The sequence below is a fragment of the Lepidochelys olivacea genome, assembly GCF_965140295.1.
Source record: "Lepidochelys olivacea isolate rLepOli2 genome assembly, chromosome: 12".
Lineage (NCBI taxonomy): Eukaryota > Metazoa > Chordata > Testudines > Cheloniidae > Lepidochelys > Lepidochelys olivacea.
Window position 1 is genome coordinate 35940888 of NC_140422.1, and position 1107960 is coordinate 37048847.

A 1107960-nucleotide genomic window follows, 5' to 3' on the forward strand; every position below is an offset into this window, starting at 1 on the left:
TTGATATAAATTATCACATGCCAAGGGCTGGGGGGGGGGGACGATCTATATTAGCAAACGCCTTTCGCTCCCAGGGGCTGTTTGATTGTCCACATCCAGCGTGTGCCAACAAAAAAAAAAGTGGCCCTTGGTTGAGTTTAGACATCAATTCTCCTAAGCATCCTTCGTTAAACATTATTTCACATAAACCTTCCTTGTAAAGGGGGCTCTGCGCATCCGTGTCGGAGCCCAGATGCCTTCACTCGGCTGACACCTTATCGACATCCGCCGTGGAGATTTTAAACGGGAGATCAACGTTTAACGTCGCCTCCCCCCCTCCTGTCCCCCCGTCCCCCGGGCTTTATTTAAATTCTCACCGACTCTAGTGCGTCTCCTTGAGAAATCCAAGCAAGAAATATTAAAATAATAAATACTCCCCTGCGATGGCAGCGGGCCCGGGATACAGACACAGGCTCACACGGCCCCACAGAGGTTTCTTGCCTCACTTTTCTGTACATCGCTGCGCGCAATTCCCTGGGGAGGCGAAGAAGAGACGTTCGTCTCGGGTTGAAAACCACCAGTCGGAGCTTCCCTAACAGCTCATTCGCTCCCTGGGTGCGTTACCCTCTTCGGATGCCCTGACCTGACAGGGTCCGCTTGGGAGCAGCCATCGACGTGTCTGTAATCCGAGCCGCTCTCGCTGCCACCGTCCGGGGCTGGAGGCGAGTGGCCGAGAAGCTCCGCGGGGAACTTTCTTTCTGCCTGCTGGGCACAAGAACCGAGCCGTGGGCCTCCTCCAGGCTCTTTAGAGACTCCGGGGTGTGCTTTCGCTTCCCCACACCCGGGCCTCGCGTCCCTTCAAGGCAGCAGGACGGAGGGAGGCTGTCCTAGCAGAGAGACACACTTGGCAGCCTAGAGGGCATTAGCAGCTTCTGTGGTCCCAAGAAGGGAGCAGAGCCTGGGGTGTAACATCTGTAGCGTTCCCCCCCCCCCCGCCCCACATGTGAGTTATTCAAAACGGCCCATAGCCAAAATGTTCACACTTGGGGCCCTAAAGTAAATCACCTAAATCCATATTTGGGCACCCCAATAAAACGATCTGATTTTTCAAGGTGTTTCGCTTTAGGCACCCCGGCTTGCCCATTTTAACCTATATGGTCCCATGTTATTATTCCCCAGATCGCCAGGCCTTGACATCATTACACCTCGTGCTTTGCATCTGAGTCCACGGTGCACGGGAGCTGCAGTCAAGTTTGTGCTCAGTGTCAAATGAGAACTAAAAACAGTTTGCCCTTTGCATGATGCAAAACGGGTGCTGGCGGCAGCTTTTTACAGCTGCGAATCCCTCTCACAGAGGCACTTTCTACCTGACGCCTTTTCATTTCTTTTTCCACGACCTGCTCAGGGCTTTCAAGTTCTCCAGAGTCCACGCCAGGAAGGAAAAATAAAACACGAAGGAGGCTTGCAACGAGATGCTAAAGGGGAAGCGATGCTAAACGGGGGGTTAATATATTTGTGCAAACCTGGCAGGTGACTAGAATGTGACCTTAATTGACTGTCTGGGTATGTTATATTTTTGGGAGTTCCTAAACGGACTGCATTTGAGTCCTGTAGCACAAAGGAAATTCGCTGTTTGTTGCTTGGATTGGCAGAGCTGGAACAGAAATACACAATATAAAGAGCTGTTGGATTTGAACACACACTTTTCTGATCGCAACTCATAGCCAACCTTTGGTACTCTTTGCCAGGGGATGGTGTGAGGCCAAAAGCATAACTGGGCTCCAAAAAAGAATTAGATAAATTTAGGGAGGATAGGTCCATCAAGGGCTATTAGCCAAGGGAGTCAACCCCATGCTCTGGCTGTCCCTAACCCGCTGACTGACAGAATCTGGGGATGGATCAGGCGATAAATTGTCTTGTTCTGTTCATTCCCTTTGAAGCGCCTGGCACTGGCCACTCTGGGCAGACAGGATGCTGAGCTAGATGGACCATTGGGCTGACCCGGCATGGCCGTTCTTATGAATTAAAGGTCATGGGAAGTGGGGAGGGATCAGTAAACTAGGCAGCAGATTTGAAGTCCCAAGCCATTTTGGCGTTACAACGTCTTGACAGTGCTAGGTGTCCACCCACCATCCTCATTAGCCAAAATAAACCCCAAACAAGGCTGGGCCCAGCAGAGGTGAACTCTGCAACACAGCGACTTCCCTGATAGAAGCTGATCTTGGCCCCCGGCTAGTTTGTACTTGAGCACAATTGAAATATTGGGCGTGGTGCCTGAGCGGAGGCTACAATAGGGTCGGCTCCTTAATGGTGCGCTGGGATTTATGTTGGTCCCTCACCTGTCAGCAAGTACGCTGTAGGGCCCGATCCTGCCAGGTGCTGAATCTGTCCCTGAATGAGGCTTACAGGTGAAGGTGGCGTCACACCATAACATGATTGAGGATGGGGGAGTATTTTGGCTGGCAGAATTATGAGATCGTCAGCAACGGTTGCAAGGGACGTGACTACTTTAAATGCTCTAAACACAAACGCAAAACACACAAGCAAACACACCCCGATTCTGCTCCCATCGAAACCAATGACAAAACTTTCATTGACTTCAGTCGGGTAGGATCCAGCCCCCCCTCCCCCCAAATAAAGCCACGTGAGTCAATCGTGTTGGAAAGAACTACAGTGTCCCACGCTATTCTGTGAGGACTCTAGGGTGGGCTACTTGGGGCGTTTGCTGTTGCTTTATGACTCTTGCAAAGCAAGAGTCCAGGCAATGTGACTGGACAGTTTAAAGATTTAAACTGTCTTATTTTTAGCACGGCTCTAATTCCCCTGGCTGGTTTAAACCACCTGGGAGACAATCATCCAGATCGGGTGAAAGCCCTTTTTTGCAAAAAAAGAGAAAGAAAGAAAGAAAGAAAGAAAGAAAGAAAGAAAGAAAGAAAGAAAGAAAGAAAGAAAGAAAGAAAGAAAGAAAGAAAGAAAGAAAGAAAGAAAGAAAACGACCTTAAAAAAACCCCAAAAACGCTCACCAAAATCTGAACAAACTGGTGATTAGATTCGCTTTTCCAGCAAGCATCTCAGACCAGAGTCGGGAGAACACGCCGATTGCTTTTATAAACTATCAGGGACCTATTTCACATGGAAAGAAACCGAGAAAAACAAAAGTTCTTGTTCTCTTTGACAAAAGTCTGTCTACAGATGTAAATAACAGTGACTGTGATGCAGAGCTCTCCTTGACCGGGGGGTGGGGGGAGGGAGGATCTGCAAGAAGATGCTGGAGTCTGTTTTCTGCTTGAAGATTTTTCGAATACAATGCAGAGGGGAAGGCAGGGGTAAAAACGCTACAGCTGTTTCCAAAGGGGGATAAGGGTGAAAGCTGATCGTTAGAGGGGGAAATATACGTATTGAAACACAAAATGTTACGTGTTTCGCACCAAAAGATTCCCAGGGATAGATTGAACTCAGTGTTTTCCACCAGAGCTTAGAGTTAATAGTAACACCTACTTGGAATGTCTCCGTCTGGTAAATGGGAAAAAACCATGCTTCGATTGTAAGTGTTTGCTGGGTGTTATTATTCTGTTAGGTTTTCCTTTTTTGAAAGAAAAAAAAAAAGACTCAAAATGAGCATGCCCGTATTATGCCCGAAAAACTAAGGTTTAAAAAGAGAGTCCAAGGCTGCAAATGAACACCCCCTGCGCCAAGGCGTGCAATCGCTTGTGAGATCGACGGCCGAATCTCACAGACTTTATCCTGGACCCAAAATGCTGCCACCCACAAAGAGGAAATTAGCTAGCTGCTGAAACTCTGCCATTTTCCAGGGCCAGACCGTTGCAGCTTGGCGACAAGGAGCAGGGAGCCCTGTGAGAGAGACATTTAAGTGCTTTCTTTTCCTGAGGATTTTTATTGTATTGTTTAATGTGACAGGGTCCTGCAGGAAGTCAGCCACCCGGAGAAGGGGGGACTTCAAGAGACAGAGACAAGGATGCATTTGACCTACCTGAGATCATTCCCTTCGAGTGGAAATCGAATAAAAATCATTACAACGCCTTTTTTAAAAAATGGTTATTACTAATTCTTCTTTGGGGACTTTGGTTTTCTACCATAGCCGAGATCAGGCGGGTAGGGCTCGATATTGAGTCGGGAAAACAGCTCGAGCCTGAGCGATCATGAAAATTTGGAAACGCAAACAAGAGGATGCTGCCCACAGTCACTGTTTAACGCGGGCTCCGCACTTCCCAGGGTCCAGTGTCACTCTGGAACTGTCCAGCAAAAAAGCAATTTTCCGGAGGGCCGCAGCTGGCATGCCAAATGCCCCCAGAGGGAAAGGACTGGTAGCAGCAGCGAGTGGCTGCCCTTTCGGGGGAAAGCACCCGCCCCCGGCTCTGGCAGTAGCTTCGGGAGGTCGATACTTGCCACGGGGCAGTCCTTTATCCCGTCAGCTATTTGCAAAATGCGACTGCAATAAGATACTATCGTGCGGCCAGCCTGGACCGCATGTTGGCACATCGGCACTGAGGCGTCTGTCTACACTCTGCCAGCCTGAGAATCCCCGGAGTGGTCCTGGGTTATTCAGCCCCCACCCGCTGCTAACCCCCATCAAGGGCCTAGTGCCCTTTAGACAAACAAGGGAAAGGCTCAAGCAGCAGATCACCTGTGCCTGCAACCCCACTCTGCGCCCCGGAGGCCCTATGCTGGAGAGAGAATCTGCCACTGGGAACTCTGGCTCAAGCAAGGAACCTGTTAGGGAGGAGAAGTGGCAAGTTTAATGTTAGTGGCCCTCGATATTCCTCTGTCTCCCTATCTCCCCCCCCCTCACACACACACACACGCGCGTGCAGGGGATTCTCACACCCAGCCCACCCTCTCCCCACCCAAAAAAAGAAGCCCCTGATTTCCAGCTTACAGGTACAGAACAACGCGATGAGGCGACTGTGAGCTGGGGGGGTTGGGGGGAGCTATTCAGCGAAAAATCTCCCCGATTTAATTTGAAGAAGGGGCGAGGATTTGGGGATGTCGGCGGGGAAGGAGAGTGTATTCGCTCCTCTTTTTCCCCTCCTTTCTCCCCGCCTTGCTCTTTTATGAATAGACAAAAAAACTGGAGAATTTGGCACGAGCAGCTCGGGTTTTTGTAGGAAGGCTGTTGACACGGAGCACAAATGACTCCGATGGGCCATGCTGCGTTTCAACCAAGCGTTTCAACGCACGCTGCCAGAATTCGGCCGCGTATGGTATTTGCCAGATCAAAACCAGCCCGGGGAATATTGTCTGCCACGAACTACAGCGTATCTTCTCCGTCCAGCTATTCACCTTTTCGTCCTAATAGGTGTTTAGTGGTTTTTTGATTTGCTTTTTTTATGGGAGGAGATTTGCCTCCTCAGCCGTTTTTATTGTGCTGCATTTATAGTCTGTGATTCCATAGGTTAGCATGGGTATTTACTGACAATCTTTGCAGCTGGCATCTACATTCGTTGGGGGACGTATGTTATTACCATTAAAATTAACTTGGTGGAAACCAGCTGTGTTTGAAAAGGGCTCCTAAGGCCATTTTTATCTAAAGGCTGCTTTCTTCGTTACCAACGTGCTAGACGATCCTGTGATGGTATTTTTTTTATTATTAATTATTATTATTACTAAGCAACAACGAGCCACTACACCTCTGAAGCATGTTAAAGTTGTTTACAAGGGATCTGAAGGGAGAGAAGGCTGGTAGCTTTCCCATATCCGCTGTCAGCCCCGGGCATTTATAATGAGAGCTCAGATTGGGTATGGGAAGCAGAAGATGAAGTCAAATGAAGCCAGATCTTTTGTACAAGAAACGAATAAAAAAGAGAATGCGTTCAGACAGTGCTGCAAAATCACCCTAATATGAACTTGCTGGGATAGTTCCTAGGACTTCCTAACGAGATCCAGATCAAATGTTATTCCTTATTATCCCCACAGGATGTTAAAAATTTATTTTTCCTGTACACTGTTGTTTTATCGGGGCAACTGCCTGTAGCATACTGCTGCTGAACTGAGAGGTAACTGACTACATTCAAAGCACCTCATAAGGCCGACATCTCAGTCGGTAAATAAAACTGTCAAGAAAAAGATTAAAATAAGAGTGATTAATCAGAACCTATCCTGATGAGGATTCTTTCACTCACATGATTTGCGGATTGGAGAATCTCACTCCAGGTTCAAGCCGGCCAATTGTCCTGGGTTTGCAAAGTGTTCTGCAAATCTTCCGATCCTGGGAAGCCCCTTTAAACTAAGCCAGGAATGCCTACATGTTCTCATTTCAACTATGCTATTTCGTCACGTGAACTGAGCCTTTGTTAAATAAATAATCATAAAAAAGAGTAATAAACCTTTAGTCTCCAGGAAATCTACTCGGTTTTAACATCAACGTGTTCCACGTTTTCTGCCCGAAAAATGGGATCAGGAAAACCTGCAAACACACACACACACACATTCACACATTCACACACACACACACACATGCGCCAGACTTTGAGCAGAAGAAAACAACATGGATTTATTTTAAGGTAAGTACAACGATTAAGACCACATAAGACAAACAAGCGTGAAGTAGAATAAAAACAAATAGTTCTCAGGAATGGTCAGGGTGGAGACTATTATACAAAACATCACACTGTCGTAAATAAAAAAACGAATCAGAGACTTTGTCTTTTTTTCCCAAAAATCCACCAACAAAAATAAATTATTTCCTCGTCTTGTAAAAAGAACAGCTCTAAAGAGGAAGAAATTCTCTTGCATAATTGTACAAAAAAAAAAAGGAAGAAGAAATCACTTGTAATTAATTGGGCTGCCAGGAATTGTTGGGCAACATAAAAAAAAATAATCCAGTGAACTCAACTTTAAATATTATATTAATGGCTCTGAAAATTAGCCTGATTAGAAATCCACACATTTTACAGCACAATAAGAGAACTTAAAATACCCAGGACATATATTTATATATATAATATATATAATTTTCTTTTTAATCGCATAATGGTCGCTGTGATATTGGTCCATAACTTATTTTCGGAGACCTCCTATACTTTAGCATATAACTTTGCCACTTTGTTTAGATAGCTCTCTATATATTTTAAAGATATCCCTTTTCAAGTAGAATTTACTTGTTTGGAATTTACAGACGATGGAAGAGGATTAAGGGTCTATAAACTCTTTGGTTCCCAGGTCCGCTTAGAGGTTGTAAAAGTATTTCCTTGTGCAGTCTTAAGTGTTTGCTTAATTGGCCTACCCAGGAGAGTCAATGCTAATCAATACTTAGTGCAGTCATAGGAATAGGGGGTGGCGTGGCGGTATATGGAGGGCGTGGATCTATAGGGGATCTGACAGCTTGTGTTGCCGCTCACCTGATGCTCGTTGAGGGTCGAGCTCTCAATCCCCAGCCGGTGAGAGTTGAACATGTCCCGGACGCTCGGGAAAGTCTGCTGCTGGGAGCCAAACGTGTGCCCGGAGAGGTGGTTGAGCTCGGTGCTGTGGTTGAGGTACCAGGAGGCTGCCGGCTGCCCGGGCCCGCCGCTGGGATGCGGGTGGCTGGGGGTCAGCGCGTTCTCCTGGCTGGAGGCCAGGTTCATGGTGGCCAGGGGCGAAGCGGTGCCGTTGGGGTGCTCCGAGATGGCTTCTTCCAGCGCGGTGGGGACGCACATGTGGCCCGGCCTGTCCCCGGTGTAGAGGCTCATGGCCCGCATGCTGCACTGGTAGCTGCCGCTCGTGTCCACGCTCTGGCTGCACGCCTGGCTGTAGATGGAGGGTTGCGCCTGGGGGTAGCCCAGCGGCAGCGAAGCCACCAGCCCTGCCCCTGTCCGGCCGGAGGCGGCGCTCCCGGGGCTCAGCTCCCCCGGGGGAGAAGTCCGCAGGGTCATGATGTTCTCCACGCTGAAGCCCGACAGCCCGTTGCCGGCCGGGTGGTGCTCCGGCAGGGAGCTCTCGGTGGACACCGACGGGGTGGAGGCCACGCTCCTGGGGCTGCCGCTGCCCGGGCTCAGCGTCTCCACCTTGGTGATGACCGGCAGGTCTGGCGAGGAGGCCTCGCTCTTGATGACCACCTTCTTCTCCGAGGCCTCCTTGGAGATGTCCGGGCTGGAGATGCCCGGCGCCTTGGGCTGCTCCTTGGCCTGCCTCTCCTCCTTCTCCTTGGGCACGTCTTTCTTCTTGAAGCGCCGGCGGCGGCGCAGGAAGCTGCCGTTCTCGAACATGTTGTAGGAGTCCGGGTCCAGGGTCCAGTAGCTGCCCTTGCCGGGCTTCTTGTCGTCCCGGGGCACCTTGACGAAGCACTCGTTGAGGGAGAGGTTGTGGCGGATGGAATTCTGCCAGCCCTGCTTGTTCTCCCTGTAGAAGGGGAACCGGTCCATGATGAACTGGTAAATCCCATTCAGGGTGATCTTCTTGTCCGGGGCGTTCTGGATGGCCATGGTGATGAGAGCAATGTAGCTGTAGGGAGGCTTCACCAGGTCCTTGGGGGCCGCCGGCTGGTGGTGATGGTAAGGCCCATAGGAGCGGCCCATGCCGGCGGCGTACTGGTCAGGGTGGCCCGAATAGACGCTCATGGGGCTGGCCATGTTGCTGTAAGTCCCCGCGGTCCGGTAGTAGTTCTGCTCGCTCAAGTAAGGCACCACTCCCAAGGCGTTGGGGTCGGAGACGGAGTAGCGAGCCTGCATCATGGATGGGGCTCCCCCAAATCGCAAGGCGACGCGACGAAATCACCGGGGTCCGGGGGAGGGGGGACGAAGAGGGTAGGGGTTTTGGGGGAGAGGAGCTCACCCCAACGGGATTCCTCTGCAGAGGAGGAGGGCGAGGGAGGAAGGGGTGAGAGAGAGGGAGAGTCTCAAACACAAGCTGCCCAAATCCAACAGGGTCCTTAGCAGCAGTAAATCAGCAGCATCCTTCGGAGTCGCCAGGCGGAGCGTGCAGTGCGGATATCTAGTGATCTCTCTGGGTTGTTGTTTTTTTTTTTTTTTTCAGAGGTGGTAAAAGCTGCTGCTAAAAGGGAGGCAGAAGCAGGGAATAATTCTCGCAGGCAAAGAAAAGTCTTGAGGGGGGAAAAAAGATAATTCTTGCAACAACAACAAATTCTTCTGGGAGGGAAACCACCACCACTTCTTGCGAACTCGGAACCAAAATAAACTCTAGGGCTGTGGAGGAGCCTGTGAGAGTCCGGTGTGTGTGTGTGTGTGTGTCTGTCTGTCTGTCTGTCTGCGTGCGTGCGCGAAGAGCCACCGGCGAGCCCCGCAAATGCTAACTCCCCTTATAGGGTTTGGGAAAGTTTCAAAACTTTTCTTGCTGAAGGCGAGTTTTTACTCCTCGCCGGCCACGCCTCTGCCCCCGACTTTGAGCCAATCGCCGCGCCCTTTGCGGTGGCTTTGTCCAATCAATGGGCAGGGAGAGCGAGAGCGAGAGGCTGCGGCAGAGCAGCGGGGCTGGGACCAAGGTAAACGCACCGGGGCTGTATCTTTCGAAGGCGTTGGAAGGTAACGAGCATCCAGCGCGGCTCATTCGTGACTTTTGGTTGCTCGCGGTAGGATTTTAAAGGACATGAAATGTAACGTATGAGCGGAATGGGTTTTACGCCGTAAGCCAGGCCAGGTTCATGACGAGCTGATCGCAATGATCAGCGATCACTGAAAACACTTCCCCGAGCGCTGTATTTATTATTCCTCCAGGTTTTTAACGGAGGAAACCTGCAATGCTGTATAAACACAGAGCTTCCCAATTTAAATACATTTTAGTTTAAAATCAAATCACCCTCCTGTCCGTGGGCGGCTATTCAGAAGGGGCTGATCATTTTCTTGGGTTCTTTCTCACACGCTTCTTGTAGCGTAGCTACCTATAAAAGCATTAGCACTGAAAGCTAGGGGATGGCACACATCACATTTCATAGCGTACGCTATCAGATCAAACAGCCGGCACTGGGATATTTGGAAGGTAGCAAGTTTGCAGCTTCCTCGAACACTTTCAAAAGATTTGAGCAAATAAAAAGAAAGAAAGAAAGAAAGAAAGAAAGAAAGACCCAGGAGAAAAAGACCCACATCGAGATGAGTTTTCTTGGGTTTGTGAAACCCGCCCCTCCTGCTTTCCCTAATGATTTCATTACAGGCAATCAGATTCGGTTAATTAGGGACGCATGCTCGGGGAGTGCAAAGTTCCTGTATTTGCAAAGCTTCTGCGAAGTGCGCTGCATTGATCGTGGATAACGTTTCTCTCCAACGCAGCCAGATGAAGAAAGAAATGACCTCTCCTCCCGCCCCCAAGTAAAATAGAAAGCAAAGAACAAAACCACCTCCCTTTGGATCCAAATTTCTGAAAGGTGAATTTAAATTAAAACGGAATAAAATAGCTACAGACCCAGTCTGTGTCCGCTGCCTACTGAAATAAGGCCCTCCGTCTACAATTTACTTCATGCGACTTTTGAAAAGACCATCTAACAATTTGTGCGGAGCAAAACTCAGTCTTCGGGAATCGGTAAAGCTTCAGACAGGGACACATTTAACAAAAAGAGAATTTCGTGTGTGTGTGTGAGAGAGAGAGAGAGAGAGAGAGAGTGAGATATGTCTCCTTATTTATCTTAACAAATATACTCAGTACATAACTATCAGGGATCCAAGTGGGGTAGGTATTGCAGGGCTAATGGTCCTACCTGAGAATCACAAAAGCTCTCTGTGAATGTCTTAATACAAAAGGGAAAGTTTTTTACCCAACACTTGTAAATCCACCAAAAACCTGTAATGGAAATTGATTGTAAAATGCAGTTGATGTCTTGGAAACTTTCGCCTTCGTTTCATAGCAATAAATTCAAATGACACCCTTCGATTTCTTTAGGTAGAATAAATGCCAGGGTGATTTTCACAAGAGCATAAAAAAGCAAATTAGGTTAGCATTGCTGGTGTCTCATTTAAATGTATTAACGGAGAAACGGGGTTTATTTAACAGGTTTTTAAACGACTTCCCATTTTTAAACTTCAGCTTTCAGTACAACCACACTTCTGATCAGCCCTAATTGTTTTAAAGCACACAATAAGCATAGGGGGACTTTTTTTAAAAAAATCATACACAATTTTAAAAAGTTGTAAACGTCCAACTCTGCCCAAAGAAACACTGGTGGGTTATAGCTCTTTAACCTATTATTTCCTAAAAGTTTAAGTTTTGTCTCAACAAATAGCCTGGTTACTAAACCTTACGTCCCATCAGTTCACCACTCTCAAAACTTTACGGAGCGTAAGTTTCTAAAGAAATCGAAAAGACGCCCTGTGCCCTCGCATCACCCATTTGGAAAATCTGTGGAGCCTAAGTCCAAAGGATCTGAAAAGCTACAAGACAAAATAGTTTCAGCCCCAAACGAGAGACAGCTAGAGAGATCCTTTCAACCAAGAGCGCAAAGGTGGACAAGAGATATTCTCTTTTCCTTGGAATGCTCCGGCTCTTTTTGGTTTCCCCATTAGGACTCCCGGGAGCAATGTTTGTTTGAGTTATTTGAACAACAGCTTCTACGTGCCTAGAGGTTTTGTCTTTAAATTTTTTATTTACCCTTGGTGGACACTATAAAACAATACTCTGAACCTTTCCACTACCAGATCCCCCCCCCCCCCCCTTTGAAATGTCCTTGCAATCTTGGAGAATGTTTTTATGAGAAACAAGAACATTGCAAAGACCCGGTTGCAAAGACTGGGATAATCAGGCAGGAGATTTGTCCCATTGTTTTTCTACAAAGGCAACAACAGAACCAGTTGCTTTCTGGTAGCCAAGTGAAGCTCTCCTCAAACATCACCTGAACTCTCCCCCTGAGAGTCTAGTTTGCTCACTTTGTGGGTTTTGGTGCCCTCTAGGGGATACGCAGGAGACTGTAAATATTTTTCTCTGCAAACGTTCAGTGCATTGAATGGTAAAAATGTCGGTGCTGACACCTTGTGGACTTATCCTGGCAGAGCAGTTGTAGTATCGAAAATTTATCAAATGTCAAACACGAACGTGGTCTATTAGTTTTCGGGGGGGACTGTCCTGCGGCCGTGTGTCAGTAGGTGCCAGAAATGGGAGGCAAGAGTTTATTACAAAGAAGAAACGAGTTTGCACAGGCAATGAAAAACGAAGCTTAGCTGTTCCAGTGACTATGTTTTTCCTGCAAAAATATATGCACATACTTGCCTTAACTCTAAGCATACGCGTAAGGCTTTGCAGGACCAGAAACGAACACAGCAGAGGTAGCGACATCTGAAAATGGGTATGGGGAAATGACCCAAATACACACACAGAGAGAGAATCAGTTCAGAGCAGCAGCAAATGAAGATCCAAACGTGTCTGACTCAAAGCCAGTTCGTTAGTTTCAACCTTGACTACCTTGAGGAGCCTCCGTTGTTTCATTGTTTCCTGTGCAAAACGTTAGACAACCGTAGAAAGTTTACTAGCAAATAGAAACTTGTTTCATAACGAGCCAGATCTAACATACAATTTCAGCAAAATGAAGTAGGTTTTTTGTTTGTTTGCTTTTTGGAATTTAGTTTTTCTCTAACCCAATGCTATAGAGATTCTAGAGTTGTCTTGACTTGTATTCTGTACAGTATTGCCTATGATAATAATTTGATTAATAATTCTTCAAACCAAAGCATTACAAGCAATTACCTTACTGTATTGGTTTCATCTCCAGGGCAGAAAATAAAGCACAGAAATGCATCTGCCCCTATTTTTCAGCTTTCATTTTCAAGGAATTTGCAAGCTTTCTTTTATTGCTGTCCTTAATGTGTCAATTTCTGAGGCTGGAGAAAGGATTTGCAATAAAAGGCACTTGCAAGAATTGTGGAGAGGAGGGGAAAAATACAAAGGGGATTTGGAATCCAGGCTTTTAGAAGCATTCCTTGGTTTTCTTCTTCTTCTAAAACTGTAAAACACTTCAAGAAAGATTTTCACATTTTCCCTTCTAAATCAAATGCTTGAATTTTAATAGTTCTTATAAGACAATGGTTTATCTTTCACTATTTTTGTAAGCAGTGTTGTAGACTCCTGGATAGCAGGAGATTAGAGAGAGGAGGTGGCTGAGGATATCTTTTATTGGACCAACTTCTGTTCATGAGAGAGACAAGTTTTGGAGCTTGAACAGCTTGAAAGCTTATATCTCTCATCAACAGAAGCTGGCCCAGGAAAATATACTACCTCACCCACTTTGTCTATCTTTCTCTATACTATATTCCAATTTTTAAGCAAAATTATTAGGTACTCAGATACCACAGTGAAATGTGCAATACGGGAATTATAGTAGTATAGACTAGAACACTCCCTTTTATTAGGGATTTTTAGGGCCTGATCCAAGTTCTATTGAAACCAAAGAGAGACTTTCCACTGACTTTAGTGGGAGGTGGGCCATTAGTGCTAAAGCTCAAGTTGGCAATATATGTATGACAGTGAGAAAAGAGATCTTGGAAAAGTGATTTTGAGCAAATGGGATTTTAGTCTTATGGGATCAAACAATAGCTGATGCATGAAACCAGTAGAAGAGGCCTCAATTGTTAGGCAAGTTGCTAATTTAAGAGCCCATCCCCAAATATTCCTAAATGTATCACGTCCAGTTCTGCTTCACCTTTGTTAGAAGACCAACTCTTTTAAGCAACTATTTTTGATGGCTTCTTAGATAGATTTCATTATCTATCTATTTATCTTAGATAATTATATGGCCTCCCTTCTGAGTGTCCCATAATCTTTAATGTATTTATCTTCACAACACCACTGTGAGATAGGAAAGTACTATCAGCCCCATTTTATAGGTGGTAAACTGAGGCATTAAGCTGCTAACTAACTTGCCCAAGGTCACACAGGAAGTCTGTGGTGGTCCTGGGACACAGGCCTCCAAAATCCTAGGCTGGCCCATGGGACCATCCTTCTTCTCTGATATACAGTAAATTATTTCTAAAGGGGAAGGGGATAATTGTAGGCACTTCAGTCCACACAGAGGAATTACCCTTCCAAAGGTTCTGCTTCACCAGATTTAGAGTATCATAATTACTCTGAATTAAAGAGAGGTTGTAAATAGCTCATCAAGGGCCCAATCCTGAACTCCCTACAAAGACAAATAAATGAGCCATCAATGTTATTGGGAGTTTTGCATGAATCGAAAGTGGAGAGTTGGCCTCCAAATCATCAAACATCTGATTCACGTGGATGGTCTGTTATGTCTGGATGGGGAACCATCGACTTCAACAGCACGCAGTTTTGGTGTACCAGTCTTCCTGGATGGATCCCACTGCCCACGGCCCTAATTGCTTGTATTGAAATCAGGGTGAGTTTCACCATGGACTTCAAGAGAAACAGCATCAGGCTCCAGGGTTATTGGGACTGTTCTGCATTTAGCCAAACATGTTCATATTAATCCATGTCCAAAAATGCCCAGTGAACTTTGAGCAGAAAAGGTTTCTAAAGACCTGACTTTTTTTACACTTATTTATACAGATTTGACAGAGAAAACATATATGCAATCAACTGCCATAGCAAAGAGAGAATGCATTTGTATCTGCCCAGCAATACAGGGGAGAGATCATGATCACCAAGGTGGTTTTCCCGGGGTGAGGATCATCCATTGCACAGTGGGTGTGCTGACCCCTGTGATTTCCCCAAATACGGGAAACTCAACTGCATAATTTGTGGCAGTGGGGGACTGTGTCGGTGCTTTCCCCTGGAAAAAAATACATCTGTGACTATTCAGAAAGGAGTATCCAAATTTCTTCTGCTTTCTGGTTGGCACAGTAACAGTCAGTTCTGACTGTGGATGTATATCAGCAGCATCCAACCCAAGCAGATTAGAACCTAAATTCATAAACCTTCTCCCACCACCACCCTTTAAAATAAACCTAGGTTTCATTGTTCCCATGACCCCGTATTCCACTTGATACAGGAATGTTCAGATTCTTGAAACTCTGTCTTCCCTGAGTCGTTTTTTGAATATTTTAATTCTATAAATAATAATAAATACTGTAATTTAATATCCCATTAAATTCAAAATTGGAGAGAAAAAAATGCTACTTTGAATAGATTTTACATTGTTCTGTTCATAAACGACTGGATTTCAATGAAAATGTAATTGGTTGTGGGGCTTTTTTATTAATGTGCTTTTCCAGATATAGCACACAATCAAAAGAAAGACCAAGATATTTCTATAACTTTTTGGACTACACTGTGTTCTCGGTTTTTAAGCACAATTCCCCACTGGCTTCCACTTTAAAATTTATGGCACAGCATGTCCCTTTGTACATTTAATTTCAGGAAGAATATCACCATTGTTCATGAATTTGGGCCATGCAACCATTTATATTGTTCTTATTAAAACTGAGCTAAAAGACACCTTGTAATCCCCAGCTGCAGACTGCTGGATTATAACATAACAGTTGCCCACCAATGAGGACATTTCAAAAAAAGAAAGCGGAGCCAAGAATATCATACCCAGAAACTCACAAGAGGATACTTAATTTAAATCAAACATTCCACTAAGGCTCCTTATTTGGAATAGGGCAGAATTCTATAACAACACTCCACTGCCCCAGAGCTTGAAGGCTCAGTAATCCTGCTGGTTTTGAGAACTGCATATACAGTAGAATTTGGCTGATGGATAGATCCATGACAGGGAAGTATCCCAATTAACAAAATGTCCTTTATAGCATAGGATCCCATCCTGTAATCCTTAATTCAGACTAAATGCCATTGACTGGAAGAACATACATGCTGACTCAGACCAATGATCCATCTAGCCCAGTACCCTGTCTTCTAACAGTGGCCAATACCAGGAGCTTCCGAGGGAAGGAGCAGAACAGGCAACCATCGAGTGATCCATCCCCTGTTGTCCAGTCCCAGCTTCTGGCCATCAGAGGCTAGGGACACCCAAAGCAAGGGGTGGCATCCCTTACCATCTTGGCAAATAACCATCCTCCATGAACGTATCTAGTTCTATTTTGGCCTTCACAACATTCCCTGATAACAAGTGCCACAGGTTGACTGTGCGTTGTGTGAAGAAGTGAACCTGAGTAAAAACATCAAGATCAGGCTCAGAAATTAGTATTTTTATCAGATGCATAAATAAGTACAATGCTGTGTAAAGCAATCATGCAGCTAGATACATTGTATCCCCTGTGCACTTTATTTGCACTGGGGTAATTGCAATTTAATTTTATGGCATGTAAGAGCATGCCTACCCTTCTCCCACCAAGGATTCGAGACCAGACCCTTTCCCTACCTTCTATCATTTGCTGCTGTGAAGGTAGTTTTGCAGCTGAGTGCCGAATGTGAAATCACTGTTACTTCACAGGGGCCAGAAATAAGTGAGAGGAAGGCAGGCCTTGTGCTCGAGGAGCTGGGCTGGGAAGCAGGAGAGCTGGATTTGATTCCAGGCTTTGCCACAGATTTCCTGGGTGACTTTGGGTAAACCACTTCCCACTCTTACAAGCATGCACTTAATATTCAGAGGACAACTGCAGTGTCGGGGTTTGAATCTCTGCATTGTTCACTTCCCCATCTGTGAAATGGGGATAATAAGGCTTCCTTCCTCAGAGAGCTCATTGCTGGAAGCCGGTTTAGAGTCCTAGGCGAACCAAGAGTGAAAGAACTTTTAAAATCTAATTATTTGCTCTCATGTTGGACAATGGCAATGAGTGATGCCAGCTTCTTTTGTCGTTTCACTTTCCCCACTTGGTATTGCTGACTCCCGGGCTTCATCCGCTGCAGGGGATGTTCAGGGAGTGTCTCTGTTTGTCTTTACCACAACTGCTTGGGAGTGGATTCCTTGCCCGGGGTTTAGTGTTTCTAAGAGCTCCCTGTGACGCTCTTTCCATTGGGCATCTCGCAAATCCCCAGCTTTAGGCAGGGACATTTTGGACCCCGTTGGAGACACGCAGAGGTGCAGAAACTAGAGTGCCACGGTGCCGCACCCCCTGGCTTGAAGTGGTTTCCATTATATCCAGGGTTTACAGTTTGGTTCAGTGGCGCTCAGCCCCCCGCACATTGTCCCAGCCTCCCTGGAGACACCCCAGGGCCAGGGGCTTGAGCAGGGGGGTAGCGTCACAAAAAGAAACCCTCCTCTTTTGCTGCCTGCCCTTGTGCAAGTGCCTTCAGCGCGGGTTCGCCTCCCACCCAGGCTGTGAGCTCTGCGGGGCGGGGGCTGGCTCTCCGGGATGGGGGTGTTGTACAGCGCCGCGCACTGGCAGGGGGCGGGTTCCTAGCGCCGCTGCAACCATCAAACGCGTCGGTTACTGCTTCGGGGGAGGGGCGGGGCGCTTCGCTGGAGAGCCAAGCCAGCCCCACCGTCGGCGTGTCGGCCTGTCTGCTTGAGGGTTTCTTGTCCTCTCCCGGCCGCCGTAGTCCCAGCAGACACGTGGGGCCGCCAGCTGATGGGCACAGGAGGGGGGCAGGCACACGCGGCGCCGCCCGCTGGCGGGGGCATGGAGGCGGGGGTGCGGCTGAGCACTGGTGGGAACTGCCGGGAGTCCCCGGGCGGGGGGCTCACACCGGGGTGCTTGGAGGGGGCGATACCCCAGGGTGTGGGGGAGAGAGGGGTGACCAGATGTCCCATTTTGGGGGACTTTTTCTTACATAGGTGCCTATTGCCCCCACCCGCTGTCCCGTTTTTTTCACAGTTGCTATCTGGTCACCCTGGGTGGGGTGGGGGGCGATATCCCAGGGCCCTGGAGGCTAGACAAGGAGGAAATGGGTGCCCCCATATTGAAAAGGAGAAATTGTGCTGGGGGGCCCACATTCCCACATTGATGGTGGAGGTCAGACCAGGGGGTGCAAAGCTTCCCAGCACCCTAATGCATAGAGCACTTTGTGCATTTCAACAATCTTCCTTCCCCGTGGAAATAACTGACGTAGCTGAGATGTGCACGGGTACTTTCACGGTGGCTGTCGGGTGTGTCCTCAACACTCTGTTACAGTGAAACTCTAACTTTATCTCACTGGCCCGGCACAATGCTGTATTTTCTATTAATTCAGCCTTGCCTTGCTTTGATTCTGCTCCTTTTTGCCTTTTGTAAGGTGTCTCCAAATGGGATATCCGGGAGAAGATCTGGGACTACATGGAAGCAAATAACCTGGCTGATTTCCCAAGACCAGTGCATCACCGGATCCCCAATTTCAAGGTATTGTGGTTTCTCAGAAACGAACAATATACATTCCTGTCTTATGCCAAACTAAACGTTCTCTTGGCTGGAATCCACTTCTTTTTTAAGAGTATGTTGCATTTATGAAATGCAAATGGGTTATTCTGGTGCATATCAGAAAATGTTTGTTAATCATGCATCCCAACAGTCTGCACAATTAGTGAATAACCATAGCAGATGGGATGGACTGGGGAAAAAACCATCAGAATAATAATTGGCAAATATAACTGAAAAACTTGAGCGGTTTTGTACAGTTCATATTCCTGTATACTGAATGGGATAATAATATCTCGCTCTTATATAATGGTTTTTATCAATAGATTTCAAAATGCTTTACAAAGGAGGTCAGTATCATGACCCCATTTTACAGAAGGGGAAACTGAGGCATCAAGTTGCCCTGCCCCAGGTCCTCCAGCAAGCCAGTGGTGGGGACAAGAATAGAATCCAGGTCCCCTGAGTCCCAGTCCAGTGCTCTCTCCCCTAGGCCACACTGTCTATAATGTGCTGCTGAAATAGGCTTGTGTAAATGATGGCAGCCAGAGGAATGTAGCGGTAACTGGGCAGCGGTGGCTGAGCCATATTTTCGGCATAGGGAAGCTGCAGCCGTAATGCTCCCTGGTCACCAGGCAGGGAGAAACGAGAGTGTGGTCAGAAGTGGCACTTCACTGTAAAATATAGGATATCCAGCACTAGCGTCAAAATGCACAAGGGTACGGGGCTATGGCCGTTCTATCAGCCTGCCCAGTGACTTGCTGTTTTGATGTGCGGTCATTCTCACGGAGCGAGGGCTGTAGCATTTTGTCTGCTTCCAGTGTGGGTGTACTGAGTGGGAGAAAGCTCTTTCCATCCCCTAGTGCATCTGCACGGTGGATTTGGCCACTAAACATTCAGAGCTGTATTACAACTCTGGCTACAGTTCTACTCGGGGAATAAGTAGGTGTAGTGAGCCCCCCGGGCTGCCTCGCATGGGCTATCACTATCATGGGTAGCAGCACAAGGGGGAGAACGGCTGCCACCAAGCCACTACTTCCTCTCCCAGGCAGGTGGATGGAGAATGAGTGGGCAGGGGATGAACCCAAAGCACCAGCCTGTGCAGGTGAGTTCGTGCAGAGGGGGAAGCAACTTCCCCAGGAAGAGGGCTGGTGTGGCTTTACTTCCCCCTGAAACAAGGGGACTGAGGCACAATTCAGTCCCTGCTCTGCTTCTGGGGCAGCATCACTGGCACTAGTAGTCCGTTGAGTTGTGGGTACCCAACGAGTCCCATGAGGCACTGGGATTTTAGTCTGGGTGCTTATGAGTATTTGAGACGTCACCGATTTCGCATGAAGTTCTTGGTCCAGCAGGTCAGTGTTAAAAGTAGGGAATTAAATTGCCTTGCTTGATGGAAGGTGGGAGTTGCCTGTCTCAGATTTGGAAGGTTGTGAACAGTCTGATGACATGCCGCTGTCTTATGAAAACAGGGCGCTTCGCATGCTGCCAGTAGGCTCCCAGGTTTACAGGAATTCAAAACTGCCAAGACCATTAAAGTAAATCCCGATGCTCCCCAGAAGACTGCTCGCTTTCTAACACTGGAAGTAAGTGACTGTATTCCTTTTCCTTTTTAATTACTGTTCCATTGATGCAGGGGTCTCACCAGGCTTGCCATGCTGTCCGAGAGCTTGACATGTTCAACAGAACAAGTGAGGTTAAAGTGGACCCTGACAAACCACTAGAAGGAGTTCGGCTAGTGACCTTACAGGTAATTGAACCTTCCCTGAGTGAAGGTGATGCAACCCCAAGTGCTTGAGCAGACCACTTTGTCCAAGGGTTCTTGGCATTTATGTGGCACCAGCCACATGACAGCTTTACAAATAAGTCTTATTGCCACTTGTACAAATGGAGAAACTGAGGCACCCGGCAAGTCTGTGGGAGAGCTTGGAATAGAACTCAGGAAAACCCAGCCCTAGATACTTTCCCTCCTGCATACACTACCTGGTACATGACACTTTTCACAGCAGAATGAAAGTATTTTCTGTATAGCCGTAAGTCTTCAGGGTACAGCTACTATAATAGCTGTGGGATAAAAATGCCTCTCAAAAAGCCCCCGTGGCTTTCTGTCATGTCATGATACAGATTTGCAAACGCCTAAATAAATAAATAAATCCAGGTTGAATTGCATCCATAATATTAATGTAACATCTCTCAATGTGCCCTATTTCACATTGACTGTCTGGGATCAGCCCATGACAGAAACTAGACTCTTCCACTGTCATCATTGAGAATGATCTTACATTTAGATTAGTTTGTCCAATGTCTTGTTCATCTTCAAAATAAATAATCTTCTCTATTGTCATTGTCTTGCTTATTAGACAGGATTCATTTGCAAGTATTAAGAATTATTTAGTTATACAAATGGTAATTCTGTATTTTTGCCCAGAGGAGCATTGGTCTTTGTGCTCAAACACATGACAGTAAAGGATTTTTTTAATATATATTTAAAGAAAAATAAGCCTGTCCCCTAATTCTGGAGTGTAACTGTTCATGGTTTCTGTTATCACAGGCAAGGAAGACCTTGTTGGTTCCAACACCGCGACTGAGAACTGGGCTGTTTAATAAGATTGTCCCACCACCAGGAGCAACTAAAGAGATACTGAGAATATGTGCAACCTCTCAAGTAGGTATCAGAAGCGTGGGGAACTATTTCAGAAGAGCGGAGCAGTGGCCTTTATAGTTAAGATTCTGGACTGAGGCTAGGGAGATCTTCACTGTGTAGCCTTGGACAAACCGTTTCATCTTTGCGTGCCTCTGCTCCTGCTCTGCAAGAACAGGGATGATAATATTTCATTTCTATCTTGTGTCTTTAGATTGTATATTGCTCAGCGGTGGGCTAGCTCTTGCTAGATGAATGTGTAATGAGTGCAGTGGGGCCCCAATCCCCAGATGCAACCATAGCACAAATGACAAGAGAAAAGGCGAACCAAACTTTGTTGTTGAGATTCGGAAAAGGAGGGTGAACATTTTTACTCTTGTTATTTTTCACTTTTATGCATTCCTCCACTCCCTGTTTGGGCCTGGGACTAGAAATATTGAAATAACACACACAAGACTATACTTATGATAACACCAGCCTCACCAGAAGCAGGGCGTTTCAGGCCTGTTACCAGATAGCTGGCGCTCACAGGATTTTGGCCTTTGCTTTGCCTCCCCAAAAAGCGTGGGTAAGCTTGAAATAAGCATCAACTTTTTGCGTATTCCTCTGAACCATACAACTATTTAGAGCTGCACCATCGCTTTGCTCTTTGTTGTTTTGGATTTCAATTTTTTTTTTTTTAAACTAAAATTGAAGTGGTGCAGAAATATTCATTCTCAGTGGCTTTATTTACCTGGATCACTGCAAGAAAGTTTCAGAGGCTGTATTTACACACTTTAAAACCTCAGAGTCTGACGCATATTGTTTCTGCCTTCTCTTGTGCAGGTGAACTTTCGTGCTTAAAAACCTAGAGGGGGAGAGTATTTAATGTGTTTAACTTGTTGCTTAATCTGGGTAATAAAACGTTTATGGTGGTTCGTACTTTTTTGGAGGGGGAAGGAAGGGGCAGATCTTTTACCCTTTTTGACTCCTAAAGAAATGAACGAAAAGCATCCACATTAACTAATTTCTGTCACTCAGCTGATGTGCGGAAAAAGGCAATTGGAGTGAATCATTTTTTTGTTGTAAACTGTAAAGTGGTGCTTTGCTGCCCCCTACTGTAAAAATGTCATATTCCATAGCTGAGTGAGTATGCCAGAGAATCCTGTATTATTTTATCTATTTCTAGTATTTAAAACAAAAACAGCATTTTTTCAATTAATCGGCCAACCACAGCTAGAGCTGAGGAAAGGAATAAAATTGAAAGATATTAATCCAAACATAGACTCCTACATATAATTTGGGGACTGAAAATGTGTGAAACTCTAAAGTGAGCTTCCCGGTTAACAGTTCTCTTAAGACTGTTATTTTATTCAAACTGTTAAGAGTTGGAATTTGTACCCTGTGTCATTCAAAAGATAGCTTTCTCTTGACCTGCTGCTTGATCTCATATCTGACCTATGCCCTTTCAATCACGTCAGTGCTATTTTTCAGGCAGATCTGTGCTAGTCGTAATGTATCTCATGCACCTTGCATCCACAAAGTACAGTACAAAAAATCCTCACCATGCCTCTGGGAGATAGGCAAGTAAATATTATTGTCTCCCATTTTATGGATGAAGAATCTCGGCCACCAAGAGCTGGTCTTCACTGGCCTTATTTTATTCTAGGCTGTAAACGTTTGTTTTTTATTGTGGGTGTCAACCTAACATAAAGAAGAAAGGTTTGTCCCCTGGATCAGACGAGTGAGGAGTGTTCGCCTTATCCTTTACAAACATGTGAATTACCTTGAGTTCATCTTGAAGTAAAAACATCTAACAAAGACAAAACTGAAGAAGTGAAACCCCCACATTGTGAGTGCCTTCCATTTTTGGGTGTCCAGGTGGAGACACATTGGCTCTGATTTTCAGAGAGGCTGAGTATCTACAGCTCCAGAAATCTGTCTTGAACAAATGCTGTAGAGGGGGAAGGGGGAAAAAACGCAGTTCATTACGTTTGGCAGTAACATGTACCTCCATACCCTAGGCTCTGAAGTAGAAGGGCTTTCTTCAGGTAGCTCAGCTTGACATCATTACATCGGAGATGATGCAGACATCAAAATGTGACAAGGAAGGAAAGTTCAGGAGAAAGTGTGAGTCATACTGGAGCATGCATTGAGGGATAACTGGTGTGTAGAGACAGTCTGTCTAGTGGCTCATGCATAAGACAGGTAGCCAGGTGTTCCAGATTCTATCCTTGGCTCTGCTACAGACAGGCTTCTTGTATGACCTGGGAAAAATAATTTAGAGTTTGTCTACACATGAAAGTTAATCCAGAATAAGGTAATGTGTGAATTGAAAGCAAATTATCTATTCCTGATTAACTCTGGCCTACTCTACACTTAAAAATTAGATTGACCTGGCTTTGTCATTCAGGGCTGTGAACAGCTTCACTCCTGAGAGCTGTAGTTACGTGGACCTAATCCCCGATGGCGGAATAATTGTTCTGTTGACCTGGCTGCTGATGGATTAACTACGTTGACTGAAAACTTCCTTCTGCCGACAGAGGAAGTATCCACGCTATGGTGCCAAAGCATAGATGCAGCACCATAGTTGTGCCATTGTAGCATAGACATGCCCTATGTGTGTGGACATTCTTATTCCACATTAGTTAAAGCCATTTCTACATCTGCACACATAGTTAATCAGGAATAAATCCCCATGTAGACAAGCCTGTAATGTCTCTAAACTTCAGCCGTCCCATTTGTAAACCAAAGTTAACACTTCCCTATTTCACAGATGTATTGTGAGGATTAATTTGTTCACAATTTTTAACGCGCTTTGCGATCCTTCTGTGACTGGAGCGATGCATTACTTTTACGTGCCATCTGCCAAGATTTTCAAAAATAGGAGCCTGACGTTAGGCTTCAAATACAAATTTAGGCTGCTCAGTAAACTAGCTGGGTTTTCCGAAGCTGAAAAGCCACAGCTTCTACTGAAGTATGCCAAAGGCATCAACTTTTTAGTAGAAATGTATTGCAGAATTCTAACTCGTTGGATCCTTGGAGAATAACTTCCCAGACTTCTGATATTTGGCTGTGTATAAGAAGGGACATTTCAGAGCTTGGTTATTTATTTGGTTTGAGCAAAAGAGGCTTGATTATTTTTGATGATGGTGATGCTATCTTACTGAATTGGAAGTGAAACACCCTTAAAATCATGTTTTTCTTCTTAGGGGGTAAAGGATTACAGTGTGCCTATAGGTCTGGATGCAAAAGTCCAAGTGGACCTGGTTGTTGTAGGATCGGTGGCTGTTTCTGAAAAAGGTAGGGGTAAAGGTTGTTAGACACGTTAGAGTTGGGGAGGTTTGGGGGATAGGAGGATATCGATTTCTCTGTCTTATATTTAAGGGTAATCCCTTTGCACGTGAGGCGTTAGGGGTCTCACTCCAACTTCTGAAGGCTGGTGTCTACATTACAACGATGCCATCACTATTCGTTCCCTCTGCTGGCAGTCTGACAGTGGAGTTACGCCAGCCAATGTGTTGTCTGTGCACAGTGAGCCTTCAACAGGGTTCTTCTGGGTGCGTTGCGTTTTCAGTTGAACAGTCATGAGAGCAGATCTTCTCTGCCTGTAGAGATGGTTCCTCCAAGACAAAGCAGAGGCCTGTTGGGTGAGGGGGGGCAGCATAAAGGTCTTAGACTGCAGCTGCCCATTCTCCACTATTCGGGGGGTGACCTCGGTGTGGCAGTTGTCAGCGCAAGACCTTTCATCAGCATTACGTCTGCTTGCAAAAAAAAAAAGACAATCCTCTCTTTGTGAAGCCTAAGCTGTCTTCTTCATACTTGGGTTAACTGGTACCGACTCCTGAATCCAGCCTGGTGCAGATGGGCTCTCAGAATATCACTGTGTGCTTGGTTCATGTGCCAGACATCTGTTGCCTTTTTACAAGCATTCCACTTAATTATTGTCCTCTCTTGCACTCTGCTGCCCTCCAGTGTTAACTAGCTCACTTTTGATTTGTACATTTTAGGTTGGAGAATTGGGAAAGGGGAAGGTTTTGCAGATATGGAATATGCAATGATGGTGTCAATGGGGGCCATCAGAGAGGACACCCCGGTTGTTACTGTCGTGCATGACTGCCAGGTGAGCTGAAGAACCCACTCTGAAGGCACGTCTGCAACCATTCAATACCTTGCATTATAGGCGTGTATTAGGCAGCCACGATTAGAACTGGATGGAATTTTTTGGACAAATTATTTGCCCAAAAATGCAGTTTCAGGATGAGCGAAACTATTTGCAAATTCAGGACAAATTCGGCTGAATAAAAAATGAAGTGTGGGGCGGAGGGGGAGTCAAAGTCAAAACGGTTCGTTTCAACCTTTTCAGAAGGAGACATTTCAGCTTTTCATTTCAAACCAACATTTTGTTTCGGAAATCTAGCTTGATGCCTTTAGAAAATTAAAATAAGGTAAAAAGGACTCCCAAACAAAGCAAAAAACAAAACAAAAATACTGTTTTGGTTCTAATGAAACACTGTTTTTTCAGTTTCTTATTTTGTCGAGGAAAACCCCCCAAAATTTCAGCTTTGGATCAACCTCAAATGAAATTTTCAGTTCAGTCCCTGAACTGAAAAAATCAAGTAGTCATTCCAGTTCCAGTTGTAACAGTTAAGTAGATGCAGAGCAGGACTGACTTGTGTCTAGATCTGGGGTTGTTTCAGTGTAATCTACTTATCTTGTCATCTTAAGTGAAAGATTTTTGGTATCTGGGAAGCTGTCTGGAGTGAGACTTTCCATGCAAAGTCACAGTTCTGGTGGGGTTGTTTTAAATACTTACCAAATTTCTCTTCCCTCTGGTTGTAGGTGGTTGACATTGCAGAAGAGCTGCTTGATGACCATGATTTAACTGTGGATTACATCCTCACTCCAACAAGAACCATTAAAACAGGCTGCAAACGACCAAAACCACAAGGAATAATATGGCATAAGGTAGGTTACTTCTGCTAAAGATGACTTATTGATACCAAATCCTTGCTTCTGAAGCTAATGTTGTACCTTCTCCTTCTGTACATCATTAATCCTTCTGGAATGTGTATCCTCTGAATATCTATGAGAACTGCATCTCCAACTAACAAACACTGTATATAGCCAGTGTGAACATTCCCGTGGCCTCTTGATGGTGGTGATGATATAAAAACAAATAAACAAAGTGGAATCAGGTTGCCGTCTGTTGCATTAGCAACACTAGGAAGGGACGTGTTTGGAAAATGGAAATAGGCAAAGACATGTTGTTTTCAGCTGTCTCTGTGGTTGTTGTAAATGATAGTGGCAAAAACGAGACATGCATTTGAAAGTGAGGTGTCCTATCCTGTGGATTTCAGGTTGCACCATACAGGAACAGATTCTCAGATGACTTAAATTGTCCTAGGTCTGCTGAAGTCAGTAAAGCTGTGACAACTGACAGCAGCTCAGGATCTGCCCCACAAAGTTTGTCTTGCCTCTTGAATACTCATTGAAGTTGATTCTGTTCCTTTTCATGAGACAATACAGCAGGGAGAGCTTAATGCTGTAAATTCAGAGTGGAATGTCTGCCAGTCCATCTTTGCAGGAAAAGTAAGTGTATGTTTTATGAATTAGTGGTAGGGATGTTGGTTTTTGCATTGCTGCACGGTGGTTAGGTGTGGGATTTATTTTAAAATAATATATAGATCAAGCTTGTTGAATGGTGCAGAAAGGGATTTCTAAATACTTCCATGCACCAGCATGATGAATCCATGCTGCTGGAGTTATGTTGGTTGGTTGCTCGCTCATCTGGATGATCACCACTTCTTTTCACAGAGATGGTCACAAATCCAAACAGGTTCACAAATGTTCACATGAATGATTTTGTCTAAAAGTTCAGATTGGAAAGGGCTTTATTTATAATCTGATTTTTATTGTTTTCTTCTTTAAGTCATCTGACCTGGAGAAGAGCTCTGTGTTGCCTTGAAAGCTTGCATCTCTCACCAACAGAAGTTGGTCCAATAAAAGATATTACCTCACCCAGCTTGTCTTTCTCAAGTCATCCAGTCAGGCAGCAGAAATAACACCATATGACTTAAGTGACAATTTGCACACTACAGCTAATGAATAGCAAATTGTTGTTTGCATAAACTATCCAGGAAATACTTGTAAGAAATTAGTACTTTTGTAGAAGCCAGGATCATTTGGCAAACACCGCAAACAGAAGACAGGGCTAAACTTGTAAAGTAACTTAGCTGCAACAAATAACTCCAACAATTCTATTTATTTTTCTATCCCGGGGGAGTATTCTAACCTGGTTGTGGGTGCGTTAAGGAGAGCTCCTTCTGTGTTAGTGCATTTCATAATTGAAATATTTCACATGGAGATTTTATTATACTCAAGCTCATTTAAAGGAATTGTTTGAAGTCCCAGATCTTGTGCCCCATCCATCTTGCTAGCATGGCTTTGATCACGTTCTCCCTTCGTGTCGGAATTCAGCCTCAATAAATTACCTTGCTAGCATTTCTCTCCACTTCCCTTCACAAGCTAAATCCGCAAAGGTCTGGAGAAGACAAAATCTCTTGAAAAGTCCTTTAATCTTTGTGCTGCTTTTGACACTCTCACAGATGAGGTTGGTCTCTAGCTAACCTGTGTATCAAAATGGATGTAGTCTTTGCATTTTTTCTCTTTTCTTCACTTATCAGAGAGAGATTAAAGACCAGTCGTATAACAGCGCTTGGGACAAAGGGTTACCAGCACTTAAGGCACTTCCATCTGTTCACATTTGTAACTTGATCAGACATATTTGACCAAAGCATACTTCTCCTATGCTGTGTCAGAAACCATTTTATTTTCAGTGGTGGTGTTCACACTTGGGTGTGATTACCTGTTTTTCCCATCACTGCTTGATTTGACTTTATTCATTACTGTTTGTGTCTCTTCTCTCATGCATTCAGCATGGACTGTATAGTTTTCACCACAAAATAACATACATCTATTAGGAATGTTTTCAGTAGAATGGCAATTAGTGCCTGATGCAAAGCCCCGGGGAAGTCAGCAGAAAGACTCTCATTGACGTCAGTGGGCTTTGGATCAGGGCCTAATTCCACCAAGACGAGGGCCGAAATTTTCAAAGCTGGTGCTTGACTTTAGGCTTCTTGTCCATATTTGGGCACCTAAATGAAAGTGACCTGATTTTCAAAGGTGTTGAGCTCCCACAGCTCTCAGAGAGATTTTGGAGTGCTCATTTTCTCTGAAAATCAGGCCATTTTTAAGGCTCACTTTCTCAGAGGACTGAACACCCTTCTCCCATTGACTCCCCACCTCCCAGGAGCTCTCAGCATCTTGCAGGAAACAGCCAGTATTTAGGAACCTAAATTTTAATAAGGACCCAACCTTGATAGTTTTAACCAGAGTCCTTGTCCTGAAACACTAACAACTGAGGTCAGATGGACTTGAAATGACACAGGAAAATATTGCATTAGACATGGGGATGGTGGGACAAGAAGAGACTTCGGAATGAAAAGGAAGATATTGAAGATGTACTGTACCGAAGTTCTACTGCTTGTGTAGTTGTACCACCTACGATTCAGTGGCAGGAATATTACCCTTCCCTAACACATCATCAGTACTTGCACTATTAAGACATGAATGAGGACCAAGATCAGGGTGGGGAGAGGACTCTTCAGATTTCTGTTCCTCAGTATGGTAACAACCATCCATGTTTCTGGTACGGCTAAAGAATTAAAAGGACAACAGATTTCCGGGCTGTTAATTCATTGGGAACAAAGTAGCATGCGTACTTGTTTTTGTTACCTTGTCATTATGGGCGTTTCCCTGTGAATAACTGCTACACACAATGTCTCAGAGCTGGGAGGTCCAGTTAATCTGCAGGTCTTAAAACTACAGGATTTTGTTGTGGCTATTTAAGAGTTTGTCCATAGGCTCATGACTCCCAGTCCTACATCCTTTTCTCCTCCTTCAAATCCTGGCTTTGCCATTGCATTCCTGTATCTCTGAGCAAAAATAAATTAGCCAAGAGGTAGTGGATAAAAGACTCAACTTCTAAACAGGATGTTTTGTCAATGGAATGTAGTTTAAGTGTATTTAGTAAGGGATGTCTGTTAGATGTGTAAATTGCCTTGTAACAAAAGTTACCCTTCAGAAACATGGCTTGCTCAAGCAAAGACAACAATGGCTTAAGGGTTTATATAAAGTAGGGTATTCCTGCTTGCAAACACTAGGCTGCTGCTGAGCATTGCCCTGGGAGATGTGCTTAATTTGGTGAAAAAAAAAGGAGTACTTGTGGCACCTTAGAGACTAACCAATTTATTTGAGCATAAGCTTTTGTGAGCTACAGTGAGCTGTAGCTCACGAAAGCTTATGCTCAAATAAATTGGTTAGTCTCTAAGGTGCCACAAGTACTCCTTTTTTTTTTGCTGTTACAGACTAACACGGCTGCTACTCTGAAACCTTAATTTGGTGAGAAGCTATTAGGCTAGTAGCCATTAGCAAACACACTCCGTTTTCAGCATTCATACACTGTGCATGCCCTTAAAATTGAGAGGCAGGATGAGAAGTGTACGTGTCAAACAAGGCACACCACAAAAATAAAAGCTAAATGCAGTCCTCAAACAGATTTCAGGTTTGCTTACCACTTTGATTATAGGCAAATGGAGGAAAAAGTAATGATTCAGATCCTCATCTGGTGTAAATTGGCATTGCTCCATGAACCAATTGCTCCAATTTATACCAGCTGAATACCTGGCCCGACAGAATTTTCACCACAAGCTGCGTTCTACAACACGATTTGTGGTTGTGGCCAAGATATTTGTTGTAATGAAGAGAAATGTGTTCCATGCACATTTTCAACAAGGAAAACGTAACAAAATGCTGGGAATGGTATCAGAGAAATGATCTTTCAATGTCTTTGAAAGACTTTTGGATCCTTTAGTCCAGTGGTTCTCAAAGCCGGTCCGTCGCTTGTTCAGGGAAAGCCCCTGGCGGGCCGGACTGGTTTGTTTACCTGCCGCATCCGCAGGTTCGGCCAATCACAGCTCCCACTGGCTGCAGTTCGCCACTGCAGGCCAATGGGGACTGCGGGAAGCGGCGTGGGCCAAGGGACATGCTGGCCGCTCTTCCCACAGCCCCCATTGGCCTGGAGCGGCGAACCGCGGCCAGTGGGGGCCATGATCGACTGAACCTGCGGATGCGGCAGGTAAACAAACCGTCCCGGCCCGCTAGGGGCTTTCCCTGAACAAGTGGCGGACCGGCTTTGAGAACCACTGCTTTAGTCGTGCCTGACAGCATACAATAGGTACAATATAGCTCAATTCTCCTCCACTTACACCAGTTTAACACTAATATAGCATTATTTACTTCAAAGAAGCCACTTCTGACTTGTACCAGTGTAAGTGTAAACAGAACCAGCTCTACACTGTGGTGTGTATAGTGTTAAGTGCAGCAGTAACTTCTTATCTGTCTCTGACAGACGCCGGTGCTAACTGTGTCCACCTATCTATTCAGGGGACACCATCATAGGGCCTAATCACATCAGCCATGCCATCAGAGGCTTGTTCATCTGCACATCTCCCACTGTGATCTATGCCATCATATGCCAGCAATGCCCCTCTGCCACGTACTTTGGCCAAACCGGACAGTCTCTACACAGTAGAATAAATGGACACAAATCAGATGTCAAGAATTTATAACATTCAAAAACCAGTCGGAGAACACTTCAGTCTCTCTGGTCGCTCGATTACAGACCTAAAAGTGACAATTCTTCAACAAAAAGACTTCAAAAACAGACTCCAATGAGAGACTGCCGAATTGGAATTAATTTGCAAACTGGACACAATTAACTTAGGCTTGAATAGAGACTGGGAGTGGATGGGTCATTACACAAAGTAAAACTATTTCCCCATGTTTAATTCCCCCCTCCCCCCCACTGTTCCTCACACGTTCTTGTCAACTGCTAGAAATGGCCCACCTTGATTATCACTACAAAAGGGTTTCCCCTCTAGCCCCCTCCTGCTGGTAATAGCGCCCCTTACCTGATCACTCTCGTTACAGTGTGTATGGTAACACCCATTGTTTCATGTTCTCTGTGTATATAAATCTCCCCACTGTATTTTCCACTGAATGCATCTGATGAAGTGAGCTGTAGCTCATGAAAGCTTATGCGCAAATAAATTGGTTAGTCTCTAAGGTGCCACAAGTACTCCTTTTCTTTTTGTGGATACAGACTAACAGGGCTGCTACTCTGATTCAGGTGCTTACATGGGAGCTGAGCCCTCTTGAAAACTTGGCAACTCAGTTAGATGCCACAATGGGAGCTGTTGGCTCTTTTGCAGAGCTAGCCCGGTGCCTCTGAGGAGAACCCTAAATGCATGCGGTAACGCACTCTGCCCAGTAGCAGCTGTGATCTGAGACTAGGTATTTGTCAGTCTTTGTCACAGTTCTTTGCATTTTACTTTAAAAAAAAAACAGCACAAAATAACCAGAGGAATTAATATAATTATATATATTTGGGGTGGTGGAAGGAGAGATGAGAATAGTTAGTGTAAAATAACAGCAATTTCATTCTTTTTTTTAAAAAATAGAAAAGATTTGGAACGTCTTTGTGCTTGTGTTGAGAGTTTGAGTTTGAGAGGGAACCTTTGTCTACACTACGCACCTTTTAGCTGCTGCAGCTATGCTGCTAAAAGGCGTGCAGTGTAACTGCTGTTTGTCAGCGGGAAAGTTGGAGCTCTCCTGCTGACAAAACCGTCCACCCCCAACGAGCAGCGGCAGCTTTGTCAGCAGGAAAGCGCTCCAGTTCACACCAGTGCTTTTCATCGGTAAAACTTTTGTCGTTCGGGGAGGTTGTGTTTTTTTAACACTCCTGAACGACAAAAGTTTTGCCGATGAAGTTCCAGTGTAGACAAAGCCGAACAGAAACAGCAAAAGAGTTCCTGCCAAAGAAACAAATTGTGGGGGTGAAGAGGAGAACCTTGGTATAAGGTTGGGGGCAAGAGGGAATGTAACTGAGGGCAGAAATAGCCATACGATATGTGACAGCCTGTTTCTGAACCAGAAATAGACAGTAATGTCAAATAGGCACATTGTACAAAGTCTTTCCTGCACCAACCGCCTATCACTGGGAAGCTATGCTATAAAGGATGGGCCAGATTCTGATCCCAGTGGCACTGGTGTAACTCCATCAGCACCAATATAAAGGTCCAATCCTGCACCATTAAAGTCGATGAGCATTTTGCCATTTGCTACAGTGGTGAAGGATGGAACCTAAATGAGATTAAAAAAAAACAGGTACTTGTAGCACCTTAGAGACTAACAAATTTATTTGAGCGTAAGCTTTATGAGATCAGACTCTAGTTGAAGAACTTAACGTGTAAGGCTTTGGACAACACTTGGGTACCTTGCTGAGCCAATGAAATGGCTAGAAATTGCTACTTGCCCTGCTACAATTGCTGTGTGGTTCACTAATGTCCTTTGCTGAGTGCGTTTTGGAATAGCATCCACAGCTATCAGTTGTGTGGGTTTCTTTGTATCAGTCACCTTTGCTTCCTTTTCTCCTCTGCTAGATGCTAGCAGGTTTTGCGACCTCCAAAAGGGGAAGGGGTGGGGTATTGCTTGGTGCTAACATTCTTTCTATTTTCTAGTACCTTCAGAGGAATCTGCTTGGGCAGTTAGGGCCGGATCTACAAAGGTATTTAGGTGCCTAAAATTCCATATAGGAATCTAATCATATTAGGTGCTTTTGAAAATTCCACTAAACCCTTAACTCCCATTGGAGTTCAGTGGGAGTTTGGGCACCAATTCATTTAATAGGCTTAGCTGCATCTTTAGGCACCTAATTCCTTTGTAAATCTGGCTCTCTGTAAAATTTACTGCTGGGGGAATTCTGTGCCAAAAAAATAAAAATTCTGCACACAATATTTTAAAATTCTGCATATTTTATTTGTCAAAATAACACCATATAATCATGCCAGTTTCACTTATTTTGGTAATTTATTTCAAAATATCTGTCAACAAATATGTCTGTAACAATACAGACAACAAAAAAGATTCAGAAAATGTTTTTTGACAAATAGATTCTTTACTAGGCATATTTATACAGAACTTTGAGTAATAAATCATTTAAACTACAATATAAAAATCTATTTCTTGCACCCCTCCAAAGCAGTGCAAGGGTAACGGAGGAGCTGAGGGAGAGGGAAGTAATTGCTGGGAAGTGAACGTGGAGGGTTGTTGGCTGTGGGTGGGAGAAGTATGGAACAGGTTTTTGGGGGCAAAGGATTGTTAAAGAGTTGGGGAGCCTCCCCCTGCAGACCCTGGGAGAGGCTAGGGGTCAGTCAATCAGTCAGGCACATCTGCTCCTGTCCCCATCTAGCCCTGCACCCCCACTCAGCCACCCCCACCATGCCCCTTGCATCCCGTCTCCTCATTCTCATGTGTCCCTGCACCCCCACTCAGCCACCCCCATCCCCATGGGGCCTTGCTTCCCCATATGGCCCTGCACTCACTGCCTCCCATCCACATGTCTCTGCATGCTCACTCCCTTTCAGCCCCCGCTCCTGTCTGTGACCTCCCTCCCAGGAGCCATGTGTATCCTGCTCTGTCTTCCCTCCCTCCCCTCCCCCTGCACGTTCTGTGCCTCCTCACCTGGCACCACAGACAGGGTGTTGTGAGAAATGCAGTCTCTGCTCTCTCCTTATCGGCTGCTGACTGCTCTGAGCAGTGGGCTGGCAGCCTCTGTTCTGGTGCCATAGCAGAACAGGTGGGCGAAAGGCATAACTGCAGAGCCTCTCAGGCAGCATGTATTTTCTGCAGGAGGAAAAAAAAAATCTGCTAGACACATGCATTCTGCGTGTGCGCAGTGGCAGGGAATTCCCCCAGGAGTAAAAAGTGCATCTATAGACTAAAGTAATGATGAGTCCCAAATGTGAGCTGCGGAAGTACATTCTCTGTAGAGACACTAGCAGGCTGCCCTCCCCCCTAACTGTGCCCTCACGTTGTGTGCAAGTGTTTGGACATTTTGTGGATGCACGTGAATGATACAATGTGTGTCTGCAGCAAGGCTGTGTCTGTGCCATTGCTTTAAACCCATGTAAACTTTAATGCACGCTGAACACAGGCAGTTCACTAATGCCAACCAACTGGGCTCTTACCTGGGTTGTAGCCTTAACACCCCTACTATTCACACAGAAAAACCTCTGACCCAGGTTGGGAGGTGCTTTAGGTCCAAGCTAGCTTGCCCAGGTGGGGTGGTGAGGTAGAACCAGGCTCTGCTTTTACTTAGACTGGGCCCCTCTCCCTTTGCAGTGTAGACACAGGCGGGCCTCCAGTGCCCTTCCCACAGTTCCCCGAAGGACAGACGTGTTCTCCCCTGAGTGACAGGGAAAGAAACCTAGAGCATCTCAGCCCGAAGAACCATGGGTTATGCAGATGCATGGGTCAGTGCGGAAACAGGGCGCAGTAGGGCTCTGTAGTGACATTCTCCAGGGATGCGCACAGTGACGTGCCACTCAGGTTGGCTGCGAAGTGGAGACACAACCTAAGACTATGCCCCTGCTTCCCCCCTCCCCCATGCAGAAAGATCTCAGAGCCCTTTGCATAGGTGAATAAATTATCACCATTTTACAGAGGGGGGAATCCTAGCCAGAAGGAGATTAAATGATTTACCCAGACCATCTACCGAGCCAGTGGCTATCCGAGTAGAGGTTACACCCACAGACGCACAGCACAAGAAGCAGGGTATTTCCTTGCAGAACCCGGGGGCGGGGGGGGGCATCCTCAGGCACACGCAGTGGTGCGGCTGCAGAGCTGCTCCTTGTAGATTACTTCAGCCCGATGGCCCAAGGCGCCGCCATCTTGAAGAAAGGACTGGCCAGCCTGTACTGTGAGGGATTGCAGGATCTTATTCCTACCCCTCTCCTGGGCAGCTCTTCCTGTCCAAACCAGCCCCATGTGCGGTGTGGCAGGCAGGGCCAGATTAAAGCATTTGGGGGCCCCCCGCAGTATGGAACTTGGGAGTCCCCCATCTTCCTTAAGCTAGCCAGATCCCGTCAGCTTGACCCCTTCCCCCACCAGGCATCCTCCACACACACCAATCTAACCCCTCTGGCCTCTGAACCCCTACACCGGCCCCCCTCCCAGGAGCCACAGTCCGCTAGCCACAGTCTCCTTCCAGGTTCCAAGGAGCCTCTGCCTTCCCCACCCCAGTCCCCGCTCCTTACTCCTCCCTGCTGGTGAACCTGGGTCCGTCCTGCTTTCTGGCACCAGGGGGGGCAGGAGCCACCGTGTCAGCATGTTGAGGCCCTGGCATGTGGAGTGGGACCCGGATGTCGTGCCAGCAGCGGTCCCAGTGGCTGTGTGACCTGGGCTCCGTAACAGAAGCAGCCACTGGCAGCCCCATGTGTTCACACAGCAACAGTTGGCAGTTGCATGATGCTGGGGCTGGGGGTTCGGTTCACGTGTAACTTGAACATTACAAGAGCGCGGGGGAGGGAAGGCACCTTACAGCCAGCCAGGCAGGAGTAAAATTGGCCAGGCCCGTTAAAATCTGGCCAGGTGGCAACCCTAGGCCCAAACCTGGTCAGAGGGCCGCTTGAGCTTGGGGACTCTGTGCAAGTACACTGAGTGCACCTTGGTTAATCCGGTCCTGATGACAGGTGGATCTTTGCGAAGCTGAATTTACACTACTACTGAAGTACCTCCCTCCCCCTGTATACAGCTCCCTTCCTCCTCCACCCACACGTCAGAACCGCACTGGCCCTGCTTCCGGGGGACCATTGTGGCTTTGAACGTGGCGCCTGGATTTGCCACAGAATGTCACTGTGCTCTGTACTGCCTGTTTAAATGCACACCTTTAAATGGCTACATTTACTGGGGTGCTGGCTGGCATGCCAGAGACCCCACTAGAATGAGCTGGTTCTGTTCAATGGGAAACTCCCAGCAGCCCATCTGTCAAGTCACAGACACCGGACTGAAGCAGGTGTCTCTAAGTGCGTGGTGGACTGTCAGGATTATGTTGAAGGAGATTTGTCTGAGCAATCATCATGTCAGCAACTTCCTGCCTTCCTCAGGCTTCTAAAGGGGAAGGGAAATTTCCCCTTCTGAGCTGCTTTTCCATAAATCAGTGCTTGTAGTAAAGAGGCCACCCATGAGCAGAATATAACCATCAAATTTGTGTTCTCTGGCAGAAAATCTGATTTAGCTGGATATTGGCACATCTGCCCTGTTAGCCTTACTGCAGTGGAGGGTTCGTACTTGCTGGAAGATCAGGATTATCAGTTAGTTTTCAAGGAAGCTTTGGATAATAGCTGAATTTTTTGGCAGGGTCTTGGATAGTGCTGCCGCGGCCCACGGAAGCAAAATTCAGGATAGTTTCATCACGCTCTGACTCCAGCCATGCCCGCACGTGGCATTAATCTGGCATGGTTAAGGCTCACGATGGGGGATGGGGTTGCAGTGAACGTGTCCGGTAACTGCCACTATGCAGTTTGCCTGCACTTAAAAGGTGTCAGAATCCCAGAGCATACAAGCCATTATGCAGAGCAGGGGTATGCACAGGAATAAAAATGTGGTTGCTTTTGGAGGGGCACTTTCTGTGCCCCCCACCTATGGCCGGAGCAGCTCACTCTCCCCTGGCAGCTGGAGGAGCTGGTTCCAGGAGCTGGCTGTCTTCCTGTCCCACACACACACATTCCTGGAGGAGCTGGTTCTCCCGGCCGCAGCCCCGGGGCTGGAGGAGCTGGTTCTCCCGCTTCCCCTTCCCCATGGCACTGGTGGAGCTCACTTTCCCTCCCGGCAGCCGGAGGAGCTGAATCTTCCCCCGCAGGCCCAGAGCCAGAGGAGCTGGCATCTCCCGCCCCTGCCCAACGCTGGAGAAGTTCACTCTCCCTGCCCCGGAGCAGTTCTGTGCTCCCCCGCCCCTTGCGGGGGGGTGACTATGCCCCTGCTTCCTCCCTCCCCCACGCAGAGAGATCTCAGAGCCCTTTGCATAGGTGAATAAATTATCACCATTTTACAGAGGGGGAATCCTAGTCAGAAGGAGATTACATGATTTACCTAGACCACCTACCAAGCCAGTGGCCATCCGAGTAGAACCCAAGTCTCAGTTCTGTGCTTTAACCACTAGATGAGGCTGGGAAATTAGTGTCCATGTCCAACCAGGAAATGGATAGTTTGGAGGAGGAGACTGTCCTCGGATTCCCTCCACTTCCAGACAAATGCTCAGATAAATTGGTTAGTCTCTAAGGTGCCACATTTCTTTTTAGACAAATCACTGCAGCCCTTGAGACAAAAGTAGCTTTTGCATGATTCTAATTAGCAACACATTGTCCTACCGCAGAAGAGTTCTTTGGTATTTTACAACCGAGCAAGCAGCTTATGTCCCTTCTCCTCCCTAGCTGCCCAGCCGCTCCACAAATGGGTTTGTTGGATGCATACACTGAAACCCCAAACTGCCTCTTCTTTTTTCTTTTTCTTTTTTTTTTTTTTTTTTGGTAGGGGAGTTAGGAAATGTTGGTTGTACTCCCTTGGAAGTGACCAGCAAGACTCCCGTAGGATTAGGACTACATCCTTTGGGCAGATTGGGTTGCCCTGCTCCCATTGTGGGCATGAAACGGGCAGCGGAAGGAGGGTGGTTCTTTGGGATCGGCAGGGGTGGGGGAGTAGTAGGACGTGAGGAGCCATTGTTGGGTCTGGATCTCCAGGAGGAAGGCTGGTTTGGGGGGCAGGACAGGGTGGATTTTCAGCTATGAGCACTTGTCTCATCTATCCTAGATGAGTTTGTCACCGGTGTATCTCAGTGTGAGATCTACTGGTGCAAGAGGGAAGCTGTAGGCAGTACTCTATAGTGTCCATTGTACAAAGTTATAGGTACTGCAGCCCCCAGCCCCTGCAGTCACATGGTGAATTCAGAATCCCTGGAAACAAAGAGAAGCTTGAAAACCTGACCCGAGTGTAACTGGTGCCTCCTGGACTCTGCAGTCAGCCTGAAGCAATAACTCCAAGAGATATGAACTGCCCCATTTAATGTTAACTCTGAAATCTGCTCCCCCCCCCCCCCCGCCACACACACACAAGGAGAGCTCAGGCCACGTCAGAGCTGGGGGTTGGTCCTGGCGGCTGGCAGGGAAGTCTCCCTTGGCTCTGGATTGTTTTAATTCGGTCTTGTCCGTAGAGTGTCTTGAAGGGCCTGGGAATTCTTTGCCCACCCCAGCGCCCATCCCATGTACGCAGGCCGTGTGAAGAGGTGAGGGTTTGCCCTTGGTACTGTTGATCTTTCTAAAGATTGGGGATGTATGTTTTGAGCGAAGTTTGACTTTCGGGTGAAAGAAACTGTACAGTTGCTTCGTAATAGGCTGGGCTTGTTTCTGGGTACAGGAGTGATTAGTTCCAGGAGTGTAGAAAAATGTTTTCCCCTGTTTGGTTTAATTAGCATAGAGCTTGCATTTCCCATGGAAACTTGACAGAGGACAACAAATGTTCCTAATTGTTGGCCAGGAAAAACAAAGGAAGATGGCTTCAGCCATTGGTCGAATGTCATATGGCCCGGCCCAGGGGAAGATGCTGTCAGTTTCAGCAGTCTGAAAGTACTTGGCAGAGAAAAACGCCTCTCTCCAAGAATCAGCAGAGTTATAATTCATCAAAATATGAAAATGGTATCTACCTTTCAGAGTGCTGCGGCTCCCATGGCTGCTATGGAAACATGTACATCTCTGAACTGCCAGCTTGGGTTTGCTTTTAGACGAATTACGGTGCAGTAAAAAAAGTTTGCTTGTTAAGGGCCCAATTCCAGCACCTTTTACTCTCGACCGATGTGGGGCCAGAATGGAGGCAGCCTCTGTTTTAAACTAATTGTTCTCATTCTATCACTGGGTTGTATATGAACTATTAGGCCAAAATAAGAGGAAACCAGGCCTAACTTTTGTTCTGAGCCTGAAAGTAAAACTCTTTAAGGTTCACAAACCTGAAATCCTGCAGAGGCATGCGCAAACCCTGGAGAGACCTCTGCTGAATTGCCACCCCTATACCCTAGATGGGCCCTGATGCCCCACCTGATCTCATCTACCACCAGCAACTTCTTGGCAGCTGGCTGGCCCCTTTTCCCTTGTAGATCACTGAGGTGAAGTCGACAAGGTGAAGTCGCCCTGGCACCCCACTAATTTCAGCAGGCAAGGTAAACATCTTGCTTGTGTCTGCAAGCTCATCAACAGCCAAGCAAACAATGCTCCTTCTCCTTCCAGCTACTGCAATGGCTTTGCTACATTTCAGAGGCTGAGAGCCCCACCATGTTATACAGTAATTAGGGAGTTCTTGAGTTTCCTGTAAGTCATGGGCTGTAGCCTGGGCCCTTTCATGGCCCAGACTGGTAGCATTCAGCCGTGAGAATAGGAGTCTTTCCTGGACCACTGCTGATGAGGCTTATGATAACTGGGGTGTGATGGAGAGAGAGCAGGCCTCTTTCTAAAGACCAGCTGCCCCTAAAGATCCTGGCAAGATAGGAGAAGACCAACCCCACCCCATTGACTTTGAGTGGCCTCGTGTGTTTTCCTCTCCCTATCCCTCTCAGAGTGTAACAGAAAGGGGGATGTGCCTGTGATGGTGAGAAATGATGTAAGGGAGATTTTGGGTACAGGGACAGGCGACTTGTCAGAGAAAAACATTAATACACTTTTGGCCAATTTCCACCAGGGAAGCATGGTAGATTTTAACACACATAATATACGTCATATGCAGAATCTTGTATTGATGCAACATTAAAGTTGCAAATCCAAACATGCACAAGTCAGCAAATTCAGAAGTCCAGTAGCTCTGGGTTGGTTGGTTATTTTCTGCTGGATCCGCAATGTGCAGCCTGCATAGTGACTAGTGTTTTTTGTTGCCCTGCCACGTATATTTATGGAGTACTGTCAAAAGTCAGCCCCACAGTTAGTAAAGTTTGTTGAATGCACTGGGCACTTTGAAGGATGATGACAAAATAAGATCAGAGTCTGATCTGACCGTATATGTTGGGTTAATTAAAAAAAAAAACAAAACACCACCCTCAAACTTGTTTCTGTTTTAATTTTTTTAGATTAGCTACGAGATGCTGGAAAGAATCCCAATCCTAAAGAATCTTCGCTACAGAGAGAAGCAGGCAGGCAAAGATGTTATCCTGAAAGACGAACATCCAGACTTTCCAAATGCCAGGAAACCAGAAGACTCCGATGAAAATGCCAAGACTGGAAATACAAAACTCCAAACTGAGTCTACCTTGGCCCAAGTTGGACACTGTCATGTTGGAAATGATTCTTTAAATACCAAATCAGAGACACATCGTGCACTCACCACTGTCTATGTAGGTAATATACCTCCAGGCACAAGAGTGAGTGAGTTAAAAAGTGCTTTAAGAGAATTCCATGCATCCCCGGTGCGGCTCAGTTGGCAGGGAGCACAGTGCAGGGCTTTTCTTGATTACACGGATAAAACGACTGCTGAGCGTGTTGTATCCTCTTTGAAAGGCTTAATCCTCAGGGGTCAGACATTGCGAGTTGAGATGGCCAAGAACCAGAGAAACAAAGGGCAAGTAGAAATCAATGGACAGAGAAACAAATAAGAATAGAAAAAATAGCTATCTCTTCATTGCTCAGCAAGAATCCAGCCTTGTTTTTCAAGGATCTCAGCACAGTCTCTAACTCTGTGGACTAAGCATTGTCAAACAATAGAATTTAAAAGCCAGTTTTTCCAGCACATTAGGCAGGCAGTTGCACAGCTGATTTGCTGACTGTTTCTACAAATGTTCATGCAAATCAAGTATTTGCCTATGCAGATGACAAATTGGCCCTTTCTGCATACAGTTACTCAGTTTATGTCTTCAGGTCCCAGCAGTTGTGGTGCACTAGACAGGTGTGTCGTGCACACATACACATTTCTTTGCACACATGCCCTGTTTGAAAAACTGCTCCGAGGAATCGATGTGCCCACAATTCTAGCCAGGTGCCTATATGCTGTCATCGGTGCTGGCAGTGAATTGTACCTGCACAGCTGTGCACACACGTTTAGAGGTGAGCTTTTGAAAAATCTAGTCTGTGGGATGCAGCGCTTCCCAGACAGGACCCAATCCTGTGAGGTGCTAAGGACAGCTGGCTAGGAAAAATCCCCCTCCCCCCCACCCACCACCACACACGCGAAAAAAGGCGTTTTGAGATTTGCAACAAAATGTTGTGACAAATAGAAAAAAAATGCACAGAAATGTTTTGTTGAAAAGCAATTTTTCAATGCCGTTTGATGGATTGTGATTTGTGAGGGAGGGGAGGTGTTTGTTTTGGTTTGCATTGTTCTTGGTGTTTTTTTACCATCTCTCCCCCTGAGCATCCTCAGTACCTGTTGACTTCATCTGAAACTGACAGCAGTGAGCACCCCACAGGGTCCCTCTCTTAACTCACTCTCAAGTTTGTACATTTTATTCTGGTCTGGGAAATAAGATGAATATCAGTTTTCTTTCCGGCTATTTTGGGTGCCTTTTTCATGGTTAGATTGGTATGTGGTATGTAATTATTTTCAAGACAATGGGCCTGATTCTTCTCTCACTGCTGCTGATGTAAAGTACGCATAACTCTGACGTGAATAGAGTTATATTAGCATAAAACAGATGTAAGGGAGAGACGATTCAGGGCCTCTACTGCAAAGACTGGTGGAAACTGATTAGGCATAAAGTTATTTGAAAAGTTACCAAGGTATCAACACAGCGTATTCATTCTGTGCCTTCTCATTACCATTACAGCATTGCAGTCTTCCTTTGTAACCAGGATGCCAGATATTGATATGGGTTTGAGTACAGAGTGCTACAGGAAAGTTTTCCTGACAGGGAGGTGCTAGCTTGTATATGCATACACACACATGCTTTTACGGAATAAAGCAGAATTATGATTTATTTAGTATGGCTTTTATTTTTTAAAGTTCCTTATTCTTGAAAAACAAGTTGAATTTTGGCTGAACTATCCTTTCTAAACAGAAGCACTTTGCAATTGATCCTGGGCAAAAAGTCAAAATAAGCTTCTAAATGGATATTTTCTTTTTTTAAGTATAGGAGTTGGAAACATTTTTCTTAGCCAGAGGGTATTACTAAGTATATTTTAAGCAGATTATTATGCTTCAAGTGGGGAAGACCTTTCATGCAGTATTAAAGAAAAAGTTCTCAAAGCTGTCTGTGTGAGAGCTCAAAGAAAGCATTGCTTTAACTTTTTGCAGGGAAAACAAAGGAGAGACTTCTGAAGAAATAAAATTATTCTCTCAAGTGATGACTGTTCCTCAAACTCCAAATTATTGTCAATGCTGCTCAGGGTGAATTAAAGCTAAAATATGCAAAGCACTTCTCTTTGCTTTTTTGCATGGGCAGTTGTGCATTTAAAATATAAGGGGAAGGGGGGCTGTGTAACAATTTGCAAACATTTTCGTTGCATAATCAGTTTAAAGAAGATCTGAAAAGCAAACTAAAAATAATCCAGTATCACTTCTTTCCAAAATCACTGGCAATTATGTGATGGTCTATACCTGTACATCTTCACTGATGCCAGTGGGGTTATATGAGTCTAAAAACAGCATAATTAGATAAACAAAGGTAATGGCATGACCTGGGTAATTACAGGCCCGTCAGCTTGATATTGTTCCTATGCAAGATAATGGAGTGGCTGATATGAGACTCGATTAATAAAGCATTAAAGGAGGATAATGTAATTAAAGCAAATCAACGAGCATTTATGAAAAATAGACCCAGTCAAATTAACTCAATGCCTTTTTTTAAAATGTCTTACACAGTTAGTTGATAAAGATGATAGTGTTTATGTAATATACTTAGACTTCTGTAAGTATTTGACTTGATACCGCACAACATTTTGATTAAAAAAACCTAGAACAATATAAAATTAACATGGCCCACATTAAATGGATGAAAAATTGGCTAACTGATAAGTCTCAAAATGTGACTGTACATGGGGAATCGTCAGCGAGAGAGTGTTTCCAGAGGGGTCCCACAGGGATTGGTTCTTTGATAAAAATGTTAAATAGCGTAGAGCAATGACCTAGAAGTAAACATAAAATCATCATCGATAAAAGTTTGCAGATGACACAAAAACTGGGAGAGAGGTAAATAATAAAGTGGACAAGTCACTAATTCAAAGCGAGTTGGATTGCTTGTTAAACTGGGTGCAAGCAAATAATATGTTTTAATATGGCTAACTGTAAACATATACATCTAGGAACAAAGAATGTAGAGGGACTGTATCCTGGGAACCAGTTACCATGAAAAAGATTTTGGGGTTGTGGTGGATAATCAGATGAACATGAGCTCCCAGTGTCACGCTGGCCAGAACAGCTAATTTGACCCTGGGATGCAAAAACAGGGGACTCTCAAGGAGGAGTAGAGAGATTATTTAACCTCTATATTTGGCACTGGTGCAACCGCTGATGGAATACTCTGTCCAGTTTTGATGCCCACAGTTTAAGAAGGATATTGATAAATTGGAGAGATTTCAGAGAAGAGCCACGAGAATGATTAAAGGATTAGAAAAAATGCCTTATACAAATTCATGGCCATGAAAAATGTGTCACAGGCCATGAAATCTGGTCTTTGGTCTTTTATGTGCTTTTACCCTATTCTATACAGATTTCACAGGGGAGACCAGCGTTTCTCAAAGTCGGGGTCCTCACCCAAAAGGAAATTGCGGGGGGGGGGGTTGCAAGGTTATTTTAGGGGGTCCCAGTATTGCCACACTTACTGCCTTCAGAGCTGGGCGGCCAGTATTACCACCCTTACTTCTGTGCTGCTGCCAAAGCAGCCAGACAAAGAGCTGGGTGTCCGGAAAGTGGCGGCTGCTGACTGAGGGCCCAGCTCTGCAGGCAGCCGCGCAGCAGGAAGGGTGGCAATACCACACCATGTCCTCCTTACTTCTGCGCAGCTGCTGGCGGCGGCCCTGCCTTCGGAGCTGGGCTCCCGGCCAGCAGCCGCCGCTCTCCAGCTGCCCGGCTCTGAAGGCAGCGCCGCCGCCAGCAGCCACGCAGAAGAAAGGGTAGCAATGCTGCAACGCCCCCTACAACAACCTTGTGACTCCGCCCCCAACTCCTTTTTGAGTCAGGACCCCGACAATGACAACACTGACATTTCAGATTTAAATAGCTGAACTCATGAAACTTATGGTTTTTTAAATCCTACCACTGTGAAATGGACCAAAATGGAGCGTGCATTTGGTAGGACCCTACTTATAGTGATAGATTTAAAAGCTCAGTCTATCTATCTTAACAAAGAGATGGTTAAGGGGTGACTTGATTACAGTCTGTAAGTATCTACATGGAGAACAAATATTTAATAATGAGCTCTTCCGTCTAGCAGTGAAAAGTATAACGTGATCAAATGGCTGGAAGATGAAGCAAGACGAATTCAGACTAGAAATAAGGGGTAACAATTTAGCAAGGGTGGTGGTGGATTCTCCATCACTGACAATCTTTAAATCAAGACTGGATGTTTTTCTCAAAGATCTGCTCTAGGAATTATTTTGGGAAGTTCCATGGGCTGTGCTATTCAGGCGTTAGACTAGATGATCATAATGGTCCCTTTTGGCCTCACAAGCTGTAAATCTTTGAACTGGGAGCTAATTTTGCCCCACAAACCTGACCTGATTAATATTTGAAAAGTAAGTCGTCTTCCCAACACCCACTCTCTCACCTCAATTTTCCATGCTGTATTTCTGATTTTGACTTGGCCACTTGAATTTGTGGTTACTCCTCACTCTACCTCATTTTCTTTCCTAAAATTTGAAGGTAATAAATTACTATTAAGAATAATCACAGCTAAGATTTTTAATACTTTTGTCATAGCAGTTCTGCCTAAGTAAATGTTTATACGTGCAACTATGCTACATGTTTAACCCATATCTATGCCCTATGTTAAATGCATTCTTAGAGAGAGACACCTAAATGAAGATCCATCTTTTTAAGTCTAACGAATTTATCTGAGCATAAGCTTTTGTGGGCTAAAGCCCACTTCATCAGATGCATGCAGTGGAAAATACAGTAGGAAGATACCATTTTTTCATGTTCTCTGTATGTTTATATATATATATATATATATCTTCCTACTGTATTTTCCACTGCATGCATCTGATGAAGTGGACTTTAGCCCACGAAAGCTTATGCTCAGATAAATTTGTTTGTCTCTAAGCTGCCACAAGGACTCCTCGTTCTTTTTGCTGATACAGACTACCCCGGCTACCACTCAGAACAAAGTGAGTAACAGACTTAAAAAGGTTTCAGTCATAGGTATTGCTAAAGCAAAGATTGCAGTAGTGATTAACCAGTTAGTGATTCGCTGGCCAGTTCGGAAGAGCCTTCTTGGAGATTTATCTACCAGACATAACATTAGATCTGTGGTTAGCACCATGAGAAAAATAAACAACCTTTAGCTGAAATATCAGGACCCAACAGTTTTAGCTAAGAATAAGCATTATTTAATGTTAGCATTGGAGTCAATGATGTTGTGTTGCTATCCTTCCACCCATGCACTCACTCCCGATCTCAGCTGTGGATACGTGATCCATCTACTAGGCCTTGACTCCACTAAGAAGAAGGTGTGTTCTGAACTCTACTTTGCTAACATTTGGTAAGTAACACAAGGTAAAATCCTAAAGAGGACAAGGCAACGTGTTGTTTTCACATGAGTTAGCAGGTCCCTACTCTTTAATTTGACCTGCTAACTGATCTGAAAATTGCAAACCTCCATGTCTTCACCAGGATTTGACTTTGTGTCAACTAACTTGAGTTAAATACACACCTTTGTTTCCTACTGAAGACAAGCTTGCACAGCATATTAGGTCAGGCATCTCTCATGGATTGTTGCTGTAAGCTCATGCAAATAAGGAGTAGTTTGGCCAGAAATAAAAGAGTTTTCCTCAAAATACCAGCACTTTATCCACTCAGGACCACATTTTACAAGTGCAGAGGATGTCATACACTTGCTGAAATACATGTCACCCAGAAGCCTCTTCAATTAAGTATTCAACAGGAGCTTGATCCTGCACTCTTAAAGTTAGTGGGAGTTTTGTCATTGACATCCAGGGAATTAGGGTCAGGGTCGAGGATGCAGTCTGTGATTTTGCACATCTTTCAGCTAAAGCAGAAATCCAAATGCAAGATGTAGTAACTACTGTTTATATAAATAACCCAAGGAACAGGGCTGAATTAAGGCAACCCAGGTCCATATGCACATCTGTAAGTGGGCCCCCATTTCTCTGCCCCCCTGGTGTAGTCCTCCCCTTCATAACAGCCACCCCCTACTTGGGGAGGCAGCAGATTTCAGAATTAAGATGAATCTGGCAGTTCGCTCCCACTTGGTATCTGTTGTTTCAGGCTTTCTGCAGACTCAGGCAGTCATCAGTTATACTGTTTGCACTTTCAAGTTTTTCATTGCAACCATGAAAACTAGAAACATCATCTTTTTTAATGAATCATGAGAGTATGATCTCATCATATGGCTCCAGGGATTGAAGCCATAGCAATGGGCTTCAATATAGCCCTGACCAAGGTCCCTACTCTGAACGGTTTACAGTGAATTAACAGGCTTTGAAAAGGAAAAGATTTATGTAAATCCTAAGAATGATCATTACAGTACCAGTTGCTGTGCATTTGTTGCTCTATAAATTAAAGCACAGGTTATACTTATCTGCAGATGTAGTTCATTTCTAATCCATGATAGATACAATAATATTGGGAGTAAGGAGAGCACCTGCCCAGTACTCAGAAGACGCAGGTTCAAGTCGCTCTTCAGCCACAGACTTCCTGTGTGACCCTGGGCAGGTCACTTAAGCTCTCTGCGCATCTCTTTCCCGTCTGTACAAGGGGCATAATAGCATTTTCCTACCTCACATGGGTGTTGTGAGGATAAATGCTTCAAAGATGGTGAGGCGTTCAACTACTACAATAATGGGGGGGGCCACTTACGTACCTTAGATAGATATAATATGGATGATCTCAGTACGTGATCAGTGCATGTCATTAACATGCAATTTTCATGTCTGTTTCACTCACAACCACACAACAGAACGCAACTCACTTTGATACGCAATGGGAGGAAAAGTTCAATAACAGACTGAGACATACCCAACCAGAGCCGAAGCCAACACTGTTTAGCAGCAATTTAAAATGAAGACTTTCTATTCTTTCTGCAGCCTGTTGTCTCTATTGTGTCCTTGTGGTTGGTGCATTCTTTCAAGCTGCTTTCATGGCACAAACAAATCAGAGCCTTATTATTGCATGTTGTCATTGAGGGCTCAATCCTGCAAGATGCTGAGCAACTCCTGGAGCTGTTGAGTGCTATGAAATCACATTGACCTTAATGGCAGCTGAAGGTGCGGAGAGCAAAGCAGGATCAAGCTCTGAATGTGCAAGCAACCACCCTAGGTGTTACAATAAATGAATAGTTTTCAAGAATGATCCCCCTGGTTTTATCCATATTGGTGGGATAGATGCTGAGGGTTGTCTCCATGGGAAATTATTCCAGAATAGCTATTCCTGATGGATTAAGCTAATTCAGAATAAGGCACTCTAACTCCCTATGTGGATGTTCTTATTGTTGAATAAATCAACTTTAGAAGTGGATTTAGCTAATACAGAATAAGGCACTCTTATACCAGAATCAGGGTGTCCACACAAGGAGTTAATCAGGAATAGCGATTCGGCTTTAAATTCACACCCTACTTTAATCTGAATTAACAAGCGATGATAGAAGCATGGTAGCAAAAAAACCCGCGACTCTACCAGGGACACGAGGCATTAGAATGCTGGCACTCTGGAGTTGGTTTTCTTTTGTTAAATGATATTAGTCAGAGCCCCGGTGTGTGGCACTAGAATATGAAGCAGTGTTGTAATCTAACAGTCCAAATGAGGTGGCTCGCTGCCATTCAGTGCCGAAACGATATAATCATGAAAGTTTTCCTAGAGCTGTCTCTGGCCACACAGTTTCAATCAGAAAGTGACAGGGAGTCAGCATGGTTGATTGCTGTGAAGACTTCAGTAACTGAATGACAGATGCAAGCATTAGAGACTGTTCCAGAGACCACACACACACACACACAAAAAAAAAAAAACAACCAACCAGAAACAAAACAGCCTCCTCATAAATTGGGAAGTCATGTAAGCCCTGATCCTTTTCCATGTAGGCAGACCTCCATGCAGCACCCCCCACACTGACTTCATTGAGGTTACTCCTGGATCTGTCCCTGAGAAGCAGCTTGCAGGCTCAGGTTGCCACAGCTTGTCAATAAAAGGGCAACAATTTATCATAAGAAATTTTTGGGGAAAAAACTGTCAGCAAAAATTTAAATTCTTGAAAACCATTCAACAGGTTTATATTGCTGGTAGGGAAAAACAACAAATATTGTTTGCCTGTTAATTTTTTTAAATCAAATGCTCCAGAGTTTTGCACTGAAAACCACAACAGGGAGGGAGCTCTTTTGTGAGGAGTTTTGTTTTTCTCTGTGATTTCTCTAATTCAAGGTCTTGACCAAGACCAATCTAAGATCAGTTTCAGTGGAGGAAACATCTGTGTCTCTGGCAGTCTGAAACCTCTGCTTGTTAGTAAAGCATATATAGTCCTCCTCAACACTTATGCTCTGAAAGACTTTATTTCCCCATTGCCACCTGCAGAAGATAATCGTCTCAACAGAAAAGTGAGCTGCTTCCCATCTTTTCATCTATATTGTTCTTGCTGTCTATTATAAATAACACAAGTCCCTATTTTTTCCCATCCTTACATAGGTAAAAAACTCAGTCCTTCTCATTTTTCAACCTTCAATGTACTTCATAAATGTTTAGAGTGATGTATCCTGTCATTGTTCTGTGCATGGACATCCCACTGAAGTAAATAGGAGAAATGATTGCAGGATATGGTCCTACCTAATTAATCTTCACAAAGCTCCATGAAGATGGGAGATGGGACAGTAGATGGGGAGGGCTCTGAGTTAGTACAGAGAATTTTTTCCCAGGTGTCTGGCTGGTGGGGTTTGCCCATGTGTTTGGGGGGTCTAACTGATCGTCATATTTGGGGCCAGGAATGAATCTTCCTCCAGGTCAGATTGGAAGAGCTGCAAGGCAGGGATTTTCACCTTCCTCTTGCCACATGGGGCACAGGTCACTTGCTGGTTTGAACTAGAATAAATTATTTGAAGACTTCAGGTTACAGAGCATCCAAGTGTTGAGGACTTCAGTAACTCAGCCAGAAGTTATGGGCTTGTTACACAAGGGAGTGACTGAGGTTCTGTGTCCTAAAATGTGCAAGAGGTCAAACTAGATGAACATAATGGTCACTTCTGGCCTTAAAGTCTATGCATATTATCTGCATTTTACAGATGGGAGAATTGAAGCACTAAGCCCTAGATCAGTGGTCCCCAAAGCGGTGCCCGCAGGAACCATGGTGCCCGCCGGGGCAGATTTGTGCGCCCGCAGGACACTGTGCCACCATCATGCCGCTGCCAAGCGTGGCCACTGGAGAACCGCCCGGCGAAATGCCACCGAGAAGCATTGCCGTTTCTCGGCGGCATTTCTGCAGTGGCGCTTCTTGCTCTGATTTGGTTGATGCCTGCCACAAAGAAGAAGCATCATGTTGCTTCTCCTTGTGAAGCACTTTGAGATCTACTGATGACAAATGCTATGTAAGAGTTTGGTATTATTTTGTTTTATCTTCCAGGTATCTTCTATCAAAAAAATCAAGCACCTGGCTCACTTTATAAGGGTAAGAGCTTATCTCCAGGCTTCTAACCAGATTCCCATTTGGGTCATATTACATTTTCTTTGCATACAATATTCTTCTCATCCTGGCCTATCTGATCATGTAATGCTATTAACCAGTCAACTCCTTCTGCCTTGCAGATGGCAGTGCCTCAAGGATGGGCAAAGAAATTTGCTGTGCAATTGGTAACCTACACAACATACTTTGAAATCCAGCAGGTATGAAAGTGGCTTTATCAAAGTAAGAGCGTCATCATTTCAGTGAACCATTCACTAAAAATTTTTAGAGCCGTGGTCCTTGCTCTTTTGCGCTTTGATCCTAACTGCTCAGTCCGGAGCTCACGGCTTTCCTGCTCAAACTATAGTCTTGGTTACACTACTAAGGAATATTAGGAGAGCTCTAAGGAGATGGAGGGTAATAAGTTCACTTCAATATGCTGGCTTCCGTAGCTTGGTTTTGTATATTGAGCTCTTTTATTTCCTGTTCCTAAGTGCAGGGTTTTTCACTGAACAGATTCAAACCTCACCTCACTGTCTGCAACCCCAGAGCTGTGATGTTGCCAGGCCGTTTGGTAGCTTGGCTCTATCCTTCTCTGTGTTTGTGTCCCCTGCCAATTCTGGAGTCAACAGCAAATTTGAGTGCAGTTGAATTTTCCCCAAAGAAACATGCAACAAAGCCAGACTAAGAGGAGCTGCATAGGATACACAGTTCAGATGGTCCAAATAGCTTCTAGAAACCCTAAAATAGTCCTGAACTGGGCTACTCTTAGCTGCAAGGATTCCTGCTCTGCTTACCAGTTTTTTGACCAAATGGAAGACCATCATCCACCAGCTGACCATAGCTGGAGAACCACAGTTATTGATACTATGGTATCCCTTACCTGTACAGAAAAGGCCAGCCTTCTCTAAGAATGGTGCATGAGAAAGCCCGAGAGGAAAGATGCAGTCACTAAACAAACTTGCAAATACATCTGTATTGCTGTTCATTAATGTTCAAAAATCCTTTGCTGTCACTTCACAGTGATTTTGAACAGTCTGCTAGGATGATTAGCTTAATCTTTTAAAGGAGATTAACTCTCACATTTTAAATTGAGGATCACATTTTTAGAGGGTTTCCAGTAATTTGTGCTGTTTAGGCTCCAGAAAGTAATGTTTTCATCCGCTGCAGGAAGTGATTACTCAGGCAGTTGATATATGGGGCCATTTCTTTACAAGCCTACATAAATACAATTGTAGGAGCAATTCTTATTACTCATGAACTCCTGGCACTACAGGTTCCTTCCAAACTTCCCAGGCTCCTTGACATCTTGCTTTCCCAGGTATGTTTGCTTATTTTTTCAGTAATTAGCATGAAGCCAGGCGGTGCAATGAAATTTCAGCTTCTGCTAAAATATGGTTGTATCTATTTCTGCATTCTCCGGGACTAATTCTGATCTCATTGACAAAGGTATAAATAAGAAACTAACACCATAGACATCCACGACGTCACACCAATGTAAAAGTGGTTTAGGAAAGGTTGGGTTCAGCACAGTGGTATTTAGGTGAAATTTAATGGTCTGTGATATACAGGCAGTGAGAGTAGCTATTCTAACGGTCCCTTCTGGACTAAAACTTCTATGGGTGTGTCTACACTGTAATGTAGCCTGGCTCAAGCCTAAACCCCTTCTATCTACACACAAATCTTGCTAACCCAGGACTTGGACCAAGGGTCCTATGACTCTCTAGGTGGAGTGTCTGAGCCTCAGACAAGTCAGTACCTAGGTTTCAAGCCCTATTGCTCTGCCGTGTGGATGCAGCCCCACTGGACTTGACAGACTCCCAGAGCACGAAGGTATTCCATAATCCCATGGGCCAATTTTCTTTGTCCCCTGTATAATCAAGTTCAGTGAACAGTCAAGTTTTCCCACACTGCACTTCAAACAAAGCCATATTTTGGAATGGCACTAGGAAGTATGGCAGATGGGTGGTTGGACTTGGGCCCTTAGAATGCAGTGTAGACACTGGAGCCCCAGGGTTGAACAATTTCTAACCTGGGATTACAAATGAGTGTAGTAGATGCTCAAGCCCTAGTTTAACAAACCCAGGATCTGCTAACTTGAGTTCTACTAATCCTGGGCTTACATTGCAGTGTCGACATACCCAATGAAACTTTGAGATCAGAATCAGGCCTTCAGTGTCTAGTTCTTTCAGGACCATGCTGTGTTGTTCCAAGATCGAGCTAAAACTAATTTGGGGCTGGGATTGTCACTTGTTGTGTGTTGGTACAATGTCCAGCCCAATGGGGTCTTGAACCTGATTGGGACCACTACATGAGACAACAATACAAATAATACTAATAGTCTTTATTATTAAGAAGGATGAATTCAAACTGGAACAGGTACAGAGAAGAGCTACTAGGATGAGCTGAGGAATGGAAAACCTGTCTTATGAAAGGAGACTCAAGGAGCTTGGCTTGTTTAGCTTAACCAAAAGAAGGTTGAGGGGAGATATGATTGCTCTCTATAAATATATCAGAGGGATAAATACCGGAGAGGGAGAGGAATTATTTAGGCTCAGTACCAATGTGGACACAAGAACAAATGGATATAAACTGGCCATCGGGAAGTTTAGACTTGAAATTAGACAAAGTTTTCTAATCATCAGAGGAGTGAAGTTCTGGAATAACCTTCCAAGGGAAGCAGTCGGGGCAAAAGACCTATCTGGCTTTAAGATTAAACTCGATAAGTTTATGGAGGAGATGGTATGATGGGGAAACATGATTTTGGCAATTAATTGATCTTTAACTATTTATGGTAAATAGGCCCAATGGCCTGTGATGGGATGTTAGATGGGGTGGGATCTGAGTTACTGCAGAGAATTCTTTCCTGGGTATCTGGCTGGTGAATCTTGCCCATATGCTCAGGGTTTAGCTGATCGCCATATTTGGGGTCGGGAAGGAATTTTCCTCCAGGGCAGATTGGAAGAGGTTCTGGGTTTTTTTTGCCTCCCTCTGTAGCATGAGGCACAGGTCACTTGCTGGAGGATTCTCTGCTCCTTGAAGTCTTTAAACCATGATTTGAGGATTTCAATAGCTCAGACATAAGCAAGAGGCTTATCGCAGGAATGGATTCTGTGGCCTGCATTGTGCAGGAGGTCAGACTAGATGATCATAATGGTCTCTTCTGACCTTAACATCTATGAATCTATGAATGTATTAGCTACCTCCCTAATGGAGAATATTCTGACCCTTATACTTTCTTATAGACCTAGGTGAACTATTTGGAGTGGCCAGTTAATTTTAAAATAATCAACCAATAAATAAAGGCCTCCTCTTCTGATCACAAATTGTGAAGAGCATTTGAATTTTAGTCATTTATTCATTCCTCAAGTCTGTCCAGTGAATGGTTTATGTGAACAAATTATTAACCATCACTAACATTATTATATACAAATTGCATGAATTATTAACCACCACTAATGCTCTGAGCATTTGCTACTCATAATTCATTATCTGTGCTGTACGAATGGTCACTTAATGCACACATTATTGTTTCTTGTCCCTGATAATGACTCCCTAATCCACAGAGTTTTTACCACGACTGGGCAAACATTTCTGCTGGTTATATTTGCCTGAGCATTTGTAGCACCTTCTCTTTCGGCAGACATTTTTGCCAACAAAAATATGCATGGAAGAAAGCCACGGCAGGCCACATTTTTCAAAAGCACCTATCATCCAGCACCTCAAAGGTATTCAGGTGCCTAGTTCTCATTGATTTCATTGGTATCCTTGTGCAACTGGGCCTATGTGACTTAGGAGCCAAAATGCCATTTTCAAAAGTAACAGAAGTCTAACTAAGTCACTGAAATGTAGGCTTCTAAGCACCTAAATCACTTCTGAAAATGGAACTTAGGCTTGTCTCTTCGAGGCTTTTTAAAAACTTACCGCTTGTCTAAAATTTCCCACTACGGATAACAGCACTGTAGTTCCACTCGTAGTGACAATGGCAGAATATAAACTAGGGCCAGTGAAAAAGAACCAGTTTTATTCCTGTGAAAAATTTCAAATGAACCGGTTTCATTTGAGATTTTTTTCCCACACATATTTTAAGGGCTTTTTTTTTTAATGACAAATCTGAAATGAAATGAAACAGGCACACACATATCTGGTTATTGGACCCCAGAAATGCAAATCATTTTGCTCAGTTTAGTTTTGGATTGACACGTTTGTCTCATTTTGGTTTGGTTTGGGGGGGTCTGGGGCGTAGGGTGTGTGTGGAAAAATTGAAAGTATCATCAGAATTGAACTGATTTTTGCAGAACATTTTGCTTTGAATGAAAATACATTATTGATGGGGGAAATGGGGTGTGGGGGGGGACTGCACAAAGAGCTGACTTCTCTGCCGAGTCTGAGAAGAGACAAGGTGGGCAAGGGAATATCTTTTATTGGACCAACTTTCTCCCTCACCAACAGAAGTTGGTCCAACACAAGATATTCCCTTTGCCCACCTTGTCTCTCTAAGACCCATGGACCAGCAGGGCGACAACAACTCTGCATAGGAGTCTGAACAAGCATTTAACACCCCAGGAACTGCCCTGGTAATATTGCTACCCCCTACTGAAGCTGGCTATGGAGACACAGCCTAAAAGACTCGCAGCCACCACTGAAACAAAGCCACGGTTTGCAGCTGAATGGACCTTCCTGGAGGCTGCCCCCGCCCCTATTCCGCCTACTCTACTGTTCCGGCCCTTGGCTGGGCTGTGTGCGGGGCTCTCGTGCCAGGAGGGGAGCTGTGCTCGCGAGACAGTGTGACGGAGGGGGAAACACGCTACGGCAGCCCCAGCCACACGTGGCTCCGTCCCCGCACGGCCCGCGCCCTGGAGAAGCGCACCCCGAGCGGACGGCAGGTGGCGCTAGCGCCGTGTTAAAGGGCTCTGCTGGGCGGCCTCCGTGCCCGGTAACCCTTGCGTTGCCGCCGAGCATTGCAGCGCCGGGAAAGGGACAGTTCCCTCGTCGCTTTTAGCTCTGCTGCGCCCCTTTTCTCTTGGGGGGCGTACCCGGAAGCCAGACCCCTCCAAGCCTCGCCAAGTCCTTTGAAATCATGCACTGTTTCATTTTCCTAATTTACAAAAGACCGCAGCCCCCCTCCTTTTCCAGGGTCCCTACTTGAAATACAGTGATCAGACTTGCTCCTTGAGGCCATGCAACAAGGCCGGGGGGGCTAAAATACAGAGCAATAGCCCAGGACCTGAGGGCAAGGTGGCATTTTGCTCCTCTTTCCTAACCCTGTTTAATAGGCACTTGGCTTCACTAGAGGTTTATCTCTGGCTCGTCCCTGGGAACGTCCCTGGGAACATGCCCTTATTCAAACTGAAACCCTCTCTGATCTTGCTTTTTGCTAAGGGGGTGGTGACGCCCCAGTCGTTGTTTCTCTGCTGCGCCGTTCTGGGCTTAGCTGGAGAAGTGTATCCCCAACAGGCGAGAAGCTGGGCCTGACCGGCTAGAGTATATTCTTGGCATCCAAGTCCTGGGCAGCACCTTCAATGAGCTATAAACAGGCTCATTAGGCAGGACCTTTGCTGGGTGAAGAACATAGCGAGGGGAAACCCTTGCCCCTCAGCCAGGCATCCTGAGGGCATCTGACTCCCACTACCTTGGAGATGCCTGAGCCAGAGACTATGTCCAAGCAACTAGGCCCGGATCCTCAAAAGTATTGATATAGGCTCCTAGTGAAATCAGTGGGCATTGAGTCTAAATAGATGTGGGCCTTTGTGCATTCGATGTCTGCTCGTATCTGGACACAGTTGATCATGCGTGCACACCTATCGGGCCCATAGAGAGCATAGTTAGTAGAAGACTGCCTTGATACTATCTTCAGGAGCAACTCATACAGGGGAAATGGCTGCCCTGTTGCAGAAGAAGGGCCCAGAGATGTAGCAGCCTCCGGGGGTTTATCTTTTTGTCCCAGGCTGTAGGTATATGAGATGGAGGGCTGCCTGTCTGTTTAGACTGCGCTCACTGGCTTGAGGAATATGTGGCGTCCATGGTATGTGGTGGTTCTGTTTTTCCAGGTTTAAAAAAAAAAATTCACTGTGCAGAACTTTCCTATGGAATGGACTTCAGGCCTCTGGGAGACTCGGCCTGCAGCCTGCAAGGTGCGTTCTCTCTCCCTCCAACCCACCCTCCGACCAGACTTTCCAGGGATTTATTGTATACACAGAAGGCAAGCCTGAAATGAAGCTGAAGACTGAAAATGAATCTTGCAGAAGATAAGGAGACTTCAAGGAAAAGAACCACTTGGTGGCGTTTGAACTTCTAACCTCGGGACCTTTATCTCGGACGCACCTGGTAAAGATATTTGCTTCGGAAGCAAAATCCCTGACCCTAGATTCTATGTTACATGGCCCAGGTCTAGCAGGGCTACTCAGGGAAATGCCATCGATAAATAGCTGTATCTATTTAGGGCTGAGATTTCTTCTGAATCTTTGTGGATTTTAGCAGCAGTTTAAAATAGACTATAGAGATCTAAGGTATGCAGATATTAAAGCTATGCCTGAGTGTAGAGCTGTGAATAAATGTTTCAGAGTAGCAGCCGTGTTAGTCTGTATTCGCAAAAAGAAAACGAGTACTTGTGGCACCTTAGAGACTAACCAGTTTATTTGAGCATAAGCTTTCGTGAGCTACAGCTCACTTCATCGGCTGTTGTGCGTGTGTGTGTATACACTTATTCTCTTATAACTGGATTGATAACATCACAACCATATGTGTCCAAATAAGTCCCATAAAGGGTACAGTAAAAGCTTGCCTTGATGATAACGATGGACCAGAGGAACTCACACAAGACCAAAGGGCTGGCCCAGAGATATAGTAGCCTCCGGGGTTAGTTTTTTTTTCTCCCTGACTCTAGGTGTATGCGACAGAGTGATGCCTACCTGTGTAGACTGTTCTATACACCTCTACTTTCTGCATTCGAGGTCAGTGTATAGCCTCTACTTTCTGCATTCTCTCTCTTTACTGCACAAAGTTGAAGGTAATAATACACATATCTGTAATGCAGAAACACACCCTCTCTCTCTCGCTTTATCTATCTATCTATCCACAGATTAATTGACAGATCTATGTCCAAATACATGTATATACCCCTAGTTTCTGCATAAGCGGTATATGAACGGTATCCTCTAATGTATATACTATATTTATACCTACAAAGAGAGAGAGAAATGAATTACAGCTCCATATAGATATGTATATTTATACAGAAGTAGACATGTAGGTAGCTATATATGGCTAATCTACCTATATAGCTAGTGACCTATGGATAATGGCTGTCTAGATCTATGGCTGCTCTCGCTTTCCCGTGCGCTCTCGCTATTTAGCGAGAGCTACACGCATCCTACACATAGGTACATGCCTAGCGATACAATTTCTGGCTTCCACAATGCTGGGTGGGGTTGTAAATAGACGAGGAAGCGATCTCAGCCCTTGGTGTTATCCTCCACCGAGCCCTGGTGTTTAATATGAGCCATTAGTCGCGATTGAGATTTGTAAACTCGTGTTAGATTCAGCTCGATTCCGCCCCCCTCCCTCCCCCCAACACAGCCACACATGCAGCCCGGTTAGGGTGGATCTCTGACACTGGGCTGCTTTGCCCCTGCAACGAGATCCTTCAGGTGGCAGGCTCAGCCCCTGGTCCCCCGGCGGGGGTTAAAGCCAATAGCCACAGCTACGAAGGTAACAGGCTTAGCCTGCCGCCGTGTCCCTGCCAATGGGCGGGCCGGTGCTGGGACCACCACTTGCAGTCAGCATCGTGCCCAGCCGCAGGGCCAAGCGGATCCGCTGGGAACGGTGCGGGTCCAGTTCCTTCCCACTGGCCCTGCCCAGCATCGGGGCCCCTCACAGCAAAGCCTGTCTGCGGTGAGGCAGGGGAGGCCTTTGAAGCGTGGGTAGCAAGTTATGGGAGCAAAATCTTGCGAGAGCTTAAGACGAGTGGGCTGATCCTCGGGATGATGGGATGGATAACACCCCGCTCCGATAGCTATATAAGATCTAGCGACCTATGTGCCCTACACATCGGTAGATAAGACCGGTTTAGTAGGGAATTGAGAAGCAAACCGTAAACCACTTTTATTTACCTCCGAATGGTCCTGCAAACACCTACATTGATTCCCTGGCTAAGGAGAGGGGGGAAAGCGAGAGCAGCGTTGCTTTCTAACCGGCTAGCTTCAAGCCCGTCCGGTCCCACCCCGAGCTTTCCTGAAACTGAAAAAATCTGGCCTGTTGCAGACAGTTCTTTAGGTTGTTTTCGAACTCACGTAGCCAAGGCGGTGCTTTTAACACAGCGGATTCAAGAGAGTTGTGTGTGCGGGGCGGGCCTGGGGGGGGGTCTTTTACTTCTGTTGGTGTCTTTAAAAAAAACAGCATCAAATGCCTGGTAATTTACAGTTTCTAAAAAGGCCTGCGAGTCTCACTAGCAGCAGGAGGAAAGAACAATGCCAGCGTTAAGGAGGCGACACTGCGAGCCACGCACCCCGAAGCAGAGAGGCAAAGAAACAGGGAGGTGGGGGTGCAGAGCAAACAGACTTTTGCTCGCGCGGTTGCAACGCAGAAGCTCTCTCCTTTTACTGCTGTTTGGTGTTGATTCCTTCGAGCAATAAAGCTGCAAGTTTCCTGAGCAGTGGCTGGTTTGCTTTGCTGTTGCTGGGTTTGAGGGTAAGTTTTTTTTTTGGGAGGGGGGAGGGGTGATGGTGGTGAAGAGGCGCGCTGAGTATTTTGTTTTTACGGCGTTTTCTCCGCCTATTGATCGGATTTTTCTCTTTATTTTTCCACTATTTCTTTTTGCGTTTCATTCTGTTATTTCTAATGCGGGGAAAGCGAGAGAAAGGGAGTTTATTTGGTTTTTACTCTGAAATAAAAGCCCCTTCAGGTCAAGTGAATGTCGCTTTATTGAATTCACCCCGAATTACCAAAAAGAGACAAGAGTCCCTGGCTTTACCAGTCGGCCTTCTCTTTAGAGACAGCAGCTTGTGCCATTAATTGCGTTTATCGATCATTTCTGTGTAACCGAGCCCCAAATAAATTACCCCCCCCTCCACGTCCAAAATGTCAAGTTTGAAAAGAACCAGTTTCGGGAGATGTGGATCGCAAGAGCGAATGAAACTGCGGTGGGTCCAGAGATCAGACCAAAGAGGAAAAGAAGTGTTATAAAAGTAAAGCTAGTTAATTTCAAGTAATTCGTTAAGGGCTTGATCCCAAACCCCTTAAGTCAGCTGGCTGTGGAGCTGGTCCTAAGCAAGAAAAACAGAACATTTGATTTAGGACACCGCTGTCCAGGAAATATATCTGGCTATTTCGCTTCTCCATTAGCTTCAGCTAATCCCAACATATGTTTTAAAAACGCACCATTTTAGTTCCTTATAATAGGAAAAGCAGACTGCAGTGCTGGCAGATAAAAATCCCACTGTCTAATGGGGAGAAAAGAAGCCTTAAATTATATTTATCTTCATCAGCACGAAATTCCTTCCACCAAAAAAACCCAAAGCCTGTCAAAAACCATATTCTCCTTGCAAAAATCGCCTCCAGGTATTTTTAAAATTATTACTATTATTATTTTAAAGATTTCTTTAAAACAAGGGGATTGAATTTAGACTGGGATAAAAGGACTTCTTGGAAGCAGAAGCCAAGAACAATAGACGCTCCTTTCAAATTTGCACTGAAATGTGAAATTGTTAAAAACAAACAAACCCCTGAAGTTATTCCAATAAATTATCCTGAACTGCAGGGATAGGAGCTATGGCCATTTGAAGAGGGGGAAGATCTCGTTGCAAATATAGGGCTCGATTAGGCCGTCTTTGCTCACCCTACCATCCCACTGGCACCGCAAAAGGAGTTGGGGAACCAAATAATGCACAGCTGGGCCCTCTATGGGCTGATCCAAAGCCTAATGCTGCCCATGGAAAGAGTCCCATCGACTTTGGATCAGGGGCCCTAGGGCCACCATAGAGGTGTTGCAGACTCTTACCAGGTATTACACCGCATGATATTTTATTTGCTGTTCATACAATTGTGAAGACCATGTACAAATAACATACATGTTTTATTTTTGGTTCGGTTTTTTTTTAAAGGACAAACGTACACAAAGGGGGCAACAGATCATCATTACCGTTTAATACAGTGCAGAAGAACATTAAAATAGGTGCCACCGAACTGTACAAAGGCGGGCCAAACTATAGGGGCGGGAGGAGGAAATAATCCCTCATTATATATATATTTATAGAAAACACAGGGCGGATGGTCTTTACAGGCAGATCAGACATTTTAAACAAATGTACAATGGATAGCTAAAAAAAAATCTATATGGCAAATATTGCCAACAAAGTTACACCACTTTAATACTGATCAACTGAGGCTACTGGTGTCTCGATTATTAGCAAAAAACAAATGTAGAATAAATAACAGGATGAGCCTGGCTAATTGTTTTTTTTTTCAAAGTGCCTTATTCTCTCTGCATAGGGTCTGGTCCTGCAGTCTTAGGCAGGCAAATAACTAACTCCCTTTGGGAGAGTTTACCTAATGCGGGGTTGCAGGCAAAAAAAAAAAATACTTCTCTAAAGCAGGGGATAGACTGGAGACTAGGATAAAGCCAATGGGAGGGTTTTGGTCTTGTCTTGTTGCCCTCATTGAGACTCCTACCCCCCCCCCCCCCGCCCGCCCCACTTCCTCGGGAGCCAGTGTTTAGTCTTCAGTGTATCGCGCTGATTCGCACATCCCTAACACAAGTGGGGGGGGGTGGAGGGCACAAAATATCCTGCAGAATTTGGAGAATAGGCTACAAATGCACAATCTCGTGAAAAGAGGGCATGTGGAGTTGGATTCTGCTCTCAGGGAAGTCAATAACCACACACCCATTGACTTGGATGGTGCAGGAAAGCCTCCCCCCCCCGCCCCAGCGCCCAGTAAAGAGCTGATAGGAAATAACAAGGCACATAGAGGAGTTATTTTCCCTTTTCTTTTCTTTTTTTAAGGCAGTGAGGGGTTGGAAGAGCCCATGGCCAGAAATCCCATCTGTGTTCTGAAGAAGATTCCAAGCAATTCCTTAACCCTTCAGTTACACATCTCAACCAGACCGTCATTTCCAAAAGATTTCCATTCTCCTTTTAAAGCTCATTGTGGCTAGAGTTCTGGTCCAAGCAAACCCTTCCCGATCGCTTTCATGTCATTGTTTCCGGGTGGTTGTTTTTTTGGTTTGTTTTTTTAACACTCATGTTTTAAAAAAAATTACAGTTTTGGATTTTTCCCCACCCCATCCATAAAAAATAAGAGCTCGTTTTAGTAATGAAACAGACACATGATTCTTGGAAACTTAGTCAGATCACAGCCCCCGAGCGATGCTACAAACGAAGGTAAGAGACAGCACCCCGTGTTCACTTTACCCTTTCCAAAAAGGCACCGTGCATCCCTGCTTCTTTAGCTTAGTGTTAATTCGTTTCAAAATGTTCCCAAACGCCAGGCTTCTGCGGATGGCTTATATACCTCCAGAGTAAAATCAGTCTAGTTATTTGGATGTCCCTTTAGCACAGAGGGTCTTTTGGGAGGTCCCTTCCACATAGAAAGTTTTCTTTGTGTCATGATTGGGGGGTGTCCCCCAAAGTTGGCTTCTTTGCCTGGTATCACATAACACAGGGCTTGATGTCTTGGTATGTCACTTGCTGATGATAGTAAGATCCACTCCCTGCTGAATGCATCGAGGAAGAGGCCATTGCGTTGAAAGAGAAGACGAATTCTTTCCTGTCACACATGCTTGGAGACTGGGAATGATACCGCGGGATTCCTGGAAGAAATCGGGGATCAGAATTAAAATGAAGCTTTAGCAAGTGGCTAGAGCAGTAATGCTATAGAGGGGCTTGGGGGTCTCTACCCTCGCCCCGTGCTGGGGGGTATTTGGGAGGAGGGTTTTCACTGCACCGAAGGGAACACGCCAGTGCGGCTTTATCATCCCGGGGGGGGGGGAAAGAGGGGGGGTTGTTGCGCCCAAACAGGTGCTGTCATGGCTTCAATGTCTGCAGCCCTTACTCAGAGGAAATTCCCATTGACTTTAATGGGAGTTTTGCCCGAATGCGAATTGCAGGATGGGGCGGTATATTTCCTGGCTGGCTAAGGAAGCAGAAGCATTTCTAAGATGTGTGTTTACATTCTGCGTCCTTGATGTACAGATTGCGGGCCTGATGCTCCTTCCGTGGGAGTCAACGGGGGAGGGAAAGGCCCCTCGATTTCCAGTGGGACCTACCGGGCTTTGACTTCTTACCCCTCCCTGCTCCCACTACTCCTGAGTGCTGACAACGAAAAGAACGAGAGTCAGCGAACGAGGGGGTCAAATGTAAGGAAGCCCAGAGAGCCTGGGGTTTTTAAGCGGAACTCCCATCGAAATCAAAGCGAAACCTCCAAGAGATTTCCCCCAGTGACACCAAAAGCAAAGCAATGTTATATTAAAGAAAACCACGGCAATGTAAACAAGGATAATAATACTAATAAGCGCAAGGGTGCCGACAGCCTTCCGAATTATTCATTTTTTCCAGCACAAAATCAATCAACTCTGGCACCAACATGGGAGGACTTGGGTTTGGTTAACAAAGATCTGTCAGACGGAAACGTTTCATTGTTACACGCTTGGTATTTAAAATATTGCATTTAAAACCCCGTAGTGTGTCTCTCCGATTAGGAATAAATTAAAGTTGGCAGTTAATTTCGAATGATCAATCCGGACTAGTCCAATGGAATTTTGCAGCGAATCTGAAATGATTCACCCGGTCTATTCCAATTATATTTCGCAGTTGATCTGAAATTATTAATATGGATTAATTCAGACGCTGCAGTTTAGTTCCTTTAACAGTATGTTTACATGAGGGGCTGAGCGGTCCACCTGCCATGGACGGATAGGTGGGAAAGGAGATTTGCCAAGGGGTGGCAAACGCAGAGGGACATTGCAGTGTTTCATGGCCGCTATTCCTGTTCACCCTTATTTTATGGGACTCCGTTTACACGCCGGACTGTACGTTTCTCCAGCAGGCCCGCATTTCAAAGCCCAGATGGGCCCCCAACCGTCCCCCAGGAGATGTGTTAAAAATTCAGTTCTCCCAAATAGCACTCGATTAAAATGGGGAGAGGAAGAGGAAGGAAAGAGGTAGCCAATTTTTAAAAAGCTGCTGAAGTAAATTGTCAGGTTTCAACACAGAAGTCAGGCCACGGAGAAACCCCGGCTTCAGCCCTATTGAAAAACAGCAGCTCTGTGTTGCAGTTTTAAAACTTCCTTGCTTTGCGATCGCTTCGTTTCTATTCTAACTGCGAGCCCTGATACTCCAGCAGAAAAGATGATCGAGCGAGCCACTGGCCAAAATCCAGTTCGTCGTCTGTCTACAGCGTATAGATACAAGGACCCGATCGAACCAAATTGCCACTGTGGTCAGAGTCGATCCAGAAAGCTGGATTCATTTTTGGTTCGACGCTATTAGTGTCCGATCTAATCGATTAATTCAGATCCGGTTAAAATATATCAGAACATTTCCCCCCTCTCCGGGTCCCACAGTCACCTTCTCACTAGCGCCGGGCCTAGCACGACATTGCCCCCGGGACACGAAAGCACCAACCTCCGCGCAGAAAAACATGCCTGGAAAAACAGAGCCCGGCGGAATTGGTTTCAACGCCAGGCATGCCAGGAGTGAATTCCTGGCCTCTGGACAAACCCCCACGGCCTGCAATGGAGCCAGGATTTCACCCTCGGTCCCCTGGGATGGGACGGTGCAAACACAGCGCACCGTGGGGCTGTCCCCACCGCAAGCAAAGGGAATCCCCCAGCAGAGCCGCAGGCTGCTGGGCCCGAGATAACCTCTTCCCGCAGCTTGCTGCTCCTGCCGACCGCTGCCCTAAACCCTCGCCACTGGCGTGTTTCCTTGAAGCAGGCCCGCTCCGGGAATGGCTCTGCCCCGGCCACAACATCCCCTGGCTCCTAGAAACCGCATCCCCCTCCCCAGGTGAAACCCACCGAACGCACCTCGCGGGCTATAGCACAAGGGGAGTAGGTGCGTTGATTTAATTCACCCTGGCAAGGGAATTCCCTGGCTGGGAAGAGTCTAATCTAAGGCGGGATACAGAACTCTAGATTACTTTCCTTCGGGGCCATCTATCGGGACACCCTGTCCCTTGCCCAATTCTCCCCTAAGCTACTGCAGAGTTCGCTCTGTTCGCAAAATCGACGGCATTTCACGGCTCTAATGGGACAGCGTATGTGTGGATATAGCTAGTCAGCTCTACCGATCTGCTTTGCAGAGGTAGGAAGGGATCGTTCATGTACCAGGCCAGCAATTATTTACTGTTGTTTTTTATACAGGCTGCGAAGAGACTACAGAGAAATATCCCCAAATGGGAGGAATCCAATGCAAACCAGAGGGCACCGAAAAAGGTGGAAGGAGTGATATCAGATTTGGGGCCTGAATTCCTAAACGGCATTTGAAATCAGAAAGATGGATAATTAAAATATCACACACGCACACACAAACACACTCCCACACCCTTTGTATTTATCTGCCTGATTTCACACTGAGACATGGCAGATTTAAAATCTTTTCCTAAAGGCCGCGAAAATGGGGTCACGACATTTACACAACAGCCGTGGGAGAAAAGAGGGATAGACAGGGCCCCCACGCCTCTCCATGCCTGGGTATATGTTTAAGTGTGCGGGCGTGCATGCCCGTGCGTGTGTGTGGGTCTGAACACGCAAGCCCTTGCAGGAAGTGGTCCTAAGGGTCACTTGCATGGGTGCGAACAGGATCTTTTGCAAGGCCCGCGTGAGATCACTTGCATGGATGTCACACCTACGTTGCACGCGTGCTCTATGACCCGCTCCTCAGCAGTGCACACCTGGGAAGCTCCCCCCCCCCGCTCTCCCCAGGCCACCGGGCGCCGGCCCCCCACCTCCCCGCTTACCTTGCAGCTCTGCGGCGTTGTGGCTGTTCTGGTGAAGGTAGGACTGGTCCAGCGAGTGCGTGGAGAGGCCGGAGGAGAGCGGGTTGGCCGCGGGGTTGCAGGGGGACAAGGACTGCTGCTTGATGTAGGGCGCCCCGCTGTTGAGGGCGGCCGAGGCCGGCGGGGCCCACGGCGAGGCCGAGCTGGAGTAGACCGAGTGGGGCTCCATCACCCCGCCGCTGGCCAGCAGCGGGGAGGCCGGCACGGAGCTCTCGTGGTGCGGGTAGTCGCCCCCGGAGGAGCCGGTGCAGCTGCCCATGTAGGAGTGCCCGCCGTTGGCGGGTAGGTGGGGCACGGAGTGTCCCGCCAGGCCCATGCTGTCCACGTTGCCGGGCAAGTGCCCGTTCATCATGCCCAGGCCCCCGTCCAGGGCCAGGCTGCTGGGGCCGCAGGAGAGGCCCCCGGCCGAGCCCTGGAAGCCGTAGCTCTCCGGGGAGAGGTGGTTGAAGCCCAGGCTGTTCATCATGGTGTACATGGGCTTGAGGGCTTGGCATTTCCTCCTGAAGCCGCGGGGTCTCCTGCGGAAGGAGCCTTCCTCGAACATGAACTCGCTGGCCGGGTCGATGGTCCAGTAGTGGCCCTTGCCCGGGCGGCCCAGCCCCTTGGGCAGCTTGATGAAGCACTCGTTGAGCGAGAGGTTGTGGCGCACCGAGTTCTTCCAGCCCTGGTAGGAGCCGCGGAAGAAGGGGAAGCGGCTCTGCAGGAACTGGTAGATCTCGCTCAGCGTCAGGCGCTTGGACGGCGAGCTCTGGATGGCCATGACGATCAGGGCGATGTAGGAGTAGGGGGGCTTCTCCGGCCGCCGGATCCCGGCGTTGCTCTTCTTGGCTTTGCCGCCGCCCGCCGGGGTGCTGCCGGCGGCGGAGGAGGCGGACTCCATGGCCGAGCCCGGCTGCTGCTGCGGCTTCTCCAGCGCCGAGGACATGAGGCTGCAGCCGCCGAGCGCCGCGGGAGGAGGGGGCTGAGAGGAAGGAGCCTGCGGCACCTCTGCAGTCATCGACAGCGGCGTCCCCAAACCAGCTCGGGCCCCCGCTGCTCAGCCCTCCTCCCCCCCCCCGGACCCAGGCCGCGCGGCTGGGGGTTGTTATTTGCCCCCCCCCCGTCTAGCTGCAGGGGGTCTCTCCACCAGGGGCCTGTACCCCCTTCGGATAAACAAACGCAAGTGACCCCTCCACCCTGGCCCTAAATCCGAGCCCCGCGGCAAGAGGCGGAGGGACGGGGCCGCTGTCCGGGCTCGGGCGCCGAGCAGAGAAGCCCCCTGGAATTGGTGGGGTTTTTTCCCCCCTTTCCCCTACGTTGTTTTGGAAGAGGCTGGTCTCCCCCAATGCCGCCTCCTGGCTCTCAGCTCGGCTGCTGCTGGGAGCTGCTTTTCATCTCCGTCGGGCTGGATTCTGCCCCCAGCCGCGCCGATCGCCTTTAACTTTATCTCGTGTCAGCGGCGTCTGTCGGGTCTTGACAGTCAGACGTAAGAAGCAAGAGGAATTCCCCGCCCCGACCAACTCCCCCACCTCCCCCTTTTCTCCCCCCCCCCCCCCGCCCGCCCGCCCCTTCGCTCAAGCTCAGCTTTGGTGGGCACTTAAAGGGACCTTTACACTCCGGCCAACTGCTTTGCAACGGAGTCTCAGGCTGCTCCTTCTCGTCCTGGGCGTCAATCCCTTCTCAATACGGCCCCCCACCCCCTGGCCCAGGAGGCCTGTGCGGGGGCGATTGGGGGGAGGGGGGCCGGGAGAGAGGGCGTTTTATTGTCTTTATTTTGCCCCGCAGGTAACCACGTTTTTAAGTCACTAACATTTTCATCCGGACGTCTCTGATTTTCAGCCCCCAAAGCCCAGTTGAGGACAGTGAAGACAAATTTGCAACGTACGAGGGAGTTTTCTAAGATCTTTGCTCTTACCGTCTCTATTCCTAAATCATGATAGAGATCAAAACGGGGCTGGGGGGGGGGCGGGGAGGGGAAGGAAAAGACAAAGCGCCTGCAGGATTTAAAAGAGACAAAAATCCAAGCCGCAGAAGCTAAGTTCCCGGGCTCCGGCCCGATGCAGACAGCTGTTTGCTGGCTCTGAAAGCCACGAGGGTTGTTTGTACACAACTCGATGAAAAAGGGGAAATGCGGCTCGCCCTGGAGTGCGACTCTCATTTGAAATGTAGCCGGAGTGAAGCTCTCCCACTTAAAAACCAAGTTTCTTATTTCTTTTGAAGATAGACAGGAACATGGGCAGGATGTTTATACAGCGAAATGTAAACATCTTCTCAGGGGTTCTTTAATAAAAAGAAATCAGAAAGAAAAGTCCCTGGTAGTTCGCATAGGGCCCCTTGCTAAGCCATATAAAATAGCGCCCGTGGCCTGTTTTGCTGCCGGGTTAGATTTTTGTTGTTGTTTGTTGTTGTTGTGATATAAACATGTGTTGATTTTTTCAGCTATGGCCAGACTTTGATCCTCAGAAGTAATGGATCATACACACACACCCACACCCCACATGGAGGGGGGGAGGAAAAGGAGGGCAAGGCCTTCATCAGACCCCCACCCACAAAAAAGTCTGACCATCTTTTCATCAGTAAAGCTGTCACTCACTAATCAAGGTAAGTCACTTTAAACTTTTGTCACCTTCTTACCAGGCGCGCGTGGTAACTTTTGCACAATTAAGCTATAAGAGGGGGGCTTGTGCGGGGGGTGTGGGGGGGAGTTTGGCTTTCACAGTTCATCGCTAGAAACTGAGCAGATGTGCTGGCTGTTGCCGTTTTCTTTCTTGTCAAGGGGGGGGGGGGAGCAAAGGCCAGATAGTACGAAAAAAAATCCACCAGAGTTTGCTCTGCTCCTGCCTGTTCTCGGCTCTGCAAAGTATCTTAGCCGAGTGAAAGGCTGAAAACCCCTCCGCCTTCTCTCCTTCCTCCTTTAATTTCCCCTTCTACCCAGATTCGCTTTTAAGGGTTTTATGATAATTTAATACCTTTTAAAAGAAAGATAGATACTGATCGGGTTTCCAAAATCCCTGTTAACGTTATTTGCAGCCAGTCGTTACTAGCCTCTAGGGCGCCTGACACATCTGTGATACCACCAACAGGGATTTCACATCAGGGGTTTGTTTTTTGTGTTTTGTGTTTTTTTTTCCTCTTGCAAAACTCAGACGCAATCTCCAGCGTTTGCAAGGGGTAGCAGAACGCATGTTTCCACGGGAAACGAGCGCATTTCGGGACTTCTGCTGCTCGGTTCAGATCTGTCAGTGTGCCTCGGTATATATTGTGTGTCACTGGCCCTTACAACATGCTAACAGGACAAAAAATGAAGCATAGATGAAACGTATGCACCGCAGACAATGTTTTTTTGATTGGTATTTCACAGCCGGTAAAATGACCTGAGCTGCGAGCCAGAAAGAAAGCTCTCTAGTAAATAGCCTTGATTCAGGGCCTGGGTTGCAGGATAATCCACATACAACTGCAATGTGACAGGGGGCTCTCTGTTTCTATATGGCCTTCTCCCCACGCCCCCGGCTACAGAAATGCGGTGAAATGGTCCCATAAACTGATATTATACAGAGGAGGGACCATCCCCCAGTGCAGAAAATTCCGTTCCACATCTCCATCTCAGAGCAGGAAGGCACACGGGTTAAAATACCATTCTATGCCAGAAAAAGCATAGAGCAAACGGGGATAACCAATCGTGAGTGTATCATGTGTTGTTGCTCAGTTTAAAAAAAAACATCAGACATTTCCCCATCTCTTCTTCAGTAAGTGAGCATATGTTTTCTCTGTTTACAGATACCAGATTTATAATGCAGAATACCCTTCTTAAATCAGCGTTTAATTGTCTTGTGAGCTTGTCTAACCTATTCTTCTCCATTGCAGCTGTTGTGTTATAGCTCAAATTATTATTTTTCTTGATTTCTTTAAAATATGAAATCGCATTGTAGGTGCCTTCCTCCCTCTCCCTCCCTCCCCCCACTTTGCTTGAAAGAAATATAGGAATGAACTCGGAAATTAAACAATTCAGAACGCAGATTATATATGTCAATTCCAGAATTGTAAACAAGGGATGCAACGTATTAAGATCTTTTGCAATTGTTTCTGGGGTGCTGATAAGGACACATGAAAAATAAAAGTCCGGCTTTACTGCTTGTATTGCAGTTCAAGTTAAAATGGTGGTAATTTACATGAGGAAGTATCTCGACTATTGTATCAGAAAAAACAATCAGCTGAAGCAAAGATGAGGCTTGTTTCAGTGGTTTTAACGAAACAATTTTCTTTAAAATAAAACAGTCTTTTGCTTCATTGTTTTCTTTGTTTCCCCCACTGACTTTTGGGAGTGTGAAGATTTTTTCCCGACGTCTTTATCTGGTAAACTTTAAAACAAAACAAAACAAAAAAAAAACCCCAGTCATAATCTACTCCGTATTTCATAGGCCTAGCTGTGGGAAAGGAAGAAATGTTACATCGTTTTATGTAATAAACTAACCTGTGTGTTTAGTAAATAACAGATTTTGGGAGTAAAGGCCAAGACATGATTTATTGTATATAGCACAAGGATTTTATTTTACAATAAATTAACCCTCGGTGTCACTATTATTATAGACTGAGAGGACCAAGTTGTTAGGTAACTTGTTAGCTTCCGTGGTTTGTTGGTTATAAAACGTCAAAATTATTCAAAATATGGTCAAGACCGGATTCTTAAAGGGCAAATAGGATATGTCTTAAATTCATTCCCTAGAAAAATGTCAGACCGGTGATTTATGTGGATAGATATTTTCCTGTATAAAACAAACCCATTAAAAATATAAGATCTCCCCTCCTTATCTGTGGCCCCGTCAGCAAAATAAACTAGATGGGGAAAATATAATTTAGAGCAATTATTGTATTTTTAAAATATGTTGACACTTTGATGGAGATTTCACATCAGACGGTTGGGCTAAAAATCAGTCCAGCGGGCCTGTAACGTTTCTATTCTTTCTTTCTTTCTTTCTTTCTTTCTTTCTTTCTTTCTTTCTTTCTTTCTTTCTTTCAATAACCCTTTGTTTTAAAATTAATTTCCAAAAGACATTTTTTCTCCTCTTTTTTTTTTAAATCTGCCGTGCTTTGTGTAAAAATAGACAAATCTGAGCTTTCTTCCTTTTCCTGCGCTGAAGGTATTTTTACTAGCTAATTGCTTAAGTGAACTAGACTCTGCAACAAGCCAGCCTGTAATCCGAGTATGGAAATGTATATAGGTAGTATTGTGGTAAGAAGAATGTGCAGTTGGGTGCTGCTTTGCTAAGAGGCCCATGTGTTTATCCGAGCGCAGACCACCCATGGAGAGGGCAGAGACAGGCGTGCGTCCTCCTCTCCACTGCCCCTGCTTTTCATTAACACCAGGGACTTCAGTTGGAGAAGCCCGCCCCCCTACTTCGCTTTCTGGAGGCGATCGCCCAAACTCCTCGCTTTAGCCCAGTGCAAACTGATGCCTAAACGTTTACATAAGGTAGGAGGGGAGGGAGTGACGGGGCGGATTCAGCCAGTGGGTTACAGACGGAGGGAGGAAGGAGGGGGGCATTTTGTTAACGTGTAAATATTCCAACCTAAAAGGTGTTGACAGGAGGGGGCACTGTTTGGGGGCGGGGGGCACGCTTCGGGCAGCTCATTGGCATCTCCCCTCTATAAGAACCTGTCCAGAAGAGGCTCCTCCAGGGGGAAAAGCCTGGGAGACGCTTGCTCCCCATCCCACCTTTAAGAGCCCAGCTGCACGTGTGCACGGCGGATTAACCAGTGAAGGTCTGGGCAAAGCTAGGGGGGGATGCAAAGCCCTCGGGGCAGTTCTAGCATCCGCGATCTGTTACTAAAGTTCGGACCCGGCGTAGGTTTCGGTCTCACGCACCATCAGCGTTTCAGCTTCTCCGGGTAGGGGGAAAAAAAAACAAAAAAACAACCACCATCGCTCAAAGCACCGTAAGTGAGTTCATGCAGGAAATATGTGGCGGAAAAGACAAGCTTTCCCGGAGCGCCGCTGATTTCCCTGGAGACCAGCAAGGCAAGAGAGCCAGCTTTAGCAACCCAGTCTTGGCCACAAGGGGTTAAAGGCAGAGGGTAGCAGGCTATTGGACGAAACAGGATTCAGATGCAGGTCCATGCCATGAGAGTGCAGCGAGGATATAACTAGCCCCACAATGCAGCATGCATACGCCATTCACTGGTCCACTTATGCTTGTGGAAAGTCACCCGGAAATCAGGGCCTACTTTCATCCCTCCCATAACGCTTATTGATTTCAAATCAGCCCTGATCGGAATCTGACTCCCTAGTCTCATTGATCCTTTTATTCATTTATCTAGAATGTGTGTTTCCCATCACACAACATACACCTATGTCTGTACAGGTCTACACACCCATGTGTACACATCTGCGCCCTGGCCTATGTTATGAATGTATAAATATGGTTTCCGTGAACAGCATTAGACGGCCTGAATAGAATATTATCTTATAGCGGAACACACACATCAGTGGGATCTTACAAGCGTAGGTTCCGAGTCGGGAGTGAGCGAAATCTACAGGGGTTTGCGGGGAGCGTGAAGATTGACCCCCCGAGTTTTGGGGCGGCTTTGCACAAATTACTGCTGCTCAGTTGTCGAATCCAGCCGCTGTTGGGTCTATTGGAGCATAAATGCAGCACTTAAGGCCTCCTGGCAGCTGCATGTTAGGAAGAAGTTCAAGCCTTGGTCGGAAAAAAGGATTGGACTTTTTAGCTGCACGGTCCCGAGGTTGCCCCAAAACACACAGTTTCAAAGACGTTCTTCAATGAAATATTTGACAACATCACAGCGCAGAAATTTACAGCCCTCTTTAGCGCAAGATTTTTGGGGAGTTTGCTGGCAAAGGAGTAGTCCCTGAAACAGAAACTAGTTCCAGAGATATTAACCTTCGAACGTTACTATTTAGATCCAAGACACAATCGCTTCCCACAGAGGAGATCTTTAAAATATCCCCATGTATTTATATCTTCGCGTACGGGTGGGTAGCGAGAATGCTTTGAGCATTTTCCCGCTGGCTGGAACTCAGATCTGCGCAGCTAACCACGGCATAAATGGGCTGGGGGGGGGGGGGGGAAGAGTCTGGAAGCGAGCTCCGCAGCCAGACAAGATGTTACTGAATTGCTATCGGGATCGGGCCCTGCCTTGAGGCAGAAGTTGGTGCCTTCTGATCAAAGGAATTAGTCTCCCCTAGCCTCCAGATACTGAACTTTCGGTCGATCTGGCCTAACCATCGTTAGATTCAAAAGAAGCTTTGTCCAGCACTTCCAGGCTGGGGCAGGAGCCTCTGATTCTGGAGTGAAAGGAGCTTTATCGCATCGATGCGTCTGCGGATGTATCAGGTAGTTGGGTGCAAGAGAAACCAAAGAAGAGCTGTGAATATTCTTATATTGAGAAAGGGAGATTAGACTGAACCTACACGTCTGATTCCTGCTACAGGGTATTCTTGTTGTCAGCTATTTGGAGGAAAGCTGTTTTAGGTCTGATCTTGCAATCCTTTCTCAGGCAAAGTTCCCAGTGAGCCTGCAGGATCGGGTCTGGCTTGTGTGTTATCTCACCAGTCCCAAGCTTGTTTTGTTTTATAACCCTCCCCCCCCCCTCCACGGGATCATTTTCTGTTGAGGCTGGCCTTTCCTTTAGTGACATCAGAGAGCAGGGTCTGGCCTGTTTCACCTCTTGCAAGGTGACGCTCCTCCGGGCCATGCGTTGCGTTCCCCAGCAAATCCGCTATTGAGCCAAACCTAGAATCCCTTCGAGACAATCATTATCTCCCATGACTTTTGACGCTATTTTCAGAATAAGCTGCTGCATGAAAAGTGAAGTAGTACTTAAAGAGAGGGGAGTACGCTGACAAAAATAAGATTAAACTATCCTTTGGAAAAACATAAATATTGATATAAATCAACGGAGCCCACCAATAAGCCTATTTCTAAGGCAAGACGCGTTTCTAACCCCAACAAGCGTTATTAACCATACAATAATCTTGCTCTGAGTAACTTGTCCAGAAGAAATGTTTAGGTCCCACGAATGTTTCAGATAAGTCATCTCTTACTTTCCTATGTGCGCTGAAAGCAAATAATTCTGAAGGAACTAAATTGGTTTGCTGAATGAAGATAAAACCGCTACAGAGTCATTAGAAGGACAATTATTCTTGTAGCATGAACAACCTTAATCCTCTGAGAGCAAGGTATTATAAACTGTATCTTCCCGCCCCCGAATTATGCTTGAATTTATTTTCGGGGTTTGCCTTTATAATCAAAATGCATTTGAAATGCCCGAATCCAAATCTTAGGTAGTTGGAGTGAGGCAAAAGTAAATGACAAAATGCGTCAAAGACAGGGGATTTTGATTTTATGTGACTTGGGAAAATAGCTGGATTTGTTGTTTGTGGACAAGGGACATAGTTGTAATTGTTGTGATGTTGCAAGAAACCCCCCCCCCCACACACACACACACACACTTTGCAAAGCTTACACCATTTTGTGGGTTTAAAAAAGTCCTGCTCGGTAGTGAGAGTTTGGGACCAAAAATAAAATACTGGTTTGTATTTATTCACAGTTGAGCGAAGGGAGAAAAAGCTTTTTCTAATATGCAGACTGAAGAGAATTAATACGGTATATTTCCATTCTATACAGGGGACAAGTGAGCGTGTTGATTTTTCTGCTAAATAAATAGCACAATGGGATGCAAAAAAAAAAAAGAAAATAACCAAATAGGTTGCAGAAGTTCCCAGGAGTTAATTTACATGTACTCTAATTGCTCTCTTTGACAATAAAAGTCTTCCTAATTTTTAATACCTAGCTGATTAATATCCAAATTAGTTCTCAGAGGAAGATAAGGTATTGTTGTCCAGAAGCACAGTGTGTTGGTACAATCATACGGAAATATCAACATGACTTTGAAAACTTAAAGAAGATAAGGAGTTGCCGAAAAATAGATCCGAATTTCTGATAGTTGAGGCGTTGTTCCAAAGTAGAAATATAAATCACCAAATCAGCTTATGAGATCAACTGTATGCTGCCTGTCCATACCTAGGGGACATACGCTTAGAACAAGGCGGCACCATTACATGCAAGACAATAGGGACTCCAGGAACTGTTTCTCCGGCAGAGGTGGGGTGCGTCTCGACTGTTTGGCAGGCACGATCCGTGCATTATTGGGAAACCTTATCCCGCCTGCAATCATTTCGTTAGAGCCCTCTAACAGGCTTTGGAGCCAAGCGCCCTCCTCTTTCGCAGAGTCAGTGAGGTCAGTGGAAAGGAGTACCGGAGGTTGGGTCCAAATGTCCCATATATGTCCATGAATCATCCCCGAAGCCAGGCATCCTAGGGAAGAGATGTTCCTGGAGAACGAATTGGGGTCCCTGGGCTTTTAGAAGGAAGCTGTGGGGGCTCTTTTGGGGAATACATGACAGCAAACTGAACTCTCTGTGTGTGTCTTTCACACACACACACACACACACACACAACGCGCATTGTTTACTGACATAATTCCCTGGGCAAGTATGATAAAAAGGACGGTCAGCTGGTAACATGGATGGGGAAGTCCAATCTGGTCCCTCCAACAACAGCCACAAAAACCTTTCCACTCATTGTGTCCAATCAAAGCTCTCCAGTTACCTGGAGCACAGCAGAAAGCCCCTTTCACTCCAGACTCACAGGCCAGCAGAGACTATTTCTAGCCACGAGGTTTGTCAATTCCAAAGTGTCAGTTTTTAGAGTAACAGCCGTGTTAGTCTGTATCCGCAAAAAGAACAGGAGGACCTGTGGCACCTTAGAGACTAACCAATTTATTTGAGCATGAGCTTTCGTGAGCTACAGCTCACTTCATCGGATGCATCCTGTTGTCAGTTGTGTCCCTTGGCTAGCTAAGGATAGCAGCGTGTATTGAACTGTAAAGCGGAAATCACGCACAAATGCCAACATTTTCAGACTAATCCCAAGAGATAACCGAAGAGTTCTGACATACTTCATCCACTACGAGACCAAATAATACCTTCAGCTCGGAAGCCTTTGTATGACCTATAGGTAGCCGTCATCACGAGCTTATTATGGCATTTAAAAAAAGCCACTCCCCAAACGCACATGTCAATCAATGCATGCTATAGATCGGCTATGTCTGGTGCGCTTTTGCGCTCACTTATCTGTGGAGTAAAAGCAGGAGGAGATTTTCGACCAAATGATCAATCAAAGTACATTTCCGTGCAAACTTTACCCTCAATGTCCCTTTCTGTAAGCCAAGCTAATGCAGATGTGCATTGTTTATAACTGCTTTAAGGAAAGATTTCCATCTGAAATTCCCACTATGTACAATTATCAGCAAGCAAGGCCTTCGCGTTAGTTAGCCACCTGCTAAGGGAAAGGCTTCTCTACATTAATCGATGATTTAGCTTCCAGAGAACGAACGGATCCCCCCCACCCCACCCTCCGCCGCCGCCCCATCCCCCTTGTAGGTGCTAAATACAGCCCCGGGCAGCTTTCTAGCAATCTCCCCCTAGTTCTCCAGCTCTCTAGGCAGAATAACCGGTTAGATAGCGAGATGCGTGCATCTTTACTGTCTGGTGCCAATAAGGGAGGTTCTGCCATTCTATTCCCAGTCTGATTCGTGAAGGCTTAAGACTCAGTTTCCCAACTGATCCAGCCTTGGTAACGTCACACTGCATGCGGGGAAAGCGTATGTAAATATTCATCATATAAGGAACATGTATCGTGCTCAAACAATGCCTCTTCGAAGTGGTGTCGTTGCCAGTGATGAGACTGTGAAGAAAGAAATAGAAGAATAGAAAATGAAGATTGCAGACAAGGATGGCAGGGTCCTTTCTTGCAAATCCCCACGCAGGGGGAATAGCCTGTCCTCACTCTGCTATTGCTGCCAGTGAGGAGTGGCAGGGCTGGGTGCGGAGACCGTGTATCGACATACATTCCAGTGGCAATCCAAAGGCCACATTCTGCTCCCTTTGGTGCCAACCGGATGATGAGGCGGAGTAAAGATTAGCCCCCTAAATCAGAGAGTCATTAACGTTAGTGGAGTGGGCTTGATCCCCTCGCGCTTCGTTTCTTCTTCGAATCATCCCCCGCTCCCCCCGTGTCCATTGGCGAAAGGACACCAGAATAACACCTTGTTTTTCAAGAGTCCTTTAAATAGACCAGAGGGCTAGGGGCAAAGCACACAATAAACCGCTCCCTGGACCGCACCCTGAACGCCACTACAATGCCCACACTTTCTCCGTCTGCAAAATGGGAATAGCAAACCCTCTCCCTAGGATAAAATAGTTAGTTATCTGTGCAGAGCTGGGATAATTTAAAGCACTAGAGATTATTCACTTTTCTTTTGCTTCAGTAAAGTTGGATATGTTTGGAAAGATCATTAAATTGTCACTTTGGCAAGACTCCATTTAACCCCTCCCTTTGTAAACAGAAATGCAGGTAGAAAAATACTTTTCACAATTCGAATTAGCTTCCACCTGATGCTGCTCCTGCAACCCTCAGCTAAGCAGAAGTTCTGTTGAGTTTAGCAAGAGGTCTGCTTCCTCCTGGGCTACAGGATTGAGCCCCCTGCCTCAACCTAGTCTCTCTCTGACAGTGAGTGAAACCAGGGCCCCATTCAAATTTCTGGCAAAACTCCCATTGATTTCAGATGAGCCAGGATGTCATCCAATGTATGTAGATTGGGCGAATGTCCACACACAGAGTTGGACAATATTACTCCGCACCCACCGATGGTTAGTTTCACCGATTATAGATTATGCCGCCAATTAACATTTGAGGAGAGGTGTTTTTTACCTTCTTGTGTCCATCATAAATCTCAAATGTAAACTATACACGAAAATTAAGGCAAAGGGGGAAAGCTCTGGACTCCTTTCTGCTGTGTAAACAATGCAAAATGACTTTTGACATATCCTCCCTACGCAGGAAAATACAATTTTCTCTTCTCACCCTCCTTTAAGGCTAAGCAATTGTTTTTGTTGGAATCTATCCCAGCGCCTTAACGCAGAAATTATCTTCAAACTGGCTCTTTCTTTTTTTTTACCTTTAACTTTTTCTTATAGGTCAAGAATTGATTTCCATTTGTCGGTCATCTGCATAGGCGAAAGCCTGATGCTTTGCACGATTCGTCTGGTGGCGTTTTCCATCACAGTTTTAGCGTTTAATTATAATTATAATTAATCTTATGGAGTCCCCACTAGTATGTGCTTAGAATATACTGCGTCTGTTAACATAGTGCGGACTCCATAGCGTTAATTATAATTATAACTAAACGCTAAAACTGGGGTGAAACAGACACAGTGTGGTATAAGCACATACCCCCCAGTCTGTATCTAACTAGAGAGGCTGTGCTTGTTAGAAATAGAACAATGTGGACAATCATATCGTTCATTTCCTATCAAAATAATCATTGAAGCGGTTAATCTCCTTTTAGGAATCTGGTTCAGGCTAAGTAGACATGCATTGTTTTTAATTAACACAAAAGAACACTCTAAGAAATTACACTCCGGGGGGAAAAAATCCGCAAAGAATTGGATTGGGGTAAATTAAAATGGAAACATGAAATATAGAAAAGCAGATAGACGAGTCTCTGCAAAACACAGGTATTTGGTTCTGGAGTGACTAGCGCTCTGCCATTAAGCAGTTGTTTTCTCCATGAGTCCATCTAATTCTAGGGTCTGATAGATTAAGTTTTCTTATTCTACCTTTATATTTCGTGTGTGTCTCTCCGTCCGTGCCGGGCAACCTCTGGAGAAATTTATTGAAAATGCAAAATACCAACCCTTAAATTCGATTGCTTTCTCCTTAGTCACACGTTGATTTTTAAAATAGTTCACTGGTTGGAGGGCAAAACACTCGGCTCCTGACAGCTAATCTCCCCCTCTCCAGTCCTTAAAATATGCCTCAAAAATATCAGTTTGCAGCTAATCCAATTAAAATCGATAAATCAAAGAGAGATGGAGGCAAAAGTTTAATCTTATCGTTTTGTCTGTCTCAGAAATCACTGGAAACAAACTGCCTGAAACAAGGGAATTTGGATGTATATCTTAAAGGAATAAGAACACCGAATGAATGATACAGTAACCATGTTTTACACACTGAGTTTATTGCTCTGACATTCTGGGTAGTCTACGGTTAAAACACAAAAATCCTGAACACTTCCCCCTGGAGATTGATATTATTTGAATGTTGCAAAAACACTAATTTAAAGCACCGTAGACGATCAGGAAATGTATCCGTTGAGCGGGGAGGTCCTGGATGAAATTGTGGTCCTAAAATATCTGCTGGGAGTTGTTTTAAAATTATTTTAGGAATCTCCACGCAGAGCTAGAGCGGAAGGTTTACGAATGCCGCTCTGAATTGTCGCATTCGTTTCCAGACAGAGTTGTTAAAGCCACGGTATGCATCCGATGAAGTGAGCTGTAGCCCACGGAAACTTATGCTCTAATAAATTGGTTAGTCTCTAAACTGCCACAAGTCCTCCTTTTCTTTTTGCAGATACAGACTAATACGGCGGCTACTTTAAAGCCTACATTATTTGTGGTGCGGGGAGATTATATCTTGTCGAGTCACCGGATTTAAAATCACCCCAGCATTGCACTAATCGAGAGCTTTCCTCCGCCGACTCTCCAACGATTGCCGCCTTCTTTTCTATCCCATAGTTTTCAGCTTGTATTTCGAGCGATCATGGAGGGAGAGATCCCTTCTCTTTATCTGTCTACTCCCAACCGCCTCCATCATTCTGAAACTTCCAACACCGAGCTGAGAGATAAAGCAGACAGTGATTGCAACGCGGCCTGGGTTCCCGGTTTCTACAGAACAGAGCTCCCCGCAGGCATCGGAGATGGATAGATCATGGATGTGAATCAGAATCCGCACCCGGCTCCGGGCTGCGCCTGATGTTGCTATTTGCCTCTTCGCTTTGGAATCTTATTTAAGGTTACAAGGTTATATTACGCCGTGTAAAAACCAGCGCACTCGATGGAAAGGGGCGATGTCCGAGCAGACCTGCTCAGAGACGAGCCCTGCTCTGTGCGACGAAGCCGATTGTGAGCAGCCCCGAGCGAGAAATAGAAATAGATCTGCCCCATAGCGAGACCAGAAATTACAAGAAGGCGAATCGCAGCAGACACTTCTGTAGGTATTTATTGCAAAAACCAACAGGAGGGCAAAATGCTAAGCACTTAAACCGTATACAAACCGTTGTCTATATAGCCGTGGCATCTGGGGAGAGATTGTGTCATATTCACAAGAATATGAACTCCTCTGATGGATGTTAAAGCGGTATAAAGTGCTTTGATTAAAACAAATATACGTGTGTTGTGAAATTAGCGCCGGGGTGTCAGAAAGGAGAGTGATAACACAGGGAAAACGTTTCAGACCGCAAAGCTATAAGAGAAGCCCTGTGTCTGATTTGCACAGATTTCACTTAATTAAAAGAAGCTATTTCTCTGGAATGTTCTCCAAGGTCACCCTGAAACTGTAAAGTGTTTGGTTCATCTGTTTGAAGAAAAGAACAGGACTTCCAAGTTCTGGTGAACAATAGCGTGTGCAGATAAATTAGACACGTGCGGGGACAGGTACATTTCCCTCCAAAACTGTAAAGGGGGAAGGAGAAAGGAGGCAGACAGAGAGCAAAAAAAAGTCCCCACATGTAAAATAACGAAATAAACACTGATCCCCTCGCTTCAGAAGGAGGAGTTTCTCTGTTTCTTCCCTGTTTCTCGACCCAGAGCCAGCAGAAAAAGCAAAGCAACCTACCTCGCCCAAAGCAACTGTCACCAAGAGACTGAATTCTGCAAGCAGTGTTGAACACAGAACCTTAGATATTGTCTGAAGTTGTGGGACAAGAATGGAGAGAGACTGAGAACAAGGACTAAAAAAAAAATTAACCTACCAAAGTTTTGTTATACAGGATAGTTTAGCTGTGTGTGAATGTCAATGGATATTTTTTCCCCTTGAAAAAAGTAAAAAACACCAAAATAGAGTTTTGGAGGTGGGAGATCAGTTGTGGGGTATACATGAGTGTGTGTGTAAATATATAGATAGATAGATATAGTATTTTAGTATATATCGACATTCAATGAATGTCTATATATATTTTAAAATACTTGTACATCTATATAAGTAAGAAGTCTTGAGAAAGAGAGAGCCATGTACACACATATTCATTCACACACTAAAGGCAAGCTAATATGCTTTGTGAAAGCAACGAGATGGTCTCTACATTCACTTTACTGGCTTAGTAGGTGGCCATGTATATTTTGGTTGAGTGGTGTTTATGTTAATAAAAGAAGGATGAGATTACAAACAGACCACTGAATGCCCTGAATTTTGCTGCTGGATTGGTAAACTGTATACGTAATCAGTTTCTGTGAGCAAATATGATTGTTGTCGTTTTCACAGAAACACATTTGCATTATTTGGGGAGATTTTCTGTGTGTGGTTATTGCTGCTTTTGTCTTGCTCCAAGCTGTGGAATATGTTTTCCATCAGCTCCTAAGAAAGCTACAGTCGAGACAAGGACAGACTAGCTTTGGTGCTGGGATTGGATTTGGAAAATAACTGGAAGTGCACACGAAAGATGTATGAAAAGCACTCAGATTTGCAGCGTTTTTGGTACAGTTTCAAACGGCCCGATTCTCTTCGCCCAGTGGAGTAGGCAGGGCAGGATCGGGCATTTAAACACTCCTCCAGAGGCTCCCCCCCGCAGAGCTCAGAGTTCCCGGTTTTCGATGATCAGGGCTAACACATATTGGCACGTGGCCTTTGATGATCCCACCTGAAATAGTAATAACTGTAGGAGCCCTGGGGTTGAGAAATACCTGATCTTTCCAGGACTATTTCAAGCAGACCCTTCCAAAGATTACCATCTGCTCAAAAATCAGTGACCTACCATGATTTCCCCAACATCGATGGCCAAATCTTTTGCCCACTCCCTTTAAATCAGACCGGCAGCCAAAGGGCTCGATTTTAAAGTCCTTAGCCAGACACTGCTCCCCCTGACCTCAGCAGGGGTTTTTACCCTAACTGCAGGATCCGGCTGTTGGGTCAAGCGGACTTTTCAATCAGTCAGTCACCATCGCTAAATATTTAGGGCCCCAGGGACTGCACCGAATTCGAATCTTTCTTTGGGATATTGGTACATGCGCCCGTATCAATGCATTTGATGGGATCTCTTGCGTGCAGATTCCTTTTAATAAATCGGATTTTCACCATCTTCCCCTGTCCTCATCCTTAGGTAAAAAATTATTTCAGTGCCCACAAATTACGTCAGCCTTTTCAATATAGGTGTGTGTCTCCTTCGCTGGCTTCCCACTTTCCTTTTTGCGCGTAAACAGTTCTCGACAAGAGGACAGTTGTTAAAGCAGGGCTGGGTCAGGACAGTTTTAGATTCATAGGTTTTATTACTGTTGTGTTTCCTCGTGGACCAAACTACAATGAAAAAACGAAGTGTAAACAAGGCCCGTTTGAAGAGGGTATTAGCAAGAGTTAGGAATGAGCGTGAAACTTTCGCAGGCCAGAATGTAACAGAACAAGAAAGACAAAACCATCTCCACAATAACCTCGGCACGAAAGAAACACGATTGCTTTGCCCCAGTAAAGTTCCATGGAGAACTTCTGCATTGGTTTTGGTGGCAGAGAGGAAAGCGATGCCTTCTCGAGGCATTGAACTTGTTAAAAGCTTCAGGCGTTAGACTCAAGCATTGCAATTGCGTTTTTAGCTCTTATCTTGTATTCCTCAGGATTTTACCCTAAAAGGGGTTTCTAACTTCCTTTGGTGCCAACGGTGCTCCTCGCTGGATGCTTCATTTGTGTGATCTACACCTGGTCCCGCCCGTTCTTTCGGGCGCATCGAGCTAAGGTTTAGTGCCTGGACAATACATTATAAAAACAGACTGTAACTAATGTGTTAAGATTTTTCTTTTTTCAGGACAGAAAAGCTAGTGCAAGAGCGCTCGTTTTGACAGATGCAGAAACCAGCCAAAAATACATTGTAGACACCTGGGCCTCATTTCCCCCAAACCTGAATCACCTCTGTTGACTTAAAGTCACTTTTGCAGAGGTGGGCTACCTGACTTCCTGCTGTTTAAAAACGGGGACGCGTTTTCTCGCGAAACCTGGAATTTCTCCAGTCGCATCGGAGTAATAATTCCTCCCAGGACATCTCGACTGTATCGAGTTAACCCCCAAGCCACCCTTCCGTCGGCGTCTAGAAAGAGTTAAAGGCGCGGAGAACGAATTCTCCTTGGAGCTGGTCGTGTTTCGACCCTCTTCGGTTTTTCCCTGGACGGGTTTACTTCCAAGGGTGTTTAACCGTGTGCGCGGCACAATTAGGCGGGGAGGGTTCCTGTTAATAATAAAAGCGCGAAGCCGACCCACTTGGGGTCTCATACGCGAACCTCCCCCGCTACACCTTTCCCAGCGCCGGTGTCTGGCCGCCCTGCCTTCCCGTCGGAGCTTCCAGCACCACCGGCGACGCTGTGTCCCCGCTCAGCAAGGCGAGGCAAAGGCAGATGAAAGTGATGTCACATTAATGTCAGCCAACAACTCCAGCCCACACAGCCCTGATTGCCCCTATTAATCTTGCCAATTTGTCTGTCAGCACTTGGCTAATCCGTAAATAGCCTTCGACAGGTGCTTTATGCTTCCGCCACATCCTTGCTTCTCCCCTCCCCAGTCAGCTCGCTTCAGTGGGGACAGTGACTTTCTCCTCTTGAACTGTGAGGGGGTTGGTTTTTGTTTTGTTTTGTTTTTTTAAAGAAAACTTTCCAGCTATTGTTTAGTCTGCGCGGGGGATGCTAGGGTCCTCCCGAAAGGAAGTCCTGGTGCGGGGAGGAAATGTGCGAGAAACAAAGGGGGACTACCTGGCTGCAATTTACACGCTGCTTGGCAATCCGCAACCTCCTCTTTGGCAAGGATCTCTCTCTTTCTGTAGAAGGGATCGATGCCTACATATTGCCTAGCTGAGCTGGAGCCCATTGGAAACAAGGCTTTAAAATAAAATGGACAATGTTTAGGCGCACGAAGGGATGACTCCTACCTAGTCAATTTCCGGCTCTGGGTCCCATCTTAAACCGCTATCCAGTTTGCTGATGGTCAAATTCCATCCACCAGTGTCCGATTCCACGGGCTGTTAATTGTTCTGACCTTACGGCGCCTACCCGGCGCTGACAGTGTGCTTGGGCAGCTTCTGCCCCGAAGACCATACAGCCTGACGTGGCCCTGCGTGGATTTTATAGACGAGATCAAGTGAAAGATCCTGACCAAAGCTTGAGCGAGAGAGAACACATTTTCCCCGACGCAATTTTATCCTACAATTAAACTTAAGGTCAAATATTTTCTTCGCTACGCTATCAGAAATTCCACCCCCTCATTACAGTGTATAATGACAGGTTTCAGAGTAGCAGCCGGGTTAGTCTGTATTCGCAAAAAGAAAAGGAGGACTTGTGGCACCTTAGAGACTAACCAATTTATTTGAGCCTGTTTCCTCTTGTTTTTTCCTCCCCCCCCCCTCCAGATGTTCTGGTTTAACTTGGATTTAAACTTGGAGAGTGGTCAGTTTGGATGAGCTATTACCAGCAGGAGAATGAGTTTGTGTGTGTATGGGGGTTGGGGGTGTGTGTGAGAAAACCTGGATTTGTGCTGGAAATGGCCCACCTTGATTATCATGCACATTGTGGGGAGAGTGGTCACTTTGGATGAGCTATTACCAGCAGGAGAGTGAGTTTGTGTGTGTGGTTTTTGGGAGGGGGGTGAGAGAACCTGGATTTGTGCAGGAAATGGCCCAACTTGATTGTCATGCACATTGTGTAAAGAGTTGTCACTTTGGATGGGCTATCACCAGCAGGAGAGTGAATTTGTGTGGGGGGGTGGAGGGTGAGAAAACCTGGATTTGTGCTGGAAATGGCCCAACCTGATGATCACTTTAGATAAGCTATTACCAGCAGGACAGTGGGGTGGGAGGAGGTATTGTTTCATATTCTCTGTGTGTATATAAAGCCTGCTGCAGTTTCCACGGCATGCATCCGATGAAGTGAGCTGTAGCTCAGGAAAGCTCATGCTCAAATAAATTGGTTAGTCTCTAAGGTGCCACAAGTCCTCCTTTTCTTATTACAGTGTATAGTTAGCCATAAAGTAGGGGTTGTGTTGAATGGAAGATTGGAATTAGTGTGGTGTAGGGTGCAATCTTGCCAGCTCTGGGCTTTAGCACTGTAAGCTTAAACACTGGTTTTTGACATCTAGGCAGCCCTATTAACGACGAAAGCTGAGTCCGGAGAGCTTCCCTCTTCCCCCAAAAGGATTGTTTTATTTCACCTTGGCCACTTTGCTTATGTTAAACGGCTCGCGCGTACTTTTTAAGCACTTCACCTCGTAGCAACCTCCCGTTGCGCTTTCTCTGGAGAATGCCTCAGTTTGTGAGGATTAATGTGACAGGGGTTGGCTTTACTATCCAGGACAGGGGCTCGTTTTTAAAAGACGAGGCTGGCGCTGCCTTTTCCGGATCCTTTGCTCAGCTACAAGGCAGGAGCATCTTGTAAAGTGGTCTCTCTGTAGGATCGCTCAGATCCAGGGAAGTCACTGGGGAATCTTTCCAGGAACGTTTTCTAAGGTTTTGGATCAGACCCTAAAACACACGCATACAATAAAATACAATTCTTATCCGCAAGTTCACGTCTTCACCTGAATTTCCTGTGGGTAGACGGACCGTCTAGTTCCAAGCAATTATTTTAATAAACTAAGGCGATTAATCCACCTGTTCTGGAGTCGACCTGCAGTCTGAGGACATGTCAGGAAACGACTCGCAACCCTGCACGGTGCAAATATTTGGACGAAAGACAGGTAGGAAGGATTCTCCAAATGTTTACCAAAGGCTGTTGATAGGCTCGGGATTTATAACCATGTATAATCTCTGCCCCCACACAAATTCCCGAGCAGGTGCATCTAGTTTCAATGTGACATGTTGTGGGTGGTGTGGTGGGAAAGGGGAGAGAGGTTACTACGCAATTCTAGGCATCCCTGATGCCCTGTAGTCCGAGCTTGCTCCCAGTGAAGTCAATGGCCAACCTCCTGTTTACTCCCATGGCTACTGGATGAGGGCCAAAGTCAATTTCAGTGATTCAGGGTCCCTGCTCATAATTAAAACAATTACTGGCCTTTTTAAACCCAAGAAATGCATCTGTTTTGTCATAACCTCGGAAAAGATTAAAAAGCTGGGCTTGCTTTGAGTCTTGAGAACAGAAAACTGGGAGGGAGGGGATCCCATAGCCCTCTTCAAATATATTAAGGGCTGTTGTAAAGAGGCCAGTGATCCGTTGCTCTCCATGTCCTCTGAAGGTAGGACAAGAAGTAACTGGATTAATCCGCAGCAAGGAAGATTTAGGTTAGATATTAGGGAAAACTTCCTGCCTATCAGGGTAGGCAAGCTCTGGAATAAGACTTCCAGGGGAGGCTGTGGAATCCCCATCATTAGAGGGTTCTAAGAACAGGTTGGACAGACACCCATGGGGGGTCTAGGGTTACTTGGTCCTGCCTCAGTGCAGGGGCTGGACTCGATGACTTTGAGGACCCTTCCAGCCCTGCATTTCTACAAAGTGTAACGAAACAATTGCTCTGGATTACTTAGGCCTATCAAAATATGTATCACAACACTAACTGCAATATTGTCATTTAATTCTCTCTAAATAATACATGTTTACTTTCCAAATTATATGCTAGGATTCTAAATAGACCAGTCTCATTCCCTAATAGAGTGTAGGGAAAAATCAAGGCAAAGAGAGATGAAGGCCCAGATTGCAAAGGTCTGTAGACTCATAACTTGCCACTGAAATCGGTGGATGCTCGTTGCCTAAATATCTTTGAGGATCTAGGTCCAGGTGATCTGACCAATGTCATGCAGCAGGTCATTGGCAGAGATGGGAACAGAAATTAGGTCTCCTGACTCCCAGTTCAGTACCCGCTCCTCTAAGCCACTCTGCCTGGACAGCAATTATTTTGTCAGCATAAATGTATGTGTGCTTACTGAGAGAATCATTATGATTATCACAGTCACATAGGAATTGTCATACTGGATCAGCCCCGCCCATCTACTCCAGTATCCTCTCTAACAGCAGTCAGTTTCAGTGCTTCAGAGAGAGGTGCAAGAAATCTACCAATAAGCACTCCTACCAACCACTTACAGAAAATCACTAGCATGCAAAATGAGAAAAATCAGCGTAAAATTAAGTCACTCCAGTCTGGCAATTTCCCCTGCCTCATCCCCCTGGTTCTGGTTTTTAAGGTTTTATTCTGTGCTAGAAACACTAACATGAATTTAGCATGCAACAGACTAGAGAGGATTTCAGAGGACGTGCTTTTTTTAGTAACAAACAGCAATCCTATCTGCTGCAGAAAAGCCTTTAATTCATTACAGCTTTGTACTACCACAATTTGCTGACTGCTCAGATGGGTGGATACAATGGCTCCATTGTTGTGTCTGAGGGAGATCCCATAATTGCACGCTGTTGATTAAACAGTATGTTTTCTATTTTGTTATCTGATTGATTTAAATGATTTTTCTAAGATAGGTTTTAAAGGGGGGGGAGGGGTTGAGGCTTACCCTCATTGTGTTTAAGAAATGAAGGGAAATGGCTGAATTATTTATTTATTATGGGAACTGGGTATTTTTTCTCCAGAGCAGGGATTGAAGAGTAAAACATAGGAGAAGGTATTCAGAACTCTGTCAATTCAGTTTTTGTGCTCAGTGAAGTTTTAATGTAGACTCAAGAAATTAAATCCTGGTTTAAATGCAAGTCTCAATGCAACCTCAAATATGGAGTCATGCCTCTATAATAATTCAAACTAATCTGGATTTTTCTTTTCCTCAAACTATTAATTAGCACTCACCCAAACAATGTTCTTAAAGAGGTTTTCAGATTATGCTGTTGGGCCATAGACTGACTCCAAGATATAAACTGTGATTGTGCCACAGAGTAACAGTCTGACCTGCTTGTGTAAATGGACACATAAGATGACCCCTAGATCCAAGCCCTCATTGAAGTCAGTGGGGGACATGGATCCGCATTCACGTTGCACTCCCTCTTAGTACCCGGCCTTGGACCGGAGAAGCTAATGATCCAACCAATGGACCAAATTCGGTGATGAATCCTGGTTACGTGCCACCTGAGGCATGTTGCGCATCTGCTAAGAAGATTGAAGTCAGTGGGCACTTTACTCTGGATTTCAGTGGGAGCAAGTGCAGGGTCTTCTATGGTGAATCACAAAGGTTAAGTGTGGCTCTGTCTACATGGCAAGTGTGGCTGTGATTCTCTAAACATCTGTCTTCATTATGACAAACGTGGTTGAGTTGTGCCCACTCCTCTTTCTTTCTTCTTTCTTCTTTTCCTCCAGCTTTCTTCACAACACAACCATGTATCAATCAAATTTGTGCATCTAATATTGGGCTAAGCTGCCTTGCATTGACCTAGTTGTGGAAGCATCAACCTAGTTATGGAAACATACTTAAATCTGGCTCCCACCGACCTGAGTGCCTTTCTACGCTGAGTTAGTCATGTCATCTCCCTGAGCGGCGTAGCGGCACGGTCCATGTAATGAGGTAATGCAGACACTGCATTGCTTACGCCGACTGTTACTGACTTTCAGGAGCCATTGCACAATGCCCCACACTGAGGATACAATCGATACAAGTGCTTCTGGTGAGGATGTGCACCACCGGCACAAGCAGCCACCTGCACACACACAAGTGGTTTGATAACAGTGGCTGTATGCCGGCATCAGTTAGGTCGACATAATTTTGTAGTGTAGACGTGGCCACATATCTACAACATTTCTTAACTTTAGGCCTCTATTATGTTCCAGAGATCTGTACATCAGAGGGGACGTGGCAGGTGGGGAGAAGGCTGGAGAGCCTTCTTGCATGGATCACCTCTTCCTTCACCGGATGGGTGATCAGACAAGTAGGCTGGGGTACCAGGATATGGCCAGCACAGTAAGTGCAGCCTAGGGCTGTCAATCACAGTAAGACTCTGTGGGTCATGTGGAAGGACTAGGCTGGGTGAGGAGTGGGCAGGACTGGGTAGTGGGAAGACACATCATCCTCTCACCCAGCGGCCCAGCTGAATTCTCCGTGGAGAGATAGTACAGGCTTCCAGCTATATTACCCTTTCTGCACCACAGCCAGCTGGGGTGGGAACACAAGACATGCTTACTGCAAGCCATTACTCTAATGGGATACAAAGTTAGAAGTACTGTATCAATGCGTATAGGCGAACCAGATCTCTGCCTTACTTAGCCAAGCAGTCCTACTGAGGTCAATGAAATTATTGCAAAACCAGTAGGATTTGGCCCAAGGTTAACTAAAGTAGAAACAAACTAGCTAGGGCTTTTAAATTCACTGAGTTTGGGTTGGAGACTGCAAGTGATAGTTTGTGGTCCAGAGCAGAGTGGTGGTTATATATATTTATTTTTTAAAGGGAACCATTATTGACAGATGGAAAGGTTTTTATTCCACAGAATTTTACTGGCTGATCTTCCAGGGAACATGCAGAATTTTATGGCCACATTCTGCACTTGGTTTCCCTGGCATAAATCCAGGCCTGGGGCTGTATTATCTTATCCGGTGATGCTGTGAAGGAGATGATCTGAGTGTCCCTGTCCTGTTCCCAGCCCACCCACCCCCCTTCGTTGCCCCAGGACTGAACCCTGAACCTGCAGAGAAACTTTCATAAGGCCTGGAGGTGACTGGGCGGGGGGGAGGGGGGGAAAGTCCCGTGGAGATAGCTATGGCTGCTTCTCCACAGGGATTTCAGGGAAGCAATTTGGGTATTACAATTGCCAGTACTGAAGTCTTTTAATATGGGAGGAAAAGTATCTTTCTCGGAAGGAAAGGAAGTTGAGTATAGAGTGGGCATAGATATAAGCTGTACAATACGCTTTCTCCTAATATAAGATAACGGTGTATTTCTTGGTGTCACTTGTCTTACTGAGCTGGCTTGAGTTCTGTTAGAATGTGGATTGCTGAAAACTATTCTCCATGGAATGAACAGTTACAGTCCAATGCATGAACCATACAAACCAGTTTCATTATAGCACGGAAACTGAGCGCACTGAGAGTCAGTCAAAAATAATTTGATGTGAAGTCTCTCCGAGAAATGTTTGTTTTAACTGGCATGGAAGGGCCAAATAACATGCCTTGTTCTAGAAATATCGACGTCAGTGGTCCATGAACATGGTCTCAATGCCTGCATATAATGGGTTGCAGTGACAGACCCTATATCTACATCTACATTACAGCTGTTTGAAAATGTTTTTATTATTAATTATTATTATTCCATGAGGAAAAATATGAATAATAGAAAAGTATTTTAATCCAAATTCTCAGTGCAAAAAAGTGACTTTTCATTACAAAACTGAATATATATAGATTTGTGAATTTTTTTTTTTGAGGAAAGCTGACACTTCCTGTGAAAATATTCTTTTAATCAAAAACCCCATTTTCTGTGTAAAAAAAAAAGTTTAAATAGAATTTTTTCACCACTTCTATTCTACATAGTAGCTGGGGTGATGGGTTTAATCTCAGTCAAACAAGGGTGAATGAGAAGGCAATGAGGAATAATTGGCAAAAGCAGGAACTCTTCATGATTAACGAGTGCAGCAGCAGCAAGGATGATCCAGTAATTAAAGCACGACTGTAAATCTTGGGAGACCTGGGCTCAATTCTTGGCTTTACCACAGATTCCCTGTGTGACCTTGGGCAAGTCAGTTGACCTCTCTGTGCCTCAGTTCCCATGTGTAAAATGGGGTAATAGCATTTTCCTACCTCACACAAATACATTAAAAATTGTGAGCTGCTCAGTGACGGAGACCTTAGATAGAAGGAAGGGATATTTGCAGCATGTGCTAAACAAGTTGTAAAAGCCTCTGGGGCAGTCTCCCAGCATTTATGTGGCTGATCAATTTTGTTCTCATTGACCTTGGCAGTGGCACTGGGCATAGGTGCTGGAACGAGGGGTGCTCCCACACCCCCTGGCTTGAAGTGGTTTCCATTATCTACAGAGTTTACAGTTTGGTTCAATGGCTCTCAGCACCCCCACTATACAAAGTGTTCCAGCACCCCTGGACTGGGGCAATATTTTCTGGGGCAACACTTAATTGCTCTTGAACAATTTCTTCACTGTATTATGAATATATTCCATGTGGTCAAGCTACAAAGAGTCCCACACTACAGTCCATTTCTGATTACCCCGAGGCACTAATTATCTGCAGTGCATTGTCAATGTGCATTTTACAAGTAAGTGTACTTTAATAGCAAGAATACAGGACAGGGAATCAGGCATTCTCATTTCCATTCTTCCCTCTGGCACAAAACACTTCACGGTCCCTCTGAGTCCATGACATTTCCTCATTTGTAAAGTGAAGTATTAATATCTACCTTGCAAGTGTGTTGAAAGGCTTAATGAATGACTGTTTGAAAAGCATGTTGACATTTTTGGTATCTCACCGTAGAGTATTGTAAACTGGTTGGAGCAGGGGCTGTCATTTACTAGGTTTTTACGTTCTCTGCACCATTAGGTCTCAAAAACACAGGCACAATATAAACAATACATACTAATAAGGATGATGAGGTCTAAACTTAGGCTCATGCTAAATATACTGATTGAAAGCTTAGTTCTTAAGAAGTTGTTGAAGTTAGTATAAAATTTAAGAAAAAAGCGCAGAGATGAAGACCTACTGAAGCACCTTCTATAGGCACCCTAAATTATTATTGCCACATCAGACTATTTGGCAAGTCTTCTTTTCCCCCCATCTAGTTTTTCTTTATTTTCACAGAGCTTAAAGGCCAGATCTTGCACTTGAAAAAGACAATGCAAAACGTCTCTTGTCTTCAGTGAGTGCAGGTTTAGCCCATATTGTGGATAAGGGGGAATACTGCAAAAAACATTTACAAAATTTTGAATGAAACCCACAAGTTAATTCCAGTGGCCTTTGTGATAAGTAGTGTTGCCTACTAGACAGAGCACTAGACTAGGACTCAGACTTGAATTCTATCCATGTCTCTGCCACTGGTCTGCTGGATGGCCTGGGGCAAGTCACTACGCTGCCCCGGGCCGCAGTTTCCTATCTGTAAAATGGGGATAAATGATGGGGGTCCTTTGAGGTCTACTGATGAAAAGCACTAGATAAAAGCTAGGTATTATTTATTCACTTCCCATGAACAATCGTACCAGTGGAATTCTATTTGTCAGAATGAGCCTTTCCTGCTGAAGATGACGTGCTGTCCTTCTACAGATGTTCCTCTCCGCTAAATGCATCAAGACCCTGATCTAATGCCCAACTGAGGTCACTAGGAATCTTTCCTTTGATTTCAATTAACATTAGATTAGGCCCTAGGGTCAATTCCTGTCCCGTTTCCCCCTAGCTTGTGAGTTCTAAAATAAGGCCCCTACCTCTAGATTTAGACATCGGAAAATCAGGCCATCATTTACAGGTGCTGGGCATCCACCATGGCTAATGAAATGAATGGGAGATAATGCCTAAATATGGATTTAGGTGCAAAATTTTCAAAAGCACTTTAAGTGACTTAGGAACCTGCTCCATTTTTAGAAGTGGAAGTCAATGGGACTTAGGCTCAAAAGTGCCAGTGGGGTCAGACATTTAAAGGCATTCACATTGCACTTCTGAAAATCCCACCAGTTGCCTATTTATGTCTTTAGCTGCCTAAATACCTTTAAAATTCTGGCCCGCTGTCAGTTTTGAAAAATGGGGCAGGCTTATAAGTCATTTGAAAATTTTACTTTTGGTGTCTTAAGTTAGGCACCGAAGTTTGAAAACTTAAGCTTAAGTCAATTTCTTGCCTTACATAGCTCAAGAAATATTCAACGCACTAATATCTGTTGCATGGAGCCATGCTTATGTCATTACTTTAAGTTCATTTAGCTATGGTTCTTGTTAGCTACTTGATTATTGCATGAGGTAATATAGTTACACAGGGTTTGCCTTGATTTAGTTAATCATTTCAGTGATGCATAATATAAAAAAAGGATAAAACAAATTGTCTCCATAAAAACAGAAAGCCAGCAATGGTTTCATGTCACATTTTAGCAAAAACATCTGTAATTGTCCCCACTCACTGAATGTGAAGCATTAATGATCATCCTCCACTAAACTCAGTTTCAGCTCTGCTGTGCATTAGGGAAGGAAAAGTTAACACAATCCCAGACAGAAAGATATTGAAACAAGCTGCCCTTTTCTCTTTTCTTTTCTTGTACTTTCGTAATTCTGCCACAAACCATTTTTTTTTTTCCTTTCTCTTCTTTACAGGTTTTTGGCTAGCCATCCTGACCTACTCTGAGGAATTTTCGTGCACAGGAGCTTTGACTTTGCAAGCGTGCTGTGTATATAATCTTTCTCTGAAGATCTTCTACAGTATAGTTAGAGAGAGAGAGACAATGATTGTATGATATGCTGCCCAAAGAATATCCAAAATACACAACTTTTAGCTTCAGCCATTGGTGGTTGTCAAATGGTAGTTGAACTACATACATAGGTTTCCCTATTTCCTTTGTGTAACTGTTGGGCACAAGTGTCAGTTTTATTTACCATTGAATGACTACGGTTTTACCTCAGTGTGGCTCTCCTGGTTTCAGTATCTTATACTGGGCCTGAGCTACTGGTAAGGATAGCAATATCATCCCCTCAGTGGTGCACATTTAGGGTGGACCTGTGGGGATCCTGGAGTACTAACGAGGCCTCCTTTGATTGCTGGGCAGACCAACCCAGCCTCTTTAATGCATTCTCATCAACGAGGACAGATCACAAAAAAACGGTCATTCCCTCAATAGTGGGAGTGGGATGGTTGCCCCTTAATCCACTACACTTCTGTTGGAATACCTGTACAACAAAATGTTGTACCTTTCTCTTCCTAACTCCTAGTGCATATTGTATCAGGCTGATAATGAGATGAACCTCGCTAATTGTAATACTAAGTTGCAACCATTTTTCTTCTCAGAGATCTGTGAGTATGGATGGCCTGGGATCACATGGCTGCACTGACATCCTCCGTGTTCTCAGTTGTCTGGAGAAGCTGCTAGATTGAGTTTTTGCAAAACAATATGCAGGACTGATAAAGAAATAATTCAATATTTATTTCTGCTAGACTCTTAATAGCCCTCTTGTATGTACTCTGGCATTTGCTCTTTATTACACTTTGTCAGTTTAATCTTGTTGAAGTGAATGCTTCACTACTTTTTCCTTTCACAAATAAACTCCATGATTTAATCAAATTCCATGTCTCGGCGATTTTTCAAATTTGTTGCCATGACCACTAATGGGGAAGGTGAGAATTAGCATAATCAGTGTATAAATGAGAAAATTGAAGTGGAGACATTAAATGCCACATTTAAAACAAAAAATGACCTCAAGTTATATACCTGAAATGTTGGACTCATAGGGAATGGGGAGAGAAAGACCGAGAGATGGTCTCATGCATGAATATAATTATGCTTTTCAAGTACATAGTTTCTTCATTCAAGCATCTCAAGGCCTTGTATGAACATCAGTTACAGGTATGTAAGTATCATTAGCCCTTTACAGAGATGGATAAACTAAGGGGCAGATGTATTAAATAACTTTCCCATGGTTAAAAAAAAGTCAGTGGCAGAGTTAGGCATAGAACCAAGGAATAAGACTGGGGCTCTAATTTGACGATCATCACCTTTGAAGATATACACCTTGGGTATATCTTTCTTGTCAAGGCTGAAAAGTAGTGTCTCATATTAGAGACTTGGAAAATGGGCCCTACACGGGACAGATGGATGATGATTTTTGGAAGATTTTTGGCCCTAGGTACACTGATATTCTGCAGGTCTTCAGGACTTTTACTCAGCAGAGGTTGATCTGACTTCAGTTTGGTTTAAGTTACCAAAAGTTACCCACCCGATTAAAGTACAGTTCATAATAGGATCTGTGGCTAGCTTTTTCTTTGATAATTCCGTTCCCCCCCATTTGTTTATCTCAAGGAACTGTGCTTTGTTTCAGGCCCAAACCCAAAAGTCTTTCTACTCTGTTCTCTCCTTGACTTGTTGCAGATGTATTGAAATAAATCTTTAGAAAGAACAAACCTTCATTTCCTCTCTCCATCTGATGCAGTCACAAATCCCAGGAAAGAAAAATAAATCACAATCTTAGCTCACAAAGTCTTGGATGATACAGTGTCTACTTCTGCAGTCCACCATTCAAATGAACATGTTCCCATCATCCCACAAACAAGAGCATCAGCCTAAAATATCAGATTCTAGCAGACAAATGCACCAAGCCAAAACAAAGCAAAACACATTCCCTTGATCCAGAAGGGACTTCTAGAAGGCCAGTGAGGCAATTCTTCTGGACCTTCCCCAGTAAAAAATGGGTGCCCTGTGTGGTCTGACAGTGGGACGCAGACCTTATCAGTCCTAGCTCCCTGTTCTGAACCTGGCCCAAGTCAGCAGTGACCAAAAGTCACTGAATATATGAATATTGTTGGTGGCCTCTGTGAAATGAGTTGAGTAGGTGTCTCATTCTACGGAGCAGCAAAGTGACTTGCCCAAGGTCACCCAGCAAGCCGGTGGCAGAGACAGGAATAGTATCCAGGTCTTCTAAGTGCTCCTAAACTGAAATAAGGGTGTCCACACAGGAGTCTGCACCATTTTCATTATATTGACAAGGCTCTCATGTCGACCAGCCCTTAGGATGTGTGGCCAGCTCTTCAGCTGATGTGAACTGGGAGAGCTTAAATGGGGGTATGCAACTTCACATCACCAGCCCTTTGTTTCTTATCCCTAGGGGAGTACCCAAAGAGAAATTCAGACTTGTAAACAGCATTTATTTCAAAGACATGCTGGGTTCAGCCTCTTGTGCCAGATCTTCACTCTTGAAGGATGAGCTGAATGTTTTGTTACAAGTGACATTGACACGTGCTAAGCAATTATGACAGTTACGATTGAGGAAAGTGTAACTAGATGCTCTGAAAACTGGAAGAAATTAACTCCAACCACAGACCATCAGTCAGACTATTATTTAATAATACTTCCCAAATGTGCAAAGTACTTAGTTTTAGAATAACAGGAAAGAAGAATAACTTTACACTGAGTGTTAAGATATTGCTCATGAAGCACGCATGAGAAACATGAAGACTGGGGTTATACTAACGGTGGTACTAAGTAATCACCCCTCTTCTGTCAGTTTGCTGCCTTGGAAGGTTTTGGAGGGGGAGGGCAAGTGTACTCTCCCCTACCTGGAGGCTGACAATGAATCCTATTGGTATTAACTCTGCTTAAATACTTGAGTCCTAGCTCTTTGCTATGAAATGCTATTATTCATGAACTTTAACTCCAGTACTGGATGGAAGGTGGCTAATGGTAAGAAGCAGGCCTGAGGTTCAAAACTTAAATAACAGGAGAGTTGCTGCAATTTCCAGCATGCCAAGGAAACCACTAAGAAATTGCTGTTTTCCTTCTCCTACAGGAGCAGGCAGGCTTGTTGACCCACTAGTAGCTACTGAAGGCCTGGCTAGAAAGAGATCATTGTGATCCCTGTCTGTTTCTTTCTCTGCTACAAAAGGGTCCATTCATGTGGGCTCATTTTGAAGGGAGGGCAAGGGATATCACTAGCATGAACTGGATCTGAGCACTTCAACCACAATTTGGAAGGCCGGGCTTCGAGACCTGTTCAACCTGTGGAAATATTTTTCTTTTGAGTGGAATCGTTCATTTGATGCTGAACAGGGGTATCTTTTCTCACAATCGCCTGTTCAAAAATAGTCAAAGCGGCAGAAGAGTGTCCTTGCAGCAAAAGCAATGGATTAATTAATAGGAATGAAAGAAATCTCCCCCTCCAGGCACATGAGCATTTTCATTGTGCTAGTCCGAAAAAATAAATAAATCCCACAACCCCCCTTCTGTCCAAAAATGCTGAAACTTTGTCTTATTTCAAAGACCAAATGAAAACGGACTTTTGAAAAGCATACGTGATTCCTGATGCATTTAACCACTAGTTTTCGTGGAGCACAACTGTGGCTGTCTGTGTGTGGGAAGAGCTACAATGTAATTGCTTTCCGCAGAATATCACCACACGGTGCAATTAAAATATAAGAGGCTGCCAGTTTCAGATTTTTTAATTGATTTCGTCTGCATCTAGGGGATTAAGTACCTCTGAGCTGCTTACTGATACTTCTATTTTTGGTGCACAAAATGGTTCCGAATTCCAGGCAAGAAGGAGAAGAAAAAAAATCTCGGTTTTGCAACTGCCTGTACTTTTAACAGCTTCCAAGAATGCATCTGGAGGTTAGCACACAGACTTTGGGCAAATCGAATGTGCGTGTTGCTTAGCTGGTGAAGTCCTTTGTGAAAGCAGCTCACAACTGCCGTTTCAGAGCGGGAGCTGAGGGCTGAAAGAAAGGGGGAAAAAAAAAAAGCAGGGAGGGGGAAGACCCGCAGAAAAATTTGACACCTCCTAAATCAGAGTGACAATTTCAGCACAGTGTTTATACACGGTGGTAAAACTAAATTGTCTGAGACTGATTGTGCCCACATGTCACTTGTTATCCTGCCTGGATTTCTTTGAATATCAGAAACTTAATACAAGGAAACACATGACAATTAAAATCAATATAATCATCAAAAGGACAGAATCAGCAACAAGACTTTTTTAAAAACAGTTTTAATAAGTGAAAACAGTGGTAGAGAAGGGAAGTGTTGGTTCGAAGACATTCCTCCACCCCACCCACACAAACACAAGGCAGAAAGAGAGTAAGTTTCAAGGCAGCAGTTGAATAGGAATCACAGTGGGGAATCTGAATAAGGACCAGTACATAATAGCTTAGTATATCCTCAAACATTTACAAAAGACTATGAAGACGTTCTACTTTTATAACACCCTCCATCCACTTCGCATTCATTTGTAGTTGGGAGAGAAGCTGGTCCAGCATGGTAGCATGCTGGACTGGGACTTAGGAGACCTGCCTCCAGTCCCTGCCGGTGACCTTAGGGAGGTCACTTCTCATCTCTCTCTTCTCTAGTTTATAAGCTTTTGAGGGACGGGACTGTTTTTCCACTATATGTTTGTACAACACTTAACTCAATCGTACCATGATCTCAGCTGGGTGACCTGTAGGTGAATACAATAATTGTATTTTTAGGTAAACATCATCCCCATTTTAAAGAGAGAGAAACTGAGGCACATAGCGATGTGTTACAGCTGAGACTAAAAACAAGATCTCCTGCTCCTCAGGCCCCCGGGATGTAACCACAGAACTATCCTTCCTTCCCATTCTTTCAGAAAGGGCTGGATGGTTCTTAAAACATATGGAAAGTTTAAAGAACTTTTAAAGACACTAATGTGTTAAGTCAATCACATAGACCAGCACAGAGCCTGTGATAAGATCCTCAAAGGTATGTTGGTGCCTAACTTCCATTGATGTCAATGGGAATTAGGTGCTTAAATACCCCTGACATCTGGGCCTCTGTTCCTGAACAGAAGAGGCACTGGCAACCTGCAACTCCATTTGATTTCAGCGACTGCTGGAGAGATTCAGTGCTGCTCAGGATCAAGCCTTCTATGAAGAACAAATGACGCTTATCTGAAATGAAGGGTTGGTCTCATTCCTTTGGGACTAGGTCTCCACCACAGCTGTGTGGGATGGATTGCTCCCTACAGTGGCACCAAACCAAATCTCTAAACCAGCAATTTTCAGTGGAATTCATCTGTCCAAAAAAGCTTTTTAATGCTTAGGTCATCCTTTGCCCAGGGATATTGTGGCATTATTTATTACTAGTTACTTTATGTCCTGCTGTGGAGAGATTCCTGTCCCTTTTTTAAAGAGCCTGAGCATGATGACATAATAGATCTTTGTGGGAGAACACAAATCTGGAATATTTAGGCATGGTAACGCATGCAACCAGGTATAATTATCCCAAGTGAAGTGAAGACATATGCAGTCATTTCATCCAATTACTCTACCTGAAACTTCAGTTAGGGCTGGATTTGCAGAAATCCTGACCACTCGACACTGCAGTTAAAGTCAGCACCTCTGAAGAATATCAGGCCTTTAGTGTCTTGTGGAGAACAATTTTTAGCAAGAGATGACTGTAAGTTACAAGTGTATTAATTCCATGCAATGGTCCTCCAGGAAACATATCCACTTTGTAGGCACTTACAAAAGTCTAAACTTCTAGGGTAAAATCTTGGTCCCAGTGAAGTCACACACACACATTGTGAATATGAAACAAATGTGAGTTGTGACTTTTTCAATTACAAGAACGCTGATATAAATGATACTTAACTCCGTGGGAGCTGGAAGTTTTGTAGTCCTGGACACTATCTAGACTAGACTATTTATAGGAAAATAGTGGGGAAAAGTCACCATAAACTTCCTTTAAAGCAAGAAAAATGGTTGCTAAGTTTCCATAGTAGGAGAAAAACCCTCAAACTGAACCCTTCTGAAAAGAATTCCTAAATATCTTGTGTCACGAATGTCATACTATGTGCTGGACAAGGATTCCAGAGTTGCTAAGGGTCAGACACGTCTCACAGTGACACCTTTGGCAGTCATTGAGAGTAGAATCCGACGATAAGTCATTGATAATGCCCTTTGGGCCACATCCATCCTTGGTGTGACTCCACCGGAGTTTGGCATATTGCGCCAGATCTATGCCTGGTATAAACTGGCACACTTCCATTGACTTTGCTGGCGCGATAATGAATTTACACTAGCTGGGAATCAGAATAGCAGCCGTGTTAGTCTGTATTCACAAAAAGACACCTTAGAGACTAACAAATTTATTTGACCATAAGCTTTCGTGAGCTACAGCTCACTTCATCAGATGCATTCAGTGGAAAAAGTTTTCCCCCTGAATGCATCCGATGAAGTGAGCTGTAGCTCACAAAAGCTTATGCTCAAATAAAATTACTTACTAGCTGGGGATGTGGCCTGTATTCTTTAAGTGAGTCTAAGCTCAGTTACTTCTCAGCATCTGCAATCTTTAGAGCATACAGTAGTCTCTGTATGTCTCAAAAGAGGATTGCACAGAGACACTGGAAGTCAAAGGTATGTCTGGCATACAGAGTTTTGATCAAAACGAGCAAAGTAATAAGACAAGTATGACAACATCACTGTTATAATTGTAATGAGTCACAAATGCTATTTTGATGGTTTTATTCGAAAGATATACACAAAACCCAACCAATTTAAAGACTGTCTAGTCTTTGTAACCAGCGCAGCCACTAATGAAGGCAAAACTACTTTCATGGGGCAGAATACAAAAGCAGGTTTTCCATCGAAAAAAAGAGGTTTTTTTTAAAAAAAGTTTGTGAGTAACAATACTGGGACTCAGTATAAAGGCATGTATTCCCCCCATGTGAGATAATAAGTAAGTTAAACATAGGTCCTTTATAATGCATGACGATGGGGGGGGTAGGTTTATGAATACTTGCATTAGAAGATAATATACATATCCCTTTAGGACTGAATGCACCTTCAAGAAGTACCCAGTGCAATATATGACTGCAAACAAGCAGAAAAAGCAGCTCTAAAATAACGGACGTTAGGGATGAAAAAAGTCTATTAGATTATCCAGTCCACCTCCTGGCCAGCTATTATTTACTATTGTTTGTACAACAATGGCATTCACAGGCTTCCATTTGAATCAGAGCTTCATTGTGCTAGGTGCTGTTCAAATACTTAGTAAGAGACAGTCCCTGCCCTGAACAGCCTGCAATTTAAATAGACAACACAGAAAGAGTGGAAGACAAGAACACGATATACAAAACATATATGAAGCTGGATTGAGGTATATGCACAACGGGACAGTGTCTAAGGCCCCAGTTCCTGGAGAGTACAACAGAAATTCAGCTTGTAAGTAATTTTCTAGCCCCCTGGGTTGCAAAGAAAATCTTGAAAATATGAACCAGGAGTAACTTATGCAAGGCTTTCTTCCTGAGCCTGCTGGAACAATAGTTTGAGAGCTATAAACTGTTCCGGGAATCTCCATAGGTAGGCTTGGAAGAATTAGATTTTTAATTGGTAAACGTCGATGTCACCGAACTCCCACAAACTGACAAAAATATTTCCATTCATGATAATAAACATTTACAGATAGGCAAAGTAAGAAAAACGCTGCTTTGGAACTTATTCATTCTAGTCAAAATCCAGTGATTTCGACTTTTAAATTGGGCTTGTTACAAATGGATGAGGAATGAACAGTAAAAACAGCTACGGTTGGTTGATTTAAGGATATTGACTTTTTATATCTGGACATGTGATGCTCAGAGTGTGTGTCTGAATGGTTTATGAAGCTTTAACTTTTTTGAATCACCATGTGTATTATCATTAAATAATTGTCTGACCCTTTCCCCCCATAATTTCCTGCAACTGTGAACACTGAAATGGATAAACATATAAAATAATGCTTAAAAATAAACATTGCTATTACCCATCAAAATCCTAACAAATAAAAATGGATTTCTACTATGGCTATCCACAGGGGTATTATCTCTCAGACCCACAGCTCTGAGGGCCCCTGTCAGGATCACACTCATACGAGGGCTCTGGGTATGGCAAGAGGAGAAGACTGGTGGACCCATCTGAATTGATGTGCCCCAGCTGCTGGGGAAAATACTGAGGGTGATGTCACACTGTCTCCTCTGACTCTCCATGGGGAAAAAGAACACTGACCCTTGATACTTACTGCCACTTAAGCTCCCCACAGGAGATAGGCCTTGCTGTCACCTCTGGGGGGGTTGTGGGGGGGTTGAGAGAAGGGGGCTAGCCCCATGCATCTCTGGGAAGGGAGAGGAGCTGCTTGATACCACCATTCCAAATGGGAGAAGGGGCCAAGGGACAGGCGCAGAGTCCTGGGGTGTTGTGCTGTGTGTTAGTGTACAGCATACCTAGAGCTCCAGATTGCCTTAATCCAGCCCTATGAGAAAGGTGATCAGAGCGCAGGGATCAGATCCCCAAAGCCATAAAGAAATTAACCAAAGCACGTACACGTTCCACAAAACACAGCTTATTTTTGTAAATGTGAATTTTTACTTTTCGAAAAGTTTAAAACGTTTTCTTTGATCTGAAATTTAGAACAAGTTTTGTAGAAAGAAAGACATTTCAGGGTAGTATTTTCCTCCATCATTAATATCTGAAAACCAAGTGAGGTCTTGATGGTGCACTAAAGGTATGTCTGTGCTGCAAATGACATACCCATGCTAGCATTAATTATGGGCTAGCAGCCTGAGTACAAGCCTGCTGGGGAGCCTGGGTGTGTAATCAGGCTGCTAATGCATGCTGAAGTCCACGCTGGCATATCTACACTTCCATGTTAGCTAGATGTAGCTACCCACACTACAATCAGACTTTCCCTTGAAATGTAGGCATTACTCCTGGGGGGAATTTTGTGTCACTGTGCAATGCAGAATTTTGCAGAAATGAACAATGCGTGCACAGAATTTCCTTCCCCCTTTCCCCCCCAGAAATGGGCTGCAGTGCTTTGGGCCACCACTAGGGTCCATTGGACCCGGCAGAGCCCAGATCACAAACAGAAGATAAGGCCGGGGGAAGGGGGTGGGAACTGGAGGGTTCCCAGCTGTTCCAGTTCCAGCAGTTACAGTTCCCAGCACCCTCTGAAGGAAGGAGATGCATGCAGGAAATTCCATGCAAGCCCAGGACCCAGCATCAGGCTGTTTCTCCCTCTGTATCCCTGGGCTCTAGGAGGGTACAGAGTGTAAGTGTCTGGGCCAGGGGGAAGCCTGCAGCTGGGCTCTGGGGAGAAGGGATGTGAGTATCTGGGCTACGTGGGGGCACGGCAGAGCTATGGAGGGGACGGGGGTCTGAGTTTCTGGCTCCCCAGCTTGGCTCTGGGGGAATGCAGGGGGCAGAGAAAAAGGAACTGGGCTGTCATAGGGGTTTCTTTAACTCTCTACTCCTGGGGGAAACTTTTTTTGTGTGTCTGTATTATTAGACATACTTGCTGACAGTACTTTGAATAAATTACCCAAATAATTGAAACGGGTGTGATTATATAGTGTTATTTTGACAAATAAAATATGCAGAATTTTAAAATATTGTGCGCAGAATTTTTAATTTTTTGGCTCAGAATTCCCCCAGGAGTAAGGCATACCCTGAATGACTGAGTAGTGTCTTCATGAAATAATAAGACTTCCCAGGGGTAAATCTGTTCTTTCCCTAGTGGAATATGGAAATATATTGAGGCTGTGGAAGGCTCAATGAAGCTGGAACAGAAATAGATGTAACAGAGGATAATAATTATAACACTTGTAGACTTAGGACTAGGTGGATTTTCAAACTGATGTCAAGTTCTTGACTTCTTTGGCACTTTGCTACAATGTTTCTATACTATATATTTATAAACTATATATTTGCCCATTGGTTTGAATTAGATGGTCCCTACCCCAAAGAGTGTATAACCCAAGTATAAGACAAGAGACAACAGATGAATTCAGACAGATGTATGGGGAATACAAGCAATGAGACATGATAGGCAGCGGTCTAATTAGAGTGATGGTGTGTTTTGATTAATGCTATGAACTCTGGTCCACTGCAAACTGGACTGAGGCCATCTACTCATCTCAGATAACCACCAAACAGCTATTAACTGGCCCCCATGTTTGGTCAGTCCTAACCTGAGCTGAAGTTATTCCAACTGATGGGCTACAGGTGAAAAACTGTTTCCTCTCATTCATCCAATTCATCAGCCTCTTGAGTTACTGTAAGATTTTCTGAAAGTTAACCAGCTTCTGGGTTGTTTATGCCTTTACCTGCCCTGATAGTTAGAGGCACATATTATTACATACATATGATTTTCTATTGAAAAGCCAGCGTATGCATCCATCCTATAAGGGCCAGGGCCAAAGTCCATTGAAATCAGTGGACAGACTCCCACTAACTTCAGTGGACTTTGGATCAAATCCCAAATGTACAAGCTCTCTCTTTTTTTAATCTTGCACAGCTAGTCAATGGGTTAGCTCTCTAACCCCTTCCACCCCCCAGCCATTGAGAGCGCACTAATAACTAGTGCTGCTAAAAATGAAGAAACCTTCCCTCCCTCACCACCACCACCTACATCTGCTCTACATTTGCATTTCAGAAATTAGAGAACTTAGTTATGCGGAATTACATAGCAACTGGGCTAGGGCTTGTGTATGGAACTGATTGGGCATTCAACCTAAATAAGAAGAGTTAAAGATCTTTCCAGGAAATTGAGTGGAACACCCTAGCTGACATTTGGTATTAAATATTATATTTGTATAGTTGTTCTCGCTAGTCCTGTGGCATTTAACATCTGGGAGCAAGATTTATAAATGTAGAAACTGAATACCTGCTTGGAATTAAGCTCATCAGAGCTGAGAAATTAAAATATTACGGGGTACACGCCAAGCCAGGCCATTTTTAAAGGTAGGGCTATTAAAATATGATTTGCTGAGCCATATCTGGTCTCAGAAATGTCATACACCATTAAAATTGAAAAGCCTTTGATGCCAACCCTATTGGCAAAGCCTCCTGCTTGATCAGCAACAATATGCTGAGGAATGCCAATTGCAAATACATCCCCAAGCACCAGGAACATATCCCCCCCCCCCCCAGCTCTTGATTGTACATTTTTATGTTGTGGTCCGGTTCTCGGATGTGCAAATTTAACAGGAAGCACGGCTTCTTGTAATATCGGTTGCAGTCTCCTTCTCAATACTGAGCATACAGCAGCTTTTGCCTTAACAGAGGCGCAAATACATACACGACGGCAAATGGCCTGGTTTTAGTTTCCAGGGTTTTCTGCATGCGTCTGATCAACGTTAATTCCGGACATGTCTGCCTGAGAAAAGCCTACCCCCTGGACTTTTCCTTCTCAAATGGATTGCTTTTGACCATACCTCTGGCCCCATGGAATCAGTGCAAGAAGGATCCAAGGTTCGCCAGAGCGATCTGCAGCAAATGCAAGGCGTATGCTGTGGAAATGATCAATAAAAGAGACACCACTGAAAGCTGTTCCCTGAAAATGAGACGTGTCACGTTTCTAAACTCGCCCTGAACTTCATGGGTGGTCGGAAAGTGGTCGCAGTTGCATTTGTTTTCTTCTTCTGCAGGCTACAGAGTATGGGGGATTGGGCTCACCGTTATGTTACAGGGATTATTTTTAAAAAGCTGGGGGGGGGGTAAAAATCTCTGATTGTCTCTTCTAATGAGGCTGATTGCCCTAATCAGGTCGGAATAGCAGAGCGTTCATTATTGTAAACATTTGTGCGATGAAACCACTGCACGGGCAAATTACTCCATCAGCATCAAGTGAGTCAGGGCCCTCGGTGCTTTAATTATTAGCTGTTGTAATGTAGGAAGCCGCAAACTAAACTGAGTGCCCCTGTGGGCTTTGCAGTCCTTTATATTAAGTTTAGGAGTCACTGCAGGCTGAGAAAGCTGCTCACCACACGCCCCACTGAGAGAGGGGGAACGAATTTAGTGCATGCCACCAAGATTTTGCTTGTGGGTGACTGGAGCCCCAGGGCAAATCAAGGCAACCACTCAGCTGAGGCTTGCCATGGGTCACCGAAAAAGTTTTGGAAGCTACCTCAAAAGCCAGAGTTAAAAAGCAACCCTGGATGTGGAGGAAGGGACTGAGCGCATCCTGCTACCAGGAATTGACATTATTCCAAAACCAGGCAGCTTGGCCAAGCACAATGAGATCGATGCAACCAGCCGGGAGACCTAAGCCTCTCTCGCTCGGCTGCCCAGGAATAAGGGAGACCTGATCCGCCTCCTAACTCCCAGGACAGATTTCTGAGGCTTCGCTGGAGAGGCGAGGAGAGCTGGTGCTTCGATAACGCTGCTCTGAGGGTGCGTCGTGGGCTAGAGAAACCCAGCAGCGCTCCCTGGGGAGTGCCAGGGGACTCCAACCCCGGAGCTCGCCGCGGTCTCTCTCTCCGGTCAGACCCAGAGAAAACCCAGCAAAGCAGAGCCCCAGCAGTATTCTTAGCTGGCTACCACCGAGGGCTGGGAGAAGCCCAGCTCTAACAAGACCGGCCTTTATTGCCATCCTGACAGCACAAATTAAATCGCCTTATAAACTTACCGAAGTACCTACGACGCGCAAGGCAAACAAAGCGTGGTTTTGGTGATGCGTTTAGCCTGCCCTATTGGGAAGCCGGGAGAGAATCCAAACTGTGATTAAAGCTGATGTTAAAACAAAAGTATAGAATACCTAGGTTGGGAACAGAGTGTCTGTACATCGGAGTACAGGGCTTAGATTAGCCACAAATATAAAGTTAGTGTTTAAAACTCGTAGGATACGCAGAGAAGCTGATCAGCACTTACACACAGATTTAACGGTACAGTTTAGAGATTAGGATCCGACCACTCGGGTACATCACTCAGGAAAAGTTGTACAGGGATTTGGTTTTTTTAAAACTTTCCGGATTGGTCACCCACCACCTTTTTAATAGAGCTACTTGGGAAGAGGGCGCATTGTTTCTGGGACCTCTCCAAGGGTTATAGGAGACCCCTTACTAGAGCGAAGGGGCTGGCTTTCTAAGGGTTTTGTCAAGTGACTACTTCATGTTTTCACACTCATCCCCCAAGGTGTTGACCTGTTCTGAAAGGTTAATTAGTAATTTATTGCCCTGTCATCACTTTGAGGCTACTAATAGCTTCAGTTTACCCCCAGGTTTTTCCCTGAGCCCAGTGAGTTGGACGATTCAGTGGAGAAGTCGGTTTCCTATGATTTAATGTCTCCTGAAAGCAATAAGAATACACGTGTTTTAGGGAGCCAACATTAATACGCCCCTTGCTAATTCCAGCAGATTCTGACAGAGAATTAAACTCAGTTGCAATCTTAACACATTTAAAATGCATCTTCCCATGATGCCTACTCTCCTCCTCCCCAGTTCAGAACCGGAAACATTCTCCATTGAGAAAAGGGGGACTTGTGGCACCTTAGAGACTAACCAATTTATTTGAGCATGAGCTTTCGTGGGCTGTAGCTCAGGAAAGCTCATGCTGAAATAAATTGGTTAGTCACCAAGGTGCCACAAGTCCTCCTTTTCTTTCAGACTAACACGGCTGCTACTCTGAAACCATTCTCCATGGAGAGACTGTTTTGGAGCATCGTCCAAAAGCTGGAAATGAAGCCAGCAGCTGAACTAGTAGGAAGGAGAGCGAATCTGTGGAGCAAAGTTTGGTGCAAGATTTAAATCAAAATATTTCCAGCAATGCAGGAGATCGGAGGAGGGGGTTTTAATTTGGAAGCTTCGTGACTTAACAGCGAACCGGTTCAGATCAGAGGCGCATCCACAGAAATGTACTTCTGATAACCCCTCCCCGTGCGAAATAACGGACGGCGACAATCTCCAGTGACTTCAGTCTTCTAGAAACGGCCATGCAGCATTGCATGAGTTTTATTTGTGTTTAATAATAAGGTGATTGGCTCTCATTTGAGTTGAAATTAATCAGATCGAGGAAAAGAGTGGGTTTCACCCGCAGCTTGCTCGCAGAAACTGATCTAGGAGCAGGACCAGGACAGAAAGCAAGTTAACACTCAACATAAATAATACTCTGCCTAGTTGTGGCTCTTGGCAGGATTTGGTTTGTTTGACAACGTGCCATTTGCATAACGATCGATCCATTAAAACGCATCTCTGCCTATTCACCTTTTCAGTCAATTGCAAATAATGCTCAGTGAAGAAAGTTACTCGTGAAGGATTTTGCGATGCAAACCATCAAATGCCGGGAAGCACGATCCTGTGGTTAAAACACAAGGCTGGAATGAGGGAAATCAGAGTTATTTCCCCCTGCCTCAGATTTGCTTTGTGAACTGATCTTTCCGTGCCTCAGTTTCCCCACCTATAAAAGGGGGAGTTAAGAGAGCTATTTTGAGCTAAATTCATTCACATTCGTTACGCACGTTTGAGATACTCTGAGGCTCTAGAATTGCAAAGGCTTATTCGCATTACTTGCATCAGTGGGCACACTAGCAAACTACATGCTTGCAAAGGAAAACCCAAACCCTCTTATGAAGGCAGCAATGCCAGCTTTGTGTAGTGAGGGACAGGTAGAGGCTCTCAGAAGCAGGCTGATTTACATAGACTGGGAGACGCTCATGACTCAGAGTTCTTATTTTATTTTTATATAGTAACAAGGAAACAGGCTTGTGGCCCCCTAAATTACAGTCCTCATTAGACTTCAATGGGAGTTTTGCCTGAGTAGGGATCTGGCCAACTACCGAGTTTTTGTACGGTTTCAGAGAAGCCGCCCTGTTAGTCTGTATTCGCAAAAAGAAAAGGAGGACTTGTGGCACTTTAGAGACGAACCAATTTATTTGAGCATAAGCCATCCGATGAAGTGAGCTGTAGCTCATGAAAGCTCATGCTCAAATAAATTGGTTCGTCTCTAAGGTGCCACAAGTCCTCCTTTTCTTTTTGTGAGTTTATGTAGGGCCCCATCCAACTCCTGTTGAAGGCAGTGGAAACACTCCCGTGGACTTCGATGGAAGTTGGACCAGGCCCATACATACAGCCACCTTCAGGATCAATTCCACAATTTTGGACTTTTCAGGACTTTGAGGACATGGTCACTACCCCAGGCTGAGACACCATCTTGGTTTTCATTATAGCTAGATAGGAGGGGGATTCTGAAATTATAGGAGGAAGAGTTCCCAGAACTTTTCCCCTGATATATCATGGGGTGAGGGCATGAAAAATGTTGAGAACCTTTGATAGATAGTTGGGCTTCTGATAGTTGGTTCTAACCCCCATAAAAATGAAATTAGTGTTTATCCAGTAAACACCGGGAGTGGTTACTTGTACCCAAGGGCTTGTCTACATGGAACACTATTGCAGACTCCAGGATGTGATTTCTAAAGTGCATTAAAGTGTTGCACCTTATCTGGTCCCTGTAAACCCTTCTGGCATGCAGTAAAGGTCCCCTAGTGTGCTTTAGCACAGTGCTGTTTGAAAAAGTACGGAATGAAAGTGCACAAGGGAATGTTACAAAGAGCATACTCATTATAGGATATAAAAAGAGAGAGCCCCCAAGGCCCCAGTTTTTGGACATCTACATAAAGCTTAAAAATTGCTAAAATAAACCTTCCAAAGTGAAATGAATCCCATCCACCCCCACAAAAAAAAAAAAAAAAAACAACCTCCCAGAAGCCTTGTTTACAGTTAAGAACAATTCTGCTTTGCAACATAAAGACTGGCACCGTTCTGATCTCCAAACAAAACCTTAATGCTACCATCTTTTTAAAATGGTGTTGACTCAGCTAGGGAGGCCAATAAAATATTTCTCCTATTATTAGCAAACATACAACCAATCAGGCAGCGCTGGCTCTGAACATGCAAATATTCTTATCTCCCAACCTGATTTCTTCTCTTGCCATGTGGTTGAGGAAAACAACAAAAAGGCTCCATGGAAACACCTGACTTGGAAAAGTTTTCAGTATCTGAAAAGATATTGAAAGATAGAATATGAGATTATCGGTGACAACCTCCTCCCCCCCGCACACAGATTCAGTGTTTTTTTTAATCAGAAGCACAACAATAAACAGATTTTTCAATATCCCATTTCTAGACTTTCAGAATGGCACCACCGCTGGTACAAGGCCTGATCCGGAGCCTGTTAAGTCATGGAATTTGGTTCCTTCTCCCTTAAGCCTTGTCTTTTTCGAGAGAACATAGCTTACAAAACAGTTGTACATCAATTTCTGGAAAATAACCACATTTCCTGTGTTTATACAGTCTGTTAGGTAAACTGGGGGAGGGAGAAGGGATGGAAATGGATGACTGGGTCTGGCAGATTCAGCTTTTCAAGTCTACAAGTTTTATCCAGGTCAGGAAAAGGAGAAAGGGAAGAAAGAAAAATTGTTCATTACCTCTCCGTCTAGATTGACTTGTGTTAGACTATTGCAGTGTGTGTGTTTGTGTCTGTCTTAGAAATATCTCCTCCCACTTCTCCCCCTTCTTCTCCACACACATGGGCAATTTTAGTTCATATTCTGCTGACACTAAAACCCTAAAGCAACAGAATCCATGGGTGAACTTTTCTATTGTGGCTTTTTACATGTATAGGGAAAAACGAAAATACCAGAGGCTGAGGGAATGAGAGAGATAAAGACATCTAGTTTTTTTCCTCCTAAATAATTAGCTATCAATGCAGTCTAGTCAGTTTCTCATTCATTTCTTCCTTATATTAATTTGGGGGAGGGGTGGGGAGTGGAAGGAAGCCCCTCCACTATTCCCCCCAAATTCGCAAGCAGCCTGTCATAACCCTCCCCCCAGCTCTCCTTGCATCAGCCTGGTAACAGCTACAACAGAGAGGTGAGCGTGTGTGTGTGAGCACACTAGCTCCTGGGTGGTATCTATTACTGGCAGAATAATCAGTTGGAAAGGCTTTCCAGGTCTGAGGTTAGGAGAAATCAGGGGGCGGTCCATGGTGGTTGTGGGAAATGAGGATGTTGTTGTGCATTGGGAAAGGTGACCTTTCAGTGAGCTGGTAGGCGTACAAGCACACAATCAGATGTACTCTTTGCTGGGGTGCAAATATCTAACATCAACGACAAGATATCAAAGGCTGATCCTTCAGTTGTCTTCTGTGGATGCAGGTTGTCTGTCCCTTTGTACACTCAGGCAGTTGTGCACCTCCCACAAACAATTTTCTGAAACACTCCTGATACCCCGTAGGTATTGTTTCAGCTTCCTTGAGCCTTGAACTCTTGCAAACGAATTTCCCTCTGCAGCCTTAATAAGCAACTATAAGGGAACGGTTGATACTGTTCAAGAAATTGGAGCATTAGACTCCATTCTCCTCTAAGTTTAAACAATTTACACTCAAGAATTATTATTATTAAGCTGCATTTGGCAAAGTCCAGGTTTAACATTTACCCATCCTGCCTTTAGGAGCTGGTAGTTAAAAAACCCTTAAAGATCTAATGGGTTTTTAGGGAAGCACAAAACAATTAGAAAAAATCATTTTTCTGTGTGTCCTGATTGTGGGTTATGCTGGGAGGAATTATTTATTAGAGAAGCCTGTGAATAATCTCCAGTAACATACATGCAGAATACTCCCTTCACACCGTCCTTGGCAAATAAGGCTAAGCAGCAAAACCCTACACGCAGGCCTGGCTGTGAGTGGAGTGTACACAGCAGATAAGACCTAAGCTGACAAGATGCATGAGTGACCCATGAGCTGTCAGCTTTAATTTGCTTGGGCAGAAGAGAGCAATTAATAATTCTTTAATGAAGGATGAAAAGTGCGTATCTTGGAACTGAAAACAAGGGATAAAATTGTTATCAGAAAGGAAAGAGGTCATTGGTTTTTGTTTGTTTGTTTGTTTGTTTTAAATAAAAAAATCTATATTTAGCTTAATTTTTCAGACACAGCACATGGATTCCTGCGCTAACATCTGCTGTTCCCCTCCCCTGTTCAATTTATTGCAGTTAACTTTAGTGCTAAGGACAGTTTATGGAAAAAAACACCTGCTTTCCCTACTCCCAGAGCAATGATGGAATTTGCTCTGACTCTGGATTCTTAATAGCTCAGTTTAAACCAGCAGATGATTCATAACGCGGCTTTTGCACACATGCATTATGTTAGGGGCCTTGTCAGTTGCTATGCCCCATTGCTAGGACTGAGGCACACACTTCGAAGGGAGCCCATTTATACACTTCACTTAGTTTACAACATGCCAGCTTGAAATGCTGGGAGTGGGGCTTAGGCAAGGTTGAGTTAAGGGGTGGGGGGCAGGAGGGGGAAGGCAGGACACGTGCAAGCTCTGTGAGAGGGAGACTAATGGAAAAGAAGTTTAGTATCTTGCACTGAGTGTAGCATCATTTAACATATGTCTTGCTAGCCTATTAATAACAGCTCACCTGTTGCCCACCCTCGGTGTACCTAGGCCAGGGCCCACTACAATGCCTCCCTCCCCATCCCCCACACGCATCTCAACCCTGTCCTTACTCGGACTTTTTTTTAAAGCAATACAGCATCTTGGCCCTTTGACATGGATTCCTGGCTCTGCATCTGTCATTATAAAAGATTGTCTTTCCATGATCAAGCTTCCACTCATGGCTGTTTGTCAAGAAAGTTAAAAAAAAAAATCAAAATGGAAATTGTTGGCAATGAACAGTAGATAAAACCTGGACAGGATTCCAAACTCATATTTGAAAACTGATAGCCAGCACGCAAGGACCCCACACATTGCAAACAGCTCTTTGTAGACATCCCCCAGCTCACCACTATAGTTCAAATGGACGTTTTACCCCCTCTTTTAGCGGCCTAAAGATCATCTTTCTCTTCCTCCCCCCCCCAGATTACATCAGAGGAAAGAATATTTGTTGGCCCCTATGCATTTTTTTTTTTTAAAAAAAGAGGGAATGGGAGAGAGTATGACTAATCCTGTAACCTTTCCTTTTAGTGTTTAATAGAACCTAAGTCTGTTTACAATAAAATGGAGTGATATTTTTCATCCTTCCAAATGGAACAAGGGTTATATAAACAAAGTAACCTCAGACACAGCAAACACCTGTTGAAGGAAACTGGCTTTTAAAGAAAAAAAATCAAGACCTTTTGTTGATTCATGGTCAAGTTCAAGTTGAAGTAGATGGCACAGCTTGATCAGGGGAGATGCTGATAGATAAAGCATTAGCAAAACACCTATTTTTGCCTGATGGACTGATGATCAGGCCAATGAACTGCCTATCCTCACTAATAGCACAGGAATTCTATTCTATACCAATTTGCCATACTGAAGCAGACCAGTTGTCCTCCTACTCCAGTATTCTGGCTCCAAGAGTGGCCAATGCCAGACGCCTCAGAGGAAGGTGCCAGAAACCATGAAGTGGGCAATTATGTAATAACCTGTCATAGAAGTATTTCTTCCTGACTCCTCAACTGGAGTTTGGATTATGCCCTGAAACATGAGGGTTTATATTCCTACCTAACTTTCGTGGGTTGGATTTGTTTTTGTAAAATAATCTCATGTTCTCATTACCCATAGAAATATACAATCCATTTTTGAATCCCATAAGCTGTTTGGCCTCCCTGATGGCTTGTTCCACAGACTAGTTATGCACTTGCTTAATAACATTAAGAAGATACCTTTGATTAATTATTAATGGCTTGGCTTTTAGAAGTGCAGGGAACCCACAGATCCCTTTACATTTCAATAGGAGCCTTTTGCACACTTAGCATTTTTGAGAATTAGAGCTTAAAAAAAATTAAAGATGCTTTCTGGTGTAAACAGCAGAGGATCCAATATGCAAAGCCAAGTGCGGAATACAAAAGACCGGAGGAGGTTTAAGTTAAGGTTTGCAGTAGTTCTGGTTGAAAATTCTTTGTTGAAATTAATCTTCTTGTTTGCTTTCTGCAAAAACTTTAAACTTGTCATGGAAAACCCCCAAATCTGAAAACCCAAAACTTTTGAGCCAAAAGAGTTTAACTTTTTTAAATACAGAAATTAGAGCTTTCTGCAGAATATTTTGATGAAAGTTATTTTTAAAAAATTGTCAAAAACGTCCATAGGAAAATACCCCCATCTCCCTTTCCCCATTTTCTGACCAGCTCCTGTTTAAAGCAGGGGTACTAGGTCTGGCTGGAAAATGAAAAATTTTTACTGACATTTTCCATCAGAAAAATGCTGTCAAATAATTTCCCACCCAGCTCTAATGAGGATCTTCATTATTTATTTGTATTTCCATAGTGCCCAGGAGCTCCAGTCACGTACCAGGACTCCATTGTGCTAGATGCTGTAAAAACACAAAACGAAAAGATTGCTCCCCTCCCAAATTGCTTACAAGCTGGACCCAATCACTTTTATCAACCCATGTCCACAAGGACCTTTGGGACAAACATCTTCCTGTAGACTGCATGGAAGGGGGAATTCAGCCATCTCTTCATCATCATCCCCTTTTTCTAAGACCCTGTGGGATACAAGATCCATGTGTTGGCAGTGGAATGAGAGCCCTATTCATGAGAGTGGGAAGTCCAGGGACATTCACAGACCAGGGAGCCAGAAGGAGTTTTTAGGGAGCTCCCAGAGTCAGTGCAGAGACACAAGGTTTCCACACAGGGGGCTTTTGGCAGATCCTCCACATCTTCTTGGATCTTAGGAATCTGCTGGGTGTAGCCTAGCCATATAACAGCAGAAGTGCCGCAGAGCCGAACTGAAGTGCATTACATATAGTTCTGCAGAAGCCTGATTCTTGCCAGTGCTATTAGTTTTTAACTTGGCAGTGCCAAAATCACTCAACAATAGGGCTAGCTGGGTGGGCACTGCATTCTCCAGGGGATGAAAGATTGCTGTGTCTGGGTTTTCCAGGAATAATCATTAACTGTCAAAGATGCTGCCTTTCCACTGACATCTCAAATTGCAAGTTCTGGTCAGAAAGCATTTAACAAAACAATTCATTCCTCCAGTAACAATAAATGGTCCCTGCATTCCGTTCTTACAGGTCCTTTTGTGGAAGGTCCCAGGATTGTGATCCTAAACCCATGCTCTCAGATTGACAAATCTTGGGACCCAGTCCCTTGATTCAGCTGAGCATCACTAGATACATGAGCCACGTTCACTACTCTCTTGATCCTGGGCCCAACAGAAGGTTGGTGCAGCCTAAGGGCTACTCTAAATATTGCCTGGCTACAACAGGTGACAAGAGGCAGTTCTGGCAGCTGATGAATGCCTAAGCTGTGAAACAGAGAGGTGGGAGGCCAGCTATGCTGGTATTATCCTACTAGAGGATTTCCCTATACAAGGGAAATCCTCAGTATGGACATTTAGGGTCCAGTATCTGTCCCTCGCGGGCTCCCAGAGCTCAGGCTCCAGCCCAAGCCTGAACATCTGCACCACAATTAATCAGCCCCATAGCCCAAGCCCACTGACACAGCCTGCTGTGAGTGTTTAATTGCAGTGTAGACATACCCTGTAGTGTCTAGATACCACAGTGACGGGCATGTTAGCTTTGGTGGTATAAAAAGCAAGTGCAGACTTTTCAGAATGAAACAGGAAGGAGTCTGCATTTCCTCCTAGTTCTCCAGAAGCTTATTTTTCCAGGAGCTCTGATGTAATTTTCAGAGCTTGCACCAACTTTAAAGAAATATTTTTGAATATTATGATTCTTTCAACTTCATTATCCTTGAAAAAAAGAATATCTGTTCCAGCAAAGTATGGACCAGATTCACAGCTCAGGTCAATCAGGATAGCTCTATTGAAATCAATGAACATATGCCAATTCACCCCAGCTGAGGATCTGGCCCTATATTTGTATAGCTCGTGTTTCTATTTATTGTGGGCCTCCTTTACCAAGAATGAGAGAGACTCTGGTAAGGTACAAGATACTTATTTATATGATGCCTGAGACGAAAAATACATTGTCCCAGCTGACACATTGACATCACAGGGCCTGTGCAAACTGGAAGCCCTGCTGATAGCGCACAAAAGAAAACCTTGTCTTCTGATGCAGTGTAATTTTAATTCTTTTTAAAGGTTTGTTACAAATATTTTTTCACCTGTAATTAGAGAAGCTAGTTTGCTTTGGCTAACTGTCCTGGGTTCTGTAAGGCTGCTCTGACAGGTTGTGCGTAATGTCATGTTCCATATTTTAATCCACGTTCCAAGTTTGGAAATCCAAAGTGGGGGAGGGAAATCTGCTCTGGAGAAAGATGTTCTTTCTTTGTTGTAACTGAATTGTACTCCCATCTTTGCGACTTGGCCCTAGAGCAGACTTATGGGCTGATTTTCATAGTCCTTTGGCCTTAGTGGGAGAAAAACTCTGAAAATCAGTCCTCTAAAGCCCTCGTGCAGCAGAATCTCGACATATAGAAACACATACATTAAATCAGTGTCAACATTAAGTACTGTGATCAGATATTGTACCTCAGGCTACCAAACGCCTATAACAAATTTCACATTATGCCACAATGGCTGCTGTATACATTATCTACCTACAATAGGTTGTAGACACAGTCATATGAAAAATACCTGGGGTTTCGCACTGTAAATATAATCATTTGCAAGGATAACATTGGTAATATGCTCAACCTATGTAAATCATAGAAATGAGAGATGGAAAAGAGCTATCAGATCCAACTTCTGCCGATGGAAGAATGCCCCCTCTCTGCAAACAGAGACAGACTCTGACAGGGATTCTGACTGGCTGCTGAGCTTCCCTCTTACAAGGGAATATGATGTGCAAACTCCTTGGGATATAGGATTTGCAAAGCACAGTGTACTCTTGCCAAGCCTCGTCCAGAACATTTGCTTTTTCATGGCGATACCAGTCTGAAATCCTTAAAAGCGGTGAACGCACGGGGGCATTCCCAACTGCAGTTTGGAACACTGTGGGTAGGAAACTATCAATTTCAGCTATGAATTCATAGGCCTTTAAAATCCCTGAGGCTGGAGATACAGCATCTATCTGAATTTGTCTGCTCTCCAATTAACAACAGTTATTTGCATGTTGTTCTCCCAGTTGGCGTCCAATATCCTTCTTGTGTAGTACATTTAAGTCCATAGCCACTCCATTTCTGTACCTTTATCTGTCCCAGGTCATTGTGGCCGTCCTTTTGAAGGGGGTGGAGCTGCTAGACTCTTCTTGTTTTCTTGAAATCTAACTTTTAGCCTTTAAATCCTTGAACAAGCCTTTGGCCACACATCGTCTGGAAACATTTTCAACTACTTCATAGAGTTCCAGTAATTGTTAGGCGCCACCCCGCCATAGTGACTCATCTTCCTATCCAGAGCCATACGTATCCACTACAAATACACCCCCACAGCTTTGTACTCAATCATTTGTTTCATACCAGAACTACAGAGAGACCTGAACCAAAAATCACCAGATCTGAGCCCAGATTCACATCCAGATTTGGATGCCAGTTTTCAGCTCAAACCTCTTTAGAATGGGCTAAATCTAAATACCAGGTGCCTGATTCTTGGCACTACTCAGCCAGCTTTGTGCTATTCTTGCATAGCAAAAGCAGCTGGAAAGTCAGTTTTACCACCTTCCTCAAGGATTCTCCTATTTCAGTGGCAGGGTGTCAGCAGAGCAGTTCTTTGCTACCCACCGCTTGGCCCCATGCTACAGGAAGTTCTCAAGAGAAATGTGGCACGACAAGGCCTTGCTGCACCCCAGGAATCCCTGCCTGCTGGACTAGATCCTTGGGGTCATGGCCAGGAATATAGTTTGGATCTGGATGTCAAAACACCAAGTTTAGTGATGTTTGGATCAATCCATTACGGAGATATATGACCACTCACTCTGGTTTTACAAAAGTGTAAATTCCACGGACATTAAGGGAGTTATTCCCGATTGACACTGGTACAAGTGAGAACACAATCAAGCCCACGAATTGGACTTGGATAAGGGAGGTCAGATCCAAGTTGTTGGATTGGCCCTCCCTGTAAGTAAGATCTAACACTGTTTGTGTTAACATTTGGCTGCGATAGCCATGCGTTTCCTTCTCTTTCAAGACCCATCCAAGCATCCGTGGTTCGGCTCAGAAGCATTCCACACCTGACACCCCTCAGTTCTGCACACACACATGCATGCAATAAAGATTGTCTCCTGAGTTCTTTGGCTGCTTCTTGTCTACATGTTGGCACAGAAGTCTAATATCCACCAGCTGTTTCCAGTTCTAACACATCCTCAGATTTCTAGACTCTCCAGATAACATGGGAGCTTTTTCACTACTTTGGAGCCTTGTGTTTTAATACTTGCATTGTATTATTGCAAATATCCTTAAATACCCCTTTATCAAGTCAGTAGGAACTAAGCGTGCCCAGGACCTTACAGGCCTGGCCCTTGACTATGTAAGCAGTTATGTGCAATATTCCAGAGCTTTGAAAAGAATGCAAAGTTGGCTAAACATGCTAATTGGCTACTAATTAGAGCCTACTCTCAGTGTTTAAATCAACTTTTTCAGGCTGATGCAAATCAGTCCTGGATTTGTATGAACCCCAGAGAGAAGTACTAACTTTTAATTGTTTAGAACCATGCAGGATCATGAATTTTCAGTCAAACGAATAAGGTAACATTCTTCCATGCTGCCTGCTGCGAGCGAGCAGCAGACCGTGTGTTCACTGCTCTGGGGCTGAGCTTGATACAGTTAGCTGCGTTTCCTTGACTCCAGTGGGGCTACTCATTGTAGTAAACTCTACACCCCTGGAGTGTTCCACAACTGTGTCCCCAAAATGGTCAGCTCAAGCATTAAGAGTCAATGGTCCAATTCTGTAAACCATTACACAAACGGTCCTGCTGAACGGTTTACAGAATCATATCATATAAATCTTCCTGGTCCCATTGAAGTCAGCTAGTCAGATCCTCAGGCTCTGTATGCTGTCGGAGCTCCATTGAAGTTAATAGAGCTCCATTGATGTATACCAGCTGAAGATCCAGCCAAACAGTTCTTGGTCATTGAAGTCAATGCAAATAATGACTTTAGGCTGACCTCAAAACAGTTAAGGAACAAGCTGTTTTCTGGTCATTTGTAACTGCAATGAGAGTGTTTGTGGCAGTGAGGACTATTCCCAGCGGTAAGTGTTTTCAGGCTCGGGTCCTAGAAGTTTTGAGTGTCTGACGATAATGTTATTATAACTGTTAATTGCTTTTTTCCACTAATTTTTAACATTTCATAATTCCACAGCTTGTCTGAGCAGCTGGATTCCTCTCTAATTAGAAACCAGCTGTAATGGAAAAATCAGGCATTTCCTGGAATTTAAATGATCCGTTTTCTACCAATCAGAATCAAGAACTTAGTCCCACAGCTTCATAAAATACACTAGAGAAAGTTACAGAAATGTGCCGGACAACTATGAGAAGAAAGGTTTTCTGACAACTTTGCTCTCCAGCACTCAAATGCAAGGTTTCCTAGGCATTCATATGCATAGTTAACACAATAAGTTTCCTGTCTTTTAATATGAATTATTACCCTCTATCATTCACTGACGAATTTCAACTCAACATTTTTGAAGGTAGCATCTTTTAAGTACTTTGACTGAGGCATAAATAGAATAGCACCTAGCTCTTATATAGTGCTTTTTCATCAATAGTCTCTCAGCGCCCTACACAGGAAGTCAACATCATTATCTCCATTTTACAGAGGGAGAAACTGAGGCACAGGGAGGGAAGTGACTTGCCCTAGGACAGGCTAGGCCAGGTATAGAACCCAGATCTCCTGAGTCCCCATCCTGAACTCCATCTAGTAGGTCACACTGCCTTAATGCCTAATTCCCCTTTGTGCCTTTGGGAACCACCCCCTCTATTCATAATTAATATGTAATTGACACAAATGAATCCTTTCCTAATCAATTACTACAAGATGTGTTATAAACATATTGCCATTTATAAAAAGTGGCGATAATATTTAAGGGAATAAAGAACTCCAGTGTCCAGACTCCATTGGTAAAGGAGGTTTAAATTCTCACCCTGTGCCCTCCATGCAAAGGCAAAATAATAAATAGGCTTTGGGCCATACCAAATGCTTTGGAGGGTGATAGAGTGCCCAGGAAACTATGAGGAGAACCTCACTGAGTTTCCTCCTAATTATCATCTTGGGGCTCAAATTGGGGCCACACAGAGTGGTATGATATACCACCACATCTTCTGAGATGGTATCGTTTGCTCCAGAATCCAAACTTACTTTAAAAAATAAAATAGGACATAAGTCTCTAGCCCTTATGGTTGTACGGGGGGGAAAAACCTTCAAAATGTGAGCCAACTGTAAGTAGTGCAGTGAAATCTGCAGAGAGACTGAAGCAATGACTCAGAGAAGTTTGCTACAGAGTGGGGAAGTTCAAAGTGTTAATTCAAATGATCATTTAAATTCCACATTGTTAACTATTTCATTGATGGTCAAAGCATGTAAGATAGGCAAGGGACAATTGTATTCTGAAGATCAGCACAACCTGTTATAAGCGACAGATCACTTTGGGTACAGCTACACTGCAATAAAAAAAAACCCACAGCACCAAGTCTTATAGTCTGGGTCTATTGACTCGGCCCCCAGAGCTATAAATTGTAGTGTAGATGCTTGGATTCGAGCTGGAGCCTGGACTCTGAAACCCCGTAAGGGGGAGGGTCTCAGATCCAGCCCCAACCTGAATGTCCAAACTGCAATGTTTAGCCCTGCAGCTTAACCTAGCGGACTCAGGCCAGCCGTGGGTCTTTTATTGCAGTTTCGATGTAACCTTTGCTACCGGGAGTAGTTAGCACTTGAGAGAGAGTACCGTTACTTATTTCTTACTCAGGTCAAGCAGGTGCTAAATGCAAGAAACCTAGCAGAGTCCAGAAGATCATCTGAGCTCCACTGACAGGAAGCCAGCCCAAGGACCTAAGTCAATTAATATTTTTATTATTATTTACATATATTGCAGGAGCAGGTAAGGGCACCAATCAGGGATCAAGGCCAAGTTTTCTAGGCCCTATACCAACACATAACAAAGAGTCCCAAAGACCTTATCATATAAAAGCAAGACTTCAATCCATAGTGCTTTCAAGAAAGAAAGAAAGAAAGAAAGAAAGAAAGAAAGAAAGAAAGAAAGAAAGAAAGAAAGAAAGAAAGAAAGAAAGAAAGAAAATAATTGATTCCGGTGAGCATGTGCAGAAAGTTTCCATGTGGTTTAAAAAAGACTTGTCAAGTAATTTAAATAGAAATGTTATTCCTAATATTTATTTCAAGATTTGTAAATTTGGACATATCTCACCCATGAACCCACAGCAAATGAACCTTGCGTAAAAGCCCCAAGGGTAAATAGAATTTTTTTTTAGCAAAGCACAAATTCATTTTAGAATCACAAGTAGCACATTTGAACCTAGGGGTAGAGGAAGGATATCTTTGAATCCTTTTCACTCCATCTGCTACCTAGCAGTTTTATATGGCGCACAGGAGAACATATTTCAACTAGTTAAATTTTACGTAGCAGAACATATTGGAACATATTTACCACAATCTACCATTTTGAGCTAAATCCAAAACCAGTTATTAGCTCTTAAAGGGCACACAAAGATTTTGAATAAAAAAGGAAGGTTAAACAGAGATGTCTGTTTTTCATAATTGCACAGTGCTCCCAAGACAGCGGTTCAGCCATCTTGAAAATCAATGTTTTGATGACCTTTGAACCCTCTTTTCCTGTTGAGTGTCTCTCCTACAGGTTGCTCCCCAGGATGAAAACAATAAAAGCAAATATATAACAGTAAAGGCCTGAGGTTAATGTCTTTAACAAGATAATGTTACTTAAGGGAACTGTAAACCAAATCATTCCTAAATTCCATTTGTTCTTTGCAATCCAGGGTACATTATGAAACCATATGCATGTGTGTGAAGCCTGAATTTTTTACGGTGATAAAACTGAGTTTACACATTGCATATTCTGATATTTATGTCTCAGAGCATCAGTCTGATATTGCCATTATTCACGATTGTTAATAGTTATACTGAATGGTTTGCTCTGGCCACTGTCAGTAACATATGTGATCACATAATAACTCAGTGGGAGTACCTTTTAACAGCATTACCACTGCATGCATTACAGTAAAATAAAGTTACAGTGATTAATTCCGCCAAGTAGAGTTTTTTTTTACAGTTAGTATCAAAAATATAATTAATTCCAACCAAAACTGGTATAGAACAACTTAATATGTCCTATATGTTCACTGTAAAAGAACTTCATAAAATTATTTCAAGCTATTATTCCTTAAACATATATGAACTTGAGAAAAAAATTGAGGAAACAAACATTCTTCTGGGGTAAATGCATCCATTTACACTTGCAGAGATTTGACCCAATAAATTTACATATAACTCTCTGCATCGATGTTACTTTTACCCTACAACAGGTGGGCCAAATTCTGCTGACAGGTATTCCACTGAAATTCAATTAGCTTCAGGTTTGCTTTGGTGTAAAGAAGCGCAGAATTTGATCCCACCTGTGTGTTTTTCTTGGTCTTTATGTAATTGCTAGGCATAAATGGCTCCAGACTGAAGAGAAAGATTAGTTTATATGAACTACAGTTATATAAAATTTGGAAGCAAAACAGAAACATAATTGTAGAGAAAATGTTTTGAGGGTTGTCCAAAAAAGTCTAAGGGTGCAATTCTCCATGGAGACCCAACATGATGGGGCTCAGCTCCATTAAAAAATCATTTAAAAAAATCAGTTGGCAACAATCACACTGCAGATAAAACTTGGTCTATGATAATGTGCCTAAGCAACGACTCCAATGTCATCTCTATATGACCTCTATATCATCTCTCAAGTCCATATAGACACTAAGGCTAAGCATATTCAAAACCTCCTAAGGGTTTTAAATGAGAATTGTCTTCTAATACCTTAGGTGGCTTTGAAAATGTCAGCCAAAGGTGTCCAGATCATCTTACTTCCATATCGTGCATCTCTACACCCATCTTCTGCTCTCTTCAATGCACAGAACCCTTGCATGTTAGGTGAAGAATATCAGACCTGAGGTCTGTCATGATGATTAAGGGGTAGGAGGTTGTTAATCAGCAACCTGTGCTAAATGATAAAGATGGGCAATGGAAGGCTCTCAGATACTACTTCTTGCAACACCTTGTGAGACAATTTCTTATTACAATCAACACTGGAGTAGGATTTCAATCTCTACTGCAATGAGTGACCAGATCTAGCCACCATCCTGTGAGCCAAGCTGACTCTTTAAAAGTCATCAGTCGTACTAGTTTCACAGTAACACCTAAAGGGCCTTTAGGCTAAAGACACATTGTGAGAGACAGTCTCCTCCTCAAATTACTTACACTCTAGACTAGGGGTAAGAGTGGAAACAGAGGCAAAGCAACTTGCTCATGGTCACACAGCAGATCAATGACCAAGACAGATATACAACCCAGGAGTCCTCTTGTGGCCTAGTCTGGGCCCCGAGCTACGATCCAGCGTGCCTCTCATGTAGTTCAAAAGGTTCAGCAGTTGTTCTCAACATCTACTCTTCGTGGGAGCTCAACTGTTTTAGACCTTTTATGTTATACAAACTTTATAGTGTACAAATATCTCCTCCAATTATATCCTCCTTCTGGTAGTTTGCACAGCTAATCTTTTTTTAACTCTTGCTATCTCAACATGTCTTATACGGTATGGCTGTACAGTCAAGCTGCCTGGAAGACGTTTCATCCCAAAATGTCAGGAAATCACTAACCCTACAAGTTCAAGAATGTTTTTGACAAGAACCACCTGTAGAATGCCATCAAGCACCATATCCTCTTTGCCATGGAGTGATACACATCCCTTCCTAGATAATAAAGCATTGGAGCTCTGGCACTGTGTGGATTTTACTGCTGCTCTGTGAAATGGCTTTAATAAATGGAAACACTTCTCCTTTCTTCATGCATTGATTACACATTTCCACACCAAGGTGTATTCTCAGATAGATAATGAGTATTTTACATTCTCTCTTGGTATTAACAGGAAGCTCACCAAAAAGGTCCAGTAATGGCTGATGGAGGTATAATGTGTTTTGAAGATATTTGGTAATGGTCATTGTCAAGATAGTGCCTTCATTTTCTTCCCTTAATAAATATCCACTTCAAGGTTCATTGTGGAAAGACTAAATTAAGGTCCAACCAGTAAGATTTGGCCATCATCTAAAATTACCGGACTGCACTTCCAGCCTCAGAAAGAAGACTATTACTTTCCCCCATTAGTGGAATACCTGTGCAGGGGTCCCATGCATCATCTAAGAATTCAAGACACTCCCATATGTTCAGAACATGTGATATCTCCAACAACCCTTTCCGGATGGAGCTATATGAGCCTCTAACTTCTCTTTCAATATTCTGTATAGGTGATGAGGAATGATCCAGTCATTGAATTCCAAGGCCCAAGAAGGGAAGACTGTCCACTCTAGCTAACTGCCAACTTTCTTGTTTGCATTTTTTCCTAAGACCCAGGAAGCGATCGTAATTACCTGCAATTCCTATCCTCCTGCATGAGTAGCACGTGACATTTAATAGGATCAATGTCACAGAGATTTTTTCTGTGCTTCTCTCCTGCCACTTGAAGCTGGAGAAGTAGTTAGGTCAATTCCTTAGGTATTAAGGTGTTCTAAGGTAATTTTTGTATGGAATATTTCTGAAGAGAGCTACTGAAGAACGTTGGTAAGAAAAAGCCTCTCTCCATTCTCTCACTAAATCTTCAAAAATTATTAGCATCTATCAACACGCCTCCCACCCGCCATGTGTATTTTTTTAGAATATAACATTGTTGAGTACTTTACATGTTCAAAGTGCTTTACAAATGTTACTGATTCATCTTTACTTCCTTCTTTTAGTAGGATGTTGCAGGCATTATTACCTTCATTTTACAGGTGGGGAAATGGATGTGAAGCCACTTGCCCAAAGCCAGCACATCTTTGGCAGAGCCAGGGCTAAAACCAAGGTATCAAAACTCTGAATTCTGAGCTTAAGCTACTAGCAGAGAGTTCCTTTCACCCAGTTATCCATGTCACAAACCCACCACAGAGCAAAAAAAATTAGGAGGGAAGAGGAAAAAGGAAGAACCACCCCATAAATACTGAACACTGATTGGATCGAGAAGGTGAAAGACTTGAAGACAACCTCCTGGGACAAACTAGTAACCTACCATGAAATTTGCATGTGCACAAGCCAAAGCAGCAATATATATTAGTGTTCTCCCCCCTACATCTCCCAAAGAGGAATGCACTGTAATAAAATAAAACTTCTCAGGTAAAATACCATTCAGGATATAAGCATGTAATGTTCAACTAAATGCACTCACTCACTCACATACACGCACGCACACGGAAAGACCTTTTATCCCTTATTGATCCATCCCATGCATATAGTTCTTTAAACTACTAAGAATTGTTTGGCAGGTGATTTTTTTTAAAAGTAATGTTTATATCTCAATTTTTCAGTGAGTCTTGATCATCCGCGATTGTTCATTCCAGACATAGCATCCCGAGTAAACTCAGAATCTCCCCAGGTTGAAGAATATATATTTTAAAAGAAAAAAAAAGATTCTATAATAATAAATACATTCTGAAACAACATGATCTGCAATTAACACCTTATAACTGTACATCCCACAGACAGATTATTTTTAGGTTTCTGTATATAAAAAAAAACTTTTAAATCTAATCTTGGCTGTATTTTTCCCTCCTGTGCCTGAGGGATATAAGATAATTTATAACAGGAAACCTTTGAATTCTGAGCTTTTATGTTTTCATGGTGTCCCAATTTGAACTTACAAAAATAAGTGCACAAATTTTTGACAAAAAAAAGTAGCCTGAAACCTCAACCCTGTAAATACACACTCAGTGGAATTACTCATGGTCGTAAAGTTAAACATGCGAGTTTGCAGGATCAGGGCCTTGGTGCTGGATCTTCAGGAGCACTCAGAACTGGTCTTGCTCAACTCCTATTGAAGCCAGTGGTAAAACTGGCTTGACTGGGAGCCAAATTAGGTCAATGCTGTGTGCTTTTGAAAATCTCCCCCCTAAAGAATTAAGGCCTGAGATCTACATTTCCATTGAAGACAATAGGATTATGTCCCTGTGTTTGAGAGCAAAATCTGGCCCTAACATATTAGGTAGTTAAACACATTGTGGGAGTTCAGTGTAGCTCCATTTCACCAAGAATAATCTGACAGCTTTCCCAGCACAATGATCTAGCTACTCTATTCTGTTTCGCTTCATACACTGTCCCCCTGATAGTGGTTACTGGGCAAGTCCTCTTGTGACTCTTCTTCATCACCCTTTTTAAAAAAAACATCAGCTCTCACTGATTTTCCACCATTCGTGGTGTCCCATCTCCTTTTGTCTTAATCCTTGGAGGGATTCTGCAGTTTAGCTGGGCCCAGCAGGGGCCCAGCCTTGCATGGTGCTGAGCATCTGCTGATGCCCTTTTGTTACAAAAAGAAAAACACAATACGAACCCAATACAAAAGCCACCCAATGGGAGCTTTATTCAACATACATCAAAACACACATGAACTTCAGGGACCTGCAGCTGGTGTTCTAGCTTGCTCTTGTGTTCCATTAATTGGCCTGGAGACAGCTGGATGGAGAGATCCTGGGGGGAAATAGGTTGGTCTTTAAACTTGTTGTGCTTGGGCCCAGTCCTCCAAACCTTCAATGAAAAGGGTCATCCTTGTTTGAAGACGTATCCCCATTCATGTCAAGACAGCTAGTAATGTAGGGCCTCATCCAACTCAGTGGAAAAACTCCCATTGATTTGAACGACAGCTGAATCAGTCCCACAGCAGAGAGGGCTGCAAGATCAGATTTTGATCACTGCTCTTGTGAGTACTGGTGCACCTCAGTCCCTACGTTTCTCTGCATGTGGCATGCAATCATTAGGTCTCCACTGGGCTGCCATACTTGGGTTGTTGGGCTAAGTGGGTGGTGCCGGCTGGTCTGTGACATATAGGATTTCAGAGTGGATGATCTGCTGGACCCATGTGGCCCTAAACTCTATAACTCTATCTTCTTTCAGTGTTGAATTTAAAATCCCTCTTTGACTCTTCACCTAGAGCTCAGCATAGTAGCGATTTTATTGTAAGAGCTTAATTATTTTTTTTGGAAATTTCTACTCCAATCCCTTCAAGGACCGCGAGCTTAGTGAGCCTTTTTAAAAAACAGATGCAGGCCAAGAGGTTGCTCGGTGGGTTAGTTGTTGCCAGCTCCCATCATTATACCCCTTCGAACTTGCAATTTCTTCCTGATGGTATTAAAGTACATTGTCTGACATTTCATAGCCCAGGTTGGTGCAAAGGAGTAAGGAGAGGGCTTCATATTGGAGTTTAAGTGCTTACAGACGTGGAAGCATGGGGCACGGGTCACTTGCTGGTTTAAACTAGTGAAAATGGTGGCTTCTCTGTAACTTGAAGTCTTCAAATCATGATTTGGAGACTTCAGTAACTCAGCTAGAGTTTATAGGTCTATTACAGGAGGGGGCAAGTGATGTGCAGGAGGTCAGAGCAGATGATCACAATGGTCCCTTCTGGCCTTAAAGTCTACGAGTCCCTTGCATCCCTGTGGGGACCGATCCTGAGGGAGAGGTATTCCATGCAAAACCTGCTGACCTAAAATATGTCTGATCTAGCGCTGACCATGCAACCAGATACTGCAGGCACAGATAAGCAGTACAGTAAAACCAGGCAGTGCGCTGTACAGAAGATTAGGTCAATACCAGTGGTGACTTCCTGTGTGTTACTACTTCAAATGATGGATACCCATTACCTTGGCAAGCTGGTGTCTCCTCCCTCCCTCCCCAGAGGTCTGGCTGAAGTGAGAGTCCCCACTCCACCTCCTCATTGGCTCCTTTTCTAGCAATCAGCTGAGGCACTACGTGCTGTCGGTATGGTAGGAAACAAATTAATATTACTGAAGCCACCACTGGTTCTGCAGCCTTTTATTCTCTGATTTCTGGGATGGCAGCGTTTGTCTTAGCAACACTCTCTTCTCTCTCTTGTCTAAAGAAGCACCCCTCCTTCCACTGGCTTGTCTTGCTTTTCTACACACCCCAATTCTGGCTGTTCCCCCTCTCATTTGGAGGATGGGCCCATTTCCAAAATAGGTCACTTCCTTCAAATAATAGGGTCTTCCCACAATTCCACGTGACACTGCTCCTTTTTCTCCAAATCTGTGCTGCCTGGGCCCAGTATCCCTGGGCCTTTCTATTCCCAAAGAAAAGTTTTCTAGCAATGAAGATCCAAATGCCAATGCTTACGACTTGCAAAGTGCATGAGCTGGCACCAAAGTTTTGTTTTCACTAGATGTAAATGCAACCCACATACCTCCTAGATGTGGTGTTCTGTCCCCTCTAGTGACACCGAGATGACTTAGAGATTAATGTGTCTGCTACAGCCTTAGCTAAGGGCCGTGTGGTTTTTAGCTCATGCTGTAGAGGCTCATGCATTTAGCTGCAGAGGTCCCAGGTTCCATCCTGCCCACTGACAACCGGGGTCCGTCGGTGTTACATAAATACTCCCCAATTGATGGATTTTTCAACAGAGCATCTACCAATGTTAACTATATTATTATTATTATTTACTATTTATATTATGGGAGCACTCATGAGGATCAGGCCTCTGCTGTGCTCGGTGCTAAGGAGACATGGTCCAGGCCCTGAAGATCTTAGTGGTGTGCACCAAACATACTGGGCCAGATTCTGAACCTGAGTTACGGCCCCTTTGCTTCACTCAGGTGGCATAAAAGGTCTGTAATCCATCTGCAAACCCCATCAGAGAATTCCCCCAGCCAAGAGGGGCTATTGCCTAGCGTATCTTCATGACAGCCAGGACCTGCACCCTTCATCCCAGCGTAGAGGGCAGTCTGGGGAGAGGGGAGGGAGGAGTGTCAGAGAAGAACTCCTCCATGACAACCTCTATTGGGATAGGGTCCCTTAAGGATCCTGAATTAGTGGCACAAGTTAAAGTCGCCTGGAATCACCTCTACCTTGCATCAGAGAATCTTACAGAATCCAAAGCAGAGTTCTAGCTCAACAGAGAATCAAGCCCATGCTGTTTAATTGATTTTATGTCTTTTTCTCATTAAATATGATTGTTTTTCCGTTCTCTTTCCATTTAAACCTGGAAATGCTGCAAATCTTCTTCAACCATGCACTTCCCTTCTCCCCTCATTCACTTTTACACTGCAACATCAATGAATGGGAACATTTTTCTTGCTTTCAGAGGCGTTGCAAATGGTTTCAAAGTAAATTCTTTGGAAGCCCAACCAGACCCTGCGCTTCCCCCCATAGTGTATTGATGGCGAGGAACATAGCACAGAGCAAGCACCATGACCCCATCCCAGCTATGAAAAATAAATACATTTTCTTCCCCACAAGCTGCATTTCTGTGTGGAGTGATATGAACATTTCCCACCTCCCACAGGGACTGAGGTACGTAATTGAAATCTCGAGGAGAAAGTAAACAAACAAAAATGGAAGCCAGGGATTTTCACAAGTAGAAAGGACTAAAATAATTTTGGCTGCAGACCTACTTTGTTTTTAATATGGTTTTCACTAGCTCATTAACTACCTAGCTGAGCACCGGGGGAAGGCCTTAGGAGAGCCAACTCTGGAGACTGTTGAACTCCATTCATCTACACAACAGGTACAGCACTGGGGAAGCTTCTGTCCACCACCGACATCCCTCAGCCCGGACCATGCAGGGACCACTTCTAGGAATGAGAGAAGAGTCTGGCTTCTGTTGACTATTCAATGCTTTGCTTGCTACTCAGATTACCAGAAAGACGCTAGTTAGTGCCAATTTTAGCAAGTTTTTCTGAGTGGATTCCTGTCCGTTAGGACCTGGACTGATATCACCAAAGCATTTCACGTAAGACACTGAACATCACTAAGATGACAGAGCCATGAGGCCTAATTTTCAAACTGGTTTTAACAATGCAGTTTTGCGCCCACAATAATTGCACCCACATTTTTGTGATGACCGTGAATTTGGGAGGCAAATACTAGTATCTAGGTATCCAGTGACCTATTTGCACCTTCAAATCAGGTAATTGGAAATCTGCAGTGCATTTTTTCAACCCAAGGGCAATGGTATGTGCGTGTATTGCACAAAAATGACTTATGAACTAGCCCCCAAGCAGTGAATGCAGATGAGAGAGGCTGACTGACTAGATTTCTCTGAGAAACCAGGTTGGAGGAGTTAGAAGGCAACTGAGCTTCGCTCCCAGATGATGACTGAAATAAAGCAGGGGACCAAGCATGTTTTGGAAGTGGGGCTGGAGTTCCCATAATTATTGTTGGTTTTGTAAGAAAAACCTCACCAACATTTTCTTTATTGTTTGTGTGTGGTCTCTCAGGCAAACTGCACATTTTTAAAGGAACTTAAATGGCATTGCAAAGGAAAGCCTCATGCTGAGAACTGAGACCGGCAGGCTATCAACATTGCTGTTCAGGCTAATTCCCCACTCTGGCACTTTGAGTGCAGAAGGTGGGGGCCCGCAAAGATTTTAAAAATGAATACTGGCCACTCCAGGCTTGTATTAAACTCCCAAGGTTACAACTTTTCTCTGACCTTGGATTGGTCAATGCTGCCACCACCCAAGTGCAGAACCCCTTTGAGAGCCCAGAAAGGCACACTTGGGAATTTCTTCCTGTGGGGTACCCTCAAGCCCTCTCACCCCCACTCCGGGGAAGAGCTGAGAAAGAAAAAAAAAGGAAATTAGCTGTTGTTATCAGCTAACTAAAAACCACATGCACAACCTCTTAAGACACAGAAATCCAATCCTGTTCTTAAAAAAGGTACATTTTATTTTAAAAAAAAGAGAAAGAAAATACATTTAGAAACTTAGGTATTTGCTAATTTTAAAAGAGTAACTACAAGGATTAAGCATCCAAAATAGCTTTCTTGAAGTCCCGCTTAAAGGTTACAAGCAAAACAAAAGCATCTGGGGTTAGCACAGAGGAGTCCACAAGCCATAAAGAAATAAAAAGAAACAATTGTGCTAGTGAAACCCAGAAAAATCTTGCAGACCACTTTCTTGTTTACTAAGCATTTTAGACAAAATAGAGACGAAACAGCTTCTCTGTAAGCAGTGGCAGGAGAGGAGGAGAGGAGAGGAGAGAACAAAAGGAAGGAAATGTCACTTGGTAAAATACCCAAACACATCAAGACTGGATGAAGAGACTTTACAATGACTTGAATATTACCCACTCCCAGTCCCATTCCCACATGCCGCCAAAAAAAAAAATCTCTTTGAATCTGCTAGTCTATTGTAACTACAGGCAAAAGGAACAGTATTTATTCATTTGGATTCATACAAGCACCAACAAGGGCCACCTGTTTATCTGCTTTGAAAACTACCTCAGTAAGTTGTACCCCAAAGTTGCTGGTGGTAAATTTTCCATCAAAACTTTTCTTTCCCTTGTGGAAAATTGGGGTTTTGATTAAATGACAATTTTTGTGGAAAGTAACTGCTTCCCTCAAAAATGTTAACAATCCTTTTATTGGAAAGCCAGAAAGAAAGAAAAAATTCAGCGCCAATCCAATTTTTATTTCAGATTTCAGCTGATTTCTCCCCTCTTCCCCAAATATTTGGCAGTTTTCAGCTGCAATTTTATCATCATTAAAGTGTAACATTTTCTGCAGAGAAAAAAAGTGCAACCGGTTCTAGCCCCAATATAACTAAAGTACAGAAGTACAGTTTAATACAGCCCACTAGCAGCAAGCCAGGAAATGTTAAAGCTCAGATCAGTAATAAGCAATAATCGGTCAAAGTTATGCCACAAAGCAAATGTGTGTGGCATATGGCAAAAAAAGCAGCTTTTGAGTGTTTTCCCATATCGTCACTTACCTTCCTATCTTTGAGCCATACTCTACCCTTGGAGCCATGTACATGGCTCCCAATGACTGCTATAGAAGCCATGCAGATCCAGGCTCAGAATTAGTCCCTTTCTACACCCTCTAACCCAATGGGAAAGTCTCTTGTAAGGTTTTAGCTGTGTACCTCCTGTTAAAGTCCCTGACTTAGACCCATCTTGCTCAACACATTGGTCAAGGTGACCTTTCATTTAGGAGTGGGAAACATTCCCATAAAAAAAGAGTACCAATCGGAAAAGATCACATCACTGTTATAAAACACAGTATCACTGGAAACTTGGAAAAAACGTACAGTGTTACGAATACATAAGGATGATTTTGATCCCCCACAATTCTTGTCCAGCTCTAATGATACTGACGTGATTTTTTTTTTTTTTGGTCTTGCACTGTATCTGACCTTGAAAGTACTCGATGCTATCTTGGAAAAGCCTGCAATCCTGTAGCACTGTCATATTTTACCATGATGAGCACTTAAACAAATGTAAATAAAAACAGCTTTTCTCTCCAGACTCGTCCTAACAAGGTTTAGCTGGGCCTCCGCATAATCCAAGGGATTTCTGAAGCTTTTAGTTTTAACTAAGTAATTTGTAAGGCTGCCTGAGATGCTGCCAAATGTGTGGTAACTTGATTTTGGTAAATTCCCAACCATCTAATTAAAAACATGGACTGGAATCATTCAATTTAGGTGGGTTTTTGTTTAAATTAAAAGAAATCTTTTTAAATCACACATCTTGGAGTTTCCAAAGAACCATTTTGAGCAAAGAGCATACACCAGAACTAAAAAATTGATTGTGATGGCATATAGTTGTCACGCATGCTTACAGAGTTCATAAATTTTGAGCTCGCAAAAACCATGCTAAACACAAGAAAGCCAAATTGTTTGTGATCCTCTTTGCTAGTTTAATGTCTCTGGAAGAAAGAGCAAACGTATCATGCCCTGGGGATTTCCGGTTCAAGTTCCTAACTAGGATTTTGGAACAACCGATAAAGAAACTGCCCAGAAAGTGTCCAGTCCTAATTTTGCAGTGAATATGCAGGGACAGAACTTTGGGAGTTTAATGAGTGCCCTATGGCACATGGGTATTCATGCAGGGTGAAACTTACCTATCTGAATAGAGCCTGCAAAAGTCCTTATGTGGATCTTGTGAACAGGAATGAACTTCACCCGTAGAGCAGAGAAGATCACTAAGGTTCATTGTTATGTACCATTATCTGATGTCTTGATTTAAGGTGCTCCCAGAAATGGAAACACCATTAAGTGAAGATGTGGGGATAATCTTGCATTCATTATTCAGAGTAATTAACTGGGGGAAAGCAACTTTCTCCCCACAGACATAATACGTTTGTAAACAGCAGCATGCAAACTAAATGGCTTGTCTTTTTCCTTTGTCAAGATAGCCAAAAATCAAGATTTTGTCCCTTTATTGTGATTGTTCAGCACAATAGCACACAGAGAGTAGAGTTTTGTTTTAGTGGCATCTGGCTAGGCATGTGAAACTGATGTGGATCAAAGACTATATGGTAGAATTAAACAAATATAATCCGGGTAATATGATTCACTCTTGTCCTGCTGCACAGATGTTTAAACAGATGTCAGGTAAAAAAAAAATGTGATGGGGGTCAACACATTAGTTTAAATTATTGCATTTAAGAGAAGGGAGTATCTTTGTTAAAACCATTGAAGGTGAAAGTAAGTATTTATGACTTCAGTTGTTGGGAATCTTATCTTCCATTTGCCTTTTAGTGGGCAGCAATCACCAGCTCCCATAACAGGAATGCTGCAATTTCTACTGTGCTTATAATCCTTGCCCATCTTTCCCCTCTGTCGGAATCTATTAAACATTAAGTAGCATACTCATGTTTCTTTAGATGTAAGACAGTAATTAAATTAGTAGAGCAGGTTAAAGACTCTGGCTCACCTATTGGCCTGTCATTATGCGAAACCCTAATGAGGTATGTGGATTACATGACAAAAGTGCCTTTATTGTTATTCCTGTGGGCAGCCTGGTGCCATTGTGGATTATCATGCAAATAATTACGTACAATGCATGTTTCAGAGTAACAGCCGTGTTAGTCTGTATTCGCAAAAAGAAAAGGAGGACTTGTGGCACCTTAGAGACTAACCAATTTATTTGAGCATAAGCTTTCGTGAGCTACAGCTCACTACAATGCATGCTTTCCTCTCTAGCTGTTCTAACATTTCCTGGGCCAGACTGACACTTTGGGAGCATACTTACATGTCTAATTTGTGCATACAATAGTAGCAACTGGACGCAAATTGGGTAATTACATGAATGATCATAATTAGGCATGCACATTTATCTGAAGTATGTTTGCAGTTATCATAACCACATATAAATTAGGGGCCTGATCCAAAGCCCACTGAAGTCAATTGGAGTATTTCCATTAATTTAAATGGAACTTCAGTGGGCTTCATTGAATCAGCCCCTTAGCGTGTACATTTTGCATAAGTAACTGCTTATAGTGGTTGAAAAGTTGGCTCCCTTTTGTTAGCCAAAAGCTACACTAGTCATAGAAATAATGGTTAGCCATAAAAGAGTTCTTTTGATGAGTGACTGTATAATTAACACCATCTAAAATTACATGTATTCAGGAGAATGCCTCTTAGCCCTCAGTTCTGAAACTGGGACATTTGAGGGACAGGGTATGTATAATGTTTATCATTTCCCTGTAATATTTGTGCATTTACCCCCCAAATAATAATCAACGCTATTAGGATTCTGTGCTATCTTTCTCCCACTAATTGTGTGAGCTGCACGATCAATGTAGTCCAATGGCTTCACTTTAAAAAAAAAAGTGTAAGGTTTTTCCCTATTTCATATGTTTGTATACCAGAGAGGAACACAGACCCCTGAATGTCTTGGAGGGTAATTAGTTTATCATTAGTGATCTTGGGTGGCTTCCCCATAAATCTCTATGGAAATGATTCTTTTTATAACCATATAATACATGTCACTGGGGAAAGCTTTTGTATCCAGCACATTCACTTTCTACCAATGCTGTTTGACATTGGTCCTGTGATGTGGCTTTGTTAACTTTGTCTGGCTATGCAAAGACAACCGCATAAGTTCATTCTTTGCAACAACACGCACTTCCAGAATGGGGCCAAAAAATTCAAGCCATATTATCACAAAGCATCAATGCTTTGAAACGGTTTCCTGCAGCTAAGCAGCAATGCAGTTGCTTTATTTGGAAACCATGAATATTGCTTTAATTTCCAGAACTACTTTTCACTGGTTTTCTTTGCCACACTGGAGTTCCCACTAGAATACATTGTACACCCCTACCCAAAAATTAAATAAAATAAGGCCCACTTTGATGGAACCCTTTCAAGTGGTAAATATGCTAGAGATGGGCCTGAAACAGAACCCCGCCCCTGTTATTATAGATGTGTGATTCTAGCTGTGGGTATGGGAGGTTGCAGGTGCTGGTCTGGACAAGTGCTTATATAGACAGGCAATTGTGGTCCAATGGGTAGAGCATCAGACTAAAACCCATGGGAGTTGGGTTGTATTCCGCACTGCCACTCACCTGCTGTGTGACCTGGGTCAAATCACTTTACCTGTTTTCCCTCCCATCCTTTCCCCAGGAACTCCTGTGTGAAATTCCGTGCTCTGTGTTCTACACGAGGTCAGACTGGATAATTATAGTGGTTCCTTCTGCCCTTATAAACTGTGAACTGCCTGGGTGTTGAATCCAAATCCAAATTTTGCCACTCCGGCTCATTTCTACTAGATTTAGTCTGTTGTTCTGAGCAGGCCTTGGAGAAAGATTTTACTGTAGACCGATTTCAAAGACAGCCTCGTGGGCGAGATGTCATTTACTCACTGTATTTCAGGGCGGGCTTAAGCTAGTCCATAGATTGCTTGGAGCTCTGTACGGCGCTGCTTGTGATCAGTTTCTGTTCTGCTTTTACACAGCAAGTACACCACTGCTTTACTGGTGGATGTAGACCACACTGATTATTTTAATTTAAAAAAACAAAAAAAAAAAAAGCTCAAGGCAACATTCTTGCGTATGAAGTACCCTAGCCCTAAAGGTGTGATGAAAGCATAACCCTGCACATAACCCTTAGTTCTGCTGCCTAAAATAATACTTCAGGATGCTGGCAGGGGAATAGTGCACTTCCTGTGAGTGTTTCAATTCACATTCTCCCAAAAATAACACAGAGACTGTTAACACCTGCACTTTTCAACGTTTCCTTACTAACAAGGAGATTAATGGGTTCCATTCAGAATGGACCTTTTTGACCTCATTTATGATGTTGGGAAACTCAGGAAATTGCTTGCTAATCCAAATCTTGATAATCCCAGTATCCTTTAAAAAAAAAAACAACAACAAAAAACCTCCCCCCCCCACAACAACATGGATCAGAACATACAGGCAGGAGTTCTATTTTCCAAAGATCCAGAACAAATAATTCTTCACAAAGGGATATAAAAAAACAGTGGCTCTTGCATTAAAAATGAAGCAGAACAGTGAAGTGGTCATTCAGTAAATTATAGAACTAACTGGCTAGTCCCTGTAAATAGTTTCATTTCATACAGGATGCCAGCAGTGATTTCTAGGGAAGACAGAGGGGTGAGCCAGCCCTCTGTATTCTTCATAAACAGTCTGCGGTTTCCCATTCATTTATTTCACATTGGTTAGAGGATTTCTTTGGTTGTGAGGGTAAAAAGGACTGAACCCCAATAATACACGTAAAGGGTTGTCTCTCTGTGTGTGAAAATTTGCACGTGCAAAAACACCTGTACACGTAGTTGCAGCTAATGAAACATACATCCAGTCCCCAAGTGGTATTTGCACATAAAATGTCTCTCGAGTGCACCCAGGTGTGAGACCATGAAAAAGCACAGGCAGGAGTTGGTGTGTAGCAAATTTCATGAGCACAACAAGAAGCTGGGATGAGTCTATACCACCTCTTCAGTACCGGTAATAAGGGGAGAGAGAAAACATCACAAAAATGAAGAATACTTATGAGCTGGAAGGGAGAGAGATGTAACAAGAAGCAACCAGTTATACAGTGGCCATTTTAGGACTGCTGCTGCTTGCCAAATTTCAAGGTCCAGCCCCCAGAAAGGCATGCTGGGGCAGCTCCCCTTAAAGAGACAACCCTGTCCCAGGAAGGTTTGTACAGACAAGGTGATCACAAAGGAAGGCTTTGCTCCTATGTTTTGTAGGCTGCCACTGCCTTGCAAGTCCTCTTGTGGAGAAATATCAGTCACCACTTAAAATCAATGGAGCTACAGATGTTCAGCACATTTTTTAAAAACAAAACCAAACCCAGATCACTCTTACTTAGTTCTATGACAGGCAGCATGGTTTAGTGGATAGAGCACTAGACTGGGAGTCAGGAAACCTGATTTCTATTCCCAGCTCTGCCACTGCTCTATTGGATGACCTGGGGAAAGTCATGCCCCGTACCTCAGTTTCCCCATCCATACAGTGGGGACAATGATACTGACCCGCTTTGTAAAGTGCTTTGAGATCTAAAGATGAAGAGTGCTATGTAAGAACTAGGTATTATATGGATTTAGAAGTCCATCTTTAGTCACTTGTGAATTCTAGTCAATGCATATATTCTAGATTTGAATCTCTTTTCCCTTGGGGCATTGCCTTTTCAAGCCATGTCTTACTCAGCATCCCTTTTATGGGATAAACTCTTTACCCATCAAACACTCATGATTCTATTTGCACCTTACAATCCCAATGGGGATCGGAGTCCCGTGTTACTGAAAACAACACACAGTCATAGTCCCTGCCCCAGAGAGTTTACAATCGAAACTAGACAAGACAGAAAAATAGCAACAAACTACACGTCAAAGGTATATCGTTGTTAGCTACATTTTCGGGGTGTTTTTACTTTGCTGACCCAAGATGCTCCTCTGCCACCCTGTTCAAACACCGATATTTTTATTTTATGTTTAACACTTCCTATGAACACTTGGTTACCACCAAATCTTAGTTTGATTCCAATTGTCTCCTTCTCCCCTCCATAGTCCCATAAGATTGGTTGGTTTAATCCTCAATGGCTATCCATAGGCTCTCTCCTCCCCCTGCCTCCAGCCTTTTCCCACCTCAGCCCAGCTAACACTATGAAAATATCACTTTTTTTTTTAAACACACAACTCAAGAAACTTTTCAGAAAAGCTGCTTATCAGACACAGGAGTTAAAGAGTCATAAGAACATAAGAACGGCCTTACTGGGTCAGACCAAAGGTCCATCCAGCCCAGCATCCTGTCTGTCAACAGTGGCCAATGCCAGGTGCCGCAGAGGGAGTGAACCTAACAGGTGATGATCAAGTGATCTTTCTCCTGCCATCCATCTCCACCCTCTGACAAACAGAGGCTAGGTACACCATTCAACACCCGTCCTGGCTGATAGCCATTAATGGACTTAACCTCCATGAATTTATCTAGTTCTCTTTTAAACCCCTGTTATAGTCCTAGCCTTCACAACCTCCTCAGGCAAGGAGTTCCACAGGTTGAGTGTGCGCTGTGTGAAGAAGAACTTCCTTTTATTTGTTTTAAACCTGCTGCCCATTAATTTCCTGTTGTTATTTTTATTTCTCCAAATTCAGTGTTACTTGTGACACAGGCTGCTTCCAGGAATCAAAGAAAACTTGCCAAGGGCAGGAGAAGCTTGAATTCAAAACTAAAATCATCCATGGCCATTTAATTATTATCTATTCTTTGTAGAAAGGCAGGGCCAGAACAGGTTAGACTTCTAACATCCAAAGATAGAATCCCTGACACTAAGCGCCGGGGGGCTGGGACCATTTTTATAGTGGGGGTGCTGATGATGGAAACCTGTATTTGGGGTTTGTTATTACTACTTCAAGCCACGGGGTGTGGCAGCACCCCTGCCAAGGTCAGACCTTACAATCTAAGCATTTCAGGATGGTAAATCTCAAAGACCCAGCTCAACATGAGGGTATTGTCTGTTATAACATATATGCTCTCAGCGCTTAATTTGTAATGAAAGAAGTGCCGGGGTGCAAGCAATTAGGTGCTGGGACTTGAGCAATTTTTTTTACTTTCATAACTGATGCAGCAAGCCAGAGGTGCAAGCCTAGAGGTGCCCGCATTGGCACTTAGCCCTGGCACTAATTAAGCGCTGCCTGCTGTATTTACTGTAAGAGAGGAACCCCATATTCAGCAGTTCTCACTAGAGATCAGTAAATCTCTTAAGCACATGACAAACACTAGCCATGTTACTTAATGCAGTTCTGGTTGCTGCTCAGATATTATACTACTGTGGGTGGTATAAGAACCTGAATAGAATAGGTTTCATGTTCTGTGTGTATATAAATCTCCTCACTGTATTTTCCACGGTATGCATCCAATGAAGTGAGCTGTAGCTCACGAAAGCTTATGCTCAAATAAATTGGTTAGTCTCTAAGGTGCCACAAGTCCTCCTTTTCTTTTTGTGAATAGAATAGAAGATGTTGGGGGATTGGTCCTGCTTTGAGCAGGGGGTTGGACTAGATGACCTCCTGAGGTCCCTTCCAACCCTGATATTCTATGATTCTATGATTCTATGTTTTAAGTCTGATCAACCCTACTGCATAACAACCTTTCACCGAGTTACCTCTGTACACAGCAAGAAATTTTGTCATAGCTATATGGTAACAGACTCATAGTAACACCACAGGAAACAACAGTAACTATGTGGTATTGCTCATTTTTGGTACTGCGTTATTTCCTGATAAGGTGGTAAATAACATGTGCTACCATTGTAGCCATTTTTACTACTTGTAATAATTAAACCAGCACAAGTTGTTTTGCAGCTATTGAACGGGGGAGGGGGAGAAAAGCAATTTTGTTATTTCAACCCAATTGCTTCATAGGAAGTTTTCCACAATTGGGCTGAGAAAGTGCAGTAGGTCTTGTGGGTATACACAGCAATTTAAAGCAGAAACTATAAAGGTCATGCCACTGAGGGCTAATAGAAGGAATCTATTGTTTATAAAGGCCAGGTTCTACAGCTATACTTGCAGGAAGTACATTGCAAGATGAAGGCTGCTCTTGCCAAAATGTCAGCAAACAGGTTCCCATGCCAAACTGTGTGTGCTACTCACAAAATGGCATAGTAAACAAGAGCCCACCTGGGCAGTGCTTGTCTTAATGAGCGTGAGGCGAAAATATCTTCAGACAATGAAAGATTTGCACATTTGCTATGGGCTGGCTCCTGACTCCCTTACTTTGGCAACATTTCCTTTGACTTCATGCGAATTTTAGCTCTGAAAGACTACAGTGCTGATCATGGTGTCATAATGCGACAGGGGGTCTCCAGTATCCATGGAGCTCGCATGGGAGCAGGGGTTTGCCTATGCAGATCAACATGTACTAATGGATCCAAAGCTCTGCCCTACACTGGTTAATGGAACAAACGTGTGTGGCAAAGGGATGGGAGTTTTATTCCAACATGCTACATTACAGCATTACGCTCCCTTCTCCTTGTGTGATACATTCTCTTTTGGTACTCAGTAACTCTTTTACTTACTCGCCTATGGATGTCCCATGTTCAGGTCTTCTTGTAGAGCCAGCTGCTGAGTTTTTATTGGTGATGAGCTTTTTAATTCTACACAGCCCATTTTTGTACCCCAATTGTGTCCCAGAAGCTGGTATTTAGTAGAGATAATCCACCCTGTGTAAGCAGGCCTTGCGTACTGTCATCAGAGACAGCAACTTTCTGAAACCCACGGATAGGCGAGATAACTCATACCATAGGCCACCACTTCAAGTTGCAGGTACAGTCGTGTTTTTTATTATTACTGGAAGTAAGGCTTTTGGGGAATGACATCCTGGAGAATGGCTTTGCAGGATTCAATGGCAGTGGCCAACTGGCCCAAAGATCTGAGTATGATAAATAAAATCTTTTGGAACCAATGTATCTGGAAATTCAGCGTTTGGGCTACCCATTGTAGGATAGGTGTTCAATGATATCCACAGCCAAGGAAATTAGCATTTACCAACCAGTTTGTCGCTTGTATTTAGAGGGCAGATTTCAAATCAATTTTTGTGGGAGTCATTTTTAAGTCTGAAATGAATGAATGGATCATTTCACCTGATCTTCCCAACTGTGCATAAATAAAAATGTCAAGATTGGGAAACTGTTGAACTCCAAACCATTCTTTTTTTAATGTCAGTCAAGAAACAGGGTTTGTTTTTCCTAAACTGCTATGCAATATGTAGCTAGTTAATAGATTATGAAAAATAGGATTCTTCATCCAAGCAAAAATGCAAAGCGCCCTGCTCACGAATGAACTATAGCTTCACTACCACCATCATCAGCATCCTCCAGTGTTTGTTTATCCTGCCTCTCAAAGTAAAGTTGAAGAACCATCTCTCCAATACTTGCCCTGAAGTCACAGACTTCTGGTGCCTTTTCTTATTCTCCTCTGTCACTCCATTTCTTTTGCAGTGGCTCCATTCATCTTTGTCTAGTCTGTTCACTTTCACACAACACATATTTGAAGAGCTGTGAACATCATTTTTTGTACAAGCATCCAGCTGTAGATTTTTGATTATTAGAACGCTGGCGTTCCAGTCAATCTTCCATTAAAGATTTAATTCAAAACAAAACAAGGCACAAACTACACAGCTGTGTCTCTGTGAATCACACTGAAGATGCACAGAAAGCCCAAAACGATCACAAATGTCAAGTGGTTCTTGAAGTTCTTCTAATGCCCTGGTGGAAAAACCCATTTTTACAGCTGATTAGCCTGTGCTGTAACTGATCCCCTTTAATCACAAGTGGACTTTAAGCAGGTTAGTATTTGTGACCAAGTTCATTCTCACAGCTAGAAGCAAATCATGAAATATGGGGGGAAATGATGACCATGAGCAAGAGAAATTCAGGAATCTAGTGCAGAAGATATGGAGAAATGGAATCTATTTTGAGCAGAAGAGAGGAGAGACGATGGTATTGTTGTCCTACAGGAATATCAAAGTAAACAGTGATAGAAAAGGTTCCTCAATTCTGTGAGATCCTAAGGATAGCAAATTGCTGGAAGTCAGGAGGAGATAGTTAAAAGATAGCAATAAGAAGCCATGGAGCATAGCTCCCTCCAGGACAGAAGCAGCAATGGGCTTGATGAAAGGCAGGCAGCTGTAATGAGGGGTTCCCAGTTCAGCAAAGTAAAGAGCAAAGAGTATAGTCATGAGTATAGTCATAATGACCTCAGGTCCCATACCAAGGCCCCAGTTCAGCAAAGCCATTAAGTACTTCGTTGATTAGGGGACTAACATCATCAGCATTCCCTCCCAAACAAGCAGATGGGTTCCTGACAGAAGCTGGTTGTTTTTAGAGAACTGATGAACAGTTGACTAAAATGGAAGATGTTTCCTGCCTTCAAAGACCACGAGAAATAGAACAGAAACGAGAACTGTGGGCCTGATTTACCAATGCATCAGTCCAGTTTTACATAGCTGCTGCTCCTTTGATTTCAATAGAGTTTGCCCAGCACAAACCTGGAGTAACACAAGGGTGAATTAGGACCTGGGGATTTAACCATATAGCAGTACGAGAACAAAATTCAGAGGCAACAAAAATCTTCATGACTATACTGGTGCAGCTCTACTTTCACGTACACTGGTGAAATCCCATCAATTTAAATGGATTTCTAGCTCTTTTACAAAGGTGTAAGAGCAGAATCAGACGAAGGTGAGGAATAGCTCTGTAATGCACATCAGAAACTTCTGAAAAAGTTTTAGGCATTGTTGGAAAGCGGGAAGAGTTGGACTGAAACGGATGTTCAATTGGGAGCAAGTTCCCCACCTTAATATAAGTAATTAGATGTTTTTTTAATTATTATAAAGAATGTTACGGTTGATTCAGACATCATGTTCCACCTCAAATGCCTACTTTGCAAAGGGAAACTCAACTTCTGCTCAGCTAGTTTCTCTAATTGCCTGCATGCCAAGCTAAACATATAGATATTTAAAAACCAAAACACTGAACTGAAGAAGTTTCAAAACCTGCTTTGCTTTCGGGCAGAATAACTGTAACACTGTTTCTACACATGCAAGGATAATTTTGTGCTAATCAGGGAGAGCAAACTCCTGTGTGAAACATTATTCATCAGTCTGAGCATCAGCCAATTGCAGAAACATTTTCGTAGCTTGTAGATAAACAGTTGCACAGTATCTGCTTAAGATAGGTTCTCCACCTCCCCAGCATTAATGTAATTTCACACTTTCCCTAATAAAATGCCCAGAGGTTCCTGCACAAGATGCAGCTGCTGTGCCCCAACCATTAAAAAAGAGCAGCAAATGAAAATTTGTAGCAAGACGGTTTTGGCTGAACTGCTCTGGTCTTTGTTTCAATTCTTCTGGCTGATTTGATCTGAGCTACTGAAATTAGAAAGAGTGGGCTTTGGGGGTGGAGGGGTTGGTACAGTTTTAGTGGTTTACTAGGCAAGTGGGAAAGAAAGAGGCCCAACAACGTCAAAGGGGGAAAGCCAGATATGCCTCAATGAAAAGGAATTAGAATGGGTGTAAACTATGCCCAATGCCAAATTAAGGCACCAGTTCAGCAATTATGTGTCAGGTAATAAATCAGTGTGATTACTCATGTGCTTAAAGTTATGCATGTGCTTGAATACTTTGCTGAATGGGTGCCCTTGAGAGCAGAAGGCAGGAAAAGATGCCTGGTGATATTGGCGAACAAAGGAAGAGTGACCAAGGGAAGTCCATTTAGGTTGAAAAAATAAGCTGGAGGGTTGAGGCAAGATCCTGGGCAGTGGGGATGGGGTTGGGGGGAGAGAGAGAGAGAGGGAAGAAGGAAAAGAATCAAAGGTGCCAGAGAAGGGAGGAAGAAAGTCCTGGTGGGATCAGAGAAAAGTATACGAATGCAGGAGCACAGGAAGATCTGAGCCACAGAATGTAGCAAGAGGAAGACAGTGGAGTTAGACTACAGACATGCCTTGGGAGGTGAGTGACACACAGCACAGGAGACAGACACACAGGACTGGCAGTCCAGAGTCACTTGGGGTCTATTCCAGATGCTGACCTTGTGCTAACCTCTGAGCCCCCATTTTTCTGGTTCTAAACTTGGGATAAAGTCACTCACCCACCTGATGAAATATACAGTTGCCAGAGTTGAGCTAGGCAGGCTAAGAGTTGAGCTAGGCAGTTGTTTAACAAGGCCATTTCTTTTATTCTAGGGTTGCCTTTATTGCTATGGTCTGTATTAGTGCTAAGTTGTATATTTAAGTACTTATATAGCACTCACCAGCAATCTATCTGAGCATCTCAGAATCATCAATGCGTTTTAGCCTCACCACACCCCTATGAGATAAGGCAGATAATAGCTCTTCCCTTTACAGATGAGGAACTTGGGCACAGAGTAAATTAAGTGACTTGCCCAAGGCCAGATAGGGAGTCTGTGGCAGGAACCAAGCCCTGTCTATTGGATCCCAGTCCAGCGCACTATTCACGAGACCATCCTATGAGTAGCTATATCAGGGCTAATCTTACCTGATGAACTATCGTATTCTGCAGTGGTGGTGAGCAAGGCTTGAAGACCACCACTTAGGTCTCATGAAGTCCTCAAAACAGAGCTTTATTAGGGTGACATAGTGCATAGGTATTGCATTGGCCCTCTACAGAGGGGTGAATGTCACCCTCCGAGTGTAGGCATGCTTGGTATAGCTTCTAGTGCTGTGCAATAGTATCATGATCAAGAGTAACTCCCGGCGAGGACCAATTTTCTTTTTGTGAAAGAAAGAACATTATCTGGCAGCCAACCAGGTGTCTAAAAGGGAGCCAGGGTTACACTGGGGTGGCAGGAGCTTTACTAGGTAGGCAGCTGAGATTTCACTCAAAAAAAGGTTAGCTCCCCTTTCCTTCCACCCCCCAGGATGTGAGATGAAGTGGCATAGAAAAGTGGTCACGGATGCCCATGAGATGTGCTTTAACAAATCAGCTAGGGCATCAGAAGACTCCTCCAGAGAATTTATTCTGAGCAATTTGCACTGAGACTATAGATGGGTCCAAAATTCATACCCAGATCTGAACTATTCCAACTTCCAAGACGGCTTGAAGCTGAGCTTTTAATTCTGACTCAGCTTTAAGTGAGAAGGAAAATTTTCCAGGATGCACATTCTGTGTTCTGATTGTGTATCATTTCTCAGCCCCTTTGTTCTTCTGTCCTTGTCATTCATATCCAGTAGATCCTTCAGGTACACTTAATCATATGCAGCAGACACTAACATTTTACTTGACTACCATACTATTTGGCTAGACTAATGGGGCTTTGATTACTATAGACAAAAAATGACCAAAGTAAGGGGACATGTCTGAGTTACTCCATTGTCCTAAAAAGTCCATAGTCGGCTGTTGAAAATAAAACTGGAATTGGCTGGAGGAAGGTGACATTTTTCTCTGAGACAGCTGAAGGAAGCTTGCTAACTGCTGTCCAGGATATCCGGAACTTGGCAGATTCCTTTCTCCTCCTGGAGTTTGCTCACTGAAGGTTTTCTGTTTATCTTATAAAAGTCTGTTCCTCTTTGACAGGTGTCCTGAGTGCAGCAAATATGTGCTGGCTAGGGACACTCTGTAGGGAGTTAGTTTCTGGGTTTCTTCTAAGGAGGAATGGGAGTTTCTCCGCAAAAGGTAAAGCATTGCAAGGATTATATATTGGTAACAACGTTCCTTTCTATATTTAGCCATCTTACAATGTGCGTTTCATTTTAGAAGCAGTAGTAAAAAATCTGAGATTTGAGAGGCTGCATAAAAATAAGAGACCTAATAGAGCCAGACTGCCTGAGAGCTTTTGGATTTTAAATTAATACAGGCAAAGAAAACATGCTTGGGTTTGCAGTAGTTTGTCAACTAGGGGCTTGGTTTTGCAAAATCAAAACTAGGGTGCTACAGGTCTGGGTTTCATTTCATCTGAACCACTGAAGTTCAAGGGAGTTGAATCAAAAAGCTCAGTTTTGGCCTTTCTTTTAAGTATTCAACGTGGGGGGGGGGGGTTAATAGGATTCGTGTCAGTCAGGTGGTTTAAATATTCCTTTAAAACCTTTATTTTCGCTCCTGTCCACTTCTCCAGTAGTAAAGTGAAGAGGAAGAGAGATCTAGTGATTAGAGCTGGGGACAGAGAGCCTGGATTCTCAGCCCTGCCTCTGGACTCTCTTGTGTACCCTTTGGCAACTCATTCATTTCTCTATGCCTTAGTTTACCCATCTGTAATAATGCTCCGAGTACCTCCCAGCAAGGCAGTGAATCTCAGTTAATATTTTATGTGTTTAGCTGAAAAGTGCTATACAAAAACTAATACAGAGCCCAGCCATGTCATCTTCATCTCTACTCAGGCAAAACAACTAGCAGGTTCAAGAATACTTAAATTCCATGGGAGAGTTGACTGGATAAGTACTTCAGCTTTAGGTACACGAGTATTGAAACCGTTCTTGCTTCTGTCAGATCTGTTAGTATAACACTATCCAAGATGTGCTATAATCATCCAGAAATTCAGTGCCTGCAATGTCCTCTTGCTCAGCTGATGGATGATCCACTGGGAGGGGACTGTGTATATCTCTGTGCACTGCTATGTTGCTTATAGACAGGAAAAGGCAATGGATTCAGGGTTTGGGGTTCTTTTTTTCTTGTTTTTTTTTTTGCAGTGTGAACACTAGAAGAGAATGAAGGGAACGAATCAGCAAGTGCGGTAGCTCACGAAAGCTCATGCTCAAATAAATTGGTTAGTCTCTAAGGTGCCACAGGTACTCCTTTTCTTTTTGCGAATACAGACTAACACGGCTGTTACTCTGAAACCTGGGTAAATAAGGTGTTTCATTAATAATATAAGTCAGAAGAGGAGAGAAAACAGCTGTTTAAACGGTCCGCATATGCACAGACAACGAACTGCGTGCGCTAGCTTTTCAGGCCCAAATTCAACAAAGCATATTGGTTCGTGCTTAATTTTGATCACATGCTTAAGTCCCATTAAGTCAATGGGACCTAAGCACAAGCTTAATTGCTTTGATGAGCCGGAATGGTCTTGAATCTGTGCTTATGTGCTTTGCTGAAGTGGGGCTCTTCATCACAGATCGCTACACCACTGGAGCCAGAAACCAATACCCCTATTATAACAGACCTTTTTATACCCCAGCAGTTAAGGTTCAGCCAGCATTTTGCAAGGAGTTCTGTATCTTAGGTATAAATATGTAACTACAGAGAATTCTTTCCCAGGTGTCTGGCTGGTGGGTCTTGCCCAGGTGCTCTGGATCTTAACTGAGCACCGTATTTGAGGTTGGGAAGGAATTTGGCAGAGACCCTGGGGGTTTTTTTGCCTTCCTCTGGAGAATGAGGTATGGTTCATAAACTAGTGTAAATGATGGATTCTCTGTAACTTGAAGTCTTTAAACCATGATTTGAGGACTTCAGTAACTCAGTCAGAGGTTACAGGAGTGGGTGAGTGAGGTTCTGTGGCCTGCAATGTGCAGGAGGTCAGATTAGATGATCACCATGGTCCCTTCTGACCTTAAAGTCTACAAATCTGGGCTACAACTTTACATACAAGGTCTTTCTGGAAGTTTTTTTTTTTTTGTTTAAGCTCACTATCACTGTTGAATTTGATTTGGATTTTACAAACAGGAGAACTACATGGGCAGCCCAGAGGATACAAGTTTGGTCTCACCCTGATTTTATAGCTGAGTATTTTGTTAGGTCACTACTGCTACGGAACGGTCAGGGGAAAGAATAAAGACATTGTCCTTCACGAGCCCCACAGAAATAACGGCGATTGGATGGGTGCTATTTTCCCAATGAGCCAGAGCCTCAGTCTGTGGAAACTGATCTTCCTCCACTGAAGTCAATGGAATTGAGGCCAGTTTACACCATCTGGCATCAGATTATAACAGTATTAAACAAGATCACATTTTAGGCCTAAGAACTGTGAGGGTTTCTCTTTAACTAGAGGGAGGAAAGTTTTAAAGACAGATGGTAGGGGTGATCTACCAAAGCTCAGCCAGCCATTTAAAATGTTACTTGGCATATTTCAGCAACAACAGCTTTCATGCCATCCTATACACTTAAAGCAATCAGCTTGGCCTGGCAAAGATCCAGGTGGACACTTTTTTTACCTCTTTTATTTTAAAGAAAAGAAGTGTCATGGCAAGTCTCCAGTTAATATGAATATACATCACTAATAAGGCAATTCACATTATGGACCTGTGCCTGCTACACAAAAGGAGTTCAAACACATCTCTGAGAATGCAGAGTGCTAGTGATTTAGGAACTACGATTTCTGGGACAAAGGGCACACTTAAAAAGCACGATCTTATAAATCTGTGCACTCTCTGCATTTCTAGATTGTGTGCCTGAGAACTCCCACACTAGATAGCAAGACATATATAACATTCTTCAGCCCATGAGCCTCAGTCACATGATTATTGTAAGCATTGAAGTAAAAAGGCTACAACATTCAGTCCTGAAACAAGACAGTGAAACTCCTATTTAAGTACACTTGCTCCAAGGCTGAATTTGGTTAAAAATTCCATGGAAAAATCTGTTTTATTCTATAAAGCATCCAGGTCCTCAACATGTTGCTGTTCATTTGTATATTGAGATTATGAGACATGCTATGTGTAAAAGGAGATATTCAAAAGCAGCATTTTAAGATGGGATTTTCAAAGCATTCTAAGCAAGTAAGGCACCCAATTTCCATTGGACTGGATTCCTTTTTCCCTTAGGCACTTTGAAAATCACAGCCTTGATGCATTATAAATAAAGACCTTCTTACCACAATGGACTGGGGTAATGGACACATTCCTACCATATGGAGTTTCACATTCTGTGTATAAAGGTTCTTTAGAGTAGGGTTTAGAATATCTTGAAACTATTCCAAATTTGCGGACTACGGTACATTACATTGCCAGAAAAAACGTGGCGATACATACACTTTGGTGCCATTCTGACTTGGTGGGTGGGAACGCCCAAAACACTAGTGGGAGGGTGTTGGGGACCACTGTGAGGGGATTGGGAAAGTACGAATCCAGAAAGAAGAAGAAGAGGAACAGAAGGAGTGGGTACTGAAATCAATGGGAGCCAAGGATACTCAGCACCTTGCAGGATTAAACTCCTCCCAAGCATGTTTTACTGAGGTGACTTTACCTCCCTCTCCTTAGCAGATCAGAGAGGATTAACACAAAGCGAGATGAAAGGTACTTTTTACTTAGTCCTTCTGACTTTATTATTCACCTGTTTTCTCTAAATGTCCTATGCAATAAGAATATGCCTGGTTCTGCTGACTCATTAGCTACAATAAATTCGCAGACAGCTTGCTGTTATGCTCCTCTCCCCTGTCTTATTTAAACTAGCCAATTCTTTAGAAAGAGATAATGAACCAGATCCTCATCTAGTGTAAATTGGCATAACTCCATTGACGTGGAGCTACAGTGATTTACACCAATTGAGGATCTGGCGATATATATATTTGAAATCATTAAACTGTTACTTCACCCTGATAACTGCAATTACCAGTGTTCTTTCAGCAACTACTTGTAAACACAGAAAGTTCACTGGCTTGTGTGCTTTGCTCTGCTAACATACTCATCTCCTTCCCAGGACTTCCGATTTGGCAAAAGGCTCCCACTTCTGAATCACTATCCGGCTCTTGCAGACTCTGATGGTCCGATAGCATTTATTCAGGGCGATAAGTACTTCAAACTGAGATGACACATTTTAAACACAATCTAGACCAAGAATGTATCTTAACATTATTATTTAGAGCTGTTTTGGAAATGGAATTTCTGTTCCACAGGAAATTCCGACATTTTGAAATTTCCGTTCGTCCTGAGCAAAAAGTTGACATTTCAAAATTTACCATGAAACCAAAATGAAAATTTAGAAATATCTTGTTTTTGAAGTTATCTTATAGAAACTTTTCATTTCAAGAAGGTTGAAACATTTAGTTTAAAAGTCTAAATGATAAATTCTATCTTATCTTATATTAAATTAAGATAATCTAACATAAAAGGCAGAATGATAATCAAAAGGAAACATTTTATTGTATCAGAATGAAATGTTTTGATAATTTCCCATGAAAAAATTCTGAAAAATCATTACAATACCACAAAATGTTTTGATTTTTTTATCAAATCAGCATTTTCCCCTGGAAAACTTCTGCACTGGACATTTTTCAGCCAGCAATCCTGCTATTACATTTGTAACTATCTTTTTTTTTCATTCAGCGTAGATATCAAATCAACTTCAGGGGTGAAATCCTGGTCCTATTGAAGTCGCTGTCAAATTCCTATTGACTTCAATGAGGCTAGGTATTTAAAATTAATAAAATAAGGATGATTAACATAAGAAGTCTCTGGTTTTCAGTTGTATAGCTTTTACAGAGTTTCCACAGATTAATTCTCGAAGGGAGAAAAGATGGTATTGTGTTTAAAAGACAAGCCCAGGGTTCTATTCTTGGCTATGGTGCGTGGCTTTGTGCGTGACATACAAAGGCCTGATTTTTAAAAGCACAGGTATGCAATTACTCCTGCATTTGCACACATTTTTATACTTGAATAGCTCAATTTCACATGCAGCCATGATAACTACACACACACCAGACTAGTTAGGTATCTAACTGGTCATTTGCATGCACAATCATGATAAGTGCATGCATTTTTACTCCTTAAACTTTTAAGACTCAGGCCCTTACCCACTTTGGGGCATCGTTTTCCCATTGAAAAACTGGGGAGCATACTACTCAACAGCATGGCGTTAGGTTTCATTCACCAAAGTTTGTGAAGTGCTTCAAGATCCTCAATGAGAAGACACTAGGTAAGAGAAAAGTGGCCTTATCATGATCCTTCTTTAAGAAATCAACACTTGTTCCATACTGTTCCTGTGGCAACAAGGCTTGGGACTTTGGATATGCCCTTCAACTACTGTAAAAGATGACGATGGATGTCTCCACATGCTGGTATATAAAAGTCAGCCAAGCCAATGATGATGGTATCAGGCTGACTCCACTATGTAGTCAAAGAGAACAACGACACCCTTCCGTTGCAGAAGTTCCCTAGAAATAGTCTCTGATAACAGAATTTTCAGGCTTTGAGTCATGAGGGTCACAATCTAGTGTAGAGATCTGCATCTGTCCCTGAGCTGAAGATATTAGGAAAGAGAAGACTTATCTTATTTGTTCTTAACTAGGCCAATCACTTGCTTCACATAATTGAGGTGCTTTTATCAGTCAGAATTTGGATCAGCAAAAATCCTTTGTTCTTTGCCCAAAGTAAAAGAGGCATTGTAAACCTTCTGAGGAGACAGGTTGTCCAGTTATCAGGGCAAATTTCTTAAGACATGGGGCAGAAGAAACCAAGAGATTTTGCCCATATCCTCTCTTCTCCAGAACCATCACTGATGACTTAGCACATAAATAAAAATAAGAACAAAGAAGACAGACAATGCTTGCTGATTGAGTGCTTATAGTTCATACTTTTTCACTCCTGACATAGTATTAACTCTCTTATTCCCCCACTGCAGTACTCCGCTGTTATAGTGGGTGGGCATATTTGTGAACACACTCTTTCCTCCACTGTTGAGTATTCCTGTGTTTTTACACCTAAAATATCGACTGGTGTGAGTGGTCATGAGATGCCAAGATTTGATACAGAGCAAGGATTCCCTGCAGAAGAGCTGGCACTTGTAGTGTTTTGAACGTGGACCATCTACGCTCAAGCTAGACATTGGGTTAAGATCTTAACCAGCTTGCAAGCTAGCACTGAAATAGCCACAGAGAGAGCCATGACTGTAAGTGGTCATTTTGTATGTTGCAGCAATTACATTTAACTCCAGCAAAACACTGCACAGGATATTCTCAACCACATACCTTTAGTAGGTATTCCCAAGAGCAACATATATGTTCCCTAATGACAAATGAGTAAAAATAACCATTCAAGCCAGGTGACACTCCCAAACTCTGAAGAACTTAACCCATCTAAAGACAAAGGTGAAAAATACTTAGAGAGCCGTGTTCTTTTCTTTAACGTTAGGCAGTAGAAAAACGTGACCCTGAAGGTTTGGTCCTTCCACATCTTTCACATAGCAGCAAGGGTGGCTAAGAAATTAGGTATATAAAAACATGGATATTAAAGGCATAATTCCTAGCTTATATGTTTGAAAGGGCTCTTCTTTCACAACTTCTGAAGATTGCAGAGGCAATTCAGTAACAGCATAGCAAAGAGGTAGGTCTATGTAATAACTAAAGTGAATTTCAGGTTCATTGAAATTAGCTAAAGGATTACATGGGCCGGAGAGTATCATTGCAATTAAGTCCACTACCTCTTTTAACTCCCATTACAGAGTAAACCCAGTCAAGCTTCTGGGGGGGACTTGGCTAAGTTAAGTTAAGCAGGTGTGGGAGCAGGTTTCATGGGCTTCTGCAGGCTGAAAATATGTTTCAGAATTTGAATAGACCCTTAAGACAGTATCAGAACATAGCCCCCATTGTGATGCCTGAGATACCTCGGAGTCAGCGGCTCCATAAGTCTGATGAGTCATCCCTGAGCCAGAGAGTGTGATGAATCATCAGATGCAATTACTAGCAGGTCTGGTGATAGACTCCACCCCATTCAATCAGGGTTCAGCCAGCCCACAGGCAAGGACCAATCCAGCTGATCCCAAGGCCAGTATATAGATTCCTAAGGAAAGCAGCCTCTCCAGTCTGCTCACTGTCACTACCCAACTAGTAATGTGCCCATTGCGAGTTGTTTCAACAGACTGCCCTTGCTCCTGTTCCTACTTGAACCATGCTTGTTTCCATATTAGCCAGCCCCTACACCAGTCTGCCCGAGCCACTGGCCTGGTGACTGAGGCACCAGTTCAGCAAAGCGATAAAGCACATGCTTAAAGCTAAGCACAGGCTTTAAATACTTTGCTGAACGGAGGCCTAAAGCCATCAAAGGAGTTTTTCCTCCAAGGGTCTAGCAAAAAAAGGTGGTAACAGCACATGTCTTGAGGATTTGGGGTGACAACTAGTGATGCATCTTCAGACTAATGTAAAGCTTTAAAAGATCACTTGGCAAGAACAGCATAATTAATTAGCTGATTCAAGTGAACAAAGTTTCAACCAAATCCATTGTCTTTGGAGTCCTGAGTACTATCGTTTCCAAACTAGCCTCAATTATATGATAAGCAACAATAAGAAACTTTACACTTGATAAGCCCTATAATAAGCCAATGATAATTCCTTCCTCCCCCATCTTTACTCCTTTAATGAGCATGTCCATTAAATGTAAGTACAAAGGGAGTTCATTCTAAGCCATAGTAATTTTTGCATGTTAGGATGGCTGGAGAACAGTTCAAAAAGCAATCTGCCTAGAAACCACAAGTTTATGAATCCCAGAAGTTTCATTTGCTCAGGTCAGGTTGAAAGCTTGGCTGAAGTTACAGTAGAAATTTTTCTCTGTCAGGCAACAGAAAGCAGTACAAAGAACCCAGCTGTTAGGCCTCATAGCCCAGGCTTCTAATTAAAACAGTGGAAAATTAGATAACTTCACAAATTCATCACTGCCACCACTGGCTGTCAAAAAAAGCTCGGGGGGTTACCACCCACCTTTTGTTTATGTTGCTAACTAGTGTCTCCGTTTAGCTTGTGTGCACAAGAGAGTGTTTTATCTTTCTCCCCTTTCTTTGCTTTTGGACTTTTTTGCACCTCATTCAAGAAAACATTTGTATCAGACTGTAAAGGAAGCCGTAGGTTAGATTTTTACACACACACACCCTGCCCCCCCCCCCCCATATTTTCAAAAGGGCTACACTCCTGTTTGGACACCAAAATGAAATGGTCTGATTTTCAAAAGCACTCAGCATCCAGAAGCTACCCCTGCTCTCAATGAGCTTCGTTATTGTCTATCATAGGAGCTGCTCAGCACTTCTAAAAAGCTGGCCGAAGGTCAACAAATGCCACCTGGAAAGTTATGATCAACTCATTTAAAAATAAAGGAGGAAAGGCTTTCTGGCAAAGCCACCTGCCCATCAGTAGAAAAAGAAAGCTGTTACTCTTTTAAAAGTTGTGTTTTATGGTTTTAATTATCATTTGTTAGACATGCAAGGGCTTTCAGGCCAGAGTCAATAAAAATTACTTGTATTATTCTTTATTATTATAAACAAGGCACTATTTCAAGGACTAAGGAGAGAAAGAATCTCAATCCAGAAAACCCTTAGCAGCCATAAAGAAAAATACCACAGGCCAAATCCCAGCATAATGCAATAATAATAAATAAAATAATAATTAATATATAATTATCTGGAGTAGGTTCTGCCCATATGGCTGCAGGGAATATCCTGCTCCACTGCACCACTAAAGTCAAGGAGGGTTTTGAGCTTGACAGTGGGAGCAGGCTCAGGGCCTAAGTTGTTAGTACTATTTATTATTTGTGTTATTGTAGCGATTAGACTCTCCCACTGAGATCGGTGCCCTATTGTGCTAGGCATTGTGCAAACACATAGCGACAGTCCTGGCTCTGAAGAACTTACAGTATAAACAGATGAGAAAGACAAAGGGCATGCCCACACTGCACACTCACTGGTGGCAGCATGTAGGGTATGTTTCGTTACATGTGGCTGTGAAAAGCAGGCTGCATCCACCCTGCTGTGTGTAGCTACACACGTCAGTCAGAGGCTTTGGCGAAGGGGGGAGGCAGTGAAGACAGGCTCCGACAGCAGGGAGTTGCCAGAGCCGTTCCCCGCTGCCAGAGTCTTTCACTGAGGCAGGGAAAGTTTCCAGAAGTTCGCTGCCATGTGGAAGGGCTCCGGCAGCAGGACTAAAAATAGCAATGTAGACATGGGATGCATTGCTTGGGTGCACCCTAAGTTTACACCCTAAGGTTGTGGCATGTCTGTACTCCACTTGCCTAAGCAATGCCTCACTGTCTACACAGCTTTTTATATCTGTGCTGGGGGAGAGGGGGCATGTAGTGTACGTACTCTACACGCCACCGTATGGCGTGTGCAGTGTAGACTTACCCAAAAAAAAGCATGGAAGGGGAAACAGATCTGAAGTGACTTCCTTAGCTCTCATAAAAGGCCACATGCATGCACAGCCATTTGCCCCCACAAAAGATAGAATCGGTCTCTGCCAACCAGATGTTGGCCTGCAAAAGTAGCTCTAACGAACGCCAATAATTGCCTGTGCAAATTTGTTGACCCCAAATTTCAAAGCTAGGTTGAGTTGAATTTTAAAACAAGGCCACTAAAATGCACCCGCTGGAGATGGGCCCAAGTCACATAACTCAGCTCCAGTGTTTAAATGCCCCACAGCATGAGAGTGTTTTTATCTTGGGTCATGGACCAGTCCCATCTGCCTTATTTACATTCATCTGTGGGAATGGAGTGTAAGAGGCCAAGAGGAGATATTCCCCTGCCCACAATTCCATGGAACCAAAACTAAATCGTCAGCTGTTCACTCTTTATCTGATATATTGCAACAACTGTTGCTAAATTCATGCAACTGTGAACATGAATCAAAAATCTAATGGCCAAATCCTGTAAATGCTTAGGGCCAGATGTGGCCCATGCTGCATGCCCATGCAGGAGAGTAATGGCACCCGTGCAGGCACACACTTCTCTCCATTGGCTACCCCTATTGCAATGTTCTCCCCCTGAGCACAAGTGTGGGGAGAAGGGGGTGGAGCCGTGGGTAGGCATCGGGCTAGCACAGCGTATGACCAGGCGTAGAGCTGGTTCTAGGTACATGCTCCCTGGGAATGGGGAAAAATAGGAGTCAGCTCGTGACACTTAGAGTCACAGTCTGCTTCCTGATCTATTCCTGAATTGGTGTAACAATGCACTACCCTTTGCATGGGGCAAAGTCACAAAGTAGCCCTTCCTATGGGAGGTAGCACTTACTGCCATGAATAGTACCCAGTGAAGTGACCCCTACAGAAGTCAGTGGGGCTTAGGGTTACCGGATAGCAACTGTGAAAAAACAGGACAGGGGGTAGGGGGTAATAGGCGCCTATATAAGAAAAAGTCTCAAAAAACAGGACTATCCCTTTAAAAATGGGACATCTGGTCACCCTAGTGGGGCTGCTCATGCTAGTGTTATCTTTTTTATGACCCTAGCAGTGGGCCAAAGGTCAAGGTCATGTGGGTTATTCATAGAAGATAATGTCGGATCACCGCGGTGATCATCTGGGTTGACACACACACACATACATAACACAGGCCAGAGAACTTCCCTGAACTGATTCCTGTTTGAACGAAAGCTTTTCTTCTAGGTTGTTCAGGAAAATAAATTGATGACGGAGTAAGGAATCTTTGCTGCAACCTTGTTTATTTACAGAGAAACACACAAAGCCCTGTTCCCCTGAACACCGGCGGAATCAAATAACAGGAGATCGTTTCTGTGCTGATAGCTCCAAGCCCCTTTCAGCCTGCACTCAGCCCCAAAGCTCTCTCTCTTAGCTTTTTCTCAGGGCTACATTACCAGTGCTTCTGCCACTCTGACTGGCGCTTCCTTTCTGCCTTCTCTCTCAGGGTACGTCTACACAGCAATGAGACACCCGCTGCTGGCCTGGGCCAGCTGACTTGGGCTCGCAGGGCTTGGGCTGCAGGGCTATTTAATAGCAGGGTAGATGTTTCAGCTCAGGCTGAAGCCTGAGGTTTGGGATCCTCCCACCTTACAGGCTCCTAGAGTCCAGGCTCCAGCTTATGCCCAGACATCTACACAGCAATGAAATAGCCCCTGAGCCTGTCATCTGGCATGGGCCAGCCTCCCTCAGTCTACTCTTCTCCAGTCCTTCTGTTGTTTCTGTCACACCGCGCCCCCCAACCTTCACAAAACAATAGCCTGAGAAACATGCCCTCACCCATATACCTGTGTTTGGGGTGGAGACCTCTATTGTTTCAGCTATAAAAGAGCTTAATGGTTTCTTACCACCATCTTAAACGAAGGGTGGCGGTTATACGAATCCCCAGTTTCAAGGAGGTTTAACCCAACCCATAAGAGTAATAAACACAATAGCCTATATAAGATGTCGGCAGGATTGGGCCCTAACTTGTCCCTTTTGACATCTAAATGATGAGCTTTATATATTTATTTACTAAGGAAAAAGCACGTTCTTCACCAAAAGGTAAAGACATTTAGAAGAAAGGAGCTCCTTATCATGTGCCACCTTCTAAATCTTGGGTCTCCCTTTGTACTCTGACAGTAATGTTACATATAGACATGGCTGCCAAGCGATGTTTGTTTGATGTTCTTTCCTGCCTTTGTACGGCGTTTCCTTTCGGGGGTGGGGTAGGGCAACGGGAGCTTATAAATGTGGAAAAGACTCTTTTTGGCATAAAATTCGTGTCACTTTTAAAATACCTACTTGCATGGCTTTCTTCTTAAGTTGGCTACAGTTGGGATTGTCCGTTTGGAAAATGTTCTTTTAAAAAAAGAAACAAAGAAGGAAAAATCATCATCTCTGGGAAACAAGCAAAACACTGTGAAGCCTTGACCAGTTTATCTATGGTACATACATAGCCTGTAATACTGTAGGATCCGAGCAGTTCACAGTTTTAATGCATTTAGGTACTGGAAGTATTAACCCCACTTTACAGATGGGAAACTGAGTAACAGAAACTAAATAACTTGACCAAGATCACACAGGAAGACTGGGACAGAGCAGGGAAATGAACCCAGATCATCCAAGTGCCAGGCTGGTACCCTACCCACTGGAGCATCCTTCCTCTCATTGAAGATTCAACTAGATCCATACCCTTCTGAGGTGCTCTTTGTACTCTCCCCTTTATTTTGTACTCTTCCCTTTATTTCTTCTTAAAGTGTGTAGGCATGCTAATGATTTCTTTTGGCTTAAAAGCATTTATTCAGTATAGCTTTTGGTGTGGTTCAGTTTTATGGATAAGTAAACTTATTTGGTATTTATGTAAAGTAAGCATTCAAGGTGCAACTCACTATTGCAGAGCATGTCACTCCCTTGAAGAAAGAGACGTTTTTGAAGGAAACTTCTATGTAGCCTACTTGCGAAAGAACCTGTGATAACCAATAAACATTATAAGCGCGGAAAATTTCTGTTGTCCTTATTTAACAAGGCCACAAAGTCAATGGGGCACACTCACCTATCTAGTATTCAGAGGACCGGGGACTAGGACTGTAAAGTTTTAAAATCAAGCACAAAGACATATAATTATTGGAATCTTGAAATAGCAAGTGATGTAAACAATATGCCAAACTCTAACCATTTTGGAGGAAATCCCTGGTCGAATTCACCATTGTACTACCCTAGTGAACCCGGCTCAAAGTGAGCTTAAAATACATTCCGTGTACACAAGCCAAACCCAATTTTTTTTTTCACTCACAAGCGCCTGGTAGTCTTGACATTCATTTGGACTCAACTGGCTCTGTAGATCTGCCCAGCTAGTGCTTTTCTTATTTCCTGCTTGGCTGTTGAGCTGCAGTATTCAAAAGAGGTCCAAATCTCTCTCTCTCTCTCTGTTTTTTGTTTAATTTACTCCTGTGATTGGTTTCATCAGGTTGCTCTGGACACTGCACACTTTTGGTTTGGCACATGAAAATCCCTTTGATTAATATGTATATCTTATAAACAGAAGAAGTAAAAAACATATCCAAAGTGCCAACTAGGTTGCCAATGGGAACATACAGAAGAAGAAAGATAAGATGCCTATCGGCTTTTTTGTAGAATCACTGAAATTAGAAATGGAAAGATCGATTAATTTATCTAATGCAGGATTGTTCCCTAGAGTATATTCCCCTGGTTCTTTGTCCCGTGCCGAATGACTCAAGTGATGAAGCTTCCGATACTTCTCTTGGGAAATTATTTCAGTCTAACAGATTTCACTGTTTGGAATTTTTGACCAGCTGTATTTCAAAGCATATAAATGTGCTAGAGTGTTTGCTTTGGAAACCCTTTTAACATTTTTTAAATCTCATATTTACAATATCACCCAGTTACTGGGGTCCACATTTTCAAAATGTGTCCTTTAGTATTGTGCATGCAATCACTTGTGCGTGCAATTGAGCTCACACTAATAATTGTGCAAGCAACATTGCTCACACAAAATAAGATGCTTTGAACATTTGGCTCACGGCATCAATTGGAGTTTGGTTGTTGGGAGCCAAGTAAAAGTAACAGAATAAACAAGGGGGTTTTTTTTAGTACAACCAGTTTGACTGGCCTTCTACGTAGAATAGACTAAGCAGTCCAAAATGCCCCTGTCTGGCATAAAGTGGATCTATTGTAAACACTGGCTGGATTCCCTGGAGACTGTCTCGACTTCAGTGATTCCAAAGTCAAGAAGCTTGATCCAGATCTCACTTACAGAGGTGTAAATCAGAAGTAAGCTATATTGAAATCACTTGAATGCCAGGGGTATAAAACTGATGTGAAATCATAAATCAGACTCTTGGTGTAGAAAGTGGAGGGGATCTTCCCCAGACATTGCATATATAAGACAGAGCCTACTCCCAAAGACCCACTGACAGCAGAGATTCGGAGTCTAAAGCCTGTTTCATCCACTGATGGTCATTTCAGCTTGAGATGTAAGAAGCCCTCCTGTGTTCTTGCAATCCACTGCAGGATCATTTTACCGATATGGCACACAATCTTCTCTGACTAATCAAATGCTCAGGTCCGAACACCAGCAAACTTTAGGATGTTTGAAATCTGGATGGGAAATCTGAATTTTGTGTCCTAAACCAACTCTCTGAATAGATGCACAAACTGACTGACCAGCTCAAACTTTATTAAGCAAGCCGAGCCGTTGATACGCACATTTTGTTTTCTTTTTGTCTAGGTAACATAATACGCTGTATGAACAACAAAAAAAGGCTTTGATTGATTGCACTTTATTGCATAAAGCACACTGAACATATCTGGGGGGGTTGGGGCAGGGAAGGAATCACAGAAGGGATTATTGCAGATGTTGGCATCAGATAGCACTACGCGTCTTCCACCGTATTAAGCTGCTTCATATCATGTAGTGACTTGACAAGATACAATAACGTAACATGATTGGACATGATATCACATATCAGCATGCAAAAATCCCCCAAACCAAAAAATGCAAAGGAAAAGAAGTCCTTGTTCTGGGAGGGATTATACATTTCATACTAGGAGAGCAGTCCATCCAGCTGTTGGGTGGCTATGTAGACAGTGAGCTAGCCGCTAAAACAAAAGGTAGCCTAAATCCCCAGAGTGCTAAGCATCACAGATCGAAGGCGTTAGGAGCAGCTAACAAACAAGATATAATCAACAGAATTAAAACAAAATGTAGGTTTAAATTTTAATCTGTACACGTATCCAATTCAAACATTGTTCTGCTTTCCTAAGGGATTAGTAATTATTATGAAAAATAATATTGATACATCTTAAATTACTTTCTTTGAAACTTGTTACACTCTGCTTCCTCAGAGACCTCACATTAAACAAAACTAACTGAACAGCAACCACTTACAATGTGTTTCTGTAACCTAATGTGCACTACATGATAATGCAGAAATCAGACTGTGGACCAAATGGTTTGAAGTGGGGAAGTGTTTTTCAAAGGGGCCAGGTGTAGTCTGAAAAGTAGTAATGCTTTGGAATGAACATGAAAACAAACCACTAACTTTATTATGATATTACCTGAGGCAAATTAAATCAATGGGACTTAATACTCAATGCTGAATCTAGGTTTAAATTCCCAGCTTTAATTGGCTTGGTAGCATTAAAATTCATTGAACATGGTGTATCAGTAACAGATAGGGGATTAATTTAAAATGAGAGAGAGAGAGAGAGAGAGAAGCTGTTGTTTCTGAAATATGAATAATGGGGCAGATCTTAGATGTTCATCTTGCTCCATTGAAACAAGTCAATTCTTATTTTTTTTAAAAAAAAATTTATGATGTCCCATTAAAAAAAAATCCATGTGCTCCAATGTATTTCACGTACACAAACAACTAACCCACTTGCCAGTGTGTGTTACGCATCTCTTCTGCGTATGAACCACAGAAAATGAGTGTCTGTTATAGCTCTCAGATGGCACCTGTCATATAAGTAGGGACACATCTCTGATTTGAACTACTGTGAGCCTAGTTTTCTTTCTCCAGGGGAAGTATGTAACCAACAGGTCTTGCCCTAGACCCAGCCCCCAGAGGATATGAATGTCTGTTACACATCTCAGGATGACACTTTTAGCTCCAGTTAGAGAGATTTAGGTTTTGAGTTCTGGGGGCCCTGGTTCAATCTCTCGTGGTCGTCATACATGCAATTAAAAAGTGTCCCTGTTTCTCTCTGTAAATATCCCTATTAATATAGCTTTTAAATGTTAATAATTCAAGTTACATCAAACAAGAGACTATTTGAGACAGCTGTTCTCACCTCACCCTGATACTCCACTATGGTTTTTCATTATCAATGATATGACAGAGGAACCCAGGTGGAGGTTAGAAATATGTATTACTTGATTATGTATATATTTATATACATTTTAAAATATATATTACATAATTATTTGTATTGCAGTATTATCTAGGGGCCCTACAAACACACAACAAAAAGATCTCTGTCCCCTGCCTACAAAGCACTGATACAATCAAAGTTCAGGGACAACAGCTCAAGGTAGCAGTGAGACGATTATGAACAGCATGATAAGCAGCGGTCACTAGGGCTGACTGGAAAACCATTCAGTTTCGCAACAAAATATTGAGGCTTAGACATTTGTTTTCCTTCCGATGCAGAATAAAAATGAGACCTTTCATAATGCCTCATGAAAAGACAAGAGAGAGAGAGACCCCAGGATCAGGGTCACCCAGGGAGGGCAAAAGGGGCTGATTGCCTCAGACCCCCACCCCCCCTTGAAGTGGGCTCCCAAACTCGTGTAACAATATGGCTGGGCCAATGCTCAGTGGGTGGACTGTGATCTGGTGTGAAGGATCGCTGCACCACTGTAGTAAGAGTGGCCCCTCACGCAGCATGGACCCATCACCTGAGGGCAAGGCTCACCAGCAGCGAGGGGTGAGCTCAGAAGCAGGGTGCGGGAGGCAAGAGTGCTTCCCTAAGGCTCCTGGGATGGGGTGGGTGTAGAGGCTTATGCGCCAGGGCATCAGGCTTTTTGGAATCGGGGGACCCAGGCCCTGGAAAATGTCTATGCGACACTGCCCAGAATAGCCAATAGCTTGATGGTTAGGGGCCTCACCTCAGGTGAATCCTGCTTCAGAGCAGCGACTTGAACTTGGGTGTCCCACAGGCAGCTGGCTGTACAGTCAGTCTCCTGCTCAGAGTTTTCCGCTGGAGCTGTTATGCTTTACAGAAATAATTAATGATGAGTTGGGCCAGAGAGCGAGAGCACGCTCGTCTAGCCAGTGCATTAGCCTGCACTAGAGAGGTGGACATTCTAACGCTCACTAGCATGTTGTGTGCTGACCGGCCCGTGTGCACCCTGCTGGCGTGCACTAAAGAAGTAGTGCATGGCCGCACCCCTGGAGTAGTGTTTGAAACAACAACATGCACGAGGGGACTTCTAGTGCACGCCAACGAAGTCACGCAGGCCAGTCAGTGTGCAACACCCCTCTAGTGAGGACTAATGCACCATTTAGATAAGCCCGGAGAAACAACCACTTCAGTTAGGATCAAACAGCATTTTGCAATGAAAAACTGCTTTGTCAACAAATTTTGGAGCCGCTCTAGTGGTCACAGCACATCAGCTGCCAAACTGTAGTGTGGGTTTTGTGGGGGGCATCGTGATGTGAGAGAGGTTTAAGGAAAGATTTGAAGGAGCACAATGAGGTAGCTCTTCTAGAGGGCTCTGGGCATCTCCAAGCACACTGGGCAGTGTTTCAGTATGCCAGTCACCGGCCACTACCAGGACCATTCATGGTGAGCCATTACATGTGCCAACGGGTCCCCTGATGGCACTCACTCTGCCAGGAACAGTCAGTGAGCACTGAGATACTTGCCTATTGTGACATTGCTCCGATTTGGGTATGGAAGAGCACAGTGCATTGGGAGAGCTGTCCAGGTTGATTGAGTTCCCCAGCAGTACTAACACTGGGTGCCCAAAATAGAAGATCACCTGGTCACCTGTGTGAGTTCAAATACAGAAAGGATCATACTAGGAAATGTTCCAAAAGAGGCTTTGATGTGCAGTAGGCACCTAGTTAAGGCAGAAAACACTGAGATAAACCATAGAAACTAGATCACTGGAAGTTTCTCCACATGGGCCCCAACACTGAACAAGTGATAAAGCCCAAGAAAGAGTGTGGAACTCTAGCAGATAGAAATTTCACCAACAAACTACAAGCAAAAGGCATGCCATGTATCTAGCTAAGTCACATCTGGCTACTTCTGGGTATGGTTGAGAGAAGACGCAATGTCAGTTTGGAGCCTACATGGATTCATGTTCATCACATAACCACAGAACACACCCTGTTCATTCTACCACCATCACCACCATAAGTTCTTGCACAATGGAAGTCTAATCTATATTTGCAAGCAGAATTTGACCCTAACTATACTATAATTTGAGACAGTACCTTCTATTGGAATTCATGCTGGCAATAGAGAGATTGGTGGTTGCTAGGTGCTGCCTCGTGATTTATATTGTCTGAGAGAGAACGAATGAGAAAACATCATTCTGAAGACAGTTCTGCCTGAAAAGGACATTACCAGTTCTAGATAGTGAAGAAAACTATATAAACAGTAAAAAAAGACACCTGAACGTCAATAAAACAGAAAAACCAAGTGGAATCCGTATTCGTTCACTCCCCCAATTTGCAGAAAGTAATATGTATTCAGTGGTTAATATGTACAGTGTAAAAGGCCAAATTGTGAGGTTCTTACTCAAGCAAACTCCTTAGCTGTTAGAGCACTGTTCTGGGACTCTGAGATCTGTGTTCTAGTCCTGGATCTGCCACTGACTTACTATGTGACCTTGGACAAGTCACTTCATCTCTATGGGTCTTTGTTTCCCCTCCCACCATTTTTCTGTCTAGTCTACTTAGACTTTAAGCTATGTGGGGCACGGTCTGTCTCTCATGCATCTCTGCAAGTTCTAGCTTAATGAGCGGGAGCTATTTGGAGTGTGGCCTCAAGTGGCTGTTTTAATAGACGTAATAACTAGAGCTGTGTGATTAACTGATTTCTTGGTTTGGTGGCCAACCCCCATCTTTCCCCCCCCCACCCCTTTGGTCAACTCACAAATTTTTTTTTTTAATATTTCAGTGAAAAAGTCAGAAAATTTTCACTTTGAGTCAAATGAAATTATTCCTTTCATTTTGGGGTGAGCCTTTTTAAAAAGAAAATTGCAATAAAACTTGAAACAAAAAGACATTTTGAAAGGAAAAATGGAAACATTTCCTTTCGAAAATGTCAAAACAAAAAGTTTCAATTTTTTCCAGAATTTTCTTCTTCTTTTTTCAACCCAAACAATTTGGCGCAGTCGACCCAAAATTACAAAATGTTTTGGTTGATCCAAATCTGCATTTTTCAGCCAAAAATGTTTCAGTGGCAAAATTTTGCCCAGCTCTAATTATAAAACCACTCAGGTTTCAGTCTTGCTACTTTTCAAGTTAGGCTTGAGCCGGACTCCACTGTGATTCTACATTTCTCCAACGCCCCAGAATACTCAGATTCAGAATTCTGATACCCCATTAAATTTGGTACGGGTATCCTATTATGGACATGGGCCTGAACTGTAAAGACTGGATCTGCACCTAGTTCCAAACTACACTAAAGTTCAAAGTGTCCAAGTGTTGCTTCCAATTTGGGTCCAGCTCTTGTTATTTTACTAGGAGCTCTACGCTTTGAGCCTTTAAATAAATAAATGAACATGTCCCTACACTTTGTGTGGAAGGAATGATTATGATCAAGGTTCTAATGCTAACATCTGCATCACAGGAGAAAAAATAGAATTCTTGATATTGTGCCTAAATGTAACTATAGAGAGGGATTTGTTATCATGAAAACTGAATTTGTACCATGTCTCTGACCTGGGATGGTAGATGACAGCAGTCCTATGGGGTAAGTGCATTATAGAGGACTATAATCCATGTACTGACAGGATTATTCACTAGAGCAGCTGTTTGTCCTCTTTGCACCAAACGTTTGATTGGTTCTTGAACATGCATCTTGCACTATTTGACAACCGAAATGCTTTGTGGTGATTGACAAATGAGGTGGTATCTGACAGATTTAAGTGCAATCTTGACATATAGTGTCAGCCTAAGAGTCCCATGAATATACAAGATAAAAATAGATGTTCCAAAGTCTATTTGGGCTCAGAATGGCAGCACATACCATATACTTTTGCAGTTCCTATATCTTCATCTAAGCCTAAGGAAAAAACATTGTATCAGTTGGGTCAAATCTCTATCTTGTTCCTTGTTGTATTTCAACACAGATTTGTAGATGACCGAGAGTGATCATGCTTTCAGAAGTGTATAGAAAAAATGTTATAATAAGTTATCTAGGAGAAAAATTGCACAGTGTACAGTGCAGAGAAGGGCTAAGACATTTCCAGTCTGCCTTTTCAACAAGCAAATAGCTTTAGGTTTTATATAAATGGCTTAACTCTCCTTTACACTACGGCTCCTTTACACTGTCAGAGCATAAATGAGGATATGTCTACACTGCAGCTGAGAGGTATGGATGCAGCACATCTAGAGCTATCCAATGTAGTTTAATCTAGATCAAAACTAGTGTAGGTAGGTCTACACATGCTGCAATCACACCTCCTGACTGCACTGTAGATTTACTGTGAGAATCAGGCCCAAAGCATCTACAAATACTCTCAGAACACATTTGAAATGGTTGGTAGAGAGTTGTTTTGAGTAATTAAAATTAGCTGAGGACAAACAGAGATGGGTTTGAACCAAATCTATGGATCTGGATAGCCTTAAGCTTTGGGGAAGTCAATATCCGTTATGGGATCTGATTTTGTTGATCCTGCCCATCTTCACTTATAATAGGATTTTAGTTCTAAGGCAACTGGGGGCAGGATGGGGTATGTCATAAAAATAAAGGGAAGGGTAACCACCTTTCTGTATACAGTGCTATAAAAATCCCTCCTGGCCAGAGGCAAAACCCTTTCACCTGTAAAGGGTTAAGAAGCTAAGATAACCTCGCTGGCACCTGACCAAAATGACCAATGAGGAGACAAGATACTTTCAAATCAGGAGGGGGGGGGGAAACAGAGGGTCTGTCTGTCTGTATTATGCTTTTTCTGGGAACAGATCAGGAACGCAGCTTCATAACTCCTTAAGTTAATAAGTAATCTAGCTAGAAATGCGTTCAATTTCCTTTTGTTTAATGGCTGGTAAAATACGCTGTGCTGAATGGAATGTATATTCCTGTTTTTGTGTCTTTTTGTAACTTAAGGTTTTGCCTAGAGGGATTCTCTATGTTTTGAATCTGATTACCCTGTAATGTATTTACCATCCTGATTTTACAGAGGTGATTCTCTTACCTTTTCTTTAATTAAAATTCTTCTTTTAAGAACCTGATTGATTTTTTATTGTTCTTAAGATCCAAGGGTTTGGGTCTGTGTTCACCTGTACAAATTGGTGAGGATTTTTATCAAGCCTTCGCCAGGAAAGGGGGTTTAGGGCTTGGGGGGATATTTGGGGGAAAGACGTCTCCAAGTGGTCTCTTTCCCTGTTCTTTGTTTAACACGCTCGGTGCTGGCAGCATAGGGTTCAAGGACAAGGCAAAGTTTGTACCTTGGGGAAGTTTTTAACCTAAGTTGGTAAGAATAAGCTTAGGGGGTCTTTCATGCAGGTCCCCACATCTGTACCCTAGAATTCAGAGTGGGGAAGGAACCTTGACAGGGTAACTGGTATATTTTACTTGCCAAAGGTCTGGTTTGATATCTGGTGGTTAGAAAAGGGTGACTTCACATATTTTTTGATTCACAAGAGAAAACTTTGTTGGTTGGACATGGGGCACTACCAGAAAGAATGGTGTGCTGAAACCCACAGGTCCATCAACTGTGTCTTAGTAATTAATTTTTCATGTTAACATCTATATTGCACCCTATCCAAGAAAGGTCTAAACAGATTAATGTGAGCTCTTCAAACAAGGAGCAGAGATGGGCACAAGGTGGATGCTTTTATTTCTGTGAAATGTTGGTTTGGTTTTGGATTTCATTTCTTACCTGTACCATCAACAGTTTGGGGATATTCAGAAAAATATGATCTGGTTCTTGCCCAACTCTGACAGAGGTGTTAAAGCTGGAAATGAAATCGCACTTCAAGCTAGTTTTATTGTGTCCTTTCCACTGTCATCCCAGTGATAGACAACTCTCACTGCCTATGCGTCATCATTACTGCCAATGCACCCTGTCACCTGTGGGCGAACACTTTTCACAAAGCAATCAGTCTATATCTAACCTATCAGTCCTCATCCTCCAAGGAAACATACACAACACTTTCAAAAGATGAGCCTGGGAGCTTAAATTCATAATTCTGCTGGACACTAAAAATCATGGACCAAACAGTGATTTATGGATTTATGGCTTACGCCAACAATCTGTAGCCCACTAACCCCCTCTTTTTGGCCTATGACTGCAGAGGTGTTAATGGGCCACTCTACCTTGAATGGTCCCTTACAATATGTGCTCATTACCTATGCTAAACAATAGGTTCCACCTTGCATTGTGCTGTGTCGCTGGCAGGGATTTTCCCAGACCTGAAGGAGAGCTCTGTGTGGCTCAAAAGCTTGTCTCTCTCACCAACAGAAGTTGGTCCACTAAAAGATATAGTCTCACCCACATTGTCTCTCAATATCCTGGGACTGAGATGGCTGCAATTACACTGCATAATGCAGCATAAAGCACAGTAAGACTTAACTCCTGTGTTCCTAGCAGATATAAGTGGCCATGTTAATGCGCTGGTTCACATAGCCCATGTGATGAGAGATTCTGATACAAGGCAGTAGCCAGACACTATCGTTGACTACAGGTAAAAGTGCTGACATGCAGTTCACTATGCACCCAACTAGGAGCAAAGCTGCACACTTACATTGTGAGCTCACAGCTGAACTCGCTTGGACGAGTGACCTGCACAACCTCAAAAAGGGTGCCAAGAAACCTTTGAGAAATCACATGTACCAGCTTGTCAACAGTAAAGTGACTCAATATCCCACTGTGCAAGCCACAGGGTGCTCTATTAATGTCAGCATTGACATTACCTAACCTCTTATGACCTTGCCGACCCTAGGAAGGGCTGAACAACAAGGAACAGGGTTGGTTGGAGCTTGACATTTACTATTAGGTCCCTATTGCAGTCACAAAACAGTTTCCATTTCTATGTACCACTACAGTGGAACATCCAACACAACAGCAACAAAAAAGTGGACACTTAAGAAAATGTTTGGAATAGCAGAGGCCATAAAATTTATCATAGCAGCATATTCTCAGGTTAAATGGTTCCAAGCAACAGGGAACAGAGCCAGTGATTTAAACAGGCCAGTAATAAGAGCCCTAAAGTCTCCTCTCTCCAAGACTAGCTTTTATCTGTTGTTATTGACCAGTCTTCATTTGTGCATGGCTGGAAAAAAAGAGATGAGGGGAGAGGTCATAATTTTGTGATCGGGACTTCCCCATAACAAACAGAGCAGGGAAACAAACACAATCATGTACCCTGATTCGGGAATTTGTTATTTTGCTGGAAAAAAATAACTTGGTTGAAGGAGTGGCGCATCGTTAACATTTCAATCATCTTGCACAAAATATAGGAATAAGGGGCACGGTGCTGAGCTGACCCATTTTAAAAGGGTGTAACTCTAATGACTTCAATGGAATTACTCCTGATTTTCTCTGATAAGCCAGATCAGGTCATGTATAAAGAGAGAGAGAGCGCAACTGAATTTACTTAATAAAGGGCTGGATTCCCAGCTTTTTTTTTTTTTTTTTAGTAGAAATATAGCAATTCCATAGGCATGGCTGGCTTGTTGTAAAATAATAGAGATGTAGGGCCAGATTCTCAGCTGGTGTGAACTGGCATATCTCCACTTAAATCAGTGGAACTATGCAGACTGATACCTGCTGAGAATCTGGCCCTACATCTCTATTATTTTACAAAAGCCAGCCAGGCTTATGGAATGGCTATATTTCTACTAAAAAAAAAGAGAGAGAGCACACCTCTTTCCAAACCTGCTATCATGCTGCATTCAGTTCAGGCAAGAAACCCTGGGGCGTGCCACTGCTCACCTGCCACAAAAAACCTTCCGGTTGAGTCAGTCAGCCATTTTTCTGCACTAAACTCATGGAGCATAGGTTTCTGTCTCTGGCAGTGACTCCTGCTGCTGGCTCCAACTCAAAGCAAGAAGCCATGGCTCCGATTGTGTCCATGTATGCAAAGGGAGCCAGGGTGATGCTGTTAATATGACTCAGCTGAGCATATTTGGCGAGAACAGTAAGGTCAACACACACTGCAGAGGGGATCTCAGAGGGAGGCTGGCTGCGAGCCTGCAGTCCAGCACCCTTAAAGAGGAAGCACATCTTTTGTACTTAGGCCCTGCTTGGTCTCTGTTGGTCAACGTTGCCAAGCTCTGACTCATGACATGACATTTCTGTTTGATGCAATGGCATCAGATAGGAAAGGAGCAGAATGTTTGTCATATTTTATTTTCTTACGGGACAAATTGTGCTTTTCAGGCACTGACCCTTCTTATGGCACATGGTGGGGCAGTTCGGGAAGGGGCAGTCTTTCTACAGGCAACTTGGTGCACTAGAGGACTGGGAAGTCTTTGTCATCCTACTAGTCCCAACATGTCCAGTCTACTCAAGGGCCAGCCTTGGCCACAGACCTGTCTTCTCCCCAGGCTTTTGGGGCAAGATCCCCTGAACTCAGGGTCTGCGATTAGGATGCTCCTTTGCACTAGAAGAAGTTCCTTGTGTCTCCCCCTTACCCTCCCCCATGCCCTCTGCCAGTCACAATGTGGCCCTTAGTTTCAGAAAACCTAGATGCATCCAGACTAAGGAAAAGAGCCTCATGCAGACAGACAGACAGACACACACACCTGTGATAGGTAGCAAAACTCTGCCATGTGGCACAATCTTTCTTAGCATGTGTTTTTACGAAGATTCTATTCTGCATGGTCCAGGCACTTTGCTTTCTGCTCGGAAAAAATAAATCAGACCAAAATGCATGAAAAATCACCCACAAGCAGAGGGGCATGCAAGCAATTTGTCTGCATTACTTACTTCTCCAGGAATCCTGAGGAAGGGGAAATGGATGGCTGGAGTGTGCCAGTAGTTCAAACTTTCTGACTGTTCTCTGCCGCTGCAACTTGGACACGGGGTGCTCGGGAAGCATACTACATGTGGACACATTTAAAAGGATACTGAGATTAGGAAAACATTATTGCACTACAGGAATAACACATTTCCGCTGCCTTTACTGTTGCTAAACCTGAGAAAGCTTTTCCAGCAGAATAAGGATCGTGCGATGACACCAAAGAGTAAGCAAAAAACGAACAAACAAACAAAAAAAACCCAACAACAACAAAAAAAAAACAAAAAAACCCTCTTGGGCTTTAACAAAGTTCAGTTTTAACATGACTAGGTGACCTCCTGAGGTCCCTTCCAACCCTGATATTCTATGAAGGGCAAAGTTCAGTTTCAAAAGGGCTCAGCATTTGGCCTAACTGCGCTGCCAGTGAAGTCATGATTAAACTCCCACTAACTTCAGTAGGAGCAGGGTTAGCCCAACTCTTTTGAAAACCCCGCTCTATTTTTCTCTGTGTGTGATAAAAGCAGCTTATATTAAACCAGCATCCATTTTACTTTCTTCTGCTTGAGGATCAAATCTTCCCCGTGTGTTGGCTCTCATATTTGCCAGCTTCCGCTTTAAAATTGTCCTAATAGTTTTTCAAACTTCATTCTGCCCTCTCTGATCTAATAGCCTCTTCCGCCCTTACCCCACTCTGTCAGATTTTCTATTTTCTCTCTTGAAAGCTCCCCTTTAGCACCAGACCAGCAGGAGCTAGGAGCAATGCAGATGACAAATACTCAGGATGCACCTTCATTCACCAGTTTTGATCAGATGCTTCTGCAAGGATTAGTGGGGTCCAGAAGAAGCTGTGACCCTTCCTCTTTGGCCAGAGGGCAGAATCACCTTAACATGGAGACTCGGAGGTGAAGAAAAGAGGAAAGATGGCTGGAGTCTGCAGACTTATACCTCAAACCCCACTCCCACCCCCCCGCCCCCAAAAATCCTCCCTCAAATTCATTTTCTCTTTATTACTGATTCTCTCAGAAACATCTTCTGTTATTCTACTTCAACAAGAACATGATAGTCCCATCGCCAGAGATAGTGGCAGATCTAAACAGGCCACTTCATGCAGTGTAGTGAGGCAGAATGTTTGAGGGTCTGAGGGAAGCAAGAACAAACAACCTTCTACTGACATAAACTAGGTGAGTTAGGGGTGTGATTTATTAACCAACATAGCTATGGAGGTATAAGCTCTGTTTGCCAGAAGCTGGGAGTGGGCAACAGATGATGGATTACTTGGTGATTACCTGTTCTGTTCATTCCCTCTGAGGCACCTGGCATTGGCCAGTGTCAGAAGACAGGATACTGGGCTAGATGGACCTTTGGTCTGACCCAGTATGGCCGTTCTTATGATGCACTTCTACTAGGATAAGAGTGCTTCTGCTGGTATAGTCTAGGTCTCTCAAGGAACTGATATAAACTGTACAGGCAGAAGCCCTCTTATGCCATTATAAGCTGCATCTACATGAGGAGGGCTAGGCAATACAGCTATACCAGGATAGCAATGCCAGCAGCTCTTCTAGTGTAGACAAAGTCTAAAAGGTAGATACTGACCTAAACCTGAACCCCTTTCCTCACTCTAAATTTTGGGCAAGTTTGAACCCAGATCAGAACTTGGTGACTGGCCCAGCCCTCCTTAAAGGTTAGCATCAAGCTTACCCTGAGGTTATCTAGGGACACTGACAAATAGCTAGAAAAGGACTATGGGGCACAGCAACTTCCACAAGGCTGTGAAAATTAAACACAGTTTTAAGACCTGCTTCCATTGGGAAGCTCTTGAGAACTAGAGGCTTGTGATGTTTCCAGGCCTACAGCTACAGACAACCGGGGGAGCTGGATTGCCACAGTCCTGTCGAAAGCAAGCAAGCAAGCTGGGGCATCATCATGAAAAATGAAATATGTCTCACCCTGTGTATCTCCCAGCCAAATGACTTTTATTTATTTACTTGCTCTTCATTTAGATTTACCCGGCAAGCATGGGAGAGGCAGCTTAAATGAATCCTCATCCTACAGGACAAGACTGGAAACAGATCTGAGCAGTGAAGGAAAGTTTTCAAAGGCAATGTTTTTGATCGTTTGTTTTTCTGTTTTCTTGGCCCCTTTTCAAAAGCTCATGTTTCTGGAAGGGAAGTTTCCCCTGGCGAAGCGGCTGACCCACTGGCAATAGTACAAAGTGCTGAGTTTTTAGGAGATGAACTCATGCTTTTGAATTCAATCCCCTTCTGCTGATGAAAGCTGCTGATGAAGGGGAGGCTGGCAGCACTATGGAGGAAGTATGGCCCAGTGGTGAGGGCGCTAGCCTGGGATGTCAGAGACGTGCGTTCAGTTCCCAGCTCTGCTGCAGATTTTCTGTGTGATCTTGGACAAGTCTCTTTGGGCCTTAGTTCCCTGTCTGAGCAGTGGGGAACATAGCAGAGCCCTACCTCAGAGCGGTAGGCTGATGAAAGAGTCCAAAAAAGTATCCTAGCTAGATCCCTATTAGAGAATACTGATGGCAATTTATATCCTCTGAATGCGCTTCGGGTTGCAGAGAAATGCTACAGTGATGTGATACCACTCTGCACTGGTCTAGCACGTTCCCTCCAAGACACTTAAAACACTTCATCGATGTTAATGAACTAACACTTGGGTGAGGTAGGGGAATATTTGTAGTGTTGTAAAGTATTTAGGAAAGGAAACTGAGGCACACAGAGGTTACATGCCCAATGACTTGATCAATGAGTCATTGGTCGAGTTAGGAACAGAGTCCGGGGGCCAAGATTTTCAAAGAAGTAACTAGTGATTTGCAATCCTTTTTAGGTATCCATTCTGAGACATCTTAAAGGAGCTCTATCTTCAATGGCTGGGACTTCGGCATTTTCAGAAAATCAGGTCACTTTAAAGGGTCCCACGCTGGGACCTCAAAAACTAAGGCACCCCACATCACTAATCAATCACTTTGGAAAATCTTGGCTGATTTCAAGGCTCCAGACTCCCATTCCCCTCTCATAACCTTCAGACGTCTCCCCATGCAGTGGACAGTAGTTTATAAAAAGCCTATTAATTCCTGTGTGTTTAGCCAACAGCTCATATGGATGCAGTGAAGTTTGTAAGGGCTTTGTTCAAACTTCATTGGTTAGTCTGTATTTTAGGGATGGCAAGAACATTCCCATCCTGTGGCTCAGCTGATAGTGTTAAGTCAGGGGTGGTCAAGCTGAGCCTGAGAAGGAGCCAGAATTTACCAGTGAACATTGCCAACGAGCCACAGTAATAAGTCAGCAGCTCCTCATCCACTACCCCCCTCCAGCCACCCAGCAGCCCCTCCAATCAGCGCCTGCCTCCCGCCCACCGCAATCAGCTGTTTTGCAGTGCGCAGGAGGCTCTGGTGGGGAGGGGGGGTGGAGCGAGGGCATGGCAGGCTCAGGGGAAGTGGTGGAGTGGTGGCAGGACCTGGGGCAGAGCCGGGGGTTGAGCAGTGTGCACCCCCCCGGCACATTGGAAGGTTGGTGCCTGCAGCTCCAGCCCTGGAGTTGGCGCCTATGCAAGGAGCTGCATATTAACCGGAGCTGCATGCGGCTCCGGAGCCACAGGTTGCCCACCCCTGTGTTAAGTGCTTCACACGCTGGCCCAAGCAATGGAAAAGCTCTCAAGGGGCCTCCTTTTGGGGGATCATGGGGTTCTCTGTTAAATGATCGTTCTGTCTTAGGATCCACACTCCCCAGCTGTCTTTCCTGATGCCAAACATTCATAAGGCCTCCAATTCAGCAGCTTATCTTCTCTTACATCATAAAGAAATAGACTGGAAACCAGCCAAGGGCACATAGAAGGGAAGATACGGCAGGAGTGGGGAAATGGTCAAGGGGAATACATGCGTATTTATAAAATCAGAACAATGGCTCCACAGAGTTCTGATAAGAGCCGCGGGAGCTATTCTTTACTCTCAAATCTGAATTCGGATTTTGATTGTTTTGGTGCCCCCCCCCATTAAAATAAAACACCTTTTAGCGGGTGGAAAGGATTAATATGCTAGCCTTTTATTTATGGTCTGAATTCAGATCTACCTGAGGGCCAAAGGAAATGAGCTGTGCGAACTTAACCTTGTCCCTCATGGGCATTTGTTCATATCATAGATAAAACACAGTTCACAACACTCAACACAGTCTTAAACAATTGGCAAACTCTGCTCGAAGGGTGGCCTGGATTTGTAAACAGCAGGGGATTTGCAATCTAGCCAGCAGGGCTGAAATCCATTGGGAGACTCACACAGTATTGCCCTGGCTCGAAGCCTGGCCTCTGAAAGTGTTATCAATTGCTCACTTTCAAGAACATTAAAGATATCAAATTTTCCTTTTTTTTAATAGCCGCTCAAAGGAAATGCAAATTTAGATCAAGGTCAGAGGCATAAAAAGTTCTTTTTCTCATGCTCTCTTTTGTGGAAATACTAGGAAATACCATACTCATATGGTGGCTGTGATGATATAGCTTCACGCAATGTCAGAGCATGGGCTTGATTCATGGGCACACATCACTGTGTATATCACTCACGTCATTTACTATAAGGTGATGCACCCAAGGGCATGAGACTATCATCCTCAAAAGATCCTGCAGTACTCCATGAGGGTTGCATTAACCAAAATCCTCTACGGCCACATTGTTCTCCACCATGTGATGCACGTAATAGTGCTCATGTGTTTCTGTTATCTTCTAATGTTGCTTTGGGGGTTGTTTGCTAGTGATGCACAAGGGCCATAAAGTGTTTGTATTAGATATGCATCCACAAAGGTGAGATCAGAACTGACCCCTAGGGAAAGAACCCATCAACACTTAAGCATGTCAGATGAGTAACTTTACTCCAGTGAGTAGTCCCAGTTAATTCTATGAAACCACTCACCTGAGTAAAATTATTCATGTCTGCAGGATTAGGTCTAAGGTTGTACCACAAAGTAGCACCCACTCGGTTCCTATGCATGGTTAACTAGATATACAAGGTTATGCTTCAGTTCTCTGTGATGACCAGACATCTACCTGAACAAAGCTGACCAAACTCTAGATGTGAAAGGAAGCTTCCAAAATTACCACAGTACATCTAGGAATATTTTGGTGAAAGTTGAAGAACAGGATTTTTTTGTTTAGATAATAAAATCTAGCTCTTTTCATCAGTAGATCACTAAGCACTTTACAAAGGAGATCAGTATAAATACCTCTATTTTACAGATAGGGAAACTGAGGCACAGAACAGTAAAGTGACTTGCCCACGGTCACCTAGCAGGGCAGTGGCAGAGCAAAATCCAGCTCTCCTGACTCCTAGTCTAGTGCTCTATCCATGAGGTCACACACTCCCACTGCTTTTAAATCATGAAGAAAATAATGTATTTTCATTCATGTCCTATGAAAATCCCGAGTGGGTATGAAAAAAAAAGATTCTAAACGCATGTTTAAAATAACTTATGTATCTTGGACACCCTTCCAAGTTCATCTCATGAATTTTGTGCATTAAGCCAAGGTCTTATACACTGTGTCATCAAGGGATCACATTTACAAATAAGATTAAGAAGTGAAATAAAATCACTCTAGAAGGAGATAACTCACTTGCTGGCACAGAGCTAGAAGCTGAATTGATCTCCTGGCAACATGTGCACTCTCCTATATCTGCCAATAACACCCAGCAATTAGTCAGAGCTACAGTACACAGTGTTTATAGTCAAGGGTTGTAATGAAATCAACATCTTCTCTCATGAAGGGAACTTAACCCCTGTGTGTTTATTTAATAGCACACAAAAAGTCCCCCAAGGATCATGTCAGAGAAATGCACATTGAATTATTGGTTTTGATCTGAGAACTATTTGGTATTCAATGTATACATAACTTCTTTATATAGGTATCTGCCAACAACAGAAAATCATTTTCTTAGTGTGCTCTAGTAGATAGGGCCCCGGACTGGAACTCAGGAGACTGGGGTTTTATTCCTGGCTTTGTCCCTGACCTGCCGTGTGACCCTGGACAAGGCATTCATCTTCCTGTGCTGGTTTACCCTCCCGCCTTCTGCCGGTAAGATCTTCGGAGCAGCAGCTATCTCTTTCTATGTGTTTGTACAGCACCTCTAGGTGCTATTAGAATATAAATAATCCTATTAAGATCCACCCTATTTTAACCTTAACAGAAGAAGAGATTTCCCTCCCTCTTCGGCAAATTACTTTATATAACATTTACATTTCCTTCCACTTCTGCCTTTTCTAATGAACTTTGCACAGTTTGTGTAAACAAAGAAATGAGATATGGCAGTTTGGGGTGGAAGAGAACATAACACATCTATATCAACAGTGTAGTGGGAAACACTTGGTGCTGTCGATAGCCTGAGATGAGCGATGAAAAGTTCGGGATGTATTCCAGCTATATTAATAGACAGCTTGTTGGTTTGCTTACAAAATTCTGAGTTCAGACCTAACTTCTTTTCACTTGTGATTCAGAAGCAGTAAGGATTGCGTGTGAATAATGAAGTGGGAAAAGCCAAGAATGGGATAAATACTGGTGTTTGTATCCACTAAACAGTGAGAGGAAAGAGTTTTCTACCTGCCAAAAGGTTAGTTCGATAATTTAGCCATCTAAGGATCAAGTTTTAAATACCTAGACACCTTAAAACCTGCCGGGTTGACTCAGCCCTTCTCTCTTCCAAAGTAAATAAAGTGTGATGCAATTTATTATGTATGGGTCTTTCAGCAGAGATCGCATGAATCAAAGTCCTGTGGGCCGATTGTGCCCATATGGGTCTGAATTGCCTTAGGGGAAGAGCCAAAGGGACATTTTGCTTCTTTGTAGGAATGATGCCTGCTCTAGAGTCCCAAGGTGTAGGAGGTATATGCCCAGAGTTACACCTTCTAAGTGGATTCAGACTAAACTCCCCTCCACAGTTAGCCAGCTTTGCAAACTCACAGGTCTCCTTTAGAGTGGCTTGTGCCCTCGGGGTCTGAGCAGATACTAGTTCCTGCACTCAGGTGAAGGACCAAGTTTGTGGAAAGCCACTAGGGGCACAAAGACAGAGAAAGCTTCTTCAACCTCCCCTCTCTGAGCCACAATCCATCTCTTTAAAAGCCGAGGTTCTCTGACAGGCATAAAAACATGGGTGCAATCACCATGATTTATACCACATTTATATATCAGTTTAGGGCCAGCATTTTCAAATACCCTGGACAAAAACATGGATGCCTTTTTGGGGGGACAAGGCAGGGGGTACCTAGCTGAAAATGAAGCCCTCAGTTTAGTACAACTTCTGATTCCACAATTCAGCACCCAGCTCGAGTCCCTTCTCACCCTTGGAGTTCTTGCTGCTTTGGGCTTCCTCCAGAGCCTTCACCCAACATCCCTTGGCATCCTAGAGAGCTCTCCCTGTCCTGGCTACATATGGAGAACTGCCAACTCCATTGTCAACAAGCTAGTTGCTGATTCGTTGAAGAGAGATTAAGAGGATGGGGCAATTAGAAGTGTGTAAAAACGAAAGATTTTAATGAAGAGTGCTCAGTTATTTATATTCTTCTTTTCCCTGTTTAGCATTTCATTGTACATCCACACCTGTACCTATTCCACTCTTCCATGTGTATGGTCTCTGTATTTCCAGCTTTGTAGCTCTCCAATTGATACTGACATTTTCTGTGTTGGATAACTCTCTTTTCTTTGTCCAGAGGAGGGGGCCGAATTGGTTGCTATGGTAGATCATCTTCAAGTATTGGCTAGTTTGGAAGAGGGAAGACTAGGTGAGTGTCAGAAAGAAAAGAGAGCAGGAACTCATAACAGTCAAGGTATGATACGATGAAGCCTGGACTAGGGAGGTTTTAATTGGAATGGATGGATTTTCTGAGATACTTTGAGGAGACAACCAGCAGGATTTAGTGACAGTATCTATGCATGGGGAAGGGGGAGAAGGAGACATGGGATTCAACAATGAAACCAAGGTGGTGGAGCTGCTGACAGCTATGGATAAGGGAGGGGGAGGGGAGGAAAGATAGGCAATTTTGTCTTTAACACGTTGAGTTTACATTGCTGTTGCATGTTAAGGAGTAGATGTCAGAGATGTCTGGAGATGGCTAATTGTCCAGGAAATCTTTACAATGAAAACACCGATCATTTTAGCCACTGTCAGGCCATTAATGTTTCAGTTTCTAAATAGCACTGGATCATTTCCCCATAAAACTCCTTTTCCCAGGTCTCAATAAATGGTTTTAATCTAGTAATCATCCAAACTTTTAAGTGGTTATGTGGCAACCCCTTTATATGCGCTTCATTTTAGCTCCACATATAAATACATTGCAAATTAGCAATCAGGTTAAACCCCATTTCACAGTGATAATCTGATGCAAACCAGACACTGATTCATATGCATCAGTCAAAACAAACATACCTGTGGACCATCAAACATAAATTTCTTCCATACTGCTGCATTATAGGTTGAGTAACTTGTATGTCTTTTGCTTTGCCACAGGCTGTAACTTGGTTCCTTTGCAATAGCAGGATTCGAGAAACACTGTTAGAAGACATGGGAACAGCTTTAGGGGAAACGAGCTGGCTTCGTATTTAAAGTGAATGTAAACACGTTAAGGTCAGATTTCAGGAAGCTTTAGAGCCAGCCAATAGAGAAACACAGGAACAAGATTTGTAGATTCTAAAGCCAGAAGGGACCACTGTGATCATCTAATCTGACCCGCATAACACAAGGCCTTGGAATTTCCCCCAAATAATTCCTGGAGGTGCAGTGGGCTAACCCTGGAAATCAGGGTGCAAACTATATCTCAGATTAGGTTCCAAATTAAAATGTATTTGGTATCTCTCCACGATCCCCATTTATGTAAGTCAAAAAGGTCACTCAATGGTAGAACCAGTCAAAATATTTTGACATTTTCGAAGAAAATTTATTGCCAACATTTTCCATATTTTTTTATTTGCTGTTTTGCAACCAACATACAGTGTGGTCAAGATATTTCAAAAAATCAAACAGTTGATGCCTTTTCTTTTTTTACAAGAGATTTTTTTTAAAAAAATTTTTCACAACACTTTTTCTGCATTTTTTGACCTGCTCTACCAGGCAGTTGAGTAAATTTTAGTCTGATTGATGAATTTTGATCAGAGATATTGGAATAGCAGAACATTACAGGTCTGGATCACCTGGAATTTATGCATAGTTTTACTGGAGGAGCTCTATTTAATTCAATGGCGTTTCTGCAGAATTAATCCACAGTACGATACGATAATCCGGTTGCACAGGCTGTGGCTGAGGTGAATTGGCAGAGCTGCCTACTACAGGCAGAGTACTTAACTTTATTATGCCTGGCCCAACCCAGCCTTATTAGCCCATCACTTTCAAAAGCACAAAATTCACAGATAAATGAACATAAGCGTTTTAGGTAAAAGACAAAGATTTTTTTAAAAAATCATTGGTCTTTCCATTTAAACAAGGTATTACATGGGGTACAATTCTAACCCAGAACTATCTGAGGAATGTTTTATAGCTATATGACAAGGCCAAAAGTATTTTGATTAGAGCTGACCGAAAAACAGAACTTCAGTCCCGTGGGCGATTCCAATATTTTGGCATTTGGACAAATCAGGACAAAAAGTCAAAATATCGACACTTTTCATGATTGAAAAATTCCAAAAAATGTTGATTCAGAAATGCAGAAGCATTTCATTCCAAGTTGACATGAACCTCTGTGTCCAAATGAACTGCAGAAATACATCATGGTAGTCTTGTGCCTGCAGTGAATCATGGGAGATGTAGTCCAGGTGGGAAGTCCGGCCCATAGGAAAGAATAAGGGCACGAGACACCCAAACTATAGCTGGCATGAACCATTGCAGCAGCTCAGGAGGATTCAGAGATTAACGTCAAACCAACCTGGAACAAAATGCTTTGTTTTTATTTGAAAATGACAGCAAAATTGTCATTCCCACAAATTTTGCAGAAAACACATGTCCATTGAAAAACACCAAAGGAACATTCCAAATAGCTATAATAATGATCTATTGCTAATGATACAGAGGAACATGAATGTAGAACTGGGATGTAATCAGGTGAATTTGAATTAAAAGAAATATATTTGATTTAAAGTTTTTAAAGATCTGAAATTTTCATGCAAGATTATGCTAATCCATTTTCTGAACTATAATTACCCCTGCACAATCTGTCAGACTGGAGAACAAATCTATTTCCCTCCATTAATGAAAGGAAGAAAAAATATTCCAGTCTACCTTATACAAATTTATTGTGGCATGTTCTGGACTCTAGCATGAGTGTATAAACACATATCCTATTATCTTTTATTCCTCCGTCTTATTGGCAATGGCTAGTAATCTTTCAGTTATAGAAAGCCAAATGTGAACCAGTATTTTCCATTATGGTTGTAATTTTGGCCTGTAATTTTATCACTCGAATCTAAATCCACTTCAGAAACACAATAAACTAATTGTCACTGAATAAACTGAAACTTTTGAGTGGTTTATAGAAGTGATTTAATAAAAGGAGAATAAAAAACAAATGTTAGCCATAATATTGTTGGCAAAAATGGTACAATATTTCTTTCTATTCTGCTCATTTGAACACAAGTATCCACCCTAGCTGTTAAATGCAGTCATACAGGTTTTCTTTCTCTTGGATGATGTAGCAGCAGATTTAACATTTGTTCAGTGTGATTTGACTTTTCTTTAAAGCAAAGTAAACAGATCAAATTTCTATGCAACAGATATACCTCTTCCTAATTTTTAAACATATTCAATGCTAAGTGTTAACAATATGGCTGTGTTCTCATTACATAGTTATAGTCATTTTCACAGTTTGCATAGCTAAACACTTCAGAGCCCATTGTAAGTTTATGTTAGGCAATAATCTGAATGACTACTGGTTAGCCTGCTTCACTTCATTCATATTAAGAAACAATATACAGAGGATATAAAGTGATCAGCTATGTTTATGCTGAAGAAAAAACGGATTGCATAACCAGTAAACAGGGAATTTGTGTCTGAACGTTGACAGGCTTCTGCTAATCACTTATGAATGAAAATCTTTTTCAAAACCTCCAAGCACAGACAAATCTGCAAATGTCAAACAACGGAAAGTCTACGAACAGTATTTCCAGCAAAAAACTAAAAGACATTAGTAACTCTTTTATTGTGGTGGTTTTTATGTTGACACATGAAAATTTGCAAAGCATGGCTGTGTGCAGAAAAAAAGCCCCATATTTATTCATAAAACAGATCCACTTAAAGAAAGCAACATAAATCTGTGTATTATAAATGAATAACTAATACTGAGGCTGATTGCCCATTCTGACTGGCCTGTGCTAGACCCAGGAATGGGGTGGGAGGGCCTTATCTCACCTTTGGGGCCTCCCTGTATTCTGGGTCTGCCCAAGGACCAGTTCTATCCTCAATGTCAATTAGAGCAGCCCTGAATCTGCTCTTACTTGTGTTCTGTTGCATCAGGGGCCATTGCAGCAGCCAAGAACAGCTAGAACACATTGGCCTTCTGACTATTCCTCTCTACCCTGGCTGCAATCTTGGCACACTCCATATATCGGGGCAGCAAGAGGAGGTAGTTTATAAGAACATAAGGATGGCCATACTGGTTCAGACCAGTGGTCCGTCTAACCCAGCATCCTGTCTTCTGACAGTGCTCAGTGCCTGATACTTCAGAAGGAATGAAGAGAACAGGGTAATTATCGAGTGATCCATCCCGTTATCCAGTCCCAGCTTCTGAGAGTCAGAGGTTTAGGAACACCTGGAGCATGGGGTTGCATCCTTGACCATCTTGGCTAATAACCATTGATCAACCTATCCTCCAGGAACTTATCTAATTCTTTTTTTATCCTAGTTATAACACACAACCTAGGTTTGTTACTGGAGGGGACTGTTTCTGCCCTTTATGTTATTGAAGAATTGTAAAGGTGCCAGGACAGAAAATTGACCCACAGCCAGCTTCTGATAGTTATTTTGCCTCATGTTTATGCTGCTATTGAGTTTCTTTCCTTTGATTCCATTCTAGCCAACGTAGGTTTTCATACTGCACCATCACTATGGTGTCTGGGCACCATGGAATGGAGAAAAAGAGACAAAATGAGGATTAATGTCTCCCCCCTTCCTTCTAACTCCTGGAGGTGCATCCGAGAAGTGGGTTTTTTACGCACAAAAACTTATGCCCAAATAAATCTGTTAGTCTTTAAGGTGCCACTGGACTCCTCGTTGTTTTTGTGGATACAGACCAACACAGCTACCCCCTGATCCTGGAGGTGTAGTTAGTTGCAGGAGGGGCAGAATGTTTGCTTGGTTTTAGTACAGTCATGTGTCCATTATTGTGGAAGAGCCAAATCAAAGATGTGGGTTTCCTTAGGCCTGTGGTCTTGCTCAACTCCTGTGGGTGGGCACTCCGCCAGGAAAGTTCTATCCCTGGTTCCTACCTGTCTAAACCTTGCTGCTGAGGGTTCCATTGTATCCAGTGAACATCACGGTGGGTCTCCGAGGTAGATGGGCATTCGTCTCAATAAGGCTTTGAAGATCAAGACCAGTAGCGTGTACCTGACTTTGTACCCTATGCGAAGCCAGTGTAGAAACCAGAGCACCAGGATGATGTCTTTGTATCGACCAGTGCTGTTTAGTTGGGAGACTGCAGCATGCTGTACCAGCTCAATCTGCTTCAAGATATAGAATAGCACTGTTGCAGAACTGAAGCCTGAAGGTCATGCAAGCGTGGATTACAGTTGCCAAGTCCACACGTGTCAGGACTGGGAACTATATGAGTAGCTCACTGTAGCTATATGAGTATCCAGTAGCAGGGGGGTGTTCAACATGATTCTGAGGCTACGTCTACATGATGAGCTAGGGCTGTGATTCCCAGCTCGTGTACACAAGCTAGCATGAACAGAACTAGTTGTGTACCCGTGGCAGCACCGCTTAGCCATGCCAAGTACATACCCACAGGGCTCAGGTGCTTACCAATGAGCTTAGGCTGGGCAAAGCCTCTTGCCCATTCTGCAGAGAAGCAACCCCTCTCCTCCCGATGGAATATTCCAGGGGAATCTTAGCTCATCTTATAAAGAGTTCCTTGTCTCTGCGGCCCTGATTCAGCAAAGCACTTAAGCACCAGCTTCGGTGCTTTGCTGAATCAAGATCTGTGTGAGCTTTTATCCTTCAGTGCAATAATGTGGCCTATGCTTTTCAGACCAGCACAGCTAACGAACATGCCCTGTGATCTGATTTCCTTTAATAGCCAGGTGCTTTTAATAACGAACTGCCAACTGTGACTGGTATTGCAGCAAATGGTGCCTGGAATGAAAAGGGAGGGGGGAGGGAAGTCAATGAAACAGAACAGATAATTTTGCAATTTAATTTTCCATCTTCTCTAATAATGGTACCAATGTCATGGTTGATGGATGAAATTGCTACAGAAGGCTTCTTAAGATTAATTCCCCTCCTATAACTACAGCTGTGTTTTTCCAGAGCACATCTTTACTCCCTTACTCAATCTTTCCTGCCCCATCCCCCCTTTTTTTCCTTGGAAGAATGTTTTGGATCATAGACTGCATGGAGAATTAGACTGGGCATAAGGGCCAACTTTTGTGTTTACTAAAGAGACTACAGTCCTTTTCCTGAAGGAGAGAGTGCAGCTTTTATGTGGAAAACTTGAGCACAGCAGCAAACAGACCAGAATACCCTCTTCCCCTTATCTGACACTGCTGACTATCACACAAATGCAGTGCATCTGCTCCTTCCAGGATCTTGGTGGATCTACATTTTTTACCATTATGCTTAGGCAAAATCTCCGAAGCCCATTAAAACCTACAGTGTAATCTGAGCCCCATATTTTCTCAGACCAGGAGATCTGCAATTTAAAGACAAGGTTCGATCTTATCTATTTTTTATCTGACAATGCTGGCTCCACCACATAAGTTTTATCTGCAAAGAAAATAATGCAATTAATGTCCTGGCTATCTAGCACTTTATGGAGAGATCTTGGTTCTAACAACTCAGGGCAGCCTGTCAATTAAATGTAACTCTGTAAACTTTAATGAACCAAATCCTTATCTAAGAACATGCAAAGCTACTAAATAAAGTCCATGGACTTAGTAAACTATATGGAAAGGTTTGGGGTTTGTTTGGGGGGTTTTTTTATGTGAGGGAATATAGAGACACTGTGTTGAACACAATCTGATTTTCTTTCCCCTCCACTGGCAAAGAAAGCACATACCGCTAACAAGTGTCATTACTGTGTTTACGTCACCGAAGAATTTTCTCTTTCTGGCACACTCACTGGTATCCCACAGCTGAAGGGGCTCCAGGAAAAAAAAAAGAACAATCTGGCCTAATGGTAATGGTGGAACACGAAAACTCCTCTTGCTCGATTTGCACACTGAGCTCTGCCAAAATGATTTTAGATCTGGAAACCAAAGCAACCATTGCATGGTTGCATTTATTTGTACGCATTTTCTTGGCGCACTAGTGATCAAGAAAGCATTGGAACAAATCCGTGGCCACCCAGGACTTTCTGGCTGCCATTGTGCTGCACACCATAGACAATCAGCACTGCATTGTGACAGTGGGGACAGAACTTTGATACCCTTGCTCCAGAAAACACAGGCCCTTGTCACTCTACCTAAAGGAAACTTTGTTATTAGTTAGCCATGGGGGGCCTATGGCACACAGTGGAGCAGTTCTGATTCTCTCCAGTAGAGGGTAATGGTGCACAGATAGCTCATTCCAGTGCTTTCAGAGCAACTCTTTATTTGCTTACACTGCCTGCAGTAAAAACAAGCAAGTCTCTTAGAGTCTGAAGTTTAGATTCAGCAGAGAGACATCTCCAAAAGTTCAGATGCTTATCTAGAGATTAGCCAAACTATTCAAATCTCTTCCATCTGCAAAAATGCACTGGAAATCTCATTAGAACGAGCTGCTTTGTTAGATTTCAAGCTCTTCAGAATCCTAATAATACCTAGCTCTCGGAGTGCTTTTCATCCATGGATCTCAAAGCACCTTACAAAAGAGGTCAGTATCATTATCCCAGGGGTGCATAAGGGGAAACTGAGGCACAGAGAACTTTGCCTCCTGACTGCTGTTGAGGCATATATGACCTACCCTGCCAATCATGGTAAAAACCAGCAGCAAAATAACAGCTGTTGGACAGGGTCCGATCTTTAAGGATTTTAAGTTCTGCATGGAAGAGACAGGGCTGACGCCAATTATTAGTAGTATTTCAGTAGCATGTAGAGGCCTAAACCGAGATCAGGGCCCCGTTGCACTAGGCATTGCACACACACATGGTTAAACAGTCCATGCCCCCAAAGAGCTGGCAGTCTAGACACAGAGAAGGGCAGCAATTTGCCCAAGGCCATGCAGCAGGTCGGTGACAAAGCTAAAAATAGAACTCACCAAGAAACTTAGGCACAGCCATGCTCAGCGCCCTCGCTCCTAACTTGTAGGCACATGGAACATCCCTGGGATTCACAGACCCTGAGTTAGGTGCCTCGACTCCCTGTCCAATGAATGGAGAGAGACAAACAGGCACTTCAGGATGGGATTCACAGATGCCTGCATGCTAGGTGACTTCCCTGCCGAAACTAACCAAGGCAAGGGTTGCGTCCTAAGCCCTAGGAGTTTGGTTCCTAAGTCCAGGCTGCCTGGAGGTGCCCCCTTTGCTTGGGATTCTCAGCTGCAAACCCTCTTGGCATTAGGTTCCTATGCCCCTTTTTGCAAGAAGCAGGGGGAAAAGTTGTGGGGGGGGGAAGGATGCCAACTGTTTTCATAATTTTTAGCTCAGCAGGTAGGGTACTCACCTGGGATGTGGGGGATCAAGTCCGTCCTCTGTCTAGGAAGGAGAGAACAGGCTTTGCCACCTCTCAAGTGAGTGCCCCAGCCACTGAGCCATGGGATAGTCTGCTGTGGGGCTCTCTCAATGTCTCCTGGTGAAGCTGTTCCCCTGTGCATAAATAATAAAACGAAAGTCATTGGAGGAGGGAGACTGGATCCAGGTTTCCAGCATCCACAGTGAGTGTGCTAGCCACCTGGCTATACAGACATGCTCAGGCTCTCTCTTGCCCAATTATTCTTTTATTCTTTATGAAGAAGGGACCCAATTCAGTAGGTGAGCTCTGAGCAGGGTCACCAGATTGGGCCGCTCAGGCGAGTTAGACAGAGGAATACTTGTCTTCTCCTGGTTCACATATTACCCTGGAGTTTAGGCATCGGGAGACTTGGCATGGGGCTACAGTGCACATATGAACAGGCAGAAGCATAGGTGGCTAGGGGACTTTTAGTGCCAAAATGTATGCACCACGTGAGTTTAGGTACCTACAGTATTCAAGGACAGATGAGCAGGGAGGGCTATGAATCCCAGTGGGGCCTGATTCTGGGATTTAGACACCCAAAATGGCAGCTAGGCACCTAAGTCCTTTTGTGACTCTAGCCCCAAGTCTCTTGATTTTCCGTAGCCACTGGAGAACTTTGTCACTCCAAAAAATGCTATTTATTCTCAACTAAAGATACTGTGAGGAAATCATCCAGTTGGATTCTTTCCAGACTCACTCATCTCCTTAGTGGTGACTAGTAACTTCAAGTGATTACTGTGATGAGTTTGAGCTGTTGTTTGAAGATGTTCATTGATAACGCCGGCAAGAAAAGTTCAGGTGTTGGCATCTGTGGTGACAGCCCATTTGCTCACTGATTGGAGAAACTTTTATCATATTGGACCTGATGCAAAGCCCGCTGAGGACAACAGAAGTTTTTCCCCTGATTTCAATAGGCTTTGATTCAAGGTGATTGTTCCCAGCCATTGTTCTTTACAGTGGTTTCCTACAAAATGTTGGATTGATTGTAAGATGGCACTCTTGATTTTTAAAGTTTGTCACAGTGTAGGGCCCTGGATGCATTAAACATTTGCTTTGTGAGCCTTGTCTTCATGGGTACAGGTGTTCATACGCCATCTGCCTTCAGGGTTCCCAGCACAATACCATTAGCTGACCTTTGGTTGTGACTTTGCTGTGGCAATCTCTACGTTGTGAAACATTACTCATCTCCAGAAATCCATCTCAGTAGCTCTCACCCCACTTTCAAAAAACACCTAAAGCTGAAGCTTGTTGAAATATTATCTAAATTCAGAAAAAAATAATAATTATGGAAAAATTTGATCAAATTTTCACATTTTCTTGCTAGTTTTCAGCCAGCTGTGGTTAATATTTTTCAAATATAAAAAAAAGGAAAAAAGTTGGGAAATTCTCTCCCCACCCTCTTGAGGCAACTTCACCTAAAACCATTCCCCACTCCCTTAAAGATGTTTGCTGAAATGATTTCTGTATGCCTTATGCATTTATCCTTTTATTCTGGCTGATTTCTGTGCTTTTTCTTTGTATTCTGGTCCTCCTTAAATTTATATTAGTTGTTACTATTAGTAAGTGTCATTTTTTGTTATAATTTTTGTTATATTTTGTAAAACTGTTTTTAAGGAGCCTGGAGAGTGCAAGGCTTTAGAATTCATATCATTATTATTATCATTGCAGTTATGGCTGGGAAGAATGCAAAAATAGCCCTCCCAATAGTATAAGACAGCAAGACAGTGGTAGTGACAATGCCTTGGCCATGTTTTCACCCCATCTGTTTATGCATATAGGAAAAAAAACAAGACACTCCCACAATATTAGTCTTTCACTGAGAGGGACACCAGCATTATACCCTTTATATATAAAGTCATTATATATATTGACTTTCCAAGTCAAGCTAGGAGGTCTTTAACTTACACCACCACAAGACCTGCTTTAATGTTGCATCTGGAGAACCTGAGTTCTGACAGTGTTATGCCATCTCTTGTAGATTGCCCTTCAGTACCTTCACAGGGGTTATGGCGAAGGTCTGGGGTAGAGCTTGAAGCCCACAGCATTGCACTTCTGCCATTAAGCATGCTACTAAATGAGCCACATTAGCATCTGATAAATAAAGACTTCTTGGGATCATGGTTGTTAGAGATGGGATAGACCTAGCAGACTGAGTAGTCCCCTAATGGATATTAAACTGTTCTACTACATCTGGTCTTAACCAAATGGCCAATGGCAGTCTCAGCAGGAACCATTTTAGTGAGAGGAGAAAGAACCAGAAGGTTCACGAGTGCCTGTTGTGCATCACATTTGAGCAAGTTCACCATCAATTCACCCTGGTTTTGAAAGAATATTAGAGGCACGAGCAGCCTCACCATTCTCCTTATTTAGCTTATGGAAGAATTGCACCCAGCAAGCTGAGAAGTCAGTTACATTCAGTAAAACTGAACTTTCCATTCCTTGTGTAAACACAATGTATCTCCCCAACGGTGTCCATAAAACGCACAAGAGTGCAAAGTCAGCAGCTTCAGACAGACTTGGTACCTCCATGCAGTGAGTGTATACCAGGTGGTCTCTGTCAGGGGAGGTGATTTATGCTAACTCTCTCCCTCTTGGGCTGCTTTTATTTAGTTAGTGGGAGTTTGGCAGTCCAAAGGTCACAGACACTCCAATCACCAGTGGTTTCTCTGCTGAAAAGGAAAAATGCCTTTATAAGGGGAAAAAAACGCAGAACTGAAAGCAGGGTATCGTTCTCACTGGAAAACCAGCAGATGCATAAACAGTAAAGGGCTTCGAAGCAGAGAGATTGTGTACACTGAATTAATCACAAATGAAATGCAAGAGAAAGCAAGGCTTTTCCCTTCCTATTTATTCCCTCTTACTCAAGATCTAAAATCTGACACCCGGTTACTAGGTACAGTACAGTGGATATGTTATAAGCATTCAGTGAACAATCACTTCCTGGATTCTTAAAGCTTTTTCCTGCTGTGTTAGACTAAACCATCAGAAAATGAATGACAGTTGGCGGAGTTCTATTCCTGCCTCTACCTTACTCCATGGTCTTAGCCATGGCATTTAAAGGCTCTGTGCCTCAGTTTACGCATCTGTAAAATAGGTGGAAATGATACTTACACACCTTTATGAAGCACTTTGAGTTCTGCATAGGAAAAATGCTAGATACGTGACCGGGTGTCTTTATTATTATTTGAGCCAATTAAAAGGGAAAAGCTTCACTTAGTCCGCAGTTCAGCACGGTGCTTAAGTGTGTGCCTAACTTTAAGCACGAGTTGTCCCATTGACTTCAATGGACTGTTCATGCGCTTAAAGTATAGGCATGGGTTTACGTACCTTGCCGAACTGGGGACTTTAAGGTAATAAAACCTGTGAAGACATCTGAGAAGGGTCCAGATTGGTGCCTTGTTTATTTCATCTATAAATGCGCCCAAATAGCCTTATTTAAAAAAAAAACCCACCTTAAAATATTCTCCAGTAATGTGCCAGAACACTGTGGTAACACTAACGAAAGCTATAGTTTTGTATCATTACTACAGAATACCATATTATACATAATATGCATAACCTGCAGTTTTCTATCATTTCTGTAGAATACCATATTATACATAATATGTATAATCTGCAGTCTTAACATATGTACAGAACTAACTCCCATCAATATTTCTGGGGTTTAAGCAGGTGAACAAATCTCTAAAAGTGTTACCAATTAGCCCACTTAAGTAGGTTTTTTTTCTCTATGGCTTGATCGAAGCCTGGAGACCAAAACTCTGATGGGTTCTTGTTTTCCATTTTTAGCATCCATTACATGAACCCTTTCTCTATTAATAATACAGGATAGTTATCTCACCAGTATATCCGTATAGAGCCAGCAGTATATAGAGTCTAGAGCTGCACAAACACCGAACAAAGAGACAGTTTCTGCCCTGAAAGAGCTCACCATCTAATAAAGGAAACGAGACAATAGATGGATACAAACAGAGGGTTGAGCACAAGGAAACAATATGATAGTATTGGTCAGCATGACAGGCGGTGTTCTCAGTATACCAAATTTTCAAGCTTTTTGTAATGCCATTGGGTTCAGTGGAGCTACTTGATTTACACCAAGGTAAATGAGATCAGTTTCTGTCCCACACATTGTGCCAAGTTCTTTATTGCCCCGACATACTCCTTACAAAATGACAGGCTTCAGAGTAGCAGCCGTGTTAGTCTGTATTCGCAAAAAGAAAAGGAGTTCTTGTGGCACCTTAGAGACTAACAAATTTATTTGAGCATAAGCTTTCGTGAGCTACAGCTCACTTCATCGGATGCTATAGCTCACAAAAGTTTATGCTCAAATAAATCTGTTAGTCTCTAAGGTGCCACAAGTACTCCTTCTCCTTACAAAATGGTTAACATTTAGTTTGGTCTCTGACCTGTTCTAAATTTGGCCGCTATCCCCAATAGACTATATAAGGTCAAGTCACCAAATCGCAATTGTTTTCCAGGGTTGTGGAGGTCAATGCCTGATTTCACACTGGACCTTTCACTTGTAAAAGAAAAACAGTCTGGGTTTTGTTTCATACCATACCCAGCATAGAGAATACAGGAAGCCATTTGGTTTGGAAATTTCTTGTGAGACCAATCAGCTTTTTCATACATCTGCTGATACAATGCTGAAGGATAATATGACTTTCCTCAGGGAAAATCAACAGTTGGAAATCTGACAGGAAAGCCAGTTTTCCCAGGAAAATCTTCATTCAAGTTCATAGGAAATGGCAGTGACCTGTATAGCATAGACTTGGGAAGCAGATTGGGCTGTATGGGATGGAAAAGAATGCCAGTGCAAACAGAATTCTTCCCAAAGGAAGAAATTAACTCTCTTTCATCAGCAGACAAGCTAACTTGAGTTAAGTAGCATGTTACTCTGATAGTAATCAATGGGATTACTCACAGGGTAATGCGCGAGTCATGGTGAGTAAGAGTGGCAGAATCTGGCCCCAGAAAATTCACAGTAACTGCAGAAGAAGGGAGAGTCATCCCAGAGATCAGAGCAGCTGAGTGAAGGTCAAAACTCCTGGGTTCTATTCCTGACGCTGCCTGTGACCTTGAGCAAGCCACTTAATCTGTCTGTGACTCAGTTTTTCCAGCTGTAAAAGGGATATAGTTTAAAGGGATATAATACTTCCCTCAAAAGGGTATTGAGAGGAATCAATGAATTTTCATAAAACACTTTGAGATGCATAGAGAAAAGGTGCTATATGAGTAAAACATTATTATGTATGTTGGCTCCTCTGTACAAATACATGGTGGGTAACAAACAACTGAGAGCTCCTAAAAGAATACAGTATCTACAATTATCAGAATTTCATACATTCATAGATTCTAAGGCCACCAGGGACCATTATGATCATCTAACCTCTTTCTATAACACAGGCCAGAAAACTCCCCCAAAATAATTCCTACAGCAGATCTTTTAGAAGAACACCCAATCTTGATTTAAAATTGTCAGCAATGGAGAATCCACCACAACCCTCGCTAAATTGTTCCAAATGGTTAATTACTCTCAACATTAAAAATGTACGCCTTCTTTCCAGTCTGAATTTGTCTAGCTTCAATTTCCAGCGCTTGGATCGTGTTATACAATTTTCTGTCTTTCTTTTAAGTCACCCCATAACCCTCTCTTTGTTAAGCTAAATAGATTGAGCACCTTGGTCTATCACTATAATGCACGTATTCTCATACTTTAATCATTCTTGTGGCTCTTCTCTGAACCCTCTCCAATCTATCAACATCCTCCTTGAAGGATTTCAATTGTTAGGGTTCCATTCTATCTTGACTAGTACATCAGTGATGTCCTCTGAGATCTACTGATGAAAAGCACTATATAAGAGCTAGGTATTATTATTAGATCACATAAAAATGGCAGAATTAATGTATTTTATGGGCTCCGTGCTGCCTTTGGTTCATGCACACTATTCCTATTAACGTCAACAGGGCTCCTCAGAATTCTCCCTCATGGGATGAAATTTTCCAAGCATTTTGGGGATTAAACATGTTCTAACAGAGTTGGGATGAGAACTCTGGAAAACGGGTTTGGTTTGAAGGGTTTTGAGCAAACCTTATTTCCATTTTTGGGTTGCGAGTTCACACCCTGAGAGTTCTCTTTTGTTCAAATGAATGCAACTCTTGAGCCAAAACTTTATCATTTGTCTGGTTTGGGCTCAAAAGCTTTGAAAACTGCAGATCTGGGACTAGTGGTAAGGGGGAGTGAGAGTCAACATAATGTGCTTGCTACAAAATCTGGGAGTTTTATGAGTCGTCTGGGGCTCGGTCCTGCTCTCAATGACTTGAATGGGAGCTGCTGGGTGCTCAGCACGTTTGAAAATTAGGCCAATTATTTAGGTGCTTAAAAATGGATTTAGGATCTGTGCTTCAGGCAGCATTTTTTTTTTTTTAAATCTTGTCCATACATTTTTTTTGTTAAATGATGTGTGAAACGTGAGGTGCCGCTGAAATAGAACTATCCCTCCATGAAAAAATACACAAAAGAACTGCAGTGGAACAACACTCGCCTCTTTCCAAGCTCACTGGAGGCCCGGACTCTCTTCTACTCCGAGTCTTCAAGGGAGATGAGTATGAAGTGGGGAGGTCTCCCCCTTAGAAAAACAGCTGCCAAAAACATAAAGGGAAAGGAGAGGAAAAGTGGCCTGAATGAAATCACAAGCACTCCCGGTGAGATACCATCTCAAGGGAATTGAAGACAAGGTGTGAGAACTGTGCTCTTGTATCATCACAAAGGGCCCTTTTGAAGATAAGCACACTTTAGTGGGAGGTTTTGGTGGGCGTCTGTGCACTTTAAGGGCAGCGCAGGCACCAAAGGCTTCCAGCATTGGTGGAGCTGACTGGGGTCTGAGTTTCCATCTCCTTTCTGTTTGTTTTTTAATTTTCGTTTTCACTCTCTCATTTGCTCTCCAAGTGACCCTCTCTCATCAACATCATCACCACCTCCTCATGGGGCAAGGGGACAAAGGTTAATAGGCCTTATAGGAGACATGAATTTTAAGAGAGGTTTCGAAGGAGAAGGTGAAGGCATGAGCAGACAAGGTCAAGAAAGAAGTTCCAGGTTCAGAGAGCTCTGTTGGTGTTGCAGAGACAAGGTTGGGATAAGGAAATGACGTAGTTAAGCTTAGATTGTAAGCTCTTTGGGTAGGGACCATCTTTTTGTCCTGTGTTTCTACAGCGCCTAGAACAATGAGACCCTGGTCCATCTCTGGGGCTTCTAGGTGCTACCACAATACCAAAATAAATGAATGAGTAATAATAATAGTGATAATTAATTGTGCAGCTTGGGCAGACCAAAGGGGACTTGAATGGAACTCAAGGGACTGATCAAAAACATGTTACATCTCTCAATCAATCTGTAATATAGCAAATCAAATACTCCAAAACATGCACTTATGGCAATAAACAGAGCATGGACTCAGCTTTGCTTGTATTCAAATCAAATGAACAAAACTGGGATCTTTTTCTATAGCCTTAAAGAATTTTTGATCAAAACAGCATCCTTCAACATCATAAAAGAAAACAGGTGATCTTGCAAATGCTCCAGGTATGCAGTTGTAGTTGACTTCAATGGGAGACTAGGAGTCTCATGAGCTGAGCACCTACAGGATTGGGCCTAAAAGTGCTACTTTCTGCAAAAATAGCTATTCTTGCTGGATATCTTGGGTTTGGAAATCTTCTGGAGACTGTGGATCCATTGTCCAATAGGGAAACGATGCATTCACCCTGCTTGAGAGAAGGTTTGCATCTGTGACCAGCTAAAGGAAGAACTCAGGCAATGATATCTGAAACAACTCAGGAGGGATGAAGCTGCATATGATCCTATCTCTACAAGCTGGAGAAATTTTAATGCTTTAGCAGTGCCCTGAAATGGGGAATAGGAAAATGGTGTGTGATATGGTGAGGAAAATGGAAGTAGGTGGGATGTTCTGAGTTGGCTGGACTGGCACTTTACAAAACACTCTGAGAACACTCATAATGATGGAATTGGAAGTTGGGGGAAATTTTAAAAAATAGTGCTTTGTGCATGTGTTTGTGTTTTCATCGACGACAGAAGTGCTCAACCTTTTTGGAATTTTGACAAAATTTCAAATAGCAAAAACCAAGAAAAATGAGTAAACTATGGTTTGGTTTGTTTTTTTGTGTTGTTGTGGGTTTTTGTTTTGGGGAGAGGTGGGGGGGGTGTTTTATTCTGCAGGCCCTTGTGCTTAGACCTGTACTGGTCCCATCTATGTGAGTAAATTTCATCCATTATGAATAACCCATGTGATATTTTAAGCACAAAGTGGGCAGTGAGATGATAACATTTACTATGCCTTCCTAACTTGCTGATGTCCTTGCTTCTAGTGCCTACAACCCACTCTTTACCAGGAAACACAGATTGTAATAGAATCTCCCTGCAAAATTTCACATGCTTTCTTCCCTTGCAGGATAAAATTAGCAGAGTTCTCATGAGATGGTAGCTAAGAAATCTGGCTTTCCTTGGATGACCTCAATGGAATCATTTGTTGCTCAAATGACAGACAAACGCACTAATTAGGTCTATTTAGTAAAGCGGAGGTGAAAGGTCAAACTACTGGGCAAACTGTCTCCACTGCTTAACTTGGTCACCAAGTCAGGGATTTGCAAAGGTAATGTTTGTACAATAACCTGACACTAGCAATATCCAGCCAGCAGGTCCCTGCTCCATGGCTAGAGCTCCCCAAGGGCTCAGCACACCAAATGCCTTTTTTGTTTAGCTTTAAGCATAAAAATGTTGGTTTCCACTTGGATACCGATAAGATTCTGAGTTCAGTCACTCAGCAACAAATTAGACCTCCAAAAAAAGGAGCAGTTAATGAAGAGATATTTGATTATATTACTTAGATTTTAGCAAATATAATCATAAGTGCTCAAGCTGAATCAATCAGGAAGGGTTGGAGCGAATGGACTGAGTTAACCCATTAGGTGGTAAGTTACAAACCTATTCAAACTCACTGTCCCTTCCTCTTTGGCATTTTTATTTGTTTGTTTTCAGGACTGATTTTGTTTCATTTTAACAAGGAGCAGATAATCACCATTATATGATGGGTTCTTTCTGGATGCCCTGGAAGTATGGTGGTTGAGTGGTGATAATATTGAATGGTCAGGGGTATTGCTGTTTAGTTGGGATTTGCAACGTTTGTTAACATCATATAACAATTATAATAGTATGTATATTACATGCACACAGATGTAAAATTATACATACATATATACAATTATAATGTATATAGTGTGCAATACATAAATATAGAACACACAAAAATAACATTATTTAGGTTGCTAAGTCAAGCATTCAGCATTTAGAAAATACCAGAATTGAGGTGGCTGGTACAACCTTAATTTGGCCCCCATGTGCATCTGCATTATGATAGTCTTTCATTACATGATCACATAGTATTTTCCCCCTGCCTAATTCAGTGCACATGATGGACCTGCTCGAGTGATGAATCGGGGTTCCACAGCAAAGGAGGATGTTTTCTGTAGGACTCCTGCTTCATTTGTTCCAGAAATTGAAAGGTGTGTAATAAATGAGGCAGGGGATTGCTGGAAGAGAAAGGATGTGCTCAGTGCTTGACTTTGCAACCTTAACGGTGTTATTTTAGCACAGTTTTTGTGTATAATTTCCTAGGTTTTTTTTTTAAAAAAGCAAATTGAAAAAACAGAAATTCCATCATGTGGCATTATAGTGACCTCAGCATGGGTCATCAGCAGGGTTGGAACCTTTAGTTCCACCACACAGACCTCTGAAACTTAAGTTAATAGAGTAAATAATACTAGTAGTGGTTGTTATCCTCTATGTGGCCCAGCACTAGAAGGAGGGGAGATGCTTTGCCAGTGGGATATTTGCTGAGAAAAGAGGAATGGTGAGACTTGGGATTCTTGGGAGGGTAGTGTGCTCTAGTGGGCAGAGATGCTGCTGCCTATTGCCCTCAAGCATGATCCCCTTCTGCCTTCTCCCCTGGAACCTGTCCCTGTCCTCTCTTCCCCACTCCTAGCTTCTCATCCCTGTCCAATTCTCCTCACCTAGCCAGGCCCAATCTCCACTCCTCAGCCTTCTCCAATCCCAGCTCTTTGCCCAGCAAATCCCAGTTTCCCCCAACCTGGCTCCACATCCAGTCTGTATCTCTCCCCCCCCCCCCCCCCCCGCCAGCCTCCATTCACTGACCTCTCACCCACATTCTCCATCCCCAGTGGCTCCTAGTACCAATCCCGCTTCCCAATCAACCCCTCCAGTTGCAGCGCAGCCCACTATCCCCCAACCCCTCTGTCCCACTCTTTTTGCCCAGCCAGTCCCAGTTCTCCACTCACATCCTGGCTGCTTATGAGATCTGACTCACCCCTCATCCCCCTGGTCCCCAGTCAGTCTCTTTATTCAAACAGTCCATGTCTTCCACACCCCACCTCCTGCTCTCAGTTTCCCTCTTCCCTTCAGAAGATTAACAAATCTGGGATCTGGCACAGGCATACACACACAGGCATTTCTAATAAGCCAGTTACAGAAGTATCTACGCACAATAAACAGAAGTAAGAATCAAAACAGATTTTGTCTGGAAAGGGATTCTACTTTCCACCATTACTTGAATCAGTAGCTGTTCCATAGATGGTTTTTAATCTTCCTTTGATTTTCATTTACACTCATCTAGATACAGTTCTACAACCCAGCACACACAAATACACTTTTGGAACATGAGAAGATGGTGAAATATGAAAAGAGCTAATGCAATCCTAGGATGTATAAACAGGGACTCTCAAATAGGAGTTGAGAAGTTATTTTACTTCTGTATTTGGCATTGGTGCAACCACAGCTGGAATACTGTGCCCACAATTTAAGAAGGATGTTGACAAATTGGAGAAAGTTCAGAGAAGAGCCAGAAGAATGATTAAAGGATTAGAAAACATGCTTTATAGTGATAGACTCGAAGAGCTCAATCTATTTAGCTTAACAAAGAGAAGGTTAAGGAATGACTTGATTACAGTCCGTAAGTATCAAAGTGGGGATCAAATATTTAATAATCAGCTCTTCAATCTAGCAAAGGTCTAACATGATCCAATGGCTGGAAGTTGAAACTAGACAAATTCAGACTAGAAATAAGGTGTTCATTTTAAATGGTGAGAGTCACTAAACATTGGAACAATTTACCAAGGGTCATGGTGGATTCTCCATCATTGACAATTTTTAAATCAAGATTGGATATTGTTCTAAAAGATCTGCTGTAGGAAATATTTTGGGGAAGTTCTCTAGCCTGTGTTATGCAGGAGATCAAACTAGATGATCATAACCTTGGAATTCATTCATCTATGAAACAAACTTTCTTATAATAATGGGTAAAGATCTACCCAGGTTAACACACAAGGCATTTAGGAGCTGATTGCACAATCCTTACTTTCAGATGCAAATAGTCCATGTGTCTTCAGGGGGATTACTCCTGTAAATGTTCACTATCATGAACAAGAGTTGTACCATAAAATTGATTAAAGGCATAGCAGAAACAACCTTGCAATGTTACCTGGGCTGGCTTTGAAAAAATCCACAGTGCAATGTCTAGAAATCACCAGACTTGGAAAAAACTTTCCATTATTAATGGAATCTGCCAACTGGCATGTGCATATCTGACTGTGTCGCACATCCTCTTGTCCCTTACCCTATTCACATTTGTCACAAATATACTAGGTTACAGAGGGGGCATTTTTCACTAAAACATCTGAATGTGACATTTCCTTTCTGCCTGAACTCCATCTGACAAGCTGTCCTCCTCTCACAATTACCAGGGCAACCAAGTGTTTTGGGTGGGATCTCTTTAAAGGAAACCTAGCTGCTAAGCAGTCTTTGCAAGGTAGACTTCTTCATATGCAGATAATAAACTATTATGATGATGAAGAAGAAAAGTAAATTCCCCTACCAAAAAGTCTAAGAAAACAGAATTCCTTAGGAGCAAAGGACATTTTGATACATTATTTATTAATTATTAAATGTCCCTACCAAGAGCTTGGTTCTATGATGTTAGGTCTCTATATATAAGGTACAACATACAGTAAGAGGCAAAGAAAACAATACTTCAATCATGTTTTCTTTAGTTCCCTCACTCACAGATACTCCTACAACAACAAATGTAACAACAGCAATATTAGTAATAATTAAAGAGCACATTCACCCCAATTTATAGATGTTCATCTTGGATAGAGGGTTGGGGTGTGTGGGGGGGGGTTAATCTAAACTTTTTGTTCATAAAACAAACTTGTCTCCCAGCTCCAGCTCCCACCAAGAAAAACAAGTTGGAGCAAATGTCAAAGGAACATGGCCCTGTCTCAACAGAGGTCCAAGTTCTTGCTTTACTTCTTAACAAGATGACAAATTTTGTTTAGACTCCTGGCATCACTAAAGGTGTTGGCTCTAGCTGATGTGTTTTGGTGCAAAGTTTGTAAAAGTGTTAAATGAGGTATCAACACCTCTCAAATCTGGAATGGGGGAAGGGAGAAGCATTTCAAAAAAAATTCCAGTAGTACTGAAAAAATAGAGAGCGAGTACAGCATCCTCTCTAGCACTATTACTCTTTGCTTTATTTCAAGAACAGCTTTGGAAAGTGTTCATGTTTAATTGGAACCGCGCACAGGCAGATTGCTACACAGATAGTAACATAAAATAGCTTCTGAGGCTCGGACTGAAGGCACAAGGTTGATGTTTGTTTTTGAAAGAGACAGGAAGATTGTTTGTTTGTGGAAACAAGTCATTGTAGGACCATCAAGCATTAGACTTAACTGTGAGTCAGCACTCATGAGAGAAACTTACAATTCCCAACTGGGGGTAGTGTGTTTTATTGTTCATACTGTGACTATGTTAAATCTACGAAAATATGATGACGCACATATATGATAAAGAACTGTCAAAAATAAAATGAAGAGCTTGCTCGAGTCTTTAGGCAAAGCAGTGGGAGCTCTGACCTCCTACTGTATATAAACCCTTCCTGAGTAAATATTTCTGTCATGTAAAGATAAAAGATTATTTTTATAACTTGTAACAAAATTAGATTCTTCTTCCCAACGGCTCACCTTTGCTCTCTCTGCAAAACGCAGGGTTTGAATTGCTTCACGCTGAACGGATGCATGGAAAATCCCTGCTTTCAAAAATAATATGAGCAGGCAAGTTAGAAGAGGGTGGGGGAGAGATCAGCTGTATATTTACTTATTTTGCTCAGTGTCATACCCCTGGCTGATTGCTATGATTGTCCAATTATCAGAGCATGTTTCTTACTTAATACTCTAGTACGGTTGATGGACACTCCAATGAATCCTGAAACATTCTGATACATATTGTATTGCATCTTGCGTGCATAATATCACACACATCCCCCTATGCATTATGGGCCAGATCTTCCACCTTCTACAGCTCCTTTGCACCAATCTGATGGTGAAAAGAGACTGGTAAGATGACTCCATCAGCTTTCTAGAGATTTTTCTAGGCATAGTGAGTGCCTGGAGTTATGGGGCTTGTGTACCTGGCTCAACACCATGACTATTTCTGCCTCCTAGTCTGGGGGCATCTCAGGACATGGCTAGGGACAGGGAACATAGCATTTAGATCTCCTCCCTCCCATAATATACATACATACAGAGACGAGAGAGATTGATCTATGCCCCAGCATTTACAAATGAGAGCACAATTAATAATATGTTGTTCTCCCTAAGGCTTGAAAAAAGCCTTTGCTAAAAGGTCCAAGATTTAAAACAACAAAAGATGTCTTAAAAGCCAAAGTAAAAGGTGTCTCCCGCCCACTATCTTAGTTTGAAAATGCAGACCATCTTCAGAGGAAGCTGGTGAACATTACTGCTAAAGCTGCTGGCTCTAATTTATAGATGTTCCATCTGAAGACGATTTATCCCATTTCCTCATGAGTGTCTCCTTCTAGCTATGTATTAATTAGATCCAGCTATTAGCAATGTACCACTACTCTCTTCAAGATTGGGCTTGGAACACATTTTTACTTTGGTTGTAATAACATCTTGTTCTTTTAAATTCCTTACCCTTTAATAAGTTTTTATGAGCTTCAGAGGTAACCAAAAATGTTAGCTGTTTTTATGTGATGTGGTAGATAGATAGATACACACACACTGTGGTCATCCTTAATAACTGGCTGCTTTGCCTTAGATAAATAAATATGGTTCCCTCTGTTTTTGCCCCATTTCCTTCACTTGCTGTAGTGAATGCCTATCCAACACTGAGGTAACATTATTTTGTTATCTATGGCAACTAACAAGTTTTTAAAGGATGACCACCATGTATGTGTGTGTGTATAAATATTTGCATACCTGATATATCTGTGTGCATACCAAATATATGCACACAGATAAAAGGCCCAATTCTGCAGTTCTTTCTCAGGCAAAACTCCCATTGATTTCATTCATTATTTTGCCTAAAGACTGCAGAACTTGGTCCTCCGAATAAAAGTTGCTTTGCTTCACACAGTAGACAAGATCCTAGTTTCTGTTAATTGGGCTCTGTGCCACATTACTTCAGGAGTTGGGGCCCACTAGTCATGTACGTTTGCCTTAGTCCAGCCTTGCCTCATTCGCTCCTCACTGTGGTGACAAACAGGAGAGTAAAGAGAATTAGGCTCAGGATCGGCTTCATTGTCTACACTTGCTGTTCGAACCTAATAAAATGAGAAATTCCACATGGCGCTTGCTCAACATGAAGTGTTCAGCATCATGGTATTTAGTAACAAAGCGACAAATCCTAGAGTCCTTCCTCTGATTAATGTCATTGGGTCACAACTGCAAATGGTTTGGACCCATTTGCTGGACTCCTCTAGGAATTCTCCTTGTGCCCTAATTAAACCACAAGGACCAACAACGCAAACCATTTGTAAATGTCCTTGTAGGCATTTGCGCGTATCTTCGTCTGGTTTCGTTTTGAGCACACAAGATGAAAAGCCTGGAACTCCCCTCATTTGCACCGATGTAAATCAGGAAAGTCTCCACTGAAGTCACTATAACATGGAAGGAAAATGAGAAAAGAATCTGGCCCAAAGTTTTGAGGAATCCTGCCAGTTTCTTGCCCCTAGTGCTCCTGGCACCTCTGCTCTCAAACTGGCCATGATGGATCATTGGTGAGCATGCAAAGCTCACAGTTCAGCTGGCATAAGGCAAGATGCCTTTGCACTGTTGCTGCTCTCTGTGCTGGACCACATGGACTATATGTGCACTACTGCTCTCTACTGGAATGGATGAGAAGAGGTCCTGATTTTACGACAGCTTGCAAAGTCGGTTATTTTAGTCAATAATTTGTGTGCTTGCTAGTTATATGAGCTGCAAGATTTTCTTTAGGTTAAGAGCTGGAGATAAAAAGATAAAGGCATTACACAGAGCTCTGCTTTTTAGCCTATCGTAACTGAAACCAATTAATACACCCAACAAACTGATACTCCTCTTTAAATCACTAGTGCATCAGATTTCATAATAATCTGACTTCTAATCTCCCGTTTGTCGGTAAAACGGGGGGGGAAGTCTCTCTGTGGTATTTTGGTTTCAGCATTTAATTAGATTGGTTCCACCATTATTGGGTTTTAAAAATAAAACATGATTTCATAACGAAGAGTGAAACCACAGACGAGATGGTGTTGTAATTGGAATCAAAGAGATAAGCAAGAAAGCAATGCCAGATGCTTTGGGGGGGAGAAAGAGAAATCTCGACTTAAATCAGATGTAAACAGATGTTCTGATGTCTAGAGTTTGCCAAACATTTCATATTCAAAATGCCTGGTGTTTTTATTTGAACCCTGTCTTCTCCAGATGGGAAAAACCTGTTCAGATCAAATAAAAGCATCAACCTGCATCTTTACCAGAACTTGATCCCAAAGGCTTTTTGAGGTTTGGAAGACTTTGGTTAACTTGTTTTGCTTCTTTTTCTTTTCTTTTTCATTTCTTTCTGTGCTGGTCTCAGCTGAGAGTAGCAAAAGTAGCAGGAAACTAAGAAGAAAAAAGGCTATTCTTGCAGAGTTACAAACTCAGGAATGATAAGAAATATGTTTTTGTAAGATTCTAAAGAGGTTTAGATAAGATCAGGGTTGATTCAACAGTAGGCAAATTGAACCTCCAGATTTTCAGAGATTCCTTCATCATTCATACATTTTAATCACACTTGGGAGTTGAAAATTTAAGACTTATATGAACATTGCTAGTTTATTATTAAAACCCTGAGCTTTAAAAGAACAGCTTCCAACCACGGGATTCAATCTATAAGTGCTGAAAAACCGGCTGGGCACATTCAGCACTGCCAAAAGCAAGGTGTGCTGAGTATAACCTCTCAGATTAGGGTAGAGAGACAAAAGATGAAACCCTGGCTTCACTGATGTCAGTGACAAGACTCCCATTGACGTCAATGGAACCAGGAATTCCCCCAATAAATAAATAAACTTTGCTGGAGTTGCTCAAAACAAGAGGAAAGGAGGACTAGTGGCACCTTAGAGACTAACCAATTTATTTGAGCATAAGCTTTCGTGAGCTACAGCTCACTTCATTGGATGCCTCCGATGAAGTGAGCTGTAGCTCACGAAAGCTTATGCTCAAATAAATTGGCTAGTCTCTAAGGTGCCACTAGTCCTCCTTTTCTTTTTGCGAATACAGACTAACACGGCTGCTACTCTGAAACCTGTCAAAACAAGAGGTTGTCCGAAACATTGGAGGCTTGTATAGGTTTAACTGTAAAAGATTTCAAAGGCCTACATGTGAGTCTTGATCTTGATCCCATGGCCCTTCCTGAAGTTCTTGCACAGATAAACTTCCCATTGAACTCAAATGAGATTTTTTTGGGTGGGGGCGGGAGAGGAAATAGGGGTTTGAAAGAACGCCTCGGGCAGATTCTTAATCAGAATGGTGGATACCAAGCGCATATGAGGATCTAGTTCTGCTTTCTTCACTTACCCAAACATCAGTGGGATGATTGAGGATGCATACAGAAGGCAGGATCAAGCCCAAAATGCGTTGTTTTTTTAAGCTCTAGAGTAAGAGTTTATAAAGAAACACCCTCTAAAGCAATTCTACTGGCAAAAACTCCACATTAGACAAGAGTTTACAGTAGAGCTCATAGAGCTAGGAGAGTGCTCCTTTGTCTAAATGCCATTAGCCTAATCCTTTGGAAAGCCTAGTTACAAGAGTCAGAGATTTAGATGTGCACATTGCCTGACATCTTCAGAGCTACACTGGGGCTTTGCCACAAGACCTGTGAATGGGCCAGTGACTTGTTGCACTGCCCCAGGACCAGCTCAGGAAGCAGAAGAGATTCATAATCTACCTCCCGTTCCATACCTGCTCTGAGGGTGACAAACCCTGTGCCACTCCCATACCTGGCATTCATATGACCCCAGCATGCTGGCACAACTGTGCTGCCCAATGCATGGGGAGGTGGAGCCAAGACCGTGGGGGATGCTTCCCTCCCATCAATGCTGAGAGCTGGTAGAAGGGAGTAAGGGAGACCCTTATACCCACTTATTCCCCTCTGCAGGCACACTGGATGGGCCACGATCTGACCTCAGTGAAAAAGTAAAATGGGATTATGAAGATCAGCAATTTGGAGAAACGTCTAGTAGAAGAAACGGGCCTCACTTTTTTTCGGAATGAGTGAGTGATTGTCTGAATCAACAAGGGACAAGTTTGGACTCAATCCAAATGTGTTACTTAAAATTCAGCTCAAATCTAATGTTCTAACTAGATTAGGAGCTCCTGGGGCAGGGACCAGTCTCGAGTTTTGTCTGCAAAAGACCTATACAAATGATGACTAGTCATCATCATAGAAACTAAAGATGGAATAATCTATTCATCTAATATAATCAGTTCTATAGGTTTTTTTTATTCCAAATACAAGTAAACCTCAATTTATTAAAGTCTTGAGGGACATACAAAACAGGCTTTGTAAACCCATCTTTTGGATAACAAGGAAATTTGGAATTCAGGTGAGCTGCTGATGAAAAGCACTATGTAAGAAATAGCATTATCATCATCACAGTCCAGTGGATAGGGCATGAGACACCTGGGTTCTATTCCCAGCTTCATCACTGATTCACTGGGTGACCCTGGGAACTCACTTAGCTTCCCTCTGACTTCAGTTTCCCCATATGTAAACTAGGTATAACACGGCTGATCTCTCTTAGAGAGATCTTTCAGATTTGTAGATTACAGATACCCTCTATTTCTTCTCAGAACACATTCATTTCTCTTTCAGAACATGTCCCTCCGCAAACTGAAAGTAAAATCACTCATCGCTCATCTCTAATTTCCTCCAAATGAGCTGTTAAGGTTTAGTTTGCAAATACGTCTTAAATTCTAGGAAGAAATCTAGTGAGGAGAAGGGCAGTGATATATTTCATAAGCTAGAGAATTTGTGTATTACTAGTATTTCACTCATCTATGTTTTCATTTTCTATCATTTTCCCTCCTAAAATCCAAAATTATCTATGTTATCCCACTATGGTTCATATTCTGCAGGGACACTTAAAGTCTGTGATACCACATGGCTTAACCAGTTATTCTTTGCAATAGGGTATGTGTAGCATCAATGCTGATATTATACAATATACAAAGGATCCCTATTACAATTAAATCATTTTTTTCAGTGCAGCCAAACCCTAGAAATAAGGGTGAAATCTGCAAACTTCTCATTCTGAGTCGCTGCATATATCTTGAGTGTTCTCTGTGTGTGAATACGTGGCCTTGAATTCTTCATAAACAATCAGAAAGTAAATGTCATACCATATGTAATTTAAAAGGCAACTTTCCCTAGATTTGTGATAAAGTCTATTTGAATTATAGACTAATGCACATGGCATAATTAATAAATCTCATTATTGGTAATTTACAGGCAAACAAATTATGCTGTTCTTTTGTTCAGCTCCTAGAATTAATTTATAAATGAAGGCTAAGTAAGGGGCTGATCTGAAAACAATTGAAATCAATGAAAATACTGCCTTTGCTTTCAACAGGCTTTGGTCAGAGTCTAAATCATTTAAAGTGAGTATTCACATTACTAGGATGGATAGGTTGCGTAATATAATTTAGCAATATTTGCAGGAAAAGATACAGTTTGCTTTTCATATGCCACAAAAGCAAAGGAGAGGCTAGTAGACAGATTACAGAAGTATTGTCTGTGTCTTTTGAAGTTTAATATCCAGTTCATAATTAATATCTGGATCCTGTAGGGTAGATTTTTAAACAGTTTAAGTGAACAAAAGTATATAGAAAATGCAGGCCTAATTTTCATACGCAATAATGATTGCGCAGGAGTTAAGACAATACATAATGTACATAAATATCCAGTTCTGGTCCTTTGTACATGCAGAAAATGGATTTGCATAGAGCAATTAGGATAACTACACATGCAGATTAGGTATGCTATCATGCACACATTAAAGATTTGGCTCCAAACACTCATGCACTTCTGGGCAGTGTTCAAACTGCAAAATGTATAATAATTATAGCTATTAGGATGCAGAGGTGAAGGAAACAGAATAAATTCAACTTGCATGTTAATAGAGAGGCAGGGCTTTAGTTTCCTGTTTTAATGTATTAGTCTTCCATGAGTGGTTAGTACGTATTTGGAATATAAGGAGTTGGACTGAGCCAAAGAAAGTTCAGTGCAAATTTCACTATTTTCCAAACGATGCCTCATTTATAACTGTCGGCAGCTCCGAGTCTCCGGGGATTAACATTTTGGCTGCACAGAATGATTAGGTTCACGATCAGGAGGAGCCCTGAAGTCTGAAGCTCAAAGTATTTCATGCAACAACAGAATCGTCAGATGTAACATAATTTGCCTTTCTCTTCTTATGCTCCAACCAAAATGCAACTCTGAACTCTTCTCAAACAAGTACTGTCCGTTTTAAGTATTTGACATAAAAAATAAATATAACACTTTTTTCACTATAGTCTGAAGGTAACTGAGCCACCGCCTTTCTCGCACACAGATCTTTGTATAGCTAGGCGTCTCCAACATTATCCAGGATTCAGAATACATTAATTATTATTGCTAATCAGGATACTTTTCACTGAGCACCTTTCAACAGAGGCCCTCAACGCATTTTTGCAAACAAGACACAGATCATGTAAATGCTCAGCCCATGAGTAGTCTCATTGACATCAACTGGACTGCTCATGTGGTTGAAGTTAAGCAGCATTTACAGAAACAGGCCTTAAATCATTAAGCCTCAAAACGAGAACTAATTGAGCAGGTCATCACAACTCATGTACTCAGTGGATTTAGCCTTGTTCTGCTCCTGGAGTATCCAAAAGTAAGTCAGGATTTCTCCAAATTTGTTATTCAAATCTGGTCAAGGAATCGCTTTTCAAATTAGTTTCTCCATGCTTTGATCACCAATATTCAAAATCAGAGCGGTGTTGCTTGGTGTGATTTGTCGGGTAACACGCATGGTTTGTTCCCTGATGGGATGAGCACACAAGCATTTCAGGCATAAATACTTCGGCACAAAATTTCATATTTGGTTTCTGTGAATCCTCGAGTCTGTATCTCTGAAATTTGCTTTCCACAAATGTTTTTGTTAGTCACTTGAAAGTGAACTCAAAAGGAGCATGTATTATGGTTTGCTCTTCTACATATTGTATCTCACTTTAACAGAGGTTTTTCTGAGTTGCCCTGAGTCACAGAACAAATGGTTATGGAGCCTGGTATAACCCAGCAGCACTGATCCATAGATCCCTCCTTTAACCACCTCACTGCATTGCCTCTCTTATGAAAAACTTCCTGGCACCTAACACAGTAAGAAAAGAGTTAAAAGTTTACTGCACAATTGAAGGGAAAGAATCTCCACTTAGTCCTTCCTGAAAGGAACTGTAGGCCCAGGTGCAATTATACATGAAGTGTCTTGAGGGCTATGTCATACTCTATATTCTCTGCAGAGCTCTTGACGCTCAGCAAATAACATAACAGCAAATTAATAAAAGTTATTTTATACTTTACCCAACCAATTGTACTGTACTCTAAATCTCAAATGCAAGAGCAATTCAAATAGTAGTTTCGTGTTCAAACTGAGCTGGAAGACACCATGGGCAATTGTACGTTATAGATACACCAGCTTCTGAGTCAAGATTTAGGGCTAGATAAACCTCCTCTTTTTTGTCTGTGTACAAGGAGCAAGAACAAGGGAAAATGCCTTGAAACAGCCCAAATGTTGTTGGAAAAAAAGATGCATTATCACCACCCTTCCAACGCCATCTGCATTTCATTGTATAAAAAAATAATAGAAAATAATAAATATTAAGGGGCGGGGGTGTTGGAACTAACCTTGAAAACAAAATAGAAAATGGATTGCTGTAAACTTCTGTAGAATCGTCTTACATTTCAACAGCGCCCTCACAGTCAATGGGAAAATTTTCAGAGGCACAAATGTTTCAGTGGGAGATGGGGGATCGAGCTTCCCTCAGAGACTTTGAAACTTTGCCCCATAATCCCTATTAAAATTTCCATCAGGGCGGAGCTCCCTGCTTCGGGTGGGTGTAGCTGGATGAGGAAAGAGCAGGGCCCTACTTCAATCTCATCTTTCCACAGAAACCCCGACCCGGGCTCCCTGCATCCTGGTCTGCTTCATTAAGGACCATCCATGGCTGTGGAAGACACACACGTTTGGCCCAGAGGGGGGGAGAGAGAGATGTGTGTGTGTTATTTTCGTCCTTTTTTAATATTAAACAAACACCATTGGGTGGATCCATGCGTACGTGTGCACACACACACACACACACGATACCAATGTATACTCCCCAAAATAGGATCCTAGGGTAAAAAATAGAGTTATATTTTTCCTGCTAATTTCGGGAAACCATCCCAAATTTCCGTGGCAAGGTAACCAGCCTCGATTCACCAGGGAAAGGAAGTTTACATACTTTAAAACAGATTGTTTGTCGCCACACTCAAACCAAAGAGGAAAGCATTGAATATCGTATAATAAGGAAATTGGGAAAAGGGAAAGAAGTAGCAATATTGTTGGACATTCATCTCTTAAGCATGAATTGCGGATCTGTAATTGTTCACAAAACTGTAATCTAAACAATTGGTGCCTTAAGCTATGGCAGAAGAGCAGCATCAGAAGGCCAGATCTAAATTTAAATCTCCATTCACTAGGAATTTTTTGTAATGGGAACCCTTTCAGCATTGTTTAGGAAGACTCCTATTTAGTCCATATCAGGAAAAGCAGATCCTCTTATTTCCTTATAAATGACAAATAAAGCCCAGGGGGTCTGAATTCCACACAGATATACACCAGCCTTCAGTGGTGCTACAGGAGGTATAAGCCAGCACATAATTTGGCCTGGTGTATTGTTCATTGTGATATTGTGACATGAGCCTTTAAGTCTGAGGTGGCGTGGCAGGAGCGGCGGGGAGGGTGGGTTGGGTTTTTTGGTACTCAAAAGAATTAGGAAATTTTTGGATGGAAAGCAAAAAGAAGGGGTGGGGGGGTTATTTAGGGATAAGTGATAAGCAATTGATCCAAGATGTAGAGAAGTACAAGCTGCTAGGCCTTGGAAATTCTCTCCCAATGGAAATAGATCTCAACCTGGACTCGCCTACACTGGAACCTAGATACCACAATGATGGACATACTTGAAATGGTACACGTTCAATACAGGTTGTGAGATTTCAAAATTCATTGCAAGCCACATTTCATTGTCTAGATTTTCCAACTGAGCCCGATCTAGGGAACACCGGGCACTTAGCCAACTGGGTGGGTTTTCTTTGCTGCATGGGGGTGGGTGGGGACATGATGCAAAGGCTCCTTTCATTAGAAATGCTAAAGGAAACCAATTGAAACCATGTAAAATGAGCCAAATTCCACAGTGATGGACATCCAATAAACACATGTAAAAATCACCATCATAAATCAGTCAGATTTTTCTCCCATTCAGCACAATCACAGAATTTCTATTGGGCCAAGTTCTCCACTGGGGTAACTACTTTGATCCAGTGGAGCTATGTCAGGTGAGAATTTATCTTCCCCAGGAGCAGGGTGATTCAGGGATGAGATTCTTCTAGTTAAAACTGATGCATCTTGATTAATGCTAAGACAAAACCTATGGATCTGCATTTTTGGCACGTCTCCAGAAACTATGAAATCATATTGTGCGAAATATTGTGGATTTAGTTATGCAGCCTAAGACAGCAATCAGAATGTCTTGCATTGCACCTTGCATGTAGCTCTATTGTGGTGCAGAGGATGTCTATGCGATTCTCATCTGTTCAAATCCCATGGGAAAGAACTAGTGCAATTTATCTTAGGCCAGTATTTTCAAGGTATTCTCTCTCTCTCTTTCTCTCTATTGTTTGTTAACTGCTGCAAGTTTGGACGAGAGGCTGTGGGTCAGAGCCAAGGCAGAGAACAGAGATTTGCAGAGATCACGCAATGCTTCTCAGTCTGTGGCTGGAGTAAACAGAATCTCCTTAAAGGTCACTTCTTCAGGCTCCCGCTGCAATTGCCAAAGGAAGCTGCAATCATTTTTCAGTCCCTTAAATGCCAAGAGTAAAATGCACTGAGTCACAGTTTTCCTACATGTTCCTGGTTTGTGATGAGTCTTCTTAGGAGGCATTTCCTTGCCAAGAAAAGCTTCTTTTTCCTTTTGAACCCGGAATAGACCCATGGCACCTTTTTACAAAGTTAAGGGTCAGGGCATATTGGGTTAGGAATTGCAATCGGACCCATTTGTGTGCCCTATACAAAGTGTTTTCTGAATGATCAACAGTGTACTCTGAACAATCAGATCACGGTCTCTTTCTCCTTTACACTCATACTAGTCAAGGCTTTTAATATGGCAAGAATAATTAGTGTTGGGTGAAAAATTTGCAACACATTTTGCTCAATGCACGAAATCTCTTTTTCTGTTTGCAAACTTTCTTAAATTTCCCACTGTCGTTTCATCTCCTTCTTCAACAATGGCCTCTCTTGAGCTAGCCTACAAAGCCACCCCTTTCTCTTTATTTAGGATGTGGAGTTGGGTTTTTCCATTGTCACTAAATTTATCCTCCGTCTGGCACCAAAGCGATCATATCTGGAAGGAAATCCAGATAAAATCTGAAGAACTACAACCCTTATCCACAGATACGAGCAGCCTCAATGAAGCCAACAAGACTACTTGTATACACGCTACTCAGCCTGAAGAAGAGTTGTCAGATCTGGCACTGAAGTCCAGCCTTAGAAACATCCTTACATCAATAGTCGTGTTTATATGAACCATGCAACTAATCTCTTCTCTCTTACCCCAGAGTTCCAATCCATGTCCATAATAATCTCTTGGTTTCATTAGGCAGCCCTGGCTGGATACATAAATAATAAGGCTGTTGTCAGATTTCTCTATGGTGTGCAAGGGCAGATCTGGAAACGTAAAGGCCCTGACCTTCATGTTTCTCAGCAGGGAGTGAAACACCCTCAGAGCTGAAGCAGTGGGAAAATGAGAGTCTGTGTTATGCTTTAACGTGATACTGACAGGCAAATGTAATTTCTCAGAGCTCACTTGAGTGAACGCTGATCTGGTTTATAATCTTGTGCATTTAACACTGAGCCAGTTGTAACTCATAGGCTATGGCAGAGGCTTTAACAGGGTAACTTCCCTTTTAAGCTCTGCATAGCTTGGAAGGTGGCAAAGGAGAGCGGGTTGGTTTATCATCCCCTCCTCTGTTGTTAGAGGCAGGCAGAGAAGATGGAATTGGGCTCATTTAACGTTGGCCAAGATGTGAGTAAGGTAAAAAAAATAAAAGCTAGGTCATTGTGCTGCGTGCAGGAGATTGCTTAGGTTCAAAGCAAACACTTAAGGGAGGGGCAAACGTTCAAGTCCTTTCAGAGCCAGGGCAAAAACTGAGCAAGATCCTCAGGATTTGGTCTTTGATGCACGAGGCCAGACAAACTGTAGCTCTGCTATCTGAAAGTAGCAACACTGAAGTGACAGATGTGACGAGCCAACCTCTACTATGGCTTGTTCCTCTGTCTTCCAGCATCTCTCACCTTTCTCCCTCCCCCAGGACATCAGTCAGGGGGACGCACCGATCTCAATTGCAATGCAAGAGCCCAATGCAGTTTCCTAGAGCAGGGGGTCTCAACCTTTTCCTTTCTGAGGCCCCCCCAACATGCTATAAAAAGTCCACGGCCCACCTGTGCCACGATAACTGGTTTTCTGCATATAAAAGCCCGGGCTGGTGTTAGGGGGTAGCAAGCAAGGCGATTGCCTGGGCCCCATGCCCCGGGGGACCCCGCAAAGCTACATTGCTCAGGCTTTGGCTTCAGCCACAGGTGGCAGGGCTCAGGGCCCTGGGCTTCAGCCCCATACTGTGGGGCTCCTGCCCTGGGCCCCAGCGAGGGTAATGTTGGCCCTGCTTGGTGGACCCCCTGAAACCTGCTCATGGCCTCCCAGGGGGCCCCTGAGAACCACTGTGCTAGAGGAAGGCAACAATTCTCAGCGTCCCAGCCAGTGGGCCCTGGGGAAAAGTCCTCCCCTACAGGAAAAGTGGGCCCAGTCATGCCACACAGATGTACTCTGGGTGTACTCTGGAGCTGCAGCACCCCCAAGGGGGGCTCAGGGAGCCATTGCAGTACATCACTCTGTGCAGGGGGAGGGCGTCTGCATCTACACGTCTTCACGCAGTGCACATATTCCTCTGCCAGCTGGTGCATATGAGGTGTGGGCAGATGCTGGGCAGACTCTATGGCATAGGAGTGGGTCCTCGGGGATGTATTATCACTGTTGTCATGGCTTCAAAATACAAGCTCCAGCTCCAGATATAAATCTAGCCTTCTCAAGCGGAGCAGGAATTTCCAGATTACACCCACACCTTATGTAAGCGTCGCTCCAAAAGACAGCTTCCAGCAGCGCCGCTGTTCTCTCAAAACATGGCAGCTCAGCAGCTCCCCATCACAAATGACCTTATCAAATGAAGACGTATGGCCAGGAGTCAGCATCCCTGCAATGCGCTGAGGCTTTGCAGATGGAGAGCGACTGGAGGAGTGGATCTGACTTGCAGCCTGAGCAGTAGTTTGGGGGGGTGTCATTATGATGGAAAGCTAACTCCTCTGCCTGCCCCCGGGTCACTGGAGAAAAGACTCCTTTAGGTTACACCATGCCTCCTTCCAAACCACCCCCTACGCATGGAACCTATCCAGGTTAAATCTCCCCCTGTCTTCCTCTTGCAAAAAATGTCCTTAAAACCCACTTGTTCCATGAACGATTCATTCCACTGATAATTGCCATCAGCCACATGGTTTCTGTACTTGTATTGCCTCCTATTGTTTTGCACTATATTCGGTTGTGCCTTTAGCTTGTGCTTCTCACCCTTCAGGGCAGGGAACTTGTCGGCAGCACAGTTCTCCCCTTTTGACAGCACCATGCATGCTTACATCACTCCAAGTAATAGAAATAAGCATGAGGTGCAACATTCAGCTCTGAATCTGAACAGTGTTTATACAGCTCTTACAGCTAGTTCAGGCCATTATTAAAGAGTCAGCTACAAAATCTGGGCTCAGATCTGGGCTCTACCAATTTCCCCAGTGCCCCAGAGTGTTCCAATCCAGACTTTTTGTTTGGGCCCAGTGCTAAGAAAAGAACACTGCAAGAGCACAAACATACGCCCCACTCGGGGCCAAGCCTTTGTGCCACAGATATACAGAAAATAAATAAGACGCTCACCTGGGCTATGAAAGAACCCAAGGGCGATCACTCTTCATGGGAAAAAGGAGAGGTGGTGGTGGAAGGAACGTGTCTGAGCAGCTCTACAAATGTCACGGGAATGAAAGGCACATTGAGCAGAGCGTGGTGAAACAATTCAGGAACGTCTCTGCCTCATGACTTCATCCTGGCATACACTAGAGAAAAAAAGGGTTGTTTACATCTAAATGTTGTGCAGTGGCTGAGAGCAACGGTTAACTAAATATTGTCAGATGAATTAACGAAAACTATATACAGAATGGTTCGCGGGAGGATTGCACATGCTGAGTGTGAGCATCATTTCAAGACTGCATGAAAGGCAGTTCATGCGTGGCATGGGTGATTTCTCCTGAAAATGACATTTGGACAAAGGGAAATTGAATGAGGCCGAATGATAGAACAGCCTTGAGTGCATAATAGATAGCAACTGAGAGAGGAATTATAGAGATGGTATGAATTTCCCTGGAAGGGAGACAAGGACAAGGTTTGCAGATGACTTTATTAGCTGTGGAAGTAGGAGGACACTAGGTCTCCTGCAGAGGAATGTATACCATGTTCTTCAGCACGGTAGTGGAGTTAATCACACAGCAGGCAGGGGGGACTTGTGCAGCACACGCAGCAGAGCTGGTAAGAGGCAGGAAATGTTTCCAGGAGCAGGGCAGGAAGGCTCCTCCAAAACGTTTATGGCCCAGAAGAAATCTCAGCCCCCTGGTAGTGGGAGGAGTGTTGCGTGTGTGTGTGTGTGTGTGTGTGTGTGTGTGTGTGTGTGTGTGTGTAGCGTGCAAAGCCAATGCAGTCTGGTCCCTGTGTGGTCTAGAGGGGGGTTGTGTGTGTGGTCCTCCCAAAGCCCTGCTCATCTGTCCAAAGGCTGCTAACTGCCTGCTGAATGACCACGTCTGTTTACTTTAGCTCTGTCTGCACCAACCGAACTCTGATCGCTGTCTTCCTCCAGCTGGGCCGACTCAGGACCCCAAAGCGAAAGAGAGAGGGAGAGATCTGTGTGTGAGCCTCCAGAAAAGAATGGACTGCAAATGGACTGCAGTGTAAATCACAGTGAACAATTTATGGGCCATTTTCTCTCCCATCATTTCTCCCCTGACCCCCAGCCCCTCTTCACTCAAACAGGCCAGGCTCATAAATCGCCTGTGCTGAGTGCTGGCAGAAAGGTTTTTTGTGTTCCTGACAGATACAATAAAAATATGCATGGGGGTGTCTGTTCACTGGGGGGAGGGAGAGGTGAGGTGGGTGTGTATGCGTGGTGATTGTTTGTATCTGTGTATACATATGTGTGGGGGGGTGCAGTGACTGTGCGTGTGCATGGGCAGATTGTGAGGGTATGACTGGTGATTATGTCTGGTAATTACGTATGGGGGAGACTGCATGTCTGGTGTGTGCACATGAGTATACGGGCTAAGAGTTTTGTTGGGTCTGGTTTGTGGATGAGGCATAGTGGGGGGAGAGTTGTGAGCACATGTTGCATGTGTTAGTAGAAAAAAAAAGTATTCCCAAATATTCTTGCAAACAAAACTAGCAGATACACTTTGCTCATTTTTAGAGCTGGGTGGGAAACCGTTTTCCCATCCTGGGAAAATAGTTGAGATTTCAATAAATTTTCCCATCCCTTATTAGGACAAAGATTTGATCTCGAAAATTTTCATGAACTCACAAACAAAAACCAATTTCAATTAAGGTCAGTGAAAATATTTTGATTCTATTTTGATCACTTTTATTTAAACTATAATTTGTTCACTTTCAAAATGAAAGTCATTTCTAACTGGGAAAACAGAATTGTTCATTTTCAAAATGTCAATATGGGAAACTGACAATTTGAGAACTTATTATTACAAAAAACTTTTTTTTTAGCTGAGACTCCCATCAAAACTGACCCTTTCCCAGGAAATTTCAATTTCAACTAATCGACATTTATAGGCAGAAAAAAATGGCTTGCCAAAAAATAATAATAATCCCAACCATCTCTACTTGTTTTCATAACCCTCTTTTATTCCCCGACCAAAGAACATTTATTAGAATGATTTTTTTATTCAGAAGAATATTCATGGAAAGTAAAAGCATGGAAAACCCTGGCATGTGACACTCTCATGAGTTTGTGTCTATTTGAGAATGGATTAGAAGAATTATGAGTAAAGAGCAACCTAGAATGTGGACCTGGAATATTTGTGATAATACACTAAAAGAATTAGGAATTCCTCCTGTTTAGAAATTTGTCAGCAATCAGGAAACAGACAAAATACCATGTGATTTAGCTAGTTGTCCAGTCACAAGGTTTTAATAGCAAATATTCAGTGAACAATCTGCAAATAACTCACTCACGGACACTGGTTTGCTGAAACTAGTCAGACAATTGAAAAAAATTAAAAATGCATAAAAATCATAATTTGTTCACAGATAATTCACAAACAGAAAAAAGAGGATGGATAAATTAGCCACAATGAATAATTTGACCAGCCCCAAGCTCTGCATGTTTTGTGTGAGAGCCTCTGAACAGAAGAGGTGAATATTTTTATGCAGTGTGTGTATATACATATGAATGTGTGTGCCTTTGTGCATGAAAGTGTAAGAGCAGTGGGCGGGGGGTCCAAAATAAAGAGAGTGGGTATCTGTGTCTCTGTGTGTGAGGGTGTGTGTGTGTGTGTGTGTTTTATCTATATGTGCCTGTGCAGGAAACAAAGAAAGTTGATAAAAAGTGAATTATCCACTTAAGGTTGTGCCAGTTTCCCATCATCAATCTTATTTTAGAGGTTATTTATTAATCACTCTAGTCTTAACATTTGCATATATAATATGGTCTGAAAATTGGAAAAAATGTATTACCAAATTGTGCTTTTTTATATATATATGATACTATCCTCATTATATGATATAGATCATGATATATAATGAGTTCACAAAATACAAAGGTGTGTGTGTATACATATATATCATTAATCTCAGACGCTTTTAAACTACTCAAAAAAAAAATCCCAAAGTCTGAAAGTTATGGAAACAACTTACTGAAACAACTTTTGTTGTTTAGCTAACAGTAAGAAAAACCACAGTTCATCTTAAAACAAATAATATTTGGCAAAACAATAAAGTGCTTTCATGGAATTTTGGAAACAATTCAACTTGGTCATGATATTACACTTTCAATTATGACGTGAAGTTTATGGGGTCTAGAATAAGTCATGCCCTTTGGAAATGAGAATATAAACCCCTATAGAGTTTTAACCGATAGACTGGAACATATATATATAGGAGCAGAACTCAAGAACTGCTCTGATCTATGGGGAAGTGAATTCAACCAGTTATTTGTTTTTCTTTGTACCTCATTGACCTATTCTATTGAAATTTATGCTATTTTCCCTGATGGTCTGACTCCACTAGTGAGGATCTTTCCACTGTTACATGCTTGTAAATAATGAACTATATTTAATGATGGTATTGATCTACACCCTAGTCCTTCACTATCTGTGACTATCTAAAATACACTTTAGAAGTACATCCCACATACAGAGACAGAGCTAGACAAAGACAGAGGAAATGTTCCATTATACTGGGTACCTACCCCATATTGATTGTAAAAAAACAGAGGACCATGTTTTAAAGAAATAGTTCACAGTCTCCCTCCTGGAAAAAAAAAGAAAAAGAGAACTGTAGTTATTCTTTATTGCCCAATGATTTCATTGGTGTCCAAATACTTATTACACTAGAGAGACTCTTAGGTAAATTATATTTTCATTGCCTGAATATCTATTTAACAGACAGATTAAATGAGAAATAATATGTGCTGTATAATTTTCCATATTCCTTTCCCTTTGGATTTTAATAAGATAAAAGGAAGTCACATACAAAGCAGTAAGAGTGACTGACATTAAGTTTGGGAGACAAAGTAATAAAGATAATGGTTACTCCATCTCTTTTAGCTGCTATAATTGTTTCTATATTGTCACAACAGAGAGTTAAGAATGAATTAACAGATTCCAAAGCACATCTTCTGGCTTTTGTCACATGTGTTATAACCTGATCGTTATTTTAAATTCTCTTATTTGTATGACTGTAGATTTAATTCAGAGTTATGCAATGCATTTATATTCAGTTTATTTCTCCAGGTTATTTCTGGAGCCAGATAAGATTGTAAAAGCTGACTTTCCAGGTCTATGGAAATACATGCACATTGTTAAATGGTCTTCAGCATGCAAAACAAATACAGATTGGTCATTCAATATCCACGGTCCAATTTTACTGGCTAAAGATACTGATCTTTCAGCTTTACAGTTGGCTTCCAGACCTGATCAGTGTCCCATAAATGCTCATTTTTATTTTCCACCAATAGAAAAAACAACAACATGTGAGTCCTTAATCCCTGGAAAGAGGCAATGGCAGCAGCTTTACAGGGCTATTAGCTGTAGGTTATCTAGTTTGCCAAGAGAAAGGAAATAAGCCAGAATCAGTGTCTGCTGCTCCCAAATTGTGCAATGCCTTTCTGGGCGCCAGTCTATGCGCCAAATAAGTCCCTGACTCCTAAAATTAACCTCTCTTGACATGGGAGGAATACCGGTTAAACTAGACTACACTCCCTAAAACAACTGGCAGCTTTCGTAATTCCATAGGAGCACATGGATGGCTCCATGGACTAGGATAACCAGATTTATCCACTGGACCTACAACGACTTTGATTTTCAATTTCCCATCCGAATGGGTTTACATTTTAAAAAAACCCTGCCCACTATGAAAGCAAATCGGATCCTTTATTCTGAGACATCAATTAGCAAACGAATTTGTTTTGTTTCGTTTTTTAAAAGTCTAGAAACTAAGATGGCTAAAAACTATTCCCTGCTAAAATGCAAGAAATAAGAGGAACCGAGTTTCAGTTTAACTCTAGCATCATTGTGACTCGTGCTAGATTAGTTTTGATTTCATGATATTCACACAGAAAGGCGATGTATTTTCTCATTTAACAATCCCACCCCCATCAGAGATTCTTTGGTTTCTCCTTTCTGGTCTCTCCGGAGCTGTCACAATTTACTGGAGGCAGTTAGTTCATTTTATAGGAAAAGGAGAATGCTTTCTGCCTAACAGTCTGTTACTGTACAAAAACAACAGGTACGTTTAGTCCAGGATCGCATGCTAGTGTTTTTTCAGTCATTCAATTGCATCCACGTTATATTTCCTATAATTAGATAAGCCACTATTTCTTTTTGGGAGATTAGCTCTGAGCCGGGGGTTGTTCATTGACAAACACAATGTAACACGTGGGGGATTTGTATGCAAAAGAGATTCGTTTTCCGCAAGTGTATTTACGAAGGAGAAGTTAACGCGACCCTGTATTACGTTTACGGCGGGGGGGGAGGCGGTTTGAGGGGGGAGGGAATGAGATGAAATTCGGAAAGGATAAAGAAAGGAGTTTGTACCCAGGTTGTATAAATACATATTTGCATTTTGCGGATTTCCTTTTGAACCCCCATCCCCCCGCTGCACTCCGATCATTTGTTTGGAAGAAAATGAATCTGGTCTTTGTGTTTAAATACTTGAGCTTCAGCATCTTCTGTGACACGGGATTTTACAGGCACCCGCCCCGAGAAGCCAAATCCAAACAGCGTTTTAAAGCCGAGGAAATCTCAGTAGAAATGACCAGGAGTAGGAGACCAAAAAAAAAAAAAAAAAGAAAAGAAAAGAAAAGAAAAAAAGACAAGCTGAGAGTTTTGATTCCTGCCACTTTAGCACCAGGCATTCTTATTATTGCCAGGTCTCTAATGACATCCCCGAGAGCTACCGGCTTTGAGTCTTTGCTTGGGAAGGGTAAACGCATCTCTTCTATGGGGGATCTTTTCTGCCACCCGGTCCTCCCCAGGAGGATACTCAACGTTCTCAACACGTTCAAGCCAGTCAATTTCCTCCGGACCATTCACCAGGCTGCCCTGATGACTCTGGTCTGTGGGTGATCTTCCAAGGGACGGGGGGGGGGTTACTTCTTGTGTTTTTGTATTCAAATATATTTGCAAAGCACCGACAGAAGATCGACAAAGGGGGAGAGGGATAAAAACAGGGGAAGGGCAGACCAAGAGCTGACGAGGAGGAAGGGTGTGCGGGTGGAAGGATGAGGGGTACCGCAGGCGAAGGAGTAAGGGGTGTGTAGTTGATGTGTACGTTACTCTACGAAAGGGTGTGAGTAGGGGAAAGGCTGAGTAGCTGAGCGTGTGGGTCGTTGGTGTAAGGTGTGCGCCTGGTATGAGCGCAGAGGTAGGGATGAGCCGTCGGGGGAGTACAGGTGTGTGCGTGGTTGAGTCTGGGGTGTGCATTAAGTGGGTGTAGGGGTGTATAGTTGGGGACGTGTAGTTGGAGAGGGGTGTGCCCAGGGTCTGCGTATTCCAGGGGGAATCCAGTGCCCGGTGAAACCCAGGGTCAAATCCCCATCTAAGCAGGATCGGGCCCCATCACAACACGCCGCCTACCAGAGCCCCGCTGTTAACAGCACCCCGCGGCGCGTCGGAAGCCATTGCCCCGGGTGCAGGGCGCGTCCCGCAGGCTGCAGACGGTCCACGCAGCCTCGGGCTCCCTAGGGGCCAGGGGCATCGCCCGCGGACTCTCTCCCCGCTGAACACGCCAAGGGAGGGCGCGGAGGGCGCGGCGGGGGCGCGGGGGGGGGGGGCGAAAGCTGATCCTGAAGTTTCCATCCTGTGAAATCGAAGCGCATGTGCCTCTAATGAAATATTTCCTCCCGTTTCAGGGCAGCTCAGTCATTCCCGATGGCAGGGAGCCTGGGAAAACAGATTCCCCCCAGCTCCCACCCACGGCGCCTAACCGCACTGGCCCGGCCTGGGGTGGGGAAACAAGGGCCTCGTTTTGCAGGGCGATGTCAGATTTCCCCCTCCCGCGGGGGGCCGGGCCCCTTCGATCGTTCTCCGAACACAGCCCGCCGCGAGCTGCGGCCCTGCTCCGCGGGGGCCTTGCGTTAGGAAGGCTCCATGGGGCAGGACTTTCACTAATCTAAATGCGCGCGGGGGGGGGTCCCTTTCTTAGGGAGCGGGAAGGACAAATCCGCATTGAATCCCCTCCCAGGCTCTCACCCTCGAGGAGCTCATTCAGTACCAGCCCCATAGGGCGCAGGCAGCCGGGTAATCATTTGTGCTGTTAAAGGGGGGGGGCTGCCTTCAAGCTACAAGCCACTGTCCGCTAGCCCTCAGTGCATGAGAAACGGCCCAGGAGGAGCACAGGCTGCAGGGCAGTTTGTGCCAAGAGGTCAGGGGTAAGTGTTTTGCTCCTGCTTGGGTAGCGGTCAGCTTAGCCTGGGCTGTTAACAGTGCCACCGTACTCATGGCCAGTGACTTGATTTGCTTTAAAATTAGGGGCTGCTTTCAGCTCCTTTCAACATTTGCAATTTTAATTTCCTCATCAGAAAAAAGAAAAGAAAAAAAAAAAGGTTAGTGCCAGAACAGAAGCTACTGTAAATACCCAGCATCAGCTTTTGCTCTCAGTTAAAGTGGTGTGAAGCCAGAGTCAACCTCAGCGAAAGCACCTTGGATTTATACCAGCATGACCAATAGCAGAATACACCCCTTCAGCTCTAATTCAGTCATGCTTCTTTTGTTTGTTTCAATTAGTTATACTAGTTGTGCTATACCCTTAAGCTGCTTGTATGCGGATGCCACTCCCTATCATGCTGACTTGTCCCCTGTCTGTAGCCAGGGGACTGATACAGTCCCCTGTCTGTAGCCAGCTGTTGTCTCCTCTTATACTTAGATTGTAAGCAGCAGGAGGCAGATGCCATCTTTTTGTTCCCTGTTTGTACAGCACCATGCACAATGGAGCCCTGGTCCATGACTCTTTGCCACTAACATTTTTATTCTTCGTTTCTTACGTAAAAAACAAAACAGATCGGATTTTCAAAGGAGGGCAAAGAGGCCTAACCATTATCTGGCCCATTATAGAAACAGGAGCCAAGAGTAAAGTTCGCCTCCAAATCCAAAATGTCCCAACGTCCCCAGGATTTGGCTCAGAGGTTCAGCCAAACACTTCCATTATGACAAATCAATAAAAAAAAAAAAAAAACTCAACCCACACTAACACCACAGTATTTTTTACAAAACTCCTAATCCCATAGTATTTAATTGTAATTGCTTAATATTTGGATCACAATTGCTTCCATAGGCCCCCAATCAAGTTCAAGGCCCCACTGTACTGGGTGCTGTGTAAATCATATGAAGACACTGTCCCTAGCCCCTACAATTTACAATCTAAGGACTCAAGTCTGCAAACACTTCCAACATGCATAAATTTACTTACAAAAATGTAAAACTTTGCAGGATTGGGGCCTAAAAGACAGCTGACATGACATGGGAGAGGGATATAATCAAAGATATACAATATATAATTTGCATATTTAAAAAAATTATGACTAGATAAAAGTGCCAGCTAATCTGATCTGCCCCTCAAGCCATAATTAATTGGCTGATTTATTGTAGGCATAGCAACAGAGGTGGGGTTAAAATACTCTGAGTTTGTCATTTTAAGAGGACACAAACACATAGGGGCAGATTCTCAGCACATGTAAATTGGTATAGCTCCACTGAAGGCACTGATTTAAGCTAATGGTTGAAGCCAGCGGAGTTATGGTGATTTACACCTGCTGAAAACTTGGCCCATATTCTTTAGAGTTCTGATCAATTTTCCCTCCATATTCCCTCCAAATTTCCCTCTCCCTAGCTTAAAAAAATGAAAACCACAATCTTTTATGTCACCCAAGAAGAAAGTATCACCTACACCTTTGCTTTTTTCATATTTTCTTCGCTCACCACTTTTTCAGCCCTAACCCCCAAGACATTGCTAACAAGGCAGAGGTAGGAACAGAGTGGCTCAGACCAGGGAGCCATGTAATCTAGCATCCCGTCTCTGACAGTGGTCAGTACCAGCTGCTTCAGAGGAAGGTGCTAGAAATCCCTGCAGTGGGTAGGTATGGGATAACCTAGCCTCAGAGGAAGGTTATTCCTAACCCCCATCAGTCAGCAGGTGGATTATGCCCTGAAGATTCACACAAGGGACAGTGTTGGCCAGAAAGGATACAAGATTCAGGCTGTCAAGAGTAAAACTTGCAATAGGTGCCATAAAAAATAAAAGGGAGTAGAATCAGGAGTACTCCCAGCTGATCCTCTCAGATAGACACCACCCACCCACCCACAAAGAGCCATCAGCAAATCGGTACACGTATTACAGGAGACTGAGCTGCCAGTATAGATGGCGGAGGTTGTTGAAATACTCAAGAACTAATCCTGCACCACAAAAATCAGTGGTAATTTGCCTAGACTGGATTGTGATAGGCACCAGATACATAAAAACAAAGAATTTACAGCATGTTGTTATATCATTGCCAATTTTACTTTATGACTGTTAATTAGGACCATATTAATGGCCACACTGGCAGACCGGGGCCCACCTAGCTCACTACCCTTTCTCTTACAGTACTCAGGACCTGCAGCTCTAAAGCAGAACTCCTGCTGTAGGCAGAGATTGGGAAGCAACAAACTCTCAAGCTTCCAGGCATAAGCCAAACTTTTTTTTTTAATACCTAACAACAGTGGATACATTATACCTGGATATGGAATTGTATTCCTCAAATTTTTCCTCTTAGGGCAAAATTCATCCCAGCACAAGGCCCCTAGACACCACTTGAAGCCTCTGTTAAGTGGTCCCTAGGGGTTTCTGTACTGAGGTAAAATACTGCTCTTACAGGACTTTTTGAACTTTTTTACAATCAGTTTTATCATGTGTAGAGAACCATAGGTTTGAGTGGCCCCTCAGTGCTTACAGTCCCCACCCCAAAGAGTTTTCATTCTAAGGGCTTGATCCTGAGCACCCTTAGCTTTCATGAACACCGACAGGAGCTGAGGGTGCTAAGCCTCTTGCAGGATAATAGATTCAAACAGTGTAGTAAAATAGTTTAAAATATTTTCCCTGATCCTCCTTTCAGTAAGTGTCTCTGCTTCCTAAGGCATTCCCTTCCTATTCCCAAACACCACAAAGTGTAAATGGCTTTTACTGATCCACTACTAAAACCCACTCATGTCAGGTTAACATTTCCCATTTCTTTAGCACTCTAGATACCTCATTTGTGTGAGGTGAGTTATCTTGTATGTTCATATGGGCTCAGGGGGCAGAGGCAATGTCTTTTATTGGGCCAACTCTGTTGATGAGAGAGACAAGCTCTAGAGCTTGCAAGATTTTAAAAGATACCTTGTCCCGCTAGTATCCTGGGACCAACACAGCTACAACAATATTGCATATGTATCAGGTAAGATATTTCAAGCGGTCTAAGGATTTAGACACACATTTCATTAACTTTAATGGAAGATGTGTCTAAACCCCTTCTGATTTAATTCTGTTTTCCGTTGCATGAATGGTCTATATGGAACGTGGAATACCTTTTTTCTGTCAAGCTTTGCTATGCATTTGGTTGGAGGCTTGGAAGACGTCATTAACATTGGAGAAGCTGCATGTGGTGGGTGGGTGGAAGGAAGAAGCCAGCATTCCTCTCATTTAAAAGGATGAGTAACTGTTTTTGAATTGGACTGTGAGGATGTTGCAATGGGATAGGTCTTTCTGAAACTCAGTTGCACCACCAAGCAATGACACATACATATTCTACATTCTTCACATGCTTAAGATAGCATTAGCCACATAGACAGAATCTTAGAAATCACTGAGTGGCGTTACCTCAAGTCAGCCTCAATGAAGTGAGCATCATTCACCCTTCCTTGATACATATCTTGATGCAAAAAGAAGAGCAATGGAAGTTATTTACTGTTCCTGGGTGACCAACTACTTAGCTGGCTACATTTATATGGCTACTTAAAGGTGCTGATGAAGACATTTTACTAATACCGTATTACTGATTAGATCTACGATTAATTAAATGATTCCACGACAATAATGGAGCAGAACCTAGTGCTTAACACAGATCTACTCCAATATTATACTTATATTCCAGTAAATGTTTTTACAATTACTCTGTCATACATCAGTAGTTGTGTACCATTTAATTTATTTTAAAGATCCAAATAAATTCTAAATAATTTAAAAGCAAGAAGATCTGATTCACCACCGTGTACCATTTATTTCAATGGAGTTAAACCAGCATAAAACTGGATTAATACTTCGGCAAATGGGACCTGATATTTGTAACTGTTCAGAGATATTACTGGTATGTTAAGAGAGTAGGTCCCCTAAAACTGGAAAAAATCATGATAATTTCTGGAAAATAGTTCTGTAGGGGCCTGATCCAATGCCCATTGAACTCAATGGAAAGACACACATTGATGTTAAAGAGCTTTGGATCAGAAGAAACAATAATATTAATTTACATGAAGTCGGTGTTACCTTTCTAGTAGGTTATTTTTAATATATAAAATGGTCGATTCCAAAAAGTTTCTGGGCATATGTACAACATTAACAAAACTATTATTACACCTGTTTCTAATGATTTCTGGACCATGTACTATTAATTATCTCCATACATGTCATATCTATTGTTCTAAGTCTTTATAAATGCACCCAGCATTGTGGCATACAGGGAAATTTGCTAAAATGTTATTAATTAATAAGGAGAAATTCAGTTAGGAAAACAACTGAAGTTAATCACGTTTACACTGCGTATAGCAGTTCTTGACAGAAGGAGTTACTTCTAGTAGCTTAAATAATTAAATTAGAAAAATACATACCCTCATTATTCAAGCATGTTCCTAAATATACCTCCTGTAACAGATGGAATGATCATAAATCAAAGAATCTCAGAAATATAGGGCTGGAAGGGACTGAGAGGTCATCCAGTCCAGCTGAGTCAGGACCAGGTATTCCTAGACCATTGCTAACAGGTGTTTGTCTAACCTCTTAAAAACTTCCAATAATGGGGATTCCACAACCTCCCTTAGAAATCTATTCCAGTGCTTAAATATGCATACAGTTAGAAAGTTTTACTAATATCTAATCTAAATCTCCCTTGCTGCAGATTAAGCCAATTACTTCTTGTCCTATCTTCAGTGGAGCAACTGACAACCGTCTCTTGAGAACAATCCTTAACGTGTTTGAAGACAGTTACCAGATCCCTCCAAGTCTTCTTTTCTCAAGACTGAACAGGCCCAGTGTTTTCTTAAACTTTTCCTCACAGGTCAGGTTTTCAAAACCTTTTATCATTTTTGTTGCTTTCTGTAATAGCGTAGCGGCGGGGTTCCTCCGTGGGAGGCCATACCACCTCACTCCACACCTGTCCATCGCCCATTGTGGGGAAAATCAGCAGGGCGACAAGCGTCTCTAGCTCAGACTTGTTTTCAGAGGGTGAGCAACAAACACCGTTAAATAGCCCAGGCCCTCAGTGAGTGGGGCAATAGGAGCCTAGGGCTCAGGCCTGTGGTCAGGGCTGAGGAGCACACACAGTTAGATGACCCAGGCCCTCAGGCAGGGCGGGGCAATAGGAGTCTTAGAATTAAATAGGCTCAGTGAGGGGTTCCTCTCCCTCTGTGTCCTTGGGAGGCCATACCACCGCACTACACTCTCCTATGGACTCTCTCCAATTTGTGCACATCTTTCGTGAAGTGCGGCACCCAGAACAGGACACAGTACTCCAGCTGAGGGCTCATGAGTGCTGAGTAGAGCAGAACAATTGCCCTCTGTGTCTTACATACAAAACTCCTGTTCATACACCCCAGAATATTAGATTATTTTGCAACTGCATCACATTGTTGACTCATTCAATTTGTGATCCACATCTTAAGTCGACTTGTGGAAAGATCATCATCTTCCAATCACCAGTGAAGCTCCTTTCAACATTCACACACAGTGCTAGTCATGGAATCCCTTCAGTGGTCCTAGATAAGAGAAAAGAGCCTATTTCCCCGTTAGGTTAAAAGCTACTTACACACACAAAGTAGGGTGACCAGACAGCAAATGTGAAAAATCAGGACGGGGGTGGGGAGTAAAAGAAGCCTATATAAGAAAAAGACCCTAAAATCGGGACATCTGGTCACCCTAACACAAAGACACACATTTCGCTCTTATGCTCATCTGGATCACCACCAAGACATACTTCTATCATGCCTGTCAGCACCACCATGCACACTCCAGTCATGTTCCTTGGCACTACATAACTCAACTCTCTTCTTTTTTGGCACTGGAAAACTCTCTGTCATCTGCTGCTCTCTTCTGTCTGTGAGCAAAGAAAACACACAACTGTACAGAGCAACCAAAGAACACAATTACACCCAAGTTTCAGGTCATTTACCTCTGATTTCTGATGATAGAGAAAGCCCCTGCTTGACACGTTAACTACACACACAGAGACACGCACTCAGCTGGAGTCTTGACACTTATTTTCCTTGTCAATAGGTAAAGTGCATAGATGTGAAATAATGTGTGACAGGTTTTGATTGATTGTTGTACTAGCAATACTGTCCACATACCCGATTTTTATTCCAAGCTACAGATTATTATTTTTATTTGCAATACTGGCTAGGAGCACCAGTCATGGACCAGGCCCCCATTGTGCTAAGCACTATACAAACACAGAACAAAAGAAAACAGACATTCCATTGCCCAAAGAGCTTGCAATCTAAGCCAGAATGGTCCAACTGGCAGCCTGCTCTCAAAATGGCTCCCTCTGCACAGCATGACCTCACACGCAGTGTATGTGCAAGGTCATGATGCATGAAGGATGCCATTTTGTTTTTGTATGTTGCCCATGGGGTGCCACACAACTGCACACATGGCCCACATCATTGAAAAGTTTGGACCACTGACATCATTCTACTCTTCTGTATTATATTGACAAAAAGTTATACTGCACACATTTCTTGTTCTTAGGGGTTTTCAAAAACTGCCATAGGAACTAGTCCTCTCTCTACCATTGAGCTATGGGGACTGAGTCTCTGCTGACTTGCACCTTGTGTTATTATTGACACCAAAATGCTACCACCATAGTTAGTGAGTGGACAATTCTGATTCGGTAGCATTTTGCATCAAACTTTGCAGAGGTGTAAATGGTGACACACGAGGTGCAAAGCAGTGGAGAAACAAGCCCAGCAAGTGTTGATGCCTTTACTATAAAGGAATCATTTACTTGTATTTTTAAAAATTGATGTAAGTGCCAGATGCCTAGCCTTGGGACTGTCCTCGCAACAGGAATCACCTGGGCAAGAAAGCTGGCAGTGTGCCTCACCCCAACATGGAGGGCCAATCTCTAGGACATCCTCTTGCCAATAAGACATCCTCTTGCCAATGAGATCCTTGGTACCTCCTCTGAGGTGTACGCTCTTTGGCAGTTATGGTGGGTGAGCATTATGAACTGGAGTGAGACAACCAGCTCAATTCAACAGACAATCCAATGGCTGCCAGATGGCAGCTAACTACCAATTTACTGTATTTTGCTCCTAAATTCTGTTCATATTATTACCTCCTCCTATTACCCATCCCCACCTTGTGCGTCTGCTTTGCTGCATCCTGTCTGATACTTAAGGTGAAATCCTGGCACTACAGAAGTTCATAGGAGTTTTGCTATTGACTTCAAATGGTGCCAGAATTTCACAGGTAGACTATAGGCTCTCTGGGTCAGAGACCATCCTCCTTGACATTTGTCTGAGCAGTACCTAGCACAATGAGGATCCTTGATTTAGGATTAGGAACAAAGAACATAGGCCATACTTATACGATGGGGGTTTCTATCCTGCGAAGCAGTAACTCTGAAAAAGATTTGGGGGTCATGGTGAAAAATCCGATGAATACAAGTCCCAGTGTGATGCTGGGGCCAAAAGAGCTAATGCCATCCCGAGAGGCATAAACAGGGGAATCTTGAGTAGGAGTAGAGAGATTATTTTACCTCTGTACATGGCACTGGTGCAACCGCTGCTGGAATCCTGTGTCCAGTTCTGGTGCCCACCATTCAAGAAGGATGTTGATAAATTGGAAAGTGTACAGAGAAGAGCCACAAGAAATATGATGTACAGTGATAGACTCAAAGAGTTCAATCTATGTAGCTTAACAAAGAGAAGGGTTAAGGTTGACTTGATTGCAATCTGCAAGTATCTACATGGGGAACAAATATTTTAAAATGGGCTCTTCAGATTAGCAGAGACAAAACAATCCAATGGCTAGAAGTTGAAGCTAGACAAATTCAGACTTGAAATAAGGTGTAAATTTTAAATGGTGAGAGTAATTAACCATTGGAACAATTTACCAAGGGTCATGGTGGATTCTCCATCACTGACTGTTTTTAAATCAAGATTGGATGATGTTTTTGTTAAAGCTCTGCTCTAGGAATTATTTTGGAGAAGTTCTCTGGCCTGTGTTCTACAGGAAGTCAGACTAGATCACAATGGGCCCTTCTGGCCTTGGAATCTATGAATCTGTGACTGAGGTTCTGAGGGGTTACCGTAATACAAACAAATAGTAATAATAATGATAACATGTAGTAGGAAGAGAGCCTGAGACATAAGCCCTTTCTTTATTTCTTATGCTTTAGTTACTTTAAATAAATGCTTACAATAGCAAACAGGGGCAAGTATCCATGTTCTAAACCTTGCTCTCCTCCCAAAGTTTATGCAGGGAAAGTGTGGTGCATTCCAACCTCTTCCCTTCTGTCTTCGGAAACTTGATCGTGCCAGTCCTAAGGTGCCAATATTGCATTCACTCATCTCTCTTTTCAGAGCTAGTTCTAAAGATAAGGATCCTCTTCTCTCTCGCGCTCTCTTGCTTTAATCCAGAGATTTCACAGGCTTAGCTAAAAAATTCCCATTTCCAGAAGGTTTTGTTGTTCTTGTTGGTTTGTTTTTGGTGGTGGTAGTTTACTGGAAAATTTGTCCAGATTTACAAACAATGACTGCTCTTCCTGATTTTATCTTTCTCCCTTTTATTACTGCCAGTTATTAGTCACTTGGCCAGCACTTCCATTGGGACTTTCCAAACATCAGGTCTGGACAAAGAAGAGAGTTTAAGCTTATGTCACCCTCCCCTCCGAGACTGAATGATATCCAGTAGGAAAAGTGGGACTTGTCTGTAAATATGGAGCATGTTTACCTTTTACTGGAAGACGCCTAGAACACAGGAAGTACAATCAGGCAAAGGGATTCTATGGAGGTGGTTCCACTTTGTGGCAGCTCATTCTCCCAGCTGACTAACAACGGCATGGATGTGTTTCAGCACACAGTAAAGACGGAGACTATCAGAAAATCATTGATCTAATACAGTGGCAGACAGGACTGCTAAGGGACTATAAAGGTCTTTGCTATCACTACAGCCCCTCTGTATTTCACTCTCATCTCAGTCGTCCTCTTACATGACCACATTTAAACCATGTTAGTGGGTACCACAGTTTTCCTATACATCGTTCATCTTTTAAATCATGCTGCAAGGTCATTCTTTTACCAGATTGAAACCTTGTTCAAAGAGATGAAGAGGCAAGGACCTTTAACACCGTTCTTACCGATATGGCTCACTCGCAGCCTGGCCAAGAATCTTACTTCCTACCACAGCTCCTGGAGGGGAAGTGAATTCATTGACCCACTCGGGAAGTAGCAATTATTTCCCTAGTTACAAAACCCCAGTGAAGCCCCATAGATTCTTTTATACTTCCCCTGTAGTTTTATCACTTTCCTGATTCTCCATTTAGGGGAAGTTCATTTGATTTCACAAACTGTTACCTCCACTTTCACAGTCTTTAAAAAAATCCCTCAGAAAGAGTCTGCCTAATGCACATATTAGACGGGATGCACTGGCCTCTCTTCAAGCAGAAACTAAAACTAACATGTCAATGAAAACTGGTGCAACATGATAATCAGATGAGAAGGCAAATGGCTGGAACTGAGTGCGATGGTTGCGTGTGTGGAGAGCTCTTGTATAGATCATAAGCATGGATCATGACATGAAGCGCTTTTTATTATTATTTATATGTGCAGGGCACAATGAGACAACAAACAGAGGGGAGAGCAATCAAACAGTGAGATCACTATAATAAGCAAGAGTCACAGCACACAGACTATGAAGAACCTTTATTGTAGGTAAATCTGTGAGGCAAGCTGGGGATGGGGGCAAATTTCCATCCTTTGGGCAAGGAATCCCATTGCACTATTTTGCAATGATGAAGAGGAATTGTTTAAAGAGGAAGCAACAGACTGAAACAAGAAAAAAAATGTTCTAAGGGTCAGGTCTACTAGCATGTGGAATAGAATTGCAAGTGGTGGAAGCTCCATCACTTAAACCCAGACTAGACACATGCTCCAGACTGTGCTGTAAGGAACAATCTTGCATTAGCCAGGGAGGGGGGGACAAAATTATTCAGCACTTGCCCCATCTCTGATTAGCTTGAAATAGGAACCTGAATTATTTTATTATGGTTCTTCTGGAAATAAGAACAACAGACTCACAGGGAGTGAAATGCACATCACCTGCATAAAGCCAGAGTAATCAAGCTTTAAGCTAATTAAATGTGTATATGTATGTGTGGGGAGGCACCAAGAACCTTGGGAAGGCAAAATCAACTCTAAACATGGGAAGCGCTGAGCTGTAATGCAGCAGTCCTGGCTCCACCCACTCCCCCCAGATGCCACTCCAGATTATAGGCTGGAACAGCTCCTACATACCAGATGGATGGGGTGTCTAGGCCCCTTGATCTAGATAATTTTGGATTCTGTACTCTGCCTCCAGTGCCACTGTCTGTGCAATCCTACTACAGGGATTAAATGTTGCAGCTTTAAAATCTGGTCAAATTTCATTGGGTTTAAAAGTTGTTCACATTAATATTGGAGGTTTATGGGCAAACAGGATGGTTTAGCTGCCTGAGTAAATTCTTATGCATCTGATATATTAGCATTTACGGAGACACAGTTAAACTCTAGGATTATCAATAATCCAATTACACTAAACAGTACAAGTTATAAAGGAGAGAGAAGGGAAATAGATCTGGAAATGGGGTATTGGGTTACGTAAGGGAATTCCAAAACCTGTCTGGATGTCAGTACGGATAAAATTGATCTCAATTTATGACTCTTCAGGATTTTATTAGAGCACTAGTTTAAAGTTAGATACACGTTTATCCAGGAAAGCTCAGTTCCTGAATATGATATCAAGAAACTAAAATACAAATAAATAATTGGTTTTAATAATAGATGTCAACATTAGATGAACTGCTAGGCAATACCGTACATTTCATAGACTAGAGTCTGACAAAATTGACTAGGAGCAGCCTCATTTTTCAACACGAAAGATGAATATTTCAAGAGGCCTCTGACAATACTTCTGCACAGCTAGAGGGTCATCAAGTGATACATGCAAAATCATACATTTGCCTGCGCATTTTTTCAGAAGTCACATGACTGATTGCACATGTGTACAAATACTGCAGGTGTATTTTCCAAGATCTTTGTAAATTTGACCCCAAATGCCATATTGACAAACCCAAGCATTCAAAAATCATGAATCACGCTCCCCAAAATCATGACCTTTGTTTTTTAAATAATAAATGTTGGGTTCTTTTTATTTGACTTCAGGTTTCTGAGCAAAGTTACACTCATTTTACATTTTCAAGCTTTTCTCTGAAACCACAAGGACCAGAAACTTACTTTTTTCCCCCCAATGAAAGCTAAGATTCTCATGTAATCACATCATTCTAGAAGTTAGGGAACAGCAATTTGATAATAGAGGGCTCTTCACTTTAGCAGACATGCTATATCTAGTTCCAATGGCTGGAAATTGAAGCCAGAAAATTCCAGAGTAGAAGTAAACAAAAAAAAATTTAATCATGGTAATTAACCATTGGCACAGTTTAACAAGGATGTTGGTAGTTTGTCAGTGGAAATGTCAAAATCCAGATTGGACGTTTTTCTAAAAGATATGTTCTTGTTCAACCACAGCTATTGGTCTTGAAGCAGGAATAAATATAAGGAAATCCTGTGGTCTGTGTGATGTAGAAGATCAGATTAGGTGATCACAATGGTCTCTTCTGACCTAAAAATCTGTGACTCTATAAAGGAAAAGATCATGTATTGTAAGAGTTGGTAACGCTGCAAATGTCAGTGAATTCATCAGTAATATAGAGTGGGTCTTTGGTTTGGTTTTATAAGGAGGAGCTTAGAAGAGCAATGGGTGTTCCCTTGCTGGAGAGGATATAGTTTAAACCACAAATTACATAGATGTGATGATTTCTCCGAAAATGTCGATAGTTGAGATGGACTAAAGCCAGAAGGAGCCAGAGGTGTTGCATGGAAGGATTCCAAGTCCTTTGCAGAGCTGTGATTAGGAATGGGGCATTTGTATAGCTCCTCTTGAATACTGCAGAGTCAACACGCGAACAAGTGCACACCCCGCATCAAGTAACATTCATGACCATCATTTTCCCTCAATGCATTTTTACGTTTTCTGTTGCCAGCTTCAATTTCTGCTGCTATGGAAGGGATGCACTTAGGCAACTGTGCAGGTTTCTGGTTTAGTGGGGGTATACGAACTATCAGTGGGTCTTCTGGTTTATGAAAGGAAGGAGGTCTTAGGGACAGAGAAAAGGACTGAGAGTCAGAAGATTAAGACATTGGACTAGAACCAGGAAATTAGGGTTCGATTCCTGGATTTGCCACTGGATTCCTGAGCAATGCGGGGCACGTCCCTTAACCTGTGTGTCTCAGTTCCCCATCTTTACAATGGAGACAATAATTCTTGCCTCCCACCCCACCAGGACCTTAAAAGTGCTTTAAGGTCTTCACAGACAGAGTTAATTGCCAGCTTTACCCTCTGCTGCTTGATTTCTTTGCAAAGCAAAGCAATGATGTCATCCAGAATATGCCATGTATGGAAAGCAACAGCAAATAATTTCATTGTCAACATGTGTTGGTCTGGAATTGGGACTCACGGCACAGACTAAAGGCTGTAGCATCAGGTCCTTTCACCATGTACTAATAATTCCCTGGTTCGTGTTAACATAGTCCCATTTCAAACAATAAGAATACAAGAATGGCCATTCTGGGTGAGACCCAGGGTCCATCTAGCCCAATATCCTGTCTTCCAACAGTGGCCAATGCCAGGTGCCCCAAAGGGAATGAACAGAACAGATAATCATAAAGTGATCCATCCCTATTGCCCATTCCCAGCTTCTGGCAAACAGAGGCTAGGGACACCATCCCTGCCCATTCTGGCTAATAGCCATTAATGGACCTATCCTCCAGGAATTTATCTAGCTCTTTTTTGAATCCCGTTATAGTCTTGGCCTTCACAACATCCTCTGGCAAGGAGTTCCACAGGTTGACTGTGCGTTGTGTGAAGGAATACTTCCTTTTGTTTGTTTTAAACCTGCTGCCTATTCATTTCATTTGGTGACCCTTAGTTCTTGTGTTATGAGAAGGAGTAAACAACACTTCCTTATTTACTTTCTCTACACCCATAATGATTTTATAGGACCTCTATCATATCCCCCACTAGACATATCTTTTCCAAGCTGAAAAGTCCCAGTCTTATTCACCTCTCCTCTTATGGAAGCTGTTCCAGACCCCTAATAATTTTTGTTGCCCTTTTCTATATCTTTTCCAATTCCAATATATCTTTTTTGAGATGGGGTGATCACAGCTGCACACAGTATTCAAGATGGGGGTGTACCATGGATTTATATAGAGGCAGTATGATATTTTCTGTCTTATTATCAATCCATTTCTTAATGCTTCCCAACATTGTTTGCTTTTTTGACTGCCACTGCACATTGAGTGGATGTTTTCAGAGAACTATCCACAATGACTCCAAGATCTCTTTCCTGAGTAGTAACAGCTAATTTAGACCCCCATCATTTTATATGTATAGTTGGGATTATGTTTTCCAGTGTGCATTACTCTGCATTTATCAACACTGAATTTCAGCTGCCATTTTGTTGCCCAGTTTTGAGAGATCCATTAACATTAACATGCACTAGGGAACTTTTACTGCATGCCAGCAGGGTCCACACGGGCCAGTTAGTGCGCAACATGCTAGCCCGGACTAAAATTTTTAACCCCTGCATGCGAGCTAATGCACTATGTGGACAAGCCCTTCATGGCACTCTGGAAAAGCTAGCCAGGGCCTCACATATCCAGTTTCATCTCAGAAGCGTAGCACAATGTTTCACGTTGTGTTGATGACAGCAATATGGAGCTAGATTCTTGCTCGCTCACTTGCTCTCTCTCTCTCTCTGAGCAGTGCCCCAGGAACACGGTATAAAGACCATTTGCTTGGAATAGGAAATTAGAATTTCTGTAAACAGGGATTAGACATGCTATTCGATGACAAATGGATTTGCCTGCCAGTTTCAGGCATCTGGTGCCTAATGCCAAACTGGCAAACGCCCTCTTGAAATGCACATGTATAAGGCATCTGCACTCATTGAACTGCTGTACTTTTATGGTAATAAATACAGGAGTCCTTAACACTACAGATTTCTGTGCATTCAGATGTGTTGGCTCAGACATAGCTCACTGGCTATTAGATGTTTACAGGAGAGAATTAGCTGTTTACATTACACACGTATACTGTAGAATGCACACCCTGACGTGCAACTAATAACTTGCCACAAGTACTCCTTTTCTTTTTAATAACTTGCAGAAACCCACAACCCAGCCACAAGCGTATTGGTGAAGATAGCACTCTGGTCAAGTGAGTTTCTGCATCACATGCCAATGGGTCAAACAACTGTGAATCAGTGTCTTACTTGTACAAAGGAACATGCAACAAGTTGTCAGAGGGAATCTGCAAATTTGAAAAGAATAGAGTGGGCATGAGGGTAAACAAGGACACAAAAAGAACAACAACATCAATAGAACTGGTTGAAAGAGGGGGAAAGGGGTTTGTCAGCAAACAATTTATCCATTTAATAAAACTAAAAAAACCTAAATAGGTTTGGCTGAGAACTGCTGAAAAGTGCGGAAAAAATAATAGGGGAAAATTTGGGTTTTCCAACTTTTTTTTTTTTTTTTTTTTTTAAGGAAAACAGACACTTTCTTGAAAAATTTTAATTGAGCTGAAGCCCCAATTTTCCATTGCTAAAAATTGTTCATTGAAAATTTTCAACCAGCCCTAAGAATAGTAACCTTTGCACGTCCTGCACCTGCTCGCATAGAGAAGACCCTGATCCTAAGTGTCCAATAGTTACGATCAAAGTCCATATCAAAACTCCAATAAGCATTAAATACCCATAGGAAAAAAGTGCTAGCTAGCCAATTATTAAAACAAAACTCTTTCCATATGCACCTATTGTGTGTCTGTTTTGGTGGAAATCTGGAGCCACTCTAGCTGTACTGGAAAACACTTATGATCATTCCTTTTAAAAAAATTAAAATATGGTATCAATTGCTGATTTATTTATGTCTATCCTTTGGGTTTTACCAGAAACCCTGTAAAATTCACTAGTTGAGCCAGAAAGGTTTGTTGCCAGTATTGTGCTTTACTGAATGTAGGTTCTGCATGTATTGTTTGTTATTCTGAGTCATATCACAAACATTTAGCAAAGGTATCCAAAGGCTTACAGGGTACTTAAGAGAAGCCAAAAACCACCAGATGGATGAAAAGCATATCTTAAGGGGACAACACTTGGGCTAGGAAACAGTATAGAATTAGACTTAGGTTCAAACAGAAGATGTTTGATCAGCTTCTATATTCTAGCACTACGTATAGTTTGCAGGAAATTGTTGTGGGAAATGGTTGAATCAAAATAAAGTTCTAACTTTATAGCATTTTCTCTCTAAAAGCTCTTTGAGAACTCACATCTTCCAGTACATTATATTTTAATTATAAACAAATATATGCACTCAGACACAGTACTATTTTGGCCTCATCTCTGGCTCCTAGAAGGAAACAACGGAAAGAATCAGTTAATTCAGCTGAAAAAAAGAAAAAAATATACTAAAACTAAAAAAAAATAAAATGAAGAATAAACTAGCTCTTTATGTTCTTGAGCACTGTCACCAAAAGGAGGTGCTGTTCGCCACGCTACAGATCAGTCTTCCAGACCCTGGAATCAGTCCCATAGCAGGTGGAGGGAGACTAGCTTTCCCTGTGTCAAGGTCTCGGTAATTGTGAGAGCATAGCAGGATTCAGCCCCAGCCTCTCACAGCACATGAGGCTCCTCATGCAGGAACACGATCACTGGAAGCAAGCAACAAAACAAAGCAAAAAGGTGCTGAGGTGTAAAAAGACATTACAGCTGTAGATACTGTCATGCACCTGCTTCAGGGTGCTGTGCCAAGCACCATGGGATATGTGTGTAAGAACCCACAGCACACTTGAAATAAGATGGCTAGTGAGAAAGCTCTGGGCCATTGCAGCTTCTACCTGTGCAACCTCACTAGCTCAATTAGCAAAGGGACAATTCTCTGGACCAGCACCTTCACTCAAAAGCGTCTCACTAAACCTTCCCCCAGTGTGGATACTCTTTCTGCACAATATACCTTTCAAGAGATGAAAACGGAACATTCTCCAGACTGTGGCAAAAAATGCCGAGGAACAATGCTTCTGAAGCCCACGCAATGGGTGGGCTATCAAAACGAGAATGAACCCACAAAGCACATAATGACATTTACAAAGAGATCGGATAAGTGCCAGCAGGTATTGGACTGGGTAATTCCAATGTTTTCAGGAGTACGAGGATTATATGCATTTTGTAGATGTTGGAAAGTTTAGCCTTGACTTTACAAGAAAATGTCATTTAGAGCCCAGTCAAATCCAAAGCCCAGGGAAGTCACTCGGGATGGGATTTCTTACATGTGCCAAAAGTGACTCAAACACATAATCCCACCCTGGGAGTCTTTCCATAGACTCCAAAGGGCTTTGAGTCAGTCCCTGTGTAATTATTGAAGTTTTATTGCATTCAGGGGAAGTATTAACATGAATAAGGTCACTCACACAAGTGACTGTTTTGGATTTACATACTTAAAATTTGAATACATAATAAGTACAATGAGCCAGAGCAGCAGCTGGAGTAATTTTTTTTTTTTTTTTTAGAAAGCATATAAATAAATGACAGCAAAGTATTATCATTAAGTACAATTCTGTTCTCATTTACACCCAGGCAATTACACTGAATTCAAAGGAGGCTGCAAGGGAGTAATAAAGGCCAGAATGTATCCCACTAAATTTATGGCAAAACCAATTCAATTTTGAGCTTAAACAACAAACTGCCAGACTAGAGAAGCCAGGAAAAGTAACATTTCTGAACCAACAAGAACATACAAATTAAAGCAAGATTCACCTTCCATAAAATCCAGGGTTAAGCAACAACTCAATGCTTCACTAAGTTATTTTCCCAGCTCACATGCATTAGGTACTCCTGGAACGGCTTTGTTTTAGTCATATCCCAGTTTCACTATGTGCTAATCTCAGAAATTTGCAGCTAGTTAAACTGCACTTGAGCCACGCACAGCTTTAGAACAGCATATAAGCATTGCTGGATTTCAGCCAGTCCCATAGCCTTTTGCTTTCAGGGGCTTTATTATTCTAATGCTCAAACAGTTTCTGGACTGAAGCTTGACATTGTGCAGGGGTACATTTTCAAAACAGCTTTCGGAGATTCAGATGGGTGATTATTCCCATTAAATTCAAGGGAAGTTTGGTAGCCAAAATACAAAGTAATGTTCTGAAATCTTACTTTATGAGGTCTCCAATCAGCAGCATAATGTTACTTCTTAGTTGTATTGCAACAGCCCGTTGAGGTCCCAACCAAAAATCAGGGGTCCATTGAATTAGGTGCTGTACCACTATCTGATAAGAGACTGTCCCTGACTCAAAGAATTTATAATCTAAGGCTCAGGTCCTCAAAGGTATTTAGGCACCTAACAATCATGGAAATAAAAAATAAAATATCTCTGAGGATCTAGGCCTAAATTCCTGACTGCAAAGACTTCCACACATGCTTAACTCAATGGGACTGCTCAAAAGTTTGAAGTTAAGCATACTTTTCATGACCCAAGCTTATACAGACAAGGCCAACGAAGCTGGGAGAAAGACAGCACTCTTAGTCCTAATTCACTGATGGAAATCGAGACCCGGTGAATCCCCAAAGGTATCACAGAGTCTGTGGCGGAGCCAGGAACTGAATGAATGAGGCTCACCTGAGCTGCAGCCCAGCGACTTAACCTTCCTCTCCGTTATTACTTTATATCACATTTACATTTTGTCCTTTCAAAATTATGCACAAGCAGAAGAGCATAGAGAACAAAGTTCCCCCTGAAAAAGAGGGGGTTTATATTACATTTTTAAAAAATCCATACCACATAATGTGACCCCCATCGTGTTCATGGAGCCACGGTGCTCTAGAGCTGTGCAGTAATTAGCAGCAATCAAAATGTAATTAATACCTAAGATGATGAGCAGAGCAACACAGGGGAAAGTTAAGGGGGTGAGTATATCTTCGGGCCAAACTCTGCCTGACTTGTACCCAGGCAACTCCAGATTAGGGCAAAATCTGGTCTCATGGCACTGTCCCGTTTTGGTAATTTGCAAATGAAGAAATGCCTTCACTTTTCACCTCTGAAGGTCAGCAGGTTTTGCCACAGTAGCAAGACATCAGTTTAGCGTTCTATTTCTTTGTGAAGCTAATTTTTTAAACTTCACTACGTGACAGTAACTGGCAAATTGCCATCTGCTTCCAGAACCAGGGCCTGACAAATCTGAGACAGGTAGCAACCAGCAGGTTTTCTGAGCGCACCTTGCTAGCAGCTTGGTGACCTCCACCTGTGCTACTCTTGGTCTTCGTAGCAAAAACCAAACAAACCTGATAATACATGTGCTTGGATTGTGAATTAATGCTACCCTAAAAAACAAATTAAAAAAAAACACTCTTGGCCCTGTAAAGCTTGCCAGTTGCTTTAGATAAGTAAGCATTTGCAGTTAGATTACCTCAAAGTATTTCCCGTAGTGCAAGAGAATATAGCCGACACTGAGGTAACTATACAGTTTCTTTAGGTGTGTGACAGGGTTGGGGATGACCCTGTCCAGTGCGGGGCGAGTGCGGCCCATCAAACTCCTAAACCCCAGTCAATATACTCGCCCTTCTGAGCAGGGAAGGGCAGCCCAATGGCCAGAGTCAATAAATTGGTCCCCATCGGCAGGGCAGTAAGGCCCAGCAACTACAGTCTGTAAGTTCGCCCCAGTGAGACAGGGCAATGCGGCCCAATGACCAGCGTCAATAGATTCGCCCCTCTTTGTGGGGTAGTATAGGCTAGTAGCTACAATCAGTACAATCGCCCCAGGAAGACAGGGCAGTAAGGCTTAGTGGCCAGAGTCCATGGGTTCACCCTTCTCGGCAGGGGAATGATGCCTAATGGCTAGAGTTAATGTACTTGCCCCTAAGAGCTGGGGAGTGCGGCCCAATGGCCAAAGTCTATAGGTTCACCCCTCTTAGCGGGGCAGTAAGGTCTAGTAGTCACAGTCTATAGATTCGCCCTTCTTAGCGGGGCAGTAGGGCCTAGTGGCCAAAATCAGTAAATCCGCCCCGGTTTGGAGGGCAGTGGGGCCCACTGGCCAACGTCAATAGATTTGCCCCAGTTAGCAGGGTTGTAAGGCCTAGCCGCCAAAGTCCATATATTTGCCCTTCTCGGCAGGGCAGTGAGGTGTAATGGCTACAGTCCATGTATTCACCCCTAATAGCTGGGCTGTTCAGCCCAATGGCCAGTCCCGTTGGGAAGGAGGCCACACAAGGAGGGAGGTGACAGCGCTGGCAGGGGACCCCAGCCCAGGGTCCTGGTGGCAGCAGGGGCGCGTGCCACTGAGTCAGCGGGGAGGTTCCGACCGAAACACACTGACCCAAAACATTGGCTCACTACCCAGGCCGGTTATCTAATTCCCCTGGGCTGCTTCCTATCATAGTCCCCAGTGCTGCAGTCTGGGCATCTATGCTGTCTCCAGGTTCTCCGGTCCGCGCTCTCTCCAGCGACTCCTGACGCAGAGGGGTTCCAGTAGATGCCTTAGCATCTGCTTGGGTTACAGTGTCTCTGGCCTTCCCAGCCTCAGGCTTCAACTGATCCTCAGCTGGAGCCAATGGAGCATGTCCTTCCTCCCCAGTGGTCAGCCCCAACTGAGCTGAGCTGCTCCCTCTTATACCAGTGCACCTGGAGTATGCCCAGTAGGGTAAAGGGGGCATGGTTTCTTCAACCTACAATGTAGGGTTAACCCTTCCCAGTCCAGTGCGGGGTGAGGGCGCCCCATCACAACATGCTTATGCAACCCCTCTCACCACAGCATCTGAACACCTCACAATACCCCCGTTAGATAGCACTACTTCCTCCACCCCCTTTGAAAAACCCAAACAGGCACGGAGTCTACACAGCCAGAGTCAACAAACTTGCAAGGGTCCTACCACCATGCTACAAATAGCTGTGCAGACATCACAGCTTGGGGTCTGAAGCCTAGGAAGGCGGTGGGCCTCAGACCCCAAGCTCCAGCCTGAGCCGCAACTTCAAAGCATGGTCTATGCAGCTATTTTTAGCACTGCCGCTAGCCTGAGCCCATTAACCTGGACTGGGAGGCTCACTGCCACAGGCTGTACAGATGTGGTAAGGCCCAGATTTGTAAGGTAAGCAGGCTCTGAACTCTCGCTGAAATCAACGGAAGTCAGGAGCCTCTTTGAAGGCCTGGGGGGTAAGTGAGTTGCCCATCATTACACAGGAAGTCTATGAGAGAGCAGGGCACTGAACATGGGTGTCCTACATCCCAAGCCAGTGTGTAACCCACACATTGTCTGGGTCTGGTGTTCTGTCCCATCCTAGTGCCACCAAGACCACTTAGAGAGAGCAATTAACGAGTCTGCTCTGCAGCCTTAGCTAACAGCCAGTTGGCTTTTAACTCATGCGGTAGAGCAGGGGTCTCAAACACGTGCCCCGCGGGCCGCATGTGGCCTGCGGCGTTATTTCCTGTGGCCCACCAAGCTCCCCTACCCCCTGCTCTCCCTTCCCCCAGCGCACTGCGTCCCCACTCCTCTGCCTACGTCCAGGCGCTTCTCACAGCCAAACAGCTGTTTGACGGCGCTTAGCGCTTTCCAGGAGGGACGGGGGAGGAGCGGGGAGCCACATGCTCAGGGGAGGAGGTGGAGAAGAGGCAAGGCAGGGGTGGGAATTTGGGGAAGGGGCTGGAATAGGAGCAGGGAGGGGGCTGAGTTGGGGTGGGGACTTTGGCAAAGGGGTTGGAATGGGGACGGGGAAGGGGTGGGAAGAGGCGGGGCAGGGGTGGGGCCTCATGGAAGGGGTGGAGTGGGGGTGGGGCCGGGGGGTGTCAGTGATGTGGCCCTCGGGCCAATGTACTAGTCCTCATGTGGCCCTCCTGGTGATTCAAGTTTGAGATCCCTGCAGTAGAGGCTCATGCACTAAGCTCCAGAAGTCCCCAGTTCGACCGGGGTCTGTCGGCGTTACAAGTGCACTAAGCACCAAACTGTCCTTTCTCCCTATATTGGCAGCTTAAGTAAAAATGGCAAGTCACTACTGTGTCAAACACGCATCAAATGTAATGGCTACTAGCGGGCATAGTTCTAAGTGCTCCATACCTCTCCCTCCCCTTATTTACTGTGCATGTTAATAAAATGGGAATATACAAAGAGTTAAAAAGAACAGCTAACATGTAGCTTAATCACTGTTCCCATTTTGTTCCTTACACTTTTATCAATTAATTCACATGTGCCTTATAAACATACTTTAGCTACAGGTGACCTTATCAGATGCCATAGTATGGATCTGTTGTCTGACTTGATTGTGCTTTATCAAAATGCAAGAAGTCTGACTGTACTCCAGGTAGGTGGGAACAGTGTTAGAAGAAACATGGGAAATGAAAGATTTTGGCGAGAGGCAGAAGGCATTTTTGGATTGGGAAAATCAGGCAAACCAATCGGTTTTTAATTGTGACCTTAGTTTAGACTGATGGAGGACTAGATACACAAACAAACAAAAAATGCTTTCAATCTGGATCCTCAAGTAAGAAAGGATATTTGTGGTAACGGTTAAATTTGCCACCCACTGCTGTTGCTTTGGTGTAATATTTCTGCGGTTGCACATATCCAAAATTGGTTGCTGAAAGTATTAAAAAAAAAGATTCCATGCAGTGAAATGGGATTCCCAAATGATGCATCATTTCTTCGCAGCAGAACAAAAAAAAAAAAAATCTCCAGTGGAGTGTCCTCCTTTTCTGCTTTATATGGCACTTCATATTTCCCAATGCTTTTTTGTAGTATTCTTCATCATTTCCAAATAATACTGACTTGATGCTTTTAGAGCCTAATCTTGTCCTCTTTATTCACAGAAGTACGGGTATGTCTACACTGCAAAGTAAAAGTGTAATTGTAGCGCATGCTAGCTTTAATCTAGCGAGCAAGGTAACAAGAGCAGTGAAGACATGGCAGCACAGGGTGCAGCATAAACTAACAGCCCAAGTAGGTACTCAGGGTCCCTGGCACGCTTGTATTGGGTGGCTACCATGAGCACAAGCTGGACTTCCAAACCTTTACTACTGTTGTTACCCATGCTAGCTAAATTAAAGCTACCATGAGTATGCTTATATGCTACCGTTAGACTTTTTCTTTGCAGTGTAGACATGCCCTAGTGGCAGGACTGGGTCCTAAATTAATACCCTTAAAAGACTAGAAAAGAGTAAAGATTGGTGTTCATGATACAGGAACCCTTAGCAAGTTCAGTGTTCAGGTTGTAGTCAAACATCTAAAAGTTTGGGTGCTTACTTATCTGAATTGTCCAAGCCCTCTGTATCTACACAATGGAGCTGGGAGTCTCTTGAGTTACTTGTGAGATTGCCAGTAGTCTGGTTCCATTTCCAAGTGGAAGTGAAAATACAAAGGTTCAGCTTGGAGTGCAGTTCTTTAAAAAAAATTCCATGGATTTGGAGCTAGTGTGTGGGGAGGGTTATTTCTACGGAACCCAGGTGTTCCTCCTGAATGGCAGTGACATTTTAAAATCGTGGACTGACCTGTAAGGAATGTGTACCTTGAACATTGTGCAAGCTCCTGGTGTTGCTCCTTAGAACCAGCTCTTTATCGTCTTTTGGGTGCACTGACTTTTGATCTAACGAAATTTAAGTCTTAATAGTCAGACCCCCAAATATCAGACTGTGTGTCCCCAATATACTTGGGGTGGTCATCAAGAAGGGGCCCAGTGGCCTTTACCTGCTCAATCCCTCCGAAATGTTTGGGTAGTGCAGTGATTCCCAAACTTTTCAGGGTCATGCCCCCTCAACCCCATCCATGTCCAGGGAGCTGGGGCTGGGAGTAAGGGGAGGGGGGATGCAGACAGGAGTGAGGGGGACACAGCTGGGGGCAGGTCTGGGCCAGGAGCGGAGCCGCGGCTGGGGGCCAAACTTTGGTGTGGGCCTGGGTCTGGGAGCTGAACCATGGCCAGGCTGCAGTTTGGGGCAGGGCCAGAGCTGAGCTGGGGGTGGAGCGGGGCTTGGCATCACTGGTGTAGCAGCTGACTGAGCTCCTCCTCCTCAGAGGTCCAGGGCTGACTTTGGGTACCAGCAAAGAAGGCTAGTTCTACCAATCCTCCTGGTGTATTTAGGAGGCAGACATGCTGCCTATCTGCATTCCAATCCCAAAGCAGCAGCAATGTTCCTGGTCCCACTGCTTTAATGACCCATTCATGTGAGGTTCTACTCTGCCTCTGTAAAAATGGCCACTTCTTCCTCCATAGAGCTATTCCCCCTGTGTATCAGAAGGTTCAATAAGAAATGTGGAGTCAAAAATTAAACAGCAGTGTTCAGAAACCAATTATCTTTGCTACACAAGGACCATTAACAAAATCCTGAGCTCATCCGAATTTCAATAAGGAACTGTCAGTGAATTACAATGTATATTTCTTTCAGACCCTGCCAGTGCAGATTCCTCATGCTCAGTTGCGCATGAACACTTTGAAAATACTTTCTTTGCCCCCACCAGAAGGATGATGCTAAATCCGTAAGAAGTGCAAGGCCTGTCTTATGAACATTGAATACTTGCCCACAAATGGCAGACATCCTTACGCTGTTTGACTGTAGTCAAAGTATTTCTTAACGTGAACCGGAAGACTTGCAAGGGAGCGTTAGCATATGTTACAAGCAGAATCTCCTTACAGAGGGTTGCATGAGGTTTCTGACCACGGTATCTGTGTGTTCTTGAAGATGACATATCATGTTACTAATTCCCCTAATTGCATGTCTGGGCTAAAAACAGACTCAGTTTTCCTAAGAAGTTTCATTCTTAATAACGTTACTTAAAACACTGTGGTAAATTCAAGTAAATTTTAACTGATGTACTTATGTTATAAATCAGGATATATGTGTATTTACTGTTTATCTTAAATTTGTTTATCTGGCTTCGTTGCTCATTTGGCGTGTTTTGTCCAAAACCAGAGAGAAGCAGCCATGTCAGATTCAGGAATCGGAAAGGGCTTGAGAAGCTTTTCTGCACATTCCTACTGGGGATGCATGTGGACAGAGCATTTGTGTTAGTACAAAGCTCAAAGAAGAATCAAACAAGACACTTCTTCTCCCATTGGGCTAAGGGGGCAATACAATGGAAACCTCATCAGGCTGTCTATTCTCTTCATCAGACCAACTTATTTCAAAACAAGGGGAGTACGCTAACCCAGTGGAGTGCGTGTAAAATGAAAAATGGGCCAGAACCAACCTCCAGATTATCACCCTCTGACCTGAAGGAAGTTCACGTTCAGGCCTCAACTCTGAGGTTGAATCCATCTACGTACGACAGTTTTAAACGTTACACAAGTTGGGAAGTACTTTGCAATAAGGGTACCGCGCTATACATCACTGCAAGCATGACATTTGGGGAAAAAAGCCTTGGTAAAAGTGTCATGGATTGGAGGCATGCAGTCAGGGCGTTGGAACAGAGGTGCAGCAGTGGTGAAAGGAAGTTGAGGCACAGTGAACCAGAAGGCTTGGGTGCACAGCCTGGAACATTTTCTGCAAGGGGTTGCAGTCTTCATTTGATGTGACAATACATGTAGGGGCATCATCTCAGAGGGATCCTTATAGAGATTTCCTCCTCCACAGCCCACTCCCATAGGTCTTACCATGAGAGGGGATAATCTTGAGCCAAGTCATTGTTCAGGCATTCTCTCAGTTAGGATTCAACCTCGAAGATGCAGTCTGAACGTAACACACCAGGAGTCCTTTGTGATGGGAACGCAACATTTCAGCAGGTGGGTCTGTCAGCTGATATTTTCAAACAGACTAATTCCAGATCAGTTATTTAGGCTCTGATCACACATCATGCAATTTCCCCAGGCACCGGCATCACAGAACTCATGGGAAAGTGACATTTCAATAGTAGCCCAACCGTAGAGTACATAGGACAGGGATAGTCTCACGGCCCTGAGATCCCTCATGAAGCACAGCTACCTGATTCTTTCCCTTTTCTTGCCGGTATCTTAATTGAAACGTCAAGACAACTCTGTAAAACACTTAGCTCATCATGGGGCACTCCCCTTCGGGCAACAGAAGAGACTGGTATTACTTATTTCATAATACTGTGCGAAAGTGTGCCAGCGAGATAAGGTCCAAACAAAGTAGCTGTCAGAACTTGCCCATCCTGGGTGGTCATTTTTTGAAGGTTCACCCAACACTTAAGAAATTTATTGCAGTTATTATAGCTTTATAGCCATTTTCTTTCAGCAGTACTTTGACGTTTGCACATTTCATATTAGAAATATGTTAGAGTTCCATTCTGAGGAGGTTATTTAATGCCTACCTTAAACTCTCTCCTTACACGTGGGCTGAAGGGTGTCATTGTTAATTAGCATGACATTATTTTTATGTAAAAGCTCCTGTTTCAGGTCAGACAATGCTGTCAATGCATCACCATACCCTTAAACGAAGATAATTGGTCTTGATTTCAGACAGCAGTGGCCAGCAACCGGTGTGAACTCCTAGTGTGCACCACTAGAGTCCATGTCAAGTTTCAAAACGGTGAAATTAAGGCTTTTCCTGTCTCTGATGATGCACTATTGCTGCTTTCTATCTAAGGTAATGGGGTCCCATAGCCAAGCACCTCTCAAGCTTTTAATGTATTTATCCTCACAGTATCCCTGTGAGACAGGGAAGTATTATTCCCATTTTACAGATGGGGAACTGAAGCAAAAAGAGACTACTAAGTGACTTGCCCAAGGTCACACAGGAAGTCTGTGGCAGAGCAGTCAGTTGAACCTGGATTCCCAAGTGCATGCTAACTGTTGGGCCATCCCTCCTGTCTAGCCCCAATTTTAGCAGTCCATGTAATCTCCAGTGCAAACAAACATTATGATTGCTGATTGCAGGTCTGTTGAAGATTTAGAGTTTATGGCTTCTTTAAGTTTCCCACAATGTTTACTATTACAGTGCCCTCACTTATCTTCTCAGATCTCAATCCACCATCTATTGGACTTGAGATGTGCAAGCAACGTTTATTTCAGGCCCTACTGAAATGCATATTTTCCCAAGATATATCCATTTCGGAAATCCAAGAAGGCAGGGGAGGAGGGAAGAAAACCACTTGAATTTTACACACATGAAATACATTGGACGTGATGTCTGTAAGGTGGCCCTGCCACTCCGGAGTAATGTGGCTTCTGTAGCACACAGAAAGGAAAATATTTCCAGCACCCCCACAAAAACATGCATTTTTTTCTGTATGTTACACTAGAGTCTGACTTAAAGCTTTTAATCAGAAAACAATATATTTTCAGGGACAGCATCCCAGAAGTTCTAGAGCAGTAAGATGTGCTAGCCAACTAATGTGAATACATTAAACACGGGCTGTGTTTGTGTGGGTTATGTTATTTAGAAGTTTAAGGTACTGAGAGTTTTTAACCTTAACTCTAGTTTTTTTAAAAAAAATTGTCTATTTCATCCCTCTCCTCGTCCATCCATTTGTTTCCTGGCTTCTGAGATTTGAAGCTCTTAGAGGCTGGGACTGTCTTGCTCAGTGTTTGGACAGCACCTAGCACATTGTGGTGGATGCTACCAGAGCACGAATAGTTAATCTCACATTCGGTGGGACTGGCAAACTGATTTAAATAAGAAAAAAATTCAGATGTAGCCTTTACGTAGAGAGGACTTTAGTTGCAAAGATCAGAGCCCCTGATTTGGGGATTTGATTCAGCCCTTTATAGAAGATGGGCCACAAAAGTCCAGATCTAAATTTCCAAACTCTGGAGTTTTGGCTCAGGCCTCTCTCTAAATTCCACACTTATCACCTATAATTTTTTAGCCCTCAGAAATAGTAGCTGCATCACAATACCTGGTCCCTGCACAAGAGAGCACACCATACGCATTTGACACGACATGACAACTGATGGTCATCAACACACAAGTGGGCAGAGGGGGGTGGACAGAGGAAGGACAATGGTAAATTCAGTCACTCAAAGTCATACACATCTGGATTACTCTGGTTCCTTACTGTCCTTCCCACCCTTTTTACACCTTTATCTAGTTACCCTTCTTACCTCTCAATTCCCAGAGACAAGGCAGCAGAACTGACGTTTTAAGAACAAGAAGAGTGTGACATGGGAGGTTTGGATCATTTCATTTCCTTCATGTTTATTTTCACCCACCTGCCCACGGTCCAGCTAGGGTGAGAAGGACTGCTGTTGTGTTAACTTGACCCAATCAGGAGCAAGAATTACTAGATCTCACACAAGCAAGGCCGCACCTGTGAGATTTCCTGACTAGTTTTGCAGGTTTAGTCAAGGCTAGTAAGCATCTCAGCACTTAAATGAACCCAGATGCCGAACCTTGTGAGTTTGGACATCACCTGTTGTTAGAGGGGATAAGAATTTTCTCATAGGGGCATATTTATATTGCACAGGAAAGATTTCAGATTGGAATTAAATCAATTTGGTCCCTTTCTTCTCAGTAGATGAAGAGACTAGAGATATTACATGGCTGTCCATTGCCCCAGTAAGACAGTAGAAATCAGCCATTTTATTACTTCTGTGTAGCATCAGAATGATTAGAACACTCCAAAGGCAGGGTTTTGATTCACTCCCATCTCTTAAAACCTACTATAATCACCCACAGGAAAACAAATCAAAACCCCTTGAACTTCTACTCAAAGTGGCATGGGAAGAGGAATTAAGAGTCCTGCTTCCCTAGCACTAATCAGGCCTGTGCAGTTCGTAGCCTTCCCTCTTCTCTCACCTCATCCGTTTCTTCCTCTTGTGGGGGAAGCCAGTGGGCAGAGGTGCCACAGGGCCATCACCCATACAAATTCTGAATAGAGCTGGTCTGGAGTTTTTCAACTAGGGTTTGGAGGGGGAAGGAGTTAATGCTGATTCATTGAAACCAAAGCTTGGGCTCGGGGGGTGCGGGGGGGGGGGGTAGTTTCAACAAATTTCTTGACTCCAAGTTTTTGGAAAAACGTTTTGGAATCATTGCCACAAAATATTTCACTTGATCCAAACAGGCTTTTTAATACTTTGTCCCCCTGATTTGCAAAACTTTTCAAGATTTTGACTTTTTGTCCTGATTTGGGATGGGGAAAAATTTCAAGCTTTTTGCACCCAGCTCCTGTTCTGCAGCCACAGTGCCGCTGCCTCCACCTGGTGCTTCAGTTGCTGCTCTGGTTTTTCAGCTCTTTTGCCTCAGGACTGGGCATTCCAGCAACCGGCATCATGATTCATGCATCCGATGTGTGCAGTACTGCTCGTGAAACCGAAGCGCCAAATATCCCCCACTTGGCACCTCGCGTTTGTAACGTTTCTACCCAAAGCAATCCTATTTTATGAGCTGTTTTGGATGCCAGGGAGCTTGTACGTCATTTCCTGCAAAAGCCCGAATTTAAACAGAGCACACTTGTTTAGGTTTGACAGAACTATGACGACTTGGCAAGCACGTGGCATGGCAAGAGACACACACGACAAAGCGTTTTCCTCGGCAATGCCCATGGCCCCACAGCGAAGCAGCCTCCTGAACTTTTTGCAGAATAAATTAATGCCAAGTTGGAACTTGACAGGGTGTTCACAGGCCTCGGACGGTCAAAACCAAAGATTTTCTCATGCCCTATATTTGAATTCAGAGTCAGATACATTTTAATTCTACTACGAGCCGGCTTGCATTTGATTGAATTTCACTCAGAACACATACTGCCTCAAAGACTGTGGCCCAGTCATGAAATGCTATTAATTAATTATGCACACTCTTTTTCTGTAACTGACAAACATTTCTGCTTCTAACCATCTTTCAGCTACCACCGGCATTGAACTAATTTCTCAGGAATGACCTCAGGCAAAGTGGTTACCACAGTGTGCGCCAAGGCAACTGGCAGTACTGACAGACTGCAGGCATGCTCAAATGAGATGACAGAGTAGGCGCTAAAAGTTACCTGTAAAGCTCTCCCCTGCTGTTGAAAGTAACTTTAAGTTCTGATGAAGCATTTCCCGAAGCTTCTAATTTTTTAAAGAGACGCTGACTCCAGATGGATAATTCTGTAAGGCACTCTGGGGTTGACAGACACTTTGCATATATATTCACATATACTATGTCTTTATTATTTCTCTTCATTTCTAAAATAATAGAGATTGAATATTAATATAAATAACCACACAACCATTACATCCTCTGCCCACTCTCTCAACTTCTCCCCTTACTTCTCCCAGCTGTATTTCCAAAAGCACCCCAGATAACTCCATACCAGTCTGTCAGCCTTTACTACTTCCTCACCTGGGTTGAAATTCCAGCTCCTCTGACGTCAATGGGAGTTTTGCCATGGACTTCAACAAGGCCAGAATTCCCCCCCACACTTCCATTCTAGTCCCCCGCCCGCCCTCTCTCTTCCTACATAAACACATTCTCCTTGCCACGGAGCTACCATCTGTTACACTTGAGACCCGCTTGAAACTCACTGAGCTAAGTGTCAGCTTTGCACCGAAGGGATAATATCCTAGAACTACCGTAGCAGCCCCATTTCTAAACGAGCTTAGGTTTTGATTGGCAATACACAATAATTAATACAATTATCTTTATTGCATGATTTAGCACAGCAAGGAGTGAGAGCCATTTGTCAGGAAAATAGTGTCAACGTGATCATATATATTTCCAACACATGCCTCTTTATCAAAGCTAAATCTTTAACTGATCTGTTAGCAGTGCCATTCTTAACAAGTGCTGAAAGATTAGATGCTTCTATGGAACCTAGAGTGTGTGTTTCATTATGTGACATCCTCATACATATTCATCAAGAAACAAACGCCTGTAACTATTATCAGAGTCAACTGGCCATATGCCTCTTTCACTTATACTAGTTTTAAATTGGCTATTATTCCAGTGACATCAGGGGAGATTACTCCCAATTTATGCTGCCGCAAAAGAGAGGACAATCAAACTCACTATGTGCAGTGGTAGGACCAATGGAAATTTTTCCACCAAAACTGCTTTTCAATTTAAAAAATTGAGTTATCAACAAAGCAATTTTTTGTGAAAACTGTCAGCTTTCTGCAAAAAAATTAATTTTTCCATAGGAAAAACTGAACACCCAACACTATGGTTTTCGGCCAAAATATTCAGCATTTGAATTTCTGCCAAAAAATCAAAATCTCCAGAAAACTTTTTTTTAAACTGTGGTTTTAAAAAAGAATTAAATATCTATTTTACAAGCCTTATCTGGAATAGATTTATCAGAAAATTGAAGACAAAGGTTACTTTCTTCCTTGATTTATAGCCCAGGCACAATCCCAGGGAAGTAAGTGGGGCAGAATTTGTCCCTAAAAATGGAAATATCTGCCTATTAAAAAGTAGTAAGGAAAAGCCACAATGAAACTCTATCTTTGAGCAATTGTAGATATAACCCCCGGGTGTTACAGGGGTAAGAGCCTCAGTTCATTTAGATCAGGCTATGATCAGAAGGAGGCTTGGAAAGCAGATTGGGCTCAATAAGACTTTAAAAATAAGCACCTTGTGCCAGATCCCATGCAGAAGGTTCCTGGGTTCGACCTTCCACGATCATCTTGGTCCACTCTGAACCGAATGCGAACCAACCATGGTAGATGTGGAGATCTAATGCACAAATGGAAAATCAAGGACTCCCGGTGTGCGAGTGTGGTTCCCCATGACAGACCATTGAACAGATTACTACCTACTGCCCAATTTATAAATATGAAGGCGGCATTACTGCAATAAATTCTGCTACTCCTGATGTAGCCATTTGGCTTGATCAACTTCAGGTGAAATTGTAATTGCTGCTGTACACCAGTCATAAAAAAGAAGAAGAGGGTACCTAAGTCCCATTCCACCAGGTAAAAGGACTGGAGCCGTGTAAAGGAGCTCTGCAAGTCCGGTGTCCAGCTGGAAGAGGATTCCCTCGGCACAGACGCTGCATAAGACAGCCACGAGAGTTAGTTTCAAGGCCTCCCAAAAGGAGGGAATCAATGGGAGTTAGGCACTAAATCCTTTTGAGGATCTGGGCCTCTCTCTCTCTCAAACCATTTTCTGTGGGATTTAGAGGCCACATTAGAAATTCTGTTAAACTGTTTATTCAAATTACAGGGCTCACAAATAAATGTTAATTTCACCTGTATTTATAGCAAAACAGAAACTCAAACAAAAATGTGCCTTCAAGTAAATGACAGTGTGTGCAGAGTCCAGTTGATTTTCTTTCTTAGGGTCCCAGTCCAAACTTTTTACACTTCAAAAAACTTGAACACAAGGTGAAATCCTAACTCCATTGAAGTCAATGGGAGCATTGCCAATGACTTTAAGAGAGCCAGGATTTCACCCCAATCTTTAATACTGATTTGGTTGTCGCAAAAGGGGAATCAATTGCGAATTTCTCTACCCCTTTATCTCAATTTTAGTTACAAAGTCAGTGGCATTAAGACAGAATAATACAGGGACAAAAATCATTCTAACCTATATGAGCTATCACACAGAGGTTTGCCCCCCTTATAGAGTAACACTTAAAACAACATATCAAGTTAGGTTTTTAAAACTCAGTTTCTGCATAGTTATACCACTTAAATCACTGAAGTTGGTTGGGTTTAAGACAGCAGAATTTAGCCCATTGAATATTGATTGAAGAACATATTCACCAAAAACCAATTCAATCAACAGAGGCTGTACAGCTGCCTGCATAATATCCTGTATGTACGTTAAATACGAAAGGCCTAATCCTGGTCCTATTGAAGTTTATAGGGACAGACAATAAGATATAAAATATAATGATGCCCTTATGTTAATCCATGGTACGCCCACACCTTGAATACTGCTTATAGTTCTGGTCACCACATCTCAAAAAAGATATATTAGAATTGGAAAAGGTACAGAAAGGGGCAACAAAAATTATTAGGGATATGGAACAACCTCCAGACATGGAAAGATTAAAAGCACTGGGACTGTTCAGCTTAGAAAAGAGACAAGTAAGGGGATCTCTTTGCTATATGATAGGGGGTCTATAAAATCATGAATGGGCTGGAGAAAGGGAATATAGAAGTGTTATTTACCCCTTCACATCAGACAAGAACCAAATAAATTAATAAGCAGCAGCTTTAAAACAAACAAAAGGAAGTACTTCTTCACACAGCTATAGTCAACCGGTGGAACTCGTTCATGGTGGATAGACCCTTCTCTGGCTATTAGCCAAGATGGTCATGGAAACAACCCCATACCCCAGGTGTCCCTAAACCTCCAACTATCAGAAGCTGGACAACAGGAAGTGGATCACCAAAATTATGCTGTCCTGTTGGAAGACAGGATACTGGCCTAGATGGCCCACTGGTCTGACCCCAGATGGCCATTCTTATGAGCTCTGCCACTGTCCTTATGGGACAGGATCAAGCCCCATTCATTGTTAAAACTAAGTCGACGGCATTCTTTTTGGAATACAGCACACTTTCTAAGGATTCACTTATACAAGAACTTTGTTCACAGTAAGTTGGTGTATAAATCTACCTCACACTAGTCTGCTGTGCACTAACTGTCTGTGTGGACCCTCCTGCCATGCACTATAAGTTCACTAGTGAGCTTTAATCTACTCCAATTTCAGAGAGAGAGTAGATCAAAGCACATGGCAGTGGGCTAGTGGGGGTAGATTAACACCCCAACTGGCCAAAAACTAAATGTTTGTGTATACAAGTACTAAGGTATTTCTAGGGAACTTATCACTATACAAATACACTGTTATGCAATGCCATGTTTTTAGCAATGGTTGGTCCACCATTGTACTCATATAATTTAAGAACTTTCTAGAGTTTTGCTCACAATTACTGAATGTTACATTTTTGACATTTTCACATTCTAACTATATTATTTCTCCACTGTCGAATGCTGTACTAAAGCACTTTACAGACAAATAACTAGACACGCCCCTTCCCCCAAGGAACTTGCCATCTATATAGACAACAAACAGATGGACGAGGAAAGAGAAGCAGCTGAAAGCAAAGGGATTGAGCAGTTTAACATTGCATATTATGTTTGAAACTTTGCTCAAATGGCTGCTAGTGGCAATAGTATCAAATCTAAATTGCAATTATAAAGAGAGCTTTTAAACTGTATAACAAAAACAGTATTTGTTTTCACTGGATTTCTTTAGTAATATTGATAACACTTTGTACTTCCATATATATCGTCTTCTGTCAGAGGATCTCAAGGTGCTTTACAAATATTTATTGATTAATATTATACTGCCACAAAAGAAGAGTACTGCCAAGCTCATTGCTGTGTTTTCACAGAGGGGAAAGTAATGAGAGACTTCAGGCAAGTCTGTTCCAGTGGCAGAGATAGAATCTCTCCGACTCTAAATGCTGTGTCATGTTACTTCAACAGCAATAAGGATTACATTGGGTTGTGGATTGCTCTTTTTCAACTTTTCAATTGCTTTGGAATAGTTCAAATATGAAGACAGTATAGCAATCTATTAATAATACTGTATACAAATAGTTTAATGCTTGAACATGTTTTTGTGATCAGTAATCAACAGAATTATGAATGAACTGATTTCACTGGTGGGCTGCCCATATTATTTTAATAAATCACTAGCAAGAAATGATTGGACACAGAGAAATAACAACTGGGGCCCTGATTCAGCAAAGCACGTTGGCACACGCATCACTTTGATTGTGCGCCTAAACCCCACTGAAGTCAAAGACCCTGTAGGCAGCCCAGGATCAAGGGCGCAGAAAGGTAATTTAGAACCACGCTCCTTCAGCTCCCTGCCTCCACTCAGCTGCGCCCAATGAAAACTGCATGCAGATATGAATCTGGCTCGATAGGTCTTGTAAGATTGAGGCTTCATTCACCATTTCTAGTTTGTTTTTTCAAATAAAGTAAATCTAAAACAAAAGAAAAAAATCAATTCCTTTTTCAGATCAGGAAATAGAAAAACTAAATAGGCCAGGAGGTTCAAACTTTTAGGCCCTACAGACACTTGAGAAATTTACCACAGTGAGCAGGGCAGGAAATGAATGAGAAAGAAGTGAAACTCCACTACCTGCCACAGATATCTATTGGAAGAGCAGGTTAATAAAGCAATCGATCACATCTTTCAGCAAATATTGGTTTCTTACAAAACTATAATTATTAAGAAAACTAATTGGCTAGATTTTCAAAGAGCCTACAAAGGCCTACAAAAACTGCATGTTCAACTATTTGCCTACTATACATGCACCGACACCATGACAGTACAAGCAAATCAGATAATTAGGCATTCAAATGGTTCATAGGGCACATTTGCATGTACAATTTGCCATTTGCATATGCAGTTAAAGTAACTAAACTCACACATACAACTGCACACCTAGGCCAAGATTTTCAAAAGTGATTTTTGGGTGCCTAACTTCAGAAAACATTGAGCACCTGCCTTCTGAAAATCAGACTCCATTAAGGGTATCTGAAATAAATTGAGGCACCCACAATTGGTAATAAGTTTTGAAAATCTTGTGGCCTCGATATGCATTTGTCCTTGGTCTGCTCACTCAGGTAAATTTCTAAAATCTCTCTTTGTATCTATAGGTTTGTAAAAAGTCATCAAAAAAACAAAAACAAAATATATATGTCAGTGGAAGCTGAAAGCACTCAACACCTGCAGGATCTGTCCCATATTTTAGTTTATTGTTCATTTATTGTGTGGTTATCATTAACTAACGTGTTACATCATGGATAATTATTGTACACTAAATAGAGTTAAGTTGTAGAATTATAGAAGTATAAGATTGATCAGTAATTAGAAGGGATAATCATGTATTAGATATTGAAGTGAGTAGGGTTGAAATGCAAGGCCTGTAGGCAGAGGCCTGCAAGATTTTAGCTTCACTATTTTAGGCCTTGAAAATAAAAAAAAATCCTAATATCAGTAAGTGACCAAAGAACAACTCGATGCCCTAAGATTATGGAAAAAGAGGTACCAAGTGATATTATTGAAAAAAATTAACAGTAAGAGTAATTTTTTGCTGAGAAGATACCCGGTAATTACATTTTTCTAACACATGCCCTAACCACAGGGTGCACGATGTGTGTAAATACTAATGAGGTATAGTCAGAATTACATTATAAAAGAGCAGGAAAATTGAGCTCCCTATGGGAAACAGCAGGAACCATCTTTCTACTCATGATCAATCAACGAAAGAGCCATCAGACCAGGGGTGGGCAAACTACGGCCCGCAGGCTGGATCCGGACCACAAGCTGTTTTAAGCTGGAGCTGGGTCGGGGGCCACACCACGCAGTTCGTCCTCCTCCAAAGCTTTAGCTGGGGCGCAGGGTCAGGGGCCGCTCCACGCAGCTCCCGGAAGCTACGGCATGGCCCCACTCCAGCTCCTACGCGCTCCAATGGCCCCCTCCGGCGCTCAAACGGGAGCTGCAGGGGCAGTGCCTGTGGATGGGATAGCGTGCAGAGCTGCCTGGCTGCGCCTCCGCGTAGGAGCCAGAGAAGGGACATGCCACTGCTTCCGGGAGCTGCTTGAGGTAAGCACCGCTTGGAGCCTGCACCCCTGAGGCTCTCCCCGTGCCCCAACCCCATGCCTCAGCCCTGATCCCCCTCCTGCTCTCCAAACCCCTCGATCCCAGCCCAGAGCACCCACCTGCACCCCAAACCTCTCATCCCCAGCCCCACCTCAGAACCCGCACCCCTTCCCACACCCCTGCCCCAGCCCTGATCCCCCTCCTGCCCTCAGAACCCCTTGGTCCCAGCCCAGAGTACCCTTCTACACCCTAAACTCCTCATCCCCAGCCCCACCCCAGAGCCTGCACCCCCAACCAGAGCCCTCATCCCATTCCGCACCCCAAACCCAGTTTTGTGAGCGTTCATGGCCCACCATACAATTTCTATTCCCAGACGTGGCCCTGAGGCCAAAAAGTTTGCCCACCCCTGCATCAGATCCTAACACTATTGTTAAGGATGTGAGTATAACTATACTTGAAACTTGTGTATAGGTCTGTATAGAATTTCTATATGCTTGGGTAATCATAACTTTAATTGTAATTTTAATAAAACTTGTAAAATAGACTAGACCTTGCACTAGTGAATGTGTGTGTGGTCACTACCCTTGGTCTTTGTGTGTTCCTAGAAACTCTAAATCTGAAGCAAGTAACAGAGGTGACTTTCACTCTGTTAAGCTTAAAACTGTAGCCACCAAAGCGGAACCCATGGTGGTATAATATCACATTACAAAAATAACTTTAAATCAAATAAAAGGTTACCAGGTCCTTGTAGATGATGTCCTCTAGCCCAGTGCTTCTCAAGCTATCTAATGTGGGGGACTGGCAATTTTTTTTCCCAATGTGCGCGCAGACTGGCAACCGAAGGCTCGCGGATTGGCACCGGTCCGCGGACCACCACTTTGAGTAGCACTGCTCAATAGGGAGATTGGATCTGTAGGGGTTGAGGAATTTGTCTGACCTAATACTTCATGATATCCCGCCTACTTACTCATATGTCTGTCTCTAACTGATTACATGCATCCTCTGGACTTTCCAGTATAGCCTCACAAAGGGTGTGAGTTGATGTTTGAGGAATAGCGTAATTAGAAATATATTTGATTTTAATGGGTCATTCTCTCCTGTGACACCCCCTTTTGGGGAATTAACTTTATAGTGAGCAGGATCTTCAAGATGTTTATTTCAGGAAATATAACTAACCACATTCCCTCTGCAACACACAGAAACACGAGTGAGAAATTATCAGCATTTACTTGCAGGTTTTTTATGTCATAAAATGGGAAGTCAATATCATCAATGGCCTATACTCCTTTAACAGACTTGGAGATCTGCCTATATCAATCCAATTCAATAACTTACAATTCCAAGAATCATATACTTCTGGAGTGACCAACACTTTACCGTTGTTTAAAAGAAATTACGTCTACTATCCCACAGTGGAAGCATCTATTCCATAATTCTTGTTTCTAACACTAAATCCAAGCTTGCAAGCCTTACTTAACTTCAGAGGGGCTACATGAGTGAGCAAACAGGCTGAGCACTCTCTTGGTAAGAAAACACAAACTTGCCTTCAGTTGTGACCTGTTAAGCTTAGGGGCATACTAAACTCAGATGCATGTTTATTATCTTAATATATGTAGCGAAAAAAGAAGGGTTATGATTTCCCAAATTATTTTTCTTCTTACTAATGGCATCTGGCAGTGTATATATTTAAAATGTAAATATTTAAACATTAACGCCTATAGCCTATTTAAATTTTTTTTGTTCTCTACTAGATTAAATCAGAAGCTATAAATACCTGTACATGAAGCATACATCCCTGCTAAATTTTTGGTACATATTTTAAAATATCCATCTACTGAACAGACAATTGGCATTAATTACTGGAATCAAATAAATTAGTCTCATTTCATAATGCGCAATTATTATATGTCTCATTTCATGTGGACAGTACATGTTCATAACATCTAATATGTTGATTGCAACAATGATCAATTTGTTCTTTAAACTACACCAAGTGATTGCAGACCAGATACTGCTCTCTACTGCACTTGTCTAAAGCTGAAGTAATCCCACTGTGAGCAGAATTTAGTTTTTAGGGACTGACTGATTTTTATTTTTTTATTATGGGGGAAGAAAAGGGAAAAGTTCTTACTATAAAGGCAGAGAAATGACTGTAGCTTCTTTTCCCTTTCCTGACAGTAAAATGTACAGAAATGTAAAGCAATAAAAACTTTATTGAGGGGTGTTTTTATAATGTTTACATTTCACCCAACCTCATGTCTCTATGACGCTTTCCAGAAGATAGCATTTTAATAGGCGCTTCTTTCATTCGACTCCGATAATTACAAGGGAAAGACCAAGTTTTTAAAAGTATAGCATAATTATCTGACCTGACCCTATGATCCTTCTACATTGTAACGTTCTTCCAACAATCTGTTCTTCCCCGAAACGTCTTCTTCCCCCTACTTTATTTTATTGCAAGCTGCAATGTTATATTACAGTCTGCAATGTTAAATTCTGTTTCAAATTACATAATAAAAATATAGACTATTCATTTTATTGATAATTAAATGCATAGGGGGAAAAAGTTAATGCAGCTCTCTCTCTCTCCTCTTCCACTGAAAGTTATTTATTTTATTACATTTTCAAAGAAAAGATCATTTTAAAAACAGGCTGAAATATTTAGAGCACATTCACATTTGTTTCTGCTTTAGACAAAAAGATATAAAACATGATGCATTTTATTTTGAGAATTTAACTGAAACAGCTATTTGAAAAAATTGCATTATTGCAATTGGCCTCCTTTATTTTTTTTTTTTTTTTAAGTATTATTTAAAAGTACCAACATTATCTTTCTTTGCCACTGTAAAGAATGATCTGCTTTTAAGCCTTAGTGGTAAAGAATATCTCCTTTTCATAAGAGAATTGTTTATTAGTCTAAGGTTCATCCTCTGATGTATCGATTCAGTTTTCCATAGCACAATGGGCCGTGTGCACAGCAAACCAGTGTGCCTGTCATATGTTCACATCTGAAGTGTTTACAATATTTTTGATTTACACCTTCCAGGTGCTCATTTGGAAAACATCACAGCATTTGGTTTACACATTTTTACAATATATTTGTAGCCATCAGTGAACTTCCACATTTGTAACAGTGGATTTGCCAAAAAGACTTTTTTTTTTACTTACTGGCCAGATACAGATTTTTGGCTTTTAAAATGTAAGTTAATTGATTGGTAAAATTCCCCAAGTACATATTTTAGATTAGAGGAAGTTATCTGTTGTAAGAACTGCAGGGAAGTGTGTGTCAGGTTACAGTTTTTGGTGTGTGTCTTTCAATTACAACATAAACCGTCTATCTTTACCTTCAAAATGGAACAAACATCTTTCCTGCTTCACCATCTCAATGTCTTGTCCAACAAACCCAACCACCACCACCACCACATATCTTATATAATATATACTGGCTCCTCTGTTTTAAGGCTGTGTATATTTTACATACATTAGGTGTTACATCTGCAAGGTAGTCATGTAACCTAAATCAAACAGATTATCAGTACCACCCATAACTTAAACCCTTGTCATCTTCATGCACATTTTTAATAACATTAATCTGTTTGGTGCTTTTTTTAAAAAAAACCTCAACATTGTGTATATTTCACATGGAGTTTTCATTATGGTTTAAATTTGCTTTTTAATGGTCTGTGTAGCAACCGAAGCTCATTGCTGGGTGTTTTTATAACTAATTGACCATATTACTCTTTTTACAATCTGAAAGATTTTTGTATTTTCCCAGAAGCAGAAATATTTTGGGGGTAGCCGTCTGGGTTATCATCAGAGCATATTTGTGTACCTTTTCTTTCCTTAAAAATAGAAGTAGTTTCCCCCATATTAATGTCTACAAAATACAAGTTGTGAATATCTGAATATTTCCAATGTCATAGCAAAATGCTGTTAACATTTAATACATTTTTTTAACAATCAGCGGTCCTAAAAAGAACACATTTTAATAGACTCTGGGCCCAATCCTGGAGTCCTCACTACAGTAACTCTCCTATAAGAGTCCCATGGGAGTTTTACCTTCAAAAAGGATGAAAACAGATATCTAACCTCTTATTAGGATCAGTTTGTTTGTCCGGTACTTACTCATTAAACAGATCAAATTTATTATCATGTATTTAAAATCCCACTAGAGGGATTTTTATTTGGTCCCCCAGAATACACCCTTAGCTACAAATTTATTGGCTCAGATTCATGTATAATAGATATGCCACACTAAAGGGAAACCAAGTATTTTCATCTATTTCTTTATTATTCTCAGTGAAGAAGTTGTGGAAATGAGGCAAAACCCTAGGGTCTCATATACATTAAAAAAATCAGAACCCTTCCATATAAAGTTATTGACACCACAGAGATGATATACTCCTTTTTGATGTGTTGGTAACAAACTGGGAAAAGTTGACAGAGTTATCTGAAGATCAAGGACTTCTGTATCTATATGAAGGGTTTCAGAGTAGCAGCCGTGTTAGTCTGTATTCGCAAAAAGAAAAGGAGTACTTGTGGCACCTTAGAGACTAACAAATTTATTTGAGCATAAGCTTTCATCCGATGAAGTGAGCTGTAGCTCACGAAAGCTTATGCTCAAATAAATCTGTTAGTCTCTAAGGTGCCACAAGTCCTCCTTTTCTTTTTATATTAAGGGTTTGTCCTCTTAGATGTATGTGCATTCAATATATACAAATAAAGTCACTACAGAGTTAAGGCTATAACTGCATATTCTATATTCGCACACACATTATGTAAACACTGTTCATTGTGTGTGTTATTGTCAATGACGGTACAGTACATTTTAAAAAACTTTCCTGTCTATTTCAATTAATCAGCATAAAAGTTGCAATTTTTTCGTTAAAATGCTGGCATAAAAGGTACAGACACCTCAGCTTTGTGCAGTGCAACCAAACCTGTTTCCTTCTAGATTATTTCGTTTTATCCATTATTTGTTGACTTGAAATCATATCAAGCAAATACGTAACTCAAATTGAAAGCTGATAATGTAAAGAGAACGGATTTGACAGTTGACGATGCCTGTTAAATGGGCAGGCAGATTAGCAGCCTTACTCTTTAACATATAAACATCTGAAACCCGTTTCCTGTTTAAAAAAATCGAGGTGGATGACCTCAGGCAGATTTTTTTTTTTTATTAACAAATGTGAATTGTGCATCATGGTGAAAAAAATGGACCACGCTTGGTGGTCTTGCTACATTCTGTATATGGGAGAGTGAGAGAGAGAAAGGGGAGGAAAAATACAAAAATAAACTTTACCTTCTCACTTTCAGGGTGGGCAATGCCATTCCTGCATTGGGGTCCTCCGCTCTGGGAAGTGTTAAGGCTGTCATTGCAGACACAATCCCAACAGTATGTACTTCAGTAGGGTCTGAGGAAAAACATTCCCTGAATTCCTGCTAGTTAGGTCCTATCTTTGCTTCAGATTCAGGCGTTGCAGGTTCACGTTGCTACTGTCAAATTGAACAGGACATGGCTAATCTAAACCAGTGCCGGCCGATAGTCCGATTTTGCAGCGAGGCAAAACGTTGACAAATTTGCTGTTTAAAAAATATTTTCTACTCTTTCCAGATTTTTTTTTAAAAACCTATAAATACACAGCACCAGCTGCAACATGTTGCTGAAACCAGCTTTATGGATCTTGTATATTCTGACATGATAGATTTTATAGGGCTTTGGTTAAAATTTGATATTGGAAGTTAACATTCCAATTTTATGTCTTTAATGATAACAATAGCAGCTGACTCCTGTAATTTGTGTATTGTTCTCCCTTTATAAAGAGCATTTTCATTACATAAAATTTATTTATAGACGACACCTTATAAGGGAATTGGGATTGTTGGAACATCATTTTAGTTATTTTATCATTTAAAAAAAATCCAGAAATCCATTTTAAGATAACTTGACGTGTTTAGCTTAAATATTTATACCACTAATTTACTGTGTGACCCTTGAAACATCACTTAATCTCTTGGTGACTCAGTTTCTCCATCTGAAAGATGAAGATAATAATAATTGCTTGCTTCGAGGCTCATTTGTCATGCTCAGTTTCTTTCACAATGTTTGTAAACCACTTTGAGATCCTACAATTAAAGGCACTTGAGAAAATCAAAGTATTATTAATATGAATTAATTACGAAATACATAATGAGCTATCGTACAATAAATCTAGAAAGGACCTTTCCTGTCAGCATTAGCGCAAGCAAACTTGAAAATATTTCAGCAAGCTGCGGAACAAGACAGGCACACATCTATATTTCTACAGACTGGAAACAGTTCAATTCAGTGGAGAATAGGTGATTATAAGGTTATATTGACACTCCTATGGCATAATGGGCTATGTCAAAAACTATCTGGCCTCATCCAAAGACCATTGAAGCCAACGGGAAGCCCTCATAGAAATGCAGGGCTGGAAGGGACCTGGAGAGGTCATCCAATCCAGCCCCCTGCGCTAAGGCAGGAATTAAACATACATAGACCTTCCCTTGATGTCCACAGGCTTTGGCTAAGGCACATAATGTGTAATGATGCAGCATATCGAACTGCATTTTTTAATGTGAGGGATGCTTCTAGAACAGAGTTTTGACAAAGGGCATCTTGGTGCACCGCAAAGCTAATTTAATACAAATTTCGTGAATTATTTTATGAGTGATTATTCTAACGTTAAGTAAATCAATTAATCTTCTGTGCATTCTTGAGAATGAACCCTTGTATTATCTGTATATGTGCTGTCAGCTAGGAGAATTTAGAAAATACCAGCTCCTACCTTATCTTGTCAGTTCATACCACGGATGGAAAAAAATATGGCTGAAAGAGCCACAGGCTAGGATAATTAGTAAAATCAAGTGACTTTGTGTTTGTTTGCTTTGCAGAATGAACTTTTTCCCCCCAGATTTTCACCATCTTATCATAGAGCATTTGACATGACAGGTTAATGAGAAAACCCCCACGTTGGACTTTTGTAGCTAATTGCATCAGTGGTCCCTCCCTGCTCAAACTACTGGACTGTCTGGCTTCTTCTCCAATGAAATCTGAGCTCTTTGGGGAATACAAAAGCCATGATTGCAAATGCACAAAAACACTTACTCATACAGTTGTAAATTTCTCTTATTACATTCATTTTGACTTCAGTGTGACTGAGTCCTGCAACTTTTATAAGGTCTGTTTGACATGGCTTTATTCAAGTACCTCCAGTTCTATTTTTATATATATATATATATATATATATATATAGTGGACCCTATTACAGTGAATGAAGGATAAAACATACAGATCTTTGCTCTAAGCTGAGGAAACAGGAATTGCAACTTGTAGGCTGTAATAAAGTGAAACAATTTAGACCAGGGGTGGCCACCCTGAGCCTGAGAAGGAGCCCCCCTTGCACACACACACCCCCCACTCCCAGCACCTCCCCCCACCGGCAGCCCCGCTGATCAGTGCCTCCCCCTCCTTCCCCGCACCTCCTGATCAGCTGTTTCGTGGCATGCAGGAGGCTCGGGGGAGAGGAGGGGAAGAGGAGTGAGGGCACGGCAGGCTCAGGGGAGGGGGTGGGAAGGGGTAGAGTGGGGGCAGGGCCCATGGCAAAGCCAAGGGTTGAGCAGTGCGCACCCCCGGCACATTGGAAAGTTGGCGCCTGTACAAGGAGCCACATCTTAACCTCTGAAGAGCTGCCTGTGGCTCTGATTTAGACAACAGAAGACAGACAGTCCCTATCACTGTGACCAGGATGGGGGGACCACATCCTGCACCTGAGCTCATTAATAATATGCATCAGCAAACAGGTGGGTCTCTTTTGTCCTTACATGCTATGTAGAAAATTGTTACAAACATAACTTTCTTACAAACTAAGGCCTGTCCCATTAGTTGAATGTTTCCCATTTCCTTTATAGAATTAAGATAATTAAACAATTTGGGACTTCCATGCAACCTCAGAATAAAGGCAGTTTCATTGCTAGTGTGGGGTGAAATAGTCACCATGACATTGGGGTATATTTTGGATTTCAAGCCAGGATATTGCTGACATAGAGGGGAGCATTGATACAGAGCCAACGGGTGCCAAGGGATAGACCACCAGATTCATGGATGGTTGCTAGTGGCAGGAGACCCTTGCACAGAGACTAAGGGGACAGTGGCTGCTAATGCTCTCCTTACCAACAAGCGGCAGCAACAGAAGGGTTGTGCTGGAGTCATGCAGCCTACTCCTCGGCTGGGAAGTGGGATTTTGTCCTGCCTAGTCCTGGTGCAGGAGCTCTTTGAATTTCACCTTCTGTTTGATTTCACTTTGAAAATGGTTTCCCCCTGTCTTCAGGTTCTGTATCCTTCCTTTCCCCCGCCACCGCAGCCTTTACTGTGTGTGAAGATTTTTCACAGAACTGACTCTCTAGGCAATGATTCTACAGAAATCCAGGGCCAGATTTTCAGTCGTGCTCAGCACCCTCCATACAGAGGCCAGAATATCAAGAGAGATGAGGTCTCATTTAGGCACCCAAATAAAGTTGTCAGATTCCCAAAAGTGCTTGCGAGCTGCTAGTTAGAATCCCCTGCTGCTCCCCACTGAGAACAACAGGAGCATCTGAGCACTGAGCATTTGGAGGTGAGGGGGGGGACCTAATTGGGAACTGGTGGGTGTTCATCTCATTTGAGAAACTGCTAGCCCCTAACTTTCTTGCCGCAGGGTGTTGACTTCCACATTCTATCAGAGTATTCTACTGTATCACCAATATATATACAGTCAAACTAGAAGGCAAAAAAATTTCATGCAGATCATACGTTAGATTTATTTTGAGCCACTGATTTATTTGTCTTATAGCGGCCTGCCCACACAGCTGCAAGAATAGAGTCAATTAGCAGGACAGGCAATCAAGGCAACAATGGATATTTGAGGGGGAAAAAACATAAGTTGTTAAACTGTCTTGAAATTGCATAATTTCATTCCTGTTTTGTCAGTGTGTTGCCTTGGAGAGAGTCTCACGTTGGAGCATCTTTTCCTGGAAAGTATGGCCTCACACATTTTTTAAACAGATTATATCTTATCACATGGCTTCATTTCATAAGTGCAATGTGAACTCAAGACAAAGTTTACAAGTTAAAGGGTTTTGCCCACCATATTAGTCTCTGTCCTAATTTTGGGTTATGCACAAAGGAAGAGTACTTTCTGTCAATCGGGACCCATGATGTAAAATCCTATCTCAGACAAGTAAATGAACAAGCACACAACGCTAACAGGTTTTGACTATATTGCTTTGGAACTGTGTGCATTTAATTACACTAACAATTTAACTATGGGATCAGATTATACATCATTCAAATCTCTATAGTGGTGTAAAGTCTGGCAAGTATTCTACCTGGGAAGGTGACATCATCTGCCTTTTCGTAAGCACAGAAATATATTTCTAGTGCTGACACAGTCTACATGTTGACCGAACAAAAAGAAAGATTTTCCCACCAGGTTGCTCTAAAGTCACCTGGTTCTTCGGTATACATGCACCTTCAAGTGTAATCAATACAATATACATGGCCATTTGCACTAAAAGGCTTGCAAGTAGTCTAAACTATAGGTGGGCCATGATCAAAATTGTATGAACATAAGAGACAAGGTCGGTGACGTAGGTTTTTTAACCAACTTCTGCAAAGGACAAGCTTACACGGCTTGAAAGCTTGTCTCTCTCACCAACAGAAGTTGGTCCAGTAAAAGATTACCTCACCCAACTTGCCTCTCTAATATTCTGGAACCAACACGGTTACACCACCACTGCATACTGCATAAATATAGTTAGTTATTCCTACCTCCAAGCAGTGCAGGCTTCTCATAGTTGCCCTATGTAATACCAACCAATGTTATTTCCTTTTTATTATAAATAGGAATTGAACTAAAACGGATAAACTAATACCCACTGACATGCTTTGTAACTGTAATCAGTGTTTTCCTGCAAAAAAATATGTTTATCTGAAAATAAAGAGGTGCTAATTTTATCTTGTGAAAGTAGATATCTGCTTATGTCCCTCCAATTTCTCGAAAGATAACCAGAGCATATTATATCATCTAAATACAGCATCCTATGAGATCAAACAGAGTAATGTATACATATGCCAAGGCTGATTGAAGCATTATTGGTGTTCACTTCCGCTTCACTAAGTATGTGTTTCATTGATATACGTAATTTGCCACTGCCATGAAAGAAATTCAAAGTCCTCTGTTTGTGCCAGTTGATTTCTATGATATCAGGAGGCTTTTAAAATAGGGATCCAAAATAGATGTGCCCTTGTCACCCTTGTGTTTCAGTTCTCTCCAACAGGAAATGGCACTGGTTCAATTTTTTTATACTGGAAGCTACATGTCGCTAGATAAGAATCACGTCTTCCCTAAGACTAAGCATTGACATTTGAATGTTTAAAATATAGTCAAAATGATACATGGCAAACCCCACCTGAGACTGTTTTTCTTTGTCCAGAGTCCCACTTTCTAGCCTCTTGAAAGGGAAGGTGGAGTTCTTGAGGTTATGACATTACTGTGTTATGTTACGGAAATGGAAGTTTGCTTTATTCTTGTGTTCAAAGAAGTCGCTGCTACTGTCAGTGTATCATTTCCATGAAGACTAGATTTTCCTGGTAGCTTTTTGGACTTGGACAACAGGTTTTATATGTGGGGCATGTTCTGCGGGGTTGGGGATCAACGCTGGCTTTTGCAAAATTAAGGATATCAAATTTACATGTTAAAAATTTTAGCAGCATTGCCTTAGAATTAGCGTCTTCTAAAGAAAGAAAAACAGGTCTGACATTTATGGAGTGTTGTCAGATGTTAGCAGGAAACTCGTGGAAGGAGGATAGATGCTTCAGAGAGTTGGCTATGGGCTACAGAGCCTTTCACTTCTAGGTCACCAGTTCAAATACAGCCTAGGTCAATAAGGACAGAAAGCTAATGACTCATTTCGTGTCCTATCAGAAAATAGCTGGTGGGTTTCGATCCCGTCCCTAGTGGGCCGCTAGCAATCTCTGGACAGAGGCCAAAAGGACAGAATGGTCTGTAGAGATTGAACTACACACTTACTCCAGAGGTGATCACTCTGGGTCAATAAATGACATACACGGTCACATGAGCACCATGATTCTGGCTGTCTCCTGTAGGGACATATAAAGGGAGGGGAAGACTCCCCATGCCCTCTTTCCCACCCCCGCCTTGTGCACTGGTGCAAGGGAAGCTATAAGCTATCCCAAGACGTTTTTCTAAGCAGACTATTCTGAATCTGTACCCTTCCTGTGCCATCAAACACCACTTAGGCCATGAACAAGGCTCCCCCTGTTTTTTTAAAACAGCATTTTATCTGAGAATTTGCAGATTATTAAAATTCAAAGACAAGTCCTCAGCATAGACTCAAGTAAGTCAGAGATGGTGAAGACATTTAAAAGAGTCCAACCTTTACCATTGAAGGATATAGTTCCCTTCAGAAGGCCTATCAGATAGTAAAAGTATACTGTATTTTGGGCCAAAGTCTGCTGTCAATCACAACAGTGCAACCTCTTATCCAGCAAAATGCTTAAGCATGTGCTTAACTTTAAATGCATGAGTAGTCCCATTGGTTTCAAATGGGCCTACTCATGTGTTTAATATTAAGCTCATGCTTAAGTGTTTTGCTTGATCGGAGCCTACAATAATTGATGTTGCACAGATGTAACAGAGCAGAATTTGGCAATTTCTTTTAGCCAAGAGGCTAATATAATCAATGGCCCTCTACCGAATAGTTAAGATAAATTCAGCAGATCTGAACTGTTTGGAATTACAGAGACCTGTACATGTAATAAAACCAACCACTCACATGGAACAGCTAGGTGTTACTATTGTCTCATTTGATTATTATTAATCAAATAAAATAAAATAATAATAATGTTTCAGTAGAACCCAAAACTTGCTAGATTCTCTACAGATAGATAGGAAGACAGTACCTGACCTGAAGCATTTACTGTGTGAAAGACATAAAGGGTTGGAATGGGAGTCAGTATAAGAGCAAAGTGGTTTGGTTTATGACTGACAGACCTATTGTTACTTCCACTTTGAATTTTCTGTGCTTATTTGTATGTACAATCTACCCCCAGGCCCCGGTCTACCTACACATAATTAGGTGGCTAACTCCACAGGCATTAGGACAGAACTGGGTCTTCAGGAGGCACTCAAAAGAGGAGAGGCTGGTGTTCTTGTGGAATAGCTCAAGAAGATAGCAACCTTAAGAAGTGGCACAAACGGTATTGTAAGAGAAATGAAGAAAAGGGATATGGAGGCTGGCACCACTGACAGAACAAAAGAGAGAAGATCAAACTGCACTGATACCTTTGAAGCATCCTCTGTGAAATGATAACATATGAGTTGTGTTATAGAAATCGAGGAACACTTTTCCACATCATGATGCATATTTCCTAGAAATCAAGGGCCAAATTTTCTCTGATTACATGTATGCAAACTCATTGAAGCTGGACCCAGGAATTTGCTTGGTAATTTTTACTAGGAACAGCACATGCAATTTGTAATCTTACACTCTATTTTATAAGTATTTTATCCCTAGTATAGGCCTTATCTCATATCTTAAAACTCCTTGCTTTCTATATATTTTAAAGTTGCAAAATGCTCTTATTGCCCTTTGATTTTGGAATTCACCAAAAGAATCAGGATAACACATAATCCATTTTATCTAACACCGCAGCTTATATGGGAAACCAAAAGAATACATCTTGCAAACGAAAACAAACAACAAACCTAAAATTCCTGGAACAAGGAGATAAACTCCCCACAAATTCTTAAGCAATAGAAGTCTCCAAAGCAATTTCCCCAGTTATTAAAAGCAAAAATAACTAACTACCTATCTCCAACATACTTTTCCCCTTACAAATGTTATACACAAGCAAGTGATAAAAGCTGTACCACCACTTAAAGTTTAGAAGAGATGGAAGCATTTCATCCTTACCGGCAAGAGTTTGTCTCCCGGTCTCATTTTAAGTTCCCTATGATTGTAAGTATAGGTTTTGCTTTCTTAACTGGAGAGGGGAGAAGGAATGGCTTTGTAACAATAGAGGAAGCTTCAGTTTCTGCAATGTTGCAGAATTTCTGCTGCTCTTTCCACTTTAAAACACTGCAAATCAGCCATTGCTTCAGAGTTTTTGCTGAAGGTGGCTAAATGGGGCTTATTAATTCTGAGAAGTCAGGGCCAGATTCTGCACTTATTAACACTTTTAAACTAGTAGATTTTTGTGTGTGGAAAATTGTCATGAAAAACCAGAGGTTTACACTATAGATGGCAGGTGTCTGGTGTCAGATATTTACTGTTCTCTTATGCATCTGTTAACAAAATATAAATAATGTAAATTAAGAAACACAGATAAGCTTGTAGGATATCTTGGGGTCCCAATCTTGCCCACACTGAAGTCAATGGCAAAATTCTAGCGGGAGAAAGAATGAGCTCCTAATTAAAAAAAAAAACGCATGTGAAACTGATTCTTAAGAACAAGAAACTCGAGTAATGCCGGCTTCTTGAGCCTCTCTCTATCGTCATTGGTTTTGAGCATTTAGGACCTGATACAAAGTTCACTGAAGAAAATAAAATGACTTCAATGGACTTTGGATCAAGCAAATAGAGACTTAAGTAAAACCCACCTCAATACTGTAATCATCCCAGGTAGACAGGAGAATATCACCCAGGCTCTAAACACCCAGGTTTTTATTACGTCCGTCCCTCTGTTGATAAGAAGTCTGTGTGTGGAGACAGAGACGCGCTTTGCGCCTGACTCTGTACCATAGTTTTTCACAGGGTGCAGAGGCAGTCCTCCTACCAGCAGAGGGAGCACAAGGTAACTATTAGCATCAATAATTGCATCGCTGGTGACATTTCCAATGCTTATGAGAAAAGGAATGCACCAATGTGAAGTGCAGAGCACGGGCAGGCATTCTGGTGTGCCCTACCCCACAGTCTGGCTCCACGCCTTGTGGGACATTTTCAGCGTTGTGTTGACTGTGACTCTGTCCTTCAAGGAGGTGGTGTTATTACGTCGCTGTAATGGGGTGCTTACATTGGCAGGAGACAAACTGTGGGGCAGACATGTGCACAACTGGGTCGACACAACCTAACTTTGTGGCATAGACCAGGGCTCATTATTCGCTTCCAAATTTAAGGACCGGAGATAAAGCCCTGAGATTCAGAGCCAAAAATGGCTACACGGCAGGGCTTTGAAATTGACACCACATTAATGCATTATCAAAGCTAAGGAATATGCTACGGGTACTATGAAATGTTGCAAAATAAAGAAACAAAAGCCGGGGTAGTATTGGATTCGATAGGAAAAATAGAATTGAAAAAGTCATCTATTTGGAGTTAACGATGGTCTTCCATAACACACTGTGCCATGATCAAAGATTCATATATACACGGTATTAACGTTTTTTTATCCTTGCTTTATAAACAACACTTACAATAATGATAACTCGCCATAGTGCTCTGATAAGGGATTGTTATTTCAGAGTTACAGGAGTCCTTCTCTAGGGCAGAGATAACCAGCTCCATAGCTTCAAAAGTAGTTTTCTGCATGGTCTTTATAGCAGGCTAATTTGGTATTGCAACATTCATGTCTTGTGTAGCTCTACAAAGTGTTTTAAGATTTTTTTTATTTAAAAACTGACATCCTTTTTTCATCACAAACCGTGATACATGTTACAAAAAGACACCCAAAACAGAGAGGTAAGATTCCTTTGCTCTTAGTTGAGAGTTCCCAAACATCTCTCTAATGCAATACAGCAGGGTGAAATGCTCCCTATCCCCCCCTTTACAGAGTGCCTGTGCAGAGAAAAATATATGGGAGAAAATAATAAAAATAAAAAGATACAGCAGGTCTTTTGGGTTTTGCCTTTTTTAAAATGCCTCTTGTTTAAAAAAAATATATATCTATCCAGAATGGGAGAAAAGCATCGACTGGCTCTTTCCTTACATAGGAAAGAGAAGGAATTGGAAGAAGCAGATCATGCAGCTATTACCCTCTCTGTAACACTTCTAAGGTTAAAGGGATAAAAATCCATCAATTTGTAAGGCCTGACCTTCCAGTGTTGGTTTTCATCTGAATTCAGATGTGCGGGATTAACCCCATGAAGTTTACATGACACTGATGTAAAAGCTGCATTACAGGGCCTTCCAGCAAATTACATTAATCGGAATCTTTAATCTGGGGTGGGAGGGGGTGTAGAGGGACCCTCTCTGACGTGCAGCATATAATAAACAGATGTCTCCTAACCCAAATTAATAATAAATGCCACATTCATATATATCACGGCAAACCAACCATTTTATCAGCACCGAGAATTGGGCAGAAAAAAGTTCTCTAACAACCGTATACAGTAAACCACAAGATATAGAAAATTCCCAGTTAGGGCCAAATTTTGATCTCAGTTACCTGGTGTAAATTTCTGATCACTCCAGATCTATGTCACCACAACAGAGGTCAAAATATGGCCCCTTGGCTTAGTATTCCTTTATTATCCCTTACTAGTAGCTGGAAGCTCATACCGTCACACAAGTGTGGCACCTGGGCCAAGTAATCCACCATCTGTGCAGCCTACCTCAGACAATCAATGAAATTGTTGCATGAAAATTAGCTGCAAAGTAAGGTTGGTGATTGGTTGAGTTACCTTTGATTTCACAATGACCTACGACTCTTGGTATGGCATAGACACATGACTTACTATATCCGTACACTGCCTGGGTATAATTCGTAAAGTCAAAATGGCCAAGAACTTAAAAATTGGACAGTAACCAACTTTGAAACCCAGTGATGATTCAACCTGGGGATACTCTAAACAAAAAAGAGCTCACAGCCATGCTGGTAGCTTTTTCCATCACTTCACACTGACTCAACAGACATTCAGGCTTCTTAGTGGCACTTACCTACAAAGCCACCCCAATCCCTTTGCAGTAAAATAAGCAGAGTTTGACGATAGTAAAAAACAGGAGATTAAAAGGATAAGTTAGTTTGGCCTGAAGAACAGCAGCAGTAGGGGGCCCATTGCACAGGTGCTGGAACGAGGGGTGCTGCCGCACCCCCTGGCTTGAAGTGGTTCCCATTATCTACAGGTTTTACAGTTTGGTTCAATGGCTCTCAGCACCCCCACTATACAAATTGTTCCAGTAAATTAAACGTGACCATTTGTTCCTTTAGAATGGTTCAGGCTCCATTTAGCCATGATGGCTTTTTTGCCACCTCTTGCAGTGACTGTTTACTACAGTCGTGACACACACAGAGCACAAGAAGGATAAAAAAACCACTTTAATATCAGCTTCCAACTATTCGATACCCTCAACTAGCTCCTCCTCTAAAGAGGCAACGGGAAGGGAAACTGTACAAATTCAGCCCTTAGAAAAATGGCCTTCTGTAAACCACTGTCCAAGTAAGTGCTTGGAAGAATGTATTGGATACGTTTATCATCCATACACAAAACTATGCTAAAAGAACTTCATTCAGGTTCCAAAGTCAAGCACTCAAACGTTAGGAAATGCCAGAATTAAGGTTGTCCGTGTAACCTTAATTCAGCCCCCTTGTGTGTAGGCCTTATGATACCGTTCTTCCCGCAGATCCTTTGTCCCAATCTATTCCCACGACCAGGTCCAAATCTAATCTGCTCTGTATTGTAGTCAGGTAGCTTTCTTCTCGGCATTGCCAGGGGAGCACTGAGAGCACAAGAGAGGCAGCAGTCCTGCTCTCGATTGTAGTGCCAGCCCACAACAGCAATCGCGGGGAAAGGCCTGCTCAGTACCATCCAGAACCAGGCTGGAGCATGCCCAGAGCAGACAGAAAGTTCAGGGAATTTAGCTGCAGTCTAGCAAGTTTCTACTGAGCATGCGTGAATTGCGATTTTTTCAAAGGTTAGCAACTTGGCCAAATTTCAAGCCTGGGGGCACAAGAGAGTCTCAAAGAAAAGGTCACCAGATATTTGTTAACATAGGCAAAAGAACATTGCTTCCCCTGACCTCGTGCTCAGATGTGGCTGAATCATTTTGGCTGAAATTTTCCAAACAAATTCAGCCTGGGGCAGACACCCAGCACAGAAAATTTCAGTCCAAATGGGTAAACTTTGTCGAAGTTATAAGAAACTGAAATCAGGGGTCTTATTATAGGAAATATCAGGCAACCTTAACACCAGTTTTGCCTAAAAGACATATGCACACCCACCCCTTGCGAAAAAGTCTAATAGAAAATAATCTTTGTATAGGGCTTTTGAACCATTTTATGATGTAGAATAAGGAATTATATTCTTTCTATAGAAAGATTCAAAACCACTATCATTTTCAAAGAGTTTTTAGGACCAGTGTCTAGGAGAAGCCTATTACATTTCTATAGAACCCTTTTGAATTCACCTCTCTCCAGTTCTATAGGACTTTTATATAAGGAGTGTGCCTGAGAAGGTACCTCCGTGGACTTGCAGATCTGAATATAGCCCTGCTGTCTCCAGAGGATACATTTACAAATAGACACTGATGTTCTTAGTTTCTAGAGGCAGCCAAAATCAGAGCAGAACAAAGCTGGGATGCAAATGAAAACCTACTAGTGAGTACAGCTAAATAAAGAAATGATTATTTTGTTATGGAAACCAATGCAGGAAATCTTGAATTAGTCAGTAATTCCTGACCTCTCATTGCACCGCTGGAAAAAAGTGCATATTGTGAGAATGTATTTGAAGCTTATGTCGTACAAATGAGAAATTTCTAGACCTACAGTCTAAGCCTTGAACACTTTTCACTTGGAAAAACCCCTCCATATATTATTTTAAAATTAGGACAATATCTGATTTCTGCAAACACCAAGCCTAGTTAATTTTCAGCAGCCAACTCAATCACTGAGAACATAGCAAAGGCTTTAGTAGCTATTGTGAATGAACCATGTAGTAATTGTTTCCATGCATCCTCATTAACATGATGAGCAACACAAACAACAACAAAGGCTGCTATGTACTGTGCGCCAATCAGGAGGTTATTCCAAAACAAACTTTTTCTGGCCTGCAGAATTTCTGCATTTCCCATCAGAAGAAATATCATCATTAAATGGGACTATAACACAACATTGCATTGCTTTATTTTTATATTGCACCTTTAAGTATCAAAGCATTGGTATGCTTCCTATGGCTAAGTATCATTAAGCATAGAGTTCTGGAGAACACTCAGTGCAAGACAGGGAGAGTGAGGAGTTAGGAACATCAGACTGGTAGGCACCTCTTTGGATTTGATGATCAGATCCCTGCTACTGCAGGCAACCCTGTCATATAATCCATCATATAATCCATAAATGTATTAAACTCCATCTTAAAACTAGTTCGGTTGTTTGTCCCCAATCCTTCTCTTCAAAGGAAGTTATAGAGTAGGGCAGTCATACTTGGACCTCAGTGGTTCAGGAGCCAAATTAGCAATCAACATTACCCAAAAAAGCCACAGTCGTGTGAATTCAGTGTTTCATTTACTATTAGTATGTATATATTCTCCCAGCAAAATGACTGACCAAGTATTCTACAATTGGTTAGTAACACAGTAAAACATCCTGACTGGTTAATGACTTAGATGGGTTAATAATTAAATCACACCATGTTTTAAGATCATGAGCTGCAAAAGAGCCGCAGGAGACACATTAAAGAGCCACTGGCAGCTCCAGAGCATCAGTCTGAGTATCACGAGCGTAGGGTGAGGAAACAGCCAATTAGCATAACAACAGAAGTTGCACTTAGTGGACTCTGGAATCCTGCAGTGACAGATGATTAGAATGTTCAGAACGGTTTTCATTCAAGGATCTCCATTTTTACAAAGAAGGCCAACCATCAACATCTGCATTTTAGAGATGGGGATGCTGAGCCGTTCAGGAAGGTACTAAAAGCATGTGTTTAACTTCAAGCACACAAGTAATGCCATTTAAGTCAATGGGCCTACACACGTGCTTAAAAGTTATGTGTGCATTTTCCAAACAAAAACCTTTTCAACGTTTCAGTTCAAAACAGCTTTTTGTTCCCAAGTGTATTGCAAAATGGTTTTAAAAGCTCACAAATGGAATAATACATTTTGTTCGACTCAGAAACAATTTTTGAGTGGGGGCGGTGGTGCACGATGGCCAGCGAACCGAAAAATTTATAATTTGCGCAGCTCTGTTTAAAATGATCCTTCTCTTACTGTGCTTCTAACAAAGCCTGAAAAGAATGCAGGTTTTCCTAGTATCTGCTTCCTCATTAATGCACCATCTGCAAGTAAAAGTCCATTAGTACTGAATTGTATAGGGCCTACATTAAACAGTGAATCTTTGCTATGCACCAGATTATTAACTCAGATGAGCTTTGGGCCATATGCTACTAGAACTTTTCCCTCTAGCCACGTGTATGGCCAAACAACAGGCACACGCATGACAAGGAACAGAAATTCTGCCAAGACTATGTAGAATATTATGAAGTAGCCAGGGAAGGGTTCCAGTTACTCATTTTGGCACCTTATTGCAAAATCTATGACATACCACAAGGCAGAATTTTGCCTTTAAGACACAGCTCTGAGTAAGGGGTGGAGTTTCAGTGCATCGCAGGATGGGGAGCGTTGAATGACACTGTACCTCAAAGATCCCCTTCAGAGGCACGAGGCCCTCCAGAGCTCACCCTGTTCATTGAGAGGGAATTAGTGGGGGGGGGGAGGGAATAATTTGCAACACCCTTTTATGGGGCGGGAGACACACTCCTCCCCCAGCCCACGCAAACTTCCTGCTAGTTCTATTGGCTGGCCCATACCCAGAACAGAGCACGGATGGTGCTGTTTTTAGGGCAGTAACCAATGATTTGGGAGACCTGAGTTCAATTCCTAGATCTATCATAGATTCCCTGTGTGAGCTTGGGAAAGTCACTTGGCCACTCTGTGCCTCAGTTGCCCATCTGGGGGAAAAGGGGCTAAATTCCCTGCCTCACAGGGGTGTTGTGAGGGTAAATTCATTTAAGACTGTGAGGTGCTCAGAATCTATGCTAATGGAGGCAGTATAGATAGTATGTTATTTATTGTGTGTGTATTCCCCTAGTGCCTATCATGGAGTAATGACAAATTGTGCTAGGCGCTGTACAAACACAAAGATAGTCCCTGCCCCACAGCACTTACAATCTACATATAAGACAAGAAACAATGGATGGATACAGACAAATATGGAAACAGGGAAACAAAACATCAATAGGGGAGAGGGGCAAAGAAGTCCAGGTGAGAAAAGTGAGTAATGAAGACACTCAGCAACCATATCAATGGCAGAATGGGTAGGGTGGAGGGGGCTGAGAGCAAACGAGAGGTCGTCAGCGCTAGACTGGAAATCATGGAAAGGCTGAGTGACCAGGCATTGGCCGGCTCTCAAGGACAATTCTGAAAGAGACCAGGCGATGGAGAACTCAGCAAGACAGAGACCAGAGAGAGATCACTGTGTAGTGAAAACCAGTTTGGTGAGTGGAAGAGTTGAACCAGGGCTGCAAGTCAAATGAAGAGGTGAGGGCATGGACACATGCCGCTCAGGGGTTGGTGATGGTCACTGATGAGTGCTGGAGATTGTGAGGGGTGGGAAAAAGAGCAAGACCCAGAAGCCAAGGTCCGAGAAGAAGGCTGAAAGGGATGGGTTGGGTGGATGGTAGAGGAGGGGACTCTGGAGGGGGAGAGGAAAGGCCAGATGAAGTGCGGTTCCAAAGAGTTGGCAGGGTGAGGAGAAAGGGGTTGGGAGCAGCATGAAGGGGAGAGGAGCAGCCCAACACACCCACCACACAGTCTGATCCAGGGCAGGGAGTGTGGGCGAAGGAAAGGCCTCTGTAAGAGCCGGGAGCTGGAGGGAGAGAGATATGGACAGATCATGGATGGCTGTGATCTTTTTAGAGACGGAGTGGGCTCCAAGAGAGGGGGAGGGGGCAGGGGGATGGGCAGGAGGTTAGGAGTGGTGGCAAGAGAGGAGTAGGTGTGAGGGTGGGGATGGAGGGAAGGCTGGGGCTGGGGCAAATGCCACCAGGGGTGAGGAGGAGGATGCGGGACCTAGATTGGTGCTGATGGGAGGAGATCAGGGCGGAGAAGGAAAGAGGAGCAGGCAGAGCTGATGAGAACTACAAAGGGTGAGAGTAAGAGGAGATGGAGCCAGTGCGGGGAGGGAGCAGGAAGGAAAAGGATGGAGGTTAAGATGCAGAAGAGGAGTGAGAAGAGAACTATGGGTGAGCAGCAGATAGACAAGATTATGTCACTCTCTCTCACACACACAAAGGTCTGCAGTCCCAGCTGTCTGGGATGGGCATGCCCCCCACACACACACACACATTCATTCACTTCCAATGGGGAACATCTCCAGCACAACCTCTGAGCTCCCCTGGTCTGGGTAGCCCTAACATAGCTCTAGCCACCCGAGGTTGGGTGTGCTGGGGAGGAAAAAACCTCCCTGCCCCACACCTGCCCTGGATGGTCTGATGAGAGCTAAGCACACTCTAGCCCACGCGGTCTTCTCAAAGAAGGAAGTGGTGCTCTTTGACATTTTGCTCCTGTACCCATGATACCGGTGCTTTGACTGGAGTCTACAAAAACCGGAGACCAAACAAACCGTCTGCTTTCAGTATGTCCATAACTTACCAGCTAAGCCGTTATTTATCTCTCTCAACCAAGATCTAAGTTGTGATGTTTATTTCCACCATTCTGGGGGCGGAGAAGATTCTCTGTGAAGATTTCTCAGTTATTTCCTTTTTGTTCCTTTTTACAAGCATTTTCTACAGCTGCATGCCTGTCATCTGGTCACGGAGTTGGAGAGAAGGAGAGCCAAATAGCGTGAGTCCCCAAATTAATCCGACTTAAAAGGTTACAACAATCTGATGGGCAGTGAAATAGTCTGTTTCCATAGGTCCTACAGAATAGCGTGCTGTTGCATTGTTTCATGCCGTGCAAAGAGAAACTGGATGCTAGGTAAACTTATGTTCTTTTCAAGCTCTGTTAGAAACACGAGGAGGATCTTATTTTAATTCCCTTTCTTTCCCCTTCTCCAGAGACACAAAGCAACCCCACCACCACCTTTCTAAAACATAACAAAAATAGTACAATTAAAACATGCCAATCTAAGATAGGTAGAGTCCTGGCCAAAACAGGAGGGATGTGTGTTGAGCGGGGAATGGTAATAAACATCGCAGTCAACAGTATAAGCTGAGGGGAATGAAAAGGGAGTTTTTTAAAAGGTGTTTGGTTGGAAAATGGATGGATCAAAATAGAGCTCAACTGGGAGCTATACTCTATGTCCCATGACTACAGAGGCACCCCTGCTTTCTGATTACTAAGCACACACTGTCTTCCCAGGGTTCTACACTGACGGTGAAAGCCAGTTACAAAATTCCCATTGCTTTCAGTGGGGCTAGGATTATTTTAATTAGTCAACATAGCATGTCAACATTTGCCAAGTAGAAAAGGACACAAGTCACAGCGAGAGTCCCAAGCTCCAAATTTTGGTTCTAGATGCAAGATTTCCCTAAAGTTCAGAGGTAGATATGGCCCACCACTAATTCTAGAAAATAAAAATGAGAAAATACAGCAGAATATTTACTAACTGAGATCTAGGATCAGTTGTGATGTAAACACTTATTCATAGAGCGAAGGGAACAATTTTCTGGCTAAATGTAAATTTGCCAGGGAAAATGCTTGGGGGGGGAACTATTTGCAAATTCAGGTTGAATTTGGTGAATACTTTCAGCCGAAAATAAACCGACAACAAAATTTCTGAGATGTTGAAATAGTTCGTTTAGAAAAAGAATCAAAATGATCTGTTGTGAAAATGTCATTTCAATTTGCCATTTCACTTTAAAAATGTTGATTCGATTAGACAGTCTGAATATTTCGTTTTGACCCGAACAAGATTGCTGTTTTATTTCAGCGAGGAAACAAAATCAGTTTCAGTCTGACACGAACCAATTCTTTTTTTTTTTTTTTTTTTTTTCAGATTTTCCTGTTCGGCCAGTGAACTGAAAACTCAATTATTCCCTTGGCTCCTATTCATTCATTTCTTTTTACCTTTTTAGCAACTGAAATTTACCTAACACTTTGGGTTTATGAAATACAGAACGTGGAGAACATTTAAGTGGAGTGAATTAGATCCTAGACTGTGCCACAGATTGTAGGCCAGAACTGAGGTGAGATCGCTCTAACTTATTTTTGGTAGTAAACTCCAAAGAGGAAGGAATACAGGAAGGAGTCCTTAGATTTTCATCTAATCTAGAGGGCATGCAGGTGAGTGATCCCCATTAGCTATCATTACAGGTGGCGTTTCTTTGTTCAAGCCTTTGCTTTGGATCCAAACACTGAATGTGAGAATCATGCTACTCTGAAACATGTTATTGTAGACTCCTGTATTCGCCACAAATCTTCTCCTCAGAGATTACTACCAAAGAGAACGTGGGCTATTTTTGGACACTTGCGGTGTATTCCAAGCCATAATTCAGACTGGATTCCCACAAGCATACGCAACAAGCAAGTCGAGAGTCTATTTAACCCGGGAGAACAATCCAAACAGTTTGTAGTTTATTGCCCTGATATGTTTAGCATCTCTTTTTAAAATTGGAATTGTAAGATTGGCCTTTTGCAGCTGTATGAACTGTACATTAAGAGTAATGAAACCATCTCAAACCCTCTGTATTCTGGGGACATTTTTCCAAGGTATTTTGTCTTTGTAACAATACCCAGAGCTCCCTAAATATTGGGAAGGTCATTTGTTTCCTAGCAGATAGATTCCCTTATCCAGAGCTTACTGGAGCCCAAACAACAATTTATAAACTCTAAGCTCCTTTTCTCCCTCAAGATGAAGTGCTTTAGTGTCGAAGCCAAACTAAATCTTTAAATGGTATAAGAGGCATTTGGATTTTTTTCTTCTACCCAGCTGACAGTAGGTTTACAGTGTATAATCTGGCCTTTGTAAAGGCATTTGTCAGCCTGTATATTTCATTTTAAAACTCGACCACCCATGAGGGTGGACAGGCAGGAAGCATTTGTTCACTTGCACCAACAGGCCATTTGAAGGTTGGCTGCAAAATAACAGAATTTAGTCACAAAGGCGAACTTTTTTGGCATTATCTTGCTAACATCTCATTTTAAAAAGCAGGCGTTGTTTATAGGAAGTGAGTCCTCAGCTCTAAATTTGGAAATTCTTCGTATTCTCCTAATCCTCGAGCCCGAGCGGGGATGCTGGCTGCGCATCTTTGGCCTCCCAAAAGACAGATCTGCTTTTATCTGCTCTAGAAGGGTCCCCGGTTTAACCACCCCACCAAAGGAAGAAGAGTCTTAACACTAAAGGGGCAAAGGGGAGACTTCCACATAAGTTAACAATTTGGTGAAACGAATCCAATCCTCAAGTACTGCATCATGCCGCTTGTCATGTTCTTACTGTAGGTTTCCATGTTTAGTTTAAGTTTGGAACAACTGGCTGTTGGTCATTTTTGCAGTTTGGCAGAAACCTGTCCAAAAGAAACCGAATGCCAGGAGACAGGAACAATCGCTAAAATACAAAAAGGGTCTGGTCACCCCCTTGTAGGTGGGTGTGTACGGGAACGAGAGAGAAAATAGGAGGTGAAGTGATAGGGACTCGGACCAACAGTAACAGATATAAAATTGCATTCCTTCTCCCAGTGTCATAAATAACATTCACATATTATCTCTCTTGCTCAAAGGTTTAAAGGGAGGAAATAGCACAGTTTTAGCAACCGATAAAGACTTAATCTATAATTTTTTCAACCATGAACTTCATTAGCTAAAAAAACTCCTATCCTAGGGTTTGGCTTCACACCATTGCTGCATAGGCAGAGTATTGCCTTGCAGCGTAGACGGCGATTTGGAGGGCATTCTAGGGTTTGACAACCCCTCCCAAACCAGCTGTCCTCCTCCTCTGCTCCACAGCATTGTCTGCACTCTGTCTTCCTCCAGGATTCCCACCCATTCTGCTGCCGCTACCACTGATGCCTGTAATCTCCTCTTCTTCTCTCCTCCCGGGGCAGTCTATTTCGCTTGCTTCAGAAATCTGCATACTGAAGTAGCAGTAGTTTAAGGGAGGAAGGGAACCGTGTTGTAGCAAAGTAGCTTTGCAAAACTTAGATCAAATATATAAAGCTCACCAGGACAGCTTAGTAGTCAACCTATTAGACTAGATTGACTTGGGACATACGATAGCAGCAGGAGGACTGCAGCGTACACTAGATGCAAGGTGTGAGGCCCCGTGTCCTAATGCAGATAGAACTACCATGCAAACGCACACTACGGGTGTGTAAGAGGCAGAGTTGCCCATTGCCCCTCATGAAGAAATGAATGAGGGCGGGAGCCAACTAAAGAGTGTGTAGAGTCCCCACAGCCATAGAAATTTAAGACTCATTAAAACACTATATTCAGTCTCAGATAGGGATGTTTCCCTGCTAAATAATATTGTAAAGGGAACCCTACACAGCCTGAGGTCCCCAGACAATGGCTGCATCACCCAAACCCTAATCCAGCCCTGGAAAAGCATGGAAAACATGTTGCATTGAAACAAGGGCCTGCAACAGCTACTAAGGAAGCTATAAGGAAAAGTTCAACAGGAGGATCAGATCTTCCCTGTGTTTGCTTAATCTAGGACCGAGTCCACTGGGCTTTCATCCAGATGTAGTACTGCCAATCCCAAGCATTAAAAAATCATGAGTAAGGTCCTAAGAAATCGTGAGATTGCTTTAAAAAATCATGGGATTGTTATAAAATAATACATTTTGGGTTCTTTTTCCTGGACTTTTGGCTTCTGAACCATTAGGCCGAACTAGCTTTGCAAGCTTTTCTCTGCAACCACGAAGGCTAGATAGATAGATATATTTAGATAAAGCGGAGATGTGCAATGCAATCCCTTGATTACGGTGGCTGGTGCTTTCAGAAAGACACCAAATATTGCAAGACTCGTGATCAAATTTCAAGAGTTGGCAACACTGCAGATATGCCTTTGTGCAACTGAGAGACCTAGAGGATTTGGGGTTTTGGCTGAAGACTGGGATAGAATGTTGAACTAAAACAAAAAATGGGAAACTTACCAATGGGGAAGAAGAGGCAGTGTGGCCAAGAGAGAGAGAGCAATCCTAAAATAAGTCCTCTCTTCAGAGCTCATTTATGACAGCTAGGTTTATTAGCATTTTGACTGCACGTGGGTGCAGGATTCGTAGCACCACTAGTAAAGAAACATGCAAGACAATGCCATCAACCGACTACTAAAGTTAATGCTCAACCTCCTTGTCCTCCATTTGAAATGCTAACTTTATTCTGTGTGGATTTAGCAGGCCACCTCATTTTTGGCTTCACTGCTCATCCCTTTGTTGGCCAACAGCTATAACGCTGAATGTGGAATTGCAGAAAGTAGGGGGCTCTAAAGGTATCTGTATTAACTGTATCCAATTTTATTCTTCCCATTCAAACATGGGCCATTTCAGTTTTTTTGTGCAGTTACAGTGTTCAGCTGGCTTGCTGTACCATAAGTTGTTCCAGGCTTCCTTGTGAGCAAATACACTTTCCAAAACAGGGATCAGATTTCTGTTCATGTCTAATAGCTTAAACTCTGCTTTTAGCAGTGGTGCTGTGCAATGTAGCATTAGGAGAAGGCCACGTTCTTTGCTAATTTGTACGTGTTGTGCTGAGCTGAATTATGTAGTCAGGATAAAATTCACCCCTGGGCAGAAGACCAAGCACAAGACCTGTGCAATGCTTAAGTCTCACTTAAACCCTCAAAATAGGCTTTAAGTGGTGCATAGGCCTTTGGCTGGCCTTCTGCAAACGGCTAAATTTCACCCTTGGTGCTCTGAGGTTTATTGCTGCCTGAGATTCCCTTTCCCCTGCAGTGTATTCATTTGGGGGCCCCAGAAGACTGCCCCCATCAATGCAGAAGCCCTATATTGCTATGCCATACTGTATGGAGGAATTTTTCCTGGCTACTCAGTGTGTGCATATAACATGAACAAAATCTCATTGAAGTGCAGAGCCTAACTTTAAAAGCAGAGACAGGGTTCAAGCTGCAGAACTGGGAAAAGATTTCGGGGAGGGGAGGTATTTTTAATATATAAAATACCCCTCAAATTTGGGGGATGTCTGGATCCAGCTTTTGGTTCAAGCAACTTTCCTACTTAAGAACACTGTGCATGTCTGTAGCACCTGCTACTCTAGACTCTCAAAACACTTTACCATTAATGGATTAAGCCCCCACTAACCCTACGGAGGCAGGTAAAGTGAACACCACCACTTTACAGACCAGGAAACTAAGGCTCAGAGCACGTCAATGACTTACCTGAAGTCACAAAGGAAGTCTGCAACAAGGGCAAAAATAGGGCCCTGGGCTGATAACTCCCAGGCTTGTGCTTTAGCCAGAAGAATCTTCCCCATCTAAGGCCTGGTCTACAGTACGCGGTTATTTTGGAATTAGCCGAGTTACCTAAAAATAAAACTGGTTCCGTCCACATGACCAAACCAGTTTGTTCAATTTCTGTACTCCACCTCGGCAAGCGGAGTAGCGCTAAAAATCGAGATCGCAGTTCCAGGTTACAGGTACTGTGCACGCAATTCGATGATATTGGCCTCCGGGAGCTATCCCAGAATGCTCCCTTGTGACCGCTCTGGACAACACTCTGAATTCCTATGCACTAGCCAGGTAGGCAGTAAAAGCCCCAGGAACTTTTGAATTTCCTGTTTGGTCACCATCAGCACAGGTGACCATCAGCACAGTACACCATCACAGGCGACCAAGCAGAGTCCACCATCTCAAGAGACCACGTAGTCCCGGATTCGCAGACGAGCTCCAGCATGGTCCAAACGGGAGGTACTGGATCTCATTGCACGTTGGGCAGAACTACGTTCCAAAAAAAAGAACGCAAATACGTATGCTAAAGTCTCCAGGGCCATGATGGAAAGAGGCTACTCCAGGGACACAGAACAGTGTCGTACAAAAATCAAGGAGCTCAGGCAAGCATACCAAAACGCCAGGGAGGCGAACAGGTGCTCTGGGTCACAGCCCCATACATGCCGCTTCTACCATGAGCTGCATGCAATTATGGGGGGGTGATGACACCACTACCCCACCACTGTCCGTGGACACCTGCAAGGGGGGAGTAGCACGGAGCAAGGAGGATGAGTTTTTGGAGGACGAAGAGGAGGAGGAGGAGGAGGACAGTGAACAGGCAGCAAGTGGGGAATCTGTTTTCCCCCTAGCCAGGAACTATTCTTAACGCTGGAGCCAATAGCCTCCCCCTACTCCCAAAGCATGCTCCCGGACCATAACCCTGGAGAAGGCACTTCTGTGAGAGTGAGAGCGAGAGCTTGATCGGAGCCACACGGTGGAGGGTGGGGGGAAACCCAGCTGCACTGGGCTGTTCGCGTTTAGTTTAAAGGGCCCATCCCTTCTCAGAGCCTCATTGAAGCCCCGCGGTGTGGGGGGGAGGGAGGGTGTTGTGTGAAGCGATCATCCCAGAGAGCCCGCAGGCTGCCTGCAAGCTGAATTCTGTTGCCTGGCCGCATGTGATGGCTTACTCACACCAAAGTGGCAGGCACTTCAGGAAAGGAGGCAAAATGCGACCTTGTACAGAAAGAGCATGTGCTGTGTACTATGAATTGCCTGTTTCACTGAGAAACAGTGTCCCCTTTGTTCTCTAAAATGTATCTTTTAAAATACTACCCTCCCTTTATCTCCTCCTGCAGCAGGTGCAAATGTTTCAATGCGGCCCTTATCTACTCCGTCCCAGAGGCTGGTCCAGAGTAGAAGGCGGAAAAAATGAACTCGGGGCAACATGTTTGCAGAGCTCATGCAGTCCTCCTGCACTGATAGGGCCCAGTTGAATGCGTGGAGGCAAACAATTGCGGAGTCACGTAAAGCGTTCAATGAACACGAAGAGAGGAGGGATGCACGTGATGAGAGCAGGCAGGATGCTATGATCAAGCTCATGGGGGAGCAAACTGACATGCTCTGCTGTATGGTGGATCTAATGCGGGAAAGGCAGCAAGACCACAGACTGCCGCTGCAGCCCCTGAATAATCACCCTCCCTCCTCCCCAAGTTCCATAGCGTCCTCACCTAGACACCCAAGAACACGGGGGGGGGGGGCGCTACGGGGACCCACACAGTCAACCCCAGAGGATTGCACAAGCAGCAGAAAGCTGGCCTATCCTAAATTTTGATTTGGTTTCTGGACTTGTCCTTCCCTCCTCCTCCACCCCTTAACTCAATACACCCCTCCCCCATCTAGCTTCTGATTTATCTCAATGTTTTGTGCAACAAATAATAAAGAATGGTTTTTAAACAATTGTGACTTTATTTCCTTTAATATATATATAGGGGGCGGGTAACTTTAAGAGAAACAAACACAACTCTCACACCGTACCCTGGCCAGTCATGAAACCAGCTTTCAAAGCTTCTCTGATGTGCAGCGTGCCCTGCTGCACTCTTCTAATCACCCTGTTGTCTGACTGTGCGAAACTGGCCACCAGGCAAGTTGCCTCAACCTCCCACCCTGCCTTAAACGTCTCTCCCTTACTCTCACAGATATTGTGGAGCACACAGCAAGCAGCAATTACAATGGGAATATTGGTTGTGCTGAGATCTAACCAAGTCAGTAAACTGCACCAGCATGCTTTCAAACGTCCAAACGCACATTCTACCACCATTCTGCACTTGCTCAGCCTATAGTTGAACTGCTTCTTACTGCTGTCCTGGATGCCTGTGTACAGCTTCATGAGCCATGGCATTAAGGGGTAGGCTGGGTCCCTGAGGATAACTATAGGCATTTCAACATCCCCAACAGTAATTTTCTGGTCTGGGAAGTAAGTTCCTTCCTGCAGCTGTTCAAACAGACCAGAGTTCCCAAAGATGCAAGCGTCATGCACCTTTCCCAGCCATCCCACTTTGATGTCAGTGAAACGTCCCTTGTGATCCACCAGTGCTTGCAGCACCATGGAAAAGTACCCGTTGCGGTTTATGTACTGGCCGCCCCGGTGTTCCAGGGCCAAGATAGGGATATGCGTTCTGTCCATCGCCCCGCCACAGTTAGGGAACCCCAGCACATTAAAGCCATCCACAAAGGTCTGCACATTTCCCAAAGTCACTACCCTTGATAGCAGTTGGCCAATGATTGCGTTGGCTACTTGCAGCACAGCAGCCCCCACAGTAGATTTCCTCACTCCAAACTGATTCCCGACTGACCGGTAGCTGTTGGGCGTTGCAAGCTTCCACTGGGCTATGGCCACTCGCTTCTCAGCTGTGAGGGCTGCTCTCATTTTGGTGTCTTTGCGCTTCAGGGCAGGGGACAGCAAGTCACAAAGTTTCATGAAAGTGGCCCTACGTATATGAAAGTTTCTCAGCCACTGGGAATCATCCCATACCTGCAACACTATGCGGTCCCACCAGTCTGTGCTTGTTTCCCAGGCCCAGAATTGGCGTTCCACAGCATGAACCCGGCCCAACAGCACCATGATCTCCCAATCGCCATGTGCCGTGCCGTCTGTGTCCATGTCCTCATCACTATAGTAATTGCGCAGTCGTCGCTTCCTCGCCTGGTTTTGCAGGTACTGCAGCGGAGATCTGATCAGGCTCCAGGGCTATGGCACCTGCACGGGTAATCCTGGAAAAAGGGTGTGAAATGTAGGAGAGCAGAGTGGCAGCAGAAACTGTGCTGTTCGGTTCACGGTAGCCGAACAAAGGCTGACAATGGTTGTCTTCCGTGGCTTTCACGGAGGTGGGAGCCCAAGACAGACAACATGGAGAAGCTTGGAAGCATAGCAATAGCGGGAGAGCAGAGTTGGTGGCGGAAGCCATGCTGCTCGGTTCACGATGGCCGAGCAGAGTTGAGTTGGAGAGGTGGATTCATAGTAGCAGGAGTGCAGCGGTGCACCGTCTGCTCAAAGCAGCACGGTGTCTGCACGCCAAAAAGGTGCGAAACGACTGTCTGCCGTAGCTTTCTGACGACACACACCCAGAAATACCCGCGAGAATGTTTTTGCCCCATCATGCACTGGGAGCTTAACCCAGAATTCCAATGGGTGGTGGGGACTGCGGGAACTGTGGGATAGCTACCCACAGTGCATCGCTCCAACGTTCGATGCTAGCCTTGGTATTGTGGACGCAGTCTGCCAAATTCACACGCTGTTAGTGGGGACACAGAAGACCGAGTGTATAAAATAGCTTCCGAAAATTAGAATAGGATCATTCTGAAATAATTTCGTACTGTAGGCATACCCTAAGTGGTTTTCATACCATTATATGCCCACTACCACCTTGATCACTCATGGGGCTTACTCCTAACAAACCCTGCCATTCCACCTTATCCCTCTTCACTTCATACAGGGATTTGCCATCTGGGTGGTGACTCATCGTCTTAGTGTCAATGCCATGAATATGCTGAGGTTTCACAGTCAGGAGAAGTTTCTGCAGATAGAGAAGCTTCGGCAGACAGACTAATCAGAATTTTTTCTTCTCCTGTAATGATGGCTTGCTGCGCGTGTATAACGAGAGGTCAAGGGGAATGAAATTCACAATAGATGCCACAAAAATCTTTTTTTAAATGTCTTCCATCTATAATCAGTAGCCGAAAGGCAGAGCAGGAGCCATAACAGCTCAGTGTGGCAGTACTGTTCTGACCCAGCCCAAAGGCAAAATGCGTTTTCCAGTAAGCTTGAAGACAAGACTAGCAGTGGCTCGTAGCTGGCCTGTACAATAGCCACCGAGAGCAAGCCAGTTATGGTTTGATTTGGGGAGAGAGCTAGAGAGCAGGACAAGGGAGCCTAAAGAGACTAGAATAAGATAGCAATAACAACAGTGGCAGAATTAAGGAAACCCAAATGCGGAAATACATCTGAGTTTAAGAAGGTGGGGGACTAAATCAGAGAGAGAAATTACAGTGGAGACAAATTCTCTTAGGTCTAACTAACTGCCTACTTGTGCAGAGCATAGTGACTTGTAGCAAGACCCATCTCTGACTCCAATTCTCTGGGCCAGGAGAGGTTGGGCATATGCAGAGATGCAGCCTCATCAGCAATCCAGGATCAGACAATGCCCTGGTTGCTTCTCTAGTGAGCATCATCCCTTGCTGTAGCTAGATTTTAACCAAAAGGGACTTTCATTATGAAATTATGGAACCAGCGTGACCTTTACAAACATTTTCATTGTTCATTCTGTATGTTCTCTCTCTTCTTCCCAACCCCTTCGTCTCTCTTCTCTGTTTAGATTATAAACTCTTCAGAGCAGGAACTGCTCTTATTTGTGTTTGTACATTATCTAGCAAAATGGGGCCTTGGTTGCAGCTGGGGTCCCTAAAGGGCTACCTTAGCAATACAAGTAACTTGTAATTTTCTAAGTAGTAAGAACACTTATGGCACTAGGAATCTGATAAATAATATTTTATGAATATTAACAGCAAGTGATTGCTCCCAAATTGTATTTGTGGCCGATGGGCTCAATTTCAAGGAGAACAAACCCACTGAGATGTGTACCTGTGTGAAATTACAGGGAGTATCCAATATGAAGAACAACAGAAATTAGAGCAGGAAAAGAGTTAAGTTATCTAGTTGGCTTCCCCCTACTTAGCCCACTCATTGGAGAATTGCTCCCAACTATTCTCTAGTACTTCCATCTACTTCAGTTTTAAATGGTCGAAAACATGAATAAGTCAGGACTGTGACAAGCCAAGTTAAAAAGATATGAAACATGAGAACGGCTATACTGAGTCAGACCAATGGTCCATCTAGCCCAGTATCCTGTCTTCTGATGATAGCCAGTGCCAGATGCCTAAGAGGAAATGAACAGAACGAGCGATCCAGCTCCTATCGTCCAGTCCCAGTTTGTGTCAGAGGCTTAGGGACACTTGGAGCATGGGGTTGCAACCATGACCATGTTGGCTAATAGCCATTGGTGGATCTATCCTCCATGAACTTATCTAGTTCTTTTCTGAACTCACTTATACTTTTGGCCTTAACATCCCCTGGCAATGAGTTCCACAGCCTGACTGTGCGTTGTGTGAAGAAATACTTCCTTTCGTTTGTTTTAAACCTGCTGCCTATTCATTTCACTGGGTGACGCCTGGTTTGTGTGTTATGTGAAGGAGTAAATAACACTTCCTTATTCACTTTCCCCACCCCAGTCATGAGTCTATAGGCCAGGGATGGCCAAACCATGGCTCGCGAGCTACATGTGGTAAAGTGCTGCTCACGGAGTCCCATTCTCCACCTACCAGACTGGGAGCAGGGAGCTTGAGGTTTCTGCCCTGTGGTGGGGTTAGGGGCTTCTGCCAGAGATGACTGGTGCCTGCTGAGAGTGGGGGGGCCCAATTTAAAGGTTCAGCCCCTCCCAACTTCTTGAGTCACACCCCTTCAGCCATGCCCCTCCTTGGAGCTCCCAGGTGTTAGCTGTGGCAAACAGGTGGGAACTGAAGGGAGGGGCCACTGCTTTAGCTCTGGGGGGAGAGGCAGAGGCAAAAGCAGCAGCTGTCCCAGCAGCTCCCAGCTGTTTGCCGCTGCCTCTCCCCAGGGCCGCAGCTCCCAGCTTGCCGGCTCTAGCAGCTGCTGTGTAGGGAGGGGGCCGGGCAGGACCATGTGTCTGAGCGGGGCCAGCAAATCCTGGCAAAAATCTGGGAGGCCCCCTCACACATCACCTCTGGTCAGTGAGGGTGGGGGGTGTCTCGGGGCTTCAACCCCCAAGGGCTGAAGCCCCGAGCCCCGGCAGGCACGCTCTGGCTCTCGTACTTCTGAAGATTGTCGTATGCCACTCGGAGGGTCAGTACGTTTGGCCACCCCTGGTATAGACCTGTCATATCCCCCCTTACTCGTCTCTTTTCTAAGATGAACAGTCCCCCAGTCTTTTTAATCTCCTCTTATAGAAGCTGTTCTATACCCGTAATCATTTGTGTTGCCCTTCTCTGTACCTTTTCCAATTCTATTGTCTCTTTTTAGAGATGGGGGTAACCAGAATTGCACACTGCATTCAAGGTGTGGGCATACCAGAGATTTATAGAGTGGCATTATGATAGGTAATAAAATAGAAAATCTCCCTTTCCTAATGGTTCAAAACATTGTTAGCGTTTTTGGACTGATGATGCACATTGAGCAGACGTTTTCAGAGAACTATCCAAAATCACTCCAAGATCTCTTTCGTGAGTGGCAACACCTAATTTAGACCCATCATTTTGTATGTATAATTAGGATAATGTTTTCCAATGTGCAGTACTTTGCATTTATCAACATTGAATTTCATATGCCATTTTCTTGCCCAGTCACCCAATTTTGAGAGATCCCTTTGTAAGTCTCCACTGTCAGCTTCAGACTTAACTATCTTGAGTAATTTTGTCTTGTCTGCAAATTTCGCCACCTTACTGTTTGCCCCTTTTTCCAGATCATTTATGAGGATGTTGAACAGCACTGGTCCCAGTACAGATCCTTGGGGGACCCCCTGTATACCTCTCTCCACTGTAAAAATTGACCATTTATTCCTACCCTTTGTTTCCTGTCCTTTAACCAGCTACTGATCCATGAGAGGACCTTCCCTCTTATCCCAGGACTGCCTACTTCGCTTAAGAGCTTTTGGCAAGGAACCTTGTCAAAGGCTTTCTGAAAATCCAAGCATACTATACAACTGGATCACCCTTGTTTACATGTTTGTTGACGCCCCTCCCACCCCCTAGAATTCTAATAGATTGGAGGGGCATGATTTCCCTTTACAAAAGCCATGTTGACTCTTCCCCAACATACTGCATACATCTGAGTGTCTAATTCCGTTCTTTACTACAGCTTCAACCAATTTGTCTGGTACTGAAGTTGGTCTTACTGGCCTGTAACTGCCAGGATCCCCTTTTTAAAAAAAATCAATGAGCTATCCTCTGGTCATCTGATACAGAGGCTGATTTAAGTGATAGGTTACATAGGTTAGTAGTTTTGCAGTTTCATATTTGAGTTCCTTCAGAACTCTTGGGTGAATACCATTTGGTCCTGGTAACTTATTACTGTTTAATGTATCAATTTGTTCCAAAATCTCCTGTACTGACATCTCAATCTGGGACAGTTCCTCAGACTTGTCACCTAAAAAGAATGTCACACCTGGGCCAATCTCCCTCACATCCTCTGCAGTAAAGACAGATGAAAAGAATGCATTTAGCTTCTCCGCAAAGGCTGTGTCTTCCTTGAATGCTCCTTTAGCACTTTGATTATCCAGTGGCCCCACTGAATGTCTGGCAGGATTCCTGCTTCTGATGTACTTTAAAAACAATGCGATTAATTTTTGTGGTTTTTGCTAGTTGCTCTTTAAATTCTTTTTTTTTTTTTTTTTTTGGCCTGCCTAATTATACTTTTACATTGGACTTGCCAGAGCTTATGTTTCTTTCTATTTTCCTCAGTAGGATTCGACTTCCAATTTTTAAAAGATGTCTTTGTCTCTAATTGCTCTTTTTACTTTGTTGTTTAGCCATGGTGGCTTTTTTGGGGGGGTCCCCTTAGATACAGCTAACACTCCATCCCTAGCTCCCCTCGCACTTGAGTTTTTAAAAAGTTATTAATCCTTGGAAAGGCTGAGATTCAAGGGATCTGGTTTCCATTACTAGCTCTGCTGCCAATTCACTGTGTAATACTATGGTTAGTCATTGAAACATCCTGTGCCCTCCATTGCCCCATCTGTAAATAGAGCTAATATACAAGATCAAATCTGTTTAAAAGGTGAACATGTGCCAACCATTACTACTCAGCTACCACTGATATAGCAGGAAACTGGTTGATATGAAATACCCGGTATTTATACAGAGCAAACAAAATGCTAGCAACTTTGTACTGTAGTAAATTATGGCGAATGGTGACATTTGTCTATATATAATTTTTTTTTCTTGGGGGAAAACCCAACAATGCAAATAAAACATAGCACATTATCTCTTCAATGCTTGAATGAGAGCAGTATTTTCCATTACAAAGTCTTACAAAGTTAGTCTCAGGTAATTTACTTTTCTTTGCTGATTACTGGGAAATTGGCTGGCAATAATCTTTGGATCATGTCTTAAGTAGTTTCTTTCTTCTTTTTCCCCAAGGAGGCATATATACAATTCTGTGTTTCTCGATAGGTTGGTCCTCTTCACAATCAACATCTTATTCCATCCTCCAATTATCTAAGTATTTCAGTTTTACAGTCAGCAAGTGCACCTCTTCTGAAGAATCAGTACAAGGAAGTCCGATATTTGTTGGCTTTTTGTATCCCTTGAGTTTTCATTTGATGCATTAATTTCTCCATTACCAATACTGACAGGTTTCAGAGTAGCAGCTGTGTTAGTCTGTATTCGCAAAAAGAAAAGGAGTACTTGTGGCCCCTTAGAGACTAACCAATTTATTTGAGCATATGCATCCGATGAAGTGAGCTGTAGCTCACGAAGGCTTATGCTCAAATAAATTGGTTAGTCTCTAAGGTGCCACAAGTCCTCCTTTTCTTATTACCAGTACTGAATGTCTCAAACTCTATTGTAGCAAGTAATAGCGGGGGGATGCTTCTGTTTTTCAGCTAGCTGAAAGTAGTAAGTAAGTAAGCCATGTTGCTACTAATAATTATGTTAAAGACCACATCATTAATTGGCAGAGCTAATAAGGATCACTAGTGGGGACTTAGGAATGCTACAACCTGTTAGCTTAGGAACCTGCCTCTTTCTTTGAGAAATCCTGGAACGTCTCCGCTTGCAGAATTAGCAGCATGTCTCCATCACCTCTGCTGTTTTATGATGCAAGGTTCAAAAGTTCTACTTGTGACTCCTGCTGATATTGGCTTGAAAACACACGTGGATATGAATTTAAACCTTGATCTCCCAGATGGCAATGTGGGGGGGAAAAAGGGGGGGGGGATCTTCTGCTAAGATACCAGGCTGGTTTCAGTTTTAAAATTGCTTTTGTTTTTACAGATTTTCCCATTATTTTTATTTGAAATAAGAGAAGCTTATTAAAAGGCTTATTAAAAGGCTGTTTGGGTCTCAGTATGACTAACTGCTCAAAATGGGAGTTGGAATTTCTAGGAAAGCTGGAACAGCCTAATTCTCCTGTATCTTTGCACACATAAAAATGGTTTTATAACAATAGCTGAATCACTTGGCATTTATTTTCCAGTAAATTTATTTTGGGAATATGGCCCGAGTATAAGACTCTCTCATTTTCGTCAATAAAGACTATTACATTTATTAGTTTAGCCTTATGAATCCTATAGCTCAACACTCAACCTCTATTTATTGTTTGTAAGACACATATATCATACTGGCTTATAACTGTAAATACTCTACTTACACAGGTCAGAGCACATCCTCTTTGTTTAAAATCTAAGCTGTGATGTTTTACATAAGTTTGTTTCCTTTCCAAGTTGAAAGGTCTTAGAGATAAATGCGTATGTATCCCAATTTCGTGAACCTTCCGCTGAGCACAGCATGGAATGTTGATTCTTTGAAACTCCAGTCAACTAAATTCATCCTATTACTTTACTCCAATCCCATTGTTATACGTCAAGACAAAGAACAAAGGGAGAAAAAACTACCATGACGGCATAAGCAGCAGGGTTTTGAATCTCACATCTAGCAAATGAGAGAAAGGAGAAGGTTCTTGTGAATAGTTCCACTAAAAATTCCTTTAACCATTTTCCCGTCATAAGGCAGTGAAGTTGTACTCATGATTATGTGTGTATATAGAATGATATATATGTATAGTTATGAATTCATATGATCATATGAGCAACCTTGATAACAGCAGGGTAAACATTTTTATCATTTCATCTAACCCTGTTTGCAGTATGGTTAGATAGCTCAGGGGTATGGATGCTTGCCTCCTACTCTTTCTATAGGTTGCCGGGTGGAGTTGCATTGGAAGAAGGTTATGGGTTCCTATAGTCAAAGTGCAGATGACTATAAAGAGAGGCACTTTTCAAAAGGAATAGACGAGTAGCCTTTTGTCCAGGCCAACGTTCCCTCTCTCAACCAGGCAGACTCTGCTGTATGCACGCTATTACGAAGCACATGTGGGTTACTCAGCTCTCTCAGTTACTAACTTGTTTGCTTTGTGAAGTGCTTTGGTGTCCTTATGCTACCGCCATAAATTCTATTCCATTCATTAGGCATCAACGGGTTAAGATTTTTTACCACAAACCATCAGGAAAGGGTTTGTAGCGTTCAGATTGATGTCACAAGTGAGTCATAGAGAGAGTTACCGCAACATTTAGAGATCAGAGTGGCTCAGTGGACGGGAGTATATCCAATGCCATGCTGTTCTGAAGCTCAGTTCAGTTAGTTCCCTGACAGAGGACAAGAAATGAAACTGCTCTGCTACACACTGAGCTTGAGGTACCACCAAAACCAGAGGGGAGGTTTTAGTCGCAGTCAGATACTGATGACTGCCACAATTCAGCCTATTTTATGTAGAGCTGAAAGCAAATCCACTTCTGCTGGTCTCTGCTCTTGTTTTCTCCAGTTTCATACGCGCGGGGGGTGGGGAGATCCTTCAGTGTTTTGCAGATGGAAACGCTGGGAGAGTAGGATGTTTTAACAATGATGTCACCAGCACTGAGTAAATTCTCTGACCAAAAGTTAAGTCCAACAGAACAAATCATGCTGCATCCATTGAACACCAAATGTCAGATCTCCATTTGCTTACAAAATTACTGGAGTAATCATGGCACTAGTAGCCAGCTGCTAATTCATCAGGTATAAATATTTACAGAGACCCATTGTGACATTGGAGATTCTCCCACAAGCAGGAGGGTCACCATAATGTCATAAAAGAAAAGGCGTACTTGTGGCACCTTAGAGACTAACAAATTTATCTTATAAATATAATGTCATAGGATTTATTGATATATTTTACCTTTTTAAAAGGAATTCATTTTTAGACACGTTCTGTCCCATTGGCCATAAAAAGAATAGGAATTAAGATACTGTTAGGACTTATTTATTTAAAAATATTAAAAATCAAACATGAATAGCTTGGGCCAAATGACAACTCAGGGTGGAAGCAAGGAGAAGAGGGCCAAAATGACAATCATACAAATATCTAATGGTTGTAACCCACAGGAAGGGAGTAATTGTTTAGGATGATACCAGGGGATGTAAACTAGGAGTAATGGGAGGAAATTAAGTAAAGAGAAAATTAGGCCGAGTATGCGGAAAAACTGGCCTAATGGCAAGATCTATCAGAGCATGCAATGGTCTCCCAGGGGAGGTGATGGAAGCCTCATTGCTCAAGATATTTAATGTTCAGCAAATCACTGGAGCAGTCCCGCATTGGCAGAGGGATGTAGATGACCTAATAAATCATTTTAATCTCTTTTTCTATGATTATTGATAGGCCAGGGAGTATAGTACAAGTTCAAGCCAGAGGTTTGGGCAAGAAAGCAAGGAATAAATACCCAGCACAGTTAGTTCTCTCTCTACTTTTCCAATAGTATAAAAATGTCTGTTTTCCATCATAGAATTTCCTCAATATTGTCCCTAAAGAGAGCAACAGAAAATAGTGAATCCAAAGCAAAGAAAAAGTGACTAGTGATGTAACTTCACTGGGTTTTTGTTTTGGTTTACTGCTGACCTTTTTCTTGTCAAGAGTTACCAATTATATTTTTCTAGCTATCTGGAGAGAGACTGTTCTCTCTTGCACACAAACTGGCTGAGGCTAAAAATACCAACAGTAGCTTCCATACAGCACATTATAAAACAACCATCCAAAACTATAATTTCAGATTTAAAAAACAAACAGAGAAGTGTAACCTGACTCATGTTTTTGCACTATTCTTTGATATGGACAAAACATCTCTGCACAGAAACACATGGATTTCAACAGAACTATTTTATTAATAAGCAGTGAAAAATTAAGACAGAACCCTAATGATAATGAAGTCAGAAATATCCTCCTAGTTTGGACAAACAACGTTGAGCCCTTGAATTGGAAATTAACTGTTCATTCAGATACTAATGATATTTTGGGTGAACAAATTTGTGCTAAAACTCAAGGAACTCTCGGGGTTCCTGAACTTTCACACCACTGTTATGCAAATACTTGTAAGAGTAATAAAATACTACTGCTACTAAGATACCATTAATAACAGCAAACAAAACTGGATGCTTTTATTCAAAATTCGGGGTTTTTCAAGTATTTGCCCTGCTATAGGCAAGACTCCTAGGTCTATAACATGCAATTGGTGTTTAAGCAAAACTCCCCATTGACTTCAATGAAGAGGAGCTCTTAAAAGTCAAATGGCCTGATATAGCTCATTATATGGGAAATGGGAAATTATATTTACTTGGTCTCACATTATTGTCATAATTTGCTGCTTCTTTATGAAGCTAAAACATTACATTGGATGCCCAAATCTGTTAGTATAGAAGCATTACAGAGAAGTTACTTTAAGAGGATAACAGCAACCAATTAAGAGATCGGGTTAATGATCCATAATTTTACAGCTTTCATCTGTAAATACCTAAGCAGCATTAAGAAGAGGCAGACTGTGCATCTGAAGTAGTGTTTCAACTGAGTAATTTCCTGATGGGGAGAAAAGTTTCAGGGGGACCCCTTCTTACGAAGCATTTTTAAGAAGGAGTGTCATTTGGCACAGTCTGGAGTACACCAAGTGTACTCTGGAGAGAGAAATCTTCATGAAGCTGGGATAAACGTCACCCCAACTGGGATGGTTTAGTGTCCAGATGACAATCTCCACACGAGGCAGGGATGGGACCACTAAATAACCTTTTAGTTTGGACAGCGCTGAAACAAATGATTTAAAAATTCACAGCGTCTAAAACTTGGCCACTAAACTGAATCATAAGTTTATGTTAATCACGAACTTTATTTGTTATTCCTCTTACAGCCATCTGTTTGACGAGTGCCTCTACAGAGAACATTTGCTACATGCAGGGTGTATTTTCTACCAATTCCTTTAGAATATAATCTAATACTTACGTTACAACAGAACATGCGTGCTCTAGAAAGTTACCCCCTCTCCCTCCACACCCAGTACAGAACCTATCCAGAAGAAAATTATGGGACACACCTTCAGCTGGCATAGCGTGATATGCCAATTTAACTTCGAAGAAGCCTCACTGATTGTCACCAGTTAAAGATTTGGCCTTCTATCTGGAAGAAAGGCTGCAATTCTTCAAGTCACTCACTGAGGTCCCTTCAAAACCTTTTGAAAACCAATGGTTGACTTCCAAGGGTGGTAGCATTTCCACACCTCACATGGCTGAGCACCATAAAGGCCCTGAGGCGATTTGTGGAGTAAGGTATTATTCTGTATGAGTAAGAGCATCGCAGTCTGGCCCACAGAAAACACTTGCTGCTAAGGATGCTGACAAACCAATTAATCAACCAGCTTTTACGTCCTGTTATCTTCAACAGCCAAGTTTGCATATTACCTTGGATGATGCAAAATATGACTCTGGTGGGACTCGAACCCACAACCTTTGAATAACTTCATCTATCATCACCCTAGAAGTCCAATGCACTATCCATTGTGCCACAGAGCCTTCTTACAGCAAGCTCATATACTGCAATCACCTAGGTCCAGTGTATTGAAAACTCCATTCTAACGCATGACTCTAATCTGGGCACTAAAACACAAACAAATTTCAGTTAAGCAGCTGTAGCTGTCAACAGGCACCAGGCCTCTCTAAGGAGAGCTGGGGCTGAGACACCTTATGCTGGCACTCCCAAATTGGTTTGCTAGTTTTTAACAAGAAGCAAAATGTCATTTTTCTGTTGCTACTACAGCACCGATAGCCCTTTCCGAGCACAGATTACATTCCAGCCTCATCATCATTTCATCTGTTTGCATATTTATTGGCAAGCGTGACCAGCAAGTCACATTTAAACTGGAATGTTTCTTCCTTCTCCCTGTTTAAAAAAAAAAAAGAGTGTGAAATGATTAGAGCACAGTTCAGGCAGGCGCCAAACCCCAGTAAATCTGGCAAACACTTATTTAAAATTGTGTAGATTGGTTTACCAAAAAATAATAAAAGGATCCAATTTAGTGCTGGAAAAGGAACAGAAGTTAGTTTTGAATATGCCTGAAAGGCTCTTTTTACTAATTCCAGACTCCAGGTCTGGGGGGATCTGGATATTTTCACCATCATGTTATCACTCCACAAAATGTCAGCAAATTCTTGTACAAACATGATTTTTTGAAAAGCCACGTTTTATCACTTCTTTTACATAATCGTGAAAGATAGCAGATCTAATCTGAATTGGGTTTAAAGGAGGTAAAGGGATGACAAAGTGCATCTAGTACTCTGGAGGGGAGACCATATATTCTTTTTTTAATATATCATTTTTGTATTCAGTTCTACGCAGTTTTGATCAAGTGATTTGTTCATGATTAAACACACACACACACACACTAAGGCACGAGAAATTGTTATTAAAACACCCCCATGATATAAGTGAATTTGCCGTACAGTACAGAATGCGATATTCTGCATGTGTGTAAATAATCTAGCTAAGTGTGTTGCAATATCAGATCTTGCCCAGAATGTAATGAGGTTTAAGTTAAATATCAGGACTTTATGGGCTAGAGTATGTGTGATACATTCATGCCAACCCTTTGCAAGCAATTACTGCAGTTGCCAGGACTAAATAAATAACTACATGTGCTGCTGGTCAATTCTAGTCATTTGCCCACGCGGTCATTTTATTTATTTCTTTGAATTTACAAAGCATAGGTGAAGGTGCCCATCCCATACATTAATACACAAAATAATGCCATAATCCCAGAGCTGGATGAAATTGTCTGACCGAACAGTTTATTCGCCAAATGTCGCTTCGGTTGACTCAAAACTATTTGTGAATTTGCCATGAATTTGCTGAATATTCTCAAAAAAAATCTGTGCGGCTATGTTCATAAGATGGCCAGACAAAGGGAAGTGATGGTGGGACCCACCTTCAAGCTTTTATCCCAGTGGTTAGAGCGCTCATCTGGGTTCAGATCCACTCTGGAGCAGGGATTTGAACTCCAGTTCCTCTCCCACTTCCACACGAGTGATCTAACCACTAGAATACTGGCATAGTGATGCTTTCAGTCTCTCCTGCTAGAGCTGTTTCACTTTGTATAAGTAACTAAATATTCATGGGGGGCAAGGACTTGAACCTTGGGTTTCTTACATCCCAGCCGAGTGCCCGAACCATCAGACTAGAGAGAGTTCACCTCACTCTGTCTCTTCCCCAAAAACCATTCAAGTATTTTATGCAAAATGGAACAGCTTCAACAGGAGACACACAGAGCCCCATTTGGCCCAAAATGGACTTTTTCCATTTGTCAAAACTTTTCAGATTCAATTTGACCCAAACTATTCCCCCCTCCCCATTTTTCAGAACTGCCAGTGAACTAAAAGAACCCGTTTCTCTCAGCTCTCCATAATATAGCACTCCATCTTGAATAGACTCAGTACCCTAATGCATTGTGAGCACTGGGTATGAGCCACAGTCCAGGGGTGGGACTTGAACCTGCCAGTTACACCCAATGCACGAGTGGTACTAAATGAACCACGCCAACAAATTGCTTGCAAATATTTCACCAAATCCAAGCAACCCAGTAACTCCACATCTGCCCTGAACACTGACCACTAGTGCCAGTATATTATAGTGAACTAGCTAGGATCTATGTTATACAGCTTTCTACTAGCTCCAGCTTCTCCTTCAGTCCAAGTAGCAGGGGTGGGCTGTTGTACAGAAGGATCCAAGGTCTATCCAAGGTCTGCTGTCACCCTGAAGCCCTGGATGAGCATGGGTGTGTTACCTGATTTGTGCATTAACCCTAACCCTAACTCTCTCTGTCTGACAGGATTCTGGCCACATCACCATTGTCCAGCAACCATTTGGTGACAATACCCCACAAAATTCTCCATGCCTGTGACTGGCCCATTCACAAACGCTCAGCTGGAGGGTATTTTGAGATTTGTACTAACACCATCTACTGCGAATCAAAAAGAGAAATGCACGTGTTATTAAGGGAGCTCAACCCTTTAAAGGGGACAGTCCCTAGTTCCATCCTGGAGATCCTACCGTAGACCACAGATATGGTAATGAGTAATAAGTAACTTGCTGTGTTCATCTTCTCTTCCACACCTTACACTGGGTTTGCTTTGGACTTCTCCCTTCGTTTGCAGTTCTTTTCCTCCCCCTTCCCCCTTTTATTAAGAAGGGTTTAAGTGCTTAATTGAGTTTTACTGGGTGTAGAGGGGGGGTTGTTTCAGGTTATTTTCTGAGGGCTTTCCAAAACAATATTCATGTTTTTTTCATTTCTTCCCTTTTTTGTGCTTTGCTATTTATAAGAATGATTTGTTTCTTATTTTGTTGGGTCCCCTCCCCCTTCCCTTTTCTTTCTGGGTTGTTTTATTCAGTCCAATGGGATATATGGCAGGATAAAATAATTTATGATTAGTGTTATTGTAGCCCTTTGGAGCCCTCAGAATTACAATATTTAATTCATAAAAGAAAAGACAAAAAAGTGGCATACATCATCAACACTTATTTATGCTTTTTGTTTAAAGTAAGTCCTCAAAGAAGATCAAAAGACATTTGAGATGATTTTCAGAACACAGGGGGTGAAATCCTGGCTCCAATGAAGACAACAGGATTTCATAATGGGGCCAGGATTTCATCCATGAGCTTTACATGATACCTTATGCCTATTTTTGAGGCTGACATTTGACAGCAGACAGAAATGTGGCCTTCATCACCAAGATATTGTTCACTTCCAGTAGGAACCCATTTTAGGGCCAGATTCAATAATAAAGAGACATCTGGCCTCTGCAGGAATGAAGTCTAAACAAACTCATGGAAACGGGATTTTCACTGCATTCACAGTGTAGAAATGCATGGGGATTCCCTAAATTCAGCTCATGAGTATTTTTGTTAACAGCAGTCCTTGGTTTTTGTCTGCCATAAAAATGTATTTTTCTGATGCACTTCCACTGAGGTTCAGCACTTGGTAACCCCACAGAGAAATAAAGTAATGCAACATTTCCAAGTTGCCATCAAGCAAAATTAACCTACCTTTTAAGTTTTAGAACTACGTACAACACACAAGCACATTAACATCATGATGCCCTTTTAAGAGAGAACCTGCTTTATGCTGTCACACTCAAGAGATGGCAATCCCAGCAGACAATAGCAAGTTTCAAGTAGCTAATCTAACTTAATCTTCCAAAAATGTCTCCAAATTACACAAGCAGGGAAAAAGAAAAAGTCTAGAGTGAGGAAACCCCCCTTCAATGCAAACACACTCACAAAATGACAAAATTAGCTGGGGGGATTCTTCAGAACAACGCCTACATACCACAGGTAATAACCTTCAATACCTTAAATCGAAAAGCCAAGTAAAACTTGCTGTGTAATGCATTTGGGATTAGGCTTAAACAAGCTCCAATCACTAACAATGGATCTGTTAGCAATCCAGAGATTTGGAACGACTAACCTAGGCATTGAGGGATAAAGTGCCTTCTATGTCTTGCGAAATGAATTAATGAAAGGAGGAAATGTCAAGAGGCAAAAAAAGCGTTTAACCAAGGAGAATCACCTGTCAATTTCATCTTGATTACAACACACCTTCTGATGATCCTGGCGCAAAATCTTCTTCAGTCCCTTTTTGACACACACTTTCACCAAAAAAAAAAAAAAAACCCCAACAACCCTGGACTGAATCCATTTTTTACTCAGTAGATGTGTCTGAGACTTTGACAGATGCTGTTTAGACAGCCTGATTCAGTGGGTGGTCATGCAAGGAGACCATAGCTGTAGAGTTTATGGAAGGCGCCCGACATAAATGAACTGTTGAAGACCAATTGGAAGCCTCAGTGAAATCACAACATGTAAAATGCGGGTGGGTGGGGAGAGGTTCTCTTTTAAGAGACAGAGAGAAAGGGATGTTTGGATGGAGTTTATGAAAATTACAATGAACAGGGCTTTACAAAAGCCTGTATTCATTAGGAGGGAAAAAATCCTCCCCAATAAAGTAAACATTCATATGCTGCATTTAAAAAAATTAACAGATTTAAATCGTTTCCCTGCATCAAGTACAAGAAACAGACAAGTCTTTTCCCTGCTCCTGTCTAGTCTCATTAGGTAGAAAGCTAATATTTGAGAATTCATGCTCCAGTGAGGAACATTTGTGTGTGAAAAAGCCACCCCTACTGATTGGTCAGCCTCATATGGAATAAGACAAATACATGCTAGTTTTTAATGCATTTGGATTTATTTAGAGATGGGCACATGCTGAAAAGAAAGTCTCTGGATCCAGATTTCAAAATTGCATCAGCATTTGGCAATCTGGATTTTCTGGTTCAGGCAATCTCTAGGTACATGTGGCTCTTTCATTTATAAAATTCGTATCGACTTCTGAACCCCCAAACTCTGGAGGTGAAGAGATTTGTGGGTTTGATTCAGGCTCATTGCTGGTTTCGTTTTGGGAAAGTTTCATTTGTTCAAAGAGAGTTCCATTTTCCTCTGAAAATAGAGCTCTGCCCATACTCGTATCCTTTGTCATTGCTGCTAGCAATGGACTAACTACTAGTTCTTATCTTGAAAGAGTTTGGCTTGGCAAAAGATTTTTTTCCTCACCTCCAAAGCTACTCTCTGCATTTTCTGATTTCAGTGACACCACAGGTTCTCCAACTGCCATTTTTTGTGCGCGTCTGATGGGGATACATATATCATCCCATTAATAACACTCACTAATGTGCAGGGAGAAAATTATCCAAAGCCATGAGAACAGTGAAAATGGTTGAGGGACAGAGATGAGTAGAGATGGACCCAAGATACCTGGGGCATTAAGATCCCTGTTTATGGTCTCATCTCTAAAGAGGGAAAAGGGGGAAAGATGAAGTTGCCAAGTGGGTGCTTAAAAATAAAATTAAATAATGTTATTTTTTCACAGGGCTTGTTGCTTTGTTTTCTTGCAAGTTTTTGCACTTTTCCCACCAGTATCATTCACCAAACCGAACAGAGACCTTAATACATTCAGAATGGCAGCAGAGAATTTTTTAAAAAAACGGAAACTTTTCTGAACGTTCCCATTTTGATGACACTTTCCTCAGGACTGGATTGGAATTTCTGGTCAAAACCAGAGAGACACCACCCATCCCAGAATAGCCAGTAGCTCAAAGGCTGAGGCACTCAAATGACACATGGGAGACTTAGATTCAAGTTCCTGCTCCAATTCATATTTAATTAGTTATATAAAAGTGAAACAGTTCCAACAGAGGAGACAGAGATTCCCTACCCCAGAAGAGCCCGGTAGTTAGGACACTCACCAGGGATGTGAGAGAAAGGCAGAGAAGGAACTTGAATCTGAATCTCCCACATGCTAGCCAAATGCCTTAACCTCTAAACTATTGGCTACTCCGGTAAGCTCTCTCTCTCGCTGGCCTTTCTCAAAAAAATTCAAAAGGCCTCACTATTGTCGCAGTGCTGAACAAGAAATTCTTTGCGGGATGGGAAAAAAACAGCTTGCACGGAGTTCAAATCAGAGATGATATTGCCCAGTACCATCAATAGAGAGGAGGGGAAGGAGAAAGTTGGTGGCTGGAGACAAAATGGAAGTTTTAGGATTCCACTTCCCGTCAAAGAAAGAGATGCCTGTAGAGGCATTTCCCTGCCTTATGGCACCAGGGAACGGTCATGTAGTTAACTCTGATTTAAGCCCAAATGTTGGGATGGGTGACTGAATGCAGTGAGAAATGTTAAAGAAAAACAGGGAAATACATCACTCAAATCCCTCCTAAAAACCACTTTTGCCATGATGCCCACCAAAAGAGAGGGTTCATTAGAATTATGAAAAAAAATCCTAAATCATCCTCCAGGAGCCTAATTCAAAGCCTGCTGAAGTCAATGGAAAGACTTCCATTGAGCAGATCCCAGCTCCTTAGTGTCACAGTCTATCCTGTCTTTCACATGTCTGCTTCTTAGACAGCAAATATTGCCAGGCAGGAGCACTCTCTCTCTTTCTCTCTCTGTTTGTGAATCATGCAGCACCAAGCACATAAATCTTAAATAAATAAAATAATAGAAGGGTGGGCAGCATGCAGAGGGTAACATCTGGTAACGCACCCACCTGCAGAGTGGTGTTTTGCACACTGCCTATGCAGGTTCAATGACTACTTCATGAAGGATAGCCACCAGACAATTTTAGTCATGGCCTTGCAATGTTATTTTCTATTCAAACAGAAAACTTTTTGATAAAAAGTCCAAGGACCTACACAGGGTGAAAATTCACTCTCAAATCAACATCAGGCATCAAAGCCAAACTTTTTGAGGGCATGAAACAGGAGCTAAAGAATAGGCTATAAATAATGATTTATGTGACAAATTTATCTCCAAAAGTTGAGTTTTTTCCCTTCCTTTATTAACATTTTAAGTGTTATGATGAGAACTGCAGGCATTAAAAAAAAAACATCCTTTTGCTTAATCTTGCAATTCATATGCCTCACTGCAGTAGTCTTTGCAAACCTCCCAAGGAATGCACTTATTTGTCAGGGTCATGAAATAAAATTGTCCAGTAATTAAAATGGGCAGCCTCATACTAATAAGTAGCTGATCTAGTAATGGAAGATGAATTTCTCCCAGCAAAGCCAAATGAAAAAGAAGATTAGAACATTTAACAAGTAAACCTCGTTTTTACAGTAAAAAAGACACTATTGGAACATATTTCATCTGGTAAAGGTCAGGATGCTTTAGTTAAATGTGTCACTAAATATCAGAAGCTAGAGCATTAAATGATATTAACGCATAGGAGGTATCTTCATGGTCATACATTACATACTCAAGCAGCAGTTCAAACACGATTGTGTAGTAATTTAATTATTCTTGCACTTGAAATATCTTTAGCCCCGAAAATCACTCCATCATTTTGGGGCCTGCTCCTGCTCCCATTAAAGTCTGTAGCAACAAGCTCAAGTCCCCAGTTGCCTCATTTAAATTGCTTGCAAGAACACTGGGCATATCATCAGCGATTTTTCTTCTGCGTAGGTCCTGCCGCTGGTATGATAAGGACAGCACTCTCCTCTGCAGGCGACTCCACATTTAATTAGCTCCAGATGCAGGCTAATTAGTCAGTCTGCAGTGAGAGCATTGCTCAGTTGTCACTTGAGCCTGCCCTCAACGGTTAAGTAAAAGGGATGAGATTGAACATGAAAACCAGATGCTGCATGTGTGCCGTGCTATGTGCTGTCCAGGAGGATTGGAGGGTTCCCCCATAATCGATGGGCTAAGCATAATAAATGTTGTGTTTAAAAGCCATAGGCATGGATGAATCTTTGCATGGTTCAAATAAGACAGTAGCATATGCTGAACGAAAGGGGTCATGGCTTAAAACAACTGATTTTCTCTAATTCAGAGAAAGGGACGAAGTTTTATCAGCAGGACATGTATGGGATGTTAATTTGTAGTTTTTATGTAGACTGGATTTGCATTGTATTTTTTGCATTAGGAGAGTTAGGGCCGTATCATTCCATTGAGCAAAAATTTCCATTGATTTCAATGGGAGCTTTATGCACCGGGACATGGCTAAGATTCAGCCCTTGATGAATATGCAATCCATGGGATACAATTATATTTTTATACAAATTGCACATTTTGCAAGTATTCCAGTACTAACCTTCTTGAAAAGCCTGCAACGTGCTAATGCATGGGTTTTGGTTTAGGATTTCTCTTCCAAAGAGAGCACCATAAGAAAATGGGTTATAGATTCTACCAAATGCAATCTGACGCACTACTAAGTGTGCTATGGTGTATTTTGTGAAAATAATGAACTCTTACTAATAGGACATTTTAATGTTGCAGAGTTTTGACAACTGAACCTGAGCGAGATTGTGTGTGTGTGTGTGTGTGTGTGTGTGTGTGTGTGGATTACAGGCCGTGCATGTGAGTAAGGCTCTACAGCAACTACTGAGCCAAGCCCATGATAAAATTACACCTATCACTGCACACTGGCTTGCTGATCTGTACACATTCTCATTACTTCTAACTGATGAAAGATTCTCTAGGAAACTGCCGAACCAGCTAACAGGTGTTTTAACATCAACCTATTGTAACATGGCTGGGTGCCAATCTAAACCCTGCTAAAATAGGACTGCAGAGGACTAGGGCTATTTCCCCAGTGCTAACAACATGAGGGGAGGTTCACAGTATTTAATTTAAGAAGGAGAGTATAGTCAGGTCAAACCCAGGCAGCTTAGTGAATGTTTTGCCGCAGCATCAATGGCTTGCACTTCGCAACACACTATTGGATGCATGGTTCTGAGCAAGGAGGCGTTTAGGAGACAGAGTCAGCCCCAGTAAGAGACAACCCTAAAAGTAAAAGCCAAATAAGAGTGAACTACTGAAGAAGGGTATCTAATGAATGCTGCCCGTGCCCGGGAGAACTGCCACTTGATATGAGCTGCCTGTTTATTATGATTTTGTATGAGGAACTAGTCTGTTGCCTAATAAATGACAAGTAAAATCAAATCACTGCCCTTGAAACCTCAACCAACCACCACAATAATGTTGCCGTCCGAGCTGGAAAACAAATTGTTTCAGTAGAAACAACATTTTGTTCAACTGGAAGTCAAAATTACTAAGAACAAGAGCATCATTGCTCATAGGAGGAGGACTCCAGAACAGGGCCTTTTCTTTAGTCAGGCTCTTACAAGATGACTAATAAAGAATGAATTCTATGGCTACTCTGTTCCAACCCTCACATGTGTATATCATACACCCCATGCCTTCCTCTCTAATCACACAGTTCCAGGTTCCCTTATTTGATGACATTATTTGGTACATTCATCAGGCGTTATCAGCCATTACAGCCATGATTACACAGTCTCCACAGACACCACTATGTTCTAGAAGTCCTCTCAACCACTGAACTCTTCCTTCTGATGAGGTTTGGAGTTATTGCATTGCCTCTACCCCGCCCCCATCCTTTTAGATCTCATAGGACCCATCCCCATTATTTCCTTGGCTTAACTGTCCTCCCATCTCTTTCTGATAATATTCCTTGAGCATGTAAAAGCGCTGTTTGGGATTGAATTCGGTGCAATTACAATTTTTCCATGCTCTCCACTTGCAGAATTATTCTTATACTTACGGAGGGAAGTGAGGTAGCCACATGTATACATTGAAATCTCAGAGTACTGTTTCGATGCAGAAACGTATGCTGCGTTGCGTACGCTCTTGGTAATAAACACTTGATCAGCTGGTACATGAAAGAGCCAATAAGGCGACATGACTGTGCTAATGCCAGAAATAGTGACATAAAGCAAATTCTGTTGGAAGAATGCACAAGCCATACATTCTTCGTGCACCTTCGTGTGCCTCGTGTAGCCTGTTTCTGCAAAGAACACAGACTTTTATTGAATTGATCCAAGGTGAGAGGCAAAATGCTACTGTCAGTATTTCTTCAGGATACCAGATTTTGGCCCAAATCCTGCCAGGTACTACATAACCTCAAATCCCTGTGAATGCAATGGAAAGTTAAGGACATTCAGCACTTTCAGGAGGTTTTCAGGAGTAGACCCTAGCGTCTAAAGTAGCACCACCATAAAATGGCTTCTGTGGTTCCATTTGTACACACAGGGTGCTTGGCAGCTTGAAGCGCATCACTCCAATATTAACTGCCAGTTACAAAGCAGGACTTGCTTATCAAGCTCACTCCGACCAACCCACTTCCAGCACAGAGAAAGACATGGAGGTGGTTTGCTTTCTCTAAGCTAAAATCCTAAATCCATACAATGCAAGATCTTTCCATATTAATGTATTTCCAAATTCCTTTTCATCAGACTCTACGATGAATTCACAAGAGCAAAAGTATTACCATACCATCTTGCAGGGGGGGGGGGGAGGGGAGGGAAATAGGCCATCAAGCTTTCATAGCACATCAGGTTAAAGAAGAGACATCTGTTTTTTATTATGTTTTATAAGGTTGATAGCAAATAAGGGTATTAGAGTTAATTTACCTAGTTAGAGAAAAAAACGACCCAGTCGCAGAAGCTGTGATTGTGAGTGAATGCTCGAGTGCTCTACGACTATATCAAGGCTCCTCTGGGAGGGCAAGGATGCCAACTGTACAACAACAATTTTCCAAAGAGAGATTTCCAAGCGATGTCACTATTACAGTAATAAATAGAAGCGCTTCCCAAAGGGCAGTCTGAATAGGAAGACAATACAAACTAGTAATTAGAAGAATGGTAGCAGTGAGATGCCCCAATGAGAGCTGGGCTCCATTGTGCTAGGCAGTGTGTGTATATATATATATATATATATATATATATATAGTAAGAGAGAGTTCCTGACCCATAGAACTTACAATATAAATAGCCAAGACAGCCAGTGGGTACGAGGGGAAACAGAAGGACAGATGTGAAGCAACTTGCTGAGGGTCACACGGCAGGACAGTGATTGAGCCAGGAACAGAATGCTGCAGAGTCCCAGTTCAGTGGCCTATCCTCTAAACCACGCTGCTTTTCAGCTAGTCAGAAACTGGTTATGGGTCATATTCATCCCCCTGAATGCAGTCGTGTTACACCAGGACAGAATCCAGCCCGGTATCTTACCAAGGAGGGACAACCTCCCTGACTTTTTGCAACAGAAGAACCACCAACTTAAGCCTTTGGACTAACTCAGCATCATCAGGAAATTAAAGTTGTACAAGCCTGGCTAGCTCGAGGGACAGAGCATGGAGAGGGTCCCTCACCTCAGGTTGCCAGTTTGAATGTAACCCAGGTCAGCAGTGGTTGAGTCTGATAGGTGTTCCGTAGCTTGCATGAAAGGAGTGTGGTGGGTCCCCATCCTGTCTGTAGCAAGCTGGTATGCAACACCACAAAACCAACCACAAATGTTTCCTACCAATTGGCCCCCCTATTGGCAGTCTTGGCAAAGGGATGAATGGAACATAGAGAATGAATTCTCTTCTTACCCACCTCCGGGGACGGGTTTAAGTGCATTGCCGCAGCAGCATGGAGGAAGCTTGCACTGTTGATGGATCTTGATCCTAGGCTGTGGCTAATTAGGGGATTTCAGTCTCCAGAGCTTCCAATACCCCCCCACCTTTGCTTTCCCCAGCACTTCCATTCCCTGGGTCCTTTTACTGAGTTGGCAGAGGTTGGGAATATTGCAGCAGTAACATTCCCACTTCATGAGGGGGAAGAGTGCTTCATCCTAGTGAATAGAGAAACCTCCTCCATATAGTTAAAAGACTGAAGGGATCCTAGCCAGTCCTCCATTAACAAAAGGAGGTTGGCCTCCAAGCAGAGCCCCAAAAGAACAAGGGTTGGAGGGGAGTCTGGGTTTTTTAGAAGGAAGTGCAGAGGACATATACACACACACACAAATTGCTTTACTGGAATATTTGGCACAGAAAGAAACGGAGTAGCAAAGCTGATATTTTTGTTTCCTTTTTTTTTTTTTAAAGGGGTTCTGGAGTGCTACCACGTGCATCGCCTGACCGCTCACAGCTCCCCCTCCAAAATAAAGCTGCACAGAGGACCAGGTGGATTCAGCAGAGGGCCGAGGCCAGTCACATCTGTTTGCAAAGCCTATTGTGCATGCCTATTGTCAAATGCAGCCGACACAGTGTCAGATGTTGGCATCCTTTAATTTCACACTGGGTTGCAACCTCATTTTCAGCATTTCTAGGAGATTTTCATGCCTGGCTTATGCCACCTTGGAGAATAAGGTAGTTTCATAGGAAAGATGTGGGCTTGAGGGCGGGGGGAAATGAGGGTTTAATTTTTTCTTCCTCCTATCTATTTTGGGCTTTCCCAGGTTCCCTATTGGGATTTAACTACACATACAAGCAACTCTGGTTGAACTAATGCGTGCTGTTGCACCAATTTAGTTAACCTGAGGCAGCTGTGTGTGTGAGTACTCCACATCAGTTTAAATCTGGCTTACGCTGGGTTAGCTTGCCCCAGTTAAACACCCCCAAGCTTTTTGTTTTGTTAACTCCAGCGGTTTCCAGTGCTTCTGGCAGCCTCTGACAACCATGCTGCCAACTCCCAGTGGTTACATCTCTGGGGCAGGGACTAGCTTTTTGTTCTGTTTGTATATCACCTAGCCTCGTGGGGGGAGGCTGGTTTATCACTGGGTTCTTAGGCATTACAGTAGCACAAGATATTCATGTAGTTATCCAGAATATCCACAGTTGTCATAATAAGTGACAACAAAGTTTTTGGAAGGGATAGTAAAACTGGTGTTTAAACCAAACTAACAACTAGGGACCAGGATTACCCCCCATGTCTCTTCTACTGCATCTTACATCTTCCTATAAAGCAAATGGCTACTGTTAGACACAAGATACCGGAGTAGATAGACCTTGGCTCTAATCCATTATAGTAATTCCTACATTCCTAGATCTGGATTAGCTCCAGCACATCCAACTGGACTTCCAGCTTTAACTTCACTCCCTTCTTTTAGCCTTTTTCGAGGTCTGTTTCTCCGGACGGGATCACAGGGCGATGCCTTCTATACCCCCAGCTGATAGCACTCTAGGAGCTCCATCTCACTGACCAGTAAAAATCATTTTCAGAATGTGTGCAAAACCTGCTGGCTTGGTGCTGAGCCCAAAGCAATAATACACACTCCTGAATTGTATCATTATTTAAATTACACAATAATTTATTTTCTGTGTAGGGAGAAGTATGTGCTGCACAATACACAAAAATTCAGACTATCCTGCTTGGAAGGGTTTGCACAAAGAGGGCTTATTCTTTCAACATTAGAAAGTAATTTAATATTGCAGTTTACCAGATAAAACCACAGAAAACTCCCAAGAATCTGCGTGTGCAATAAAAGTCCCCATGTAAATGTGAACTAATTGTTAGAGGAATGGACTCTCAGTCAGGAATCCTAGGGAGTATTCTCAACTCCGCCACTAAGTCATTATGTGAGCTTGGGCAAGTTGCTCAATGTATGTGCCTCAGTTTCCCCAACTCAGTGAAAGTTATTATTAAAATGAACAACCACACAGGTTTTGGAAAGATTTCAGGAATTAATGCTTACGAAGTCCTATAAGATCCTTAGATGAAAGATCCTCTGGACAAGATTTTCAAAAATGAAAGTGCCATATGGTGGGAGATGAGCATTTTTTAAACTCAGACACCTTAATGAAATGGTCAGAGTGGGAGCTGCTAGGGTCAGAACTCTTTGGAAAATCTGACCTGCCAAGTGCAAGGTATTATGATTATATTCTAATAGTGCTTGACAACTCCAAGCAAGTATTTCCCAAGTGCTCTTATTGCACAAGTAATCTCTATATAACCCACACACGGCTTGGATCTCACAAATATCCTTTCAGGGACAGGATACCGTTATGACGTTTCCATGCTTTTATTTTAAAGGTATCCATTTTGCACATGTAGGATTGCCAGCAAGTTACTGGGAGGTGCTGTAAAAGTTACACTGGCTTTTTCTTTCAGTTTCCTCTGGAACTTGCTTTCGGGGGGAGAAAGGCTGCTGCCACCACCTGGGGCTTTATGGAAATAGCTCAAAATAGCTATGCTGCAAACTGCAGGGCAAAAAAACAGGCTTTTAATTCTTGGCCCTTTTATTTTATCTGAAACAGAGGACAGATAAGTGATCACATCCTTGGAGTCACAGAGATCTGACACACTTTAGGAAGAGTTGGCTTCTTCTAGGTACCATTAGCTGAGCCAAGCTGTACACAAAGAAACAAACAAACAAACAAAATCACCTAAGCAATAATTTCCAAGATTAAACCCTTGTAACAATGAATGAGAGAGGAGAATTTAGAAGGCCATGGCCTAATGAATTCCCGCTCACCCCAATATTTGCATGATCCACAAAAGATTGGGCAACATGGGGAAATTGTTTCGAACAGATGTCGGATGACCTGTTCTGATCTCTTTTGCTTAATTGTTAGGAAATGTACCAAATATTCATCAAAAAGTTATGAGCTGGCTTGGTAAATGGATTATTCCATTTGATAGAGTTGCCAGACTTTTAAATAGTAGTTTTGGTTGGTGGTCTCCTCATAAGCACAGTGCCAGCAAAACGAAGTCAACAAAAAAAAAACAAAAAAAACCAGTTTTCTTCATTACTGTACTGTGGACCTTGCTTCGACTTTCTGCAGCGGATTAACAACAACAAAAGGGATCAGGTTCCGATGAACCGCGGGCTTCTCTGCGAGAAAAACAAGTCAACTCCAGTAAAACTGAAACCTACATTACGAGCGAAGTGATTTATACATGGAGTGGCTGAGATCTCAGATTAATGTTCTGTGTAGTTTGCTGTAATGCCACTCAAGATAATTTTTGATTTAATCCATGCCACATGAGGCTCTGGTGGCTGATGACCCTTGGCTTTTAACCCAAAGACCTTAGCTGTTCTGGCAAAAGGAACTACTGTCTGTCCTCTGATAACCTACGTGACATACCTCAGCTGGACTTAATATTGTCTGCTGTTGTTTATTGATAAAGATACAAAATCTATGGCTCATAGAAAAGAGATCATTGCTTTTTTTTTTTTTAAATGTATGAATGAGTTGGGTTTAGGAATGTACCTATAAGGCATGCCTGAATCTTTTGTGCTTTGGGAAAAAATACATGCATATTAGAATTTTCTGGGATGCAAGAGAAAAATTAAATCGTTTCCTTGCAGAGTTAGGCCCTGATTCTCCATTTTACACCCCTCACCATTAGTGTAAGTGACTGCACAAGGCATAAGGAAACAAGGCCCTGGAATGTTTAGATGTGATCTGACAATAAAACCATATCTCCTCCAGTCCCATCCTTGAGGAAAGATTTCTCTCTCTTACAACACAGTGATATGTGCTGGTAAGTATAGCTGTTGTGAAATTATCAGTTTTGCTTAGCAAATATACACACCTGATAACCAATACATATGAATTTGAAGCTGGGCGGAAATTTGACATTTCTATCAGTGAACAATTTTTCATAGTAGAATTCCACCCAACCATAAAAATTGTGTGGTATAATATACCTTGAATCTATAGTTTCTACAGCGACATGAATTCAATATTTACTGCTATAATTATGTATTAAAATATTCAGACATAGATGTGTCACATTCATTCAACCAAGTTAAGAGCCTGATCTTATAAGAGAGCTTGACTGATTAAAGGACAGAACTCTAAAGAATATTTACTCATTATTTCTTTTCCCAATCCAGAGTGTGATCTTGATTTATTAGAAACACCATCATCTTGTACCAGAAAATTTTCATACACTGCAAAAACTCCTGTAATAAACTACAGTGTACATATTTTATCAGATTTAACACTAATTGTGTGGTGGGTTTTAGAAATAAGAATGCTGGATTTTTTGTTTGTTTTTCTACTAATTGCAAGCGAATTCAATGACTACAAGAGACTAACTCTGGCAAGAGCCTGAAATACCAAGACAGAGCCTCGGCAGAAGTAAATCAGAGTTGTTCCAATTACTTCTGTGCAGCTATACTGATTTTCAGCTGAGGATCTGGCTCATGCTGGGTGCTGGGCATGCCCCTGTATCTCAACTTGCAATTCTCCCTGAAATCAGAGTTCTTTATTGTAAATACTTATAAAGAAAACACACACCTTAGCTTCTAGGTACCAGAATTCTCAATCTGCAGTGCCTGCTGCTAATTCAATAGACATACTAAGGATGTTCTAATATTACTGTTCTGGTCTTGAGACTCTTCTGAGCAAAGAGACAAAATGGGGACAGATTTTTATGGTGGTGTGAGGGGCAATGAAGCAAATATTAGACTTCATTCCTCTACATGGAGTAAAAATCTCCTTCAGCCGGCACAGCTAAAAAACATTAATTCCAGAACTCTCTGGAAAAAAGGCTAGATCTTGGACAGACCAACAGAGCCAGAGGAGTGGAGGGAAATTCTGCTCCGACCCACCACTTTCCACTGCAGGATTTATGGTGTTTTCTCCCCTCAAGTTGCAGCAATGATGAATTCTGTGTTCTGGTGGGAAAGGAGCGGTAACAGAGCGCAGGATTACGTAAAACATGGTGAGTGTGTGGGGGCTGGATCCTTTAGCTGATAAGAGGGTGAATTTTTCCCTCTCCTAATAGAATTTTAAACTAATCTGGGCTTTTAAAGAGAAATGTGCTTGATAGGAGGCTGGTTAAATCCACAGGTTAAAAAAAAAAAATCTCTGCATTTTTAAATCATTTGGCACAAACTTGCTGCAGAGGGGCCCACAGCTCAGCAGCCATGGAGGCTGAATTGACTCCAAATCCCAGGAGAGGGTGGTCTCTGCAGGTCAGGGTTGAGGTCACTGACAGGGCAACAGTGGGGAAAGGTTGCATTATGGCTGCTTCTGTCATACCTGGCCTGTAGATAAACTGAAACAGAAGACATCTGTGTGGAGAGCCATCAATTCCTTAACCTTTCAGGAGTACAGATATGCCAGCAGGGCAGATTGGCAGGTTTGAGATAAGCTGAAAACACCCTTTTTAAAAGGGAGCACATGCAAAGCTTTCTAAAAGTTGGATTCATGGAAGAGATTAAAATAAATACCCCATTTTGCCCTTGATTCTTTCGTGATGACTTCTTGTGCTGGGCTGAGCATGCTGCTATTGCCCCAGTGCATGTAGAGCAAGAAGCATAGGTAGGAAAATATTGATCGCTAATAACAATCCTTTGGCTAGCTGGTCCTTTGGCAGTGCTTCTCCACGTTCATTTCTCAGCTGGTGCTGTTTAAACATTTTTGGAATCACTCACGAAAAGCGCAAGAGCAGTGAACTAGTATAAACTAGAAAAACAGAACCTTCACAATGGAAATGTGACTGGTTTTAAAATGCTGAAAAGACCCGTTCCTTCATTTTTCCTCCCCAGCTGTAATGGTTTGTTTGTATTCCTGGTTTAGTCCAATTCAAGACAACTCAATGATGGACCAACCAGGATGGAACAATTTAAAAAATAGCTACAGCTTTTATAATATTTATTCGTACTATACATCAGTCTATGCTGCCTCAGCTCTGCTATCTTCCTTTATCTTGTATCTGACATTTTGTCTTGCTACTCACATAAGAAAACATGTACCGTCAACCTGTTTATCTTTAATAATTAAACTCAGCAGCTAATTCCTGAAAAGAGCAGGCTCACTGTACACACAGACTATCCAGACAAGAGGCATTCCAGGACTTGACAGCAAAATCAACCTCCTTTTTAGTTAAGACCCTTTTCTTACAGCCTACAGAGCGTATAAATCAGAGCGATAACAAAATAGGTCAGATCCCTAGATCTGGAGTAGTGAAATAATAAGGGGGCTACACAACTGACAACAAGATTTAAAATGTGGAAACTTTCCAAATTAAGAAGAGCCAGCCAGGCTGCTTATGTATTCATTTATTGCCTGTCCATTGTGGGAACCATTGTATTAAAATCTATAAACATCCAGTGCTTTATTTGGGGCTGTGAAGGGGTGGGGGAGGGACTGCATGCAGAATCCTCCTTCAGCTTCCCTAGCTTAAAACGTTCAGTATCTTCACCTCTAGGGAACGCTTTTGTCTCCTTCACATCCAAGTAATGCACCGCCCACCATCCCCCCCCCACGCTTTTTTTTCTTTTTGGGAGGTCTGCATCATCACTTGCTAAATATGTTACAACCAGAGAGGGGCTGAACCAACAGCGCTAGAAGCTCTGTAGAAGGTGGGGAGCACTATAACCGTGTGGCCCCACCCCCATTCCACCCTTTCCCCCGCGGCATTGCTCCCATGCCACCTCTTCCCCTGAGGCCCCGCCCCGATTCGCTGCTCTCCACCCGCCTCCCGCTATCGCTCACCCTTAAGGCAGGTAAAAAGTGATGGGGCCATGGCCCCTGGTCCTCCCCCTGTTCTGGCATCCCTGGGCTGAATTAGATGTAATGTCCCGAGTCTCGAACCCAGACCTGGGAGTCCCCAGACAGCTGCCACATCCTGGAGAGATAGTAGGGCTATAGCCCCAGCCAATGCACCACCCACATGAGCTCTGGTTGGAGCATCGCACAGCTCCACTGATTGATCCAGCTACATTATTTAAGCCAGGAAGAGGAACAGGAAGTTTGTCCGAGCAATAGGGTGGTTTTCCGCTGTGGCTGCATTGGACCCTGCTTGTGCCTTCCTCCTGCACCCAATCTTGTTCTTCCTCTGCTCCTGCCTCTTGCCTTCTCCCCACCTTTGCTCCTGTTCCCACTGTGCTCCAGTTCCATGCTTGATCCTTGCCTTGCCTCCAGTCCTCGCTCTGACCAATGCTTAACAGTGACCCCAAAACACTCTGTTTAATCTCTCACAGCAGGAATGAAGTTTAGCATAAGAGAAAAGCTCTTCCTGCACATCTGTTTTACCTGTGGTCCTGGATAGGCCTATCTTATCCCGGACACCCCTTTGCCGGTGGGAACTGAGGTTCAGCCTGCTCCCCAGCCCTTTAGCGATCGTCTCTTTATCCACCCAAAGTTCTCTGTTCCATTTTCCCCTTCTTGGATCTCCCCCATGGTTTCAAGCTGGAACTCATCCACCCCATCCCACCTCACCAAGACAGACCGGTGAGCTCAGCAGGCTTGGAAGTAAAACTTCCAAATGAATGCCACCCGCATTGTCCTTTAAGTACTGGTCATAGGGGAGCTATCCAAAGCTCTTGGCCTCTTTCCTGCATACATGCAACTAACCCCTGCTTGAATCAACTCCTTGTAATAATATAGCCAAGCCTACAGGACATATAATATTCATGAATTATTACATAACCGCTCCACATCCTTCAAAATCAGACACCAGTGTAACTGGACATTACTCACTCTTGGGTGAAAAATCAGCACCATGCAGAGGGCCAGCACGAGGCCAATGCACCACTCCAGTCTTCAACATTGGGTTTAAGTGGACTTAAATGGTACATAGGCCTTGCGTCTGACACTCTGCAGAGTAGAGTGTTACCCTGTAGCTGCACGCTTCTTTAAATTGAAGAAAATAGAATCCCTCTCGTCCCATTACCACAAAGTCAACATGAAGGAGAAAGCAACAAAGAAGGTCTCCAGATATCAAGTGTCCTCCAATTGTTTTTCCATTTGATGACTGGGCCACCAATACCCACCAGCTCCAGTCCATACCCACACGCGCTAGCCCCAAGTCGGCCGCACCCCACCCTCTGCCAGGAAGGCCGTAGAACCAGCTGAAGACGGGAGCCCGGATGCAGCCGCTACAACCAGCATTTGTCAAGTATTAAGAAAGAATGTGTTTATTTTTTTTATTTTTTTTTTTAAGATAGCCGCAGAAGAAAAATGTGAGAAAACTATTTGGTGGAACAGGGTGGCCAAGTTAGGCTGCTACATCTGAGGATTCCAGAGAAAGGAGAAACAATAGCCTGGGAGGGGTGAAGGCAGACTCGGAAGGACAGGGCTGTGGCCCCCTATGCCACAGGAAGACTCCAGTTTTAATATTAAACACCAATCCTTTTTAAGTGGACTCCATGTTCCTGTTCCCGAACACGCATCCAAAACTTCTGCATTTCCCTTCCGCATCCGTACGCATTCTTTTGTTTAGCCAGTGACGTCGCTGGTTGGCCTGAAAGTTGCCTGTACAGACCAGTTCCAGTTTATGTTCTGATTCACAATTATGGTTTTGGATCCTTGACAGCAGCGACCGTGAAGTTTGCATGTTATCGTCTGTGCAAGTTTTTACTTGGGACTCATCCATCATTTGCTTAGTTAAAACACTGCTGCTTATATAAAGGAAGTAATTTGTCTTTCGGGGGGAAAAAAATCCACCCCCATCTCCCTGACCACACTGTCGCAGTGCAAATGAGTCCATTAGCTTCCCTGGGAAATGCATCATTGACATCACGACTGAACTTTATACTAACAGATCTTCAGAAAGAACATGAGAGCCTCCCTGCATCAACCTATTTGGTAGTTACGTCAACACCCAATCCCTCCTTTATATGGAGTCTTTATTAGCTGCCTGTATTTCGTGGTGTCAAGTATCAGGGGGTAGCTATGTTAGTCCATATCCACAAACACAACGAGTCTGGTGGCAACTTAAAGACTAACAGTTTTATTTGTGCATAAGCTTTTGTGGGTAAAAAACCCACTTCTTCAGATGCATGGAGTGAAAATTACAGAGGCACGCATAAATATATATGTTCCGTGGAAAACTTTGAGAACTGGTAACAATTCTGGGTTTACAGCCTGATTTAGAGATTGGCTGAAGACACCAAATCCAGACCTGTATTTCAAGTTCCCAAAACTCATCCAGGTTATTTGGCACTGGGCTTTTGTATTTTTGTTTGGCCTTTATGCTATTAGTAAAGGACATTTGGAGGGGAAGGACAGAATGAGAAGAGGGAAGAGAGACTAGAGTAGGGTGGATATTCAAAAGAGTTTGGAAACAGAAGGATTTTGCAGTGTTTCCAAAATCAGGCCTTGGAGTTTTCTCGCTTTTTGGGCCCATTAGTGGAAAGGAAGAAGATTATTGCACCCTTTGGACTGGCTGCTGAAGTGACAGATCTGTAAAACCCACAGGCAAGTCCTGTGATGCAGAACCCACAGAAGAGGGGTCTCCACCCACATGTCCACTTGCTTTGCTTGTGTCTGACCTCCAATGTCAGCAGGCCTTTGAAGTTTACTGTAGCGTATAGGAATTGGGAAGTACCCCCTTTGAATAGTTTGACTCCACTGTGCCCTTGCATTTCCTTCATATTACGTTCATTGCGCAAAGAGCAAAAGATGTGCTCTTTATATTAAGCCCCGAGTGTCTCATGGCTGTTGTCCCTCGCAGCTGGGAGCGTTAAAGAAGGAGAAAGAGGAAACTCCCCTTGACTGGGAGATCAATGCAGTTCATACCACATGTAGAGGTTCAGAAAAGGAAAGGGGTTACATTTATTGGAAAGGAGAACAGTGATGAGCCACTGTGTTTTCTATGGCAATAATGAACAACAAAAATACCACAGAGTGCTAATTTGTGGAGTTTCAAGGGAGATATTTCTAAAGCCAAGTGATTTCTTTATGGCTGAGCTAGAGCGATGTGAGCAGTGTGGCTACTTCTAGGTCCAGGTTGTAACAGATGCTGGTTTTAAGACAGGATTATTTTTACATGGCCTTGGAGGGATTCAGATACTAGAACAGCCCTGCCTTAACTGAAAAGCCAGGGTCGCTTTCAGCTATTGCTAGAGATATAAATCCATGATTGTGTCATAAAAAATCCATCTGTCAACCAAAAGGAAGGGAGGAGGGGAGTAATTTTCAGTAGTAAATTTTGGGTAGAACAAGCACTAATGGCCTAAAATTAAGAAAGGAAAACATTGGAGTAAATAGTAGGAAGCACTTTATAATGGTGGGGTCAGTTAGACAATGGAATAACCGATCACGGGAGGTCATTTGGTCACCAGCAGGACTAGAGAGAGAACTAACGGGAACGATAGAGAAGATTTCTCTGCAGGGGGGCAGAAGAAAGAGCCAAATGATCTCCCTGGGTCCTTTCCAACGAGAGCTGTGCATTGTATCCATGACAAACCCCAAAATCAGGCAGCACTCACCAGGATGTGTTGCAAACTCAAAACCCAGCTTTGCTGCAATCAGATTCACTGAGGTGCACAAATCTTTTAAGCCCAGCTGGACAGAGAAGGGTAATTCTCTTTCACTGCGGATTTCAAGGTTTCATACTTTTTGTTTCCGTTAGGAATGAAACCCAGAAGTTTTTAGATTTTTTTGTGAAATTTTTTTTTTCACATGGATGCTGCCTTGCGAAGCCATAATGCAACCTTTCCCCACTGTTTTTTTCACATGGATGCTGCCTTGCGAAGCTGAATGGATAAAGCATTTGCCCCTCTGAAGGCAGATTTGTTTTAACATAGGTGCTACAGCGACTGTAAGAAAAATCATTTCCCAGTGTGAGATGGACTCAGAACAGACAGTGAAAAGGCACTTTCCCCCACCCCAGTTGAAAATCACTCAGGCCATTGGGTGCATTAATGTCACGGTAAGGATCAGAGGTCAGGGCTTCTCTTCTGGGAGCTGTGACTCTAACAGTTAAAGGCAGCAGCATTCAAGTGACCTGCAAGGCCAGCTGCTCCTGCCCAAAGCACAGATGAGACCAGCCTACTTGTGGCAAAAGACAGAGCAAAGCAGCAGAGGAGGGAGCCACCAGATGCTGATATACCTGCACTCCCCCCTGAGTAGAGGCAGGTGATTGTAGTCCCAGCTGTGCAACCTCGGCAGTGGCTTTCAGCACGGGCATTCACCCCCTTAGCCTACATGCAGCCATATGTTCATCCTAGGGAGATGGCCGTTCACCTAACGAAACGAAGACAGACCAACCGCATCAGAACGGGAAGTAAAGAGATCTGTAACAGCTGTTTACATTTAAAAAATAAAAGCCATCTGAAGAGATGGAGTTTTAGATACTAAAATAGACATTTAAGGAGCCATCTTCTGCAAGAGTATTTGGACAGCAAAGCAGCAGGCGGGGGATGACTATGCGCGTGTCCAGATGACAGCACAAGTCAGTTCTTTTGTGGCTGTGAGGTTAATTTCCCCTGAGCCCCCAGCTCCGACACCTGGGCTCTGTTACATGACACATCGTTATATTTTTGCAACTTATGGCGTCCATCACCACCCCCAGGCAATCGCTGGACAGCTGTGATAAATGACACACAGCACAGCTTATTATACATATAAAACCCTCTTCACTTGGTGGTCCTGTGGTTTACCTAATACATTTTACTCCTTTTCTGCTTGGATTTGTATATCGGCTCCTGCAATGGGGCACCCACCCTATGCTTTGCACAGCCCCCTCAGAGACTCTCTCTCCTGTACATACCACCATGCAGTTTGTTTACAGGGTTTCACTCCACCACCTTTATGTACTAGTGGAGTCACAGTGTTTACAATGTCCTCCAGTTTTACTACCCCTTCTCCAAAGGTGGGGGAGAGAAATGGTGTCTCCTCCCAGAGAACTCCTGTGTGAAGCCCTACTAGCCTGTCTCTCTTCAGCTTCTCCTCCACTGCAATTCCTTCCTGTGCTTTTCTCTACTCTCCTTGTTAATGTGCAAATTAGCTCATGAGCTAACCAAATCAGATTGGGGCTGGGATCCAGAACCTCACTGCTTAAACAGTGACCAGAATGTTGGGTTATTTTCTGCTTCTGAGCATTTTGTCACAGCTCCATTTAATATATAGTAACAGGCACTGAATTGGTGATACAAAGCAATGCTTGATCATTCGTTGCCAAGCATATGTTACCACTTGTTCAAACACCTTTTATTAATCAGCAAGTGTTCAGTCAATTACTATTCTGAACATTTTGCCCTTCTATATCACCAATCAAAGACTACCAACCTGCTTTAGAAATATTAACTTCAGACCACCACTCTGTGGTAAGTAAGAGATAAAGGAAAACTTCTGGTGTGAAACACAATAGCTGTCTGACCGCAGACAGCAACACTACACACCAGTTTAACAAAAGAGGTGGGGGAGAATACGGTATACACAGTTGAAACCACAAGTTCAATTTGGGAACGCAAAATGTAGTTACCCAAGTTGGAATTTGGTGAGGACACCACTCCTACTCTTACAAATTGAAGGGATTAACCATTACTAGTGGTTAAAACCATGGTTTTAGGGCTCATCTGAAAGAAGGCACCTGGCAAAGAAATGCAGCTCCCCAGCACCAGATCACCATTGATTCAAAGGGAAGAGCATCACTGGCCAGATCGTCACTTCCTGCAGCATCTTATGGAAGAGTTCTGTAGAACTTAGCACTCTAACTTTTCCATGGACTTTTTAAACCAACCTATGTAACAAGGAGATCATTCTTCATTAAATGCTATAGGTTTTGAGAGTAATGTCTAAAGAACTCAACTGCTTTTATCTCTATTAAAATTCTTTAGGACTTTTCCCTAAAGGCACTTTCCTTGGAGACCTCCCCCCTTCCATACACTGACCCAACTCAACACAATTTAGCTCGTAAGAGCTCAGTAGAGAGCAGCATGCCAACTAGCTGTAATAGTGAGGACATATTATTTCAGTAAACTATATTTAATGCAATTCAATATTTGAGTCATATCTACTATGTATTTCACATATGTTCCTTCACCCAAGTACATCACTGTCTGAGCTTTTATATATGAATACCCCTATCTGGCCTCAAGGACTGCATGTCACAGGTGCAATTCTACTTGCCAAGGAGAACTAAATAGGAGTTTCTTTTGGAGATTTACTGCCACTGCTACTCCTTAGTCCTTTGGAGAAGTCAATGTTGAGTAATAAAAGGTCCTCCTTGCCCAGCAATAGGGCTGCTGGTGAAGGGGCTACCAGAAGGAAGCCCCAGAACTGAGAGTGGGAGGAGGACAAAGAAAAGGGTTACTTTGGGAACTTGGGTGGAAGGAAGGAGGCAAAGGGAGTAGACAGTGACAAGAACAGGGAAGCAGCTGAGTAGAGGATGCTCTGCACCTTGAAGTCTTTAAACCATGATTTGAGGGCTTCAATAGCTCAGACGTAGGTGAGAGGTTTATTGCAGGAGTGGGTGGGTGACATTCTGTGGCCTGCGTTGTGCAGGAGCTCAGACTAGATCATCATAATGGTCCCTTCTGACCTTAATGTCTATGAGGGTTTGGTAGAGCTCGGAAGGAAGACAACAAGCAACTTAAATTAGTTGCAGAGAGTCATGGGAAGCCAGTGAAGGAATCTGAATGGGGGCTGGATGGGGTCAGAGAATGGGCGATACAGATGATTTTTGCAGCCACATTCGAACAGTGTGAAGGGGTGGAGAGGGAAATTGAGAGTCTGGAACAGAAGAGAGTAATTGGGGGAAATAAAAAGTTCCTGCACATAGGATTTTGAGTCAATATACAGGAAAATACCAGCAGGATTTAGAGACAGTATCAACTTGGGGGACACCATGGCTGTGTGATTAGCCAGTTACCATAGTTCCTACTTCTACTGCAGCTTTGTTCTTGCATTACTGGGGGGTTGGCACCAAAAGTACCATAGTAACTTTGAGTAACTTCTCAGACTAAGGTACAGCCTCTTTAGACAGCGCTGTCTGTTCTGCAGGAGGGGACAGAGCAGCATGCCTACATGTTACTAATGAATGACTTTCCAACAACTAATGATGTTTATTGGGACAGGAAGATCTACTCAAAAGGCCTTTGTGATCTTTCCGCTAAATATAGGGGATGGGTTTTTTATCTTCTCACCACGATAAAGGAGATTTCAGTCTTTTCCCCCTGTGGTTTTCAATGGAGAAATTAAGCAAGGATGACATGACATTTGTTTATAAGATTTATTCTTATTTCCATGACTGTAGACATTCCAGAGCCAGAAGAGCAGAGGTTGAATGTCTTTCACTTCTGATTGTACATTGCCTGCGTTTAGGATATATAGAAGTTAAGGGTCTCATCCTTTCCCTATTGCAGTCAGTGGATCTTAACTTAATTCTTATTGGAACCTGAATTCTTTATCTGGGTACACAGTCACTATACAAGACTCTCAGATATAATCCTTTAAAGCCGGTGCAGTTTTCCAGCTTCTCGTTCCTTGAAGTCCATTTTAAAAGTTACTTCATGAGATGCATGTACAAATATTCTGTGGTCTGGATGGGATTAGGACCAAGTATTTCAGATATCCATCTTAAGCTTTTGGGTCAGGAACCAGGTTTTGTGAAATTGGCATCTAAACCAGAAAAGCCTTAAGGCCAGAATTACAAAGGCCTCATAAAATAAAAAATGATGTAAAGGGTATGGAGTGGGAGGGTGGGAAATGAATAATCGGAACTTTTAAAAACCTGCCCAAGAGGAGAGGTTTGGGTTCTGAGCAAGGGTTTGGATCAAGTCTTATTAAGGATGGATGCATCAGTTTGAATAAAGGAAGACCTCCTTCTGGGGTGACCAGATATACCGATTTTATAGGGACAGTCCCAATATTTGGGACTTTTTCTTATATAGGCACCTATTATTCCCCCCCCCCCCCATCCGCTGTCCTGATTTTTCACCTTTGCTATCTGGTCACCTTTTCTCCTTCCCTGGGGCACACAAAATCCTCTGTCCTGACTTGCAAACTTCTGTGTTGTCTTGAACACAGACAGTGGTGTTGAACTGGTCCCACATATGAGATGGGCACAAATGGGGACTCAGTCAGACCCACAAATTTCATTTTCATTTGAACCTTGATGTCCTCCTGGACTAGTCTCTGATTTGTTCACACCACTGTAAATCAGAAGTAATTTCACCCAAAGTCAACAATTACTCCAGATTCATACTGGCATGGTATAGAACAGGGATGGCCAACCTGAGCCTGAGAAGGAGCCAAAGTTTACCAATGTACATTGCCAAAGAGCCACAGTAATATGTCAGCAGCCCCCCATCAGCTCCCCCCAAGCCTACCGCCCACCGGCATCCCCACCGATCAGTGCCTCCCCCTCCCTCCCCACACCTCCTGATCAGCTGTTTCATGGCGTGCAGGAGGCTCTGGGAGGGAGAGGGGAGAGCAAGGGCCTGGCAGGCTCAGGGGAGGGCGCGGGAAGGGATGGAGTGGGGGCAGGGCCCATGGCAGAGCCAGGGGTTGAGCGGTGTAAACCCCCCGGCACATTGGAAAATTGGCACCCATAGCTCCAGCCCCGGAGTCGGTGCCTAGACAAGGAGCCGCATATTAACTTCTGAAGAGCCGCATGTGGCTCCGGAGCCCCAGGTTGGCCGCCCCCGGTCTAGAACCATGCCAAGGGTGTTTACTTTTCACAATCTAGCATCCTTTTAGATAGGAAACATGTGTCTGTTCTCAAGACTTCCAATGTGTCGCAATAAATAGTCATGCCCCTTTTAAAAGTCAGTTACTTGGGAAAGTAGCAAACAAAATTAAATGGCTATTTTGGAGCTTTTGATTCCCAATTCAGTGTTCAGGGAAAGGCTGGTTCTACAGCTCGAAAGATAAATTGTTGGCTACCTTATACTTAGCATGTTGCTGGATTTTTGTTGCATCTAGTAATGCACTTTATTTTAACGTCATTTCTGATCAGGCTAGTTTTCAGTAACAACTTTCATGATATTGTGGGTCAAGGTTAAGAGGTAAAGGGAAATGGCAGAGGGGATATGCCTTATTGCTCTTTGAGCTGGTGACAGCTGCTTGTAGTAACAGCATGGGAGACTTGCTGCAGAAATTAAAGGAGTTATTGTAATTCCGGGGGAGGAGAGTTATGAGAGAAGCAAAAAAGTAGCATTTGTGACAATTGGCAAATTACAACAATATGCAACTGCATGGGAATTGAACGAATATTGGCTTTAAAAACTTCCATGTTGACTTGATTTCAAAGGATCAGCTATTTGGTCCAGAACATTGCAACAAAGACTGGTTTTCTTGAGAAAAAACACGTAAGTTGGAGGCTAGTTTAACTGAGTCTGGAGTATATCTTTAAAACCAGAACCTCTCTCCTTGCAGGGTCAAACTTACATAAGGTTCTCACTTTTTGCTTATGTTGTGCAGGTTGAAAGGGCTCTGGACATAGCAATAGTAACTCAAACCAGATTCATAATTAATCTTTAAAGCAACACGCTCAGCTTTCAAAGTTCAAGAGAACCATGTGGACAACTGCTGTTACATACCTTTGTGGTGTGGCAAAAAGAATGGTGAGGGCTTTGTAAATAGCACAGAAATATCTAATATGCCAACCCACAATGACGCAGGACAAATGGGTGATCAGCCAGAGCTAAATCCACACACTAATCTAAAAGGATACATCCAGCTGTACCTAACAATTTCTGGTCCTGTAACCTATTATGCTTCATGACCTCTGAATGCTTACGACTAGCTTTAGAAACCAAACAGAGACAGTGTCCCTCTGATTCATTCTTCCGTCATCAAATTGTAAATTGAAAGTTCCCTTCAGCAAAGAAGAGTCAAGATTCCATCTCTTCCCAGGCTTGACTTCGTAATGCTGGAATTTGAGATAATCACTTCAGGACTAAATTTTAAGAAGCATCCTCTGCTTTTTGGGAGTCCAACTTGAGATATCTTGGTCCTGATCTTTACAGTTGCTGGGAGCCTGCTGTTCCCATTAACTTTAAGTAGAGCTGTAGTTGCTCATCACTTCTGGGGGCGGGGGGATCAGATTCAAGGGATAACATCCGGATCCAGTTACGTTAATGAGAGTTTTGCCATTGTTTTGCATGTGGCCAGGATTTCACCCAAAGAGTCTAAAATTGGGCACTGGAAAAAACAGGAAAATGTTGGCCTTGGATCCAAGTAGTGTGTCAACAGGGCAGAAAGGTTATTTATTCTTAATCAACTATTCACACTCACATGTAGGGGGTTGAGCTAATAGCTGAATTTGGGGTTGTGAAGTAAATTCTCCCATAGGGCTTATTGGCTTGTTGGTATCTTGGGGGAGTGTCATGTATATGTAAATCTTTGTTTCTCTACCTATCTGATTTTCCATGCATGCTTTTAGGAGCTTTGAAAGGGTCTGGTTAATTTTTATTTATAATATTTGCTCACTTCTACACATCCTGATTTCAGCTGGGACTGGAAGCAGCCATGCCAGAATACTGCAAAACCAGATATAACTGGTATTTCAGGAGCTACCAAAACCAGGAAACGTCTTCTAGAACCCGATTTCCAGACCAAAAAGTATACGAACTATTAGATGCTTCAACAGACTAAAACGCCTAGTTTTGAGATTTGCCCCTTCTGAATTATTACAAATACCTGCTGGTTCCCTTCATATACAGCAGGTAGAGATGCTCAGCGCAACGTCGTTATGACTGTTGTAGCTGCACTTGTAACAAGGTCTCTCTCAAGACAAATACGGTTTCCTTGAACACCATGGAAGTTTTGTCACTAACATCAGTGAAAACAGGAGGTGTCCCTAGTTGACTCAATCATCCCTAATTCTACTGCTGGGCAAGTGGAGGTTTTGTAATTATTATTGGGAGAGAATTGCTGATCAAATGTATTTAACACGTACAAAGAGAGGCCTATTGAAACAGAAAGGGCAGCAGCTGAATAAAGGCGCAATACGTAATAGAGTTGAAAATTAAAACATTACACTACTATTTAAACAAAACAGTAAGGGAAGGTGCTTCCGTGCTAGCATAATGTGAAAGAGACGGTGGGTGAGACAAGCTTTGGCGGTACACAGAGGTCTCCTTCATGTCTCCTGAAGTTGAGCCATTAAAAGATCTGACCTCACCTGCCTTGTGTGTCTCATACCCTGGGACCGACACGTCTGCAACACTACAAACAGCATAACTTGGACAGTCAGCTAACCCCACCCACCTAAGCAGTTCTTATCAATGTTTGGAGAATCAATTATGGGTTGGGCATTCAAACCACTGATTCTTTGATAATGTAGCTGCCAACAAGGGTCACGCCTTTGTACGCAAAACTGTCTGTTACAATGGGGTTTTCTGTCTGTGGTTATTCCAGAGATTGTTTTGAATGTTTAATGAAGTTTTCCCCATAATGGATCATTGCATTTAGGGAGAATATACTATTGGGAGGATGGCTAGATCGCTGGGACATCTGACGTTGGCCAGTACTGGAGACCGCATACTAGACTGAATTGCTCATTGATGTGCTAAAGGAGGAGGCCCAGACTCTACACTTGGCTTTTCCATTGGCCTGCTGAGTGACCTTAGGCAAGTCACTTCCTCTCTCTGTCCCTCAGTTTCCCCATCTACAAAATGGGGATAAGGACACTGACCTCCTTTGTAAAGCCCCTTGAGCGCTACTGATGAAAAGTGCTAGATATGAGCGTTAGTAATTATTAACAGGGAAGAAGCCTCAGAAGTCCAACAATTTTTCATTATTAATTGTTATTATTATAAGACATGGCTTTTCAATCACTTTTTAGTCCTGCTCATGCTCAGCTATTCCTCTCCACTTTACCCAAGGTACAAGAAAGAGGTACCACAGTGCTTCTTACCACTGTGAGAGCGTAACATGACTACAGCACGCCATCCAAGCCATGTTATAGACACACTCACACACAGTCTAAAGTCTTTCTTTCCCCTCTTTCCTACAGGCAAACAATGCACTGAACTCTGAGTCAGGCAGTGACTGCAGGGGGAAATCAAATGCTTCACGGATTATGAGTCATAATCATCTTTTGTGTCTAAACTAATGAAAATTGTATAGTTTGGGTCTGGTAATGTCATAACGGTTATGTTTTTGTCAGACACAGTTATTTACATCTCTCTGGTTTTAAGGGGCACTGTACTTATGCATGAGGATAGTTGTGTGCATCAGATGAGGTTAGAACATGCATTTTTTACTTGAAGGAAATATGCTGAAGGTAGCTTTAAAATTGGATGGAGACCACAATACAACTCTCTCCCACAGTGCACTTCATGTGAACTCTGGCTCAGGATCCTAGATGCAGTTAAGTAACACAGAAGAGCAAAGCACACCTGTAACAGTGCCTAGTACTTCTCATTTCAGACTGTTATCCCTGTTTCGACAGTGGTCCTCATTAATTGCTGTTGTGGCACTGTTCAGGGAGGAAGGCCACGGCTCAGGATGGTGAAATTATTCAATACAAATAGTGTTCAACGTGAGAGTCGCACTTTTTCTGTTGGCGGATAGTTCACAAGCCAAGACAGAATATTACAAATGTCCATTGTTCACATGTATTTACTCAGAAGTTCATGCCAACAAATTTCAGCCTATGGGTTGTCTTAAAACTGCTCACTTTGACTGTTTGGTATTTACTATTTGCAGTAATTGATTGGAAACCAAAGTCACACTACCTTCACCCTGATTGCCTTTGACTAGGTCCCTCACCAAAAGTTCTTAAGCAATGTAAGCAGTCCTGGGATAAGAGGGAGGTTCTCTCATGGATCAGTAACTGGTTAAAAGATAGGAAACAAAGGGGAGGAATAAATTATCAGTTTTCACAGTGAAGAGAGGTAAATACTGGGGTTCCCCCAAGGATCTGTACTGGGACCAGTGCTGTTCAACATATTCATAAATGACATGGAAAGGGGGTAAACAATGAGGTGGCAACTTAGGTGCTGACTCCATGGGTGCTCTGGGGGTCAGTACCCACCGGCAGGCCTCATTGGTCAGCTCCTCTCTTTCCGCCCAGTGTCTCCCACTCACTGAGCATTAGCTGTTCAGGAGCGAGCAGGAGGCGCCGGGGAAGAGGGGAAAGAGCAGGGGAGGAAGAGGTGGGCCAGGGCAGGAAGAGACGTACTGGGACTTGAGCACCCCCTGGGGAAATCAGAAAGTCAACATCTCTGGTGGCAGTTTGCAGACAATACTAAATTACAAAAAATAGTTAAATCGCAAGCAGACTGCAAAGAGTTACAAAGAGATCTCACAGAATTGGGTAACTGGACAAGAAAATGGCAGATGAAACTCAATGCTGATAAATGCAAAGTAATGCACATTGGAAAACATAATCCCAACTATGCATATAAAATGATGGGAACTAAATTAGCTGTTACCACTCAAGAAAGATCTTGGCGTCACCATGGATAGTTCTCTGAAAACATCAGCTCAATGTGCAGCAGTAGTCAAACAAGCTAACAGAATGTTAAGACCCATGAAGAAAGGGATAGCTAATAAGACAGAAAATACCCTATTGCCTCTATATGAATCCATGATATGCCTACACCTTGAACACTGCATATAGTTCTGGTCACTCCATCTCAAAAAAAGATATATTGGAATTGGAAAAGGTTCAGACAAGGACATTGTGAAGGCCAAAAGTATAAGTTCAAAAAAGTGTGGGTTCAAAAAAGAACTAGATAAATTCATGGCGGACGGGTCCACCAATGGCTATTAGCCAAGATGGTCAGGGATGCAGCCCCATGCTCTGGGTGTCCCTAAACCGCTGACTGCCAGAAGCTGGGACTGGGTGACAGGGGATGGATTATTCGATAATTGCCCTGTTCTGTTCATTCCCCCTGAAGCATTTGACACCAGCCACTGTCAAATGACAGGCCATTGGGCTAGATGGACCATTGGTCTGACCCAGTATGGCCATTCTTATCTTTTCATGTTCCTATTGGATGACTAAAAAATTGTAAAACAGCACCATATGATGGATGGCAACCACCGCTTGTTCCAGTTGGCATTTTCAGACAGAAATTGGTTGTGCTAAATTATATGACACTTTTAGGATTCACAGACAGCCTTTTCAGTACCTGACAGCCTTTCACGTACTTCCAAACAACAAATGACGGGACTCCACAAATAGAAACGAGCCAAACTTGCTGCTTGTACCTGCTAAAATATTAGGGAATTACTTTTTGCATTCTTCAATCAGCTCTCGTGGCCCCTTCACTGTTTTATTATTTGTATCGCAATGGCAGCTGGGAGCCCCAGTCATAGAATCATAGGGTTAGAAGGGACCGCAAGGGTCATCTCGTCTAACCTCCTGCCAAGATGCAGGATTTGTTGTGTTTGAAGCATCCAAGACAGATGGCTAGCACCTCATTGCTGTACCAACACAGAACAATGAGACAGCCCCTGCCCCAAAGAGCTTTACTCTGACATCTCATCTGCAGACACTGGCCTCCTCCCTTATCCCTTAAGGAGGAGAATTTTGTTCCTCTTCTGAGGCAACTACCCCAGTCCCAAGACGCCATTTCTATAAGATGTAACTAAATCAGTTCCTATGAGAACGTATATATATTAAATGCCCATTGAAATGAACAGATAGCATCCATGTACATAGCATAGACATAGACTTTGGTGGTTTAACCACCCAACTGGGGTTCTAACAAACCACATTCAAATCAGTGGAATTACCCTGATGTAGCAGGAATCAGACTCAGGCCCACAGTATCAGTTGTGAACATTGCACAGAAACCAACATAAACCCTTGGATTAAGGCGTAAAAGACGTTTACATTTGGTTCACAGGGCTGGATTCGACTTCGATTTCTAAGGCTCAGTGACCCCTGAATTTCACTTTGAGTGTTTGCACAAGCTCACAACAAACACTTTTTAAACTGCCAAGTGTCACCTGGCTTCAGTCCAAAGCCCCACACTGACCCAGGCTTACTGAACCATTGATACATAGATAGCCGCTACCACTAGAGAGGGGGAAGTAAAGGACATTATTATCCTAGTGAAGTTCTCCTCATTACAGCACAGCCGTGCACATTTTCACTCCAGATCCACTTGCTACCGGGTTTTCTTAGAGGGATGAACCTCTGCCATTCAAACAGCCTGGACCAAATCTGTAACAAACCTAGGTCATTTCTGAGCTCTCCACTAGGATTGCTGAGCCTGTTGTATTTCTCCTGTTGCTGCATTAGTTATCCAACCAGTCTAAAACAGGTTACTGGATTCCCACCCTACTCCTTTCTGGACTCCCTTTCCCAAATCACAGAAATCTTGTGCTGTGATTCATTAAGAGATTGGTGGCACAATGGCCCAACCTGATGATCACTTTAGATAAGCTATTACCAGCAGGACAGTGGGGTGGGAGGAGGTATTGTTTCATATTCTCTGTGTGTATATAAAGTCTGCTGCAGTTTCCACGGTATGCATCCGATGAAGTGAGCTGTAGCTCACGAAAGCTCATGCTCAAATAAATTGGTTAGTCTCTAAGGTGCCACAAGTACTCCTTTTCTTTTTGGTGGCACAAAGTACATCGCAGCTGGACAGGTGGGAAGACAGCAGTAGTTAATATCAGCATTGCTTCCTCCTGTACCAGGCTCGGAAGTAGTCCCAGAGAGGCAATGCAAACTCCTCTTCACCTACTCCTCCCTGAAGCCCCAGGCTTTCTATCTCACATGCCTTTTAGAGAGCAGCCCTATTGTTTCTGGCAGGATGGGCAGAGCACAAGAGCTGTACAATACAAGTGCCCTTTTCTCAGGATATACATTGGTCATCCTAGGGCAGGAAAATGCTTAAGGCAAGGCTTCCTCCATGCATCCCTCTTCCTCTACCTCCAGTTTGCTCCGCTACCAGGCTGGGCCCCATTGTCACACTGGCGGCTGATTGGTTACACAATAATCTGCATTGGGCATGTTTCCGTTTCATAATCTCACCAGGTATATATAGCACTGCCCGAAACTTTCTCCTGAGATCCTACTGCAATCTGAATGCTCCCACCGTGCCAGGAAATAATTGCTTGAAGCGGTTAGCTTCCCTTGAGTTTCTTACCTTCTGACAATAGAAGCTTTAATGTAAAGGTTAGCCACCATACTCACTGCACCAAACTCCATGTGCATAACAGAGCGTTGGCCAAAGTTTGTCATCGGATGTGCACGCAACTCCCACTGAAGTTAGCAGGCATCCTGATCATGCAGACAGAATTTGGCTCTTTACATTCAGCAATAGGTGGAACAAAGATCTCTCTACATACATAACAGACAAGCAGTCTGTTGAGCTCTGCAATGTACATTAAGTGACTATATATATAATTAGATGCATATTCCAGTACAGTCGGTCCTAAAATTAAGTGCAATATCAACTTTGTGTCAGAAACGTCCTCTCTTGGGGGTATTATACAATACATGCTGACCTTGCAAGAAGATAGCCTCAATCTTTCCCCCCTCTAAACATCAATGCTCTTAACAATACCTAGCTCTCACATAGAGCTTCACAGATCTCTAGATCCGAAATTATAATTACTAGCACTCCAAAAAACCCTCAGTCAAACTATAACCACAAAAATTATAATTTCTTATAAAATGCAAACTCTCCGAACAGCAACGTATCTGTGGTGTCCCAGACGCCTTCAACCAATGTACAGAGATTCTCTAGTGAGGGCTATTGTTGATGCGAAAGCTCAGTACATCACACATAATTAAGAGCTGCACGCTGCACTTACTCAAGTCCCAGTCCTGTAAATGACATCTTACAAGCAGACCATTGAGTTCAGTGGGGTCCCATGCAGGCAAAGCAGTACCCCGCCTCCTCAAATGCAGCATAACTTGCAGAATCAGGGCTGACAGTCCCAATGTCCTGTCCCACCTCCAAGAGCCCAGTGTAAAACCTGGGCTACACAAAGTGTTTTGAGATCTACTGATGAAAAGTACTATATCAGAGCCAGGTGTTTTTATCATTAATAGGATCATTTCTGTAGGGGCAGTCACCTATTTACTTCATCCAAAATCCCAGTCAGGAACCTGGCAAGGCTATATTCCCAGGACATTACAGCTCAGCACCTAAATATCTCCAGAGTGCAATACCATCATCACAGCCTACAGCCGGCTTGTTCAGAAAGCAGCGTAGAAAAGTTAGACCCATTTCCAGAGCATATGGCTACTAAATAATTATAGAACAATTGAAGCAGTATCCTTAGTTCACACTTATAACCGAGTGGATACATCTGTGCCATAAGCATTCAGCCTACAGACATATTCCTTCCCACCTCTATGGTCTCGCAACCTACATCTCCCATGATTCACCAGGCAGGTCTTGGATTATGGCCCATCTAAACCTCACAGGTATTCCACAACTTCCTAGCACAGGCCACAGAGTAGGGGGGAGCCACCTGGGCCGGGGCCCAATCCCTTTTAGAACTACACATGTAGGGACACGCAGCTCCTGGCAGGCTGGGGAGGATGGTGGCTCCAGGCCTTCTTCACCACCTCCATAGCTACCATCCCAACCCAGACATGCCGCCATTTCCTGCTTTCTAAATCGCCTGGACCAGAACCCACCTAAGCCTCTCATGAACTGGACTGAAGCAGAGGTGCCTCCCGGAAACCAGCCTGTGCAAAAACCGTGTCCCATTAAATCTTTCCTACCTGGAGCATGTGGGATGGCGGGCTGGCAGACTGTCACCTCATGGCACCAGAGTTTGATCAGGACTCTATCCCGCCACCCCAACCCCTTGCTCACCTTCCTCCCAGCTCCATCAGGATTTTACCCCCACCTTAACCTGCTATCTAGGGGAGTGGTTTTGCTTTCGTTCTATTCCAAAGCAACCATGTTAAGTACTTTAGTGTGTAACCTCTAAGAGTACTTGCATTTAGCTTTTTAAAAAGGGATTCTCAGTACAGTATATAAAGATTCACTAGGTAAGTTATTTACTGCTTCCTTCCTGTTATGCATCTTTTAGGCAATGCAATTTAAATGGTCTAGCTTAGAAATGGTCACATTAAATATTGGTCATTTATTTTTATGAAACCGACCCATTTTTTTTAAATGGCTGCCCCACCACCCTGCTTCCTAGCAACCCGGTGCATCAACCTAATGCACTGGTATAAGCAGCTTCTGTACTAATGAGAATGCACAACCGCGACACCTACATTGCGACATCTTCTCGTCTGGCTTCCTCTCCTCTGTCATCAGTGTGAGATAGAGCGAGGGGTTCCGTGCAATCTCAGGGTGGCGCTTCCCTGTGCAGCTCCCAAGACTTCTGCAGCTCCATGGATGCAACCCCAAAGAGTCACTGGTTCACCCCTTGGCAACTGGAGCTCCCCTCCTCCTCAATCAGCACCAAGGTGGGAAGGCAGGAGTCTAGTCCATATGCACCTCAGAGTCAAGAGAGGCTTGGAGGGGACCAGAGGTGGTGAGGGAGCCAGTTGGAGGATGAGGGTATCAGAAAAAGTCAGGGCTGTGGGACAGGGACGGTCAGTGGTGAGGGAAGAGCCTTGGGCAGCCCAAGCATGTTGTGAAATTGAGGAGCAGCTTTCTCCATCAAGTCCTCCTCCTGCTGTTTTTCCATCTCTGCCTTCCTGGGGGGCACCACTCTATCCTGGAAGAATAGAGAGGTAAGAGCCAGAGGACCCACCTAGCTTTAGGAAACTGGGTCCTACAGCAGCCCCACATGGCTGAGGGAAGAACAGCAGGGGTGCAAAGAGGTACAATGGGCCAAGAAGTTTTGCCACCTGGCAGTCAATGTACTTGAAGTTTGAGGTTTTATGGTCCATTTCTCTCGACATACCTTTTACTAATGCCAGCATTATTACTTCACTTACTTGTTTCCAACACAGCCTCTGGAGTTAAATGTGCAAATGAAAATGCTGCCTATTACAAGTTACAGAATGAATGAGGGCTCAACAGAGGAGTCTGTACTGGCTATCAGGGAAGCAGCTAAAGCTGATCTAAGCAAGAGATTGGCTAGTCCCTAGCCACAGCTAAAAAGTGTTCACTAATCAAGTCCAAATTAGTGTCATGCAAATCTTCCTCATTTCCTGAGAATAATTCATTAGGGAACACACTTCAGCTGGGACAAGGCAAGGTTTGGAGTTTCCCACATGTGCTAAATGCAGTTTAGTTACTCCCTTGTCAGTTGCAGAGAGATGTGTGATTGTGAGTCTTAGGCTCACAATCACTCTTGTTTATTTCTCTAATCACATCTCCTGCTTACTGGTGGCAATCTTTTGGCTCTGGAGATGTTCTAGAGAAGTTAATGGATCGGTAAAGTTGCCATTCTTTATGGTGTGTTTGAATGTCTAATCTCAGATGATACCACAAGAACTGGGGATCACAAAGATTAATAAATATTACATAGAAAAAACATGGTAAAGTTCATGCATATACTGAGATATATAGGCACAGACACATACTGATATGTACCTAAACGCACAACTATATCTGATTACACTATGGAATATAAACTGAAATCAGAATACACAATATAGGGCCCTGATCCTGCAAATACTTATTCATGTGCTAGACTTTACATATCTAAGTAGTCTCACTGATTTCAATGGGGCTTTGCATGGCCTCAAAGTTTGTCCATATGGAGCCTATTGCATGACTAGGTACTTTCTGTTGTTTTAAATTAACTAACATTCAGAAGCAATAAATGGTCACATTTGTTACATTTTTCTCTTTGTGATCTCCCAGCAGAATCTCTGGTCCATTCTCAGATGCATCAGTGATAATTAGTTAAGGCTGGCTTAGTCCTTTCTGCCCTTGTGCCTGAACAAGCCTCCAAGAGGAAAGTGCTTCTCAGAGCCCTGACATCTGAATGTGTTGTTAAGGAAGAGGTGTGTACCACATACACAGTAATTCACTTAGGTTTGAAAGCCACAAGTGGTGTTTTGAATGGCAGTTAGCTAGTGGAGTCCGTAAATAAATGACATGATTTATCAAGCCTTGGCTCACATGGGAAACAACCAAGAAAGTGACCCTGAAACTATTGCTTTTGGTTGCACAGTTTGAATGCATTCTACCTGATTCATAAATCCTAAGATGGAGGGGGAGGGGATTTTTCTGGCAGGGGAGTTCAGACCTCTACAATGAAGAGGGATATGATGTGCCAAAAACAGGTATATTTCTGGCTTAAACAAACCAAAGTGAAATGAGCAGTTAGCTGTTTTAGCTCTGTGTGGGTGGCCATAACTGTTTTTGAAAGTGGGTCCAACCATTCATCTAGAGCAGTGGTTCTCAACCATTCCAGACGACTGTACCCCTTTCAGGATTTGTCTTGCACGCCCCAGGTTTCACCTCACTTAAAAACGACTTGCTTACAAACTCAGACACAAAAATACAGAAGTGTCACAGCACGCTAGTACTGAAAAATGGCCGACTTTCTCATTTTGTCTGTATGAAATTTTAGTTTGTGCTGACTTCGCTCGTGCTTTTTCTGTAGCCTGTTGTAAAACTAGGCAAGCATCTAGCTGAGTTGATGTGCCCCCTGGAAGACCTCTGCATACCCCCAGGATTGTGTACCCCTGGATGAGAACCACTGATCTAGAGTTCTTCGATGTGTACGGAGGATGGGACCAAGAGGAGTGGGGAGAGAGAGTAGGGAAACTGAAATGTTAACAATCTTGTAAACGAATCTGAATAAAAAAAGTCCAAGCTGGCTGTAAGGAGCACAGGAGGCCAGTTTTCCAGTAGAAACGCTGAACCGCTTGTGCCTATGCCAAGTGGGAGCACAGACCTAATTGGTGTTTTGGCCTCCAAAAATCCTCCTCGACTGGAGTGTTTTCCGCCCATACATTCCTTTGCAAGTAGATGATACCCCCTCATAGGAAATACTCTGCAATGGGCAATCTGTAAACCTCTTAGTGTTTCCAATCCCATGGAGGGAAATAAGCTCCCAAATAAGCAGGCTGATTTTTATTTCTTTCCTCCTTGTTACTTCCCTAAATGTTACCTAAGGAACCACAACCAGCTGTGCTCCAGCAAACTTTAAACAAGTAATTACTTAAAAGTTCCAAAAGCTCCTTTCATCTGAAGAGCCTGAAACTCTTTAGAAAACTCTGAATCCTCACAACTCCATGTGAATTAGGCAGGTATATTTATTACCCCCACACACACACACGCACTTTTATAAATAAGTAAACTGAGGCATGGAAAGCATTGGGTTTTTTGAGTTGGCCAATATCACACACTGAGTTGGTGGAAGGAGCAGGGAACTAAAGTCTGGCTGGAAAACAAGAATTCTATCTCATGGAAAATTTTAAGTTTATGGCAGTTGTTTCCTGTCCAATGGGCAACAAAACTAAGACCTTTCAAAAATGTCCATGAAAGAAGAGGAAGCCCCCCAACCCCCTCAGCATAGCTAATAGCCTGGTGGGTAGAGTGCTATCATGGGATATAGCAGAGGCAGGTCCAAGTCCCTATCTTGTCTGCTTTGGAGCAGTGTCTTCAACCTGCATATGCTGCATCCTACATGCTGCTGAGCTATTGGCTATTCTGGTGGTGAATCTTTCTCATTTTGACCAGAAATTCCCAATGAGCTGTACAGGGAGCAGAACCAGAAAACCCAGTTCATGCTCTGCTGTTCTAACCACTCACCTGTACTATCACTATGCCTTTCCTGTCAGGGTACTTGAGCTATTTGTCTGTGCAAATGGACATTTTCTCCCCTGTGCCAAGCTCTTGCTTCTTTCTTCTCCTGGCCTTACGCAATGACACTACAAACCAGATGTTCCTGACATTATTTAGCACAAATCTGACTGTATTGTCATCACCAAAATTGGACTGTGGATCTTGAGAATTAATCAGAGAGAAGGATTAGAGAAAGGAAATGAACTGACTTGGGTGAATTACAGCAGCTTCAGAGTGATTCAACGAGTTGCATTAAACCGCAGGGAAAGACGTGTTCTCAAGTTTGCATATCTTTGACTGGTCTTTTTTAAGAGGGGAACTTTTTGAGGCAGGGACCATGACCTCACATGTGCTTGCACAGTACCTAGCCATGTTTGGGGCACTAATGTGATACATTAATATCAATAGGGGCTACTAGATTAACAAAGGGGACTTTGGTGCAGTTGTAAGACTTGGGCCTACAAATTTACCCTAATTGTGAGCGCAGCTGTAAAAGGTACGTGCAAGTTCACAAATGGTTACCATCTTTGATACCATCTAAGGGACTGTCAGACCAGGGGTTTTTTCCTTCTAAAAATTCTCTCCATCTAAAGGGAAAGGCAACAAGGGATGTTGTTAAGACGAAAGCTTATTTAGTACTTTACATTTTAAAGGCTTTAACTCTTTTTCCTTCTTTTCAGTATCTTTAATAAGAGTTTTAAAGGATTTTTAATGGTGTGTTAGCCACGATACTAAGCAGGCTGAGGTCTGTGTAAGCCAAACCCTGAACCTGCTTTAATGCTGTTGAATGTTGGACAGTTACTGGTTTATGTTAACACCATTGGCCTACTTATTCCATCTAAATTAATACAACATTGTCCCATCACCAAGGGAATCCACAGCCCCAAGTTATGCACCTGGGTTCCCCACGCACTGTACAAGGGAGAGTTCGGGGTTGAAGAAAAGGATTCACGGGAGCTGGCTGGCTGAGTGGGAAGCAGAGGAAAGGGAGGGGGGAAAGGGTGGGTCAGGGCTCTAAGGCCAGGTCTACACTACCACTTACTTCAGTATAACTTAACGTCACTCGAGGGTGTGAATAAGCCACACCCCTGAGCAATGTAAGTTACACGGACCTAAGCACCAGTGCGGACAGAGCTATGTCGCGGAGGTGGGTTTATTAGCGCCTCTCCTGTCGACATAGAGCACCTTCACTAGACGCGCTACAGAAGCACAGCTGCACCAGCTTGTCATGTAGATGAGTCATTAGGAACTTAACTCCTGTTGAGCTGGGCCTTAGGCACCTGGCTGACAGGCCAGAGGGAGGCGTCTGTCTCCCCTCAGGAGTCACAGCCATAAACCTGCTCCCAGAATGAGGTTCCTAAACCAGCTCAGTCCTCTCATAAAAATGAGGGATTGTCTGTATAGCCTAGTGGTTTGGGCACTCAGCCAGGATGTGGAGCACCGGGTTCAGTCGCTGCTCTGGTGACTATTTATTTATACAAAGTCAAACAGCTTCAAGAGGAAAGAGAGCCCCACACCACGCTAGCCGAGGGGTTATGTCGCTCGCCGAGGCTGTGCGAGACCTGCATCCAAGCCCCTGCTCTGCCCTAGGTTGAGTAGGGGTTGAAATCTGAGTCTAGCACATCCCAGGCGGGTGCCCGTCCCACTGCGCTGTTGGTTACACATACCTATGCCAGCCCCGACCTCCTTGATCCCTGCTCACTCTTATCCAGCACACCTACCAGCTCACACCCTTCAGGCAAGACAGGTGGGGGTCTACCTAGGGTAAGGTTTCAGAGTAACCGTGTTATTCTGTATTCACAAAAAGAAAAGGAGGACTTGTGGCACCTTAGAGACTAACCCATTTATTTGAGCATAAGCTTTCGTGAGCTGTAGCTCACGAAAGCTTATGCTCAAATAAATGGGTTAGTCTCTAAGGTGCCACAAGTCCTCCTTTTCTTTTTACCTAGGGAAAGAATCCTGCCAGCATTTAGGCATGAGCTAGGGTGTCAAGCAGCTCAGCAGCGTCAGGAAGTAGGTGGCTTCGCTGATGTCCACCAGTGGAAACTTAGGAGCCTCCAGGGTTAGGGAGCAGCTGAGTGCCCAGTGGTGGCTCAACGCTGGACTTAGATGCCTAAGTCTTAGCATTGCCGACCCTCCAGGAATTAAAGTTTAATCTTTATTGAAAGACTACGTCATGTGATGGAACTTCCAGGAATACGCCCAACCAAAACTGGCAACCCCACTAAGTCTATGTAGCCCAAAGTCACTGCAGAAAGTAGAAAGACTGACAAAGTTTCAAATCCCTCCTAATGACTCACCTCTTCTGTGTCCCCCACAAGAAATGAGTCAAGATTAATAAGACAATGTATCTAAAGTAATCCAACTTGTTCCCCACCTCCACAATTCCCACTGATTCCTGCCTTCTCTACATCTGTCTTGTCTGGGGCCCAACCACATAGGGGCCCATTGACTTCACTGGGCCTCTGTGTTGCTTTAAGGATCTGCCCACACAGCCCTGATTGCAAGATAAGGCCCTTACCTTGCAAGCTCTTTGAGGCAGAGCCTTTGTGTCTTGTACAGCACCAAACATTTAACAAAAAAGAACAAGAAGAAATTTTTCTACTGGCTATGCAAGGAGAAAAACAGGGCACCCTTGTTTTCAGTATCTATTCAGCTGCTTAAAAGGCCAGGAAATTTAGGCCATTTGCTTTAACCATTGTATTTTCTGTTAGTCATCAGTTTTGGAAAACAGCCTCTAAAATATCCTTTCCGCCTCCCCTTTCCAACGTAAATCACTCCAAGGGTTTGTGTTGTTATTTTTTTTAAAAGCAGCTAAATGCATTCTGTTGTTCACAGCAGCATTTTTTCACTTCGTTCTAATTTAGCTCCACTTTCCCCAAAAAGCCTGGAAACGGAGGAAGCAGTTCCTGCCTGCAGCGGCTGCACGCAACCAGCAAATGCCTTAGGCTAAATGTTTTTTTCCTGTCCACTCTTAACGTTCTGTCAGCTACCTCCAGTAATGAATGGGCACCGGTCAATTTCTACTGCTACCGAGGGAATAGCCCTCTTGGGTTTTTAGCTGGCTCTGTGCAGAACCCACTTACAGCGCATTTGGACTAAGTCAAATTGCATTTACAGTAAAGGAGAGTGAAAGTCCCAGTTTGTTTCAATGGAGGGTGCAATTTGCAAACTGCAATTCTCATGACAGAGAATCCAAGTTGGAGAGAAGGGAATGAGGATTCCTTCTTCACATCCAAGAAAATGGGCCTTGCACAGCGGCTCGGAAGATGGAATCTTCTCTTCTGCTCCAGAAGCAGCAACTTCAACATTCACACAGAGGCTCTATGCTGCAATTGTGGTCTATGTTACAGTGTAGTCAACCCAGTTCCTTCCCATAGTCCAGTACAGGACTTGGAAAACCTTGTATGATGACGACGAGGGAGTCTACCCACCGGATGAAGTAGGAGCAGATGCCCTCATCCATCCTCTGTGCTAATGGATTTAACAAATAGATCCACTGGCTGTGCCCCTGTCCTCCCACACAAGCCCTTTCAGCAGGTCCTTGGAGAGGGTCAACAAAAGCTGTGAGAGGACAGATGAACCAGTAGTTAGGCCAGATGCCTCGGACCTGGGAGACGTGGGTTCAATCCCTAGCTCTACTGCAGACCTCTGCTGAGACCTTAGGCAAATCACTTAACTATAAAATGCGGAGAATAGCATTTCCTTAACTCACAGAGGGGTTCTGAGGCTTTGTGGGAGGGAGGCTTGTGAGAAGATCGACATACATCACAATGATGAGAACCAACTAAATACATAAGATAGAGGGGTGCTTTTTTCCCCCCAGTGTTGCCAAGTCTCGCCATTTTTCTTAAAGCCCCAGCTCTTCAAGTCATAGATACTAAAGTCAGAAGGGACCATTATGATCATCTAGTCTGACCTCCTGCACAACGCAGGCCACAGAATCTCACCCACCCACTCCTGCAAAAAAAACCCCTCACCTATGTCTGAGCTATTGAAGTCCTCAAATCGTGGTTTAAAGACTTCAAGGAGCAGGGAATCCTCCAGGAAGTGACCCATGCCCCATGCTACAGAGGAAGGCGAAAAAATCTCCAGGGCCTCTTCCAATCTGCCCTGGAGGAAAATTCCTTCCTGACCCCAAATATGGCGATCAGCTAAACCCTGAGCATGTGGGCAAGATTCACCAGCCAGATACCCAGGAAAGAATTTTCTGTAGTAACTCAGATCCCACCCCATCTAACATCCCATCACAGGCCATTAGGCCGATTTACCATGAATATTTAAAGTCATGTGATTATGTGAGAATCTCAGCTTCCATTTTTAACTCTCAGGACTGCAGAGAAAACCATCGCTGAGTGCAAGCAACAGAACCATAGAAGAAACAAAATTCAACCAAAATTTTAACTTTTTTTAATCTCATTTTTAAGCCAGTCGTGATGTTTTGAGCCATACTGATGCTCTGAATGGGTGGCAATACTTCCTTTTGCATGGCCATTCCACAGTCTGATCTTCTTGCTGTATGCTGGCAGTGTAGCACTTCCACTTTCTTTCATGATGTGTACGCCACAGTAGGTAGGGACCAATATTTGACCCAGTGAAGTTATTTTGCAAAGAAAGGAAAAGCAGACTTCACTATCACGGTTTTCAGCTCAAACCTCCTTGGGCTTAGATGCTGCTATAGTCTATATTCAGGACTGCTCAGTTCATACCTAGCAAGTCTTTCCCACCTCCCTTATACCAGATGGGACCTCAGTGAGTCAACAGAGCCTCTTGAATACTCCCCAGTAGGAGCACCATCCACTAATGGGTGGGGATGTTTCAGATAAACACCACTACCCTGTTACAAAACTCTGCAAAATCAAATGGGTCAAATTCCCAGAGGGCACCCTTTATTTACAAGCCTGAAAACTGAGTGGGCACTGCACAGACTGGATAAGTGGATTGCTGGCTCAGCTAATGGTGGTGTACCCACAAATGAAGGCTCGGGCATGCATCCAAAGAGAGGAGCTTTGAAAATTGGGCCCAAGAGAAGCAGAAATAGGTTGTTGAGCTTTTTAAATAGGTATTTGGAGGATTTACACATTTCCTTGTTGTGCTGTATATGTGAGCCCAAACTCTGCCCCGATTAGTGCATGCATAACCCACTGGTGAGTGTGCGTAACAGCGCCCTTTCTGTGCCGATCAGCAGATGACATGAGTTGTTACAGCCCCGCAACTACAGAGCCTTTAGCTCAAGTGATAGCAGCTAAAACTTTTTCTCTCTTTATCCCAGTTCAAAGCCCCTTAAGTCAGCCAAGACGGACAGCAGATCTCACAGGTGGAAATCGGCCAGTGAAAGTAACTACAAATAAAAGTGAAAATAGCCATTCTAGTTTCACTATGCACACTGAATGAAATGGAAAAAGTAAACAAACCTAACAGCCTGATCCTTATGCACGTGAATAACTATCGGCTTCAGTTGCCTCACGGAGTTCAGTGCGATTGTTCACATGCTTAAAGCAACTCATGTGCATAACTGGGTGTTGGATCTGGCCCTAAACAGTCAGAAATAAATTATTTTTTCCCATTTTGATGTTTTAAGGGGCACAAATAAGGAATTTGTTCAATGTGTGAGTGCTAGATTGAGTATGCTTTCAAAAAGGGGCAAAAAATCAGATTCCTTTATAAAAGCTGTAAGACAAAAGGGGTTTTTTTTTTTCTGTAACAACACAGATGAGTGAAAGCAAGAACTGACTCAAATTACTCTGAATATTGCTTAAGTTCTACCTTTCAATTCAAAACATTAATTTTACTCACTTTTGCCAATGAGCACCAGAGTATACGGTTATAGATACCACAGGCAAGGCTTGGTTAAACAGCAGAAAATGGTTCTCTTCTCTGAAGGACACATACAGAAATGATTAGCCAGATTTCTCAAGTTCTCTGGAGAGCTGTGGAAGAGGGCTGGAAAGCCGTGGAAGAGGGCTGGAAAGCCAGAGAGACAGTTCCTTTCAATTCCGCCACTGAAAACTGTTGATGTCTCTAAACGGTGCCATGTCTCTAACTTCACCTCTAAAGTTTCCCCTCTGTCAATGGATCTCTGTGACACCACTTTCCCTTTTGGTTCAGTCCAACTGCCAGTCTTGTGTGGGAGTCAGGAGAGTGGTTTTTAAAGGGCAGCTGGAAGGGATTAAAGTTTCCCATGGAGCCACTTGGAATCCAGTGCTTCGGCACTACAGGAATGAGATTTTAAAATGCAAAATGAGGATATTGCAGGACTTTCTGGGGGGGGGGGTGTTTTTAAATGAGGCAACGTGCTAAGGAATCCATGATCCTGGATCTGGATTTAAGGATTTCACACTTTCAGAGTCGTATGGCTTTGTCCTCACTAAAGGGCGCAAGACACAGGTAGTTTTTACATTGATTTAGCTTCTTAAGGTAAACCTCAGGTGGGGTGGAGTGTCGGGTTAATCATCTCGACTAGCTACGGAGAGGTAAAAACTACCTGTGTTTGATCTCTACTAGGATTTACATCAAGTTACCTGTCTCGCTGTAAAAACACACCTTTTCAGTGAAGACAATGTTTCAGCAGAAACTACATCTCTCTTCTCTCATTCTATTCCCTTCCCAATCCATAGTAGACTGCTTTCTCCTGCAGCCAGGATATGCCACGTGTGCACAAACCCACCCTGTTGATTATTCTGCAGTCACTGTTTGAGGGATTCTATAAGTACAGTGGTAACAATCTTGCTTGTTTACAAATAGCCAAGTCTCTGCCTTATGGCCTAATTGGCAAACACCCCCTTGTCAATGAGAATGAAGCATGTGCAGCATCTCAGATAGATTTGGTCAAAAATATTTCAAAATTTGGAGGGGGGAATCATCTTTGGATGAAACAAATTTTTGTGAGAAACTTTCCATCTGACAGAATTTTTCGGGTTTTCGTAAAAAACAACCCTTCCTCCCATTTCATTTTTTCCCCTCCAAAATCAAGAGAGTTTTAGCTTTGCATTTGTTTTTTGGGGGTTTTGGTTTTGGGGGTTTTTGGGGGGGGGGGACAAATTCCAAGAATTTTTCTCCTAGGAAAGTAGATACAGTTTTCAACCAACTGCATTTACAGGAGGAGACTTTTAAAACACATGGCTGGGGAGGAGGAATGTGTGTTCAATTTATTAACTTGCAGAGGTGATTCCAAATAGAAGACGATACACAAGAATGGAAGATGGAAATTAGCATCTAAGACCCAGATTCTGCAAACACTTGCAGATATGTTTAACTTTACTACAATGTGTAGTCCTATTAATTTAAATGAGACTAGTTGTGGTAGTAAAGTACACATGTAGGTGTTTGTAGGATGGGGCCTAGGATTGTCACAGTGCTCAGAAAAAAACAGACTCTGACATTATGAGAATGTGGGAATAGAGTAATGATTGAAACAGCCTTAACTATAGCCGGCAGTACAAAGTGTAGAGCTGGTCAAAAATATCATCAAAAACTTGGACAAAAACTAAAATTTTGGTGAAATATTTTTGTGTTTTTCAATTTTTTTCATTTTTCAGATGAAAAAAAATGGTCTTTTTTTAGGGTTATCCCCACCTTTTCTACCACTTTTTTCCCTTCCGTGGACTGAGGAAGGGGAAGGGAAAAGAGATCTAAGGGGAAAAAAACAGACCGAAAAAAAATTGAAACAAAACCAATTGTTGCATTTCAGATGGAATTTCTGTGACAAAAATCCTGACAATTTTCAAAGGAAATGACAAATTTTCAGTTTTCTATGATCCACGGTCCATTCAAGTCAATGGGAATGCTTCCATTGACATCATCCAGCTTTGGAACAGGCCCTCAGTATTGCAAAGCTCCATTTTAATGGGCAAGCCTCACCTGAAAGCAGGATTCATTTGTGATTGTTATTGAAATACAGCCAAGTCAGCATATTCACCACTAACCTCAGTGCATACAGTATTCCAGCTGGGAGGGAGGAAGTCACTGAGGAAGGGTGATGTCCCATATCATATACTCCTACAATATTGTCAAGCCAATGCTGATGCTTAAATATGAATTTAGCACAGCCTGCAGAGTTTGGCAATGGTTACACAGATGATCAAAGCAAGTGGCTTTTTGAGGGGGAAGGGAGGGTCAATATACTTTATTTATTTGACTTCTGATTCCCCAGGGAAACAGATCAGACTGCATGCTCAAGCAATAGCTCCCAATCCAAGATATAAAAGTAGGGAGGAGTCTGTATAATCTCCTGCTGACCGCAGCAATCATGCCCTCACTTAAAACACCCTCTTTTAAAGGATATGGGAATGTTGCAATTTGGAATCTGGCCTTCCTCCCCCACACAGCCTGATTCTGCCCCTCCCTTCTGCCCCTTCAAAAGAAAGGAGCCAACAGGGTGCAGGAGACAGTGTTTAATGAATTATAAGAGCACATAGTTTAGATATAAGAAGCGTCTCTCCATGCAGCTGAATTCCATATTCTTGCCAGAATCAGGCTACTCCCACAGCCAGACCTCCCTCCTAGTGAAAACAGAATTAGCGAAGGATTTTTGAGATTTCCCCACGAAGGCACCAGACCTAAAAACAAAGAATCTTCAGCCTCCAAGGCAGAACTGACACTATGAGCCTTCATTCATGGTGCCGCACTGGAATGAATGTGAACAAACTGCCAGGTCCAAAAGAAGGCACCTGAGTGAAACCCTAGCTCCACTGAAGTCAATGGCAAAAACCCATTGACTTTGGTGGGACCATGATTTCACCCCAGATGCCTCCCTGGCAGTTGGCGGCCCTCGCAATCTTTGCTGCGTGGATCTAGGATTAAGTACTGTCAACTCTAGGTTGGTGAATGGCGGAAACTGAATCTGCAGCCAAAACCAATGAGGAAGTCACACACCTTATCAGGAGTTCTTATGTAAGCCTGGGACCCCAACAGCTCTTCTAAAGAAAATGTAAGGCATCCACAGGCCCTCTCAGAGGTCCAGAGAAGCCCGGGCCACTTCCAGCTTGTGAAGCCACTAGCCATAATAAAATAATAATAATAATAATAAAAAAGACAGCACATGAAAACAAAATAAGGCACCAAAAGAAGAGTGAGACATAATTTGAATATTTTTTTATTTAACAAAAGCTTTTCTATTCTTTTTCTGTGCAAATGCACTAATTATTGAGGGGGAAAAAAAAATCTAGCTTTTGTGCAATGTCACAGTTGATATTCAGCATGGCGAGCCCATTCAAACACTCTTGTCCCATAGTTGAACGTTGATAGTTCTTTACCTGCTTCAATTCGTTGAAAGTGTGTTCACCTGAAGCCACTGATGCAGGCAAACTGACAAAAATACTGGCCTGTAGACTACAAAAACCTATGATTATGGCCAAACTAGATCTCAAGCAACCAACCAGTCACCTCTTTTAACTACCATATGAAGATAATGAGGAATTCTCACACAAATAATTCCTTAGTCAACTAGATGTAAAACTATAAAGACACTAAAATGTAAGTTCTCTACCTTTCAACATGCACTTGATCCAGCACCAGCCACGAGTAGTGGTTCGTTTATATAATCAGCTGATCTGAGAGGACACGTATCAGTTAGAAAAAAAAAAGTCTTACCAAATCACATCCCTTATCTGCTTAAATTTGCAGCTCTAAACTGAGAGAGTGTGTCACATTTTGGTCCAATAGCGATGCGCATAAAAACAAGTTGTGAAACTTATCAAATGCCAAAAAATTAACCAGTGTCTAAACTTGAGGCCCCCTTTGAGCTTGAGGCCCAGCCCAGATGGCCCTCTTGGGCCCCCCTCTGATTGGCCCTGGGCATCTGTAATATCCATGGGAGGTCAGACTTTGTGGGGACAGAATCACCCCCTTCCCTATTCAAAAAAAAAGATGGCTCCAAGCTTTGCGTTTCAGCCTTCTCTCCAGTGCTTAGTTTGTGCCAGGCTGACCTCTAGGTTGGGCAGTTCACAGCCCTGGTACCTCTGGGCTTGCTGCATCAGTTATGAAAGTAAAAAAAAAACTGCTTGAGCTCCAGCACCTCTTTCACTACAGATTAAGCTCTGCTTCTCTCTCCTGTGCTTCTCAGTCCCAGTCTCTATCCTCTATTCCCTCTCTCTTCCTTTGCCTTTCTTGGAGAGGGGATCAGAGACAGGTCCTTATCTTCTGAATGCAGATGGTGAGTGTGTTTGACAGGTTGAGATGGTGCACGTGAGGGTGCCACCCTCCAAACGAGGCTGGAGCCAACAGCCCCAGGCTTGCAAACCTGTTTGTAACCTACCTGAATCTCGGAGGCAAGGAAGTATTTAACTTTTGACGGTTCTGGTCTGGTGAGTGCATGGGTGGAGGAGAGGGGAATTCTGCACTTCTCTAACTGTCAGAAGCTGGTGCATTGAAATTCCATAAGACAGCTGTCCTTGCACAGCTCACAGCTCTGTTGGAAACCAGGGACACTTAAAGCCTGATCTCAAGAAATTTCCCCACCAAACAGCCTTGTGTAAGCTAAGCACAAAGAAGCTTCTGGAAGATTCTGCATGTTCAGCTGATCAGACAACCTCTGAAGGTTTGCTCAGAGCAATCAGGCCTCTGCGGGACCCGCTAGTTTTTGCTGGTGGCTTCAGTGGAGCAGAATACAACCCCACTCTTGTATCCTTCTTGCAGATGTGTCATGTGTGCTGTGACTGTAGCTTTGTGACCTTGAATGACAATGGACAATACCATTGTTACCGGAGAGGGGTGGGTTGGTTAGGTCTTAAACAGAGATGAGCGAGTTGCGTTTTGCCTAATTGCAAATCCAGTCAGGGCTACCTGAGGGAGTTTCCAGGGATTCATCCCCACAAGGGCAGATAACGAGGGACTGCCTTTGTCGGCATTGTGAGCTGGGCAAGGCATTGGCCTTTATTTCTTAGGTCAGAGCAGCAGCGCAGGAAGTCTGGTGAGAGCTTGATGTGGGATGTATATTGCTCTCCAGAGTAACCCTGAAAGGTAATAAAAAAAAGACAATAAGGAGAAATACAATAAAATCTTGCCAAGTGCGCAAGATTTCTCCGGAAGGTCTGATGTTTGTCTGCAGATTTACTGTCCCCCAGGCACATGGTGCAACCAAAGGGGCTGCTGACGTTACTTGGCAACCCTTGCGAAATGCTGCACGCTGCTGCTCTCATTTTCAACCTTCTACCGAAATACAAGATGAGCTCCAACCAGTGCATCAGGAGATTCAAACCTGGAACCTCCACGGATATATCATGCTCACTCCTTGGCATTTTGCAACCAATCTGACTGGTTTAAAATGGGTCAACATGACCAAAATCAGATGCGTGTGTAATCTCTCTGAGTAGGCAATACCACACATTGGCAGGAGATAGGTTAACGGAGGAGACATTCTACCATGCTGTCGGCTTCTCCAGAGATTCACGGCAACAGGAGCCAGCAAACTCCTCTGATGTCATAGAATCATAGACTATCAGGGTTGGAAGGGACCTCAGGAGGTCATCTAGTCCAACCCCCTGCTCAAAGCAGAAACCATCCCCAATTTTTGCCCCAGATTCCTAAATGGCCCCCTCAAGGATTGAACTCACAACCCTGGGTTTAGCAGGCCAATGCTCAAACCACTGAGCCATCCCTCCCCCCCACTGAGTAGGAAACATCCTGCACAAAAGTTGTCAGCTGCTGTGACTCCACCATACCTCAGGGGACCCGTCTGTGCACTGCCATCCTTATGAGCACAGAATGACCAGAGCATATTAGGGGGAAAAAAACATAAGGATAATGAAACAATACTGACTTCTCCAATGGCAAAAGAAGTAAAGGAAACTGCCCTCAGGGGAAAAAAGGTAAGAGATAAGACGGGCGAAGTAATATCTTTTATTGGACCCACTTCTGTTGGTGAGAGAGACAAGCTTTCGAGCCACACAGAGCTTCAGGTCCAGGAAAGGAACTCCCAGCATCACAGGGACATGCAAGATGCAACAGATTGTTTAGCATAAGTAGTTCGCCCATGTTGTAAAGGACCATTCAAGGTAGAGTGGCCTGTTAACACCTTTGCCGTCATCAGACAAAAAGAGGAAGTTAGTGTGTTGCAGATTCTTGTAATAAACCATAAATCCAGTGTGTCTCATTATTTCAGCTACACTGCATACAACTGTGGGGGAGGGAGGGGTGGGAAGTATCGGTAATTCCTTCTACTGAGCATTCTGTCCTCAGCTTCAGCCCAGATCAGAACTCGGAATATATATGCCTGTAAGCCTTAAAGTGCTCAGAATCTAGATCTAAATTTGGGGTGATGATAAGTCTACCTCTGCTGTCACTATCATAATATATAGTGGGCCCAGTTTTTAAATCTAGGCACCGCAATAGGAAGACTAAAACCCACATCTGAATGCTCTAACCAGGAATGGATTGTTAAATAAAAGGTATATAAGCGTAATATAATATTAACATGAAAAATACGATGTAATAGTCAATCCAAAGCAATAGTCAAAATAAACTGTTTTAACATTATTGAAACAAGAAAGTCAAATGATTCCTTTAGACATTTTTCCAGCAACACATTTGTTGAAATCGACATGTTCCCGCAACACATTTCCGTGTCAATGAAACTGCATTTTCAAGTAGAAAACGGTTCTGCTGAAAGTTTCTCAACCAGCTCTAGTGATGAGAGCCTGATGAGACAAATAATGGCCAGTTCTGGAATGTTACTGAAAATGAGGAAAATTAATATGACCCAAGTCAAGGAGCGTGACAGCCTAGCTCCAGCGCTAATGAGCGGTGCACAAATTGGCCACTTTTGTGCTTCCGTGAAAATCTGAGTGCCTGAATTCAGGTCCTTATTAGGTGCCCTTAACTGAAAGCCCAGCTAGTAGGGTCTGAATTTCAGAGAGGCTGGGCATCTGCAGCTCTCAGGCTTCAACGGCTCTTGGGGATGCTCAGCACCTTTATAAAGCAGGGGTGAAATCCTAGCCGCATTGACGTGTATAGGAGTTTTGCCATTGAGTTCAGAGAAGCCAGGATTTCACCCGAGGTAGATTGTATCTCTGTCTCATTTACAACAAATGGGTCTCCAAGGTACAGGATGGCAGAGTTTACAGGCCTGGAATGAATGCATGATTCCAGAAGCGATGATACAAGGAATTAACAGATCGCTCCCTACACAATAACCTTTAAGGTGTGGTCTCATCCGAACGGTTGTGATCTAGAGGATAGCACAGCCAGGGCACTGTGATAACAATAACTCCAGATGTTTGCCTGTCAGCACATTAAATTAATCCAGCTTGAAAATGGCATGATCTATAGCATCTTCTGGCAGAATCGACGACATTAAGTGTAATTTATTGTTTCTATTACACGCTCTTTTGTGTTTCCAAACTGCCTTGGGGAGCAATTTCTCACTGAGCAGACAGATGTCTTGGGAGAGGAAAAAAAAATGGTTAGGAAAAATGAGAACAGGGAAGCACATGCTGCTTTCTCTAGGAACCTTCAGTTCAAAATTGCTGTTGACAGGACCTGTGATAATAGAATATTGCCGTGAAGGAGCTCAAGGGCTGTGTCTGGACAAGGCCGTGGGGCAGGACTTTCACTACAGGGTTTATCTACTTTCCTTTTTGGTGCTAGAAGCTTTGCCCTTAGCAACCAGGGTCAAAAGCTCAACAGTTGCAGAGCAGCCAGTGTTTAATGAGGCCTTGCCGCCTAGTAGCTAGAGCAGTGGTTCTCAACCCACGACCCATGGGCCACTTGCAGCCCAACCAGCACACAGCTGCAGACCATACGACATCCTCAGGGCCATACAGATGATATATATGTTGTGCGGATGTGGCCCACGTAACACGGAGCTGCATATATGGCCCACGATGGTTAATCGGCTGAGAGCCACTGGGCTAGAGGCACTCACCTGTGACACAGGAGACCTGGGTGACCTTGACAAATTACTTCATCTCCCTGTGTGTCAGTTTCCTCATCAATAAAATGGAGATAATGATACTTGTAGACGGGCCATATGAACTATTCAAGCTATTTATCCTAAAGACTGGGAAAGGAGAGAAAAATTGTTATTTGCAAATACCCAGGAGGCACTCATTAGTGCTGGGCAGAACTGGTTGGAAAGCAGAACTTGCTTCCCACAGGAACTTTGGACATTTCAAAATCTGTTGTCGTTTTGCATCTGAATCACAAGCTGAAATTTCAGAATCTTTGATGGAACAAAAATTAAAAAAAACAAATTGGTTTGGAACTTTGAAAACTTTCATTTGGGTAATGTCAAACTGGTTCATGCTTATAAAATCAGAGCAACATAATATGAAATATAATAAATATAACTGGAATATAAATATTGTATTATACTGATGCTAAAGTAAAATTCAAACAAAGTTGAACAAAATGTTTTGACATGATTGAAACTAGATGCGAAAGTCAAAATGATTCATGCTGAGAGTTTTCAAAAAATTCATTGAAATCAACACTTTCCTGCAAAACACTTAGATTTCAACAAAACTTTGATTTAGTTGTGGTTGGTCCTGCTTTGAGCTGGAGGTTGGACTAGATGACCTCCTGAGGTCTCTTCCAACCCTAATCTTCTATGATTCTTGTATGATACATTTACCAACAAATCTGTTCTGTCAAAAGTTTTTCAACTGGCTCTAATGATGATGGCCTTACGATTAAATAATGGCCGGTACCTGGAATGTTAATATGAGTTAGGAATAATAATAATAATAAATAATATTAATAAAGTAAAGGTAGCTTCAGAGCTATTTATTCCTCCATGTGAGACCTTCCAAAACACAGGTAAAATATAACCATTTTTTATGTATGTCCACATAGCTCTTACTTCTGATGTAAGAAATAACACGTATTTTTAAAAATATAGGTCTTATTCATATAGATAGTGCTATATAATAGGTGAATCTATATATAATAAACAATCATTCTCTGTCCCAACTGTCTGCTGTATTACGTAAGGTCCCAGTTCAGCAGAGTACTTAAGCATGTATTTACGGTTAAGCAAGTGAGTTCTCTCATTAGTCAGTGGAACTAACTCACGCGCTAAAGTGCTTCATTGCATCAGGGCCTACACGTACAAGTGGGTACAATGCAATGCAGTATAAAGTGACAGCCCCAAATGTTGCCCAATGCAGTATCAGCAAAAAATGCTTCCATTAACTCATTACTAAGTCTTGGACAGGTTGCAGGCAATAAACAAAAATTTTCGGAAGCCCGTGACGTGTCCCTGACCTTTACTAAAAATACCCAGGCGGAGCCTAACAGTCTGAGCCCCGCCACCTAGGGCTGACCACCGTCCACTGTTCCAGCCACTGGGGGCTGCTCCAGCCACGGAGGCTGCTCAGTATGTGGGGGCTGACCCAGCCCCAGCTGCGGCTACAGCCTTGGGGGCTGCTCCTCTGGCTAGGGCTGAGCCAAAGAAGTCACAGAGATCCGTTAAAATCACGAAATCCAGGACCTCCGTGACAAAAACGTATCCTTACACATTACAGACTTAATACCAATGGATATTAATAGATTTCTCTAGTTCCGAAACAGTTTTGTCAGGTTCCTCTCCACACAGCCACACAAAATTTACACCATAAAAAAAATATCTGTCCTAATTATCTATACACTTCTGACCACAATCTAGCTGAAAAACACATTAATCTTACCCAACATGGCTAGCAGACAGAAGCCCAAATGTTGACGCTGGGGTGTGGTGAATGGGAGACATATTTACATGCTATTGCTCAGCAGGTCACAGAAACAGGATGCTGATAACATCCTGCAAACTTCCTCCCTGCACTGGCATGGAAAAAAAATTATGACCCTCAGGCGCATAATGACCAGTCAACCATTCACAAATTCACCTTCTGGGAGCCTTGCATTTCAGGGCAGACTGGCAGACGCGTCACTTTTCTCTCATTATAAAGAGGAGCTACTTGAAAGCAAGGAAACCTGTGCTACAAGCAAGACAATCTCTGCTGCTGCACAAGGAAGGACAATGGAGGTAATTGCTCAGCTAACCCAAGACTTTCACAAGCTCTTTTTTTATTGTTCCAGATGTGTTTTAAATTTTAGAGCACCAGAAGAAAGGCCTTTTAATAGCTATGTTCTTGTTATTTGCTGTACTACAATAGCGAAGCGTTCAAAGAGATTTAGGGCAGAATTATACTCTCAGTTACACCAGTGTAAATCCAGATTAATTCCACAGAAGTCAAATGAATCGACTCCAATGAAATCGTTGGGAGTGCACATGGATTTGCACCAGTGCAAATGCCCTAATTCTCACCAATTCCCTCGGCTTTAAAAATAAATGGATTAGATCCAGCTGTTTTAACGAGAGGTCTGTGGAATTTTCCTAACAAAAGAAGGCAAATAGAATTGGGCCAGAATCAGATATTTTGTTTCCCAGGGAATGCCAAGAGTTCAAAAATTTTCCTTTATTCTGAAACAGAATGAAAGCCAAAAATTTTAAATTTCCCATTAAATGAATTTCTGAAATTAATCACTTTGTGTTCCTTGAAATTTTTTGATAAAATTGAGAGATTTCATTCTAATTTTGACATATATATTTAACCTTGACAGAATTCGATTTTTATTTTGCTATAATTAATGGATAATATTGATTTTAAAAAAAGCTTTAAAATAATCAATTTAAATTTTCACAGCTGTGCAAAATTATGTGGGGTCAGAGAATAGGTGGTACAGATAATTATTTCATGACAATAGTTATTTAATGACAGTAGATGCGGAGATTCAAAAAGTTAAAACTTTATAGTTGTTAAAACACAAATTGTTAATATCACATATCAAAATATGCAGGGTAAATATCCTTATACCAAATTCTAAGAAGTTCTTGGGCAGCATTTTTCTTACTTTGCCTGTCTGTACATTTCAACTATTATCAGTGGAAATATTGTTTTGTTTGTTTGTGTGTGTGCGGTGAAATCAACATTTACTGATAAAAACCTAATCCTTCCAAGTCTAATTATGTGGTAGTTTGTTTTTTTTAAAAGGTAACAAAAAGTCATTTCAAAATGATAAATCAAGAGGTGCCATTCTGCTTCAACCACCTCAAAATGCTTTTTTTCCCCCCATTTTTATTTGTAAACAAACTTCCATTGCAATCAACAAGCGTATGCAAAACATTTCCCTTACAACGAATGAGAATTTTTCTATGGCAAAACATTCCATCTGAAAATATCTCGCACTAGACGCAAGGCTTGTTCGGTTTGGGGTTTCATTATTATTTGTAATTTAGGTTATGTCCCAGAATCAGACAGGCACTTTCCAGACACAGAAGAAGACAACACCAAACAAAAAAATAGTCCCTGCCCCAAAGCTCATTCTGAATCTTTTCATTAATTTCAACAGGCTTTGATTCAAGGCCTGTATTTTTAGTCCTTTCCCTGCTCCTTCTCCCTGTCACACCACACCACCCACCTTACTCTATGATCTTGCTGTGTTTGCGATTTTGGATTATGTTTTCCTATTTGTGTAATGATTTTAACTAAGGTTCTTTAACTACTTAGATTGTCAACTCTTTGGAGCTGGAACTGTCTTTCTGTTCTGTGTTTATACAGCACCTATCACAAATGGATCCTGGGAAATGACTAACAATAAATAAATAAAAAAGAATAAATACCTGCTCCAAAGAGCAAACCTAAAACCTAGTATGGATTCCCTGAATGGTCTCCAAATGTTTTAGCGAACCAAGGCCAGGTTTCAGAGCAAGCGAGGCGCCAGATTTGAGAGTCCTATGCATTTCAGTCTTGAATGGCTTTGACCAGAAACCAGACAAAAATTGAGGATTTGGGGGGATTCGAAGCTGAAACTCAGATTGAAACAAAAAGCAAAATTGGGGGGAAAATGGCTAACAACCAACTCCCAAAAGGGACACAGTCTATAGACCTCTGCCATCCATCACCTTGGTATGCTATATTTACCCCTGTGCATAGGGCCAGGCACATCCTGGAAGATTTAGTGGCAACATGAGCCTGGTGCTGGCCCTCAAACTATAACGGGGTGAAATTCATCCCCCGGCAAAGCATGTGCACATGCACCTACGTATGGAAGAGTGCATGCATGTGCAAAATACTTTAAATACTGTTTCTTGTCCTTCCCTCCACAGAACATTTGGGGAGAATTTGCAAACCATCGTGAAGGGGTTTCAGCTACATGATTGTCTTTAATGGAAATCGCATGACTAATTCCCGGCACCACTCCATGGAAGACTTTGAAAACATACCCCGGTATTATATACAGACCGTTTAAAGATGTTTCTTCTTTGCTGTGTTTAATTCTTGTAAAAATCATAAGCATATAGAATATCTGCTACAAAAAAATCTCCACTTGTAAGAGCTTTTGTTCAAATAAATAGTCTGTCGTCTTGGTTGATAGACAAGTCTGTACCTAGAACTACAAGTCTTGGTTACGCTCCCACTGACTTTAATCCTCAGGGCGGCCCTTCACCCTTCAGTGCAGCTCTGTTGAGCCTGTCAAATAATATAACAGAGGCTCTATTTTCATTTATTTGCTTTGATGATACAATTACTCTGGACTGGCTGGTAGCGTGCTGCGGTGCAGCAAGGTCTGTGCCAGTCCAGAAGACAGTGTGTCCAGGAGACAGTGTGTCCTCCCACTCACCCAGCCAGAAGAGGATCAGGCGCTCTACAGAGTGGATTCAGACTGGGATTCTCCAATGAGTGCAGGAGAATTAAGCACCCACCTCCCAGTTTCATTCCATTTCCAGCAAGCGCCTATGATCACATGTCTGTCTAGCACCAGATTCCCTTGGGCCAGTCTCAGAACAGGCACTGGGGATGTCTACACTGCAATAAAAGACACCCAGCACGGCTGCAGTGGCCCAGGTCAGGTGACTCAAGCTTGCAGGGCGAAAAAATTGCTGCATAAATTGACTCAGGCCTGGGCTTTGAGACCCTTCTCCCTCACAGGGTCTCAGAGGCCAAGCCTGAACCTCGATCCTGCAACTTTATAGCCCCACAGCCCAAGCCCAAGCCAGCTGATCCAGGCTCGGAGACTCTGTGCCACGGGGTTTTTTTTAATCACAGCAGAGCCATATCCTTTGAGTTCAATTTCTTGGCCAGAGGAGCAGAAGGAGCTCCGCCCACAGCATACGTTGCCCAGACTTCTTTTGGTCTCGTGGGGCGCGAGTGTGTCTCACACCTTCCAGAAGAAGGATTTTCATTGTACGATGCACCCCTTACTGGACAGCTCAACTGCCGGAGCAGGACCTGCTAGAGAACTCGCACCATTAGGAGGTGCCATTCTGATCCACTTCCATTTTAGGTCAGGTCGACACTGGAAGCTTTTACTGGTATAATAATGGTGGTTAGGGGGGTGTGTCTTTATGACCTTTTGATACCAGCAAAAAAACCCCTCCTTCTTAGCATATGAATAATGTGCCTCAGGTGGGACATGACCAGGATTCATCACCGATTTTGGTCCGCTGGTGGGATCATTCGCTTCCCCAGCCCAGACCAGGTACTGACAGGCAGTGCAGTGTGAATGCTGATCCCTGGCAAAAAGCCCTACTGTAGACACACTTCTACTGGAAGAAGAACCCTTGGCTGGTATAGCTTCCGTCATGCATAAGCTATGCTCGCAAGAGGACTCTTGCCAGTATACATTGCATCTCTATTAGGGAGATTTGCCAATATAGTTTTGTGGGTCTATCTATTCCAACAAACACTCTCTCATACACATAGAATATGTATATACCCACACACAGACATATTATGGTTTGTTACTTGGGGTAGCACCTAGGAACCCTAGTTATGGACCAGGGGCCCATTGTGCCAGGTGCTGTACAAATACAGAGCAAAAAGACAGCCCCTCTACATCTGTCACCCCAACCCCCTGAATTACCTCCAGAGACCCAGCTAACTTCCATTCCCCTAAAAGTGCAAACCCCTTTGCCAGTCTACATTCTTGGACTATGTGTTCAGTTCCCATTGGACAGGCTGCCAAATCACTCTGTTCTGTCACCCAGCTGGAGAAATGAAAAATGGCCACACCCACGCAGTGAATATTTTTGTTTTCTTTTTTAAGAATCAAAAGCTGAGCTTGGGACCCATTCCGGGGACCCCTCTCATCAGCCAAACCTTGCCCGCCATGGATTGGGAGCCTCCAGCAGTAATGAGTTTCACAAAGCCAGCTCTGTCATTTTGTTTTCCTGCTGCCAAAAATGTGTGTGTGAAAGCTAGACCTGCCCCTGGGGCAAGTCTACCTTGTACTTGGCCACTTAGAAGGAATTTTTCTTTGTATGAAGCATGGACATTTATCTTGGCAACAGCTGCATTGCAAGCCTGGCACGCTACCACTGAAAAATGACACCTAGTTAAAGACACATGCATGCACACAGGTAGAGGGGCATTTTAGCACAGGGAGTGGCGTGTCCACAACTGCATGCCTTCGCCTACCATCAGGTACCCCATGCATAAAGCAGCAGGATATGCGCACATCAGTTCTTGCAGCAGGCTCACTAAAAACAAACCAAAGGGAAAGGTCTGAAAAGGCAGGTTATTTTCACATCTCCCAGCACACGAGTCAGGGCGCAACGTCCACATGTGACTTGCATTAGGCAGGGAAAGGAGGAAGGAATGTGATTTCAGAGCACAAGCAGGGCAGAGTTACAGCTCATGGAAAGTTACATAGGGAGATCTATGGTGGGAGATGAATTCCCTTTTCATGCTGAGAAAAAGATTTCATGTAATCAGGTTGACCAAGAGCTTTTCACTATGGGTCTCATCCAGAGCCCAATGAGAGTCTTTTCATTAACTCCACCAAGCTTTGGCTCAAGGCCTATAACTATTTTTTATAGTCCTTTCCCTGCCACCTCCTCACACGCATGCTACAAACTTGCGGCGTTTGACATTTTGGGGCAATGTTTTCACATCTGTGGAGTGATTTTAACGAAGGTTCTTGAATGACTTAGACTGTCAGAGCATTGGGGCAGGGACTGCCTTTTTGTTCTGTGTTTGTACAGCCCCTAGGACCACGGGGTCCTGGTGCACACACCACACTACAAATACAATATTTTCTATTTTTAATTATGTGTCAACTCTCAATTACTTTGACAGGAAGGCAGCATGGCCTAATTGAGAGAGAGAGTTCCATAGTTCAGTTCTTGACTGTGCCACCAACTCACCAGGTGACTTTCAGCAACTCATTGCTCTGTGCCTCAGTTTACCTTAGCTATAAATAACAATAATAACCTGTGACCAGTCCCTAAGAAATTCCAAACTTTTTTTCTTGTCTGTGCTACATGGACGCTAGATGTTCCCCTGACTAAGTCTCATATACTAACTTGGGCCCCGATCCTGCAAAGCAAACTACGTGGACAGATAAACTACACTCAGTAGGGAATCTCAGAATCAGGCTCTACATGAGCATATATATAACCTGTGAGTAGTTCCACTGAACCATGAGATTCTCTTCTCAGGTTTGGGCCTTAGTATGCAAGAACTGTATCTAAATTACTGCTTGATGTGATTTGCCCCTTAAATAAAAGGAATTCTGCGTGCCAGTGAGGTACGTGGTCAAGATGTCAGACAGGACACATGCACATTCTTATTACGCTCACAGGAATGAGCAGAGAGAAAAATCTTGGGGCAAATTTTCCACATCTTTTCCCTTCCCCGTTCTTAAATAGATCTCTCTGAAAATCCCTTAACTGTTCCCAGGAAACCCTGGGGAAAGAACTTCCATAGATTTAACTACATCAGAACCACTCCACAAGGCCCAGACTGAGCACCGGCGCATACAGAACAAAACTATCTTCTGGGGCTCCTGGGTTAGTCTCTGTTTAGTTAAACTGAAAATGAAGCATGCAAAATAGCAACTTCTGACCCCGAAATCCAGGCTTTTTCCCTTTGTGAGCGTTTCATTTGATTGCTGAAGTCCTGAGTTACACAGTGGTTCCCCCCCCCCCCATTTCATTTTCAAGTCATCGCTCCTGGAGAAGGAACTAGGAGGCAAACCCGACAGGCCAGGGGTTATTTTAAAAAGTACATGAGAACCCCACTGCTGGTGGAAGCCCTTCCCTCCACCCCTTGCCCATGGACTTCACTCCAAGCAGAGGTGCTATCTGATCAGGATTGAAAAAGCTACACAGGAAGCATTCGAGGCTTTCATTCTCAGTGGAGTTTTATTTATAATCATGAATTCGCTGCAAGCAGGTTTCACAGCGCACTGATTTCAAGTTGGCAGGACCGCAGCCCTGGTGCAATGCTGGACAAAATGCATTGACTGCCCACAGAGGTGAGTGAAAGCACTTCCCAAATACTAACCCTGGTTTTATTTTATTTCTGGTAGTTGTGTTCCAACCATAAATCTCTGGGGAGGACCTTTTGGTGCTGAAGTGCATGTAGGTTGCTCTTTAAGGGCCTGATCCCATAAGGTGCTCAGTGAGAGCGGTAAGAGGTCAGCAGCCAGCAGGATCAGGGCCACCGCCCTGAGGATTGGCCATCTCTAGGTGGCGTGTGTTTCAGATCTGGGAAACTGGATTTAATAAAAAGAAATGGCTTTGACAGTTTGAATGCTCACCAGGGTTGTTACTTTGAGGCAAATAGTCATTTCATCTGTCTCCCTTTTTTTTTTCCCGGCCCTAGAAGCAGCCAGAGCAGAAAAACTCTGTAGTTGAGAAACGAGCTCAGATCAAAAACACTTTCCTTGTAATTCAGCAATGACGAAAAAATGGCAAGTGGGTCTCCTTACAGGGGAATATAAAAGTCTCCTCCAGAGTGGAAACTGGGCTCTACCCCTTTTATTTCTTAACAATTTCAACCTGAATACCGGTGACAATGATCATTCGCACTGTGGCAGCATCTTTCTGCTGAGGATCTCAAACATCTTTGCAATTATTTATCAGTTAATTCTCCAAACACTCTTGCGAGGCAAGTACTCAGATCCTTTTACAAATGGGAACACAGAGGTACAGCAAGTTAAGTGAATGACTCAGGGTCACAGACCAGGGTGAGGACAAGAACTCGGAACTCCTGTCATTTTTTCCAGCACCATCTATCTACAGGAGCTGTCTTAGGGATTTTCAGAGGAGCCTAAAGGAGTTAGGCACCCAAATCCCATTGAAATTCAAGGGGGAGCTTTGGAGTAACATTTTTAAAAAGCAAGTGACTTAGGCACCCAAATCACACAAAGTCCAGAGGGCTTGGTGCCCAAGTCACTTGGGCAGGCACTTTTGAAATTTTTTCTGTGGGTGCCTAACTGCTCCTTTGCAGCATTATAGAGTACCGGCACCTACATGCTATAAAGCACAGTCCAACCTGCACTCCAGAAACAAAAAAGAAAAGGAGTACTTGTGGCACCTTAGAGACTAACAAATTTATTTGAGCATAAGCTTTCGTGAGCTACAGCTCACTTCACTGGATGCATTGAGAAACAAAGTGCATCATGAGTGCACTACACAAGATAAAACCACAACTGTATCTTCACACCCAAAATAAGAGGTTGAGGAAAATCAGAACACCCATTCCCACCACGAGACATTAATTAACAAGTATAGAAGGCAAATGAACTGAAATTAAAGCCTTTAGCAAACCCGCATAGGGGGGGTGAAAACTGTGTAGACGAGCTACAGTAACCAGTGACACAGTCCACACTGCTGAATTAGCTGCTAGATAGCCGCAGAGCAAGAGACCTGAGAAACTCCAGTGTGTGGATACTGAGCTGCAGCGTCAGAGGAGGTGCTAGACTTTGGGTAAAGCAATGCCCTCTTTGTGGTTCTGGCTGGGAGCGTTTGGAAGAATAAAGTGGTTATCTCCCCCAGCCATACAGCTGTAATGTTCTTAGAGGTGGCTATCTTCACAGTTTCCCCTTTGAGAACTGGTTCCTGGATTGCCTCCAGCTCCTTATTAGAGGTGGCAGCTAGGCCAAAATATCAAACAGGCCCAGCATTCTGCAGCAGTGACCTAAGAAAAGCTCCCTACACTGGTTTGTGCTGTTTTCCGGGAACACCAAGCCTTCTCTAGTTACCGCAGTAGAAAAGCCCCTTAGAAGAAGTCCCACTCTAAGGTTATGTACAGAATATTCCTCCCAGGTGGGATCAGGACTTGGAAACCCCAGGCATTCTGAAAATAACCTGTAAGAAAGGGCTTTTTCAAATGTTATGCTGTATGCTATGGGCACGGTCATTCGAAAAAACAAAACATAAAAAGCCCCTGTGAGAAAGGGGTACATTACAAGATAGGGAGGCTGTTGTGTCATCAACTGCCATGTGAAATCAGACATCTGTATACTCTATTACCCATAGAGCGTGCACCAGACAGGGGTTGGCCAGATCAGACTAAGTTTCTGAAGAGGGAGGAAGTTCATAAGAAACTGAACTGTAGAAATGAAACAAGGTGCCAAAAGAGGAATTAGGTGCATTTCAGCTACTTGGTTTCCTCACATTTTGAGGCTGTATCCTTTTTTCCTGGGCCAAAATTAAAGATGCTTGTTAATGTGACCAGTAAGAAGGGAGAGAAAATAATACAGTAGTGAAGGTGGGGGGGAGAAAGGGATGCCTTCAAATGGATGCAATTGGAACTCCTCAGCTGTGTGTCACAGGCCCCGTCCTGCTAATGAAGAGCTTCCTCTCGCCCAAGTGGAAGGGTTTATGTATTGGGAGCAGCAGGATCTGAACCAGTTGTTGCTGTGAAGATTAACATGACCTGCTTGCAGAACAGTGACAGTGAACTCCCTAGCTGGCCTCCACCTTGTTGAAATATCTTCCATCGCTGACTGGCGTAAAAAGAATATACATACCAATTAATACCTCTGTGTGCCAAACCAAAAAAAAAAAAATCACTCCTGCTGTCTTCATGGCTGACTTGTCTCACCTGGAGCTCATCTCTCCCCGTCACCCCCATTCATTCCCTCCCGCTCTGCCAGTTCTGGCTTCCTCTCTTCTACAGGACAGCTTATGCCACTGTTGATGCATCTGCCAATGCCAGCCATCTGTGCTTGTCGCGCCACTTCCAGCCTGCTCGTCTGTTTGCGTTAGAGCAGCAGGATGGCACAAATACCTACGCTCTCTGGAGTGTCAAACTGAGAGCCAGGTATAAACCTTGTGGCTTGGGCTCATCTCTAATACGACTGAGTGGGTTTACAAAGTTCAGTACAAACTTGCCAGGGATCCAGGAAGGCTTCAGTTAGGAATTTCCTGGGGGCTCTCCTCAGGGATGCTGGTACAATGTTTATAGTGCGGGTGTTGAGCGCCATTGAACCAAACCATCCCTAGTTCTAGCATCTATGGCTCTCCTGTATCTCCATATGGAAGGAGCTGGCCACAGGGTCTAGCCCCAACAGGTTCAACTCAGTGCTTCCTCCTTCCAAGGAAGTGGGGTCCCCTTACTGGGCAGGGGGGCTCTTTGAGATGAGTGGACACTACAGATTCTGTGGCACTTCCTGTAAGTGTGTGTGCCTGTGTCCTCACCCCATGTTTGAAGAAGTCCCTTCACTCACAACCTTTGCCTGCAATCTTCCCCTTCCAGAGGTTGCTGTATTTAAGACCTGGTCTACACATGGTTCTTGTACCAATAATTTTGGTTAGGGATTTCTTTTGGCTTTTCTACAGGTATAGTTAGTTGATACATCCCCTAATGTTGACTTAGTTATATTGATAGACAGGGAGCTCATTCCCCTCATGCCACTGTATGGAAATAGCTATAGCAGTATAAGCACATTTATACCAGGCTACGTCTACACTACAGACTTCTTCTGGCATAGCAATGCTGGCCACAGATATGAAGAGGTGTAATCCCTCACTGATTCAGCAGTGCCAGGCAAAGCCCCAGCGTAGCTGCAGTCACACCCGCAAAGTGCCACTTTGCTTTTCCGTGTGGCTTGGGAGGCTGGGGATCAGTGTTCAATCCCAGCTCTTCCACAAATTTCAGGCAAGTCAGACTCTTTGTGCCTCACTTCCTCCTTCTGTAAAATGGGGATAATAATAATTCTGCCTCCCCATCCCCTGGTGGGATTTGGGGACTGCCAGGCCTTGCTGTGAAAGTCATCCACTCTCCTGGAAAGGAGCTTCACTAGGGGGAGTGTATGCACACAGCCTCATCTCTAGGGCATCCCCTCATGCCTGGACATGGCATTGCAGGGGACTTCTGCTCTCATATCCACACACCCCTCCAGTGGCCACCTCCATGGCCAGTCCCAGGTGGTGTCTTCTCCTGACTCCTCGGTTTTCTGTGGCTCAGCCCTCTGGCCAAGTCATGTAACAGTTCACTCCCCTTCTGAGGTAACAAAAGGCCCAACTTCAAGTCCAAACCAGATGCCCAGATTAATCGTTCTTCTACCCTTCTCAGGCTGCGCAGACGTTCTCCGCCTCCTGACGCCTACAGAGGATCTCTTATCTTGCTTCTCCCCCAGCAGGATTCCTCTACCGCTTCCCTTCTCCCAGGCACTCCAACAGTTCGCCCCTGAGGATCACCCTGCTCCTTTTAGGCCTTATCTCTGGGCTCCCCACGCCAGGAGACTACCCTGCTCCCTGTGGGAGACTAAGCCTGACTTCCTCAGGCTCTTCCCAGACGGAAACTCCCCTTGTTCCTCCCTCCAGGGTCTTCCTCCTCTACTGAGCTCATAACTCTATGCCATGCTTGCCCTGCTGGGGTCAGCCCATCACACCCAGCTGGGGTTACTAATAAGCCCTCATGTTGCCAGGGCATCAGTGAGGCTGAGGGCTAGCTGCTAAGTCATGCCCAGCGTGCCTCAAAGGGCCTGCCAACCCATGGCAGGGTGGAATGTGTTTTGTTGCTGGAGGAGAACCTTGTTCTGTTGTAGGAGTGTGTCTTCTGAGGGGCTCAGTTGGGATGATGAGGTGGCTGATCGATTACAGACTCAGGGAATCCCCTTTGCCAGAGATCCTTGTAACTTTCCGATCACATCTCTGATTTACTCTGGGTTGGGGGGTGTTTTAAATTCATGCAACTGGTTAGACATGATCGATAGGTGCAATACAAACACTGGTGTGTCAAAAGCTTCAGGAGGAAGGCCCGGTGTAAAGCTACGGTACAGTTCCAAGGGAATACAGAATAAAGCGACAGAATTATTTTAAAATGACTGAAAGTCAGTGGCCAACTCTGGCAGTCAGATCAGTTCTTTCTCCCGGCACGTTTCCCCAGAACTCCCAGGACCGTGCAGCAATTCCCAGTCCCTTCACTGATCACAGTGGCTCCTATTCATTGTTGATTTAGCTTGTCAGCCCATGCCTCCCCTCCTCCCTGTTCTGCAATCAGTCCCTGCTTCTGCCTTAGAGTGACACCTGCTGGCAGAGGCCAGGCTAATGCAATTGGAGTCTCATTTTTCCCTCTTCTTTATTGCGACTGCTTTCTCCATACCTGGGGTTGGGGAGCAGGCAGCAAAGTCTCCCCATGAGTTTGAATTCCTGGGTGGGGTTCAAAGGCCAGGCGCCAGAGAGCGAAGGAGACATGCACTCCACCAAAAAAGCCTTACGCTGGAAAAGTGCAAGCCAACATTTTGACTCTGAGTCTCGAATGCACTCAGCCCCAGGCCCTGATGCCGCAGAGAGGAGTTGAACTCCAGGCACAAGCCATCGCTCACTGGGATTCGATTGTCACCAAGCCGGGAAACGAATGGGGGACGCTGGCCTGATGGCGATCTGTCAAAACTAATTAACGCCTTTGAGCCGCAGCCAGCCGCAAGCTGAAGAATGAACTTTACACGGCCCGTGTACTGAACTCCATTCCTCGCAGCAGCCGCAGCCTCTTAGCCTTCCCTCGCCATGCAGCGCATTTACCCTTTATCTCCCCAGCACGTTTTCCTGTTTACATTTCCTGTTAGATTACTGTAATTAATGTAATAACAGCAGATACTGTTTGGGAACTCGTCTAGCTACTATTCGGCAGAGGATTACTCACTGCGGGGGTAGAAGAAGGAGATTGGAATGTAGGAGTTTATGTGAGGATTTTCAAGGCTGGCGAACACAGTGGGCGGCCTGCCAAAGGCTCAGTTGGCATGGGCTGCGGATGGCTAGGGCTAGAGGGGGCTCAGCCCCCCCCAAACTCATCTCTGCCATGTCATTTTCTGAGCCACCCTGCTGCCCACATGCATGCCCAGCTGAGCAGGCAAAGCCCCATGGCTAGTGGTGCCAAGGCCAAGGAAGGGGACAGGGGGAGGTGTCACAGGGGGAGGGCCCAAGCTATACATGGACACACGTGTCAAGTGATGTTATGGTAGGCTCCTCCAAATCCGCCAGAGGAAAGAGCCAATGGGCCAGAGCGGGGAGCCGGGCCCGGCCCCTTGGGATAGGATTTGCCACAGTGGGGTGAGTGCAGGGTGGGCTCAGCCAACTAATATTTTCACCAGCCGCCTATAGAATCATAGGGTCGGAAGGGAATTCGAGAAGTCATCAAGTCCAACCCCTTGCACTGAGGCGGGACCAAGTAATCCTAGACCATTCCTGAAAAGGTGTTGGTCTAACCTGTTCTTAACAGCCTCCAATAACAGGGATTCCACATCCTCCCTTGAAAGCCTCTTCCAGAGCTTCACTATCCGGAGAGTTAGGAAGTTGTTCCCAATATCTAACCTACATCTCCCTTGCTGCAGATTAAGCCCATGACTTCTTGTCTTATCTTCAGTGGACATGGAGAAGAACTGGTGACCATCCTATTTATAACAGCCCTTAACATATTTGAAGACTTATCAGGTCCCCCCTTGGTGTTCTTTTCTCAAGACTAAGCAGGCCCAGGTTGTTTTAAACCTTTCCTCATAGGGCAAATTTTCTAAACCTTTCATCATTTTTGTTGTTCTCCTCTGGACTCTCTCCAATTTGTACATATTTTTCCTAAGTGTAGCACCCAGAACAGGACACATAAATCCAGCTGAGGCCTCACTAGTACCGAGTAGAGCAGAAAAGTTACCTCCCAAATCTTATATACAACACTCCTGTTAATAAACCCCAGGGTGACATTAGCCTTTTTCACAACTACATCCCATTGTTGACTCATATTCAATTTGTGATCCACTATAACCCAGATCCTTTTCAGCAGTTCTACCAGCTATCCAGTTATTCAATGAAATGTGCAACAACAAAATAGGGATGTACTTTGCACTTGTCTTTATTGAATTTCATATTTATACATGGCCACCAACATGGTGAGAGTTCTGGTAGCAAAACCTCAAAAGAGCCCGAACTAAACTTTCCTCAAAGTTGTCTGGTCCCAGGGATTTGCTTAAGCTTTATTTCTTGTTAAGAAAGAAAGAAAGAAAGAAAGAAAGAAAGAAAGAAAGAAAGAAAGAAAGAAAGAAAGAAAGAAAGAAAGAAAGAAAGAAAGAAAGAAAGAAAGAAAGAAACCCTACATGTGCATGGAGGTGTTGTGTGTGCAAAAAGTGGGAAAGTGCTCAGCTAATGGTCCATTTGCACATGCAAACTGATTAACCTAGAAATAATGTGACTATTTTTAACACCCTCCAAAATTTTGACACTGGAAGTATTATTTCATACGGAGGTAGTACGACAATCACCATCTTGGCCAACACAGCAGGGATTGAACTGAGGACCTCCACAGATAAAAGCATAAGCTGAAAACTGCAACATCTTGAGCTAAATAACCAAGCCTCTTTAGATGGGGGTTGTAACAATTCGTATCCTCTGTGAATCAGTACAGAGAGGGAACTTGTAAGACATTCATCAGAAGGTTACCGTAGCACTTAAAAGCCCCAGTCATGCCCCATGACTCCATGGTGTCTGCTCCAAAGAATTCACAATCTGCATACTCTAAAATGGATCACTTAATTCCATTTATGAGGTGGGCAGGGTTGTTCTGCTCCAGCCAAAGTGAAAACTACAGCTACGGAAGAGTAAGATTAAACTGTGGTCATTTGCACTTACGAAATGTTTCCTGATATTCAGTCTGCATTTTCCCCTGCTTAATTTTATCCTTTTATCTCCCTTTCCAAATGTGATGGGGTACGAGGAACCTTTGCTCTCCATTTCAGAACATGTCAGATACAATCAACAAGGCATTTTTCTCAGGAAAAATCTCCACTGATTTCTCCCCCACCCCTCATTTCCTGCCTGGAAGAGAACACTCCTCAACCAAAGATCATTCTGTCCCACAATTGCATGCACTGATAGTAGCTTCTGCCATTCCCACCGAGGCAGAGGGGCAATAATCTAGGGGAAGCCAAACCATAAAAACCTTTCCATCCCTGTCAACTGAAAGCAATGGCTGTGCAGATCACTATCAGAATCAAAGTTCCCCAGATGATGTATTGCATCTCTGCTGTGTGTCAGGGACCCTTTGGTGAAAGCAGCCCCCTTGCTGTTATATGGTGCCCAAAAGAACTTTAGATATCGGCTTACCAGAGCTCTTGATTTAATATGGCTCACACAGTCACTGGTGGCTACAGCACATCTGTGCCTCAACTCATCAACACTTAGGTAACAGTGTAATAGGTGCTATATAAAAATCTAAGATCAGAAGGGAGATATGCATCTTCAAGAGGGGAGAAAACTGAGAACCAATGCCAGAAAGAACAGACTTTGCTAGTGCTTTGAAATCAAAGCTCACACGACAAACAATTTAGATTAATCAAAGAATCATTATACAGTGAATAAATTAAATCACTGTGTGGGGTGGCACAGTGGACGTCTAACCTGGGATCTCATTCAGGGAAATGTTAGTTGAAATCTTGGTTTAGCACCCAAAAGTAAATCATTGGTGCATGCTTTGGCATGGGTGAGCGTCTGCTGAGGAAAGCTGGAAAGGCAGAGGGTCTCACAGGCTGGGACAGAAGTGCCCTGGAACAAGGACAAGCTTTCCCCCATGCCTAATGACATTACTCCAGGTCACACCTTGCTATCAGCGCCTCACTGTTAGCACCAAATTCACTCACAAATTTAAATACACACATTAACAAGGGGGGCATGGAGGCAGGATCTAGAGCCAAATTATGATGAAATACTTATACTTCAGTAGCCGACAGAGGCCCCAGTCAGGACCAGGGCCCCACTGTGCTGTACGAGATACAATGAAGACACAATCTCTTCCCCAGGAAGCTGACAGTCAAAGGCATCTGCATCTGGATTAGATTTAGGTCTGATAGTCCGCTTCAATGGTATCAAAATGCCGTGAGCTGTTCTTGTAACATTTTTACGGCATCCAAAAGAGTATGGAAACTAGGCCCATATTGGCTTGGATCAGTACCAAATCGTGACGGACTCAGCTCTGAAGAAAACACAGAGCCCACCATGCAATCCAATGAGTTTTAAGACGCCAGGTTCTGGTTTTTGCCCATCATAGATTTTTAATCAATAGCTAAATAGATTATACATACGTGTGCATGAAGAGTCTACACACACACACAACGAGTGTCTGTATTATTTATTACATCACTCCCTCCAGGCACACATTTTTAGCAGATGCAGTTAGCTTGTATTTATGTATCATGCAGTAAGTACTGCTGATTCCTCAAGTGGGATTAAGCACATATTTCAGTTTGTTGCCATCAGCTGGGTCTTTTTGACTGGAGAGGTCTCCCTGTCAGTACATTTCTTGGGCTTGTCTGCAGCTCTTTGAGACTCCATCCTGCCATCTTCCCCCAAGACACGCTCCCCTTCTCATAAAGGTATTTACTTCCAGCATAAACCTGCCATGATTCCACAGAGCCACTCAAAGCATCAAAAGTTGCAACAATATATTTGCAAGGGCCCTCCGGCCATGGAGGTAGGCAGCATGCCCTTTCCCACTGTGCGTGTGGTTTCTCTTGCTTGCAGTGTTTGCAGACATGACACAGCTGGAAGATTTGCAGCTTGTATGTCAGCCCCGCTGACCCTCATAGAATTTCTTTCCAAGCCCCTGCAGCTTGTGTATGATTTGCAATGTGCCTGTACTATTTTGAAGCCGCCCACCAACAGGGAGCATTGGTCTGGAGTATCAGTGTATTCATAGCGTCCTTGTGGACCACAGCCGTTTTCTTGTGAACTGGAACAGTTATTTTCCCAGGAAAGAGACTCTGCGTTAGATTTCCAGATAAAGCATATATTTTAAACTCTGCTAGTCAGAGCCAATGACATAGAAGCACATGCAGAGAATCTGCAGAGACTGCTGAGTTCCCGCTTCTGCAAGGAGGTAAACACACTGCAACGGCTACAGAGAGAGTGGGTGATTTCTCTCCCCTCCTGCAGCCTTGCTGCAGATGTGTTTAATTGTGATGTCTGGGGGGGAGATGAATTCAATAGCAGCCCCTTCTGGAATTGTGTTGCACCCTTAACTCATCTGGCGGGTGAGAGGAATGGCTGGGGACTCCTGCAGCTGGGAACAGCTGATCAGCAGGGGATGCAGTGACATCCTCTCACACCACCCCGCTACCGTATGGGTGTTGTACACTTAGGGGCAAAGACAGGCAGGTGGAGGGTACCACTCGTCCTAAATCTCACCAGACTGTGCTGCTTTCCATGGGTCTCTCCCACACAGCACAGTGGTAGGGCATTACTCAGCCCTGTCTGCAGCTGGGCTACAGAGAATAACTGCCTCCCGCTGCTTCCAGCTAATGAATTGAGGGCCTGGTCCCAAGCCCACTGAAGTCAATGTAAAGGCCCCCATGGATTCCAAATGTGCTTTTGGCTCAGGCCCTAAGGCCATTCGTTCAGATAGCAGAGGTCTGTGGCTCAAACCCTGCTAACAGCCCCGAGGCCGTTGCACCAGCATCTCATAGGGCATTTAACATCCTGCCGCAGCGACACCCACATTCCCCACTTGCTTCCAGAGGCCCATGCCGCCTGCCCAGCAATGCACTCAACCCCTCCTCTCCACTGAGGATCCCAGCAGCTGGGCAGCCCAGCCCTGACAGCAGGGGATGTTGGCCAGAGAGGGAGCACAGTCGGAGCGGCCAGATGATGCACTGATTCAACACACCTGCAAGGTGACAGCCGGCTTTGCACAGAGCTCCCCAGCGGCTGTTAGAACTGCCTTTCCCCCAGCACTGCAGGCTCTTGGGCGCGACAGCTCCACTTTCAGGAATACAGCAAGCATCCCCAGAGCTTGCCCCGCATCACATTAGCTTCATGACGGGGACACTGCCTGGCACCAAGGTTACATGGAAGCCCCCTACAACCAACATACAACTGCATGTTCTCCCAGAACAAACCAGAGGGAAGGGGGAGAGCGAAAGCAGAGGCAGGGTAGATAAAAGGCGATATGAATGGGATAAGAGGTTTTTCCCATTTCCTGGGCCCCAGAAATTCTCATGGTAGCCTCGTCTCTTGGACAAGATTAAAAAAAAAGAAAAGGCTCAGTTAGAAGCCTGGATCCAAACACCCTTGATATTTGGAGAAGTTCAGCTCCTGGTATAGATCAAATTTTAATGGCTCCGGCCCATTGCTAATTTCAATTATAGAGATCTCCAGGGCATGAAGACAGTGCTGTGGAATGAACCTGAAACATGTACTGTCTCTGCACCCTACCCTGGGCTAATCTATTTTGGTCTCTAAGCACTATTAACTATGTATTAAACTATTGTTAACAGCCAATTCTCCATTTCCCAATCACTTTTGTAGGAAGAAAATCTTGCACATCATCATTAACGTCGCCTTCTACCAGTGTCGCCCGCAGTTATCAGAGCTCAGAAGAGATGCAATACGCTGCACAGTTCAAGACTGTCCCAGCAAGCTTGACATCTGAATGGAAAAGCAAGAGAAGGTGCTAATGTAGCACCATTGAGCTCTTCCTTAAAGATGAGCTCTCATGCTAGGCCATACTGCAACGAGGGGAATGGGAAAGGAGGGGTTAATGTTTTCATACAAATGCCTTTTTTTTTTGGCTGGTAACTTTCTGCAGGTCATCTGCTCATATGCAGCTGTTTGCCTGGAAAAGCCATTTCCCCAGAGCTTGATCCCGCAGCAAGTCACACACATGTTTTGATGAGATCACTTTTTTGCCAACAAAAAGAAAATAGTGCTGTAAAAAGTCGGTCTGTGTGGCGGGCCAAATCTGTGCCTACTATGAACCCACAGAAGCAAAAGTAGTGCCTTCAGGGCTCAAGGTGGCCCTTGGTTCTAGCAGGCAGAGAAGATGGCTGCAAAGCTCCTTCAGGGGCCTTGGATGGCTCTAAGACCATGATGGTGAGGTGCACCATGGGAGAGTAGACCAGGAACAGCTAAGAGATGGGATGTGGATTCTAGAGCTGGGCGGAAACTGGAATTTCAAGTCTACAGGAAATTCTGACCCTTTAATTCCAAATTGGAACAAGTTGAATTTCTGATGGAATGAAAATTCTGAACAATTTTGATTCAGGAACCTTAACTCATCTTGTTCCAATAATGTCAAAATGTTAGAATTTAAAATATGACATATAGAATATGATAGTAAAATTGATTATTTTACTATAATATAAACTTCCAATGCACAAGAATAGAAACAACAAAAGTCAAAATGAAACATTTTTACCTTCTCAAAACGAACCAGCTAAGTCTAAATGAAACTGTTTGAATTTTTCCCATCAAAAGTTTTGTCAAAATTGACACATTCCCGCAACACATTTCAATTTTGATGAAACTGCATTTTCTCATGGAAAACTTATTCCACTGGAACATTTGTGAGCAGCACCACTGGACCTCTTGAAGGTCATACCAGTGTTTTGCCTTAAAGGACTTACACGGCCTCCCACCGAGTCTGCAACTGGAACCAAGAAAAGGTCCCTTTCCCTTTTTGGATCCGGTCTAGACCGAAAGCGAAAGGAGCAGGTTCTGATCTGGACATCTGAATCCACACTCATCCAGTGTCATACTGGAAGCTCTGGGTTTGACCCATCTAGGGTGACCAGATGTCCCGATTTATACGGACTGTCCCAATATCTGGGGCTTTTTCTTATATAGGTGCCTATTACGTCCCACCTGTGTCCCAGTTTTTCACACTTGCTATTTGGTCACCCTAGACCCATCCCTAATTTTCTGATAGAGAGTGGGTGTGTGTGCCTGTGTGTTTAACTTTGGAGTGGGATGTTGTGGGAAAGTTCTGCTCGCCAGCTAGATCAACCATGCTGTTCTTTCCAGCTAGAGATGTGTCCCATTCAGCCAGCGTGGCTGTGCAGCCAGTTCCAAACTTTCCCAGCATCTAGGAGTGCTCAGAACTGGGCTCCTAATTTGGATTATTATAAAGATACCTTCAGAGCAGCTGTGACGGTCAGTCCTGCATTCCAGTCTTTCCAATACTCTGGATTGTTTGTTGGACCCATTTGTTCTCTACCTTACTCATGTTCATCTGGGGCCAGCATTCAGAACAAGTGGCTGGTTGGTTGGTTGGTTGTACAGTTCTGTGCTGGGTAAATGAAGTTGCGGCCATTCCTAGTCTGATAAGAAGGTTGCAACAAGCAAGTTAACACAGCAGAATAGTGTGGAGAGGAAGATGTCTTGATTGCTGGATGTGCCCATGTTAGTCTCAGCTATGCTCACTAGAGGGAGGCAACCCCTAAGAGATTGCAGGCTGCATGGACATTGCTAACTGAGGCCAGCAGGTTTTGAATTTTCAGAGCCTGTTCAAGATAAGCTGTTAAACTGCACGTATATTGTGCTCTGCATTGTCATTTCACTGCTGTATGTAACTATTAATCTACAGGAGCCATCTGTTCAGTGGGAAATCCAACCAATTTTTCCTTTTGATAACATTCTTTTATAAATATTGGGCCAAATTCTGCTCAGTTATGCCAGTGTTGATCTGGATCTTAGTTGAGTTACACCAGAATTACACAGGTATAAATAAGAGCCAAATGTGGCCCATCATCATTAATCTTATTTTTCTTCTTTTGATGGGTTTGCTTAGTAAAAATAGTAGAAGAAAAAGGTGGAATGGTCTTTGTTATATAAGTCTTCTATTCCCTCCATTATAAAACATTAACTTTTTAAAATAACAATGAGCCAGTTAAATTCATGTCAAGTTCCAATGAGTATCCTATCAACTATCCCTTTCACCTTGAACCCAAACGAAATCCACTTGCCAAAGCATTGCCAAGGAACACCCAAGTGAATTATATTATCTGGGCTATTTTAAAATGTTACCAAAACAAGCCTTACCTCTTGTCATCAAATGGCTGGCGTAGAGGACCAGGAAATTGATTTCTATTCCAAACTGACACTCACTCAGTCTGCAACCCTGACCAAGACATTTCATCTTTCTTTGCCTCAGTTTACCTGTCTGTGAAACAGGAATAATCTCTCTGTATGGCTGTTGTGATGCTGAATTCATTATTGTTTGAACAGTGCTTTAAGAGCCACAACATTGGGGGTTTTTTTTATTGTTTGTGAGCAAAGAAATCAGTGGCGGTCATCTGTTAAAAAATAAGCTCATAACCTCACTGCAAAATCACAAAGTACCTTTGTTAATAAATTCCTCCCTGACATACATTCTCTGTTAAGAACAATCAGTCCTATTTATAAGAACATAACTCTTTGCCAGAGGATATTGTGAAGGCCAAGACTATAACAGGGTTCAAAACAGAACTAGATAAATTCATGGAGGACAGGTCCATCAATAGCTATTAGCCAGGGTGGGCAGGGATGGTGTCCCTAGCCTCTATTTTCCAGAAGCTGGGAATGGTGACAGGGGATGGATCGATCACTTGATGATTACCTGTTCTGTTCATTCCCTTGGGGAAACCTGGCATTGGCCACTGTGGGAGGACAGGATACTGGCCTGGATGGACATTTGGTCTGACCCAGTATGGCCATTCTTATGTTCTTTGATCAATCAGATACAATGTGATAGCAGGGCAACAGGGATAAAAGGTTCCTTTTATTTCTTCCTTAATATATCGAGAGAGAGAGAGAGAGACCTTGTAACCACTTGACCAAATGACCTCAAATTAGCACCATTAAATCTAGTCCAGATTCGGACAACACAGTAATTTTCAAGACAATCTGAATACGCATGTGGCTTATAAAGCATTTAGAATAATTGGCTGTTAAACAGTAAGATATAATATAACTATATATAGTCCACCTCTCCATGTTATATATGTAAATAACCTGAGGGATATGATATAAAGAGTTAGAAAGGGGTGTGCCCCAAAAAAGCCTTTTCTAAACAGACGACAACTCTACGTTGCATCTTTTCTTAATTTATATTGTACTTTCTCATGCAAATACTGTATTTTCAGATATTCTGTAAAAGGTCTACAAAAAAGGAGGATTTTTACCAGAGTGGGTGCATTATTTATTTTCCCCAAAAGGAAAAATTTGAGTCCAGTGAAGCTTAAACTCAATGTTTAAGGAAGTCTCAAAAGGTTAGAAGATTTTGAAACCAGCGTCACTTCTGTAGGCTGATTTATGGGAAAAGGCAGGGTTTCTGATTACTCTTTAGACTTGAAGGGGTTTTTTTCTCTGTTATTTTGCCACCTCTCTCATTTAGGTTCATTTGTGTCCTTTTCAAAGTCCCCATAACATGACAAGATATTGAAATTAACTATACAAGTTGGCAAAACATACAGCAACTGTTACGTTAGGGCCAAGTCATAGTCTGACTGAGGTCAAGAGAGTTGTGCCCACAGGATATTATCATAGAATCACAGGACTGGAAGGGACCTCGAGAGGTCATCTAGTCCAGTTCCCTGCACTCATGGCAGGACTAAGTATTATCTAGACCATCCCTGACAGGTGTTTGTCTAACTTGTTCTTAAAAATCTCCAATGATGGTGACTCCACAACCTCCCTAGACAATTTATTCCAGTGCATAACCACCCTGACAGTTAAGAAGTTTTTCCTAATGTCGAAACTAGTCCTCTCTTGCTGCAATGTAAGCTCATTGCTTCTTGTCCTATCCTCAGAGGTTAAGAAGAACAATTCTTCTCCCTCCTCCTTGTAACAACCTTTTAAGAACTTGAAAACTTATGTCCCCTCTCAGTCTTCTCTTTTCCAGACTAAACAAACTCAGTTTTTTCAATCTTCCCTCATAGTTCATGTTTTCTAGACCTTTAATCATTTTTGTTGCCCTTCTCTGGACTTTCTCCAATTTGTCCACTTCGTTCCTGAAATGTGGCCCCCAGAGTGGACAATACTCCAGCTGAGGCCCAATCAGTGCGGAGCAGAGCAGAAGAATTCCTTCTCGTGTCTTGCTTACAACACTCCTGCTAATACAATGGTTTTCAAACTGCGGGTCGCGACCCGGTAGTGGGTCGCAGAACATAAGGCACTGGGTCGCGGCAGCTCTGGTCAGCACTGCCGAGTGGGCCGTTAAAAGTCCCATCGGCTATGCTGCCCAGCTAAGACAGGTTAGTGCCTACCTCTTCTGACACCGCACTGCACCCTGGAAGCGGCCAGCAGCAGGTCTGGCTCCTAGGCGGGGGGGCCACGGGGCTCCATGTGCTGCCCCCGCCCCAAGCACCCTCTCCACACTCCCATTGGCCCGGAACCAGCCAATGGGAGTTGTGGGTGGTATTGGTGCCTGCAGGCAAGAGCCACGCGGAGCCACTTGCATGCCTCTGTCCAGGAGCCGCACCTGCGGCTGGCCACTTCCAGGGCACAGCGCAGTTCACGGTGCCAGGACAAGCAGGAAGCCTGCCTTAGCACCCCCGCTGTGCGGCTGACCGGGAGGTGAGCCCTCACCCCAACCCCACGCCCCAATACCCTGCCCTAGCCCTGAGCCCTCCCACAAACCCAGAGCCCCTTCCTGCACTCCAAACCCCTCATCCCCGACCCCACCCCAGAGCCTGCACCCCCAGCCCAGAGCCCTGACCCCCTCCCACACCCCAACCCTCTGCCCCAGCCCAGAGTCCCCGCCCATACCCTGAACCCCTCATCCTCAGGCCCACACCACAGCCCTCACCCCAATGCTGAGCCCCAAACCCCTCATCCCCAGCTCCATTCGGTCGAGGGCATCAACAATTTTCTTCAACTGGGTTGCCAGAAAAAAAGTTTGAAAACCACTGAGCTAATACATCTCAGAATGATATTTGCGCTTTCTGCAACAGTGTTACACTGTTGACTCATATTTAGCTTGTGGTCCACTATGACCCCCAGATCCCTTCAAACAGTACTCCTTCCTAGGCAGTCATTTCCCATTTTGTATGTGTGCAACTGATTGTTCCGTCCTAAGTGGAGGACTTTGCATTTATCCTTATTGAATTTCATCCTATTTACTTCTGACCATTATGCAGGAGGATCCATCCTTTCATGTAAATAGCGAGGAAATGCAGTATTAAATGTTTAATGACAGGAAAGCTTTGTTTTCATTAAAATAAACTCCTCTGTGGTTCTAGGGTCATATTGCGCATGTGTTAGCTGAAAACTAAATATGTATTTACATGCAACAGAATGCCATACCCAGAAGCAGTAATAATAGGGTTTCGATGTTTATCACATATATAGTTTCAGATAATAAGGCATCATCAAAATCTCGTCTAAACATACAGCAGCAATGGGTGTTTTGTCACTTGCAGGTAACCATGAACAAGGAAATATGACTCAAAGTATACAAGGGCGTTTTCAAATTCAAAGATCTCTCATTGGAAGTGCACTTGCTGAATTCCAAGTCAATCCAACACAATAGGCACCAAAATCACTCTGTTGAAATGCTCATTCGTTGCAAACAGTGTTAAATATAAACACGCTGCAAAGTGCAAAGGGATTTTTGTCCAGGCTGATGCCTTCTGTCTTGTAGATGGAAACAAACTTGCCTGACTGCAAGCTCACACCCAAGTAAGGGCATTTTGCAACATAAGGAGAAGGCAGTGTGTTTGAGTGGCTCAATCACAGACGGAAAAACTTCCCAAGGCAGGACTTTCTACAAGACGTGGTTCAAATAGAAATAAAACTGATTGTTTGAAGGAGTTTCTACCTGTCCCCAGTAATAGCCAATCTAGGTTCAAGAGCAATTTAGGGCTAAATTCTGGAGCTTTGATTCATCTCTTACAGAGATTCTTAGTGTGGGACATAGAAAGAGACTCGGTTTCACTTCCTGGTTTTGCAGCCCACTCCTTGGGCAAGTCACTTAGCCGCTCTGGGCCTCAGTTTCCCCATCTGTAAAATGGGGGCACTAATACTTCCCTACCTCGCAGGGGTGCTCTGAAGATAAATACATTATAGGCACGCAGTAATAGGGCTCAGATAAGTACCTAAATTAGGCAGATAACACAGACAAAACTCCCATTGAAACTGCATGGGGTTCTTCAGCTCAGGGGTGAGATGCATTTTGGAAGAGTTGAGGGAAGGCCAATGGCTGTTGTAGCAGGATTTGCTCCTCAGGCTTGTAGTGCATTGGCAGGACTCTGGGGAAGGGAGCAGCGCTCAGGACTGCAATACCAGGGGTTGTGCAGCTGAGGCTTGAGATGCATTGTTTGTGGAGGCCCTGCAAGGACTGGAATGGTTGCTGCACATCAGAATTGATATGGCTTGGCAGGTGCGTGTAGAAGCGTGCACAGTGCTTGCCCACAACATTAGGCTTGGCTCAAACCGTTGGGTTTTAGCCGAGCACTTTCATGAGCACTGAACTCTTTCACACCCTCATTTTGCACACACCGGCTCCGCCTCTTGTGCGGCGTCACTCCTTTGGGGCCCAGGTCTACGTGCATAACCCTATCCTTGTTCAGCCAGGCACGTCCGCGCATACGTAAGGGCTTTACTGCAGAGGGACCTTATGCAGCAAGACGCCTTTGAAAGCTACCCTCCCGTCATGGCCAGTCCGACTTACACGTGGAGGCACATCCCAGGGGGCCATTGGCTCTCACCCTCAGAGCAACTGGCTCCAGCTTTCAACAAAAAAGTATCTATAACAGCATGAGTTTGTTATATAACTAAAGGGCTTTTCCCTCTACACCCTCCCACCCCCACCCCAGTGTGGTTAGAATTCTGTAGAACCCACCAAGAAGTTTTGCTCGTCTTCTGGTTTTAGAGCGTGTGTCTCTTAGAAAGAGGAAATGGTTTGGAAGCCGATACAAATTTAAAATGAGCAAACACAGAGGGTAAACGAAATGCTGCCATCTCAGAGGGAAGCTTTTCTGCAGGAGTTCGGGGGGTCCCAAACACCCCATGCGGAGCTGGACGATTCAGACCCTTGAGCAAAGCACATTACCTTGCTACTACAAAATACTGCAATATGCTAAAGCATTAGCCCTCTGCTTTTGTAGTAACATTATTAGAAGCAGCACAGTTTGGGACCATTGTTGCAGAATATTATCATTCGACGTGAGTGAGGTGTCTTGCAAATGCTGCAAAAGAAGCGTGTGAGACTCCTAACTAGAGAGCTGAGTATGCCCTGGCTGTTACAGACATACTTGTATTCGGAGAACCAGAGTCTCAGTTGAATTCCACTGTAACCATGGACTTCATCAGAGAGACTCCAAGTTTAGCATGGTGCAGCCCAGATCAGAATTTGTGCTTTTTCAGATCAAATGGTCACTTGCAGTTCTCCACTCTAACAAACTGGAGTGAATTTTTTGAAAAATTGCATTTGAAAAGTTAATGAACAGCGAGTACATTTAGTTTCCAGAAACCTGTACTGGGAGAGCAGCAAGTAAGTGGCTAGCTGACTTAGGCCAAAATGCTTCACTAAAAATCATTCAGTAACTAACATGCACTTGGAAGGCGGAGATTGATATGGATTATGTTTGTACAATACCTAGCAGAATGGAGCCCATCCTAATTGTGATTTTTACATGCTAAGAGAATATAAATGCTCAACAGTGATACGACAGTACTCTATTTCACCCACTGTGCATAGAAGAGGGAGACTAGGCATTTATAAAAACATTTCCAATGTTTTATACCATTCTGCTATCAGTAAGACATACTGGGCCAAATTAATCTGCGATGCAACTACTGGCAGTAGGGATGGAAATGGCCAATTGTACTAGGCAACTTCAGAAGCACCACAGCAATATATAAATACGCATTTGGGCTTTGGGATCAGTTCATGACTTCTGTACATCATCATCTGCACAACAAAAACCAGAGGAAAGGGGGCCATAATTCATTCAGACTGAATGCCCTATACTGACCTGCAGCCCCATGCAACAGCTTGCAATACCACCAACAGAAGCAGCATTGGTAGATCAAAGACAGGATGTGGCTCTTAGCAGTTTAATTACTTTCCTTTAAATTCATATAACCTCACCCTTCCTCTCTATAAGCATTTGCAATCCTAGAACAGAAATTAGGGAGACTAGAAGGTCCGTGAACTCCCCAAGGACAAAAGCAATGGAAACCATAGCAAAAGCACTTACCAGCTGGAAGAGTGCTCTAGCAACCCACCACCAAACAGCCACTATAGGGTTGCAGTTGTTTTTCTGGGCCAGATTTAAAGGGCCAGTCACCAGACAAGCATGCTGGGAAAGGTGCTTATAAAAAGGGTGATTCTTGCTCACAGAGTTTTGATAGTAGTTAGACAGTTGTAGAGAAAGAAGGTGGGGGGGATTCTTGTTTAAAAATGAATACTGAAGTTTTGGTATAGGTAATGAGAGGGGTCCTATTTGCAGAGCAGGCTTCCTGTAGAGAAGCAGATTTTCCCATATTGTTCAAGTTTCTGATTTAAGAAATGAGTTGAGTGAAGGGTGTTGCCCATGTTAAGTTCTCACTATTTGTATCCTGGAGAAAAAACTCATTAGTAGAAAATGAAATGCAGATTGTTAAATAGGTTAGCATTAGTATTAGTAACAAATCTATGCTTGTGTAGGAACTTTATTTTTGTCCCTGTGCTGCATGCTATGGGGGCTCAGAAACTGAAAGCAAGAGGAAAGACAGAATTCAGCCAGAACTTCCTGCTCCAGCGATCCAAAAGCACTGGTTCCTATATCCTGACCATAAGAAAAATCTCTTTTAGCAGTATAGGGCCAATGGCACACATTTGAGCATATGTACGTTTAGCCAGCTAACTACTATAGTGACTGTTATGAATAGAAATTTCCCTGGAAAAGGAAACTGCCTATCTTAGATATGCTACAATCAGCATAGATGAAACTGGATCAGTGCCTGGCAAAACAATGTTCTCTGCTATGTTAGAGCTTTGTTGCTGTTTCCTTTGGGGATTCCTGATAAGAGAGTTTAAATGCTGGCTTTTAGGGCCCTTCCAAATTCACGGTCCATTTTGGTCAATTTCACAGTCATGGGATTTTAAAAATCATAAATTTCATGATTGCAGATATTTAAATCTAAAATTCCCTGGTGTCGTAATTGTAGGGTCCTGACCCCAAAAGGAGTTGGGGGGAGGGGGTTTGCAAGGTTATTGTTTGGGGTGTGTTTGGAGTATGTCTTTGGGGTGTGTTTGCAGTAGTGCTACTCTTATTTCCGCGCCGCTGCTGGAGAGCAGCGGCTGCTGGCCGGGAGCCCAGCTCCGAAGGCAGAACCGCCGCCAGCAGCCACGCAGAAGTAAGGAGGACATGGTACGGAATTGCCACCCTTCCTGCTGCGCGGCTGCTGACGGGGCGCTGCCTTCAGAGCTGGACGCCTGGCCATCAGCCGCTGCTCTCCGGCCACCCAGCTCTGAAGGCAGGGAGGAGTAAGGGTGGCAATACCGCGACCCCCCTAAAATAACCTTGTGACCCTCCTTTTAGGCAACTCCCTTTTAGATCAGGGCCCCCAGTTCGAGAAATGCGGGTCTCCCCTGTGAAATCTCACACAAAAACAGATTTCACGGGAGGAGACCAAATTTCATGGTCTGTGATGTGTTTTTCATGGCCCTGAATTTGGTAGTGCCCTACTGATCAGTCATAAACATAAGAACATAAAAATGGCCGTACTGGATCAAATCAGGTTTCAGAGTAACAGCCGTGTTAGTCTGTATTCGCAAAAAGAAAAGGAGGACTTGTGGCACCTTAGAGACTAACCAATGGCACCTTAGAGACTAACCAATTTATTTGAGCATGAGCTTTCGTGAGCTACAGCTCACGAAAGCTCATGCTCAAATAAATTGGTTAGTCTCTAAGGTGCCACAAGTACTCCTTTTCTTTTTGGATCAAATCAGTGGCCCACCTAGCCCAGTATCCTGTCTTCCCATGGTGATCTGTCCCACATGCTTCAGAGGGAATGAACAGAACCGGGCAATTTATCAAGTGATCCATCCCGCTGTCCAGTCCCAGCTTCTAATAGTCAGAGGTTTAGGGACACCCAGAGCATAGGGTTGCATCCCTGACCCTCTTGGCTAATAGTCCTCCGCTTACCTAATGCTTTTTTCAACCCACTTATACTTTTGAACTTCATTACATACCCTGGCGATGAGTTCCTCCGGTTGACTATGCACTGTGTGAAGTACTTCCTTATGTTTGTTTTTACTGCTGCCTATTAATTTCACTGGGTGACCCCCAGTTCTTCCATTATGTGAAGAGGTTTATAACACTTTCTGATTGACTTTCTCCATGCCATTCACAATTTTATAGACCTCTGTCATATCCCCCCTTAGTCGTCTCTTTTCTAAACTGAACAGCCCCAGTCTCTTTAATCTCTCCTCCTATGGAAGCGGTTCCATCCCCCTCATCATTTTTGTTGCCTTTTTTTCTGTACGTTTTCCAATTCCAAAATATCTTTTTTGAGATGGGGTGATCAAAACTGCACTCCCTATTCAGGGTATGGGCGTACCCTGGATTTAAACAGTGGCCTTATGATATTTTCTGTCTTATTAGCCATCCCTTTCCTAATGGTTCCTAACATTCTGGTCACGTGTTTGATGGCTGCTGCACATTGAGTGGATGTGTTCAGAGAACTATCCACAATGATTCCAAGATCTCTTTCTTGAGTGGTAACAGCTCATTTGGACCTCATCTTTCATATGTAGAGTGGGGATCATGTTTTTCAATGTGCATTACTTTGCATTTATCAACAATGAATTTCATCTGCCATTTTGTTACCCAGGCACAGGGCCCATTGACGGGGGGGCAAAGGGGGCAATTGCCCACCGATCCGGGTGATTTAAAAGGGCCCGGAGGCTCCTGGCCACCACCGCTGCCGTGGTAGCAGCAGCCAGGAGCCCTGGGCCCTTTTAAATCACCCCGGCGGGCTGCAGGGCTCCTAGGCGCGTTGGGGGGGTGGTGCTGGTGGTGGCGAAGGCAGCCGGGCGGGCATTTGGAAGACCTGGCCGTGCCAGAAGAGCGCGCACAGCAGCGCAGCTGGCAACTCGCTGGGCACCAGCCAGTGCAGGCCCAGCACCACCCAAATGTGAGGGGGCCCATGGACTGTTCCGCCCTGGGGCCCGGAATTGCTGTCAGTGGGCCTGCCCTGGCACCCACTTTGGTGAGATCCCATTGTAATTCTTCGCAGTCTGCTTTGGACTTCTATCCTGAGTAATTATGTGTTGTCTCCAAACTTTGCCACCTCACTGTTTACCCCTTTTTCCAGATCATTTATATGTTGACCAGCACTGGTCTCAGTACAGATCCTTGGAGTCCCCACTATTTAATTCTCTCCACTGTGAAAACCGACCATTTATTCCTATCCTTTTGTTTCCTATCTTTTAATCAGTTACTGGTCCATGAAAGGACCTTCCCTCTTACTCCATGACTGCCTATTTTGCTTAAGAGCCTTTGGTGAGGGACTTTGTCAAAGGCTTTCTGAAAGTCCAAGTACAGTATATCAACTGGATCACCCTTATCTACATGTTTGACACCCTAAAACAATTCTAATAGATTGGTGAGGCATGATTATTGATTGGCCTGTAATTGCCAGGCTGGCTTCTGGAGCCTTTTTAAAAAATCAGCATTACATTAACCATCTGCCCGTCATCTGGCACAGTGGCTGATTTAAGCAATAGGTTACATACTCCAGTTCTTATTTCTGTGGTTTCATATTTGAGTTTCTTCAGAACCCTTGGGTGAATATCCTGGTGACTTATTACTGTTTAGTTTATCAATTTGTTCCAAAACCTCCGCTACTGTCACCTTAATATGGGACAGTTATTCATATTTGTCACCTAAAAAAAATGGCACAGGTGTGGGGATCTCCCTCCCATGCTCTGCAGCGAAGACTGAGGCAAAGAATTCATTTGGCTTCTCCCCAATGGCCTTGTCTTCTCTGAGTGCTCCAGAGGAAACCTGGATCGTCCAGTGGCCTCATGTAATAAGGTGCAGCCAGGGTTTCATTCTGAAGCCTTGGACTTTAGTTGAGGTTGTGCCCAAATGTGACCAAATAATACTGTAGATCAACAGGAAGTGCTCCTAGCAAAGCAGAATTTGAGAGGGTAGCCCTCATCCAACCCACATATTCGATAATGAAGAGCTGAGGGACTGATAAGTGACGGAGGGCCTATGTCCTCTTTCATTTCCTCCCTAAATGCTGTTATTTATGAGCAGCCTTTGATATATTTTGTTTTCAGAGCGATTTTTTCTAAACACACACATGACCACTAGGGGGCAATAAATATCCTGAGCAGTAAATCTGAGCCTGGAACCCGTTCAACAATTAACACTGTATATCGCTCTATATATCCAGCTCATGCAAATTCTGAAACGACAGACGCATCTGGCAAAAAGGCCCCTTATAAAGATAGCCTCCATCTAAGCAAATAAAGGAACAGGGTCCTGGTCAACCTGTGAATTATTTTTAATCTTTAAAACAAATCTTATTTGCATGATATCGTGCATACTTGTCACCTGGCTTTGCTTTGTCATCCAGGGCTGGTGTGTCACTGCAGATGTGAGGTAGTGTACTGTCACGGTGAGATGGCAATCCTGCCATCACACAGAAGAAAGCAGCTGTATTCATTCAAGTGTTGTAGATTTCAGACTAAAGAAGCCAACCAGGCCTTTCATTGCCAGTGATTATTATTTAACTGCTGGGAAAGATGCTGTCCGTTTTTTACAAGCAGTTCACGTATCACAGGATTTCAAGCGTTATTATTATGTTTCGTTACTGTTTGGACCAAGGCCTCATTGTCCTAAGCGCTAAAAAACCACAGAATAGAAGATTTTCCTGCCCCAAAGACCTTACAATCTTAGCATGAGACATGAGACAGTAGATGTATACAGACTGATAGATGGGGGACTGCTGGGAAACAATGAGACCATCTTGGTCAACATGACAGGTAGTGGTCTCAGTACACCAGCAGCCTGACTGTTGTCAAGATTGTAGTAGACAGGAGAAGGTACAGATTGTGCGCATAGCTCACATGTAGAAATATATAGGTCTGCAGTTGGTGCAAATCAGTGTGGCCCTGTCAACTTCCAGGCTACCACTAGATTTAGATTTTGAGTGACTTTTTTAAATACCTTCTGAATCCCTGATTTTTTTTCCCTGCTGTTTCATCATCTCATCGTGCCTGTTAATTCTTGTTAATATTATTTATACCATGTCCAAAATGGTGCTGAGTGCTTCCTGTTTGCTGGAGTTACAATAATGTCTTAAGATAGCTGTCAAGAGATGAGAAGTAGTTTCCTCTTCAGCGAAATTCTGTCACTGAACAACCAGTTCACCCCTGCCCCACCTCTTCCCACCCCCACTCTGCCCCCTCCCCCAAGCACGCCCTAATCCCACTCCTTCCCCCCCCACCCCAGCGTCTCCTGCATGCTGCTGAACAGCTGATTACCAGCCGGTGGAAGGCGCTGGGGGGGGGAGGGGGAGGAGCTGATTGGTGGGGCCCACCGGCAGGCGGGAGGTACTGGAGGAAGGGGGAGGAGTTGATCGGTGGGGCTGCTGGTGGGTTGTGAGCACCCACAGAGTCGGCACCTTTGGTTCCCAATATCTAAGCTAAATCGCCCTTGCTGCAGATTTAAGCCAATTACTTCTTATCCTACCTTCATTGGGCATGGAGAACAATTGATCTCCATGAATCCACAGTGAGTAAATCCACATTGTCTGGGAGTAATAAAAATTTGGCATTTCTACCAGCTTTCCAGCCAGGGACCTCCGGGGCTTTACACATAACCTGAATGAATTCAGATGTCTTCCCCCTGCTGCCAATTGGGAAGTTGGCTCCAAGCAGGCACTACTCTTGAATGGATTAGAAAATGATGGTGAGACCAAGGGAGGCTGGACCCATCACAGAGGAGCCGACAAGGAGAAAGATAACACTCATAGAATCATAAACTTTAAGGTCAGCGGGGACCATTATGATCATCTAGTCTGACCTCCTGCACAACACAGGTCACAGAATCTCACCCACCCACTCCTGTAACAAACCCCTAACCTATGTCTGAGCTAATGAAGTCCTCAAATCATTGTTTAAAGACTTTAAGGTGCAGAGAATCCTCCAGCAAGTGACCCATCCCCACGCTGCAGAGAAAGGGGAAAAAACCCCAGGGCCTCTGCCAATCTGCCCGGGAGGAAAATTCCTTCCTGACTCCAAATATGGCGATCAGCTAAACCCTGAGCATGTGGGCAAGAGTAATGTGGTTCCTCTATGGTCTTGTGATGCCAGGCACCCCCCACCTGGGGACAAAGGGATCAGTCCCAACACATCCAAGGATTTCTGCTGTGGCTTCCCCGAGAGAAATTGCAGTGGTAACGTGGAGATGAAGAAAAGGAAGAAAAGCAAGAGCAATGAGGTAGGGGAAGGCCAAAGGGGACCCAGAGAGGAGCAAGCAAGAGGGGTCTGACGGACGGGAAAGATGATGTAGGGCAAGTGAGCAAGTACCCCATAGTGGGCACTACCATAAACAAATAATAACTAGAGAGACAAGGTGGGTGAGGTCATATCTTTTATTAGACCAGCTTCTGTTGATGAGAGAGAGAAGTTTTCCCTCTCACCAACAGATGTTGGCTCAGTAAAAGATATTGTCTCTCTAATATCCTGGACCAACATGGTACAACAACACTGCATGCAAATAATAAACAAATAATAACTGAGATTTCTTGGGGGAAGGAGAGAGACTGAAATGGAGGGATGGAGAGAGAGAGGAATAAAAAGGGAGGAACCGAGAAAGAGAGAGAGAACTAAGGGGAGTCACTTTAGGATCCTGTGTTGGGGTAGCTGTTCAGCCATCTCCTTGAGAAGATGGAAGATACTCACAGAGAAACAATTGATTCTGTCTCCAGACTGTTTGCCATTCCTGAAGTGAACAGATCAATCACCTTGATGTCTCCTGGAGAATAAACACATCTGCATTTGGGGAGGGATTGCTTTGTTCACAATTGGGCATAATCTCCGCTTCTTTTGAGAGGCAATGAATGCTGGCTTTCACTCCCCAGCGGAGGGATGCATGCTGGCTGGCATTTCAGCTCCGGAGCCAACAGAACTGATTTTCAAAGAGAGGGTCTTCCCTTTGCAGAGCCTGCCGGCCCTGCTGCCAGATTGCTCTGGCAAGCCTAAAGCAGGAGGTTGCCCTTGTTTCAATAGCAATATGGCAGTACTCTAGAGCAGCGTTTCTCAAATGCGGCCACCGTGCCCGCATGTGGCCACCAGGGGCTTTTCTTGTGGCAACAGCCTCCTGGGCAGTGACTGGGGGTGGGGGCAAAGCAGCGGTTCCTCCCCTTGTGCTGCAAAGAAGGGTTGGGCCCTGCCCCCCCAAGCGCCAGAGTAGCAGACAGCTGGTGTGAGTTCCCCACCTTTTCTGGGGGTGCTGAGGCTCAGACTTCTGGCTTCAGACCTGGGGCGGCAGGCGGCAGGCTCCGACCGTGGGGCTTTGGGCTCTGGGTTTTGGCTGCACGATGGCGGGCTCCATTTCCCCAGCCTCTGGACTCACCACCCCCCTCATCACCCCTGACCCCTGCTGCTGCCCCCAACCCATCCACCCCATTATCACCCCTGCCACCCCTGCTGCCGCCTTCACCCATCCAGCCCATTATCCCTGGCCCCCACTGTCTCCCTCCCCATCAGGACTTAATTTGTCCCCTGGCTTGCCAGGGCTGAGTAAGTCTGCTGTGAAAAGTGGTATGTTCATGTTTGTAAGTATCACTCATCATGGCCTCAGAGCTAGCTAATCAGTCTGCTGCTGTGAAAAGTGATATTAACAATCATACCAATAATACTTTTCACAGAAGCAGACTTACTAGCTAGCAAGTCTAAAAGAAAAAACCACAACCAAAAAAGCAAAAGAAACAACAACAATGAAAAAGACGAGAACATACAAAACATCTTATTTGTGTTTCTATTCTGTTTAGGTCCAGTAAAGAACAGAGACAACTGTACATTATTATTATTGAGTCTGCAAATAAAAACTCTACATAAATAAATGACTATGATTTGGACATATATATATGTGTGTGCATATTTATTCATTTTTCCTAAATTAATTCATTATTTTAGGGGAAATTATCATAGTGGCCACCAGCAAGAGTTGGTGGCCACACTCTGAGGCCACCAAAAAATTTGTGGTGAGAACCCCTGCTCTAGAGCAGCATCTCCCGACCGAGTGGGAACCATAGTACTTCTTTACATCAGGGACTTAAGGTGTGTAAGGTGTTTGAAGAGGAGTGGCATTTACAAGAAAAGTCTAACGTCTCCATGGGCTCTAATCGGAAATACTTCCCGTTAACAAGACATTCCCAAGGCTAATCATTAAAACAGGAAATTTCCTTTATGGTTTACAAGAATTCGAAGCACCATAGATAGCTAGCTACAGTCACAGGGCTGTCTGTGTCTCCAGGAAACCCGCTTTACATTTATGTTGGTTGTAATTTAGAGCTGGTGAAAAATGCTAGATGTACATTCCCGAAGAATGAATCCACCAAAGTGGCACAGGCAAGGCAAATGCCTCCACACTGACGAGGGGCACATTCAGTGGTGGGCATCTCTGCTGAGCTTGCCAGCAAAGGTCTCCGTTCTGCTGGTTTTGAAATGCAGGCAGATGTTCACATGGAACTGGCTTGGGACCTGCCAAATCATTAAAGCCACCAAACAGCCATCAGATGGTAGCAATTCTGAATCACTGCCAACCTTGACCAGTTTGTTTCTAGTTCGCCTAGGAAGACTCATACCCTAGAAGAAATTGCTGGGACACTGGTGTGCATAAAAAAAAAGACACCAGGAAACTTTTCATATAAAAGAGAGAGGGCGCTGAGCATTGTTGCCCACACAGCAATGGTGCTTGCTTCAGTTCCACGCAGCTGGAACCAAGAGGAATAAGAGGCCCCCCAAAAAATCATTCCTTGGTTTCAATGATGAACCACATTTCCCCTATAAATTCTCAAACTGGAGGTAGGTGGCGAAGGGAGGAGGGGCAAATAAAAATGTCAGGGTTTTTTTCCATCCAATCAGTCAAGGATCAATGTCCAGCCATTCAGGTCTGAGTTCTTCACTCAGTATTCCATCCTTTCCTTGTAAGGCAATAGTTTCGTTCCCTCTGCACGGTGGGTTATCATAATGTTATCCCTGCTTTCACAAATCAATGCTACCTTATACCAACTCCCTGAAGAATAGAGTCACTGAGGACGGACGAAGACATTCCACTGTGTTTGTGTTAAATTTAACGGCATTTAGGGCAGCCCTGAGGCCAAAAGGCAATGACACACTGGGACATCACATTGGTAGGTTTAGTAACAGACAGACATGCCTTTGGTCCATTCTGTTAAGTCTGCTCAGGGGAACAGTGCTTGGTGGCACCATGGTTGTTACTATTTATTGTTCGTATTTGGGTAGCACCTCAGAGGCCCAGCCTTGGGAAAAAAAGACAGATGGGACAGAGAACAAAAGAATCATTACTGAGACCCTGACAGTCACCTCCTCCCCAGCCCTGTTGCCCTGTCAATGGAATACATTACAGAAGCATTACTCTAATCTGCAACAGCAGCTGGATTCAGCAGAGGATCTGACCTGCTCTATGGAATGAATTATCAAAAGCAGTGATGTAATGAGAGTGGGCCAAATTCTAGTTTCTGGCATGCTACAGTAACCCTATTGGAGTCATGGTGCAACCAGACGCAGCATTTGGCCCACTGTATATATTAGGACATCAGCGCAGATGCTTCTATGAGACTTACCTTAAAAATGCACTGAAAATCTCATGGGAAATTGAATCCATCATGGTATTTTGGATCTTCTAATTCCATTCCCAGATGGAAACAGGAAACAAAAAATGATGGAGGAAGGACAAGGGTCATTCGAACTCTTTGGATCCTTCTTGGGACAAAAGTTTGACTTAGCTCTTATTTTACCTGAACCGGTTTGCCCAGTGACTCTCCAGCATTTTCCCTCTTGGGTTTGCTTATGGAATCCTTTCATGGACCATGTTGCAGCCCAATGCGATTCATCCACCTAGTTATAATTTGAGACCCACTCAATATAGGGTAAATTAAAGGATGTGGTTGTAAGACTGATGGTAGAGGAAGAAAGGTATGAAGAGGGGAGAAATGAGACATTGGTAGCTAAGATTTTCAAGGAAATGGATACTTTGGGCCTGAGTTCGATTCCATCAGGTGTAGTTCTATTGGACCAAATGGAGTTACCAAGGTGTACAACTGGTGTAAGTGACACGAGAACAGAATCATTCTCTGTTATTCCTTTCCCATCTGTTTGTTTCAGTGGCCATGTGATTGGGCTGGAGGCATCATGCTAAAAAGGCAATTTTGTTTCTTTAGTGTAACATTAATGACATCCTCTCCAGGTTGTTATTTGTATTAGTGTAGGCATTAGAAACCCCAGCCTGGACCAGGCTCCATTGTGCAAGGAGCTGTACACACCCAGAACAAAGAGACAGTCTTTACCCCGAGAGAGCTTACAGTCAAAGTATCAGCCTAGAGACAACAGGTGGATACAGACGGACGGCTGGGAGCCAAGGCAACAAGGAGACAATAGGTGTCAGCATGACAGGCTGTGATCTCAGCACACGATCAGCCTTGCTGTTTTCAGGTTTCTTGTAGGCAGCATGGCAAAGGAGAGTTTTAAGGAGGGATTTGAAGGAGAGCAATGGGGTGGCCTTGTGGGATGTTTGCAGGGAATGTGTCCCAAGAGTGAAGGGCAGCCTGAGGGAAAGCACATAGGTGCTTGTCTGAGAATGTAACCAGTGGATGATTGAGGCCAGCATCACAGAGCCATCGGAGGTCGGAGTTGACCTTTCAGTACTGAATTAGATCAGAGCAGGTTTCAGGAACAAATGGGCAAATGTGGTTCACTTGCAAGAAAAAGAAACTAGCAGCACAGAGAGATTTTCCTCCCTGGTTACCACTCAGTTTTCTGTTCAGAGACCTTCTGGTTGGGGGAAGGGGGAGGCGGGGGGAGTGAAATATCGATGACATTAGTCATTAGCCGCCCATTTCTCAAATTCCTGGCCAAAGAGATCCACGTATGACCTTCTATCCAGCAGTTAGAGAAAATGAAGCAACTCACACTGCAGTCTCCTCCTTCCAATTTCTCCTATTCTGTATCCACCCATTAAAGGGATTATACAGTGAGATGAGATAGGGCCCAGTGCAGCGTGCAAGCGCATAAGGAATGGGGGTGGAGAATAATATGGAACTAAATTATATGGATCAGTGGCACAGGGTCAACTGGATATTGTATGTAGTATGGGTAACCCTACCTCCCAAAGTATATTATAGAACTAAAGGGAGTTCAGAGAAAGGCAACAAGAATGATCAAAGGCCTCGGAAATCTCTTATATGAGGAGAGATTGAAAAGACTGGGATTGTTAGGAGACCAGTAAGAACCAACGTAATGAAGGGCAATATAATAACAAACAGAGAGGGTAGCTTGGGTGCATCTGTTCTCCGTGTCTCATAATACGAGATCCAGAGGCCATTCAATGAAATTAAAAGGTGGGAAATTCAAACTTCATGAAAGGAAATACTTTTTTCACACAGTACATAATAAGACTGTGGAACTCACTGCCACATGAGGTCATTGAGGCCAAGAGTTTAACAAGATTCAAAGAGGGATTGGATTGCTATATGGATAACAGGAGTATCCAGGGTTCACATAGTCCATGCAAACAAAAAGAACATTGGGAGAGAAATAAAACCTCATACTACAAGGCTTAACCCAGTTAGAGAGTACAGTGAGACCTCTATGGGGAGCAGATTCCCCTGCTGTAGAGTTTCTTGCACCTTCCTCTGGAGCAACAGGTGCTAGCCACTATCAGAGACATGATAGTGGACTAGATGGACTATGGGTTTGGCCCAGTCTAGCAATTAATGTGCTCCTGTGCAGAAACCAGAAGTTTCTCTCCCTAGTGGAACTCTCTGTGGTCAGTAAAGGAAGGACCATTTCACATTTCAGCAGCAATGGCAGGTTTCTCTTTTAAGCTGATGCCCACCTATTTCCTGAAAACATATTATGAATAAGCCCTATAAGGACAGGACCATAAAGATGACCTTTGCTGTATATAGTTGATACTGCATTTTTATGTAAGCTTGATTAATGTTTAACTCATCCCCTTGTTCCTGCTGATTTAGTCACTAAGTTGAAAAGCACTCACCATGTATTCGGGATGTGTACCTCTCCCATTGACCCCGATAAGATAGTGTTCCACTATAGAGATTAAGTAAATATGAAGACAGGTTAAATATCTACAATGTGCCACCGTTTTATGGCATTCCTTGCTCACTTCTTGGAAACAGCTCCCCTTCCCTAGGTCAGGGAGACGTTATTTGCTTTGTGCTGTGTTTGCCCCATGTGTGCATGAACAGAATGCCAGATCCTCAATAAGGATAAGTGCAGGGTCCTGCACTTAGGACGGAAGAACCCAATGCACAGCTACAGACTAGGGACCGAATGGCTAGGCAGCAGTTCTGCGGAAAAGGACCTAGGGGTGACAGTGGACGAGAAGCTGGATATGAGTCAGCAGTGTGCCCTTGTTGCCAAGAAGGCCAATGGCATTTTGGGATGTATAAGTAGGGGCATAGCGAGCAGATCGAGGGACGTGATCGTTCCCCTCTATTCGACATTGGTGAGGCCTCATCTGGAGTACTGTGTCCAGTTTTGGGCCCCACACTTCAAGAAGGATGTGGATAAATTGGAGAGAGTCCAGCGAAGGGCAACAAAAATGATTAGGGGACTGGAACACATGAGTTATGAGGAGAGGCTGAGGGAGCTGGGATTGTTTAGCCTGCAGAAGAGAAGAATGAGGGGGGATTTGATAGCTGCTTTCAACTACCTGAAAGGGGGTTCCAAAGAGGATGGCTCTAGACTGTTCTCAATGGTAGCAGATGACAGAACGAGGAGTAATGGTCTCAAGTTGCAGTGGGGGAGGTTTAGATTGGATATTAGGAAAAACTTTTTCACTAAGAGGGTGGTGAAACACTGGAATGAGTTACCTAGGGAGGTGGTAGAATCTCCTTCCTTAGAGGTTTTTAAGGTCAGGCTTGACAAAGCCCTGGCTGGGATGATTTAACTGGGAATTGGTCCTGCTTCGAGCAGGGGGTTGGACTAGATGACCTTCTGGGGTCCCTTCCAACCCTGATATTCTATGATTCTATGATCCTCAGCTCCGCTCTGTCCCGCTGGGGCTGCTTCAGCAGTGCAATAGGGAAATGGAAAGCTGGCCCAAAAATACAGCTGAGGATACTGCCCCATATAAAGGGAATTCCTATCTAGCATAACTTACAAAGTGGGGCCACTTGCAAAGTGGGGCATGTAGTGGGGTGGCTGCCCCACTCCTGGAAAACAAGGGTTAAAAGCAGCTTGGGAGAGAGCTGCGGCTGTGAAAGGCTAGGCTGATTGGGGAAGCAGCCACAGCTGCAGCCAGCTCAGTCAGGGCCCAGCTGGCCCTTATAGGAGGGCTGGGGGGCAGAAGCTGGAGGAGTCTCACTCTAGCCCTGGAGAGGGCCTATCTGCTGGGGGAATATACAGTACCTGAAACTGGAGCAGTGCTGGGGAATAGGGCTGGGGAGCTCCAGCCTGGTAAACCCCCAGGCTTCAGGCCTTGGTGAGGGCCTACACAGGTACTGGGGTTAGGCAGAGGTGTAGCCTGGGATAGGCAGAGGCAGCTGGTCCAACCTCCTTGTCAATGATGAGTGGCCATGACAGACTGCAGTCTGCCCCAGTGAGCGGGGGCTAGATGATGACTGGTAGTAGCCACTGAGGCAAGGTGGGTTTAGAGGGTTGGGGGTTCCCCTGGGAGGGGAGACCCAGAGTGTGGGGGTACTGCTGGGGCAGAACCCCAAGGTAAAGGGCACTGGGGTCCGGGAGGGACATGGCGGCCAGCAGCAGGCGAGACACCGGCCTGTAGAGGGCGCTCCGTAAACTGGAAAAGAGCTAATTCCCAGATGACCAGCAGGAGGTGCCACACCAGTGAGTCATCGCTTTGCTACAGGGCATTCCAAGGTGTGATGGGGAAGAAAGGGACTTGCCGCTGGGCATTATCTCCAGAACAAGTTTGGACAAGTCTGAGACCTTGTTGTATTAATGCAGATGGAATACATGGGGCCCAAAGAGTCAAAGCTGTTAACATAACCCAGTCACTGTCCAACATTCAAGAGTTTGAAACAAGGCTTGGGGTTTTTGTGGACAGAGACCTCGGCTTGCTTAGCACTGTACCCATTAAAAATCCTTCTAATGTTTTATTAAAGATACAGAAACGAAGGGAAAACTGTTAATATGTTTGAAATGTGAAATATTAAATAAGGCTTTCATTTCAGCAGCATGTCTTGTTTCCTTTCCCTTTAATTAGAGAGAGGCTTTAGAAGAAAGCACCCCCTTGCTGAACAGTCACTGATGGTAATAACTGTCCTTTGCAGGGGGAGGGAGAAGACGTAAGCTGAGGTGGGCTGGAGCTGTCGTCATTGCTGTTGTTGATCCCGTTTCCTAAGGCGACAAAACAAGCCAAACACGCACACACGCAAAGGAAGACAAAGGAACAGCAAAGATAGAAAATGCGGCTTCTGTCTCTAGTGTTAACTTTCACTTGCAGCCTCACTGCCTGAAAAACACAGGGTCCACACATGGTCTGACCTTGCAAACTTGTACCACCCTCAGGCTATTGAGGGCATTGCTTTGAGCTGTGTTTCTGGCCACAGGCTCACAGCACTGTTGCAAAATGTGCTGGCTTGGCCGGGTAAGCCAGACCCTTATTAGAAGAGGAAGGAGAGAGTTAGGAAACAGAAGAAATAAGGGAGGCATCCCAGGTGGTGGTTGGGATTCAGCCAGAGCTGGGGGGGGTGGTGATGTCATCTGGCTCCCCTTCTCTGGCCTGGCTTGGTCCGGACAAACCAGGATCAGGAGGAAGACTTTCCAGGAGTCAGTGGGGAAGGCAGCCATGACGGTGAAGCTCATACCTGTAGCCAATTTTTCTCCCCAAGTCTATTTCTTTAAGGACCCCAAAAGGGAGTGAGGGGTGGAATAGTCCGTTCCCCCTCATTATTTTGTCTACCAGTTAGGCCTAGTTTCCAACACACTAGTTTTGATTCACTGATTTTTAGTTCCACACTTTTACCAGGCATGAGCTTAACACAGCCCTTGAATGATAGCCAGAGGTCTTTTTGTTTGTACCAATTGTCTTTCTGTCTCGCTTTTGCTCCTTTTCCCATCAACCTTTGCTGTTCCCGGTTATTGTGACACCTTAGGAACTGCCACTTCATTTTTTACAGTTGAACTCACAATTCTAGTAAATGTGTAGACCCTGTTATCACAACAGTCCCCAAACCCCTGCTCATTCCAGGATCAGAGGATAGAAATGTGGCAGCAAAAGCCACCTGTACCTTGCTTCTCCTCAGGCGCACCGAGCATAGCTCCATGAAGGGCACTCGCTCTCCTCGGTGTACATAACACTGGGCTGCAGTACAAGCCTTCCAGCCACTGAAGCCTCTTTCTCTGGGGAATTTGGTGCCATGCTGACAGCCCTGGAGAGCCAAGTCCTCTGCTGATCTGTGGAAGAAGTGCAGCCCAGATAGAGGCCGTGTGAGCTTCTCCCACCCTGTTTCTTCAGTGTGGCATGACCTGGCAGGACCTCCCATTGCAGTGAGAGCAAGAGTTTCCAGTCCCTGGTCTCTGTGCTCCCAAGTGTGGCAGTGATTTTGTGATGCAAATACCTGTCCATTAACAATGGGAGACCCACCAGTTCATTGCACCTAGGCCTCCAAACAGACATCAAATACAAAAGGTCTTTGCTCCCTTCACCACCCAGCATGGGTCAGATTCAAACAGTCAGCTCAGCAGATAAAGGAAACAGCGTATGGGGCCAATCTTCAGTGGCACTCAGAGCTCAGAAGTAATTGCAAGGAGTCCAGGCTTCCTCAGGTGTAGCTGAGAACAAAATTTGTCCTTGTGTCTTTACCTGGGCCAAGAATAGGAATTATAAAGAGGGAGGTAATGGCCCTTCCTTGGCACACATGGGTGTTTTAGATCCTAAACAGCAGCAGCTAGGTTGGCATTTTCTATAGCGTTTAGACTTTTTTAGGGCACAGCTCATGTCTTCCTATGTGTTTGCAAAGTGCCTGGCACAAGAGGGCCCCCAATCCTTGGCTACTGCAGTTCAAATACAGAATGACGATAACACTCAGTGAGCTTCAGAAATCTATAAAAATGAGAGACAATGTGACCTTCAGTTTCTTGTTAAGGATTGCCCAGAAGAACGCTCCACTCCCAGTTAATGAGCCCCAGGGAAAGTGTTACCCAGTCTTGTAATTTTATCGCAAGTCTTGCAACATTTCAGGCTTTTCTTAAAGCCCCAGAGCCCTGTGCTTACATCAGAATCTCAGCTTTTGTTTCAACTAAAAACTAGCTCCGGTGATTGCAGAGGAAAGCTTGAAATCATGAACCCCAAAAGCTTAGAAGGCAATAAAAAGACTCCAGCTTGTGCGGGGGGGGTTGATCTCATGGCTTTAAGGCCAATGCCCTGGGTCTCTTTGGGGCCTGACTGGTGATTTTTGAACCCTTTAGTTTGGCAATACTAGTGCTCCACCCCCGAGGTTATGGCAAGGTGACACAAGCGTTACAGCGAAAGATAATCTGGCCTTATTCACCAGCCTGACATGTCAGGCAAAAAGCAATCGTTCATTGACCCTTGGGAGCTGAGAATTTAGAAGTGAAAATAAAAGGAAAAACAATGAGCATTTAGGGCCTTCACCCAGTAACCAAAAGTGCTTTGTTTTGACAAATAGTCTCTCATTAGGTTAAAGACTTTTTCACATAGTTGGGTAACTCCTGCCTGGGTGAGGGTCCCAAGGCCCTAGAAATGGAGCCCAAGAGGGTCAGAATTTGGGAGGGATGTACAGGGTGGGGGAGAGTACCTCACCCATGCAGCATAGAATCTCCCTGAGTCAGGACTCCCTGGGTGGGCACTGGGCATGGACAGGCCAGGGGCAGGGCCAGAAGATCTAGTGTGATGTCAGTACACCCGTCCTCTCCTCCTGTAGGTTGACCAGCCTCTGAGCTACAGTAGCCTCCATGGAATGGCTCTGCCACCACTCCAGACTCAGGAGGGTGGGATTCCTTTTCCCCCTCCCACGCATCTGCCTAACACCCAGCCCATCCACTCAGGATCAGTGATGCCAATTAGGAGGAACTGGGGGGCTGGGGAGCAAACGCCCCTCCCCAAAGTTTTTGCACTTGCTCAAAGTTCCATAGGCTGCAGAGCTGCGGGGGCCAAGTCTGACCACTTTTAAGCAGCATTCCTGTACTAAATCAGTCCCGCTGGACCAAATGGTGATGCGACCTGGCGCACAGGTTGTTTGTAAGTGTCCGGCATCAGTAGAGTGCAGGGGAGTCCACCAAGAACTTCACTCCTGGCAATGCCAGCTCATGCACTTCATGAGAAAGGAGAGACTCCCCTGCCAAGGGAGACCTAGGGTCCCTACAGTGGGAGAGCAAGCGGGGACTGGTATGAGGTCCCCAACAGGAGCTGACTGGGACTAGAATTTGCCCCTCTCCCCACAAGAAATATCTGAATGGGCCTAACTGCTCAGGATGGGCTAGTATCTCTAAGCAAAACATGCGTTCATTAGTGAGGAAGAAATGTTTCTATTTCCTGGCCATTTTCACTCTTCTGCCAACATCAGGAGAGACCATTTGAGAGAGACTAGTCCAGCCTCGGACTCAGGATGTTCGGATCTCGGTCCACACAGCTTAAGCCTATATCCTATCTATCTCTTCTTCTATCTACCTCCCTCTCTCTCACACATCACAAGAGTCTGTTTATAGATGTAAACTAAACTTCTTGGAACCTCTCCTCCTCGTTTTTTAGATGACTCACTGTCACTAGAATGAATAGAAATGTTGTAACACCCCACACGCAATTGTCTTACAAATAAATACCAGTGGCCTTAGGCAATTTTTGTAAGTACATACTCCCCTGCACATTTTAAGGTGTATATTTATTTACCAGCCTTGTTTGTTCACCCTCCGAATTGATAGCACTAACGGCCTTTTGATACAATTCTAGAAACCACTATCCGGACCATAGTAAGCTGGTATTGTAAAATCTCAGATACTGAGAATCAGTATCATTTTGGTCTCCCTTTCTCCCTGCCTAGATGTAGGTTTTCACTTTCATGTACTGTCACTTTAAATTCCACTTTTGAGCAGCCTTCTGAACACACCAAACATTTGGGAAGAAGCAGCCATTAACCTTAAATTTTACACCTATAAAAATCAGAATGTAAATCACGTTCTTTAACCACTGAACTTCCCACCCAAACCCATAAATCGACATAAGTTCCCTTGAAACTCTGCCTAGAGAGGCTGAAAGGTTAGCAAAAAATACCAAACCCTTTCTCAGTTTGTAACACAAACGCTTTGCTTTCATTATGAAGCTTTCATGGAGCTCTGTCTTCCCAAGCCAAATACCTGATTCAAGAAGTGACTCTGTAAGTGGCTTTCAAATATTTGAGTGTATGACAGAGATTTGTTTAAGAACTATATCTTCTGATGCTTCTGAGGAAGGTGTATGTTTTATACAGCTCTTCACCAGGAATAAACTGACATAGTTCCATTGTGGTCAGTGGAACAACAAGGACTAAACACCAGCTGAGGGTCTGGCCCTCATAATTTAAATGAATCTCAGTTTAGCATTAGTTTAACTATAGTAAGTTTTATAACTGAATTTACCACTCTCTAAAGAGTTAAGTATAGTAGCTAAAGCTCTGTTGAAATCAATGGACATTGGCTCAGAGACTTAGCAAATTGGAACTTAATTCTGCTAGTGCACCGCAGGTCCCCCTAACTGAGCAAAAAGCTCAAGTGAACTTCCAAATGTTCTTTCATCTACATGGGTGGTGTTGTCTATCGATCTATCTATCACCATAGCAGCGAGGCACCAAATGCACCCATTACAGAAGAATCAGTAGCAATCTGACAATGAGCTGTGTTCCTCTTGTGGACCCACCTTGCTTTCTCAACACCCCCCGGCTGAGTTCTTTAAAATAGTTCATTCTGCAAACCAAGTGGGAAGGGCTGCATTGACTGCTGACTGTCTCACAGGCTGAAGTTGGAGAATTGCTGAAATTCTATGGGTATTGATTTCCTTTTCCAACCCCTGCCAAAGTCAACTCTCTTCTCTGATCCTGAGGTTTACCCCTCCTGAGTTACTATTTTTCAGGGACTGTGCTATTTATGTGGATTCCTCAAAAAAGTCTGAAGCACTTTTATTGTCTTGCAGGGCAGGAAGTGCCCCATTTATTGTTTTAGCGAGGTGGAATTGCAGGCTCCACATCAGTGTTTATAAGCTGCATGGGCACCCTTTGGTTCTGAGGAGCGACCTTTGTTCCAGGCAGTTTTCTCCCAGGTTTATCCTGAAAGAAATCTGCCCCCAGTTTTTTATTTCCCCCTCCATCTCTACCCATCGCTCTCCCTCTGTGCGATGCAGACAGGGCTTGACTGGCGCCTCCAGAAGGGCAGCAAGCAACCCTTTGTTTTCTTGCAAAGGGCCCTCGCACATCAGTGTGGTTGTATTTCCTTCCCTGTGAGGGAAGGGGGGCAGGAGGGGGTGATGCCAAGTGCAGAGGGGATTATTGCACAATGTCAGGATCACATCAACGGTCAGAGCCCCAAGGCAGCAGCAGGGGGAGGAGAGATGTGCAGTTGGACAGCGTTGTGGCCCAGGGTCTTTTTATACTTTTAGAGAAGTTGGGCTCATCCCAAGTTCCTCTCCTACAGATTGTTCCTGTTGTTGCTGCGCTCCAACCCCACAGGCCATGTGACTGCCCACAGCAGTGTCTCAGCGTGACCTGGGCTCAGCTCCGTCTGGCTCACCTAGCCCACTCCCCACCGCCCACCCCTTCGCTTTGTAACACTGATACCTCACTGCTGCTCTGCTTCCACCTTTGGGTCTCGAGGGCTGGCTCTAGCCCATCTTTAGCCCTGGGGTTTGCTTCTTTTTGTTCACTCCCACCTCTTCTGTCAGATGTTTTGGATTATTTTCCTCTTTGTAATTCACCCCTTTAGGGACTCTAAACCCTTTCGGGCCTTGAAGATAAAAAGTGATCAAGGAATGGCTCTTACGAGCACACTGCATCCCTGGGGGGGTGGAGAGGAGGAGTTACATTTTCTCTGGCGTCCTTGTATTCTTTAATAAAACATGGCCTTACTAATAGGCTAGGTTTCTTAATTTGTAAATGCATTAGATTTGCAAAATCACGGTGCCGTGGAACTCACGTGCATTGGAGCTGGGAGAAGAGAGACTCATCTCAGTGTGTGCATTGGGGCAAATTTTTGGTTTCATTGCATGCTCTGGGGCTAGTTTCTAGTGCACGTAAATAGAGTCTCTCTGGAGGAATACCAGCATGAATGAGATTACAACTCGGCCCCAGAACTCTCAGGGGAAGACCGTTATTTCAAGAGAATAACAGAAAACCGTATTTTAAAATGACAATTAAAAAGTAAACTAGTCAATCAGTGCATTTCCAATGATCTATATAAAGTTAGTGTAGCAAGAACCCTGATGAAACAGAAATGTTCCCCACTGTGATATCATTGCTGTGTCTTGCTACTCAGGTCCAGTATTAATTCAGATTGGGTTTCTTTCCAGTGAAACTTTAGCATCGGAAAGTACCTTGTAAAGCATGCGTTCTCTCGGTATTCATAGCAAAAGGAGGTTAATGATTCTGTTGCTATGAAGTTCTTAAATAAGGGTGATAGAAGCAGGGCATTTCTCTGCACTGGCAAGTCTGTTTTCCTATGAAAATTAAGCTAAGAGAGGTCTACCGGCGACTGTAATATGAAAGCAAATAGCATGATATCCTCATGATTATCAGAAAAAAAGAAACTATTTGTTTGGAAATGATGCCACCACTGTGGTAATAAAGGCCTGCTGACTGTCATTATTGCAAAAGGGTCAAACGTTGTGCTCTTGATCAAGCAAAACTCCTATTCACTTCAGTGGGAGTTTTGCTCAGTGGAAAACCACATAATTTGGCCGAAAACAAGATCAGAAGTTGGTTTTGTCCTTATTTTCTCCTGCTGCTGCTCTCTGCTAACTGCACCAGTTGCATATACCCAGCTGTCAGTCAGTAATAGTGACATCTATCAAACATATCCTCAACATAAGCAATGCAGAATTAGCCAGCTGTGGACTGCATGCTAAACTGCTTCGCTTTGTCAGGATGTTAGTATTCATTATTTAGACTTCCAAAAAGGCTTTTGACAACGTCCTGCACAAGAGCTGCTAAAGAAGTTACATTGGCATGGGTCGAAATGCTAAGTATTGTCATGGATCAAACACTGGCCAGAAGACAGGAAGCAAAGAATAGGATTAAATGGTCACTTTTCTTCTAGGCAAAAGATTTATAGTGCATGCCTGAAGGATTGTAGTAGGTAGGGTGACCAGATGTCCCATTTTTATAGGGACAGTCCCATTTTAGAGGACTTTTTTTTATATAGGCACCTATTATCCCCGACCCTCTATCCCGTTTTTTCACAGTTACTATCTCGTCACCCTAGTAGTAAGTGGTGTTTAATATTTATTTATTTAATAATAATCTGGAAAGGGGATGGGGTGAGTAGCAAGGTAGCAAAATTTGCAGATGACAGTCAGGACCATGAATGCAGATGAAATTCAATGTCAATGAATGCAAAGAAATGCAAATTTGAAATGAAAAATGTAAAATATTTATATATTTTACAGAGTTCTTCCTTAACTTTATTAACTCAAGAAAGGGACCTGGGAGTCATTGTAGATAGCTGAACGGAGACCTCTGTTCAGTGGCAGTTGTGGTCAAAAAATTAAACGAGATGTTAGACTGAATAAGGATGAGGATGGAGAATAGTATAATGGCTTTATTTAAATCAATGATGCAGCCTCATCTGCATTTGTGGTACTGGTCACCCCAACTCGGAAAGGATATGATAGACCTAGAAGGGAGTCAGCAAAGGGCAACAAAAATGAAGAGAGATTGAAAAGGTTGGGATTGTTACCTTAGAAAGAAGATGAATAAGATGGGGGCACAATAAAAGTATATGAATGGTCTAGAGAAGGGAAATCAGGCGCTTCTGGTTTCCCTCATAGCACAAGAACCAAGTGGACATTCAATTAAATTAAAAGGTGAGAAAACCAAATTCAGTGAATGGAAATACTTTCACACAATGTGTAATTAGACTGTGGAACTCATTGCCACGGGAAGCCCATGAGACCTAGAATTTAATGATATGTAAAAAAGGATTAGATATTTATACGAATATCAAGAATATCCAGAATTATCATAACTAAAGATAGCAAAAAAAAAATTATGGTAGGGATATTAAATCTTGTTCTTCAGGATTTATGCCAGTCTCTAACTATTAGAAATTAAGATAAAACCTAATGAGGAGAACAGATTATCCCACAACTGCTTACTGAGGGGTTCTCACCCCTTCCTGGGAAGCATCTGGTTTTGACCACTGTCAGAGAGAGGTTATTAGACTAGATGGACCTTGAACTGATCGATTCTGGCAATTCCTGTGTTCCTAATTTATTAGTGCATATGGCTGATGTCGTTGTACAGATATTTTTAGAAAAAATATTTAATTATCTCTTCACTTCCCTGTCCCTCAGTTTCCTCTCTGCAAAATGGGACATGGTACTGTGTAATGGGCTTTGAAATCTATAGATGAAAAGGACCTATCTTTCTGCAAAATACTGTTGTTCTAACACTGGGAGGTTTAACAAAGCACAAGCACTGCTAGAATTGGGAGAATGGTATGTTTAAAAGGCTGGTCATGTTTGCCTAGAATACTCCCTCCTTTGATAATGCTGACAAATGTTAAGTGGGTTCTGCTGGCTCATTCCCCTACCTGGATTCAAGGGAGGTGGGAGAAGCTCTTTAAAGATTGGTTTCAGAGTAACAGCCGTGTTAGTCTGTATTCGCAAAAAGAAAAGGAGTACTTGTGGCACCTTAGAGACTAACCAAGATTGAGGATTTAGGACATGGGCTGAGTAGTCCTGAGAGAGGAACCCTAGGAGAAACCAAGCCTGGGGAAAAGCTTATGTTGTATCCTTGTTCATTCCTTTGTTCACAAAGTTAAATGCCTGAATGGAGGTGACTATAGATTCTGCACAGTTCTTGTGGATTGTGTTTGGAAGCAGATTAGGAGCAACACCTGCTCACTGCATGCTAATCATATTTAGCATTCAGGACTTCCACTTTCAAATAGCTGCTGCAGACATCCTTTAAAGGCTGTTTCACATCCGTAACATCTGCGAGGAAAGGGTATCTTCTAGCCACCATTGTGCTAATATTCAGAAGCCTGGATGATACAGTATTCCCCACTGTGCCTGGAGATCCGCTGGCATGACTCCCAAGGTGTATAAAGGACTGCCCCCAAGACAAATTTTTTCCAAGGAGTGGAACCCATGCCGAATTGGACCCACTGTGTTCGGTTTGTTTTTCTAATGAGCTGCATGTCAACAACCAGGTACCAAGCCTTCAGATGCAGAAAAGAGCTACTAGGATGATCAGGGGAATGGAGAGCCAATCTTACAAAAGGCAACTAAAAGAGCTTGGCTTGTTTAGCCTAGCAAAACAAAGGCTGGGAGGGGATCTGATTGCTCTCAGTAAACACATGGGAGTAAACACCAGGGAGGGAGAAGAGCCATTTAAGCTAACGAACAACGTTGGCCTGGATTCAATGACCCAGGAGGTCCCTTCCAGTCCTAAGGTCCTATGTTCAATGGCAGGAGATATGCCTGCTGCTTCTGCCTTGTCCCATGGCATTTGTTTCTTTCTTTCTTTACCCAGTAACAAATCACGAATGTATCTATTTTTGCTCGGTCTTGATCATTTCCAATGGTGAAAGAGCAGCAACGATTTTGAGGAAGTGGCTTTCACTTTGCTAAACTTTCTCCAACGAGCAATGTCCTCTAGTGCTGGGGTTCTAAGATTTTTCACCGCTGGTGACCCCAAAACTGGAGGCAGGGCCTGATCCTCATCTCACTGACACTGGTGTAAATTGGGAGTAATTCCAAGAGAGCCATACTGATGGAAGCCCCTAATAAGTGAAGGAAGAATTAGGCCTGTAAAAGCCAGGGGTCGGTCAAGAAGTAAGAGGCTTCTTATTGACCAGGTTAGAGTCATTCCCCCTGGTGCTCGCGGTGTTGTCTCATCCTACCCCGGCAAGATCAGAGTCCCAGTGGCAGTGGCAGCAAGAGAGGTGTGCATTCATGAGCAGATCCCTACACATGCCCACACTCCGTTCTTGTAGGAAGCACTGGAGAATATACAAACAACGAGGGTTGTCAATTAATTGCAGTTAACTCATGTGATTAACTCAAAAAAATTAATCGCGATTAAAAAAATTAATCGCGCTGTTAAACAATAGAATACCAATTGAAATTTATAAAATATTTTAGATGTTTTTCTACATTTTCAAGATTGATTTCAATTACAACACAGAATACAAAGTGCACAGGGCTCACTTTATATTATTATTTTTATTACAAAGGTATGCACTGTAAAAATGATAAAAGAAATAGTATTTTTCAATTCACCTCAGACAAATACTGAAGTACAATCTCTTTATCATGAAAGTGTAATTTACAAATGCAGATTTTTTTTGGTTACATAACTGCACTCAAAAACAAAACAGTGTAAAACTACAAGTCCACTCAGTCCCATTTCTTGTTCAGCCAATCGCTCAGACAAACAAGTTTGTTTACATTGATGGGAGATACTGCTGCCCACTTCTTCTTTACAATGTCACCTGAGAGTGAGAACAAGCATTCGCGTGGCACTTTTGTAGCTGGCATTGCAAGGTATTTATATGCCAGATATGCTAAACATTCGTATGCCCCTTCATGCTTCGGCCACCATTCCAGAGCACATGCTTCCATGCGGATGATGATTGTTAAAAAAAAAAAAGTGCCAATTAAATCTGTGACTGTACTCCTTTGGGGGAGAATTGTATGTCTCCTGCTCTGTTTTACCCACATTCTGCATATATTTCATGTTATTGCAGTCTCGGGTGATGATCCAGCACGTTTGTTTTAAGAACACTTGCACGGCAGATTTGACAAAATGCAAAGAAGGTAGTGATGTGAGATTTCTAAAAATAGCTACAGCACTTGACCCAAGGTTTAAGAATCTGAAGTTCCATCCAAAATCTGAGAGGGACGAGGTGTGGAGCATGCTTTAAGAAGTCTTAAAAGAACAACACTCTGATGCGGAAACTACAGAACCCAAACCACCAAAAAGAAAATCGAACTTCGGCTGGTGGTATCTGACTCAGATGATAATGAATATGCATCAGTCCACACTGCTTTGGATCGTTATCGAGCAGAACCCATCATCAGCATGGAATGGTGGTTGAAGCATGAAGGGACATATGAAACTTTAGCGAATCTGGCCCATAAATATCCAGCTACAACAGTGCCATGTGAACGCCTGTTCTCGCTTTCAGGTGACATTGTAAACAAGAAGCAGGCAGCATTATCTCCTGCAAATTGTAATCAACCTTGTTTGTCTGAGTGATTGGCTGACCAAGAAGTGGGACTGAGTGGACTTGTAGGCTCTAAAGTTTCACATTGTTTTATTTTTGAATGCAGGGTTTTTTGTACATAATTCTACATTTGTAAGTTCAACTTTCATAATAAAGAGATTGCACTACAGTGCTTGTATGAAATGAATTGAAAAATACAATTGTTTTGTTTTTTACAGTGCAAATATTTGTAATAAAAAATAAATATAAAGTGAGCACTGTATACTTTGTATTCTGTGTTGTAATAGAAATTAATATATTTGAAAATGTAGTAAACATCCAAAAATATTTAAAATAAATGGTATTCTACTGTTAACAGCGCGATTAATCACGATTAATTTTTTTAATCTCTTGACAGCCCTACAAATAACCTCTCATGGGGCAAAACTCAGGCTGCTTCCATCCCAAGATGCACTTTGGCGTCAGATCCTCCAGAGCTGAGAAATGATGCTCTAGTTCCTTACACATGGGAAGTACATTAATTCAAGGTAACTGGGTAGGATTTTTCAACTGGAAGGCTATGAATGAGCATTTTGCCATCTGCTTTTGAAAATTCCACCCACTGCCTTTTTTCCATTAATAATAGAGTAGGACTTTCCAAAGCAGCCACCATTAATCTGACTGTCCTGCCATTGAAGACAACCTGCTGGAAGCAGAGAAAGGCCAACACTGGGCAATTTGCAAAATTCTACGAAGCAAGAGAGCTGCCCTTTGTCAGTCCAACTAAATGACCTTTGATTGCCAAGCATTTCACTAGCTGTGGATTGTGTTAGATGGTATGTGTTTTATTATTGTTGTTGTTGTTGTTGTTTCCTATGCTGCAATTCCCTATTGTTTCTGCCAAGATGTTTTCTTTCATAACATTCCCACAAACCGTTAGTAAGTATTTTAAGCTCAAAGTTTCAATAACTGTATAACTTTTTTTTAAGTTCATCCTTCCTTTTTGCAAAATGTATTGCAGTTTTGTATACACAGAAAAAGGGGGGTAAGGAGAGCCCATCGATGGTGTCTATCATTTAAACTCTGATTAGGATATATTTCTATGTCATGTAATACAGAACGTAACAAATAAAAAAAACATGAACAAGAAGCGATAAGTGCTTGGCTTAGCTTTCATTAAGAGTTACACAGATTGGAATGTCAGGGACATTTTGCATTCTTCGTATGCCAGCTTCTACAGGGAATGGATAGAGGTTAGAAAAATTGCAGTTATAAAAGCATCATTTTCTTTGCTAGCTGAAGCATTAATTGTGTTGGACAGTGCTTCTCACCCTTGGGATCATGGGCCTAACTTGAGCTGTGAAGGTGTTTTCTGGGGATTTCAAGATGTTTTACAGAAAGATTCCATGCTTCTTAAAAAATGTTTCTAGCCCTTGAGTTGCAAAGGAATAGTGCTGGATGTAAACAGATGAACTAATCCAGTTTAGTGAATGCATAGCCATGAGGAACATACACTGAATGAAGAGTATTTAAAGAAGCATATTTAGGACCATCCATATTCCTCAATAGTTCATGTAAACAGGCAAAGCCGCATCCCCTTTGGGATTGGTGGACTTGCTCTTGTATCAAGACGCACTTGGTTTATACAGAAGTTTGATGATATCGTCTGTTTTGGTGTGAGTGATTTAATGGGTTATCAGACCTTGTTAGCACCTTTTATTGCTTCATTCAAAAACCTTGTTGTATATTTAAATGTATTTTTAAACCATGCTATACAAATACTCAGATCCCACAGTGAAATGACTAAACAGACAGACCTTTGTGACTTATTTGGACACAGAATTACACTGCTGGACAATCAGCACAAAATTCAATCTTTAATCTTTGTGGAGCCGAGAGAACAGTATGTAGAGATAACATGACAAATGAAGTCCAGCATCAGTCCTTGGCAGACAATGCTGCTGACGTCCCAACGCGACAAAGCACTCTAGTATCCGCTGAACTTTACGCGTGTGAGATGTGAGGCAGGGAAGCGAATGGGAACTTTGCCTGAGTCAGGACTGAGTAAAAACTAAGGGGCTATGGAAATGGGAGGATATTGTGGAATATGTTTGTGCATGGAAGCTTTTGTGAAATAACTAATACAAAGTGCATCCATGGGCTAGCTTTAACCTACTTCCCTTTGAATCATTGCATCCACATAATACTGAGGGGTTTTTTTTCAATAAGCGCTCAACATTCTGGGCCGGTTTCCTGTGGCGCATTGCCCTGCTGCTAGGCTCTATGCATGCTGGGATTTTTCTCACAATGTGTTGTGGGATACCTACTGGAAGCCACTGGAATTCTGGGATTTGGGGTCAGCGAGCAAAATCCCATGATTCCTCTCCTGGAATCCAATAATTCCTCTTTTGCATGCAAGGGCCACTGCTGTACACTGTGACCCTGCCATCATTCATAAGCAGAAGCTGCTGCACTTGTATTTGCAGTCCTACAGCCAGATGGCTTTTGACTGTGGAGGTCAGCCACTGTGCCGCCCAGCTGATTTGGGTAGAAGAGGAGGAGGAGGAAATCAAGCAGCTACTGGTGGATGGACTTTTCCTGGAGCAGCTTCACGCAATGGAGCATCATTTCTGGGCCTGGGAAAATGGTGGGAAAGAACCATGACTGTGGGAAAGGATAGTGATGTGGGGTGGCAATAGAATTTCAGAGTGACAAAGGCCACTTTCCTAGAGATCTGTGCAGAGCTCACCGGGGTAATGCAGGGAGGAACCCTCACATGAGATGTCACCTTAGCATGGAAAAGCATGTGGCCACTGCCATCTGGAAGCTCGCCACCCACAATTGCCATGACCTGTAGTTTGGAGTTGGTAGATCAACTGTCAGAGCTGCTGTCAGAGAGGTTCTGCCACCATAAAGAGGATGCTGATACCCTAGGACATAAAGCTGGGCAATGCACAGGATGTTAAGGATGGATTTGCATGCCTGGGGCTCCCAAATATTATCAGGGCCACAGATGGAGCTCATGTTCCTAGTCTTTGCCCCAGACACCAGGCCTCAGAGTTTATCAACAGGGATATTTCTCCATGGTGCCACAAAACCTGCTTGATGACTATGGAGGGTTCACTAATATTAATGGGGGTGTCTGGAAAGGTCCATGATGCCAGGATCTTTAGAAACTTCGACATGTTTTTTGCAATGCGAAAGGAAACATTTGCTACCAGGAATAATAGGGACATTAATGGTGTTGTGATTCCCTGTTCGTACGGGGGACCCAGCTTACCCTTGGCGTCCCTGTCTTATGAAGCCTTTTGCTCGACACTTGTATAGGGGGAAAGGACCTGTTTAACTCTACCCTGAATAGCTGCAGAATGGCAATAGTGTGTGTACCTGGAGAGGCTGAAATGCGTCATGTCAAGACTGCAGGCTGCTGTAGAGTGTGTGCCTCGCACTATAACTGCTTGTGAATTTTGCAAGGGAGCGAGCAAGGACCTTGGGATTTGTCTGTTAAATTGCTTGCAGCTCACACAGCAATGGGCACTAGGGTAGAAATATAGAATTATAGAAATGTAGGACTGGAAGGGACCTCAAGAGGTCATCTATTTCATCCCCTTATGCTGGCAGGTGCTTCTTAAAAACCAACAATGATAGGCCTTCCACAGCCTCCCTTGGTAACCTGTGTGACGCTGGCAGACCAGGTGCCAGCTCATGCCAAAGCCCTGAGGCGTCACTGAACACTGACTGATGTATGGCTGGAAACCAGTCTGACTCCTCTGTGTGTTCGCATTGTTCAAATAGCTGTTAGATGTGTTTCACGTTAGGACTTCATGAGATGCTTGTGAGTTGCTGCCTGCATTAATCTCACTTGCAATATCTGTATCTCATGTTATATGGTAGGATCAGTGTTTGTTCTGTACCTATAAAAGTGTTTGCTATGAAACTGGAACCTCTTCCCCCCCACTCCCACCCCCAGTCAGGAGAGAAGCATTACCCAGTGTGAGATACTAGCTTACCCCAAGAGCCGTCACCTCCCGTACCACAGACAAATGCCTATAGACACCGGGCAAACCACTGTGGAACATCAAAGGACAAAAGGCTTTCTTGATTGGTTCCCTCACACCCATGAAGAGGGGATGTGCACAAACCCTCCTCCCATCACAGTTTGAACTCTGGGGGAAGGGAATAAAAACCCCTGACTAGAAGGATCTGTATCACTGTGCTGTTTGGAATTTGGAAAGGGCAATATTTCTAAGCTTAAGACCCCTTGATCCCCAAACAGCTTAGCCTGGGTTAGCCCTAGAGGACATATAGAGCTTGCATATTACAGCAGCTCCTGTGAACTTTTGGAACCTAAGCCTGTAGCTCATTTGTGTGGGTATGGTTTACCTGCTTTCGTCTTGTAAATAACTCGGGTTTTTTTCCTACTTAATAAATCTTTAGTTAATTTATTACAGGATTGGCTACAAGTGTTGTCTTTGGTGAGAGATCTAGGGTACAAGTGACCTGGGATAAATGACTGGTCCCTTGGGACTGGGAGCAACCTGAATATTGTTGTGATTTTTGGTGTCAGGGACCATCTATCACAAAGGCAGGCTTGCCTGGGTGGCAAGATAGACCAGAGAGCCCAAGCGGACTGTCTGTGGCTCCATGTTGAAGCTGTTAGTGTTTGAGGAGTTCACACTCGATGGTTGGTGAAATGTAAACATAGAACACACAACCAGTTTGGGGTTTGTGCCCTAGTTTGTAATAGTCTGCTCTGAGGTTGGCATCCACATTCATGAGCCACTCCAGACAGCTTGACAACCTTTTTCCAGTGTGTGGCAGGGTTCTGCTGGAGAAGCCCTTAATCAGCTCCTGCCACTCCAGCCCCAATCAGGGAGAATGGATTGGGGCTGGGGTGAACTGTCCTATGTTTGCCTAGTAACTTACTACACCTGCCAGCCTCATTAGCAGGAGCTATAAGACAGGAAGGACGTGAGAGTGGGGACAGAGACTGAGAGCGGACAGTCAGGCTCAGAGTGAGTAGGAGCCGCCTAGCCTGTTACTGGCCAGGCCTGTGGTAGGCCAAGCAGTTGTAAAGCCTGTATATATTTGGAAACTGGTGGTGGGAAACTGATCACAAATAAAGAACACGGGTGTTGCACCAGACTGAAGTGTCCCTGATTAACAGAGGGGAGGGGCCAAGGGGCTGAATCCAGAGGGGTGCAGTGTGAACCCCGTTACACAGTGCTTAACTATCTTTAGCATTAGAAAGTTTTTTCGAACATCTAAGCTAAATCTCCCTTACTGCTGATTAAGCCCATGACTTCTTGTCCTGCCTTCAGTGGACAGGGAGAACAATTGATCACCAGCCTCTTTATAACACATCTGAAGACTGTTCTCAGGTTCCTCCTCAGTTTTCTTTTCTCAAGACTAAACATGCCCCATTTTTTTAACTTTTCCTCATTGGTCCAATTTTCTAAAGGTTTCATCATTTTTGTCATTCTCCTCTGGACTCTCACCGGTTTGTCCACAACTTTCCTAAAGTGTGGCACCCACTTCATCTGGAAAAATAAATTGGCATTTCAAATCACCAGTGCTTAATGCTTAATAGTCCCCCGTATATTATAATAGGCCTACTGAACAGACAATACGTCAGAGAAAGACCCTTTAACATGTGTGGTACTGAGTCCTGATCAGGGAGCCAGTCAGAAAACAAAAATTAAGTGATCTAGCCAGCAAAAATACTGCAGAAAAGTCGATATTTTAGGTGATTTCTCCAATCAAGCAGAACTAATCGTGGGCTGTCCCCACCTTCAAGCAGCACACATTGTTATCTCACACTTCTCTAGCGTGCTTCCTGTCTTCACCTTGTTTAAGCGCTATTGTCAAAGACAGCCCACAAATGTTTCCCAAGAGGGCAATGTTTTTTTCTCTCACTGCTATGGTATTCTAAAGAATTGAGACATATTTCTAGAATGTTTTCTTGTTCCATGAGGACTGGGAGTTAACTTTAATAACTACAATTAAAGGTGAGATGATCTAGTAACACTTACTCATGTCAACCAGCACCTTACTCTGAGTAGTCCTACTGAAGTCCATGAAACTATTCAAAGTAAGCATAAGGGTATCAGAATAGGGCGCCAAATGAAACTGAGCTAATTGTTCTGTGTAGTGCGAGGTGGTTTTATTTTTTTAATCTAAAATACTTTACTATTTAAATGCAGTTTCTTCTGCATCACCTCATGGCTGAAGACCCAAAATAGGCCACGATGAATGTACGGAAACGCCTCCAATTCCTTGATTTGTTCCAATGGTTTTAGAAAGGTGTTGGGTCTGTCTAATGGTCTTGATGTGCACCCTGAAATGGAAAATAGTCGTTAAATTCCATTTTGAAAGGGTAATTTCTCATTTTGTGCTCCCTCGTGACTGAGAGGGAGGTTAGGGGAGGTTTTCAGATAGGAACATTTTCATTAAGGAACAAAAATGTTCTTTTCACACGGACCCATAGACAAAACCCGAGGGAAACAAGAACACAGCGGTTGTGAGAAAGGGTTGTTTTTGAATAACATGTTTTTCAGCGTTTTCCTTGTGATGTCAAAAGCCTTTTATAAAGACCATCAGGGGTCGATTCTGGCCCCATTGACAACAATGACAAAACTCACATTGACTGCAGTGGGGTCAAGATTTCACCCCAGATTCTCATATGGCACAGGGATTACCTGTTGCATGGACAGTGATGTTATAGGAGGGCACTACAGCCAAACCCTCTTCATCAAGTATTTGCCTTGAATTACTGAAGTGGCTAATTCTTTGAAGCAAATGTGACTGAAACGTGATGGTGCAAAACGAGACAAGCCCAGGATCTATCAAACTATTAGGAAATGTCTTGGGTTCTAGATGTTGCTGAGAAATACACAATGTGTGCTTTAACAGCTAGTTGGAAGCCCAGAATTCAAATGTGGCTGTCTCAAGTTAGGCCCTGCATGTCCATTTAGGCCTCCAAAGATAGGACACCTAAAGTGGGCTTCGATGCACCCAAATTAGCATTTATGGGAGTGATTTTGAAATGCACCTAGAGGAAGGCAGCACTCATTTCTCATTGAAAACCAAAGCAGTTGAAGGCCTAAATCTCTGAAGTGCTTTCGAAAAGAAATCACACCCTAGACTGGGTGGTCCGACCTTTTCAGTGCTGTGGGATGGATGCTAGTTTGGGGACACATTCATGGGCCACATACAGAAATACGTGCTGTACAAAATGGTGTCCTCCATGTGGCGTGACCTCATACATACAGTGCATGCGAGGTCACGCTGTGGGAGGATGCCATTTTGTGAGCTTGCATGGAGGACACCATTTTGTAGAGCAGGTCTGCTGGTGGGGCAGATGCATTCGGGGGCTGGTGGAAGTCTCCCATGGGCCTAATCCTGCGGACAGAGAAGCCCACCTCCCGTAATAATCATTATGAGTAGGGTTATTTATTTGCTTCTATTGCAGTAGTGCCCAGGAGCCACAGTCATGGACCAGGACGCAATTGTACCAGGTGCTGTACAGACACACAAGAAAAACACAGCCCCTGCCCTAGAGGGCTCATAATCTAAATAGCCCTCTTTAATCCTGTTCATTTATTTTAGCAATTGACACCTTGTGGAGTCTTAAAGGACTCAGGCAGTAACTTTTTAAATGCAATAAATATGCCTCCATCAGGGTTGTGTTTCACAGGTATAAACAACACAGAGAAATACAAAACGTTCTCAGGTTGGACGTGGGGTTCGCATGATAACCTTTCGACACAGCATACAGTAGAGAAAGAAGAGCTGGCATCAAAATGGTTAGACCCGGCGGGTTTTCAGCCACTATTTATCTACATTTGTGATTCAGAAAAATGAGTAAGTTTAGTAATAATATTGGCATTATTTGGATTACATTAACAACCCCAGGCCCTCGTGTCAATAGTCAAGACAGACAAAGGGTGGGAGGGGAAGCAGAAGGCCCCAGAAGTGAAGTGATTTGTCCAAGGTCACACAGAAAGTCTGTGACAGCTGGGAATAGATTTCAGGTCTCCTGAGTTCTCATGGAGCACCCTACCCACTAGATCACACTGCCTCCCCAATAGCTTTCATTATCTGCTTTGCAATTACTGTAACTGAATTTAACTAACTCTGTCTCTTCATTTTGAGCCACTCCAAAGCCCTCTAAAGTCAATGGGAATCTTTCCATTGCCTTCATTTGGCTTTAGATCAGGCTTTCTGAGCTAGCTCCTGAAGTCAATTTCAGATTTGATTGATTGAGGACTGACTTCAAGGACATCATGCCTGGAATCCAGGGTTATTCAGAGAGAACAGGCATCAGATCATTTCATACAGCCTTTGCAATAGAGTTCTTCACATTTCATAACTGCATTTTTGCAGAGGTTATTATTGAGTAACTCTACTTTTTGGAAAATTGCACCATAAACAGTCAATGAGGAAGGAAATAAATAATTGTTAATAAATGTCTAAATAACTGCTGGGTTGCTGCAAAGATTTGATTTAATGAAAACAATTCAAGTGCATGGTAGCAGGCTTAATTAATGCTTTTTCATTTCTTGGGACTGTTGTCCAGTTTCTTCACTGTGTAAGGCTAAGCAGAGCTCCCAATCAGTCATTCTGAGGAAAAATATTCTCCTTGGTGAGGTAAAGAATGAGAAACTAGAAAAAGCTGGGTTTCTTCTAAAGTTTGAGAAGTTCAAAAAGCAGAGTGAACTCAGGGGGAAATGTTGCCAACTGGCAATTTTACCTCAAGTCTCCCAGTAGTTGGTGTTTTTCCTAAACCCCAGCTCTTGGAGTCACGTGATTATATGAGAATTTCAGCTTCCATTTTACAGATAGTATATTTTATTTTAGCCATCCTGGTTGCAGAAAAACCATGAACCCTAAAGGCTTAAAACCTACACAGACTCAGAGTTTATTTTTTTTAATCTCATGATTTTTAAGATAATCTCATTTTTTAGGGGGGGGGCCTGACATGAATTAGCTTGGGACTTTTCTAGACTGTATCAAATGTATGTTTATTTGTATTGAATCCAACACAATGTAGAGGTGAACAAACAAGTAAGGTAGGACTATGTTAATACTACTTGTGACTACTACTTTCGTGCACTGATTGATCAATGTCTAACCATGTGCAGCAGCTTCCCAACAGATATATAGTAGATTTACAGATAAATGTGATAAGACTAATGTATGGAAAAGCTAAAATGGAAAGACAACAGTTAAATTCTGCTCTCAGTTCCAGCAGTGCAAAGCCTCTTTACCTAGAGTATAACCCTTGCTGAGAAAGAACCAGTTTCTCTAGTTATTGTGTTGACCTTTGTTTCAGAAGTTCTGAGGTTTTTTCCTTCTTCAACTCGTGTTTGTTGTTTTCTTTGCATAATAAATACAAGCTACTTCAGCATAAATACAGGACTTTTTTTTTTAATTATTTTTGCACAGCTCAGCAGAAAACTTTATTTCCTTGCTCCTCGTTTGAAGAAATAAAAAACCTTGAGGGTATAAGGGATACAGAAGGAAAACAGACGACCTTTGTTTTATAGTTGTTCTTTTCTATTATGGTGGCTGTTTTAGCTACCACTGATTTGAACCATTGAGTGTCTTTGTGCCTTGCAGTTTTCACTAATGAGGGAAATCACTTTGAAATACCAGGGCGAATTTCACCATTCAAATGATAGTTGAACTCCATTGAAGGAAACCGAGTTAAATGGTTATAAAAGTGATGTCATGAGGTGGCAAATCAGTCTCAAAATCAGGATTAAATCTGAATTTATGGAATTTACAATTCACTGGTATATTCAAGTTGCTTTACACCATGCAGGTGATGCAAAAGCAACAATAAATCTGCTTAAACCTCCCAGTGAATCTGGCCCCTGGATGGCACTATATGGGCTGATGGGAGAAGAACTCATACAATCAAACCAGACTCACCCAAACAAACAGCAAGTACCTCTGACATATTGAGGTACCATCAACATACAGAATGTCTCTCCTGGAGGTCCAACCAACTATGATACACCTTTCCAAAGGCGATGGCATGGGGTTTGCCTCCTCTGTGGCATCTTTCAGACATTGTGCCAAGTTTTCAGCCACTAGGCTACTGTACATACATGTAGCCAGCCAGGATGGGGTTACTTTAATATTTACCTTTTCCTAAGTCAGACTTGTTTTATTCACCTCTGTTTCTAAACTCCATTTATACATTTGTGTGTCTGTAAAATAAACACATACCCTACTTACCACTGAAACCAAATTCTCAGTGGGCTGTCCTCTGAGGGACCAGGAATCTATTGAGCTATTTGGGGACCAGCATTAAAGAGAAATCGAAAGATTTGGAGCACCAAATTAAGGTTTTTGTGAGAGTCTCAGCTCAATCAGCCACACTTAAGAAGCTCTCATAAGCATTCAGACTTCTGAGTGCTTGTCGCAACTGCACCTCCACATTTTGGGAGGTTTGCCCATCGCTATTAGATAGCATCCCAAAGCTGTCCATCGAGCAGTACAGTTCCCTTTTTTGTGGCTGTGAAGAGAGCTCTGCATTAAAGCGGTTTGAATGTATTGGAGAGTTTTGTCAGTTCTTAAAGGCTCTTTCTTTCTCATGGCCAGTGAATTAACGGAGCATGAGAGAATGGGAGACAACCCAAAGCACATTGGACCTGATCTTGTGAAATGCTGAGCACCTACTAAAAAGACTTTGGAATCAGCTGGACTTGAAGGTGCCCTAAGCCCTGAAGATAATACATTGCAACCAACATTTTCCATTGATATTTCATCTTTTCCTCTCCAGAGATCCCAAAATGTTTCCCCAACTAGCAACACACAGCGACACTGAAATGTAGCTACTTCTGGGGTAGAGGGTGACAACCAACCAGTGCATAACACACTGGATACCAGTGGAGGGAAAGGAAATTTCAATCAAAGATATCAAGGCAACACACATATCCTTATAAAAAGATATTTAATGGCCAAGCAGAACCTTTGCTTTACTGTTCATTATCACCTGTACATGCATTTTTTGAGTTGTCAGGCAGGACCCTCCAGTCTGCTAAGGCCACTTTGCGTCACATACGCTGAGGGAGTAGTGGCATAAGTTAGAGCAGCCTCAATGCAACCCTGACATGCACCAAGACCCCTCAGCTTTGACTCAAGGAGCTACAATAGCTAGGTGGCTCAAGATTATGTTCTGTGGCCTTAAAACCTGCACCATAACTGGGTACTGAGAGTTTGAGCCCTACCCTTAGCAGGTTTCAGAGACTGTGTGTTGTGCATGGTCCTGGTTCGCTACATGCATTCTAAAGGGGATCCTTTTTTGGAGGGAAGTCCTACACCTATGTTAAGGTCAGGCTACCTCATTCCAATGGTCCCCTCTGCCCTCGGACTCTGTGGATCACAACCAGTACCCTGTAGCCGTCTCTCTGCATTCCATCCCAGCAGAGCTCTGATAGAGTGGGGTATCAAGCCTGTTGTGTTTAGTTGAACAAACAGGCAATTATTTCCGGGGTGGGAGATTTGTGAGGAATTTAATGGCAAGCGGAATTTCAGGACTTGAGACACTATTGCAAGCAATACATTTCACTAAGGCTGCTGTAGATTTAGGCTTCATTAATGGACAAGAATGTCTCAACATTGTGGAGACTAAGGAAACAAATAAATAATAAAGTGAATGTTACCTGCTGGTGCACATGGTAAATCTACTTGCTAGTTAGAGGAGATATCAATCTGAATTCATTTTTCCAATTGTCCTTCTAAAATGGATTCTGTATTTTTATATTATATGTATATTTGGGTCCTTCAAATCAGAAACTCAGTATTGCAAATATGACAGGATATTGCTGAGGTCCTGAATGATACTCCCAATAACCATGAGGCCAGATTCTTGACTTCAAAGAAAAAAAAACTGGTTTATACCAGCAAAAGACCTGACCCAATGGAATTTTAACCCTTAACATTTTGGGTTTTTCCTCATTGCCAGCCTAATGCCTTAAACAGTTTAAGATGTCATGAGTGTATGTGATAAGGCATCATCTCTGCAGTCTCCAAAGAGTCAATGTTCCATTTAAAGATGTTGTGTTGATACATTATATTTCAACTCGGATACCAATCCTAAAGCCCAGCCTTGCATGCAATGGAAATTTGGTCTGCACAAGGACTGCAGGGTCTGCTCCCTAGTCCACACAGTTTGCATGTTCAGCCCTCTATGAATAGAAATAAACTGTTAAACATACTATAAACTGCTTCAGGTTTGAATTAAATTTCTCCTTGTGCTTGGGGATCTTTTGAAACCTGAACAGTTTCCCTGTTTCTAACCGCTCTCCATGTTACCAGCTGCTCTCGGCACAAGAGAGCCTCCTTAACCAAATGGAAACTGTTTTCAAACAGGGTGTGGTGGGGTATTATTTTTACCAAAGTCCATCTGCAAAAGGGACAAGGTGGCCCGGGGTGGGACAACTCCCATGTGGTTTATACATCTGTATTGAGCATAGCGGTACAGCAGGGAGGCATTCAGATGTTGCCAAGCCTTTTATGTCATAGTGAGTGGAAATGTGGAAGTGACTATTAAATATTGGGGTTGGGGATGATTAAATAAAGAAAGGAGGGAACATCAAAAATGTCACTTTGGTTCACATCTGGGAATATGGTATCCTCAGCCAAAAGTGGCCTCCTAGAAGCTGCCACACATGAGGTGGAGCATGTGAAATTATTAAGCAACAGTTTCCATTCATGTGCACAACCCCATCTGTGCAAGCTGCTAAACAAATCGGGGGCGGGGGGAGCGTCTCCATGAGAACGCCAACTCTATAGCACATGTACATCCTTTCCCACAGCACCTGGGCCGGTTTCTGACCAGCAGTACCACAGAAACCTCAGTATTGGTGTTGCAATGACTTGGCCCCAGCCACATTGCAGCAGCCTGGAGCAGATGCACTCACCCAGAGCCACTGGAGTCAGAGGCCAGTCCAAGCGCCTACAAGGGTCGGAGATGTGGAGGTACGGCTAGGAACTGGTCCCACTGGTTTTGTTCATTAACATTTGAGTGATGGAGGGGCGTGCGCTTTTGACAAAACACTGAAGCAAATACACTCCTGCACGCTTCCCCTTTCTCTGAATAATTTTTTTTTTTTTAAACACCAGGACTTTTACTTTTTAATGCCTTTTTAGGTGTGTCTTGTTACTTTTGGATGGGATTTGGGAAGTGGCCACAGGTTTGCAGCTTTCAACTTCATTTTTTCACTTTTTAAACTATTGCAAGATGACTAATTCTCTAACCAGCCCAATCACATTACTTTGCCACTGGAAATACCCACCATCAAATTAAAGATTAGATTATTATTTGGTGTACAGTTGCCCCTTGAAGCCCCCACTCAGAGCCACCAGTGCACATTGTAAGAGATAGTCCATGCTCCAGAGAATTTACCTTTTAGACAGACAAGGCTTGGGAGAGAGAAACAAGTACAGAGCAGGGACGTTTACCCTAATTGTAATCCCAATTGTGGGAAAGGCGATAAAAGTTTATGAAATGGTCCAATGACCTATTATAATAAATGCTCGTGGAAAATGTGCAAAAGGGAGAGAGATACTGAATTAGTCCAAACAAAAAGGCCTCCAGATAACTCAAGGACTGTGTTAAGATCGTGCTTGTTAAACAAAAGAAGTGTGGGACCAGATATCAATGGAGTAAAATTGGCATATTGGAAATTAAGTGGTGAACAAAATCATAAACAGATGGGCCATTCCACCCATCACTCCCTTTGGGGTCCTCAAAAGGAGACTTGGGAGGAGAACTGGGGCTGCCTGAAAACCACTGCTGGCTGGGAGACGAATGGACTAAAAAGAGCAAGCTTCACCACCATGGCTGCTAGACCCACTGTCTCCTGGGACCCTAGGATCCATCATAACACAGTTGGGTCTTCATTGTGATTCCGAGAGATGTCCTGACCAGACCAGGCCAAAGAGGCTCCCAGATGACATAGCAACTTCCACATGCCTTGGCTAAATCCCAAACACCACTTGGGATGTGAGACTTAGTCACACACACACACACACACAGTGTTTCTTTCTCTACTCAATTCTTCTCCTTTTGCCTTCTGTTTACTAACAGTTTGGCTAAACAATCCAACACCATATATTTTGCAACACTGCTGTAAACCTGTGACCAAAGAGGCTGCTAAAAATCAATGCCCTTGTACAAGTTTGCCAGGTCTCAGAGTGGCTAATAAGACTTGGTGCTGGGCCTGTATCTTTCCAGCAGTCCGATTGCAAGTGAGAGGCAGCACCAGAGACAGAAGCAGCATTTTCCACCTTTGCTGTTCTATTTGTTCCCCCCTTTTGTGTGTGTTTGTCTTGGTCATCTAGGAAACAGGATCAGACTCTAACAGCTTCAGCCCATCTCAACTAACCTCTTCTCGTTTCACCAAAAGGACAGTTATTTCCATCTTCAATACCACCTACAAGACTGCTCAGTAAGGGGGTTCTTTAACAAATTCTCTTTCCAGCTAAAGGGAACGTTCACGCTGGATGTTGTTGAAATGAAAGCCTAGTTTAATGCTTTACATTTCAACTATTTTTCCGTCTTTCCTGTGTCCTTAATAAAAGGACAGATTTTAAATGGTACATTTGCCCTGGTGCTAAGCAGGCTGAGGCCTCTGTATAGCAACCCCTGAATCTTGTTTAAAACTGTTTAACAGGGACAGGATTATATTAATACCTTCCACCCATTTATTCCACCTGAATCAGCATAACAGAAGTGCCTTGCCCCACAGGGGAATAGAACTCAGGTCTCTTGGCTATCAGCCCAGCACAGCCCCGTGCCTCTTGGGCCATATTTTTTTAATACTATGAATTATGGTATTTTATATATTTTTATGCTCAGGGTGCTGTTATTGTCCTAAAGCCCAAATCTCCTTCCCGGTCTTCATTCCACCCCCACTTCTGTGAGGGGCACAGACACTAATCTATGACAACTTTGCCATCACCATCCCAGCATCTAAGTAGTCCTTAGCCTCTGGGCTTCCCTGGGTGATTTGGTCTGTTACATTGTAAGTTTCTTGGGGAATGGCCATGTCTGTATGTGTACCTGGGGGTGCGGAACCAGAGCGTTAATTGTAAATGTTATTTTTTAAATCACCAAATTTTGAACTAGCTGATGAGCAGCCATAGAAATATAGGCTAGTGCAAAGGGATGGCTGATAGAATGGCCTACAGCAAATCTGGACCATGCTCAAGAAGCACAATGCCTACTGACATGAAGCATGCTTGACGGATGTTTTTCTATTTGGTTGCTAACCATAAAGAGAAACCTGCTAAGAGTAACAGCCCATGAGGAAGTGTGCAGCAGCAGGAGTCAACAAGCCCAAAAGTGTGATGCAGAGCCTAGCAACAAGAGCAGCACTTCAAAAGGTCACCCTAGACATGGCCTGGGACTTGTGCAGCCTGGATGCTAGCCTGGTTCCTGTTTCTTGCCCTCTGTCATGTCACTTCACCCTTCCCACCATTTGTCTCCGCTATTTAGATGATCTCTCAGTACATGTTTGTACAGCACCCAGCAGGGTGGGCCCTTGATCTCATCTGGGGCCTTTAGGTGCTTCCAGGCTACAAATACTCAGTGATAATAAACTGGTGACCTTCCCAGACCTGGGCAGCGGAAAGAAAGCAACCTCCCCCTTTCATCTAAGCAACACTCCCACAACTTCCACTATGTCAAAATGGAAGTGTGAACCGTGTAGGTATTTAACAAGGATGCTAAAGAGAGGCACAGCGACAGCAGTCTAGACTTCTCTGAGCAAGACCCCCTACTTGGCTCCATCCAGCACATCGATGCTGCTGTTATTAAATACAAACATTTCTTGAAATCTGAGGCTTTCTGCTTCCTCAAGAAGAAAGATCAAGATGACAGAATTAACAGTTAGCAGACAAAGAAAGTTCAGTTATTGAATGATAGTATCCATAGTAGCTAGTAAGCAAAACGACTCCACTTATTTAACCCGTCTCCAGAAAAGCTAGCAACCCCAACACAAATGTCTCTCGCCCACTGCATCCCTCCCATTGTTTTTACAGTAGTGTCCGGAATAATGTAGCTAGTAATATAGACAGTAGGGGACTCATTACAAATTATATTAAATCATAGGGCCCTGAGGAGCTAGGAACCATGCTAAGTATTTAAAACTACAGAGGATATAGCCAGCAACAATAATGTCATATCAAATATAGGCCAATCCTTGGGTTCAGTGCAAGACTCAGTGACGCTCCACATCCTTACAGCCTTCCAATCTAGGGGGTCCAGCCAGGGGTTGCTTTGGCCCTGCATAAAAATTTAGAGCCTCCTTGGGTACGTCTACACTCCACTCTAAACCCAGTCTCGGACTCAGGATTGAGCTTAAGCCCCACTTCCAACCACACACAGATCAGTCTGACTCAGGTCAGGAAACACCCAGGGCCTGGGTCCTATGACCCTGCTGGAGGGGAGAGGGGGGTCAGAACCCGAGTCCCGCTGTGGCACAGGTCCAAGCCCTGTCATTTTCCAGTGTGGATGCAGCTCAAGCAGCTGACCCGAGTCGGACTGTCTGCATAGGGCAGTCTGGACATGTTAGCACAACTCAGAGACTTGGGTCCAGCAATTACAAGCCCAGGTTTACAATGGAGAGTGGACACTTAAGCATGGGCATGGAAACCCCAGATCCATAAGCCTGGCTCCCACAGACCTGCGTTCACCGTGAAATGGAGACATGCTCCTTAAGGCTGCTCTAATTTCATCCCAGTTGCAATGACCCCCTACCACATGTGTGTTTCTGAATCTAAGGAGCAAGGGCTAACTTAGGTTGTTTTTTGTCTTGTCCGGCTTGACTGGCTTTGAACAGCGAACCTCTTTTCTAAACTAGTTGTTTTACAGCCGTCCGATCCCTACGCAACTAGGCTGTGCTGCCCCCTGCCCAAGGTGGGGGTGTTTTGTTTTGTTGGAGGGTGGTTGGAGTTTTGAATCCAGTCCTTGTTACAGTGAAAATAAATGATGGATCTCTAAAGATGGCCACAATAGAGCAGTGATACTCAGACCTCAGTGGTTCAGGAGCCAAATTCGTGATCAACATTACCCAAAAAAGCCACAGTCATGTGAATTCCTTGTCTCAATTCTCACAGCAAAAATGACTGACCAAGTGTACTACAGGGTGGTTAATTACACAGTAAAAGCATCCTGATGGGTTAATAAATTAAATCACATGGTGTTTTAACAGCATGTGCTGCAAAGCATCACAGGAGACACATTAAAGAGCCACTTGCAGTTCCCGAACCTCAATCTGAGTATCACTGCAATAGACTCTCCAGGACTCACTCCACACCCTTTGCGATATATCACAAGAGGCCAGGCTTCTCCCGCTTTGTTCAATGCGAGATGCTACACAGCTGCACCATTTCACTGGGGGAGCTAGGGCCAGAGTGTACCACCAAGATCCAGACCCTAATACGGAGGGGAGCGTCACCCTCTCCGCAGGAGTTCCAGAAGGTATAATACCACCCTTTAGGAGGGGGCGGCCCTGGAGCCGGCCAGTTCTGGTAGCTAGTGTGCAGGTTGATGGGCCATTTCCCAGCTCTTTTAGAGAGACTAGAGCCCATGGGAGCACTAGCCCAGCGCAGATTACAGATTAGGGTGACAGTAGTGGCCAGTCTCAGCCCAGGGGGCACCAGGGGCATGGCCTTCAACCATCCCCCTCTTGTGCAACCCTCTAGGGATGGCCACAATCTGGCTCTTACTGTGTCATGACGTGTGATATATCGTGAGGTGTACAAAATAACTAATATCCCCTGTAGCCTGGCAAGACTCACCCCTGCTGCGCCTCCTGTCGGTCATCCCGGGAATTAGCTCTTTTGACCCAGAGCGCCCTCTGCAGGCTGGTACCTCGCTGCCGCTGACACCCCTGTGTCCCTCCTGGACCCCGGTGCCCCTTGTCCTCAGGCGCTGCCCCCTGGCAGTACACCCACTCTCTGGGTCTCCCCACCCAGGGGAACCCCCAACCCCACCTCGCCTCAGTATATGGCTACTGCCAGTCACCATCTAGCCCCCGTTCCCTGGGGCGGACCGCAGTATAATTGCCACTCATCACCGACAAGGAGGGTTTGGACCTGCTGCCTCCGCCTACCCTTGGGCTGCCCCCTGCAAACCCAGTACCTATTTGGCCTTACACTAGGCCGGCAGCCTGGGCGGTTTCCAGGCCGGAGCTCCCCAGCTCCTCTGGCCTTCCCCCAGCCCTGCTCTAGTCTAGGTACCCTACTCAGCTCACAGCAGCCAGGTCCCTCCCTCTATCAAAAGGCGAGAGAGAGGGTTTTTATGCTCCTGGCCCACTGTCCTCTTATAAGGGCCAGCTGGGCCCTGATTGGGGCGTGGCCCCAGCTGTGCCTTTTTCTCCAATCAGCCTGGGTGGCTTGCCCCAGCCGCAGCCCTCCCCTGGGCTGTTTTCAGCCCTTCAGGGCAGGAGCAGGTAACCACCCCGCTACACGCAGAGCCCCGCACGCTCGGACGACGCATGGGGCTTTCCACCCTTCCAACCCCTAGGCGAGTACTCTGGGAGGTGAAGGCTACCTTGTCACCCGATTCTCTTGCTTTCCTGCGGCGAGCCCTGCGAGAGGGCGTTCCCCGCTCACCTCTCATCCCTGGCCCTCCGGACATTTTTCTCAGGCCCCTGTTCCGCGAGCCCCCCCGGCCTCCCCGTTCCCACACTCCGAACCAGCTGCACACCCTGCAGCCGGTTCGGTTTCAAACCGCGCCCAGAAACCATCTGTACACACTTGTGCTCCATACGTTACATTTCCTCACCCTCGTGTCCCACCCCGACACCAAATGGCAGGACTATCTTCCACCTAAAGAGGGTGAGGAGCCCCGGTGGGCCAGTCTTTATTCCACCTTGGTCCCACGGCCTGCTGGGGACATTAGTTGGCGGCTCCTTTATGGAGCCGTGAGCACGGGCGTGCACCTGGCACAGTTCACCCTACACCTGAGGCCTGCCCCTTTTGCGGCGTGAGGGAGAACCCGGCGCACGCCTATCTCGAATGCGCCAGGTTGCAGCCCCTATTCCGGCTCCTCCAGAACCTCTTGTTGAGGTTCTGGCTGCACTTTTCCCCACACTTGTTCCTTTTTGCACACCGTATCCGTGGCCCCAAGAAGTCGCGAGACCTCCTCGTCAACCTCCTCCTGGCTCTGGCCAAAGTCTCCATCTACAATACCAGGAGGAGGATGTTGGACAAGGGGGTGCTCTGCGACTGCGGGGCCTATTTCCGTTCCTCCCTAGTTTCACGCATCCGGGCAGAGTTCCACTGGGCAGCGTCCGCTGGCTCCCTCGACAGCTTTGAGGAGCAGTGGGCGCTGTCTGGGGTTCTCTGCTCGGTGTCCTCATCCGGTATCCTTATTTTGAACCTTTGACCCTCACTCTGGTCCCTGTTTTTCATTAGTTGTCCCCTGTAATCAGTTGGTCCCTGGGTCCAGTAGTCCCTCCCGCTAGGCTGGGGGAGGGGCCGTTAGCAGTGGGTGGGCTTGTGCCCACCCACTTCCCAGGTTTTCCAATAAGACCCCGCTACACCCCGCAATAACACACACTCCTAGGCTATGATTTTTGTTCCCCTCCTGCACTGGCACAGCCTGAGTTTCAGGAGACAATGTGTGTGCCTTCAAATTGAAAGGCTCTGGATTATAAATAAATGAAACAAATAGTCTTCTGTTCAAAATTAGCACAAGACAGACAATGTGTACACAGAGTGTAAGACTTGGTTTCCTGTCTGTTTGTCAGAGCTTCGAACAAGCTTCCTCTGCACAACAAACAAAGACCCTACGGCGGAAAGGGTAAGAACCAAAATCTAATGTGTATGACTGGGTTGCATAACCTAGTCCTGCTGCACCAGCATCCACGGTCTAAGGAACCAGCAGTGTGTGTGTGTGCTTTTTTTTTTTAACTCCCATCTAAGTTACATTAAATTAAAATATACAAAAACCTGGAGCTCTGGTTTAAATCAGAGATTTGTCTCTTTCTCCGCCTCGATGTTTTTCCTAATCTAGTTCTTTTGATCCATGAACGGGTCTTTGATTTCTCAGCCAAAACCTTCCCCTTGGCTCATCTCTCTTACGGTAAAAGCCTCTAAGACATAGTCTAGTTTAAGTTTGAGTGTCAAATCCTGCCTAGTGCCTAGAACATGTGGCAAGGAAAATTCCTGCCAGAACTGTGGGAAGCATAAAGCCAAAGCTGAGAATGATGATGCAGCATTGTTCTTGTGGTATTTCTGGCCCAGCCAGAAGTAGGAAGTACCAGAAATCTCATGAGAGAGCCTGTCCTTGTGAGATTTCCAGCTGTTTTGCAAACCCCAGAGGTTTGGATAAGCATCTGAACTTTTCAGTGCTTATCCATATCAAACTTGCTTATGCTTGGAGGGTCGACCATCTCTAACCCCAGTTCTGCTTCACATAACCCCATGCTATTCTAGATGCAGGATCCTTAGTGGGGAATACAACAAGATTTGAATTGAGATCTTTGAAAGTACTTGAGAGGTAAAAGGCCAATGCACCTGTCAGCCACCTCCACCTGAAAACTGATGAAACATGAAGTCTCACATAAAATCTGCATGTCTAGCGTTATATTGACGTGGCACAAATAAGTAACAATAAGAAGAAGATCTCTTTCATGGACAAATTCAATATGGCAGTGAAGCGAGAACCACCCTTCCAAGCCCTGTAACTTGTCCAGTACTGAGGTGCTCTCTAGGGAACTCTTAAATAACACCATGCCTTGAAGGACTGAATGCCAAGTTCACAGTAGATCAAGTGTTTTCCTATTGGCTAGAAAGTTCTGCAGAGGATCTCCAATCACAGAATAGCAAGACTATGTACCCAATTGTAAGAGTGAAGATTGGAAATGGTTGGAAAATGACAATTCTTATTCATGGCTAATTTCAAAATGTTTGGGGTTCTGAAAACCGAAAGTATCTGGGGTTTTTTTGAAAACCAAAACCCTACAAATTTTCAGTTTTTGATAAAAACAAAAAACAGTTTTTGAAAATTAAAAAAACCACCCCAAATAATTAATTAAAAGAAAATGGTTTAAAATGAATTTTTTTTTCAGTTTTTCATTTTTTATTCAAATATTTGAATGAAGCCCAAATCTGCCGCATAAAAATTGTCTGGCAATTTACATTAAAAACTGTCTGAATTTTCAACCTACTCTAGTGAGCATTAAGCAAACACTATAATACAAGACACCTTTTTCATAATATACTACAGCACAACTGTGTCTATGAGCCCAATGTGCTTCCAGGTCAACTGACAGGACTGTACATCCTCATGGCACTTTATGGTCTCCCTTTTAGCTCTTGCTTGCTTCCAACTCTCTCCTCAATGCAAAGCAGACTATTTTGCAGTTTGATTGATTTATGGGCTTTTAAAATAAATTATTTCCTCTCAGTCCTGTTTTGTGCCAGTTGCTTCTAAGCCCTCCAACTGAGAGAAGATTTAAAGAATGCACACCCTTAGACACTAAACACTCTGGCCCTGATCCACCAAAGTGCTTAAGCACATGCTTAACTTTAAGCCCATGTGTTGTCCTACTGACTTCAATGGGACAATTCTTGTGGGCAAAGTGCTTAAATGCTTTGCTGAATAGGGGCCAAAGTATGCCAGATTGTATAGGAGGGGACCCCCTTATTGCTTCTACCTAATTCCACTGATGCAGATGCAGGCTACAACTTGCTTTATGTGAACTCCTTGGCAACCACCCACCTCCAGGAGGAAACTTAATAAATCTTTGAATCCCTTCCCTGAGTGATTTCAGGTAACCAACCAACAATAGCATGCTGCTTCTGGCGGCTTCATGAAAGAGGAGTGCCTCGATCAAATGGAGTCTTCACTGTTGACTAGTCTGCGGTTGCTGACAGAGAGACAGATTCTGTTTCACCTGGGCTCAGGTGTGCAGTGGGGCATCCAGAGCCTCTGCACGTGTGCACACACACATATACACACCCCAGTGCAGGGCTTACATAAAGGTCAGGCAGAACGACAGCCCATTCGGGTAGGTGAACAGAGGGACTGTAACTCCTCTGTGAACTCCTGAAGGGGTGAATGGAAGTGGGACCATGAATCTGCCCTGCCCCATGCACTGGCTAGCAGAGCTTGCTGGCTGCATGCTGAAGAATGCCCAACCTATGGGCTCTGCCTAACCTTTCTCTCCGCCTTGTCCGATGCTGTCACGGGTTGCTTGCTGAGAAAATGAGCTCGATAACTGGCAGCATCGACAATAATGGAAAATCCCATCTTGCTTCACAGCTGAGAGCACACGCACACCCAACCCAGTGCTAAGAAAGTATTAAGAGAATTGGTTAGAAAAGGATTCAGAGATACGAGTTGACTTCCTGAGCTAAAAGCTCACAGCTGTTTCCTTTCCTCACGTGACTCAGCCTAGCACCTGTACATGCAAGTTTAAGTAAACATATACATAGTAATGCTTCAATGGAGATAATCTGGTCATATAAGTGTGCAGCAGCATGAGCTAGCAGGGGGATGTGTATGTTTGAAGAGTAGTGGTCTATTGTTTAGGCTTTTGTTTGAAGAAAGGTAACCACAGAGGAGCTATCTCGTTTTTCTTCATGCAATTAGCTTGGAGGAGTTCCTTTATGCTACCAGGTCCCATCTACACTGCAAGCGCCAAGCAGTGTGAAGCAAACATGAGCTTCAGATTACCCTGAGACCTGACATGAAATCAGCTCCCACCCTACCTCTCAATCTATGACAATCAAACTGTGGGCCAGAGGGGAGCTTGCAAGGGGATGAAATCAATATCCTTAACATAATTCATGCTGTCCAGTGCCTCAGTTTCACTGAGTCACCACTTCTGATGCAAGTCATTTACAATAACGAAAGAGAAAGAAAACATCAGTTTTCTGTAAGGAAATTCTGGGCCTAAAATAAGGGACATACCCACCCCAGAATGAGATAGTTAAGGGGCCAGAGTTAGTTCATGCTGTATTCAATAGTGAATTCAGATTATGCCAAGCATCTAAAACAATGTTGTAGTCATCATAAGAACATAAGAATGGCCAGACTGGGTCAGACCAAAGGTCCATCTAGCCCAGTATCCTGTCTTCTGACAGTGTCCAATGCCAGGTGCTTCAGAAGGAATGAACAGGTGATCAGGTTTTATTTGTGTCAGTTGGCTTTCACTATAATATATAGTGAAACAAGTAATTAAATAGTAGAAATCAGGAGACGACAACAGGGGCAATGCACATTCCTTCATTCCTCACATATTACAAATTCCAAGTTTAAAGCAAAGTCTTACTTATTCTCAAAAAGAACTGTGGGCTTTGAGCCCAGAAAGAGTTGTGTATCGAACAGACTTGATTCAGTTCAGAATGAAGACGTGTTACATAACATACATGGACTAGAACAGTAACTCAATCTCAGTCATAAGTAGATCTCAATGAACAAGTTATTCAGTGAATTCCCCTCTTTTTCCATTCGCAGGATGTCTACAAATAGCTACCGATTTTCTGGAATGTATTCATTAGACAATGGAATTTGTTTTCTCTATGACTTACTATTTGAAATTTCAAATCTGAAATTCAAGCTGTCCCTTTGCAATGGTTAGTCATACCAATCACCTGCTACTGTTTCTGCTTCCCGAATGGATAAGTATGAAACCAAGTCTCTAGGGTGAATGCCCAGGAAAAGCAAATCTAAAAATTCCCTTTCCACAAATGGAGCTACTAAAATTCACATGCACAAGGTCTGACACAAACATGTGCATACACAGGCTTAGTAATTTCATTTTCAAATTCAGGTGAAAAATTGCAGAAACACTTTCTGCAGTAGGTCCAGCTTTGGTCATAAGTAATCCATCCCACCAACAAACTTGGCTTTCTGCTGTGCAACGTCACATCTTCCTCTCACAGCTGGAGAAACAGCACGTGCAACTGCTGTCACAGGTGGGCTAGACAAGCGTACCGTATTTTGAGACTTCAGAGCTAAAGCCTAGAAGTTTGAGGATTCAACTCTACAAATGGGCAGGAATACAGAGGCATTGAGATACAAATCACACTTTTAAAAAGCACCCAGAGGAACTTGATACCAAAAACCAAAGGACAAAACTGATCCCATTGTAGTGATTAGCTTAGATTAGCAAAATACAGAGGTCTTAGGTCCTAATTCAAACTGGCAGGATAGAATTTACATGGGTTTACTTACTAGATCACTTTTGGGATGGGTCAATGCATTTGATATTTCAGCACAGAAGGAAAATTCTCAAAGCATTTTGAGGAAGTGCAACAGGGCTTCAACATGAAAGATATCTTCTCAGAATCTTAACAGTGGCATCTGGTGCCTTACTCCGTGAAATCAATAAGATGAGTGTCAAGTTCAATGGGGCCACTCACCAAGTAAGGTAGTACTCAATATGACTAACGGTGAAAAAATCAGACATTAAACAATGGGCTTGACATGTCAGTGAGAATATGATAGACTGCTGGAATAAGCAGCTGGGGAAAAGACCCAGGCTACAGAAAGATGATGATGCAGTTACTCAGTTCATTTCATTAATACTTGATTGACTTTACAAGCTCTAAGAGATAGACTCTTCATGTATCTCAGATGCTTCTGATGTTGTGCGGATGGGTGTTTTGTTGCTGTGTTGCTTTTTGAAGTCCAGCTCCCCTCTTTTTTTAAGGCAGTGGCACAAGAGTTATTTGAAATAGCCAAACCTGGAGATTCAGGTCAGAGCCAAAGGCCATTAAAGTCAGTGGAAAGGCTCTCATTGACTTCAGTGGGAACTGACTCCATAGCAAACAGATTTTTGCAAGAGTTTCCCATGTATGTACGGCAGCAGTCAGGCAGCTGAGTACAGGGAGATAAGATTTTCAATATCAAATGAACGGGCTTGGTTCTCCATTGCTCTTTACTTTATATATCAATTTGCAACAACACAAAGTAGGTGAAGAGTGCTGCCAATCTGGTTTTGTTGCATTTCAAATTGCCCCTTCCACTCCCTTTGCACTGGTGTAAATGACACAACATGGGGCACAGCAATGTGGAACCAAGCTCCACAACTCAATACATTGATATAGCAGATTAGAATGGCAAAAGGCTAATTATTACAGAAAAGAAAATAACACAGAGAGATTCGATTTCCTTGTAAATATTGATATACGTTCCAATGAGAAAATCATGCCTAGCCTCCATAGTACTTGGCTAATAAAGTAATCTCGGATTATGATATGGGCTAACCCTCAACAAACAAGGGCATCACCTCTGATGGGTTCACGTACCATCACACGCAATCAGACTGTACATATATGTCTGCATGATTCACAACAATCCTCAATTGACATGTCCTCTCCTAGGTGATGTTTCATAAGGCACATGTACATGTCCAATAGCTATAAAAGAGAAATCAAACATAACTATTAATTACAGTCCTGGTCCTTTAATATTTTGTCTTGTCCTGAAAGAAGAGTCTGTTTGACAGAAACTCAATGTTTCTGAAGAGAAGAAGGAATTTTAAAGGGACAGGCTATAACTTGTTTATGACCAACACCTTCCACCTTTTAGATTGAATAAGGCAAGAATGATGCTGGGATGTTAAATAGCAAGAGAAAGCCTATTATATGCTTGCTCATGTTGAATTATGTCAGTATTATTACTAATCATCATTAAGCATCAGAGGGGTAGCCGTGTTAGTCTGGATCTGTAAAAGCGGCAAAGAGTCCTGTGGCATCTTATAGACTAACAGAGGTATTGGAGCATGAGCTTTCGTGGGTGAATACCCACTTCGTCAGATGCATGCAGTGGAAATTTCCAGAGGCAGGTATGCAAGCAAGAATCAGGCTAGGGATAAGGAGGTTAGTTCAATCAGGGAGGATGAGGCCCTCTTCTAGCAGTTGAGGTATGAACACCAAGGGAGGAGAAACGGCTTTTGTCCTTGGCGAGCCAGTCACAGTCTGTGTTTAATCCTGAGCTGATGGTGTCAAATTTGCAAATGAACTGAAGCTCAGCAGTTTCCCTTCGAAGTCTGGTCCTGAAGTTTTTTTGCTGCAGGATGGCTACCTTTAAATCTTCTAGTGTGTGTCCAGCAAGGTTGAAGTGTTCTCCTACAGGCTTTTGTATATTGCCATTCCTAATATCTGATTTCTGTCCATTTATCCGTTTACGTAGGGACTGTCCAGTTTGGCCGATGTACATAGCAGAGGGGCATTGCTGGAACATGATGGCTTAGATTACATTGGTGGACATGCAGGTGAATGAGCCGGTGATGGTGTGGCTGATCTGGTTAGGTCCTGTGATGGTGTCGCTGGTGTAGATATGTGGGCAGAGTTGGCATCGTGGTTTGTTGCATGGATTGGTTCCTGAGTTAGGGTTACTATGGTGCGGTGTGTCATCATTGGAATTCTGTATGGCATTTGACTTGAAACCACACCACATTTTGATTAACAATATTGACCAGTATAAAATTAACATGGCCCACATTAAATGGATTAAAAACTGGTCTCAAAATGTAATTGTAAACAGTGAATCATCATGAAGCAGGTCTGTTTCCAGTGGGGTCCTGCAGGGATTGGTTCTGGGCCCTGTGCTAGATAACATTTTTATCAGTGACCTGGAAGAAAACATAAAATCATCCCTGATAAAAATGACACAAAAATTGGGGAAGTGGTAAATAATGAAGAAGACAGGCCACCGATTCAGAGTGATCTAGATGGCTTGGTAAACTGGGCACAAGGAAATATGTGTTTTATATGGTGCCCCTGGCAAGCAGTGATTCTGATTCTGAAAAGGATTTGTGGGTTGTGGTGGATAATCTGCTGAGCATGCACTCCCGGTGTGATGCTGTGGCCAGAGGGGCTATTGCAACCCTGGGATGCATAAACAGGGGACTTAGGAGTAGGACTAGGAAGGTTATTTTACTTTTATATTTGGCACTGGTGAAATCACTGCTGGAATCCTGTGTCCAGTTCTGGTGCTCATAATGCAAGAAGGATGTTGATAAATTGGAGATGGTTCAGAGCAGAGCCATGAGAATGATTAAAGGAATAAAAAACATTTCTTATAGTGTTAGACTCATAGAGCTCAATCTATTTAGTTTAACAATTAAAAGGTTAAGGGGTGACTTCATTACAGTCTATAAGTATCAATATGGGGAACAAATATTTGATAATGGGTTCTTCAATCTAGCAAAGAAAGCTATAACACAATCTAATGACTGGCAGTTGAAGATAGACAAATTCAGACTAGAAATAAAATGTACATTTTTAACAGTGAGAGTAATTAACCATTGGAACAACTTACCAAGGATCATGTTGGATTCTTCATCGCTGACAATTTTCAAATCAGGATTGGATGTTTTTCCAAAAGATCTGATCTGGGAATTATTTTGGGGAAGTTCTCTGGTTTGTTTTGCACAGGAGGTCAGACTACATGATCACAATGTTCCCTACTGGCCTTATAATCTCTGAATCTATGAACCACCAATCATGGACCGGGACCCCATGTGCTAGGCACTGTACAAACACAGAACAAAATGACAATCTAACACCCAGCTCCACAAATAGTCCTATTGAACTAAGTGGCAACTACTTGGGGAGTCTGGTGACACACAACATGAGTTTGTGTTTCAGAATCTGGCCCCAAATGATTTTTAGGCTTCAACAATTAACACACTGTTAATCCTCAGAAATATGTTTTTTTAATAAGCAATCATTGTATCAGCGTTTGCACTTGCCTTCATTGAAGCCAATGGCCAGACCCTCACTGACTCCCCTTAATGTGCAGAGATCATCACTATTAACCTACATTTACAATAAGCTATTGTAATAATTAGATTGAATAAAAATCAGAGACATGACATCACATTTGAACATATTCATTGCAAAACGTTAGCCCCCTCTGTACATGTCTTAATCTGCCAGGCCTGGATCCACAACGCGATTTTAGGTGCTTAGTTTCCATTGATATCAATGGGATTTATGCACCCAAATACCTTTGAGAATCTGGGCATCCTCATCATCAAACACGCCTAAGGGCTCTCACGCCAGCCAGAGTGAACACAACTGATGCTGTTGCATCGGGCAGTGTATAGTGAAGTTCCTGGATCTGGCTGAATCCTGTGAATTCACCAGTCTCTGGAGTAGCCCCATGGGCAGCGCTAGGTAGAATCGGGGCATTCACCCTTTCACATGTCAATGGGGAGTTTGAGAGTGTTTTTGCCCATCCTGGCGACGTGGCCGAAGAGCATGCAATGCCCAGTGCTTAGTTTGTAATGAAAACAGGTGCTGGGGCTCAGCCTGGTCATGCCTGAGGCCAGATGTGTGCGAGAGAGCCCCTGAACCTTGGACTCAAGCAAAACATTGCACCAAAACCCAGATCTATTAATAAAAGGAATTTGTTTCCTGATTCTGCATTTCTGAGTGATGTCACTAATTTACCGTAACAGTGAGATGATTCCAGGTCTGGGCAAGGTAGACTCCTGCAACGCTTCTGTGCCAAGGCCTCGCCCTGAAATCAGTGGGCGTTCCGCGTGCTAAAGGCTTGCAGGGTTAGGCCCATCGCCTGAAAGTCTCCCCTGTGCAAAGATGCAGCGCAAGGTCTAGGCAGCACGTACATCCTCAAAGCAAAGTTTAAGTGGAGCTTGAGTAGTGCCTGGGCCTTGTGGCTGGCCCTCTGCACGGGGTGGGAAAATGAAGGACAGCAGAGAACTATGCTCCTTGTCATACTTCAATCAGAGCAATTGGAGATAGAAAATCCCCCTCAAATCCTCTAAAGGCCAGTGCAGGATCATCCCCTAGAGCACACTTTCTAGTGCTTTGTCTAGTCTTGTTTTAAATGTCCCAAGCAATGGACCTTCCACAGCTTCTGCTCCATTTGCTTTTCAAACACCTATTTGCCCGAGCTATTGTTATGATACATTTCATTGCCGTGAGGTTACACTCCGTTGCAGTACCGCCTAGCAATGGGAAGTTGTTTTCTGAATTATTTCTGACAACTTTACGAGAGTCAAATTGAAGGCTCTAAGAACTTCTCCAAAGTGCCGTGCTGTCCGGGCTGTGGTTTAGTTTCTGATCAATAATGCTCTAATCCGGACCAATGTTCAGCTGTTTCTCCTGTGGGAGCTGCAGACCGTGACTTTGACTGCCCAGCGTGGCAACCTGTAAAGCCCCTTCATTTCTCACAACCCACGGCGAGGTTATAATTGTATCAGAATTTCCAGTCTCTTGTAGAGACTGAGAGTTTCCCCATCCACCCTGAACAGAGTGTGTCTCGGACCAGGCACCAAGGGTTTATTTTCCCCTTCTCTTTGGTGTTACACTAGCCTGCAGCCTTCACATCTCACCTTCACAAAGAGGATGAGATTCGGTACCGCAATCTGCGGTGGCTGAAAAAGAGGAACTGAGATAGAGCTGCACGTAGAGGTCTTTTTAAAAAATGCGCAGGAGGAGTTTGTGAGATTCCTCCCCTCCCCGCATAACCATCGCCATGACCTTGGAGCCACCCCGTCCATCATCTCTTGTCACAGTCATCCTGTCCCCTGCCTCTTTTCTTCTCATGATCGCTGTTCTCTTCGTCCGCCCCCAGTACCACCTTCCCCCACCCCCATCCTCTTTGCTCTGCTACACTGACCGCTCTGTCACCCCATCACCCAAGCCTTCCCAGCACCTCCTTTTCTCCCTGTCATCGGCCTCGCCTACTTTGCCCCCAGATACCACCCTCAGCCTCTTCTCCATGACACACCTTCCTCTGGGGTTTCCTCCATCATTTATCGGCGGCAGGGTGAATTGTTTAAAAAACAACTTTTTTTTGGAAATCAAAACTGAAATGAACCAAATGCATCCCGATGTCTTTCCTTCTCCACCCTAAAAATGGTCACATTAGTGATGCCTTTACAAAATTATACAGCCCCATAAATGCCCAGAGCATGACGTCTTTCTCCGCTCTAACAACTCTGACATTTTGTTTTCTAATCTCGCCTCTTGGGAAGCAGGGATAGAATAATCTGGAGGCCTTCTCTGCAACCCGCATAAGCATTCATGAGCCTGATTTATTTTGGGAGAAGTGGTTACTTCTAAAGAGAAATACAGAACAGAAAGTCAGCAGGGAGGGAATCACCTTGTGTTTCAGAACCTCTGTGTGGCTTTCACATACACCCCAATGGTCTCCAGTTTCCTGTAGTAAATCAGTGAAATGCCAAGTTAATTTGGAATTGATTGTCCCATAGAAGCAAATGTGTGAAAATGGGAAACATTTGCTTTGCTAGGAGCGTTACAATGGCCTGAAAACTACTCCTGTAGCCACTTGTGCTTTGGAGCAATATAGGCCAAGGCCCTGATCCAAAGCCCACTGAAAGCAATGGGAAGACTCTCATTGACTGCAGTGGGCTCTGAATCAGGCCCCACATGAAATGCCTGCAGCGAGACACATCAGCTGAACTCTGGCTGCCCGAAGTTCTGCTAAAGCAGTGGTTTTCCACCTATTTACCATTGTGAGCCACATCCAACACTATCTGCATGGCCCTGAGCATCTCACATGGGCCGCAGCTGTGTGCTGATGGGCCAGGTTGAGAACCACTTTGCTAGAGGCTTCCTCATCCTCTCTCTGCAGCTCCAGGTGCATTTCTGACAAAGCCCCCCTTTGAGCAAGGTGTGCAAGGATTCTTCAGTGTCCTTTTCATAGTCCTCCCAAGGTGCGACTTTATATTCATCCCCATGCTCAAGATATTCAATCAAAGTATCTGGCCCCCACAGGGGCCTAGGAGGGAAAGATTACAAAGGGCTTTGGCGAGATCACAAGATGCATGATGAGAAGTGACGCAGGGTCATAGTGTAAGTGGGTCAGGACCCCTCTCAAAATCCTTGTGTGTGTCTAGGTTTAACAAGCCGAGAAGACCGACCTCGTGACTCTTTGGTTTATGCCAGCGAGTAAATCATTGTGAGTTGGCAGCTCCTTTTTATCAACAGAAAGTTCAAGGGTTTCCTCTGATCTCAGCAGCGCTGTGTGGTGAAGATACAGAGGCAGGGTCTCTCCAGGAGGCAAGGCCCAGACCAGTTTAGGGCGTTATATGTCAAAGTGGTGTTGGTTCCAATATAGCTCTAAGGCATGAGCTCATAGATCATTAACAAATTACACCTGTGACCCCTTCGCTGGGGCCTTTGTTTTATCTAAAAGTCAGATACCCTCGCTGATTACAGTGGGATCCAGCTAGTTACGGTATTTGAGTGCTGTTTAGGGAGTGACGTTTAAAGGAAAACTTCTTCCAGCTGGGATGCTGGAACTGCTCGGTCTTTCCCTCTCCCTTTCCAAACAAAAACAGGACCCTGAGAGCATCTGTTTGGCAGAGAGAGCAGCTGCCTCTCGTGTCACTAGACTCTCAGCTTTATGTAAACAGGAAAGGTCCCTTCTGGAGTTATACATATGTATCGTGATCTGATACAATGCAATTTATCATCGCCATCTGCTGTGCCTCCATATCTAGTTACTTGAGACACACGGTAAAGCTGCTGGACTCAGTGTGACCTGGCAGTGTTTAAAGTTGCAGCTCAAACCAGTGGGTGCATGACCCCCAGGAGTCCAGCTCTGTGTTTGTGTCATTGCGTCCTCTGTTTTCTCCCTCTCTCAATGAAATAAAACCAGTAAGGCCTATTGGGCAAATCCTGCGATCCTCACTCAGACAAAACTCCCATTGATGTTACTGGGTCAGAAGCAAAATCAGAAGCCATAACCCAGCATCAAGCAAAAGTTCTCATTGAAATGAATGAGGCAATCTGTTTGCAAATCAACGCCCTATTACAGTCTTCAGTTATTAAGCTGTTCCTCTGAATCCTGAATCATTTGCTTTTGTGACCAGCCCTTGCATAGTTCATGTGTATTACAGTCATAGTGAGGACCATTCCAAACTCCTTTGAATTTCTGTTTGTGTTGGTATCGTCTATTTCTAGGCAGCAAGGAAGAATATTAAGTTATGAAGTTGTTCTCCTTTTCATACTTTTTATTTCGTGTTCTTTAAGGATCTCTCTTTATGTTAGTCCTAAACACACTATTTTTCCTTGTTGCTATTCATTGGTCCATTCATTAGACTCAGCTAAGAAATTTCTTGTTTCTTATTCTTATTAAAGGTAAACCAGACCCAGGATATCAATATCCTAAAGTGTAGCAGGTTACCATTGTAACTGCCATAGAAAAGAGGCAGGCCACTCCTGCGTAATTTGACATATTGTGTCCTTCTTTTCACCTTGATGCATCAGTGTATTTGTCATTACAAACTGCTTATGAAAAATCAAAGATAGATCCAAATCAGGACCCTCTGTCTGCACAATATGTGGAGAAGGTTCAGATCTGGACCCTAACTTCACAGACTTTCCTATCCCAAATAAAAGTGAAGTCTGATGAAGCGAAATAATAATTAAAGCTGTATTTCTTTTCATTCCTGTGTATTTTTGCATCTGTGGTTTGAGCGGGGCCTATTTTCATGTTCTCGTAATTTAATAGTAAAGAGAAAGGTTAAATATCAGCGTGAAAATGTCATAAACCAGAAATGGATTAAGAGAAAAAGGTACCTGGCGTTATTGTCAGAGGTTTAAATGACCAGATGGTGGCTGGATTTCAAGTATACCCCACCCTGGCCTACTGGTCCTTGTGCCTTTCCTCTTACTTCTAGATCTGCACAAAACACAGTGGCTCCAGCACGCAGGGTGGGGAATCAACCACTGTAGCAGCCTTTTCAGTTTGTGCGCGCACTCCCCACGTTCCACTTAGAGTGTGTGCCTGGTTTGAGCTCAGCCCAGCTTCATTCCATGTGACTTCAGGCAATACTATAAATCTCGCCCTGACAGGAGAAAGGTAGTTTGCTTGAAACCCAGCCCAGATTGACTCTCAACTGTTTCCAACTTTGACAAATTTTCAGATGAACCTCAGGTTTCAGATGTGTCACCAATTCCAGAAATCAGATGAGTTTTAAGTAGGGCTGAGCGGAAAACAAGAATTCTGCTTCACAAAAAATGTTGAGGTTTCAAAATTAATTTTCAATCCAATGTGGGAGGAGGGTGGAAAATGAGACCTTCTGTGCATGAGAAAAAGAGCACTGCCCTAAAATAGCCAACAGCTATTTAGAGCACTCACTTCTGAGGGGGGGAAACCACATCCAATCCCTGATCCAAATGAGGCAGAGAAGGTACCTGAAATACAGTTCAAGTGGCTTCATGTCTGACAACGAAGGATTCGCAGAGCTCTGATTGCCACCTGTTACATTCTGGCTGGTGGTCGTGTGCCAGGTGAAATAAGCATTAAGGAAATCTTTTCTAAAAATCTCCCCAGAATATGTCAGGGCTCAAAGTTGCCCAGGAAGGAGCAAGAAACCCCCTTACAGTCCCATTGTCTAAGACTATAACTGACCAAACTAATAGACCACATCATGACACCCCAGAACTGTTCAGATCTGGACCCAAACTCTTCAGTCTTGGACCCCTTTCTGATTTGAACTAGCTCCCCCACTCAGGTCTCCCTGAGTCATTGAAGTTTCCTTGACTTTTTGATGTTTACATCTGGTAAATAAGACATGGGGCAGCCAGGATTCCTGAGCAAACTGACTTGTCCATTCCTCCTTCCCTCAATCTCTCTCTCTTTTTTTTCTCTTTCAGTCAGATGGAGAGGAGAAAATCTCTGAGGTTCCTGACCATGAGGAAGACAGTGCATCCACAGTGCGCTTCCCATATTACAACATGAGGACAGGAAGAAACCAGAGATTCTCTTTGTAGACGGGCTGCCACACTGAAATGGCGCATTGAGCAATCAAACCAGTTGGAAACCCAGTGTCTAGAAATAAAAAGTGACTGTTTGTTTTATAATGCAGGGGGGCTGCAGGAGGCCAAACCAAAGGCAAGAGGTTTAGAGGAAGCAGATGTAGCTGGTTTATTTCATATTCCTGAGCAGTTCAACTGCAAGTTTGGGTGGTCTATTTATTTGTAAAAGGTGATGGCTAGCCATCTCTCTATATACAATCCTCTGCATCCCAGGCAAAGACACTGGTCTTCTTCAGGATGTTGTAGAACTTTACACAACTACTGATGATAGAGGTGGGCCCATTCCAAACACCCTTAAATGGTGACGGCATTGCTTGGTTGGACCCCTTTCTCCATAACGAGCGGAAGCAAATCCCAGGATCTGAACGTTCCCAAGATCTGGGGAAGCATGGATCTGGATCTAAGCTTTGCTACTTGGTCCTTACCCTAAATTACAAGTTCACCCCCTTCTTTTCCCCCTCACACACCATTCAAATGAGTCCATTTCCTCTTCATCAGACTGATTAATTATCTCGATATAGCTCCTCTTGCAGCATCATTTCACTAGAGCATTAGGGAAGGGCAGTGCTTGCAATGCTGGTGGCCATTTCAGAAGCTGGCTTCTAGCCCTAGAGCAGTACAGGGTAGCCCATTTTTGCCTTAACGTAGACTGGGCCACTGGAAACATTGGAGCAATACGTAAAGCTTATTAAATAGTGGGCCTGAATTATACTGAAGTGTCAGTCGTGCTCCTCTCTTTCCAGAACACGTGCCTCTCCATGGAGCCTTGGCATTCTAGCCTTTAAATCTATCAGTCCTAACACCGCCTTTGAACCCCAAGAATGCTCCAAGCCCGAGTGGGCCATGTCATGCTTGTGGTTGCAGTGTTACTTCGGGTACTAGGTCCTCTCTGTGCCCCCAGAAGGCAGTGACCACCACTCTGTCTCATGCAAAAACCGTCCCGTCAGTGTGAGGCTCTTAAGAAAGGGTTAAAAGGCAGCTCATCCTGCCAAGAGGGTGTATTGGCAAAGGCACAGGGTGACTCAAACAGGGAACAGGTCGGGGCCAACTCCAGGAAAGCCCAGGTTCTTCTGCTTTCAGTATTTGGGGCCTTTATGGCTCTGAGCTATTGTCTGCTCTGCTGGGAGACCATAATGGCTTCTCATGTAGCCCCTTACCTCCATGCACGAATCAAAGGACATCAGAGGAGCGCGGTCTGCTCCCTTCCTTCACTCAAGGGGATTTTAACCCCCTTTCTGCCAGGATTATTGCAGGGTCCCTATACCACCTCAGGTCAGAACTTCGGTTCAAGTCGCATACAAAGAGAATGTCCGTTGTTCACATGGGCAGGGATGGTCCCAAGAGGATCAGCGAGAAACGGTTCTTTGGCTGCGTCTTCCCCAGCCCTTATGGTTTCAGACCTGCGTGGTATTTAGCTGCACAGCAGCTCTGGCTAACGGCATCGGAACAGAGCAGCTAAATCCCATGCAACACTGATTGCTTTATTCAAGCAAGTTTTACCTGACAGGTGGCTGGAGGGCACATATTTGTGGAGGGGCAAGCTCTTGAGTCTCAAGTAGCACCAACAGTTGAATTCTGAACCTAGAGTCCTTTTCACTGGTGCTGAATGGAAGTAGCAGAAAGAGTGCAACGTGCACTGCAGAGACCAACCGGAGCATTGCGCTCCGCCTACAACCGCTTGGCTGGGGAAGGGTGAGGGTCTTTACTGGGATGTGCCGATGGAGGAGAAGCATAAATGCAAGGCACCCAGGTTCCACTTCAGTGGGACCAGAGAGAAGAACCCAAGTGAACAGAAATCAACGAAAGTGTCTGAACAGCTCCCTGCAGCCCCAAACCACTAAGTTTCATGCAGCTGTGCTGGATCCGTCCGTATGCTCAAGTGATGCAGTGCAGGTTGGTTCAAGTACAAAATATGGCGGCAGGTGGCTCTGGCAATGACACTTTGCATTTGGGCAAGTCAATTAACTTCTGTGTGCCTTGCTCGTCTCATCCGTAGAATGGAACTAGCGCTGAGCTTCCTCATAGGGCTGCTGCAAGGCTTAACAAGTGTTTGTAAGGCATTGTGAGAGTCACGATGGGCATCTACTGTGTTGTTTGCATTTCTAGCTTTCATTATGGGAAGACAGCTTTGCCTAGTGGATAGATCACTGGACTGGGACTCAGGAAAGTTGGGGGGTCTAAGCACAGCTCTGCCACTAGCCTGTTTGGTGACGTTTGACAATTCATGTCACTGCTCTGTGCCTCAGTTTCTCCCTGGGTAAAATGGGCATAATGATACTGATCTCCTTTGTAAACCATTTGGTGAGCTACCACTGAAAAGTTCGGTATACGAGCCAAGCATTGATATTGCAACACTGCATATTATTTATTGGGGCTGCTAAAACTTTGAGGCAGAGCCTCATCGTGCACGATTTGGTGTAACACCACTGAAATCAATTTACATTAGCTGCACCTCACTTTGCTTTCAAACAGCTAGAAATGCCGTTCATTGTGACCTCGGTTTGGGAGGGTGTTTTGTTTCCGATGTCTAGAGAGGAATATAGCAGTTATGCCCTCGCTTGGGGTAAATAGCCTGTGCAGCCAGGAACGATTCACCCATGTTGTTGTTAGAGCTAGCCATGTCCTCATCAGAAACTGAGCCACATTCGCCACCTTCAAATTCCTCCTTACAACTCTCCTGTGCCACGAGGCCTACAAAAAACTTGACAATGGTTGGACCACTCTTGTGTGGAGACCACTGCCTGTCATGCTGACCAATATTGGCTTATTGTTTCTTTGTACTCCCCCCGTCGGTCTGTATCCATCAGTTTTCTCTTGTCTTTATACTGTGACTGAAAGCTGTTTGGGGCAGGGACTGTCTGTACAGCGTCTAGCACATTAGGGTCCTGGTCTTTGCCAGGGGATCGTAGGCACTGCTGTAATACAATAATAATATAGCCTGACCCATCTAAAGGTGACACCGCGCCCTATCACTCATGCCCTTCAGCAGCATTGCTGTGGTCAGAGGAAAAATCAGGAAGATACAGAAAGGGATTCCAGACAAGCACCCTCTGGTGATTTCTGCAGAAGGGCTTGTTCCAACCAAAAGCCATGGTTGCACCTGTGACCCATCATGAGTTTCACAAGTGGGCATGCACTGTTCCATTGCACGAACAGCTAACCCAGATCTGGTGTCACACTGTCTCCTTCCCACCCCTTTGCCTCCACTCCTGGTTGCCCTCCTCCTCCCTGATCCCATGTAGCAATGTGAAAAATTAACAACTCCTCTTTAAAGCAGAAAGGAGCATGAGTGAACTTAAGCCCTCTTTGGTAGGACAACACCCTCCAGCTCTTTGCAAGACATTTATTTGGGATAGGACACCTGGAGAGTGGATAAAGATTATTCTTGTCTTCTTTCATCCCCTAAAATCCTGATTTAGGAGGAACCTAAGCCCTGGTGTATGCAAACTTACTGATCTAGTGCATCAAACAAACCTGGTTAGGTTTGATGGAGTCACCGTTGGCTTCGGTTTGTGCTGCAGAACAAAGCCCCTAAGGAAGGCACTTGAGGGAAGCTGGGCTGGCAGGTGGCTTTTGAAATCACCTTGCCAAGCAAGTAGAATACACATGTCCCATTAGCCAGAGACTAGAGTGCCTGGAGCAGGTGCTCATGGGACTGGAAAGAGGCCACAGTAATGTCTTTGGGGGGAGGTGGCAGATTCTCCAGAGGGCCTCCTGCACTACCCTAGGTAGACCTCATGGAATTAAGCTAAACCCCATTGAATTCAGTGTAAGACCTTTGCGGGGGTCCATTATATTAAAAATGCAGTTGTGTATGGGTTAGTGTAGGACCGCGTGTAATTTTTCTAGGAGCTGTGACTCCAACAGACCTTGGGGAAATGGTAGAACTGATTGGGATAATACGTGTGAATACGTGGGTATCCTAGGCAGTATTTGGGAGGCCTTTTGAAGGAGTCCTGAGGAGTCCTAAGTCCTGAGGAGAAAACCTCCTTGTCTACTTATTACCTGTGCCTGAAAACTCCAGATCAAATCCACCTGAACTGTACAACGGATGGACTAAATTTGTCATGTGTGTGCTGGTTCTAAGGGGAGGCTGTTCTGAACTTGTGATCATAGAAGAGACCCCTTTGTCGGGTTTGAAGGGTTAATCATCCTGCCAGAACTCATGCTGGAGTTCGTTTTGATCTCTGGTAGGCTTATTAGCATGCGTGGAGGTTCTTTTATTATTTTTAATGTTATCTCTGTATTGCTTTCCCTTTAAGAATAAAACATGCTTGCTTAGAAAGAGCTGTGTGGTAACTTACCACTGTTGGCAATTACTCTGTTAGTCTCTGAAGAGAAGGCAGAAGGAATCTGCTTAGGCAGCCTGGCCTTCGCTGGGGATCTCTCACAATAGGAAACCGTGCAGCCTGGAAATACTTTGGTCAGAAGGGAAATAGACACACGTCTCCACCCAAAGGAGGCAATGGCAGGGGAGCCAGAAGCCTGGTGTTGAGTGCCCTTGCTGGACCATAAAGGGAGACTACAGGTGTAGTTGCCCTCAGCCAGGACGGGCCTCAGGTCCCATCCCCAGAATCGACACTTTCTGCCCCTGCAGAAAGCCGCACTTCCCTTCACAAATCCTTGCACGCTGGTTTGACGCTGTGGTTGTACAGAGCCTAGTGCAGTAGCGTTCAAGGCCACGGCTAGGGCTCTTGGGCGTGACAGTACCACAAATAATAAAGACTAATCATTGACTTTTGCACATTAATACAAATGTGCATGTACAAATCAAGGGCAAAACTCAGAGGCTGACTTCAAATTGTTTGGTCCATAAACTAGAATCCCTGCCAACAAGTATAGCCTTAGTGACTAGGAAACTGCAAGCGGAAATAGATTTCTCCTCTCACACGCTAGGGCTGAGAGGAGAAAGTGGGGCCGAAATCAATTCAGTGGGTGCTGCAAGCGCCCAGCTCACAGGGTCAGTTCCTTAGAACGGTGGGCTTTGGCAGGCCAGGATAGTAAACTTGGCAGGCTAGGTTAGTAAATCCTTCTCCATAATTGACCCCAAAAGAATGCAATAGTCAGCACACTGCCCCTGGGAAGAGAAACTGGTTCCCATTGGTACCGTCATTAGGACATTAAAGAAGAATGGAGATAAAAAGAGATACAAAATAGAGCACTTTATTTGCAAGATACAAATTACAAAACCATTGAAAAACCGGCATAAAATAAATACTTAGCCTAGCAGAGAGAGACACACACAGTACTGGCTTTGGGCTTTCGGCTGTAAGGCACACGACCTCATTTCTTAAAAATTCACATTCCCTAGTTGCAGAAGCGCGTGTTAGTCAGGACATGCACACACAACTTGCACACACATTGGATGTCGGGCACATGCATTTTTGAGGTGAAAGCCAACTAAACATGAACATTTTACTACAAACTTAAAAAAACATATTTTGCATTTACATATATAAAAACTATCTCTTTGGCTAAGACAATTAAAATGATCGTTTCCTACATTCAATATTTACAAATAATTTTGGGATTTATTTCCAAATTGCAAAATACTTCAATATACAAAAAAAACCCTCAGTCATAAAGGCAAACAAGAAATTACTTCAGGAGCGGGTCCTTTGGAAGTTAAAGGATATTTGCTCTAAAAAAGTTTCCATTGTCTTTTACCATCAGTGGTATTCCAAACTGTTTGGAAGTCAGTGGGACGACCTGATCCCTGGGGACATTCCACTGTGTCTGAGCTTTTAAAAATCTTTCCCAAGATTCAGTTTTTTCCAGAATGAGGTTTTCGGAAAAGAGGATGAAACTGCAGTGACAGATCCTCAGCAGCTGTGTCATCATAGCTCCAATGACTACAACTGAGCTGAGGGTCTGCTCTTAAGTGTTCTGACTGCCAGATGGGTCACAGACATTAAGAAGAGCTGTTCTAGCATTACTGATCTTTCTAGTCACTCTCCTATAACACTCAAGAAACTTCCCTCATCCACTTGCTGTTGGCACTAGATGAAGACAAAGAATGGTATAAAAGCCATCCATATAAATAAAATGTAGCCAGAATTCACCGTTCTGGTCTAGTTCCTTTGCTCACAAATGAAAATTTTAATTGCTGAGTTTATTTTAAACAGCAACAAAGAACAGCCATGGGCATCTAGATTCTAAATCAGAATGTTTTCCACCGGGGAATTCAAACAGTGCTGGGACCAACCAGGGTCTAAATTAACCCCACCATTATTTGTTTTAAAAAGCACTTAGACAGTGATCTGTTGATTTTCTCTAAACAGGGGTCTTTGGTGTGTCCCGCAGATATCTTGGAAGATCCTGAATATTTGGTCATGCTGGGTCTCATCAGCAACCGGAAGCATCGGGCCGCTGCTGTAGACCTTTCCTGCCTCGTCCACCAGCTGTCTAACCCACAGCTGCTCAACCTACAGTAGAAGGAAAGACCACCAAGATGTTTAAATAAGATGAGAACACTTAATACATACGTCTTCCTCCAACTCACCATAAACACCACCGCCCAGACTTCACTGAACACTCTAGTGCGGGTATACGAGATAATGTCAATACCGTACAACAGGCCACAAGGAACAGAACGGTCTAACTGCACAGAAAGATGTTGATGGGCAGGGAAAACCTCTTTCAAAAGAGAAATTGGGAAAAGAGGGGAAGGATGGTCTTGTGCTTAAGGCAACTGGTCTTGGATTCAGTTCCTATGGGGCTTTGGGCAAGTCACTAACTTTTGTCTAGTTAAATTGGAAATTCTTCAGGGCAGGGAATGTCTCTTTCTATATACACAGTGCCTAGCACAATGGGGCTCTAATCTCAATTGGAAGGGGTTGCGGAGAGCCATTTAAAAGTGTGAGAGGGTGCAGTTTTTCCGCACCCTACCTGGCTCTCTTCTTCCCTTCTCAGATGCCCTGCCTCACCAGCAGCCTGACCCATAAGCCTCTACACCAACCCCTTCCAATTTTGACTTAGGGATGCATGGGATCATAGCACCACTCGGGTTTGGCCTGGCAGTCCCTCCATCATGCCAGACGGATGACTGGGCCAAATTTGAGTAAATGGTGTTGCAAACTGGCACATGGGATCACAACACCGCTTAGGTTTGGCCCAGCCAAAAACTGGTCGTGCCGTGACGCAGGTGGGCCCTGCCTGCTCTGTGGCCTATGTGGACTGGAGATTATAGGCTGTACTATAATACACATCAATAACATGGAGAATATATTAGGATGTCATCAACAAAAGAAAGCAAAGATGTCTAACTTAAAGATTTGGTGGTCTTGAATTTTTTTTTATATAGTCTTTGAACAAAGCCATTCTGGGTGTAATACACTGATCTTCCTACTTGTTTCTAATTTACCACCAGAGTTTTTCCCACTCACTTCTTCCATATTCTTTGTACTGTAAGATTTTACAAGCAAACTATCCATTACTCTCAAGTTCATTCACCCCTTACACTTCCTTCTCTGCATGAAGTCCTAATCCTGCTGCTAACAACACAATCAGTTGCAGTGATTTATTTTACAGTTGCCTAGAAGGCAGGAGTGGGAGGCCAGAAAAAGGTCACCAGGCTGAGGAGTACAGTACAAAGTTAAATTATTTAGCAAATGGCTATGCAAAGCACAACAGAAAAAACAGAGAGGGAAAGGGGGAAGAAATACACTGATTTGTGCAAGCAAATACCTGTTTTATACATGCAATTGATGCACATATGTAAACAAGTTAGGCAGGGCTGGATTAATTCTCCTGTGGGCCTGGAGCTACTAGATTTTGTGGGGCCCCTGTAAACAAGTGTGTTTTCTAATTGAAAACAAAACGATCACAATTACGGCATCGAGGCTATTAATGCTATACTAAACTTGCCTTTTAATTAACAAAGTTGTTCTGTAGTTACATTTCAGTCTTAAAACATGTAGAATATAGTTAAGTTAATTCAAAATAGCTTAGTTCTTACCTTAGAACAGCTGTTATATTAGTTTCTTTCTGGGAGGGAGTTTGGGTGCAGGAGGGGGATCCAGGCTGGGGCAGAGTGTTGGGGTGCAAGGGGGGTGTGAGGTTTAGGCTTCGGCTGGGAAGCGTTTACCAAGGGCAGCTCCCGGCTGGCAGCGCAGCAGGGCTCAGGCAGGCTGCTTGTGTGCCCTGGCCCCACGCCGCTCCCGGAAGCGGCCAGCTGCTGGCACGTCTCTCCGTGCCCCTGGGGGGAGGGGGACATGTCTCTGTGCGCTGCCCATGCCCGCAAGCGCCGCCCCCGCAGCTCCCATTGGCTGGTTCCTGACCAATGGGAGCTGTGGAGACAGTGCTGGGGACGGGGACAGTATGCAGAGCTGCCTCTACCCCCCACCAGGGGCGCGCAGAGACGTGCCAGCAGCCAGTCGCTTCTGGGAGTGGCGTAGGGCCATGGCATGCAGGCAGCCTGCCTGAGCCCTACTGCACTGGGGTCCCCCTTAGCTCGGGGCTGCAGCCTCTAAAGCCCCCGTGTTAATCCAGCCCTGAAGTTAGGTACGCAAATTGCATGCAGCCCTATGCTTCTGAGGTTGGAAACATCTGGCTCTAAATGTTAAGAGACAGAAACCAGATAGTCTTGGGGATACATTTCTGAGTTGTAGGAGAACGAAGGGGAAGCTCAAGCAATGGCTGTTTCTCATGAATGTGCCTTACCTGCACAAGGATTAATTTACAGCGTAAAGGGACCGTGTCTGGAAACTCTTCGCCGAAGCACAGCAAGACTCTGCTCTCAGGGAAACGGCCTTGGTTGCTGTAGAACTGTTGCAGCTCTAAAAGCAGAGAAACAGATGGTCGGAAAGGATGGAAACCAACCAACTTTGGTGAGACACAAGCACAGGCAGTTGCAGCAGGTGGGTTATTCACCTGCCGGGAGAACTGGGTATGCACACCTCGGCAGCAAGTGTTGTATAGAAACCCCCCCCACACACACACCCCTGCCGGGAGCACTGCATACACACTCAGCGAAAGGTATTTAGCTTTTATCGAGAGAGAAAACCAGAGGGTGCGGGGATTAAAAATCCCAGTGCAGGAAACCCTTGCTAAAGAGCTGTAGAAGCGATACTGTGCTGAGATGCAGGCTGAATTAATCTCGGATTCAACAGCCGCGGTGCCTGGCCACTCCAGTGCACCTGCTGTCCTGCTTCTGCAGCCATACGAGTCAAGCCCCTGGGTGCCGAGCCGCTGCCTCTCGGAGTCTGGCAACGAGCACATTCCATCCCCCTGTAGCGACCCCCTCAGGAGACTGATGGAGCAGCAACTTCTCCCCGCTCTGGGGAGAAGACTGATTTGATGTAGAGCAGAGGTGCTCAACCTTCTTCTTTTCTGAGACCTCCCCCTCCCCCGCCCAACATGCTATAAAAACTCCACCGCCCACTTGTGCCACAACTGTTTTTCTGTATATAAAAGCCCGGGCTGGCCTTCAGGGGTAGCAAGCGGGACAACTGCCCAGGACCCCACACCACAGGGTGCCCTGGAAAGCTAAGTTGCTCAGGCTTTGGCTTCATCTCCACTTGGCAGGGCCCAGGCTCAGCGTGCACTTTCTACCCTGGGCCCCATGGAGCCTAATGCCAGCCGTGCCTGGCGGACCCCCTCTTTGTGGCCCCCAGGGGGCCCTGGACCCCTGGTTGAGAATTGCTGATCTAGTGCTTTCAGGGGAGGTCTAAGAAAGGAGGAACGACTAAAGGTCCTATCTTCCCACCTCAGGGAAGTCCACAGACATTCCTTGTACCTGAGGAGAAAGAACTGGGTCCTGCATTAATATGTATTAACACAGATTCAGGATCACACACAGTGCCTTTAGGAATGTTATTTTGTAATCTTTAGATTTTTTTTATAACCTATCAATTGTGCCCTCACTTGTATAAAAACCCCACTGCAGTGTTTTATATCATCTCCAAACGCCACAGCTCCCAAGAGAGAAGCCACAGCGTTTGGTGGAAGGGATATTGCTGTGTTTATTTCTATAAGTGTTGGCAAGGACATATAGACTATGTGAGCACTTTGGGGCTGAACTCTACACATTCTGGGCCAGATCCTGAGCTGGCATAAATCAGCATAGCTTCTTTGACTTCAAACACAGAAAGGATGGTCCACTGGTTAGGCCACTACTATGAGACTTAAGAAACCTGGGTGGAATTCCCTGATCTGCCACAGATTTCTTGTGTGACCTTGGGCGAGTCACTTAGCTTCTCTGTGGTTCCGTTCCCCGCTGCCCCACCTTACATGGGTGCGCTGAGGATAAATATGCTAAAGATTGCAAAGAACTCAAGACAAATGATCTCCTGTTCCCATCGTAAGTGCCTTCAAAACAACGGCCCTTCACTGGAGCCGATTTACACCAGCTGAGGATCTGACCCCTATCAGTACAGGAGGATGTAGACACCATCCTAAAGCAACATGGCTCTATTCATGTCAGTGACCAGAGGACAATAAGGGGGGCAGAAAAGTCAGATGTAATGAAGAGGGTGGATCAAGAGAGGTGGGAATGTTCCACAAACCTCGGACAAACTGGTTGGTGTCGAATATTTTGACCACCTCATCCCGGTCCAGCTTGTTGGGCCTGTCCTTGTACAGCACGTTGTTTCCGCTCCAGAAGACTCTCCCCTGGCACAGCCTCTTGATGAAGATACCCTGCTTGTTGCTGTGCAGCAGCACCCCCCGTTCCAGGTGCCCGAAGAGCTTCTTGGTGATGTGCTTCTGGCGGTCATTCGGGATGGTGTCGGCGGACGGGAACTGCACATGCTCCAGGCTATCCGGGCCATACAGCTTGTCACAGTGGGCGGGCGCGTGGCTCAGGGAAATTCGGCAGCCTTCATGGTAAGAGGTAGTAGTGTGGCCAACCAGCTTCCCTCCATAATAGAAACTGATCACCATCTGTGAGTGCGCTACAGGGAGACATGCCCACACACAGCCAATCAGAGGACGCAGCTAACCCCCTCCACTCCTTCACCCAGTGCTGCAGGAATAACCATCCCATTGCCCGGGAGAGAAAAGCTCCACTTAAGCGCTGAAGCCCTTGAAATGCTGTGTGCCCAGCTCAACAGCAGGGAATGTAAAGAGTCAGCATCACCTGGGGCCAGAATCAGCAGGATAGTCAAGGGCCGCTCCTGCAGCCCCGGCAGGCATGAGCAGACCTCGCTCAGCAAGCGTGGTCTTTAATGGGACTACTCCTGTGAGGAAGAACTCCAGTTGTTTCCTCCCTGACCCTCTCAGACTTTCCACTGGGGACACAGATTTTCGGCACAGGGTTCCTGAACTCAGCACGCCCTCTACCCCACAACCTTTTACCTTCCCAATCCTCCAGAGTCCCACATGTCTATCTGCAGCTGACCAGTTAGATTTACCTAAGTAGTGTTACCAGTTACCCCTTGGTTAGATTTAGGTAGAACATGCCAGCAGAAGAGTTTGCAAACATGACTACACATGTCAGCGTGGTGGGCACCGATTGCACGCACCAGGATCCTTCTACCTTTTCACTGGGAACTGGAGGAGCAGATGGCTGCATACTTCAAGCAGTGGCTGCCCTGGGGCAGATTTGAACACCCTTCCTCCCCTTAAATATTTCCTCACTCCATGAGCAGCCCCATTGAAGCCAACAGCACGATTCAGGTAAGTGCTCAGCCACGGGAGTAACAGGTTTATAAACTGCCCCTTGGAAACTCCCCACCCACTCCAGATTCCATTATCCAGGGAACAATCATCCTGGAACAGCCTTCATCCAAGTGGACTGCGCTGCTCCTGCCTTTAGTGAAGCAAACGTAAAGGAGTCTGAGACCAGGACAGCCATTTTATGCTGCCACATAGGTGTGCAGGAGGGCATCCCCTGTGGCCTTGGGATCCTTCTACCAACAAACTCTCTGTCCTTAAGGGTGTCTGTCAGACTTGGTCCCTTGTTAGCTAACTATATTGCCCTGTGTGTGCATCTGCCACCTCAGCTGAAACTTGCCCTTTCACTCATGCTACTGTTTGTTATCTAAACAACCTGCTAGGTCTCCAAACAAATGCCTGTACCGATGCAGAGAGCAGATTTGCCGTGGGTAAGCAATATGCACAGCGGATTTGCAACCAAGAGCCCAGTTCTTGCTGTGGCTGGTAGAGATAGCAAAGGAGGCTTAATGTCACCTTTACACTCCTCTTCCCCAATCCTGGTGGCACCCAGGGGCTGGTTTGGTCCTCAGCACAAGTCAGACTAGCCTCAAGGTGCCACCTATGGGCTGCTGTGCTGGCCAGATCACCGAAGCATGGAGTGCTCTGGCCACAGTCGTTCCAGCTTTTGGCATATCTTCAATACCCGGGAAGGGCTGGAAGGACTGGCACAGAGCCGGGGCTATGGTAGCCTCATGCCACCTGGGGACTTCCCAACACCCAGGGAATCCCCAGCTGGCTCTTTAAGTCAACTTTACGTGTTGTTGGAGCAGTGCAAAGGCATCATCTTATTGGGCAGGATCTGGCCTCCTCCCTGGTGCATGAATCTCTGCTACTGCTTAGAAGCTTTAATGCCTTTGCCTGGGTGCTGAGAATGCATCCGATGAAGTGAGCTGTAGCTCACGAAAGCTTATGCTCAAATAAATTGGTTAGTCCCTAAGGTACCACAAGTCCTCCTTTTCTTTTTGAGAATGGAACAGCGGCTTATGAAGTCAGAGTGTTTCTGAGCAATTGAGCCCTAAGCTGCCATTTTCGGTGGCTCTGCCATTTTTGATGATTATTTTCTCTGTGTGCGCATGAACAGGGCCACAACAGCAGCGAAGCCAGGCACCAGCTGGGAGTGTCACATGAGAGGTAGCTTACACCATACTGACTGAGGGCACAGCATGTAACTAAGCAAGGAAGCATGCAGTGGAATGGGATTTCTGGTACCTGAATGCAGCTGTTCATAGCTGGAGTACCCATTCATCAGGGGCACAGCTGCTGTGGGAAAAGAAATAAAGTTATATTTGTGTGCCAAGTTTTGAAACAAGCACCTGGATCTCTGGTAAAATCCAGTGACCTGGCCACCCGCTCGTTCCACCCAGGTGCTGTTTCCTCTCAACCCCTAAATTCTTCCTCTCGACATCGTCCTGATCCCTCCATGGTTTCATGAGAAAAGAAAATCCTGCAAGGAGGCTGGCCCACATCAGGGGTTCCACTTCCCCAGCCAGATGAGCAGCGACAGAACTGAGATTCCCAACATGGGATCCAGAACGGTGCTGCCATGTATGGGGAATTTACTTGACAACGTACCACTTTAGAGCCAACCTGTCGCTTTAAGCCCGTTGGGCCTGCAGCTGTCGTCCTTACCATTCCCAATGGAATCAATGGGAGTTTTGCCAGAGCAAGGACTACCATCTAACTAAGGTCAGCCACTGCCAATGCGATGATGACACGAACCTTATACTTTAGATCTGGGGCTTCTGAATATATGTAGAGTCAGACGTAACCCCCTGAGCAACTACAAAACATTGACAGTCATGACATGTGCCATTGCAAAGATAATTTTTCCTGTACTTACAGCAAGATTTAAATTCGAGGTATGATGATATTTTAGGCATTCTTTATAAACTTGTTCCTCAAACAAAAAAATCCTCCACAAGCATCAAATATAGAGGCAGCTATTCAGAGATCACCAAAATTAGTCTTTGCTATCCTGGTTGTGTCCTTGAGGGATTACCCAATCAAACTAGACACTCTGATCTATAAATCCTGGATACGTTGTTGGTGTCTTACCAGGGCTAGGTTGCTGCATCCACCAGTCTGGTATTGGAGGGTTTCTACAATTCTCCTGAGGTGGGGAAGGGCTTCTCTTTATTATACCAAGGTAATCGTCTACACCAGGGGACTGAGGAAGACAGAAAAGCCATTACATCATCCAGGCAACAAAACCGAGATTAAGCAGTTTTGCAGTTTCAAGCAATCAACATCATATCAATGGCAATCAATATGGTATGGAAACAAGCCATTATCTAAATTGCTCACTGGCCCCTGAACAGGAATAGTAAAAACAAACATAGTAGGGCAGCAGGGATACTGTGACATAGGTGAACTCTTCGGCTTTGTGACTGGTTAGGAGGAGGGGGCCTTGGATTTCATAGGGACGCTGAGAGCAGAATTTACCCCAACAATTTTGCATCACAATGAAGGGAGACAAGAGCTGCAAAAGTCTGACCCGCTGGTGAAACTCTTATGGGGCTGTATGCAAACGTGAGATGCATTGATATGACAAGCAAACTGTGCACTGTGTTACATGAATGAATGTAACGAACATATCTGTAAAACATGCAGATTTGTTTTTCTTGCCCCAGTGATATCAAAATCTAGGTCCCGCGGCGGTATGGTTTTATCATTAGAAAAATGCAATACACAATTTCATGGAGAAACTTTACCATCTAGCCCTTCCAACCAAAGAGAGAACACTTCTCTATAGCAGTTAGTTACCTCTTTTATTAGGTCATCTATCGCAGAAGGACTGCAATCCATCTCAGTGGCTTCATTCAAGCTCCCTCCATTAGCAACACCTGCTTTGCCTGGAAAGAAATACAAGAATTCAATGCTCAACGCATCACACCATGTGCAGTGATCTAACAAGGAACCAGACCATAAAACATGCAAGAGAAGGCCATGGGATGAGGGTGACTTGCTTTAGGGACATAAAGAAAAGGAGTACTTGTGGCACCTTAGAGACTAACCAATTTATTTGAGCATGAGCTTTCGTGAGCTACAGCTCACTTCATCTGATGCATACCGTGGAAACTGCAGTAGACATTATATACACACAGAAACCATGAAACAATACCCCCTCCCACCCCACTGTCCTGCTGGTAATAGCTTATCTAAAGTGATCATCAAGTTGGGACATGTTTACCATTGTTAAAATAAAGAAACCTAGAATCCTTCATGGGATCTTACCTCTCACTGCCATGTATGGGGAATTCACTTGACAATGTACCACTTTAGAGCCAACCTGTCACTTTACAACTGTGCAACCCCATTGGCCCTGCAGCTGTAGTCCTTTCCATTCCCATTGAAATCAATGGTAGTTTTTCCAGAGCAAGGACTGCAAGATTGAGCCCAACGGATTGCATGGGTGTGAATAAGATTAAATCCAGAAAACAGCCACAGTTCTGCTGCAGCTGGGAACAATTTAACCTTCACTGGCAAATTTTCTTCCCTGCCAAAGCACAGCTCTGCATTGTTGGGGGGAAATGGAATGCCATTTGCATAATGCTTGTAACAAGTGAACAGAAATATAAAACCTTCTGCGTGAATGAAGTTTACAGAGACCAAAATGCTAAAGGTAGACTTCCTGACAACCAGATTTTGCATGCATAAAAAAGAGAAAAGCACAAACAAAACCACAAATAAAAATAAACTTAGCACAGCTACCACCAGACCGGACATCACAGCAACAAATGTTCTCTGCTGAACCCCTGTTACTATAATCGCCGCTTTTACTGTTGGGCAATGCGAGGGAGTTATTCTATTTCCTCAGCATCTGTACAGATTAAAGCAGCTGTACCTTTAGGTTAGAAGGGGGCAACAGGACTGAATGTAAGGCCAAAACCACAACTAAAACCTTCACCAGGACAGACTTCAGGACTGATTCTGATCTCAGCCCAGACTTACCCCGGAAGGACTCCATTGACTTTAGTGGAGTCACTCTGTGTTTATACTGGTGTAAGTGGGAACAGGATCAGACCTTCTGAGCCAGACTGCCATGGAGTATTGTCAGCTAATGTCAGACAGCACGCTCTGTTGTTTGGTTTTTTACTTGGCGGGAATAGCCTCTCATACTCAAACAGCTGTGGGATGAGGCCCTGGGGAGGAGGGTGAATTCCAAACTTTCCACATGGAGTTTTCCCCAGATCCTTCCAGCAGGGGCCGAGGAGTGTTTGCTCTCCTCCCGCCAGGAAGAAGGGACAAGATCTTGATGGCATGGACTTCCAGTGGCTCTCCACATGCAGGTCCTGTGCATCTGAAGTGGCCTTGGGGCCCTTGTCCCTCGCCTGCCAGGCCTTTCCTTGCTAAAAGGCACCCCAGAATCCTCCCTGAAAAGGTTCCACAGTCCATGTGGCTACAGTAAAGTGACGGCAGTTTACAGCTACATTAATTTTCCCCAGGTGGCTTTGAGGAAGAAAGGATGCATGACCCCCTGGCCTCTCCTTCCCCAACCCCTTGATCTCCCATATCTGCCCTCTGCCTGCCCCTCCTCAGCCATGGATCCCTGCCCCACAGCTCTAGGGAAGAGTGGGACAGTGCTGACTCCCCCGTTCCCCACCCATTCCATGACCAAGGCAGCTCCCTGGGCAATGATCTAGGGGGTACAACCTGACCCAGTGGAATCACCTAGATTCACACTGGCACAAGTGAAGGTGGAATATGGCCCGGGAAATGCAGCTCGGTATCTGAATGCATGTCAGAACTGGCATAAGTCCACTTCTGTTTTTCCCTTTGCTTTAATAACCAGACACAATCTCTCTTCTCCTATAAATCCCTCAGATGTTCAATGCTCAGGAGGCAGGTGGCTATGGAACAAGTCACTTAGTTTATCAGGACACTTACATTTCTGCTCTTCCTCTGGGACAATCCTGTACACTTTGTAGGGCTCCGAGATGTCCAGCTGGGACCTGTCAGTCACCTCCTCGAAGTCCGGGCTCTTGTTCAGAGCACAGCGTAGCCTCGTTTTCCAAGTGGCTGGCTCGGCTTTGTCACCTTCTTTAAATTTCCCTTTGAAAACTGCCCAAGCCTAAAACAAAAGAGAAGTGCCACAGAGCTGAAGAACCAGCTTTACAACTAGAGCTTCGTTTTATGGGGTTTATTTCATTTTTCAGGGTTTATTTTTAGCAATTTTTGAATTGTATGCATTTTCCAAAAAAATCCAGGGGATTTGGGGCTCTCTCTGTGTATACAGCAATGAGTAATCTCTTGGGAATATTCCCGAGTGGTGCTTTAATGTAGTACCACTTCAAACAGCACTATATTCAAGCACACTAAGGAGTCTTTAGTGAGCACCAGCAGGGTCTACACAGACTAATTAATGCACAGCACGTTAGAGCACTTTAGAAACCACAGCCCCATAGTCCGTATTGCAGCTCTGTGTAGACAAACCCGTAGATCCAAGTAACCATTTTTGGTGTTTATTGGCTAAACGCCTATTTCACTGTCGTCTGATTGGTTAAAGGCTAAAATCAGAAGCCCAGTTTATAACTTCAGGGCCAAATCTCACATTTGTTCCTCAAGGCCGTTTCCTAATGTCCTCACTCAGGGAAACTCCTAGTGACTTCCACCGCAGATCTAACCACCTCTCCTAGGTACTTGCCTGGCCACTGTCACTGCAGTGTCTGAGCTCCTCATAATCGTCACTGGATTTATTCTCAGTTACAGCACTGCTGTTAGGCAGAGAAGGGCTGTTATCCCATTCTCACTGATGGGAAACTGAGGGGCAGAGTTACACTTCTTGGATAACCCTGAGCAAGTACATCAGAGGTGGGAATTGAAGCCTCATCTCTTAGGTCAGGGCTCTAACTACTGTACTATCCTTCACACTGACTTACAAAGTGCCTGATTCTCCAGGGCACTGCAGCTTCTGCAGTTATCATTTAAACCCACGCAAAATGCTTCCCATTCAGAGTTCTCCATTCATTTCATCCCAGGAGTAGTGTTTTACAGTCACTTTGCCCAGGTGGAAATGACCACTCAAGGCACAGGGCACGGGAGAATCCGGCCCACAATATCAGTGCACTGGAAAGTCAGAGCTTACAAAGAGGAAGCTGCAATAGGTTTCGATCAAGTTTTCAAAAAGCACAACAAAAAACCTCTTGTCCCAAAATCTGAAAAGCCGAGAAGGGAGACTATTGCATGCAAATAGCCTGTATAGGGTCACCATATCCCTAACGTGAAATTCTTTTCTTTCCAGAATTTTGCACAAATTGTGACTTACACAATTTGCCACGGTCCAAAATTAGCCTTGTAATTACCCTCATCGTGATGGACAGGTGAGTGAGAGATGTGGGGAGAGTCTTAAGCTTTGCACACTCTTCTTTTCATTAGTGCGTCCCAGCTCTAAACTAGTCTAAACAATCTTCTGTGTGCTTAATACTCTTGTCCATGGAAGGTCTGATTTCCAAAAAATACATTTACAATTAACACAACTGTGCTCAGCTCAGGCATAATAGCAATAATTGGGTTTTTTTTAAAATTGCTTTTGCATAGCAGATGCACAATGGTGCATTCATTCTTGGAAATCACATCCACAGTATTAAGTGCTTTTAAAAAGCTATCACTCAAGGCTGGCATGATTTTCATTGCAGGGGAGGCAGCGTTGCTCAGTTGATACAGCACAAAAGTGGGACTCAGGAGACCTGATTTCTATTCTCTGCTTGCCACTGGCCTGCTGGGTGACTTTAGACAAGTCACTTCCCTGCTCCGTGTCTCGGCTTCTGCATCTGTGCAATGGGGATAATAATACTGACTTCCTTTGTAAAGCGTTTTGAGATCTACTGACAAAAAGATCTATGTAAGGGCTAGGTATTTTTATTATTACAGGCTACTGAAAATTAATATTTAGGGACATTTGAAAAAGCTTATCAACATGGTGTCTCGCAATATAATGTGCACATAGTGATTTGGAAAACCATATTAATTTAGCAGGCTTGATCCCTTTGGAGCAGTTTTGGTGTGCCATAAAAATACTTCTTTATGCCCTGATCCCGCAGCGACTTGACTGGAATAAATGGGACCTTTCGCAGTGAATAAAGCTGTGCATATGAATAAGCGTTGGCAGAATGGGGGCTGTAGCCCTGTTTATAAATAAATGTCTACGGCAACTATGCATAATAAAAACCAGACAAAGACCAGTTAGTACCACCAATATATTCCATATTCAATATCTTAGCCTTTTAAACTCAGAGCCATAAACTCCTGAAAAGTTGGAGACGCTAACTCCCTGGGTCAAACTCTGCACCTTACACCTGTGCAGCCTCAATGCAGCCAACAGGGCTCTGGCGGTATGGCTGAGCCAGATTTAGCCTACTCCCATAGTCATGTCGGGACCCAGATAGCTGTAGCTCATTTCATCTCTGTACAGAAGCAGATCTTTGCAAAAGCCAATTTTCCATCAAAAAATGTTAGACCAGCCCTATCAACAACTGCTGTGGGTGCTCAGCACCTTTAGGAAGAGGTAGGGGACGTATTATTAATGCCCAAATTGACTTTAATTTAAAGGAGGATTGCAGTGCTAGGCAATTCTCACTGGGGGAAAAAAAAAAAATCATGCAAGCATGGAAAGCTGTTACATTGCCAAAAATAGGAGCAGGCTGAGCACTTTCTGCAAAGTCAGTGGGAGACAGGGGCGCTCGGCAACTCTCCAGAGGCAGCCAGCAGCCTAGAGCACCAGAGCATCAAAGGCAGGGGCAGGGCTGCTCAGCAGGAAGGGGATGGGCCCAATGTGTTTGCAATGAAAGAGAAAGTCACGGTGCATGAGTGTGTTAAGAAAAGAAATGTACCATCTCTCCTACCTTGAATATAGAAGCATCCACCTCCTGGTTGTAATCCTGTTTCCCGGCATGTTTCCACGGGATGCGGAACATGCTTTTCTCTTCGTTCTCCCAGATCAGGCCCGGGTACATCCCACTATCGATCTGTTCAATCAGCCACTGCCTGAGCCGCCTCCCACCGTTCCTGTCACACATCCTGGAAGGGAAATTCGCAGGGTCCATTAAATGCCTCCCACCGGCCACACGCCTGCCACCTACAGGAGTCAAGTGTCACACTTCAAGGCGTTCTGCTGACCCGTACACAGACATCAGGAGTCAGCAACCGTTGGGGGGGGGTTGTTACACGACACACCATGGGCCAGGGCTGTCTTCATTGTGTACGTCTGGTACACGGTCAGCACTTAACGGACAATATACAGCGATATCAAAATGTCCTAATTATTGTGTACACATAACCAAGGCCAAAACTATTAAATGCCCCCAATACTCTGTGACAGCCCATTATAAATTACTATTAATAGCAATAATTTGCACTTATATAGTAACTACCATTCAAGGATCTCAAAGCTCACTATTATTACCCCCATTTTACAAATAAAGAAACTGAGGCACGGAGAGGGGATAAGTGATTCGCCCCAGGCCACAATGGGAGTGCGTATCAGGACTAGAACCAAGAACTCCCCAGCTCTCACCACTAGACCATGCCACCTACTATTCACGCTGTGGATTGAAACTTGGTTTCAAGGCTCTTTGGGACAAGAACTATCTTTTTGTTCTGGGTTTGTACAGCGCCTAGCACAATGGAGTCCTGGTCCAGGGCAGAGCTCCTAAGTGCTGCCATAATATACCTAATGGATAAGGAAAAGAGCACAATTTAGATGTAAAGAACCAAATTCTGCTTTCAGTTACACTGGTGTAAATATACAGTGACTCCACTGGTTTCAGTGGAGAGAGACTATTTAATAGCCAAGAGCAGAATCTGGCCTAAAGTTGCTTGAAATGCATTCTGTAGGGCCCACATGCATCTGTTTGTAAAGTCGGGAGGGGAGGATCCAAAGAAATGAATAAAACAGATATTCCATAGAACTAGCATTTTTAGGCAGAGCCTCTGTGACTCAGATGTGTCCAACACTTTCATAGAACTGTCCCTCTTGGAAAATTGCAGGCGGTACAGGAAGCTTAGAGCTTTCCTCCCCAACTCCTCTGTCCCCGCTCCCAAACGCTTCTTCACATAATATGCACGTTGCAGGAGATCTTGACAAACGCCATCAAAAGACTGCTTTGTATTGTACAAAATCATCTTCTCTGTAATTCAGGTGCCAGTCACAAGAACAACAGCTGGAAATCCCCCCGATAGCTGGAAAGATGCTCAGCCCTTAACTAAACATTTGTCTTGCCAACATTTCAGTGCTATAGACTATTTCCCCATGTTATTTTTGATGAGAAAAATTCCTCAGACTGCTGGATGCCTGCCTAATAGCAGGCTAATAGAGATGATGAAAGCTATCCAATTATCAGATTGAAACTCCCAGGAGCACTATTGAAAAGAAGCCTCATTTGAATCAGTGTAGCCAGAGTAACAAGAAACAAAAAACCACACTGTATTAGTCAGTTCCCTTGAATTATTACAATTTCTTCCCTCGGCCTTTTCCACTGAGGGCCAGAACCTGTGCTGGTGTAAGTTGATTCAATTCCACTGACTTCAGTGGAGTGACGTCTACTTTCACCAGCTGAAGATCTTACCAATTACATGATGTGTTCATTGCATACAGAACTAGGGACTACGGGGCCTGATACTGCTGTCACTTATACCACTGAAGCTCCAGAGATGTTAGAGGAGTTATTCCTGCTCTTCACTGGTGAGAGGGGAGAATGAAATCCATTGAGTTTGCATTGAAGTCTATTTAGTAAGTTGATATGCTTTAATGGTCAGCATTTCTTGGCTTACTTTATCCCTGCCCTTGCTCCTCACACAGACTCCATTACCTCTCGCTGGTACTTGGGCTGAGCAACGAACGCAGGACTGAGCCATGAGCACATATACAAATGAACTAAAGTAAAATGCAGTTAGCATTTCAGAGAATCATCTAATTATAGTGCATTCAGCATCACTATAGTTAGAAATGGAGAATTTCCCCTAATCACTGGGCCTCTCATTATAGCTCAGCAGTTTTAATATACATCATGCTGAAAGAGACAGAGTTCTCTGCCTCAGTGTAATTTTATTCCATTTTGGCTGTAAGTCAGTTTGGCTATGTTTTAGGGCCCAATCCTTAGACAATAAACCCCGTTGATTTCAATGCGATAACTCATGTGACCAAGTCCTCCAGGATCAGTGTCTTTGTTGCATGAGAATAAGTGTGTAAATTATTTGAATTTCCAAAGCTGTTTTTGCACATGCTGGTAACAATTAAGAAAAGTGTTTTTACAGAAAACAAAATGGGGGGGAGGAGTATTCTTTTAAACAATTAAGCAAGCAGGTCATTGACATGCTGGTAGCAGGCACAATTTGAAAAGCACCTATATGCACATACCAAACTAAGTTTAACAAGAATTGTGTTCCATAGTAGCCCATACCTGAAGTCAATGGGGATTGTGTGGGTCTATCCCAGGGAAAATCTGTTCACACATTATGCATATATAACCTACATTGCAAACATGGATTTCAATTGGGTTTTGTGGACCAAGATCAAGAGGTTCCTCTGAGTGACAGATTATTCCATTGGCCAAATCCTCACACTCAGGACACCAGGCAAAAATTCAGGTAATAGATTCAGAGCCATGACAAGGTCAATGGAAGAGTGGTCCTAATTCTACAACTGTATGCTAAGGACCTGCACACCTAAGGAATCACAATATTCCAACCGGTGTTAGAAAGTATGTTCAAAGGACCTAAAACTGCAGAAGGATGGGTTAGGGAATGGATCACCCAAACCAAGGTTTGCACTGGCTGGCTGGTTCTTTTTGATGATGTCACTTTGTGCAACATCTCCCAGTTGTGGGAGGCCCCAGGGACTTCATTGCTGCAAATAAATATGTAAAGCGAATAATCCCAAGATTTAGTCTAACTTCCCCCACCCACCCTGCTTCCTGATTTCAACCACTCATTTCTTCCAGTTGTTGAAAAGTGGTTTTATCCCTGTCTGACACCAATTAGCATCGCATTTTCTTTTCCAAGGGGAGCCGCAGATCAGGATTTAGAGATTCCTATGCTACCACCAGCATTTTCCTCCCTGGCCTCCACACCAGAGATGGGAGCAGCCTGAATAGCAGCACAAGGGCTCAAACAACTGATCAGTTTTCAGTGTCTCTTCCTCTTTTAGAAATGGCATTTTTTCACCCCTCTCCCGTTTCCTTTTCTGCAGCAGGTCCTTAACAGTTTAATCATTAGGAAGTCCATGGCAAAGTCCAAGACCACCAGATTATGATTTGTTGGCTCATTCCTCTGAAAGAGGATCCACGGTAACATTAAAGACAAACCATGTAAACAATCAAAAAGATCGTATGTACTCACTTCTCTTCTGTCTCTGAATTACTCAGTGATATTTAGGCAAATTCTTCTATTTGAGAATAAACTGTTAATGCTTCAAATTGTCTTTTGTAACTTTTTAATAGGGACCAATGGCACTTACTTGACAAGGTGCATTTTGGGGCCATTGCTGAACTCAGGCCAAATTACTTTGGGCCTAATTAAACTAATGTTAACTGTCCAATTTAACCAATGCCATCAGGGAAATACTCAGTTAAAGGTAACAACTCTTCTCTAATTCATCTGATTGTCCATAAATGCTGTCCTTCATGTTAGTCCAGATTCCCTGACACCTTGGCTTGGCTTCCACACCATGCAAAGCATGCAAACCCTGAATGACTGATATTTTGGGTTTATATGATGCAACAGTTAGATGGAGTTTAACAGAAGTGGGCTGGTGGCAAGCTGATTGGAGATCCCTTACAAAACGTAGGGACAATGGAGCTAGTTAAAGACTGAGTGCACACATGACATAGGAATGACTTTGCCTTTTGTACATTTAGCCCAATCTTTTAATATTACTCTGTCTTTATTACCCCAAAGCCAAAAAGTGGCCACCATACCTATTGCTTAAATAAGAAGAGATCAGCTCCATTCAATAATATGATTTGGGGGCAAGAGATAACAACAGGGCTCTGTCGCACTGCTTGCTCACTATTCATTCTGTCCAGATTCCTATGAAGGTTAGCCAGAGTTCTGTCTAATTAGAGGGTGTGCTGAATAGACCCCATAAGCTGTGTCTAGCCTAGAAGTTCCTATTCCTATTTTGTGCTCAGCTGGGATTCATAATAGTACAGTTAAAACAAGACGACTTTATTGTACTGTTTAGGGAACAGGAGACAATAAGATAGGGATCAAAAGAACATAAGCCTGGCCATAGTGGGTCAGACCAATGGTCCATCTAGCTCAGTATCCTGTCTGCCGACAGAGGCCAGTGCCAGATGCTTCAGAGGGAATAAAGAGAACAGGGTCAATTATCAAGTGATCCATCCCCAGTCATCCAGTCCCAGCTTCCGGCAGTCAGAGGTTTAGGGACACCCAGAGCATGGGCCTGTGTCCCTGACCACCTTGACCTATAGCCAGTGACGGAGCCCATCACTAGGCAGAATCACAGGATATTGCACATCCCTCCAAAGCATTTTCAAAGAACCAGTTACCCTCACAGCTTGTGTGTATTGTGCCCGATTAACTTTTCTTTTCTTTTTAAGCAGAGACCTAAGGTGGGAGTTTGGAATTTTGGAAGGGGGGGGAACTTTCCAAGCTCCCAGCTTCTCCATTGTTTCATGAAACCGCTCAAGAGGTAATACTGCTGGTGTCATTTTTGTTGTGGTCTTGTTTCAAGTTGAGGGAGATCTTTACATATGTTGCTTTTCCTCCAGCCTGTACCTTACTATACTGGCTATGGGCAAAACCTTTTGCCTTGCCTTTGCAAACTAGCAAATGCTCTCCCAGACACCAGTTGGAGTGTGTTTCACCAGGTGCAGTCCAGATTACATTATTTAAATATAAAAGAGAACAAAAATGGAAAATATCTGTAATTATCCCTCTCCATAGCATCAACGAGGAATCACTGATTTATTTCTTGTCAACAGAGCAGGTAATTGTTTTTAATCAATTAGGGTCCTGGGACATGCGCTGCACGCCACATTCTTAAGCGTCATTTCTGATTCCTGCCTGGAGCGAGCTCCATGCTTTCATTTAAAGTTAGGTCAAAATGCATTAGCATGGACGGAGGGAGCCCAGCGCTGGCCGGCGTGAAGCAGAAACGTGCCACCTCCAAAGTTCAAATCTCACCTGCAAAAAGGAAGCTGAGGTTGCAAAGAAATAAAAAGCTCCTCAAATCAATGCCAAAGCGGGCCACGTTACATTTGCAAATGCAAACGTTAGTCAATGGTTTTACAAAGAAGAGGCAAGGCTTAGCAAACACCACCTGGGCTCTGCCCGGCCCACCTATCAACAACCCTGCCGGCTGCAGAATGCTCTGCTCGGAGGAGGAAGGGGTGAGATGCAAATACCTGTCAGCAGTCTGCAGAATCGGCTTGCGCCCCGGTGCTCACCCAGATGTGCCCAGCGGCTGCGCGCAGCTGGTTCGCTCTGCGCACAGCGCTCGCAGGCCAGAGAGGGTAAGCGAAAGCAGGCACTCCCCCGCCCCTTCCTCGCATTTATTAAAAAGCAGGGGGAGGGTCTGCTGTATCCCGCCTCCCCCGGGGCTTGCAGCCAATGGACAGCGGCGGAAAGCCTCCGGCTGGCCAATGGGAATAGGACAAAATTGAGCGCTTTCTTCTAAGCCCTTTCTTTTCCGAGAAATCAGGCTGCGCTGGGGGCGCAAAGGGGGTCTCGATGTTGGAGCCTCCTCTCCTGGGTCAACGTTCCATCCCCCCGGGGGCTCGCCCGGGTCAACGTTCCATCCCCCCGGGAGCTCGCCCGTGGCCCATTTCTCGGCCACATGTAGCGCAGGGCTGCCGGGCCGCAGCGAGCATGCTCCTAACCTCCCTTCTTTCCCATCAGGATCCCTGGCTGCTTGGCAGGGATCTCAGCCTGGCTTTCGTTCCCCGGGGGTGTCGTTTGCAAAGGCTGCATGAGGTGGACAGGCAGGGAGCCAGCGACTGGGGGCGTTTTCTGAAACTCTGCTCAGTGTGAGGGGGGCAGAGCTCGAAGAGGGGATTTCTCGTCGAAACTCAAGCTTTGCTGGAAGGCTGCCCCCGCTTTACAGCGTGGCTGGGAATTTCCTGGAGCGTGTCCCAGACACCTTGTGTCTTGGGAGAGTGACTCTGTAGAGCTCCGGGCAGCAGGGTGGCTCTCCAGCGCAGCTCTCTCTCTGCCGCTAAATTACAGCTCAGTTGCACGGTTAACTCACTCAGCACCTCACATTTGCTGATTCCAGTGCAAGCAATGAGATGGGAAAGGTGGGATACCCAGAGCCATCACCCAGGCGGCAGGTTACCATGTAGGAAGAGAAATGAGACTGTCAATGGAGTGATCTAATAACACAGATATTTGTTCTGTGTAGTTGCAGCAGCGCTGGGACAATTTTAGAGTGCAACAGTATCCCAAGAGAAAGGATCGGAAACTCCACTGGGTGACATTTAAAACTCAAGCAAGACAGATCACAGATGGACATTCTGTAGCAAGTGATCCTGCATTGACTGGAAAATGGACTTCACATGACCCAACACCTCCTTAATTTCCGATTTATGGGCACTATTAAAATACTAAAGTTGCTGTAGCTCAGGAAAGCTCATGCTCAAATAAATTGGTTAGTCTCTAAGGTGCCACAGGTCCCCCTTTTCTTTTTGTGGATACAGACTAACACGGCTGCTACTCTGAAACCTAGCATTTCTTGGGGAATTCTGAAGCTGTAGAACCTCTAGGGCATTGATTATAATCAGTGGACATATAAGGCACCTATCTTGGATATCTTTTCACCAGCTTTATTGTCTTTCCTATAGTTATTGCACTACTGGCACAAAGAAAATGTAATTGAAAGAGATCATCAGCATGTAAATAAATGTATGCACTATGTGTAAAATAGCTGTACACCAATGGGTGGATAATGTATGCAGCTAACTCTGGAAGTGTAGCTTACTATTAATGGATACGTTGGAAACATTGGAATTGCTTGCTGGTTATACAGTAGAAAGAAAAAAAGCACTGATTTTGTAAAACCAAGATTCACTAGAGCCAGTTTCTTTTACATAAGCTGGAGAGTCTAAAACTGATACTCAGACTTCAGAGGTTCAGGAGCCGAATTAGTGATCAACATTACCCAAAAAAGCCACAGTAGAGTGAATTCATTGTTAGTGCAAGTTGATAACTTAATTGGTTAATAACGTAATAAAAGCATCCTGATTAGTTAATAACTTAGATTGGTTAATAATTAAATGACATAGTGTTTTAATATCATGTGCCACAAAGAGCCCCAGGAGGCACATTAATGAGCCACTTGCAGCTCCCAGTCTGAGTATCACTACAGTTATAGTATCACTATAACATTTAGGGATTAAGGATCCGATTCTACAAAGTACAATTTTGATTAAAATCCCTAGAAGGTGAGGGTACTCAGCACTGCACGGGATAAGGCCAGCCCATATCTGAAAAGGATTCTCAGGAGTAAGATGACCTGAAATGCACACCTATGATTTATGATTTGGAAAAATAAATTAAGCAGGGGAAATGTCATTTTGTGACTGTTTTGCCAGTGTTTTTTACTTTGGTCTCCATTCCACCTGTAGATCTGAGCAGAAAATTCTTTATCAAACTGAATAGTGCCTTTCCATGTTTTATCTGGAATAGAAATGTGCCAAGATATTCCCCAAGTAGATTAGTTGTGATAACAGAGACAAGAGGACTTCTGCTTTCTGATGATTTTAGACATTTGTTGTTAGGGCTGCCAAATTAAATACAGAGAGATAAGGTGGGCGATGTAATATCTTTGATTGGACCAACTTCTGTTGGTGAGAGAGACAAACTTTCGAGCCACACAGAGATCTTCATAAAGTCTGGGAAAGGCACTCCCAGCATCACAGCACAATGCGAGGTGGAACAGATTGTTTAGCATAGGTAGTGAGCACATATTGTAAGGGACCATTCAAGGTAGAAAGAAAAGGAGGACTTGTGGCACCTTAGAGACTAACCAATTTATTAGAGCATAAGCTTTCGTGAGCTACAGCTCACTTCATCGGATGTATACAGTGGAAAATATAGTGGGGAGATTTTATATATACAGAGAACATGAAACAATGGGTGTTGTTCTCTGTGTATATAAAATCTCCCCACTATATTTTCCACAGTATGCATCCAATGAAGTGAGCTGTAGCTCACGAAAGCTTATGCTCTAATAAATTTGTTAGTCTCTAAGGTGCCACAAGTACTCCTTTTCTTTTTACGGATACAGACTAACACGGTTGCTACTCTGAAACCATTCAAGGTAGATTTCAGAATAACAGCCGATGAAGTGAGCTGTAGTTCACGAAAGCTTATGCTCAAATAAATTGGTTAGTCGCTAAGGTGCCATAAGTATTCCATTCAAGGTAGAGTGGCTCATTAACACCTCTGCAATCATAGGACAAAAAGAGGGGGCCTACAGATTATATACATGCTTTTTAGAAGAAGAAATATGTGTACATCTCACTGTGGCTAACACTGAGAGATGACATTGCTATCCGCAAGGGGAGTGTATGGAACTATACACATAAACAATATAATAAAAATTAGGACCTAGGTTACAGAAACACTGTTTTAATTTATGACCTAAATCGCAACCCTAATCTTTAAAGTATTTTTTAAATACCCACACTTGAAGCATGATCCATATCCTCTGGGATATTTGGGTAATAACTATAAAAATATTAGGGGTCAAATGCAACTATGTGGATTGTTATTAATGTAGTGGGAAATCATATGTTCATTTGGCACCTGATCCTGCAAACACATACTCACAAATAGTCCCTTTGACTTCCTTGGAAGATGAGATGTTCAACAACTTGGACAAGAGGCAAACGCCATCACTCAGGATTGGGCCCTTGGGCTGTATATACTTTGCAAACATAAGAGTATAAATATACATTTCTTTTTCCAAAAAAGCAACAACATTTTGTTACCTTGTAAAATGAGCTTTGTTGTGCCAAATCTATCTGTCCATCTATCCCACGTCCAACACAGACTGTGAACCTCTGGAATGATGACAAAATCCAATCCCGCTGTATGCCGAAGGAATTCCATTGAAGCCAGTGGCCTATTTCTGTTGTCATGATCTCATGCACACCCATGGAAATCAGAAGTGACTCCTCTGAAGTCAATGGGGTTACATATATAACAAACCTATGTAAGTGAGATCAGAAAGAGGCCCAAAGGAGTTGCACTGATTCACATTAAGTCTGAATTTGGGCCCAAAGCATTAGTGAGCCATATGAACAGATTGCCATTCAAATCATCCCTAAGCAATAGAGATCTTTCATAGATCACTGTACATTTTTCTTAATAATAACAGAACTTTGTTGTTATTATTTGCATGACAGTGGCATCTAGGAGTCCCAGACCCATTGTACTAGCTGCTCTACAAACATAGACTAAAAGACAGTCCTCGCCCCAAAGACCTTACAATGACAATCTAAACAAGAAGACAAACAGAAATAGACCCACAATTAAATTCTGCTCTCACACTGCTGTAGATCAGGAGTAACTCCACCAAACTCAATGGAATTACACAAGCACAAAACCCAGAATAAGCAAGATCAGAATCAGGCACTTTATACCATAGTGGTGACCTGATTGAGGCAGTAATAAGTGAAAGGTGATTCTAGAAAGAAGTTACAGAGCTACTAGTTGTCGAATAATAACCTCCCTGAAAATGTCTTGGAGGTTTTTCAAAATCTCAGTCCATGTAGTTCCTTTCCAGTAACACTTGCTTAAATTGCCATATCTACACATTAACATTTGGACATTTATTATGCCTGAAACCAAAACACATGCACTTGAGAAATATTCCAAATCATTCCCATCAGCAGTTGGCAATGGCTGTACAAAAACTAGCTAAACCAGTTTCCGTGCAAACAGAACTGCCAAATATTTATTTTAAGAGACCTATTTCCCAATATGAGAATAACATATCACTGCCGGACCTTTATTTATATCGTATGACTTCCAAATATGCAACAGACATGACACACGGAATACAGCTAATAAATGTACAGAAATAAAAGAGAGTTGTGATGATTTGGGAAAGCTGCCTATGGACAACTTGTGAATTCTGAAAAATTGTGAATTCTGTATTATGAAAATTATTGAATGGTGGAATGCCTCAGTGGATGGGGAGTCAGCCATTTGTTGCCAGGACTGTGTGTGTGTGACAACAGTTAAGCAACATAAGGACCCCGAAAGACGGTGAGCACCTTCAAGGCCAATTGAAGTAGAGTGCACAGCACCTCACTGAGTCAGTACCGTAGATTTGATTTTCAGAAGTGCTGAAGCATCCACAGCTGTCATAAACTTCAGCTACAATTGTGGGTGCTCGGTGCTTCTGACAAATCAGGCACATAGTGTTCATTCTCAAAATTGCCAGGCCATCAGCCTTGCATCCAATTCTCCTTACGTTTACAGTGACACCTACTGACTGCAACCAGATCACAGCAAGAGAAGGTGGGGAAGGTCATCTCTTTTTACTGGACCCACTTCTGTCAGTGCAAGAGAGAATCTTTCAAGCTCCACAGAGCACTTCTTTCCCAGACCTGAAGAGCTCTGTGAAGCTTGAAAGCTCGTCTCTTTCACCAACAGAAGTGGGTCGAATAAAACAGTGGTTCTCAACCGGGGGCACACAGAGGTTTTCCAGGGGGTCCATCAACTCATCGAGATATTTGCCTAGTTTTACAACAGGCTACATAAAAAGCGCTAGCAAAGTCAGTACAAATGAAAATTTCATACAGACAATGACTTGTTTATACGGCTCTATATACTACACACTGAAATGTAAGTACAATATTTATATTCCAATTGATTCATTTTATAATAACATAGTAAAAATGACAAAGTAAGCTATTTTTCAGCAATAGTGCACTGTGACACTTTTGGTTTTTTATGTCTGATTTTGTAAGCAAGTAGTTTTTAAGTGAGGTGAAACTTGGGGGTTCGCAAGACAAATCAGACTCCTGAAAGGGGTAGAGTAGTCTGGAAAGGTTGAGAGTTAGAAGTACTGCCCTTGACTCTTGTATGTGACAGTGTGTTTTGGTTTTTTTTTAAATGTGAGACAGTTGTTTCATGATATGATACCCACTTGGATATCATTTGTACCCTGTGACATCGAGACCTTAAGCCAAATCTGAGATCTTGTGGTAAGTCTAGGGAGACATGAATTTTGAATCGCACAATCTGCAACTCGTAATAGTTTGGAACTTCTGACCATTCCTTTGTCAAAAGAGCTCAGTGATATAGCCACACATAAATGACTAGCATAGCAATGGTTTAGCAGTTTGTTTCAGGCTTGCCCATGGGAGTTTGTAACACCTATTGCACATGTAATCTCTGCTTATCACATATCTACTATAACTTCCTATTAATACCAGAGAAACCAACTCTCTTCTCTTTTCCTATACACAAGCTCCATTGTCTGCTTCCTAAAATGTTACCCAAGTTACTAGATGCAATGTCTAAGAGATTGACTTCCTCTCAATCCATTTGATTAAGAGCATTTATGATGGTTTATCTAGCTAATTGTTAAGGGCGCATTCCCAGGTAGTGTATGTTGCAGGTTTTGTTTTTAGTGTTTTCAGCTGGCTTTCAGGCTCCCATTTTGAATGCTAGAGAGTAATGGATGGAGAAAAACAAGAAGATAAGAGGCCTTTTTCCTGCTTTAAGGGGAAGAAAAACTCCATCAATTTCTTTTCCAGAATCTTAATTTGTATCAGAAAAAAAAAACAATCTGGCTCTTTTTAAATAAAATTATTTTGATGTTGATCATGGTTCTCCGAAAAAATACGCATGACATGACATCAGTGGAATAGTGCCCAGGCCCCCAATTCATACCCAGCCTCCACTGATTTCATTGAAGTTATGCCAGGAATTAATGAGGCCAAAGCAAAGACCAAGAACAGGGATTCCGAATGTGTAATAAATCTCATTTTTATTCTAATGTTCAGTTAAAGATCTCTCAAGTCATCCACCGTTTTGTCACACTCAAAACATTCCAGCATCCAGAACCAACCATAAACTGAATTATTAGAAATATTTTGAACAACTTTTTGTCTAAAAACGGATAGCAGATAACAGAAAATTTTGAGAATCCAAGCAGGCTATTTACAGGATTTTTTTAGTGAAAGACAAAAATCAGTCATGTAGGTTTTAAATATTGCTGATGCTATAATAGTGAGGGTCCTATACGTTCATGGATGGATGGATGGATGGAAATTATGTCTGGGTTTTAAGTCAATACATAAAACTAGTAGCCTGTATTTTTAGCAATGAAACAGAACAAATAATAAACACAGGCTGGTTACATTTTAGGGCAAGGGTTCTATAAAATAGTCCCTGCTATTTTCCCCTTAATCTTATGTAGGATCATAAACACTGAGGGGTACTTCATTCCTGATCCTGCAGTCCTTACTCAGGAATACTCTGCAACTCAGCAAAGTATTTTCCCCATGCCTAACTTTAAACACATGAGTAGTCGATTTAAGTCAGTGGGACTGCTCAGTTGCTTAAAGTTAGTCACCTCCTTAAGTATCTTTCTGAATTATTGACTGAAGGATCAGGTCCTCTAAGTCTGAATACAATCATTGTTCTCGCCTGGATTTTTAAAAGTTTTTAATAGCGTTGGGCCTGGTTCTCATTTGCACTAACCACCACTTCACACCACTTCGGCAATGTAAAAGTGGTAAGAATCTCCCCCACTTTACTACATTGCCTTTCATTTTAACGCCCCTTTGTACTGCGAGAGCTATGCAAAGGGGTCTTGGTGTACATGAGAACCTGGCCCTAACTGTGTGTAAAAAAAAAAAAAATCTGTGAATATTGAGTAGCGTGGCCGACAGCTTCTGCCATCTACACACTCTATCTATCCACACACTGAAAGCCGCACAGCCTGCAGCACTGCACGCTTCCCTTGTTGAATTGTTGTTGAATGTCAAAACATTCAACAACAGCAACACAAATATTGTGAGGGAGATGGGGTAAGAAGCTAATGAAACTACACCAAGTTACCCCAGTTGAGAATGTGTGTGGAGCCTTTGTTGTAGACTGGATTTGATGTTGGCCTCTGTGATCAAATCCTCACAATGACAGTTATAAAAGAAAGCACAGCTCAGAAAGGATTTTGCACAGTTCATGTATCGGACACAGGTGAGGAGCCCAAGATCATGAATTTTCCAAGGGGTTCTGAGCCATGGATTTGAAGGGTGGAGACACCCAGGAAACAAAGGACTTCTTTGGGGTGGTCCAGTGAGGAGGAATAGGAGGAAACAGGTCACAAGAAAACGTAATCTGGACAAGAGGAAAAGTTTCCAGACTGCAAGGTACCCCCAAGGCAATGGGTAATGCAACCCTTACACATGCTGGTGAGAATTTACATACACGAGCAGTCCTATTGAAGCCAAGGGATTGTGCAATCCAGCCCCAAGCAAGCAGTGGAAGCCCTTTGCTTGAGTCATTTAAAACAGGGCTTCACCAAGCATTAGGGAATGCACGTTCGCAAAGGCTGGGGGAGTGGAAAAGGTGGGCTAATGGGCCTTTTCCATTTCCGGTTTCTGTGACTCTATGGCAAGTTTGTGAGAGGCATGGGTCTGCTTGCTGAAGAAAGTGACAGCAATGTGATTGCAACTGTTCTGTCATTGCACATGTGGACCTCAGAGTGCTGTGGATGTGAAAATACTCCAGCGTCCTTCCCCCAACCCCTAACTGGCTCTCTGCAGTCCAAGCTTCCTTCTTCTGAGATGGGTAGATGCCCCATCAGGCTCTGATAGGCACATCTGTAGCGTAAGGTCAATCTGAACTGATGATGACTAGGACAGCAAGTGAAATCTGTATATCTGCTGTACTGTGCATGGAGTAAAATGGAGAGTGGTATTGAGCAGCAGCTGTCTCTGTTTTCAGACATCCTGGCCCTGTATTGGCCCTCAGTGTCCAACAACTGAAGAGATCGTGGGATTTATCACACCATAATAATAGGAAAACAAGAGACCAAGGAGATGAAGTCCCAGCAGGCAGAAAGAGCTTTCAAAAGCTATCACACATCCTCTTACTGAAACATGGTGGTTGGTTGTTTTCTAAACACCCTGAAAACAAGTTGCGGGCCAAACCTACTGATGGAGTAAATAGCTGCAACTCTTGACTTCAGTGGATTGATGCCTGATTACCCATGCAGTGAATTTGGTTCTTTGTCTGTAACTGAGAGCATGCCCGTCATTCCAGTGCAGCCCTACAACAAAACAAGCTTGGATCATAACGTGATCCATCTGCAAAGCAGAAAACTCACCCTCCATGTGTGCAATAGTGCTAAAAGTTTCACAGGAAAAGGTTCAACCCAACTCAGTAACATTAATAAATTCGCTTCCATAGGATCTTTTATCAGGGGGTCTCAAAACACCCTCACAAACGTTAATAAGTGAAGCCACTCGACACCCCTGAGAGATGGTTACACTGATGCATGGGGAGATCAAGTGATTTGCCTGGTTTCACATTATAAGTCAGTAGCAAAGTAGAACCCAGGAGTCCGGATTGCAATCTTCGGCTCTAACCACTAGATAACATTACTTGACATAGCATGTTTTGGAAGTTGGCATTCAGTTTGCTCTCCACCCTAGCCATAAACATCAAAGCAATTCTCATTGAAAGATGAATGCAGAGACTTTCATCCAACAGTGATAGCAGCTCTGTGGAATTAGCTGTCCTTTTTTATCTGTTCATCCATCTGTTGCTGCTGGTACCATAGGCATTGAAGGGAAGCGGGTAATTGGATGTTGGGGAGTTGATCCAGTGATTCTCCCTGCTTCCAAGCTGCTGTTCTCTTTGTTTCTTTTCCTGCTCTGTGATTAAGCGCTGTAGCTCTTCTTGGTCATTAAATGGGTTTTTGCCATACTCTTGTTGAACCCAGGCTCGGTACTGCCAAAACAAAACCAAAATGAGTTGTGAAGGCCACTGATAAGGTGAAAAATGCCTCTGCTTATCATTCGCCCTACACCAGAACCTGCAGATAAAGATCCAGATACAAGAGGCAATCAGAATTATTGGGATGTAGAATGAAATCCTAACTTGTCCCAGTACACACTGTAACTGAAATTATGGTGAATCTTTGCTTTCCATGAAATTCTGTGAAAAAAGCTTATAGGAGGGTTCCAGACTGTGCTGCTGGATGTCCATCATCATACAGCATTTAAAGGACCCGATTTGCAGAATTTTGCACCTACCATTGTGCACCTAATTTGTTGCTGCATGTACGTGTGCAAACTACTAACTGCACTAATTTGCACCTGCAGTTATCCAGTTTGTGCACACAGCAATGGCGATTGCACTTGCTAGTTAGGTGTGCAATTGCGCATGCACTTTTGGACATGCACAATTGTGGAAATCAGGCCCACAATGATTAGATACTAAACTTGTTGTTAACTTAATGAGGGAAGCCACACCCCTTTTTCTTTTCTTCTATAGCATCCTTCATAGAAACTGTATCCCTAAGCACTTTAAGCACTAATGGACAATGGACAGGCTGTGATATAAAAACAAAAACAACGAGGAGTCCGATGGCACCTTAAAGACTATCAGATTTATCTGGGCATAAGCTAAAACCCACAAAAGCTTATGCCCGAAGAAATCTGTTAGTCTTTAAGGTGCCACCGGACTCCTCGTTGTTTTTGTGGATACAGACTAACACGGCTACCCCTCTGATACTAGGCTGTGATATAAATTGCAGAAAGCAATGGTGCAAAAGTTTAGCATGGGGAATAAATTAAAGCCTTCATTCCCAAGGCCAAACACAGCGGGAAACATAAAGAAGACGAGAGATGTTGTCAGATGAGAGGTGAAAGAAGATTATGAGTAAACAAGGGGGGGAAGGATACAAGGAGACTGATACAAGTTGTGGGAGCTACAGAGGAGAAGGTTCTTAATCCAACAGTGGTTCCATTAAGAGCAGACCTGTTTATTGCATGTCTCAAAAGCTGTTTCCCACCCCTAGTGCTATACAGGCAAAGAGTGGCAAGATAAATGCTGTCAAATTCCTGTGCAAAGTGCGACGTCTGGCTTGGTAAACATAATGGTGACACCATTGGAAAATGTAACCACAGTCACTCGCATTCCTGTTTTCACTTTATGTCATGACAGTGCAATGGGATTATTTACTTCTTGTTGCCAAGAAGTTACCCTGGTTCCTAGTGCAGTCAAATTACCATAAACAAACACCTCACATTGTTATTTGATGGTGACTCCGGGAACAACCAGAATCACTGCAGTAGGTCACCAACACAAGTCGGTTCTTGCCTGTCGTACTATTTGGTTTTGTACCATATTTGTTCTGTCTGATTTCTCATCAGTGTCTCCAGTTCCTGCTAATGTCTATGGTCAGCTAGGTTTGGGCTGAGACTGTGGGGTTGTCTGAAGACAAAATATTGCTAATATGAATCTTTGTGACACACACACCCCATCCCTCCCATTGTGCTGCAACATGAAGCCGTCAGAAAGAGCCCTATGCACTGTGAGTCCATCCCTGAGGGCACAGGTAGAAGGAGGAGGCCAGTTTAGGGTTCTGCAAGGTCAGCAAACTTTATGGTCAACTGTCCACTTAGGGGGTTTCTTGCATCTTCCTCTGAAACAGCTGGTGCTGGCCACGGTCAGAGACAGGATAATGGACTAGATGGAGAATTGGTCTGACCCAGTATGGCTATTCCTGTGTTCCCCATATACTCTCCTAAACTCCTCAGGCTGTAACCTGTGCGGGGCAGGGACTGTTTCTTTGCACAGTGCCCTGGCCTCTAGACGCTACCACGATACAAATAATCATCCTACATTTTTGTATAGCCAAACATTCTAGTTGCTGCAGCGAAAAATGTGGAATCGGGACTGGGAGCACCTGGGAAGAGGCATAGCCATGATTGGTCTTGGTCTCAATAAGGAAAATAAGGGCACAATAAGGAAAAATTTGAGAGCGACTCCTCTGCAGCATTCGTCTGGCTGTGACAGGGGGAATCCCTTGCTAGGTGACCTTTCTGCTCTCTGGAGCAGCGATGGTCGTCACCAAGCTGAGCCATCCCTGATAACACAAGCTTTTGAGTGGGTGGTGGCTTCCACTTAAATCCGGGGGCTTTCCAGTGGGGACTTCTGCAATTCCAGGTCTAATTACTTCCCAGGCCTGCAGGCTGCGGAACCCACTCAATGTGCACTCGTTGCCTTGAATCAGGAAGACATTCAACATTTTGTTAAGGGTGGAGACATCGCTATATTGGCCGTAGGCCAGAAGGCAAGGCTTAATTTCCTTGCTAGAAAACAACTGATGGGAGCTGGCCTCCCAAAAATGTGGCCAAGCAGGATATCCTGCATGCTTATTCAGTGCAAAGAGAACACTGCCCTGAAATAATATGGACCACATCCTCCTCTTTGCACTGCCATTCAGCTACTCCTGATTTATCCCATGGTGAGAGAAGAATCAGGCCTGATGTCCTTGAACAAGCTTTTCTGTGAGAAGTTTCCATGGGTCCTGGTGAAACTAGATCTTGGAAAGAGTCTAGTTATACATCCAGTTCAGGTCAGGTCACCATGAGTTCACACTACACATGGCTTATCTGACATGGCAATCTGCACGGTTCACTAACAGCAGGGCAGATCAGTGGGTCACTGGAGGATTGGAGAGAGCACTAGGACAATGCATTGCAAGAGACCTGCCTTAACAGACAGCGCGGCTGCTTCCTGCCAAGAGGAAGCTCCCAGAAAGAAATTCACTTGCCAGAGGCCATCTCTGCTTTAAGCTTAGCTCTGAAACAGTGCCAATGTTAACCCTTTGATGGCCTAATCCTGTGAGATGCTGAGTACTCATAGCTCCCATTGGCTAGGACCGGAGATGGAGGTACTCAGCACTGTGCAGGCCAGGGCCTTAGTTTGCAGAGCAGGTCACTGGTGGGCGTACCCAGCTGTTTCTGGCAGCGACCATTGTGCATGTAACAGCAGCACATTCCTAGTCTCTCACTGTACAGTGCGGCTCACCTCCCAGAGGTACATTTCCAATCACTGCTCCTGGGTAAATAACCTGGGGTGGGGAAGGAGGGCACCACCACCATGCAGCAGCCTGACAGGCCCAAGTTTCCACTTCCTAGCTCTAGGGTACCCAGCCCCAGAGCTGTCTCTAACTTCCCAACAGGGGAAAGCAAGAGGCAGCATGACTGACAGTTGTAGCTGCTGCCAAGTGTTTGTTTATCAAGTCAGATACAGGTGTGGTTCAAATGCAATTTCTCCAGCATGAGCCAGTCTGCCCCTCACATCTCACAGCTGGCCCTTGCTTCAGGACCACATTTATCTCCATCACCTGATGCAGCTGGGTCCATCCCATTGAACGTGTGAAGGGTGGCACATCCTAGAGCATCTGCAAGTGGGCATTCTTGGGTCTGGGGCTCCCTGGGCCAGTGGGAGCTCCATTGTATCATGAAGCTTTGTGGTGGGGAAGGGAAATCAATGGATTTACAAATATTTCCTGTGCATGCTGGTGCATAGATCAACATCAGCACCTGCTTGGGAACAGGCCACTCATCTGTTAATGCAGTCAGAGAACAAGACAGCATGTGTCTAAAAGATAAGGGGGGCCCTAGGATGAGAGGTAGTGTGGTGCAGTGGGCAGGACACTGGACAAGGGGTGTCCTCACACAAAATCAAGGTGTGATTGCAGCATGGGTAAGCATACCCATGTCAGCTCTTATCTAGCTAGCACAGGTAACAATAATAGCAAAGATGCAGCAGCACAGGCTCCAACCTTGACATTGTTTTGGGGTCTTCTTAAAGGTCCAACTTCTGGAGTCATGTGATTAACTGAGACTCTCAGCATTCTTCTTTTAAATACTTCTAGCTTTCACGTTTGCAGAGAAAAGCTTGAAAAATGTGACCCGAGCTGGGGTGCTGGAACAATTTGTAATGTGGGGGTGCTGAGAGCCATTGAACCAAACTGTAACCCTGTCAAGCCAGGGGCTACAGCAGCACCCCCACACCATTACTTCCAGCATCTATGGCATCCGAGTGTGACCAAAGGACTCAAAAAGCCAAAGGCAAAGAACAGGAATGCAAAATGATTTTTTTTTTAATCTCATGATTTTTGGGGTGGGGCTGACCCCTGAATTTTGAACACTGGGGATTTAGTTCAGGGGAGCCTGCCTCACAGCAGCGTCCTGACGGCCCTCTCTGCTAGGACTCCATCCAGCCTTGCTGAATTCCTGATGTCCGGGCAAGCTCTGTTCACTGTGGGGAAGCCCCAGGGAATCTCCAGGGTGTGGCATCTTTTGTAATTTGTTTGACATTTTTCTGGAGAAGTTCCTACAGGCTGGTGACTGTCAGACTGCTGCTTATCATGTGACACAAGAGTCCACCCCCACCGGAGTTTGCTCAGAAGGGCCTGACCTAAGTTCACCCATCAAAACAACAGGCCCAGAAAGGAAGTAACAGGGCACCGATCCACATAGCCCGGGACTCAGTGGGAAGCTGTTGACATTCTGAGCTGTGTCACATGCTGGCTTCTTTGGATAAGAGAAAAAAATCCCCTCCAGAGACCCTGGGGCTTAGAATGGAACAGAGTACGCCCTAGCTACAACCTGTCACAAAACTAAGGACCATCACGTGAAATATCTTGGTGATGCTGGCAGGAGGCATTTTGCCTGCATGAGGGAGAGGCAGACAGAATGGCTCCGGGGACACGGAGGGGAGCATGCGTGGAAGTGACATTTATTAAACACTTCAAGAGGTGCACCATGCACTGCTGGCCTGCAGGCACTAGCAGATGTCCAAGGAGGAGTAACATTGGTTACCTGATCCCAGCCTGGGGGTAAGATGCTACTGCCAGAGTTAGCCAACCTCAAACCTCTTCACACTGAGTTGGCTGCAGATCCTCAGCCTCTGTCTCTAAAGAGCTGCATTCCAGCTCAAGAGCGCAAAATGGATCAGAAGCAGAAGAACTATACAGACATCATCATCTTTACTCATGACATCTCCTGTTCTGACTTCTAGGATAATCTAATGCTAGCCAAAAAGAACCCTTCTCTTTGATCGGACCTGGCCGGGCTCAGCCAGTGATCGTGTTTTCCTTATGCCTGATCCTCTGCTTTGTTCCCTGGAGGTTGGGTTTCTTAATTAACATTTGCTGATGTCCTTTAGGTGCTGCTGAACATGGGAGACTTGCTGTCAAATGAAGCCCTGCTTAGACGCACACACTATCCAAGCATCTCTCCCCTGACTTGCAATTACCTGACCCCTCTCCACTATGCTAGTTCTGGGCTGCTGCTGCTGGGGCCCCAGCCAGCACTCATCATCCATCCTGGAATACCCAGCAGTGTCTTCTTTTTCACCAGCCGGTCTCACAAACAGAGCTCATCAGACAATTACAGTACCAAATTTACACCCATAAAATGCACCCACAAAATTTGTACAGGAACTCCTCACTTAAAGTCCCGGTTAATGTCGTTTCGTTGTTACGTCGCTGATCAATTAGGGAACATGCTCGTTTAAAGTTGCACAATGCTCCCTTCTAACGCCGTTTGGCAGCCGCCTGCTTTGTCCACTGCTTGCAGGAAGAGCAGCCCATTGGAGTGAGCTGGTGGGGGGTTGGAACCAGCGTGGACCGGCAGCCCCCTGATCAGCTCCCCGCTCCCCTAAATTCCCTGTGCAGCAGCAGCCCAGCAGGCTATCACGGCTGGCTCTAGGTTTTTTGCCGCCCCAAGCAAAAAAATGGTTCCCTTCCCCCTTTTTCTTTTCGCTTTTACGCATGTTTGCACTTTGCAATGGTTTTGTTTGGTTTTGACTGTTTAAAATTAAAAAAAAAATGAAAACAGAGAATTTGTAGTTAGTGAAATAAAACAATTTCCTACTAGTGTATTCATTTCATTTTAACAAAATCACAATTACAAACAATTTGGGTTCAACTACACACCGTAATGAAAAACGTTAGTGTCTGCCCGTGCGCCCAGTTTCTCATAAATTAAAAGAATTTATATGAACTGAGTGTTTCTGGTTTTTATACTTGTGTAGTCTTTTAGTAATTCAGTGAAATCTAAATTTTTTGCAATGTTACTTTCCACTGAAATGAATGCAAGTCCTGACAAACCACTTTGAGACATGGTGGACCTCAAATAATTTTTTAGTAATTTCAGTTTTGAGAAACTGCGCTCACCAGAAGCCACTAATACTGGTGATGTTAAAAGAATGCCTAATGCTATAGCAGTGCTTGGAGTGAGGTGCTCGGGGCTGTACATCCCGCCCGTGGGCCCCTAGCCCGATCTCAAACCCAGCCCCACCCCTGCAGAGGGGACAGTAACTGACAGAGCGGCGGGGGAGGGGGTCAGGTTTGCCTGCCCAGCGCCAAGCCGCCCGGGGCGGCGGGTCCCTTACTGGCCGCGGGTCCTGCTCCGATCCCGGGCTCCTCTCCGACTCCTCCGCTGCTTGTGACACGTGTGGCAGGGGTGGGCGGGCGGGCGAGGGGGGAGGAGCCGCATCACCCCACTCCCCCGGCGGCGGGGGGTCAGGGCAGGGACCGCCCCCGGGCCGGGACCCCCACGCTGAGCCCGCCGCCCTGCCCCACGCAGGGTCCCATTGGTTGACTGAGTGGGGCCAGGGGGAAAAAATAGATGGCCGGAACGCAGCCCCTGGAAATGTGCCGCCCCACGCAGGTGCTCGCTGTGCTGGTGCCTAGAGCCGGTCCAACAGGCGATCAATTTCCCGCCGTTCACCTGTCCCTCCCCCCACTGCCATGTGCTGCTCCTGCCCTCTGCCTTGGAGCTGCTCTCCAGAGCCTCCTGCTTTCTGGGGTGGGGGGAGGAGAGCGGGGCTAATGTCAGGGTGTCCCCCTTCTCCCCTGCTCCTGCACACCGCTTACCCCATCTCCATAGAGCAAGGGGGACACACGACAGGGCTCAGGAGAGAGGGTCTTCCTGGCAGCAGCTGCTGCGGTCTCAGCTTGCTGATTAACTTAACAAGGTAGTGTACTTAAGAGTGGTGTCAGTGTACTTAAAGGGGAAATGCGCATCTCTCTCTCTGACACACAGGATGTGTGCGTCTGTCTCTGTCTGCCGTGCTGTCTCCCCTCCCTCCATGCGGGCTGCCTTGCAGAGTGTGTGGCTACATTAACAACAGTGAGTTAACCCTTGAGGGCTCAGCCAATGGCTAGCTCATCATTTAGCAGCAAGGCATTCCCTGGGAGATATCCCACCCTCTGACTCCACCCCCTCAACCAGGCTTCACCATCATCATCGCTGTGTACAGTATTAAATTGTTTGTTTAAAACTTATAATTCTTGGATTTGCTTAACATTAATGGATTTGCTTAACATTGTTTCGCTTAAAGTCGCATTTTTTCAGGAACATAACTACAATGTTAAGTGAGGAGTTACTGTAGGTACTTTTTTTTGCATGCATGCATAAAACAAACAAAATCCCCAAGTAACAAGTACCAGACCCAACCCCCAACTTCTGTAAGCATTTGGTATTTGCATGATCAGTTACCTATTTTATGCGTACAAAACAGATGTGCCTGCGAATTTTGCTAACACAGACAAGAGACCCTCTGCAAATTTGGTTCTTGATTTATTTTGGAGGCCGAGACATGATGACATTGCAACTTACTCTCAGCACACCCCATGCATATGCAGTCACATCATGCACCAACAATCACAACAGTAAAATGGGAACATCTGAGAGTCATGGCCTACAGTTGTTTTGTCCCATGCGTAAATGCCAGCCCACGAGCAAGGAGAGGAAAGGATGTACCTCCTTGAGCAGAGTCATCTCGTACTCCTGCAGCTGCTGCTGGAAGCCAAAGTTAGGACTGACATAGGAACGGACAACCTTGGTGGCAGCCAGACACTCCTCCCAGCTGAGGTCGGTCACAGTCATAAGGTAAGCCACCAGGATGGTGGTGCTGCGGGAAACACCAGCCAGGCTATCGTAGCAGAAGGATTGAAAACAAGAAGAGCACACAGTGACAAAGTGCACTCAGGAGGTAGGAGAGCCCAGGAGGAGCAACCCCAATTCAGCTGCCTGGCTAGAAGTACATCCTGCATGGAGTGCATCAGTCAGCCCTGCACCAACACCCTGTGAAAGACACAAAGTGTGTGTGGAAAGACAGTCCCCTGTTTCAGAGGAGGCCTCTTTTGAGAATGCTTTTCCTATCAAGAGCTATCATTAATCCAGTGGATAGGAAACTGCACTGGGACTCAAAAGATATAGATTCTGTTCCCAGCTCTACCGCTGATCTGCTGAGGGACCTTGGGCACGAGGCTTCCAATCTCTAGGCATCTATTTCCCCTCCCACCACTAATCTGTCTTGTCTATTTAAACCGCAAGCTCTTCAAGGCAGGGCCTGTCTCTCGTCTGTGCCCATGCAGCACTCGGCACAATGGGACCCTGGTCCCAGTCGGGGCAGGGCCTGTCTCAGGCTGTGTGTCTGTGCAGCGCCTTCACAATGTGGCCCTGGTCTCACTGGGGCCTTTGGGTGCTACCGTAGTATTAACAGAGCTTTTGATAACAATGAAAAACACAGTGAATATAAGCAAAGGGGGCAATTGACATCAACACTGACCAATGAATGAGGCAGCCTCCCCCATGGAGCCGGCATTCATGAATGAACCCGATGCTCTCCTTAAAATGCTGGATCCTAGGAGAGAAAGCAAACAGCGAGATTAGGCAGAGGTCACCCATTCTATGGCGCATGTGGTTCTGGCTCAGTCCAGTCCGTTTCCAGAGAACCTGCGCCCTCCGGCTCTCTGGACAAGACGCTGAGCTCCTTTCTATGGGGAGGTGTAATAAAGAGAGCTGCCAAGTCTCATGCTGCTGCAGGAAGACTCTGGTTTTACAGATTGTTTTTAAGCATGGCGCTGCTTCACCTGGCGAGTTAGCATAGGCACCAGGTGAGCACTGCTGCCAGCAATAATAAAAAGACTGCACCTGGATAGCCGGTTATGTACCCAAAGCGATGCACAGCCATTAACCGGACACTCCCCAGAACCCTGTGAGAGAGAAGTGTCAAATTAACCCCTTTGTGGCATTAGGCAGCTGAGACTCAGAGAGTTTCATTGGTTAGCTCCCCTGCACCTCAGGGCTAGAACCCAGGACGCCCTGGCCGCTAGTCCCCTACTCAGTACACTGGCCCATACTCCTCCTCTAAGGGAGGATGGTCTTGGGGAAGAGGCACTGGCTTGGAACTCGGGCAATTGGGGCTCAGTCCCCAGCTCTGCCACAGACTTCCTGAGAGACCTTGGTCAAGTCACTTCACCTCTCTGTACCTCAGTTTCCCCATCTGTAAAATGGAGATAATGATACAGATCTCTTCTTTGAAGCGCTTTGAGATGTGCTGATGACAGGTGCTAGATAAGAGCTAGGTATTGTTATTATGAGGAGAAATTTTAAAAGCTGGGCACATTTAGCCTTGAGAAAAGAAGACCGACGGGGGACCTGAGAGTCTTCAGATCTGTTAAGGCTGTTATAAAGAGGATGGGGATCAATTGCTCTCCCTGTCCACTGAAGGTAGGACAAGAAGTAATGGGATTAACCTACAACAAACGATTTAGGTTAGATATTAGGACAACTTTCTAACTATCAGACCAGCTCTGGAAGAGGCTTCCAAGGGAGGTTGTGGAATCCCCGTCATTGGAGGTTTTTAAGAACGAGTCAGGGAGGGTCTAGGTTTACTGGGTCCTGCCTCAGCACAGGGGACTGGACTGGATGACTTCTCAGGGTCCCTTCCTGCCTGACATTTCTATTATTTCTCTGATTTTCAGTACAATGGGGATAATCATGATTCCTTTCTCCTACTTCTCGTCTAAATCGGTTGTCAGCCCTCTTGGGCAGGGACCGTTCCTTACAGAGCTCAGCACAGTGGGGCCCAGATCTCAGTTGGCGTCTATAGGTATTACCCTCATACAAATGATAACAAGAACTCCATGCAAGTCAGTGATATGTTACCAGATTTACAGGCAGGGTGTTACACTGATTCAGATCACAAACATCCGCCCATGCCCGGCATCATAGTATCTAGGTGCCAATATAAACGTCATTCTGCTAAATCCCATCAAAGACAAAGAACATTTCAAAAATAATGGTAGGGTACAAACCTCTGTGTTTCTTCTTCTTCTAAATCAGCGTTTACAGTAAATGTTTCCTTGTTATTCGCTGGCCCAGATGCTGCCGCTAAGCCAAGGAACTGATGGCTGAATTCTGAAGACCTCTTTCGCCATTAAAAAAACAAAGGGGCCATTTTCAATCCAAAAGGGAGAGGTAACCGAAGGGAGAGACTGCAGGGAAAGCCCATGCCCAGGATAGCAGGTGTGTGGCTGCCCCATATCATTGTTTCCATCTGCCCCCCACCAGTGCGTTCTCCATTCACGTTCCAGATTACCTGTTCCTTTCTCTATCTCGTGCTCTCCCTGCCCAATTCTTTGGGATAAATGCAGACCTGGTGTCGATGGATTCAACTCTGAAGGCAGGGAGCCACCTCTGGGAGACTTGGATGGACTCTGGAAAGGTGTTTGGTCCAGGCTTACTTGGGAGCCATAAGGATGAGCCAGGACAATGGCCAGGGGAAGATGTAGGAGAAATCCTGGATGATTCCTGCCCTCTGCATAAATATACTGGGCCAGATTCTGGCTTCAGCTATACCTGGAGTAACTCTACAGATGTCAATGGAGTTACTCCTGGCTTATGCCCATATTTGCCAGAGAAAAGAATCTGATCTGTTCTCTCTGCCCTGCTATCTCAGCCCTTCTTGGATCTGCAGAGCTCCTGGACATATGTGAACCATTAACAAAAGATCTAAGAAAAACAAAGCAAGCCGAGGTCTGGCAACCAGCCATCCTGGCATAACACCAGTCCCATCCAAGGAGACATTAACCCTTTGCGTGTGTGGCAGCAGAATGCTTCCTTTGTCACCATCCAAGTGAATTGGTGATTTATTAAATGAGTCCAGCATCTCTCCCTGGAACAGGACCCTTGGAGCCGAGATAAGGGCTATTGTTATTGCAGGAATAAGGTTAAGCCATCAGAAGCTCCTCTCCTTCCTTCCTTCCTTCCCCCCCCCCCCACATGCTTTCTCAGACATCACCCTGACTTCCTCAGCCTTCTCATGATAAGGGTGGGGATGTTCTCCCACAGCCTTCCTGATTTCTCAGAAGTTAAGACAAGATTCGATTGATTGTACAAAGCCACAGCGGAGCCATTCCCCAGCAACCAGGCCGGTGGCATTTCTCTGTAGAACATTCTACACTGGTACTGGAGGGCTTGTTATTCATGTGTGACCACAGGAGTGGGAGTCCAGGTTCTAATCCCGGCTCCAGGGATCTGGCAAATCTTTTCCATCTCTAGCTTCTCTGCTAAGAAGGGATGCTGCCCACCTCCTGGAAGAACACTGTTCACACACCTTCTAGAAACCATCCAAAGACAGTGCCAATGGCAGCAAATGTTTTAGTTGCCCAAAGCTCAGAGAGACACTACTATCCTATAAAGGTTTTTATATCATGCTCATCACCATAATACCTGAGCATCTTCCCGTAGTGCATTAAGCAATGTGTCTACACATCTGTCACATGTTACTTGTCTTGTTTTGGTAGGGGTTTTTTTTTTTTAATATAAGTATACCTGTGGCTATGCATTTGTTAGAGAAGGCTGGTCAAAGGAATGCACCTTGCATTTGAAGTGGCAAGTGGTGAGTTTTGGGATGGATCTTTGCTCCTGGGGGAGTTCATTCCAGTCTCGGACCACCCCCAGAGAAAGTTCTGTCTCCCACAAAGATGTCCTCTACCCTTGTTGCTGAGAGCTCCATTGTGTTAAAGCACAGTTGTTAACCATGCTTTGTGCTGGAGAGTTAGATGGTCTTTTAGACACCCTGAGCTCAGGCCATGGAGGGCTTTGAAGATAAGGACTGAGACGTTGCAGTAGATTTGAAATTCTATGGGAAGGGAAGCTAGTGTAGAGAGAGGAGGATGGGTTGGATGCACTCAAGGCCCTAATTCCATTGGGTTTATAACAGGCTCTTCCAGACTCTCTTACAGCAAAGGCAGTTAGCTCTTCAGCACATTTTCCTTCTTTCTCTGGACTGAGAAGCAGATGCAGGCTGGCTAAAAGTGAGCTGGAAAAGTCCCACGTTCCCCTGGGCTTGGAACAAAAGCTTATCCCCATGCAGATTTCCAGTCGCCTCCTTGACTCATGGCAAGTAAAGTCTCTCTGCTTTTGGGAACATAGGAGTAGCCACATCATATCAAACCACTGGTCCATCTGCTGCGGTATCCTCCTGCCAGGAGTGGCCAATTCTTGATGCTTCAGGAGAAGGAGGGAAAAAAACCCAACTCCCTATAATTCAGTTGGCCCATAGGCAATTAGCTAACAATCTGCAGGGTGAGGTTTATCAGCTTATTAATTGATAAGACTTTGTATTTTATGGCACCTAAAGAGGTATACTGGGTGGGAAAAAACAGCTGTTGGCAGTAACTTGGTGTTTAACAGACTCCTATGAACCCAGTGGCAGCGCCTTCCTTGGAATTTAACCCCTTGTTGGCCAGAGCTAACCGTTATTCCTTGTCACGCCGTACAGCTAAGTCTCCCATTCTCCATTCAGCAGCTGGGTTTTTGAAAGTTGACACGACTCAGCCGCACTAAACTGCTGACAGGCTGCATGTGGTCACCCCCTCCACCAGGGATGTGGGAGCTGAACACTTAAGGAGGATACAGAGATGGCTCAGAGGGTCTGAGTTTGGGCATTACAGAAGAACACGAAAATTAGCTGGATCACCAAAACTAGGAACAATGAGGTGATGAGAAGTATGAATTGTTAAAAAGCCCAATTACTTGAGACCCTAGGAAATCAATCACATCTTTCTGTAGACACGCTGATCTCAGAGTGACCTGACTGGAGCATTCATACTATCAGGCAAGATGGCAGGCAAACCAGTAAGAGGAGGAAAGAAAGCCAACTACGTTGGAAACAGCACCAGATCGACTGGTACCCAAAGGAGAGGGGAAGTTTTATAACACTGTTGTGACTGCGAAAGATGGGTGATAGTGGTGGTGGTGGACAGCCCCCATATTGGATATGTCACTCGAAGAAGAACAATCCCATGCAGGGACCCGTTGCTTTCATGTTGTGGGAAAGGGACTCTGTCCTTCAACGTTCTGAAGTCCTCAATCAATTCCCCTCTAGCTCCTCTTGTCTTGCTTCGTAGTTCCCCACCCCGTGCTGTCTCTCATATAGAAATGAATGGATGGCTTTGTAAATTATCGTCATCTCTCAGATCTTCTCTTTCACTTCCATCCCAAGCCCCTTTGCATTCCTGACACAGCCCTGGGATACACAGCCCTCGGGGGGGAGGGATAGCTCAGTGGTTGGAGCATTGGCCTGCTAAACCCAGGGTTGTGAGTTCAATCCTTGAGGGGGCCATTTACGGAACTGGGGCAAAAATTGGGGATTGGTCCTGCTTTGAGCAGGGGGTTGGACTAGATGACCTCCTGAAGTCCCTTCCAACCCTGATATTCTATGACAGCCCCCTATTTTCTCCACATTGAACTCACACCTTCTAACCGTCCCACCTGTCACAGCCATTCACCACCATCCTTCCAAACAACGACTCAGAAAGTTTCCATTCGGAGGTGACACTTTAATCAGCCACGAGGGGGGACTGAGTCACAGGATGCCTCCACCCCTTCTGCATATCTCCAGGGGACTGACTACTGCTGCCACAGTTCTCCCACACTTTACTGGCTAAGGAAGTGAAAAGAAAAGGATGTGAAGGAAGCCTGCGTTGTCTTATACCAACACAAAGCCCTATGGCTAGGTCACAAAACTAGCCCAAATACAGCTATCTGATTGGGTAACATCTTCCATGAGTCAACAACTCTCAGCTCATATATCCATAGGAATGTCTTTGTAATACTTTCCTTTCCATTGTAGGAATAAGGCACTGTGTGCACATATGTACGTACTATTAATGTACAGTTCATAAAATAAATCACAGCATTAAACAGCTTTCACTTTCAATACTCTTACTTTTCTCTATTTGTTGCATTTTTTCTGACCTCCCATCCCCTAATATTAACGTGGATTTTTACCCAGAAAATTGTGAAGTTAATTTTTTTCACCAATTTTCACCCAGTTTTTAATTTCTGTAATAAACACGGATACATATTTTAAACAAAATAAAAACCAAAAACACAGGGCCTCGGTTATGATGGATTTGTTGCTCTCCTTGGGGAGCTTGAAGCCTTTGGCTTCATGTCCCACAATACACCAGCCCCGGAAATGCACTGCTGGACAAGCCTTTTTGTGTAATAGTTTGGTTCAGGTTTTTAATGTAGTGCTGACTTCCTCACCATGGGAACCCACTTTTGCTGACTCTTTACCCCAGCTGACTTCCCAGACCATGTCAGCCACCAGAATCCTCTCTCTCATGTTTACAGGCATCAGCCCCAAGGAACATACTCAATTTCCAGCCATCTCCTAGAGTAATCGGTACAGATTCCCTCTTTACATGCAGGTCATTATGAGTCTCCAAGGTCTCCAGTCACAAACCTCCCTTCTTAGAAATCCTTTGTAAGTTCAGCCGCATTGTGAAATCTCTGGTATAAAGCAATGTGCAAAAAATAGTTCCTTGAACAACTCTTCCTTCCTGTGGCCAGTTTTGTGTAGACATGTCATAAAGGAAAAAAAAAATCCTGATCTTGCTGAGGAAAGGTTTTCTTGTAAAGCTTCTCTTTCTGCTCAGTGGGAACATGAGCAAGCAGAATTAGAAGGCCGGGACATGTCTCTTTCTCCGAAAGATGCACTCTCCAGTGGAACGCTAGCAGCTCTCCAAATACCCAGGGACAAAGTTTCCAAAGCAGCCTCTGAACCTGCACACCCACAGTTCTGGGCACTCAGAACCGCAGGTTTGCATGTACAAGTGGCATTTCTATGGAAATGGAGTGGCGAGATGGTGTCGGACTGGCGTCATTCATGGGGCACCCCAATACTATTTGTGCATGGAAAGATGAGCTTTGGAGCACCCACAAGTATGTGCCCCAGAACAGAAGGGTTGCAATTTAAGTGTTGTGGAGAGGCCACTTTGAGATTCTGCCACTGGATTACGCTCAGTGGGGACCGATACCATGAACATTTCAGTGATAATGGTACCGCACCAAGGGTTGACCAGCATGTGCAGGAGGCCTTGGGAAGAGAAGTCAAAACCTCCAACTCCAAACACACAACTCTCTGTCTGGAGTTGGGTTTTGTGGCCCATTAAATCCACCAGTGAGGGATCACCACTGTGAATAGTCCTGAATTTAACATGGATCCACTGGGATCTAGAGGGCACTGACAGGCACTCTGCTGATGCTGTGTGGCCTTGAGCAGAGTGAAGCTCAGCAGTGGGAAAAGACCTGTCCACCAGCCGCATTCTTCAGATCCCACGGGGGCCTGGGAGGGAGAAAATCCACTGCACCCCCACAACACACAAACACACACACACTCCATCCCGGGCATGGGGGTTGGGGGTGCAGGGGAAAGTGGGGTGAGAAGGAGCAAAACAAGACAGAAAGGATTTGTGGGTGAGGAGAGGAGGTAAGGAGCGAACTCGCATCCCAAAGACGGACCTGCACAGCTCCTCCCACTCAGACACCAGAGAGAACTGAACAGAGACTCATGACCAGGTCTGATGCAGAAAGTCACTACTCCGCGCCATCTCCCTGGGGTTATAATGCTGCAGCAGTTCCTAGAAGTCAGACTCCAGAGTGGCTGGAGAGTAGCACCCCCCACGCTCCCTCACCAGTGCATTCCTTCCAAGCATTGCAGCACAAAGGAGGGGCTGTAATCAGCTCTGCCCCCAGCCATATCTTACCTGGGAAGAGGGTTTTGCAGGGTGAAAGCAGCTGCATGAACCCTCAGAGCATGCCAGGCTGACTGAGGGCAATCATGCATGGATGCAAAAGCAGTAACACCTCAGCAAAACTTAGTATTGCAGAGTACAGCTCCATGGGCTGGGGTGACAGGATTCCTGAAAGGGCCCCAAATGCACATGCAGCTATTCATACACACAGAGATGATAATGCCTCGCTCCTAGCTAGCCCGTTTCTTCAGGAGATCTCAAAGCGCTTTGCAAAGGAGGTCAGTATCATCGTCCACATTTTACAGATGGGGAAACTGAGGCACGGAGAGGGGAAATGTCTTATCCAAAGTCACATGGCAGAGCCAAGCATAGAAGCCAGTCCAGTGGTCTACTCACTCCAGTACACTGCCTCCCATTTTAGCCATTTATTCCTAAACAAAGGGTAGGAATAAATAGTCAGTTTTCAGAATGGAGAGAGGTAAATAGTGGTGTCCCCCAGGGATCTGTACTGGGATCAGTGCTGTTCAACATATTCATAAATGATCTGGAAAAGGGGGTAAACAGTGAGGTGGTAAAATCTGCAGATGATACAAAATTACTCAAGATAGTTACGTCCCAGGCAGACCATGGAGAGCTGCAAAAGGATCTCTCAAAACTAGGTGACTGGGCAACAAAATGGCAGATGAAATCAATGCTGATAAATGCAAAGTAATGCACATTGGAAAACATAATCCCGACTATACATATAAAATGATGGGGTCTAAATTAGCTGTTAACACTCGAGAAAGAGATCTTGGAGTCATTGTGGATAGTTCTCTGAAAACATCCACTCAACGTACAGCGGCAGTCAAAAAAGCGAACAGAACATTGGGCATCATGAAGAAAGGGATAGATAAGAAGACAGAAAATATTATGTTGCCTCTATATAAATCCATGGTACGCCCACATCTTGAATACTGTGTGCAGATGTGGTAGCCCCATCTCAAAAAAGATATATTGGAATTTGAAAAGGTTCAGACAAGGACAATAAAAATGATTTGGGTTATGGAACAGCTTCTGTATGAGATGCGATTAATAAGACTGGGACTTTTCAGCTTGGAAAAGAGACAACTAAGGGGACATATGATTGAGAGGTCTATAAAATCGTGACTGGTGTGAAGAAAGTAAATAAGGAAGTGTTATGTACTCCTTCTCATAACACAAGAACTAGGGGTCACCAAATGAAAGGCAGCAGGTTAATACAAACAAAAGGAAGTATTTCTTCACACAACGCACAGTCAACCTGTGGAACTCCTTGCCATAGGATGTTGTGAAGGCCAAGACTATAACAGGGTTCAAAAAAGAACTAGATAAATTCATGGAGGATAGGTCCATCAATGGCGTCCCTAGCCTCTGTTTGCCAGAAGCTGGGAGAGGGCAACAGGGCATGGATCACTTGATGATTACGTGTCCTGTTCATTCCCACTGGGGCAGCTGGCATTGGCCAGTGTCAGAAGACAGGATACTGGGCTAGATGGATCTTTGGTCTGACCCAGTATGGCCGTTCTTATGTTTTTATGTATCTATGTGTATACACACACACAAACAGACCTGTCAGCATGTTTCCAGTGGTTGTATGTCCAGTGTCCAATAAAATATATTACTTCACCCGCCCTGTCTCTCTTGTGTCCAAGGGGGCATTTTCACTTTTTAAAATGGCCTTTTTTCAGAAACAATATTTTGGGCAAAAAATTGTCAACTTGGTCAGATGTTGTGGGGAGGGGTTTTGTGAAAAATGTTGTGCCTTTTTTCAATGTTTCTTTTAGAGTTAGTGTTGAAAACATTATCTAAATGCCTATGGACACTTGTTTGTGCAAAGTTTTGACAATTATTTCAGGAATGTTTCCAAGGAAAGTTTGGAGGGAAAAATCGGGGAGAAATGGCAATTGAAAAATATAAGCAAATAAAAAATGGATCCATTTCAAATCCTTTGACACAAAATCAACTTGTAAATCTTGAGGGAAATGAGTTTGCCATTTTTTGACTAGCTCTGCACACATACATATACACCTCTATGTATGAATATATATGTACATATATATCAAATCTAGAAATGTTATTAATATGCAGGCTGTGTTTAAGCTCAGCAATGATCTAAAGATAGTTCAAATTCTAATGATCACCCCTTCATTGCTGGGACATTCATTCATTGAAAACTAACAATTTGCTGCCCATGTAACAATTTGTGTAAAAACTTGGAAAGAACTTACAGGTTTTGACTGGACGAATCTGACACTGATATACAGAGGTAGGTCATATCCTGAAACAGAAGGAAGGAGACAACATTAAAATGCCTTCAACAAGCTTGTAACCAGAAATCTCCAACCCCTATGACCCTCTTAAACCCCTTCCCCCCGCCCGACTGTTCTTGCAGCATCACCCGTGTGACATCGTTAAACCAGGTGCCAGCTCTTGCCAAGTCTGTAAGCATCAGGTGAGCACTGACAAATTTATAGCTGGAAACCAGACCAGTTCACCTACGTTAATATTGTTCAAGATAGATGTTAGACGTGTAAGGATGTGTTTAGTCTCTATAAAATGCTTGTAAATTGCTGCCGGCATTAATCTCACTTGTAATGGCTGTATTCCAGGCTACCAGGTAAAATATGTTTGTTTTATAATTGTAAAAATGGTTGCTCTGAACTTGTGAACTCAGACGGGAAGAGTGGCTCCCTCCGCCCATCCAGAAAGATTATCAAAATGAGGTGGGCCATCCTACAGCAAAAGCTTTGCTGGTTGCCCCATGCACATGTGGGGAACTACATGCAGAAGACCTCGTCCCATGGGTTTGAATGCTGGAAGAGGGAAATAAAGATAGCTGACATGAAGATTTTTCATCTCTTTGCTGTTTGGACTCTTACAAGGGTTGGAGCTAAGAAACAAAAAGCAGAGATCCCCAAGAGCAACCTGGGTTAGCCCTGAAAAGACATTAAATGCTGACGGATTACTACATCTCTGTCGCTTTTGGAACCATATACTGTAACTCTTTTGTGCATATCTGTTGCCTTCTTTAACCTGTAAATAACGCTCTCATTTCTTTTTCCTCGTTAATAAATCCTTAATTGCTATAGGATTGATTACCAGTGTTGTCTCTGGTGTGAGATCTAAGGTACAAATTGATCTGGGGTAAGTGACTGGTTTCTTGGGACTGGGAGCAACCTGAAAATTCTGCTGTTTTTTGGTGTAAGTGACCATTTATCTCCAAGTGCAACTTGCCTGGCTGGCAAGATAGCCTGGAGTGCCCAAGGGGGCTGTCTGTCACTCCATGGTAAGACTGTCACAGGGATCCAGGAGGTCACATTTGTTATTGGGTTGATGAAATCTAATTATAGAACATGGCACCAGTTTGGGGTGTCTGCCCTGCTTTTGACAGTTTGCCCTGAGGTTGGCACTCACAGTTGTGAGCCACTCCAGACTGCATGACAACCAGCTTGGGATGAAATCCTGGCCCTGTTGAAGTCAAAGACCTCAACAAAAGGCTGGCCACACAAAATCCAGAACGGAATATGGGTAAAAGTTCCCCAAAGGAGGATGAGAAAATGTCATTGAATTTCCTTACTTAATTCAGTTTGTGGATCCTGGATGATTTATAACATGCTTTTCAGACAACCCCAGCCCCTATCCAGACCAGTGAAAGGAGTTATTAAGGGTAGCGTCCACTATGTGCCAGGCACTTTCCAAGCACTTAAGAACAGCCCTTGCGCCGAGGGGCTCAGAATGTAAACGCACTAAAACCTAGCTAACAAGCAGCCATGTTTAAAACACATGGTGGAATCCTGGCCCCATGGAATCTAATGGGATTTTTGCCATTAACATCATCATGTCCCCAGGATTTCATCCATTGTACCTGCTTAACATATAATCGGACTAGCTAGCCCCATCCTGAGCCCAGTGAGGAGGGGCTTATTTGTCTTAACGTGGTCAAGCAGTCTATGGATAGTACCCAAAATAAAGTGAAATTCACATGGTGCAGCCAAGACATGTGCTCTGGAGCACTTGCGATTCCCATGGTGAAGCTACTGGAAGCATATGGTAATCTCACAAGCCCATATTTAGGGGCCCTCGTTACAACAGTTTTCCCTGACCCAGTTGCAACATGGTTCCCTCTTGTGCTGCAAACAGGACTTTAACCAAGTGCTGAGACTACGCTAAAGCCAAGAATTTGGCACAGTTCAGGAACGTGGTTAGAACACAGAGTTCCCACCAGCGCGGAATCATGCTGTATTGAAGCTGCGGGAGGAGGTGTTATAACTAGTTCGCCTGCCATAGAACTAGCTATCATGGAGATGGGGGCCTCACCTGGATTAGAAAGATGGTGTGTAAACATGTACATTTGAAATCGCTCTCGTCTGTGTGTTATTTCCTTTTCTAGTTACCTTTATATAGATATAAATCGGGCCTGCTGCACTGGGGGGAAGAGGGGACTTCTTTTCTCTAAAACAATGCTTCCCAGATCCTCCCAGCGCTGCACTAAAATTAGAAAGTGGGATGTTTTTAAGGCTCCTGCTCCAAAGCAAAGCGGATGAGAATCCTGCCAGCCAGCGTTTGAGCAGGTAAACACCAGCTTGCTGCAGTTCTCCTTCAGTCTCTTTGCTGGGTGGCGGTGATCAGCTGCAGTGGACTTTTCAATAAAAACAACCCATAAGCAACTGGGGCTAGAGCCAAAGCCAAACTGAAGTCAGTGGAAAGACTCACATTGGTTTCAGCGAACTTTGGAGCAGGCCCAAGGGAAACATACTGTGATTATTATTTATTTATTTGTATTGCTGTAGCAGCTAGGAGTGAAGCAGGACCCCACTGTGCTACAAACACACAAGGGGACCGAACGTCTGAAACAGAGACCATCAATTCACAGACCATCTAGTCAGACCTGCCCAACATGCATGGGTGGCGTGTGAACCCCCCTTAGGGGAAGCTCTGCCCCTTCCACCTGAGGCCCTAGCCCTACCCTGTCCCTTCCTCCCCGCCTGAGCACCCCACTGCAGCCGGAGGAGCCCCGGCCAAATTGCCCTGAGCTGCCAGCCAGCCCGCTCCAGCCATGCCAGCCGGACCAAACACCAGCCCGCCCGCCTGAGCTACCCAGGCCAAGTTGCCCCTGACTACCAGCCAGCCCGAGCCGCCGGTGGGCCTGAGCCCCAGGCCACCGGCCAGAGCTGAGCTCACGCTGACTTCAGGGGGGAGATGCAAAACGATGGCGAGGCCTCATGGCAGAGCATGGGTGGGGCCACAGCCTGGGTTTGGGGAGGTTTAGCCTTCTCTGGCCTATTACACCCACCGCCCATGAGAACACGGGCCACTGAACCTTCCCATGCGGCCCCTCTCCGCTCAAAGGAGTCGCTTTATTACACGGGACCAGCCAGGCACAGAGACGCAACCCCGCCCTGCATATGTAGCCTTCATTGCAGAGCCAACACTACCCCCGAGTCTGTCCATCCTGTGCGTACCTCACGATACGCTGCAGATAACCAGAGCTCACTCCTAGGGCTGGAGATCGTTCTCCGCCTTTTCCTGAGACTCTCCTCTCTTCCTGGGGGGGGTGAGCCCGGTCCCCCCACGGGACTCAGGTCGGACGGGATTTGGGGACCCAGGTTGGTTGTTCTCCTTGTGGAGGAACCTTGAACCGCTTGTGTCTGCCCCCTCCTGGCTGTGGTGATGAAGTAGCTCAGGCCTCTGTCCCTGTGACCCTGGCCTCCAAGGCCTGCAAGGCTGGGAATCCCCTCCTGGGCACTGCTCCCACACTGAACCCAGGCCCGTGGGATTTCCAACGAGACCACGTATAAACTAGCCCACAGGGCACATGTCTCACGGTGGCTGACGTGCGAGCGCACACTAGAAGCCAGAATTCCCACTGCCCGGTCACACAAAGTCCCTAGAAGCCAATGGGCCGGCGGCACTTGTTACCCCTAATCTCAGAGGTCTTCTGCAAGGCAGTGCATCTCCTCCACATGTGTTCATCTCACCTGTGTTTCTAAGGCCCTGCGGAAGACCCTCACCCTGCGTCATGGCTGGACAAGTCATAGCTAGTGATTTGAGAAATCAGTGAACATGGAGCTGTGAAAATGCAGCGGCTAGAGCAAGGCACAACAGGGGCAGCTGCTGCGCAGCCTCCCACAGACATGGGCCTCAACAAGGCCATTTTCGTAGGGTGAGCAGAGCCAGCACAGGGCGTCTTCCTGTCTCCAGCAGCACAAACATCCATTGAGACCCAGCTATGAATGGAGAGCTCCTCACTGCTGTGATCTCGGACAGATTGGGCCTAATGAATGGTCAGTCTGAAGGAGGTGCAGGGGCCTTTGAATGGGAGATGGAGCTTTTCACTACCAGGTCATCAGCAGAGACAGGCATCTGAGAGCACAGTCGCTCTGGGAAAGCAGTTTGGTGGTACTCAGTCCAGTCTCTAGAGGGGCAGCTGTCCAGATCTCAAAGGTTACCTTCATGGGCAGCACCTCGCTGGCTTTCTCCACGAAGAAGCCAAGGTTCAAAATGAGCTACAGGCTGAATTACCCACTTTTGTACCCCTAGAGTTGGCCCTTGCAGGTGAAGGGAAGCCTGCAGTACCCTGGCCCATGCTGTGCCGATCAGTACTGCTACAGGTGGGGATTATGAAGGCCGTGTCTTTAGCTAGGATCCACTGGCAGATTCAGGCCAAAGAACCATGAGACAGTCCACCCTGGGGAATCTCTCTCACGCGTGCGCTGCTTGTGCATCTCCCAAGAACTCTGCTCCTTGTCAGCTTGGCCTTCTTATGGGAAAAGCCATATTCCGGGTCCATCTCTCAGACTGTAAGAAGTGGAGAAGGCTGCTCTGGGATCTCCTTGCGCTCTCCTCTTACTGTCTCCCTTGGAGCAGAGTTATACTGGTCTGTCTCTCCTCTCTAGAGATTTATGCTGTGCCCATCACCTTGGTGTCTGGGTACCATCAGAACTGTTGGCCCCAAGGCTGGCTGTTTCCTTTCAGAGCTTCTCAATGTGCATACATGTACACACACACACACCCACACACACCATTTTGGAAGAACTCCCGGAGGAGCCGGAAAGAGAGGGCTGGGTGTAATGCACTGTGGTGTGTCACCCGGGAGCCCTGCCCTTTCATAAGCCCTCTGCATAGCGTGAGAATTCGCCTCTCACACAACTGAGGGAGTCCAAATTAGTTTGGGGAAAAGGCGTTCGGTGGTTTCCTCGTCCCAACACCTCACCAAACCACTGTCTGTTCTGCCACGGACTGACAGCTGCTGTCAAAGAGCTGAAGGAAAGTGGGGTGCATTGGCACAGCGGGTTGTGGGGGAGCAAGCCCAGGCCTGGACAGGCCGGGGGGCTGCAAGTTGGGAGTGAGGTGCATTGGCAGAGCTGTGACAGAATAGCAGGGGATGCAGGAGGGGAGTGAAGGGGGAGAACACTGCTCAGGAGTGAGGTGCACTGGCAGAGCCAGGCTAGGAGCAGCCCTGGAACAACACACGGTGCTGCAGCACGTGGTCAAGACGCATTGACAGGGCCATGTAGCTGCAGCTTGCCTGGCACCTGCTGGCCTCACGCCACAGCACCCAGTCCAGCAACAAACTAAGCAGTCAACTGCATCAAAAACACATTGGCCGGGATTTGCAGCTTCCCAGCAACCAGGGAAGCTGCACTGCAAACAGTCTCCAGCCCAGGAGATAGTCTAGCTCCTCGGTGCTTCTTGCCAGCAGGTCACCTCTTCCCACACACACACACCCCAGGATTAACTGCTGCTCTGCTAGCCGTTTCCTCTGCCCTGCTGGAGACAGGTCCCACAGCCCAAGGAGGGAAGATGACAGCACTGCTGCCTGCCTGGGAACAGCACTGGGGTTTGCGGTTCCCTGCCTGGCTCTGTGATTGACACATTGCTCAACCCACCATGCCTTTCCGGTTCCCCTTTTCCTCTGGCCCCACGTGCTCGAACGTGTTGTAAGCTCTTGCTGTGGTTCGCCACCCGTCTGGAGGGGCCATGCTCTGGCAGAGACGGCTCCCAGGCAGCTGCTGCTGCTCCCCCCCCACGCCCGCAGCAGTTTCTACATCTTTGATTTTACCCCACAAATTACTCAATGGCCCTTCACAGGGAAAATGCTCCCGCTGTTATTTCTCTTTGTAATCCTCCTGAGCAGGAGGAAGGTCCAGTAGCACAGGCCCAGTGCTGCTGGGACAGTCTCAGCATCCTCAGCAACCGCACAGGGCCACACGGGACTTCACAGCCGTCAGCAGGGATCAACCTGAGAACCTTCCACTCCGAAGACACCAGACCTCTGCCATCATCGCAGCTATCGCTACCATTAAACGGCCCACAGGAGAATGCCCTTTGACCTTTTGCCCTCACCGAAAGAGTTCCCCTCAGGTACCATACCAGCCCATGGGGTTAGCAGAAGGTCCTGCCTGCACTGCGATATAGACTGAGCCTACTCCCTGCCCAAGAGGAGGTGGAAGAAGAACAGCATAGTGGCCCAGCAGGGAGAAAGCATGGTCCAGTGGGTAATGCACTGGACTGGGCCTCCAGAGACCTGGAGTTTCTTCTTAGCTCTACCACTGACCTGCTGGGTGACCTTTGGCAAGTCACCTCCCAGGTCTGTGCCTCAGTTTCCCCTCCCACCCTTTGTCTGTTTTGCCCTGCAAGCTCTTCTGAGCAGTGACTGTCTCTGGCTAAGTGTGTGTAGAGCACCTAGCACAATGGGGTCCTCATTTCGCTCGAGGGAAACAACAACAACAACAGTTGCTGGAAGGGAGTGACTAGCAGATAGGGGAGTGGGGAGCACAAGCACAGAGGGCCAAGCTGCAGAAACCGAGAGACACAAGAGATGTACGGTTTTATCTCATAAGCTAAATGCATCCCCAACCAGCAGAACCATGGTCCCCCCAGAAGCAGCAGGCACGGGTACTAAGTTCACACACATTTGCTTTCCTATCCACTAGAGGTCAGTAGTGCACTTACACAATAGCGGGTGCTGCAGAAGGGCCTGAGGATATGGGGCTGGCTAAGTGGGATCTGGGTTTCCTCCAGATTATTTTTTCACTCTAACCTGCTATTTTCCACTGTGCAATTCTACCTGCACCTTGCTCCCACCAGGAACCCCAGCCCCGCCCTGGAAAGGAGGGCGAGCCACCCCTGTATACCCACAGATCTCTGAGATTTGGCCTCTCATCTCAATGACGCACAAAGGGCTGGCGTCCAAAACTCGCCCCGCTCCCATCGCCAGCACCTGGGGAACGTGTCTGGGATTAACCCCAAAACTCTCTACCAGATGGCACCAGGCACCCGGCACCTGCCCCACTCATCACCCTCCCCATCACGAATCCAGTTCCTAAGCCCAAGGCGGCTGCCAGCAGAGAAGTGCCCCAAGTGGCCCCAGGCCAGGCCAATCTGCCCTGTGTGGAGCGCTTGGCAGAAGTACAAGCCTGGAGTTGACAAAGGCCTGGATTCAAGCTTGTGTGGGTACACCAAGCTATTTGCACAATCTAGGATCCCAAAAAAGGAACACTCGACTCACCCACTAATAGGGTGACCAGATAGCAAGCGTGAAAAATTGGGACGGTGGTGGAGGGGTAATAGGCGCCTGTATAAGAAAAAGGTTCAAATATCAGGACCTCTGATAAAATCTATAAAATCGGGACATCTGATCACCCTACCCACGAATGGCTGCCACGTCCCCTCCCGCACACATGGCTCCTTCTCTGGCCTGGAAGAAGCCTTGTAACGCTGCACAGAGCTGGGGTGCCCTCTGGTGGCCCCATCTATGCCTGGCACCTCTGCTTTGCATAGCAATCCTCCTCACTGGTATTATAGCCGCAGAGCTTCATCCAGAGATCTCAAAGCACTTCCGAGACTTTAGCAAACACAGCTGCACAGCCCTGGCTACGGGAAGCGTTATTATCCCCACTTGATAGCAGCAATGCTCGCCTCTCACATTTCCCTCCTTCCCAGCTCCCCAGGCTGCGAACGCACTCACACTCACCTCCAGAAGGGGTCTGGCGTTGTTATGCACCGATAGGATGTGGGTGACCCCGTTCTTTGTCAGATTTTCTCTGTCCTCAGAATCTGTAGGCAGAAAAAGTCTCAAACACCCAACCCTCTCTTTAAAAGCTAGCCCATAAAGCATTAAGTAGGAATATTAGTTTGCAGCAGCTAAACACGGAGTGGTCTTTGGGCTAACATCAAGTGAGTGTCAGTTTAGTACATGCTAGGTCTTTTCTATTACATCGACTACAGTCTGCACTAGGAGATGCAGGAAATTAAAGATCCAATAGGTCTTTCCGATTGCTAATAGCTCTGATCTTAGAAATTAAAACTGGTCAGAACCTTGAAACCCTCTTCTTCTCCCCTGGAACTGCACAAACACCCTCCCCCCCATCTCCATGGAAAATTTCAACAAAAATGCAATTGTTTTGTTTGGTTTTCATGGAAATTTTTCAGTGGGAAATGTTGACTTTGCCAAAAAAAATATTTGGACAAAAAGGGCCAAAACCAATTGCTCAATTTTCAGCCAAAATAATAAATAATAATAATAATAATAAATCAGTTTTGGGGGTTTTGATTTTCTGACAAATAAAAAAAAACTGAAACGCTTCTGACGAGAGAAGACATTTTGCCGGAAAATTTTACTTTCATTGAAAATCCAATTTTCCATCCCAAAAAAAGTTGATGGAAAAATGTCATCAGCCCTATGAGAAACATACCTGTTTACTGGTGCCAGCTTGGGTTCCTAGTATTTGAGGGACCATTCAGGGACGGGATCGTTCAATCCAATCCCACAATCTTTTGACTGTGAGAAGGGTTGTGGGCTTTGTACATTCCCATATTTAAGCAGAAGCAACATTTGAGATGTTCTGAATCCTACAGTCACCCCTTCCCAGCCCTTTGGAGACTGTGGATGCAGATACAGCTCCTCTTCCATACTGCTTTGATGTCTTTTCACTCTGGAAGATGCCAGGGCTTTCGGCATTAAGATCATACCTCCACCAGCCACGTTGGTGGAGCCGAGCCGACTTGTGGCCAGCTGATTTAGATTCCCCTCCATGGCTTGGACCCCATGGAACTGCACAAACACGCACAGAGATGTGCCCAGCCCATAGGAATTACAGCCCATTCTCCTGTTTAAAGGCAGTAGTCACTAATTCAACAAGGCTTAGCCTGTAGAGAGACATAAACTGCTCCCTCTAGTGGTTACATCGTGTGTCCCAAATCCTGCCCAGCCTCAGGCATCGTCACCGGCTGCTGGATTGTTCTGCGGTGCCATACACTTTCCAAACCCCATCACCATCTCCTCTTCGGTTCCCTCTGCCCGTCTCCTTCAGGCAGCCCTGACACTGCATAAGAGATAAACCCACCAGCAGCACGGCAGGCTATGACTCCAAACAGGTCTCGGAGAACAGCTCCAAAGACTACCTAGTCTATGTGGCTACATCTACACTGCATGTGGGAGCAAGCCTCCCAGCCTGGATCCACAGACTTGCTGTGGCAGGGCTCACACTAGCATGCTAAACATAGCTGTGTAGAAGCTGCAGCTCAGGCCCCCCCATCACAAATCTGTGGACCCAAGCCGGGGGGCTCGCTTCCAGCTGCAGTGTAGACATACCCTATAGGTCCACTTAGGATTGTAAATGGTACTGCTATATCTAACAAAGCAAAGAGGGGCCTAGTGCTTACAGCCAGAACTCCCAAATTCTAATCCCTGTGCTGACACCATCTCCCTCTGTGACCTCAGGCAAGCCACTCAACTACTCTGGGCCTCAGTTTCCCCCACATTCTTAAATAGGATACTCATACTTAGTTCTCCACCTACGTCTCCGAGGAGGATCGCGGATTAACAAATTAATGTCAAAGGGCTTTGAGAATGAAAAGTGCTAAGGACTAGAACAAATCCACAACAACCCAGGACTTTGCATCTGTGTCTTTGCTGTGCAACAGTGTCCTTCAGACCCTTGCCGCTAGTCCAGAGATAGCGTGTTTCCTCCTGCTCTGAAAGTCTGGGCCCCTGCCACAGGAGAGTTTCCATTAGTAGCCTGGGGACTCTGCCACACATGGGCACAATTCAGTCTGCATCCCGCAGAACCACAGACCACTCTCCTTATTAAGATGGCTCACAGCTTTGCAACGCTTCTTTGCTCTCTCTTTAAAAATATACATTTGGCGGCTTCCCCCGTCTACACATTACACACAGCGGGTGAGTTGACTTTGCAGACATAGCTCAACGCTAGCGTTGAGCTAATGGCCACTCAAGTACATCCCCTAGGTCCTGGATGGGCAGAATTAACCCATGCAGCCACCTGTGCTGCCAGGCATCATTGCTATTGTTGCTCGAGTGAGTTTTGATCTAGCTCAGGCATGCCTACCCGTGCTGCAATCACACCTCCTGATTGCAGTGTAGACATATCCATTGAGGCCTTTCTGGTTTCTGCAGTCTCTCCATGGAGAGGTTCTACTGACATGCAAACATACAGCCCTTCTCTCTTCATTCCTTTCTTTGCCCTGTGGCCCCACTGCTTCATGTAAACACAAACAATGGCCAGTCGCGTCAGACACCTTTAGAAACCAGCACTGGGGGAAGAGTAATCATTTAACCGGAAAGAAAGATCCCGAATGGAGCTTCCATCCAGCCCTTCCCTGACCTTTAGAGACAGCGCACCTCTTATACAAACAGGAGGCAAGGATCCCGCAGTCCAGGTAACCAGATGCTTCAGTAACAAGGCACTTTTCCCATCAGGACAGGCGTAGTAGTTTGAAAACACACCAGTCACCTAGAGCCCCCTTTCTGTGGTACTTCTCTGGCCCCCCATCACTGCTGTATCTAAGCACCCCATAACCGTTCAGATACTCACCCTCACAACGCCCCTGGGAGCCAGGGCAGTGCTGTTATCCCCTTTGCACAGACGGGGGAAACTGAGAGGCTGTGGTCACACAGGGAGGCATTGCTGGAGCAGGGAATTAAACCCAGTTACCCAAACCACTGGCCCATGTTTCCTCTCTACTTGCTCCTGCAGAGGACACGGGCTCTGCAGTGGCAGCCACGCCATTCCAGGCATGGTGATCACTAACTCGCTAGGGGAGAGAAATCCAGGGGGGTGTGAATCACTGAAGAACCAAACCCAGCCCTTCACGTCCTCTGGAAAAAATGTCACCCTGTTCGGGAAATGCAGGCTGTCTGCTGTGGCATACAAGGCAACCCCACAGCGACACCCAGACTTCATGCTTAAAGTGCAGGGCTGCCTGGAAAACAACCCTTACAAAATAAATACAAAACACCCAGCCTGAGTGGCTAAGCCCTGGGATACACAGCAGGCTCCGTGTTATGCTAGTGTAAATATAAAGACCTCGGTGCCTATATATTGCAGTGCCCATATACTGCTGGTTCCTTATAGGTGTGTTTGAGCATAGGGGTGACATCTCTTTAAGGTCCCCTATAAATGCAATAGGCAGATTATATCAGCTGGGTATTATTATTCTTTAAATATTTATATTATGGTAGCACCCAGAAGCCCTGGTTGTGCTAGGAGCTGTACAAACACATACAAAACCAGAGACTCTGCCCTAAGGAGTTTACAGTCGAAGAAGTTAAGGGGTGTGTGAGGTTGGGGAGTGTGGGGGTAGGCATATACTCTAATAGATACCATACAAGGGTTAGGGAGAGACACACATTTGGGATTCTTTACCTGATTACAAACAGATGGAGTGACATCTGCCCTCCCTTGACACAGCTGATTTCATAGAGCTGGGTCCGGTGGGGACATGTAAAGGAGGAATGGGTAGCGAGCGGCCTTACAGTGCAGTTTGCAGGACCAGCCTTTAAAAATGCACCAGAAAATATTTTGTTTTATTTGTAAACTGAGCCAACCTGCTATGGAATCTCTGCCTAGTGCACACAATGCTTACATTCCCTGCTCGGCTCTCAGACAGTACGGGGATAGTGAGATGGAGAAACCTAAGATCAACACATCAGATGGACAAAAGAAAACACACACAGAGGAAGGATGGTCCAGTGGTTAGAGCACTAGTGGGCCATTTCAGAGACCCCCGCTTCAATCCCCTGCTTTGCCACTGACTTCCCATGTGACTGTGGGCAAGTCACATGATCTCTCTGTGCCTGAGTTCTCCAGCTGTATGATGGGGTTAATAGCACTGCCCTCCCGTGGTGCTGGAACCATTTGAACAGTTAGGGTGCTGAGAGCCATTAAACCAAACTATAAATCTGGTATATGGTGGAAACCACTTCAAGCCAGAGGGTGCTGCCACACCCCCAGCATCCTGAGGGCCAGCACCTAAGCTGCCCTCCGTCACAGGATAAACACATTAATGGTTGTGAGGTGCCCAGAGAGGGCCCACAGACAGTATACTGGCAATATTTCATAGCAGCAATGGCATGGCAGTTCTGAAAGGTTCGTCTCATAATTAATTATCCCCATTTGCCCAGCCCTCCTGAGGAACACTTAAATTCAGTTCATATCTGTCATCAGACAAAGCACCCTGGTGCCTCTCAGCCTCTTCCCAGAGAACAGCTGCAAGCTGGAAAGGCATGAGGCTAATGATATGCAAATGAGAACATGAAGCAACCTGCCTCTCTGCTAGAATCCCACCAGTCTCAGCAGTGCCGACACAAGGAGCTGGTAACCTGGGGGGTGGGTTTACTTAGGTTAGGTCTGCAACCCGGGGCACATACTCCATCGTGCTAGCTCTTATCAGCTCAGGGAACCAACCTAGTAAATTCCACTTGGCTGCCATCTCCATGCCAAGCACGCAGATTGAAAGCAGAATTAACATTGTCCAAAGAGCCTCAGCTCTAGGGTTGCCAACCCTCCAGGATTGTCCTGGAGTCTCCAGGTATTAAAGAATAATCTTTAATGAAAGATTATGTCATGCGATGAAACCTCCAGGAACATGTCCAACAAAAATTGGCAGCCCTATTCAGCTCTGTAGTTCATTTTCTTTTCAACTTTTTTCACTCGTCCTGCCTCTTCTCTTTACGCCTCATCCTCCTAACACTATGTGGAAAAACTCCTGGCCCAGCCAAAGGGGAATGACCGCGCCATCAGCAGTAAAAGAGATACATAAAACACTTCCAGGCCCTACTTGGGGGGGGGTCTCTCTAGAGCCTTGAGAAGAAAGCCTCCTTGGGAAGGAAGGAGTGTCCTTTTCATAGCGCGTGGCCCATTTATACAGCCTCTGGCTCATAAGGGCCCAGTCCTGGGTGGGTGTGGAGAGACTTCAACTCACAATGAAATCACTGGGAGTTGAGGATGCTCAGCCCCTTGCAGGAGGCACTCAGTACCCGATAGGATCAGGCCCTTGGACTCTTTACTTGGTGGGGCAGGAACCATGTCCTCCTGTACAACACCGAGTGCACTGATCGCGCTCGGTCAACAATCTCCCCTGGTGCTTGGGAGAGGGAATGAGCGAAAGATACTTACCCCGGATGTTTCCCAGGTAGAGGCCCTCAACAACCTGAGAAAGAGACAGAGAAAGGAGAGATGTCAGAGTGGCCTCACTGTAAGAATCCTGATGCTGGAGCAGGTGAATTGCAGGATTATGCAATAATACCAAGGGTGACATTAAACCTTGTGATCATGATGTCGCTCGGCCTGGCACCAATCCTGTGGCTGGACTTTAAAAGGTGGGCTGGATCATTTCTGACCCCTACCATCCTTCCTAGCTATGCAACGAAACCTCATGCTTAGGAGGAGACATGTGGTGGTCTGCGGTGATCCCCAGTTACAGCACCGCACAATGAGCAGGTATCTAAGGGCTAGAGGTGCCTTCTTAGAAAGCATCAGGCTCTGGCCTGTGACAGAGAGAGGGCACCAGACTACAAGGAGCAGCGTGTCTCCTGTTTGGAGTGAGGGCAGGTTGTGGTGCAGTCAGTCAATGACTAACACAAAGGGTGCTGTGTTGTTACCGTGATTTGCTGAGTCAGCAGTGTGCTCGGTGGTCCCAAAGGGTTTAACAGTCTGACAGATGCTGAGGTTATGGCAGTGGCTGAGGTGTGACGGGGCGTTCACCCCACACTAGCCTGAAAAGGGTTAATGTGGCTCAGAAGGGGTTAAGTTACCTGATAAGCCTCACCGGGCTGAGCAGGAGCAGGGGGCTGGTATAAGGCCAAGCATGAAGGCAGAAGGAGACTGCAGCGTGGGAAACCTGCAGTCACTCTCCTGACTTAGAGAGGAATGAAGGAGAAACCCAGGGGAAGAGTAGAAGCCCTGGGACACTGACCCTAAGACAAGGGTGCACCTATTCGGGAGGGTTGTGGATAAGGAAGCCTGATAGAGAGAGTAGGAAGCAGTCCAGGGAAACAGCGGCAAGGTTTGGGACGGAGCAGACCCTGGCTGCTGACTGTAAGGTCCCTAGGCTGGAAACCTGAGTAGTAGGCAGGCCCGGATTCCCCTCTAGCCACAAATGAAGTGGCCTAGCCTTGAACTGGAGGACTGTTGGGAATGATACCCGGACAGCCAGTCTGGTGAGACTTTGATACCCAGGAAAGGGACTGCTAGAATGACCTGGCCCAGTCCCGAAGAGTTAGCATCCTGAGTCTCAACGGGAAAGCACTGCAACTCCTAAAGTGTGAGGGGGGGCTCAGCGCGAATGAGACATGGAAGGGGGTGTCAGAGGCGGAGCTATTCCCCAGACACAGCCACAAGGAGGCGCCCCAGCAGGGAGTAGTGAACCCCTGACACAGGGGAAAGAAGGGAATAACTGACTTTTTCTTGTTTGTTTCGTTCCCTCCTTTCCCAGCACATGCTTGCTTCTCTCGAGCCCTGATCCAGCAAACACGTACATGCTTCGCTTGAAGCCTAAGATTTGTCCCATGGCATGAATTCAACGGGAATGATCACAGGCTTCACGTTGAACACATGCGTAAGGGCTTGTAGGATCAGGACCTGGGGTTACAAACCCTTTGGAGAAATTATAAGCTATGTGTATAATTAAAAACCATCTTAATTAATAAGCAAACAAACTGCATTAGGGTGTAAAAATTTCTAGTGGTATCAAAGACGCTGGGTGTCTTGCCCAACGCTAGTCCAGCAATGGAGAAATATAGAGTTCAGTCAAACTTAGGTCTTTGACGTTAACACGTTTCGTTTGCTGGCTTACATTTTTACACATAGAATCATAGGACTGGAATGGACGTTGAGAGGTTATCTAGTCCAGTCCCCTGCACTCATGGCAGGACTAAGGATTATCTAGACCATCCCCGATAGGTATTTGTCTAACCTGCTCTTAAAAATCCCCAATGATGGAGATTCCACAACCTCCCTATGCTTATTTATTTATTCCAGTGCTTAACCACCCTGACAGTTAGGAAGTTTTTCTTAATGTCCAACCTAAAGCACCCTTGCTGCAATTTAAGCCCATTGCTTAATCCCCAGAGCAGGTACCTTATGTGCTGTGGCAGGACCAGCTTGCCCCCATGCTGCCAAGTCAATGCGTCTCCACCTTTACAGGGTGAGTCCAGTTCAAAGGGTGAGACGGGAGTTCAGTCTCCATGGCCCAATCAGCCCTTGGCCTCTCCACTTGAGGCTGCCAGTGAGGGGGCCAGCTGCGAAGGTGGTGTTATGAGGACACCTGAGCACCAGGAACTGGTCTGAGAATCTCAGCTCATTTCCCCCAGGTGATCCAAGGTCACCAGCAATCCCGTGAGCTGCAGCAGAAGCTAAAGGTTCCTGTATCCCAATGTCCCGGGCTGTCCACTCTCCTAGCATCCAGTATGTTAACCATCCGACAACGCTGCAAGAGGCAACAAAACTCATCCAGCCAACCAGTGACTCCGATGGGGAATGCAGCCCAAATGCCAAACCAGATCACCCGACCCGCTGCCGAGCTCCATGCGCATGTCAAGTTGCATGGCAACCAAAACACAAGCAGCACCTGCCATGAGCTTTCAAGAGACTTGGCTTGACTTTAAACGATGATGAGCCAGGGCTGTGCCAAGAGACACTAGGACTTTGTTTTGTGTTTCTATAGCAACGACCTCTTGAAAAGAGTTTTAAGCGCTGGCTCTGGGGACGCATCCAGGGCTGGGAAGAGGTGGAAAGGCCTGGGCTATTTTTAATACTTTCCTGTAGCAATGCAAGACTCATCTCCGCAGCGCCTCCTGCTGGCTGGCTGTCTCCTGCTGGGAATTAGCTCGTTTTCCAGCTCCGGAGCGCCCTCTGCAGGCCGGTGTCCTCACCACTGCTGGCCCTCACATCCCTTCCAGACCCCGGTGCCCCTTTGTCTGGAGGGTCTGCCCTCTGGCAGTACCCTCACAGTCTCTGGGTCTCCTCTCCCCAGGGAAACCCCCAAATCCCACCTTGCCTCAGCCTATGGGCTACTGCTAGTCACCATCTAGCCCCCTTTCACTGGGGCCAACTGCAGTCTGTATAAGCCAGCCATCATAGGCAAGGGGAGGTAGGACCTAATGCCTCTACCCAGCCCCAGGCTGCTCATTTGCAGCCCCAGAACCTGTTTAGGCCTCACACAAGGCCCTGCAGCCTGGGGGGTTTCCAGGCAGGAGCTCCTCAGCTCCTCCTGCCTTCCCCCAGCACGGCCCCACCTCAATGGGAGATGAGACAGAGGCAGCGCAGCTGCTTAGTTGAGCTCTGCTCCTCTAGTGTATCATCAGAAAGGCAAAGGCCGGAAGAGCAGAGTTACCAGGGGCCAGGTGGTTCAGAGTATTCGGGCTGGCCTACAGGGCCTATGGTTTATGATCGGTGACTGGCCATGTCTAGACTCTGTCTGGGAATGATTTTGGCTATGCAGTGGCTTTAGCTCTCGTGACATCAGAGGACTGAACTCTTTGCCCTTCTAAGGAGCTAAGAGAGAGGAGGGAGGAAAAGAAACCAGGCACTTTGTCTTCAAGCACTGTGTTGCTCCTGGTAGAACAGCCAAGCCGGCAGCGTCATCATGACTGATCGCTCCCTGCAGCCAGCTGGAGGACCTTGCGAGGACATCGCTACAGTCGGGAATGGATCCCTGCCTCAAGGTCACGCTCTACACAGAGGCGACTTGAAAAGACATCGCTCTGCTGGGACCTGACTGAGCCCACAATCAGAGAGATGAGGTAGCTAAGAGGGATTCCGGGCCTGGCAGCTTTGAGTCCCTAACTACAGGCAGCATCTGGCACAGGACAAAACAAACCTGCAGCAGGTATGAGTCCCCACCCAGCAGGAAAACGCCAAGTGCTGAAAAGCAGGGCTCTGGTAGTCATAGCAAAGCTGTATATCTCCTCGGCAACTTGGAGCGATGCACAGCTGGGCATCTTCGTGGGGTTGCTGGGAAACATACTGCCTGCTCCCTCGCTGGGAACTCCCGTGGGACACCATTTGATGGCTGCACAGCCCCACCTCACCCTGGGGTGCAGGTTACCCTACCTACTGCCCAGCTGGGCATCTCTCTCTGCACAGTCATGTATCCCCCTGCGCTAGCTGAGATGCCCTCCACTTGCTGCCTGGCTCCTGTCTGTGCATGGCTGACTCTCTCTGGAGCCCTAGCAAGAACGCTGGCTGCTGTAAGTAATGTCTGATAAAGCTCATCGCTGTGGTGGAGGAAACATATTGCCAAGGAGAGAGGGCATAATGCCTCCCTATGCCAGCTACTTCTTTACTGGGGAAGTACCTTGCCTCTCCTCCTGCTCATCAGGCATGGAGCAGGCCTGGACCAGGCTATCGATCAACAGGCCAGGACAGTGGTAGCTATTCACACTGATGAAGAAGATTTTAGTCTTACTGGGGGGAGTTGGGAGCATCCTCTTCCCTCTCCCCCTTAATTTTCCTAAGGGGTTTGTGCTTTGCCTTTGAAATTCTGCTGCTGGTAAGCAAATTACCTGGGCTCCAGGGGCTGGCCCCTGACTGTGTGCAGGCCTTAAAATGGGGTGTAGTTTTCACTGTCTGATGGAAGGTGCGAGGCCCTGAGTCAGTGGGGGCAGTTCCTTTCAACCTCTGACTAGCCGTTGGGCCTCCTGCACGAGTGGGAGCATTGCAGGGAACTATAGAGGAAAGCGCTAGTTACCAAGCTATGATTGCGTGCCCAAGGCCTGAGACAGCATGGGGACCGCCCTTGGGTTGCGCTAAGGCTGAGACTGGGCCCCAGAGATGTGTCCCCCTAGGGGCTGAGATAAGAGAGCTCCTCCTTATGGGGCTCAGGGTGCTCTTTTTGTAACTAAAATCATAATACACTTTGCTGGGTCTGCAAGTTCCCTTAGGCCATGCAGGTCACCCTGGCTGCTGCAGGGCTCCTTACATACAGCCTGAGAAAGGCTTTTCAGGATCCTTCCTTGGAGGGTAAATATTTCCCTGAGTTTCTTGCGAAGGGCTGCTCTGAAGCCTTGCACTATCTCGGCTCACAACCCTCAAAGGAAACAGCAGCCGTGATCCGGGGCTCTGCAGTGTTACCAACTCTCACGAGTCTAGTAAGTTCTAGCACTTTTCATAAATTCCCTACCGCCAGCCCCATGCTATTGCGGAAGAGTCTCAGCCTTCACTTTCAAAACCAGCGAGTTGCTAGCCCTCACAGCTGCAGAGAAAGGCAGGAAACCAGAGTACCTTAAAGGCTCAAAAGCCATAAGGCAAATGAAAATGAACGAACTTTTATTTATTTAAAACCTCATGTTGTAAGCCAATTATCATGATTTGGGGGCGGGGGGGCTGGACTCATGGTTTTTGAACATTTGGGTCTGACAATACTGGTTTCCTTTCCCCGTCTCAGATCAGGGTCCTGCTGCAGCCTGTCCTCAAACACCCAGAATGCCCTGTAAGCTCTTACTTTTATTCCAGTCAGCCCCCAACCTTTGAAGCACCATGAAATCTGGACCCCGCTTTGATGTACAGTTGGAACAGGGGCAAAGGGCCACGAGCACATATGAGGAAGGGTTGTTGTGTGGAAATAGGGAGTTAGTGTTTGCAGAGTTCTTTAAGATCATATGTACTATGAAAAGCTGCTGAAATTTTTCAAATTGTTTATTTTGTTTGTGATTTTTTTTCTCCTGGTTTTTCTACCAGTTCTAGTGCTAATTAGTGTAATGAACTGTGTAGCATATATGTGCACCACTGCCATCTACTAAAAGAAATCAGAACAGTGCAACTGTGTATCATTGGCCCCACACTGCTAATAACTAACAGATTCTCCTTCAATTAAGATGGCAGTAGTCTGCTACTCCTGCTTTTGGAATAGGAGGATCTGAATTGTAGCCACACTGCTGATTTCCCAAGTGATCATGGCACAGGTTCGTAACGTCATTTGGATGCCAGGAGCCCTAATGCTAAGACATTCTGTACATAGAAATGTCACACCAGCACATTTAGTGGAAATGGACTCTACCTAAGTCCAGACCTGCTCTGTCATTCAGTCTGGTTTCTACTAAATCAGAAAAGTTTGCAGTTTGTGTGATGCAAATATTAACTTAGAAGAAAAGCACAGAGACAAACCCTCTATGCTGTCTCCCTGGATAATAAATATGTAAATGCCGTCGAGCTGCTTAAATTATTTAAATCTACTCTCTGTGCTTCTACAAATCACCACTAAAACTCCTGATCTCTCATGCAGAAACTTGGATACTAAAATTAAAGCATTAGTAAATAATCCTTCCACTGGCAACTCAGCGCACGTGTTTTCTGTCCTGTAGAGAGGCGGAGATCTCTCCCTGAGGCTGCTGCAACATGACTCATCTCACTTGTTTAGCTGCTCCCTCCTCTGGCTATGGACACAAAGAGGGAAGCCATGCTTTCGCCTTGTCATCTGGCTTAGTCACCGCTGCAGAGCCACTACCTACCCCGGAAACATATCCCTTCCCCCGAGATTTGCCCTGCAACATACATGTTACCTATACCTCAATCCGCTACACCTCAGTGTCTTCTTTTGACACAGAAAGAACAGTTCAGATGTATTTTTTACTTAGGACTACTGAAGTTATTGTAACAATGACAAAGTACAGCTATATTATCCCCATAAAAGTCCAATCATTATGTATAATAAACCCAGTCAGCAGTAGGTAAGGCCACAACACACCTTAGGGTAGAAAAATCTCACAAAAGGGGGAAAAAATTATTCCTAATAATTAATCCACTTTGAACACCACAAGAATTAACAGTGGAATAGGTCCCCAAAATGTGTAAAAATATGTATTATTTGATTCTGATGGCTGTATGGAGTTACTGAGCTCTCAAAAGAGGAGTAGAGGACCTAAAAATGGCTCGGAATTAGAAATCTGAGTTCTGTATTAGTGTTGATGCCCCATGGATAACACATTTTTCTCTCCTGCTGGTAATAGCTCACCTTAATTGATCACTCTTGTTATAGTGTGTATGGCAACACCCATTGTTTCATGTTCTTTGTGTATATATGTATTTTCCACTGCATGCATCCGATGAAGTAGGTTTTAGCCCACGAAAGCTTATGCTCAAATAAATTTGTTAGTCTCTAAGGTGCCACAAGTCCTCCTCGTTCTTTTTGCACCTACCTACCCCGCTCCCCCGGGGAGATAAAAGTGCTGTTAGCAGAGCGCTGGATCTGCCAGGGTAGCAAGTCCCCAGATACTCAGCTCTGATCTTCCCTCGAGTTTTCAGTTCTGAGGTTTGCATTTGGAGCCATAAGACATAAGCCCCAATCCTGAAAGGGTATCCCCTGCAGAGCTCTTATTGCAGGACCAGGGCCACAGTTTGTCAGACGAGTGACAACTTTTAAATCCAGGCTGTCTTTAGAGAAGTTCTCATAAAACAAAAGCCCCCACCTTTCTTGCAGGGATGCCAGCCATCCTGTTTGTGAAACTGGTGTTATACTACGATGCAGCAGCATGAGAACAGGGTGGCAAGAGTCTGTGCTGATCCGGTGTCTCTATGTTAGTTCCAGGATCTAATTTTAAATTAGATAAGTCATGCCTCTCCCAGTTATTTAGGGACATGAACAGTAATCGATCCTTCCACTGCCTGCACTAGAGTAACAAACACCCCATCAAAATCTTCTTTCTCTCCCAATGAATCGTATCCAGGTGACAGCAACAGACCAAATATATATATAACTGGCTAAAAAATGGGGAAAATACAACCTCACTCCCTCTCACATGGGCACAATAGTGAATTAGGGTTTAATAGGCTCACCGGATTGGTGAGTACTGGCTTTAAAGATGCTAATGGTGTGGAGTTCTTATTACCCCAAGAACAAGAAATGAAGGTCCAGACCGAGTCTAACTTTAATGTTTTTTCCTAATGGTTTTATCATTCCCTTCCAGGAAATTATTTATTTGTATTGTGGTAACACCTAGGAGCTCCAGTCCTGGATCAGGACTCCATTCTGCAAGATGCTGTACAAACACAGAGCAAAAAGACAGTCCTTACCCCAAGGAGTTTACTATCTAGGTATAAGCAATCCAAGAATCATTGCTTGTTTTAAAAATCTCTTTTCTTTTCCCAGGGAAAACTACAGTAAGCCTCTAAGCTGTGAGATTTCAGAGTAACAGCCGTGTTAGTCTGTATTCGCAAAAAGAAAAGGAGTACCTGTGGCACCTTAGAGACTAACCAATTTATTTGAGCATAAGCTTTCGTGAGCTACAGCTCACTTCATCGGATGCATACTGTGGAAAATACAGAAGATGTTTTTATACACACAAACAATGAAAAAATGGGTGTTCATCGGATGCATACTGTGGAAAATACAGAAGATGTTTTTATACACACAAACAATGAAAAAATGGGTGTTTATCACTACAAAAGGTTTTCTCTCCCCCGACTCCACTCTCCTGCTGGTAATATTAGAAGAAATAGAAGAAATTAGGAGAGAAAACCTTTTGTAGTGATAAACACCCATTTTTTCATTGTTTGTGTGTATAAAAACATCTTCTGTATTTTCCACAGTATGCATCCGATGAAGTGAGCTGTAGCTCACGAAAGCTTATGCTCAAATAAATTGGTTAGTCTCTAAGGTGCCACAGGTACTCCTTTTCTTTAAGCTGTAAGAATCATACAGGGCATAGAAGGGAAAGACTTATCAGATCACATTTAGGGCATCCCCTCTTTCCTTACTGGCTAGTGGACAGGAGTAAAAGGTTCTTCATAAGCATCAGGGTTATTGCCTCAAATGTAACAGCTGCAGTGTTGAGGTGAATGTACCTTGCTCATTCCAGTCCCCATGACAGCGCTTTCCCCAGGCAAAGGGCACAGGTTCCCTCTCAGTAACCAGGACTCCCTGCAAAGAAACAAATCAGGACAGTGAGATCTGCCTCCTCCAAAAAGGACAAACCAAAGCTGTGTGGGCAGCTGCTAAGAGGAGAGAGTGGGTTGCATGCACTAGGTAGGAGTTTACAAAGCGCTAGCAAATTCAGCTCACCTGCCAGCTGCAGCAGCTCTGTCTAGGTCTCAGTGGGACGAGGGAGCACTGAGCACTACAGCCAGTGCAGGGCAGAGTTGGACGAAGGAAGGTTCCCAGGATGTGTGTGGCTCCAGTTTCTCTTCCGGATTCCCTGTCCCTCTGGAGACTCTCGCACGCACACCGGCTCTGGGGAAGCTTTTGGAGTTAGTCATTCACTCATCACAGTACGGTGCCTTTCCCCTCTCCTTTGCCAGTCCAGTCCTGGATCTCACTGCAGCAGCTGCTGCAGCAAAGGAAGGTGCTCAGCTCGGTAGTGGTGCAGAAATGTAGCACAGGAAGAGGATTTAAATATTTTAGTGAGACACTGTCTGTGCCAGTGCCGGGCCAAAGCAGCAGCAAGCAATCCCTATGCTGATGCAGATTTCCAGGGCATTCAGCAGGACACCTACCCGCCTGCAGTTGGCTATTATCCCCAGGGCTGCTGCATTCTGTCCCTTTCACCTGACAGACAGTTTAAATCTCCCTCCCCCCACTACCTTCCCCTCACCATCTGCTCCAGACATCTGTTCACTGCTCTCCCAAGTGCTTCCTGGCAAAACTGAGCTCACCTGGTGGGCAACATTCTGCTAAGGTGCTGTCTGGACTATACCTCCTACCGAACCAATTCATTTCTCTCCTTTTTTAGGGCTGGGTTCTCTTCTCACTTAAGCTATTGTCAGACAAATCTCCACTGCCACCATGATCAACGCCCCTTTCAAGATCCATGGCTCCTATGCATGCGGTGCACGCTCACGAATGAACTCACGCAGGGAAATGATAGAAGACCAGACCACCACCCCCCCACCTGGGCGAACACTTTTCACAAAGCGATCCCTATCTCTGACCTGTCAGTCCACCTCCGCAAAGGGAAACGGCACAGCTTCAAAAGATGAGCCTGGAAGCTTAAATCCGTAACTTTGCTAGACACTAAAAATCATGGACAGAAGTGAGACCCTGGATTTATGGCTTCTTACAACTATCAGGGTTATAACTAGAGAATTAATCCCTAGCGCTGGGTTACTGTAACTAACAGCCCTCCCCTCTTCCTTTCCTCCCTATGATGGAGGGGTGTTAATAGGCCACTTCACCGTGAATAATCCCTTGAAATATGTTAACTGCTGCTAAACAATCTGTTTCACCTTGTATTTCCCAGACCTGAAGAGCTCCCTGTAAGCTCCAAAGCATGTCTCTCTCACCTGTGGAATTACTCCAGATTTACAAAGAAATACAGTCTGAATTTGGCCCATGGTAATTAAATGATATTTTTTGCAATGAGGGGGGAAGAGGGGAAAGAGATGTTCAAGTAAATGTAGCTCATGAAAGCTTATGCTCAAATAAATTGGTCAGTCTCTAAGGGGCCACAAGTCCTCCTGTTCTTTTTGCGAATACAGACTAACACAGCTGCTAACACTAACTCTCTGAACCCTGAGGGAGAAGGGAGGTGTTAGACCAATCAACCCCTCCAAGGAAGCCGAAACAAACTCTTCTGAAGAGGCACAAAATTACTTTTCACTGTGAAAGCGTCAGTAGCACACAACAGAGGCCCTTAGCACTGAGAAAAACAAAGCAGCAGCAGTTCAGCATAGTGGTTAAAACCGGGCAATCAGATATCTACACTCCAGCATTGGATGGAATGTCCGCATTATCCCCTAAATCATTATCTTCCAAGTCAATCAGATTCTCTGGAAACAATCAAATGGTAGCGACCTAATTCTAATTCCCAAAACAGATTGGGGGGGGGGGGCGGCGGGGGAAGAGTATGACAATGCCCCTATTTAGGCTGAAAAATAAAAAAAAGTGTATCGAATTGACATGACCCACAAAAGGCACCAACATTGGTTCACAGGATACTGACAGGTCCTTTGAATTTCACTGTTATTCTCTTCCAGGCTGAGAGTCAGGAGCAACAGAATTTTGCACCAACTAACATGGTGAATCTGCTAAACTGACCATACGATACTCACCTCTGTGATATACATTCCAGTAGTTTGTGGTAGCCCGGTGTACATAGATGGAGACATTTCAAAATGCTCAAAGATGAGTCTGGTACACAACTTCCCTTGACAGGTTTCAGAGTAACTTCCCTTGAAAGTCAATGGGAGTGGGGCATCTGCCTGCCTTTGAAAATCTCCCCCTAATTGTTATATTAAATGCACGTTGAAAAGTTCATTTCCTGAAACAAAGATTGACCACTTGACCTCTGGTACAGTAGACATCGGATATGCACAAGGAAGGGACCAGGAATTATTTGATGTATACCTTTCTCTCTGACCATCCTCACCCCAGCACAGGAATGCCAAACGTGTGACTGGCTTTAGAATCAGGACACCCCCCTGCAAAGAGGAAGCAGTCTCCTAGTTTGCAGGCAGGGAAACTGACAAAGAAAGTTACTGTAAAACACTTTAATTTTTGGGTACCATGCTTGAGTGGGATTTTTTAACGTGCACAAACCGAGACCACTTTTAAATATTTTGGCCCGAAGACTTGCCCACAGGAATTTTATGGCACAGGTCACTGTTAGATAGGGGTCTCCCTCGGGAAAATCCAGCAGCTACAGGATGTAGAAAGTGACGCCAGAGGTGGCTCACTCCACCATGCCATTGACATCGTGATGTGTTATGGGGCACTGATTAGCTACCTTAGGATTTGTTTAGCACCAGTCACCATAGTATTGAAGCACTTCCCCCTGCCCAGCTGGACACATTGTTTTTACATCTAAATTGCTTCACACATTATGCCATTGCTGCAAGAGAAAGGGTATGACCTTGGAATGAGTTCAGACCAAGTTTAGGTAAATACAAAGGGATTTTAGGTAAACAGCTCATTCCTGTTGGAGAAGGTATTACTCATTTCTAAAAACTTTAGTGCTGCTGATGTTCTTTCAGAGATGAAGAAGCAATCCATCTACACGGTCACCCTCTGGGATGAGAGGCTGACTGTAAATATTAAAATGTGTATACTGAAATATAGTCACTGACACATCTTGGATATTTCTCTTCTCCCTCAAGTAAGTTTTGTTAATTTGCATTTAAAAAACAAAATAGTCCAGGCCCAAGCACAGATGAGCTAGAGGCCTCTCCTTATCCCACTTTATTATAAACTTCCCCTGCCCTCCAAAAATGACAGTATAAGTGTGGAACTGCCGATGGGTCAGACTGAAAACGGAGGTCAGAAGCTAGACAATGAAAATTCTTAGCCAAGTTTCCTTTTAAAAAAAAAAAAGGGGGCGGGGGGAAATGGAGTTAGATTGAAATCTGTCAAGCTACTGTGTTCTGCACTCTGAAATTCTATCTGTGGACGAAGATAGCCCACAGCAGCTTTCCTGGAAGCTGTGATCTGCTTGTACCGAATGCAGTTCAGATCTTTATGTAGCCAGAATGATTTCTGGCTGTGCAACAGAAACACTTTAGATACATTTTCTTCAGACTGTTTCTGTTAAACCCTTGCCACAAGAATTCCAAATGCTTTGTGCTAATGAAAGCTAAACCACCACTTAATATTGGGATTTCCAGGGCCAATGGCTTAGATAAAAGCACTTGGTACACAGCGGCATGAAACATCACTATTTCGGTAAAATAAGTGAGGGTGAGGTCATGTACTGGAGCTTTTTAAACTGCATTTTTAATTTTGGAGTTATTCTCTGATAAAATAAGACCCCCTAAATTAAAAATAACTGGGCACACGGGTGTATCATTCCCTTTTACTGAACCTGTAATGCTGTGCCATCAATCCACGACAATTCAGTAGTACTTAGAAAGACTTTGCCCCTTAGAAAATTGTACTAATCATTACAGCCTACACAACTGAAAGCATTTAAGATCAATACAAGAAACTTTCAAGTAAACCAGACATTTATTATCATTTAAATGGAGTTTGTTCCAGTACATAAGCAGTGAGGTCACATGTAGGTAATGGAATCATTTAAAATTCAAGTGGACAGCAGGTCCAGTGATCCCAGGAGTGATTTTACTTCTTCCATTCGTTCTTGTCGTAGTCCCATTTGGCCGAGAAGCCCTCGACTGGGTTAACTCTCATGTCCAGCATTCTCTTGGTCTGCATAGCCACCCATTCCTCAGAGAAGGTGTGAGGAACAGGACCATAAACTGAAATTCAAAATTCAGTTGGGATTTTATTGTGACACAACGATGTTCAATGCCATCTATTTGATCTCATGAAAAATGCACTTTTATCAACTCAAAGCTGATAATGCACACTAAAATACCCACCCAGTGAATAAGTCCCATAAAATCTATTTAGTTTCCTGCATGAATTCTAAATGTCCAGTTACTGATTTGTTGATTGGCGCGGATGCTGTAAGAAGGGGCAACCTTCTCCTGTACTTCACCTTGTTAGCCAGATGTCAGGACAGCAGGGAGATGCAAGAGGAGTCCTGCCAACTCACTGTTGTGGGTGGTTCAGTTAACTGCTCTCTGTGATGGAGAGCAAAAGTGGCTATCTTTGAGAGAAAGGATCTGAGCTGGGCAGTTCTGAGGGTTAGAGGAACCCTAGGAGCAGCCAAGCATGCTGAGAAGGCTTGGGCTGGAGTCTGCTTTATGGTTCTTAGTTTTCTTGTAAATAAAGCCAAACTCTCAGAAGGGGATGAGTTTTGATTCTACTACGTGCGGACTGTGTTTTGAAGGAGGAAGGGGAAGCTGTGTGATCACTGGTACACTAATACGATTTCCCCAAACACATCTGATTAAGATTCCTGGATGGTTAAGTTAGTTACCTGCTTAAAGCGGATAGGAAAGAACCTTGTAGAAACCAGTATGGCTTAAGGTTTCAGCATTTCCTGAATCAGTGTCTATCAGCATCATGCAAGATTTGGAGTTCTAAGCACAGTTTACGGTAGGAAAAAAAATTTTAAATTGAAAATAGGTATGAGCTAGTGTGTAAGAATTAAGAACATGTTGTTTACTTACCATACAGTCTTTGCCAAATGACAATTAAGGCAGTGAAGCCAAGGAAGAAGAGCACACCACCACTAACAGTCTTCCACTCATTTGATCCCCTATTCATTTCAGCGAAGGTCTCACAGAATTTGATACGATACACTGAAAAGGAGAGAGCATCAATCTTTTTTACTGCATTATTTGTAAGCTGCACAAAAGACTTCTCCCCTGAGTTTTAACAACTAGCACATGGCTCCTGAGACTGAACATACATCTTACAGAAACTACAGTACATTTGTTTGAGTCTATTAGGTTTTTGGAATATTTTTTAATCGCTTATTTTCTCCACAAGTTTACAGATAGTGGAATTCAGCTGTGCCATATCTATTTTAATCCCCCTTTTCAAACAAACAGTATGAATCACTCAGCTTGGCACAGAAGTGGCTGAAATCCCTGTGCATGCATAGGGTATATATAGAGAGAGGACACTAATTTATAGAGCAGTTCTAGATTGCACAGAAGTTATAACAGCTTTTCAGTTCTAGACCATCTTCCACACAAAGATCTCATGGCACTCTACACACATTAAGCTTCATCACACCTCTGAGTTCAGACACTATTTTCAGCTTCACTTGTACATGGGAAAGTCAAGGCACTGTAGTGATTGTATGATCTTACCCAAGGTCACAGAGTGAGTGACACTATCAGGAATAAAATCCACATCTCCTGACTCCATGCATAGTTCTTCTGTTTTAACAGGAATTGTCTTGCAGCTACTCTGGGGGCTGAATTGCATTTGAGGTTTTTTAAAAGGCTATTTCTACTCTGCTAAAGAGTCTTAGTTTCATCCATGTTTAAGGTATCTTGAAAAATATAATTTATTATATGTAGAGAAGCTTCAGAAAGACAAACATATTACACCTTACAATGGTGAAGTGGCGTAAGACTCATGCCACTGGCAAAGAGGATAGGACAGTACACATTGTACATAGATCCCAAGATGTTGGGAACCCTCACTAGATACCTCAACACAACAGACTGGTATAAAGATACAGTTTCACCTGCAACTCTAGATGACTGTGTGTCTAAGTCTGAGCTTTAGCCAATAATGTTAAGGTTTAATACTTTATTAATCACAGACTAAAAGTACGCAAATATTTCCGTTCTGTGCAGTATACTTTGCAATTAATATCAGCTGCTGTTAGCAACAAGCGAAAACAAATTATATTCCCAGCTGTTTCCCCATCACAGAATAAAGAATCATATAATCAAACTCAGCTTTTCTAATTACATAAGCAGGGGAGTTGGGAGGTGTTAAATGTTCTCCACTACCCAGTGTGAAACCTGGGTTTCACCAGCTTCCCTCTCCTTCAGCCAGCAACTTAAGCCTGCAGGAGTTAAAAAGTGCCTTTGACTGCTCAGCAGTGACCCCTCCACCTGAAGGATTCGGACATACAGATGGTAGCTGAAAAATGGGTGTAAAGTAGAAAGGAGGAGGACAGGGGAAGAAGCAGAAGCTTCTAAAGCTCTAAGGAGAGCAGGAGGATTCTCAGAAAACCAGAGTAAGCAGTAGGGCAACATGCACAGCTTGAGGTCCTTGACCATAGCATACAGCCTAAACTCATTACAGCTTAAGTTGGGAATCAAAAATGAGCATTTACTTTGCCGTTCTTAAGAACAGCTATCAGTTGGGACACCCCAAAGTGAAGGAGAGAACTTGCAGGGTGATTCAAGTAACCCCAAGACACAGCATCTACATCACTATTTGCTAACAGAGTTAGCTTTATACAAACTACCATAGGGCCTTTAACAATGAGTTTAAGGCATCAGTGTGTACCACGGGGAGTTAAAAAAGGCAAGCCTTTGAGACAATCAGGACTCAGATTGCTATAATAGATGACTGATACTGCAATCAGATTTGGGGAGGGGGGGAAGAGAGGGGAGAAGAGGGCTTTTGCCAACAGAGGAGTTCCAATTACTTCAATGGGACTCCAAACTGACCCAAGAGTCTCCACCCACACAGATCCATTTCCAGGATCAGGTCTTAAGACTAGAGAGCTGGAGGTTTCCTTCTTTGTTCATCTGTTTCCTGAGAGATGTCCATCAATACTGTATGCACAACAGAACAGATTACATCATCCTCAGCAGTAGGGTTGTATTTTATTTTTCCAGTGCCCCGAGTACCTACATCCAACCTTCTCATCAGTAGAGAGGGCACTCCATGATGCCTTTTCCTTTTCTTTCAGGGCTTTCTGCTCAGCAGATAAATTCCTTACGTATTCCAGTTGAGGAAGAGGAATGTCACGACGATCAGTGTAACCTGGAAGACTGAAGTCTTCCACTTTCGCAACACCTGCTTAAGAGATAAGAGAGTCAAATGTACACATGTGCAGAATCCAAAAGTACCAAGAGAGCATACCTGAACTTCTATGGTTTTTAAAAAAAAAAAAAAAAAGCCAAGTAAGAAGTTTTAAAGGGGAGAAATGCTTCTGTCTGATTTTTTTTCAACTACTGTTGTTATAAGAAACACGTAAGATTACTATAATTTAAAGATTAAAAGAGTAATTCTTTATCCAATTTGTGTACTGTGTGTGTATCACAGCATCAAAGGAGAGATTTATTTATTTTTTTAAATACCCATTAGTAAATATTTTCAGACTACAAAAATTGGCAAAGGGTCTCAAAGGAACTTGTAATACCTGAAACTAATTTCAACTATTTTTTCCCTCCCAAAATTTTACTCTATTTAAAGTTGACAATCTTCCTTTAAATATTTAGAAAGCACTCAAGTTATATTTTCCTATACAATTTCATAAGATTACCCTGTCTAGGTTCTATTAATCCAATATCGCTCTAAGGCTATTGTAGTTCTGTGATGCCATCTACTGGTGATGGCACAGATCATCAGCTACTGGACAAGTAAAGCCTGGTCTACATTAGCAAATTAGGTCACTTTAGATCTGTCAGGGGTGTGAAAAATCCACATCCCTGATGTTGCTAAGCCAATTTAAATCCCTGTGTAGACAGCACTAGGTTGACAGAAGAATTCAGGTGCAGCTGTGCTGATGTAGTATTTTTAGGGCTTGTCTACACTGGCACTTTACAGCGCTGCAACTTTCTCGCTCAGGGTTGTGAAAAAACCGCTGTGGCCTCTCCCAGCGCTCTGCCGCAACTACACAAGCCACATTAAAGCGCTGCCGTGACAGCACTTTAACGTTGCCAGTATAGACAAATCCTTAGTGTAGATAAATTTTAAATCAGAGTGCGTCACCGCTCCTTGATTTGGTTTTTGCTGCCTTGTTTTCACAGTCACTGCTTGATATTTGCATAATGTCCCATCCTCTCCAAACACACTTGAGTTTGAAATGCCCAGCCTGGGTGCTGGGTCAATAAAGAATATCCTTAAAGTACCAAATTACCAACCAAAAAAAAAAAGAATATTCCCAAATAACGGTGTGCTGCCAACAAACCACATTTGGCTCTCATAGAAATTGCTATTATAGCAGAGCTACGTCTGAATTCAGAACAATTACAGATCTCAGTGTACTTTTAACTCAAGTTTTTAGAGAAATTTCATATTGCTCAGCATATAAGAACATTAAGAGAGGATAAATTGCATTTTTAATGGCCATTGTTACAAAAATTCTTTAAATGCAATTCTGTGATCCTCTTGTGAAGTGCTTCCAAACACTTCATTTAAAAAAACAGCTTCTCCTGTTGAGAGGACTTTCAGTCTTTGCTATTTGTACCAGTGATTAGCTTGGGCTTTAGAACGCTTGTTTTTACAAAGTTTAAAGCTGCTCATACTGGGTGATTTAAGAAGAGGCACCTAAAATGTTAAGTTTCTTCTGCGGTCATATTTAAAATTAAACAAGTTACCTACCATGTCCTCTCAAGCAGATGGAGGTGGAAATGGCACGCTTGCCAATTAGGCTAAATGCCCTAGACGCCAACATTCTAAGGGGAGAAAAAATAGAAAATTACCAGTTAAAAGATGTCAAATTCATAGATACAATTGGAAGAATGCTGTTCTCCATCTACTAGAATATAACAATGTACTTGAAGACCGATGTGTTTTTTTCCAGGCTTCTTCTCCGAAGAAATCACAATTGCCCAAACCCCCTCAACGCTTTCATGACCTTTCAACAGACCAGGGCAGAAGGGGTGATAAGAAGGAAAGAGATTTCAGATGCAATCTTGGAAGGGGAAGTTACAAATAATTAAGATTCTTATTTCAATAGTTGTGAAATATACCCTAGCCTTTTGTGCATGGAGTCATTACAAGGCCTACTAGCAACAGAAAAACTAGATTTTGATTGACAGTGGAACAAGCATTCAAACAAGACACAATGCCAATGATTATTGTGAAGATGAGTATTTAATATATTTTGCCCATGTTACTAAAACCACTTAAAAATAATTATTTGCACTACCAAGATGCTGCTGTTTTGGGGTTTCAATTCTGTAGGCAAATTTGTTTTCTTTAACATTTTGAGGAGAATGTGATGAAGATATCTTGACAAATCAGTAAGATCAATACATTTAGAAAAATCCTAGACACCTTATTCAGCGCTTCCCAATGAATCCCAAATACTGTATAATTAAAGGCATTGGTTCAGGCCAGATTTCTCAACCTCTTCATGTGGTGAGTCCTTATTAAAAGTTGTCAGGACTTCCTTACATTTACTATAAAAGAGTAAATAAAGTATCAATTATAATATGACTATATAATCTGTGTGTGTTACAAGAGGCTGACAAAATACATGACCTTGAAAAGTAACGGTGTATGGGGAAGTGGAGGAGCTAGCTTGTCTTTGCATTATTGTTATAGAATTTTCAACGCTCTCCAACACCACTCCCCCCTGTGCCTTTTGGGACTTCCCAGGGGCGTGGGGGGAGAGCTAAAATCCACTGATTTAGAAACATTGATCTAGGACTAAAATAAACATGGATTCTATGTCTGACTACGACTCAGACTGCAACTTTAGTAAGTTACAATCTCTGTGTTTGTACCCTACCCACCAGAAGCATCCCAAACAAAAATTCATTCACGTTTCCAAAATGCTCAGACACTACAGTGATGGGAGCACTGAGAAGCCAATAAATTAGCACGACCTCTCCAGTCTAGCACGAAGCTCTCTGGAGCACGGACGGTCTGTATTCTGGGTCCTGTCCAGCACTGATCAGCTTTCAGTCATTAAATCATCTCCTCCTGGTAGGGACCTCACCCCCACTTGATTAGGGCTGAGCACCCAGCTCGATCTCCCGGGCCCGGCCTCCCACAGGCCTGGCTCTTCAGCGCCACTCGGCCACTGACTCGACCCCCCCTGCCGAGCCAGCGGCGTGCAAGGCCCGCCAGCGCACGGGGAGCCGGCTGCTCCCTACCCGCAGGGGTGGGCGGGGCGCGCCCGAGGGAAGCGGGAGGCGGAGGCCGCAGGGGCTTGTGCAGCGGGACAAGACGTATGCGGTGCAGCCAAGGAAACAGAAACACCGGGGGGGGGGGGAGAAGGGGCCTCCCGCCACCGCGCTCCCCTCCCTCCCTCCCTCCCTCCCGCCCCGGGATGCCCCCTCCCCCCCACAGGGATAGCTCCGGGCGGACCCTCCTCCCCCACCAGTGCCCCCCGCTTTCCACAGAGACGGAGCCTGACCCGCCCTAAGGCCTGTCTCGCTCGCCCCTGCCAACGACCTGGCGACCGTCCTCTACGCGGCTGCCGAGCCGGAGACGAGAGAGAGGCGAAGCGGAAACGCTCTGGCGCACGGCCCGCCGGGATAGCGGCGGAGCGCGAGGCGGTTGGAGGGAAATAGAGAGAGCCGCGCCGCGGTGCAGAGTGGGACGTCGGAGGACTCCCTCCCCTTCGCGTCCCCGGGGGGCGCTTTGCGACAGCGCCGGGCGGCGCTTTGCGGCCGCCGGCGGGGAGCGCGAGGGCGTCGCGTGCGGAGGACGGAGGCGGGAGCTGGCCTCTCGGGGGCCGCCCGGAGGAGCCTCACGCGGCCCGGCGGGGCAGCCCCAGCGTCTCCGCCGCCTATGGTGCCCCCCGCCGCGCCGTGAGGCGAGGCGAGGCGAGGCGGGCGGAGCTGGGGGCCGGCCCCCGCGACGGAGCAGGGCGCCCCAGGATGAAGCTGACCACCCAGGCCTACTGCAAGATGGTGCTGCACGGAGCCAAGTACCCGCACTGCGCCGTCAACGGGCTGCTGGTGGCCGAGAAGCAGCCGCCCCCGCCCCGCAAGGACCAGCAGCCCCACGGGCAGCCGCAGCCCCGCACCCTCTTCGTGGACTGCGTCCCCCTCTTCCACGGCACCCTGGCCCTGGCCCCCATGCTGGAGGTGGCGCTGACGCTGGTAAGGAGCGAGAGTAGCACTGGGCCCATCGTCAGCGCCCTCACGGCTCCCCTAGAGCGCTAGGCAGGTGGGGAAACGCCCCCCTCCGCCCCCCGAGGTCGCGCGTCAGATCAGTGGACGGGCTAGGGATAGAGGCCAGGCGCGGAAAGGCCCCCTCAGACAAAGCTGAAAGGGGGAAGACTCGCACGTGCGCCCGCACAGGCAGACACAGCTGTACCGCAGAGACCCACGGAATGGCCCCAAAACAAAAAGGGCCCTGAGTGGCATGTAATGGCCGAGAGGGAGATGCAGACTCTGCCTCGCAGAAGAGCTTGTAGACTGAGCCCTGGAAAAGCAAGGGTTCATGCAAACAGATGCTCTACACTGTCTGCACTACCGTTTTTCGCTGGTGAAAACTGCCCCAGCTGAAAAGTACAGCTCCTGTTTTGCTAGTGTAGACTTAGTGATCCTCTCTGTAAGAGGAAGTTGACGGGTATAGGGGCATAATTATATCCGCATAATTCCCCAAGTGGACACACTGATTCCTGTTTACCCCTTCCAAAGTGATATAAACTAAACTGAAAAGGGCACTCTTATACTGAAATAAGAATTCCCACACAGCAGGTTATACAAATATAACTAGATTGGTTTAAATTCACAGCTTTGCTTTTACAGGTCTAACTTTCTTATGTAGCCAAGGTCTGCCTCCGAGACTAGAAAAAAACCTAGGCTTTTTTAAATGGTGTTAGCTAACGTGACTTGAAACACCACTTAGCATCAAATGTAACACCTTTTAAATCGTGTTACCTAGTCATGTTGTAAACAGGCGTTAAACTTTGCTTACATGCTACAAATGGTATTTTAAGTCAAGGTGGGTAATTCTTAGGGAGACAAGGTGGGTGAGGTAATATCTTTTATTGGACCAAGTTCTGTTGGTGAGAGACAAGCTTTCAAGTTTACACAGTGCTCTTCTTCAGGTCTGGGAACTGTACTCGGAGAGTATGTCTACACAGCAAAGAAAAACCTCTGGTGTTCCAGCCTGAGCCTGGAAGTCTACACAGCAATGAAACAACACCACAGCCTGAGTCGGCTGGCATGGGCTAGCTGCAGGTTTTTCTTTATTGTGTAAACATACCCAAAGTGTCACAACTAAATACAAGGTGAAATAAATAAATACTACGTAAGTAGTTAACACACATTGCAAGGGAACATTCAAGGTGACATGGCCAATGCTATGGGGAGGGGTTAGTGGGTTATAGACTGTTTGTAATAAACCATAAATCCAATGTCTCTATTCAGTCCATGGTTCTTAGTGTCAAGAAAAGTTATGAATTTAAGTCCCCAGGCTTGTCCTTTGAAGATGATGTGTAGATTTCCTCTGAGAATGAGAGGTCAGATATAGAGTGATAGTTTCGTGAAATGGTGATGTGGTGTTTTTGTCTTTTATCATTTTTCTGTGTGAGTTCATTTGAGAATGTATTGATTGTCTCATTTCACCCACATAGTTGTTATTGAAGCATTTAGTGCACTGGATGAGGTACACCACATGTTGTGATAGGCATGTGTGAGACCCATGGATCTTGAAAGATGTATTGTGGGTGGGTGTTGATCATTGTACCAGTGAGGATATGTCTGCAGGTTTTGCATCTGTTGTTCTGGCAGGGTCCAGTGCTGCTTTGAGTTGGTGTGTCCTGGTCAGTGGGGAGATTGCTTCTGATGATGACACACAGCTCATAGGAATTACCAGACTGGATCAGACCCAAGGTCCATCTAGTCCAGTGTCCTGTCTCACAGTGGCCAGTACCAGATGCTACAGAGGAAGGAATGGGAACCTCACAGTAGGCATGTTTGGGATAATTTGCTCCCATATTATGTGTTATCCTGGTCTCTAACAGAAATTGGCTTCAACCCTGAAGCACAAGTTTTAATATTCCTTCCCAGATCTATTCTTGTGAATTATAAATTCAGCTATTCTAGATATCCATATAAATATCCAATCCCTTTTTGAAGCCTTTTAAATTGACTTCAATGACTTCCAGTTTAATCATGTTACCTTAAAAAAGCATTTCTTTCTAAAAATGCACCAGTTTTTCTTAGTCAAGACAGAAATACATGTTTACATATAGTCTGATGTGGGTAGAGCACAGGATTTGGACAGGAGATGAGGGTCCTCTTTCTGCATCTGCCATGGATTTGCTGTGATACGCTGGGTAACTCAAAACTTTTCTACATTAAGGAAAGTTCCACTGGTATAACGCTATTGGTGTAGTTATGCCAAAGCAAACCCCTAATGTATATATGGTGCACCAGTGCAAAATAGGGATTATACCACAGCAGTGCACTGTGATTTAATCCAGTAACATGCCAATATAGTCACATTTGTGTGAATTTCTTTATGTAGACAGGACCTGGTTTAACCCTTCTTCAGATGGGTGAACTTTAAATTCATTTGTGTTTTTAAAGGGTCCTGAGCTCCTTGGATGAAAGATGCTATTGAAGTACAGTATAAAATGTTATACTGTATTTTTTAAGATATGTGGTGTTCATAATGTCTTTAACTCAAGATTGGATGTCTTTTTAAAACATATGATTTTGCTCAAGCACAAGTTCTGGGCTTGATCCAGGGAATTACTGAGTGAAATTCTCTGGCCTGTGTTATGTAGGAGGTTAGCCTTCAGGTCTGTGAATAACGTGGCTGCAAGCAGACTGACACCCACCATGACTAGCTTTAAGGAACTTTTGCTCAGGCATCACCAGTCTAAAACAAGCTGAAATTGTGACTTTCAAGATTGCCTGCTACTTTGATGTGAGTGTCCCACATTATATTGTTTGTGTTGCACTGGAATATACTGAGCTAAAATTTTAGGACTGATGTATAACGTGGGGCTCTCATTATATTAAATGTGTACCTCTTGAAGTTATATTAGTCATCGTAAAATATAAATGAAGTATTAATGTCGATAAGCAAAAGATGTGACAATGCTTAAGAAACAAAATAAGGCTCAGCTTTCAAACATGGGTGCCCAGACGTGGATTTTAAGATACCTAAATACACAGATTTTGGCCCAGTCCTGCAAGCTGATACATAAGGGCAGGTCCTTGTCTCTGTGTAGAAGCCGACTGACTTCAGTGTGGTTCCATGTGGGTATAAGGGTCCTCTCACTCAGAGCTCCATGATTGAGGCCTTAGATGCTTAGCTGCAAGCCGCCAAATTTGAAAGCTGAGCCTGTGGTAAGAGATGATGTCTCTTAGTTTTTTAAAATGACTGGACACAGTCGTAGAATGTCTAGTTACTGGAGCCTGAAACAGCAAAATTTAGACAAAACGAAGGGCAGTAGCCTTTTGAGAAACACCAGCTCTGTCTAGACGAGCTGAACTAGGTGATAGTTTGTATATTTATTCATTTCCAGTGATTAATTGGTTTAAGGTATAGGTAAGTACTCAATTCATACAGATTGCGATATAAGTACGTCAGACTACGTCTATACGTACAGCTCTTCAGCGGCACCGATAAAAGTGCATCGCTGCAGCTCATGGGGTGAAGATTCTCTATGCTCTGGTGAAGAGCTCTCCCATCAGTTGCGAGTGACAAAAGCTATGTTGGTGGGAGAAGCTCTGCTCCAGCCCCAGCTCCACTCCTAGCCCAAGTCGCAGCTCTGATTCTGGCCCCAGCACCTGCGGGAGTACAGACAGATTACGTTACAAGTAATGGGGGTGGGGTGCAATATAACAAATTTGGGGACCACTGCCTTAGCGTGTGTCAATCTCCCAAGTGCAGTGGAGCGTTTCAGTGTTTGGCCTGTATCAGAAGCATTGTTTTTCCGGAGTTAAAATTCTAAACTGTTAGGAAGGGGGCCTTGTTTCCTTAGATCCTGATCCTACAATGTGTGGCATGCAGAGGGACTGCTGCAGTCCCATAGAACACAGCTGACTCCAGTCGGGGTCCTATGTGGGCAAGTAGCTTCCAAGATTTTTTAAAAACACAAAACACCAAGAGCTTCACAGATTAAAGCCCCAAACCTGCAAACATGCTTGGAGACTGCTGTGCTAGACGTTGTGGTGTTTATATTTTTTATTTTGAGATCTGGGAAAAATTGGGACACAGCACAATTACAGAATGATTCAACTATGTAAAAAGGTACCCTGGACATGGAAGAATTTTTTTTAAATCCAAATTGGGACCCTGATCCTTAATGGGTCCACATGTGAAGCTCATTACAAGATCTGGGTCTTAATCTTTTCTTCTGTTTCTTACACAGCTAAAGAATTGAAATATTAGTACATTATGTAATTTAAGAAACCTTAAAATCCTCAATTTATTGCCTTTTCACTACTTCTTATTTGTATTTGGACATTGATTTTAAAAGTAAAGTCATAAAATCCCTGTCTTTCCCACAATTAATCAATTTTTGCAAGCCCTAATTATAAAGTTCATGAAGATGGGTTGCAAATTACAATACTTGTCAATTTTTAAAAACTTATCAAGAGCCCAGAGTGTGTGTCTCTCTCTCTATTTGTACAAAGGCTAAGTATTTATGTAACAGCTCATAGTAACTGGATTGTTGTGGCTTTTAAAATGGAGGCTGTTTTGCATGTAATGTAACAATATGAATACAAGGAAAATTCTGAGTTAAGGAGCCATCTTAAGTGAACAAGTCAATAAAATTCACGCAGTTAAAGTTGATGTCCTTTTCCAGAAACTCCTAGATATCCAAAGCGTCTTGCAGCATTGGTTGAATTTAATGAGGGGATGTATTATTTTTTTTTTCCCCTTCAGGGCCTATTACTATAAACTCTTCCTTGGGTGAGTAATCATTACCCTGGAGGTGAATGGACTGCTTATGTGAATGAGGATTTTTAGGATCAGACACTTAATGAACAAAAACTCCCATTGATTTCTGAGTTATGCATGAGCATCAAATTGAGTTAATATTTTCCAAATCTAATCCTTAGTTTAGAGGGTACATTTTCAGTGCCAGCCTTGTCCATTTTAAAAAAGTTCTAAAAATGATTATTAAAGTAATATGAAAAAAAAATCCTATTGATATCAAATGACCCCTGAAATGATGTCATAGCTCAGTTTCAAAGTACACATGGGGAAAGGAACATGTACCAAGCCAGCAGCTTCTGTGGGCACAACAGCTTTAATGGAAACATTCATAGTGTTTACCAGGCTTTTTCAGCAAAAGGATTGAAAGGAATAAATTTGCACGATTCTTAATTTGCACATTTGTTCTCAATTTGAAATGAAGTCCTTTTTAAAAAGCAAGTTACGAAAAGTTTTAGGTACTGCCTTTGGCTCCCCCAGCCGGTCGTTGTAGTTTTACAACCACACTTAAAAAACTCTCTTTCCTGATGTAGTGCAGTTGCTGTCCACTGCCTGGTTATACATGAGCAAAAGTGACACTGCCTGTATACTCAGGCCTTATCTATACTTGCAAATCTTTCAAAATCCTCCATGGTTGCATCAGTGTGGATGCAGCTCCACTTTTGGTAGCAGTGATTGAAGCTCTGGGGGGAGAGCCTCTGCTAGAGTAAGCTGACCTCAGTGGAGCTGTGACAGTTTACACAAGCTGAGGATCTGCCCCTTGGGTATACTGGCCACTGGCATTTTTACCTTTGTAAAGCACTTTGACATCCACAGGTGAAAAGCACTATATAAGAGCTGGGTATTGTTATTTTTATCACTTGTCTCACGTTGACCTGCTCTGATCAGGGTTAGATGACAGGAATAGAAACATCAGTGGCCAGTTGATGCTGGGGTTACCATTGGTGGTATTGCTACAATGTGAAATGTAAGGAAAAGTGCTAGTGTAATTCGAGCGAAATTGCTGTTAAATTCAAAAAGTTAACAATCTTTGTTTACAGAAAAAGTTTTTTCACTGAGTGAAAAGGAAACTGTCAACTTAAAAGTTACACTTGTTTGAAATTGACATTTTTACTGTGTATGCTACTGAAAACAGACAAACGTAATTTTTAAATTGACAGTTTTCCTTTTTAAAGTAAATTTGTGTCAGGGTTGTTGGCGTTAGTGCCAGGGTTTCAGCCCACTAGCAATTAAAACTGAAATCATAAACCCTTGAAATGGGGTTTATAATTGCTCCAGTTAAGGGCCAACTGCTGTTTCAATGCCAGAAGATGACATTTTAATAAAACATATAAATCCGTGTCATCCCCTGTGGATGAGGGATTATTCGCATGGCTTTCTTCTGCTTAGACAGTTAAATACTGTAATTATTGTACTAAATATGAAATTGTTCTGATTTACAGGATGCCAAAGTTCAACATCAAATACATTTTGGAATCCATTTTAATCAGTCTGTTTGGGTTTTTTAAAATGCATAGTACCTGGGGAGGGAAGCACTAGCTGTTTTCTCCACCTTCCAAATTTCTGGATTATCCTGGCCTGATACTCTTAATTATGAGCAACAGGAATGGTAGATGTGTATTTTCAAAACAACGGATAATGGACTAAATTCAGACCATATCCATTGTTTTCCAGATATTTTTTTCCTGCTTTACACCAGGTCTGAATTTGTCCTTTCATTCAAAAAACTATATAAGCTTTCATAGTTTTTTTTTTTGTTAAAGTATTTGCATATGTGAAGTCTTATTCATAGAACAAGGGACCCTTATGATCATCTAGTCCAGTGACTCTCAACCTTTCCAGACTACTGTGCCCCTTTCAGTAGTCTGATTTGTCTTGCATACGCCTAAGCTCCACCTCACTTAAAAACAACTTGCTTACAAAATCAGACATAAAAATACAAAAGTGTCACAGCACACTAGTACTGAAAAATTGCTTCCTTTCTCATTTTACCATATAATTATAAAATAAATCAATTGGAATATAAATATTGTGATTACATTTCAGTGTATAATATATAGAACAGTATAAACAAGTCACTGTATGAAATTTTAATTTGTACTGACTTCACTAGTGCTTTTTCTGTAGCCTGTTGTAAGACTAGGCAAATATCTAGATGAGTTGATGTACCCCCGGAACACCTCTGCGTACCCCTAGGGATACATGTACCCCTAGCTGAGAACCACGGATCTAGTCTGACCTCCGGTATAACACAGGCCATAGAATTTAACCCAGTAATTCCTGCATCAAGCTTATGCTGTAGCGCAGCTGCAAAACACATTTTTAGAAAGGCATTCTATCTTGATTTAAAGACTAAGCAATGGAAAATCCACCCAACATCCCTTGGTAAATTGTTCTAATGTTTAATTACCCTCACAGGTAAACTATTAAGAAAAAATCTTGTGTTAATGCAGATCCCCCTAGAAACTGATGTGATTTGGAAGAATGAGACAATGGTCAGAATTTTTTGTCATATCTTTCAGTTCTTAAATTTAAGGCATCAGTTGCTTTTTAAAGAAAACATTATATAATACAAAAATGTATACATTTTAACACTATGCGAACTTCTACTATTTTGAGCAAAATGGATGCAACTGTCTTGTGAAATGGGGTATAGTCTCGCATCCTGTATGTTGCTCTACTTCCCGTTGCCAACTAAACACTAACAGAAAATAGCTAGTAAGACCTAAAATGTTATGCCAGTGGTTACTCAAGCACTCCAGAACATATGCTGTTCTTTGAATTTCAGGCTGTACATCACAATTCAAATATCTTCTTGTTCAACTTAATTTCATTAATGTTTTATATATCTTTTCCCTAAAACTTGTGTTTCTTCCTGTGTTGTGGTTAAGTATATTAGCATTTGGTTAACTTCGTTAGCAATTGGCTAAAATGTTATAAGGTTTCAATTGCCATCTTAGCCTCAGGAAAGATATATACTTTTTGGTAGTTTAGTGTGATTTTCTGGACTCACAATTGTTTTGTTTACTCTTTCAGATTGATTCGTGGTGCAAAGAGAATAGTTACGTGATAGCTGGATATTATCAGGCTAACGAGCGTGTGAAAGATGCCAGGTGTGTCGACGCAATATCTCCTCCTGTTTACTCTCTCTTGCTGCACTTTATATTATGCCAACAAAAATAATTGCACGTATAATCTGTGAATGTTTTTAACTTTGACAACTGTCATGTGGTTTCACCTTGTTTCCTTAATACTGTTAGATATCTGTGAAATGTCTTTTGTGTCGTCTCCCAGAATTACTCCTATATTGCAGATGTTATAGAATCGCTGGATGTTTCAGTGCTTGCTAATCAATTTAACTGGCAGATTATCAGGGAAATCTCTAGAATTCACAGATCGATTCATGAATCTATAGATTTTTTGGGAACTCATTTTGAAATGATTTAATCTCTATCAGATTATTTAGTTGCCTTTAATTTTTTATGAAGCTCTTTGCTACCTAGTCATGGAATTATCTTGCAATGGTACACCATGTAAGTAGAGCACAGACGTGATTTCTTACTCATCACTTTCCCCAAGATTACTCTTTAATAACAAGTTGTAAAATTTTCAAAACCATCAGTTATTTAGGAGTCCGAATTCCATTGAAAGTATGTGGGACTTAATGCACTTCTGAAAATGGAACTATTTAGGCTTCTAATTCACTCATGCTGTTTTTGTAAATTTTACCCAACATGCCCTCACTGTAAATTAATTATAGAATTTTAACGGTCATGTGTTAATTCTTTTTTAAAAGTAAAGTCCACTGTAAATATTTTACAACTAAGACCCACTTAGGGCTTATCTAGACCCAGGAAATTTGCGTCAGTATAACTATACTGATATGTAGTCATAGTGGTGGAAGCGCCTAATGTTGTAGACACACTTTGCCAGTACCAGAGGTGACTTAAATTGTGTGATTTGTAACTTGTACATTAGTGCAATACATCTACACATTGGGGGTTTGTGTTGGTCTAGCTATACTGATGCAAAAATGAAAACCACTAGACTGCAAATTTTATTTGCAGTCCTGTCAGAAACACTATGCTTTTTGAGATACGGTAGTGACACAGTGGATTTGTTGTCCGCTTTGTGTGTCATTGCTGTAGATTAATACCAAGTTACTTAGGCTCTTTAGTTCAGCAAATAGTATTCTGGGGAAAAGCTTTAAAATCACACTCAAATGCATCTGAAATGTATGCCTTATCTTAAAACTGAGTAAGTCTATATTTTCCATCTCATTAATTCAGCTCATTAAATAACCAATAAAAGCCATCCTAAGGGACAATATTTTAAGTTTACACATGTATATTGAATATTTTTTTCTTCCCATGTTTAAATCATTAAGCTTATCCAGTATTAAGACTAATTTGAGGACATAAATGCTTTCATTTTAAATCAATATTAACATCTTGTTCTCAGTAAAACATTTTAATGTATTCAAGCCATTTTGTTGGAGTAAAATTTCTTCTGGTCTTGAGGGATATCTCCAAATAAAAATTCTCATGTCTCAGAAGCTGTCAGAGGAGTTCAGAGGGTTTCCCATTTGATCAGTAATGATTTAGGCGCAAGCAGATTTTCTTTGGAATCTACTAATTATAACAAAATGGAGTGGGGGGGATTTACTTTCACAATACTTTAATACTATGTATGCTTCAGCATATGGCTTGCTAGAGACGCTATGAATTTTTGGAGATGTTGCTGTTGACTTTCACATTGCCATAAGACCAGCCGGAAATATAAGATAAGGCATTTAAGGAACTCCTCAGCAGAGACTCTCTCTGTATATGTACAACGACTTGATCAGTGCCTCCAGACACCACCGTAATATTTATAGATAAGGGGTTAAGTCCTTCTTACACAAATGTGCCTCTGCCTTTTAGAGTTTGTAAACTCACAATGAAGACTGAATCTACTGAAAAATACCATACTTCATATATCAGTTTGTCTATATACACTTCCTTTTTATATATATATATATTACTATAGTCTGTGGAGGATTTTCAGGTGGTCTGCAGAACTGCTTTTCTCAGGTGGTGATGCATCTGTCACTTTTTAAGTTGTGATGCATTCGTCTGATAAGAGCACAGTCTGGGACATTTTAAGACTTCCAGAGGTATTTTGGACCAACTAAACTGAAACGCGCACACACCTGTCTGCACGCAGCACAGCTTTATTTTGGGTAAATTCAGCTGCGATCAGATTTTCTCCACTAAGGCTAAAGGAGTGGCAAATACAAGACGACAGAACTCAATTCCAAAGTGACCTGAAGGGAGAAAAGCAGCAATTGCTGTAGGCAATGAGGAGAGATCTGGGTCTATTCAATGTAACTCTCTAAATGCAGGCAGAAGAAGTAAATAGCAAATCTACAAAACAGTTAAATTCCTCCACGGCCTAAATAGCCACAATTATCCCATTAAAGTGAACTTTTCATCTGAATACTATTTTAATACTACTTGTTCCATGTAGCTATGCACTCGGGTTCCTGCAGAGAAATTGTGCATTGGGAATATTAGGAATGAAGGGAAGCTAGTATGCAGGAGGATCTGTTGCAGAAGTTTCACACATAAAGGAAGTTTTAAGGATCATGGCCCTGGACTTATCATTTAGAGCAAAGTAAATCCATTAAAGATTTCTAAGTTATGTGCTCCTCTTAGGTTTCTAGATCTTCCAGGGGAATGTGTTTTACATGCACTTGGGTAATTTGAAGGAATATTACGCACTTATTCACTTTAAATTTATGAATTTGCTTGCCAAGATACCCTTGCACCATACAGTGACTGTACCTTTTACTACCTTGTTAAAGAAATATCAGTACATTTGCTTACTAGTGGAACTGGGTATTGAATGAGTTTTAGATGTAGATTTAGTGAGCAAATTTAGAAATCTCCTTTTCCAAGTTCCTGGAAATGGAGCAAAAGATAACTATGATATTGATCTGGTGGGAAGGTTTGGAGGCTGCAAACTACTGGATCCACACCAAGTCTGAGTAAGCATTTACTGCAGAAAAATTATAGAATCATGGAAATGTAGGTCTGGAAAGGACCTCAGGAAATCAAGTCCAGCCCTCTGTTCTGAGGCAGGACCAAGTAAACCTAGACCATTCCTGACAGGTGTTTGTCTAACTTGTTCTTAAAAACCTCCAGTGATGGGGATTCCACAGTTTCCCTTGGAAGCCTATTCCAGAGCTTGCCTACCCTTATCATTAGAAAGTTTTTCCTTATTAATTTAAATCTTTCTTGGTGCAGATTAAGCCCATTATTTCTTGTTGTACCTTTAGTGGAAATAGAAAACAATTGATCCCTGTCTTCTTTATAACAGCCCTTCACATATTTGAAGGGTTATTATATCATCAGGTCTACCTCAGTCTTCGCCCCCGCCCCCCAGGTCTAAACATGCCCAGCTTTTTTAATCTTTCCGCATAGGTCAGGTTTTCTAAAGCTTTTATCACTTTTGTTGCTCTCCTCTGGACATTCTCTAGTTTGTCCACTTCTTTCCTAAAGTGTGGCAATCAGAATTGGAAACAGTGCTCCAACTGAGGCCTCCGGTGCCGAATAGTGTGTGGCAGTTACTTCCCTTGTCTTACATAGGACAGTCCAGTTAATGCACCCCAGAATATTAGTCTTTTTCACAATTACATTTCAGTGTTGACTCATATTCAATTTGTGATCCACTATAACCCAGATCCTTTTCAGCAATATTACCATCTAGACAGTTATTCCCCATTTTGCAGTTGTGTATTTGATTTTTCCTACCTAAGTGAAATACTCTGCACTTATCTTTATTAAATTGAATCTTGTTGAATTCAGACCAATTCTTCAATTTATCAAGGTCATTTTGAATTCTAATTCTGTCCTCCAAAGTGCTTGAAATCCCTCCAACCTTGGTGTCATCAGCAAACATTATAAGCATATTCTCTCCTCCAGTATCCAAGTCATTAATGAAATATTAAATAGTACCAGATCCAGGATTGAACCCATGTGGGACTCTGCTAGATACACCCTACCCATTTGACAGCGAACCATTGATAACTACTTTTTGAGTATAGTCTTTCAACCAGTTGTGCCACCCACCTTATAATAATTTTGTTTAGACCACGTTTTCCTCGTTTGCTTATGAGAATGTTATATGTGACTGTAGCAAAAGCCTTACTAAAACCAATATATATCATGTCTACTGCTGGAACGCAGCTAAGATATAGATCATGTGCTAAAGGGAGATGATTCAGTGTTTTCTTACCCTTCTGATTTAGATCAAGTGTAGTATCAGTTTAATATCTTGTTCGTGTTTGCAACTACACTGTTTTTTCTCATGTCTCTTCTCAGCTCTTATTTCCTACTGGCTTCAGCTGAAATATATAGTACAATTAACTTGACCTTCTTCTGTAGTCCAAACCAGGTCGCTGAAAAGGTAGCCTCCAGGATTGCAGAGGGCTTTAATGACCCGGCACTCATAATGGTATATAATTTCATTTATCTCTCTTCTGATTATAATCACAATATTGGTTATGAGCGTTTAAATCCCATTTCTTGGCTCTGTTAATAAAGTAATGGTAATGACTAACTTGCTGAGCCCTCAGAGTGCCATGGGGAGTCCCTTGCAGGGCATTCAAGCAACCTCTTTTGCCCAGCAGAGCAGTTACTGTGCTCTAAAGAGAGCCTGCTTTTGGCCCTCCTTGGTCATGGAGAGAGTTGCTGCATTCTGTGTATGTGGTGGGAGAGTAAAGGTGTATTCTTCCAAAACCTTTCATGATGTAATGGCTTACCTTCTCAATGGGGCAAAAGCAATGGTGGGCTACAGTGGAATGTTGGTGGTTTAAAAGAAACCACTTTAGACCATTTAAAAATGGGCACTTCAGAAGCAGCAACAAGATGAAACACTGAATGGATTAATGGAGGTGAATGGAAGATGCTATTATGTTCAAAACCACACTGTCATTTTTATATTATCTCTTTATTTGGGATCTTGAAAGAAAGAACATGATTTGTTTCTGTTGCATGTCAGGTGGATAACACTAAATTTACGATGGAGTGCATAGAACCTGCCATTCATGTGTATGAGCATCATGAAAACAAATGGAGATGCAAAGACCCACATTTGTAAGTAATATGTTTATATCTAAGTTGTGATAAAGAGATGTTCCTTTGTGTAAATAGCTATAAAGAGCAAAATTATCTTATTACACTCGAACAACATAATATAGAATGACCTTGTAAGTAGAAAACAGGCAATAGTTGACCATGCTTTGAAAGGTTTCTGATTTTCATAATGTTGAGAGATAACATCTAGCTTATAAAAAACAAAAACTGTCAGTATTCTGCCTCCATAGCTGTAGCCACATTGCATAGTGCTATGGCTTATGTTTTAATTGAAAGAGCTGGTGGAGATCATTTTCCTTGAAAACTATTAATTCCTATTTATTTTACATTCTAGTGATTATTGTGAAGACTGGTCTGAAGCCCAGAGGATTGTCGCATCTCTCTTGGACAGCAAATCCTACGAAACCCTTGTGGATTTCGACAATCACCTAGATGACATCCGGAATGACTGGACAAACCCAGAGATCAACAAAGCTGTCCTGCACTTATGTTAGGGAGGCTTCCACTGACTGATTTATGGCCATTTCCACTATGCTGAAGATACTTCAAAAAAAAATATTTTTGAATGTAAATAGAGTTATCTTCAGTACATTCTGGGGAACGCCAACAGCAGATTAAAAAAGAGTGGCATGTCACTTGGAAAAGGTAACGTGCCCATAAGCAGTCAAATCTTTTTAATGAGAATCCTTAGAAGAAATAAAAACTGTCAGTTATAGGCATCCTTGTGGATTACGTCCCAATTGTAGTGATTGTTGCTATAACCTTTTAAAACCAGAACTACTTCTGCTTGTCCAAATTGTTCATATTAAAAAGTTTTGACTAACCTTTTATAATCTTTAGAGAGAGTAATTTTTAAAGATTTATGAACTATCTTTCAAAAATGAATCTTGTCCTTAGATGAGATGTTTAAACTCTTTAAGTCACAAATGTGTAAACAAAATCCAGTGGTAACTGGTCTTTTGACCTGGTTCTTAACTGGCATTATATTGATGCAGTAGAATAATGCTAACTGCTAAAGATTATACTCTGTGCACATATTGCATTTGTTCTGCAGCAGTTTAGCATATCATAGCTACAGAATAACATGTACTGAAAGCAATATTCCAAATGCTGCAGAGATTCCCAACCATGCTGGGACTGCCAACCACAATTGTTACCTAAGACCTAGTTACGACCAAGGTCAAAACAAATCTTAACTTTATGATTTGTGAAAAGGACGTAGAGCACATTAATGGTTTTGAATCAACTACAAGGCTCTGTAGGAGTTGAGAAAACAAAGACGAGAAGAGTAAAATGCCATTTTGATTATATGCAATCTTTCTATCTGGATTTTAAACAGATACTCTTAATTCTGAGCTGATTCAAACACTGTCCATTCAAATAGGGCTGAAATGTACCTATCTGTGAATTAAAGGCAACTGATCTGTCTTTAGCATATGGATCAAAGGAACCTTGAAACACTCTAGTTATTCTTAAATCTATCTGTTTATCTAATTAATATCTGTTTCTAACAAAAGTTTACCAGTTGATGGGGAAGCTTTATAGCAGAATTTCTTTTGTCATTTTTATATGTATTATTTTGTACCAGGTACACCAAAGGCATTGTACCTTACCTTCTGTCTTTTTCTTTTAATTATGTTACTATAGAACTTGTAACAACTTAACCTGGTGAACCTAATGAACTTGAAAGGATAAATTTTATATCATTCAGCACTTTTTAACAGTAACAACAAATGGAAGAAAAATGCTTTAGCTGACCAACTGCTATTGTAGCTTGTCCCCCACCACCTGAAAATAAACTTGATGACATGGGGAATGTCAATCAGATACTTTGTGGCATCTTTGATGGGGTTGGGTGAGGAGAGAGGGGGGTAGGGAGGAAAGGAGCGCAAGATAAGTAGACTCAATCACTGGCTGTGTAGTGCAGTTAATGCACTAACTTGTCTTTTACCTTGAAAGACCTGAGTTCAATTGTTAATTAGATCAGAAATGAAGAGAATTTGGTCTCTTGATCATAATAAGTATTTGGTACACGCACATGTTGCAGTATAGTTCACTCAAAGTCTTTTCCTAAGTTCCCTACCAAAACAAACTCTTCACAATGAAAATCCAGATGCTGTATTTATCTCCTAATTTTTTGCTTTTTTCTTAAACTTTTGAAACTTGTGCAAAAAGTAAGGGAGATTTTCAAAACCATTCTTGAGTTGACCTCGGTGTGCACCTATTAAAGTCCATGGGTGCTTTACCATTGATATCAATGGGAACAGAATTAAGGCCAAAATCCCACTCTAAAGTAATAGTTATTATGAATGAGGATCACAGAAATTAGTGCTCCCTTTGTTTCACAGTGATGATAAACTAGTTTAGAGAAGGATGAAGCAGACCTCATTTGGCGAAGTAAAATGCTGACTAGTCATCACTCAACAAGGGAAACTGAAATCTAGTTGACAACCAGCGATTCGTATTTCAGGTGCTGCTATACCACAGATCTAAATATCCTAGCTAGTGGAGTGTTCCCAGCATGTCCATGTACAGAAAAAACATTACCAATCATGCACATTGTATAAACAGAGTTTTTCAAGATGTTTGCAGAATATAAGGCAAAGCCTATGATCTGCTGTTCATTCCAGGGACAGATGTTATTATTTGCCCCTTTTTGACCTGAGTGGCTAGTCAAAGTTCATGGTCCTGTGGGTGATGCAGTTGGGAGCAGAATTTGGTGATAGTTGGGTATTTCTTCAATGTAGTTTTGTTTATTTACAAAGAATGTACAAAGTGCTGTGTCTCTGAATGCAGAAGGGATCAAATAACAGGAAACAGCTTCTTTTGCTCGCCAAGAGCAGCCTTTTCACCCTGCACCCCAACTCAAAAAAAAAAAAAAAAGTCTCCAGGTTTTTTTCCAGGGTCCAGCCACATGCTTTCATCTGCTTTTTCAGTTTGTTCTCAGTTTGTGTGTGTGTGTGATCTCCTGCCAATGCGCACATGGTGATAATACCCAGTCAAACCATTTGCCCACTTGGTGCTAGTTTCTGAGCAGACTATTAGGCTCTGCTTCAAGGGTAGCCCCTTAACTTGTCTCTTACAACTGCCTTAAATGGGGGACTCATTCAGAGATCAGTTTAGAGGTATAAACTTAACCCATAACAAAGTTTCACTTAGCTGATAACATTATCCTAACAAGCCACTGGGAATTGAACCCGTTACACGAAGAGTCATTAAGCAGCACTGAAGTACAAGCTGGTATTTCTTTGAAGCTACAGGAAATGTATTTCTCATTCTTCCTAACTAGATGTCATATAATCAAGTTTTTGGCCACTTATGGATTCACATGCTCTAATTTGTTCTGTCAGATACTCAGCTCTTATCCAGTTAAGGCTTCCCAAAATGCTAAATGTTTTGTAAAGATCAATTTTTTGTAGTTGTAAAATACATATCTTGCTTTGAGTTAATTTTATCATTGCGGGCTCTAATCTGATAGAAATGATAAATGCTCTTGCTTAGCAGTGTATTGTTAAACAGTGAGACTTTGCTGGAAGGGACAGGAGAGAAGCACCGTATGATACCCTCTGCTCCCACCCTCCTCCTTTTGTTTGCTTGTAGGTTTCTAGTCAGGTCCATTGGACATTTGCCCACGAATAAAGCCAGAGGCTGGTTTTAAACAAAGGGCAGGTGCAGCAGGGCACCAATGAGACTTGCCCTGTCATCTGAACAATTTCCATCCTACCCTTCTCATTTGCATTGAAAGCTGGACAAAAAGCCATGTTATAAAGGCGAACCTTGTACTTGCTTTGATTCTTGTTGGTTACATGCAAAAGGAAGAGTGGAAGCAGGTAATCTCCGTGAGGATGGATCTCTGCCTACATGTTGACCTGACCGCAAATCTAGGTCACTGATCTGTGTGAGCAGCTGTATATTTCTTGGCTTGGGCAGCAACTGGATTAAAGGAATGCAAAGTAATTTCTTTTTTTTAACTTTCAGGGAAGAAAAAGCTGGTGGGAGGGGGAAAGTCTGCATTGCTATGAGAACCCTGATGAGTTTTTTACCTCTACTTCAGTGTCACAGCCACCACGCGTCTGGCTGGGAAGACTATTTTCAGAGCATATCCCTCTTTCCTTTAATTAACCCCAATCATCCATTAGTAAATGCCATGCAGAGGTCTCTTCCCTCCTCCTCCCATTGACAAATGTCTTAAGTTTCTGCTCCTACCGCTCTTTTGGCCTTGCCAGTCCAAGTTCCTGTGATCAGAAATCAAATGCTAGCCCTGCCACAGTGTCTGTCTGCCTTAGGGTTCTCCACAATACCCAACGCAGAAAAGCCCTCCTGGTTGTATTGGTATTATTATGAAGCTATTTTCCCTCTATATTAGTGTTTGAAATATTTTGATGAACAGTTCTAACAAATAACGAATGTGTAGAAAACTGGCACAAAAGGAGGGGAAAACCCCAGCTCAATCTGATTTAAAGTGCTGCTTTTGAATAAATATAGGCAATCAGCACCAAAAATGATGGTATTCTGAATGACACTGAATGTAAAGTGGTTGGGCTTTTTTAATGTGCTATTTACCGCTTTGCAGACTCCCGGTTAGTGGCAGGAGCAATAATGGGCACTAATTCAGGAGTCTTTCAGGGTGAAGATGGGAACTTGGCTCACTGCAGCATATGGTTTTGAAGGAAATCCTGCTTTCTTCCCAAGCAGCTGTCCGAGTTGACTTGAAACCAAGGAGGCTGGGTGACATGCTAAAGGGCATGCAGCGTACAGCTCCCATGGCTCTGCCCCCTGGTTCTTCTAATCACTAGGCACCATGGCCAAGATTTTCAAAAGTGACTCATTGATTTTAGGTGTCTAGCTTGAGACACTCTTTCAAAAAGGCTTGAGCCTCTGCCCTCTGGAAATCAGACTTCTTGAAAGGTATTTCCAGTTAGACACCAAAAAACGGAGGCACCTAGAATCACTGGACACTTTTGAAAGTCTTGGCTGGCCTGGCAGTGCCAGACTGAGTAGTTCTGTGTGGGCAGGGGCCTCCCTCTGTAGGATCAAAAGGTGCTGGTAATGAGTAGTATGTGTGACTGCAAGTACTGTGGCACACTGGGATGGCTGTGCTCAGTGATGGTTAAAGGAAGGTCAAATATCTGGTAACTCGGCAATGGCGATTGGCCTGCAGGGGATGTTTAATTCTATATAATGTAGTTTGCTGTGCTGTAAATAAAGATTAAGCTTTTTTCCTTTCCTACTACCATGCAATTGAAGTGGGAGGCTGAGCACTTTGTCAGTTTTCTGTTAGCCGAAGCAAACTGGCACATTTTGACCCACATCTCTTCTTCATAATTCCAGACATGAAGGCTGCCTTGTGCCAGCTTTAATCAGGGTACTCTTTGTAACAGCAAATGTTTATATAAGCAGATGAATGATGCACAGTGCTTAAAACACAGGGCTTGACTTTCAGATATCATGGGGCCCATCAGCATGATAAGAACCTAGATAAATACAGTGGGATGCCAGAGACTGGGTCTGTTCCCAGATCTGCCACAAACTTGCTGTGAGATCTTGTGCAGATCACTGAGGCTTGGATCCTCAGAGGTATTTAGCCACCTAACTCCCATTAATTTCAGTGGGAGATAGGCACCAAAATGCTTTTGAGGATCTGGGCCTTAGAGCCTATTTTCAAAGATGCTGCTCCCCTGCGGCTGCCAGGGGTTTCAGTGGATTTGTGGTTGCTCAGCTCTTCTGAAAACCAGGCTGCCAAATTCCTTCTGTTTTTCCATCTAGACAAAGACAGTGGTGTGTGATGAGGTTTCATTTGCTAGTATTTTATTTGTATGACAGTAGTGCAGAGAGGCAGATCCCAGTGAGGCTGGGTGCTGTACTAACCCATACTGAGAGGCAGTCCCTGCTCCAAACAGCTTGCACTCTAAATGGAGAAGAGACACAGAGAGAGTGGAAGGAGAAAGAGAGGCATGGGCTGCCTCTATTTGTAAAGTGTTTGAGATCCTCAGCTGGAAGGTGCTATCAATGGAGAAAGAGTCAGTGAAATGTTAAATGCCGGAAGCTTTTAATAGATAGTAACTTAAATCTTATTGGAACTTGGAAAATGTTCTTGAGATGAAATCTGCTTGCCCTGCATTTGTGAGCCGTGCTTCTGCTGTACATGCTAATGTAGCTTCTGGAGAGAAGCCTAATGGGCCTGAGCCACTGACAGTTGTGTGTGGGAATTGTAAAGCACCGGCATCTATTGAACAAAGGAAGCTGTGCCAGTTGCTTCTCCTTGCTCTGCCCACCCTCTGATAACATCTCATAATTCTGGTTTTAGGCCCCCATGCTGCTCTGCCAATGCATCTTAATTCCGTGCTGCAAGATCCCTTGCCATTCTAGCCTCCCCTAAATCAATCATTCCAAAATAGGTAGTGGTTGATCCATGTACATGTATCCACAGGGGCCTTGATTGAGGCCATTGTCTTTATCCCCTTTAGACCGCATTTGAACCCAGCTTGGCTCTCTCATCAGAAAGACTTCTGCACTGACAGTTTTATCCTTGGTTTCATTTTTGACTCAGCAAAAGATTACAGATATAAAACCATAGTGAATTGAGACAGAATACCAGCTGTAGTCTGAGACAGAATACCGTCTGTAGTCTGGGGTTTCCTATAATAGGACTGTGTGAAAGGTGAAATTGTTCCACCTTTCCATGTGGCGGCTGTTCAGCAATTGGCCAAGATGGCCTTTGTCTCTTAGAAATTCTAGTGATGGGCTAGGCATTTTCCCAACCTTGTCAGGCTATGGATGGAGGAGAGGCAACAGCCTGGAGAGTACAATTGCAGAGTAATATAAAGCCATTAGATGATTCCAGGTGGAAGGCACAAGCCATTTCATCTTTAAAACTGGTTTGTGAAAGCTGCAATCATCTGGTGGATAATTGAGCAGAGCATGCCTAGACAAGACCTCTCCAACTGAAATGATTCTTCAGCCCTTTCATTACCAGGGGGACAGGTGTGTGTTAAAGTTCCTTTGGAAACATAGCAACTGGCTTTAGATTTTTGGAACTGACAGGACATGAAATGTTTAATTGGTGCACTAAAACTCTGATTGTATCTTAGGAATGCCTTGGAAATTTGAAACACACTGTGACAAGAGCCAGAAATATTTTATAGACACAACTCCTTGAAATCAGTTTGAGTCATTACTGGCTTGGGATATTTGCCATGGTAGGGTGTGAGATCCTAATGAGACACACTGGCTTCTGTACTCAGTGATTCTCCAAGACTCTACATCAGTATCCTAGAGGTTCCACAAAATTCATGAGACACAATCCTGTCTTGGCTTCCCAAATCTCTCTGCTGGAGTTTGGTGGTCTTCAAGGAGGTACATGTGGCCACCCCAAATTGCATCTCAAATGGTCCATTGAAGCAAGTATCCCATGACAAAAACCTGGGGTCTTCCAAAGTCCAGCTAATAAGTTGTCCTCTGAACCTACTGATCTAAAGTGTTTAATTGGCCCTCGGACCAAGATTCTGATCCCCACCATGTGAGCAGGGTCTTGTGGTTAAAGGACAGTACTAGGAGTCAAGCAATCTGCTTTCTAATCCAGTTCTGAGCAACCTTCACGCTCCTATATGTGGTCTCTTCTGCTCAGGCTTGAAGCACATTCGCTGGACAGTGGAGAAACTTCCACTTATGCTGGTTCCCACAGTGCTGGTATACAGAAGACCTCATGCTGTGAATACAGCACCCCTCACCAGCACTACATTCAGTTAGTTTTAATTAACATTTAGCCTAGGGAAGATTGAGATGTATTGAATGCACCAGGTCATTTGAACCAGCCAGTAAAAAAGTACAACCCACGTGCTATATGGCAGACCTTTACCTGGTATGCTCTTGGATAACTACCTCCTGCAGCTGTCATTACTGCATGTTAATAACGGTAAGGTCAGAACTAGATGTTCATAGGCTGGAGGAAAATCTATCAGGGAGTGGTGGCCCAGGTAGCAAAATGGTGGGTTGGCAGGGAAAAGAATAGGAAGACAAAGAACCTAGCTCCTCAAATATGTGATGAGTAAAGTTCTGTTCATAATCCTGTTTGAAATGTCTTGGGATGCTTGAGTGATAGTGATTGCTTGCATGGGTTACAGGCAGCACAGTGTGGAGTACTGGAAGGTGCAGTTATATTGTACTTATATGAATTCATAATTCATACTAATGTACTTATAGATTTCAATTCTCTCTTTTCTTAGTGGTTAATAGGTGATGTGCTTCTACTACCCCTTGGAGCAGGGCCAGACCTTACTGGACCACGGGAAACCGATCTACTGCTTCCACCCTCCCAGCTCCTCTGGAATGAGACAATCAGGGCTTTCCCTGGTAGCTACCAGGGACAATGCATATTTGAGCTGCCACTCTGTCTGAGGAAAATCTAAATGCTTTTGCTCACCACTCTGGAGGTCATGCAGCTTCTCACCTGGAGACAGACATCTGGAGGAGTTGGGAATCAAGATACTGTCAGCCTCATCCAGAGGATGCCATCCAGGGAACCTAGCTGCTGTCTGCCTCTCACCTGACAATAGCTGGTACTAGATAAATGTATACAAATAAATAAGTTCCTAAACCAAGACCCTGTTGCCTCTACAGCCATTCTAATGGCAGTTGTGCGGGTTACGCCAACCAGCCCTAAAAGGCACCGTCAGACCCTGTATTGCAACTCGCAATCCCAGTCTTGAGACCACTAGTGGTAGCTACACTTGCAGGCTGTAAATGAAAGGATGTCAAGGTTGAGACAGAGGAAACATAGTTTATATAGCGTTTAAAGCACTGAATTAGGATCTGAGTGTCCAGCCTTGCCCCTGCCCCAGATTCCTTGTGTGGTCCCCTCCAGCCTCTGTGCCTCAGTCTACCTGTGTCTAAGGAAGGAATAATGAAACATTCCTCCAAAGGGGACTGTGAGGCTTTAATGAATTAATGTTTAAAGTGCTTTGAGATCCTCAGACGGAAGGGACTGGAAAAGTTGCTCCTGTTGTCATAAATAAGATAATCTGATCAAATTAGCTTGTGTTGCAGCCCACAAACCAGACTGCAGCTACTCTAACGCACAGTTTGTCCACCCACAACGCTGGAGGGACTAAACTCAGCCTTACTCTGCTCCCTCTCCTCCCTGCCTGATCTGTCAGGGCGCCTCCCCTCCCCTCCCCTCCCCCCCACGAGGGAAAGCCACCAGCCGTTTCCATATAGCCCCCCCGAGCTAAGGAAAGAGGTAGCCCCTGGGAAGGAGCAGAGCCCAGATGGGAAGGGGGGGCAGCATAGGGATCCCCTCCCGCCGCTGGCGAGGTGACTCAGGAAGGTGGTACCAGGCAGGGATATGCAAATGGCCCCCACCCCTCCGGCGGGGCGGCTGCAGCTCGCCCGGCTGCTGCCTTCCTCAGGCTCGCGTGGTGCGGGAGCGGGTCCGGGCGGCGGCGGCGGGGCTGAGCGGAGGGAAAGAGACCAGAGCGCGGGTAAGTTTCTCCTTCCCCGGACTCCGGGCGTCCTGGGAACTTTCTCCGGCCAGATCCCTCCCGAAAGCCCCGCTCCGGCTCCTCCGGGCAGGGGGGCGGAGGTGCAGCGCTCGCAGCCAGGAAATCAAGGCAGAGCCGGCTCCCAGCTTGGCCCCGGGGCTGGGTTCGGTTCGAAAGCGCAGAGCCCGTCTGGGATCCAGCCTGCGCTTCCCCGGCGCCTCCCTGCCCCGCGACGAGCTGGGCCGGCGGCATTTTCAACGCGGCGCTGGGCGCAGCCCGCACCTCCGCTTCCCGGGGCCAGGCGGGTCGAGGAACTTGCCATTGGCTGCGCCTCGGGACGCGGTTCCCTTGCTGCTCCGGAGCCCCCGGGGTCCTTCCCCGGCTGTAAGGCACCGTCACGTTATTTGGGGTCCCTTTGTGTTCATCCCCCGACACTGGTCCCGCCCTGAGCAATGAGCTTGTAAAGGCTTCAGGGGCTGAGCTCGTTTGCAGTGTAGATGCGTTCCAGGCTGGGGCTGCCCCAGGACAGGCGCTTTCCGACAAAATCCCAACCCTCCAAGGCCCTTTCTGCTGGGGCTTGTAAAAACAGTGATGCAGGAAGGTCTACACCCAGCCGTCTGTTCTGCCCTGGCCACAGCAGCGAGGGGAGTCCCGAGCTGTCAGCCTCCACCCCAAATCCTGCTTTGCCTCCTGCATTTATAATTGTAAATTATAATGGTGTTAAACATATTTTAAAGTGATTTTAATTTATAAGGGGGGGGGGTCGCACTCAGAGACTTGCTATGTGAAAGGGGTCACCAGTACAAAAAGTTTGAGAACTACTGAATTTTAACCCCATTTTAAATGCTGGATACAAAGCGGGGTTCAGGGTGGAGGCTGACAGCTGGCAACCCCCCATGTCATAACCACGCAACTCCCTGAGGGGTCCTGACCCCCAGTTTGAGAACCCCTGCAATAGACACTCACTGCCCCAAAGAGCTTCCAATCTAAGCACAGGACAACAGAGTGGGGCAGCTCTAGGTAACTGGGAGATTGTCTGTTGCCATAGCGGGCGCAGGCTCCTCAGGAATTCCTGCAACATTCTGCTGTTTAGTCACATTGGTGTTAAGGTGGGCGAGGTCAGATCTTTTATTGGATCAGCTTCTGTTGGTGAAAGAGACTCGCTTCCAAGCCAGGCAGAGTAAAGCTATTACCTCACCTGCCTGGTGTCTTCAATACCCTGGGACCGACACGGCTACAACAGCACTGCAAACGCTAGCTGGAAGGGGCATTTTGGGTACATGGAAAATGCACAGCCACAGATTCTGATCTACTTATTCACCCTGAGTAGTGTCGTACTTGGCACCTAGCTCCATTGATTCCAAATGGCTTGAGGACCTACCGAACTAAGGCCGTGTCTACGCTCCGGCGCCGACCTCCGCGGAGCCCCCTCGCGTAGATGCAGCGTGCACCAACAGAAGCAGTATTTTGCCAGGGGTAGGACACAGCCTGGGAAGAACTCTTTTACTCACAGAGCTGCGTCTACACTGGCAGAGGGGGGTTGTTGGCATAGCGAGGTCTGTCAGCTAGGGGGCAGGATTTGTTTACAGCCCTGCCCGATGTGGCTATCCCAGTGTAAATCGGAAGCGTATAGCCGCATGTGGCTCTTTTACAGTTAAAGTGCGGCTCACCAAGCCCCCCACGCCCCTCCCATTCTCCACCTACCAGACTGGGGTGGGGCGAGCTCAGGGCTTCTGCCCTGTGGCAGGGTGCCAGGGCTCGGGGCTTCAGCGGGAGCCAGGCTGAAGCCACGAGCCCCGGCAGGTGCGCTTGGCTCTCTAACTTCTGAAGATTATTGTATGTGACTCGGAAGGTCAGTCAGGTTCACCACCAAGCCTATGAGGCCACCTCTGCTCATTGTCATATGCTGCCACAGTTGCAGTCAGCAAAGGAGCCTGAGCTGGAGTCCCACTAGGACCAGAGAGCGGGGTGTGGCTGGTGGGCAGGCTCCATTAGGTCCCCAGACCTTTGGAACTCCCTTCCTCCTTAGGTCTGAACCAGCCCTTTAAAGAGGCAGTGTGGTCTAGTGGTTATGGTGCTTGGGTGGGACTCAGGAGATCCAGCTTCAATCTCTTGCTCTGAGGGCTTGTCTACACTTACAGCACTGCAGCTGCACAGCCGTAACGCTTAGTAAAGACGCTACCAACATGTAGTTGATCCACCTCCCCGAAAGGTGGTAGCTTTGGTGAGGGGAGAAGCTCCCCCGCCAACCCAGCGCTGTCTACACTGGGTGTTCGGTCGATCTAACTGCATCGCTCAGGGGTGCGGGTTTTCCATACCCCTAAATGACGACATAAGCGTGGAGTGTAGACCAGAGCTAAGTCCTTTAGTCTCTCCATATCCCAGTTCCCCATGTGTAAATTGTGGACAACAGTCCTGACCTGCTATCAGGGCTGATCGGGATGTGCTCTGATGCTCTGGGGATGGGGGCTGTGTAAGTAAGTACCTTTAGCTGCTTAGCCTGAGTTAAACTCCACAGCCGGCTTCTCCCCAATTGCCAGTGAGGAGATGGCTGATGGGCAGAGGTAGCCTGGCATGGGGGAGCTGAGCTCATATCTTACACGAATTGCATTACATCTTATTGCTAGGCTGTTTGATTTGATCTGGACTAACCAGGGCTTAAATTTTCATAGAGTATTTCCCAGAGCCCCCCCTTGTCCTCCCCTCCATTTGGGGCTCCGGGCTTCAGCAGTGGGGCACCAGGGCTCGGGGCTTCAGCCCTGTGGGGTGGGGGGCACCGGGGCTCGGGGCTTCTACCCTGTGGGTTTGAAAATATTTACCAGAGCTCTGCTCTGGACAACTCTGGCTGAATTTAAGCTCTGGAAGTAATAGAGAGGTTGATTGGTGTGTTTTTAAAAGAGGGTCAAGGGCAGGCAGCGTGTTGGATGGGCGTGTCTCTGTTGCAGGGGAGTAGAAATCTAGTGACACATGTATGCAGTGTAAGGATCTGGCAGTTGGGTAACTCGAAACGAACTGCACACCTCCTCTGCTGACGGAAGAAATGTTTCACTAGACATGCCAGTGCGAGGGTAGGGCAGAATCACAACTGAGTCAGTACTTTCCACTCTCGCCGGACCCAGCCTCCAGTCTAGCACAGGACTTGTTGCCAGATAGCTTTCTCGCAATTAGCAAGCCACAAACTGGTTTATCAGTGACATGAATCCTAACAAGACTAGGACAACATGTGGCTTGGGTTAGCTTTGAAAGGTTAGAGGGAATGAGCGATGCACACCCCCTCCCAGCAGCTGGAGGGAGATGGAGGACAAGAGGGTGGAAATGGGTATAACGCCACTGAGGTTACTTCCATTTACGACAGCTAAGGCTTTTGCCCTGTCACTTCCAATCTTATCCTATGATCCCTAAGGCTTGGTCTTCACTTAAAACTGACACAGCTGTTTTGGTTAGGGGGGTGATTGCTTTTTACTGATATAGCTATGCCAGTACAAGCTCTAGTGTGGACACACAGATACCAACATATGGGGGCTTTTCCCAGCATAGCTTACGTCCCTTGGGGAACAGGTATGAGCAGTGCCAGCAGAAGCACTTTATGCCTGTCTAAACTGCATCTCCACTGGGAGGGTTTGCTGGCGTAGCTATGCCAGCAAAAGTTTTCTATGCCACCAAAGAGAGCAGCAAATAAATATTTCAGTAATCCGCAGTTGTGGAATACACCTCGCAACTACAAAATGGAGTGCATTTCAACCTTGTGTTGGCATAAAGCAATACGCTTCCTAGCATTTCTTGCCACCTTCTGTCCTAATTCGTTGTGTGATGCTACTCTACACTGGGAAACAGCTGCCATATTCCCCCCAGAGCTGGCTGCATTTCAGTGTTGAACAATTTCTGTTTAAGTGCTTTGACAGCTCTTGTGATGAAAGGCATTACAGAAAAACATGAGACTTGTACTGTTAATGCATCATCCGATCACATAATGTCGATAAATACACAGACAAGCTGTTTAGAAGGGGCCAGTGCCATATCTTAGCAAGAACATCCGTCTCCTGGCAAGAAAAAAATCCAGCCTTGTTTAGCAAGATATAACTGAAGGGTCACACGTTTTGTCGTTTCAGTAGGCTGAACGCATTGCACGCATCAAGGGCTTCTTGTCCTCTTTAACACCCCTCCTCCCCCCAGCAGCTTTCTCACTTTCACATCCTCCTGTGTTTCAGGAACTCCCTGCAACCCTTCTGTTGCCTTCCTCATTCCTGGGACTCTGGGTGCCCCTTTTCCCCACTGCCAAGGGCTGTGCGTTTCCCCTGCCCCTCATTCCTCACTCCGCCCCATGGCAGGGGCTTCATGTGTCTCCCATTCCCCTTGCAACTGCTCCTGTTTTAACCTACCTATGTCTAGAGCAGGGGTGGGCAAACTTTTTCTCCTGAGGGCCACATCGGGTTTCCAAAATTGTATGGAGGGCCAGTTTGGGGAGGCTGTGCCTCCCCAAACAGCCAGGCGTGGCCCAGCCCCCGACCCCTATCCAATGCCCCCCGCTTCTCACTCCCTGATGGCCCCCCCCGAGGACTTCTGCCCCATCCACCACCACCCCCTGCTCCCTGTCCCCTGACCACCCTCTGCCACCCCATCCAACCCCTCCTCTCATTCCTGACTGCTCCCTGGGACCGCTGCCCCATCCAACCACCCATTCTCCCTGTCCCCTGAAGGCCCCCAAAACCCCTGCCCCCCACCCCCCCATCCAACCCCCCTCTCCTTCCTGACCACGCCCCCGGGACCCCCGTTCCCATTCAATCCCCCTGTTCCCCACCCTCTGACCACCCAACCCCATCCACACCCCCGCCCCCTGACTACCCCCTCGAACTCCTCTGCCCTCTATCCAACCCTCCCTGCCCCCTTACTGTGCTGCCTGGAGCACCGGTGGCTGGAGCCAGCCAGGCCACCGCGCAGCACAGAGCACCGGGTCAGACCGGGCTCTGCAGCTGCACTGCCCAGCAAGAGCTCGCAGCCCTGCTGCCCAGAGCATTGTACCAGTGGCACAGTAAGCTGAGGCGGTGGGGGAGGGGCCGGGGGCTAGCCTCCCGGGCCAGGAGCTCAGGGACCGGGTAGAAGGGTCCCACTGGCCGGATGTGGCCCATGGGCTGTAGTTTGCCCACCTCTGGTCTAGTGGGTCGCACATTTCATTGCTTCTGTTGGCCAAGCTTGAATCCCCCCATGCATGCCCCAGCCGGTGCACCACTTTGCAATTTAAGTTGTTTCTTTTCTGTCTGTCTCAGAGATGTCAGGGGGTCCCCATTTCAAGTGCCACTGGGAGGATGGGCAGAGCCCAGATGGGGGTGTTGCCATGCTGGAGGGTGTTAGTAACTCCCATCAAAGAGGTCTTTGATTTATAGATAATTCCAGCTGATGGATGTGCTAACCAGATGCCATAGGGCTAGGTACGTCCCCTGCTTCCCCATTCTGGTTTTACAGTTTTCCCCAAAATCAATAGAATTCTGCTCACTGATGCCCGGAACCTTCCTGGACATTTTGAAATTGATTGGATGCGGCATTCAAAAGTTACCGTCAGAGAAATGCCCTCACATGGAGCACAGGCCTTGCTTCACTAAGGCCTGGTCTACACTTAAAAATTAGGTCCACCTAGCGACGTCCCTCGGGGCTGTGAAAATGTTTTGCTCTGAGCACTGTAGTTAGGTCGATCGAACCCTCAGTGAAGACAGTCAGCAATTCTTCCATCGACCTGGATACCGCCCCTCGGAGAGGTGGATGAGCTACATTGATGGAGGGAACTGGCGATGTAGGAAGCGTCTACACTACGGCGGTATGGGCGCAGGACCATAGCTGTGCCACCAGCCGCGATAGCGAAGCGGGTTTGCGGGTATTGTTTTGTCTCGCGCTGGTCTGAGCAGCGAAGCCCGTGGGTTTTGGTAAAGTATTAAGGAAGGGAAATCAGTGGTGTCTCAGCGTGGAACACGAGAGCGGTCCATCATCCCAGCTTTTCCATGTGCTCCGTTAGCATTGCCTTGCGCAGGCTACAATCTACAGGTGCCTTCCCAGCTGTGCCACGTGCTAGCCAGAGTGCCGCTTGGATTCTCCGAGGCAGGGCACACAGCAGCCACTTCTAAGGCCAGAAAATCTGGCCGCATGTAAAGTGAAATTAATATTTTACTACCTGTTGTTACCGAATGGGAGCCCTGAGGTGCCGAGAAGAAGTTAATGATTAAATGCAACACCGTGTGGGCTGAATGTACAGTTAACACGGCTCCTGACAAGTCAGTTCACTGACTTCAGCAGAGCTACTCCTGATTTACAGAGATCAGAATCAGGCTGCTTTGATATATATGATCGTAGCCAGCAGAGATGGAAAGGTGCTGCTAGGTCACTGAGTCAATGCACTGCAAAGGCTGGATGTCGTCCCGTGGTGGGGGATGAACTGGATATTAGACTAGGTGATAGCAAGAGGGAGTTCCCACAGCTACAGCTGGAACAGGGAAGGTTTATGCACAAAGAAATGAACAGCGTGCCCTGAGTTCCCTGTGCTGCTAGTAAAGATATTTGGATTTTGGCAAACATTTTCCGCCCCTCCCAGGCCAACCTCTTCTGCTGCCAGACACCAAAGCAGCCTGATTCTGATCCAGTAAATTAGGAGTAGCTCGGCTGAAGTCACTGAACTTAAGCTGGTGTAAACCTGGTGCAGCTGAGATCAGAATCAGGCCCAGGAGCTATTCCTCCAACTGCAGTCTCTCTTTCTCCCAGCCTACGCTATATACCTCTTCCATGCCACCCCCTATGCTCTAAACTGCCTCCACCTCATAGGCCACTAGTGACCCCTCTGGCCTTCTTCAAGCCACTTCCTTTACCTCCCTCCTTAAAAATCATGCTTTGCTCATATCCCACTGCCCATGCTGATCCCCTCTGCCCCCCAGTACTATGCGCTCCCAAACTCACACCATAATTCGTTGCATTACACCTGTCTAAGGCCCTGATCCTGCTCTGAACTCTGGGCAAGCAGATCCATGCACTCTGTGTAGAGCCCCATTGATATTAATGGGGCTCCATGTCATTCTGGGGTGTACGAACAGGAGTGTCATACGTAAGACCCCAGAGGTAATTGTTCCCCTCTACTTGGCATTGGGGAGGCCTCAGCTGGAGTCCTGTGTCCAGTTTTGGATGCCGCACTTTATGAAAGAGGTGGACAAATTGGAGAGAGTCCAGAGGAGAGCAACAAGAATAAGGATTTAGAAAACATGAGCTATGGGGAAAGGTTGAAAGAATGGTGTATGTTTAGTTTAGAGAAGAGAAGGCAGGGAGGGGATCTGATAACAGTCTTAAAAAATGTAAAAGGTTTTATAAAGAGGGTGGTGATCAATTGTTCTCCATGTCCACTGAGCATAGGACAAGAAGTAATTGGATTAATTTGCAGCAGGGGAGATTTAGGTTACATATTAGGAAAAACCTTCTAACTCTAAGGGTAGTTAAGCACTGGATCAGGCTTCCAAGGGAGGTTGTGGAATCCCCATCACTGGAGGTTTTTAAGAACAGGTTAGACAAACACCTGTCAGGGATGGTCTAGGTTTACTTGGTCCTGCCTCAGAACAAAAGTCTGGACTTGGTGACTTCTTTAGGTCCCTTCCAGTCCTAAATTTCTCTGATTCTTTGGGCACAAGGGTCTTCGCAGTTGAGCTCCAAATGAGAGGCTTGTATTGCAATCAGTCAGTAGGGGGTATGCACCCATGACTTAGGGCAGAATATGGTTCTTTTGACTGTGAACTCTGTGGGTGCAAAGTCTTCCTCTTGGAGAAGAGCCTGAACCAAAACCCCAGACCCAAACTTTGTAGCTGTGGACCTGTCTTTATTTCCTGTGTGTCATATTCCTCTGATTATGGTCTCATCATCTGTTTCTCTGGAAGCAATTGTGACACCGTAATACAGTGCTGGGCTCTGCTGGATCACATAACAGGAGGAGGGGAGTGGCGAAATCCTCCCTAACCATGACTCACTGGTGATGCAAAAGCATACATGCAAATTGATTCACACTCAAATGGCCCATGTTTGAAAGTTTCCCCAAGTTTAAGTGTTCTTCTTTAAACTAAACAACCAAGATTGAATCATCAGGTACCATGACATCAGTTAGTGGTTTTTCTGTCATGAATACCACTGCTTCCTGTTGTTTCCCAATTCGACACTGTCCATGTGTGTGTATATACACACATAGCTAGACAGAGCCACCTTAGAGAACCTTTCAAATGCAAAACAAGAGAAACCTACCAGTGCTGCTTCCTGTCTGGGTGCTTTCTGAAATGCTCGTCTCTTTGCAGCAGTAGTGAAGCCGAGAAGCGGATCTGGAGCGCAGTGTGTTTAATTTATGAGCCACTCCATGCTAAAAGGATGAAAACATGGGACTTAAGTTATCCTGCCTGAAAGGTAAGAATGCACTTCAGCCCTTGCATGTCTGTGTGGCCTGCAGCATGCTCACCACTTGCTGTGTTGGGCAGAGTCAGAATGCAATGTAATGTTCCTGCTTCGTCAAGGGATTTTTTCCATTGGGCTAGAAAAATCTCCAGCAACCTCAAAATATTTAGCAGGGTGTAATTTACCTGGGAGCCACTATGGCTCAGAATCCACAATTGGGAATGTTCTGGGGACATCGCCTTTAAGCTGGATAGGACTGTTGGTAGCAATGTACAATTTATAGCCATGCTGAGCAATCTATTGCCCCTCTCGGGGTTCCACAACCTCCTCCTTCTCCAAGGCAGAACTCCCATGACACAGGATCCGATCCTCCATCTTTTCCATCTCTCCCTTCAGAGAGGAGGTGCAGTCTTGTGCTTAAGGCACTGAACTGAGAGGCAGGAGATGTGGGTTCTTTCCAGCTCTGCTGCCGACTCAGCCAAGTTAACCTGTGCCTCGGTTTCCCATCTGTAAAATGGGAATAGTGATCCTACTCTAGCCTATTTAGACTGTGAGTTCTTCAAGGCAAGGCCTGTCTCTTAAAAAGCTTTAGTACAGCACCTAGCACAATGAGACGCCAATCTCAGCTGGAGCTTCCAGGTGCTATTGAAAACATTAATAATATCCATCAGCTCATGTCATCTTCCAAAGGGGGCAGGGCAGTTCTGTAGAGATAACAGGCCTTATGAAGAACAAGAAAACACTCTGCTAGTCTCTTTGCCCCCAAGAAGATTAAATGCTGGGTACAGCTACATGCTGGCAAACATGGTCTCCATAATTCAGGGTCAGTTACAGCCATCCCACACAAAGAATCTGTGTGTGTATCTGATGTGTAATTGCCCCATGCCTCAGTTTCCTGCCTAGCAAAATTGTATCCTAGCTTAATAGCCCCAAGCCTGCCTCCTTCACACAGAGCCAGGCCACTCCTGGCTGCAAACTGAGCAGCAAGGGAATTTACCCAGAGCTGCCTCGGAGCCACTTCCCTCCAGAGCTGCATCTGCCTCTTTCTGTGGTGAGCCGTGTTTATTGTACTCCACTTGGGGGAGGGCACCCTGTGAAGCTGAGGCAGAGATGTTCTCTACATGCATGGGGAGTCGGTGGCCACGTGGGGATTAAGCCCTCATGATTTTTTGGCCACTCCGGGTTGGCGATGCAGGAATTGGCCAGCTGTGACTATGGGCAGAGGCATGGGCCCTGGCTACAGGCAGCAGATGCCTGGTGTTTGGAAAGCTGGCTCAATGGTGAGTTTTATGGCTGCAATCACCCGGAGGTGTTGGAGGCTGAAGGAAAGCTGGAAAGCCGGCCGTTAGTGATTTATGTTTATGACTTGCTAAAACCACAGCTGGCAAGAGCCCGCAGTGCTTGTCGCATGTCCCGGGGGAACTGGCAGCCAGGCTGAGAGGCCAGGGACTGACGCATAGACTGGCTTGGAGCCCCCCTTGCCAGCCAACAGGACGGTGGGTTTAATGGGGAAGGGGAAGTGGCGCTCCCGCAGCTGTGGTGGGATATGTCACTGGCAAGGCTGATGCTCACACACTTCTGCTTTTGCAGACAAACCCACCCAGGAGGATGAGCTCAGCCGGTGGCTGCAGACGGCCCCTCTCCAGGGCTTCTCAGGAAAGGTGTCAGAGTAACAGCCGTGTTAGTCTGTATTCGCAAAAAGAAAAGGAGTACTTGTGGCACCTTAGAGACTAACCAATTTATTTGAGCATGAGCTTTCGTGAGCTACAGCTCACTTCATCGGATAAAAAATAAATTGGTTAGTCTCTAAGGTGCCACAAGTACTCCTTTTCTTTTTTCAGGAAAGGTGGTGACTCACTGTTCCCCTGGGGGGTGGAAAGGGCCTGTGAGGTCAGCCCCTGCCAGCTCCACACTACAGCTGGGATGAGACAGTTCCCTACAGGAAAGGCTTTAATGTTGCCAAGTGATTCCTGGATGGGGCTTCCACCCCTTCCTCTGGGAAATTGTTCCCCGTTGGACTGATCTTGCTGCTAGGGCATCTGCCCATGTGGTCGACTTCCTGCCCATCCCCCTCAGACCCCCCTGCGCAGCCCCTGCCAGGCGTCTGTACAAATGGGGGCTCTTTGTGAAGGGGCAATGTATCTCGTCCAGAGTTTGAACCCAGGGCCTGTGGAACCCCTGTAGCTGTGCCCTTCGCCCGATGAGCTTTGTGACAAAACCAAGGGGAGGGGAGCCAACGCCCATGCTTTGTCCACCAGGTGGCCGAGTCTGCCGGGGGCTCCTCTCGCCAGCTCCCATATGGAATGTGGGGATGAGGGTTTGTTCAGCCAGCTCCTCAGAGACGGCCACAGCAGCAATGAACCCCAGGCCAGCGGGAGGAAGCATCTCTCAGGAGCCCCAGAGAGGCAGGTAGCTCAGCTGCTAGGGGTGGGAGAATCTTATTTCTCAGAGGGACTATGCTGGCAGCCCTTGGCAGTGAACAGCTCTCAACAGCGACCCTTTCTGGCCAGCGGTTGGAGCAGAGCTCCAGATGGAGCTCAGATGGAGCACCCGTCCAGCTCTTCTTGGGTCAGAGATGGTCACCAAGACCCAGGACCTGAGTTGGGGAGGCCTCTCTCCCCACTGTCTCTGAATGAACAGCTGCATGGGGGCTGCTCTGGGGAAGCTTGTTTGCAAAGCAGCAGCAAGCGCTCTAATGCACTCCGCTGTCTCAGTGGGTGAGTGCTGAATATTGCATCACCCATTAGCTTTTACAGCTGCTTGGCCAGGGGACTAGCCCAGTGCCAGGGAATGCTGTCAGCACTAATGCAGAGCCCGAGGGCTGAGCCCTGGAAAGCTGCTGCATCTCGGTCCCAGCAGGGCTCCGTGCACAGCTGGTATGTGCCAGTTCCCTCGGGCAGCAGCTCTGGGGAATGTGGCTTAAAAACTATCTCTCAGGAAGAAGCAGGGAAAAGCTGCCCCACTCCACACAGAACATACGGGTGATTTAGCCTGCCTTTGGAGCCAGTGCAGGTAAACAAATTGTTTTGTCAAGCGGCTGGCGAACAGCACGGCCATACCACATGATCCAGCTCCCTGCAGCCAGCCTTGTACCTGCAGCCATGCAATGTAACCCAGCATGCCTTCTGCCCCCGGGAGGGCTAGTCCTCAACCCGGCGAATGTTTAACCTACAAACGGTGCCGAGCCACAAAGCCCAAATGTGGAGTCGGAGTCAGATCTAAACCTTCCCAGAGTTTGAGAGGTTCCCATATGGTTTTCTAGGTCAGGTCGGTTATAGAGATGGACCCCCGGGTCCCACACGTTTGGATCTGGAGTCAGACTTCCCCATTCTTTGGGGATGTTTGGGTCCTGCCTCTCTGGCTGTAAACCCAGCAGGAGGGGAGATTTAAAGTACAGTCACGTCTCAATCTAATCCCTAGCCCAGAAACTCCATGAGGATTTCAAATCTAAACTGAGATCCAGAGCTGGGCTTTGCAACTGGCCTCTCACTAAGGGGACATCTACACCTCAGTCCAGAGGCATGACCACAGCACATGTAGACACACCAACACTAGCATTAATCCAGCTACTCAGATACAACAGTAGTGAAACTGCAGCAATGTGGGCTTCAGCATGGCCTGTGCAAGCCATGGGACCCTGGGTAATAGGATCTGAAGTCCGTGCTGGCAGCTTCATTATTACAGGTTCTCAAGCCTGCTAGATCAAAGCCAGCTCAGGTATATCTACACATGCTGCCACCCCACCTCTGAGCAAAGTCTCTGCTACAGGCTGTCCTCTCCACTTGGAGAGGTGGGAGCTGGATCCCACCTTGTGCCTTGGGACCATCCTTCGATTTTGGCAAGAAAAAGACGGTAGTAGAGAAGAAGGGTTCCTAAATGAAAGAGAGACATCACCCTGCAGGGTGCTGCGGATATAGACGGGCAGAGGGTGCCCTGCGCAATAGTGAGCAAGTGACAGACCAAGCTTCCTTCAGAGGAGGCTGGGTGGGGAAGATGGAGACCCCCAGTGGGGGTCAGGGAGAAGGAATCCGTGTGGGGGCTGATGGAGGAAGATCAAGGAACATAGGTAGGGCCCTACCAAATTCACGACTGTGAAAAACATGTCGTGGACTGTGAAATCTGATCTCCCCTGTGAAATCCGGCACACAGCCAGCGGCTCCTACCCTGTGCAGGACTCTAGCTGCTACTACCGGCTGGGGAGGGAGAGGGGCAAGACCTCTTCTTCCCCTGCAGGAGCTGCAATCCGGGCAGGTCAGACCCACCTCTGGGGTCTCCCCTGGCTGCAGGAAGCCCAGTGGTTCCAGCTGCCACCTCCCCACTTGTGCGAGAGACTGCCAGGAAAACCAGACATATGATAATGCCTCCCCTCCCTCGTCATACCCTGCGGCCCTCTCTTCTGCCCTGCTAATGGTGGTGGTGCTGGCTTTAGAGCTGGGCGCTGGCCAGCAGCCTTCCCCTCTGGCTGCCCAGCTCTGAAGGCAGCGCTCCTGCCAGCAGCAAGGCAGAAGAGAGGGTGGCAATCTCATTACCCCCCCTACAATGCACTTGTGACCCTCCCCCCCACAACCGCATTTTGGGTTGGGACCCCCACAGTTACAACACCCTGAAATTTCAGATGTAAACAGCTGAAAATGTGAAATTGACTAATTTTAAATCCCCCGGCCATGAAATTGACCAAAATGGACTGTGAATTTAGTAGGGCCCTAACCATAGGGTGCACTGAGAATTAATCTTTGTGGGGCAAGTTTTGCTGAGGAAGGGGGGATGTTTAGTTCCAATCTACCCCTGCCCCCATTGTGCAGGGCAGAGGAGAGGCTGGGATTTGAGGGTCAGAGAAAGCAGGTGATAAGTGAGGCTCTAAGGAGGCTCCTGGGCTGGCTGGAGCAGCACACATGCTCCCACTGGCTTTAACTGGAGGAGAGCACTCAGTGCTGCTCAGGATCAGGCCCTCTGTAAATAACACTGGGCAGATGGAAAGGAGAAGTTCCCCCCTTCGCAGACTGGTCCCTGCTCAAGCACTGGCAGTTGCTGGAGCTACGTTTGCGAAGTGGCTGCCTGAGGGTGGCTTGCCCCCCAGCCCTGGCAGTCATGCGTGCCTGTCAGCTGTTGATCCCAAGCAGCCCGCCAGTCTATCATCGTTAACAACTAGTGAGACGAGCTGCTTTAAATGGAATGGGCTCCGTAGCCCATTCCACCTCAGCGCTGTCCAACACAAAGCGGCAGGTCCTGGGCTAGAGGCAAGTCCGCTTTGCTGGTGGGAAACCCTCTAATGTTTGCTCATGAGACAAGAACCCTGCAGAGACACCCCCCAACCCCCCAGCAGCGGTTCACCCACCGCCAGGGGAGCTCAGAGTCCCTGGGAAGGTGGGATCCAGGTCTGGAGTGGATCTTCGCAGTTGGGTCCCAGGGATTGGCCAACTGCCCCCAAGCCTAGGATGTGTTCGGATTGATGGATCATTCATGGTCCCCCCATTACTGCAGTATCTAAGCACCTCGCAATCTTTACAGCTGGGGAACCAAGGCATAGAGAGGCTCTGTGACTTGTCCAAGGTCATGCAGGAAGTATGTGGCACAGCCAGGACTTAAACCCAGGTCTCCCAAGAGCCGGATCTGAACTCGGACAGTTCCTCTGGTTTAAATGGGCACGTGGTGGTCTCTGACGAGCACAGCTCGCCATTTGCGCTTCTAGTTTAGCTTCCACCTTGGGTGGCTTTTGGTTTGGGCTCGGCTGGAAGGTCCTGCCATGGCGACCCTGGAGGCAGACACCCTCCTCTCCTTCACAGAGGCCCTGATCCAAAGCCCGTGGAAAGACTCCCAAGGATTTCAGAAGGCTTCAGATCAGGCCTATGATGAGAACAGGGACCTATGAAGCTCCTCCATGGAACATACCACCACCCTGCCCTGAGGGGAGGAGAGCCAGGGGTAGGACAGGAGCTCTCTGGCTCCTGCAGTTCTTGTTCTTTCTACTGAGATGCTCAGTGAAATAGTCTGTTGTGCCCATGGCTTTTGCAGGGTGAACACTTGCCCCATGAGCACCTGGCCTGAGTCCACAAAGAGCCAGCAGATGGTAACTACTTCTGGTGCCCACCGGCCTGTACTGGTGTCCCAATGGCAGCCTTTCCTCACAGCCGACTCCATGAGCCCTACTGCCCCGCTGCTCGCCCCTCCCGTTCTGTAATGTGAGCCCCACAAGGTTTTGAAGCCCTGGGCCGGAGTCCTTTTACCCCTAGGTCATCCTTGGGAAAGTGTCTTGGTTTCCCTCTTGCATCCAACATGCATGTATAGGAAGCGGCATAAGGGCTCCTTTAAAACCAGTCCCCCTCTGCTACTGGTAGCACACTACGCTGTGTGTTAAAGCCCCTCTGACAGCACGGAGCTGGGCATCTCCCACGCAGCCCGCGACACGGCTGGAGCCTCGTTCTTTATATCCATTGGGACACATCCACTAAACCCAAAGGCTCAGGCTGGGGACGTAGTGTGGGCATCATACAACCCGAGAAGGAGCATCGACGGCCCAGAGAGGACCCTGGTACATCCGCGCAGCTAGGTCCTGTGCAGCATCCTTGCCAGTGGGCCCTGCAGCCGGCCTGCGTGTGATGGCTTTTACAGCCGGGCAGACGGCTATTGAAAGGGTGGATGTGCTTGGTGCACAGGTCCCTCCTTGCGTGGGTTCCTTTAAGATCAGCCTAGCCGTGCGTCTTACTGTGCACTGGAAAACGCAGAAGTGAAACCAGCTCACATCACTGAAAGGGAAGCTTCCTGTGGCTGCTGCTAGAAGGACCCAGTGCACTTGCCAGGGCAGCGCAGCGGGTAGGGGCATTTGAATCTCAAAACCATTGGCTCAGGGTTTGGTGCTGGGCACTAGATTCTGGTCTCCTGGACACCACTGTCAATCCAGGGTAACTTCCCCAATGCTAGAGTGGCTCTGAGTTTACATGGGTGTAACTAGAATTGGAACCTGGTCCTTCAAGCTACAGGGGGATCTTGGGCAGAGATGTGGTAGGGTGGGGCTCAGGGAGGTTAGTACTTGAGAAATGACGGCAATCCAGAGTGAATGAACCAAGGAGTTGTTTAGAGTGATTCCAGAGGGCGTTAGTTCCAGTCGTGCAAGGGGCTGCCCCCACTGGCTCCCCTGGGGAGTTCACAGGATTGGGGTCCTACATAAATGTTATGGGATGGAACCAGCTTAGGTGGAAGACAGAAGAACATGTGCAACGAGCTGAGCTTGATAAGGCCATTGGAAGTCTCAGCCAGGGAGGGGTGGAAACCCCATTGCTTTGAGTAGTTTACAGTGGGACTGGACATAGCACTGGAGAATGTTCTGTAGCTGGCAGGACTGACCCTCCCTGGCCATGGTGCCCAACAGACCTTCCATCTCTCGTCTGATCCTGCAGTGGCATCCAGCTGTCTGCGGTGAAGCCCTCTGAGCTATCATGCTCTCTGTCACTGGCTGGGGGCCATTTGTGTTTCCTGGGTGTTTTGCAGCTCTGCGGCAGGGACAGGAAGTGAGTGCCCAGAGCCAGTCAACCCAGTGTCACAGCCCAAGCAGTAAATAGCTTGAGCTGCAGGTCAGTGCCTCAGAGACTGATGCTCAGCAAGATCTGCCTTTAATGCAGCTTCTCTCAGCTCAAGGGGGAAAAGGGGTGAGTAACTAAAGAGGGATAGCTGCTGCTTCAGGCATTTCTCGTCTGAAAAGCCTGGGTGAAATTGCAATGGATCTAGAGCAGTGGTTCTCAAAGCTTGTCCGCTGCTTGTTCAGGGAAAGCCCCTGGCACACCGGACCGGTTTGTTTACCTGCCGCGTCCGCAGGTTCAGCCGATCGCGGCTCCCACTGGCTGCGGTTCGCCACTCTAGGCCAATGGGGGCTGCGGGAAGCGGCGCGGGCCAAGGGACGTGCTGGCCGCCCTTCCTGCAGCCCCCATTGGCCTGGAGTGGCGAACCATGGCCAGTGGGAGCCGCGATCGGCCAAACCTGCAGACATGGCAGGTAAACAAACCAGTCCGGCACACCACGGGCTTTCCCTGAACAAGTGGCGGACCGTCCCAGCAGAATTTCCACTTCCCTTTTGCAAACCCTAGGAGAAGCTGCCTCCACATTCGGTGAACCATAGACACCAAAGACCCACTGGAACATCTAGCCCACCTCATCCAGTTCAGCACTGGCCCCAGTGAGCATTTTCTAGTGCATTGTCTGGTCTACACAGAAATATCTCCACTGCTGGGACTTCCACCACCTCCCTGGGAGACTGTTCGAGTCTAACAGATCACACAGTTAGTTGTTTTCCCAGACAGTCACACTGATACCTTTCACCCGTCCGGCTGGGGGTAGTTTCTCCAGCTCCTAGTACAAATGCTCTGCTCCGCCTTGCTAGTGGGGGGCAAGTTCTGCACCCATTGATGTTGGTGCCTGTTGACTTCAGCGGGAGTAGAATTAGGCCTTTCTGCTTTTGGCAATTCTCCCAGCTTCCACGATTACAACTGCGTCTGCAGGCGCCCGGGTCAGACCCCAGACCGCCCATGCTCTCACTCACACACCTACAGGCAACCCGCTGAGGCAGCAAAGATTTCTCTCTCCTGATAACTGTGCCATTTGCGGTTACCTCCACCCACCACGCTCCGGTGTCTCACTTTTGAGATAAACCCTGAAAACAGAAAACTCCATGATGTGGTAGAGAGACCTTAGCAGCTCTTCCCACGGATACCAGGGGGCTGTATGGTCTTGCTGTGTGAGTCCTCCTTTGCTGTGTTTATTGTGACTCAGGAAGTGAGGTGTTTGGTGCACGCTGTGGAAAGGCTTGGGTTTGATCTCTTTTTTTTTTTTTTAATGCCTGCTAGGTCATTTACTATGCACCAACTAAAGCAGGAACTGCAAGGAGTGGGGTAAGGGGAACTGTTTTGTGCTGCTAGAAAGACACGGGAATGACCTTGCTAACCTGTGCAGCGATGCCATCGTAGATGAAAGGAGTATTTAGTAACTGCCAGGGTTTGGCCTTGAAAGAGCGATTGCTGGGCTGAGAATTCAACCATCCCCATCAATCTGGTGACCAGCAGCAGCAGCTGCTCCTTGCAAGGAGTAAAGCCAAAAAAGCAAACATGCCTCTGAGCAGGCATCATCCACCTGAATATGAGAACCCCCCCGCACAACGACATGTGCAAAACCACACATGCAGACACACCTGAACAAAGACCCAAACAGGCACACCAGGTGCAAATGAATGAACATGTACACAAACATGCGAACACGTATCGACACGTATCGACATGCATGGGATCATCACTGGTGGGGCAGCAGTACTTAAAGGCCACAAGCAGGGCTCAGGGCCCAGGGTGCCAGGTGCTGTACATACATGAAGACATGCACCAGCACGTTCCGAACACATATATGACCGCCCAGAAAACCCCTCATAGATACCGGAATAAAAATAACACCGGGCATGGCTTTTCTTACTGAGGGTGCGGCAAGTATTTAGGAAAATGCTAGAAGTTGTGTTGCTCAATCCATCCCAGACCTGTAACCACAACTGTTCCGTTGACCAGGACTGGCTCTAGGCACAAGCAAAGCGAGCACTTCTTGGGGCGGCACATTTCCCGGGGTGGCGTTCCGGCCCCCCTTTTTTTTCGCAGCAGTTGCGCTCTCGGAGCTGCGCCACTTAGACAGGGCGAGGGTGCCACGCCCCTGGCCACAGCGGGAAGGGGAAGCTCCAGCCCCGGGATGCTGAGCTGCTACCTGGGGAGGAGAGGGCAAGTCCTGCAGAGAAGCTGGGGCTGGGCTGCCTTATGCCACCCCTTATATTGGGGCTTCTCTGTGCGGCCAGGCGGGGGAGGGGGTAAAGCCCCTGCAGGCACTGGGAGAAGGTGACATCACTCCCTCCACTTCCAGCGCTGCCTGCGAGCCCCAGCCCCACCTGAGCTTGGGGCAGCAAAAGACCTAGAGCCGCCCCTGCTGTTGACGAGCCCGGCCTGTATGTTTAGCTCAGGGCAGCAGTAAATACCGGATCATCAATTACCTGAAATACAGAGCGTTACAGCAGGGTTTTCAGCTACTTAGCAGGAAAGGTCCCTCTCTCTGGACACGGCTAATGTAAGAGCTTTCCCTGGTCCTTGGAGAAAAGTTTTCCAAAAATGTCTTTAATATTTATGACGGCAAAAGAGCTGCTTTCACTGCTGCTGATTTAATAGCCCCTCAGTGTGCGCCTGCCTCAAGATTTATTTTCTGGTCCATTTAACCCTCTCTTGTGGGGCAAATGCCCCACCCCCACCTCCTCTGTCTAGGTTTCCTCTGGCTTATTGCATGTAGACTTTGTTGTGGATTTCACCCACTGTGTCTATTTATATAGCACTGTGGTACCTGAGCACACTGCTCATTATTGTTAGTAGTGGTGAATATTTATAGCCCATCATTGTGCTGGGTGTTGTGCAGACTCGGAAAAGAGATGATCCCGGCCCGTAAGGGCTCACCTTCTAAAGACACAGGCAGGCACAGAGTAGGTGCCGTGGGGGATAATGTATAAGCAAATGAACCTGGTGAAGAACGGGCACTGTACTGATGGGCTTTAGTCACCCCATACCCCCACAAGGCAGGAAAGTGCTATCCCCATTGTACAACTGGGGAACTGGTTAGTCAGTGGCAGTGCTGAGAACTGTACTCTGATCTCCTAGGTCCCAGGCTAATGCCCTATCCACTAGAGAATCCTCCCCTCTGCTGGCCCATGAGGCTAGCTCCGAGAGATCCACTGGTCCCAGAAGACGTTAGAAGAAAAGGAGGACTTGTGGCACCTTAGAGACTAACCAATGTATTTGAGCATGAGCTTTCGTGAGCTACAGCTCACTTCATCGGATGCATACCATGGAAACTGCAGCAGACTTTATATACACACAGAGATCATGAAACAATACCTCCTCCCACCCCACTGTCCTGCTGGTAATAGCTTATCTAAAGTGATCATCAAGTTGGGCCATTTCCAGCCTTGCAACAAAGCCCGTTGCCAACTGTGCCCACATATCTATTCAGGGGACACCATCACAGGGCCTAATAACATCAGCCACACTATCAGAGGCTCATTAACCTGTACATCCACCAATGTGATATATGCCATCATGTGCCAGCAATGCCCCTCTGCCATGTACATTGGTCAAACTGGACAGTCTCTACGTAAAAGAATAAATGGACACAAATCAGATGTCAAGAATTATAACATTCATAAACCAGTCAGAGAACACTTCAATCTCTCTGGTCACGCAATCACACACATGAAGGTCGCTATCTTAAAACAAAAAAACTTCAAATCCAGACTCCAGCGAGAAACTGCTGAATTGGAATTCATTTGCAAATTGGATACTATTAATTTAGGCTTAAATAGAGACTGGGAGTGGCTAAGTCATTATGCAAGGTAGCCTATTTCCCCTTGTTTTTTCCTTCCCTTCCCCCCCGCCCCCCCGGACGTTCTGGTTAAACTTGGATTTAAACTTGGAGAGTGGTCAGTTTGGATGAGCTATTGCCAGCAGGAGAGTGAGTTTGTGTGTGTGTGTGTCCCCGGGAAAAAGGCGGGGGGGTGAGAAAGCCTGGATTTGTGCAGGAAATGGCCCACCTTGATTATCATGCACATTGTGTAGAGAGTTGTCACTTTGGATGGGCTATTACCAGCAGGAGAGTGGGTTTGTGTGTGGGGGGGTGGAGGGTGAGAAAACCTGGATTTGTGCTGGAAATGGCCCAACTTGATGATCACTTTAGATAAGCTATTACCAGCAGGACAGTGGGGTGAGAGGAGGTATTGTTTCATATTCTCTGTGTGTATATAAAGTCTGCTGCAGTCTCCACGGTATGCATCCGATGAAGTGAGCTGTAGCTCACGAAAGCTTATGCTCAGATAAATTGGTTAGTCTCTAAGGTGCCACAAGTCCTCCTTTTCTTTTTGCGAATACAGACTAACACGGCTGTTACTCTGAAAGAAGACGTTAGCTGATCCTTTTCATGCTGTTAGCCACCTCCATAAGGACACCCTAGCCACGTAAGCCAATTCAGCAAGGCTCCCATGCCATCTCTGTAGCTGGAGTCACTGGGTTGATGCCCAGTTTCTATCTCCTTCTAGATAGTGTGCGCTCCTTCTGCCTGGAATAGCAGGTATTTGCTGTGGGGCCCTCACCAATGGACAGGCAGCGAGTGGAAGGCGTGCTAACATTAACGACTCACCTTCCCCAAGCCCAGACACCACTCCCTCCCTGGTTCCGCGTAAGCCCAACAGCAAACAGTATGGTAGATAGTAAGCATAGCCCGTTCCCCCCCCCCCCCGCACCCTCTCTTTTTTCCTCAGACGAGCTTTCAGGCAAAACAAAATCCATCTCTTGCGTAAGACAGGGCTTTATCCTTAATTAAAAAGAGATTAAAAATATCAGTGTCTGCCTTCCTGCTTCAGGAGGGTTGAAATCGGTTTGTCTCGCTCTCTCCCTCCCCGCCCCACCCGCAAAGCAGTGCTTTTCCCTTGATTTAAAAAAAAATAAAATAAATAAGCATATCTGGACTCAGGGCAGGGGGCCTCTGGGTCTCGGATGTTACCACCCCAGGGTGAGCTGGCCCTTGAAGAGGGCGAGGGCTGGGACTCACCTGTGCCAGGCTTTGCCCACCTCCCCAGGTAAGGGGAAGGACAGCTGGGGGTCATGTGACTGGACTGGGCCTGTTGGGGAATATAAGGGCAGCCTGTGGGCAGGGAGGGTCTCTCCCTAACTCCCAGGCAAAGGGCCTGGGACATCAGCTCAGACAGCTAGTATTTGGGGCCGGAGCCTGCTGGGAAGAGGGTGGGTAAGAACTCCCGTGATCTCTCAGGCAGAGGTCTGGGGGAGGGACCTGCTGGGTGGGAAGTCCTGATAAAGGACTGTGAGCCTGGAGGGAGGCATGAGAGGGGAAATTTAGGCAGGAGTCGGGCAGAAAGCCTGCTACGGTTACTATGATTTTGCTAACAGACTCTTCCCGCAGGGGGGTGAGGCAGCCAATCAAGGGGACGCAGGGAAGTGTTGCTCCCTCAGGGTGCTTGTTAGCGAAAGGCCGTGTTAGAACAGGTGGGATTCCAATGAGAGCAGGGCTAGGCACACATTATATCTCTTGAGTTTTGCCTTCTTGCTAGATGTAAAGAGCAAGGATTTGCTATGGGCTTGTCTGCTTTAGAAACCTGTCCCACTTAACTCCGCCTAGCCACAGCGGTGCACGCCCCTAATACAGGCACTTAAACTGGTTTCAGTCACACTTGCATATCTATGTCAGGGCTTTGCACAAGTGGGATTTGTTTGGTTTTTAGTTGCACTGGGGCAGGCTTTTCCAGGGCAGACCTGCATCTGCCTGCTTCCTGATCCACCAGCTCTTCCCCCTCCCCAGCTGGCCAACCTGTCTTCGCCTACCCTCTTTTCTCACAGCCTCTCCTAAGCAGCTGGGTTCGCTTTGAACGGCTGAAGCAAGGCTTCTCGAGGGGGGCTGAAGTGAGTCTGCTGCACCCTGCAATTCAGTGCTCCTCTCTCCAGCCTCTTCCTGGTTCAGGGGCACATCTTCTCTCACAGGCTTTGCTGGTAATTTTTAGCACCCCAGGGAGCTGCCAGCCCTCGGACCTCTAGAGACGTCCAAGCCCAGACGTCTCTGCAGTGTGACCATTCTGTTAGGTCTAATGATGCACGACAGACAAACTGCCCCATATCCCCAGTTTGTATCTAGCCCATGCACCCAATTACTGGCTCTTTGCTGAAGCCACGCGCACCCTTGGTGATGAGTGAATCTCAAAGGATTTGGCCGGCTCGCTGTGGGAGGCCTGAGAGCTCTACCTTCATCCTGGGGTTTGTTCAGCTGAATGGGGAGAATATCCAGCAGCCCTGTGAACACTTGAGACTGCTGCTGTTTTGGAATGAATGTCAAGCTCATGAAAGCAAAAACAGAAAGTGCTGGCTACAGGCAGCCATAGCACAAACAGAGCCCCAGACCCAGCTCTGCCGATGCATTTCGTTCCGGGCTTGCAGCACACCTGATATTCCAGACCTGGGCTCCTCCCAGCTCTGCCAGTGCCCTGCTGTCATGAGCTTCAGAATCCCTGGCTGCCCAGTCCTGTGCATCTCCTGAGACACCACCGGGGGCCGGGGGAGAAGACACCTCTCTGATGTGGGCAGATGTTCACTAGGGGTGAGACTGAGAACATCCAACTGAGCCGCATTTGGGTCCCAAGCAAGACTTGAACCTAGGGCCCAAAAATGAAAGGCTAATGGAAACCTTGGGACCACAGCAAATGTGTCATGTGGGGTAAATACAGCCCACAGCCAGTGCTGCTAAACCCCGGCCTGGTTATTGCTGGGGTGGGGGTGGGGGCCAGCTCAGCAACTAGATTGGTGAACAGACTTCTCACTGGCTAGGTTCGTTGGCACATTAGGGAGAACGCTTCCTCAATCTCTAACAAACCACCATAATTTCCCAGCCCCAGTCCTTACTGGTGGGTCCCTCCACCTCTTTGCCTAACATCCCTGACATTGCGCACTCTTGGTTCCCTCCCCAAACCCATGACCCTTCTTTCCCATGTCCTCCTGCCTTCCAGGTGCTCATCCCTAACCTAGCACTCCCCTTCAGGCTGCCTTCCAAGTGCTCAGCATCCTCTGGTCAGAGGTGTCCTCTGTTAAAAACATCCCTAGGAACGAGGGTCATTCACTGATCAAATGCTTGTAGCGGAAAAAGGTATAGTCACGTGTGTCTTCAAAAACTCTGCACTGCTTGCACAAGAAGAAAGACTGGTTCGGTGCTATAGCAGCTCCTTCTGCTGACTCCCTTCATAACGGCATCTTACAAATGAAACCGCCACTGATCCCAGTGGCCTAATGCAGGGTGAACAATGTTCTCTTTTCTTTAAACCACCTGCTGGAGCCCAGGACTTATTGGCTGCTGTCCGTGCTGGAGCAGCCAGGGTGGATCTTCGTTCAACAGCACCCTCTCTGGCTGTGGAAGGAGAGATGTGGATGGGCTCGGATAAGAATTCTGTCCAGTTGCCCTTTGGCTGGAATTTAGAATGATGCTGACTGAGGAAGGCAAAATCCTCTTTGCCTTTTGGGTAAAGATGAGTTAAAGTTTGGGAGGAGAGGGAAGTACTGGAAGGAGGAGCTTTAGTTACTGATCCTTCCCCCACCCCAAAAGACAATTTACAATATATTTTAAATTGTTTCCATCAGATGCGGGCCCCTTTCCCAGCTCTTAGACTCCTGGGCCCCTGGCTTATTCTCAGCATCACTCTGACTTATTCTCCTTGACTGAACAGCCTGGAAGACACAGCTTTTTAATTACTCTGTGTAGGTCAGTCCAGCAAGCAAACTGGTTGGGAAAAGCCTTAATTATACATCTCCTTCTGATCATGAGCCTATGTAAACTGAATCGCCATCCACCCACACAGGGGTGTGTGCACAACCCACTTCTGCCCAGTAGAGGGGACTCTTGAGACATCTTTGGCTGCAAATCTGGTTGTGCTGCAAACCACTGACGCGTCCTTTATAAATCACTTTGCTCCTCTCCGTGCCATGTTAAGAGGAGCAGGGCTTCTTTCCAGGGTCGGAATCTAATCATAGGTCACTTTTACGGCGGCAGAGGAGTTCAGCGTGGTGCTGTGAGGTGCAGTTGGGCTGGGTGCACAGCAGAGCCGGTGTGTCCATACGGCCCAGTGGCTGAAGGACTTGAGCAGGGATCAACCTTATACACAGCAGGCCTGCTGGCATCCTGCAGCACAGGACAGACACAACGTGGCCCCTGGGTACTTGGGGGCAGGCACAAGGGACTGATCCTAAACGCCGTCAGGAAACAGCAGGTTCACTGCACCGCGCTCCACTGCTAGGCTAGCCCAGAGCAGGGCAATGGAAATGATCAGGGGCTTCCATACGAGAGAGGCTGAAAGACTAGGGGCTATTTAGTTTGGGGAGGAGATGGATTAGCGGGGATGCGATTGAGGTATCTAAAATATTGGCTAGTCCCATCACAGTCAGTCGAGTGCTTCTATGTATCCTCCTTTCTAAGACAAGGACAAGAAGGGCAGCCAGATACAGTAAAACACAACCTGTGGAACTCACTGCTGCAGGATAACACTGAAGCCAAGAGTCCAAGGGGATTAATAAAGGATTGGGTGTTTATTTCAACAGTAAGATGATCAGAAGTGATTAGAGCCAGATTCCAGAAGACTTCCAGCTTTGGGAGGTCTGGCTGGTGTTTAGCTCCCATCCGTGGGACTACAACTCCCAGTGGCCAATTCTTAATGTTGTTTTGTGTGCCACATAGAAATGATGAGCTGTACACTGAAAACCACACTCACCTTCCCCAGGGTCTTGTTCCATTATTTCCTAGCAAAATATGTCTGGGCTTCTGTGAGGGTTTTCCACCTGTCTCCTGGGTCACTTACAGTGGTTCGCACAACAACTGGACCTAAACGGAATTAAAACACAAATAAGGCGCTTTGCATGTTCTTGTCTTTTGTTGTTGTTGTTGTTTCTTTTGCTTTTTTGGTTGCATTTCTATTTATTTATTTATTTTTAGACTTGGTAGTGAGTAAGTCTGCTAAGGAGCTGAGAGGCACTGAAAAGTATTATTGACAAACATACACATATCACTTTTCACAGCAGACTTACTCAGCCCCAGCAAGCTGGGGGACAAATTAAGCCCTGGATGGGAACATGGGTGGGGAGGCAGCAAAAGCCAGGGGCAATGGGGGAATGGATGGGGTGCTGGGGGAGGCGGCAGGGCCAGCAGTGATGTCGAGGGTAGTAAGCGTGGGGCCAGCACCCGAAGCTGGAGCCTACCGCCACATGCCCAGAGCCCACAGCCTCGCAGCTAGGAGCCCCAGCCCGCCGCCCCAGGGCTGAAGCCAGAAGTCTGAGCCCCACTGTCCCCAGGAAGGTGGGGAATTCACACCAGCTGCCTTCTCCTCTGGCATTCATGGCTCCACCAGGGGGCAGGGCCCAACCCCTACTGGCAGACCCTGGGGAGGAGCTGCTGCTTCCCGCCCCCAATCACCACCCAGGAGCCTGTGGCCGCAAGAAAAGCCCCGGGTGGCTGTGTTTGAGAAACACTGCTTTAGAAGCTGGTCATCTTAATCTAAGGGGGAGTGCACTGGATTGGGAATCAGGGGATCTGGATTCTATTCCCAGCTCTATCCCTGCCTTGCTGGGTGACCTTGGACATCTGGGCCTCTGGTTCCCGTCCCACCCTTTGTCTTGTGTATGTAAGATGTTCAGAGCAGGGGCTCTGTGTGTGGGGTGGGGTGCTCAGCACAGTGGGGTCTTGCTGTCAGATGGGTCCTGCTGGTATTACTGTGTTACAAATCAATTAGGGCAGGAATTACTCTTAAAGGAGAATCGGAGTGGTAAGCGTGGGGCAGGCTTGGCTTCCAAGGGAGAGCAGCTGCTATGCTTTGTTTTCAGAAGCATCCCTGGCAAAACAGTCAATTGCGTTACAAGATGGGGAGGGAGAGTTTCCGCAAACTCCCCCATGCCTCTGTTCCCTCCCGCTCCCCACGAGCAGTCCCATCCCTAGCACGAGGTTTAATTAAAGAAGGGGGTGGGTGCACTAAAGCCTGGTCTGCACACGGCTTTTGTACCGGTATAACTGTCCTGAGCAGGGGTGTGACTTTCTGTTACCGAGCTGGTTAGATGGGCACAACCCCCTAGCGTGGACCCAGTTAGACCAGTACAAAGATGCCTTCCTATGCAGGGATAGCTATACCACTGTGAGCACCTCTGGCTGCGTTTGTACAGCCCCTAGCACAGCTGCGGGTGGGATCGTCTATGATGGAGGCCCCTATGTCTTATTGCAGTGCAAATAAATAATGTTCATTGGATCTCCTGCAAGGAAGGGCCCTAGAAATGCGCAGAGGATCAGAAAATGATCCGTTGCCTCCTGACTCTCCCCAGCCCTGCCCTCCCCCCAATTTATCTCCCAGCGAGCTGGACTCCCCCAGATGGCCCTGACTCTCTCTCTCTTTCTCATCTCGCTCTCTCAGGCTTTAAATCGTGTGTGAGCAGTGGGAGCACCCAGCCCCCCGTGGTGAACAGCAAACACCTGAGAGTCCCGGCCATTATCATCACACCTCCTACCCCCACGGGCATGACGCTGTCCAGAGATGCCAGGCAGTCAGGTGAAGATCCGGCGCGCAACAACTGCTGAGCCAGATGCTGTGAGACTAGGAGCAGCGCAGCATGCGAGGCGAGCAGCGGAGGGCGCATGAAAGAGCAGGTGCTGTTTCACAGGCACCGGGAACAGCTTGCATGGGAACCCATCTGTGCCGTGTGTTTTCCCCTGTCCCTTCCCCCTCTCTTTAACAGGGTTTATTAAAGATTCATTAATGGATCTGCACACACTGCACTACTGGGATTGTCACACTGCTCCGAACTCCAGCAAGCTGTGGCATGTTAAGTAATTAGCCAGGCAGCTCCTCTCAGGGAGTGATGGAGCAGATTGATGGCTGGGGTGGGGGAGACGGCCGCACTGCTGCATCACGGTGATTTGGAGGTGGCTTTTCCGGCGCGGGCCCAGACTGCAGCCTTCCCTTGGCCATTCAAATCACCATAAAAGGGCATGGCTGGGGCCGAAGCTAAATCAAGGGGCAGGCGCAGGGAGCATTCTCTGCCCTGGTCACCGAAATCCTTTCTGCGGCTCCTTAATAGATCGGGTTGTTCTCGTGGATCCTCCGTGCCATCAGTGAGGCAGCGGGATATGCGTTGCGTCCTGCCCTGATGGAAGCCGAGTGGCCCAAGTTTTGGCTGGGCTCACCATCCCGCAGGCTGGCTGGCAGGGTAGAAAGGTTCCGCTTCGAGTGCCAGATCGCTGCGGGGAAGACACTGAACATTTTAGCGGCAGGCGACTGCTGTGCTGCAACCCATAGGCAAGGCTGGTGGCTCCCGATCTAGGAGAGGAGCGCGAGCTGGGATGGAAGGGACAGATCGCTGCCATCAGGTCGGAGAGGCCGGGTGCCAGCCCTCTCCTGGTGGCCAGGAGGTGAGCACTCCAGTGCTTGACATGGCAACATCTCACCAGAGCCCTGTGTTCACGGGAAGGACCAGGAAAACCTGACCTTGGCCCTGGCCGCCACCTGAATGGGGGTCGTCACAGGCCTTCAGCTGCATGAGCCCAGAGATGACAGGAGCGTCACAATGTTTTCTGTACCAAGTTCATGCTCTGGCATTTCTGATGTACCAAACCCAGGTGGCCAAAGGTGGGGGAATCCCAGCTAGGTTTGCAGGGAGGAGGGAGGTTTGGATCTATTTGAGGAGAGGCAGATGCAAGCCGCTGATGGGAATACAAGCCTGCCATCAGTTTCGGTGTGTGGCAACCTTGCTTCCTTGATCACTTCTTTCAGCATGACCTGAGCATGTGCCCTGCTGCTCTGTGGGGATAGGTACCAGTAGCCCAAGGAAGAGCCCATCTGAGCTTCACAGAGTGGGGAGAGGAGGGAGCTCTTTTGTGTATCATAGAATCATAGAATATCCGGGTTGGAAGGGACCTCAGGAAGCATCTAGTCCAACCCCCTGTTCAAAGCAGGACCAATCCCCAACTAAATCATCCCAGCCAGGGCTTGGTCAAGCCTGACCTTGAAAACCTCTGTGGACGTTGCCTAGGGGATTTGGGCTACTGGGACCCCTGCCCATCTGGATCTGCTGGCCCAGGCAGCACTTTCTTTGCTGCTGGAAGTGGCTAGATTGGGATGCTGCCGACTGCAGTTTGTGCCTCGAGCCATCGCCCACAACCCCCTGGCAGGCCAGCCTGATCGAGGGTCTCTGAGGGGTGGGGGCATGGAACCCCTCCTCTCCCAGAAGAGTGAGCGAGGCATGGAGAGCCCTGGTGCAGCTGGGCAGCCCTTCGCGGTTGGCTTGGGCGCTCATGACACCTGCGTGTCCTTCACTCTTTCTTTGCCAGCACGTGGGCATGCAGCGTGGGGAGGGGAGCAGTCGCACATAACTGTGAGATACCGTGGCAGAGTCGCGGTGAGATACAGCGGGGAGAACAACCTGAGAATTCCCAGTCCTGACAAAGGAACTGAATTCACCAAAGGGTGGAGTCTGCTGCCTCTAGGGGTGGGGGCCATCTGTCCCAGTCTATGCCACCAATGCAAGCTGGTCTCGTGTACTTGTGGGATCCTAACCATGTCATGAGGGTGAATGGGCATGTTTTAAAGTGGACTGTCTTGGCAATATTTTAAAAAGGGCTAGGAGTGATTTATAAGGACTTGTTATTTTATTACAAATAAAGATCTCTTTGCCCCACGGTCTCTGTCAGATTGTCTGTGTGGAAGACCCCGGCACTCCCTTGCTCCGGCATGCTGTGTCTTGCCTCATCAAAGCAGCATCCCAGGCTCAGATATGGAACTGGTCCCAAATCTGAAACAATTACGCTCAGTGACCAAAGACAGGTGTGTTATAAAATGGGTGCACAGCTCCAATCCCTCCCCCAGCTCTGGCTGACTGCAGAGCATGTGGCGATGGACTCATGGTTCAACATGTCTCCTCTGTGCCTGATCCACGGAAGGGGGAGTCTGTTACAGCGCTCAGCGTGCCAGCCTGGCTCTTTAGCTCAATCCCTGGCAACTCATGCTCTAGGGGTCCTCTGTTCAATTCCTGGCATCAGTCAAAATGGCAGCCACCACAAAAGTGGCCCTGTCTTGTCTTCACGTGGGAAGCTGAAAGTAATGTGGCTGATGACGAAAGGGACACTTGTTTTGCTCCTAAGGGTTGCCCAGGGCAGAGCTATAGAGACTCCAGAATGGAGCAAGGCCATGGAACTGTCTGCGTTGAGACAGAAAACATGGAGAGACACGGGTATACAACCAAGTCCTTTCCTTTCACACCTCCAAGGGCATTTAACCTCACCCTGGGGAACGTTCCCTGCTTGGATCATCACAATGGAGCTTGTCTTGGCTGTTCTGCTCTTCCTGTTTGCTGAACTCTCCACTGGGGTCAGCTGGAAATGAGCCCATGGAGTGAGAGCGGAAGATCAGAGTTAGGACCTGCCCCAGGAACAGAGTGGAATGTTACTGGCCTCCACGCGCACTGAACTCCCCAGCATCCAGCAGGCCCTGCCAGCTAATTCACCCTTCTGAAGACTTCCCATCCTTTAATGTCCACTCCCCCTGTACCTCCTCCGTAGCAGCGTGGATTTGCTTTCGTGCTGTGCCATTGCAGCCTCGGAACCCTATGGTGTACTCCTGGGGCCGCTGGCAGGCAGTGCCATGCCCTGCCAGAATGCCCTGGGAAGAGGGCGAGATGGCGGTCTCCACCAGCACCGGTGCCGACTTCTTCTCAACCCGGGGGGTGCTTGACCCCCTCCCCGCCCCAGGCCCTCCCTCCCACTCCATCCCTTCCCCCAAAGCCCCACCCTGCCTCTTCCCGCCCTTGCGCTACCCCTGCCCCCACTCCACCCCTTCCCCCAAGCTCCCAACCCTACCCCGACTCTTCCCGCCCCCTCCTCTGAGCGCACCCTGTCCCCGCTCCTCCCCCTCCCTCCCAGTGCCTCTCACCCTCCACAGTATCAGCTGTTCCATGGTATGCAGGAGGCACTGGGAGGGAGGGGGAGAAGTTGATCAGCAGGGCTGCTGGCAGGGAGGAGGCGCTGGCGGAAGGGCCTAGGGGGGAATTGGCACCTGCTAATTTTTTCTTGTGGGTGCTCCTACATTACAAAATAACAATCTCAGAGACCCAGTTATAGCGTGGTTGGGTTCTGCAGTGTAGATGGGCCCGAACCATACTATCAAATTGTGCTACTGCCTTGCTTCGTGCAACTGGAGTACGGTTCGAGGAGACAACTGTGTCCCATCTATTCTACAATATGCAACCAGAAAGCTGGGGGGCAACTGGGTTGTAAATGGAGCCCCTAATAGGTTTCTTTTTACAGTGTAGCTGGGCCCTGACACGGTACCAGAGCCTCATTGGTCCCTGCCGGAAGAAAGAGCTCAGTGCTGTACAAAGTTCTACAAGCTGAGTGTACAGAGCCACATGAGGGCAGCTGTGCCCATCACCACTAATGTGCAGGCACAATGGAGCATGCCAAGTCATTAGGCAAGGGAAGGAGCTCCACAATAGACTTAGGGAGATGGAAGCTCCCACCTTCCCTGACATACCCTTCTTGGGGCTCATTACTGGAGTGCAGCTGTCACCTCAGCCAGGGAAAAAAAGTATCGGCTTTGTCAAACAATAGGTCCTAATTGGGCTGGAGACCCGCCAAAGTGTAACAGTTAAAACACCCATGCAAGGGATTGTGGGTGGCGTTATGTAAATTTCATAGAGGCTGAAACAACTGTGCCACAGTGGTAGAGATGAGGCCCCTTAGAGGATGAGAGCGTCAGCGTTGCCTGCATGGACATGAATCACGGCCAGCCGCTAAGTTCAGACAACAGGACCCTGCTGTCTGTCAGGAGCCCAGCGCTCACTGCACTGAGTGCAATTCTAACCCAACTGCTATTTGCTGTCAGCAATGCATTTGTTGGCTAGCCATAGTTGCTGGGCTGCAGGCTGCTGCCTGGGTTCAACACCAGGGAGTTGCACGTAGTCTGGTAAGGTCTTTGATTGGGGGAGGTTCTGGGAACCTGCAGCTGCTGCAGCCGGCCTACAGTCAGGGAAGCACCTGTGACAAGCATCAGAGTAAGTAAAAAGGATGCTGTGCTGCCAGCGTAGCTGATCCAGTCTCTGTTTGATGGCCACTCGCAGCATGAACCTGACTCATGAGTCCCTGAGGCTGCAACGCCTCTTGCTGTCAGCAACTGTGCTCATGTCTTCCTCGGATTTCCATTCACCTTTCCTCCTCCCTTTTCTTTCAAATCTTATGGTGCCCATAGCAATGGCCAGTCACAAGCTGTGGGTGAAATGAAGGGAGAAAGGAAAGGCCTGGGCTGCCCTCCCTCTGCCAATGTCTTAGGAGCCTTATAATGCCAGGCTTAATATTGAGTCTTGGCACATGGCCTGGAGGAAACAACCCTGCAGACTGACCTTCACTTCCCAGGTGCATCCTCAGAAATTTGCTGATGTTCCCAGTCTGAATCAATGGAAATTGTGAGTGGCTTGGCAGCCCTGCTGATTCCTGTGCCCACGTCGGGCTGTGTTCTTGTCAGCTCTTGCAAGCTAAGTAAGGTGGCTGACTCAGTAATCCAAGAAGAGCAATGAGGTACAATGTTGGTGATTCAGCCAATGGCACTCTTTCCTCTGAATTAGTGATGAACCAATGCCCCGGTGTTGTCTTAGGAAATGCCCTGCTGCCGGAGGTGCTGTCCTTTCGCAGACACACAGAACCAATCTCTGACATAACAAATCCAATGGTAATTTTGGTAGGAGGAAGGGGTGTTAGTCCTGCCTGGGTTTTGCCATTCTGTTTCTCTAATTTCCTCTGCAGTTTCAATGAGATGCATAATTCTATTTCACTTGCTGTCCAAACTTGTTGGCATAGTTTTACCAGGAGCTGTTAAACCACATCCATGTTCCACCCCAGTGATGGGTGCATTTCAGCAGTGGATGAAGTGATTCCCACGTATATACTTTAGAAGGTGTAATGGGTAAAGTTTTTGAGATCCAAGCTACTCTAGAACTACAAGATACTATGTATTCTGATCAAACCACTGTGCATTTCCCTTCTCCAGCTTTTCATGATCAGGGACACTTGCATGGGAACAAGAGCATTGTGTCTTAAATGTCTGATGGCTCCTGTTCATTCCTCGTGTGATTTCATGACCCTTGATGGCATCATGAATGTGAGTATTGTGATGTTCCCTAGGATTGTTGAGACTCCACTAGGGAATAAGCTGCAGTCATTACAAATTCGGAAGGCACTAAGAACTGTTTTCCTGCACGTGTTGTAACTGTAAAGAACAAGGGGGAGAAATGCAGAAAATAGACTCCTCTGTAGATACAAAGCTTATCCTTGTTTTCTTTGGCTTGTCAGCTGTCATGCACGAATCCATGGATGCCCTGAATTTCAGGCCTCTACCCCACTTTTGTGCTTATCTTAAGAAACCTACACGAAGTGGATGCTGCAAAGAGCTCTTCAGGTTTCAGAGTAGCAGCCATGTTAGTCTGTATCCGCAAAAAGAAAAGGAGTACTTGTGGCACCTTAGAGACTAACAAATAAATTTGTTAGTCTCTAAGGTGCCACAAGTACTCCTTTTCTTCTTCCAAAACAGTTTCCCTATATTGTCATTGTAGCGCGCCTCACAGTCTCCATGTCGGTTTACAGCCGCTTTATAATGAAACTCCTGGGTTTTTACATGGGTGCTCTTTGGAGCAGGGGCTGCTCTTGCTTTGTGTCTATTCAGAGCCGGACACAATGTAGGTGCTGCTAGAACCAAGGAGAGGAAGGGTGGTGCCGTGATCAGAACAGGAAGCTTGTGGGTTAGGAGATGGGGATTCAATTTGCTGCTCAGTCACAGACCATCTGGGTGACTTAGTCTCTTTGTGCCTCAGCATTGCTGTGCCTCAGAGAGGTGTTGTAAGAATAAATCCATTATAGATTGGGTGGTGCCCAGACCTGATGGCAATGGAGGCCATGTAAGCACCTTAGCCAGAACTAATAAATAATTAATAATACTTGGAACCAGTTAGCATCATATAAACACTAACTAATCCCAATTTCAACACAGTGTGGATTTATTATTCTTATTTCACAGGTGGGTAAAACAGAGGCAGAGAAGTTAAGTGACTGGCTACAGAGGGAGGGAAGGAGTGGGATTAGAATAGAGACATACCTGGCTCTCAGACCACTACCCCACCCTACCTCTTTAAAATAAAGGCTGTGCCTTGCTTCTCTGACGCGTGCCTGTAACTCTTTACTAATTCTTTGTTTCTTGTCTAGTTACAGGGCCGTGGATCTCTTAAAATCTGGCTGCTCCTGCTGGTGGAGGGAAATGTATAGGTGAGTGGTTCTTGTTTTAAAGGGACAGTGGTAGCTAAAGGAACAGGTGCCTGCTGTGTTCTTAATCATTAGACCGGAATGGCGTTCAACCCTGCCAAAGATGCTGTATAACCATCCACTCTACTTCTCTCAGGAAGTCCCCAGTTTAGTTCCCTCACTAAGGCAGGGTTATCTGCTACTTCTGCTTGGTTGCCTTATTAAAGGGAGTTGTTGTTGTTGTTGTTATTTATTTGTATTGCAGCAGCATCTAGGAACCCCAGTCATTGACTAGTACTAAGTGCTGTACTATTTTATTACAGTTAGTTAACATAGGAATATATATTATTTATTTGTTTTGTGGTCATAACTAGAAGCTTGGGCCTCCAGTGCTAGGTGCTATACATACATATACCAGAAAGATGGCCCCCACTCCGCCCAGCTTACAATCAAAGTTTAAGATGAAATAAATGGATGTGACAAACTGATGTGTGTGTGGGGATATCACCAAACAACAATTCTAAAGGATAGAACGCAAAGAACGCACAATAAGACAATTGTAGGTATAAAATGCACTTACAGGGTCACTCCATATAAAAGTGAGTTAAAACTCCATATCTGTGTATTAATATCTTTGACTCTAAAACCTGAGTTTTAAAAAAATCTAGGGATTTTCAACAGTGTTGATCAAACTCTGCTTCTGCTGCATCCCATGGTAAAGCTCTCATTGACTTCAGTGGCAGCAGAGTTAGGCCACTGCTGTACGCTCTTGAAAATCCGGCCCCATTTCCTTTACCATTTATTTAGAACATGTTGGCAGTCCAACACAAAAGGCTCAGCCTGCTTCCCCAGCAAAAATGAATTCCACCTGTGATCACTCAGCTCAGAACCACTCCAAACCCTTGTCACTCAACACCCCCTTAATCAAAGGCCTGCAAAAAGAAATAAGCCTTTTGCCCTGCACTTGTGCCCTATTTGACCAACCAAGAAATCAGATTCCAGAGTCATGGATCTTCTGCTGTCTCTGTTCACTTTTTATGCCTCCTTGTTCAAGCTGAAGGAAACTAAGCTCGTTGGTTTCATGACCTGGTTCTAGTCAGTTTCACGTTCAGATTTTTACCCATGACCCCAGAGCTGCAGCAGCACAAGCGAACGAAATGCAAACCCTACTCACACCGACGTTTAATAAAAAACATTCAGACGTGGGGTCTAAGCAGTTTAAGTGTGTCCCACTAATGTGCTTTGGGGAGAATATTGGTGGCATTCTGTTTGTTTTTAATATGAAGAGCAAAATGAACTGATTCCAAATGGCACTAACAGGGAAACTAAGTAAGTGGCATGACAGAGATCATCCTGTGAACATTAACATCTTAAACATAATCGCAGGCTGGGTCTTTCCACCCTGACCCTAACATTACACATAAAGATCCTCCACATCCCATGATGAGACATGGGGTCTTTGCTACCAAGAAACAGAATTAATCAGAAACCTACAGGAAAAGTGGAGGAAGAGTGTGAAAACAGATGGAAATTTAATTTTTTAATGACAGCAGCAGATGGCAAAAGACACAAAAGTGTATTCACACCATGTCAGAGCCATTTATAGACTGCCTGGCACTGCCGTAATGCATTCCAATAGGGTTTAGATTATTGCTCTCCTGAGACATGCAGGCAATTGGCTTTCGAGTGAAATTGTATTATTTTTCTTGCTGCAAATTCTGAAAATAAAAGTTTCACTGTGATTACCGAGGTGCCCTTAAAGTCACTGATAGGTAAATGGTGGAGTAAATATATTGAATGAAATTGAGTGTGCACCTCCTCCCAATGCCTATGGAGAGAAATATTCTGACCTCAGAGCTTCACTCTCTTCCCACAGTGGCTTTACACCATCAGAAGGCTATTGGCTTCAGTGGTATTACCCTTGATCTACAGCAGCCTAACTGGAGAATCAGGCCTGCGGTAACTGCAGTGAGAGATCTAAAGGCACAAAATGTGGGCCTTTTGAGATCTGACTCTTGATCTGCATTTTGCAAATTTGTCCTGACATTTAAAATAGGTTACATCAGGAATCGGCAACCTTTGTCACGCAGCCCACCAGGGTAAGGCCCCTGGTGGGCTGGGCCGGTTTGTTTACTTGATGTGTCTGCAGGTTTGGCCGATCACGGCTTCCAATGGCTGCGGTTTGCCGCTCCAGGCCAATGGGGGCTGAGGGAAGCGGTGCGGGCCGAGGGATATGCTGGCTGCCACTTCCCCCAGCCCCCATTGGCCTGGAGCGGCAAACTGCTGCCAGTGGGAGCCGCGATCAGCCGAACCTACAGACGCAGCAAGTAAACAAAGCGTCCCGGCCCGCTGGGCTTACCCTGGTGGGCTGTGTGACAAAGGTTGCCGATCCCTGGGCTACATTAATCCACCCAGATTTGGACACCCCTGAACGTTGAGGTGTTTGAAAGCCAAAGTGGGATTTTGGAGCTTAAGTCCATCTCTTGTGTTTAAATCAAGACAGAGCTGAGTTATGGAGTTTGGATCTGGAAATGCACTGGAATCTGAGCTTCTCCTAAGTCTGGATTGCTGAACATTTCAAATGTAAAGCTGGGCTTCTTGCCCTCTCACAGCCCATTTCCTTGTCCTGTTTCATCCTGCTATTGTGATCAGCACAGGCCTGTATGCCTTTCCCATGGATCGAGCAGCAGAAGCTGCTGTGACTGTCAGAGGTAAGGGACCTTCAGAACAAAGAGCTTCACAGAGGACATCTCTGTGTTTGGGATCTTTGCCCCTGTGTAGCTATCCCAATGTAGCTCCACAAGTGCAACCTTTCAGGGTAGACACGCTGCACTTGTTTAAATCAGGGCTTGCACTGGTGCAGCCTCCCCTGATTAGAAGCTGGAAGCACTTTGAGTCCCACATATGCCATATTTTGAGAGTTCTCTGCATCAGAGTGAATTTAGAGCTAGCAGAACCCAGGGCAGTGCTTACCTAACACAATCTCTTTGTCAGTTACTCTTTTCACTGTTTCAGGTTTGCTCCAGTATTAGAGTTGTTCTTTAAACCTGTGAAGATCAGAGCTGTGAGAAATCTGGTGATTACCATTGCTAAGGGTTGCATCATGAGTCTTCTGTGTTTTGATTTCCGGGGGCTGGGGTTTGCACCTGAGTTTTACTTTGAATGCAGGGGTTCCAACAAACGCAAAATGTCAAAAGCAAACTCAGGCAACATCATTGAGTTTTGCCTGGTTTGGGGCTGAAATCATGGCTCTTGCACTAGAAATACATAGAGAGATGGAGAAAAGCCAATGACAACCATTTCCAAAACCAAACTCGCATCTGGTTTTGGTGTTGCCAGCCAGCGCTCATATCTGGTGTTTTTCTTAAAGTCTCAGCTCCTGGAGACTGGTGGTTCCATCTTCTATGAGAATCACTATGAAAGAACTCCCTTTAAAACAAGAAGTAAGTTTCTAATCCTGATTGTTGTGGAGGAGAGCTGAAAAATGTGATGTCTAACGGCTCAGAAACCAGGAAGTTGATAAAAAGGACTGCACGTGTGTTAGTGTTAAAAATCTCATGATTTTTAAACCAATCGCATGTTTTGGGGCCTGATTCATTTTTTTTTTTAAATGCTTGGGGTTAGTGATATTGCTGACTCCAAGTGCAATTGGCACTATTTGGTCCCTCCTTGTTGGCAGGCACAGCAAGGAAGCCAAGGGTGATCGAGTGATGGAGACTGAGCTGCTTTCTCACCCCCAACAGATGGTTCCCCCAGTCAGAAATGAGACACCTCGCCAGGGGCAGCTTGCCCTGCCAGTGCCACTCCCAATGCTGTCCCTCTTCCACTGATAAACAGAGGCCTGAGGAGCTGCCCGTCTGGCACTTTTCATACACACAAAACTCACTTAATTAAAGAAAAAGCCCTTAGGGCATCATAAAATATCAATCAATAAAAATCAATCAATAGGAACCATTGGCAGCTGCTGCGAGTAAGATGGCGCTTCGATTTATTTTTTATGGGAAGGGGGTGAGAGCAGAGTGAAGGAAAATCAGACCCAGACATAACAAGGCCTTTGAGTGACAGCCACAAAATGGGATTATTATCATCCTGCAACTGTGGTGCTATCATTTTTCATTTTTATTCATGCAATGTAGAGTGGTTTGGCTTTCAATGCTACAGATCCTGGTTTGGGTGAGGGAGAGAATAACGGAGTGGTTGATGAGGGGTAAGAAGAGGAAAAGTGGCTCCCTGGGAAAGACTTTTTGTGGGGAAACACAGTATACCTGACACTGGGTCCTTTTTATTCTTCCCGTTGCATCAAGGTTGCTGCTGTTGCTGGGACACCACGGAGGCAAGACAGAGAAATAGGTGGTGTTTTGAACAGGATTGCAAGAACACACCATTAAATAGATCTGTCACTGCTAATATTGTTTGAAGGCTTTCTGTTTCCATGACAACCTGACAACCTAACAGCCTGGCTGACAGTGCTCTAAATCACTCTGGGATAAAAGCCTTTTATTTTTTTCTTTCCCCTGCATAACTTTGGACATTAACATCTTCAATGTGTCTTGACAGTTTTATTTGTTGTTTTTTTCTTAGAATCATAGGGTTAGAAGGCACCACAAGGACCATATAGTCTAACCCCCTGCCAAGACGTAGGATTTGTTGTGTCTAAACCATCCAAGACAGATGGCTATCCAGCCTCCTTTTGAAAACCTCCAGTGAAGAAGCTTCCACAACCTCCCTAGACAGTCTGTTCCATTGTCCTACTGTTCTTACAGCTAGAAAGTTTTTCCTGAGATTTAATCTAAATCTGCTAAACTGTAGTTTGAACCCATTGCCTCTTGTCCTGTCCTCTTTGGCAAAAGAGAACAACTTTTCTTCATCTTTTTTTATAGCAGCCTTTCAAGTATCTGAAGACCACTGTCATATCCCCACTTAATCTCCTCTTTTCCAAACTAAACGTACCCAGTTCCTTCAGTTTTTGCTCATATGGCTTGCATTCCATCCCTTTGATCATTTTTGTCGCTTGCCTCTGAATCCTTTCCAGTTTCTCTACATCCTTTCTATACACTGGAGACCAAAACTGGAGACAGTACTTCATCTAAGGCCTAACTAGTGCCGAGTAGAGTGGTACTATCACCTCCCATGACTTTCATGCTATGCCTCTATTAACACAATCTAAAACTGCATTTACTTTTTTGGCAACAGCATTGCATTGCTGACTCATGCTGAGGTTTTGATCTACCATAACTCAGATCCTTCTCAGCAGTGCTGCTGCCAAGCCAGTTTTCCCCCATTCTGTATTTGTTTTTTCTTCCCTAAGACCTTACATTTGTCTTTGTTTAATTTCATTTTGTTGTTTATATATATGTATATATAGCCCAGTTCTCCAGTTTATCAAGATCCCTCTGAATTTTAGCTCTATCCTGCCAAGTACTGGCAACCACTCCTAGGTTTGTGTCATCTGCAAACTTGGTCAGTATGCTCTCTATATCTACATCCAGGTCATTAATAAAGATGTTAAACACTGGAACCAGAACAGATCCCTGTCAAAAGGCACTTGAGACCTCCCTCCAATCTGACATCAGTCCATTAATAGTTACGTTTTGTTTGCAGTTGTTTAACCAATTGTGTATCCTCAGAATGCTGGGAATCATTAAGAAAGGGATAGATAATAAGACAGAAAATATCACATTGCCTCTGTATAAATCCATGGTACACCCACATCTTGAATACTGCGTGCAGATGTGGTCGCCCCATCTCAAAAAGGATATATTGGAATTTGAAAAGGTTCAGACAAGGATAATAAAAATGATTTGGGTTATGGAACAGCTTCTGTATGAGATGCGATTAATAAGACTGGGACTTTTCAGCTTGGAAAAGAGACGACTAAGGGGGGGGATATGATTGAGGCCTATAAAATCATGACTGGTGTGGAGAAAGTGTTATTTACTCCTTCTCATAACACAAGAACTATGGATCACCAAATGAAATGAATAGGCAGCAGGTTGAAAACAAGCAAAAGGAAATATTTTTTCACACAACGCACAGTCAAACTGTGGAACTCCTTGCCAGAGGATGTTGTGAAGGCCAAGACTATAACAGGGTTCTAAAAAGAACTAGATAAGTTCATGGAGGATAGGTCCATCAATGGCTATTAGCTAGGATGTTCTTATGTTCTCTTAATAGTAGTTCTGTCAAGCCCACATTTCTCCAGCTTACTTACCACAGTGTCAGGTCAAAAGCCTTGCTGAAGTCCCGGTATATTATGTCCACTGCATTCCTCCTATCCACCAAATCAGTCACACTGTCAAAGAAGGAAATCAAGCTGGTTTGGAATGATTTGTTCTTGGTAAATCCATGCTGTTTGCTAGTGATTACCCCTTCATCCTCCATTCTTAAACACATCCTGATTGCTGTGTGTTTGGAGATGGTTTTTCTTTTTAATTAACAAGTGATGGGGAGAAGGATCAAGATCAGAGGTGAGGAATAGTTGAAAAATCCCTCCTTAAAATACTTCTCTACTGTGATGCTTACAACATACCCAACAATGATTGTGGGCAGGCAGGCAGCTGGTTTGCTCGGACTGCTGTTTTTCATGCTGATTAATGCCATCTCTTTATTTCCTTGGGCTCAGCCCGGTTGTCTATTGTTGGCTGTGATCTTACACTAGAGCATAAGCTCTTCAGGGCTGGGACTATCTGTTATACATTTGTACAGTGCCTAGTACAATAGGGCCTTCGCCTCTAGGTGCTATCTTATTAATATTAATAAATCAAGATCCCTTCTCTGTCCAAGACACACCACTGTCACAGATAGCGATGGGAAAACAAAGCAACAATTCCATAAACCTGCAGTTAAAGAAATACAGAGCAAAGAGTCAAATGCCTAAACCAAACTGGCGAAACAGATTGCAGGCTGTGAATTGCTCAGACATTATGGTAATGAGGATTGGGGACCATATAAGATCTGTAGAGAGGTGAAAGGCAGCAGAGGATCTGGAACTTAGATCCTCCCACTCTCACTGCTTTTGGCATCTACAGCAAAGTCAGGTGTTTACCTGCAGCGTATCTGTACTTGTGCAAACCTTTAGCAGAGCTGGGAGCTGTGCGGCAGAGGTGTAAACTGTGCCCCATGCCTAAAACCCCAGGGTAGGCCAGGGCTGAGACTCAGGCTCTTGGCTCTCAGCCCGCTCAGGGTCGGTGCCAGGTGTGCCAAGGCCCAGTGGAGCACAGCTGCACGGGTGATGCTGATTAGGAGGAAGGGGAGCAGAGCACAGGCTGCAAAGGAGAGAGATGGCTCTGGAGTCCTGCAGCCGGCTGGAAACACGGGGCAAGCGGCCCAGGAGGGGAGACTGGCCCCTAACCTAAAACATCTGGAGTGGGGGCTGGAGAGGGCAGAACAGGAGGCAATGGGACTGGGGGGAGCTCCATCTCCTTGGGGCCGGGACTCCGGGGCCGGAGGGGAATCCCCCGCGGGAACGCGCAGTGCGGGGTCTATGACACACGGTAGGGCGGGCTCAGCCAGGCTCGAAGACGGCAGCGGGCCTGAGTCACTGCCTCACCCTCTGGGAATGGGGCCTGCACGGGCCGGCGGCATCCCGCGGGGACCATCCTCCCTCAAGGGACCGTCCTCCCGCCCAGCTTGAGGACCTGGGCTCAAGAGCGTTCTGATTGGCTGGAACTCATTCTAGCCGCTCAGCCAATCGCGTACCACGATGAATGTGACTAAGCCAATCAGAGAGAGAGACTATAAATCTTCATAAGCCAATCAGAGCCTCTTTACGTGCGAGCCCCGCGTTTAACCCGAGATCGGGAAACCAAAGCTAGCTTCTCGCGCCGCTCAGAAACAGGCAGCGTCAGGCGAGGGGGCGGGGTCTGTCTCCCTCCCAGCCAATGGCAAAGGGTGTGGACGGGCGCGCGCGTGCCGCGAGATCCAGTTCCGGCGGGCTGGCGGCGGCGGCCCCTCAGGGCCATGGATCCCGCCGAGGCCGAGTTCCTGGCCGAGAAGGAGCTGGTGACCGTCATCCCCAACTTCAGCCTGGACCGCATCTACCTCATCGGGGTGCGGGGCCGTAGGGCCCGGGGGTTAAGGGGCCGGACCGGCGCGTGTTTGGGGGGAGGGGGGGTAAATAGGGGCCGGGCTCGGGGGCAGGGCCAAGCGGGCCGGGGTGGGGGCTGGGCTCTCGGGTGTCACGGGGCCGGGGCCCTGACGGAGGCAGCTGGGAGGTCAGGGCCCAGTTCGGGGAACAGCACTGGGGGGCGCCCGCAGTGGGCTTACGTAGGGAAGCAGGGCGGGGAGATGGGGTGGCCCGGGGCTCGGCTGCGGGGAGGGGATGGCGGGGAGATGGCCCTGGCCCGCGGGCCGGGGCCGGAGAGCCATTTGGGGCTCACCCGCTCCGCAGTGGGGCTACTGGCATCCTGATAGGCGGCAATGGTATCTCTAGAGCCTGCCGCCCATCACCATGGGGTCTGGGCGCCTGCCAGTAAAATCCATAGCGATACCAAAGCCAATAATGGAGTAACAGCAAAGTGCCCAGTCGTGAACGTTACGTTACCCTCCTGGCTCTTCCTAACCTCTGCATTCCCTTTGGCTAACTGCCTGTGAGCCCAGATCCCTCCTGCAGCGCCAGGGGGTAGAAGACTCACCTGCACTTACTGCCCTACACTAGTTGTTCTACGGTTAAAACATCTCCCATTGCCCACCCACAGCCAAAGGGGCTACCTTTCAGAGATGGGAGAAGTAATTTTCATATATAGCTTATGAAACCCTTTAGGATAGAAAGTGTCATCAAAATGTAAGTAGTTACTGCTAAGGGGAGAGAGGAGAACTGTGCTGGGATCTGGGACCAAAAGGAGGGGTGATTTCAGTTGGCATGGGGTGGCTTCCCTAAATCTACAGGAAACTGTTGATCCTTCAGCAGTGTGAGGCTGATGAAGGAAAACTAGATTTTCAAAGAGGTCACAATTTTCCCTGCTCTGTTATTTCTCCTTTCCTTATTTTCATACTGAATTTCATTTTCCAGGGGGATTTGGGTCCCTTTAATCCTGGCTTGCCTGTGGAAGTGCCTCTTTGGCTAGCTGTTAACCTAAAACAGAGACAGAAGTGTCGGCTAATACCTCCTGAATGGATGGATGCTGGTAAGGAGAACAGTAGCCTACAGATCTGGCATGGACTTAGCCAGGCTGCAGGGCTAGTGGGGAGTCCTGAAATACAGGAATTGGACCTTTGCACTTTTCCCAAGGGAAAGTTGCAAGGACAAATGGAGTTATGGGAAGAATCGTTGCTGAGATTTTCGAGACCTAGCATGGTTTTAGACCAACAAGGTGGGTGAGGTAATGTCTTTTGTTGGATTGATTTCTGTTGGTCCAAGAGACAAACTTTCGAGCTTACACGGAGCTGTTCTTCAGGTCTTGTCTCTTTCACCAACAGAAGTTGGTTCAGTAAGAAATATTACCTCACCCACCTGTCTCTCTAATATCCTGGGACCAACATGGCTATGACAACACTGCAAACTAGTGTGATTTTTAGCATATCCTTGTTTTAATTTTTAATCTGTGTAGTTAGAATATATTCTTATTCTGATACATAAAATTGATTTCAAATACTGTGTCCCCGTTCTACCACTGGTTTCAGTGTGATCTTCAGCTGGCCACTTCACTGTTCTTGGCTTTATTTGGCCACCTGTAAAATGAGAATCATACTTGTCTACCTCAGTGGGGAGATTTGTTTGTAATAAAAATGCAGAGTATTGTTATAATCAAGGCAGGGTCTGCTGCCTTTTAGCACCTCTCTTTTTCTAGCCTCATCTCTATGGAAGAGGGTGTCTTTGGAGAGCATAAAGAAGTTCTAATCTCATTCTCCTTTGTCCCTTGAAGGCAGTTAGGCGCTGAAGAGATTTTACCCCAATGTGATGTATGTTCCTCCCATTAGAAATAAAAATCCTAGCCCCCTCCATTCTGCCATCTTGAGAGAAATGTATAGTTGAGGAGGGCAGGAAGCAGGTAATGATGGAATTTCAGGAAGAGTGAAGAGGCTTGTGTCTCTAAACATTCTCCCTTTTCCACATTTTCCTCATTCCAGAGAGTGCAAATCAGTGAGCCAAAATGTTACTTGGCAGAAAGGTTCCTTTTTTGGAGGAGCGCTCTCTCCAGTCATGTGACTCCTTCTCTCCTCATGTCCCAGGTGGTGACGGTGATTCATCCTTCTAACCATGTTGGACTGAATGTTTCTCCTCAGCTCTTGTCACTGCAATCCTGGGTTGGTGGGTGTCCCTTTCTCCCATATGCGTTGAGGTCCACTTTCTCTTCTAGACATGAGATCAGATCAACTTTTGAGCATTAGACTTGTTTCTCCTGCAGCAGCTGGTGTCTCCACCTAAGTGCTGATTCCTCCTGATGTAAACACGAAACTGGCAGTTCATCCTGCAAAGTTGGTTAAGGGGTGCAGCTTCCATGGGAGGACTTGACACCAGCGCATTGAAGCATCTGGTAAAGTATAACTCTTCCAATTGTGTTTCAGAAAAGCTGGAAGAAATCCGGGATCAGGAACGCAAAGAGGACACTTTCACTCCAATGCCCAGTCCCTACTACATGGAACTAACTAAGCTGCTGTTAAACTAGTAAGTAGGTCTCTTACTGTAGTCAGTCAAAGGCACTTTCCTCCCTGCCCAGTTGGGTTTGAGGTTGGTAAATATTCAGGAATGTGAGTCGTGACATAGGAAAGCTTTTAGGATTTGATTGGATTTAAATTTTGAGGCCTTTGGGAAAGTGTTAACAGGAGGCTTATTCCAAAGTACATCAAGATTTTGCTAGGGCACTTACCTAATGGTAGCCTTTGTATTTATTAACTTGGTTTCACTTGTTCTGTGGTGTGATAACTGGACTCCAGCACTGCATACAGAAGTAACTAAGTGTAGTGGCCCTGGATGTATTTAGCATATTTTTTATCTTCATTTATACAGATTCACAGCTCTCAATCTACCTGAGAGGTCCAGCAGCTTAATCCTTCCAGACTTCTCTGCCTTCTGCTGCTGTTAGGCTACCCTTTAGGAGTTGGGAAATTCTTCCTTTCTCAGCCTGGAAAGCAGGGATTGGGGATGACCTGACTCTAAACTGTCATGTCTGCTAAGACATTTCATTACAATAAAATTAGCTTTCTGGCTGGTATTTCTTCTAAGCCAGTGGCTCTCAACCTTTCCAGACTATTGCACCGCTTTTAGGAGTCTGATTTGACTTGCATACCCAAAGTTTCACCTCACTTGAAAGCTATTTGGTTACAAAATCAGACATAAAAATACAAAAGTGCCACAGCACACCATTACAGAAAAATTGCTTACTTTCTCATTTTTACCGTTTAAAACAGTTGCAATACAAATATTGTATTTACATTTCAGTATATAGAGCAGTATAAACAAGTCATCTGTATGAAATTTTAGTTTGTACTGACTGTTAGTGCTTTTTATGCTGTTGTAAAACTAGGCAAGTATCTAGATGAGTTGAAGTACCCCTTGGAAGACCTCTGCATACCCCCAGGGGTATGCGTACCCTTGGTCAAGAACTACTCTTCTAAGCACATACCCTTCTGACTTGAAAAGCCCTTGATTACAGAGGACTGGCCATTTGAAGCCAACTGTTTTTTTTTTTGTTTTTGTTTTTTTGACGCTTACAACCTCTTAGCACACAGACCCTTTTCTAACACTAGAATAAACCTAGAATAACCAGGACACTTCTGTTCAGGTGAATTGATCTGATCTCTTGAGGTCCTTGTGGAAGTGTTTAATTGCCTAACCATTAGGATGTTATGTGACACAACCTGTATGGTCCTTGTGATTGAACGGTAAGAGTACCGGGCTGAACTTGAGCTCTAATAACAGTTGAGCCCATTGAGTTGCTGTTTTACTTGTGACTTTGGCCAGGTTATTGGACTTCCTGGTATTCCAAACCATCTGGGCAATTAAAGACCAGAAGGATTGTATTGAAAACTGAGCTTTCCTGGGTAAATAAAGTATCCAGAAAACCCCAGCTGCAGAAGCAGCAGCACTTTGGATTTCAGTGTTCCCTCTTTGTATAAAGCAAACTACTCTGTTCATGCTTCGAGAAGATGCCAGTGTTACTCATGCCAGAGACTTAATGTATTAGTCCCTTGCAGCCTGTTCTGACCGACCTTCCTCCTCCTCTTCTAGTGCCTCAGATAGCATCCCGAAAGCAGATGAAATCCGAACACTGGTTAAGGATACCTGGGATACACGGCTAGCTAAACTGCGGCTGTCTGCGGACAGCTTTGTCAGACAGCAGGAGGCCCATGCCAAGGTACAGTAAGGGAAATCTGGGGTGGGCTCATAAGTCTGCTGGTTTTGGCCTGGGAATGTTCAAGATGCTCTGTGATTATGTGGCTTGTGAATGATTAATATTGCTGGTGAAAGTTCCAGTAGTAACTTTTGTTTTGGTGATTTGGTTGTTTGTCAGTTGAGAACTATAGCCATATGGGGTTTTTTACTCCACTGTATTATGTTGTTCCAGATGCTGCAATGCTTCTTTCAGCTCTAAGCATCTGCACTACAATGTTGCTCTCGATGATGTGAGTCACCCAGTACACCAACCTTATAACTTCACCTCCGCAAGAGGCATAGCTGCTTAGGTTGATGTAGTTAGGTCGACAGAGTGTCACTGTAGAAACTGCACTGTCTGTTCTGGCTGTCAGCCCCTGGTGTCTGACAGCTTGGAGCCCCAGCTGTCAGCCCCAGTGGCTGGGCTCCGGGCTTTCAGTGCTCCACTGTCATTTAAATTGGTGGCAGTGCTCCTGTTGAGGATATGCACTGCCAACAGGAGGAGGGTAGTGTGGACATGCATAATCGATTTTAATTACTGCAGTGGCTGTATGTTCACGTAACTTATGTCAACTTAATTTTGTAGTGTAGACTTGTCCATAGATTGACCTTCCTTTGCCATAGTGAGAGACAGTAGTGCTGCTTCCCCAAATACTGCTGTAATGTCACCCTCCTTGTCTTTTAGCTGGATAATCTGACCTTGATGGAGATCAACACCACTGGGACTTTTCTTACTCAAGCCTTAGATCACATGTACAAGCTACGCACAAACCTTCAGCCGGGTGAGAGTGCCCAGTCCCAGGATTTCTAAGATGCCTTCTGACAGTCTAAAACCCTCATGGGATGAGGCAATAATAGTAGGAGGACTCTGCCCTATGGACACTATTAATGAGTCCTAATGGAACTTGCCTTATGCTGTTTTTATGTCTTAAATGCCCTGTATAGATCTCTGCTAAAAACCATGCAAGTCTTATACATTTCCTGTCAATTGTGTCTAACTTGAGGCTCTGTGGTGTTTGCATGAAGGCTGGTTTCCCTCAGTTTGCATGCAGGCAATAGAAAGAAGGCAGCCTTGTGGCTGCATATTAATAAGTTGAGGACTGCTGATGGCACAGAGGGCATTCCCTGCTCAGCAGCTCTCGTGAACAGCTTCTGCTCTATAATGAGCATCTTTGGCAAAACAAATGATTCTACCTGGCAGAACTCTTCCAGCCCCATGTGCAGCTGTCTTTGCAAGATGAATTGGTTGCAGCAGTTAGATGCTGTGGGGAGGTTTTTCTTGTTATTGCCTTATTGGAGGGATTTTTTATATCTCTTAAATGATATGTAGCAGCAATAAATATGCTCTTAGTTTAGTGTTTGTTCTTCTCCTTCCTCTGGTTGTCTAAAGCCTGGCTGAGGAAGATCACAGAATAGGACTGTTTTAAACACCTGGATGCACAGCAGTCCTGTGGCTTCCCTGGGGTACAGAGTGATATATGGATTTTAACACAACTCTACTGCATGGTGAGGCTTGTTTCTTCAACTGGGCCATCACTTACAACATATATTCATCTCTGAGCACAGCTGATAGATGAGGTCACGTGGCTGGCTGGCCAAGGCCATTTAAGTGCACTGTTGCTCTCTCTCTGCACTTGTAGCTTTGTATTTCTCCCTCAGTGGGAAGATACAGCTTTAAAGAGAACACGCACTACCTCATTTGGTTCAGATACTGCTTCTAGCAGGCCACTGAGATTCTTTGTGGATACAGCTGTGGCAGGTGGTAGCTTACCAGCAGCATTTCTCTCATTTATACTAAGAAAAAACAATCCCTTTGTTGGTTTTCCTGAATATAGTATTATCATAACAATAATCTCTGCAACAGAGAAAATATTAGGTGGCATTCATAGAGCCTGTTCCTGGACACTGCAGGGATAGGTGATAGTTTGAAAGCAAAAGATTATGATGTAGCTTAGCTCCCAGTGCACTGAATCTAATCTTTAATCAATGCCAGTTGCTGTGCTAGGCTCTGTGTGGATAGCAGTAAAGGGGAGAACCTAGCCAATCTGCTGGCTGTTTGGAAGACTAAGAAGTGGGTTCAAAAACCAGTTGGAGGAGCGGAAGGAAATATTCCTGGTAGTTGGAAGACCTATCACGGTGATGTATATTGTTCATTTGATCTTTTGACTGACGTTACTATTTGTTTTAAAAAAAAAAAAATCATGCATATAAAAGTGAACTGTCTGTCGGAGGAATAAGACTCCTTTTCCTTTAACATCCACTGGTACACTAATTGTGTGAAGATCTAGATGCTATTGTGTGAAAACACCTCCTCTTCTCTTGCCCTTTGCAGCTGACATTAGGGGCCTTGTCTATCTCAGAATCTATAAACTGGTCTTACTGTTGGCTTTAGGCTCAGTTATAGCACTTGCATCACTGTGAACACCACAAGGAATCAAATGTAGCTGAATGTGTGTGTATGGGGGCTGCCCTTCACTCAATGGAAAGCAAGTCTGTTGTCCATGGCTCTCATCAGGCAGCAGTATTTAATCACCATAATGTTCCCCATGTCTTCAGACAAATGTTTCCCTACTGCCTTTACTCTCAAACATTGAATGGTCTTCCAGATATCTCCCACCATCTACTCCCTTCTGAGCTTCCCCTGTGCTGTTTTTGCTATCCCATTCTCTTTTATGTAGTCTCTGGTTAACTTGTATGTATCTCATTATAGTGAGGTGGTTCAGAGTGAACTGGCCTATGTATCTGATGATGGAACAGGAGGTAGGATACTCTGGACTGACTTGATTCTTCTGAAATAACGAATCCCCTGACTTAAAACAGCTTGTAGAGCCCAAGCTGGGCTGGGTGCTGGCTAAATGCCATGATGTAGTGTCAACCACACAATGCCTTTTTGCTGAAATCTTGTAAATGGCAGTGCATTGCACATGTTGTCCTTCACTCTGGATCAGTGTAACTTTTCCATCCACTAGTGGGAGGGAAAAACAATCCTTTGCCATGATTTAGGACAATTTTATTTTTTGGATGTTGTCAGAAATTACAGCAATATATTCATAAATACCTAATTACTACATTCAACAAATAATATATTACATTACAATTAATTCAAACAAGTACACTTAGAACAGGTTTAATTTTTCTTTCACAGCATCTAAACTGCCCCCAGCAGGCCTGGGCTTCCTCCCCCTCTGCCTCTCCCTCCCATGCTCTGGTTTTTACTGCTCTAGCAATTCTGCACAGGGTACATACAAATAAACACAACCAGTCAACATGGCCCTTGGGGCAGGGGAGAGGGAGGGGAGTATTACTGAGACTTTTTAAGCAGTGGGTCAAGAAGTTGGTGATTAGCTCCTTTCTCTATTGGTATTTGAGGAATGGGGGATAGGGGTGGAATCAACACTCAAGTACAGGAATTGTTGCAAAGCAAAGTTACATTTTCAAACAGGCTCATAAACATTGCCATCTGGTGGTGTGCTTGTGAACTCCCACTCTGCAGTGTATTGAAATTGATAGATAAACTGACAATGAACTTTTTTATCATAGGCTGGGAGGGGAAACAGTGATTTAAACATAAAGTGTATTTTTCTGTGTTAAAATTATCATGAAGTCTGAGAATTGGCAGCTAGTAGGCCAAAGGCTTGCTATGCAATCTGGTTTAAAGAACTGTCAGCTATAAGTGTATTTTGCTTCTTAAACAGGTAAGTTAAACCAAGAATGTGTGCTTTTTTTATGCGCTTTTTTTGCTCATGCAAGAATAGACCTTAAACACAAAGCAGTGGTAACTTCCTTTCTTTCTTTAAACTGAGCCCTGCTCTTTTTAAAGAGCCTCCAATATTTAAAATGCAATTACGATTAGAAAAGTGACTCTAAAAACAGCATTACATTGCGGCTTGGTGTATTCTGAGTCATAGCTGCCTCATCTACTACTACCCACTCAACTTTTTTCTGCTGTCAGTCGTGCAGTATTTACAAGACTGAACACCAGAAGCTAAATTCTAGTTACCTCAGCAGCAGCATTGCCAACTAAATTCTGATGCTAGAATCTTTGATTGCTGACAGTGTATGAAGCAGGAAGGCTATGGCTTTAGTTTCAGGTTAGCAGTAACCTACCTTGGCATTAAAAATGGGCTCGCTTTAAGTTGTAAAAATAGGCAAGTCTGATAACAAAATCATCAACTGAGAGTAAATCTTTAAAACCACATAGTATTCTAGTCACTTGCCTGCTCAGAATGGCACTTTAAAAAAGATCTCTGCCCTCTGAGTGAAAGGAAAACTGCAGGCCTGTTGCTGTGAAGACATTGCTAGTCATGGAAGACAGAAGTTCCTTCATGTAAATACTCTGAAACCAGAGTGGCATAAATCAGCTCTGAAGTCAACTGTGCAGTGTAATATTTGCTGTTCTTCCTATTGTATATGTTGATGTAGTTTTGTCTGCTCTTCAGTCTCCCAGAGGGAAAATAGTGTCAGCCCACCAGAAAAGAAGAATCACACATGAGCAGTCATACAATCCATCATTTCAGCTTTTTTGATAAAGCTAAATTGACACTAGTCAGCGACTGCTTTATTTTCTTCCATTTGCAAAATGGAATGGGCTCAAGATAGGCTGGAGGTTTGCTGTTTGTACTGCCCTAAAAACCAATACAAAAGGGGAAAAAATATAGAATTGCATGGCTTACCATAGGCATTAGTTTTAGCTTTCCTTTCTGGTCCTTTTCCTTATTTATTGTTCATGCGGCATTACAGCCTTAGCTTTATTTAATCTGATTGTCATGGCGGGAGGAAGGAGGGAAAAGAGCCTTCAATGTGGAAACTGTAGCAGGGTTGCAATTGGGTGTTTGTAGGAGCTATGGCTAAAGGGAAATCATAGCCTCTAGGTGCTGCATTTAACAACAGGTGGATGTTACTTAAACAGTAGCACATGGATTTGCTTTTCTCTGTTCTGCCCTCATCGTCACTCTGGCTGGCTCCTCAATCATGAGCTATGCAAGAGCTTGAACTAACTGTCACTGCCATCTGAGAACACAATCTTCTAGGAATGCAATAGGCTAACTCTTGCCCTGCCTGAGATTTAGTGGGCAGCATGAATGTTTCTTCTGAAAACCAGCAATAGACTGAGGCTTTGTCTACACTGGAAACTGAACGAGTTCTGTTGTTCAGAGCTGTGAAAAACACACACCCCCCGAACAACAAAAGTTTTGCAGACGAAAAGCAGTGGTGTGAACAGCACTTTGTTGACAGGAGAGCTCTTCCGCAGCTGAAGCTGCTTGCTGGGGGTGGAAGTTTTTTGTGAGTGGGAGAGCTCTCTCCTGTTGCCAAACAGCTGTGTTGCGTAGACATAGCCTAAATGGCTTGCCTTTTAAGTGTTGACTGTTAGAAACCTAAAGCAAATAACAGGGAGGTGGAAGGCTATGAACCTTGTCTAGAGCATGTTGTGATAACTAGAGGCTGTTTTTCCACTCCAAGTGTTTCACTGTTCCAACAGAACAGGTATCTCTGGCTATCTCTGTCTTCCAAAATCTGCTGCTGAAGGAGACATCTCCAAGTCTAGAGACAAGACAGTAGTACGTAGATTTTGATCAGAGATGTCTGTGCTACTTTTGCCCTCAACTGTCCCATGACTCCTTCCCTCAAGCTGTTGAGTAGGGGAATGGGACACATCCACCTCTGGCCTTTCCTGTCTAATTTACAGCTGAAAATGAAGAGCCTGTTAGTGCTGTCCCTCCTGCTGCCACGTCATCTTAATTTAAGATGAAATATTCCTGATAACATGCACAGCAAATGCAATATTACTGCCAGCTGCTAGGAAGTAGGGGGAAGCAGAAGTCTATTACCCACAGTATCCCTCACCCATCTAAGAAATTAATAAAAAACAAAATTGGTTCCTGTGCACTGCTCAGAAAAGACTGAATTTTGCCAGCAGCTGCCCCTTGGCTGCTTACAAGGAATAGAGCTCAGCTAGGTTTGGGATAACCCAACTGTAAACTGAACTTCAAGCGAGCTCTTTGTGAAGGAGGTCGTCCTAGTTCAGAAATGTTATTCAGAGGAATAACTAACTGGAAGAGAACGAAAGGGCAAGCTGGGAGAATTTCTACTTCCTCCTCCCTATTCCCACTGGTGTTTCTCATGTGAATAAAGAACAGGGGAAGTTCAGCTCAGTCTGCACTGCTTCCTCTCCTGTAGTTCTCTAACACCTCATTGCTAACACATTTTTCTAGAGTACTAATCAGAGCGCTGAAAGACATCAGTAAAGCTGAATCATAGACCCAAACAGTTCATTTAGTTCCTGAACTTTTGTTCCCAACACAGACTTTTCCCCTCCCTTCCCCATTTAGTAGGAGCTGGTCCTATTTGTAATGTAACTTTTGAAGAGCTTGAAGGGGAAAAAAAACATCTGTGAAAGGGCAGTAAGGAATAATTAATTCCTCACCTTTTAGTAACAGAATTTTCTGTACCAGTAACTGATGCTACACAAAGCAAAAAACAGAAGTGATAGCACATGCCCCAGTGGAAAGCTTTTTTTTTTTTTTTTTAAAAAAAAACACTTCAATATTTTTCATGTCCTGACCAGCAGCAGTACAAACACTAAAAGCAAGTTATTTTGCCAAAAAAAAAAAAAAAAAAAGCAGAAACATATTAAAAATGGCAAGCTTTTTATAACAATAATTAAAGTAATAAAAACATACAAAACTTTTTAAATATATACACAGTACAAGGCTGAAGCACCTTTTTTGACTTTGTTTTTTTTAATTGCAAAATCGTTTGACTTTGTATGAAAATTTTACCCACTAGGGTATGTAATTTGTGTGTGTTTCTCTCACTAGGTGTGTGCATGTGTGTTCTGTACATTCCGCTCCCTACCCCCCAAACAGTAATAAAAGGTACCTTCGGTTTGTTTATTCACTTTATTTTTTATAGCGAAGTGCATTTCCAGTGGAAAGCCTGTTGATTTAGGGAAAGGCTGAAGTTCTGAAGCTGTGTTTGCTCCTTCCAGGACTTGTTACTCTGCAGATTGCTACCACAGCTTTCCGTATGTGAGAGACACAGTTCATTTGCTTTCAAAAGTGTACCCAACTTCCTCTTAACACGAGAGACACCATCTTCCCAGTGAAGAACAGGCCAACTCCATGGTACAGTAGTTGGACTAATATGGCAACAAAAGAATGATTTTGTGTGTGGACAGCACCCCCTCTACAGGGAGGTGGTTATTAGTGTTGTTGATGAAGTCTTTTATCAGATTTTAAAAAAATAATTAAAAAGTGGAGGGGAAGGAGGAAAAAAAAAACACCCCTCATTAAAATTAAACAAAATCTAGCCTTCATGGGTGGGTTGCTTGCAGAATTACAAAGATTCAGTTGCATTGAAGTCAAGATAGAGGTGGGTATTTTTTCTGGATCCCATAATCCTTTGCTTCATGCATGGCACATTCTCCATTTATATTTTAGCTTCAAACCTCCCAGTGAAAAATATTAAATATTCAAGGTAATAAAATAGATTATTATTTCTATACTATATGTTCAGCCTAGTGCAAGGGAGCGTCACCTGGGATATCCCTTGAAATAACCCCTAGACCACTGCATTGCAGGCAACGCAAGGCACTTTCTCAAGTGATCTAGTTCGGCCTGAAGTCGCTCCCTTTCCGAGACAATCTTCTGCTTCTGGTTCCTTAGTTCCTGTAAGAAAGTAGGAAAAAACAAAGTTAAAAAGGGGACATTGACAGGCTGGTATGTGTTATAATAATCCTACTGCCCTGCACATGCTGAATTCCCGGTTGATGGTGGGGGCACTGAGCAAGCAGAGAGAATCACAGGGGAGTAGTTTTGCCCTACAAGTTGTTTATAGGTTTGCATGGACTCTGGATGGGTCTCCTTTCCTTGCTACCAGGGTCATGCTGCTTACAGTGGCCCTGTCTGCATGATACTTGCTAGTGCAGTTTTATTCCAGAGGATGTTGTATACAAATGGGTAGTAGGTCATCTGAGAAGCATGCTATTCTATACAGGTTTTTACATCACACTCATCACTGTAGTGTCTGAGTGCTTTCCAGTAGTGCATTAAGCAACACGACTACATGTGTTTGTTCTCTTGTCCTCACCTGCCATTCCAAAGGGCAGCCTCCAATTTGCCTCTACTGGGGTTCCAGTAGGTTCGGCCCCACCCACCCCTGAGCGTGTCAAAGTGTCCATCACTCACCGCCATGCTGTGTGACAGCTGCTCTGCAGTCAGACTGAGACTGTAGTGCTGGGCCTCCAGCCGTCGGCACTGTGTCTGCAACACTTGGCGTTCCACATTTTGTTCTGCAAGCAAATGAGAAACCATCAGCCTTGCATGGTATCATCAGAATATTTGGCTAATAGCATCTCTGGTCTGGCTAGTCTTTTCCACACCAGGCTCTTGAATTCTCACCCTTGACGTTGGCCTTTTTCTGAAACCTCAGAAGGTCACTGCCAGAGGTAGGATGTCAGACATGCCAGTCTGCTCCAGCATGGACCTCTCAACCTTCATCCACCACTACTGAAAATGTTCTCACCACATTATGTCATGGAGATTAAGGACTCCACCACTGTAGCCAGCGATCAACTGTGCAGCAAACTACATAACCTCATGGATGGAAGAGTCCTCCATATCTTGGCCTTTTCCCTAAAATTTGTGTGCCATGCTGCAATGTTCCTAAGGTGTTCATTTGTGTGTTCACTAGAAATGGCCATTGGCACTCTTTAAACCAAGCACTGGCACACTGGACAGATCTGTAAAAAGTTAAGGCAGGACACGTCGCCACATTCTCTCCTATTCCAGCAGGATTAACTCTGCCCTTCCCAAGTAGATTAAAATAAATTCCAGGCAGTTTACAGTGCCTCTAGAATGCAGCATGGTGCTGGTTCCAGACTTACCGCCTCTTCAGAATGTAGGCCCAGCTCCTAAAGGTGTTTAGGCTCCTATCTTCCATTGAGTTCAAGTGTGTTCAGTTTGTATAAAGGAAGGATTTTTTTAATTGCCAGTCATGCAAATACAGCCTAGGATCTGAGAGACACGCTGGGTTCTTTATCACTTGTGCCTCATCAACTAGGTGCCTAAATACTATGGGAATGGAGAACAGGCTCTGCAGCTGGAACAAAGATTCCATTGATGGGTGAGCCAAAATATAGCATCCAGCTTCCTCTCCCACAGCTCTGTTGCCTCTGCAAGGCTAACAGGAATAAAAGCTTATTACAGCATCAGACAGGAGTCCAAATATATACAGGGAGCAGAGCTGTTGAGAGAGGTCCATTTTTCCTCTGTCATTTTCTGACTCCACACTTTAAACAGAGACTCTCTCTGCTCCGTGTGGAGTTTAACCATCCAATGCCACTTTTCTTAAGGCAGAACTGTACTCCTGTCCACAACTCCTCCTTCCATGTGCAGTCTGCTTTGAGCCAGATGGCTACCACCACCCACAGCAGAGGTAGCTACATTATAGTGGTGCTGTTGGTGAAATACTTTGGGATCCTCCAAGATGAAAGGATCTCAGGAATGCAAACTAGTATAATCATTTTCTAAAGGAAAGTAAAAATTGATCTGCAAGGCAGCCTGAAGTCAAATAAAGGATCCGCAGCTTATGGAAAAAACACTGCCGAAGCTCCTTTGAGAAAGCTAACGGTACCTTTCAGTTTTTTAAAAGATAATTTAGACAGTATTCATAAGGATCTGAGTAAGTGAGATGTAATTAACTTCCAGGGTATCAGAAACATTATTGGGTCTTGCACACTAACAATGATAAAATGAGAGGGGAAGCTAACCATGATAAAATGAGAGGGGAAGCTAACGCAGCTGATCCACTGGAGGCTGTTCAATATTTCTATCATCTTATCAAGAACACAAAGAATAATCAGAGCGCTGGAAAATAAAACAGCATGTAGCAAAATTTGTGCAGCACTGAATGTGTGGAGCATTCATAGGTGTTCATAGGTTAGCCAGCTGTATTGACACTGAAAGGTTGGTGTGTATTTTTGATAACCGTCTAATCACGGAGGACTAATTGCAGTGGCATGAACAAAGACCCGAGTCTTAAGAGCTGGAGAATCAGGTGGATAACCATAGAGCTGGGTGCTGTGTAAAACAGATTAAATTAGATTCACCAATAGTGGTAAAAGATGCCCCAGTCCTATTTCAGACTCTGAGTTGCAGGCTACATATGTATTTATAACTGCAATAAATTAGGGAAAGACTTGGTGATCAATCTGCATTTGTGTTTTCCTGAGACTTGGCTCCAGCTCGCCATTTGGTAATTAGCTGTGTTGTAATTCCTAAAGTGTCTCTCCACAGATGAGACTGACAGCCCTTAAGTGAAGTGTTGTTCAAAAGAAAATGACTCACAGCCCCTTGGGTGCAGCACATGCCAGTGGTTGAGCGATCTGATTGTTTTGGGGCACAGTGGAGGGTGCACCAGGTCACCGTTTGACACCTGTACGGCATCTCCATTGCCAGCTTGAGGCGGTGCGTCAGCGAGGTTATTTTTAGACACATTTCAAGAATATAAAGCAGGAGACTAAGAAGAAAAACATCAAGGGGTTTTGCGCTCTTGAAACCAGACTCCATTTCCCTGTGCAGCCTTACAGACAGTGCTCTAAGGCGCTGGGTTGTATTAATGAATTTTCATACACACCTGTCGCCTTTATGTCTATCCTCTGCTAATTAACAGCCTTCTGCTTTTCCACAGCCCCTTCCGTTGGAGGATCTTAAAGTGCTCGACAGATGTGAATAAATTTGCCTCACCAGTGAGACTGATCTGTTTTTAATCCCCATGGTACGGATCGGGAAACTAAAGCACAGAGTAACATGCCCAAGGTCCCAATGGGTCGATGGCAGAGCCAAGGCTCGAGCCAAGTGTTCTGAGAAACTAATAGGCACAGAGCAGTTCTTATCATTATTAGAGAGATAACCCTTCAATATTGACAGAGGACAGTCAAGCAAGCAACTGCAGCAACAGGGACAGCAGTAGTCCTGTTATTCCTTCTCCACTCCAGCTGAAGTTGAAGGTGGAAGTTTCACCAAAATTCCACCTTCTCTAACATTACAGAAAATGTAGTGATGTGAGCATCCCCTGAGATGGTAGCAGAAATACCATACTGTCATTTATAGGACTGAGACCTCAAGGTGATAGGAGGGCTTGAAATCGCCTTGCTGTCCCCCTTTGTAATCCTTTTCCCTTACCTTCTATATGTTCCTGGTAAGCTTCGAAGATTGCCTCGATCCCCTGCCATTTAGGTCTGGGGTACTCCTCTTCCTCCTCTTCTTCCTCCTCCTCCTCCCCCTCTGAGTCAGAGTCCTTGTCCTGTTCGGGTGGGATGAGCCCCTTTCGTGCCAGTGGGGTGTCTTGCTGCCCATTCTGTTGAGGCAGCTGGACCCTGCTTGAGGTCTGAAGCTCAGGAATGTTGTAATGGATAGAGGTGTCAATTTTGTGGTTCTGCTCTGCAGTAAGTGCTGCTGCACTTCCTGGAAGCAAGACAGGAACAGAAAACAATCAGTTAGAACTAAAGAGAAAAGAAGACTTCTAATGTTCTCAGAAGACATTTCAAACTAAACAAGGCACAGTACTGGAGGACATCTCTAGGCCCGGGCCAGTGCGGATAGTCTACATGAGCTAATTCCACAGCTACCACCTGCAATCAGCCTAATTTCTGGGTGTCAAAGCATGTCCTGCAATGAAGTATATTAGGACTGATTTTCCAACCCTTGCCTCCATCTGTGTGCATATACCTGCTCTGCACTAACACCTATGCACACAGGTGGGCATGCACAAGTGCGGGTCAGATGTTGAAGCTCCACTGACAATCAGGCTTGTAGCAGTGTCTGGTTACTGTACCAGGTAGCCACAAGGGCTAAGAAGCTTGACTCCTCATTTGGCAGAGACAAGAGGAGTGTGGGAGCTGGGGTTTGGATCACCTGGCCACTAGTGTCTGATTAGAATTCTCTGTCTCCCTGCTTGCGAGGAACAGTCTGACCCTGACTGCCCAGATGGCCCATGGGGAATCATGATGGTTGATAAATCTAAAAAGCATGAGTGAACGAACTCCATGCACTTGCATCAATGTGAAGAGAATGCCAAATGCAAGGCTGCAACTTCCCTTTGGCACCCTTTGTAACAGAAGGTGCAGTGAGTACAAGAAAACTCTATTCACAGTCCTGCTCTAATCCTCACTCTCTCCCGATGACACACACGCCTGGAAATGTGTTACTGCTTTTCTAAAATGCTTCAACTATTATGTGTATTATAGTAGCGCCTAGTGGCCCCTAAGCTCTTTAGGGTGAGATCCTAACTGGCAAGATAGAGACAGGGAAGGAGGAACAACAGAGGTGCAGAGAAATTATGTGACTTGCTGTACGTCATACAGTAGGTCAGTGGCAGAGTTGGGACTAGAGCGCTAGTCTCTTGCCTGTCAGTCAAGTGACCTAATCACTGAATGTGTGCTCTTAAAATAGGCTTCTTGTTTAAAAACATTTTTTATCAGGCTGCATTAATATGCTGCCTATGGGATATTAATTTGTCTATAAGATTAAACTTTTCTTCCTCAGCGTTGGAGATGTCTTCAGTAGATTTTAATGGCCCTCTGAGCCAGTCATTGCATACATTTATGGCCCCAGACAGTCTACTTTTTTGTATGCTGCTCCTCTCTGCTTTCTTAATACTTTTTTAAAAAATTTTCTATTAACAGTTGCTCCCTACACACTGTAGTAACTTTACTTCTGCCCATTGAAATTAATGAGCTTTTCAGTGAGTGAGCCATATTTTCAGTGCCTCTCATGAAGTTCCCATATTTTTACTTCCTACTGTAATTGTTTCAGTGATGGGAAAGCACAGATATATTTGTAATTTCCTGGTACCTTCCAGAAACAGATGGTGCTTCGTGCTTACATTGAGTACCCACATGGCTGGCAATCAGATGTGCTTTTCTGCCTTCCCATAATGGTCATTTCTAAAACTCTTTTTCTAGAACACGTAAGAAACAAAAGTATCGCTGGCTGGGCAAGCATTATATTTGTACCAATAGCCAGATTTTCTAAACTAACTCCCACAATTTTACATGCACAAGTTTTGCACGCATTTTTATTTCACGTCTAGGTTTTTGTGCACACAAACTCCCATGTATACATGCAGATCTCGTTTGTGTACACAAACTGGAGGTTTGATGTACCTGACATTGTACAAGCAAATAAAATTTGGCCTCTATTCAGGATCTGCATGTGCTAAAACTCAGGTGAGGAAAAAAGTTTGCATGCAGAATCTTACATGTGCAAAAGTGCGGACACTTGCTTCAGAGCTTAGATGGAAGCCTCATTGAGAATTTGGTGCAGTGCTCTTATTTGTACATATATACTGTTGCTGTCTCCCCCCTCCATTTCCCCTCTGAGTCTGTCCCATTACCTTTGTGCTTCTGCAATGCTTTCTGTGTGGACTGCAGCACAGACTCGTGAAACTGATGTGCAAATTCTTCAGCTATGAAGGGCTCCCATGGCTTATTCTTCCCATTCATGCTGTGAGAGAGTGGCACCGGGATATCCTTAGGCAAAGGGCCCCTGACATAATTGAATATGCTCAGGCTCTTCTTCCCGGTGTGCCCATCGTTCAGCCTGGGCTTCTCAGCAGAGACAGGAGCTGGTTCTTTGGCCCTCTGGAGCTCATGTGGTCTCAGCTGTTCTAATCTGCTGGGCTCTGCTGTCTTTTGCGTGTCTGGCAAGGAGGTGGTGATACCAACAGGGTTATCTGAATCCACAGGAAATTGCTGCACCAGGGGCTCTTTGGGGAATAAAACATTACAGAGTTACTAGCTTCTAGTGGTGCTTGGGATGCTTGATTTGAATGTCCCTGCCTGCCCTGAGGCATTACTGAATGGCTGGACACATCATGGCTCTGGGGAGGGCTCTCACACTGCCCTTTGGTTGATTTGCTGTTTTCTAGAAGAAGGTACATTCACACAGCACAGGATAGATCTACCTCCAGCTGGCTGGGGCTGGAAGAGAAATCCTGTGCCAAGAGTTAGGTGGGCCTGTAATGCTAAAGGACCTTTAACACCCGCCCCCCACAGCAGGCGTTGCAGATCAGTGCACTGCACCTTGGACTGTCTGGCACATGACTGTGCACAACTTTTCCCCAGGGCACCCCAGTGGGCTCTGCACATGCAGACATCTGCACATGCTGTAGAGGCCCTTTGAAAATCTGACTCAGGAAGTGTTTCAACACCAAGCCTGCAGAAGGCCTGACCCTCCCACCTCCATCACTTCAACATACTCTGCATTAGCCAGTTACTGTGAAAGCCACCTGTCTGTCTTTGGAGGAGTGGGGAATGGGCAGAATGACAAGTGAATGTCGCCCATTATATCCAGTTCAGTTATGAAGTCATTACTGGTTGGACCCAGCTCTCCTCTTGCTCATCCTGGGGTAATTTCACTGACATCGAAATAAAACCAGTCAAAGTATGAGGATTATCAGGCCCACTAGGTACACTTTTTAGTCCCTATGATCCAATTCTCAGGAACACCATGGCGGTCTGTCCATCCGCTCCATCCCCCTCGTCTCCCTCCATCAGCTTCTCTGCCCTGCTACTTACCAGCTGAGGCGAGACTGGGACTGTCCCGCGGGGAGCTTTTCACCACCACTGTTGCTGTCACACTTTTCTGCTTCATTGCATGGAGCATTTCCACCAGTTTCTCTTTATCTGCAGGATGGGAAGCTGAGATTTAGTGCAGCCTTTGCCCACTGGAGCAGAGATAAGTAGGAAGATGCCACAAGCAGACAGCACAGGGCAACTTTCGGCTTTGCAAGTGCATACATGGGAAATTAGTCTCATTGGAGTTATAGCACACAGACATGAACATGGCACCTGGCCAGCACTGGGCACAAAGGCAGCAAAGGAACATCAGCTGAATTTGCAGTTGCTACAAATCAGAGCCTGCAATGTGCATTTTGCTTAACTGCTTGTGCCCACCCAGCAGCATACGGCACTATCCATAATCCGGGTGGTGGTGGTGGTGAGCATGGGGTAAGGGATGCTTCCTGCATCAGCTTAACTGATCTATCAAAACCTGTTGAACAACAGGACACGAACGGCCCTTTGTGTTGGCTCCGGGTAGGGGGTGGCTGCCTGGCCAGTGGAGCCGTGCTACTGTCTTGCAGCACTGTGCAGATTCCCACCAGGCTTCTGACGGATTGCATGCCATGTCCTGGGAGAGATGGCATTCATGTGTTCAGGCTCACGACTGGATAAACATTCCTTTGGATGCCCATTTTTATCTCCCCAGCACCAAAGGGTTTCGTCCTGGGCAGTGGAAAATGCCCTCATTTTGCTCACCACAACCAAAGTACAGATCAGGAACAGGGGAGGCTGGATCTACCGGAGAAGCAAAGCAGATCCAACCAGCCTGCAGCAGAGTGAAAACCTTGAAATCAAGAGTTAAGTGGGCATCTTCAACTCAGACTAGTGACACTTGTCCCGGAAGTTCAGGACCCACCTTGCAGGGGTGCTGAGAACCTGCAGCACCCCCTGACTAATGGAACTGGGGGTGCTCAGCACTTCTGAAATTCAAACCTTAGGGGGTGCTATGTGTAGGGAGTGGGGTTGGGGACCGGAGGTGGTACTTTACTTGCTCATCTCTTAGGGGGGAAGTCATAGCACCATGAGGCAACATGTCATCACAGGGCAAAAGCCCATCACCATGTTGTGACACAGAAGTTCATGGAATCGAGACATTTCTCCTAGTGCTGCTCTAAAGCCCATGGCCACCAGCTTTGTGAGCTCCCTCTCCTTTCCTCATACCATAGTGATGGGGCCATATATGTAACTAGAGCCTCATCTGCAGAATCCAACACTCCACATCCCCCCTCACCCACTGGCCTGCAGGGATCAAGCCGTACCTTTCCTTTTCTCTGCGCTGATGTGAGTCAGGTTGAAGATGGTCAGGAACCTCTTCTTCTCCTCGAAGTTGGGGCTGTTGTTCATTTCATCAGGGCTGTAGCGCGTAGAGAGCGGCAGCCGCGGTGAGGGCGTCCGACGTTTGTTCTGGACCATGGGAGGAGATGGACTCCTCTCCCTCAGCATCCTCCGCCTCTTCCTCCTCTTCTGAGTCAGCAGCTCCTCCTTCTGCTGCTGGGTGGTCAGGCCAAAAAGCTGCAGGAACTCCAATTTCTGGAGTTTGGCAATGGGAAAAGCCACAAAAATAAGTAGTTTCAAAGCTCAGTGGGACTTTTCTTCAGCTGAACAATGAAAAACCCTGCTGTCATGTTTCCCTGTCATATATTTCTCTCTGTCTAGATAGGTTTATGGGGGTATAATTCCATGTGCACCACACTGCTTCTCTGGGGATGCTTACGCAGTCTGGAAAGGAATCCATAATACTAAAATCAGTGGCATGGGAAACCCAGTGTCTTTTAAACAGAGAATGAGCTGTTCACTTCCTCCCAAACCACAGATGTATAAGCCATCCGGAAAGGGAACAGAATTGGTGGCCAACCTAAATGCTGAAGACAATTTAGCTTGAATTAGCCTGTCAACAGGGAGCATGGAAAGTGCACCGTTGTGCTTGTTCAGATCAGAGAGCTGCAGGCTAGCGGTCCAGACGTGGGACTGGAAAGCAGACTTCCGAGCACCTCTTTTCCTGGTGTTGTTTTTAAATATTTATAGTATGGTAGCACCCGAGGCCCCCCAGTCGGGATTGAGGCCCCATTGTGTTAGGTGCTATACAGACACAGAAAAGAGACAACCCCGCCTCGAATGACTTGCAATCTGAAGACACAAACAGACTACGGGTAAGGGAAGGTTATGGCTTGGGCACTCTCTCTCTCTCTGTGGCCCCGAGCAAGTCACTTTACCTCCCTACCTCAGTTTCTCCATCTGCCCAATGGGGTAATAAATCCTCATTCCCCTGTCTCACACAGGTTAGTTAATGTTGGTGAAATGCTGGGAAGATGATTAGTGCAGTGGGCTACATATTAATAGAGGCTCTCTTCCAAAGGCTGGCAATGGGCTAAGCAAGCCATGGCTAAGCCTCGGGTACAGTGAGGCAGTCAGAAGATGATGAGCCTACAGCCCCTTTTCTGAGCTGAGAAAAGCTCAGTCTCTCCTCTGCATCAACTCTCCGAAACACCCTCACTGTATCTTTCCACCTTGCCCAGCCTCCTTCCTTGTCTGAAAACACCCCTTCCATCCTTTCACTGTGACCCTTGGTTGCGGCTTGCCTCCTGCTGCTGCTACTTATTTACCTCTGCAGTGGAAAAGGTTTGAGAATCTATACAGAGCAAAGCCACAGTGTCCTCAATGGTACTCCTGGCAAGAAACATACCGTGGCTGTATCCTAGGCTGCTCTGCCTCATAATGCTCAGTGACCACATAGAATCTGAGCTGGCTCAGGGCACCTCAGCCTTAGGACTGACCACAAAGCCTCAAGAGTAACCTCAGCAGGATCAAACAGCTGGCATACCTCTGAGGAAGTATCCAGCTTCAGCGGGGGCTGCTCAGCAACACACCGGAGATGGGCTCTCACTTCCTCCTCATCACTCTCATCGTAGGAGTCATCCAGGTCATAGTAGTAGCCTGTGCGTGAGAGATGCAAAGTGGAATGGTGAGGCCAAGAGGCGGGACAGACAGCTCCCTCCCCCGCACTTGAGAGAACCCGCCAGAGCTCCATCAACTCAGACTTGGGTGGCTTGCGATGAATCCCAGCCAAGTGACATGCTGGGAGGGCTCAGCAAGGAGGCCTGGAAGAATTGCCCAGATCTAAGGGCTTGTGCCTGGACAAAGGGCTCCCTGCAGGAACTGTTTTCAGCCTGCTGCGTAATTTACTGAAGCGGCTGGCTGTACCCTCAGGGGGCTGAAGGCCATGCTGTGCAATATGCCTGCAAGTGCATTTCAGTCCGTTTCCCCAGGCCCATTACACAGGGAAAAGAACAGTCTAGTGTGTGTGTACATGTACCTACATGTCACTACCTGAACCACATGGGGTGCAGGGGTGGCTGGCAGGAGTTTGGGACGCATCTATGATGCGTGGGGAATATAGTCTCTACATGACAAACGTCTCACAGAAAGCCTGTTTCCAAAATGTTTGAAAGAGGCTTTAAAGCTATCGCTGGTCCTTTATTCATAAGCCTCCACCTGGGAAGTGCAGCTGCTTTTAGTACCAGGAGGGCAAGTGGCCAAGATTTGGAGGCAAAAGGGGGGAATTATCACTAATAAACCTCTACAAGTTCATCACAAAAATGGCTTTTCTCTCCGGAATAATAGCACATAAATGGCTGAAATCTTGGGACTTGTCACAGGCTAGCAGAATGTGCTGTGGGTCCCAATGGAAAGCTGGGAAGTCTCCTTCCCAATGGGATAAAGCTCCCATTTCTAGTCTTGATGAGCAGAGAATTGGGAGTTCTCAGACCGCCATTGGTTCAGGGCTTGTCGATCCTGCGGCTTGGTCCTTTTGGGTTTGGAGTGGGAGAAGAAGAAATAATTTCCCTGACAGGCTGTTGATGGGTTAGTTTTTCATATAAATGCAGCTGTCTGAGGCTGCTCAGTAGTTTGACGTTACAAATAATCCTATTGGAGGGGGATTCATGATTAGAGACAATTTATTACAGCCAAGTGCATGTGCAACTATGATGATTTTGCACTGGTCATTTGGATGTACAGTCATGGTAACTGAACATTCAGAATAGGCATGTATGTTTGTGTACTTAGACAGGCTTGTGTGTGTGTGATCATATTAGCTGATCTTTCACAATTATTCCCTGCCGAGAGAGGAACTCAAACTAAACTGACACCCCACACTTGAGCAATACACTGGGAGCTGATTTTGATCTGCAGATGAGATCAGAATCCCTGCATATGAGGAGGAGCTCCCCTGAAGCCAATGGCCTTCCCCAGTGTGAGATGAGATTCAAAGCTCTGCAAGTGCCAGCTCCCCACTCATGTGGCTGATAGCCCATGCCCCTCCCTCAAGCATTCGGAGTCACGTGTAGAATTTGCAACACACTGGGTCTGCAGCATCTACAGTTGTTCAGATTAAACATCTGCAACCTTGCAGATCTGTAACTGCTCCCTGCCTGTCACAAGAAAGCAGCTTCTCGGATATGCCCAGCCAGGCCAGTGAAGAGTTCAAGCCCTGTTGAACAGCCTCAAATAAGGATGTCCTCCTGGGTACATGGAAGCCATGAACTACAAGGGAGACTTCTGCAGGGAGGGGGTGGAGTGGTGTGTCTCACTTTTATGGCAGAAGCATCTGTGCACTGCAGGAGTGACCAGCGTGTCACCTTGGCACAGTACCCAACGGTGCAGCCGACAAGGCTCATGTGCACAGCAGCACAGCAGCCTGTTGTGCCGTCAACTGCTTCCACTGGCTCCAAAGAGTTAATGGGCAGAGGCAGGAGGTGGGCCAAGTGCAAAGCAGAAATAACAGAACGTGTGGTGCCAAAAGGGAATAGAAGAGAACTGCAGCATGCCGGCGAGACAAGAGCCACCATCTGAGACACAGCATGTGTCAGCAGCAGAGAGATCAGCAGCCCGGAAACAGTTGTAGCCCCAAGCCTCAGTTGAGAATGACTGTGTAGCTCCCATGCCCCAAATCCCTCTTTCCCCACCGCAAAGCCATCTCCTACCTCTGTTGTTCCTATCCCTGCTTGTACAGTCCTATTAATATTTAAAGCCATCTTATTAGCCTCAGTTCATCATTTATTAATTGGGCATGTCTGCAGCGGAGGATTTACAGAGCTGCTCTGATTTGGCTTTCAGCGTGATTTGCATAGGCAATGGGAACAGCAGTGTGGTCCGTCTGCTCGGCAGAGGTGTCAATTAACTCCCCGGGAGACACATGACCCCACTACCAGCACTTGTTCAAAATCAAAGGTGTTACTGTCCTTATTTAATTGTCTTGGACAATACATGCACTCACGCTCTCCCCCCCCACGGAAGTGACAATGTTGCTGCTGCTTTACTGTGTTCGGAGCAGGATTCACAGCGCTGAAAACTCCTGTCCTCTCTTCATCTCTAGAGCAGGGCCAATGGCAGTGCTGCCCAGCCAATGCATTTGGCCCCTGTCTCAGAGGAACACGGCCCATTTAATCTTTGTCTTTTACATGGACACAGACAGGAGTGCCAGTGAGAGCCAGCCACAGTGGTGGGTGAGTGAGAGAGACAGAGACTTGTTCAACAGGAATTGGACTAAGACATCCCCATCCTGAATAATTTCACCCAGGCTGTCAGATGGTCACAACTTTCATCCCCTGCTGGCCTCAGCTGGGTTTGAGCCTCTGCCCTAGAGGTTAAGGGCTCTGCAGTTCGTTTCCAATCTTCTGATCCATCCAGTTCCCCCTGCTCAAAGCTATAGCCCAGGGGTCGGCAACCTTTCAGAAGTGGCGTGCCGAGACTTCATTTATTCACTTTAATTTAAGGTTTTGTGTGCCAGTAATACGTTTTAACATTTTTTAGAAGGTCTCCCTCGATAGGTCTATATATTATATAACTAAATTATTGTCGTATGTAAAGTAAACAAGGTTTTCAAAATGTTTAAGAAGCTTCATTTAAAATTAAATTAAAATGCTGATCTCACACCACCGGCCTGCTCAGCCCACTGCTAGCCTGGGGTTCCGTTCACCTAGGCCAGCAGCAGGCTGAGCGGGATCTGTGACCAGGACCCCGGCTGGCAAGGGGCTGGCAGCCAGAACCCCAGACCAGCAGCAGGCTGAGCGGGGCTGGCGGCTGGGACCCCAGACTGGCAGTGGCTCAGGCCGCTGCCACTCAGCCCGCTGCCGGTCTGGGGTTCCATCCGCCGGCTCCTGCCAGCCAGGGTCCCGGCTGCCGGCCCCGCTCAGCCCACTGCCAGTCTGAGATCCTGGCCCTGCCCACATAGAGTGGGTACCTACCTTCTCCCTGGTTCTAACCCATTCTCTTCCTCTCTCTCTGCACTGAGCTGAGGGTGGGAGTGCACTGAGCACAGGGCTGGGGGTGAAAGAGAAGGCTGGGGGTTGGGGTGTAGGGTCTGGCCAGGAGCTAGAATGAGGGAGGGGGCTCAGAGTTGGGGCAGGAGGTTTGGGTATGGAGTGCTTACCTGGGCAGCTCCCATTTGGTGCGAGGGTGCAGGTGGGAATGGGGGGAAGGGGGTGCAGGAGCTCCCGTTTGGTGCTCAGGGTGGGGGTGGGAATGTGGGGGGTGCAAAAGTCAGGGCATGGGGGGGCTGGGTATGTGTGGGGGTGCAGGAGTCAGGGCAGAGGGCTGGGGACATGTCAGGGGGGTGCAGGAGTCAGGGCTGGGGTTGTGGGGGGATGCAGGGGTCAGGGCAGGGGACTGGGGTGTGCAGGGGTCAGGGCAGGGGACTGGGAGTGTGTGAGGGGGTGCAGGGGTCAGGGCAGAGGGCTGGGGTCGTGGAGGTACTCCCAGCCCCCTGCCCAGAGCAGCTCAGCGCAGGTGGCTGGAGGGCATATACCCTGATTCCACCCCCGTTCCCTACCTCTTCTCCACCTCCTCCCTGGAGCAGTGAGCGGGCTGCAGCTCCGCTTCTCCCCCTCCTGTGCAAGGGCCATCAGCTCATCAGTGGCAGGGAGGGAGAGGAGGAGGGGCAGGAACTCAGCACCCTGGGGGAAGAGGTGGGGGAGGGGGGAGCTTGCTTGCCCTGCAGCAGCAGCCGGCAGGGCCAAGCTTCTTCACCCTGCCCCCGTGGGGGGCGGAGAAGAGTGGGCCGGGGTGGGCAGGATTTTTAATGGCATGCTGCTGCCTGCCGGAGTCCTGGCTGCCGGCCCTGCTCAGCCTGCTGCCGGCCTGGGCTCGACAGCGGGCTGAGCAGGGCCGGCAGCTGAGACCCGGCAGGCAGCAGCGTGCCATTAAAAATCGGCACACGTGCCATAGGTTGCCGACCCCTGCTATAGCCCTTTAGCACTGCTTCAGTTTGTTTCTGTTCTCAGAGCTTGTCTGCGTAGGACGTTACTGCTCGACAAGCCAGGGTTTGACTCTCCCATCCAGGAGTGCACTTTGGCTACTACCGTCTGTAAAGTGCAGCAAGTCAAAGCTCTCTCCTGGCCTGCTTGTGCACTGTAGCACAGGGTGTTACGGCACGGCGAGCTGTGTGCTGTAGAGTCACGCCCTCACTTGCAGCGCAGTAGCATCCTGTGTAGACAGGCCCTCAGTAAGATGTCATGTTCAGCGCTACTGAAGGGACTCCTCAATTCACGCACTCACCTTTCTGCCTGGCTTCTCTCCGCCTCCGCTCCTCCAGGTCCAGTTTGCTGACTAGTTTACGGTGTTGCTGCAGGAACTCGTCGTAAACGTACATGGGGTCGTGGGCCCTGGGCAGCGGGTGCCAGTAAGGTGAGCTAGGCTTGCTGGGCAGGCTGACCTCAGCAAACTGCCCCGTCTGGGAGAGCGAGGCCCTCTGTTGGTTAAGGATGCTCTGTGTGGACTTTTCCAGTTCTGCCAGGAAGGGCCCATGGGAGAACCCACCATGTTCTGACGCCCCAGGCTCCCTGGCAGGCTGGTATTTGTCCAGTGCCTCTCTCTTCCTGGCCCCTTCATCCAGCTTCTCGGGGCAGCATACTCGTTCCACCTTCACCAAAGGGATGGCTTGTCGGCTGGGCTCATACTGGGCAGGGTGGGCATGGAGAGAGTGATTCTCCTGGATTCTGCGCGGCTCCATGTTGTTCTCCAGCAAGGACACTGGGTTCCAGAGTGAGGTGGGCACTGGATGATGTTGAGGTTTGGGAGAGATGAGCGGAGGGGGCCCTCCAAAGTGTTGTGGTTGGTCTCGACCACTTGGCTCATGGCGGTTTGGTCCAGATCTGCAGAAAGAAGAGACCCACAATAAGTAAGAGGGAGGCATCAGCAGGATCATAGAAGCAACAATTTTTGTGCCACTGGGGGACACTTGAATAGATGCCTGCTAAAAGGAGTGCATAGCAGTCGTGCCCTGCCAAGGTCACCCGAAGCAGACCTCGCAAAAGGAAGCTGCACCCATGCTGCTCATCGGCATCCTTTCACATTGCTCCGGGGGAGAGAGGCTCACATTCAGTAAACGGTCTATGTGAGCAAGTACATTTCAGGGCCCCCTGACACCAGCAGTGGGGGCTCCTATGCAACACCAGCAACAGGAGAGCTTCACGCTCATTTCCTTCTGAACTTTACCAGAAACATTCAGCTTTTGTTTTGGTTTTAAGGGCCAGATCATCAATGCATGTGCAATTCCTCACCTAATCTACACAAGCAACTGCCACACCAGTACAGCCACACGGAGTGATTGCATTGCCCATTTGATGCATCTGTAGGCATGGTCACCCAGTTGGCACACCGCCCAGTGGGAACAATGGGCACATTTGCACCCTCAACTTTTGATAAATGCAGCCTTAAGAGCTCTTTAGAGTGGTGTGATTTCTCCAGGTGAGAAAACCACACCAAGTGACCTTTAAGAACTAAGGCTGTGACTACACTTGCAGATGTAGAGCACCAGGAGTTAAACCAGCCCTCCGAGACAGCAGCAGGGAAAGCGCTGCAGTGTCTTCACACTCTCAGCTGCAAGTGCAGTGGAGTGGCCACTTTAGCAGCTCTTGCAACGCCACAGAGAGCAGTGCATTGTGGTAGCTATCCCAGTGTGCAAGTGGCTGCAGAGTGCTTTTGAAATGGGGGGGGTGGAATGTGACAGGGAGTGTGTTGTGTGTATGTGGGGGGAGAGACTATGTTTTGGGGAGCAGAGAGTGTGTCAGCATGCTGTCTTGTGAGTTCAGACGGGGGAAGGGGGGAAACCTCATCAGCCCCCTGCCCCTCTCTCTCTCTCTCACACACACACACACACACACACACACACACACGCAAACACCTGTCTCTGCAGCAGCATTCCATAGTAATGGTTTGCTTTCTGTCCGGGCAGATAAGCATGCCTGCTGTCCAAAAGGGAGCTTTGAAAGGGGATATCCTCATGCCTGCAGCCGAGTTCAAAACAATGACCAGAGTGGCCACTTGACTTCAAGGGATTATGGGACATTTCCGGAGGCCAATCACAGCACAGTAATGCAACATGCTGTCCACACTGACACACTGGTGTTTCATGCTTCTCAAGGAGGTGGATTACCAGGGGCACTCCAGCCACGGAATCCAGGCGCTCTAAGTGCCTTGCCAGTGTGGACACCTCTGGAGTTAGGGTGCCTGGGGCTGATTTAATGCGCTCTAACTTGCAAGTGTAGCCAAGCCCTAAGACACGTCTTGGGCCTCCCAGGGATATAGCCAAGAGATGGCAGCAGGAAAAGACGTATTCAGATTATGAAGGCATTTAACTCTGGGACAGAAGAACTATTCCCTGCTAGACTACATCTTCAAGGCTTGATAACCAGATAAAGGGCCTTCAGACTGCCTCTGAATGCGACTGGCACGACATCTAGTGGTCATTTAGTTAACTGCAGTGGATAATACACAACTGTGGAAGGCATTCACGTAATCCATAGACCTATTCCATTATCAGCTGTTGCAGGATGTGATTACAGAATTAAAGACTGCATGGTAATGCATAAGTGATCCTGGGAAGAACTGTTAATGCCAACATAATTTGGGAAGTATTTAACATGTGACCAGTTTGTCAGTAATCAAGTTACTCTGATGCCTAAGCTTTAGTCTGAATTTAGCCCCCTTTTTAGGTTAATGAATCATTTGCAAATCGATCTGGATTCTCCCTCAATGGCTTTGTTATTTAGAAGCATTTGATAAGCAATTGGCCTAAAAAACAAAGTTGTGACTCAAGGCTGTTTGCAAACAATTCCCAGTTCGTTATTGGTCATCTAAGTCATATGATATGGTATTTTCTTGCCCAGATTGGACAGGCTTTCTGGTTCTTAAACATCTGGCTAAAACTGGTGAAACTCTCGGATTCACAAACATTTTCCCAAATACCTGCTGATCGAGCCCATGGATCTTAACCATCTGAGCTCAGCATTTTTATTCACCAATTATTTGTTTAGCTATTTGACCCATCCTAGTTGTCAATTCCCCTATATATATATATCTTACTCTGATCATGCCTCTTGATCATTGTGGGTGCACTGCTGTACTTGCAAGGAGCTCTGTTCAGTGGGAATCCACACAGAAACAGCAATTTACCTGCGTGGGTCACAACACAGGACCCAAGGTAGTAAATCTACTTCTTAGCCAACTACAAACCCCCAGATACAGCCTCTGCCCATGTTCTGCTGAACAAAGGTGAGGAGGTAGGGGCATTGCACTCAGTGCTCTAGAAGTGCAAAGGGAACGACACCGTGAAACCCTTCTTAAGTAACCAATAAAGGAATAAAACTGTTAGCAGAATAAATATTTCATGCGCTGAAGCTGTGCATTTAACAGTTTTCCACTTCAGAGCTCCGGACCTCCGTGCACTGAAGCATCAAGTTCAGATCAGTGCTACAATTTATATCGCAGCTGCCATGAAGCTGTGGAAAGCTGAGGTACAGACACCCACAGCAAGCAGGAGACAGTCTGTTCCACTTCCTACCTGGAGTGCTTCCCCCCTGCCAGCATACCTGAGCTCTATAGGCCTGTCTAGTATAGATCAATCCGGTGCTAGCTACAGAGCTCTGGAGAAATTGGCCCGTCACAGCAGCCTGCTTGTTTAATAGACCTTTAAGAAGGCAGGGAAGCAATGTGCATTCAATTCGACATGGCAAGGTAGCAGGGCTTCTTATTCAGTCATGATGGACGTTAACCGGCTCGACTGACATCTCAATTGTCAAGCATGAGTGAGTCCTCTTCGAGGGAGACGCAGCACCTCTGCTGAGCAAGGCAGATTAGCACCCACACACTTCCTTGTGGCAGCTTCCAATGCAAGTCTCCCCACCCAGCCAGCCTGCACTTGGGGAGGGGAGGAGGGAGAAGCAGTCCCCAGCCCCCACGCACACACGTTTTGGTCCATGTAGTGGAGGTGACCTTGAGCTACTTGCTTGGATTTGGGGAGGGATGAGAATGTGGAAGTGGAGAGTGAAAGGAGACTTTGTCATTGTGCAGCCCTGCAATCCGCTCCCTATTATACCTGATTAGTTTAGCTAATCCCCTTGATACCCAAAAATGACAATGGAATCCAGTGGCAGAGATGACTGGATGAGCCAGCAGCGCTTAAGTGCTCAGTCACAGAGCAAGAAAGCCAGCATCAATCAGCCCCAAGGTGGCAGGGACATGTTGAGGCTTAGAGAGAGGGGCAGCCACATCAGGAGGCCGAGTGTTTTCTTGCTGCTCTTGCTCCACTGACCCCTTCTGATTTGCTCATCTGCTCCCAATGGCAAGGGCAGACATGGCGCTGCAAGGTAAGAGAGGGGTGCTGCTCTGTAGGGCTAGGTTGGCACGCAGCTTGCAGGCTGCTGGCCAGGATTCCTGGCTGTTCAGGAAGGCAGGCTATCATATTGAACTCCCCGCTGTACCCAGGGCTCAGCTGGCGCCTGACAGATGGAAGTGCTGATGGAGCACTCAGACCTGGAAAGAATCTGGACTCTTCCTCTCATTAAACAGCAATGAGATTTTCCCCCTGTATTTACTGGGACTAAATGTAAATGCCAGTGAATGGTGCCACACTGACAGCCCTGCAGCCCCAGGACTCGGTTTAGCCCCGGAACAGGTCTGAGGCAGGGCAGCAGCAGCGCATGCTTCTTCCTCCTGCCCTGCCAGGGTGCCTGAATCCTGATCTTGGAGGAGCTGCCCCTAGGGGGTGCCGTGGCTCGCTTCCCCTGCAGTCTGTGTTATTTGATACTGCCAGCAAGGGTAGCAATTAGCTACACCTAGTCTCTAGCAACTGGCCTGAGGTCACCAGACTTATCTCATGCAGGTCACTGAGCAGCTGTCAGGAGATATTAAATTGCTGTCACAGCCAGCACAGGCCAGATTGGAACCAGTGACCTAAAGGGGAAAGACTCTTTAACCCATTGCCCCCCCCCTCCCCCCCGAGCCAGCCCGTCCCAACAAGAAAGGGGCTCTGCCAGCAGCCCAGCTGCTCAGACACAGCACATAGCCCTCTTAGGTGGACACAAGCAAAGCCGAGCGCTTCCAGCCAAGTCAGCGGTTGCCTCCTGAATCACACAAGCCAGGCCTGGCTGCTCTGCTCCTCCGGTTCCAGAACTCCAGAGAGTCCCTGTCCATCCCACCGCTGGAGTCAGCCCTTACCTGGGGTTCTCTGGCCGTTGCTCAGCTTCCGGCTGGTTCGGTGGCCGCCCAATCTCCAGGTGCTGCTCCAGCACTTGCTGCCGGAACTCCGATACCTGGGACTGGCGGTCCTCCTTCTCCTGCCGCAGCCGACGCTGGCGTGCCAGCCACTTCTCCTCCTCGTTGGTGCGCTGGATGAGAAGAGCCGTGGCTGCGCTGCTCCCGGGGAGGGGGAAGACGCTGTGGCTGGAAATGAGGCTGGGCACAGGATGGTGGGAGGCGGGCGGCTGGTGCAAGGGGTGCTGGATAGGCTTAGGAGTCGGGATGGTCGCCTCCTTGGGTTTCTCTGCAGGAGGAAGAGGACGCACTGCAGTCAGCAAGAACTGTCATTTACTCTCAGCCCAGCCAATCAGTTTGCAGATGATAGATGGGCCCGGTGGGTAACCAGGTGCAGTGTTTATTACATGAGGCAGAGCTATGGGAATGGTCCCCAGAACTTGTCCCCACTGGAAACCCAGCACCCCAACACAGATACGAATGAGTCCAACTAACGTGCAGTGACAGCCAGGACTGGCAGCTGCGAGATCTAGGCTTTAGCCTTGACCTCGCCACAGGCTTCCCGTGGGGTCTCAGGCAAATCCCCAAACCCTCTTGGTTTCACCATCTGTGGAAGGGGGTTAATACCCCTTCCTGCCTCACCTGGGGGTGAGGAGGCTAAATTCACATCTGTGGCATTTCAGGGATGGAGGGAGCTAGAGAAGGACAAAGCTTTGGTACGTCACTAGTGTCGGGAAGCTGCCAAGGGCAAGCCTACCCCATCCTGTAGTCAAGAGCAGCCCGTCTGTTCAGAAATGGCTCAGCAATCAGAAGGAACCAAGAGGAACCCAGCGGCAATTATTTGGGTTGGGACAAGATCCTGGAGCACGGGCTGGTTTGTGACTCCCAACTGAATCTTGCTGTGAGTTTCCAGGTGAACTCAATGCAAACTCCCAGGGCTGCGAGTCTCACATTAGGCCCAGGCGAAGGTCAGGCACCATGGAAGTTACCCGTGGGGCCTGGCTCAGCTGTGCCTGGGAGACCAACCAGCCCGGAGTGCTCCAGGCCAGGGGTCTGCGGTGCGTGGGAGGAATTACCTGGTCTGTTTGGCATCAGCTGCTCGGCTGGTTTAACACGTTCCTCCGCCGGGTGGCTCCTCAGCCCGTGCAGCTCTGCCACCGGCAGAAATGGGCTTTCCATGGCTTTGGCCAGGTTCATCTCCTTCTCCCGGGCCCTTTCTCGTTGTCTCTCCAGCTCTCTCTCCCGCTCCCTCTCCTTCTCGCGCTCCCGCTCAAGCTCCTTCTCCCGCTCTCTCTCCCGCTCCTTCTCCCGCTCCCGATCGGCTTCCCGCTCCCGCTCCTTCTCCCGCTCCCTCTCACGTTCCCTCTCGCGCTGCCTCAGCTCCTCATCCATCTGCAGCCTGGAATCACCAACAGAACAGCCAAGTTAACATCTCCACAGGCCTCCCCATCCTCCCGCCCCCAGGGGCTGCGCACAACCTGACACGGGACATGGAGCCCTTTACCTCTCCGCGGTCAGACTGGACATCCGCTCGGACTGAAGGGCAGAGAGTGATGAGTGGGGCAGCTCGGTGGGGTACCTCACTCCCGACAGATGGAGGTGCATGGCTGAAGGATGAAGAGGTGGGAGCGAACCAGGGGTTGGGATCGGGTAGAAGGGGGACCGCAGGGCCGAAAGGCAGTAGGAGTCATCCATCCTGGAGAGAGAGAACAGGTCAGGTTGAAAAGCTACACAGCTCCCCTCTCCAGCTGGCAGCAGAGGCCAGGAGCATGTGGCTATGAAGGGAAAGCACCTGCTGTGGGAGAGGTGACTTCACATGTATGGCGGGCTCTTGTCAATCCCCCAGGGATGGGAGTCCTAGCCTGACTCTACCACTACACAGCGTCCGGCAGTTCCTTGGAGGCCTCTCCCAGGTTGGGTTCAGTCTGGCTCCCATCACTGCCCCTCTCCCGACCTTCCACAAGGCTGCTGTGGAGAGCCAAAGGAACTGTACAGTACAGGCACAGGACGGGCGCTCTGGCTCCGGGGAGAAGCTTAGCACAGCCAGCTTAGAAAGAGATTTTCCAGCATCCTTTGCCCGCGAGGGGGACCTGGGCTCTGTGCTGATCCTTCCTCTCTCTCTGGCAGGGGGATAATTAAAGGGGTTTCGGCACTGCTCCCAGCAGCAGAGCAGATACAAGCCTGCCGTGAAGGGGTCACACTCAAGGAGCTAGTTATCAGCCCAGCCGCAGGAATCCCCGCTGCTGTGGTAAATGACCTCCCTGCAATGCCTTATTACCATTGTACTGAAGCACCCGGGGAACCATCAATTGTGGATAAAGTGTACTTATTTCTGTGCGGCTTCCAAAGCCGACGCTAGGGTAATTGATTGCACTGCTCTGTCTCAATCCATGGCCCCCGCAAGGTTTGGTGAGCAGCCGCTGTTGGCTGGATGCATGGAGAAAAACAATCGCTGCCCAGCGCCTCGCAGTCCCTCTCTCCCCGGCCTCTGACACTTACCTGAAGGCTGGGTGAGGGAAGGGGTGGTGGGCCAGGTAGCCGGGGTGGTAGTAAGCGGCAGCGGTGGCCGGATCCAGGCTGATGGGGGGCAAGGAGGACATGCGGAGTTCCTCAGCGGTGTGGTAGGGCCGGAAGCTCCGCAGATAATCTTCAGTGACCGCGCTGGGAGGCACCACATGGTGTACAGGCCGCTGCAGGCTGCTGGCGGGGAGGGATGGAGGGAGAGTCAGTGACCTTCCCAGTCCAGGAGATTCACAAGCCTCTGGATATCCTCATTAGTTTGGATCTGGGGAGGGGACTGGGCTCCCAATGCAGAGCCCTAAGAAGGAGCAACTCCTACTGAAATGCTGGTGGCTGAGCATAGAAATTCACTGCAAAGGCAGAACCATAATCTGCTCTGTGCCAGCTGTACCCTACCAGGCTTGCTTCCTTCTAGCACCTGCGTCCCCCTGTCAGGGCACTTTACCTCCAGGGGCCTGGCCATCCCCAAGCCATGCTGCCCGGAGTTAACGCAGCAGAATACAACCACCCAGTCACCCGCTGCTCAGTGAGAGTTGGCCACAGGCAGAGGGAGGAAGGCAGCTGCCTGGCCCTAGCATCTGTCTGGGGATGGTTGGGCAGTCTGAGTGGAATGCTGCCCCCACTGGTGAGAGCTGTCAGCGCAGCACCTTTAGCTGGCAGAGGCCATTCCAGGGAGCGGAGTATCATCCAGCCACCATCCCCCCAGGGTTTAGATCTCCCCAATCAAATGTAACCCAGCACATTTGCCATACATTCCTTCAAGGAAGCAAGAGTCTTAGGTCTGTGCTGCGGGAGATCTGGGTTGGGAAGGAGCACTTGTGACACACCCAGCATTGGTGTTTGGAATGCTGGTTTCCAGAGCAGTTTGTTTTAATTACACGTTGTCCTGCCCCAAACCCCAGAGCTGCCTCCCAGCTCCCCCAGTCCTTGGAGACACTTGGGGCCGGTCCTGGCCTTCAGCTCTGCAGCTCAGGCCCACCTTTGGTTTGAATTTGTCGCCTGCTCCTGGGTTGGTTGGTTTGAGGTTTTGAAATGTACATGGAAAAAGATGTATTCAGAGTTGTGGTTTGGATTTGTGTTGGAAGAACCCCAGCTGGGACGGATGGGAGTGTCGCACAAAAACCGCATGGCTCAAGGCAACATCTGTGATGAGCTTCTAAGCCACAGAACACGTCGTGGAACTCGGTGGGAGGGGAAAGGATGAGTATTACAATGGAGCCTGTCCTAGGTAAGCCACTCCAGGGACCAGCAGAAGCCAGGTGCCTGGTGGAGCCAGCCTGTGGTTGCAGATCTTGCTGTGTTCCTCGGTTACTTCTATCTGTGCTATTTCAGGAGCTAAACGAACCAAACACCCGCCTACAGGAAGGCCTGCTCTCCAGGGATGCAGAATTCTTTGGGGAACCCCAGAGAAAACAGCCACAAAGGAACTAAGCTTGGAAAAGGGCTCTGAGGAGCAATAAAAGGCCACCCCGCTGGGGGATTCTCATATGGGATGTGTCAGAGCCGGCAGCACACGAGTGAACCTGACACTGTGGGAAGCTGATGCAGTGGATCCTGCTCCCGGGCACGTGACTCACTTTAAAGGTGGGAAGCGGGAATCCTGGACGACGGAGGTGGGGGGGATCCCGAAGGAGTAAGGCGTCCCAAGGAGATGAGAAGGGACAGCGGGGCCCCCGGCTTTCTCCTGTGGGAGTGGAGGCTCGGCAATCAGGCGCTCCCGGCTGCTGCTGCTGCTGCTGCCTCTTGATCCCGCTTCTTGCTACAAGAAAACAAATGACCCCCCCACCCTGAGTGTCAGGGAAAAACTGTCCTGCAGGGCAGGACAGACACAAAGGAAGCAGATGCATCTGGCCAGGAGCTAGCTCAGTGCTCCCTGCCCATCTGGGTGTCTCAGGGTCTCCCTGCTGAGGACCAGCCCACAGTTCCATTCAGATCCCCAGCAATGGGCCTCCGGGAGGGGTCTGTCCGCTCTTGCCTTGCTGCAGTCAGACTCGCTGGAGGCTCCCTGGGCTGTAGTCCAGGGAACGGCTAGGCAAGACTCCCACTGACTGCCTTTATCCCCTGTCCTTTGGGAGCGGCAGCATGAGGGTGGAGGGGACTGTGCCAAGGCCGGCTCACTCTGGCTGTTTGCTAGTCCAGCCCAGTGATTTTTGTTCGCACAGCCGTCCGTTTCAACTAGCCAGGGATGCGCCTAGATCCAGGGAGAAGTGCTTGAGATCAGTAAACCCACCCATGCCCCGATCTTCAGGAGGGCTCAGCACACGCAGATCCCCCTGACTTACAAGTGACTCTGCAAGTGCCCCTCAGCTTGGAAAATCGGCGTGTGGAAAAGAAGATGGAAGTGCTTCAGGAGCTGACCCAATGGGAATGTTGTCAGAGGGCAACCGGAGGAAGGAGTTCAGGACTGCACATGTGCACGCACTTACACACACAGACTCGCTTTCAAACGTTTCCAAAGTTTGAAATAAAGTAAGACAAATAAAACTAGGAGGGTTTGGAAACAGCTGGCAGTAACTACCACCCCGGCTGGGCTGAGAACGCAGACTGTAGCGCAGACCCACGGACATGCTGAAAAGACAATATGTCTGAGCTCCAGAGGAGGAGGGAGCGATCCGGACGGGGCCCTCCTTTGCACGCCCGCCAGCTGATCACTCCTGGAGTAAGGCTGGCATCAGCTGGGATGGCAGCTGCTCGCTTGCCATCCCAGCTATTCTGACACACACACACACACACACACAGAGAGACAGAGGGCATTAGGAAACTGGCGTTCCTGCCGGGATAGGGCAGGCCGGTCTGTATGGCCCAAGGAGTGCCCACAAGCTGCATGTTCTACGCAATCCTTGGGGGCCCCAAGAGGGCATGGTGGGGGAGAAACCCCTGGCAGGAAAAGGGAGCTCTGTAAGGGCAGGTGGGCATTCCGTATAAGAGCTGTGGGGCTAACCCTGCCCCCCAGGGGGGATAAGACTGCCTCCAGTGCTGCAGTACCCCTTGGGCAGGGGCACTCTTGCTCTCTCTGCAGCTAAGACAAAGGTCAGCCCTGTGGCCCGGAACGGCACTGTCAGACCTGCTCCCAGGGCCTCGGTTGGGCCACCCTCTAGTGGCTGCAGCCCAGGCAGGCTCTCAGAAGAGCTAAGGAAAGGACCTGGGGAGAGGGAAGAGAGGCGAAGGGAGAGAGAATACAGCCAGTGCATTTGGAAGCTGCCAGACAGCACCTAGATTGGTGGGCTTCCCTGGGGGGGTTGTAAACCCGGTGGGGGAATGTTTAAACCAAAAGGAAGGGGAAAAGCTGCTTTCACTGAAATCATCCAAAGAAGAAGCGGCTCTGCTGCGCTGGACACTGCACAAAACATCCTCAGCCCCTGGGGGCAGGGAGCATCTTTCTGTTCTGTGTTTGTACAGCACCTAGCACACTGAAGCCATGGGCCACGATTGGGGCTCCTCGCAGCTATAAAACCCTGCTGTGAAGAGCCCACGCTCCAAACTGCCAAAGCATGGAAGGAGAAAGAGAGGCACAAAGAGGGACCCACCCAAGCAGCAGAGTTGGGAATTCAGCACAGGTCTCCTGAGTGTCAATCCATTGCTCTAACTACTGCACCGCACTGGGCCCCCATGCCAAAGGACGGAACCTGGCCTCTTAACAAGCTTCCTGCCGGCCGGGTGGACAATGCGGGAAGCCCAGGGAGGGGGCGGGGGGACTTCACACGTATAACCTTCAACCCATATAACGCACCATCGGGTGATCAAATATTAACCACCTCATGGGCTTTTCTGGCTGACAGGCCTTGTTTGATGGGTTACTCCTTGTTTGGATTTGGAAGGAAATCCCATTCCATGAACTGTTTCCCCTCCCGAGGGGCTGCCACGCTCCAGCACTGGCTCTTGGCCACCGAGTGCTGACCCCACGCGGCTCTCAGCCGAGAACATGCACTATTAAATGTCAGCAATGTTATTTTTGCAGAGCCCACATGTTGCTCAGGCCCGTTTAACGTGCGTTGCCCCTGGCAGGGAGCCAAGCAGCACTCTCCAGCTCTCCCCGGCCCCTTGGAAGGGATAAAACCCTTCTAATGGCTCTGCAGGAGTGGGCGGCGTGCAGCAGTACCCTGGAGGTGTGCTGAGGCGGAAAAGCAGCTCAGAGAAGTCAAAATCAGAGTTCAAGCATCTCCCCTGCCCCTCCCGGTGTTGGGTCTTCTGAGCATTTCCGGAGCCGCTTCATAAAGAAACACAGGTCAACCACCATCCCCGCCAGCCCTTTCGCTGGGGCTCAGACAACTGCCCTGCTCAGGAAAGGAACCAGTTAACACCGCCATGGAAGCCTTAACCCTCTTCTTGCCTGGGGGAAACGCTGAAGGGGCCATGGATCACCAGACAAACTCAGCCTGCTGCTCAGCCTCTTCAAAGCACTCTCGAACCCTTTACGTAAGTCATCCTGTTAACCCTTTCCTGTCCAGGACTAGACAGTCTGCTTTTGAGAACAAGGTGTACATTTTAACAGTGAGGGTAATTAACCAGTTCCCCAAGGGCCGTGGTGGATTCCCCATCCCTGGCAATTTTAAAACCAAGATGGGATGTTTCTTCTAAAAACTCCGCTCTAGGAATGATTTAGGGGCAGGTCTCCTGCCTGTGCTGTACAGGAGGTCAGACGAAATGATCACAAGGGTCCCTCCTGGCCTTGCAATCTATGACTCTAAGAGACAGTGAACCCCTTCCCCTGCAGGACAAGACTTGGGAGTCCCCACCTACCTCTTTCCTGCCAGTTGCTCTAAGGATTTCTCACCAATTCCTTATCCTGCAGGTGGAGGGGCTATGGGCTGTGCAGGGAGACCATTCTGTTTGCAATGCCTTACTGCAGCTGTGGACAATTTTCTAATACACACCTCTCAGTTTATAGCCCAATGGGCTACCCAAGGACAATACAATGACTGTAACCCACATGTATTATTGGGTAACGGGATTCTCAACTGGATTAGATTATTTTTTTTACACCGTCAGGTGGGGCTGCCCTGCCCTCTTTGGGACCCTATGATGTGGTCACAGCAGCACCTGACATTGGCTACTGGACTATCTACTTTGGTGGCCCTTTGGCCATCGCTGTGTTCCTCCCCCTCGTCCAGCTCCACTTAAACAACCCTGCTGTTTTGGGGAGTTCTGCTCAGTCAGCCCTTTGTTGTGCAGCAGATTTCCCCCTCCCCAAACCTGGCTCTTCCCCAGCAGGGCTTACATGGGGCTCCAACAGCACATCCTTCGTGCACTGCAGGGAGCCGGTGCCGGGACCGGCAGCCGGACGGACAGTAGCCCGGGGCTTTCAGCGCTCCAGCAAACCTGTCTTGGAGGTGGACATGGGCCACTCATTTCCTTAATCGTGATGAGAAAAAACAGGGATGGCAACAGTCATGGAGGGGAAAAGAAAGAAACCCCGTGGAGGAACGGTCTGTGAGAGGGAGGGCTATGGACTGGTTGTGGGGGGAGTGGAGGGTGCGAGCGGGGACAATTCCAGCCAATGCCACAGATCCTGCAGGGTGAAGAGGGCCCCTGCAGGCTGCTCTCAGCTCCTTTGGAAGTCAACAGGAACAGAGCTGAGGGCTACGTGGGTACCAGCACCCCACCTGTTCCGATGGGCCTGGCGCTGTGAAACATGGTGGCAGTCCATGCATCCAGCTGACCATGGACCTTGCCTGTATGCGGGAGGTGCCAAGATGCCCTCTAAGCTTCTCCTGCCCCCACTCCAGACGCACATCATCCTGCAGGAGAAAGCAGCTTGATACAGGAGCCAGCCGTTCCTCCTGTCTGGAATTTATCTCCCAGGGAGACAGAGGGAGCATTGTTTTGCATAGTCTGCCCTTCTTACGGTGGCCCATCCATCTTCATATCCCCAGATAGTGACATCTTGGAACACACAGCGGATAAGATTTAAACAGCACTGGGCCAGGCTGTTCCGCACCATCGGGGGAACTGCCTTCATCAGTCAAGTGTATTTACTAAACACCACCACAGCACACACTCTGCAAGCAGCTGATGGCTCCTCAAGACTTCATAATCTCTTCAGAAGACACATCGGCCATAATTAATTGAAAGAGATGGAACCCATTGATGGGAATTTTTAATGAGCAGGAACATCTGTTCATTCTCTGCGCCTTGTAGGCATCCAGACCTCCACATTCGACCTCTTTCGCGCCCAGTGGGCCACCTCTGACCTTCTGCAGAAGGCGTGTTCCTGGGATAATATGACTGGACGGGAGGGGTCAGGGCGACTCGATTGGAACAAAACACACAGATGCCGCAGGGCTGGAAAGGACGGGCCATATGGACCAGCCACCCTTGCCTTCCGCAGGCAGGGGGCAAGGGCATCAGGGAGAAGAACATAAGCCAAAGGGTGGCCTCAGTGTAACACCACCGACGACACCTCAGCAACTCTGGGCCGCTCTGAGAAAGACCCAGATCTGGATGAGCAGGAAGGGGCCCACAACGGGGTGTGTGTGTCTGTGTGTAGCTCCCTTCCCATTAAGCGAGGGGTTGAGATAAGGCAGGCCAGCGAGTGGGAGGGAGGAGAGCTAGCAGCAGGCCCACATTTCACCTGCCTTTAGATTTACAGGCAGCTTTGTTCTCCGGCACCATTAATCATCCAGGGAGGATACAGACGCCTATGGAGCTTGAAACAGCACAGCAAGTATAAATCCAGCAGGCCTCTGATAACGGCCATAAAATAAACAGGTTAATCAGGCATTGCATGGCGGGACCCAGGAAAGCGAGCCCTGCAGACAGGCCGCCATTGGCACACCCCTCCCAGGCAGTAAGTGCCCCCGGCTCATCCATTTATAATGCAATGATGATTTTTGTTCCTAATACAGGACTAAGGTTTCCATCTCCTTCAATCAAAACCCGGTCAGTGCATTGGGGGGTCTGAAAGAGGGGGCTAAAGTGGGGATCGATGACAGCGGGGCAGGGCCAGGGAGGGAGGGAGAAGGGAAAACTCCCGCCCAGCCTATCGTGCCTGGCAGAACAAACCCGTCATTCCCCTCTCTGTATCACCGGGAAGTACTGACCGAGAGGAAGGACACAGATTGTACACCCTGCCTACCCTTAGCAATACTCCTTTCAGAAACAAACACCGCCGGGGAAGCCCATACCCTGGCATGGGCTCAGCCAGGCAGAGAGCAGGGGGAAACAGTGGGTATCCCAGGGATAGGATCTGGGGTGCCAGCTGCCTTAGGAATAAGATAGACTGATAGACCAATAGATGATTGATCAATAGGGTTCTCAACCTGCGGGTCGGGACCCAAAAAGGAGACACGAACAGGGATCAGGGTGTTCTAACATCCCTGCTCTTCCTTTATGGCAGAAAGGGAGCATGGTCCCGGGTAGATCTGGGGTTGATAGGAGGTGATGCCCTATCCGGAAGGGGCTGACAGCTGCTGGTTGGATGGATGGATGAGAGGAGTAATCCCGCTGTAGCCGTTACCAAGGCCATCTTAGCAAGGACCCTGGCAGTGCGTGGGGTTGCCCTATTCAGGCAGGAGAAGCCAAAGGGGGCAAGCCGGGAAATTCTTTCCCAGAGGACGAGGAGGAGGAGGAGTGGTGGAACTTTGCCTTACCAGGGCCTGAGCCCAGTGTGGGGCAGAGAGAGGAAAGCGAAGGCAAATGAGTCACGTGAGTCAGAAACATCCTGCCCTGGGGCAAACAGGGCAGCCCTTCCTCATTCCCCAGTGCCTGGATTGGCGACACTCCCCCAGGCTCAGCACTGCCACCCGGGTGCAGCGGCAGGACCTCCTCACCAGGGCGCCGGCAGCTTCCCAGGGCTCCGAGCGGCACCGGGTGGCCTGCGTTTGATTGGCTGTCTCAGAGCGGTGGCTGTGACGATGAAAGGGGAGGAGAGGAGGAGAGAGGGGGGGAAAAGAAATCCGTCATTCCCTGGCGATTAGCGAGTGATCTCCGCCAGTGAGAATGCAGGACATGCCCTATTAGGTTTAAAATAGACTATTCTTCATTTAATCTGGCCTTTCAAAGGCTCCCCATTACCGGTGAGATCTCGGTAACCCTGGAGTAGCGGCTGCTGATGGATCGTCTGCTCAGCTCCCCGTTCTGATTTCTGCATTGCTGATGCAAGTGACTCACCCCTCTAACTTTATGAAGTTATTTCCCTCTATCTCTCCCGCCCGGCAAAGAGAGGATTAAACCCTCAATTGAGTCTTTGTGCAGGCACTGAAGGGCCATATATCATCTGCTAATCCAGTACCAGCTCCCTCCCAGCCCTCCCCGGCAGCATTAGTGGTTCATTGAGCGCAATGAATCACTGGAGCGAATCTGCCCTGGCCCCGTCTCACGGGGCACTGGCTGCTTTGCAAGTGGCCGGGGCTCTTAGAAATGGAGGGAGCTCGGGGCGGTGGGGGGAGGCCTTAGTACTCACTTGGCTGCGAGGACAGGGACAATAGGGCACTGGGGATGGCACAGGGGAACCCAGCAGGCTAGACGAGCTCTGAGTCGGTGGCAATGCAGGGAGGAGTCTAGGGAAGGACCGAGTCTCCGCTGGCATGGCCCGGCCTCTCCCCCATTCCGTTTGGGGTGATGTGCAGAGAATGGGGGAAGGGCCCTTACCCTGCCCTCCTCCAGCCTGCACTGCCACCCAGGGGCATGGAGATGCTGGCTTCCCCTCTAGAGACTGTGTCCTCTCCCCCTCGGGAGGCCCCTACCCTCTCTGAGCCTCTAGAATGGAGAAGGCAGGTTCCCGAGCGATGCTGTCCCTGGGCTATGCTGTAGCTTCCCCCCAGCTGAGAGCAGGGGCAGACAGATCCACACAGCGCACTGACCCACTGGTAATGGGACCCAACGGGGAGAGCGACGGCAGCCCCCAGTGCTCTCACCCGGCACGGCTGTGCAGCTCACTGGGAAGCAACAGGGAGCGGGGGAAAGGGGAGAGCCCCCGCCCACACCCCACGGCTCTCGGCACAGGGTGTGGGTCACTGATCCTGGTGGGATGTGGGTGTAGACAGGAATATCCCCCCCAAAGCCAGAGGGCCTTGCGGAGAGGAGAGACTCAGGATTTGGGATTGGAGCAGCGATACGAGACCCAGGGAGCTAGGGAGGTGAAGGGACACAGTGCCAAGGCGAGGCAGTATTCTTGGGGGCAGAGTCCAAGGTGATCTCAGCATGAGGGCTGGGTCCTGGCTGTCTGCAGCAGGACCTTCATCTGCTCCCCCAGAACCCCCTTGGCCTGTAAAGAATATGTGTCCCCTATGGCTCAGTCTGAAACCATCTTCCTTTGGGTCAGTTGCCACTGCAGCAGGAGCCACAGGAGGGATCATGGCAGATGCAGGAAGGGGGAGGGGTGACATTGATTCCTGACTCACTGCATGACCCTGGAAGGACTGGAAAAAAATCACTTCTCTGAGCCTCAGTTTCCCCATCTGCAAAATGGGCTTGAGGATACCTGCCTTCCCTTGTAAAGTGCATTGAGAGCTACAGACGAGACGTGCTACGTATCGGTATCACTCCTCTCTCCCAGCAGAGAGGAAGGGTGGCCCAATAGGTAGGGTGCCAGTCTGGGACTTGGGGAGACCGGGGTTCAAGTCCCTGCTCCAACACAGATTGCCTGTGCGACCTGGGGCAAGTCACTCAGCCTCTCTGGCCCTCCGTATGGACAATGGGGATGGGATTTGCCCTGCGCTGCCCTGCCTCTCTGAGGGGCTGTGAGGGTGACACAGCATCTTCCCACTCACGCTTTGCAGCCATTAACTACTGCCCTTCTGCCAGTTCCTTGGGGGCCCCAATTACCACCGTGTTACAGCTATGGAAACTGAGGCATGCAGCCAGTAAGGGCCCAAGCTTCACACTGATCCATGTGGACCTCTGCAGCGGCACAAAGTCCCACTGGACCCTGCCCCGCGCAGACTGGCTTGCAGGGCTGCAGCCCTATGGGATTTGCACACAGTCGTACCCTCCAGCGAGTCATGCAAAGGGCAGGGCTGGGTCAGAAGGAGAAGGAACGGTCTCTTCTCTCCTTTACCGTCCTAACACATTAAAGCCTATTGTGCATGTGGCAATTACCTCCCCATCTCAAGGTGCCAGGCTGGGACGTGGCTATGCGAGACAATAAACCAGACCTGATTAACCTATATTTTAAAAAGGTCACTTCTTATGGGGCAGCCAACTGGGGGAGGGGAGGGAAATCAAGCGGGCAGCCAGGAGGGGAAGGCTGAGGGAGTGGTGCTGCGAGCGCCCTGCCCCTCCCAAAGCGTTGGCAGAAGGTTTTGCTTTGTGGGATCTCAGCTGGGATTAGCGCCTGCATCCCTTGAAGCACCAAGAGTTTTGCTTTCCTTCCCCTCTCCTCTTTGTGCTTTAATTAGTCTTTCCAAGTGGTGTAATCCCACCGGGAACCCGCCGTAAAATACAGGCGAGGAGAACCGCTAACAATGATTCTTACTTAGCAAGCGCTTCCTACCCAGATTGCAGCATGGGCATGGGGTGCGGGGGCAGGGAGAGACAGAAGGGAAGTCTGGGACAAACCAAGTTGGGTTGGGGCGCTGGGAGCCACAGGGCTAGGGGCTGCTCTGAGGGTGTATATTTACTGCAGGCTGCATGGAGATTAGAGACAAAGGCTGCCCCGCTCCCACCACCTTTTATCACTCTTGGCACTGGAACCAAAAACATTTGGCTTGAGAGCAAAGTTCCCACCAGTCTCCTTCTGTGCACAGTATCAGATATACACACAAAGCAAACAGCGCTGTGCACACATGTGGCTTTGTCCTCTGAGCTTGCATACACAGCACACACCCCTGCGGGGAGTCAGCACATTCTTGCGGCGCTGGATAAGGAACTGCTGCACCCGGTCAGATCTTTGGCCCATCGTCTCTTGCATCCCGTGGGGCCAGTTGCGTCGGAGGAAGGTGTAAGATCCCTGCACTGATGGGATAACCTGCCTGCAGGAAGAATTCCCTCCTGACCCCAAAAGTTAGAGGCCAGTTTATGCCCTGAAGTAAGAGAGTGTCTGTCCCTCATAAGATTCAAGCACGTACACACACACGTTACCTGTCTGCCTTCGCTTCTCCAGACCCCATTCACAGTTTTCGTCGGGGCGATGGTCACCACGGGGGGCGTGCTAGGCACGCTGTGCCCCCCAGGGGGGACGATGATGGGGCCCATGGGTCCTCGCTTGGGCGTGCTGGCCGGGGAGCTGTGGTTGGTGGCTGGCGAGGAGACGGGGGAAGACTCGCTGCTTATCGAAGACCCTTTAAAGAAACCGAGAGAGGGGCTCAGAAGGGAAACCTTTTACAAACTTAATAGCAGCACATCACCCATTAAACCTCATTGACAACAGCCCTGTCCCCGGATCTCCAGGCTGTGGATTTGGAGGGGTGGGGCTTGGGCACCATTAGCCGGGTCAGAGACCACAAACTGGGCTAGCAGATCATGTCCTGTGCAACCACCCTTCAGAGCCGCTGACCTCTCTGAACGGGAGCATATGGGAGCATCCAAGAGCACATCACCGAGGGCCCATCCTACGCGGTGCTGAGGGATTCCCGTGAGCTACTTTGCACCCACAATGGCCATTGACTGCCATGGGCATTGAGGGATTGGGTCTGGAGCATCGGGGCCACTACAAAAGGTCCACAGAGTCCCATGGAGGGCCAGCATCTATCCTCAATGCCCCAACTAGTCCAGTGTCACGGCCACCACTGGAGTCCTGCCTGGTGGCCCATAGAATAGAATCTGCAAAGCCAGCTCTAGGGCTGGACAGGGAGAAGGGCCAGGAGGGGACCTCTCTCTTATCAAGCGGGCCTCCGAATGAAACGCTGGGTGAGTACCAGAGCTGGTAGAAGCCAGGGACCACAGCGACCAGCACAGGACTCCCACATCACAATGCCGCTGCGTGGTTTAGACTCCCAGCGGGTGGCAGCTGCGCCCCGACAAGGCAGTGAACGCCCATGCCGGGCTGAGCGGATCTTTGCCATCCCCGACGTGAGGGACAGGGGGAGATGGATGAAGATCTCGGAGGTGAGGGACAGTGGGAGATGGATGAAGGCAACCTCAGGACTTGTCTACCCAGGGCAATTCCCTGGCATAATTATAATTATGCACACACATACATGCCATGTCACTCTGGAAGCAGTACAAACACTCGTAGAACAAGAGCGCCCGCGGGGGGGAGTTATAGCAGCAAGGTGGGTAAATTTCCCAGGGGGCTAAAGAAGGGATCCATGTGGCGGATTTACTGTGCACGTCTGAGGACCTATTAACACCTCTCTTCCCCGACCCCACACCAGAAGATCCAGCAGCCAGAGAATGCAGCAGCCGTGTTTGTTTTCGAACAGACTCTACTTTGCCTTGCTTAGGCTAACGACCCTTTGCTCTGGCCTGCCTGAATGGCTGTTGTGCTTCACCCCAGAGGTGGCCGCATTTCAGTGGTGGAGGCACTCCACCACAGCCAGGGTGTAAAATACATCACGGCAATGAGTCTCGATGTGCGGTGCTATTAGTAAGAGACCATTACTCCTGCCCAGCCCACCAAAGCTGGCTCCCTGCCCATGGTGAGAGAGGCTCCGGGCAGAGGAGGACAACCACGCAGGAGATGTACTGCCGCTGAAAGGGGTCAGAGGCATCAAAAGCCATTAGTTGTTTATTTATTATTCAATACCCCTTTATTCAGCACGCGGCACCGTCTGTGAGCACGTGTGCCGGGCAGCCATTCGGTTCTCATTGGGGAGCATCCTCTTAGCGTTAAAAGGCTTTGCCACACGCTGTTTAAATGGCCCGGAATGGATCCTCTCTTGTCAGTCCCCTCGGAATAGCTCGGCAGCACCCCCCACTCCCGGGGGGGCGGCTCTGCCAGTGCAGGAGAGCACCACTCGGCCCGGGCAGCACCACAGCCAGGAGAGGACTTCCACCCTCGAGGACAAGCTGGGCTGAAGTCACTCGCCAAGGGCGTCTTTGTGCAAATGGGGCAGCTGCCCAGCTTTCAGTGGTGCCAGACACTGGCAGAGGGCAGGGGCCGGTGCATGAGGATTCAGCCCCTTGTCCTGTCCCCCGGGGCCTGGCACATTTGGTCAGCAGGTCCGTTGGCCAGGGGGGGATGGGAGGGCTGGAGTTCCTGACATATTGCCCCCAAAGGACCCTGTTTTTTCACCCCCCTGAGCCCCGATGCGGTGGAGGGATTTCCAAGGCCCTCTGCCCAACCCTTGGGGCTTGAGAGTGCTTGGGAAGATCAGCTCTCAAACAGACAGCTCCGCTGAGCCTTAAGACAGGGTCACCAGGGCTGCTCCATGATGCGGCTGGGTCTGTGTAGCCTCACAGCACAGATCTCCCCATCGAGCAGCCAGCGGGGTGGTGACAGCAGAGGGGAATATCTCCCCTAACTGCCTTTGCTCCCGACCATGGTCTTACTCTCCAGAGCCCCTGCAAACACCCCCATCCCCAAGCACCTCAAGGCAGCTCTCTCGCGTGGCCAACGGGGAGGCTAAAATGTCCTCTGGTGCCACGCAGTGCAATGAGATCCTGGCTGGCGGCGGAGGATACAAGTGCTACTGTCACGAGCAGCCCCCCAAGTTACTCTTGTAGCCCAGGAGTCAAAGATGCTGCTTTCGGCTATGAAGATCCTTGGTTCAAATCCCAGCAAGGATAATTGAGCTGTCTTCCATGCCCTCCTCAGCGGAACGACAAGAGTTTAGCAGCAGGCTGCAGAAACTTACACATACGGTGGGGTAGTCATTTAAGATTTGGATCTCCAAGTCAGCCCCTCGGTTCCCCTGTTGACCCTCTAACAGGGGACTATGACTGCAGCATTAGAGGAGGACAACCCATCCTCCCTCCCCTCACAATAAACCCAGCTAGCAATGCCATACTAGGTAAAAGAGGAAACACATTCCTTCCTGACCTCCGCAGTGATCACCCCACACCCTGAAGCATGGAGATTAGACTAACACGCAGAACTACAAGCTTTATCGCTGCTCAGAAAATGTTCCAGTCCCTTTTAAAACCCTGCTATGCTATTTAACTCCATAACTCCCTGTGGCTGACAACACGCCATCTGAGGACGTGTGTCCTTTCGAGGGGTACCCCGTCTACAGTACGCCACTCTCCACACAGGCAAAGCCGGGCAGCTACAGATGCTTAATACAAAGTCCTGATATTCCAGCTCTGAGCCATGCTGAGAATTTTTCCAGCCCTCAGCTTGGCTGACTCTGAGCAGCATGGACATTCATCTCTGGCACTGGAGACGGGAAAGGGGGATCAGGGATGCCAAGCATGTGCAAAAGGGTGCCACTTGTGTGGGGCCAGCACCCGCTGTCGAGGACGCCTGTCGCTGCCCACAAACGGGGGCATGGTGACCCGAGAGGGTGACCGCTTTCTTTCAAGAAAAATTAGCCAACACTTGCAGTCGAGGCTGCAAAAGTTACTCTTGAGTGAGCGCTGGCGATCGCAGATGCAGGCATTGGGATAAATCGAGTCACTCTTCGTAACCCTTGGGCAAGGCTCTGGCATTATTTGCATAATACATCTATATTTTAAATTATACCCACCCTGGGGATGCCAGTGATATTTGCAAGGGAAAAATAAAATCTCCGAAATGGAATTAAAGTACGGAGAGCAATGCATATAGACGAGAAAGGCTGGGACAGAAATACAAATGGAATGCTAACTAGGGCACGCAGAACTCATCATGTGCTTCACTGCAAATTGCTAGCATGTAAAAATGAACAAGGACAGGCCAAGCTCTGGGATGTGTGAATTTTGTGCTCCTGAAAGATGCCCACTGTTTGGCCAGGGAGAGAGAAGCAGGAGCACCGTGGGCTGCAGTAACCCCTCATCGCTATGCCAATGCGCTTCAGCATTGACCTGCGGGGACCACTTCCGGTGCCTGTCAATCCTTGGCTCCTCTGCTCAGTCAGTCAACAAGGGGCCAAATTCTCTGCTGGTGGAAATGGGTAAAAGTCCAGCAAAGTCAATGGCGCTGCATCCATTTACGCCTCAGTTTGCTAATTAGCACCAATTCTGAGCACGGGCTTAGCGAGGCGGCTGCTTCCCCGGGTAGAAGGGGACCGAGGCTGCTCTCAGCCATCAGGTGTCCCGACCAGCCTGGGCTGGACACAAACCAGTGACACGAAGGTGAAAGACTCTGCAACTTGGTCCAACTCCCGCAACCCGTCACTAATGGTGTCCCAGCTGAACAAGGTGCCCCTCAGCTATGAGGCTGGCACAGAGCTGGATTGAATCCCAGGGCTTCTAACTCAGAACTGGAGCCTGCAGAGCGTGCACCCGGTTGGCAGGACAAAGGAAATACCATGTCGTGAGTTCCGTGGGAGTTTGGCACCTAAGGACCTTCGAGGCTCTGGGCTTGGCAGACTCCGAGACTTCGCTGGCACCACTGATTTTATGTGGAAGGCGCCCAGATGTCACGGTGATAGGATAAAGCCCTAAGTTAAGATGTTCCCCAGATCACCTGTGGGCTCTCTAACGCTATTACTCCCCATGCTCCGGTTACAGCGGCAACGCAGAGCCCAGCAACTCTCTCCGAGCCGTTGGACCTTGGTGCCGAGCAGAAGGGGAGGAGCATGGGAAGTGGAGAAGCACCAGCTCACCCGAGTTGTCCCGCGTGGGCTCGGCATGGCTCTCCTGGCAGGCTTGGGGATGGGGGAAATGAAGGGGTGAGTGGTGGAGGAATCCTACCCAATGGCGGTGTGCAGAGAGGCGTTATTAGCTGCCGAGCCCTATTAATTATTCCTGAGTCGCTTTGGGGAGAGTCAGGGAGAGAAAGGCTGACCATGACAAAGGAGGCGGCCGATACAGATTTGACACCCTCTGAGGTCTATCTTGTCAGCGCAAGGCCAACAACAATTAGCACCTAATCCCCTCTGAGCTGGGAAGCCATTACTCACCACGCGATAGCGTTAACAATCAATACCACCACAATGAGCTGGGCAATTAATGAAGCTAAAATCTTACTTCAGAACCTTAATTCTCGCTGTGTGGCTTTAAACGGGAGGCTTTGTGATCGTTATAATTAACTGGTGCTATTCAGCCAGGAGTTAGTCAATGAAACTAATCTGGATTGGAGATGACAAGAGGCACAGTGTGATGGTGTCACCTTTGTTGTCTGACCTCCTGCTTTCCGCTCAGTGATAGCAGATTAGCAGGCGAGGTTGACAGGCAAATGTAATTAACAGCTGAGACCCTGCAGAAGAAGGAAAAAACAGAGATCTGAACCAGTGAAGCCCACAATCGGCTGAGGAGCTTTGGGGATTTCTTTGTGCCTCTTTCCTCCCTCTCTGCTGCGCCTCCCTTTCGGAATAAATTTGCTCCTTGATTAGGCAAGACAAGATGCAGATTTCTGTCCGGCCAAGAAAGGCGTTGGGGACCCTGCATAGGTCCGAGTTATGAATGACTCATCCCGCAAAGCAAACTCACAGGCCATCCAGTGTCTCTCCCCTCCCCTCCACTCTAGCAAAGCCATCCACAGCTGGGAGCATTCCCATTAAAGGCAAAACTAGTCACCATCTGCAGGCAAGTAACGTGGCGCACTGAAGACATGCTCTTTTTCCAGCTTCTTACACCTCTCCGGTAGTTAGAGCAAGGGACTGGGAATCAGGTTCATGCCCAGCTCGGTCACCAATCCCTGGCGCCACCTTGGGCAAGTCCTTAACTTTCCCACGCTTCAGTTGAACTATGTGTAGAATATACCACTCGAGGTCTGATCGGCACCCAGATCTGAGCGCATGGTTAGCCTCGCCTGGGTGCGAGCAGCCCCCGAGTTACGGCATCCTCCCTGGTGCTGTGCTCACCCGTGCATGTCGCTAGGGCTTCTGGGAGCGCATCCACAGCCGTTCCTTCCAGCTCAGACACACGGCTCTTGAGGGTATGCACCGCAGCCTCCCCAGAGGTTCCAGCAGAGATCTGGCCCCTGCTGCGCCAGGTGCTGCCCAAAACACACAGTCACTGCCCATCCACCTTACAATCTAAGCAAAGAGTGGGAGGGCAAAGAGAGGGGAGTGGCTTGCCCAGGTGACCCAGCAGGTCACCAGAACCCAGAGTCGCAGGCCAACTTCCGACCCACGAGGTCAGTGCAGCTCTCTGGCATGGACAAACACTGAGAGGTTGCTCTGATGGCTCTCCAGTTCACACGACAGACCCCTCCTTCCTGGAGGTTAATATCTTTTTAACACATTCACGCAACACCAACGAGGGGGGAAAAATGACTTTGAACTCTGCGCTGAATCTCCAAGCTCCTGGAACTCAATTAACATCCATTTGATATCAATAACTATGTTAAGCAGCTCCCTGTTTCTGGATGCGGCTGGCTCCCGGCGTGGCTGGCTCACACACACAAACCTTTCCCACAGCTTCTGAGCCTGCCTGGCCTCTTCCTTTGAGATGAGAGAGAAAGAAATTGCAAGAGAAACCATGTCGCTTTAATCCCCACCGGGCACGGCGCCCCTGGTTATCTCTTGTTTTCCCCTTAAAGTCGTGTTTCAGCTTGAGCCGAGCCATTGACAAGGAGAGACAAAATCCTACTCAAAAGGCTCTGGCAGCTTTTCCAGCTGAGTTGTGGGGAGGGGGTATTGCTAGACCTGGCATACAGAGCTCTTTGTACTGGGACTGCAGGGGATGGCATCCGGGGAAACTTGAGGAAAGTGAGGAACAAACAGCATTGGGTATGGCCGTGTGGCTGGAGTGTGAGAGACCTGCAAGGTAGCCTCCCTCGTTCTTCCAATGCATCTCAGCCCTGCCCTACAGCTCCCAAGCTTTCCAGTCCTGGCCGCCCTGAGAAAATCACCATGGCTCAGAATCAGGAGGTGGCTTCATGATGTGAATAAACATCTGTTAGGGTCCAGGAATGCCACAGGGGGAGGGGGGGAGAAGGAGGAGGAGGCCAAGGCCCTCCCACTTTTTTACCAACCATAAGGGCGAGTGATGGGGAAGGGGTGGAGACAAGTGAGCGGTGGGGGGCAGGGTCTTGGGTGGAAGAGGAGCAGGGCCTCAGGGGAAGGGTTGGTGCAAGGGTGGGGGGCTCTGGGAGAAGGGGCAGTGTGGGGGTGGGGCCTTGGAGGAATGGGTGGCATGGGGGCGGGGCTTCAGGGAGAAGGGGTGGCACAGGAGGCGGGGCCACAGTTCGGCCTCTGGTGTACCCCCACACACACAGACTTTTAGAGACCTTCCGCCGCTCCTGTTAGGGATTGAGCCTCTCGAATTCATTTCTCCAGTGATCTAACCGACATCTGAACCTAGCTCTCCAGAGACAAGAGATCAGTGCATCAACCTACCGCAGCCTCTAGCCGTTCAGGAGGGAAACGCACTAATTTGCCTCCACTTGTCAAAGGCCCACTGGCACTCAGCGCTCTTTTTACCCGTAGCTTTTCCTAATGCCACATTCCTGTTTTACACAATCCCCTTCCTCTCCCGCCCAAAGCCTCCCGAGATGGATAATCTCATATATTATACATCTAGGAGATGATCCATCTCACAAACCCAGGCAGGCGGGGAAATCTGAAGATGAGGAAGGATTCTGCAATCAAATTATACAGTCGTTAAATCTAAATCAACAGAGAAAATCTGTGGCTTTTTATTATGAGCCAAATTTGCTGGAGCAGATCTTTGTATGTCGCTGCAAAGGGAAATGACTGCACTGGTGAGGATGACTGGTGCGCGAGAGGAAAATTTAAGCATCAAGAAATCAATGTCAGCACCCACTAATGTTGCTTTTGATGGCTAAGCAGCGAGACGTGGCTGAGGAGAACAAGACAGAGGAGGAAGATGGGGTGGTGGAATCTATGGCATTTTACAAATTGATTCTCCGCTTTGTGCGCAGGTAGGGGGATGTTGGGGGAGCTGACCAGCTCCCATTATGCTAGGAAGGATCCACGCGTGATTCACGTTCTCTTCCAGAAGGCTGGGCAATTTTCACTGTAATTATTAATCAGTCCTCTGCCATGGTGATCCCCCACATTTCAGAGGCCAATCAGCCACTTGATGTAATCCTGCCACCCCACTCCGGGCCCCCTCTCACTTTGTGTTCGCGGGACTGTCCCTCAGGAGATTTGCCTCTTGGCACTGGCCGGCCAGTGGAAAATGTAACGGTGCATCAAGCAGAGACGACTGGCCGGGCACAGAGATCTCCCCTGTCACCAGCAGCCCCCAGCTCCCTCCCCTCCCTGTCGCAAGACACAGCCCCGAGCAGCCAGATTGAAGCTTGTCTGCATTTTTCACTCCCTTCCCCATGAGAAATTCTGCTGGCAGCAGCAAATTATGCGCAATTACTGAACCCCCCCCCCACACACACACACGGGCAGCAAGGAGATGCTGTGCCACCGAAGGAGGGGGCCTGGCGATTGACACACGCCATCCACGTGCGGCTGAGTGCTGGCTCGTTGCTCTTTAAAGGGTCATGGCCAAGGTAGAGGAGCCCCAAACATGCTCCCCCAGGAGCCAGGATTTCCTTGCAGTGCCACGGGCCAGCCCTTGGGCTTTGCCCATGGCTGTCTCCTCTCCAGATCTGGGCTGGGCCTGGAAGCATGTGGCCCAGAGGCGTCTGGCGCAAATGGAAGGGCAGCGACCAGCGCTATGCTAATAGCATTGATGCTCCAGCTTCATAACCTGGCTACGCTCATCCCAGATGAGCAGGCAGAGAAAGGGAGGCAGGCCAGGGACCTCCAGCACTCCCAAGCTGGCTTCCCCGGGGCAAGGCTCTCTGTAGCTCAGAGACACTCCATAAGGCTGACCCCTGCTGGCTGGCGCTGCGGATGCTGCGTCTACGAGCAAAGCTGGCTGCGTGGCAAAGGGTGGGAGCCCATTCGGAGAGGGTGGGGGGCAGCTGAGGCCATCAGCAAAAAAAGACCTCAAGCTACAGCTCTGTCCCGCTAGCCCCGTCCATTAGCGCTGTGGGGAGATTCCCACTGGCAGGGGGCAACCTGTTTGAAACCACTTCCAACCCCCTGGGCTGAGAAGTTTGAAGATCCCGAGGCTCCCACCTCGCTTGGAAGAGATGATAAGAAAATGGCAGAGAAAAGGAAATCCCAGTGAGAGAAGAGGGCGAAAAATGGCCCGGAGCAGGAGAAAGAGAATCTGACGGAGGAAAGGACCCAGCTTGTGTACACTGAGTGCATGTGTCCGTCTGTCCTGCTGGATGAGACGAGCCCTGCTCTGTGTGGGCAAGGGTGTGATCGCTCTTTAACACGCCCCACACAGGCTGCCCTTTAGCGAGAGGGTCATATTTTGCTTGTTGCCAGGTCTCCCTTTTCAGTCACGTGGGTTTGAATGATGAGGTTCTTTAAATCCTCTGAGCTCCACGGCCACAGCAGCTTCACAGATTAGGGGCGTTGAATGGAAACACGGGTCAGATTTCCAGGTGCTTGTCATGAAATCGACACTTCCCAGAGTGGTGCCACAGGGCGGCAACAGCCTCTGCGGGTGCCATTGCTGGGGGCATGAGGGCGAGACGTGTCGAGGTGCTACCTTGTCCGTGCTGGGCCCTGCACGCTGGGACATTAGCACTGTACCAGCCCAGCACTGCACGGCCAAATGACCTAGCAAGATGCAGGCCAGGCTCACGCGCTTTGGGAATATCCAAGAAAAGCTGTCCCGGGTGGCATCCTATAGTGACCCCCCTCCCCCCCAAACATGTGATGTAAGGAACACGTGCCCACGAACAGTCCTTCCTGCACCCTCGTCTCTAGGGCTCCTGCCCAAAGAGGGAATTCCAAGCCCTGGCGTGGCTATGCCTGCCTAGACACACACAGCAGGATGACGCACAGCCAGCCTCAATGAAACCCCGGGCACAGCAAGTGCCTGCAAAAATAATGACCTCACTGGAATGACAGAGTGACTGCCCAGGAATGGCTCGGCTGTGTTCAGCACCCGGAGCTCTGCCTTGGGGGATCCGGAACAGGATTCCGCTGGGCACCTCCAGGATGCCCCCTCCCGGAATCGCACGTCCTGGCCTGGGGCTCTAGCCTGCGTGACACAAGCTGGGCATGCTGGAGGGCAGGTGTGAAAGGAAAGGAAACCGCACCACATGCCCCATTGCAGCCTCAGCAGAGAGGCCAGCATGGAGGCTGAGCCCTCCAGGGGAATGCTGCAGATCCCTGCTGGCAAGGCAAGGAGTGGGGGCACCCACACTGCAGGCAGCTAAAGGTCTTTGCTTCCCCAGACTGTGGTTCCAAACCTGGCACTGAGTTACATGAACGAGAATCCGGAGCATGGGGCTGGGAAGCTCTGCCACTCCCTGCTACCCCGCAACACCTCCACTCTTCCTCTAATTCCTACCTGCGCTTCCTCCCACTGGCGCTCACGCATCACCTTTAGCCGGGCTCCCTTTAGCCGGGCTCCCGTTAAATAGCCCATGAAAGAGAAATCCATTCAGATGTGCATTTCTCCAGGCCGGCACCCAGCAGTCGCTGGCTTCATTATGAGCAGCGCAGTTTGGCTGGTGAGCGAATGCACGGAGGAGCCTTAGGCAAAGTAAAGCTTCACTGAAGCATGGCAGCTCAGCAGCCGAGGTGGGGGAAGGCCGGCACCTCCCCTCCGCGTTCTCGTCCCGCGTTCTCTCGGGGCACAGCAAACGAGATGGCATGTGGATCACTCCATCTGAACGGATGGAGTTTAAACTGCCCCCTCCAGACACCATGCCGAGGAAAGACATTAGCCCGGGAAGCAGTGGGGAGAGCAGGCCGTCGTCTGGCGAAAAACACGAGGGAGGTCTCCGGGGGGGGGGGGGCGGGGGTCAGAGAAGGAGAGGAGTGAGACTGGGCCGCAGACCACGGCTTCGAAGGTGGTTAGAAAACCCAGGGCCAAGAGCGCAGTGCCGGGTCGGCTCTGCAGATCAGTCAGCAGGCGTCTGGGCAATACGGGCTGCCACTCCATGCCAAGGATCAGTTAGCACCACAAAGAACCGGAGCGGCCAGAGAGAATCAAACCAGTGGCTCCGGGTTATCAGAATGAGACGGGGAAAACAGGGGCCATGTAACCGGCCTGCAGTGACGGTGAGAGCATGCGTGTGTGTGCACCAGGCTCCTCCCACCCCTGCCCCCAGTTGCTGTGACTGCAAGAGAGCCCACAAGTGGGTACGGGGTGGCTGGATCTCCCCTGACCCTGCCCACGTGCTCGCTGCCATCCCGTGCCCAGTGCGGGCGACTGTGCACTCAGATCTGTGCCGGCACGGACTGATCTAGCAGCTGTGGGGTCTGAGGCTCCCCCCATGCCCACCTCCTGCCAACGCTGCCCCTGCTGCGCCTCCGACACCTCCCCCACAACCCTCCATTGGCTTCCATCCTGCCCCCTACTGCTACCCCCTCCGCTCTGCCCCCTCCCTGTGGCTGCCTCAGCTCCTTGGAGAGACTCTCACCTTCTGCCCCAGCACCTCCCTCTTCCCCGGCTCGGCCTGGCCGCTCCGGCCCTCCAGCCTCCCTGGGCAGCCGGCTCCAGCAGCATCAGGAGACCGACCATCCCCCTTCACGGGCGCCGGCAAGGCTGCTCCAATGGGTTGCGGCACATTTCCCAGGCCACAGTCCCCCCCGAGGGATGGGCGACGGCACAGACCCACGAGCTGGCTGAAGTCCCACCACCCAGGCAGAGCTCTGTCCGCGGGCCCGGGGCTGGGCACCGCAGAGAAGAGAGAGCAGCTGGGGGGCGGCACAGGGAGGGGACAGTCAACGGCCTGGCAGGGGGCCCGCTAAGGGCTCTCGCTAAAGGGCTGAGAGGTCTGTCAGTGGGCACAGCAGCAGCATCAGTCAGTGTGTGGGTCAGCAGGAGGTGCCCCTATTCCGCACTGCCCAGGGTACTGCAAAATGCCACTACCTGTCTCTGCAGGGTCCTTCGCCTGCCAGCCCCGACTCTAGGCCACGGCTAAGCCCACCGATAAGCCCGGCCTCTCCAGCTCCCTGGGAAGCAGCCACCCATGGCCAGGCCACCCCGAGCACATCACTCAGGGCGTTTGGCCTCCCGTGCAGGGGATGCAGCCTGACAGGTGGCTTTCCCCCGCACGCTCACCGTCCCTGGCCTGAGTTCCAAGCCGCTCAGGACATGGAATGCATGGGGAAGCCAGCCCTAGATTTGTGCCTGGGGGCCATTGACAGGCACCCCAGACGGGCCTGGGGTTTAGTGCCACCTGGACCTGGGGGACACAAGACATCACTGAGCTTTATTCCCAGGATTCTGACCCTGTCCCATAGGGAGGGACCTGGCCCCATCACCCCAACCCCAGCTATGTGAACTGCTCCCCTTTGGGACTTGCCCCAGGCCCTACAAACAATATAAACTCCCTACACCTGCAAGGGGCAGCGCGATCCCCATGTGATCCCGTACCCACCATCTGCTGATCACAGCATGAGCACGGCTCTCAGGTGCACCCGCACCCCAGGCCTCTCTCACACAGACTGGCCACAGGTGCAGACCAAGGCAGTACTGGGCCCATGCACCCCCCAGCATTTGCATGTGCAAAGCGGGGACCTGTATCTACAGATGCACCTTGCTGGAGGGGGAGACAAGAAAATGCATCAGCAAATTGGGGAGCTCTTGGTGAGTTTGGCCTGTGGCTCCACCCTATGGAGATCGACACTTTTTCAAAGCTGTTCCTCAGAGTCCCACAACCCTGAGCATCTGCGCCTGAGTTTTGTGCGTGTTGCCGCCAGCTGCTCCCTGAGCTGAGAATTAGCCAGAGGGATACAAGGAGCAGGATCGGGGTCGGGAGTTAGCAGTGGGCAAGTCTGCTCCGTGCATGCAACATCTGGGCTATGGAGGCCCGGCCCAAAGAGACAGGGGAAGAGATGCAGCCCCTTGGGGAGTGGATCCCGGGTTGATTCTGTGCAGGGGACTGATGGATGCTTCGTGCTAATTCTACCCATCACCCGCAAGAGAAAAACACCCACTGAGGATTTAAGAAGGAGGGTGAGATGGAAACGGCTCTGCTCCTGCCGCAGATCCGCTCCTCACTAGCCAGAGCGGGAGGAGAAGACCCTCGTGGCTAGCTCCCTGTCCTGCCCTCGTGGCTGCCTTCTGGGCACAGGGCACTTGTGGATCAGTGCTGATCCCAGGCCAGGCACTTGGCAGACAGGGATGTGGTCTTGGAGCTGATGGGCCTGCACTCTAGCCAGGCCCCGGGCAAACGCAGCAGAGGGAGCAGGCTGTATGGCAGTTTGGGCAGAGTAGGAGCCACTCCTTGGGGAGAAGGGCAGGGGAGGAGGAGTGCTTCTCGGAAGAGGGCTGGAGGGGACAGCAGAGGCGTAGGGTACTTCCCCATAATCCACCCTTGTGAATGTTACAAGGGTGTCTCCTGGGTCCCCACCTCTGGATCCACGCTGCTGCTTACTGGGAACCCCAGACAGGCCAGGCCCAACCCCCTGGATCCAAACACTTGCTGGCCAATCTGACCTGTTCTGAAACCCGCAGCTGGGCACCCTCAGGAATGGACTGCACCGATGGCTGGACCCCAGCAGGGAAGCCAGAAGCAGCTTCTGACCCAAATCTAAGGCCCGTCGGTGCTGTACGGAACTTGTGGGAGGAAGGCACATCCCTGGGCACCTGCACCTTGCACGGGAAGAGCTAACAGCAGGGGCCAGCTCTGTACCAGCCAGCCAGGGGATGGCTGCCCAGCGGGGGTGCGGGGTGAGCCCCAGCCCTTGCCCAGAGCTCAGTGACACAGGTCGTGCTGCCCCCCAGCACACCCCCTCCGAACCCCGCGTGTCACAGCGAGGGAACAGCTCCGAGGGCCATGGGAGCCTGTCCTACCAACCCCAGGCAGCGAGCGCCGGCTTAGCCCCACCACCGTGAGGCTCAGCACTGCCCCCTGATGGCGCCTGGGCAGCTCCTTCCGCGACAATTCAATGAGGTCAGGGGGGAAAAAACACCCGCTGCCAGCTCCCCCGCCCTGCCGAGCGAGAGGCGCCTGCCAGACAGTTGATGTGACAGGTTTAGGGCTGGCCGGATTTATGGAGCGCTTCGGCTGCGGGAGAAACAGGCTGGCACGGAGACAAGCAAACAGGACCCAGCATCAGCTGCCGCGGGCTGGGCTGGCGCGAGAGGCCAGCACCAGGGCCCAGGAAGGGACGGAGGCAGAGGGACAGGGCGGCGGCTGGGGCTTGGCCGACATGGCAAGGTTGGTCCGGCGTCGCTGTTGGGGAGGAGTGCGGAAAAGCTGCCACCCCCAGCCCGACAGAGCTGTGCAGGCAGCGCCCCCGGGCAGAGCGGGGAGCCTGGCACAAAAGCCCATTTGCCCGTCTAGCTTATTCCGCTCAGGCAGGTGGGTTAAGCTCTGGCCAATATAAGCTGCATTTCCAGGGGGGCAAAGCTCTTCCAGCCAAGCCTCCAGGGTCGGCAAGGCAAGGCGGCCTCAGAGGCCCTGATGGGGGAGGGGATGGGGCACAACCTCCCGCAGCCCTTGAACAGCTTCCTGGCCCGGCTGCAGCCCACAGCCTTCAAACCCAGCTGTGGGCTCGGTGCAGGGAGCTGGCAGGACGGAGGCTCCGCAGCGCATGTCCATCCGTGCCATGGAGTGCCGCACGGCTTGCCGGAGGCCCCCGTTCCACCCCACAGGTGCTGGGCACTGCGCCCTGGCGACGGAAAGCCACATGGAGGCCCAGCCAGAAGAGAGGGGGTGGGCAGCGGGGCTGGGGACAGCAGGAGGGGAGGGCTCTGGTTTACGCTGGCTGCTCTATACAGCAGATGCTGCTTTCAGAGCTGAGCTTCCCGCAGAGCAGAATCATCTGTGTGTGGCGAGCGATCAGTAACGGCAGCCACAGCTCTCCCTGCACCTTGTCCTCACAGCTGGGATCAGAGCGCAACCAGCCAGAGCCCAAGGGCACAGACCCCCAGGGCACAGAGCTGGGCTCTGCAGCTGTCCTGGCCTCCCGCTGGATCTGGGTTAATATTGGGAAGGGGCTTTAAGGGGGGGGGCAGGTAACAGGGTGTCAGAGCGGGCCTTGGACTGGCTTTGAATAATGGGGACGCGTCCAGAGGCTAGGGTGATGGGCAGTAACTCCTTTCTCTACAACTGTATTGCTGGCCTTGCAGGATCTGTGGATCCCTTTGCACCGGCCTCCTGTGCCCAGAGCATCGTGCCCTTGCCCTGCCGTAGTCCTGAGGGAGCACAGGGCTCCCTGTCCCAAAGACACAGACAGACGCTGCACTCAGACGCAGGGCCTGATCCTGAGCACCCGCAGCCCTGGCTCCTGCAGCCTGCTGGGCTCCCACTCCCAGGCTGTCACCCCACTGGTCTGCACAGGCACTGCCAAGCAGACCATCCAGACCTGGCTCGCACGAAACCACGGCCCTGAGCCCCTGAGAGATCACAGCAGCGGGGCTGTTAGCCCCGGCAAGTAACGTTCTGACCACCCAGTATCCCCCTGCAGCTTCAGTGAGACAAACGCTTCTTCCCTCCTTGTCCCAAACTACTGCACAGAGCACAGCTGCCCACTGTTAAACAGCTGCCGCAACCCGGCCCCGAGGCGGCTGCATCTCAGCACTGGGTAGGTGATCCCTGGACAAACGGTTGCCAACCCCCACCCCTGTAGCAGCTGCATCTCAGCACTGGGTGGGCAACCCCCGTATAGAAAACTGCTGTATTTCATCCTAGAGGTGACTGCATGGGGGTGAGGGAATCCTTGTGCAACATCAGCTGTGTTCCGCCCCAGAGGTGGCTGCATTTCAGTACCGGGTAAGTGACCCTTACATACAGAGCTGTTACATTCCACCCCAGAGAAGGCTGCATTTCAGCACAGGGTGACATGATCCCTGTATATCCGAGCCTCACTGTGGGGCACTGGGAGTCTTGATTCAGGTTTGTAAAGCGCTTTGCGATCGGGGCTGAAAGGTGCTCGAGAAGAGCAGAGTAACACCATCACAGCACACCATGTCTGACGTCCTCCCAAAGCGGGTGCTGTGCATAGACCTGGAGAGGGAAATCCCGGCCTGACCCCCATCGTCAATCACTCGGCTTCGTCCTGAAGCCTGGGGTTCCTTGGGTGAGCTGCTGCGAGTACCTGGGGTCAGCTCCGGCCTCAGGCTAGTATCGCAGGTTTGTTCTGAGCAGGGCTGGGCGAGGGGTCTGTCTCAGGCACACACCCCCCCCAGGCCACAAGTGCCAACTTTTGTTGGTGCTGGTGGGTGCTCGCACCCCCCCACCCCTGGCCCCGCCCTGACTCCGCCCCCTCCCTGCCCCTATTGGACCCCTCCCCAAATCCCCCCCCAGCCCTGCCTCTTCCCCGAGTGCGCCATGTTCCTCCTCCTCCTCCCCCCTCCCAGCTGTTTCACGGCGCAAGCGCTGGGAGGGACGGGGGAGAAGCAGGATGCGGTGGCGTGCGCAGGGGAGGCGGCGGAGGTGAGCTGGGGCAGGGGAACTGCCGGTGGGTGCAGAGCACCCACCAATTTTTCCCTGTGGGTGCTCCAGCCCCGGAGCACCCACGGAGTCGGCACCTATGCCCCAGGTGTCATTTCAAGGACCCCTCTCCCAGCTCCTTTCTTACCTCTGGGTTCCTCTGCCTGTTTGGCCAGTTTGCGCAGGGCAGCAGCGAAGCTGGAGGAAGGCGCTGACTGGACTGACAAGGAGCTGTTGGCCGCCGGGCTGCCATTGGGCACAAGGGAGCCATTGAGAGGAGAAGGGGTCAGGGGGCTGACGGTGGCCGTGGTCCGGGTCGCGGTGGAGAGCATTCCTAGTGAAGGTGACTTTGGCTCATGGCTCATGCCTGAAACAACGAAAAGAACAATCCAGATCACCGGGAGAGCAGGCGCTCGAGTCAAGCGAGAGTCGCTACCGCACGCAGGGACAGAGGCCGGGGGCAGACGACAGCAGTCAGCAGCCTGGCACGGCAGCCAAGCATGACACCAGCCCCCGGGCAGCCACCCACCCCTGGCACCCATGCAGGGCTTGCCAGCCGCAGATCTCAAAGCGCTCTGTAAAGGCAGCACCCCCATTTACTGAGGGGGAGACAAGGGACAGGGAAGGGGACACGACTGCCCTAAAGTTGCCCACAAAATTGAAGCCAAGTCTCCCAGCTCCCTGGTCACCAGTCACAGCTGCCCAATGCCCAGCAAGGCTAGCCCTGGGCGGTAGTGGGGGAACGGGTGTCTCTCTTAAGGGAGCTGCCCAGGCCCACGCCCGGCGGTTGCCCAGCAGGGCTGGGAGCCTCCTCTCTCTCCTGGCCTCGGCTGCAGATGCCCCCGCTTGCACCCCCAAACTTGGATCAGCCGAAGGGGGCAACCAAGTACAACCACCAAAGCTCACCATCCACCCAGGCCATCTGCCTCCCCAGTCTCTCTGGGTGCTACACGGCGCTCCCACTCCAGCATCTGAGCATCTCCCACTTGAGTTACCCTCCCAACACACCTCTCCAGAGGGGCACAATGCCCCCATCTGACAGAGACGACGGGCCCGAGGCCCAGAGCTCGTGAGGTTTCTAACTTCCCTGGGAACCTAGGGAAAGTGACTCAGCCAAGGAACCTGTGGTGGGGCCAGGAATTGAACCCAGACCCCACCCCAATCCCGCTTGAGTGCTCCAGCCACTGGACCATCCTTTCCACTCACACAGAACTGTATCAAAGACTTCATACGTCAACAGCATCCCAGCTCCAAAAGGAGCCCGCCTGCCACTTCAATACCGACACAAGCCCAGCTGACCCAGTGCGTTACGAGTGCCTGACCCTTCCCTTACGCTGCAGATCCCCAGGAGGAGACTGCCTTATGAACGAGCCCATCTGGGGGATGTCGCGGGCAGCCTTGCGAGGGGAAGGGGGAAGAGGCAGAAACTGATGCCAGCCAGGTGCCGAAGAAAGCAACAGGAAAGGCAGCGGCGGGCGGACGACAGAGGCCAGATCCCAGACACGGACATCTCAGAAGAAGGCCTGATCTGCTAGAACAGGAGCTGTTGGACTTTCAGTCCTTTTCCCGAAATCCAACGGGAGGGAAGGGAATCAGAGACAACAAAAATAGTGAATCTAAGCTCTGATTTCGCCATCCCACCGGGACTCATGAGATCGGACACTGAGCAAGCAACTGGGCTTCCCCCTTCGGCTCCGCGAGAAAGGGGGGAGGAGGAGAGAAATAGACTGAGGATTTCAGCTGAAGGCGAGAAAGTCTTTGAAACCCTCCCGCCCGACGAGCCCAACCGCCCCTGGCCTGTGGAGTTGCACGGCGCTGGGTGCACAAAGCATGGCCCCTTCTCCCATCCCCGCCTCCAAAACACAGCCCCCATGAAAGAGGCAGGCCCAGAACAATGAATCAAACGCCCGGCCCCCAGGTCAGCCGGGCCCCTTCCCTGCAAAGGAGAAAGTAGAGAATCAAAGAGCTTACAGAGCGCAGGCTGGCAGGTGACTCCCGGCTTCCGTCAGCTGGGGGTTGCGGGGCACGGGGGCTTTGGGTTTAATTTCTGCAGCCCGCGAAGGATTATAAAAGAGAGCGGCGCTCAGGGAAACCCCATTCTTCCCAGCGAGCGCTTGGAGCTTATCGAACAAAGCAGCAGCTCACAGACACTGTTCCCCACAGAAAACAGGCTGACACTCTCGGGCGAACAGCTGCCGCGAAGTCACATGGCCCCAGCTGATCTGTAATATCCAGGGCCGCTTTTAGATAACAGTGGTGTTTTGTCAGCGCGGCGCCCAGCAGCAGGCCCTATTGAGCGCGTCTGAAGCAGCACTGATCCAGGCGTTTGACCCCTCCGTGTCCTCCGCTCTGTTGCTAAAGGCAGAAGAGGGAGAGACAGGGAGAAAGCAGCCAGGAGCGGGCTGAGCCGCTGCGCTCACCCCTGAGTCTGGGAGGGCTGAGCAAAAATTAGCCCGAGCTGTACCGCCGATTGCTCAGCCAGACGCAGGGGCTGGGGGCCCTCAGCCGGGGCCTCGCAGCTGCCGCTCGCTCGGGAGCAGCGCACGGGGAGAGGTCGCTCCAGGGGGCTGGCTGGCTGTCCCCCTGCACTGACACCCTGCGAGCTGGGAGTCCACCGCCTGCCCCCATCATCCTGCTTCGGGCTTCTCGCTCCGCTGAGAATGAATGGACTCAAATACAGCACAGGAAAGAGGGAGGGCCACGGCTGCCAGGCAGTTCTGCCAATGCCCCTCAGTCCCGACCTGCAGCCCCTGCTAGTCCAGCCCTGGGCTCCCCCAGTACCCACAGAGCTCTGCCAATGCCCCTCAATCCCAACCCACAGCCCCTGTACCATCCCAGGTCTGGGCAGAAATTGCCGATCAGGCTTCACATGGTCTAAGAATTGTTTTGTGGCAGAACAAACATCCCCTCACACTCACTGCCCCCGCACCCCAAGCCAGGTGGGAATCCAGGGTTATGGGGGTGAGGGGCCTGTGACCATTGCAGAGAGGACGGGAACACTGACAGGCAGGGGCATTTTTCTGAAGTCCCGCCCCACTGGGCCCTTCCCAGCCCTGCACCAGCAACACCAAACCACCCCTTTCACTGAGCACTGCCCCACACCCCACGCCGGGTCCCTCTGCACCTCGGCACTAGCCGTGCATCGCCAGGAACGGGCGCGCCGGTCACACCAACCAGCAACTCATCAGCACCTGCGACTGCTTCTCCTTCCTGTGTCCCCGTCACCTGCACCAGTGGGGGGCTGGGCCCTCATCCCCAGCCCACGGCCGCCCTCGCCTGCCCAAGGCACCATCTCCAGCCACGTGGCACAACCCTCCCCTGCTGCAGAGCAGCCACCAGACACCCCAGGTCCCAGAGACAGGGCGGAGCCATGCAACCCCTGCAGCCAGGACATGCCACCATCACCCGCCCTCCCTTCCGGCCAGGAGAACATTCCTAGCCCGTGGGGCCACCCCTGCGCTGCAGTGTCACCTGAGGACACTGGGGCCCACGTGGCCCATGCTGACCTTCCTCCGGCCCACTTGCCGCTGCATGAGTCTCAGGGAGTGATGCTCTGATTTGCTTTGTGACCCAGCGCCTCCCCCCGCACCGCCATTTGCTTTGTGACCCGCCTCCCGCACCCCCTGCTTAGCACTTGGGGCAGGGCTTGGCTCACCTGCCAGCAACAGGGCACCAGGACGATCTGCAAGGGGAAGACAGCCGGGGTAACTGGGTGAGCTCAGAGCCAGGCAGGCTCTTGCCAGCTTGTGCCAGGCCCCGTTTGCCAAGGAAAGGGCAGGGCCAGGGCATAGATTCTGCTGCCTGGCACCCAAGGGATGATCCATCAGAGCCGCCCACGAACGCTCTTCACTGCAGTCAGACCTGCTCTGCTGGCTGCTCTCGCGGGCCGTAGCTCCAGCCAGAGCTCTGGGTTCAAACGGGGCTGTGGGGTGTTACCGCGGCACCTGACAGAACTGGTTTGTTGCAGGACTCCCTGGGGGAAGTTCTCTGGCCCTTCTGGGGCTGGGCAGGGATCAGACTAGACAGTCAGAATGACACCCCTGACGGGAGGCTGGCCAGGGGCTCCAAGAGCCTACACTCAGAACAGGCCAGAGAGCACCGGAAAGCCCACATCAGGGCAGTGTGTGTCGCCTCACAACAACCTCCTCTGGGCTCTCTGCCCCACGCCGCTGTCCCTGCATCGGGGGCACCCACAGGGAAGCTGTGTGTCTGCCTCTCCTGGGCATGGAGATGGCCAAGCAGGAGAGAGCTCCCCCAAAATCACCTCAATCCACAGCTCCCACATCATCCCCCTGCCCTGGCAACTTCCATGGGACTTCTCCAACCTGGGAATCTTCCACACAGAGCAGGGACCCCTTGCCCGGCTCCCATCTGCTGTGGCCACTGGAGGCCCAGCCAGAGCTCTGCCGCAGAGGGGCTGGGCGCGAAGGGGGCCAGGTGGCAGTGAGGGCTCAAAGGGTGGGTGGCTGCACTTTGTCCCAGCTGCCTGGCACTGCCTCACCCCTTGGCCCAGCTCCGGGGTTGAGCTGTCTCCATCTGCGGAAGGCCCCATCTAATCAAGCCTCTCGGGCGCCAGGCTCTGGGGGATACAGCCCAACCGATGGGACCAGGGAGCCCAGAGAACCCGGCAGCTCCAGACCCAGGGTGGGAATGGGAGCCGGGCCCAGCCTCTTAGCATGTTCCCCACGCAGTCTTGGCAAGGCCTGGCTCTGCGCCTTTCCCCACTCGTTGCAATCCCCAGATGGCACCTCAGGCTCCCCCGCGGGCGGGCTGTCTGAGCTGGAAGGGCCTGTCTCCACTACCGCCTGCCTGAAGCCTGGTTTCGTTTTGCAGCTGGGCCTGGGCTATCACCTAAGGCGCTAGCAGGCTCCGTAAAGGAAACCCTGGAGCTTGTGCCATTCTGCCCTTCTCTGCGCCGGACAGCGGGCTAGTTCTTCACCCAGGCTTCTCTCCTCAGAAATCTCCGGCACAGCAAACTGGGCTGCCCTTGGCAAGCAGCCCGCACGTCGTGGGCTGAGGGGACAGGGAGCGATCTTTAGCCAAGACTTCCTTTCTCCAGCGTGCTCACTGACCACTGGAGCAAGATGTGTGTCTCGGGCCAAGCACTCAGGCGCAGTGCTAAACCGACGGCCGCCCAGGTCACCACAGACTCTCCCCAGCTGGACAGGAGGCGAATTTCTAATGTAAAAACCACACAAACACCCTTTCCAGCCTCCTTTCCTCCCCACCCACCCCCCTGTCCTCTGCAGCTCTTCACTGCCCCATGTGACGGAGCCCTACTGCAGTGAGAAAACAACTGCACCCGAGCAGGTCTCCCGGCACCATGCCCTGCACAGGGGGCCTACGTGTGCATCGAACAGGGATGCTTGAGAAGGCAAGAACTAGCGCAGGTACAGCTGCTGCACGGCTGCGGGGAGACGGGAAAGAGGCAGGGAGAAAGCCAAGCACTTGAGCAGCCCGATTCCTGGGGAAGATGGAAGGGGAGGGCGGCGGTTCTGGAGTGTCACTCAGCATTTATTAATCTTTGGCCCCGGCGGCCTCGAGAGACACCCAGCGAGCCCGAGCTCTCTGCCTCTCCCCTCGCCTCTGCCCTCATTATACAGGCATTTATTAACTTCTGCGCTCTCAGCCATTGACTGGAGTCTTGTCTACATGATCAGCTCATGTAAATTCATTATCCTAACAGCTGGGAATAAAACCCTGCCTGAGCGGGAAGGGAGCTGTCGGATGAGGGCTGTGGGGGCAGCGTGTGCCAGGCAAGGGGACTCCTGCCTTTTATTGCACCTGCTTGAGCCAGAGGGAGTGGGCGGTGGAGGAGGCAGAGGGGCTGCAGCCCTGAAATGTCTGTTCTAAACCACCATGCAGCATGTCAAGCAGCAGCTCTTTGGCGCTCTAGGCCCACGAACCCTCCCAGTACCGTCCCTTCCCTAAAGCCATCGCTCATCACCGCAGCCTATGGGGTGGCTTCACACAGAGCCAGGCTGCAGCGCCGGCAGACAGTCACCAAAGCCTGAAGCATTTAGACTCCTAACATCCATCACGAGGGGCGGGGGCGCCCGCGGGCCTGCATGGTACATGTTTGGTGGGTCCCATGCCACGGCAGACACCCCTGAGCGCATCTCAGCAGAGAAGCCCGGGCCAGCCTGCAGCCAAGCCCCCTCTCTCGGGAGCACACAGCCGCTGGCCGGGCTGTCCCGTCGCGTTTCTAATGAAGCTGCCCATCTCCAGGGCTGGCAACTTGCCCCAGCGCCCCTCCCCGGCGAGGCCACGCTCACACACAAGCTGATGGGGGAGGCACCGATCAGGACTCCCTGGCCATGGTGCTAACTCAACCCAGTCTCCGTGCCTTCTCAGGCCCAATGGGGCGAATGCCACGGACTCACCTCGGCAGGGTGCTTTGAGATCCGTGAGCATTACAGCTCCTGCTGCCACACCCCTCCTTCCTGCAAGGCACCCCAGCGATAAGGAGCCTGGATGGATTAATCAGTAACTCCCTCATTCACACACCCCCGGAGCCTTGCTACACACCAGGAGCTGGACCAGCTGTCCCAGGGCACCAGCCGATAGAAAGCAAGCCTCTTCTCCTCCAGTAAGTATGGCATCTGTATCCCGCCACACCCCCCTGCCCAATAAATGGTTCAAGAAGCATTACTAATCAGCACTCTGCCTGCCTCCTGCCGATTCCATAATTACTCCTTCCTTTCATCCCAAGCTCTGCGCAGACACCAGACCTCGGGCCTGCTGCCTCGCTGCTCTGTAATTACAAGCTAATAGCTTCAATGAATTTTCTGCTGGGGCCCAGTTCAAGCACCAATCCCGCCCCTTCCCCCTTGACGACCCCCCTTGGGGTAATTACACCCTGGAATGCCTGGCGCAGCAGGCCTCCGCATTTCCTCACAGGAGCTCACTGGCGGCCTGAATTACCTAATCACCCCGCTCGGTAATTCTTCATTACCGGAGAAGGAAATGTTTGTGAACAAATAAAGGACGCCCCAGAGCTGGGTGCACTGGGCCTTCCCCGCCCCTGCAAGCTGAGCCTCCCTGTGCCCACCCTTCCCACCCTCATCCCCGGGAGAGGGGTAAGAGGCACACAGAGCAGACATCATCCCCCTCCAGCAGGGGGCAGCAGGACAGACACACACAGAGCAGGGCTCATCCCCTCCAGCAGGGGGCAAGAGGATGGACAGACAGACAGAGAGCAGGGCTCACCCCTCCAGCTGGAGGCTGCAGGACAGACAGACAGAGAGCAGGGCTCACCCCTCCAGCTGGAGGCTGCAGGACACACATACAGCATGTGATGATCAGCTCATCTCCGCAGCCACATAATAAATTCCTTGTTGCCTTTGGCTTGTTCCAAGCTCGCTGGCAAAGCAGCAAATTCTCCAAAGAGCTGGGCAGGAAGGGATTCCCCCTGGAGGGGGAGGGAAGAAGGGCAGTAGAGCAGAGGGGGTTTAACGCCTCGGCTTTCGTCCCACAGAGGGCTTGGGGCTTGGAGGGGAGGAATGTGAGAATCCGGGGGCTGGAAGAGACTGATTTCCACGGGTCAATGTCTCGGAGGCCTCGTCCCAGCAACCTGAGCCAGGTTACACCAGGGCCAACTGCCACGACTGAGTGCAGTGCTGATGCAACTCCCCGGGGCGCGGTGACCTCCTGCACGCACGGCCCTAGGGAATCCCCTCTGAACTGGGACCTTACCCTCCACCCCTGCAATAAGGAGAATCCCCCCACACCAGTGACACAGTGAAGCACAGGAGATGCCAAAGCCCTCCCTGGAAGCCAAGCGCTGCCCGTTCATGCAAGCTGCTCTTTGTATGTCAAGGCACACGGCGACTCACTCCTCAGCAGGACACACACTGGCATGCAGTGCACACCACATCTGTGTGGAGGGGCTGGGAGCGTGCGCGCCTAGGGCTGGGCTCTTGTCTGCGTGTCCACGCGGGTGCCTGTGTACACGTGTGTGCACGTACGCACACGGGGGTCTGTTGCTGTCTATATGGGTCTGAGTTCACATGGATCAGTGTGGTCTTGGGTGTGCACACAGGGCGCATCGGCACAGCACTTGTGATGCGTAACACTGTGGGTTTTGCACACGTCCTGGCTGGCACATGCCAGTGGGTGGGGCTCACACGGTCTCATGACATCTATCCCCATGTTCAGCTGGACCCTCAGGCTTCTCTGAGCCCCTACCCTCAACCGAGTCGCAGGCTCCAGCCCTGGGGCCCTGGAGTGTCATTCTGTGTGGGGTTGGACCTAGGTCCATTTACTAATAATTTCTATGGAGATCCCAGTGCTGGGGATGGAAATGCTTCAGATCCCAGTTCGGCAGCCCTAGCACTAGCCAGCAATGTGGGCAGCACGCATCCCTGCCTAACGGCTTGCGGGAGATCCCGGGATCCGCCAGCCACTCGCCAACTTGCTTGGAGAGTGGCTGTACCCCCTAACTACACAGCATGGCCGTGGCTTCCCAACACCGGGCAGGGGAAGGGTGCTGTCCGGAGGGGTTTTCTCTGCAAAGGACACCCTGATCCTTTCAGGAGATGCCATGCAGAGGCCCTGCACTCCCCCAAGGCACGCAACACATCCATAGAGGGGCTCTGGTCTGCAGAGAAACAGGAGGGGCTGTGGCAAAGCATTTTCTGCAAGGTGTCCTTGCCTCTGCCATTCATCTCCCCTGGCCCCCGCCGTGGTCTAACAGAGCCCCGATCTGTTGCCTTCCCCAGCCCTCTCTATCACCCCAGGCTTTCCCGGAAGCACACACATCTCTGAAACCCCTAGAAAGGGCAGGAGACCCGCTGTGCAGCCAGCATTTTGCTTCTCAGCCCTTCCCACCCAAAGACCTGGTGCCCCACATTCTGGTGCAAGAAGAGAGCCACATCGCCAGCTCGACGGAGGTGCCTGCCCCATTACGAAAGAGCGGCCAGCGCACAGCATCAGTACAGGACAGACAGGTCAGGAGATCAATCCCTTTCATTGCCACCCACCCCGCCCGCAGGGGAAAGTCGGGGCTCCCTTTACAGGAACTAGGGATGACAAGGTGGGAGGATAGCTGGAGCCTGTCAAAAGGTCTCCCTCTTTCCCCACCAAGGCCAACCTCCCTCGGAATCACGAGAGCGTATCATGGAGAGCTGTTTAGGAAGGAAAAGTTTCTCTCTGGGGTTTCCCCACTTTAATTAAGGATAGTTCTGCCCCCCCTACCCCCCACCCCACCCAGCCAGCCCCAAGGCGCAGCCTGAGCCACAAGCTGCTAAAAGCAGCATCAAATATTCAAGAGAGAATTTGGTGTTAAGAACTCAGGGCGGAGCAGGCGTGGAGAGAAAGTTCCCAACTGACCCTAGGGGAGGGGAGAATTCCGCTCTGCTTAGCTCTCCCCTTCCCCCCTCCATTAACTCATCCGCAGAGATCAGCAGACAGACAAGGCACAAGACCAGCACATCTGAGCCCTCCCAGAAGATCTTAGCCAAGGGATGGAGCGGGAGGGAATCCCACCTCTGAGCCTTGTGTGGGACCTGGGGCCGCATTGTTTCCACATCACCTGTGCTTGGGGGTGTCACCTGTTCCCTAAGGTATCTGTGCCCACGCCACGCACCCCAGATATGAAGTGTAACTTCTGGGTGGCTGGTACTTAGCCCTCGTCTACATGTAAAAATGAGACTGACCTAGCAATGCCGCCTAGGGGTGTGAAAAAATCATGCTCCGAGCGTCGGAGTTAAGCTGACCTAACCTCCAGTGCAGACATGGCTCGGTCAACGGAAGAGTTCTTCCTTCAGCCTAGCCACCACCGCTCAGGGAGGCTGATTACCTGCACTGACGGAAAACCCCCCTCCGGTGGCGTAGGAAGTGGCTACGCTACCGTGCTCCGGAGGCACAGCTGCAGACAGAGTCTCAGTCAAAACCAGGGCTCCAGCCAGTACGTCAGTGCCCAGTTTCTAAACAGGTTTAGATCCAAATTTCCAAGCCAGAAGGGACCACTGTGATCACCTAGTCTGATCTCCTGCATAGCGCGGGCCAGAGCGCAACCCTGAATTAATTCCTACCTCAATCACAACAGATCTTTTAGGAGAAAACATCCAGTCTTTATTTAAAAATGTGCCAGCATGGAAGAATCTGCCACAAGCCTCTGTCAGCTGTGCCAATGGTTAGTTACCCTCATTCTTACAAATTCAAACCTTGCACCTAATCTGAATTTGGCTAGTTTCAACTTCCAGCCACTGGATCTTGTTAGACCGTGTCTGCCCAACTGCAGAGCCCATTATCAGATATTTGTAGGTACCTACAGACTGCAATCAAGTCACTCTTTCACCGTCTCTTTGTTACGCCAAACAGGTTGAGTCTATCACTAGAAGGCAGGTTTTCTAATCCTTTAATCATTCTCATGGCTCTTCTCTGAACCCTCGCCAATTTACCTTCATCTTCCCTGAACTGTGACCGCCAGAGCTGGACCCAGGATTCCAGCAGCGGCTGGACCAGTGCCAAACAGAGGTAATACCCTCTCCCCACTTCTAGCTGAGATTTCCATATACACATCCAAGGATTGGAACTGCGAGGCTACCCGATACAATCAGAGTTTTCAGCAGCTTAACTGGAAATGTGTTGTAACCAAGCTCTGAACCAGTTCTGCTACTTGGTCCCCAGCATTGCAGACAGAGTCTAAAGATCTCAAGGTCAGAGGTGTTAATACCAATGCTCTGGCCTGACTCCAACTCAGGCAATGACGTCTGGCCTACCTAAATTCCTTCCCGGCAGTTTCAACCAGTGGCCATATCCTTCTGCTCTCAGTGCCCTGGGCTGCTGCGTAACATTGCCATGCACTATGCTACAACTGCTGTTCCCCACACCAGAGGTGGCTGCATTCCAGTGGTGAGGCAACATACATCTACACTACGTTACTTGTACCAGCTCTTGCTCCTGCGTTAGTCAGCTGCAAAACTCCGTGTGCACAAGTTTGGGGCTATTCATCAGACCAGACTTATCCTGAGTCCTCTAGGTGCAGAAATTGTGGATCTGGTGTTCCCTCCCTAGGCAGGAGGTGATATGCTCTGAGGCGCTCCCGGGATCTCAGGGCGCAGACAATTTAGAGGCAGGGAATGCTCCAGGGTCGTGTACAAGTACAAAGTGGAAGCAACAGGATGAAATGAAGGAAAGGGGAATTCAAGGTGAGTATCAGGAAAATCTTGACTGATGCCTCAGGCAGTACGAGGGAAGAGGTGGCAGGTCCAGCGCTTCAGACTTTTAAATCGACACTAAGAGCAGGGGAATCCGCTGTCGGCAAATTCTGCACCAGCTGAACGACAAGTAATTCACTAGGAATTCGAGTAATTCTCTTCCATCCCCACCTACTCATTTCCGTACCATTGTTATGGAGCTGGATTTCCCTTGGCTCAGCAAGATACCCTGGGCTGGATTCTCATCTCCCACGGGCATAAATCTGGAGTAACTCTGGATTCACCGCCCTGCCAGTGAGACCAGAATCTGGCCCAGTAATTTTAACCAGGTTTTGCATCCTGATCTTCAGGATACAGCCGTCAGCCTGCCTGCTGGCCTGGTACCCACCTGTGCCACGTTACTCGGTGTGAGATGGCATCAGGAGCTCTTTGGCCCAATCCACTATTTCTGTGGTAAGAGAGGTGCTAGCGAGTGAAAGGTGCTGTTTGATCCCAGGGTTTACATGCAGCGGGAGAGATCTGGATAATGGCATCTGCTGGGGATAAATGATCCTGAGATAAATAGCAGCAGGTAGCCGAAGGATCCCACAAAACAGCACCAGGACTGGGCAGCAGCTCTACTGGGAAGACCCATTAGGAACTATATACATTAACATCTAGACTTGACAGGGCATTGATCACCCATGGATCTCAAGTTTCAGAGTAACAGCCGTATTAGTCTGTATCCACAAAAAGAAAAGGAGGACTTGTGGCACTTTAGAGACTAACAAATTTATTTCAGCATAAGCTTTTGTGAGCTACAGCTCACTTCATTGGATGCATGCAGTGGAAAATACAGGGGGGAGATTTATATACACAGAGAACATGAAACAATGGGTGTGACCATACACACTGTAAGGAGAGTGATCAGGTAAGGTGAGCTATTACCAGAAGGAGAGTACTTCTTTTCTTTTCTTTTCATGGATCTCAAAGCACTCTACCATGGAGGTCAACATGATTTGACAGGTGGGAAACGGAGTTGCAAAGAGGTGAAGGCCCCGACTCCCAGAGGTATATAGACTCCAAACTCAGTGGGAAATCAATGGGAGCGAAGTACCTACAGACCTTTGAGGATCTGTGAAGCACAGCAAGTCAGATGCCAAGTTGAGAACAGACCCCATGCCTCCCAAACGCCAGTTCTGTGCCCTGCCCCCGGGACCACACCCCCTGTCAGGTGCTTTCCAGCCATACGTGTAGGCTGTGCCCTGCCCTTTACCTCCTATAGAGGGGGAGCTCTTCCTAAGGGAACAGGCAGGATCTGTACCCTACCCACAGGGCCTGCGGTCAGTGCGGGCTGCGGGGCTTACCCCATGCCTGGTCAGGCCCTCACACTCTGTAAGTCTCCCTCTCACGGTAAGCCCAGTGCGTTTGAGATCACAGCACGCACCAGGGCACCTCCGCTCAGCAGGGCGATGGAGAAACGGATCGGCCTGCACGTACAATGGGACCGATCCTCATGGAGAACGGGTTCATCAATGGCTACTAGCCAAGACGTCAGGGACGCAAGCCCATGCCCTGGGTGTCTCTACGCCTCAGGGTCTGGGCGACGGGATTGATCACTGGATAAATTTTGCCTTGTTCTGGTCATTCCCTCTGAAACATCTGGCATTGGGCAGTCGGAAGACAGGATACTGGGCTAGATGGACTATTGGTCTGACCCAGTATGGCCGTTCTTACGGTCTTAACTCTGGGCCTAAACCCAGCCAGCCAACCCCTTCATCCCTGGGGGGTGGCTGATCCCCGTCTGTTAGCCTGGCAGCTGCCGGGGCCCTGGGCCCTGCTCACACCAAGGGACCTGCTCTGTCTCACTGGCACGTGCTGTGTTCGGCCCCTGCCCCATGTGGCCCAGCTGAGGCAGCCCTGGGTTGGCCCCACAGGAATTGCATTTGCACGGGGGAGCACACCCCCCCTCCCCCCTGGATTCAGCCAGCTCTGTTCGTAGCAGTCTGGGCAGGGACGAACAGGTGCTTCCATTTGTACAAACAGCCCCCCTCCCGCCCCGCCACAGCCTCCGGTTGTAATCCTAGAGCTGCCTCCTCCTCGCCCTCAGAGCGCCACATGAGAGCCAGTCCCGGCGAGGAGCCTCTCGAGACGCAAGCCACCTGCAGCGGAAAGCCCGCTCACTGCTGCTGCATGTACTGAGCCCCGGGCTGCGTAACCCTCACCTGCAGGGTCGGAGGGCGGCTGTGGGGAGCAGCTCGGTCAAGGTTCAGCCCGACTCCTAGAGCATCCAAGAGCAGAGGGTTTCATTCGCCGGCCGCTGACGCCATCGGATTCACTCAGAGCGGCTGCTCCGAGAGCACCGGCCTTAGTGCCGTTAAACCATGGCCGTCTTGTCTGTGTGCTCAGGGCAGGGCCTGGGAGCCAGGACTCCTGGGGCCCGACACCAATGCTCTCCATTACCTCAGCCTGAAATAGCCCACAGGGCCAGGGTTCAGTTTCAGCCTCCGTGAGGTCGGGGGCTGGGTACTTCCTCTGCGGGGGCGCTCCTGCTGGGTCGAGTTACAGCATGGGGATGCGGGAGCGCGGCCCCCCACGCATGGGTCAGTGGAGATCCTGGCTCTTTAGAAAGGGCCTAGACACTGGACAGGTGTGCCCAGTGCAGCTGCTTGGTGCCTGTCAGGGGACAGTCACAAGCGGCCATCGGAACGGGCTCGCCCAGTGGCTTAGGGGAAAGGTCCTTTTAAGAAAAAGCAGCAGCAGAAAAGCCCTGGCAGGGTTTCAAATGCCAAGCTTGGGTTTGCAACCTCCAGCCGTCAACATGATCCTCCCCCAGACTTCCAATGAACTCATAAACAGCCGAGAGCAAAACAGGAGTGCGGCAGCATTCATCAAAGGGGGAAACTCTGCCATAACCAGCCCAGCCCTTAACCTGAATGCTTCTGACCAAGCAGGATGGCGACATGTCCACCCAACCCTGGAGAGGGTGGCACAGGGAGAGGGACTGATGATTGGTGGGATCGAAAGCTTTAATTTTTAATGCGCCCATTACTGCTGTATCTGGGCGTGTGACATACATTGCCACCCAATGCCACCTAGGCCAATCCATCTGAGGGGTAACTGCACCAGTTCTGTGGGGGAAGGTTGTACCAGGCAGGAATCTGGCCTGTCACGTCCATCTGTTTTTACTCCCAGTACCTCACTCGCAACACAGAGACCCTATAATGTAGGGAGGAGACAGTCTGTCACCTTAGGCTCCCCAACCTAGGGCAGCAGATGCAAAATCCACTTAGGCTGTCTACAGCAGGCAATCCAAACAGCCACACGCTTGTAAACCCCTTTCCCCTCCCCCTCCACACACACCACAAAACAAACACCACAAGACTCAGCACAATCCAAACAGCCTCTTTGTTCAGGGTCTGGCTCGATTTCTCCAAACTTCCAGAGAGCAGGATCCCTCGACACCCAACCGTGTGGCTCCCTGTGACAATAACACTTGGCTTGGAGTACCTGCCCCCCACCGTTCCCCAAAAATCAGCACCTCTGAGTTCGTCAGCAGCCAACTTCACAGTTGTTCGTTAGCGCTATAATGGGCTGAACCGAACCAGCCCAGATCCAAACCTTCCTGGAATGTTGGGAACATTTCAGACCCAGATCTGGAGCCAAACCTCTATGGGCCACACCTGCCTCCAGGCAATCCTAAATCATGGAGCATGAAAGACAAGAGGACAGATCCAAGGCCATGGCTCAGGAATTACAGAGCTTTCCAACACTGTCACTAATGGAAGCGTAGATCTCTCTCTCTCAGGCACACACACACCCTCTCCCAGGCTCCTTCTTCCATCAGGTTTTGGATCCCTGCGAGATGTCCCCCGGGAACTAATCACCCCCACCAAAGGCAGGCCTAGAGAAAACAATCCCTCGTGAGTTTTGCGCGTTAAAGCTACCCTGTTTTGGCCAGCTGCCCTGGCACTCGCTAGGGTTTGCAGGGTAAGGAGAAGCCCGTGGTACCCAAGGAAGGGATACATTGGAGATAGCCGAACGGAGAGAGAAGCCCCCCGCTCACCTTTCATGGCAGGGCAGCGTCCCAGAGCGGGCCCGTTCTCCTGCCGTGGCCCCACCTATCTGCTCTGCAGCTCTTGGGAGATGTCCCGCGTGGGGAGGTGGAGCTTCCTGTTTGGGGACACCTGTTGCTGCAGGACACACCCAGGCCAAATGGTTTCACTTCTCCCGCCCACTCCAGCTGGTGCCTGGGGCGCATTTTTCCCTGTGGGCTGGCCTGTGCTGCCGAACAGGGCAGGTTGGTTCTGATCCCAGCTACGCCCCTGGAAGCCGGAGCAATGCCTCTGCCTCCTATGGCTTTGCCCTGCTGGAGGTGAGGTGGGACCAGCGCTGGAAAAGGGGGTGAGGGATTAAAATCACAGAAATGTCGGGCTGGAAGGGACCTCGAGAAGTCACCAAGTCCAGCCCCCTGCACTGAGGCAAGACCAGTAAACTAGACCAATGCCCACGCGTGGGGCGGGACAAGAGGGAAAGACACAGGATCCTGCTTATGATGCAGACAGAACTCTGGGGGGCAGATGCATTTTCCCCTGTAGCTCTCAAACTGGCCAGGCAAAAGCAGGCTACTGATTCCGCTTGTCGGGCTACCCCGCCTCCAGCCAATGGCTAACGGCCTCCTGCCACTAAAAGGCCCTTCCCCATCCCCGTAATGCACCTGGCTTTACCAAAACCGTGCATGGGGTGAGTGGGGACAGAGTGATTCCTTCCTGACCCACAGTGCAATCAGCCCCTGCCCTGAAGCTTAAGGGTGGATCTCTTTTATCTGCTCAGAACGCGCAAAACTCACGAGGGATTGTTTTCTCTAGACAGCTTCAGAGGTGCAAGTACTCCTCAGCCTTGACAGCACATCTCAGTTGCTTTGATAGGCAGCCGTGAATCCAAGAGTGTTTTTGGGGGAGGGGATACAGCCTGGCTTAGTCGTTGGACTCAGGTCAAGGCTCCTGGCACCTCTCTTTGCCTCTGGCCTCATGGGAGGCTTAACGAGCATTGTCTGTAAGTGTGCTGAGACCCTCTGATAAAGGGGTCACAGAGCAGCCAGCCCTTCTCAGGTGGGACCCTCGCTCCCGCTTGTTGCTGGGAAGCCATGCAGCAGCTAAGGAAGCCAGTGCCAGACAGCCACAGGGCTCTCTCAGTCCAGCAAGCAACCAGAGACAGGAGGCCCGATCTGACACCTCCCACCTCCCACCCCCAGCAGTGGGGAAGTTCGGGTCCAGCTGAGCTGCCGCCTGGTCTGGTGCCCCACCCGGCTTCCCGGCCCTGGAGCTGCAGAGCAGCAGGTGGGTCAGCGAGGGCGAGGGGAAGGCGGTCCCCACCGCCCCCTTCGGGAAGCAGTGGAGGATTTGGCAGCGACTTCGCTCCCTGCTGCCCTGGCACAGTCCTACGCTCCTGGCTCCTGGCACTGGAGAGCAAACAGGATTGTCAAAGATAGCGTGGAGGCCGGGAGAGTGATGAAAACCCAGTCACTGTGCTAGGGATGATACTGATGGGGGAGCCCCTGGAGGGGGGCGGGGGCTGATTTATTCCTCCTTCTGTCTCCCCTTGCCAGCTCTGCAGCATCCCATCCATGGGATCCCCACCTTGCCTGGGACAGGTGCCTGGTTCAGTGCCCATAGATCGCTGCCCATGGGGCATCGCTGAGGCGGGCGCCACGCTCCCTGCCTCCAGCTCTGACGTGGGGCTGGGAGCTGGGCACTTGCCATCCTCTCTCCATCTGTTGCTGATGATGCCGACGGATTTTTTGGCACGGGCAGCCTCCCCCGACAGCGAGAGCAGAACCAGCCTGTCTGCCTAGTATGGCTAGAGACAAATACCATACCGACAGCAGCCGCAGGGCAGGAGGGAGTGGGATCAGGGCTGGCACTGCAGGGCGATTGCAGGAGGCTGGGGTGGTGACGCGGGGAGGTGGGTGTTCGGGAGAGACTGGCGTTGCAAGAGGCTGGCACGGATGGAGAGGCACAAGATGGAGATCTTTGTCGGTTCACCCCAGAAATGCAGCTCAGAGCCCTGGTGCAGAAAGATCACACGTCGCTCCTGCCCACCTCAACAGGGAGAAGCAAAACACTCCATGGGCAAAAGGAGAGGGGCCAAACTGAAGGGCTCTGGCTGGCCAAAATCTGGGGTAAGCTGGTGCGGGCCTGATCCTGAGAGGCGCTGAGCACCCACAACGCCCTGTTGCTGCTGCTAAGTGGACCAGGGACATCCGGAAGTGCCATCGCTGGTGGGGGGACACGTGTGGCTGGCAGCAGGGCAGGGCTGGGGAGACCAGCAGAGGACAGGGAGACAGGCACTGCACCTAGCAAAACTCTGCATAACCGTGCCCCAGCGGGCGGCGTCAGGTCCCCCTCAGAGCTCAGCACAGGACAACTGCATGTCATGGGCCGGACACAGCCGCAGGGGCCGAGTCACACCAGGGCTTAGTTAGTCCCATTACCCGCCAGGGAGATTTCAGCCTAAGCCCCTGAAAGCCAGGCTGGGGGCGGGGGACTGAGCTCCCCCAGCTGGAGCGCGGTGTCTCCGGATGCCAGGTGAGGCTGGGGGGCGGGGGCGTTGCTCAGGGCGCACTGGCTCCGTGCAGTAGCAGCGGGGGTCAGAATCCAGGGGCCCAGCTCTGAATGCCCCTGGCGTGGGGCGGAAGGCCTGGCACATAACCCAGCAGCCACCAGGAGGCAGCAGCCAGCCAGCCCTCTCTTTGCTCAGGGGAGAAGCTGGGAAGAGGAGACGGCTGACGCTGGCTGGCACTCGTCTCTGTCCGAGGACAGCCTTGTAACTCCCAAGGAAATCGGTCACCTGGGAGCAGGGCCTCTGCGTCAGGAGCTGAGACTGCCTTCTTGCAGCCCCTGCTCCACCGAACAGGCTCTCAAGCCTTGCCTGGCACCCACAGGCTGCTCTCCTGCCCGACAGGCCAGGCCCATGCCAGGCTCCCCCCTCCCGCCAGCATCGGCATGACCCAACTCTACCACCACCGCAGCTGGATCCCGGAGCCCCTTGGCAACGAGGGACCGCAGCTGTCGAGGGAAACGCTGAGCAGTTTGGGGAGCAAGTACCAATCGTGGTACCTCACCCTGTGCTTTTCCCTTGCGCGCCCCCAGGATCCCAGTATAACCAACCCACGAGCTGAGAGAGCCCAGTGGACAGAGCACAGGCCTGGGATCAGAGACTCCTGAGTTCTAGTCCTGGCCTGCACGCAGACTCTCTCCATAGTCTCAGGCAAGTCATTGCACCTCCTTGCCTCGGTATCCCTATCTGTGTCATGGGCTCACAATCGGACCCTGCCTCAAGGGGACCTGACAGCCCTGGAACAGCATGTCACAGACACAACCCACTATGTGAGCCCTTCTGCGTACAGAGAGATGGCTGCTACCGGCACCATTGTGTGAAACAGCTTTCCTCACGCCCCCTCCGCCGACTCGCCTACCTCCGTCACCCCAGGTCGGCATCAGATGGATTTCACCGGGGCTCCTCCTCCGCCAGGGAGGAAGGACTGCCCTGTATACTCCCAGCCCTCCCACCGGGCAGGGCCGCCTGTGAGCTAATGATGTCATGAATTAAAATTCTCCTGGCAGCCCCTCCATATATCACCGGAGCTGTCAGCGTTAATGGCCCCATCTCTCCCTGCATACCTGACCATTAGCTACATTTACGCATGCGTCTGTTTGCTTTAGGCATCATTAGGGTTTTGCTCCTTGTGGTGGTGTGGACGAGGTGCAAGGGGGGGGAGGGTGAGAAACAACAAGGGACTTTGCACATGCCGGCACCCCCATCTCACGCCTGCTGCTCGCTCTTGGGGGGGGGGGAGAGGGAGAGAAGGGGCCCCCCCTTCATGCTCCACTTAGCAGCTCCCATGTCTCATGAAATATGGAGCGAGGGGCTTGGGGAAGCGGATGCCTCTGAAGGCTACAGCAATTACTGGGAAGTTGCAGCAGGTGGCTCAGATTTATAGGCACTTTCAAGGAGCAGCGAGGTAAGTGTAAGGAGGGGGGGGAGACACAAATCAGGCTGGAGTGGAGGTGTGGGGGGAAGACATTTGAAGGGGTGGCCTGTCCTCCCTGACAGCCTGGCCTGGGGGCTGCCTCCCCAGGTTGGCGCTGGGATCTCAGCTGACACAGGCTGATCGGCTCCGGCGCAGTAGGTGACTGCTGGGAAATGGAGCGCTCTGGGCTTAGCACCTTCATTTAACCCCCCTGCTCGGTAATGCACAGACACCTTGAAAGGCCTGTAATGAGAGTGAAGTAGCCTTCAGAGCACATTGCCATTGAACTCAACCCGTGCCAGCCGCCTGCTTAAAAGCAGCTATTTTGAGCTCATGGGAGCAGAAGCTGTGGAAGTAGTAATTTATTACCAAATACGATCCGGCAATATCTCCAGCTCCCGGCAAATGGAGCATAACACCCCCCAGGACAGCAAGAGCCTGTGCACTGCGACACAGAGGGCTAGCCACACACCGACAACGACCTTATCCACACTCCCACTTGCGCCGGTTTCACTAAACTGCTGTCGCTGACCCAGTGGAGGCCATGGAGCCTCTTTCAGACGAGTGTAACTCCGTTCCACCTGGATTTCAATGAAGCTGAAACCCACCTGGTTTAAACCAAAACACACGTCCGGGCTGCCTTTGCAGCCGGTTTGCTGCCACCCTTTCGGATGGCCCGCAGACAGGGCCTGGGCTACCCTAGCAAGGTGTGCCCATTTAACAGATCGGGCCAGAGCCCCAGAGCGTCACAGATGGACAAACAGCTACAGCAAAGCCCTGCGGGTAGGAGGTGAATGACCCGCAACTGACAGACCCAGACCCAGCGGCAGAGGGAGGGAGCCGGGGGTGGGGAGATTCCATCACCTCAACTCTGGCATTAGGTGACCTGCCTTGTCCCAGAATCCCATTGAAGGGGGAACACGGTCGGCCCCCCTCAACCAAGCTCTGCTGGAAAGGAGCCTTCCCAAACCAACCCAAGGCGGGCAGGAGAACAGCTGGGATTACACACACACACCCACCCCTCACGGACACCATGCTACGGAGAGAGACAGACAGACAGACGTGGAATATTGGCCAGGCCTGCAGCCAGGAGGCCTGGGATGGGGATAAGGGCTCCTCCGTCCCCTTTGGCTTTTGTTCCTTTGCTTTGCCTTTCAATCCTGGGCTGCAATGCCACTTCCTCTGTTCTCCGGCTGGCTCCAGCGCACAGCTGCACTCCTTTGCAATCAGTTAACAGCTGGTTTGCATAGATTTTCAATCCTAATTGCCTTGCATTGTCAGAGCCGGAGCATTGGTGAAGGAGGCAGCCGGAGCCTGGTGAAAGCATGTGTGAACACGGAGGGGGTGGGGTGGTGCAAGAAGGGAGCGAGAGCGAGAGCAGCATGCATGGGGGCATGTGCATGCTTCCCTATGAGGATCCACGCTTTCTCCTCCTGTTCTTTCCCTCCAGAGCCGGGGATCCCCTGGATTTTCCAGCTGGGAATCTCAGCCCGAGGCCCCAGGAAGGAAAAGGAGGGGGGAAAAGCCTGCCTCGGTTGCTTTGCCACCGCCGCATTTGCTGACTGTACCGTGGGACCCAGCACCAAGGCGGACTGCTTGGCACAAAGGGCTGGCTGCACAGAAATGATACCAGTCTCCCTGGTGCTTGGGATCTGGGAGACTAATTGGATGGGACAGCCCAGCACCAACGCTAGAGAGGGCTGGGTTCTCCAGCAGGAGGGATATCTGCCCCCGGAGAGGGCTGGGTTCTCCAACAGGAGGGATATCTGCCCCCCGAGAGGGCTGGGTTCTCCAACAGGAGGGATATCTGCCCTGGGGTCTGGGCACAAGGAAGGGGATGGGGGCACAATCCAACTGCAGCTCAAGCCCCATTGGCCTCAGTTCTCACTACCCAGGTGGCAAGACGTGCAGTGGCTAAGAGCTGCGTCCAGCTTTCCCGTCAGGGGCATCAAAACCACACCAAGGTCCTGCCTGCAGAAGTGGCGGGTGCATTTCACGCAGAGGGAAAAACGATTGCACAGCAGGAAAGGAGACGACCGGCTTGCCACAGGCTGCACTTGCTCACAAGCCAACAGAAACTTCCATTCCGTCCCTAGCGCCACAGATATGAGTCGCAAACACCTGTCGAATGAGCAAAGATGTCTCCTCAGCAAGCACAGGGGAAAGATCCCCCGGCAGATAGTAAACCAGAAACAGCCCCCGCCCCCCCACCCCACCCATGCACCATCAGCAGGGACAGAACCCCAGACCTTCAGAGCCAAAGCACAACCCCCTTCCGCTGGAGCTAAAGGAAGGATAGCTGTAACTCCTCTAACTTGTAGTAGGCTGTTATCCTCCACAGGGACCAGCCACTAGAGGAGGACAAAGCACAGACAGCACATGCCCCGTGAGATGGGCTAACGCCAATCCCTGGGCCCCACTTCCTAACCACTCACCCCTCCCAGGAATAGGACTAGAACCAGCAGCCCTTAGCATCACGAACCCAGGCCCCACCCACTGACCCATTCCACCCCTCCTAGGCAAGTGCCTGGAAAGGATAAACAGCAGTGGCATGTGACAGCTGGTGCATTTCGATGGCCTCCATGGTCCTGGTCACCCACGAGGAATACTAATTTTCTAACCCAACAGCTAATCAGTGCTCGGTGCCCCTGCCTAGGGGGTGGGGGCCTGCCTCATTGCCGTGCTACAGTTCACAAGGATTGCTGCCGAGCTGTCACATATTCCCCACCCCTCGTTAGCACAGCTTCACTGTACCTACAACCCGCTTCATCAATCCACTGACGACTGGTGCCTGCGTTACACCGCCCTCAGCTGTACTGCAGCACGCTCGCAAGGTCCGGGGCAGTGTCACAATACCCGGATCCCCCGCACAGCTGGCGGGGGCTCTGCCCCGGGAACGGGCATCGCCGCCAAGCGCTTGGCAGGCACGAGGGACGGGCAGCCACACTGCAACCTTGGAGAGGAGGTGGCGCTGCTCCCTAGCTGCTTCCTGCCGGCTGCCCCGGGCCCCCACCTCCCACCCCATCAGCTGGGACGCTAGACCGCTCCATTCTTCCCCAGTGGGAGATCCGATCACGCGGATAACGGGGTTTTCACCCCTGGGGGACCCTCGCCTTCCCCAGGCTTAATGCCAGTGTCAATGGGGATCCAATCAGGAGGGGTGCCGTGTTCCTTAGAATCCAGGCACAGCTGGGATCCTGTGGAATAGCGGCGGGTGCCAACCTGGCTTAAATACTCATGCTCCTTAGGAGATCTGCCCACGAGACAGAGATCTGCCCCCACCAGAGTCCATGGGTAGGCACACCCCAAGTGCGATCCATCGGAAGCACGGCTCTGCTTTGTCACCGTAACATGGCAGCGCCTTTCCAGTGCCCCCAGCTGCTCAGCGCATGCAGTGGGAATGGACACCCAGATGATCCTTGGAGGGTGAACGCAGCTAGCTACGAACCACCCGGCCTGACTCCAGGATGGGGCGGGGGGCATGGGATGAGGCGGAGACACCAGGAATGGGCTGGGACGTAGGATGCTCCCCCCATTTGGGGCACCTGTGGGGATGCTGCTGCCACCCAGCTCCCTGTCTCCTGACCGTGGTGTGAAGGCAGAGGGAGGCAGGGACACCCCCCAAGGACAGGCTGGGAATCACCCCGGCCACCCCAGCACCGAGAACTGCTCCCTGAAGTTCCTCTTGTGTCTGGATAGACTTTATTCCGCCAACACAACAGGAAGGAAGAAACACGACCCTGGAATTCCCATTTCAGCAAGACAGGCTCTCAGAGCTGCTTGAAATGGGCCTCGGTGAGAACCCTCCTCTGCCCGCTTTAACCCAGTCTCCCAGCCCAGCCAGGTGCACCTAGGTGAGTGATCTCCCCAGGCAGTCATGCCAGCCGGTTGCCTTTTCCACCACTCTCCTGCTGCCTGAAGAATTACCATGTGCCTGGTGGAAACTCCCACAGACTCCGCCCAGGCCCCCAGCAATGCAACCTCTGCACTAAGCTTTCCTGCAGCTCCCTTCAAAGTCACCGCAACCTTCCCGACGCATGCAGGACAAGGCTGGGAGGGCTGGAACTGAACGGGTTTTCCTCAGCTGCCCGTAGCTTCGGCTCAGCCTCGTGGTCTGTTGGCGGGAGACTGGGGTTTTCTGAGCATTTCCGGCCACTGGGGTGCTGTGCTTTAGCAGCGGGTTCTTCAGTTTTGAGTCGCCACCAGGATAACTGGGTAACAGCCAACACCGAGGGCCATAACATGGGTGATGGGTTTGAAAGACAAGCTCCCGAGGCCCGCAAAGGCGACCGAGGGGAAAGTGGGGCCGCTGGCTCTCCTCTGACTGACGAGAGCATCCAACGATTGGGGAGAAACGAGCCACTTCAGCCAGGCTCTCCAGAAGCTGGGTGCAATGCCATCAGCGCCCGCAGGGACGGTACGGAAAAGGAAGGCAAAGCACCCGCAGACGCCAGGAGAAATCTGAAGCATCTCCCCTCCGCGTGCAGGTGCTGGAGAGGCTCAGAGTCCTGCGGTAGCGGGGTTATAAGAACCTATCAGAGCTATTTTCTCATCACTGCATATGCCTGGATTTACTGCTACGGGCTCCTGGGCGTTACGCCCCCTCCCCGCGATCCTGGGACCCGCACTCAAGCAGTGGCACAAGGGTGAAGTTCCCCCGGGAAGCTGTACCAGCTCCATCTGCACACACTGCGACCTGGAGCTCCAGGCAGGGCGATGGAAGCGTGTGGGACCCCAGCCAGGGTCTTCAAGAGAGAGACAGAAGGGGGAGAGCCAAAGAGCCTCCCCGCTGGGAATAGCTGGGAGGTTTTGAACGCTGCTGAGGCAGTGACTGCCCTATTAGCCCGTTCAGTTTTCATAGGCTCTTCCATCGATCACTCCACCACGGATCATTGATCTGGCAAACGACAACAAGCCAACTAATCAGAGCTCATTTCGAGAGAGCAGGCACTGGAGAGAGGAGCCTGGCACCGGTGCCACTCGAGGGCGTGTGCTCACAGCAGCATTCTGCTGCTGCGTGCCGTACTGCAGTGCCCCATGCACCATGGCTGCGAGGCGGGGCCTGCGACCGGGCGGGGATCCCCTGCGTTGCCGGGCGGGGCCTGCGACCGGGCGGGGATCCCCTGCATTGCCGGGCGGGGCCTGCGACCGGGCGGGGATCCCCTGCGTTGCCGGGCGGGGCCTGCGACCGGGCGGGGATCCCCTGCGTTGCCGGGCGGGGCCTGCGACCGGGCGGGGATCCCCTGCGTTGCCGGGCGGGGCGAGCGACCGGGCGGGGATCCCCTGCGTTGCCGGGCGGGGCGAGCGACCGGGCGGGGATCCCCTGCGTTGCCGGGCGGGGCGAGCGACCGGGCGGGGATCCCCTGCGTTGCTGGGCGGGGCGAGCGACCGGGCGGGGATCCCCTGCGTTGCCGGGCGGGGCGAGCGACCGGGCGGGGATCCGCCTATAGCAATGGGGCCAAGCAGGATGGCTTGGGATTCCTGGGCAGGGACAGAGAGCAGAATATGGTGTCCTCCCTACCCCTCTCTCCTTGCTCCGATAACTAGGGGGGCACTTTACAGAGCATTCGCTGTAGAGGCTTTGGCTGGGGTTTCCAAGGGAGGATTAGCAGCCTTACAAAGCAGAGGCTGGTGGGGTTTTGTCAAGAGGATTAGGTGTACCTGCTCAGCCATTTGAAACCGGGTGCCTTTAAGCCCATTGTAAATTACACTGGCAATGCCTGAAAGACCAGAGGAGTGTTTTAATTGGAAGGATTTCTCGCCAGGCTGCAAAGCAGCACAACTGTGCATGTCCTTTTGTGCGTGCACCTGAGGACGCCGCTCCCTGGAGCCCCTCACACCCTCCCGGACCATCCCAGGCAGGGAAGGATGATGCATTCCCAACAGGAATACAGATCCAGACCGCTGGGGACAGGGTATCCGCCGTAATGGAACTGAGGTCTTGGGAAGGAGCCCAGAGAGCATCATGCCTGCAATTGCAAAGGGCTTGGGAATAATTTTCCTTGTCAGTTGCACACAAGGGATGTGAAAAGAGGGAGCTCACAGAGCAGCTGCCGGCTGCCAGTGGGGAGGCCTTGTGGGGGGCAGCGGAGGAAAACCTCTCACTTAGGTCATTTTCCCGGGCAAAGCAGTGGGGAATATCCACTAGGGCTCCCCCCTGCACTGGCCAGAGGGGCTGGTCCGCATGGGGCCTGGTCTGGCTTCTCGGACAGGGGATTGAAAGCCACCTGCCCCTGGCTTGGAGGAGAGAGGAGGGCACTCACTTTGCATCTCAAAGAACCTCTGAGACCCCCTTCCCCCAGGCAACACTGACACTGAACATGCTCAGCCTGGCTGGTGTGCCCAGGGATTTGTGGGGTTTATATTTTCTCCTGGGGCCTTTGCAGGAAGGGGAGAGTTTCATCTCTGTCTGCACCAGAACTCATAGGTCCCACAGCCCAGAGCTGGAGCCCCCCCCCCCCCCACACACACACTTTGGGGTAGTTCCAAACCACCTCGCTGGCCCCATCTTATAACAGGCAAAACCAAAGCCTTAGATCTTAGCACCCCTGAACTTTGGGGTCATGGGAACCAAGCATGCAGTCATCCTGGACAGCGCATCTAGGGCAGCATTCTACTTCCCGCACTGGACAGCCCCAGGCCCGTCAAAAGGAAACTCCCACAAAGAACAATTATGCAACTAAATGCTTAACGGGAAAGCTTCTTCCTAAATGGCCTAGGCCTGAATCCTGATGGTTCGGCTCCCTTCCCCTAGCTAGGGTAACCACAGGATGTTTGCATCTGGGCGTTCCCAGCCTTCAGGTAGGAGATCACTGTGTCTCCCACACCCTTCACTCGTGATGTCCCAGTGGGAGGCTGAAGATGATCCAGGCAGGGCTGACGGAAAGGGAGCAGATGGACTTTCCACCAAAGATCCTGGTTTTATGCAAGCATCCGCAGTAATCAAATTGAAAAGACGAGGTGGGGGAACCCCGCAACCCAGGGGAAGAGAAATCCAAGGAAATGGAAGTGTCTGCAGATCCGCCGCTGCATGAAACGCCCTTTACCGATGGTTACGGGTTCGTTGGGTCTTTATTAAACGCGAGCCAGGCTTCTCTCAGCCACGGCGGTTCCAACTGCCAGGGCCTCAGATGACCCGCTCGAGGACTGCTTGTGCTTCGCTGCACTCTCAGCCCTTGACCTGCACTCCCCCTTCACTCCTTGAGTCGTCTGGAAGCCGCAGCTCCAAGCGGGTCCCTCCCCAGCGCCTTTGGCGGCTTGGCGCGGACAAAGAATACAGGGCTCTCAAAGAGCGACTGGAACCAGCGAAGGCCAGAACGGCCCGAGCGGTTACTCTCCTGCCCGAACTAAGAAAGGAGCATGTTCGAGCAGCCGTGCCGTCCCTCCCTACACAATGCTGAGCAGATGGGCCCGTGTCCTAGAACCAAGGAGCACGATCTGGAAATAATGCTGCAGATGGAGGGGTCCGAGGACAGTGGCTGAGCCTCCCATGCTCGGAGCCAGGTGGAACTGCGTCAACGCCCAGTGATTTGGGTTGAAATCCTGCCCTGTGGTTTGAACAGGCTGGGGACTCTGTCCGAACAGACAGCAGTGGGTTTCCCAAGGAGGAGAGAGAGCCCCACCAACCCCAAGCTCACAGCGGCCCGGGGACTGTGTGACCCCCACCCCGAGAATGCAGCACATACTGATTAGCAACACCTCTCCCTCGCACACTCCACTAGACTCAAGCACCTCGCCGGGGCACTACGGGAGAGACCCCCAACAGCAAAGGCCCAATCAATAGCAGCTTCCATCTACGGGGGGCTTGCAGACCCCTTTGCTCTGCACACCCCTGCATCATTGCAATGAGGAAACGTGACTGTCCCCCACGCCCAGAAGAACAAACCACCCGGGACACCCTGCACGGCCATATTTTTTTTGTGCTCTCCTCCCACCTCTGCCACCAGGGCTCAGCCGTCCCGTTGTGCCCTGCTCCCCGGCTTTGCTTTTCCCCTCTGGCACAGAGCTAATAAGCTAGCAGCCCAGGAGCTGCCTCCTCCACTCCTTCCCCCCTCCAGCCTCACCAACCCCTTTGTGTTCAAGGAGTCAGGTTTGCCATTCTGATGCATTAAGCAAGCCCAGTAATGAATGGCTAATGTGCCCACAAGAGAGGGTGGGGGGTGGAAATCATGCAATGCACAGAACTCCTGGGCAGGATTCCAGGTTTAGCTGCTGACACCCCCCCCCCTTTACCCCTTTTCTCCATGCAGATCTCCCCACCCAGGCCTCCCTCCCTGCAGATCAGCCAGGCAGCCGCATGCTCTGCCATCAGAAGTGCATTGTTCTAAGCAAAAGAAAAAACTTGCCCAGCAGATGGCAGGTATAACAAAGCAGCTTGCTGTGGCCAAGCCAATTATTTATCTAATTATGATTTACCACTTAACCACATGATCTTTCTGCAGAGTTGTGGGCAATTAAAACCAGGGTGATTATGAGGATTATGCAAATAGGCCGGAGCAGAGCGAATAAAACTGGAGATTAGACATTCACGCAGGCTGAAGCTGGCACAGGGCAGGCCGTGGGGGGGAACGGGGGGGGACGGGGATGCAGAGGGCGAAGTGGCTAAGGGGGCACGGGGAGCAAAGTTGTGAGGAGATGGGGCCCGGATTCTGGGAGGACGTGCTAGCAGCCAACTCCACCGGCCAGTCCCTCAGGTTCAGACCTGGAGGTGGGTCACACGTTAGGACCTGATCCTGCAAGGTTCTGAGTGCACAGGGCACGGGGAGGGCACTCAGCAGCTCCCCAGATCAGGTCCCTAATGGTATGCAGTGGGGGGGGGGTCGAGGGAAGGGGCTCAGTGTGCCAGATGGAGTGAGCTGGGCTGTAGGATTGCACTCCAATAGTGGTTAGGGTTCCCTGCCCTCTGCTGTGGGTGCTCTCAGAGGGCTTTACGACCCCTGATGAGCTGACCGTCTCACCCCGTCCCCATGAGACGGGTGCCGGCCCCCCACTCCCATGGGCTGCACGGGAGGGCTGTGGCGGAACAGGGAGCCGAACCCAGCACTCCTGCCCAGAGTCCCTGGGCCTGAGCCACCAAAGGCACTGGCCAGCTGACTGGCTTCTCCTCTCTTGCCAAGAGTGGGGGATCTATCTCCCCTGCTGCACTGGTAGTGCCCGGGCTAGATGGCCAAAGGGCCTCCAGAAACACGGTGCTTGGGCGTGCAAACCGCATGTGTCTGGCAGGAAGGGCCTGCCCTGGGAGGGGAAGAGATGCGGATGCGAGCCAGGGGCACGCAGGATCTTCCCATTCTCCCATCAGGGCTTTTATCGATATGCAGCTGTCCCGGCCGGCTGCCTTGCTAACCACACTGGCTTTGTTCAGTCTGGGGTAAGACCTGGCTGCCGTGAGCCTGCGACACCACTGGGGACAGATCAGCTAGCGTGCCCCGGTCTCAAACCGCTGGCAAGGAGCGGGCAGCCATGCTACGGAGATATCCCTGCACCTTCTGTTAAAGTTGAATCACTCGGCAGGCACTCAGAAGGGAGAGAATCCCCCAGGTACACGGCTGGCCATCGCTCGGTTCACTGGAGGTGGAATCCTGACGCCAGGCCACAGACAGGAGGGGCAGGCCTCATTCCCCAGGAGGCAGGCACTTGCTGAGATAATGAGGTTTGTGAGGGGCACAAGCATGGCCAATACACCTAATGGAGCCAGCTCCCTGCAGAGACACACAAACGAGGGGCGCAAGAGGGGAAACAACCAAGCTGCCCCGCGCCCCCCACAAATGTGTGCTACAGAAACAAGGCCTGAAAAGGAAAAAGGTCCCACCCAAATCAAAAGGCAGCTAGGACAGTGACCTCACAGACCCCCCACACACACTGGCGGCTCTCTCTGCTGGCCAGCAGACTGGCTGTAGCCAGCACTGGGCTCATGCCAGGGCCATGCCGCAGGACAGCCAGAACCAGCCCCCTCCTGGGCTGGCAGCTCAGGCAAGGCGTGGGCCACTGAACGCTGACACTTACTGGTCCACCATCCACTCCATTCCGGGCTGGGGCGAGCGGTGATCTCCTCCCAGCAAGGGACGGCTGAACGCTGCACACCTCTCATCACACCACCCCTTCGAGTCTCATGCAGCCTCAGTTTCCCCCGGGTCATAACAGCCACCAGCCAGGGGGAGATTGCCAAAGACCCGAAGCGGCTCCAAGCTCCCAAGTCCCAATGGCTTTTGGTGGGAGGCAGGTGTCCAGCTGGCCTGGCATTTGTGACAATCACAGCCCCAGGGAATAAACCCACAGGCAGGCACACAACACTGCCCTGGGGAATTACAGGGGTCAGGAAAACAGAAACAAGCCAGTGCACAGGGAAACTGCCCAGAGAGCCCAAGACAACCCTGCTGAAATCCATGGGGATACCTTGAACGGGGCCTGATTCGCTAACAAGCGCCCGCCCCCTGGAAACCAGGCTCCTTCAAGATGCCTCCACAGTTGGGCTCCCCAAATCACTAGTCACTTGGGAACATCTTAGCCCTAACAGCGCCACCTTCAGGGGGATTCGCTCCCCATGACTGGCCCGTCTACATCAGGCCGAGAAACATGTATGGTCCCTCCCCGCCCGGACATGCGACACCCCTGCCCTCCGCCACCTTACTGAGGCTCCTATGGGGTTTTCACCCTCCCACCAGTGCCTGTCTCCTGCACTGAAAGCCTGCTGCCTATCCACCCACGACTGGACTCGCCGCAATTCGGCTGAGCCACTCCATTCCCCACTCCTCTCCAGTGGACGCGCACTAATCTCACAAATGGCGAGGCCACATCTGTACTCAGTCCTGCCATGAGTGCAGGGGACTGGCCTGGATGACCTCTCGAGGTCCCTTCCTGTCCTATGATTCTATGTACCTAGATACCAGATAGAGAGGACTAACCTGGTGTATCCCAGCACCCTGCAACCTAACAGAACAGCAGCAACCAAGATCTGCGCTAGTCCCAGCAAGCTTGTTTTCAGGGTGGTCCCTTCTGGCCTTGAAATCTGAGAAACCAACCAGTGCTGGCCTGCCAGTAACGCCAATGGAAGAGGGCGGCCAAGCCCAGCTGAGTCCGGTCATGCCCCAGAGAGTCCGGTCCATAAAACATCTCTGCACGTGGTGGGGCGGGATCAGTTAACAACCCCCCCACCCCCTGGAGATAAAAGGGACCTGATGCAACATCACAGCATTGCAACACAATCAGGACACACCAGCGGGAGCAAGGAGGCTGCAGGGGCATGGCCAATGGTTCGTAGCAGGTGCGCACGCCCAGAGAGACACAGAGGGACCCTGCAGAAGGGTGGGTGGGGTGCGGTAGCCGGGCGGAGCCAGCACGGTTGGGGCGGAAGGCGATCGGGACGCTGATTGCGGTGCATCCCCTGGAAGAGTTGACGATCCTGGCCTTTTGTTGGAGACAGTATAACAAAGAGCTTATGCGGCAAGGGCGGCGCGTATTAATAACACAGCCTGGCAGATTACTTTGCCTGCCTGAGTTGATATGAGATTTATGCATTGCCCGAACCCAGGAAATACAGAAGTATTAATGATAATACTTCTTGTCCTAGCAAAGGTCACTGGCAATCTCTATCAATCCAGCTGCATGGAGAAGGTCCCTGTGTTCGCAGGCAGAGGGAAGGAACTGCCTTTTAATCGCCTCATTTGGTGAGGCAGCTGAGGTTGTATGTCATGAGAATTACAGATTCAGCAGTAATTGGCCAGATGTGGGGGCTATTTCAGCCCCCCGGGTGTCATAAAGTGAACTCTCACACTGGTGATTAACCCACAAGCAGGGCATTCCCCAGTCACTGGGAAGGCGAGGCAATGCCTGCAGGAAGAGGGGGAGCGTGAACTATGCGTGCACCTGTCTGTGTGTACATACATGTACCTCTCTTACGCGTACCTATTTGCACGTGTCTCGGCGTGACTGTGAGCAGTCTGCACGTCCGTGCATGCACATGGCTCTGAGTGTGCACGTGGTTTGCATCTGTGGGCATGTACGCGGCGTGTGTGCGCGCATATCAGTCTGTGCGTACGAGCCCGTTCAGAGATCCCGGGGCACAAAAGCGCATCTGCTTCCCACTCATCTCCTCCTCCCTTGCATTTCTGCAAAGCGGAGGGCCCCACATGCGTGCAGACACTGGATCAATTCCGCGGTAATGTAGTTTATGAACATGCAGATGGTATGGCATGGGCCAGCGGGAAGGTTTTACCTTGGGATAAGAAATTAACACTGGCAAATAGCAAATTTACTGCATGTATTTTCATTTTCCTAATACCAGCACCATCTGCTAGCAATTGGTGCCCCACATCCTGGTTTTTTTCTCCTCCTTCCTCCTCCTCCTCTCTTTTTTATGCACATGCAGAGCAAGATGCTGACGAGGCCTTGGCAAGATCTGTTTGAGACCTGGGATCCAGCTGCCAAGCAGCCCAACTTTCACCTGGAAGCCATCGGGCAAGAAGTGCTAGCCCCTGGCAGGGACGCGGGGGCTGGGATGGAGTTGGCTTTATAAACCCAAACCCATGGCTGATTCAGGTCCAGATCGCAATCAACCAACACCCAGACTCCACTGGGCTGTGGGGATGTCCAATAAATGGTTCTGCTTTGGGCCCCTCTCTACCAGAAAACCCCTTTCCCTTCCCTGGCTTGAGTCCAATCCAATCCTCAGCTGGTGGAAATCTAGCTCCACTAGCTTCAGTGCGGTTAGCTGATTTGCACACTCCAAGGATGTGGCTCGCTTGCCTTCCTTCTGCATCAATTTCTCCCCCTCCCCTGCTGCCCCCAGTTTCTGTCTTGCTCCTTCAGACCTGCCTCTGACACAACTGTGAGCCCCACCGAAGAGCGATAGCTCAGTGGTTTGAGCACTGGCCTGCTAAACCCAGGGTTGTGAGCTCAATCCTTGAGGAGGCCAGTTAGGGATTGGGGCAAAAATTGGGGATTGGTCCTGCTTTGGGCAGGGGGTTGGACTAGATGACCTCCTGAGGTCCCATCCAACCCTGATATTCTATGACAAGGCAGGAGGCGTTTCAGCCACCGGCAAAACCTGCTGTCACAAAACGTTAACTCCAAGCCGCCCCGAATGAGCCCGTTCTGCATCACTCCTAGAACAGCCCCGCAGGGGGAAAGTTGCCCCTGCACCCGACCTGGCAACAGGATCACACAGGGAGACCAATCAGCCCCAGTCTCATGGCAGCCACCGAAACCAACCTGCCTTTGCAAGCCTCACTCTCCAGCTTGATGCATTTTGGGGCCAGATCCCAGGCTGATGCAAATCCTATTTACGCACCTGAGGATCTGCCCCATTATTAGTCTCAGTCGGAAGCCTCCAGCTGGTGGCCCTGCCGGCTAGCAGCTGGCTACTGGCATCAGCCAAGCTACCCCCCATAATCAAGCCATGACTTGGGGGTTTATTTCTTTTGGGGTGGGGAAAGATGAGGGGCCATGTCTCTGGGGGAAGGGTGAAGGGGGGGGGGCGGGACCGGGTCTGCTTTACCTACTAAGCAAATGAGATCAGCACAAATGTTGAGCAGATCTAAGACCCAGGAACAAGGTGTTATCAGAAGGTGCCCGTGTCTGTGTATGCCCGCCTCCTGCTTTCAAAGCTCATGGCCATCTCTCAGAGCAGCTGGGAGATGGGTGGCAGGGCAGCTGGCAGCCGCCCTTTCCTGGACAGCGCCCAGCAAGTATATGGAAGGGAAACAATTCTTGCAGGGCTGTTAAATCAAAGGCTGGCGGTACTGCAGTTTACCTCACATGCACACAGAGGGTGAGGAGGATATGACAAACCCAGAGAGATTACAGTGCAGCTCACAGAGTCAGCTGTCGCACCCGTGCTCCCACTGGGAGAGCAAACACACTGGGAGTGGGTGAGCGACCATGTGTTCGGCACAGCCGGCAGGAGCACGCTCCCAGCTGGCTGAAAGCACAGACGAGTTGTCAGCAGGCGCTTCTCACCAGTGATCCCCTCCCGGAGGAAGGCGAGCCAGATCCTCCCCTTGCAATGGAATGGCGGAGGGAACAGGCTGCCACAGGAGACACCTGTATCCAGGGAGCACAGTACGGACTCCCTCTCGCTTAGGGTCCAGACTGAGGCCGCTTTTGGACAAGAAGAACCAGCTGCCGGGCAGTGAACTTTGCTTTGGGGGTTCAGAGGGGACAGACTTCTGTTTCTTATGCTGACGAGGCACTCACAGCCTCTCCTGTCTCTCCAGAACAGAGCCGATTACTGACGGGCAGATTTGTGATCTCGGCAGCTCTCCCAGTGCCAAGAGTTGGCCAGGCTCTGGCACAAGCCCCCTCTGGAAGCCTGAATTACCACTTACAAGGTAGCTGGCAGTGCAGACTGGGATGGCTATGGTTCCAGTGCATTTATTATGGTGGCTGGCCACGCCAGCTCCCTCCAACAACAGCAGATGGAGGCTAGCGCAGGTGTCAACAAAAAAAACCTCAGCAGTGTATCATCGCGACTCCCCATGCTTTAAAATACGCCAGGGTGACTTTTCTTCAGAGCAGTCAAAGCACAAAAGCAGGTCCCATATCCTTAGATTGTATCCTGGCGCTGCAAAACCTGCCCAGATAGCTGTCTGCCTCAGCCGAATTCCCCATGGCACAGGGCACTGATCTGTCCAACAGGAGGTGGACTTTTATATGGAAGACTGGTTGCCTGTTCCCCTTGCCAGCTTGGGCAGACAGAAGGCAAGCCTCACAGCAGAGACTGGTTGTAAGGCTCCATGGAAATGGACCAGAAAACACCGCTGTGGTTGCCGAGACGACACACAGGCATTGTAAGCTCTTTGGGGGCAGGCGTCTGTGTCCCTTCAGGGCTGGGAAGCCCCTAGCCATATTGGATTCCCCCAGGAAAGGGGGAAGTTTGGATTGCTTATCGCTAGTCCCCAAAGTCCATTCCACTCAGGGCTTTGGGGGATGGGGTTCTTTTAGCACGAGAGTGGAGGCATGGCTTTGATTTGCTTGGTTTTGATCGCTACGCACAGTGACGGTTTTAAATATTAATGAGGCATTTTAAAAAAACCCCGAAGGGTGGGAGGAGCAATTGACAACAAAAAATAAAGATGGGCCCCGCGCACCAGGCTGGCAAGATGCTTGCCAAAGAGGCTGGTGTCTGAGCGGATGTGAGTTACAAAGAGAAAAGGCTACGGGCAGATGTCTCACTGGTTTGCTTTGGGGGGGGGTGCGGGGGGAGGAGGCAGTTCCTGCTGCTTTGCAGACCTTTTCAAAGCTGCCTCCTAAATCTCGCACAGAGACAGGTAACACATTCATTATTGATGGATCAGTAGCTGAAGAGTGTAAATTACGGAAACAAACATGGAATAATTAGGGCATTAGAGAGAGCATGGAGGGAGAACGGGGTACGTTATGCTTGGCTTTCATCTTTGCAGGTGCTCCCCCCGGTGGCAGCCAGCTACAAAGCCAGTTTCCCATATGTCCCTCTCTGCCAGCCAGTTCTCAGCTGGGAGGCCTGCTGCAAAGCCCTTTCTTGCCCAAACGAAGCAGAGAGGGGAAGGAAATAGCATCTCTTTGGCAAGAGGATTGGCGTCTCCTCCAAACTCCCCCCCCCCAAAAAAAACGTTTTTGTGTTTGAAAGAGGCCAGTGTGTGGGCAATACAGCTGGTGAGGTTGGTACCAGCCCATGCCACGGGGCCTTTCATGCACGCCCCGAGGATTTCGTGACAAGCACAGAACTGATCAGTCAGACTGCAGCGCCATAATTAAGGCCAATTGAAAGAGAAAGTAAAATCTGTGAAGATCACAGTGGGAAGCGGCTGTGATGAACACTGGCTTTGAAACAGCATTTTGTAGGCAGTGGACTACCCTCATCTTTACATGAAAGCCATCTTCCTGTTGCCTTTGCCCGGATCAGGCACACAATGTGCACACACACACACACACACACACAGCGGTTTATATTCTCTCTTGCTTTTCTAGGTCAGGGCTGATTTCTGGAGACAAAACAAAAGAGTAGGTGTCAGCCAGTTATTTGTCGTTCTGCAAGGGGGATCCTCCTCCAAGCTGAAGGGTTTTGGAAACCGACGAGAAAAATCGTTGCTCTGTGCAACGTTTGTGGTTTCTGGTATTCAGCGAATGGAGAAAGCGGGAGAAAAAGCCAACAGCACTTCCCTACCTAGAGTGTAAGGCCATGGATTTTCATATGGCTTCCGGGCCAGATCCCTGACAAAGCTCCGTCCATTTCCACAGAGCTACATTTGTTCACACCAGCTGGCCGGCTTCCTGCGATGCTGGCCTCCGTCTATAATGGGATGTTACATCCGACTGTCCTAAACAGATACTGAAGATGGGAAACAATTTCATGGACTGACTGCTCCCAGGGTCACCTCTTTGGAGAGCGTTTTTGTCAGGATGAACTCGGGCTGCCCCAGGGTCACGTCAGCGTGCCAAGATGCCAAGGGCTTGCATCGCATCAGTGGGGGAGGGGCGGCGCAATACTGCAGCGACTGGTGATTAGACAGACAAATGCAACTGCGGCCTTTGACCTCATGCTGATTCCAGGTGTGTGGGTCACCGGCATACCTGGCTCTGTATCATGGCTGCTATTCAGGTTATAACTGTCTGGGAACGGGGGGGATAAGTCTCCACTTGTGATGCCAGCTGACGAGAACGCTGGTCCACGTGGGGCATCACAGTGTCTGAGAGACTAGTGAGGAGAGGCCAGGGGCAAGGCATTTAATGGTGGCTTGGCTGTTGTAGCCACATTACACCAGTGTTCCCGCACCTCCCTGCAGCGCCTCCCTGGCCAATGCCGGGAATTAATTGGATTAATTATATTCGGCCAGCGATCCTGCATGTTTGTGCCAAAAATACTCTCTCGTGTGTGTGCAATTTCCTTCCCTCCCCCTACAGTAATCCTCAGCCTGGAGAGCAAATTATTAAAATTCACTTATATTTAAGCTGCCTTCTGGAATTAATTGAATTTTTACACTCAGCAAATGTCACTTTTCGCACTACCTCTGACTGCTGGCCCCGGTCGGTTAAGTGACAGGCTTGAGGACCAACGGCAGCCTCAGAAAATGGGATCAGCGTGCCGGGGACAGCAGTGCCCAGTGCCGGGGAAGGAAGCGGCTCCTGAGCCCACGTGAGGCAAGCGCAGCTTGAAGATCGTCAGGGCACTCTGCATGCGGTGCGAGGACTGGGCAAGCGCTACACTGATGCCAGTTGTTCCAGACACCAAGCCTGGCTGGCCCGGAGAGCTGGCGACTTGTTGGCACCCAACCAGCCCACAACTGGGGCGCGTACTGCTCCGGGGGCCAGCCGCAACCTGGCTTCCAATTGGCCAGGCGCTTGTTTCACCCAGGATCCAGCGCCCTGGCTTTGCTTCAGCCAGGGGGCGCACGGCAGGAGCGGTGCTCCTCTGGCTCATTCTGCCAACCGGGACTAAGACAACACTGTGATACTGGGGGGTGGCACCCACTCACTAACTCCACCGCCACCCCGGCTAGCGTCCTGAGAGCTGATTACTTGTGCCTCTCCCAGAACCATCCATCCTCTGAGCCTCTCCCCTGGACCCTTTCCAAAACACACAGGGAATATTTAACACAGGAAGAGCCCACTGGACACTGTAGGTCACGATGGGACACTTAAGGGCCACTGAATCTCTAGGGTTTCACACCCCATAGGACCTGATCCTACACCCAATGGGAAGCTTTCCATTGACTGCCATGGGAAGTGGATCCAGCCCTGTTTAAAATCAACTGTTACTGCTATGTCCCCTCTGGGGTTCCAAAGATTCACACACATGTTCCCCATTCAGCCCTTCCAGCTCATATCCTGGCAGCTAAAAGGGACTCGAAGAAGGTCCTAGATCGGTCAAAGAGTTCACTCCCTCCAAACATTCCCCAGCTTGGAGGTCAGACAGGGCCAGCTGACAGAAGCATGGCAAGGCAGTGCTGTTCAGAGGGGCTCCGTAATTAGAGCTCTCGTTAAAGACAAGCCCTTAAGCCTCCCGCCTGCTCAGGTAACTGTCAGAATGTGTAACCAACATGGTGACGTCTGCCTGAATCTGCAGACAGCCTGAAACAACTCCCACTGTCTGGTTGAACATGGCCTTGAGTCTGAACCCGGACAATTGCTATGCAAATGTCACAGCTGATCGACGCACACAAGAGAGGAAGAGGATGGTCATATGATGAAGATCAGCATGACCCCTCCAGTGAGGAGCATCTCAAGTGGGTGGAGCTTGGGTTATGGGAGGAACTTGGCAGGGTACTGCTATATCTCCTCCCACTCCTGCAATTCGACCGCTGGGCAGGGGGTGCCGCTGCACACCTCCCTCCTGGTGAAAGAGAACCCGGGATAGGAAAGGCGCGTTCTAATCGCCTGCCTGGCAGCACTTGGCACTGCTGTCAAGCCGCTTCTCCCGCCAGCTGATGACACCACTAGGGCTGCAGCCAGCTCTGGTGAGGAGCCAGCGGGCCTGTCCGAACGCCTCTGGAGAAGGGCTGGATTTCTCAGCAGGAGCGGCACCTCCTGGAAGGCTGAAAGAGTTCAGCAGCAGCCCGGCTGCAGAGCCCTCCAATTTCTAAGGCGGGATGGAGACACATTAGACAGACACACCATGGCTACTGACACTCTCTGAACTTGGCCCGGAAAAGCTCTGGCTGCCACCCGACTCAAGACCCACTCCAGCTATGGCAGGGCTGTAGGCTAGTTCTGCACCAGAGTCTGCCATGACCTAAACAGACCGAGCCTCAGCAAATGCAACCTGCTGGCTGTTTGCTGAAAGATAAAAGGCTTCCCCTCCTCTCCCCCCCAACTTCTTGAAATTGCCCAAGTGTCTAATTTGCCTGCCTGGAAGGCAGAGAAAAAGAGCCTTAATTTTCCTGGGTAATAAGCCCTACAGACAAAGGCAGGAGCAGGCATTCAGCGAGCGCTGCCATTGCCGTGAAGGGAGCACGGCATGTTCCCTCCTGAAATGACAGGCTGTGTCCTGGGCCCAGGTATTGTTTCTCCACCTGAAATGTCAGAGGGAGAGGAGGGGGTGGAAGGATTAACTGATGCCCCTGCTGTGGCTCCCTCCCGCCCGTGAAAACAACGTGCCAGTGAGAGACTGGTGCCAAGATGCCACTCCAGGCAGCAGGTGCTTTGCAGAGCTCAGGAAGCAGGCGGTCTTCCCCAAAACTGGCCAAAGGGGAAACGGGACAGTGCTGGTCCTCTACGGTAATGCTGATCCTCCACTAGCCATTTAACCGAGCACAGAGCGGTTAGGACGCTGCTGTGGCATCCGAGAACTACCCCGTGCTGCAGGATTCCCCCCTCCTGCCTTGGGATTGCCAGAGAGCTGGCGTTTGCCGTGTGCAGGAGTCAGAGCATCCAGAGGGCAGAGCCAGGGGTGAATTCGGAGAGACTCCGGGACAGTTTAAACCTGATATCAGGAGTGATGGGGACAGAGGGACCTGCTCCTTGAAGTGAGGAGTCCCGCTGGCTGCAGCATGCTGGATTCCTGCAAGTGTGAAGAGCAGGAATTTAGGGCTAGGCCCAGACAGGTTGGGGCACTGGTGACTGTAAACCTTTCCCCACGCCTCCCCGACTGCAGCCCCCGCTCATTCCCAATGCCTCTCTGGCTGCAACCCTTCAAGCCCCCTGTGCCTCCCCAAATGCACACCTCCCACCCTGTGCCTCTCCAGCTGCTGTTTGCTGGTGACCCAAAACCAGCAATTCTGTTTTGTTGACAACTCTGAGGTTTTGAGATGAGTTTTCATTCCGATGCAGAACACTGCATGAAAAAACATGTGTGTGAGAGAGAGAGAGAGAGAGAGAGAGAGAGAGGCAGACCCAGCACCCAAGAGACAACAAGCCACTGATCAGGACGCTCAGCTGGGATATGAGGGACACAGATTCGAATCACTGCTTTGTCCGGTTTGGACATGGACTTTTACTTGGGTCTCCTACATTGCAGGCGAGTGCCCTGCTTGCCGGACTAGTCTGGTATGTCTCTTGCTCTGCTCCTGTCCCTCCTGAAATTCCACCCGGGACCTGAGAAACCTGCCCGGTGAATCGACCTCTTTCCAAAGGAAAAAAGTTTTGTTTAACATTTTCCGAGCAGCTCGAGTTCTGCCCCATCCCCCATCCCACAGCACCAGGGAGACCCCAGCCCCCAGGAGGTGGCTTACGCACTGGACTGCATCTCGCTCACCTGGGACCATCAGACATGAAAACATCATTACCCCCGGGAATGCACAGCACAAAGATCCCGGCGCTGGCAAGTGCGTTTCACACAGATGGGAGAGATACAAACCGCAATTGTCTGGCGAGCACAAAGGCCTGCTCTCCACTGACAGCGCCACAATCAGCTTTTGCTTGGGGAGCTGCCCGCGAAGGCCCCCAAGCAATCCAGCACTGGGTGTATGCCCTTAGCCACAGGGGAGCTGCCTGGGCCCTGGCTACCCTGGCAGCTTGCCGTGACCCCAGCCATTGGCATGGCTGCATCATCCGGGCAAACAGACACCTGCACAGCTCCCCCTGCTGGCCAATGGGGTTAGCTGTACCAGTGCAAATGTATCCTGTCTTGACCAGGAGGCTTGTTCTGGTGCATTCGTTACTGATGGCTGAGATCCCTGCTCCAGACAAGGACTGGGTGCCGATGAAAACCCATGGTCTCTGAGCTACTGGCATTTGCCACGTCTCTTTAGATTTCATGCACACACACGCACACAATGAATCTGCCTGCCAGTCGACCTAGGACAAAATGGTAACACGCGTCTTGGAAGAAATATCTACAGCTTCCAGCAAATGCTAACAGAGGCCCCGGCTTGGGGCTGCCTGCCTGAGCGCTCGGGTCCAGTGGCATACCCTGCTGATGTTATCAGTGTCGCTGCACCGCATTAAGGTGGAGAAATTGATTAGAAGGTTACTTATCCCCAAGCTCAGCCTGGGACTGTAAAACCTGGGGTGGGAGGTGCAGCCAACAGCTGTTCACGGGCGGGCGGGCTTTGCTTCCTGGGTGTCAAACAAACCCTGCTCGAGGCCATCCCTCGCTGGCAGGAGCAGCTGTTCGAATGCTGATCACATTGAATGCCCCTCCCTCAGTCAGCAGTGCCTTGAAGAGTTGTATGGGGGGAGAGCAGTTCCAAGCCAGCCATGGTGGGTCTCCTCCTCCTGACCCCCCTCCGTCTCCCACTGCAGCACTGCTCACAACACAGGCCCATCTGGAGAGAGCTTACCAGCAAGCTGCCCTGGTGGGGGGCTTGGCCTCTCCACTCACAATCCAGCCAGCCTCGCTGCTCTCATTTGTGAGCCTCCTCGGGGAGGATTTGGGGGGGAAGAGGGTGGCCCAGCGCATGCTGGGATGTAGAGAGGCTCTGTGAAGGGACAGCCACAGGACGACAGGACGTGAGGAGCTGCCCCAGGGAACTCAAGGGGGAGGGCACGCTTTAGCTCAGTTGGGCAGCTGCAGACCCCATGCCCACAAGCCAGGAACCACGGCCATGTGAAGTCAGAGCTACACTAGGAGATTGCTAGCAACGGGTCCCCTTGAACTGATGCTGAAGGGAGTCCACACGACTAGCCGGGGCGTCCATCAGCACTGAGACCCGCAGTGCCAAGGACCATGCTGAGAATGAGACAAGGAAACCAGCTGCTCCATGGCAGAGCATTCCAAGGCAGCGTCTTACTAGCCAGCCCGTCCAGGAACTTGCCGAGATGGGGGCTCTGTGACAGGCAGGGAAAAGGAGGTGGTTGGACTGGGATGGGGAGCGTCTGGAAGAAACAGCGAAAGCTCCCATCGGCTCCTGGCTCTCTGGCTTTTAAAGGAACGCTTTCCCTTCAAAGGCTGCGAGGTGGCAGGATGCCACCTTTCTTCCCTGTTCGAGCGAGACAGGCATGTTCGCTCCCACCGCTTTCATCTTGTCCCGCAGGACGCCTCGGTGTGCAGCCACGCTGGGCTTTTCAGTCAGGCGAGGGCAGCGCTTGACACTCACCAACGGGCTCTGACTGCTGGCTCTTCATCTCCACCTTTCATCTCCCTTCCAAGGGGGACGAGCTGCGTTCCACTGAAGTGGATGCTTAGGAGAAGAGTGCTGAGCGGCCGCCAGCTGCAAAGGGCTCGGGGAAGCTGGGGTGTCAGTCGTTCCAAGGGAGAGCAGGACTCAAAAGGTGTCAAGCCCTTGGCTGGCAAAACTACTCCCCGCAGTCACTCCTTTCTACCTCTGGTGTGTCTCCAACTGGATCCTAGCCAGCCCCCCAACTAGGGGACAGGGCAGCTGAGCCAAACTTCACCAGGGCATCTCTACTATCTACGGCCCATCTCTTCCGCTCTCCCTGGCTCCCCCTACCTCTCTGATCTCCCACCTTCTTTCCCGCCTTGGCAGCTGCCTTCCCCCCCTCGAAGGCCCCTGTCTACACCAGAGAAATTCATGCCAGTGTAACTCCCTCCATGCAGTGCCAGCAGCATGGACGCAAAGTGGGGCTTACGCCAGCCTCGCCAATGGCAGCACCTTGCACTGGGGTCAGCCCCACATCCCATCTGAGCAGCGCATCCCCCCGCCCAGAAGCCGGGATGACAGCGGTGTCGTGACATTGCTGCAACTCTCTCCAAGGCAGACAGAGCCTGGGGAGAGGAAGAGGATGGGTTGCCATCTTCCTCCTCCCCCCTCAGACAGGCCAGCAATAATTCCCCACTGCCTTGTGCCCTGTGTTGCTATTTAGGACCCTGCCAGCTGGGAGCCTTCTACACCTGCCTTGCAGGGGCAGACGTTGGAGCAGTGGCGGAGACTGACCCGGCATGTGACAGCACTATTAACCATCGGTAAGCCATGACCCCTGCCAAGTGCCGGGGCTCTGGATGATGGAGCGTGACTTTATTACCTAGGCACAGACAGGAGGGGCAGTGAAGAACCAGGTTCATTGCTTAGGAAGGATTCTCTATCATTTTTATTTCTTTAAACCCAGGTTAAATGGCCCATTCCTCCCCTTACCCAGACTTGCTATTATATGGGTCATAGGTTACAGGCCAACTCCTTGCATGCCACGGGACCAGCATGTGTGGGGTTAAACAGATCTAACGATGGGGTGAGTCTCCATCTGGGTGTCCCCTCCTTCTCAGATCTCTGCATTAATACCAGTGGGTGCATCGGCGCTGACTGTCAGACACACACAGCTGTCACACGCGTTAAAAAAATAATAATCAATGTAGCAAACAACAAAACAGAGGGAAAATTCAGGCGGCTAAAACAAACACAGCCATAAAAAGGCGGGAACCCGAGCAAAGCTATCCGTGCAATTAAGCAGTTTTCTGCTGTATGGTGATAATCACCTAATTATACTATTAATGACAGTTCAACCTGCTCTGAAATAAAAGGACATTCTTCCAGAACAGGGCGCCAGCTGCCTGTCCCAGATGTCAAACATCTTTAAAGCTTTATTATTAAAAAAGGGGGGAAAAACCCATAAAACCAACACAGCCTTATTTCCCTCCCTCACCATGTCAAAATAACACAGTGGAGAAATGGTCGCCGGCTAAAAGAAGAGCAAGCCAGGGCACAATTAAACCCTGAAACGGGAAAGGAGTGGTGGCTGGGGGGGGGAGGAGGAGGAGGGGGGAGTCGGCGGTGGCGGGGGGAGGCAGCGGTGGGGGGGCAGCATATTTTTATTTGAACTGCGTCTTTAATTCTTTCCAATTAAATAATTCAGTGAGGAAGAGGAATGTTTATCCAGTATAATAGCTCTCCCAGTGACTCAGACTCAACTCCCCATGTAAACAGAAACTGTAAAATACGTTGTCATCCCAAGCAGTTAGCCAGAGCCAAATTTAGAGAGCTACAGGCTATTTGTGGCAGCCTCAGCCTGCCATTTGTGCCTGCCCTGAACTCAGCAGACATATGCTCGGGTTTTCATTCCCTGCCAGTATTTCTTCGGAGCATGTGTGCCTTTGACATTTGGTAGCACGAAGGTGTAATAAATATCCACCTTTGTCTTTTGACAATAAGCAGCCGCATTTAATTTACTAGAGTGTGCAACAGAAAGAAAGAAAGAAAGAAAGAAAGAAAGAAAGAAAGAAAGAAAGAAAGAAAGAAAGAAAGAAAGAAAGAAAGAAAGAAAGAAAGAAAGAAAGAAAGAAAGAAAGAAAGCCCTTTGAGAAATAGAATCAAGGGCAGAAGCACACGGCAGGTTGTAGAGAACACACCATTCTCTAGGGGCGGGCTCATGACGGTTCTGATGGCCTCCTGAAAGCTGCGGAATGCACCTGGCACTCAAACCCCTGGTTTCACATCCACAGCCCAGGATCAGGGTGCCTCTGCCCTTTCCCAGTGGGTTTGAGCCCACCTCCAGGTGAGCAGACTTGCTCAGGCCGGACATGGCTCCGCCATTAGCCTGCAAGCTGCTTTCTCTGCATTTCTGGCCGATGCTGCAGACGGTTCCCCGCTAGGTTTGCCATCTGCACACACCAGCGGAGCAGGGCAGCCCGCCCGAGTCCGGTGCCAGGGAGAAATGGGATCCAGCAGGTGCTCCAACCCAGAGCCAAGCGCAGCTTTGAGGCAGGGCACTGGGGAAGGTGGGGTTGTTTATTTCCCTTTCAAAGGTGAGATTTCCAGAAGCCAAATGGATCCATTTGGAAAGGCCGCAGGAGAGGAGCACGCTGGATCCAAGCGAAGACAGGCACAGGAGATGCGCAGGAGACGCCGGCAGTTAGCTTTTTAAGGTAACATCTGCTAAGTGCTCATCTGCTTGTCGGCGCTTCAGCAATTCACTCATAGGCCTCTCCACCCTGGTTACAAGCAAGCCTTCCTGGCCAGGGGGAGATCAGATGTTGGTAATGGAATTAATGGTTTGTGGGACTTTCATGCAGTGTCACAGGTGCCCTTATCACCAAGGGGCTTTCGGATGGGACGGGAGGGGAGGTGGGGGGGAGGCTGGGCAGCCTGTAATCCTCCCCCTCCCCTGATGGAGCGGCAGGAACTGCATGTGCTCTCTGCACCATGCCGCAATGTGGAATGACAGATCAGGGGCTCCTGCCAAAGCCCGAGGGGAACATTTGCTTTCCGAACAGCAGACCATGACAAAACCTGCCTTCCAGGCAACTCGATTGGCCCCGTGTCCAGCCATTTGAGCTCCTTGACAGCCAACGACTGCAGCCAGCAGGGGGTTTTCAGCAGCAGCGCTGCGCATTTGCTGCAGTGCCGCTCGGGGCTGCCTGCAACCCATGGGGCTCTCGCAAGCACTCCCCAGCTATGATGTGTCACGCTTAGGGGCTGCTTGGCTGGAAGAGATCCCGGAGAAGGCCCAGTGTGGCATGAAATGCATGTGGAGATAGTCCGGGGGTGCTCTTCCGAACCAACGCCAGGGGGTGCTGTGCTGCCAGGGGGGACCATCGTTCAGATCAGATTAGGGGGGGTTGTTAAAAATTCCTTTGCGCTTTTGCAAGAGTCCAGGTGCTAGCCTCAGTGTCCGGGCCAAATTCCTGTCTGGACAGTTACATTCTGCCTCCATAAATCCCCCCCAGGCACTTCCAAGGGAATACAACATTCTTCTAACCTGCTAAAGAACAGTGAGCAGCTGCCGCATTCCACCCCAGCGGTGGCTGCATCTCATTGATGGGTAAACTGATTCCTGTATATATAGGCTGCAAAGCACCTTGGGATCCTTTGGGACAAGAGGGGCATAGAAATGTCAGATGATATTACTCTTACACTGGGATTACAAGTGCGCACACACACACAAACACACACACACACGAGCAGTCATTACCACTATGGCAAATCTGTCTTTAAAACCATTGGAAACCGGGCTTAACCCAGGAATAAAGAGATTAAGGGGGAGGGGGGAAAAAAGGTTGGCGTAGTAATAATTTACTTCTCCCCTCCCCAAGCCATTCATGTCCAAACCATGACTACAAGCAAAGCATACTTACATACTCCCAGAGGAGATGGCCATAGTGGGGATGTAGAAGGAAGTTGGATTAAGGTGAAGCAGGGAGAAAAGGCCACACATACCAGGACAGAGAACAGATATTCACCCAGATCATATAGCCTAGCGGTGCACAGGACTGGAAGTCAGGAATCCACAGTGTGTGACCTTGGAGAAATCCAGCCCCACCCCACAGTGCCTCAGTTTCCACAGCCATGAACTGGGGCAAACATTACTGAGCCTCCTTTGTAAAGAGCTTTGAGATCATTGGCTGGCAGGAGCACTCTGCCTGTGCTGAGAGTTGCCACCGCTACAGTTCTCTGTGGGGAAGAGTCCACCCCCAGCTGTAGGATCCCACTCTCAGAGGCCAAGCGGGTGGCTAACCTCCCCTCCAGCCCAGCAAAGCTATGAGGCAACACCCAGGAGCCAAAGCAACGTCCCATTGCCATCAGAGCCACTGGCTGCTCCTCCCGTGCGAATCCGACAGGGGCTACCCCCAGTCACAGGGAGGGCGGAGAGGAGGAGTAACCTGCCGGGGGGGGGGGGGGGGGCCAGGGAGGAGGAGAGCTCCGTCCAGCAGGCCACGACTGGGCCCGCTCCCGTGCAGCCCCTTCGCCTTAGAAGCCTCGTCATAGGAGCTAAAGGCTTTGGGCCAACTCCTAGCCCCAGTGGGTGAAGTCAGTGGCAGGTGCTTGCCCCATTGCCTGCAGTGGGCGCAGGCCGTGTCCGCCCCTTTTGGCAACGGGCAGGCCGTGTTTTACGGAGCGGGGAGACGACGCCCACCTCGGGTGCAACTGGGCGCCGGAGGGGGACACCCACCGAACAGGGAGCGGCGGTTGGAACGGAGAGCATGGCCTTACCCAACCTGCCCATAGAGCTGGGCACTGTGCTGATACCCAAACGAGCACCAGGCAGCGGGGCGGGCGCGTTCTATCTGCAGCCGCTCGGCTGCAATGAGCTCGCTCGCTTTGGACCGGTCTTCGGGCAGGTGCCACCCCGGGGAGCAGGGTTGCCGCAGCAGAACATACAGGAAGGGGTTAAAATCTCTCTTGTGCCGGCTGTGGTGCAGGGGTGTGAAAACGGCCCCCCTCCATTTCCCCTTCCCGCTGGAGCTGGGGCCGGCTGGCTGAAAGAGCCTCTGCTAATCACCGCTCAAGCTCTTGACACTTGTTCTGGGCACCACGGTGCCAAGCAGGGGAACAAAAGGAGCCGGGCCCTCGGCACCCTCTCCTGCACACAAAGGAAAGCCAAGGTGACAAAAATCTTTGGCTTTCCAACCGCCCGCCTCCCTCCCTCGCAATATTATTGATTTCCACTGCCTGCTCCTCGGGTCACAGCTCCCCTCCGCGCCAGCCATGAAAGCACCACTTAGCCCCTGTCCCACCTTCCCCCCCGCCCACCGCTAGCTCTGCAGTAATTAGTCCACGGACGCCCAGACATCAGGCCTTTTGCCGTGCGGTTTTTCTTTTTTTTGCTCCCTCCTTTTATATCCTCCCTCTTTCTTTTCTCTCTCTCTCTCCCCCCTTTCTTTCTTCCCCTTTCAAATAATCACAGGGAAACTAGCAAGCGGTTGACATTGTTGCCATGACGACCAAATTTAGGAGGGGGGGTGGTGTCTGGAACTAATCCTGTGTGAATTATGTTACAAAAGGGGGAGAGTGCTATCACCTCGGGGCTGAGCCTCGCCGGGGAGCTGCAGGGAGACGGGCCAGAGAGGGGCATGGCATCGCCAGGTGCCAAGCACCCGCCTCACCCACCGACTCCAATGGGAGATGTGGGGGCTCAGCACTTCTGAAAAGGAGGCTGCAGGATTGTCCAGATGACTGTCATCTAAGGACCTAGGCAGAGCCCAACTTTTATAGATTTGTTGATTTTAAGGCCAGGAAGGGAAATTAGGTGATCTGGTCTGAGTTTCTCCACAACACAGGCCAAAGAATTTCACCCGCTTACCCCTGTATTGAGGCCAGTAACTGATTTTTGACTAAAGCACATCTGACCTCTGGGGTGCACTGTCAAATTCGGCTTGTTCCCAGGCTTCGTAGTAGGAAAACGGATAGGTGGGAAGGATTATAAGCCCCGCTCCCACCAGCTGCTCTTAATTTGCCAGGGCTAGGGGGACACCAGTGGGGTTTGAACTGTGGACGAGAGTCTGATCCATGGCTGGGCATTGCTTTCAATCAATGGTGTTTGTGCAGGCGGCCTGACGGAGGAAACACATTCAAAACAGCCCTGAACCCACCCTGGGATTTGAACCAAGGCGAAGCCCGATAAAACAATAAACCAACCCTAGTCAGGGGCCCTTCAAGACCAAATGGCTTTGTGGACCCAGATATGGCCAGGTGATAGTCTGGGCGTGGCTTTTAGCTGAAGCGTTCTGATTGGCCAGCCACGCTGACCCACCTGTCTTTGTTTGCAAGATTCCTACTGGGGCTGGCATGGAACTTGCCAAGGGGGAGGAAGATGAATAGCTCCCAAGGCTCAGCCAGGGAACCCGGTTTGAGCTGGGGAGGCCCATAGGGAGTGGGGGCTAGTGATCAGGTCAGAGGGGTGAGAGGCTTTGCCACGGACTCACCCCACAGCCTGGGGAAAGTCACATCATCTCCCCGCGCCTGGCTTGCTCCTCCAGGGGAATAGCAGGCAAGAGGCACTTTGTAAGCACCCTCTTGATGGGAGAAGGGATAAAAAGCCAGCCCCCCACCTTCTCCGTCATTCACAGGGCACTCTGCTCCGGGGCTGCCAAGAGTACTATTTCATTGCCAGCCGCAGTGGTACCCCAGTGAGGCACATTGCATTCGCCAGGCGCTCATCTGCAATTTGCAGGGAGTCTGTGCACCCATGTGAGTGAGGTGGTGTGTGAGGTGGTGGTGACAGGGAAGCAGGAAACTTCCCTCCCACAAGCCCCACTTCACAGGGCATTTCTCTCTCCCCCACAGGAATGCCCTCATCTATTCATCAGCTCTGGTTCTGCCAAGGCTTGTTAAGGTAGGAAGCATGGCCTAGTGGATACAGCACTGAACCGGGACTCTGGAGACCTGGGTTCTCTTCCTGGCTTGGTCTCTGGCCTGCTGGATGGCCTTAGGCAACTCAATTCCCCTCCTGTTGCCTCAATTTCCCTTTCTGTAAAATGGAGAAAATGATCCTGACCTCTGTAAAGCACTCTGAGCTCTCCGGAGGAAACGCGCTACACACAAGAGCTTGGTATTATTATGATGTTCTTCTATTTAAAACCAGGGCTGGAGAGAGGGGACAGGTGCCACTTTCAATGCGACTGACATATCACCTAGGCGCAGTCCCCTATTAGTTACCACTCCCCCAGAACCCGTCATGGGGGGAGCTCTGGAGGCAGATTCGCACTGTGAGGCATGTGATTCAGCTAATCCTGGCCTTTTTTGTACCGCAGGGCAGAACACTCCTGGGCGCTTTTCCCAGCACCTTTCATCTGAGGATACGAAAGCACTTCGCAAACTATTAACCAAGCATCACATCAACCCTGCAGTCAGGGGCGGTAGGTCAGCACGGCACCCATTTTACAGCTCGGGATGTCGAGCCACACACACCGGCCAGGCCCCCGGAGTCCCGACTTGCAGTCCCCCCACTTTAACTACTAGCCCCCACGCCCTCTGGGTGGGAAACGGAGTCCAAGCTGCACGGAATGGTTCCCCAGCGAGGCGCCTGGAGGAAGAACTACGGCCATGGCCCAGCAATGAGGCAACCTCAGAATTAACAGGACCTTTCCCATGTAGGTGCTAAGCCAGGTGCAGCTGCAGGGAAGGGATGTGAACATCCTCGCCAATGCCGGAGAACCCTGCCCACACACTTTCCCGAGAGGAAGGCTGCGCTCTGAGAACAGAGCAGGACACCGGAGGAACACAGCTTGGGTGAATCATCCTTAACGCAATGCAACCGACACAGGCAGGGCAGCGTTTACACGGCAGACCCTAGATCCCACCATCTGCTCTGAGCCGCTGGCTAATATTGGCACCCTGGGCTGAAATTAAGAACCATTCACAGAAGCCCTGACTCTGCAGTTATCCCCATTCAGCAAAGCACCTAAGCATGCGCTTAAGGCTTTCCCAGAGCTTGAGCGTTTGCTGAAGTGGGGTCACAAAGAGAACCCCAATGGGATAACAGCACTGCCTAGCCAATCGCTGGGGAATTCGTGGGTATAAATGAACGAGAATCAAGGTGCCCAGAGATCCCTTTCTGGGGCCCCAAAGAAATCTGCAAGCTTAACCAAACCGAGGGTCTGACCCACAGTGACCCAGAGCCCAGGGAAGGGACTCCAGTGGGATTTGTTATAGGTCCAGAGCTAGGTGGCTACATCGGAAGCTGGGAGCAGCCAGAGAGCACGCGAGGTCATCACAGTCTCCTGCAGGACGCTGAAAGGGAACGCGAACTCCGATGCGGCAAAGCCAATTCTTCACGGTGAGCATGGGAGCTGCTAACCAGCAGTGTCCCCAGCCCTGCTCAAAGAGCACTGTCTCGTGGGACTGTTACATTACGGGATCCGATCCCAAAGCCAAGGGGGGTTGCCACTGATGTGCATGACTCCCCGCCCCTACCACATCCATCCTAGCTCACAAGCCCTTCCACGGCCAGCTGGCTTGGGTGGAAACTGAGTTCCTTTCCACCACGCGTCAAGTTTGGAAATCAATTTCTCTGCCACAGGCAGCCCCAGCCCACTGCACACCCAACTTCAAGGCTGGCTGCTGGACAGCTCAGAGGTCAGCCCCCAGGAACACCGCTTCCCCTCGCACTCAGCATCCGTTTGCCGGGGGCTGAGTTGAGCTGATCTGACCAGGTGCTCCAGCCAAAGGCTGAGCAGGATGGCATGAATCAAACCAACCATCTTGGAGCCAACAAAAGGCATCACCACATTGATCTTCAGTCTACACCCTTCACAAGTTCAAAACAATCCAGCCATGCAAAAAAGAATCACCAACAAAGGGTTACTCTGCAAGGACCAGAGCTCCTGGCTGTGAAGCCAGCAGCCTGGCAATGGTCCTTGCTGGGGAACAGAACCCGCAACAGACAGTTCCATCCAGCTCACATGGAATGAGCATCCATCTACAGCCGCCTGTCCAGGCTGCCTCCCACCCCCTTGACAGCACTGCAGACAGAGAGGAAGCGTCCCAGGAGAAAGCCTCCCAACCGGGTACTGGGATAAATAGCAGCGAAGGGATTTCAGTTTTCTATTCCTTCCTGGACTTTAAAAGAAGTCTGGCTCCTTTGACATGAGCCCTGATGATGCTGTTAAAGCCGCCCTGCCCCACTTCAGCAGCAGCAGATACTGTCTGGTTGCCATGTCCCTTTACTAACGACTAGCTGAGCAGCCGTGCAAGCGAATGGGTCTGGTGCTATGAATGGCTCAGAACTGCACCCTTCACTAGAGGAGGTGCAGGAGGGGGAGTAGGAATTTCCACTCTGATAAGTCGGTTCCTCAGCCTGGACCACGCACCCATCTAGACAGTGTAATTAGACCCGCAAAGGGCCTCGTCTGTAGTATTTCCACCAAGGCAGCCAGCCACAAGAAAGAGTTCTTGTCTACAAAAGAGGGGTGGGCGAACTAGGGTTTATAATGGTCAGCAAGGTCCTGTCTGCTCCTGGCTCAGAAGCAGCCATCGAAAGGTGAAGTGGGCTACGGTTCCAGCCTTCCTGGCCGTGTTCCGGTTCTGGGCAGACCAGGGTTTGCTTTCTGAGGATCATTATTACAAGTGGCATATGATCAGCAGATTGGGAACGGGGTACGGCGCCTTCCACGACAGGGCCACCACTCCCCGGGCACCCCACCTTAGCAGTGACCATCTCGCTCATTCATTTCCTAACGCCTGTGTTATCAGAGCCCGACTGGACTGTGCGAGGGGGAACCAAGCCCACCGCAGAACTGTGCTGAGATCCCCAACTCACTTCCACCTAACCGTCAGAGAGTTTTGCATAAGTGGTTAAGCGCAGGACTCGGAGCTCTGCATTCGAACCCTGGCTCTGCCACTGCCTGGCTGGGTGGTCTTGGGCAAGTCACTTCCCCCACTTGGTCTCCCAGTCTGTAGTGTGGGGCTGATGAGCAACCACTGCCTCACAGGGATGTTCTGAAGCATAAAAGTAAAACACGGGGTCCTGGGTGCTAGAGATGTGTAACATGTTGTTACTGGTCTATGGCCCACATGAACACCCCCCCACCACCATTGGTGCTCAAGGTGTAGGAGAAAGTATTGCCTCCAGGAATACAGACGGGGCACCCACACTGGCATGGGAGAAGCTTGCATTGTTGCTGTCCTTGCTGCTGCTGCACCTGTTCCCTCAGACAGAGGCCTTCAGGCCTCTGGGTTAGTCAGTCTCGCACCTTTTCTCAGTGCTTTCAATTTAAAATAAAAGTCATCCAGAGTGTGAGGCACCCACCTTCCTATTCTCCTATCTCCCCGCCCCCGCAGGTTACAATGAGCTATTGGCCTGACATTACACACACAACTTCACCCCGTGACCCATGGGTTTATGCGGGTCGCTGTGCATGACACCAGACAGCATGGGGACAGAGGACATGGGGACAGGGGATGGATCAGAGACAGTTACAATGCTCTCCGGGGCTTCTGCAGCTGAGTCACTGCCATGATCATAAAACCACTCTGTAAAACGCTTGAAAGCCTGACTTAGAAGGTTGAAATTTACATCTGCTCTGACCCTACCTGTGCTGTTAGCATTTCCTAATGCCTCTGGTAGCTGTGAACACCTGCGTGCCACGATTTCTCTGTCTGACAGCACCTTGAATAGTCCACACATAATTTTCCTTAATTGCTTTAAATCTCAAAGGCTGACACTTCAATGCATCTCTTCTTTCTCAAAAAGAAAAGGAGTACTTGTGGCACCTTAGAGACTAACCAATTTATTTGAGCATGAGCTTTCGTGAGCTACAGCTCACTTCATCGGATGCATGCCGATGAAGTGAGCTGTAGCTCACGAAAGCTCATGCTCAAATAAATTGGTTAGTCTCTAAGGTGCCACAAGTACTCCTTTTCTTTTTGCGAATACAGACTAACACGGCTGTTACTCTGAAATCTCTTCTTTCTGACGCTGGAAAGAAAATAGACCACCTGATGGATGCCCAGAGAAGACAGAAATACAGTGGCCTGTGAAGGGGAGGGGAATATCACTCTACTGGCAATAGATAATACTTTTCTATCACTCCCTGGAACAATTCCTTTTCTCACGTCTGGAGTTTATCTATTTCGATATTAAATGCCGCTTGGTTTTACAGGGTATAGGAATTAGTGAACTAGCAATTATAGTAAACCAGAGAAGTTTCACGCAACAGGGGGCACTGTAAGTAAATACGGCTGGATTGGAACATGTTAAAAAATATTCTCACTCCATCTGCTTAGAGACTTTTCAGGCATCCCCTGTATGATTTTACAGGACAAAAAAAAAAAAAAGTGGCGTGTTTGTGCAGTTATTATTGATTTCCATTTTAAGCAGTGAAAAAAACCAGAGCAAGCGAGAAATGGAAACTCATGAAGACGAGTCCCCAAGGATCATAAAGACCTCATAAAAAACCTCAAAAACCTGGAAGGGAGGTTAGGGAGCTGCACCCAGAGCAAAAGAAAAAAAAAATGGCACTGAATGCAAATAAAAGAAAACTAGTGAGCTCTGCCTCTCGGTTTTTATCTTTTGGGACACGTTTCCTGTTGGCCAGCACGGTGCATGTGCGTGGTGCTATATAAATAACTCCGCCTGCCTCAGATTGCACAGCACCCCTCGCACCGGTTTCTTTCTTATGTACCCTCTGTGCTCAGTTTAAACAAGTCCCAAATAAAACAATAAGCACACTTCCCAGGGGTTGCAGCCGCTGGGCTGAGAGACGCTGCGGATGCACCCCACTCAAGCATACTGACAGCTACTATCACAAAAGGGTTTGCCACAGGTAGATGAGTATTGAGGATCTTCCTGGGTAATTGTAAGGCCCACACAGCTATAGGATCTGAAGGCCTCCAAGTATTAGTGATTTATCCTCTCTACCCCATTGTGAAGTCAGGATCCTAAGGGACCCTCTTAAGGGTAATAGGCCCTGAAATAACTAAACTGGTTGCAATTCGCACCGTCAGTTCTTTTGGTGCAAATCTGTGTGTGGACATGCTGATTATCTCACAGACAAGTTACACCTGTGCAAATCCACTTTGGTGGAATGACTCCAGATTTACACCAGCACGACCATGATCAGAATACAGCCTACCGTCAATCAGAAAGCAGCTGAGAAACTCAAAAAAGCCCTTCAGAACACAGAGTGAATTGACCAAAACAATGATATTTAACAAGATGAAAAGTCAGACTGGTTGCTAGCATTTATACATTACCATTGTGGGGCAAACAGAATTCCCTTCTCTGAGTATCCAGCAGACTTTAAAGAGCACTGTAGCCAGTTTAAACCCAGGCTGTTATGAAAGACTCACTCATCAACAACGTTTTCAGTACAGGGAACTTTGCATCAGCTTAAAGACCTTTGGGGCTCTTTTTTTTTTTTTTTTTAATAACAGTTCATTCCTGTAACTAACTGCCACATGCAAAACCCATTTCCTGAAACAAATAACCATCACAATCAGGCACTGCTAAGAAACCACCAAAGGAGTCACAACGGCAAAGGTAACTGGAGAGCTAGTCCTCCCACCAAAACCACACACGCCTGGTGCACGCAAGCAAGCAAGCAAGCAAGCGAGAAAAACCCACCGCAAACTTGACATCCCTAGAGCCGCGGTTTCATTTCGATGAGGACTTCTTTAATTCAATATCTCTTGAAATACAGATGGGGGGACAGACGGACAGCCATCTCTTTCTAATCTGCCATTAAATTATCCATCTCCTTAAAAGCGTATGAGCTTAACTACAGATCTACAGGCAAAGCCGTCAACTCGTTTCCCCTGAACTTACACTGAAGATAAAAAGTTGGTATGCAAACTGTTGCTCCACTGTGAAGGGTTAATGAAGAGGAAACAAAACGGAGCATTATTCTTCCACTGCCATAAATATCTCTGTATGGCTTACCTCCTCTCCCCGCCCTGAGCAGCAAGGCGAGTGTCAGGAAGGCACATGTCAGAGCAGTTACACACACCTCCTATCAGGGGAAAATAACCTCAGGGACTAGGGGCAGAAAGGGGAAGGAGGGAAAGGAGGGGGAGAAAAGAGGAGAGACTTAGAGTCGCCACTTTGGTGCTGTCTGCTACATGATCGGAGCTCACTGAGCCATGAAACAATATTAGGCACCACTCGAAAGTAACTTCACACCATACTTCTTAATTCACCTTAGATTACTTAAGTGCTTCTGCCGTTTGCTGTTAAATAAAACAAGGCTCACCACTTAGCGAGCCAAGCAGGGCAGACAAAAGGAGCCAGATATGCTATACACCCCAAGGGCTGGGTGAAAACTACAGAGCTCACGTTGCACAAGGATTTCGGAGGGGAGGGGAGAGGGAAAGGAATACACAAGGGGGCCCGATTCTCTTTTCATTTACGCCTAACAGCCATGTAATTCTGGCGACTCCCCGTGCAGTTATTCCCCATTCACTCCTGATTCACACCGACACAACTCCACTGACTCCAATGCAATTAATCCGGATCTACACCAACAGAATTCCATCGTCTCCAGTGGAGACACTCCTGATCTGCAGGAGCGTGGTGTGTCAGAGAATCGGCGCCCATCTGTTATTATCAGTTGTACGATGAAAGAGAGAGGGAAGAGGGGGAACACACACAATCAAGCTCATCATGATTCTCCTTACCTGGTAAGTAATACAGAGGGGGCTTCAGTCCAAACATGATTTATGTTACAGTTCCATTGCGACCAGAAAAATCAAGGGTGAAAAGGATGAAGGGGGTTGTCGAAGAAAAAAATAAACCACACCGAGGGGTTTTTTAAAAACAAAAAAAACCCAAAAAACCCAAAGGCAAAAATAATCTAAATTATAATAATAAAAAAACCCCCAATGTTTTTAAAGCAGCGGGGAGGGGGACGGGGGAAGGTCTCTTGCCAGTTTCAGCAGCAGCCTGTCACCTGCAGATCCACACGGAGGTAATTGACTAACAACACAACAGCACTTTAAACAGCTGCCATGCCTTGATGCCTTCCTTCCCCTGGTTTTCCTGCCTTTTTAGACTAGAGATGCAAATGACACAGAGAGAGAGAGAGAGAGAGAGAGAGAGAGACTGAAGAGAGGAGGAGGAGGAGGAGAGAGAGGGATGGGGGGCAGAAAGGAGGGTCCCGGGCTGTAAAATCTTCTTTAGGGATTACTCATTTGGAGAGAGCGGGGGGGGGGGGAAACAAGCCCCCAAAACCTGTGAGTTGTACGCTTTTCTCCATTCAATCATTTGAATGTCAAGGGTGGGGGGGGTCAGTAGATTTGCTTCCAACAGGGCTTCATGTTCAGAATCAAACGGGGCGGGGGGGGAGAAAGAGGAAAGACAGATTGAGAGAAGGGGGGGGAGGAATCTCTCTTGTTACCAAGGAGAAATCGGCTTTGTTTTCTTTCCCCCTTAGCTACCGGTTTACAAAAGGGCAAGGGGGGGGGTAAGAAATTAATACCCCGAAGGAGTGAAGCTGAGGTTTCTTCTTTAGGGGGAGAGCCCGGAGATCAGAGCGGCCCAAGCGGCCAGGAAGGGGGGCGCTGAGGCAGGACCTGCGGCGGGCTTTTGATGGTGGTGGCGGGTCCTTCTCGCCGGTCCCTCGGTGTCCCGCCACCGACTCCGAAAGGAGCAAGCGGGAGAAGGGGGGAGGAAGAAAGAAAAGAGAGGGAGGGAGAGAGAAACCCAAACCTCCCTGAGGCTACAGCCAGCCAGGCGGGGCGAGAAGAGCGCCTGGCAGCAGAAAGCCCCCCCCCCCCCCCCTTGATCAATTTTCATGCAAGAATCATTATCGGTAAATTGGAAATCTGGCTACTTGACAGCAGATTTGTCTCCTCTAATGAAAGCGGAGGGTAGGAAACCATCAGGCATCTGTTCATCGCAGGCAGTCTCCAGCGCTTAATGCCGGGTTTGGTCCTCCGCTCCTGCCCGGTCATCTTCTGCTTCCCCCCATTGCTTTTTTCTTTTTTTTTTCTTGGGGGGAGGGAGGAGAGGTGGGGCTGGGGGTACAGACGAATTTGTAGCCGTTTTCACGCCCGATCTTCCGGGGTGCAGGAAGCCAGGCGCCAAAGAAGCCAGTCCATGAAAACCTGGATGCAGACGTCCCTCTTTCCCCTTCCACCCGCCCAGATAACTGCTATCCCCCCGGCTCCCCCAGCCTCCTGCAGCATCCAGCCCCCCACGCTTCCCAGGCCTCCCCAACCCCCCCCCCCCCTCGCCGGAGGTGGGCTGTGTTTCCAAGCAGCTGCTGGTCAAAAACAACCCAAACGATAAGCCATACAAAAGACCTCCCAGCCACTTAAAAACATTTGCCTTCACGGCCTGCCCTGAGCCTCTCTCTTCCCTCTCTCTGCCTCGCACATAAAAGCCTGCCAGGAGCAGCGGGGGCCAGGAGTTAACTATCTTGACTGAGGAGCAGAGAGAGAAGAAGAAAGAGGAGGAGGATCCAAAAACTCCTACCTGCCCCAGAGGCTGGCTGCCAGCAGCCCCGGCTGCCACACACACCGCCCCCTCCCTCCCTACCTAGCCAGGTTCAGACTATAAGCCTTGTCCCTTCCCCCCCGCAATTCCCCCTTTCCTCCCCAGTCCGAAAATATCCCTGTTGTGACTGTAATCAAGTGCCTGATACAATCTCACACATTCCCTCTCCACCCAGGCATTATGAGATCCGGGAAGACATGCTCGCAGGCAAATCGGGCTAATAAATGCTATTACAGAGCTCAGGCTGCACCATAGTAACAAAGGCCCAGGTTTAATTTGCTTTAAGTAAACGATCAAGTGACACAATGTGCTGTGGGCCTTCTGCCCCTTTCCCCCACCCCCTCCAGAACTGCCGGCTGCTTTCACTGCCGAAGTTCACCAAGGCAAAGGTGTGATATCTCCCTACTGCAAGAGAAAGCCACATCCTGTCTGATAACTGACCAGCCCATGCACCAGCTTCAAGATACAGTCCCTGCACAGTGGTGTGGCTTCCCCTTTGAAGTCAGAGTCACAAAGGATCCCAACTGCATGGGTGGTTATACCCTTATTGCACCTGGAAGTCCAGAAGCCACCAGCAGGTTGAAGAGACATCATCTGCATTCCCCTCCATGCACGGAAATGGGGTCCATACCTCAGGGGCACATGGCTCCTCATTGCACATCTACTCCCAGACAGGCAACTACAGACTCTTTTAAACCAGTCCTGTATTTCATATAACACACCGTGGGCCTGATCCAAAGCCCACGGCTTTCCCTGGGATCTGGATCAGGCGCTGTAGGACAGAGAAATACACAAAGGAAGAACCGTGCTACTTTCAGATGATGCCAGAGTCCCCCTGAAGCTAATTTGGCAAATAATATTTTGTGCAGGATGAATGGGTTTTTTTCTGGTTGAAAACCACGTAAGGAAGCCCAAAGCTTCCATCTGCCAATATTGGAGCTGAAAGTATTTCTGGGTGAGCAAGCGGGGGGCGAAATTCAGGGCTCTCTCATGTACCCAAGTATTTCAGAGGCCCTTTTTTTAAGCTACTTTGCAGGAAAATCCACTGGAGCCAAAGGGGATTCCCCCCCGCAGCGAACGAACACACACACACGTACACATGGTTTGATTAAGCAAAAGTAAAAGCACTTACAAAGTGAAATGACTTTGCCTTGTCCTCGACCTGTCCCCTAACGGTTCAGTGGGTGTAGACAGCATAGGCTCCTATCAGCCCAGCCAGTCTGGGCAGGAGATAAGCAATAGCTTAATCCTCCCCTGTCCCCAGCCTCCCCCTGAGTGCTAGGGTGGCCGGAGTGCTGTGTGTGCTTCCTCCCCGCCCCTGAGCGGGAGGGGGGGGGTTGACCCAGTGGAAATGATCTGTTCTGGGGCCACGACAACACAAACGCTGAGCATCTCTGGCCCTGCTTTGCTGGGTGACCCCGGGCTCCCCTGTGGGCTCGTGTGCCTGGGAATCTCTCTGGTTCCAGGGCACTGGCTAGCATCACCCACCCTGTTCCTCACACAGCGGGGCCCTTTGTGCAAGGGCTTTCAATCCCCACCCAGCCCTCAGCACCCAATCCTCCCCCCACCCCAGCCTGCTCAGACTGTCACTCCAGATCCACGCCTGTGAGCAAGCACAGACACAGCCAGCCAGGTTCGGCCAGGCTCCCATTAAGGAATCATGGCCAATATAACCCCTAAGGTGATGCTTCCTCCCATCATGACCCCAACTCTCCTGCTAGTCCTGGGGTGCGGTTTGTGCCATAGCCTCTGTCCCGCAACCCTGACAACAGTTCCGCCTCCCCTTGCAGGTGCTCTGTTTTCAGCTGCCATGCCTTTACAGGTTTTTAATTCGCCAGGATGCCACTAACGTCGGAGATAATTAATACTACCACCCCCACCCCTCCATCGACGGTATATGCTAATGGCGTGAGCCATAAAAATTAATTTGCAAACATGTCATTACACAATAGAGGTACAGGCAATAAACCTGTAATTACAGGCCAATCACAGAGCGGGTACAGAGGGAGGGGTGCCTTGCCAATTCATTTTTTTGTTTGTTTGTTTTAATCATATAAAGCTGTATAGGAGAATGGTTTCACTCAGTTAAGTTGGACTCCACTTCAAAAGCAAGCTGTGCCTCTGAGGCAGAGAGCACCTCTTGGCAGGCGTAAATAAATATCAATTAATAAATACCAAATAACACCTTGTGCTTTTCATCAACCCATCCCAAAGTGTTCTACAAAGCAAGTCAGTCTCATTAGCCCTAGGGGGAAACTGAGGCAAGGGACAGGGAAGTAACTTGGCTAAGGACACCCAGCAGGCCAGCAGCAGAGTGGAGAACAGAACCCAGGTCTCCTGCACCCCAGTTCAGTGCTCGCTCCACTAGGCAAACCTGCCTCTAATCAGCAGGGGAGAAGGAGAGAAGCTGGGAAGGATGGACACATCAAAGACAACTGCCTGAGCCTAGCAAGCAAGGGACACAAGCGCTGAGTCTGCTCAGCTGACAGCCAGATGTCAAATCCCCACACGTCCGAGGCTGTCTGGGCCCAGAGTTTTGCTTGGGCCCAGCACAGACAGGGCCGTCTAGAAACTTCAAAGCCCGGCTGAGTTTGAAGGATCCCAAGGTTTTGACCTGCCTGTACTAAGGGAAATCTTTGAGCACAGGGCAGGATGAGTCGCAGGCCCCCCTCCTGCAAGGAGCTCAGTGCGGGCGTATCCTGGGGGCTCTGCCCCGCTGCAGAGGGTCCATCCACGCAGTGTCCATAAACGCATCTCAGCCAGGCCTGTCCCTTCCTATGTGTTTGTACCACAGTCAGCACACAGGGGTCCTGAACCAGTGGGGCCTCTGCACAGGACTGCAGTCTAGATGTTACAGAAGAAGAACGGCACTGGCAGCAGTCATGGGGAGGGGGGAGGGCAAAGCTGAGGTGCCCCTGTGACTGGATGGGAGCCTCCAAGTCATGCTGTGGGGGCGGGGGGGGACACACTGCGGTGCAACACTGGGCCACCGGATTGAGAAACGGGCATGCCTGAAGGAGCTCTGCCCCTTGCAACATCTGAAACCCAACTGAACTAACTGACACCCTGATTCCTTGCCCCCAGCCCCCATCCAACCTCCCGCGGCTCAGCAGGAGAAGGAAACGGCAGCGGGCCCGTTCACGTCTCCTGAGTTACACAGACTCTTGTTTCAGAGTAGCAGCCGTGTTAGTCTGTATCTGCAAAAAGAACAGGAGGACTTGTGGCACCTTAGAGACTAACAAATTTATCTGAGCATAAGCTTTCGTGAGCTACAGCTCACTTCATCGGATGCTTCACTTGAACAAGGTTTTTAAACACGAGGCCGAGGGGGAAAGTTCCCAGTAGAAGATTGGTCCGATTGTGAGGCCCTAGAGCGCAAGGCATGCATCTGGAGGCGTGAGCATGGGTCTGAGAGCCATGGCTGGCCCAGGTAAATTGCTTCCCCCTCCGTGCCTCAGTTTCCAAATCGGTCATCTGAGGCTGCCAATCCTGACCCACTTCCCAGTGGGGCGAGAGGATTAACTGGCTACTGTGTGCCCCACTGCTGAGCTCTCGGCATGGGCCAGGTGATCCTAGCGAGATGCTACAGAGTGGCTCGGGGCGCTAACTCGACCTGTTTGGCAGGAGCTGCTGGCCATGCATCCCCATCTCCCTCCAACACACTTTCAGCCCCTGCTCAGCTCGGCGGTCTGTGCACTGCCCACGCATGCTCACCCTCCCCATGCCAGGGCCTCCAGGGTTCGGTGATGGGAAGGAAAATGATGCCAGGCAGCAGGAATTGGCCACCTGGAAACGAGCCATTGTTTGCTTTTGTGTACTGAGCGCCAAAAGGTGGGGTGAATAACCCAGCTCAGGGAGCCCCTCCAGGGTTTGGCATTTTCGATGGAATATTTCCCCTGCGTCTGCTAAGTGCCCTTTAGACTCTTACAGAAGTGTGCTCAGCGTTCAATGACAATCCTGGGGTGTATTCATCTCCCAGGAGCACCTAGAGGTAACAAACGCAAAACCACAGAGCTGCCATCTGACAGCCAGGCCGGGCCGGAGAAAAGAAAAGCAAACCCGACTCCTCTCTCTTTATGGGACCCCAGTTCCTTTCCCCTCTCAGGATCAGCTGTGAGCTAACTACTGCATCTGGATCTGTGCTGGAACAGAGGGGCCCTGCCTGCCCTCTAGCGGAGGAGATAATGCCATAGCAGAGAGACAGGCCAGGCAAGTCTCCAAAGGGGGTAAAAACAGATCCTCTCCCCACTTTGTAAGGTGTCCCGAATGCTGAGGTTGTCATGCCAGAGCTGCTGAGAGCTCCCGAAGCAGGATGGCTCAGATCACACCAGCACGTGGCATCTGCCCATCTCCTTTCCAAACCCTCCAGAGCAACAAGGTCTGCTTTTAGCAGGAAGCCTCAGAAATAGCTGAATGCTAGCAGTGCTGCTTTCCATAGGCCGTGCTACTCCCTCCCCAATGCCTGACTCATATCCTGCGCCCTGGGCTCGTGCCCGCCACAGTAGACGATGATTGGACACCTTGTCTGCCTCGGAGCTCCAGTGTCTGGTGAGGGTCTGTGTGAGCTCCCAGCTGGATGTAGCAGCCGACACATAAAAGCAGGTGATGCACCCTGTGTCCTGCAAACACAGTGGGAGTGGGGTAAACTGTAGCACCCCGTACATTGACAGCGCTGCAATCAGCCCACCTGTCCCTTCAGTTCTCCCATCACGTACCATTTGAGGCTCCCATCACGTACCATTTGAGGCTCTCAAAGCCCATCGCAAACGTTATCAGACTGACCCTGTGAGATAGCTGATAGGCTAATCCCCATTTTACTGATTGGGAAACCGAGGCACAGAGACCTTAAGTCCAAGATCACTCAGCTGGTCTGCGGCAGAGCTCCTGAGGTCCTATATGGGAGTTTTCAACTTTAAATCCTTAGGCAAGCTTCTGCCATAACCCTTGACAAATGGCTCCTGGTCTCCTGATCTTATTTATGACTTTGCAATGGATACAGCTTGTTCCTTACATCAAGTGCAAACAGGTAACATTTCAGCCTGCCAAACCCTGAGCCATAAGTGCTGGGATCCCTTCCTTGCCTGCATTCTGGCAGGTGCGGGAACCTGTTCCCAGGATTCTCTCCCTCTGTTTTCTTTGCAACCCGCAGTGCCAGGGAGGCCAGGGCAGAGCACCTGCTGCCCCAGCCAGCTGCAGGGCAGGTGACTGCCATGCAAGCTCCATTCTGACCTGCCACTTTCCCGCAAGTCCACTCCTAGCAGGCTGCGACAAGTGGACCATCAGAAAGCAGGCGGGGGGCAGGGTGGGAAAGCGGTGCCATGCTGAGAATGCTTCCGCTCCTTTCACTCTGCCCCAGATCCCGCCTCGGTGGCATGCACTAACCTGGCCTCTGCGCTGACCCAGTACGGCAGGGTTGGAGCGCCTCGTTCCTACAGCTGCAGCAGAGCGAGCAGGGGGCGTAGATGTGCATGCACTGAGCATTCAGATTAGATCTCAGCTCTGAGTTAAAGCGAAAGCCTCAGTGACAGGAGAAAAATAAGCCCTGTCTCTCCCATGAGTTATACAAGCTCTTATGAGCTACGTGCATGGGCCTAACCTATTTGGGTACGTACAGTGATCTACTGATGCTGAATGCTGCCCACATTCCCTCAGCGCCTGTTTGCGCCCTGCCTCTCCCGCTGTGCTTGCCTGGGGCAAATCTCGTTACCAAGCCGCTAAGAGAACCAAACAGGCCAGCAAAACCTGCAACTGGTGTGCCCGGCTCTATCTTTCTCTCTCTGGATGGGCCAAAACCACCCGGGAATGTGCCCAGGAGTTACCCAGACAGGGGCATGAGGCCCTGTGCTTGAAACAACCAGGCTTCCTGTGGGGAGGGGAGATCCCACATAGCACGACTGGCTGAGGGGAAGCCAGGGCCCAACGTTTGCTGTAATTTGACGGGAACAATTTTTGACCTGCAAAGGCTCCAGGCAGAAAAATGGGTCCCATTCAAACGAATGCAGCTCTTCCAAGCCAGGGATCCCTCAGAAGCTCAGGATGGATTTTATGAGCACTCTTGCAGGTCACACCAGGGACTGAGGTCTTTGAGGGGAGTAGGGACAGCAGGAGCTTTCCAGCTCCTTGCTTTGCAAGCCATGGGATGGCACCAAGGAAGGGACTCTGGCTCCCGACAGGTCTCTGAAATGGGGGCGCAATCTCCCAAGGGAAGGCCTGGAAGGCACAACCCACACAAGCCAGAACCAAAGGGAATGTGTACGAAGCCCCCGAGAAATGAAACCTGCCCAGCCCTGCCTATGTCCCTACACAATTACAACGTTGGGAGAAGCATCACCCTGAATTTCTGGATAGCTGGGCTCTAGCCTGCCTCAGGCAGCCTGTGACAATGGGAAGAGGTGTGTCCCCCTCTTCTGAATGTCATAAACTTCTGCCAGAACTGGACTGGGTTCCCCACTTTCTTCAAACCACTTTAAGCACAGAGTACGGGACAGGTGTCGGGACAGTTGCAGCAGTACCAGAAAACAGGAGCAAACCGCAGGAAGGACTCCCCATCGGCTGCCTGGTGTACCAGTTGGACCCACAATCAGAGAGGGTGAGTCAGAGGCACAATGGGTGCTAGAAACGAGTGTGTGTGTGTCACGCGTGAAATGGGCACTAGAAGTGTCTGCGTGCATGTAATGGATGCTAGAAACGCACACGTGTGTGTGTGTAATGGGCGCGAGAAACGTGTGCGTGTGTGGGTAGAGAAATCAAACAAACAAAATAATCAAAGCAGCACTGTCAACTGCCTTACATTAAATAAAAAGCTCAGCAACGATTTCCTGTTCTCATTGACCTCTGACAATGAAGAATACAGACATAAATCCATATTTTTAAACCAATCTGAATCCCAGCCAGGCCCACAAAACCATTTATAGCCTCCGATTTGGATGGGGAACGAGCAGGAAGGCAGTGGTTTCTTTAGGCAACATTCCCCAGGGGGAAAATGAAAAGTGTGTGTGTGTGTGTGTTTTATATATATATATATAAGGATTGTTCCTCTGACACCGTCCCCCCAACTCATGAATAAAACATATGGCTGTGTAACTGGCTAATTACGATGTGATGACAAACCCGCTAGTCGCTGGGAAAAGAAATCAGCTTTTTAATCACCCAAGTTCCCTTGGCCTCCAACGTAAGTAGAATAGTATATTCCGGTCTCACACACATACCCCGTCTCCTTGGCAGACGGCCCCCTTTCCTGGCAGTCATTTTGGGTGGTAAGTTCCAATGAGCCTAAGGGAATGATGTCCAAATCCCCCTGGAATCTAGGTTCCTTGGGAAATCCCAGTCCACGCTCTCTGGGGTGTCCCTGCCTTGGTGGCATTGGGAGGGCCTCTCCGAGGCCACCCTTCTGCCCTTTACACTGACATATAACAGGGCAGGGCTCAACCCAACCTGCACCCGGCTCCTGAGGCCATACCTGGGAACTGAGGGCTGACCATGCTTGTGCTGGCTCTCTGCGCAGGAGGGAATTTCCCCCAGAATGCACCGGGGCTTCTCTCTGGGGTGCACATTGCAAAGGCCTCCAGCGCCTCCCCAGAGCCCATTCCCCACCCTTCTGGCTCAGACTGAGCTCCCCTTTGCCCCCTTTCCGGCCACCACTCCCAGCTCCACTCCCTCGGACAGCTCAGCACAGGCCTGACGCTCACTCACCCCCTTCGCCGCTCACCCCACAGGGTGCCTGTTACAAGGGGAGGGCCAAAAGCTGCTCTTGGGTACAGCAGTGGAAATCTGGAGTAATCCCATTGCCTTCACAGGGATTACTCCAGATTTACACCAACCTAACCGGGAGCAGAGTTTAGACAATCAAATCCTCAGGCTCAGATACTCAGGTGGTGTAAATCAGCCTCGCTTTATTGGTTTCTGAGGATCTGGCCTGTCCCACTGATTTTTACAATGGTCCATCCTGCTCTGCCAACACGTTGTCTAGGTCCTACACATAAACAAAGCCGCACAGCTGCTATCACAGCCATTGCTTGGAAGCGGGGGCAGGCAGGGAGAAATCAACTCCCATTTATGCATGGGTCAAACGCTGGCAGATTGCTCCCCGGACCTCCAATACACCCAGCGGGGGAGAAACTCAACACTTCCAGCCACCGCTGCACCCACCTCTCAGCCACCTTCTCCGTGCTGAGAGTAGCCTGCCTCTCGCACAGCTCAGCAGCCGCCAGGGAACATACAGAGCGAGTGGGGGCTTAAACGTTCAAACCACGTTGTGCTTTTCCCAGCAAGGCACCTCAGCCCTTCGCCTGCACACTAGCCACCCCGCTGCAACCCTCTGCTCAGCGTGAGATTGATTCCCCGCAGGCCCTGCAGCGGTCTGAACTCAACCCGTGAACACAGCTTGGCCGAACAGCAGCCAAAGTGAAGACGCAAGGCGGGGCAGGGGGGTCATCCCCAGGTACTTCAATGCTGTTCAACCTCCAGGAGGGGCAGGAATTGCTCAGGATTTCCCTGGGGCGGGGGTTGTCAAAGATGAAAAACAGGCAGATGGACAGACAGACAGACAGAAGGTGTGTATGGGGATGGACGGGTGGATGGGTATTTTTATCCCGCAGGAAGCTCTATTAGCCTGCCGGCCCAGGGAGTTGAGGGGGCCCCTGTTGTTTCCAGCTGGACTGGTCAACGTGCTGGGGACGTTCCATAGGGTGCAAGCTGCCCTGGCCAAGGAGAAGAAAAGGGGACCGGCTGACCCGGCCACCCTTTCTTGTCTAGCTCTAGCAGTGATGAGGCGAAAGCACAGAGACTGGAGTGCAAGCTGCGTCTTTGATCGATGACAGATGCTGGGTCCTCTCTCCTTTTATCTGCCATCAAGCTGCAGGCGAGGCAGGCGTGGGCAGAGGAGAGAGATGGCGCAAACCAGAGAGCGTGTGAAGCTGGCAAAGCGGCTCAGCAGGCCTGTGCTTGTCACAGCCTCCATGCTCCCAAGAGCAGCATCTGACCCTTCAGCAGCGCGGCAAGCTGCCTGCTCCGGCTCCCCAGCCAGCACGTGGAGGAACCCTGGCTCTCTCAGCTGTGCGCCATGCAACCAAGAATCCTAGCGGGCCTCACTTCCCCTTCAGAGAGACAGGCCCCGTCTGCTCAGGGCAGATGGGTGTGTCTCACCCCAGCATCCTGGGAATACTGACCGGCTGCCTGAGGAGCCAGGCTCTGTCCTGTCCTACAAGCTCGGGATCTCTCTTTCCTGCAGGCTCACGCTGCCAGGTCTGGGTCTGCGTCCAACCGGGGCTGAGTCCTGGAATGAGGAAGCGGCTCTTGTAGGCCAGGCCTTTGTCCCACTCTCAGAAACATTCAAAGCAGGAGAGGTCCCTTTCCTTCTCTCTGGGCACAGCTCCTGCCCAGGTACATTGCACCCAAGCACTGAATGAGAGCAGACCCCCGCCCCCCCCGGCCTCGAGGAGAGGACGCTGCAAGCCAGCTCAGTCACCCCGAGATTCAGTGGCACCCTGGTGGGGACAGCAACCCCAAGCTGTCTGTCCTGTGGGCCAAACATAATTAAACAAGCACCAGGGCAATGGATCCACCTTGTGCTGACAGAGCAGCAAAGCCCAGGTTCCTGTGTGCAGTGCAATGGAGCGACCCTCGGGTGCAGGGACGCCCCTCCCATGGGAATGGTACCTGGGCGCAATGCCCTCCCAGACCTTCCCTGTCCCTAGCCCCTATCGTTCTGGGCAGCTGCCCGGTGCGTTCTCTACCCAAACCGGAGTAGATGGCAACAGGAGCAGCAACGGTCACACCAGCATGCCCTTGGAGACACCCCCACCCCCAGTTAAGGCAAGGTATTACAGTTACCCTTGAGAGGTTCAGTGATCTGCCCAAGGCCAAGTCCTGCCTGCACTGCAGGGCACCTGGTGCCCAGTTCAGCATGGATGCACTAGGCCATGCTGCCTGCTTCCCAGAGGGGCTGCAATGCAGGCAGCAGGAGGTGCTTCGGACAATAGGAGCTCCTTAGAAAGGTGGAGCAGACAGAGGGGGGCTGCCTTACAGGCTGGGAGCTTGCCTGCGCTGGATTCCCCGGCTCACCTCGGCTGCGTGTCTCGCCCTCACCGGAGCGTGAGAAGCAGCTGCAGTTTCAGACGCCGTCTCCAAGTCACCCTGGAGCCGGTGAAGGGTGGGGGGAACTTCTTGTTTCTCCGGCATCACCCAAAGCCACATTCGAAAGAGCTTCCTCTTCCCAGGTACAGTCAGCCCAGCCAGGGCTTTTCCTCCTCCTCTCTTGACCTTGACCTTTGCCCCCGGCACATTTGGGTTTAGAGGGGAGCGCGCGGAAGCCTGGGCGCTGATTTCCATGCTGGAACCATCAGCATTTCCCGGCAGTTACCCACATCACGAGCCATGCCGGCCCCGGTATTCAAAGCAAGCAGCATTTTCTGGGTGCCTACAAATGTTCCCAGCGCTGCCTACAGGGCTTTATTGTCAAGCTAATTAGTCTTAAAAATACACTCAGGCTGGCTGGGCTGAGCACTGATTGCTGTCTGGAGGCGGTGGGAGTGGGAAGTGAGCTCAGAGGAATTGCAACTGGGATATGAAACCTTTCACATCTCTAGGTCACTGCTTTGAAACAGGCCCCAGTGCAGCCGGAGACCAAACAGGCTCAAACCATTTCCTGACCTCTGCGCAATGACCTGCTGGTTCTTGGTTCTCAGCCTGGCTCCCAGCGTCTAACGTCGTTCCCGAGCCTGGCAAAGAGGCTTCTGGGTGAGGCAGAGCAGCAGCACTGCCTGGGATGGAGAGCATTTTGCTGCCCGCATGGGGAGAGCGATTTCAAAGTGGGATCCTGTCCTGGGAGACTGTGAGGCTTTGATCTAGCAGGGCAGAAAGCTGCAATTAGCCCCTTCTCTGCCGAGCCTCCACTCCGTGCCGGTTCGGGGATGGCATCCGACCCATAACCCAGTCAGTGTCGCAGACAGAGGGGCTAACACAGTTTACTAGCCGTAGGGGAATATGCAAGTCAGGGGTAGTTTGCGGGGGTCTAGCAATCGGGCTCAGTGCCGGCCCATAGGAACCCCAGCCTCTCGGCATCCATGAGCCCTGCAGAGAGAGTGGGCTCAGCACGGCTGGGGATGGAAGCCTGCTTTCCTTGTCAGCCTCGCTAAGCCCGAATGTCTCCCAAACACTAACCAGGCCTCCTCTCCGCCCGCTGGGGCAGGCACTGCTGACCCCCCTTTGAGTCACGTGCCCAGAGCCACAGAAAGAGTGGGAACTGAGGTGCTCCCTGCTCCCAGTCCTGTGTTCAGAACACTAGGGAAAGCTTCTCCCATGGGCTCCAAAGGAAACCCTAGCCTGTCTTCTTGGGGCCAAGGGATGGCGATGGGTGAAATCCATCCCGGCCAGCTGGCCAGTAAATGGCCCAGGCACCGCTGAAACCCACCTATGCCCAGAGGCTCACAAGCCACCAATTCTGAAATGGTGCACTGGACCTGTGTGCAGGATGAATTACACCAGGAAAGAGGAGCACCAGGCTGAGCGGGGTACATCACACCGGGGGGCTCGATGCGGATGGGTCCACACGGATATGAAACACAGACACAGAGCAGCTCTATTCACACGGCTCCAGCCTTTTCAGGCGGTGGGGTTTTTTTGGAAAGAGCCACGACGCTCTGGAAAGGTATCACTTTGGAGGCTGTAATTGTTTCTTACACATTAGATCCATTAATGAGGACTCTGATCAGCCGCCTGGCTGTTTGGCGAGGAGGCTTCAAGTAGCAATTTTCCATTTGCCTTTCAAATTTTAATGACTGTTCCTGTCTAAGGCTGAGATGCGTTACGATAATCTGCACTGCTCGGGTCAGCGGCGTACCAAAGGCTGAGGCACGGGAGGGATTTCACAAGGGTTTGATTTCTTTAGGGAATAGTTCATACAAAAACCAGTAATCGCATGAGGCAGCGCTCGTCTCCCATTGGCTGCGGGAGCCAGAAAGCTACAAATCAGAGGGTTATTATTTCTTTTGGCTGTCCCTAAAGGATCCTATATCTGTGGCAGGAGAGGAAAGTTCAGCCCTGCTAAGATTGCATCACTGGGTAGGATACATTCGCTCTCTGCTTTTTTTTTTTTTTCCTGTACCTCCCTTTCCCCTTATTCTTTCCTTTTTTTCAAAAATTCATGTGTGCTCCTCTCCAGAGTGGCCAATGTGGCTTGAAGGCGAGCGCTCCTGGAGCTGTTCCAGCGGTCGATGGATGTCGTCCCCAGCATGGTATGTCCGCTGTAGGCCGGCACAGAACGCAGCAAGTAGCCTAGCTGCTGGATCACAGTTGGAGAGCATTGCTGGGGGGTGAGTTTGTTGCTCTTGCTCTCCTGGAGTCAGTGATCACTTGGGGTGACTCAGGGCCCTGCGTTTCCCCTTCCCAGAGCAGCTGAGGCCTGCTCTCCCCGCAGAGTCCCCACAGCCTGCCGAACGCTACGGGTCTGGGCTCTGATGGGCTCGTCCCTCGTGGCGGTTCACCAAGGGTACCCAACGGAGCCAGACCTCAAGAATCATAGAATCATAGAATATCAGGGTTGGAAGGGACCCCAGAAGGTCATCTAGTCCAACCCCCTGCTCAAAGCAGGACCAATTCCCAGTTAAATCATCCCAGCCAGGGCTTTGTCAAGCCTGACCTTAAAAACCTCTAAGGAAGGAGATTCTACCACCTCCCTAGGTAACGCATTCCAGTGTTTCACCACCCTCTTAGTGAAAAAGTTTTTCCTAATATCCAATCTAAACCTCCCCCACTGCAACTTGAGACCATTACTCCTCGTTCTGTCATCTGCTACCATTGAGAACAGTCTAGAGCCATCCTCTTTGGAACCCCCTTTCAGGTAGTTGAAAGCAGCTATCAAATCCCCCCTCATTCTTCTCTTCTGCAGGCTAAACAATCCCAGCTCCCTCAGCCTCTCCTCATAACTCATGTGTTCCAGTCCCCTAATCATTTTTGTTGCCCTTCGCTGGACTCTATCCAATTTATCCACATCCTTCTTGAAGTGTGGGGCCCAAAACTGGACACAGTACTCCAGATGAGGCCTCACCAATGTCGAATAGAGGGGAACGATCACGTCCCTTGATCTGCTCGCTATGCCCCTACTTATACATCCCAAAATGCCATTGGCCTTCTTGGCAACAAGGGCACACTGCTGACTCATATCCAGCTTCTCGTCCACAGTCACCCCTAGGTCCTTTTCCGCAGAACTGCTGCCTAGCCATTCGGTCCCTAGTCTGTAGCTGTGCATTGGGTTCTTCCGTCCTAAGTGCAGGACCCTGCACTTATCCTTATTGAACCTCATCAGATTCCTTTTGGCCCAATCTTCCAATTGGTCTAGGTCCTTCTGTATCCTATCCCTCCCCTCCAGCGTATCTACCACTCCTCCCAGTTTAGTATCATCCGCAAATTTGCTGAGAGTGCAATCCACATCATCCTCCAGATCATTTATGAAGATATTGAATAAAACCGGCCCCAGGACCGACCCTTGGGGCACTCCACTTGATACCGGCTGCCAACTAGACATGGAGCCATTGATCACTACCCGTTGAGCCCGACAATTTAGCCAGCTTTCTACCCACCTTATAGTGCATTCATCCAGCCCATACTTCCTTAACTTGCTGACAAGAATACTATGGGAGACCGTGTCAAAAGCTTTGCTAAAGTCAAGAAACAAGAGAAAAGTCAAGAGACAGCCAGTCAGTCCCCAAAGGGTCCACACGTCTACGAGGCTCCTCAAATGAAATCTCCCTGTTCTCGACAAAGCCCCCGATCCACCCCCTGGGTCTGAAAGAGACTCAGGATGGGCCCAAGTCCCGAGTGAGTCTACATGTGGGTTCTCTCACCCGGCCACAGCGGGGTTTGAATGAGGGAGCTACGAGGTCCGTATAGGAGGCCAAGCGAAGCTCGGCAGGCAGGCAGAGAACTGGACTGCCATGTGCTTTCCCCTTGCTCGGATGGCTAGTGGTCAGGCCCCGCAGTGCCCCCCCGGCAGCAGCATTGCTGTGGCTTGCTGCGAAATGGACAGGGAAGGGGTGCGGGTGGTGAAAGAAGATGCAGCCCCGAGAGCAGCTGGCACTCGCAGAGGCCGCGAGGCTCCCCGGGCAGCCGGTGTGCGAAGGGGAAGGAAAGGAATCCTCCTGCGTTGAGGCCAGTCTCCTCCTGTCTTCCCACGGCCCCGGCGCAACGAAGCTAACGAGAGAATCGGAGCTGCAGACACGCTCTGAGCATGGCGCTCCCCCTCCGGCCTGAAAGGAGCGCTCCCAATGCAGCGCCTGGAATCCGGCCCAGACCGGCGCTTTCTAGGGGGTCTGTGAGCACATGCCCAACTCCCACTCCCCTCAATGACAGCGGGGCCAGGCCAGAGCAGGAGAGAACAGACCCCTGGCGCTTAGCCCTACCACAAGGAGCTCTCCACACGCCTTCATTTGACACCCAGTTTGCTTCCACCCCGACCAAACAGGGAGCATCTCTCACCTGCACGGCTGCACATTAATGGCATCAGAAGGGCACAATCCAGGAAGGGAGGCTAGAGACGACGTGGCTCACGCTAAACCACTGAACGGGGCCCAGGCCTGCACTGCCAGGTTGGCGGGCGGGGAGTGGCGCCCTTCTCCCAGCCTTTGCAGAGTAGAAGGTCAAAGCTGGGGTCCTTTGGTTCCCCAGTGAGGAGAGCCTTAATCTAACGCCCAACATGCAGAGCTGGCTGGCTCAGGATGGGCCCACTGACTCGCTCCCTCCCCTGAAGATGGCTGCTCGGAAACAAGCGGGTCACCTCCCTCCATTTTCAGCTGGCCCAGCGGCCCTCAGGTTGGCAGGCTCCGTGGCAAGGCAGAGGAGAGGATGGATGTGGAAACTGTCTGCATCCTCTCGTTCCTACAAGTCACACTGAGCGCATTGGCAGGGAGTGGGTGGCGGCCGAAGGCTGCCTGCTCTGTGAGCCCAATCGCCAGCGCCATTCTCCCGACATGAGACAACTCCCCCCACCTTCTCCCCAGCCTGGGGCCTTTGGCAGCACCCCCGGCCTCATCCTGCACCCCCGTCCCTCCCCGCCCAGCCCAGCCCCTTCAATCCGCTGTGCAAACAGCCCTGCCATCAGCGCAGGGAAATCCCCGCTCGAGAGCGAGGCCCACAGAGGGGAAGTGACTCACCCGAGGTCAGTGCTAGAGCTGGGAACAGGCCGCGGGAGGCCAATTCCCATCCCGAGCCTCAGGCCCCCAGCCCGTGCAGCCGCTGCCTCCACTGGGTGCTCTCGCTCTGCTGTGGTTTGTGCCCGCGCCCCTCCCGCCCCTTTCACAACGGCGTCCCCCATAAATCACTTGGCCGTTCAGCAGAGCACTGTCATAGGGCAGGTCTGCGCCCGCGCCCACCCCCGCCATCCTGGTGCAGCTGGGCCTCCTGTGCGAAGGTCACACCGGAAGGTGAGATGGCTGCCAAAGCAGCGGCCATTTAAAGCAGCCAATTAATAATTCAGCACGTTTACCGGAGGCGGGGAGGAGAGGGGGGCACTGGAGCTGCTGGTTCCGCCGTCCATCGATCTAACGCACCCACCTGGGTGCTAGAAGCAGGGAGGTCAAGGCTGAGAGCAGCCAGACAGATCCAGAAATCACTCCTAACAGGACATGATTTTTATAACCCTGTTTTGGCACGTCCACCGTTAACTTAATTTACCATCCATATTGCTGCTACTTAATTAAATAGATGAACTCATTTTACATTTGCAAGTCTTAATTCATCCTGAACAAAATTGGCCATGTTTAGTCCTTTCTACAACACCAGCTCCCTGGAAAAAATGATTGCCTTTTGGAGTTAACTGCTAGTACAGGTTAAAAGCTAATTACCAGCTCGGGTAGGGTGTTAACTTCTTTATTTATCACGAGGAGCCGTGCGATTTCTGAGGGAGCAGGGCCTAGCGCTCCCTGCCTCTGGCTGGCAGTACTCCAGCATGCTGCCTGAATGCCGGTGCTGAAACTACCTAAGTACCATGCAGAGGGGTACTCACACCTGACCGCATCAGGCATGTGTCATTGCTGACAATACCCCAGTACCGCTGCTGGGCGTATCTGATGCATACCCTGCCTGAACACGCTAAGAATACTCGGCTACCATTACTCTCTCGGTATGGGGAGGAATAGAGGAGATGCCCCAAGAAGTGCTTTGCTATGTCATTGCACCTTGATGCAACAGCCCTGGGCCAGGCGCATGGTCTAGTGGTCACAGGTCTGGGAGCCAGGGATCCCTAGGTTTTACTCCACCGTCTGACCCCGACGCCCGCGACGGCCTCGTTTCACCTCCCTCTTCTGAAGGGAATAGAGTCATGGAGCCCAAGGCCAGACGAGCCCAGTGTGATCATCTCACCCCCTGACCTCCTCCGTCACGGGCCATCGCTTCCCTGCGTTAATCCCTGCTGAGCTAGGGAAGGTCTTTCCCGCCACTGTGCTGAGCCACTTCTGGCAGACCCGACCGGGTGACCCGGGGAAGGAGCTCCCGGAGGCGGGGAGACCACGTATGACCCTCTGTGAGGGCTGCTCAGAGGCCAGCCCCTCCGCCAAGGTGTGTCTGAGCCCAAAGGACCCCCCATTGTGTGGAGTCTCCACGGCCTGCACTTTGAACTTTCGCCTGTGGCCGCAATGGTACCTCAGCACTCTGTCCTGCCACGGGACCTGGGCAGACGCCACCGAGCCATCTGATGACTGTCCCCAGCCCGAGCTGGAGTCACACGGGGGTCTAGAGGCAGAAGCGCCGTTACCCCATGACCAATCTCATGCCCAGTCCCCTTCCTAATTCAAAGAGAGACCCCTTAGCTTTCTCCTGAGCGCACAAATCCCTCCAGCCTCGGGATCCAGCCAGGAGACCCCTGCCCCGGGGCCCACGATCCATCCCAGCCAGGGGGCAGTGCCCTGGTTCTGACCCTGGCATTCTCGCAGCAGGGCAGGAAGCGGGCTCCAGGAAGCCTCATCTGGTTTGACTAACAAATTGCTAACTGCTTCCCCCGGGGCAGATGGTGAAGGTGCGGAAAGGAAACAAAAGCTTCACCGATGTAAACAACCCTCCTCGCTCTCCCCCCATCCCCCCAGGACAATGTGGCTTCCCTGCACTGGGAGACCGCCCCCCCACCCCCCAGTTCCCCAGGGGAAGGCGTACAGCTCAGACGGGAAAGTGCTTGTGAAAACCCCCATCTGCACGCAGGTCATGTGGTGATGCAACCCCGCTGGGCTGTGACCGAGACTGTGGCTGGGCTAGTGGATCAGAACCCCCTCGGGTGCGTGTGGAGGGGGGCAGAGGTGCTGCTAGGAAGGGCAGGGGAATTTGTGGTGAGGCACTTTCCCACCCACATGCTGACTCATTGCGAGCAGGAACCCCAGGCCCTCATGGTGTGATCCTCCACAGCCAGCTGCTTGCGGTGCATCAGCCATCATCCCGCTCCTTTCCGGGGGTGGGAGCCCGGCCTCTCTGCCAGAGCCCTGCCCTGCCCTAGCCTGTGTCCCAGCCGCCCCTGGAGAGGGGGCTCCCTCCGGAGCCTGGCAGTGCAGTTACTCATCTAACCACAGCCCAAACCAGAGCCCAGACTTGGCTGTCTCTGCAGCCATCCCAGTCCCTGCCTCCAGGACAGCCCCAAGCAGGAGCAGCCAGCTGCTTTCATGGCCAGTGCTAGACACACGCTCCTTCCGCCTACCAACCAAACCCAGCCTGGCAGGATTAGACATGGACCCACCGGCCTTCACTGTGGCCTTCAGAGAGGACTGCAGTTCCAGGAAGAAAACACAGGGCAAGGAGCACCCAACCATGTCTGTAAAAGCACACATGGGGTCTGCATGTGCAAATCCCCAGTCTCACCTCCCCCTAGCCATCTGCCACGACTCCCCACAAGCCTGCATGCCCCAATAATGCACCTCTTTACACACACCCTGTGCTGACACCTGGCCCACAGCATTTCCTCCTAGAAACTCCCTGTTTCACGGGACACACCCAGACGTCCGGGGCTAGTCTGGTGTGTCACAAATCACCCTCATTTATTTCAAGACCGGACACCACCTCCTGGAGTTCTCTGGACAGGCGCTCAGTCTCGCCATGCCAAGTGATGCACAGATTGGCACCTCCTCACTCGCCCCGGCAACCCTACGGCAAAAGGGCCCCTTTCCATACCACGTCCCTGGCACATCAGCCTGCAATGGGGGCACTTGACCCCAGGGCAGCAAAGGGCTTTACACTAAGCACCGGGATTGCAGTGTTCCTTAGACCTCATGCTTCCCCTGCCCAGGGGTGAATTTCACCTCTATTGACAAAACCAAGGATCATCCCTGCAGAGTTAATGGGGGAGCTTCTGCCCACTCGCACATCAACCAGAAAACTCAGCTAATGCCGGGCAGCCTGCTCTTTATCCCCAGCGACGGTGCTGGAGGCAGGAAGAACCCGGCCGGCTGTGCCAGGGCTGTGCAAGTCCCCGGGGCAGACACACACACTGGTGCAACTCAGCGAAGTAACTTCCCAAGGCAAGGCCCATCTTATCCCCATGCAGGGCACCACCTGGGGGGAGGGGTGCGAAAAACTCCACTCTATGGAGAGGGCTTTAATCCCAGAGTCAGGACAGTTGTGGCAGGTTCACCCAGTGTCACGCCGGACAGGTTGACGCTGCAGCTGGAGGGACAGATATGCCCACACTAGCTTGTGTAGCCGCGGCAGCCCAAGGGGCTGCTGCCCCAAGGACCTGCCCCCGGGTTCCGATGGGATTGTACTCCGGCCGCTAGCTCCTCCTGCCACCGGCCCCGCGGCGGCTATGCTGCTACCGTTAGCGTGCGAGCTAGCCTAGGTACGTCCGCCCAAGCCGGACAGAATGCCTCCAGCTCTCGAGCCGTCAGACCCCGTCCTGCAGGATCTGCCCCGGCGGAGCTCGCTAGCTCCATTCTGGGGTAGGCACGCAAAGGGATGTGACAGAACCAGCAGCTGCGTCGCAGCCGGCCAGGTGGGACAAACCTCAGCCAGGCCCCCCCCGCGCCTGGGGAGTGTAAAGGGGGTTGGTCCCAGCCCCCGTCTGCAGGGAAAAGGTCACAGCGGTGCTGCTCTCTGGGGAGCATTGTCTGCACACTTATCTACACAATCTCTGCACAATGGGCCAGGCCTGCCTGTGCTATTGTGCCACCTCGTGAATGCCCACCCGCAGCCAGGAGGGCAGACACGGGTCTCTAGCCCCAGTAAGACAATACAGGACTCCCGATGAGGAAGGCGAACTGGTATTCTCCTGTTCCTCTGCATTGTCCTGAGAGCAAGCAGTGCGGGTGCGCTCCAGCACCAGGTGCATGGTCCTTGGCCTGGGGCCAGCTTGAAGGCAGGCCAATTCTGCACACACACACACACACACGCACGCACACACAAACACACACACGGAGAGCAATAACCTGCAGGTTCTTGCCAACGCTCCCCCCCGCCCCCCCCCCCACACACACCGGTATTGCATCACCCTGATCTCTGCAGCACAGGCCTGGGAGAAGCAGCTGGGAGCAACCCTGGGCTACACCCCAGAGGAGCGGGGCTGCTCCCTAGTCAGGGCTGCACCCAAGGGGCACGCCCCCGGACGCTCTTTCTGCCCCATGGATGGCTGGATCGGGACCAGCCCTCCCCAAGGCAGCCTCCCTCGGCACCCCCAGGCGAGTGCCAGATGGGACCCTGCAAACTGACACCCTCCGGTTTCCTCCTTCGGCTGCCCCGGGGAACATAGCATGTTTGGGAACTGGCCTGCACTCCTGGTCACCTGAGGGGGAAAGGCTGGAGGGGCAGGGTTGGGGGAGAGGGGCTGGGGTTGGGTGAGGAGAAAAAGGAGAGGAGTGCAGGGGAAGGGAATACAGAGGGTGAGAGGGGAGGGAAGAGGAGGAAGGTGGGGGAGGGGAGTGAAGGGGAAAGCAGGGGGAAGAGCAGATGAGGGTGGGGGATGCAGAAGCGAGTGTGGGGGAGGAGAAGGGAGGGGAGTGCAGAGGGAAGGGCAGGGGAAGGAGAAGAGGGGAGTCCAGTGGGGAGGGCAGAGGAAGAAGAAGGGGGGATGAGGGAGGGCAGTGGAGGGGGAAGGGAATGCGGGGGGCTAGGGGTCTCGTATTTCTCAGTTTGTAAACGGCACAGAGCAGCTGCCACGTTTTCCAGCAGGCGCCAGCTGATCCCAGAGGCACTGGGCCCTCCCTGCGCCCAGCTTGCAGTTAGTGGGCAGGCCGTGGATGGGGAAGGGGCTAGGGGGAGCTTCCAGCAACGAGTGTCTTTGGCACAAGAGGACAGGGCATCCCAGTGCCACCAGCCAAAGGCCACATGAGCTCCGCTCCAGAGCCCCTCTCTCCCTGTCACTGCCCAGCCAGCCCCAGGACCCCAGCGGGCTGGGGTCACCTCCAGCAGAGGGGAGGCGGGAGGAGGGACCCTTGCCATGCCGTCTCCTCCCTGCGCCAGGCCTGCTCTCTGCTCATCACCAGCATTCCTCAGAAGAAGCCAGCTCTGGGCTGGAGTAAATGCCTTATGCCAGGGCTCAGCTTACCCCCAGCACCTCCTCTCCGCCCCCGGGGAATAGGTCAAGCACTCAGCTATTCCTGTGAGTGCAAGGCCCTCCTTCTTCCCTCCTGACCAGCCCCACGGGAGGCATGACCTTCCGAAAGAGAAGCTGCAGGAAAGCTGCCCCAACCAAAGCATGGCCTAGCTGAGCCCTGTGGTTCTCCCTGTGCTGGAGACCCACAGCCACGGGGAACTTCACACCCCCAGCAAGGCCAGTGCTCAGATCCCAGCAATGGAGCTGAAAGAGAATCTCCCCACGCACTACAAGCCCTATGGCCCACGGCTGAGTGGTTCCGGTGCCTTCCAGCAGAGGGCAGTGGAGTACCAATGGGCTAGCCTGTACGCTACTGGCGAGGATTATTTATCCGGGGGCTGGGATCATGCTGAAAAATCCCCACAGGGCTGTTGTGACCCACCGGGGACCTCTAGAGCGAAAAGCAGGAGCTGCTGCCCCTTGAGCGAAGCGCCATGGCCCCGTAGCTGGGAGCTGTAATAACTCTCATCCTCCGGGGATCAGCACCGAGCAGGACCCGAGACGCCCTCACCAGCGGGTCACACGGTTAGCGCTGTTCCGTAGAAACCACTGGCGGGCGCCTCAGAACCGAGAGACAGACACCCCGTGTTCTGCAAAGCCAGCGTGCAATGCCCCCCTTGCAGTTCCCTGACCTCTTCCCCCCCACCACCACACTCTGCTCCTCCAGCACGGCTCAGAGGCAGCCCCTGCTCTGCCCCATCTCTCTGCAAATCTCTTCTCCACCTCTGAGCCCCTAGGAGCCACATTTCCACAAGAGCTCAGGTCCCAGGTAGGCCCCGAGGTGACAGTGCTGCGTTTTCTAGGGTGCCCCCCCCACAGCGCCTGCTGTTCTCGGCGGCAAGTGCTGAGCACTTGTGTGGTTCTGGCCTTACCACTTCACTGAAGCCACGCCACTGGGTTCAAAGTCCTGAGCCAGATCTTCCGCTGGTGTAACTCAGCAGTGATCCAAAAGGAGCCAGTTTCCACCCCGCAAGGATCTGGCCCCCCAGATTAAAGGATGTAATTAATTCTCTGCACTTCCACACTGAAGGGATTTTAACCATCTCCTCTCCCCCGTTTCTGGTTCTTGCTGCTGAGCTACCTTTTGCTCTGCTCTCAGTTAGATGGTGAAAGGAGGCAGGCCACTTTCACATTAGCATCTAGTCAGTTCCCCCCCCCCCCCCCAGGCTCTGTTTGGGTTGAAATTAAGGCATGGAGGTGGGGGATGTTGTTCTCTTCCCAGTCTGCCTCTGCGCCTTCCGTCCGATCAGTTCCCCCGTGAGCTGCTTTGTGTGGCTGTGCGCACATTAAGGATGCGCTGTAAAAGCTGGCTTCACTGTGCCATCAAGGCACGTTCCCTTCTCAGGACGGGTGTGGTGAGCCCTAAGCCAGGGCTCCAAAGGCAGGGCCAGGAAACGGCAAACAGCACCGCTTAAAGCAAATGGCTTGAGGCACTAACTTGCCTTAGTAGCCTGGGTTCAGCCTTTGGAGGAAGGACTCGGTCGTTCCAGCTCTGATGGCCAACTGTCCCACGCACCCTGGCACAAAGAACCGTCTCAGATCAGGAGATGCCCTAGAGGCACGGAGCCTGCCACATGGTCGAGATGGAGATGCCAAGACTGAAGGGCACTGGCAGAGCCTGGGGATGGTATGGGGGAGGGACACACCTGGTCCATCACATCCACACGTCACCTGGGCACTGTTACCTCAGCCCCATGCCCTGAGAGCAGCACTGCAAAGCAATGCAGTCAGAGCGACTTAAACACACAGGACCTGGTTCTCCTCTCCCAGTCACCAGTGTAAATCTGGAGTCAGCGACATTACACCAGAGTCAGCCCACCACGAGCCAGGGCAGGCCCAGAGAGCTAAAGTATTTAACCTCTTAATACTGGAATGGTTTTGCTACCGTCGCGCAAAGTAGGATATGCCTCGTACGTGGCTTTCAGGGGCTAGAGGGCTGGCTGTGAGCAGGGACCTCCGTGTGCCCTGTGGTAGCATAGCTTGTCTCAGCTGTGGCTGTTTGTTCCTTTCAGCACCTGCTTCTCCTGATTCCTAAGTTCCACCTCACGTCCCTGCGAGCGGCTGGTGAGATTCCAAAAAGCACACAGGGCTCAGATGGAAACTAAATCTTCCCAGGCAAGCCCCCACTGCTCCCTCCCACCCCCCGCAGGCTAATACTCGGTCGGGACCCTACCCAAAATCACCAGGATCAGCAGAAGCAAATGACCGGGCTGTAACAAGCAGGCGGGTAACATGATCACAGCTCTCTGCAAGGGAGAGATAAATAGCCCCAGCAGTGAGAAGATGTATTCGGCTAGAAGCTAATAGTGTCTGTCAGTGCGTTTTAGGCACAGAGCATCACTCCTGGTGCCTGAATAGGGGAATGCCAACAGGAAGTGACAGGGAAACTGAGCAGAAAGCGACAGGCAGCGCACAAAGAGCATGTCCTCTGTAAGTGGCGATAAACCTTGAAAAAAAGAAGAGCTAAATCAGTTGTTTAGCCGATGTACCACATGCTGACAGGGCAAATGTGAGGGCTTTTATGGCCACATGGGTTTTCATTTGCAGTTATTCATGGAGGAGCCGGGTGCTTTATCTCACTTACATTGTGTACGACCACAAAGCAGACCCTTGCACTGCAGCACTCGCTCCCCGAGAAAATATTAATATGTAAATGTCAGTCTCCGAAGGCCAGAAATGGAACGACGGGTGAGCAGCTCCACACAGGAGAGAGAAAACATACCCTGAAGGGGGGCAGAGAACTGAATGGCGCCTGATGGGCTCAATAACTTTCCATCCGCTCCCCCACCCACCTACGCCTGGGCGCTCAGAGACCCAGCACTAAGTCACAGGCAAGAGTGCAAACATGCACACGCACCCCGCCACGCGCCGGGGCAGGGGAGTGTGCACACACGCGCCGGGGCAGGGGAGTGTGCCCCCCCACCCGACACACAGGCTGGGGCGGGTGAGTGTGCCCCCCACCCGACACACAGGCTGGGGCGGGTGAGTGTGCCCCCCACCCGACACACAGGCTGGGGCGGGTGAGTGTGCACACATGCACCCCCACACACACAGGCTGGGGCGGGTGAGTGTGCCCCCCCAACCGACATACAGGCTGGGGCGGGTGAGTGTGCACACATGCACCCCCCCACACACAGGCTGGGGCAGGTGTGCACTGGAGCACACCTAGCCATGCAGACACATGTGTACAGATAAGGAATACAGATTCCCAGGAGCTGAGCACACACTGGAGTGCACTGGACCCAGCAGCATCGGTGAATCCACCCTGGAGCTCGCTTCCACGCTCCTGCCGGGGTGCACACAGAGCCATGTGCACACGCAGACTCAGCACACTTCGAACCAGCATAAGCACACGCTTCAAGGCAAACATCCAGAATAGCTCCCTCCAGAACAGGGGGCTGCTGTTTGCAGTGGAAGCCCTGCCTGGGAGAATGGAGGGAGCTCTGGCTGCTGCCAAGTCTCAGCAGGCCGAGATCCCAGCATCGCCTCCTGGTCCCGTGAACCCTGTGCCGCTGGGGATTGGTTTATCTTCAAGTGATGAAAGAGCCACACCCACAGCCCTGCAGGCTATTTATCCCTGGGCAGAGGGGTGCAAGCTCTGGGCCAATGCCCCCTCGCCTGCCCTGGAGGGGAGCAAGGCCTCCATAGCCTCTCTGCTGAGCGTGACAACAGTGGGCACCTCGGCAGTTGAGCAGACACCTGTCTCTATAAGCCCCAAGCTAAGACTGTCCGGATCGCCTTGCTCTCAGATCCAGGCAGGAGGCTGTGGTCTCTCTGCAGCGCTCGGGAGCGTGGCTGGCCACCGTTTACAAGCCCTGAGCTCTGCAGAGAGCATGACTGCCCAGCAATTTGTCATGTCATTTCTTAATCCTCAAACATCCCTGCTCTGCTGAGCCCCGCGCCGGCCCCTGCACAGATATGTGTGGGTTCGGTCCAGCTGGACACGACGCAGGAGTAGGGATCGAAGGGGTTGGGCCCACACAGAGCCCTTCAGGCTGCAGACAGAGCAGGGACAGTGCAAGCAATAGTGGGGACCCCCCACCCAGGGCTCCGCCAGACGGGCCTGTTTCATGGGGTTCTTACCAGCCCCAATGCTGCAGGAAGGGCCACACTCCCCACTCCATGCCACAGGGCAGCTGGTCCGGGAACATTCCCCCGCACTGGGAACCTCTCTGAAAAGACCAGGCCTGGGGGAGTGGCACAGAGCCCAGCCCCTGCGTGAATTCCTCCAGTGAGGCTCTGGGCCATGGGGACCCCAAGAGGACTGTGCGCCCCTGGGACAGGGCCACTGGTGTAAGCCCCTGCCGTGCCCTTCCTGACTCCCTGCAGCAGATACACACAGGAGCAGAGGGGTACATGGGAAGGCTGGGAGTGGGAGAAGTGTGCGGGGCAGCTGGCGGGAGGGGTAGGTGGGGAATCGAACCCTCTAGGCTTGCCAAACAGCTCACCCCCCGCCCCCCGGGCTCTGGGGAAGGGCTGCGTTGTGCTGGCGGGGGGGGAGCCTTGTGGTTCTCCTTAACTCCCAGACAGGTGGCCCAGGCGAGCAGGACTTGGCAATGTGGAAGGTTTGCGTCAGAGGTGAGTCCAGCGTCCAGCAGAGCGGGATCAGCGTGAAAGCCCGCGGCAGCCTCCTCTAAGCCCGTGGGCTGGTTACCATGGCACGGTGCTGTACCTGTCTGCACAACAAAGTGGCCAGAGCCCATCACAGCCCTGGCGGAGTCAATGGAACGAGGCCGGGGGGACCCGTCCCCCAGGTACCTCGGAAAAAGGAAATATTCCCTGACCATGTCTTTTTTGGCCGTTCCCTCCCGTCTCCGGGCCCCAACCGCTCCCGCGCGGAGATACAATTAAATCAGCGTTCTGCTAACAATCTCCTGGCTAATCAGACATCTCTCTCCTCCCCCGCCACTCCACCCCAATCCTTGTGTGATGGGAGTGCTTTGATATCAGAGTGGACCCTAATGGGTTCAGTGTAAGGGAGCCTTAATTTATTACGTGCCTGTAATTGATGTTTATATAAAGTAGCTCTTACAGCTCCTCAGAGCAGGAGATGAAAAGCAATCAGTCAGCCATTTGCCTCCAAAGGAAGAGGGAGAAAGAGAGAGGGAGAGAGACAACCTGACACATATCAAAAAGCTACTCCCTGCAAACCAGGAGGGAGGGTGTTGGATTGGCGAGCCGGAGGCTTTGAAGCTGAGCCATCCAGCCACACAGAGAGGCTGCCAATTCCCACGGCGACAGAGACTAGAAAACACCGTGGCAGGCAATTTGCAGGCACAGGGGAGCTGCGTCAGGAAGAGTCCCCTGCAGAGCGCAGATCTCTCGCCTTGCCGGCCCATTCCTCACCTTTAATGCCCCGGGGCCCCAAGATGCTGAGTGCCTCAGTTCCACGGATCAGGCCCTCTGCATGGGAACCGACCACGGCAGCTGCACACGGCCATGGCCATCAGCAAGGAGAGAACCCGTGCCCTGCAGCATTCAAAGTACAAGCCTCTACCACGGCAGCTAACAGTGCACCTCCTTCAGGGAGGATCAAGTAGTAGGCTGTTACCCCCACAAATAGAGGGAGCCACAGTCTCACGCACGCAGAGGGCCTACACACCCTGGTGACTGGTGGGTTAGAAATACAATGCCTAGGCAGGTAGGTAGGTGAGTATCTAATGATAAGGAAATGTCCCTGGTAAACCATTTACCACTGGCTCTGGGTAGATAGTTAGGAACAGGACAGGTCAATGGAGAAAGAGCAGGAGCTATTTCTGTCTGGGAAGCGAAAAGCAAAATCACAGGAGGCGGCATTGCCGGAAGCCGCATAAGCAGACCCCATGGCTCTGGGGGGGCACCCCAACAGCAGTGCCTGGGAGCCCTGGGACCCTGCAACGCTGACAGGAAGCCAGAAAAATAACCTAGCAACAGGTGCGCGAACACCTCCGTGAGAGCTCGTTTCCACAAATGGCTAGCGAGCCTCGGGGAGGGAGTCTGCTTTTACGAGGGCAGGAGCTCGGCGCTGTCCGAGAATCAGGCCCTGTGAGGGTGACCCAGTTGGGCCCCCCAAAACCGAGGGATCCAAAATCATCGGTGACCTCGGAAAGCAGATGTAGCCAGAGAGAGGCCAAAGCCAGCCTGCTGTGCCAGTTTTACCAACGCCTGGGAACGAGGCCCTTCATAGAATAGAATATCAGGGTTGGAAGGGAGCTCAGGAGGTCACCTAGTCCTACCCCTGCTCAAAGCAGGACCAATCCCCAATTTTTGCCCCAGATCCCAAATGGCCCCCTCAAGGATTGAACTCAAACTACTGAGCTATCCCTCCCCCAAGAGAAAACAAGGAGATCAACCTGTAACTGACTGTGAACAATCAATTGAGATAACCCACTACCTTCCTGCCAGCAGCCCTGCCTGCCAGGGACCGGTTCCAAGGGAAGAGGCTTCTCTTCTCCTCACATATCCCCTCCTCAGGCCGCACCCCAGGGCCCACACAACACCCCCCATAGTCCGGCCAGCCTTAGCCCACAGCCCTGTCGAACCTCCTCCTGGGGTCAGCCCTGGAGCTGCCATGGAGAAGGTGCTAGCATCCGCAGGGGCAAGCAGTGGGACAAAAGAGAGGGGAAGGAGCAGGGAGGGGCGTGAGGCCGGCGCGGCTGGCTGGCACCTGTGGGATCGGGATTCTGCAAACTCTGTATGTGCCTGGGTTGAGGTGGGGTGGCCAGGCTGCTGCCTGTCATTGCAACTGGCATTAAGAATTCATCAGCCCAGAGGCAAGAGATCTTGAGCAGAGATTCTCCCGGAGCCAAGGCCTGGAGGTGGAGAACTGGCTGCTGGGGAAGGAGACTGAAATTCAGACCTTGGAAGGCAACGGGACTCTCCACTCTCAGCCACACCATCTGGGCCACCAGGGATCGGGGGCGGGCACCGTGCTGGTACCAGGAGTGGCACGGTCCCCCTGCAAAGTCCAGCAAAGCCACGAGGCTGGCGCTGTGGCAGCGGCCCATGGGGTGTGGTTCTAACAAAGGCTCAGCACTCGGGAGTCACATTCTGCGCAGCTCCGGCTGGGGAGCCGTACGTCACCAAACCCAGCAAAAAACTACTGCTAAATTGAATCAATCCATCTTGGAAATGGCTCTTGTCAGCCTGTGTCAGGGAAAGCGGCTGCAGGAGAGAGAGGGATCAGGCGGTGAGGGGGGGCCAGTTGGGAGCGCTGCATAAACTCCATGCACAGCTGAGGGGAGGGGAGCTGCACATGCTTAGCACCCCCCCCCCCAGAGTGCCTCTCTCATCGGGGCTGTGCACACAGAGCCACCATCGCTCAATAGGATGGAGCTGGGTGGGAGGGGTGGGTCTGACCGTCAGAGGTGGCCGGAATATACGGGTGGAGGAAGAGGGGTGTGAATCACGCAGAGACGCAAAGACTCCCCATTCTGTCTCATCGCTCTGGGCCCGCAGGAGTGAAAGCCGGTGCTGGGAGAGGATGATGGGCCTCAAGCTTAGCGCACAAGGGGAGTCACTCTGTGCCTCGGTTTCCCCACCCGCTACTGATGCATGTATTGGGCGTGCCGGGAGAGACAGAGAGATACGGCTATGAATGCTCCCCACACTGCTCCGTCACAGGGAGCCAGAATGCCCCCCTTGCTGGGCACAAGCTGGCACCAGAGGAAGCTGAGGCCAGAGTCCATTCGTCCTGGCAGTTTGGCTGCTTCCAGAACACGACGTTTCAGGAAATGGGCGCCACAGCTGGGCCTATGACTGCCCCGTGTGGAACGGACTGACAACTGTGGGCGAGGTGGGGGTGGAGCTGGGCTACAGCCTTGGAGAGGCAGATCACAAGCAGATCCTCTGCCCTGAATTATTCTACAGGCATGTGCCAGAGTCCTGGATGCAACCCCCCACACACCACGCCACCCCCCCCGCCACCCCGGTTCGACCTCAAACCTCCCCTCCCCTCCACCACAGACAGCCTCTCCTGCCCGGAGAATCAGGCTGTTCCTCCCTAGTCTCATTTCCCGTCCTGGAGCACCACGCCCGCACCTGCCCCACCCGTGTCCTAGATCCCTAGGCAGCTGTCCTACCGCAGGGCACGCTCCCAGGGCCCCCGAGCTACATGGGCTGGGCATGGCCAGGGCTCAGCAAGGAAACCTCTTGGGAGAACGCAGGCTGGGGGTTACAGGAGGTGGGCCCAGCAGAGGATTATGGGGTGCCCTGTGCTGCTGGAGGGGACGTCAGCTGGAAGGCAGAGGAAAGATGGCCCAGTGGTTACGGCGCTAGCCTCGGATATGGAAGACTTGGGGTCAACCCCTATTCTGCCCCCAACTCCCTTCCGGGTCACTCAGCCGCTGTGAAAGGGGGACTAGAGCACTGCCCTAGCTATTAGGATAACTACAGGCAGATTTTGAGGGGCTCAGCTACTACAGGAAGGGGGGCCAGATACCAACACCTTGGCTAGAAGACAGGTCACATCCAAGTCCCGCCATGTGTGGCCATCCCAGCAGCTCATGGGCATAGCTGCATTCTGCCTCCATACGCAACCCCTGTGGGGCCACCCTGACAAGTTACTCCTCACTCCACCCCAGAGGTGGCTGCATTGAGAGAAGCGATCTCCGTATTCAGAAAGAGAATGTGGGCTCCAGAGGGGGCTATGGAAACGAGAGGTGAACCGAAAGCTCCGGCGGGCTCCTGGGGACGAGGAACGGCAGGATCCTGCAACTGGAGTCGTCGAGAAAAACCAGCGCTCATGGGAACCAGTCCTGCACCAGCACCCTGCCCACAGCCCAGTTTCACCTAGAGAATACAGCGCCGTTGCCCAGCTGCCCTGCCCAGAGGCAGTACCACATCTCCACACGAGGCCGCGAGCGCCACCTCACACATCCCCGCTCGACATGGTGTGGAGGGGTGGCCACCTGCGCGAGAGAGGCAGGCAGGGGACAAACCCCCGGGCTCAGCTCACTCCCGTAAAATGCCCCTCCCCCAGTCAATAATTTCCCACGCGGTGCCCCAGAATGGTGGCCGCTGACTACGGCTCTCTGGGGTGGGATCCAGGAGGAAGACAAAGGCAATCTGGCCTGACACAAATAGAGATGGATGCTAGTGTACCGAACCTGCAGACTGGCCAATGAAAATGCAGCACGGGGGGCGGGCCTGGATAGAGCCTGGTGATTGATTTTCCATCCAGACGTTCACACCAACCAAATATGTCACCCAGACAGGCACTTCAAAAGCCGTGGCAGGCACAGATTTATCCCCTGCCTGGGCCTGAGCCCATCAATTGTTTTGCGCCGGTATCTGCGGGAAGGGAAGCCACTGGGAAGGGCGATTTTAACTGTAGGATTCCAAAGTACCTGGCTTCATGAAACTTACGCGTGACCTCCCGCCCTGCCCTGAGATGGGGGGCCAGGATGACCGACTAGAACATGGCGCGAGCAGGTGGGCAGATCTGTGTTGGGGTGGGCAGGGTGTCACAACCACCCCGTAGGCGGCCTTGGTACAGGGCTGTGCTGCTGCCATGCAAAGGACAGTGAAGGACGGGCACACGCCAGCGTAGGGTGTGAGCGGGCACGCGCGTGCCAGGGTGCTCCCGCAGTCACAGGGGGTACAGATGCACGTGTGCAATACGCAGTGGTTACTCACGCACGGCGTGGTGCAAAGACACGGGCGCACACATCCATACACTGCTTCACAGCCGGTGCCGCTGGCCGGGGCTGCTCTGACACCTATCAGCTGCTGACACACCAGAGAGGCCCTGGCTGGCTGGCGCCAGCCAGCAAGGGGGAAAGCGAGGGCTCCATGTGGCTGCGTCCGCAGGAGAAGAGAGCCATCAGCTCTGAGCAGGGGCAGCTCAGTGCTGGCACAGGGCAGACATGCGGGGCAATCCGGGCACCACCCATCTGCCGCAGACAGCCACTTTCACCCTGCTCCTGTGGGGACAGGCCACGAGACGGGGGCATGGGAGGTGGGGTGCAGGGGCTGACCCCCCCCAGGGGTTATGGGTCAACGCCAAACCCAGACACCTCCTAAGGTCACTTCCCCACTCAGGAGTGCGCAGCCGGGCCCCAAGCTCTAGTATGACCCCTCTCCCAACCCATTCCAACACCTCCCACAACCTAGATGGGGCGGATGGGGACGAACTGTCCCCCGCTACATCCTGCTTAGCCTGGCTCCTGCCTTGCTCCATCTTGGCCCGGGATCACATCCCCCACCCAGCAGCTGCTGTCAGCAGGGCCTCATCAGTGTCCCTCTAAACAAGGAAGGGGGGAAGGCCCCTGGAGGCCCAGCAGGCGGGCAGGGCTGGAATCTGCTAGCTCAGCACTCTGCCCCTCCAGTGCTTAGGTAGGGCCCCGGAAACGTGGTTCTCAGGCAGGAAATTAGAAGGGTAAATCATCCATCTTTTGCACTGCTGGTCCTAATTAAGAGCCAGCCAATTCCCCTGCCTGCCGGCTTTCTCTCCCTAGCACAATATGTTATTTACCTGCCGCTAATAGGTTCTGTGCAATAATGACCTTCTTGTATCAAATGGCTGGATCGTGGCTTCTGACAGTTTGAAAGATCCATCGCCGGGACACAAGGGTTTCTAATTACAGGTTCTGTCGGCCGTGAGGTTCCCGTTGAATCCCAACTGTTTTCCACGGGTGACACGTCCGCCCAGATTCGAAACCCAGCCCAAACAGTTGTGGTGAAGAATACGGCACCGTACAAGGCCAGGGAGCGCAGTTTGGGTCACTGCCGTGTTTGATTAATTGGAATGGAGCAATCCAGGTGCCGTGTGCAGTAATTACAGGCAGGCTCACAACACTCACCCACAGTGGTTTCTGGCTGTGATCGGGGGGGGGGGGGGGAGGCACTGACCTGTTCCGATCAGGTGGCGCCAGCTTTCGTTAAGGCAGGAGCATTTCATTAGGCTTGGCTGCATGGAGCAGGTTTGCTGACCCAGCAGCCTGCTGGCAATGCAAACGGCGACCAGAGAGAATCTCCCTAGGGGGCCGGGACCCACCCTGCTGTATGTCCAGGGGTGTCTCACAGGGAACGATTTCAGGGTTTGTGGCGGTGGGGGTGGGGGGGCTCCCCGGATCCCTCCTAGGTTGTAACCAACTAACAGCCGCCTTAGGGCCATGCTCTCACGTTGGGGTCCCAGGCCTGCTGCCATGGGTACCACGAGAGCACAGGTCACCGTGGGGGATGGGAAAACTAGAGATGCAGGATGGGGGCTTAGTTCCTCATGCCCTCCACGGCCCGTATCGTGGCAGCCGATCCTTCCGAGCGAGGCAGGATACTGCTGGTGCTGATCTCGAGTCAGCCGATCCGACGGGGAACTGCGCCGGGGTGCCCAGGCCCACAGATCCGCCCCCTAGCGCCGCCATACCGAAGGCGCAGTCAGCAGTGCCGGCAGGAAGGGGTGCGGAGCCGGCTTTTCAGCAATTTCACCTCTGAGCCAAATCCCTGCCTGGGGAGATGCCCCTGCTCCACTGCAGGTTCAAACTGTGTCAAAGCCCCTAGCCCAAAAGCAGCAGCGGCAAGGGGTAGCCAGCCCTGACGGGACAGCAAAGCTCGGAGGAGGAGGAGGAAGGGAGGAGAAGGGCGTGAGGGAGGGAAAAGCAAAACAAACGAGCCAGCAGCTTGAGATGGTGTCATCGCCAAGGTCCCCCTGGCGGGCACGGAGGGCAGCATTAATCACTGCCACGCAAGGCACGGCTTGTCCTTACTGCCCCAGGGCCCGGTTCCCACGGTGCCACCCAGCCACAGTGGGAGAGAGAGCGCAAGCTAGGGAACAAACCCCCCTGGCATGTGTGTTCGGAAGCCTGGGCCCCTCGGCCTGGCGGCTCAGCCAGGGCTGCGTGGGAAGGGCCAAGTGATTTATTTTAGCCAATTACTGGTGCACTTTTCCCTTCCCGGGGACCACACTTCATTGATTGAAACCTATTGAAAACAAATTAACCAGCTCTGGGATGCAAAGATCTGTTTATCGCTCCTCTGGAGGCTTGCGGGGAAGCCACATGAACTGCGGCACACGCCACAGAGCAGCACATTTCCTCTTCAGTGTGTCTGGGATGCCAGGCAGGGAGCAGACACCCTGCCCTGCAGTCGGGCAAAGCAGGACATCCCCCCGTGCCCGCCTGGGAGCGCCTCAGCCCCTCACAGCTTTACCTTGCCTACTGGATCCGCCTCTGGGCGCAGCCACACAAGGCACAGGGCGTGGCATTCCAGGCCTCCCCTTCCCCTTCCTTGGGGGGGGACGCCCTGGCCGCGAGCTGGATGCTGATCAGCCCACGGATGCTGAACCGGGAGATCGCACGGCCGTTTCCACACAGCCTGCAGCAGAGCCAGGGTTGTCAGGGCCCAGCTGTTAAAGGCCTGTCCACACAGCACACATTACCACGCTAGGGGAACGTGTTATCACATGGGTCAGCCGCGGCTGTGCCGACAGGACCAGACCGCCCGAGAAAAATCTCTAGCAGCCGGGGCTGTCCGGGGCTCCCACGCAGCTCAGCGTCACGGCACCTACAGCTGCGCCATGCAGCCATCACAGACTAGAGTCTCCACAATCCTCCCCACCCCTGACAACACAGCCTTTGCTGTGGCGATGGACCCTAAGCGGTTCCGCAGGGGTTGATCCTCTCGGCAGGAGGGACCAAAGAGACGGGGCATTCGGACAGGGATGCCGAGCCGCCCCCCGCCTCCCAGGCTCTCACCAGCAGTCAGCAGAGGCAAGTGCAAATCTGTTCCCACCCCGAGCCCTGCCCTCCTCAGAAGCTGCCTTAACGACCACGGTCCCCTTCCAGGAACGGCTTCCTTCGAACCACCGCAAAGCATTCTGGGGCCACGGGGCAGGCAGGACAAGAGGCCGAGTGGCTCCCGCCCCCTCCCCCCCCCCACCAGCGCCACGTGCTACAGAGAAGGCAGGGTGGATGTGGCCTTCTGAATCAATGGGCACACTTCACTCTCATGCCCCGTCAGCACAGCCCTGCTCCCAGCTCTGTGCTTAGCCCTCTGCTGCCCGCGAACCCTCCCCAGCTTTCACCCAATCCATGCCGGGGCGAGCCCGGGGAAGGACTGTGCCAACGGCCGGCAGGCAGCAAGAGGCCCAGCGGGAATCGGGGGCCCCCATGCGAGCGCTGGATTGGGGCAGCCACTGCAAAAAGGAGCAGGTGGCGAACGGGAGAAGAGGGAGGGTGTCTGCGGCACCGACAGCCACGTCAGACCCGCCTCTCCCAGTACCCCTCAAATCCTCACCCAGCCCACTTCGCAACCCTGCCCCCATTCCCCGCCCCACATATTCACTACTACGCATGGTGGTGCAGGGAGCATTGGGGGACTGCCCAGGAGAGCACGGCGGGTCCAACCAGCTCCAGGCCTTGGCTTTCCTGCTGCTGCATGAGGCTCGAGGGAGGCATGGTGCATGTTCGCCCCCAAGCATACAAATGCTCTCCAAGTTTTTCATTCCTCCTCCCCCCTCCACTTCCCTTAATGGGACAGGACACAGCGGTCTCATTTGCCAGCACTATAATTATAAATAATTGACTGAGTGAAAGGAACGGAGGATGCCATATAGAGCAATTGGGCGGATGGAAAACGCAGCCAGCTACCTGCCTGACCTACAAAAACGCAGGCCCTGTGCCCTATGGCAGACAGGCATCGCCGGAGCCTCCCCAGGGCAGCATCCAGAGCTGGCGCTGGGAGCGGGCTGCAATGCCACCTCTGCCCTTCCCTGTCTCAGCCCAACAGCCTTGGGGGCGACACATGGGCAGAGCCGGGAGCTCCCCCGAGCAGGGCAGCAGCCTGCGTGCCGCGTGGAGGAGCATGACAGAGCTCTCTGCGGGAATGCGGAGGGGCAGTGGGGGACTGTTCTAAGCCTGCGCAAGGGGGCAGGCCTAGTCCCTGGGCTAGGCTGCTCACTCCCATAGGAGAGGTACAGGTAACAGTATTCACAGGTCATCGCCTCTGGCTTTTCTAGTGAAGTAGACAGGCGTTAGCTGGGGTATAATCATAATTCTGTGCACCTCCATGTCACCTCAAAGCACTTTAGGAAGCTGCATAAAGTATCCTAGTCCCCTGTTTACAGATGGGGAAACTGAGGTACAGATCAAGGTAGCAACTTGCCCATGGTCACCTGGCGGAGCCCAGAATAGATCCTAGGTCTGCTGACTGCTAGGCCAGTCAGTGCCCTCCCTACTGCCCCATGCTTCCTCTCTAGGAGCACACATGGGTGTGTTATGCCCGGGAACTCTGCCAAGCACTGGGGGACACCAGGGGCAGGGCAGAATAAGAAGTCAAGTCCTATGGTGCCATACCCACCCCAGGCCCAGCCATGTGCCTGATGCGTGGTGACTGAGCGATGCCACCCCACTGATGGGTCAGAGCGGGCAGAGACAGAACAGACTGACCAGGCACGCTGCAAGCACCAAATACTGCCTCGGCCGCCAGATATCAAAGGGAGCCTCTGCTGGGCGCAGCCCAAGCCTGAAAGAATGGAACATAGTCCCCTCCCTGCTGGGCAGCCCTTCCAGGCCGGGGGGCAGCCTTTGGGGCTGGCACAGGTGGAGGAAGCCATGAAAACTGCATAGGGCCATAGACCTGGGGTCGGGGGGGAAGGCCCTGGGGATGGCAGATGCCTGGGGATCTATAGGGGCAGGCCCCTTCCATCTTCCACCAAGGGGCAACCCCTGTTCCACGAATGGGAGGCTCTGGAGGAAACTCAGCAAAGGGTCTCTCTGCCTGTCCTAGTGCTGGAGGACACGCTCAGTGCTCCGGGAAGGAAAGCAGCCTCTGGGAAGTAGCTAGGAAGAGGGGCTGGACAGGGAGGGAGGAGCTAGAGAGCCACCTGGCCGACGGCGTGCTGGACCGCCCCCGGAGCAGCACGTCTGGGCACGGCGCTCTCTTTTGACATTAGTGCTTACAAGGCTTACCCAGAAGCTAATGATGGTGACCCCATTAAGTGAACCTGGCTGGCATTAATCTGACCACACACACACACACTAATCAGCTGTAACCGTGGCACCCGGCTCAATTCAAATTGATTTACCGAGGCCGGGAATGGATACAAATGTGATTAAAGGCTTTTTATTTTAGAAAGATTCTCTAGAAAATGATTTAAATCAATTGCCAGGTAGGCCTTGCGTTCTCACCGCGTCGGCTGGCAGAGACACCGCTCGGGGCGAGAGCCGCCCACATGAAGGGCAGGACGTGAGTCCCACCTGCGAACGACTTGTCATCCTTTGGCCAGAGCGTTCCTAGCATCCAGGGGCCTGACTCACGGCTGGAAAGGGTCCCATCGCCCCACTGGGCGCTGTGGGAGTCAGGGTCAGCGCTGTCCTTGGGCAGGACACAGCTGGCACCAAGGAGACTAACACGCCCACGGCAAGCGCCTGCTCTCACTGTTCCAGCTGCGGGGAGGGACGAGCTGGAGCGGGAACTGCTACGGCATGGGATCAGGACACCACTTGCTCCAGTCTGACGCCTTCACCTGGTAGCCTCACGGGATCAGTTCAGCTGGGTTTGAGCCCCATGCAAACAAAGCAAAGCCTGTCAGATCGCTGCCGTCCACTGGCAAGAACCAGTTCCTCTGGGAGCAAGAGCCTCTCAAGGAATTTGCTTTTCTTTGGTCTCGCCCCAACCCCAGCACTCACAGCACTCACCCACCACACTGCCTGGCATGTCCAACAGGGACACCAGCAATAGCCAGGGGCGCTGTGGGTCAGGGCCGGGGCAGCCGGAGGCGCTGCAGGTCAGGGCCAGGGTGCATGGCTGAGGTGGGTGGAAGGGCATTGGACTGGGACAGCCGGGGGCGCCGTGCGTCAGGACTGGGGTGCATGGCTGAGGCGGGTGGAAGGACATTGCACTGGGACAGCTGGAGGCGCTGCAGGTCAGGGCCAGGATGCATGGCTGAGGTGGGTGGAAGGGCATTGGACTGGGACAGCCGGGGGTGCCGCGCGTCAGGACTGGGGTGCATGGCTGAGGCGGGTGGAAGGGCATTGGACTGGGACAGCCGGGGGCGCCGTGCGTCAGGACTGGGGTGCATGGCTGAGGCGGGTGGAAGGACATTGGACTGGGACAGCTGGGGGTGCTGCGCGTCAGGACTGGGGTGCATGGCTGAGGTGGGTGGAAGGACTCTGGACGTGGACAGCTGGGGGGCGCTGTGCGTCAGGACTGGGGTCCACGGCTGAGGTGGGTGGAAGGACTCTGGACGTGGACAGCTGGGGGGCGCTGTGCATCAGGACTGGGGTCCACAGCTGAGGTGGGTGGAAGGACTCTGGACGGGGACAGCTGGGGGTGCTGCTCCATCCCCATGGCGTCCCCAGCCCCTGCTGCAACCTCTAACTAGCACACAGGGCTGGCGCCTGCCAGCACCACTCCTGGGTTGGGTGGGGCGAGGAGGCACTGCTGTGTGAGGTGTGGCATACACTAGCCCCCAACAAGCTACACTGGGAAGAGACACGGCCCAAGTGATCCTCGGGGCTGGGGGTTACAAGTGGGAGATCCCAGAATGCAGAGGGAGGCACTCAGAGGTGTGCGGGGGGGAGGGGAATTAGCCTTTGACCCCCACCTTCTCTTGGTCACTTGTCACCCACAGTCCCCGTGGTTGTCACGGGCTGGAGAGAGGCCAGCACGAAGACTGCCTTGGTAAAGGGGCAGCTCTGCTCTGCCCTGGTCCAGCCCTGCAGGAGCTAAGCCCAACTCCCCTATGGCCAAACATCCCCCCAGACGAGACGCCCAGGGCCTCTGCCATCAGCACCTGCAAGTCCAAGAGCCACGCCCTGGCAATGGATCAAAGCCCATTCCGCCAACTGCTGAGACCTGCCTATTGTTCTTCAATTATTCAAACAATAATTGCAGCCTTATTTAAAGTCTAGTCTTGCATCCGCTGTGTTGCAGGCTGCCAAGCCCCATGCTACGCTGGTAGATTTACACCGGACCACGCTCCTGCTCTCACATAGCCAATTAATTAAGTAAACACACTCATCAGCATGTTCTCAGGTGTGCAGCCAGAGAGGCAACGTGTCTCCTTCCCCACCACCTCAGCTGTCTCATTTCATCCCTGCCAGAGCCCACCACACTCACGTGAGCAGGGAAGTGGAAAACACATATGCTCAGGGAGGTACCGGGCGGGGGCCACGCTGCCGCACGACCACTCTGCTATTGCCACACCTAGCACGTGTCTGTCCTCCATGCACAGAGGTCAGCGGAAGCCACTGAGAGCCAAACAGGACAGAGAAAAACTCCACTTCCCATTCCCTTCCTGGCTCAGGCCCATAGAATGCCAGCAGTGAATTGGCCCAATGCACCCAGACAAGTTCAGCGTGCCCTCTGTGAGCGCAAACCTCAGCTAGACATGGTGCTTGCAGACCCTGCCCTGGCGAATGCAGTGCCCCTCACCACCCAATCGTTCTGTGATCTGAGCGGTTAGTTACAAAATTGTGCTACACACCACTGCAGGGAATAGTCTACGCCAGCATTTAGCTCCTGAGGCTCTCGGACAGACAGCCCCGTCAGGAGAACAGGTTTAATTGTGGCTGATCAGGGGAAAAAAGGACCCATCAGAACCCATCCAGCACCAGTGCAGGATTAGTCCCCTGCCATATACCTCTTGGGCTTTGTCCAGCCCGTCCTGTTGCCGCTAGCATTGTTTCCCTTGCAATGAGGACAGGGCTTTAGATCAACAGCGAGTTTGGTCTAGAGAAAGCAGCATGTCTTTGGTTGCCAGGAATTCCCAATGTCTTCTCCCACTTCTGTCACCAACTCACACTCTGATCTAGGGCAAGTCCCATCACCTCTCTGCCTCGATTTCCCCACCTGCACAGCAATATTTACTGCCCCACGTGCCAGGGGAGATTAGTTTGGTGAATGTTTGGGAAGCCCTGAAGAACTACAGAGCTTTGTGTTAAAGGCTGAGTATTATTATGACAACATCACCCAGCTTTTCCATTAAAAAAAAATACCCCCAAGTCTAATAGGGCTCCCCTGGATTCAGCTGCAAAATCTCCCACTCAGGATACAGGCTGGCAGTCTGCTAGTGATCGATTGCTGTTGAACAGATCATTGACTAACTTCATGTTTCCGTTACCACAGCGTCATGTTGAGGACTGGCCCCCGCTGCATGTTCCCAGTTTGCCCAGGGTCCCAAGACGCAGCAGGAGAGCAGGACCAGGGCAGGGCAGGGGAAGGAGAACTCCAGGGGAGACAAACACACAGGGCAGCGCAGCCTGCTTCCCCCTTGGAGGCACAGGCGAAGCACTCTGGTTTATCTCCTATTCCTCCTCGCAGGAGTTACAGCCACGAGCTACAGGGCTGCTTATCTTTTATCAGCCCTAGGCGAGAGAGAAGCCTTACAGCCCAAAGACAGAGCACAATTCCGGTGGGGCAGCCACGGACTCTAATCCCCTGGGAAATGGGGCCACTTCATTTAGGTGCCTAAATAGGGAACGAGGTGACCCCCCAAAAAACATTTGCTCAACTGACAAGTAAACAGACGTCATTTCCCCAACAGCCTGCGTCTCAAGTGCCCCCGTGCCAACTCTCAGAGCCTTCCCAGTGTTACCTGTGCCAGGGATCCTGCTGCTGGGGCTTCGCTTTCCGCTGTGGTTATGGTGAGTGAACAGCAGCTGAATGCGGCTCACCTCCCTGAGCTCTCAAGTGAAAATTAGTCACGGCTAAGGCCTTGTCTGCAGCGGGCAGCTGTTCCAGTCTAAGCAAGGGGTGGATTTCAACCAACCTAGCTATTGGGGTACAGCCATGGGGACATTCAGGGACAAGACTGGCCTGTATAACTACAGCGGTGTAACCGGCAAAACTTTCCCATGTGGCCAAGGCCAGAAGCAGTGACCCCACCTACCCACAGGGGGCCCAGCTCCGCACTCATTCACACCCTGGGTAGTCCACAGATTTCAATGGGGCTGCATCAAGAGCCGAAATCAGAGGCAGGACGAGATCTGTTGAGTGTTGCAGAGGATCACTTTGTCCTGACTGTTGTTGCATTTTAATAGAACAACAACAGGCTGGACTTGACAACAATAGCAGTTAATCATCACCCTTCACTTCAAACAGTTAATCAAACACCCTCCGCATCCATTGCTTCAGCATCCAACACACACACACACACACACACACACACACAATGTGAAAAAAGCCTGCTGCTTTTGTGTCCAATACACACACACACACACACAATGTGATATAAGCCTGCTGCTTCTGCGTCCAATACACACACTCACTTGCACACACACAGTGTGATATAAGCCTGCTGCTTCTGCATCCAGTACACACCCTCTGTCAATACAAAACACTCAAAAATCTATGTTAAAATAACATTATTAGGGTGGCAAAGTCAAGCACTCAAAAATTAGGAAACGCCCGAAGTCAGGCTGCCTGTGCAACATTAATTTGGCCTCCTTGTGTGTCTTCATTATAATACAGGCTTTTCATGTATTTTTTCCACTCTCAGATCTGGTGCCCAGACCGAGCCAAGCCCGAATCAGCCTGTCGGCAGAGGCGACATGTGCAGGAAGGGACATGTGGGGTCACGCGCCCCTCCCGCTCCCCAGAGTTGCTGCGGACCTTGGACTGAACAGGCTCACACGGATTCAGCATGCTCAGTAACACTGCTGAAGCCAGTTGCCCTCACCCTGCCCTCCCACTGTCAGCAGGTACGGTTTCACCCCCATAGCTCTGGGTTGGAGCGTGCTCAGTCTCTCAGCACTAGGAGCGGGGAGCGGTCAGAGCATGCTCAGGGCAGATGGACACTCTGGAGTTTTTAGCTGCTAAAATCGAAGCAGTCTCTACTGAGTAGGTGCAAACCGTGATTTTTCAAAGGCTTATCTCTTGGCCAAACCTGGACCGATTTTCACCAGGATGACAAAGTGCACCTCCCTAACATTCAGGCCCCCACCCCGCCAAATGTCAAGCCCCTGCTCCATACCATGGGGGCACGAGGGATGTTCAAAGAAAAGGACCCCAGAATTTTTTTTAACATTGCTAAACAATGTATTTTTCCTCTTGCCTCGCTCTCAGAAATAGTTGAACCGTTTTGGCTGAGACTTTCAAAAATCATCATCATCATAATTCAGCCTGAGGCAGACACCCTGCATGGGACATTTCAGCCCAGTTTAAGTTTGGCCAAGTTATAAGCAACTGAAAAGGGGTCTTATAATGGGAAGTAATAACCGTCATAATCGGTGGCATTACCAGCCCTGTGCATAATACTGTGGCTCTAAGCACTGAGCAGAGAGGACTGCCTGGGATCTAATCCCAACGCTGGCACTGATTTGGTGTGACCCTGTCCCGACTCACTTCCCATTTCTGGGTGTCAATTTCACCATTTGTAGTGCCAGGGTAAGCAGACTGCCCTTATCGCAAGGGTTAATTAGTGCTCATGCAGCTCTTTGGACACGCCAACTATGTCACCAATGCCTACTCCTGTCCAGATCCTGTACATGTCCTTTCCCTGCAAGGGAATTGCACCTGATTAATTGCATATTTAGTAAAACGGTCGTGTGCCCTTGGTTATCACCTAGTAAAACTCCCTGGAATATCAGTGGCCATAGAAAGCCCATTAAAGGCTTGGGGGCACCGTAAACTGAAAGCACTTTACACCTGTCTCTGTTTTTATGTGCATTTTTCCAGAGGGCTGATGGTGACAAGAGACCGGTTCTGACTGGAGAGCCAGGCTGAGCAAAGTTAATTCCCAAAGCAACATGTCTGAGCGGAAAATTCGGGGGAAGGGGGTGGGGCGGTGGCCAGGGGCTGGGGCTCCAGCTAATGACCACAGCTCATACAGTCTGGCCTCGCCAGCTGATTCAGTCTGTCAGCTAATCATTCGCCACCTTTCCCTCCCCAAATGATAGGTTATGAGAAAGGGGAGAAGAGACCTTGTGGGTTTGGCTTTACAAACCTCTCAACTGGGGTTCACCAAACCAGAGGAAATTCACAGGCTTCTTCTGTGATTACAATCGTCTGTCAAGGCAATTTGGTTCTAGAACAAACCTGTTATTCCAGCTCAGGGAAGCTAGTGCTATGGATCCGGGAGAGACAAGCCACCCCCACAACAGCCCAGTGCCTTCTTGATGGGATCCAGACTGGAACTCCCCTTTCGGGTCTCTGGCTGTTTTTCTCATTGGATTTCCCCACCTCTGTTCTTTTCGCAAGTCTCTCAATCACGTTCGAGTCAGACTTTCAACCTGGCGCATCCAAGAGTTCAGCTGCCACCTTGTGTGGGGTCCGAACTGCCCATCCTGGTGTCAGAGAGCTAAGCAAGACCTGATGGGAACCATGCCGACACTCTGGGCACACAGGCTCTGTGCTGCTGTTTTGCTTCCAGCCCTACGATACACCCTTGGGAGACAGCATCTGGGTGCTTTTATCGATGGAAAGCGGCAGGAAGAACATTCTACAGCTCAGGCCTTTCTTGCTATTTCCATCAGGAAATCAATCAACAGATCCCTGGTCAATAAACCCACTCCTCCCCTTTCCCAGAAGGCAGCAACCACCGCCCAAGTCCATCTCACCTGAGCCAGGATCCCATCAATAAGTCTCTAGACCTTGGAGCTGCTATTATACAACCGGAAAGCCTTAGACCAAGGGAGTCCCAGAACTAAATGTCACCTCGTTACCACCGGGAGGGGCCAGGGATGATCAAGGGAAGGATTTGCTGCTGGTGAACTCAAACTACCAGCCATTCCTGCCCATCTCTCAGAGAAGGTTCAAACCCCAGAAAATGCTCCAGGTGCCTGCCCGAGCTAGGTTTGATAGCTCGCCAAAGCAGGTCTGCAGGGCAGAGTTAGGCCAACCCTCACTTTAGACAGGACTAACCATTGTATGTCTTCATGGAAAAGCCACCTGTCTGAATTTCCTCGTCTTGGGAGCCTCTCCCTTGCACATAGCAGGGCCCACGCTCCTATGGCTTCTTCCAAAACTCACCGGGGTCAACAGGCCTTTCCATTGCTATCAGTGGGCTTCAGATGAGGCCTCTTAGGAGGATGGTACCTTCTTCCCACTGAGGAGAGCTCGATTTCTACCCTCCTGTGACTGGCGCAGTGGCTAGGATCCGGAACGGTGGCATGCTAGGGACACGACACGCTGCAGTGGGCGGGGAGGGGAGGGGAGGGGGTGGTTATTCATTCCCTGATGGTAATCACCCAGAGGACACAGCTGCCTGGTGAGCCCCAGCTCCCTCCCCTCTTTGACCCCAACAGCCTTCTCCTTCCCTGTGTGTGAGGGTCGAGTAGAACCAGCTGCCCTGTGAAGAGCGTGGAGCCCTGCAGGGCCCCTCCCAGCACAGCACCCGGGGGCGGAGAGGGCTCAGTTGTTCTGACACAACTCAGGCACTAACTGCAGCGTTCCCAATGAGAGGAAACGGCTGGAAGAATGGACTGTGTCTGGAAATGCTTTCGTGATTACTCGCCACTCCGGGGAGATTCGGGGAGGCTGCTCTGGACGACCGCTCCAAAACTGACTCAAGATGAAGCAATACCCTTTCTCCACCTCCCTCCAAATGTCCCCGGCTTGGTCTCTTGCACACAAAGGGGGAGGGAGGGGGGCAGAGGAAGGCTGGGAGTTGACACGGATTCCATTTATTAGGGTCCGTCTCGGCAATCACCTAAAAGGGAGGAGGGTCAGGAGTGCCAGGCACAAAGGGGTCAATTAATTCAGCTGGAAATGTTATTACAAGTCAAAATTTATTGTCCCTGGGCCACATTAGCACTGGCAGAGAGGACATTAGGTTGCACCCCTACTGAATAAGCAGATAAATTAAAGACATCTGGAGAGCAGAATGAAGGGAGAGATTATTAATGCTGAAATTTAGAAGCCAAGGTCTAAGCCACGAATCCATCAGCGCCACTAGTTACGTCCAATAAATTAGGAGAGATAAGGATTGAAGGATGGTGTATTAAAGGCAACACTCATTTCTGAGCTGGCACATAGGCTTTAAGGCATTCTTCCCCTTGGGCGTTTAACCCTATCTCTTTACAAGCCACACTGAACCAGCCAGCAGGTTAGAGCTACAGCACACAGGGCAAGGGAAGGCAGATGCTTGGGCAGATTTCCCTGTGGCTGCATGAATTGGAAATGCATGCTGCCCTGCGGAGCGACACCAGACTATTATTCTCCAAAGCAGTTTGCAATACCCCCTGCCAGTCCAGCCCTGACCCCTCAACGCACTTCAGTCCTGACCAGTGACTCCCCAGGTACACAAGATCTCACTCCTACCCCACACCCCAAGCTCTGTCATCATCCCTCCAACCTCCCAGGAAGCCCTCCCCACTAATCCAGCCTGCAGCTCCCCACCATGCTCTGCCAATGTCCTGACCCTTGCAGCAGCCCCCATTATTCCAGTCCTGCACCTGCTCACAGCCCAGCCACTGCCAACCGAGCCTGACCCACAGAGCACCGGCTAGTGCACTGAAAGCCAGGCCTGGTAAACTGGGGGATGTGGGGGAGGGCATGCTGTGACTACAAACATCAGCAAAGAACTACAGGTTACCACCAAACCTTTGAAAATAGGCCGGCAGAGCTGAAAGGCTAATGCATTAAACTAGCACCAGCCATCCTGCAGACAGCACCGCAGGGAGCGGGAACAGTGTAATTTGGATGACCTAGTGCCCAGCAAAGACAGGGAGAACGTGCAAGTCCCCAGACCCCAACCCCGACTATCGCCACCCTCCCTCCCCACAGCCAGCCACTCCAGAACCACAGCCCTGCTTGGGCCAGTGGGGCCAGCAAAGACCGTTACAATCAGCCACGATACAGGGGCGCCATCCAGACATCTGACTTCCCAGCAGAGGCGCTCAGCCCTGGAGCCTGCTCCCTCCTGCAGCCAACCAGAGCCACCTTTTAGGATGTGCTGGAGGATACATTTCTGCAGCTGGGGAAAATTCAGCCCAGGGCGGGAGGCGTGACTTGCCAAAGGCTGTGCAGCGAGTCAGTGGCAGAACTAGGAATAGAAGCCAGAGCTCCTGAATCCCAGTCCAACGCCCTCCTTGCTGGCATTGCTGCAGCCTGGATGTTTACTGCAAGTGGTCAGGGCCTGGCTGACTCTCCTTGGCAGCCAGAGAGATACTGCTTCAGCAAAGGCTCCCAGCTAGCGTCAATGGGTCTCACCAAACAAAGCCCAGGTGATGCCTGCAAAACGGCTCATTCTGCACGCCCCAGGAATAGCTCTAAAGCCTGGACCCTCCCCACAGCAAGGGCCCACCCCCTCCTCACTATGTGAAGTGCCACCGTCCATTCCAGCCGCCTGTCTGTTCTCCCCAATTAAGGCTGAGGACCAGTTCCTGGGCCTTTCAGGCTGCCTGGGGACAAAGCGTCTGTGCCCTTCACCCCGACCCTCCCGATTCCAACCTCCTTAACTCATTACCGGCCTGTGGTCAAGTTGGCTGAGTAGGTCGTTCAGGGACTCATAAACATGCCATGGACATCCCTAATGATCAGCCTGGACAGAGCCCATATGGGCCCTGACCTCTGTTCCCCTGCAGTCATGGCAACACACAGGCCACCTAACCGGGGCTCCCGCCGCTGTCCCAAAAGGATTATTCACCTCTTCCTCATCTGGGATTGGCTGGGGAGGTGGTGCCTTTATTTGGAGACATGGGGGGGTAGGGGACGCCGTGTGCTAGGTCTTGTGCACCCCGCTGTCGCCCATCCCGCTTAGCTCTGCCGTCGCAGGTGCCAGCTCAATATTGATTTAACAGGAGTCAGGTGCTACAAAACCAGATTAGGCACCCAGCAGGCAGGCGCTAATTGTCTAGCAGGCAGTGGGAGAAAGGCAGGCTGGAGCCCCTCGAGCCGTGGGGTGCCTGGAAGCCCCGCCTCCAGTCTGTGCCCGCCGGACCACAGGTAAGGATGAGAGCAGGTAGTCTATAGGGCCCCTGGCAAAGGGGGTGGATTAGCTGAACACAACCCCCTCCCCCTGATTCCTCGACATCAGGAGATGCCCCCACCCTCTGCCTTGCTTGCACTGAACCCCCACCCCCGACCTGCCGCACTGACCCAAATAGATTCCCTGCCCTTCCCCCAGTGCTAAGCAGTGTTGCAAGGGCTGGGCGGCCCCTACAGCTGGGGTGTGTGATGGTTCATTTCCAGATGAGAGGGGTGCTGCTCGGATCTGGGAATGAGCAACATCCCCTCCCTGTCATCGCAGGAGCCAGAGGGCGGCATGCTTCGTGGCAGGAGGCAATAGCTATTAAAAACTCTCCGGGGGCCGTTCCTCCTCACCCCGCGGCTTGCTGTCGCTAATCCAGAGGGCTGGGTTTCCAGGGCTCCTTCACCCCATGACAACAGGGAATCACTCGCACTCCCATCCAGGCAACAGCACAGCCCGGGGTGGCGGGTTGAGCCTGGGGCTCATGCAGGTGGTGGGAGTCTGGGCCTTGGGCCAGCCTGGCAGAGCATGACTTCCAGAGCCGCCAAGAGCTCCCAGCTCCAGCCGAAGTTAGCGGGAGGAGATGACACTCAGCAAGTCTGGGAGTCGGGCCCTTCGGCTCACTCTGTGCCTCAGTTTCTCCATTTGTGAAATGGGGCTAATTATATGCAGCTATCTCATGGAGGGGAAGCTAAACTGATCAATGTCTGGGAAGTGCTTTGAACTGAGCTGGAAGGGCCAGGGAGAAAGCAGCTTGAAGCAGAAAGGGGAGTTCTTGCTGTACAGCCAGGGCGGGGAGGGAGCTGCCCAACTCCCCTTAGCTTGGGCTTCTGGAAGGGGCCAGAGACACACAGAGAATTACTGTTCTAATGTGTCCTGACAGACAGACAGACAGACAACCATGCATCTCCTTCAGTCTCCTTAACAGTAAGAATGGGAGGGGACACCCCCTTAGTCGGGCCCCAGGGGAGCATTGCGTTCACTCATCACCCCCAGACCAAACTCACAGCCTCTAAATGACACTTGAAGGCCTGAGTCTTCGGGGCAGACAGCAGCAGGTCCAATCCTGCACAGAGGCTCAGGTACCTGCAGCAGGGCAGTGCAGGGGGGTCTCTGGTACCAGCCAGCTTTGCCCTGGCTTATCCTCTGCCTCAGCAAAGCGAGCGAGACCACCCCGATATCCCGCCGTGGCCTCCACCAGCCAGCGGCCCTGGGGCCAGCCTAGAACAGCCCAGGAAGCAGAAGCACCAAGCGCATTTACAGCCCGGAGGGTGACTGCGAAACACCACCAGGGCCTGTGAAATCGCCAAGCAGAGGGAGAGGCCCCAGGAAGCAGCTTGCGCCCAAGGCCGAGTGCATCTGCTCCTCTCCTGAGCCGTGCTGGGGATCGGAGTAGGAACTGGAACCAGAGTGGGAGGGCAAGGGACGAGAGGGAGGGTGGGACTGGCACGTGGCCTGGCACAGGCTGGAGCTATGATAAGCCATTATTAAGCCCAGCTCCTCTCTCTGCCTGCTTCTGCAAATCGCGCCTGGATACAGAGCTGGGCGCTGCTTGGCTGGCTCCTAAGGGCTGGCTAGCAACACACTGGTGGTGTCTCGAGGGAGAGGAGAAGACTGCAGCATCTTGTGCCTCTAATGAAGATTCCCACCCCCAGGCGGTCCCCCACTGATTTTAAAATGACAGGGCTGGGGCTGGCTGGCTGGGGGAAATGAACGCCAAATGAATGCTCCAGGCCCCTGGGGAGATCCAAGTCCCCACGCCGGTCACTGGTGGGACACCCCTGCCTGGGGCAGCACACACCAGTCCCGTGGCTAGCACAGGGTTTGCTCCAGTGGCTAGGCATGCACTGTCTGGGCATGCAGGATTCGAGGCTGGCTAGAAAATAAATATGGCCCTGGGAGTTTCAGCAGAGGCAAAACACAGAGCTCTCTCTCTGTATTAAAGCACTCCAGGGCTGGTGCTCTTCTCCGGTAGGGAGCGACAGTCTGATTCCAAGGAGAGAGATCTCGAGTCGGAGGGGCAACGAGCATAAAGCCTGCGAAGGACCCCAGTATGGCTGTGCTGTGCTGTGCCCCTTCTGGGTATCAACAGAGGACCAGACATGCTCATATATGGCTTCCTAGGGCTAGGGCTACAAGCCCGTGTCCCCTTAGCTACACCTCCCCAGCCGTCCGGGGACAGCCCTCCATTCCCCTGTATACGGCTCCCAGGGGCTGTGGGGACTGTACTGTCGCCCTTGTCCCAATCCCTCGCCCTGCTGTCTGCCATTTCCATGCCCCTAAGATCCGACCCTCCAAGGTGGATGCAAAGTTCCCAAAGCCCCAGCAGAGGTCTGGGCAGGACAAGACTGGAGTGGGCTCTGGACAGAACATCAGTCACAGACACTGCGGGACACTGAGCTTCTCGCTGGGGAAGTGTGAGACAGGGACAGCGCTGCACACCGCTCACTGGGCAGCAGGACAGACTGCCAGACCAACTCCCTGCTCTCCTTTCCCAGCCCGACGCCAGCCACCCCGGAGCCCTGATCGCTGCCCACCCCAGCCCCGACTCTAGCTGGGCCAGTCTCAGCTCCTCGCTATCTGAACGGCCTGCTCCACCGCTCCATCTGCTGATCCTCTCCAGGAGAGGCAACGTCTAGCCAGAGGAGCTTAATCGGTGCCTCTAGCCCGCATTAGAGGGCAGAGGCTCCGCTTGGCCTGCCGTGCCCTCTGCCTGTTAACCGATGGCAGCCATAACAAGGAGCTGGCTATGCTCATTTCAGTTGTCACACTGCGATAATCGGGTTTCTGTTCATGGGGATGAGCGCACGCGGCTGTTTCTTTCCCACTGGATTCCCCACTGCTGCTCGCTCTCTGCTCCTCTCCAATCTGACCGAGACACAGTTGCATGCACAGATGCAGCTGGCGTCTGGCCCGATCCCTCTCCTTCCTCTGGCCCGTCTGTGCCCAGGGCAGAGAGAGCAGCAGGACAATGGCATCGAGTTCGGGTGGTCCGGCTGCTCTCCCATTCTGACAGGGTTGCACTGACCCCTCAGCTCACGACAATGGAGCCACATGGGGACCTGAACTCTCTGCCCCCGGGGCTAAGGGACACTGCACTAGCAGCCAGGAGAACAGCTGGCAATCTCTCCCAGGAGACCCAATCCTCTGCCGCAGGCTCCCCTGGACATATTGGGGGTTACTCAGCCTGTGTGATGGGTGAACAGGGCCCTTGCAGGCAGATAAGCACACCTGGGACAACCCCTCCTGTACAAGGCAATAACATGGCGACATGCATGAGGCTACCAGAACAGGAATTGCCCCAATTCCGGCTTATCCCACACCCACGGCGCAGGGCGCAGCCCCCGCAGTGGGGCAGGGGGACGGGTGTACGCGTCACTGCCTGACGCAGTGAGAACCCCGACCCGCTGGTGGCTCAGAGGCGATGCACAGAACCAATGGCTCGCTCCCTACTCCCGGGGGGAGGCCGAGCACGAGTGCAGATGGGAGGCCAGCCCAGTCCCTAGTCACAGTGGGGAGCCCATTGCTAGCTCAGAGACCTTTCGGGGGCTGGCCAGGAGCAGGTGTGCAGTCACGCCAGGGGGCTGGCCCAGCCCCTGGGTTTAACAAGCACTGCTGCAGCCTGGCCTTGCCCGAAGGCATACCTCCAGCCTGGCTGGAGCACCCCACTGCACAAGGGGCCCCACGACGGGCCAGGCCACTGGGCCTCTCCTCCAGCGACCGGCTCCCTCCTCTCATTCAGCCGACCCGCTGAGACACAAACAACGGCTCCAAACACCAACAACCAGCAAGTCAAAGGCGACCCCTTGGCATTAGCCCAGGCAAGTCCCTCGAGTAGCTTCAAGAAAAACCAGTGGCTGCTTCCTCCGGGGGACTGCTCAGAAATTACTCGTGTTATGTTATTAACTAGCCACACAGGGAAAATGGCAGCCTGGAATCCGGGGGGGCCAGGCGTGGGGGCAGCTCAGAGAGAAGGCAGGGGCAGAACCCCGGTTCCCCCCAGCACCATATCCCAGCTTGCGGAGAGGTTTTGCGTAGGACAGCCCGGTCAGCCGAATGCAAAGAGAGAACGAGAAGGAAGCAGCGTCTCCTGGTCCCTCAGAGACACTAACCGCAGCTGGACAAGGGACGACTGGTTTCCCTGCCACAAAGAGGCACCGCTAGCCACAGCGCCAGGGCCCCACCCACTGGCAGGGCCACACCTTCTCTGAGCCTTTCCCACCAGGGCTCCCCAAACGGAAAGACTGGGTGTCTGGCACCCTAGGCCTGACACCCTAGTCCCTGGCTTGCTTGCTCTGAACTTGCTCTGAACTTGCTTGCTCCGTGTCCCAGCGGCGGGACACAGTATGGCAGCCTGGACCTTTATCTGCCATCACTGCACTCTCGGGCTCCCTGGGAAGTTGTGTGTGGGCTGGCTCATGGAGCAGGGCCATGCCAGCCACAGGCCGACTCTGCCACAGGGCCACCGATAAACCCTTCCCTCCACTGTCACGTCTAAGCCATTGCAGCCCACCAGCACTACCTTGCCCGACCCTGATCCACGCTCCCCCAAGTCACACTGGAGGGGCTGGGCTGGGGACCCTGAACCCTCAACCTGAACGTAACCAAACGTGACCGAAGCTTCTGCTGGAGCAGCTGCAGAAGGTGGGGCTCTGGGCGTTGCACAGCGTCCCCCAAGAGCCACTGGCACACGGTAGGCGGGAGACCAAACCTGCCCATTCCTGAAGGCTCCTGCCTTGGCTGGCGGCTGCATTCGCTTTGCTTTCGCCAGGCCACACTGAGACATCTGGGCGCAAGCTCTGAGCCTCCGGCTGCCACGAACCAAAGCGAAGGGCAGCGAGGGGGCTGCGTCTGACATGGGCAATCGGAGATGGGTGGCCGGGGCTGAGAATCTGGGCCAGTCCAGGATAGCGCCTTGCCAAGGCCAGCACGGACCAGGACTCGGGTCCCACAACGATCAGGGTGGGGGCAGCGGGAGACCTAACCTCGGCTTGCACAGTGCTGGGCCACCTTGTGGCACGACTTGCAAACTGCCGCCCCAACGCCCCTGAAATGAGGAGCAACCTAGTTGCCCGTGGCTACCAGCAACTGTCCCATCCACCCCAGGCTTTGAAGAGCATGTGGCTTCCCCATTGATAATGGCCATCAGTCACCTTGCAGCCACCAGGTGACATCAGCCCAAGCTGAGCTGGGGGTGGAGGGCTCTCCTCCCCCTGTTCTAATGGGGCCCACGCCCTGCGGCAAGCACCCTTCTGCTGAGCCATGTTGTGTCTGCCTCTGAGTCCCCCCTCGGCCCCGGAGTTCCTGATCTGACCTCTGATGGCTGACCTCGGGAGCGTCCCCTCCAGCCCCTGAGGAAAGGCAGCGGCAGCTGAGCGACCAATACAGCATCCTGCTTTCATCGTTATTTGCGCGGGCGTGGAGGGAGAGAGAAACCACCCCGTCACTCCAGCAGGAGGAGAGCTTTCAGGGCTGCACGCAGGGGACGTGCCTCCCGCCCAGGGCTGCCTCACAGAAAATTTTAAGCAGCCTAATCTGGCAACTGACAGATTTAGGATTTGTTGAAGCGCTTTCCACCCGCTGGACTTGAATCATCAAATTTCCGTGACCTCCGCAAAAGCGCCTCCCCCCGTGAGCTTTCCACAGTCAAACCATATTCCTACAGCAAGCGAGGTTCGGGGATCTGACAGGAGCCCCCCTCAAGCAAGGACACCCGCGTGTGAAACACCAACCCCGCTTACCATGAGGAGGATCTGTCCTGCTGCCAACGGTGCAGTGTGGGAGAGGGAGGAGGGACACTGGGAAAACCCTCTCTGGTGTCTGGTACGCTTGTGTTCAAAAGCCAGCACACCCCATGCGCAATCAAGCCAAGCTTTCTGCTCCATCGCTGACCACAGAGCAAGGCCCAGCCTCCCGCCTGAGAGTAGCTGTCAAATCACTTGGCACAGAAACCCTTTTTCAGAGGGCCAGAGGCTAAGCCAGGCAAGGTTAGGAAGGTTGCAATGCAGGTAGCATGGGTCAGATTGCGGTTGGAAATGGCGAGGCGGGGGGGCGGCATCGGGATGCTCCCCCTCCCTGTTACGGTGTGGCAAACAGCAGCACTTGTGGCCCCCTTAGCTGAGTTTAATCATCATCCATCACCACAGCTCCTGCTCAAATGCCTTCACCCTGTTTTCACAGTACTCCCCAGTCCTGCAGCACCCCCTCCACCCCCCGCACACTGCCGGGCGCTCTCCGGGGTGCAGCACCCCTCCCCCGCACACTGCCGGGCGCTCTCCGGGGTGCAGCACCCCTCCCCTGCACACTGCCGGGCGCTCTCCGGGGTGCAGCACCCCTCCCCCGCACACTGCCGGGCGCTCTCCGGGGTACGCTGCTCTGTGCCACAATCCCATCGAATCACTTTCTGAGTGAGGTCCTAACACCAGCTTAATGGCACAGTCCACGCCAGGGCCGTGCCAGGCTTGTGGCCTGGGCCAAGGCTTCGCAGTTAGAGGGGAAGCGGGTCTAGGCCTCCCGCTGCACTGCCCTCTCACCTTCCCTCGCGTAGCCCCCCCCCATCCTCCCGGCACAGCCCGTCAGCCCTGCCCCTGCATGTCGCCCCCACCTCCCGTGCCAGGGACCGGGGCTGGCTCCAGAAGAGAGAGCAGCTGCGTGGTTTGGACACTCAGAGTTTTCCCGGGGGCTTTTTCTGCCTGGGAGTCTCCCCATCCCAACACTCCCTCTGCAGGGGCGGAGGAGGGACCGTGGCCAGGGAAGCTTGGGGGAGGTGGGGGGGAGCTCCTGGCTTCTCTGTCAGATCCACCGCCTGGCCCCTCCGCTGGCATGACAGAGCAAACCTGAGAGTCCCTGAGTGTGCAAGGGGGAGCGAGTGTGCTCCGGGAGGGGGCGGGGGTGAGCTGATTCAGCCATGCTGGGCCTTTCCTGCTCTCCAGTAAAATCCAGGGTAACCCCGCTGGGCTCACAGGAGGGGCCTGGGCCGGGAGCCAGGGCATGTCTGACCTTGTGTTTCCAGCTCCTCCTGCCAGGCACTCAAGGGAAGTAAATATTTGCACTTACTCAGACTCTGGAGCAAGGCTGACCAGGTCTTCATCTCCAGCATAGTGCCCCAGGCCTGGGCAGCAGGAGCCCAGTGGGTCTAAGAAGCAGTCCTCAGCATGGCTAGTCCGGCTCCCCCCTTCAGCCTCGAGAACAGGGCGGCTCGCAGCGCCCACGTCCTCGCCTCCCACTGGAGTTTAACTTCCCAGCCCCGGGGTCAGCTCCCCGTGCCGGGGCCGGCGGCACCCGCCCCGCGGAGGGCTCACGGTGCCGGCGTGAAGTGGGAGCAGCTGCTCTCTGGTGCTGTGGGATCCGTGTGGCAGACGGCGCGCCAGCCGAGGGAGATAGCAACCATTTTATTCCCTTTTAACGCCGCCTGCCGTATTCCGTCTCTCCCTCTGTTCCAGGGCTCGTCCTGAGCTAAAGGAGCTTTCCTCCCCCCCTCCTCCTCCTCCCTTGCACTTGATAGCCGGCTTGTCAAGACTGCGGAGCTGCTGCTGACCTCTCACCCGCAGCTGCTAATTAAGGTTCCACAGTGACAGTTCAAGTGCCTTGCCTCAAGTTTGCAGCACCAAAGCGTCTAATTGGAGGCACTTTTTATTTCTCAACAGCAGCCGCTCCGGGCTTGGTGGGGTTTTTTTCCCCCCTGCCAGACCCGAGCCACAGTGCTTCTGGCTTTTGTGTTTGCCACTGGGGGAGGAAATGGGGAACAAGAGAGGGGAAGAAAGGCAGACCCTGCCCTCTTCCCCCGCCCCCCGTCCCACCTAGCCTGCAGCCCTCCTCCTCTGCCTCCTCTCCCCATGCTCCTGCCGCTTGCCCTGTGCCTAGGCCCCGCTGCTGCCCTCTGAGGCCGGGTGAAGGGAGAGGCCCCAGGCACAGGGGCTGGTGTGATGGGGCCACCCCTCGTACTGCGCCCTGTGATCGGTAAGGAGCAGCAGCCCGTGATGGGCTATGGCACGTGCTCTGAGCACCAGGGAGCGGGTCCCTATGGTCGCACCTTCCCTACGGTCGCAACGGCATCACGTTATTTACACCCAATGTTCGGTGCTGGCTGGACCCCGGCAAGCCCCGTGGGAGGGCTGGCGTGGGAAAGTGTTAGGAGAGCGGAGGCAGAGAGGGGAAAGAAGGGACAGAGACCGAGGGTAAATAAAAAGGAGGGATAAAGGGTAAGATTTAAAACCAAATGGATGGAGCAAGACAAGCAGTGGGGGATCATGGGCAGAGCACTGGATGGCATCAGGCGTCCAGGCAGTGGCAAGCACAATGAGGGCCCCCATCTCAGGTGGGCCTCCTCGGCTCTCCGTAAGGCTGTAATCTTCCCAGCGAGAGAGGAAGGAGAGTGTCTTGGGTGTCCAGAGTCAGGGCGAGGGGCAGGTGCCCAATACATGCCCTAGGAATGCTTCAGAATTAGAAGGTTTTTTCAAGTGGCAGATTCTCAAAGTCCTGCTCCCTCAGCCAGCCACATGCACCTAAGCGATGGGTACAAATAAACCATCGGTGGACTCGCAAAGACCACGACCAGCCTCCCAGATGAACCCCAGACAGCTCCTTTGCACTGCTCATCTGAGCCTACATTTGAACGTTTGGAAGTAAAATCCTTGCAGTGCGACAACCCACATCATTAGTAACAGCTCAGCACCTCAGCTTTGTTCAAGAGTTTGCCGTGCAGCCTGACAGCTAAATCCTACAGGCTTTTCCTCAAGTCCCCTCTGCCTTCCGGAGCGGGACTGAGCGGGAGCCTGACTGGCAGAGCCTGAAATGCCACACAACACTAGTGGACAGCGGGCTCAGGGGCAGGATGGCTCTTGAGGCGAGCAGTGGGATATGCAGCCTTTCCCCTCCATCTTCTCAAATCATCTCCTTCGTGGGCATCCCCAAAGGAGGAGCAACGGGTGCGGGTCAGCACATCTGCTGGCAAACAGGCAGGGAGGGCAGGCACTGAGCAAAGCCACGTGCCAGGAGCAAGCTCCCACTGGCACAAAATGCAGCAACTTGGGTCTCCAGGAAAACAGCTCTGGGGCCCTGCCCTCTGCACTGACTTCCCACTGGCCAGTTCCAGGGCTGTGCCGGTTATTCCAACCCTCCATGAGACCAGCACAGAGGCACAACTACTCATAGGGAAAACCACCGTCCGGGCTGGGGCGGAGGAGAGAGACGGATTGTTACACTCTGGAGGCACCTGGATGGGTGGGTGGACGGACAGACAGGAGCCCGGGCTGTGAAGACTGAACGCCCCCCTCTCAGTCAGGGCTGAGTCACACTTAGTCACACTGTTCCTGTTCTGGCGGATCCATGGCGGGGCTTTGGTCTCTGGGGTGGTCAGTCTGGTGCCTTTCACTAGCACTAAATTCCCTCTAACAAAGACAAATCCATCAGGGTTAATATCTGTGGGAACCTGGTTTGGCAAAACTCCTGCGACCCATCGATCAGCCCTTTGGCGAAATCGGCAGCTCCGTCACTTCTAGTACTCAATACTGTTAATTTCCCAGACAGCAGGATCTGAGCAGAGCTGGATACGATATGTGAACAAAAATCATTGGAAGCTCTGAACAGATAATGCAGCAATTCATAAAAAGGCCATCAAGTCAGCAGTAAAGAGCCCTTCCTATTAGCCAGGGTGATTAGGACAGGGAAGGAGAGCTGAATATTTCATCTTGCAGTGTCATTAACCAACTGAGAGGCAGTGCATGTCTGGCCCTGGATTCTAGGACTCTGTTTAGGACTCTGAAGAAAAACCATGCCAATCTGTGCGTTACAAAAAGACCCGACAAGAACACACTTCCCCACGTTGCAGCATGGCCGGGGAGTCTCAAAGCCATCTCCCCAGGAAGGTCTGTGCCTTGGTCTAGTGGGCAGGACATTGAACTGGGAGCCAGGACACCTGAGTCCTACTCCCCGCCCTGCCTGTGACCTTGGGGAAGTCAATTCCCCTCTGTTTCCTCTCCCCTCCTTTGTCTGCTCATCTCTTTAGACTGCAGCTCTCCAGGGCAGCAATTGTCTCTCTCTGCGAATGGGCAGACGGGGCCCTGATTTCACCAGGGGCCTGCAGGTGTTACAACAACACAAACACATCATCACCATCGCACGTCCTTCAGCTCTTACTAACCTACATGAGAGTCCATTGATTCCCACAGGACACCCCCTCCACCCCCGTGTGGCTAAGGTACAGGGATTGGCACTGTGTTCCTTGGGAGATGGCAGCTGTACAGCCCCTGAGGCCAGATACACAGCAACCCAGAGAGCGGTGGTAGGACGTGGAGCCTTTCACCTCTAGCTCAGGTCTCCTGTGGACTACAGCCTTTGCCACCTGCTGCCTGCCTGTGAGAGGCAAGTTGGCAGGGTCCATGCAGGGGACAGCTGGGACCTGTGTTGCCAGCATCAACGAAACGGCCCATCAGAGCAGGAAGTCCTCCCTCCCTGCTGGAACGCGCCATGTGGGTCTGACCCTGCTCTACCGACAGGGTAAACTAAAGTGCCAATGCCATCCTGGGAGGTTGGGGTCTAGTCCCACCCCAGTTCTCACTGGGATCATGGCCCTCCTTCCTTCAGAGGGAACTCATTCAAGATAATGCTGCACCCAGCCTCCCTGTGTGAGTAAAGCCACCTGCCCCCACGCTGCCACGGGTGCTTTATTCACGGGATGGCGGAAGGATGGTCCAGAATGGGCACTGCACAAAGCAGCACGGCACTTGCAGGCTGACCCAAGACAGCCGCAGCTTCTGCCCTTGATGCGTCTTGAGGTGCAGGGCAGGTTGGAGCGGAGGTGTAGTGGGAGGTCTCCCCTGTCCGCCAGAGCCCCGAGGGGGACTGCTAGCATCTGCTACATCAGCGGGGCAAGAGGGGAGGTGGCACTGCACGACTGAGCAGCCGGATTGATCTGAGCCCTGGGGAGGCTGGGTGCCCAGCTGACCTGCAGCGCGGCTGGTTCCCCAAGGACATGCTGAGGAAAGGCATCTCGATCACCGCATAGGCTGCAGGCTCCATGGGAATCTACCCACTGGGTTTGCACACAACACCAGGGCCAAGGGGCAATAGATGGGGCTGCAATCCGGAGCAGCCCACATAAGAGGAGGAGCCAGGTCCATAGCTAGAGAGAGGCTTGACCTAACGGTCTGAGCACAGACCCGAGGGGCAGGAACTCCTTGAGCAAATCATGGCCCTTGCGTGCCTCGGTTTCCACATTTGCGAAGCAAGGAGGATCCTGAGAAGGCAGCTCTGTGAGCACCTGTTTGTGGGGTACTTTGAGATCCTTGGGCATTGGGGGCTACGGAAGTGCTGCGAACACTAAGGCAAAGGGTGCCGGTGTGAATCTAGTCCCGGAACGTCCCCATCCTGGGGAGCACAGACTCCACAGGGGTGGGAGGAGAGGGACGGGGGGACGGACGGGACATGGACACAACCAGCTCTAACCCTGCTACAGTAGGCATGGGACAGCCCCAGTCAGACTCTGCTCATCGCTGTGCCTTGAAGCCCCCCAGCGGGCACAAGGGTAAGGGGAGCAGCCGGCGAGGTCGGAGATAGGGCCTCCGCTTTGTCCCCTTCCCCTCCCTTTGCTTGTGCCAGAAGCTTGACAGATCTATTGTGTCGTGAGCACTCCAGACGTTTTATCAGGGCGAGCGAGACAGGGAGAGCCGTTGTCCTGACCCCGTAATCAGTCTGAAGAGAAACAGAAGACGGCTTGTATCATCCTCCCAGGTCAGAGGCCAGGAGGAGTTAGCCATTACCCTCCAGCGCTGCCAAATTCCTGGGATTCACGACCAGGCAGGCAGCTGCTGTCAAAGGCCCGGCTGCGGCTGCGTCTCTTCCGCTCCCCTCTAGGTCTCTGGGAGACAATAGAGCAGGTGCTGAGCAGGGGGGCGGGGAGGCTGGGCTCTGCCGAGGCGGGGACAGTTGGGAGAGGTGGCGCTGCCAAGAGACGGCTGCACCGACAGCCTGCCCTGCAGGGTTTGATTGACCCAGTTTGGACTCCAGGTGGAGTTTTCGTTTTTGATCCTGTTCCAGCCCCCGCGAGAAGGCCTCTCCCGGCCCGCTGGGCGCGGGAATCTGGGGCAAAGGTCAGAGGGCGCCAGCAGCCCGCCCACCTCCGTGTGGCTAGAAGGGACCCCCGGCTTGGCTGTGCCGAGCCTGCAGCCGGGAACCTTTCCTCACTCCGCTGGCGACACAAGGCCGGGAGCAAGGTGTGGAGTTGCAATGCCCCCGCAGAGAACGGGCCGCACTGACACGCGCTTCTCTTCACCGCCTTCCCAAAAGAAAAGGGAAACTGCCCCCGTGCCGGAACGATGTTTTTTCCACCTGAAATCAGCTGCGTACAATCTGACCCTGTCCAGGCTATGCTCCCCATTCGCACCGTGACCGCCCAGCCGTCGGGAGCGCACACCGGCTAATCTCTAATCAGGCATCAATTCTTAATGTCCCTGACACACGAGAGAGAGAAAGGAGAATTCATTCAATTAGCAGGAGACTCTACCCTCGCCCGGTACCTGAACAGAGCCAGGGCCAGGCACTAGCTGGAACCTCCTCACCCGAGACCCCCAAGATCCAAAGTGGGGTTACATCCCCCGATCCGACCTGCCCCCTCTGCCCTGAAGAGTCTCCATCTATCCAAGTACATCCCAGGACCCTGATTCTCGCCAGGCAGGCAGGTTCCTCCTGGGTTTAGCGCCAGCTGAAATCCAAGAACTCCCTTTGCAAATGTGTAAATGGGGAAAAACAGAGATCATAGAATCATAAAATATCAGGGCTGGAAGGGACCTCAGGAGGTCATCTAGTCCAACCCCCTGCTCAAAGCAGGACCAATTCCCAACTAAATCATCCCAGACAGGGCTTTGTCAAGCCTGACCTTAAAAACTTTTAAGGAAGGAGATTCCACCACCTCCCTAGGTAACGCATTCCAGTGTTTCGCCACCCTCCTAGTGAAAAAGTTTTTCCTAATATCCAACCTAAACCTCCCCCACTGCAACTTGAGACCATTACTCCTTGTTCTGTCATCTGCTACCACTGAGAACAGTCTAGATCCATCCTCTTTGGAACCCCCATTCAGGTAGCTGAAAGCAGCTATCAAATCCCCCCTCATTCTTCTCTTCCGCAGACTAAACAATCCCAGTTCCCTCAGCCTCTTCTCATAAGTCATGTGTTCCAGTCCCCTAATCATTTTTGTTGCCCTCCGCTGGACGTTTTCCAGTTTTTCCGCATCCTTCTTGTAGTCTGGACGGCTCAAGTCTGGCCGAGCCAGCTGGTCAGGCCTCTGATCTGTGCGATCCGACCCACAGCTGGGGAGGGCAATCTAGCAGTTACAGCAGGGGCCTGGGGCCGGGAGACCTGTGCTCTGTTCCCAGCTCTGCCCCGGCTCGCTGCATGACCTTTGGATTGTTGCTTAGCACCTAATTTTCTGGGGTCAGTGGGAGCTGTGAGGTGGCCCATCTCCTCTGGCAATCAGGCTGCTCCGTGCCTCAGTTTCCCTATCTCTAAAACGGGGCTAAGAATTCCCACCCACCCCCAGGGGGGCTGTGTAGGTAAGTCATGCTGGTGCCTGCGAAGTGCTTGGACACTCTCCGAAAGAAGAGCTAAGTAACCTCGGCGTTCAAGGTGCAGATGCTGGTTAATAAGTGATGGACTCCCCCTATTTCCCAGCGAGGGTGGGGAGTGGCAGAGCTCAGAACAGCATGGCTACCTCATGCTGTTGGCTAAGAGGGTAGCTGGGGCGGCCTGGAACTGATGAAAAAAAAACGATGCATCTCTGAGTGCTGCAAAGCAGCCAGCATCACGCACAGCCCTGGCCTCGGGGTGCGGGGGTTCCTCCTGCTGCTAATCTCGATTTGGGAGAGCGTTCTGAAGTTGACGCAGCTCCCGCTGGATAACAGGCCCAGCCGACAGCCTTAACTGCTTCCCTCATACAAATTAATTGGTTTAAATGGCTTCCCGGGGCCCCCTGCTAATGTCCCTGCCTCACTGCTCCCCCACTTTGCTCCGGCACTGGCAGGCAGCAGAGAGGTGTGTTTTTCTTCTTTCCCTTAATAAGAAGGGCACCAGGATCCTGCCCGCTCTGTGGCGGGCGTTTGTGTCTCTCTCGCCAGAGGGATGAGGCCGAGCGCTAATTCTGGCACTTAGCAACGCTCTGAGACATGGAACGCGAATGTCGCCTCTCCTCGGCCGCAGCCAGCAGGTCAGGAACTTTCTCTCTGACGGAGGCTCGTTACCATCTTCCTCTGAGGGGATCGGAGTGGGCGTGGGGTGGGAGCAGGCCCTAGGCATGGCACAGTGGTGGCACCTGGCAGAGACGTGGCAGGAGTGGATCAGCATGCATGCACACACGTGCACACACCGGGCAGAGGATGGGCGGGACATCCAGGCCTCAGGAATCCCTGTAGACTTGGTGTCTTGTTGCTGGTGCCTTGATACCACAGTGATGGCCACACTAGAAAGCCAGAGACTGATCCAAATTCATCTCAACAGGAGCTTCACTGATCTCCGTGGCGTCCCCCCAGGGATGGAACTGGCCCCCGCGTCTCGAAAGGCCAGCTTTCCAGCGGAGCGGAGGGACAGCAGCTCCCGCTGGGATCCAGAGGAGCTGTGTGCTCAGCAGCTTTGGGAACCAAGCCACGAGCCCGTCAGCGGACGGATACGTGCACCCAGACGCTCACTCGTGAACACGATAAACATGTCAGTGCTCTCAGGAAGCAGACACACGCACCATACACCAGAGGGGAGCAACATGCAAATGCAACCACCGCTGCACAACCACCAAACCAAGGGCTGCCAGCACTGAAGCCTGTGGAATCCATCCAGCTCCTTACCCAGCCTGCTGGGGCCAACCCTCCACTGAACATGGCCCCAGAGGGAGCTATGCGTGCACCTCAAGGGACGGATAGGCTGATGGGGAGCAGACAGGAATATCAAGGGGAACAGCAGCATTGGGGGGGGGGCTCTCATTTCCTGCCAGCCCCGCTGCAAAGCACCAGCTGAGAATGAACCGCCCTGGCTAACGCAGAGAGGTGACGTGTACCAAAGCAAGCCCAGGCTAGAGGTGCAGTGTAATTAATTCCCTTCATCTGTTTCTCCACTCCGCGCGGCCTCGGATCTGCTCCTGAGCGTTAATTATCCCGGCCTTTATTCCGCATCTTTCAGCACGTGAAAAAATAAAGAAAGAAGGAAGAGGAGGCTATCAAGCATCATCAAATTATGCATGCGAGGAGTCAGACAGCTTGACTCTCAAGACATAATCGTTTTAATTGCAAACCCTCGTAAAGGCCAGAGTTGCAAACTGTTCCTGCTCCCCACTCATTGTATTAAAATCCAATTATTCTCTCTTGCCATGGGTCACTTTACCAGGCACAAAGATGGCTCTTAGTCTGGATCCAGGCCTGACTTTAAAAAACACATCTGCATCCAGCAGTGAAACACCTTTGTGCTAGCAAATTGCCAGGGTCCCTGCAGAGGTAGGGCCGTGGCAATGGGACAATAGAGAGAGGCAGACAGGCCTGGACCGACACCCCACAGCTAAAGGCTGCCCCAACCTTGGGTATATCACTGCTGTTACAAGAGGCCAAAGCAAAGCCCCTGATCTGAACTGAATCCGCAGGCTTCAGGGCTGTTTGGATCTGGGCTGGGCCCAGGTTCCAGGCTCCACTTGCTCCCTCACTCACACCTGACTCTGGCATGCCCCTACAGCAAGCGAGAGCCCCACAGTCCCACATGGATCTCCTCCAGCTCTACCCCGCTGTGAGTGAGGCTGGAATTCACCCGCGCTGGTCTGGACACAGATTTGCCTGCAGAAGCTTTGGTGATTTCACAACTGCAGTAACTTTTGGATCCAAGGGCCAGCGTTTTACGCAGCTCAAATACTTGTTTTATTACACAGCTTTATATGCTGTAAATAAAAGCGCCGGCTCAGCCAGAACCCCCCCGGCCATGCTTCCAGATATGGGAACCATGAGAGTCGAGGGGGAGAGGCTAAATTCTGCTCTCAGTTAACCCCATGCATGTTACTCGACGAGCCCTGGGGCACGGAGGCCCCAGGCCTCCTGGCAAAGGTTCACACTCCACCCATGTATCCTGATTTTGGAGCAGCCTAACTGCTAGCATCAGTGGCAGTTACTCCCGACTACACCCGCGGGACCGAGTGCAAACCCACGCCCTGCATCCCAGGCTTGACGTAAGAGCCGTGCATGCGCCGACAGCCTGGCTGGCAGCGTTGAACAAGGGAGCTAGTTTCAGGGGGGTGGACAGTCCTGCCAGGTCTCAGTGTCTTCACTCAGAGCTCCCCGTAAGCAGGGATGCAGTCAGCCATCTTGGTTTCAGGGCGTGCGCGGTGACCTAAGCTGTGCCGAGAAAGCCGTTTCAGGTGCCACGGTAACGTGTAGTTAAAGGGACAGTCCCACCCGGCTGTCACGCTCACCTGCAGCCCATGTGCTGAACGTACCCAATGCATGCACACTGTCACCACCAGAGTATGGGCCCACTGGGATTGCACAGGCAGACCCCTGGGGAGGAGAGGGTACTGTATCACCAAGCTAAGGTTTTACAGAGCACCCGTCACTGGGGGACGTAGGTGCTGATACAGATAATATTTAGCAGTTGTGTAGCATTTCTCCCATGCAAAGTGGCCTAGAGTTTCTCACAGCCCAATAAGGTAGGTGCTGTAAATCGGATTAATTAATTAGCCCCATTTCCCAAGTGGCGAAACTGGGGCACAGAGCTTCGGCATCTTGACCAAGGCCGCAGCAGGAGTGGATGTCAGAGCCGGGATGAGATTCCCAGTCCTGTGTTTATGCCCTGGCTCCCCAGATGCAGCTATCCCGGACATCTACACCACCTCTGCAATCTGTGCTGGGGCTAACGTGAGCTGAAGGCCCCCAGCCCCACGCAGGACCCGGCCTGCACTCTACTGCACAGATGTATTAGGATGCTGTAGACAGGCACCAAGATGTTAGGGAAAGGAATGCACCATTACCAGGGGAGCGCACAGAAGGGAAACCAAGAACCCTTTCCAAGCAGCACTCAGCTAGGGTGGACAGCTACCCAGCTGCAGATCCTCCACCCCCAAGTTCCCCCTCTGCTCCTCACCTCTGCCAGCACTTAAACAGTCAGCATTGACTCAGGCTGCCTCATTCCATAAGCATGAAGGTGGGGGAGGAGGAGGAGGAAGGGAGGAAAAATCCCAGCTCCTGAATTTTCTACTCAATTGCTGTGAAAGGAGATGAGAAATTGCCTTCCTGACCCAAAACCGAAGTTCACAGCTGCACTTCATTACAGATTCCTCTATGAGGCCCAGAGAGAAAGCCGCTCAGTAAGAGATCACCTGTCAGCAGCATCAGCCCCTGGCCTGCCTGGAAATTACTCTGTGCTTTTCCTGCCCCACAACCGGTGTCATGGCAGGATAATAGATAGAGGAGGGGAGGGATGGCTCCTCCCTCATCCTGGGAGCTCAGACTGAACTGCTGGGAGGGAGGCAGGAAGAGCCAGCATTAGGGTTCATCTGCCTGGGAGCTCCAACCCCATTCACTGAACCCATCCTTCGGTGGAGAGCTTCCAAAAACCGCCCGACAAGGATTCGCCCGACAAGCGTCTGGTTTCAAGGCAGTGCTGCTCAATGCTGCAAGGGGATCCCCAGCTCAGCATCTCACCCCTCCTGCCCCCTTCTTCCCTGCGGTTCTTTAGAAGTGAAACAGACTCAACTGCAGACAACAGCAGGTGGAAGTTCCAGAGAGCTCAGGCCCAGATGTCCGGGCACTGAGCACCAACAATTTGGGCCAGATTTTCTGGAGAGCTCACCTCCCATTCAGACACCAAAATAAGGAGCAGATTTTCACAAGCGCTCAGCACCCACCAGGCACCCAGTGTGCTAAGCACGTTCCAAAGATCTGGCCCTGGGGAGGCAGAAGGACTCTTCAGTAACCATGTTTGGCCTGGCCCTCACAGGCAATGCCAGACTGCTCCCAGCAACGGGCTCTCCAGTCCCCGGGGCAAGCTTGCGGCTCATTGGGGCAGGGCCTGCCTCTTTGCTCTGTGTTTGTACAGTGCCTGGCACAGCGGCTCCTGGTGATAAAGATCATAATAAATGAGACGACCACGGGATAATCTCACCAACAGGAAAAGCTTCCTAATCCGTGGCCCTGTGCTCAGTATCACCCCATTCTTCCCACACCATCTCTGCCCCCCACCTCAGCTTGGACTGAGCTTTTATTGCAGCCGCATTGCAGGCAAACTTGCAGGGCGGAGAGAGCAGCCGGAGCATCGGCTCCTAGCTAGAGAGAGCTGCTTGAGGAACAAGATCCTCACCCAAGTGCTCAGTGGTGCCCTCTCACGAGGACACAGTGCAAGGCACCAGGTGGGCATGGAAAGAGACAGGTGCGTGGTGGACAGATCCCTTGCTCCTCCTAGAGCTTTGCCGATTCCAGGACAGCCTCATACACCAAAGCACCCCTACATGGGTGGGACCAGCCAGTGGGGAGGGCAGTCGGTCCTTAGAGCGCGGTCCCCCCACAAACGAGGAGCCAGCAACGCGTCCTGGGTGGGGGTAGGCGTGACCCAGGGACACAAAGGTGGGGGCCAGAGCCAGCTGATCCCGCTAGCCCTCAGTGCACCATGCTGGCACCAAGAGGAGTGCTGTGCACAGACAGGCTGCATGGCAGGGCCCTGGGAGTTTTGCCTGAGCGAGGGCTGCAAGCTTGGGCTCTTGGGATCCAAAGTCGAGGCCCCGGGTAAGTGCCTAGCGACTCGGGGAGGTTCTGCAATTGGAACAGGGCTGCCCAGCCACACACGCCCCTCCCCGCCTCTGCCTCTCTTTGCGCTGGGTCTCAACAGGTGCCTGGGGGGGTGAACGCATTAAGGAGATACAAAGCAAATCAAACCCATTTCCGCTGCAATTTTCTCTATTCCCTTATTGACAAGCTGTTTCTCATAGGTGACAGCAAGGTCATTGTGCAAACCCAGCGCTGCTGAAGCACCGGCTGAGATGGGGGCCTGTGCATCTCCGATCATCCCCAAGCTCCCCTCAAGAGACACTCCCCATCTTGCCCCCCCCCGATCTCTGACACAGCAATGCCATCAGGGGAGGCGCAAGCATCTTCCCCTCTGCAGGCTCCACAAAGATGGCGTGATACAGCAGGGAGCATCCTAGGAAATGCACGCCCCCTGAACCGGAGAGGGGGAAAAGGCGGGGTGGGCTGCAGTTTTGTAAAAATAGACACCGGGCTCAGATCATCAGGGAACCCAACAGCTAGGGTGGGAGGGGTTGGTCCAGTTACATCTTCAGCACTAACAAGAAGCAGGAAACAGACCAGATTGGGGGGGGGTCTCTGGGATGGGGCTCGGGATACCCCACTTTATCCCCAGCAGCAGAGCTCTGGGTGAGGAGAACCGGTACCTTTTGGGTGCCCAGCACCTCCTTCCACTGGGGGATCTCAACGCAAAGTCACACACACTAACGGGTTTAGCGGCACAGCCGCCCCGCACACTGAGGCAGCGAAGTATCATCCTCTCCATTGTACAGATAGGGAAACTGAGGCAAACCCCGAGGTCTGCCATCTTGCACAAGACCCAGGGAAAGTCAGCATTCAAACCCAGCTCACAGCTCTGAACTTTAACCACTACACTGCACTCCCTCTCTCGCTAGGTAATGGCGGAGAAACAGCCCCCAGAGACAGCTCGTCCCCCCCACAGCAAACCCCTCCCCAGCAAGAATCAAGCTCACATGGCCACAGTCTGACAAAGGGGCCGAGGAACTGGGTCCTACGGCTGGCCCGGCGCCCGCAGAGTCTGTCATTAGCACCATGCCAAACCCAAAGTGGCTGCTTCTAAACTGCAATCCAATAAAAGCGCGGCTTGTCTATTTATCATCCTCAGGGCTGTTGATGGCCGTGCAGATGGCTGCTACCTTTGGAAGGCACAGCGGTGAGCTGGCACAGGCCTGCCTCGCCGGAGCCGAGCTCGGCAGAATCCGTGCCCGCACCTGTGCCGAGCCGCCGCTGACTGCTTCATCTCCGCGGGTGAGGAAACCCGAGAGGAGAGCTACCTGCTAAGCAGTAATTCAAAGGGCTCAACAATACACGGTTATAGGCCAAGCCCCCAACCAGTCGGGGTTTTTTCTTCTGCTGCTGCTTAACCCCGACCTGCTCTCGCTGCTCTCTATGGTGTAAGTAAGTGATGAAACCCAGCGAGCAGCAAAACCAACCCCCCCGCCCCCCCGATGTACCAGTAGCAGCAGCCACAGCACCTGCCTCGTGGCCTGTAATTACCCCTTACGCAGGTTTCCTCTTCAGAGGAAACACACAGCAGCAAAACCTGCTGCCAGGCTGGGCAGAGGGTGGGATCCAGCGAGCGGGGGGGGGGGGGGGGCATGTGTGTGTGTGAGAGAGAGAGAGAGTGTGTGTGATTAAAGCCATATTAAGTGTCTCTCTAAATGCTGTAGAACAACACACCTAATTATCCAGCCATAGTTAGATGCAGGGGAGGATCGGAAGAAGCACCCCAGATAGCGATCACATAATGAAGCATAATGTGCGGTGAGACCCGATGCAGAGAGCACATCGAGGGCTTTAATTAAGAGAAGGGAAAGCCAGAATTACAGCCACAAATCCTGCCCGTGAGCCCAGCATAGCAAGGTAGGGGCAGGCAAAGGGTTCAGAGTAGCTCAGACTCACACAGCAACACACCACGCCACACACACACAGCACGGTACACTCCACACGCAGCCTGCACACACTATGGGCACACCCAGACATAGTGTATGTCACTGCACCGCCTGCCCTGGCCACATCCCTTCTCCCCATGCCCCTGCCGCATCGCACAACACACACACACAGACACACAGCACAATCCCCACTCACATCATACCCTGGGGGACACACACCCATTCATACCTCAGCACCACTCCCATGCCCCACACACACACAGAATACCGAACACTCACATCAAACCCCTCTCCAGACATCTACACAAGTGACCTCTGGCTGTGTGCACACTCACACCACCGCACCCTCCCACACCAGAACACACAAACATATACAACAATGCTCACAACACAATCCGGTCCAGAAACATTCCCACCAGCCGTATCTGCAAACTCATGCTACAATCATCACCCATCCACTGACACACACCAGAACACAGCCATACAGAAACACACACCAGACACCCAAACACACACCATATCAGACAACCCGCTCTCTCACATTTGCGCACCACAAGCCCTCGCCCATAAGAGCATATGACTATCAGGGGTTCAGGAGCCCAGCACCCCCCATCCCTGGCAATGGATGCCCTGGTGTCTCTCTCTCAGGGAAGGAGCGCTGAAATCTAGTTGCTAGACCTACCTCCGGTGCTGAAGGTGGGCTACAAAAGGATCTAAGAGGTAGTCTTTAAAGGAACAGGCTGCCGTGCAGATGCTCAGGGTCAAACTAAATGAGCCATGAGCCACATCAACAAAGGCCAAACAGCGGCACTCGAAAGGAGGCCATCCCCACCCATCGTAAGACAGCCACACTGCTGAGACCGAGCTACCATTTTGGATGGGTGTATCTGAGAGGACACGGGGCTCTCGTGTGACAGTGGCGTAGCCCCCGGGCACTGTAGGCACCGCACACCTGCTCATCCGTGTAGCCAGGTGCTGTCTCATCCTGGGACCTGGGCGCCTCTCTAGGACTTGAGCCCCTTATTCTCAACCAGCAGCAGCAGCGGCAACAATCAGCCTGAAAATCTGCCTCCCTCAGCCAGGCCCGGCTGATCGCTAGTGCTGAAGAGATGGCTTGGGTCACTGATTTGGGGTGTGGGGCAGGTCCTGCTTTTGGGCTGAATTCACAGCGACCCAATGGTACGGCAAGGCCAGGCAGCCTGTGACACCACGGGGAGAGAATCAACCCCGCTCTCTGTATGCAGAAAGAGAGACCCAGCATTAATGATGCCGCCCGGCGAGGGGCAGTGCAGCACTTCATCGCCTCCAGTGCCCCCGGATGTTCCTCCTTTAGTCACAGTCTGTCCTGCGTTTATGCAGCGCCTAGTGCAACGGGGCCTGCTCCATGACCGGGGCTCCTAGGCCCTATGACAACACAAATAATCAACAGTAAGTATCCCAAGTGACGGGGCCTCCCTCACCTCCCTGGCACACGAGTCCTCAGCCAAACCCACCTCCCCATCAGGAGGTTGGTTGTTCCTTCTACCAGCCTAAATCAGAGCGTAGGGGATTTCCGTTTCTATTTTTTTAGAAGTTTGACAGATATGATCAATGTTTATTTTTCAGCACGCATTTCAACTTGTATTGATTTCAACTCTTCTGGGAAATGCTGAGGGGGTCAAACAATGGGGGGCAGGGTCAGACTAATTATTTAATGACAGACTCGGAGATTCAAAAAGTTAAAGCTTAATAACCGTTAAAGCACAAATTGTCAACCTCACACGTCAAAACACACAGAGCAATCTCCTTCAATTACAATTCTCAAGCCACATTTTTCTGACTCTGCCCATCTGTACATTTCTGCGATCGTCACTGGAAAGAGTTTTCACCGGTTTGCCTGTGTTCGGCGAAATCGACGCATTTATTTTGCTCCTCCCTGCTCCCCCATCCAACTTGTCCATATTGTTCTTACAAGGAGGAGCCCAAAAGTGAACGCAGCATTCGCCCCACAGCCCCTGAGACAGAGAAACCATCTTCTGCCGCCCTGCGCCCCTGCTTTACATGCTGGGCTATTGCTGAAGGGACAAACCCTCTGCTCAGCAACACCCACACGGCTATACTGACATCACTGGGGTTGGGCTGGTATGATCTGTATTGCCGTGGTGCCCCACTGGGCGAGGCGCTGCCCCATGCCCACCCTGGGTTCCTGCCCCACAAGCTTGCAATCAAATCACAGTCTGCGTAATTGTAAGAAAACTCTGCCCTGCTGTGTTCTTGGCTGAGCCTCGCAGGGGGCCGCAGACAGTCTGGTAGTATGTGCCCACTAGAACAGCCTAGCCAGAACTTCTCCAGCAGGAGTCAGCGTCCCCAGTGGCTGGGGGTACGATACAGGCCAGGCAAGCAATGACTGCTCAGCACGGAGCACCGGCCTCCCCTAACCGCAGCCCCCATGACCGGAGCATGCCTGCTCCAAGGGCCGAGTGAAGGCTGAAGCCCGGTGGGTTTGGGGTTTCCTTGATATCCTTTGGCTCGGGCTCTACCTGGTGCATGCCTCGGGCGGTCACAAGCTGCTGGGCTTTGCACCTCTGTCCCTCTCCCTGCCCCACCTGGAGCCGCTGTCCAGCCACCTCCCCTGGGCACGAGGGGAACACATCTGCAGCATTCTAGCTCAGCTCATTAGCATTCCTGGGGGCAGGGGGCCCACTGTAGTGGCCTCTTGGCGCCACACACAGCTGGAGGATACCATCCTCTCTGCCCCTTGGGGAGGCCTAGCTGAGCAGTGGGTCTCAGGGTCATCCCCATTTCTGGTGACAGCTGGTTCCACAGCCCCTCACTGGCTCCCAAGGCCCCGTCAGCACCAGCATCCCCAGGGAGAAGAAGCAGGGAGGCTGGGGAAGGGGACCCCGGGGTCCAAATGAGGGTCCCGCTCCGAGCGCAGCTTCCTGTGGGGACCCCTCCCGCACAGCCCACAGCCCGGAGGACCCGTCACCCAGGCCCGCCAGCGAGAGGCCTCAGACAGTCTTGCCCATCCTGGCACCTTTGCAACGCACAGCAGGTGCCAGGAGGGAGGGGCTGCGTTTGAAGTCCCGTTCTTGGCACAGTGACAACTCCGGGCTTCAGACTACAAAGCACAGCCGGAGGGGAGGGGCGGGGCGGGGTGACCCTCCCTTCTTTGCACGCTGTCTTTTTTTTTTTTTTTCAAAGCTCTTCAGAACAAAGTACACCCTCTCCCTCTTCAAACCCGCCATCTGCTGCACGGCTGAGCACCACAGACAGTCAGAGCCGCCCGGCCCCTCTCCCGGCCCAGGCAGATGGTGTCAGGGGAAGGCTAGGCCCCTGACTCTAATGCCCTCCAGCGAGGCAGGTCACCGGGGGTCTATCTTCCCTGACCCCCATTCTGCTAGTCACATTAATTATCCACCATGCCGAACAAACAGGCTTTCCTGGGTAATTGTCCAGGACCCCACCACAGCCTTTAACTTCTGAACCGCACTGACCCCTGCCACCCCTGGCCTCTGACCTCCACCTCAAGTGGCTTTTCTGCAGCAGCCGCTCCCCTCCCCCCTGCCCAAAAAGAGCAATAAATCAAACAGACATGACGGGACAAGGCTGGGCGGAGGAGGAGGGGGGGAAATTCCCTCCCTCCGTCTAGCCTCTGCCAGAACTGTTTCAATGCCTCACCGCATGCAGAGGGACCCTGGCGAGAGACCCCTACACAAGAATTTTCATCCTTGCAGTTTTGCACGTGCATTTCTCACATCTAAATTTTTGCACACATAAAAATGCTGGCTGACGGCAATTGTCTGAGCGAACACGTGGCTGGAGTTCTCGCTCCCCAATTCGGAGCACGCAAAACGGCCTGGCGTGCGCACAGCGGAGTTTTTGCCTGGCCAGAAACTCAGAGGGAGGGGGACGGTGGGATGCTGCCAAATCCTGCAAGGGGCAAGGGCCGCTGCCCCTGAGCATTTGGGCTATTGACTAACGCAGTCAGGTCAAAGCGAACAATATCTCCACTGCAGAGCTGGCTGGGTTTGTGGTGTTGTTGCTGGGTTTAAAAAAAAAAAAAAACCACAACAGCAACACAGGAACAAACAATGAGAAAACCAACAATGCAAGTCAGAGCATGAGCCACGCAGCCATCCTGCATGGCTGTCCCGGGGGTGCGCCCGTGTGTCTCTGTGCTGCTGCGTTCCATGTATTTGTGTCTGTGTCTACGAGGCTGCAATGCACGGGGCGGGGAGCGGAGGGTGTCTCAGGATCACGGTCACTCTCCTGCCATGTGCATGCCTGACACAGCTTCCCCACCCCTGCTGGTTTGGGGAACGGACACCCACCCAGACCACAGCAGGGCTGCTGGGCTGGCCATGACACTGCAGTTCTCAGCCTAACTCAGGGTGGGGGCAGAGATGGCAAGTTGCAGCCAGGCCGTAGGGACACCTCTGTGCTGCCCCAGCCGCAGGCAGGGCCTGGTGGGTGAGATCACCCAGCTCCCCCCTGCACGCTCCCGCCTGTACAGCTCCCCTCCCAGCCAGGGGTTCAGATCAGAGGGGAACCCCAGAACTGGCTGGGGATTAGGGATGTGAAGCACGAGCCTGCCCTAATGCTGCACGGGGCCAACACACCCACCAGCCCCCATCCATGCAGTGCTGAGCCCCACGGACCTGCCTGGTAGCTCTAGCCTTAACTTCCCCCCTCCCCTTCTGGGGAGACTCAGCCACCCACGGTGACCCACCCAGATCCCCGCACATCTGGGTGCCCTTGGAGTCAGGGGGAAAGGCTGCAGCTTACAAACAGTGCAATGACCTCTGCCCAAGCCTGGCTGTTGGGGGAAAGAGCAGGGCAGGGCAGGGGGGACAGACAGGGCAGGGCAGGGCTTTATTGCCTTCGTTGGTTCTGCAGTGCCTGGGGTCGGGGGGGGGGGGGGGCGTGCTCTGACCTCTTACTGTTCTCCCAGTTGGATTTTTCCCTTTTGGAGACCTCTGGCTCATGCAGCCCCCAGAGGACCCAAGGCACTCGGAAAGGGTCACCCAATGGAGCCATGCAGCTCAGCTCAGACAGTGGCTGGGGGTGTGTGGGGAGAGATCGGTTTTCCCCAGTCATGGCCCATTCATGAGAAATTTCATGGGTGTGGTAACACGTGAACCCAGCTGGATGAAGTGTGCCCCGGAGCCATCTGCTCACAGGCCAGAAGTCGCTAGAGACAGCCTGAGCCCAGGTTGCTGGGGGTTTCAGCTGCGCTGACCTCATCATTAAAAACAGTTTGCAAAACAGATGTCATGCCCTCGCTCCCGCTGCGGAGCAGTCGGGTCGGTTTCCTCCCGCTAGCAGTGTGCAGCTCAGCACGGGCTTTCAGCCCAGCTGCCACGGCTAGGTCGCTGGAAAGGCAGGAGTCTGGTCAAAGGGGAAACGAGACCCCAGGTCTCCAGCTTAGCCAGCGTCTGGGACATACACCGCCTGGGCCTTCCAGAGGGCGGGCAAGGAGGCACAGGGGAGAGGAGGCAGGCAGGGTGCAGAAGAAAGCATTCCCAGCGGGGAAGGGGAGGAGCCACAGTCCTAGGGCACTGCAGCCAGGTGCTGGCAATATACAACAGGGGACTGCCTGGCACCAGCCAGGGGCATGGATGAGGTGAGGCCCAACAGCAGACCTTTCCTTCCCCAGCTCCCATTTAGAGGATCAAGCCGGGTCACTCTCCCTGCCTGGCTCCCAACGGGCTCCCCTCGTGACCGACACGCCCAGGAGCGAGCCTCGAACAGCCCCGTCCTCTGCGAACCCCAGGACACACAGCAAGCCGTCTCGCGGACACGTGCGCCTGCTCTCCCTGGGCGCCCGACATAGCTGCTTTCACGCAAGCTGAGGCCGTGGTATTTAGAGAGCTTAATGTGACTCAGACATAGCCTGCGGAGCTAATTCCCTGAAAACCAGCAGCACGGCAAGTGCTTTGTGTGTGCACACACGCACGCGAACGGACACGCACGAGAACGGGGACACACACACAGGTTGGAGGCAGAGACAGGCCTGCACCCTTAGAACAATCCATCCTACACTGCCTCTTCTCGCACAAGGAAGAGCGGCGCCCTGGGGCCAGTGCAAGACCCTGCTGTGAAATGCCTTTGTGTTAGTGATATAAACACTCCAGTACCTCCCGTCCCTATCTCCCAAAGCTCTTTCCCCAGGGGAGTACCGTTACCCCCACTTTACAGAGAGGGAGCTAAGGCACAGACACAGCGTCTGCTCCAAGAAGATTCTCTCCTGCTGACGACAGGTGCACAGTGTGGTTTAGTTGCAGGCATTGTTCAGAACAAAGTGTGGTTAGTGGCTTCTGCCAAGGGTGCTGATCGGGTGTTCTCCTGGGCCGCCCTTGCAGTTAAGCCCTAGTCAGCCCTGCACCGCGTCAGCAATGGGCAGTTTTCCCAGAGGAGGCAAGAGTAGCGAGGGGAAGAGACTTGCCCAAGGCTACGGAGTTTCAGTAGCAGAGCAGAGGACAGAATCCAGGTCTGCATCTGCCTATGGCTACAAAGTGGGATGAGTTACCATTCACATTCCTCTGCACGTCCAGTTCTCCTCTGTGCTCCGCTCTCTGAATCAGCGTAGCTCAGTGATTGCTCTGTGCTTCCCCTCTGGCATGCACTGTTAAACAGCTACCGCCTTCCAGGGGACTGCTCTGCAGTGGTGGGTAGAGCCAACCTTCTCACATCCCTTCTCAAAAAGGAAAGGCACTGTAGGAGCGGGAGACACTATTAATTCTACAGCTAACGAGGAGGCCAACCCGGAAACCCAGCCCCTGAGCTCTGGGAATGTAGGGCTCTGGATGTGGAATTCGGAGCTGGCCCATCCCTGGGCGGCAGGGCGGAACTGAAACCCCAGATCCACACCCCTCCCCTTTTGGACCACTCTGACCTGCGGCGCTTAACCCTCTCCCACTGGAATCTGGATCTCAACAGCACAGCATGGGCCTGTCTCTATTCATAATACAGGGCCTGGAAGAACCTATGCTAGAGTTGCCATGCCAGGAGGGCGTGAATGTCCAGTGCTGGGCAGGAGGCTGGGGTGCTGGCAGCCTTGCCTGATTCTGCATTCAATGGATGCCGCTCACGTGGATCCCGAGCCCATCACTTCCATCTGAGGGTTCAAATCCACGGGCTTGCTGGGCCCAGTGCCGGCACAGCACGGGAACAGCTACCTCAGTCATCACACACCGTATTAGCCTGGATCTGCTATTTCTAAACCAAGGGAGCACCCATTACTCTTCAGATTTAACAGCGCCTCGACTCCAGCCCTCTGTCTGCCCAGGAACACTACGCAGGGGACAGACCGATTCCGTTGGCCTGGACTTTAACACAGGCTAGAACCTATTTTAATCTGGGCCTACAGAGTGGCTAATGACAGTGTATTTTGGACTCATTAAAATTCATTCTGCATGATTTAGGACCTAATCTTTGTGAAACTCCACAGTGCTTTATTAATAGCGCATTAGTGGATAATTCATGCATTGGGATGAAAAATCATCCTGTGTTATTTTATAGAGGGGGAGGGGGCAAGCAGCAGGCATGTGGGGGAGGGGAGACCTCGGCTCCCATTCCTCAGCTCTTGCCAAGCCTCCTGCACCTCCACTTCGCCGCGGCATCAAGGAAATGCAGCAGCCCTTCTGACAACTGCCACCACTCATTAATCTTGACGAGTTTTCTGCTGAATATTCTTCCACGGGCTTTCAAACCGTTCACTAATTGCAATTAATCACTTACCGAAACAGATGTCAGGAACAATGGAATTTGGAAGTCTGGAGGCTTGATAAAGCTGTCAGAGGAGAGCGTTTGTGTGGTTACTGGTGCCAAGAGGCGCCCGCAACACCTTCCCCGCTCCATTTGTTCAGGGGAGCAGCCTGACCCCTGCGCTGCCTGCGACAGCATCTGTCAAACTCCGCTCCACCACAGAGACGAGCGAAAAACAGGACAGCATCAGAGGGACAGCCTGTGCCCTCCAAGCTGGGGAGGGCCGGGGGAGCTGCAGGGACCGCACTACAGCCCTCCACAGGGCAAACAGGGCGAGAGCCCCATCGGGAAGCCTGTTCCCCCTCTCCAGGCGGCAGAGGAAACTGCTTTTAACCTGCTGCTCTGCCACTTTCGATGGCGAGGGGTCAGCTACAGAGTAAGCACTGCGGCAAAGAGCGATCCTATAGATGCTCCAATATGGGGACAGGCCTTGGCCTCCTGCAGCCCGCCAACGGCTCTGTAGGATTATTGTTTCTCTGATGGTGGCGCCTAGATCCCTAGTGACAGACCAGGCCCCACTGTGCTAGGTGCTGTACAAACAGAGCAAAAAGGCACCCCTGCCCTGAAGAGCCTACAAGACTAATAGAGCCGCTCTGACCTTTCACTGTCGCTCTCCAAGCCAAGGGAAATCTGCCCAGCTTCAGGTGCAGCCCAGGTCCTTCTGCTAGCGCATGAACAATGCACGGTGCAGGCGGCCATCTGGCTCTGCTTTGAAACCAGAGATGGGCCCCACCCAGATCCGAACCCCCCCAAGGTGTGGGGGCGATTGGAGCGAGGGCTCGGGGGCTGGCCCATATCAGTACAGGAAGCCCTGCTGCACTCACATCTTGCATGGCTCTGAGCAAAGAACCAGGGAAAATTCAGCAGTATGACCGTGTCTGGCTTTGCGTTCTCGGGTTTGCTCAATGAGACATTCAAATCCCACGCCACAGGGTACCGCCATGCCCCAGCACCAGCCCCTCACTCGTGCTGAACAGCTCAGTCCAGGATGGTTGCTGCCTCCCTTTCATAGAATCATAGAATATCAGGGTTGGAAGGGACCCCAGAAGGTCATCTAGTCCAACCCCCTGCTCGAAGCAGGACCAATTCCCAGTTAAATCATCCCAGCCAGGGCTTTGTCAAGCCTGACCTTAAAAACCTCTAAGGAAGGAGATTCTACCACCTCCCTAGGCAACACATTCCAGTGTTTCACCACCCTCTTAGTGAAAAAGTTTTTCCTAATATCCAATCTAAACCTCCCCCACTGCAACTTGAGACCATTACTCCTCGTTCTGTCATCTGCTACCATTGAGAACAGTCTAGAGCCATCCTCTTCGGAACCCCCTTTCAGGTAGTTGAAAGCAGCTATCAAATCCCCCCTCATTCTTCTCTTCCGCAAGCTAAACAATCCCAGCTCCCTCAGCCTCTCCTCATAACTCATGTGTTCCAGTCCCCTAATAATTTTTGTTGCCCTTCGCTGGACTCTCTCCAATTTATCCATATCCTTCTTGAAGTGTGGGGCCCAAAACTGGACACAGTACTCCAGATGAGGCCTCACCAATGTCGAATAGAGGGGAACGATCACGTCCCTCGATCTGCTCGCTATGCCCCTACTTATACATCCCAAAATACCATTGGCCTTCTTGGCAACAAGGGCACACTGCTGACTCATATCCAGCTTCTCGTCCACTGTCACCCCTAGGTCCTTTTCCGCAGAACTGCTGCCTAGCCATTCGGTCCCTAGTCTGTAGCTGTGCATTGGGTTCTTCCGTCCTAAGTGCAGGACCCTGCACTTATCCTTATTGAACCTCATCAGATTTCTTTTGGCCCAATCCTCCAATTTGTCTAGGTCCTTCTGTATCCTATCCCTCCCCTCCAGCGTATCTACCACTCCTCCCAGTTTAGTATCATCCGCAAATTTGCTGAGAGTGCAATCCACACCATCCTCCAGATCATTTATGAAGATATTGAACAAAACCGGCCCCAGGACCGACCCTTGGGGTACTCCACTTGATACCGGCTGCCAACTAGACATGGAGCCATTGATCACTACCCGTTGAGCCCGACAATCTAGCCAGCTTTCTACCCACCTTATAGTGCATTCATCCAGCCCATACTTCCTTAACTTGCTGACAAGAATACTGTGGGAGACCGTGTCAAAAGCTTTGCTAAAGTCAAGAAACAATACATCCACTGCTTTCCCTTCATCCACAGAACCAGTAATTTCCCCCTCCTGTGATCTTCAGGAGAGCAAAGAAACCCACAACAGCTCCCCCAGGGGCACCGTGTATGCGTGCCAGGCTCACAAGGCAACTGCACACATTCCCAAGGGCTGCCAGATGCTGGATTAGTACCAGCAGGAATCCAGCGCTCCTCTGGAGCAGCCTCTTCAACACTGTTTACCATCGCAGATGAAAGGTGCCGGATTGACAGCTCTGGAGACTGAAGGCTTCTCTCAGCTTCCACAGCAGGTACAGCCTAGGCAGCCGCCCTCTGCCAGGGAGCATGGCCCCGACTGGGAAGATCCCCACAACTAGGGGCGAGAAGGGAGTTCGGAGTCTAGGCTTCTGTCAGTGTGCTGAGGCTGCCCCAAACAGGGTGGGTTTGGGGACCTCTAAGGGGCAAAAATCCACCTGTCAGAATAACCTCCCAGCATCAGATTCTGATCTCTCCTTCCCCCAGGACAGGGGCCAGTGCAGAAACGTCTCTGATGTTCGGGTTGGGGTCATCGGGCTGGAATGCAGCTGGTTCTGGTGAGCTGGAATGGGATGGCTGTGCGGCTTGATTTCCATGCTAAGGACTAATCTCCAGCCTTTCACCCAATACTCCTCACTTTGCTGTGGTCGTTCGCTCTAAAAGTCAGTGTCTGAACGTACCTGAGGTCCCGGCACCCAAGGAGGAAGGATTGAAAACAGTCCCCTGTACATTCTTTAAGTTTATTGACTATGCTGGATTTGCACAGGACCCTGCAATAGCCATGCACACACAGACACTTGCTGGCTTACAAGGCCAGCAGATTGACTTTAGAGGGAATTTGGAAGCACCCTTTGCTGGATCTGATCTCTCGGTGACTTCCTCTAGCTGCATGGGCTCCAACCTGCCCCCTTTCTCCCCCCCAGCCCTCAAACCAGTGTTTCTTAGGGGCTGTTGCCCTTTTGCACCTCTCTCTGTGTTCCCGTTTCAGAACGGGCATTCATTCCCTGCAACCTTCCTGGTGTTGACAAGCGCTCTCCCCAGACACATCTGCTTCCCACATTGCCAGCGGGGCTCACAGAGCAAAGGGAATTTTGGGGAGCAAGTATCCAACAGGATGGACTGTCGGCGAGACACCTGTGGCATGCAATCTGCAGGCAGAATTTATAAGTGCTACTGCCGGCTGCCGCTGGACTGCCCCATGCACATCAAACGCTATCCGTAGGACCACCAAGGAACAGTCTACTATGGAGCAATGTTTAGTAGCACCGTACCAAATTTGGGGAGCCATTGTAGTTAGGCACAGATTTTCAGGGCAATCGTTTGCCAGTTTCTTTCTACAGCTCTTGGTCCAAAGTTAACATTCCTCGGTCAGCAGCTTCATTCTGCTGCTAGCCAGGGGCTAACACACTATTAAGTTCTCAGCTTTTTCAGAACGGTTAGATGGATCAGACACATCCTTTGGGAAAAGGTGAGCACTCATCAATTCTTACAGACCCTTCCGCAAGCTTCAACTCACCAACTCTAGGGAGATCCCTTTCCCCACCACCAAAACACAGTTAGCTTTGGGATGAGAGGCTACAGCTCAGGAAAGGAAGTAAAGAATGCTGCCTCCAGGTAAAGGAACAGGGGATGCAGTTAGCCAAACTGGAATCTGCCCAAGCTAGCTAGACTCTTACAAGACGGATCTTTAATAATCACAAGTGATCAGGGCTTTGAGTTTTACATCTTATCTGAAAGCACCCCCTCCCCCCCCACACCAGCACAGAGTCCCCTGGCAAACAGACCTTCAGTGATGAAAGAAAATTTCCAGCCCTGCTGCACAGGGCCTAGGTTTGCGACCAGTGCAACCAGGACACGTTAAAATAAATATTCTGCAAATCTAATGTTCCATATGTATGATTTGGTGGGATGATGATTTTTCTACTGATCACTGGAAGTGACAGCTGTGTGAAGAGCACGAGAAACAAAGACACCGACTGCTCCCCCCGTTACACTCTGCTAGAGAAATGATCGCCTGACATGGAATTGTAGCATCTGGTGGCTGTGGAATGCATGTGGAAGCAGAATGCCTGTTAGTACTCGGAAGAGAACATTAGAGATTCTGAGGGACATATGAAGCAGGTGTTCGCAAACAGCCTGTTCATAATAATTACTTTTAGATTGTTTTAAAGTATTTCGAGCAGGATCCTGCAAGCGGTGGGGGAGAAAGAAAAATATAAAAATTAAGAGCTTGTCAATACTGTCCCGCCCTAGTTAAACAAGAGATTGGGCAGCTGGCTCCAACCCCGGATTCTGTTGCTCCAGTCCCCATCCTTACATCCAGATGGGAGGACTGTTCTGGGGGCCAGCCTGGCACTGACTGGCAGATTCGCACACATGGTAACCTCCAAAGCTGCCATCTACACTGCCTTGCTGAATAAAGCAGATTTGTGGGGAGACTGGAGGGAATAGGGGTGATCAAAGGTATCAGCTCAACCAAGAATCCTATTCTTGCTGCTGATCATTTTCTTCCAAATCTCTGTCTTACATTCGGTGTGTGTGACACTCAGCCACCCTGCCACTCGCCTCTCCCTGCCGCTGTACTTCCCCTGCCCCCATAGAAACCAGGCTTCTGGAGGCAGTGTGTCTTGTGGTTACAGTGGAGGAAACTGGGAGCCAGGAGAGCTGGCTTTTATTCCCATCTCTGACACTGACTTGCTGTGTGACCTTGGGTAAGTTACCTAAACTCTCAATGCCTTGGTTTCCCCCGTCAGATAGAGAGAATGACCGACATTTGTACAGTAACTCAGAGAGCTGGGGATGAAGAATGTTAGCGCAGTGCCAGATGCTGTTAATTATTAAGGTGGGGCATTTACAAACAGCAAGTAGAGGAGACCAGGGCTAAATAACTCGGGTAAGGTTCACTTGGGGCAACCAAAGCACCTGAGGACAACGCACAGGCTTCTTGTGATTCTGTAGCTGCCTTGCACCGATCCTGTTCTGCAGGGACATGCCCAAGGACCTTTGCACAGACCTAGGGCAGCACCTGCTGGCTGACAGGGCAGGAACCAGCAGATCGAGGGACGTGATCGTTCCCCTCTATTAGACATTGGTGAGGCCTCATCTGGAATAATATGTCCAGTTTTGGGCCCCACGCTACAAGAAGGATATGGATAAATTGGAAAGAGTCCAGCGGAGGGCAACAAAAATGATTAGGGGACTGGAACACATGACTTATGAGGAGAGGCTGAGGGAGCTGGGATTGTTTAGTCTGTGGAAGAGAAGAATGAGGGGGGATTCGATAGCTGCTTTCAGCTACCTGAGAGGGGGTTCCAAAGAGGATGGATCTAGACTGTTCTCAGTGGTAGCAGATGACAGAACAAGGAGTAATAGTCTCAAGTTGCAGTGGGGGAGGTTTGGGTTGGATATTAGGAAAAACTTTTTCACTAGGAGGGTGGTGAAACACTGGAATGCGTTACCAAAGGAGGTGGCGGAATCTCCTTCCTTATAAGTTTTTAAGGTCAGGCTTGACTAAGCCCTGTCTGGGATGATTTAGTTGGGGATTGGTCCTGCTTTGAGCAGGGGGTTGGACTAGATGACCTCCTGAGGTCCCTTCCAACCCTGATATTCTATGATTCTATGAACCACAGTTTGGAGACCCAGATGGGAGAGATCAGCCAAAGAGTACTGAAAACCCCAGGCATGTTCAATATTTGCATTTGATTTGCAAGCCTTCTCTCCCCCAGATAAAGCCAGGGCTGAAGCAAGTCGGGGAGGGAGAAGTGTCAGGTTCAGTTAATAATTAGCGAACATGCAAATTCCCCCTCGATGAGATAACAATAAACACCCCGATTTCAGAGACACAAATGGGGCTTTCAATTGCCAGCAGCCTTTACTCATGTAAAAATAAGTGTCCCTTATTTATTTAGCTCCTTTGAGAATCCACTTCAGTCCCCAAACAGTCTTTTACTCTCAGGCTACAGTAGAAACCTTTATACACAGAGAAGATACTGACAGCTACCCCCAGCACAATCATCTTTTATTCATGCACATAATCTAAACTGTATTGCCTCGGAAACAAAAGGATTTAACCCCTCGCTGGCTAGAACGGCCTAATGGCAGTGTCAGGCCAGCTCCGGCAGAAGAGGCGGGAAGGCATAGGCAAGCATGCAACCAGGCGTGGCCACCAGCGCTCGTGAGGGGTATGGATGTATGCTGGCCTCAGGCCGGTGCGGGAAACTCGCTGGGCACGCTCTCTCAGTGGGTTCAACAGGGCTGGCATGTGAGACAGGGCTAAGGGGCCAGGGCCTTTGCAGAGAGGGGAGAGCATTCAATACAAAAATCAAAGACCCGGCCACTGGCAGGTTAGAGCAGACCCAGGCACTACCAGGCTCTACCATCCCCCATGCCAGACCTGGTGAATCACAGGGCCTAACCGGGTCCCACGCAGGCTTAATCTGCTCCCATGCACAGCGTGCTGTGGCCAGTGGGCAGCTGAGCAAACCATGAGCCACAAGGGAAGCCACACCGCTAAGTCCCAACCCAGCTGTGAGGGCTGCATTTACCCAGCAGCCGAGTGACGCAAACAGCAGGGACAAGGGCGATACAGCAAGAAGCTCCAGGGTGCTGTCCGATTTCAAAAAGGCCCTGGGCATGAACAGTGCTACCAACAGCATGACAGGTGGGCCCAAAGCAGAACCCCCCATGCCAGCAGCCCGAGCACCACTTTGCAGTTGGCTTCTGTCTCTGCAATGGGTCGAACCCAACCCCCCAGATCCAAACGTCTCTCCTCAACCTTGGGTGGAGTTTGGATCCAGGTCCGACCTGTGGGGATGTTGCAGGAACTTTGTGAACGTTCCGAAATCATTCGCTGAAATAGGTGTCAGGGACAGCCATTCTAACCAGTCCCCATGTCTGCACCCATCACCGCAGCATCTGGGCCTTGCACAGACTGCTGCTGTCCACGAGGAAGGGCTCTTCCAGCCCAGAGCATGCCACCGCTACGAAGACTACAGCAGCGTAGCAAGGTCGGTTCAGCTATGCTGGCATAACGTGTAGACGCAGCCTACGCCCACAGACGGGGTTCGTCCGTCAGCATAGGAACACCACCTTCCCTGACGACCGTAGGTACGTCACTGGAAGCATTCCTGGCTACATCTACACGGGAGTTAGGTCGGCATAGCCACCTCAGTCAGGTGTAGTTTTTTCACATCCCTGACCAGCGATGTTAACCTGTCCTTTACGTGTAGGCCAAGCCTTAGTTAAACGGGGCAGCCCCTGGTGCGGAAACCAGGTTTCAAAGCAAGTCCAGTCAGTACCACTTCCTCATGTAGACAACGCTGCAACGCCAGCCCCGCATCAGCTAAATGGCTGGGACCTGGGCTCTTCCCCAGCCGTCAGCATCTCCTCTAAACTGTCTGGGACTACCTGAGAAGGCCCCATTGGTGCCACCACCAACAGATCTCAGAGAGATACGAATTCAGTGGGGTTTGCCTCACAACAGCCGGGGCGAACGGCACCAGCTAGAGACAGGAAGGGGTAGCGCAGGCTTCTCCCCACAGCTTTGTCAAGGCACCCGACTCCTAACCCGCACTACATTTGCTGACCCCCTCAGAGTCCCACTAATGCTTCCCTGCCCTTGTATACCAGCTTGCCTACTCCTCCCCTCCCATCCAATCCCCAGCTCTGCCAAGCTACCCCAGGCCTAGCCTGCAGTTCTGAGCCACTAATGACTCTGGGTCGTAGATGCCGGGGACTCGTTTTTACTTGCGACCTCAGCCAGGATTTGAACTCAGCTCTCCCGAGGGGAAAGGTTAGTGCATTACCCCAGCACGCCACCTGGAGCCCTGCGGCTCGGGCTGTGGCATCAGGAGACACTGACACATCAGAGCAGGGACAGGACAGCTTGGGGAAGGGGAAGCCAGGGAGCGAGGAAGAATTCAAGGGGAGAACACGCATTCCAAAGGACGGGCAGAGTCTCCTGGAGACACAGGGGGGTTCTGGCTGAGGTCTGGACATTAATTGTCTGGTGGGAAACATGAGCACAGACCATTTCCACCCCCTCCCATCCCGGTAACTCAGTGCCCTCCTCCTTGGCAGCAGGTCTTCACTGCTCCCAGGCCGACCCAGTGAGCCTCCTCCAAGGCAAAGCTGGTGCTGCTGTGGTTGCGGGCAGCATGGCTTTGATGGGGGCTGACCCCTCTGGGTGTCCGCAAGTCACCTGGTCTCCGGTGCCTGCCCAGAAGAGCTAGAGCATCCACAGCCCAGTCCCCCCACGCTGCAGCCTTTACAAAAGTCTTGCCCCGGCTCAGCTCGGCGCTGGTCTCTCGACACTCCCACCCCAAAGTCCTCCCCAGCTGTCCAGCCCTTCTAACGGCCACGGGCCGCCCGGCGGAGAGGCAAGCAGCTGCCGCCTGATTACTCTCCCGCGCTCTGTGCCATCAGCGACTGAGCACAAGTCAAATAAAACGGGTAGTAATGGCCGAATCAGAGACGTCATTATGTAACATTATCCTGGAGAGACGAGGCCGCGGCGCTGAGGAGCGGCAGGTGCACTCCAGGGCCAGCAGCTCATTTGCTGTTTCATTTCTTCCTCTCCTTTCCCCCTCCCTCCACCTCTGTAATCTAAAAGTCACCACCGTCACACGTCCAATTGCATACTAAGTGCAAACCCGACAAGCTGCGAGAACCTCTGTGGCGCCGTCGAGCCAGCAAGCGAATACTAATGAGGCCTTGATGCCGGCGGGCGCCTGGCTGCGGAAAGACAAGATGATCCTGTCCTGGGCCCTGCCACCCAATCATCCCCCGGCGCAGGCCAGGCACAAGTGAAGAGGTAACACCCTGCCTGGGTGCCCGGCTGCTGGGGAGACAGAACCAAGGGGGAGGAGCAGCTACTCTCTGAAAGTTTCCTGCCTGACACCTTAAGAGCCTTTCGTCCGGCCTCTTCCTGCCTCCCACCACCTTGATCACCTGCTGGGCCAACCCCGCCACACTCCACCCCTGCATAAGTGACACTCTCCAGGGATGGGCCCCCAGGGTGAAATGTCATCTCCAAAGGCAGGAGGGCTCCGCCGGGAAGGGAAGGGTGAAGGCGTGTGGAGTGGCACAGAGGAGAAAACAAGGCCAATGAGAAGCCAGCACCACACACAAGCCCCACAGCTGCCGACTGGGGATTCTGCAGCCCCTCCGAGGCCCAGCGTCACAGCGGTGCGGACAGCCCCGCGTGTGTATGGGGTCTAACCCTGCAGCAGTCTCCTTTCTCAGAGTGGGGTGGATTGGATTTGCTTTCCTCCCCGAACCAGGACAGGTTCCCGGAAACGTGGCTTTGGGCTCTTCAAAGATTCCCACACCCAGCGCTAGGCTCAGGGTTGCAACGAGGTGGGTCTCTCTTCTTCTGGCATCCCACTGAAATGCCGAGGGACATACTTCACCTTGGGATAGCCCTGGCATGGTGGAGAAGAATTTGGTTACGAATGGACTCTCTGATATTTAGGTTAATCAACCAAATGCATAATCTTGGCCTGCTCCCACAAGATGTGTTTGGGACAGGCGTGTGATTAAAGTGCTGGATGAGACTCAGGAGGCCCGAGTTAAATGCGGCCTTGTGCAAATTACAGATCTCTTGTGGGCCTCGGGTCCCCACTTGCAGCATGGGGATAATAACCTGTATCAGTAACGGGATTATCCTTGTTGCCCTCTCCCCAATTCAGAGCTCCCTGGGGGGTGGTTTCTAACCCCCGTCAAAGGGGAAAAGCCAGCCCTAACAATCTCTTCCTGTTTAGCTTGACCACAGCAGCTGCTAACCGTTGTCTAGCACGGATGGTTTTCCATAGATTTCACATCCTTATATGGCTAAACCGCTCTTTTTTCTCCCTTGTCTTATCCCACACGCGAGATGCTTTGGATACTATAATTTTATGACAGCTGCATTTTACTAGGGCTGTTCTGCAGTCACCAATGAGGTGTGAATCCCACTGCCGCCGTTTCCAATGACACCGGAAGGATTTGTCAGGCAAATCGCCATACAACAGGCTCATGAATCCAAAACCCAGCCAAAGGCAAGCGCCATTCACGGGCCTCCGGGGTTTGCTCCTCTCCAGTCACAAGGTACCGCCAGGCCCTGATGCCAAAGGATCCTAGAGCACTTCGCCACCCCTGCACATGTGGGCCTACCAAAACAGAGCCACCTCTGGGCCAGGAGGGCAGACAGCACACTGAGGATGGGGAGACAGGGAACAGTAGCCAAGGACACAAAGCAAAGTGCAGGGCTATGCAGAGCCAAGCCAGCCACAGGAGGATTTCTGTACTGTGGACACCTGGGCTGGGCTGAAATCATCTCACCGAGGCAGGTCTCACTTGGAGTCACCACCAACCCGACTCAGATTCAACCCAACGACTTAGAAGTTAATATCACACTGTGAATTCCAAGAGGCAGCCAGTGCTCCTCCTGGGCAGCCGGAGAGCCCCACGCGCAGCAGACGGCAGGTGGCTGGGCCCCTGCACAGGCCTTGCGGACAGCACAGACAGCCACAGACACGGGTGCCCACAACTTACCAAGGTCTCTGAAAGGAGACCATCATGGCTGTTTCCCCTTCTGAGACATGACTCCCTCTCCCTTCCCTGCCCCAGTCCTCAGGGCAAAACTAAGGAGCAGACTGGAAACTGAAAATCCCAGGGTTTCTGATGCAAGATCTGCTCTGTCCCATTCCCTCTACACAGTCCTCCGCTCCCTCTCTGCAGACCCACTTTCCTCCGTTTCCTTCAGGCGGCCTGCAGGTTAGTGCACAGACCCAAAGACGGGTGCATGCCCAGCAGTGGAGTTGGTGCGGGCAGTTGCATGCCACGCTTGTGGCTCAGTCCCTCCTGCAGGGGGCTTTTGTCTCAGGGTGCGAATGGAAAGCTGCTCTCCACCTTCTCGCTGCTCTCCTGAAATGTCACTTTTGCAGCAGCGTTCCTTCTTCCGGGGTCTGCAAGAGCAGGTTAAGCTTCTACTTCTTACCACTACGATGGGCAACGTTTTTACCAGTGAGGGTAATTAACCAGTGGAGCAACTTACCAAGGGCTGGGATGGATTCTCCGACACTGGCAATCTTTACGTCAAGACGGGAGGCTGTTCCAAGAGATCTGCTCTAGTTCAACCACAGCCATTGGACGTGATGCAGGAATTAATTCAGGGCAGTCTAATGGCCTGTGTTATGCAGGAGGTCAGACTAGATGATCCCAGTGGTCCCTCCTAGTTTCCAAAATCTATGACTCTATTCATCGAAACCACATTCCCCATTCACGGATGGCTGGATAGCTGGCTAACACCATCTCCAGGCCACAGGGTGCATAAGAGGCCCACTAGGGACTTCCCTGCTTCCCATCCGTTTTTCCAGGACTGTGCAGACAGTACGGTGATGGGCAACAATACAAAACCCAAAGACAAGCAGAAAACAGAGCAGGGCTCACCACCAAGTACAAAGGAGACACCACCTCTGTCTCAAAGCTCCATGCAACACCAACCCTTCCTCGCTACTCATGCCACCCTCGGCACCAGGGAGCAGGGCTCGTTGTACTATAGGCGGACAAGGGCTTCCTTTAAAGTAACACATGCCCATAGCACATCTGTGTTACACTAGGCTCCACGGGTGAAACAGCTCTCCTATCTGCCAGCGGGCACTGAGCCTGCATCCAGAGAAGCAAAGGAGGAAAATCATCCGTTCAACCTTGAGAGATTAGGCAAGCCCTCCCTGCTTCGTGGCTTTGGACGCTATCCTTCCCTCAAATCAGCAGGCAAAGCAGTGATTACAAGAGTGGCTCATATTTAATAATGCAATTTATATTCCACTCGCAGCATAAACTATTGTAAAGGCACACTAATGTAAAAATACATCTGGCTTGTCAATAGTTTATCTTCTGGATCTGCATCTAAATCCCTGGGCATTCTTGACTTATGGCTGCACCAATGTCTAATGAATAAAAAGGTGCAAATTATAGGCCTTGCTTTAATGCTCATCATAAAATTAGATGATAGTTGCAAAAGCTGCATTCTCCTGCCCACAGAGCAGCAATAGTAAGCTATAAATAAAGTGTATTTAATGTATCCCAGAGCTGTGCAAAGCCAGGAAACAGTATGTTATTGCACAGCTTTCAATGGATCCGCCACCAGTTCAATGAAGTGATAACTGATCCATCATGTGAATTTATGTTAACTGTCGGCTCACAAAGTCATGGCCTCCACACTGTAAATAGCCTACAATCCTTCTAGCAGGGTCTGCCTGCCAATAAAACTGTCACTGGCAGGCTTGTAGCAAGCACCTTCAGGACAGTGGAAACAAACCATTAAGTTCTTGGGTTTCGACTTGGGTTTCTCATCCCAGCGGTCTCCTAGCTTCTCTGCTATTTGCCAGCATGGTTAATCTGCAAGGGAAAACGCAAACACATCCTTGCTTCAGGGCCCGGCAGATTCGTATTACAGGGAGCAACGGAAACCCCTGTCGCCCAGAAGTTGTGCTGACCGCCGCGGGGCCACCGCAGAAGGCTGGGATGGGGCATTCAGAGAGTGATGTGGATGAGCGGGCAGGGTCAGCCACGCAGCCAGCTCTGCACAAGCTTCAGAGAACAAAACAGCAGCAGCACAGTCCCCAGCTGGCTCTAGACAACCTTAGGGGAGGAGAAGGAGAGCCTGTGAGCGTCCAAATACCCACAATGCCTCACTGCAGGCCATTTATCACCGAGCACAATGCGGAACCTCTCAGAGAGGGGCTGACCCCTCACTTGGGAAATCCGACCAGCTCTGGTGACACAAAGGCAAAACACAGAGCTTGGGTCCAGTGCCAAGAATGGGCACAGGTCCTGGTGATGAGCCCCACTCCCTACAGCACTTTGTCCCCCAGTGGGGCCGAGGATGTGGTGAGTTCGAATCCAGTTCAGGGTTAGGCTAAGAGGGCGGGGGAAGGAGGAGGGTTCAACTGCACCAAACCCCTCGCCAGTTGTTTCTCAGGAGATGCCGGTACCAAATGGTGGAAATCCCACACGGCTAGTCAATCTCACAAGATTTCCGCCATCTTGAGCGGTGGAAATCTCACACAATGAGCTGTTCTCACACGATGGCTGCAGCTGGGGACAGGCGAATTTCTCAAGAACCTCAGCAGCAGCTATACCAGCACGAGAAGGTGATCCCCTGGTTCTCCCAGATCTAAAGGCAGAGGGGGCAGTTCGATCCAAGGACTCAAATCTAATCCCCACCCAGCTCCGAATCTCAAGGAGTTCCGGCTGAAGCTTCCAGCGTGGCCCATCTTGCTTTCTGTAGCTCAGAAAGGGTTAGTCTGGCCAGCCTGGGGAGAGGAACAAGAAGAGGACCCCTCTCTATCTGTCCAGGCTCTTCTACCCTGTCAGCGTGGGATCAGAGCACCTTACCAACACTAGCGAATAGCCTCACAATGTCCTGGGAGGCAGGGAAGGTTATGACCCCCATTCTGCACAGGGGGAACCGAGGCACAGAAAGACTGAGTGTCCCAGCCCAAACTCAGTTCCACCCCAGAGCCACACCCCCATGTCCCAGACCAATCCCAATTCCACCCCAGAGCCACACCCCCATGTCCCAACCCAATCCCAGTTCCACCCCAGAGCCACGCCCTCGTGTCCTGGCCCAATCCCAACTCCACCCCAGAGCCATGCCCCCATGTCCTGGCCCAATCCCAGTTCCACCCCAGAACCACGCCCCCATGTCCTGGCGCTGTCCCATTTCCACTCCAGAGCCACAGCCCCATGTCGTGAGCCAATCCCAGTGAAATTCCAGAGCCACACCCCCATACCCCAGCCCAATCCCAGTTACATTCCAAAGCCATGCCCCCAAGTCCCAGCCCAAACCCAGTGAAATTCCAGAGCCATCCCCATTCCCCAGTTTCAGTCAGATGCAGCATTTCCTCTTTTCTCCATGCCCAAACTGCATTTTGCAGGGCACTGCTAAACACCTGTTGCCTTCCATGCCAGAGTCAGCTGCATTTCAGTGGTGATAGGCCTACGGATACATCTATAAATAGGGTCCTACTCTGCAGCTTTTATCCAGGCAAAGCTCCCAGTGGTGCAGGATAGGGCCGTGGTTCATAAGTCAGTGTGGGATTGTTCCAGGAGAAAGGTTACATGAGAGACTATCACAAAACCCCCTGGCTTTCTGGCCACTGGAGACTAGAGCAGCCAAATTCAGTCATGGTGTAAGCAGGCTCCCACAGAAACTAGAGCCCAGTATTTATTGACCTACTGAGTCATACAGTCTCTGTTCTGCTTTCTCAGGTCTGTGCCTCTGGTCCCAGAGAGCACCCCTTTCCCGGCACCACGCAATCCAAGTGAAACCACAGCCCAGCCACACGGCCACATTGTACATGGAGAAAGAACCATTACTGCAGCTTATTATTTAAAGATCATTAAGGGGGCTCTGCGGCACTGGATCTCTTCCCTGCCAGTGGGCTAACCACAAACAAAACAGCTCTTATGCCCTCCAGAAACCACCTCTTCACAGAAGGGAAGGGGTGAGTACCAACCTTCCTCCAAGGTCTCATAAAGGCCGACAGGCTAGATTCCTTGCTTTTTCCTGCAATAACTGTCTTTTACATTTGGATAGGTATTTTCCTCTTAAAAGGATCGCAAAGCACTTTGCAAACAACAATCCCACACTGCCAGATTGCTGGCATGTCAAATTAAAAAGGGCATAGAGGAATTTTTAAACTAAGGGCTGGGGGAAAGGCAACAGGTGCGGAGGTGCATGTGGTTGGGACAAAGACATCCCTTAGCGGAGGATTTATTAAAGGGGAGACTCTATATCCTAGAAGACCCTTTGTTCATGTGTCATGTGAAGGAGTAAATAACCTATGATTTAAATTGGCTTCTGTACCAGATGACTGGAGGGATAGCTAATGTAAAGCTAATTTTTAAAAAAGACTCCAAAGGCAATCCTGGCAATTATAGGCCGGTAAGCCTAACTTCTGTACCAGGCATACTGGTTGAAACTATAGTAAAGAACAGAATTATCAGACAGATTCATGAACATAACATGTTGGGGAAGAGTCAACACGGCTTTTGTAAAGGGAAATCATGCCTCACCAATCTATCAGAATTCTCTGAGGGGGTCAACAAATATGTGGACAAGGGTGATCCAGTGGATACAGGGGTACTTGGACTTTCAGAAAGCCTTTGACAAGGTCCCTCACCAAAGGCTCGAACGCGAAGTAAGCAGTCCTGGAATAAGAGGGAAGGTTCTCTCATGGATAAGTAACCAATTAAAAGATAGGAAACAAAGGGGAGGAATGAATGGTCAGTTTTTACAATGACAAGAAATAAATAGCAGGATCCCTCAGGGGTCTGTACTGGGACCAGTGCTATTCAACATATTCGTGAAATGATCTAAAAAAGGGGCAAACAGCCAGTGGCAAAGTTTGCAGATGATACAAAATTACTCAAGATGGTTTAGTCCAAAGCAGACTGCGAAGAGTTACAAAGAGATCTCACAAAACTGGGTGACTGGACAACAAAATGGCAGATGTAATACGATGCTGAAAAATGCAAAGTAATGCATATTGGAAAATATAATCCCAACTATCCATTCAAAATGATCGGGCCTAAATTAGCTGTTACTACTCATGAAAGAGATTGTGGAGTCATCGTGGATAGTTCTCTGAAAACATCCACTCAATGTGCAGCAGCAATCAAAAAAGAGAGCAATCGGTTAGGAATCATTAGGAAAGGGATACATTATAAAACAGAAAATGTCATAATGCCGTGATATAAATCCATGGTACGCCCACACCTTGAATACTGCGCACGGTTTTGGTTGCCCCATCTAAAACAACATATTAGAATCGGAAAAAGTACAGAGAAGGGCCACAAAAATTATTAGGGGCATGGAACCACTCCTGTATGAGGAGAGATTAAAAAGACTGGAACTGTTTAGCTTGGCAAAGAGACAACTCTGGGGGGATATGATAGAGATTTATAAAATCAGGACTGATGTGGAGAAAGTGAATAAAGAAGTGTTATTTATTCCTTCACATAACACATGAACAAAGGGTCACCCAATGAAATTAATAGGCAGTGGGTTTAAAACAAACAAAAGGAAGTATTTCTTCACACAAAGTACAGTCAACCTGTGGAACTCCTTACCAGGGATGCTGTGAAGGCCTACTGGATTAGAAAAAGAATTAGATAAATTCATGGGTGATAGGTCTATCAATGGCTATTAGCCAAAATGGTCAGGAATGCAATCACATGCTCTTGGTGTCCCTAAACCTCTGACTTCCAGAAGCTGGGATTGGACAACAGGGGATGGATCACTCAATAATTGCCCTGCTCTGTTCATTCTCTCTGAAACATCTGGCATTAGCCACTGTCGGACGACAGGATACTGGGCTAGATGGACTATTGGTTTGACTCAGTATGGCTATTCTCATGGTCTGACGTTCACTGAATGGGGACAGAATCTTTAGCAGAGGTGGGCAAACTATGGCCTGCCCCGGCCCCTTCCCCACTGTCTCCCCTCCCCCGCAGCCATGCTGGCCCAATGGGCAGCACGGCTTGCACCCCCCCACCTCCCAGGCTTTCCAATAAGCCTGTCCTGCTGCTCTGAGCGGCCTGGTAAGGGGGCGGGGAGAGTGGGGGGCAGGAGGTGGGATGTGGCAGTCAGGGGATGGTTGGATGGGGCGTAGGTTCGGGTCGGTCAGGAGACAGGGGGGGTTGGATAGGGGGTGGGATCCTGGTGTGGGGGCAGTTAGGGATGGGGGTCCCGGGAGGGGGTGGTCAGGGGACAAGAAGTGGGGGGAGGTGGATGGGTTGAGGGTCCCAGGGGGCCTGTCAGGGGGCGGGGGCGGGGATAAGGGTCAGGGCAGTCAGGGGACAAGGGGGGTTGGATAGGGGGTGGGATCCCAGGGGGCAGTCAGGGGGGGTTGGATGGGTCAGGGATTCTGAGGGGGGCACTCAGGGGGCAGGGGCCAGGCTGTTTGAGGAGGCACAGACTTTCTTACCGGGCCCTCCATACCGTTTCGCAACCCCGATGTGGCCCTCGGGTCAAAAAGTTTGCCCACCCCTGATCTATAGTAATTAACACAGCACAGGTATTTTCAGCACAGCACAGCCTGTCAGATCTGAAAGAGTGTGGTCATGTATGCACACCCTCATGCAGACACACATGGCTCACTCACCCAACCTCTGAAATGCAGCTACCTCTGGGGTGGAACATGACACTGCTTAGCAGAGCACAGCAACGTTGCACAACAATTTAGGACAGGAAATGCAAACAGTATTCAACTGATCTGGCTCACATAGAGCCATATTTTCTGGAGCGCTTCCCCCCCTCACCCCACAATGCTCCAGCAACTCTCCCTGTCTGAGGGTGGCTGGCTGCAACTGCCCCCCTAACCCATCATTATCACTGAATGCAGGGGAGTCACACAGGACACTCCCACCCTATCCATGCTACTCCCCCGGTCTATGCACTTTCACACCCCCCGTGGCAGCAGGCACCTTCAGCGCTTTCCCCTCCTTTCGGAAGCCATAGGCGTCATTTTATTCTTCTGGACGATGTAACACAAACAACCACAACCGTGTCTGGGAGCAATGCAGCCAATGAAAGATGGGATTCCCCCAGTGCATCACCACAAACACCCTGGCAAGGCAAAACGGGAGGCTGGCCTTCCTTTACCCGTAATGGGAGCATTCACCCCATAGCTCCCTTCAGCCAGACAGCTATTTCCAAGCAGCTCGGTGCCCCCTCCCCCGGCCCCGCATCCCCACGGGTGCGCCGACTGGTGGATAGAGGTGCGAGCAGAACAGAATAAGCTGGGGGAGGGGGAGGCAGGAAGAGAGAGGGTCAAAAATATGCTGTAAAAGGAAAAGGGGGACAAATGAGGTTCAGAAAACCCTCTTAGAAGCCAGCTATTCCCACGGCTTGTCTCTCATTACCACCGTGCTGATATCCCTATTAATAGTACCAGTAAATCCTCCTCCCCAGTTCGGGTCCATTTCTATAAATAATGTAGAATCTTTTTATTTACTGACAGGTTGTAAAAGTATCAGGGAGAATAATGTGAAATCAGAGCTGCTGAATAATTCATGCTACCAGCTTAACACTCTCCTCGGCCTGCCCGTTTACTGGAGAGCACCTTATGCCCAGGAATCTAATAAAATCAGGACTAACGACCTGGCACTAATTCTTTATCAATTGGGACTTTTATAGCTTAAAAAAAGGAGGAGGAAGAAAGAGAGAGAGAAAGGCCCAGAGCCATGGAAAGAATATGCACCCTATGAAAAATGCACGGGCTTTTTGCACGAGTGGGGACACGGTGCGTTCATCTCCGCCCAGCACCTTATCCTCATGTTGCAGAAGGGCCTATTCTGAGCCGGATGTACCAGTTCCTACACCTTAGATGGCTGATTCCTGATATCTCCTAGGCTTTCCAAGAATTAGTATTAATTATGGAGCCTGCATTTGCACAGGCAGACAGCAGGGCTGTCACAATAAAACTCCCTCCCTGAAGGTAATTCTCTGTCATTTGTGTGATTCTCTAGCCCAGGTTTGTTCTCCCAGCAGGCGGCTTCCCTTAGCATACAGGGGAAGTTCAATTCCCCTTTGGCACTGATGAAAGTGAAGCAAGTTCATTCCACCTGCACCATCCCCGGTACATGCCGTCAGTGCGCCGGACATAGTGGGCCCGCTGCTGCCCTCACCAAGGGCAGTGAAGGGACTAGCGGTGCCAAGGACTGGGGATTAGAATACACCCTGCTCTCTGCCCATTTTGTGGGTGCTAAAGCAGCAGTAACTGCAGCATCAAGAAGTATCACACACAAACACACAGACACACAACTCTCAGCCAGGCGCGCAAGGACATTTTCACCCCGCAGACATGCAATCACATGCACTCGTACATGACACACGTGTACGTGCGCTCACACACAGTTAGAACACAAGCCTGTGCACACGTGCGTGCACACAGCTGAAGGGAACCCCCCGCAGCATGGAGGCAGGTACAAACCCCCGGAACGCCTCTTTCCACGTAGCTTGGGGGGCGGCCTGAGGAATGCAATTAAAGGACAAGGGGCCCAGGCTTTAACAGTGGCTTCCCCTCGCTCTGCAGCTCAGAGGCAGGCGGGTTCCCCACTTGCTGACAGCTCCCAGAAACAAGGCCGGTGTCGGGTGATGGTGGGGTGGGAGCCCTGCCCCACCAGGTGGCTCATTGCCTGTGCCCCTTGCACTGTCACCGGTATTCCCCAGGGCAGGGCTCGCTCACCCAGGCTCTCTGGACTCCCGGAAGGAAAGAGGGTTTGGCCTTTGGCCTGACCGAGCTCGGACACATCACAGCTGGCAGCAGCGCTTCCTGGAAGCTGAGCACCGAGGCAGGACATGGAAAGCCTGTAGGGACCCTCCCCAGCTCTCCACAGCCTTCCCTAGAACAATGACTCAACAGAACGGTGCTGTCTGGGGCTTGGCATGCAGCATCACCAGATCACCCTTGGCCCCAGGGGGGTTCCCCTTGCCCGCTACAGGCCCCGGAGGTCCCCCCCATCCCTGCATGATCAGTAGGCACCACTCTTGTGTCGGAAATACTGGCATGGTGTGAGGTCAAGCCCAGGGTAACGTTATCCTTTCCCGAAAGAGCCAAGGGGAAATGGGCAATGTACAGCCGGGGGCGTCATGCAGTCCCTCTTAGCTCTGGCCTAAAGCCTTCCAGATGTGTTGGCCTTTCCTCCCAGGAGCCGCTCCAAGTGAACTGTCAGGTGCCTGGAACAGCTGGGGTCAATTTGTTCAGCCCCCAGGGTCCCAGGAGGGGAAGGAAAGGTTCTCACTCACTGAACTGACATAGCATGGCCCTAAATCCCGCAAACAGGGGCTCCAGGCTTGCAGGCCTAACACATCACCCAGCGTGTACCGCATGGCGGCCCTGACAGGGAGCTTGTTCCACATGGCTAGCAAACCACTGAGGCTGGCTCCCCCCCCGCCCACACACCAATGCCCCTGCTGGTCCTGGTCCCTTTGCAAGAGGAAATGGAGTCTTCCTCCTTCCTGTGCTTTTAAATGAAGCTCAGGAGGGCCTGGGTTTGTTTATGTGTAGGACCCACACCAAGCGCCGTGTGTGTTTGGGGGGTGAATGATCGCTGTAAACCACCACCCACGGGGAAGGCGGGACAGAGGAGCCAGTCGCCTGCTCCAGTCTAACGTACAGCTCTCCGACGAAGCGAGAGAATCCGGGCAGTCCCATGGGGTAGGGAAATGCAGGGGACATCTCAGCCCAGCCCTCACATCACAAAAGCCACCAGCTCTACCTAACAGCGGGGCTGGGGACCTCAGCAGAGTGGCCAAGGACAGGGCAGCTCTTTGGAGCCCAGCCCTGGCCCGTGGGCCAAGCCCCGGGGCAGTTAGTGCAGCTGCCAGCGGTTCTGCACCCGCTCTGTGAAGCTTTACAGTTGTATTTACGATAGAGTGGTAGCACCTACGGGCCTCAGGGACCGCCCAGGCCCCCGCTGTGCTGGGTGCAGATACAAACTGTAGGCCCCTGCCTGAAGGAGTGGGCGCTACCATAGCACACATCAGTAACGAAGCAGATGCCTTAAGTCTCCAGGGCTGTCAAGCCAGCATCTCCCACCAGCATTACATTCGCTCAAGAGCGAGTGCCCGCACACCCCACGGGCCCACACAATCTCCAGCACCGGAGTTTGCACCCGCGTACAATCACACACACAGAGCCACACAGAGGAACGTGTCTGCAACCTCGGGCATGCGCGCCCAGCCACACGTACCCAGAATCTCCTGCCTGTGCACAGCCAAGCAGACACGCACAGAACCATGCCCATGACATCACAGAAATGCAAGCCGGCCTGTGAGCTCCCCTAGCCCGTCACGCTGTGCCCCCCACCCCAGCCCACCGAGGGGCTCCCTCACTTCCTGGGCTGGGCTCTCTGCAGCTTCCCAGCACAGTGCGGGGCGTGTGTTTGCTTTAGCCAGAGCTCCCAGTTCCATTCCTGGCCTTGGCCTCTGCCTGCCCTCTCCCGCTCCCTCCTAGAGACAGGAATGCTGTGGAGGCGACAGGGAGTGACCCCTGACAGCTGATTTAGGAGCAGAGGCAGCACTGATGGATTGGGTCCTGGTGAAGAGGAGGCGGAGAGAGGCATGTCCCAGTTCCAAGCGAAGCCCATTCCCTCCCCCTCTCGCTGACTCAGAGATGACCTGAGCATGATCTAGCCATGTCCAGGGGGCCCTGAATTAGGGGGTTTCTTCCACCCGCTAAGCACCACAGCGTAATAGGCACTAGTGCAGGGAACAGAGGGAAGTGTGCCACAAGGGCATGCCCGGGAGGTTCCCAGGAGGCGGCTGGCACCCTGGGGCACAGGCCACCCACACGGGGCTGGGGGGAGATGGAGCCCTGGCCTTGCCCCCTCGCAGCAGGCCAGCGCCACACGGGCAGGAACCTAGATGCTAGGGAGGCCCCAGACAGATTCAGTCCAAGGAGAAAGGCGGCCCTGCCTGTGGGCCATGGAGCAGCCTTTCTGATGGAAAGAGACGGGGAGAGAAAGCCGAGGACCCTGCCTGTATGATCCCTCAGGTAAGGGGCAGCAGGACAGTACATCTGCAGAGCTCCATCCCCAGCCAGAGAAAAGCTCAGCCCCCAGAGAGTTAACCCCAGCAAAGAGACCTAGGTAAGCCGAGTGGCTAATTCCTGGGCCCTCTGACAACCCGATACCCAGCTCACAGACAGCATTATTGTCCCTGGCCCCGCCAAGGAAGGAAGCGGGGCGTGCTGGGGGGGGGGGGCAGCGGGCAGCTCCCCCTGCAGCCGGCTCCCCCTTAGAACAATACTGAGCCTCTGCGGTTGTGATGTGCAGTACCAAGCCGAGAGAGCTTTCCATGCAACATGATAAAAGCAAGTCCCAAGCGAGCACAATTATTTGATAATTCTCCCTTAGCACCCATCAAATTAAAGCAATGTCCAAGGGCTGCCTGAAGTGGCACTGATCGGTATTAAACTTTAATGAGATTTAATGGCTCTGGCCTACTTTTTAAGCGCTTGGGCCTACACTTATGAACATTTAATTTCCCAGGCCCTGACCTCTTTTCTTCTCTCTTGGTTTATCTTCTCTCTGTTGCGCCCCCCCCCCTTCACTGCTCCCTCCTCGCTTCCACATGCAGCTGGTTTATGTGAGTGTTACCAGCCTTCTGCAGACCAGGCCAGCCCACCGCATGTCACAGGCAATTGGGCGTGAGGCTTGGCAGGCTGGCTGATATAATCTCCCTGCACTTAGTGACTGAATGTTGATTCTATCAGGGAGCTGGGGGCGGGTGGGGGGGGAGAAATACAAAAAATGTGATTCAATAGCAGCAAAAGCAGACGAATTTACGGAATAATTTAATTTGCTCCCAGAATGACATTACGCTGCAGGTCGGATCAGTGCAAGTCCCTGCAGCAGGAGCCTGGCCAGTCTCCCCTGCGGTTTAATTCCCTCTCGGATCTCTTGGTTAATTTTTAGCTCTCCTTAACCTCCTCCTCCCCCTCCCCCTCACACCAACTTTCATCCCCTGCCCGCCCCCCAGCCTCACACACACTTCAGCCAGCAGAATTAATCAGCCACCGAGGTGCGACTCCAAAGCAAACACACTCCCTAGGGCATCCTGGCTGCTGTGCCCCGGGTTAAACCTCTGGCCATTACTGGAAATGCCACCGGATCTGGCAAATTCAGAAGGTTAAATCCTAAATATCCCAGTGATTGAATGTAATTTAGTCTTGCCTGTGGGTCTGGTGCTGGCCAGCTAAGATCGCTGCTGCCCTCTAGTGTGCAAGGACAGGAGGTCCCTTGTCTTAACCTGCCCCTGCGGATCTAGAAGGGATGATGAGATTTACAAAGGCCGGTGTTAAAATCTGCCACAGGGAACCAGCTGCAGCCACAGCTTGTGGGTGGAGGAGGCTGAGATCATCTGGCTGCGCCAGCACAGAGCAGGGGTGACGCTCAGCCTTTTGCCCAGCTTGTCTCAATGCAGCAAGGGGTGAAGAGTCAGTCCCTGGATGAAGAACAGGAGGACTCGTGGCACCTTAGAGACTAACGCATTTATTTGAGCACAAGCTTTCGTGGGTGATCTCGGGCAGGACACCCTTCCCTCTACAATTCGTAGCCCTCCCGAGTGTGCCATAAGGATCCGGAACAGGACTGCCACAATGGCACCGCTCTGCTGCTTGTGACTCACCGTCACATCTGCCCTGAGGGATCCTGGTGGTGAGTGCTGTGGAGATATCCCAGACAGACAGACCCACCTAAGACAGAACACAGAACACCATGGGGTTTGTATTACTTCTGCCAGCCACATGGAGCCCCAGCACAGCTATGGAGCAAGGAATCTGGGGGCTGCCTGCCTCAGCAATGTCATCCACTGGGGGAAGCGTGATTTGAGAGCATCTGACAGTCCCACTTTGCACAGCCTAAGTGATGATGCCAGGGGCAAGTCCGAAGAGAAAGGGCGGTCTGATGGCTAAGGTGCACACCTGGGAATTGGGGTTGCTGGATCAGTGACTCTGCCCCCGACTTGCTACATGACCTCTACCAAATCTCTTTGCCATTCTGTGCCTCAGTTTCCCCTTATGTAAATTGGGAATGACAATCCTTACCTACCTCCTGAGGGAAGGGAGGCTGGGAGGCCTAATTCATTGGTGTTTGTCAAGTGCTTTGAGATCTTCAGATGGAAGGGGCTGCAAAGTGCCTATTATTAGTAGTTGGAAATGATTCTGCCAGAGAGTTTCAATGGATTGTCCCTCCCACCATTTATTTTTTATATTTGGGGGGTGGGGGGAAAGCATCGTTTGCACGAAAATCTGCTCCTTGCCTCTCTAGCAGAGGTCAGATGCTTCTGCAAAGTGACAGCGCAGTCATCTCCAAAGCCCCCGAGCCCAGGGTTCGCAGGAGCATGACAACTCCTCCAGGAGCAGAGGCTCCATGTCCATGCACTCATCTCTAGCGAGAAGACCTGAGACATGGCGAAACAGGGCCACGTGCTCCTCTCTGTGGCACCAGTGCAGAGCCTGCAGATTCCGTTGAGTGCCTTTCAAAGTTTCCCACAAGGCATCTGAATCCATTGCCGAGGCAAAGCACCTGCAGCAGGGCCCCACGGAGGAACCAGGGGGTTCTATTACGCTCGAGCCCACTTACCTTCAGCTGCCTTGGCCTGTGCTATTCCGTGTGCAGCACGCTACTGCAGGGAGGGCGCGAGCTGACCCAAACCAAGGCTATTCTGGTGCCAGCCCGATCCGCCAGGATTGCACCGGGGCGGTAACGAACACACTCTCTCCAGTTGAGAGCTCCACATTCAAAGATCAATGGGGTTATTTGATAAAAACCCACGGCAGCCTTACCGAAAGCACCTCTCCTGCCATGCGTGGTGACCCTCTCCCTTGGAAGAGGAGGGGGCCAATGTCTTTGCCAGAACATTTCTAGAACCAATGGGATCAATAATACCCTCACATGTCACTTTAACTCATTAATCAGAGCACCATGGGAGGGGACCAAGGTATTCGCATCAGATGGGGGAAACTGAGGCACAGAGGAGGGCAATGACTCGCCCAAGGCTGGTCAGCGACCCAGTGGCAAAGCCAGAAACAGAAGCCATGGTCTGTAGATTTCTAGGCCTCTCTGTTCATCCTCCTTGGCCAAACCACGGCCTCTTCCAGTGACCCCTGCTCTGCAACAAAGGAAGGCAGGGGAGGAGTTGCTGAGATGCAAAGGCATGGTAATAAAGTGGAATGTTATCAATTCCCTACAGAGCCAGGAGCCTGCGTTGAGCTGGGGAGGAGGAAGGGGGGGGGGGAATGGAGCTAACCCAACCTTAACCCAGAGATCACTTATCATTCAGGCTGCATCACGCATCTTGAAAGTGCAGACACAAAAATGTAATGTCATAACATTCGCAGTTCAATAACCTTTGCTTCACGAGACGGCTTGAACTGTCAGAGGAGCTAGGAGGTAAATATTTCAACGCACAGACACTGAATGCAAAGGCGTGGGGAGGGGGCCAATCCCGTGGGGAGGGGGGAAGGAAGGCAGAAGAGGCCTCTGGTTTTCTACGCAGCCTCAACACATTAACATGTCCCCACAGTAAATCCAGGCCAGAGCCAGGGGGAAGCTGCCGGGCGGATAAAATACGAGCAGATATAAAACCAGACACCTTTATTGTTCTGAAAAGTCTTCCAACAAGTTATGAATCCACAGCTTGACCCAACCCCATCATACTGTTATATGGCAGAAACAAAGCCAGCTCTTAGAATTAAGGCTCAGATGGGAGCGCCCTCCCCCGCTTCCCAGCCACAGCCTGGATGGTGCCATCCTTCTCAGCGGGTAATAATCTCGCTGGTCTGGAGGCTATAAAGCAAGTAAGCCGCCCATGGATCCTAGACTTGCAGCCATTAACCCCTTCAGCGCTGCAAGGTAGGTCCCGACCTCCCAATACCTAGAGGCCTGCTAGATATTCAGTGACACTGCACCCACCAGCTCTGCGTGTGCTGGGGGGAGGGAATCAATGCCAAAGGCAAGTCACGCTCCTGGTGCCAGCTGTCACCACAAGCACATCCCCAGGCCAGGGTTTCTCCGTCTTTAGCTCGTCACTTTCGAAGGCTCTGCATGGACCCCCGGGCATGGAGGACACAGATCCAACTGAAGCACCTCAAGGGTCAACAAAACAAGTGGCTCAAAAGCAACACAAAAATTGCTTCCCGCCCCCTCCAGGAGCCAGCTGCCAATGTGCCCCAGGCCCGGGGGAGGATCTAAGAGCCAGATTCACCCAGGGCCAGGCTTCCAATCTGCAGGGCCCTCCCTGATTTTAAAGATCCCAGGCTCCAGGGCACAGAGCCTGATGGGCCGGTTGCCCTGTCCTGCCACTGGGGAACACTACACTAGGAGGCAGTACCTCATATCCCCAGGCCAGCCCATCCCAGGATGATAACGCCCCCCCCATACACACACACACACCTTCCCCAGCACAAGCTCCCCTAAGGATCTCAGAGACCCATATGGAAGCAGGAGAGAATTCAGTTTTAATTCTTTACAAATCAATTCTCTGTGGCAGTCAACTGGAAGCCCCCCTCCCCTGTCGGAAGCAGCTGGAAGGAGGCGCTGGCTTTATCTGATCCCTGCTATGCTTTTAGCTGCCTAGCAGCCACTGAAATAAACACCTGCCAGCCCCCCGGAGGGCTCCAGGAGAAGAAACTAGGTTAGTTCCTTCCAATTAGCCTTCCTGAGAGGTTACTGCGGCTGTGGCGTGTGAATTCCCCGCAGCAAGGGGTTAACAGATCCCAGATACCATAGAGCTATTAGTGTCCCCGAGCCCGCCACAAAGCACCTCTGGGTTAATGGAGGGGAGCCGGGTCTCTTCTCTGGTCAGGAAGAAAACCCTTGCATGCCTATGAGCGGGAACACTCCCTGTCTCGGGACAGGCGGATGGAAGACACGGGCTGCAGGTCAGCGCAAGCCAGCTGGGCCCAGCCTCAAACCAGCTGAGGCGTCAGGCTCCCAAAGGGCCATTGGGTTCAGGCGCTTTCCCGACAAGCAGACTAAAAATGGGACAGGGCAGAGGAGCCAAAGGAGCCTGCAGTTCCGGGGGTGGGGGGGAGGGGGAAGGAGTGGCCCCTCTGGACTGGGGAGGTGCGTGGCCCTGAACTTGGCTCCAGGACATCAGTGCCCACCTGGGTGGGGGTGCTGCTTGGCTAATCCAAACCATCGGTGCTTAGAGGGGCAGTCACACTGCGTGTGAGGCAGGGTGGGGGCGGAGAAGCAGCCTGTTCTCCGAACTTGCCTCCAGAAATGCCACTGGACAATGGGATTTACCAGGCTGTGGGCTCTCAGTCGAGTTCACTTGCGACAGCAGCAATTCACTTGCGACAGCAGCAATTGCTTGAACGTCCCAGTCTGGGTTTGGTACCAATGGGCCGGGACTGGCCCCATTTGTCACCTACCAGAGCGCTCACGACATCTGCACCCATCTACAGCAGCTTCCACCGGAGGCTCTCGCAGCATGCCTGGACTGCACCTGGGAGGTAAGCCAGGGTCACTGTCCTCATTTCACAGGTGGGGAAACTGAGGCAGAGCGCAGTGACAGGACTTGCCCAAGGCCACACATTGGGTCAGTGGCCAAGCTAGGGATGGACCACCACTACTCTCCCTCCAACATGATACAAGTAAGTCAGAGCTGCCCCAGGGGTCCTGGCTCCCAGCCTGTGCTCTCACTACTAGGCCTTCCCTTGCAGCACCCCCAAGGATCCCCAGGTGGCAAGCTGCACCCGGGAGCTTCCATGCCAACAAGACAGCCTAGGCTTCCCCCAAGGACGGGAACGGCGCCCGCTGAAGCAAGAAACAGTTAAACGGCCTCCTCCCACGCCGGACGTGCAGCTACGGGCTTCGTCCCACCCTCCCCAAAACACCTGCTAAGGTCGCGTTGCCACGGGGCAACTGCTCAAACCTGCGCGAGGGGAGGGATCCACAGAGGGCCCTGTGAGCAAGAGGCTGCATGTCGGCTGCTTGGCAGCACAACAGACAGCAGCAGCCCAGAGCAGGTGACAGGCAAGCCGGAGTTTACTTTATTACAGGAAGCCAGTCTATAAGCATCTGACTCGGCTGTAACCAAAGAGGGAGCGAGGAGCTGGCCTGGTTTAACCCCGTCCTGCCTGCACTGGGTACACACCGTACGCTGGCTGGCCATGATGACTTGGGACACATGGTCCCTTTATCCAAGCGCTCAACGCCCCCACTGCTGCGCATTATCCCCATGAAACCGGGGGGGAGCTATCTTAGGCACCCCTGAAAGCCAGTCCCTTATGTGGAGCTGCTGGATCCCCAGCACCCCGATAACACCCTAAGTCTGGCAGAAGCCAGCTGGGCCCCAGCTCCATAGGAAGTAGTCGCTGCTGGGCCAGCAATGCCAGGAAGCCTGGGCTAGCGGAGCACCATGGCGCTCACAAAGCATCTCCGAGCAACTCCATTCACCCGCCTTTATGACAGGCCAGGCAGACATTACATTTTACTAACTCCATAAATATCACACAGGGCGCTCGTAAAGGGGCCCTCCGGTCGCGGGCAACTGCGAGATAAGCTGCTTGCCACTCTCGCCAGGCGTCCCACGAGGCTGCTCCGCCGCTGGCCCAGAGCAGGGGATTCCCCGGGGGGAGCAAAGGCAGCTGCAGGTGGTTGACATGGACACTCCTCAAGGAGGCCATAGAACTCCATGTGCCTTTCCCTGCCCCAGAGTCTGCTCTCCTCGATAACTCCCCCCTAGGCGAGCAGCTGTCCCGATTTTATAGGGACAGTCCTGATATTTGGGGCTTTTTCTTATATAGGCACCTATTACCCCCCCACCCCCATCCCGATTTTTCACATTTGCTATCTGGTCATCCTACTCCCCACTCCAGGGAATCATCACACACTGGCCCGGGGTTAGACCAGCACAGGACACCCCAGAATGCTTCCAGCTCTGCTGTGATGTCACAGCACCTCGAGGGGGCAGCTGGCCCCACGGGCACGACAGCGTCACCGTGAGCTGCCTACAACCTGGCTCTGGTTCCGAGAGCTCCTTGTCTTCGGCGCCTTCCCCAATAACTGCCCACCCCACTGTCTGGTTCCCGGAGCCTAACTAGAGGCAGGCTACTATGGAAGGGAGACACCCTGCCTGCTCACCGGGAAAGAGGAGGGGACTGGGATTCCTCCCCAGGCGCCGTACTGGGAGGCTGCATCTTGGACAAGCCCCTGGCTGGAGGGGTCTGAGACAGATTTAAAGCCCAACCCCCACCCGCTCTGGCTGCTGGAAGCGGGGAGAGTCTGTCTGTCTGTATTCCCCACTCCCATTGCTCCTGGCTGATGATGGAGATCTCTATTATTCTCCCTCCACCCCTCACCACCTGGCTCAGTCAGCCTCTGTTATGGGGCAGTCCTCCCCCATGGATTGCTCCAGCACCTGCGGCTTCGGCTTCCAGCATCCCTATGTAACCTGACATAGCTCTGGATCGTTTCCACTGCTGCCCACAGGGTTCGGAACAGCAGCAGCGATCCTGCACAGCATCTTGTTAATTTCTGCCCCTGCTTGGGTGAAGCAAGGGGCAGCCGGGGAGGCTCTGGAGCTGCCTGCAAACTCATGTTTCGATCAAGGTAGCTTAAATTGTTTCGCGATCGAGGCGGCTCAGCTCCCCACCTCAGAGCATATGCCCACTCCCACGTGATCTAGGAAGGTTCCCTTCTCACTCCTGGCGAGTGGATTCTTCAAGCCATACACAAGTATTTAAAGGGCCAGATATTCAGCAGGCATAAATCAACCTCACTCCATTGCACTCAATGGAGCTATGCTTATGCACACCAGCTGGGAGATCTGATCCATAAACTCCCCCTTGACAACCCTGACTGAAACTAAACAGGATAAATAATACACCACCCTTCTCTAATCACTCTGCTTTAACACTGCCTTCCCACCCCTCCCCCTCCCTCTGTCTTTGGCCCAGGCTGATTGTAAACTCACTGGGGCAGTGAATGTAGAGCACCGAGCCAGATACAGGGCTGTATGCCGCACAAGAGGCATTCATGCAAGACTCTGAACTGGAGACAGCACCCACTTCTTCATGGAGACAGAGCCATTTGTAGGAGATCTTGTCCATGCGGAGATCCCTTGATGAGATGCCTCCCCCCCCCTTTCCTGTCCTCAGGGTCAAGCAAATCTTACTGAAAAAATACAAACATTTCTCCTTGGCAAACACTCCCTGAGAAAACAAAACCAGCCAGCACTCCCTCCCCTACCCCCGCTCACACACAGGCCCACTCTTCTGACACAGCAATTAGAGGGAGACATTAATATTTAAATATTGCCAGCTCCAGAGAAGGGAAATCAAATAAAAATGCAGGCGTGTCGGGAACGCTCTTCCACCCCTCGCAGCCCAATTAAATCTTCATGCTGGAGTAGCCGGTGCTGCAGAATTGCTACTTCTGACAAGTGCTGCAGAATTGCACCCCTTGGCCCCAGGGGCTGGCTGGGCAGTCACTCGCACCCAGCACCCGGCGCTCCAGGACTGTATCTGGGGGTTGGAGCACCACGAGGTCCAGCTAATGCTGCTCCTTGGAGTAGTTGGACAGAGTCGCTGAGGGGCCAAGAGACATGGTGCTGAGAGTCTGCAGAGGGGAAGGGAGGTGGGCGGAGGAGAGGTGCACGCACACGCCCTGGGTTCCAGAGCAGGGTAATGCAGCCAAGGGGAACAGACAGAGAGATCTGTGTGTGTGTGCACGCCTGGGTCACAAAGTCCAAGGGAGGGACAGAGCCCACAAGACAGGCAGCATCCTCCCCTCTCCTCTCCTGTGGATCAGGCACATCTCCCGATTTCAGGGCGGCTTAAGGCAGCACAGGGGTCCGGCCTAGCCTCTGAGTGGAGTCCAGCTTCAGCAGCCATACAGAGAGCAGCAGGAGACCATGCAGGCCACTGACTGCTGGCAGCCTGCTAACGGCTGCCTGACCGGGAAGGGAAGATCCAGGGGCTCAGAAGCAGAAGGCAAAAGTCTCCTTACCCCAGAGAGCAGAGGGAGTGTATCTGGAGCAGCATGAGGTAGTTCCGGGCTGCGAGGGAAGCTGCCCACAGAGCCCAGAAGGTTTGTTGGACCCAGGTCCCGTTTAGCCTCAATGCATTAAACAGGAAGGCCACTGCTCACCTCGCTCTGCTGCATTTGGCTGGCCTCAGTGTCACCGATGCTGCCAGGGAGTCACCATGACCCAGCAGTGTCACATGGGATGCCACAGCAGAGCAGTCAGGCATAGAGGACAGCTAGGCTAGTGGTTAGGTCTCTAGCCTAGAACTTGAAAGACCTAGGTTCAATTCCCTGCTCTGCCCAAGACCTCCAGGGTGAGAGTGGGCAAGTCTCTTCAGCCCAGAAAGCCTGAGTCCCCCAGCCGTTCAGTGGGGCTAACAGGCCTGCCCGGCCTCCCGCCCGGGTCCCCCAGCCGTTCAGTGGGGCTAACAGGACTGCCCTGCCTCCCTCCCGGGTCCCCCAGCCATTCAGTGGGGCTAACAGGACTGCCCTGCCTCCCACCCGGGGCCCCCAGCCGTTCAGTGGGGCTAACAGGCCTGCCCGGCCTCCCGCCCGGGTTCCCCAGCCATTCAATGGGGCTAACAGGCCTGCCTTGCCTCCCGCCCGGGTCCCCCAGCCGTTCAGTGGGGCTAACAGGCCTGCCCTGCCTCCCGCCCGGGTCCCGCAGCCATTCAGTGGGGCTAACAGGCCTGCCCTGCCTCCCGGGGCCTGTGAGGATCAATATAGATTGTGACACTCAGACCCTGCGCTAATGAGGAGTCTGTCTCACTAGGCAGGCAGAGCGGGGCTGAACCAGGACTGCCCTGAGTCGGGCCCAGCAGGAACTCAGCCCCTGGGGAATGACAGCGCACTAGGCATGAGAGAGAGACAGCCTGCTCCCCTCGCCTCCAGTTCAACCGCACAGAGGAACTGCCTTATTCGAGCCAGGTTTTTAGGGGGGAAGGGGAGATTCTGTATTTCCTCCCAGCAGGGATGGACAGACTGGGCTAGCCTGGCCGGGGACGGCGATACTAATCCAGACGGGCCCACAGGCCTGCTGTGACGCAGAAGGAGGCCAGTGCCCACACCAGCTGACTCGCTGGCCTCCTAGGGCAATTCCCCCCCCCCCCACCTTGTTGTTGCTAGGCTGAATCACCAAGCAGGCCGTGCCCGTGCCCTGACTTGGCTCGTGGCTGCCGAGGGAAGATGGCGTGGAGCCGGTGCGACGTGCAGGCGTCTCCACCCAGAGATCAGGCAGGGGAATTTCTGGACTTGAGAAGAAGGGGCCAGGGGAGGGGTGGAAAGGCCCAGACTTGCTCTGCTCCTTGTCCAGGCCGGAAAGGAAGCAGTAACCCAGCTCTCTGCCCCCTCCAGAGGGCAGGAGACTCCCCTTTTCACAGCCTGCACCCACATACTGCACAGTCAGGGAGAAGGAACAGGCGAGAGCGCCCGCTGCGGGGCCCTCCCCCCAAATCCCCAGGGAGCTGAGCAGCAGGCTCAGCCCTTGCCTTCCAGCTCCTTTACACCGGGGAGATCTGCTTCCTTCCCCTGGGCAACAGGCACCTCCCAGCGGCATGAAAATCAGCCAGGCTACCGCCAGCAACCACGGAAGCAAGGCAACAAAACATTGGCAGATGTTCCCTCCTCTGGAGGCTGGTGCTACAGGGCAGTCTGCTCCAGCAAGAGCCTGATCCCGCTAGCCTCAGCCATGCATCGCAAATCCCCGGGCGCTGGGAAGGGGGAAGCAGGAAGCTGCCACTGCGGGCACCTGACAGGCAGGAGCTAGAGACGCCGCGGCTCTAGGACTTGCCCAGTGATGCCCACAGCAGGCTCCCCCTCCCCCCCAGCCCCCAAAATAAAACAGATGTACACGCACACCCAGCTCTCCTGAGACATGGCCCTAGGGTCTGCTCACAGGGGCTAGGTGGGCTCAGGGACGGGGAAGCTCAGGTGGGTTCCCCTCCCAGCAATACTCAGCTACACCCTCAGGCTTGAAAAGCAGGAGGAAGCACCCCAGAATCCCACACACACCCTCGCCCCACCCCCACGCATGACGCTTTGGGTCATGCGTCAGGAGCCAAGGCCATTGGGGTTCAACCCGAATCAGCAGGATGGGGGGCCTGGGGATACGTCCAGGGCCTGGATCTCCCACGTCCAGACACTGCTCTGCAACGGGAACATGGGGAGAGAAACCCCCCAAATGTGCACTCCCCCCACCCATGATCCCCTTGGAGGAATGCAGTGCCGCCAACACCCCCTCCCCCCTCCTCCGCTTTCCTGGGGCAGGACCCTCCTCTGGTGCTAAGAGGCTGTGTCAGAGCAGTAAAGAGGATTTACTGTTAAATGCAAGGGGCTTTAGAGGCAATAACTTTCCCTCCTCTTGACTTAAATGGATTTTAAACTTCAAAAAGGATAGAGAGGGCATGCTGCCAAGCGCCAGGAGCGCAGCTTGCTAACTGAATGTCGGGTCAGCGGCAATCTCCGAAGGGATGACCCCGCGGGATGGAAGCACTAAGCACTGCAAAGCAGGAAGGATTGTGGGTAACATGGAAAACAGCTAACAGCGCTGATCCTCCCAGGGGCCTAACACACTCATGGCAGAGCGGGGGGGGGCTGATCTGGGGAAGGGCATGGCTGGGGCTCTGCAGGGCCCTGGCATTACCTAGAGCCAGGGTCTCAGGTGAATTCAGGAAAGGAGCTCCCATGACAGGGCTGACAATGGTGCGAGAGTGAGCAAACAGGGAAAGGCTCCCTAAGTGGGGGGTGGGGCCGGCAGTCGGAGCCCTGGAGAACAGGTTGCAGGGAACAATACTGCACTGGATCCTGGTGCACGGAGGGGACTCCTCCAGCTCTAGTTCTGTGAGGGATCAGAGTGGATCTAAGCCCTAAGAAAATGGTGCCCCTAGTGGCACCTGGACCATCCCTCACCCTCAGGCTGGGTTCAGGGGATGGGCAGAACACCGGCCCGGTGATCCCGACTGCCTGGCCTGGCCACCTCATTTAGCCTGCCCACCCCCCAGGCTCATGCCATCATCAGATGCCCATGTGGAAAATGAGTTATAAACAGCTCCCGGAGTGAAGTTCCAGACACAGAGCTTTCCAGAGGAAACGAGCAATGGCTAAGGCAGATGATGGCAGCCAGATAAGGCCTGGCGGGAGCAGGGGACCATGCCTCACTCTTCTCAGAAGTCCCCGAGATAAGGCAGCCGCTGTTATCAGCAACAAAGCAATGGGGCAGGTTTCCTCTTCACCCGATAGTGCAACCACCCACAGGGGACAGGGGAGGGGATGGGGAAGCAGCAGTATCCAGCGGTGCTCACCTCCCTCCCCCTCTCCAGCTCCCCCCAGGCTGGGAGGCTGACAGGCAGCCCTAGTCAGCAGGGCAAGGGAAGCCATAGCACAGGAAGTACTGCCTCAAGGACAATCCTCTTGGCAGCTCTCCCGGAGCCTGCTGGGGGGCCCACAAACACACCCAAGTATACGACCCTCAGACTCACATGCAAACACTCACACAGATGCATGCAAAGATACCCATGCAAATACCTGCACGCCACAACAGAGCTACACAAACGAGGACGCACGTGTGCACACACAAGCTTTGCTCGGGTGGCAACCAGCAGCACCGGCCTCCAGAGACGCTGCTGCCCGCTGTAACATGACATGTAAATGCAGCACCTCCGCTCTTCTCCTTGGGGTTTCTACTCTGTCCCCCTCCTCGCCCCACTCCACCCTGTTGCTAATCCTCCATCCCCTGCAGGCTCCATGCCGTGGTGCCCAGCAGGGGCTCCCATTCAAACCTCCTCAGAGAGGGCCACCTGTGGCTTAGTAAAAATTTCTGGCCCATTGAGTGATTAGAGCTCACAGACGCCCCCCCTTCCTTCCCTTCCCCTGTTTCTGGGCTACCATCCAGTTTCCTGGCCAGAAACAGAGAGCAGAGACAGCTCGCCTCCCACAGCTCCGAGAACAGATCTGGGGTTGTGTTCACGTGTCCCACCAGCGCAGACCACACGGCACAGTGAGGACAAGAGCTGCCGGCTTGCAGTCTGCGCGGGGACCTAGCATTGGGGAAGCCAGACCGCTGGTTCAGATCTGCAGAGAGGAAAAAAAAACAAAAACCCAAAGACCCAAACAACTAAATCATAGCCCTGAAGTGACAGGGAGGAAGAGAGGGGCAGTGTCCTGACTGCTCGCCAAACCCAGCCATTTAACCTGGGAAAGCAGCAGCTGCTGCAGCCAAGTAAGGACACCCATGGCCTATTCCAAGCTACTGGGACACCGAGACCCTGAGATCCAGGCACACATGGTGAGACGGGTGTGCATCTTGCCACATGCATGTGCAAGCAGGGCTCTGCTCCCACACAGATGCAACAGTGCACCATGAACACCAACTTCACAGCCAAGGAGCAGGCCCTCAACCTCTTTGGGTGATGGGGAGGATATTTACCGCCCCACCCCCAGGGCTGGCATGAGGCTTCATGAATGAATAATACCTAGCCTTTATGTAACACTTGCCATCTGCACAGAGGCTCCCCAGATAGCCCTCCCAGCAGATGAATGAGGCATGTTTGCAGGTGGAGAAACTGAGGCATGGAGAGATGAAGTGATTGACCCAAGGCTGTGCAGCAAGCTGGAACTGGGACCAGGAGTTCTGACTCCAAGTCTCCTGCTTAGTCCACTAGACCAGGATGCCTGCCACAGCACAGAGTCAGTGTCTGCAAGAGGCTGTGGAGATGGAAAGTGCTATCTAAGCGCTCCGCGGGATCACCCCCACATGGCCCAGAGATCAGAGCTCTGTCGCCAGACTCCCATGCCAGAGGCACGGGTCAGCTAGCTGGTGTCTAGGCTCCCCGGCTGGTCAGGGAGAGAGACAGAGTTGCGGTCAGCTCAGGATTCCTACGACACTGCACCACAACCCAGTTATTCTGTCCCACCGAGAGGTGGGGGCCCAGCAAGACCCCGAGTCTCACATGAATCTCCCAAACTCTCCTCTCCACCTGCTGAGGGACACCTGGCCCCATTCAATCCCACATGCTCACTTCACCGCTCTCAGGAGGGGACTGTACCCCCAATGATGCAGAGACCAGAGCTACACCGGCTCTTCCACTGGGAGAGCCAGGGCTCTGAGGCCCCAGGAAGGAGCAGAAAGAATTGAGATTAAGAATAGCCCCCACCCGCACCCTCTTTCCTCCCCCTGAAACCTGCAGCAGCCCCGTCCATGGCCCTAGCATGTCAGGAAGCGATAATGTTCTGCTTCTCCGGAGCTGCATGTCACATCCCAGCCTCCCTCACACCCCCACCAGAGACAGCAGGAATCCTGGCCTCCTGCCAAAGCCACTGTCTCCACTGTAATTCCCTTTGCCCTGGAGCCAACACACACACACTTAGATACAGACCCGCACGCACACACCCCCCCGACAAAGACACTGGCATCACACAATCACACTTCCCCCACGGATACAGGGACATGCACACACATATGCACTCCTCGACACACACGGTCCCAGATACACAAAGACCTCAATTCTGCACAAGGCCGAGTGCCCCCACCCCATGTGACCCCTCACAGGATCAGGCCCACAGAGCGCTGGCTGGAAGACAAGGGGAAGGGAAAAATGCTTCAGGAAACCCACTTGACTCGTCCGAAGGGACAGGACCAAGAGACGCTCCACGTGGGTAGGGCTGTGTGGAGAATCTCAGCGACGTGAAACTGGCTCAGCCAGGCCGACCCCATCACCAGCATTTACAGGCCTGTGATGGGAGAATCACACACACAGTCCCGGGTTTCCCCTCCTCCCTCCCCCACGCCCATGCCCACGCCCACAGAGTCACCCACACCCACTTCCAGAGTCACCCAGATACACCCCACTCACGCCAAAACGCTCCAAGCGACACCAGCATGGACACACACTCCCCCGCAGGAGCAGGTGCTGGATGGGCTAATTGGCTTTTCCATCCCTTGCTCCCATCACACCCATCAGGACACTCCTCGCCCATTCCTAGCCGCTCAGCTGTTCATACTCCCAAAAACGCACTGTGCACACCCATTCTCACCCTCGCAGCTTGCTGGTGCATGCACACACGTGAGCTCTCACAGCCAGGTTGCCCCCACACAATTCCCCTTCCCCCAACACACACCAACATGTCCCAAGCCCGTCCCCATTTCAGCTGCCCACCTCCCCCCGGTCCAGGATTCATTTTATGTCAGACTAAACCAACCCAAGTGGCTTCCTGTTGCACCTCCTGCCATGAGCTTGCTCGTGCCCGACCCTCCAACCTTCCCCACTGCTGCTGCCACCCTTCCCCCCCGCAGTCAGGGCTCCCCTGGCCTAACCCTGCCTCTGTCCGGTGCCCGCAGTCCCTAGGTGCTGCTCTGTGGCCCCAGGGCAGCGAGACTTAGAGAAGCCACGGTGAAGGCAGGGGCAGAGGAGGATGGACGGGTGCCAAAGCCAAGGACATTAAGTGTGTCCAGTTGACTCACAGAGGGCCCTTTCTAATAGGACAGAGAAACAGGAGCCTTGTGTTGGCACCAGCCTTATCACAAACAAACGCTGGGAAGCGAGTGGAAGGGGGTGGGATTCAGGGTGCCAACACCCAGCAGCCATTAAAGCATGCTGCAGCTGCCCTTGAAAGGCCAGTGGCCCAGTGACTCTCGAGCCCCCAGGGCGAGGGGCAAGGCCAGCTGGAGAATGTCGGGCCCCGGCAGTTGAGCAGGCCATGAGATGAGACATGTGGGAGCCGGGCAAGAAGCAGGACTTCCACCCCAGGGTAATGACCTCACACCATGCAAACACGGACACACCATGCGACATCAGGTTTCCGGTGCGAGACTATAGAGGTCATCAGAATAATCCTCTGCCCCTCCTTCTAGCCTGGGTGTTTACAAACAGTTCACAACTCCCTCTCAAAATTAACATTGTATGTGGGTAAACTGAGGCACGGGGACTTACCCAAGATCAACACAGTGCATCAACAGGAGAGTTGGGAACAGAAACCAGGAGTGCTGATTCACTGCCCCCTGCTCCCACCACCAGGCCCCACACCCAGATAATATCTAGTGCATTTCATCAGTAGATCAAAGCTCTTTACAAAGCAGGTCAGAATCATTATCCACATTTCACAGATGGGGAAACCGAGACACAGGGAGCAAAGTGACTTGCCCAAAGTCATCCAGCAGGCCAGTGGCAGAGCCAGGAACAGAACCCTTGTCTCCCAAGTCCAAGTGCAGCACTCTCAGGAGTCCTGTCACCCACCCCCCGCTGTAGCCATTAGACTGCATCCCATCCCAGAGGCATGAGTAGAACCCAGGAGTCCTGAGTCCCAATACCACACCCCACTGCTTGGATGGCACAGGCTGTAGAACAGAAAACACAACTGAAAGCAACAACATTGCAAGTCTTGACCCCTTCAAGGACCCAGTTCAGAGGTTGGAGGCAGATGAAAATGGAGACGGCGCACTTCAAAGCAGGTGCTGCTGACCAGAACGAAACCACAAGCAGAGAGTCAATCATTCGATGTCCACAGGTCCCAAGGAGAGGGAGACAGGCAAAGGCACGGACAAAACCGCAGCGACCCCATGCCACCCCCAAAAGCCGAGATCGCTGGCAGAGCAGTGGCCAGCTGTGGCCCCACACTACCCGCTCCAGTGACATTCCCTCCTGACCGTAGGTGGAAAGGACACCCAGCTATGGGCAACAGTTCCCCATTGGCCCAACAGGGGGCAGCAGGAGGAGTTTCCCATCCCAGGTAACATAAAGCTTTCCCTCCCAATTTACTCCCCACCTTACTCCTATTGTGTGTTTGAGGGGAATGATGCAAGCCAGGTCAGTGCTGTAGGGGCTGGGGATTCTGCAGTAGGAGCACAGGGGTACATGGCACAGCAGGAGGGGGTACACCCAGACATTACAGACCATATCAGTCCAGTGGTCCTTCTCTAACACTAGGCAGCATCAGCTGCTTCAGATGAAGGTGCAAGAAATCCTGCAGTGGATGGGGTTATGGGGCAGCCTGCCCCCAGGGGAAGTTAATGGCTACTTATGTCCTGAAGCTGGAGATCTCATAGGGCTTATACCCCTTCTCCTGTTTAAAGTACCTACGGATGTTCTCATTACCCCCAACAAATGTCCAGTCCTGCTAAGCTCTTGTCTTCAGGGACAGCTTGTGGCAGGGAGTTCCACAGGTTAACCAGTGTACTAAGTATGCAGGCGTAAGAAGCTGTGCAGCAGGGTTGGGGGGGAAGCCTAGGGACCCTGGATGGATAGAGTAGGCGCAGAGAGGGTGTGGAGGGGGGCAAGGCAAGGCAGAGGGGGTCAGGCTGCCTTATCAGTGTGCCCCCATCCCTTCCCAGGCGCCCCACAGCCAGCCCCTTACAGTAACCCAGAGCGCCTGGCCAAGTCCCTAGGCGGCCAGCGAGAGTCCTTTAGGAAACCCCCCCAGCTGCCCTGCAGCCACCACCCAGCGCTGCCCCCGCCCGGGCCCGACGCCACGGGGATGGGGGCCGCAGGCAGGAGTCTCCCCCCACCCCGGGGCCCCGCGCAGGCACTCACCGAGCGGGCGCACCTTCCAGCGGCGGCTTTTCTCGTCCATGGGGAGGGCTCCGAGCCAGCGGCGGCTGCCAGCGGGGACCGGAGGGAAACTTTCCCCCGCCGCCTCGGGGCGGGCGCGGCGCGTCCCGGCGGGCGCGGGGGTCCCAGCGCCCGGGGACCCTGCCCGGCGCTCCCGGAGCAGCAGGAGCAAGGCGCGGGCGGCTTCCCCGACACTTCCTGCTTCGCTCCGCGCCTGCCCCGGCCGCCGCTCCGGCTCGCCGTGACTCACCGGCCCGCGGGCCCCCGCCGGCTCCCCGGGCCGCGCCGCTGCCGGGGAGGGGTCGGATACCCGGGGGGAGCCGTGGGGGGAGGGGTCGGATACCCAGTGGGGGGAGGGGGCGCGCTGCCGGGGGGGGGAGGTCGCACACCCGGGGGGAGCAGTGGGGGGAGGGGTCGGCTACCCAGTGGGGGGAGGGGGCGCGCTGCCGGGGGGGGGAGGTCGCACACCCGGAGGGAGCAGTGGGGGGAGGGGTCGCGCTGCCGGGGGGGGGGGGGAGGTCGCACACCCGGAGGGAGCAGTGGGGGGAGGGGTCGCGCTGCCGGGGGGGGGGGGAGGTCGCACACCCGGAGGGAGCACTGGGGGGAGGGGTCGCGCTGCCGGGGCGGGGGAGGTCGAACACCCGGGAAGGAGCAATGGGGGGAGGGGTCGCGCTGCCAGGGGGGGGAGGTCGCGCACCCGGAGGGAGCAGTGGGGGGAGGGGTCGCGCTGCCGGGGGGGGGGAGGTCGCACACACGGAGGGAGCAGTGGGGGGAGGGGTCGCGCTGCCGGGGGGGGGGGTCGCACACACGGAGGGAGCAGTGGGGGGAGGGGTCGCGCTGCCGGGGGGGGGAGGTCGCACACCCGGAGGGAGCAGTGGGGGGAGGGGTCGCGCTGCCGGGGCGGGGGGGAGGTCGCACACCCGGGAAGGAGCAATGGGGGGAGGGGTCGCGCTGCCGGGGGGCGGGGGGAGGTCGCACACCCGGAGGGAGCAGTGGGGGGAGGGGTCGCGCTGCCGGGGGGGGGGGAAGGTCGCACACCCGGTGGGAGCAGTGGGGGGAGGGGTCGGCTACCCAGTGGGAGGAGGGGGCGCGCTGCCGGGGGGGGGAGGTCGCACACCCGGAGGGAGCAGTGGGGGGAGGGGTCGCGCTGCCGGGGGGGGGGGGAGGTCGCACACCCGGAGGGAGCAGTGGGGGGAGGGGTCGCGCTGCCGGGGCGGGGGGGAGGTCGCACACCCGGGGAGGGAGCAGTGGGGGGAGGGGTCGCGCTGCCGGGGGGGGGGAGGTCGCACACCCGGAGGGAGCAGTGGGGGGAGGGGTCGCGCTGCCGGGGCGGGGGGGAGGTCGCACACCCGGGGAGGGAGCAGTGGGGGGAGGGGTCGCGCTGCCGGGGGGGGGGGGAGGTCGCACACCCGGAGGGAGCAGTGGGGGGAGGGGTCGCGCTGCCGGGGCGGGGGGGAGGTCGCACACCCGGGAAGGAGCAATGGGGGGAGGGGTCGCGCTGCCGGGGGGGGGAGGTCGCACACCCGGGGGGAGCAGTGGGGGGAGGGGGTCGGCTACTCAGTGGGGGGAGGGGGCGCGCTGCCGGGGGGGGGAGGTCGCACACCCGGAGGGAGCAGTGGGGGGAGGGGTCGCGCTGCCGGGGGGGGGGAGGTCGCACACCCGGAGGGAGCAGTGGGGGGAGGGGTCGCGCTGCCGGGGCGGGGGAGGTCGCACACCCGGGAAGGAGCAATGGGGGGAGGGGTCGCACACCCGGAGGGAGCAGTGGGGGGAGGGGTCGCGCTGCGGGGGGGGGGAGGTCGCACACCCGGAGGGAGCAGTGGGGGGAGGGGTCGCGCTGCCGGGGGGCGGGGGGAGGTCGCACACCCGGAGGGAGCAGTGGGGGGAGGGGTCGCGCTGCCGGGGGGGGGGGGGAGGTCGCACACCCGGAGGGAGCAGTGGGGGGAGGGGTCGCGCTGCCGGGGCGGGGGAGGTCGCACACCCGGGAAGGAGCAATGGGGGGAGGGGTCGCACACCCGGAGGGAGCAGTGGGGGGAGGGGTCGCGCTGCGGGGGGGGGGAGGTCGCACACCCGGAGGGAGCAGTGGGGGGAGGGGTCGCGCTGCCGGGGGGCGGGGGGAGGTCGCACACCCGGAGGGAGCAGTGGGGGGAGGGGTCGCGCTGCCGGGGGGGGGGGGGAAGGTCGCACACCCGGGGGGAGCAGTGGGGAGGAGGGGTCGGCTACCCAGTGGGGGGAGGGGGCGCGCTGCCGGGTGGAAGGTCGCACACCCGGGGGGAGCAATGGGGGGAGGGGGCGTACAGCCGGGGGGGCACAATGGGGGGAGGGGTCGTCGCACACCCAGGGGGGAGCAATGGGGGAGGGGTCGCGCTGCCGGGTGGGGGTCGCACACCCGGGGGGAGGAGTGGGGGGACGGCGCGCTGCTGGGGGTAGCAGTCGGATACCCAGTGGGGGGAGGCGGGGTGTCGCACACCCAGGGGAGCAGTGGGGGGGAGGGGTCGGCTATTCACTGGGGGGAGGGGGCGCGCTGCCAGGTGGAAGGTCACAAACCCGGGGGGAGCAATGGGGGGAGGGGTCGCGCTGCCGGGGGGGGAGGTCGCACACCCTGGGGGAGCAGTGGGGGGAAGGCGCGCTGCCGGGGGGAGCAGTCGGATACCTAGTGGGGGGAGGGGAGGTCGCACACCCAGGGGAGCACTGTGGGGGAGGGGTCGGATACCTAGTGGGGGGAGGGGCGCACTGTCAGTGGGGAGGTCAGGTCACGCCATGGGACAGGGAGGGTAGCACTAGCGGGGGGGGGAGCAGCAGGGAGGGGGGTCATGCTTGGAAGAGAAACACTTGGTGTTGTCACACAACTCAGCGGGGGGGTGCCCATGACCCAGGGGCACAGTGGGGGGTCGCATTTCTTGGGGGGAGCAGAAATGGTGCCCCCCCGGCAGAGCAGTGGGGGGATAGGGGCACACACACCCCAGAGCAGTGGGCGGAGGAGGGGAGCACACACCCCACAGGAGTGGGATGGGGGCGCACACCTCACAGAGCAGTGGGGGCATGGGGGCAGAGGTGGGGGGCGCACACCCAGGAAGCAGTGAGGGGGGAGGGGGAATCACATGCTCATGGGGAGCAGCAGCCAGTGAGAGAGGTCGCATGCTTGGCAGGGAAGATCCCCGGGGTGTCAGCAGCCAGCCAGCCTGGGTGTGGGGCACGATTGCAGCAGAAGTGGGTCAGGATTCAGGAGTGTGGGGGCAGTCATTCTGGGAGGGAGGTACTGGGGGAGGAGCTGGCTGGTCCTGGACAGAGCGGGGGTGGGCTGAGGGTTGAGGAGGGTCAGAGCTGCTCCCAAAATCCATTTAGCTCACTTAGAAGAATTCCTGCCACTAGGCCTCTCCCAGCTTAGAGACCTCCCCAAACAGCCAACTCCCCCAGTGACCTGCCAGATACCCCCAACGCTCAGAGATACCCCAATGACCTGCCACGGAGACCCCTCAAACTCCACCAGAGAACCCCTAGCCTCATGGGAGAGCCCCCAAACCCAGCAGCCAGACTCCCGTAAACCCCTCACATCCTCAGAGATCCCTGACACTTCTCAACCAGCTCTCAGACCCAAACTGCCTCCAAAGATCCCTGCCAGACACCCCTCACCCCACCCCGCAACTGGGCCATGCCCTGGGAGACACCAGGCTGGGCCCTTCGGCATGAGGGTGGGAGGAACCTCCTGCTGCTTCCCCGAGCCCAGGGCAGGGCTGCTGACAAGCCATCTCCCTCGGAGGCCTGGTGGGCACCCGGTGAGGGGGCACTCAGAAATGCCAGTGCACCCTGTTGCAGGCGGAGGGCCTGGCGCCTCCAGGAGCTGTGCAGCACTGTCTGGGTTGCCACTAGCCTGCACCCTGCAGAGATAAGGGCATGTGGGGGTTTGTTTGCTCCCCACAGGGAGGGAAGGTGGGCGGCTGTGTGGGATGATTTCTCACGCCACCTCCTGGACAAATGGAAGATGACAGCATGGGCCCTGAGCACGCTCCCAACACGGCAAGGCAGCTGGGGTGCCAGGGGTCCCCCGAGTTCAGGAATGAGTGGGAACAGCTGATGAATGCCGCATGGAACATATCCAAAGGAGGCTGGAGAATCCCAGGGGTCTGCAGCCACTGCTCTCTGAGGTATTGCTCTGAACCTAGCAGTAACCAAAAGTCACTAATACTTAGCATGTCGCCTTCTGCGCACGTACACCCGCCAGGCGCCTCCAAAACATCCACTGAGCAAAATAACCAACCAGTTTGGGGACCCTGGTAGGTTGCAACCCGGTCCTTAAAATGACAAGGGTGCTGCCAGGGCTGATGGGAAGGGAAAAAGGGGGACAATGGGAGGTCAGGGGAGTGACCCCAAAACATCTGTAATGGCTGTGTAAATAAAGTTAAATGGGAGGGAGTGTGACCCCTTCAAGATGATGTACCAGGGCCCCAGATTTCTCTCGCCAGACCTGGGTTCCGATCACTAATCCAGTCACCACAAACAGCACTGGTCTGGCCCCCTGCCAACTCCAATCCCAAGGCTTCCCCCTGCAAAGTCACAAGAGGGACTGGGAAGAAGTGCGAGGACATGCCCCATAGACTGAGCTTGCAGCAGGTTGGGCTGCCCCATGCATGGTGAAATGGGGGCAGCCCAAGGCACCCTGTACTGCTGAGATCCTGCCTTATCAATCCAGTGGCTTCCACTGTGCTCGGGATGAGTGACTGACTGGCCAAGTCCCTCCCCTGGACAGGTCTGGCACAGGTGCAACAGAGCGAGTTGAATGCCACACAGAACATATCCAAAGAGGGCTGCAGAATCCCAGGGGGCGGGATTTTTGCCATTCAGCTGCCTGACACCCCACCCCCAATGGAGGGATCCCCCTTACTCCTGTCACTCTGCCAACTAGGTCCTTTTCCCCACCTGATGCTGGAAATGAGCTGCCACTCAGCATCAGCCCAGCGTGATCCTTCATCAGAGGCAGCTGTCTGCTGATGGCCAGAGGCGAGCATAATGATGCAGCTCAGCTTGGGATCAAGGGACCAGGAGGCAGCCTCTTGTCTTTGACTAGCCCCAAAGGGGCCTCTCTCCTGGAGCCTCCATCCCCATTAATAGCTCTCAAAGCCCTGTCAGTGGAATTATGGCAAAGGACTCAGGCACCGAGTTCTACTGATCCGTCCCCAGTGATTCCAGAGAAATGGACATCTATTGGAAGAGCAAATGCATGAACCCTCTGGCCAAAGCTCAGCAGTGTTCGGAAATCTGGTGCATCACCAGGTCTGAGCTCCACTTACTTCACCTGCCTTGGTCTGGACGGCCACCAGTATGCCTCACATCATAAGGGAGACGAGTCTGGTGGGTTCTCAGCCTAGGCCCAAGGGAAGATTTGTTCAGCAACAGCAAACCACTGCACCATTCTATCCAACAGCTGTATCTCAGGTAACAGGGATGCCACAGGACAGTAGGGGAGGGGGGGATATTGTAGGCTTGCCAAGACACTGGCTGCAAAAACGACAGGGCCCGGATATTCCACTATCCCAGCAATAGGTGCATTAGAAATGAGCTATGCTAGATAGTCTCCTTCAAACCCTGCACCCCTTCCTAAGCCCTACAGGAGCCCCTGTTCCCCGTCAGCACTCTCACTTCAAACCCCTTCTCCCCCTTTGCTTCCACTGGCTTTTCTTCCCCACCCTTCCCCAGTTCCTCTTCCTCCAAAGGCCCTTCAGCTGCATCGAGCCTGCCACCCCAGGTGTCCTCCACACTCCTTAGCGCTGGTTGCTCCAGCACTCTCCTTCCCCCAACTCTCTCTTTCTTTTCTATTTTAAATTTTTATTGCCATTTTTTTTAAGAATACAGAGGAACAAATGCCCTTATCAGCAATTCTCACAAGGTATAAAGAGATGCTTTTATCTCACTGCCTTTACTCAGCTAGTGCGAGCCAATGCCTGTTAATTTTTTAATTTTCCTAGTGAATGCATGTGTGGCTTCGTCAGCATATATTATACATGCACACTCCCAGAGAGTCACGGAGTATGTATACACCGCCAGGAGAGGCAGATCTGCCAACGACACCCACAGTTAAGGTTGCTCAACCTTTCCCCTTATAAGACCCTGTTTCCAGTTGCTTAGAACTTTATCAGTTCTAATCATTCGGGTGACATTTTCAATGCAGGATGGCTGCCGTGGACTATTTAAAAAACAAAAATGTTTCCGCTAAAAGAGTCCAGCCATTTCCGCGAATGAGATGAGGGAAAAATACTTGTTAGAAAAATCTTCACAGCGGTTTCACGGAGACGCGCTAGCACCCCAGTGCTTAGGAGCAGGGACTTGATATTTGTCCTTTACTCTACCTAGAAACATCCACCCACATCCGGCTGAATTATGACCCTCTGAAAATTGCCATTGCACATGCTCCGTTAGAGTCTGGCAGCTAAATTCTCCGAAGCCGTGGCCGGAACTGAGCCTGCTCCATCCTAGCACTGCAGAAGCTGAGCAGCCCTTTTCCTGCAATTGATTCCCCGCATGGCTGGGGCCGAGGTGGAGCCAGGCACCAGAAGTGAGAGAGGGAGACTTTATGGTGCTCTGAATGCGCCTTCTGCTGGCAGTCCGGAGGAAAAAGGAGGGAGCAGCTTGACTCAAATGCAGATGGATGAAGACAGGAGCAAAGTAGGACAGGGACAAGCTTGGGGGGAGGGGACAAGAAACACAGAGGGGACAGGACCAGAAAGGTCTGTAACCACTAGAACACACTCCCCTCCAGAACCTAGAATAGAATCCAGGATTCCTCAATCCCAAAATTCTTCTGCTGTCAACAAACAGCTGAGAGTCCCGCTGGCAAAATGCGTCTCTCTTCCAGTCTAGTGACTGGCTGACCTAGAGGATAACAGCCTACTTCCACTACTAGTTACTCAATTAGCCCAAGTGGTATAGAGGTCTATGCTGTAGATCTAAAGATCCCAACCCTGATGATGACCCAAGTTTGGGGTCAGCGTGGTTCCACACGAAAGTACTCTTGATTTTTCAGGGCTTTTTTAAAACATAGGAAATCTCAACTAAAAACTACATTCAAAGGACATTACTGTTGCAAAGTCAAGCACTCAAAAGTTGGAAAATGCCAGAATCAAGGGTGCCTGTGCAACCGTAATTCGGCCCCCTTGTTCTATACGCATTATGATTACAGACTTCAATTCCATGATCACATATTTGTTTCCACAAGATCCCTGCCTCTTTCAGTGCACCGGCTGGACCTGCTCTGGGGGGGAATCAGGGTTGTGGAGTGAATGAGACAGGGAAATGCAGGAAGAGAAAGGATATCCTTGTAGTGGAGCCAGCTGAACGTGGCCCTGGAGAACTTGATTTTATCCTTAGCACTGCTACAGAGTTCCCATGTGACGCTGGGCAAGTCACTATGGCAATAAGCACCACAGAAAAGTCTATGAAGAAATTAATACCCCTGTATTTCATTTAATGCGGGGTTCGGATGGTGGGTGGGAAATAAGGCCTGGGACCACATGCTGAATGAGGAAGATGGAAAGAAATAATGAATAGCTGCCCAGTTCATCCTGTGTACTGTATGAGGCAGTAGTCCTGTGCAATTATGTAATTAAAGACTGGCATAAAGCACACTCCCTACTATATACCCAGCATGAGTTACTCTGGGGTGTTCTCAGCCTGAGACGCATCAGGGTGGGGCACGAAGCTGCAGTGAACCAGCTGCAGAGACTAGTGGCAGCAGGCCCTGGGGGCCAGTGCAGCATGTGTCTCCATGTCTTTGCAAAGCCTGCCAGCTTGCAGGGAGGTGAGGCCCTGGGCCTTTGGGTGGGTAGCACCTCTAGGCACTCTAAACCCCAGAATTCTGAATGCCTCCGGTTCAGGTACCCACAGCATGCTAGAGGAGAGACAGGCCTCTGCTGTAAGAAATACAAATAGGGATTCGCACTGAGGCTGCTGGATGCGGGCAGACCCCATGTTTCTCTCTGGCACCCAGACTGACTAGCCCAGCTCGAGACACCACGCAGGGCCCTCCCTGGGTCCTGGCCTGGACTCAGCAGGTGTGTACCGGGCCACTGTTCCAACTGCAAAGTGCCTCGCCATATTAACAGAGTGGGTGGTCGCAGGTTCAGCTCTGTCTTCCTGCCAGCACACCCTTCATGGCAAGGAGAAGGAGCATCTCTGCCATTCAGCAGCTTAGAGGTGAGGCATGGATTCCCCTGGTCTGTGGCTCTTCTTGGAAGCAGCCAGCACATTTGCAGCCATCCAGCAGCTCCTTCTCCTACCCTGGCAAGTCTCCCATTGCACACGGGGCCTCGCTAGTTGCCCCCACCTGCCTGCAGAGTGAACCCTGGAGGGGCACACCCCAAGGTTAAAGCCCTCCCCACTCTGTGCTAGCCCTATGTCCAGTGGAGTCCGCTGGCACAGGGAGGCTCAATACGCTCTGTGCGCTCGGCATGATGATCTATCGCGGCACCTCTAGCTGCCAAGGCTTAATCATCCTCACAGCTAGGCTGCTCCAGCTAGGACTGCTGCCCGGGAGGCCGCAGACACAGAGCCCATGAGAATCGGAGTGCCAAACAGGGAAGCAACACAGACAAGAGGTAACGCATGTGCACACAGACGTACGCAGCACTAAAGCGGGTGTCCGCTACATGGCCTGCGGCATCCAGGTGTCTCATGGACAGGGCTCTGGGGTGGCGGATAAGAAGCCTTCCCCCAGAGGTCACAGATTCAAAGCCAGGTTGCCCAGCGACCACGTGTCACTGCCATCAGATGGCACAAACTTGTGGGCAGAGGCTTTATGGCTCTCCCTCATCCTTCATCCTGCTGCGCAAGTGCCCCTCCCCACTCATCGGTGGTGTGGGGAAGGGGCAGGAGATCCCCATGCACTGGGATCTGGAGTGGGAATGTGAGCGCCCTGGGACAGGGGCTGCAGATGAAATGTGGCAGGCGTCTAATGAGCCATTAATCAATGTCACCTTTGCCCAGCAGCCGATGGCAAGGCAATAAAAGCGGGGCTGGATTTTCCAGGCCACAGCTCCCATCTCGCTTGGCTGGGAACAGCTTGCAAATGGTGAGGGCGCCGTGGACCCCCAGCCCGGAGCGATTTCTGAGGAAGCGCTGGGGAGCTCCAGCAGGGGTAGTGAGAGCCCTGCAGCACTCGCACTAGCTGGGAGTGAAAGGATAATGCAGCTCCCTTGGGCAGGGCCTGTGGAGGTGGGCTAGGAATCGGAGCAGACAAGCTTTCCCCGGAGTAATTCAGTGGTTCTGCGTCCAGCCAGAACGAGTGTGAGCGGTGGCAGCGGCACCTTCAATGGACGATGCTGTCTAGGCTCGATTCGAGACGGGGTGAAGACTCGGGGGGGGGGGGGGGGGAAGGGAGGGGGTCTGGGACCATCCAAGCCAGCTGGCCCATGCCTAGTCAGCCCCCAATCATATCACCAGCTGCAGTCATACAGAATACTGGGCTGAGTCCCATGGGCCTGATTCAGGCAGCGCGGTCCAAGAAGCTCTGGCCCAGTAACGAGACCCTCTGCCTTGCCTACAGCCCCTTCTGCTGAGGATCCCACAGTACCTTTGCACGGCTGGGCCTGGGGAAAGCCGGGGAAAGCCAGGGACTTGCCCAAGGCTGCTTGGTTGGTCAGTGGAAGAGCCAAGAACAGGACCCAGATCCGTCAGCCCCTCAGCTTGACCACCCTCCAAACAGAGAGGAGCTCCCCCAACCCAGGCAGCTACAGGCATTGGCATGGAAACAGGCCCACGCAGGGCTCCTTTCATTCCCTGCCTGGTGCACCTGCAGTTCCCCCGCACGACAGTGCCTCGCTCTCCTGTTCCCCTCTGCCAAGAGCTGGAGTGGGCGGCAGTCTCCACATCAAAGCAGCCAGAGCGCCAGGAGTCTTCCAGGGCCACCGGGAAGGCTGCTAACAAACAAGCCCAGCATGGGAGGGTGTGTGACACCTCCCCAAGGAATGCTGCTGCTCCTGCCTGACAAGGCTCTGAACTCCCACGAGATGGAGCCCAGCCCAGCCTCAGCCCCATGGCGTCCCGGATCGCAGGCACAGCTGGCATTGCCCTGCAGGTGTCCTTGGCGCCCAGTGTACCACTGGGGCGGCAGGGCCTGGCCTCGGGGGACTGGCCACAGGAGAAAGAGCCTTTCACATCCAGGTCACCCTGGGGATCCGGCCACAGGTCATTTCGTCCCTGGGCACAGCCGCCGGGTGGCCTACACACAGGGAGTTGGTGGCTTTCACTCTGACTCCCAGCGGGCTTGTGTCCACATCACAAACCTGCCACCCTTCCCCAGCCTTGGTTGGCCGTCTTGGCAGAGAGGCCACAGATTAAATGGAGCAAGGAGACAGCACATTCACACAGGCCGGGGGGAGGCACAAGAGCAGGAGAGTAAGGGCTTGGTAGAGAGTCCTCTGCCACCAGGTCACCCTTGCCCCACACCCTGGCACCAGACCCTGGGCACTATCTCCTGTCCCTAGCAATGAGTTTCACCTACACTCTGTCCTCTCCCTCGCCCCTCTGACCCAGTCCATAGACACAAAAAGGCCAACAGGAAATCTGCTCAGCAGGCCTTCAACACAGAGCATCCAACAGGCTACGAGGCGTACCCAGGACTGCCCCTTGGCCAGACAATGCTGTATTGGCTAATGACAGGACATCCACATTTCCAACTGTCCCCTGCCCCACACACACTCCTCCCTGCATCCCGGCTCTCTGACTGCAGCTGCCTGGGGCTTACCCGGGAAGGTGGAGAGCAAGGCACCAGCACTGGAGAAGACTGCCCACCAAGCAGCTGTACTGGGGACAGGGGAGGGAAATTCTGGCTGCCGAGTGCATAGATTGCCGCCCAGCACTCAAACCATGAGGACCCAGTCCCACAGTCCTCACACAGGCAAGTTTCCAACAGAGTTGATGGAAGTTCTGCCCATGCAAGAACAACAGGATTGAGTCCCAAGATCTTGGGGAAAAGCTGCCTCTCTTGTGAGGAGGCTGGTCCCGAGCTGCCTTGGCTTGGTCCAACTCGCTGCTGTCACTTCCTGGGACACCCCAGGTATCCCCTTCTCTGAGTAAAGCACCAGGGCCCAGCTGCGCCTAGTGGATACGCTGTGGCACATTAGGGGATTGGTCGGCCCAAATCTCGCAAGCAACATTGCTGCACGCAGTCAGAACAACATGGAGACGGTGGGTCCTTGGGGTCACGCCCCAGAGCTCCAAGCTCTGCTACTGCAGGTTCCCCCCATGCCCAGACAGCAAATCTAGCACCTACTTGTAGCTCCCAGGTCTGCGCCCTCCACATCCACACTCAGCTGGCCACGGTCAGAGCCAATCTCCTGTGCACCTCCGTTCCTTGCACCTGGGCTCTCCCCAGAGCCCGCCAGTCGCTGTCTGGGCTCGCTGGTGGAAGGCTTCACAGCAGGTGTCTCCAGAGAAGAGGACAACGCCTGGAACAAAAGCAGAAGAACAGGGACTCAGAACCTTTCCCTGCATGGATATTCAATAGCCGACAGCCAGCATCAGCTTCAGCACTAGGCAGCAGACCTCCCGGTTCCCCTCCCAAGCCCTCATGCTCGCTACCAGCCTGGAGAAAGCAGGGTCCTTCTGCCAGAATGTGTCCCACTAGTGCTGGGGGGCCTCAGGGTGGAGAGACACAAGATGCTTTTGTTTTCTTTCAGGCAGATTGCACGTGGCTGGGTAGGGGAGTTGTCTGCTGCTCACCAGCCAGCCAGCTCCATGTCTCACGGGGGCTACAGCTGGATCTGAGTGAGCAGTCCAAGCGCTTCCAGTCAGGACCAGACAAGAAAGGCTTTGGGGAGGTGGGGGAGGGAGGGCAGGAATCAAAGCAACATCCCTCTCCCTGCCAGTGGCTGCCGGCTGATTATTCTGCTGCTGATTACTCAATGGGCCGGTATACAACTTCCCTCCCCTCTGCTGTGACAGTGAGGTCACAGTACATGAGGCTCCTGCTACAGGGACACAGGGAGGGTAAGCGTCCTAGATCCAAAGAGGATTTTGAGGCTAGAAGGGATTGTTATGATTATCTAGTCTGACCACCTAGGCCAGAGATTCTTACCCAGTGATTCCTGCATCAGGCCCAGTATCCTTCGCTCAGCCGAGAGCATCTTTTTTAGAAAGATGTCCAGGGCCAGATCCTCCACTGGTGTAAATCGATGTAGCCTCATTGACCTCACTGGGTCTCTTCCCCTTTACACCAGTGAAGGAGTAGGCCCCCAATCTCAATTTAAAGACTCCACGTGATGTAGACACCATCACACCTCTTGGCAATCTGATTCAATGGTCAATTGTCTATTCCCTTAAAAATGTAGGTCTTATTTCCAGTTTGAACTTGGCTGACTTCATCTTCCAGCCACTGGATCGCATTATACCTTTATCTGCCAAGTTAAAGAGCTCTCTAGTAACAAACTTCTTCTCCCTTCATAGGGATGACTAGACCGTGATCAAGTTGCCTCTGAATCTCATTACTGAGAGTGAACGGCCTTCAAAACTCTAATTTACTTTACACCGCTGCTGCTGTTGGTTTACACTTTGCACTTCAGAGGGCGTGAAGAAGAAAACTACTTTGGTCGGCTCCGAATCACTTTTACTGTCTGTTCATAACTTATTCCATTCTCCGTTTCATTTTCTTGAGACAGAGCCATGGCTGGCGTGAAGCAGCACGGAACACACAGGTGCTCTTTGAGCTGACGATCCAGCCCTGTTTCTAGACCTTTGCAACTTTCTTTTCTCATGCACCAGCTCCACGCTGTTGTCCGTCATCCCCCTGGCAGCTCTGGGACCTACCAACAGCCTTACAAATCTATCCACTGCTTCTTTGTTTTGGTATTTGAATGAAAACATTTCTGTTTGTGTTCCATTTTACAGTACCACTTCCCCTTCTAACACCTACGATAACTCATAATCTCTACTGTCTCAGCTCTGTTGTGTGCCCTAATTTGCTGCATCTGTCATCCTCTTGTTTAATGCGCATCTAAGAAAATCTGTCCTCAGTTCTTTGTATCTTTAATAAGTGGCAGTAACAAAAGCAATCCATATTCTAGCTCCATAACTGCATAAACTTGTGCTGGAATGGATTTTTTCATCTTTGAGACAGAAATGCAATAAAATAGTACTTTAATTTTATTTAACATAACAGCCCCCATTGCTAAATGTCTGGATACATGTAAACCTATGTAACAAACCCAGCACTTTCCAAAGTGACAGGCTTTATGGAGCTGCACAGAGCTATTCTACAGACTCTCCCTGACAGACAGATCAGGCGTGTCTCATTAGCTTCAACTTGGGCATATTAAAAAGGAGGAAGGCAGAGGAGACCTGCTGAGAGAAGAATCCCATGATCATCCAGATAATGGTTTAAGTTTATAAACTCAGTCTTGCCTGTGTTACCCTAGGAAGTTGGTAAACATGGCCCAGAACCCACTGTGTATGTGTGATTCATGGAGAAGGGTGTGACATATTGACAAATGCGGTCCAATCAAACTCAGCCAACTGCACCAATCACCCACAGAGTTCAGCCATCCCACTAAAGCCAGAGGAAAGAGGACAGCCTTGCACCACGGGCCATTGGACCAGCAAACTCAAGCCCTGCCAGACCAGCCACAGAGAAATTCCTCAGCTGAAGGGTATGCTCCCCCCACACCCTAGTAAGAATGTCCTTCAACTTGCTCCAGGTTAGCAGATCTGCCTCAGTTGATTTTAACCAGCAGGCGGGGTTGTGTGCAGAGCAAGAGACCCAAGTCACACAGACCACAGGCAGCAAGCCGCCCAGCTCGCACAGACAGCCTTGTGCGGGTGGGGCTCCCGCTAGTGTGCTGAATGGAGCCGTGAGGACATTGCAGCGCGGGCAGGTGGGCTAGCCACCTGAGCTCAGGCTCATCCTATCCCTTGGCTGGCTCCATGCTCGGAGTGAGCCAGAGCCTCCACCGGTGCCATGACAGCCACACTGCTATTTTTAACACGCTAGCATGAGCCCCACTAGCGTCGGCCTAAGCAGGCCGGGAGGCTCGCCCATGTAGACGTACCCATCAGAGAGCACTTCGGGTTGCACTCGGGTCTGCAGAGAACGGGTGTAATGTGCCCTGCCCAACAAGTGCACGACCGGTACCCCAGAGCCGGCAACACACTCACAGCACATGCAGCTGCCATGCCATGCCATGCCATGCAGCCCAGCCTAACACACGCCCAGGCATGGGGACCTGCTGTACTGAGAGAGGACTATGCCTCTCTCAGCACATCCCCCAGCAAAGCAGTAAATCCCTGCATGAGACTTGAACCCAGACCTTCCCGACATGTGCAGCTAACCAAGCCCCACCCAGCCCTGATTGTTACCAGCCCCTTCCTGCTATGGGATTCCAGAGAGGATGCAGCTGGGCTCTGTATGCTCCAGGACTTGGCAAGAGAGAAAGGGGCTGTGACCATACAGACTGGAGAGGTAGTCAAAGCAGGAGGCTTTAGGTCAGGGAAGGAGCCTTTTGATGGAGTCAGACAGGCCTGAGGTAGGGACCGGCGGGGTGGGTGCAGGGGGTCCCCACTTCAATTTACGAGTACTAAGGCCAGGGCTGCTGTGCAGAAAGGATTTTATGTTGATCCAATTTTTCGATGGCTTAGTCCTATAAAACTGGGAGCGCCTAAGTAAGATGAATGGAACATGAATTTTGCTGGGAAGCTCTTAGAATCAATGAGCCACACATGTGAGCAGACGTATAAATTTACCATTCGTTTCCTGGAAAGGTTTAATTTATGGAATCCATATGGTAACGCTGCACAACCGCGAGCGCTCGACAAATCCCACAAGCCCTCAAGTGGCAACACTTACTGACTCCAACTGGCAGCTTTCCACCAATTGCCCCGTCGCTCTGAGCGAGGCCGGGGATGGGAGAGGCTGGTATCTTTGCCACCGCACAAGATCGGTTAGGCAGCCAAGCGGCCATGTCCTGCCTAATCTTTGCCAGGGCGGCCCACGGTCCCCCAGGGCTTGTTAAGGGAAACATGGGTGTAACTTTGTGCTTCTTCTTCTCCTCTTTTGCAATTATTAATAGAAAGTGACTCTTTCCGCATGGCAGGGCTGATTGCTGCGTCAGGTTTTTTACTGCATGGCCTCTGCTTTAATTGGGCACCAAGCGGAAGCATTAGCCTGCAGAGCCTTACAGGGAAGGCTGTGGACATGCGCAGCAGAAAGGGTGTGTCAGGACCTGTCCCCTGCAAAGGGAGTCTTGGGGCTACTCGACACAGATGGTAACAGGGCCCCTCTCCTCTAAGCAAAATCTCCTTCCATCCCTCTGGGCTTCCCCATGTGCAATGGCCTCATCTGCATTGGGGATCCCAGCCAGCAGGGCAGCTGCACTTGTGCAACCCCTTGTTGTAGCCAGGCAAAACCATGGTTTGCACCAGTTCATCTTAGCCCTGCATGAAGTCAGGACAGACAGCACCAATGCAAATGATGAGGATGCACTAGGGTTTGCACCAGCAAAGCTAACCTGGCGACAGGCCACTGATGGCTAGAATTAGGGCAAATCCGCAGTGCGGATGAGCCCTTATAATAAGGCCAGGAGGCGCAGGGTCTGTGCAGGGGTGCCAAGGCCCCAGTACATCGTGCAATGCCCCATGCAGCGGGGCAAAGACAGACTCCCCCTAGCCAGCGCTGCAGTTTCCTCTAAGACAAGCTAACGGGTCACAGTGTGCATTGCACAGCTGTGGCACATCCCAGGGACTCATCTGCTCAGGGTGAAACCTCACGTCAGATACAACATCCCGCTGTGTCCCTCCTGCCCCCTTGAAAGGGTGAGGCCTGAGCGTGAGGGCATCACGCTGCAGCAGATCCACCCAGTGCAACGCAAACACCATCCACTGTCATGTCCCAAAGCAAATTCCAACTGGGGTGCAACACAGCCAAGAGAAGACGCTGCGAGCACCCTGCCAGACATGCTTGGGGGGACAGGCTGGCCAGATCTAACCCAGAGGTGGGCCCGCGGAACCGTCCTACCCGGCCCCTGAGCTCCTGGCCAGGGAAGCTCGCCCCAGCCCCTCCCCCACAGCGACGCCGCTGCGGCTTGCGCCCGCCCACCTCTCAGGCTTTCCAATAAGCCTATTCTGCCGCTCTGAGCGGCCTGGTAAGGGGCCGGGTGGGGGGGAGGTTGGATAAGGGGCAGAAGGTCCCAGGGGGGCAGTCAGGGGCAGGAGGTGGTTGGATGGAGCGGAGGTGCGGGGGGGGGCAGTCAGGAGACAGGGAGCAGGGAGGTTGGATAAGGGGTGGGGTCCTGGGGCGGCAGTTAGGGATGGGGGTCCCGGAGGGGGCGGTCAGGGGACAAGGAGTGGGGGGGTTGGATGGAGTGGGGGTCCCGGGGGGCCTGTCGGGGGTGGGGGTGTGGATAGGGTTCGGGGCAGACAGGGAGCGGGGGGGGGTTGGATGGGGGTGGGGTCCCGGGAGGGGGCGGTCAGGGGATAAGGAGCAGGGGGGGTTGGATGGGTCGGAGGTTCTGAGGGGGGCAGTCAGAGGGTGGGAAGAGGGAGGGGCGGATAGGGGGCGGGGGCCAGGCTGTATGCAGAGGAACAGCCTTCCCAACCAAGTCCTCCATACCATTTTGCCACCCCAATGTGGCCCTTGGGCCAAAAAGTTTGCCCACGGCGATCTAACCAGTAAGGCTGAGACCTCCCCTGGCAACCTGCTTTGCAAACCTGCCCTAGGCACCTTATGCAACAGCATGCGAGACGCACGGAGAAGGATTAAAGCACATCAATGCAGCAAGCTTCAGGCCTGCAGATCCCAGACACAGAAAGAGGTCTCATGCTCTCGTCTCCGCTGATTTCTGATCATGGGCTTGATCCGGCCCGGTGCTGATCCAGAAGAGAACCTTCCCCCTTATGCTAGGGCTACTTACTTTGCTTAAGAGACTTTGGTGAGGGACCTCGTCAAAGGCCTTGTGAAAGTCCACATACAGCATATCCACCGGATCACTCGTGTCCATATGCCTTGTGGCCCCCTCAAAGAATTCTAACAGACTGGTGAGGCGTGATTTCCCTTTACAAAAGCTATGTTGTCTCTTCCCCAACATATTGTGTTCATCTAAAGTGTCTGGTTGAACCTATAGTAAAGAACAGAATTATCAATTTGTCCGATACTGAGCTCCCTCCCCAATAACAGGAGGGGCTTATGTCAAGGGCTCCCACTGCCACAACTGGCAATTGCAAACTATTCACAATTTCATCCCAGCCCACGCTTAGAATATTTTAGGAGGCTCCAAAATTTTGCCCCTCACCCCGCCCCAACGCAAACTGGCGGGGTTTGGAGGGGTGGGAGAAGGGGAGTATAAACACAAACTTGGCAAAACTTTGAGCTCCCCCCCCCCCACGTACTCCGTGTGGCTGGAAGCTGATCTATGCCAGGCTGAAATCTGGATTTCAGAAGCTTTAGATTCTGAAGACTCAAAGGAGTTTTTGCTCCAAATTAGCGGTGTCTCTGAGGGGAAACGGTCCCATTTGGAGCACAAAAAAATCCCACCCCTGAGAGAGGTCTCTGGGCTCTTTGCAAAATTCAGCTGTCTCATGCAATCAAACTGAAATGGAAAATGCCTCCCATTCTGACAGAGCCTTTCACGCGATCACAAAATCTTGCCCAGCTCCATTTGGGACTCACTCTCTTAGGAAACATCAGCTCCCCTCACGGCCACATCTAATATCAGCCAGCAGAACCCTGGCTTAAAAAGAAACATCAGACATACCCGGGATCCCTTCCTGACTTGTGCTCTGAGCACCCTCCTTTCACACCAAGGGAATTCAGGGCTGGTGAAATGTGCCAGGGGACAGACATGGAGGCTGAAATCCTGCCTTTCTATAAAGAACAGCCCATGCGATTCTCCTGCCAATACTTCTCCAAGCCCGCCAAGGGAGACACCACCTCTGGGGTGAGAGAGGAGACCGGTCTCCGTGCCCCACTCAATCCTATCAATGAAGGGGAACTGGGCTGAGAACCATCAAACTCATTTTGTACGGGGGGCAGTGGGGGCCTCTGAACACAGGTCAGACGACTGGGCCTGTCCATCACTGCAGGCGTGCCTGAAATGCAGACCCTGAGCAAAATGGTTCCAGGCCCCATGACCAGCTCCCTGAACAGAGAGATTTCTAAGGTCACACATCAATGCTGATTCCTTCCGCTGCCTCCCCAAACCTCTCCACTTCCCTCAGGGGAAAGAGCCCAGCACCAGCCCAACAGCCACTTGGATTCAGCCAATCCAACCATCCAAGCCCCGCAGACACTGCCAGCGAAGGAGAGACCCCGTGAATAGCTCCCAATGGCTCCCCAACCAGGGGCTGGGCGCTGAGGCAGGGACGAGGGTGAGAGACGGGGAGGATGGATGGCCGGGTGGACAGGAAACTGCTGCTGTCCCATCTCCCCCACAGAGCTGGGCACGCGTAGGGGACATGGGTGCTTTCTGGAGAGGAGGCACCCGCCCGGCGTTTTCAGCTCAGTTCACGCCACCAGCAGGAAACGTCATGTCCTAGGCAGTGGCCCCCTCTGACATGCCGTCCTCACCTCACCCCGACGCCGAAAGAGACGGGAAACAAGGCCCCGCGAGGTGAGGCCAGGACAGAGCGAGCGGCAGCCTTGCCGGGTTTCAGCCAGACTCTTTGTATTCCAAACTCCCTTCATGGCTGGTTGCCGAGGGCTTGTTCCTCTGTTCAGGGTCTCCCTGGTGATGGCGGAGGCTTTTCCTCGGGTCAGGCTCCCTGGGGGGCAGGGATAAGTACGCTGAGAATCTCACATCTCCTTCCCACCCTGCGCCAGTTGTGGGGAGAGGGGCCCTGCCGCAGCACGGCCAGAGTAGGAAGCTTTGGCCTGGCCCAGCCGCCACTCTGGCTTTTAGCTGGGCAGCCCCTGGGGCTGCCAATCACCTGCAACTGGTCAAAGAAGAAAGGAAGCCCTAGCCCAGCACTAGCCCATGGAGCTGGCCGGCTGTTGAGATGGGAGCTGTGTGTTCCCCGGGTGTGCCGGGGAGCTTTAAAAGGGGAGACTGAGCCCCTGAGGTACAGCCCTACCCTGAGATCCTGCAGAGGCCAGAGGGCTGTGAATGGCACAGTCAGGTCCTGCCTGAATACTGATTTGCTGTAATACACGGGAGCGTAAGATACAGAGAGCCTGCAACACTGGTAACCAGGGTGTTACTCCATAGACCATACTGCACCAGGGCCAGGAGACTGTTACTGGCCATGTCACATGCATGGAGCAGGGGGCTATTAGGCAATTAGTTACCAGGGTAGGTAACGAGCAAATCAATACTAGTCAATATAGCTCAGGGTGCCCTCTCTTGGAGAAGATGTGAAACCACCTGTAATCGTCAGGAGTTTGATCCTGCTCCCCCTGAATTCAATGGAAGTTTTACCATTGACATCGCTGTGGGGGGGGATCGAGTCCTAATGTTCCATGGCACACACCCCCTTAGAGTAAGGGTGTTGTGCCTGGAATCCTGGCCAAATTCCAACTCAGGTTGTCATATTCTGCCTCCCTAAATCCAACTCCGCCCCCAGTTGCAACTAGATACAGGGCTCTGCGTTGCTTTTTGTCCTAAAACTGCTAGGCAAAGTTAATGTGTGCTGTTAATCAGCTGCCACATTCCTCCCCAGAGGTGGCTGCACATTGCTGACAGGCAAATGATTACCTACCTGTTGGGAAGCGTAATTAATTAGGGTTTGGGAATTGCTTTGAGATCCTCAGATGAATAAGTAGTAGTGCAAATAATTACTAATTATTATTATTACTGGCTATCTAATATGTGCAGCAATAGGCAATCAGGAGTAATTCAAGGTATATTAGATACCAGATCAAGTGTTAATTAAATGTGATGCTTAACATGATTGGCAACAGCTCTTCCAGTCCTATCAGATGAAGATGTCCTTCGATAATTATTCATTGGCAGATAATTGGCCAGGCTGGTGCTACCGCTTGTGAAAAGGAACAGGCTCCTGAAGAGAAGCAGCCTGATTTACAGACGCACTGAGCGTGCAGCAGTGTGCACACACATGGCTTGTAGAACCTCTTGCAATCCCAGTCCTAGGCCTCTCTCAAGCAGACACCATCCCTATTGAGCCAAACTGTGAAATAGGGACCAACCGAGACACTATCTGACTCCATCTTCCCTTGCAACCTAAGGCAGGAGTTAAATCTAGATCCCTAATGGTGAGAAGCCAATGATGAACTAGACATGGGGGGGGGGGGGAGGAGAGATAGCTCAGTGGTTTGAGCATTGGCCTGCTAAACCCAGGGTTGTGAGTTCAATCCTTGAGGGGGCCATTTAGGGATCTGGCGCAAAAATTGGGGATTGGCCCTGCTTTGAGCAGGGGATTGGACTAGATGACCTCCTGAGGTCCCTTCCAACCCTGATATTCTATGATCCCTTCTCAAGGTTCCAGTGTAAGAACACCAGTCCAGCTTTTACCTTCTACCTTCCACTGGGAAGGCTGCCAACCAATTTACTAAGAGCTCTCCAAAGCCTGGGACAACTATAAGGCTAGGGGCTTGTGCCGGCACCATGGGGAAAGCGGGCTGGATTTCTGAGCCTGGCCCTAGCAGCCCTGCTGGCGATTCTGAGCACATTCTCCTGCAAGGGAACCAGCACTGCCCTTTGATTAGATTCCTTCCAATTAACATACAAGCTAGGGAGTTGGCCTGCGCTTCCCGGGAGAGGCAGAGCCTTTTGCTTATCTGGCGTGTAATGTTCTGCAGGAGCAGCCCAGCTCCCCCTAGACACAGTGATTATCTTGATGGAAGTGCCAGAGCGGGCTGGGCTGCGCTGCCAAGCAAACAAACAAACCGCAGCAAGGCTCCCTGCTCTGTTTCTCTCCAGTGTTCAGCGCTGTCGCCCTGTGGCAGGGGCCAAGCCCCCGACCTGAGCTCAACGGGAGGAGGCCAAAGCACAGCCTTGTTTGGTCTCGGTGGGGCAGATGCCACAGGGGAGGAGCTAGGGTCGTTCTTTTCTCCAGCTGAAAAAGGTGCCCTGGAAAACAGGAAGGGACCCAGAAATGGAGGTGAACGTTCACACAGTGGCATACAGTGTAAGGCCAGGAGGGACACCCCCCCATCCCCCAGATCACCTAGTCTGCCCTCCTGGACAGCCACCGACATCACCCGGCCATCCCCGCACCGAACTAACAACCAGAACTGGGCCAAAGTATTACAGCCCGTCAGGAGACTAAACCACTGTGTGAGAACATGGGCGGGGGGGAGGACCGGCAGCCCTGCATTGGCAGGAAACTGACTGAGATACACCCAGATGATCCTGGCAAGCAACCAGTGTACCCCACGGTGTGGAGGAAGGTGAAAACCTCCCAAGGTCACTGCCAATCTGAGCTAGGGAGAACACACCCAGGGCGACCAGTTAGACCCTGAGCATGTGAGCAAGACCCAGCCAGCCCAGCGCCTCGGAGCGAATCCTCACCACCCACAGCCCCGGCACACGCTGCCCAGTGCCCCAGTTCCAGCCAGATGCTTCAGAGGAAGGGGGGGGAACCCCCAGAAAGTACCCCCAAGGGGCAGACAGGAGATTCTCCAAGGCAGCCCTGGATAAACGGGGTATTTCCATCTCTGACACCTCGAGGCTCCAGCTTGGCTTTTCAGGGCAGCCTCCTGGCCCACGACACCCACACTCGCTGCCACAGTCTGACACCGATGTGCACTTTGCTAACCTGGGGGCAGGTCTGTGCTGAGCACCCTTTGGTGGTGTCGTTAGACTGGAGCTTACAGAGCTCTCTGGAGGCCCCGGGGGAGGGGTTCAGGGGTCTCACTCTGCGAGTATGAGGCATCAAAGTCCCAGGGAAGGAGATTCCCAGGATGGACCTAGGAAGGAAGATGCTGATGTTGGCTCTGGGAAAGCTCCAGGTGGGAGCCACAGACAGACAGACTGACTGTCTGGGAAGTGCCAAAAAACAACAGAGACTGAAATACAGGATCGAGCCCCCTCTGGTCCCAGGGAAAACACGCCGGTGCTTCCTCTCTACCCCAGCAGCCTTCCTGCTTCCTCCCTCCCCCATCATCTCTCTCCCTCCCACGCAAAAGGGCAGCCCACCACCTTTCGGTGACGCCGTTGCTCACAGCCAGTGGTACCTGACCTGCCGGGCATTGGGAACCTTGCCCCGCTAGCCCCTGACACATGGCAATAGCCGCAGAACTCTGCCTCTTCCAAGGCAAACGATGCTGATGTGACGAAGTGGGACTGTTCTTAATGTTTCCTCTATTGTTGGGATGCCTCAGTTTCCCCTATGCATTTCTTAAGTCTCTAGGTGGTGGGATAAGGGGGTGGGATTGTTGCAGAGCAAAGGGCCAGGGTACATAAATGGCCGACACTGTCTCCTGGCAACTGATGGCCTGGGCCCTTCCCCCCTCCAAGGTGATAGCGAAAGGGCTGGAGAACAAAGGAATCCGGTGACCTCCTGGCCTGGGAAAGGGACAAAGCCCAGAGGAGCAGGAGTCTGTTGCGGCTGGCTGGGGACAAGGAGTGAAGTGCAGATATGGTTGTCTGGCTCACTGCCCCCCAAAATGAACCTGGCTGAGGGGTCCTGTTCTCTGTACCTACAAGCTCTGTTTTAGACCATGTTCCTGTCATCTAATACACCTGTTTTACTGGCTGGCTAAGAGCCACGTCTGACTGCGAAGTTGGGGTGCAGGACCCTCTGGCCTCCCCTGGACCACCCCTGGGCGGACTCGCTGTGGGAAGCGCACGGAGGGGCAGAGGATGCTGAATGCTCCGAGGCCAGACCCAGGAAGGTGGAAGCCGTGTGAGCTGTGTGTCCTGCAGACAGGCTGCTCCCAGAGAGGAGACTTCACCAGAGTCCTGCCTGGCTTCGCAGGGAGCAGTTCCAGAGCATCGCCCGGGGACTCCGTGACAGCTACCCCTTGCTGAACTGGGCCTAGCACTGGAGGGGACAATCTCGCCTGGACGGGCACAAAGCCCTTGCTGTCTGCTTTTACAAATCTGACATGAAGTGGGCCACATGCCAGCTGGTCTCTTACACAGCCCCCTCAGAGGGCTGGAGGGATGTGTTGTTCAATCCCCGGCTAGCTCAGCCTCCTTGGATCCTCAGCAGGCAAACTAGCTCGTTGTACCACAGCGTCTCTTGGGCTTTGCCCGGCTGTTTGCTGGCGCAGCGCACACAGAAACTAGACACACCGACCGAGACACGCTCATCCCTGCTGATGCTCCAAGGAGAGGAGCTGTTAGGCTTCATGTCAGGACCAGAGCAGAGCCGGACTGATGCATCTGCAACAGGGACAAGACTTCAACGCAACTGGAATCCTGAGCCACGAAACAACCAGGGACAGGTGCTAACAGGCGAGGAACCTCTCGAGAGACACCCCCTCCCCAGCTCACAGTCCAACAGCCCTCCCCCTCCCCAGTGCATCGGTCGGGCCATTGTGTCTGGTTAGGAAAGTGCACAGCAGTGCCAGACTGTGGCAGCGAGTGTGGGTGTCTGGGCCTCCTCCTTCTTTAACTCTCCCCTGTGCTATCTGTCAGAAAATCATTCCCGGTTACACAGATAAGAAATAATTGATGCAAAGAAGCCATCTGTTTGTGAACATGGAGTATCTGCTCAATTAGGAGGAATCTGTCCAGCCAGATAAACCATCTCTCCATCCCCACTCACGGGGAGGGCTTTGCACCCTGACCATGTCCTCAAAGACTCACAACCAATTAACGGCAAACAGCGTGATTTGGGCACTAACTTGTTAACTAGCACCCTGAGGCTCTTCCACAGGCAGGGCGGGGTGTGGGGGAAGCCGCCAGGAGTGCAGGGGCCTCAGACATGCCATCTTTTCTGCTGATGCACAAGAAAGCACTAAAGCTCAACAGATGTTGCAGGAGCTTGTCAGGGAGGCCGGCTGCAAAGGGCTCACAGCAAACAAGTCCTGACCAAACGCTGAGCCTGACCAGCTGCTTCCAAGCCTGCTGCTGCGGTGAGAGGAGCACGAGGGGGCAGAACTCCCTGCAGGGAAGATGGCACTTCCAGCAGCGCAGTGCCAGGGCCCCGAGAAATGAGAACTGGCAGGCTCGTTCCAGGGACCAGACTCTCTAGACAGTAACACACGGGGACCAGGCGTCTCTGCCTAGCTGGTGCATCGTACACAATAGGTGCTGATCAGAAACAAGAAGCAAGCACCCCAGATGGGAGCCTGCCTTCTCTGCAGGACGGCGTTCAGTTTGCTGTGTTTCTGCTTTGCCAGCTGTGTCTCTAGCTTGCTCCATTTATTGAACCCAATGGTGCATCGTCCCTGAGCTGTGCAAGGCTACAGCGCATCCAACCCATCCCTGTCTACAATTCCCCTGACTTTGCTGGACTCACAACAGGGTTGAGTTTGACCTCCAGAAAGGAAGAATGATTCAGTGGCTAACACAGAGCAGCAGCAGGGGTCATGAGAGCTGGCTTCCGTGGCTGGCTCTCACTGTATGGCCTCGAGCAGAACACGTCACTGCTCTGTGCCTCAGTTTCCCCCCAAGCAAAATGAAGATAAGAATTCTTCTCTCTCAGGATTCATTCCAACTACCCCTGCTCCTCCCACCCACTTCCCTGCAACCGCATCACATAGGGCCACATCTGCAGCTGAAGCATTGTGGTTCAAGGCAGAGGCTTAGGATGCTGGGACCCCTTTCATTCCTGGCAGAGGGCCTCACTGCCTGGTAACGTGGGCTATATCTTGCCAGAAGGGGAATGTTAAAGTAATGTGTTATTAAAATACAGGACATGGGGGGGAAACTGACACAATGGGCTGTTCTGACAAGTGAGGTCCCTGCTCAGCAGCCAATCAGGGTAATATCTACCCTTCTCAACGGCCAGTCAGACTTCTTAGCATTTTGGGAGCCATGACAATGTTGGGCAATCCCCAATGTTGACTGGCTAGTGAGAAGCCACTGATTTTAACACTTCCTTTGAGAGCCCCCAGGCTCCACCTGGCCTTCGTCCCACCCCCTTGCCCTGGACACTGGGTGGGTGCAAGCGACTGGGACGTTGTTATTAACGTGCACAGGACTGTGCTGGCAGCCAGCCGGCTCAGTTTATCACATCCTGACAGCGCATTAGAAGAGCGATCACTGGCCTACTTGTATTCTCCAGTCCCTGCCTCGGGTATTACAGTGAAAAACGTCAGCTCAATTCCAGGGAAATTCTTCATGGTGACAGAATTTTTGGGGGAGAGAAAGGCTCTAATTGGAACCGATGTCAATTATACCTTACACGTACAGAGAGCGCAAGAGACAGTGCATACATGTAAGTTACTTTCAGGGCTGGGTTCCCATCAGACGATCACAGAAACATAAGGACAGCACCAATCAAACCTATTGTACTGTCCAATTCAGTGGATTCAGCACTGCGATAGCACGGTGGGGTATTTTGAGAAGTCCTTCCAAGGCAGAGCAGCTGGTATTAGCCACAGTTTGTCTATTTTAGGTGATAGGGCCCAGTGGTTTGAGCAGGGTACTGGGTTCCACTTGCACTTTGGGCAAGTCCCTTAAGCTTAGTGGGCCTCAGTTTCCCCAGCTGTAGAATGGGGCTAATAATGCTCCCCTGTCTTTGTAAAACATGTTGAGCTCTTCGGCCACCTCAACACCAAGGATTATATCGACGGTTACACAGGTCTCTCTCGGGATCAGACTGATAGCAAGGGGAGGCCAACACAGGTACAATACGAGACAGCCAGCCCTCCTCACTCTCCCAGCAGGCCTAGGCTTTTCCTGGCTTCACCAGGAGCCAAAGACCTGCTGTAATCTGAGAGAAGAAGTGCCAGAGATGTCATCAGGATGCCTGATTCCCCTCCTACACATGCCCTCTGCCCTGGAGTGATAGCTCTCCTCCCAGAATAGCTGGTCCCATTTATCCATGGTATTTATCTGTGCAAGTGCCCGATTTGCACACACAGATGGCCGGGGAAGGGGAGGTGGCACCAGGGCAGTGCCATCCTGGCTGGGGTGCAGGGACAGTGCCCCCTCCACGCTACACGCTTCCCTTAGGTTTTCCCTCAGGGTGACTCTAACGCTGGGCAGCCGAGCAGCTATGCACCAGCAAGCCTCATGCAGCCGCTCAGCCCCTCGGGGCAGATTGCTTCATGGCTAAGCACACAGGGCACCTCCTTCCTAACCTGCACCGTGCCCTGCCTTCTCCGCCCTGGGCACCTCCCACACAGCCAGCCTCAGGGCCTTCTGTGGCTTTGGGCCAGGAGACAAACACCTCCCCAGCACGAAGGAGATTAAAGCCACCAAGAGCTCGACCCCAGAGCTCCTTCAAGGCTGGAGGATGGGTTAAGCTTAGAACAACAGAGACAAGCCTCTATTCCACTCTATCGTTCCCCTCTATTCGACATTGGTGAGGCCTCATCTGGAGTACTGTGTCCAGTTTTGGGCCCCACACTACAAGAAGGATGTGGAAAAATTGGAAAACGTCCAGCGGAGGGCAACAAAAATGATTAGGGGACTGGAACACATGAGTTATGAGGAGAGGCTGAGGGAGCTGGGATTGTTTAGCCTGCAGAAGAGAAGAATGAGGGGGGATTTGATAGCTGCTTTCAACTACCTGAAAGGGGGTTCCAAAGAGGATGGATCTAGACTGTTCTCAATGGTAGCAGATGACAGAACGAGGAGTAATGGTCTCAAGTTGCAGTGGGGGAGATTTAGGTTGGATATTAGGAAAAACTTTTTCACTAGGAGGGTGGTGAAACACTGGAATGCGTTACCTAGGGAGGCGGTGGAATCTCCTTCCCTAGAAGTTTTTAAGGTCAGGCTTGACAAAGCCCTGGCTGGGATGATTTAGTTGGGGATTGGTCCTGCTTTGAGCAGGGGGTTGGACTAGATGACCTCCTGAGGTCCCTTCCAACCCTGATATTCTATGATTCTCTGATTCTAAGCCCTGGAAAACTAGGATTCCTGGATCCCTGTGGGAGTGTGTGAGAGAAACTCCCAGACCAACCCCCCTACACAGCCAACCCCACCCCTCCATGCTCAGGGATGTTCCACCTCTAGGGCCCTGACCTCTTTCTAACAGGAGCCTCAGGGATTCAACAGGCTGAGGTGGAGAGACAGACTCCGGAGCTGAACTTTGCAGACCCCAGCCTGGTGCTGGGGTGCGAGCCCCCGGGGAAAGCAACTTTCTCCTGAGCGAGTTTAGCGCCAAGCCTGGCGTCCACGGCTTGGCTGAGCCAATTGACTAAGGAGCAGAAGGAGGTCACCTGGCTCTCGCAGGGTGCGTCTACACAGCCCGTGTCGACGGGTTCACGCCAAATAGCTGTGGAGCCCTTATGGCTCTCACTGGAGCTCGGACGCCTAGGGAGGGGATGGGCTTCGGCGCCCGAGATGCAACTTCAGCACGCTGTCTACACAGCTAGTTCAGAGCCTGAGCATGATTCCTGCAAGCCCGAGCGTGTAGACCCAGGCAGGGCAGACGTACCCTCCATGGCATTAGCCAAACGTTGTGGCCTTTCCCACCAGCCGTCCAAGCTCTTCATTAAGCTGCGTGTTTTGCTGCCTATCCCCACCCCCACCCCCAGCCCCAAAGGTTATCGGATGTTCCCTTCCAGCGGGCCAATAAGGGACCGTATGCTGCTCCTCATCAGCTTACGCCCTCTCCTTCCAGGGCGTCAATGAAGCGGGGGAAGCAATGAGGTAATCAGCTTTTGAATAACTCCCTTCCCCAGGGGAGATGGGCTAAGCCGGGCTGCCTTGGAAAGAGCTACCTATTGATATGCAAAGGGGGCTCAACCTTGCAGCCTCTGCAGCTCCCAGCAGTCGGCTCCCCCTTGCCCACCATGTTGTTCTCATGCCAGACAGTCCCAGTCGCGCTGCAGGGAAGGGCTGTCAAGCGGAGCTGCAGGCCAGCAGGGGAGAGACACCAACCAAAGAGCCAGGCTTCGCACTCGGAGAGGGCTGGGCGTGTGTCTGGCTGGGAGAGGCCCCCTGATGCATGCCCACATGCATATACCGATATACACACGCAGTGTACAACCTACGTTAGAAACAGGCCAGAAGCAAACCCCCAGGCCCACGCTCCGAGCCAAATCGTGTATCTGCAACAGAACCAAAACCCTGGATCCAGAAACTCCCAAATGTAGGGGCTCAAAATGCAAATCCAAACTGCCCCTACATCTGCAGGTCTGACTGCGATCCAGGTCCGGGGTCAGATGCATCCCTGCCCTCCATGCCCTTGCTGCATCCATATCTCTGTGGTTGGGAGCGGCACTGCTTCCATTTTACTGACAACCCCCGCCCCAGGCAGTGCAATCCAGTGATGCGATCTGAGAGGCAGGAAGCACAGCTCAGCACAGGAAAGCAGGTCTCCAAAAGCTGGAGACCTCTTCCAAAGCTGTTGCAAGGCGAGTTCTGATCTTTACAGTAAATTTCAGTCCTTCATCAACCTGATCCCAATGACTTCAATGGGCTTTTGATCAGCCCCAGATCTACTCTGGGGGCTGTGCCATCAGATACTCAGGCAGGGTCTCCTCTGACTTGAACAGGAGCTGAGCTCATAGCTCAGCAGAATTGTGTTTCAACAGTTCCTACATGAGATTTACCTTACAACAGCTGTGCAAGCACCCTTCTACTTCGCTAAGGTGCTTTTCCTGTCAGCGACGCCATCCGATTGCCATACAGGCAACTTCCCACTTCCCTGTTCATTTTCCTTACCTGTGCAATGCTCAAAAGCGAGAAAAACCCAGTCATTTCAGGGGTGATTTTTAGCATTGCACTCACATAGAATTTGCATGCTCGCATCACCACAGTTGTGTATGCAAGCCATCCTGTTGGCTAACTGTGCACCTGACCAGTTAGATGTTTAACTGGCCAGTATGGGTGGACCTGGGATTGCAGTGTAGGTGCGCCTGCATGAGCAAATCACAAGAGTGCAGTCTGTGTGGCCAGCTCTGAAACCGGCTGGGCCTTGCGCTGCTTTGTGATTCGAAAAGCTCATCCATTGCACCGCAGTTTGCCTCCCACCTTCTTCCCCCTCCCCGCCGTCCACCCTCTGCCTTTTAAAATCCAATCAAATGCCACTCTGCTGTGCTGACTGCAGGCCATTCCACGCTGCATGGTGACCTAAATCGGCCAGCTGCAAATTGGCACCGCCTGCCAACTGCTTCCAAGAACGAGTTCACCTGTGCCACTGGGGCACATGCCTGGATTCGCTAGAGGGGATGGGGAAGGGGCCCCAGCTGTGTGGCCAGCAGTCCCACTGCAGTGTTCAGCTCAGCTTGTCTGTCAAGGGCCCCCCCGTAAATGAGAAACAAGAGCTCGGGAAGTTCACGTCGGGAAACAGCAAACATGCCTAGGGAAGCGAGACCCCCTGATTGGCTCAGACAAGCATGCGGGCAGGTGGTGCTTCAGGCATCCAACACAGCCGGGGCTGGGGGAGGGGGGTCCTTCTGGCAGATCTTTCCCAAGCGCAGCCTAGCCCAGCGGCCGTTCTCAGCCCCAGGTGTAGGAGGGGCAGGGTAACCTGCCCGAGCGGCTCTGGGAGCTGCAGATACACTTGTTAATTAAGGATACATTGAAAACCCCTTCTGTCCTGTGCTGAGACAACGGGCCTGGGCATATCACTGCAGTGCAGGCCGCCCCCCCCCCGCCCCGCCATCCAGCAACTGCTGCGGCCTTGGAGGCCTTTAGAGGCACGTGTGTTAGGAGCTGCCCAAGCACAGAACTAACGTCAGAGAGAAGCAAAAAGAAAAGGAGGACTTGTGGCACCTTAGAGACTAACCAATTTATGTGAGCATGAGCTTTCGTGAGCTACAGCTCACTTCATCGGATGCATGCCGTGGAGACTGCAGCAGACTTTATATACACACAGAGAATATGAACCAATACCTCCTCCCAGCCCACTGTCCTGCTGGTAATAGCTTATCTAAAGTGATCATCAGGTTGGGCCATTTCCAGCACAAATCCAGGTTTTCTCACCCTCCACCCCCCCACACAAATTCACTCTCCTGCTGGTGATAGCCCATCCAAAGTGACAACTCTTTACACAATGTGCATGAAGGACGTGCTACTGGCTTAGGGGTACGGGGACGCGGTGTGGGAAGCAGAGTGAAGCCCAAGGACCTGTGCCAAATGTGCCCACTATCTAGGCTGTGCATTTCGGCACCAAACGCCCTGGGAGCCCAGTCAGCAGGGGTGTTTTGAAAACTGGGGTCAACTCTATTTATTACACACTTATTTGCTCTACAACTTCACCTTTAAATTAAGAGCTGTACCTGGTGCACAGAGCTGGGGAGAAGGTGCATGTAATAAGCTGGGTAGTGTGTATGTGCACCACTGCCCACTAGTGGATGGAATCAAAACCACTTAACTGTGTGTCATGCACCCTGCATGGCTAGCAGCTGATGGAGAGTCTCCTTTAGCTCGAGCGATCCCACAGGGCTGTGACTTTGGGAGCTGGCAGATCTGCAGTCCAGCTGGTGTGAAGCACAGTGACAAGTGCCTAGGTAGCCTTGGACTAACTGCACTCCATATATTCTTACATTCACTCTCTAATTTCCAAGAGTGGGGCAGTCACCTGTGAGCCCCAAATGCAGCATTGCCATAGGCTGATACATCCTACAGTCTCCATCTCCCTGGGAAAGCCAGTTCCATGCAAGGTCTGGGCTCACCATCTCCCCCACCATGCATCGGGACATTCTCCATGAACCAGTGACCTGGAGGAGTCGTACCACCTGTAACCTGGAATGCAGAGAGACTCCCGCGTCACAGCACCTGCTGAAGGGAATCTGCCCTCCTCCCAGCACTGCTGGCCTCCTACCATTCTGTGCCCTTTAATAACAGGACTTGGCACTTACTGCTTTTCCAGCACTTTGCAGCTATCGGCTCGTTAACCCTCACAGCCCCCGTGTGAAGCTGCCAGAATCATCATCCCCGATTGACACAGCGGTGAGACAAACCCACACTCAGATTAAAAAGAAAAGGAGTACTTGTGGCACCTTGGAGACTAACCAATTTATTTGAGCATAAGCTTTGGTGAGCTACAGTTCACCGATGAAGTGAGCTGTAGCTCACGAAAGCTTATGCTCAAATAAATTGGATAGTCTCTAATGTGCCACAAGTCCTCCTTTTCTTTTTGTGAATACAGACTAACACAGCTGCTACTCTGAAACCTGTCATTACTCAGGTTAAGTGACTCGTGCAAGTCCACATGCCACATTAAAGGAAAAGCTGGGATTGAGGTTCTGGACTTCCTGGCTCTCAACCCAGTGCTCAGTCCACTAGGCCACACTGCCTCTCGCTCACATTCACAGACATGGCCAGTAACCCCCTGCCAACTACTAGAAACAAAACCCTAGTCCGAGAGCACCATTTCATGAGAGAAAAGGGGTGGACCAAATCCCAGAATCAAAGATCCAGAATTCCCCCTGCCCGCTTCACATGCACTTTGGGGGCTCGAAGCCAACTCTGGGGTGCAGGTTGGCTACTAGACAGCATCCTTAACAAGCCACCATCAACCCCCTCTGGGCTCCTGCTGCATCTCCCTTCCTGGCAGGGCCAGGAAAGCACGACTGACGCACACACACACCAGACGTCTAGGACAATCTCCAGCAAGGAAAGAGCAGCTCTCAAATGCAGGGCGAAGGTGGGAGATCCTGCCCCAAATCCTTGCTCCTCAGCTAACAACTCAGCATTTTCGCAAGGATCAGTCACACAGATTTTAGGTCTCGTGAACAACCCGAACTGGAAACTGGGGCATTCTGTGGCTTGGCCAGGATTTCCTGGCTTTCCAGTGGGGTCAGCCGTTCCTGGCTGGCACTGGCAGGTCTCAAAGTAGCAGCCTCTAAATTCAGGTCAAAATGAGAATACACTCCGGGGAGCAGGGAGTCAGGAAGAGGGTACGCTTGATCTTAGTGACTGGAGTAAGGAAGAGGGTAATCGGAAGGACAGGATTTTGAAATCCAAATAACTTGCACCCTGCCAGGGCTAAGAACAAATGCACTAGGCCAAGAGAAAGCCGGGATTCCTGGGTCTCTCCAGTGATATGGCCCATTGGCTTGACATCATACCTTTCATCTGTCTGTGGCAGCTCAGCCTAGCTCTGCCTTTCTGGCTCTGACCGAGAGTGAGTCCCGGCTCTGCATGTGCTCTCGGTACAGAGAATCCCACAAGGAAGGGAGGGGGGCTGGGATGGTCTGAAAAGGTGGGAGCAGCCGCAGCACAACTAGGTCCCCCAACACTGAGGTGGGGGTTGGTGGCCAGATGCTTGCTTGGTGAGCGAGGTGGGTTGTAATCAGGTCCAGCCCCAGATTTTTTGGGGGGGGTGGGTTCTAGGGGAATAAAATCCCCAGGCGAGTTTGCTCTTCCTCTCAGCAGTAATCGAGACATTTGCTTCCCACCTCCCGAAGCAGGCGTGCGAATCTGCACAAAAAGTAAACGGCATTTGGAGTGTTTATGGCTGCAGCGAAAGGCTCCCTCCGGCTCCTTTTGTGGGGAAAACCACCGAGCCCTCCAGCTCACGCTGGGCTTCTCACGTCCTACCGCAGACAATTACAGCTGTGGGGGGCGGAGGGGAGCGCTGTAGTTACTTGTTAAGCCAGATGTTTTCAGCTGCTCTGCACTCCAGAAACACCCCCCCACACACACACACACGCAGGAGACCCTGACAGAGAGCATCAGCTCAAGTGGCCACTGTTGTGCCCCCGTCCTAGAGCACAGGCCAAACCCTACAGTCCTCAGTGGGGTAAACCTCCCCCCGGACTCAGGGTCTGTCACTGAGCACTAGACGAGGCCCAGGTGAACCCCAGGTCTCTTGTAGGAGTGGACAGAAGAGCCTATCCCTGCACAAGGTCCACAGACATCGCCTCACCCACCACTGCAACGCTGCCACCTCTGGACTAGAGTAGGGCGGCTGTTCCGCCGCGCAGAACCGCTCTGCACGCGTTTGAAATGAGATGTGAAGGGAAATGTTTGAGCCAGTCAAAACTTTGGGAGATAATCACCCAAGTCGGGTTTGGCGGGGACGGCCCAGTCAACACTGCAGCTCTGCGTGTGACTCCTTGGCTCCGATTCCCAGTGGGCCCTGAGATGTGCCAGCCCAGTCTTGGCTCCCATGGAAAGGCTCCAGCGGCCCTGTTCCCTCACACAGCATTACCAGAAAGGATGCTGCACCCGGCCAGGACACCATCCTGCTGAGTGTTTCTAAGCACTTCACAAACAGTCCTGGAACAAGCCTTACACCTCCCACCCACCCCCAGCCACAGTTATCCCCACCTTCCAGAGGGGAAACTGAGGCACAGAGCTGGGAGAAGACTGAAGGTTCAGCGCAGCACCACTGCACTCCCTGGTTAATTGTTTGCGATCCTGTCCCACGGGGCTGCAGTGAGGGTGACTGTCAGAGGGAGGGGAGGAAGGGGCTTTGAGGGCCCCGCATAGGAAGGGCTGGGAGCACTCCATGTTATTGTGGGATGCTGACAGGCCTCATGAAAGGCTCTCTGAGGCGGTCTCCCCAGCAGCGAGCTCATCGTGCCAGGGCTGCGTGCCCTGCTGCCGGATTTCAAGTTTCTCAGACGTGTTTGCTTTGCAGAAAGCCGGAGCCTGTAATTACAGCTCCCATAACCTGCCATTAAAACCCAGAAACGCTCCAGTAGGGAAGAGCGCATGAACCCTTTGGAGGCAGGGGACACGCCCGCGTGCTGTGCACCCTGTCGCCTGGCAGGAGGTGCCGCTCTACAGGGTTAACGGGAAACCCGGGCAGGCCTTCAAAATGGGACAGCCAAGATCCCCAGGGAATGGCTGACGGCTCCCCTGTGGAATGCACCCAGCCCTGCCTCTGGGCTTGGTGAGCTGGGAAGAGGAGGCTGGCTACATCCCCGCTGGAGAAGCAGCCCTCAGTCATCAGGTCCCCCAGACACACCGCATGCAGCTGGCTGCAGCATATGGCTGTGTACAGTGGGTGAATCCGCTGATTACCTGCGCCATGGGCTAGGTCCCAGAGCAACTCTCTGCTGGGGGAGATCTATGTCCCTAGGTGTGGAGGCTCAAGTGTGCTGGGCAGGGCTGTACTACCCTGCAGCTGCCCTAGAAAATGCCCTGTCCCTGGCAGGGGCCAGCTCCCCATGCCCAGCCAGCACTCCACTGCAGACACTCCACTCCAGGTTCCAAGTAGCTCCTCCAGCTGCCGCCGAGCTATTCCCCAGCCCAGTGCGAAATGACACGGGCAGCGGGGAGACCGTGCCCTCGCCACTCAGCTCTCCATGCTCAGAAACGCAGACGTTTGCCCCACAATTGGCTTCGCCCGGTTTCTCCTACTCAATCCCACCTGAGTCGGATCAGCTCCACACAGCACACATGGACCAGCCCCTTCCCTGGCCACCCTGCCATACACTATTTAATGGTGCCCAGGCCGGGGGTCTCCCAGCACGGTGCCGAGCGGGCGCCCCGCCTCCCTGCCCGCGGCTGGGTTGCAGGCTGCCGTGCGGCAGGGATGCAGAGGAGAGTCCTGCTGTTCGATTCACAGCTGGGCTTCATGCTTCATTGGAAGTGACAGCCCGCTTCCCCACTGCCCGCTGGCAGTTCCTGGCTCCTAGACCCCCTGGGCCAGCCCAGACGGGCTCTCACTGCAGCCCACGTTGGGGAGGGGGCACAAGGTGGTGACAGCAGAGGGGTCCCACGAGGGTGGAGGTGGCCCAGGGATCACATTCATGGGCCCGGCTGCCCAGCGCCAGGAGTGGGAAGCAAGAGCTTGGGGGTGCCAGGGACTGTTCTGGCCCCAGGGGTCAGCGCCGGAAACAGCCTCAGCCCCTCAACTGTACACGCCAGGGCAGGGCAAGCCGCTGGTTCTCCCAGGGGAGACAGGGAATCAGAGCAACAGCAGGGCCCTTCGATGCCTTTCCCCAGGAGCCAGCTGGACAGCCGCAGAGGGAGCCTTGACATGCGAGCTCTCGTCCCCCGGCAGCAGGGTCCTAGACGCTAGGGGGTAAAGGGGGGTAGGGGGGGCGAGAGATGCCTCCTGCACAGCAATCACTGCTACCTGCCAAGAGTCGCCCCACGCCCACCAGGCTCTGCCCAGGCCCCTGCCCCGGGCAAGCAACTCGACCTAACCTTGCAGGGCATCTGCCGCGGGAGCCCCAGGGAGCTGTGACAGCAGCTGTCTCCTAGCCCTGCACCTCCCCCTCGGAGCTCACAATGCACAAACCCTCCCCCACCTCTCTCAAAGACCCCAGGCCACCCACCCTGCTACCCCTCCCCAGGCCCCCGGGGAGACTACCTCAGAGCCCCTGTTCTCCCCCTCCGCTCCCAATGCACATCCCCTTCCTCATCTGCCGGGCTCTCACTGAGCCTCCCTTCACAGCCTGCTCCCAGCACCTCCCTGCCTTCCAGCCCTCCCCGGCACCCCGGCCCGGCCCGCTCATGGCCTCCGCGCACGGGTCTGCAGCGAGAGACGTGGCGCTGCTCCGATCAGAGAGCGGCCAGCCTCTGGCACCAAGCGACGTCGTTCCCTGCCTGGCACTAGAGTTCCGGCAGCCAGCGACGGGCCGCACTTGGCACCCTGGGCTGCGGCCCTGTCTTGCTGCCAAGCCCTGCGATGGCACAGCTGCCTCCCCGCTAACGCCTGCGTTCACTCAGCGAGCCGCTCGCTTGTCAGCCCCTGGCCCCGGCCCTCCCAGATCCCGCGTGCGAGCGCGAGCGTGTGTACTGCTGTGGGTGCAGGTCTGCCCGCCTGCGTGTATCTGAACAGCGTGGGCAGGCCCGTCTGTATCTACACGCCAGAGCCGTGTGTCACGGCGTGGCTGCGGAGATTACTCAGTCTCCAGTAGCTCAGTAATTAGGCTTGCTGCAAGATCCCACGCAATATGTTGGCACTTATCTCACAGCTGCCCCCAGACAGCCTGGGGTTACACACCCTCCTCCCCGACATTCATTGGGCTGCATCTTTTAATAAGAGAGACACGGCTTCCCACTTTGGTTCTAACCCAGGGGCCAAGCCCTGGGGTGGGGTAGTGGAGGTGCCAGGGGGAGAGGACAAAGCAGGGAGGGCCGGTCAGGCAGGCTGTGCTGTGTCCCCCCCGGGGGGATCGCACAGGCAGGGACAGCCAGGTCCCGGGACTCAGGATGCTGCCTTACCAGGGACCAATCACAGAAGCTGGGGTTTGTGGTTGTATCATTCATCTGGGTACTAGGAAGGCTAAGGCACCTGCTGCCACCCCACCCCCGCAGCCCAGTGCCCAGCTCCCCCAGCCCAATAGCCCTCCCCACCCAGTAATGGACCCCGGCTCCCAGTCCCCTGCTCTAACCCCAAGACAGCTTGAGATACGTATTGCCATCCCACAGGGTGGGCGGATCTGTGCCCATATTAATGCACCACTGCATCTGGTATCAGGTTTAACAGAGCCACACAGGTCACCAGCGCAAAGGGCAATCGGCTCATTAGACAGCAACGTGATTTCATTTCACTCCCGGCCGACGTTCGCCCAACCCCGGATTACAGTCGGCACTGGCCGGGGATTCCGGCAGGATGGCCTGGCCTGTCTACATGCGCATAGCATGACAGCCGTGCACCATCTTGCTCGGCATGGGTCCAACTGTACAGCCACATGAGAACGTGTGTGATGCCGTGACGGCCTCATTGGACTCACCGGACAGCCATCCCTGTGCACGTGCAGGCCGTGAACGTGTGCACAGGGGTGCATGCGTGGCTATGTGTATAAAAAGCCTGACTATAGAGTGTTTCAGAGTAGCAGCCGTGTTAGTCTGTATTCGCAAAAAGAAAAGGAGGACTTGTGGCACCTTAGAGACTAACCGATTTATTAGAGCATAAGCTTTCGTGAGCTACAGCTCACTTCCTCAGATGCATATCGTGGAAACTGCAGCAGGCTTTATATATACACAGAGAATATGAAACAATACCTATTCCCACCCCACTGTCCTGCTGGTAATAGCTTATCTAAAGTGATTTCCAGCACAAATCCAGGTTTTCCACACTATAGAGTGTGTGATCCTTTAGGGTTTCAAATGTCCGACACACTGGGAACCACCAGCTCTGAGGGTTAAAATGGTTCCCGGTGAGGAGGAATGGGGCGTGTAATGAGCACTAAGACTATCTGCATGCAGAGCCTCCTCCACGCCCTGTGACTGTCGTGTGTTTCAACTGGGAGTTCTTTGGGGGCATGGACTGCCCATGTGTACATCACTGAACTCATCTGGGCACAACCTCAACCCAAAACATACAGAGTCCCAGCAGCTCCTAAGGGTTAAATGGGAACAGCTAAGCTCTCCAGAAATTCCCTCCCCACAAGCCCTGGGTCTCAGCCTGTCCAGCTTCCAACAGTACTGGCTTAGCAATAATCATTTGAAGAACAAGGGGGTACGAACCCCCCGCAACTACAGTCCTACCACATGCCCAAATCAATGTCCCTTCACACACACAGAGCCAAACCACCTCCTCACATGCGTGTACACGCAGCCAGACATACTGGTTCCTCGTATGCATGTGCACACATGCAGCCGTCCCGCCTCCTCACATGCATGTGCACGCATGCAGCCGTCCCGCCTCCTCACATGCATGTGCATGCATGCAGCCGTCCCGCCTCCTCACATGCATATGCACGGACGTACACACACACACATGGAGCCATATCTCCTTTGCACACACGTAAGCACGCACACAGAGAGTACTTTGCTGCCTCCCGCCCGAGCCTAGCTGCCTTGGTAATAAAGTCCTTGATGTTTCATTTGCTCTCGCCTCGGCCTGGCCACGCGCTGAAGAATGTGCCATGTCTGGGCTCCCATCGGCGGAACGCCAAGGCCGGTGCAGACGGCCCTGCACATTCCTGCTGGCTCCAAGGAGCAGAGAGCGCAGAGTCACATGCCGGCGAAGCCTGTCATTAGTGACCGGGCCTCCCCCCTTGCAAGCCCAAGGGTAGCCCACAAGGAGCCCACAGCTTCACTTCCCCAGGACAGTTTGCAGAGGACACTGGCCTGGGCCCCTCCCACTGCCTGTGGTAATGGACAGAGGAAACCTTCTCTGGTTTAGGATGGGAGAAGAGCAGCCCCCTGCAGCGGGGCCGGCTCAGAAGGGAGGGCTGGGTGGAAAGGCACCATAGTCAGTGCTATTTGTCCTGCAGCCTCATGCGGAAAAGGTCCCTATTATACGAGCTCTGGGCTCGCGGCGCTGACAGATTCCCAGGCAAGAGATCATCCCCTGTGAGCTGCGATGAGTGGACCCCCCAGACTGCGTGAGGGCACCCTGCCAGGCAGATGTACATACTAGTGGCCTGGGGCACCCTCACTCCCTCACAAAGCACCCACCCGAGCAACAATCCCTGGGAGGCAGGTACAGGATCCCCCCACTGACCCGCTCTGGGATGGAGCCCAAAGGCAGAGGACCACCACCAGTCTACCGCACAGGGCATAAGGGCTTGGGCTTCTGCCTACCCTGCCCTTTGGGGGATGGCCCCCACTGCTGCATTAGCGGGTGCCCCTCTGCACTAGAGCTCCCTGCCTGGCTGCCTCCGGCACAGCTGCACCAGTGATGGCGCAATGGGGGGACGTTGCCCCCGCCCCAAAGCCCTAGAACACCAGGCCAAGGGAAACCCCTGAGCTGGAACCGGCGAGGGCAGTGGGGCTAACACCCTGCCCCTGTGAAAAGGGTCAAGGGATCTTTACAGGGCGTAAGTGGCCAGGGCTTTGGGTTCATCCACTTGGGTTCTGGCATCTGAAACAGACAGCGATAGAAACCCCCAGTGCCACCCTGGGCCCTGGGTTCAGGGAAAGCGCCCCACTGAGCTGCTCAACCTTTTCCCTGCAGCCCAGCGCCCCCTAGTGCCACACAAGGGCTCAGCGCTGACCCACAGGGAGAGCGCCCCCTACAGGATCACCACACTGCTCCCTGCAGCCCGGCGCCCCCTAGTGCCACACAGGGCTCAGCGCTGACCCACAGGGAGAGCGCCTCCTACAGGATCACCACACTGCTCCCTGCAGCCCGGCGCCCCCTAGTGCCACACAAGGGCTCAGCGCTGACCCACAGGGAGAGCGCCCCCTACAGGATCACCACACTGCTCCCTGCAGCCCAGCGCCCTCTGGTTCCTTAGGGCTGCACTGAGCCCACACTGACAGAAGGAAGAACACCCTCCACTGAATTACCAGCAGCACTTCCAGCAGCTCCCACGTGTTCCTTGGACGTCTCCCGTACCCAGGCTCTGACTGCTGAGCCAGTCCGGTGTGACAGGGCCACAGCAGGCAGCCGCCTTGGTTGTAGGGCCTTAAGGCAGGGCCCCCCTTGCTCTGGCCAGCAGCACTCCTCTCCCAGCGCTACCCCCAGTGACAGGCTGCAGGGGCGAAGCAGCAGCTTTGGGAGCTACAGGCAGGCAGGCCGTGCCCCGCACAGCTCTGCCTCCTGCTCCCAGAAGGAACATGAGAGTCTTGGCCCTGGAAGGGCCAGATGCACTCTGCACCATCCAGACATCTGCCTGCCTTGGGGCAGCCGGGGGGTGGCACAGGCGACCAGTCCTACCCACCTAGGATTCACCGGCACCTACGCTGCAAGGAGACGCTCCCCCTGCCACCAGAGAGCAGAGCCACACGGCTTTGCCCTCCCATCCTCCCAGCGGCGACAGGATCTCACCCGACAGAACTACAGCGATTTCTGACAGCTAGCTAATGAGCTGTAGGCCGCAATTTGGGTTATATATAGTCCCAAAGCGACTGCCTCTAATTGCGGCCGTACGCTCGCTGCAGAGGGGTCTGGACAGGTGGGGGGTGGGGGGGGTGAGCGAGAGACCAGGAGGGAACCCTCACCCCCGGCCAGAGTCACCCGGCTCTGGCAATGCACCTCGCGGGTGCACCAAGGCCGCACCTTGCACAGAGGATCGGGGCTTCCGCCCCCCACTGTTTCGTCCAACGCTGAGCCCCTCGATGAAGAGCCGTTCCCCAGCCCCAGGGTTGACTTGGGCTCAGCTTCTCTGCTGCTGACCCCTTACAGAGCGCGGCACCGCGGCCCCGCAGGCTCACACCCGGAACGGGGCCACCCACGACTGGCCTCCTGAAAGCCCTTCGCTCCAGCCGGCCTCATGGTCCCGTCTCGCCACTCTGCCTCCCCTCTGCCACCCCTACGCTTATCCTCATCCGCCCCACCAGCCACAGGTGCGAGAGCCTTCTCTTATGATGCTCCCCGCAGCTGGCCTGGCCTGGCCTCCCTGTACCCCCCCTTATCAGCTGGAAGTGCCTTCAGCTCTTCCTCCCCCCTCTGCTCCTCAGCCATCCCCACCGGGGCGCTGGGAAGCGTTTTGGGGGGGTGGATTGCTGCAGAAGCGTCATCCTTGATCACTTTGGGGCTAACCAGCGGCCGCGGGGCCAGGAGCTGCGCGGAGCATCTTGGGGCGGCACAAAAGGAAGCGATATTCACCCCTTGGCTTTGTGCACAGCCCATAATCTGCTTTGGCTAAAGCCCGAATTGCAGCCTGCTCCAGAAAGAGCCGCTAAGGCGCTTTTCTCTCCCTCATTAAGGGGTTTTGGCCGGGGCGGCTGAGAGATCCCCCTTCGCCTACCTTCCCCCTGGGCCAGCATCAGGGTCTATCTGCCCCCCAGGGAAGACCCCACACCTTTCTCTCTCACTCCCCCCCATCCAGATCCAACCCATTGCCTCCTGGGAGCAGGATCACCTGACGCTCCTGGGGCAGGACACGGGTTCCAGTCAGCTGCCTCAGCTTGTGGCTGGCTGGCAGGCCCAAACCAAGCAGTGGGGGAAGGCTGTGCCGGGAGCCCAGGGAGCGGGGGGGGTGGTGGTGGTGGTGGCAGCCAAGGGGTGCAGCGTGGCCCCTCCTTCCTCTTTAAGCAGTAAAGTAAATGAACCCGTCTGCTCTGCAGATCGGCCCCAGCCTTTTGTTCCAATCCCTTTCGGCTCTGCTCCCCTCACAACAGCTGGAAGGCGAGGGAGACGCGCCCCCCGCCCCGGCTCCCCTTGGCCGGGCAGAACAGCCACAGAGCGGGGCAGGAGCCCAAATCGCTTGCCAGCTTCCTTGGCGCGGCACAATGGGGGACCACGCAGGCGGAGCCAGGGTCAGGGGTGAGAACAGCAATAAGTGGCTTATGCCTTTGGTGAAGAGGCTGAACTGACAGCCCAGCGGATTAACAAAGACGTCCTCTGTTCTCGGGCAGGTCATGTGGAAAGCGCTCAGCCGACCCCGGCACTTCTTTTTTTTTTTTTTGCAAGAACAGACATTTGTTCCAGAGTGGGGGGGAGGGGGGGAAGAGTGAGGAGGGGCTGGGGGGAGCCGCTACTTAGCCTGCTAGAACAAAATCCGTTATGCCAAGCACAATCACCCAGGCTGGAGAAGGAGCGAGAGCAGGAGCAAAGGGGGGAAGAAACAGAAGATTACTGAAGCTGGTTGGCAAAACATGGCAAAGGCAGCTTTGGATGGGCAATCAGGGCCGTACCACCAAGGGGTGATTTGCGCTGGGTGGGGTGCTGGGGGCAGCTGGACCAAGTCCAGGAGCTAGGAGACACAGGTCCTGCCACACACTCACTGTACAGCCTTGGGCAAGGCCTTGCGCCCTCGCCCTTCTGATAGCCAAGGCCAGCAGGCCACTTGCCCCGAGAAATCACAGACACCATGGAGCTAACTACTCACTGCAGAGCACTGCCCGCTCCCCCCCAGAGACAGCCCCGATGGGGCAAAGCTGTAGCAGCCTGGCAATGGATGCTGCGTCTCTGCAGTGCATGAGCACCAGGAGGGTTTTCACGGGCAGCCAGGCCTGGCACCACCCATTCAGCCTGCCCCGGGGCCATCATTCTGCGGGGTGCACACAGTCCCACAAGCTAGTGCTATGTGCCAACTGCAACAGCCGCCTGCGCCTTAGTGGGGAAGCTGGCGTACCAACAAAGGTGGGCGTAAGCTCTGCAGGAACTAGCTAAGAGCCCCCCGACACACCCGCCACTGGCATCCAGGCCCCAGCCTGCTGGGAACCAGGGAGGAGCCCCCACTGCTCGCCCGAGACGGATGTCTGCCAGTAACTGAGCTGCACTGCAAACGTCCAGCCGGTGCAGCCTCTGTCACCAGCCACAAGTGCCAAAACACCAGGTATCTGTGCAGGTCAACAACAGGCAGACGCCCATGTCTTGCTCCAGCTTCCACCTGGTGCAACTGCCCTGCTAGCACGGGGTTTGCACGGCCTGTACAATCCAGGCAGAACATGCCCCTGGGCCCGTAAGGCAGGGGCACGGCACAGCACGGCCTGGGGTGCATGACGAATCAGACCCTCGCCATGCATCCATCCTGCTCTCACCTAACGGACACCCACGCAAGCCTGCCTGGAGTTCACCTCCTCGTCCTTGAGGTTGGAAGGCGAAACCAACCCTGGGCAGCATTCAACCTGGGCTCCGAACCAGACACCTAGATCTTTACACCACCCTCTTCTGCTGAGAGAAACTGCCCAGTCACCTTTCGTTGCTAAACGTTACAAGCAAATGTTAGCAGCACCCAGGACAAAACCCAAACGCCTCTGCAGACGGATTTTCAGCTCCCAGGGTGGAAGAGACAGACGTGTGAAGAGCTGCAGAGCAGGGTGCGATGGCCCCTGCCAAAGCTTAGTTGCACCTTCCTCGTAAGCACCCGGTGCCAGCCTCTGAAGGAGCCAGGACCAGGCTTGATGGATGTCAGCTCTGTGCTTCTAGGACAAACCCTTGGAGCATGGCTCTCAGGCATTACATCACCCCCAGAAGCCCCCAACAGGATCGCAGCCTCCCGTTACACATCTGCCTTGGACCGTTCTATTTAGAGCTGCATTGCACTGTCTGGCGTGTGTGTGTGTGTACACAGCAACCCGCTCGCCTCTGTCACCAGCCGATATGGGCAGGGTCCCCGAGGATTTCCTTACTGCAGCTGGCTTGTGCTAGTGGGATGCACACAGGGTCGTGCAGCGCTCAGTCTAACGGTGATGGGGTAAAGGTGGGCGTCAGGGAGGATCTGTGAAAGAGGAGCATACTGTACCGGAGATCTGGACATGGGCACGTTCGAGTCTCAGGGCTGTGGCCCAGGAGGCTGGCACACCCCAGGCTGGGGTCCCATTGAGAGAGAGATTGGGGAGGGGTGCACAGTAGCATATCCCCACTCACTTCAATGACGCCATGCTGATTGGCACCAGCTGAGGACCTGGGCCTCAGAGGGTTTGCAAATCCTGGCCTGCACTGGGCCCGGGTGCAGGAAGGCCCAGTTCCCAGGGATGGGTTTGGCACCAGCTGTTCCGAAACCTGCGTTTCCTTCTCCTTGACGCGACCCAAACGCAGAGGCACGCTTGGCTGGGCCAGGCAAGGACACCGAAACAGCCCCGTTAGCAGCCAAGGAAAACCAGAAAACAACTGTGCCCTCTTATAGCACCTACCCAGAGGGCTTCCCCGAGCCCCCCACAGACCATCCCATCGGGAACGCACATCAGCCGGCCCTTCCCAGGCCCAGTGCGCCCTGTAGGGTGACCAGATAGCAAGTGTGAAAAATCGGGACGGGGGTGAGGGGTAATTGGCACCTATATAAGAAAAAGCCCCAAATATTGGGACTGTCCCTATAAAATCGGGACATCTGGTTACCCTGGCGCCCTGCCCCTGACTCAGGGGTGAAACACACCATCAATCAGCTCTTTGGAGGGGCTGTTGAAAGCCCAGCAGCACCCCCTACAGGCTGCTTGCTGCGCTGACAGGGCCTCCAGGGGGGCTAAGACTTGCCACTCTCTTTGGCTGACAAGGATGGGTAAGGGGCAGGGACAGGCAGGTGGCACAGGAAGAAAGAGGCACCCGTAACAGCTCCAGCCACCCACATAAACACTGCGGTGCCAAGAGCCAAGCTCCGGACTCCACTCGGACGCGAGGCGAGATGGAAAGTGGCTGCCCAAAGCGGCTTTGCAAGGGCGTTTCACCCCCAACGGCCTGACTCGCGCCAGCCGGTGGCGCCCAGTGATCTCAGCAGGATAAAGAGAAAAAGCCCCGAGACGGGGCAGCCAAACCCAGCCACCGCACAGCTCACTGCACAGCAGCAGCCAAGCCCTGCCCTGGCTGCCACGAGCATAGGTCAGGGCTTGGGGCTGGGCCAGGAACCACCAGGATGAAAAAGCAATGGCTAGAACCAGCCTTTGCAAACATCAGCTAGGCTCTCTCTCTCTCTCACACATACACACACACAGCATCATTGACCCTGCCCAGGCATGGAGACCCTTAAGCACCCTTGACCAAGGTGACCGAGGCGGCCAGTGTCAGCCCTGGGATCAGCTTATCGGAGGGAGGGAGGCAGTTCCCGGCGGAGCACTCCACCTGCGGCCCACGGATCCCACTGGCGCTCTGAGCACTAGGGGCCCCACTGCTGCGGGTGGAAATTCCCCGCTGCTGGGAGCTGCCTGCGTCTCCGGCTCCGCTCAGCACAGCCTGGCAGGGTGGGGCCGCAGGGAGTCAGCGACCTGGCTCCCTGATCTCACCCCACCCGCCAGCCAGGCAGACACCGCTAATGTGGCCCTGTTTCCTGGCAGCGCCGGGCGCTCCACGGACGCAGCACGGGGACTTCCAGAGAACTCATACATCATGCTGCGTGCGCCCCCACCACAGACAACACCTCCACCCGCCTCCGCAGCAGCAGCCGCCCCAGACGCCAGGGGCAGGGCAACAAACAAGGACCGAGTCCATGCATGTACGTTCTCGCCCAGTAACAGCCTTGCTGGGCCCCACTGCCTGCATTGCAGCACCAAGCGACAGCACCCCGACCCCACGGTATCCAGGCTGCAGCGCCCCTTCTGGGGTTCATTTATTCTCCGCTGAGCACCTGCACCCAGCGCCCAGCTGCACCCGCTCCCTGTGCTCGGCAGGCTTACAGAGCGCAGCCAGTGGAGTGGGAAGGGAGCCCCATCCAGACCTCCTGAGCCGGGGTTGTGGGACAAGGGGACACAGGAGAAGGAAACAGACAGCAGGGCTGACCAAAGCCCCAGATGCCAGGGACGAGGGGAGCAGCAGGGCAGAGCAGGGCAGGGCAGGGCAGGGCAGGGGGTTCCTGGGCAGTAGTCAGACCGGCTCTCCGGCCCAGGTCACAGGGAGGGAGCCACTTGGACAGGCTCCAGTTCCACTCCCCGCGGCGTCTCTCGAGTCAGCGTTTAGGGCCTGGGCAGCTGGCTGCAGATGAAATAGGCTGGCACGGGCTCCAGCAAAGGTACCATCCAAACCACACCACAGGGCAGGGCGCCGGTGCCACCCGTGTGGGCAACCCACCACTGAAACCGGCTGGCCAGGTACCCAGCGTGGGGGGCCTGGGCAGGAGCAGGGGGTGCTGCAGACTGGAGGAGGAACGGGGATTTGCCCAGCAGATCCCCGGCTGCTGATAGCACAGGCCACACCAAACCCCCTGCATCAGCACTGAGAAGAGGCTGCTCCCCCACAGGCGGGAGCAGCCCATAGAGGGACGCTGCCCCATAGAGGGCAGGGCAGGCCTGGCTTGGAGAGCTCTGCTTTGGCCCTAGGGAGCCAGCGGAAGGGCTGGTGCAGAGCAGGGCTCCAGACTCTCCCAAGATCCTGGAATCTCCGGGTCCACATTCCCCAGAGGAGTCCAGAGGCTCCAACCCCAGGGCCGGTTCTAGGGTTTTTGCTGCCCCAAGTGCCGAGAGCCAAAAAAAAAAAAAAAAAAGCCGGAATGCCGCCCCTGGAATTGTGCCGCCCCAGGGCTTGCTGGTGCCTCGAGCCGGTCCTGTCAATCAGGAGCCCCCAGGGTTTAGCACGCTGCCTCGGTCTCCCTGCTCCCCCTTCCAGGGGGCCCTGGCATCCACAGCCGGGTCTGGCAGAGACCACGCTCCATTCTCACCCACCCATCTCCCTCTGCCCGAGGCCCAGATGCCATGCCCCACAGCCACAAGGGGGTGCTGTTCAGTGACCCACCACAGCTGCCCAGGAGCAGGGTCCAAGCAGGGCTAGCAGCTAGGGGCCTGGGCTGGCTTTCCCCTGGGCTAAGATGTTGGCTTTCAGCTCGTGTAACCGAAAGGAGCGGCACCAATTTCAGATACAATCTGGCTGATAACCCCGAAGCCTCCCGTAGCGGCAGCCTCGCTGATGGCTTCTGGCAGACACATGGGCCCTGCAGGGGTCTCGCTCGGAACCCCTCTGCCACCTTGTCCTGATCTTTGTGCCTGTCTCGGCAGCCCACACTCCTGTTTCACTAGCCTTCCCCCACTGCTGCTGGTTGCTCGCAGAAGACAGCATCAGCCACATGTGAAAGGATCCCTCTGCAACTAGAGGGGCTAGTCCCTTGATACAACAAAGATGCCAGCCTACATGCAGCAGGAGTGATGGGCCCGCAGGGAAGTGCTGACACGTTGCTCCCCTGCACAGGGCAGCCCGGGGACTTTGGGCTCTCCCTACCTTGACAATGGGCTCCTGTGCCATTCCCTTCAGTTGTACACGCTGGAACCTGGCACAGCGCTGGCAGGGTGACAGGCAGGGACTGCTAGCTGGCACAGCCGAGGTCTTAGCTGTGTAAATCAGCACAGATACCTGCAAAGGCTGGGAACGCCAGACCAGGAGAGCCCCACAGCCAGAATGCAACCTGCATGGGGATCTCTGGCAAAGTCATCTGGAGGAGAGCTGGTCTCCTCGCCGCATTTAATACCCCAGGCGCCTGCCCAACCAACAGCCTGATAGGCTGGCTGGGAGCAGAGCTGGTGCTGGTCAGAGGGTGAGACCGCGCCTCGCCCCCCCCCCCCCCAAACGCACACTCTGTGGAAGCCAAGCAGCGTGTCCAGCATGCAAGCTAGCAGTCGAGGCGAGACAGGAAGGGGTGGGGGCGGTTGGAGGCGCCGCTCCGAGTTCTGATCAAAGGGGGGTTTTTATACTGGAAAATCCCCCCTGTCCCAAACGCCACTCTTGCATCTCATGTTCATGAAGCGCTCCTTCCTTCGGCTCCCAGAGACACACCTGCTGCCTCCACCCTGAAACTGCCTGCGTCTCAAGCCACGGGCGCTGGGCCCAAGTGCCCAGCCCGATGCAGGGGGCCATGCAGCCTGGCGCCCGCACAGCACCACTGCCCTGCGATGTCAAGAGGTAAACCGAGGCACGTGACCAGCAGCCCAATTCCCAGTTCCTGCTCAGCCTGGCCCACTGGGCTGTGTTCTATCCAGATAAATCCCTCCCTTAGGGGGCAAGGTGCCAGCAGCTGAAATCCTGGTTCAGCCACCTACACTGGCCCAGCAGGCGTCATGGCCCAGGGGATAGGGCCTTAGGAAAGCAGGGGTCTTCCTCCCATCCTGCCCACCCATCCTGGAATTAATCCCCCAAGCCTCTCCTTTCCGTGCCCTCCTCAAGAGCTATGCATGCTGGCAGGCCTGGCAGGGACCAGCCCACCAGTGCTGGCTAGTCTGGAGCAGATTTCACATTTTCCTGTGGTTCCGAACCATCCTGCTGGGTAACGAGGTCCGTGTACCCTCCTGATCCCACCCTCAGTCCCCTCGGCCTCCCGCCCTGCTTCCTCCTTCCGCTCATCACCCCGGCCTGGTCTCATAATCAGACGGCAAGCAGCTCTGTGTGGGGAGGGCTGCATCTCTGTCCACGTTCACCCAGCGTCTAGCACAAGAGGGCCCCGATCCCAACCGCTAATGCCAACGATACTCTCGGCTCTGCTGCCGCTTTCACTGCAGGCCCTTGGGCACGTCACCAAGCCGCCCCGTGCCTCAGTTTCCCCACCAGTACAACAGAGATGAGGCTACCACTCCTTGCCAAGGGCTTGGAGATCTCCAGGGGAAGGGTGATAGAGCCCAGCCACGTGGACCAAGGGGCCAACGCATCCTCTCACCCTCTCTTTGCCTGGCAAAGCGTGGCAATCGTGATGCAATTCCAGGTGCAACCGGGGTCTGGGATTGGGACTATAGCTCCACTATGGTGCAAGCCTCACAGAGAGCTGCCGGGAAAGTCCATTTGCCCCCCTCACCCCAAACCACTCTGTCCCCCCCAGCTCTTCTCAGCCGCCACAGCAGGGTCCCTGCACGCCTCGCTCAGTGATGACAGCCGCTCAGCAAATTGGACAGACAGGAAATTCATTAGGGCCCAGGTGCACATCCTGATGAAACCAGCGACTCCTGATAAGGTTGCCCCCGAGTAGGTGACAGAGGCGGCGGCTCGTCTTGTCAGAACGCCTGCGAGACATGCTGGATTAAATTAATAATGATTAATTGGGGCTTCCAAAAGGCGGAACGCCGAGTGTGGCGCGAGGATTACAGCTGGGGTGCTCAAATCCCCCCGGTTGCGGGTTCTTCCCGGCTCGGCTCAGCACAGCACCGGCAGCGGGATGCTGGGCTGCAGAGCAAGGAGGGACCAAGGTTACACGGGCAGGACGCCCATCCTCGCCCACACGCCGGGCTGGCATTGGAGGGATGCTCCTTAGCTCTGGGCCGTGCACATTGTTCTGTCACTGCAGTCGTGTGACTGAGTGCTCTGCCCCGGGAAGGGCCAGGGGCCAGCCAGCCCTGGTCGGAGGCAGAGCCCCTAGGAGAGGTGTTTGGATCTGGGAGAGAGGATGAGCTGACCAAGCTGGGAAAGGGTCAGAGGGTTGTTTTACCCACTGAAAGAGCTCAGCCGAAGACAGGGCTGCAGGAAGCAGGGGGGATCCGATGGCAGGTCCTAAAGCAGTGGGAGAGACCCAAGTGGAAAGGCCTGGGGCCCAGCAGCCTGCCCTGGACAGGGAACGGCTCACTCTTACCTTACGAGACCTTTCTGTTTGAAGAATCAACTGTGCCCTGAAGGAGAGGCCTGAACAGATTCTGCTAAGGGCACGGAGAGGCCCTGCAGTGCCCAGCGCATCTCCCTTCCGCAGTGGGAACAATCATGGCTCAGTCCCAGGCCAGCGACAGGACCCCTGGTGGGGGTGCATTGGCAGAGGGCCCCCCAGTCCATGCCCCATGCCCCTTAGCAGGTGGCAATCAGAGCTCCCTGGCAGGCCTGCAGCCAGGGAGGGAGCGCTGCAGGCCAACCCTCGCCGGAGAGGTGTCTGTGCGAGCAAGTGGTGCCTGTGATGGCACCCTGAGGGCCAGTCCACTCGAATCAGGCCCCAGGGCCACAACCCAACCCAGGGACGGGATGCAAAGCCAGCAGAGAAGCCTCCAGGGCTCCGACGGGGAGTGACCGAAGGCCCATGCTCTTGGCTAACAGCCCCTCTCTGGCTAGGGCCCCATCAGCACTGGGAAGGAACCTGAGCAGCAGGATTCAGATCCAGACCCTGAAACAGCCCCACTCCCTCCCACACAGTGCCAGCTGGGCAGGCCAGAGCCAGCAGCCGGGGGGATGCCTGGAACAATGGAGCAATCCCTCTTCCCTATCTCTCTGCAGTCGGGCGCCAGCCCAGTACCTGGGCTCCGGCATGGGAGCCGGAGGTGCCCCAGGAGGCTGGATGGGGCAGTACAGTCCCGAGGCCACCCCCTCCCCAAACCAGGTGGGATATTGCAAGAGGTGAGTCCGACAGATTTCCTGCTCCGGCCCCAGACCACACCAGCATCGTCTCACGGCTCAGCCCCCTGCCATCACACCGTGCACCATGTGTGACGAAGTGGGACTCTTCTTAATGTTTCCTCTGAATAGTGTGGGGGTGCCTCAGTTTCCCCTAGGCAGTTCTTAAGTATCTAGGTGGTGGGGTAAGGGTGTATGATCATTGCAGAGCCCTAGAGGGCCGGTGTGTGCAGGAGTCTGGACACAGAGAATGGCCGACACCCTGTTTCCTGGCAACTGATGGCCTGGGCCCTTCCCCCCTGCGAGGTGAGAGCTAAAGGGTTGGAGAACAAAGGAATCAGGTGACCACCTGGCCCGGGAAAGGAACAAAGCCCAGAGGAGGAGGGCCTGGAGGGAGTTTCAGTTTGGGGCTGGCTGGGACATGGAGTGAAGTGCAGACGTGGTTGTCTGGCTCACTGCCCCCCAAAATGGACCCAGCTGAGGGGTCCCGTTCTCTGCACCTGCAAGCTCTGTTTTAGACCACGTTCCTGTCGTCTAATAAAGCTTCTGTTTTACTGGCTGGCTGAGAGTCACGTCTGTCTGCGAAGTTGGGGTGCAGGACCCTCTGGCTTCCCCAGGAGCCCCGCCTGAGCGGACTCGCTGGGGGAAGCGCACGGAGGGGCAGAGGATGCTGAAGGCTCCAAGGTCAGACCCAGGAAGGTGGAAGCTGTGTGAGCTGTGTGTCCTGAAGACAGGCTGCTCACAGAAAGGCGACTGCCCCAGAGTCCTGACTGGCTTCATGGGGAGCAGCTCCAGAGCATCGCCCAGGGACTCCGTGACACCATGGTCTCCTTTTATGGCGCAGTCCCTCTGCTCTCCCCTCGCCGCCCCCCACGCTTCCCAAACCCACTCCCCAAGAGCGACCTGGGAGCGTGGGAGCCTGAAACGTGGTGTCTCAGCCCTGTACGGGTGCAACTCCCACTGATGCCAGTAACTGCCCTGGCAGGCAGCCCCCTGGAAGTTTGGGTTTCAGACCCCTACACTTGGGGGACATTCAGCTCTGGGGTTCCAGCCAACCCAGCCCCTGAACACATGCCAGCCCCTGACACCGTAAAGATCAAAGGACCAGAAAAACCCAGCTGCTCATGTAACCTTTGACCCCAGCTTGGGCGGCAGCCAGCAGTGCTTTGCTGCAGGATTCCTGCCCACACCCCCCACATCTCCCCCACCCCCCCGGCTGGACCCATCCCATCAGGAGTCTCTGCAGGCACCAGGGAGAAGCACGCACTTTCCGTGGTGATGAAAGAACAAGGCAGGGGCTGTGCATGCACCGGTCCAGCAGAAATGCCTATCCACGGCACCGCGACCGCAAATACCCCTCATAACTCGCACACACGCGTTCCTACCCCACGTACACCCCTGCACACACACGGCGAGACGAGATCTCAATGCTAAGGCATTAAAGACACAATCTCCCCCTTCACGCAGCAGCGACAGCTTAACGGGCTTGTTCTCAGCTCCCGCCTGCCATCTAAAGCCAGATTTACAGCGAGGTACATGGCTCTGTTAATCCGCAGATTAAACACACACCATCTGCGCAGGGTGCGTTGAATGCAGGCTAATACCTGCAACACACCCTGGTATTACCGAGTGCATTAGGCGTGCTGTGTGGGGCTGGCACCCTGCCGGCTATAACAAAGCCCTGCGGTCGCGGGTGCTGTACACGACTGCCCGGCGGCAAGGAAGAGCCCCCAGCGTGCCATCTAAGGCGGCCGCCCAGCTGTGGGGTTGTGTTGCTGCTCCTCACAGATGCACACCTCGGTGTGTTTGCTGGCCACCCGTGCCAGACCCTGGCAGGTTCATCTGGCAGCCAGGATAGGAGCGGAGGTTAAACGGGGCGCTCCGTGCCACCCCCTCAAACACCGGAGCAGGGGGGCTCTGGGCACAGGGAGCTCACATGTGAGCCAGGACACACAGGGCATGAAATTAATCCAGGACGCAGGGCCCTGGGTGTGGGGCAAGGGGGGTTGCTCGTGCAGCTCCCCTGGGTACGCGCCAGGGAACTCTCCACAGCCCTTTGAATCCTCGCTCCCGAAGCAGAGACTCTGCCCTGGGCTTGGGGGAGGCAGTGCCTGGGCGCTGGGGAACTCCACATGGCTGCACTGGTTAATTGCTTTAAGAGATTGTAAACCTCTCGGTCAGGGCAGGAGATTAGACGCTACTGCTGCCACCAGAGCCCTGCCCCCGCCCCCGGCTGCAGGGGGGCTTGGGGAATTAAAACCCAGACGGGGAGACAGACACTGACCTGGGGCTAGACTGGCAGCTCCCATTGTTGTCAGCTGGGGAGGGGGAAACGTCTCCATTGCTCCCCACAGAAGGTGCAGGATGTGGAGCGTGAGGGCGCTGGTTTCGTGGTGTCCCAACACCCCTGCACAGGACACGGAGAAGGGCTCCTTCCCCTCCTCACCGTCCCCCAAAACGCAGCAACTTGTGACTTAGCCCCAGGCACCGACAGCCAGCCTGGGTCCAGGCCGGGGCCAGCACAGCCGGGGAGGGGAGGTGGCTTGGTGTTGGGCCCACATCTCTGCCTTGAGGAGCCAGGGGGAATCTACCTGCCCCCGGAGATCCAGAGCCTGCGGCTCGGAACCCAGCGCTAGTCCTCCCGGTTGTGACGGAAACCTTGAAAACACGAAGCACGCATAACGAACGCAGCGTCATCTGCCTGAGTCTGCAGCCAGACAGCAACAGCCCCACTCAGCTCAGTGGGTGTTAACACTGAAACCTAATGATGGCACGTAACGGCCCAAGACTGTTAACTATTTAACCGCTGATCATTTTAGCAGAAACATCCAACAATCCCAGACTGCTTCCCACACCTCCCCGGCACTGAAAGCCTCAGCTGCCCCTTGCCCAGCTTCCCTCCACAATGTTCACAACATAGTAACGCATTCAAATCCAGGAGCCTTCCTGCAGAATTGGTGCCCAGTATGCTGTGAGCAAGGGGATGGTGGGTAGGGCAGTCAGCTGGAGAACCGCTGGCAGAGCAGCTGTGCATGCCAGGGCAGGACATTTCCATGCTAACCAACAGGAAAGCTCCCATGCAGGGGGTGCAGAGAGCCTTCCTATTTCTGGCCGGCCTGGAGGAAGACCACAGGGAGGGGATGAGCAACTCTGGCCAAGAAGACAATGGCGGGAGTGCAGGAGGCTTTGACTGGGGCCCAGGAAGTAGCTGAAATCTTGACACCCGTGTGGATGGCTTCTGTCTCACTGTTTTGCCATGGGTGAGGGAATTGGGGTGGGGAGGTACCCCCGGCGATGAAGTGGGGCAGATACTCCTGGGCCAGAAGTTGCCTATGGGACCGGTGAGGGGGTAGGGAAGATGCCCAAAGGGCAGATTAGAGAGAGGGGGAGGTGCTAATGGAGCAGGCAAGGTGCAGGATGCCCATGGGATGGGCGAGAAGGGGGAGGTGCCCACGGGGCAGATGGCTAGAGGGCGCTGGGGACAGGCAGGACCCACACTGGTCCCCCAGGGACCTGAGTGGGCCTGCTCAGCTCTGGGAGCATGCATGGGGCAGGATGCCATGCAGCGGGGAGGTGCCATCCCAGTTTGCTGAGTCAGCACACTGGTGAATTACACCAGATTGGGATCCTCGGCCAGGTCGCCAAGGAAACAAGTGGAGGGGGCTTTCTACCTCCCAGCCAATCTACTGTAGTGCTGCACAATTAGGGTCTGGGCGGACATGGCTGAATCAAACCGTGGGGGTGGAGGGAGAAAGTGTCTTCACTACAAAAAACAAAGACAGCATGGTCTAGCTAGCGGACAGGGCGCTAGACTGGGGTTCAGCAGACCTAGGTTCTATTCCTGGCTCTGTCAGAGTTCTGTGCCTCAGTTTCTCCAGAAGTAATCTTGTGGGGAGGGGAGTAATACCTCAAAGAGTAGTTACTGATTTTCAAGGCTAAAAGGGACCATCATCTAGTCTGACCTTCTGTCTAGAGCAGCGGTTTTCAACCTGTGGTCCATGGACTGGTGGGGGGGGGGTCCTCAGACTGTGTCTAAGGGGTCCGCAAAAGGTTGGCATTAACCCAGAACAGTAACTTTCAACCTATGGGCCAAGATTTCCAAAGGGCTCCTTGCCTCCATTTGAAATTGTTTAGGAGTCTGCAATAAAAGAAAGTTTGAAAACTGGTGGGCTAAAGAAACTCGCCCCAGCGTTCCAGCACCAAGCCCAGAACATGGCTGAGCTCTCTGTGAAAGACCACATGAAGAACCCACCCCGCCCGCTGGTAGATGTTCCAGTGAGTAATTCCCCTCACACATTATTTGCAGTCTGTTTGTCTAGCTAGACCTTTGTGTGCAAGACTGAAGAGCCGGCTACTATGAGAAATCTCTTCCCCATGGAAGTACTTGGAGACTACGATCAAGTCGCCTTTGAACCTTCTGTCCGATAAGCAGATGAACCCTCCAGTCGTTCTGGGAGCTCTTTTCTGCACCCTCTCCAATTTTTCAGCATTGTTTTTGAAGCGTAGACACCAGAGCTGCATTCAGAAGCCAATAACACCACGTAGTGAGGTAATATTGCCCCTGATTCAGTATGTCCCCGATTAAACATCCAACGATCACGTTTGCCCGCTCAGCTACGGCCCTGCGTTGGGAGCTCATGTTCACTTGGTTAACCTACCGGGACTCTCAAGCCTTTACAGAGCCACAGTCCCGCATCTTACAAACATGGACTACTTTCCGTGAGAGTTGGGAGTCAGCTGTTATCATTAGGAACACAGGAACTGCACAGCTGGAGCAGTGCCATGGTCCATCTAACCCAGTGTCCTGTCTCTGGCAGTCGCCAACACCAGATGTTCCAGGGAAAGGTGCAAGAAGCCCCGCAGTAGGCAAATGTGGGACAATCTACCCCCACAAAGGTCTCATCCTGATCCCTAACAGTTAGAAGTTGGTTTACATCCTGAAGCCGGAGGATTTAGATCGCTTCCCAAACCCTTTTTGTAGCGTTTGCCGTTATAACTCTGCGTATCTCTTGTTAGCCACGCAGCACTGGCGGCCCAAGTGTTCAGAAACCATAAGTCTGATCCCCAAAATCATGAGATTTTGAAAATAAATGTTGGTCTCCATTTGCCTTCTGGATTTTGAGCTGGGAGGGGTCACGTTTCCAAGCTTTTCTCTGTAACCCGGAGCACTAGGAACTTTCATTCTATTTATTTTTTTCAAAGGAAGTCGAGAGTCCCTCGTGATCACCTGACTCCAGGAGCTGGGGCTTTCAGACCACCACCAAATATCACAAGCCTTGTGATGAACCTGCAAGAGCTGTAACTATCCAGTCCCTCTTTAAATCCCAAAGCAGCACCACTTTGAGTCTAGGCCAGCTATGCAGAAAGGTTCAGTACTACAATAACAGGCAGCCCTTAGACAAATAGATGCCCCAAACCCCTTCGGATCAGAGCCATTTCTTTGCCTACCTCCCCACATCTGTAAGATCCCTCATGAGTTTGCCTTGTACCTGGTTTTAGGAGTGTGGTTATGACTAGGCCATTGGAAACAGATTTTTTTTTTTAGCACCTTTGGATAAATCCTGTTCCTGGTGACATGGCTGTGCTGAGCACTGGAGCAGGAGAGAGTCATTATTCATACCTACAGAACTGCAGTCACTGGGAGCTCCCTGGGCAGCACGAGAAGAGAGGCACCATGAGCTGCACACAGCATGAAGCACTTAAAGGCCATGGGAATCAGATGCACCATTAGGCGCTAAGTGATCCAGTCTAGGGGAAGCTCGGAAACGCGTAGCTCAGGGAAGGAAGCGGAGCTGGCCCCAGGAAGCAGGAGATTCTCTGCACAGGTGTGAGAGCAGCGGGGTTTCCTTTGGGACCCAGAATGAGCCCAGTCTGGCTGGAGCAAGGGGTGCAATGCATGGCCTCTCTACTAGAGGGCAGCACTGAGGGTTTTGCCCCCTCTCATGCTGGTCTGCGCAGCCCTAGCAGCCGCTTTTGTTGCCAGTGTTCAAGAGGAGCCAGAGCAAGGGGTCGCTGCTGATTGGGGAACCCTGGGCCCAGCCGCACCGGGGTGTCCCAGGAGGTTGGGGCATTTGAGTTGCGTCGTTGGGGTCATTCAGCTTTGCGCACAGGGACAGCTAGGGGGCGCTGTGTTCTCTGCCCAGTTCTCTGGGGCCACAAACATTGGTTGGATGGTCCAGCAAGTCACGGGGCCCTGGGGCTGACACTGCCTTTAGCCAGTGCTACAGGTCCTAGCTGTGGGGCAGAAGCAAGGAGGCAGGACAGGGACTGCACCAGGAGCAGGTCTCTGCTGGCTGTGGGCTCAGCCCGGTGGGGACGATGGGAGGGAGGAGTAGGAGAGGGTTGGCTCATGTTTCATCACACCACATGGTCCCAAAAAGATCATCCTGTGTCCCTTGTTCCCTCCCAACGCTCAGCCCCCCACCAGTGCAGTGCCCACAGAGTCAGATGCCATGCGGTGGCAAACCCATGCACACAGGCTCTTAGCATGTCCACACTATCCCCATGGGGGGGCAGATTAGCACAACTGTAAAGCTGGGGAAACTGAGGCACAGAAGAATGTAGTGACTTGGCCAAGGTCACCCAGCCAGCAGAACTGGGCATAGAGCCGAGATCTCCCAGCTCAACCCACCAGACCCCACTGCCACTTCCCCTAGTTGAACAGATTAAAAATCCCAGCTCCCAGATGCAAAGCGCCCAGGGCCAGGGACTCGGGGGCGGGGCTGTGCCAAGGACGCTCGCACAGCATAGCTCCCCCCCCACCCCACCCCCGGCACCCATCATGGGCTGGAAAAACAGGGGCTTTCAGGAGTGTAACCCAAGCTGCTGTGTTGCTGTGATAGGAGCGGGGTAGCTGCAGGGCTCCTCTCCAGTGAGGCTTGCAGGGAGGGGAAGGTTCAGGCGGACAGGCCAGCATTTATCACATTACAAGGCAGCTGCCACCACGTTGGCTGTGCTTGCTCGTGCTCTGTGCGGGCGGGGTGCCTGGCAGGAGCCAGCACCTAACTACCCCCTGTCCCACCCATCCCCAGGCCAGCGCAGGCAGCTCTGCCCGAGTTCACCATGGCCCTGCAGGTACCCCTCACTCCTCCCCTGTAGCCCCTGATAAGCTCTGACAATGCACCCCCCACGTCCCCACACAGCTCAGCTAGTGCACCCCGCACCTCTGCTGATGCACCTCACTCCTGACCTGCAGCGCCCCAGCTGTCCTAGTCCTGGGCCTCTCTTAAGCCGTGAGTCAATCAGCCAGAATTACGCTAACTCCTGCCGGGCTTTTGTGTGGTGGGAAGTGTCCTGCTTGGAGCTTGGCTGAAACCTGCAAATTCATGTCAGTTGTGTCTAAGGCCGCTCACAGAGCTGTCAGGCGGCCCTTCTGGGAACATCAGCGCCAGCCAGCCCTCGTTAAGGGCCTTTGGTCTCTAGGGATGGTCTCAGGAATGCTGCCGTCCTGCACCCAGCGCCAGCTGCCCCTGGAACAGGGCAAGGCTCTGGGAACTGGCCCAAGCAATCCCGCTCCCTGTGTCACAGCAGCCAGCAGTGAGCCGGGGCCACACACGGTGCTAGACGCCGCTGCTTCCGCCAGCTCAGCTCTGACCCAGCCTGCCGCAAACAATCAGGCCCATTCACAGGCCAGTTGAGGATCCAGAAAGCAGCGCTCCAGAAAAAGCCACTGGAGCGTCCCCTGTCTAGAATGAGGGGCTCCAGGCCAGGCTCTTCTAGGGGCTGTGCATGCCTGTCAGGAGCTGGGGGAAGGGCGCTGGAGAGCCCACTGCCCTCCCAGCTCTCCCCAGTGCCAGGGTGGCAAGCAGCCGGCTTGGCACAAGAGCCTGCTGAGAGCATGCTGGGGGGCCGCCCAAGCATGGCATCAGGCCCCCTGCCTTTACAGGACAAACTCCACTGCATGTGTGTGTCAACCTGCTGCTCCATGTGCCAGCTGGGGAACAAAGGAGGGGATGGGGTCCACCTACCCCAGGGGAACTAAGGCCTTGTCTAGACAGGGACACTGAGGAAATTAATCTGAATTAACTAAAGGCGGAGATGGAAACTGGGTTCGTTCAACTGCATTAGCCCCCTGTGTGGACGCTCTCCAGTGGAACAGAAGTGGCTTTAATTCAGCTTAGTTTAATTCTCTTCCAAAATGAGCTCAATTAAGGCCACTTTTAAGGCTGCTATTGCCACAGAGATCAGCTGGGAAGCTGCTCAGTCCCTCCATGCAAAGCAGCCCTGGGGAAATGCAAATACAGCTGGGGATGGGGCGGGGGGGAGAGAACTGACCAACTGCACCTGAGCTTCTGAGGAATGCAAACCCAAACCCCACCCTGAGCGGATGTCAAGCCCCTATGTGGGGGCCACGCCCAAGGACAGACCTGTGGTTTCAGCTGGCAGCAACTGAGCAGCAGGGACAGGAAGCAACGCCACCTCTCTTGCCACTTCAGCACAAGGGGATTAGCAGCCCTGCCCCTCCAGCATGGAGATGGAGCCTAAGGGAAGGATGGCCTGGTGGCAAACCACAGGACTGGGAGCCCTGCGCTCCCTTGGGCAAAGCACGTCCCTCCTCTGTGCCTCAGTTTCCCCATTTGTAAAATGGAGGAGTCGCTGCCAGAAAGGACCAGGATGTTCAGTCTGATCTCCTGCACAGCGTAGGCACAGGGAGGGGCAGTGACTGGCCCAGAGTCACCCAGCAGGTCAGTGACAGTGCTGCAAACTCAACCCTGGTCTCCTGACTCCCAGTCCAGTGCTCTAGCCACTGGCCACATACTGTTCACCACCCTCATGAGGGTTGTGAAGCTCCAAGCTCTCTGGCCAATCTCCATTCCCAGAACACTCCTGCAACCAGGAGTTCGGGGCATATCCAGGATCGGGCCCTGAGTCTGCCCAGCACAACGAACTCTGTGGGCGGCGGGTGCGAGAAATGCTCTCTCCTGGGTACTGCATCTTTACAACCTGCATTTCTGCCTGAGGCATTCCAGCAAGCTGGACTCGGGCTGTTTCCTTGCAACGCCTGTTGCAAGCCCATCCCGGCCGAGAGGGCTTCATTTGAAACCTGCCTCAGGGAAACAGAGTCTCCATCCGCCTGAGGCTTCACAAGGCCCCGTGAGGGCAGGGCCCAGCATTCAATGGAAAAGCCCAGTCACAAAAGCCTCAGTGTGACATCTGCCGCTCTGCAGCTGGGACTTGCAGCAGCTGCCGCCCGCCTTCCCGAGAACATGCAGCCTCTCCACGCTGTTCTACCCCACTCTCTTCAGCTGTGGGTGCCTCTGCCACGACAGCCTCCCCCCACACATACACCCCAAGAGATGCCCCGCACCCCATCTCTACACGGCTGCAGGGATGGACTTTGGGGCTCTTCAGAGCCAGGCTGAGCCACATGCCCCCAGGAACTTGTCTCACCGTTACCGACTGACAGGATGATACTAATACCTGCTTAGAGGCTTCTTGGGAGCCAGCTCATAGCCTGGACTTATAATGTGCCCAGACAGACTCAGCCAAGTGGCTGCACTTCCTGACTGGTGTATCTGCGCTAAGGAGGGGGCATGGACCAGTGCTCGCAACAGCCCGGTTCAATGGGCATACATAGCACGTTTCATCTTCAAGTCACTTAACGCACTCATTAATCCAGAGTGTCCTAGGAGGCAGGGAAGGCTCAACCATCTCACATCGGAAAACTGAGTCACGGTGGGAAATGACTGCCGCAAGACTGGCAGCCAGCAAGTGGCAAGGCTCTCCCAGAGAACCCAGGTGTCCTGACTTCTAGCGCTCTTCTCTAATTACAAGCCAAAGCTGTCTCCCAAGAGTGGAAGGGACTGGTGTGAGCCGTGGGGTTAGAACTCAGCACTGCCTGCCAGCCCAACTGGTCACTTTCATGGATTGCAGAGGGCTGGGTGACAGCCTCCACTCCTCAGAGGTTCCCTCTCCTTATCAGGAGCCTTTCCGGCAGCTCACATGTCCAGAGTTCAGAGACGCTGCACAGCCCATTTCTGCCAGCTCACAGTCCCAAAGGAGGGGATTTTCGTCTTTCAGCCAAGAGTCTCTTGTCTGGAGGAGCCTATGGGCCTTTGCACTGCTCTGAGTGCACCACCTGAATGATTCTTCACAGTGCCAGAGTGGAGTACAGGGGCCCTAGTGGAGTTGGGCCCCTATCCGTCCATAACTCTAACACCATGCTGGCCAGTGGCAGAGCCCGCCTGGCACTCTCAGTATTACCCATTATTTATTCTGCAGCCAGAGCCATGCAATTGCTGGGCCTTCGACAGCACCCAGCCCGCCGCCCTGCAGGGAGCACTCTGTCCTTTGGTGGCCTTCTCCACCCAAGGATCCGAACATGCTTTGCTCGTAAAAATGGAGCCTCTAACCTCTAATGTAGGATTATCCCTATTCCCAGATGAGGAAACTTCATCACAGAGAGGTTAAGACTCTCCCTGAATGTCAATGGTATTTAGGTGCCTCAACCCCTTAGGCAGCTTTGAAAATCCCAAGCTTAAGTGACTTGCCCAAAGTCACATAGGAGGTCAGTGGCAAAGGCAGGAAGAGAGTCCAGGTTTCCTTGATTCCCAGCCCCGGGCTTTAGCTACTGCGCTGGCCTGTTCTTTCTGCCTGCTGTTTACCAAGGGCCTTATCAAAGGCAGAGTCCAAGAGGTTTTGCCCTTTTCCTGGATCTCTGAGCATCTGGATGTGAGTCAGCATGGCCTACAGAGGCTTTGTACATAGCCTCATGAGCCAAATGGCCAGAAGAGATGGGTGGGACTGTCTGGCGACTCACAACTAGCAGCCGAGAGGCAGGAGGGCTCCCAAAAGCTGGGCAGCTTGCACCAACCAGAGCAGATGGCAGCATCCTCAACTCCCGCCGAAGCCAGCATGTCTGTGAGCTCAGCGCACCCAGGATCGGGCCCCGAGACAGTACACTGCGTCTGACTCCACATTCCGCAGAGTGCCATGCTTGGGTCACAGCGACACGGAGATGGTGAATAATACCTCTGGCTGCGGTGTAAGCAATCATAGGGTCCTGCTTCTGCTGCAGGGTTAGAGGAGGAGGGGGGATAGAGAAAAACGATCCCTCTCAAATGACTGACCCTGGCACCCTGCTGTTCCCTTCCATCCAAGGATCTCAAAGCACAGGGCAATCAGCAGGGCGTAGCCTGTGAGGCAAGGGTGAATAATGATCCCCACTTTACAAGGGGTACCGCAGGGACGTGACTTGCCCAAGATCACACAGCAAGTCCGAGCTCCTGATTCAGAGCCCTGCACCTGACCCACCAGAGCACCTTTCCTCCCACTTGAATTTGTCAGGGCTTGCGGATCCACATAGGCAACACGTGGTGTCACAAATCCTCCCACCCCGACAGGATGTGCACAGACAAGACAGCCTTCCCCGGAGGCATCCCCCATGCATGAAAGGGGTTTTGTGCCCATTTCCATTTCACCCGGACCACATCCTCTACGAAGGCTGGCAAGCCAAGCAAAGCTGAAGCCTGGCTCAGAGCCAAGAAACCCTCTCTGCAACAGGCTGCATGGACAGGCAGTAAGAACACCCTGACAGGCTCCACTCCACACAGTCACAGTGACCTTACACATCACTGCAGCGGGCTTGTGTGTGCAGGCAGCCCCACCGGCTTGGCTTGGGTTTCGGTTCTGAGAGCCAGCCCAGACACACGGTTTGGCGCATTCTCCCTCTGCCTTCAAATTCACTGGCTAGCACAGAGCTGGGAATGCTGGGGCAGAACGGAGGGGAAAGATTCCTCCCAACTGTCCATTCTCCAGCAGCTTGGAAGGGCAGAAGGAGCTGATCCGAGACCTTGGGATCCGTCCCACCCTCCACCCCCTAAACTGTGGGAAAGTCCGCACCAGAGCCAAACTCTGAAGCCTAAGGCTTCCCGTACTAGGAGGATGGAGAGGGGGAGCAATCTAAGACAGAAGGGTGGCCCGTAGAGACTACAAGACCCAGCATGCAATATGGCAAACTGCTTCCCTCAAGCATGCTGGGACATGTAGTCTGCATTGGGCCAAAAAGCAGCTTAAGGGGTTAAGGCACCCAAATCCCACTGACATACCTCATCTGTAACAAACATGAGGGCTGCAGCTACTGGCTTCATTGCACGCTCATCAGGTGCAGGCCACTGACTCCTGTGGCGTGAACAATGTGACCTTCAGGGCAGGCAAAGCCAAGGCAGCCCCTGGTCTGAGGAAGGTCCTCAGTGAAGTGGGATTCCCCAGCCAAGCGAACGGAGCTTTCGAGGGGGGCACGGAACCATTCCACAGATTAACCCTGGAGCAGAACCTCCAGCCAGCCAGCGGCACCATCTGTGTTCCATGGAGCCACCAGATGGAAGCAGCTCCAAACACCACATGCCACCAGGAAACAGAGTTCCCAAAAATACAGGGGTGACAACACTATGGAGAAGGAGGTAGGGAAGAGCTGGCCTTGAGAAACAAAGGCTCCGATGCTTCTGAAGGCAGCAGCATCTTTAATGGTGATGTGTCCACACACAGAGACTGGGTGCACCTCTGCCTTCATAGCGCATGTGTCAAGCCAGGATCTCCAAGGAGGGAAGTATCACTGTCCCCCTATTAAATGCGGGGAAACTAAGGCCAAAAGAGTTGTGTTCCACCAGGAGTCATGCCCTACCCTGAGCCCTGAATGTCTGGGGGGCAGGTAAAGTGGGGCCCGAATCCCATCCACTCATGATTTCCCCGTAGTCAATCCCAAACCTGGCCAACCCAGAGCCAGGCTGCATTTGCCCATCCAAGCAGAGGGCACGAGGCCCATGCATCGCTTATGGACAAACCCAGCTGCAGCAGGTCCACAGGCGTCTCTAGGAGCAGCAGGATGGGCAGACGACGGGGAGGTTCAACGGGTTTTGCTCAGTGGGTTTCAGTCTCATTCTGTGAGGATCCCAAGAGACAATTTCAGCCAGGTTAATCCTTCCTTCCTCCATAGGACATGGAGAAAGGTTTAGCAGCTTTGCCCTCCACCCCAGGGCAACCGCAACCTAATCTCCACCACCACCTCCAGAAACCCGAGCTGAGATTAGATCACCTCCGGGGGGAGGGGAGAGTAAAATACATGCACACCAGCACCACTGCAGCCCCCTCGCCTGGGGTATCAACCCGGATTTGCCCCCGCCATACCAGCCAGGGGGAGGAGAGTGAATAAGACCTCAGGCAGCAGCCTGCAGAGCTCCCAGGTCTGCCAAGAAATCACAGAGATGCCAGGCTGGAAGGGACCTCAAGAAGTCACCGAGTCCAGCCCCCTGCGCTCAGGCAGCACCGAGTAAACCGAGACCCTCCCTGACACAGGGTCTGTCCAGCCAGGTCTGAAAGTCAAAACCAGGGAGCCCACAGCCTCCCTTGGGAGCCTATTCCAGAGCCTAACTCCCCTGCAGTCAGATCCCTCCCGTTACTTCTTGTCCTACCTTCAGCGGGCACGGGGGTGGGGGGTGGGGGATGAATGGGTCCCTCCTCTCTAGAACAGCCCTTAACAGCTCTGAAGACTCATCAGGTCTCTCCCCCTTCCCCTTTTAAGACTAAACATGCCCAGGTTTGGTTAAAAACCGGCCAGTCAGGGTCGGGCGACCAAACCCCGCCGCCTGAAGAAGGGAGCCCGTCCTCCAGCGCTCGGCAAAGTTTTGAATCAAGGCGCACGCTGGCCGCACACCCTGCAGGGCTGCCCTGCTCCGGGGCTGGCCGCTCCCGGCCGCCGCGGGAGAGGCAGCCCAGGGATCCGGAGGCGGCCAAAACACACGCGGCCGAGAGCGAGCCAGCACCAAGCTCCAGCCCCCGGAGCCCCGCGGCTGGAGCGTGCGGGGGCGCCCCCTTGGACCCCCGCTGCCCCGGGGGCTGATCAGCCACCCCCCCATCCCTCCCTCCCTCCCCGCCTTACCCAGCCGCTAGGCGAGGGGAGCCGGCGCCCAGCCCCGGGGAAGGAACGCGCGCTCTGCTTCCCACGTCCCTCGGAGCGCGGCCAAACCCACCGGGCCGGTGCGTCCCGGGCTGCTGGGCGGAGGGGGGGGCAGGGAGAGACACCCCCCCCTCCTCCCCCTCCTCCTCCCCGCTTCCCGAGCCGCTGGCAAATCTGGGACGGAGGAGGGGGGGGGGGGATTAACCCACCCCCCGGGGGAGGGGGGGGATTTGCCGGGATTGATGGGGGAGGTGCCAACAACAGCAGCATATGGCCGGGGCCGCCCAGGCCCGTAAATTAAAGATAAAGGGGAGATTAGATCATTAACGAGCGCTCCGGCTCCGGCCCGACCGCCGGGGGGGCGCCGCGATTCGCCGCCCCGGGCCCCCTCCCCGCGGCGGCACCTGTTGCGCCGGGGGAAGGGCCGCGCTCCGCTCCGCTCCGCTCCGCTCCCCGCCTCGCCGGCCGGGCTGCGAGCGCTTGGCGGGATTAGCCGCTGCCTCGTGTGTCAGCCTGCAGCGCCCACACCCCGTCAGCCTGAGCTGGGCAGGGCATGGGGTGCACCGGGCTGGGGTGGGGGCGGGGGCTGCGGCAGACAGTGCGAGGAGGGGAGCGAGGGAGAGGAGCCAGGTGCACTCCTGGATGGAAGCAGAGCAGGAACCTGGGGGTGGGGGGCTGTCACTGGGCCAAGGCTTGGAGATCTTCCACCAGGCTTCAGAGCACCCGCTCCAGCCCCAGGGTGACACCTGGCAGGAAGAGACTCCCCTCCTCTCCCAGAGTCCCAAGGGAATCAAAGGAGGCAGAACCCTGCAGGAGTCTGTTCCTGGGGGGAGCGCAGCCCCCACCCACTCCCATTGGGGAGTGAGCACTGAGGCATGGCCCAGCCGTCAGCTGAGAGGTGGGGGGGCCGCTGCCCCCTTAGTGTCCCTCATGGCATGGGGATAGGAGGGGATCTATGGTGCCCTCCCACCCCCTTAGTGTCCCTCATGGCATGGGGATAGGAGGGGATCTATGGTGCCCTCCCACCCCCTGTCATCGTAACAGCAGACCCACAGCATGAATAGGGGAGTTTCACTCCTCACGCAGGTCTGGGAGGGACCAGATAGGCGCCCAGCTCTAGTTATAGACTGCAGGCCTCGGGGTTACCGAAAAGGGCCCTTGTTTCTCAAGGGGTGGTGGAGCCTGTTCTAATACACACTCACATGCTGCACTGCTCCAGGCCCTCCTGCCCGAGGGCCCCAGAGCTCTGGGTATGGTTAAGTCCCTTTTCCACAGGTGGAGAAACTGAGGCAGGAAGACCTTTAGGCTGGATGTGCAGAGGTGCTGAGCACCTAGCACTCCCCCTGAGTTCAGCTGGAGTCAGAGGCTGCCCTCAGCACCCCTGGAAATCACCTTTCAGTGTCTCCCCCCGTGTCACACGGCTGATTGGCGGCAGAGCCAAGACTGGAGAGCCGGGCTGTCCCGCCTCACCAGCTGGTGCTCTCACCCCTGAGCCACGCTGCCTTCCCAAGAGGCAGCACAAGCTCCCCACCGGCAAGGAAATGGCACCAGCCTCCAGGTATGGCACCATCACTACCACCTCCTCGGCCTCATCTTCCCCCAGCCTCCCTGGGCCCAGCCTGTTCGTAAATTACTGCAGCTGAGAGCGCTGGCAGCAGGTGTGTAGCCAGGGGACAAAGCTCAGAGCCGCCCTCCCACCCCCTTGGCAAGGGCAGGCCCCGTGCTGGAGGAGGACTGAGAGGTGCCTGGCAGTCTGACAGCCTACCCTCCTCCTACCCCCACCCTCATCTCTTCTGACCTGGCAGGGCAGGAAATCCCCCCCTCCAGCCCCCTTGCTAAGGACCCCAGGAAGCTTGGCTGTGAATGCAGCAGCACTGCTCAGGCAATGGCTAAAATCACTCAGCACAGCCGCCTCCTGCCTGAGCCATCCCCACGGGACATCACAGGGAAACAAAGGAACCAGGGTGCTCGCTGGTTAGTCGGCCCTACCAAGGGAGCCTCTCTCTCCGCAACGCCGCCGCCAGGACCCTTCGCCAGGCCAACCTGGAGTCTTGTCCTCCTTTTCCCTTAGATAGCCTGGCACTTGGACCCAGGGCATTGGTAATGGGGTTCACTCCAGGCTCAGCATGTCGGAGCTGCTGAGATCAGTAGAGGCTGAAAGTCATGACCAGCTGAGGGCCATTCCCTGGCCCCCATTCAAAAGGAGGGTGATGGGTCTTAATCCAGTTGCTACCTCCCTTGTCCTATGGCAGCCGAAAGGGTGCTGAACACCCAGTGATAAGCCCAGTCACTGGCGGCAAACAGGCAGGGCCTGGGCCATGCACCCCCTTCCTCCACATCAGGTAAGTGGTCCATGTGGCCAGGTGCAATCCTGGGTTTGGAGGCTGGACTTTCAAAAGGGGCTATTAGGGCTGGGCTTGCAGAAACGTGTGCACTGTGCCACCCCCACACACTGCATGGCAAGCCAGGGGCTAAGGCAGGTGCCCACGTCCCTGCCCATGCCAATGCAGCTGTCTGCAGGTCCACGCGCAGTCCCGTGGCTCAGCCCACTGCATCCGTGCTTGCTTTTTGAAACACACAATAAAGCCCCTTTATCCGTCCGTGTTCAGCTTCAAATCCTTCTCCCCGGGGAGAGGCGGAGCATGAAGCGTTCGGAACTAAATACGGCCATAGACACAAGTGGTGAATGGGGCTCCGGCCCAGAGCAGCTGGGCGGCAGGGTGCCAATGGCAGGCCTGGCTAGGATCCTGGCAGGTCCGAGCAGTGCCCCTATAACGTATGCATATCCAGGTTAACTGCTTTGCCAGAGTCTCCGTTACCAGCCTCTGTACTACACAGCCAGGCAGGACCCCTGCATTGGCATCAGTTCAGTGCCCCCTTTCCAGCACCCCCATCATTCCCTAAACAAAGGACTGACTGTGCTTCCAGCTCCTTTAGTGAAACCATCAACCCCCTGGGGGGCTGGACTCTGGGGCAGCAAATGTTAAAAGCTAGAAGGAGCAGCCCACTTCATTCAAAGAAGCCCCACAGTCACAAATCCAGCCTTTGTGATTTGCATGTTGGGGTGATATTTGGACATGCAGCTACGGAAGGGAAAGTGTCAATATTAATATATGCCTCGGCAAGTGGCGTTATTTATTATGGTCAGTGCTGCAGGAACTAAAGGTGTTTGTCCTCACAGAGAGTTCAAATGAGAAGGAAGCCAAAAGCTCGGGATTCAAAGGAAGAGTGGGATCATTATCTGAATGTCAGTAGCACCCCCAGGGACCCCTGCCTTTTGCAGTAATACACTGTGCTTCTGGCAGAGCTTTCCAGTGGAGGTTCTCAACGCACTTTACAAACAACGATGAATTAAACCTCCCAGCCCACCCTCGGGTATGCATGGACTCTGTTAGACAAATGGGGAAACCGAGGCACACAGTGAGTCAGTCCCACTGCTAGGAAAAGAACCCTGCAGTCCAAGCAATCTCCCATCCTCTCACCACCACCCCCATTGCAAGTAGCAGACACGATTCCACCATCTAAATGAAGCAAGAATTCTAAGACAAAAAATCCTCATGCTTCAGAGGCAGGTTGGGGAAAGTGGGGAGGTCAGGAAGGAATCCCTCCTTCCAAATGCAGCACTGCACAATTAGCTAGGTGTGCTATGGAAGGTCGACGAGCTGGACAGAGAAGACCATCTTAGACAGACTAGTGCTCTGCTTCAAGTGGATAACTCCTACATGCCATACAACGCTCTAACACTCACAGGGAGATCCCCACTGTTCAGATTGCAAGGACTGGGTACGCTGCTGGGTTTTGTACAGTGCCAGGGGTCCAGTGAAGTCAATGGGAATCTTGTCATTGACTTTAAGGGGGGGTGGACGGGGGCTGCACATGCTTAGCCCTCTGCAGTCACCCAGCTAGTCTGCCCCAAGCCATCTGGGCAGGGGAGTCCAGCATCAAGTTTGTCCCAGTCCTGTTTGTCTTCACATTTAACAGCTCCATGGCGCTGGCCCAAGGGCCTTTAACCTAGCTCCCCATCCTGCCGCTCCTGCATGTTGAGTCCCACGGACAGAGGGCTTCCTCCAGAGCCTGGGATTGATCTGAAAGGCTTTCCCCAACCCTTTCACATCATAACAGACAGCATTTGGGTTTGTTTCCACAGGACCCTGCCACAGCAGCTGCTTGATGTCCCCGACAGCTTGTCAGGGTCTGTATGTTACAAGTCAATTCTGCAATCGCCCTTCAGGGCACAATTACCATGGCGGGCGGGTGTCTGACACTAATGGAGAGCAGCAGGGCTTCCCCTGCCTTCCTTTTGGAGGGCCATGCTCAGCCACTGGAGCTCATGCTCCGAGCCTGAGCACAGCAACCAGCCTTCCAAACTTGACAGCCCTTTCAGACCCACTGAAACCTGGGGCAACGGAGTGGTTAATCCACACCCCAAAGGGCACTTCCAGCAGACGGCTGCTCAGTGGCTTAGGTGAAGTGAGTTGGTGAGTGCTCAGGCTAATTCCCAGAGGAACTTAGACCCTACAACCACACTTGACTCCTGGCTGGCAGTCGCAGCAGAGAGGCCAAGGATGGAATGACAGTGACATGACCCTTGCACCTACGGTTTACAGTCATTTAGTGAGATGTATTGAGGATGCGTGGAAGCAGCTTGTACGGATGCTACCTAAGATGCACCTGTTCTTTGCATAAAACAAGAGAGTGTCAATCTCCAGGGGCTCGGCCTGCCACATTTCACTGGACTGTAACATGGAGAGGAGGTGTCTCATCTCATATGTATTGCTTCTAGATACTAAAGAAAATCTACATGAAAAGGACATTTAGGTCGCAAAATCAAGCAGTCACAAGTTAGCATGGGTCAGAGTTAAGGTTTTCCCATGAAATCATAATTTGGCCCCCTTGTGTCTAGTATGCATTAGCATGGGTTCTCAACCAGCATCACGTAGAATTCTAAAGGCGAAAAACCCTCATGCTTCAGAGCCAGGTTGGGGAAAGTAGGGAGGTCAGGAAGGAATCCCTCCTTCCAAACACAGCACTGTACAATTAGCTCAGAGTGCTATGGAAGGTCGACGAGCTGGATGGAGACGACCATCTTAGACAGACTAGTGCTCTGCTCCCGGCAGACAACTCTTACATGCCATGGCTACACCAGAGCCAGAAATAGAAACCAGCTCTCCTGGGTCCAGTCCAGAGCCTGAATCACAGCAGAGCAGCCTTTCTCCTCCTGCAACCTCTGCCTCATTCACTGTCCATCTTGTGTACTGAACAAGGCAGGGGTCCTGTAGGCATAAAGCAGAGTATGGCATCACCTAATTAAAGATGGTATTACAATGCATGGGCCCCAGAGGCAGAGTTAAGGTTGCACAGGTAACCCAAATTCTGGCATTTCCTAGTTGATGAGGACTTGACTTTGTAACTTAGAGATTTGTATGTAATTTCCTCCTTTTAAAAAAAAGCAGCAAACTAAAAACCCTCCACAAAACCCCACATATCCCATTCTGTGGAGCTGTACTGAGGCCCATGTGGATCATCAACAGGATTTGGAGTCACAGTCCTGTTCTCTACTAACACTAATGAGGAACTGAGCACAGTAGTAGGAGGAAGTATTTTTACTGAAACTTTCCAAAAACATTCCCCCTGACGCAGCGGACAAGCCTGGAACATTTTAAATGGTTAAAGTTTGGCAAAGTAACTAGACAAGGGCTTAGAATGGAAAGTGTCAGGCAACCTTAACTACAAGTGGCATCACCAGCTCTGTGCAGAATATCTGTTCTAGCAAAAACTAAATTCACCTTCCTTTGTGAGATCCTGGGGCTGGGAAAGGGGGGTCCCCTGGAAAGAGCTGTGAGCTGCTCAGCCTTCAGTGTTCTGTAATCTCTGGAGATGCAGAGGGTGACTTGGAAATTAGCCTGCGCAAGGAAGTACAGGGGTGTCTTCCATCCCGCGGCCCTCCTGCTCATAGATCTGAAAGGGAAGGCAGCCCCTGAAGTGTGTCACAGATGGGAAGGTTGTTCCAGCGGTTAGCACGCTAGCCCAGCACTTAGGAGAGCCAGATTCAATTCCCTGCTTCACCACAAACTTCCTGGGCAAGTCACTTGGGGCTTGCCTACACCAGAGTTTCGGGAATAAGGCAGGGTGTGAACTGAGCTATTCCACAGTAATGATGTGTGGAGGAGCCCCTGGGCTCTCCAACAGCGCCTTGCTTAAAGGGGAGGACAGTGCCTTCCTACTGCACAGTGAAGATAAATACATTATAGACTGCGACATGCTCAGATACTTTGGTGCTGCCTAAGAAACGGAACGGCGATGAGACAGGGAAGTGGGGCAATGGGAAAGAAACTCTTGTGCCGGCATTGGAGGATTTCAATGTCTGGGGGAGGCCTGGCTCTGAGGAAGGGGAAGACACCCGCTGGAGTCAGGAGGTTTAGTTCAGGCACAGTCCCTCCGCAGGGGTGCACCAGTGGGGTCTCTCAAAGCTGTCCTGTTGTTCTCGAGGGCTGGCGTGAGTCAGGCCGCAGGGCTTCTGTGTCCCAGTCCCTAGGAACTGGAAACCAAGGCCCACCGAAGGCCTCGTCTGCAACTGTTCGCTTAGCAGTGCGGATCAGTAATTATTTGTCGCATGGTGGTGCCCCAATAAACTATCGCAGCCCCATTGTGCGAGGCACTGTAAACACACCCACACCCACATGCAGGGACTCGAACTGTAAAGACAAGAGACAACAGGTGGATACAGCCACCAGCTGGGGAAGCCCAAGGTGACTGTGAGCTGATTACGAACAGTGACAGGCCCTGGTCCCAGCACACCAGCTGCCTAGCCCTTGTTGGTTGTAAGCAGCGGAGCAAAGGAGAAGCTGAAAGAGGGATTGGAAGGAGAACAATGAACTGGCTTTGTGGCTAGTTACCAGCGCTCCGCCCAGGCATGGGGGTGGCCGGGGAGAAAGCACACTGGGGAGCTTGGCAAGGCTTGGCAATGAACATACAGAGATGAGCTGCTGGTCGGGGCAGATCAGTTAAGAACCTGCCCCCTCGCTGTTAAAACCCTCCATGGACTTTGCCCCAGCCCATCTCGCCGATCCTCAACTTCTCTTCTGACCTCTCTGATCCCTTCGCTCTGCCCCTCTCTGGCCCATTGCAAAAGTCCCAGTCTGGGGAGGACAAGGACCTTCTCCTCCGCAGCTCCTGCTCTCTGCTTTAGTATGTCTTTTCTCCACGCTCAGCGGAAAGACCGTTTTCTCCCCTGCCCCGTCTCCTTTCCTCTTTGATTCTCTCTCAGATCACAGCACTCTGGAGGATGTTTGGGATACCATGTAAAATTGCATCACTCTATAGAGAGCCACAGGATAGCTACATGGGTCTTTCATGCTTAGGTTTGAATGCACAGTGTGCCAGTACACCTGCCCCTTCACTGTGCCCTCTCCACTCCTAGGGGCATTCCTCAGGGCAGGGTATAGAGGATGGAAACCCCCACCACGTATTCACCTGCAGGCCAGGACCCCAAGGCACCGGACAGTGGCCAGACGAGGGAAGAGCCTGCTTTGCAATCATACCGTTGCATTTTTATACAGTTCTGACGCAGGTGCACCACTCTGGCCCTGCGATGTTCTCGGTTCACCTGGAAGCTGTGTCTGATCGGCCCCCCAGGTGCTCTCTGATCACAGGGACATAGCATCCAGTGCATTACTGTGCGTGCCTGAAGACCAGCCCGTCTACCTAATTAGGCCCCAATTCTCTAAGGTGGGGGAGATGGGGATGGGGGTGGTTTTGCTTCCTGTCCCTTAGGTGGAACCGGATGAGGCTGCAGGCAATATTTAGATTCAGTCCCAGGTGACAGAAAGGGTTAATCCATCACTGGCAGGCTCCCAGCTGGGGACTGAACTGATTGTCCCTGTTTAACACAGATTTAACGGAGAACATAAGGAGGAGGGGGATGGAGACCCACCACCATTCTCCCCCGGGCTCCCACCCTTTGGAAGACCAGGCCCCGTCAGTCCCATCTAGCTCATCCCCCACTCCTACTCCCTGTATGATTTCCCAGTGCTCCCATCCGGACAGTTTTAGCCCCTACCCTGCTCCTCCCTGCACAGCCAGACCCACCTGGGCCCCTGCCCTGCCTTCCCACCCGGAGGAGGAGAGTGACCTGGGCAGATGCCAGGAGGCTGGGGAAGGCACTGAGCTAGCAGGAGCCAGGCGGGAGAAGGCGAGAACCCCAGCCCTTTGGAAACGCACGGCCTGTTTGTCCTGGCCGGATCCATTCAGCTCCCGCCCTGAAAGGGGAAACACAGACAAAGGGGGAGCGCGGAGGCTCCTAGACAAACACGTTCCAAACAGTGCCCAGAGCCTGGCCTGCGTATTGTCCTCAGGCTGAACAAATAGGCCCATTAATCTCCATCCCAAGCACAGGCAGGCGGCTGCAGGGCTGGCACGGCCGGCTGCGGGTGGGTTTTAATTGTCTCCTGAGCAACCAATGACAGTCGGGGTGAGTCACGGAGCAGATGTTGAATGCAGGAGTTGGAGAGAGGAGAAAAGGCTCCATGCAAATGCAGGCCAGTTCCTGGCGTGTCAGACTAGCTGTTAGGTCAGCACCGAGGTTCTGTTTACCGAACTGGGGATATTTAAGCAGCTGCTCCCTGCACATTTTAGGTGGCATCAGCAGCAGTGGCAGCAACCCCAGGACTAGGGAGCATCTGAAAAGGCTGGAAGCCGGCCACAGACGTAGAGGGATTTCCATTAGTCACGCAGGAGCCCCAAGGCTTTAGGGCAGGAAGGATCTGTCAGCTGGAGAGAGGGTTGTGCCCAGTTCAGCCAGAGAGCGAAGCGCGGCCAAGAAGTGGGGGGTGGGGGAAGGAGACTTGTGGGGGGGAGGCAGGAAAGTCCCCAGAAATCTAGGCTAGCTGGCACCAAGCCAGCATTCATCTCCCTATTACAATGTGTATGGCAGTAGCACTGAGAAGCCCCAAGCAGAATTAGGGCCCATGTGCTAGGTGCTGTACGTCCACACGACGAGAGAGAGTTCCTGCCCCAGTGAGTTCACAATCCAAACAGACAAGACAAGGCAAGGATTATCATCCCCCTTGTACAGATGGGGTAGGGAGGCGCAAGGTAGATGGAGTGACTCGCCCAAGGTCACGCATGGCGTTTTTGGCAAAGCAGGGAATTGAACCCACGTCTCCAGAGTCCCACTCCAGTACCTGCGCCACAAGAGCGTCCTCCTTCTCTGCAGCCCAGCCCCTTGATGGAGAAATCTGGCAGCTCCCTACCCCATCCCTGGCCTCACTGTCAGAGGGGTGGGCAGGGACATGGGGTGGAGCAGGGCTTGGGCTGCTGATTCTGCGCAGGACCATCGCCCGGGCCAGCAGAAAACCTAGAGTCCCTGAAATCCCACTGAATCCTTGCCCCACTGAGCTCAGCGTTAGGTGGGCGGTGCCCCTCCTGCCCCATGCTGGCGGGCCGAGCTCATGGAATGAAGCTGCAGCCACATCAGGGTACTCTCGATGCTCAGCCCAAAGGCACACTCCCTCTGGGAATAACTCAGTGAGTTGTGAGGAAGGAGGAGGCTGTTATCCTCACCTGCTATGAGAGGGCGACGTGGCCACTCAGCAGATGGTACCCAAAAAGGGCTCTAGCCTAGCACCACCTCCTTCCAATGCCAGGGCAGAGACATTTGGCTGCCTGGCAGGGGACCCAGGAGGCAGAAGCCTTCAGCAGAGTTCATGGAGGCTTTACCAAGTGCATTTACCCCAAGCCTAGATGGGGAATAAAATCCTGCAAGTTCCAGCTCTTAAATGCAGGGGATTTTTTTGAGAATGACCCAAATGCCCCCTGGGCTCAGGTCACCAGCTCGAGAGATGAGTTTACTCACTGCTTCTCAGCAACCCCATCTCGCCATGCAGGCAGAGCCCAGGGGCCTCAGCTCCGCCCTGGCCCATTGCTGCTAGAGCCTCTCCCCTGAGGCTGCAGCGAAAGGCCACAGGTACAGGTGGCTTTGGTGAGGTGGGTGTTTGCCCACGAGCAGTTGGACTGAGAACCACCCACCTCATTTCATGTAATAAGCAGCACACATCCTCCCCACCCACACTCCTTTTCAATCAGCAGCACAGGATTTCTGCAAAACCTCCAAGAAAGAACCCGGGCGCCAAGACCAGCACGGCTAGAGAGACAGCAGTAATTTGCTAGGTTGACACAACTCCTCTGCCACCGTCCACAGGAACTGGCGTCTTTTCAAGAGGGCTGCACCACAAGAGGGACCTACAGCAGTATGAAGTGGATGTTTTAAAAGGGAGGGAGGGATAGGCAGATGGCCAGATTCAGACCTCCGTTATCTGGGTGTAAATCCAGAGTGACTCCACTACAGTTGATGCCGTTCCTCCCGGTTTACATCCATGCCACTGAGGTCAGAATTGGGCCCAAGTTTTTGACAGTTCCCTGGGGCTATTTTAGAGCAGCCTGTACAAGCCCCCTCTGTCGAGAGCCCCAGAAAGCCGTACTGCTGAAGAGCAGGATTCTTGGATGCGTCAGCCAGCCGGCTGGCAGGATCCAAAGGACAGTGCAAATCAGGTACCATCCAGCGCAAACCCCTTCAGTCTAATTTTAAGTCTCTCAAACACTACACCTTTGATACCGTGCTCCAGAAAGCAGGGGGCTGACAGCTTGTGCCAGGCATAGCTGGGACGGGCGCTCTGAGAGCTTCCCACACACAGGGCTCTGCCCATCCACCACAATCCTGACGGGCAACATCACTTGGTATTCCAGTCCCATGCCCCAACACCAATACCGCTCCAAAAATAAATGCCTGGTGTTCCCCCCATGGGGAACTTTAACCTCAACCTGCACCTCCTGCAGGGACCTCCCACAGCTCTGCCAATCCACCGCAGTTTGGACGCCCAGTACGCCAGCCCAGGGACCCCTGCTCCGCTCTGCCCATGCCCTTTGGGGTACGCCCCAGACCTCCGCTTGGCCACCCAGCAAAAGAGCACCAGGATTTGCAGATTCAACCCTGACTCAGGTGCAAGAGGCTGCCACGGTACGGAAACTCTGCCGCAAGGCTGCTCTCCAGGGATGTCCCCACATCGAGCCCCTCTGGCCCAGATCCAGAGAGGAGGCGGGGCTCTCCCACAGCAGGACGACAGAGGGCACATGTGAGACGACCCCTTGCAAAGCCATGTTGAAGGTCCCCATAGCAACGGGCCAGCATCAGGGGCAGCTGGCAGAGATGGAAATCGGGTAAACAAGGGAGCTGTCCGTCCAGCTGGCTGCAAGGGGCAGGGGTCAGCAAGGCGAGCACGGAACACGTTCCCCAGGCAGGAACACGTCCTCTTGAAAGGCCCTGACGATGGCAAGACAGGACGCCGGCAGCGCTTCTCTTGCAGGGGCGCTCTGAGCGAGACAGACAGCGACACCTGGCCTGCAAACCAGCACTGCCATGGGAAACCAGTGCCCCTTTCCCTCTGCTGGTCAGCAGCTCTGACCCCTGCCTCCCACATCCTAACAGGGCCCCAACCCCTCTCTGCCAGCAATGGTGCGCGGGCCTGGCTAGATCAGGACTTGCCAGGAGCAATTCTGCAAGGAGCTGGCACAGAAGGGCGCCCTTGTTTGGTCCTTGCGCCCTGGCTAGCGTGGGTCCCTGCCTAGAGTTGCCAACCCTCCAGCATTGTCCCAGCGTCTCCTGGGATTAAAGATTCATCTTTAACAGAAGATTATGTTCTGTGATGAAAGCTCCAGGAATACGTCCAACCAAAACTGGCAACTCTCTCCCTGCCTCGCACCTACACGCAGCAAACACGGCCCTGCCCCTAACAGCTCCCCACCTTCTCCGCCCAGCCTGGCTCTGCTGCTTCCATCTAACCTCAGCTGTTCTCCCCCCATGCGCACACATGCTGAACGGCAGCCAGGTCCGACACAGCCAGCCACACGCTAGGAAACTCTTCGGAAGCCTCCTGCTGGCTCAGCCCTGCTCCCATCTCCAGCGGAGCCAAAGTTTGCTGGAGCAGTCAGAGACGCTGCTGAATTGAGAACCATACAGCGCCTGGGAGAGCGCGCCCCGCCAGCTAGCCAGCGCCTCTGCCTGGCGTAGGGCCCACTCAGCGCTGCTCACAGCAACGGCCTTTCCGCGAGCTCTGTGGTACTTTGATTTCAGCCCGCTGGCTGTGAGAGCGCTTGGTGGGGCGGATGCATTTCGCAGGCCTTCAGAGAGACACCTCTCCAAATCAGCATTTCCCTGAGACACAGAGAGAGAAACATTCAGGCCATGACATGGGGAGGGAGTTTAAGCCATCTACCAGAAGCTTGCTTCATGGTGAGTCGGTAGCCAAACCAGGATTAGAACCCAGGACTTCCTGGCTCCAGGGCCTGTGCCCAGATGGCTAGCTTGTGCCCTCTCTCTAGGTGTGCCCATTTGCAAACACAATCCCCTTGATCCCGCAGCCCCCAGCACGGTACAGCCCCCCAGCAAGCTTGGACACTGGGGTAAATCTGGCACATCTGAGAGGTGCGCGCAACGCCAGTGAGAGGTGGCAACTGTGCCACCCCTCCAGCTCCTCCCTGAAACATCCCCTGCCCTCCTCCTGCCCCATCAGTCCCCTTGGCCCTTCCTTGAATTATCAGCACCTCGGTCACTCAGCACATCTCCCGTTGCAGCCTGGGCCTCTTCCACCCCACAGCCCCAGTGCCCCAGTCCTGCCTGAACTCCTCCCTCCTCCCACTGCTCTCCCTTTCTGGGGTTCCCGCTGCAAGGCCCTGGTGCTCTTGACGGCAGTCCCCTGGCCGGGCCATTGTCTCTATCCACTTGGGCCCTCCCCAGTGTAGCTAGGCCCTGGTGCTGCCAGGCCTGGGCCCTGATCTGTCAACAGGTGGTGCTGATGGCTGGAGACCTGAGGCATCGGACCACTGTGCCCTGCTCAGATTATGCAGCATGGAGTTAATCAGCACCCTCAGGGCCCAGGAGCCAGACTGAGTCTCAGACAGACGCCTTTCCAGGTTACAGGCACCACCCGACCATGGGAAGAGAAACACCCAGCCCCACACAGCACACAATGAGGAAAGTTAACTGCTGTACATTCCCTGAGGGGGACCCTGCTCTGGCCCCTGTACCAGGCTGCTCCTGACAGACGGTGAGTGTACCATGCAGATGGAAGGCCAGGGCATAGTCAATACCGCTCTGATAACACCGGCGTCCCTCGGGGAGTGCCTGACCCCGGAACGATGCTTTTAAAGTGGGTGCAACAAGGGAACAGATTCAAAACTTGTCTCTGGAGCAGCTCCGAGCCGGAGCCCGGCCCTGGCTGCTACATTTATGAGGTGTTTTACTCCTTGGCTTTGCAGCTGCCAAGTTCAGGGTTGTTTTGGGCTTCCTACAGAGCTCAGCCAGCTGATGTGCAGTTTGCAGGAGGGCTGTGAACGTATGAGCGTGGGCAAACGATGGTGCTAAAGAGACAAACACACACACACACACCTTGGAAGGGGCCGAAGTTATAGATCAGTAAAAAAAAAAAGTTTTTTTTTTTGGTTTTGTTTCACATAAAAAACTCGACACCAGTAGAGACAGTGCCAGGAATTTAACAAGGGAATTAGGAGCCTGCATGCCAGTGAAATTGGAAGACAGCTGGGCATCAGACTCTTCTGCGCTCTTTTGAAGACCCCCAATTTACAGCTAATCCCAGGGGAACCAAGCAGGTCCCCATGGCGTGTCTGCCTCACAAGCAAGGAGAATGCACCTGGCCATGCAAGGGGAGTGAGGATGACTTTACTTCATCTGGGGCCCAGTCAGCATTCCTAGTGCCCAATTGCCGCTGAGCTCAGAGACCAGAGGGGGAGCGGAGGGGAAGGGAGGAAGGGGTGCAGGAACAGGCCCCCTTCTGGCTGAGAAAGTATGAAAAGGGAAATAAGTAGGAAAAAGTAAGAGTGGCACTTTACCCTCCTTGCAGCTTTAATCAGCGAGAGGCATATGAAGTGCATGGGGCCAGGAGTGCATCGCTTGCCTCTGATACGGGATCTCTAAGATCAGAGTCCTATTAGTCTAAGCATGTGCATGTGTTTTCCCCCCCATTACTTCTGTAACTTCAGTCTTTTGGACCATGCCCTCCTGGCCTTCATGGAAACATGCCACAAAGTGCAGCTCTTAGAGACTGAAACGAGGAGCAGAGACGCGCACACGTGCTTCTCGCCGCCCCGCAGAGTGGCTGGATGCTCCCACCCTGCTGCTGGGATGTCCTGGGATCTGAAAGGCACCTAGCTTTGCACCGTCCTTCCTGATGGGCCTGGGCACCCCCAGCTGGTCTCAGTGCCACCCACAGGTGACCCAGACAGCAACAGCCCCTCCCTGTCGCGTCAGAAACCACGACTCTTTCCTGGCAACTGCCCTGCCTGCTGCCTTCCTCTCATGCCAGAGTCCCAGACTTTCCTCTCGCCCAGCCCAGCCCAGCCCAGCCGGCCACCAGTTGTGCCCTGTGCTGCCATCTGCCAATCTGCTTTCTACGGCTGAGCTCTCGGGGCTCCTTCTGACCAAGGGCCCTGACCACGAAGACTCCACCTTAATCCCCCCAGTGTGGTTCTGCCTTTGAACTGGGCGATCTGCTTCCTCCTGCATCACAGGCTGCTGCCCAACCACCCCCCACCCCTGCTCCCCTCCCATCTGCTTTGAGAGGGAGCCCACAGTCGCTCTTCAGGTCTCTGCAGCTTACTGGAGCCAGGCCCCGTTTCTTAGCATCGCCCTCCTGCCAGGCATAAGCTCCGGGAGGAGGGCAGAGAGGCTGCAGAGGAACGGGGCAGGATCTCCACCTGGAGCCCAAGGTGCTGAGGACGCAGGCAGGGGTCGGAATTTGTTCCCTTTGGCCCGCAGCCAGGTCTGCAGTGAGCAGACAGCCACCGCCCGCTCCTGAGTTTGGGACCCCAATGCCAGATGCCCAGCTGGGAGCAGGGATCATGGATGCTACCAGCATTCAACTTTCAGTGGGTAGCTGCGCTGGGGACGGGGTCCCCACCCTCCGTTACCCGGGCAATGGCTTTGTTAACTCCAACTGGAATAGGAAGCACTGCCTAGTGGTGAAAGGACAAACCGCCCCAAGAGCCGACTCCCTGTGTGACATGAAGACAAAATCAATCCCTGCTATAAGCGGTCCCCAGCAGGACCACAGTCTCTACTTGCTCGCCCAGGACCAGATGGTGGCAGGGCAGGAGCGCTAGGCTGCAGACCACACAACACCTTAATGCAACGCGGGCACAGATGGGGTGGGCCAAAGCCTGGCAACACCAGGCCTCTCCCTCACCCCAGACAAGCTACCAGACCTCCCCGACTCAGTTTCCCCCAGCAGCAGCCTGGGGATGCCTGCTACCATTCCATCAAGGGTTGATCGAGGAAGTCCTTGGAGATCCCAAGACAGGCAAAGGGTTATCAACAGATATCGACAATTCCACCTCTCCGCTTCCCCAGTGCATGGGGCCTTGGATCCCAGCAGCATGAAGGGAGCTGCCCTCGGGGGCCTTTGGAGGAAAGATGAGGCCCCAGGAGGCTAACCCTGTGCACTGCAGGGAACCCCCCTGGGGAGGCTGCAGCTGTGGACCCAGCCCCAAGCCCTACCTGGTCAGAGAGAGACAAAGAAACTCCTCTCCAATCGCCCCCTCACCAGCTGCTGGGTCCAGGCTCCCACCCACACCAGCAGCCTGGTGGGTAACCGGACTGTGCTCCAAGGGAGGGCCGCAGACAAAGGAACCCTCCTCACAGGTAGCTGCTGCCAATATCCCCTCTGTGGGGTGAGGGGGGGAAACAGCCTGTGCAGGGCTACTGCACACACCTGTCCCACCCCAGCCTGCCCCCCTGGGGAGGAACTGTGCACTGCTCCTTGTTCTATCCGCCTCCTCCCCATCCTGCCTCTCTAATCTCCCCTATGAACAGGTCTCTAACCTCTGTCCATATGGAGCCTGGACAAAGCCTTAGAAAATCCACCCGGAGGGATGACCCTGCCCTGGCCAGGGCAGCAGAATGAATGGGCTGGCCAGCCTGACAGGCTGTTCCCTTCTCCCGCCCCGCCTGCCTTGTAATGGCCCTGGTTAATGCAGCTGGCACAAAGCGCCCCTGGTCAGCCCCCCCATTCAAGCTGAGTCCTGTCCTGCGTCCTCTCCCGCTGGCAGCAATCTGGCAGCCAAGGGCAGAGCCCCGGGAGCATGCTGGCACACCCTGGCATGAGGGAAGCTCACCCCTGCCAGAGATTGTCATGGTTTGTCAGCCTGCCACTGTTTAGTGCTGCTGGGCACCTCTGGGAGGTGGCAGAGCTTGGCTCCTCTGATGCCAACCCCGGCATGAATTACAGGGGGTATAGATGGGCACGGGGTGGGCATGCATCACTGATGCCACTGTGCATTAGTACAGAGCACTCACAGTGCTGGTGGATGCTTCAGTACAGAGCCTCTCGTGCTGTGGGTGCTTCAGTCACCCTGACCGCTCCCTGTTCTGTGGTCCCTGGCAGTGATGGGTTGGGGCAGCCGAGGAGGGGCCTGCATTTCCACTGGGTGCAGCTTAGCCTCATGCCCTGGCACGGTGCGTTTTCACCGGCCGCTCAGAAGCCATGGCACTGGGCGACTAGAACATCAAAGCTCCACCTGGCAGCCAGGGACCCCTGCACGAAAGGAGCTTGGGGGAGCCAGGGCCAGTTCCCTGGGGGCAGGCAGCCACATCACAGAACTGCTGTCACAAGAGGTAGCAACTCCTCCTCCCCTTTGGTGGCAGTTTCAGAGGCCATGAGATTGAAGTCAGACTGTGAGGGGAAGGGGGCACATGGTCTGGGCAGTGCAAGGACATGGGGGCTCTGGGGGGGTAACACTTGTACAGCACTTTTAAGGGCATGGAAAGCCATTCGAAGAGCGTTCTAGGTCAGAGCTGCAAGACCCCTGACAACCTCCCCACCCCCGGCGCCGCCACCAGCAGCAGGAAGGCCAGGCCCCGCTCCTCCCCAGCCCGGCGCACTGCCATTTCCATCCATTACAGATCTTCCAATCCATCAGCCTCGAGCGGACAGGTTGAGGCGTGGAGCTGCCTCTCCCCGTGCCGTTCCAGCCAAGACAGCGCTCCCCGGGGACTAATGCTGGCATGTAAATAGTAGATACTTTTGTCTCCTCCGAGACCAATTACACAAATCATGGCAGCTCCCACAGGACTCCAGCTTCCACTTACTGTATCATCATTAACAGCTTATTAGGGAACAGCTGCTCAAAAAAATAAATAAATAAATAAAAGTGACAGGCTTGGGGCTGTATCCCCAGTCCTGTCTTCCCCCACCCCAAACCCCAGCTGCACCCCTCACTCTAGAATATCAGACTGGCTGGATCAAAGCGGAGGGGGCAGAAGACCTCAGAGACGGTTGCTTAGATCCCCTCCCATTTGCCAGATCAGGACTTGGAATGGATTGGAAAAGCCAAGAAGAAATCCATCCCAGGGTTCTCAGCACGTTGCAAGGGAGCACAGGGGAAGTGCCACGCACAAACACACTGGACACAAGGGGTTAGTGCCCAGGACGCACTGGAACCCAGCGACTTTGCAGAGGAAGGCAGGAGAAGGAACTGGTGTCTCTACTGGGAGCGGGGCAGGAATGGGATCTTGACAGAAGTCTCAGAAGCATACAGAGCTGCCCAGTCGGGGCGGAGCAGAGTCTAGAGAGTGGTAAGGAGCGATAGGTTGCAGCCCACGCTGAGGGCAGGCCTTGGGCTCTCCATCCCAGGGACAGAGTGGTGTGGTGATGGGCAGCGGGAGGGGAGCTGGCAAAGGCAGTTCTTTGGCCTCTCCTCATCTGATTCTCCCAAAGCCCACAGGGGAATTCTTAACACAGCAAATCCTAACTGCTGTCCATCAGCAGGCAACCACCTCTGGAGCTGCAGAGGGCACTGGGTGGAAAGGGCAGGTCCCTTTCCTCACAAGTCCTCATGCACACAGCTTACCAAGGAAAACAGACAGCTTCAAAGCAGGCCATACACAAGTACAGCAGTGTGGCCAAATCAAAGGAGGCATGCCCTATGCCCATTCAGCCCCATATTGTATTGGCAGCTAGGGTAACTTAAAGCAGCTCTCAGGCAGGCCAGGGGATCAGACTGGCAAACAGCTGGCTAGGAAGGGAGAATGCAAAGGCCAGTTTGTACACGTGTGCACACGCCCTGAGCTGCTGCAGCCCTCAGCCGCAATATCTGGGCCATTATGTGCACTCTGTTTTCCACCCTGCCAGAGCCTTGCTTGTTTTAGAGAGAATTCCTGCCCCCACCTGTTAAAGTCCACAGATGCCATGTGCAGCCCTGGCAGGCCCAGGTTAGCTGGCACAATGCAGGGGATCTTTCTAAGCTGATTATTTCGGCATTAAAGGTGAATCTAATCTGGAGCTGGGACCCTTAGCATGCAGCCTTTAGCCCTCCTTCCTTATCACCATCCTCATCTCTCCCAGCAGACAGCCAGGTTCCGCAGGCAGCGAAGGGAAGCCCAGTTGCCGGCCAAGAGAGAAAGAGAAGTCTTGGCTTTCAAACCTGCAAGCTGCAGTATTTCGTCTCTTCCAGGCTCCTACAGTGGGTGAAGCACTAGGAGTAGGTAGGCAGGGTGGCAATAGAAATCACTGACCAAGCAGCTGCCAATACCATCGCTTGAGGGCTGTCAAAGCCCAGGGTCTTGGCTCTGGGAACGTACAGGAAAGAACCTCCATCCTCCCTACGGCAAGATCAACAGATGCTTCCACCGCCCCCACCCCTCTGAGACCACATCCATAGTGTCAGGAAGCTGGGGCGGCAGGGGGAAGAATCTTGGATGCGGTTTGTATTCCCAAGGACAATGACACAGCAGAGTTCTGCCGCTCTCTAGTGTCAGATACCAGGTACTGCATGGGCTTGCAAAGGATTCCAAGCACCCTAGAGAGGCTCTGACCCAGAGAAATCAGAGCGCGGCACTATGCAGGGGAAGAGAAGGAAAGTGCCTCTCACCCTAGACACTGTAGCTTTGGATAGACACAATCTGTGAGGCTGGGCAGGTGGTGACATTAGTCGTGAACTAATGTCCCAGGCAGACAGTCAAGAATTAAAGGAAAGCCTGGGGGGTCTGCAGGGGCATGGGACAGCTCAGCACATGGCCACTGCGGAGTGTTTTTTCCACCTCCAAGTCACTGGTTCAAATCCAGACCAGAATGGCTCTGACCACACAGATGTTACAGGGTGGTGGGTTGGCCAGTTCTTGCCCCCTCACCCTCCATTCCACCCATCCCAAGTTGACACTTGTTCCCCCTCAGCCTCAGCGGAGAGGCCAAGGATGACCAGGCTGTGGAGCCCACTCTCCTCCCCGGAGGGGCACACTTTTACTTGCCTCCCCGTGCCTGGACTTCCTCACTTAGGAAGCCTCCCGAGGCCTCCCGAGCGAGCAGGCTGGGTTTGAGAGCCAATTAGTGTTTGTCAGGTGCTGCAAAGCCCTTACATGAGAGCAGCCATGTAAGAGCGAAGCAGGATTGCCATCTCCATAGTTACGGGTGCTGCTGGTGTCACTCGGTGAAAGCTGACAGTGCCTCCCCAGGGGGAGATTCAGGGCCAGGGTAAGGACGCTGGGGCTGGATACACCGGGTTGGCATTTTACCCCTGCGTAAGTGGGTGCAGAAGATCTCTGCCAGGGGAGGCTTGGGAGGGGTTGATGCCCTGTCTGCGCAGGGTGCAAGGCCATGGAGCCCCAGGCCCTGACACTCTTGGATTCAAATACACAAGGCTGAGCCATAGCCCCTGAGCTTCAGCCGGTGGCATCAGATCAGTGAGGTGGCAGCTTCCTGTTTGATTGCTAATTATCCTTGTTATTCTCGCTCAGACACTTTCTGAAGCGCTGGAGTGATTTGCTCCTCTCTGTAATTAGCCACATAGCAATTAGCATCTATTTCAAGTTCAAGCTACTCATCCTCACCAGCAAGACCTTCTATCGCTCTGCCCCTGTTTTTCTGCTTTGCTTTTATTGGGTCACCCTCGCCCCCAAACTCCACCGCCCTCCCCATTCCAGCAATGCCGCCTGCCCTGATGGTCCAATTCCCCACCACCCTTGCTGGCCCAATTCAAAGTGCATGTGACACACTCCTAAAAGGAGCTTTTCTTGCCAGCTCTGCACTGGTTTGAGAGCTCACGGTGCAAGGCACCAATCAACTGCCCCCCCGTTCAGATCCCTACTAAGACTCATGCATGCTGTGATGCCCGCAAGGAATTAGGTTGTCCAGATGTGGGCAGCTGTCCCACAGGAGGCAGGCGGGGTCAGTTGTACACCTTCCCTTGATGCTCTGACTGCGGCAGTTTCAACCTGTGTCATCCTTTGTGCTCAGAACAGGGCGTAACGCGCCAGGGGTTCTCCCTGTGAATGGGGTGGGGGAGAAGTGACAGGAGAGGAGAGGGAGCGAAGGAGGCTCTGAAGACTAGGTGGGAGGTGGCAGCCGGCTCTAGCCTGGGAGGGGGCAGCCCAGCAGTTCCATGGTGGCTGAGGCCCTATGCGCTGATGCCCCCGACCAGGTGATGGTGCCCTGTCCAATCCCGCACTCCACGGTTCTGTCCCTTCTCTGGGCTGGGTGTCTCCGCCAGGACCAGTGGCGTCTAGAAGGTGGGTCTGGGCCGGCTCAGTCTTGGGGATCACGGTGGCCACTCCAACCTGACCTTCAGATCCTGCCCTCTGTGCCCTGGCACCTCTCATTGCACCCAGCACTGCCGGGTCCTGTTCTCACCTGGGGGCAGACACACTGGGAGGATGGATCTGCGTTTCCATTGCGGGGGGAGGGCGGCCAGTGCCCCTGCAATCACACCCACCACCCCACCCCCACGTGGGAGCTGTGATGCTCCCCAGCAGCTACCTAGAGTTGCAAGGCACCTCCCCACCCCCTTTTGTCTGTGCCTGCTGTGGGTCAGCTCCCTGAAACCACCAGCCCCTGGCAGCACGAGTCCCGCCCTCCAGGCCTCTCCAGCGCGAGCAGGGTCTGCACAGGTTAGCACTAGGCACACACCAAACCCTGAGTCCTCCCTATGTTCCCTGTAACACCCAGCCCCTTATCCACTGGACAGCCCCAGAATGACCAGGCCTGATCTTTCCAAACAAACGGTACACATCAGCTTGTGAGATTCAACTCAGGGCCAGCACTTTGCTGGACACCACAGCACAGAGATAGATTTATAGTGAAAACAAGAATAAGTCTATAGCCAAAAAGAAAGATACAAGAGATAGTGAGTAAGGATATTGGAAACAAATGGTTACACACAAGACAAATCACAACACGCTTTCAAGACCCTAAACTTAACAAGTTAACTTGCTGTCTATAGGAGCTTCTCATCCAAAGTCCTCTCCAGCCTTTTCAACCAAGGCAGCTTGGGACCCTCCCTCGTGAAGCAAACGTGCTGTCCAGTTACTTCCTAGGAGGACAGAGTGTCTTCTTTGTCCCCCAAATATACTAAAGCAAATCTTTGATGTGCACCTCAAAATAGGGTTTCCTTCCCCTTGTCCCTCCACTGTTTACTTCCCTCCCTCCCCCCCCTTAACTTCAAAGAGAAAAGTTTCACAATCCTTCCTTAACAATCAGTTGAGACACTGACACCCATTGTATGGTTCACAACGCTTAATTTACATGTGACCAGTCAGATAAGGGTGCCTTGTCAGACAGAAAACCTGTTTTTCACCTTTGCTGGTGACCAGTCCCTAGCCACAGGCTTTAAGAACATTATTTTCAGTGTAGGTAACTCCTCACACAACATCCGTACACACGGTTTGCGATGATAGTGGTGCCAGATGTGACACCAGCTTGTATTAGAGACCTCACTTGATACTCTTGGGTGAGCTGTACTGGACATACCTGACCCAGGAGACCCCTGTAATCCCTGTGCGCCTCTTACCCATTGGCATTACGAGGTTCCTGGGTCACAGGCGTTTCTTTGTAAGTCACGCTGACCCCTGGAATGCTGGGTGGATGAGGCCAGATTCTCAGCAGGTGTCAATCCACACAGCTGTGCAAGTCAATGGAGCTACACCAATTGCCACCAGCGAAGGATCTGGCCTCAGTGCTCAGACAAAAAGAACAGGAGGACTTGTGGCACCTTAGAGACGAACCAATTTATTTGAGCATGAGCTTTCGTGAGCTACAGCTCACAGTGGCATACATTGGTTAGCCAGCTGCAGAGGGGTTAATCCACCAATTGTGGAGAGCCCTAGGAGGCTACTGCTACTACCTAGTCCCTATGGCAGCCCTCCTGCTTCAGCACCATGATCCACTGTCCCTTTCACTCGGCTCCTCCACCCAGCCCTGAGGGAGAGATTCCCTAGGAATCCAAACCCGGGGAAGACAGAGGCTCCCTCAGTGACTTATTGCTCAATAAAAACCAAAGCTCTGTGTCTGTTCTGGGCTGTCAGGGGAAGGGGCGGGGGCACTGCTGGCAGCTCCCCTTCCCACCCCTCGTGTCACGGTGTCACAGCCCCACTAATGAATTCAACGTGTCTCCTGCACTCCCAGCAGCTGCTGCTCCCGCAGGCCTGCTTTGCTGGGGGCTGGGGCTGGCGGTGGGGAGCTCTCCCACAGGCACAGCAGCTGCAGTTCTGCTTAAGCAAATACCTGCCAAACAGAGAGCAAGGGAGAAATGCAGGATGAAAGGCTGGGGCAAGCCAGATAAACAAGAGGCGAGGAACCCATGCGCAGCCTCCAGGAGCCACAGGGCTGGGAGAGTGGGGTCAGCATCGTGGGGCGGGGGGGAACAGCCCTTCCCCAGGGGGCTCATTGTGGCTCTTCGGGGCATTCTAGTTGAGGAAGTTTGCGTGGGGAGGGGGGTGTCTGAACATCACCTCAAACTGGAACTCTCTCATTATATCCCCCAGGGAGCAAAAGTGAGAAGGGGCTGGCCGGGCTCACCTCTGGATGAAGGACTGGGAGGTAGGGCCCACACCTCTTAGCTCAGTAGATACCTTGCACTGCAGTGGGGAGAAAACAGAGCCTGGTGCAATGGGCTTCCTGCTCTCAAATCCAGGCAGCGAGGGAGTGCTGTGTGACGCACCGGCCGCTGCTTCCCAAAGGTTTTCATGGCGAGCACGTTTCAGTGTATCTATGGCGCATCCTTCATCTCCCATACCGTGGGACTTAGGGTCATCATCACCTGCCCAGAAAGTACAAGAGACCCCTTCCCACCACCAATCTATTCCCTGAATCACTCCACACCCCTAGGTTATTCCTTGTGCTCGCCTCCCCCCCCGGCCTCTGCCCCGAAAAGCTTCAGTCTGACTAGCCAAGATGTGCCCGGGTAGGGGCATGGGATGCAACACAAGGGTGATACTTTGCTGGTGTGGGTGAGGGTCACGCTCCGTCTCGCTGGGGTTCTTTCCTGTGAAGTTATGGGTGGGTGGGTTTGTTTGATGTAATTCATTTTCGTTTGTATTGAAGGTATTCAAGATGATAAAACCAGATGGGGCCACTGACCATCTCCTCTGCGTTTCTGCCGGACGCAGGCCACAGGTCTTCCCAGCATTTGGAACTAGAGCATCTCATTTAGAAACATGCAATCTGGATTGCCGTTCGGGAGAACCCACCCCACCCCAAGGTGAACCATTCCAATGGTTCCTTACCCTCACCCTCACCAATCTGTACCTTCTTTCCAGTCTGAATTTATCTAGATTCAACTTCCAGCCATTGGCTATTGTCTGCTAGATTGAAGAACCCTCTATTATCAGATACAGGCCTGGCAGGGGCAAGACGGGGGGGAAGAGGGAGGGCTGCTGGAGTGTGATTGAGGACCAAACTCTGGGAGGGAGCTGGAGCCAGCCCCCAAATCAGCACAGAGGAGAAAATGTGATGAGAGCACGCACTGCAGAGAGCAGCCTGCTGGCTTCCCTTCTGCTAGACGGACCCTGCTGAGCATGCAGCTTGCATTTGCTCCTACCATCTCGAGTTCCTCTGGCCCCAGTGGGCTAGTTACACCCTAGGATTCCCCTCCTAGCCCATGTGGCCCCCTGATTCCCAGCATGCTAAGCAGGAAGCTGCCGCCTGCCTGAGCGAGAGGGGCGGAGGGGCCTCGTGTGTTGTTTCCCTGACCTGCGACACTAGCAATCTCCGAGATAAATCATTTCAGCGACTTTAAACAATTAGGCTCGGCCAACTGGCCGGCTGGGGGAGGCCATTTGGGGGTTGAAGGGGAGCACGAGGGGTGGGGAGAGTGGAATTTGGTTGAAACCGGAGCCAGTGGGAATGCTCTTGCTGACAGCTCCTTGGAGAGAGATTACCAGCATTCCAGCGCTTCCCAGCTGCCTCCCACGGTGCGCCCCAGCCATGCTCAGCCACAACAAAGGCCAGGCAGAGTGCCCAGAATGGGGGATGGAGAGCAAAGCCCCCGCCTTCCCCCCACCTCTCCAAAGGAGCCACGCTGTAGGGGTTTCCCTTTTCATAGAACATGCTAAATATCAATTAGTGCGGCCCAAGGAGACAGGACGGGGGCCCCCCCTCAGAGGGCAGCCAAGTGCCAATCATGGCCCACTGCTGCCCTCCCTGCTCAGTCCACTGATGACTGCAAGCCCTAGTACGTACCATGCCCCCTTGGCAGAGTGGAGACTACAGGCTCCAGCATGCAATGTGCTCCATTTCCATCGGGGCAGCTTGGCCTCTGGAGAACTGCATGCTGGGATCAGTAGTCTCTCGAGCCAGAGTCATCTTGGGCAGCCTCACTGTGTGGAACTCGAAGGTGGCTGCAACCTGGCCCATATTACGCAACTTTGGCGCAGCCCTGTCCAGCTCCTGGCAAGGTGCCACTTTCTTACACCCTTTAATGGGGCAACATCTGGGCCCCCCCCCCCCGTTCTGAACCGTTCCATTTCTCTGTCTCGGAGCCTGTTTTCATGTCAACCTTGCATCACTCTGGAGCAAAGCACCCGAACCCCAGCCGCTCCCCGACGGGCAGGCGACCCTGGCGAGCAGCACCCCCACAGCTCACGCTCGCCCCAAGCGAGACATGCCACTTCTGAGTAGACGAGGGAACACACACAGCCAGACTCTCTACACACTAACGCAGCATCTCTCTCCCCAGCAGGATCCCCACACACCTGCAGGCCGGCGGACAGTTTTGTTCTGTGTTTATACAGCACCCGGCACCGTGACTGGGGAACCTAGATGCTCTGGCAATACAGATAAATAATGGTCGCTCAGCTGTGTGATTTGGGGCTAGGAATTCCCATATTCTAATCCCAGCTCTCACCCCTGGGGATCCCCTCCAGAACTTTGGGCCAACCTCTGTCTCAGTCCCCACCTGTCAGTTGGGAGTAACCCCAAACAGTTGGCAGGGACTATAGGCTGGTTCATGGATGCTTGTAAAGGGTTAATTACAACAGAGACAAAAAGGTCATTAACCCTGAGCGCGGCTGCAGCAAGGCACATAGGTCAGTGGGGATGGTTTTAAGGCAGGAGTGGGGAACCTACGGCCTGTGGGCCAGATCCAGCCCGCTGCTTCATTTCATCCGGCCTGCAGCAAGTCTCCACGTCGCAGGCTGGAAGCCCCAAGCCTTGGTGCGGGCTGCCAGAAGTCCGATCGGCTTCACGCAGCTCCTGGCATGTCCCTGCAGCCCCTCGGAGCAGGGGTGATCAGGGAAGCTCCATGTGCTGCCCCCTACCCCCAGCACCGTCTCCACAGCTTCCATGGGCCCCAAACCTCCTCCTGCCCCAACCCCCTGCCCCAGCCCTGAGCCCCCTCCTGCACCCCAAACCCCTCATCCCCAGCCTCACACCAGAGCTTGCACCCCCAGCTGGAGCCCTCAATCCCTCCTGCACCCCAACCTACAGCCCCAGCCTGGAGCCCCCTCTCGTATCCTGAACCCCTTATTTCTGGCCCCACCCTGGAGCTTAGGGGAAGCCCCGAGCCTCCTCCGCCCCACCCCGTGGGGCTGGAGCCATGAGCGCCGTCTCGCCCTGCTGCAAGGGGAAGCGCCAAGCCGCCGCACACCCCCGTGGGGCTGAGTGTAGCCTGTCACTGATTTTTTCTGTGGGTCAGTGGCCCCTGATAGAAAACCGGTTCCCCACCCCTGTTTCAATGCCATCTCACTGGCAAGGCTAGGCAGCATCCTCGCCGCTCCAACCCAGAGGTGGCACGGCCCGATCGGGAAGGGGTGAAATGCCCAGCCTCTGTGCGTGGCGGGAGAGCAGGCTAATTGGCACTCTCAGCAATAGGCTCCTTGCTGCTGTGAAGTTGCAAAGCACTAGTACAGGAACAAATTACTGCTCCTGTGACCTTAATAAACAGATCTTCAAGGTCAGGGGCCTTCGGTAGAGCTGCTTATGGGCAGGATTCGGGGGAGGGGGAATCTTTAGGGCAGTTAGACAGTGGGATCCAGAAAGATCAGGCCCAAAAGGGAGGCTCTGACCCACTGTCACTAGCTAGCATGCCTGGGCTGTCTGAACCCTCCAGGCTCTGCTCAGCCACCCCGCTGGTTCCTCTCCCACAGCTCAGCATTCCTACAACTGCAGCCCCCCAGGCTGGGATCAGACCCGAGCTCCTTATCCCAGTTACAGGACTCGCCCCTCTTTCCCCGTCCCACGAACTCTGGGCCTAGCTGTTCCCTCTGTCCAGGTAGGCAGAGGGCTCTCAAAGCAGGATTGTGCTGGATTGATTTTATCGACACCCCCTGCTGGGGGAAAATACCTCCCATACGGGGATCCGGAGGCCCTGGGTAGGTTGTCACTTGCTCAAGTTCTCACAGGGACTCTGAGCCATGAATTGAACCCAGGTCTTAAGTTCTAGCCCCCTAACCCATCCTTCCTAACCCCTCCTGGGAACGGCCCTGGGAGGGAGCTTGTGCAGCATTTCTCCAGCTCAGAGCCCAAAGCAGCTGTGCTGGCCAGATGTACCCAGCACAATCTGGCAACCAGCTCAAGGGCTTTCCCAGAGTAATCTGAGGCTAGTGACTGGGCATAGTATGGGCAGAGCCAGCCCAGGGCAGAAAGCCTTCAGCACCCACCAGGGGTGCCCACACTGGGCCAGGAGCCAAAATTCTTCCCCCTGTGTGTGTAGCAGCCCTGGCATTACCCGCAGCGGGGGCACTAGGGTAGTAAAGGGGGCAGCACTGGGATATGCAGATGTGCTGGGGAAAGCTTAGAGGAGGCAGTGTTTAAAGTGCTGGAGAAATGCCCAGCCTTGCGGGGGACAGGCTGCAATGAGCACGATAACAGTGTATGAGCTGGGGACTCACGAGCACTCACTGGGCACTAGCCTTCTGCAGCCACAAGCCTGCGGTCACAGCCCAGCTAACAGAGTGGGGGCCTGCCCCACCGCCGGGGATCCCGCCCCACCGCCGGGGATCCCAAGCTCTGCCTGACACCCATGCTGGCTGCTCCAGAGATGTGGGGAATGGACCAGAAGTGCATGGCAAAGCCGAAGGGGATGCCATCGCTGCACCGGCAGGGGGTGCTGCTGCAGGCCAGGATGGACGTGCATGGGCAGCGCTGCTCCGGGCAGAGTCCAATGTGACTCAGGCCCTGGCAGTCAGCTGCCCAGTTTCATGAGCCCCAAGCACAGCCCTCACACAACAGCATTCCTGCGGGGCACATTCGAGCCAAGGCTCACCCTGGCTGGGTATCGCGGGTAAGAGGGGACTGGAGGGGGAGTAGACTTGGTAGAAAGTGTAAAATAAAAGCACAAAAAGTTGAAGAGGGGCGCACAGGGACAGTGACTTGCCCCAGGGCCAGAGGAGAGTCACTGTCAAAGGCAGGGTGCTCAGGGGCGCCGGGTACTACTACTACGGCATACCTCTATTGTCCTTTACTGCAGTGGTTCTCAGCCTCGGCCTTGAGCCCTTGCAGGGCGGCCGCGGGACCCCGTGGCTGGAACCCCGAGCTTGAGCCTGGGCACCTCCCCTGCTGCAGGGCTGAAGCCGGAAGCCCCGGGGCTGAAGGCAGGAGTCCCAGCGTCCCCTGCCACAGGGCTGAAGCCCTGAGCGCTAGTTGCCCCCCATCCCAGGGCAGCCACACACGCACGCACGCCCCCTACCTCCTCCTCTATCCACCCCGAGGCGCCGTCCCTTGGCCAGGTCACAGGTGGAAAGCCAGAGCTGGCCAGTGCAGGCGGCTGCTGCTCTGGCTGGTACCATGGAGCGGGCAGCCTTGAGTCGTCATTCCCTCTCCTGCTGCTGGTGGCCAGGGTGGCGGCAGCTGCTCCTCAGCTCACGCAGCTGGTAAGAGCTGCCAAGGCAGGGGGACCCAGCTCTGTGGCCGGCAGAGCCCTTGGGGAGCAGTGACCACAGGGGAGCCCTCCTGGCGCACAGCTCCTCGCTACCCCCGATCCCGGCACCCCGAGCTACCCCCCTGCTCGCACACAGCCCCTCGCTACCCCCGATCCCTGCACCCCTCACTACCCCCTGCTCGCACACAGCCCCTAGCTACCCCCGATCCCTGCACCCTGAGCTACCCCCTCCCCGCACACAGACCCTCGCTACCCCTGATGCCTGCACCCTGAGCTACCCCCCTGCTCACACACAGCCCCTCGCTACCCCCTGCTCGCACACAGCCCCTCACTACCCCCGATCCCTGCACCCCTCACTACCCCCCTGCTCGCACACAGCCCCTCGCTACCCCCGATCCCTGCACCCCTCGCTACCCCCTGCTCGCACACAGCCCCTAGCTACCCCCGATCCCTGCACCCTGAGCTACCCCCTCCCCGCACACAGACCCTTGCTACCCCTGATGCCTGCACCCTGAGCTACCCCCCTGCTCACACACAGCCCCTCGCTACCCCCTCCCTGCACCCTGAGCTACCCCCTGCTCACACACAGCCCCTCACTACCCCCGATCCCTGCATCCTGAGCTACCCCCTGCCCCCACACAGCCCCTCGCTACCCCCAATCCCTGCACCCTGAGCTACCCCCTGCCCACACACAGCCCCTCACTACCCCCTCCCTGCACCCTGAGCTACCCCCTGCTCGCACACAGCCCCTCACTACCCCCTCCCTGCACCCTGAGCTACCCCTGCCCGCACACAGCCCCTCACTACCCCCTCCCTGCACCCTGAGCTACCCCTGCCCGCACACAGCCCCTCGCTACCCCGGATCCCCGCACCCTGAGCTATCCCCTGCCCGCACACAGCCCCTCGCTACCCCCGATCCCCGCACCCTGAGCTACCCCCTGCCCGCACACAGCCCCTCGCTACCCACGATCCCCGCACCCTGAGCTACCCCCTGCCCCCAAACAGCCCCTCGCTACCCCCTGCCCCCACACAGCCCCTCGCTACCCCCGATCCCCGCACCCTGAGCTACCCCCTGCCCGCACACAGCCCCTCGCTACCCACGATCCCCGCACCCTGAGCTACCCCCTGCCCCCAAACAGCCCCTCGCTACCCCCTGCCCCCACACAGCCCCTCGCTACCCCCGATCCCCGCACCCTGAGCTACCCCCTGCCCCCACACAGCCCCTCGCTACCCCCGATCCCCGCACCCTGAGCTACCCCCTGCCCCCAAACAGCCCCTCGCTACCCCCTGCCCCCACACAGCCCCTCGCTACCCCGGATCCCCGCACCCTGAGCTACCCCCTGCCCGCACACAGCCCCCTCCCCTGGAGTTTTTATAACAGGTTGAGGGGGGCCTCAGAAAGAAAAGGGTTGAGAACCCCTGCTCTACTGCACAGATCGGTCGCTCCCCTTCCAAGCACTAGCTGCTGGGCTTTCACAGTGGATGTCCTGAACCAGTTCACCTTTGGGAGAGTTTGGATCGAGATGCAACCTCTGGGCCAGACCCCCAGCTGGTGTAAGTGGGTGCAGCTCTGCCAACTGACAGAGCTACACCCACGCGTACTCTAGCCTCCCAGGTGAGGTCAGGCTGTGGTCTACATGAAACATGGCTGCAGGTTCTCCAACAGCTCAGGCGGGGGTGGGATCCAAGTCAGCACAAAGCAAGCTTGCAAGCAACTCCCGGAGTGATCCATCCCCCCATACACCTCCCGCACCGGCGTTTTTAATACAATCTGCTTACTGTCGCTTTTTAGCTTATTCCGGGGGAGGAGGGGCAGTAAAGAGCCTGAACAAGAGGGAAAAGCAGCCAAAGCAAGCAGCAAAGTCAGCCAAGCCCTTCACTCCGTGACACAGCGAGAGCATGAGTGGGCCGCCCTGTCAATGTTTTGAATTTCAAAAACAGAAGAGAGGAGCCAAGTGCTGCAGCGCTCCCAAACAAGCCAAGAAGGACAAAGGGCATGCCTCTAACAAGGAGAGACGGGCAGCCACCCAGCACGCACTCACCCCACAGCTCTGTGCCAGGGGATGCCATGCAAGGCAGAAAGATATCAGCAATAGCAACTCTCCTGCTTCAGGGCACAAACCAGCCTCTGAGCATTAGGGGTCAGGAGGAAAACACTGGGGGCAGGTTATCCCATCACCACCTGCGGCAGCGTTTCACACGAGGCACTGCGTGCTGCCCGCTGGCAGAGATCTGGCCTCACTGACGCAGTATGGCAGTCATTTCCATATAGCCATTCCCCACCCACCCCCAAGATCCCTTTGTGAGCTAGTTCTATTTCTTCATCTATCTGCTGGGGGCCAGCCCAGATGCCGAGTCAAACCTATGCGGCCATTCATGGAAGAGCAGGGACAGGGCATGGCAGTAACACTTAATTCATGCACATTAGCAGGGCTGGTGCACCCCAGACAGAGCCAGAGTCTGGACTGATGTGCAAGTGGTAAGAGGAGCACAATGGCTTGAACGCCCTGTAGGGGCCTTTCTAATTATAGGAGCGCTTAGTGCCGGAAGCGCCTCTATCCTTCACCGGAACCTGGGTGTGTGTCTGACTGGAGAGACGCAAGCCAAGTAGAGTGGTTTGTTGGTGGCAAACCTCCAGGTCCAAATCGGGTCTTTAAAAACAAACCCGACGTGTGTCCAGTGTTCCACAGCAGGGATGCTCAGGCATGGGGCCAGGTGGTGTGTGAGATCTTATTTCCCCTGGTGCTTGGTCCCCACCTCCCCCATGTTGGTCCTCATACTTGTTGGACAGGTCTCTTCTCAGATTAGATCATAAGGCCTGGTCCTCATTGGAGCCTCTCAGCACAGCCGTGATACTGATCAGGGCGCCCTGATGGCCAGTTAGGGTCGCAACACACAGGAATGGCGCCCATGCAGAAGATCTCCAAATTCAGAGGCTGCTCTCGAGAAGTCCAGATTACACAGCTCGCGGCGCTATCCTACCCTAGGGCAGGACCCTCGAAGCAGCATCAACCTGGCAGGACTGGCCCAGATGCAGTGTTGGGGCTAACATCTAGCCTGTGGGGTTCCACAACGTGGCTGGGATCGGCCCATGGAAACGACAGCTCCCACCATGCAGTGCCGATTGCAAGTGGGCGGCGGTCCGTGTCACCCAAGGGCACTGCTGCAGTTCGAACGAACTGGGCCTCTCAGGAGACTGCTAGCAAGGGACCAGAGCTCTGACTGACTCAAGAGGGAGAGCAATGAGCCCTGGGCAGTGCAACATCCCTTCTCCAGCACAATGCAAATGGCCATGATGCTGGAGTAACGGGGGGGTAGAGGGATGCACCCAATGAGACATGCCCACCGTATGCAATACAGCCATCTGTCTAAAATCAGACGAATCCAGGCCTTGCTTGAGGGGATCATTTTATGTTATCTTAAAGCACGGTTTGTATTTTCATTTCCCAGGCCAACAGCCCCCCTGCCTGCTCCTTCCCCATTTGAGCACCAGACCCCTCTCCCCACTGGGAGTCCCTCACCGGAGTGCCAAGAAGAAAGAAATCGAGGGTGCCAGCAAAGCTACTGTGCAGACATCGCAAGAAGAGAAACCCCCAGCAAAAATTTTCACCAGATGCGTGAAGCCCCCCATTGGCATTTCTGTGAGGTATCGCAAGGTTAGAAGTGGGCAGGAAGACAATCTACGGACTATTTGGCCTCCCCTCAGCCAGATGTGCGCTAATAAGGCAGCTGCCCTCTAAGCTAATAAGGTCAGTCACTGGCTCCAGCAAGACGAGAAAACAAGCAAGGTCTTGGCTGCAGTACAGCTCCGACTTGGCACCCGCCGTATTCCAGCTTCCTGCATCCTCGCAGCTTCAAGAGCAGCAGAACGGGATGGAAAAAAAATGAAAAGAATAGTAACAAAATTCCCTCCTGCCTCCTCCCTGGTGTTTTTCAACCTCTTCCCTCCCCTTTAAAAATTAGATACTTCCCTTTAACTCCCTCAGAACCCCGCATGAATCACCATCCCAGGGCTCACGTCCCCCCAAAGGTTGCATCTCACTGAAGGGGACAGGGGAGAGGTGTGGACAAAGGGACCCTTGGGGCAAGGTCCCAGGTGCACAGCGAGTGTTAAACATCGCAAAGGAAAAAGTCGATCTGGATTGTCAGCAGAAAGGTACCTCAAATCAATACCAGCAATGCCTTCATTCAGCGCCTGTACAGACAGGGAAACTGAGGCATGGGGAGAGGCTGTATGAGCTGCCCTGCCCAAGGAGTCAGGATCTGAACTTGGACCTCCCACTATCAAGCCCTGCTGTCACCCCAGCCAGCCCTCTCTCCCCTCTGCATCCCGAGGGGCTTACCCCAACAACCCTGTGGCGCTGTGCGGAAAGCGGCAGCTAACATGCGCTCGGATTGCTTTACTGCCTGGTAAAAGCTCCGCGGGAAGAAGTAGGGTGGAGGGGTAGTTTCCGCTGTTATCGCTGCATACTTTCCCAGCAGTTACACCTCGGTGAGCAGACCACCAGACCCCTCCTTCCCCTGCCCCAATAATGGCGCCTGCAACTCCCTTTGTTTTAATATTATAAAGCAAGCCAGATGCTGGCTTTAATCTCCCCAGCTGGTGAGGATTTGCAAACACATTAGACGGCAGAGCCCTTCTGAGTCAGCCCCTCTGCTGCTACCACTCGGCCCCACGGCTCAGGTTCGCGCTCGCTAGCCCGGCCTTCCCCATCTGCTGCCTCTGAAAGGAGATCCCAGCCTGTAATTGGCTTCTTATGTCCAGATTAGGAGCCAACAAGGTGTCTCTTGTTGCACATGTGTACACTGCCGCCCCCAGCCACCTGCGGTCAGGGGACTGGGAGCCAGAGGGAGCAGCCTACGGGGGTGCCCTGCAGAGGCCGATAGCCAGCAGGTGAAAGGGCAAGAGACAGAATTAACATGGGGCCTGCAGCAAAGGGCTGGAGGCAGAGCCACACCGGCCTGGGGGGCTGCTCCTCTCGGGCACTGGGAAACCGGGAAGGAGTCTGGCTTTGTGGTTACAGCACAGGCCAGGCCTGCTCTCTGCCTCATGCATGACCCCCAGCAAGTCGTTTGACCTCCGGGGCTTCAGTCGATACAGATGGAAAGCTGGAGAGAAAGCAGGAAGCTGACTGCAAAGCCAGATGCTGCGTCTGAGCCCAGGCGGCCAGGGGAAGCGGATTACAGAAGAAAGCCACCCCCGTCACCTCCCTCGGTCCCAGCGCCGAGACTAGACAACAGCAGGGCAAGCGGGAGCCAAGGCGCTGTCAAACCAACTGCCAACGGCATCTGAAGCTCCTGCGAGGGCACCATGCAGTGCGCCCCTCGGACATTCAGCTGCTCTCCTCCCAGAGGCTGCCCCAGGCACCCTGCCTCCCTAACTCCCCCCACCCCACCCCCCAGACTACTCCCTCTTCCCTTGAGCGTCCCCTTCAGACATTGTCTGTCCCCAAACATATCTTCTTCACCCCCACCTACCTTTCTCCCACAGTGCACCCCACCTTTTCCTCAGGCACCCCTTCAGGCACTCCACCCATCCCCTCACACCGACACCCCATTCCCCACACATCACGCACTCCCACCCCCACTCCCCCCAGTATCTGTCCTTTACCTTGGGCACTATCTCTCTCTCAAGGGCTTTGCATCCAAGCCCTCCCACCCCTCACTCCCACAGGACCTAGTGACGTTGGATCTGCCTCACCACTTAGGAGAGATTTTTTGCAGCAGCGCTCCTTCATGGGTCATGCCAAGGTGCTGACCCCAGAAGCTCTCTAGCCCCAAGAAGCCATGGGCCCACAGAAGCATTCCAACGGGCCACCGGCTGACTCCCTGCGATGCTGGGGGGAACTGATAGCACTGCCAGGAACAGGCAGACTGTGCTGGAAAGTCGATTCTGATTTCAGGAGAGTAACTCCCATTTACCCTCTGATCTGCAACAGGCGGGGCAGTCACAAGCAGACAGCGCTGCAGGGCGCACAGCTCGTTATCTAGGATATTTCAGCCCTAGTGCACAAGATGGCTTCTGACCAATCCACAACAACCAAGTGGGCCCCCTATGCCAAGTGTCGGGTGCTCAGTTCATAGCCACACTCCAAGCTTCCCCACCTCAGGGAGATCATAACAGCGTCCCAGAGCGGGATGGGAGCAGCGCAGCCTCCCGGGCACTCCAGACCCAAGGAGTAGCAACTCATGCGCATGCCAGCTTAGAGGGCACAGACCCGGACTCCAGCAAGTACAGCTTCAGGACTTGCCGAGGTCACACAGCAGGGCAGCACAGTGCCTAGCACAATGGGCCCAACCAGATGGAGGCGTGTAGGCACTCCTGTGCTAGAGTTAAACAGGAAGACCACAGAGCGCTAACACCCAGTCCCCTGCTTTGAGGAACTTATAGCATCCCTGTAGTCTGAGTGCCTGTAAGACTGGATCACCCTGTGTCGTATATCCAGTGCCATGATCCTCATTTTAGAGATGAAGAACTGAGGCCCAGAGAAGCTAAGTGACTTCTCCAAGATCACACCAGAAGCCTGTGGCAGAGCAGGGGTTTGAGGCCAGGTCTCCCAACTGCCAGGCTAGGGTTTAACCCTTGAGCCATCCTTTCTCCCTGCTGCTGGGCCCCACTCCCCTCCCAGAGCTGGGTGCAGAACCCCAGCATCAAGCTAACAGCGACTCCCAATTCAGCAAGGAAAGCTCACGAGTAAGGGCCAGCCAAGTCAGAACAGAGACCGCTCAAATCCATTCTCCCTGGAGAGCGATGCTTCCATCAGAACCGCCTGGCCGAGTTCGGATCCCACAGGAAAAACAGGAGCAAAGGGGACAATCTTTTGCCTGCAGCTGTGCTGGACCAGATAAGAGGGGTGTCCAGGCACAAAAAATATCCCACAGTCCAACCCCTACCCTTGTGGAGCCCTAGTGGATTAGTACTCATGCCCCCTGCTGGGCACCAGACTTGTCCCCTGGCCCGGTGTAGAGCTCAGCCCAGCGGAATCCCACACAGCTCCTTCCACCTGCTGCTACTCAAATTAAATTCTCTCTTGTCCTTGGACATTGGGCAAGGCTGCGGGACGGCTTGCTCCGAGGAGGGACAGCAGGGCGCCTGCTAAGGCATTCCTTTGCCCCTTGCCGAGCTGGCTGCAGCGGGCTCTTTAACTTCGGGAGGCAGCTTGGTTAGGAGCTGGGAGAACCAGACTGGGAAAGGGAGCCAGTTTCCACCTCCCTAAGCCTCTCGCCACAGAGAGCACTTGAGAGGCTGCCCAGACTGGGAGGAATAAACGCACAGCCCTTTGGATCAGACAGCTTCGCTTGGGGGCTGTTTGCTTGTGGTGGGGAGAGACTGGTACTTGAGGCCCCCAGAGAACCCTCTACTCTGGTTGATGCCCTCTCAGATCCAGGCTCTGCAGTGCAAGGGGGCAAGCTGGGACAGGGAAGCTGATGGCTGCTCAGCCTGGATAATGAGGACAAAGCACTGTACAGACAGGGAGGGCTCATTAAGGGAGCTGAGTTAGTTGGACTCATGCATGGTTATACTAGTAAAGGTTAGCCAGACAGTCATCTTGGCGTCAAGATGATGAATTGTGCATCTTTTATAGCAGTAACATCGGAGCACAAGTCCAGCTAGTCCTGGATCCCGTCTCAGTCCGCAGCAGATGCTGGATGCTTCAGATGAAGCTTTTAAAATCCGAGTACACAATTATGCAATCAATGCTTAAGTTGTAATGAAAGAGGTGCTGGGGCTCAAGCAATGGGGGGAGGGATAGCTCAGTGGTTTGAGCATTGGCCTGCTAAACCCAGGGTTGTGAGTTCAATCCTTGAGGGGGCCATTTAGGGATCTGGGGCAAAAATTGGGGATTGGTCCTGCTTTGAGCAGGGGATTGGACTAGATGACCTCCTGAGGTTCCTTCCAACCCTGATAGTCTATGATTCTAATATTTTTTAACTGATGCAGCAAGCCAGGAGGTGCTGGGGCTACAAACTGCCAAGCCCAGAGGTGCCAGGGCATAAAGCAAGCACTGTATGCAAGGCTATACAAGTGGGAATGCAACAGCGGGGCTAGGATGGGATCTTCTTCCTGACCTCAGCCGTTCACCTTCTGAAGCATGAGGATTGCTACCCCTTGTCATTTTAATTTTAGCGGGTGTCACTGCCAGGGTTGCGCTAATTCATTCCTTTTTTTGGACACTTATGCTGGAATGGAGAAAAGAGGAATGCTATCAACTTAACCAAGAAAAGGAAAAGTATATCACACCAATGGCAGGCAATATTGTCCCCACTATGATACTGGTAACCCCTGCAGTGGCTTTAACTGAACCATTTTAGAAAACAAGGCCACTGCACTCTCATGTTTGCAGTTTATTTACTTTGTGCATACGTAGTTGCACTGTACCCCTCGTATAGTCATTTCCCCTGTGGGTCTGTTACACAGCAACAGGGGAGAGAAAAAACATTTAAAAAGTAAAAAATGGCTTTAAAGCCAGAGATTGGGAAGGAGGGGGACAGTGGGCAAGAATCGAGGTAGGAGCCAGAGTCACATTACAGCATCACACACTGCACAGATACAATCAGTCACAACAACGGGAAGATGATGACCGTGGGTGCCTAGAACTAAGTCTGATCCATGGCGTGCCAGGTAAAGCCACTCCCTCCCCTAAGCACTGACATGAAAGGCTGAAACCCACAGCCATTCCCCCCTACCTGCTTGCCACTGCACCTTCTTTCCAAAGAACCAGATTCACATTTCCACCAGCAGGGGCACAAGTATGCACAAACACGGCACCTTTACCTCAACCTCATCAGCTCACACTAGCTAAGCAGGGCTGGACTTGGACAATACTTGGAGGGGAGACCGATTCAGTGAGAAGACTCCCATGGACTTCAACATAATTTATGCCCTTAGTAGGCCACAATCTCCCTTCCAAGTCGCTACTGAACTAGTACCCCAGCTTGGCAGTAGGGGGAACTGTGCTGCTGGATGTACCATCTAGCAGAGGATATAAAATGCAGAGTCCCCGCTCGGATTGCGAGGACACTTTACATAAGAGCAGGGGGAGCTAACCCTGCTACCTAAAGTGAATTCTAACTAAGTTTTGCCTCCCCAAAGTTCCCTTTGCAGTTTACGTTGCCTCTTGTTCTAAGTGCTGCATAGTGTTGCAGTGCGCTGTTTAAATAGCTGCCACGTTCTGTCCCAGAGAGAGCTGCATTTCACCAAGGGGTGATCAGATGGCTATCTACACGCACCTATTGGGTTGGGAGGCTTAATGTTTAAGATCCACTGATAAAAGGCTCTATAAAAATGCAAACTTTGGACATTAGGGGGAAATCCAAGTGAAGCAGCACCCAAAAAAATGTGTACTATATAGTTTTTTTAAAGGGTAAGAGGGCCCTTAAAAAGTTTGTCTTTCTTTTAATCACCCAAAACTTGGCTCCCTCTAACTTCCTGTGCTCCCAGCAGGTGTCTTTAAGTGGCCTATGATTTGCCTAAAAATAAACACTGGAAAAAAATCAGAAGAAAAAAATGAAAGACCCTACAGCACAGCAAACCTGAGCAGATGTAAGCTACAGAGAGTCAGGGCTAGTCTGCATTCCAAGGACTTATTTCTGCACTTCTAACAGAAAGGCACCAGCACTCAGGTTTGAAGGCTTGGGCCAGCCTCTTCCCATTGACAGATTTCACCTACTCCAGCCCGCCGCCCTCCCCCCCCCCGCATGCTCCCACCACGCTCGGCTTAGCTTTTCGCTCTCCGGGTCATCTCCCCTCTGGGAAATCCATGGCTCCTCTCCCCAGCCGTGCACATGGGGCCTGGAACTGGTAGGGCTGTTGCGGTCCCTTCACAGATCAGGGTCACCAGGAGGTCACTTTCCTTTATTATGGGACTCCTGGGGCCCAGGAAGGTTTTAATACTGACTTGTAACACACAGCTCCTTCCCTCCACTGGCTGGCTGGGGTCAGGGGGGGAGAGACCAGCAGCATTTCTCGGGAGAGGATAAAGGAATGAAATGACAGGAAGATTGGGGTGGGGGGGGATTAACACTTTCCTGGCAGGCAATTTTCAAACTCGGGGTTAAAAGCTGGGGTCCACTTTACAAAGTGGGCTGGGAACTGTGAGCGGGGAGCGGGTGAGGTGTGTTTCTGTGCCATGCTGGCAGCGCTGGGGCAAGGGGTGTGGAAATGGGCTAAAGGTGCCTGTCCCACGGTCTATGCCTGGAGCAGCGGCTGTTATCTCCAGAGGGAGCAGCAAGCAGACCTACTTGGCCAGAGACAGGCGTCCCAGGGCATGGGGCACTCAGGATCAGTGGGACGTTAAGGGAAGGTGTCCCCAGAGCCCAGCACCCTTAACTAAGCTGGGATAGTGCCCCAAAAGACACACCATCACCCGGGCTAGGCTACAGATTAGGATGGGCCGGTTGTAATGGGAGGCAGACACTGTCCACCTTCCCCAGAAGGTAAAGCTCTACCCATTAGCTTACAATTCACATGGACCTAGAACCCAGGGCCACAACCAACAGGACTGGAAGGAAAGTCAGTGATCCTTGCTGACTAGGGCAGAGATGATGGCTTATGAGTAACATTGCAGCAGCTTGTCGGGCTCAGGAAGAGACACCCCTGCTACCCAATCCCATTACAAGGGACTGGGTCTCCAACCCTGTAAGCAGCTTGGAAGGGTCACAGCCCGCTTGTGCCTTCCCCCAGCTGCGGGGAGGGGGTGGGGCGCCGTTCAGAGGAGACACCATTAATTATCCCCTCATCATGCGCCCGCCTCCCAGCAGATGGAGCATCTCCCCGGAGCCTGCGTCTGGCATTTGACATCTCAAGGCAGAAAGCGATGCCTTTGGCTGGCCCAGAGCTCCCCACGTGCTCCCCCCGCCCCCCCACCTCCTCCTTCCCCTCCCAACAGCTCTGAGAAGCCGATGTCTCCACCCATCCCTCGCGCCAAAGGGATGAGAATGTGGAAGCAATTCCACTTGGCAAGCCAGCAACACTGAGTCAAAAACAGTTGTTTGGCTTGTCAGCCACCCAGGCCCTGCAGGGCTCAGAGCAGCCGTGTTTTCTTTCCGGTGGCTTAACCCTTTGAGGGGCCCCTCCATCCCCCTTATCTCCCCAGGAGCCAGAGTGCACACAGCCAGCTCTGCCCCCTTGAGCCACAGTCTTGCAGACTCAACGTACCTTATTCCCCCTTCAGAAGAAAACTGCCCCAGGCTGCAGCTATGGAAGTGGCACCAGATCTCCTTTCTGCATATCTCATGGCTGGACTGGACCAGCTCGCACAGGCCACGAGTAAACCCAGCCCGACAGGACCATCCCCGCACAGCGCCTGGATTAAGGCCTGGCTGCCCCGGTGCATTCTGGGCCAGCATCGTAACCAGCCTGCTTGGAGCAGGAGCTGGCAGGTAATTGACAAACAAGAGGCTGGGATCAGGGTCAGCGGATGGGGAACAGGGGAAAGCTGCCTGGTCTGTAGCTTCCGGAGAAGGAACTGGGCGAGGCGCTCAGTTCAGCCCAACAGCTACAATCTCACCCCTCCCGATACCTGCAGGACTCCAGGGACCGCCATTTCTGGATGGCTTAGCAGTGGTCGGACACCTGCGCTCTGTCGATACTACGGCTGCCCTCATGGCTCACCGGTGGGGATGCTGCACCCAGGGGCCCAGTTTTGACTCAGCCCCACAGGTTTCACCATGGCATCCAAGTTCTGGCAGCAGGGAGAAGAGGGATCCAGGCCTGGCCTAGGCTTCCAGGGCACTCTGAGGAGAGCAGTGTTGCTAGGGCTGGACAGGAGGGACTCCGGAGCAGGTTTCTCCCTCTGCAAAGCCAGCCACTGCCACAGTGAGGTCACCACCCTCCATGAGACAAGGCCCTGGCTGTGTGTGCTTAGACACTCCTCAGCAGTGAGCCCGGGAGAGCAGATTAACATTTACACTGGCGCTGCAGGGAAACAGGGCCATCAGACATGCCCAGCCTTCAAAGAGCTCCAGAAATTAGATTCCAGGGAAGAGGAAACAAACTGTAAGCTCTGGCTGATGAGAAGACAAAATTTCCCCTCCAAAAGATCCCAGCACTGTGTCCCTATGGGGACAGATCAACCCCTAAAGACTCCAGAGCCCACATCCAGAGGATGGGGGATCTGTCCCGCCCCTCGCACAGCACCCCCATGGGGCGATGGATTCCCCTTAAAGACTGAGACCTTGGTCATAAGCAAAAAAGTGTTCAAAGGGAGAAATTCAGGAACTTCTGGCCTGCTCCCGTGCACCCATCCCCTTGGAGACCCGGGGGCTTTTCCCTTCCTTTTGAAAATCCTCAAGGCAGTGGTCACAGGCAGAACCACACGGGGCTCCAGCCACGGGTTGCCGTGAACAATAAAGGGCTCCCTGGTTTCCCATCTGTCCTGGAACCCCTGCACTGCTAACCTTTGTGGAGCTCATGTGATGCATGCTCAGTCTTTCATCTGCTTTCCCACCCGTCTGCATGAGGAATGGATCGTCTGCATGGGGCCACCTCAGCAATGTCCGTGCTATTTAAAGCTCTGAATGCCACTAATGACATTAGGCTTCCCGATGCTCTCTGGCCACAGCTTGGAATCAAAGTCTCTCTCCATTTTCTCTCTCGTGCCTCCAGATGCTGTTTAAGAGGTTAGCTCTGACGAGAGCCCCATTCAGTCCTCTTCTGCCAGCAGGTTGCTGGTGAGGACTCCTGGCCCCATGAGTCCTCAGACCCTGCAAGGCCACAAGCACGCTCCTGCCATGGCTTCATGGGAAGCGTGTGGTGCCTAGCCCCTCACTGGATCAGACCCTGAAGATAACTCTGACAATCCCTGCTATCTGCTCTGACCTGGTATCTCCAACCTCTGCACAGCCTCTAGGTGAAATTAAAATCAGGGCTCGGATTTCATGCTGCTCCTGGATGACATCTCCCCAAGCCAGAGGAACAATGCCAAGCATCTGCTTATGGAGCAGGCCGCCTTGGAGCAAACATGGGTCTGACATTAGAGCACACCATGGTGCAGAGAAGGGGTCAGCAATGCAGGCCTCTCCTCCCGCGTTGCCAGACCTCTAACACTCAGGACCCAGAGGAACATTAAAATAGCAAGGATCAGTTAGATCAAGGCAGAGGATTTCTCCTTACAGTTCTGCTGCATGGGATGACACCCCAAAGTCTGCCCCCTCCCGCCCCCAAGAGGACTGGGTCACCTAGAAATAGCCCCAAATCCCTGTTGCCACACAGCACACAGCAGTAGGGTAAGGAACAATGACTTCTGGCTTCTACCCCAGGTTCTGCCACTGACTGGGATCCTGGCCAACTCTCTGTGTCTCAGTTTTCCCATCTGAGAAACAGCAACAAACCCACTTGTCTCCCCGGGCTGAGGTGCAGCCTAGCATTTCCAGACATGCAGATAGAGGCATCTAGGAGAAACACCAAACACTGTAGGGTTGTCACCTTTCTAATTGCTGGTAATCAGAACCCCCAGGCTCTGCCCCACCTCTTCCAAGGCCACACCCCTTCCCTCCTGAGGTTCCACCCCATCACTCGCTGGATTATCTCAAGGGACCCGCCTGCAGGTAGCAGGCGGCTCTGGCTGAGCAGGGGCAGGTGCGGGTTAATGACCTGCTGCCTCCCCCCGCCCAGCGGTAACTAGACTTTTGGTTCGGGTGCCATATTTAAGGTTGCCTGGTCCCCTTTAGACCAGACTTTCTGGTCAACAACCAGGCACCTGGCAACCCCAAATGGCACCTGGATATAGAAGCCAAAATCTGGACTGTTCTGGTAAAACCCGGGTGAGTGGCAACCCTATTATCTCCCTATTTCCAGATGAGAACGTGACTTGCATAAAGCTGCTCTCCAGTTCCGTTTAGTTTCCCAGAGGAACCCCATTATATTTCAGGTGTGGTCATCCTAGAATCTTATGCAAAAACTTCCAACTGCCAGATGCTGGGACTGGATCACTCAAAATTACCCTGTTTTGTTCATTCCCTCTGAAACATCCAGCTTGGACTGCCGTAAGACAGCATATGAGCTAGACCGACCACTGGACTCACCCAGTACAGCCCTTCTTATGTTCTTACAAAGCCGCACACTGCAGCCACCGCTGAGTGGCCCACCTTCCCCTCCATCACGGCATGATACAGAAGACACACAGAAAAAGGGTGCTTCTTTGGGGCAGGGGAAAAGCTAGAGGGTTGAAGAAGGAAGAGTTAAACCAGTGAAAGCAAGCCTGGAAAAAAAGCAGAGGGCGAGAGAAAGAAAAAACAAGAGGCTAAAGCCAAGAGATGAAGGAAGAGCAGGATAAGAAGGGGAGACAGGGAGTTGGTGTGTGCACAGCCATTCAGGAGGGGAGGGACAGAGGTGGTTGATGACCAAAGTCATTGAAATTTTTTTGGCACGCCTGCCCTCCAGTATCCTGGCTGCCGGCCCAGCTCGGAGCTGAACTTAAACAAACTCCTGTTGCAGCCATCTGCTTGATTTTAAAATAAATCAAACAATCTGTTGAGCCGTGGGTGATCAAGTTTCCATCTGTGCGGACGCCTGCTCGCCTGCTTGGAGCCTCCGCTTGCCTCTACCAGCCAAGCACTCCCGGCAGCATGTGGCCTCACTAATTCCTCCAGGAAAAGAAGAAACCGGACCTCCCCCACCCAGCCCAGCCTCCTAACTCAAACCAAGTGCTATTTTTACAGCTGCCCACCGAAGAGATAGATGTTTTAAATAGGGAGAGGGGGAAGAAACAGGGGGTAGGATGATCCTTAGAGGTCTTGCCCAAGTGCTGCACAAGCGAGGGAATTCCTCACTGGCAAGCACTAGCCCCTTTCCCACCCCCATCTCTATCCATCCCACACAATTAGGGTCTAGTGGAATAAAAATAAAGTGAGCCGTGGCACCTGGCTGGCCCGACACTCTGGTGAGGTAAATACTAGCTGAGTTCCCAGTCCCCTGCTCCTGGAGAGGCTTAAGAACACCCAGGCAAGAGGAGTCCTGCTTACGTGTTATTCCTCTTCCCCCATCTTGTCTACTAAGGGTATGTCTACACTGTGTTTTAAAACCCGGGAAAGCGAGGCTCAGCCCAGCCTTGCATGAAGGCGCTAAAAACAGCAGTTTAGATGTTGTGGCTTGGGCTGGAGCTGGGGCACTGAGTAGCTACGCCGCTATGCTTAGTCCTGCGGCAGGAGCCTGAGTCTGGAGACCTGGCTGCTGAGACTTGCTGCTGTGGGTTTTAAAAACCTCAGAGTAGACGTATCCCAAGCTCTTTGGGACAGCAACAGTCTCTTTCTAGGTGTATGTACAGCACCTAGCGCAACAGGGCCTCAATCCTGGCTGGGGCCTCCAGGTGCTGCCACAATGCAAGGGTCCCACCTGGGACCCACGTTTCAGCTAAAGACAACTTTTGCTCCAATGGGGGCAAGGCCACCTAGAAACCTAATTAATCCAAGCCCAACGTCATCGCCTTGACCCAGATGCTTAGAAGGGGCCCAGTGGGGTGGAAACCTCACAGGATACAAGTGTCCCATGGCAGCTGCCACAAACTCCCTTATTACCAGCCATCTCTCCCCTCCCTGGTGACTCATTGGGGTAACCCCACCCCCCCAGTCCGCATGCAGTGCTAAGCCATTGGCTTCCCTCCCAGCTCGAGACTTCCATCCTGCCGATACGGAGCAGAGGAAAAGGCGATGGGCTCCGAGCCAGCATGGCCAGAAGAGGGGCGGGGGAGGGGGAAGAGGGAAAAAGTGAGAAAGCAGCTCAGAAGGTTGTGGTTAAGCTCACCAGAGCCCATCAGTAGCTGCACCTCAGGGTCCTGCCAGGCCTGCCCCTGAGTAAACAGGATGGTGTGAAAGGCAAAGCAGTGCCAGTTGCTTTGGGGTTGGGACTATTTGTCTGGAAGCCTTTGGACAAGGCTGCGGGGAGAAGGAATGAGCATGCGCACCCCTGACGCTGCGGGGAGGGTAACTGGGTGCGTGCTTCCTGCACGGCGGCTCAGCGTGGGGGAGGCCAAGGGAACTCACTGTGCTTGTGAGAGCTTTCAGCCTGCAGCTCTCCAAGCTCTCCTCCTCAGGAGAGAAGAGACAGCCGGAGTTACACCAGCTCCCCTCAGAAATCCACAGTGATTTGTGGAGGCCTAAGTCTTTTGGGTGGGCAGCTGGGTTAGCCACAAACACATTTTCCCAGGCCTGGGAAACTACAGAGGATAAGCCAGGTCAGAAGGGAGAGGGGCTGTACTGAATCAGCTGCTCTCTGGAGCTCTCCCTGGCAGATAAGGGGCCAGCCGAATAGCGTGGTGTCCTGGAAGGACAGACATATGCAGAACGGTCTCAGGTCAGCTCCGTTGTCACTTGTTCCAGGCACTCCCCGATCCGCAGACTCAGGAGTAGGGGAATCCAATGAGATCTTCCAGCAACCCAGGAATAGCTGGGTCATCGTTTGTCCCTTTGAAGCAGGCTCAAAGCCTGAATCAAGGTGCCAGCTGGACATGAGAATCCAGCCTGGGATTTGCCCGTGGGAAAAGCACCTGCTACTGCAATCTGCATGGGTAGAGAGTCCCTCCACACACCTGCCTTCTGGAAACCCACGCATCTAGACCCTCGGAATCATGCTCCCGGCCTGCAAGGCTATGGGACGGCACAGGGTGACAGAGGAGTTCATCAATGGGTGGAGGCGATCTCCCCTTAATACATGGAAGGGAACATCACCAGATTTGCTCTCTTCATGGAATTTCCATCCCTGCAGTGTGAAGTACCAGCGGATCACACATTATTTCAGCCCCAGAAATCTCCCTGCTCCCAAACCCCAGCATTTCAGAAATACTAACTCAGACGCACAGTCCTGCTCCGGGCAAGGAGTGTCAAAACCAGCCTGCTTCGGCAAGGACAGGCTGGGCGGGGACACTGCACATACTCAGCGAGTTGTTCCTGCAGCGGCCTTAGGGCCGGCTGCAGAGGCGAGCACGTCCCACCCAGGAGAGACACCCCCACCCCGCAGTGGGTAAGCTAGCTGGAGGAGAGAGCAGGAGATACATGGATAGATCCACTGCCATGTGACGGAGGTAGCAGGATTCGGGGATGCTCTTCCCTTCAGTATGAACCAGTAGCCCCAGACATTGCTCCTGGCTGAGGAAAAGAGCAATTGAGAAAGACAGACCAGTCTGTTAGCAGGGAGAGAGAAGCAATGTCCTTGGCACACAAAGAACGGGGGAGGGAGATGCGGGGTTTGGGAGGCGCCTCTGGGCTGGAAGAGCTCCTCTGCAGCATTGGGCTTCCGTCTTTCCCCGGCCTGCGAGGTGGGGAGCAGACGCAGGCCCCGGTTGTGCCACCAGTCGGTCCCAGGCACAGTGCGCCCTCCGGTTGGTGCTGCCAGGAGCCCAGGCCAGCAGCAGAGCTGGAGAATAAACATCCCCCGGTGGAGGGAGGAGGCTGGAGCCAAGAGCTGCCCAGCTGCTCTAAACAAACAATCTCTCCTCCACCAGCCACGCCAGGCTGAGAATTCGCACTTTGCTGGTAATGAGTGAAGGGGGGAGGAGGGGAAGGGAGGTAGTCAAGCAAAGGAGCCTGCATGGGGCTGGAGTCCCCTCCCCACCCCCAGCAAGACAGGAAGAAGGGATGCCTGCAGATGCACAGCCAGGGACCGAGACAGCATCAATCTTCCACTGGCATTGGGGAGCAGCCAAAGGGCTGGTTATTTAACCCTGCCCATTCCATGCCTTCTGATGGCAACGCCCGTCGATTCCCACGCAGCAGTGGGATGGGGAGGGCCAAGTGGGATTATCGGCACAGTGGGCAGGCCCAGGCACCCTCGTTACAGCTCCAGCTCCCATTGTGCTAGGTGCGGTACAGACAAAGACAATCGCGGGCCCAGAGAGCTTACAAGCGAAGTCGGAGACAGAGACTATCCATACAGTGCCTTGTAGGGCACACACAAGCAGCTCATCACCATGGGCTGTGACTGGTCTAAAGCTAGCCAGGGTCAGGCCAGGTCAGTCCTTGAACGGGATCAGTAGATGGAGTGTTTTCTTTCAGATCGGTACTGAACCCAGCAAGCTACAAAGGGGCATTGGACTGAGAGTGGGCCTGATTTTAACTCTGGCTTTGCATGTTGCATAGTCCTTTACACCAGTACAAACATGAACCTGGTTGTGCTCTGTGTCACTGCAAGTCGCGACGCCTGGGGCAATTCTTTCGGACGGGATGTAAAACCAAAAGTTACGGGGAAGAGAAAAAGTGATTCTCCCAGTGTCCTGGAGGGCTTCCAATTGAGTCATTCTATTCCATTTCCCTAAGATTCCAATTAGGGCATTCTTCATTTCCTGTCCTAAAAGAGTTTTCGTCTGCTACTCAACAGCTGCAGGGGTCCACCCCAGAGGTGGCTGTATTTCAGTGGTGCGCACTCATAACATTGGATAGGGCCTAAGAGAATGAGAAAAAGCAGAGGACAGGCTCACACAGACACCCAGCACTCAGCTCTGGTCATGTTGCTTCCTACAACAAAGGATTTCTTGGCTTAAGAAAGACTTGACACAACCTGGCCGAGAAGCAGGAGAAAACCCAGGTTTCCCCAGTTACTGTGCAGATATTCTGGACCAAAAACAGAACAGAGACTGAATTCATGTCCCACTCAGCAGACACCACAGCCAGGACATTTGGACCGTATCTGCAGGCAGGTTCAGTATATTGCCCCCTGCCCAGCAAGCCCTTCATCCTGATGTACGATGAAGGATACCAGCGGATTCTTCATCCCAAGCCAGGAATGATAAACCCAAATCATTAACCAAGAAACCAAAAGAGAAAGGTTGATGGGGAGAAGTGTAATTTCTGGCCAGGCTAATAACTGAAGTCACGAGCACTCGAAAAACATAGGAAAAGCTTCCCAGCTGGCTGAATAGTCTGCACCCAGAAACATGCTGCAGGCAGATGGATTTTGTTGGTGGCAAGTTTGGGGCGTGGGGAAAGGAGGAAACCCAGCATTGAAGTCTCGCACCCAGTCTGCACAGCTGTGTCCCCCACCTCCCTCCCTCACTCTGCCACATTCTTCGCGTCTGGAAACAGCAGAGCAAAGGCGGACGTCCTAACAGTTGGCAAAACCTTCTGGGCTTCAAGGTCCCTTCCAGGACTTCAGCAGCAGGAAAACTACGAAGTCCTCATGCCCAGCTTCCGAAGGGCCAATCTGCCTACATGCAGCTGTTGTCTGAGCCCCAGGAAGTGTCAGCTGATTCTCTCTCCCACCTCCAAAATAAAGGCAGGGGGTGTAGAAGAGTTAGATTCTGAGATCAAAACTGTTTCAAAGGGTTACGGGACAAACATCCAGCTGACTGGAACCACTCACAGTCCACTGCCCCCCCGCACCCCGCCCCCACGGTGGAGTTCCCAATAGCTCTATCCATCATCATAGGATCCTTATGGGGGAAATGGAGTTAGAGCCTGGACTATGGAAAACAGGGCTTGGTGCCAGGTCAGAGTCAGGAGGGGACACAGCGCCACGGACAGCCCAAGACACTGTGCAATCTTTGGCCGCCACCTGGACAGCCCCACTAGAAACCTCAATTTCACTTCTCATGTGACCAGGCCCTCTGCAGAGAGAGGCCTGGGCTAGATACTGGGATGGGAGCCAGAAACCATCAGATTCCAATGCCAGCTCTGACACAGACTCCCTCTATGACCTTGGCCCAGTCACTCTGCCTCCCTAAGCCACAGTTGGAACCATGTGTGAGTCAGAGTACAACAGCTATTGCCATAGGTGCCGACTCCGGGGGTGCTCCGGGGCAGCGCCTGGCTGCTGGCATGTCTCTGTGGCCCCTGGGAAGAAAGGGGGCAGCAGGTCTCCGTGTGCTGCCTGTGTGCGCCGCCCCCGCAGCTCCCATTGGCCGAGAACCAGCCAATGGGAGCTGCGTGGCTGGTGCTGGGGGCGTGGCAGCACACAGAGCAGCCTCCCCCAGGACTGCAGAGACGTGCCAGCAGACAGCCGCTTCCAGGAGCGGTGTGAGGCCAGGGCGGGCAGGCAAGCAGCCTGCCTGAGCTCTGCTGCGCCGCTGGACTTTTAGCAGCCCAGAGATCACGATCAACTGGCAGAGGCTCCAGGATCGACCAGTCGACCACAATCGACAGGTTGGGGACCACCAGTATAGACCCAGGCCTTAGTGGGTACCTCTTATCTCCAAGATCCTGACCCAGAACGGAACATCACAGCTTGATCCAATCTGTACTACTTGGTTGGGCCCTGACTTCAGGAGTTCTGGGTAATCCTCAACTTTTGCTCCCGCCTGGCAGCTGTAAGTGCAGAAGTCCCCTGAAAACAAGGCCCAGGATGTGATGGTGACATTCTCACATACTGAATGAACTAGGAATCCAATGTGTTTAGAGCTGGGGTCACCAGACAGACCACAGTCCTGAGAAATGCTTGTGCACACACTATATTAAGAACATGCACACACTCTGGCCTGGGACACCTGTGGGCCTGGAATTGATCACACCAGCTCTTTGCTAATGATGTGCTAAGTCAGCTTCTGCATCCTCTGTGCTGACAGCAGCTGGAGAACTGCCACTTTATTCTCCCCATCACCGATTCTCCCCATGGATTCAGCAGGCTGTGCAAGTCTCAGAAAGAACAGACTCTGGAGTGTCAGATCTCCCCCTCCAGAAGCAACAACAACCAGGCTGCTTGGCTTAACGGAGACCTAAGAGCTAGATAAGTGACTAACAGAGCAATCATTAAGTCAGCATGGTGCTTCGCAGCATCACAGATGATGGATGAGAACGCAGCCTGCCCCCAAAAGCATAATGCAGACAAGCAGCAGGCAGGGGTACCCGCAGTGGTGCGGTCATCGACCGGGCAGGTGAGAACGGAGGTGCCCCGCCACAGAAGACACTCAGGCTGAAAGCCAATGGCTCGCCACAAACCCTCATTCATCACAACAGCCGCAGCCAACTAAAACTTCCTGCTGCTTACCATACTGCCCATCAAGGCCAACTGGCAGCTCCGTGACCATGATCTAAAACTCCGATCTTCCTGCTACCTCCGACCCTTGAGCTAAGGTTGGATCCCTGTTAGCACTATCCAGAATGACTCTCAGGGTGCGTAGGTGCTGGGGCTGGAGGGTTAATTTCCAGCTTGGGCAGGCACACCCGCACTAGCTGAGAGTTGCTGTCTAAGAAGAGTGATGTAGCCACGGCAGCATGGGCAGTGGGATGGGCTAGCGGCTCCGGGTGCAATCCCATCTAAAACCCTACATCCATATGCAGGGCAGCCAGCCCATCCCACCATGGCCAAGCTGCTAGGTTTAGCACACTGACTCAAAGCTAGCGCTGGTGCCTCTACCCAAGCTGGGAATTACACTTCCAACTCCAGTGTAGACGTAACCTTAGTAAAGCAGCTCTGATGCTAAGCATTGTACTAGCAATTCCTTAGGGTCCCACCACCCCACCATCGTGCAAATGGAGTTCAGTCCTGATCTGCAGCAGCCCACTGGCTGCCACACACCACTCTCTGCCAGTGAACACGCTTCTCGGTAGCAGCTCTGCCAACTACACCAGTTCTCCAGCGATGAAGAATCACAGAACGATTCTCTTTCTTCTTATACTGAACAAGGAACTCCGGAACCGGCCAAACAGGCTTCTCCCCAAAAGCTGGACCAACGATGCTTAGACCCTTCCCTACATCCCTCTTGCCAGGCTTCCTGCTCCTGGTTTAGAGACACAGCACATGCCTCTTCATGACGGAGCCTTTGTCTTGCATTTTATCTGCTGTCCCTGGAAATGAAACCTCCCCAAAATGGAGCCCCATGGTCGCTGAAGTGATTGCTCCAGGATACTGGAAACACTTGGATACCCCATTTGGCCATGGGCAGGGATCAATCCCAGTAACTAGGGGACTATGGAAAATGCAGATCTCTCACGCCAGCAGGCTGCTCCTGCTGCCGGCACTCAACACTGTGTTCCTGCTACCCAGCTATCCCATGCTGCAGTCAAACTCCAGGGGCCTGCTTCTGCCCTCTAGTTCTGGAGGGGCTCCCACTAAGCTAGGCTGGGTGAGCAAGGGGCAAGTGAGCCCCGACTTGTCCAGGCCTTCCAGCTCCTCCCCATCAGCAGGAAACTAGGGTAGAGAGAATCTGTTCCAAACAGGCAGAAAACCCAGGTTCTAGCTTTTCCCCCTTCTCCCTTACCACCAGGCTGATGGGCACCTGTCCCGTCCCTGCCTGATGCTAGCATCAGATCACGCTTCGCTGGCTCTCATGTCTTGCCTGCATCAGGCACAAATCAATCCCGGACAGGAAGTTAGCAGCCAGAGTGGAAAGGGCTGCAGTGCTCTTAGCTCTGAGGCAGCTCATGCCAAGGGTTAGGGGGCTCCCCAGCCTCTCAGTGTAAATGAACCTGGCAGATCCTGGCTGACTCTCAGGGCCCCATTTCTCCCTGGTTCCCACTGCAGCTTGGAGACCTCGCTAGCTGCTATCTCGCTCGGAAGAGCCAGACAGATTCCCTGAGACTGTGCTCAGAGTTTGACTAACTGACGGTCCTGGCTAATCCTGCGGCATTTTAGAACCCCCAGCGCCAGAGCGTGTGCTGGGAAGGTGAGCGTTGTCTGCCTGCGGGGAGGCAGAGACCCAGCGAGAAGAGCACCCCGCAGGCAGCAGTCGGGGACAGCGTAAGAGGCAGCGCGCTCTCCTGCTGCGTTCGATTCTCGTCGGTGCTGCTGGCGCAGACTGGAAGCCATCATTCCTAGGGCTTGCGTGTGGTCACCAGAAGTTTACAAGCCCCAGGCTGGGGAGGCGTGACCACAGCTTTCCTTCGCTGTAAACACACACTGTGCTGCAGTGCTCGGCTTTTCCCCGGCATTACCCAGTGCTGGGGCTTGCTTCGGAAGAAACCGTTTAAATGGCATTGCAGAGCTGGCCTGCAGCAGTGCACCTGACCACAAATGCAGGGAGAGATGGGAAAAAGCCAGCCTAGCACACCCACTGGCTGAGTGCAGTGACAGTGTTTGCATTCCCAGCCCTCGGTGTGCAAGCGGGGAGAACTAACGTCAGTTCAGTTGGGTTTTCCCCTCAGGTGGGATCAATCCCTCAGGCTGACAGGTCAGGATCCAGGAACCCCGCCAGGGCCTTTTTGCGGGGGGAAGGATGGTGTTGTAGGGGAAGCACAGGACTGCATCAGGTGACCTGCGTTCTGATCCCACCTTGCCACAGACATTGTAGCTTGGTCTATGTTAGGATTCTCCAGGCCCATAATACCCTTGGGCTCAGCTCCAGGAGGGGTAGCTGCACTGTACCAAAGGCTCAGCAGCGGGTTGACTACTTTGCCAGCCCTATTCCAACACTGAACATTTACCATGTTGTTCTCGCTGCCCACAGATCTATTCTGGACACTCAGACGAGCCTGGACCTGTAGGTCCCGACTCCTACAAGGCACAGACTTGGCTCAGTTAATTCCCTTTGTCTCACTGCAAGCCTGGGCCACAGAACACACAGCAAGGACGTGGACACGGTCCTTCCTCGACCAGAGATCGAATAGCCGAGACCCTCAGCACCTCAACAGCTGATCTAGCTCCTGGTAGAGGAGAGAGGTTGATTATCCCCTAAATAAACTTTAGGGCATGAAATGAAAGTTCATCTCACACACCTGCCCCTAGGGAGGTAATCTGAATGTGCCATACTAAATGTGACCAGAATACAGCAGCAGTGGCCAAATGCTCTTGCGTTCTTGCCCAGCTCGAGTAGTTCTCAGCCCTTTCTTACCCCAGGGGTCCTCCTGGAGGCAGTACTATGGATTTCCAAACCAGCTGCAAGGTGACAACTGGGGAGATTCAAAGAGCAACAGCTTTGCACGTAAGAGTTCAGTGCAGGGACTGGTGGCCAAGGTAACTGCCGACAGGATGCGATGCCTGTCACCCGGGCATCCCTTGAGGACAGAGGCTGCAATCCAGGTGCAGCCAGTAGCGGCAGACGTGTAATGGCCACTCTGTGGGCTATGTGAAAGGAGGGGCGAGTCTCAGGCCTGGCAGATGCAGCATACACAAAGCCACCTGTACAATCAGCCCCTGGACCTGGGTGACCAGGTTTGGGGACGACGCTTGTCTCCTGCTGCCCCAGCCACAGATAAACAGATGACTTCGCTCGCCAGAGGGCTGTTAAACCCTGCAGCACCAACATGAGCAAGAAAAACCAGACCAAGGAATCGTTCGTGCCAGGCTGAAACAGGCACAGTTTGAACTGTCTGTCGAGTGTGTCTCAGCCCAGGCCGTTAGCTCCCCACATCCCCGCTTGGCGCAACTCAGCCTGGCTAATCCCAATGAGGGAGGAAGAGAATTTTCCTCCCCCTCTGCCACTGATGGTTTAGCAAAACCAGGCTGAGGCCACACGGGCTGCACCGAGTTGTTTATCTAGCGGCTCCACTCAGCACACAGGGTATTTCTGAGGTCAAGGGGAGCCCAGGAGCCCTGCATGTGACACAGCTGTTCGGCAGGCGGCCGCCACAGGGGCGGAGGGAAAGCCGGAGCCGAAGGAACCAAAAGCCCAAAGGCTCAGGAGTCTCCGCACCCCGGTGCTCCCTCAAGGCGGATCCTCAATCAACGTTAGTTCTCAGAGCAAAGCTCTACCTTACGCTACAGCTTCTAGGGAAAACTAAACTACCCAGGCCTGCCCGACCGAAGGCCTCGCTGACAGCAGGTGTGTTTACACGCAGGTGTACTTTGTGCTGGTCCAGTGTGCCAACCCCACGGCCACAGGAGAGGGACAGGCTGAGCAGCGGTAGCATGAGCTTCCCACATGCCGCTTCAGCCCTGAGCTGATGGGACTCTTCCCACCCCCCCAGAGCCCCCCCATCTTCGGGGTGGGAGGGAATTCATTCTGTGGCCTGTTAAGTCCAGAGTTCCTGGCTGAAAGCGACAACGTGCGGGACAACTAGTGCCAGCCCTGTGTCTGTCTGAGCGATGGCCCCCTGGGAAATTAACTGAGCCACCCCAAATGTCTGTCACACCAGGCAGCATCCAATCCAGCATTACACACTTGAGACAGGATCAACTTAGGGGGAAAAACGGAGAACAAGAGGTAGGAAACACACAAGAGAGGTGCAAACAGTAAGTGGAGAGTGGAACCCAGGCGTCCAGCTCACCATTGCCTGCAGTATGAGCAGCTGAGCTTTTACACTCGGATCGCAACAAGAGCATTTTGCATTGAGGCAAATGATGGGTCCCAAGAATTATAAGGAGACCCTGGACCTGCATCCTTATTTTCTACTGCAGCTGGGTAAGAAACATAAAAGCCCCTCTGCAACCAATACTTCGTCACACAAGTGAGCTGGCTTCTCTCTCTTCCCCACAAGCAGCTACTGACTCAGATTCTGCCTGGTGCCAGATGGGTGAGGCTCAGCATCCCAGGAGTCCTGGCGCATCCCATCAGCTCTGAGGGATGGGGTGAGATTATGGAGCTGTCATGGCTTTTTCGGGCTGGGAGGATTCAATGTTTGGAACATCTCCCGTCTCCAGCTGTTAACAGAAAAGGAAAACCCGGCCCACCGCTGGGAGCCTGCCACTAAAGATATAATGTAGCTTTTGTGGGGCTGCTGCTCGGCTCAGAAAAGAGGCCCTGTCCCCAGGCAGGAGCCCGAAGTGTGCATGCAGCCTGGCTCGACAATGACATCACAGAGGGAAGGTCAGTCCTTTCCTTCCGTGATGTGAATGGGGGATCTGTCTTCTCCCCGCCCCAAACACTGAGTCACACAGGACCCATCTGATGGGAAGGCAGCTGGCTAGCAGGGGGCTGCAGGGCCCTGCTGTCTGACCCAGACTGTTGGGGGTTTCGTTTGCTTCCTTCACCAGACACCTCCCCTCCTGCACCCACAGAACATGCTGCAGCCTTCTCCACAGCAGATGGGATGGTTTCCTTCTCTTTTATCGATCCCGAATTAGACTCCGCACTGAAGAGGCATCCAGTACGGAGTCCCCCTACCACCACTGTAGGGGAGAGCACAACCCTACATTTGTACACCCCCTTCCCTCCCCAGGCCTTAGGTGTTACACTTCAATACAGCCCTTTCCTCCAAAGGATCCCAGACTGTCCCCCCCTCCCTCCCACAGCGCGGCTGAAATGCAGCCACCTCTGGGATGGAAGAGCTGCAGCCGAACTGCACAGCAGGGGCCAGGATGTGAAATCTGGCCAGCCACCAGGGCAACCATCCATGCTCTTGTGAGAGGTGCCAGAGGACTTCAGTGTAAGGCCCAGGGACAGACAGAAAGTTGCGTGGGACAGTTGATCTGCTGCAGGAGAAGGGAGGGCTGAGTCAGCCCTTCTGGGATACAGGGGGTCATTCATTAGCCCTTCACACACACACTGCAGTAACCCTCACAATCATGCAGTGCCCATGGGAGACAACCACCCTTGCTCCAGGGAAGGATCCTGCTTTCTGTGCCATAATAAACCCCGGCTCAAGTCCCCATGATGATGACGGCACTTTCGCTCCGGTTTGGAATTAGGAAGGGTCATCGCTGCCTGAGCGGGGACGTGGCCCAGATGAAGGGGGTGTGACTCACCCGACTAGAGTGCCAGGCTTTCAAATCCATGCCACCGTCCAGTGGAAGAGATAGGCTGCCAGCACCGCCGGAGGGCAGATGCTCTTGCTTTCTTCAGACCCAAACACCCACGCCCATCGCTGCATTCTGGGCAAGGGGACCAGAATGCTGGGAAATAGCTGGGCATAAGGCAGGTGCCAGGGGAGAGTTGTACATCCAGTGCCACACGGCTCCACGGCATCCGCAGATGCTGGCCAGCTCTTTGAGAGCAAGCCACGGTGCCCGACTGCCCCTGCATCCCGGCCCAGCCAGCAGGCACTGACCCCAAGGTGTGGGAGGGGGAAGCTACCTCCTTCTGTTGCCCTGGTGTGTGCACACGGCAGCAACTTGGTGCCTTGGCTTTAAGTGGGTTTCTCCCCTCTGGAGAGCACAGGAGCATCTTCTTACATGCAATGGCCCCAAGGGGATGCTTTTGGGGACTTCCCTGGCTATGAAGGGAACACACAAATCCACTTCAAAAGTTTCTGCACTTTTCCCATAGTTGGAGCCTTTCCACTTTCCTCCAAACTCAGACCTACAGCTGTTGCCCAGCAACTTGGACAGCAATGTCCATGGGTGGAGGATGCTACCACTCCAGCTTGGTAGGGGTTGCACTGGTGTGAGCACCCCTAGCACAGGGCAATGGCAAATCGAGCCTTTCACTCTGCTCCCAAACAGGGACAGAAACAGGGGCATTGAACCTGCCTTCAGACAGGATCTAGGCAGATTATTAACGGCTGTACGTATTAATGAGTATCAAGGAAAGTACAAGCGTGCTGCTGGAACATTCCCAGTTAGAGAGAAGGGCTGCACTGGGGTTCTTTGCACCCTGCCTAGCTAAACAAAACCCACAGAAGTGCTACAGAGACAGGGTAAGTCACACTGGCAGAAGTCATTTCCACACCGGCACAGCCCATCCACACCAAGAGTTTGTCCTGGTGCAGCTACATGGGTGCAAGAGAGTGGCGATGAGACCAAGTTTGAGCTTAGACGCAGGACAGGAGAGAGAAAGAGGGGGGGAAAGACAGCCAGGCACCGTGAAGAGGCAATGCTCTATGCGAGAACTGATGCATATAATTTTGTCATTTTCAACGAAGCAATGACAAATGCAGATTCTCCTAGTCGGCACAGCTAGAGCCAGGTTCATCTTTGGCAGGAACCCCAAGCTGCCAGAGAAGAATGAGGGATTGCAAGCTGTGGGTCTCCTCGCTCTGCCCCTGCTGGAGGGGTGAGATCGAGCCAGCTGGCAAGTTACTGAGTCAGCACCCGGCCTGGAGGGGATCAGGGCTGCAAGCAATGAGGACCCCTGATATTTTAACAGCTGTTAAAGCAACTAGCCTCGGCAGCAAGACAGCCAGTGAGAACAAACAAGTGTAAGAGCTAAGCGTCTTTTTTGCAGGGGGAGGGGCGGTGGGGGCAGGGTTTCCTAGAAGAAGCTAAGGACAGAAGACTTAGCCTATGCACTGTCTGAGGTCAGGACACTTAGCCCTGATTTGTCCCTGGCCCCCTGCTTACTCTGCACAACACCAACACCAGCTGGCTGGTCAGCAGGTAACACTGAGACAACTGATGAGAAAGAGTTCTAAGCTCAGAGAGCTGGAGGGATGGGACAGTCCAGAAGGGTGTAAGTTTACAGTTCAGATATGTACATACCAAACACTGGATGCCCACAGACAAACGCTCCATGACCTCATCTGCAGGAAAAAGCAAGAGGCACATTTTCCTAGTGTTGTTTCTTTGTTTGCCCTCTTGCAACATGAGCCAACAGGAGGCTGTGCCCCGAGACATGAAGTCATAATACGATTATATTGCCACCTCCGAGTCTGACTCGAGATTGCAGCTAAATGCCAAACAAGTTCATTTTTTGTGGCTGCAGGGTTCGTCTCCCAGAACCGCTGAATACCTGATCGTGAAAGGGAAGCTCTATCAACAAAGTCACTTCTTATATATGGAAATCTCACAAGCAAGCCCTTATTAGCTTAAAAACCATGGGTCTGATTCTGGTCTCACTTGCACTCTAATGTTACCCCATTGATTTCAGTTGAATTCATCTCAATTTACACTGTTGCAGAATCACAGAGAGCAGAATCAAGCTCATTATAAAAAACACTTTCCTTAGTTTCACCAGTAGCATCACCCGAGATTATTGAAACTGGAAATTAAAAATAAAACCAAACCAAACTTACTTTTCACCATGCCTCGTTTCATTTCCCCATTTCGGCCAATTCCAACAATGCAAATATAGACAACCCCATTTATTGTTTACAATCCATTTCTAGTAGATGCTGCACTGTTTGGGTTGCAAACAGTACAGAAGTGAGCCAAGAGCTGCCGTCACTAATGTTTAATTGACTAAAGACATTTCCATTAATTAGTAAGGCTGGGGGTTTTTTTGGTTTGTTTGTTTTTTTTACAATCTAAGTTTAGGATCCTAACCTCCAACACCCGACAAGACAATGTCCCATTAAATGGAACCAGCCATGCCCAGTCCAGTTTTCCTATCCTCATAGGAGATGCTTCCAAACTCACGCACCAAGCAAGAGATTGCCATAGTCTCTCCCAGCAATACACTCAATTTTAGCCCGTGGGCTCGCTAGTTAGTACATTGGATTGGTTTCAGAAAAGCCACTGTTATTTTTGGTTGGTTGAAGGAGATCAGCTACACTGTAGTCAGAAGTATCAGATTCTTGTGTGTGGTTTTTTATTAAGGGAAAGGCGGCAAACTCTAATATGACCAGAAGTGTTAAGAAAACAGTTTTGACGGTGCCAGTGAAAAAGGTTTGTTTAGAAGACTGTAGGGGGAAAGAACTGACACCTTTCCGGCAGCGTTGTGACCCCAAACGCATCCCCATTCTGCTAGTAGGAAAGAACCACTAAGTGTCCAAAGCACAGCGCTCGCCCAAAGAAGTCCATTGGTGTTTAACGTTCGGGGTCAGAGTCATTAACGCAAGTAGGGACTTGATTCATTTATAAATACACACTTTAAAAGGGATGCTTGAAAACTTGTGTAAGTGCCCAGTTCTCTAGAGACAGATTTTTCTTCTTTTTCCGTGATTCAAACCCTAATAATCCAGTACAAAGAGGGTCTGATTATGATCTCATTTATACCAGTTCAGCACCCTTGACTCCAATAGAGTGGCTCCTGATTTACACAGCTGCAAATTCAGAACCCCCACTCAACCAGAACTCTGTTTTCTTTGTAAAATGCTACAGTGACGCAGGAATATACTTTCAGACCAAGGCAATGGGCCACAAATCAGATTCAAAATACCCAGATTAACTGAACCAACAGGTTCAAATCCTAGCTGAGATCTCTCAGCCTTTCATCCTCCTTGGGTAATGGAGTTCCATGCAGTTTAGCGTGTGGAGGTCTTCTGAGTGGATACTCTGGGAACGATTCTGAGGGTTCAGGGACAAGAAACACTGGAATAAGCACTGCAAATGAGAGCTTCCCAAAGGAAGAGGAGGCCACCAGGATGCAAATTTAGCAAACTAATGGGAAATGTCTGAACATTATGAAAGACAACTTTGCTTGCCATGCAACGGGACTCTATATGCAAGTTGCTGGCAGACGCTGCCAGCAAGAGAGAGTTTTGAACATTTGCAGACCCTCTCAGTGGGTCTGTATTTACCGTGCATATACATGCATGTGACTTGTCTTTTTGTATTATAATAGCACTTAGGCTGTAACGGAGATTGAGGCCCTACCATATTAGGTGCTGTACGTACACATTGCAGAAGACATTGACCGGAATATATTAAGTTTGTTTTGAATAAATATTTTTGTGGTATTCTTTTCACAAACAAACAAACAAACAAACACACACAGTCCCTGCCCTGAAGACTTTACAATCTAAAACAAGACAGACAGGAAATACTGTCATCCTCATTTTACAGATGGGAAACTGAGGCACTGATATTAACCGACTTGCCCAAGGTCACACAGCTGGAAGCAGAACCCACGTTTTTCAGCCCCAGCCCTTGGCGACAAGAACACCTTGCTTCGACGAGAAGAATTTTAAATGCACTTGTTCCACACTGAAACGTTGTCAGGAGCAAAAACCTGGATGGGTCTGAGCAAACTGCAGGGAGAGACAAACCAGGTAGATAAGCCTCTACCTGGCCTGAGTGTGCAAGGGCAGAATGTGCGAGAGCACACACCTGCCCTGTCTCAACCACTTAGCTCTAAAGACCTACGTGTGCCATTTTAGAGGCCTCTTTTAAAAAATAAAAATAGGCTCAGAAAGTCAATCCACGCCGTAGTCGCACCGTCTCTCAGCCCACCCATCCTGGGCGAGTAAGCTGTTCATTTTGTCATTCTCATCCCGGAGGACAGAGGGAAGGCAAGGAGACCATGTTTAGGCTGTTAAGTTTCTGTGACAGTTTTACAAAGCTGCAGTATATAATGTGTATGACAGGTGCAGGTACATGCCAGTAAAAGGAGCAGACCTGCTTTGATGGGCTAGGAGATGTAGGGTAACTGACTCCCCTGCCAAATGATCAAGGCCAAAACTCACTAAATAATTCTTTTCCTTTCCCCATCACTGATTCAGCAGCTTCCCCAACCGAATGCCAGAGTCAGGCACAGGAACGGTTATCTGGATTGAAAGCAGAGCTGATGATCCAATCCCAAACCCAGTTGGTTTCTCTTTAGCGAGATGCGCCTTGCTATATGTGGACATAGTTGCAGTGTATCAAGTCAGCGCGTCATTCCCAGAGTCACAGAACACTGCACAGCCAATATAGCAAGCTGCAAACCGAGGGCTAGACAACAGCTCCTCCATAAGCTATTAAGAGCAGTTAAGAGCTGCTTAATGTAGCTCCATAAAAAGCAGGCAGCCCGATCTACCCACACAGACAAGGTACCTGAGTTGATCATCAGCACAGAGCGTTTTAAAAAAAACAAACAAGAAAAAAAAAAAAACCATCACTGGATTTGGAGAGCACACCTGAGTCAAAGCCTCTGCCACACAAGATATCTGCTCTTTCTAGTCAAAAAAATCAGGCTCCTTCTGTACCTTTAAGTATTTGCTTTTGATGCATGCAGTATATATAAATACTAAACTCTGTGCAGTCAGTTTTTTAGAAAAGTCAAGTTACATGCACGATTGTCTCATGCGGTTGTGAGGAACAAGACGTTCATAACCTTGTAGTACAAAGGAACAGAGCTACCCGTTACTCTTCTCTGGTCTTGTTTATAACCCCAACGTGCTGCTCAACACTTACAGAACCAGCACGGCCTCAACATGTACCGTCTCCTCTAAGCACAGCCTCTGAGAGCAGAGACAGCCCAGTGTGAGGTAATGGGGAGAGTGAAAGGGAAGTGAAGGAATCCCCTAAAATGCTAGTTTTTAATCCTTCTTTCACTCTAGACTTACATCCTGTGGAGATTAGAACCTTTGTTAGACAGATACAGTCGATAATTTAGATTCTAGAATAGGATGCAATTCACGGAGACCAGATGGGCTCGGGCTCAAATTACCCCTCTCACTCCCTGTTGTGTATCTACAATCCTCAGAGTAGTTGGGCCCAATTTTCCAAACAGCGTGCCTGAAAATCATTCATGCCTGCACACGTGGTAACTGCGTGTGCAAATGGACAGGCCTGAATCTAACATGTCGCACGTATGACAGTCACATGTATGCAAGTTTGGTGCGCCAAGGCACCTATATTTACACACACAATCCAGCCAAAGCGGGCCCTTTGTGCCCTTGTAATACAGCACTGTTCAGAGTCCTCTACATTTTGTATATTGCATGCAGAGACTGTATGCCCAGATATGGGACTGCCATTCAAGAGACGGCTGTACTGCGCTTAACACTATTGCCTAAACAAGCCTTCCTCCAGGCGGCAGCTAGACAATAGCAAAGCCGTTGCTGCTCTGGAGCACTTCCTGCTGAAGTGAACAGCGCCAGTCTCTCCAGATGCTCCTTTTCAGTGGCCTGTTACCCTCCCTGACCTGCAGGCCTCCCATCCGTACTGTACCGTGATGCTTCTTCCTGCAGACCCTTAAGCTTGTGAGCTGCCGTATATCACGCCAGCAGAGCCTTTACACTAATGCCAGACAATGGCCTTGCAAAGGAGGGACCAGGCAATTCTGCAAACAGCCCAACAGCATCAGCAAAGGAATGCAGGGATGCTTGGGGAGTGCCCTTGATTAACAAGGTCACAGCCAGCTAAGGAGAGTTACAACATCCCTGCTGAAATGTTGGCCTGCCGCCCTTCCTGCTCCAGAAGACTGAACTTAAAGGGACGGGGTCAAGTGGCTTAGGCCCAAAATTGGACCCAACTTGCACATGAACACACAACCTCCCCCCGCCCCAGTATTCATTTATTTGCAAAGCTTTCGGCAGAGGGGAGATGAGCCACCCAATAGTCTGGAAGCAGAGGACCAAGGCAAATAGCACAGCAGGGTAGTCAGTAAATTGCAATGCAAGCCACAGACAAGTAGTGGGCAGACAGAGGGTTGGGAAATGAGCAAGAGGCCACACTCAGGTTACTGAGAGCAGGCTCGTTTGTGGCATTGTAAGCCTGGCTAAACTCTCTGACTGTAGGGGCTAAACACCCTAGGGCTTGGAGAGGCTCATTTTAAATTCACAACTCTCTTAGCAATAAACCAGAAAAGAAAAAACAAACAAAAACCCAACCACTGCTCTCAGTTGTGGATCCCACAGAAATAACACAGCTTTCTCCACCCCTGCAGAGGCAGGGACACAAACATAAGACAACTCCCTGGAGTTGTCTTTCAACAGTCAGTGATGCTGCTGCACACAGAAAGACAAGGCGTTACTTGTACCAAGGTTGATGACTGAAGAGCAGCTGTCAAACAAACAGCCGCAGAGGACATGCCAGAGTCATTTCGGTATTGAAGGCCTCTAAGAAGGTACCACAAGACAGACAATCTGCTAGAGAGATATCTGGCGGTGTCTTTTAAAATGGCAGTTTTGCATCATGATTCACTGTGGCTACGAGGAGTTTAATGCATGGCAAGTGTACTCCTGCTGAATTTCTGCACCTGTTGCATTAGGAACCATAGTACCATTTGCAGAATTCCAGCAGGAAAAGTTGGCAGATTAGAACCGGTCGTTCTCAGCACACAATTCTTAAGGCAAGAGGAGATTTTTCTTCTATATTGCTAGCCTGGCCTCATTCATTACGAGCTAGTTCACCACCCCTCTTGACAGAAGTGCACAGTGTGGAGGCTGCTTCCACAGCCACCATCTCCAATTCAGGAGCCATTCATCATTGCCGGCTCAAGTGGCAATAGCTGCCCCAGGAAGGGCAGGAGACAGGCAGCTCAGCACAACAGCCAGCTACAGTAACCTTTTGTTCTCTAATCCACACCAGCAGCACACACAGCAAGGATAGAGGAGCGATTTGACCAGAGGATAACAACACAAAGGCTCCTTGCTCACCTCAGACAAAGAGCAGGTCCCATTGCTCATGCAGGATAGAGCGCACCCAGGAACTCTGAAGAGAATTTGCCCTGCCCTCTCTTTTCTATATAGGGGCATGTCAGAGGTGGAGCTAAAGGCAACGTCCCACCCAGAACACACCTGAGCCCACCTAGCCTGGTGAGAAAGTATAAAAGGTCAGTTTCCCAACAAGACTTGGTTCCCTCCTTCTGTCACCTAGGGCTGTAGGATACATCTGAGGCATGACACCTTCCGTCTCAGGCTGCTGCAGGAGAAGGAGCTGGTGCTTTCAGTATCTTGCTGGATTTTGTTCAGTAAACCAGTGGGTGAATTTATGCAGGAAACTCACTTTGGGAATAAGCCCTAACTCTGAAGCTTGAGTAGTTTTGGGTCTAACAAACCCCTCCCTAACAACTGTGCTCCCCCACTCAGTGTTGAACCCCCCCCCCCGCCCCCCAAATCTATGCACGCTAATGGGTTTGTGTTTACTGGATGTGGAAAAAATAAATAGCGCACAAAAGGCAGAACTACAGGGAATCGTGGGAAATACCTTATGGGACATATTGTCCAACCCCTTTTTTGTGGGGGCTTTTCCCCACTGTATATTCAAGTGCTTTGGTCTGTCTGGTTTTAAAGGAGGGAAGTTAGTAAAAACAGAGGCGCCGAGGGCTTTGTGGTGAAGGGTAAAGAGCTCTTACAGAGCTAATAGCCACAAGAACCCTTGAACGTGTCAGCGGCAGCTGAGAGGGAGAAAAGATTTCTCCCATTAGCTAAATTAGCCAAATTTATTGAGTCCTGTTTTAAATAAACCTGACACTTTCTGAAACCCAGCCTTACTGAAGGCTACTACAAACCCGGGGAAAGTCAAAAGGCAACAGGGACTGGTAGAGAGTTGCCATCCCAAACCGCAATGAAGGAAAAGCAAAGAGTATTCACAATCAAATGGGGCTGAAATTGCAATCCCCCGCATAAGCAAATCTATTCAAAGCATCTGTGTTGGGGGCTGCCCCACGGTGCCCAGCATAACAGCTAGTTACATTGCTCATTAGCGAGCCATGTAACAAGAGAGAGGAATTCAATAGCATCTGCTCTCAACCTAGAACACCCTCCTCGCACAGGCCTTCTGGGCTAATCCCATCTCCGCAACACACACATCTTTCTTTCACTTCCTCGCACAAAAGATTCTCCAAACCATTCAGATTTGAGACAGTGCTTCAGACAAGAGAGCCAAAGTGGACACTTTTTCAGGGCCGTTCTCTGAGCAGATGCTTTCCCCTTTGCCAAAACAAGCCTGCCGCACGGTTCAGCTGAAACGGTGGAATTCCAGGAGAGGGAGGGAGGGAGGTGAAATCACAGGGGCTTTATGTTTTGTCCTGCGGTCCTATTGCTGGCTTTCACAGAGTGCTGAGAGTTTTCTTTGATTAATAAGATGATGAGCACAGCATATCACCTGAGCGTCGGGTTAGTGCTCTGGTGGCAGGGAGCCATTAAAAGGCTTAAGAAATATGTAGCTTTTGGGTTGCAGATAACAGACGCTGCAGGAAACTCAGGAAACAGATGTGAGTGTCTAACGCTGACATTCGAGTGATGACAGAAGCGCTCTGGAATAGTTCATAAGTCAGTAAAACACCCCAGCAGCACCTGTTCCCAGTCCCAATGGCACTAATGTAAAGTACCCTTGGACCCGTGATATTATCCAGCGCAAGAAAAAAAGCCCAGTGGAGGGAAATATCCGCAGACAGCATGTGAAGGGGAAATGCACCCAGCTGTGGAAGAAACATCTCCTTCAAAGTGAGGGATGACGAGGGGTTTTGGTTGCTGTGCTTCATGCTATACAGCCCAATCATGCAACCCAAGCTCACCTGTAAGTAATTCTGTTCAAGTCAGCGGGATGGCTCACGTGACTACCGGGCACTTGAGAGACCAAGGGTTGTAAGAACAGGCCTTTGAGCTTGCAGCTACGTCTTTAACGGAGGGGCTTTAACTCTCAGATCAACCAAAAATGGGATATAGAAAGGAAGGCTCTACACTTATCTATATCTCTTTATGCTCTGATGCGTTCTGGCAGCCACATGAGTGTCTCCTAATACATTTATAGCCGCAGGCCTGGGACTCGGGGGGAGTTTGTGAATGAACTCTCTGGAGACAAAAAGAAAAGGAGTACTTGTGGCACCTTAGAGACTAACCAATTTATTTGAGCATGAGCTTTCGTGAGCTACAGCTCACTTCCTCAGATGCATACCATGGAAACTGCAGCAGGCTTTATATATACACAGAGAATATGAACCAATACCTCCTCCCACCCCACTGTCCTGCTGGTAATAGCTTATCTAAAGTGATCATCAGGTGGGCCATTTCCAGCACAAATCCAGGTTTTCTCTGGAGACAGGAATATTCTCAGTTGAGTTACCTGCTTTGGGAGCCAGCTCTGGGTTTCAGGAAAATCAATGAGAGGTTTGCTATTAGATTCAAGAGGACATGGATTTGGACCTTTTATGTACAGCGTAATCTCAATTTCAACAGTGAAATCCTGAGTTATCACCTGCATTGAGTTAGTACCATTTGATCCAGGAGTCTCATGTTTCCCGGTCCCCACCATCACACACACAGTGTGTCATACATGATCATAACTCACAAAGTGATTAACAAGGGTGGATTCTAGCCATGCTCTGCCAATCGGCATGTATCTCACAAAGAAATAATCTGCATGGATGAATGACCTACATTGAGATCAGGTCACTCTGGCTTGCACTGATGTAGGAAGGGAGCCAGGGGAATACTGAAAAGAGTGACTTTCGGAGGATTCCTGTCTCTGGTGCCAATCAAACTCACATCTCCGTCTTGGAATTCTCAAAGCAGGCCCTGTGCTCTGAACCTCTGACTCGTTCAGCTGCCGCCCAGCAAGCCCGAAGGGAAAGACTTGTGAATTTGGCAGCTTGACAGCTGAAGGAGCAGCATCCCTTTACTTCGAAGCCAGTGAGACTCCACTTTGAACACAGCGCCCACACTGCAAACGAGCCCATCTGAAAACTGTACTTCAACCAGCCACCGGAGGGAAGAAAAAAGGAGTCCCGAGTCAGAAAGATTGTGGTGCATTTCTAAAGAAAACGTCAATGCTTCGAGAACAAATGCCGGCGATGAACAAAATCTGAAGATTTTCAAAACTGACTAGTCCTTTTGGATGTCTTCATTTTTGGGGCATCAACCTGAGACAGTTAAAAGGGTCTTGATTTTCAGATAGTGCTGAGCACCCACCCTCTGAAACCAGGTCCCTTTAAAGTCAGGCATCCCTAGTCGGGCCACCCCAAAATCTTTCCCTTTTGACAACTGTTGAGCAAAGGCATTAATGAAATTCCCCTTCCTATCAAGAGTGAGGAGGACAGTTTAGGAAACGTAGGCATGGGCCTTCCCTTGTATGAGTGAACTTTCTGGGGTTCTCCTTCAGCAACACCACACAGCACCCCTACGCTACCTTCCCACCGGAGGATCTCAAAGCACTTTCTGTAATTTAGCTAAGCCTCACAGCACACCTGTGAAGTAATTATAAGGACTCAATTATCCCATTTTACAGAGGAGTCAATGAAGGCGACCAAAGCCAAACAGAGACTCTTTTGAACTACAACATGAGCGCATGCACACAGCATTTGTTTTCTAATGAGTACTATCAAACGCTCAAATAGGATCCCATTCCAGAAACGTAACCTCCAGGCAGGCAACTGGCCAGTTTTCAAAGCAACCTGTCCTTTTTCACCTAGATGCTGACTGCCTACATTTTAGTAGATGTTGCTGTTCTGGGTGCAGGCCGCTCAAAAAGCAACCCCTGGATGATCAAGGTTTAAATTACTATTATTTTCAATCCAGCACTTGTATCTGATGGAACCCACCGGGAGTCTATTAGGAGCTGCTGCCCTGCTAAAAGGGGGATGGAAATGAAATAGGTTTCCCTAATCATAGCGGCATGAAGGCAGGCACACTTTATAAAGGATAATCCCACCCGCTTCCCCTGCTCCTGCACAGCTGACGGGCAAAGAATAAAGGCTCATTCTCAGAGGGGGAAAGCAAACCAGGTTGGGAATGTCGCCCTGTCCTCCCCTCCTCCCCACACCTCAAAAAGAGAGTCTGGACATCAGTTTCCCATCTGTCGGAAGGACTTGAGTTCCTCTTAAGAGACACTGTTTTGATTGGGATTCTTAGGAAAACAAAGATAGCTGAATAACTTTCCTCTGAGTCTGAGGCTCCTCTCTCTGCTAGCTGGCGGAATTTCCCATGGGGCTTGTCTGCTGTGAGCAGGCCTGTTCCTTTAAAGCTCTGCTGGCTGGAGCAAAGGGAGACAGATGTCTCTCTGACCGGCCAGAGAGTGGCAGCTGTGACATTCACCTTTGAGAAGGGTACAAGACCAGGATTTCCCCACTTTGGCAGGCTCAAATCCAAGCCAACCCCATCACCGCAGACTGGGCCCTTGCTTTCTTAACAGGCCAGCTCTTGGCTGGCCACAGCTCTTCCATTTTTTAGCTAGGAGGCCAGTGACCCCAAACCGGTTTGTTAAAAAGCACCCTGCTTAGTGTTTACCTTCTGAATCAGACACAACAGAAGAACCTTGGTCAAGGACCCCACTGTAAAACTAATTTCACTGAAACCAAAGCATCCAGCTTCCCTTCCTCCCCAAGGGAAATCAATGGAGAAAGGAGTGAACATTGTACCTTACCTTTGCGAGACTGGCTGGGGGTGTCACAGCCAGAAAGTCTGGAGGTGTCAGGCTTTTGCCAGCAATCACCACCGCCCCACATTCTGCACATGCTCCAATGGTCAGTTGTTTCCCATCATCCACCAGTAAGCTGTTGGCCATGCGGAGGGTGTACAGAAACACAGGGAGCCGGGCAACCTGCACTGCTTTTAATCCAAGGCATCGCTTCTTCTCCTGCCGACAGAAGAAGCACACGAAGGTCTCCACTTTGTACTGCCTGGACCAGGCGCTGCTGGGATGGTGGGAATTCCTGCTTTCGTGCTGCAGCCACTGGCCTAGGAGATCATGGTAGCAAAGCACACAGGTAGCCACCAGCCCAGTGGAGTCTGCAGGCCTGGCCCTGGGGGCCGGGGGGTAGACGGTGAGGAAGGGGAAGAAAGGCTCCTTCTCCCCAAAGCGCCCTGGCGGGTTGACGTTGAGCTGGAACTCTTTGCCGGCTCCCAGCTCAGCCCCGCAGATGTAACACACGGAGGCCAGGCCTGACGTGGCTGAGGGGTGCGTGGCCGTGCTGCTGGGATCCCCGGCGGCGAAGACCTGGTGATACCTCCCCAGGAAGCTCTGCACCGAAGTGATGAGCTCCTCGTTGCGGCATGCCCGGTACATGGCCCACAGGTCCTGCAGCACCCCATAGCACTTCCTGCAGCTCTGCACCTCCCCGTGCTTGTTCAGCCCCTTGGAGCTGGGAGGGCAAGGCAGGTGGCTGAGGAAGGGGAAGTGCATGGTGTTTTTTGCATTGCCATTGGTGATCTTAGCAGAGACCGGCCTGGCCTCCTTGCTACAATCCTCCCCACAGAGGTAGCAGGCTTCCTGCAGCGGGGCAGGGGCGCCCTCCTCCCTCTGGGCCCTCCTCCCTTTGGGGGGCATGCCCACTGCACTGGCATCCAGCGGCACCACGTAGAGCCTCTGCAGGACCGGCACGCTGGCCACCTCGAAACTCTGCCACTGCTGCATGAGGGAGGCGAAGCAGCAGGAGCAGACCAGGGTGCTGCCCGCAGGGCTGATGGGCAGGGCCCCCAGGGGCGGGCTGTGCAGCCACAGGAAAGGGAAGAAGGGGGCCTTGGAGGTCTTTTCCTGTTTCTGCACGTGGATCTGGTGCTGGCCCGCCGGGGACAAGGGGCTGCCGCAGATGTAGCAGACGGTGCCTGGCGGGGGCGCTGCTGCCCAGGGCGGCCTGGGCACTGCCAGGGCGAGGGGGTTCTCCGGCCGGCTGGGGGCTCGGCGGGCCCCCTGCCTCTCCTCGTCGCTGGTGATGTTGATCTCGCTCTCCTCAGACGAGCCACAGGCCGGGACCCGCTGGCCCATCAAGTCGCCGTCCCCCGGGGCAGGCTCAGGCGCCCGGCCGGAGGCCGCCGCCCTGAAGGCATCGGGCGGGGCTGCTGCGCCCTGGCCCCCGCTCCAGCTGCTCCGGACGCTGCCCGGGGCATCGGCCGGCCAGTGGCGCCGCCGCCGCCGCCGCCTGCCCCCGGCCAGCCCGTTGCCCTGCGGCACAGGTGCCTCCCGCGGGGCTGGGGGCGGCTGGCCGTGCCACTCGCGGGGGCGGCTGCCCATGGGCGCGCCTGGCCCCGGCCGCTCGGCTGCGCCGGGCGGGCGCAGCGGCGGCAGCCCCGCGGCTTGGCTCAGCGGCTGCGGGGCCGGGCGGCAGCCGGGGCTCCTGGCGCTCTCGTCCCGGCCGGGGGCGCGGAGCTGCAGCTCGGGCTCGGAGAGCCGGTCGGTGTCCGAGAGGGAGGACAAGTCGGAGTCTCCGCCGCTTGCCCCGGGGTCCTCCTCCTCCTCCTCCTCCTCCTCCTCGGGGGGCTGGCTGCTGCCGCTGCCCCCCAGGCTGAGCCTGCGCTGCTGGTCCAGGGCGTAGGAGAGGTTCCACTCCTGGGGCCCCCTGCGGAGCCCGGCGCCCGCCGCCTCGCACTGGTAGGGGCGCTTGAGCCAGTACATGCGTTTCTCCAGCGGGGTCCGGCTGCGCTCGAACGCGTCCCACTGCTCGCCCAGGAAGCAGCGGCACACGGCGCACACCAGGGCGCAGCCCTCCGGGCTCACCGCCTGGGCCCCCGGCGCCGGCTCCTGGTGCTGCAGGAAGGGGAAGAAAGGCTGGTTCTCCCGGGGCTGCTTCACCTGCAGCTTCAGCTCCTTGCCGCGCCCGATCGCCCCGCCGCAGATGAAGCAGCAAAGCGCCGAGGGGGGCTCGGCGCCGGAGCTGCCGGAGGCGATCGCGGCCATCAGCCGCTGCTTGCGGGAGATCGGCGCCTCCTTCTGCAGCGCGGGGTAGTCGCTCATTCTGCACCCGGGGCGCCTCGGCGGCGGCTGGGCTGGCGGCTGCCTGCTCCCCGGGGCTGCGCTCTCATCCTGCTGCCCAGCCGCGTTCGCGGACGGGCCAGGCTCCCACACGCCGGCAGCGGCGGAGAGACCGACGAGCTGCGCAAAAGTTGGTCCAAGTTTGGGTGCGATCAGCGCCCCATGGCAGGGGCTGTGGGGGGCGGGGGGCGGGGGACCGCTGCGGAGCGGAGCCCTGGAAGGCGCCGCTGGAAGGGCTGGAGCCGCCTGGCAGCGGGGAGCTAGGAGCTAACTTTGTCCGTGCGTGTCTCGTGCAAAGTTTGGCTGCGAACTCGGCAGCGCCATCTCCGCTGCGCGGTGGGTCACTTCGCTCCCACCCCCGGCAGCTGCTGCTGCTGCTGCCCCGGCACAGCCCGGCACCCGCCCCACGGCTCGGGGCTGCAGCTCTCCCCTCTCACGCGCTCCCGGCCATGCCCCCGGAGGGAGGAAAAGCCACCCGGGAACCCGGCTCTGTCTGCCGGGCCGCCCACTGAGCGCGCAGCCCCCTGTGCGCCTGCCAGAGCCTTGGCCCCTGATTGGAGTTGGAAGGAATCTCCCTGCAGCAGGCGGAGGAAGCTGGCGAAACCCCACACCTCTGAGCACTGGCCCGCCCGGAGATTCTCCAGCGCGAGGCTTCCTTGGCCCCGCGGGAGAGGAAGAGGAGTTGCAAAACTGGGTAGATTTTTCTCTGGCAGTTTTGCGCATTTACCCACGTGCCGTTGGGGGCTGGGAGGACGCTTCCAGGATGGCTGCGGAGTTGGAGGCCCATTGCCCTAATAATTCCCCCTCCCGGAGAAGCTAGCTCTTACCCCCCTCCACCGCCCACACAGACACACATTTCTCTGGCTGGCATCATCTATTGTTAATTTTATGGCCAACCGCTTGTATCGGGCCTTTTTGAGACCTTTGTGCCAATCCCCCCCCCCCCCCCCATCTAGACACTTCCCAAATAAATCAGAGCTTTGATTCTGACCAGCCCGGGGGCAGCCTCAGACAGAATCTGCCTTGGGCACAACAGCCTTCATGCACAAGGCATGGCCGCAGGGGACAGCCCTGGCCACTTTGTGTGAGCTCTTCCCTCTGAGTCACCACCGAACACGAGGGCCCAGCAGGGTGCCAGTGGGTGCTGTGATGCTCCAGCACCACCCTGAAGCCTCACACTGCCAGCTTGTGGGCATGATGGGTCCCAGGGCCCTTTGCATAAGAAAACACCACCACCAAGCTTTTCTACAGCCCTTTTCATCAAGCAATAGCCCTGTGTCCTGACCCAATACTTAATATCCCCCTGCACTTGCAATCAGAGACAGTATTTCCTTTCCCTATTCGTCCTCACATACTATGTAGTGTTGCTGTGCACTGTTAAACAACTGATGTGATCCAAGCCAGAGCTAGCTGCATTGCAGTGATGCCTGAATAAAGCCTTGAATAACCTGACCTACCAGAAGGAGTATTCTGAGGTTTAATGCTTGTAAAGCATTTTGGTGTCCTTGACTAATAGGCACTGCAGAAATGCAACGGGTTATTACATTCAGAGACAGCTAACACTGGCTTTAGTCAACCATCCAAACATCCAGCACACGTTTGCAACTAAAAAATGTTCTGGAAACAGTCAGGATGCTTCAACATTGTCACTGCAGATGCATGTGCATGTGCAGGTGGGGGAGGGTAGTTCCAAGAGGTACAACTTCGGGTGTATAAAATTCCCACCGTGTATAAAGGCCTATAAAGTGCTGTGTGCTCTGCACTTCCATGGGTGGCACAGGTAAAGATGGGGTGCTGTTCATCACCTTGCAGAGACTCCTTTAGAGAATCAGGACTGCTCAAGATCAGGCCCAAGGTATGTAAGTTGCCATCAATAGGTAGCACCCACCAGTAACTGTGATAGGACACAGCGTAAGGACGAGTCCAGGGGCCGGTGATGAGCACCGCAAAAAGACCTGGATAGATAGATTAGACAGGCCTAGTTTTCTGAAGAATGATGGAGCACAGAGTAACTATAAGTAATCAGGATATGTATAGATTCTTTATAGCTCCAGTGCCCACAGGATCTCAGCACATCCTTATGGTTCTCATGAGAGAGAGGGGGCTAGGAAGCAGCTTTGAAAGACAGTCTAACACCTAGTCTCCCAGAGCCCATTCCTTAGGAACATTTAATCATTTAAAAAATTTGCCTTGCTTTTTTCTTTTTAGTGGAGATTTTTGCATGAAAATAGGAATGTTCTTCATTCTCAGTCTATCTGCTCTTGCTGCTTGTTCTTTATCCAGGTGCAAGTTTCAAACTTCTGTGCGCTGGCTGATCTACCAAAGAGAAGCGCAAACCTGGTTATTCCAGGTGCTGTCAAGCATTTGGGCATGGATATCAACTAATTGCACACGCAGACAACACCTGTGCCTGCAATATCGTGATCTGCCCTTGCAGGGATGTGGGCTTGACTCCCCTCCATTACAGCTCTACAACAGGACTCTGGTAGATCAGGTCTTGCTGTCATCCTCTTCCTCTCTGGCAAGTGGCCGTGAGATCAAACGGATTGTCTGACATCAGCTGGAGAATAAACAGGAGGGGGCAGAAGGACTCCTAGGGGATGAAGATCCTGTTTCTATGCAGATGGCCCTGGCAATAAAGGTGGGGGGGGGACCAAGTATAGAACATGATACACAAGGAGAACTGTCTCTAAAGGGATTTTTTCCCGAAAGTTTTCCAGGAGGCAGAAGCAGCTCATTACAGTTTCTTTATTTATAGGCCTGATGGTGCAGTGGTTCTATGCCTGGATCATCCACTGAAACCAATGGGAAACAAATGTGTAGGTAACTCTTTAAAAGTCTCTAATGCATCCCCTTTCCTACATGCAGGGATGTGCGAGCAGCGTTGTTCACGTTATTCCGTTCCTGTTGATCCACCCCAACTCTGATCAGGCAGAGAGCTTAACTTTTCTTCTACCAATGCTGTTGAGGGCCCTGTGACTCATGGATTAAAAATAAACAACCACCACCACCAGCAGCGTGTAAGCGGCTGTAGTCTGCACCAGTTCCAGCCAGGTACTGTGGAGAACTCCCTCCCTCTGTTCGTTCCCTTGGATGGTTTCATAAGCTAATACATTTCACCTGACAAATCCCAGACAGGAGCTGCATGTGCTCCCCTCTGCCACAGTGAACCCCACCATCACCCCTTAGGAGAGAAGTGATGGAGAAGGCAATGACGTATCAAAGGAGGGCTCACCAGCACATTCGCACTGAGACAAAAATCAGACGAGAAGGGCTCATCGTTAGCTGTTAGGAGGAAAACATTGAATTTAAATGTATTTCATGCTATTTCCCAGTGGAGGGATCTATTACACTGAAGAATGGCCTCAGTAAAGAGGCAGAAAGCTCATTGCTTGTGTCATCAAAATAATAAGTAATATTAATAGGGAGGTTTTCACTCACAGATCTCAAAGTGCTTTATGAGGGAGAAAAGTGTCAATATCCCCATTTTACAGATGGCGAAATCAGCACAGAGGGAAAGTAGCATGCCCGTTGCAGGGCTGGGGATAGAAGCCAGGTGTTCTGGGCCCCAGTCCAGCCCCTTAGCCACTGGGCCACACTGTCTCAAAGCACTGATTGAAGGGAACAATCCCACCTCATAGAAGAACAGGTGATGTAATCTAACCGGTATTTTCTCTAACTTCAATGACAATGTATAAATTTCAAAGCAGCAGCCGTGTTATTCTGTATTCGCAAAAAGAAAAGGACTAAGTCTCTAAGGTGCCACAAGTACTCCTTTTCTTTTAATGTATAAATTATAACCTATTATTTGTACCACGGTAGTGCCAGGCTCTGCCCAGACTTCCAGGACAACACACTCCCTGCCTCCAAAAAAACTTACAGTCTAAAAGGTAACAGCAACATCCATCTCACATTGTGGTGGTGGTGGTGAAGTCAGCACTGGGGAGTGGGGCAGAGACATTCAAGCTCCGTCTGGCCTCCCACAAAAGTGCAAGCACCCCGTTGCAGACCAGCTGCTGGAGTTTTACCATGCCTCCCTCTAGGTCTGCTCCGGGGTTAGACGGCAGGGTAACACCGCTGGCAGGTAGTCTCAGAGTGGACTGGGCACACGTGCAGTAGGAGTGTTAAACGGGTGACTGACTTGCTACTTCTAGAGTAGTTTACAGCTTTATTTGGTTTCTAGACTTTGTGCAGCTTCATCACATATCCAGCCCTTGAAACAACGGGGCCCTGATCCCTGACTGCGGCTGCAGGAGCCACCAAAATATAATTTTGTTTTCTGTTTTTCACCATATCATACTTGGCACCCTTGTAGGGAAGGCAGCTCTGTGAACTAACTAGTTAATATATGGAAAGTACTTTGAAAACGTGAAGCGCTATGTAAGTGCTCAGTATTGCTACTAGTCTAAAAATCCAAAGCCACTCAGGACTCCCCAGTTGTTGCCGTGTCACATGCCATACTGAGAACTTCACAGCAGCAGCAGGGACAGAATTCAGATCCTTGTGCTCTAAAAGCACACCTGAGCTAAAGGAGAATCTTCACGAGCTCTCAGCGATATGGAAACTACGACATCCGCATGGGCAGGTGTGATTCCCACTCCTAGAGGGCAGCAGTGCTCACAGTCACTACCCAGTTCCTTGTGTTATTACAGCCAGTTGCCAGCATTGGAAAAGCTTCCATTAACCAACTATCAAGATGGTTATTCAGTTCAATTTGAGTACTCTTTTTTCTCATGTCCCTTCACGAATAAAAGTATTTTCTGTACGGCACAAGATCTTTCCACCCCTCCTGTTAATACCGAGTGAGATCCTTATATCTTGGAGCACTGTAAAAATATGGATTCCTACTCACATAGCCCACCCTGTGGGACAGAGAGGGCAAGGAGAGTTGGGCGAGTAATTGATTTTTCAGTTCAGTGGCTGAACAGAAAAATTCAGGAAAAAAAAACTTCAGGTTGATCCCAAAATGACAATTTTTCAGTTTTTCTCACCAAAATAAAAAAAACCCCAAACCCCCAAATTAAATGTTTCATTTTGTTTTTGGTCGCTTCCCCTTATTGTTTATTTTAAGTCACACAAAGTCAAAATGTTTCATTTAGAAAATGTCAAAACGTTTCAACCCTTTGGGGTCGTCCCCCCCCCAAGCTGGAACTATTTTCTGAATTTGACTCGAATCTGCGACAGTTTTAGACAACCTGAAACCACGTTTTCCAGAAAATAAATCATCAGCCGGGAAAAAAAAACGTGCCCACAAGATCTCGAAGCAAGTACTGTTTTGGAGCTTGAGAGCCTGAAGCACGGAGAAATGACATGATGCACCAAGGCAGCAGAGAAAGACCATGGCCCAGCACCCCAATACCTGGCTCCTGGTCCTGTATTCTGGCTCCTTGCCAACGCTGTTTGCAGTCCTCCGTTTGTAGGGGGAAATGTGGATCTCCAATTCCCGGCACATGCACTGCTTCACCGCACAGGCACACAGCAGGCATCAGAGGCCGCTTCCGGGGCCCTGGATGCAGCTGGGCAGAGCAGCTCATTTATCACTCTGCATGGCCTTATTCCTGTGGCTGCTGTTTGCAAAACGCAAGCGGGGGGGATGGGGGGGATTTCTCAGTCAGCTTCAGAAAGGACTGAAAACATCTGCCCTGGCAGCCAGCACCTCCTCAGGGGAGAGCCGTGGCTCCAGCAGACTCTAAAGAGGATTCTCCACAGCAATTCCAGTCAGGCTGGTGGGCAAAAGCAGTCCTTTTGATCTTTTTAAAGTGAATTTAGAGCTGGTGAAAGGGGATTGAAGACACTAATAACTGAAATCCACTAGCCACAGGATGGACATAGCTAGCACAAGTCCCTACACAACACATGGTCCTCCACCCTGACATACAGGGACCTCTGTAGTGGAGGCAAGATAAACTAGTCTCAGTAGCCAGTCTCGCTTGTAATGGACAAGGATGGCATTTGTAATGGGGGTGACTGATGTGACAGCCCTCAAGAGTGCGGCTTCCTACAGCATCTAGCACAATGGGGTCGTGGTCCATGACTAGGGCTCCTACATGCTGCAATAAATAATCATAATGATTCTGTGTAGGCCATCAAACCGCTGTCAGACTCAAGTGGCCCTTAGCTATGACTGCATCCAAGCCAGTGCTTGGTGATCCATATGCTCAGTACCAATCCCCCTGAGCCATTCAATACCCACAACAACATGGTTTCTGGTTACCAGCATGGCAGGCTAAACACTCCCCTCGTTTTGCGTGGCAGCACATCCCCCCCCACCAATCAACTTCGGTGCTGTCTCTGTGGCCCAGCCCTGCTGTTTCTGAAACCTCTGGCCAAACTCCCATTGATTTTAAAGGAAGCAGTATCAGGCCCTTAATTTGCAATTAGTATTTTCACTGCGGTAACATCCAGGACCCCAAGTCATGGCTCAGAACCCCATTGTGTTAACCTCTGTACAGACACAGAACAACAAGACGGTCTCTAAATTCAGCATGCAGTGGGCATTTGCAATATACATGCACTGCAATATACGTACACATTTTTAAAGCCAACCCTGGCCTCACAGAACTGACAGCACATAGGACTGGATCCATAGATGGTGTGAAATCTCTGCAGCTGGAGCTAAATCAGTTTACACCAGCTGGGGATCTGGCCCTACCGTCACCATTATTGTTGTATCAGACTGCTTCCTGTTACGTCCCAGCCTCTGTGTGTATTCACACTGGAAGCTCTTTGGGGCAGGGATCTCGCTTTCCTGTCTCAGTGATGCATCTAAGACACTGTTGGAGCTGTATGTGAATGATACCGCATTACCAGCGAGCACTCCCCAACTCAGCTGGCCTGATTTATAGTAATAGAGGTTTTTAGCACCATTGTGGCATCTTCTGCCTATGCTCTGTTCCTACTATGCTGAGGTTAATATGGAAATTACTAACTGCTTATTCTTTCCAGCTGTTCCGTGAGTCAGAGTGTGCATTAAAGCTTATTTCAAACACGACACTTCATTGGAGTCAGCGTGGCCATTCCCCAAACCACCCCCTCTCTGTAATCCTGCTCCTGGTATGTTGTTTGAAAACAGAATATTTCTCTAACTAGTCAATTCAAAAGTATGTATAATTTAAGACACAAGCCCCAGGCAGTACTGTGAGATCCAATGCCTTTTTGATGGAATCTGTATGGGGCTGAGGGGGAACAAAATGGGTTTTCTTGTACTTCTGAGGTTTGATTATTAGTATTTTTGTGGGGTAATTATTCTGCTGTTTCTCAGACATTTTGTCAATGGACGCGCAATCTAGGAGAGGGGTAAGAAGATTTTTGTATGTGAATCCTAAAACTAAACTCCCTGTTCATAAAGCGTCACTGAATGGTGCTAGGCTGACATCCACACCCCAGGGAGAGTCAAAGCTTCTTCATGCTGTCCTTCCTTTGCATCTCCCTGCCAGACCTGCAGGGATCACTTCTGGGGAGGAGACGGGACTTCAGTCTCCACGGGCCATCCCGTCCTTGCCTCTCAGCTGAACGTGTTTGACAACTCACCACGGTTCACCTCACTGCCAGCTACAGCATAGGCGCCTATCCACTAACAACTGGAGAGACACCCACCAACTTGTTTTACACAGACTCCGGAGTAACCATGAGACGGTAGCTTTCAGGGTGAAATCTTGGCCTCGCCGAAGTCAACGGCAAAACTCCCAGTCACCCTCAGTGACTACCCATCAAGGGGTAGAAAGGATGGTCTAGTGGACAGGGACTGGGACTCAGGATGCCTGGATTCAACTCTCAGCTCAGACACAGGTTTCCGGTGTGACCTTGGGCAAGTCATTTCAGCATTCTGTCCACTCAGTCCTCACCTGTAAAATGGGGATCCTAGTGTTGTCTGTCTTGGGCATGTCCTGAGGATAAAAACCATTAAGCTGTGAGTGCAGTAACGAGGGCCATGCCACAGAGAGATACCAAGGTCAAACCTTGTAAAAGACTCCACCGTAATTACCAGTTCCCAGACTCATCAAATCTCCTTTCCAAACACATACAGAGTCCAACTGGGAAAGTAAGGGGAATGGATGGTTTAATGGTTGGAAGCAGCTGTGAATGTGTATTTTATCTTGATACAGTGTAGGAGTGATTGGGGTTTGAGGAGGTTTTTTTAATTATTCCTAATAGACAAGTACACCTTTTTGAAGAAATCAGTTTAAAATAATACATTCTTACATGCTGAGATCCATACTCAAGTTCAGAATGGCTCACGCAGCATATACAGCTGCATTTCTAAACATCAAGAATCAAATCATCACCCCTCTAGAAATAAATCGCACCATTTAAAATGACCAGTTGCAAACCGGGATATATGCAAACTGCTGAGAGAATACTAATAAATATGCCAAGATAAGAATTCATGCTGATAAATACAAACATTAACTTAGCTTCTCAACACCACGGGAATGTAGAGATGATTATTGCCATTATACAGATGGGGAAATTGAGGCTCAGAGGAGTGAAATTGATTTGCCTGAGGCTTCACAGGAACCCAAATGCATACCCAGGATTAGAACCTGTCACCTGATAGCTAGTTCTGTGCTGCCAGCGTACCTGGCATAGCAATCTGTTAAGTGGGTAATAGGTTGTTGATTGGTGCAACGTTCATTCATCTTCAACTCTGATATACAACCTTTGTCTTGCCTTTTTTTTTTTTTTTTTGACATGGCAAATACATGCACTTGGGTTGTGTTTATTATTAAAACTAGAGCTGGTTGAAAAAACGGTAAGTATGTTTCATGACAAATTTTCAAAAGAAATGTTTTTTTTAACATTTTGAATTTTTCTCAACTGACAAAAAAATTCTTTAATTTAAAAAAAAATAATTTTGGTGGGTAACCCCCACCCCACCTTGCGCGCTCTCTCTCTCTCTCTCTCTCTCTCTTTTAAATCTTTCTGTGAAAAGGTGAGGGAGGAGCAGTGAGAGAAAGGTCGTTCCCCCCATTTAAACAAAGCAAAATTTTGGGGAGAAAATTGAAATTTTGCATTTCAAAATTTGTCACTGAAAAATGAACACTTTTGACCAAAAGGAAAACATTTCACAAACACTTTGGTTTGGATCAAAAAAGGCATTTTATGTCAAAGTTTTGATGGAAAATATTTGACCAGTTGTAATTAAAACCCATTTCAAAGTGTTTCCCAACGTAAGGAGTGGTTTTCTGTGTGCCAGCTTGGAAAAGGAGAATCAGCTTGGGTTCCTACTGGCTTGTGTATCGTCACCACCAGTAATAAAGATTTTGCAAACTAAAAACCCACCTCGAGATACATCTGTGGCACCTCATTACCTTCACATTTTGCCTTCATTTGCAAACTCATTGAAGCTCTGATCCTCCGCTGCCCTTTGCCATAGGTTGTTTACACGTGTACAAAGGCGTGTACCAAGGCTGCCACTCTGGTTTGCTAGTGTTTCACGCCCACCTTTGCACGGGTGTAAACGTTGATGCGAGCACCAATGCAGCGGAGAACCAGTCTCGGTATAAGATGTAACGAAGGGCAGAATCTGTTGGTGATGCATGAGCCCAAAAGATATGTGCAGGGAGCAGATCTTTGCTAGCTTTGCAAATCCACTGTTCAGAGCAGGCCCGCCCTAAAACATACAATGTGAAATCTGAGTTCGCTTGTCCCAAATGGTGCAAAATAGAAAGTTAGTTAGGGGAAGAGGTAATACACAGAACCGTGTCTCATGTTCCCCGCAGCTCAGTCAGATTGGCTGCATCCAGAGTTGGGGACAGGCGGCTCATAAAGAGCATCTTTCGTTAGTACAGACTGGTAACTGGAGGTCACCCATTAATATTTATCAAGAGCGAAAGCTGAACTCCAGCAGAGGTGAAAAACAGCAGTAAACAGGTGCTGCTATTTGCTGGCATGACAGCGCAGGGAGAAGCTTGGGGAAAAGATACTAGAGCCTCGACAGGCAAGCTGTTAAGGAAATGAATGAAGACGGTTTGATTTCAAAGCTTGAAGGCAATATTTCTCCTCTTGTGAAAGCGTTACCTCACACGCAAAACGACCGAGCTCAGACTAGTGTCCAGGGATACGTACACCACTCCGTTCATTCCATTATTAGGGTATGTTTGCATATAGCACAGCTGTCTAGTGGGTGGATTCAGAACTGCTTGGGTTTGTCATAGGCCCTATACTGCTAAACCCAATGGAGAGCCTCTGTTTGCTCAAGTGGTAGGGGCCTTGGCTTTTGTTCTATCCTCATTGTCACTGCACAGTTCCAAATGCCTGTGACATGTGGCATAAGGACAGCCATGACATTGCAGGTGGCCACAGATTTGTTACAATAAGAGGTAAACATAGAAGTCACTGAAATGCAGCTACTTCTGGGGGTGGGATGTGGTGACTGTTTAAAGCAGCAGTATGCAATCGTTTTCAGGAAGTGAAATAAAGAGCAGCTCCTGCAACTAAAGTGCAGGAGGGACTGGTAACACCCTGGACTGGAACAGGTTCAGGACACTTGAGTTAAGCCCCTTAGTCCTGTGCAAAAGGCTATTGGATGACCACCAGTAGCCGGCAGGAGGTTGGTTATGCAACGTATCCAAAAGACAAGCGCCTCCTTGTGGTGGGACATTAGTACAGTACCAATCCAGAGAAGAGTCCTCCTGCTGGCTCACCCTCACCACGCTAGCCAGTCTATATGTTCAGTGGGATTCCTTTGTATCAAAGCCTCAGGCAAGTCAAATATCCTTATGGTAAGGAAATCTTGGTTGTCCAACAAGGCATGTCTGTCAGTTCGCTCTCTGGAGTCTGAAGGGGTGTGGGCAGGAAACACACGGCTGTATTTCACATTTCTCAGCCGTCCTCATGCTGGAGGGCAGCGCCATTAAACATCACATGTCTGTCTCTCTGCATCGACCTCACCATCGACGTGCTGCTTCCATTTGCCCAGGCCTCCCGCTACGTACGTCCTGCTGCTCGACTCGGATTCAGCAACAGCCTTCGAACGTGGTCACAATGGGGAGCAAATAATCTGTAATAAACTATTACGGAGTGCAGTCAGCGCTGGGGAGGGGAGGAGCAGAGCAACCTCAGCCTGCTCCCCAAGGACTCTCCCCGGCGGGGAGGAGGGGCACAGTCACACGTGGCCTTTGGAGGAGAAGGTGACGCATTCGATAGAAAAAATGAAAAAGGTCAGACAGAGAAACAAGCTGGTTAACCCAGACTTGGCCGGACTTCAGGGATGAATTAGGCCCAGTTAGGGTTAATGTGATCTTCACACCCCAACGGTGAGATTAGAGATTCCCAGCATCGGCACAAAGATAATCCCACTCAGGTTCTCGACCAGGAGGTCACAACCAGCCTGCCTTTTCCAGAGTGCTAAATGGGAGAGGGGTCCCAGGTAGATCCCCCAGATGGGAGGGGGTCTGGGAATGGGAAAGACTGAGAACCACCATGGTATCGGACCTGAATGGGAGTAACAGAAGCCAGAACACACCTGTTTCACTTGGCGAATCCTGGTCTAACTGGGCTGTGTCCCCTAGCGATCGCCGCTGCCCCGTCCTTTTCCTAACCTGCCAACGAGTGCTTTGGGCTGAGCTGGTTTCCGCACTGCTGCTCCCTGATCGGCGGGGTTGCCGGTGGGTGGGAGGCGCTGAGGGGGGGGGAAGCTGATGTGGGGGCTGCTGACGTGTTACTGTGGCTCTTTGGCAATGTACATTGGTAAATTCTGGCTCCTTCTCAGGCTCAGGTTGGCCACCCCTGATCTATGGGCTCTGTGTGAACCTTGGTAAACCCACATCTGGGTCTGGCCAGGCTGCACTTAGCCACAGTTCCACCCTCCCATCCTGGTGCTGGCCAGAGGCCAAAACACCATAATGCAGAGCAGCATATGGACTGCTCTAAATGCGCTGGATGGAGCAGGTCCCCTAGGGACTGCTCCGCCAGTGGGGCTCACAGTGCACCATGAGCTCTGCTCTCCCCACATTCCTGCTTTAGGCTGACCCCAGGCACTAGATCTAGCTTTCCCAAGCTCATCTCTGCACCCGCCAGGTCGTGTGTTCAGGGATCACACAAGCTTGGTTTCCACAGATGCCATAGGAGGGTGCTTTGTGTCTTCAGCTCAGCCCTTTGCTCTCTTCCAGCTGGCAGCTGCTAATGACCCCAAAGCAGCATCTGCAGGAGTGCCTGGGCTAACGCTGCAGGGCCTTGCTCCGTGGACGGTGCCAGCATGCTGGCGCAAAGTACTGCAGTCAGCGTCCCCGGCGCTAGGTGGAAAGTTGCTGAATGCGTATCATAGCCGCAGTCTCTCTGCTCTACGAAGCACTTTCCTAAACGCTGCATCAAAAAGTGCTGCGCCCATAACAACCGGAGGCCAACAACTCAACCCAGAGTGCCATTTCCTAGCCAGCCCCATTCCAGGCCTGATTCCACAGCCCTAACTCACCAAGTCATTCTTGTTCCCATAGGCAAACCCCACCCACGGGCAAACGTTCCTCTCGTTCCTGCTCTGGGGATCCCTTTGGTGGAGTTCTGGCACTGTCCTTGTAAAGTCAATAGTTGAATGCTTGTACATGGACCTGGGCAGAAGTCAGGCTAAAGCTTCGCTCTCTCACACACGGTGGGGGAGAGAGGAAAGCAGCATTGCTGTTCTGGAAAAGAGAGAAGCCCCTGCAAGGAACGTTGATTTCTCTTTGCGTACGCTTGTTTATGCATTCACAATGGTGCCACATGCTTAATGTAACATAGCTGCATATTTCCTCCCCTCTCTGAGCGATGGAGGGGGCAGGCCCTGAGCTGTAGCATAGGATTCCACTCAGCCAGCGGTTGCATGCACACACCTCCCACTGAAGTCAATAGGTCCCTGGATTCTATTTCTAGCTCTGCCACAGGCTGCCTGTGCAACCGTAGGCAAGTCACTTCACCGCTCTGTGCCTCAGTTTACCCATGTCACATAACCACTTTGTGCCTCAGTTTACCCACATCACTTCACCTCTCCACTGCTTCCCCATCTGTTCAGTAGGGATAACCCCTCCCACATGGACATTTTGAGGGGTAATACATGGTCTCTACAGGGCCTGACGATGCTTGGATGGAAGGTGCAAATAATAATTCTCCTCGCTTTGCTTGTCCCCTGCCTGTTCTGTGGCAAATGCACAGACACAGAGTAACTAATGAACTATAGCAGCAGCAGCAAAAGGCTTTTAGGAGTGTTCAGAAGAGAGCAGGCGTTGCTTTCTTTTAGTAACAAATTGTCTGGTTCTTGGCTTGTCAGAACGTAGTACAGACTCATGGAACCAGGCAGGCTCCTGGAATACTCTGCTGACTCTTTAAAAGCCAAACGGCAGTTGCACCCCTCCAGGGGGCTGTGATCTTGACAGAGCCAATCAACTAAGCAGGTCCAAGGCACCCAGATACCATGTTGATGAGCTCAGCGCAAACACAGACAGGGTCAATTAGCGGGAGAGAGTTCTGGCAAGCGCTTGGAGGGGAGGTGTTTGCGGAAAGGCCCGGGTGCTGCCTGCGGGAAGCTGTGCCGGTGATTCACTCAGTGGCACTCTTCCCTGCGAGTCAGGCGGGAGCCAAGTCCTTCAACATGGTGTGAGGTTTTTTTAAGACCCCTTCTCCCCCGGCCCTTCCAGAGCACTGTGCTCTGCAGTGCCAAGCTCCTATGCCAAAGGGCCATGTCCACATGGTGGCTGTTAGAACCTGCTATTAAAAAATTACCAGCACTGACCAACTTTGAATTCTACAAAGCAGTAAAAACACTGCGGGCATTAGCCCTGCGACCCCGGCTGCAGCCATCGCAGGCCCACAGCAGGCAAAGATCTTTAGAAATCTAACCCTAGCTCTTTCCTCTGCCCCAAGACCCTAACAGCAATAACCTGCAAGGGGTGCTCAGGGTAATTAACACTCGCCCTCCCAGAGCACCTTCCCTGCTAGGTCCTCAAAGTGCTTTGGCAGCTACTCAAGCCTTGTGAACTATGTGTCTGTGTCATTATCCCATAGAGGAGGTTAAGAGACCAACTAATGAAAAGGATAACTGGTGGCAGTGCTGAACACTGGATTCCTGAATGGGTGTCCCCGACTTTAAACACACAGTCACTAGAGAGTACCGTGCGCTACTCACCGGTAGTTCGGGGGGGTGGGTGTGGGGGGGTGGGTGCGTGTCTCTGTCTCACACGCACAGAGAGCTACTAGGCAGACGGCTGCTTTGATGCAGGAACATCTGAAGCTGTTTTCGGGGCAACCCGTGCCCACCGTTTGAGAGGGAGGGAAGGCATCTAACATGATGCTGAAGATGCCCCAGGAGGAAATGGTCTCTGGTTTTAACTTTCTATTCCAAGCCCATTCATCCAACAGGTGAAAACACCATCTGCGCTCTCCTCCTCTGCCTTTGGCACGGGTCTGGCCCTTTGGAGTTGAACTTGAGCTGCTGAGAACCAGCCTGGAGAGGGGTCAATCACCAGCCAGGACGCCCCTGCATGGCTGAGCCTGGTGTAGCAGCCTCTTTGGCTCTAGGACCTCTATCACTGGGCCCTCGGAGCCTAGGCTGGCTTGCCCCTGTTCTCGACTCAGCCCTCCTGGGCAGTAAAGAGCCCAACAAAGCACAAGCTTAAGGAGCCTGTCCTAAGCCATCAGCCCACTCTGGGCTTGACAGTCCTTGTCTCCCTTTGTGTCAAAGGGACAGTCCTTGTCCCTTTGTTTTTACCTCCCCTTCCTTGTGGGTCGGTAGGGAAATCCAGGCCCTCCCTCTCCTCTGGTTTCCAGCCAGGGACTCTATATCAAAAAGCTAGAGGCTGCTGTCCCATCAACTTGCTGCTGTTTCCCTGGGCCACTTCCTACCTTCAGTCTGAGGAGAGTCCCCTGGGGTTCCCTGACAAACTGGGTCTCCCAGTGATCTTAGAGGTCACTCCTGAAATTCTGTTGCGCGGAGCGGAGCGCCTCTCCTCTGGAGTCTCCTTCACTTTCCTCTTCTAGGAGCAGCCTTTTATCTCAGCTGCTGCTGGCCCAATAATTAGCTGCAGGTGGGGGAGTAGCTGCTCTGCCCATTAATCCCTTGGTGGCTGTTGAAGCTTAGGGTCTATTCATCCCATCTCACAGTCCTTTTGGAATATGGGGCCAGATCCTTGGCCGGTATAAACCAGCACAGTCCCACTGTCCTCGGTGGAGCTACGCCCGTTTACATCTGACCCATGAGTGCTGTGCTCTCCATTAAATATCCTGCACATTTTTCATGAGAAGAGTCAGCTCTCAGATGATCACTTTGGTGCCGTCCCATCTCACTTCAAAGTACCTTGACCAGTCCTGATTGTCTGCTCTCCTAATCCTTGCCCCTCCAATTTTATACCTCTTAATCTGGGATTTCCGAAGGGTCCTGCACGTTAGGTGTCCACCTTGCACTGAAAGTCAACAGAATTTAGATCTTTTATGACAGTCACAGCTGTTATGTTCCTCTCTGACCCTCAGTTCAGAGATGGCTGGTAAGTGGTGGGATTGATCGGTTACTGCAGGGCTGGTCTGGAACTGGAATTTGGACATTTGGGGTGAGGGTGGAATCTTTCTAAATGGAAATTAAATGTCAAAATTTCCCATGACGGGTCAGTTCAAATGTTTCCTTTGCATTTTGATATTTTTAATGCTTTTTTTTTAAAATATTTATCTTAATTTTATTTTTATTTTTAATTGATTTTAAACTAGAGGATTATATTATTTTGCTTTGTCTGATAATTTATAATACAATTTAAAATAAACGGCCAAAGAAAAAGTCACTGTGGAATGAAAAATCAAACCGTTCTGTTCCAGTAAGGCAAACCCTATCAAAATACTTCATTACATTTTTTAAAATTAAATCTTGTTGAAGCATTCCCATAGAACATATTGATTTGAACAAATCTTCATTTTCCGACAGAAAAGCGCTTTGCTGGAGGAATTCTGACTCACTCAATTACCAGCTGGTCATGGTGCGGAGGTGACACAGCTGAGAAAGGCACGGCAAGTCTATCAGGCCAGAACATTACTGGGGGCCTTTTCCTGGCAGCTTGTGTTGTAATTTAGACCAGTGTAAAAAGGGGGTGAAAAGCTCCCATTCTGATTTGGGAGCTTTGCACTTTGCACTGGTGTAAATGATTACACAAGAGGGTGAACTGGGCCCAAGAAGAATGCGGACACAAAAAGGATACACGTATACAAAGGAAGGAACAGCTGAACAGCACAAGCAAATGCTAATGCGACAACCTCTAACTTGAAAATACTGGTGTGAACATCACTGCCTTATGAAATTAGACGTGCAGTCTCATTGTAGTGGTCGGTGGCTGTCCCCCCCTGTCAATTTCCCTCACTACATTGTGCCTGTAAGTGCAATGCTCAACAGGGGAATTAGCAGCCTAGAGGCTCTGGCCCTCCGGGCAGGGCAGAGCAATAAGCAGTCTAAGAGCTCTGTGTGTAGGCCTGCTGCCCTCAGGTGAGTAGGCTGCCAACCCCCAAAGGGGGGCAGCAGGGGTAGGAGGACCCAGGTCCGCTCTGCTCCACTGGGTCCCAGCCCAGGGCCCTGACAGTAGCAGAGTGTTGCACCACTGGATCAGTGGGGATCCCACCAAAACACGCTGATCTAGACTCTGGCAACACAACGGGATTATTGTCTGCTGTCCCTGGGCTAGTTCCTACTACCCCTTCTAGGGTACCTCCGTCTCCTGGGTTCCTCCGTCTCCCTGGGTACATGGCCAGCAGCAGTCCCGGCACCTCCTCTGGGTCTTTGGCACAGCAGCCGTCGGTCTTGGGTGCTGGGCTCAGCTTCGGGTGAGAGACATCTGCTTCCTTCCCCAGGCCTCCTACAACAGAGCAGTAGGGCCTGCCTTTTAAACTTCCTGTCCTGCCCCTCTGCTTCCAGTGGGGGGTGGGTGGGCTGGTTGAGCTCCACCCACCAGGGGGAGAGGTGTAGTCCCTACCCGGCAATTTTAGAGGGAGGCCACACCCCCTCATTAAACCCATCTAATCCCCTCCCTGAGACCTTCCCAGGTTGGGCAGTTGTAGCCATGGGTTGATGTTAACAAGAGCCCTATGGCTAATTCCTATCTCCGTGGAAGTTTCTCTCCACTGTATTTGCCAGTAACTTTTCAGTGGTTTGAGCAATGGGTTTCCATCACACCAGCAGATGGAGTATTCCACCTTCTTGGTTCTTTTCGAGAGCCATGATAAGCTGGGAGGGCCCAGTTCTGGATCCATGGCCAGGTTTCACCATGCCCGCCCCCGACAGGTCTGTTTTAAATGGCCCCAGGAACATTTATACCCGTGCACATCCAGTGTCCCTGTGAGATTACGTTTCACTAGTGTGCAGTGGGGGCTAGAAGCAAGGTAAGGTGGTGTTTGGAGGAGACTTGGTACTGGTCCGGGAATGAAAGTTTTGGTGCCAGTTTCACGTTCAGGTTGTTTCTACCCCTGCCCCAAAGAGGGCTCAATCCTGGCTCTTCCAGCTCAGCCAGAAGGCCACTAAATGTGCACCAGGGCAGGAGCTGGGCTACATTCTGAAGGGCATAGCTCACTTCTCTGAACCATGCCCTTTGTAGTGCATATTGCCACTGTGCTTCTAGCCCTTGAGCATGGGCACACTGAGACCCAATAGAGGTACATATGGCAGGGAGGAAGGCTCCTTGCAACTCACCCACTCCCCAAATCCCCACCCAGCACAAGCTAGCTACAATCTAACTCCAAGTTAGGCATTTTGTAGAGGGCAGCAGAACACAGGCCAAGCCCTGCTATCTGGACCCCTGTCATTCCTTGTTTTCTGAATCCCAAATTCGTATGCAAGCTGAATTTTGGTTATCTGAAACTCTGACTATCCAGAGGTACCAGATGTCCCCAAGGTTGGAATTCCCTAACAAACAGCCTGTGATGAATAATTCAGCCTTGATGAATAATAACGACATCTTGCAGGATTGAGTGAGCCTGCATGAGTTGATTAGCAAGCCAGGAGTCCTTGCTTTCAGCAGGTTTTCTACCAGGGCAGGGGATCAAGATCTACAGCCGGTGTCTTATTTGTAAGAATTGGTGGAAATGCTTGTTTGGAAGGTTCTACTCTGGCTTCAGTTGGCCAAGTGAGCTAGAGGTTTTCTCAGAAAGCTAGCAGGACGCTCCTGTATGGAATGAATTAGGTATATATTGTCTCCACTGTGAGCAGAGGGGGTGGAGAAGGAAGCACATGTGTTGGAAAGCTTTTTAGTTCCAGATAGCTAGTCTGCACAGAAAATAAAATACAAAATCGGGAGGCATGGAGCGTGACATGTATTGCTACAAAGTAATAACCACAGGATGCATTTGCTACAGCTGAGTGATACATTTACACAGCAGCTAGAGAATCAGGATTCCTGGGTTCTTTCCACAGTGCTTTGCGATCTATCTTGGTATGTATATAGCCCCAGCTATGACAGTACCTGGGCACCTGACAATGCATTTATCCTCACAACACTCCTGCGAGGCCGGGCAGGGGGCTATTCCCCGCATTGTACAGATGGGAAACTGAGGCACAGAGAGGCTAAATGACCTGCCCAGGTCACTCAGGTAGCTCGTGATGGAATTGGACGCAAGTCCCTGGCTAGCATTCTGACAACTGGCCTTCCTTTTTTTTTTTTTTTTAACCAAGTCACTGTGTCTGTTTCAGGTTTCCCATCTGTAAAACATTGACATTAACTCCTTCCTACTTCACCGGGCTGTTGCTTCATTAATTAGAGCTTGCTAAAGAGCCGGAGGTTACTAGAGTTCCAGCTTCCAACTCACATTCACACAGTATGTTGGGTGGGGAGGAGGGGGCAGTAAGTACCTAGGTTAATAGATTACGAGACAAAGACACAAATTGCAGTAAGAAGAACAGGAGGACTTGTGGCACCGTAGAGACTAACAAATTTATTTGAGCATAAGCTTTTGTGGGCTAGAGCCCACTTCATCGGATGCATAGAATGGAACATATAGTAAGAAGATAGATATACACATACAGAGAAGGTGGAAGTTGCCATACAAACTGTAAGAGGCTAATTAATTAAGATGAGCTATTATCAGCCGAAGGGAAAAAAACTTTTGTAGTGATAATCAAGATGGCTCATTTAGACAGTTGACAAGAAGGTGTGAGGATACTTAACACGGGAAATAGATTCGATATGTGTAATGACCCAGCCACTCCCAGTCTCTATTCAAACCCAAGTTAATGGGATCTAGTTTTCCTTTTAATTCAAGATCAGCAGTTTCTCCTTGGGAGTCTGTTTTTCAAGCTTTTCTGTTGCAAAATCGCCACCAGTGGAATTTACATCTAACGGACCCAAATTCATCCCTGCACGATGTCACAAGAGTCCGTGAACCAGCTAGGAATCACAGTCCATGGCTGCGGACCAAGGAGGATTTGACCCTTCTTTGCATTTCAGGTGGTGTCCTTTCTTAAAAACCGGAGTTGAAATGAGGGCTTACAGCAGGGACGGACACCTCCCTGTTGCTATAATTTGTAAATCATACCCCTCATTTTGTTATTAAATGTATTCCCCTTCTTGTGTTAGTGTATTCGAGGTACTATCTTCTCAGCCAGCCACAACCTCTTGTTCATTCTGTTCATACCTCTGGGCCCCGGTCTGGGCGAGCTCAGCCAATCACTTTACATTTCTATACCAAATGCAAATGTTCATCAGCTCACCCGCTCCTGCCAACCAATTGCTGTACGTACAAACAACAATTTAGAGTGACTCTGAACACAGAGAGGCGCTAACCACACACTGGGGCGTGGATGAATCTCAAAGTTCAGGGCGGGTTGACCCTGGAGTTTTAGAATGACATTCAGAGCAGATGACCGTACCTTGGAGAGCACTGGGTGACCATTTGCGAGAGCGATCCTGTTGATTTAGGAAGCAGCTCTCTGCAGTTGATTTGAATTTGCACCATTTGAGGTTTTCACTCATTCGGAGATGCTTCATCTGGATGGTGTCCAACTTCTTTTCAATCTCCATGGTGAGGGGCCAGGTTTCAGTCCTGTACATCAGGACACTGGCTACCAAAACGTTATACAGCCTCAGCTTCATCTCTCTACACATCAGGGTGCTCGGTCAGCAAAAGATCTTCTTGAAGAGGTACCCAATTACGGATGCTGGTTTTGCAGGGTGGGCTTCAAGTTCTCTCTCAATGCCACCCATGTTATCGACAACAGAACCGAGGTAGGTGAAATCACCAGCAATCACCACTGGGTGGTCACTTACTCAGATGCTAGTGCCTCTTAATGCCTTCGAAATCACCACCGGAAGGATTTTGGTTTTACCCCTGTTAATTTTCTGGCAGACTTTTGCTGCTGAGCTTTCCAGGGCTTTAAGTGCCACAACCACCTCATCCATTGATTCAATAGCTATGTCCTCAGTAAAACTGACACTGGCGAGGTTCTTATCATCACAAGCGTATGCCTGAAATGCATTTACCTAGTGTCTGGTCAAGCTCGTAGTCTATGATGGCACGCTCCAAATGGCTGCCAGCTTCTCTCTAGGAATCATCTTCAAAGTTGACCCTATGAAGGCAGGATGAAAAAGACCCCTTGGAAAACCTAAAACATGGCATGGATGGATACCTGTCTGTCTCAGGCATCCTATCCTGTAACACGCCAGATCTGGCTCAGGACAGAACATCATGGAGGCACATAACACGTTCAGTGGCTTCTACACAGTCCATGAGACCGAACCAAACCTTACAAAGACAGGGACAGTGTGCAACATTTGACTCTACGCCTAGAGCTTGGACCTTAACCTCTTCATGGTTTGTGGGGGAATTTCAGATCCAGAGCAATTTCAATGTCCTTGGAACGAATCTAAATCCCGTCCCGAGGGCCAAACCCGAACTTCAGCTTCCACTTCGGCAAGATGCTGAAGATGCACTGAGCACCCCCAGCTAAGATCTAGGAGTGAAATCCCGGCCCCATTGGAAACAAGGCAAGATGTCCATTGACTTCAGTGAGGCCAGGACTCCCCCCCATGAGAGTTATGAGAGCTTGACCCTTTTCAGGATTTAGCCTCAGCATAAGGATGAAAGAGAAATTAAATAAGGTGTCCCAGGATTGTGCCCCAAGAGAATGTATTTCCTGACCCAAGCGGATTCCCCCGCCCCCTTCCCCCACCCCAAATACATGATAAAAAAACAGTGAGTTTATCTTAAAAATATATATAGCTTCAGTGAAAAGCTGCTTTGCTTTTTTTTTTTTTTTTTTTTTGTGAAAGGTTTATGCATCTCTGGAGACCGCTTTAATAAAATGCATTCTGGCTCTCCAAGCATCTGCCTGCAAATCAGGGGCCAGCCTTTCCCTTCCTGTGCCGACCTGCTGGAGTCTGCTGTTATTCTTGGCAGGCCGCCCTGAGGAAGAAAAATCACACTCCCCCCCAGCTTGGAGCGGCTGGGAAATGCTGATGTCATGACACCTTCCAACATCCTTCAAGGTCAGGAGGGAGGATAAAAGGGGAGAGGTTTTGTTTTGTTTTTTTAAAAAGATGGTAGTTATTGCCTTGCTCAGGCACTTCCTTTTCATGCTCCCTGTTGTTACACAAGATGCTGCAGGCTGCACACTTTAAAAAGCAAAGTGCCAGGGTTATAAACGGCTCCTTCCTACCTCTGCAAGATAGGACCGAGACTCCTTTCGAAGACCATTGGCTGGGAAAGCCGCATAAATCATTCCCCACTGGCCAATCACTGGGGGAATTGGCACCAGCAAACTTTGCTGTAGTTCTAGTGTAGTGAGTGTCATTCAGCTTAGCATGGCAGCCAGCAAAGGAAAACTCAAGATGAACTGGTCATGTTATTAGGTAGATTGTAAGAGCTTTGGGGCAGAGTCCATCTTTTCGTTTTGGGTTTGTACAGTGCCTAGCGCGCTGGAGTCCTGGTCCATGACGGAGGTCCCTAGACCCTACCACAATACAAACTAATAATCAACGCAACACTCAAGCAGTCCAGTGTTTCTTGAAAATATTTATGTAACAAATCGTACTTTGGATTTCCCTTTCCTCTGAAGAACGATTTCACAACTTGACTCTAGTTAAATCTCACCATTGCCATACCTCCTGGCATGTACATCAGGGGGCCAGGGCCTCAGCAATCAAATATATTCTCAGTTCTAAAAGACAGGGGACACTGAGTTTGGTTTGAAGTTACTAGCTGAAAAAATAGGACATTGGTACACCTCTCTAGATTGCATGGACTATTGCTCTCTTTGGAAAAGAGCTGACATCGATAAAGAGAAGATCATTTGGTTCCTCTCTACTCAGAACAGCCGGTTGCAGTTGCTGTAAGCACCTTTGCGCACTAAAATTAGGAGAATAAAATGAATAGATGCTCCCAGCTGCTTCCGCAAAGCCAGCCCATGAAACCGTGTTTATAAATATTAAAATGACATTGCTGTACGGCAGTTGCGCCTGGAATGACTCCGCTGCGTACGGAGTGTTATTTAATGTTTATTGCACCGTCAAGTAGCACTCCTGTTTTATGCGCCAGCATCTCTTCAGTGCACTGACATTTGGGGGAAGTGCATGATCCATCATGCAGAGAGACAACAGCACACCTAGTCGACATAGGCCATGCCCCAGGCTCCCTGCAGCATGCATCGCACAGTTGGTCTGCACGGGCCATGCAGCTTCAAACAGGCTCGTCCTTTTGGGGTCCCATATCACAGGCTCAAAGCCTCACCCCAGAAAGGGAAAACTTGGCACTTTTATTCCCGATCCAGCAAGCTGCAAATCTCTCCGGATCTCCAATGCTTCCAGCTGCCAAAACTCCCCCCTCCCCACAACAAGCAGTCTAACTCTTCAATGCACTTGGCATGCATTAATTAATCCTCGCAGAGTGCACAGACAGGGAGACACGCGCAGAAGGGCAAGTGACTGGACAGGGAAGAACTGAGGACTCAGCTCCTGGATCAGGGCTGCCATAATGCAGCTGGCCCCCTTGAGCAATGCTCAGTGATGGAGAAAGGAGGTGTTTTATCCTAGCTGCTGATCACCCATTGCCCTGAAACCTGGGGGCGTACGTTGCATTCCATATCCGTACCCTGCGGGCACAAACAACCCTGGGGCTGTACTAGTTCGCCCCCTCAGAAGGATGCTGTCGCTTTCTCCCTTTTCCTGGCTGAATTTAAAACAAAGATCCCCACCAGGGTAAGGAACAAACAACCTTCTGGTGCCGATTGCCAAGCTGTGTGCCTGAACTTATGAACCATGGAAGCAGGAGAGGGGAGGCCGGGCAGGAACCGCACAGCATGAGAGCAGGATGTGCAGCGACCTGCGAACCGTGAAGCAGCAAGGAAGGTGAAAAGGGAGACGCCGGGCAGGGAGCACAGGAGCTGGGCCAAAGGCTGGAGTGGGGAGAAAGCGAGCATGAAGCATGTGGCATGGGGAGAGGAAGCAGGCATGGACTGCAGGAGGAGGGAAGGGTAGGGAGGAGATCCTGGGTAAGATGACACATTAGCTAAGAGGCACCTGAAGGAGGTGAGGGACAGGAGGGCGATGCAATCCCTGCTTTTCAGACATCTGTTCCTCTCCCCAGAGGGATAGGGACCATATGGCGTGCCCTGGGAGTTAACACACCGGGATCCTGCTCACTCTTGAGGCGTCACTCACTGCTTTACAAGCATCATCTGCAGAAACAGACGTGCTGGGTTAAGTGTCTCTCAGATCTCCCTATAATTCACCCAGGGCCTTGGCAGCCTGTCCGGATAAAGTGCTCTAGGCAAACGGCTGTCTTCCTAGGAGTGCCGACACACAGTGCGTTCTCCCCGCCTGCCTCCAGAACAAGAGCAGCAACTGAGCTCTTCCTGCAGCATGCCCTTCTGGACGCCATCACGACCGCTAGAGAGGCAGCAAACCAGCCCAGTGGCCACGGCTCCAGTTCTCGCGGATCGAGCATGCCCACAGGTGCTCACGCCTATGCACGCCGGCCTCGTGGGAGCTGCTGGAGGGATGGCTCTATGCACACAGCAGATGGAGCTCAGGCCTCTCCCACGCTGTCCCATCAATGGACTGCACCCTCAGACCAGAAGGGACCAGCTTCCTAAGGCAACAAGGGCAGATCAGAGTCCATGGCCCCCCGAGACTCTTGTTGAACTCGGCACTGAGCTGGCTTTTGCCAGGGGCTCATTCCACTGTCAGGTGTGGAACCAACGCCACACATCAGCCAGAGTCTCAGCCACATACATGATCACTGAAAGGAGGAGAGAGAAAAATACGTGATGTGACTGCACTGGGAGTTGCAATTCCAGTGGAGACAACACACATGCGTTCCAAAGAGCCAGATGACCAAAGCTACCAGGTTCTTCATGAACCACATAGGAAAAGCAAGTAAGTGGAACAAAGTTTCACAGGGGTATTTTCTGCATCCGCCCCAGTGAGGGGTTTGCCAGCTGGAGGGTGCATTTAAACAAACAACCAGCTTTTCAATTTTACGGACAAATAAAGGAGCAATAAAACTAAACTGATGCCGGGCTCTGGTGGCTTTTTATTTGCCTGGACCCCAGTGGGATAGCTACACAGCGATTTTACCTGCCCCCCGCTTTTCATTTGCAGCTGCCATGCCGGACTCACAGGAGGGTCTCTTGGTCAAGTGAGGTGCATGACATTACGATCAGCAGGGAAGCATCAGAAATATAAAGGGAGAGGGGAGTGGTTGCCCAGTGCTCTCTTGCCTCTCCCCTCCCCTGCACCCCATGGGAGGCTTTCGAGAAGCAGTGCCCAGGCCAAGCCATTTGCAAAGGGGTGGGTGGGAATGCAGCCCAAGCGAATGGTGCTGAGATGTCCTCTCTGGGGCAAAACCTGCCATGGGTGCGATCTGGTGCAGGAGAGCTTGCTGTGAGGCAGGTACCGGTCAGTCGTCCGTCCCCCCCGCCCCCGCAGGATGCAGCAAGTGCAAGATAAATAGAGGCAGGGAAGCTGTTGTCAGGCTCCCTCCTCAATTCTAATGCTAAGCTGAGCGCTGGCCCTGGCTGGAAGGCATCAAAACTAAGGCACATGCACACAGCAGCTTCTGTGCCCGGGGCGGTTAGCTACAGTAGAGCGGCAGAGGCTCCCTACTGAGCAGCCAGGGTCACGGTAAGTGTTAGCAGAGCCTGGGGCTGGTTCCTAGCATAACCCCTTGGTGTGGGCTTGCATATGATGTCCCCATAGGTCACGGTGATGCACCAGCCCCACCCTTTCCAGTGCTAATGACGCATGGCTGCAGTAACCTTTCACCTCCTGCGCTTGTACTAAGTATCCCCATCAACCAAGACCTCTTTTGTATCTGTGGAGGGGCAGAGACACCCCTTGGCTGACCCTATGACTGAGCTAGACCAAGGGATCTTTCTCAGGTCTTCACTGCTCCTCAACTGGCTTGTGTCTTTTATTACTCAGACTAGATGGCTCCACGGGCCATGACTCAACAGGAGCCTCTGGGTTTGAATGAAGTCCCCTGGGAACAGCCACCATATGCTCTTCTGTCTCCATGGGTTGGTTCTCAGGCCAGTCCCCAGTGGACAGGTATCCACATGCTAAAAATGCCCCTGCCATCTCTTAGTGGTACCCTGATACCAGAGAGGTAACAGGGGCTGAGTGAGCATGGAAATCAAACGCCCCTCTTGGCAAGAGAGGTGGCCCCGCCAGGTCAAGCGAGACAGAGGCCATTGGCAGGCTGGTGGCCTTGGCATTTGCTCTCATATATGCAGAATCCTCTGCCCAGTGGCCTCTAAGTCTCTAGAGCTGCCTGTCCAGCCTCTCCTTTTGATGCTCAGAAAGCGCAAGCAAGTTGGGTCTCAGAGTGGCCCTTGGCATCAGTGACGGCTGCAGATTCCTCTGGAAGCTGGTGGGGAGCCATGTCCTGCACGGGGAGCTTTTGCAGGATATCCAGGAAAGCTGTGTTACAATACATTGCTTCCTGCCACTGAAGGATCCGCAGGCATGGGACAGAACCGACACTCTGGTAAGACACTGTCATCCCCAGGGGAGAGGCAGCGAAGGTAGCAACCCCTGTGGCCGCAGCCAAACTGGCTCCAGGTGCCTTCTCAAGAGCAACCTCCCCCTTCTCCCCTCGTGGCTTGATCCACATCAAGGGCATGTTGATGCTGGAGAAATATCCTGTCTGCTATCATCGTGGGGGAGGGGAGGAGGTGACACCTAGGGGTTTCCTCTTCTTCCCTCATTGGAGAGACCAGGCTAGTGAGCCGAGAAAGGGACAGGTAGCTGGGCACGCCTGAGTTCCAGTCACGAACCTGCATCACTTTAGGGGAGCCATTTAGGACAAGGATGATTAGATAGATAAAAATCAGAGCATCAAGTTAGGCTCCAAGACCATTATTTGGGCTCCCAACTAGGTAGCCAGAAGGCCCTGGGAGATGCAGGGGGCTCAGCAAATTTGAAGATCAGGCCACTTATTAAGGGGCCTAAATATGGAACTGGGAGCTGAACTTTAGGCCCCTGTGGTGGCAAATCAGGCCTTAATCTTTTTGTGCCTCAGTTTCCCATCTGTGAAATGGGGACAATATTTAACGGCCTCACTGGACTGTTTGGGACAGCTCAGTAACATGCTGACATAGGTATTTATCTGACCCCCATCACCACAGTGTCAGCACCTTGCACTCTGTACCGTATTTATCCCCACGACACCCATGGGTACCAGGCAGGACTATTAACTGAGGCACAGAGACTTGCCCAAGGGTGCATGGGATGACTGTGGCAGAGCAAGGGCTTGAAGGCAGGTTTCCCAAGTGAGTGTCCTGGGCCATCCTTCCTCTGTCTGCCTTGCACATTGGGATGTCAAGTGCTGCACAAAGGCCAAGCACTGCTGTCACCTTTTGTTTGCCAGCCAAAGAGACCCCTGGATTGTCACTGGAACAACGTGGCCCATGCTGAACAGCTGCTACAAGGAATCTGCAGAGCCAACCCAGATTTTCTCGTAATTCAAAGGAGTTGTCCGAACTCTCTGCTGAGAGATGAACCTTCTTGCCTGGTTTTAAATCGGCGTTTCGCCTGCAGGAAAACAGGAGCTGCAAATGCCCAGAGAAAGGGACTGGAAGTGTTGTCTGGGCTGGCTGGATCAGCGGGAAGTGCCTGGGCACCCTCTGCCAAGACGCTCCTGCATACCATGCCACTGAAAGATCCCCCAAACTACCATGGTACCCCATACACAGCAACAGTCTGGGTCGGGAAATACAGGCATTGCCTCTAGAGTGGGAATACGACTGTCTCACGGCCAGGCACTTATGCAGGGATAAACTCCGCTTGGCAGGAAGCCGATACAGTCTGAGGTACATCAGAAACCAGAGGCACCAGCTAGAATCAGGGCATTCAAAGTTGGGTTTCATCTACGTCGAGGCTGTTTCATGTAGTGCATGTTGGGTACTAACATGCAAGGACTCCATGCTTGTGAAACGCAGCTGGCTCTTTACTGAGAGAACTATTGACAGAGATGCTGCAAATACAGCTAGCATTCCAGCCATGTGCACACAGACTGACTTCCTGGTGCCGCATCCAAACTCTTCCCTCCTGCAACTTGTGCTCCCCCTCCAAGTTCCATGCAGGTTGCTACATAGGCAGATGATTCCTCAGAAAGAAGACGCAATATAAAGTGTGTTTAGGGTCTGATCCTGTGAGGTGCCAACCTCCTTCCACTTGTTCAGAATTCTGATGGATTAGTCCATTACTTGCCAGTGAAATACTAGAGGCCAATTCTGAGGGTCTTACCCAGGAAAACACCTCCTACGTAAAATCTGTGGGACAAATCATAGAATCATAGAATATCAGGGTTGGAAGGGACCCCAGAAGGTCATCTAGTCCAACCCCCTGCTCGAAGCAGGACCAATTCCCAGTTAAATCATCCCAGTCAGGGCTTTGTCAAGCCTGACCTTAAAAACCTCTAAGGAAGGAGATTCTACCACCTCCCTAGGTAACGCATTCCAGTGTTTCACCACCCTCTTAGTGAAAAAGTTTTTCCTAATATCCAATCTAAACCTCCCCCACTGCAACTTGAGACCATTACTCCTCGTTCTGTCATCTGCTACCATTGAGAACAGTCTAGAGCCATCCTCTTTGGAACCCCCTTTCAGGTAGTTGAAAGCAGCTATCAAATCCCCCCTCATTCTTCTCTTCTGCAGGCTAAACAATCCCAGCTCCCTCAGCCTCTCCTCATAACTCATGTGTTCCAGTCCCCTAATCATTTTTGTTGCCCTTCACTGGACTCTCTCCAATTTATCCACATCCTTCTTGAAGTGTGGGGCCCAAAACTGGACACAGTACTCCAGATGAGGCCTCACCAATGTCGAATAGAGGGGAACGATCACGTCCCTCGATCTGCTCGCTATGCCCCTACTTATACATCCCAAAATGCCATTGGCCTTCTTGGCAACAAGGGCACACTGCTGACTCATATCCAGCTTCTCGTCCAGAGTCACCCCTAGGTCCTTTTCCGCAGAACTGCTGCCTAGCCATTCGGTCCCTAGTCTGTAGCTGTGCATTGGGTTCTTCCGTCCTAAGTGTAGGACCCTGCACTTATCCTTATTGAACCTCATCAGATTTCTTTTGGCCCAATCCTCCAATTTGTCTAGGTCCTTCTGTATCCTATCCCTCCCCTCCAGCGTATCTACCACTCCTCCCAGTTTAGTATCATCCGCAAATTTGCTGAGTGCGCAATCCACACCATCCTCCAGATCATTTATGAAGATATTGAACAAAACCGGCCCCAAGACCGACCCTTAGGGCACTCCACTTGATACCGGCTGCCAACTAGACATGGAGCCATTGATCACTACCCGTTGAGCTCGACAATCTAGCCAGCTTTCTACCCACCTTATAGTGCATTCATCCAGCCCATACTTCCTTAACTTGCTGACAAGAATACTGTGGGAGACCGTGTCAAAAGCTTTGCTAAAGTCAAGAAACAATACATCCACTGCTTTCCCTTCATCCACAGAACCAGTAATCTCATCATCAAATCCTGAGAGAGACTATGCATCTGCAACTCCCATGGAAATCAGCAGGTATGGGAGGCACTCAGAGTGGCCTTTCAGAAGAACACAGTGTGATGGCTCTGTAAAACAGGGAACTACAGCTCCCATCAGTCCCTTTTCCAGTGCACTTCCATTTCCCCTGACCAGGTAAGCAGAAAAATAAAAATCTTGTCTCAGAATAACCAAATGCATCCCTGTGTTATTATTGAATTACAGCCTAGATCAGTCAGACTGAAAGAATTGTTAAAATCTAATAGACTTTTCTAAAGTTTGTTTGCTTTTTGTACTTCACAGGCATTCAGCATTGAAACCAGGTTGGTCAGTTTTACTTTCTGTTTGCAATTAATTTCACTTCCTGAATCTATGGCATTCTGAATTGCAAATTATGTAGGGCATTTCTAAAATCCATTTAACTGAAATTAAATCCTGAAACCATTTCAATGCAGATTGATGGGCTTGAACAAAAATCCCCTATTTGTTGTTCCCGAAACTCTATTTGTCTGATTGTGCCCATAGACTGCAAATTTCTCAGAGCAGGGATGAGCCTTCTTGAATGCACAGAAAGCACACAGCACCCTGTCAAACCATTAATAATAAACAGGACTGGTCAGAAAATGGGGAAATGATTTAAAAAAAATTTCTAAATAATTTCCATTTCACCAGTTCGAAATGGACCCATTTTCATGGAATTTTCCATCAGACTTTTAAAAACTGACATTTATCAACATTGATTTTGAAATTTTTTATTTACCAAAAACTGTTTTTTACTGAAAATTGGGTTCAGTAACCAAAAGTTGACCATAGTTGTGTTCATTTTTTAAAAAACTCCATGAAAAATAGACAATTTTTATAATATCAATGATTTTTTTGCTCAAAGTTTCATTTAAAAAAGGCAGGGTTTTGTTTTGTTTTTTTTTTTTTTGAAAGAAAGTGAAAAATTCCAACCAACTCTCTATTTTTTTCTAGCAGATGAGATTGTAAGTTCTATGAGGCATCTTTTCATTCTGTGTTTGTACAGCACCTAACACAATGATCCATGACCAGGGCTCCTGTGTGCTACAATAACACAAATTAATAAGAAGTTTTGTAACCACCACACTAGCTCTCCTAGCAAAACCTACTTGTTGAGTCTAAAGCTGTTGGACAGAGTTCCTTTAAAGTTTTTTAGTTTGAAGAAAAGTCTGACTCTCGAAGGAAAAAAAAAAATGTTATCAGCTGCTGAGTGCTAATTGGATGTGTGAAAATGGTTGATCTTGCTTTGCGGGCTGCATGCCGGACAGACGGATGGACGGGGAACTGCACAGATATCATATTGGCCTCATACCATAAGTTTATGGCTCTGGCTGGAAACTTTCTGAGAATTCCATTGGTATGATTTATTGCATTTCTGATGTATGCGGATCCCTTTCTGTTCCACTGACCAGCCCTAAGGACAACGTCTGTAATATGTCAAAGTCAGAGATTAAAAAATATAAATCAGTGGAGAGAGATGTCTCATGGCAGATTTCCTTTCCATGTTGCCTTTCGAAAGAGGAAAGAAACTTTTTGCAAAAGAACAGCCATTCCCCTCTCCCTCGGCCACAGCCCTCGCATTCACCATGGTGCTATTCTCATGGTTTTCCCATTGAGTGATGAAAAGGCAGAGAGGCAATAAAACTTGTTTGAAATCAACATACTGCCTTTCCCACCACAGCCAGTTAGGGATGACCTATCCCCACTCTGTTTCCTGACATATTTACCCTGGCAAGCCCTTAGTGGACTGGCGTAAGTGTGCCCCCTTGGACTTGTCAGCAGGAACGACTGAACCCTGTCCTACACCGGTTTAGAGGCTGGGATCTCTTCCCAACCACGTCTCCACCATACCCCCTGCTACCCTCTGCACATGCTCCTTGGGCCAAGTTAAACATCATGCACAGTGAAAAACACCCAGATGTGGTAATCTGCAACAGGGCGAGGTTTGGTCAGGCAAGCCAGAATCATCCCATGGAGTGGGAGCGGGGTGACACTTCCAAGCCCTCTGCTCTCCACCAGCAGAGGTTCACGTTCACTGGCGAGGACTCAGGCACTGCAACCCACCAAACCGATTAAAGAGCATTCCCAGATGTTGAGAGTGGGTCATAAAAATATCAGCCATTGCAGAGAGCGTGCCCGGCTCCTGCTGGCATGTGCTCCTATGGCAGGTCTTCCATCCAATCCAGGTGGCATATAGCAGAGGGTTGTGATGTACAATGGCCTGGGCACTAAATCGCAGCTCGTGTCCCAACAGAACAGAAGGGAAGAAGAGCTGTGGAGCCGCCGTGGTGGAAAAACCAAGAGTATCCCTGCATTGGTCAGAGCACGTGTCCTCCAATCCTAGCCATAGGAAGCCTTCCCTTATAGAGCCGCGCCTGCTGGGGCTGGGGGCGTCGTACAGGACATGCTTGCCGAATGAGAAGGATGGCAGGCAAACCAAGATGAGATAGAAAGAAATACTTCTTCATGAAGGACATAATCTGCCTGTGGTTCGTGGCTCCAGGAGGTTGGACTGCAGCTGGAATTTTACGTTGGACTGGATAATTTCACAGTCAACCTCAGGCTTCAGGGCATACGCTGATCACTACAGGGGTCAGGAAACTGGCTAGAATCATTACAGGAGCAGGCTTCTTCTTCCTTCCTCTTTCCTCTTCACCATCTGCTCTTGGAATCAATAGATTAAAGGCTTGACCTGCCCTGCTGACTGCCAGCTCTGAGCAGGTGCAGGAGGACATAGTGGACGTGATTTTCAGGTGTGAGAATGTGCAGGCATTTTGTGCAGCTAACTGCAAGGAAATAGCTAGTAAAATGCTTTACCAGGAACGTGGGCGCAAAGTTAGCAGGACCCCCCGCCTGGTCATTTACATGCCTGGACTTCTGGGGGCAGAAAGCCAATTGCAAGGGATTCACGTGGGGCTGGAGTGTCTTCACTGGTCTGTTTGTTGTTTGTACACCACGCAGCGTAAATACATGACCTTCCCTACACCAGAGAACTCCACTCCGCTCCCACTGACGTCAATTGCAGGACTCTCACTGGGAGCAGGACTAGCCCCGAAGTGAGTTAGTTTTGGCAGCCCTAACAAACACTACATACCCACTGGTCTGCTCCGTTGTAAATGTGACCCTGCTGGTACTAGCCATGCCAATGAAAGGTAGCACTTCCCTTGGCAACATCACAGGTCTTGGCATTTGGGGCATCGTAAGGACATTCCTGGAGGATAAGGCTGCCAAGGATAACACGGCCCTGGCCTTGCGGGTATATGCTAACAACACTGCCGTTCTATGGCTTCATCCCTGGGAGCTCTCAAAAGGCTTCATGGATATCAATGAATTCAGCCTCACTGCCCCACTGGGAGGCAGGTTACCCACCCCCCGTTTGATAGCTGGAAACTGAGGCAGAGAGGTTCACCAACCAACCCCCAGGGAGTCAGAGCCAAGCCTAGAACTCAAATGACCTGCACTTTAAACCCTGCGCAGGCTGCCTCCTAGCATACAGTGACAGTATTACAGACTCTGTCCTACCAACGAGCATGTGAAAAACCTGCAGCCACCGTAAAATCTGGTCAAATCGATCACTTTTGGTGCCAGAGGCGAAAATCCCCATTTCAAATCCAATTTCACCCAGAAGGGAAAACTGGTATTGTGTTTCCCAAAGCCCACGGGGAGAGATGGAGGGGGCATTTTTAAAAGGTAGCTCACTGGGGAATGCATTGAGTGAATGAGAGGAATCAAGGGACCCAGCCTGAATCTCCTCCCCATGGGAAAACCTGGCGGAGAGGCTGTGTGCATTGCATGTCATTCCTTGATGTTAAGTGGAACACTGACCTGTGTTGCTCACCAGATCTCGCCACGCCGATAGGCAGACGGGTTGTGGGGGAGGGAGGGAGGTCGTGTCAGCATGGGAAATGCTTCAGAAGGAAGCTCACTTTAAATATGGTTCAAACTGGAGCCAGTGCTCACTTGTGAGTTCTCTGAGTCAGTCAAGGGCAAACTACATAATGGAAAAAAAACCCAGCTAAATTCCCATGAATAAGTAGGGAAGTTCCCAGACACCCAGCTTGGGAAAAGGTGGAGAAGAACAAAGGTTCAGAGGTTAGGGCAGGAGGACCTGGGTTCAAGTCCCTGCTTTGCCATAGACTTCTCGTGTGACCCTGGGTAAGTCACTTAATCACCCCCGCCTCGGTTTCCCTATCTGTACAATGGGGATAAAAGCACTGCCCTACCTCACAGGGCATTGTGAGGATAAGTGCATTAAAGATTATGAAAGCAGACCTCGATCAAACTGCCCACGAAGACCACAAGACTTGATTAGCAGTAAAGGCACCCAGACAGGTCGATTGCTGACACAGCCCGGTATTAGTGCCCTATACATGCTACAAGTACACACGTGATGATGGATGTGGTTCAGTGAGTGGCGAGACTTTCCATTGCCCCCTCAGCTGGCCAAAGACAAAGGGCTGAGAGGCTACCTTGTTGGGCACCATGCAAGTACCTGAGGCAGATATGAGAAGGGGATGGGATTTTCTTCTAGCACTGGCAGTCCACCCTGCCGGGCAACGAGAGACGAAATTACCTCTGGGTCTTGTGGGAGGGGCTGTAATTCTTTGCCAGTGTGGCAAATGGGACTGGGGAAACTGCAAGTAAGGGGCATGGCTCCCCCGGCGATGGGCCTGGGCTATGAAGCGGAAGAGAGAAGTAAATGGTGAGGAGTCTCTCAGCGGAGGCTTGGGGGAAATGGAATGTCCCGGCCAGGTGCTGCTGTCGATGTCAGCCGAGGGGAGACAACTCAGCGGATTCAGGGTGGAGGAAAACGCACAGCGGGCTGAAGCGTCAGGCCATGTGGAACACCTTCTTGGGTGCTGGCAGGGCGTCAGGGTGCCCATGGAGGAGGAAGGTCTCCGTGCCAACAGCCGCTCCCTGCAGCATCTTCCCCACCAGTCCTGTAGGGATTTTACAGTCATGCTGACTCAGCTAACATCAGTTTACTGCTCCCGCTGCCCGCAGCGTGACTCTCCCTAATGGGGGCAGCGGTGAGCAGCAGGCAGGGGAGCCCAGAGCACTGCTCCTGCTGCCACATGGGCTGGGGAGGGGGACGCAAGCACAGGGCCTATCTAAATCTCAGGGTCTGTCTACACTGACCACTATTCCTGGGCTCTGGACCCATGCCCTCCTTCCATCCACACACAAATCAGGCTGACTCGGGTCAGCGGCACTCAGCCTCTGAGTCGTGGGACACTGCTGGAGGGTGGGGGTGGGTCAGAGGCAGAGTGCCGCTGTGACTCGGGTCCAAAGCCCTGTCATGTCGCAGTGTGGACGCAGCTCAAGCTGCAGACTCGAGTCGAAAGATTGGCTGTGGGGCCCCGGGCCAGCAACTGTAAGCCCTTTAGCATGCAGCGTGCACACTCACGTGCAGGCTTGGAAACACCGAGTCCACAAGCCCAGGTGGGTCCCACAGACCCTGGGCTTACAGACCCTCAGAGGCCAGCCTGCCCTGCCGGTTCCAGCCTGAGGACAAGCTCCACCTCCTGGACTGCAAAAGAAGCTGCAGATAGAAACCCACTGAACCTCCAGGTCCGGGGAAGCCCCAGGCCCTCTCTGGCAAGGAAGGCCTAAGTGGCAGAGGCAAACCCAGAAGCTGCTGCCTCTCCCCTCTCTGAGCCAGAGGGGAAGGGGTGGACAGATGGAATTCCACCCTCTCTGTGCTTCCCCAACTCCTTGAGCAAGGCTGAATCGGGGCAGATCGTGCAGTGCTGAAGATGGGTAACGGGAACACACCCTGCTCCAATCCTGGCTCGGGGAGTGGGTGTGTCTGACGTAATGGCATGCTTTGTCCCAAGCTGTTGGGGGAGGTCACTCAGGTTGGTACAGATGCAGCGCAGGGAGTTCGTGTCTTTTAGAACCAAAGACCCAGCACTGCAGCACACAAGCAGCAAGTGGCAACTGTTTGCCTTCTTGCACGGCCTCCAAAACTCCTCTCAGCTCTGGAAGCAGGCCATGGGGAGGGAGAGCGCACCACCAGCCTCCTGCGGCAGCCCTGATTGGCTGCCTTTCCCCAGGAGGCAGGGAAGGCAACCAATCAGAGAGGGTTTTCCCGCAGGCACAGCTGAAATTAATTCAGGAGTAGGCCAGTGCTTCTGGCCCCATTGCCATTGTGTGATTTGGCAAGACTGGTTTTATTCCAGTCTCCATCATAAGACCAAGGCACAACTGGTCAGCTGTGGAGAAGCCCAGGGTTGGAATAGCAGGAGGAGGAGGTGCCCCGGCAGTGGAATATACGGGTCCAAGGACTGGAATGGCCAGACGCAGCAGGGCAGGTCAAGACTGAGATGCAACAATCAGGCTGTGTGTGGAAGGTTGCACATTGCTCATCTCAAGCCAGTGCTTGCAGCTCTTAACTTTTAGGAGAATTAATTTCACCCAAAGGAAAGATCTTCTTATGCTTCTGGAGCAAACATGGTGATTGGCAGGCACCCTGTAGCCCGACTCAAGCACATGGGGCTAGCTAACCCAAGAAGGAATCATTAGAAAATCAAGTTGCCTCCGATTTTGTTTCTGTACCGGCTTTGGCAAACTCCACACCCCCGGGAGCCATGAATCAGCACATCAGACCCCACCTTGCTGAGGCCTTATGCAGCAAGAGGCTGATGGTTAAAGAACATGTTGAGGAATACATCCTGTATGTATATTTAACCAAAAGGCTGAGATCCATCATAAATAGGCCTATGCTGTACTTTCAGTCCTAGATGAATCCAAGCACTAGCTACAAATTAAAAAACAAAAACATTCTCTATCAGATTTAACAAATGGAATAAAAATGAAGCAAAGGAAACAATGAACTGGACAAACGTCATTTTTAGGCATCAAGTGTCAGGGACTTACCACTACTGTTCAAAATGCTCCCTTGAAGTCTTTAAACCATGATTTGAGGACTTCAGTAGCTCAGACATAAGTTAGGGGTTTGTTACAGGAGTTGGTGGGTGAGATTCCATGACCTGCGTTGTGCAGGAGGTCAGACTAGATGATCCTAATGGTCCCTTCTGACCTTAAAGTCTATGATTCTATGTTCTCCTTGGCAGGGAGGCCGTGCAGTCGTGCTCTGCTTGCCCATCATCATTATTCAGGCTGAGGTTGCGGATTCTCAGTGAAGGGAAAAATCAGGAAATGCAGAAAGGGAGATTGCCCAAGCAATGGTCACCTAACCACACTGGGTCTGTGGACCATTAAAGAAACAATGGAAAAAGCCTGCTGAGCACAGGAATCATGAAAGCGGATCAGGCCCACGGACCACCTCATCCCGTACCCTGTCTCAGACAGATGCTCTGGTGATGCTAACGCCAGAGGCTTCAGAGAAAGGGGTAAGAAACCCCACAATGAACAATTACGAAATAACCTGCTCATGGGAAAGTTTCTGACCGCCCACCTCCCGGGGAGGCTAAGGCTTATGACTCACTAAACTTGTGCTCGCTGAAATCCTTGACTGAAAGGCACAGTACTAGCATCAAGCCAATGAGCCCTACACACCCATTCTTTGTGTTGACTGCAAGCCAGCTGGCTTCTCCCCTCCCTCAGACCCTCTGCTCCACCTTCTTTCCCCCAGCACAGTGGGTTAAATTCACCCCGGTACAGAAGGCCCATGCACCACTTAAGTTGCAATAGTAAGGCATAGGTAGCGCAGAGGCTTTGTGCGGTCTTTCTACAGAGGGGTGATGGTCAGCCAGTGCGAGGGGAGATGATTGGAGAGGGTTCACCTTGGAACCTCCAGGGGTGGGTTGGATATGCTTCCCTTTCTATTATCACAGGCCAGAAGCTGTAGCCTTCGGTATTGTTCGGGCTCCAGGTTATAGAGCACTACAGACTCAGTAAAGAAGGGATCCCCCTTTCTCCATCCCACCCCCCTTGCTGTTCCTTGGCCCGAGATGTGTTAAGACTGCACCGTCAATGCAAACAGGCTCAGTGCAGCAATGTGCCAAAGAACAAACGATGACTGATTCAGTGCTGTAGACCATTGTCCGCTGCTGGGGATTGACCCAAAACAATCCAAATGCCAAACACCAAAGCCCACAGGTTGGATGCTAGGCATGCAACTGTGTTTTAAAACAAAGACCAGATGGTTACAGTAATATGACCAGCTTGTGCGCAATAAAATGACTAAGTGTGAGAAGACAGGAAGACTCCCAGTGGGGTTAGAGCAGGCCCCAGCCTGGCCTTTGAGCGGCAAATGGCAATTCTTTATTCAGCCAACTCTCTCCCTTCCCAGCAGCCAAATAATTAAATATTCATGTGTTTCCGCCGTCCCTTAAGAAAGCAATAAGTCAGATTTTAAGGGGTGGGGTGGGGGATTAAAATTACCCAAAGGCAACAAATTAGAGTAAATTTCCAGATCTGCACAAAGCCCCCCGCTTCAATTTATGAATGAAAACACGCTTTGCCTTGGTGTTTGCAGATTTCCTAGATACACATGGGTAGGACGGGGGGGAATCCTGGAATTATGAGGCTCCAGGACCAATTAGGGCTGTTTACGCTGACGTCAAGTCTGGGCAAGCTCCCCACCCCTGCTTTGAGCATATTTATGAAATTACTCCCGCTGACATTGACAGATGCAGAAGGGAAAGTCCCAATGTACAAATAACCAGCCAGTGCTACTTGGGTTTATTTTAACAGCAGCTCACACTATGCTGGAGGCAGCCGGTTCTTATAAAAAAAAAAATCAAACAAAAATCCCCCAACTAATATATTCTCAGCAGCAGCCCCGTTTGAAACGTTTTCCTGCCTTGCCATTTTCTGGGAAGAGGGGCCCTGAAATTTAAGCAGTTTGGCTTTGTGCCGGTTCCGCCCCTCTGACAATGAAGACCTCCCTACGCCAGTGTCTCCCCAGCTGCAAGAGGGAGCCAGAACTCAGCCCAGGGAAAGCAGAAGAGGCAGAGAGATTGCCTTTCTTCTGGCCTGCTGGGATTTCGGGGGGCCTCTCTTATGCAGGAACAGAGCAGCCGGCCTCCCTTTGGAGGGAATGACTCACTAAGGAAGGAAAACAAAGAGGCTGCCTCTACTGCTGGACAATGAACAAATCCTTTACTCTTCACTTCTCATGGGGCTTCTCAGAAATCCCCACCATCATTATCACTATTAGATCACTTAGCCTTGCAACCGAGGTTATGAACTCCTACCTGAAGGCCTGTCAGTGCTCTCAATGAAGTGAAGGGCAGAACTCCCAGTGACAGCCGTGGGGGCAGGACCAGGCTCCTGGACTATAAACTCCTGTATGTTTATTCTCTCTGGTAAGCACTATGGAGAGAGATACAAAGGATAAGCAACTCCCCTGTGAGCTGGGTCAGTGTAATTCCCCCATTTAGCAAAAGGGGAAACTGAGGTAGAGAGAGGCAAAGGACTTACCTAAGGCTACATAAGTCAGTAGCAGAGGTGGGACTAAAACCCAGGATCCCAGCTTCCAGTCCCGTGCCGCCCGCAGCAGCGGAATGATAGGAACTAGGGCTGCGAGAGCACATTCCCTCTCGGCACCGAGGAGACAGGTCACCGCCACCATTTACAAAGGAAAAGCGTTTACGGAGACTCCAGCCTTTTCTTCTTCCTGCCTGATTCTCCAAAATGGGTGTTTAGAGTCTCTCTCAGCCAGTGCCCAGGTAACTCGAGGCATCAATGGGGTTGCTTTGTGGAGCTGCTGGGGACATCAGCATGGCCTCCTTCAACGCCATGGCTCTGCTGCTCAGGTAATGTGTGAGCAGCCTCCACGGCATAGCAGGAGCACTGTCTCTGGGGCTGTAATGCTCCCAGGTAATGGCCAATGTGGATGCAAGTTATGCACAAAAAACTCTGTTCAAAGAACATTATTAAGGTTGCAAAGTCAAGCACTCAACACTTAGGAAGAGCCAGAAATAAAGCCCCTTTACTTCAGCCCCCTTATGCATATACACAGTGACAGACTCTTTAAGTGTATGATCACACACTATATTTTCCATAGGACTCCTGCCTCATTCAGTGCCCAGGATGGACCCACTCTGGAGATAAACCAGGGGCGTGTAGCAAAGGAGGCTGTTGTCTGTAGGACCCTTGCCTCAGTCGCTGCAGGTGTTGGAAGATGGGGAGTGAATGAGACTGGAAGTTGCAGGAAAAGAAAGCATGCACTGTAGTTGTAGCCATGTCAGTCCCAGGGTATAAGGACAGTCTCATTGTGAAGTCGCCTGACTGCTGCCATGGAGACCTGGATGCTACCCTTGCCTCTGCCACAGAGTTCTTCAGGCCAAATGGTTAATGTCTGACAAAGTCAGAAGCAACTGAAAACAGGGTCTTATAATGGGAGCTATCAGGCAACCTTCATTATAAGGCAATGCTACCTCCTCTGCCTGTAACACAGGATCAGGGCTTAAAATCAGTTGGAGCTGTGCGGAGCAGAACTCTGGTAAATATTTTCAAACCTGTGGAAGCCACCCCGTGGGGCGGAAACCCCAAGCCCCGGTGCCCCCACCCTGTGGGGCTAAAGTCCCAAGACCCCTGCCTTACAGCTGAAGCCCCGAGCCCCAAATGGGGAGGGAGTGTCGGGGGTTCCGGGAAATAATCTCTGAGAATTTAAGCCCTGTATGGGACCATGTGCAAGGATGGGCTCTTCCAATCCTTCTGACTGGTAGACGTTTTAATGGGCCCTTGTGAAATCCTGCTAGACTCAAAGGACTGATAAAGCATGACCTAGACTCACACTCTTTGAGCTGTACCCACTCAGATGGAGTAAAATGGCTTTGTGCTGTGAGGAGGCTAATGGATCCAAGTGTCAATGCGAGATGGCTGGGCTTTACCTTGGGGACAGGGGCATGTTCTCTGCCCCAGAGAGCTTACAATCTGACTAAATAAGACTGACAAAGAGTGGGAGGGGAAAGAGAGACCCAGAAAGAGGAAATAAATTGCCCAGGGCAGAGCTTAAGACTAGAAATCAGGTCTGCCGAGCCCCGGAGCAGTGTCCTACCCACTAGACAACCCTGCAGGAGATTGTGGTGATAAAAAGGGGTACCAGGAAGGAGCTGCAAGGCCATAGCAGGTGAGTTCCTGGCTGGGACCAGACATAGGCTCCTCTCCAAAGGAGTCTGACAAGTAGCTAGAGTTAATGGCAGGCTGAACTTACACTGGGATTGCAGAGAGAGAAGGACCTGAGGATGTTGACTCCCAGAGAGTGCTGGACATAAAAGGGCCCACTAGGAAGAAGCCCAGGGAAATAGCAGTGAAGGATTGAAGTTGAGCAGTATGTGGCTGCTGTGTCCCTGGGGTGGAACCCATAGCAGTGAGCAGGCCCGGGTTCCCCTACCAGCCACAGGTAAAGTGGCATAAACCCAAAGAAGGGGATGGAGCTTATTTGGGAGCTGAACCAAGGGCTGAATTTAAAGGGCCCAGAGCTGGGGCTGAAGACCCTAGTGAGGGCAGATACACTGTTTATTGATTGGACTCTAATACCCTGGAAGGGGGCATTTGGACTTTGTGACTTAGCTGGAGGGCCAAACCACTGGAAACCCAACCAAGTAAGCTGGCAGCCTGCAGGGGGCGCCATGGGTAAGAAAGCACTGTGATACCGCACCCCACCACTAGGATGTGCTCTAGAGGTGAGCACCCCTGACGGCAGGGGGTCAGACAAGAATTCTTTAGCGACAGCAGATGCTGAGATTCAAATTGTGAAAGCTTAACTGTGAAAACGCATTGTCAATAGCACACATCAAAATGTACAAATTAAATAGCCTTACATCAAACGCTAAGTTCTCAAGCAGCAGTTTTCTTTCTGTGCCTGCCTGTACGTTTCGATTATCGGCGATGGAAATAGCTGTCTGTCAGTTTGTGTGCGTACAGTGAAATTGACATTTACCAACAGTTACCGATAAGAATCTAATCCTTCCAAGCCTCGTCTTAATCCATCACTCTTTAGTCAGCTGGCCCACCCCTCCCTCCATTCGCTCATTCCGAGAGTAACATCCCGAGCAGAAGGTATCAGTCACACTAGAAACCATGGGGAAAAAATTTATGGCCTGAAAATCTACCGTAAAGATGTTTTTTCCTCCATAAAGAGAAGCTACAGTATTTGAATCTGATCTCTCGCCCCTAGTATGCCAGCCCAGCCACAAAGAGGGGCACTGTCTGACACGGGAATATTTGATGTGAACCTTAAAATTACAGCGGTTAGCAAAGCCTCCTCCACTCACAGATTAATCCGATACCGCCAGCCGCTCTGCGGTGGAGCTTGCATGAGAGGGCTCTGCTGTGTGAATATGATCCAAGCCAGCCGGGTTCCACTGGGCCCCCCTGCCCTCCTCAGTGCAGACAGCAGCTGCATCAATCCATGTGAGGGTTGGATATAAGCAATCCTGAGGGATATGAGGGATGGGCGAGGAAGAGGATGGGCTGTAGAGAGGATGTGCTTTAGTTAGAGCTTTGTAAGATCATTAGGTGTTAGTGGGCGATTGGGAACTCGTCACTGGGCCGCTAGATGAATGGAACAGTTTCACCTAGGGTCTCTGCCAGTGGAGGGGTTCTTAGGGTAGGCAGTCCACCAAGTGGGGAGAGGCTGCAGCAGTAAGGAAATTATCTTGACCTTCCCTGCACTAGGGAGGCATACAGCCCCCAAAACACGGGGCTGGACAGGGCAGCCAAGGAAGGCAGTGACTCACTGTGCCTCCTCTCTAGCGTCTGGAAGAGCAGCTTCCACACACCCTGCAAGGTGGCAGCACAGGGCACAGCTGGTACAGAGAGGCTTATTCATATCACCATGGCACCAGCACTAGGCAACCTCACCTGTTGTCTGTATTAAAGCAAATCCAGGGAAGAGATTTCACTTGCAGTAACTCACTAACGTGCCTTTCTTTCCCATCTGCTCCCCTTCTACTGGCAGAGTCAAGGGGACGGGAACGTAGGGGAAGCTGGGAGGAGAGTAGGTCAAGAATCTTGGTTGCGATAAGGAACAAACAGTCAGTTTCATCATGGAACAAGATGTTGTCCAGAGGATCTGTGCTGAGGCCAGTGTTTCTTAGTATAGTCATTGGTGAGCTGGTAAAGTCTGCCACAATGAAGGGACAACATTTGTTTACATGTGCGAAGACTAAAGAGGGATGTGGGGAACTCCAGAGGGACCGAACACAACAAAGCATTTGGGCCCCGATTCAGCTAAGCACGGAATAGGGATGGGACATGCTTACAGTTAAGCAAGTGCTAAGTGCTTTGCTGAATCAGGGCCTTGGTCAACTGATGTTTGACTAATACACCTTGAAAAAGATGGTTTGAACGATTCGCGCACACTGCTGGGCTCTAAATTAACTGACATCCCACAGTAAGAAGATCTAAGCAGCACCAGGAACGGATCAATAAAAGCTTCTGCTCAACGTGCAGCAGCAGTCAAACAAAACAACACGACGTAAGGTGCATTCAGAAAAGGATAGCCATTAAGGCAGAAAGTGTGATACCATCATATGGCACCTTTAGTTTCAATACTGTGGTCCGTTCTGGTCACCCCATCTCAAAAAAGACTGCAGAAATGTAAAAAGATTCAGAAAGGAGCAATGCAAATGGGGAAAGGCATGAAAACCATTTAGTTTAGTTGATTTAAGAGGGGACAGGAGAGCTGTGGGGAAAACAAGGTCTGCTGGGTGCTAAGAACTCTGGGTTACAATAGTCCACAGCCACACAAGCGGAAGTTCTGACTCCAGTCTGCATAGTGCAGTATGGACGCGCCAGCACGGTTGTGAGACCCAAGTTTCCATTGCAGTGCGGACACTCAAGCGTGGGCTTGAAAACACTAGTCAACAAACCTGGGCCCTATAGACCCGGGCTTAGTATGCAGCATAGACATACCCTTAGCCCAAGAGCAAAAGCACAGCCATTGAAAGCTAAAGTCCACAAATGCCAGCTTGATGAAAGAACATTATATTTTACACAAGTTACAATTAACCTGTGGAACTCCATGCAACAATATAGTATTGGACCAAAGAACTTAGGAGGACTAAAAAAAAGTAGACACTTATAAGAACAAAAAAAAAATATCTGTAGTTGCATTTGCTAGCATAAATAAAACCTGAGGCCATAGGAAATATTCCAGCCATGGCCTACCTAGGCCTGAGTGTAAACTTTCCTCCAGGCATGCTAGTACATAATAGTCTGAAGACAAGCATGGATGCATAGGTGCACTGGAGTCAGCAGGAAATAGCCTCAACTTATGTTGATGTTAAAGCTTATATCCTAAAGAATCCAATTTTTTTTAAAAAATAGACCAGGGAATCAAGATTCCTAAGGGCTGTATGACAATTATTTAAAACATATAGATCGCAAAGTTGATACATTTTCCATTCTTCAGAAAAACTTACCTGTGCTAAGACATCCAACTAACGAGACTGACACATTTTAATAAAACAATCCAAACCCCAAACTGAGGAAAGAACTAACAGCTCGATCGGCTTGCTGAGCTCAGCCAGACAGAAGATGAAAAGGAGACAGGAAGAATAACTTCCTCATTGGACACTGAAGGTGGCCTTTCGGTTATCAGGACGCAAGGCCCCAGAGGTAGAATCTGACCAATGCCCAGGGTTAGCTCCCCTGCTCCCAGCAATACAGCAGCTCCCTAGGACACAGCATAGGCTCCATGCTGCCCTAGCTGGGAAAGCAACACTCAGTCTCACACCACATCCTTGGATTTTCCACAGAGGTCTCCCTTGACATCTAGACTGTCTTGAAACAGGAGTGGCTGGGGATGGGCAGGTAGAGAAAGGAGCTTAGACTGGGACTCCTTGTGTTAGCAACACAGAAAAAGAAGAGGCTTATGGCTCGGTTCTCCAAAAGAGCCCAAATTTGGGAACTCTGAAAAAGTCACGTTTGACTGGGATTCTGCAGGGGACTGGGGGCCTGCGTTTCAGACCAGTCAAGAGGTGGAGAGGAGCTTTGGCTTGTAGGTGGCAGGGTTCTTGTTCAAAGCATTATTATAATGTGGCTGGGGGGTCATTGCTAACACTAATTGTGCCTCTGTACAGCATCTTTAGTTTACTATTTAAACACAATAAAATACATAAATAAATAAATAAATAGATTTAAAAAAAACGTCTGGGGGGATCATTCCTGAGGCGTTCGGCTTCCCTTGTTGCAAGTACATGCCCCATTAGTTTCTGGTAATGAGCCTATTTCTATTAAAGCACTCAGGATGAATGGAGGGGCTGCAGGGCATTCAGGCTGTTTGCAAGATGCAGAAGAGAGCGAGGCTAGCTTTGGTCAGGGGTAAAGAAACTCCTCTCTGCCTGTGAAAAAGGGGATGGAGGTGAGAAATACACAGCACCGTCTCTTCAGGAAAAGTCCCATAGAACGTAATGGAAAACAATAACCTTTCTAGAGGGTGTTTATATTTTAAAGCCATCCTAGAGAATTATATCCCATCCTACAGGATGAAGCAAAAATCTATAGGAGGGTTAGAAAAGTCTCAGTCAAGTTCTGTAGGATGGTGAAAAACACCTATAGAAAGGATCTAATTCTGTATTAAAAGTCATAGGGTTTTAGAGCAGTTTCTATGGAATCCTACTCCCTTTCTTTCAAACCCTGCTGGATTCACCCTGATTGAACGCAATAGCACTTTGCTAATCCACTCTCTCTCGCTGCTCCAGGTAGATTAGTGCAGATGCGCTTCTGTCCATACTGATCACTCACTTTCCCAGATGTTCTTACTGCAGCATCACCAACCCCAAACATTCATAAACCATGAGTCCGGGCCCCACAATCATGAGCTGGCTTTAAAAAAGTCACATGACTCCAGTCCCTAGGACTTCAATCAGAACGTCAAATATCGCAAAACTCCAGAGCAAAGCGTGAGCATTGGCAACACTGAGCACTGATGCAGCGTAAGAGACATTTGCAAAAGTGTATGCTTAGCCTGAAACACCTCAGAAACTCTTCCCTTCTCAATCCGCTTCTGCCAGTCCTTTAACCCATCTCCTATCTAGAGTGTTGTCTCTAGCTCCGGTGACCATATTATCTAGCACGTGCTAAGCTTCATATACCTCTGCATCCTTTCATATATTGTTCTAGGTTTCTCCAATCTAAGTATAAGAACAGGCAGAGCCAGGGCCACTATCTGATATCCCCATATAACAGGAACAGGGCAGTGTCCTGCCATTGTGGGGAGAGGTTAGCAGTAGCCACTGATAACTGTGATTCCTACCATATGACTGCAGTCTTAACCTGTTATACCCCTGACTCATGTTGGATGACTGAGGCCAAGTGGTAAAATTCAGTCTCTTTCCAATTGTCCTTTATTACAAGATCGATTCTTTCTTGACTCCTTTACAGGTCATTCCTCTCCCGAGCTAATAAGAATATCCTTCTTAATAATCCCTCTCACCATCAACCTTTAGAACAGACTGCTTGAACCAGCTGTATTTATCCCACAATACGTCCACTTTTACACCAGTGGAGTCACTCCTGATGGACAGTGGGGTACAGGAAGGAGACTCCAGCTCAGTGTCTCTCCCATTGTTTTCTGCTATTTGCACCACACGCTGTTCTGTGTCCTGTCTCGTACTATTTAACTTCAGACAGTGCTTAGAGAGACAGTCTGTGCAAGGATGCTCTACGGAAGAGAACTGTCCTGGCTTGAATTGCATTACACCGGATGCGCTGGGTTTGAGCATCCACTCAGATTCACCGCAGCTTTGTGCTAATGCTGACAAAAGGAGGATTACTGCCAGTGGAAACCTCCAAAAGGTTCAATTACAGAACGGATCAGCTGGCTCTGTAGCTTTCTGGGGAAAAGCCGCAAATGCTCTGTGGTTTCAATCTCTTTACTAAGAAATCCCAGTCGTGTACCTTCCTCCGCTCTGACCCATTTGTAGAGGAACCTCTACAAAATTCAGACTCTAAATCTGTTTGATGCAGGGACTGGGTTTGGCCCCACATATGGAGCTGCAGCACAAAAAGCATGGCCTGGAGCAGGGAGGGGACCTTATGCTTCCTTTGCTCTGCCTGGAGCGTTAGCTGTTTGCAAATCAGTGTGGCCCTCAATATAAATTAGAGCAACCCCGGGGTCGCTCTCATGTATGGCAGCCTCCCCCGGGCTGAGTCGCAGCCCAGAATCTCCAGAAAAAGCAGTATGTGCTACAGAGCTATTCCCTGCCACTCCTGCTACGAGCAAAGAGGGCCGCATAGGGCGAACAACAGCCCCGCGCTGTCCTGCCCCCAGGGGAATTCGCCCCGCTCCCTTGCCATGAATTCACAGCCACTGCCAGAGTAGTGTATAGGGGTGGGAGCAGAGGAGAGAATCTCTCATGCTGCCTTCACATGTTTGGCTTAATTTGCCCAGATTTGACAAAGCTTCAGATTTTGCTGCAGCGGATTCCCCCGCCACCCACCTTCGGGTTTTCAAGCCGTAACACGCCTCTGCAAACAGGGCGAGGGAACATTGAAATCCAAGGACTGCAAAAAGAGACAACCACATTCATGAATGATATAGCACCATGGCAGGTAAAAATTCAAAACATGGCCCTAAACTACCTGAGCATTAGGGTTATTTCCATCTGTTCAGATATGATGAATAGCTTCTGCAAACACATTCTTCACAGTGAATAGTGGGACGTGCTGCATACAGAAATGTAACAGTTGCTAATATATCCCCCACCTCTGACCCACTCTCTTTCCAAGAAAAGGCCTTTACAATCACGTTTATTTTGACAGGTCAGGTAATCCTTGTTCCCCTGCAGAATCGTGCCTGTTTCTCTGATGTCAGATCAACAGCCCTACGGGTAGGATCGATAGCAGCTCAGAGCCAGCTTTATTGCTACAGATTTAATCTGGACAAACTCACCAACAGGCCAAACTGAGTTTATTCCCCTGTTACTGATGTACTCTCCCACCCCCCGTCCTGATCTGCTCAGGCTGTCTTGGGCAGATGTGGGACTTCTCTGAGGGTATGTCTACACTTAGACCGCTGCGATGCTTCGGTGTAGTGGGCGGAGTTCTCCCACCATTGTAGTTAATCCACCTCCCCCAAGAGGCAGTAGGTAGGTGGATAGAAGAATTCTTGCATCGACCTAGCTCTATCTACACCAGGGATTAGGTCAGCATAGCTGCATCTCTCACTGGTGTGGATTTTTCAAACCCCTCAGTTGATTGTTAAGCTAAATACAGAAGATGGCTAGGTATAAGCTGGAGGTTTTAACCTGTTCATCATCCATTTCTTTCATTTAGAAAAAAGCCCATTAATTTGAGGACTAAATAGTTGCTATTAAAATGCCCCATTAAGTTCGGAGGAAAAGGAAGCTCTCTCCCCAAACTTCTACAAGCGGCCGAGCTGGGGAGAGCAGAACCTGGGAGCAGAGACAGATCCAGGGCAGCGATCCAAGCCAGGAGACCGCTTGGCTTCAGACACAGCACTGGATTTCCTGCCACACTGGGCTTGGGGGGCAGGAGAAGGTTGGCCTAGCAGTGGCTGCCTCCTCCTAATGATGATGATGCCCCTGTGTCTATCCCTTATTTAGGGGCTGTTTCTGACCATTGCCCTGCAAACCCAAGGGATCAGGTGGCACCCCGATTAGGGAACACCCCACTTGCCTGGTCTGGGTTTTGTATTTATTTTGCAGGAGCAGACAGAGAGGGGCAAGGGACTCAGTGAAAGAAACGATTCCTGGTGCTTTCATCCCAGTTCTGAATGGGAGGCAGCCAACAGTCCAACCTGAAAACGGCTTAGTGGCAGAGAATGGCTTTTAAGGATGAGCAATCATTCACCCACATGATTCAGAACAAGTAGCACCCTCTGCTGGAGGGAGTGAGCAGCAGAGCTGGGACAGAGGGTGCTCAGGGACCGGCTTGCGCAGTCCCGCAGAGGCAGGGTGTCAGGGCGCCCATGGGGCGGAGATGGAATACCTTCAGAGCAGCTGTCTGCACTGGGCGGGTGAGTTGTTTTACACCTCAGCCCTTGTCCCTTCCATATCAGCCTTGGCACAAACAGCCACCCCGCTAAAGAATTGGGAGCGAAGAGATTGCGCTGCTTATGGAAAAACAAATGAGTGTCTACGGCCAAGCCAGTGACCTCACCAGCTCTGAGCAGCCAGGCTGAGACAGGGACTCCTTGTTCTGCCATCTAGCGGGGCCAACGCAGGAAGATAAATGATCACCTCAATGCTCTACATGCAGAGATTTGTCCAGCCCCCTCAAAAGCCGTCTTGAGGGACTCTGTAGGTTTGCCCCGGCCCGAGCTTTGGGGAGCCCGGAACCTTCCGAGCTGTTGCAAAGACTCCACTGGACCCATCTGCAATTCACGCTCTTGTGCCCATGACCGTAATCGGGGGAGACAGGCGGAGATCCCCGGCAGCTCAGACAAACAGCTTGCACTGCGATCCATGAATGGCTCCTTTCAGAGGTTCTCCTAGGGAGTGTTGCTGTTGGCACTCTGGCCAGCCACTGTTCTAGCTCCCTGAACCAGGCCTTCAGGGCAGCGCTGACTGCAGAGTCAAAGAGCTCCTACTCACATGCAGCCAGAACTGCTCATTAAACCCCAGCGGCGCATGTATGGCAGAGTGGGAGGAACCGTTGCTTCCTTTCCTCTCTTAGGTCACAATCCAATGCCTGTTGAAGTCTGTGGGAATCTTTCCCTGGACCAGACCCTTCCAGAGCTCAGATCCAAAGTCCTGGCTCAAGCCAAATTCCCCTTGACATCTGAGGGAGACTGGCTTGAGCCTGGGAAGGTCTGCAGGATGGAGCCCATAGTGCCTTGTACTCCGTTAGGGGGGAGTTAAAGCACCTGGCCTGTCTTTGTTGCCTCGGTATCTTGGCTAAGGCGGGATCATTCCAGACACTCAAATGGGCTTCAAGTATTCTGTGCCGTCTTTAAAGAGAAGAGAAGCACAGGTGGGGCTCAGAGCAACTGGCCCTTTGCTGTTCTTACTCCATCGCACAGGAGCCATTTACATGTTCTGAACAGGACCCTCCTCCCCATTGCAAGACCCAGCTTCCACCACTGAGCAGAGCAACGTTCAGGGACAGGGAGGCAAATTAGAGCCGGCCCTAGCCCTGCTAAAGCCGCCAACTGGGACGCTAAGCCATCCAGAACAGTGTGCTGCAGAATGACGAGTCCTACCTCCAGCATCTCCACCAGATCTGGGTGCAGGCAGTACAGAGTTGAACTCGGGTCTCGGAAATCCAGTCTATTTGAAATCATCGTCTGGGCACACGGGGGAGGGCAGGGCAGATGGCTGGTGTGGCCAGTGGGGACCGGCTCTAGAGTTGCTATGAACCTGCTGTTCTGCAGCAGCTTTTTTAACCCCCCTTGTTATTCCCTTGCCCATATTATGACCTGGAATGTTTTTGTGAATGGAATATTGTCACTCGATAGCTGAAAAGGAAGATGATGGACAGACTGGAGCAGATGGAGAATTTTCCCCTTTCCCTGGGTGAGGTCGGGAAGGTCACCAACAGAGGAGGGATGGAGAGGATTCAGAAGGTTGTGAGCGATGTGACCAGGTGCTAACGGCCGTCATTGCTCCAAGGTTACATAGGCTCCAAGAAATAAGAGATGGAAGAGACCTATGAGGTCATTGACTCCATCCCCTTCCAATCAGGGCAGGATTGTCCTTACAACACTTTGCCTACCATTCCGGGCAAGCCAGCTTTAAAGGTCTCTGACGGGGTTTCCACCACCTCCCTCAGGAGAACAATCTCCAGTCTGTTAGCAAATGTGTCCCCAATATTTATACTAGATTATCCTGTGATCAATTTCAGTCAATCACAAATATCTATCTGGAGACAGATCATATTTATATGCCCCCCCTTCACAATAGTATCTGAGTACCTAGCAATCTTCACTATATTTCACTTCATACCGCCCTGGGAGGCACAGTTATTGTCCACATTGTACAGACGGGAAACTGAGGCACAGAGAGGCTAAGTGACTTGCCCAAGGTCACACAGGAAGTCTGTGGCAGAGCAGGGACTTGAACCCAAGCCCTATGCTAATGCCCTATCTTCTGGAACCATCTTTCTCTGCTAGTTACCGCTATACCCTCTGACCCAGTGGGCCAAATTCATCTCAGATCTAACTCCACTGTTCCAGGCAAAGCCACCAAAGGAAGAATAACTACAACCGGAATGAATTTGGCCCAGTGTTCTTCAGCGAGACTCATCTACCTGAATCTGTTCCAACACGCAACTCCCTGCACAAATGGAAACATCTGCCACTAAGTAGCTTGTTTTTTACTTGCTAGCCATGCCCCTACACGAGGCTACCAGGTGGGCATTAGATGGGTGAATGCCAATGGTCCACTGGCTTGAAAGTGATTTCCCATGTGCAAAGTGGATACGGGTTGCTAGGCACCCTGCTGTACAACATGGGGAGCAAACCTGTATTGCCCCTTCAATACACACAGACTAGCCCACAGGGCTGTTCCAGTCCCCCTGTATGCCACACGGGTACTACCACCTTACGCATGCCTTGACTCTCACTGTTCACCCAGGAGACTCCAGAAACGCCTCCGGACCTACATTCTCACCGACCGAAGGCCAAGCGGCCCCCACGGTCGGGAGGTCAGCAGACCCAGTTTGGTCCAGAAGGAACGGCCGTGGCTCCCTGAACAATCTCACCTCTAGCTGTTTGCGGTTGGGAAGCGTGCAATGGGAAAGCAGAAGCCCCCAAACACACACATTCCAAAGGCTTTGCCATTCGGAGTCAGGCCGGCTGGAGAATTCCAACTATTCCAGCATCTTTATCTTTTTGGCTACGACAACTCCATCTGGCACATAATAAATTAGGCCGCTTGTTTGCTTTCAACCTCATGCAAGCTGCACTTCTTGACCCTCTTCCTGGGACAACTTGAACCTGGCCCAGGCAGCTGCCCAGTTGTTAGGACTCACGCCAGCAGGCCACGGCCCTCTCTTTCTCTTCTCTGTACACGGCCCCATGGAGGGCAGCTTGCGAAAGGAGTTTGTCATCACGGATGGATAACGTGGGCGGCGCTAAGGCTGGAGACAGGATGCCGGGATGTGGCTAGGAAGGGTTTAACCAGCCACCCAGATGGTACTAAGGGGCTGCCAGTTAGGAGCATACTGGAATCATTCTTACCTGGAAGCTGGCATCCAGCACCCGGGCACTGGGGATTTCTGCAGCAACTCCTGGCAGGAAATAGGTCACGTGGACACGGACCACGTAGAAGGAGAATGGGAGATGGTATGGGGGAAAGCGAGGCCTTCATGAAGGAACGAGTTCAGCCTGGCAATTCGATGCCTAGCAATCGGAGAACAGGCCTGGGAGCCAGAATTCCCTGTATAGCCCTGGGAAATCACTTAACCTCCCTGCCCTACAGATGCCATCTGTATAACAGGGAGGACACACTTGCTGGCTTCATGGGGTTGTCACCAGAATTCCTTCATTGGCGTGTGCCGGGAGATCAGAGGACGGCGAGAGTCTTGTTCTGAGCACCAACACCTGAGACTGTACGAACGTGGAGTTCAGATGCCCCAGTGATGGGCAGATTAGAAAGAGCAGATGGATATGGAGAGAGGGATGACAGACAGACAGCCTTGGCTGCTAAGCTTTAGCAAAATATTTACTCTGCCCTATTGGTTTCTTACACTCAGGTATCAGTAAAAAGAAAAGGAGTACTTGTGGCACCTTAGAGACTAACCAATTTATTTGAGCATAATAAATGGCTCCATGTCTAGTTGGCAGCCGGTATCAAGTGGAGTGCCCCAAGGGTTGGTCCTGGGGCCGGTTTTATTCAATATCTTCATAAATGATCTGGAGGATGGTGTGGATTGCACTCTCAGCAAATTTGCGGATGATACTAAACTGGGAGGAGTGGTAGATACGCTGGAGGGCAGGGATAGGATACAGAAGGACCTAGACCAATTGGAAGATTGGGCCAAAAGGAATCTGATGAGGTTCAATAAGGATAAGTGCAGGGTCCTGCACTTAGGACGGAAGAACCCAATGCACAGCTACAGACTAGGGACCGAATGGCTAGGCAGCAGTTCTGCGGAAAAGGACCTAGGGGTGACAGTGGACGAGAAGCTGGATATGAGTCAGCAGTGTGCCCTTGTTGCCAAGAAGGCCAATGGCATTTTGGGATGTATAAGTAGGGGCATAGCGAGCAGATCGAGGGACGTGATCGTTCCCCTCTATTCGACATTGGTGAGGCCTCATCTGGAGTACTGTGTCCAGTTTTGGGCCCCACACTTCAAGAAGGATGTGGATAAATTGGAGAGAGTCCAGCGAAGGGCAACAAAAATGATTAGGGGACTGGAACACATGAGTTATGAGGAGAGGCTGAGGGAGCTGGGATTGTTTAGCCTGCAGAAGAGAAGAATGAGGGGGGATTTGATAGCTGCTTTCAACTACCTGAAAGGGGGTTCCAAAGAGGATGGCTCTAGACTGTTCTCAATGGTAGCAGATGACAGAACGAGGAGTAATGGTCTCAAGTTGCAGTGGGGAAGGTTTAGATTGGATATTAGGAAAAACTTTTTCACTAAGAGGGTGGTGAAACACTGGAATGCGTTACCTAGGGAGGTGGTAGAATCTCCTTCCTTAGAGGTTTTTAAGGTCAGGCTTGACAAAGCCCTGGCTGGGATTATTTAACTGGGAATTGGTCCTGCTTTGAGCAGGGGGTTGGACTAGATGACCTTCTGGGGTCCCTTCCAACCCTGATATTCTATGATTCTATGATTCTATGATAAGCTTTCGTGAGCTACAGCTCACTTCATCGGATGCATACTGTGGAAACTGCAAAAGACATTATATACACAGAGACCATGAAACAATACCTCCTCCCACCCCATTCTCCTGCTGGTAATAGCTTATCTAAAGTGATCACTCTCCTTACAATGTGTATGATAATCAAGTTGGGCCATTTCCAGCACAAATCCAGGTTTTCTCACCCCCCACCCCCATACACACATAAACTCACTCTCCTGCTGGTAATAGTTCATCCAAAGTGACCACTCTCCCTACAATGTGAATGATAATCAAGGTGGGCCATTTCCAGCACAAATCCAGGTTTTCTCACCCCCCCCCCCCACACAAACTCACTCTCCTGCTGGTAATAGCTCATCCAAACTGACCACTCTCCTTATAATGTGTATGATAATCAAGGTGGGCCATTTCCAGCATAAATCCAAGTTTAACCAGAACGTCGGGGTGGGGGGGGGGGAGGAAAAAACAAGGGGAAATAGGCTACCTTGCATAAAACCTGGATTTGTGCTGGAAATGGCCCACCTTGTTTATCATACACATTGTAAAGAGAGTGGTCACTTTGGATGGGCTATTACCAGCAGGAGAGTGAGTTTGTGTGTGGGAGGGCGGAGGGTGAGAAAACCTGGATTTGTGCTGGAAATGGCCCAACTTGATTATCATACACATTGTAAGGAGAGTGATCACTTTAGATAAGCTATTACCAGCAGGAGAGTGGGGTGGGAGGAGGTATTGTTTCATGGTCTCTGTGTATATAATGTCTTCTGCAGTTTCCACAGTATGCATCCGATGAAGTGAGCTGTAGCTCACGAAAGCTTATGCTCAAATAAATTGGTTAGTCTCTAAGGTGCCACAAGTACTCCTTTTCTTTTTGCGAATACAGACTAACACGGCTGTTACTCTGAAACCTGTCAGGTATCAGTATGGCTATCAATTAGAGGAAGGCTTCCCATAGTACTGTCTCTTTGCTCAGGGGAGGAACAAATTAGCCAGTCGTGATTATTAAGACATTTAAAGTGCATTTAACCCGGGAGCCTTTCTTCCCCCCCTTTCAATGTAACCACTAATTCCTTCTAAATGGGCTGTTCTGCACCCAGAATGAGACAAAGCCTTTAATGTCTGACTGAAAAGGCTTATGTCACAGGGGCTGGAACAGCAGAGGAAAGTGAAATGAAAGGAAGGTGCGGTCTCCGAGGGGAAATCAAACGCAGGGTCTGCCAGCTGAGCGCTGCTGGATCACAGCCGGAGCCCTGCCGCTGAAGCCCTCCCAGCTCATTTGGAAATCAAACAGGCAAGTGCCTCGCACCACATCAATAGGGAGGTGCTGGGTGGTGCAGCGAGTTAGAGCGTTGACCTTTCACCTCAGGCCAGCTGGGTTCAAACCCCAACTCTCTGCTCTTGGTACTGAATAAAGTCTGGGTGTCTCCGTTTAGCCCGCATTGTGGGCACAACAAAACCAGCGGATAATTCCACATGACTGGCTCCTTCTGCTCCCGGCAGGCTGAGAACTGAAAGAGGAAAGAGTTGCGGCTATTGAGGCTGGAGATGCATTGGCATAGCTATACAGGGGCCCAGGGCTGGAATGGCAGGGGATGCTGCTGGGAAGAAGGGAAGTGCACCCAGCGGAACAGTGTGTGGGTGCCAGGCTGGAAGAGCAGGGCTGCGGCAGATTGGGATGGAGGGTCACTGGCAAAGATATGAGCGAGGAAGCATTTGCACGATGCTTGTCTTCCATTAGCTTTTTTGGTCCCCCACTTCCATGAGCACTGAATCACCCTTCGCTCCGTAATGGTGAAGAGAAAAGACAAACAATACAAATCCAGTAGGCTCAAAGCCAGCCCCCCGCTCAGTGACCATGTTGTCACAGACCGCAGCTGGTGACTGACCCCCAAGTCGTTGTTGTAAGAATTCAAGGAAGGCCAGACCCCAAAACAACCTTGCCAATTGGACCTCCCACCAGCTGTTTCCCTGCAGCAATCCATCAGGGGCTTCATATGAAATATAGTGGGGTTTTTAGCAGTTACAAATGGCCAAACCCATCACTGATGCAGAGTCCAAGGGTGGCACTGATGGAGTTGCACTGTAGGTGAATCTGGCTCTTAGTGACTAGTAACGACATTACCGTTTCCTTGCGAGCCAGCCAGCGAGGCAGGCCTCAAACATTGTCCTGGTCCAATGAAAAGAATCCCTCCTTCCCTGGAAAGGATCTGACCTTATCTTCCCTCAAGTGGTTTTTATAAATGCCTTGTCTCATCTGCAATTAACACCCCTCTATTTGTCCAGTTGCACTCTGCATTCTTAAAATACTGGGCTGGGTTTATCATTGCTGAAAGGATCCCCAGAGATACCTGGACGCACAGCTTGTTAAAGACTTCTTAACACTTAATTCCTGTAAGGAAAAGGACGCTCAGAGGAAGCCTTTCCAAACACTGCCTCCGGGCTAATATTCCCAGCCTGAGATTATCACTGCATGCAGGCCCGATGAGTAAAACAGATGGGGACAGCATCAGCTCACTCAGGGTGGAGGAGAGAGAGAGAGCAATGAAGCAGAGCATGAAGGGGAAAGCAGAAGCAGATTTGCAGAATTCGGGTAACCCAACCGTGCTTCAGCAGCCGCCAGAACGCAGTGGAGATTGAGAGACAGGCTGCAATTTGCGGCACGTTCAGGGAATTAGTTATCTGCTTTCATTTCTCAAAGAGAAAAGAAAAAAAAGTTGTTTCCAGATTCCAAGAAATCAAGCCCAAGTCCTTGGGTTGCCCCGAGATTAGAGAAAGAGAGGCCCACACAGATCCTTCCATGCATGCGTTACTGGCTGCTTTGCATTCAGCCCAAAATCAAACAGCTGTATTTGCTTTAATGTACAATTTAGAGTTTGTTTAAACACATTTTTTTCTTCAAAGGGTCATGGGCATTTGGATTAATAGTGTCACAGTTTCAGAGTAACTGCACCTGCATTCCCCCCAACTCCACGGTCCATTCCAGAAGGGCCCGGTCAGGTCTCCAGCCACCACCTATTTCAGGGCAGGGACCCTTGACTCATGCCCTTCTGAATGGGGGGGTGTAAGGCTGCACAGCTCCAGGCCTTACCAGCAAGCCCCTCTGCCTAACAGCCAGCATCAGTGCTTAGTTTTCTCTCCGAGGGCTAGGAACAGTGTATTTTAGAAGGAGCAGTTGCAAGTTACCATGCACCTTTATTGTTAAGGTAACAGCATCACAGAGAAAATATATAACAATAAACAGATTTAAACACACTAAACATGACAGGTGTCACCCGTCAGTCTTACGCCGCCCTACCAGGCCAAAGTCTTTCCAACCCTTCTTCAAGCGTTGGGATCCCCATTGGACAGAAGGCCTTCTCCGTTCACTGGATCAGAAGGAAGACTCTATGTCAGTTCAAGGTCAGCCTTTTAGAAAAATGGCCTTTTCTTTGTCTCCCAGTCTCTGGAAAACTCAGTTTGAACAAGTGTATGCAAACCTCTCCACGGGGTGATAGCTCTCGAGGGATGCATCATCTCAGTGATTCACCTTAATCACTGTTCTTAGTTCCTGGAGAAGTTGTGGTAACCCTGCCCCATGGAGTAGAACACAGTCATACATAAACCATTCATAGATTCAATACAATATGGTCCCCAAAGACATTCCATGTGATTGCAATATCCATCATAAATATTTTTTAAAAATAATTGGCAATACTTTTTTGCTCAGAGAAGGGGAAAAGAAAAAAGGCAACAGAACTTTTTTTGGCGGGTGGGGGCACTGAATTTAGAACAAAAATTCAATCAGAGGTAGGATATGTAAAAATAAGTCGTCTTTTTTTTAAAAAAAACAATGGTGTGCAAACTGTATCTTTAATTTGCATGTGCAACTGCCCCAAATGCACGTGCAAAGAGGGCAAATTAGGCACTGACTTCCCCTCTGCCCAGTGGGTGCTCAACCACTCCTGCCCCTGGCCCCGCCCCGCCTTTTCCCACCCCTACCCCACCTCTTCCCACCCCTGCACCGCCTCGCCCCACCCCCATTCCACCCTTTCCCCCCAAGTCCCCGCCCTTGCCCTGCCTCTTCTCCGCCTCCTCCCCTGAGCACGCTGTGTCCCTGCTCCTCCCGCTCCCTCCTGGAAAGTCCTAAGTGCGCCAAACAGCTGTTAGGCAGTGGGAAGCGCTGGGAGGAAGGGGAGAGGGAGTGGGGATGTGGCGTGCTGGGCGCGGGGAGGGAAAGGAGGCAAGGAGAGGGGAGCTTGGCTGCCGGTGGGTGAGGAGCACCTGCTAATTTTTCCCCATGGGTGCTCCAGCCCCGGAGCACCCACAGTGTTGGCTCCTATGCGGGCAATTGTGCCCATGTGGCTGTACTTAGCAGTTGTGCACATGAATGGGCCATCTGCAAGGATTGAACTTGACACCCCTTCATCTAAAAGCCTGTCTCTGCTCCCTGAGCAAAAGGACAAGCTACAAGGAGACTCAAAACTATTACGTGGTTCAGTCATTACAGGGGGAGGGGATTTACATCTCCAGGGAGAGAAAATCCAGCTGTTTTCCTCCATGTGCATTATCCCGCGCTCCACTTCTCCCCCTCGCGCACACAGATCCATATGGATGGAGGACACGCCCGGCCTCTCATCACGTTTACATTAAAAAAACAGAACTCCAGCGAGATCACAGCAGGCCACCTGCAGCCAGTATCAGCAATGCACAAACCCTCTGCTCCTGGAGCTAGTACAGTCAGCAGCCACAAGGCTGTGATGGCACATATGGCTCTCTCCACCATCCCCAAGATGGCCGCAGGCAAGACATCTCTCAGACCCACCTCAGGAAAATGCTGGGCCTTCCACTATGCTCAGCAAACTAGCTCACAAAGAGAACAAGCACCCCAGCCAGGGGAAGGCCTTGCCTTCAGAGTCTGAAGCTGGCAATCAACAACAGGAGCACCTCAATGAATCGCAACTGCCAGGCTGGTGCATAGGACCTCTCCTTGGACCAAGCAGGTTGGGCTAGAATAAGCCAGTCTTAATGCCCCCAGGCCTCACTCCTGCTGGCTGACTCTGTAGCCCGGAGGGGTGGGGGGGAATAGCAGGCTTATCCCAGGATAGGGGTAAGAGATTAAGAGAATACAGGTAGGACTCTGCCTCTGTGACTTGGTGTCTTGAGTGCCTAGTACAGAGCTAGTGTAATGTATGTGTGTGACTCATGTTTACGGTTGTCAACTGGTCAGTGCTCCTGGGCCCAGACTGGCAAAGCCAGGGTCATAGTTCTCATCCCTCACAGCTGTATTACAAGTCTCACCATATCGGATGCTTTTCTCAAGCGCACTAATGGGCACGGGGACCACAAGCAGATGACGGATTCCCAAGTGGGGTGGGCAGGAACTCTGCTGTGACCTGCATTCTTGGAGGTTTCAGTGAAGTATACAAGAAGCCGTGGGATCAGATACACACTAGGGTGGGTCATATTTTAGACCCACCATCCTTCGTATTGTAGCCAAATGTAGGAATTAGCAATAATTTAAGCTATAACTGCTGATTCAGTGTGCAGTAGTCTGAGAGAGTTCAACCTCCAGATTACCGTAGTATGAGGAGTGATCTCAGAATGAGAGACCCCATGAGTAGGGCCCTACCAAATTTACGGTCCATTTTGGTCAATTTCGTGGACATAGGATTTTAAAAATTGTAAATTTCATGATTTCAGATATTTAAATCTGAAATTTCAGTGTTGTAATTGTAGGGTCCTGGCCCAAGAAGGAGTTGGGGGGAGTCGCAAGCTTATTGTTGGTGGGGGGGTTGCGGTACTATTACCCTTACTTCTGCGCTGCTACTGGCCGCAGCGCTGCCTTCAGAGCTGGGCGGCTGGAGAGCAGCGGCTGCTGGCCGGGAGCCCAGCTCCGAAGGCAGAACCGCCGCCAGCAGCCACGCAGAAGTAATGAGGACATGGTACGGAATTGCCACCCTTCCTGCTGCGCGGCTGCTGACGGGGCGCTGCCTTCAGAGCTGGAAGCTCGGCCATCAGCCGCTGCTCTCCGGCCACCCAGCTCTGAAGGCAGGGAGGAGTAAGGGTGGCAATATCGCGACCCCCCTAAAATAACCTTGTGACCCTCCTGCAACTCCCTTTTGGGTCAGGACCCCCAGTTTGAGAAATGCTGGTCTCCCCCACGAAGTCTGTATAGTATAAGGTAAAAAGCACACAAAAGATTAAATTTCATGAGAGGGGGAGCCCAGATTTCATGAGCCATGACGCGCTTTGCATGGCCGTGAATTTGGTAGGGCCCTACCCATGAGCCAGTTTAGCCTAATCACATTTACTCTGATTAATAATGAACAGAACAAACAAAATTGTGCACAGAGTAATAACAAAAAAGAGAAATGTCCGGTACCTTCATTGCCTTCTCCTCCCTCATGGGGAAATTGCAAAGCAGTTGGTACGGCAGTCAGAGAATCAGCAGAGTCAGCAGTCCGGCACATTCCAGTGTATCCCATGGCATCTAGGCTGGCTACCAGCTTTTATAACAGGTTACACTGATGCCCCCTGTATCTTATCCATGTTCATATGTCTCCCTGGCCTTTTTCCTCATTTAAACTTCCCCAGCCTTCCGTATCTTTGGGGGTACACACAGTTAATTGGTTACTTACCGATCTCTTGCACCATCATTAGCATTTATGTCAATTAGTCGCCATGGTATTTCTGTGGTTAATACATGTAAGTTTCACTCGGACTTATTCCCTAAACTTATTCTAAAATATCGTAACACGACCTTTCCTATGTTACTTAAAGCTGACACAACAAATCCAACTTACCCTACCACTATCTGCATTGTTGTTGCTATATTATTCTTATGTCAAGCCTGAGTCCTGTTATTTGCACTGCAGCGTTAATCAATACTAATCTCACCTCTATTTCGATATGATAGGCTACAAGAGTGTCCCTAATGCTGTCATTAAAGTGGGTGAGTAACAAGAGCTAAGAGCCATGGCTGTTCAGCCAGTGAAGTCAGGGTTAAAGCTGCAATCAGTCCCACCAGTTATTGGGTGAGCACATGCTAGTGGTTTAATATTAACTGAAGCATGGCGGCAGGATTTCAGCTCAACCGTCTTGCTGCTCAGCAGGAACTCTTAGTTCTCACTCAGAACTCCTGCTCCCTGGAGGGCGGAACGAAACAAAACCTGACCCCAAAGCCTGCACGTCCTACGGGTACAAAGTCTGCCATGAGACGTGGAACAAACACAATCCAACCACAATGGGCAGAGGGGAACAATTCTAAATAATCCACTGTGCTGTCCAGATAATCAAGCACACACAGTGTGTGTGTGTCTGTGTGTACCTGCTCACATGCTATTGCATGGGGAAGCGTGATTCTGCTTATAACAGGTGGCCAACCAACTAGGCAGATAGTCAATACCTAATTTGTGGTTTCGCCTTTTAGCAATTTCCCATTCATTTCAGGAAATGGATTGGATTCCCATATCTGCGAGAAGATCGAAGAGTCTTCTGCATCTGCAGACCCCACACCCCCTCCCCGGACTCCCCATCAATCGGGGTGACAATACAGATGCTTGCTAGAAGCAGAAAGGCTGCAGTGCAGATTCTCCTCCTAGGCAAGTCAATGACAATCATGGGACATCAGTCCAGATGCAGAAATGTCAGGGTAACGACCACCAGAGTTGTAACCTTTGAGCCAGCTTGGGTGCCTTTTTTTTTTTTTTTTTTTTTAGGAAAATACACCTTCAATCTGCTGGATGGCTCAGGAAATCACTCATGGGCTGTGGAGTGATTCACCTCTACGTCATTGGTTCAAATCCAACCAAGGTCAGAGACAACCCAAGGTCACTACCCTCTGGCAGCCTTAATAGTGAACAGTGTCTGTCTCACAAAGACACCAGGCCAAATGCAGAACTCCTCCTCAATCTATTGCTGTCAGCAGCCCCATGGCCTCATTTCCATCTCCTGTCTCTCATTTTGTCCCCCCAACACCAATGCTGGTTTTACCTCCACGACAGCCTTAAAATGCAACTGTTCCCACCATGAATCCTCATCCAGGCTTTGGCCGACTGCAGCAGCCCATTCTCTGCAACACTCAGCCCCTCTCCCTCCAAACCATCCAAGACTGTTGCAAAAGCTGTCAGCCCCTTCTGACTCCTCCTTGCTGGCCCCTGACCACCTCCCAGATCAAAGTCAAGCTCCCTGGTTTCATCTGCAAGCCCCTTAGTGCCTTCCTACTGGATGGAAAAATTCCATCAAAACAGTTTTCTGTCGGAAATGCCATTTCAACAAACCCAGCATTTCCCAGGAAATGGTATCGCTTTCGATGATTCTTCATTTGGAAAACGAGTGGAAAAAAATGTCATTGCATCCCAATGCGGCATTTTTAAGAATGAAAACTCTGGGGTTTTTTTTTGTTTGGTTTGAAAAGACTTTTCATTTCAAAATTTACATAACATTTTAAAGAATAATAAAGGGTTGAAGTCAAACCAAAAGGTTTCAACTGTCCGGAAATGGGATTTGTTCTTGGACTCTCCTGAGTCAGGATATATTTTTTAATTTAAAATTTTCACAGGATGGAAGACCCATTTGCTGACCTCCTCTGCTTCCTACTCTCTGTTCGTGTGTCCTTTTGGTGTCTTCAGCTCCCAACTGGCTCAAACCAAGCTGCTCACCCCCTTTGGCTGTGTCTACGCTCACGGGTGACACACTTAGTGCAAGAGTCATAACAGCCAATCCCTCCTTCTTTCCCATTCTGTGCAAACAGTCCACTGGAAATACCCGATTGTCACCCACCGGCAGGATAAATATTGGAGGAAGGAACGCACTGTTTTGGGGTCAGACAAGCTGCTAAGCATGTGAAGGGAACCTGTTTCTAGCACACGCTGGTGAATGGCTGACTGGACACAAAGTTCTCTGTTGCCCTCTACTGGCTCAGGGACAGGGACACCGCAGTGAGACCTGTTTGAAAGGCAGGGAAAGCAGTGCGACTAAATTATTCAGAGAGAGCAGGACACCGAGGGGGGAGAGAATCGCTGCTCCCAAGAGCTTAATGCCTCAATAGACAAGACAGGCAAAGGGTGGGAGGGGAAACTGAGGCACAAGGGGAGGCAGTGACTTACCTATGGCCACACATTCGGGGTAGCACAGCTGGCCCTATGCCCAGGTGCACTACCCACTGGGCCGAGCTGGGCCTCCTGCACGTCGCCAGCAAAAAGGAAAACCACTGAGCATTGCAGGAAGAGGGCTGCCAAGGCAGGGCAGCAGCAAAGAGCGGATCATGCCGCCAGACTCGTATTCACAGAGTCTCAGGATCAGATGCCACAGCCCTGGCTGCACTGGGGACCTGCCTGGTGAAAGGCATCAGCCATAAGGCTGGAGGGGCAGAGGGAAGAACTCGTGCTCATCTCCCATACGCCATGGAGACGGGCAGGTTACCACATAGAGCTCGGCCCCCACAGCCCCCACGCAGCAGCATGACGGCCTGTAAAACCCGCTGCCTCCGTTTAAGCAACTGCCTCTGGCTGCAGCAGCCCAAGTGGCTGAGAGCCCTGCACTGAGCCATGTCTAAACAGCTGCCTCCTCACCAGGGGGCAGCTCTGCTCTTTGGTTAGATTTGCTCCCCGCCCCCCCGCCCCAGGAAAAGCATCAGGGAGCCCCCACAGTGGTTCTGTGAGCCGTGCCCTGAATATGCCTGTGCTCAGCAAGGCTAGACTAACCTCAGGCAACTACTGTGTGTGTTATAAAACCAGGCTTGTCAGCTAAGCTCCTTCTTGATCCCCTGGACACACCATCTCCCTGCCCAGCTTTCTTCTTGCCCATTTCAAAGCCAATGCAGCTGGATGTATGGAGAAATATTCCAGCTTGGCTGAGCAACAGATCCCAGCTGTGAGGTAGATCCCGCAGACTCAGGAATCCTCGGTACTGACCACCACCCATCCAGCTGAGCAGTAGATCTCCATCTCAGTAGGAAACCTTCTTGAACCTTTGATCTTTCCAGGGGGCCCAATACTTCCAGTACTACATAAACAAATCAATGCTGGGTACTTGGAAGCCAAGAATCGGACGGCAAAGTCCAGTGCCTGCTAAATAGAAACCTGTAGTTGGAGTCAAAGCACTGTGGGGTTATAACCTTAAAAGACTGCCTGACCCACTGGTGTAGAGCCAGGTGCGTGCATTGCCTGCCCTTTCACCCCTGCCCCCCCATAAGCCCTTTGCTGCACACCACCCTCTGTGCACGCCGGCACGTCTGAGCGCCAGTTAGGGACAGCTGCATTCAGCTGGCAAGGACCCAAAGCCGGGAGGAGGGGGGCTGTGCTGCGTGACAGGCCCTGCATGTTCAGGTAGCTCCGACCCTTGCCAGGTGCCAGCGAAGCAGCGTATCTGCCTTTGCCAGGGACTCATCTGGCTTCGCAAACTGTTCCAACAAGAATGCAACGACAGAGCTAAAAAAAAAACAGGCTCCCTGGCTGCACATTGCTTACATCTGATGCAACCACAGATGGATTGTCTCCCTTAAAACTATCTCCCCCTCCCTGAATAAACATCAGTACCGATGGGAAGAAATAATCTCCAAGGGGGCACGATCCTTCACCAGGGACATAATCTCTTAGTGCCCAACCAATGTAGCGGCCCCCTCACACAGGGCACTGCACAGATACAGTGAGAGCGGTTCCTGCCATCTCATGGCCAAGGCAGCCAGGGAGGACAGTCATCTCCATTTGACAGAGGGGGTGTGTGTGGCACAGAGCAGTCATGCCCAAGGTCACACGGAGAGTCTGTGGCAGAGCTGGCGATTGACTACAGGTTTCCTGAGTCACAGTCCAGTGCCTCTCACATAGCTCCTTCCCTTCCTCTCTGAGTGAAAGACAGCATGGAGTCCTCTGACCCCAAGGGGCCACAGGACCTTACACCTGCCTTGCCCGCCTCATGCTCGAGCCCCTTTGCCAAGACTGCTACTTAGCAGAAAACACAGCTGGGGGAACAGGGTGGAGCCTTCTCCGCCCGGCAGTGCACAGGCCAGCGGAGGCCCAGCAGGGATGGATCTCATCCGCTTGAGCAGAACTGCTTCCTATTTCCACGACAGGGGAAGCTGTCCCTCTGAGGGGAGATCTGGGCCTGTTGCCCTTACCACCCCCCTGAGCCATAACCTGCCCTTTGACGTCACTCTTCCTGGAGAGCGCCACAGTGCACGCCCATTAAGGAGATCATTAAAACAATCTGCAGCTCCTGTAGGTTCTGTGAGCATCAGAGTCAGTTCAAGGGATGCTGGGGGACTCCCCCAGAGCAGCCACTTGGATCCCTCCTGTCATGCCCTCCTCCCCGGTTCCCAGCACTGGGCTCCGTCAGCTGCTAGGGTGGGGACAGGCTGGGTTGGGCGGGGGGAAGGTAGGTGACGTGCCCTGGGCTGAGGAAGGGGTTTGTGCAGGGAGTACTGACTGGAGGCCTCTGGTGAGACAGAAAGGAGGAACGGTGCTTGTGATGTGCCCTCGCCAGGGCCATGGGAGGAAAGGAAATCCCCTAGTTCCCTCGGGGGCTAGCACAAGTCGCCTCCCCCTCCGAGACACAGAGCACGAGCAGTCAGCACTGCTGTTTGCGTATCTCCTTGGAGGGATCCATTGCCAAGTGCCAACCAGAATTTGCCCCTATAACTATCACAGGAGATTGGTAATAGACCGAGCTGGCCCTGGCTTCATTCCCCAACCAGACCCCTTGCGCTTTACTAGCAATGCCAATAGTTTGCCCTATTCTAGAGCCTCCTACCCAAAGGCCTTTTTTTTTTTTTTTTTTTTTTTTTGCAAACGGTTAAGTAAGTCTCACAACAGCCTGTGAGAGAGGGAAGTATTATCCCCATTTTACCAAAAGGGAAACCGAGGCAGAGAACAATTTACAGGACTTGCCAAAAGTCACAGAGGAGGCTGGAATAGAACCCAATTCCACTGACTCCCAGGCACAGGTGTTAAGGCCAGAAGGAGCCATTGTGACGATCTAGTCTGGCCTTCTATAGAACACAGGGCAGAGAATTCACCCTGTGCTTTAGCCACAAGAGTCTCTTTCTTTCCGGAGCCTCTGGCTACTCATTCAGACTCCATGAACAAGAGCGGGATGAGTGGAGACAGCAAGGAGCTACAGCTCACCTACAGCTTTACAGAGCTCTGTTTTAGCTAATGGAGCCACTCCTTGTGGTGGTGGGAGTAGGGAAGAGCCCGTTCTTTACTCTCTCTCACTGCGGAAGATCTTGAATTTAGATTAGACTTAATCCTCAGCCAGCCAGTGAGCTAGACCCCAGACCACGTGAAGCAGGCACTCCAGGCCCCGCTGTAACACATACACAAAAGGTTTCAGAGTAGCAGCCGTGTTAGTCTGTATTTGCAAAAAGAAAAGGAGTACTCGTGGCACCTTAGAGACTAACCCATTTATTTGAGCTTAAGCTTTCGTGAGCTGCAGCTCACTTCAGCTGTAGCTCACGAAAGCTTATGTTCAAATAAATGGGTTAGTCTCTAAGGTGCCACGAGTACTCCTTTTCTTTTCACATATACAAAAAGCTTTCATGCTGACCTTTAAACTTTGGACAGAGTCATGGAAAGATAAGAGCCTTTATCCTCTTAGCAGCAGCTTGCAGGTCCCCAGGCACTGCGAGGAGGCACGTAAGAAGATCTGGCTGGTGATGGGTCTATACTGGCAGACAGCCCCTCGTCCCGAACAGGTACCTACCCAGGCAGAGGATCTGTGAGAGGAGAGGGATCTGCATGCCAGCCGACAAAAGCCGACTGAGATTCAATGGCTGGGTGTCGAAGCTAGACAAATTCAGACGGGAAATAAGGTGCAAATTTTTCACAGGGAGATGCTTAACCATTGCAGCCACTGATCTAGGGCTGTGGCGGATTCTCTGTCACTTGGCGCCCAAGCGTCTCTCTAAGGGATCCATTCAGTCTCAGCCAGAGCTTGTGGGTTCAGTTCAATCACAGGGGGAGAGTCTCTGGCTGGTGCTAGGCAGGAGGTCAGACAAGATGATCCCAACGCTCCCCGCTGGTCTCAACGTCTATACGACACATGGGGGACAGGGACTAGACGCGGGGCTGAACCGGAGCCCTGTATGCCAAACACACCCCACCCCAGGTTTCAGGGGAAGAGGTGGAAGGATGGTGTTTCACATTCAAAACCCCTGGATCTCGACTCTGGTAATGACTTTTGCTTCTGGGTCGCCAGGGGCTGATATTTTGCCACTGTGTCACAGCTGGGTTCAAATGTGTCTCAAGGTGGCAGAAGCTTGCGAGGTGCCCCACAAGGGAGACTGCAAGGCTTAGCTGCATGTCACCGCTGCCTTGGCCATGCCTGTGCTGTCTGAGGGGAGCAAAGAGGAAATCCCTCCAGCCCCTAGCGGGGTGTAGGGCAGTGTTTGGGCGGCTCAGGGCCAGGACAGTTTTAATCCACCCTTCAGGCCAGCTGTCTAGTTGTGGAGGAGTTCAGCTCTTAGACTGCATTTCCCTAGGGGCAGGGACTGTGCTAAAGAGAGAAATACACTGTGGGCATTGTGGGTAATACAACTAATTATTCATTATAAAGTTCATCCCCTAGCTTCCCCAGACCAGCTGGGGTTGGGAGAGCTGCGGTGGGGGCACCTCCAAAATCTGGGGCCCTGCGCAGACTCAGAAACCAGGCAAACCCGACCTGCCAGGCCTGCGCCCTGCTGAGCTGCCTGCTGTCCTGCTTCCCAGGGCCACCTTCTGCCGGCTGGCATCTCGCCAGCCGAGGCAGGACGGCACCTGGGTGCTAGGGGAGGGGCAATGCTGTTCTCGGAAGCAGGCGGGGGAGATCCACCCGTTAATATGGACAGATCGGAAGAGGAAGCAGGGGTAGGCTGGGCAGGGATATAGAACAGGCCCAGTTACCCCTGGAAACCAGAGCCATGGCTCCACCCACATCCCCCGGCTCTCTGTTGGTAGCGTTGCCATACCAACCAGGCTGGGCCCGCCACCTGAGCCGGGTCAGGAGCAGCTGAGCTTTTGGTGGGTCCCTCTGCAGCTGGAGCTAGGGTTCTTGCTCTGCGATAGGAAGGCTGGCCCATTCCCGCAGCCATGAACATCGCCCTTTCCAGGTAAGGCGGGCCGGGGTCCAGCTGCTTGGGGGTGTCCTTTCCCTTTGTCCTCCTGCCATGGAGCCTGCCAGGGAAGAAGCTTGCCGTGAGCGGCGGGAAGCTCCCCTGAGATACACAGAGGCATTACAGTGAGTGAGGACAGCTTGTCTGGGTGGACAGAGCAGCAGGCTGGGAGTGAAGAGACCTCGGTTCTCGTCCCACCTGATGCAAGCCGCTTAACTTGACCTCCGCTTTCCCCTCTGTAAAATAGGTGCAATGATACTGACCTAGCTTTGCAGAGGCTCAGTTCATCCACTTTTCTGAAACGGATCAAGGTCCCCTCCAAGATTTTGCTGTACACCCCAACAATGGGAAGGAGGAGCCTGGAGATTTAAAGGAACATAGTGGGAGGTGCTCATTAATTTCACTGCTTCCTGAGGCGTTCTCACAGGGAAAGCCTGCACTGCAATCACTTGGGGTGACTGTGCTCACGTAGACTGCATACCAAGCTAGCATCAATCTCGCTAGCTCTGGTACCTGCAAAGCTGCAGCAGTCTGGGCTTCAGTGCAGGCTGGATAAGCCCACCTGGAACCAAGGGTAATTACTCGTGCAGCCAGCCCACAGTGGAGCCTGTGCTGGCCACAGCTTCATTGCTCTGGTATCCAAGCTAGCTAGATGAATGCTAGCTCGGGTCCATCCATTCAAGCTGCAGTCACCCCCGATGCAGTGCACACAGACCCTTATGCACAGAGCACAGTAGAAGGTGCGGGGAGGTTTGCATGCCAAGGACCTGGAGCATGGGGATATTTTAGCACAGCGGCTATCTAAGACTTTTGGGGAACCCTGGGAAATAAACGTGAGCAATCTACAAGGCTCAGGAGTGGCCCGTAGCCATGAAGTAGTCAACAGACTTGTAACTGGAAATTTTGCTTGTGTTCTGGTGTCCCTGAGCCGACCTAAGGGCCAAGGGCCTGAGCATGTCTCTGCACAACTCACCACTTTGCATGCTCGCCCCCGCAACCCACAATTTTCACTGTCACTCACACATACAAACGATAAACGAGACCTATGCTCCTTCAATTAGCACTGTTTGGCTCTCAATGAACAAGTGAGTGTGGGCTAACGAGGGAAGCCGGACATCTGAAAACACGGCCCTAAGCATTTGCATCAAGCTCATGGGGGGCAACGGAGACGCAGCTTTGGCGAAGGGCTCTCACCTACGGCTGCAGATAGCAACCCTAAGGAGAAGCGGTGCAAGAGAAACATCCTGTATATGTATCCTATGTTTAAGAACCGTGTAAAGCAGCAGCAACTTCTGGAAACTTTGCATCTGCTGGAGCTGTTAGACTATGATAACAAACATACACTGAACTGTATTGGAGCCAGATGTCTGACAGCAGAACTAAAGCCAAGATCCAGCCTATAAGCAGGGCCTCAAGCAAGAGACCAGAAAAAACTGGGTCCCTAGAGATACCCAGGCTGCTGGAGGCAGGAGTCTGGCTGTAACTTCCTTCCCCTTCCAGCACTACTGCCAAGGTGAGAGGATCTGGCAGAAAGCCTCCTTCTTCCCTCCCACCACGACCCTGCTACCAGACCTGGCAGAGGTATGTGCCCCATATGGTCCAGGGAGAAATCAGACCAGGCTGCCAAGTGCCCTATCACTGTGTCCCCAACAGCACACAGCTCTCAGTAGTAGCTTGGATGGCTTCTGATGAAGGCCACACCCAGTTAGGGTTTCATTATTAGTAGGGTGACCAGATAGCAACTGTGAAAAAACAGAACAGGAGGTGGGGGAGTAATAGGCGCCTATATAAGAAAAAGTCCCCAGAAATGGGACATCTGGTCACTCTATCTATTAGGGACCTGTTCCTTTTTCCTAGCACACATGAGCGCAAAGGAGCATGTTTCCAAGGCTTGAGTCACGTCAGGCAGCAGCGCCCAGGCCACAGCCCATCGTTTGCCACCCAAGCAGCTCTCTGCAGAACTAAATGTGCAAACTAGCGCTCATCCACATCTTGGTTGTCACAATGCGTTTTGGATGAGAAATGGAAACAAAATTTTTCCACAAGACTCTTCGTGTTGGTCAAAATATTCCAGTTCTGGACAAACAATTGGAACTGAAAACTTTTCAGGAAAACTTTTCAGGTTTTTGGAAAAAAAATGAAACTTTTGTCCAAAAGCCATTTAAAACCCTCACTAAAATTGGCTTTCAGTTTTATTGAAAAGCCTGAAACTCCTTAAGGGGAAATTTAGGGGGAAAAAAAGACCAAGAAAATGTTTCCAACTATCCACAAAATTCATTGGCATTTTTCAACCTGCTCTAGTGGGGAGTAGCAGATGGGGACAGAGTGGATGGATCTCTGAGGATCTCTCTCTCACACTGTGGTTTGTGGAATGCAAGCACTGGAGAACCATGGAGGTATGTCTTATGGCGTAGCCCACATGGGAAGCGTAGATGAACAAGGTGTCATCATGGAAGGAGAACAAGGCAGAAGTTAGAGAGAAAAGGGTCGAGGAGAGCTAGGTCCCTCCTACCAATTCAGGGTATTCCCCACAACATATCTAGTATTCCATCCAGTCCTGTTTGGGCTTCCCACCAGTTCCCCGGTGGACACTGCAGCTTGGGAGAACATCTCACTATCAGGAAATATTTCCAGATATTCAGCCTACATTTCTCCAACTTGATTCCATCATCTTTAGGTTTTTATAGGGACCCCCGTCCCTTTGGATTTTGAGGGCCTCGATGTATTTACACTAAATAATTCTGCTCCTTTTGTAGGCTGTTACATCTCTCCTTCTCAACCAAACTATGCACCTTTAAGCTCTTTCCATCTTTCCTCTTAAGTCAGTCCCTCTAGCCCCTGCTCATTTCACTGGCCGTGTCTTTGAACTCTCTCCAGTTTGTCACTCTATTCCTGTAAGGAGGAGCCCAGAACTGAGAGCAGTAAAATCACGCTGAAAGACATGACTGGCTACACCACACAGAGGAGACAGAAAGGCCTAGGGGCCGTAGCATGTTTAGTGAGTTTATTCATTGCAGCAAGCCTGGGAGGGGTGGCCATAGTCCCACATTGCCTAAAGCAGCAAATGCTCTAGAGATCCAGCACTGTTTGCCAATGATTTATTTTCAACATGAGGTCAGGGGAAGGCAGTTTACTACAGTTCTGAGCCTTGAAAAATGTAAGGCCCCCCCCATGTCTTTTGTGGCAATGAGTCAAGTTTGCATGATGGAGACCAACAGGCTTTATTAGATGGTGCACAGCTGCAGCACTCTTGGCAGAGCTGCTGGGAGAACTAGACACGTAGGCAGACTGCAGCTGTATCTTTCCATTAATACTGCTCTTAAAGGAATTTAGGAAGGTCTTACACTGATAGCTGCGGGATTTGGGTTTCTAGATGGGATGAAGTGACGCGGATTTGAAGTTTATGAAAGGAGCATTCAATAATCGGCTTAAGCCCACCAGTACCGAACAGGGCACTGCAGCTGGGAGATGTGTCAAGAACGCCTGTGAGCGGAGCTGAGTTTAGCACCGCTCCCAGTAGCTGGAGGGAAGGCTTGTTTTTAGCTAGCCTGGAACAGTTGCTGTCTCTTGACCGGGAGGGTCTAGGTTCAAGTCTCAACTGTTGCACTATGCAGATCACATACAGATGAGCCCCGCCAGCAGCCCAGTGTGGGGCTCAGCTGCACCAACAGGCAGCCACCCAACGCCAAATATCAGACCCTAGAAGCCAGGCTACACCAAGAGGCAATTCTTTAGCCTCCCACCCTCCCTTTCATGGGGGCATTTTTGTATCTCAAATAAACTGCAGACGCAAGTACCAGCACTAGAGAGGTTTCCTATCCTGCTAGCATGTCATCCTAGTGCTAAGATGCGCACCCAGAATATATTTGCAGGTGCAAAACTGGCACCCCCATGTTTTTAGGTGGGTACAAACTGTACCAGCAAACAGGGAGACCTGGGTGAAAGCTATCCTCCAAATGAGGAAACTGTGCCATGAAATGGCACTTCCCAAACCTTGCAATACTTTAGTCAGGGCTGCTTTTCAGGGCGGGCAAATGGGCAGTTGCCTCGGATGCCAACTTCCATGGGGTTTGCCATAATGCTGTGCCTCTCAGACTCTTTTGTCCTCCTCCGCTGATTGGCCACCAGGGTGGGCAGGTTGCTTGATTTGGAGGTGGGTGATTCCCGCCCCCCCCCCCTTGGCCACTCCTGGGGGAAGGGGAAAATGGGGCACTGAAAACATTTTCCACCCTTGCCGGAAAACTCCTAGCATGGGGTCTGGGTTTAGCCAATCCACATCACTTTTGACAGTGCTGTGATAGACAATGGGCTGCTCTGTAATAATGTATGACTCCTATGTATTTGTTTGACTGTGATTAGGGTGTGCTACTGTATGAAAACCTGGGGTGCATTTAAGAGGCTGACTGCGCATAGGCAGGAAAGATACCGTGGCTTCAGATAGCCACCCAGTGGCTGACACGCCAGAGAGAATGCAAGAGCCTTGGCTTTGTTGTCCTACTTCTGTCCACCAAGGAGAACCAAAAACCCCAGGGATACAAGTCATTCTCCTGAGGGAGGGGGCACTTGTCAGGGGGCTGTTCAGGGGAACACCCACAGACACACACCAGGTTGCCTGAAGAGCTAGGCCATCCTGGGCTCCGCTCAGAGGTTGGCCGGGCGTACACAGACCCTTTTCCTCTTATGCTTTGCTTTATTCCTGCTCTTAAGATTAACCATTTATACTTCGGTTTATGGAGGCTGTTTGGTCACTATGGCCTCTGCTTGTAGACGCCCAAAGGGAAGAACTGCAGATGCCATACCCAGCTGGACCTGCTGAGTAAGCACGAGTGAGCCACAGGGTGCTGTAGCCCAGGTCCCGGTCTCAGAGCAGGATAATCACGCGATTCCACCCTAGGAGAGAGAAAGGCATGAAGCCTGACACCTGGGGGGGGGGGGCACTCAGACGGTACGTCTACACAGCGATAAACCTATGGCACCACGTCTCAGAGCCCAGCCCAGCGGATTCAGGCTTGTGGGGCTCGGGCTGCAGGACTACAAACAGCAGCGTAGATGTCTGGGCTCCGAGTCCCTCTCCCTTCATAGGCGCTCAGACCGTGGGCTCCAGTGTCTACATAGCAGTTTTATAGCCCCGCAGCCAGAGCCCCAGGAGCCCGAGTCAGCTGACCCAGGCCAGCCACTACCATGCCCTGGGTCTTTTATTGCAGTGTAGACAGAGAGGAGATGGGTGCAGCTAGCCCTGGAACTGTGACATATTCCATTATGGAATCCCTTAAAGCCAAGCTGGAACCCCTCAATCGCCTATCCCATAAGGCCCAGCACTGTCATGGGGAGGTCATTTTGAAAGCAAGAGAAGGCACTGTGAGATGGAGATAAGGCGACAGGATGAATTGACTCATTGGGAACCATTATGGACTTAAACAGTACTGCTGCACAAAAAACCCAAATCTTGCTCCTACACATTACAACCAACTCTTGCAACTGATGCTTGTAAAATGTTTGGGACAGCTTTTGGGTCTAGTTGCAAGCTCAAGACATTCTGAACAGCAGCATCTGACAATGTCTTATCACTCAGCGTAAACACAGGGCCCGGATGTGACCTCCCACTGGGAAACTGCTCCAGCTGTTTCAAAGGCAGTCTAGACAAGTGGCCCAACATTTAAAGTTTACAGTTGTCACAGTAGACTCTTGGGTAACAAACCATTCAGCCTGATTTATTGAATTTCTGACTTGGGTTGTTCCTTTTGTGGTTGAGCAACAATAGACAGCTGAGACCCAAAGTTGTGTGTGTGTGTGTGTGTGTGTGTGTGTGTGTGTACACACTGAGCAGTCAGGTGCACAGTTCTCCAATCTATGCATACAAATGCCCCATTCCATACATACAAAGGTGTGGTTCTGATGCACACACGAGAGATATCCTGCAAAACTCTGGGCTCAAGTTTCTAAAGCTGGGACATACCAGCATTGATGGTGAACTAACCCAACATAAGCTTTTGTGAGCTACAGCTCACTTCATCGGATGCATCCGATGAAGTGAGCTGTAGCTCACGAAAGCTTATGCTCAAATAAATTGGTTAGTCTCTAAGGTGCCACAAGTCCTCCTTTTCTTTTTGTGAATACAGACTAACACGGCTGTTACTCTGTAACCCAACATGCGGCTCTTTTCTCCCCTACCCAGAGATAGCCAAGTGAGGATCATGGAGAACACAGTGGCCAATGCAGAGAAATATTTCGGCCAGTTCTGTGCGCTGATGGCCTCCTACGCCAGGAAGACAGCCAAGCTGCGGGACAAGTCAGATCTCCTGGTGAAGCAGCTCATAGACTATGCGAACACCGAGAACCCTGAGCTGCGAAGCACCATGAAGAACTTTGCTGAGGAGCTGGCTAAAGTGCAGGACTACAGGCAGGCAGAGGTAAGGAGCTGCCTAGACCCCGCAACACTGACTATGCCAGGATTGACAGCTAGGGAGGCACAATCTGACCATAGTCATGGGAGTTCACGTTGAGGGAGCAATGGACCTGTATGTGAGCAATACAGGAAACGCTAAATATTTCATTGTCTGTAGATATACTGTGCTAGTGTAACCCACACACCTTCTGGGTGTGGTGTTCTGTCCCATCTAGTGGTCCCAGGTTCGATCCTGCCTGCTGACGACCGGGGTCTGTCAGTGTTACACTAGTAACTAGTGTCCTGTCCTAGGATGGCTGGGCTCATTGCTGCTTTCCCTGTTCAGGGGCTGAGGGTATTGATCTGTGCAGCCTTCCTACTCCTTTCCAGCCTGGAAGGGAGGAACCAAGCTAAGAAGGAAGAATTTTAGGGGTGAATCTATCCCTTATCCAAGATGACAAGCTCTGCATAATCACCCAATTTCTGCTTCTGAGGGGATTATGGGCCATTCTTTGGTTACTATTTGGGGAAGATTCACCCCCTCCCCTTGCACCCTCTTCCATGTCTCACTGTGCCTTTCGTGTTAGGAAAGTGGCAGTGGATTAGAGGGCCTTTCACCTCTCAGGTGTCTGGTTTGAATCCAACTTAGGTCAGGGTCAGGGTTAGGGTAGCATTTAGCGTTGCCATCTGATGGATGTTCAGGGGCTACATGAAACACGTTCACGGCTGCCAGCCCAGCTCCTGTTTTGAGGTCCCTGCTGTAACTGGCGGTGTCGCCAGACGAAGGACTGAATGATCTGGATCCCTTGAGGTGATAGAGCAGAGGGCAATTGCAGTGCTATTCCTTGGTGGCTAGAGGTCCCAACCCTGTCAGGCTATCAGCCAGCCCTGTCTGTACCAAGTACATTATATCCCCGCCATACTGCCTGTGTGAATTTCCCCTGTAGGTGGAGAGACTGGAAACGAAGGTTGTGGAGCCGCTGAAACGGTACGGAGTCCAGCTCAAGCAGACACAGGTACATGCCACATAGCTGCGCCCTGCCACATCCCGTAGCCAGCCGGCCACGCCAGCCTTAAAAAAAACCAAACAAAACACATTGATCTCATCTCCTAGGCAGAGATCAAGAGGTTCGACAAAGTCAGAAACAATGAGATAAAACAACTGGAGAAACTGGAGAGACTGCGGCAGAAGTCACCCTCAGACCGACACACCCTCGTATCCTTTATGCCACATTACAAACCCCGAGAGGTGCAGAGTTAGCACTTGGTTAGGCAGCCTGATCAGTAACGCAGAGGTAGGAAGCCAGGGCTCAGTGGCTTAGGTTTCATTGTGGTTTCTTCCGAATGTTCCACAGAATCCAACAGAATCTGTTGGAAACCGACCTGCGTCAGGAAACCACCCACCCCAGTAAGGGAAAGCCCAGACTGTTGTAAACTAACCACAGGCTTCCCTGGGAACTAGCTGGAGCTCAGAGAAACGAGACGCATGCAAAGGGATTGAGGGTCAGGTGATGAGGCGCCAAGTCCACCTCCCCCCAAACCACTTCCTTATCAAGCTGCAAATGTGAAAGGGGAGATTTCACAGGTGCTACGTTTTGACGCCAATCTGGTCACACGCATCTTAAATTCATTCCCAGACCCACGTTCTGCACATAGATCTTGGAGGGCTCAGTTGCTAACTACTCTAAGCACTTCCCCACACCAGCACTCACTGAATGGCATGTGAATGGAAAATAGGGCAATGTTCCTTTCCAAAATGTTCCTTTCCTTCCGCCCACCCAGGGAAACACACCTTATTATATGGTTTGCAGTGTTGCTGTAGCCATTGTTGGTCCCAGGACAGGAGAAAGGTAAGGCAGGTGAGGCAATGCCTTTTGTTGGACCAACTTCTGTTGGTGGAAGGAACAAGCTTCCGAGCTACAGAGCTCTCTTCCCCAGGTCTGGAGAAGATAACCAGAATGTCTAAACTAAATGCACCGTGGGTCAGTTTGTAACCCAGATCTGAAGAACAGCTCTGTACAAGCTCGAAGACTTGTCCCTGCTCCCGACAGAAGCTGTTGCAATAAAAGATATTACCTCACCCACCTGGTCTGTCTCTTGTTCTTTCAGACTTTCTGGGTGGGACCCCTTTTCAAAGGGATAATCTCGACAGCTCAAGAGATTTGCCTCTGCTTGGCAAAAATATTTTAAATGAGCAACCCCTTCCGCAGCTTTTCCAAAGAAGGCAATTCTCAGCTGAAAATCCCAAAGATCCTCAAGGGGGAAAGAAGAAATTGGATATCTTTGTGTAGACTCAGCTGCTGAGCAAGGTGGCTCAGCTTCTCTGGAAACAAAACATTGCATCCGGGAACTAACATCGGCTCCCCACATAAGGGCTGCATGTCACTCTCTCTTGTAGATTTCACAGCAGTACCATGCTGATTGGGGACCACATGGCCCCCCAGCTCAGCTTTCTACACTGGGCATCATACAGGCTCATGCATCCCTAGGGTCCTGTCCCCAAGAAGCCAGGTGCAATAAGCACTCAGGTTTGTGCTCCTCATTTGCACACACACAGAGTTGCTTGACACTTTTTGAATTTCAATGCCATTTTTCATGGGGGTGGGGGGAGGAATCAAATTTCAGTGCAAAACCTGGCAGATTTTCAACTCCATTTTTCATGAACCTTTGTGGGTTTTCTACCTGTTACAGAGGTACCTGGAGGTTTGTGAGTTTCCCAAAAAAACTCATTGAAATTTCTGGGGGAAAAAAAACCAAAAACAGTAAAAAATTTAAAAAAAAGTCATAATTTTTACTGTTTTTTCCACCAACTCTGTAGGTGCTTTAAACAAGAGCTCCTACAAAGCAGTTGTTTGCACCGACAGGTTACCTCCCTCCACTGAGATCACTCCCCATGTGGCAATATTAGGGTGACCATATTTCCCAAAGGGAAAACAGGACACCGTGTATGGCTGGTCCAAGCTCCCCCCACCCCCGCGTGAGGCTGGGGTCGCTGAAACCATGCCTGCCCCCCCTCCACAAGGCTTGGGTCGCTGGAACCCTGCCTGCCCCCTGTGTGAGGCTGGGTTCACTGGAACCCTGCCCCACCCCGCAAGAAGCTGGGGTTGCAGGAACTTGACCTGCCCCCCTCCCCCGCTAGAGGCTGTTGCTGTTTGCTGCAACCCTGCTTGTCACCCCTCCTCCCCTGTGTGAGCCCTACCTCCCCCGCCCCCGCAAGGGGCTGGCATCTCCACTCACACCCCCCCAAATTCCCCCGCACCGCACTTTTGACAAAAGTGGGCATTTATCCCGTTTGCTCTTGCCAACTGATCCAATTGCCAAGAGTAAAAAGGGGACAAAGGTCCACTATTGCCAGAAATGTTGGGACAGCCAGGACAGGGCTTAAAAAAGGGACTGTCCTGGCCGAAACGGGACGTATGGTCACCCTAGGCAATAAGTGGTGTTCCTTCCGGGCTGATCCACTGGTCTGGCACTCCAACAAAGTCACAGGCAAAGCTCGGCCTGTGTTTTATAGGGTGGATAGTTGCCATGTTTGCCCCAGGGTGAAAATCCTCTTTCAGAAATGCAATCAGGGCAGTCAGTGTAAGAGGACAAGATTCCTTCCTGCCCACAAGCATCTGACAGTAACTGCTCAGTTCAGGTCTTCTGGGCTCAGCTGCTCACACAGACACCAGCACAAGGCTCAGTGTGTCTATAAACTCTCCCCTTCTCATCAGATTATTCCTTGACTCCTGCCATCAGTCCCAGGTAAGCACAAGTTCCCCTGGGTATAATATTTGTCCTGTACCCAGGATATAATTTCAAGCAATGGACAGTAAAAGATTGTCAGGATAAAGCACAGGTGAGTTCTAAAGAGAGACACAACCCAGGGCGGGACAGGACATTTTTAAAACCCTCCCTATGGTATTTATAATACTGGATGGCGCTGGTGCAGTCAAGACCCAATTCTTTCCAATAGTACCAGGAACTGGAATCTGGCTTTTTTCTCCCATCCTGGGCTGTATTGTCAATTTAAGCTGTAAGCGCACTGCAGAAAGGACTCTCTCTCACTGGTCAAAAGTTCTCTGTGAAAACTAGTTGTTTGATGGAAAATTGGGTTTTCAGTTACACCACATTTCTTTTTGTCAGAACAATGAAAAATGTTTTGGCTGAAAATTCAGGTTTTTTTTTATTATTATTAACGAAAAGTCAAAATTTTTCATGGAAACTCCCCCCCCTCCCCCCAATATGGCAACCACCTCCCCTCTTCCCACACACATGTGCAGAGCCTAGCACAATGGCACCTGATCTCAGCTGGCACTTCTAGTAGGGATTCATTTATCACGTACACTGTTTAGACCAGCGCCATTGACAGCAGTGGAGTGACTCCTGACTGACACCAGCGGGAGAGGAAAACTGGGCCTGAGGTCTCAGAGGGAATGCACAGCGGACGCACTAGCCCTGAGTGGCCCCTGTTTACTCAGTGGCGTGTGCAGCATGACAGTAAAGGGTTAACATTTGGATGCATCGCCTTCCGGGGCTGGGTGGAGGCTTACCCTACAGTTTTGTATTCAAAGGAGAAAAAAAGAATGAGTGAGCACCACAAAGCATCAAAATACACCCACCCTGCCAGCCAGCTTCCTTTCTGCTTTTTCCCTACCTGATATTCCACCCCCACTAAGGCAGGCTTTATTTCACCTCCCAGCTGCTTTTCTTATCAACACACTAATGCACCATGCTCCACTGGTCCAGATTTTACGCCACATGTTTAGTACCTGAAATAGCCCTGCCATAAGTCTCATCCATTTTCCTGTAATGACGTTCAGTGCTGATAGATTTGCGCCTTCCCTCCTGCAGCTAGAGAGAGAGGAGGAATGTCATGCAAGCTATAGAACCCTTTGTACTGGAAGGGAAAATTGTGGTAGGGCTCCCTGAGGGTGTCTGCCACCATGGGGATGCATCTGACCCCCCCGAACATGCCCACAAGAAACATCCTTCTGATTTCATATTCTGCACTCTCCAGCCACCTCCCTCGCCTAAAGAAACCACCACTGGGTAGTTTATAACAACACTTAGTTCTCACATAGGGCTTTTCCACTGTAGATCTCAAAGTACCCAACCAAGGAAAAAGAAAAGGAGTACTTGTGGCACCTTAGAGACTAACCAATTTATTTGAGCACAAGCTTTCATGAGCTACAGCTCACTTCATCGGATGCATACAGTGGAAAATACAGTGGGGAGATTTTATATACACAGAGAACATGAAACAATGGGTGCTACCATACAGACTGTAACAAGAGTGATCAGGAAAGGTGAGCTATTACCAGCAGGAGAGCGGGGGGGGGGAAGGAACCTTTTGTAGTGATAATCAAGGTGGGCCATTTCCAGCAAAGTCAGTCTCATTATCCCCATTTTACAGAAACCAGGGAAACTGAGGCACAAAGTCAGGGGGAAGTGACTTGACCAAGATCACACAGCAAGTCAGTGACAGACCAGGAAGAGAACCCAGGAGTCGTGACTCTCAGTCTCCAGCTTTAGCAACTAGCTCAGCATTCAAAAGGAAGATGTAACCTATCCTAGGAACAGAAAAAGAAAGACCTGACTCCACAGACATTATCTGTTCAGGACCCAGTAGCTCCTCATAAGAAGCTTTAAAAAACATAATAGCTAGAACCAACCCTGCTGCTGTAATAGCAAATATTCTCTGCATTGCACTTCTGTAGCTTAATTTACGCTGACTAAGGATACATGCAGGAAGCCAGGTGTCAGCTCCTTACAAGCAGGATTCAAGGCTTACTCAGCAGATGGGCTTATGAATGTGCAAGAACAAATTGGGCCTGTGGCACCTATCTGGGCAGGAGCAAATGTGTTAACTCGGGTGCCTCAGTGTGGTCAGTGCACAAGCAAAACAGGTCTCTGCCTTTTAAAATTCAGGCCCCATGGCTATCTGCACCTTCTGTTTATTCCGCATCTGAAGATGGAAACGATTGCAAAGTCATATACAGAGAATTAGGGGAATAACAGGAAGATGGGAAATAAGCAGTAGGAGCAGATGAACTCTTAGAAAACTAAGATCCTATGGTCACGCTAAACCCCCAGCTGATAAAAATCACAGGGAGGAGACACATAGAGAGCATATATGCCATGTAGGCTGAATTGGTTCTCAAGGAAAAGGGCTAGGTAAATCCCTGCTGTCACTCTGCCAGTTTCAGTGGAGCTCCCTAGGGATGAATTTGGCCTAGATCTCTCATAAAGGTTTTCACAGGGCTTTAAGCTTATGAAACTACAGACCATAAGACGACATGTTGGGCCACGGTCCGTTCCCCCATGAAGCATACGTGCCCTACTGCCCTCTGTTGGATAATGTCAGGCCTGCTAAAAAGCATGCACGTATATCACCATCAAGTGGTGAAACAGAACAGGGATCTAAGCATGGGAGCACGTCAGAGAGAGATCACATCAGCCCCAGAGTGGCTGCAGCCCCAGGAGAGAGACACTGGGTGAGTTTCAAAAGAAACCATTTACCTGATCATGGTATTGGCTTTGCAATGGGAACGTAAAAGGTTTTCTGTTCTGCACCCCATGCTCAACCAAAGCAGGCCAACGTCAGACCTAGGGGAGTTTGGATTCTGTGATGGATCCAGGATCTGGCCCTTGAACACAATATTGGACTGAGGCGTTTGCACGGCAGTAAGGCAAATGCTTCCTTTCTAAGGTGGCTCATTGTAAGCCCTAGCATTGCTCCACAAGCATTAATCCCAGGGCTGCTTTATAACAAGGGTTTCCCAGGGCACAGTCATTCCCCCAACCACCTCCACACTGGGACAGGGAGGCTTATGGATTTGACTGATGGGGGAGCTTGCACCATAACCATGTCTGGGTCTCATTGCTGATCCCTGTGCTGCAGTGCCTCTGGTCTGTCTACCCACCTTAGGGCTCTGTGTGTGCCCCATGACCAGCATATCTGAGCACTTCGCAATCTTTAATGTATTTATCCTCACAACCCCCTGGGAGGTAGGGTGGTGCTATTGTCCCCATTGTACAGATGGGGAACTGAGGCAGAGAGAAGATAGAGGACATGCCCAAGGTCTCAGGAAGTCTGTGGCACAGCAGGGAAGTGCACCCTGGTTTCCAGGATCTAGGCTAGAGCCTTAACCACAGGACCATCCTTCCTCTCTGAAGGCCCAGTCTTGTAATTCTATACTCTGCTCCCACTGAGATGCCTTGCTCCCCGGTGCCCATGCAGTTAACCCCTTCTGGATCTGAAGGAACAGCATAGGCACCATATGATGCTGTGCTTCCCTTGGGCTTTTTCTCAGGCTGAGTCAAACGTGCACAAAGTCTCAGTAGACGCCAGCCGCACCACCCAGCAGCTCAAGGAAACCATCGATGAGTTCCAGAAACAGAAACTGAAAGACGTCCAGGTAAAGTTCGCTGTGAAGCATTCAGAAAAGAGCTACAAGAATTATTCAAGGTCTGGGAAACCTGCCCTACAGTGAAAGACTAAATCTGTGTAGCTTCTCAAAGAGGTTAAGAGCAGACAGAGCAAAGAGCCTTCTTCTATCAATGAGACAAAGGCAAGATCTTGTGACTACAAGTTGAAGTTAGGTAAATTCAGACTAGAAATAAATGGCACTTTTTTCCCTAAACTCTGATGGTAATTTTAACCATTGGAACACATTAGCTAGGAATGTGATCAATTCTCCATCCCTTGAAGCCTTTAAATCAAGACCGGACATTTCTTTTGGAAAGATTTGCTCTAGGTCAGACAGAACTGCTGGCTTTGGCGCAGGAATCTCTGTGTGAGGTTCTCTGGCCTGTGTTACAGGAGATCAGACTAGAAGATGATCACAATGGTCCCTTGTCTTAAAAATCCCTATATCCCCCCAGGGCTCAGATGGATTAGGGCTCCGTTTGCTCTGGGGAATAAAGACTTTTAGGAGCAGTTTTGACTGTACAGTGACCATACTTTGGAGTTGGGGTTCATTCCTCCTCATTTCCCCACCCGTTTCCTTTCTAGTCTCTTACTGCAGCCACCATCCATATGGTGAAAGCAGAGCAAATGGAAATGCCTCCAGAGCCCCGTGATGCCGCTCCTTAACTGGCCAAAGGGGGCGCCCTTAAGTACCATCAATGCTGTTGAAGAGGGCAGGGTACTTGGTGCTTTCCGTACATGACTCGTCTTTCAAGGGGTTTCGATAATTAGGAGCAAGAAAGGGGTGGCCCACATTACACCCCACCCCCACATTCCTTTCTTGCACCCCACCCCCACATTTCCTTTCTTGCAGAAGATTTTCTCAGACTTTGTCACCATCGAGATGGTTTTCCATGCCAAGGCTCTCGAGGTCTATTCCAGCGCCTTCCAGAAGCTGGACGATTATGACTTTGAAAGAGATATGGAGGTACGCGGGTTGGAAACACACCGTTCTATTAGAACACTTGTACAGCCATGTCTATCAGCAGAGCTTAAAACATGTTGCCAACAGTAAATGAATCCCTAACACCTCTTAGAAGTAGGTAACCTCATCCCCAATATAGAGATGGGGAAACCGAGGTACACGGCAGCGGCATGACTTGTGACCTTGGATGATAAGTCTGTGGAAGAGAACCCAGGAATCCTGAGTCCCAGCCCCCAGCTTTGGCCACTAGATCAACACTCACTAGATCAGATGTAACCTCCACCCGCCCCAGTCTGAGTACAGCACATCAGTCACGTGCATGCTTTATTCACAAGGAGATAAGATTTTAATGAGCAATTTGTATTTCTGAGGCGCCTGTAATTTTCCATCACACGGGATCATCTCAGATAAAAAAAGCCTCATCAAGTCCATCCCTCTACAAGAAGATATACCCTGCATTAAATCAGTACAATGCCTGCTCTGTGTGTATATGTTATTCAAGCACTTGCATGCTTCCGGCTAACACAGGGGATGCTTAGTGGCAGATTGCGTCCAGCCTGTAAGCTGGCGCGCAGGGCACCTTCCCCTTCGTGCAGGCACCAGGCACAGATGCAGCAAGGACTCCTCACTGCTAGCAACCCCTGGGGCACAAGCCACTATGGAGGAGCCAGGGTCATGGTCCAACCCCAGCCAGCAATGGAGGGAAGAGCACACACCTTCTCACGGGCTGGTGGCATGTGCTCACCCCCAATGCAAGCCAATGCCTTTGGTTTGATTAAATCAAGCTGAGTTTTCCAACCCTCTCTCACAGCTGTTTTGCATTTGCTCCCAATTTAGCCCTGTGTGCCAGTTATACCTACAGCAGCTAGGGAAGTCACAGAAACCAAGCTTGCACAGCTCCCTTGGCTTGCTTGCATTTATTCCCTGCACTATTACTTGGGAGACACCCGCTTGCATGCCAGGTCTTCATCTATGGCTGGCATTGACCCTCATCATTGGTGTGTTGCCTTCCTAGGATTTCAGAGCAAAGATCCAGATTGCTTCTGGAAATTACGATGCCAGGCCAGTGAGCACCACAAACCCTTCCTCCACCCTGCCATGGTCCACCAGCAGCCAGGTGAGAGAGACGCAGTGACGCATCGGTTGTCCCCTATTAAGCTTTTGGCCTTGGATTAGAGCCCGAGCCCAAGGCCGTCCCCCCAGTGCTCAAAGAAAGTAAATTCAAACCACTCCAGTGGAAAAGTGACCCCTAAGGAGGAGATTGGCTGTCACCACTTCCAAAGCTGAGCTCATGGAGTGCCACCCATGTACTCCCAGACTAACCTTGGAGTCATTGCTGATTGGCTGTCTTCTCTAATTGTCTCCCTCCCGCTCAGTCTCTTCCCTCTTTCCCCTTTCCCCGGCCCCCATCGCCTTCCTTTCCATGTACCCTATCCCTTCTCTTTTCTTTCCATTTAGCTGAGCCTCTCCTAGCTCAGACACCAGAAGGAACCATCATGACCATTTAGTCTGACCTACTGCGCATCGCAGGCCACAGAACCCAACACTCCCCCACCCCCCGCACTTCTGTGGTAGGCCCCTAACCTCTGGCTGCGTTACTGAAGTCCTCAAATCTGGGTTTAAAGACAGAGTTGCAGAGAATCCACCATTTCCTCTAGTTCAAACCTGCAAGAGACCCCTGCCCCAAGCCGCAGAGGAAGGCACAAAACCCAGGATGTCTGCCAATCTGACCTAAGGGAAGATTCCTTCCCAATTATGGCAATCTGTTAGACCTTGAACATGTGAGCAAGACCCACCAGCCAGACACTTACGAAAGAATTCTCTGTAGTTACTCAGAGCCCTCCCCGTCTAGTGTCCCACCTCCAGCTGTTGGAAATATTTGAGGATAGCAGTCACGGATGGGCCATATGCCATTGTAGGCAATTGCATCATAAACTTATCAAGCTCAGTCTTAAAACAGGTTAGTTTTTTTGCCCCTATTACCTCTTTGGAAGGTTGTTCCAGAACTTCATTCCCCTGATGCTGAGAAACCTTTGTCTAATTTCAAGCGTACATTTATGGATAGCCCGTTTATATCCATTTGTTCTTGTGCCAACATCGGCCATTAAGTTAAACAACTCCTCTTCCTCCCCGGTGTTTCTCCCTCTGATGTATTTGTAGACAGCAATCAGATCTCCCCTCAGCTTTTCTTTTGTTAGGCTAAACAAGCCAAGCTCTTTAAGTCTCCTCTCATAAGGCAGTGTGACAGGGTCAGGCCAGATGGCCACAGGAAAGTGACTGAAGGCAGATATATTAGCCCCAGGTTAAGTAGGTCCCTTTTCCCTGGGTAAGGTAACAGGGAAGGTTCCAGAAAAATCAGGAACTTTCTGGAAACTATTAAGGCAGACAGGCTGATTAGAACACCTGCAGCCAATCAAGAAACTGCTAGAATCAATTAAGACAGGCAGGCTAATCAGGGCACCTGGGTTTAAAAAGGAGCTCACTTCAGTTTGTGGTGTGCGTGCGAGGAGCTGGGAGCAAGAGGCGCAAGAAGCTGAGAGTGAGAAGGCGTACTACTGGAAGACTGAGCATTATCAGACATCAGGAGGAAGGTCCTGTGGTGAGAATAAAGAAGGTGTTGGGAGGAGGCCATGGGGAATTAGCCCAGGGAGTTGTAGCTGTCATGCAGCTGTTACAGGAGCCACTGTAAACAGCTGCAATCCACAGGGCCCTGGGCTGGAACCCGGAGTAGAGGGCGGGCCTGGGTTTCCCCATCCCTCCAACTCCCTACTTGATACCGGAGGAGTTGACCTGGACTGTGGGTTCCACCAGAGGGGAAGGTCTCTGGCCTGTTCCCCGATCCACTAGGTGGATCAGCAGAGACTGCAGGGATTGTTGTTCTTCCTTTTCCCCATGCCGGCCCGCGATGAGGCTAACTGAGTGAATGGCAGATTTGAGCCACGAAAGTGGCCAAACTGAGGGCTGCTGTGAACCTCTGAGGCGAGCAAATCTGCCAATAAGCGCAGGACCCACCAAGGCAGATGAGGAACTTTGTCACAGCAGGTTCCCCATTCCTCTGATCATCCTAGTAGCCCTTCTTTGCTACTCCTCCCTGCCTCCAAAAAATAATCGTGGTATTAACGTGACATTTGTCATCACATTGCTCACTCTACTTGTGTGTTCTACCCCTTCCCCCAACCTGCGTCTGTTTTGTCTCTAGATTGTCAGCTCTTCTGGCAGGGAACTTCTCCTGTTCAGTGTTTGTGTAGCACCTAGCAAAACGGGGCCCGTTCTTGGTTGGTCCTTAGGCACTACTGCAGTAAACGTGGTTAACAACAACAATGTACCCAGTTATGTAGTACTTGGCTCAAGGAGCCCAGCTTAACAGTATTTGGGGAACTGGCATAAGTTAAGCTCCTTTTAGAACTGATTTTGAAAGTTACAGATAAGGAGGAAGGATATTAAACAGCTCCTACCTTGTTTACCAAAATATATAACATCTGCTATTAAAAAGCACCAAGACAAGCATCTTGGCATATGACGATCAAGGAAGCGTGTCACAGTAAAAAAGGTACAGGAAATTTAAAGAAATATTTAACATATACATACCGAGAAAATACTATTTTGTAGCTAATGCATGAGCAACTAAGAACTTCAGAGGGGTCACTGAGCTGTGGATACATTTGGGGGTTCTTTCATCTAGCTAAACCCCAAACTTGTTCAAGTTCACCCCAGCCCATTTGACACAGCACAGCTCTAGCTATGATCAGAGATGGGCCTGGTCATGATATATGGAATCACAGTTTTTCTTGAATGGGAGATATTTATTAAGAAACAAACAGATTCCTACACAGCTCAAGTTCCAGCATGACTTGCTATTGTTTACCAGGGCCTACACCCTGGCTAGAAGTCTGTGCAGCACAGAGTTAGATAGTGGCTGGATCATGTAACTAAGTAAAGATAGCATTGTAGGCCCGAGTATCAAAGTTCAGATTCAGATCTAAGTTTCCCCACAATCTGAGGGGTGTTTTAGATCTGGGGTTTTGGCTTGGGTCCCCTCTTACTGGTAGCCTGAAAGCCAGATTTCAGGCTCGCTGGTGCAATTCTCACTAAAGGAAACCTATAGCAGAAGAGAGGAGATCAGAATGGTAGGCTGCATAATGGCTTTCTACATCTTCATTTCTAGAGCGTTCGGAGCACTCTACAGAGGCAGGAAGACAGTGAAGAGGACTCCGAAGAGAACGTGTTGCAGGATGTCAGCAATCCAGAATATGCACAGATTAGGCGGTAATTGGACAGCAGGACTAACCAGCCACGCTCATGAGAGCTGGATGTATTTATTCTTAATTTCACTGTACATTCCCTTATTGAACCTTAGATTTTCCGTGAAGGCGAGGAACTCTCAATGAGGCTCTTAAGCAATTTGGAACCTCTGTGAATGCATTGTTCCCAAGCACTGCGGAGGCTCTAATTCGGAGACTGATTCTTAGTACTAGGGTGGAACCAAAAGGTTTATTTGCAAGTTGAACATCCTCTGGGATAGCACATGGGGTGGACTGTCTGTTGGCATTACTCTGTGTTATTACAAACCAGCAATGGACCTCAGGTTACACACCATTGTGTACATCATGCACTGAGTGACTGAGTTCCATATGAACAAACAAAACCGGCTGGCTGAAGTCTGGGAAAGCAAACTTGTACCCAACTCCCAGAAACAGCTATCCTCTGAGGGGTGCATCTCCCACAACTGAGTGGGATCCCTGAAGAAACAAAAACCCTCATCTACCTATTCAAAATAGCCACTTTAAAGGCAGGTCTGAGTCTCTCACCAATGAGACATGTAAAAATCACAGCTTACTTCCAACTAACATACATCGTCTTCTTTACAGAGTTCTGTCTACAAGTCTGTCCAATGGGCACATCCCAGTAGCATGCAGGATACCAATGTTATACTGTAGGATATTGACTATGTCAGAAGTATAATCGCATTTTTCCACTACTATAATTTTACCTACTGATTAATTAACCGTGTAAATATGGTTAGCTCAGGGGAGGTTACCATGCAATTGTCAGTCATTCACTCTTTGCCGCGGTTGGCTATTTCCATGTGACATAATAAACAGTTATTTTATTTGTGCCCTCATTTATTTTAGCGTGGGTGAAAGGTACCAGATTGCTGGCCCTGGAGAATGAAGGCCTCTGGGTAGCTCCAAAGCAGCCAGAGCTTGGGCAGCATCACTGCAAGTTTTTCTCACGTGCCCACCAGCATTCTTCAACCCTTCCAGCCAAGTCCTATCTCAATGGCCTAGTCAGTCCGTGGCATCTCTCCTGCGACTGCTAGCTAGGGGGCCAATTACTGCCGATTGTTGGGATGTTTTTTCTGACAGGGACCTCTGTCCACTAGGAACTGGACGGAGACCATCACCACCACCACCTTAGGTGCCATACTGACATTTAATTAAATGCATGCTTTCTCTTTTCCCTTTGCCCCAAACCAAACTTCTGCTGTAATCCTAAGAACAACAACTACCACCCCCACCTCAGCAGACTGAGAATCTAGTAGTCGACACAGGAGATTGAGAGATATGAGAAAGCAGAGAAAGGCATCACAAGGACCAGTGGCTGCAAGCCAAACAAATTCTAGTTAGAAATAAGGAACAAACTCTGAAGGGAAAGGATGGATTCTCCATCTCTTGGAATCATCAAATCCAGCCTGGATGCTTTTCTGAGACAGAGGCTTTCATCAGCCTCAAGTGACTAGGCTCAGTATAACAGCAGCTGGATGAAGTTCTTTGCCCTGCGCTGTGCAGGTCCGACTTAGATATGGGGTTCTCAAACTGTGGGTCGGGACCCCACTGCCTGGTCGAAGGCCACAGTCTTTGCAGCACTTCAAGCCCTGGCCTACAGGATTGACTCTGGGTGGACCACCCACTGGGCAGGCCCAGGCGAGCGTTTGTGATGGAGTCAGTGCCACCTGGGCTCAGAGTAGAACCAGATTTACAATGGCGCCCTGGAGCCGGGCCCATACTTAGAAGGGGTGCCAGCCTGCTCTGCTTGCCCTGCACTCCAAGATCCCACCAGCCTGCTGGCTCCCCCCCTGCCCACCACTTGCTCCTCTCAGCCTGCCCGCCAACCTCCTCTCCACCCTCTGGCCCCATCTACCAGCTCCTCTTTGCCCCCTGGCTAGACCACAGTGCACCTCTGGCTCCGTGCAGTCTCTGCTTCCCACCACCTGTGGGGCCCGCCTACCTCTCCAGAGCCGCCTGGGACTGGTGCAGAAGCCTGGCCAACCTCAGCCAGTTTGTGGAGGGGACCATGTGGGGGGCTTGGATGGGCCCCTCCAGGCAAGTGGATCCTGAGGGAGCCCAGCTGGGGCAGACCCTGGCCTGGCTGATTGCGCCACTCCTGAGGGCTGGAGTGATTCCTGGTCCCAGGTCAGCCTGGCAGACACATTTGCCTCCCAGCAGGGCCGGTGAGCGCAGCTAGGAGCAGGATGTGGGTCTCTGTGTCTAGTGCTGGGCAGTTGTGGTGGGGCTGTGGGCAGGGGGGCACTGGACAGGGATGGTGTTGTGCAGGGCACTGTGCATTTGTGGAGGGGATCATGAGGGGCAGTGGGCATAGTGGGTCCAGGGGGGCTCTGGCAATAGGGTGTTGGGCGGGGGGACCATGGGGAAGGAGCATGCTGGCAGCACAGGGCCGAGCAGTTGCCAGATGCACAGTGACCTGCCAGTTTGTAAATAGTGTCCTCGCACTGGCCTGGGCGGAGCGGGGCCATCCCTGCCATGCCATGCCCCTGGTTGGCCCCTCACTCCGGGGACCAAAGTCCCCGTACCATGCTCCATTGCCCCCATGGAGGCCCACAAATGTGTTTGTTAGGTTAATCCAGCTCTTCTCAGTTACATTAAACAGTTCCTGGAACAGTCACCCAACTCACACGACCTCTGCCCAGTGACAAGGAAGAGGAATGAACAGCCAGCAAGGGATTTGGCTTGGGCTGGAGCTCAGTTGAGCTACTACCAACTATCCAGCCAAATGCCACAGACCAAGCTACAAAATCCAGGTGGAGCGAGGTGCTCCTGCGGCACCATGTGCCATTCTAGGATGTGCTGGTTACGCTGGCCTCCCATTAGAACGCACCACAGTATCTACTTATAGTACCTGGCTCCCATTCGTGTAGTATCTGAGCACTGTACCACCTCTAATGTATTTATCCCCATCACACCCCTGTGAGGCAGGGCAGGGCTATTGACCCATTGTAGAGATCAGGAACTGAGGCACAGAATCACATAGGAAGTTTGCGGCAGAGAAAAGAGCACCCTGACCACTGGGCCATTCTTTCCTCTCGCAGTAGCCCTTTCATTTGTGACTCATGGGGGCTTCCCCCAAGACAGTGGAGTTTTGCATTAGGGGCTCCCAGGAATATGTTTATACTGCATTATTAACCTGGATCTGTAGGACCCAGGCTTGTGAGCTCAGTGTTTCCAAGCCCGCGCTTGAGAGTCCATGCTGCATTGTAAATCTGGACCTGGATCTCCCAGCCATGCTAACACGTCCATACTGCACTACCCAGCAGACCTTGGCACAAAAAGTGGGAGTGTGCTAATAAAGTTTGCGGATGACACGAAGCTGGGAGGTATTGCCAAAACAGAGATGACCGGGCTATCATACAGGATGATCTGGATGATCTTGTAAACTGGAGTAATAGTAATAGGATGAAATTTAATAGTGAAAAGTGCAAGGTCATGCATTTAGGGATTAATGACAAGAATTTCTGTTATAAACTGGGGATGCATTATTTGGAAGTAACAGAGGAGGAGGAGGACTTCAGAGTACTGGTTGATCACAGGATAACTATGAGCCGCAAATGTGATATGGCCATGAAAAAAGCTAATGCGGTCTTGGGATGCATCAGGTGAGGTATTTCCAGTAGAGATAAGGAGGTGTTAGTACCGTTATACAAGGCACTGGTGAGACCTCATCTGGAATATTGTGTGCAGTTCTGGTCTCCCATGTTTAAGAAGGATGGATTCAAACTGGAACAGGTACGGAGAAGGGCTACTAGGATGATCCGAGGAATGGAAAACTTGTCTTATGAAAGGAGACTCAAAGAGCTTGGCTAGTTAAGCATAACCAAAAGAAGGCTAAGGGGAGATATGATTGCTCTCTATAAATATATCAGAGGGATAAATACCGTGGAGGGAGAAGAATTATTTAAGCTCAATACCAATGTGGACACAAGAACAAATGGATATAAACTGGCTATCAGAAAGTTTAGACCTGAAATTAGATGAAGGTTTCTAACCATCAGAGGAGTGACGTTCTGGAACAGCCTTCCAAGGGGAGCAGTGGGGGAAAAGACATATCCGGCTTCAAGACTAAGCTTGATAAGTTTATGGAGGGGATGGTATGATGGGATAGCCTCATTTTGGCATTTAATTGACCTTTGACTATTAGCAGTAAAGATGCCCAATGGCCTACGATGGGATGTTAGATGGGGTGGGATCTGAGTTACTACAGAGAATTCTTTCCTGGGTGTCTGGCTGGTGAGTCTTGTCCACATGCTCAGGGTTTAGCTGATCGCCATATTTGGGGTCAGGAAGGAATTTTCCTCCCGGGCAGATTGGCAGAGGCCCTGGGGGGGTTTCGCCTTCCTCTGCAGCATGGGGCATGGGTCACTTGCTGGAGGATCCTCTGCACCTTGAAGTCTTTAAACCACAATTTGAGGACTTCAATAGCTCAGACATAGGTTAGGGGTTTATTACAGGAGTGGGTGGATGAGATTCTGTGGCCTGCGTTGTGCAGGAGGTCAGACTAGACGATCATAATGGTCCCTTCTGACCTTGAAGTCTATGACTCAGCTCCGCGGTTTGAGCTGCATCCACGCTGCCAAATGACAGGGCTTGGATCCAAGTCACAGCAGGACTTGGGCTCTGACCCACCCCCCTAGCAGGGACGTGGGTCCTGAGTGCTTGCTGATCCTACTCAGGCTGATCTGTGTGTAGACAGAAGGGGGCTTGGGCTCAAATCTGAGTCAGAGCTCAGGCTGTGCGTCAAGTGTAGACATACCCCCATTGACTTCAGTGAGCTTTGAATCAGACCTGAACAGAACAGTCTGCAACCACAGATCCCTCAATTCCAGACAGCATAGTCTCAGCGCCACCAGCTGGTGAGGGGAGATCATGCAGCTGCTGGCTTTCCCTGCAGCTGCAGCATTTCCACCGTGCCTGCAGGACTGAGCCAGAGATCCTTTTGGGATATGGCCCCATGCTGCGCGAGCCTGGCCTCCTGCGATGTCAGCCAGCTGAATGGCCCAGCACGACGCATCCAGGGAGAAATGAGCCCCATTGATTTTTCCCTTTCAGGCACACGTTTTTTTCCCCTCCTTCCATCAAGCAGCAAATATGCTTTCAGTGCAATAAAGACTGCTGCTCGGTCTACGGAACAAATGCTTCGCGCCAGCCATTGTCCACCGAGGTGGGAGGGGGCCCATACCAATTTAATTATGGTGATTTAAGCAATTTTGATCCATTTTTACAGTGCATTTACAGTTAGAAAAAGAATCAAGAAGGAAAGGGAGGGGACACACCACAGAGCACTTAAGAGGGATTAGAGAGGCTGCAGTTATTGCAAGCTTCTTCCCTTGGTACTCTGCCAACACAGCTCTGACTCCAACCGCCTAAGCCCCATTGAGCAATGTCTCCATTCAGTGTCTCATCGTCGATGTCTCCCCTTTTCCCTGCAGATTACATCTTCTCAGAGCTAGGCTACGGCTTTGAATCCTTGCCCAGCTAGTAGCAATGGGTACGGGAACACTCGTCCCTGCTAGCTTCCTGGTGCAGCAGGAACCTGGCTAAGGAAAAGCTGGTGTCAAAGCAGGGATCTAGGACCTGGAGAAGGTCCTGCAATGGTGCCTCTTTTGCAGGGATGGTACCTATTTTCCAGGATACCGCAGAATAAAGGACGTTAGTCAACAGTGAAGTAGGTCCTCAGCCTACGTACAATGGCCAGGCTACTTACTTAGGTGCCTCACTATGGCTTTAGTAGCCTTATGTGAGGCTCCACTTGGAAAATTCTTGACCTCCATTGCTGCCCTTGTGCCTGCAAAGCCAACAGTCACATGGGCCAAAGCACCATTTGCCCGGCTGGTTGCACAAATTAAGCACTCAGCAGCACTGGAGAAGCTGGCTGTTGGTTTGCCGCTGGGAGCAGCCAGCTAAGCAAAACTCAGAAGAAGGAACATTTCCACCCCATTCCATGCCTTCTCCGCAACCACCTGTCCTCTTGCACGCATGTCTCTGTCGCACACCCTCTACACAGCTTTGACCTTTCCTCCCTTATCATAGCATGTAACACGGCTATTAGTTGGGACCAATAACAATTAGACTCTTACATCTGGCTTTACTAGTTACCAGCGGTACAGTTTACAGAGAAGCATGCTAGAGGAGAGCAACGCGGACTCATTCTGTCTTATATACCGCACCTTCCTCCTCCTCCAGGGGATCTTTAGAAACCACTAGGGCTCTCTGTTACAATACTGCGTACAGCAGCAGGGCATCCTCTTTTGCTGGAACAGGTTTGCTTGCTGATCTGAATGTGTTTCTAACACAAGAATGAGAGGCTATGGGGCCAGTGAAGTATCTGAATGGCTGGTTCACATGCTACAGCTCTCTGCATTCAGGGCTGCCCTTAGTCACGGCATGGTGCTTCATCTCAATAGTTCCTGACCCTTCGTGCTACCGCATTTGCATTAAGTGCTTAGGGCAGCAAGATTTCAAGCCTGGAGCTGAGGGATCGACGGGATATTGACACAATCATCATGCAGCATTTACCAACATCTACACTCCTATTTCAGCCATATTAACGTATATTAGAGAAGAGGACGGTTCAGTGGATCATCACGGCAACAGCAACTCTGCTAGTTCTGCTAAAGAGGGCCACCTGGCAAAGACGTGTGATTGGCTGGGAGAGATGAAATCTAGGAGACCAGGACAGGACAGTCGTCAAAGATCTGCCACATCCCTGGCCCTCCTGCAAGGGCTCAGGGCTAGGCAGAGCAGGCCTCAGCTGGATTTGTAACAAGCAAAGGGACACGTGCTTGGCCAGACCTATTCACCGTACACAGGTTCGCCATGACTCCGCCTGCTCCCCCTTGCAGGGAGGAGGGCCTCCTCGTGCTCCTGCTGCTGCTCTCCTGCCATAGTCAGAAATAACGTTTATCATGGGTGCGTTGCGTCGCAAGTGCTTGTCTCTGGCAATAGTGTTAGTACGAGCCTCGCATGCGTTACCTGCATCTCCACCTGCCTGAGGATCAAACGTCACCTCCGCACTTCAGGAAAGACAGCAGCAGCGCCGGGGAGCCTCCATGTCTAGCCACATGAAAACAAGCTGCCGGCACAGCCTCTGAGGAGATAAGGAAGAGCAAATGCCGCATAAATGCCCACGTTGAAAAGGAAAAGAGCCAAGCTCCCCCCACCCGGCCCTGTATATTGTGCAGACATGTGGTCAACACAATAGGGCAGGTGGTAGCTTCTGCTCCTGTCCACACACCAGGGAGCTCTTTGCTCAGCGGCTTTGGCTTCTGCCAAACATAATTAATTTCCTCTGCACATTCAAAGCAGGGAACTACCAGCGCCTCTGCTGAGCCCCACTGAGCTGGGCCCGCATGCAGGGAGCATCTTGCACAACCAGGGCCTTAAACTGATCGCTAGAATAGGCTTCGGGATCTTCCTGTCCTCCAGGGGAGAGGTGCTGTTGCTGGGGAAGCTGCCTCAGCTGCTTAACAGCACACAGCAACGTTAGACTTTACGGCAGGAAGTAAAATTGAAACTAGAGGAGAATGGGGGTGAGCAGAAAATGACTCCTTGGCCCCAGTTCAGGACCTTGCTTAACTTTCAGCACGTGCCTAATTCCCATAGAAGTCAATGTAAAGGGGTATATTTAAGCATTGTGCTAAAGTGCTTTCCCAAATCAGGGTCTCAAATTGGAATTTACCAACTACCCCTAATTTTCCAGAGTACGAGGGGGATCTTGACCTAGCGGATACTGTCGGCACACTCAGTTTAACACCTCTTCTGGCAGGGTGGGGCACACTATCTGAACTGAACACAATGCATCTAGGTGGAATTATCCCCTCCTCTCTCTGAATCACCAATCTCCCTTTTCTGTGGCTAGTCTGAAACAGTCTACAGGGTGCTAAGGGGAGCCAGAGCACTTAAAGCAGACCTCATCATGGTCCTTCACAAATCTTCTGTGCACTTCTGCTCCAGTATTTACAACACAGGAGAGTTCCGTGCAGCGCTAAAGGATTCTGCTACCCTGTGAACAGCTCTTCCTTGTGCAGAGCGTCTGACCCTGTGTCTTTGCTTATTCTTCAGCTGGTTTTGGAGTGTCGGGTTTTAAATTTGTTTCCCACAGAGCCAGCTCACAGCAGAGCCCAGCGGTGGGCTGCTCCAGCAATAGTCACACAGTGAATCGGTGCACTGCAATTAAACTGGCCATTCCCTGCTCAACAGTTTTATGGTACAGTAATTGCAAAATAACTCAGATAACAGGGGGAGATTAATCCCAATCTTACCTGCGCCACAGTCACAAAATTCTCAGTGTTGTGTGCTGTATACTGAGCACAGCTATATTTAGGTATCAGTTTGTATGAGCTCAGCACCAGCCTGATTATTTGCCCTTTGTATTACTAGAGGGCCCCCAACCAGGATCTGGGCCCATTGTGCTAGGTGCTGTACATACAAATAGTAAGAGAATGCCTGCCCTAAGGAGTTTACAATCTAAGCAGATAGACAGACAGACACAGGGTGGGAGGGAACCTGAGGGACACAGGACTTGCTTTGCTCAGGGTCATCCAGCAAGTCAGCAGCAGAGCTAGGAATAGCTCAGTCTCCTGGTTCCCAGACCAGTGCCCTTCCCAATAGACCACACAGCCTCCAATGGGGGCCTTTGGGCAATATTTCAATACAACAATGAAGCAACACACTGAGAAGAAGAGAGGAGCCTGCAAAAGGAATGGCCTAGCCTACACACTCTAATGGCATTTGACTAACTTAGGTCCTCAAGCAGCTTAAATATCTTCTAGCGCCAGGTATAATCCAAAGAGCAGAACGCAGGACTGGAAGCCAGGGATATGAAGGGATGTGGGCTCAGACAGGTCACTCAAGCTCTGTGATTTGATAGCCTCCTATGTGGCAGGGTGAAATCCAAGCTCCAGGGATGTCAACAGGCGTTTTGAGCTAGCTAAGGTGCTCAGATACCAGGGTGAGGGGAAGAATAGTGAGCGCAATGGACCCTGCTACAGGGATAATCCTATTGCTACCTGCCTCACAGAGGAGTTGGGAAAGTTAATTAGTGTTGAGAAATTTTGACGAGAAAAAGTGCTAAATAAATGGTAGTGTTCTTACCCTCATAGGCAACAGGCCACATCCTATGGTTTTCTCAGTCCAATAACCTCACTAAGTATTTGCTATATAAAACCCCCCACATTGAGCCAAGCATCAGTAAAGACATACCAGAGCAGCTAACCCTACCCTTCTCAGCACATGACTGGGGGCAGCACGTAATGGAGGCTGGGGGAGGCCATCCCAAAACCTCAGGCTGCCAGGGGGTACCGTGGCAGATTTGGGGGCCCCAGAAAAATCTCCCCCCTCCACCATGGCCCCAGGGCACAGAGCTTTTCCAGCCTAGGGGCCGCAGAGGGAAGGGGCTGTGGGCAGAACAGGGAAGGGGCAGAGCAGGGGTGGGGCTCCAGGCCCAGAGCTCCAGCCAGGGCCTCCACCACAGTCCCAGCTGAGAGCTCAACCCTGTCTGGGACCAAGCTCTCAGCCCCGCTTCATGGCTCTGACCAAGCTCTCAGCTGTCCCCTACTGGGACCATGATGGGAGGGGCTGAGCTCTTTGCCCCCCCCTTCAGCTGGGCCCATGGGGCGGGGTGGGGGTGCTGAGAGCAGGGGTGTGGCCGCAGCTGGAAGAGGCAGAGCAGGGGCAAACCTCCCCAAGGGGGATCTTCATGACTGGGCCTTACAGTCTGTGCTCCAATGCTTTGCCAAGCCTTAGTGCACATCACATCATGCCATTTTCCTGACTGGGACATTGCTACTCTCACAGCACCTTGGGCGAGCCCTCAGCTGCTGAGTCATTTAATATGAAGTAGACTACAGCTAGTGTTGTGTGCTAGCCTGTGGGCTCCAAGAATGGTAAGAGCTGACTGCACACAACAGCTAGGACCCATTAACACACAAACACCCCACCAAAAGACTTAACTAAGATCTAAGGAAACAGAGAGTCACCCTCCATGTTACCTCAGCTTGCAAGAGTAACACTACAGGTCCTCCACCCAGTAAAAGGGGCCTGCATTATAGAGGGTCTTAGACCACACGCTTGCCCAATTAGCTTGGGAACTGCCCAGAGAAAGGTGGAGTCTCCTGTATGCTGCATGGCAAATACAATCCCCAGAATGCATGGATGACAACTCCCAGCATCCCCTGGGAGCGTGCAATATAAAAAGAGTGCAGGATAATGGTAAGAAGGGTAGAGGGCCTCAACTTGGCCATCCTCATGTGTGCTAACCTTCCCCTGCCCCAAGCAGTAGGGTTGGAGCTCACAGGGTACTGAGCTGTTTGTAGCAGGCTGGCTGTGTGTCTGCATCAGTGGCATTTCCCTGCTGTTACGGTGCTGAAGTTTAGCCCTACTTTCCCTCTTTTAATATGTCCTCTCTGGTAATAAATCCCAGTTGTCATTTGTTACGTACCTCCACCCACGCTGAGCATGGTCTGAGGCATGAGATCCCTGCCCCAGGATAAAATTCAGGCTGTTCCCTTCAGCAGCCCCCACCCACCTCTGCCAAGTGAGAACAGCTGCTATTTGATGGGAGAGCAAGAGCTCTGTTTGCAGCAGCTCTGATTGGTTGTTCAGCCTCAGGAGGCAGGGAGCTGGGGCAGACAGCCAATCAGAGGGCTTAATTTTCTAGCGGGCTGGAGCGTTCTTAGGAGCCCCTTTCAGAACCCAGTCACGTGGAACAGCCTCCCTGAGCACTGGAAGCACAATAGGTGGTGCCCAAGGTGCCAGTGTGGCCAAGTGGCTAGAACACTAGACTAGGACTTGGGAGTCCTGGCTTCTATTCTTGGCCCTGCCACTGGTTTGCTGAGTGACCTCGGCAAACCACAGCCCTACTCTGTGCCTCAGTTTCCCCATTTGTAAAACAGGGATAAAGCTTTCCTTTGTAAAGCCCTTTGAGATTCACAGACAAAAAGCAGGGCGGGCTGTGCCCATCTGACATCTGAGCAACCTCCAGAGGGGCATTAAGTGCTGTGACTATCTCCTGCCATTCATTGCATTAGCCTCCTGAACTGGGTTCTGTGTCTGTCTATAATGGGGACTCCCCTTTCTCCACTTGCTGGGTGGGTGTTTGTTTTGCCCTGCGTTGTTAGTTGTGGCCAAACAGCCTTTTCGTCATGGGAGAGCCAGACTCAGCCAGCTGGGGGGTTTATGCGTCTTATGAAACCTGTTATGCAGGGCACAGCGCTGTGCAGTGCAATGGGCTTCCTGAGCAACAGGAAGCAGGAATTCTGACCGGGGTGCTGCTCCGCACAGCCACCAAGCTTTATGGAGTACATCAGAATGGCCTCGTTGGGTCAGACCAATGGTCCATGTAACCCAGGATCCTGTCTTGTGACTGTGGCCAGTGCCAGATGCTTCAGAGAGAATGAATAGAACAGGACAATTATCGGTGAGCCATCCCCATCACCCAGTCCCAGCTTCTGGCAGTCAGAGATTTAGGGACACCCGGATCATGGGGTTGTGTCCCTGATGATCTTGGCTAACAGCCATTGATTGATCTATCCTCCATCAACTTATCTAGTTGTTTGTTTTTTTTTTAACCCAGTTAGACATTTGGCCTTCACAACATCCTATGGCAAGAAGCATGGGCAGCGCATGAACGCCCCATGTGGGGAGGCTAGTCCTCCAGCCCCCCCGTTTCTGTCCAAGGCCCTGCTCTTACCCTGCCCCTTCTCCCCCCCTTGCCTGCCAGAGCCTGAGGCCCCCACACCCAATAGCCAGAGGAGCCCTAGTTGAGCCACCCCAAGAACTGGCCCATCTGCCCGCCCCAGCTGCTCCAAAGCCCGGGCCACTGGCCCAAGCTGAGCTCCTGCGGCTTCGGGTGGTGAGGGGGAGAGAGGGTGTGGTCTCAAGGTGGAGCAGCGGTGGGGCCACAGCCTGGGTTAGGGGAGGCTTAGCTTTCCCTGACCTATTATATCCATCACCCATGGCAACAAGTTCCACAGGTTGCTATGCACTGGGTGAAGATGTGCTTCCTTAAGTTTGTTTTCAACCTGCTTTGTTTTAAAATGTTGTCAAGCTCCCTGGAAGTGGACAGGGGACATAGGGCTACACACCAGCCCATTTATTTACTGATTGTTATTTGCTTGTTTAGACCGCATTAGCAATAGAAAGCACCAGAACGGGTTTGAGGAGACCTGGGAGCGATCCCCAGCTCTGCCATTGACTCACTGAATGGCCTTGAGCACATCACCACTCCTGTCTGTCTCCATTTCCCCATGTAAAATGGAAGGCACCTAGGCTCCCTATACAATGCATGGGGCGAGATAGGTGCTTCAGAACAGGATCCACCATATTTACATCTCGGGGGTGTTTCTGAGGGGCTTTCACATGCTTGGCTGGAAGGTGACAGACATGCACAGCCCTAGAGTATGGTTCTGTAATTAATGGGTTCTCCCTAGAATGACTGTTGGAAAGAATAAAGCAACCTTGAGAGGAAAACTTTGAGGTCATATTATGAAATCAAGTGATTTGAAGGAGGTGAGCAGATTAGTGCCAGTTCACTCCTTCAGGAGCCTAGGGTTGTCTACACAGGGCCATCCAGGAAAGTTAATCTGAATTAACTAAAGAGGTGAATTTGAAGTGAATTAGTTATACCTCACTAAACCCCATATGAACACCCTCTTTCAGAATTAGCGTGGCCTTAATGCAGCATAGCTGAATTCACTGCCAGAGTGATTTAAATTAAACTGCATTAAAGCCACTTTAAATCTGAACAACAGAATCCACAAAGGGATTTAATGCAGTTTAATTAATCCACTTCAGATTCACCCCTTTAGTTAATTCGGATAAATTTTCCTGGATGTGGCTGTGTAGACAAGCCCTTATTAGTAAGAGCTCTAATGTGGAGACCTGCTGAGCTTTTACTCTGTTGATGTGACCTTCATAAATTGGGGACTATCTCATTCTGTACCCGTGAAATGGTGGTGGTGTTTTGAGACCATCAGTGAAGTTGGTGGTTTTTGTATTTTTTATTAAATGTAGTCACTGATTTAGAGAAAATTAAAACAGGCTTAAACCCAACACGTGGTTGTTTTAAAAAATAAATGTTCCTAGCAGCAAACACACTAAATCTTCATATATTCAAACCAAAACAAAGTGAAACAAGCACGGATCCTTTGCAGGAGGCTGTTTGCTATAGCCATGGGAGTCTCTGCCAATTTCAGCACTTGGTCACTCGTCCAGTTCTCTTTGTCCTAGAAACAGACAACACTTGCATCACAGCCCATGTTGCTCTGGGATGGGCTGTTTCCTTCAGAAGTTTGGCTCCAGTGTAGGAAAGTGTCCCTATTCAGAAAAACACTTAAGCCCGTGCTTAATTTTAAGTGTGCCAGACTGTGTCCCTCCGAACTTGGGCCTGTTGATGGGTTGCCACTGGAATCCATGCTGTCAGTGCAAAACCAGCTGGAATTCCTGCATTTTGGCTGTGAATCCTGAGGCTCAGTCCAACCCTGGAATCAGAGCATGCGCTCCAGGTGGATCCCAGAGACAACGGCTGTGTGAAGTGAAATCAAAGCCCTGGCTTTAGCCTCAATCCTGCCCTGGAGGAATACAGGCTGTGTAACATAGCTGCTCTGTCTAATGCAGCTGCCCCTCTTCGTTTAAAGAAACAGCGCTATGTAGAATACAAATGAAAGGAATAGAAAAGCCCAGAATGATGCTGGACACACATCTGCCGGACACGCATCTGCCTGTGATTTACCTCCATTGGAGGTCAATAAACTATATTCTGCATAAGACTCGTGCCTAGTGAAGGAAAGGACTGAGCTGGTGTTTGAATTAGGTAGGGAGAGAGGATGTGTGAGGTGGTCTGTCCTCGGTATATCAGACCCCACTGAGCCCTTCTTGTAAATTACATTTGGGTTACCCTGCAGATTGCATCCATTGCCTGAGCTAAGCAGAACCCACCAGAGAGCTGTGCAGCTCAGATGCATTGTGTAGACAGCACATGGATTGCCATTCCCCTGCTCCTTTCAGATGTTTTCTGCTTCCTATTAAGAAACAAACAAAGCTGCTCCATAAAACCAGGGTCAGCGTCAGAGGGTGGCCTTTTGTCTCCCAATTAAAAATATACAAGCACCAAAAATCCCGTGGGCGTGGGTGTCTTATTCTGATGGCTAAATAACAGAGCAGGGTTTGATCAGCAGAAAGGAATCTTTCGGCTGTGAAATCAAAATACGCCTGGGAAACAACTTAAAGTGAGAAATAATAACAGTAGGGCTGCATGTTTCCTGGGCTGGTAGGAAGCACAGAGCTTTACCCATAGTAACTAGAGTGGAAAACTGCAGTGATCGTTCCATTCTCCCTTCACAGGCCAAGGACCAAGAAGGATCAAGGCTGCAAAGTCCTCGCTTCTAAAATTAGTTGTAGGGTCCCGGCATTCTTGCTTTGATGCTGGCACTGGGAAGAGGGGAGTAAGTGGCCACGGCTTCCTATTCACCTCTAGATCAGAAACTGCTTCTCTACTAGCGTTTTTGCTGCCAGATTTCTCCTTCCAAGCGCATGCCGCAGCATCTTCACCAACTGAAAGCAGAACAGAGCGTGTGGACAGCTGCAGACTCGGGCTAGCCAGAACCTGCCCTGGCAGCACCATAAAACCCCCACAGGCAGACCAAGCACTCTGAAGGATGCTGTTACACCGCAGCCCTCACGGAAATGAACAATCTGATCAGAAGCTATGTTTTGCCACGGATTCCCAGTGTGAAGCGATTCTGACTATTCAACATGGCTGAACTCAGCCAAGCAGGGGATACACAGCAATAGTGGAGGGGCGTTTCAGCTGGGATGGGTTTCTGAGCCACTTTTAGAGACGGGTCTAAAAACGGAGGTGCATAAATGCCTATGATGTAATTATCTTGATTGTCGGCACTTGTTGGATCACTGTGCAGGCAAATCACTAGCTGTGATTAGCCTATTTGCAAATGAGGGCAGCATTTGGACACCTACTCGTTGTAGAAAACCTAGCACTTGGCATTAGCGCCTGCCGCAGGCTTTACCTTCTGCACAACAAAGGTGATGATTGTGGCCAGCATGAAATTCTGCGTTCCCAGGTCGACGACCGAGAAGAGCAGGGTGTCGAAGAGAAGCAAGGCCAGCTCGTTGTTGTAGAAGAGAGTCCTGCTGAACAAGGCACTGGCATCTGGGGGCAGGAAGAAGCTGCTTAGAGCATGGACGTCATGGACGACAGACGTCATGCCCCACAGGCGGGTGCATGAGGCCACGGTAGAGCCGTTAAACTCTGCTGAAGATACTGCTGTGGAGGGCACGACAGGCATGGCCCTATATACAGAGCCTGCAGGCATGATCCCAGCCCTAGCAACAGCACAGGGCTAAATCCGCCCCACCATGCTGCTCCTTCTGGACTGGGGAATACTTGATTTTTCCTGGGTGCATCCGGGGTGAAAGGAAGGCGGGGCAGGGTGGGGAGCACAGCTCCTGTGCTAAAAACAGGCTTGGTGCTGTCCATGGCTCTCCTTCCCCTTGGCTGGGGCAGGGAGAGTGCCCCCTCTTGTCTCAATGGGATGGGAGCCCCCAGCTCCTGCCAGGGCAGCATCCATTCCAGCAGGAGGTGAGAATGTTACAAAAATGCTTGCGGTGTCTGAACCCACAGGCAGCTGGGGCAGGTCCTCCTCAAGCTGGGCAGCCCTTGGGCATAGCTGGGGGTCACGGCCTCATGCATGGAAGACCAGGGCAGGTGGCTGAGTCAGCGACAGTGGGCTCTGGCACTGCACAAAGGGAGCAGAATCTGACCAAGAGAGCCCAGCCCCTATGTTGGCAGGAAGGTTTAAAGGCCCCTGTACCCTTGCAGGGCTCAAGTCCTACCTCTCAGATTCAGCTAGTAGAGAGCAGAGGACGCAGAGGACTCAGTCAGGTAGAATGAGAGATGCTCAGACCTGGCAGCTGCAGGAGGAAGGGGGAGCTGAGTGATCCTGGGTAGTGAGGTCTCGGGGATCTTAGAAGCCAATATCGTCCCTCCACTTGGGAACAAATGTTGGAAGTCTACAGTGGGGCACGCTCTGCCCACCCCTTCCCAACAGGTTGAGGTCTGTCACCCCATCTCCACCCCGGGCCAGCACTACCTGAATCAGCATGTGATGGATCCCAGTAGCTGTGACCGAATGGCACGAGTGACTGCAAGGCCTAGGTCAGGGGTTCTCAAACTGGAGTTCGGGTCCCCTCAGGGGGTCACGAGGTCATTACATGGGGGGTTGTGAGCTCTCAACCTCCGCCCCAAACCATGCTTGCCTCCAGCATTTATAATGGTGTTAAATATATGAAAAAGGGTGTTTAATTTTTGTTAGGGGGGTTGCACTCAGAGGTTTGTTATGTGAAAGGGGTCGCCAGTAAAAAAGTTTGAGACCCACTGGCCTAGGTGATTAACTCAGGACATTTCCAGTTTGCACAGAGCAGCTAACCCCTGAGCATCCCAGCCTGCAGCCACGCCTTGCTGATGTCTGCCAGCAATTAGAGGACCAGGAGGATTCACATCTGAGTAAATAAGCTCCCAAGAAGAGTGCAGCGAGCTACCTGTATACAGAATGGACATGTCTACCGCTTCCTGGAACTCCATGTCCATGATGCCCTCCAAGAAGAACTTGTCCTTCACGATGTAGTCCATATCTCTGTATGCCTGGGGGAGAAATGCCAGTGCTGTCAGTGGGGTTAGGAGAAGTAGTGATGCACATGGCAGCCTCACCATGGTGTCCAAATAGCTCAGTGGGCCAGAGAGAAGAACATAAGAATGGCCATACTGGGTCAGACCAATGGTCCATCTAGCTCAGAGCTCACCATCTTCCCAGAGAGCAGGGTTCCATTATGCTAGGCGCTGTATATGCAAACACTCAGCAAGAGAAACAGTTCTGGCCCCCCGAAAGGTTACAGTCTCCCTAGACAGGGCAACAGAAGCATTCACCCCATTTTACAGGTGGGCAACTGGGACCACTGATCAAAGGTATTTAGGCTCCTAACCTCCTTTGAAATCAAGGGGAGTTAGGCGCCTAAACACCTTGGAGGATCTGGCCCTAAGTGACTTGGCCAAGGTCACACAGGGAGTCCGTGACAAAGCTGGGAACTGAACCCCAGAACTCCTGGTCAACGCCTCATCGCTGACAGCATCCTCCTTCCCCCATTCGGGAAGTAGTGGTTCTGGGTAGATATCAGGAGGGGATTCTTTGTCATTCCAAGAGTGACTGGGATCAGGAGCCATCTGCAGGGAAGGCAGCAGGGTGCTAGGGAATGGGCACTCCACCATGTTTGGAGTTATCGTGTACAAAGTACACTGGGGCAGTTCCTACCGTCAGGTCCATGCATGCAATGCCCGCGGGCTGCAGTGGGAGGCATAGTTGAGGTTGGGGTTTGGCCCCTGAACTGCAGATTTGAGCAGATACTACCGACAAACCTCGTGGCTGCACCCCCTGATCTGCTGCATGTGACTTGCTTCACAGCCAGCCGGGGACGGGGGGGGTCAGCTGAGCAAGAGGTTCCTTGGAGAGGTAGGCCCAACCTGGACTCATTTAACCAACCCCCACCCCAGCTCTTTGGGCATTGGGACCTAAATCGGAGACATGACCTCAAATTCAACCCTTGTTGGGGATGAGCAAGCTGCTGGCCTCGGTATCAGACACCAGACCTGGTGCTATGCCTGGTGTCCAGAGCACCTATAAAACTTTTTGCTCTCCTAAAGTGCCGTTTATCGGATAATTTCAAAGCCCTTCATGAATATCAACTAATTAAGCCTCAGAACTCGCCTGTGAGAAAGGGACGATCATCCTCATTTTACAGCTGGGGAAACTGAGGCACAGAGCGGGGCAGCGACTTACTGAAGGTCACACAGTGAGTCAGCGACAGAGACTAAATGAACCCAGGAGTCCCAGTTCCCAGTCTCTTACTCCAACCACTAGTTCCCACTAAAATCTTAGGGTGGACACAACCAGACCTTTGGAAAAGGCAAATAATGGGCTCACGTGTTCAAGGAATGAGCTGAGAAATCGATTCAAGGCGTAATAACTCCTTAGTCTTTGCTCATGTAGGTCGACCCTGACTCTCACGCCTCTCGGGCCCTGCAAAGAAGGTTCCCAGAAGCACTTTCAGTTCACAGTGGGAGCCCAGGGAGCTCAGCTCTCTGCTTCTGAGGAAAAATAATTTGTTTTCATTCAAATTTTCACTTTGGCAGCAGGGATATTGGCTCAATTTTCACCTGCTGCTTTGGAGCCTTTGGTTTGCATGGCAGACACCCACAACTGGGGAGTTTTCAGTTATGACCCACATATGCCAAGATGTAGTTACAAGCAGCTGGGCAGCCTGTAGTCCTTAAAGAAATGGAATCAAAGGGACTTTGCAAGCATGCACCTCAACTCAGGTGAGAGTGAGTGATGCTGGTGACAGGTGGAGCTGTGCAAAACTCATCCAATTGGGATCACGGAAGTTTGGGCAATTGTATTTGCTCATTTGATTTGAATTCAAACAAACACAAACCTCAGCTCAGCTAGCCAAGTTCTAGTGGTTTTGAGCATCAGAACCTGACTTGGGCAAGAACTTATCTGTCCCAAAGGTTCCTGCATCTGTGCAGACTTTCCAGTGTGTAACAGAGCATGACACCAGTGACACTTGCCTCATTTGGGGTTTCCTTTAGAAAGGGTCCCAAGTCACAATTGTCAAGTCTGGAATGGATGGCTTTGGATAAGGGGTGTTGTTGCTTCAGATCATTACAGAGAGATGGGTCAGCTGCAGGATTCAGATCTGAACCATGGTTTGGATTCCAGCCTCCACCTAGGAAGTTCAGCTGTGTTTGGATCTGGCTGTAATGAACCATGGACGAATCCGGGACCTCCAGCATCAAAATCACAAAACCCTACCCCACTTGGATTACAGGAATAAGGGACAGATCCTCAAAGGTATTTAGACTCCTAATTTCCATTGAAATCAACTGGATGTGAAGAAGGGTTCCGCCATAAGGAAGATATGACCAGTTACCAATGCAGTGGCCAGTTATTAATGTGTTACAAAGGGTTTAGGTTTAGACCATCTCCCGTTGTGCTTTGAAAGTTGTGCACCGTTCTCTGTTAGGGTGTCTCCTGGAGCAGGGAGTTCAGAAATGGGGATGGAGAGATGAAGAGCAGTAAGAAGGTAAAATGCATGTGACAGCTGGAGACACAGTTAGGGTTCCAGGCTACTCCAACTATTCTCTAGCATCATCACTAAGGAAGGGCTGGATTTATCGTCATCCTTTTTTTAAGGTGTGACTATGCTGGAAAGGGTTCTGATTTTTTTTCCAACACCAGCCTTCACAACGGTTCTGGCAATAACACTCACAGAACTCAACATCACTGCAGGTTTCTTCTGCTCCTGTCTGAGAAATCTCGAGAGCAGAGGATTGAAAACCAACCCATGTAAAGAAAAGCATGAAAAAGCCAACAGTAAGAAGCCTAGCTAGCCCTGCAAAGGGCAAAATACCTCTGTCAAGGGCTGCGTTATCTTGTCATACAGCTGCCTGGCTCTGTCAGTGAGAAGCACCTCGAAGGTCTGAATGTCAGAGTTGGCCTCCAGACCTCTTAGAGGACACAGGTTCTCCTGCCAAGGGAGACAACTAAAGTGTAATCAGGGAAAGGCAATAATACTGTCTGGCATCTCCATAGGGCCGTAGGTCCCAAGATCCCACAGTCCTCTGCAGAGTGATTCCAGAATCTGTGCACAAGGATCACGTCACCCACTGCTAAAGGCAAAGACGAAGGCCTCTGCATTAAAGAAAACATAAATGAGGCAAGTACTGCCTACCTCCTGTGCCTTGTGGTAAACCCTGCACTGGCCCCCCTACGGATGGCAGCCCTCCAGATGCAGAGACCAGCAGGTTCGAGAAGGAGTGACTAGGAAGTAAGGCCGAACAAGGTGGCTGGATTACCTCCTCTTTCCTGAGGCAGGCATGCATGGCATCCATGCCCACATCTGCATGGCCATGCACGCTCCGCCCATGGATGTAGAAGCCGTAGCATCCGTGCATCAGGATGAAGACAGACACCTGCAGGGATGGAGAATAGGATGTGGAGGATGAGAAGCTCATGACATTTCTGGAGGTCAAGCGCAGAAACGTGCGGTGTGCACCAGCCTCCTATGCTTCATGATGCCATGTCCCCCCTCTTCCAAACACGCTTTGTCTGCGGTGGACACACTGAGCTGCTGGCAATCTATGGAGTAGACTTGGGTTACATCCAGTGCTTATACACTCAGAGCAGCTCTTCATGGTAGTAAATCAACCCGGAGCAAGGGGAGTTGTGGCAGCAAAGGGAAGGAGAGCTGTTACTCACTCGTTTCCTCCTCAACCTCAGACCTGTTCCAAATCGCTCGTTTTCATAGACCATTAGTATAAAGAAACCAAAAAGGCTTTCTGGGCGCATGGGAAATCCAAGAGTGGATGAAGATGCAGAGTGGGTTCCTAGCCACGCCACCAGCGCAGGGAGGAAGCACAGTGACCAGGCATAAGAAGAAAGCTGATACGTAGTATAAAGTACCTGGTGGATGGGAGACTTTACCCGGCACTGCCCCCAGCCCTTTAGGGTCAGGCTGTCAGCTGGCCTCTGCTTTGTGCCAGCGTGAAATTCGTATGCACACCACTGAGCATGCACACCTGCATCCACAGGCCTAACTGCCCAATGTGTGTGCACAGTGCGGGTTGCAAGGTGTGCAAATGTAAGGTGTGTGTGTGCACAGAGTGGTGCATGTCCAGATTTTGCGCACACCCCCAAGGGGAGTCTGGCTGGAAATTGAGCCCTTTCCTAGTCCGGTGGAAAGTAAATTAGAATCTTAGAGTTCCCCTGTTTTAGTTAACGAGGGTGTTATTAGGGAGACAAAGAAACAAAATCATTTTACAATATAATTTGCATCTTAACAGCACCTCTTTACATGTTCACTTGGTGTAAATTTGGTGCAGCTCCATTGACTTTAGTGCATGTGATCCATCGCTAACCCAGGGCAAGACTCACATTGCTCATAGAACAGAGATCTACGAACTGATGAATCTTGTCTTCCACAAACCGCTCGTAGATGCCTATGAAAAACACCACCTGCAGAAACAGCAACACACAGCTGCACTGTTGTGACTTAGCAGAAGTTTCACATAACATGTCCCGGGAAGCAAGACAATACAAAGTTTCCTTTCCTCCCACCTTTTCGGGAGCACTCATTTTTGTCCATCACCGTGGCTCACGGGGGTAACACTTTTGCCACCAGGCCACAAGTTCAAGTCCCACACAAGTACATCGGCTCAAAGCCAGTGCTGACAGATGTTCCAGGGTTTCAGGCATTAATGCTAGATTGGATGATGACCCAAAAGTCTTTTCCTTTTCTAATCTCCATCATTCGTGCCGTAGTAGAGGAGTGAAAGGATGAAATGCTAAACTCTTTCTTCTGCCCATCTTTGGGCTGCCTAGGTGGAGATTAAACCCACACCCTTAGGAAAACTTTGATATCTGGCTGTGCCTCCCCTATCTCAAAAAGGGTCTGATCCTGAGTGCTCTTGGCTTCTTTCACACCCTAAATTTCCCCAAAGCACTTTTCCAACATGACAGGCAGAGCATAACCTGTGCAATTCCCAGTGCCAGCCAGAGAGAAGCAGCAATCCCAAATCTAAGGACTGGGCTCCAGGCAGCCAGGTAAGTGTCAGTGCCGGGGTGCAGATCCAGGTTCAGGTCTCGTGATGCGATGTTTTTCAAGCCCACAACCTGAAATAAAAACAGGTGAAGTAAATCAGAACCCCTACGTGAGATGAGTTCTCCAGGGGCCGCGAGGCCCCTAAGCCCATTGTAGGTATGAATAAACAACAACTGGCCATGGCAAATCCTGGAAGGTTACAGCAAACCTGGACTGTTCCCTGAATTCCTAACCCTTCTGCAAAAGTCTCCAGCATATAAGGCTTTCAGGTCCCAGGGTGATGGACAGGGCATAGAAAGGTTCCTGCTTCCTGAGCTCTTGGGACCAAATTTTCAACCAGCCTCTAAATCAGTGCCCACAATCTCATGCCCACAATTTTTTTTCCACATACAAAAACTCCCACATTGATCTGTGCAAATGGTGTGCATAATTAACTGCCTAATTTGCAAGTGTAAAATGCTGTTTGGGTGCACAAATACAAGTCACTGCAGAGGCAAGAAATTGGAGGTGCAAAGGTAGAGATTGCTTCTGGAAAAGGACTTAACCAAGAAACGGGATTCTTCTCTCACTTCCCAAATTTTGCCAGGCTCTGAACGGTCCATACCCAGAGTACCATGCTACATAGACTCTCAGTCCTTAAAAGGAGGCATTTAATAAACGACTATACACAACAGACACAATTAACCAGGCTTCCACAAAGCCTAAATTCTGGCTTTGTCTCCTTTCTTCACCAGTGACCATAACCTGGTTGACTCACTCTCTCCACAGCACACAGAGACATCTGGTGGCTGCGTGCTATAACTGCAAGCCCATCTCATTCCACAGAGGGCCAGTCACTGAGATGCCGCCTCATTACAGATGCTCAGACTGGTTGGGATTAAAATACAAAACATGTCTCATTCTCCCTGAACCCTTGCCCAAAGCTCAGTCGAAACCTCAAACAAGCCTCCGGTTCCCCTCCATGATCAGAGCTGCAGACTGACACACAGAATGGTGGCAGTGCTTTTCCATGGTGTCACGTCCGGAATTATATCTGCAGAGCGCGCCAGGGACTATGGATGGGTTGGTGCCAGATCCCAGAGGTTACTTACTTCCTCCAGGTGTCTCTCTCCCCACCTCCCACGTACCTCCAGGAGCAGTAACACTGCAAACAGCTGAAGCGATGGATTCAATTTCCTATGAGTCTGGATCTCATTCCACTCATTGGCTATCAGGAAAGTTCTCCAAATACTCACAGAGGAAGTGGCCCTCTGCCCTCCTAAGGGGAAAACAACACACTGATTTCAATTTGCTTTATTTTAAAAACCGGCACAGGCTCCTAGGACACAAAGCTCCACACAGTTGGGTTTCCCTGAGCCTCACTTCCATTAATTTACCACTCTCGATATGAAATCGTTACAATCAGAGGTGAGCTAGCTCCCAAAATAGCCGCCTGCCAAGCTGCCACTGATTTCCCAGAAGTGCAGAGGATCTGGAAGTGCTTTATAAACACTAATTAGCCAAGTCAGCAGCAACGCAGTCCTGTGCTGTACAGCAGGGATTATCATCATGTTCTTCAAAAAAGGGCCTCTCTTTCTGGGCTTTCGACACCTCGGGTGGGGGGGATTTTCAGAAGTCCCCAAGTCACTTAGGCACAAGTTAGTGGGATTGTGCTTCTAAATCCCTTCTGCCCAGATATTAAAAAGTATTTAGCCATTGCTGCAGACAGGGCTGCTCAGCCCCACAGAGGAATCAGGCTCCTTAATCTCTTTAGAAAATGAGACTTCAACATTGCAATGCTGAGTACAGCTTAGCATGGGGAGTGTGGGGGTGAAATCCTGGCTGTGGAAGTCAATGGAAAAAGTCTCATTGGCTTTGGTAGGGTCAAGATTTCACCCAAGCTGAAACTGAGCACCTAAAAATGGAGGTAACCCCAAAGCAATTTCTGAAAATCTGACCCTAAGGGGACGTCCACACTGCAGTCAGACAAAAAGCTAGCTTTGCTGTAGCTAGCTCAAGTAACACTGGCCATGAAGCTGTAACAGCATGGGCAAGGTGCTCAGCACATACCTGGGGTCACAGAATCATAGAATATCAGGGTTGGAAGGGACCTCAGGAGGTCATCTAGTCCAACCCCCTGCTCAAAGCAGGACCAATCCCCAACTAAATCATCCCAGCCAGAGCTTTGTCAAGCCTGACTTAAAAACTTCTAAGGAAGGAGATTCCACCACCTCCCTAGGTAACGCATTCCAGTGTTTCACCACCCTCCTAGTGAAAAAGTTTTTCCTAATATCCAACCTAAACCTCCCCCACTGCAACTTGAGACCATTACTCCTCGTTCTGTCATCTGCTACCACTGAGAACAGTCTAGATCCATCCTCTTGGAACCCCCCTTTCAGGTAGTTGAAAGCAGCTATCAAATCCCCCCTCATTCTTCTGCAGACTAAACAATCCCAGTTCCCTCAACGTCTCCTCATAAGTCCTGTGTTCCAGTCCCCTAATCATTTTTGTTGCCCTCTGCTGGATGCTTTCCAATTTTTCCACAGCCTTCTTGTAGTGTGGGGCCCAAAACTGGACACAGTACTCCAGATGAGGCCTCACCAATGTCAAATAGATGGGAAGGATCACGTTCCCTCGATCTGCTGGCAATGCCCCTATTTATACAGCCCAAAATGCCATTAGCCTTCTTGGCAACAAGGGCACACTGCTGACTCATATCCAGCTTCTCGTCCACTGTAGCTCCTAGGTCCTTTTCTGCAAAACTGCTGCCGAGCCATTTGGTCCCTAGTCTGTAGCGGTGCATGGGATTCTTCCGTCCTAAGTGCAGGACTCTGCCCTTGTCCTTGTCGAACCTCATCAGATTTCTTTTGGCCCAATCATCTAATTTGTCTAGGTTCCTCTGTATCCTATCCCTACCCTCCCACGTATCTACCTCTCCTCCCAGTTTAGTGTCATCTGCAAACTTGCTAAGGGTGCAATCCACGCCATCCTGCAGATCATTAATGAAGCTATCGAACAAAACCGGCCCGAGGACCGACCCTTGGGGCACTCCGCTTGATACCGGCTGCCAACTAGACATGGAGCCATTGTTCCAGGCCGGCTTGGACAGCCCGTGCTGCCAGGCTGTGATGGCGCAACTTCACTGCTATTGTTTTTGGAGCTATTTAAATCAAAGCCATACCTCTGACTGCAATGTAGACGCACCCTGAGTGACTTCACTGAGGCGGCACAGTTAGTCACCCACCCAGTCAGGAATCGAACCCAGGAGCCCTGACCCCTCTCCCCCCAGTCTCAGTCGACCACGTTGCCCTCCCCTGCTTGCTAAGTGAAGGGGAGCCAATGAGCATTCCATTGATATTTCTGCAACACTGATGTTTGATAATATCCTTCAGCACTGAATCCTCAAGAGAGAAGTGGAAAGGGCACATGTGCAGGGCTGGCCCTCTGTGTGCGCGCATCAGGGTGGCTGGTCCCTGTGCCAGCTCGTGCCAGAACAGATGCTCCCAATTTGGTCAGTTAAGAGGGTGGGGCAGCACCTGGGGGGGGGCTTATAAAGGAGCAGGGGAATCAGAGAGGGGAAGTCCTGATGAGAATCAGCGAGGAAAGGTCGGGGACTGCAGGGGGTCTCTGGGGAAAGCTGCCAGGAGCTCTCTGCAGGCCCCCTCTGAAAGGAGGAGGAATGATCAGGAAGCCAGTGGAGGGGCTAGCCAGCTGTCCATCCTGAGCCGGAGAGCCAAGGCCAGAGAAGGCTGAAGGCGGCAGAGAAGGATAGCGATGACTGCCAGCTCTCAGAGCCGGGGCGAGCGAGGGGCGCCAGGGACGCCGGGTGGAGCCCAGGCGCCGGGGGCTGTAGTTGGTGTATTGCCTGGGTTATTATGGTGTTGGGACTTCTTATGTGCCTGGGGCTTTTTTCTATCATAATTAACCCCACAAGGGCCATTTGCACAAAGAAAGACTGTATGGACTATTTCCGGGGACTCAGTAGGAGAGAAACGGAGGCAGGTTTTCAACCGAACACCTGGTCGAAAAGGGACCCTCTCCAGCCCAGTGAAAATGAGCGAGTGAGTGAGGGTGGGGGAGAGCGAACGACAGAGGGAGGGGGGGATGGAGTGAAAGGGGCAGGGCCTGGGAGACGGGGCGGGGCAAGGGCATTCGGTTTCGTTTGGTCAGAAAATTGGCAGCCCTAATTCATGCCGTGGCGTGCTGCAGGAGGTAGCTCCAGTCAGGGCTGCTCTATGACAGGGTGGTTTATAAACACAGAGGGCACAGAGAGTGAAAGGTTGAATTGACCTGCCGGTGCTTTAAATGCTGGTTTCTCCTTTGGCTTTTCCCAGGCTATCAGGAAGATGGAGACTGTTAGCTGGGTGATCAGGAGATGAAGCAAGTCCACAGCCTGAAATGAGAGCAACCAGAAAGGTTTAGCTCATTACCACACAGCCAGTCAGCATCGCAGTCTCACTCTAGCCAGGGCCGGTTCAGCCAAACCTGGGGACCCTCTGTGAAGCGATTTCTTTGGGGGGGGGGGGGGGGCTGCAAAAGCCCAGACCTCCTCCCACCTGCCCCAAACTGCAAACTGCTCATGAAGGAGAAGCAATCCCTGGGGCAGAGAGAGGTGCAGGCAGCTCAGATTAGGCAGGTAACTACTACAATGCTGTGGGAGGGTGTGTGGGGATGGAGCTCCGCATACGCTGACCCATACACCAAAACGCAAGCCACCGGGAGCACCAGAACTTCAACCAGCTGCGAAGCTCCGTGGCTGCAGGGCCAACAGCCTGTCTGAGCTGGCCCTGGCTTTAGCAAAGGGACCCCAGGAGCTGCCCAGAATCCCAAGCCAAAGGCCACAGCTAACTTACAGATAAGCTATGAGAACCTATGAGATCTCCTGAGAAGAGGCTGTTTCCAGGACTGTGGGCTTCAGACAGGCTGGAACTGCAAAGAAAACGGCATTTCCCCAGTATTTTGGCTTCTGACCTACTCTTAGGCGGGTTTTGAAACTTTTGAGACACGCTGTCCCACCCTCCCAGGCCGACCCCTGCCCCGCAGCAGCCAGTTCTGCCCTCTCTCCACACGCTCTCCTGCTTACCTTTAACACAAAAGCGCAGGACAAGTAGATAATAAAGTTGGTTTCTATTTGACTGCCTGCCGGGGGCACCATAACCTCAACCGCTGAACACTGCTGACCCTGTGGATGGATTAAATGAATTTAGACAGAAGGAGAAAAAATTTTGTCATTTCTTGCAGATCAAGGAAAATCTGGGGTCACACTCCACCCATGGGCAGAGAACTGCTGCTCTAGCCCACTGTGTAGATTCCCCAGTGCTTTGTCTATCAGATTTTTAATATCCCAAGCAACTGGGCTTCCATCACTTGCTGCAGGGAACCTTTCCACAGTCCAGTTGATCTCCCTGGAGGAATGAGATGTTCCATCGTCTCTTTATTCCGAGCCTGCTTCAACCTGCAGCAATCTGGCTGGGCTTGATCCTGTGCTTTGGCACAGACTCTCCATGTCCCTGAAGGCAGGCATATAAAAAATTCAGACTCTGAAGATTTAAAAAAAAAACAAAAAAAAAAAACAGGAGTACTTGTGGCACCTTAGAGACTAACAAATTTATTTGAGCATAAGCTTTCGTGGGCTGTGTGACTTGATACCAAATCTATCAAGCACCAAGCCAGCCAGATCACAGTGAGCCCCAGAACTAAGCCAAGAGGCCGAGTAGCTAGGGCAGGGGTTCTCAAACTTCAATGCAGCGTGACCCTTTTCTGATAACAAAAATTACTACATGACCCAAGGAGGGGGGACCAAAGCCTGAGCTCACCCGAGCCCCACTACCCCGGGTTGGGAGGCCAAAGCTGAGCCCCAGGTGGTTGGACATGGGCCCTGGGTGGTGGGACTCAAGCTTTGGCTTTGGCCTGGGCCCCAGCAAGTCTAAGTCAGCCCTGGCGACCCCATTAAAATGGGCTCGCAACCCACTTTGGGGTCCTGACCCACAGTTTGAGAACCGCTGAGCTAGGGACTCAGGAAAGAACCAGGCAAAATGCACAAAGAAACACAGCAACTCACCTTGAAAACAATGAGCCAATAAATTCCCATCCCCAGGGCGACCACGAAGAAGGTGTTGGCCAGGGCCCCAGCAAAGAAGGCAAAGAACTTGACTAAAATCTGGGGAAGGAAAAAGGAAATGGACAAATATTGGGAGGAGAAAAACCTTTGTTATGTGTGTTGGCTTGGCCCTTGACCTTTGTCTTGGGGTCAACTGCTGGAACTTGGAATCCTTTTTACATCCAGAAGGATCTCAAAGAGCTTTACAGACCATGGGCCAATTCCAGCATGGATGTTAGCAGGAGCTGCACCTGTTTTTGCCAGGGATGAGTGTGGTCCTAAATGCAGCAATCACTCCCTCCAGTAGGAAATGTGTGTTAGATCAAGCAATTCCCGCACTGTGTATCTGAAACTCCTAATCAATAGCAGAGCAGCTTTCAGCTGGCTTAATGACATCATCTCAGAAGCTGCTGGATCAGCAACGCTAATGCAGCTGTATAATGGCCATGTGGAGAGTTAATGCAGGTGCCTCTGTCCCAGAGTAATAGGGAGGAATTTCCCCTCTCTCTAGTGCTTTCCATCCGAGGATCTCAGACACTTTATAGACACTAATGACTGAAACCTCTGACTCTATTTGGGGCTGGTGTTATTATTCCCATTTTACAGAGGGCAAAAATGAGGCAGGGACTGGTTAGAACCAGGAGTAGAACCCAGCGTTCTAATCCCCAGGTTTCTATTGTACCCACAACTTTGTGTATGGAGCTCTTAGCCCTGCCTTTGTGTCCGTACGCACTGTCCTTTAATCCCAGAGTAAAGAGCAGCTCGAGGTGAGGTTTAAAGAGATTGATTCAGAGGAGAGGGGGGAACCACAGGAAAGGGTAACCCCTCCAAACCCCAGAGAGGTGCATGGAAACAGAGTGTGGAGCAGACCAGGAATGGATGTACACAGTGGGAGCAGGGGAAACATAATAGATGTACCTGAGCTCACGGAGTCTGGATAGAACAAAATCAGTGGAGCAGGGAAGGAGTCAGAAAGTAGAGGCTACTTTGAACTGGATTCAGACCTGGATAGAAAGCTGGTGGAGTTGACCAAGGACATGGGTGTGATCCTGCTTCCTAATGACATACCAGTTGGGCTGAAGCATTTTAGACCTCATAAAATCTAGCAAGTAAGGACGGAGGAAGACCATGAGATAAGGAATTTACAATAGGCCAGTTGGGAATTGGGGAAACACTCAAGTATATTTGCAGTCTCAGAGTTGGGGTATCATCACATTCTGGCAATGTTCAGAAGGCAGCAATATGCAGTGTACAGGCACATATCCAACATTTATGATCTATTCCTTACTGTAAAGCTTATATTCTGAAGTCTAGACCTCCGCACCCAACTGCTGGTCTTCAGCAAGGCGTACAAGGCTGCCAGAGAGCCCAGGATGGCAAGTGCTATCTGTCAGAGAAAGAAGTTGTCATTCTTTCCAGAATTCAGAGGAGAAGGCAATCCATTGGAGGGATAGAATCACATCTTCACTTGCTTAGGCTGAACACCCACTCCTCAGGCAGTCAGGCCACATGGTAGAACGGTCCCTGTTCTGGCCTTAAAATCTATACATTTGTAAACAGGGTGACTAGGTGGTTACAAATCCAACCTGCATTCACTCATTAGCATACATGAGTCCTGTGCACATGTGAGTCACCGTTCCATATGATGTTCTGGAGGCTAAAAGCTCCTCTTACTACTGCGTTTTCAGGTCTCTGGCTTTCCCTCGTTGCTTATCATGGAGTCCAACCCAGATCCCCACGGGACCTCCTTTGGTGTCCTGACTGGGTGTCATGGCAGCCTTCTTTTTTATTTCTTGAAGGCTGAACACATGCAGCTCCCCAAGGCTTTCCACATCCATCATTCCCTTCATGCCCCAGAACAGCCTGGCTGACTCCTCCAGGCAGTTTCCCGCATCTGGGTGACCTGTGGCCCAGAGTGCAGCGTGTGCAAATGGTTATTACTCACATCTGTGTCTCGCTGAGACGTTCCAGGACTGTATGTATATGACACTGCAAACGATACTTGGAAGGGAAAGAAAGTGAGCAAGGGAGGCAGCAGGAAGGCAGCGTAGGACTAGAGCTTGAATTGACAGCGCTGGCCGGGATTTCCAAAAGTGACGTATGATTTTGAGGGGGCCTCAATGGTGCAATTTTCAGAAATCGCTGCGCACCTGTCCTCGGAAAATCAGCTGTGTTTAAGGTTGCACACCCCAAAAGTCACTAGTGACTTTGGAAATCATGACCCGTATGGGCTTTAACAACAATGGTGAGCATCACGGATGGTCCAGACCCGGAAATCTCAATACGTTTGTCTAACCAGACAATGAACTTGCCTGGCAAAGTCCTGGTGGAAACAGGCTGCCACCATTGCTCACAAAGACCTTGTCTACAGTGGCAAAAACATTACCCATAATTCACCCTAGTGATAGCAGCGGAAGCATAGTGTAGGCAGGACACAGAGGCTTTTACCACCATGTTGGCAGCATCTGCTCAGAACAAGAGACATCAGTGTGGTAAACATTTCAGAGTCCGCTTCTGCCCTGCCCCCAATATTGCATTGGCTACTGCTTGGGGAGCTGCCCGCCGGCGAATTATTTATTGTGTGTGTTTATGGTAGTGCCTAGAGCCTCCGACAGAGATTGGCGTACCAGGCACTGTGCAACCCCTAGGGAGAGACTGGCCCTGCCCCAGGGAGCTTACAGGGTAGCTGGACAAGACGGACCAAGGGTTGGAGGGGGAATAGAGATAGAGAGAGAAGTGAGTCACCCAAGATCACTGGTAGAGCCAGAAATAGAAGGCAGGTCTCCTGACTCCCAGTCCAGTGCTCTACCCACTAGACCATGGTGCTGACAGTTGCCAGGGCAGATGCATGCAGCCTTTGAGAAAGCTGATGGGCACAGTGAAATGTGCATGCCCCAGAAGATGGAATCAGTTGGGTGGTTGCCAGGTGTTTGTTCCTCTGGCAGGGTCAGACCATAAGTTCCCTCCGCCCCATCCCAGGTTGTTACAGGGGTTCCAGGCCCACTAATGTCACCAGCTGATGATTCAATGCTATGGTGATGGGTGCCCCATCTGTGGGATTTGTCACACAGCACTGGCAGGAGCATACAGCAAGTAATAATAGCTAAGCTGTCCCATGAATGAGGCACTTAGATGTCCGAGTGACCTAAACTGCACTGCTAATGAGTGTGGGCGCAAAGAGACAGGCCCGATTAAGGCAGGGCGGAGAACTCGGCCCTATGGGAGCAGCTGAGCTCGCAGGGCAGGCATCTTTCTCTGGCTCAAAGAAATGAGCAACCTCTTCCAAAAAGGATGCCAGTGCTGCCTCAGAGACTGGCACGTGGGAAGCCCATGAGTGGCCGGTGACCCACTCATGCACCGCCCCAAACCCGTCCGACCAGGTCCAGGAACACGCAGGAGATTCCCCCCGTCTGAACAGCTTCAGCGCAGGTCTCCCACGCCGGCCCCAGAGCCACCATCGGTCTTAGCCTCTTAATGCACAACTGCACACAGCCCCAGCCGCCAGCCTCCCACATGGCACAGAGGGTGAGTTTGTTACATTTCCTACCTGGCTGGCAAAGTGTGGGCTCAGGGAGAGGAGGCACAATTGAACTCAGTCTCAACCCGGACAACATCCGAGCTCATTCGCGGCTCTAATTATCACCTGCTGAAACAACAGCTGCCAAGTGCTGGGGAACTCAAAGGAAAGTCAACCAGGTCTTGTTGTTTCAGCTGCTTCATTTCACATTATTTCTCTCCCTCTCTCCCCCTCCTGCCAAGGGAATCCTGGGGTGCCACAAACTTGCCTGCGCTGTTGCAGTGCTATCTTGCTTCGCATACTTCACTGTCAACAGGAAAGCAGACTGGTCTCCTGGGCTACTGGTTGGCAAGTCAACACTGCACAAGCCAGCGTAAGAGGGAAAAAACAGAGAGGGGTTATCTGGGGGACAGAGCAAATAATTGGAGAGACGAACAATGAATTTTAATGAAACCTCTGTAGGAAATGAGTGGAGGGAGTTGAGTTAATTGTGCAGAGCAGGATGGGGAGATTAGAATTCTTTTTGCACAGAAGATGGCGAGTCTCAGCACGAGGGGAGACGTATAGATCATGATCTCCTTGGGGAAGGTGATAAAGGAGGTGCTAGCTGTAAGTGGCAAGGAATACGCTAGAGAGGGGATGGCTGGTTATAAACACCATCTCCTCTGGGCAAACCAGGCTGTCTGGGAACCCAGGCTTTGGTCTCGCCGATGGGGCGGTCGGCGGGCGGTGCTGCAGAGCTGTCTGTATAGGCGATGAGGTTACCCATACAAATAGCTCAGCTGTGTTCTGCCAGCACTCCTGGGCACTACATTAACGCCAGGGTTGCTAGCCCTGTGTGGGTTCAAAATGCAGGTAGCTGGTCTGGCAGCTTGTGGGCACCAGGCATGGGGCTGTGCAAAATCCCCAGGTTAGGTAGAAGCAAAGCTTGCTGAGACTGCCACAGAGCATGCTGGGACTGTGTCCTAGGAGCCTACTGTCTGCTGGATCTCACTCACTGCTTGGCTGGGGGCACTAATCACATTGCATGGGAGCAGACCAAGGCCTGGACACACATTCCACAAAGATGCTTTTATTGGTCATTACCTAGCAAGTGGGTCATATATGGTAGGGCAGGTCCTCGCCCCTTACCTCGGGGCTCTCTGGCTCCACCTAGCTGTGTCTCTCTCTCTGCCCACTGGCTGTGGACTCCCCCCTAGGGGGTGGAGCTACAAGTCCCAGCATTCTAATTAAAGGGCCAGTCCTTATATTTTAACCCGCGGGATCCTGACACACTGCAGGGTTCAATCTCTTCCTGATGCCAGAGAAGAAAGGTTATTGAACCACCTACCACGATCAGTCTTTCAATTCTGTGTGCTCCGGGGCTCGCCCTCCTACAGAGCCAGCCACGCTGCACCTAATTTTCCTGGAGAAACTCCTGTAACATCCCTTCTTTGTGACAAATGTGGGGGAACAAAAATCGATGGCCGTCAAAGAGGCTGAGCCGGTGACTGTCCCAGTGGCCTGCCCATGCCCTTTACCTTAGGAGCAGCTCTGCTGCCAACGTGACAGATGCTGGTTGAATGGATAGGTTCCCTTGCCTGCCCGAGAGCCCATCAACTAGAAAGAATCTTCTTAGCCTCTGAGACCTCAGGGAAGCTGAAAGAAACATGCAGAGAGAAGGGTTAGCTGCATACACAGACGCACCATTTCTGGTAGCCAGGGCATTCAACCAAAATGCAATCTCAGAGAAGGGCTGCAAATGTAATGAGCACTGAGCTACCTATTTGCAGAGACACCATAAATGCCAGCTAGCTGCACACCCCACATATGAAGAACCAGGGATGAGAACACACATCTGCTCCAAGACAACTTACACACCCTTATAACCAGCCCTATCACATCCCGCCCATCAGCCTGTTCACTGGTAATAAGACTACCTAGCTCTCAGCTAGGGCTTTTCATCAGTCGATGTCAAAGTGCTTTACAAAGGAGGTCAGTGTCATTACCCCCATTTTACAGATGGGGAAATTGAGGCACAGAGAAGAGAAGAGACTTCCCCAAGGTCACCCAGGAGGCCAGCACCAGAGCCAGGAATAGAATGCATGTCTCCTGAGTCCCAGTAGCAGCAGAATTCCAGTCTAGCCCTCAGACTGAAATGAGAATGGCACAATGTCCTGCTTTTTGATAGCAATAAATTCTCTCTCCCTCCAACATGGAATTAGTTTTCCTGATCTGTGGCTTTCAGGCTCATTCTTCAGGCACTTTGCATGCCTGCATAGCCCCTAGAGCAATCCCATAGGAGTCAATGTAGACTCTCTGGAGTAAAATTCTAAACATGCTTAAGAGTTTGCAGGACTGAATTTGCTTTGGTTCTTTTTGCAGAACTTCATAAGGACAAATCCAAACCAACATAAATCTAGTGAGGAAGCTGGTAACCAACTTAGGTTCCTTACCAGATATAAGAGGTGGACAATATATAACATTGTTTTTTAAAATGAAATGTGTCTGTTTTCATGTTCACAAACTTCAGCACAAAAGGTCACATGTGGTGTGAGAATTTCTGCATTTGCAAAACCAAACCAAACAAACCCCACCATTTTGACAAGTGGAACCCAAAATGCATTGCATTTGCTTGAGCAAAGAGTAGGATCCCCCACCCCTATCACTAGCTGGCCTTAATGTTACTTTGCACTCACTTAGCCCCTTCCAAATGTTGTTATAACTATGCCAGATAGCCTCACTAGAAGGCAGGTATACATAGCATCATCCCCCATTTACAGATGGGCAGTCTGTGCTTCAGAGGTATTAAGGGCAAGAGTTTCAGACTCCTCCAGGCACAAAAACAGAATAAAAAATGCACACACATTTGTGTGCCTAAATTGTGTGCACATTTACCAAAATCTGCAAGAGCAAATATGCTAATTGTGCATGCAAGTGACTCAAAAGACTGGAACTGATGATAAGTATTCCCCCATTTGTGCACAACGATGGGTCTGAAAATCCAGACCCAAGGGACTTGGGCAAGTCCCCACAAGTCAGTCTGCAGTGTAGGTGTAACTGTGTCGGTTCCATGATAGTAGAGAGACAAGATGGGTGAGGTAATACCTTTCATTGGACCAACCAAGTCAGTATCAGAACCAGGATTACAAACTAGGTCTTTTGACTCTCAGTTCCATGGGCGGCGGGTGAACGTGCCACCGGGGGAGGCTAGCCCTCGACACCTCCCCCTCTGCCCGAGGCCCACCCCTTCCCTTCTGCCCCCCTCACCCAGAGCGCAGTCCCCCACACAACCGCTGGCCCCCCTGCACGGCCCCAGAGTGCCGGGCAGGCGGGTAGCGCAGCTAGAGCGGCCCAAGCCCCCGCACACCCAGCCCTGGGCCTTGCGCACATTGGCCCCAGCCTCTCGGCCACAGAATAGCGGGAAGGGAACTGGAATTAGACAGGAGTGGGCTTTGTGGTGGAGCGTGGGCAGGGCTACGCCAGGCTGTTTGGGGAGGCACCGCCTTCCCCTGCCTTTGCTATCCTCCACCCATGCTCAGTCCTCTGTCTGAGGCACTAAACTACAGCGTCTCCAGGAAAATCACTTCACAAAAGATTCCTGTTTGCAAAATAGCGATTGGAAAAAATGATCAAATTGAGAAGATAAATCCTAAACACACCAGCATGGACCTAATGTTTGAGAATCAGGTGTGATCGGAGCAGGCAGTACAAGGATTGCATAAGCAACCTGTGTATTGGTTCAAATGGCCAGCTAGCTATTGGCATATGGTAATTGTGCATGCAAATTAGGCACCCAATTGGACACACATTTTTGTGAGAATAAATTGCATTTTAAAGGTTTTCAATTTGAATAGAGAAAAGTTTCACTAATTACACAGGGATGGCCTTTTTCACTGAGCAGCATCAGTTTTACAGCCAAAGTCCTAGCCAGCAGGAGACGATCTTCCAGACAATGGAGGCCAGTTTCAAATTCCAGGGGCACAAAGTGGGTCTAAAAAGTCTTTCCTACGTCTATTTCAAGCAGATAAAGGTCTTAAGATTCATGACTCCGTTTTAAAAACACTAAAGGCTAATGGGCTGGAACATACTGCTGCCTCTCAATCACTCATTACACAAAGAAATAGGATCTGACAGGGAATAATCCACACAACAACCAACGTGACGTCATCTGTGCATGAGAATGAAATGTAAGGTCACCAGGCCAAGGCACAAAAGCGAGGGCCAATAGCCTGTGCGCTTGGGCCAGACACAAGCCTATGGGGATGCCAGAGCAAAAGAGCTTGAACAGGGGAACGGGTACGATGGATCAGCTGCACGAGACTTGGCCATGTGGTGGAAGCAGCCCAGAATTAACTTGCCATCAGCATGGTCAGTGAAAACAGGGAACATTTCATCACATGGCTAATGACTATTTGCATCGACCTAACTATGTTGACTTAACTCCACCTCCGCAAGAGGCATAGCGCTTAAGTCGGTGTAGCAGACAAGTTAGATAGGGATCAATATTTTAGTGTAGATGCTTACAGCAGAGATCCTTAAACAGTGGGGCGCGCCCCCCTAGGAACATTTGGGGGGGATATGGTGGGGCCTGGGCCAGCCTCCACATGGGGCGGGGAGGGAGCACCACCCAGCCTTGCCCGCAGCTCTGCTCTGGCCACGGCTCTGCTCCAGGCACCAGCCCCAGCCCCCGGCCATGGCTCCATTCCAGGCCCCTGCCTCAGCCCACTTAGCCCTGTCTGCCTCCCGCCCCCAGCTCTTAGCCCCGGCTCGGGGGAAGGGGGCGGTATGGACAAGGGTAAGGGTGGGCGCAACCATGAAAAGTGTAGGGACCACTGGCTTACAGAGTTAGGTCAACCTAACTCTGTAGTATAGAAAACAGCTCAACGAACGGTTTCAGAGTAACAGCCGTGTTAGTCTGTATTCGCAAGAAGAAAAGGAGGACTTGTGGCACCTTAGAGACTAACCAATTTATTTGAGCATAAGCTTTCGTGAGCTACACGAAAGCTTATGCTCACGAAAGCTTATGCTCAAATAAATTGGTTAGTCTCTAAGGTGCCACAGGTACTCCTTTTCTTTTAGCTCAGTGAATTTAATCCTGTGCTTGAGGGCTTTGCTGAATCACGGCAATAGAGAGTCTCTCTCCTCTCCGCATCCAGGAGACCTTTGTACTATCCTCATGCCAAATCTGTGATTAACTGCCCCCACTCCTCCCAGCTCCATACCAGCATTACCACTGTGTCCCTTCCGTGATCTGTTCACTAATAATCACAGTTACCTCTATGCAGCTACCATGGTGCAAGGTTAGTTGCCCAGCCAGAATCAGGAATGGGAGGTGTGGGCACCAAAGCCTTGGGGCTAATATTGGCGTTATGGGTGACTAAATATCCCTGAGTTTGGGAAGGCTGGGTCCTGTGGTTAGCCAGTAAAATACAGATCACACACTGAACACTGGCTGTTACATTCTGTTCCCTGGCTCTACCAACGCACTTTGTACCCTGCAGGTTACAATAAGGACACAGGACAATGTCTTTTCATCACAGGAGCCATGCAGCAAGTAGCACCAAAGGCCTATGGGCAGATGATCACCTGAACTGAGCATTCAATTGCTGAGCACCCAGCGGGGGGTTTCCACCATCGTCTTTTACATGCAAAGGGTTTTTTTTTTAAATGATGCTTTGCAAACACTGACAAATTCAGCCTTGTGGGGAAATGACCTTGGCCCCCCCATCTCTGTTTGCTCATCTAAGAAATGGGAAAAAGACCAACATGGTCATCAGTGACTTTCAGGTGCCCATCTTGAGACAATTAGGTGTTAAGCAGCAACAGCTCCTCTCATCTTGAGTGAAAAGACAGGGTTCTAGGCGTCTCGAGTTGGGTGCCCAAAACTGGAGATACCCAGAATTAGAGGCTGCTTTTGAGCATTTTGGCCTAAGTGACTTGCCCAAAGCCACAGGGAATCAGGGCAGTGCCACGATTAGATCTGCTGACTCAGAGTCCCATGCATGAACCACTACACCACACCACCTGTCTGAACTACGGAGGCCTTTAGATGGCCAGCTAACAGACCGCCATGATTGGCTGCACACTCTCTGGTGCTTTATAATGCAAAACGACACCTGTTCAGTCTTTTTCCTGCAGATTTGCTGGATCCCTGCTCATTAAGAGCGGGCCCGTGGAGCGTAAATGTCAAAGCAAACCAGGCAGTCTGAGCTAGGCCCATTGCCTTACAAGGATTCATTAGTCCTGCCTGAGCTCTTGGCAGAACAGGTATTCGGCTAATGAGCTCCAGCACCGCTCCTCGCTGTGGTTGGGAGTAGCAGTGGATCCTTCCCAGCTAAACAGAAATATTAGGAGTCACAGAGAAATGTTCAAAGCTGAGAAGCAAAAGAAAATCAAGACAGGGAAACCAACACTCTCGCCAATAGAGAATCTCACCCGGGCTATTCAGCTGCAGCTGGGGATTCGCTACAGGGACCGGCCACAGCCAGTTCCCCTTGTCACTGGAGAACTGCAGGAACATCTCGTAAAAGACGGGCTCAGGGACTCGTCTCAGCAGGTTGGACACCTGTACAGTGCACTGTAAAATAAAACCATGACAATGCTATAACAAAGATGCTGTGTAATTAGCCTTCCTTTGCCCAGATGCAGCTTTATCTGCACCGCAGAGACTTGTTCCGTTTTTAAGCAGAAAAAGACCCTGCGATTTCCACTAACATTTACTGCCTGGGATTTGGGGGCTATTCAGCCCCTTAGATTACGCTCTGGTCTCGATTGAAAGTCTGGCCCTCAGAGAAAAATTCTCCTCTCCTATGCAGTTCGGCTTGATGAGACTCATTCCCAGCCTGGGGATTCCTGGGACACAGGGAATGTCAAAGCTAGACAGATAAGCCACTCGCCCAAGGACCCAGAGGACATCTGTGTCAGGGCAGAGACTAGATTCCCAGATCCCCAGTGCTGGCATACAGACACAGACGTATTAAACAGCAGTATCTGACTGTAAAGACCATGAAAAGATTGAGCATTATTTCAAAATTCATTAACCCCAGGGGGCAGAAGAGTCTTGGGCGCAAGGGAGGAAAATAAATCACTAGCTCTGGATCTGGGAACCCAGTGACTTATCATGGAGTTTCACTGCAACGCCTCCATGCAATTATTGCTGCAGACAACCAGCCTAGCCCCTCATTTAGTGCTAGTTCAGAACACGGGAGGCAGGGCGGGGATGGCAGGAAGACGCAAATGTAACTTACAGACTGTTCGTAGGATGTCCCAAAGGAGTAGGCAGCATCGAGTGCACTCTCACAGGTCTGCACAGAGCTAGCAGAGGGACAAGGAAAGGCACTGAGACCAGGCAGTGGTGACGTGCACCAGAGATTCCCAACCCTGCTTCCTGGGACACCTCTGCGCTCCTGGGGCCATTGCTATGAGACCAGTGCTGTCAGTAGGCTGAGGAGACAGCCTCAGACTACACCCTGAGCCAGATCCTGCATGCCATAGGGTGATCAGTGGTGGGGATGGAGCCTCCCAGAAGCAGAAAGAGGGGAAGGTGGGTATGTGACACACGTTTCAGTTGGGGGTTCACTTTCTCCCCTCGCTCTGGCCTCTATTATCCACTTGGTGCGGACACCCAACGTGGTCCCAGGAACGTTAAGAGGTGGTATGTAGAGTGATCAAACAGCTGTATCAGTTAGAGCTGGAGCCTTCCCCACATCTTCCGGCCAATGCAGGATTGTTCCCTGCTGTCAATTGTCTACTGCTTTATCCCATCGTAGGTTTAAAGGTCCCAGGCAACGGCACTTCCACCATTTCCCTTGTGAGACTGCCACAAGGACTGCTCTCAGATAGTCAGCTCCCACTTTCAGCCCATTACCCCTTAGATAGCTATCTTACAGAGCTCCGATTCCTGTAGTACCCAGGCATCTCACAATCCTTTCACTGAATTTATCCCCACCACTCCTCCTTGGGAGGCAGGGCAGGGCTGCAATTCCCCATTTCACAGGTGGGGAACTGAGACAGAGAGAAGATCGCACCGGCAGTCTATGACAGAGAGACCTGAACCCAGGTCTCCCAAGTCCTAGGTTAATGCCCCACCCACCCGACTATCCTTCCTCTCTAGTGCAACTTCAATTCTCTTCTAGTTAAATTCCACTGTCCCAGCCTAACTAACCCCCCTTTAGTGTGACACCCTTCACACGTTTGCACTTACATGTCCCTTCGCCAGGCTGGACGTACTTTGTACTTGTGATCTGCACTCAGCAGTTAGACTTTCCAGCTCCTGGATTATTTTTGTTGCTTCTCCAATTTATCATCAGTAACTGGTAATTATCTCCACAGGGCTGTATGAAGACAGCCCATTCCCCGTCCGGTCTGTGGTGTGCAGCCTCTGCCCATGCAGCCCCCTAAAGCTCTGCTGGCCCTCGCCCCTATCCCATAGGGAATTCCTGTCTAATTTACTGCCCACTGTCACCCCTGCTTTCTGGGTTTGTCCCTCCCATTAAATATCTGTACCATGCTCCTAACCTCTCCAGGCCCCTTTTTACATCTCTGTCCTGATTGTAGCTCCTCCTAATTTAATTTGACCTGCAGTTTTCATCATTGTGCTGGTAACCCCCCCTTCCGGGTCTTTAATGAAGCTGTTGAATAAGAAGACCTCTAACACTAGCCCTTGGGATAACCCTGGAACACCTCCCCACAACTTGATATGCTGATTTTTATTATCCCCTTTTGTTTATGATTCTTCAGCCACCTTGCTCTCACTGTGTCCATGCTCATGCCCCAGCCAATTTGAATTAAGGTGGCGAGCAAGATATCATGTAGGAATTATTACATGGTTGCGGAGACCCAGTGGTTCAAAAGGGGGCCACAGTTCCGATAATGTTGGTGGATCAGACTAAATTTCAGCCCCTAGTTCTAGCAACTGAATCCCAGCACTGGTTACACATCACAGCAAGGAGAAAACAAAATTAACTCACCTGCAAAGTGCCACCTGTCACGTCCTCCCAGCCTAAGAAGTTTCCTTGGGCATCGTACTTTACAAGCTTAAAATTGATCTGGTCAGGGTAGGGAAGACAAAGTACAATCATCAAGTACAAAACTTTGCAGAAGAGCTTGGCAAGTCTAAGGTTTTTCCATGCCCAAGTGCAAGCAGATTTCATTTAGAGCACCCTTTGTTTTAGCTAAGGGAAGGTTTAACAAGGAGCCTGTTCTGAGCTCCCAGTTCAGTAAGATAAGTTTAGAGGAGCAGAGTCTCCTACAAAGAGAGGCAACTTGAGCTGTCCAGGACCCTGTGTGGACACCAAACAAGACCAGGAAAGGGTACAATACCCCAACCACAGCAGTTGAGGTTGAAAGTGAAGACAGGCAGGTTCTGAGAGAGGGCAGGAATGGGACTGGGGTTAATTAATAAAGAACATATGTATTATTTCTCATCTTTTAATTCATACACATAGCTCTGTATGTGTCTGTCTGTGCATCAGCCGTGATTTACCTTGGAGTTCTTTCCAAAGGAAAGTGGAGGCAGCCCTGTCTTGCTATAAAATAGCTTCGGAAGGTTCTGGCTTCTGAAAAGAAAATCAAATCCTATTTGTCCATTAGAAAGAAAGATCGATAGATAGAGATGAACAGTGATAATCAGTAACAGCTTGTCACCCAGTTCTGCAGGCACAGTGGGACTCACTCAGCCTTTGCATACAGGTCGTAGGCCCGGGTTTCCAAGGAGAAGGTGTTCAGAACAACCATGTTGGTTAGGAGCTCGCAGGCAGTCAGGTTGCAAGAGTTCTAGGGAGAGTGCAAATAAGGCAGGGTCGTAGCAAGAGAACGACGTGTGAGTTATCGCAATACAATCCCTAGTGCGGGCACACTGAGTGGACGTTTTCAGAGAACTATCCACAATGACTCCAAGATCTCTTTCGTGAGTGGTAACAGCTCATTTAGACCCCATCATTTTAAATGTATAGTTGGGATTATGTTTTCCAATATGCTCAAAGAAAGACAGACCAAAAAAACTCTCCGTGGGAGAAAGCAGAGTGCACCTGCCCGTCTGAGCACCTCCATCTTGGATCCCTTCAATCCCAGCCTGTCCCCTCTGTGCACAGACTTCCTACATGCAAAAGAGCGCGCTTGGACAAAGAACCCTAGCTACAAACACTATCTCAGGAGCTTATACAGCCCTGCACTGGAGTATCTGAGTGCCTCACAACATTTACCCTCCTAACACACTGTGGGGCAGGGCTGATATTCCCATTTTACAGGGGGCAAAATGAGGCACAGAGCAACTAAGTGATTTGCCCAAAGTCACACAGAAAGTCTGTGGCAAAACAGGGAACTAAAGCCCAGGTCTTCTGAGTCCCACGCTAGCTCCCTAACCAGTAGACCATCCTTCCTCTCTAAAGGATGTGATTGCAGAGCCATTGGCCATTATCTTTGAAAACTCATGGCCATCGGGGGAGGTCCTGGACGACTGGAAAAAGGCTAATGTAGTGCCCATCTTTAAAAATTTGGGCCAAAAGAAATCTGATGAGGTTCAACAAGGACAAGGGCAGAGTCCTGCACTTAGGACGGAAGAATCCCATGCACCGCTACAGGCTGGGGACCGAATGGCTAGGCAGCAGTTCTGTAGAAAAGGACCTAGGGATTACAGGGGACGAGAAGCTGGATATGAGTCAACAGTGTGCCCTTGTTGCCAAGAAGGCCAATGGCATTTTGGGATGTATAAGTGGGGCATTGCCAGCAGATAGAGGGACGTGATCGTTCCCCTCTATTCGACATTGGTGAGGCCTCATCTGGAGTACTGTGTCCAGTTTTGGGCCCCACACTACAAGCAGGATGTGGAAAAATTGGAAAGAGTCCAGCGGAGGGCAACAAAAATGATTCGGGGACTGGAACACATGACTTATGAGGAGAGGCTGAGGGAACTGGGATTGTTTAGTCTGCAGAAGAGAAGAATGAGGGGATTTGATAGCTGCTTTCAACTACCTGAAAGGGGGGTTCCAAAGAGGATGGCTCTAGACTGTTCTCAGTGGTAGCAGATGACAGAACGAGGAGTAATGGTCTCAAGTTGCAGCGGGGTAGGTTTAGGTTGGATATTAGGAAAAACTTTTTCACTAGGAGGGTGATGAATCACTGGAATGCGTTACCTAGGGAGGTGGTGGAATCTTCTTCCTTAGAAGTTTTTAAGGTCAGGCTTGACAAAGCCCTGGCTGGGATGATTTAGTTGGGGATTTGAGCAGGGGGTTGGACTGGATGATCTCCTGAAGTCCCTTCCAACCCTGATATTCTATGATTCTATGAAAGGGAGAGGAAACAGCCGAAGAGGGTAGCAGCAACATTACTTACATTACAAGCCAGAAAACTGCCATCAAGGAAGGTGGCCTCCCTGAGTGAGGTGGGCTGCCGGGAACTCTGCATGGAAGAGGATGTTCTGGCTGCAGAAGGTTCTTGGTAACACTGAGGGTCTGTCTACCTGGCAGTCAGAGCTGTGACATGTCGGTAACATGCACAAGCTAGCTTTGGTCTAGCTCAGGGGTGGGCAAACTTTTTGGCCTGAGGGCCATATCGGGGTTCCAAAACTGTATGGGGGACCGCGTAGGAAAGTCTGTGCCTCCGCAAACAGCCTGGCTCCCGCCCCAACTGCCCCCCTCAGAACCCCTGACCTATCCAAGCCCCCCTGCTCCTTGTCCCCTGATTGCCCCCTCCCAGGACCCCCCCACCCCTAACTGCCCCCCTGGGACCCCATCCCCTATCCAATCCCCCCTGCTCCCTGTCCCCTGACTGACCCGACCCCTATCCACACCCCAACCCCCTGACAGGGCCCCCGGGTTTCCCATACCTATCCAACCCCCCCATACCCCTGACCCCTATCCGTACCCCTGACCAGCTCCCCGATACCCCACCCCCTACCCAACCCCGCCTGCTCCTTGTCCCCTGACTGCACCCCCACCCCCTGACAGGCCCCCCGGGACTCCCACACCTATCCAACCCCCCCCGTTTCCCCCCCGAAACCTCCACCCCATTCAACTGCCCCCTGCCCCGACTGCCCCCTGGGACCCCCTGCGCCTTATCCAACCCGTCCCCCCGCTCCTCGCCCCCTTACCAGGCCGCTCAGAGCACCAGGACTGGCAGCTGCGCCGCCCGGCTGGACCTTGCACCCCCGCCACCCAGAGCGCTGGCGGCCCAGCAAACTGAGGCTGCAGGGCTGGGGGACAGCAGGGAGGGGCCAGGGGCGAGCCTCCCCCGCCGGGAGCTCAAGGGCCGGGCAGGAGGGTGCCGCGGGCCACCCCACCTCTGGTCTAGCTAGATCGAATAACAGCAGCGGAGATGCAGCAGCAGAGGGTAGCCAGTGGAGTACCTACCCGGGCTGCCGGGGCGTCATTGCGATTGTTACTGGAGCTAGCTAGAGCCAAGTTAGCTCCGGTATGGCGTCTACATGTACTGCACCTCTCTGACTGCCGCGCAGGCATGCCGAGACAGGGAGAAGGGCCGGTTAGAATCCCGATTTGCACCTACACAAGCACCGCACGCCGACGCCTGGCCCCTCACGGTCCGGCCGTCAGCACGGACGCATCGCAGGCCTGGAAGACAGAGGAGCGTCAGCAGCTGCGGAAGGCGGGAGCTGGGGTTGCCAAGTTACCGCGCGATCAGCTCTGGGAGCACCCAAAGTTCTCGAACGCATCCAAAATTGGAGCCTGACCCTGCTCAGGTCTTCACTGTGGTAGGCCACACGGGCCCAGAGCAAGTCTGGTGAGTCACTGGAGCTGTGGGGAACTCTGCTAATGACTTCACTCCGCTCCAGCATGCAGCCTCCAGCTGGCAGAGTCAATGCAGACTGACCAGCATTAGCCAGAAGAGACTAAGGAGCACTGGGTTGGGCTGGCTTCATTTCCTCTGCGATTGAAGCTCTTGCACTAACACGTGGCAGAAACGCATAGCCAGGGACGCAGACAGGCTTTCCACTGGGCAGGTGCTTTTTAAAGCAAGTCACTACATTTGGATCTAGGTTTCAAAACACCCTCCCCACTCCGACAGGTCAGAGCTGGAGTTTTGGTTTGGCCCATTACAGAGCTGTGGGCCAGCTGCAAAATTCAGCTCCCAAGTTCTGGGGTGTTTGGCTCAGGGCCACCCTTAAATCAATCAGTTTTCAAGCATTTGGCATAGCCAGCTCCCACTCACCTGCAGGGCTTTTCACCAGGTGCTCCCCACACGGGCTGCACTGAAACGCCTCTGTGTCAAGGAACTGGCTGGGGCCACAGTTCCCTGGTGGAGTGGTGCTGCTCTCCATTTGGGCAGAGCAGCAAAGAGGGTAAAGCAGCCAGGCAGAGAGCAAACAGTAGCCCGCTAAAAAGCGAGACATTTTTTCTGAGCTCCAGCAGACGTCTGCCGAGCTTCCTTCCAAAGCCCTTCGCCTCTTGCTGGCTGTATGTGTAGATAACAGCATCCGTGGTTACCAGCACTGGCCACTGGTGTTACACAACAGAAAAACTGCTTCATTCAGCATGTACCTGGGGTAACTGAGAACACGGCGGAGACTTCCCTCTTCTGTGAGTGCAGGCTTGGGGACGGGAGGCTGAGAGCTGGAACGACCAACTCAAGGACAATCGGATCTTCGGGCTGGGCAGGGAAGCAAACAGGGGCAGTGCAACTTGCACAGTTAAACAGGCACGCAACCAACACGACCCCCTGGCACTAGGTGCCTGGGACAGACCAACAATGCAGCAGCAGACTGCTATTGTAAGGATCTTAACAGGGTGGGGTGGGGTTTTTTTTTATTTAATTTATTTATTTTACAGGAAATGGGTTTAGTAAAAAGGCAAATGTAAAATCTGTATCTGCCTTGCCCCTTCCTTAGAATCTTGCATTTGCTTGTAAAGTAGAGGAGAAGAATATCTCCGCTCTAAACAGTCTGTTCTCTGGCTTTAACCATTCAGTTACTTCACAGCTAGGGGGTTTATGTTTATGATTCCTCTCTATAGGAAGGAATGTTGGAGGCTGCTGGAATATGACTATTAGAGCTAGTAGGGGATGTCAGAGGAAGTTGGGGATGAGAAGAATATGGGTTATTCAGCTTGAGAATGGGACGGTTGCCTCTTTAAGACGTCTGCCAGTCTGCAGAGACAGCAGCCAGTTTGTTCTCTCAGCTGCAGCAGCTTGTTACAGAGGTGGGACACACACACTGTACTTCTCTCCTGGAGACTTACTTTTGTTCTTCTTTGTTTTTATTAATCTAAGACTCAGGTCAGTTCTGAAGGAGGGTACATATTCTGCTCTCTGTGTATCGAAGCATGAGCGGAGAGGCAAGCAGCAGTAGTGGAAGTGAAGCTTAAAGAACAGGGAAACAGGACAGTAATGCAGAGAGAAGGCCAGACAAAGAAAGAGAGAAATGCAGAGTGTTGCCATGAGAAAGTGAAGGATCAGGAATAAACTCACTGATTCAGACTTGTTCTAGTATTCTCTGCCTTTATTGATCTATTCCATGAAGCAACAGCATTTACCATATTAACACATCCTCCACGAGACTCTTAAATATGAAACATTTACAATCTAGAGAGCTTGAGACCACATCTGCCTGTCAAGGTTCTTCCCCTTGAAACCTCCCTTGGTTTTCAGTTAGACTCACTCAGCCTCACTGGCTGAAGGTAGGCTTATGGTCAATTTAGTATATAAGGGTCCCAAAGCCTCTCTCTTTACCAGATGCTGGGCCAAATTCACCCCTGCCATAACTCCGAATGAAGCCAGTGGCATGGTACCAGATGTATAGTTGGCCCATTTAATGCAGTGTTGTCACTGCTGAATCAAATGAGGCACATTCGATGGGGTCCCAGCATTTGCCCAAAGCTGGAACGTAAGTGCATAGACATGCAATTCCCTCAGACGACACGTGGTGGGGCTACAAAACAATTAATATAGGACTGCTGCAAGAACAAGAGGATTAAAAGAGCAGCTCCACTCTCCTGCCCTCGGCCAGTACATTGGCCAGCAGCAGGGCAGTGCTGTGGACGCTGGTTTTGCAGTTCAATATTTACCAACGTCTTTGTGCTGAGCAAGTATTTCGCCAACAGGACACTGACGAAAAGACTACCGGTGAAATAAAGGTGATGGGGCTAGCTCTCAGACATTGCTGTTGGCAGTCACTGGAGGCCTACAGAGTCACCTCCACTCCCACCCCAAACCTCAGTACAGTCTAAGCGGAGTTTCCCCAAAACTCTAAGGAAAGAAAGTGTGGCCCAGTGCCCAGGGTACCCGAACGGGAGTCGGGAGATTTGGAATCTAGCCCTGGCTCTGCCCCAGATCCACTGCGGGGTCACCCGCATCACTGTAAAATAGTGATCATCATAATCTAATGTTGGGATTATGGTAGTGCCAAGAGGGCCTGCATGGGATCGGGGCCCCATGGTGCCAGACACTGTGCGCACGCACCCTGTAAGAGGCAACCCCTGCCCTGAAGAGCTTGCAATCTAAATAGACAAGACAGATAACGGATGAGCGAAAGGGAGTCTTTTGATCCCCATTTTACAGCTGGGGAAACTGGGGCACAGAGCGATTTAGTGACACGCTCAAGGTCACACAGGGAGTCTGTGGCCGAGACAGGAACTGAACCCAGATTTTCTGACTCCCAGTCCAACCATCAGGATTTCCTACCTTTTGCAAAGTACAGATGAAACACCCTCTGTAAGTACAAAGTGTTGTAACAGGAGAGCGCTTTCCTGGAAAAGTTCCCTTTCCTGTTCACCACTGTGGGAAGCAGCAGGAGTAGGAGGGAGTACTACTAGGGATTTCTTACCCTTCCCCTTCCCCACCCTCCCACGCAGTGCAGAAGAAGAGGGGGAGATGGCAGTCCCCTTGAATGCAGAGTCAAACACTTATTTGATAACTGCCAGATCCAAGGTGATTGACACAGTGGACCTCATCCTAAAAGAGAGAGCCTGCGGTGTCAGAGGAGTGAAAGTACTTGGAAAGGCACTCGAAGAATGCAAATGACTGCTGATGAGTTTGTGACATAGGTAACTGCTAGGGATATGGGGGCAAATTCACTTTTTAACCCCAGGGAAGAATTTGGGTCATAATTTGTACCAAGGATCTCAGAACACTTAAACACCCCTTTGCACTTTTAGTTAAGCCTCACTACACCCCTGGGCATGTTGAGTATTACTAAGCCTATTTTACAGAGGAGGAAACTGAGGCATGGGGCGGGTAAGTGACTTGATCCTGATCACAGAGTGAGTCAGTGGCAGAGATGGGAATAGAACCCAGGAGTTCCCAGCTCTTAATGCTCTGCTCTAAATCACTAGACTATACTTGGGATGGAGCAGAATTCCACTACCCCCATCTGTGATCTAAGCCAATTAGGGGAGGAGGAATGGGGAAGTCACCTGATAAACCATCTATCCAATGCTTTTTCATCATCACGCCATAGATAGCTCGCGGCCTCCTGTGGATTACGCTTTCCGCGTTGTCCCTTTGCAAGGCGAGCAGGAGGGGCTGGTTCAGTGTACAGACGTATCTACTGAGGCAATGCTGCTCTCCATCTGGATAGCGAGATTGGCCTTTTCGGCCATCTTCTGGCAGTACTCGTATGTGGACCTCTTGATCCACTCGACTGTGTTGCGCTCTGGCCGGAAGAGAATGACATAGCATTTGTAGAGGAACAAGGCGGCCAGGGAGCTGTAGGCGGATAACAGGATAACGACGCCTAGGACGACATTCACCATCTTCCTTCTGCTGGAGTGCAGGACAGGGGTGACGGCGAGCCAGGTGACGAAGAAAATCATCATGGCGTAGGCAATGCCTTGGGCATCATTGAAGTTGGCTGGCAGGGACTGGCTTTTCATAGCACACGCCAGGGCACAGAAAGCGAGGAAACACAGGTACCCGTTAACAAAAGAGGAGCCCAGACCTGCATCTCTGTGGCATTCCAGGAGTATATGGGGCTCCCCCGCTGGGTAAACTCTCCTGGCATCCGGGGGGTCTAGATAGACCCAAAGCATGCAGATGAGACACTGGATAAAGGGCCCCACTCCCATGATAATGAGATAGAGTCTCATCTGGAGCTTGCTTGGCCTCCCTACAGGACTTTCAAAGGAGCAGAGGTTCTGGATGGTCTTGGCAAGCACGCTGGAGAGGCAGAGAGCAAAGCTGATCCCAAACACTGGTTTCTGGAGTTTGCATTTCAGGCTAGTGGGTTCTCCTATGACCAAGAGGGTGCTGGAGAAAGCACACAGGAAGCCTGCCATGTTGCAGTAGAATATGAACCCACCAGCAGTCTTGACAATGGGTGTGTCACCATGCCGGATGTACACGACCAGGACCGAGATAGTGAGCAGCATCCCCAGGGCAGCCAAGCTCGCCAGGGATATGCTGATGGGTTCCAACCAGGACAGGTAGACGCAGCTCTTTGGCCAGCATGACGTGCTTCCCCTTTCTGACCATTCGCTCAAAGGGCAGGGCCAACAGTTCTGAATGGCTGGAAAGACAAGACAAGTCTCTATGACCGAGCAAGGGTTCCCTCTGTACTAGCTAAAAGATGGGGACACTGAAACAGGCCTGAAAAGGCTGACACCCCAAAGTCTCCTGCCATCAAAGCAAACTGATGGCCCCCGCTCCCATCTCAGCAGGGACTGGCCCAAACCAAACTCTTTAGCCAAGTGATGGGACCTTGATCCTTCATTGTGGCCCCAAGTATGACTCTATCCATCAAGAGAAGGCCTATGGCACTATGACCTGGTGGTATGACTCCTCCCCATCCCCCAAACCTGGTGATCAGTATCCATCAGTGCACATCAGCATTGTATGGGTAAGCACCGCCTCACCTTTACTCCTTGTGATATTACTGCAGTCCCAATACCTGTCCTTTTCTCCCCAGAATAAGCATGGTGGACTCTGCCAGTGATTCTTTAACAGGGAATTCCAACCAGCAATTACCCTCTGAGAGGGAAAACATCCCAGCTCATCTATTTCTGCTGCTGTTCTTGACCCTCCTTATATTCTGACTTCTCCTTGGTGCAAGTGTCTTCTTCTCTGCAGCTTCTGCTTGCAGGAACCATCTCCCTATATCTCTTCTCCCCAGTAACTCTTCATCTTATTTCAAGGCACATCTGAGACCATTTTCACCTTTTTCTGCACCTCTTAAATTTTTCTGCCCCTCTGTTCTTCTTTAACTCTAATTGCTCTGTTCAGCATTTTAAGAGACAAGTGCAAAAAAGGTGCATTACAGAAAGTAAAATTCTATTGGATTTATATTAATGGTTTAAATGTGGCAGGAGAAAAATAGAAAGCCCATTAAAAATATAGGTGGGAAAAATCTCATCTATTGGAAACACAGGAATTAAGTAGGTACTTTGTCAGATCTGCATGCCAAGGAACCTGGTATTACCCGAGCCGTTGCTGTAAGTCCCTGCTTCACACTTGTCACAGTCGTAGCAGCAGTTCAGAGGCAGAAAGTCATGGGGTTTCTTCCTCTGGCCAGGCTGACAGCTGCGCAGACAGGACGAGCTCAGCACCTGTGTGAAAAACAGACAGCCACGGGGCAGCCTGGGGCTCCTGTGATGTGCACAGAGCCCTGTTTCCACCCACCAGTCCCAGGCACCCAGGGGGCAGCCTGTTTCTCTGAAGGTTTAATTTAAGCCAGTGGAATCATTGCTACAATGGGGCACAGAGCTGGGTGTTAACAGAGCTGAAGGGTCACCTGACAAATGCATAATCAGAGTGCACAACACACAGGATGAAATGGAATTACGTGCATTCCTTGGCTTGTCCCTGCAGAGCCAAGCACTTGAGTCCCTTTTTGCCCAGAAGGCTACTTGCACCCCCCTTCTATTTTAGCTGGCGCTAACTAGACCCACCTGCCAGCATGACTCAGCAGTCATCACCCTGCATCCCAAAGCCGGGGTTTAGCACCTGACTCAGCTGAAGAGCCAGTTCCTATACAGGGTCTGACAGTCTGTCACCCAACACAGGGACCTGTGTGGCACCGGGCTGGAAAACAAACAGGCTTTCCTTGGCAAGTCTGGAGTAGAAAATACCACTGCCCCCTCACCTCCCTTTGGCTGGAGTGGCACCAGCTGGTAGCATTCACTGCTTGGAGGGTCAGGACTCCATCTTCTGAGACAGTCCAGGAGAAAATGTCAAAAAGGTTCCAACTGGGCAGGATTAGAGGAGTGTAGTTGGAAAGAACAAAAGCTTCAAACTGGAGTACAGAGGGGAAGGAAATCATAGAAGATTAGGGTCAGAAGGAACCTCAGGAGGTCATCTAGTCCAACCCCCAATGATCAGACACGCCAGAACAGACCAGAACAATAGCAATATTCAGGAACCACAACTTCTGGGCAGGAAGGAAGGATTTTAAGCTTCAATCTGAGTTATGCATCTTGTTCCTCTGTAACACAGGGCAGGGCTTATGGGAATCGCATTTTGGTAAAAAACAACTAGAGCATCAGTTTAGTGTGTGAGCTGCTATGATATCTCAGCAATGGACACAAATGCAGATGGATTAGAAAGAAGATCTGGCTGGAAAATAATTCCAAACTTGAGATTTCACCTTTTTTTTTAATGGAGTTTCAAAGAAAAGGCTTTCATACTTCAACCCTTTCTTTGACCAACTCCGATAGAAAGATTGATCTTTTACCAGTGAACCATGTCCTGCCCTTGTAAACAGATATACCTGATGAGGTAATTGGTACAGGCTGGTCAAAAATGTTTAGTCCAAACCATTTTTCAATAAAAAATTCATTTTTGATACAAGAAAAATTTTCACAAAAGCCACTGCTTTTCATGGAAAATTGTAACTGTTCATTGAAAAACTGAGCACCTGAAAACTGAAAAGGTTTTGGGTTTCAGCTGAAAAATGAAAAATTTTGATTTGGAAAAGTCACCAAAAGAACCCCATGGGAACTGGCTGCATTACAGCCAGGGGCTCCAACGATGCACTGGAATGGCTCAGCAAGAGGGGATACTATGGTGCATCATGGGTGATGTAGTCCAGCCAGCAAGCCGAGCCCAGCCCATAGATAGGAAAGAGAATCCAAACTAAAACCCCCATGAGATATCACAGCAACATTTACAAACTGAAATTTTTAAACTTTTGGCTGAAAAATTCTAATTTTGATTTTTTGCTGAAAAGTCTACATTTTTCTGCGGAGAAAAAATAATCCACCCAGCTCTATTAATAGAGTCTGGATACTCTGTGTTTCACCCTCTTCTGCTAATTTGAGTGGCTTTCTTCTGGCATGCTAGTCTGATTTATACATTGGTTTAGATCGCCATGGCTGAACAGACTTGCACTTATCCGAAGGGCTGGGCTTACGTATTTTTTAACTTTTTTTATGCTGCTTAAAGAAAGCCTGAAAACTGTTTTACTTTAGAAATGCAGGTCTTGTTTTACCTTCTTTACCTGGAAGACTGTGGACAACTGGAGTGCAAGTAGCTTTATAACGCTAGAGGCAGCCAGGTGAGGGAAACTTGATTAAAGTAGATGGGAAGTGATTTTTATCCAGAGTATGAGAGCTCTACAATGTTCAATGCCTTTTTAAACTGAAATGCTTGAGGGAAAAGTTCTCCTTGTTAAACAGCCAGTGCCCAGCCAACTGAAAAAGTTCCCAGTCAACATCCCTGACACATCCAAGGAACGACTGAGCAAAAACAAGGAAGACAGTCCTAATATTTCTAAACAAAAACCAGAAAATAAAAACTCCTAGCAAAATAAAAAGTTTTTAAAACAACCCCATTTAAGTCTTCCCTCTACACATAAACTAAACAAGGGGACACAATACACTTTTCCCATTGCAGGTCACCCGTAAACAATAACCTGTATTTACCTGGGATTTAAAAGCATTAGAGTTTCCTATGTGGGCACAGAGAATTTTGTTGTCTTTGCAAAAGGCATCAATGGCCAGCTGCAACTTGCTGAAGAAAGTGGCCAGCTGGTAGATTACATCATCTGATGCCAACCTATGAAGGCATGTAGCACATGCATTGATGGGGTCCCGAGTGCAGTTCTTTTCTTCAAAAGGAAGATGTACTTCCAGGAAGGGTAGATAGTTAAAGCAGATCTGGTGCTGCAGGGAGCTATTGACTTCACAGTGATAGCAAAGTTGTCTAAACATGTACTCAAGTGACTCCTCCCCAGAGTCCTGATGACCTAGTGTTTGCAAGTATTCCAGGAACCCAGGGATAGTCCTAGCTCTCTTGTGCAGGGACATAATGCCATCATAGTGGTGAGGTACAGTAAAGAGTAATGGAGCTTTGGACCAGAAGCAACACAAAATCACTTGCTTTCCAGGGACACTTTCCACAAGCGACTTCTCGCGAAAGTTACCACTATAGTCAAAAATGACCGTCACGTTCCCCCTCGTCTTCATGATGCTGCTGTGCAAGGCCGTGGCGTTTGCAGAGCCCTGCTCATGCATCTCAAGGCAGAACTCGTCCTTGTCCTTCTGGGTGAAATTTCTGGCTATGCCTAATATTTCCTTTTCACTGGTCTGGATGACACCGAGCACATTCCAGCCCAAGAACTGGACGAGCGTTGTCAAAGTCTCAACAGCTCCTTCGCCATCCAACTCAACCTCCTTGCTGTAAATCATCAATTGGTCATGAAGAACAAAGACCTGCAACACAAGGGCCATTCTGCTTTAAGCGTGGCATATCCCTCACCTGGGTGTTCTTTCATGACTAAAGCCAATAGGAGACCTGATCCTGGGAAGCACAGGAGGGCCTAGTCCTGCTTAGTTTATGAGATCTGATAAGATCACAGCCTGAGGTACAGTGGTACGCTTGCAAAGCCAAACATCCTTGGTGGGGCGCCATTAAAGTCAATGGATTGCCACCAGGGTTGTGGCCCAAACATCACTGCTTTTTTTCCAGCCAGAACAATTTATAAATTGTGACTGTGCACAAACAGGCGTGCACACACACACCTGACACAAACAGGAGTGCAGACATGCGGCACACCCATCCACACACCCCGACACATACATGCACACACTGCCATGCGCGTGCAAGCTTACCGTTGGCAAATACTTTGTAAAAAAGAAGACATTCCACTTATATCTCATGTTGTAAGTGGTGATGAGGGTGATGATTTGCTCCACTCCATTTTCATGGTTGGTCCAGATATGTTTGAGGTGGAAAAAGCTGCACGTGGGAGGCATTTCACAATGAGTAACAATTTTATAGCCCACACGGAGGTTGCTATCCGGAAACTGTGTCCCGGTTTGCAAAGCAAACCTTATTAACTGGGCCCAGATTAAGTCTTGCAAGCTGGGAAGACAGAAAACAGTCAAGACAACATGGCACGTTATGGACTATGTACTAGGTGCATCATGATGGAATTGCATTGCACAGGTGCAAACAAATGGATCTGGGGCAAAAACTCAATCATGTGCTTCGCTATCTGCAGCCCATTCAGCATCATTACTAACCAGCTATGAACATCCAAGCACACAGGATCTGCTCAATCCCATTTCTCTCTAGGCCATGGGGGGAGAATGATATGTTAACACTGGCATGAGAAGGCATGGAAAATTATCATTTATTATTATTTGTATTGCAGTAGTACATAGGAGTTGTGGTCACAGACCAGGACTGCATTATGGTAGATGCTGTACAAACAGAACAAAAAAACAATCCCTGCCCCAAAAGGCTTCCAATCTAAGGATTTAACAGGATTTCTACATTATAGCCATGCTGTTGGTCTCTATTAGTCATTCCATTATTAACCCTTGCTTGTGGGCATTATGAGATCGGCTGCAAAAGGTCAATCCAAGACAAAGACACAGACAGTTTCCAGAGGACACGTAGGAGCCATTGCTAAAATGTAAAGATTATTTAATCCTACTTATTTTGAATAAAAAGCTAGTAACAGTTTCATTCAAAGGGCATCTGACACTATTCAGCAAGTCATTCTCGAGGGCTAAGAATGGGGGAGTGCATTGTATTGAGATTGTACTGCTGTGGCGGGAACATATCCATTCCAACAGCATACAAATTGGATTCCCTCCTGCCTGTATGCTATTGGGATGTGCTGTAAAGCTAAGACAACCCTAGAGTAGCACTAAACTCATCAGCCAAAGAGAAAAATCTTGAAGATAAAATGGAGCTGGGAGACAAGCAAATGCAATGGATTAAACAACAACCTAACCGGCACTTTACCTGACATAGGAAGAGAAACAGACTTCAAATATCCCCAAGACATAGACGTCTCCCTCCTGTTCCCAGATTCCGTCGCAATCTTGGACTGACTCTTGAGCAGAAACCAGGTGTGTGACAGCTAGCAGAAGAGCCCAGCCAGCGATGGACATCTTGCAAAGTGTCCTCTGCCAGATTCTCTCCTGGAGGCTACACAAATAGGGACCTCCGCCCCACAAGCCACAGAATTTAAATAAAGCACCTGACTCTTCCCACACGCTCTCATCTGTCACCCCAGATGGTCCCAATGCTGGAGGCTTTAGTGGAAAAGATTTTTTAAAACTCCATAATGTTCTTAGTTTGGCGTAAATTCCCGACCTGCCCAGCTGGCGATTGTTGTGTATTGAGGCATTAAAACGTGTAGCTAGCTAGAATAGCTGCAGATTCATAGATTCTGAGGCCACCCCCCCCCCCACTGCAAACAGTCCATGTCTGGGTTGCAGAATTCGACTCTGGGAAACCAAATTGGAAGCAAAACCTCGGTAGAAAACCCTGCTAGAAAACGCCGCTCTCGGCAGTCGAGGGGGCTCAGTGCAGTGGTTGAGCCCCACTCATGCATACCAAACTCTCACCCCACCTTTACCCTGCATTCTGCGCATTTTGTAGTTTATGCAAACAGGAAACATCCTGTTCCGGAGCGATCTCCTCCTGGTTCAAACGACCTGTAGCCTTCAGGCCATGCAAAAGAGTTGGGGAGGTGGTGGGAGAGCCATGATGAGGCTAGGGAGCGGAATAGCTCATCCCGAGCCATTTGCAAAAGGACACAATTAGCAAAAAGGCAAATTCTGCGTTTAGCATTTTCAAAACAAAAATCTCTTCTCTGGATAGGTGCTGCTTCCAGAGACGAACCTGCCTCTCCTGGTGCCCGCCTGCCCCAGATAGAGGAGGGAAGATGAGTATTCATCACAGAGAAAGGGACCCCAGTGTATCTAAACCTTCTGTCTCCTCCATGTGTGCATGGAACCTGCAGGATGATTCTGCTGGGCTCCTGTCTCCTTCCCCTGCCCAGCAGTGGCTGCATCTTACGCCTGAACACTTCACTCTCCCTCCCACCAATGCACTGAGACTCATCTCCCTCAGCCTGAGCGCCAAGCTAGAAGGCCTCATCTCCTCTCCCACCAAGCTGGGATCTTCATGTGCTCAGCTCACCTCTTCCTCAGCACCAGCCCCACATCAGAGCATGGCACCTGTCCACCGGGGGCCTGACCTGAGAACCTCCTATCAAGCCTTCAGGAGCTGGCCTTTCCTTATTGGGATTCACACCTTAGCACCTACCAGGACCCAAAGGGTTAATTGAAACATTCCTTGAATGCGGCAGACCGGACCAGGCATATAACCAAGACATGCTTATTGGGTTCTAATGCAAAGCCACCAGATTCATAGATATTAAGGTCAGAAGGGACCATTATGATCATCTAGTCTGACCTCCTGCACAATGCAGGCCACCGAATCTCACCCACCCACTCCTGCGATAAACCTCTCACCTATATCTGAGCTATTGAAGTCCTCAAATCATGGTTTAAAGACTTCAAGGTGCAGAGAATCCTCCAGCAAGTGACCCGTGCCCCATGCTACAGAGGAAGGTGAAAAACCCCCAGGGCCTCTTCCAATCTGCCCTGGAGGAAAATTCCTTCCCGACCCCAAATTTGGCGATCAGCTGAACCCTGAGCATGTGGGCAAGATTCACCAGCCAGATACCCAGGAAAGAATTCTCTGTAGTAACTCAGATCCCACCCCATCTAACATCCCATTACAGGCCATTGGGCCTATTTACCATGAATAGTTAAAGACCAATTAATTGCCAAAATCACAGCACAGTCAGTTGGTTGGCTTCACCCAAGCTCCCACACCACAACGTTATGTAAGAACAGCCCATTGGCCGACCTGAGCAGTTCAGTGTACCCCGATTCATTTATGTCAGACTGTTTATGTGACACGGGTCATGTATGGTTTCATTGGCAAACTACCACCACATTGGTCATTAATATTTTTGCGCGGCGTGTGTACGGGAACTGCCCAAGAGACCACACAAATATGAAGAAAATGTGATGCTCAAATGTGTTTACCAGACAAAGGACAGGCCTTTGCCTCCAGCCAGCTGTCATCAAAGTCCACTAGCAATCATGCATCCAGTGGCCATTCGTTTGCATTTTAGCAAACACCAGCCAGGGAAGGAACTAGCATGGAATTTCCTTCACCAGCAGACTTCATGTCTCCTGTCTCATGGCCTCAATGAACTTTACTTTTGGGGGAAACCTTGAGAGCAATCTGTGAAAGGTTGCCCTCAGGGTGCCACTGAGCTCACCTGATCCACCAGCCTGGGTTCTCTTTGCACTGTGTTGCTGTGACAGGTTCTCAAGCCCCCTTCCAGCACACACACAGGTAGGGACACACCCAGCGGCAATTTCACACAGAGGCTGAGATCAGCTCTGCATGGGAAAGCTCAGCTAGGGAACTGCCCAGAACTCAAGCGCACACCCCCTCTGGAGTGTAAACCCAAAATTATATAGTCTTGCACTGCCCAGAGAACTATACAGTGTAAGCTCATAAAATTTGCTCCCTCCCTCAATGGGGAGGAAGTTCTGCACAGCTTTTTGCCTCCCAGTTATGAATTCCACAAAATGGTTTTAGAGAAAATAAAAACAAGTTTATTAACTAAAAAAGATAGATATGAGTGATAAGGGATAGCAAACAGATTAAAGCAGATTACCTAGCAAATAAAACAAAAATACAATATAAGCTTAAGATACTACAGAAACTGGTTTCAGAGTAACAGCTATGTTAGTCTGTATTCGCAAAAAGAAAAGGAGTACTTGTGGCACCTTAGAGACTAACCAATTTATTTGAGCATAAGCTTTCGTAGCTCACGAAAGCTTATGCTCAAATAAATTGGTTAGTCTCTAAGGTGCCACAAGTACTCCTTTTCTTTTTACAGAAACTGGTTAGTTTCTCACCCTAAATGCTGTTTTAGGCAGATTGCAGAGGTTCGTGAAGGCAAGCTGCACTTGCTTGCAGCTTAAACTCCACATATTTCCTTCACAGGCCAGACACCTTCCCAGCCTGGGCTCAGTCCTTCTTCCACCCCATCCCCCTTGGTCTGTGTCTAGATGTTCACAACAGTCATCTTGGGTGGGTATTCAGTGAAGAACAAACCCTGATTATGTCACTCCCCTGCCTTAAATAGGTTTTACATATGTCAGGAATCTTGTTTTCCAGTGTGGTTCCCCTCCTCACAGTGGAAAAATACATGATCACATGACCCTGCAGTGTCAAAGCAGCCATGAGTCCAAGGCCATTTATAGCATCCCAGGAAGGTGGGAGATTAGCATCTTCAAAGACCTATTGTTCTCCCTAATGGTCCACTGACTTGTTCCCAGCTAGCCAGCCAGACTGATTGCATTCTGTCTGATAGGTGTCTCCCAGGTGTAAACACTTTTGTAGTACAGCTGTATAGTCAATAGTCCTACCTTTAGATACAAAAATGATACATGCATACAAATAGGATAAACATATTCAGCAAATCATAACCTTTCCAATGATATCTCACATGACTTCTCTTGCATATAAGTATGCTATAATCATATTATAACAATATTTCTATAAAGAATATGGGGTGTAGTGTCACAGAATCAATTTCAAAGGTTCATTGGACTATAAAAGAGAGAGGCAAAGAACCCCAAGGTACTGTTCACCTAGAACAAAGGAACTGAGCACTTTGGACATGGTGGGAGGTCCCGTCCAAGGAGGTGGTCCGCCATCTTGCTGGAAGGCATGCAATAAGAATCTGCCCTTGAACTAAGACTGTGGTTTTGTAAAGCTTTGGTCTTTAGAAAAGTTTTGCACTTTGATTTGCTTGTAACCATTTCTAGCTCTATCCTTCATACCTGAACTCACTTAAAACCCTCTCTCCTTGTGCTAATAAACTTGTTTTACTTTTAATATAAAGCGACCCGGTGCTGTGTTTGAACATTTAACCCCAGTTAAAGTGCTAAGCTGAGCAGCTGCTCTCTTTAGAGGAGCTAACGAACCTTATCGTTCCTCTGAACAATCCAGGAGAGGGCTGGACATTGCAGAGCACATGGCTTGGGGGGAAATTCAGGGCTGGGAAGCACTGGGGGAGACCAGAGTGTGGCTGTGGTGAAACAAGCAGGCTGCTGGATCCAGAGCTGTTGTCCAGGGTTGCTTATCACATAGCTACTCAGTGCAGGCTTGTTTGGTGGATGGGAGCATCCAGGCAAGGGAGCTGCAGCAGCTGAGCATTTTAAGGCACCCAGGGGTAGAGGGCAGGAGTTGACACCACCTCTCACTGGTCTGGACTGCACCCCAGAATGTGGCAAGGAGCTTGAAGCCTTGGCACTTACGGGAAAAAACCCACTTCCCTTGTCAAGTGAGCACTTTTAATAAGGAATCACTGAGACACAATAAATATGGAAGCCAGAATGCCAGTGGTACAGTCACTTGGCAAGGTAAAGACACGTGTTAAGGAGCAAAATGGAGACCCCGTTTCAGAACTGGCTCTATTATAGTCAATATAAACAAACCCCTAGCGATTGTTCTGCAATCCAGTGAGCTTTCCGTCTGTCCCACCCTCATGCGTACAATCCCCAGCCACAGAAATCTATGTTTTCTTGTCAGGGCAACCCAAAACACACTAGACTGCATCTGCGGAGAGCTCTTCTCTTCCGCCACTGAGTGAACTTTCCACTGCATCTCGCAGCCTGGTTTCCACCGTTGCTTCCCCCTTTAAGCTCCCTGCCTTTGTACAACACATTTTCTCATAAGCAAAAGGCCAAATAAGTGTCTATGCCCATGAGACTGCCCCACTGCAGGTCAGACCATAAAGGGCTAACGTGCGGCAAATCACTATGATTTAAATGAGCTGGTCCTATGAAGGTTGCGTTTTAACCCGCGAGTGAATTTAGTGATCAGCTGGCAGCTTGCACTGGATTGTATAGCAGGGACGTAATCAAACAGTGAATTGTGACCCCAACCCCAGTGGTTCTCAATCAGGGGTATGTGTACCCCTAGGAGTACACAAAGATCTTCCAGGGGGCACATCAACTCATCTAGATATTTGCCTAATTTTACAACTGGCTACATGAAAAGCACGAGCAAAATGAGTACAAACTAAAATTTCATACAGACAAAACGAGAAAATCAGCTATTTTTCAGTACTAGTGTGGCTGTCACTTTTGTATTTTGTGGCTAATTTTGTAAACAAGTAATTTTTAAGTGAGGTGAAACTTGGGGGCACACAAGACAAATCAGACTCCTGAAAGGGGTACAGGAGTCTGGACAGGTTGAGAATCACTGCACTACACTACCAGTTCTCAACAAACGCCTCCCTGTGATGAAGCGGGAAGTTTCTGGAATATGTTTATGAGGCCTGTATGTGCCTCAGTTTCCCGCTGCACTTTGATTTCTTAAAAGTGTTAAGTCTGCTCTTGGGGGCAGCACAGGTCACGAGGTGGGGGTGTTGTCTGGCTATCTGGGCCGCAGCGAGCAGGGTGGTTAAGGAACCTGCTGAAAGCAACCCATATCAATGCAGAATCCCAGCGAGACAACGGAAAAGCCCCAATGACCAAACATTGACACCTAAGAAACAACCAGGAAGGAGGTTCTCCCCGCAACCCCCAGCAGGGAAGCTGAGCAAAGACCGCAGCTCAGGAACGAAGGAGTGAGATGTGACCAGCAGAGGATAAAGGGTGGGTTTCCGGAGGAAGCAGATCTTTCCTGGGACTCACTAAGGAGGTCAGAGAGAGACAGCCGGAACTAGAGTTCGCTACAGCTTGGCTGGTGACTTGTGCTGGCTTTTATTTCTCTGCTAACCTAAAGACTTCCCGTGCTGTGTTCCACTTGACTAATAAACCCTCCTCTTTTGAAAAGGGTGTTTGGGGGCACTGCAAACACTGGCTGGGGTGCATTAGTCCCTGAATAATGGGCAAGTCTCTGCCAGGAGTCTATTCCAGTTGGACACACTGGGCAGTGCTCAGGGTGTGAAGCTGGAGTGTTAGAGCTCAAGAGCTCAACCTAGGAGGGGGTGAGGCTGCGGGGCCTACCCCGAAATTAGACTGGGACTCCTTGGGGGTCTGCACATGGCAGGGGTTCCTCCAAGAGGCTGTTTACAAGCTAGAGGGGGGTGGGTAGCACAGATCCTGTGGATCCGTGACACAGCCCACCCCCAAACTTTCAACTATATTCAGTAGCCATGGCACTGAATCAACCCCATGGATGCAAACAGCCCTGAACATTGGTGGATTTGTTATTTGCAACACCATCCACAGTCTCCAATCCAGGTAGGACCCCCACTGTGCTAGGTGCTGTACCCTGCAAGATTTTGCCAACAAATCCCTGCCTCAGCACGCTGACAGTCTAACCAGGTAAGACAGACAAACGGTGAGAGAAAGGAAATACAGATGGGAAACTGAGGCACGGAGAGACAAAGTGACTTGCCCAAAGTCACACACAGAAGAAACCTGCATCAGCCAGTCACAGAGCCCGGGGCTCCAATCTGAGCCCAAACAGCAAGGGTAGATTAAGGCAAGAGCAAGTAAGAGGCTGGCCTGAGGGACAAGCTCTGAAGGGGTTGGCTCCAAAATTTTCTATAGGGGCCTCCAAAATTTGTAAGCCCATTTTCCTCTCCCCCTTCCCTTGCTTTGGGGCTTGATGGATTTATTCGGTTTGGACCAGGCTTTGCCTGAACCCAGCCCTGTAGGGGCCTTTACACAGCAAAAGCAAGCAGAATTACAAACAATTTGAGCAATTAACACCCAGCATCCCCACGTTCATTCCACCACCACCCCTTAGGCGGACATGTCCGTGGTGGTGGTGCTGCGGTCCAGTTGGATGATCAGATTGGCTTTGCTAGCAACCTTTTGGCAGTACGCATATGTGGTTTTCTTGATCCACTCTGTAGTATTGCGATGGGGTCTGAACAACATAACGTAGCATCTCTGGAAAAACAGAAAGGCCAGGCCGCTGTAGGAAGACAGCAGGATAGACACAACGGCCACCATATCAACCATTCGCTCCTTTCCCGACTCCAGAGCTGGCATCACGGAGAGCCAGACAGCAAAGAAAGTCACCATCATTAAGGAGATGCCCTGGGAGTCACTGAAAATCTTAGGCAGAGAGTGGGTTTTGATGGCAGCTGTGAGGCAGCAGAAGGCCAGGGCACAGAGATACCCCATGCTGAAGGAGAAGCCAATGCCTGTTTCATTGAAGCACTCGATGACCAGGTAGTCTGCCTTCCTGGGGTAGGAACGCCTGACCCCAGGAGAGTCAAGGAGGAGCCACAGAAAGCAGATGATGCACTGCAGAGTGGGGAGGATGCCCAGAACAATCAGATAAAGGCTTGTCTGCAGCTTTGTCGGCCTTCCCACGGGAGTGGCGAAGGCAGCCAGAATCCGGACGCATTTGGCCAGGATGCTGGCGAGGCAGAGCGTGAAGCTCACCCCAAAGGCCGGCCAGCGAAGTTTGCACTTCCAACCTGTTGGCTCCCCAACGAAGAGGAACACGCTGGCAAAGGAGCCCAGCAGGCTGGCCATGTGGCAGTAAAATATGGGCCCCCCGGCAGCTTTGCCAATAGGGGTGTCTATGTGCTTCACATACAATGCCGTGACAGAAACAGTGAGGGCCATCCCCACTAGCGTTAGCATGATCAGCACAACGCTGGTGGGCTCGGACCAGAACAGGTACACCACGGCCTTCTTCCAGCAGGAGGCCTGGCCCCCGTGAGACCACTCATCCTGGGGACAAGACCAGCAGCTCTCCAAGGCTGGAATGCAAAACGACAAGCAGTTGAGGAGGCATGTTTTCCATGCACTACGTAGAGGACTCTTCCAGTTCTTTATTACAATCACTGCCACTTATGCTCGCTCCCTGGGAGTCCTATGTCCCATCATCGTTCCAGCTAGAAGAAATTCTCTCTGCAAGCCGGTGGGGTAGCTCTAGAACAAAGGCTCCAAGACTTTTAAAACTAGGAGGCTCTTTAAGTCCATACTGAAGCATCTAAATCAGTGGCCTGAGCTTAGGCTGACCAGACAGCAAGTGTGAAAAATCGGGACAGGGGTGGGGGGTAATAGGAGCCTATAAAAGAAAAAGCCCCAAATATCAGGACTGTCCCTATCAAATTGGGACATCTGGTCCCCCTACCTGAGCTACTGAAAACTGCTGAGTCCCCAGCCACTCCCATTCGCCTCAGTTGCACCAAGACAATTGTGCAGTGCAGTGAGTGAAAAGCGGCCTTCCAGACCCCCGGAAAGGAGCAACTTGTATGCTGGAGCATGAGATCTGATCATCTGCACCTGCCAGTGTTTAGAATGGCTGTAGAATTACCCAGCCCTTTCACAAGCTAGCCAGCTTCTCGGCATCTGGCAGGGCTCTAGGTTGCTCCTCAACTCAGGCGGGTGCCCACTGGGCCAGCAAGATAGACTCACCTGATCCGTTGCTGTATGTTCCAGGGCTGCAAACCTCACATGCATAACAGCAGCGTTGAGGCAAATCCGGGTGTAGCTTTTGCACTTCCCCTTGGCCACAGCCTCGGGAACAATGAGAGGGCAGGATCTGCAATTCAAACACAGACAGGGTTGTGGGCAAAGGCTACTGGGAAACAACAGAGAGGCCTATTGCCGTCTTGATGAAGGAGGATTTTCATTGACAGTATCAGGAACTGTACATCCAAACCCACCAGCCCTCTAGGGAACAGTTACCCCTTAGCGTGTCCAAGGGAGAGGTGGGAGCAACTGCCAGAGATGGGTCGGCGTCAGGAATCAGGGTGTGCGGCAGAGCCAGTCTCCAGGAAGCCAGACGAGCGCAGCCTGATTGGTAAGAAGAGGCAGCAGACTGGCTCTTAAGCTCAGCAGCAGTTTGGCAGCTGCTCAAAGCATTTGCCCCCAGCTGAGAATGTGTGTATGCTTGTTCCCTGCCCTGCCCCAGTCCAGCTCCTGCTCCGGACCCAGCCTTGTCTCCTGGATCCACCCTCTTCCTGCCCCAGGCCCCCTCACAGGGCTATATACCCAGCCACTTGATGCTGCCCAGCTGAGTCAGACAATTTCCCACACTTGCCTGCCTGGCTCCTACAAGTTGCCTCCTTCCCCTCACTCCCCCTATCTGAGTGGGACCTCCCAGGAGAAGGCCCAGTTCCAGTCTCTGGATCCAGCGCAGGTCTCCTACCTCCCATGTTTGCTCTCTGCGTGGAGGGAGCTGGGAGAGTGGGAGGCAGCGGCGAGAGGCTGGGATGTGGAGTCAGGATGGACGGGTTCCATCGCAGGCCCTGACACTTTGGTGAAGTCACTTGAAACTCTCTGGGCTGTAAGTTTCCCTGTCTGTGAAAGGTGGGTGAGGACCCTGACCCTCTCTTCGTGAGGAACACTGAAATCCTTCTACGAAAGGCTCAAGCAGTGGCCTTTATTGTCACAGGTGTGAGAGCGGCTTCACTCACCCTGATGGCTCCTCCGCCCCTCAGGCCCACAGTCCTCGCCACAGGGTCGTAGCTGTCGGAGGCCACTCTCTGCACGTCTACGTCCAGCTGGGGGAGCTTCACTTCTCCGTCATCAGTGACGTTCCAGTAGAAGACCTCAAAGGGGTTTGGATTGATGGGCAGGAGGGGGGAATAGTGATCGATGAGAAACTGCTCCAACTGAAAGAGAGACAGAAACGAGAGCAGCTTGGACACCAGGTGCGCAAACCAAACAGAGCCAGAAGACACATCTGTGTGAACCAAAGATGCTACTGCAAGCAGAGGGAAACCTGCTGGTTTGCTGCTCCCGCTAGTATTAGGGGATGTAAAGAATCAATGATCTTGAAGCATGGGCGTGGCCATTTAATTCCAGTGGCATCTCTGAGACTGCTTTGGTTGAAATACAGTCACAGCGGCCCAATTCGCTGGACATTTTTGTTTGCCACATTCGCAAATCTGACCCAATTAGTTTTACTGGGTTAGATTTATAACAAGCAGCAGCATCTGCAGTTTAGCACAGATGCTGCCATGGGGCTCAGAATCAGCGCTCTCAGTTGGCTGTTCCATGGCGTGGCTAAGAAACCAATTGTTAAAGGTTGTTTTGCAGTGTGAAATGGTACCTGTTCTCCATTGAAGTCAGAGCTGTTCTGTGGCTGGGATGGCGGGTAGTTCTGAGATCGTTCTTCTATTGCTCTCGCTAGCTTTTGCGTGAACAAATCCATGATGAAGATGACATCCAGATAGGCTAAGCGGTCCAGGCACAAATTGCACATGTTAATAGCTGGAGCTCCAAGACAAATGTCTTGCTCATGGTGGCTTAAACGTGCAGCACTGGTGTTGACTGGCACAGGGTTATTGAAGTTCCTGCAGGGGTGCTCTGAGCTGGGGTTGGCTGTGCACTGGTGACACACCTTGCGGAACAGATACCCGACGGTTGCATTTGCAGATCGGTGTGTATTCGTGTCCAGCAAATAGTCAAGAAACCCAGGAACCAGGCGAGGCCTCTGGTGCAGAGACCACACTCCCCGGAAAACTTTATACTCTAACCCAGCAAGTCCAAAAGTGACCCCATAGCAGCAGTGAATGATGTGTTTCTCCATAGTACGGTTTTCCTCTTGCCCTGCCCTTGACATGTAATACAGAGCAGATTCGTCCATCACCAGTGTGACATTTGATTTTGAGGAGGAAATCTTATCTATCAGTTTCTGACCATCAAAGATGCTCTGCTCTGTAAATTCGATGCATATCTCCCCTCGGTCGCTTTGTTCAAGGCCAGCAATGACATCCCTGAACTCTAACTCATACCGATGAATGAAGCCAACCAGGTTCCACTGGAAAGCTTTCAGCAGTCCCAGGATGCTTGGCAAGGCGCCTCTGAAATTCATCTTTAGCATGGAGTGGTGGATTCGAATCTGGGAAAGGTTAATTTCCACCTTAAAATAAAAAAAGCCTTGCATCAGTCGGACACTGAATTACAGCAACGCTTCTGCTTCTCAAACTGGAGGCACCGTGTCTGGCAAGAGGGGAGAGCGAGAGGAGGCTGTGGCTACATAACCCACCATACACTGAAGGAGCCTAACCGTGGGGTATGATCCATGGCTCTGCATTGCACAGCACACTGCAGACGTGAACAGACCCGGTCTTTCCACGCTGCCATCCAGTGCTTAATTTGTAATGGAAGAGGTGCTGGGGCTCAAGAAAAAAGTTTTTTTTAAACTTTCATATGCCAAGCCCACAGGTGCCGGGGCTATGAACTGCCAAGCCTAGAAGTGCCGGGGCTATGAACTGCCAAGCCCTGGCACAAATTAAGCACTGCCACCATCAAACTTCCCACTTTTTCCTCTTAAATTTACCAGTGCTGCCCTGGAGAAGCTGAGGGCTGTCAGAGCATGCTGGGTACCGTCTTGCAGACAAAGTCTCTCAGCGAGAGTAAAAGTCTCTCTGGCTTAAAAGGGTGGGACTACAGAAATCATTAACTGGTTGATCATGGACCTCCCTTGTTCTCGGCAGAGTGGCAAAAGTTATGGTGATGGGACTTGATTGTTGTGAAGTTATGGTGATTAATGGATAGAGAGATTGTGACAGAGAGGAGCAGGGCTGATCCAACAGCCATAAATCTGACAAGGTTTTTAAAGACAAAGCCAACTAGAGTCACTTTCATTATTAATACTCAGGACCCCCTGACACAGGGACACTGGGAAGCTCTTAATAGCAGTATTAGAGATGCAGTATAAACTCCACAGAGCCTGGAGACAGGGCATTCATTTTATCCCACAGGAGAGGAAAGCTAGGGCAGACCACCGTTCCCTGCTCTCAGGTTGTAAGTAATAGAGCTGGCATGTGCTCTGTAATTAACCTCTGGTGTTTAGTGGCTGAACATTAGAACTTGAGAACTTTATTGGCGATCTTAAACTAATTACAGTAAAATCAGAATTAACACTGTGCAAGAGAGAAGCAGCAGTGGGTGGAAGGGACTACAGTAGGGGCAGGGGGGAGAAGGAGGGTATCATCCCTCCCAGTATCTGCTTGGTATGCTTTCCTTCCTCTACCTGCCGTTAATTGGCAGAGGCCACCACTCACCTGCAGCACGTTAACAAAGAGCGAGCGTGTTGGCTCCGTGCCTGCGTAGAAGATAGTCACAATGGTTTGTGCTCCTTCCCTGTGAGCCCTGTCCATTTCGTCGAGGATCTTCTCAGGGCAGCCTGGGGGCTGCTCGCAGTACGTAACCAGTTTATACCCCAAGGAGCCAGCCCCATCTGGGCTGGCATGCTGCACGACAAACCTGAATGCCTGGGCAAGGACGTACAGCTGGAGACTGGGAATCAAAGCAAAACAGGCCACTGTGTAAGGCTGCGTAAAATCCATGCTGCAAGTGACCTGGCAGATCTCATGGGGCGTGATTTCCACTGGTAAATACAGGCTTCCTAATACAGGACTCCTACTGATCTCTCCTTAAGAAGCTTTTCTTTTTCTTTCACAGGGCTGGTGTCACTGGGTCTTAGCATCTAGCAAGTAACTTGCTTAGAGGGGAACCCTGATTCTGTACCAATCTTCCCCTGCAAGGAAATTTAACATACAGTACTAGAGATGCTACAGGGCACATGTCTCTGGGACGCCTTGACCTGTATGACTGTTAATAGCTAAACCAACATGTCAAAACCAGCCAGCATGATGCCTCCAATGAGGCCACCAGAGACAGGCAAACAGGAGAGTAATAATTATATTTTAGATGCAACTTTCATGTAAATGGAGCCTATACACACAAGGGAATGTCATCATACACCATGGAAATGCAGCTACTTCTGGGGTGGAAAGCGATAAAGCAGCAGCCAGCTGGTACATATCACATTAGGTAACAGGATGGGCAGGTGGCAATTTTGGCCAAGGACAGCTGGGGAACTCCTATGTATATGGAAAAACTTCACAGGTTCATTGCTATCCACGCAGACTAGGCAGGATTTGGGTTTGTAAGGTCTCATCTGAAATACTCAGCATGTCTGCTTCAGCAGAACAAAGAGCCAGGTTGTCCCCCAATGGGATTTGGACCTGCAGCTCCAGGGCACCTAAAGGTGGCAAACCAGATGGGTTGGGCCACTCCCTGGTGGCCATCGCTTAAATAGTCAAGGGTTAAAAGTCACCAGCAGAGTTCATTGACAGCTTCATTGAGAGGAGGAGAGAAATCACAGAACTGGGCACTTGACTTTTCATCCCCTGCTGAATTGTCTTTCCCCAGAGCAGTTGGACAATCAGAGTTAGCCCTAAGCAGGGATCCCCCAAAGCCCAGCCATGCACCTTCCCCTGACTGTAAACCCCCAGCTGGCCCATCTGCCTTAGCCCAGCTACCTGGCTTATTGTCCTCATCTTGCTTACTTCCCACTACCCCACTGCACATCCCCAGCAAAGACAGGGCTAGGTTAGAGAGCTCGGAGACTCCACGGCATCTTACTCAAAACTGTCCGACTCGGTGTCGCAGACTCTGAACAGCCCCAGCGCGTACAGGTCTCCCTCCTTCGCCATGAGGGGCTCACACTCCTCTCCAGCAGCCCGGGTGGGGGCCAGTGGCAACTGCATACCCCCCAGAGCTAGCACGGCCAGCAGCTTGCAAAGCCCTAAGAGCGGCATGTTTAGTTTCTTGCTTTCAGCCGGTGCCCAAGGGTGGTGTGCAGGGAAAGGTCATTTATGGGAGAGGAACCACAGCATTTCAATAGAGGGCAGAGCACAGGGAGAGACTGAACTCAACAGGCAGGCACTCCCCCCCGCCTAGGCTTTTGTACTAAACGCATCCCATCTTATTCAAAGGGCTGAAAGGTCACAGGGGCGAGGGAAGCAGGCCAAGTTCCCACCAAAAGGGGGTAGGGTTAGGAACTACCGTTAGAAAGTCTATAGCTGGGGTTTTACAATATCATTCTCAAGGGGGAAGACTCCTTACCCCTGCTGGTCAGAGCCACTGTACTGTGAACAATTGTGTTGTGCAAAGAGTTTCTAGTCATGTCCTGCAGATACTACAAATACAACTACTGCAGGGAATAGCATGGCTAGATTGCAATGCAGATGGGACCTAAGCATATTGTTACCTGGTCCCTGAACCAAGCTAAAGTCAGACAAATCAGGGGACTATTGTACTGTGGGGGAACCGGACCTCCCTGACAGTTCTACTGAGCACAGACAATCTCCTGTTTTCCCCCTAGGGGAAAAAACATCCTCCCCACCCCCCCTTTGCTGTACAAGATTTCTCTCTAGTGCAAAAAGCATCTTCAATTTCCAACATCTCTTAATACTGTTGATTTAAATGAGCGGAACAGGAAAATGGACCCAGAACTTTGAAAGTTACCAAATATCTAGCTTCCCTTCTCAATTTGCGCCTCTCCCACTGTGTGCCCGGGACAAAATAGAGCCAAGATTACAGTCTCACTTTAGAAAGCGAGGGCCCTCTATCAAATGTGTGGCTATGCATCCTTGAGCAAGTCAGTTATATGGAAAAGAAAGTGGTCTCAAGTGGAAGCTCCGCTGGTGTTCAAATGAAGTCCAACTGTCTGGCCCCACGGTCAAAGTGAGAAGCAGAATTCTAGGCAGCCCATGTGTTTACACATGGTTTCAGCCTTAGCAGCGTGGCCCAGGGAAAGATCTAGGCCCACATCCATTGAAAGCAATGGAAAGACTCCCATCCACTTCAATGGGTTTTGAAACTTGCTTCCCGTGCCCGAGAAAGTGATACTAGGGCATCTGCTGTCTGGAAGAGTTGGGGCATTTCCTGTACAAAATATAGTAGCCAGCAAATATTGGACTGTGGCTCCTTAAACAAACCGTCACGTCTATCCAGACAGGCTTCCGAACAACTGACCAGTTTCTGGAGGAAGCCGACTGCCCCGAAGCAGAACCGAGCTCTTGGTTACGTACACACTGTGCTGTAGAAATGGGATCAGTGTGTCCATGCCACTGCCATGCCATGGATCACGTGACTCGGGGGGCGTGTGTCAGGAGCTGAAAGTCACACGAGCAGTGGAGTGGATCAGCTAACAGTGCACGTATATTGGAAGACAGAGCCTGCCTCTCAGACTGATCCTCTTTTTCCATATTGGCCATACGCAGAGTGGAAAACCAAGCTGCTCTCCACTCTCATGCTGGATGACAGAGGTTTTAAAAAGACACATGGACTTTCTTATAGAGCATGGATTGGTGTCTGCTGTGAAGTGGTGAGTAACCAATCAGTGATCAGCAATAAAAGGCATGATCTGTCACACTGTGCTCTCACATCTGCATTTGCCTATTTTTGAACAGTAATCAGACCATGGCCAAATTTATCCAAGTAGAAAGTCCTATAAAATGTCTAAGCAAGGGTGCAAGTCGATCTGTTCCCCGGCCCCCCCAACTGTGAAATATAGATAGTGCCCGACTGTGGCAGCTGTTTGTTCTTCTCCTTATAATTATTTCCGGTCATCCTTAATGTGAGACTGCACAAATCGGTCCTAGAAATGCCACAGAACTCCAGGGACTCCGCCTGGAAAGTGGTCTGCTCTTTAGCAGTGAGGTACTCAGGACACTGCAGACAGCTTCGAGGCCCTGATACGGCTCAGACAGGGTCTTGTCTACATGACAGGTACACCCCCACCACAAGGTGAAGGCGTGGCTGCAGCAAGACCAGGCAAACCCACAGGAGCTGCAATTGAGATCCTAACGGGGGTCTGGCCAGGCTGGCTGCAGTGAGGGCTAGCTGCCCCGTACAAGCCTGCCCGGGAGCCTGGCTGAGTACTCCAGTTGCTGGGCCATGCTGGGTCCATGCTGCTGCACCTGCACTTCTATTGTTATCCGTTGCTAGCTAGTGTGGGTACGCCTGCCTGCACGGCAACCAGACCTTCATCTGCAGGTGGACGTACGCGAGCCAGAGTTTGGCAGCATGGCTAGTCCAGTAAAACCTCATTGTGGAGACACAACTTATTCTAGCAAAAGTTATTTTGCCGGTATGACTTATTACTAGTTCCCTGAACAAAATAATCAACAAGGAGGCAGGCTGGTTTAGTGGCTAGAACACCGGACTGGAATGCAGGAAAGCTGGGATCGATACCTGGCTCTTTCACTGGCCTGTTGGATAAGTCACATTTTGGCACCTGAGTTTCCCCATATTTATGGGGGTTAATGATACTGATCTTCTTTGTGAAGTGCTACGAGATCTACCGAAGACAAGAGCTGGAGGAGCCCGGGATTATTAACCGGCCAAAGGCCTTTTTTCCACAGCAAAACTAGGGCTTTTGCTGGCAGAGCTACAGGAGATTTTTGCATGCTCCGAACAGACGTCGTTATGCTGGCAAAAACTTTTAAGTGTAAACCAGGCCTTTACGCACATATCAGAATGGCCAGAGTGAGTCAAGCCAAAGGGCCATCTAGCCCAGTATCCTGTTGTCCGACAGTGGCTAATGCCAGGTGCCCTAGAGGGAATGAACAGAACAAGTAATCATCAAATGATCCATCCCACATTGCCCATTCCCAGCTTCTGACAAACAGAGACTAGGGACACCATCCCTGCCCACCCTGGCTAATAGCCATTGATGGACCTACCCTCCATGAACTTACCTAGTTCTTTTTTGAATCCTGTGATAGTCTTGGCCTTCACAACAGCCTCTGACAAGGAGTTCCACAGGTTGACTGTGCGTTGTGTGAAAAAAATACTTCCTTTTGTTTTAAACCTGCTGTCTTTTAATTTCATTTGGTGACCCTTAGTTCTTGTGTTATGAGTAAATAACACTTCCTTATTTACTTTCTCCACACTGGTCATGATTTTATAGACCTTTATCATATCCCCCCTTAGCCATCTCTTTTCCAAGCTGAAAAGTCCCAGTCGTATTAATCTCTCCTCGTATGGCAGCTGTTCCATACCCCTTATTATTTTTGTTGGCCTTTTCTGAACCTTTTCCAATTCCAATACATCTTTTTTGAGATGGGGTGATCACAGCTGCACGCAGTATTCAAGATGAGGGGTACCATGGATTTATATAGAGGCAGTATGATATTTTCTGTCTTATTATCAATCCCTTTCTTAATGATTCCCAACATTGTTTGCCTTTTTGACTGCCACTGCACATTGAGTGGATGTTTTCAGAGAACTATCCACAATGACTCCAAGATCTCTTTCCTGAGAGGTAACAGCTAATTTAGACCCCATCATTTTATATATATATAGTTGGGTGGTGCCATTGACATCCTTAGTCACCGTCTGCGCTGATGTAGTCCTCAAGTGCCTAAAATTAAGCATATGAGGAAGTTTTTTCACCAGCATCATGAAGAATAGAGAGTATTGGGGGTCTGAGTTGAAAATGAGACACGTGATCCCCCACATTGTGTGGTTAAAACTACCTCGCCTGACGCGTTACCAGTCAGCCCTGTCAACACTAGGAAGCTGACTCATTGCTGAGAATAATTAGCAACTATAGTTCTCCATGAATACATGCTGAAATCTGTTTAATGGAAGAGTCAGGGCAAGCCAGGTGCTAGCCCTTGCAGGAAGCATTTTCCCAAGTCTCACATCCTACACCAGTGGTGTGGGCAAGGGGTTTGTCGCATCGACCCTAGCCCCGAACAGTTTTCAGCTCCAGTTCGACGAACATATTGCTGACATCTGTGATGACGCATGGGTAAGTCTCCTACTGGCTGAGGTGTTTAATGACACCAGCTCAAACCACTTGCACTAACGTGCTAAATTTTGCTCAGGTTCGCAGTGGGCAGATGCAATTCTAGTACTGGTGAAAGGAGCTGGCTTGACAACTCTATTGTACACGTCACCTATCCATGGAGCAGGGCTGCAGACTTTTCCCTAGCCTGTCCTCCCAACACACCTTGGAGGAACCAGTTCTAAGGGGAGAGGTTAGTTTAGTCTCAATAGCCCATAACTCTCTGCAGAGACTGCCGGCAGCCATGCGGCTTGTGGGTGCAACGTTGGTGTTATGGACACCTATCCAGCAGGAAATGGTCCAAGAACAACTTGTTTCACACTAGTCACTGAAGAGCTGACAAAAAGGGACACGACTTGGCCAGTACCCACCAGTCAGGCTAAATTTGAACCAGTGACCTAGAAGTGCAGAACTTCTGTTCCCATTGGAAACCATTTTCCTCCTGCCCACTCCCTCAGGAAATATTTTATAGCCCCACCATTCAGAGAAGAGGACAAGTTGCATCAGGTGTCGGGGCCCATGTGCACACACTGTGGTAGCTGGGGACTGTGGCGGGGACTTAAGCGGCTTACAAAG

At 48.9% G+C, this 1107960-nt stretch overlaps 12 protein-coding genes and 2 long non-coding RNA genes across 25 annotated transcripts; 5 read left to right on the forward strand and 9 right to left on the reverse strand.

Moving 5' to 3' along the window:
* Positions 1-6920: 6920 nt before the first annotated feature.
* Positions 6921-9238, reverse strand: FOXC2 (forkhead box C2). The gene has a single exon (XM_084645131.1). The coding sequence runs from the start codon at positions 8646-8648 to the stop codon at positions 7242-7244; it is 1407 nt and encodes a 468-aa protein (XP_084501257.1). The 5' UTR covers positions 8649-9238; the 3' UTR covers positions 6921-7241.
* An 8073-nt stretch (positions 9239-17311) lies between these two features.
* Positions 17312-41620, forward strand: MTHFSD (methenyltetrahydrofolate synthetase domain containing). 3 transcript variants are annotated; one of them, XM_084644553.1, is made up of 8 exons: positions 17312-17418; positions 17983-18086; positions 19568-19681; positions 20647-20760; positions 23928-24018; positions 24726-24838; positions 25558-25683; positions 39782-41620. In XM_084644553.1, exons 1-8 carry the CDS (start codon positions 17340-17342, stop codon positions 40301-40303), a joined length of 1263 nt encoding a protein of 420 aa, XP_084500679.1. In that variant the 5' UTR covers positions 17312-17339; the 3' UTR covers positions 40304-41620. The 3 variants fall into 3 exon arrangements, with proteins under 3 accessions (XP_084500679.1, XP_084500678.1, XP_084500680.1); XM_084644552.1 differs by lacking the exon at positions 19568-19681 and adding an exon at positions 19732-19845; XM_084644554.1 differs by lacking the exon at positions 19568-19681 and adding an exon at positions 19732-19845 and having other exon boundaries at positions 17384-17402.
* Positions 41621-59493: 17873 nt separating this feature from the next.
* FOXF1 (forkhead box F1) lies at positions 59494-65452 on the reverse strand. Its single transcript, XM_084644268.1, has 2 exons — positions 64415-65452; positions 59494-61265 (listed from the first exon to the last, which is right to left on the reverse strand). Exons 1-2 carry the CDS (start codon positions 65448-65450, stop codon positions 61105-61107), a joined length of 1197 nt encoding a protein of 398 aa, XP_084500394.1. The 5' UTR covers positions 65451-65452; the 3' UTR covers positions 59494-61104.
* Positions 65453-66106: 654 nt separating this feature from the next.
* Positions 66107-92614, forward strand: LOC311528795. 3 transcript variants are annotated; one of them, XR_014713703.1, is made up of 4 exons: positions 66237-66313; positions 66872-67033; positions 91747-91820; positions 92435-92614. It is a non-coding gene; the product is annotated as an uncharacterized lncRNA (long non-coding RNA). The 3 variants fall into 3 exon arrangements; XR_014713702.1 differs by lacking the exons at positions 66237-66313; positions 91747-91820 and adding an exon at positions 66107-66217; XR_014713704.1 differs by lacking the exon at positions 91747-91820.
* A 349035-nt stretch (positions 92615-441649) lies between these two features.
* Positions 441650-461648, reverse strand: IRF8 (interferon regulatory factor 8). 2 transcript variants are annotated; one of them, XM_084644248.1, is made up of 9 exons: positions 461522-461648; positions 455999-456173; positions 453045-453228; positions 450921-451009; positions 450213-450324; positions 449367-449414; positions 447008-447394; positions 445164-445279; positions 441650-442927 (listed from the first exon to the last, which is right to left on the reverse strand). In XM_084644248.1, exons 2-9 carry the CDS (start codon positions 456170-456172, stop codon positions 442751-442753), a joined length of 1287 nt encoding a protein of 428 aa, XP_084500374.1. In that variant the 5' UTR covers position 456173; positions 461522-461648; the 3' UTR covers positions 441650-442750. The 2 variants fall into 2 exon arrangements, with proteins under 2 accessions (XP_084500374.1, XP_084500373.1); XM_084644247.1 differs by having other exon boundaries at positions 449367-449417.
* A 6483-nt stretch (positions 461649-468131) lies between these two features.
* LOC311529006 (dual specificity protein phosphatase 22-A-like) lies at positions 468132-511573 on the reverse strand. The gene is made up of 7 exons (XM_084644600.1): positions 511116-511573; positions 502452-502485; positions 497006-497088; positions 489258-489307; positions 479745-479819; positions 478934-479105; positions 468132-471092 (listed from the first exon to the last, which is right to left on the reverse strand). Exons 1-7 carry the CDS (start codon positions 511134-511136, stop codon positions 470886-470888), a joined length of 642 nt encoding a protein of 213 aa, XP_084500726.1. The 5' UTR covers positions 511137-511573; the 3' UTR covers positions 468132-470885.
* Positions 511574-515186: 3613 nt separating this feature from the next.
* COX4I1 (cytochrome c oxidase subunit 4I1) lies at positions 515187-522061 on the reverse strand. 6 transcript variants are annotated; one of them, XM_084644846.1, is made up of 5 exons: positions 521932-522061; positions 520129-520202; positions 518434-518598; positions 516276-516407; positions 515187-515456 (listed from the first exon to the last, which is right to left on the reverse strand). In XM_084644846.1, exons 2-5 carry the CDS (start codon positions 520199-520201, stop codon positions 515320-515322), a joined length of 507 nt encoding a protein of 168 aa, XP_084500972.1. In that variant the 5' UTR covers position 520202; positions 521932-522061; the 3' UTR covers positions 515187-515319. The 6 variants fall into 6 exon arrangements, with proteins under 6 accessions (XP_084500972.1, XP_084500969.1, XP_084500971.1 ...); XM_084644843.1 differs by having other exon boundaries at positions 518434-518601; XM_084644845.1 differs by having other exon boundaries at positions 521894-522051.
* An 87-nt stretch (positions 522062-522148) lies between these two features.
* EMC8 (ER membrane protein complex subunit 8) lies at positions 522149-537356 on the forward strand. The gene is made up of 5 exons (XM_084644841.1): positions 522149-522584; positions 530428-530504; positions 534819-534888; positions 535435-535529; positions 535864-537356. The coding sequence occupies exons 1-5, from the start codon at positions 522360-522362 to the stop codon at positions 536021-536023; spliced, it is 627 nt and encodes a 208-aa protein (XP_084500967.1). The 5' UTR covers positions 522149-522359; the 3' UTR covers positions 536024-537356.
* A 15908-nt stretch (positions 537357-553264) lies between these two features.
* Positions 553265-585903, reverse strand: LOC311529119. Its single transcript, XR_014713773.1, has 4 exons — positions 585813-585903; positions 584475-584555; positions 569718-569827; positions 553265-553376 (listed from the first exon to the last, which is right to left on the reverse strand). It is a non-coding gene; the product is annotated as an uncharacterized lncRNA (long non-coding RNA).
* A 253-nt stretch (positions 585904-586156) lies between these two features.
* GINS2 (GINS complex subunit 2) lies at positions 586157-591931 on the forward strand. The gene is made up of 5 exons (XM_084644251.1): positions 586157-586312; positions 587274-587388; positions 588770-588869; positions 590433-590559; positions 591262-591931. The coding sequence occupies exons 1-5, from the start codon at positions 586223-586225 to the stop codon at positions 591385-591387; spliced, it is 558 nt and encodes a 185-aa protein (XP_084500377.1). The 5' UTR covers positions 586157-586222; the 3' UTR covers positions 591388-591931.
* Positions 591932-593564: 1633 nt separating this feature from the next.
* Positions 593565-949711, reverse strand: GSE1 (Gse1 coiled-coil protein). Of its 2 annotated transcripts, none has more exons than XM_084644250.1 (17): positions 947268-949711; positions 828464-828638; positions 647685-647903; positions 631270-631469; positions 621828-622009; positions 620230-620427; positions 619235-619426; positions 618807-619129; positions 617695-618019; positions 612754-613349; positions 608021-608133; positions 606459-606729; positions 605155-605262; positions 603972-604343; positions 601760-602041; positions 598763-598866; positions 593565-598243 (listed from the first exon to the last, which is right to left on the reverse strand). In XM_084644250.1, exons 1-17 carry the CDS (start codon positions 949572-949574, stop codon positions 598109-598111), a joined length of 6102 nt encoding a protein of 2033 aa, XP_084500376.1. In that variant the 5' UTR covers positions 949575-949711; the 3' UTR covers positions 593565-598108. The 2 variants fall into 2 exon arrangements, with proteins under 2 accessions (XP_084500376.1, XP_084500375.1); XM_084644249.1 differs by having other exon boundaries at positions 620230-620430.
* Positions 949712-1016156: 66445 nt separating this feature from the next.
* CIBAR2 (CBY1 interacting BAR domain containing 2) lies at positions 1016157-1036164 on the forward strand. The gene is made up of 9 exons (XM_084644401.1): positions 1016157-1016288; positions 1022467-1022701; positions 1023624-1023692; positions 1023791-1023932; positions 1028953-1029155; positions 1029975-1030079; positions 1030944-1031057; positions 1032070-1032171; positions 1035220-1036164. Exons 1-9 carry the CDS (start codon positions 1016269-1016271, stop codon positions 1035322-1035324), a joined length of 1095 nt encoding a protein of 364 aa, XP_084500527.1. The 5' UTR covers positions 1016157-1016268; the 3' UTR covers positions 1035325-1036164.
* Positions 1036165-1049576: 13412 nt separating this feature from the next.
* Positions 1049577-1079866, reverse strand: LOC311528907 (meckelin-like; the record flags this gene model as incomplete). The annotated part of the gene is given in 25 exon segments (XM_084644402.1): positions 1049577-1049896; positions 1050370-1050512; positions 1051901-1052003; positions 1053337-1053432; positions 1054826-1054942; positions 1055271-1055387; positions 1056349-1056429; positions 1056946-1057086; positions 1058143-1058273; positions 1061285-1061387; positions 1062078-1062176; positions 1063056-1063154; positions 1064383-1064481; positions 1065040-1065095; positions 1066813-1066970; positions 1068132-1068249; positions 1073029-1073170; positions 1073841-1073891; positions 1073893-1073907; positions 1075563-1075640; positions 1076078-1076150; positions 1076267-1076367; positions 1077925-1077990; positions 1079095-1079159; positions 1079758-1079866. Coding segments are annotated over 25 exon segments (2442 nt in total). The 3' UTR covers positions 1049577-1049815.
* Positions 1079867-1081035: 1169 nt separating this feature from the next.
* Positions 1081036-1100324, reverse strand: LOC311529196 (extracellular calcium-sensing receptor-like). The gene is made up of 8 exons (XM_084644980.1): positions 1099843-1100324; positions 1099205-1099402; positions 1098201-1098327; positions 1088583-1088835; positions 1087395-1088183; positions 1085618-1085767; positions 1084955-1085081; positions 1081036-1084045 (listed from the first exon to the last, which is right to left on the reverse strand). The coding sequence occupies exons 4-8, from the start codon at positions 1088724-1088726 to the stop codon at positions 1083069-1083071; spliced, it is 2187 nt and encodes a 728-aa protein (XP_084501106.1). The 5' UTR covers positions 1088727-1088835; positions 1098201-1098327; positions 1099205-1099402; positions 1099843-1100324; the 3' UTR covers positions 1081036-1083068.
* Between the last annotated feature and the right edge of the window lie 7636 nt (positions 1100325-1107960).

Coding starts and splice junctions, on each gene's coding strand:
- FOXC2 (XM_084645131.1), bottom strand. CDS start 8,648: ATGATGCAGGCTCGCTACTCCGTCTCCGACCCCAACGCCTTGGGAGTG.
- MTHFSD (XM_084644553.1), top strand. CDS start 17,340: ATGGGCACAGGAGGGGGGCAGGCACACGCGGCGCCGCCCGCTGGCGGG. Junction 19,682..20,646: donor CTCGCTTTCTAACACTGGAA/GTAAGTGACTGT, acceptor CTGTTATCACAG/GCAAGGAAGACCTTGTTGGT. Junction 20,761..23,927: donor GAATATGTGCAACCTCTCAA/GTAGGTATCAGA, acceptor TTTTCTTCTTAG/GGGGTAAAGGATTACAGTGT.
- FOXF1 (XM_084644268.1), bottom strand. CDS start 65,450: ATGACTGCAGAGGTGCCGCAGGCTCCTTCCTCTCAGCCCCCTCCTCCC. Junction 61,266..64,414: donor CAACGCCGCAGAGCTGCAAG/GTAAGCGGGGAG, acceptor GATTTCTTCCAG/GAATCCCGCGGTATCATTCC.
- IRF8 (XM_084644247.1), bottom strand. CDS start 456,172: ATGTGTGACAGGAACGGTGGGAGGCGGCTCAGGCAGTGGCTGATTGAA. Junction 453,229..455,998: donor TGGATGCTTCTATATTCAAG/GTAGGAGAGATG, acceptor CTTTTGTTTTAG/GCTTGGGCAGTTTTCAAAGG. Junction 449,418..450,212: donor GATGCAGCAACCTAGCCCTG/GTAAGACACCAA, acceptor CTTTTCCCACAG/CAGCTGTGCCCCTGATGAAT.
- LOC311529006 (XM_084644600.1), bottom strand. CDS start 511,136: ATGGGGACTGGAATGAGCAAG. Junction 479,820..489,257: donor GATTCGTCCAGTCAAAACCT/GTAAGTTCTTTC, acceptor TTTCTCTCCTAG/GATCCAGCATTTTAAGGAGA. Junction 479,106..479,744: donor GGAGGCTGCCTCATTCATTG/GTCAGTGTTGAT, acceptor CTGCTACGATAG/CCTGGCTGGTGTTTCCCGCA.
- COX4I1 (XM_084644843.1), bottom strand. CDS start 520,201: ATGTTGGCGTCTAGGGCATTTAGCCTAATTGGCAAGCGTGCCATTTCC. Junction 518,602..520,128: donor CATCTGCTTGAGAGGACATG/GTAGGTAACTTG, acceptor TTATCTCTTAAG/CAGGTGTTGCGAAAGTGGAA. Junction 515,457..516,275: donor CATTTGGCAAAGACTGTATG/GTAAGTAAACAA, acceptor TTTGAATTTCAG/TTTATGGTCCTGTTCCTCAC.
- EMC8 (XM_084644841.1), top strand. CDS start 522,360: ATGAAGCTGACCACCCAGGCCTACTGCAAGATGGTGCTGCACGGAGCC. Junction 522,585..530,427: donor TGGAGGTGGCGCTGACGCTG/GTAAGGAGCGAG, acceptor TTACTCTTTCAG/ATTGATTCGTGGTGCAAAGA. Junction 530,505..534,818: donor GAGCGTGTGAAAGATGCCAG/GTGTGTCGACGC, acceptor CTTCTTCTGTAG/TCCAAACCAGGTCGCTGAAA.
- GINS2 (XM_084644251.1), top strand. CDS start 586,223: ATGGATCCCGCCGAGGCCGAGTTCCTGGCCGAGAAGGAGCTGGTGACC. Junction 586,313..587,273: donor ACCGCATCTACCTCATCGGG/GTGCGGGGCCGT, acceptor TTCATTTTCCAG/GGGGATTTGGGTCCCTTTAA. Junction 588,870..590,432: donor ACTAAGCTGCTGTTAAACTA/GTAAGTAGGTCT, acceptor CTCCTCTTCTAG/TGCCTCAGATAGCATCCCGA.
- GSE1 (XM_084644249.1), bottom strand. CDS start 949,574: ATGAGCGACTACCCCGCGCTGCAGAAGGAGGCGCCGATCTCCCGCAAG. Junction 619,427..620,229: donor TTCCCTCACCCAGCCTTCAG/GTAAGTGTCAGA, acceptor CTCTCTCTCCAG/GATGGATGACTCCTACTGCC. Junction 605,263..606,458: donor CAGCGCAGAGAAAAGGAAAG/GTACGGCTTGAT, acceptor CCCATCCTGCAG/ATAAAGAGAAACTGGTGGAA.
- CIBAR2 (XM_084644401.1), top strand. CDS start 1,016,269: ATGAACATCGCCCTTTCCAG. Junction 1,016,289..1,022,466: donor ATGAACATCGCCCTTTCCAG/GTAAGGCGGGCC, acceptor TCCCCTACCCAG/AGATAGCCAAGTGAGGATCA. Junction 1,031,058..1,032,069: donor ACTTTGAAAGAGATATGGAG/GTACGCGGGTTG, acceptor TTGCCTTCCTAG/GATTTCAGAGCAAAGATCCA.
- LOC311529196 (XM_084644980.1), bottom strand. CDS start 1,088,726: ATGCCTCCCACGTGCAGCTTTTTCCACCTCAAACATATCTGGACCAAC. Junction 1,088,184..1,088,582: donor TTACAAAGTATTTGCCAACG/GTAAGCTTGCAC, acceptor CTTGTGTTGCAG/GTCTTTGTTCTTCATGACCA. Junction 1,085,082..1,085,617: donor GCCACTCCAGCCAAAGGGAG/GTGAGGGGGCAG, acceptor TTTTTCACACAG/GTGCTGAGCTCGTCCTGTCT.